Source organism: Lissotriton helveticus, chromosome 7 (genome assembly GCF_964261635.1).
Source record: "Lissotriton helveticus chromosome 7, aLisHel1.1, whole genome shotgun sequence".
Classification (NCBI taxonomy): domain Eukaryota; kingdom Metazoa; phylum Chordata; class Amphibia; order Caudata; family Salamandridae; genus Lissotriton; species Lissotriton helveticus.
Window position 1 is genome coordinate 1,047,322,319 of NC_136068.1, and position 1,153,433 is coordinate 1,048,475,751.

The 1,153,433-nt window shown below is 47.2% G+C and overlaps 3 protein-coding genes and 1 long non-coding RNA gene across 13 annotated transcripts in view; 2 read left to right on the forward strand and 2 right to left on the reverse strand.

Moving 5' to 3' along the window:
• Window positions 1-30,970: 30,970 nt before the first annotated feature.
• Window positions 30,971-35,581, reverse strand: SOCS3 (suppressor of cytokine signaling 3). The gene is made up of 2 exons (XM_078653892.1): window positions 35,234-35,581; window positions 30,971-33,985 (listed from the first exon to the last, which is right to left on the reverse strand). Exon 2 carries the CDS (start codon window positions 33,850-33,852, stop codon window positions 33,241-33,243), a length of 612 nt encoding a protein of 203 aa, XP_078510018.1. The 5' UTR covers window positions 33,853-33,985; window positions 35,234-35,581; the 3' UTR covers window positions 30,971-33,240.
• Window positions 35,582-249,369: 213,788 nt separating this feature from the next.
• Window positions 249,370-898,517, forward strand: PGS1 (phosphatidylglycerophosphate synthase 1). 5 transcript variants are annotated; one of them, XR_013598742.1, is made up of 11 exons: window positions 249,370-249,728; window positions 379,345-379,543; window positions 412,372-412,449; window positions 413,742-413,841; window positions 420,699-420,888; window positions 470,117-470,295; window positions 557,432-557,941; window positions 627,088-627,236; window positions 722,537-722,676; window positions 781,328-781,751; window positions 819,031-819,803. XR_013598742.1 is itself a non-coding variant. In XM_078653897.1 (10 exons), exons 1-9 carry the CDS (start codon window positions 249,616-249,618, stop codon window positions 722,654-722,656), a joined length of 1,638 nt encoding a protein of 545 aa, XP_078510023.1. In that variant the 5' UTR covers window positions 249,370-249,615; the 3' UTR covers window positions 722,657-722,676; window positions 898,198-898,517. The 5 variants fall into 5 exon arrangements, 3 of the variants coding, with proteins under 3 accessions (XP_078510023.1, XP_078510020.1, XP_078510022.1); XR_013598743.1 differs by lacking the exon at window positions 819,031-819,803 and adding an exon at window positions 816,782-818,861; XM_078653897.1 differs by lacking the exons at window positions 781,328-781,751; window positions 819,031-819,803 and adding an exon at window positions 898,198-898,517.
• LOC144769715 (uncharacterized) lies at window positions 699,018-701,119 on the forward strand. The gene is made up of 3 exons (XR_013598744.1): window positions 699,018-699,123; window positions 699,981-700,062; window positions 700,609-701,119. It is a non-coding gene; the product is annotated as an uncharacterized LOC144769715 (long non-coding RNA).
• A 33,149-nt stretch (window positions 898,518-931,666) lies between the features above and the next one.
• DNAH17 (dynein axonemal heavy chain 17) overlaps window positions 931,667-1,153,433 on the reverse strand; it is a 12,633,448-nt gene continuing 12,411,681 nt past the window's right edge. For all 6 annotated transcript variants that reach the window (XM_078653923.1, XM_078653924.1, XM_078653922.1 and 3 more), the window contains 2 exons: window positions 1,099,641-1,099,866; window positions 931,667-932,113 (listed from right to left, as the gene is read on the reverse strand). In XM_078653923.1, coding sequence (XP_078510049.1) covers window positions 931,866-932,113; window positions 1,099,641-1,099,866 — 474 coding nt within the window. In that variant the 3' untranslated portion in view covers window positions 931,667-931,865. The remainder of the gene's footprint in view (window positions 932,114-1,099,640; window positions 1,099,867-1,153,433) is intronic.

Sequence of the window (1,153,433 nt, forward strand, 5' to 3'; positions counted from 1 at the left end):
ATCTATGAAGCACCATGTTACCACAATCTGTGGCAAAAGATTTGCCATACTAAAAGTGCTGAAACGTGTTTTTCCCTGGATTCCGATGGAATGTAGACAGATTTTAGTTCAATCTTTACTGACTAGTAGGTTGGACTATGGCAACTCGCTGTTTGTTGGTATGGCGGATTATTTATTTTCAAAATTACAGCTGGTCCAGAACGCGGCAGCCAAAGCTGTCTGTGATAAGAAAAGGTACGATTCTGCTACAAACTGCCTGAGAGCGTTACATTGGCTGCCTATGAGGCAAAGAGCAGTATTTAAAATGTTGTGCATTGCTCATAAAACTTTGCATAATACTGGCCCTTACATCCTGCGGAACAGAATCAAGCTCTATGCCCCAGTTCGGAATTTACGTTCACAAGCCACAGCTAAAGCAGTCACCACACGAATAAAACTGTCCAGGATGGGCGGGCGTGCCTTTTCGCACCTTGCCGCTAAGTGTTGGAATGACTTGCCTATCGATCTTCGATGTACTGATTGTTACCTCACTTTCAGGAAAAAACTAAAAACTACATTATTCCCTAAATAGAATTTATAGTAGTCCCTGGTAACTTGTTTATGGTTTACTGTTTAATTTTAGCGCCGTGATATCCTTGTTGGATGAGTGTCGCGCTTTAGAAGTACATATAACAATAACAATAACAATAACAACTGGGGTGCTTTTTTAACTTGTCTATAGTTCATTGCGAATCTTACCGTTACTAATTCAAATTGTGTTAGCTTTGGCTTATTTGCAATGCAAACTTTATCTCAATAAGTTTCTGTAACAAGCTGCAAGTATGCTACAGAAGCCCATTCATTTGCTAATTATTTTCCACATAAGGTTGCAAGACCATAAAGTGGAGTTTTCAGAATTTTTAATAGTTTTGTGTTTGAAGATTTTACTCTCTCCTGCGCACCCCACTCCTGTACACAGGTTACGAGTGACCTGGCACCCACCTTTCAGAGGTTCTTGCATCAACCCAAGTCTGTCCTGGCACTAGTGTTTCCCAGCTTGGCACACACCGGGTGATGATCTCCGCACCTCCTTCTAGACCCCAGCTCACTACTGTTTGCAGTCTGTCACTCACCCTTCACCTCCCTGGCACTCACCCTTCACATCTCAACCTGGCAGTCACTCCTCACACCTGGCACTCACCCTTCACCCTCTCTGGCACTCAGCATTGACTTTTTAATAGTGTTTACTGCTGGCCTATGACTCCCGCATATTTTGATTGAACTGCAGTTGCCTGTGCTTCCGGTCGTTCTTCCACGCCTTACCCAAACATTGTGGGTTGTATATCGGGGTGTGGGGGCGTTTTTTGGTAACTCAGGCCCTGCTGAGCTTTATGTATTTTTGTACACACTTTCTATGCCCTCTAGATCAATAACACACTATCCAGTCGATGGGTTTCCTGGGAATTTGAGATAGAGGTCGCCCGACCTGCCCGTGCCAGGGATATCCTTTCGTTCCCTACTTGTAGCTGTGAGGAATGAGCCTTGCCTATTCGTTGGAAAAAGACCCACAGGGATTATATTACTGGTAGGTTTCTTTATCACCATAGTTGGGTATGGGTTGTTCAGCCCCTGTATGTAGGATGTTTCTTGCTTTCAAGGTATTTCTTGGAGACAGTTCCTATATATGCTCTTTTGTATTCTTCTTAGAGCTTTATTGTGAAGCATCATTCGCTGGGGCCTTTATACGCCCCCTGGCTTTAGAAAAACCCACCTCGCCTGGCGCCCTTTCCATTACGGGTATAAATATATATGAAATCCCCTCTTGTTCACATGCGGGATAGGCATGGATGTTTAATTTAATTGTTTGTCATGTGTCTTCCTTTTCATTTGTCTTTTCTGACACTGCCACCCACGGAGCACACTTATCTGTAATGGTTGTTTCTGCCTGAGTGATTAGGTCTTTTTGTAATGTGTTTTTTACATTTTCTATATGAGTTCTGGATAATGGTTATCTTGTGTATTCTGTTGTTTTGTATGTGTTGTCATGAAGCACTCTATTCCAGGTCTTATCTTATATGTGCATATCCGATGTCAATATATGAATTGTTGTTTTCCCGGAGCCTATCAAGAGGCACATTTGATCTGATTTAAGTAAAAACCAGCCTGTTTGTATTAGCTACTATTTTGAAATGTATATTTTCTTTTTTTATGTCTACAGGTGTGGTGTCCCACACCTTATTGTACATCTCCGCCCTGATGAAGGTGTAGCCCCGGCTGGGGCAACACACCGAAACAAGCGTTGGCGTTGTCGGTGTGGGGGCAGCTGGATAGTATCTACCCCTACCCCCCTGATGATTTGTTTCCATTCTGTCATCTAATCATCCTACGGCTGCTATGTACATTTTGGATATCATTTGTGAAGTGAATAGTTTGATTGAGGTGTGAGTTGTTATGATGAAATTTGGAATGTATGATGGTATGATTGTGATGTATGAGTTTGGTGTGTGGAACTTGATTTAGTGATTTATGCTTTTTTTAAACTATGGCGTGGTCTGGTATTTATCATGTTTATTTATGAATTGATGAAGCATTTCTTATAATAAAATTACTATATATTTTGTATTACTTGATGTGATCATTTGTTTAAGTCCTTGGTCTGCTCCGTTGATAGTGGATCAGTAGAAAGATCCTTTCCTAGGGCATTGTTTGAAAGGGCTGGGCAGGTATTCCTCTGTCTTTGGTGTGAGGACAGCCCAGCACCGCCCCAAAACTGGCTCAATATATTAAAATAAAATGCTAATAACATTGTGCTATTATGATTTTATTTCAATTTTTTTTAGCTGCTCATAGAGCAGTGGGGTGATTCTCTTCTGCCGCTACTCATACTTGGATGCATGTTGTGTTTTAGCAAATTATACAGCTAAATATAACAAAACAATATACCCACAGGTAAATATTAGCCGCATACTACAAATGTATGCTGACACATGCTGTTATTTAAGAAAATCCCATCCATTTATTTTAACTCCCCTTGCTGTATATCTGGTCAGTTGTTGGAAGTCACTCAGAAAAAGTCAAATTTTCTGTATCTGTCAGTTTTTTATATAAATGCAGGCAGAAAACATATCGTTTTCTGTTTCTATTTATCTGTAAAACTCACTAAAAATGGTAGACTGGGAACCTTAATTATAATAGTGCTGAAAAATGAATGTTATAAACACTCAATTTCACAGATGAAAACCTTACTGTGTGACAGTGGAAATGAGAAAGAAAGCCCACTTAGTTGAAGGAACATGGGTAGAAGGTATACAGATTACATACACCTGCTCAATTTCTCTTATGAAGGACTCCTTAATTTTCAACCTTGCACCTGTGCACCGCCCAATATGGGGCTGATGGGAATGACAATGGAAGAGAGGGACAGAAAAAAAGATTGAAACAGTAGAGAGTGAAATAAAAAGGGTGATAGGAATAGAAACATATAAAGAAAAAGACAGAGACCCAACATGAGAGAATTAGACCAACCCAATTGTGCTTTAAAGTAAAAGAAAGATAGTATTGCAATTGCCCAGATGGCCTTTGTATGATATTTTGCTTATTGTATATATCTTTGTACCAGCATAAGCTGCCTGGCAACATTGAGGTACGGGATATGAAAAGAGAAACACCGAAGAAGGAAGGAAGGACTGAGGAAATGATGAAGGCGCCTTGTGGATAGAGTGGTACTTCCTCAGGATGTTGGTATCTCAACAGGCTGTGTAACAGTGCTTTTATGTGTAGCCTCCCATTGGCATCTGGGTAATAGGTAGAGAGCAAGGGAAAAATCTGAATGGATGAGAGACAGAGGAATTAGAAAAGAAAAATAGGTGTATTTTCAGAGTGAAGGTTGACAGTGAGAGGAATTGGCATAGCATAAAGTTAGAAATAAAGGTGGTCTCATCATGAGATACTAGAGCAGGCCACGTTTAGCCCCTGGGAAGCAGGAACTTGCCACACGCTTCATAGAGCCTCATGGCAGATCTCCCATGCGACTCCCTGTAATACTCACATTTAGCTAAGAAGAAAGGAGGATTGAAAGTGGGAGGGAGAAATGGGCTTCCTTGAGGACAGAGGCCAACCTGGCTAGAGACATCTTAAGCAGGGGTTTATGGGGAAGAAGGCTGCATTAGCAGGAGATGCAGTGCTTAGAATTGATAATACAATGGGCGTTATAATATGACAGTACTAAGTAAGGAAGCACTTTACAATACAATAGTACTTGCTATTTAGAGTAAGCACTTCCTGCTCAGAAGAGCCAATACTCTACCTATGAAAATTGAATGAAGCTGGGATGGGATTTTCAGGACCGATCTATTCAACCTAATTTCTTGCCTGCCACAACACAGTTAAGACTAGTTTGTCTGACACCCACTCGTTTTCTCACACTATGATTACCTCTGTTTGTCCAAATTCTTTTTAGGTCGAGCCTGGGCCGTGCATGCGCCGCTCTGCGAACCATGCTGCATTAGAGTATGGACTTGAAGACCCGCCCACTCTCCGCCCATCTTTCTCATTGGCTTTTGCCCTTGTCCACTGTAAACTGTGGTTGTTCATTGGTGAAAATGTTTAATAGTACCGCCATGTCACAATTTGTAACATCCCATGGCGACACCCCATGTTATGTGCATTGTTGCTCGGAAAGCTTTAAAACAGCCTCCGAGCACTATATTGTTTAATTGTTTTAACATGCCTGCTGCAGGCAGGTCTTTCCGGCTTTCCTGGCATCAGTAGCAATGACGTTACAAAAGCGCCCCAAAGCTGCACGAAAATGTCCCATTACAAAAGAGCCAAAGCGATAAATTAGCGCAAAGAAGGCTTGTGCATCAAAAACAGCCCGTTGCAGCAGCGCGAGCGTGTGAACGTTCTCTAAGGACACTTATACTTCAATGGCGGCCGCGCACCTTACCTTAAATGAGCTGAGTCTAAGGAACGGAGCGCGGCCGCTATTAAAGTAAAAGCCCTGCATGGGGCGCTTTTAATTAAAAAAAGCATTTGTTTGCAACTTGACAAACAAATGCTTTTTTTGTAAAATTCTCGAAGTTTGGGCATCCAGGGGGAGGTTTATCATTTTTCTCAATGGCAAAATTTCTAACATTGGTGAACTTGATTAAGGTGCTACAAAAGACTCACGAACACAGTAATCTGATAATTTCAGAAGATTTTAACAGTAATCTTACTAACAGCAAACAGTCCAGAAATAAGAGGAAGGATGCCCCAGGAATTAAATCAACAATCCAAGAGCTGGAAGCCTTAGGCTTAATCACCTTGAACGGTAAAGTAACTGGAGACAGACCTGCAGTGGAAAAAGCCAATCAATTATAGACTTCACCATCATCAGTAATAATCTCTTTCCTATGATAAATTCCTTCCAAATCTGCCCACGAACAGAAAGTGATAATTTTCCACAGATTACGAAAATTAACATTACTTTAACCCAGACACAAATATTAAAGTCCCTGGCACAATATCCAGAAAAATATATTCTGAGGAAACTGAAGTGGCGAGGACAAGATAAAAAACATAATAATGGACACAATCCAGGATTATGTGAAGAAAGAAGGAATACATAAAGAAGAAAAAGCACAAACAAATTGGGAACTTTTGGGGCAGTTTCTTACAAAAATTCCCAGCTGTTCTAGGACAACAAAAGAAGATAGAAACCAGGAAGGAGCCATGGTTTAATAACCAATTGCGAGATTTTAAAAGGAGCATTGCCAGAGAGGTGCACCTCCTAGCTACAGCAGCAAGAATGGGAAAAAATCTGTCAATGGTAACCTCAAGGAAATGCGGAGAGAATACAAGAAAAAGTTAATGGAGGCAAAAACAGTGTATAAAGAATCCATCTGGAATAAACTATAATGGGCAAGTAAACTGCCAACAAGCAGGGAATTCTGGGGAATAATCAATAACCTGACTAAGGGTTCAAGATTCCAACAAGACACTTGAATAGGAGAAGACACGTGGATCAAATATATTTAAAATATGTACAATAAATTGGATTACAATAAGCACATTAATACAGCCACAGCCCCGAAAGAATCTGGAGAAGAACATCTTAGTCTCCAGCCTTATGAAGGCATCTCTCAACAAATGCTAGAGATTAGCAGTAACAAGCTAGAAAATCTTACCAATACCAAACAATTGAAAGTAATATTAACAAAACTAAGAACGGAGTGGGCACAGGACCAAACAGGCTTCCCAATGCTCTTTTTAAGAATGCACCTGAGTTTTGGCCAAACTATTTCAGGCTCCTTTTCAACTACATCTATAATCAGAATATCATACCAAATTCCTGGAGAGGGAACATAATCCATCCAATATTTTAAAATGGAATTCATAGCAAGCCAGAAAACTATAGATTGATATCTCTGATTGATGTAGAAGTCAAATTATATGCATCATGTCTACTGATCCACCTTCAAGAATAGATGAATGAGAAGAGCATAATCCCAAAGTTTCAAACAGGTTTTAGGTCAGGAATGGGAACAACTACAAATTTGGCAACTTTGGCTCCTTTAAGCGAAAAACACTAAAGAGGAAGACAAAATGAATTGCATACTTAAAGCTGCGTTTGCTAGAGTGACTGGAACTCGACTTTGGAATAAATTAAAAACCTGGGGCTACTGGCCAAACTATTGGACGCAATGATCACCCTCGACACGGAAACTTGGGCCAGAGTGAAACTAGGTGACGGAAATGGAGTATCCGCAAGAATAAATACTCATCACGGCCTAAAACAAGACTGCGTCCTGGCGCCCACTTTATTCAACTTGTTCTTAGCAGACATAACCGAGCATATGCAATCAGCAATGAGCCATGCGCCAATGCTGGCCAAAGAATCTATACCTTATTAGGTCTCGCTTGAGCCAGCGCATGCGCTGCTCTGGCGAGACATTTAGTAACTGGGTTTTAAAAGTACTACCCAGAGGCTTTTTCCGGCCACCAGCTTGCTGTTACGCGCACATGCGCGCGCGACGTGCACAGCTGCCATCTGGCTTTCTGTAATGGCTCATTAGGCCTTAAAGCGCGCGTGTGAATCCCTAGCCCCCTCCCTTGTCCCACTCCCTCCATGTCAGCTTTATTGCGTTCACTTTCGCGCTCGCGTGAATCCCCTCCCCCCTCCCACTCCCTCCTCATCCGCTTCATTGCTTTCACTTTTCCGCGCGCACTCCCGATGCTGCACAACATTGGCAGAAAGCATTGTCAAAGCAGGTAGGTCAACAAAGTAAGGCTTATTGTATTTTTTAATATCTGTTTTATTTTGTTTCCTTCTGTATCGCTAAGAGTCCATGTGCTCTCCAGCTGCATTGACATACTGTTTACCCACTTTGAGACATGTATGTTAGTGAGATGCTCCAAGACTAGTGAAGCTCACACTGCTGTTGTCTTTAGCTTTGTGTGCAAGTGTTGTGGCTGTGTGTGTATATGTGCATATATAGATGGCGGACGCGCAGGGCACAATAAAACTGCTTTGATTTTGCACCAGCAATTCTGGGTCTACTCTTCGTCATTGTGTTACCTGCTTAAGGGTTTGGTGTTCAGCGGTGACGACTTTGTGCATATATATATATATATATACACACATGCAACAATGTTCCTGCTCACCACTCCACGGTGAGGAAAACCAGGTAAGGACCTCTTACACGTAACTCGTTAGAAGAAGCAAACAAGGAAAGGCAGCAAAACTTTCTCCAATGAAGGCAGGATATTTATTTCACACAAAAGAAAATGAAAGACATGGTGTCGTCCATGACGCGTTTCACTCCTAAAAGGAGCTTGTTCACATAACGCGCTCCGAATTTCAACCACAATTTATAGATCGTGCACAGGTGATTTGATTTGACACATGTCAAGAAATAAAAATAAAGAACAGACTAAAGTGTACGCCATATTGCATGAGTCACAGTAATTCAATGCCTAAACTGATTTTCATTAATGGACTAGACCTTACTTTGTAACGATTTGCTCAATGTCAAAAACGTTGCAACAAAAATGTGTGGATAAATATGTACAATACATATGATAATTCATGTGAACATACATACATGTGGAGAAGCGTGGCTCAATGGTTAGAGCGGCAGACCCTGATGCAGAGGTCTGGACCGGGACCAGGGTTCAATTCCTGCCTTGGCGGCTCTTCGACTCAATTTCCCCGGACCTGATCATTCTCGCCTCGGTGCCTAGTCTAATCATGGGTCCCACTCTGTGACTCTGGGCAATAGCTTGCTTAATCTCCACAACGGCCCCAGCAGCGCTTGGATGCCTGGCTTCACCTTGGGGGTGCCCAGGAGAGGACATTTCACAGGAAAGCCAGGATGGGTTCCACAGCGGTATGAATACAGCGCTACGAGACCTCTGGGTAGAAGTGTGCTATATAATTACAAACACATTTACACACACATACATAAATGCAAACAATGATCGACAAGTGTCTTAGTGAATACATTATGAAAAATGAAGAACAAAAAATGACAAGTGTCCAAATCTTATCCATAATTGGAAATGTCCTTCATTATAAATTTCAAATAGATCCAAATTTGATAAGGTCGAAAAAAATTCCATTCAGAATACATTTTGTTGATTGGCAGAGATGAAACATGATGCGAAAATATGGCCTAAAATTAAAACAGAAAATAATGTGTATAAAAAACATGATTTGACGTGCTAAATCATACAAAAGCGTGTATTAAAAACAATACTAAAACGACAACAGAGACTATCAGTGAAAAACAAAAACAAAAAATGTTCTTCATTTGCAAATTAATAATAAATTTAGTAATGCCCAACACAGTTTGGAGATAAGATAAAATACAGTAAACATCTCAAATTTCAAATAGGGATATATTTAAATCCCAATGAAAGACCACAACAGAAAGTCACAAATATATGGCATAAGTTCTGATTTCATACATAGCGACATATTGCGGCTTTCAAAGTACGACTTTACAAGAACACCATAGGGCTGCTAATAGAACAGACTAAAGTATTGAATGATTTATAAGAAAACATGTAGAACTTCTGTAAGATTTAAACCGTTAGGGGCTCTAGTATCAAGCAATAGAATCAAATGGGATTCTTTTTGTCTTAATAGTCGCTCACGATCACCTCCCCGGCCGGAGACTGGTACCGAGCACAAGACAGTGTATTCCAGATCTTTTAACTGGTTTTTGTGAACAGCTTTAAAATGCCTAGTGACAGGATAGTCGCTGTTGCTGTTCACAATGGCACGTATGTGCTGTAAGATACGTTTATGCACGGGTAGTTTAGTGCTCCCAATATATTCCAAGTTGCAGGTACATTGAAGTTTGTAAACCGCAAATTCTGACCTGCAAGTCAAATGCTCTTTAATTGGAATTTTGGTGTCGCTAAAAGCTGATGTATAATAAGTAGAATTTCGGGCAAAAGTGCAAGCGCCACACGAAGTGCATTTGAAAAAAACAGTTTTATTGAGCCATGATCTTCGGCATTGGTCTGTCCAAAGCATCACGCATGGAGGGTGCTCTTCTAAATGTGATTGATGGCAGACTAGGGAGAATTAGACCTAGAATATTACCTGTAAGGACAATTGGCCATTCAGAACAGATGATACGTCGGATTGTTCTTTCTTGTGAACTAAAGGTTGTGATTAGTCTAACAGAACAATCGGACTGGTGTTCTGAATTTTTGAGTTTGGGTGCTAACAGAATGTTTCTGTCAAGTGATTTAACTTTGACTAGGGCCTGTTCCAAAGTTTTTATGGAATACCCCCTATTAAGAAATCTCTGTACAGAGGAATCTAAACAAATATTAGCAACTGTCTCATCACTGCAGATTCGACAAATTCGTATAAATTCGCCGTAGGGGATGCTGTTAATAGTGTGGGTGGGGTGAGCACTTTGAGCATGTAATATGGAATTACCAGCGGTGGATTTGCGGAAAAGTTTGTTTTTTAAGTTTGCATTATCCACATACAGCTGGACATCCAAAAATGCAGCTATCTCGTTATTGATGGATGCTGTAAATTTTAGGTTTAGTTCATTGGTATTTATTTCATTAACAAATGACATAGCCTCCGCTGCAGTCCCATTCCAAATAATACACACATCATCAATATAACGCCAGTAGTGGGAAATGTGTGGCAACCATCTGGCATGTGTGACTCTGAGAACGCGCTCCTCCCACCAACCAACATGTAAACATGAATAGCTGGGGGAGAAGCACGAACCCATCGCCACACCACGCAGCTGTTGATAAATGTTGCCTAGAAATTTGAAGTAGTTAGAAGTCACACAAATTTGGATCATTTCCAACAACATAGTATTGTGCCCTCGGAACACAATATCACGCTTATTCAAATAGTACTCTGTAGCATGCAACCCACGTGAGTGATTGATAGAGGTGTATAATGACTCAATGTCCATTATCAAGAATAGATCATCAGGATGCCAACACACATTTTTCACCTTATTCAGAAAGTCAGTGGTATCTTTAAGATACGATGGTAAAGTAATCATATGGGGTTGGAGAAAGTAGTCTACATATTTGGAAATCTTTTCATGAATTGACAGCAAAGATCTGTCTTACTGTAGGGCCAGGTTGTGAATCGTCCTCATATGCCAAATCCTAAAGATCTTGTAGTCCACCTGAATCAACCACCCGCATTGATGCTGAACTACCCACATTTACTAGTTCTGTTAGTGGTTTCTTACGTTCAGAGTTCAGTTTGAAATACTTGATCAATTTGATTTTTCTGATAAATTTGAAAACATCAATGCGGATTTGATTATAGGAAAACCTGTTACTAGGACAAAAAGTTCAACCTAGCGACAATAACTGTTCCTCTTCCTTGGTAGGAATAGTATCAGTTAGATTTACCAATGTATTTTCTGTGATGTCTGTTATTTTCTCCAGTTCCTTTTGGTCTTTACTTGCAATGTATTTTTGCTTGTGTTTACTTTTCCTTGCGCGCCGGCGTTTGCTGCTTGAGTTGCCGGCTTGGATGGAGGATTGCGGGAGCGCAGGGAATATCGCCAGTCCTCGTTTACAAAATTCAGTTCATCAATTAGAGAGAAATTAGCCAAACTCGCTAATCCAGGTGGCGCAGTTGTTTGATGTTCTTCAGAGTCATTGGATGTTAGCGAATTGATGGAAGTTATTGAAGTTGTATCAGATTGATCACGCATAGAGGAAACTGCACCTTCGCCTCCTGGTAGACTCAGAGTTTGTTTGTTGGTGCCAATCATTGCCTTACGCTTGTAGTTATCATACTTTTTTGAAAAAGTGAATATTCTACCTGTGGCATAATCATCTCTGTCCCGAGCGAATTTAAATACCTTTCGCTCTATTATGGTTTCCTCCAGTTTTTTGATCCGCACATCTATGTCTAATTTGCTCTTTTGAATTAAATCAGTTTCGCCAGTTGCCTCCAAAAGAGTATTGATTTTTTCAATTTCCACAAGAAGTGCATCTCGGTCAATCTCCGCATATTTAATTAATATGTGAATCATGTTCATTGAGCTTTGCAAATTGTTAACCGCCCATTCCTGCAACATCTGTGGATTAGCATTTTCGTATGTTGGTACTATGAGGACACGTAGACCTCGAGGAACTCTGTTTGCATCGCGATATTTTTCAAGTGACTTTTTCTCCCACCATTTTGAGAGTTCACTGCGCAAAATTTCTCCAAAGTTTTTAAAAGTGATTTGACGTCTTTATTGGTGTCAGTAACCGTATTCACAGGCTGTTCATTAATTACATTTGGTAGATTTTCAAAGCGCGCCTCTGCAGCGCTTTCTCGGTTTCGGAGCGCGTCGCTGGAGATCATTGTGTGTGATTTTATATAATGTTTAACACTTCGTGTAATATCACTTTGTGTGATGTCTTCTGCCAAAAGACGTAGAGATGCTGCCTTAATTACAGTTATAACGAAGATAGTCGCTATCCCGCAACCCGCCTATTCTGACAATAAGAAGTATTGAGCAACCGCCCACAGAAGCGTCTTACCGGAATCGGTGCCGGGCTCCGTGTCAGTCAGCCGACCGACCCGCCACGCAGCTACCACGCCGTTTGACCTCTCTAGGAATGGCGTTGCAACTTGGTGAAATTTGGCAGGGGGCACAGCAGAGCAAGACTAAATCCAGTCTAAATCCAAATGCGAAGAATGCAGTATGCTGCGCCGATGCTGTGCCTCAGAAAGCGGGAGGGTCCAAAAAACGGAAGCAGCTTTTTCCAGTAAACAGATGCAACAATGTTCCTGCTCACCACTCCACGGTGAGGAAAACTAGCTGCGTCCTGGCGCCCAGTTTATTCAACTTGTTCTTAGCAGACATAACCGAGCATATGCAATCAGCAATGAGCCATCCGCCAATGCTGGCCAAAGAGTCTATACCTTATGAGGTCTCGCCTGAGCCAGCGCATGCGCTGCTCTGGCGAGACATTTAGTAACTGGGTTTTAAAAGTGCTACCCAGAGGCTTTTTCCGGCCACCAGCTTGCTGTTACGCGCACATACGCGCGCGACGTGCACAGCTGCCATATGGCTTTCTGTAATGGCTCATTAGGCCTTAAAGCGCGCGTGTGAATCCCTAGCCCCCTCCCTTCTCCCACTCCCTCCATGTCAGCGTCATTGCGTTCACTTTCGCGCTCGCATGAATCCCCTTCCCCCCTCCCACTCCCTCCTCATCAGCTTCATTGCTTTCACTTTCCCGCACGCACTCCCGATGCTGCACAACACTGGCAGAAAGCATTGTCAAAGCAGGTAGGTCAACAAAGTAAGGCTTATTGTATTTTTTAATATCTGTTTAATTTTGTTTCCTTCTGTATCGCTAAGAGTCCATGTGCTCTCCAGCTGCATTGACATAATGTTTACCCACTTTGAGACATGTATGTTAGTGAGATGCTCCAAGACTAGTGAAGCTCACACTGCTGTTGTCTTTAGCTTTGTGTGCGAGTGTTGTGGCTGTGTGTGTATATGTGCATATATAGATGGCGGACGCGCTGGGCACAATAAAACTGCTTTGATTTTGCACCAGCAATTCTGGGTCTACTCTTCGTCATTGTGTTACCTGCTTAAGGGTTTTGTGTTCGGCGGTGACGACTTTGTGCATATATATATATATATATATATATATATATACACACATATATATATTGTCCGTTTTTTCCAAGGCTATTTGATTTTTTAAACATCACGTGTTAGTGGCGGCAGGCTTGCTGCCAATCCAAGACTATGTTGCCCACGTCCTCAGTGCTCAAAATCGCGCTAAGCTTGGGTAATTTTTTTTGTTTATTTTCTGTTTGCCCAGCACCCAGTGGAAATAATGGCGCGTTTACTAGTAGGCTGTACAGCGAGTGAACGTTACCAGGCGCTGACCCCTGTCGGTATGGTAATGGTCCCACAATGGACGTCTAGACCATGCTTTGGCATGAGGGGGCTTGGGAGGGGTTGGATGGTGTCACATTGTCCACGCACTGGTTTTAGGCTTCAGTCCCGTGTTTTCCTCCTTCGCTCTATTACTGGACGTAGGCGCAAGACAACTATTGTGGCAAAGATTGAAGCTGTGAGCGGACATAATGTTCTACGTGCTCCTGTGGACGCATAAACCGCTATCACAGCTCAACAGGGAACCACAGTTTCTTACTGGCTAGGTCATTATCTCTTGCTCAGAAGTTTCTCTCATAGCCCCATCTTTGCTAGGGCGGGTGGCCCCATGGTGTAAGAGCGTATCTAATTTATTTGTTGCCCTCCTCATGCTTATCCTCAGTGGGCTGCTAAATGCAGCATTGTTTGACTTACATCTATTTGATTGAATTATTACGTGTGCTGGTAGCTGTCACTATAAGATCAGTATAAGGGTGGCTGTGTAGTAAGATAAAAAATCTGCGTAACATCGACTGCATGTATTTAGCCCATAGGATTTAGGATTACATTCACAACTTCGGTTATTCCAGTAATTCTTTAGTTAGTAAAGTTTGTGTCTGACTGAGTTTCCTATAGCTTGGGGCGAGACATTTTGGCGTTGCAGTGCGACCTGTAACACCTGTTTAATAAACAGATGCTTGTTTCTTCTGGATGTTTCTTCAAACAAATCATAGTTTGGTTTTTCATCTGCAGTTCTTTCCATTCAAAATATATGTGTTACAAATGACATTCCTGTGTTCACGATGGCCCTGGTGAAGTAACTATGCAGAACTAAATGCTTGTGTTGCAGTGCAGCCTTCGAAGTCTGCAGTGCTAATGAGATGGCAGCCACAAGGAGTTTTTTGGCAGCTACCCTGACTTTGATGCAAGCTACGTTATACTCAATAAGTTACGCTATAAAGCTTCCCTTATTAGCCATGCAGGATACATGCTCAATGTGTGGTAAAGCATTAAAATGGCTGGCATTGATTTACATTTGTTTTTGCTTATGATCGGTTTCAGCTTCGCCCGTCACTTACTCTCTCCATGCCGTTCTTAAATCCTCATTCCACTCCAAACATTATCATTTACAACGCCAATAGGTCTAACTTTCACAAATGCAAGACCGATTGCATTGTAAATGCTTTTTTTTAATAGAGTCATTTAGTTATACATAATATCTTCTGTTTTATATCTACAGTAACAAAAATACTTATAACACTTTTTTATTGCAACTTTATAACATGCTGCACAACAGCCACACTGCTCTACAACAAATCTTAAAAACATTGCCAGAGCCAATAACTCATGCCTAAACACTTATGAGGACATAAACGCAAGACCTATTGGCTATGCCAATGCTTGTTTACAATATGCGATGACATCATAGTGCCAAGTCAAGTCTGATTGGGCTGCAAAGAGCAATAAACAACTTAGTAATTTACCTGGACCAGGAAAATCTAGAATTAAATAAAAACAAAACGAAGGTGGTACGCTTAGTGGACCCCAAGAAAAATACGTTTAAATGGTACGTTAAGGGAGATCAAGTGGAAGATCATGTGGAAGAACAAGCCTCCTATAAATATCTAGGCATAAAACTGGGGTGCAGCTTTTCATTCAAAGACCATAAACAGGACCTAAATGCTAAAGCCCAATCATTAAATTTTGCTTTTTGACTGCTGAACAAAAAGTTGAGCTGTCCGGCTTATACTCACCTCCTAAACGTGATGGCAGCACAAACTTTACCTACTCTGACTTATGGTTTGGAAACATGGTGTGGCAAGGAGGCAGAGATACTGAATGAGCTCCAGACCAAGATATATAAAGCTTTTTTTAATCTTCCCAGGTCTGCTCCTCCAGCACAGGTACGGCTAAAATTTGGCCTTCAAAATCAGAAGTTTCTGAGCATGAATTCCTTCGCGAAGCTCTGCCATAAATTTCGATCCTCAGAGCCCGGTACACTGAACTATCTATGCTGGGATGAGATAAAAGCACAAATGGTGCAAGAAGTACCTATATCTTGGGGCGCCTATTTGAGGAAACCACTGGTGGAACTAGACATCCAAGCAGTATGGGAGTGCATGGCAGAAAAGACAATATTTAATAAAGCCAGTAAACTGTCCACCAAGAAGAAATCGCTCCTGGAAGACAAAAACATCTTGTCCAAACGACGCCATGCATGGACAACAGTAATACATTCCTATACTCATACAAAGGCCCAAGCCTACCTAGCAGCCCATTTTAGCTCAGAGATAAAAACGAGATTTATTTACTATCGGCTGGGAATCCATGACTCGAAGGACCTAATGCCATCATGGAAACGCAATCATCAAGAGGAGAACTGTTGTCTATGTGGTTATTCGGACAAAACATTAACCAGTTTGCTGTGTGTATACCCAGCTGCAATAGGCCTAAGGAAATCCTCTTTAAAATTGATCTTTAACGCACTAAAAACTCGGACATGCAGACAATCTGTGATTGGATGGATGGAGGGCTCATCAATCATTGTCTTGTCGAGGTGTAAAATATTTTGCCCATATCAGGATATTACTCTGACAAGCAGATCAAGCAAGCAAATATGAACACTGGTTGAAAAAACACAATTGTAGGTTTTCCGAACATTACAGGCAACATAGCAGTAAGCACTTTAAAGGCATTTTTAACCGCATGGTTGTTTTTAAACTAGTAGCTTTTCATCCACTAGTGCTAGCTGCGCATCCCCAAATAAGAGACAGTTGCGGTTTCTGATAATGGCTTTTTATTATGTTAGTAGAATACAAAAAGACATTTGACTTTAGGCAAACCATCTTGTATTTAATATTTTAATCTTACCAATGATTCTTTTTCATGTGATACCACGGTTTTTATTGTGAAATTCATTTTATGCAATTTTGTAATGATTTTAAGTAATCACGCAATAAACAATAAACTGAACTGTAAAAGCACTCCATACCATGCTTTCACTTTAATGGCCACCGCGCCCATTTCTTTAGACACAGCAAGTCTAAGGAAAAGGGGTGCAGCCGATATTAAAGCTAAAATAATTACAAAAAGGGGGTGGTGATGGAGAGAGTATCTGAGTTAATCATAACACTTCTACCCAGTCAACAGATCAGGGCTTGATCCATCACCGTTTTTTAGCTCACTGCACCATCCCAGTTCAGAACCTGGCTATATGCAAATTAGTCTGTCCCTGGCCCAGTGCATCATGGGAACAGGGCAGACCAAACTACCAAGCCAATTCCTCACTGGAAAGGAAACAAGCTTCCGGGGACCGGTTTCTGGCATTACAGCCGTCTTCGGCCCGGCTTGCTTGAATCCTGATGGTGCAATGAGCAAGGGACTCATGTCTGAGCATACCCTTCCACACTCATGGTGGCCAAAATAATTACAAAAAGGGGGTGGTGATGGACAGAGTATCTGAGTTAATCAGAACACTTCTACCCAGTCAACAGATCAGGGCTTGATCCATCACCGTTTTTTAGCTCACTGCACCATCCCAGTTCAGAACCTGGCTATATGCAAATTAGTTTGTCCCTGGCCCAGTGCATCATGGGAACAGGGCAGACCAAACTACCAAGCCAATTCTTCACTGGAAAGGAAACAAGCTTCCGGGGACCGGTTTCTGGCATTACAGCCGTCTTCGGCCCGGCTTGCTTGAATCCTGATGGTGCAATGAGCAAGGGACTCATGTCTGAGCATACCCTTCCACACTCATGGTGGCCAAAATAATTACAAAAAGGGGGTGGTGATGGACAGAGTATCTGAGTTAATCAGAACACTTCTACCCAGTCAACAGATCAGGGCTTGATCCATCACCGTTTTTTAGCTCACTGGACCATCCCAGTTCAGAACCTGGCTATATGCAAATTCGTCTGTCCCTGGCCCAGTGCATCATGGGAACAGGGCAGACCAAACTACCAAGCCAATTCTTCACTGGAAAGGAAACAAGCTTCCGGGGACCGGTTTCTGGCATTACAGCCGTCTTCGGCCCGGCTTGCTTGAATCCTGATGGTGCAATGAGCAAGGGACTCATGTCTGAGCATACCCTTCCACACTCATGGTGGCCAAAATAATTTCAAAAAGGGGGTGGTGATGGACAGAGTATCTGAGTTAATCAGAACACCGGGCCGACGACGCCTGAAATGGCAGAAACCGGTCCCCGGAAGCTTGTTTCCTTCCCAGTATAAGAATTGGCTTGGTAGTTTGGTTTGCCCTGTTCCCATCATGCACTGGGACAGGAACAGACTAATTTGCATATAGCCAAGTTCTGAGCTGGGATGGTGCAGTGAGCTAAAAAAACGGTGATGGATCAAGCCCTGATCTTTGGACTGGGTAAGAGTGGTCTGCTTAATTCAGGCACTCTGTTCATCACCACCCCCTTTTCTGAATCATTTTGTCCACCATAAGCGTGGAAGGGTATACTCAGATGTGAGTCTCTTGCTCATTGCACCATCAGGATTCAAGCAAGCCGGGCCGACGACGCCTGAAATGGCAGAAACCGGTCCCCGGAAGCTTGTTTCCTTCCCAGTATAAGAATTGGCTTGGTAGTTTGGTTTGCCCTGTTCCCATCATGCACTGGGACAGGAACAGACTAATTTGCATATAGCCAAGTTCTGAGCTGGGATGGTGCAGTGAGCTAAAAAACGGTGATGGATCAAGCCCTGATCTTTGGACTGGGTAAGAGTGGTCTGCTTAATTCAGGCACTCTGTTCATCACCACCCCCTTTTCTGAATCGATATTAAAGCTAAAGCACTGCATAGGCGTTTTTGCAAAAAAAGCATTTGCAGTACAATAGGTGTCACATTTACGAAACTCATAAATGCGAGATCTATTGCATTGCAAATGCTTGTTTCATTGTTCTAATTTAGCGCCATTACTATTTTTAGAAGACGCTCTCATGCATCTAAAATTCTTTGTGAGATTACTTTGTCTTGAACTTAAACCCCAAGACTTCTTTTTTCATGCACCCTTTGGTTCACACAGAAATATAATTAAAAGGTGCACACATTGTTATCATTAAACACATTATTCAAGCATGTTTGTAAGTTATTTTCATGAATGGTATTACTATTTAATAATCTGCCTTACTTGTGTTCAAGGGTATGTTGCTGACTTGGATGTCAGTTCAGAGCTGCTATGGCATTCATTCCCTAAAATATGCCAGAAATAGTGGAAGTGCCATCACAGTTTGATCCCTGGCCCATGCTTAGCTTACAACAGCTACATATTTTCTGCCCAATGGCTAGGTGGAGGGACCGGATAATAGTCTTAAGAAAATAAAAAGGTCTTTGAGCAGTCTGCTTACTTTCTCGTCCTACCACTGATACAAGGGGTGCAGAGAGCAGAGTAATGGGTACCAAATGGATAACTAGAGCTCCTACAGCTAATATCGCCCAAAGATACATCCATGTGTAATGTGGGCATATCATGAATAATCATACCTAAATGCTGTTTCTATCCTTGCTGCATCCTTGAAGACTGGTCTGGTGGCTGAGTGGGCTAATATATCCACTGTAGGGGCCTGTGCTTGATCTCTTAGTCACAGGTTCAAATCCCGTGGGCCTGCCCGTCTAAGGACAATAAAATGAGTACGATTGAGTTGGGTAACAATAAACATTTGTTATTCAGCGCCAAGATACCCTCTTGCATGAACGTGCTTTACAAATACACGTTATGTTATTTTATCAAATTGTATCAAACATGGGTTGCATTTTAGGCTAAATTACTACCCAAACATTTCAAAATCAAGACTATTTGGTGTGAGTTGTCACAAAGTGACATTAATATAGATTCAATATTCTATGTGCCATAGAGCTTAGACACGAGGGAGCATACCCCGAATAGCAACAGCGTTGTCTACTTTACTAACATCATATTCTGCAAACAACATAAAAGTATTGAGTGCAGGTAAATTACGCGTGACCAGAAAAATCACTTAACAAATGGGTTTGAACTCTCCTCTGTGTTTCCAAGTTTACCAGGCTTCCTTTGGGGGAACCATGCTCAAATATTTTATAAAAGATTTTTTTCAATCTATAAGGTTGGCACTGTTGGCCAGTGAATAATGAGGTATAATTAATGCCAGGTCTACTGACCTAAAGCGTATTAGAACAAACGTGTTTCATTCACTGTGCTAACATTTCTTGAGTGAGATCCCCAAAATCCATTATGTGAAGAACAAGATTACTGACCCAGTCTGCTTTCAAATTCACTATGTGCCACATGTAGTCTTGAAGAATGACTGTGTTTTATACATTGGTCAGAACAGAGAAGGAAGTCTCCCACAAGTAATTTAATTCCTCTCAGGGCCGGCTTTAGGGCAGTGCGACTGGTGCAGAGGCACTGGGCGCTGACCTGTGGAGGGGGCGCCGGCCTCAGGGGAGTGCTGTGTTTAGGAATAACATATGATTGGAGAGATGAGGGGCACTTCTGCCAGGTAGTAGGGAGAGAATCCGAGGATGTGGTCAGGGGGCGTGGGGGCGCCAAAAATTATTGTCGCACTTGGCACTGTCAGCTCTAAAGCCGGCCCTGTGTACTCTGCTCCTACGATGCCTCCGCTGATCTACGTGTTAGCCCCCCACTCCCCCCAAATAAATGTTTGAGTCTAGATGCACCGCTGGTTGGTGGTCTTTTTTTCGTGCATATCTGGACTTCAAGCAATTTGATTCACTTTAAGTAGAGCATGTCCCTGCTGGTGTTTATTGGCGTCTTTCGGCGTTTGTACTTGTATGAATGTTCGTGTCTGTGTGAATAATGTGTGCCTTTATATAGGAGTCTTTCTTTTTGGCAGTGCGTGCTTATAGCTTGTGTCCCATGTGTCAGTTTGTACATGAACACACGTTGCCAGTCTGTACCAGCTCTAGCTTGTGTGTGCATCAATGTGTGTTTGCGTTTGCCTTAGTGCGGGCATGTCAATGTTTCTGTCATTGTGCGTGCGGAATTGTGTTGAGTGTTATTTTTCGATTGCATGTAAATCGGTGTGTCAGCTTGTACGTGTATATGCTTTTTAGTGTGCGTATCTCAATCTGCTCGTCAATGTATGTGTTCGTGAGTCGGTATGTGTTTATACGTTGGTGCATGGGTTTCTGTTACTAAGTATGTGCATGCGTCAGGAAATGTGCCAGTGCGATTGTGTGCATATGTTCATGTGGATGCCTCAGTGTGTCAAAGTGTGCTGGCGTGTGTCAGTATATGCAGTTGTGCCTGTAAGTATTGTATTGTAATTGCATTTATACAGCGCTTACTACCCCTGACGAGGCGTCGAAGCGTGTGCGTCTCGGAGTTAGTCGGAGAGGATACGTGTGTGTTGTGTGGTAGTTTGCATGAACCAGGGCACAAGTCCTAAAAAAAGAAGTGGGGGGACTCTCCAAGGTAGGCGTGGTCACAGGAAGTGACATCACGACAGGAAGTGACATCACGACAGGAAGTGACATCACAACAGGAAGTGGCATCACAGCAGGAAGTGACATCACATGTAAGGCAGATCTATCATTTGCATATAATGCAAGATTTAACAATTGAAGCTGCTTGGTACTTAAGCCTGTGACTTAAGGTCCCTGCATGGAGGAATTAGCAGCCCAAATGTGGATGAAGTTTGGCGAAGGTGACATGAACACATTTTCAAAACGCTACAGGAAAGTTTGACTGCAAGATTTAGTATACATTACAGGTTCCCAGAGAGGCTGCTTCCCACACTCGACAATGACTATTACACACAGTAGGGCTCCATATTCACGTTATTCTATTGATGAGTGTTATATGTTATCTCCCCACCTATTGTAAACTAGCAACTCTGTATTAAATAGTTTTGTCCCAGCTGCCTCTCTCTAGCTGTGGCTAGATTTATTTATTTTATTTATAAAGTTTTATATAGCGCGAACTTGATCCCGAAGGATATCAGAACGCTTTACAATTTGCAGCAAAGGTAACAAATCAGAACATTAGTCTAACATTGGGAATCTTGGCTGAAGACAATGGAGCTGCCGGGGCATTAGCTTGGGTCAATGCCTAAATTTTAGATATATTAACTGGCCATTGTATTTATTTTAGCAGATTTATTTATTTCTATTTATTTTAGGAAATGTATTTAGTTTTGGTATATTTTAGTTTGACTTATTTGCCTTACTTTACTTCAGTGCAACAAAATATAAACATTGCTTTACTTTGTATTAATACTGTTTATTTTTGTGATAGTTCCTAAAAAAAAGGGCCGATTATGACTCATGCATTGTAATGGTTGTTTCCCCCTTTACAGAGACTACTTACTATAAAATCGGGGTGGGCCTAGCTCATGATGTCATTTTGTGGGGACCCCTTGAAGAAAGCGGGCAGAACCTTTGCAAAACTTTGTGCCCCCCTATCCAGTAGTGCAATTATCCAAACACTGACAGGATTGAGCCTAAATTAAAAATATACTGACATACGTAATGCCAAGTCAGACGTCATCATGGAGTCATGTTTAAATGAACAATCCAGCACCATCCTACACCTCCCCATTCCACAAAATTATACAATTCAGACCAACAACACAAACTAGAAGGGGGCGTTGCTGTCATCATTAAACATTCCATGTGGAAACCGCGACACACGGAAGAACACACAAGGGTACACCATCATACTACTTACATTTTGTAGCCTGGTGTCAATTGTTCAATGCAGGGCGTAATTTGTGCCAGTGCTTAGCGCCGGCACTTAATTGGCAGGGCCGGGTCTAGTGGGACTCTGATTCTACACGCACGAGGCGCACAGTGCATGTAAAATGTTTTCATTTAACTTACAGCACACTTGCTAGTACTAATACTTAATTAACTCCTCAAGTCTCGTGCAGCCGCATCGCATTGTGTTTAGTTTTTCACATCTCAGTTTACCCTTAATTGTTCACGATCACTTGAATAATGAAATATTCTGAGTGGGAGAGCTCTTTGGCAGCACTCTGCCAGGTTTCTCTCTCGTCACTCTCATGCTGCTGTGTTAAAGAGCCTTGGTTCTACCGCACAAAGAATTAGGGTGACCAACTGGCATTGGTGCAAATTCAGGACGGTGAGTGTAAAAATTCAGGACAAAGGGTCAAAATTCAGGACACAAATTCAGGACAGGAGGTCAAAATTCAGGACAAAACTTTAGGACAATAGGTACGTTTTACAGACACATCAGAGGTTGTGCAATAGTATATAAGTAAGCCCAGCCATTTCCAAAAGTATTCAACCATTTGCAAACCTATCCATCATGTATCCTTCCATCTATCATTTCACTCATCCATCCCTTCATCCATCCCCTCATCCATCCTTTCACTCATCCTCCATTATCCATCCACCCTTTCACCCTATCCATCTGTACACTTATCCATCCACTCTTCATCCCATCCATCCATTCACTCATCCATTCAGCCATTTACCCTTTCACCAATCCAGCCATCCTTTCACTTACTAATCCTTCCACCCATCCACTCTTTTAGTCATCCATCCATCCTCCCTTTCTCTCTCCATCGACCCTTTCACTTAGCCTTCCTTCCTTCCATCCATCCATCCACCCACCCATCCATCCATCTACTCATCCACTCATGAATCCATCCATTGCCCCTATCACTCATCCATCTATCATTTCACTCCTTCACACATCTATTCATCCTTTTGTCCATCTACTCTCCCTTTCACTCACTCATCCATACTTACACCCACCCTTTCACTCATATGTCCATTCATTCACCCTTGCACTTATCAATCCATCCATCCATCATTTCACACATCCACCTACCCCCCATCATCCACCCACCATCCACACACCCACTCATCCATCCTTTCACCCACCCACCATCCAATCCACTGATCCATCCTTTCACCCATCCACCATCCACCCACCCACTCATCCATCCATCCTTTCACCCACCCACTCATCATCCATCCATCCATCCTTTCACCCACCCACTCATCATCCATCCATCCATCCTTTCACCCACCCACGTATCCATCCATCCATCCCTTCACCCACTCTCCATCCATCCATCCTTTCACCCACCCATCCATCCATCCCTTCACCCACTCTCCATCCATCCATCCTTTCACACACCCATCATCCATCCATCCATCCGTCCTTCCCCTCATCATCCATCCATCCATCCCCTCATCATCCATCCATCCTTCCCCTCATCATCCGTCCATCCTTTTCCCTCATCATCCATCCATCCGTTTCCCTCATCATCCATCCTTCCCCTCATCATCCATCCATCCTTTTCCCTCATCATCTATCCATCCATCCATCTGTCCTTCCCCCTCATCATCCATCCATCCTTCCCCTCATCATCCATCCATCCTTTTCCCTCATCACCCATCCATCCTTTCCCCTCATCATCCATCCATCCATCCTTCCCCTCATCATCCATCCATCCTTCCCCTCATCATCCATCCATCCTTCCCCTCATCATCCATCCATCCTTTCACCCACCCCCTCATCATCCATCCATTCCCTCATCATCAATCCATCCATCCCCTCATCATCCATCCATCCACCCTTCCCCTCATCATCCATCCTTTCACCCACCCCATCATCCATCCATCCATCCTTCCCCTCATCATCCATCCATATATCCATCCTTCCCCTCATCATCCATCCATCCATCCATCCATCCTTCCCCTCATCATCCATCCTTTCCCGTCATCCATCCATCCTTCCCCTCATCCATCCTTCCTTTCATCCATCCTTCCCCTCACCCATCCATCCATCCTTCCCCTCATCATCCATCCTTTCCCGTCATCCATCCATCCATCCCCTCATCCATCCTTCCTGTCATCCATCCATCCTTTCCCCTCACCCATCCTTCCATCCCATCCATTTATCCTGCCCTTCATCCATCCATCCTTCCCCTTACCCATCCATCCATCCCATCCATTTATCCTGCCCCTCATCCATCCATCCTTCCCCTCCATCCATCCATCCATCCATCTCCTCATCCATCATCCTTCCCCTCACCCATCCATCCATCCCATCCATTTATCCTGCCCCTCATCCATCCATCCTTCATCCTTCCCTTCATCCATCCTTCCTTTCATCCATCCTTCCCCTCACCCATCCACCCATCCCATCCATCTATCCTGCCCTTCATCCATCCATCCTTCCCCTCCATCCATCCATCCATCCTTCCCCCTCATCCATTTAGCCTTCCCCTCATCCATTTATCCTTCCTCTCATCCATCCTTCCCCTCCATCCCTCATCCTTCCCCTCATCCATCTTTCCCCTCATCAATCATCCAGCTACCCTTCCACCCATACATCCAGCTATTTACATTTTCTCTCCATCCTTCCCCTCACTCATCAATCCATCTATCCTCTCTCATTATCCATTTATTCAATCTTTCATTCATCCATTCACCCTTTCACTAATTCATCCAGCCATTCACACATCCCTTCACTTACTCACTCGCCCACCTTTCCATATTAATTTTGAGCTGAGCCCTTTTGAGAAGAGGCCCATCAAGAACTTCACCCTCGCTGCAGGGGCCGTTCCAGGACTGGGACAGAAGCCACCCAGGGCGGAGACAGGATCCACCACAGGGGGGGACAAGAGCCATCACAGGCGGGGGTGGACTGGAGCCACAACATGCGGGACAGGAGCCATCACAGGCGGGGGTGGACTGGAGCCACCACATGGGGGACAGGAGCCATCACAGGCGGGGGTGGACTGGAGCCACAACATGGGGGGACAGGAGCAGGAGTCATCACAGGAGAGGGAAGGTGATCCACCAGGGTGGGCATGCAGTATTCTAGTATCATCTTGGGCTTCTCGCTCCCTCCTGCACAAGACAACGAGAAGACAGGCTCTATGTCCAAAATGCCACCCCCCACTGTGATATACAGTACTTACAGAAGATACTCTAAGAGAACTGATTGAACTGATTGTCCTCCATACTTTGTTCATCAGTGTGGGTGCGATTGTGCCATTTCTTTATTGTATTACATTATGCATGTTTGAAGAACCGAGGTTTGCTTACAAATTAGGGACAGTAATTAAGCTCGGTGAAGAGAAGCAGGTGCTGCCTCGGTGTAATCAGGGGTGTAATCTGGCCGAGTCTAGGATGTTTGGGGCCCTGGGTAGAAATGGAATGTGTGAGCCCCCCTCTAAATAGCAGATACAAGACGCATTCAGGGCTGTTTGCATGCGAATGGATGCCCTGCTCCTGAACCTGCAGCACCTCCCTCTGTCACCTTCACGCACCTCTTAACAGCTCATCAAGGGCTGGAGGTGTGAGGGCTGCCATCCCGCTGTGCCTCTACAGTGCTGCTGCTGCTGGGGGTCGGAGCTTTCATACAGCCTCGGAGTCAAGAAGGGAGGTGGGGGCAAGCTGTGCCCGGTTCAAATTACGGAAATGCTTTATTTACTTTGTGCGCGCCGCGCTCCCGTTTTTTTAATGGTGGACGCGGTTTTGATTTAGCAGGGTGGACGGCGTCCACCCTGAAAAACCCTCGGAAATAAGTGGGGGGATGCCGTCCACCCGCGTGGTACCCCGACTCGTGCCCTGGCATGAACGAAGATGTGTCAGTACTATTGTTGAACAGTATATTTATGGCGTGCTGTTTTTATCAACCAGCGTTCTCTTGGCGCTAAAAATAGACTGGAATTGTGACATAATTCACCCGCTAACCTTACGAAACAGGGAAGTGAATAGATGGGTTTTATGGGGACTTTCTGGAAGCATCGTAATCAGTGAGAGCCCTCGGGCTAGCTGGCAAAGCGTTCCAGGCATTCGGGAGTGTGCAGCAACGCTGTGTGACTGTCTGCGTGTGGGTGTGAGTTCATGTGTGTTTGGGGCCCTCTGTGTGTACGACAACGCGTACGTGGTGCCAGTGTTGCTGTCGGCGCCGTCCGAGGCAGGCAGTAGTGTCGCATGTGTGGGTCAGTGCCGGCTTGTGTTGTGTCGTCGGTCGTTGTTTGTCAGCGCGTGCCCGGTCCTGCGCAGCACTCACGCGCACACTTCCAGTAACCGCGCGCCCTCTTCCTGGAAGGAGCCCTGCACAGGTGTTGCCTGATGGGAAGGAGGGCAGTAAACAGACGCTGCTGTGCAGTGACGGTATAGGGATGGGCTTCCAGTCAGTGAGGCCGTGTGGGCCGGCCCCTGACACCCCAGGGCCTCCCCACAGACGCGCGCGCCAGAGGGAGCGGCCTCAGCTGTCAGAGCAGAGGGCAGAGCCTGCCCTGCGCGCCGTGCACCGTCCGCCAGAGAATGTATACAAGGAGAAGCCGATGGCATGAGAGGGGGGAAGAAGGGGAAATGTGCAGGAGAGGCTGCAGAAAGAGACATATACAGTGAAAAACAATATGTAGACGAGACAATGCTAAGAAAGGAAGGAGGAGGGTGGAGTGGGGGCAATATAAAGAAGAGTGGGGTGTGCCGTTGTAGAGGGTGACTAGAAGAGCAAACCATGAGTAGGGGTTGACACTACACACGGGTCCTGTGTAGGGTAGGATGGGGCAAATGCGTCAGTAGGGCGTAGAAAAGTCAAAGAAAGGGTATATGAACTAAGCTGTGCAGAGAGTTGTAGAGGGGTAGAGCCTAAGACGTGGGTTACTGAAGAAGAAATGTGCTGGGGACAGAAGGTGACATGAGATGGAGATGGTGCATAGGCAGACATGTTTAGAGGAGTAGGTGTACAGGAGTACATGTCTAGGGTGTGCTGCGTGGGAAATGTGCAAAGGACAGTGCACGGAATGGTGCATGTGCAATGTCTAGGGGTGTGGTCTAGAGTGAGACATCTATATGCGAATGGCAGGGGCTCTAGAAAGAACAAAATGAAGGGGGAGGGGCTTGTGAAGTTATTGGGGTAACCGGGTAAGGGAATGATAAGGAGGGAGGCTGCAGCGCAGGGAAACGGAGGGCACATGAGTATGAGAGGCTGAGGTGCAGCAGTGGCCGCGCTGTATAAAATGGAAGGTATAGAGGTGATATGGAGGTCGCAGTGTATGGAAAGGTGCGGCACTGGGGCATAGGAAGGATAAGGGAAAATGAGTATAAGTTGTAGGAAGGATAAGGCAAAAGGAGTATAAGTTGTAGGAATGATAAGGGAAAAAGGAGTATAAGTTGTAGGAAGGATAAGGGGAAAAGGAGTATAAGTTGTAGAAAGGATAAGGGAAAATGAGTATAAGTTGTAGGAAGGATAAGGGAAAAGGAGTATAAGTTGTAGGAATGATAAGGGAAAAAGGAGTATAAGTTGTAGGAAGGATAAGGCGGAGAGAGCTACAGTGTTAGGAAGGTACAGCGGTATAGGAAGGATAAGCTGCAGCGGAGGGGTGGACTATATACACTGGAAGGTATAGAGTTACAACAACGGTATGGAGGCTGCAGTGCGTGTAAAGGTAGGGCATAGATATATGGAAGGATAGGGTGCAGCAGAGGGCTGCGCTGTATAAAATGGAAGGTACAGAGGTGATATGAAGGCTGCAGAGTTTGAAAGGTACGGCACGGGGGTATAGAAAGGATAAGGTGGAGAAAGGGAGAGGACAGGTTGTGGGGAAGGATAAGGCGGAGAGGGCTGCTGTGTTAGGAAGGTACAACCAGGGCCGTCTGTAGCGCTGGTGGCGTCCATTGGGATATGTTTTGCCTCCCCACACACCCCATGACCTCCTTCTCCATGGATTCGCCGACTAACCCCCTCCAAGAGTAGGTTGACCAGATCCTTTACCCAAAACCCGGGACATTTCGCAAAAGTAGAGGAAGGACTACAAATTTACAACAATAAAGTGGCAAAGAATGGCATCCCTCATCCCCATAGAAACAGAAGAGACACTAAGATAATAAATAAAATGTCATTTTTAAAAACCGGCATCATACCTGTTAATTTAATTGCTTACTCAGAACAACTGCTTACTAGTCCTGCTTTGGAACACCTAAAAAAGTGCCTCACTGTTTTCATTTTACCCTAAAAAAAAAACGGGACATGAGGCACTTTTACCGAAATCTGCTGGGACAGCTGGTGAAAAACCAGGACCCTGCGGGCAAATCCGGGACGCCTGGTCACCCTATCCAAGAGTGCCCCTTATCTCTCCATAGCCCCTCTCTCACATACACTTTACTTATTTTAAAGAGCTGGTTGGGGTTGACTTTACCAATAATAATGTATTTCTACCCTTAGCTCCTGCCAATCGGGATGATACCCCGAGCACAACACTGTAACTGAGTGGAAATATTCCAGAAATCTGGGCCTGGCCTGTTATGGTGCAAGGAAAATAGAACTCAATTTGGCAAGTGGGCAGTTGTGTGCATTTCCCCAGCGAGTGACCTGTGTTCAGGTAACACATCTTCCCGTAGCTATGTCAAAGAAGTGGGAGCAGTCATGGAACAGGCAGGAACCACAGAAGAGATAGCAGTCATGGCAGGGGTAGGAGTGACAGGAGGAGTAGGAGCGACAGGAGGGGTATGAGTGACAGGAGGGGTAGGAGTGACAGGAGGGGTAGGAGTGACAGGAGGGGTAGGAGTGACAGGAGGGGTAGGAGTGAGGAAGGGGCAGGAGTGACGGAAAAGGTATGCGTAACAGAAGGGTTTGGAGTCAGAGACGAGCTAGGAGTGATGGAAAGAGAATGAAAGGGGTAGAGTCAAAGAGGCTTAGAATTAATGGTTCAGGTCTCTTTGAGCTCACGTGACCGATTTGGAGCTAAAGTGAGCCAGTTCTAGCTCCTCAGGGTGTGATGCCGGTGTGTAGGCACATATGTGCACATGCACACACTCCCAAACATGCTTACACGAAACATGTGCATGTACCTGAGCAATGTATGGATGTAGAGGAGATCAAGTGAACATTCTCAGAAATTATATACCATTCCTCCTGTTCAGTCTTGGGACTCCCTGTGAAATGGTACTCCAGGTGAGGTCATTGAATGAGAACGGCGCTTGTCTCGACTGTTGCATGGTCGTGCGTGTGGACCATGCAAGTGTCCAGCATGTGTTCCTCTCCACGATGTTGCACATTCCAATATTTGTTAGTGACTCTGTGGGTGTATGCAGGGCTTTAAGTGGGCCGGGTTCTGTCTGTGCTCAGCGCCAAAGGCAGGTGCTGAGACGGCTACCTATCGGGTTCTCCATCTCTGAGTGAAAAAAAATCTTAACCCTGCAGCAGTGCCACCCTTCACTGCCTTTGATGCTACTTCGAAGAGGCTGGTTCAGTTGTATGTAGGGCTTTCACAGTCTCATCATCTCAGAACTGAAGCATTTTCAATATTATAAACAACGATGCCATAGTGGTTGCTTATTTATCTTATGCAACTAACAACCATTGACAAAGCCAATAGCCCTGACTTGTTGTTGGTGTAATGTTACTTACTGTATTATATATCTGGATGCAATAACAGAAACAGCAGAATGCAAGTCAGTCGGGACACTATGCTAAACACAGGTTTTTAGCGTAGGTGTTTTAAGCCATGACCTTAACTACATCAGCCACGCCCCTTTGAGAGAGCCCCCCCCCCCATTTTTTCATTATGTGGTTTGTCTGAATATTACTGTATTGTTTAGGTAGATGAGTGTACGTCTCTGGGGGTGTGTTTAGAAAATGTTTGGTGTGACTCAGGTTTGGTTTACTTTGTGCCGGTTTAAAGTTCAGTTTGGGACACCACCCCAGGGCTCACACCAGTAGCTTGGGAGATGACATATGTATGGATTATTTAGATTTCAGTTGGAAGCCGCCATGTTCCCCTTGGTCCGTTCCTGCTCCCCGGCAATTCTCATCTGAAATCCTTACCATATGAAGGGCCGACATGTTATTACTTGGCAACGGTTTCATATCATGCATGGACTTCCGGGTCACTCCTTCACTGCATTGCACTAGGATAACTGGAAGATCTTGCTTCTCTAATTGACAGATGTAGGTCATCACCTACACCAAGGATGATTATACCACCAGAGAAGGTAGTCCTGAGACTAATTAGGGCCGAGGAACCTGAAAAGGGCCCGGGATTTTTTCTTGTATTTGTAGTTTATGAGTGGACCCCGGGGCTTTACCTGGAACGGATGTATTGGGAGCCCTTGTGATTGTTGCTTTACCTGTGTCCCATCATAAACTATTTTAACCTGTTACATTTTCATAAAGAGCTATTTAAAATCGCTTTAAAAAATATAATTTAACATGCTTTATTTTTTTTGCAACTGTATTTGTTGAGCCCAGTTGAGGTCTGAATCAAATAAAATTATTGATTGACCTGTGTCCCATCAGGTGGGCAGGTGGTACCACCTGGTGGAGCAGAACATCAGCACAGAGGTGAATCCACTGCCCCAGCCCCGCCATAGTCTGGTTGCCACACAACTGAGAGGTATTCCCGCCTGAAAACATGGTCCTAACGTGCATGATGTTAAGCTGAACAGGGGCAGTGCTTGCGCCCAGGGCTAAAAAAAGGCTTAGAAGGCACAGAGAACTATGGAGTTTGTCTGAACCTGGGCAGGAGATGGAGCCGAATAAATCGGACCAGGATGTATTTGGTGAATGAATCTTTGTACATACCTGAGATATTGGCAAAAGTCCAAGAGGTGTTTTTAAAATAACACATATATTCACTCAAAAAGCAAATGACAGAAAGTCAAGCATACCACAGATATTAAAAATAGATGTCTTTATTATAAATTAATGAAATGTTCCTTTGAATATAAATATAAATATGTGCAAGTCGTTTTGCAGTTTCTTCTGGTTTGCGCTTCAAGCAGTGCATAGGCAGGACCTGAGATCAAAGGAAAGAAGGGGTCTCCAAAGGAGGGACACACAGTGCATCAGGCGTTTGTAAACAATGTGAAGGCGAAGAGGATGAATTGGGACTGCAGCCTTTTGGACACTCTTAGCTCCCCTGCCACGGACCCAAGCTGTTTTCTTGCCTGGTCTTATACCCCAGCAACCTACAACACCCATTACCCAGCCACCTACCTGCCCTATACAGTAGCCTTATGTCGTGTCAGATAACAGAGCAGCCTTCCCCCATACACGAGACACCCATGTATGTAAGGCCTAACTTTAATACCCTGTCCTATATGTTAGCTATCTGCCATGCCAGAGGCCCCAGTTTCCTTCGTAGTCAGATGCCTGAAACTACCTGTCCTGCCAGGTGCCCCGACTGTGTGCTCTCCCAATTGTGCAGGTGTGGTGCCCAGAAGGCAGCGGGAAGTCATAGGCATAACGTCTAGAGGCTGCCAAACTCAGTTAAACTCATGCAAGGGAATACCTAAACCAAGCAGCAAGATATGCCCATCCCTCTGCGTGCTGTGAGAGTGGTGGGTCACCTCTCACCCAGGGGGATCTCCCTCGAGCAAGGATACACATCTTAAAGCGTTCAGGTAACCTGGCTCCCTAATTGACTGACTGCCCATGGGTACGTATTATTCCTACTGCACTACTCAAGCCATGCCCAGGAGCCTCGCCTCTTGTGAGACTCTGCCCTGCAGTGCTCGGTGTGAGAGCAGGGCTCGGGCCTACAGTGCTCGAGCGTGAGCTGTGACTCCAGCCTGCAGTGCTGGGGGTGAGAGCTGGGACTCTGGCCTACAGAGCAGGGGTGAGAGCCGTGACTCCAGCCTGCAGTGCTGGGGATGAGAGCTGGGGCTCTGGCCTGAAGTGCTAGGGGTGAGAGCTGGGGCTCTGGCCTGAAGTGCTAGGGGTGAGAGCTGGGGCTCTGGCCTGAAGTGCTAGGGGTAAGAGCTGGGGCTCTGGCCTGAAGTGCTAGGGGTAAGAGCTGGGGCTCTGGCCTGAAGTGCTAGGGATGAGAGCGGGATTTCTCCTGAAGTGCTGTAAGTGGGCAGCACTGTAGCCCTCTTTTGTGCAGTGCTAGAATGGAGAAGCAGTGACATTTCTTGTCATTTGGAGAGTTGAGTAATAGGGCACTTCTCAGCAGTAAGAAGTAATAAGGCTGTGCTCAAAAGGTGCGCCCTATGTTCTTCCCTGCTGTATTCGAGGTAGGAGGTAAACTAGAGGTAGAGGTAGTGCTCTTCTATGCCAGACTAGAGGTGAAAGGGAGGGCTTTTCTTTGCAAGGCTTGGGTTAGGGATGGGTGCAGTCCAATCCTGCACCAGACATAGAAGTAAACAGTAGGGCTCTCTCGTTATAAGGCGGAACGACCAGATACACATAAACATAGATTTCTTCGCCTTTTCAGTGCGTGAATTAAACATAAAGTGAAGACTTTGTGTTTCTAGAAACAATCCCTTTTTGGTCATGCCAGCATGGCCACTGAGTGGAAAGTCCAGGAAGTCAGAGTCGAGGCTCCTCTAGTGCAATGGAATAACGCCTCTCGGGGCCCGGGGCCACGAGGGCCGTGGTACAAGTCTATGAGAGCCAAGACTCCTCTAGTGCAATGAAACAAGTCCTCCACAGCCATTGGCTATAAGTCTTTTGAACCTTGACCCCACTATTGCCACAGAACAAATGCTTGAGAGTCAAGGCCCTGCTAGTGCAGCGAAACAAGTCCCTTGGAGCCTATGTAACAATGTGCAGCAATCACCGTTTAGAGCCTCCTCAAACTTTGTATGACACCCCTTGAATTGAGCGCCAATGCCAGGGTGGAGACAGGAAAGACATTTTCATGGTCACAGAGTGCAACTAAGCGGTTCATTGTCCCAGACTCTGTTGACATTGCATTTCAAGGCATCAGCACGTGCACATTAAGGCAGCTTTGCGCCGATGGGTATGTCTGTTTATGTTCCTCTCATGTTGGTCCTCGTCAGCAGGAACCCACTTGGTTGCTCCAGCACAGTGCCGAGCTTCTCAGATATCTCCTCTGCATCTTCCAGGTGCCAGCAGGAGATGTTGTTCACCTGCAGGAAGTCTTGTGTGTGCATGAGTAGCTTCACCATTTTCTTTCAGGCCAACAGATACCCAAGGCAGGCCCTACACTGGGGCATCGTACTCCTGCAAAAAGTCTCTTATAGGCGCTGGGAGCTGCTCCAACTTGTCACAGGTTTCCAGGTGCCCGTTGACAGTTTTCCGGCACAAGTGCTGCAAGGTGGACACGTTGGTAGGCAGAGGTCGTGAGAGGAGCAGAGGTATCTTCTCACCACCTGAGTAGATGAAGTAGGCCCGCTTGGTGTCAGAGCCTGATTGAGTGTCCAGTCCGTTGTTTGGCATATAGTGCTGCACCAACTTGAGGATACAATCAAAACGTGGCACAGCCTGAGTGCTGCGTGGGTCCGTCTGCAGGAAGAAACTGCACTGCTCGCACTGGATCCGCAGGTTTTTAGTGCCGGACTCTGTCTTGACACTGAGTGTGAAGAAGTGGCGGCGGTCAGAGCTGTCGCGGATGAGGAATGTACCAGCGGGATGAGTACTCAGCAGTAAGTTGGCCTGGCCACCAGTAGCTGTGCCCCAGTAGAAGCCACTGTCCTGCAGCTTGCGCACAGCACCAAGCACCAGCTGGTACTCACTCCTTGAGCTGAAGGTCTTCAGACGCAGGCTGCAGTCCACCAGGCGGCTCATCCCCGGGAACTTGCTATGTGTCACCATGGCGCTGGGCGCCAGCTTCTTTGCTAGGGTGGCAATCGGCCGCAGGATGCTGGCAAGGGTCACCCAACAGCCAAGATCAACTCCGCTGCAAAGACCTGTCGGTGGACAATGGTCACTCAGTCACTGCAGGAAACTGCAAGAAAGAGAATAGAGAGTGAGACGTATGCAAATGAGACAATTTTCAAAGCAACCTCAAAATGCAATCGACCTACCCAGTAGTCTAGAAACTCAGTAATGTAGCTCTAGGCTTGAAATCCTAGCACGCGCCTTCAAACATGAAACAACATGCTCCCAGCCATTCCCAGGTACCATGTAATAATTCAATTCCACCAACAAACAGCAACCGTATAACTGGTGTCATAAACAACAAGCCATATGCCCCTCAACCACACAACCCCAACAATTCCACCTTGTGACAAGCAAGCACTGTAAAACAACTGACACTCAACTACACAAGTTCATCCACACATACTTTGTCTTCCACCATTGACAATGCACACCCAACTACACATCTCAAACACCATATTTCAAACCACTCGCCCCAACCAAGCACAACACCTATCACTTACACCCAACAAGCCACCATCAAGTAAAGAAACCATAATATCACAACGTTTTAATCCAATACTTGCACGCCAACCATGCAACATAAAACATGGAATTATTAACGTGCACCTTCAATATCACACCGTAAACTACCCATCTAAAGCAGGAATACCTATTCAAACAACCTTAAAAACACTCCTAAAGCACACGAGCAACTACATACACTCTACAAAACAAGTCGTGAATATACACACACCCACAACTCTGGCGGGCCAGCCACATTTAGTAAACTATACTCAGTTATGACACAGTATTGACACTTAACATCAAGAGGACTGCGCTTTTAATTAACTCGTTGCAAATTACAGCAAGCCTGCTAAACATTTAATAGCCAGTGCATGTCTTTCCCATGGGGATCTGGGCTGCTAATTCAATAATGGAACCGCACCAGCGCTTCCCAGCAAAGCTGCTATAATTTTAGTTTGCCAGTCCCAGCACTGCTGAGAAGGGCTCGTGTTTTTAATGAGGCACTGCCGGCCCCTCAAGTGGACTGCTGCACTTTTAATGGGCTTCAAAATAGGGATGACTTTGGGTCGCTCAATTACAGTGACCAGCTCACAGGGGCCCGAATACAGTAACCTCTTCGGGTGCCCAGTAGGGCCCTGTCAGCGCCCACCCATGCACCCGAGTTACTATTGAGGCGTTCTTCACGTGCACAAATACTCTGTTGCTATCATGCCTGTACGCTGCCCCCCCTTCGACCCAACCAGCCCACACCGAGGCCTGCGCCCGGTGAGACATCGTCCTCTGTGTACGAAGTGTGAGTAAAAGTTACCTGCTGCGCTGCCAGGTGTTGGTGAACAACCTCCGTGCACCGTCCCAGCGGGGCCGCGCCAGTGGCAGGAGTGTCTGTTGTAGAAGGAGCCAGATGCCTGGTTAGCCCCGCCCACCCTCGGGCCAGGTGTGCTCCAGGGGTGCCCGGTACTCTCAGGTGAGGGGGATGATTCCTCTCCGGGGCTGCGCCGCTCTGGCTCCTGTCCTAGGGTCGGCCGGTGGCCCTGCGTTCAGTGCCCAGAGGTCCAGTGTCAGTAGCGCCTAGTGATACCCGAGTGTGGTCCTGTTTGAGCAGCGCTCCCTGGGATGAACAAGTAGTGCGGTTGCTGCTGACTCGCAGCTTAATAGCAGAGCCTGAGAGCGAGCGCGGCCTTTTCAATGGCCCGGCGCCGCCTCCCCCCGCCCCGCCTGTGTTCGCATCAGCTGCCCGCCCCTCTTCCTTCCTGGAACCAGCCTCCTTCTCGTAATTTCAGTCACTTCATCTCTGAAAGGGAAACAGAGAGATCCGGGCATGGGGCGGGGGGGAGGCGCCGCCCATTACTGGCACAGGCCGAGCCGGCTGCTCAGCTGTGCCCTGCGGCTTCCTCATGCCCGACCGGCGGCCTGCGCTCCCTGCCCTCTCGCATATACACTGCACCCGCCTCTCCTGTGCCACATACACCCCCTACGGACCGCTCCTCCGTGGCTACCTTGCGCCTCAGCTCGGTGAAAGCCAGAAAGAAGCCCCATGGCATGTTATGTGTGGGAAACTAACCATTCCTGGCTGGCAGCCAAGAAGGGAATTCGCAGGCAGATTCCCGCTTGTACTTCTAATGGGAAAAGTGAAACGACAAGTCCCAGAATGTAAAAACTGCTGATTAAATGTAAGACTTTTTTGAGGTGGCAAACCTTACATTGGGGTCACTGGGCAGCTATGTCCAATGACCAGGGCCGGTCCTAGGACTTCTGGGGCCCCGGGCGAAAGGGAGGATGTGAGGCCCCTCTAATTTGCATGTAACATCACAAGGATTGACATCACAGAAAGTGACATAGCAGGACTATTGATCTTATTTGGTGTCACTGAAGAGACCTAATGTTGATATCAGTAACATGGACAAAAAGATAAATATATAAATGCAATAAGTCCATATATTTTAAAACAGTATAAAATGGATTACATTTGTCACATTGGGTGGAAAAGCTAGGTGCAGGTCTCAAAATAAACCCACTGTGTCTTGCTTTATTTGGTTATATTTCCCATCTTGAAACTTATTTCTCTCCGTCCTGAGACTGCACTTTGGAATAGAAAAACTTCTAAAAAAGACGAAATTTCCAGCAAAAGTGTTTTTCTTTTTGGATTAATTTCACGGAAGAACAAATAAAGGAAAAGAGATAAGTGGGAGTGATACCCATTTCTTGAAGTTACGGTTTTCAGTAAGTGCGGAGGAGCAAGACAGAAAAAGAGTAAGAGTAAGAAGGGGGGGCAGCTGCCAGCGGCAGAGTGAAGTGGGCACTGTCCCTGTCCTCTCTGGGCAAGATGGAACATGACAGTCTGACCTCCCTGCCCCGAAAACCGACAAGCCTTATCTATAGGCTTTGGCTATTTCTGCCATCCTGGGAGGCGTGTTTAAAATGAAAAAGTATGGGGAAATTAAAGAAGTAGGGGCATGCCCCCAAGGCTCTAGACATGAGACCCAAAGACAGGCAAAATACTTCGAAGTAAATCTATAGGCCATCATGACATGCCTGGGGCTCATCTGCTCTTAGCATCTTAGCAGCACTACAAAATGGATACAAGGCCCAGGGAAGGGGGCCCCCACACCAGGGCCTTGCAGCTTCTCCGGCGATTAGAGGCCCAGGGAAGGGGGCCCCCACACCTGGGCCTTGCAGCTTCTCCAGCGCTTAGAGGCCTAGGTTAGGGCCCCCGCCCCCCACAGCTGGACCTTACAGTGTTCTCCAGTGTTTTGAGACCCAGGGAAGGGGGCCCCTCTCCCCTGAGCCTCGGAGCAGTAACGAGCAGGCACATTTCCATCCAAAACAAATTCGGTATCAGTGATGCGATCTGGCTGCTCCCTCCGCCCCTCACCCACCTCTCCTTATCTAAACAAAGGGGCCTCCTGTCACCTAGAATGGCCGGTACTTAACAGGGGCGCTGCGCCTTCCCCGCACTGTGAATTAACATAATTGCTGGCCCCTTCCCATTATGCTTGTCTCTACCCCCACTGCATCCCCTGGAATGCCACCACTACCTCACCAAAATAATTTCAACAAGCATTTACAATGCAATGGTTTTGCCTTTGTTAAAGTTAGAGCTATTGGCATTGCTCTTGACATTTTTTTTATTTATGTTTTTTTAACATAAATAAATGGCATTGTCATTTACAATGGCAGGGCACGGGGAAGGGGGCGAGGAGAGACAAAGGAGAGCTGCGGGCTCAGGGAAGGGGGGGGCGAGGAGAGACGAAGGAGAGCTGCGGGCTCTTGTTGTAATGTTGCATGGATGACTTGGTGCATGCATGGGTGCATGCATGGATGGGTGTATGGTTGGGTGTATGGATAGATGCATGGATGGGTGGATGGATAGATGCATATATACAGCCAATCCCTCAACAATTTATGCAATCCACCAACCCATCCAACCAACAACCCATCCATGCATCCACCCATACATCCATGCATCATGCATACATCCATCCATCATGCATCCATCCACCCACTGCGTCCCACTCCGACCCCTCTAAATATAACTCATTTTTTCTGTATATAGAGATGACTGTATTCACTAGTATATGCAGTAGACCTTTCTACTCTAACATTCCTATGTGACTCTTGCAGTACATCTATTCATATCCCTTCCATATGTATATAGAAATATAACGAGAATCAACAGTCTCTTCTTTGTGTGACTACATCTAGTACATTTCAATTGTTTTCCTGTTTGTATCTTTTACTTAACGCATGTAAATCAAAGTCCTTAGGTTTGGCAACTGGTTCTTATGTAAAGCGCTGTGACACCTTCGGGTAAAGTTTGCGCTACATAAAATCACATTAAATAAAACTTTACCCCACAAATCGAACCATCCATTTGTGCCTAGGCTTACATTTTACGGCCTCGAAGCACACAGAGAAGGGACAGTTTACTAAGTCGAGGCGTTGTAGGGTGCATGGCAGGGGACAGTTTTAGGCGCCAAGGGAGGGTAGGGAGCAGAGTCAGAGTACTTCACGGAGGTAGGGGGCAGTTTTTTATGGTTCAGGGCAGGGGGCTGCGGTACTTTTTGGAGCATGGCCTTATTTTAAAGGGCTCAGTTCAGGTGGAGGAACGGCACAAAACACCAGGCAGACAGAGGGCAGAAGGACACAAAAACGAGGGGAAACAATTCACAGCATCACTCAGCACCACCACAGCATGACTCAGGGGCACCACAACCTCACTATGCATTACCACAGCATCACTCGGCGCCACCACAGCATCAATCTGTGCAACCATTCAACAACTGGATCAAATATGTTCTCTAAATGTTTCAAGCTTTATTACAAATATCACAAAAATATGTTAATATTTCACTTCTGTTCTTGGATTTTCGTCACAATAAAATACATTGAACATCTTTCTGAAGGCCCTAACGGATTATATTGTGTGTCGGGTTGGCAAGCCCAGCCCTGCGCCGTGTCACCTTTGTCATCATGACCGTGAGACTATGGCAAACAGAAGAGGAGTTCTGTCACCGCATCCGAGAAAAAACAAAGCAAACCTCAACTCCAAAACAAGGTCTCCCTCCCTCCCCCCCTCTGGGGCCCGAAACGCATCTGAACCACTGCATCCCACGGGCGGCGGCCAATCAATGGCAATGTCCACTCTCGAGCGCCATGACCGGGGCTAAAATGCATCGCTGAATGAGCGACCGATTGAGCTATCAAACGGTGTATGTATACACACACAAACACACACTTAAGAGACATAAGTAACGCAATAATACCGCAATACAAGACACCAACAGTGAGTGAACGTTGAGTTTTTTAATGACATTATCAAACAAAGGTCACCATCTGGGCACCACGACCAATCCCTGAACATATGATAATGTAACACTAGCAACAGACAGAGCTGCTGTCGATCTGACGGGCACACATCCCAGATTCAGCGTGCATGAAGCAGTCACAATATTTTTAGTCTAGACGTCTGACACAATTGGCACCCTGAGCAGCATTTCCTTTTGATGCCCTGCCACAATCATTCTTAAATTTGTGCCCCCCTCACTCATCTCCAGCCTGCATAGGCAGACACAATTCTTAACAGGGGTACATGAAGAGAAAACACACAGCTGCTAAAATGAGTGAAAAGAAATCAAATTGTGCAAATCCTCCAGTTGGGCTTCCGACAAGACAGAGGCACTGAATCTTTTTAGCAAGTACATTATCATCTAACCACCCGCCATTAATGCCAGGCCACCATCTCAAGGATTCTCAGCAACCTATGCAGTAGGCCACGCCATTCTGCTAAAGAGGCTTTAGGTCTGGGGAGGGGAGCTACGTATGGCCTATGAGTAGATTCAACACTTCCTCCTCAACTGCAGCCAGAAATCTTGAATTAGATCAACAGAAATATGTTCCCAGAGTTCCACAGGGAGTACAACAGGTGCCTTCCCTCTCACCTCTGCCCTTCAATGGCTACACCCACCCCAGGCTCAAATATCAGAACAACATCAGATGCACTTGCAAATGTCTGATGACACCCAAGCACATCTACTTGAAGAACAGAGAGGCGGGTTCTGCTGAATACCTTGATTACACCCACCACTGGATGAGGGAGAGATTGCTCCGCTTGTAAAAATGTGTAGACTGTAGCACAAGTTCTGGGAATTGGTGTCGCCAAATCATTCCTGTTAGACTTGCTTGCATCCTTGGGGCCTGGGTCCAGCTGACCTACAGGGCAAACTGGCAGTGCAGAAGAACTGGTCCGACAAGTCAGTGTGTGAGCTGGTTGTTTGGCTGTTTGTGGGCCTTTTTTATGGCCTGGCGAGCCTGGCTTTACTGTTAATTTGACAACTTTTTCCACAAACATTGCCCGCAGCGAGTACACATGCATGCAGTCTCCCATCCATTGCAAAACATCCACACAGCTGCCCTTCACAAGTTAAAAACGGCCGCGATCAGCAAATGGGGTGGCGTATTTTCTGCCCCAGTCAGACACAACCATGCACAGGGTAAAAGACACAGGAATCACTTGTGTTCCTATTTTTGACACAGGTGAAGGCTCCTGTGGCAGAGCTCGGAGCAGTGCGCTGCATTCGGCACCAGCCTCATTACAACATGTACACACTCACTCAGTGCGCCTCTTGGGTAGAATGCGGGGAGTGGCACACACACACTGAGTATGTTTGGAATTAATGCATTATTTACATGTAACATGGTTTCTAATATTCATATAGTTATTTACCTCCAAGTCTGGACACTGGTATGAGGGCCCTTTGGAAATGCATGCTTTCGTCTAGAAAACCCAAGATCTGCTGACAAAGACATCTAACTTATAAAAGATCTCAGAGTGCCCTTTTTGGCAAAAACAGGCTAGAGTGAAACCACAATGCCACTCTCCCGAGTGCCAGGATGAATGAAAAGCGAAACTGATGGCAACGCAAAACTAGAACAATGAGCGCAGGACATGGGTGCAGTTTGTTTACCACCCGCTCCATCCTTCACGTCCGTCTCTCTTCCCATACCACATGTGACGTGTTGGAAGGACGCATGCCAGGGAAGCTTTCACAGCTACGGTCTGTGCAGCGTGTGAGTAAAGTATACACTGGTACTGCGAAGGAATCACACGGTGAAAAGTTTGGGGATTTTTGAGTGGAACGGTGCGTGTATGTGTATGCTGTGCTCACCAATGACGCATGTATGGTATGTCAGTAACATGCCGTGAGGGAAGCTTGCTTTGATCCTGTTTAAGCAGAACGGTGTCTATTAGTTACTAAAACTGGAAGGTGGAGCTTTTCATTGCTCAAAAGGGTACATTTTCCGATATATATATCTCTTTCCATGCTAATGGTCGCTCGGTTTTACTCACAGAAAAGTGTCCCGCATTTGGTAGTTGAACGTCACTGAATAAAACTTGGCAGCTTTAGGATGTAAAGTGTTGGGGATTCCAGTGCCGCGCCTGCCTCGGGTGCCCTAAAGCCTAGCTCTGGATTCTGATGCAAGGTCCCGAATGTGGCATCAAGCGGCCACAAACTGCTGTTCTGTGAAGAAGTAAAACACGGAAAGAGGCTGGCTGGACACAATAAGCATTGGCGCCTGGGCAAGGAGGTAATGAAGACTCGCTTTCCCACAGCAAAAACAAGCGCAGGGGGGGGGGGGGCTTCCCTGTCCACGCTGAGAATAAACCACAGGGCAGCGCACTCGGACCCTTTCCCCAGACACAACAACACCGCCGCCCGGCGAGGGCTCCAGGCGCAGAGCGGCATGGGAATGGCAAGTGGACTATACCAATCCTTGTGGGGTGAAGCGGGGGAGCGGGGTTCAATGTACACATGGCCTTTAAAAGCACGAAGGGTTGCCACTGAATCACAAATAAGCATTTTTGTGTTCCAGATTAAATTAGCAGTCCATTCACTTCGTATACAAACGGCGGCCTTCCTCCACCTCCCCTCTCTCTGCCCCTCCTCAGCCCCCTGCCTGCTGCACCCCGTCCCCAACTGAGGCCCCGGCTGGAGGGGCACAAAGGCCGGAACAGGCCGCAGCCGGGGCCTCGAGTAGGCCACTCTGCCGCTTCCCCGCCTCCCTCCCGGGGTGCCGTTCTTACCTGCTGGACGGGGGTGTTGGGCCCCGGGAACCTGCTGGAGCCGTTTCGGTAGGGTGAGGGGGCCAGGAGCCGGAGCCGGAGGCGGGTCCGGGTGGAGTGCGGCCGCCGCGCTGTGTCTGTGTCCGGGCTCCGGGGGCGGGGAAGGAGTGGGGAGGAGCCGTAGGAGGAGTGGAAGGCGGGCACCCCCGACAGAGCCAGCCGCGCCACCCACCAGGGAGTACGTTTTCATACAGGGTGGAAGCAGGGGGCGGGAGGGGGCGGGAAGGGGTAGAATCGGCAGGGGCGGGAGGGGGCGGGAAGGGGTAGAATCGGCAGGGGCGGGAGGGGGCGGGAAGGGGTAGAATCGGCTGCGTGGAGGAGGGGGCGGCAGGGGAATTCGGAGGAGGGGAGTGAGTGGGTGTGAAGAGGAGTGGAGGGGAGGGATAATTATTCCCGTCCGAGCCTGAGGGAAGAAACTGAGAAGGTCAGAAAGGCGGGTGCCGGCTCAATGCCGGACCAGATTCGGGGGCGTTCCCGGCTTTCGGCTGACGTCGCGTGACGTCGGCAAAAGCCAAAGAATCGCGGGAACGCCCCCGAATCTGGTCCGGCATTGACGGACAGGCCCCTCGTCCAATGGCTAGGCTCCATTTATGGAGCCAGCCAATAAATGACGAGGGCCGACCCAAACCCCACTACAGTTCTCATCAGGTTTTCGCCTGCGCGAAAAAGATGCGCAGAGCGCATCTTTTCGCCAGGCAAAACCTAAAAAGGGGGTGGTGATGGACAGAGTATCTGAGTTAATCAGAACACTCCTACCCAGTCAACAGATCAGGGCTTGATCCATCACCGTTTTTTAGCTCACTGCACCATCCCAGTTCAGAACCTGGCTATATGCAAATTAGTCTGTCCCTGGCCCAGTGCATCATGGGAAAAGGGCAGACCAAACTACCAAGCCAATTCTTCACTGGAAAGGAAACAAGCTTCCGGGGACCGGTTTCTGGCATTACAGCCGTCTTCGGCCCGGCTTGCTTGAATCCTGATGGTGCAATGAGCAAGGGACTCATGTCTGAGCATGCCCTTCCACACTCATGGTGGCCAAAATAATTTCAAAAAGGGGGTGGTGATGGACAGAGTATCTGAGTTAATCAGAACACTCCTACCCAGTCAACAGATCAGGGCTTGATCCATCACCGTTTTTTAGCTCACTGCACCATCCCAGTTCAGAACCTGGCTATATGCAAATTAGTCTGTCCCTGGCCCAGTGCATCATGGGAACAGGGCAGACCAAACTACCAAGCCAATTCTTCACTGGAAAGGAAACAAGCTTCCGGGGACCGGTTTCTGGCATTACAGCCGTCTTCGGCCCGGCTTGCTTGAATCCTGATGGTGCAATGAGCAAGGGACTCATGTCTGAGCATGCCCTTCCACACTCATGGTGGCCAAAATAATTTCAAAAAGGGGGTGGTGATGGACAGAGTATCTGAGTTAATCAGAACACTCCTACCCAGTCAACAGATCAGGGCTTGATCCATCACCGTTTTTTAGCTCACTGCACCATCCCAGTTCAGAACCTGGCTATATGCAAATTAGTCTGTCCCTGGCCCAGTGCATCATGGGAACAGGGCAGACCAAACTACCAAGCCAATTCTTCACTGGAAAGGAAACAAGCTTCCGGGGACCGGTTTCTGGCATTACAGCCGTCTTCGGCCCGGCTTGCTTGAATCCTGATGGTGCAATGAGCAAGGGACTCATGTCTGAGCATACCCTTCCACACTCATGGTGGCCAAAATAATTTCAAAAAGGGGGTGGTGATGGACAGAGTATCTAAGTTAATCAGAACACTCCTACCCAGTCAACATATCAGGGCTTGATCCATCACCGTTTTTTAGCTCACTGCACCATCCCAGTTCAGAACCTGGCTATATGCAAATTAGTCTGTCCCTGGCTCAGTGCATCATGGGAACAGGGCAGACCAAACTACCAAGCCAATTCTTCACTGGAGAGGAAACAAGCTTCCGGGGATGGGTTTCTGGCATTACAGCCGTCTTCGGCCCGGCTTGCTTGAATCCTGATGGTGCAATGACCAAGGGACTCATGTCTGAGCATACCCTTCCACACTCATGGTGGCCAAAATAATTTCAAAAAGGGGGTGGTGATGGACAGGGTATCTGAGTTAATCAGAACACTCCTACCCAGTCAACAGATCAGGGCTTGATCCATCACCGTTTTTTAGCTCACTGCACCATCCCAGTTCAGAACCTGGCTATATGCAAATTAGTCTGTCCCTGGCCCAGTGCATCATGGGAACAGGGCAGACCAAACTACCAAGCCAATTCTTCACTGGAAAGGAAACAAGCTTCCGGGGACCGGTTTTTGGCATTACAGCCGTCTTCGGCCCGGCTTGCTTGAATCCTGATGGTGCAATGAGCAAGGGACTCATGTCTGAGCATACCCTTCCACACTCATGGTGGCCAAAATAATTTCAAAAAGGGGGTGGTGATGGACAGAGTATCTGAGTTAATCAGAACACTCCTACCCAGTCAACAGATCAGGGCTTGATCCATCACCGTTTTTTAGCTCATTTCTGAATCATTTTGTCCACCATAAGCGTGGAAGGGTATACTCAGATGTGAGTCCCTTGCTCATTGCACCATCAGGATTCAAGCAAGCCGGGCCGACGACGCCTGAAATGGCAGAAACCGGTCCCCGGAAGCTTGTTTCCTTCCCAGTATAAGAATTGGCTTGGTAGTTTGGTTTGCCCTGTTCCCATCATGCACTGGGACAGGAACAGACTAATTTGCATATAGCCAAGTTCTGAGCTGGGATGGTGCAGTGAGCTAAAAAACGGTGATGGATCAAGCCCTGATCTTTGGACTGGGTAAGAGTGGTCTGCTTAATTCAGGCACTCTGTTCATCACCACCCCCTTTTCTGAATCATTTTGTCCACCATAAGCGTGGAAGGGTATACTCAGATGCGAGTCCCTTGCTCATTGCACCATCAGGATTCAAGCAAGCCGGGCCGACGATGCCTGAAATGGCAGAAACCGGTCCCCGGAAGCTTGTTTCCTTCCCAGTATAAGAATTGGCTTGGTAGTTTGGTTTGCCCTGTTCCCATCATGCACTGGGACAGGAAAAGACTAATTTGCATATAGCCAAGTTCTGAGCTGGGATGGTGCAGTGAGCTAAAAAACGGTGATGGATCAAGCCCTGATCTTTGGACTGGGTAAGAGTGGTCTGCTTAATTCAGGCACTCTGTTCATCACCACCCCCTTTTCTGAATCATTTTGTCCACCATAAGCGTGGAAGGGTATACTCAGATGTGAGTCCCTTGCTCATTGCACCATCAGGATTCAAGCAAGCCGGGCCGACGATGCCTGAAATGGCAGAAACCGGTCCCCGGAAGCTTGTTTCCTTCCCAGTATAAGAATTGGCTTGGTAGTTTGGTTTGCCCTGTTCCCATCATGCACTGGGACAGGAACAGACTAATTTGCATATAGCCAAGTTCTGAGCTGGGATGGTGCAGTGAGCTAAAAAACGGTGATGGATCAAGCCCTGATCTTTGGACTGGGTAAAAGTGGTCTGCTTAATTCAGGCACTCTGTTCATCACCACCCCCTTTTCTGAATCATTTTGTCCACCATAAGCGTGGAAGGGTATACTCAGATGTGAGTCCCTTGCTCATTGCACCATCAGGATTCAAGCAAGCCGGGCCGACGACGCCTGAAATGGCAGAAACCGGTCCCCGGAAGCTTGTTTCCTTCCCAGTATAAGAATTGGCTTGGTAGTTTGGTTTGCCCTGTTCCCATCATGCACTGGGACAGGAACAGACTAATTTGCATATAGCCAAGTTCTGAGCCCTGATCTTTGGACTGGGTAAGAGTGGTCTGCTTAATTCAGGCACTCTGTTCATCACCACCCCCTTTTCTGAATCACCACTACCTCACCAGCAAGATCAAGGCACCTCTTTTTGTAATATGATAGTGTGGGGCAGGGGGCCTCAGAGGAGCAGGGCGGCTAACTGTGGAAGTGTGGCCTTTCACACGGATGCGGTGGCCCCCCTGTGTTTTAGCTTAGCGCGAGGCCCTGGGCAGCTGCCCACACTGCCCATGCCTAGCGCCGGCCCTGCCAATGACCTATACACCATCCGCCCCCCTATACCGTTCCATACCATGCTCCTTCCTCGTCGCCTTCATGCAGCTTCCCTGACCTCTGCACTTGTTTTCCATGGCCCACACCTAAACTACCTCTACCTCCCTGCTCCCCTCCCATTCCCTATCATTTGAACTCTCTCTACCTACAACGCCCTGGTAGGGCTAGTTCTATGGTGGCCAACTTTCCTACATCACTTCGTAGGACAATATACACGTGTATACACTTTTGTGCAAGTAGACACTTTACGTAGGTGGAGGCAATTTGTGTGGACAGAGACATCAGAAGATGTTTTTTGACACGTTGGGGGACTGTTAGACGCAGTACGCATTTTTGAGCTATTGGGATGGGGACTGGAAAAAGGACATGCACTGAGTGCTGTAAAAACACTTTGAGAAGACTTTTAATGTGGTGGGCAATTCATTATGTTGGCTATACCACCACCAGATTAACATCTAATCCTAGCTTTATCACTCAGACCAAGACTTAACATCCAATCCTAGCCTAATTTGCTAGAAGTGGAGAGCACACAATATATTGACATTTCCATTTGTCTTTCCATCATTCCCACCCCACTTGTGGGCTAGTGAGCCAGCTGGAATCTGTGGAATCAGAAGACATCTTTAGTCCAGTCTCCTCATATGACCAAATATGTGTGATCTTGGGCAATCACCTTTTGAAAGTGTTCCTCATCTCTAATTTTTTGTGTATAGGAGTGGAAGTATTTAGCAGTGGCGGCTGGCTTGTACTGAGGGCAGTGCGGTGTGAGGGCACAACAAAAAAAATTCACTTACCTTCGCAGAATGACGTCCTCCTCCCTCAGGTGTCTTCCCGGACGCTCTGATGCAGGAAACTGCACTACCCAATCCTGGCGCTAGGCTCACAACATGAAAGCAGTGCCAGGATTGGATAGAACAGGCTCTCACAGCGCTCCTAAGCACTAGAGGCCTCCGGATTCTCTAACCTAGCTGTTAGGTTAGAGATCTTTAAAATGCGCACATCTTGCTGGCCAGCCCAAGACGGACGACCAAAGACATGCACATTATAAAGCGCACAGCTCCCTGCTGCTGCCACTCGCAGCGTTGGCCCCACCTCGACCTGATACATGGTTCAGGATGGGTTGCTGAAAAATAAAATTACCATTTTATTTTTTAGCTCTGGGGCTTTGGGGTGACACTCCTCTGCTCAAGTGGAGGAGCTGCCACCTTGTATATAGAATCAATCTAAAAGCTGTTAGTATGTTTATGGTTAAAACATACCTAGTAATTATCTTGTGGAACGGTGTGTAGACAGCAGGGCTGGACTGGGAAACCGAAACCGACTCTGGCAAAGAGCTCGGCCGGCCCTGGATGGACAGTGGGGTTGCTAGCGGAAGGAATTGTGCCTCGCTTTTGTTGCTGGAGGCCAATATTGCAGCTATGCAGCAAAACCTGCTTCCGGTAACAAAATTGGCCCCCGAGGGGTCTAAAACCTGGCGGACCACGGGGAAATGCCCGGTGTCCGCTACAGGCAGTCCGGCCCTGGTAGATAGCGTGCACAATCTTTTTGTATTTACTAAAATGTAATATGTACAATATATGAAACAAAAAGTAATGCTTTACAATCATGGATTTCAAACTTTACCAAACTGTTTGATCTTGGGAAAATCATACTCTCACTGTGCCTCCGTTCCCCTAGCAGTATGTGAGCCTTTGAAAAAGTCTTAATAGAACAAATAAACAACAAGGACAACTTCCATGAACGAGCCGCCAACATAGTTTGCACACTCATTAACGTTTGCGTATCAGGAGCTGTCCACATGCCCTATTGGCACCTCTTAAACTAAATTTATTCCTGAGCTGCGTTGTGCAGACTGTTCTTGTAGAAACCTGCTGGAACTTCCACGCCGGGATGTGCATATGAACGTCGGAAAGCCTTATTTATAGTTGGGCACTTGCAGGACAGCAATCAAAAAGTGAAAGCTTTCCCTTCCAACATTATTAAAGGGCATTGAGGTCAGCGGGACTCTATTTACGGTGGACAGAACAATCCCCACTTTTGGACAGATGTTCCTCTGTGCCAAACTCTGAATCAGGCTCTCAGGCTATGAAAGAGCAGCAATGTATCTTGAAAGTAACTAAAGCCTGCGTGTTGCCTTGGAAGAGTTTCACAATAGTCGCTCTGCGAGGAAACAATGACACGTTCTCTGGGTTCCTGCTAGCCGGGAGAGGCCTTGCACCTTAGGGCTATGGGGCCAGTGATGCCAGGGGGTATTCTCTCGGCCTCCAACTAGGGCCCCGATCTTCTGCTCGTGTCCCTTTATTGTTCGCAGTTTCTGCACTGTCACGTCAGTCAGGGTTTAAACATACAGGAACTGATGGTAAGCCAACTAACCAGACAAAATATTTCTCTAGAATTACAGAACCAACAGGAAGATCTTGCTCCACGTGGCTGAAGGCCCCGGCCGAGATGCGTCAAGAAGCGCGTGTCTGTGTGGCAACCTTCTGGGAAGTCATCTATAGTGGTGCAACATGAAAGACAAATCTCACCCCGAGACAAGGAGACTCTAACACCCCGACAGCCCTCTGCAGATTACTAGCAACTGAGTGAATGCCTGTTTAAAGTTGCAGATGATTCTGCCCAGCTTTGGTCAACTTCCTGTGCTCCGGCTACTGAGCCCACTAAGGTTATTCCATGTCTGCAGCATAGTACAGGCTGACCGGCCTCCTGGACATCTCACCCACACGGTTTCACTCCATAGGGTGAGGGCGCCTGGAAGATGATTGTAAGAGCGCGGGTGGCTTCCAGGACAGGAGGCTGCTGTGGACCAGCGCCTTGTTTGCTGAGTTAGAGTGCGGCATTCTTCTGAAGGAGATCACCCAGACCCTGGCTTCCCTAGATCTACAAGCAGTATTTTATAAGGTAAACAGCCAGAGAGCATGGCATGCGCTTCACAGGATAGGTCAGACGCAGGGCTAACATATCTAGCTAGGCTACCTAACTTCATAGCATGCACCCCAAATATCAACACCACAATATCAATGGAACACAATCTTCAGAACAAATGATTGAAAATAAAATATCGAAGTAAACATAGATTTTCTATATCTAATTGCACATATATGTTATGTTATGTTATGTTATATGGGTATTTATTACGCGCACAACTACTCATGAGTATCCTGGCGCGGAGTGATGCCAGGGGGTATTCTCTCACGGGGAAAACAGCCTTTTTTAGTAAGCTTGATTGAAAAGGTGAGTTTTAAGGAGCTTTTTAAAGCAACTAAGGTCTCTGGTATCCCAGAGATTGAATGGAAGGGAATTCCAGAGGGTAGCCGCTTTGACCGAGAATGATTGACCGCCCAATCTGGTTCTCCTAAAGCGGGGAATAACCAGCCGGCGTTGGAAAGCCGACCTGAGATGTCGACTGGGGACGTGGAAAGTCACTCTTTTCCTGAGATAAGCTGGGCCAATATCATGCAGGGCTCGATGAGTGAGAACCAGAGTCTTAAATTGAACTCTTTGGGCCACCGGCAGCCAGTGGAGTGTGGCCATTTGCGATCTTATGCTGATGCGTCTGGGAATGCCCAGCAGAAGTCTCGCGGCCGCATTTTGGATGAGCTGCAACTTGTTTAACAAAAAGGAGGGGGAGCCCAAATAGAGAGCGTTATCATAATCCAGGCGGGACAGTATGAGGGCTCTAGCGACCGTTTCTTTGGCTGGCTGAGGTAATAGGGGGAAGAATCTGCCCAGGGATTTAAGGGTCCCAAAGCAGGCACCCGTCAGTCTTTTAATCTGCTCGGAGAACCTCAGATCTTCATTAAACCAGATGCCAAGATTCTTGGCAGGGCCACCTTCAGAGAGGGGGCGGGGGAAATCAGGAGGCCAAATAAGTTCAGTGAATTGGTTTGGAAATTGGCCATATAATATGATCTCCGATTTTCCCTAGTTGCTTTTAAGCTTGGCACGGGCCAACCAAGTAAATACGGCCGCCAGGCACTTTTGTGCTGCAGCCGTTTCTAATTTCGAGTTGCCCCAGGTGAACAGGAGTTGGGTGTCATCGGCATAGGCCATCATTTTTGCACCCAGCTCCTCGGCCAGGTATATCAGCGGGGTCATATAAATGTTGGAAAGAAGTGGGCTCAATGTTGAGCCCTGTGGGACCCCAGTCTGAACTAACCTGGCCGAGGAGGAGTGCGGGGGCATCCAGACTTGCTGGTAACGGGAGTCCAAGAAAGACTCCAGCCATGACCACACAGCCCCAGAGAGGCCAATATCAGTGAGGCGAGCCAGGAGGAGTTGATGAGGGACCGTATCAAAGGCGGCAGAGAGGTCCAATAAAATTAGCGCCGCTCTGCCACCCTTGTCCGTACATTCCCTGATGGCTTCCACCACCTCCACCAAGGCTGTCTCCGTGCTGAAGGAGGCGCTGAAGCCCGACTGGGCTGGGTGAAGTGCCCCAGACTCCTCCACAAAGGCGTTCAACTGCCGAAAGACAACCTTTTCGCAGACTTTAGCCAGTGCCGGAAGCAAGGAGATGGGGCGGTAATTTGCTGCGACAAGGGGGTCTGCTGATGGCTTCTTTAGGAGAGGCAGAAGTTTGGCTTGCTTCCACTGCCTAGGTACCTCAGCAGATTGCAGTGACCAGTTTACCATAGCTGTGACTTCTGGCCCTACACAATCTGCTACTCCTGCCAAAACTCTTGCCGGGCAAGGGTCCGCCGGGGAGCCCGATTTAGGAGATTTCAGCAGAGCAAGAATGTCCGCTTGATCAACCATAGCAAATTTGGCAAGGCAGTTACTAGAAGGAGTGCCAGACATCTCCGCCAGAGGGAGTGAGGTAGCATTACTCAAGGCTAATCCCTCTTCAATAAGCTTGATTTTATTAATAAAAAAGGAGGAGAGCTCCTCACACCAGTCAGCAGAAACCGGGATCTTTTATAGGTATCTTTGTGAGATATATACATATATATATATATATATATATATATATTACCTACTGGCGGTCGCCAGTAGGTAGTTATAGTTAGGATTGTTTTCCATTGGGAAATCGCAACATTCTATTGGGAATAACTTTGGCGCCGGTTGAGGAATCTGCCTGAATTTTTCCTCAACTTTGCCTCGCGGCTCTCCGCTCCTTCCCTGAAAGTTTGGGGGGGATTCGTCAATCGGGGGCCGAGATAAAAGGGGGGTCCCAAAACGTGTTTTCCCCATGTTAATTTCCATAGGGCGGTCAAACTCACTTTTAGCTTGAACGGCTGAATGGATTTCCACCAAACTTGGCAAAATTGTAGGGACTGGTAGCCCGATGTGCCTTTGCTATGTCTCAAGATATGTGCTCCAGTGTATTTTGAGTAATTTAGGTTCAAAAAAATATCTATATCTATAGGCGCGCCCCGGTACGCATACCGGGCGCGTACCAGCGCGCCACGCGAGTTCGCGAGCGGAAAGCTGATTGGCTCTCGGGTGTCTGTAAATATTCCAAACAGTCCGGAGCAGCCGCCATCTTGTGTCTCGGTAGGATCGAGACACAAGAGGTGGCAAAAAACAAAGGGGCACATGACCAAAAGGGGGCAGGGTAGACCCCCCCTGACCCCCTAGGTTTGATGTGGGGGCCATAAAAGGCTTCGCGGGGCAAAAAAAATAAAAAATAAAAATTTCGATTTTCGCGGGGGGAGCGCCTTGTACGCGCACCGGGGAGCGTACCGGGGAGCGTAGCATGGGGAAAACCCATTTCATTCACTGCGTCACCTCTACGACCCTTTCTTGCGTCACTACACTCCTTTTGCATACGTTACACCTGACGTATGTATAATGTGGCGCAGGGGTTTACAAAGTGACGCATCTACCTAGATGCGTCACTTTGTAAATATGACTCAGTAAGGTGCATTTTTAACAGCACTGGTGCGTCACAAAAAGTGACGCACCGGTGGCGTAAAAGTGACGCATGGCCTCATAAATGAGGCCTTCAGTCTTCTACTCATGCGTCATATTAAATATATGACGTATTATGTCGCAAGTACTTTTAGATACGTCAGTATTTCAGACGTATCTGTAAGCGCAAAAGTGATGCATTGCTGGAGAGTGTCACAAAAATGATGCAACTCCAGCAATGCATCCTTTCACATGGGGCCAGGCCCCATGTGAAAGGGCCTGCATCAGTCTTACGCCTGCTGTGAAACAGGCGCAAGATTTGGACGCAACAGCGTCATAAAAGTGACGTAGTGATATCTCATAGATTTTACTGCGTCACCTGTACGACCCTTTCTTGCGTCAATATGTCCCTTTTGCATACATTACACCTGACGTAGGTATAATGTGGCGCAGGGGTTTACAAAGTGATGCATCTACCTAGATGCGTCACTTTGTAAATATGACTGAATAAGGTGCATTTTTAACAGCACTGGTGCGTCACAAAAAGTGACGCACCGGTGGCGTAAAAGTGAGGCATGGCCTCATAAATGAGGCCTTCAGTCTTCTACTCATGCGTCATATTAAATATATGACGTATTATGTCGCAAGTACTTTTAGATACGTCAGTATTTCAGACGTATCTGTAAGCGCAAAAGTGATGCATTGCTGGAGAGTGTCACAAAAATGATGCAACTCCAGCAATGCATCTTTTCTTACCCTTCCACACCCCCGTTCCTTTTCTACATTTTGTTTGAATAACCACATTCCCCATGTTCACTCTCCTTCTCCTTACTTTTGTTCCCAACACTCACCTTCTTTCAGTCCCCCTACTTCACTTCCTTTCTCCTCTCATACTTTTTTGTTCTTTCTTACTCATTTTCCTTTCATTTATCAATGCACTCCACTTCACTTACTCTTTTTCATTTTTTTAAGAATATAGCTCTTTGATGAGAATTGGAGGTAGTTCTGAAAAGAACTTTTTTTTTTCTTCTTTTTTCTTTTTTTAGAACTACAACAAAAACAGGGAATGGAAACTGCTCAACAGGAGCAAAAAAAAAATTAGGGCTGGTAACGGCAGTGATGGTTCTCCAATGCTCGAACCATGAGCAGAACACTTTGCTCCCCACAGGAAAGTAGCTGATCACAGTATCTGCATTTAAGGGCGCCTTTGTTAAATGCAGGCTGAATGTTCGGAACCTGCTCTTGTGATCTCCCCCTCACCGATGGTGTTCGTCCTCCGGTTGATGTAGAGGCCCCATCACTGGGAACCTTTTGTGCCAGAGCCCTGACACTTTCCCGGGCAAAATTCTGGGGGTGCCTTCTCTCCACATGGCGAATCATTGTGGAGTTCCCAAAAGAATATTTTTTATTGGGGTTACCCCGTGACAGGACTGTGTGACAGATCCTGCACTCCACTTTTGGAGCATTTACCTTCTTCTGGTGATCAGGTATGGAAAATTTTTTCCAGATGAAATGTTCTTTGTATTTTGGCTGAGGAGGCTCTTCATCGATTAATTCATTGGAGTCATCTTCACTGCTGGATGGTCTGGCAGCCATGATAATCCAAGATATCCAACAAAGAACCGACAGCAAAACAGGCAGGTCTTTCAGTCACAAAAGTGAAAGAAGAAGTGAAGGAAATGGGTGGGGATTTCATTCTTTATAAAAAAAAATGTTATCAACCAATGAAAAGTGTTATTTTCAGGTCACATGACCCGACGCGCTTACGCTGCGCGCCCCGGGGCGTGCCCCGGGGCTCTTACGTAGCGCGTTCGTATGCGCGTGGGTGCTTCCGGGTGCGCTTACGCCGTGCGTATCACGCAGACGCGGCTACGCGATACGTTACGATGTTGTTTTCGTTCGCGGCAATAGCGCTAACGGGACGCTCACCGGTACGCGCCCGGGAGCGCTCCGGACAAAAATAAAAAAAAAAAAAAATTATTACATAATTATACAATATAAAATTCAATTCAATATCACATTTCATACCTATAGAGATTTGCTATAAAAAAAACTATGAAATTCACTGAAAAAACCATAGGTTTCACACCAGTTATAGTTAGGAATTAGCATTTAAAAAACCTATTAAATTCACTGAAAAAACCATAGGTTTCACACCAGTTATAGTTAGCTGGAAGTTTTACACGCATAAAACCATTGAAATTCCCACGTTATAGTTAGTTGGACTCATTACAACTTGCGCGTGCAATGCACTGCTGATGACGTCACATATTACATCACTCATGACATGGTCAGTGACATCACTCATGACATCACTGATGACACCATCCAGTGAATGTGTGTCTTTCTGAAAAATAAATATTAGTGAGTAATGTTTAAATATATGTATTAGTGTTTCACTTTGTGTATAAGTGGCTGCATGGGTTGGTGAGTAGCTACATGTGTATGTATATGGGTTATTAGATGTTTTTCTTAGTATCAGTATGAGTGTTTCTATGGTTTGGTGCGGGTATTACTTAGCACATAGATGCATGAATGACTGACTCTCTCTTTGTATGTGTTTTGAAGACAGCATATGTGCAGGACTGTATGGGTGGATGAGTGTGTATATGTGTGTGTTAGTGAGTGAATGACTGTCTCACTAGTGTTTTTATCAGTAACTACATATGTTTTAATCTAGTATATGTGAATATTGATGTATATAAGTGAGTATATGTGAGAGTGAGGGATGGTAAGAGTTCTTGTTTAAATTAGTATGTGTTTCTTTAAGTGACTGTTTAAAAGAGTAAGTATGTGTAAGTTTCCTTAGAAGTAAAGTGGTAGTGTGTGTATAGCTGTATATGCAAATAAATGGATGTTCAATAGTTTATTTGCATGTGTGAGTATGTGTGTGAGTAACTTATGGATAACTGTCGGTGTGTAACAGGATGTATAGGTGTATCACTACATATGATGAGTGAGTATATGTATGAGTGACTATATAGAACTGTTTGTCAATGAGTGGATGTGTATATAGATTGGTGAATTACTGAATTGGTTGTTGTAACTGATATGGGTATCTCCATATTTTCTGGAAAATTGTAGTTTCTATTTTTGAATATGTGTTTCAAGGGTTACATTATAGTGAAAGGAGGTCTGTCACTCTGTCACAAGGATGGTGTCATCAGTGATGTCATGAGTGATGTCACTGACCATGTCATGAGTGATGTAATATGTGACGTCATCAGCAGTGCATTGCACGCGCAAGTTATAGTGAGTCCAACTAACTATAACGTGGGAATTTCAATGGTTTTATGCGAGTAAAACTTCCAGCTAACTATAACTGGTGTGAAACCTATGGTTTTTTCAGTGAATATATATATATATATATATATATATATATATATATATATATATATATATATATATTACATTAAACGCAGTTCGCCGATCTCTTGGCCACTTGAGTGACGGCGGGCTCGGATGGGAAGACGATCCTCTTAATTTTCCACCAAAGCCTTTTCTTCAAAAAAAGCCATCTCGAGCCCAGTTCCGTAAAGCGTGAAATTTATTTATTTAAGACAAAATGACAAAAAAAACGCCCGACTCGTTTCGGTGCAGCCGCACCTTGGTCACGGGTAATTTGCAGTTTGTACACTGGGAAACTTATAGTGCTCAACAAACTGCATAACAGTAGAAGTAGGACTACCTGTCCCAACACAAAATAAAGCCGGGCGTTTGTTTGTCGTTCTGTCTTAAATAAATAAATTTCACGCTTTACGGAACTGGGCTCCAGATGGCTTTTTTTGAAGAAAAGCCTTTGGTGGAAAAAAAAAATAATAATATATATATATATATACACACTCCACACCTCCTCCGAGGCTGCCGGGACTCCATGACAGCGGTGCACCTCAGGGTCGGAGGTCGCCCTGTCGTCAAATCAAAGTTCCCAAAGCACAAAAACAGTTTATGCCGATGCACTCCACTCCAATGAAAAGTTTGCCACTTCAAATTCGTAGTTGCAGAAAAGAGAGTTTATTTAACAAAGTTTAAGCATGTTTTATCGAGTGATGGAAAAAAACACCCAACGCATTTTGACGATGAACTCGTCTTGCTCACGGGTAAACTCAATGCAAAATTCGCTGTGTTAAATAAAGTTCATTCAAAGTTTCGTCACACACCCACAGTGTCAACATAGACAAAGGACTTAACGTTCAACATATTTGCAAACAGCAACCATATATGAAAGGTGCTCTATTTTGTCTGACACAGTCAAAGGAACACAGTTTCCATTATCAGAGACTGGTTATTCTTGAGTTTGGTGAAAAGTTGAAAATATAAATTCATTAAGTCAATTAATATATAGTCAGGCGCGACTGAAATCATATTTCAACAATCTTATCGCTGATTTGGCATATGCAAATAATTAAGTACAGCATAGCATCGTACATTATATTGCCATCTAAGGCTACAGTGGTGCATCGTGACATTATTTTCTTATTTTTCTAAAGTAAAATCGACCTTAAGTTTTTACTGGAGATTCATCAATTTACAATCTGGATGCCGAACTACATGTACATCTGTAGACAATATTGAGAACAGTGTAAATATGAGACTGAGACCCATCCACAGCAGATAAATGTAATAATTGTACAGCACAAAATTGTGGAATTATGTAAAAAGTTGGGGAGATTACTGGATACGACATACAAACCAGAACTTAAACCACACCACCATCTTATTAGAGTCCGGTACAAGATAACATAAGGGTAGCGAAATTGAGATAAACATAGAAGTCAAGGAATTGTTGGGACGGGTAAAAAGTTTTGTGGATATAAGTACTTTACAGACATCATAAAGAACTAACCCGTGAACCCCGACATATAATTACCATAGAATTCAGAACCAACAAGATATGTACATATATGTAAATATATGATTTATTGAAATGAGTTATGATTTGGAATACTGTACATATGTCAAGGGGGCTATAATATGGTTATGAATATATGACATTATGTTTAGTAATATGTGTACCCTAAAAATGTGAATAATATCGCACAGGAGGAGGCAAAATGAAGAAGGAATAATGAACATATAATTAATTAATTGTTTGACCTCCTGAAAAGTGATAGAGGTACTATGACGTAACACATCAAGGATTGTAAATATTGTGGGTGGTTTTTTGCGTACTTTACGGCAATTTGGAACTGCAAGATGGCTATAATTATATACCTGCCAAAAAAACACTGTGTAGGGTTGTTGGTCTAGATGACCATGGAAAGGGAAGAGGGTACTTACACAAAACACTATTTAAAAAGAGGTCTAGACTCTAGGACTCTATGGTCCAGTTGAAGGCAAGGAGCCGAAACGCGTAGACCGTCCATTTTGATGCACTTTATCTTGTACATGGTGTAAATAAATTCGTGAAAACCAACCTGTTGCTGTGCCGTGTCTCCATCTACAGGATCGTAGGAAGGAGAAACAGAAGTAATATATATATATATATATATATATATATATATATATATATATATCACAGCTACAAACAATCCACGAATCCTTAATTCGTAAAGAAAGCAGCACACACAGGGGGTGGTTCCACGTAGATTTAATGGGGGAACCTACAGCATACGACGCGTTTCGCCAGAGGGCTTCGTCAAGATAGGCATATCTTGACGAAGCCCTCTGGCGAAACGCGTCGTATGCTGTAGGTTCCCCCATTAAATCTACGTGGAACCACCCCCTGTGTGTGCTGCTTTCTTTACGAATTAAGGATTCGTGGATTGTTTGTAGCTGTGATAAATACAACGGGTACACCCCCGTTCGAGCGTGCACCCGCTCACGAGTGCAACCGGCTGGTGTTTGGAGCATGTGATATATATATATATATATATATATATATATATATATATATATATATATATATATATATATATATATATATATCTTCAAGGTATGTAGATGGGTAGTTAGGAGTAGTAAATCTATACTTCCTTATATGCAATTACCGTTTGATATATTTTTTTTAAAACAGATTTTATTTGTCAAGTATCACATATGAGGCAGAGCTCTGTACCCCAGAAACGTCTGCAAAATAAGTTTACATCATCATGGGTTTGACACATACAAAAAACATAATCAAGGCGTAACGAAAACCAATACATATATAGAGTCTAGAAGAATGAGAAAAGAGAACAAAACATAACAACCTCCTCCGTACGCACTAATGTCGTCTTTGAAACAACACACCATGAGAAAGAGCCCACACCAATATATAGAGCACGTTATAACACCTAGATCTGTACAACACTTCTGTATAGGAACTTAAACTGAGTTAGGTATATCCGCCATTGAGACGGGGACCAGCTGTATACCTTGATAGTCCGCCCATCACTTCCAAATTTTAAAATGTTTTTGTAGACACCCCCTTGCTGTGAAGATTGGAATCTCCAAACCCATACCGTTTTATATTTTGACCCCTGATATTCTTTCTTCGATGATCATGACACATGGTATTCTGGGGGTCATTATTTATGGTACAACTGTTATTATTATTATAAGGTCTTATAGAGAGCGTAGCTACCCAACAGAGGTTTCGCAGCGCTTAGACAAAGGTAGGAACTAGCCAGAAATAGAAACCAGGTTTTAAGATCTTTATGGAAAATTGTCAGCGTTTGGCAGCTTCTCGGTGAGTTGGGCAATGTTTTCCAAAGCTTGGGGTCCAAGTATGAGAAGGAACAACCACCCACACAGGCCTTTTAGACCCCGGGAACCTTACAAAGGTAGCAGTTAAGCGACCGAAAGGATTGATTTAGGTGGGATGGTTTCACTAGCTGTTGCAAGTAGAGTGGATCAGTATCAGACCTAGCTTTATACATGTAGCATAGGGCTTTAAACTGTATGCGCTTGCCCACCGCAAGCCAATGGAGATCACGGAGAAGACTGGACACTGAGGAGCGCTTGGGAAGATGAAATAGAAGCCTGGCAGCTTGTAGGCGTTTGATGATAGCCTTGCCAGCCCTCTAAACTCATAGCAGCAGTTATCAAGTACAACAAGGGTCAAGCAAGGATGTGCATTGACCCCCAATTCTTCAATATATGCATGTGCGATGTGCGTGTCCATTCAGCTCTCAAGGCTTTGCACAAACACGGTTAGCAGGAGGGAAAGAAGTCTGAAAGGTGAAGCACTTTAAATCCACAGAGGTAACATTCTCCTCAAACTCTACATGGCAGAACCATATTAGTGCCCTTAATGGAAAGATGCTAGAGTAAGACTCCTTCTATATGGTGCCCACCACTGCAACTTTCTGAAAATACCATTTTCAGGAAATAGCTTACCATTTCACAGGGCATGCCCACTGCTTAGTTTCTACTTTGTGTCAGACAACTCCTCTAAAGTACTTTTAGAACATATGCGTGCAGCAGAGGATGTACTCCCATAGCAGATACTTATCGAATTTACAATGAGGGGAATGTACTCAGATTGAAGTGGCTGTGCTGCATTAAAATGGCGTTCCAAGAGTTGTGTCTTTATTGAGAGCGGTGTAACCCGAGGGATAGCTTTGCTGCCTAGGGCCTTGCTATGAGTTGTGCCAGCCAAGTAACAACCCCAGATCTTTCTTTCCTCTTGCATGGTACAGTCATACTAGCGTCAATGCAAAAAGGACAAAGGTGACAGAGTCAGTATTCAAACATTCCAAAGATGATGAAATAACTTTGCCAGGACTTGTTTGATGATATTGGCTTTGCCAATGCAACACAATCATTAGCAAAGCCAATAGCATTGGGTGGTCATATTGAATTAAAATTGAGTATACCACAAAAATGGGTATCATGTTGCATGTAGCTGCAACGTGGTGGCCATCTTGGAAGCTAAGAAAATAACATTCTAACATAGCCGAACACTGTTTTCTGTACCTCCAAGGTGGGCATTTAGTGTCATCTGTACACAACTTAACATCCATCTTGCAAATATACACAATAGCATTGTAAGGTGGCTGGCCGCTGATAGTGGCTTTGCTAGTACTTGCTCAAATTTACAAGCATTGGCAATGGTAATAGCAATGGGCAGAAAGAAGCAGGTGAAGATTGGATAGAGAGATGTGGAGAGGAGGGAGTGAGAGAGTCACTGACCCTCAGTAGTGCTTGGTATCAGAGGTGGATAACATGGTTGAGAGGATTACCCCTCCATTGGTGGTGGGGAAGCAGAGAACAACTGGGGGAGCAGATAGACGTGGAAGAAAGAGGAAAGAAAAACTCAAGCATGTGCAAAACAGTAAGGGAGAAGGAGATAGACAGGACATTGACCCCTATTCAGTACAAAATAACAAATAACATAAAAAAGCAGAAAGAAAAGTAGTTCCCTGAAGACAGTAGTGGAAGGATAAACTCAACCAGTCGAAATTTACAGAGAAAAGCAAATGCATGGATAACACAGGTATAAGGACAAAAGACGTTACATTAGGAGTAAGGAACTGAAATTGACAAGAAAGCCATCTAATTATGAGCAAGGGGTAGACCGAAAACCTACTCTATGTATATGCTGAGATATTGAGGTTCCGTGATTTTCGACTTCGCTTCGTAGTCAGCCGCCATTTTGTGACAGTCGCCATTTTGTGTTGTCCTCACTCAGGCGACACGGCGAATATAGTGTATTTGCCTTTTCAACTGCTCGCCTCTCCTGTTAATGAATAACCCTTTTGTCCTTGTCTAAGAAACTGATGTCAGGAACTGGCCGAGTTAGTTAATCCGTGTCTAGACTGATTGATCCTTGTCTTAGTTGGCTGTGCGGGTCTCACCATTCTTCCTTTATCTTATCCTATTTATCTGGCCTTCACTATTCTTTCTGTGTATTCTCTTGTTACACAACTGTCCTTTGAGGCTCGAAAATACGTCCTGCCACCTGCAAATTGAATTACATGCAATAGCATTGATTAACTCGAGGGGAGGGGAGAACACGGGGTCTGAAAGAAGGGCGTATACAAGATACTCGATAGCTTGTTTTCAAACTTTTCTCATTTGTCAGTTTTGTATGTTTTGGGAGTGGGTATTGTAAATATGTATGGTATAAAAGTCTGTGCGCCACAGAGTAAAGTGGCAGTCTCCTGAGAACTTACCATTGGTGTACTTCTAGGACCACTGTGCTTAGCTGCAGCTAATAAATCTGATTTTCTACGCCTAACAGAGTGTCTCGTGTCTCTGTCTGATAAGGCAGGTGAACCCGGAGATATCAGGCGTGCCCTGCGCCGCTAGGCCTATAAGGCCCGGTTCTCCAATATTGGCTACAATGCTGTCTACTACTGATAAGTAGCAAGACCATAAAAATGAGGACCATTCATCAGGGGAATGAGAAGACATTTTTAAGTTGCTACAATCAAGCTACAGTTCAGTTTAAGATGTGGACAATATTAATGGTACACATCACTGTTATTTGTGTTTTTTGAAATTCCAGGGTCTAATGACATTGTATAGGGCCAAAAACACTTTTTCACAAATGCTACATTATTCAGGCGTAACTACATTTTGATGACTTCCATTTGCATCTGAGTTGCTACATATGAATAGAAATCCTCACCTTGAGCATTCTAATGCCTTCCAGTCTCAAACCTGGATAGGCCCTTTCTGTTTGGGACATTGGCTGGGTGGGTTGAGCAAGTTGAGCATCCCTGAGTCGGGACATCTAGTGCCTTGTTCTGTCAGCTGACACTTCCAGAAATATCCCTGCTCCCAGGAAACTCTCAAATGTTTGTTTGGGAAATGATGAGACACTGCTAGCAAGTGTCGCGCCCTCCCTCCTTACTTCCTTATAGGCCAGTCGCGACAGGGAATTAATACATTACTTACTGCCAATTCTTCATTATCCAGAGCCATGGTCCTCCCCGTCCCTTACTCTATAAGGAAGAATGCCTCCTTGACACCTTATGTAGCAAATATTTCTACTGTGTTTATTGTAGAACACATGACGTTCCACTCATAACGCCCCTCCTGCCTTTCTGATACTGCTTCGAACCAAGTCGCATTGAGGAATAAGGAGTCAGGGTAGGCTGGGGCGATCTGGACTGGGACAGGGAGGACTATGGCTCCAGATATTGAACATTACAGAGAAGTAATGTATCTCATTATCCCAGAGCATGTCCTTCCTGTCCGAGTTCTTACCCTGCGAGGAACTACGCAAGCAAAAACCCTGTTCTTCAGTGATGGAGACAACACACACACCATTACAATTGTAACTTGCTTTAATACGTCATTGAATTATACAGAAGCTTGCTATTCCTTCATAGCAGATTTCAACACTCCCAAACCAAATTCATGGATTCATCCATTCCCAACTTGTAATGTTTAACAAAAGGGACCTCTGACCACCATGTCGCTGTCCTACACATTTCCATTATGGGAATACCATACATCTCTGCCCCAGAGGCTGCAATCCCCCTAGTAGATCTTCTCCTAATTGGACCAGGAAGCAGTAGATGCATGATATCATAACCCTTAACAATCTCTTGTCTCACCCACCTGCTGACAGTAGAAGTAGATGGTGTTGTCCCTCTGTCAGTCCTGCGAAAGGCCACCAAAAGAAGGCTGGACTTCCTCGTGTCCTTTGTATTATCTGGATACACCAATACCGCCATCATTCAGGCCCAGTGGAATCCTATCTTCAGGAGAAACACACAGTATGGATCATATCCTGCGGTCTGTGGAATTGTGACTGCATCTTGGGAGACAGTTTTGGATCGAGCAAAAAAATGACCCTATCTGCAAAACACTTGACATAGGGATAAAAAGAGTGTGAAGTGCCCCCATTTACCCTAGTTGTCTTGTAGACATGATTAAAGAAAAACCAAAGGTGGTGATGGACGGAGCGTTGACAATACAAACACTCACCCCCAGTCAACTGATCTGGGTTTAATCCATCACCGTTCTTTAGCTCACTCCGCCACCCCAGTTCAGACATGGCCATATGCAAATCAGTCTGACCCTGTGCCTCATGGGAACAGTCCAGCCCGAACTGCCGAGCCATGTCTTCCCTGGACAGGCTTTTATTGGAACTGTAATATCCTAACAGGAGCAATAGAGGATATATATATATATATATATATATATATATATATATATATATATATATATATATATATATATATATATATATATGCTTTCACACTTTCGTCGGTTCAAACGAAACAGACAGCACTCCAAGGTCGTATTTGTGAAGAAGGTTTATTGGCAGACCCCCTGCCCCCTCCGACAGACGTGTTTCGCTTTTCGCTTCGTCAGTGTCAACAAGTGGGTAGAAAGGAAACCATTATAACATCCACATTCCTCATAGAGAGTGAGAGTGGACTGACCCTCACTATGTTTTTCGGTGGCCATCTTGTAGTGGACCAATAGATACAAGTTTGCAAGTAACATTTTCATTAAAAACAATGGTTTCAAAAGTGCAAGTGCATGATTAAAAAAATTCAAATATGTCAAAAAAACACATTTCATATAGATATTCTTGTGTATACCATATGTGATTCTTAAAGCATTGTCGTTACGCTTTTAACTTTAGAAAATATCTACAATTCGTATTTATCACTATAATGCAGGCTAAAGGCCATAGATTTTAGAAAGCAGTGTCAGACATATCATTATCCTATTATGTACCATGTTTTTATGGTACACTATTCCTGCTAGTGCAAATCATAAGTTGCACTTTTTCATCGACCTGTAACTTTTTACATTAATAGCTTTGTAATGGTATACTTCAAGTTGTTGAGCCCTGAATGGGCAATTTCGACTCATTTACTGGCTGTTTTGCTTATATCTATGTTGTTCATGATGTCCTATATGGGCCTATGTCATATGTTCTGTTTCAGCTTTGGAGTTATGGAAGATGGGAACTGGTTTACTTCGTAATATTAGGTTCTGTCTCCCTATGTCATTCTAAGTGAACCCACAGTTCCTCGTCATTATTCAACCCTATAGGATGTTTGCTTTGTAGATCAATGATGTATTTTGATTCCAGTATTCTCAGTGCCTTGATCCGGTCTCCACCCCTCTCCCTTTTATCCACCTGATCTAGGCAGAAGAAGGTGAGTATATCACGCTTACTATTATGGTGGGTTTCGAAGTGGCGCGCCACTGGGTAATTCTTATCGTGGTTTGTTATCGCCCGCATATGTTCCAATATGAGTTTCTTCGCCGGGTTGATGGTGCTGCCAATATATCGTTTATGGCAAGGGCACTCTAAACAATATATAGCGAAATCAGAGTTGCAATTCAGAAATTTCAAAATTTCTCTAGACGGGCGGGGCTCATTTGGTCTTCCTTCATATTTTGTTCTTTTCCTGCTATACTTGCAAGCTTTGCAATGTATGCAGGGAAGAAACCTTTGATGGGACTGGTTCTAAACTGTTTGGGCTGGTCCTTGAAATTACTCTGTAATAAGTGGTCATTTAATGATTGACAGCGTCTGTATGTTATGGACGGACGTGGTGGTATGATATTTAGAATATCCTCTTGCTTGGAATCTTGTTACGGCGGCATCCCTTGCTTGTGCGGAAAAAAATTATATATATATATGCTCGAAGGTGTCCACCTTTTTGAGTAGCACGCGAACAGCAGCTTGGTTTATGTATAGGTGAGGACGGGGATCCACTCGTAGACGCCGCTCCGTACGGGATCTGCCCGACGCGTTTTGAAGCTCCATATGCTTCTCTTCAGGGGCTTTAACGGAAGCGGTGTGCGCAACCGCTGACCCACTTCCCCATTTTATATATAACACACCCACCAATGGGAGGCTCAAATGAGACTGTGCATTCTGGGAAGTGTGGTCCGGGAAGCACACAATCAAGTCCTGTATGGACTCCACAAGTGGGCCCGTCCTCGATTCCAAGTACGACTGCTGCTTCACTTTAGTGACCCCCAGGGTCGGGCAGATCCCGTACGGAGCGGCGTCTACGAGTGGATCCCCGTCCTCACCTATACATAAACAAAGCTGCTGTTCGCGTGCTACTCAAAGGTGGACACCTTCGAGCTTTGATTTATACGCGGCCGTCCAGCCGCGGAGTATGCACCACCCCGGTACCCTGGGGGTCACGAAAGTGAAGCAGCAGTCATACTTGGAATAGAGGACGGGCCCACTTGTGGAGTCCATACAGGACTTGATTGTGTGCTTCCTGGACCACACTTCCCAGAATGCACAGTCTCATTTGAGCCTCCCATCGGTGGGTGTGTTGCATATAAAATATAAAATGGAGAAGTGGGTCGGTGGTTGCGCACACCGCTTCCGTTAAAGCCCCTGAAGAGAAGCATATGGAGCTTCGAAACGCGTCGGGCAGATCCCGTACGGAGCGGCGTCTACGAGTGGATCCCCGTCCTCACCTATACATAAACCAAGCTGCTGTTCGCGTGCTACTCAAAGGTGGACACCTTCGAGCTTTGATTTATACGCGGCCGTCCAGCCGCGGAGTATGCACCACCCCGGTACCCTGGGGGTCACGAAAGTGAAGCAGCAGTCGTACTTGGAATAGAGGACGGGCCCACTTGTGGAGTCCATACAGGACTTGATTGTGTGCTTCCTGGACCACACTTCCCAGAATGCACAGTCTCATTTGAGCCTCCCATCGGTGGGTGTGTTGCATATAAAATGGAGAAGTGGGTCTGTGGTTTCGCACACCGCTTCCGTTAAAGCCCCTGAAGAGAAGCATATGGAGCTTCGAAACGCGTCGGGCAGATCCCGTACGGAGCGGCGTCTACGAGTGGATCCCCGTCCTCACCTATACATAAACCAAGCTGCTGTTCGCGTGCTACTCAAAGGTGGACACCTTCGAGCTTTGATTTATACGCGGCCGTCCAGCCGCGGAGTATGCACCACCCCGGTACCCTGGGGGTCACGAAAGTGAAGCAGCAGTCGTACTTGGAATAGAGGACGGGCCCACTTGTGGAGTCCATACAGGACTTGATTGTGTGCTTCCTGGACCACACTTCCCAGAATGCACAGTCTCATTTGAGCCTCCCATCGGTGGGTGTGTTGCATATAAAATGGAGAAGTGGGTCGGTGGTTGCGCACACCGCTTCCGTTAAAGCCCCTGAAGAGAAGCATATGGAGCTTCGAAACGCGTCGGGCAGATCCCGTACGGAGCGGCGTCTATGAGTGGATCCCCGTCCTCACCTATACATAAACCAAGCTGCTGTTCGCGTGCTACTCAAAGGTGGACACCTTCGAGCTTTGATATATATATATATATATATATAAACTAATATACTACAGTAATCCTTTCCACTTACCCAACACGTGTCCGAGAGACGAAGAAAAATGCAGTCCGGAAGGCAAGAGGTTGGTATGGGTGGGCGGGCGTGTGATCTACAATAAACATTGTAGAAACACTTGCTGCCTAATGTTTCGAGTATACACGCCTCCTCACAGGGTGAGGACGGGACAGGAGGGCGGCCTGTGTGGGATAAAGGTATGTCACGGAAGAGCCTCCAACAGGTTGGGTAAAGGGGCCGATAGTTCCGGCCTGACAGTTCACACACCTTCCACCGCCCTCAGTACACGTCTGTGTGGTTTAGACAGGGCAGTCATTCTGCAAGGAACTTCTCTATCTTTTCAAGGTGTGCTAGTTTTGTCTACGAATGCATTCATTCTCATGGAGCAGTAAAGGCTGGAATAGTGAAGCATCTTTGTAAAGTGTTCATGAGATATATTGTAATGACCTAACTCAGTGGTTTTCCTTTTATCGATCCCTGAAGAATGAAAGGCTGAGCCACCACTGCCAGGAATTACATGTCAGCCCCGTAGGGTACACGCGTGCTGTGAGGCAGGGGCCAGTATGTATTAGGTAGTTTCCCACCTGCATCAAAGCTCCCAGGGTTGGTTCGCTGCTGACTTAGAGCTAGCTAATTGCAGGTGATCGGTATCCCATTGTTCTCCCCCACTAGGCCACGGGGATCTCTCTGGAGATACACTGCACTATTAGCACGACTAAAGGCAAAGATATTGCTAAACAGGGGTTATTTGTGCCCATTACTGTGTATCAGCGCTTCAATCATTCATGGGAATTATAGGACTGGAAGACAGGCTTATTTTTCTGTGCTCAGTGCTATGCATACAGCAGTATGTGGAGTGGAACATGCAATGAGTTTAGAAACTGAGATACTTTCTCTTGCTGCAGACAGGGATGTTCGTGCATAGGAGCGCCCCCCCCCCATCCCATGACAGCAGCAGTTCAGGCAGTGTTAACTGAACTGCACATGTCGGATTGGCTGGTGTTTTCACAGGGGCCTGTTTGACATGCGCAGTTCAGACTTCTGATTCAACAGCTGAAAGACAGCTAAGAAGCAGAAGCACAGCCCCGTAGGTCGTCGATGGAGCTCTGTGGTTATATATTTTTGTGTAATTGTTTTTTGTTGTGTAAGAATATTGAGATGGGTGTGAATGTTTTGCTTTTGAGAGTGTGGTATGAGAGGTGAGGGTGTTTGATGTGAGGACATTTGAGGGGGGTCTCTGTCTTTTGTTGTCTGAATGACCAGGATTAAACTCATGTATCCATTCATGTATTTTACCTGTAAACAATAATATTTGTATATGCCACTTTTGCATTTGGCAATTAATGAATTCCTAATTATGCTTGTGTTCATACTTTTACCAAAAGATATGTTATAATGATTAAAAAGAAAAAGATGAATAAAATGTCATATATTTTTGTACATTTTAGTATTGTTAGACTGATTTCTGGGGAACTGCCCGATTTGAGCCTTGTGTTGGCCACTAGATACATTGATATAGGTCTGACAGGAGCATCTGTACATGTTATTTTTCTTGGTTCCTCCCCCTGGCTCCTGGACCTAAAAAGTATGTTGAGGGGGCACCTTTCTTTGAGAATTCAATATTAGGTGGGGCACCAGGCCCAACAATCTCCCCTAACAATGCCACTGCATTACAAATTGCAGGTTCTAAATTCCCTGGCACAGCAGCCATGTGATATTCTGCTCCTCATCTTTTAACGTGGCTGACGTTTTATATTTTTCTTTGTAGACTTGTTGTACAAGTCTCCTAATTAGTGCTCTTCATGTCTTTGCCTTCTGCTCGTGAAATGAGTGATAGATGATAGGCTGCTCCCTTAGGGGTACTTTCTTCATTAGTGGTAACAGCAGTCCCTGTGAGCAGTCATGACACATCTAATGGTTGGTGGCAGCTGATTAATGATCGTGGGCACAACCTGCACCCTTGTGACTCTAATATCTTCACACTATAATGTGGTAATCTGTGCAGTGTGTCATTTCTGCACACTCTGATCACATGTGGTGTTTGTGTAAGTAGTGCTTAGGTGCATGACAGATGAGGATACCCCATTTACCGCCCCCTTTGTATTGATCTAACCCTTAAGGTTGTAGGGTGCTTCTTGGTGTGTAGTGGCCAACAGAGCTTCTAGCTTCCCTTATTTCTGCCATTCCCATACATTGCTCTTTCCTTTAATCTTCCCGCCAGACACCATTGTAAAACCAGGTGCACGTGTCAAGGCCGAAAGCACATAAAAAAAGAGCAGGGTTATTTTGTGTCCACCTTTCCTAGACCAAGATTGTGCCAGCAGGCCAGCCTATTGCCTAAGAGAAGCAATGCCTAATTGCCAAGGGCATATCCTTAGTTAATCACATAAACAAAGAGATGGGCTGCCTGCCAGTTCTCCACATCAGGGGGCTTGAGCGCTGGAGAAGCAATTGCCCAAAACCTCAGCGTGACAGTTCACCTTGGTAGTTGGCTCTCGTGGAGCAATCGTGTACATGAAGGAAATTTACTTTCAAGTGAGTATCTCCCTCTGAAGGTTTGTGGCCACCTTTGCATTTGAGGAGCCAGTTGGGTGAAGCTCAACTCCCCCTGTTTCTGGAAAAAAGCTGAATCTCTTGCTGATTCAGTGGTTCTCGCTTTTGCCTTGGAAGAGCTCTGTCCACACCTGTGAAGCAAAAGGCTGATTCCAGAGGCAGGAAACTTTGAATGTTTTCCCAGGGCTACAGATCACTTCACAGACTTTGCTAGAGCTACAGCGGTAAGATCAGGAGACAGCCGGCAGGGTGTCCTGAAAATGTGCCTTTTATCAGCCCGAGTCTGAGTCCAGCTGCCATCCACTGCTCTGCCAGAAGGAGCATTGCAAGACAGACTGAATGCCTGCCACCGTTGCCCAGTCGGCCCCAGATCACACGAACAATGTCGAGGGTGAGCAGTGGAAAGATGAGAAGATCCCTGGAATTCCACACACTGAGTCAGGCCTGTCCGATTTCTCTCTCCCTCGTCTGCACTGGCCATAGTGCCAATATCGGCCCAGCCCAGACCTTTCATCATACAACACACCACTCCACCAATAACCGACACAACACAAGTTTGATGGAGAAAGTTGTTGCAGTTTTATTCGCATATACATTATGCTCATGTATGTTGGGTTATCTTACGGGTCGATCCAGAGCAGGCCGCCCCTTGCGACCCGCCCACCTGATGAGCCATAACCCCCCGGGGTGATAACCGCGGGGGCGTTTGTCAGTTTCGGAGGAAGGTCTAACCCCTCCCCTCGGCGGACCTCTATTCCGCCCCTTGCTCACGCCCCCCCCCCTCGGGGGGCGGAGCGTAGTGGCAACCCCCGGTTGCTCAGGTCTACAACCGCCCGAAGGACTAACGGGGCGCCGTCGGTCTTCCAGGATCCATCACAGCGTGGATCTCCCTGGGGGATAATTCTGCTCTCGCACCCACCGGTGCTCCTGTAGAGGGTACCCCTCTGTACCTTTCTGCATTGGATCGCCCTGTAACTCTGCCTGCAACACAAAGATAGTAATATTAATAGCAAACCCCCCCCCACTTACTGCCCGAAAGCAGGGTAAGCGGATGGGAGGGAAAAGGCAACGGGCAGTCACCCGCTCTGTGTCCAGCCGGGGAGGGCGAGGGTCAGCGCGAGGCAGTGACCAGCGAACAAATAGGGCGCTTGACCCTCGCCCCCAGGGCTAAATAGTCACCCCTCACCCCAAGACACAGGAAATGACATCACGGGGGGGATCAATGATCCCTCCAACCACTAGACCGCTCCGGGCTGTGCCATCCTATGGCACTAAGGGTGGCCGCCCTCGTAGGTGGCCACCCTTGGTGTCCCGGGGCAGCCAATCATAGTGCCAATATCGGCCCAGCCCAGACCTTTCATCATAAAACACACCACTCCACCAATAACCAACACAACTCAAGTTTGATGGAGAAAGTTGTTGCAGTTTTATTCGCATATACATTATGCTTATGTATGTTGGGTTATCTTACGGGTCGATCCAGAGCAGGCCGCCCCTCGCGACCCGCCCACCTGATGAGCCATAACCCCCCGGGGTGTTAACCGCGGGGGCGTTTGTCAGTTTCGGAGGAAGGTCTAACCCCTCCCCTCGGCGGACCTCTATTCCGCCCCTTGCTCACGCCCCCCCCCTCGGGGGGCAGAGCGTAGTGGCAACCCCCGGTTGCTCAGGTCTACAGCCGCCCGAAGGACTAACGGGGCGCCGTCGGTCCTCCAGGATCCATCACAGCGTGGATCTCCCTGGGGGATAATTCTGCTCTCGCACCCACCGGTGCTCCTGTAGAGGGTACCCCTCTGTACCTTTCTGCATTGGATCGCCCTGTAACCCCGCCATGGCTCTGGGTGTGGCCGCCGCCGCCCCAGAGTCCCCCCACCTACTAGCTTCCTATTAGTACAACCTGCTGCTCCTAGTGCTTTCCGCTATATCAACCCAAGATCGTCATATCATCTGGGGGAAATGAACCCCGTCTACATCAAAGCAAACAGTGCATTTGGCAAGTAGCAGCCGAGCCTGATGAAACAAGTTCTCCTATGTTTCAGGCTACTCCCAAGTTATCGGGCAACACTATCCAACTCTCATTGGCGCCAAGGACCTATTGCACAACAATTGCAATCACCGGCCTCTTTCAGTTCATGCAAGGACAAGTCTGCTCTCTTCCTCAGCACCACCAAGCTGGCATGCAACCAAACTTCCTTCTCCCATCTGCCGCCCTCCGGACAGGGAACTGAGCCAGTGATGCCCATGAACTTCACAATAACTGCCAGCTGTGCCTTGCAGGTGTCCATCAAGTGTGCCACCCCCCAGACTGTTCCTATTCTATACCGCTGGCTGACCAGCAACCAACACGCCCCTAACAGGTAACAACGCCACTGACACTGGTATGGTGTCCCTTGTCTAGCATGTGGCCTTACACCCTTACTTAGACCTACTGGGGACATATTCACCAACAAGGTCACGCCAGGCGGTTCATTCCCTTGCCGCCGACCCTACTGTAGGCTAACCAACTCCTCGCATGTTTAGCCTCGCTGGAAAGACATGTAACTTCCAACCCATGGGAACCTAATTGTAAGACCATCACCTCTCAACTAAGTCTGCCAACTGCGTTCTGTTGTCGGCTTAAAAGACTGTGTAGAGGATCTCCTCATGTTTGACACTTGTACAAGACGTCCCCCTGTGCCTGGCCTTCAATGGACCCTAAGAAGCTTGTAACAAGCCGCCTATATCACTGTATCTAAGTTGGCAAATAAGAGAAGTAATCCTTCCTCGCATTTACTTCCGGGGATGTGCACACTGCCAGAGGAATCCTTACTATAGTACCTGGAAACAACTAAGCTGATACTATCTAGGTGAAAGCTACGCGAACACCTAGCCACTGGCCCTCCACTGCGTGACAACCCCTGTTTGTTGATTTTAGCTGTTAGAATTGCCTGGTCCCTAACGAACCCTTCACGTAAAACTAGCCAAACCAAACGCTAACTTGGCCAACTAAGAGCCAACATGTGTCCCAAGGATGTCACAGCGTAGGGCAGGATGCCGCAGTTAATGTGATGCTTATGCCGGCCCCCTAATCTGCAGGGCTATCCAGCTTGATCAGGTGAAGTGCTGAATATTGCCTGGTATATAGCCGCTATGCCAATTGCCTCCCTGTACTTTACAAAAGGAGCACTTCACTTCAGTCGATGTTGCTTCGTTGTGATTCAGTTGCATCCAAGTAAGAAGCTACCATATCGCTTTCTTGCGTAGCCCAACTCGAGCTAGCCGCCCCAACATGGCTGCCCCACTTCTCCCTGCCCTGTGAGACCATATCCTATCGGTGCACTATGAATGGCATGCAAAGACTATGACAAACACTTTCGTGTTAGAAGGGAACCATGGAGAGGAGGGAAACCTGCTATCTCTGACAATACCCATATGACCATCAAGGAACTCTAAGCATAACCTGGTTAAGGCTGCTTTAATGGGATATCCCCATCTTGAAGAGTACATGCGTGAGACCGACATATAACAAAATTGGGAGTCAGGTGCCCGATATGGAAATGGACTGACGTAGCAGTTGCTGTACAAAGAACACATTCCATTATTGCACATGTGATGTATGATATGCCCAGACACTCTCGTTGATTAAAAAGACCCGCATATCAACTGTGTCACAGGGGATGTAAGAAAGGCCATACTGTTTCACTGCTTTCCAAGAGAACACCCCGTTAATGCCTAGTGAATAGCGAATTGCCAAGGCTCAACAGTTGTTCTAAATGCGAAAACATCCCAATAATGTACAGGAGCTACCTGCCCTGCTCACGTACCAGCTGACTACCACTGTACTGTTACTATGGGGCGTAGCCTGCGCGCCCCAATCCCAGGGACAGGAGTGATGCCTGGGGCGAAAATAGGTGTCCCAGACCCTGGCTCACTGCCCCCTTAGTGTGCTATGACCCTTATACCTGTAGATGGGTCAAGAGACACCCCCATGTGGGCCGAGCTGTTCTCCAGCACAATTCGTACCTAACACATCCATTAGAAGCCCTGCCCCCTCCCCATCAATAACCTCACATTACCCTGTAATGAGGCCGGGGCCAACAATGTTCCCCACGCTACCAAGGCTGACCCTTGTTGTCAGTTCGAGAACTAGATTGACCAATTACAATCTCGTAAGGAGTTGGGTGGGCAATCACTTGCATACCTCCAGGATAGAGGCAGAAGTGAAGTGTTGTGTCTTGACACTAAGTCATATGGCCAAATGCTGAGTCGAAGTGACCGGAGCACTTGTTTGAGTGGAATATCACAACAACCACGTTCCCTAACCACACTATTCAGTAACACTTCCCAGTGCCCTTTCTAAATTGTGAAAGGGGGACCCAAAATTAAGCAAGGTCGATACCCCTTGACTAAGGCAAATCTTCCCATTCCTATTCGTCCTGCAGCCATATACCTCTACTAATCATGTACGCTATTTAACTTGCACCCTTGCCACCTATTCCTCCTGGAATGCACCGTTACATAACTCATGCTAAAATGAAAGGGTGCACAAGTTGCTCCTGTGTAACACTTCTGTCCTTAATGTGAAGCGGCTGAAAGCCTACGAGTAGAGTACGCGCTAAATAAAGGCAAAATTAAAAGGGAATATGAGATAGAGAACTGCGGCGGGCTGCGAAGCGTGATGAAGCCTCGAACCCAGTTCCCCCGCATAACTTGTTAATCGTGCACAACTATGGAACTATCAGCGACTAACAGGTAGATGCAGGCCCAGGGGAAATACGTGGGCCCGTGACATTACACTATACTAAGAAATTGACCCCTTGTAAAATATTACCACCCGGTCCCTTAATTAACTGTGGCACCAATGGAGCGGCCCCCTGTACCAGCACAAGGCCGTCCGCCACGAGGGTGGCTAGAAGGTGTCATACACGAGGTCATGGCAATCCTGAAAAGATGCGGTGAACAACGACCGCGGAGGCCCGCAACCGCTAACCTGGGAAACTAGCGATGCTGCACATGGCATCGAGCTCGCTACGGGCAATGCCATCGGCGTCGGAGAAAATAAAACGTCCCCAAAAACGCTACTTCCGTCCAGGGCTACTATACTCCCTATGCGCCGCAGGGCGGGTGCCTAATAACTATGAGAGGACGTTACGTTGCGACCCAAAAACCACCCAAGGAAGGACGCAACTGCTTGTACATAGCCTCCCCACTTGGGAATGCGGTAACTACCATGCCTGAGCAGCCAACCCTGGTCCGAGTGATAATCACAGTCCAGGGCGAGACCAGTTGCATTGAAATGTTGTTACTATTGCCGCTGGCATTTCTTGGTGTGGCAGCTTCCTGCACTCGCCCCTGCTATTCCTTAATATATGTACATAACGAAGTCACACTCAAAGGATACAGCCGCGGCTGATGCTCAAACCCTGTTCTCCTGCTTCAGAGTCAACAGCATTATATGTAGAGCCGCCTCCACGCACCGGGTAGAAGTCACTTCCAGCCCGACGAAGAGGAGTCTGTATCAATGTTCTAACTATATTGCGAGAGAACACGGCGTGCACACCACTACGCCAGAAATAATGCCAAAATGCGCATACAGGGACCGGGGAATCTACTAGAAAAGCATCGCGCTTCTCCCTGGTGACGACCGGCAACTCGGCCCGCAGGCCGAGCGGTACATCACAAGGAGATGGTAAATAATTCCATAGGGTGTAGAAAGGAACACAAGTCCCTAAGACCCAAATCGTAGCCGACCTAAATATGAGCCCGTGTGAGTCAGCAGCCTACCTACGCGCAGTAATAGCGTGTCCTGCCAGGATCGAACAATAACGTTGAGAGACAACGAGACGGCGGAAAACACGGTCACCGTACCCCTTTCACTCCCTACGTACTGAATGGGCTGCATCGCCTGAAATCGCCCCGGACCATCTCCACGCACGTGCCTATCATAACAAATAGCGCTTAAAATTGGCTCTTCCACAACCGCAAACTCCGAGGGTCGGACCATGATGTCACGCTGCCCCTCAAAATGGCCACACCTGGACGCCATTAACCTCTATGCATCGGACTCCTAATGCTCCTCAAAATGGCCGCACCTGGACGCCATTACCACACGGGGCAAAAGAGAAACAATCATCCCAAAACAGGACCAACTCTGTACTCTGTCCCTGCGTCAACCCCCTATTGGGAACTTGCCTCAAGCTGCCTGTTGATTTCCAAATCTTGCACCCCGTTGTTATGCCAGGACAAGCTCGCCCCCGTATGCTCGGACACACACGACACATAGAAGGAAAGCTAGCCCCGAAACGTACTAGCTAAGACAATCCACGATGTGTCCCGTAACCCTGCTTAGCCAGCCATAGGTGCTCAGACGCCCGGCATTCCCCAATGCCTGGACGCCATACCGAAATTGCATGAAACTAACACAACCTTAACATGATTCCCCAGATGGTATCCAAAACTGCTGTAATGTCTTGATACCTTTCACACTAGAAAATGGACTGTAGCCTCCAACCTTACTCGGAACCAGCTTCCAGGGACCACGGGCATACAGGGAAGATTGAGCAGATAGAGCACTTCCAGCAACCTAAATTGGTGCAGGCCCCAACCCGGGCTCTTTATTTACTTGCTCGGACCGGGGTAAGAAATATGCACGAGCGCCGCAAGCTGCATGCAAAGACAAGGAAGGGGTGCCGGAGACGCCCCCCCTCCGACATACTGAAAGGCCAGTCCCGCACAGATACCCGCCCTGTCCCGATGCAAACCGTGCCCACTCCGAAGCCAAGACAGTAAGGCCCCTACAAGCTTCCAAATGCAATCACCCCCCACATGTCTAAGGCAGCGCCATCGTCAGCAAAAGAACCCGGGGGAAGGGCTCTTCACGCTGTGTACATCAGCCACCCGCCCCAGAGTCGAAGCAACACGGCTGAAGGCACACTATCTCAAGCACAGCAAGTACATATCGCACAAGCCAAAGTAAGAGCAAATATGACATAATTACAATGAAAAGAACTTCCTGGCGAGCAATTTTGCAGCACTGTATCCATTAAAGCCGGCCCACTGCCACAGCGAGATAAACCAACGTAACCTTGCGTTTTCCGTCATGATGTGCAATCCTACCGACTCATCTTGATGAAGTCCTGCAGTGATAGAAATTGAAAATAATCAATACTTCATACCCACCCCACCACCCCACACTGCCCCATCACTCCATGTCTGTCGACCTTCCCTTTGCTGTTCTCGTGCTGAAAAACAAAACAACACATAAAATTCCCCAAGCCCCCCCCGCCCCCCTTGCCAAGAACAAGGTCGCATGAGGAGTAGGAAGGGGTAGGAGAGCGCGCTTGTCACACGCATGCGCGCTATCCGACCAGCGGCCATGCGCGACCCCAGAAGGCCAACGGGTGATGATCGCGCTACCTGGCGTGTGCCGACCTTCTCTCCCATCTGTCCTGCAGTAGACACAAATAAAAACGTCAAAAGCCCCCCCCCCGCATCCCCATTGCCCGGGTGAAATAAAGTTCAACATTTACGATTGTCATATTGCTTCATTTAATGTAACGTTCGCCTTTGCAATTTGTTCACTTGTAATGTACTCATGTGTCAGTTGAGTTCCCATTAAGAAGCGCTCTGACACCTTCGGGCAAAGTCCGCGCTATGTAGCAACGCACCGACTGCTGCGTGTAAGACCGCGCCAGGATCGCCCAGGGCAGATAATAAGCAACGCTAAGACACCATCGAGTAACGTCCGCGCTATGTAACAACGCGCAAATAATTAAATAAAAGCAGTCGCCGATCCGATAATAATACACATGACACATAACGCATGCATCCAGGACAGTAACGTGACAAGATGTCCTAAAGTGACCAATAATGTCCATAACATCGCACCGAATCCTGTGTGTGAACATCGCGACAGGGCAAGCTATCCCAACCCTCAGCGCTGCTGACGAGGTGCTGCGAGGGGGAGGGGGGGGAGTGCGCGCGAGACTAGCATGCATGCGCGAAGGCGAGACTACCCTCCGTCCATTATAACCCCCCAGAAAGTCCAGCGTGGGCCCCAACCACGAGAACAAAGGGCCCGCGAGGCCACAGGTGCCGGAGCAAGATAAGGCATGACTGAGAAACCTCCCGGGGCACCGCCCGCAGATGCCGCTCCCTCCCGCCCTCCGGCCGGGGTCCAAGGGAGGGAACAGGGGCCCGATGCCCAGTCAGTCCTGGGGCTTAGTATACCAATACGCCCTCGGCATCAATGTAATTATCTGCCCATACGCCACATGCGAAACAAAACTACAAGACCCAGAAAGCACAGCGTTTCTGGCGAAAACCAGGAAAGGCTGCGAGAGCGTGTCACATGGCGCGAGGATACCTGGCAGCCGTGAGGGAGGACCAGAGGTAAACATGAAATAAACCCTGGGTTAGTATGTTATCAGGGCGTAGTCCGTAACAGATAGATACAAGTAGATAACGTTATGGGAAAATCTGGGTGTGGAAGACGGGGGGAGTACTCGCCCGCCCGCTCGCCTGACGCTCAAGGTACCCCGGAGACCCCGGCCCCTTCTCCCCACACAAGCAACAACAGAGCAACTGACCCGGCCGTCTCCCTCGACACTGTCGTCCTCCACCCCGCAACAGGGGAAGCAACGCGGCCCCGCAGACCGGACCCTCTCCCCCGCACTCCCCTATGAAAAACAACAACCCTTAACCCTGCACCAAACCCACAACGTCCCTCCTCACCTTAAAAGGCAACGGGCAGTCACCCACTCTGTGTCCAGCCGGTGAGGGCGAGGGTCAGCGCGAGGCAGTGACCAGCGAACAAAGAGGGCGCTTGACCCTCGCCCCCAGGGCTAAATAGTCACCCCTCCCCTAAGACACAGGAAATGACATCACAGGGGGATCAATGATCCCCCCAACCACTAGACCGCTCCGGGCTGTGCCATCCTATGGCACTAAGGGTGGCCGCCCTCGTAGGTGGCCACCCTTGGTGTCCCGGGGCAGCCAATCAAAGTATGTGATATGTCACTAATTCAGTCTGAGACAGTCTGATTCTTCCAGGAAGCCGTGTGTGCTTCCTGGGGTGTAAGTGGTACAAAAGGGGGTGGTGATGGATGGAGCATCTGAACCAATCAAACACTCACACCCAGTCAACATGTCTGAACCGGGGTGGCAGAGTGGGCTAAAGAACGGTGATGGATTAAACCCAGATCTGTTGACTGGGTGTGAGTATTTGATTGGTTCAGATTCTCCGTCAATCACCACCTCCTTCTATACCTCCTGGGTGTAAGGGCACCAACTTTCGGAGAGGGTGAGCATCGTAAGTACCAGGATAACTAGTAGGCCATGTGCTTCTCGTTTGCCTGCTTATGACTCTGAGACAGACACAGCTGTAAGACATTGTGGGGCAGATTTACATGCCCTCTGCGCTGCCAGTATGTCACTTTTTGTGACACAGTGGCAGTGCAATACACTGCCCCATAGTTACAAGGACAGGAAAAGCCACCTTGCGTGGCTTTTCCTGTCCTTGTAAATATGAACCCTTTAAACACAGCACTTTGCATGAAAGGGGCATTCCATGGGTGTTGCTGTGGGTGTTCCCACGCAACACCCACGAAACGAGACACATTTCCAGATTTACGAGGAATCATCAATCTGGAAATGCGTGTGAATGCTATGCCTACCAGGGGAGACGTAGGGAGGCGCAACGAGGAGGAATGTATTAATTTCTCCTAGTTTTTGTTTCCTGTTTCTATGCGTGCTGCATTCTGCAGCACACATTGATAGATGAAATCCCCTCTAATGATTGTTTTTGTTCAGGAAGGGTTCCCTTCCTACCCATAAACAATCATTGAAAGAATGCTGTTTTTCAACTTCTATGTGTACTAATGCAGCATAGCAAGGCAGGGGTCGGCATCGGACACGCCGCATCTATGGCGGTAGTGTCGGAACCCTGACGACGCCACAGGGAGGCGGACCCATTGCGCACAACAGTGATGCGATGGGTGCGCCTCACTCTAGATTGGTCCACCGGCTTGTGACCCGGAAGTGATAGTGATCACTTCCGGAGAGTGCGTTGGCCAAACGCTGGGGGCCGGTTAGAACCGGCTCCTGGCTGAGTTAATGCCAATAATAGGCTGGGGAGCGGTGAAAACAGCCTCTTTGTTTGCCGCCCCCACAGCCTGCACAACGAGATCTTAAGCAGCCTCGCTAGGAGGCGGCACTTAATTTCTCTCTCTTTCTTTATTTCAGGTGGCTGTGTCGGGAGTTGCGGTCGTCTGGACTTACCCGGCTGGAGCGGAGTTTGCGGTTACCCAGCGGAAGCATTTGAGCATCAAGGGACATTGCCATTGGTTGGGAGTGTTTGCACAGGAACACAGGACAATGCAGGAGTGGTCTAGACCTGGGAGAGGCTAATTCACCCTGTGGAGGTACAGTTTAGGTGGCTGTGTCGGGAGGTTGTGGTCGTCCCGAGTTACCCGGTGGGGCAGAGTTTGCAGTTACCTGGTGGAAGCATTGGGCATTGCTATCGGTTGGGAGCCTCGGCGGGAACAATGGGCATACCCGGCAGGAGCGCTACCTCGTTGGGTAGCTGTGTCGGGATTTGCTATTACCCAGGAGTATAGAAGCCAACTCAGCCTCGCTAGGAGGCTTCTCCAGATTTTCTTCTTTTGTCTTTCAGGTTGGAGCCTCGGCGGGAACAAGGGACATTGCGATTAAGTCGGCGGGAACAGCGGGAGCTGCAGTGCCGATAGGGGGCATTAGCACCAGCATTGGGCGGCCAGGTGCAGCGTGGGCAGCTGCCTCTTTCTGTGCAGGCATAGAAGGCTCCTCAGCCACACTTTGAGGCTTCACTTGATCTCTTTTGTGTTTTTTAGGGCAGAAGTCAGCAGGTGAGGCGGCACTGAACAGGAGCATCTTTCCCTTGGATTCTCGTTGACAGGAGCAGCTGGTGTACTGGGACTAGTTATCAATCAACAGCAATCAGAAGTGTTGGTGCTCTTCTTTTGGATGGCTTCTTCTGCGGTCACCAGCACTTGGGCAGACTTTGAAGGGGACATGGACAGGCCTGCATTCCAGCGCTTCCGGGAGCCACGCTGGTTTGAGAATCTTACCTGACCCACTGGATTAGCTGGTGGGCATGGCTCTGGTTGTGTGGGTGCTCAAGGTCGGTTGTGTACCCCCTACGATTTGGAAGGTAAGGGTCGGGTCAGTGTCCCAGGCCTCGGTGTGCTGTGGGGTGTGTTGGTGTAGTCTGCTCCAAAGGTGCCTTAAGCTTGTGGCGGGCTCTATTAAGTTGGGGTAGTTGGTGACACATCCCTATCAATCAATCAATCAATCAATCAGGCATTTGTAAAGCGCGCTACATACCCGTGAGGGTCTCAAGGCGCTGGGGGGGGGAGGAGACTGTCTCTGATCGAAGAGCCAGGTCTTGAGAAGTCTTCTGAAGGCCAGCAGGTCCTGGGTCCGTCGTAGGCTGGTGGGGAGATCATTCCAGGTCTTGGCAGTGAGGTAGGAGAAGGATCTGCCGCCGGTGGTGGATTTCCGGTTACGAGGAACTGTGGCGAGGGCGAGGGCGAGGGTGGCAGAGCGGAGGTTGTGGGTCGGGGTGTGGAAGCTGAGTCGGTTGTTGAGGTATGTAGGTCCGGTGTTGTGTAGCGCTTTGGGTGCATGGATGAGGAGTTTGAAGGTGATCCTCTTGTTGACTGGGAGCCAGTGCAGTCCTCTTAGGTGGGGTGTGATGTGGCTGCGTCGGGGGATGTCGAGGATTAGTCGTGCCGAGGCGTTCTGGATTCGTTGTAGTCGTCTCAGGAGCTTGGTTGTTGTTCCTGAGTAGTGGGCGTTTCCGTAATCGAATCTGTTGGTGATGAGGGCTTGGGTGACGGTTTTCCTCGTGACGAGAGAGATCCATTTGAAGATCCTGCGGAGCATTTGGAGGGTTTTGAAGCAGGACATGGAGACGGCGTTGACTTGCTTGGTCATGAAGAGAGTGGAGTCAAGGATGAACCCTAGGTTGCGTGCGTGGTCGGTGGGTTCGGGGCTGTGCCTAGCGATGTGGGCCACCAGCAGTCGTCCCAGGCTGATGGGGTGTGTCCGAGGATGAGGTCCTTCATTTTGTCTGAATTCAGCTTCAGTCTGCTGTCCTTCATCCAGTCGGCGACGGCCTTCATTCCCCTGTGGAGGTTGGCTTTGGCGGTGTGGGGGTCTTTGGTGAGGGATATGATCAGCTGGGTGTCGTCGGGGTAGGAGATGATGTTGAGGTTGTGCTGTTGCGCGACGCGGGCGAGAGGAGCCATGTAGATGTTGTGTCAGACGAAGTCTTCCTCGGGATCTGATGTGATGATATAAGGGTACACCTCTCGATACCTCCAATTCTGATTGTAATAAATACACAGAATATTGAAGTGATCAAGCGGGGGGGGGAAAGGGAATTAGGAAGGGAACAGCTGGGAAGGAGATCTGAAAAGGAAAAGTTATTGATGCTCAAAATACTTTTGATTCTTATTAATTCAAAGAAATAAAAATTGTTTCTAATGCTTGACCAATTCTATGAAGAAAGCTTCTTGATTCTTATAAAATTCTGAATAAGATTGTTTACCTATTAATGTTTGCAAATTATTATTCTCTTTCTTACTATTTTGCAACTCAAAAGAAAGACATTTCCTGAATATGACGCCCTAAGAAATAACACATAGAAAGTAGTGACCCAAAATCTGTAAATATCTTCTTTAAATAATCACAATCATAAGCAACTTGCGTCTTTAATACTATCTTTTACTTTCAGCATTCAAAATAAACTTCTTTGCAAGAATGTCTGTTTAAATCAAAACGTGTCACAAAATATTCTGAGAATTTTGAAGGTTAAATGCACCTCAAACAGTTAAAATAATTGAATTTCAGCGCAAAAACACTCAAGACTTGACATTAGATTCTGTCTGAAACTTTGCTTTAAATGACAGTTTTTGCAATTAGTGAATTTTGTATTCTAATTCTTCTTTAACTGAAGTTTTCTCCTACCTGTGGAGTACGACCTACTCTACGAATGTGAAAGGCTTACTGCAAATCTGGACCCAAGAAGATGTTTCTCCTTACTGCACTTCTGAACCCATGAAGAAAATTCTCCACGACGAAATTCGACCAGAAACAGCCTCCTCGCCCTCAAACACGAAGAACTATCTTCAGGACACACCCAATGGAAGTATCGCTGATCACCGAACCTTTGCTCTGGAGAAATAATCAAAAATACCCCAAACAAGATTGGAGCAAGCTGGAAGGCCTGCTTCCTCTCTGAATCATCCAGAATAGTGAGCAAAGGAGATAGGGTGTGGTCACGTACATCGACGTGCCTACGCCCTTGTATTCTCCACGCTCGCGATCACAATAGAAAACCCTACGCATCTCGCGGATGCGACAGCATGCCGAATCTCACGCATCTCGCGGACGCGTTTAGCATGCCGAACCTCACGCATCTCGCGGACGCGGCAGACTGCTAAATCTCACGCATCTGGCGGACAGTACTTAGACAAAAGGAGGTTTAACACAATATTAATACACAAACCTTGAACAGTTCTGCCACCAACGTCCCCTTGAAGTAGACCAGTGCACTTTACCACATAAACGCTTCGGACATGGCGGATGACTGTAACTGCTGCTGAGTGGGGCGGGCCCTAGACCGCAAGCCACCCTAGTCCTGACAGTATTCCCCCCTCCCTGGAGCGGTCTAGGGCCCGGCTTCGAAGGATGAAGGAGGTGGAAACGTCGCAACAAGCGAGAGGCGTGAATGTTTTCTGCTGGCTCCCATGAGTCATTCTTGGATCCATATCCTTTCCACGAAACAAGATACCACAACTTAGTGCCCCTCAGTTTGGAATGTAATATGTCTTGCACCTTGTATTCCCAATTACCCTGAACTAAGACTGGAGCTGGTCTGGATGTCACATTCTGCTTAGCCGGTTTCAACAGAGAAGTATGGAATACTGGATGGATCCGCAAGGTTTTGGAAAGCAACAATTTGTACGTCACTGGATTGACTTGACGAAGTATCGGATATGGTCCGATAAATTTGGGATGAAACATGTTTTTGTGTTTGAAAGCCAAATTCTTGGTAGACAACCACACTTTATCTCCAGTAACATACGTTGGTCCTGACTGGTGATGCTTATCATATTGCTTTTTGTACTTTTCTTTGCTTTGCAGTAAACGTTTATGAATTTGTCGATGAACAGTTTGCATGAGCTGTACTGTATCTTGCACAGCAGGTGCATCACTCACATCTTTGGGTAAGATTAAAGGAATAGTATTTGGTACATAACCGTATAGAGCTTCGAAAGGAGAGGATCCTGTAGATGAATGTGGTGAAGTATTATAAGCTATTTCAGCTATCCAAAGCAAATCTAACCAGGATCTTTTGGAATCTGTAACATAGCATCTCAAATACTGTTTCAATGTCTGGTTTAATCATTCGGTTTGACCATCTGTTTGTGGATGATAACTAGTAGACATGTTGGAAGTAATTTGCAGACACTGACACCATTGTTGCCAGAATTTAGATGAAAACTGAGAACCACGATCCGATAGTAACACTGAAGGCAAACCATGTAGTCGTACAACATTTGTTAGAAATATTTGTGCTAATTGTCCTGCTGTTGGCAATTGTTTACAAGCAATAAAATGAGCATACTCTGTTAGGCTATCCACAACTACTAAAATGACTGAATGAAGATTTATCTGTGGTAAATTTGTAATGAAATCCAAAGAAACATGTTCCCAAGGTCTAACTGGTGTTGGTAAGACTTGCAACAAACCTTTTGGTTTACTATGATCAGTCTTAAATCTAGCAAATATTTCACAATTTTTAGCCATCAAAGAAACATATTTTTGTAGAGTTGGCCACCAGAATAAGTTTTGTACTTTTTCTACTGTCTTTCTTGGACCTGGATGTCCTGCCATAGGATGGGAGTGTAGCCAACCAAACACAGTTTCTTGTAGTTTTTTGGTAGGCAGGTAAACTTGCTTTCCATGGAATGGTATTCCTTCTTTGATTGTTTGATTTTCTTTTTTGTTCTCCCAGTTTTTCCATTGAGATGGAAGAAAATTTTCATGAATGTTGTCTAGAAATTGATCTGCAGTCAGCAAACAGATTACTTTGTCAGGTTCTATTATTGCTTGTGGAGCTCCTTCGAATCTATGCAATGTAGAGTCTTTTCTAGAAAGAGCATCAGCTTTTTTGTTATATTGCCCAGGACGATAGGTTACTATGAAATCATATTCCGCAAAGAACATCATCCATCTTAACTGTCGTGGAGTTAACATCCTGGCTGAACTCATAAACTGTAAATTTCTATAATCTGTATATACAGTCACCGTGAATTTTGCTCCCATAATATAATGTCTCCATTCCTTGAAAGCTTCAAGTATAGCAAGCAATTCTTTTTCTGCAATGATATAATTTTGTTCTGCTGCATTCAATTTTCGAGACATATATGCAACTGGATGCATTTGACCTGTTTTGTGATGTCTTTGGGATAGAATGGCTGCAATTGCTACATCTGAAGCGTCTGCCTCAATTATGAAAGGTTCATTTACGTCAGGATGCATAAGAATCGGAGCCGCTGTAAATGCCTTTTTCAAACTCTGGAATGCATCATTGGCTTCTGTAGACCATTCAAATTTCACCTTTTTTCTTAATAAGCGAGTTATGGGAGCTACCACTGCTGAGAAATGATCTATAAAACTACGATAGAAATTTGCAAAGCCCAAAAAACATTGCACATCTCGAACTGACTTTGGAATGGGCCATTCTGCTACTGCCAGGATTTTTCTATCAGTCATTTTCATGCCAGTTGGTGTGAGCAATACTCCCAAGAATTCAACTTCAAAAACATGGAAGTCACATTTAGATAATTTGCAATACAGATTATGTGATTGTAAGGTTCTTAGCACTTGTTTGACATTTCCCTCATGTTTTTTCACAGAATCTGAATAAATTAAGATATGTTATGTTATGTTATGTTATGTTATGTTATGTTATGTTATGTTTAGGGCTCTTCTATAGCGCACGGCTACCCGAAAGGGCGTCCCGGCGCTTTGGCAAAGAGAACCACGGCGAAGAACACAACACAGCTGCTCGCAAAGGTCGGGGGAGAAATCATACTGAAAAGAGCCAGGTTTTCAGCTCCCTTCTAAAAGAAAGAAGACTGGTAGACTTTCTCATTCCAGCAACGCGGGACCAAGTAACGGAAGGAACGCCCTCCGATCCGGGCAAGTTTAATAGGGGGAACCTCGGCTTTAGCCAACAAGGCGGACCGCAAAGTCCTCCTCGGAACATAAAAAGCCAATCGCTTCCCCAGATACTTAGGGCCGATCATATGGAGGGTCTTGAAAGCCAGAGTCAAAACCTTGAAGGTGATTCTCTGAGCAATGGGCAACCAGTGCAGTCTCTTTAGAAGTTCCGAGGCTCTTGCCCTGCGTGGAAGACCAAAAATGGCTCTTGCAGCCGAGTTCTGTACAATCTGCAAGCGGGCCAGCAGATATTTAGGCAGCCCGAGATACAGGGCATTCGTGTAGTCGAGTCCCGAGCCAATTAGAGACTGCACAATGATTTTTTTGTGCTGCAAGGACAGCAAAGGGAGAAACTTCCGAAGCATTTTTAAAATGCCGAAGCATTTCCCCGTCAGACCAACAATTTGCGGTCCGAAAGAAAGGCCGTCATCACACTGCACACCAAGGTTTTTAGCTTTCACCGAGGGCACATCAGGAGGAGACATGTCCTGCGGCCACCAGGTCTTCCAGCTAGGATCCGGCGGACACCCGAAGAAGAGCAGCTCCGACTTGTCGGAATTGCACTTCAGACTGTTCCGCCGAAACCAGTCAAAGACCGCACCCAGACATTCCCCGATCAGACCACCATCAAAAGCCTCTCCCTTCTTACAAGTAAAAAGGAGCTGGGTGTCATCAGCATAGGATATGATCCGGGCACCAAAAGATTCCGCAACCGCCGCCAGAGGGGCCACGTAGATATTGAAGAGGGTGGGACTCAGGATAGATCACTGAGGAACCCCCACCTCCAGCGGCGGCATTTCTGCGGAAAAAGGTGGTGCCCACACCACTTGTCGACGGCCGGTCAGAAAGGATTGAAACCAGTTCCACACCGTCCCACGGAACCCAATCTCCCAGAGTCTAGAAAGGAGACCGATATGGGGAACGGTGTCAAACGCCGCCGACAAGTCCAGCATAACCAGGATCGCCTTCCCTCCCCGATCTAAAGTCTCCCTGATGGCGTCGGTGATCTCGAGCAAAGCTGTCTCCGTGCTGTAATTCGCACGGAAGCCCGACTGGGAATCATGTAAGATGTTATTGCTCTCTATAAAGCTGGAGATTGTGAGCTGTACATGTTTCTCGATAACCTTAGCCAGAGCAGGGAGGAGGGAGATCGGCCTATAGTTAGCATGGACAAGAGGATCCAACGTAGGCTTTTTGAGTAGCGGCAGGATCAGGGCGTGCTTCCAGGCCGATGGAACTTCGCCCAATGTCAAGGAAAGATTAAGCAGCGGGTTAAGCAAGCTGTTAATTGCTGGCGCTATATTTCCTAGGCATTTTGCTGGGCACGGGTCCATCGGTGAACCTGACTGGAAACGGGAGAGGAGATCAAGAGAGGAGGTGGCGGATAACGGAGGAAAGTCCGAGAGAACTGGATTCTTCTCAACCGATGGCAAAGGGAGAGTCACCAGCAAACCTGTGGGTGATCCAGCATCTATACCAGGGAAAGTGTCCTGAATGGACTTGATTTTGTTTATAAAAAAGTCCACAAGCTGGTTAATCCAAGCTGCGGAGTGCGAGTGGACGGGCGCGCTCGAGGAGGGGGAAACAAACTCCTTTACAATCCGAAAGAGTTCTTTACTCCTACTTTCCGCCTCATCGATTCTGCGCTCCAAATACACTTTTTTTCCCTCAGATATATGCTTGTGGTAGCTCCTAATCGCATCCCGATATTTAATTTTATCATCCAGATCATACTTACGTCGCCACAGTCTCTCGGCTCTCTTGCAATCTTGGTGCATTAGCCCAAGCGCCGGGGTAAACCAGGGGGCCGAAACATGTCTGGCCACAGATTTGACTGGTTTCCCCGGAGCGAGCTCCTCAAATCTAGCTGCCAACCACTTCTGGACAGAGTCTAGATTTTCCTCCAAGTTGCCAGCGAGCGGACATGGATGAAGCTGAAGAGCGTCAGACAGTATCTCCGCCGTGACCCTGTAAAACGGAGGAAAGGATGCAGAAGTCAATTAAAAAGTGGTCAGTCCATAGCACAGGACGTGGGAGGGATACTTCAATCGACCTGGTCGAAAAAACCTGATCAATTGTATGACCTTTGAAGTGGGTGGGGCTGGTGATATAAGAGATCATCCCTAAGGGGCCGACCGTCTCCTGAAATTTATTAGTATCAGGGTTCACTACATCGTCCATATGGACATTCAGATCCCCCAGCAGGAAACAGTGCTCCGATCTGAGGCAAGGCACCGAAAGTGCCGCCTGCAGATCCTCAAAAAAAGAGCCAAAAGGCCCTGGAGCTCTGTAGATAAGGATCCCGGTGCACGTATAACAGGAAGAAAGCCCAAGGGTAAAACCTAAGGCTTCACAGCCGGTGATGTTCTCAACGGCAAAGATTGAACAAGGGACACTCTTATTCACAATCAGGGCTACGCCCCCGCCTCTCCCTCCCACTCTATCCCTCCTAAAAATATTGTAGTTGGAGGGAATAGCCGTCGCCAGATCAGGACCCGAGGACTCTCCGAGCCATGTCTCCGTAAGAAAGAGGCAAGTTGTTTTAGTGCCAGATAGCAGACTCCAGATATCATTGGCATGTCTGCTAAGAGATCTGGTATTAAGCAGCGAGCAATAATGGCGCATAGGAGAGGGTTCCTTGATGGCCTCCCTCGGAGCTGAGACACGCCAGCCACATGCCACGCAGCCCCTCTTAAGGGAGCGGCCGCAAGGCAAAACATGGTGGCAGGCAGGAGACTGACTGCGTAGAGCCAATAGCTCCAACGAAGAATAGGTAAGCATCTGAGCGGAACATACACCCAAAGCCATAAGTACACAGCGCCACTATAATAATCCCGGTCCTACCTCGTCCACCTCCGAGACGCTGACGAGCGCAGACGGGCAGGACTCTGGCACGACTCAGGCGCAGGGATATCATCTATGTAGACGATAACAAATAGATCCAGAAATTCTCTTAAAACGTCATTTAGAAAAAACTGAGAGGCCGCTGGTGCGTTACAAAGGCCAAAGGGCATTACCAAATATTCAAATAATCCATATCGAGTTTTGAATGCAGTTTTCCACTCATCTCCTTGTCTAATACGCACCAAATGGTAAGCCCCCCTAAGATCAAGTTTTGTATAAATTACTGCTGTTTTAACTTGATCCAAAAGGACTGGGATGAGTGGCAATGGATATTTGTTCTTGATTGTGATTTTGTTCAATGCCCTATAATCTATGCATGTTCTTAATTCCCCATTCGCTTTTGGTATGAAAAATAAAGGGGAGGCAGCTGGTGACTTAGAAGGGCGGATAAAACCATTCTCCAAATACTGATCCAGATACTGTCTCAGATGTTGATTTTCTTTTCCGGACAGAGCATAAATTCTGCAATTTGGTACACAAGAACCTGGTATGAGATCGATTTGACAATCATAACTGCGATGAGGAGGGAGAACTGCTGCCTTTTCTTCACTGAATACCTCTTGAAACATTTTGTAACATGTGGGTAGAACTGTTTCCTTTTCCTCAGCAGTAGCTATTTGACTCACTGTTGACGTGAAAGACTTTAAACTGGATGAATGGCAAAATCAGAGAGAAATACAAGTTCTCTTTTTTGCCAATCAATAAAAGGATTATGCAGACAAAGCCATGGCATTCCAAGAATAAATCCATACTGGGGTGCTTGAATCACGTCAAAGTGAACCTCCTCCTTATGATGTTGTTTTTTGGAATCCTCACAAAGCATGGTTACTTTTGTAGTTTGCATTGTTACTGGGCCTCCAGACAAGATTTTTCCGTCTACTGCTTGAACTATTTCTGGAGTTTCTTTCTTTTCACAGATTATACTAAGTCGTTGTGCTGTTTCCAGGTCTACAAAATTTCCCGTGGCCCCTGAATCAATTAAAACTTCCATTTGCCAGATTTTATGAGTTAACTGTACTTGCACTGCTAATCGAAAATGAGCTTTATAATTAGTTACACAAGAGTTTATTGAAGGGTAGGCAATGGTTCCCAAGAGATCCCCCTCTAAACATCTTGGGCATATTAGTTTTCCGACTTTTGCTCTATTGTTTCAATAACTGCCGCCTTGCTGACATTTGAAGACTTGCCCTTTGGTTTCATCCTACAGTCTTTCACGAAATGTCCTTTACGACCACAATGAAGGCATTGTCCATTTTTTCGTCTATTTTCTTTTTCTTCTTTTGACAATGGCTGTCTAAGAGTTCCAATTTCCATTGGCTCAGGGCTTGATTCAGAGTGTGAGAATTGAGTTCGAGATCTATTTTCATGTTTCCAAATAGGTTTGTCACCTCTTTTCTTGTCTGTTCTTCGTTCAGAAAGTCTGTGATCTAAACGTAAGGTTAGATTTATCAAATCCGAACAAGCTGTTGGTTGTGGGTCTATTTGGGCTAAAACATCCTTTAAGTCGTCTTTTAATCCCTGATAAAAAAGAGCTGCTCTCTTTTCTTCCGGCCAAGAGGTTTCTGCAACAAGTCTATTAAAATGTGATAGGTATGTAATAAGGTCTCTACTTCCTTGTCTTAACTGTAACAATTCACGATCTGCAGATAAAGTCACAATACGTCTATCAAATACTTTCTCGAATTCTTCAACAAAGCGCCGCCAGTTATATAATAGCGCGCTGTCTTGCCTTACAAATGGGACTGCCCAATTCGCAGCATCTCCAGACAGATAAGAGATAAGAAAAGCAATTCTGGACTGGGGGGTAGGGAATGCTGCTGGTCTACAGGAAAAATGCAACTCAATTTGTGTTAAAAAAAATCTGTACCTTAGAAGGGTCCCCAGAAAAACGCTCTGGAGCAGCCAAAGGAATTTGTGGTGGAACAGTAACTGATATATTTGTTCTTGCGCTAGTGTCTTGAACATCCTCTGGAAGGGGAGTATTCATAAGTTGTATATTATCTACCTTGTCAGACAATAACGCAGTAGCATTCATAGTTTCATTTAAATCAGCTTGCATTTTAACAATGACAGCCATTAAGTCATCCATGGTGGCCATTATGGCAGCACAATCAGATCAGGAGGAAAATTATTCGTGGGCTCACTATTCTGTCAGACGAAGTCTTCCTCGGGATCTGATGTGATGATATAAGGGCCCACCTCTCGATACCTCCAATTCTGATTGTAATAAATACACAGAATATTGAAGTGATCAAGCGGGGGGGAAAGGGAATTAGGAAGGGAACAGCTGGGAAGGAGATCTGAAAAGGAAAAGTTATTGATGCTCAAAATACTTTTGATTCTTATTAATTCAAAGAAATAAAAATTGTTTCTAATGCTTAACCAATTCTATGAAGAAAGCTTCTTGATTCTTATAAAATTCTGAATAAGATTGTTTACCTATTAATGTTTGCAAATTATTATTCTCTTTCTTACTATTTTGCAATTCAACTCAAAAGAAAGACATTTCCTGAATATGACGCCCTAAGAAATCACACATAGAAAGTAGTGACCTAAAATCTGTAAATATCTTCTTTAAATAATCACAATCATAAGCAACTTGCGTCTTTAATACTATCTTTTACTTTCAGCATTCAAAATAAACTTCTTTGCAAGAATGTCTGGTTAAATCAAAACGTGTCACAAAATATTCTGAGAATTTTGAAGGTTAAATGCACCTCAAACAGTTAAAATAATTGAATTTCAGCGCAAAAACACTCAAGACTTGACATTAGATTCTGTCAGAAACTTTGCTTTAAATGACAGTTTTTGCAATTAGTGAATTTTGTATTCTAATTCTTCTTTAACTGAAGTTTTCTCCTACCTGTGGAGTACGACCTACTCTACGAATCTGAAAGGCTTACTGCAAATCTGGACCCAAGAAGATGTTTCTCCTTACTGCACTTCTGAACCCATGAAAAAATTCTCCACGACGAAATTCGACCAGAAACAGCCTCCTCGCCCTCAAACACGAGGAACTATCTTCAGGAGACACCCAATGGAAGTATCGCTGATCGCCGAACCTTTGCTCTGGAGAAATAATCAAAAATACCCCAAACAAGATTGGAGCAAGCTGGAAGGCCTGCTTCCTCTCTGAATCATCCAGAATAGTGAGCAAAGGAGATAGGGTGTGGTCACGTACATCGACGTGCCTACGCCCTTGTATTCTCCACGCTCGCGATCACAATAGAAAACCCTACGCATCTCGCGGATGCGACAGCATGCCGAATCTCACGCATCTCGCGGACGCGTTTAGCATGCCGAACCTCACGCATCTCGCGGACGCGGCAGACTGCTAAATCTCACGCATCTGGCGGACAGTACTTAGACAAAAGGAGGTTTAACACAATATTAATACACAAACCTTGAACAGTTCGGCCACCAACGTCCCCTTGAAGTAAACCAGTGCACTTTACCACATAAACGCTTCGGACATGGCGGATGACTGTAACTGCTGCTGAGTGGGGCGGGCCCTAGACCGCAAGCCACCCTAGTCCTGACAGTATTCCCCCCTCCCTGGAGCGGTCTAGGGCCCGGCTTCGAAAGATGAAGGAGGTGGAAACGTCGCAACAAGCGAGAGGCGTGAATGTTTTCTGCTGGCTCCCATGAGTCATTCTTGGATCCATATCCTTTCCACGAAACAAGATACCACAACTTAGTGCCGCTCAGTTTGGAATCTAATATGTCTTGCACCTCGTATTCCCAATTACCCTGAACTAAGACTGGAGCTGGTCTGGATGTCACATTCTGCTTAGCCGGTTTCAACAGAGAAGTATGGAATACTGGATGGATCCGCAAGGTTTTGGGAAGAAACAATTTGTACGTTACTGGATTGACTTGACGAAGTATCGGATATGGTCCGATAAATTTGGGATGAAACATGTTTTTGTGTTTGAAAGCCAAATTCTTGGTAGACAACCACACTTTATCTCCAGCAACATACGTTGGTCCTGACTGGTGATGCTTATCATATTGCTTTTTGTACTTTTCTTTGCTTTGCAGTAAACGTTTATGAATTTGTCGATGAACAGTTTGCATGAGCTGTACTGTATCTTGCACAGCAGGTGCATCACTCACATCTTTGGGTAAGATTAAAGGAATAGTATTTGGTACATAACCGTATAGAGCTTCGAAAGGAGAGGATCCTGTAGATGAATGTGGTGAAGTATTATAAGCTATTTCAGCTATCCAAAGCAAATCTAACCAGGATCTTTTGGAATCTGTAACATAGCATCTCAAATACTGTTTCAATGTCTGGTTTAATCATTCGGTTTGACCATCTGTTTGTGGATGATAACTAGTAGACATGTTGGAAGTAATTTGCAGACACTGACACCATTGTTGCCAGAATTTAGATGAAAACTGAGAACCACGATCCGATAGTAACACTGAAGGCAAATCATGTAGTCGTACAACATTTGTTAGAAATATTTGTGCTAATTGTCCTGCTGTTGGCAATTGTTTACGAGCAATAAAATGAGCATACTTCGTTAGGCTATCCACAACTACTAAAATGACTGAATGAAGATTTATCTGTGGTAAATTTGTAATGAAATCCAAATAAACATGTTCCCAAGGTCTAACTGGTGTTGGTAAGACTTGCAACAAACCTTTTGGTTTACTATGATCAGTCTTAAATCTAGCAAATATTTCACAATTTTTAGCCAACAAAGAAACATCTTTTTGTAGAGTTGGCCACCAGAATAAGTTTTGTACTTTTTCTACTGTCTTTCTTGGACCTGGATGTCCTGCCATAGGATGGGAGTGTAGCCAACCAAACACAGTTTCTTGTAGTTTTTTGGTAGGCAGGTAAACTTGCTTTCCATGGAATGGTATTCCTTCTTTGAATGTTTGATTTTCTTTTTTGTTCTCCCAGTTTTTCCATTGAGATGGAAGAAAATTTTCATGAATGTTGTCTAGAAATTGATCTGCATTCAGCAAACAGATTACTTTGTCAGGTTCTATTATTGCTTGTGGAGCTCCTTCGAATCTATGCAATGTAGAGTCTTTTCTAGAAAGAGCATCAGCTTTTTTGTTATCTTGCCCAGAACGATAGGTTACTATGAAATCATATTCCGCAAAGAACATCATCCATCTTAACTGTCGTGGAGTTAACATCCTGGCTGAACTCATAAACTGTAAATTTCTATAATCTGTGTATACAGTCACCGTGAATTTTGCTCCCATAATATAATGTCTCCATTCCTTGAAAGCTTCAAGTATAGCAAGCAATTCTTTTTCTGCAATGATATAATTTTGTTCTGCTGCATTAAATTTTCGAGACATATATGCAACTGGATGCATTTGACCTGTTTTGTGATGTCTTTGGGATAGAATGGCTGCAATTGCTACATCTGAAGCGTCTGCCTCAATTATGAAAGGTTCATTTACGTCAGGATGCATAAGAATTGGAGCCGCTGTAAATGCCTTTTTCAAACTCTGGAATGCATCATTGGCTTCTGTAGACCATTCAAATTTCACCTTTTTTCTTAATAAGCGAGTTATGGGAGCTACCACTGCTGAGAAATAATCTATAAAACGACGATAGAAATTTGCAAAGCCCAAAAAACATTGCACATCTCGAACTGACTTTGGAATGGGCCATTCTGCTACTGCCAGGATTTTTCTATCAGTCATTTTCATGCCAGTTGGTGTGAGCAATACTCCCAAGAATTCAACTTCAAAAACATGGAAGTCACATTTAGATAATTTGCAATACAGATTATGTGATTGTAAGGTTCTTAGCACTTGTTTGACATGTCCCTCATGTTTTTCCACAGAATCTGAATAAATTAAGATATGTTATGTTATGTTATGTTATGTTTAAGGCTCTTCTATAGCGCACGGCTACCCGAAAGGGCGTCCCGGCGCTTTGGCAAAGAGAACCACGGCGAAGAACACAACACAGCTGCTCGCAAAGGTCGGGGGAGAAATCATACTGAAAAGAGCCAGGTTTTCATCTCCCTTCTAAAAGAAAGGAGACTGGTAGACTTTCTCATTCCAGCAACGCGGGACCAAGTAACGGAAGGAACGCCCTCCGATCCGGGCAAGTTTAATAGGGGGAACCTCGGCTTTAGCCAACAAGGCGGACCGCAAAGTCCTCCTCGGAACATAAAAAGCCAATCGCTTCCCCAGATACTTAGGGCCGATCATATGGAGGGCCTTGAAAGCCAGAGTCAAAACCTTGAAGGTGATTCTCTGAGCAATGGGCAACCAGTGCAGTCTCTTTAGAAGTTCCGAGGCTCTTGCCCTGCGTGGAAGACCAAAAATGGCTCTTGCAGCCGAGTTCTGTACAATCTGCAAGCGGGCCAGCAGATATTTAGGCAGCCCGAGATACAGGGCATTCGTGTAGGCGAGTCCCGAGCCAATTAGAGACTGCACAATGATTTTTTTTGTGCTGCAAGGACAGCAAAGGGAGAAACTTCCGAAGCATTTTTAAAATGCCGAAGCATTTCCCCGTCAGACCAACAATTTGCAGTCCGAAAGAAAGGCCGTCATCACACTGCACACCAAGGTTTTTAGCTTTCACCGAGGGCACATCAGGTGGAGACATGTCCTGCGGCCACCAGGTCTTCCAGCTAGGATCCGGCGGACACCCGAAGAAGAGCAGCTCCGACTTGTCGGAATTGCACTTCAGACTGTTCCGCCGAAACCAGTCAAAGACCGCACCCAGACATTCCCCGATCAGACCACCATCAAAAGCCTCTCCCTTCTTACAAGTAAAAAGGAGCTGGGTGTCATCAGCATAGGATATGATCCGGGCACCAAAAGATTCCGCAACCGCCGCCAGAGGGGCCACGTAGATATTGAAGAGGGTGGGACTCAGGATAGATCCCTGAGGAACCCCCACCTCCAGCGGCGGCATTTCTGCGGAAAAAGGTGGTGCCCACACCACTTGTCGACGGCCGGTCAGAAAGGATTGAAACCAGTTCCACACCGTCCCACGGAACCCGATCTCCCAGAGTCTAGAAAGGAGACCGATATGGGGAACGGTGTCAAACGCCGCCGACAAGTCCAGCATAACCAGGATCGCCTTCCCTCCCCGATCTAAAGTCTCCCTGATGGCGTCGGTGATCTCGAGCAAAGCTGTCTCCGTGCTGTAATTCGCACGGAAGCCCGACTGGGAATCATGTAAGATGTTATTGCTCTCTATAAAGCTGGAGATTGTGAGCTGTACATGTTTCTCGATAACCTTAGCCAGAGCAGGGAGGAGGGAGATCGGCCTATAGTTAGCATGGACAAGAGGATCCAACGTAGGCTTTTTGAGTAGCGGCAGGATCAGGGCGTGCTGCCAGGCCGATGGAACTTCGCCCAATGTCAAGGAAAGATTAAGCAGCGGGTTAAGCAAGCTGTTAATTGCTGGCGCTATATTTCCTAGGCATTTTGCTGGGCATGGGTCCATCGGTGAACCTGACTGGAGCCGGGAGAGGAGATCAAGAGAGGAGGTGGCGGATAACGGAGGAAAGTCCGAGAGAACTGGATTCTTCTCAACCGATGGCAAAGGGAGAGTCACCAGCAAACCTGTGGGTGATCCAGCATCTATACCAGGGAAAGTGTCCTGAATGGACTTGATTTTGTTTATAAAAAAGTCCACAAGCTGGTTAATCCAAGCTGCGGAGTGCGAGTGGACGGGCGCGCTCGAGGAGGGGGAAACAAACTCCTTTACAATCCGAAAGAGTTCTTTACTCCTATTTTCCGCCTCATCGATTCTGCGCTCCAAATACACTTTTTTCCCTCAGATATATGCTTGTGGTAGCTCCTAATCGCATCCCGATATTTAATTTTATCATCCAGATCATACTTACGTCGCCACAGTCTCTCGGCTCTCTTGCAATCTTGGCGCATTAGCCCAAGCGCCGGGGTAAACCAGGGGGCCGAAACATGTCTGGCCACAGATTTGACTGGTTTCCCCGGAGCGAGCTCCTCAAATCTAGCTGCCAACCACTTCTGGACAGAGTCTAGATTTTCCTCCAAGTTGCCAGCGAGCGGACATGGATGAAGCTGAAGAGCGTCAGACAGTATCTCTGCCGTGACCCTGTAAAACGGAGGAAAGGATGCAGAAGTCAATTAAAAAAGTCGCCAGATCAGGACCCGAGGACTCTCCAAGCCATGTCTCCGTAAGAAAGAGGCAAGTTGTTTTAGTGCCAGATAGCAGACTCCAGATATCATTGGCATGTCTGCTAAGAGATCTGGTATTAAGCAGGGAGCAATAATGGCGCATAGGAGAGGGTTCCTTGATGGCCTCCCTCGGAGCTGAGACACGCCAGCCACATGCCACACAGCCCCTCTTAAGGGAGCGGCCGCAAGGCAAAACATGGTGGCAGGCAGGAGACTGACTGCGTAGAGCCAATAGCTCCAACGAAGAATAGGTAAGCATCTGAGCGGAACATACACCCAAAGCCATAAGTACACAGCGCCACTATAATAATCCCGGTCCTACCTCGTCCGCCTCCGAGACGCTGACGAGCGCAGACGGGCAGGACTCTGGCACGACTCAGGCGCAGGGATATTATCTATGTAGACGATAACAAATAGATCCAGAAATTCTCTTAAAACGTCATTTAGAAAAAACTGAAAGGCCGCTGGTGCGTTACAAAGGCCAAAGGGCATTAACAAATATTCAAATAATCCATATCGAGTTTTGAATGCAGTTTTCCACTCATCTCCTTGTCTAATACGCACCAAATGGTAAGCCCCCCTAAGATCAAGTTTTGTATAAATTACTGCTGTTTTAACTTGATCCAAAAGGACTGGGATGAGTGGCAATGGATATTTGTTCTTGATTGTGATTTTGTTCAATGCCCTATAATCTATGCATGTTCTTAATTCCCCATTCGCTTTTGGTATGAAAAATAAAGGGGAGGCAGCTGGTGATTTAGAAGGGCGGATAAAACCATTCTCCAAATACTGATCCAGATACTGTCTCAGATGTTGATTTTCTTTTCCGGACAGAGCATAAATTCTGCAATTTGGTACACAAGAACCTGGTATGAGATCGATTTGACAATCATAACTGCGATGAGGAGGGAGAACTGCTGCCTTTTCTTCACTGAATACCTCTTGAAACATTTTGTAACATGTGGGTAGAACTGTTTCCTTTTCCTCAGCAGTAGCTATTTGACTCACTGTTGACGTGAAAGACTTTAAACAGGATGAATGGCAAAATCAGAGAGAAATACAAGTTCTCTTTTTTGCCAATCAATAAAAGGATTATGCAGACAAAGCCATGGCATTCCAAGAATAAATCCATACTGGGGTGCTTGAATCACGTCAAATTGAACCTCCTCCTTATGATGTTGTTTTTTGGAATCCTCACAAAGCATGGTTACTTTTGTAGTTTGCATTGTTACTGGGCCTCCAGACAAGATTTTTCCGTCTACTGCTTGAACTATTTCTGGAGTTTCTTTCTTTTCACAGATTATACTAAGTCGTTGTGCTGTTTCCAGGTCTACAAAATTTCCCGTGGCCCCTGAATCAATTAAAACTTCCATTTGCCAGATTTTATGAGTTAACTGTACTTGCACTGCTAATCGAAAATGAGCTTTATAATTAGTTACACAAGAGTTTATTGAAGGGTAGGCAATGGTTCCCAAGAGATCCCCCTCTAAACATCTTGGGCATATTAGTTTTCCGACTTTTGCTCTATTGTTTCAATAACTGCCGCCTTGCTGACATTTGAAGACTTGCCCTTTGGTTTCATCATACAGTCTTTCACGAAATGTCCTTTACGACCACAATGAAGGCATTGTCCATTTTTTCGTCTATTGTCTTTTTCTTCTTTTGACAATGGCTGTCTAAGAGTTCCAATTTCCATTGGCTCAGGGCTTGATTCAGAGTGTGAGAATTGAGTTCGAGATCTATTTTCATGTTTCCAAATAGGTTTGTCACCTCTTTTCTTGTCTGTTCTTCGTTCAGAAAGTCTGCGATCTAAACGTAAGGTTAGATTTATCAAATCCGAACAAGCTGTTGGTTGTGGGTCTATTTGGGCTAAAACATCCTTTAAGTCGTCTTTTAATCCCTGATAAAAAAGAGCTGCTCTCTTTTCTTCCGGCCAAGAGGTTTCTGCAACAAGTCTATTAAAATGTGATAGGTATGTAATAAGGTCTCTACTTCCTTGTCTTAACTGTAACAATTCACGATCTGCAGATAAAGTCACAATACGTCTATCAAATACTTTCTCGAATTCTTCAACAAAGCGCCGCCAGTTATATAATAGCGCGCTGTCTTGCCTTACAAATGGGACTGCCCAATTCGCAGCATCTCCAGACAGATAAGAGATAAGAAAAGCAATTCTGGACTGGGGGGTAGGGAATGCTGCTGGTCTACAGGAAAAATGCAACTCAATTTGTGTTAAAAAAAATCTGTACCTTAGAAGGGTCCCCAGAAAAACGCTCTGGAGCAGCCAAAGGAATTTGTGGTGGAACAGTAACTGATATATTTGTTCTTGCGCTAGTGTCTTGAACATCCTCTGGAAGGGGAGTATTCATAAGTTGTATATTATCTACCTTGTCAGACAATAACGCAGTAGCATTCATAGTTTCATTTAAATCAGCTTGCATTTTAACAATGACAGCCATTAAGTCATCCATGGTGGCCATTATGGCAGCACAATCAGATCGGGAGGAAAATTATTTGTGGGCTCACTATTCTGTCAGACAAAGTCTTCCTCGGGATCTGATGTGATGATATAAGGGCCCACCTCTCGATACCTCCAATTCTGATTGTAATAAATACACAGAATATTGAAGTGATCAAGCGGGGGGGAAAGGGAATTAGGAAGGGAACAGCTGGGAAGGAGATCTGAAAAGGAAAGGTTATTGATGCTCAAAATACTTTTGATTCTTATTAATTTAAAGAAATAAAAATTGTTTCTAATGCTTGACCAATTCTATGAAGAAAGCTTCTTGATTCTTATAAAATTCTGAATAAGATTGTTTACCTATTAATGTTTGCAAATTATTATTCTCTTTCTTACTATTTTGCAATTCAACTCAAAAGAAAGACATTTCCTGAATATGACGCCCTAAGAAATCACACATAGAAAGTAGTGACCCAAAATCTGTAAATATCTTCTTTACATAATCACAATCATAAGCAACTTGCGTCTTTAATACTATCTTTTACTTTCAGCATTCAAAATAAACTTCTTTGCAAGAATGTCTGGTTAAATCAAAACGTGTCACAAAATATTCTGAGAATTTTGATGGTTAAATGCACCTCAAACAGTTAAAATAATTGAATTTCAGCACAAAAACACTCAAGACTTGACATTAGATTCTGTCAGAAACTTTGCTTTAAATGACAGTTTTTGCAATTAGTGAATTTTGTATTCTAATTCTTCTTTAACTGAAGTTTTCTACTACCTGTAGAGTACGACCTACTCTACGAATCTGAAAGGCTTACTGCAAATCTGGACCCAAGAAGATGTTTCTCCTTACTGCACTTCTGAACCCATGAAGAAAATTCTCCACGACGAAATTCGACCAGAAACAGCCTCCTCGCCTTCAAACACGAAGAACTATCTTCAGGACACACCCAATGGAAGTATCGCTGATCGCAGAACCTTTGCTCTGGAGAAATAATCAAAAATACCCCAAACAAGATTGGAGCAAGCTGGAAGGCCTGCTTCCTCTCTGAATCATCCAGAATAGTGAGCAAAGGAGATAGGGTGTGGTCACGTACATCGACGTGCCTACGCCCTTGTATTCTCCACGCTCGCGATCACAATAGAAAACCCTACGCATCTCGCGGATGCGACAGCATGCCGAATCTCACGCATCTCGCGGATGCGTTTAGCATGCCGAACCTCACACATCTCGCGGACGCGGCAGACTGCTAAATCTCACGCATCTGGCGGACAGTACTTAGACAAAAGGAGGTTTAACACAATATTAATACACAAAACTTGAACAGTTCTGCCACCAACGTCCCCTTGAAGTAAACCAGTGCACTTTACCACATAAACGCTTCGGACATGGTGGATGACTGTAACTGCTGCTGAGTGGGGCGTGCCCTAGACCGCAAGCCACCCTAGTCCTGACATGTTGAACAGCTTCGGGCTGAAGGAGGATCCCTGTGGGACGTCGCAGATGATCTCGGTGGTTTTTGAGTGGAAGGGTGGGAGGCGGATGCTCTGGGTTCTGCCGGAGAGGAAGGATGTGGTCTAGGCCAGGGCCTTCTCTTGAATTCCGGCATCATGGAGGCACGCTGATAGGGTACGGTGGCAAATCGTGTCGAAGGCAGCTGACAGGTCTAGTAGGATGAGGGCGGCAGTTTCTCCTTTGTACATCAGGATCCTGATGTCGTCGGTGGCGGCGATGAGGGCGGTCTCGGTGCTGTGGTTTCTGCGGAAGCCGGATTGGGAAGGGTCCAGGATGTTGTTGTCTTTGAAGTAACGGGATAGCTGTTTGCTGACAATCTTCTCTGTCACTTTTGCCGGGAATGGGAGCAAGGAGATGGGCTGGAAGTTCTTGAGGTCCTTGAGATCCGCCTTGGGTTTTTACAGAAGGGCGTTGATCTTGGCGTGCTTCTAGCTTTCCGGGAAGGATGCTGTCTTGAAGGAGATGCTGATTGTTTTCCAGAGGTGGGGTGTGATGGTTGTGCTGGCTAGGTTGAAAACGTGGTGAGGGCACGGGTCGGAAGGGGATCCGGAGTGGATGGAGTTCATGGTTTTGATGGTGTCTTCGTCGCTGACATTGGACCAGGTGGTCAGGCGGCTGGTGTGGGTGGAGGTCGCGGGGGTGGTGGTCTTGGTGGTGGGTGCGGTGGTGTCTCAGTCGAAGCTGTCGTGGATGTCGGTGATCTTGCGGTGAAAATAGGTGGCCAGGGAGTCGCACAGGTCTTGTGATGGTGGAATGTCGTTGGTGTTGGAGCTGGGGTTGGAGAGTTCTTTCACGATGCTGAAGAGCTCTTTGGTGTTGTGTTCGTTGTTGTCTAGGCGGTCCTTGAGGGCGGTCCTTTTGGCGGTCCTGATGAGTTGGTGGTGTCTGCGGGTGGTGTTTTTGTGGGCTGCGAGGCTGTCTGGTGATCGGTCGTGGAGCCATTTCTTCTCCTGCTTCCGACAGGTGTGCTTGGAGGTCCGGAGGTCTTCGGTGAACCAGGCGGCTTTCTTGTTGGTGTGGTTGGTTGTGGAGAGGGGCGAAGGTGTTGGCGCAGTCGTTGATCCACTGTTTGAGGTTGGTAGCGGCGGTGTCAGGGTCGATGGGGTCGGTGGGTGGTCTCAGGGCGAGGGTGGTGGTCAGTTGGTCCTTGGTGACCTTGCCCCAGTTGCGGCGTGGCAGCTGTTAGGTGCGGTGGTGTGTGGCGGGTTTCCTGAAGGTGAAGTGGACGCATCAGTGGTCGGTCCAGTGGGGTACGGTGGTGTGGTTGAAGGAGATGTGAGGGCTTGCGGAGAAGATGGGGTCCAGCGTGTGTCCAGCGGCGTGGGTGGGTGTTGTCACAAGCTGTTTGAGTCCGAGGTTGGCGATCAGGGCGGTGGAGTTGGCGTCATTGTTGTTCTCGAGGTGGAAGTTCAGGTCCCCGAGGAGGATGTAGTCCGTGGAGGCGATGGCGTGGGTGCTGATGAGGTCGGCGAAGGTGTCGCTGAACTGTGGTTGGGGTCCGGGTGGTCTGTAGACGAGTGTTCCTCTGAGGGTCGTATTAGGGTCGGTGTGGGTCTGGAAGTGTATGTGCTCGGCAGTGGTGAGGGTTTTGTCGGTGTTGGTCGAGACTCTGAGGGTGTCTTTGTGGATGATGGCGATTCCCCCTCCCACTCCGTTGGCGCGGTCTCTGCGGGAGATCATGTAGCCCTGCGGGATGGCTATGGCGATGTCAGGTGCCAAGGTGGCGTTCAGCCAGGTCTCCGTCAGGAAGGCAACGTCGGGGGCGGTAGAGTCGAGGAGGTTCCAGAGTTCGATGGCGTGTTTGCGAGTCGAGCGGGTGTTGAGGAGGATGCATCTGAGGTGGTTGGGTCCGCTGGCTGGTGGTTTGGCGGGCTGGATGCTGGTGTATCTGCAGTCCCGGCAGGTGAAAGGCCCTTGGGTGTGCTTCGGTATGGCCTGGCAACAGGGGTTGTGTCGTCCGGGGTTGAGTGCGTGGAGGGTGCTGGAGTTGTAGTGCAGTCTGATGTAGCGGGGGGCGCGGGGTCCTGTGGTTCTGGCTCTGGGCGCCGACAAGGCGCGGACCGGCGCAGGCGGGCTTGAATTTGGCGCGTCCGCTGCGCTTCCACGCGGCGACCTCCATAAGAGGCGAAGTGGGAGGGAGGAGCAGCTGGGAGGCGGGAGCGTGGCGGCCAATGGGCGAGGGGAATGGACACAGCAGGCAAAAGGGGGCGGGCCGCAGGGGAGCAGCGGCGGGAAACGTGGAGGGGGGCACAGAGGGCAAGGGGCGCAGTGAGCACCGAACAGAATGAAACAGATTATAAATGCAGAAAACAAGTACAGATTAGCAAATCCAGGCAGAAAAAACAACTTAGCAGGAGAGTGCATAGACAGTCACCAGGGGCACACCAGCGGCGAACTCCCGGCAGTGGCAGCCGAGGGGAGAGTCACGGGCGCACAGGAGGAGCCGTGCGGCGTGGGGAGCGACCAGAGGTCAGGTCACAACCACTGCCGCGTGGCGACCTCCATAAGAGGCCAAGTGGGAGAGAGAAGCAGCTGGGAGGCGGGAGCGGGGCGGCCAATGGGTGAGGGGAATGGACACAGCAGGCAAAAGGAGGCGGGGCCGCAGGGGAGCAGCGGTGGGAAACGTGGAGGGGGGGCACAGAGGGCAAGGGGCGCAGGGAGCACCGAACAGAATGAAGCAGATTATAAATGCAGAAAACAAGTACAGAATAGCAAATCCAGGCGGAAAAAACAACTTAGCAGGAGAGCGCAGAGACAGTCACCAGGGGCACACCAGCGGCGAACTCCCGGCAGTGGCAGCCGAGGGGAGAGTCACAGGCGCACAGGAGGAGCCGTACGGCATGGGGAGTGACCACGCCGCACGGGTGTTTTTGCAGCATTTTGTCTGTTTTTAGGTGCAATGGCCCATAAGGCAAAGCGGGGCGAGCAGCGCTCTCGCATGGAGAATTTGATGGAAACAATGATGCGTAAAATGGTGGATATGGATGATAGATTGAAGAAAGTTGATGAAATGGGGCAGGCCATTGCAGATCTTAGAGATAAAGTGGACGGGTAGGAGGAGGTTCCAGGCAGACCCAGACGGACCAATGTGGCTCCCAAGTCAGCATTCCCTCCCCTTCCCAAGAAGAGTAGATCTAAGAAAGGGGAGCACCGGGGGTGAGGGAGCGAATGGACCCATTGAGCCAGCGGCCCCTGTGCAAGTCCGTGGGCAATCGGGGGGAAGCCAGAGCCTTCGGGTGGAAGTGATCCACCAGGCAGTGGTGGGGTGATACTCCATCAGGTTCAAGAGGCCAACCAGGAACTGCAGGTAGTAGCCCACAGTCCCCAGTTGCCCCCATGGGTGGGGCCCCCTTAGGGGGGGTCCCCCAGTTCCTCAGGATTTGATATCCAGTTTGGCAGCTGTCCTCCCTTGGTTAGGAAAGGTTGGGAACTGGTTCCCGGCAGCTGGGATGTTTGGCAGCGTGGAGGACTTGCTTGATAAGTCCAGGCAGCTAGTGGCTCAGTTGGACGGGGCATCGGGGGAATAAGCCAGGGGAAGGGCAGGGTCCCCCAACCCATGTCACTCCAGTGGGTGGGGCAAACCCCTACTGGGGCCAGCAAAGAATTGCCGGCAGGCAGCACAGGTGTGGACCCAGCAAAGGAGAAGCCAGCAGAACCAGTGGGGGCAGCCGCGTCAGGTAAGCGGCAGACGTTGCCTGTGTTAGGGGTGGGGGAAGTGCGCACCCGCAGGGAAAAGCTGGCAAGACATGTCACGCAAGAAGTGAAAAAAAAAATTTGGAAGGGGGAGTTATATACATATGTTCTCTTTGCTGCTTGATGAAAATGAAAGGGAGGAGGCCAAGAAAGAATTGGATGCTCCCGAGGGAGTGGGCAAGTGAATTTCAGAAGTATAGCATTGAGGAATTGGGTGAGGGGCGTCTCAGTTTACATGGCAGTTATGGCAGAATGATTCCCATGTTTGGCGGCAGAAATGGCATGATACCAGAGCAGGATCACTGGGGCACATGACAATTATGGTGGGGTAGGCTGGAAGGAATATGAACAACATTTCAGAAGAGCTAAGGCTTCTGTTTCACATGGGATCAAGTTGATATGATTTCATGGCTAGACCAATTTGGTTGTGTCGCACAAGACAGTGCCAAGAGCCAGTCCTTTCAGTCTTTTTGGTCATTTCCCCCCACTATTTCCAGCAGTGGGGGAGGTAAAAAACAGGCGTGTTGGGATTCCAACAGGCATACATGCACTAGGGCTTCAGGCACATGTAAGTTCAAGCATTCATGCTCTTTCTGTGGCAATAAATCACACCCCGAATCCAAGTGTTTTAAGAAATCAAAGGATAAAGGAAGAAAGAAGCAGGACTGATGGTATTTCTCTGACTAAAGCACGTTCTCCCATAATAACAGATGCATTGATCCCTTGGTTAAATAAGTATAATTGTCCTTCATCTGCCAGGTTGTTACTAGAAGGTTTCAGATATGGTTTTAGGATTCCTGCTCCAGATTATGTAGGGTTACCCGAGTGCAAGAACCAGCTCTCATTGAGGGCCAACCCAGGGGTGGCTGCGGCGAAAATAGAGAAGGAGCTGTGCCTGGGCAGAGTTTCAGGCCCGTTCACCTGCGTCCCAGTAAATAATGTTGTCTCTTCTCCTCTGGGGGTGGTCCCTAAAAAAGAATCTGGGGAGTATAGGTTGATTCAGAACCTGTGTGCACCTAGGGGGCAGTCCTTGAATGATTGTTGTTATTGTTATTGTTATTGTTATTTTAATTTTATACCGCGCCTAATCACCTGCAGGTCTCTAAGCGCCAGGAAAAGATGGTACAGGACAACAACATAACAAAGTCAGAGCAAAGAGCAGCATTTAGGTTATGCTATGCTCAGGCTTCTCCTAAACAATAGCGTTTTTAAGCTCTTTCGATATCTTAGGAGGTTTCCTTCCTAGCGCAGCCCTCCAGGCAAACTGTTCCAAAACTGGGGAACCAGTACTGAGAAGGCTCTCCCTCCCTTCGTCGCTAGCCTGTAGCGAGAGCAGGTCAACAGCTGCGAGTCCGAGGACCGAAGTGATCTCACCGGACAGTACAGTTGTAGGCGCTCCTTGATATAGGCCGGAGCCTTACCGTAAATTGCCTTATGAGCTGTACACAAACTCTTAAATTCCACTCTCTCTTTAATTGGAAGCCAATGTAGGCTTTGTAATAGGGGAGTGGCTTTAGACCTCCTGGGGAGTCTAAAGATCAATCGGGCAGCATCGTTCATCAAAACCTGGAGCCTGTTGGTAAGGGTTTTCGGTAGGCCAAGATAGAGAGCATTTCCATAATCGATTCTGGAAATGATAGTGGCAGCCACTATTGATCGCATCATGGGCTCTGAGAGGATAGGGGATAGCTTCCGCAGTTGCCGAATGATATTAATACAGCTGCCTACCACCGATGCGATCTGAGGAGCCATCGACAGGTCGGTGTCCAGTTTAATCCCTAAGCTTTTCACAGCCAGGCTTGGTTTTGGGGCAGGGCCCAACTCCATGGGCCAGTAGAGGTCACTCCAAGGTGAAGAAATGGATGGGATAACCAAGATCTCAGTTTCGTCAGGATTGACTTTTAAAAGGTTATCCGTCATCCATTGCACCGTGAACCTCAAGATGTTCTGGGATTGGAGTTGCGCATCCGTGGTGTCATTTATACTTAGCAGCAGCTGCGTATCATCAGCGTAGTTAAAGACTTTACAGTCCATCGCAGCTAGCGAAGCAATCAGTGGTTGCAGGTATAGGTTAAATAGAAGCGGGGACAGGGCAGACCCCTGCGGTACCCCACACTCCAAGATCCCCACCTCAGATGTTTCATCCCCCAGTTGTATCTTTTGGGTCCTTCCTATAAGGAAGGATTCCAACCACTGAAAAGCCAAGCCCTTAATCCCAAAGTTCTTCAGTCTATCCAAGAGCAAGGCATGGCTGACAGTGTCGAACGCCGCTGATAGATCTAATAATATCAGGGCGCTCGCTTTCTTACAGTCAGCTCTACCTCTTAGATCGTCCAGCACCGAGAGCATCACCAACTCGGTGCTGTGGTGGGCTCGAAACCCTGCCTGTCTATCATGGAGTAGATGGTGAGATTCCAGATAGCCGGACAGGGACTGAAGAACATGCTGCTCAAGGATTTTTGAGAGAAAGGGGAGCTGGGAAATGGGTCTGTAGTTCTTTAACACAGCAGGATCCGACCCCAATTTTTTCAATAAGGGTCTTACCCGCGCCTCCTTAAGTTCACTCGGCAGATATCCCATGTCTAGCGATCTGTTGAGGAAAGAGATGATATACTCCTCTAATAAGGGACGCGCGATGCGAAAGATCTCAGGTGGACACGGATCAGCTGGGGAGCCAGATTTGATTTTGCCCATCAGCTGTTCCAAAATTAATGCATCCATCTCTGGGAACACATCAAGAGAGCAGTCACTCGCATTTTTAGATGTTAGGCTAATCGCAGTCCCTGTTGCCGCCACACTCTCTATCTCTTGGACAATGAGCTTCACCTTCTCCAGGAAGTAGGTCTGGAAGGTGTTGCAGTCAAAAGGGGCCTTAGCATTGTCCGGCTTTTTACTCAGCTCGGCCAATACTTTAAAGGTTTCTTTCTGGATGTTAGTGGCCTTGCTTAGGCGCGACTCAAGGTAGTCCGCTTTAGCTTGGATCATAAGTTTTTTATATTGGTGGAGGGAGGCCTTATAGATATTCCTATCTACGTCCTGCTTAGATTTCCTCCACAACCTTTCTAGTCTCCTTAGCTTTGTTTTGGTTTCCCTTAAGAGTGGTGTAAACCAGGGAGCTTTCCCTGATCCCTTTACTTGCTGTGTTCTCACTGGCGCTATCTGATCGATCGCCCGAGTCATACATCTCGTTAAATCGGAGTATTCTCGGTCCAGGTTACAGTCCGACTCAGAGGCCTGGGGAGGTGCCAGATGAGCCTTAGTCAAAGACAACAGGTTGACTTCAGCCCATTTCCGCGATTTTCTAGACCCATGTGGGCTGCAAACAACCCCACTGTTAAGGGGGACCTCACATGAGACCAAATAGTGATCCGACCAAACACAGGGCGCTGCCTCCCTGAATATTAGGGCAGCATCTGTAGTCCACATGAGGTCGAGAGTGTGGCCTTTCACATGTGTTGGAACATCCACCATCTGTTTAAAACCCAATGCAGACATTAAAGTGTCTAACTGACGCGTGGGTGAGTCCCAGTTGGGCTTGTCCCAGTGTAAATTAAAATCCCCTGTTACCAGGATTTTTGTATATCTTGACCTAAAGTCAGATATAATAGGACAAAATAGGTCAAAGAAGGTTGGGGTTGCCTTGGGCGGGCGATAGACAGACAAAATCACCCAACACACATTGTGTACAGTGACCTTTACCCCGATCAAATCGGCTAGGTCAATCGTCTCTGTTACTAGCTTTTCCACTGTCATGGTCTTCCTGTAGAGGATAGCTACCCCGCCCCCCCGTGAGCCCCCTGGGCGGTTGTGCCACATTACATCATATCCGCTTGGAACAGCGGCAATGATGTCCGGCAGCGAGTTCTCATCCGTCCAGGTCTCCGAGAGAGTCAGGACATCGATCTCACTGTCCTGAAGCATGTTATATACCTCCAGATGGTGGCAATGAAGCGAGCGGGTATTAAGACTAGCTATTTTTAAGGTGGGATATTTACCCACGGCAGGTGTAAACCTACCGTACCGGGATATACCATGGTTTTTAAGCAGCATTAACACCGCCTGGTCCACCATGGACTCACCTCTATTCAAGGATTTAAGCTCCTCGGGGGGGTACGTACGACGTTGCCCAGCCGTCCCAGCCCCTGCGCCCGTTCGTGCGCGGACGGGCGAAGACGGGCTGGACTCTGGCGTGACTCCGGCGGTGCTCCGGCGAGCCCGCAGCGCGTGCCCGCTGCGCGTCAACATGGCCCGTTTTAAATACCGGTCTAGCGTCCTTGCGACGACTAGACCGTGTGCAGCTTCTCTGAGCAGCCCCCCCCAACCCAAGATGGCCGCCGCAGTGCTGCTTCGGGGAGAAAGATCCGCTCCAAACGCGGTGAATAACGATTATAGTGCAGGTGAGTGGGTAGTAGTTAAAAGCCAGCAAAACGGCAGCTATTCGCAATTAAACAAACATAAAATTCCACAATTTTTAAAATTTCGTTTTCCGAGCTCCTGTGAGCGTGCTGCGCTCTGTAGTGCTTCTGCACTGTGTCCAAAAGTTTCCAATGATGCTATTAGTGATGAGCTGTGCACCGTCAAGTACTCATCCTTTGATCAGGCTGTTGAAATGCTCAGGGGTTTGGGCCCTGGCGCTTTGCTGGCAAAGTCAGACATTGAGTCAGAGTTCCGTTTGTTGCCAGTCCATCTTTTAGATTTTCATCTTCTGGGTTTCCAATTCCAGGGGAATTTCTACATAGATAAGGGCATGCCTATGGGTTGCTTGGTCTCCTGTGCGTACTTTGAAAAATTCAGTTCATTTTTGGAATGGGTTTTTAGACAGGTGATGGGGCAACAGCATGTCTTGCACTACCTTGATGACTTACTTTTTCTCGGGGCACCAAGCTCCCAGGAGTGTGGGGGGGCACTGTGGGAATTTTGCACGCTCATGCAGAGTTTTGGGGTCCCATTGGCACAAGGGAAGACGGTCGGGCCATCCACAATTAATGAGTTCTTGAGCATAGAGTTGGATTCAGCTCAGGGTTGCTCTCGGCTACCCAAGGAGAAGATCGCTAAGTTCAGGTCAGCAGTGCAGCAGTGCTAGGCAATAGAAAATGTTACGCTGCATCAGCTGCAGCAGACAGTGGGTCAGTTGAACTTTGCATTGCGGGTCATCCATATGGCACGGCCATTCTCTGGAACAATCTCGCAAGCCATGTCAGGTCTCAAAGAGAAACACCATCACACCAGGCTGCCTGGCGAGGTTAAGCAGGATATGTGGATTTGGATGGCATTCCAACGTGACTTCAACGGCACGGTAATATGGCCTGGTCCGCTCACATCTTCCGCAGAGTTAGGTTTAATGACTGACTCTGCAGATAGTGAAGGATTTGGAGCTATACTGGGTACTGAGTGGGTGACACAGCGGTGGCCAGCATGGTGTGTGCAAAACGGTTTGACAGGCAACATTGGGTTTTTAGAGCTGTTCCCCATCTTTGTGGCATTGATGGTGTGGCCTGAGCAATTAAGGAATCAATCAGTGGTTTTCTGGTCAGACAACATGACAGTAGTTGAATGCATCAATCAGCAAGCGGCAAGGTGTAAAATGATCCTTCGTCTGTTGAAAGAAATAATTTTGTTATGCATGAAACTAAATATGCAATTTAGAGCTTAGCATGTCCCAGGGGTGTTGAATCATGCTGCTGATGCACTCTCTCGCTTCAAGATGTAGGTATTCAGGCCACATCTCCCAGCAGCTGCAGAGAACCCGACACCCTTCCCAGAACGGCTTTGGCAGATTGTTACCGGACCTCATGGCAGCTAGCCTAGCACCCAGGACCAGGAGGGCATACGAAGGGGCATTTTGGGCGTAGTGTAATTTTTTGGGGGAGAGGTGGCTTGACAAGGGGCTGTTCTCTCTTACCTGGGGGCATTGAAAGAGGAGGGGCGCTCAATGGCAGCAGCAAGACGGCATGTAGCAGCGATCTCTTTCTTCACGCAAACAAGGGGCAGAGGGAACTCCACTAATATTTTCACAGTCAGGAAAGCTCTGAAGGGGTGGCAGCGCCTGCAAGGATCGCAAACGGACCCAAGGCGGCCTATAGGGGTTAATATCCTGGCATTAATACTTGGGGCTCTTAACCAGGTTTGCAACACCGAGGCAGAAGTTTTCTTGTTCAGTGCTGCTTTTTTACTGGCATTCTACAGCGCCTTTAGGATTGGGGAATTGGTGTAAAAAAAAAACAAGATAAGCAGGGTGGATTGCAGTTTAGCCATGTCAGGATCCAAGGCTACTCCTTGTGTACATCAATCAAGAGATCTAAGACCGATCAGGAGGCCCGCGGGGAAGGGGTGGTGCTGCGCCAGGCACAGAGGAACCTTTGCTGCTCTATCACCAACCTAGAGGCTTTTCTGAAGCACAGGCCAGGGGGACAGGGGGGGGGCATTGTTAATCCATGCAGATGGTACCCCACTCATGAGGTTTCAATTTAAAAGGGTCATGGATATGGCAGTGCAGAAGGATGGTCTGGATCCCAGCAGTTTTGGAACACATTTATTCAGGATCGGGGCTGCCACTGAAGCAGCAGCAAGAGGCTTCAACAAGAACGAAGTGCAGAGGATTGGCAGATGTGCAGCTGCATATGCTATAAGAATTGCACAGACGGTTTTTCTGATGCTAGGTTCCTTTTTTCTGTTCATTTTACAGTTTCTCAAATTCTAAATATGTTGCATCGCTGTGCATTCAAAACTAAAGCAGCACGGCACAGCAAAATGACTTGCTGCGTCAGTTTATTGTAAATCTATCCCTGTGTTTCTCAACCTGCACCTGAGTCCTGAACTTGAAACCTCCAAGTACTAGTATCACCCTGAAGTCTGTAAGCCTCCCAGTGGCACCCGCAGCATCACTGCGCCGCAATAAGGAAAACATCTGGTCTTCTCCTTACACCTTGTAGCTGGACCACGAGTGTGTGAAACATCCACAGAACCAAGTATCTGTGCTAAAACTTAGTCCCACCTGAGTTACCGATTGGTGACTGAGCAGTGCACAGAGCTGTGTCGAAGCACTACTTTCAATGGGCAATAAAGATCCCTTTGCTCACTGTGAACCAGCAAAAACCGAAAAACACACTCTTGTCCCGGGTAGATTAGTATTTACTTTAAATGAAGGAACTGCCCTTTCGCTTCTTTTTAGCATATACCCGGTTTGGGGCAGATACATTGGGCGTAGCTTAGCAACCCAATACATAATACAAAGTTATGGGTGACCTTACACAGAAACTATTAGATAGGGATTATAAACCTATTTTTTTAAGCGAAGTGTATTTCGTAGAAAAGCAGTCTTACCCATGCTTTAAAAAAGGTTATACTGCTTGGACATTTATCTGGTCCAGTGATGCATGTGCTGCTTGAGTTTAAGACTCCATCCAGAACAGAAGCTTGATAGGTAAGACTCGACTGTCCAGCTACAGTACACCCTGAAAGACAAAGGCCTAAATAAGAAATAAACGAAAATTAAGTGAGTTTGCAGTGGTGTCTAGAAACTGCGGTTCCAGAGACAGTAGCATTACTTGTAATACAGATTGCACGTTTGCCCAGAGTTCTACAGGCTCAGACACCGGTCTTATGACAGGGTCATAGCCGGCAGGATGGCCCAGTGAGTAACAAGCTCGCTGCTGAAAGATGAGGTGATATGTGGGTCGCAGTCTGAATCCCGCAAACCCCAATCGTCCTTCCATCCTTCCGAGGTTGGTAAGTTGAGTATAAGAAGTAGAGCAAAATCGAACTACTGTTGCTTCTACGTGCTATATAATAAGTTATTATCATTAATGCTTTGAACTCCTTCAGACAGGCAGTCAGATCAGATTTTTGTAACTTCATCCTGCTTTACCCCTGGTGTTAGTTTCAGGCAGTAGATCTACAAACACCCATTCGACTGGATAAAGCGAAGAAGGAGGATGAGATGTAGTGAGAGTTGATGGTGGATCCGAGAGGAAATTTAAGAGTGGCGAGAGGGGCAGAACTGATTTTGGCTTGCTCCAAGAGGAACGAGTAGATTCAGTCCAAGGCCCTGCCTTGTACACCAATGTGAGATAGCCAGAGAAAAGAAGGTGGTATGATGTATTGCGTCGAACATCTGCATCAGTTTTAAGGTTGTCCCTGGTGGTGATAAGGGATGATATTATCTGATGGCACATGATAAATTAAAATTAGGAGTTTGTCAGAAGGTTATCGATGGCCATATTTTTCTTTCACAAACTATGAGTCAGTCATCTCTGGCCTCCCATATGCCTGCCTGGCCTCTCCGGTGATGATCTGCAGTGGAGAATGCACAGCATTCAACAGCATCACCAAACTGGAAATCAGGAAACAAAGGAAGTAGAAGATGACACCAGAAATTCTCCTGCTATGCGCCTAGGATCCGCTCGCTATGCCACTCACGATCTGATAGGTTCTGTTCCATCTGGACATACATGAGAAGACCCCCCCCCCCCCTTTTGTTAAAGCAATGCATCATCACAGACTACCGAGGTGGATTATAGCCTAACCGACCTCTGAAGAGTTCCCACTTCTAGTCCTTCCCATGCCACTCCCACTCCCAACTCCCCTCACTTCCTGACATGCCCTGCCAGCCTCACCTAGCACTGCCTCTCTCCACTGTAAGCCCCTTTCCTTAATGCTTACCCTCATTTGCTCCTTCCTCCACCCCCGCGCCTGCATTACCACCAAAAAGCCCTCATTCTATACAGTGTATAGGTGCTTTAGAGCTAGGTTTATTCTATATATGTTACATGCACGCATACAACTCTGTGAGCTGTAGGAATGCTGCTATTTCAAATACGTTAGCCATGCAGCATTTCTTGCTCACGAGTCTACAGTTGCCTGGAAGGTGAAGATAAATCCCCGGTACCTTAACTACAAATCTGACTAAAGAGACTTTGAGGTCATTTGGAAATATTCCTGATACACATGATAGGTTAATAACAGCAGTTGCTGCAGGGTCGTGCCCAGGATTTTTGTTAAGAGAGGGATGAACAGGGTCCAGCAGAAATCCAGTCGTTCAGAGCTGGATAAGTTAACAAGGTTTTGTAATTCAGGCAGTGCTTTAAATGGGCCGGTACTCACAGGTACTGAGTACCGGCACTTCTTGTTTATATCAAGCTGAGTACTAGCACTTTTCCAGGGCCAAGGAGAGTACTAGTACTAGGTTGATCAGATGGGCACTGGGCTGATGCCTGAGGGCCAGCTGTGCCAGGTTTTTTTGGTAGCATGTTTGCCATTTTCTCACCTGCTGGAGGTCTGCCGCAGGGGTAAGGGGCTCCCGAAGCTCTCATTGTCCTCAGCCGCCCCCTGCCGAGCCTCCATGCTGGGTCGTCTTGATAGTGTATTGGACATCGGCTAAAGGGGCACAGTGATGTGTGCAGCCTGAATGGGTGGGAGGGAAGAGAGTCTGCATAAGTGACTGTGCCATTAAACGCTTGGTCTCCCACTGAGGCCTTACTCACTTGCTTCTGCAATTCCACCCTCAACCCTGTCCACCTGCTGGGACATAGACAGGGATGAGGTGGTGGAGATGGCCTACACGGCCTGCCTGGAGTACAGGTGAGGTGGGAGGAGGTGTAGTGACCTGCCCATCAGAAGCCAGTATTGTTCTTCCCCTGACCTCTACCCTACTGGACTCTACACATGCTCACAACCCTGCAGTGCTCACTGCCTGACACTGCAAGCTCTCCAGTCCTGTGGCCTTCTGCCGAGGGAAGAGGAAGGAGAATGGAGTGAAGGAAGGTAAAGAGTGAGGGGGCAGAGATAGAAGGAGGAGAGGAGAGTTTAAAGGTGGAAAAAATAGAGACAGAAGGGGTAAGTGCAGACAGAGATGGGAAAGAAATCGACACGGCTATGGAAAGATTAAGAGTAAGAGAAAGAGTAAGAGAGGCATGGAGATGGCAGATTAGAATTAGAAATAGAAAGAGTGATAGTAGAGGATTTATAGGATACCTTAGGGGTAAAGAGAGTGGGGCAGCAAGAGAAATAGATACAAATGGGAGAGAAGTCAGTGGGAGAGGGATCGAGAGATTAGAGATGTGAAGATTGACAGAGTATTTGTCTGCTTCTTTGTGTGCGTTTGCCTGGTTATGTGTATGTTTGTGTGTGAGAGAGAAACTAAATCAGAGAGGAAGAAAATCAGGACAGAAAAGAAATGCGTCTAATACTTGTTATTTATGATGCAATGCCAGTCTCTGTCGTCCTGGTACACATTGATTCTTAGCCTGGAAGGGCTAATAGTACAGTTGATGGCTTGGCTGCATTCAGGGGTTAGAAGCTCCGTGCATTGCATTGCTCCCAGAAGTACTTCACACCACCCTTTATTCGCCTATGTACCTGTTAATCTGTACATATGGAAAGTTTGAGACAACTGTCAATGGCAAAATGAATACTCAATAGAAGTGTTTCTATCATCTTGTCTCACTAGCCTTTAACCCACTAGCAACACCCCCAACTCAATTTAATGAGTACCTGCACTTATTTTTTTCCATTTAAAGCACTGCAGGGAGGACAGGTCTTCTGTGTGATCACATATGAGAAGGGTGGAATTGAAGCTGGGAGAGGAGCACCACTGGCCGATGAACATATATGCAGGGAGCCAGTAGGCCTTGGACTGTTGCTGGTGAGCACCGCAGTCCGATGAACATCTACGCAGGGAGCCAGTAGGCCTTGGACTGTTGCTGGTGAGCACCGCAGTCCGATGAACATCTACGCAGGGAGCCAGTAGGCCTTGGACTGTTGCTGGTGAGCACCGCAGTCCGATGAACATCTACGCAGGGAGCCAGTAGGCCTTGGACTGTTGCTGGTGAGCACCACAGGCCGATGAACATCTCAGCAGGGAGCCAGTAGGCTTTGGACTGTTGCTGGTGAGCACCGCAGTCCGATGAACATCTACGCAGGGAGCCAGTAGGCATTGGACTGTTGCTGGTGAGCACCGCAGTCCGATGAACATCTACGCAGGGAGCCAGTAGGCATTGGACTGTTGCTGGTGAGCACCGCAGTCCGATGAACATCTACGCAGGGAGCCAGTAGGCCTTGGACTGTTGCTGGTGAGCACCACAGGCCGATGAACATCTCAGCAGGGAGCCAGTAGGCTTTGGACTGTTGCTGGTGAGCACCGCAGTCCGATGAACATCTACGCAGGGAGCCAGTAGGCATTGGACTGTTGCTGGTGAGCACCGCAGTCCGATGAACATCTACGCAGGGAGCCAGTAGGCCTTGGACTGTTGCTGGTGAGCACCGCAGTCCGATGAACATCTACGCAGGGAGCCAGTAGGCCTTGGACTGTTGCTGGTGAGCACCGCAGTCCGATGAACATCTACGCAGGGAGCCAGTAGGCCTTGGACTGTTGCTGGTGAGCACCGCAGTCCGATGAACATCTACGCAGGGAGCCAGTAGGCCTTGGACTGTTGCTGGTGAGCACCACAGGCCGATGAACATCTCAGCAGGGAGCCAGTAGGCTTTGCACTGTTGCTGGTGAGCACCACAGGCCGATGAACATCTACGCAGGGAGCCAGTAGGCCTTGGACTGTTGCTGGTGAGCACCGCAGTCCGATGAACATCTACGCAGGGAGCCAGTAGGCATTGGACTATTGCTGGTGAGCACCACAGGCCGATGAACATCTCAGCAGGGAGCCAGTAGGCTTTGCACTGTTGCTGGTTAGGGAGTCATAGAGCTGGAGATGTGGGACATTGTTTCTGAGAAAGCTGCTGAATTCTAAGATGATCCTGAAGAGATCCACGAAGAGAAATGGGCTTAGCTGCGGTGAGTAGAGTAGTACCTATATTTGGCTGTTTGTATTGTTGTTCTGTAGACTCTTAAGTGGCATTGTAGTACTGGCTAAGAGTGAGGGTCTATCCCGTTCCTCCATTGATGTTTGAGGGTTCAGTGTGTGTCTTTGAATCTGGCAAACACTTTGATTAACTATTTAGCAGATCTTGATTTCTTGTAAAAAATGGCCTTTGTATGGGACTGAGGGCATCAGAGATCCGTTAGTAAAACAATTGAGAGGGTGGTTATCAGGCAGTTGAACTTGTCCAGTGTCAGAGCGGTTGGTCGCAGGCTAGGAAGGAATGTATAATACTGTGGTGGTCACCATGGAAGTGGGTAAGGCTCTAAGAAATGTAATGTCCCAGGTCAGCAAACATTACATTGAGAGTGCCCCCCCCCCCAAGTGGTGGACAAGTGACGAGTTGCTGTAGCTTCATTTCTTCCAGATTCGTGTCTAAAGTTATAGTTGAGGTGAGGTAAAGCTGTTGAAGTAGGTTTTCGAATGTCCATGGCTGGTTGGCTCACATTGGTTAAAAACCTATGAGTATGAGGTAATAGGGTGGCAGAAGGCTTCGAGGAAGAATGCGTGATGTTGGCTGCATCTGTACAGTACACAATGGGCTGCGAGGCGCTGGGCATCAAATTGCACTGACAAAAGTGACACCCACGAGCAGCAGCAGAGAAAACGCTATGAGGTGATCTGGGGCAGTGTGTCTGGAAACCCTGTCTATACCTTCCGATCTTTGTTAGGATGGTCTAGTTACTACCTCTATGGGGTTTCTTTCAGGCGTGGAAAGGCATTATCTGTCAGCGAGGCCTCCATGATGAAGGGTCTGCGGGTCTCGTCAGCAATCAGGTTAAGGTTGTAATACTGGTTCTTAGCTAATGATTTGGATTTGAAGAGGGCACTCTTGCCAGATTGTGGGCAAGGACGAGCGAGCATCGAGTGGAGGGTGGAGACGAGGGAAGTCAAGTTCTGATGAGATTGGTAGGTGGAGGGAGAAGAGGTGGGAGCAGGTGCAGAACATATTGAAGATTTCGATTGGGGTGTAGGCAATAGGGTGGAAACGAGAGAGAGAGCGAGAGGAATGGATGTTTGAAGGGAGGATGGGGCAGGCGGGGAAGTGTGAGGTGTGCGAGAGGGGAGGGGGAATGAATGAGGTGGAGAGGAGCAGCATGTTCATCTGCTAAGAGGATATGGAAAGGAGTGTGGATGGGTGTAGGAAAAAGGATGGCTGGTAAAGAAGAGAAGTGTGAGGTGAGTTAATTGATCTAGGGACAAGAAGAGAATGGAGGCTGACGGTGCATGACAGATCTGTGGGGGATCCTGCAGGGGCGCTTGGGAGAGGTGTGGAAAAGGTAGAGGTAGCAAGAAGGCAGTTGTTGGAAAAGATAAAGAAGCAGAGGTGTTAGCTAGGAGAGTACCGTAGATGAGAACACAATAGAGATTTAAACACGAGGGAAGCAGGAGGGAAGGGGAACTAGTGGTCGGGGGTAGATGAAAATGTGTGCTGGGTGTCGCTGAAAGAGAAGAGTAGGGAATGAGGGAAGGGGCTGTGGGAACAGGCAGGAAGGGGAGAGCATAGGAGTAGTGAAGAAGTATCCAGGTGTATGCATAGAGAGCCGTCGAATGGCATTAACACGAGCACATGCCTGGAATTCCGTCCGAGGCACACTGACTATCTCTGTTCCACCCATCCCTGTGGTGACAAGGTGGCTGAGAATTACTCAGGCCTCACATACATCGTTCAGGTCCCTGCAGAAGTGAGACTGCCGAGATTCACTCAAGCCTCAGACGCCACTTTCGGTCAACTAGAAGCAAGATGGCGAGGTGGTGGAGAGCCCAAGATCCCTTCATCAGGTCCAGCCAATAGTGATGCGTTGACAGCCAGCTGGAGATGGATTATATGCTGGTCGCTCCCTGGCCTGTGCTCACCCCAACTGTGGAGTACTGACACAATAGTAGCATAAATGATAAAGAATCAGATTTACACAGCAGATGTATTTAGCACCTACATGTGCCGCTATTTTAAATGCACTTTGCACAACTAGGGTACAAGTTGTCAAGAGCCCAGAACATAAAATGCAGGGTCCAACAGGCCATAGGTGATTCACGTGCTATGAATAACAGATCTAGACATTGATTGTGAGCAGTGGTTCGAAAATTATAAGGGTGGTTGTGAGAAAGTGGCTCTATATATACTGGGTCAAAGTCAGGTACAGTGTGTATAGAGATCACAAACCCCAGAGGTATAACAGAGGTTAAAGTCAGGGCTGACCTTACTCTCAAAAGTGGTAGCTTGGTCGAGCAGTAAGGCATTACCAGAGGACAGTGTAAAGCATTTGTTGTACACACTCAGTCAGCAAAAGGTTTCACACACTGAAGGACTGAACTCCAAGCCAATTGTTTTTATATCAAAAGATATAGTAGTTTTATTTTTAGAACCAACAGGTATCAAACTATACTTTTCTCAATTATGAGTGATCTCAGGAAAGTACTTTGCAGAATGGTAATAACTTTGTAAACACAATAGGTACAGGGGTTGCAGTAGGCAACAGAATTCTAGACACAATTTAACATTGAGCTCAATGGATTTTTCTACAAAAATGTAGTTAACTACTTTGTAGATTACTTTTGTAATTCCAGGACTGGATTCTAGATTCAGTCCGGGGGTATACGCTGAAAACAGTTTAGTAAAAACGTTTTGGTTATTGCAATGCTTTTTAAGGAATATAAAGGCATTTTAAAAGTTCACACTTGGAAACTTTTCAGTGAAAATCTAGCAATGTTATCCAATGGGAGAAAATTCAGGTTACAGGTAAAGTACATTCTCATTACTTTTGTAATCCAGCTCCTATGTCCAGCACTGGGGTCTCTACGTAACACAGGTAAGTAATTACATTTCAGTAGTTGCTATGATTTTTAAGGAATATTTCAAATTTTCAAAAGTAGACACTTAGAAGAAATTTCACAGAAAAGCAGACAATGGATTCCTATGGAGAAAATTCAGGTTACTAGCCAACCCGGCAAGAATTACTTTTGCGATTTAATACTGGGCCAAAAGGTACAGTACTGGTCTCTCTTCTTATCACAGGTGAGTACCTCGGAATTCAGTATTCAGCTGATTTTATAGAAATATTTTAGAGTTTCAAAACTTCACACAGAAGATTTTTCGAGTCAAACCCGTCAATGTTATCCTATGGCAGGAAAGTGAGTTATCGGTTTCCAGGTGAGTACTTGACCAGTGAAGTTAAGGTTCTGGGCATAGACTCATGGGTCCCCCAGGGTCAGGTAGGTACAGTTGGTACACCCTCAGGGACACAGGGGCAGCCGGGTGCAGAGGTAGTTAAGCCCAATGTTATCCAATGAGGGGCAGCGGGCCTGGACTTCGGGTCCCAGTCGCCGGGGGGGACGTCCTCGTGGTCTTCGATCACTCGGGCACGGGCCAGGCTCGGTTGGTGCAGAGTGGGTTGGTCTGGTGAGCCCTGGCTGGCACCAGGGTTATGCTTGTTGAAGCAGAGACTCTGCTTATGGGAGTCTCAGTCTTCAAGAGGGTCAAGGCAGGCAGGTCATCCGGGGGTCCCAAGGTTGATGTCCGCAGGAGTCGCCGAGATTAAGCAAGAGCAGGTTCCAGGATCGACAGGCCAGTAGGGCTGGGGCCAAGCCAGTGGGTGTCGTCCTGTTGTTAGCAGCTGCACGGTGGGTCTTCTTCTTCTTGATCTTCTTTCTTCTTTTCTTATCGGGATCTCTGGAAGGAAGGTTCAGGGAGCCCCTAAACACTGAAGTTAGGGGCGTTACAGGTAGGGCAAGGGCAGGGACCAATAGGTCCCTGCCGTGGAGTGGGTACACCCCCTAGTCTGCTCCTCTCCGGTGGGAGGGGGCAGTAGCCTAGCTGTGATTTGGCAGGGCTCCCCATCCTCACGATGGCCGGAGCCCAGGGTTGTGCTTCACCTCGCCTCTTCCACCTGAGGAGTGGGGTTGGCACAGGCTGGCACACCCCCCTTCCTGATGTAGGCTTTCCTGCCAGTCTTCCCGCCAGAGTGGGGGTCAGAACTGGTGGGGGCCAGTTGCTGGGTACCGCAAATGGTCTAGAGAAGCTCACAGAGGCGGCAGGCCTTTGAAGCGTCCCCCTGCCCATCCAGGGGGAGGAAACCTAGCACCTCTCCCAGGATGTGCATTGTTGCAGGCCCAGGAGAGCGGGGGCTCTCCACCCAGGGGTCCAGCAATATGTCTACTGCATGGCAGCCTAGGCAGCCTCTCAGTCCAGACGTGGATTGTAGGTTAGGTTTCAGGGGGCATCTCTAAGATGTCCGCTGGTGCATTTTACATTAAATCTCACACTGGCATCAGTGCGGGTTTAATGTGCTGAGAAGTTTGATACCAAACTTCTCAGTCTTCAGTGAGGCCATCATGGTGCTGTGGAGTTTGTAATGTCGACCTCCCAGCACCATATACTCTTAATGGCAGCACTGCACTTACAATGCCCAGGAATGGCCCTGGGTACTGTAGGGGCACAGGGCTCATGCAACTGTGCCCTCACCACTGGCATAGGGCACCCAGCTAGAGGGGTGACTGAGGTATGCCAGGGCAGTGGGTCTTGTGGGCATGGCACACAGATGTGTGCCATGTCGACTCTTTGTTTAGTTCTGTACTTAGACACTCAGCCTGCAAAGGCAGTGTGTGGTGTCAGGGTACAGGGCCCCTAAGGGTGGCTCAATAAGTGCTGCAGCCCTTAGGGGTCTTCTCTGGTCACCATGCCCTGGGTACCTCTAGTACTATTTACTTTGGCCTGACAGGTGGCCAGAGATGCCCATTGGGTTTTAGTTTCAACACAGTTTTAGGGAAGGAACACAGGCCCTGGGTACCTGCTTGGCAGGAACCCAGGGCACACTCAGTCAAAGCACATCAGCAGTTCAGCAAAACGTGGGGGCATACCAAGGCAAGAAAGATGGAACTTTCTCACACACACCCCCCTCCACGAAAGGTGATGAGACTAACCTTGCCCTAGAGAGTCTTCATTGTTAAAGTGGAAGAGCCTGGAAAGTCCATCTGCATTGGCATGGGCAGTCCCTGGTCGGTGTTCCACTTCAAAGTCCATTCCCTGTAGGGAGATGAACCATCTCAGTAGTTTTGGATTTTCCCCTTTCATCTGCATTAGCCATCTGAGAGGTCTGTGGTCAGTTTGAACCAGGAAGTGAGTTTCAAACAAGTAGGGCCTCAACTTCTTCAGGGACCAAACCACAGCAAAGGCCTCCCTCTCAATGGCACTCCAAAGCTGCTCTCTGGGGAGTAGCTTCCTGCTTATAAAAGCAACAGGTTGGTCTTGGCCTTCCTCAATGATCTGGGATAGGACCGCTACTATCCCCAGTTCTGAGGCATCAGTCTGCACTATCAACTGCTTGGAGTAGTCTGGTGCTGAGCACATTGCTTCTTTCAGGGTGTCAAAAGCCATTTGGCAGCTAACAGTCCAGTTTACTTTTTTCTTTTTTTTTAAGGGTTTTTATTGAAGAAGACAAGAGAATTTACATAAATCGGGTGTCATACACAGAATACAATATAACGACAGGTGAGCGAGTATACCAATGCCTAGAAATCAATTCACAGAAGTATGCAACTGTAGCAACGATATGTACATTAGAGAGGAGAAACGATCAGCAATCTAACAAGACAACAGCCTGCAAGGTTCGCCCACCCATGATTCAGGATAGTGAAGACCAAATTAGACACCCGACTAAGTAAGAAAATCGATACAGGATAAGCGACCCATCTCTTGTGAAAGAAGAAGGAAAGAGAATAAAAGGGCCATAGAACTAAACAAGGTAAAATAACAAACCCCTCCCCATTCCCCCTCCCTGCACCCCTGCAATGGCTACGGCCCATCCCCACTGGCAGTGTGCCTGTCGCCCCGGAACTAGACCTAAAGGAAGGAAAAAAGAAAACAGTGGAGGAGGAAATATCAAACAGGCCCCCGGTCTCCCTTACCCCCCGCCAGCAGCAACCCACCCCACACATCTCCAGAATAATAGAATGCAACGAGTAAAATCCAACGGGGGGAAGCTTGTAAGAACCACCCCACTCCCGCGCCATTATGAGATACAATCCCGTGTCAAAGGAAGTCATTTTTCAAACCCATCCAATAAAAATAAAAGTCAACCCTGGCCGCTACGATTCTTCAAGGGAGCCCTGTCCGCTCGAACCGCCATCTCAATAGGAGAATCAAAATATAGAAAAAGTTCAAAGTCAATACGGAAGGATTGAGACCAGGATAGCGGTACACGAAGTCCAAAAGTCAAACGGATTTCCCTGCCCACCAGAAATAGGTCGCCAGAGCGTGTTTGAACCATCTGGGAGAAAAAGGGCGACGTATCAATCCGACAGTCACCGGAGAACTCACTCCGAAATATAAGATTGTCCATATCCATCTTGGGCGGTATCGGCGTAGGGCAGGATGCACTTTTGATAGTCCCGGGCTCGCATGCTGCAGTTCGGGAGTCGAAGAAGAATACAAAGTCTGACTTCAGCGCGGGGCCCTCTGTAACAGTTGGAGCTTGCTCCGTGGGTAAAGCAGCTTGGTCCGGAGCCAGCAAAGGGTCGGAGTCCGGTCTCCGGCAGACGATATCAACCGTTACGACCATCCTCTGGACGATGGCGGTGACTCGTGAATGGAGCTCCCCAATTGCGGCCATTACAGTATGCAGCGACGGTACACATTCCACCCGCTCCATCGCCCCTCACGAAGCGACCGAGCAGGTCCCCGAACCCCGGAGGTCGACTACTCCGGGGCACCAGGCACAGGCAAGGCCGATGACAACTGTGGGCACTCTCAAAAGCTCGGTCTCAACACCATCGCCGCGAGCGAGGAACCAAGCCCATCGACCCCGGGAGCTCAACGGGGCCTCCGGGCAGCGGATCCCCGACCACAGCAAACGATGCGTCACGCCGCCACAGCTGCGAGATAAAACTGCCACCGAACCACCATCTAAAACGGACAGGAAACACTCAACTTCGGGAGACCGGACACCACCCACGTCCCGCGGCCGATGTTATTCAACTCCAACTCGGCTGGGTTAGAAATCGAGTCCCCGGCTTCAACTCTGGGTTAGGCCGAGAATGGAACACGGCGTATCTTTGTTATTCAAGCAGCTAGAATTTCTGGGATTGCACCTTCAGAGTCAGGAACACTTCAGCTGCACAGGAGTCTGGTGAGAAATCAGGATAATCATCAGGATTTGTGAGCAACTGGCGGAGGTCGGCGAGGCCGGGAGCTTATGCGGCCATCTTGGTTGCTAGCGTAGCTCCTCCCCCCCAGTTTCCTTTCTTGGGCATTTTTTTTTAGGTGAGTTCTGTGAGGGGGGTCACAATGGACCCATATCTCTTCACAAACCTCCTGTAGTACCCAGTCAAGCCAAGGAATGCCCTGACTTGGGTCTGGGTTGTTGGAGCTGCCCAGTCCATGATACTCTGGATCTTGGGCTGTAAGGGTTGGACCTGGCCTCCACCAACAAGTGCCCTGCCCTATCTGGCATTTGGATGCCTTGATAGTCAGTCCTGCAGATTGCAGGGCTTGTAGAACCTTCCCAAGGGGGATCAGGTGATCCTGCCAGGTGGAGCTAAAGACAGCAATATCATCAGGATAAGCTGCACTAAAGGACTCCAACCCAGTCAGGACTTGGTTCACCAACCTCTGGAAGGTGGCAGGGGCATTCTTTAACCCAAAGGCATTACAGTAAACTGGTAGTGCCCTTCAGGGGTGGAGAATGCTGTTTTCTCCTTAGCTCCTGGGGCCATGCCAATCTGCCAGTACCCTGCAGTCAAGTCAAAGGTACTGAGAAATTTGGCTGCCCCAACTTATCTATCAACTTATCTGCTCTTGGAATGGGGTGAGTATCTGTCTTGGTGACAGAGTTGAGCCCTCTATAGTCCACACATAACCTCATCTCTCTCTTTCCACCCTGGGGATGAGGTATGGGGACCAGAACCACTGGGCTAGCCCAGGGGCTCTCAGAGGGTTCAATTACCCCTAACTCCAGCATCTTGCTGACTTTCGCTCTGATGCTTTCCTTGACTTGGTTTGATTGTAAATAGATTTTGTTTTTGACAGGGTTACTGTCACCAGTGTCCACATCATAGGTACACCAGTTGATCATACCAGGGGTCAGGGAAAAGAGACTAGCATACTGTTGCAAAACTTGTTTGCAGTCAGACTGCTGCTGGGCAGATAGGGTGTCTGAAAAGACTACCCCATATACTGACCCATCTTTTGGGCTGCAAGAGAGGGGGTCAGGGAGAGGTTCACTCTCTGCTTCCTGTTCCTCATCAGATACCATCAGCATGGTGATGTCAGCCCTGTCATGATATAGCTTAAGGCGGTTCACATGGATAGCCCTTTTGGGTGTCCTGCTTGTGCCCAGGTCCACTAGGTAAGTGACTCACTCTTTTTCTCCAGGATAGGGTAAGGGCCACTCCATTTGACCTGGAGAGCGCTTAGTGCCACTGACTCCAAAACCCACACCTGTTGCTCAGGTTGAAATTCAACCAGTGCAGCTTTTTGGTCATACCAGTGCTTCTGAAGCTCCTGGCTGGCCTCAAGATTCTTGGATGCCTTTTCCATATACTCAGCCATTCTGGACCTTAGGCCAAGCACATAGCCCATAATGTCTTGTTTGGGTTCTTGGAGAGGCCTCTCCTAAACCCTCTTTCACAAGACAAAGTGGTCCCCTTAGAGGATGGCCAAACAGAAGCTCAAAGGGGGAAAACCCTACTCCCTTCTGTGGCACTTCCCTATAAGCGAAAAGCAGGCACGGCAACAGGACATCCCATCTCCTTTTGAGTTTTGCAGGGAGTCCCATGATCATACCTTTCAATGTCTTGTTGAATCTCTCAACAAGGCCATTGGTTTGTGGCTGGTATGGGGTAGTAAACCTGTACTGCACACCACACTCCTTCCACATGTGCTTCAGGTAAGCAGACATAAAGTTGAAACCCCTGTCTGAAACCACCTCCTTAGGAAACCCTACCCTGGTGAAGACACATAGGAGGGCCTTGGCTACTGCAGGAGCTGTAGTAACCCTAAGGGGAATTGCTGCAGGGTACCTAGTAGCATGATCCACTACTACTAGAATGAATTTGTTCCCTGAGGCTGTGGGAGGTTCCAGTGAACCCACAATGTCCACCCCTACCCTTTCAAAGGGGACCCCCACCACTGGCAGTGGTATCAGGGGGAACTATGGGTGGCCACCTGTCTTGCCACTGGCCTGACAGGTAACACAGGAGCTCACAAACTCCTTCACCTTTTGGTGCACCTGGGGCCAGTAGAAGAGACTAACTAGCCATTCCCAAGTTTTGGTTTGCCCCAGATGCCCAGCTAGGGGGATGTCATGAGCCAAAGTTAAGAGGAACTCCCTGTACTTCTGTGGCACTACCACTCTCCTGGTGGCTCCAGGAGTGGGGTTTCTTGCCTCAGCATACAGTAATCCCTCTTCCCAATAAGCGCTGCGGGTATCACTGACATCTCCCTGTGCTTTTGAAACAGCTTGCTGCCTCAGGCTTTCAAGAGTGGGACAGTTTCGCTGACCCTGGCACAGCTCTTCCCTAGTGGGTCCCCCTGGGCCCAGGAGTCCAGCCTGGTAAGGCTCAAGCTGCATGGGCTCAGTTCCCTCTAGGGTTTCCAAGTCCTCTCCCTGAGGAGAGGGGTCCTGAGAGGCTTGCTGTGTAGAAGCTGGTCCCCCAGTCTTTTTGCTTTTTCTCTTGGTTGGTTGGGCCATACTTTCAGGCTGCAACGCTACTTGTTCACCCTTCTTTGTGCTCTGGTTTGCACACACAACAGTCTAGGAATACCCAGCATGGCAGCATGGGATAATTGCTCAACTTCAGCCCAGGCTGAAGTTTCCAGGTCATTTCCATGCAGACAGTCAGCTGGTAACTGTGGGGAGACCACCACTAGTTTCAGGCCAGTAACCTCCCCCAACCTAGTGTCACCATGGCCATAGGTCAATAAGTGGTAACACTGTCAGCATTGGTGACTGGGTAAGTTTTCCCAATCAAGTATTGCTCTGGGGAAACCAGTATATCCTTCACCATAGTGACACTGGCACCTGTATCCCTCAGGGCTTCTATTCTAGTTCCATTAATAGAGGGGTATTGCAAATACTTCTTCAAGTTGGGTGGTAGCCCAGCTACATTGGCAAACTCCATTTCCCCCAAGGAGACTAGACTAGCTTGAGTGTACTCCGAGATTTGCTCTGGACACTCCTCTGATCCCATCTGTAGACTTGCTGTCCCTGGAGTAACTGTACTGGGTGCCTTAGGGGCTTTGTTGTAGGGGTAGTTTTTGTCTACAGTTAGATGTCCCAACTTCTTACAGTTCTTACAATAGGCCTTGTTAGGATCAAAGTTCTTTCCCCTATAGGGCTGAGGCACATAGGGAGTAGTTTGGGACCCACCCCCTGTCCAGGTTTATGGGGCCCTTTGGAAGACTCAGACTTTTCATCTTGGGGGTTCTCACCACCTTTCCCCTGGGGAGGGTGTGTAACCACCTTCTTTTGGTCACCCCCAGTGGCTGTACTTGTCACCCTAGTCTTGACCTAATGGTCTGCCTTCTTTCCCAATTCTTGGGGAGAAATTAGACCTAGGTCTACCAAATGCTGATGCAACTTTCATGTGTGCAATTACTCAAAATGTGTTCCTTCACAAACAAATTGTAAAGTCCAGAAAAATCATGCACATTATGTCCAGTTAACCAACCATCCAGTGTCTTTACTGAGTAGTCTAAAAGAATCTATCCAGGATTGGGTCTGGGTTTTGTGAGCCCCCTGAACCTGATTCTCTACTCCTCAGTAGTGAGCCCAAATCCCTTAATCAGAGTTTTCTTCATGAGGTCATAGGACCCTGCATCTGGCCCAGAGAGGGTCAAAAGCCTGTCTCTGCATTTACCAGAGAATGGTTCCCACAGGAGTGCCCCCCAGAGAGGTTTCTTTAATCTTCTGACATCACAAGCCCTCTCAAAGGCTGTGAGCCACTTGGTGATATCATCACCTTCCTCAAATTTAGGGAAAATCCATTTGGGGTTTTTAGGATCATAAGATTGCTATCTATCCTTATAATTGGTATTGCTGCCACCAGAGATGGGGTCTAACCCCATCTCTTTTCTTTCTTTTTCCAGAGCCAGGAGTCTGGACTCTAGATCTAATCTCTTGGTCAACTTGGCTAAGAAGTTGTCCTCTTCATTGGGGCTCTCCCCAATGTGTTCTCTGGGGCCCAGCCCACCTGTGTGGTTCCCAGGCTCCCAGAAGCTGATTCTTGGAGTTAACGGTGTAGGGACCCTTACTTCCCTAGAGATGGGGGGGGGATTATTATTATCCTCCTCCTCCTCTTCTTCCTCTGACTAGGTGTCACCCTGTTCAGATGGGTGGCCTTTTGCATACTCAGCCAGGAGCTCCTGGAGCCCTTGTTTGGTTGGATGCAGGCCCATGACTATGTTTTTAATTTTGCATAAGGACCTCAATTCCTTGAAATTCAAGTGTAAGTAGGGTATGAGGTCGGGCTCCTCAACCACCAGGTCCATGGTGTCATCTTCACTAATAGCAGGGTTCTTTTGAGACATTCTAACCTGACAGTTCTAGCCCTCTACTATAGCTGTAGTGACTTTTATTTTTCTAAAATTCTAATGGGACTTAAGCAAGGCCCTACCAGACTTTTAGTATTTTTGGAAAAAACTATTTCAGAATTCTATAGGCAATTTATGAGTTCTGTTGTGTGATCAGATGGTAACCAAGTAGTCCAACAAATGCAAGTTTGTATCCCACCGCTGATCCACCAATGTGAGAAAGTGGCTCTATATATACTGGACCAAAGTAAGGTATAGTGTGTATAGACACCACAAACCCAAGAGGTATACCAGAGGTTAAAGTCAGGGCTGACCTTACTCTCAAAAGTGGTAGCTTGGTCGAGCAGTAAGGCAGTAACAGAGGACAGTGTAAAGCATTTGTAGTACACACTCAGTCAGCAAAAGGTTTCACATACTCAAGGACTTAACTCCAGGCCAATTGTTTCTATATCAAAAGATATCGTTTTTTTCATTTTTAGAACCAACAGGTATCAAACTACTTTTCTCAATTATGAGTGATCTCAGGAAAGTACTTTGCAGAATGGTAATAACTTTGTAAACACAATAGGTACAGGGGTTGCAGTAGGCAACACAATTCTAGACACAATTTAATATTGAGCTCAATGGATTTTTCTACAAAAATGCAGTTAACTACTTTGTAGATTACTTTTGTAATTCCAGGACTGGATCCTAGATTCAGTCCTGGGGTGTAAGCTGAAAACAGTTTAGTAAAAACTTCTGGTCATTGCAATGCTTTTTAAGGAATATGAAGGCATTTTAAAAGTTCACACTTAGAAACTTTTCAGTGAAAATCTAGCCATGTTATCCAATGGGAGAAAATTCAGGTTACAGGTAAAGTACATTCTCATTACTTTTGTAATCCAGGTCCTATGTCCAGCACTGGGATCTCTACGTAACACAGGTAAAGTAATTACATTTCAGTAGTTGCTATGATTTTTAAGGAATATTTCAAGTTTTCAAAAGTAGACACTTTGAAGAAATTTCACAGAAAAGCAGACAATGGATTCCTATGGAGAAAATTCAGGTTACTAGCCAACCCGGTTAGGATTACTTTTGCGATTCAATACTGGGCTACAAGGTACAGTACTGGTTTCTCTCCTGATCACGGGTGAGTACCTCGGAATTCGATATTCGGTTGATTTTATAGGAATATTTTAGAGTTTCAAAACGTCACACTTAGATTTTTCGAGACAAACCAGTCAATGTTATCCCATGGCAGGAAAGTGAGTTATCAGTTTCCAGATGAGTACTCAACCAGTGAAGTTAAGGTTCCGGGCATAGACTCAGGGGTCCCCCAGGGTCAGGTAGGTAAAGTTGGTACACCCTCAGCGGCACAGGGGCAGCCGGGTGCAGAGGTAGTTAGGCCCAATGTTATCCAATGAGGGCCAGGGGGCCTGCGGTTGGTGGCTGCTGGCTAGCAGGCCACGCAGCTGTGGCAGCTGGGCTCCTGGTGACTTCCTCAGGGCAAATGGGGAAGTAGGATAGGACACAGGGAGCACGGCCAGAGGCACTCGGGCGGCTGGGTGCAGGGTGCTTTTGAGCCGTCGGGCGCTCAATGTTATTCAATGGGAAAGGTAAAAAGGGAACAAAGGCTGCAGACTCGGGGAGGGTGATTCTTCAGGTGCGACCACCATTTCGAGAGGTAAGTTGGAGAAGAGGTAGGTACCCAAAAGGAAGGCATAGGGGGCCGCAGGGTGCCGGGTGCAGGGGTGTTTTTGGGCGTCAGGAAATCTTACCCTCAGCTGGTCGCAGTTGGGGGGGTCCCTGGTTCTGAGGCTGCAGGCGTAGTCTGGTCCGTCAAGGAGGGTCTTTGAGCACTGGACTTTAGGTCCCAGTCACCAGGGGGACGTCCTCGTGGATCTCTCGGGCACGGGCCGGGCTCGGCGGGTGCAGAGTGGGTTGGTCTGGTGCTCCTTGGCTGGCACCAGGGGTATGGTTGAACAGAGCCTCTGCTTATGGGACTCCCAGTCTTCAAGAGGGTCAAGGCATGCAGGTCCTCCGGGGGTCCCAAGGTTGCTGTCCGCAGGAGTCGCCGTGATTAAGCAGGAGCAGGTTCCAGGATCGACAGGCCGGTAGGGCTGGGGCCAAATCAGTGGGTGTCGTCCTGTTGTTAGCAGCTGCACGGCGGGTCTTCTTCTTGATCATCTTTCTTCTTTTCTTATTGGGATCTCTGGAAGGAAGGTTCAGGGAGCCCCTAAATACTGAATGTAGGGGCGTTACATGTAGGGTATTGGTCCCTGCCCTGGGGTGGGTACACCCCCTAGTCTGCTCCTCTCCGGTGGGAGGGGGGCAGGAGCCTAGCTGTGATTGGGCAGGGCTCCCGATCCTCAAGGTGGCTGGAGCTCGGGGTCGTGCTTCACCTCGCCTCTCCCACCTGAGGGGTGGAGTTGGCACAGGCTGGCACACCCCCCTTCCTGATGTAGGGTGGGGACCAGTTGCTGGGTACAGCAAATGGTCTGGAGAAGCTCACAGAGGCGGCAGGCCTTTGAAGCTTCCCCCTGCCCATCCTGGGGGAGGAGACCTAGCACCTCGCCCAGGATGAGCATTGTTGCAGGCCCAGGAGAATGGGGGTCTCTCCACTTAGGGGTCCAGCAACATGTTTGTGTGGCAGCCTAGACAGCCTCTCAGTCCAGATGTGAATTGTAGGTTAGGTTTCAGGGGGCATCTCTTAAATGCTCTCTGGTGCATTTTACATTAAATCTCACACTGGCATCAATGCGGGTTTAATGTGCTGAGAAGTTTGATACCAAACTTCTCAGTCTTCAGTGAGGCCATCATGGTGCTGTGGAGTTTGTAATGTCGACCTCCCAGGACCATATACTCTTAATGGCAGCACTGCACTTACAGTGCCCCGGAATGGCCCTAGGTACTGTAGGGGCACAGGGCTCATGCACCTGTGCCCTCACCACTGGCATAGGGCACCCAGCTAGAGGGGTGACTGAGGTATGCCAGGGCAGTGGATCTTGTGGGCATGGCACACAGAGATGTGTGCCATGTCGACTCTTTGTTTAGTTCTGTACTTAGACACTCAGCCTGCAAAGGCAGTGTGTGGGTGTCAGGGTACAGGGCCCCTAAGGGTGGCACAATAAGTGCTGCAGCCCTTAGGGGTCTTCTCTGGTCACCATGCCCTGGGTACCTAAGGTACCATTTACTTTGGCCTGACAGGTGGCCAGAGATGCCCATTGGGTTTTAGTTTCAACACAGTTTTAGGGAAGGAACACAGGCCCTGGGTACCTGGTTGGCAGGAACCCAGGGCACACTCAGTCAAAGTACATCAGCAGTTCAGCAAAAAGTGGGGGCATACCAAGGCAAGAAAAATTGCACTTTCTCACAGTGGTGTGGTGGTTTTACTAGGTGGTAAATCAAGGCAGCTGGAGAGTGGCTGGTGGAGCAGCGAGGCTGGTCTTATACCCTTATCAAAACAAAACAGAGGAGTCGCCATAACATGTCACCCTTTACCTCGCCCGCACTTAATGAACGCTGAATGTGGGAGGATTTGCGAAGGGGTGAATATTCTCTCAGCACATAATCGGATGGACAGTTCAGCCAATCTGTATTTGCCATGAAGGTTCTGCTGTATTGAGGCCATACCACAAACTCTGTTGCCATGGTGATAAAGTGAATTCAGCAAGCAAACAGATTAATAAGATACATTCTAGGGGATAACCGAAGCGCCACAAGTAGCCTCTGACAGATTGTGTTGCTTTTGTCAGTAATCACATGTTGCCAGCTCAATCAATTGTTAGCAGGGCATTCATACTTGGTGACCTTGAATGAGGCCACAAAATGAAAGCGTGTAATGATGAGGGGATTTGAGCAAGCCCACTGATGGGAAGTCTCTAAGGATGTAAAGAAGACTGCCTCACTTTCCATAGTGGATAATGGCGCAAGTCATTCATTGAGCCAAATCGGAAATGGACTTCTTTTGCAATGAATTGCATTTGATGACTCTATCACACTGTAAATCTTTCACAGTTATGTGTGCTACCAGTCTCTATGACACAATACCTTCTATTGAGTTTTAGTCCTCCCATGTCCACCAACCACTGTCCCCAAGCTGTAGATATCCTTTCTGGTCACATAGTGTACATCCTAATCCATCATTCAGTTTATTGTTTGTAGGTCATGTTAACACTTGGGGGGGGATTGTATCCAGAAATCTGAATAGAATAAGCTACTCTCCTCAATGGAGTGCTATAATATATATATGCAGTATGCGCCTTTTATTATCCAAAATATCTCATTGTTTTTAAATGCTTGAATTTTACTTCTGTGTAACTTAAAATAATTTGGCCATGTTGAATTGTACCTGCTGTTTTAGATTGAGAAGGTTAATAACCATAAACAATAAAGTATTATATATCGGATGGAAATATTGTTATAAAACCCTCCAACAGAGGAGGAAACATCGTAGTCATGGATATCCAAAAATATCACATGGAATTAAAACGGCAATTGAATGATCCAGCAAACTATGAAAGACTAAAAGAAGCTCCCACACCAATAATTAAAAACAAATTCCATAAGATGCTGCAAAACATCAAGTTGGCTTATTGGACGAGAATGAGATGGACTACCTCATGACAGAACATCCGGTCATACCAACTATATATGTACTACCGAAAGTTCATTAAAGTATGGACAATCCTGCAGGGCGTCCAATTTTCAGTTCATGTGGCTCCCTTTTACAAAATACTTCAAGATTTCTGGACATTTTCTTATTGCCTTATGTACAAAACTTACCATCGTACATTCGAGACTCCATGGATTTCCTGAACAGAATTGCCATCATCCCTTGGAAGGATGATTATACAGTGATAACCATAGATGTGGTATCATTGTACACTTCGATCAGGCATGAAGATTCAATCGAAGCCTGTGAATCCTTCCTTCGGTCAAGATCTTTAAATGTTTTACAACAAACAAACATGTTACTGGAAATGTTACACTTTTGCCTCACAAATAATACTTTTATTTTTGACAAAAAATTCTACAGACAAAGTAGGGGTACAATGATGGGGACTTAATTCGCTCCTACATATGCAAATTTCACCATGGGCGTGTGGGAGGCAGAACAGATCTGGTCTGACGAAAATAAACAAGTGGTGGAGAACATTGTACTTTGGGTACGTTATATAGATGACCTGTTTTTAATCTGGGAGGGAAATACAGAGAAATTGAATTCCTTCCTTAAAAATCTTAATAAAAACAGGTTCCAGCTGCAGTTCACTTACAACTTTAACAAAACAGAGATCGACTACTTAGACCTACATAGCTACATAAAAGGTCAAAAGTTATGCACCACTCTGTTTCGTAAAGCCACAGCATGCAACAGCATTTTGTCAGCAAATAGCACTCATCCCAGATGCCTAAAATGGAGTGTTCCATATGGTGACTTTTTAAGAGTGAGTAGGACCGGTTCAGAAGAAACAGAATTCCTTACATAGTTGGACTGATATATACCAGATTCATGCAGAGAGGATATCCCATCGCAGTACTAGACAATGCGAAATCAAGGACATTGAAAAGGAAAAGAGAGACCTTATTACACCCCAAAGAAACAACCACAATATCAGATAATGATCCTGAAACCAACAAAGTGAGATATATCACACAATATAATTCTGTCAGTAAGACTGTTAGAAATGCTCTCCAGAACCATTGGAAAATTCTGAGAAAAGATGAGGATCTGAAAGAAATGTAAAAAGTGATTCCAGAAGGACACTGGGACCATCCCCTAGGGAACACCTTAATTTCCTCTTATGGACAGAGGATTCCACAACGTTAAATGCGTCAAGTTATTCTTTTTATTGATCAAAAGTTCGTTAAATGTTGATTCAAAACATATTGGTTTAGTTCATATTTTCACTCATTGGAAAGCATGAGTGACACCTTAATTCCTGAGACATCATTATAGTTCAAAATATCCAATGCATTTCGGGCTGTACTATACGCCCTTCATCAGGAAATAATGCTGTAACAAAAGAAATATTCAAAGTCACCACCTTCCATATAACATTATACAGTTCATTCAATTAAGCCTCTTATGATTTCAAAACGTGCATCTGTCCGGTTATACAAAACGAAACATTGTTTGAACCATAAATAAAAAAAGCCAATCAACTATAGATGAGTAACTCACATGTCTGTTGAGTGATTTGGTAACTGCTCAACCGGTGTATTAGCGCTGTTACAAAGAAAAGAGAAACGCGGGTTGTAATGAGTTGTGTAAACGCGAAATGTAAAATGTGGCGTATCTACTGCGTTTTGGTAGATGCACTAACCTGATGTTCGGTAAGACCGGTGTGTTCAAACGTGAGTTGGCCCGCTAGTCAGAGGGTCCGTGCTCACGGCAATTTTAGATTTCTCAATGCAACATTGTTGCTGTTCGGTTAATTATTTAAAACGCGATGCCGATCACGTGGGTAATGAGGTTAGAAAAAAGACTATCGAGCTGGAGTAACTAGAAATAATTACACGTATCGTGGTTTGTACGTGCCAGAGATAAGTGCCACACATAAGTGTCAGCTTTATCTGAACTTTAAATGATGAGTAAATGGAACGCTGTAAATTAAGTGTATGAAACGACTGAAAAAATGGTAATAAAAAGGAAATTAGGACAAAAAGTAGATGACGTGGTATCGAACCGGTAAGCATGAGGAGCGGTCTCCAGAAACATGCTCCAGTGAGTGGTGCTATTGACGACTTGGATTGAAATGACCGTTAATATGGGTGTGGTAAATGCTAAACAGGAGAACCAAACTTACAAGACACATGGGCAAATTTACAGTATAATTCACAGGTAACATGAGAATTCATTTCTATCATTCAAACCAAATGGCTTCTGCGTGCACAATTTGAAAATCCAATAATTCTCTCTTTGGAGAATATATTTTGTATTGTCTCTTCCTTCTATTTTGTTAATAGTCTCTAGGATCATGAATTTGAGCTGGGCAATGCTGTGTTTGGCTTCCATGAAATGCATTGCAACGGTTGATTTTACGTTCTTTAAACGTACATTAGATTTGTGCTCTGTGAGTCTAGTTTTCATCTTACGTTCAGTCTTCCCGATGTATAACTTGCCACACGGGCATTTAAGGGCATATATGATGTTCGACGAATCACAAGTAGCATTAACTCTCAATTTAATTTCTTGGCCTTTCATTGGATGGTTAATTTTGTTTCCTTTTATCACATTATTGCAGTGTCCGCAATTATAACATGGTCTAGTTCCGTGGTAGATTTCAGAGATGGAGGTTCTTGGTTGAATCATTTCTCCTAGGTTTCTTGATCTTGTAAATGCGAATAGAGGAGGTTCTTTAAAACTCTGGTTGAAATCGGGTTCTAACATGAGCATTTGCCAATGTTTAAGGATGGTCTTTTTGTATTTGTAGCTTGTAGTTGAAAATTTAGAAATGGCAACTATTCTTGTTTGCTCATTCTTTTGGCTGGGTTGTAGAAGTGTTTTTCTATCTTTCTGGTCAATTTTACATTTTGATTGATCCAAAATGTGTTGTGGATATCCTCTTTGTTTGAACTTGTCTTCCATCTCTTTTAATCTTTTTTGTGATGTGCTGGGTTCTGATGTTATCCTTTTAACTCTAGCCATCTGAGAGAAAGGTAAGAATTTCTTTAAATTATGCTCGTGAAAACTACTGTAGTGAAGCATGTTATTACGATCTGTGCTCTTGATGTGTAGATCAGTTGCAAGGCCCTTGTCTGTACGAATAATTTTCACGTCTAGGAATGCAATGGTGGTATCTGACATTTCCCAGGTCAATTGTATTCTCTCATCAACTTGATTAAATTGTATAAGAGCCTCCTGTAGTTCATCTTTCGTGCTAGACCATAGAATAAAGATGTCATCTATGTACCGGATGAAAGTTTTTAGGTTTTTGACCCATCGTTCGTTGCATAATATGTGCTTTTCTTCATAAAACTTCATGAAAAGGTTAGCATAGACCGGCGCGGCCGAATTGCCCATTGCTGTCCCAACCAGTTGCAGGTACCATTGGTCATTGTGTTTGAAGTAACTTTGGTAAAGAGAGAAAAGCATCAGTTCCATCAAAAATGTTTGAAAATTCACGTCAAGATCTGTGTTCATGAGTGCGTTCTCTATGGCTTCTATGCCCATTGAGTGTGGTATGCTGGTGTATAATGATTTTACATCCGCTGTGCATAAGATTATGTTGTCGCCAGGATCCAACCTGATAGTCTCCAGTTTTGTTAAGAACTCTGTAGTATCCTTTACATATGTTGCCATGGTTTTTACTACAGGCTGTAGATATTTGTCCAGTAGTTGACCCACTGGTTCATGTATGCTGTTGCGAGTGGACACTATTGGTCTCAATGGAGGGTCTAGTAGGTTTTTGTGAATTTTTGGGACCATGTTTAGAGAAGGACTTTTAGGGTTTTCTTTCAGCAAGAATTTTTTTGTTCTGTCATTAATTGTTCCCATTTCGTATGCTCTTTCCACGATTTCTTTGAGATTTTGTGAAAATTCAGTGGTTGGATTCTGTTCAAGTCTCATGTAGATGTTTGTGTCTCTTACATGTTCCATAACTTTTAGTTCATATTGTGCTCGGTCCATTATCACGATTGCACCACCTTTGTCTGCTTTGGTACAGATTATTTTCTCATTGTGTGATAATTTTCTGAGGGTATCAAGATCCTTCTGAGTTATATTCTTGTTTGTATGTCGTTGATATTTTAATTTGCTGAGATCCTGTTTCACCATTTTCTCAAAAATGGCACTTATCTCTGGCACGTACAAACCACGATACGTGTAATTATTTCTAGTTACTCCAGCTCGATAGTCTTTTTTCTAACCTCATTACCCACGTGATCGGCATCGCGTTTTAAATAATTAACCGAACAGCAACAATGTTGCATTGAGAAATCTAAAATTGCCGTGAGCACGGACCCTCTGACTAGCGGGCCAACTCACGTTTGAACACACCGGTCTTACCGAACATCAGGTTAGTGCATCTACCAAAACGCAGTAGATACGCCACATTTTACATTTCGCGTTTACACAACTCATTACAACCCGCGTTTCTCTTTTCTTTGTAACAGCGCTAATACACCGGTTGAGCAGTTACCAAATCACTCAACAGACATGTGAGTTACTCATCTATAGTTGATTGGCTTTTTTTATTTATGGTTCAAACAATGTTTCGTTTTGTATAACCGGACAGATGCACGTTTTGAAATCATAAGAGGCTTAATTGAATGAACTGTATAATGTTATATGGAAGGTGGTGACTTTGAATATTTCTTTTGTTACAGCATTATTCCCTGATGAAGGGCGTATAGTACAGCCCGAAATGCATTGGATATTTTGAACTATAATGATGTCTCAGGAATTAAGGTGTCACTCATGCTTTCCAATGAGTGAAAATATGAACTAAACCAATATGTTTTGAATCAACATTTAACGAACTTTTGATCAATAAAAAGAATAACTTGACGCATTTAACGTTGTGGAATCCTCTGTCCATAAGAGGAAATTAAGGTGTTCCCTAGGGGATGGTCCCAGTGTCCTTCTGGAATCACTTTTTACGTTCTTACTACTGGCGTTTTTAGGGGTATCTACGCTACCCTAGGTGAACCCAATTGTACGAATTCACACTCACGAGCTGTGCATCCTATCCTAATACGAAGATCTGAAAGAAATAACATTGGTTCATCCCAACATAACATATAAAAAGGCACCATCTCTTGGAGATATTCTAAAACACAGCCACTACCAAAACACAGATCAAGGTGGTAGTAAAATGCAATGGCTGAAAGCTAAAGGATTCTTCAAGTGTCCAAAATGCAAAGCCTGCAAATATGGTTAAATCAACACAAAATTGACATTCAACTGGAAGAACATAAAAATATCAAGGAGAGGATAACATGTGAAACCACCCATGTTGTATATGCTCTTAAATGCGAGTGTGGAAAAGAATATATAGGAAGCACAGCAAACTAATTGAAGCTTCGCATTCTTCAACATTTAAGGGCAATCAAAAATAAAGACTTTGCATATGCCATCGCTAAACACATTTGGAACACACATGAAGGTGTCTATGACAATCTTAAATTCTATGGAATAGAACACATTCCCTTTAACATTGGAGGAGGTGATCGGAATCGCCTGTTGAGACAGGCAGAATCGAAATGGATCATTCTGAAGGGAACTGAGACGCCGTGTGGACTCAATGCAGATGCTGAACTGCATAACTTTCTTTAATTGGGAACAACTGAATCACAAGAGTACTTGATTTGTAATAATTTTTTGTTATACTCCTTAATGTTGTGTTTCACAGCATTAATGGTAACTTTTGTAGAACAAGTCTTATTCATCACGGATGTTACTCTGATTATCTCTGCATTTGATATATCATTCAAACAAATGATTGCATTTAATGACAAAACTCAATCTAACCTAGAAGCTCGAAATGAAACTCCAACTAGAACAATTTGATAAGATATGTAATAGGGAGAATATTTCACTGTTTCAGGTACTTCACCGTGATTTGAAAAAGCTGATCACTCTCAAACGTTTATATACATATCCTTTAAAAAAATACTGTTTGGAGTTATGATATCCATAGTGTGGGACATGGTGGGACATGAATGATTTGACAGGATGTAAAAACACAATTTTGAATTACAACACTGCTTGGTTGATTAACTCTTCTTGATACTTTATCGCAGAAATGGTAAAAGAAACATCTTTGTTTAATGTATTATATAATTGTGTGGGTACTTTACCACCATTTTGACTACATCCACCTCTAGTATGTTATAAGATCATTGACCAGATTGTACACTATGGACTTCTGAGCACAGTGAAACATCTGTCAGCATATTCAATCTGTAATGTGCCTTATATTACTGTTCCTTTAAAAAGCTGAAAAGAAAATGGGATATTATTGCAAGGGAGGGCAGGTTTACCAACCTCTTTTTAAACACCCTGCACCTTTGATCACATGACCCAGACGAAGGCCTCTAGATGAAATACTTAGGTCGTTTTGTTTGTTTCCTGATGCACTGGATGTCTTGCATGTTGCACTTTTCTGAAACTAAATGAAGAAACATCTGAAAAAGTAAAAATGGTACATGCCACAGCAACTTAAACGTGCCTGAAACTCTTTGCTGAGGAAGAGTGCTGCCTTGCCTATGATCCTCTGGGACTGTATGATGGTATGGACTGAGGAGTAAAACACAGAAAATCCTTTATATATATATATGTTGGGTACTTCGGAGCCGGAATATTTACGCGGCGACCCTTGCCGCGGAAGGAGCACCACCCTGAAAGAACCGGGGGCCATGCGGTCTTGACTACGGGCCGAGAACATGGGACAGCAGCGTATGGATTTTGCACGAATTCCACACTGCGAGGCTCCATCTGTGGGCTTGAAAAGTTTCCAACTGAACATTAGCGCGACGTGAGGCACTACGTCCCATAAGTCCCATCCACGGCGTGTATCTAAGCAAGAAGGGGTGTGGTGCCTCAAGTGCTCCTTCATAACTGCCAAAGCCTCTGAAGAGAAGTGGGGACACTTCGAAACGCGTCAGGCATCCAGGGGGCCCCCAAAGTGAAGACCGCATGCCTTTCCATGGCGAAAGGCATCTAAACAAGCCCATGCTAATATGGCTGGCGGTGTCTATTAGACACCGCCACCATATTAGACCTTTTCCGCCCGGTCGCAAAAGCAGAGAGGAAAAGCGGCGGACGGTATTTCCGTCCGCCGCGGTTCCCCCCCGCCATACTAATATGGCGGGGCGTCATTTAGGTGAGGATGGCAGGCGGAATGCCCCGCCAGGCTGGCGGGGGCAACCTAATGGGCCCCATAGTTTAAATACACAGAGCTGACTTAAAATTTTTCAAAAAGTAGGAAACGCAAAGAAAAGAGGATTGGCAGTGCTTTTGTCCATCAGTCCTATTACGAATGACATGCACGTTTTTGTAAGTGGCTTTGCCCGTGATCTGGCAAAATACAGAATCAGGCTGACCCATTGCCCCTTGCCCCTTGCTGTATTCTGTGTTGGGCGAAAGCAAAATATGACTGACAACTGAAGACGCCAATGGATAAAGAGGGTGGATCCAAGGACCCTCTTGGTATTTACATTCGTATGTAATTTTCATTAAGGATTTTTTAAATTACAGAGGCTGGCAAAACAGCTAAATCTGTATCTAAGAAGGACCTAAAAACGGTACATTGTAATCCTGTATCTTTTATCTTCTGTCTCGGTTGGAAGAAGTGTTTATGAGGAAATTATAAAAATTACCAGGTCATTGAACCAAATGAGGTTAGTGGTCTTCAACCTGCAGATCCTAGGGATACCAATTAGCAAGGGCAGCTGAAAAAAATAAAATAAATGCTGCCTTCAAGACACATACACCAATCACAGCTCGTGCCTTAGCGATCATCATGAGAAGTCCTGCCTGGCTGCTCCGTCATTTGGTTGTTGGTTCCTGGTTAGTAAGTTAAACCAGGAAGATTGAAAGGCAGTGTGATTGGAATAAAGGGATCTTTTCCAAAAGGCATTTGGTTTAATCTACTGAGTTTATAGCAGTACTTGACCCAGCCGAAGCGCACATTAAAGGTCTATGGGCCTAGTAACAAAAGTTACCATGTCCATCAGCATTTTGAGTAATGATATCTCCAGTGGCCGGAATGACCAGAGGCACTAACAGGCATCTAATAATGAGGGCCTTAGTAGCTGTGCCATAATCTAATAACTGCATGGGATGGCCTATGGGTTATTTAAATTATGTGTTAATAAAACTGCAGACTTTTGAGTTCCAAAATGTTTTTTATGGTTAAAGGTAGGAGCTAATGACACAAGTGCAGAGGTTATTAATCACTGTTGATTTCGGTGTTGGTAGTCAAGGGCTGGGTCCATGTTCTGGTGCCATTGGACATATCACAGCAAGCGGCAGTCACTAAGTCCAGACAAGATTACATCAATGGCGCGTTTTAAGGGTATCCTCCTTTCCCGATGGAATAACCTGCATGGCATGCAAAATGAGCCCGCAAGACTGCTAACTCTCACACCCAAGGGAGAACACATTACCCCCTATGCTCGCGAATCAACTTGGTCTCCACAGGAAATCACATCTATTTCAGGTGCTTTTCATGTGCATCGAGCAAACAATAGCAAGCTACTCATTTCTTTAATTAAAATTTTGATTTCTATGCGACTGTGCACACCCTAAATGTTATTTTTCAGCTGCACACTTAGGGGGTCATTATGATGGCGTGCGGATCGCCACTGCCCGACCGGCTTTGGCGATCCGCACTCCATAACTCCCCGCCCGACCGCTAATTACCCCAGCCATATTACCATGGCGGGGGGTGCCGCGGCGGACGGACAGACCGTCTGCCGCATTTCTGCCAGCAGGCAATCGTCACAATTGCCTGCCGGGAGGAAAAGGCCCACAATATGGTGGCGGTGCCTTGCAGGCACCGCCATCCATATTATGACGTGTGCGGTGGGCATGCCTTTCCATGGCGGAGTTCTGCTATGGAAAGGCATGAGGAGATTGACTTTGGGGGCCCGTTGGGGGCCTCTGGACGGGTGGGGGTTCGTTGCCATACACAAGGTGGCAGGCACCGCGCAGTGCCTGTCACATTGTGCATTGCAATGCACAACATGCACCTTTAACAATGCGGCGGGTGCAATTTACAGCACCGCCCGCCGCAATGGTAAAGGCAAGAATGCGCCCGCCAGTGTGGCGGGTGAATCCTAATTTGCCTTGTGGGACCGCCGCACCTCTAGCAGTCGGTCCCATTTTCCGTTACGGTGGTGGGTGGACAAAGTCCACCCGCCATGGTAATGGTGCACTAACTTGGTAAACAAAGGAATGGTCCACCATTACGCATAGGTTTTCCAGATCTAAAGCACTGAGCTGGGGAAATCTAGTCACGTGACTTGAAATTCAGAATAAATGTAAAGATGCAATATTTCTGCTGCTAAAGCTTTCCTTTCACTCACTCTTATTTCCTTGCCAGTGCCGTTTCCACAGTGATTGTGAGCATCATAAAAAAGCATAAAGCATAGTAAGCAGATATATATAAGCAAAAAAAATACTGTTAACCAGGAAGGAAATGGTTTAAATTATTAATTTGTTTTACTTCTAGTTCAAAGGCAACTCCTCTGCTATGGCGAAGGAGCATCGCCCCAACCCTGGACAGCACACTCAAAAACTTGAAAAATAAAACGATAATAAAATGGGTTTAAAACCTGTTTTATTTTTCGTCTAAGGGACTGTGTTCCGAGTCTTGGGTGCAGGGCCAGGGGGTGACAGTACTGCAGGCGGAGTGGTGGGCACAGTTATCAGTGCGCATGATGGTTTGGGCGCCCTCCTCAGGACGGCCAAACTGTAACAGGACGGACAATCTGCCCATGTGCGTTGAACCTCTCTCCAACCCGTGCTGCGTTGCCGTGTTGGAGAGAGCAAGCACAGCCTCCCAGTCTGGCTGGGAGCGCATATTCACGGCGCTCATGCCAATCCTGAAGCTGCTCTCATGAATGAGAGCAGCTTCAGGATTGGCCGCAGGGCAGTCTGGGAGCGCGTGCTTGCAGTGGGGACGAGCAGAAGAGTGCAATGCTGGGTAAGTTATTTTTTATTATTTAATTTTTCTCCATTGTTCCGATCCAACCCCCTCTCGTCCCCCCTTTTTCCACTGACACAAGCCACTCCTGTTTAAGTTTTACTTCTAGTCTCCTCTCAGCTGGACATGGCAGGCTAAAGCAGTGGTATAATGAAACTTGAGAGGGCCCCCCTGCAAAGTACCTGGCGGGCCCCCGGCCACGGTTTACTGATAGAATATCAATGTTAAAAATATTGATTTTCAAAATATCAACAAAAAAAATATAGACTACAAAAATATCGACTCACGTACCTACACACGTAAGTACAAAAATATTGAATCAAAAATATTGATGTAAAAAAAATAGATGTAAAAATATGGATTTAAATATATATAAAATACAATAATATATATTAAATATATTAAATATGAATGTTAACAAAATAATTTACATTTAATATAACTTTTTACCAAATATTGCAAATAAACTTAATTAACTTAATTAAAAAAACACAAACATAATATTTTACACATATATATATTTACTTTAAAATAATTAATAAACTACTATCTTTAATTAATTTTAAAACTTTAACATTATATAAAAATAAAATATATATATAAAATAATTTAAAATATAAACAAATTCTAGAATAAATTAAAACATTAACCTATGAAAAAACATTTAAACTTACATTTCCCAATAAAATCAGTGCACTGACTGACTGCTAGTGTGTGTGTTATGGTAAACTGAGTGCTTGTAATTTGTTTTAAAAAACTGCTATTTGCACAAACTGTTTTGCACTTGAGAAAATCGTTTTTTAATAATTATACAGAGTCCTGAGGCGGAATGCCGGGACCTGTATTTAAACATTGATTGCTATTTTAAAACTGAATACTAGGTTTTAAAGGAACATGCACTCTGTTTTACCTGATTACAGCCGAGTAGAGGCTGATCAGGGCTACCATTTTGGGTGAGGAAAGGGAGGAAGAGCTAGCATACTAGCGCTTAGCCCCTCCTGCCCTCCCGCCCTTTTGTAGATAAAAACCTCAGAAATAACCATTCCCCCACTGACTGCTAGTGTGTGTGTTATGGTAAACTGAGCGCTTGTAATTTGTTTTAAAAAACTGCTATTTGCACAAACTGTTTTGCACTTGAGAAAATCGTTTTTTTATAATTATACAGTGTCCTGAGGCGGAATGCCGGGACCTGTATTTAAACATTGATTGCTATTTTAAAACTGAATACTAGGTTTTAAAGGAACTTGCACTCTGTTTTACCTGATTACAGCCGAGTAGAGGCTGATCGGGGCCACCATTTTGGGTGAGGAAAGGGAGGAAGAGCTAGCATACTAGTGCTTAGCCCCTCCCGCCCTTTTGTAGATAAAATGGCACCCTCATATAGGAGGCGCAGCGGATGGGCGCAGCGGGGGCGCCGGCGGGGCACCGAAGGTGCGCCAAAGGCAAGCCCGTCTGCGCCCGTCCGCGACATGCCGGGACCAGGGGCCACACTCCATGCCCAATTACTCACAAAAGATACTAACCACACTATCTCATACTCCAGCGCGGAACTTAGGAGTCTGAACAACGTAGGACTAAGAAATACCACACATTGTGCTCGTCTGGGACCATATGATACCATGGGCCCTTTCTGTTGCCGGCACTGTCAATGGGGAAGTGATACAGGGACAGAAGTCTGTATAAAAAATACCCCAACTCTGGCCGTTAAATGCATCTATCTCAATGCCAGATCCCTACCCAAGCATGCGATAGAGTTGTGGGACCTATTGACAGAAACCAAACCAGACTTGGTTTTTATAACTGAGACCTGGCTCGATACCCATAGCACCCCAGACATCACGACAGCCCTTCCAGCGGATTATAAAATACTCAATCTGAATAGAGTGAAGAAAAGAGGCGGAGGGGTAGCCCTGCTATTTAGGGTATCCCACACAGTCCAACAGCCATGAAGCAATGGCATTCTCAGTATCTGTAAACACCAATATTATATTTGGGGGAGTGATAGTTTATAACCCCCCTGCAAGCACTTTAGACTTTAGTGCCCAACTTTTTACCCAAATACTACCGATCTGTCTCAAAAACAAGAATATTCTTGTGATAGGAGATTTTAACGTACACTTTGATAGCAGCAGCAACCCATTAACCAAACAGTTAGTGGAGGACATGGATATCCTACAGCTGACACAAATAATTAATCAGCCAACACATAGGGCTGGACATATTTTAGATCTCATCTTCTCCAATATAGGAGCCATTGACATCAATGCAATTAAACCATTGATTTGGACTGACCACTCCATGATTGTGTTCACTATTAAAATACCTACCAAACACTCTAAATCCATGCCCCCAGCAACAGCATGAGCTAGGAGCTGGAAAAAAAATTCTGTGGAAAAATTCCAGAATCATTTTACACATGTATTCATAGGAAACACCAATATTAATAATGAAATAGAAGAGCTCCAGAATAATATCAAGGGTGCGCTGGAACACTGTTCAGCTCCACTCTCTAAACATAAAAGGAGAGGCTCAGTCTCAGAGAAGTGGTATGGACCTGAATTAAAATCTTTAAAAAGGAAATGTACATCTTGCGAACACAATTGGAGGCTCAATAAAACCCTAGAAACAAGAGCCATATACAAAAAGGAACTTGTGCTCTACAACAAAGCTATTAGGAAAGCAAAGAAAGACTATTTCTCACGGAGGATAACAGAAAGCAAAAATTCTTCAAAAGAACTATTCAAAATAGTCAAAGAGCTAAGCAGCCTGGCTAATCTATCAGTGGATCTTACCCCCTCGCAAGAAGGCTGCAATAAAATTAATGAATATTTCTGTGAAAAAATCGATACGATCTATGCCTCTTTTTCCAACATTGAATCAAAGCAACCACAACCTCGTGTAACATCCCCAGTTCTGGCTAGCTGTCCTAGATTCGGCCCTTTTACAGAGGAGGAAGTGGGTAAAGCTATGCTGGAAGTAAAATCAGGCTCCCCACTGGACCCATGCCCGCATCATATTTTCTCTCAACTAACACCAATAATCTGCCCAGCTGTAACCAAAGTCTTTAATCAATCATTGAATTCTGATGAATTCCCGAAGTATTAGAAAAATGCCATAGTCACTCCCTTACTAAAAAAAGCAGGATCTGATATTCACAACCCGGCAAACTATCGGCCTATTTCCCAACTTCCTTATTTGTCTAAGGTGATGGAGCAATTGGTCAACAGGCAGCTTTCCAAATTCCTAGAGACCAATGATCTATTGGACAGCTCCCAAACAGGGTTCCGGACCAACAATTGCACCCAGACAACACTCCTGGCAGTGTCAGACAATATCAGAACCAAGGTAGATCAGGGAAAGACAGTCGCCTTGATTTTACTAGACCTCTCTGTGGCATTTGATACCGTCCCACACCACCGACTCCTGGAAATCCTAGCAGCCAAGGGTATCGCGGAAAAAGGCATTAGGGTGGCTGCAGTCTTTCATGCAAGACAGAACACAGTCAGTACGGATGGGTGATTTTGTCTCCCCTCCCCGGAACATCAAGTATGGGGTCCCACAAGGGGCCTCATTGAGCCCAACCCTATTTAACGTGTTTGTCTCATCACTAGCCGATATAGGGAGAAAGTGGGGTGTTGGGATCTGCTCTTACGCAGACGACACCCAACTAATGATTTCATTAGATGAAGAAGACGACCCTAAGGATAGGCTATTGAACTGCCTGACCGAATTAGCCAATTGGATGCACAACCATTGTCTCAAATTAAACGCAGACAAGTCTGAGATTCTGCTGTTTGGTAGACATACACACCTATGGGACAACAGCTGGTGGCCCACCACTCTGGGCACCGCTCCTATACCAGCATCAACGGCCAAAAATGTAGGTGTGATTCTAGATAATACCCTGAGCATGAAAACCCACGTATCTACAATCTGTGTCAAAGGCTTTGTACTACTCAAGATGCTCCGGCGAGTTTTTCCATGGATCCCCACTGAGTGCAGGAAGATACTGGTCCAGTCTTTATTAATGAGCAGGCTGGATTACAGAAATTCCCTGTTTGTGGGAATGGCGGACTATCTGTTCGCGAAACTACAAGCCGTACAGAATGCTGCAGCAAAGGCAATTTGCAATAAAAGAAAGTACGACCCAGCCAAAAGCTGCCTGCGTGAGCTTCACTGGCTACCAATGAGACAGAAAGCTATCTTCAAGCTAATGTGCAAACGCATAAAGCACTGCACAACATGGGCCCTCGCATCCTAAAAAATAAAATCAGATTCTATGCTCCCACAAGGAACCTGCGTTCCTGTACGGCTGCTAGAGCAAGCAACACTCGTGTGAAAACAGCCAGGATGGGTGGACGGGCGTTCTCCCACCTGGCGCCAAACAACTGGAACAAGCTGCCGCAAGAACTCAGACTAACAGACTGCTACTTGTCCTTCAGGAAGCAATTAAAACATTTCTTTTCCCAAAATCGGAATAAACATAATCCTCACTCTGTTATCTGTTAACTACTCACTATTGTCAGGACAGCGCCGTGATATCCCATTGGGGATGATTGTTTGCGCTCTACAAATACCATTGACATTGCAACAGTAGGAAAAGTGTTGGATAGCAAAATAATTACATTTACTATTCCAACTTCAGTGAGTGCAACAGTAGTGAAAATGTTGGATGGCGGAGGGGTAAAAATTACTATTTCCACTCCAAACTGTACAACAGTAGGGAAAGTGTTGGATAGCGGAGGGTAAAAATTACTATTCCCACTCCAGTGAGAGCAACAGTGGGAAAAGTGTTGGATGGCGGATGGGTAAAATGTGATATTCCCACTCCAGTGAGAGCAACAGTCGGGAAAGAGTTGGATAGCAGTGAGGTAAAAATTACTATTCCCACTCCACTGAGTGCAACAGTAGGATAAGTGTTGGATAGCGGAGAGGTAAAAATCACTGTTCCCACTCCAGTGAGTGTAACAGTAGGGAAAGTATTAGATAGTGGAGGGGTAAAAATGACTATTGCCACTCCAAAGAGTGCAACAGTAGGTAAAATGTTGGATAGGGGAGGGGTAAAAATTAGTTTTTCCACTCCACTGAATTCAACAGTAGGATAAGTGTTGGATAGCGGAGGGGTAAAAAAATGTAATCCCACTCCAATGAGTGCAACAGTAGGGAAAGTGTTGGATAGCGAAAGGGTAATAATTACTATTCCCACTCCAGAGATTGCAACAGTAGGGAAAGTGATGGATAGCGGTGAGGTAAAATTTACTATTCCAACTCCAGTGAGTGAGACAGTAGGGAAAGTGCAGGATAGAGGAGAGGTCAAAATTACTATTCCCACTCCGGCGAGTGCAACAGTAGGGAAAGTGCTGGATAGCGGAGGGGTAAAAATTATTCCAACTCCAGTGAATTCAAGTATGGAAAGTGTTGGATACAGGAGGAAAAAAAATACTATTCACCCTCAAACTTATAAAAATGTATATAATTCAAAAAATAATAATAAACATTAATAAACAATATTTAAAACATAAAAATAAAAATATAAAAAGAGCACATATTATAATATTAATAACATATAACAAAAACCTACAAATACCATATATAATAAAATAATAAATACATTTCCCAAAAAATAATTATTTTAAAATAAAATATTTACAAACAAAAAAATTGATTAAAACAAATGTATTTCTTTTATTTCCTACCCTATAACACCACAACCATAACAAAACACTTCACCATTATTAATTTAATTAAATTTAATAATTAACATAATTAATAATCAATAAAAAATATTATTCATAAAATAATCTAAATAAAATTAATTGACTACACACACTTTAACACTATAATTTCCACAACACACACCTAAATAAAAATATAAAGTAATAAAACACAATTAAAACTTTTTTATATTAAAGACTATTACTACTAACAACTAGTAATTATATATTTAAAATCTATTGAATACCCACCCTTTACCCCTTTAAAAGTAAAAACAGCACACAAAAAAATAAACAATTACTCAAAATAAATATCAAATAATTAACATTAACAAAGATATATGAATTAATTCAATACAAATGACTTCCCACCCTTTTACTCCTATAAACACCATAACAAACACCTAAAGTTAATTACACAATTACCATAATTAATTCCAAATTCATAAATTAAAATGAATTAATAACCAATTATTAATTAATCAAATACAAATTAATTACTTCCCACCCTTTACTCCAATAAAACCCACTACACACACCTAAAATTAATTACACAATTGCCAAATTTTTTTATTTTTTTTGGGGATTATAAACTTTTATTAACATTCAATCAGTCATACACAGCAGTGCGCCTACAACCATACAAGGCCGGCAGCGATACACCTGTATTAGTGCAATCAAAGGCATTGAACTCCCATACCCTGGGAGCGGAGTGAGAGTTAATCAACCGCAAGAGCACAAGAGATGTAGGACATGTATCTCAGAACATTGCCTTAGGGGGCCAATTGAGGAAGATATACAGTCAGGAAAGCGTGATATGACATAACAGAATCGGGAGAGCACAGCCGCAGTCTGGAATATAGGGGGATAGAGGTATTACACATCAGCTAAACAACAATGCAGTTCCATCAGGGGCTTTGACTCAGGTAGGTAGCATGATAGAATAGCCAGGGAGGTAAAGTCAATGCAGTGGTGGTAGACAGTGCCTGTGAAAGAAAAAACATCAATGCAAAGCATGCAGCCAAAATTTCAAAGGTAGGTCAGCAGTCAAGTAATACACAGCTTCTGGAGGGGCGGCTCCATGCCGGATACATCTCTAATACTGCAACAATCCTCCAATAAACCCTTTCCAGCACAGGTCAGAAAGTGTGAAATGAGAACAAGCCATTCAAATAATCTGTGTGTATGTCGTGTCAGTATTTTCAGCACCCTCCTCCCCCTGTGATGTGTTAGCGAGAAGGTAGGCCTGCAGGGGACCCCAGATGTCCACTGGTCTCGAGCGTAAAGGTACCAGTTCTGAAAACACACTGTACTGCTCCTGACAGTATAGCATATCGTGCAACCAGACCTTAAACTTAGGAGCGCGGCCTCGGCCCCATCTACATGCTAAGTGTCTCCGTGCCAACAGTAGTGCTACATTAGTGAACTTTCTAACTGTCCGTGCTATCTGCGCAGTATGGCCTAGAAGGAATAACATCGGGTCTGGGGTCAGTGCAGCACCTATCATGTGGGACAGGCCCTCACAGACCCGCGCCCAGTATTCCTGTATTTGCGGGCAGGTCCATGATAAATGGAAGAAGTCCGCTCCCTCCCGACCACATCGCTCACACCTGTCCGAGTCGGCGAGCCCAAACCGGAATTTCCGCGCTGGCGTGTAGTACATCCTATGGAGAAATTTATAATGTATGATTTTAAAGCGACAGCTAGACATCACCTCCCCATACAAATCGCAGCAGTACTTCCATTGTGCATCTGTGATATCCCTTCCGAAGTCACTCGCCCAGTGCACTCTAGCCGCACTAGGTACTACAGGTAGTTCCTCTCGAATGCACTTGTACAGTTTAGAAACCAGGTGTGTGCCATCAGAGCTGCTCAGCACTACGGTGAGCGGGGCTAAGCTGGGGGGTTCATGAGGATAATCAGGTAGTAAGGCCCTCAGGCCTTCCCTGAGTCGTAGGTAGTAGAAGAGCTCCAGAGGGGTATGTCCGCCACCTCCAAAAAAGTCATCTCGAGATCGGAACTTGCCATCCCGGAATAGATCCCCCCACACCCCCACCCCCAACCTCCTGCACATTCGTCGGAATCCTACCTCTCGCAAGAGTGTCACCTGTGGATGGTAGGCTAGTGGCATACGAGTCGTATATAGTAACGGGGTTTGCAATCGTGTCCCTATCTTGTGCCACGCTTCTATCGTGCAGGATACAGTGTTCGAATGCATCTCCAGCGCGGCTACGGGGGCGTGCACCACTCCCTCCAACGGCAGCGGGTGCGCTATCCAGTCCTCCGCTGCCACTTGTGGCATGAAAGCAGTTGGGCGTAGCCAATGATATAGGTAGTGCGCCTGAGCACTTAAGTAGTATATTTCGAAGTCCGGGACATCAAAGCCCCCCGCTCCATAGGGTTGTGTCAATATTGCCCAGCGGAGCCTAGCCTGCCTTCCCCCCCACACCAGTCGGATAAGTTCCGAGCGTAAGGTTTTAAAAAAATATGCGCCAGGCGGATAGGGAATATTGAGGAACATATACAAGAAACGCGGTAGTACCACCATCTTGACAAGGGAGATTCTCGCCGCCATAGACAAGGGCAGTTTAATCCACCGCGTCACCGAATCAGTCAATTTGGTGATGGCCACTCCGTAATTCATCCGCAATGTCTCCCCTTTGTCTCTTGAGATCTGTATCCCTAGGTAGCGTAGTTCCGAAGTGCACCATTCAAGCGGGTAATCGAGCGGGAATTCGGCAACTGCTGGTGTCAGCGGGAAGATCTGGGACTTGCTCCAGTTGATAGAGACACCTGAAAGGCATCCGAAAGCAACGAACTCCCGCAACAGCGAGTTAAGATTAGCCTGGGGGTCCTTAACGTAAAGTGTGACATCATCGGCATACAACGAAATTGATAGTTGGCGCTGAAAACAATTGAAGGCGCTGGGCTTGTGTAACTGTCGGATGCGACAGGCCAGTGGTTCAATTGCCACCGCGAAAAGTAATGGGGAAAGGGGGCACCCCTGTCGGGTCCCCCTCGTTATCGCGAAAGCGGTAGTAAGTTGACCATTCGCAAATACTCACGCCATTGGAGATGTGTAGAGTAACCGTACCCAGGCCACAAAGACAGGAGGGAATCCCATCTTTTGCAGGACTGCGAATAGGAATCCCCATTCCACAGAATCGAATGCCTTTGAGGCATCCAAAAAAACCCCGGCAAGGGGAATCTCCGGGTGAACAGTTTGAATGAGGGAAAATACAGTGCGAAGGTTATGTGATGTGGATCTCGTGGGGACAAAGCCGGACTGGTCAGGCAATATGATCGTGGTCATAAGTAAGGAAAGCCTGGTTGCAAGTACCTTCGCCAGAATTTTGGCGTCGCAGTTCAATAACGACAGAGGGCGATATGAATCACATTGTGTGGGAAGTTTCCCAGGCTTAAGTAAAGATGTTATAATGACTTCTCGCATAGATCTCGGGAGTACCCCTATTTCCATTGCATCATTGAATACCTCACGTAGCACCGGAGCCATAATCTCCACGTAGCATTTATAAAACTCCGCGGGGAGACCATCATGACCCGGCGCTTTCCCATTGCTCAGGGACATTATGGCATCTCGCACCTCCTCCAACTCGAGCGGTGCCCCCAGAAACTGTCTGTGGACGTCACTGATCCAGCAAAGTGCTATATCCCCCAGATAGCCGTCCAGGTCAAACTCCCCAGCGGCTCGTGAGGTGTACAACTGTTCGTAGTGTGTCTGGAGTGTGTGGAGTATGCCAGCATTGTCTTTGTGGACCGTCCCATCTGCTGCAGTTAACTCTAAGATAGTGTTCGAACCTCGCGCCAATGTCACTGCCATGGCCAACGCTTTACCTGGTCTCCCTCCCTCATTATAAGCACGGGCTCGCCAGTGTTTCCCCTTGAAGTGTACCTCTCTCTGCGCTTCCGCTTCGTACTCTGACAGTTTCGTTCTGAACGCACTGTGTGCCTCCCCATCTAACCCCCGCACCATACGAGTCTCTAAAGTCCGAAGCTCCTCTTCCAATCTGCGCAGTGTTCGTTGTATATCTTTGAGCACCCCTGAGCCTTTGGCTATACACCACCCCCGCACCGTGACTTTAAACGCCTCCCACACCGTTTCCACACTATCCACCGTGTCTTTGTTCCGGGGGAAGAAATCTGCTATGTCACTTCTAAGTTCTTCGCAGAAGACAGTGTCAATTAGGATGTTGGGATGTAGTCGCCAGGGTGGACGGGGTTTGTGAAAGCCAGGCATATCCAAGGACAGGAAAACAGGGCAATGATCGGAATGTGTTCTGGGTAAATGTCGAGAAGTGAGAATGTTCGGGGCTAAACCCTGGGACACGAAGATGTAATCTAGCCTTGCCCATGTGCCCGTGTAGGACGTAAAGTGCGTGCCCTCCAGCAAATCAGGGTGTAAGTGTCTCCAACTATCAATCAACCCCCCCTCATCAACTATCCCATCAAGGGACTCCCTCGCTTTAGCATGGTATGTGGAGCATCCATCTGCTCTGTCCACTCTCGGGTGTAAAGCTACGTTGAAGTCTCCGCCCCATACCAGGTATCTGGAGCCTATATCCATTATACCCCCCCAGAGTCGGTGGAAGAAATGAGGGTCGTCAACATTGGGAGCATAGCAGTTGGCAATAGTAACCGTCTCCCCTCCCAGCCTCCCCCAGATAATGACATATCTACCTTCTTTATCAATTAGCTGCCCCTGCAGCGTGAATGGGAGATGTCGGTGAATAAGAATGGCAGTACCTCTGGCATACGAGGAGAAGTTTGAGAAAGCTCTCACCCCCGCCCATCTCGCACCAAATGTAGAAGCCGTAGATGGGGGAATATGAGTCTCTTGTAACATAATCACCTGCACATCATGTCTATCCCAATAGGCCAACAATTGTCTACATTTACGTGCATCCTTCAGCCCCCGCACATTCCAGGATAGCAAATTACATCGAGCATCTGGTCCCGCACCCATACTGGTGTAGTTGGCTGTGCTGCAATAATGTGCAATGCATACTCCCCAATCGCAAAGCGGAAATAGGAATCATCCAAGTCGCTTCCCTCAAACAGTGGACTGTGGCATTTTGCTTGTGTATCAGAACTTCATACAAGTCACATAGCAACCAAACATTCCCCCAAGCCCCCCCTCCCTCCTCCCACAGAGGCAACCCCAACTCGCCAGTGCTAGCTCCCTCCCCTTCCCTCCCCACTCCCCTCAACAACCAGGGATAAGAACAATCCCTGCTACAACAACAGTAACAGCATGGGTAATACCCGCTAGGGTCCATTCTAGGTGGCAACACAACAACCCCTTCTCTCCAGCAGCCGCCCACGGCAGACCAACCTCAGCCGCCGGGAGAGAGGGGGGTACCTGACGACACAATACAGTTCCAGCATGTCCCAGGCCTCAGCCCTCGCCCAAGTCGTCATGAAAGGGGGAGACAGATAGGCCGTAACCACAGACCCCCTCCCCCTGCGTATTCCATGTCAGTACTCACAAACAGGGTCCCTTGCAACATCCAATAGTGCAGAGGCAGCGGGGTCAGTGTTCATCATCTTCAATCTGGTCGTCTTCGCGAGCAGGGTCTTCCGCCTCCTCCCTACGCTGGCGCGCCGAACGCTTTACTTGTTTAATGAAGTCCTCAACCTGCTGCGGATTCGTGAAGAACTTTTGGCGCGCCTGATAAGTGACTCGCAGCCTAGCCGGGTAGAGTAACGCGTAGTCAATTTGTAGGGCCCGAAGTTTCGTTTTAACGTCCAGAAATTTGCGTCGCTCCTCCTGGACCACGGGTGTGAAGTCAGGATAAATCGTAAATTCGTTACCATCACACACTAACTTTTTGGAAGAGCGAGCCGCTCGCAAAGCCGCATCTCTGTCCCTGTAGTTCAATAGCCGAGCTATGATAGGTCTTGGTTTCATGCCCGGCTTGGGCACCGGCCCCAGGGATCTGTGTGCCCTCTCCACTATGAACTGGGGGGAGAACGCCTCCGACCCCACTGCAGTCCTCAACAGGTGCTCCACATATTCCTCCATTCTACCCACATTGGTGGATTCCGGAATTCCAACTACGCGTATATTATTACGCCGGCTTCTCGCTTCTAAGTCCTCGTTCTTAGCCGCTATGGTGCGCAATAAGTTGTCCATCCGAGCTAGACGTGCCGTATGTTGCCCGGAGGTGTCCTCGACGTCCGACACTCGTTGTTCCACTTCCGTCAGTCTCCCCTCGTGGACCTCCAATTTGTGGACTACCGCATCCATACGAGATGACATCCTATCCACCTTGTCCGCGATGGTCGCGAAGCCCTGGCGCATTTCACGAAGAAGTTCCTGGGTATCCGTGGAGGTGGTCGCCCGGTTGTCAGAGGGATTGTTGGCCTCCATCTGTTTCTGAGAGTCCGGGCTGGTGCGATTTGGTTTTTTGGCTGCATCAAACGTAAGCTTCGGTTGCCGCGTGTCAGGCCGTCCCATCCTAGCAGCGCAGCAAGGGCAGGGAACTTCGTGAGTCGGAGGACAGCAAAAGTCGTATCGTCCAGACAGTCCCGCTGGTCAGCAGGTCAGGTCACGGAGCTCCCACTCGCCACCCACACTCCAATATGCTGCAACACCTGCGTACGTGGTAAGGAGGAGGGGGCCACAGGCAGCAGATATATGTAGGCGATAGTTGTTGTTCTAGGACATAACCCGCTCCCCAGGCGCAATACTCAGCAGTCTTCTGGGAGCACAACGGTGCAGCCGTCCCTCTGCACGACACTCAGGAGCTGGACGCAGCGGTGAGATAAGTCAGCTGCCGCAGGACAGGTGGAAGCCTTGCAGGAGTACGTGCCAGGCAGGAGTAATAAGCAGTTGTTTGGAGGTGCGGGTCCAGAGCGTCAAGGAGTATGAGAGTAGCACCACCCCTATGTGCTGCGAGTAATCATGCCCCAAGCACACACGTTGTAGAGGATGAGAGTCAGCACTTTCAGGGCCATCCGTGAGGTGCGCGTAAGTTCTTGACAATGCCAGGGCGGGGGAGGGTTATGGCGCAGCAGGATGTTTCAGCCCCGGTCCCCAGCCAGCAGTCCTCGCACCCCAATATTCACTCGCAGGACCAGGATGTGGCACAGTGGCCGGAGCGGTGGTTTATGTCCGCCGGCGGTGTTGGTGCTGGGAGAGGCCAGGTACTTGCGGTGCAGTCGCCCAGCGGGGATGGCCCCGCAGCAAGGGTCGAGAAAGTCGGGGCTCCAGAGGGCCCGAACGCAGCAGGATATCCACGGCAGCCCTGAGGGGGAGATGGCAGGGGCGAGAGTCGCGCTCTACAGAGACGCGCCGCGCCGGGGCCCGCAGAGACAGGCAGAGAGTCTGTAGCCGCCTCCCGGGAGCAAGAGGGACAGGACGTTACCTGCTCTGCCGGCAGCGTGCCTCCGCGAAGGGAAAATCGGGTCCGCCGCCCTCCTCCGCCGAGTCTCCGCGGTCCTCCGGCGTTTTCGCGCCTCTCAGGGCCCAGTTGGCGCCCACAGAGCCCCGACCTCGCGTCACAGGGCAAGCCGTCCGGGTGCGCTGGTGTCTCCGGCGGTAATCTCCGCCGCACGTCAGGACGGCTCCACCGGCGGCATGCAGTGGCCAATCCGCTCCAAACTTACACCGGAGCCTCCGCTGATGTCGCTGAACAGGCGAGGGCAGTTTCAGCCTGATTGAACACCGATAAAAGGATAAATTAACGGATATCGGTCGTCAGGATGTGGGAGCCTTACAAGGAGGCTTCCATTCACCAGTGCGCCACCTAGCGCTCTCACACAATTGCCAAAATTAATTACAAATTAATTAATTAAAATGAATTAGCAACCAACTATAAATTCATAAATAAAAAATAAATTACTTCCCACCCTTTACATCTATAAACACCACAACATACACCTAAAGACCTAAAATTAATTACACAATTACCATAATGAATTACCAATTAATTAAATAAAATTAATTAACAATCAATTATTAATTAATTCATAATACATTACTTTACACATTTAACACTATAACATCTCAATTAAACAAATATTAATAAATAAAAATTCATCAATACATTTTATATAATTAAATTACTTCCCACCAGGGCTGGACTGCTACCGGGCAGTTTGGAATGCTGCTGAGCTGAGGGCTGATTTCGTTCATGGAGACCTGCGTGTGATAAACGAAATTCGTTTTGCTTTAATTATTTCGAAGCACACGCAGGTCTCCATGAAAAAAATCAGCCCCCACCACAGTGAAATCAGCCCCTAGCTTGGCAGCATTCCAAACTGCCCGGTAGTCAGTCCGGCCCTGCTTCCCACCCTATTCCCCTATAAACCCACAACCCGGTATGGAAGATAAAACGCAAAATTCAAATGAAAAATATTAATTAATTTAATATAATTAAATTACTTCCGACTCTATTTCCCTATAAACCCACAACCCGCTACGTAACTAAAAGCGCAAAATTCAAATAAAAAAAAATTCATAACTACTACAAATCGAACACATATATTAAAAATACAAACAATTCTTATAGAAAAAAAATACATCACATACCAATAAAATATATACTAAAATACATAAACATAAAAACAATAATTTTTAACAACATAGGGGGTCATTAGGGTGGCGGGCGGACTTTGCACGCCCGCCATCCTCACGGGGATTGGGACCGCCCGCCATAAGGGCGGGGGTCCCGTGGTGGGGATTAGGATGCGCCCGCCACAATGGCGGGCGCATCCCTCATTTTTAACATTGTGGCGGGCGGTGCACTCAGCACCGCCCGCCACAATGCTAAAAATGCATGTACGAAGTGGCAGGCACCGCGAGGTGTATGCAAATGCTGGGGGGTACCACAGGTACCCCCCGTGTGCACCCCCACCTCTCCTTCACTCTGGGGGCCCACAGGGGGCTCCCAGATTTAAGACCGCATGCCTTTCCGTGGCGGCATCGCCACCACGGAAAGGCATCTAACTGAGCCCATTGTAATATGGCTGGCGGTGTCTAATAGACACCGCCACCATATTAAACCTTTTCCGCCCCGGCCGCAAGGCGACTGGGGCGGAAAAGCGGCGGACGGTGTTTCCGTCCGCCGCAGTCCCCCCCGCCATAGTAATATGGCGGGGGGAAATGGGTGGCGGGCGGGCATAAATGTTGGGCGGATCACCACCGCCACCATGGCGGTGGCGATCCGCCCGACAGCGTAATGGGCCCCTATATTTTTGTAAACAATATTAAACACTTTGATATTTTTTAAATTGATAATACTTACCTTAAATCAATATTCTTGACCATGATATTCTTGCTGTCAATATTTCTGACCCACGATATTAATGACTCGATATTTGTGCAACTCGATATTTTGTACTCGATATGATGTCTCTGCACCCCTGGCTACAGTCAGGAGCTCTCAGGCGAGGGTCCCGCCCCCGTGCACGAGTATACCAAACTAACTGGTCACAGACCCAGTCAGTCAGGCCCCAAGGATAATGCGGTTTGGATTAGAACTTTTTGTGGCACCAAAATGGAAGTTTTGCGGCACACTTTCATGTTTTTTGTGGCTGCTGTGCCCTTGAACAATTGTGCTCTTTATGTTAGAGAACTTTCATTGAAATCAAGTGAACCATAAATATTTTATGTAGTACTGGAAGGAGTAGGGTGAATGCAGGAGGAAATGAAAGGTGTGCTCTAATGAATGCTGGTGTGACTGTTATGGAAGAAAAGGAGTGGATTTAATTGGTCCCTTCACTGGGGTATTGTGCTCTGGGTACTGATTTTGGGCTGAGGGGTAAAGGTGGGCGAGCCACAGAAAAGCTTGAGCCAGGCTTGAGCCTGAAGCTCAGCGCGAAGACCTGTTGGGACCTCAATCCCATAGCGAGCTGAGCCATCATGTGTCTTCTGCCTGGCACCATCCCTTTACCCAGGATGTGGCATTACTGCCAAAGCTGCTGACTTTTAATTTGGGGAACTAGGTTTGAGTCTTGGGGTTGGCACAACATCCTGTGATTCTGGGCAAATCTCTTAATATTCCGAAGACCTATAAAAAAATAAACGTGCCCCTGCGTAATATAACTGGTTCCCAAGTAAAGAGCTCCAGCTCAGTCAGGCTGAGTTGGTGAAATATAAAAACTGCACAAAAATTCATAAAGAGCTAAAAACAAAGCCTTAATGTAACTAAAGACAAATTGGTACCATTTAGTGGCTGTTTTTTACAAAGTGAAACCAGAAGACCTGGATTAATTGTGTCTTCCTTTCTTAAATTGTGATTTTAGGCATATATCTAATTTCACCAAAACTCCTTTTTCTTCACTGCGCGTATGAAAGTGCTTTCAAATATATGAGTTCAGAATACCAATTGTACAAAAACCCATTGTGTTTGAATTAATAGTCTATTGTTGATTAATAATAATTTGTGCCACGTGCAGGGTTTCAATGAAAACTGTTTTGCCTCTTAGTTCACAAATGATTCACGTCTAGCCCCTTCGCAACGGGGGTAATTCATGACGAGCTCAGCTCGTCATGAGCACTTAAGGTGTTAAAAACTATAACTTTTAACAAGTACCTCTCAGTGCAGTGCTTTAACCCTTCGATGCTCATGACGGAACGGTTCCGTAATGAGCATCAGTCACGCTGTGCTCATGACGGAACCGTTCCGTCATGACCACACCCGCGAATGGAATGTTCAGCACCGGGGGAGAATCGGCACCGCAGGCAAGGTGTTAATGTGAAGTATTAATGTCAAAGCTTCCGCATGTTAAAGAAATACACTTTTTGAATTTGCATGATACTTTATAATATTTTAAGCAATGTTTGTTGTATAATTTACATAGCAAACATTTTCAGGGCTGGTTCCTGCATTAGCTCTATGTTCCAAGCCAGGTCCTTAATGTGTTGGCTCGCCCACCGCCACAGAGGGGTAAGCACTGCATCAGTTGTAGTGGTTGGTGCATCAGATAATGGGGATGCAACACTTTTTGTTGCTGACAAAAGATTAAGGCTAATAAGTGTTTGACAGTCAGAAAGAAACAACACTGAATCCTGCTTTGCCAGAGCCTGCAGACCTCTCCACGCCAAGAGGGACAGAAATCCTCCTCGACTTGCATGAGAGAGTGAGAGCGTCTGAGGCACACCTGCTGCAGTCAGACCCAGAGGCTCAGGCCTTGACTTCGTGGGCCCTGCTGTCGTATCCCAAGAACCTGGCTTCACACAAGACACTGCCCAGAGGAGCTAAAGCCTTGGCTAGCACTTTGACCATTAAGGGGGTAATTAGCTTGGCGGGCGGACATACCCTCTGGAAATGGGACCACCCGCAATGCATGCGGCGGTCCTGCACATCCCATTAGGATGCACCCGTCACACTGGAGGGCGCAACCCGCATTTCTGACATTGTGGCGGGCGGTGCTTAAAGCACCGACCGCCACAATACCAGAAATGCAAGTTGTACATTTGACAGTACAACGTGGCAGGCACCGTGTGGTGCCTGCCACGTTGTACTGTCAAATGCAGGGGGGTACCTTAGGTACCCCCCATGTGCACTCCCCACAAACCAGAATCCCTGGGGGCCCGCTACGGGCCCCCAATGGTGAGAACCGCCTGCCTTTCCGTGGCAGCAATGGACAAAACCCCGCATGCATCGTAATATGGATGGTGGTGTCTACCAAACACCGCCACCACATTAACATCTTTTCCGCCCGGTAGGCAATCGGGTGGATTGCCTACAGGCGGAAAACCGGCAGACGGTTTTTCCGTCCGCCGGGGTCCCCCCGCCATAGTAAAATGGCGGGGGGAATTGGCATGGGGCAGGCGAAAATGTCGGGCGGATCGCCACCGCCATGCGGGCGGTGGCAATCCGCCTGACATACTAATGGGCCCTTAAGTGAGAAGTCTCACTGAGGGGATGGGCCAGGGCCAGTACACAGACAGATTTCTCCAGGAGCAACCTCTGCGATTGAAGTGATGTTACCTTAAATTCACAGGCACACTTCTTGGACTAACAACCATTTGCAATGCAATAGGTTTCGCTTTTACGATAGTTTGAGCTATTGGCATTGTAAATTACAATAGCTTAAACTCTCTCAAATGCGAGACCTATTGCATTGCAAATACTTTTTTGGTAAAAGCACCATTGCCGCGGTTTCACTTTAATAGCTGCTGCAGACCTTTCTTTAGATCCGGCCTGTCTGAAGAAAGGGGCGTGGCCTCTATTAACATAAAAGCGCGCATGGGGCGCTTCTAAACAAAACAAAAGGGAAAAAATATGCGGCTGTGTTCGGCGCCGCACATAATATAAAGGTGCACTACCAGTATTAGGGGCTGCACAAGCAGGCCCTTCTGACTACCATAGTGCCCCGGAGGCACACAAAGCAGGTGCCCATGGCCATTGCGCCCTAAGGATAGTATGTGTAATACGGACCTTGGGGAGCAAAAGACCTGCATTTTTATATATAGGGCACACTGTCCTTGTTTATGCCATGGTGCACCTTTCAGCAGGCGTGCCAGACGTAAATAGGGACAGTGTGCCCTATTACAATGAATGCACTGTCCCCATGGCAGCCTTGAACCCTGGCTGCCCTGGGGCAGCGCATTCAGTGAAATACAGAGTGGCAGCTTCAAAGCCGCTCCCTGTGTCTCTTTGAAGGGAGCTACCTGCCTGGACTTTAAAGAGGGGTTAGAGATCCCCAGCAGGCAGGTGCAGTGAGTGACTGCACCCCGCTGCAACAGGATGTCTGGGGGGGGGGGGGCATGGTACCCCCTCCCTCCTCTAGGGGGCGCATTGACATTGCACCACCTTTTTGTGGTGCACTTTCAGTGCATCTTCAGTGGGTATGTTTGCCTCTGGTCCCATGTCTGTAGAGGCAAAGTGATTCTCTGATTTACATAGAGCCACACCTCCATGCACATTAGAGAACACTCTCTGAAGATTGCACTGGTGCCCCTGTAGTGCCATCACTATCAGTTTTACAGAAGGGGTTGCACAGGCATTGCGGCCCCTTCTGTAACACCATAGTGCCCAGGGGGCACAAAACGTGAGCGCTGTGCCTGGTGGGTCCCCAGGGCACTATGTGTAATACTGGCCTAGGTATGTCATTAGAGGTAGGGCAAGCAAATACCATGTGCGCTGAGAGGGAAATGATGAGCTATGGACCTTGATGCAGAGTAAGTACTCGGTGCGCTAAGGACTATGTTTGCTGAGAAAGGTCTCTTCATTATGAGGCAAACAAGAATGGACCTAGAAGTAGCTCTGATTCAGGTCTATGTGTATCTGCCTGGTCCTAACTTTCGAAACGGAGAAACCTTTGGAAGAGTAACTATGGGTCTGATTGACAGTTTGGCGGACAATGAACTCTGTCACAGATGTGACAAAATACCCTGTTGGCCAAAGCCTTGGTCCGCCCGCTCAATTTTGAGTCATGCAGATCTTCAATTGTTCCCACAGTGGTGCCCCTGCTTCCTTTAGGAAAACCTACTGCAATGGCCTGACGGAGTAGGGGCATCAGACCACCAACCCTATGTGGAATGGGCGGCCTAACGTCCTTTCATTTTTCAGCCTGCCTCTGCTAGGTAATGAATAGCAACAAATAATATTGGCCCCCACACCGTGGGAGAATATTTTATGTCTTCAGAGGAGCTTCCGCCATGGCACAGAGATCCCGCTAGTCTGGGGGTGAACTCTTGATTTGGCATGTGTCACTCCGGCCAGGGTATCGGAGGAGATGATCTCAGCCACCCTAATGGCCGGTGGTTCTCTCACCAGGGTCTAAATAGGTCTCTGTGTTGAAGATACCTTTGTTTCCATGCGTATGCCATTATGTGCATGTGCACCGACACAATTCCTGGTTGTTTGAAACATGTAATGGGAAAGTACTCCCAAATACTCGAAGACTGGCTATAATTAGTAGAGTCAATTATCGTGTCCTCTGATATTGAGTTGTATTTCAAGGCCTCTTCAGGGAACGCAAAGGAATAGGACTGCTACTGGGATGATGGGCATCCCCCACTTTAGCTGCTTAAGCAGGGGCTGGTGCCACTGGGAAGTGTGTGTAGCACAAAACCTTTAAACTGTTAATTATGGGTCTTTTGAATTTGATCAGTGATTCTGGTCCCCAAATAGAAGCTCACAGAAACCTCTACAAGAGGATAGCCTAATAGAGCTTTGGAGTAGAGCAAGGCATGCAACAAGAGCCAACGAGGGAATGCCAGAAGGGAAGGAGGGAGTGATGGATGAATGGATGGATGGAGAGAACAGTGAATGCATCGAGAGCAGGACTGAGAGAAGGATAAATTGAAGAGAAGGATCTATCAATCAAGAAGAAGAATGTATTTGCCAAGTGCACATTACCCCAAGGGTATCTTGGTGCTGAATAGCAGATGTTTGTTGTTAGCCAATTCAAGAGTACTCATTTGATCGACCTCAGAAGATGAAAGGCTGAGTGGAGCTGCCAGGATTTGAACCTGTGACCATGCGGTTAAACACAGGCCCCTGCCGTGGATACATTGGTCCACCAAGCCACAAGACCTGGATAACAAGGTGGAATAACAGATGAAGAGAAGAAATTCATTAAGAAGGAAGGTGTAGAAGATACCATTTGGAACACTCTTTTCAGAATTCCCCTGGGGCAGTCAGCAAAAGAGTGCCGGGCTTGCTTGCACTACTTTCTCAGTGCCACTAAGGCATGGCCGCTGGAATTATGAGATTTTGCAGCCACCGCATTTTTCTCATAATTATTGCTTTGCCATATAGTCCATCATCTGAAGCCTAATCTACAGATATTAACAAAACCTATTTTGTTTCTAGCTCTAAAAGATCAAAAGTAAAAAAAAAACTTAACTTAGTGTGGAGTGCAGTTGAAGACCCTTTGTAAAGTATGACCAGTCAATATTCTGTTGCTTATTGCTGTACTTGGAGGGTTCACTGGTACTAATGAAGTGAAACCTTTGCCCAGAAAGCATTAGCATGTGTAAAAATGTAATACTTTCACAAAATTGGCCTCATTATGCCGTATAATTTGCATTTTCTGGTTGCATAATTTAGTCAACCCTTTCATATTATTTGGTCCTTCCCTGCCACATAATTGCTGTGGCCCTGCTCTAGGCATATAGTTCAAAGTGTGTATGTGGGGGGGGGCTTATTTTTCTGGGTACTCCTTTGTCTAAGATGCAAGGGCATTCACAGGAGCTTGAAGAATAGTTAGAACACCAGCAATATCAAGGTGCCTGAGAATATGTTAGTGGTTGCAAAGAATGACACATACCCTCATGCAGACACCCAGGAGGTTAAAGACTTACAGCAGCAAAAGGCTGACATGTCTGGTGACACACAAACGCTTGTGGTCTTACAGAGACACTCAGCGGTGGCTCCTCCGCTAAGGCAGAGGACCGTCGCAAAAGAAAAAATAAAATGATAATTACACAATGTTAATAATGTTACGTTCTTATCATTTTATTTTTAGTACGAGCCAGGTTAGGGCGAGGCTGGGCAATGTGACGAGCAGGGGGAGGAGCGCTGGGGCATTTAAGTGCGCATGATGGTTTGGTCTGCCTTCTTGGGCCAGCCAAACAGACATGCGCACTTAGAATTTCTCCACCCAGGTGTATTGCACAACCAGGTGGAGAACATGCACAGGCTCCCACTCTCTGTCTGAGCACCGAACCAGGAAGCTCAGACTAATCACACTACCGCTGTCAAGCTGGTGACACAAGCGTCGTGATTGGCTTAGGGGAGTCTGGGAGCCAGTGTGCTTTCGGGAGCCAGAAACAGAGGGAGGGCTGAGGAGAGGGATTGGCCGTACTCGGGTATGCAAGTTTATTTTTTTTGTAACCTCTCGCCCCACCACTACTTGCCCCTATCCGCCATCACTGGAGACACTAATCCTCATTGCTCCTGGATCTGCTCCTGCCGGGGTAACCAAACTTCTCAGCAACCACAAGAGCTTTTTCTTAAGACTCTGTTGTCTGTATAAGATCCGTATCATTTCCGTCTCTGTGGCACACATATCACGCATACACCCTGAAAATGCTATTAATGCACAAGACATCACTGAGCACACATAGAGCACATATTAAATAATCAATACCCTCTACGATCTTTGTTGATCTCTGCTGCCAACCTCCCATGACAAGAACCTGTGGTTCTAAACTCCTCAAACTCCTGTCATCAAAATCAATTTTCGGCTTTCATTCATCACTTTTAATGTGGGGTAACCATGAGGGAGCCGAGTTCGTTTTTCACTTTCACTGATTAAGCCTTGTCCATGTTGCTATGAAAGTCTATTCCCGGAAGTGAAGTGCTAGTTGAAGGCTTGACGACCACAACCGGCTTTGTGGGAACTGTGAACTCACCCCACGCCTGCCCAGGGTTTTTTAGTTTCTGTGTAAACATTTCATCACTTCTCTTTTTGACTGAGTTTCTCAAATTGTTTCCGTCTGTCGCTACGTCATACGATGCTGGAGAGAAACTGGCTAGGTTCCTAAAAGGAACTCCTTGCAAATGCCAGCTTCCTCTATATGTACCAAGGAAAAGAAAGGCTGGAAGGTACCATTGCGTTGGGCAGCTGGGAATCCCCCTTCGCCTGTAGTATTGATCTGCATGTGTCCAGATATATCTCTGCATATACTGGGTTATTGTTCAGCCAGGGGACTTCTGGGGATGAAAGTCCCTGTATTGGCGGCCCTCAAAAAAATTGCCCAGGGGCAGCACTGAGCCTGGGATTGTCCAGTGCCTGGTACGCATACATTCAACCCTGTTAGAAGAGGTTGCCACTTGTTTGCCAGAGTAGATCATAGTTAGTTACTCTGTAGTGAGGTTGTTCCAAACAACAATAACCTGTCAGGTGATGCCTGCTTCTCAATACATGAAACATAGAAGAGTCGACAAAAATAGCAGCAGAACTTTCAGGATGCTGACCTTGAATATCACCTAACCGAGAATGTTGTCAAGACACTCACTCATCCACCTATACATGCATCTCAGCGATTTAAGTACCCATCTCAGAAATCTGTCTATAGCCTATATGTCACTCATGCCTTAACCATTCATGCTAAGTAAGCAAGGAAAGCTTGTGCAGCTCTATTTTGCTGGATCTGTCCTGAGGATTGCACTTCCTCGTTTTAGGCACAGTTTCATTGCTTGGCCAATCTGTGTGCCTCGGGGCAATTACTTTCTTCCCCCTGCCTCCTTTTCTGTGATCATCACATTTGAAAGCACCTTGAAATTATTCACTTCAAGATGTGCACTGTACATAAGTTTCTCTCTTGTATGGTTTACTGGGTCATAATGTTGATCCGGACCATCTATAAAAATAGAGCTTGTATGGTGGAAACAAGACAACTGGGGTCACTAATGAAATTGCCGAAAGGACAGAAGGGGAAAAGAATGTGATACATATGCAAGATCGGAATTGCACATTATCCAACCAGGAAACATGGTTTCGATCCTGTCTTCTAAACTTGACCAATCAGTGTGACCCTAGGCGATTACGTTACTTCCTTGTGCCTCCTTTTGCAGGATCATCACACCAGAGAGCACCTTCAAATAATAAAATTCAGGATGCACACTGTACAACAATCTTTCTTGTGTATGACCTAATAGGCCATAATGTTGTTCCATCTATTGAACTAGAGCTTATAAAGAGGAAAAAAGACAACTGACTTGTCTCTTGAGTCTAACAAAATTGTCACGGTAAAAACGGTGTAGTTCACAAATTGTATTAAAGGCTACTCAGTGCTAGTGATATTATTAAAGGTGGTAAGGTGAAACTATGCAAGCAAAAAAATACACTTTTTAATGCAAACGTTTGAATTTCAGCTATAAATAAATATAAATAAAATGGCAGTCAGTGACACTTTGAGCAGTGCTTAAGGTTCAGGATGAGCTAAGAGCTGTTCTCTTCAGCCTCCATTGGGATGCTTTTCTAGAAAGGATGCAACACAGGCGAGGCTGCGGAGAATGCGTCCATAACTGTCTTACTTCCGTTTCCTCATTTTTTTTCAGTTTTATATAGCGCAAATTCGACCAGAAGGTATTGGAGCACTTCACATGAGCACCAGTTACGTTACACAAGGATACATTCAGTTTTTGGCAGCACAAAGAGATTAAGCAATTTGCCCAGGATGTTGAGACAACGCTGAGACCAGTGGCGGCTCGCTGAGCTAACGCTGTGAGGCAGTAAGACAGGGTGGGGGAGGGGCTGGGTGGGGGGTAGTGGAGTCCGACATACAACGGCAAAGGTGAACGTAAATAAATAAAGAAATATCTGCCGTCATATGTCATACTCCACTACACCCCCCACCCAGCCCCTGCCCCGCCTCACTGCCCCACAGTGTTGCTGAGACTCGAACCTGGTTCAGTCAGCAGCTTTGACCATTACGCCATATCCTGTCATTGGCACTGGCAGTGAAGCAGATGATTTGATGTTTGGTGTGTGGTTCGCAGCCTCAAGGCAGATGCACTCCTGTCTCCCACACCCAGTCAGCTGCTAGTTTGCATGACAGTGTGGGCATTACCTGTATCATAGCATATGCTATGATTACAGTGACTAGCCCTGTGAAACACGCTGCAGGTGGGGAAATCCTCAGCAATGGCAGGTCTTCTCAAGCAGGCTGAGGAAATGTCCGCCATTGCCCTCCTCCTACCACCACCATGGTGACGCTGCTGAATATACACTAGGAAGAAGGGACAGTTTCACAATATTTGATGTGAGATACGTGTATTCCATGGAAAGGCGCTTGACCCAAGGACAATATTTGAGTGCCTAAACATGCTTTTCCCAGCCCTCCAGTTTTATAATTTTGTGGTAGTACTCACCAATAAACCCAATTTTTATCTCACCCACATACAATTTTATTATAGGTCTGTTATTTTTCCTAGGAAAAAAATAAACGTTGACATAAGTGACATACCAGCACCCAAACTAGGGAAACGTACTAGGAGACTGTACAACCAGTAACCAGTACTACTCTGGAATGCTTCCCAAAGTAAGATATGGAACCCACTGAAGAAGCATACAACACTAGGTAGGTGAGCGTTCATAGTCCTACATAAATATATGAATATATGTTGATTCCATAAGATTTTTGGCTGTTTCTTCAAGGAGTTTTGTACTTCTTGTATGTTTAGCAGTGCTTAATTTGAGCCGGTGCTCAGCACCGGCACTTAATTGGTTTCTGGTGGCACTTAATTGTCAGCACCATACTAAGAACAGCGTACCACATGGTGGTGCTGCTCATCTAATTTAGAGATGAGCAGAACAACGGTTGTTTAGGAATACAATATACATTAAAATTGCTAATACCTGCATCCCCAGCCAGTCCTTTAGCTTTGAGGACCTGGAATAATCGGAACTGTTGCATTTACATGTGAGAGAGATGGTTAGTAGTTGTTTTGGCAGCGATGACAAGGGCGATGGGTGGTGCAAGCTGCAATGGCTTCCAGGTCAGAGCCCTTACACTTAACATTTTACAAATTAAGCACCAATGTTTAGGGACATCACACTATAGTTTTTTAAAACCTCTCACTTTTTAGTGTGTTACCTGTATGTGTGAAAGGACCATGCTTTGTTCCTTCTACTACTGTCACCTATCCTGTTAACCATGGTGTACCTTTATTGTGTTATAAAGCTCGTTATACACATAAAAAGAAATGATTCACATTGCCAATGCTTGTTTTAATGAAAGATGTGAGTGAAAAAGTGAATGCTCACAAAATATATGAGCAGAGTTTACTTTCGGATTTACGTGTTGAATAAGTATTTTTTTTTAAATGGAGTAGTTGACTTTTCAAAAATGTTAAATGGCTGACAAGATGACTTTGTTAATGTTTTTAACATAGTTGAAAAGTGGCCTATTCTGACACTTTAGCCAACAGCAACTTTGTATGGTGATGTTTTGAGCCCTTGGAGAAACAGTTAAAAAATTCTACAAGCTACAAAATGCAACATGCCATTGGTTGAAAAAAAATAGATGATGGTATCTTATGTCATAATGCCAAAGCTCAGTTTTGTGAAATGTGAACTAAAATTCAGTTCCAGGCTTTCTCCTTTTTTCTTTGAGACAGTCACATATTAAACAGCCCAGTGGGTGAGAGGGCTGAGGTAGTCTTAAAGATACAATTGCGAGCATCTCAGTGCTAATGGGCTAACTTTAACACTTCTTTGAAAACCAACAAAAGTCTTCCTTTACCAAACAGTGGGAGCAGCAACAGTTTAAAGTGTCAAGAAGACACTCAGAAAAGAAAAATAATGTCCAGTCGACACTACTCACAAACACATCCTTAGCCAGAAAAGCGAAGCGCCCAGCAGGCCCGGCTCTAAGGCGGCGCGAGCTGTGCCACCGCACCGGGTGCTGACTCTTCCAGGGGGCGCCCTGTTTGGAAGTATTTTATGGTTTTAAAAGCACCTGCTGCTACAATTTTTATAAAGCAATAAAAATGTCAAGATTACTCTAGTGATTAATGTTATTACTGGAGAGAGAAGCAGTTTTGTCTAGTGGAAGTTTTAACTCATTTTATGGTAGCACAGAGGGTTAATATGCCTCCTGCAAAGAATGTGTACCATGCACATTGCAAAGTGCATATAGTTTAAATAGGTATGTGCTTTTGTCAGAGAGATCCTTTTGTTACTAGGAGTGTAGATGTTAAAGTCCTAACATGGAACAGTGAACTAATAACTGTCAAAAGAGCAGCATGCAAACTGCAAGGTATAGATTAAAACATTATATTTTTTTGCTCTGTCTTTCATTACTCTAATGTTTAAAAAAGCTTTAATTTCGGTAAAAAAAATCCTTATTATTAAATGTAACCCCAAATCATGAGGTTATGTTTTAAATTCTGTGCCTGTGCTTCTCCAGACCAAGCACTCTTAAATACTGTCTCCCGGTATGGGTGACATGCGACTCACCTTGTACTCTTCTGGCTTATGTAACATTTCCGCTACAGTGATTTACACACCTATGATTGATTGTCTCTGTGTAATGTGTGTGTGAAATGTAAAGTGCTCTGGCACCCTACGCTGGTAGAGGAGGTGCTATATAACTAATTAAAGAGAGCGTGGTTATGAAGACTTGAGGGGGCACTCTTAAAGGGTGGTAGGGAGGGAATATGTGGGGGCACCAACAAACATTGTAGCACAGGGCGCCACCAGCGCTAAAGCTGTCCCTGGTGCCCAGCTGTAGAAGTGCAAAAAGAACAATTGATAGACAAAATGCAGAACAATGTCATACATTCACCCCAGTACAGAGATCTGGACCTGAATCCATCGTTTGTTTGCTCACCAAGCCATTCCAGGTTGGACACAGCCATATGCAAATCAGTCTTGACCCTGCGCCCAATGGGAACTGTACAGCCCAAACTGTCAGGCCTGGTCCTCCCTGGACTGGAAACAAGCATCCTAGGAACGGTTTCGTGCTTTCAGTCCTCATCAGCCAGGATAGCTTGACTCCAGTTGCATGGAGAGCACGGGACCCACGTCTGGGCATACCCGGGGTGACAAATGTAAAAAGAACAACTGATGGACAGAATGCAGAACAATCTCATACATTCACCCCAGTACAGAGATCTGAGATGAAATCCATCGTTCTTTTTTGCTAACCATGCCATTCCAGTTTGGACCCAGCCATATGAAAATCAGTCTTGACCCTGCGCCAATGGGGAACAGTCCTGTCCTAACTGCCAGGCCAGGTCCTCCCTGGACTGGAAACAAGCATCCGAGGACCAGTTTCGGGCTTTCAGCCCTCATCAGCCAGGATAGCTTGACTCCAGTGGCATGGAGGGCATGGGACCCACGCCTGGGCATACCCGTCCCACTCGGGGTGACAAATGCAAAAAGAACAATTGATGGACAGAATGCAGAACAATGTCATACATTCACCCCAGAACAGAGATCTGGGCCTAAATCCATCGTTTTTTTGCTCACCATGCCATTCCAGTTTGGACCGAGCTATAGGCAAATCAATCTTGATCCTGATTTATTCAGCATTCCGTCCATCATTTGTTTGAGTAGCACTTTTCACCCTAAGTGGGATGGGTATGCCCAGGCGTGGGTCCCTTGCTCACTGTGCCACAGGATTAAAGTTAGCCTGGCTGATGGAGGGTAGTACCCAGAAACTGGTCCCAGGATGCTTGTTTCCGGTTCAGGGAAGACCTGGATTGGCAGTTCGGTCTTGACTGTTCCGGTGAGGCACAGGGTCAAGACTGATTTGCATATGTCTGGGTCTCAACTGGGGTGGCACGGTGAGCAAAATAACAATGGATTTAACCCAGATCTCTTAACTGGGTGTGAGTGTATGATTTATTCAGCATTCCGTCCATCATTTGTTTGCGTAGCACTTTTCACCCTAAGTGTGATGGGTATGCCCAGACGTAGGACCTTTGCTCACTGTGCCACTGGATTCAAGCTAGCCTGGCTGATGAAGGGTAATACCCAGAAACCGGTCCCAGAATGCTTTTTTCCGGCCCAGGAAGGACTTGGCTTGGCAGTTCGGTATGGACTGTTCCCATGAGGCACAGGGTCAAGACTGGTTTGCATATGGCTGGGCCTAAACTGGGGTGGCACGGTGAGCAAAAGAACAATGGATTTAACACAGATCTCTTGACTGGGGGTGAATGTATGATTTATTCAGAATTCCGTCGTTCATTTAGTTGAGTAGCACTTTTCACACTAAGTGGGATGGGTATGCCCAGACACGGGTCGGTCCCTTGCTCACTGTGCCACTGGACTCAAGCGAGTCTGGCTGAGGAAGGGTAATATCCAGAAACCAGTCCCAGGATGCTTGTTTCCGGTCCAGGGAGGATCTGGCTTGGCAGTTTGGTCTGGACTGTTCTCACGAGGAACAGGGTCAAGACTGATTTGCATATGGCTGGTTCTAAACTGGGGTGGCATGGTGAGCAAAAGAGCGGTTGATTTAACCCAGATCTCTTGACTGGGGTGAATGTATGCATTCCTTCCATCATTTGTTTGCATAGCACTTTTCACCCTACGTGGGATGGGCATGCCCAGGCATGGGTCCCTTGCTCACTGTGCCACTGGATTCCAGCTGTCTGGCTGAGGAAGTGTAATACCCAGAAACTGGTCCCAGGATGCTTGTTTACGGTCCAGGTAGGACCTGGCTTGGCAGTTCGGTCTGAGCTGTTCCCATGAGACACAGGGTTAAGACTGATTTGCATATGGCTGGGTCTAAACTGGGATGGCATGGTGAGCAAAAGAATGATGGATTTAACCCAGATCTCTGGACCGGTGGTGAATGTATGACTTATTCAGTATTCCATCCATCATTTGCATGTGTAGCACTTTTCACCCTAAGTGGGATGGGTATGCCCATATGTGGGTCCCTTGCTCACTGTGCCCCTGGATTCCAACTGTCTGGCTGAGGAAGGGTAATACCCAGAAACCGGTCCCAGGATGCTTGTTTCGGTCCAGGGAGGACCTGGCTTGGCAGTTCGGCCTGGACTGTTCCCATGAGGCACAGGGATAAGACTGATTTGCAAATGCCTGGGTCTCAACTGGGATGGCATGGTGAGCAAAATAATGATGGATTTAACCCAGATCTCTGGACTGGGGGTGAATGTATGATTTATTCAGCATTATGTCCATCATTTGTTTGCATAGCACTTTTCACCCTAAGTGGGATGGGTATGCCAGACGTGAGTACCTTGCTCATTGCGCCACTGGATTCAAGCTAGCCTGTCTAATGAAGGGTAATACCCAGAAACCGGTCCCAGGATGCTTGTTTCCAGTCCAGGGAGGACCTGGCTTGGCAATTCAGTCTGACTGATCCCATGAGGCACAAGGTCATGACTGATTTGCATATGGCTGGGTCTAAACTGGGGTGGCATGGTGAGAAAAAGAACAATGGATTTAACCCAGATCTCTTGACTGGGGGTGAATGTATGATTTATTCAGCATTCCGTCCATCGTTTGTTTGCGTAGCAGCTTGACAAGTGCAGCACAGGCTGCAGGTGCTGCCCCGGGAGCGCCGCCAGTGAGTCCCTGCCTCCACCCTGTGCTGCCGTAGTTGACCTGCAGACAAGTGGACACGGTCTTTTCAGGAGAGGAAGGCTGATGGGAAGCTTCCAAGGATGCTCTGAAGCTGCCTCACGCTCGAAAGGGGAGAATGATGCAATGTATGTTTCTTGAGCCAAACGTTAAACTAACTTAATATGGAAATTAGCCCATTTGAGGGCTGTGCCGCACTGTTATCTCATCTTAATCAATGTGTGCTTTTGAGTTTTTATAGCACAACCACGGAAGTAACGCACGCCGCTGGAGCCCAGCGATGCAGGGCGTCCTCCAACCATTCAGGGGCCCATCACCCTAGAGGAGGGCCACATTCCTCCCATGGCCAATGAATTCCTACGAGATATGTTAGACTCCGGGGCCCTTCTTCACAATCTGCTGGGAGGCCCCAACATTTTATGTTATACCACACAGCACAATACTTTTTCTTGATGCATAGGAATCTCCCCACCACACAATTTGTGGAAGTCCTTTTAGATGGTATAGCAGAAAACAAAATACAACATTCAGTTAATTGGTAATAGGCAACTGACCTCACAAGTCTGAAGAGCATGAAATTCTCCCCTCAATTGCACGCTGTAATCTGAAACAGCTATTGCCAAGCCCTACTAATACCATAGGGCGTACACTAAATGTAATTTGTGCCCACAACAGCTGCATAGACTTTTATCCATCTTATCATCTGTCATGGGCTGACTATACAGCCATCTTCAGGCCTCAGACTCCAAAACTGTGTTTTACACTTCACATTATGGGTCTTCCTGCTCATACGTCTGAACCCATAAACATCCAGGGGTGGCTCCTCCGCAATGGCGGAGGAGCATTTACCCACTGGCAGAGCCAGCAGCTAAAAAATAAAATTATATTTGATTATTGTTTTATTTTTAAGCAGCTGCCTCAACCAGCGTGTGCAGGGGGGGGGGGGCGGGCCGGGGCATGGGAGGGGGAAGGAGGAGTGCTATGTGCACTCTCTAAATGCACATATGTGTTTGGCCACCCATCTCAGGCCTACCAAAACACACATGCTCCCTTAGGTTTCTCCAGATGGCTGCATTGAGCAGCCGGGCTGGAGAAACCCCACAGACTCCCTGACCTGAGAGGAGCATCTTTTCAGCCCACTCAGGCCAATCGGGTTTGGACAGGGAGTGTGATGCAGGCCCAGTGCCTGCTGGGACACGGAAGAGAAAACACCTGATGCGACACAGGACGCAGCCGGCAACTTAAGGTAAGTTTTTTCTTCTTTCTTATACTCCCCCTGCGCTCCCCCTCCCACACGCCCTCTCCCCACCCCACTACCTTTTGTATGTGGCGGCCGCCACTGTACACATCTTGCAACATCAAAGGATACTGTCTTGTACACGTTCTCTGTTACAGTGGGGCTCCAAAGTATGTGGTGCACTGTACATGTTACTGATGAGATTACAAGCAGCTCAAAGGTGGACCATCAGCCTGAGGGCATTAGACCCTCACAAACCTTGGGGACCATTGCGCACAGCCCCACACTGACATCTGCGAAAAGCAAGCATTGACTAAACCAACAGGTTTGGGTTTACTGTGCTAATGCATGCAACATTTTCCATATAACAGCAAGACATACTGGAGAGAGACAGCTGGAGTGGACAGAGAGAGTTATAGTTGTAAAACAGTCCCTCATGCAGTTCAATGCAAGCACTCAAGTGATCTGGAAGGATACACTCGATCCACCAAAAGCATTAGGTAAGAGATCAATGCTCCGCTGGGCTGAGGAAAGAGATGGTTGACAAAGTCTGAAGCCAATGGATTAAAGAGGCAGGCCAAAGAAAGCCAATGGTTGCAAATGGCTGTAAAATCACTTTCTGCTTCAGCTGCGACTGCAGCTATGCCTCATCCCTTGGCCCTGTCTAACCTCCTTTTCTGGCAAGGGTAAGCATACTATTCTTCCTCTTGCCAGAATACTTCTTCCCCCTTCCCTCCTGTGCTCTTTCCACGCCCCTTTCTGCATTTTCACATCGCACAAAAGCCTCTGTTTCAATTTTCTACCTGTTGAGAGCCGGTGGTAAATGGAAGCATTGAACCCAACAGAATTGGGAATTACATGCTGTTTTATGCGTGGTTAAATCAGGTCCTCATTGTTATTGGATTTTACCTTTTGATTGCATGGTACTGGTGGGGTGTTACTATCTAGTACTGCGCCCCACAGGCTGAGCTTCAATATTATTTTCTTGGTCTTTACCCTAGCCACAAGTCTACTGTAGAATAACTTAATCCATCTTCATAAAGTTTGTTTGGAAGCCAATCTCTTTCATGACATATAGTCCCACCAGGGTGAATCAAAGGCCTTTTGTCAGTGGAATCAATGACAGGTTTGTTTCGGCAGCTGAATGACCACATCGGAATCAAGGTGGAACATGTGACCCACATTATTTCTCTTTATGCAGACAATGTCTTGCTCTCTTTGCGAGACGTTCCCCAATTGGTTCGACAAGTTATGGATGCATTAAAGATGTTAGAGACGTATCAGGTTTATATGTCAATGGAGCTAAGTCTTACCTAGATCCTCTGTAGTCCCCTGCTCTAGAACACAGAGATTGCTTCCCGGTCTGCCTCTATGATGGGAATTTGTGACTGTGAGTAAAATTCTAGGTCCTACCCTAGGCAGATTGTGCAAAGAATATCTATACAGGGTCTGACTGTGATCTTGGTGGTCTGCTTCTGGTGAAAATTTAGAATACGTTATCTAAGATGATACTAAAGGTATTAAGTGGTGGAAGATAGCTTTTGCCCCTCTTTATCATAGTTGAGATATGTGTTGAGTGAGTGTTAACTATGCTCACCTTAAGGTAGTTTTCTATCTTTAACTTTTGAGATCAGTTCCAAGGAGGTTTGCGCACAGAAGGCTTTCAAAAATGATGTTTCTGCATTTTGCCATTCTGGAGTGCAGCATTCTGCTAGAAACTTGTGGAGTTCCTTAGAAGGGCAGTCGGTTTCAGTTATGCACGTTGAATAGTGTTGACCTGCATCCTAAGGTCGTTGATGCTAACTTGGCAGCAAGACAACCCTTTACTAAATCAGTATATGCCAGCCATTGGAACAAATTAGTGGACTGGTGCTGCACCCGACAAATTGACAACTTACAGGCAAAGCTGTCTGAAGCTTTGTTCTTTGTTCTCCCTATCCCAGCAAGGACTTGCCTCGGGCACTGTTAATGGCTACTTATCACCTCTTTTGGCCTTCTTGCGGTTGCCAGTTCAGCCTTTGATACTTAAAACACCAGTTGTGACCTGGTTTTTGAAAGGTTTTCGAAATGTGTTTCTACTGATACCCTTCATGATGCCCCAGTGGGACTTGAACTTAGTCCTCACATTCTTTAGGTGCACCCTGTTTGAGCCATTGCACAGATATCCCTTGAGACTTCTGACCTTAAAGACAGTCTTTCACATCTCCATAAGATTGGCTAGATGTGTGAGTGAACTTCAAGCTCTCTGTGGAAATCAACCTTACAGCACCATTTTCCTGGCTTAGTTGGTTTTGAGGACCCAAGCTTCCTTTCCTTCCTTTTTGGTTACTCCTTTTTAATTTTGGCCAATTCATCATTCTTTGCTACAAGTCATCCCTCTAAGGGGCTCCATCATTCGGATCCTAAAAGAGCCTTGAGTTTCTATATATTGATCATACCAAGAAACGTCTAGGGGACAAGCAGCACTTTGTAGGGTTTTCCAGAGCAAAGAATGGTAAAACAATACACAGATGGACCATCTCCCATCAGACTATTCTCTACATTAAGATTTTCTGTGTACTGGCAAAAAAGCAGCCCCGGAATGCTTGCCTGCTCATTCTACCAGGACCAAAGCTGCTACTACTGCATTAGCACATGGAGCGCCTGTCATGGACATCTGCCAGGCAGCCATGTGGGCTTTGGTACATACATTCATGAAGCACTAATGCCTTGACAGTTAGGTCTGTTGAGGGAGGCATTTTTCCTGCTTTGTACTGCAGGACAATTTTGGTCTGAGCCAGTTCACAGACTTACCACCTTGGGAGTAAATATCCATCAGAAGAACAGGTTACTTGCCTTCGACAACAATCTGTCTGGTGGAGAGTCTGTACAACCGTAGATTCTCAATCTAGAGATCTGCACAGTAGTCATGTTAATTTGCTGATGGTCTCTGCACCCGAGTGTGAGGACACTCTTGAAGGTGTTGCAGCAGAAGCATTTATCGTTATCAAGCACTGGGTCCATACAATATATTTCAGACTTAGTCACTTCACTCAGATTCTATAATTCACCCTCAGTGGAATTGGTACTCAGATGGACTTTTCTTCGTTGTAGTGAGGGGTAAGGAATCAGGATGTCCCACTGTTTGCCACACTGTGATGATCAATATTTGGTAGCCAACTCACAAATTGGACATCAGGTTCAAATACACTACTCTCAGAACCATGCCATAGAAATAGAGTATTGCAATTGGAAGACCAAACCTCCTAAAGAAATTCAGTCTGACAAGAACTAGGCAAACCAGGAACTCCGCTGTGGCTACACAGAACAAGAACAAAAGAACACGATATTCTGAAAATAATCCATGACTCTCTCTATCATGCATTTAGAAATCAGATAGTATAAGCACAGTTGCTGTAGAAAAAACATTATACACAATAAAAACCCAAACAAATTTAGATAATTTGGCTATAGTATTAAAGATCCAAATTCAATGCATATACGTAACATTTTAAGAATATCTATTGTGAGCTTGTTGTATAAAATCACACATTTAGTCAAAGTAAGTCTATTTCTAAATAAAAGAATCTATAATAGGATGCTTTAGAGTTATACATTCCTACCACCAACAAAGGCAGGAGGATGGGTCACAAGATCTTCTATCATGGGCCAAGGGATCAAGTTAGAGTCCACTAAGGAAGAGGTCCGTGGGCATGGGCAAGGGGAGTGGAGTATTAATCAGGAAAGTTCAGGTCTGGTCTTTCAACAGACAGCTCCAAATTGTCCAGCAGGCAAGTTCATCATCAAGGGAAAAGGCAAATGGCATGTAAAAATAGCCTGACAGCCAGGCTGAAGGCAAGGAAGAGAAGGGGGGCTACCTCCTCTGAGGAAAGTCTCTTTTTATACTCCAAGTTGTCCATTTGTGACATCTATTGTCACCATACGATGGTCTGACCGTCATGTGACCATTCTTCCATTCACCAGGTATAAAATTGATACTCCAACATATTTTCCCATGTTGCTCATGAGAAACAACTGGCCAATCTGTTCTTACCGGTTGGTTGACAAAGAGCCTATTTACTTACTTTCTTGTTGCAAATTTAATCAAAAGGTTGAGTTCCCACCAATTCATATACAAAGAAGCACTGAAAAGTGTCTTGTTGATTAAAGAATGTCATACAAACAGAACAGATAAAGGAACATTTGAGGAAACATATCAAAAGTCCTTTACACCAGGCTATGAAATAATGCAGCCTAAGGAAAATGGCAACTCAATGCATTGTAAAGTTAGCTTTTCTTGTTTCGTAAAATAAACTCCTAATTAAGTTCAAGCATAATTAAATAAATCAAATATATCATATATGAGGATACTTGTAACGTTGACAGTGATTATTACACAAAATGTTCAACTTTAACTATGACCTACAGCCAAAATTTCAAAAAGTACCTAAGTGCAAACTAGTCCTAAAAATCATTAAAATAAATTGTTTCTAGAAATATAAAACCCTAATAATGTTTAGCACTTATACTGAAAGATTCAGTCATATAACAAATGGCATGATTTTTTTGCACCACTTTTCATTCTGTTATGGTGCATTACAATGAAAGAAATGAAAATGCTGTTGCATCATTAATTTTTCATAATGACTTTGTTAAAGTATAAGGTGACCTGTTAATAAACATGTTAAATTCATTATTGTATTAATCATGCTATTTCTACATATTCAAGTACACTCTTACGGTGCTGGTACTTTAACTTTTCTCAGTTTCCAGTGTTGTTTTTCTAAACGTATGCAAAGTGCACATTGGAGTTCTCATTGTCACAATCGGTTTGTGTGTCGTATAAAGAATGATCAGCTTCTATGCTATAACAAAAGCCATGGACATCAGCGCGTATGGAAGGTGCTTATATGCACCTCCCATCATCACTTCTGGAATGGAGTGATGTCAGCACAGAGCTGCACATTACCACCTAGAAGTGCACAGAATAGCTCAGAAAATGTCTGGATCCAGTCTGAGACCTGGGGATTATTTACAAGGTGAGGAATTTGCGTTTAGATAGAGTATCCACCAGAAAGATAGTTAACAAAGGTTAATAACTTGTTCTACTATACTACTCATACCATCACATATATATGTATGATGGTATGAGCAGTATAGTAGAACAAGTTACCTTCTGTAAAAATGTTTCTATTTTATTGTGAGACACTATCCAGATTCCAGTCAGGCCTCAAAAGCTGTTCCTGCCCCCCCTTGTAATGACAAGATTCATTGAAAGCCTTATTCAAAATTATTGTACTCCCATGCATAATATATACAACCCAATACCTCTCCCTATGGATCCATCAACACTGGTTCCAAACACTATTCACTAAAATTAGATTGTTTTTATGGGCCACCACCTGTCTCGAGTAGCTTATGGTAAATGCACCCAGTCGACTTTTGATGGAGGACTTGGAATGGCAAATATTCCATTTTATTATTGGGCATCTCACCCAATAGTAATAAATGATTGGCTGAGTGGGGTTTGGAATGACCCAGCATACCACCCTGAACTTAAAAGAATGGGGTTGGGGGCCCTAATGGGTTACCTATATAGAGACCAGATTCCACTGGGTTTGCTGGAGATTACTCCGATTTTTTTGCAGTCACGGCAAACTGGCTAGCAGTGGATAGGCTGGGACTGCAGGACGACCCTTGAGACCCCCTTGTAGAAGGGCAGATGATTGCACCATATGGTGGAGCTTGGGGGATTTGGTGGGTGAGACCTAATAGGTATTTCCGTACAGGGTGACATATGGCGAGGTTCCTATAGTAAATCTTTTCAGGAGCCTCAAGCGGAATTCTCTCTGCACAACTCCCAATTCTACTGATAACTACAGAGTTGGTTAATGCTTTCTGCTCACCATGCAGATGAGGTTTTTATAGCAAATATTTAGTATATTGGTTTTCAATAGAACAAGCGAATGGATGGTACATGAAAAATAATCAAGTAGACAATATAAAATGGATCTATAGCACATGTTTTGCCTTAAATAAGACTTCCTCAGGGCAAACAAACACATAGGATGATACTCTCAGGACAAAACATACAATTGTCCAGTAAAACGACGCGGTTGGTTTGACTTACTGGATGGAGACAGGTATGTCTCTAAAATTACAGAGTCAAAAAATATGGAATTGATCAATTTCTTGCGGCCATTAATATGTGCGATTAAACCTGTAAGCACTCGATTTTTCACAAGACCCCCTTCATAAGGAGTGATGTCCCCGAAGAAAGGATTCATGTCTGGGCTGAGCAGTAACTTCAGCAATGCCGAAAAATGTGCTTGTCCTAAACCTCATCTGCTATGTTTTATAATCATGATAATGTTGTTAATAAATCAGTCTTTTTGACATCAAATTAGACTTTGCTTGGATTTACTGAAATTTGGTTTGCGCTCCAGACACCTATTGAACATAGGAAGGGACACCATCTTGCACAAAAACAATCCTCAGAGGCATTTTCCTCTATAGAAAATAACAAGAAGTAAAGATATTTCTGCTTGTTACGAGTCTGTTGGGAAAACGTAGCATTTTCACACAATCCCAATTTTACCAACCTTAGTAAATCTGGAAATGTGCCAAAATCCATTGGTGAATGCATTGGAACACCCATACTCCACCCATGAAACACTTTCCAAAGACACAGTAACGCAAGGCAGAGATTTGCGCTACTTTGCATTACTCTGGATTTACCAAGCCTTGCAGAGCAATGCAAGATGACTTTGCGACAGTGACGGCAAGCTTGGCTCGTCGGTGGCGAGGCAGGAGGGTTGCGTGGGGGAGGGTGGGTCGAGCATACTGAAACATAAAAATAAAAAAAAATGACACTTGTGCCGGGTCCTGTCTCTCCCCTCCTGCTCTCCCCCATCTCGGACAGAAGCACACCCAGGCTCCCCTGACCAATCACAAAGTTGTAATGCAGCATTGTGATTGGTTTTGAACATCTTGGTTCGATGCTCAGCAAGGGAATGGGGGCCTGGATGTGTTGTCCGCACAGGCTGTATTGCAGCCTGCATGGAGAACGGGGAAAGTGCGCATGACTGTTTTGGGTGGCCCGAGAGGCACACTTAGGAGTGGGCAAACAACTCCTCCCTTGCCCTGCTCCGAGAGTAAAGTAGCTCCGCTCATCCGTCCGCCTGCAAAGCAGCACGAAGCATAATATGATAATAACTCAAAGTTATTATCATTTTATGCTTGTTCTTCGAACTGCTTAAAAACAGTGGGGCAACAATCCTCCGCCATAGCAGAGGAGCTGACACTGCTTGGCGACAATTACTAAATCTAACTTATGCCCTTGCGGTGCCCTGCGCCGGCTTGTGTGACGTAAGTTCAACGGAAGGGCTTGGTAAATTGAAAGTTGCATAGTGAGCTGAGGCCCACGCGTGTGGATAAAGGCCTATCCATTATGAATCGACTAACAAAGGGTCAATCAGAAGCAGTCTTTCATGTCCTAGTATCTTTGCTTGACTGAAACATCCTGAAGAAGCAACATTGGAAGAGAAGATGGCAAAGACACAGCTAGCCAGGAAATGCTGATTACGGCACAGAGCCTTCACGTCGAAGGTGATTAGGGGGGTTCAGGGGAGATTGAAGATTTACAGCAGCAAATGCGTGAAAGTGTCACCAAACCTACTCGTGTGACTGAGACACTATCCCTTTATGTACCTCGGACAAGGTTACTATCTCCATGAGCCTAGAGGTCAGACACTAACAAGACCTACGTTGTGAGAATCGGAACCCCCCTCCCCCTACCCAATTTCTATCTGGCTCATGCGCCACACAGACGTTATTAATACACTGAACGTCTCTGAGCATTCATTCATGTACGGCGCTTCTTCAACGCCGCCCGCATCCCGTAACAAGACCCTGTGGGAGGGAGAAATCCCGTTCCATCGCTTCCTTCTTTATCCAGAGCCTGGAAAGCACGAGGGCGCGGATCACGGTGCGACTGACTTACGTTCCAGGAAGTGCTGGCTGCAGACCTCGAGCCCACAATGGACTTCGCGGGAACTGCCCAAGGCTTTTTTTTGTTTCTGGGTAAGCCCTTAATTACTTCTCTTTTTTCGCTGACTTGCTCCGGTTGTTTCCATTCCTCGGTACGTCATACAAAACAACCGGGTAAATCTTGCAAAGAAGCAACCATTCCCAGCCCTCACCAAAAACCCAGCTTCCTCTGTTAGTAGAAGCAGCTTGGAGTCGGCAAGATGACGCCATCGCCTCGGGCTTCCCACACTGCCCTGGAGGTTTGACTAGGATATATGTCAGTGTATGTTGGGCTCTTGTTCATTCAGAGGGGCTTTCTGATGATATCAGGCCCCGCCGCCCCCTTAATAGACCCAGCAGCATTGTACACGCCACAGGCCGGACCTGTGGAGACACTGACTAAAATTCTCATCTGGCCCAAAGCCTACATTTTGCTGTCACCTGTGGTTCATCTATTTCTGCTCTCTGCTTCCTAAGCCTTGAGCGTGGCTTGAGGGCATGTGGCTAATGGAAATCTGAAAGCTTTAACTATGTTTAGGAAAAATTGTATATGACAATATCATGCCACCAATGTAGAGGCATTTTAGGGAGCGTGTAACCCATGAAGGAGTGCCGCAAGTGAATCACTGGCCCAGATTGTTTTCCTTTTGATAGCTTACTCCGCTGCACCTTCACTCCTCAATCCTTCAGTTCTAACCCGGCTATTCCTAGTTTTTCTTCCAAAATGCTCCAAGACCCAACAGCATTGTAAACCAAAAACACTGTGCCTCAACTCCACCACCCAACCAATACTCGAAGTTGGTGGGATCTGATGGGCACGTTGTGCCCATACGTTTTTAATTTAGAAAAACAGTTCCCCAACTTTTCGTGAAAACACAACTGTCCTGGTACGGTTAATTCAGAGAGTTGAAATGCAAGGCAAGGAGTCCCCCATTGCTGTGACACCAAGGATGCGGCAGACAGCTAAATAAGCATTCTCTCTAGGGTGGCTGCTTGCCTGAAATACATGTAAATGTGCGCAACTTGTTAATCTGCAATGATAAAGGGTGCCTGGTAGCCAATATTGGCTTTCATTGATGGAATCACTTGAGGCCTCCAGATGACATACATTTATTGTTTCTGAGAGACATTGTAAAGGAGCAACTAGTTAATCTGTGGAGTGTGTGCTTTTAGGTTTAAATTTTTTATTAATTTAACAGCCAGTATGACAGTAGGCATTACAAAGAGTGACCAATCAGGGGCTGCGCAGAGCCCAGGCAGCAGACATACCGTAGTACCAAAAATACAAAAAAATAAAACGCTGGGACCAAACCCACTCCCCCCTCCCCATCCTGTCCACTGCTAAGTAAAACCTCGATCGGGGTAGGAGTGTCTCCCTAGTACTGGATGGCCGGTCGGCTGGTGGTGTGGTCAGGTGTGGTCAGCTGTAGAAGGTGGAGGTATCTGGGGCATGTGAGTTCCCAAAACTCTTCGGCTAGTATATTCAGAAATGGTTGCCACAGTTCTCCAAAGGTTTTTCCCCGCTAGTGTAAGGGAGATCTTCTCCATCCCTAAGGTATGCCATAAGCGTTGGAGCCAGCCAGCGTGTGTAGGGATGCGAGGTGTTTTCCAATGGACCAGAATGTTTTGAATGGCCGTCCCCAAGGCTATCGCTATTTGTCGTCCACTTCGGGATTTGAGGGGGTATGTTAGTGAGTTTGGTACCCCAGAAGGATGTATACAGGGAATCTTGGCAGTTCGGTATTGTGAGAAGTTGGCCTGATATATTATGTTTCCAATTCTGGAACCACCTTGTGTCAGTCCAAGCTTTCCCTTATGGTGTCTGGTTGTAAGTAAACCTTGTAGACAAGCTATCTTAATGGTAGCATAGACTAAGCAGCCTTAAAGGCTTAACTCAAGAGGTCGTGTTAAGCAAGCTGTTTTACCAATCACAGTCCTGTAATATCAAATGAAAGGGCACCACACAAGTATATATTATAAAAATATATGTATTTATTACTTAAAATAATCCCCAGTATTCTTTATGAACAAAGGGGCACACGCGTTAAATCAAAAGCACAGTGTAACATACAAAGTTGCACAATTATGGATGAGGGCGAGGGGCCACTCAGACCATATACTAAGAAAGTGGTATAAGAGATACCAATCGAACAGTGGTTAGGCCTAGGGCCTAGGGAATCGCTGGGAGCAGTCGGGACAAGCAATGCTGTAGTCGGGAAAAGCCCGCGGAATTCGGGTGCAGTGCTGAAAGCACACGCATACACCAATGCAAGTCAATGGTGCGTAAAAGTTACACAAATAGAGTTTTAGGACACTTCCGCTGAACCTAGAAAAACAAAACTTAAGACACAGACCCTAGAGGTGTGTACCAGTGTGGGAACACCAGCGTTGCAATGTTATCTCACCCACAGGAAGCGGGTGCACAGGGTCGAAGTAGTGTCGGGTTTCGTCACGCTGGTTCTTGGTGCTTGAAGCTGAAGAGGCTGCAGGCGCTGTGAAGGAGAAGTGTCCGGTGGGATCCAAGGGTGGATCAAAGTCGAAAAGTACCTGAAAGCAGAGGGAACAGAGTCTGGGTCACTCAGCAGTGACCAGGGTGGAACCAGGATGGAACCAGGCAATGTCGGGCGCAATCAGGTGGTTGTCGAGGAGCTTCTCTCCGCTGTCACGTGGGCTCTGGGGCATCCACGACGTCCAGGAGCGGGTCACGATCTGTCCCACGAAGGCTCTCGCCGTCGGCGCTGTCGGCTTCAAGATTGGAGCAAACAACACTTGGCAAAAGCAATCCACGCGGAACTGGAAGATTGCTTCTCACTCGGACCAGGAGGGTCAGAGTGGGGGCTCCTTTTCAGGGGAGCTGGTGTAAATCTGGAGCAACCAGAATCACAAGTCGTATTTCGGTTTTCGTCGGCACAGGGGCCACAAGCCAGCTGGCAAGTGACCGGCCAACGCGTTGAGCCAAAAGAAGCAGAAGGGCCCCACGCAGCACTCGTCGAGTGTGGAGGACTGAACTTCGGTGCAAGAGTGGCTCAGGGTTGGGGCTTCTCAAACCCCGGTGTACAGCTTCGAGGGTCACTCGTGGGCTGCACGGTCAGCGTCTCGTGGTATTTTCAAGATGGCGTGCCCCACGCTTCCGGTCGCCTCCACGGGTCTCAGCTCTGCAGGGACTGTGGATCGGGCTGTTAGAAGGCAGGCAAGCTTGATCTCGTCGATCTCTGTCGCTCGAGTTCCGGCGGGAACTGCAACAAAGCAGACGTCGAGGTGCTGGATGGTGCCTGTTTGCACAGGGTGGTCACTCCTTGACCACAAGGGAGATTCTTCAGTCTTCTACGTTGAGTAGGATGTCGAAGGGTCCAGAGTTTCGTTTCTTATGTTTCATCAGGATAATCTGAAGTGCATTGGCACTGCTCCCATTCTTATACCAATCTAGGGGGCTGGATTTCCTGCTAGGTCCCCTCCTATGGGTTGGACCCAGGAAGGGGGTGGGTACACCCCTTTCCTTTGATCCAGGCCGTGCTGGGACAGGGTCTGGTGTGCCCCAGAACCGGTTTTGCCGGATTATGCAAGGGGCAGCCTTGTGCTCCCCATGCAGTGTCTGGTTTCTTTCAAACCTCCCTGCTACAATCCACTATCTCCTGTCTGGGGTGGTGTGACACCTCCCTGCGACAGGAAACCCTTTGTCCAGGCCCCCTTGGCTGAGTTTCGGTCAGCTGCAGGGGGTCAGACTTGTGTCTGTGGCAGAAGCATCCATTTTGTGGATCTGAGGCTCTTTTAAAAATCAACCGCATTTTAGTAAAGTAACATGTCTTACCCCTCTAGAGGGGTGGAATGCTATCCCCGTCGCCAGAACTGACGAGGGGATAGTATTCCAAATCGTATGACACCTTACACGACATGTTTTGATAAAGCCAAACCAAAGTTGCTATATAACCGCGAGGATTATAATGCACTTAATAGTATATGGTATGGCATTATCCTGAAACAGCTTAGGGATTTGTTCCCGACAGCTGCAGACAGGCTCAGCTCATGCTAGAGCTCCATCTCACATTAAACCACGCACTCTGCCTCCAGAATTGATAAGGCCTTCCATAGGAGTGGCTCACAGGTTTATATGTGTCCAGATATAGGTTTAGATATAGGTATACTATATCTAAGCAAGAGGTGATTACACCACCTTGCCCCAGCTGAGTGATCAGCCAGTTGTGTCAATTTAAGAACCAGCCAGGAGTGGCAAAAGATATGCTGCGACCCCTGGTAGGCCTTGGTGGCACCTATGCCCTGAGCACCTATAGTGCATGGTACAGGGGCTGACAAGGAGTCCATTTCCAATTGTGGTATGTACCTAGGGTACATGGAATCCATTTTACAGAGAGAGCAGATAGCCTGGGGCCCTGATTAGCAGGGAACCAGGCCAACTAAGTCACAAACCAGCTAAACACAAGGCAAAAAATCTGGGGTAACCATAGTCAGGTAGCCACCTTCCTACATAACCCCCCCCCCCCAAACGAAAGGAGATAAGGCTATCCTTGGCCAGGTAAGCCTATATTGCCTGAGTGGCCATATAAGGAAGTACCTGCACTAGCATGGGTACCCCCTGTCTCATGGTCCACTAAGCAGTCCCTCACCCTTGGGGTATTAGAGGGTCTCCACCATAGGGAATCACTACCTTGGGTGTGTTTAAGCAAAGTTAAAGGCTGGTTTGGATATGGAGTATTGAAGTGAGGCTCCACTAATTTAGGGCTCAGCTTCCTCCAATTATCTTCCACCATGGGTGCCTTTCTTTCTTCAACTGAGTTGCACTGTGCTCTCAGGGTCAACCTCTGGCTACCTAAAGCTGGAGGCTGGGTCCCTCTGTTTGGCTTGCTGGAGGGACAGTTCAGGTTTGGGCCCTTTGGTTCCCAGGGTTGGCAGTGCCCAACAGAATCCATCTGTGGGAGGTCCCTAACTATTTTTAAGGGGGCTCCCTCAGGAGTTTTTAAAGTTTTCACCTTACTAGGCCTACTAGTTCTGGTGCCCCTAATCTGTTGTTGGGGGTGCTTTATTTGACAGGGGCCCTCTGGGTCTCACTGTCCTTCTTGTCCTCTGCAGCCCTGGGCTGGCTAAGGCAAGGTAGAGAGGGGCAGGTTACCTGCTCCAGACTGGGTCCCACCTGAGAAGGGTCCACTGACATCAGAGGCTCTGTCAGGCTAGGCCCAACCACCTCTGGTGCAGTTCCTTCATCAGGAGTAAGATCAGTTCCCTGAGGAGGCTGATCCATTCCTAAAGTCTGGTGAGGGGGAGATTTCTCGTCCTCCTCTGTGCTCTCAGTTTGTGTGGAGTTATCCATCATTTCAGGCTTCACAACACACATATCAGTTTGAGTTTGGGCTGTGGCCATCACAGCCCCACCAACCTTTTCAGGAGGGGACTCAGATTGGGTTTCTGCTGTTATCATTACAGCTTTGCTATTCTGTTCAGGAAGAGCTTCTGTTAAAGATGGGGCAGAGAGTTGCTCAGCCCTACCAACCTTTTCAGGAAGGACATCTTGAATCGGGGCTGTAGCCATTACAGCCCCACTAACCTTTCCATTGGAATTTACCATTCTAGAATGGGTTTCCTGTTCAACCTCAGCCCAGGCTGAGATTTCTAAATCATTACCAAGTAGGCAGTCTACAGGCACGTTTGATGACACTGCCACTCTCTTTGGGCCAGTGACACCTCCCCAGCTGAGACTTACTACTGCCATGGGATGATTTGTTTGGATTCCATCAATGTGTGTTACCTGGTATGTGGCACCTGGTAAAAGTTGCTTAGAGGGGACTATACAGTCAGCCACCATGGTGATGCTAGCCCCTGTGTCTCTAAAAGCTTCAACTTTCAAACCATTGATGATGGGTTCTTGTCTATATTTGCTCAAGGTATTTGGGCAATCAGAGAAGTTGGCAAACCCCATGCCAGTCTCATAAACAAGATTATTGGGTGATGGGGACCTGGATAGGCCAGGGTCCACCTGTGCTCCAAAAGTAAACCCACCCAGATTCCTGGGTGTGCTCCCACTTCCTGGGGGATTACTGCTGACAGTAACAGGAGGTGTTGGAACTGGCTTTGGAGGTACATTCTCTTTATTGCCATTCTTGGGACAACAGTTGTCTGTTTTGTAATGCCCAATCTGTTTACAGACATGACAATAAGGCTTTTTCTGAGTTGAAGAAGTGTCTTGGGACCCACCCCCATCCTTGGAGTTTTGGGGCCCTGTGGAAGTCTTTTCCTTACTTTTATCCCCACCCTTTTCTTGAGGCTTGGTAGACTCCTTCTTCTGGTTACTGTCCTGATTCTTAGGCCTAATCCTGGTTCTGACCCATTTATCTGCCCTCTTTCCCAATTCTTGGGGAGAGGTCAAATCTGAGTCCACCAGGTGCTGGTGTAAGAGCTGGTTCTGACAATTACTTAGGATCTGCTCCCTCATAATCAAATTATACAATCCTGTGAAGTCATGCACTTTGCTGCCATGTAGCCAACCCTCCGGAGCCTTAGTAGCACAATCTACAAAATCAGTCCAGTCCTGAGTCTGTGTCTTCTGGGTGTCTCTGAACCTTAACCTGTACTGTTCAGTGGTTAGGCCAAACCCATCTATTAGAGAACTCTTCAGGACTTTGTAGTTTTGAGCATCCTCATGTCTGACAGTGAGGAGCTTATCTCTCCCTTTCTCTGAAAAGGAGTACCATAAGATTGCTGCCCACTGTTCCTCAGGAACCTGCTGTACCATGCAGGCTCTCTCCAGAGCAGTCATCCATTTGTGGATGTCATCCCCTTCCTTGAAGGGGGCACAATCTTTGTCAGGTTTCTACTATCATAGGACCTGGGTTTCTCTCTAGGAATATTGCTGCCACCAGTGGCATCTTAGCCACACATTTTCTGTTCTCTTGCTAAAGCAAGTCTAGCTTGAGCCAAGGCTACCTCCTCCCTCTCTATCTGGAGTTTGACAGCCCTCATTCTGGCCCTATGCTCTATCTTCTGAGAGGAAGTCATTCCTCTCTGAGATTCTCTTGAGGCACTAGAAATATGAGAGTCCCCTGATGGAGATCTCACTCTTCTGTTGCCTGGGAGAATGATATTTTGGGATCTGGGGAGGTGCTGGCCCTCTCCATTCCCAAGTAGGTTTAAGTTGGCCTGGTTAAGCCTGGCAACTATAACCTGGCTACCCCTCTGATCCTGATCTTCAAGATCCTCTACATCTGAGTCATCCTCCTCCTCCTCTTCCTCCTCTTCTTCTTCCTCCTCTGGAGTGGTATCAGTTACAGGGGGGTTCACTCCATCTCCTGAATCTAGGGGAGCTGCACTCGCCTTAGCTAAGTCATCCTGTTCTAGAATGGCTATCAGGGTAGGAATGGTGGGACCTCTGCCCCTTTTTAGCCCTCTTGATATGCACAAGGCACACAAGTCTTTGTGGCTAAGTTTGTCATAGCTGGAAGTTGCCTTTGTAAGGTCAACTGTCACAGGCAGAGAGCTTGGAGTCTCACCTGTGCCAGACATGACTGCTAGTGAGGTGTAAGTGGTGCACTTACCTACACTAAGTGTTTTCCTACTGTACCTTGCTAGTGAGTTGTAGTCAGGGTGTGCTAATCCCTTTAATCTACAACTACTAAGTTCAGTAGAACTTAATATGCTAAGCTTTTGATTTATATGTACCTAAGGTACTTGATGTGATCTTTCAATTTGATACAAAGATTGCAATGGTAAAACAACAGCAAGCTCAAATCCGCACCGCTGCGCACCAATGTGAGAAGTTGGCCTGATATATGATGTTTCCAATTCTGGAACCACCTTGTATCAGTCCAAGCCTTCCCTTATGGTGTCTGGTTGTAAGTCAACCTTGTAGACAAGCTATCTTAATGGTAGCATAGACTAAGCAGCCTTAAAGGCTTAACTTAAGAGGTCGTGTTAAGCGAGCTGTTTTACCAATCACAGTCCTGTAATATCAAATGAAAGGGCACCACACAAGTATATATTATAAAAATATATGTATTTATTACTTAAAATAATCCCCAGTATTCTTTATGAACAAAGGGGCACAAGCGTTAAATCAAAAGCACAGTGTAACATACAAAGTTGCACAATTATGGATGAGGGCGAGGGGCCACTCAGACCATATACTAAGAAAGTGGTATAAGAGATACCAATCGAACAGTGGTTAGGCCTAGGGCCTAGGGAATCGCTGGGAGCAGTCGGGACAAGCAATGCTGAAGTCGGGAAAAGCCCGCGGGATTCGGGTGCAGTGCTGAAAGGGGAACATCACTTACAACGAATTTTTTACAACGCACTACCATTACATCGCAACCATTACAACGCAAACCATTACAACGCAATGCGCTGGGGGGCGCTCTAGGATAGGGAATGTATTTAATATACTATCCAACACCTTCCCTGCTATCCACGGGGACTGGAGTTGGAATAGTAAATTAAATAATTCACTATCCAGCGCCTAAAAGCATTATGCGTTGTAATGGTATGCGATGTAAAAACCGCGTTGTAAAGGCATGCGATGTAAAAGCATGCGTTGTAGTGACACCAATCCGTGCTGAAAGCACACGCATACACCAATGCAAGTCAATGGTGCGTAAAAGTTACACAAATAGAGTTTTAGGACACTTCCGCTGAACCTAGAAAGACAAAACTTAAGACACAGACCCTAGAGGTGTGTACCAGTGTGGGAACACCGGCGTTGCAATGTTACCTCATCCACAGGAAGCGGGTGCACAGGGTCGAAGTAGTGTCGGGTTTCGTCACGCTGGTTCTTGGTGCTTGAAGCTGAAGAGGCTGCAGGCGCTGTGAAGGAGAAGTGTCCGGTGGGATCCAAAGGTGGATCGAAGTCGAAAAGTACCTGAAAGCAGAGGGGACAGAGTCTGGGTCACTCAGCAGTGACCAGAGTGGAACCAGGATGGAACCAGGCAATGTCGGGCGCAATCAGGTGGTTGTCGAGGAGCTTCTCTCCGCTGTCACGTGGGCTCTGGGGCATCTACGACGTCCAGGAGCGGGTCACGATCTGTCCCACGAAGGCTCTCGCCGTCGGCGCTGTCGGCTTCAAGATTAGAGCAAACAACACTTGGCAAAAGCAATCCACGCGGAACTGGAAGATTGCTTCTCACTCGGACCAGGAGGGTCAGAGTGGGGGCTCCTTTTCAGGGGAGCTGGTGTAAATCTGGAGCAACCAGAATCACAAGTCGTATTTCGGTTTTCGTCGGCACAGGGGCCACAAGCCAGCTGGCAAGTGACCGGCCAACGCGTTGAGCCAAAAGAAGCAGAAGGGCCCCACGCAGCACTCGTCGAGTGTGGAGGACTGAACTTCGGTGCAAGAGTGGCTCAGGGTTGGGGCTTCTCAAACCCCGGTGTACAGCTTCGAGGGTCACTCGTGGGCTGCACGGTCAGCGTCTCGTGGTCTTTTCAAGATGACGTGCCCCACGCTTCCGGTCGCCTCCACGGGTCTCAGCTCTGCAGGGACTGTGGATCGGGCTGTTAGAAGGCAGGCAAGCTTGATCTCGTCGATCTCTGTCGCTCGAGTTCCGGCGGGAACTGCAACAAAGCAGACGTCGAGGTGCTGGATGGTGCCTGTTTGCACAGGGTGGTCACTCCTTGACCACAAGGGAGATTCTTCAGTCTTCCACGTTGAGTAGGATGTCGAAGGGTCCAGAGTTTTGTTTCTTATGTTTCATCAGGATAATCTGAAGTGCATTGGAACTGCTCCCATTCTTATACCAATCTAGGGGGCTGGATTTCCTGCTAGGTCCCCTCCTATGGGTGGGACCCAGGAAGGGGGTGGGTACACCCCTTTCCTTTGATCCAGGCCGCGCTGGGACAGGGGCTGGTGTGCCCCAGAACCGGTTTGGCTGGATTATGCAAGGGGCAGCCTTGTGCTCCCCATGCAGTGTCTGGTTTCTTTCAAACCTCCCTGCTACAATCCACTATCTCCTGTCTGGGGTGGTGTGACACCTCCCTGCGACAGGAAACCCTTTGTCCAGGCCCCCTTGGTTGAGTTTCGGTCAGCTGCAGGGGGTCAGACTTGTGTCTGTGGCAGAAGCATCCATTTTGTGGATCTGAGGCTCTTTTAAAAATCAACCGCATTTTAGTAAAGTAACATGTCTTACCCCTCTAGAGGGGTGGAATGCTATCCCCGTCGCCAGAACTGGCGAGGGGATAGTATTCCAAATCGTATGACACCTTACACGACATGTTTTGATAAAGCCAAACCAAAGTTGCTATATAACCGCGAGGATTATAATGCACTTAATAGTATATGGTATGGCATTATCCTGAAACAGCTTAGGGATTTGTTCCCGACAGCTGCAGACAGGCTCAGCTCATGCTAGAGCTCCATCTCACATTAAACCACGCACTCTGCCTCCAGAATTGATAAGGCCTTCCATAGGAGTGGCTCACAGGTTTATATGTGTCCAGATATAGGTTTAGATATAGGTATACTATATCTAAGCAAGAGGTGATTACACCACCTTGCCCCAGCTGAGTGATCAGCCAGTTGTGTCAATTTAAGAACCAGCCAGGGGTGGCAAAAGATATGCTGCAGCCCCTGGTAGGCCTTGGTGGCACCTATGCCCTGAGCACCTATAGTGCATGGTACAGGGGCTGACAAGGAGTCCATTTCCAATTGTGGTATGTACCTAGGGTACATGGAATCCATTTTACAGAGAGAGCAGATAGCCTGGGGCCCTGATTAGCAGGGAACCAGGCCAACTAAGTCAAAAACCAGCTAAACACAAGGAAATAAATCTGGGGTAACCATAGTCAGGTAGCCACCTTCCTACAGGTATCAAGGTGTTCGTCCACTTCTGCTAGGATTTGAGACCAGTATGGTTGTAAATGCTCACAGTCCCATAGCAGTTGAACTAGCGTGCCAGGTTTCCCACAGCCCCTTCAACAGTCCTGACTTTGTGTGGGATCTACCTTGTGAATACGCTCAGGGGTGTAGTACCAGTAGGTGACTATTTTAGTTAATGTTTCGGTGAGGCCAATGTACCAACAAAAAAACCAAAAAAACGCTGGGACTAAACCCCCCTCCCCACCCCAGTTTCTTGCAAAGTAAAATCTCGATCGGGAAGTGGAAAGGCTCTCATGAGGACAAAATCGCCTCATACGCAGATAATGTCCTAGTCTACTTCGCAGAGCCAGCCCAATCCGGCCCCAGATGCCTGCAGATAGTCCATATCTTCGAACGAGTCTCTGGTTTATGCTTGAACTCAACAAAATCAACCCTGTTACCCCTGCATCTATCTAGGGAATGCTTTGAATGGCAGTCTACCACCCCCATCAGACGGCAATCATTTAAATACTGGGTTGCTCTACTCCCTGAGCTGGCCTGGGCACTTAATATCACCCCACTAGTCACAAAAGCCAACAAGCATTTGCAATGCAATAGGTCTTGCATTAGGAAAGTTTGAGCTATTGGTATTGTAAATGACATTTTTTTTTTATTAATGTGTTGGTTTTGAAAATAGCGAAATTAATAGCTTTGTCATTGACAATGCCAATAGTTTTAACTTTCGGAAATGTGACACCTATAGCATTTGTACTGCAATATGTGTTGTATTTACATGACGTAGATGTATTGATATTACAAATAACAATGGCTTTTAATTTTTTTAAATAATTAATACTTAAATGAAAGTTATTGTAATTTATAATGGCAATAGCTTAAACTTTTGTAAATGACTTTTGTAAAGATTATGTTCAGTGTATTTTATTGTGACGAAAATCCAAGAACAGAAGTGAAATATTATTATCTTTTCGTGACATTTGTAATAAAGCTTGAAACATTGAGAGAACATATTTGAACCAGTTGTTGTTGAATGGTTGCACAGATTGATGCAGTGGTATTGCTGAGTGATGTTGTGCTGGCGACGAGTTATGCTGTGGCGTTCAGCGATGCTGTGGTAGCGCATAGTGATGTTGTGGTGGTGCTGAGTGATGCTGTGGTGATGCGATAGATAGCGTGAGGGCGATCGATAAATAGAGGGAGGGCGATAGATAGAGGGAGGGCGATAGATAGAGGTAGGGCGATAGAGTGAGGGAGGGCGATAGATAGATAGAGGGAGGCGATAGATAGAGGAAGGGCTAAAGATAAAGTGAGGGAGGGCGATAGATAGAATGAGGGAGGGCGATAGATAGAATGAGGGAGGGCGATAGATAGGGTGAGGGAGGGCGATAGATAGATAGATAGATAGATAGATAGATAGATAGATAGATAGATAGATAGAGTGAGGGCGATAGATAGATAGATAGATAGACAGATAGAGTGAGTGCGATAGATAGACAGAGTGAGGGCGATAGATAGATGGACAGATAGATAGAGTGAGGGCGATAGATAGATAGATAGATAGATAGATAGATAGATAGATAGATAGATAGATAGATAGATAGATAGATAGATAGATAGACGGATGGACGGATGGATGGATGGATAGACGGACGGATAGATAGTGTGAGGGCGATAGATAGTGTGAGGGCGATAGAGTGAGGGTGATAGTTAGAGTGAGGGTGATATATAGATAGAGTGAGGGCGATAGAGTGAGGGCGATAGAGTGAGGGCAATAGATAGATAGATAGAGTGAGGGCAATAGATAGATAGAGTGAGGGCGATAGATAGATAGAGTGAGGGCAATAGATAGATAGATAGAGGGAGGGCGATAGATAGAGCGAGGGCTATAGATAGACAGAGAGATAGAGTGAGGGCGATAGACAGATAGAGTGAGGGAGATAGATAGATAGAGTGAGGGTGATAGATTGATTGATAGATAGATAGATAGATGACGATTAGATAGATAGATAGATAGATAGATAGATAGATAGATAGATAGATAGATAGATAGATAGATAGATAGAAAGATAGATAGATAGAGTGAGGGCGATAGATAGATAGAGTGCAATAGATAGATCGATCGATAGAGTGTGGGCGATAGATAGATAGATAGGTAGATAGATAGAGTGATGGTGATAGATAGAGTGAGTGCGATAGCTAGACAGATAGAGTGAGGGCGATAGATAGAGTGAGTGAGATAGATAGATAGATAGATAGATAGATGGTTGTGTGTGTTGTGTGTGGTTGTGGTTGTGTGTGCTTGTGTGTGTGGTTGTGTGTGTTGTGTGTGTGGTTGTGTGTGTGGTTGTCTGTGTGGTTATGTGTGTGGTTGTGGTTGTGTGTGGTTGTGTGTGTGGTTGTGTGTGTGGGGCTGTGGGTGTGGGGTTGTGTGTGTTGTGTTTGGGGTTGGGTGTGTGGTTGTGTTGTGTTTGGGGCTGTGTGTTGTGGTTGTGGGGTTGTGTGTGTGGTTGAGTGTGGTTGAGTGTGGTTGTGTGTGTGTGTGGTTGTCTGGGGTTGAGTGTGGTTGTGTGTGTGCTTGTGGTTGTGTGTGTGTGGTTGTGTGTGTGTGGTTGTGTGTGTGTGTGTGGCTGTGTGTGTGTAGTTGTGTGTGCGTGGGGGTTGTGTGTGTGGGGGGTTGTGTGTGTGGGGGGTTGTGTGTGTGGGGTTGTATGTGGGGTTGTGTGTGTGGGGGGTGTGGGTGTTGTGTGTGTGGGTGTGTGTGGGGGGTTGTGTGTGAGGTTGTGTGTGTGGGGTTTTGTGGGTGTGTGTGTGTGTGGAGTTGTGTGTGTGTTGTGTGTGGGGTGTGTGTGGGGGTGTGGGGTGTGTGTGGGGGGTTGTGTGTGTGGGGTTGTGTGTGTGTGGAGTTGCGTGTGTGTGGGGTTATGGGCAGGGTTGTGTGTGTGTGGTGTTGTGTGTGTGGGGGGGGGTGTGGGGGTGGGGTGTGTGTGTGTGGGGTTTGAGGTTCTTTAATTTTGACTCCATCTTACATTTGTCATCAATTTGCGTTGCCTTTACACAGGCTGCTTTATTCATGAAGTGTTTCTGCCCTTTGGACTGCAACGTGTTGAAAACCCCCCTCTGTCCTTGCTTTGAAATCAATCTCAGACACCAGCTGGCCTAACTGCATACAGACATGTTCTGCCGTTACTGATTGACCTATAAGTGCTGCAATTGATTGACTTATGGGTTGGGCAGACATACGATGTAAGGGGGACATTCTGGTTACATGATGTTTTTCTATTGGCTAATATTTTGCAGATCTTGTATGTCCATATTAGGTATTTTGCATGCTTGCAGAAGCTAGGACTGCCCCTTTTGTTTGTAATCCTAAACATATACAAGCATTGGAAATGCAATAGGTCTCGCATTAGAAAAGTTGGAGTTATTGGTCTTGTAAATGACATATTTTATTTATTTGTTGGTTTTTAAAATTGCTAAATTGATGGCTTTGTCATTTACAATGCCAATAGTTATAACTTTCGCGAATGTGACACCTATAGCATTTGGAATGCAACATGTTTTGTATTTACGTCACTTAGATGGCAGCTCTGGTCGTTAGGCCACATCTCTAGAGAGCAGGAGAGTGCAGCAGGGGAGAGAAGCACAGCAATGCAATAGGTCTCGCATTAGGAAAGTTTGAGCTATTGGTATTGTAAAGGACACATTTTTTATGTATGTGCTTGTTTTGAAAATAGCGAAATTAATAGCTTTGTTATTTACAATGCCAATAGTTTTATCTTTCGCAAATGTGACACCTATTGTAACACAATATGTGTTGTGAGGGTGAGTGAGGGTGAGGGTGAGGGGTTGAGGGTGAGTGAGGGTGAGGGGTTGAGGGTGAGTGAGGGTGAGTGAGGGTGAGGGGTTGAGGGTGAGGGGTTGAGGGTGAGTGAGGGTGAGGGTGAGTGAGGGTGAGGGGTTGAGGGTGAGTGAGGGTGACGGGTTGAGGGTGAGTGAGGGTGAGGGTGAGTGAGGGTGAGGGGTTGAGGGTGAGTGAGGGTGAGGGTGAGTGAGGGTGAGGGTGAGGGGTTGAGGGTGAGTGAGGGTGAGGGTGAGTGAGGGTGAGGGGTTGAGGGTGAGTGAGGGTGAGGGTGAGTGAGGGTGAGGGGTTGAGGGTGAGGGGTTGAGGGTGAGGGGTTGAGGGCGAGGGGTTGAGGGTGAGTGAGGGTGAGTGAGGGTGTGGGTGAGTGAGGGTGAGGGGTTGAGGGTGAGGGGTTGAGGGTGAGTGAGGGTGAGTGAGAGTGAGGGTGAGTGAGGGGTTGAGGGTGAGGGGTTGAGGGTGAGTGAAGGTGAGGGTGAGGGGTTGAGGGTGAGTGAGGGTAAGGGGTTGAGGGTGAGTGAGGGTGAGGGGTTGAGGGTGAGTGAGGGTGAGGGTGAGTGAGGGTGAGGGTGAGGGTGAGTGAGGGTGAGTGAGGGTGAGGGTGAGTGAGGGTGAGGGTGGGTGAGGGTGAGGGTGAGTGAGGGTGAGTGAGGGGTTGAGGGTGAGTGAGGGTGAGTGAGGGTGACGGTGAGGGTGAGTGAGGGTGAGGGGTTGAGGGTGAGGGGTTGAGGGTGAGGGGTTGAGGGTGAGTGAGGGTAAGGGTGAGTGAGGGTGAGGGTGAGGGGTTGAGGGTGAGGGGTTGAGGGTGAGTGAGGGTGAGGGTGAGTGAGGGTGACGGTAAGGGTGGGTGAGGGTGAGTGAGGGTGAGGGGTTGAGGGTGAGGGGTTGAGGGTGAGTGAGGGTGAGGGTGAGTGAGGGTGAGGGTGATGGGTTGAGGGTGAGGGGTTGAGGGTGAGTGAGGGTGAGGGTGAGTGAGGGTGAGGGGTTGAGGGTGAGTGAGGGTGAGGGTGAGTGAGGGTGAGGATGAGTGAGGGTGAGGGTGAGTGAGGGTGAGGGGTTGAGGGTGAGGGTGAGTGAGGGTGAGGGGTTGAGGGTGAGGGTGAGTGAGGGTGAGGGGTTGAGGGTGAGTGAGGGTGAGGGTGAGTGAGGGTGAGGGGCTGAGGGTGAGTGAGGGTGAGGGTGAGTGAGGGTGAGGGGTTGAGGGTGAGTGAGGGTGAGGGTGAGTGAGGGTGAGGTTGAGGGGTTGAGGGTGAGTGAGGGTGAGGGTGAGTGAGGGTGAGGGGTTGAGGGTGAGTGAGGGTGAGGGTGAGTGAGGGTGAGGGTGAGGGTGAGTGAGGGTGAGGGGTTGAGGGTGAGTGAGGGTGAGTGAGAGTGAGGGTGAGTGAGGGGTTGAGGGTGAGGGGTTGGGGGTGAGTGAGGGTGAGGGTGAGGGGTTGAGGGTGAGTGAGGGTGAGGGGTTGAGGGTGAGTGAGGGTGAGTGAGGGTGAGGGGTTGAGGGTGAGTGAGGGTGAGGGTGAGTGAGGGTGAGGGTGAGTGAGGGTGAGGGTGAGTGAGGGTGAGGGTGAGTGAGGGTGAGGGTGAGGGTGGGTGAGGGTGAGGGTGAGTGAGGGTGAGTGAGGGGTTGAGGGTGAGTGAGGGTGAGGGTGAGTGAGGGTGAGGGTGAGGGTGAGTGAGGGTGTGGGGTTGAGGGTGAGTGAGGGTGAGTGAGGGTGAGGGTGAGTGAGGGTGAGGGTGAGGGTGAGTGAGGGTGAGGGGTTGAGGGTGAGGGGTTGAGGGTGAGTGAGGGTGAGGGTGAGTGAGGGGTTGAGGGTGAGGGGTTGAGGGTGAGTGAGGGTGAGTGAGGGTGAGGGGTTGAGGGTGAGTGAGGGTGAGGGTGAGTGAGGGTGAGGGTGAGGGGTTGAGGGTGAGTGAGGGTGAGGGTGAGTGAGGGTGAGGGGTTGAGGGTGAGTGAGGGTGAGTGAGGGTGAGGGTGAGGGTGAGTGAGGGTGAGGGGTTGAGGGTGAGTGAGGGTGAGTCAGAGTGAGGGTGAGTGAGGGGTTGAGGGTGAGGGGTTGAGGGTGAGTGAGGGTGAGGGGTTGAGGGTGAGTGAGGGTGAGGGGTTGAGGGCGAGTGAGGGTGAGGGTGGGTGAGGGTGAGTGAGGGTGAGGGGTTGAGGGTGAGTGAGGGTGAGTGAGGGTGAGTGAGGGTGAGGGAGGGTGAGGGAGGGTGAGGGTGAGGGTAAGGGAGGGTGAGTGAGGGTGAGGGGTTGAGGGTGAGTGAGGGTGAGGGTGAGTGAGGGTGAGGGGTTGAGGGTGAGTGAGGGTGAGGGGTTGAGGGTGAGTGAGTGTGAGTGAGAGTGAGGGTGAGTGAGGGGTTGAGGGTGAGCGGTTGAGGGTGAGTGAGGGTGAGGGGTTGAGGGTGAGTGAGGGTGAGGGGTTGAGGGCGAGTGAGGGTGAGGGTGGGTGAGGGTGAGTGAGGGTGAGGGGTTGAGGGTGAGTGAGGGTGAGGGTGAGTGAGGGTGAGGGAGGGTGAGGGAGGGTGAGGGTAAGGGAGGGTGAGGGGTTGAGGGTGAGTGAGGGTGAGGGGTTGAGGGTGAGTGAGGGTGAGGGTGAGTGAGGGTGAGGGGGTGAGGGTGAGTGAGGGTGAGTGAGGGTGAGGGGTTGAGGGTGAGTGAGGGTGAGGGTGAGTGAGGGTGAGGGTGAGTGAGGGAGGGTGAGGGTGAGTGAGGGTGAGGGTGAGTGAGGGTGAGGGTGAGTGAGGGTGAGTGAGGGTGAGGGTGAGTGAGGGTGAGTGAGGGTGAGCGTGAGTGAGGGTGAGGGGTTGAGGGTGAGTGAGGGTGAGGGTGAGTGAGGGTGAGTGAGGGTGAGGGAGGGTGAGGGAGGGTGAGGGTAAGGGAGGGTGAGGGGTTGAGGGTGAGTGAGGGTGAGGGGTTGAGGGTGAGTGAGGGTGAGGGTGAGTGAGGGTGAGGGGTTGAGGGTGAGGGTGAGTGAGGGTGAGTGAGGGTGAGTGAGGGTGAGGGGTTGAGGGTGAGTGAGGGTGAGGGTGAGTGAGGGTGAGGGTGAGTGAGGGAGGGTGAGGGTGAGTGAGGGTGAGGGTGAGTGAGGGTGAGGGTGAGTGAGGGTGAGGGTGAGTGAGGGTGAGTGAGGGTGAGGGTGAGTGAGGGTGAGGGGTTGAGGGTGAGTGAGGGTGAGGGGTTGAGGGAGGGTGAGGGTGAGGGGTTGAGGGTGAGTGAGGGTGAGGGTGAGTGAGGGTGAGGGTGAAGGGTTGAGGGTGAGTGAGGGTGAAGGTGAGTGAGGGTGAGTGAGGGTGAGGGTGAGTGAGGGAGGGTGAGGGTGAGTGAGGGTGAGGGTGAGTGAGGGTGCGTGAGGGTGAGGGTGAGTGAGGGTGAGTGAGGGTGAGGGGTTGAGGGTGAGTGAGGGTGAGGGTGATGGGTTGAGGGTGAGTGAGGGTGAGGGTGAGGGTGAGGGAGGGTGAGGGGTTGAGGGTGAGTGAGGGTGAGGGTGAGTGAGGGTGAGTGAGGGTGAGGGGTTGAGGGTGAGTGAGGGTGAGTGAGAGTGAGGGTGAGTGAGGGGTTGAGGGTGAGGGGTTGAGGGTGAGTGACGGTGAGGGGTTGAGGGTGAGTGAGGGTGAGGGGTTGAGGGTGAGGGGTTGAGGGTGAGTGAGGGTGAGGGGTTGAGGGTGAGTGAGGGTGAGGGGTTGAGGGTGAGTGAGGGTGAGGGGGTGAGGGGTTGAGGGTGAGTGAGGGTGAGGGTGAGTGAGGGTGAGGGTGAGTGAGGGTGAGTGAGGGTGAGTGAGGGTGAGGGTGAGTGAGGGTGAGTGAGGGTGAGGGTGAGTGAGGGTGAGTGAGGGTGAGTGAGGGTGAGTGAGGGTGAGGGTGAGGGTGAGTGAGGGTGAGGGGTTGAGGGTGAGTGAGGGTGAGTGAGGGTGAGTGAGGGTGAGGGGTTGAGGGTGAGTGAGGGTGAGGGGTTGAGGGTGAGTGAGGGTGAGGGTGAGGGGTTGAGGGTGAGGGGTTGAGGGTGAGTGAGGGTGAGTGAGGGTGAGGGTGAGGGGTTGAGGGTGAGTGAGGGTGAGGGGTTGAGGGTGAGTGAGGTAACCTGGCATGGTAACCTGAAAAAAATGTGGGTGTGAGCCATGTGAAGGGGTCTGCGGTGAGTGTGAGACCCGAAAAGGCAGAAGTCGGGAAGGAGAGGCTGCGGGTAAGGGTGTGCACGAAAGTGAATGTGCACAAATGGGGCCATGCGGTGGGCGACCAAAGCAGAAGCGGCTGGCAGAATAAGCGGGCCAAGGCCGAGAGTCCACTGGGTGCACGCGTCCTACCCGGAAATGACTGGGGGATAGGTGGGGAATGGCATGGTAACCTGAAAAAAAGGTGGGTGTGAGCCATGTGAAGGGGTCTGCGGTGAGCGCGAGACCCGAAAAGGCAGAAGTCGGGAAGGAGAGGCTGCGGGTAAGGGTATGCACGAAAGTAAAATGTGCACAAATAGGGCCATGCGGTGGGCGAACAAAGCAGAAGCGTCTGGCAGGATGGTGGTGCCGAATAAGCTGTGCACATGTCAGGCCATGCTTCGAGTAACTTATAGAGATGCGGCTGACAGGATAGTAGGGTTGAGAGCAAAAGCGCCGAAGGGGCGCCTGTGTATATGCTGCTAATAATTAAAAAATGCATATGAGAACTGTATTATCGCAAATGATGGAAAAGATATCTCACCTGAAAGAAAAACAAGAAAGGAAACAAGACGGAGGGCATTGCTGTGGGGAGGGGGGGGGGGGGAGGAGAAATGCACACGGCGGGCAGGGGAGGGGGCGGAGCGGGGAGAGCGGCATGAGGGTGTGAAGCAGCCGGGGCCTTTGAAGTGAAGCTAAGCTTCACTTCAAAGGTGTGGGAGGAGTGCGGCTGAGGGAACAGACGGCGATTTGGTGATGTGCACGCGCATTTTAGGTCAATGCGCTTGCGCATTGACCTAAAAGCCACGGGCACAGCACCAAATCGCCACAGTTAGGTAAACTTTGTTTAAAGCCCTATAGTCTCGCTTCTCTCAATGCGCATGCGCATTGATAGGTCACGAGACCTAAAAAGACCTCTGTGTTCTGTATTCTTTAGACTGCCTCATTCAGGTGCTAAAGGCTCCTGTGTGACGTAGTCTCACTTAATTAAGTTTAATAAAGATGTCTTTTAATATTTCAGCTTCTGTGCCAAGTTCTTTTGTATTAGTGAGACCCCTGAGAATGAAGATTACAGTTCTTCAGATTGCGCGGCCAACGCGGGCTTCATCAGAGAAGTGACTTTCTGTGGGAGTGATCTTGTCAGAAGACTGAAATCTACTGAGAAGGACAGAACAGGATTCTACTAAGGAGGTACTCTGTGCACAGGGATTCTGGAGATTCTTTGTTTCTGCAGCCCAGTATATTTCTGATCTTCCCAATTTTGATCCTCCACATGATGTCACTCCTGACTGAGAACCTTTTTGGCGTGAGTATTAAAAAAAAACCAAAGAGACCGTTAGGTCATGTAGAACTTGACAGTTAGAATTTGGATAACCTTTTGATTAGTAAAAATAAGAAGTACAAGTGGGTCGCTCCCACGACTTTGTTTTGTTTCTTGGTTTTGATTTGGTTATTGCAATTACCAAAGCCGAGGGGTTGGTTTCTTGGTTTTGATTTGGTTATTGCAATTACCAAAGCCGAAGGGCTCGTATATTTGCGAGTATATCGTTTTTGATAACCCCTTGAAGTTTGAAGCTAGATTAGTGAGCTATAAGATGCCTGGTCTTAGCAAATTTAGGACTGTAACTTTGGAACTTTGGAATTTGTGTTGGCCAACTTTAGATTTGTATAGGTTTGTATATGCGAATTGCAATTTGTGTAGAACAGGTAATGAGGAGAATTTTCTCTATTTGGTTTAGTTGAACGGTGCACGTACGAAAAGTATATTAAGCACTACATTGATTATAATATTGTATATTTTGCAATATTTTTGGCATGCCTGTTTAAAAGCTCACATAAGAAGAATGTGTTGCTTTATTTGAAAGGTACCATGTTGTGATGTGAAATTAATTAGCCGGCTCTCCTAGAAGGAATACCTAAATAGGTAGGTATACAAACATATTTCTTCCTTGGTGATTCTGTTTCCCCAGGGAATTAAAATATGACAAAATACAAACACGTATCCTTTGTTCTGTGCAATTTTATGAATGAAGATATGCAGAGCGTTTTTTGGTGTTATGCTAGTCAAAGCTAGTGAATTGAGTGTATTTTCGCTTCTTGGACATACATCAGTCTGTTGTGCTGTTTTTGCAGTCTTTTGGAACACAATTGAGAAGTGTTTCTTGTAAATATGACTTACAACTAGTATTTACAAATGGTTTGGTTTAAGTACAGTCTGTGGGCTGTCCTTTGATTCCGTTCTGAGTATTGGTTTGTGGGTTAAATGTGTGTTTAAATGTTTATGTGGTTTTCCCGTTAGTGCAATTTCTGTAAGTGAATAGCGTTGGCGCTATTTATGAAATGCATGGCTAAAGCGTGCCGTATTGTGTGTCCTGAGTGTTTGACCCCTTTCTGTTTATGTCTGAAATGAGCTCAAATGTGTGTTTGTGTTTCTTTTTGATGCTTTCAGTCTATTAAGCAAAAATGTCTAAATGCTTAAAAACTAAAATATAAATTCACATTCACTAGGAATAAAAAAGGCCCCAAAAACGAAATTGGGTGTTTTGCAAAAAATAAATAAACTTACAGTATTTTCCTTAGATATATTGTATTAGATATTAACAGGCAAACAGATCAGCTGAAGTAAATTCCTGCTGAACTGAAAATATTATAGAACACGTATTGATATGTTTTAGTTTGAAAAAGACTGCCAGCTGCTCATGTTATAAACCTTGAGAGACAAGCTAAATAAACAGGAATATTTATTCAACCAGGACTTTGCCCTCAGTTGCACGGGTGAAACTTTGCATTTCAGGATGTTGTTTTAAAAAGGTTTCAAAACTAAGGTTCATTATTTTGTATTATAGGAAGACATTTCAATTAAGGGTTTTCCTCTCTTTAAGCATTTCTGTAAGTATATTCTTGGCTCAGATGCTAAATAATAATTAACCCATGTAATGAAGAAACATTTAACAAGAAAGAAAGAGTAACAGATGCTGAAACAAGATAAGGCAAGTCCAAGGAAACTAAAAAGTTAACGATGTCTTGAACATTGATTGGCAATCTCAGATAAAGATCAATCAGGGAAATTGGTTTTGCGAGGTCAGTTTCGGGTGAAGAAGTTAGTTTCTTACAGTTTAAAACTGGTTAATGTGTACATGACCTGGGGAGGCCAGGCCACCTTGTTCGAGGAATTACAGAGCCTTAATATGTGGAATTATCAAATATGATAAGTGCTACAAAATTCGTTTTTTACTATTCATGAAGCTTAATACTTATACTGTGACCTCCTAGCATTATAATTTAATTTAAGTTATAGTATACTGCATAATGAGGACATTAGCATATAGAATTTCACTTGACGCAGGCGTGAAAAAGTAATTTTTCTCAGGATTTGCATGAGATATGTCTAATGTCCAATCTCTGCAATTTGTAAAGAACATTCTGAGGATGATTAATAAGTAATGCAATTGTAGGATCTTTATTTTTAGGTGTCCCAAATATCAAAGTCGAATTTGGGTAAAAGTTGGGCTTTTTTGCCATTTACAATCGCTTTAAAGTGCTTTGGGCTTCAGTAAATGCATACATTTAGGTATAATACAAATTTGCAGGCTGTTCCCATTTGGGTTTGCTTCTAATTGGCTCAGTGAGCAAATGTGCCTGGTGCAGAGGTTTGAGTTTAATATCAGGGTGGAAGGTTTTAACTTTTGCTGGACCTAACTCAGACCTTCATCCATTTAAGGTTGATGAAATGAGTACCATTGCAAACAAGCATTTGTTCTAAAAACTGGTATGTGTGTTATTATGTTTTGCGAATTAGTCACAGTAACTGTTTTAATAATCTAAGTATAGAAATAAATTGTAGCCCTTAACAGGAGTAATATCTATATCATGTGTTTTTAAATAGGGTTGGTTATTGCAGGTTAGAAAGAGTTGGGAAGGTTTTTTTTGTCTTTTATTCAGCCTTAAGAGTGAGGAAGAGATAGAGGGCTGAGGAGCCCGCAAGGCAGATTTTGACCTTAAGGTCAGTGAGGTAGGATAGGAGTAAGTGTAAACAGATGGAGAAATGATTGCTTGGAAAAGCAGGGCCTCAAAGGGTGTTGGCGCACGGGACACGCAGAGTGTCTGTGAAAGAGTTTTTGGGACGTCGAAATTGGGGTGGTTTAGCATGTTTTCAAAAGATGGTTGGTAACAGTTGATATTTTGTGTATGTGCAGTGTTTTACATATTTTTGCATTTTATCCTTTTATGAATTGTTGCTGCTGGTCCTGTGTGTCAGCAGCGACACAGTTAGTTGTATTTGACAGCTAAATCTCCGCTAACTGGTGATCTGCTGTCAAAAGGAGGGTGAGGATTTTAAGCCTGACAAATTAAGCAGGCCTGAATATTCTGTTTTGGGTTGTGGCTCTTGCTAAAGGTGACCTAAACTTTTCATTTTTTTTTCCCTGAAAAAGGAATTGGAACATTAGCTGAGATTACCGTATATGGTGTAGCGGCCAGCGGTAGAGTTTAAATTTGTGTACTATTTTGACTTTTTGTGTATCACCTATACTCTTGGTATTGTGTCACAAACTTGACTATCACCTGAGTAATTTCTTGTTCTTCCTATAGATTTTTCTTTTGCCATTTCTCCCCTGATTGATGTCACATTGTGCCTAGTTATTGGGGATTTTAGCTGTGTCCTAGTTCCATTTCCCTTTTCCATATTCCTTTCACCAGTTAGCCCATTTTTTATTGTTGGTGTATTATTCAGGTTTACACTTCCAGATTGCAGTAATGTACCATGGACCCCCATATTATGTATAATTCCCTTTTGTATAACCAGATTTTTTTTAAAGAATTTTCCTTAGGCCTACTTTGATGTTTTCCAGTCTGACTGTCAGGGTAGTGATGGACTGGTTAACTGACTTGATACTATAGTAAGACAAGTTTTCCACCTCAATAGGAGACACCTTACGTTTTTTTGAATATGACAAATTAAATGCCTATTCTAATTTGGTTTTTAGTTCCTTTTTTCTGCTGCTTTAATTTTTGATGGACCAGATGTGTTTTAATAATGGAAATACCAGGACTCTCTAGTTCTTGTCTTTTGTTTCCACATTTGATCATTAGCCTTTGTATTGTATAGTGCACCTGATGCACAGTTATTAAAAGGGAGGTATCTACATGTCCTTGATAATATGTATTATGCGATTTCTCTTTTGAGGTGTTGTAGATAAGGAATTAGGGAACACCTATATGTAATCATTGAGAGAAAAAAAATGTGTTTGCCCCATTAGACAATGCCACCATGTGTGAGGACATCCATTCAGATAGAATTCCCATGTTGCTATCTACCCTTAGATGGTAGAGGATATGCTCTCACACGGAAACCCAATTGAAGAGGCTAGAGACACTGTTTTTCCTACTGCCTTTGTCTTTGTATTGCCTTTGAGAATGACAGTGTGTTCTAGACCAGAATTGTCCCATGGCGTATGGCCACTCCTTTGAAGATTGCAGGCCACCTGCTTGCAATCCCCTTGTTAAAACACTGAACTGTTTTTGTACTTAATTGAAGGAAACTGTGTCACATTTCCTACGTCACTAGGTTCTGCGGGATTAAGTCATAATAACCTGCGGAACTCACCCACAATCCCATCAGTGACAGCTAACAGATGAAAAGTCCCAGCACCCAGACAGCGATCGCCAGCGTGTCATCAGTTGTATCTCCAACGTATTGTACTTGCTTCATCAGAAGGCGTTGAACATCAGAAAAGAAGGAGGAGCTGGTTTTGCCACAGAACCACAGTTTCAGTGCAAAAGAGCGACCTGTCATGTGCTGGCAACCTCTGACAGTGTGCAGTCCCTTGAGCCCCTTGGCCTGAGTTTTGGCCACACACCCCCTTTTCTTTGCTCCAACGAAGTGCAATGCACCGGAGGATCCAAGATTGGAAAAAGGCACTACATTGTGGTACCTATGATTAAATGGAAGAGCAGCCCGAGCATCCTCTGACACTGAATAGAGAGTGTTGGAGCCTGAAAGTGTTGCTGAGAGTGACAGTCTGTTGCTCTTTCCCGATTAATAGTACTTGGGTCTGCATGAGATGATCTGTGCCTATGATCAATGAAGAGCACACTATCTGTAGTGCCTGCAGCACAGGAAATATTGGTGCACTGCATTGAGACATCGAGACTTTCAAGTGAGCTGTGAGTGTTTACCAGGAAGGCACTCCAACGGATACTGAGAAACATCTCTTTCATGAAAGGACTGAATGAAGAGGCCCATGCGGAAGAAAACAACAGAAACGGATTTTGATGGACAATAGAAGTCTGCCAGAGAGGCTTCGACGGACTCCGGGTATTTCCCATGCGATTGCATAGAATGGGTGTTTGGAGACTTATTCTTATTGTTTTATTGGCATTGTCAATAGTTACTGAAATACATAATGTTTGCAAAATAATTTTAGGATTTGCCTGTGTAATGGCAAAAGGAGGGTCTGAGGTTCTTTAATTTTGACTCCATCTTACATTTGTCATCAATTTGCGTTGCCTTTACACAGGCTGCTTTATTCATGAAGTGTTTCTGCCCTTTGGACTGCAATGTGTTGAAAAACCCCCTCTGTCCTTGCTTTGAAATCAATCTCAGACACCAGCTGGCCTAACTGCATACAGGCATGTTCTGCCATTACTGATTGACCTATAAGTGCTGCAATTGATTGACTTATGGGTTGGGCAGAAATACGATGTAAGGGGGACATTCTGGTTACATGATGTTTTTCTATTGGCTAATATTTTGCAGATCTTGTATGTGCATATTAGGTATTTTGCATGCTTGCAGAAGCTAGGACTGCCCCTTTCTTTTATGCTGAGTTTGTAATCCTAAGCATATAAAAGACCTCTGTGTTCTGTATTCTTTAGACTGCCTCATTCAGGAGCTAAAGGCTCCTGTGTGACGTTGTCTCACTTAATTAAGTTTAATAAAGATGTCTTTTAATATTTCAGCTTCTGTGCCAAGTTCTTTTGTATTAGTGAGACCCCTGAGAATGAAGATTACAGTTCTTCAGGTTGTGTGTGGGGTTGTGTGTGGGGTTGTGTGTGTGGGGGGTTGTGTGTGTGTGGGGTTGTGTGTGTGGGGGTGTGTGTGGGGTGTGTGTGTGTGAGCTGGTGTGTGTGGGGTTGTGTGTGTGGGGTTGTGTGTGTGTGGGGTTGTGTGGGGGGTTGCGTGTGTGGGGTTGTGTGTGTGTGGTGTTGTGTGTGTGGGGGGATGTGTGTGGGGGGTTGTGTGTGTGGAGTTGTGTTTGTGGGGTTGTGAGTGTGTGGGGTTGTGTGTGTGGGGTTGTGTGTGTGAGGTGTGTGAGGTGTGTGTGTGGGGGGTGTGAGGGTGGGGTGTGTCTGTGTGGGGATTGGGTGTGTTTGGGGTTGTGTGTGTGTGGGGTTGTGTGTGGAGTTGTGTGAGTGGGGTTGTGTGTGTGGGGTTGTGTGTGTTTGTGGGCGGTGTGTGTGGGTTTGTGTGTGTGGGGGGTTGAATTATCATTTAACTTGCAACCGAGCAGCTTCTGTTCACAAGCTTGAAAGCAGCAGTTACAAAAATCGAAAGCTGCTGCATGCCCATGGCTCGCCAGTGCATGTTGCAAATGAAACGAAGCACAATGTGTTTGGATCGCATTACAAAGAAAGGCAATAACAAGGGCGGGTGGGAGGGGGACGAAATGGAGAGAGCTCAGACACCGAGAGCCAGAAGATGATTAATTTGAAATAAGGCTTTGATTAGAGAACGGGCGCGGAGTCAGGTGGAGCGGACGTGGGTGGGGACACAGAAGGAAACTACTAGAATTTGCGAGAACGAGATGAAAAGTGAATGGCAGAGCAGGAAGGTGCGACTCGGGGGGCGGGATGGGGCACAGCAGTAGCTCAACTGGGGGAAGCATTTATTAAAAATAAAACAAATAAAAAAGGAATGAAAACGGTGGTTGGGCGTGGAAGACAAGAACTGCAACAGTCGGAGATTTGTTTTTATCTACTGTTGATATGGAGTGTTGTTATCTGTCTCGCTCTCGCTCCTCCTGTCTGTTTGTCTACCTCTTTCTGTCTGTCTGCCTGCCCGCCTCTCACTGCGCATCGGAGTGCCTGCCACCCAGGGCCACGCACACCTCTCTTTTTGGCAAATAACGCTTGTGCGCCGGGGTTAAACTTGGCAAACTCTAATTACTATACATTATGTTAAAAACCCTCCCATGCCACGCAAGAGAGTGAATTATTCAATGGGCTTCTATTTAATTGCGAGGGAGAATTGTTGTAGTCCAATCAACCAACAAGTTATAAGAGAGCAGAAGGGAAAGGAGGGCGCTGTACATATAACGTTGACAGGAAGAGGGAAGACAAATAGAATAAAGTGGGTGTGAGAGACAGGGAGTACAAGAAAGAGAGAAACAGGAAGGGAAGAATGGAGACATTGAAAGGAGTGGTCAAGAGAAGAGAAAGAAAAACTGGAGGTTAGAGAGTGGGACAGCGCAAGGATGCAAAAACGGATGAGAAGAAAACGAGAGACGAGCCACTGGTAAGGGAAGAGAGCGAGGGCGCGTGTGTGAGAGTATGAGAGAGAAGTGCTTAAACAGTGACCAGGAAGGAGAGACCCTGGGGGGTGAGTGCGATAAATTAATTTGAAGAAAAATAAACGCGAGTTGTGCGACGAAGAGGAGGGAGGGAGGGGGCGGGGCGGGTTGTTGCAAACCTAAAAGGATGTTCTGGCATTGCGCTGAGGGGGGCGGGGAGCGGCTTCTGGAGCGCCAGGCTTTGAAGTCTGATGCCGAGGCACAGACACATGGTGGTGTGTGATGTGTAATGTGGCTGGCGATGATGTGCACGCGCCTGGCTCACATGAACTGTACGCGATCCGCAACTAGGTAGATGTTTCGGACCTCTTACTATAATCTCGCCTATCATCTCTTCGGGATGTAATAGGCGAGTCCTGAAAAGGACCTCCAGAACTGGCAAGCGCTACCACTCAACCCACTAGGCAGGGTGGCACTTTTTTAAATGATGATTCTTCCCTGATTCCTCTACATCATTCAAAACATCCCATTCCATATTCCCTGGGCCTGGTTCAGGGTGTAGGACAGCTTGATTGCGAAGTTCCTCTGGAATGGGTAGTGATCGAGCATGGCCCTCTCTCGCTGCCAAATTCCACCCTTCGACAGAGGCATGGGTATGACAACCTTGTACCTATATTACATAGCAACCCTCCTCCTAATACTGCACAATTGGTTCAATGGGGGCTGGTCCGACCCTGCCTATAGGACAGAGTTGAAAGACCTGGGACTTTCTCAAATCCAGACTATGATGTACGGGGGACCCATTCCCAGCACCTTACCTACAGTAACCCGCGGAGTTCTGCTGGCCTGGCGTGCCGCCAATGGAGGAATAGGCTGACCCAGAAAACACCCCTCTGGCAAGGCACATGGCTACGAGAAGTGGGGAACCTAGAGGGTTTCCGGGGCAAGGATCTAATTGGTATCTCGCAACTCGGCGACATTTGGGGCGATAACCATGTACGTTCCTTCTCGGACCTTCAAACCAGACACTCACTCCACCCGTCATAGTTTTATAAGTATTTATAACTCCGCCATGCCCTCAGCGTACATATAGTAACAGGCACGTCAAGAAGCTTAAATCACAATGGGGGACATAGAGAGGGGGTATCACACATTTATCTTTACTTAACTAACAATAGCCCCACCTCCCTTGACCCGCTGAGGACTAGATGGGCGGCCTGGCTAGGTGCTTTAGAAGACGACGACTGGAGAGACCCTTTGATGGCTCACAAGACTAGCACTGTCTCAGCCAGACTCTGTTTAGTCCAACTATACTACCTACATACCTTCTATCTTACCCCTGACCGCCTACATAGGGCAGGCCTAATGCCACACCCATTCTGTACTCACTGTGGGTCTGAACCCGCTGATTTTTTCCATATGGTATGGTCTTGCCCCCTCATAGCTTCCTATTGGGAGGGATGTACGTCAGTACAACGCGATCTTTTAGATCACTGTACTTTATAACGCTGCCATTACAACGCAAGTCGTTACAACGACTTGCGTTGGTGTGCGCGGATTGAGGATTATTATAATTTTATATTCCAACACCAGCCCACGTAACAGTAGGAAAGGTGTTGGAATATAAAATTACAATATTCCTTATCCAACAGCGCCATCCAGCGCAAGTCGTAGTAACGACTTGCATTGTAATGGCATCGTTGTAAAGGTAGTGCGGTGTAAACACCGCGTTGTAAATGATGTTTCCGAATTGGGAGGCACTGGAAGCAGAGCTTATGGAGATGCTGGGATGGGAGGTCCCTCACAACCCCTTGAACATACTACAGGGAGTCACAGATGGGCTTGACGGATCTAGAGCAGACAAATTCTTCTTAGGCACCGCCCTTGTGGTGGCCAAGCGAGACATTGCAATGGCATGGAAGAATCCCGTCCTGCTAAACGTAGCCAAATGGCGCAAAGGAGTAGACTGGTGCGCCACACAAGAACAGCCACTATACGAGGCCAGGGGATGCCCGGCCAAACATCGCAAAATTTGGGGAAAATTGTTGGGAATGGTTGAATAATCAGACTCCCCGTATTTTCTGGGTCCAAACTTATGTATCATTCGGAGGGGGGAGATACAGCAATGTATACCACCATAATAGTGTTTTACTGTCGCCTGTTATTATGCTGCTAAAGGTGCTGTGCTGTTTATGTTCATGTTCTTCTATTGTCTTTTCGCAAAATCAATAACATTTATTATCCAAAAATATATATATATTTATAATCAGACAAATCAACCACTTTTTGTGGTTTAAAAAGTGCAATCCATTATTTGATTTCATCATTTTTTAAACAGTTCTTGATAGTAAAATAATTGTTGCGCTTAATACATCTGTGTATACATCTATATGACAACTAAATTGTTATCAACCTAGGTAGCCATTAACCATTAAAACAACACATTATATCATCCACAGAAGATATATGTATATCTACAGGGACAGCAGTTATTGTGAAGTACATGGATAAATCACCTTAATTTCTGAACAGAACAATTACTTCTCTAATAGATTGTGGTATGCATCCACCAGTTAACAGTAGGATTTAATCCACATCGTAGATCTCATGTTTTTATAAAGCAACTGTGTTCTTACAAATAATGGGGCACACTGGAATATGTGGTAGGCAAGTACCATCGAGAACCTGCCACCTTCACAGGAGGAAAAAGCAAAAGGAGGAAAAAACCTTCTTGCTGTTGAAGTCTTTACAGTGTTCCAAAAAAATAGGATGCCGAAATCCAGGTGAAGAAAACCCAAGAATGAACAGTAAATAGTTAGGATCAGCACTAGCTGATCCTGATTGTTCACTGTTCACTCTTGTGTAAGGACACATGCAAATGAGTATAAATTTGTTGCAATGCACCGCCAACAAATCTGAGACCTTTGATTGGTATAAGAACAGAAAAAGGAAATTACAACAAAAACAACATGACAAGACACTTAATGGATTGGGAAAGTCAGGAAGAACCCAATGGAGGAAAAACCATGATGGAAAGGAAAAAGAAAAGCTGCCAAGTCTCCTTAAAAGGCAAGTGCAAACCTTGAGGCAGGTGAATTCCATTTTGTATTCGAAGAGAGAAGGATCACCAACCAGGAGACCAGGCGCATGAGAAGCAAACAGGCTCAGGGGAAAGACTCTCCCAGCTGCAGTTGCAAGCATCATACAGTGTCTTCTGAGTCATGGGACCCCACAAACTACCACAAGTCTCAGGTGCACAGGCAGCGAGAATCCACGGACACAACAATCTGAAGTTGAGTTCACATCCAGAAAACTCCTCCAGCTCAATCCAGAATTTCCTAACAAGATGGGCAGTGCTATAAAAATCACTCACTCTTAAGGTCTCTGTGAAGCTCTTGCAGACCACATTATCACAAAAATCCTGAAGCACTATCTCACAGACAAGTCTCCCAGTAGCCTCTCTTCCAGGACAACCAAGCTCAAGATGACATTCTATGGGCAGACAACGGTTACCTCTGGCTCAGTTCAGTGAACTCCCTGTAATCTGCATGCTAGTTGGTTCCTTAGTGGGCCCATGTCCACCTCAAGTTCATCCTACTGTCAACTACAGCAACCATTCCAGCCTGAACTATCATCAACAATTCTCTAATATCAGTCATCCTGTGCAACAACTTTAAGACATTCCACATTCTGACATATCATGTAGAAATCAACCTTAATCAGCAAAACGGGCAAGCTATTTATCCGTCTCCAAAGAGCCATTCCTAGATGAGTTGATGCAAGAGCAACTTTCACTTAGATGTCCACCTTCATGAGAGATAACCTACTATAATATCACTAAACTGTGTTCCGCCCTAGCAGAGGAACCAAATGCGCTCTGATTGCTCCATGGGATGACCTCAAGACCACAGATGATAGAATTTGAATTGCTTGCCAGATATCAAATAACTGATAGATTGTAATTATGAGGAGGGCGATTGAAGGATTTTAATAGTTTTTAACGTATTTACTTTTGATGTTATAAAATACTTTTATTATATTTATTCGGAATTAGTTTTAATTATATATTAAGAATGGATCTTGAAATTGTGCTTTCTAATACCTAAATCCGTGTGTTAAAATCAACCGTTGATCAGGTGTATGATGGGAACGTTTTTTTTATGTGCTTTTATGGTCTAAAAGACCGAAATAAAGTTTACATTGAATTGAATTGAATTGCTTACCTGTTACGCTTTGGACGGTCTGCTATCTTTGATACAGTTGACCACTCCACCCTATCACTAAGGCTAGAAGATCTATGGATTTAAGAAACTGTACAAGGATGTATATCCTCCTATCTCTCTGATTGAACAAGCATCATCCCACTACCACTTAACTTGTCAACTCCATTCAGAACTGACTATGGGTGCCACAAGATTTTATCTTGTTTCCACTCATCTTCAATACATACCTCTGCCTATTATTGAAACTCAGGTCCTTCAACCTATCCTCCTACAACTACACAGGCAACATCAATATTATTCTGGACCTGAAAATCTCACTGATCTCGAATACCACATCAAATCTGTGGACAAATGGATGCTATTCAATCAACTATATCTCATCTCAACCAAAATATAGCTCCCAAACTGCTGGTAATGTGAGAACCACCAACTGATTCTCGGAATCTCTCTCTACGACATCCACTATGAGTAAGAAACTAAAGAGTGATCATTGAGTCTGACCTCTCACTCACTGTCTGCTTCTGAGAGACAACACTGATACTCCCAATCCACTTATCCGTTGTGCCTGCCTTCCATTAATACTACAGGTTCGAGGCCTAACACGCTTTAGCAAAAGGTGCCCCAGATGAATAAAAAAGAAGCGAAACACAGCTTTGTTACAAGCAACACCAGACTTGTATCCTAAAGAGAAACCTAACAGTTTATCACTTTTACAGCATGATCCCGCAATGCCTTTCGCGTGCTCCCCGGCCCAAACTTTCCCAACCTTGATTGTATTTCGCTCCAAACCAGTGTATAGGAATATCTGCATAACCAATGGACACATTCAATATTACAAAAAGGATGTATGCTGAAAATGAACATCAAAGTCCTTTGTCTCAGAAAAAACCCACTCTACTCGACTGAGCCATAGTCCAAAGAACTATACACAAATAATGAGTGCTAACATTAAATGTTCTAAATAACTAAACTACACTTTGGATGGCTTAACCATGAATTCCACAAATATGCAAAAATACTGCAACGCTGGTATACATATCAACGCTGGTCATAAGAAATAACAGCAACACCTCCTCCACTTAGATTCAAAGTATCAGTTCCTTGGTGCAGTGGCTGTTCATCTCTGTTGATATTAGTGAGGTTTCAGAAGGAGCAAAAAAAAGTGTGCAATAAAGTAGCCTGCTGATCCTTGAATAGCAGTGTCCTTGGAAGGCGATGCTGCCAGAAATAAAAAAGTTTATAACAAACATGAACAAGCATTTTCAGTTCTATTACAGACACAGATGTGAGGATTATTAATTCTCTATTTGGCTTTTATTCATTAGCAACCATGTTACAGTAAATACATACATTAACGCTCTGTGTAGATCCACAGGCTACAACGCACATAAAACACATTAGAAAAACTATGAAAAGGTGTCAAGTGTATTGTTCCCAAAAATTACTTTTTTGATCAATAATGAAAATACAATTTTTTGTTTTAATTCAATTATATAGTGTGATGGTTTGTCAAATATTATACCAATTAGATTTTCTTCTTAATTTATTTTATGTTTCTTATATTATTCAATTCTCTTAACATCTTACATAACCTTAAAGTCTTGATATAAATATCCCATATGTCTCTGGTGTGTTTATTTTCCAAGGTTATTGTGATCAGAGTCTTTCCAACAATATCCAGTATATTTAATTCCCACTGTCTTCTGGTAATTACTTGATCAGTCTCATAGTTTTACTACCACATTGTATTCAGTTATTCCCTTAATGGTAGTCAGCCATGTCTCATCCCATCTTGATATTTTTGCTGCTAAGTTATTCCCTGTCCTTCTTTGGATTCAGAGTTTGTCAAGTAATAACGTTTTGAACATAATATTGTTTCCACTTTTTGTGTGAGTCAGCCAGCATGTATTTCACCCCCTAAATGGCCGACAAGCCGAGGGCTTTTTCAAGGCTATTATATCATTGAAGAAAAGAAGTGTCAAACAGTCCCTTTCAATGGGCACACCTAGTTGTGAGGATCATTAGAATCAAGTGATAATATACACCATGTGTCCCCCCCCTTTAGTCAACCCATCTAATATAAAAACTGTGACAAAAATAAGTAGTTCCCTTTCAAAAGTACTTATGTGTTCAAAGGTTTTTCGTGCTATTATTTATCATGCTCTTATTTTTTATTATTAAGATCGTATTTGGTGCGCTGGCATACTAGAGTCTATATTTTATTATCATTATTGTCACCACTCTATTTTTAAAAATCTATTGATGGTAGAATTTTTTGGGAAATATAGCTTCTACTGTTGCGCAGTTCATTTTAACATCACACTTCTGGTCCCTTTTATTTTTTAAATACTGATCTCCTGACGTAAGGCACAACCTACAGTTAAAGTATATAATATTATTTAGGTGTACTGCAGCAGGGTCATAACAAATTGTTGATTTTTTTGAAATAATTTTAAGTTGGGCCAATAAGCCTCTAAGTGAGTTTACGCGCGATACAAAAATAGGTATTTTCATCAATTCTATTAACAGATAATACTCCAGGTGTTGTGGGAGAGTCTTTGTTACCTTCTTTTCTTGGGCTAAACCCCTTGTTCTTCTCTGTCACTGTGGTTGCTATCTCACAGTCGCTACGGTTCCTGTCTCCATTGAGCTCTATAGCATCTTGAGCTAGCACCATTTTGAATCATAGCGAGGTGAGGAGTCCATCTTTCATGTTGTTACATACATATTACAGTAGCTGCCATGTTGAAACTGTCAAAATGTTGTATCACTGAGTTGATATTTTTAAGAATAATGGCCATAATTTGTGTCATTTAATTCCAGTTGAGATTTTCTACTTAAATTCTAGAGTTATTAATTGGTCTAAGGTTAAATATCTTCCCATGCTCCTAAGTCAGGACATCATTTTGGAAAAGAGCTGGGGAAGGAGTATTTTTTAAATGTTTATGACTATGATTTTAACTGGTACACATAGATTGGTAGGCTTATCAAAATAAAAAATTAGATTTGTACCTTATAGTAAGATTTTAGTTGTGATTTTGTTACAAATATTAATGGAGAAATTAATACTTTTTAGAGTTTTGTGTTTAAATATTACCTGGTGAGATTTGCAATGCCTAAACTGGCAAAGTTTTGATTCCGAGTCACCAGCAGAGTTTCTGAGCCGTACGCCTTTACTGTTCTATAAGAGAGTCCATTGGCTGCTAAGGCTGCCAAGAAATTTATCACAAAGGTTACATCTGCTGCCATAGGATCCAAGTCAAGTACCACACACCAGTGTGTACATCTGCTCCAAGCTGATTTATATCTCTGGTCGGTTTATCCAGACCATGCCTTGTTGATGAGGTTGGGATCCTGTTCCAAAAGTCCTAGAGCATACCAGTGCCTCTTGAAAGCCCCCAGGCCATCAGTCTCTGTTGATGTTGTATGATCAATCGTTGTTATTGACCGACTGGGTCCAATTTTAGAGTCAGAAAAGTTGGAAGAATGAAAGACTGTCTGCAGAATAATTCCAGGTAGAGTAGGAATGAACTCTGAGTTCTCCATAAAGGCGAAATTAGAATCCATTCTGCTCTTTGTTTCATGACTTGGATGGCTACTCTCAAGATCCTGGAAAAAGGGGGAAAGGCATAATTCAAACACTTTCAATGCTGTAAGAATGTACCTTACAACAAGGGGAGGTGATGGACAGAGTCTCTGAATTAAGCAGAGTACTCTCACCCAGTCAAGAGATCAGGGCTAGATCCAACACCGTTTTTTAGCTCATTGCACCATCCCAGTTTCAGAACCTGGCTGTATGCAAATTAGTCTGTCCCTGGCCCAGTGCATCATGGGAACAGGGCAGACCAGACTACAAAAGCCAATTCTTACACTGGGAAGGAAACAAGCTTCCGGGGACCGGCTTCTGCCATTTCAGGCGTCTTCGGCCCGGCTTGCTTGAATCCTGATGGTGCAATGAGCAAGGGACTCACATCTGAGTATACCCTTCCACGCTTAGGGTGGACAAAATAATTTACAACAAGGGGTGGTGATGGACAGAGTCTCCGAATTAAGCAGAGTACTCTCACCCAGTCAAGAGATCAGGGCTAGATCCAACACCGTTTTTTAGCTCATTGCACCATCCCAGTTTCAGAACTTGGCTGTATGCAAATTAGTCTGTCCCTGGCCCAGTGCATCATGGGAACAGGGCAGACCAGACTACAAAAGCCAATTCTTACACTGGGAAGGAAACAAGTTTCCGGGGACCGGTTTCTGCCATTTCAGGCGTCTTCGGCCCGGCTTGCTTGAATCCTGATGGTGCAATGAGCAAGGGACTCACATCTGAGTATACCCTTCCACGCTTAGGGTGGACAAAATAATTTACAACAAGGGGTGGTGATGGACAGAGTCTCTGAATTAAGCAGAGTACTCTCACCCAGTCAAGAGATCAGGGCTAGATCCAACACCGTTTTTTAGCTCATTGCACCATCCCAGTTTCAGAACCTGGCTGTATGCAAATTAGTCTGTCCCTGGCCCAGTGCATCATGGGAACAGGGCAGACCAGACTACAAAAGCCAATTCTTACACTGGGAAGGAAACAAGCTTCCGGGGACCGGTTTCTGCCATTTCAGGCGTCTTCGGCCCGGCTTGCTTGAATCCTGATGGTGCAATGAGCAAGGGACTCACATCTGAGTATACCCTTCCACGCTTAGGGTGGACAAAATAATTTACAACAAGGGGTGGTGATGGACAGAGTCTCCGAATTAAGCAGAGTACTCTCACCCAGTCAAGAGATCAGGGCTAGATCCAACACCGTTTTTTAGCTCATTGCACCATCCCAGTTTCAGAACCTGGCTGTATGCAAATTAGTCTGTCCCTGGCCCAGTGCATCATGGGAACAGGGCAGACCAGACTACAAAAGCCAATTCTTACACTGGGAAGGAAACAAGTTTCCGGGGACCGGTTTCTGCCATTTCAGGCGTCTTCGGCCCGGCTTGCTTGAATCCTGATGGTGCAATGAGCAAGGGACTCACATCTGAGTATACCCTTCCACGCTTAGGATGGACAAAATAATTTACAACAAGGGGTGGTGATGGACAGAGTCTCTGAATTAAGCAGAGTACTCTCACCCAGTCAAGAGATCAGGGCTAGATCCAACACCGTTTTTTAGCTCATTGCACCATCCCAGTTTCAGAACCTGGCTGTATGCAAATTAGTCTGTCCCTGGCCCAGTGCATCATGGGAACAGGGCAGACCAGACTACAAAAGCCAATTCTTACACTGGGAAGGAAACAAGCTTCCGGGGACCGGTTTCTGCCATTTCAGGCGTCTTCGGCCCGGCTTGCTTGAATCCTGATGGTGCAATGAGCAAGGGACTCACATCGGAGTATACCCTTCCACGCTTAGGGTGGACAAAATAATTTACAACAAGGGGTGGTGATGGACAGAGTCTCTGAATTAAGCAGAGTACTCTCACCCAGTCAAGAGATCAGGGCTAGATCCAACACCGTTTTTTAGCTCATTGCACCATCCCAGTTTCAGAACCTGGCTCTATGCAAATTAGTCTGTCCCTGGCCCAGTGCATCATGGGAACAGGGCAGACAAGACTACAAAAGCCAATTCTTACACTGGGAAGGAAACAAGCTTCCGGGGACCGGTTTCTGCCATTTCAGGCGTCTTCGGCCCGGCTTGCTTGAATCCTGATGGTGCAATGAGCAAGGGACTCACATCTGAGTATACCCTTCCACGCTTAGGGTGGACAAAATAATTTACAACAAGGGGTGGTGATGGACAGAGTCTCTGAATTAAGCAGAGTACTCTCACCCAGTCAAGAGATCAGGGCTAGATCCAACACCGTTTTTTAGCTCATTGCACCATCCCAGTTTCAGAACCTGGCTGTATGCAAATTAGTCTGTCCCTGGCCCAGTGCATCATGGGAACAGGGCAGACCAGACTACAAAAGCCAATTCTTACACTGGGAAGGAAACAAGTTTCCGGGGACCGGTTTCTGCCATTTCAAGCGTCTTCGGCCCGGCTTGCTTGAATCCTGATGGTGCAATGAGCAAGGGACTCACATCTGAGTATACCCTTCCACGCTTAGGGTGGACAAAATAATTTACAACAAGGGGTGGTGATGGACAGAGTCTCTGAATTAAGCAGAGTACTCTCACCCAGTCAAGAGATCAGGGCTAGATCCAACACCGTTTTTTAGCTCATTGCACCATCCCAGTTTCAGAACCTGGCTGTATGCAAATTAGTCTGTCCCTGGCCAGAAATGCCAGAAACCGGTCCCCGGTAGCTTGTCTCCTTTCTGGTGAAGAATTGGCTTGGTAGTTTGGTCTGCCCTGTTCCCATGATGCACTGGGCCAGGGACAGACTAATTTGCATATAGCCAGGTTCTGAGCTGGGATGGGGCAGTGAGATAAATAACGGCGATGGATCAAGCCCTGATCTTTGGACTGGGTAAGAGTGGTCTGCTTAATTCAGACACTCTGTTCATCACCACCCCCTTTTCTGAATCGTTTTTGGCCACTATAGGTGTGGCAGGGTATACTCAGACATGAGTCCCTTTCTCACTGCTCCATCAGGATTCAAGCAAGCCGGGCCGAAGAGGCTGAAATGCCAGAAACTGGTCCCCGGTAGCTTGTCTCCTTTCTGGTGAAGAATTGGCTTGGTAGTTTGGTCTGCCCTGTTCCCATGATGCACTGGGCCAGGGACAGACTAATTTGCATATAGCCAGGTTCTGAGCTGGGATGGGGCAGTGAGATAAATAACGGTGATGGATCAAGCCCTGATCTTTGGACTGGGTAAGAGTGGTCTGCTTAATTCAGACACTCTGTTCATCACCACCCCCTTTTCTGAATCGTTTTTGGCCACTATAGGTGTGGCAGGGTATACTCAGACATGAGTCCCTTTCTCACTGCTCCATCAGGATTCAAGCAAGCCGGGCCGAAGAGGCTGAAATGCCAGAAACCGGTCCCCGGTAGCTTGTCTCCTTTCTGGTGAAGAATTGGCTTGGTAGTTTGGTCTGCCCTGTTCCCATGATGCACTGGGCCAGGGACAGACTAATTTGCATATAGCCAGGTTCTGAGCTGGGATGGGGCAGTGAGATAAATAACGGTGATGGATCAAGCCCTGATCTTTGGACTGGGTAAGAGTGGTCTGCTTATTTCAGACACTCTGTTCATCACCACCCCCTTTTCTGAATCGTTTTTGGCCACTATAGGTGTGGCAGGGTATACTCAGACATGAGTCCCTTTCTCACTGCTCCATCAGGATTCAAGCAAGCCGGGCCGAAGAGGCTGAAATGCCAGAAACCGGTCCCCGGTAGCTTGTCTCCTTTCTGGTGAAGAATTGGCTTGGTAGTTTGGTCTGCCCTGTTCCCATGATGCACTGGGCCAGGGACAGACTAATTTGCATATAGCCAGGTTCTGAGCTGGGATGGGGCAGTGAGATAAATAACGGTGATGGATCAAGCCCTGATCTTTGGACTGGGTAAGAGTGGTCTGCTTAATTCAGACACTCTGTTCATCACCACCCCCTTTTCTGAATCGTTTTTGGCCACTATAGGTGTGGCAGGGTATACTCAGACATGAGTCCCTTTCTCACTGCTCCATCAGGATTCAAGCAAGCCGGGCCGAAGAGGCTGAAATGCCAGAAACCGGTCCCCGGTAGCTTGTCTCCTTTCTGGTGAAGAATTGGCTTGGTAGTTTGGTCTGCCCTGTTCCCATGATGCACTGGGCCAGGGACAGACTAATTTGCATATAGCCAGGTTCTGAGCTGGGATGGGGCAGTGAGATAAATAACGGTGATGGATCAAGCCCTGATCTTTGGACTGGGTAAGAGTGGTCTGCTTAATTCAGACACTCTGTTCATCACCACCCCCTTTTCTGAATCGTTTTTGGCCACTATAGGTGTGGCAGGGTATACTCAGACATGAGTCCCTTTCTCACTGCTCCATCAGGATTCAAGCAAGCCGGGCCGAAGAGGCTGAAATGCCAGAAACCGGTCCCCGGTAGCTTGTCTCCTTTCTGGTGAAGAATTGGCTTGGTAGTTTGGTCTGCCCTGTTCCCATGATGCACTGGGCCAGGGACAGACTAATTTGCATATAGCCAGGTTCTGAGCTGGGATGGGGCAGTGAGATAAATAACGGTGATGGATCAAGCCCTGATCTTTGGACTGGGTAAGAGTGGTCTGCTTAATTCAGACACTCTGTTCATCACCACCCCCTTTTCTGAATCGTTTTTGGCCACTATAGGTGTGGCAGGGTATACTCAGACATGAGTCCCTTTCTCACTGCTCCATCAGGATTCAAGCAAGCCGGGCCGAAGAGGCTGAAATGCCAGAAACCGGTCCCCGGTAGCTTGTCTCCTTTCTGGTGAAGAATTGGCTTGGTAGTTTGGTCTGCCCTGTTCCCATGATGCACTGGGCCAGGGACAGACTAATTTGCATATAGCCAGGTTCTGACCTGGGATGGGGCAGTGAGATAAATAACGGTGATGGATCAAGCCCTGATCTTTGGACTGGGTAAGAGTGGTCTGCTTAATTCAGACACTCTGTTCATCACCACCCCCTTTTCTGAATCGTTTTTGGCCACTATAGGTGTGGCAGGGTATACTCAGACATGAGTCCCTTTCTCACTGCTCCATCAGGATTCAAGCAAGCCGGGCCGAAGAGGCTGAAATGCCAGAAACCGGTCCCCGGTAGCTTGTCTCCTTTCTGGTGAAGAATTGGCTTGGTAGTTTGGTCTGCCCTGTTCCCATGATGCACTGGGCCAGGGACAGACTAATTTGCATATAGCCAGGTTCTGAGCTGGGATGGGGCAGTGAGATAAATAACGGTGATGGATCAAGCCCTGATCTTTGGACTGGGTAAGAGTGGTCTGCTTAATTCAGACACTCTGTTCATCACCACCCCCTTTTCTGAATCGTTTTTGGCCACTATAGGTGTGGCAGGGTATACTCAGACATGAGTCCCTTTCTCACTGCTCCATCAGGATTCAAGCAAGCCGGGCCGAAGAGGCTGAAATGCCAGAAACCGGTCCCCGGTAGCTTGTCTCCTTTCTGGTGAAGAATTGGCTTGGTAGTTTGGTCTGCCCTGTTCCCATGATGCACTGGGCCAGGGACAGACTAATTTGCATATAGCCAGGTTCTGAGCTGGGATGGGGCAGTGAGATAAATAACGGTGATGGATCAAGCCCTGATCTTTGGACTGGGTAAGAGTGGTCTGCTTAATTCAGACACTCTGTTCATCACCACCCCCTTTTCTGAATCGTTTTTGGCCACTATAGGTGTGGCAGGGTATACTCAGACATGAGTCCCTTTCTCACTGCTCCATCAGGATTCAAGCAAGCCGGGCCGAAGAGGCTGAAATGCCAGAAACCGGTCCCCGGTAGCTTGTCTCCTTTCTGGTGAAGAATTGGCTTGGTAGTTTGGTCTGCCCTGTTCCCATGATGCACTGGGCCAGGGACAGACTAATTTGCATATAGCCAGGTTCTGATCTGGGATGGGGCAGTGAGATAAATAACGGTGATGGATCAAGCCCTGATCTTTGGACTGGGTAAGAGTGGTCTGCTTAATTCAGACACTCTGTTCATCACCACCCCCTTTTCTGAATCGTTTTTGGCCACTATAGGTGTGGCAGGGTATACTCAGACATGAGTCCCTTTCTCACTGCTCCATCAGGATTCAAGCAAGCCGGGCCGAAGAGGCTGAAATGCCAGAAACCGGTCCCCGGTAGCTTGTCTCCTTTCTGGTGAAGAATTGGCTTGGTAGTTTGGTCTGCCCTGTTCCCATGATGCACTGGGCCAGGGACAGACTAGTTTGCATATAGCCAGGTTCTGAGCTGGGATGGGGCAGTGAGATAAATAACGGTGATGGATCAAGCCCTGATCTTTGGACTGGGTAAGAGTGGTCTGCTTAATTCAGACACTCTGTTCATCACCACCCCCTTTTCTGAATCGTTTTTGGCCACTATAGGTGTGGCAGGGTATAATCAGACATGAGTCCCTTTCTCACTGCTCCATCAGGATTCAAGCAAGCCGGGCCGAAGAGGCTGAAATGCCAGAAACCGGTCCCCGGTAGCTTGTCTCCTTTCTGGTGAAGAATTGGCTTGGTAGTTTGGTCTGCCCTGTTCCCATGATGCACTGGGCCAGGGACAGACTAATTTGCATATAGCCAGGTTCTGAGCTGGGATGGGGCAGTGAGATAAATAACGTTGATGGATCAAGCCCTGATCTTTGGACTGGGTAAGAGTGGTCTGCTTAATTCAGACACTCTGTTCATCACCACCCCCTTTTCTGAATCGTTTTTGGCCACTATAGGTGTGGCAGGGTATACTCAGACATGAGTCCCTTTCTCACTGCTCCATCAGGATTCAAGCAAGCCGGGCCGAAGAGGCTGAAATGCCAGAAACCGGTCCCCGGTAGCTTGTCTCCTTTCTGGTGAAGAATTGGCTTGGTAGTTTGGTCTGCCCTGTTCCCATGATGCACTGGGCCAGGGACAGACTAATTTGCATATAGCCAGGTTCTGAGCTGGGATGGGGCAGTGAGATAAATAACGGTGATGGATCAAGCCCTGATCTTTGTACTGGGTAAGAGTGGTCTGCTTAATTCAGACACTCTGTTCATCACCACCCCCTTTTCTGAATCGTTTTTGGCCACTATAGGTGTGGCAGGGTATACTCAGACATGAGTCCCTTTCTCACTGCTCCATCAGGATTCAAGCAAGCCGGGCCGAAGAGGCTGAAATGCCAGAAACCGGTCCCCGGTAGCTTGTCTCCTTTCTGGTGAAGAATTGGCTTGGTAGTTTGGTCTGCCCTGTTCCCATGATGCACTGGGCCAGGGACAGACTAATTTGCATATAGCCAGGTTCTGAGCTGGGATGGGGCAGTGAGATAAATAACGGTGATGGATCAAGCCCTGATCTTTGGACTGGGTAAGAGTGGTCTGCTTAATTCAGACACTCTGTTCATCACCACCCCCTTTTCTGAATCGTTTTTGGCCACTATAGGTGTGGCAGGGTATACTCAGACATGAGTCCCTTTCTCACTGCTCCATCAGGATTCAAGCAAGCCGGGCCGAAGAGGCTGAAATGCCAGAAACCGGTCCCCGGTAGCTTGTCTCCTTTCTGGTGAAGAATTGGCTTGGTAGTTTGGTCTGCCCTGTTCCCATGATGCACTGGGCCAGGGACAGACTAATTTGCATATAGCCAGGTTCTGAGCTGGGATGGGGCAGTGAGATAAATAACGGTGATGGATCAAGCCCTGATCCTTGGACTGGGTAAGAGTGGTCTGCTTAATTCAGACACTCTGTTCATCACCACCCCCTTTTCTGAATCGTAAGAATGTACCTGTCGCCACTGCTGAGGAATTTGGTCTCCAGCTGTAAGTTAATGGTAATTGGAAGGTCAGACGAGATCCAAAAAGGTCCATAAGACATGGGCCCCATTTCTACATTATCCTGGGAAACACCTATGAATTCTGTTTCCATCTGTTGGAATCCCAGTGGAGATGAGAATTCCAGTCTGCCACACTGGTCTTCATGCCTGGGAGATGTATCACTAGGACTGAAATGTGAGTCAGGCAGTCCTGTCACAAACTGTTGTTAATATCCGCTGGTAGTCGAGATCTCTTTCCTCGGGTCAGTTAACGCACTACACTGCTGAGACATTGTCCATCTTTAAAAGATTACAACAGTGAACCGACTGAAAGAAAAAACAAAGGATTTTGAAAGATCCTATCAGCAGTTCAAGGCAATTGATAAGGAGGTATAGTTCGTCTTTGAACCACTTGTCCACTATTGTCATTCCTCCTCATGTCACAACCCAGCCGAATCACTGACATCTGATTTTATCACCATGTCTGGAGTGAGACCAAAAATAACTCTCCCATTCCATGTGTCCAAGTAATTGAGGCACCATTGGAGTTCCTGCTGCACTTCAGTTGACAACTGATCTGGTCCTGAGCATGAGAGGCCTTTCGGAAAGTGAAGGATTTTAAGCCTGTGAACAGCACAATAGTGTAGTGGTCCTTGAACAATTGCCTGAATGGAAGAGGCTAGAAGACCCACCAGACTAGCAATCCATCGAGTGCTACTTTTTCTTTTGTCAAGACCTTGTGGATCTCTCTCTTTATAGTGCAAATCTTGTGAACTGGAAGGGGTGGGGCAGTCTAGATGGAGACTACGGCAAACCACAGGAGAGTCATCTGGTTCAATGAATTTAGCTCTGACTTATCTTGATTGAACACATATTATAAGACGTGCAGTCAGCATGCACAACAAGCTGGTCAAATCCAGCCCTGAACTTCTCAGGGCTAATGAGTGGTTTGGAGGCAAAGGCTTCCATAAATGTTTCTCCTGTCGAGCTTGTAAATATGGCCAAAACATCACCCATTACAGTACTCCATTCTCCAATACGGAAATACCCATCCATGGCAATTACAATTGCCGCACGGATTTTGCTGTCTATGTCCTGACATGCACCTGCGGTCTGCGCTATGTGGGCAGTACCGGCGCCCAGGTGCATGTCAGGATATTGCAGCACCTACGCGCCATTGTCAATCACGATGGGGCGGATCCAGTGGCACCTCATTTTAACATCAGACATAACAGGGATCTGTCTTGTTTTACATATTATGTAATTGACGCTGTTGCCCCTCTTAGACGCGGTGGCGACCGCGACAAATTACTACGCAGATTGGAGACGCGGTACATAATCAAGCTTGACAGCAAACAACCCAACGGGTTGAATGCGACGGAGGATTTGCACAATTTTTTGTAGAATGTATGTTCAATCGCATCCACATTACAATTAGGCCATCACACCCCCATGATGGAGGTTTCAGCAATTCTTTACTGTGCACTTTATAATGGAGTACATATGAGTAATCTACAAGATATACATCAAGATAGTACAAAAATTGTACTCTAGTATGGTGACTTGCAGTCTTACTACCGTTTTTAGATTGGTTGTTTATGTTTTCAAACAATGCGGTCTTTTAAACAGTATTTGGTTATTTTTGGGGGGTTATTTTACACTGTGAATATATAGGAGCACTTGTTTATTATTGTAGATAAATTTTAGTAAATAGGTCTTAATATTTATGAAGAATGAAATTTATAAATGTATAAATTTTAATAAATATATAGGACTGTAGCTTATAGTCACGGTTGTACACCAAGGTGCATTTAGGGGTAATTCATTTTTTGTACATAATCCAGCTAAGCTCTGCTTTAAGTTTCAACAATACTGCGTCAGGCCTAGCATTTAAATTTGCTCACAATGTCATTTTATGTGTATATACTTTGATTGGTCCACTGACATATTTAGCTCATTGAGTTATGAATTATGCATGCAGGCATATCATTTTAAATCAATCAGTGGATCATTTATCTGCATTCAGGCAGTAAAGATACAACAAGAAGTCATTAATGTATTTATACAGTAATATATATGTTTGCAACTACCAAACAGTGTTTACTGTGGTGGAATTGACACTAGCAGCATCATGTTTATCGCTATTTATTTTAAATGTATTATTGTGACATTGTCCAATATCTCTGATATTCAGTATATTTATAGTGGCGCATTGTTGCTTTAAATTTCTCAATCCGGGCTACTAGTTGGATCATGTGATGCACGTGTGGGAGGTGTGGCCCATAGGTGGGGTCAGAACCAACAACATAAAAGAAAAACAAAAATACAAATGTGGTGTGTGAACAAGAGTACGCCAGTACTCGAAACGTTGCATTTTGAAGGCTTGTGAATAAATAACCTGCCTGGATATCGTGGGGTCTGTCTCTTCTTTCGCCGCGCAAAGTGGAGGTCTGAAGATTTCTTGACATATTATAAGATATCTAACAGGTAGATTGGCAAATGTAGCTGTTGTTTGAAGAGCTGGGATCTGGCACCATGAGCAGAATATTGTCTAAAAAAATGATTGGACAAATGGCACAAACTTTCAAAAATTCTGTAACTCTTTTAAGCAAATTAGGAAAGCAGCAAGGAGTTTAAGAGAGTTTGAATGGCAGATCCAAAAACGTGTATGTTGTCTGTCTCCATTGAAATAGCATGAAATGTAAACATGGTGGAAACATTTGAGCTGTTAAATAAGTATATTTTAGGTCCACCCGGACCATCAAGTCACCTTTTCATAAAAGGTCTCTCAAAAAACATATCCCCTCTTTTTTTAAATGTCTAAATCATCGACGTATTACATAACTTGAGATTGATTACTAGGGAAAGATCTCAGCCTTTCTTGCCACAAGGAAAATGTTGCTGAGGAAACCATTGCCATGGGTAAGACATTATCTGATGGCTTGTGTCCGAAATCAACAAAGTGATTTCTTGATCTATGAAATATTGTTTCTTCATTGAAAAGGGACTCTGTTTGGGGTATTTGTCAAGATGGGAAGGGTCACATAAAATTTTAGATGGTAACCCAACACACTTTGGAGAATCTACGCATCTTTGCGTGATCTATTCAAATGTATTAATATAATGACAGATTCCCCTACTATGTCTATAGAGGAAGAAGGTTGATAACTTACTTTGAAAAGAAGAATTGGATAATTGACCACAGAAGCCTTGTCATGGAAAGCAGCATCTATACCCTCTGCCTCTTTAAGGGAAGAAGGGGGTTACCCTTTGATCATCAACCTATGCTACTCAAAATTGTGGGTTTCCTCTGAAAGAAGGAGCCTGTTAGGATAAGTGGCTGATGGAGCGGCCCCTGCCTCTTCCAATACTGATGAAAAGATGAGGTTTTAAAACCTTTTTAGAGCAACTTGGGCATAATTAAGAGTTGTGCAGGTGTTCACAAATTATTCTACCTCTTTTCCAAAAGGTCCCCAAGCAAAAGGCTTCTCGCTAAGGGGCATGTCTCATTTGTTGCTCACTTGCATACGTTAGGGTATATATCAACTGGATAGAACAGCGGTATTTGCAGACAATGCATAGTTGGCAATACCTAGGAAGCAATTGTCTCTCTGGCCCAACCTTCCCAGATCAATCAGAATACCTTGATTCTTGGTCGGAAAGGCCAAATCTAAGATATTGGAAAGTGGACCAAACATGTCCAGGGTGTTGTCTTGGCACACCTTCTAAGATCTATCAATAAATACCTTGTTTAGGATCTTTGTACATTTATCCAAGAAGGTGGTCAGCTTGGTGTTAATGTCTGAAGTCATAGCCACTTTTCCCTGTAGTGAAGGACTAGGGCATTCAGTGATGAGCCTACTGCGGACCTCTATGCGGAAAGACTTCTGCACTCATATTATCTTCATCTGAGGCGTCAGAATTGACTGTTGCATTATTTATTTACTTAGTTATTTTTTTGTGTCTTCATTTGCCATTACTCACTTCCAACTGGCCTCTGAGCTATCCTCCTGCCATAGTGTTCTGCCCTCACGGAGATACCTTTGGCCTTAATAAGAAAAGAGCCCCACTACCATGTCATGTCATCAAACAGCTGTAATTATTGGACCAAATCGAAGGACTAGCCAAATTCATTGACTTCTTGTTTGTGTCTGGAATTACATTTTGTTGCCCCTTCTCAGCCAGACAGTCACTGGGCTCATAACTTAGCAACTTCTTTGGATAAGGGTCTGCTTACATCTATCCTGAATACAAATAACACTAAATCCAACCATTGACTTTAGAGGAGGGCACTGGTTGTATCCACTGCTTGCAGATCTGTCTTCTCCCCAAAAATATCAAATAAAACAACAATTTGCTACCATGACCTAGCAGGTCTCCAACCTCCAGCGATGTCCCAAAAAATACTAGTTCTGGGCTTACATGAATTTGGACGTTAAGAAGATCCTTCAGAAACTTACAAGCGTCTTTCCAGAAGTTCTGCATACTTGGGCAAAGTACGAACATTTGGATATCATCAGCATTTCGCAGACCGCACTTATCGACTGATCCCTTCGATTTTGATAGCCTTTTGGGTGACCAAAAACTCTGTGACGAGAAAACAGATGGCTCCATTAAGATATGCCGGTTTACCCACTCTATATAAAAGGGGAAGGATCCTTGCCACAGGTGGTTGATCCTTGTATTCAGTACTATCTCACCCCACAGGAAAGTGGGCATACACTAATTCCTGTCAGAGGGATTCAAAATTAAGCCTTACCAGGCTGCCACCTCCTTCTTTAGGTGTGGTCTGTTGATTAAGAGCTCCTCCAATTCGTTTGTACCCGTCTTCTCTCCACCCATAGTTCGGGACCAACTTTTTAACTGATAAAATTCAAATCTGGACACCATCTTTTTAGTTATGCACTGAAACTGATGCCACAAGCAAAGTTCCCCATCTTGAAAGATCTGGCCCCATTCATTAATGCTAGCTTCTCTCAGATTTAGAGCCAGCCTATCTTTCAAACATTCCGGGATGCCCGTGCTATCCCATATTGGAGCATACCTGCTATAGTATGATAGATTAGTTATTCGCCTGATCTGAGTCCACAGTTGAGCAGCCGCCTGCAGAAATTTTAGTCCCAAATCTGTACCTCAATTGTTTGTAACTCTTTTTATTAAACATATACCTAGCATCTGAAAGGTGAACATTCCTTAGCATTGAAAAACACAAAATACAGGAGATCCCACCTCAACAGTAGTGCCAAGAACACAAGTATGGATATACCATCACAGTATTATTGACCCGGCGAGGGCCTGATGGCCCATACTGGGCATCAGGAGTTTCCCCGGTTGGCTGGAGGCCAGGGGCTGATTTTCTTAAGGGGGGCGATTCACTTTTCGGGGCTGCTCTCACTGTAGGCCAACAGTGCAGTGCAATGAAAATACAAGCCTCAGTGCACCCGAACGGAGCTGCCTGAGGCGGACTATGCAGAGAGGGGGCAGGCCTGACAACATTTGCCAGTGCTTCTTTGGGCTCTCAGTCCAGCCCTATCCCCGGCCCATTCACATTCTTCCCAACATCTAAGCCCTTAATATCCCCTGCACATCACCAACTGGCCCGTATCTTATCCAAGTTCCGTTGGCAACCCCAACTCTGGAATACCACTTTTTCCGCCGCACAACACAAGGCCAGATCTGTTTTCCAATCTATCACCCATAGGGGTTGTTCCACCCCTCCTCCCCCAAGCCCTTGCTATATACCTTTTTGCTACTGTGGCAAGGACCATCAGACACACATCAAGATGTTTCTGTCGGACTGTCTCCCCCGTCACACAGAGTATGTGCCATTGAGCCTCCAGGAGACTGTTCTGGCCCACTACTTCCAACATTATTCATGTTATCTTACCCAAGTATTTCTGAATCTTTGGGTAGGACCATAGAATGTGGACGAATGACCCCTTCTCTTGACACCCCCTGGCACACAGATACGAGTCGGAAGGACCCAATCGATGCATTAGTGTTGTAGAACAATAAGATCTATGTAGGACCAGAGTTGAATAAGTCGGATAAGTGCCCTTATGGCGACCTCCCGAGGGTTTTGTATTGCCTCCAACCAATCATCATCCTCTAACAGTCCAACATCAGTCTCCCACGCTTCTCGGAGGGCGGTCAGTGGGTCAGACTCATTATTCATAATCTTTCGATAGATCAGAGAGGTAGCCTTCTCCGGCATTGGGTCCAACAATAGTCTATCCTCCAGAGGTGCACAGCCTGGTAACTGCTCACCCTCCAGTATGTGGGCCCGCAGTGCGTTTCCCAACTGTAGATTGCAGAAACTTTCGGCTGGGAACATCTAGTATTCTGCTTGTAAAGCATCTAAGGAGATAATGGCCTGACCTCTCCAAACGTCCCTGAGATGGTCCATTCCCTACTGATCCCATTTTTTAAATCCCTTTATGTTCCCTACCTTCTTCAAGAGATCGCTATCCCACAATGGAGTTCTTCAAGTCACCCTATTCCCCCATCCGAGGAATTTTGTGGCTTTTCTCCAGATACACACCACCATTAATGTATGTGGCGTCAGTTGCCTTTCTAACTGTTTGAGATATAACACTGCAGGATACCCCCTCTGGCCTATTGATTGTCGGTCTACCCAGGAGGCTGGTTCCCCCATCCAGTAAATACCCAGTCATTAACTGTGACCAGATGGGCAGCACAGTAGTATTTTTTTATGTCCGGGATTGCCAGACCCCTGTCAAATACCCCCCTCTGAAGCTTATGTAGAGCAGTCCTGGAGCTGCCTCCATTCCATAACAGTTTTTGGATTTCACCATCTATCTAACAAAATAAATCGGCCAGTTTTCTATAAGGGGTATTTTGTAAGACCAATAATAGCCAAGGTAGTGCCATCATTTAAACAGGGCGGTCCTACCCACAGGGATAATGGCAGATGTTGCTAATGTGTTACATCTTTCTGCAGTCTATCTAGCTGCGGTAGTAATTTGTCAGCTAGGAACTAATTTTCATTCCTCGATATTTGTATACCAAGGTATTTAAATTAGTTTTTTACTAGGAGGGATTTTCCACTTGGCGGGAGGGATGGGACTGCCCCGGACAATGAAAACAGGAGGGACTTGTCCCACTTGATTTGGTATCAGGAGTAGCTACCGAAAAGTTGAAAAATGTGGATCAATCGTCCTATGGTGAAATGGGGGCACATGGCGTATAGTATAATGTCATCTGCACATACAGAGATTTTTTTCCTCCCAGCCACCCTCTCCCATTATGCCCGCTACTATTGGGTCCTGTGGGACCCATGCAGCCAATACTCCAGCGGTATGGCAAAGAGCATGGGGACAGCAGGTATACCTGTCTCGTGCACTTGTGGAGGGCATTGGGACGGGATTCTGTCCCGTTTACCCACGCCATAGGATCTGTGTAAAACAGCCTGTACCAGGCCCGGAACCTTGGACCTCTCCCAAACCTCTCCCATACAGAAAACAGATAGTGCCATTCAATACTATTGAACGCCATCCGTGCGTCCAGCGATAGCAGCGACATCCTCCCACTTCATGTTTGTGGTTATATGCAGGACTTCGTACCAGCGCCTCAGGTTAAGTCTGGTACTTCTGTGAGGCATGAATCCTGACTGATCAGGGTGTATTATGGAGGTTATCACTCCATGAAGCGAAGGTCCAATGGCCCTCGCCAGTACCTTAACTTCCGCATTGAGGAGTGAAATCAGTCGGTACGAGTGACAATCTTCGGGGCACTTACCTATCTTAGGTATAATCACTATCGTGGCACTTCATTGATACTCTGGTAGCCTGCCCAATTTCGCTGCCTTCTGGAACATATTAAGCATATGTTTTGCCACCGTTGTGGCATCCCCCTTGTACATTTCGTCCGGTATGCCGTTTGGCCCGGCGTCTTTGCCAGCTTGTAGTTCGCGGATAGCCTGTGTTATTTCCTCAGCTGTTAAGTATTTCTCCGATTCTCTACACATATCAACTGGTAGTGTGGGAATATGAATATCTTTAAGGAGTTCTGCGCAAACGCTTCCGGTTCTGGCTGGTGCAGAGGTGTATAGAGCTTCATAGTAATGTGTGAATGCGGGGGCTATCTCCCGCCCCGTTTTGTGAACCGCCCCTGTGGCATACGGATTTCCAGGATCAGCTCTTTTCCCTGTCTCTTTTTTCCAGCCAGACCATCTTCTTATTGGCTTTATCGCCCACATTATAGAGTAATTTTTGCGTAGCTTCTGCCTGCGCTTGTACCCTGTCTTCCGCTATGTCTCTGATTTTCAGCAGTTTCAATCGGAGTTGTTAGCTAATGTTGGACCCGGCCTCGTGGCGTGGTCCTACCCCTCCCGCATGGCGGGCCCGGGACGACATCGGCCTCCGTCGACCCACCGTCGACCCCCCTTAACACGAACCATCGACGAGAGCAGCCCCCCTGGCAACCCCCGGCTCTCCCCCCTGGGACCCCGGCGGACCCGGCTCGCCAACTCTGCCGGTCTGGCGACCTTGCCAGGCCACCATTTCCGGCCCGACTCCATCTTGGGCCCATCACGTCCCGAGCACGTGGCCGCAGCCATCCCTGGCCCCGGCCCCAGCGAAGCCCCGACATCGAGGCACCAAGATCCTCCCAGGTGGTAGAGTGGCCACTTGGCGGATCCCGGAGGAGGGGAGTTTCGATGGGCCTCCAGCCATCCCCGGACGCCTGGTATCGATCGCCCTCCAGCCTCCCTGGGCCCTGGCTCCACCCCCCTGCTGGGTGTCTGGACACCTTCATACCGGCCCCTCTGACCCCCAGGCGCGAGGGTCCGGACATCAAAGGACTCCAGTCCTATATCTGGGTCAGCCCTGGATTAGGACTCCTGTTGTATCTTGGAGTCGAAGCCCTGCTGACCCTGTCGCGGCTGATCCTGATCCGAACACATGCACCTGGAACCATCTTCGAGGCCCTGCTGACGCTGTCGCGGCCTGACCAAGCTGAACCACCTTCGAGGACCTGCTGACGCTGTCGCGGCCTGACCGAGCTGAACCATCTTCGAGGCCCTGCTGACGCTGTCGCGGCCTGACCAAGCTGAACCACCTTCGAGGCCCTGCTGACGCTGTCGCGGCCTGACCGAGCTGAACCATCTTCGAGGCCCTGCTGACGCTGTCGCATCCTGACCAAGCTGAACCACCTTCGAGGCCCTGCTGACACTGTCGCGGCCTGATCAAGCTGAACCACCTTCGAGGCCCTGCTGACGCTGTCGCGGCCTGACCCCTTGAACTATCCTCGCACTAGTTGGTGCCAAGACTGTCCCGCTACCCCCTTATTCCCGAAACCACGACTTTATGGATCCCGCGATCCCTGCCTGCTAACCTGCTAAGAACGTGCCTTCATTTCTTATATAAAGATACTTGTGAATATTCCGTCGTGTGGTGTCCGTCTGTAGTAGTGTGATTGCTCAGCTGGTACGATTGTAGGGGAGGAGCCTCGCCAAGGAGGCCTCCCTACGGCGCTCGGCCTATTCCATAGAGAGAGGTGAGTCTCGGGGTGGGCAGTCAGACATCTTCTGTCTCCCCTGGGGTCGCCTTTCCAACATTGGTGGCAAGCGACGGGATCCGAGCCCGCGCAAATCGTACAGCGAGTAATTCGCCACTACTAACAGAGACCCACAACCACGATGACTACTAAGGGAACCGGAACGACCACATAATTCCAGAAGGAACGATTAGAGGAGTACACCCATAAAGAACTCAAACAATTCTGCAAAGCCCTGGGTATCGCTACCACCGGACTAAGCACAAAAGACGATTTCAAAGATGCGCTGCAAACGTGGGTGGAGACCGGAGCGACCCCACCCCAGGCTAACGATGACATTATCCTAGAAGTACCCCTGAGTACGGTCATAGCCCCAGTGGAAGAAAGAACCGCCAACAGAGAACCGGGCCTCTCCCACGAAGATGCCCGGGAGCGAGAGAGGAGTCGGCTCCATGAACTAGAGCTTGACTGACTCCGGCTGGATGGAGAACTTCAATTAGCAGAAAAGAAAATGGCCATTGAGCAACTACGATTAGAAGGAGATCTGGAAGAGAGGCGGAGGCAAAGGGAATTGGAAGAAAAAAAGCTCACGTACGAACACGAGCGTGGCCTCAAAGAACTAGAGATCAAGGCCAAGAACAAAGAGGCTGGCGCCGCGATAACCCGGGACCCTCCACCTCCTGCCGACCCGAAGGTCCACATTCCCAAAGATCTCGTCAAGGAATACTACAAGAATGACGATATCCAGCAATGGATCAAGGCGTATGAAGTTGCCATGACCGCGCACCGCATCCCGCGAAAAGATTGGGGTGCCGGCCTATGGGGGAGATTTGTCAGCGAAGGGAGAGACACCCTGCTCGAGCTGGCCGAAGAAGTGATGTCCTCCTATGACCACATGAAGGACGCCCTGCTCACCCGGTATGGCCTCACCCCCGAGATGTACCGACAGAGGTTCAGAGACTGCAAAAAGATCCCCGGTACCACGTGGGTGGAATACGTAAACTTTTATAGCCGGGCCCTGGAAGGATGGATAAAGGGCAGCAAAGTGTCCACCTACGAGCAGCTGTTCGACCTCATCGTTTGGGAGCACCTCTCCAACAACTGCTTTGTCGAGCTCAGACAGCATCTCCTCGACAGCAAGCTGACCGAGCCCCGAAAACTCGCCGTCGAGGCTGATCGATGGGTGAGCACCCGGGTCCCCCGGACCCCGATAGGAGAAAAGGGACGGAACGGCCAGGGGCCCCCCCGCCAGCGTGGCGGCGGAGGAGGCCAGAACAGGAGCCGAGACTTCCCATCGGCCTCGGGCCGGAGCCCGCCTCGGGGGTCCCCCCAGAATAAACCTTCGCCAACCCTGACCAGAAGAGGACCCCCTCCAGCACGGCCGGGGCCCCGCCCGAACATTACTTGCCACAGATGCCAGCGGCCCGGTCACTATGCCAGTGACCCCCTCTGCCCCATGAACCAGCGCCCCGGCACCACCGGGCCTCCGACCCGCCAGTTCGCTGCTGCAGCCCTGGGGGAAGGGGGAGAAGAAGGCGAAGAGGTTAGTAGTCATCGTGGTTGTGGGTCTCTGTTAGTAGTGGCGAATTACTCGCTGTACGATTTGCGCGGGCTCGGATCCCGTCGCTTGCCACCAATGTTGGAAAGGCGACCCCAGGGGAGACAGAAGATGTCTGACTGCCCACCCCGAGACTCACCTCTCTCTATGGAATAGGCCGAGCGCCGTAGGGAGGCCTCCTTGGCGAGGCTCCTCTCCTACAATCGTACCAGCTGAGCAATCACACTACTACAGACGGACACCACATGACGGAATATTCACAAGTATCTTTATATAAGAAATGAAGGCACATTCTTAGCAGGTTAGCAGGCAGGGATCGCGGGATCCATAAAGTCGTGGTTTCGGGAATAAGGGGGTAGCGGGACAGTCTTGGCACCAACTAGTGCGTGGATAGTTCAAGGGGTCAGGCCGCGACAGCGTCAGCAGGGCCTCGAAGGTGGTTCAGCTTGGTCAGGCCGCGACAGTGTCAGCAGGGCCTCGAAGGTGGTTCAGCTTGGTCAGGCCGCGACAGCATCAGCAGGGCCTCGAAGATGGTTCAGCTCGGTCAGGCCGCGACAGCGTCAGCAGGGCCTCGAAGGTGGTTCAGCTTGGTCAGGCCGCGACAGCGTCAGCAGGGCCTCGAAGATGGTTCAGCTCGGTCAGGCCGCGACAGCGTCAGCAGGGCCTTGAAGGTGGTTCAGCTTGGTCAGGCCGCGACAGCGTCAGCAGGGCCTCGAAGATGGTTCAGCTCGGTCAGGCCGCGACAGCGTCAGCAGGGCCTCGAAGGTGGTTCAGCTTGGTCAGGCCGCGACAGCGTCAGCAGGGCCTCGAAGGTGGTTCAGCTTGGTCAGGCCGCGACAGCGTCAGCAGGGCCTCGAAGGTGATTCAGCTTAGTTAGGCCGCGACAGCGTCAGCAGGGCCTCGAAGGTTCCAGGTGCATGAGTTCGGATCAGGATCAGCCGCGACAGGGTCAGCAGGGCTTCGACCCCAAGATACAACTGGAGTCCTAATCCAGGGCTGGCCCAGATATAGGACTGGAGTCCTTTGATGTCCGGACCCTCGCGCCTGGGGGTCAGAGGGGCCGGGATGAAGGTGTCCAGACACCCAGCAGGGGGGTGGAGCCAGGGCCCAGGGAGGCTGGAGGGCGATCGATACCAGGCGTCCGGGGATGGCTGGAGGCCCATCGAAACTCCCCTCCTCCGGGATCCGCCAAGTGGCCACTCTACCACCTGGGAGGATCTTGGTGCCTCGATGTCGGGGCTTCGCTGGGGCCGGGGCCAGGGATGGCTGCGGCCACGTGCTCGGGACGTGATGGGCCCAAGATGGAGTCGGGCCGGAAATGGTGGCCTGGCAAGGTCGCCAGACCAGCAGAGTTGGCGAGCCGGGTCCGCCGGGGTCCCAGGGGGGAGAGCCGGGGGTTGCCAGGGGGCTGCTCTCGTCGATGGTTCGTGTTCAGGGGGGGTCGACGGCGGGTCGACGGAGGCCGATGTCGTCCCGGGCCCGCCATGCGGGAGTGGTAGGACCACGCCACGAGGCCGGGTCCAACACACGTCCCCTCCAGCTGAAGGCGGGGAGAGTCACCCATCTTCCTGGGTATTCTCCTCGTCGAGGCGGAAGAAGCGGGACAGGCCGTCAGCGTTGGCGTGGTCGTTGCCAGGGCGATACTCCACAGTGAAGTCCATCCCTTGGAGGGAGATGGACCATCGCAGCAGCTTTGGGTTTTCGCCACGCATCTGCATCAGCCATAGCAGGGGCCGGTGGTCAGTCTGGACCCGGAAGTGGGTGCCGAAGAGGTAGGGCCTGAGTTTCTTGAGGGCCCACACGACGGCGAAGGCCTCTCTCTCAATGGTGCTCCATCGCTGCTCTCTGGCCAGCAGCCACTGGCTGATGAAGGCCACAGGATGGTCAATCCCCTCGGGGTCAATCTGAGATAGGACCGCCCCAATGCCGTGCTCCGAGGCGTCGGTCTGGACTACGAACTCCCGGCTGTAGTCAGGGGCTTGGAGCACAGGGGCGGTGCACATGGCTGTTTTCAAAGTCTCGAAGGCCACCTGACACGCGGGTGTCCATGGTACTTTCGGTGGCCGGTTCTTCGAGGTCAGTTCAGTGAGGGGACCCACAATGCTCCCATAGTTCTTTATGAAGCGCCGATAATATCCAGTGAGCCCCAGGAAGGCTCGGACGGCTGTCTGGATGACCGGGGGCTCCCAGGCCACGATGGCGTCAATCTTGGGTTGGAGGGGAGCCACGTGGCCGCTCCCTACTTGGTGTCCCAGGTAGGTCACGGACCCTTGACCTATTTGGCACTTGATACCATCACAGTATTATTGACCCGGCGAGGGCCTGAGGGCCCATACTGGGCATCAGGAGTTTCCCCGGTTGGCTGGAGGCCAGGGGCTGATTTTCTTAAGGGGGGCAATTCACTTTTCGGGGCTGCTCTCACTGTAGGCCAACAGTGCAGTGCAATGAAAATACAAGCCTCAGTGCACCCGAACGGAGCTGCCTGAGGCGGACTATGCAGAGAGGGGGCAGGCCTGACAACATTTGCCAGGGCTTCTTTGGGCTCTCAGTCCAGCCCTATCCCCGGCCCATTCACATTCTTCCCAACATCTAAGCCCTTAATATCCCCTGCACGTCACCAACTGGCCCGTATCTTATCCAAGTTCCGTTGGCAACCCCAACTCTGGAATACCACTTTTTCTGCCGCACAACACAGGGCCAGATCTGTTTTCCAATCTATCACCCATAGGGGTTGTTCCACCCCTCCTCCCCCCAAGCCCTTGCTATATACCTTTTTGCTACTGTGGCAAGGACCATCAGACACACATCAAGATGTTTCTGTCGGACTGTCTCCCCCGTCACACAGAGTATGTGCCATTGAGCCTCCAGGAGACTGTTCTGGCCCACTACTTCCAATATTATTCATGTTATCTTACCCAAGTATTTCTGAATCTTTGGGTAGGACCATAGAATGTGGACGAATGACCCCTTCTCTTGACACCCCCTGGCACACAGATACGAGTCGGAAGGACCCAATCGATGCATTAGTGTTGTAGAACAATAAGATCTATGTAGGACCAGAGTTGAATAAGTCGGATAAGTGCCCTTATGGCGACCTCCTGAGGGTTTTGTATTGCCTCCAACCAATCATCATCCTCTAACAGTCCAACATCAGTCTCCCACGCTTCTCGGAGGGCGGTCAGTGGGTCAGACGCATTATTCATAATCTTTCGATAGATCAGAGAGGTAGCCTTCTCCGGCATTGGGTCCAACAATAGTCTATCCTCCAGAGGTGCACAGCCTGGTAACTGCTCACCCTCAAGTATGTGGGCCCGCAGTGCGTTTCCCAACTGTAGATTGCAGTAACTTTCGGCTGGGAACATCTAGTATTCTGCTTGTAAAGCATCTAAGGAGATAATGGCCTGACCTCTCCAAACGTCCCTGAGATGGTCCATTCCCTACTGATCCCATTTTTTAAATCCCTTTAGGTTCCCTACCTCCTTCAAGAGATCGCTATCCCACAATGGAGTTCTTCAAGTCACCCTATTCCCCCATCCGAGGAATTTTGTGGCTTTTCTCAAGATACACACCACCATTAATGTATGTGGCGTCAGTTGCCTTTCTAACTGTTTGAGATATAACACTGCAGGATACCCCCTCTGGCCTATTGATTGTCGGTCTACCCAGGAGGCTGGTTCCCCCATCCAGTAAATACCCAGTCATTAACTGTGACCAGATGGGCAGCACAGTAGTATTTTTTTATGTCCGAGATTGCCAGACCCCTGTGAAATACCCCCCTCTAAGCTTATGTAGAGCAGTCCTGGAGCTGCCTCCATTCCATAACAGTTTTTGGATTTCACCATCTATCTAACAAAATAAATCGGCCAGTTTTCTATAAGGGGTATTTTGTAAGACCAATAGTAGCCAAGGTAGTGCCATCATTTAAACAGGGCGGTCCTACCCACAGGGATACTGGCAGATGTTGCTAATGTGTTACATCTTTCTGCAGTCTATCTAGCTGCGGTAGTAATTTGTCAGCTAGGAACTCATTTTCATTCCTCGATATTTGTATACCAAGGTATTTAAATTTGTTTTTTACTAAGAGGGATTTTCCACTTGGCGGGAGGGATGGGACTGCCCCGGACAATGAAAACAGGAGGGACTTGTCCCACTTGATTTGGTATCAGGAGTAGCTACCGAAAAGTTGAAAAACGTGGATCAATCGTCCTATGGTGAAATGGGGGCACATGGCGTATAGTATAATGTCATCTGCACATAAAGAGATTTTTTTCCTCCCAGCCACCCTCTCCCATTATGCCCGCTACTATTGGGTCCTGTGGGACCCATGCAGCCAATACTCCAGCGGTATGGCAAAGAGCATGGGGACAGCAGGTATACCTGTCTCGTGCACTTGTGGAGGGCATTGGGACGGGATTCTGTCCCGTTTACCCACGCCATAGGATCTGTGTAAAACAGCCTGTACCAGGCCCGGAACCTTGGACCTCTCCCAAACCTCTCCCATACAGAAAACAGATAGTGCCATTCAATACTATTGAACGCCATCCGTGCGTCCAGCGATAGCAGCGACATCCTCCCACTTCATGTTTGTGGTTATATGCAGGACTTCGTACCAGCGCCTCAGGTTAAGTCTGGTACTTCTGTGAGGCATGAATCCTGACTGATCAGGGTGTATTATGGAGGTTATCACTCCCTGAAGCGAAGGCCCAATGGCCCTCGCCAGTACCTTAACTTCCGCATTGAGGAGTGAAATCAGTCGGTACGAGTGACAATCTTCGGGGCACTTACCTATCTTAGGTATAATCACTATCGTGGCACTTCATTGATACTCTGGTAGCCTGCCCAATTTCGCTGCCTTCTGGGACATATTAAGCATATGTTTTGCCACCGCTGTGGCATCCCCCTTGTACATTTCGTCCGGTATGCCGTTTGGCCCGGCGTCTTTGCCAGCTTGTAGTTCGCGGATAGCCTGTGTTATTTCCTCAACTGTTAAGTATTTCTCCGATTCTCTACACACATCAACTGGTAGTGTGGGAATATGAATATCTTTAAGGAGTTCTGCGCAAACGCTTCCGGTTCTGGCTGGTGCAGAGGTGTATAGAGCTTCATAGTAATGTGTGAATGCGGGGGCTATCTCCCGCCCCGTTTTGTGAACCGCCCCTGTGGCATACGGATTTCCAGGATCAGCTCTTTTCCCTGTCTCTTTTTTCCAGCCAGACCATCTTCTTATTGGCTTTATCGCCCATATTATAGAGTAATTTTTGCGTAGCTTCTGCCTGCGCTTGTACCCTGTCTTCCGCTATGTCTCTGATTTTCAGCAGTTTCAATCGGAGTTGTTAGCTAATAGTTGGATCAGGGATGTTATTATTCAATACCTTTGTTTCAAGTTCTATGATCTCTTTCACTAGGGTCTTATACTGTAGTGTTTGTTCCTTCCACCTCCCTCCCACCAATGCCTTGACATATCCTCTTATCACTGTTTTGTAGGCCTCACATAGGGTGCAGGTCAAGTCGACCATTCTATGTTGTCTTGGTAATAGTGTTCCGTCCATCCTCATATCTTGTCTCTAACTTGTTTATCCCGCAAAAGCCAGGGGTCTAAGCTGGGAGGTAGTGTGTTGTCTCTGCTGGGCCCCTGGAGCAGCGCTTCAACAGGCAAGTGATCCAAGATCCCTCTTGCCCTATGAGTCACGTCTTGGAATAGGCTGGCACTTGTGGTGCGTGTCAGGAGATGATGTAAACTGGAGAATCCTCTGTGTGCAACCGAGTAGACGGTGAATTGTCTTATCCCTGAGTTATGTTCACGCCTTATATCTACCAGTCCCATTGTGTCCACAAAGGCAAGTAAAGGCTCTGCACCTGGTCCTCTGTCTGACCTCAATGCTCTGTCCCATCTCTGGTCAAGGGTAGCATTCATGTCCCTGCCCATTAGGAGAACGCCTGTTGGTAATAAGAACAGTAGTGCGCTCAACGCAGGCAAGGTGTCGGTGTGAAGCTTCAGTGGTATATACACCGAACAGATGTTAATGACCATGCCCTCCGATGTTCCTGTCATTGCGACAAACCTGCCTAATTGATCTTGCTAAAGTCTACTTGGAACAAATGGAAGGGAGGACCTGATCAGTATCCCCCCCTTTGAGTCAGACATGTACCTGGCATGTGCACGTAGAGAGTAACCATATGTGTCTAGTGCTTTATAATGATGACATTTTAGATGTGTCCCCTGCATGCCTCCATAAATATTGTAGTACTACGGTGCATTTTATCCTATTTCTGAGCCCATTGATGTTCCATGTCATGAGTCTTAGAGAACTGCTGTCATTGGGTCTGTCATAATGTGTTCCACCTGAGTTTTGCCCATGAAATGAACCGGTCGTTTTGCCAATCTCGGTGGTATCTCGATCTGTGTCGTTTAGCACAATGTAGGGTGAGTCGTTCCCTTACCTCCCTATCTTGTGTCTGTTTCTGTGAGGTTAATAGGGCTGGGTCAAGTAAGAACATGTTAGAAAAATTTAACAAGAACCCCTGTTGTAGAACTCCCCCCTCCCTGCTACACTGCTCTGTGGGTTCAAAACTCCCACCTCCCCAACTTGCAGAGTGCCTTTCACCCCAAAAACAATCCTTCCAAAGGGTGGGCCAATGCCTTTGAGTAGGGCCGCAATCCTAATCCGTTTCAGATCCTCTATTTTAAATAGGACTATTGCTTTGTCCCGTTAATTATATATTCAATGCATCCATTAGTCCCCCGCACCCCCCACAAGCGCAAAGTAATTTGTAAAATATATATTTGGATTATTCTTTCATCATTGACATGTGTGCAGCAGTTCAAGTTTAATTCACTTTGGTGTAGAGTGCAGAATATAAATACACCAGTTTACTCTCCTACCCCAGCCCCATCTTCAACCTGCCTAGTTGTCTCCTCTGTCGCGTCTCCCCATTGCCAATCTCTTGCCCGTCCCTGTTGCAGGGCCGGTGGAGCTGTTTAACCGTTTGTATGCCATTCTTACAGCCACTCCCAGGCTTCATCTGGGGTGTTAAAATTCCACGATTTCCCTTCGGATATCGCTTGGAGCCTCGTTGGATACGACATCATATATGTGACATTTTTGTTTCGCAGTTCTAGTTTTACCTCTTTCAAGTTCCGACGTTGGCGCTGGACCTTCAGCATGAAGTGTGGGAAAAACGACCTCACACCGTTTGCATATTGGAGGTCGCCATGTGAGCGGGCTGGCTGTAGAATGACATCCATGTCCCGATAGTTTAGGATCCTGGCAGTTATTGTATGCGGCGGCGCGCCTGGTGTTGGTTTTGGGACAGTCGTCCTATGTGGACACTTAGGGTGCAATTGGTGGAGTAGTAGGGTGCAATTGGTTGAGTATAAGATCCTCGAGAAACAGATCAAATCTCGGTCCCTCCGCCACTTCAGGGACTCCCACCACTCTAATGTTATTTCTTTGGGCGCGCCCTTCCAGATCCACCAATCTGGCCTCCATATACGTTTGTTGTTTCGTGAGCTTCTGTACTTGCTCCTCTAGTCTCTTTGATTTAGATTGTAGCTGATTAATATTCAATTAAGCTGTGGGGACCTTGTTTGATATTTTACGTATATCTGATCTCAGTCGGTTCATGTCTATTGTAACTGCATCAAGCTTTGGCTCGATAGTCCCTTTCAAGTCCATTATGGCTGCCATGATGGCGCTAAGTGACGGCTCTGTCGATTCTACTGTTTCATTCTGCTGGTTCTGCACCTCTAGTCCCACTCTAGACACAGCATATTTATCCATTTTGCTGGTCTAGGTGGGGTCCATACCTTTTGGCTTCATCATACACACTTGAAGGTCGGCGACAGTTAGTGAAGCCGCACTTGTGCAGTATAATTGTGTAGAAGTCCCCTATACTATGTCTCTCCAGGACCCACCTACTAGCTTTCAATGATAGAGGGTGAACACTAGGCACCTGTAGTCACCCGTTGTCGTGGCGTATGTGTTCCTTGCCTCACACAGCCCTGAAGACTATTAGGCAGTCACCACTTCAGGGTCCCAGTGGTCCAAACCCAGCTGAGTAAGTCAATTATATTTGAAAGGAGGGCGGTTGCCAGTCCAGCAGAGCCCCGTACTACCACCCCATCTCTCGCAGTTGCTCCACTCTATATGCTTATGTCGAGCACTTCCCTCAGCTCCAAATTAATTCCCCCAGCCGGTTTTCAGCAGGCTGTGTGCTCCGTCCCACTCCCGAGCCTCTTTATAAATTCAGGGCTCCTACCTCGCAGCTTACCGGGCCTTCTTTTTCGTCGCATGAATCTCCTGGAGGTGCCTCTGGGGTTTCAGGGGCGGGGAGTGTGGCCCCAGGTCCGTTCAGCCACCCCGTGCATCTGTCGTTCGTCAGCCCGTCTGCTGCGCTGTCCCACTCCGGCACCCCGCAGCTCCGGATTTGCCTCAGATACCATTACTGCATCAGTATCCGTTCTGTCAGCGGTCAGCCCAGCCCTTTATCCTGTTCCAATTGTTATTTGTGCCACTGATGTCTACACTTCCTCTGTGGTCTCAGCTAGCTCCAGTGCAGAATCAACGCGGACCGATCTGCTCTATCTTTCAACTGGGCCTGATGCCAGGCCCTACTTCGTAGCGTTAACAAGCGGGTCTCTCAGGGGCAGGGAGTTTGCCGAAATTTTGGTAGCATATGCCTTTGCCACTCCGCAGCGTCCTGCACCGAATGTATTTTGCAGGATCTGATATATAACGGATATTAGGGGGTTATTGTCTCCGAGTTGCTCCCAGAGCTCTTGCGTAGTGGACCGTCCTAGTCTGTGCCAAGCCACGCCACCCCTTGTACATAAATATTGATTTTCCTCCTTCCACTTCATTTAGTAAAACATCCCATAACTGGTCACCTTCAAACCCACACCTCTCTGTCAGCAGAGACTTAAAATGTTTTAGCTGAAAAGCCCTTGCATACAGTTTGAAATCCGGCAGCGCAATTCCCGCTTTATCATATTTCAAACGCAATTTTCTTCTTGTGGTTCTTGCCCCCTTGGAAGCCCATATGAAGGAATGTATTCTCTTTGAAGCTTTTTCAGCCATGCATTCTCAAAATGAAGGGGTATCATATTGAGAGGAAATTAAATTTTGGAAGGATCAACATTTTTATCAGATTTGTTCTCCCAAATAATGTTAAGGGAAGATGAGATCAGCTAAGTAATAGTCTGCTCGTTTCTGCCAATGTCTTATTAAAATGAAGCTCTGCAAGTTTTTCTAGAGAACTACTAATCTGTATTATCAGATGTTTCAATTCCTTCTTTATCAGTTCATGACTATCCTCTATATTCCACACCATGGCCTCGGTCTTTAGCGAATTAGCCTCATATCCTGACACTTTATCAAGCCACACCCCCCTTGTACATACATTTTGACTCTCCTCCTTCCAGTCCATTTAGTAAAACACCCCATAACTGGTCACCTTCTAACCCACACCTCTCTGTCAGCAGAGACTTAAAATGTTTTAGCTGAAAAGCCCACGCATACAGTTCGAAATCCGGCAGCACAATACCCGCTTTATTATATTTCAAACGCAATTTTTTCTTGCGGTTCTTGCCCCCTTGGAAGCCCATATGAAGGAATTTACTCTCCCATGAAGCTTTTTCAGCCATGTGTTCTCAAAATGAAGGGGTATCACATTGAGTTCAAATTTAATTTTGGAAGGATCAACATTTTTATCAGATTTGTTCTCCCAAATATTGTTAGGGTAAGATGAGACCAGCTAAGTAATAGTCTGTTTGTTTCTGCCAATGTCTTATAAAATGTAGCTCTGCAAGTTTTTCTAGAGAACTACTAATCTTTCTTATCAGATATTTCAATTCCTTCTTTATCAGTTCATGACTATCCTCTATATTCTACACCATGGCCTCTGTCTTTAGTGGATTAGCCTCCTATCCTGACACTTTACCAAACTTTGATTTTATCAAGTAATCCAAGTTTTTGAATGTGGGGAGTAGTTCCTCCGTATAAACCATTACGTCATCTGCATATAAGGATATTTTCTTCTTCCATGCCCAATATATAACAGGCTTAATCCCCTGCTCTATCCTAATCTTTTCAGCAAAGGGTTCAACATATAAATTAAAAAGTAGGGGGGAAGTGGGCAGCCCTGTCTTATTTCTCTTGTTATCTTAAAGCTTGAGGTTAGGTCACCATTCAGCAGAATTGTAGCCTTGGGATCTTTATAAATACCCCGTATAACTCTACAGAACTTGTCACTCAGATTGTAATGGGCCAGGAGAGTATTCAAATACTGCCAGTTCACTCTATCAAACGCCTTAGTAACGTTGAGCGTTATAAATGCAAGGGGAACCTTATTTGTTACTGCCAAGTCTATAAACCTATTAACTTGTGACTTAGATCATGCATAAGCCTTCCTTTCACAAATCCCTTTTGGTCTTCTGCTATTAGTCCTCAGACTCCTTTCCCCTGCCTCTCAGTAGTAAATTTATGAAGAGCTTATATTTGCAGTTTAAGAGGCGGATCAGCCTATAAGACTCACACATCAGCGGGTCCTTCTCTGGTTTTAAGATTAATATGATAACTGCCTCCTCCCAAGATTTTAGGAGTGGGGTTCCATCATCCAAAATGTCTGCAAAGAGCTGGTCATATCAGGACCTACGTTTGTCTCTTAGGCTGAGATAAAATGTATTTAGAAGACCATCAGGTCTGGCTATTATCCCTCTCTCGCTTTTATTAATAGTCAGCATAACCTCACTAGGTGTTAGCTCCTCATAAGGAGTTTACTTCTCATATGCTGAGAATTTCCTAACTGACTGACCTTCCAACCATTCATTGACCTGAATCTATGCCAGATTCAAATCCTCTGTACATAATAACTTGAAAAACTCTACTAAAGTATGCTCCCCTCCTTAGATTCTACTAGTCTGTTCCCTGCTGTCTACATTTTATTTCTCTGATCTAATTTCTCATTAATTCAGCCTTAGTTTTCCATGCCAGGAGCTTCCCCGTATTCTCACTATATTTGAAATGTGCTAATTTACTTGTCTCCCAACGAGCTCTAATCCTTTCTTCCAAGATGGCATTCTAATATGTCCTCTTGGAACGTTAATGGGCTTTCAGTTTGGAGCAAAAGAGCTAAGATTTTCCAATGTTTGAGGGATGCCTAATTGTTTTACAAGTAACGCACCTGACTGGAGTTCAAATACACTATGCTTTTCTTAAATTCCCCAAAACATCAAGGGGCATATTTACAAGGGCCTTATCTCAGCTTTTTTGGTTTTAAAAGCCAAAAAAGCGGAGATAATATTAGCTCCCTATCTACAAGGGGATGCTAACATGCAGTAGCGCATGTTAGCACCCTTTTTCCCAATGCCTCGCTTTGCATCTCTAATGAGATGCAAAGTGGGCGTCACTGGGCAGTACAATCTGTAAAATATCGCTGATGTGCACATCGCGATATTTACAAGGCATCCCACGCATTTTAGCAGACATCAGTTTTGGCTAAAATCCTGACTCATGTATGTTTAACATGGGGGTGGATTCTTGTGTTACGACCACAAGGTCGTATCATCAAGCATATCGCCGTTTTGGAGGGAACATCGCTGGAAAACCAGCGATGTTCCCTGCAAAACGGCGATTTCCCCGCTAACGCTGGAATTTACATCGCCCTGGAGAAATGCGTTGTTAATAACGAGCTAACAGGGTGATAAATTCCAGCGATAGACTGCGATAAATACAAAAGCGTTAGGCGCGCTTTGCATTATTTATCGCCGTCCGTTGCTGATATGCCCCCAAGTTGTTTTTAGGTCTCGTCCTTTACCATTCCGAAGGAATGGGAAATGGCGAGAATTCAAGTGCTCGAACTGATTGTCAAACCACCGTTTTCTTCGAGTGCACGTACAGGCACGCGCTTTTGGCCCATACACTTTCATGGCCATCTGTTCCTCAATGTCCCTCCCACCCTTCGTTTGATCTTGCCGCGAGTTCAGGCTAATGGCCCTCCCCCAGCACAGAGCGCGCATCGCGGCCGCACAGCACATCAAAGGGCTTCTCCCAGCGTGTGCTGTGCGGCTTCTCCTCCCCTAATTATGTGGCCGGCCGTACTTGTGTTTCCCGGCCGCTTCCCGGCCACTCTTGTATTTAATTAGCAGCAGCAGCATTTCTCCTGCGCCAGGCCACATCAAAGGCTCTGTGCCACTTTCACCCACACAGCAACACTTACAGACACGCAACGCCACTCACACCCACGCAAGCCCACTATCATCCACGCAACACCACACTCACCCACGCAACGCCACTCACCCAAGCAACACCACTCACACACGCAACGCAACTCATCCACGCAACCCCACTCATCCACGCAACCCCACTCATCCACGCAACGCCACTCATCCACGCAACGCCACTCACCCAAGCAACACCACTCACACACGCAACACAACTCACCCACGCAACGCCACTCACACACGCAACGCCACTCACACACGCAACGCCACTCAGCCACGCAACGCCACTCAGCCACGCAACGCCACTCACACACGCAACGCCACTCACACACGCAACGCCACTCACACACGCAACGCCACTCACACACGCAACGCCACTCACACACGCAACGCCACTCAGCCACGCAGCGCCACTCACACACGCAACGCCACTCACACACGCAACGCCACTCACACATGCAACGCCACTCACACACGCAACGCCACTCACACACGCAACGCCACTCACACACGCAACACCACTCACACACGCAACGCCACTCACACACGCAAAGCCACTCAGCCACGCAACACCACTCAGCCACGCAACGCCACTCACACACGCAACGCCACTCACACATGCAACGCCACTCACACACACAACGCCACTCACACACGCAACACCACTCACACACGCAACGCCACTCACACGCAACGCCACTCACACAACGCCACTCACACACGCAACGCCACTCACACATTGTGGGTGCAGATTGTAGGTGCAGATTGTGGGTGCAGATTCAGAGTGCAGATTCAGAGTGCAGATTGTGGGTGCAGATTGTGGGTGCAGATTGTGGGTGCAGATTGTGAGTACAGATTCAGAGTAGAGATTCAGAGTGCAGATTGTGGGTGCAGATTGTGGGTGCAGATTGTGGGTGCAGATTGTGGGTGCAGATTCAGAGTGCAGATTGTGGGTGCAGATTGTGGGTGCAGATTGTGGGTGCAGATTGTGGGTGCAGATTCAGAGTGCAGATTCAGGGTGCAGATTGTGGGTGCAGATTGTGGGTGCAGATTGTGGGTGCAGATTCAGAGTGCAGATTCAGAGTGCAGATTCAGAGTGCAGATTCAGGGTGCAGATTCAGGGTGCAGATTGTGGGTGCAGATTGTGGGTGAAGATTGTGGGTGCAGATTGTGGGTACAGATTGTGGGTACAGATTGTGGGTGCAGATTGTGGGTGCAGATTGTGGGTGCAGATTCAGAGTGCAGATTGTGGGTGCAGATTCAGAGTGCAGATTGTGGGTGCAGATTCAGAGTGCAGATTCAGGGTGCAGATTCAGGGTGCAGATTCAGGGTGCAGATTCAGGGTGCAGATTGTGGGTGCAGATTGTGGGTGCAGATTGTGGGTGCAGATTGTGGGTGCAGATTCAGAGTGCAGATTCAGAGTGCAGATTGTGGGTGCAGATTGTGGGTGCAGATTGTGGGTGCAGATTGTGGGTGCAGATTCAGAGTGCAGATTGTGGGTGCAGATTCAGAGTGCAGATTCAGAGTGCAGATTCAGAGAAAACTCAGCAGCACCACCACCATTGCAATGCAATAGGTCTCGTTTTAACGCAAATTTAAGCTATAGGCCTTGTAAATGACAAAGCCTTTTATTTATGTTCCAAAAACCAGAACGCAAAAATAAAGGGCATTATCATTTACAATGCTAATAGTTCAGACTCGCGTTATTGCGAGACGTATTGCATTTCCAATGCTTGTTTCAGTAAAGGGCTGGAATTTTTTTTTTCAAATATATACACGGACCTAAACCTAGAAGAGTGTAGTGTTAAAAACAAGAGTGTCTTTTTGGCCTTTGTAAATCTGCGCACAAAACCATCATGGGTAGATAGACAGACTTTGTAAGTACTCCTCAATTTCCACCTATCTAACTTTGTATAGCAGCAAACATGATGCTGCAGTCCCCCCTACATTTCTACCCAGACATAAAGTTCAGTATAAAAGTTTTCAGATTGCTGACCTATGTACTACTTTCATCGGGTCTGTATTTTAAATCCCCCAAAAATACTTAAAATCGAAACTTCAAATCCCCGCCTGAATCGGGTCTATTGATATGTATGAAACAAAGGTAAATACTTGTTTTAGGTGTCACTCATTCCGTTCTGAAATGTATAATACTGCGTGGGCATAACGGCTTTACTTATGGTAAAGTATCACTCAAAGTGTAATTCATAAGGTATTTGACTGTCAAATATAAACACATGAAAACAATGGAAATGCCACACATTAAGCAGTCTATAAACTTGGTAGGTATATATGCCGACAACATATTGTCAACCAAGGCTATGCAAAGATAATACACCAATTTCGTTTGTTTTCAACGTTTTGGGCAATTTCTATGTAGTACCTTATCAGCTGCGCAAGGGTTAAGTATTCGTCCGTCTGCTGTATGTATAGCTTCTCCGACGTTTCACGCAGCGGCCATCTTAGAGGGGGCACTCTTCGCGAGTCTTTCACTGCCGTGGGTGTGTAGCTTCTGTCTTCAAAATTGGGAGTCATCTGAGTTTTGCTCCCTCTCAAACAAGGCTTTATATTAAGGGTGACTTCTTAAGCCTGACCCCACTCAGACTGCAAAATCTGGATTCGGTTAAGACTATTCCAACAGGGCAGCGAATGGCTCTGCGAACCGCTGACCTTGTGACGCTCACGTGGTTCCTGTACTATCATGGCGGCCCCCGGCCTCCTTAGACGGCGGCGTTGGCTACCTGGGCTCGGGCTTCCTGCTTTGCTTGGACGTCTAGCAGAACGTTTTAGCCGGAGCAGAGAGAGGGGTCGAAGGTGAGCGTGCGTGTAGGATGAGAGGACCAGCGGTGGAGAGAAACTAATAAGATCGTAGGGTCCTAGTCAGAGGCTGCTAGGCATTCCACCAATGTCGAGATGCCAGATAATTCACAGAGCTGTCAAGTAAATAGGCATTTGCATTCCCAATTTCATAATAGTTGGAGAGACTACTATACCTGTAAACTTTTTAAGACAACAATAGGCGTGATAGTTGCGCTCTCCGTTGTTAAGCACTAGTTGTTACCATGGTGAACTTTTTCGATCGTTGGTTCTTTTTCTTTAGTTGGAATATTAAGGCTTAAATAACTGTACATTAGTGGGTTGATGGTTTATCAAAATGCGTTCTTAGAAATGTTGAAGGAAAAGGAGGTGTGTAACATAAGGCTTGAGTCACCATAGTGGCGTAGTTTAAGCGGAGGGGTGGTATCATGTTTCTGAAGCGTGGACGAACCACCAAGAAGGAGGTTGATTGCACAGGCAGTTCTAGACGTAACTTGAAAATGAAACGCCAGTGTCTGGGGATACACTTGGACGGAGTTTCAGTGGAAAAAGCAACTGATGGGAATGGGCTGGACGCTAGAATGGCCTGACACTCACCCCAGGTCCTTCTGCTACAAAGTTACCATATTGTCAGCAGACAATTCGTGGATACTGTCGGTTGCTGTCTCACAGAGTGAGCGATTCCTGTATGCACACTTGGCAACTCCCTTAGTGAATATTAGCGTTTTAATTCGATACTTGTAGAGTGCGACTATCACTCCGTGAGGAGTATCCTGGCGCTATCTTGGAGGGAAGTGCGAGTGAGCCATAAAGATACTAGGGGCCATATGTATCTAGGCCAAATGGGTTCGCAAACGTTTGCGAACCCATTATCTCAAAATGGTATGTATCAAATAATTTGGGTGCAAAATAAGGAATCGCGAAATTTGCCATTCCTTATTTTGCGATTGCATTTAAGGAATTGCAAATTTTGCGATTCCTTAAATGAAATGTATCCAGGAAAAAAGAAATTCCAAACTGCCCTTAAGGAATCGCAAATTACCACCAACTTCTAGTTGGTGGTAAGTTGCAAATTCTTTTAAAAAAGCATTTTTTTGAAAATCCAATGGTGCCATGTGACGCTATGTGCGCCATATGCGCACACATGTCATTTTCAGGGGTACAGCAGGGTATTCTTGAGACACCCCTGCACCCTTGAAATTATTCTCAATTTGCGATTAGCAAATTGCGAATCGCAAATTGAGAATAATTTCCCATTCATTCCTATGGGCCTCCTGGCCCATAGAAATTAATGGGAAATTATTCCTTAATTGCGATTAGCAATTTGCTAATCGCAATTAAGGAATTTTAAGGAATCGCTAAATAATAGCGAATTTCTTCATACATACCATTTTGCGATTTCTAAATAGCGATTCCTTAAAAATCGCTATTTAGGAATCGCAAAAGGGTATGTTGATACATATGGCCCTATATGAGGGAGAGACATAGTTCGTCTCGGGCAGTGAAAACCCAGGTCTTCAGGACCTTCCTAAATTGAATTTCTGAGTTAAATAGCCTTAAATATGGTGGAAGTAAATTCCAGGCTTTAGTCCCAAGGAATGCCCTGTTTTTCCCCCTTTCAGTTTGTATCTAAAAGTGGGGGGTTTAATCAGATTCGCTGATGATGACCTGAGAGATCTGGTTGTGATACAAGGCGCAAATCGTGCTGCAAGATACTTGGGTCCTAGATTAAGCCTGGCTCTATAGGTGATCAGGAGAATCTTGAAAAGGACTCTCTTGTCTTGTGCACCAAAAGCCAGTGAAGGCTTTTTAATGCTTCAGATGCTGAAGATCTTTGTGGGAGTTTGAGCGACAATAGTGCCGCCTCATGTTGTACCACCTGTAGTTTCTTAAAAATAGTTTTGTTAGCTCCCGCGAGCAGGCTATTACAATAGTCTAAACGTGAGAGAATCGGGCCACTGCCACTGATTTCCTTGCTACTAGTGAGAGAAATTAAAAAAAAAACGCCTGCAATTTAATGATGCTGAAACATGGCCCTGCTACAGCTGTGGCATGAGGGAGAAAGGAGAGTGTTGCATCAAATTGTACTCCCAAATTCTTTACCACCTTGACCAAATCTGGCTGGGGTTGGACCCCACAGGCCACCACTTACCAGGCTGAAACAGAACATCCTTCCCTACCGGGAGGATTTCTGTTTTGTCTGTGTTACATTTAAGGTGGTTGTTCCTCATCCACTGGAGAACCGCTGCTAGGCAACTTTTAAAATTAGATTCAGCATCTGAGGTGGTGTTGTCTACTGAAAGGATCATTTGGGTGTCGTCTGCATATGATGCAACTTCTATCCCAAATGATCCAATCGGGGAGATAAGCGGGGTCATATAAATATTAAACAACAATGGGCTAAATGAAGAGCCCTGAGGGATACCTATTATGTTACTCTCTGCTGAAAGGAACGTCCCCAACGTAACCGCTTGTCTGCGGTTAGTAAGGAAAGATTTGATCCATTCCAGCACCATGCCTGAAATGCAGCTGCGTTCGAGACCCTTCAACAAGATGTTATGTGAAATTGTATCAAACGCAGCTGACCAGTCTAGAAGGATCAAAACCGCTTTCCTACCTTTGTCGGCAATCATTTTAGGGTGTCCATTATCTCTAAGAGAGCTTATTCTGTAGAGTGCTTTGGGCGAAATCCCGACTGTTGCGGGTGAAGGATGTTATAACCTTCAATGAATTTAGTTAAAACCTTCTGGACAAACCTCTCTGTTATTTTACCTAAAAAGGGGAGCAGAGAAATAGGCCGGAGGTTTGACAACACCGAATGGTCAATACTTTGTTTCTTTTTTAACGGTTTGACTAAAGAAAGCTTCTGGAACAACACCTGTATTTAAGGAATAGTTAACTATGAGAGTTACAATGGGATTGACTGTATCTATAAATTTCTGAAGAATCATCGGGGGCAAGCATCCAGCGGTGACCCAGTTTTGCATCGTTCTATGGCCTCCCGAGTCTGCTCTAGCGAAATAGGTTCAAAAATTCAAATAGAGCTGGCCGTGTCCCCTAGAACTCGGTCTGGGATAGAATCTTGATCCGTGACCGGAGTGACTAGGAATTCTCTTTTAATTTTTTGAATTTTTTCCTCGAAAAATGCTGAGATGTCATCACACAATTTTTGCGAGACAGGAAGCTCTCTCAGTTGCCCTTTAGGGTTAGTGAGAGACTTCACTACTGAAAAGATAGCTTTTTGATCCTGATTAACTTCCTGTATTTTATTAGTAAAATATTTTTTTTCGCCAATTTGATCTGCTGATGATAGAGCTTTCTACTACTTTTTGAACACTATTTTTTGTTCGTTCTTATACATTTTTCTCCATTGCCTCTCATGTTATTTACATAGCAAATGTGCTTGTGCCAACATAGGCATGTACCAGGGAGCCTTCTGAGTTTTTGGTTTTCTTTACTTGCTTGGTTTCTCAGGAGGAGAAAGTGCGTTACATATCTTGGTTATCCAAGAGTGAAACAGGTGAGAATCAGATTCTGTATTCCCCGTCAGTTCAGGGGTATTAGCCTGGGCACACATTACTAGTTTGGGATTGCCAGCTAATTGTGCCCAATAATGCCCTCCTTGGGGTTCGGGGGCTGACTTATGAGGCTGGATCTTCTGAGGGATTCTAAGTGTGAGGGGAACAAAAAGTGGTCAGACCATAACTGTGAAGACTGGGTATCAACAGATAGCCAGGCCAATTTAGAGCAAACCCCATCCAGAGAAGGTACAACTGATTAGTAGAGTAATGTACACGCCCAAGTCAGGGATATGACTTTGACAAGAACTGATATGGTGTATTTTTGTTAAACGAAAAAAAACACTGTCGAAGGAAAGGCAATGGATCTCGGAATAATTCCACACGGCTCAACTAGCCATCTCCCATTTACCGTACACACTAGATAAATACTTTATAATTCGATTTTATCTTGCAATGCATGGAAGAAGAATGAGAAGCAGTGATGGAGTTCATTGGCTTTGCTGCACAGCTCAACACCAGGAGCATTGGTTTGAATCCTGGCAGAGCCATTTTACCGAAAGGTGTGATTCTAGAGAAATCATTCAGTCTTACTGGTATCGGATGGGCTAATTCATTTAACATGCCTATTGGTGGTTTATTTAGTTTAGTGTTGCTTCGAAAATATTAGATGAACAATATGTTAGCTAGCAATAAGACAAATCAGCATGGGATAATGTCAAAAGGCCTGGCTTTAAAATAATGTTGTAATGTGATGGATTACAAGTAGATAGCATGGGAATGGATAGGTATTTGTGTGGAAGCAAAGAACTGTAGAATAATAATATAGGCTTAGGTTAAAAGGTCAGTTGTCAGACCAAAAAACCCATGTCGGTTAATGACTGATCCTTTTTGCCATCTTTGCTCGTGCTGGAGAAAAACACCATAAGTTATTGCATTACACTCTTGTTTGTGCCCCTGAAAGTGGAACTTCAGGCAGGGGATAAATGAACAAAATGATCTCAGCTATGTGGAGAGCAAGCGCTTTATTGTGGAAGCACTCAACTTTTGCCCAATCAAAACATGTACTCCTGAAGCGCAAAGTGACCGGAGCCAAAGCCCTCTCCTGGTGATTCTTTCTTGCATAATTGTCTGGCAACAACTGCGCGGTCAAGCCAGACCATAAAAAGAGCACATGAAAGAAGGAACGTATTATGTTCATTCTATCCAAATATCACCTGTGTAACAAGGAGACTGTAAAACTGATGGAGTTTGACAGTTAACCTACTTGGATCTGTATACAGTTTGCATGTATGGCATACCCCATACTAGTACTAGTTTGTAATTGGTTTATAGTTTGGGAAGGATTTTATTTGTGTATAGTTTCATCTCTCAATGATGTAAAATTAAGTTGGCAGACACATTTAGTTATGGCTCTTCTTTGAGAGAATATTGCAGATTTATTTGCTCAAGGGCAATGTTTATAGTATGTCAAAGCATTCTTTAGAACCTGATGGGTACTGCCACAATCGTTTGCTATGAAGGATAACGAATGATAAACCGTGAGCTTTAGCATCCTGCTGCTAACTTCAAACTGCAGAAGGGGTCTCCCTGGCTGTCTGTGGGCAGTCATATGTTTCTCTTTCATTTCCGGATTCCCAAACTTACTTTCAGGCCTACACCATTTGAATTGTCATGTCCAGTGGACTGGATGATGTTTTTTCTGCCTCATTCCTAGTATCCCTGGCTTGTTGAAGGAGGCTGCGTACATAGCTTCCTTCAGAGGTCTCGTCCTAAACCTGCCTGCAAACCATGTAAAAAAAGCTCATACCAATACACACATCGATCACATGCCGAGAGAGACTACTGAAACTATATTGTAATTGAATTTATATAGCGCTTACTGCCCCTGACGAGGTGTCAGAGCGCTTTTCAGCGAGTAGCACGCTGGTCCGGTACCCAAAAAGGATTAGTGGGTGGATTGGTATAGGGAAATATGTGTTAATTTGAGGTTTGGACATGCAAGTCTGTTAGTTGGATTGAATAGGATAATGGAGGGAAGAGTCTAGAAAGTGTTATTTGGGAGATCACAGGAGTAAGTTGAAGCTTGGAATGAGTAAAACGAGAGATGGAGGAGGGAAGAGTCTCTAGAAAGAGATTAGGGAAATCATAGTAGCAAAACAAAGTTTGTAATGAGGCAAAGAAGGGATACATGAGGGAAGAGTTTGGTTGGAAAAGGTTGCTTGGGAGATAACGTGAGGTTTCGGGTGAGCCAAGGAGGGATGATGGGGGGGGGGGGGGGGGGGGGAGAAAGAGTCTCAAAGTTTATTTTGTAATCATAGTACTAGAATGAAGTTTGGGATGAGTCAGAGAGTGGAGGCAGAGGATTTATTGAGAGAGGTTTAGGACAAGACAGAGTAGTGCATTGGCGAGAGTCATGTATTTTTTTCTTCTACAGTAGAAGTAAAGTAATATATAGTCACATAACTAAATAGAAAGTGTACACATGTATAAGGAAGATAGTATATGTGCCAAGACGGTTCTAAATGCCATCAGTTCCAAATTAAGGGAACCATCAGAACTCTTAAGACTGTATTATGTACTAAGACCCACACAAAAATTGAGACTTTCATAATGGGGATTACCGTTTATATCCAAGCCTTGAAAATCTCCAGGCCTGAGCGCCAAGTATTGAATGAAAAACATATTGGCTGAAAAATGAAAGGACTGTAAGTTTCCGGAAGTCAAATAGTCTACTGTACCGTGAATAAATTAATAATAGTTTATTCATGGAGCATTTGTTAATGGAAGTTTTGAATTCTCAGTTCTATTTGTGATTGTTACAGCTATTGTCTTTTTTGGTGGTTGCATGTTAATCAACAATTCAGAACCTACTGGGAACGAGATTCCTACCCAAAACAGATGCAAACGCACGCCGTACAAAAACTCAGTTTTCTAATTAGATTGCGACTTTAAAGCGGGTGAGTAGGGATTGGGAGCCCTCTATATATTTAATCTCTAATTTGAGTTGCATCAAAGTGTCTGTGTGAATTCAGAGTGTCGATTGGTGTTTATAACAGTGCATGATTGAGAGCCCTTGAGTTGAGGCTGAAGCCAGTGTGAGCTTCGCACAGTGCCCGTCACTGAATCATGACTGTTTTCAGAGACCAGGCTCGTGCATAGCTGCCAAGGTTTCAGATTGCTGTGTGTGACGTTTTCATAATTTCAGTGTAATTATGAGTGACATTTAAACAATTATGAGTGACACTTTCTCGCAAGCAAAATCAAGCAATGAATACGAAGGAAACATACAATTATCAGAAATGACACCCATTTGAGCAACTAGAAACTCCTAAAACAATCTTAAAACATATCTGCAAAGCACCAGAAAATGAAGGGCACAACCTAGTGCCCTTGTATCCTGATCGGTCGGGGAAGCCTCAGGACAGTGAGACTGAGGCACACATAAGGTACAGTCAGCCAGGCTCATCTCAGGCCTGTTAATACTGGACGAATGCTCAATCAACAGTGGAGTCACCTAGTTGTATGACTTTGGCCATTGCAGAAGAGCACTTGCCTTGTTGTCAGCTGTACGTATATTATTATATCCAGGGCCGGCTTGTTTGTTTGCTGGACCCCCAATGACCACCTTCGCTGCAAATTCCCTCACTACCACCCCTTTCACAGTCTCCTCCATTCTCTATAACCACTCTCGCTCAGATGCATTTAACTAGGTTTATAGCGCCACTCATACGGGTGTAGGGTGTCAGAGCACTTTACATCACACACACATTACACACATACACTCATTCAAAATGTGTAAATCAGTGTAAAGGAATGTTACTTAAGACAGAGAACTACAAAGTGTAGGAGTGACAGGTCATCCATACTGAGAGACAGTATAATTTATGAGTACTTGGTCTGGAGAAGCAACAAACTCAGAATTCAAAGCGTTACACCGTGGTTGGGGGTTCTCTTTAATAATAACTTCGTTTTGTATTGAAATGACCCCTTTTTGCAACATAATAATGAAAGACTGGGGGGGGGGTGTGTTCATAGGGACCTGATCTCTACCTTCCAGTTTGCCTCCAGCTCTTTTATGTCAGTTATTAGCTCCATGTTCTAAACTGGGATTTTAACTTATACACTCCGAGTAAAAAAATGACCTCTCTAACTAAAGCACTGACCTATTTTCATTATATGCACTCCCTGATCTGCATGGATCGCGTATTTTGCAGCAGGTATATTAACATGCTGTGCTACTTTATAATCAGTGAAAACTTTCACTAGAAAAAATGATCGCGCTCCAGGAAGAACATTAATCAGTTTTTGTGATATATTTACTGTTGTATGAACATTTCAGGAGGAAAGGAAGGCGACAGCAGGTGCTTGTTAAACTTAAATACTTACAAACATGGTGCACACTACTTGTAGACATCATTAAAATATTTGCTCCGAATGGATTGTATTCATGTTCCATTAACAAAGAGCTGCCATCCACAGTTACCGTCTAGAATTCGAGCCGTGTAAACACTCGGGAGTAAAAGTCGCATGCATAAATGGAAATTTAGATATGGCTCTAAAGGCTAGCCGAGGGAATATTCCAGAGGCCAACCAACGGGAAAAGAGGTACAGAGTGTCCTGAGGTCAGGAGAAAGCCGAGACTAGGAAATTCAAAGTTGTATCGGAAGCAGGAGCTGAAAGGTTGAAGCCAGTACTGTCAGAATATGTGCTTTTTTACATAGAAAGTGTTCGCTTCAACGGTACCAGGCATGTTTAGAGTAGCAAAGATTACCCCGCCACTATCCAGGACATTTAGTAAATATTATTTCTTATCACTAAATAGACAGGCAGGCAGAGTCTCTAAATTACGGGAACCGCAACATCTGGAACTTTAAATTAACGTTACTTCACTGAATTAAGTTATGGGTCCAGGACTTGCCTTCCACCCACACTTACTTTATGCAGTGATTGCAGAGAGAGCAGCTGCATTCCAAGTCGGTCGCCCGGGCCTCCGCTTGATCATGCCTGACAGCCCGAACTCGGTTGGGCCTGCTCAGTGTCAGCTGAGAGCTCAGCAGTCATGGGTCACCGTCCTGGGCCGGTTTGCTTGGGCGCCGTCAAGACCACAGTGGCCTCCGCCATGTCCTCGGGGGTCGGACTGCTTAATTCCAAAACCACAGAAGTCCTTATTTTACAGCGAGCAGGCTCAGTTAGTGCAGAATCAACTCCCGCCCGGTATCACTACCCATGATTGGCTGCAGCAGCTGTGACCTCAAGAAAGTGCGAATGCGCAGTGATTATTTCAACAATCCAGCCTCTTAAGTGTGTCGAGCTGCGCGAGCTTCACCGGCTGCTATTAGTAATTAAACAGGCCAAGGCTCGACTGCAGCGCTTACAGCTGGGAACTACAAGCCCTAAAATGCGTGACTTCTCATTTCAGTGCGGTGATGCGGACCACCACACTGAAATGCGTTAGAATCACGCCTGAAGCGTGATACTTGGCAGGGCTGCTCGTGCACACCTGCCAGAAAAAAAAAATAGGCCTACGGATAAATGCAGTACTTTCTTGGAGATAAGTGATGTGTAGAACAGAATTGGACTAGTTCACACACTCTGGGGCACTTCCCCTTCTACAGAGTTGTGTGTGTCCGTATCACTTCACGCCACCAGCATCCAAAGACGAGAAGGGAGATCCAGGTATGGTGCAGAAAACGGGTTTATTCAGAAAATGCCAGCACCATTGCCATTACGCGTTTCAGCCTCCTCCGAGGTCTTGATCACATGACACGTTTCGGAAGCATTTTTTCATTTTTAAAGTGACAGTGCAGTAATCACACGTGGAAAGTGCATCATAGACATAGAAGTTACACTGCATGTTAGGGTAGTGAACCTGATCCTATAGAGCCTGTACATAATTGATCCCCTCCTGTGGGAGTCCAATACACATGTGCAAAAGACGCAATAAATATTCATGCAATCATAAACATTTAACCATCATGGCAACTTAAATAAATGATTAAATAAGTCGAAATATTATTACAATGTCAGTATTCTAAAAGCATCAGTATAAAATTGTCAGAAAATGAGCCCTACAACAATAAATGATATCATGGTAATTAGTGGGCAGTTAAGACCCTTCAAAAAAAAATCTGTCATAAAACCATATATATAATAGTGTGTGTGTGTGTGTGTGTGTGTGTGTGTGTGTATATATATATATATATATATATATATATATATATATATATATATATATATATATTGTGTATGTTAAACTCTTTAGCATTTTCAAATACAGTCAATGCCACATTTCATGTCATGATATGCTACTGATTACTACATCATAAATAATGCATAGTAATATTCTGCCGTAGGACTCTGAAAACGAAAAATGACACCTGGACTTGTGCATGGAGATGAGGAACAATAACCATTGATCTGCCCAAAGAGATGTTACTATGTAGGGAAAAAGTGTGTGGAGTTGTACCAGAGAGGCCAGAAAAACAGTAATGATGTACAACAATCTGGGAGGGTGGGGGGGGGGGAGATAGAGTGGGCGGGGGCACATCTTTTTTTGGATCGAGGGTGGAGGCGCACCTAGGTGGGTCAGGTATGTGCGAAGAGGCTGCCATATACTCTTTGGGCGGAACATGGGGGTTGCATCAGCGCACACTGATCGCTTGTCGTGTCACAGAACATGAAGCTCTTAAGCCAGTGCGCCCCCATGGGGCAGCAGGCACTTCCTCAGTTAAGCACAAGCTCACATTTTGCAAGCAGCAATGCCAGTGTGGAAAAACGCCAGGATGTTGCGCACATATCCCAGCAGCGCAAGATCCAGCACCATCTCCAGCATCCGGGAGAGCTGGACAAAACTTTGCTGCCAGTAGGCGTGAACGTGTGGGCACGGCCACACTAAATGGAAAAAATCTGCCTCAGCAACACTGTACTTGGAGCATGCGGAGGAGCGGGTTCGGTCCACCCTGGCCATAAGCTTGGGAGTCCTCTAGGCCTGCCTGAGTAACTTAAAATGTAGCAATTTGTGTTTCGGTTTAAGAGAGACCAGTTTAGTTTGGAGGCAGCAATAGTACCAAATGTCGCCCGGTAGTGGGTGCTGCAGGTCTGTAGACCCGGCTCCCTGCAGCCCAGTGTCTGGCACAGGCCCCAGGTCCAGGCATATTTGGGAGAACCTCGAGGTCAAATGCACACCGCTATCTTCGCTGATGAGAAAAGAAAGATGGGGAAAGTCTTCCAGAGCTAGAGGATAGGAAGGTATTTGGACATGGAGGGTATTCTGGATGCGATGTAGGATAAACCGGTTGAGGGGCGTAGCCATAGCAAATCGAGTGTCCTCGCCAAGGTGATAACCTGTTTGTCTGGAAAGAGGTCCCCTACAGTGGAGGGTGCGTAGCAGGCAAGGGTGAGGAGAGGCAGTGGTTATTTGTGAGGGGTATAGCGGAGGAGTATTGTGTTGCATCCTGTATTATGTGCTTTCTCCTTTAATGGCATGAGACCTATGTTCTCATTATTCTAGTTCTGTGTTCTCCACAGAACTTTCCTGATGATGCATTCTGTATCTTTGAGTCAGTTACATCTGGACTTTGAAGCTCTAGGTTATGATGCTGTGCTCCTGAATAAAGCTTCTCAATTTAAACCTGTTTCCTGCATTCCTACAAAATTTGGCGACGAGGATAGATCAGTTTACAGGGTCTTGTTGCTACTCAATATCAGGATATAACTGAACAATTTTGGATCAAGTGTCAAAATGAGGATAAGTTAACTACTTTAAGGAAATACCTTTTAGAAGGTTGGCCCAGCAAAGCCAATGTCAGAGAGGATATGGTGCCGTTTTTTAATGTTGCTGACGAATTATTCTGTGAAGGGTTTTTAATCTTTAAAGGTGATAAGTGTGTTCCACCAGTTGGAGTTCAGGATTTAATACTCAAGTTAGCGCATAAAACCCACCCTGGCATTTTTGCCATGAAACGCCTTATTAGGTTGAACTTTTGGTGGCCAGGTTTGGACAGGTTTGTAGATCGTGTAGTTAGAGAGTGCAGTGAGTGTTGTGATAAGGACAAGATGATGAAGGTTTTTGTCCCACCCCTTAAACCAGTGGTGTGGCCTGAATATCCATGGAATAAAATTGCCTTTGATATCTCTGGTCCGTTTCATATTTTGCCTGAATCTTCTCGTTTTGCTCTTGTGATCATTGATTACCATTCAAAATGGCCAGAAGTAAAATTTGTTTCCAAAGTCACTTCTGAGGTCATTATTTTGTTCTTTAAGGAAGTGTTCTCTAGAGAAGGTTGCCCTTCTGTTTTGGTGTCAGACAATGGAGTGCAATTGGTCTCGTCACAAATGCAATAATTTTTACGATCTTGTAATATCAGACATGTTAGAACTTCTCTCTATGAACCACATGAAAATGGACAGGTTGAGCGATTCAACCGAGTGTTAAAAAACTTTGTTACTGATGCTATCAAGGAAAAGGGAAATTGGTTGAATGTGCTCAGAGAGAAACTTTGGAATTACCGTATAACTCCTCACACTACTACAGAAGTTAGTCCTTTCAAACTTCTTAAAGAGAGGGATCCGGCCTCTGTTATTTGTCCTTGGTGGTTCAAAGAGAAGTGTGGGAGTTTTGGTAAAGATGTCGTGGATGTCAAGGTTATTGCGGACAGGGTTGCTTGTAAACAGAATAAGTCTGCTGTGTGGTATAACAAGAAGTGGAAGGCAAGAGAGCATAGTTTGGCTGTAGGAGATTGGGTTAAAATTCTTAAACCTGCTTTTATTAGCAAGGGCATGAGCAAGTATGGTAGGCCCATTCAAGTTAAGAATGTTTTTATTACTCAGTTATCACACAAGATGGAAAAGTCTGGAATGTAAGCAAGGTTGCGAAGTGTCCCATCCAGCATGGAGCCAATGCTTATTCTCATTCTCAAAATGCTTATTCTCATTCTCAAAATTGTCCTGGTTCTGCACTTGATCAGTTTACAGGGCCTTCTTCTGATTCTATCGCTTCTAGAATCAAGGAGGATGTTCGGATTCAAAGCAGACCCATGTCTTTACGAGACTATGTATAATATGTTGCTAGACTCATGTTGTTACGAGACTATGTACAATATGTTGCCTTTTGATGTTTTCTTTATTTTATGAGGGAGATGTGTTGCACCCTGTATTATGTGCTTTCTCCTTTAATGGCATGAGACCTATGTTCTCATTATTCTAGTTCTGTGTTCTCCACAGAACTTTCCTGATGATGCATTCTGTATCTTTGAGTCAGTTACATCTGGACTTTGAAGCTCTATGTTATGATGCTGTGCTGCTGAATAAAGCTTCTCAATTTAAACCTGTTTCCTGCATTCCTACATATAGACACTCCCAGCAAGCACATCAGGCAGCGCCACGCCCAGCACGTTGTGGCCAGTGGCTGTTTATCCTTCGGGTCCAGTGGGACACCCACTGAGAGAACAACATTTAAAGAGGCACCTCCCGTCAAGTCTTGGGCGATTCGGGTATAAGGTAGATGGGCGTCAGTGTTATACCAGTGGTACGAGTACTGGTACTGGGCCACCAGGTAGATTAGCTGTAAATGTGGCATGTCAAAGCTGTCCATGTCATATTGGAGCGTCAGCGCCCTCCCCTCTATCCGTGGCCTACGACCCACCCAGATCAGACAGAGCAGCAAACCCCTGAGCGTAACAAAAAAGGCATTGGCAAGTGGGATGGGGATGTAAAGAAATAAATAGAGAAAGCGGGGTAGCACAACCATTTTAATAATAGCCATGTGCCCAGCCAGGGACAATGGCAATTTGATCCAGGTCTCTATTAATGTGGCTAGCCTACTGATTGCCGGGTCATATTTCAGACGGACAGCCTGCTCGCATTCTCGGTGTATGTGGATGCCAATATATTTAACCGTATCGGTGCACCACTGCAGCGGGAGGTCAGACGGAAACTGGTGCGTGGCATCCATGAGGGGAAAAAGCTCCAAATTGCTCCAATGATTAAGAGGCCTGAGAACTGGATTTCGTGTACTTCGGGACAAAGATTCTCCAACAGCTGCCTAAGAAAGAGCAATATATCGTCCGCATAAACGGAAAGCAGCAACGGACTTGTGGTGAACTGCAGCCTCCTCCAAAGGTGTCTTTCCTGCAAATGCCGCACCAGGGGGTCCATGGCAATGATAGAGGGGTGTGGAAATGGGACACCCCTGTCTGGTGCCACCGCCAAGCATAAACGGGGGACAAAGAGTCGTTGGCACAGATACGGGCCACAGTTTGAACATATAGGAGTTTGATCCGAGAGGTGAACCCCAGTGGGAGCCCAAGCTCATGCAGCGTGTGAATAGAAAGGGCCACTTGAGTGAGTCAAAAGCCTTTTTGGCGTCGAGTGGAGTCTCTGCCGAAGGCACTTCCCGGGATATCCTGTGTAGGATTGAAAACAGCATGTGCATGTTTATGGGTGTAGAACGGTGGGGGACAAACTCAGATTGAAGAGGGAAGATAATGGTCTCCATTAGGAGGGCCAGTTGAGTTCAATGATTTTGGCTAGGATCTTATAAAAATTTAACAGGGATAATGGCCTATAGGGCTTGCAGCATAGGGGTTCCTTCCCGGGTTTCGTAAGTAAGACAATGATTGCCCCCTAGAAGGGGGGTAGGGCTCCAGCCTCCAGGGATTCGGCATAGAGGTCTAGAATATGGGGGCAAGCAGTTGCTTGTATGGCTCATAAAACTGCCCAGTGAAACAATTGGAACAGGTGGCTTTGGACCTGTCCATGGCATCTATCGCAGCTACGATTTCGTTCACTGTAATGGGCTCGCTCAAAAACTGCTGCTGGAGGGGTAGACAGCCAGACCACGGTCACCTCAGCAACATAACCAGCCAGGCCTCACCGTCTCTCGAACCTCTGGAAGAGGCGAGTAGAGCCCGGTGTAAAAGCGGTGCAATTCCTCCAGTATCAGACCATTATGGTATGTCCTGGTGCCATCCTCCAGGAGGAGCTCCGGAATATAATAAGACCCTGCTGTGGGTGAAACAGTCTCACCAGTGTGCGGCCGGGGCGCTTGCCTTGTCGGATCGGTGGACCATGATGTGCTCTTCGCGGTCTTTAATTTCACAGACCTCGTCCAGGACGAGAGCGCAGCGACGGTGTAGATGCTCCTTTGGGACCGTCGCCTCGGAGGCATCTATGCACCGCAGGGTTGCCTCTACACGGGCGAGCAAGCAGCAGATATCACGCTAGATTCCACTGTGTTTTGCCACAACCTCCCCTCGAATATAGGCCTTGAAGGCTTCCCACAGAGTCGCCTGTGTGGCGACGGAGCCCGTGTTTAGTTCGAAATATTCAGTGAAGGCTGCACAGAGTTGTTCACTGAAAACTGGGTCAAGCAATGCAAAACAGTGGAACTGACATGTTCAGGCTCCACCACCTGGGAGGGCAACGTTCAGGCTCATGCATACCAGAGAATGGTCCGATGTGTGCAGGGATTGCATTCAACTGCTCCAAGCCAGGGAAGTAGGGAGGCAGACCGAAACCAATAGTCCAATCCAGACCACGTACAGTGGGGTGCAGAGTAGAAGGTGTGACCTGGGCGTGTTGGAGATGCCACGCGTCCTTGAAACAAAAGAAAACTCAGATGTTTTGCAGTACCTTCGATGCCAGAGGTTGTGCCACATGCGCCCGACTGTGGAGTCCAGTCCCGGGTGGAGACACAGGTTCAGGTCTCAACTGATGGTCCATGATCTGTGTCCGTCCTGCCGAACAGCTGGGACAGGGAGTTGGTAAAACTTGTGAGTCGGTAATAGGGGCATACACATTCAATAGCAGAACAGAGTGGCCTGCCAAGCGACCAATCGCCGCCATGTATCAACCCTCTGCATCAAGTTTATAGGATAAACATGAAAAGGGGAGTGAACAATGAATCAAAATGCCCACCCACCAGAGAGTAAGAACTATAATTGGAAAATATCTATGTGGACCACAGGACGAGGCATAGGATAAGGTAGTGCTGGGAGGCAGGTGAGTCTCCTGCAAAAATGCTATTTTCATCCCATGCCACACTAGGTACTGCAGCACTAGCTTGCCCTTTAGAGGGTTATTGATGCTGCTGATATTCCAAGACATAAAGGGGATCCCCAGGCCTCTGGTATTTGGGCTATGATTTGGGGGCATCGTATGATATTAGTTTGTCATTGGCGGAGTGCATCGGTGTAGTCAGTTATGCAGTGTGGTGTAAACATGAATAAAACCATTTCCAACCCCGTCCCCCAACCCAGGCTGGGTATTCCCAAAGGCAACCCAGTAATATAATCGATACAAACAAGTAAATATGGTAATACACACAATGGGCGGAGTGGCAACGGTTCACCAGCAACTTCCGTGAGCATATCTTTACAGTCTCTGGGAGTAGGGATTCAACGTAATACACAGAGATTGGTAAGGGACTCCGAAAGGTGGACACCCCCACCTGGACAACTGCACCACCACAGTGGGGGGCCACAACTGCACACCCACCCATGGGTAGGACCATCCCGGGGAGAGCAGAGAACCACTGATAGTAAGGTAGACCCCAAACACCACCAGCGCACTGGAGAGAGGAGTACATTGTCCCAGTACAGCACAGCTGCCACTCAGGTGTCGCATCAATCCGCTGGGAACAGTTCCGAGCTGTTCATGGCATGTATGTCCGGTGGGGAAGGCGCAGGTAGAGATCCTCTGGAGGAGCAGTGCTCCTTAGCAAATGATTTGCAAAACGCCTGGTCCTTTTTGGGAATGCCGGGCATGTGCGCGTAGCCCTGGACATCTACGCTGAGGCGGGCGGGGTACAACATACCATAACGAAGGCAAAGAGGCTCTCAGTCCTGCAACCTTAGGCGTGCCTCTTAAACCAGCAGGGTGAAATCGAGATTAAGGGAATTGGAACCCTTCCCCGGCCCCCCCCCCGGTATTGCATTGCGCGCCGTTCACGCGCCAAGCGCAGTGCTGTCTCTGTCCCGCTTGTTCAGCATGCGGACTAAACTGGGCCTCTGGGGTGGGGGGTGAGGGAGGGAGGCATAAGGGAGCCTAGGCCATAAGGACCATTGCGCGTGCTCCACCAGGAACGCTGATGAAAAGGCGTCAAGGACAAACAGTTCCGCTAGCAGGTGTCCGATGAACTGGTCCATCCTTCCCGTGGCTGTAGGTTCCGCAATGCCAATCATATAAATGTTACTGGCCTACAAGTCCTCGTTCTTTGACCCTACAGTCCTGACCTGTTGCTCCAACTTTTCTAGGCGGTTCATCATGGCAGGGTAGATACCCGCTTCACCACACCCTCCATCCTGGTTTGGTGGCAGTCTAGGCACTCGTTTACTTAGTCCATCCTGCCCGCCAGTGCGTCAATCGAGCGTTCTTGGCCCTGAAGCCCACACATCTCTGGCATGAGGGCCTCCATGGTGATGGGCTGAGTATGTTCAGGCTCAGCGCCAGCCGTTCCTGTCGACCCGGCAAGTGTGAATGATTCATCGCGCTACTCTGAGTTAAAATGGCAGCTTCCGTTGTTTGGGGTCGATGCTGCCCATTCTGAGGTCATGCGGCGATATCGGCAAGGATAGACGTCTATGGCCCCCAAGGGCCCGGGCTTGTCCCGCGTTGGCAGTAAGTTACAGAGGGGTTAACACACACTGCCCTGCCCGTAGCCCCCCCAATACAAGGGACGCCAACAGTCCGTACCAGTCCAGAATCCTCCCCGCCACCCAACCCCACAGAGGGGCACCAGGTTGGGAGAGGCCGAAATTAATCAATCAGTCCGGGTTGAGAAAGCGCAACTACTCGCCTGTGAGGGTCTCAAGGTGCTGGGGGGGAGAAAGGGTGTGACCTAGTAGTGTGCTGGGGTCACTCGAAGAGCCAGGTCTTGCGGTCCTTCCTGAACTGGGGCAATGTGGGAGACGGGTGGATTGGGAGGGTGTTCTAGGTTTTGGCTGCGAGGTAGGCAAAGGACTTCCCTCCCGTTCTAGTCTTGTAGATACGAGGGACGGTGGCCAGAGAGAGCTGGGCTGATCGCAGGTGTCTTTTGGATGCGTGGAAGGAGAGGTGACCGTTCAGGTATGCGGGTTTGGTGTTGCCAGGGGGGATCTCACAGGTATTGGGTAATGTGACTGCGATGGGAGATGTCGAGGATCAGTCTGGCTGCGGCGTTCTGGACAATCTGGAGTTTGCAAAGGAGTTTCTTGTTGAATCAGTGTAGAGAATGTTGCCGTAGTCCAGTCTACTGCTGATGAGTGTGTGTGTGTGTGACGTTTTTTCTGGATTCGGTTGGGATCCATCTGAAAGTCTTTTTCGGAGCATGCAAAGGGTGTTGAAGCAGGTCAAGGACACAGCGTTCATCTGGTGGTTCATTGTGAGTAATGAGCCTAATATGATGCTGTGGTTTCTAGCGTGGTCCATCGGGATGGGGGGATTTCCGAGAGTGAAGTTGTTCCATGCGGAGGGGATTGGAATCCAAGAATGAGGACGTCTGTCTTTTCTGAATTGAGTTTCAGGCAGTTCTTCATCCAGGTGGTGAAGACTTTCATCCCTTCTTAGAAGTTGTGCTGATTGGTGAGTGAGAGGATCAGCTGTGGGTAATAAGCATAAGAGACAATGTTGAGCTTGTGGTTCCTGACGATGGTTGCGCGGGGGCCACATAGACGTTGAAGAGGGTGAAGCTGAGGGAGGAACCCTGGGACACTCCGCAGTTGGTCTCTGTTGGTTCTGAGAGGTAGGTACAGAGTCTAACTCTCTGAGTTCTGCCAGTGAGGAAGGAGCATATCCAGTCAAGGGCCTTGCAGCGGAGGCCAGCATCATGGAGTCTGGTGGTTAAGGTGCTGCGGGAGACGGTGTTGAATGCCGCAGAGAGGTCCAGGATGATGAGGGCTGCTGTTTCAACCTGGTCAAGGAGGAAGCGGATGTTGTCGTTGGCGGCGGCGAGTAGGGCGGTCTCGTGCTGTGATTGCTTTGGAATTCGGATTGGGAGATGTCCAGGATTTTGTTGGCTCCGATGAAGTTTGCTAGCTGGGTGTTGATGGCCTTTTCGATGACCTTGGCTGTGAAGGGAAGCAGGAAGATGGGCCTGAAGTTCTTGAGATCTGTTGGGTCCGCAGAGGGTTTTGACTACGGTGTGCTTCCAGTCGTCGGACAAGGTGGCGGTCTTGAAGGAGCAGTTCATTGTCTGAGGTAGTTTGGGTGCGATGGCAGAGGCGGCTCTGTGCAAGATGTGGTGTGGACAGGGGTCTGATGGTGCTGCGGAGTGGATGCTATTCATGGTCTGTCGTGAGCAGGATCCATTTGAGCAGGGTCAGTTGGGTGATGTCGTATGAGGGGGATTTGGAGCAGTGAGGTGGTCTGTCGGGGTGATGGTGAGAGGATGAAGGGGGAGCCGGGATCTTGTTGGGCCAGCCGGTTCGGCCCCCCCAGCGCAGGCCACAACCAGACCACAGCAGAGGAATAGGAGGACTCTGCCCCCGGTCGCGTTCCCATCAAGTCTCTGACCTGCCGCCTACACCACGCGGCGGTCTGCTCCGTGGCCAGACCTAGCTACCAATCAGGCAACACGGCCCGCTCACCTCCAGCTGCCACGCAGCACCGTCCTATCTCAGGCAGTCACCCGGTGCAGCAGGACCCAGGATCCGATCACTGCCCAGATAGAGCCTCGCTGTTGGGGGAGTGTCCAGGCCTCAGACTCACCCACTGCACCTGTTGCTCAGAGGCATGCTGGGCTCCACTTGTTGCCTTCACTGATGCGCTGTTCCCTTTGCTCCAAACCTGCCTTCTAGTCCCCAGGATGGGACTTGGGCTGATGGTCGGTCCCTGGTTTAGCGTTAACCCGGCATGGATGGGAGAAATGCTGGTGGAGCCTCAACGCCGTGCAGCCATCTTGGTTGCCGGCTTGGACATGTCCCCAGAGTTTGTAATATTTAATTCACAATCTTATATTTTCGGAATCTCAATTTTCCAGAATTTAAACTATTTCAGTTCTTGGTCACAATAATATCATTGTTGATTCTCTTCGATAGTGAAATAGGATTCAGCAATTCTGTAATTGGAAAAGGTTTACTCCGAGAACCCATAAGTTGGGGGTCGAGTGTGGCAGCAGGAAGGGAGTGAAGTCACGAGTAGCAGTCATGAAAAGCCGAGCCTGATAGTCAACAAAGAATTTGCAACAAGGACAAACATGACAGTAAGTCTGTTCTAGCTTACTTAATTGGTCACAAACCGGTTGCAATTTAAAATATTTTATGGGGCTTAGGCCCCTGCTGCAGATATCTTTGTGCCCACCGATTTCCAGGGACTAATAATGGTAAGAAAACTCTGGTGGATAATGCACTTTCCGATGAGATCTGTGTTTTGTTTAGTCATGTTGACTCAAATTAGCTTAATAGTAACATGTGCCTGCTAAAATGCACATCGTGTAGCATTGTCACAGGAATGAAATTCGAGTTTTGCTTTTGACTTTTCCGAGGTCATGCTAATTTACAACTGGGATCTGACTCACCTATTCAAGCTTATTCTCACTTTTGTCTCAATGGAAGCTGTTCACATAAGTTGCTATCAACGTAATGGGATAACAATAGGAGGTCGAACAATCAAGTTACTCATGTTTAATATAGCATAATGACAATTCTGCAGTGGAAAAAGTAACCATTTGAGCTATCTTCTTGGCTGTCTGTGCTGGCTAAATGTACACACTGGCAAACTTGCTCAGTTGCATAAGGCAGTTGATGTATGTGATCTGAGAGTCCCAGGCTTGCTTTATTATAAAGTAGAGTTTGTATGCTTGGTGCAGAGCTCTTGTACTTTCTGCAGTTACACTTTCGACTTGTGGTAAGAGAGCATTGTGGCTTGCGCACCTGCCGCTAAAATAGTTACATACAGATCAAACTCAAGCTTTACTTTTTCTGAGGTTGATTCAAAAGAGAATCAATGAGTTCATGAGTAACACCCATATTTTAAGTGCCACAAAACAATTCCGTCTGTATTATGTGCTTTACACATGGTACTAATTCTTATAATCTTACATCAACATGCACACGGACATCTGTGTATGTTTCATTCTCATTATGCTCTCTGGTTAGTTCCAGTCTGTAATCCCACTATTACGTTTTAGAAAGGAATTTTCCCTAAGTACCTACATGGTTCTTTCTGCCCCTCTCATTTTTACTGTTTAAATCACCCTAAGTTCCATGGGTATCCTTAGATGAGTTTTCTCGTTGTCAAAAAGTGCTTGAGTTGCACTATTATTTTTCCTATATTGGGTGTAAAGGGCATCACAATCTGTCCATGTAAGCCAAACAATACCTGAAAATAGTCAGTACATGTCTTGTGCAAATGAGTCAAGGCAAAGAAGAAGAAGCCTTTCACCATGGGTTTGGATAGACTGTCAGGGCATGGTGCTATATCGAAGAGATGCCAGAAGATACTAGACTCCAACAATCTTTTTTCTAGATTATAAGCCACTTTAAAGGGATATTCTATTGTTGTGCCCTGGGCTGTTAAGTAAATGCCTAAAGATATGCTTGGTTGTAGTGTACCCTATGTATCCTCAATTCAACACAGATGATTTGGTGTACTTTCTTCTCTATCCACTGGTAAAGTTGTCTACGTGGGCACATTGACTATAAAAGCCTGGCAACTGATGAAAGAGTGATTTAATTCCTCCTGACTGGTGTTGTACAAGCATCCATAGTAAAATATTCTTCTAAGAGTTCCTCCATGGGAAGACTGACTGGCAAAATCCACCCCTCCGTGCCAATATACACCATTGATTTTTGTTCTTTGTGCTGGATGTATAGTATTCTTCACATCTTAATCCAAGAGGAGATGGGAGAAGCAGTGCATTGTATCAGTTAACCCTTCTTTAAATGTGCTGATATTGTAATGCATACCTGTTTTTCCACAGATGTGACCTAATGCTTTCTCAGCCAAACGTCGCATAAGAATGTGGACATCTGATTCACTGCAGCCATCCACTATCCTGGAATTTGTCTGTTGGTTATCTCTGAGGAAAAGACGTTGACATGTGCCTAGAAGTTTTTCATTTGACAAGAAGTGCAGACTGTAGTGGTGGCTGTGTCAGAAGTGTGACAGATTTTAGTTTGACAAATTAGCCCTTCATCGTCCTGCAAGACACTCCACATTCCAGTCCCCGAATATTGGCATATGAGCTGTAATGATAATATTTAAGGGAGCATAATCCGTTAGCGCTCAATTTGCACATAATAAACGAAGGTGCTATGACTTCTCATCTATTAATGCTAAATAACCAACAAAAAACTGGTTTTTCAATCTATGTAGAAAAACAATAGCAATAATCTTTTACCCAAGAGAGAGAGAGATTTGTAATTTGCAAATAAAACAAAGAATTACAAAAGTTTAAGCTTAACTCTCAAAGTCCGCCAATACTAAGAAATCAAACTAAATTTACTGAAAGGGTTATTGCAGAAGATGAAACATCCAGCAGTTTAATGAGAGGGGATCCCTGGTAATTCAAACACAGCATGCATCTTATTTAACGAAACACACATAAACCCCCCAAAAGAGATATTATAGACCAATGTACAGCTGACCCCTCAGTAAGGAATTATACCATGCAAATTAAGAGTTCCAGGTCACTAAACCAGCCTTGCAATACCAATCAAAACTCCCCAAAGTATAAATTCGTCCTACCAACGCAGCAATATAGATATTTCCTCTATTTGAAGTAGAGGAAATAGGAAATGGTATAGATATTTCCTTTATTTGAAATAGAAGAAACTTCTTGAAATTGTTAACCCTCCCACAGCTTAATTCAATTACAAATTCCTCTATTATCAGTGTAGCATCAAACCTCTTTTGCCTGGAGAAACACGAGAATATACTAAATTAACACTTGCCACTTAATAAGAGGTGAATTATTGGTGCAAAAGCATTTCTTTGCTGAATGGTGGATAAGTCTCCAACTCCCAACCGGTACGTTATTTAGCTTTCTTCATACCTCAAGACACTCTCTATATTAAACCAACAGAAAAACTTGCACAAGAACTAAGAAAGATTGTTGGGCATCAACGAGTTTCTACTGTGAAGAAAGAAGAATCACAGAAATCCGATCCGAGAGGAATCTTTGGGCTAAATTTATAGAACGGTCTGCAAATGATCAATAAATTAACACAATATGTCCGTTGATTATACCCAAAGATGCTGTCTTCCATGGTGGTTACCCAACTGTGAAAAGCTCTCAGCTAATATAAACATCAGATGAATAAGAACAGTCTTGTTTCAATCTTTCATAAATCTGACGGGTACATGAGAGCAAAAAGATTGTGGTTAGCAGGAGCGTTGTATAAAAGTGATTCCACCAGAACAGACAGTCTAACTTCAACTTGTCTATACAACATCAAATGAACTCTATACATTATATAAAAAACATGATGCTATATAAAGCTATGGTTGTGGAATACTGCTGAATGGAAATCTCTCCAGAGGCCAAGAAATGCAAAATGACATGTCTGTCTTTGTTTGATTATCTATTCCTCCAGGAAACCGGGAGTCAAACAGTCATCTCTCTACCAGCATACGAAATATTTGAGACTCCAGCCACCTTTTATTAAAGGGTAGACCTGCTAGTAGATTACCAAAGTTTGTCTAGACTAAATTGGAAATATGTCAGAGGCCACTAACATTCCATGGATACTAGGGATGGTATTAAAAGTAAAGATAAAACTGTTACTTTTCTCGCAGATAATAATTTTGAATGTCTAGTTGCATCTAGACACATGCATTCAACAGTTGATGAGATCATTCATTTCTAACATCCTTGCAAATTGAAGCACACAACTGCGCAATTACAGTCACAGCTGAGTTTAGTTTGAACTTGATGTGTACCAATATTGTGAATTCATGTTTTTTGAAGGATGAAAACCTCTGGAATATAATGGAAAATCCGATCTGTGAACAATGTAGAACTCATCTAGGCAGATGTCTGTTCAGTTTACTTCATAGTATATAAGATTGAGCCCTAAATGGACAGGTTTTGACTGTCAACCCTTTCATTTACAGCCGTTTAGCAATAGCCAGGAGGGCTGTACCGGGCTATCCTTTTGCATCAATTGAAGTGGTGAATAAATTTGAAGAATTACAATTATTAAAGAGATTCCCTCATGACCTATTTTATTCACACACGTGTGTGAATAAAATGAAATAAGCAAACTATGTTGATAATTTAAAGCATATAGGTCATGAGGGAAGCTCTTTAATAATTGTTATTCTTCCTCCCCTCTCTTCCCTGACCTCAAAGTAACGTTAAAGGGGTCCCCTCCTTTATGTGGTTAAATTTGAAGAATTGAAATAGATTGCTGTTTAGAAAGCGATTGTTTCTCACAAACCTCATGTTTTTCTTTAAGTATATAATACCCGGCACAGCGTCCCCAAGGTAATTGAGCAGTGCCCAAACATTAAGACAGATAAAATTGAATCTTCCTCAATTTGCCAAATTTTCAAACTGGCTAGAGCTAACAGCACCACGTTACATCAAGGAAACTTACTGGTGCTGGCCAGGCTCCTGCAAGCATCCAAGGCAAAGGACTTCTCACGTATTCTCGCGCTAACACACTACATGTTCCAGCCCCATATCTTAGTGAAGCCCAAGAAAGTAGGAACATCTCACAAATACAAAAAACACCCTCAAACCGGAAAACAACTTGAATGTGAATAACCTAAAGAACTGTGAGTAACCTGGGGGCCTGCTTCTGTGTGCAGAACTTAGGCTAGACAGAGTCAGAATTCAAGATGGAGTTAGAGAAAGTTAAAGCTATTAATTAAAACTTAATTTCTCGATGTACAACATAATGCACATTTGCGCCTCACTGCCTACAGCACTACACTCCGAGGCACAGAAGTACGTTCCACACATTTCTCTCTCACGGTTTCAAACGCATATCCCACACGTTCTGTTCCAAGCAAGGCTGTTTTGCTTTGTGCTGAGGAAATAGCGAATAGTCCTACTTTCAAGCTATTAGGCGCCACAACATGAAATCACAAGTCAAAATGCAAGTGCACAGGAATGATTTTGTACATTCAAGATAGAGATAATTAAAACATAGTCAATTACAATACTGGTAGTCCAAGGTAATCGGATGATTCCAATACATATGAGTGCATTTAGCAATACACCACCCAGCTGGTTAATGCTCCTTCTATAGAGGTCTATGTGTAATATATGCATCTATCTCCCTGACACATTGTGTCCTGCACTTAAATGCTTTTAAAGTGCAATTTGTCAAGTATTTTAGATAACACTGGAAATGGATTGCAGAAGGTTGAGCATTACACTGCAGGGTCTTTGGAAACACTCCTTTTTTACCTTTCTAAAACAGTTAAACTTTCTGAAGTGTTGAATTCCTTTGTCTTTAACTAGTATTTTCTCTTGAAAGTATACCTCCTACCCTCATCACACTCAGAAAAAAAGCGCACACGCTATTGAGAGAGCAGCAGGCAGGGGGAATGGGGGGGGGGGGGTAAAGAAATAGCACCTCAATCAAGTCCGGAGCAGCGGACAGGCAATGATTAACTAGAATCAACCAGTGCTTGGTCCCTGCTGCAGTGAAATAACCAGTGCTTGGTCCCTGCTGCTGTGAAATGACTGGGAATTACATTTGGCCAATTAAGGAGGCTGCAAAGAGGAGGGACTCTAAAATGAACAAATATTAAGCAATGGAAGGGTTCCAAACCCTTTTTGTGTACAATGTCTTGCAAGCAAAACGCTTGTGCTTGCGCATGAACTCACAGGCTCGACCCTAAAAAACGCCACCCAGGACCATCAAACAGAAGATAAAAATGATATGGCCCCACACTATGCACATGCCAGGACTTTCAGTATATTAAAGACAGATTGTCTTTGTAGATTAAATGGATTCCTGTGTGCTAGGTCCATGTTTGTTTTAAGAATTGAAAGAATCCAATTATGCAAAGTTATACATGTATTTCCTACATGCTACTGTGCTGCAAAGCTACGCTTGTTCACATCTTACATGGGCAGTTTGAGGAGGCAATTTTCTTTCAATTAGTCTGCACTCTGCAGCACCTGATACGCAGCACATAGTATCCTTTTTAGGTCTCGCGCCTAGCGATACACTGCGCAGCATGAGTTCTTTTGTCTGGGTTTTGAAAATGGACCTGGGAAATGCACACGCTCGTGTGTGAGATTTTACCTTTGCGGCCTGCTATTGGCCTTTCCCTGCGTGTTGTTTTGTAAAATAGCACACAATAGTCCAGAGGCGGGCGCATAGCTCTGCCCCTGGCCTGTTGTTGCCTATTACGCACATTTCCTGCCATATGGTTTCAATTGCCCAGACACAGGCGTGATAATTGAAAGCATATCGGCGCGCGCGCACCACTCGCGGCTTTGTTTTTTTCAAAAGAGATCGCTTTCGGTTTCGTGATGGCTGTACAGGCTCATTGTATACCACACGCATGCACATGCCACAGCCTTTGTCGACAGCGGTGCTCTCCAAAATGCAGCCCGTACACCTTCCTCCTACCGCCGCTCGTCCTACACCAGACACTGCACCAGGCGACTAAAGGTGCGTTTTCGGCAGCGCAGCTTGAAAGCAGGCCGGCCCCCACCTCTAAGCCACACTCCCTGCCTTTTAAATAAGTCAGAGCAGAGCATGAAATTGAGGTGAAGGCATTCCCGGGTGTGTTTCTTTCTCCCCAGCTTTTTTTGTTCCTTCTCAGCCCGTTCCCTTTGTAGTCGGGACTTCCCCTCCCTTCCGTCAGCCTCCCCGGCACTTTCAACTGCTCCTTTGGCCCCGCACCCACACTTACCATCTGCGAGTAGTGCGCCAGCTCAGTGGTGTACGGGAGGAAGGCGCTGTAGTTGGGGGCAGCCCGGTAGGGCCCATGAGCGGCGTACATGCCCAGCACCGAGGCGGTGAGGGCGGCAGGGCTGCTGGCTCCCAGCTCGCTGCTTCCACCTGCCCGGGCTCCCGAGGCCGCCGCAGCGGCGGCTGCAGCCAGGAGTCTCTGGCGCTCCCCTGTCGCGTAGACTGCTTCTGGGCCGGCGCTCGGGTACTGCGGGTAACCCAGCTGCGGGAAGGACATGCTGCCCTCAGTCCCCGGCTCGGCAGCAGGCAGGCTGCACCCCTCTCCTCCGAAGTCCTCTAGTACGAGAGCGTGATCTGTGGGAGGGGTGCGCAGAGCACAAGGTGCACCGAAATAGGATACTGTGCGCTCCGACTGCAGACTCCGCTGAGTTCCTAAATCCCTCAGATGTGATCTGATCAACTATTGAGCTCTAACTGATGTGCTGCCCCCAGGTCCCGGGCTGATCTTTCAGTTACAATTTGAAGTTGATGCTTTGATTGGCACCCACCCCTGGGCTCGCATGCTCCACACCTTCAGCAGACGGCGGCCCAGTGTATTGGCTGCCGTGGCCTCTGTAAAGCGCGCCTGTGCCCGTGCGTTTGTGTGTGAAACTGACACTGACACTGCCGGAGCGTGTGTCTGAAGGAACAGTGGCTGGCTGTGTGCGTGAGAGATAGATTGTGAGAGAGACAGAAAAAGAGACCGCAAGAATGTGAGAGTAACCGGCAGTCTTTTTCTTGATAGAGGGAGTGGAAGAAGCGATGTGTCTGTCTGTGTGACAGAAAAACAAAGTTATAACTGCGTGTATAAGGGAGGGACTTACTGTGTGGAATAGTTTGTAAAGTGTGTGTGAAACCGATAGTTTCTTTGAGAGAGAAATGGTGGCTTGGGAGAGCATGTGTGTGTTAAACAGAGAGGGTGTCAGCTTGTGATAGTGTATATGTCAGAATGGAAGTGTGTGGTGAAGAGGTAATGAATGGGTGAGAGATAGCTGTGGATTGTCTGTGGAAAAGAGATGGAGAGTGAGTTGCCCAGTAAGAGCTCATTCTACACATGAATAATCTACCTAACACTACCATGTTCTGTGTAGGCGTCCAAATCTTCTCTACGTTCTGTCTGTTTGCCTCACCCCCAACCCTATGTGAGTGTCGCCCTGTCCCCCTCAAAGCACCACTCCCGCCGCCTTCGCTGCCCTGTGTATTTAATACGGACACCTCAACCCCTCCCCCACCTCTCCCAGAAGTTCTATGACAACTTGTCTACGTGATTTTACAGCTTTCCAACATGGAGGTTTTGCTGTTCTGCAAGCCTTCCAGTGTCCTTTTTAATGGGGACTAAAATCTGCTTCCCTCCTTCGCCCCTTTCGTCCAGCAGTGGCAGGGACTCAATCCTGGCCAAGAAGAGGCCCCATCGCCTCGCCGCCTACACGGGCCCCTCAAGGAGCTAAATGCACAAGTGAAGGAAGGGCACGCTTCTCTGTTGGGTTCGGATGGAGATCCGAGGAGCTGCCGGTTCCTCAGCCTGTAATTAGCGATCATCTCTTCATTAACGCCGCCATCAGTAGCACTATCGCATGTGTCAAGGAACACGGCGACCCCCGCCTGAGAGCGTGTTTGAATGGCCGCATTTGCATATGAGCGTGTTAACATATGTCTCCAACCGCACAAACCACACGAGTGGGGGGTGCATTATTTTTTAAATACAATTGTGTATTTTCTTTTTTTCTGCATTTCATTTCGGTATTAATGCAGATGCGATGCTTAGGAAAAAATCAAGCCAGATTGATAGGTGGATGAGTGGGTGCATATAAAAAAACATATAGCGACACAGACAGCTAAGAAAAATAAAGATAGCTGGCGGTCCGGGTGGGACATGCAATACTTTCTCTCCTAAATATGAGAAGGCCTGGAGTGATGGGGTGGGGGCGGCACTCCTGCGTGGTTGCCTCTGCTGCACTCTCTGTCCCCTCCACCATCGGCCCAACCCCTCTTGTAGTAGCTGCTTCTCACTTCCCACAGACCAAGTGTGTAGAATGGGCGGGAGGAATAGGCAGGAGACGCGTTCGAGTAACTGAAGGTTTTATTGCAGCATAAAGGAAATCAGTACATGTTTTTCGTAAGTGCACCGGCCGACGCGGTGATCGACTGCGACTGGTCCGGTGGGTCTTGGTCTTTAAAGTTTCTTTCCTCCTGAATCCCTCCGGGCTCCTCCTGGGCAGGTGTCCGTCAGATTCCGTGGTGCCTTCTGGGATGGCCTCGGGCAGTAAAGAAAACAAAAAGGGAAGTGTCAGGGCGAATCCGGACCACAACACAATAACAGGGAAAAGGAGTGAGGAACAATCCTTGTGGAGTACTGGGGGCGACCATTCAGTGAAGGGTGTCAGTGCTCGGGGAAAAGGGTACACCGGGACGGGGGAAACCAAATCACTTGGCGGAACCTCCTTTTCTCCCCACCCAACTAGCAATCTTTCCCCGTACCTGGGCAAGCCACACACCTCCCCCGGGTGTGTGGCTGGGCGGCTGGAGATGACGGTGGCCTCCTGGCGTCCTCTCCTTCGATGGCTCCACTCCACTTCTCCTCGACTCCTCTCCTCAGCTCCTGCTCCTTTCCGCTGTATACTCCTCTTCCGACTCGTCTTCTCTCTCTATCGCCTCAGGTGAACATGCACACCAAACCAGTCCCCACTTCCGTATTTGACGTCTGTCCGTCCTGGTTAAGCCCTGCCCTCACCTCCTGGGCTTCCCAGTTAAAGGGACCGGGGAACTTTTCGTATCCAAACTCAAGTTCTGCGGAGGGTCGGTCACCCTGTAGAGAGGAGAAGAGAGGGAGGGTGTTGGATAAGTTCCCCTGTGGGGGCTGGATACGCGGGTTCCACTGGGACGGCCACACCTCCCCGTTAGAAGGTGCTAAAGTCCTGAGTTCAGTTAGCCCTAGAGCGCGCACCAGCAGCTAATCCCAAAGAAACAAACTCTGCCGGGGGTGGGTGGGAGTCACGAGGTATGAGCGACTAAACTGATATGGACTGGGAGGCTGGTGTGAGCTTTAGCCGCAGCTGTCTCTGCCCATTTCTCTTCTGATCCAGTCCAGGGATGGAGTTCTCGTTCAATCCATCAAAAACTGCTTGTTTTTACTTGATCTGCACATTGCCCATTACTCTGTTATTACTGCCTGATGGAGTTAGGAGATTGCAGTGGACGCAGATAAAAATGTCATCTGGATATTTGCATTTCCCGACCCCTAATGGGGAGTGAGATATGGGTCCCTGAAGGGACGACATTGGTGAGTGATGCAAAGACTGAGCCCTAAAACCCAGCTGGCACGTGTCCGCGCAGTTTTTCTGAAGCCTTTGTATTTTGCCACTCACTCAACCACAACCACACACACACACACAACAAACCACACACACACACACACAACTGCACACATACAACCACACCATCAGTGCACACTTTCACCGGGCACAAACACCACCAGCCATCAGTGCACGCTACCACCTGGCACACACACACCACCAGCCATCAGTCCACACTTTCACCAGGCGCACACACACACACACACACACACCACCAGCCGTCAGTGCACGCTTTGACCAGGCACACACACAGACCACCAGCCGTCAGTGCACGCTTTCACCAGGCACACACACACACCACCAGACGTCAGTACATGCTTTCACCAGGCACACACACCACCAGCCGTCCGTGCACGATTCCACAAGGCACACACACCACCAGCCGTCAGTGCACGCTTCCACCAGGCGCACCCACCACCAGCTGGAAGTGTACACTTCCACCAGGCACACACACCACCACCAGGCGCACACACCACCAGCCATCAGTGCACAGTTTCTACAGGCACACACACCACCAGCAATCAGTGCACACATCAATTGTTAACGCATTTGCAATTAACTATTGTAGCAATCGCAGTATGGCGCACTTTACTTTTAAACATATTCATCTAAAGCACAGCATGCCACGTTGCTACAAAAATAAATACACATTTTTTGGCCTACAATTTATAGACTTTTGTTGCAATTGGTGTTGCAATATTTAGCAGTGCCAATAGCTCAAACTTAATTAATGCGAGACCTATTGCATTGCAAATGCTTGTTTCAGATATGCTAAGCCCCCACTGCCTATAATTCTGTATTAATTAAAGCCATAGTAGCTGTAGTCTCTTGCACGTATGTGTAGCACGATCCTTCTGGTTCCTGATGGACTTAGTAGAAATGATGTAATTATTTGGGTGTGGTTAATAAAATTGAGGACACAATGCATACTGTTAGCTAACTGTTGCACTCTGAGGAATAAAGATATGCAATACTGAGCTCTGGTGTGGTGTGGTCATTTGCATGCTACCAGACTGGGGAGGACGCTACAACTGGTGATGAGTTGGCATCGGCGGCTAGCATGGCTTGCTGATGGTTGCGGGGGTCACGATTGCCAAGTGCAGAAAGTGTGCCAACAGCAGGATCATCCAGCCGTCATGAAACTCAAAAAGGCAGTGAAAACTAGGTACGTTGCAGAAGAGTTTGAACAGAAGAGAACCTATGCAAGATACAAAGCTGTAACTTACCGACAAAGATGAAAAAGAGACCCTATGACATCATGGCGGTTGCGACAGCGCTAATGCAAGCCAGTGGCTGGAGTTTAGGGATGGTATGAAAGGATCAGATCCAAGTGGGCAGCCCCAGTCGCCAGAGCAAACACCGCTCTCGACAGCAGGTCATTATGATGCTGCCATGTTTTTGAAACCGCTGCTTCCATTCAGTACAGCTAAAAAGCAGAAAATTGGCACCAGATGGACTACCTGAATTAGGAAATGTAACTATTTCATCGATGTGCTAGAAGAAACAAATGACATGACGATTATTAAATACCAAAAGAACTTTGCAGGTGACTGTGTGAAAGAGACGTTAAAGAAAATACCAGAAGCTGATGCAATCTTACCGTCTGATCAAAGCTGCTTTGGGAATCCATTTCAATCTGATGTCAAGCATCGATTTAGGAAAGGTACATCTTCAACCAAGCTAGACAGCAAGCTGGAGAAACAATGGATGAGTTTGCTGAAAGACTGGAGGCCCCCACCAAACGTTCATTCAGTGAGGTAGAAACCATTTGCCTCAGTCATCAATGGTTGTCTTTCCAACTTTCTCAGATGAGTATGCTGCGTGAGACAGTCAGTCTGGATAGAGTGCTCATGGCCGCAGGAGCAGAAGAACGTGCAGATCGACAAGCTACTGATATGAAATCTGGAGTAGCTCTGAGTGAATCAGCGTTGAACATGAAAAGTAAGCAGAGACACAAAGTTAAAGGCCATAAAATGATGTCTCAGAGGAAAAAGAAATTGTATTTCTGAGGCGAATGTTACCTTTCTGCACAAAGGTAAACATCCCGCCATAGGGCAAACATTCAGTGGTTGCGAGAATGAAAATAATTTTGTAACGGTTTGCAAAGAGAAAGCAACTGTGTCTCATTGAGAAGAGAAAATGGATGCCAGAAAGTTCCAGAAATAATTGATCCTCCAAAGGTTCCTCAACATCACTGTTGAGCGACGTTGAGGAAGATAGCTGCACAATGAAGTCGATTTGTGAACTTTTGAGCATGTGGGTTTGGCTTCATGCAGAGAAGAGTCCAAGTCCAAGCGAAATCACCACTTACAACATACATGCACATGCAAACATTGTAAGTCAGTTCCCATCATTGTTTCATGGACTAGGAAAGCCTAAGACCATTAAAGTGCAATTTCACATCAATGAAGACCTTTGCCCTGTTACTAAACGGCATTGTCAAATTGCCTTTCACTTGCAAGAAGCTGTTGAGAAAGAACTGAAAACGTTGTTGAAGCATGATGACATTAACTCTCTACTGGTCCAATAACATGGGTTTTACCCATAGTGGTAGTGTCTAAAAAAAGAAGAGTGGAGGTGCAGTGTGCACCTGCATTGACATGCGCCAAGCTAACAAGGCAGTTGAGAGAACGACATCCAAGTCTGCACATTGCAGATGTGATTACCCAGCTGAATGGCGCTGAAGTCTTTTCTTGTCTCAATCTGAATAAGAGATACCATCAACTCGAATAGGATGAAAATTGCAGGTACATTAACCTCCTTTTCGACCAATATTTATTTAAGATACAAAAGATTACATTTTGGGGTGTCTTCAGCTTCAGAACTCTTTCAAGATGTAAATAGCTGCATATTGCAGCTTGTCACACATACTTTTAATTAGTGATGATATTCTGGTGTTTGGGGTCAATCGTAAGGAACATGACACAGCCCTTACCGGAGTATGCCGCTTGCTGACTGATGCAGGTCTTACTTTGACTGCAGAAAAGTGTGAGTTTCACCAAACAAAACCTCAAGTTCCTTTGGCTTATTTTCTCAGAAACAGGAATGACACCAGATCCAGCTAAAGTGCAAGCCTTGTTGTCTACTACCCCACCGCAAGATGCAACAGTGCTGTGATCTTTCCTTGGCATGGCCAGTTACTGTTCTAAGGTAGATCTGTGACGTTGCCACAGTCAGTGCCACGTTGAGAAACCTGGCAAAAAAGAATGCTGTGTTCAAGTGGTCTCTTGAATGGGACCGAAGCTTTCAGAAAATCAAACATGTAATTGAGAATGTTACTGAAATTGCTTATTTTGATCCAAAACTTCGTACTGAGATTGTATTAAATGCCAGTCCAGTGGGGTTGGTGCGATCCTTGCCCAGAACACTGGACACAATCATGCTCAAAGGCACATTGTGGATATTGCGAGCCAGAGTCTGTCGCATACCAAAAACGCTTGCTTACAACCTGAGAGAGAGTCTGGCTGTGGTGTAGGCTTGAGAACACTTCCATGTGTTCCTCCGAGGGAAAACATTTCACCCATGTCAATGACCACCAACCTCTACTCACCATTTTTGGGAACTAGAAAGTCAAAATGCCCGCTCACATCAAGAGGTGAGAATTGCGATTCCAAAAGTATGATTACACTATTGTGCACAGACCAGGGAAAGCTAAAAATCCTGCAGACTATTGTTTACGGAAGCCAGTACAATGTGTTACAGTACAGCATCTAAGGTGGGCGAGGGCTAAGTTAACTTCATAGTCAAGTCAAGCATACCTGCAGTTCTTTCAAAGAAGCAAATTCTTGCTGCTACAAATACAGATCAAGATCTATGTGTTCTAAAAAGACATTACTCAGCAGTCGTAGGAGAAACACTTTAGACCTCTTGCGGATGACTTTATATACCAACGGTTTAAAAATGTGAGCAGTGAACGCTGTCACACAAGAAGGCATTATATTACAAGGTTCTAAAATTGTACTTCCAGCAAGCAAGTGTGGGAGAGGATTGCAGAAGATTTCTTTGGACCCCTAAGCAATGGACATCATCTAATGGTAGTTGTTGAGGAGTACTCCCGATTTCCACTGGTGGAAGAGCTATCGTCAACCACACGTGACAAAGTAATTGGAACCCTGAATTACATTTTTGCAATGTGCCTTCCATTCTTAAGTCCGACAACGGCTCACCATTCAGCAGCTGAGATTTTAAGAGTTTCTTACTAACATGAATGTCAAACATCAGAAAAGCACTTCCCTCAGGCCACAGGCCAACAGCGTTGAACACTTTATGGGAACTCTAAAGAGAGTAGACCAGCTCTCTATGCTAGAAGGAAGTGATCTCAAATCTGGAATATGTTAAGCCCTGTGTGCCTACAGATAAACTTCCCATTCCACTACAGGTGAAAGCCTTGCCACCTTCATGTTTGGGAGAGCCATGGGAACCTAATTGCGGCAGTGGACCACTCCTAAGCCAACCATTGCAGATAAGGTCCATATGACAGATTCCATACCCAAGTTCAGGATGAAGATCTATGCTGATGAACGCCAAAGCACTCATGACCCTGTTTTCAAGGAAGGAGATAGAGTCCTGGTCAAGCAGATATGGAAGCGTAAATCTGATGCTCCGTTTGCTGTTGAACTCCTGAGGGTTGTGACGATCAAAGGACATATGGTGACCATTTCAACATCCTGGCAAGTCCATAACCAGAGATTAGTCCCAATTCAGGCACTTACCTCAATGTTTGTTGGCTACAGATATCAGAAATGAGACCTGCCCACCTGAGTCCAGAGAGCACAGCTCCAACGCCTACCACTGTGACCCTGGTGCTTAATGCAGGCTTTGCTCCTCTGCTTCGTCAAGCTCACATGACTAGGTCAGGAAGACTGGTTGAAGCGCTTCGACTTATTGACGAACTATGATGTATGTCTAATATTTGTATTATTCATTTAACAGAGAAATGTAGTGTTTTGCACATATGTACAGCGGGACACTTCTGGTCCCTGATGGACTCCATAGAAATGACATTGTTTGGACATGTCTGGGTGTGGTTAAAAAAAGTTGATGACGCAATGCGTACAGTTAGTTAACGGTTGCATTCTGATTAAAGACATGCACTACAGAGCTCTATGTTTAGCGAGATTATTTATTTATTTATTTATTTATTTTATTTGCGTGTTTGTACCGCGCTAGGATCACTTCCCGAAGGAGTATCTCCGCGCCTTTGGCAGCCAAAAAGCAACTAGCGGACCCTAACCATAAACATAAGTCAATTTTGGAAAAGGAATGTCTTTAATTTAATTGCTTCCTAAAAGGAAGGTGATCCTTGCACTGTCTCAAATACAGTGGGAGGCTGTTCCACAAAGTTGGACCAGCAACCGTAAGAGATCTTCCCCCTTGTCTCACTTTGCTAAATTTTGGAATCTGTAACAATGCCTGCTCACTGGATCTCAAAGAGCGTGTCGGTGTATACCAGGAGAATTTATTAATCAGATATGCTGGACCATTTCCCTGTAGACACTTATGCATTGTACAGCAGATCTTAAACTTCACCCTCTGTTACATGCTACCAGGCTGTGGAAAATGCAACAGCTGCTTCTATGAGGAGCCCACCTGGTTAAAAAGCAGCAGCATTTTTGTTTGCATTCCTACAGATGAACAGTCGCTACTTAAGAAGAAACCATACAGTTTTTAGGTCTCGTCCTTTACCATTCCGAAGGAATGGGAAATGGCGAGAATTCAAGTGCTCGAACTGATTGTCAAACCACCGCTTTTTTCCGTGGCGTTTTCTTCGAGTGCACGTACAGGCACGCGCTTTTGGCCCATACACTTTCATGGCCATCTGTTCCTCAATGTCCCTCCCACCCTTCGTTTGATCTTGCCGCGAGTTCAGGCTAATGGCCCTCCCCCAGCACAGAGCGCGCATCGCGGCCGCACAGCACATCAAAGGGCTTCTCCCAGCGTGTGCTGTGCGGCTTCTCCTCCCCTAATTATGTGGCCGGCCGTACTTGTGTTTCCCGGCCGCTTCCCGGCCACTCTTGTATTTAATTAGCAGCAGCAGCATTTCTCCTGCGCCAGGCCACATCAAAGTCTCTGTGCCACTTTCACCCATACAGCAACACTTACAGACACGCAACGCCACTCACACCCACGCAAGCCCACTATCATCCACGCAACACCACACTCACCCACGCAACGCCACTCACCCAAGCAACACCACTCACACACGCAACGCAACTCATCCACGCAACGCCACTCATCCACGCAACGCCACTCATCCACGCAACGCCACTCATCCACGCAACGCCACTCATCCACGCAACGCCACTCATCCACGCAACGCCACTCATCCACGCAACGCCACTCAGCCACGCAACGCCACTCAGCCACGCAACGCCACTCAGCCACGCAACGCCACTCAGCCACGCAACGCCACTCAGCCACGCAACGCCACTCAGCCACGCAACGCCACTCAGCCACGCAACGCCACTCAGCCACGCAACGCCACTCAGACATTGTGGGTGCAGATTCAGGGTGCAGATTGTGGGTGCAGATTGTGGGTGCAGATTCAGAGAAAACTCAGCAGCACCACCACCATTGCAATGCAATAGGTCTCGTTTTAACGCAAATTTAAGCTATAGGCCTTGTAAATGACAAAGCCTTTTATTTATGTTCCAAAAACCAGAACGCAAAAATAAAGGGCATTATCATTTACAATGCTAATAGTTCAGACTCGCGTTATTGCGAGACCTATTGCATTTCCAATGCTTGTTACCTTGGATGTGCATATTGGTGACAGAAATTAGCAGTTTCCACAACTTTGAACAAAATGACTTTGCAAATTTTAGCAGACAAGACAAAACATGCTCTTTCAATGAAGATGACCTTCCATTGCTCTCCTGGTGCCATTTTCAGTAGTCAGGGCTGAAGGTGACGATGAGAGCATGCTCTTTTAATGAAGATGATATGCCAAAGCTCTTCTGTTGTTGCCCATTTTCAGGAGCCAAGGCTGATGGTGACTAAGCGAGCAGGACTTGGACAAAGAAAGGACTGTAATTGTAAGTCTATCGCAGTGGCTGACCACATCAGCATAGCACCCGACTGTCTGTTTACCGTCTGCTACGGAGGTCATCGAAACTTAATTTTCATAATTTTTATTGAAAGCTGTAATTAATTGACATAATTGGATGTTTTCTTTTAACTCTGCTCATGAGCCGTCTCGTTATGATGTCTGTAACTTGTGAGTCGCCGTGCATTTTCGACGACCCTTTATGCAGGACAGAGCATGTGAACCTGTTGCAGTCCCCGATCTTAGTTTTTTTTTTATTTTTTATTTTTAGTTTTTAAAGTAGACATCCATTAAACCTAAAGTTTGAGTTAAAAAAAAATAACACATTTATCTCACCAGTCACTGATAGTGTAAGGGGCTATTTTCTGTGTAGATAACGACATTGTGCTTGAGTAAAATGCCGTCACTCATACAGAAGTGAGGCTTAAAATCGTCTGACCCTTTGCTTCTTGCTGTGTGCTTTGGTGGATGGGAAACAATGTGAATGGCGCTACAAGATAACAATAGCTGAAGAAGATTGATCTAGTATGTATGGATTTTTTGGTATTGTCAAAAAAGAAAAAGGCTTGCCTAAGGCAGAGCTAATAATATCCTTTATGACCCCACGGAACATCTGGTTTACAGACATATGTCCCGGTCATGAGATTGCAATATCTCCGCTTCTGCGTTGTGCTATGTGACCTAGTTGAAAGCGTAAAAATATAAACAGCAAGCTCACAGCTGTCAGTTCTGCACCTACAGGTGCGAAAGCTTAGCCCATGTTACTTGCTGCTGCCTGACTTGCTCCAGTGAGCCCAAAAGATGTTTGGTAGCGTCTTTACATCATCATGGCCTTTGGTCGTGCAAAGACACCATTCTTTTATGTTTTAACGACCCTGTTCATCGTTTATTCAGAGTATTTGTGAAATTGAAGAAGATAATTATAATTAAAAACCTGGACCTTTCCTAGGGTAGAACTAAAAGTTATTGAAGGACGTTTACTGAGTGGGTTTGTGCAACGCACAAGGATCTCTCGTAGAGTGGTTTTGCTGCAGGAATGCTTGCTCTCCAGACGCAGCCTTTGCGTAAAGTGATGTTTAGAGCTGGCGGCAAGCAAGGAATCCTCAACACATGGGCACAATGAAGTGCAAGTTCTCTGCACCTGGCTGTCACCAAACTCTCTAAAACAGCAATTGGACGCACAGAAAAAGGCATGTGTGGCCTAGAAATATTCATCTTTATAATGGTAGTAGTGGATATGATTAACCACACATCATCAGCATGTGTAGCTGTATGAAAAAAAAAAAAAAAATCTCTTTTTGTTTGTAAAACATTGGGTACTTAAAGAAGTTATTGATTTGCATTCGTTTTTATATGGTTTTGATTAACTTTAAAAGATTATCATACTTTGACAGATCCTTGGAAATTGAGAATATAGATTTAGACTACAGGGATTGAAAAATGACCGTAACCGCTCCAGTGTCTCTTGAAACTGGACCTGAAGCTCTGCAAGTGCTCGTTGCATATCATCATCTGGTGGCAAAGGCTTAGTTAAAGCAACGTAACACTGCTGGGAGAAATGTCAAAATCTTTGTTGTGAAAGGTGCAACTCACAGGGCCTTTGTTAGTGGATGCAGGGCACCTCCTTTTCTATGGTGTTCTGCCACCCGATTTGATAATTGCACATACCTGCTATTGGAATGCAGTCTCCCTTCATCAGTGGTGCCTTGATGTTGAGATCTCTTTAGACCTGAGGAATCCTTTTAATGCAGAGTGCATCAGCATTTCTCTTTGGCCCACTTTTTCCCTAGAAAAATAATAAAACCTGTGGAAGTGAGCTAAAGAGTAAGAGTAGGATTAATGTTCGGTATGCAGCACATATCTCGGGGAGACTCCTGCAGGTGGACCATCTGAATTGCGAAACCTCCCTGTGAAGAAAGTTGAGTGCATTGCTTTCCTCATCCCTGGGAGCCTTGGGAGTCGAAGCTGTTAACTGTCTACACTGATTTATAACACAATCCGATTGCCTGGAGTGTTGCAACCAGCAAGTGACTATCAGCAGCTCCAACTGCACACCAGAAGATTGTCCATGTAGACTTAAGAGCCGTCAGATGTTAAATTTACATCACAAACTTGATGATTTAGGAGAATTTTTAAGATGTAACTGCACAAATGTGTGACAAAAACAGCTCCTGTGGAGCATAGCATTATGAGAGTCCTCCATATCATTACAGCTCAGGACTCGCTGGGACATGAGTTGTATGGGAGCAGACAGCCATTCTGATTTTTAAGTTTAATCTGCTGATGGTTCATGCACTATTGCTGTGAGGGGTATTGTTTAGTGTAAGTGTCTTGGAGTCTGCCCTTTGTTTACCATTCACTGGTCTCATTGTCGTTCTTCTTTGCTGCCTCCTTATTGGCCAGCGCATGCTGCACGTCACTTTTCCTTTTTGTGGAGCATGGACCAAGTACAGATTGATTAATCGTGAATGGTGCAGTCTGTTGCTCACGCTGTGATTATGGTACTATTTCGATTCCCCTATACCCTACCCACCCGTTCCGTGTTGCTTCTTCCCCCTTCCATCACCACATTCCAATTGTTGCTTCTTCCATATCCCACCTAAGATTCTCAGAGAGTCCTCGTATAGCTCCCTGATTTTGAACTCTGGAATATCTTTGGTTCAAACCTCCAAAAGCCTGTTGTGTTTGCCTCCTCTCACTACAAGGTGATTGTTACTCTGTCATGGTTGAGTGCTAAGCACGTCTCCGACTCCTGTTTGGAAAAGGTTTTTTTTAGGTCGAGCCTAGTGCAGTGCATGCGCTGCTTGCTCGACTTTTAGTAAGGGGCTTTTTAAAGTGCTACTAGAGTAATTTTCTGGCCTCGCGTGCATGCACATTACTTTCGATCACCTCACGCGTGTTTTGGTTTAGCTCGCGCTCGCAACTCGCTTCCTCATTACTTTCGCTGACGCGGCTGCGTCAGTTTCAGAGCCGTGCAGCCAATGCTTGTTGTTTCGTACATTTGCGAACGCCTTAGTTTCCTAAGTTTTTCCATCTAGACCTCCTCCAATTTGCACTCTCCCGCGACGACGCTGACTGCATTTAAGGACTGAAGATTGTTTGACAGGAAGACCATAATGTATGTACAGGACTGTGTATGTATCTCTTGCTCTTTAATCCTTTTTCATCCCCAGCCTCATTTGGGTTATGAAGTTCACACGTAATGTGTATATTTTGATTCATGATGATCCTGGTTCGTTCAACGTTTTTTCAAAAGAATTTCACCATAGTTTAACTTTGAAAAATAACCTTTGTGATTCTGATATATTATTGTAAGTGCAGTTCTTTCCAAAGCTCTGAAAGGCATTTAAACGTCCAGCAGACACCCAAATAAGTTGTTTGTTATTGTATTTTTACATTCTGAATCCGACATTGACTTTATTTTTTTTGTACTTTCTGAAAAAGTTTTTTCTTTTTTTGCAAGAACCTGGTAGCTCCTCACACTCAGCCCTTCACTTCAGCCTGCAGTACATAAAATCCTGCACAGGCTCTCTGGGGAGTCACTGCAGTAGACTTGCGTTTTATGTCACTATTAAATTATGACTGTAGTTTTATTCTAACATCCACAAAACGCCCATACAAAATGATTTTCTTTTGCATTATTTTGAGACAAGGAGTTAAGTTTGTTGTTTAGTAGAGGGGCAAATACAGGCCCGTTTCAGTCCTCATGATGATCGTGGTTCGGTTCCGCATTGAGCTTTGTTTTTTAAATCAAATTATTTTATTCAAAATAATTTCTCTGTGGCTCACCTCAAACTGGAGCAACCATTAGTTTAACACATTCATGTTCATGTTGTAACAGCTTTCAAAAGCAAAAAAAAACAAGTAAATGCCGCCAGACAGCTCAAACAAATTCACACTCTTTCGCTGTATTTTTACTTTGTGAACTATACACATGGCGACTGGAATTATGCGGCAGAGGAGCACCAAATTATGCGGCAGGGTTGAGTAAATTAGGGAGAAAGAAAAGGCAAAATATGCGCCATTTTGTGGCACATTTTGAGATAGTAGTTCATTATTTTGACATTTGTAAACTTGATAAGACTGTCTGGGCATTAGTTGCAGCTCATTAGTGCCAGTTTAAGCCCAAACACATCAGCAACAAGCACTGGCATAGCCAATAGATCTCGCCTTTGGGAACTTATAAGTATTTAGTTATCCAGCACAATATCCTTGGTGCAACAATATCAAGTGTTGCATGACTAAACACTTATAAGGTCCCAAAGGCGAGACCTATTGGCTATGCCAATGCTTGTTAATATTTGTAGCTCCACAACACTGCAGCCACCTAGCTCCATTGTCTTTATCCCCAACTGGTACAATATGTATTGCTCCTTCGCCCACTAGTCCCCCACTCCCGGTCTAAAGCACATTCCTTTATAAACAAACCAGTTCTTGAATAAGCATTTAAATACTAACCAGTTCCTGCATTGGATCAAAAGCATCAGATATGTATTTTCATTTCATTTCAAAATAGCTTTATTCGATTTTGCAAAGAAAATCATAAAAGCACAGAATTACATTCCAATTATAACATTTTTTAAAAACCAATAAATAAAACCTTTAAAAGACAAGAGAAAAATTTCATTATTACAGTAGTTAAAATGGAGAATGTCTCGTATCTCGATTTCATTTAAAGAAATAAAAACATGAGTACAAAGATTCGTTTAAAGATTACATGGTCTTTCTGAGAGCTATGATAGTCTTCAAATAGGATGCCACTGCCTTTATCTCAAACACAGTCTCTAGTAACTTCAATTTGCAGTACGCATCACAACTTCCTCTAATACCCCATTTAATAAATATAGGTTTTAGAAATTGTTTCCTAGGGGCCAAATAAAAATGACAAAAGAGAATAGAATGAATATTTGATTGATTCGAAGACCCATCACAGGGGCACTTTTCCAAATGTGTGGCCCAGTCGTTGCAGTTAGGAAATGTTATTAGACGGAAAAAAGTGTCAGCCCGAAACCTGGTCAGTAACATTCTGGAAAAAGGACTATTCTCGATAGTTAAGTAAAGTTTCATTCCTTCCTGTTGAGTGAGAACGCCATTTAGTTTGTTGGTGTGTTTTCCTTTCTCGCTCAACCACCTTTTATTGGCCAGATGTTCCATTATGGACTTTTTGAGGATGCGCTGAGAGATGGTTTCCAGGCACAATGGGTCTTTAAAATATTCTTCGTGGCCAATGTCTATAGCCATGTTTCTCACGTGGTGCAACCATTTTGATATTTCGCACCTCCTCTAGCTTTAGGCAGTCCAAAACAATTTCCCTATTCAATAATGTTTCCGGGGTAGTGCAAATGTTATGCCACAAGAGAAGGGAACTGGCTTTAATCGTGTCCTCAATGTAGGAAAACCCCAGTTCTCTATGGCTCTTTTGGCGTGGCGAGCAGATACCATATGAAATTGTTTTCAGTCAGTTGTATCTGCTTGGTATTTGTAAAACCCCAGATTCCGGCGCCATATGTACCAGTGGAGACACACCTAGCCTTGTAGATTTGTGTACGTTCTTTGACTGGACGACCACCAAGTTTGCTTGCGAAGTTTTTTAACGCACCGGTGGCTCTACTGAATGCCAGGTTTCTAGCATGGACCGCCTTAGCCCAATTTCCCTTGTTATCAAAATTTACTCCCAGGTAGCAGAAAGTAGCGGTGTTTTGTATCTTTTTCTGATTTAAAAAGATTGATTTGGGGGATTTTCTAGAGGGGCCACATCTCATAGAGTAAGTCTTCGTTACGTTAATTGTTAACCCACGAGTATTCATGTAATTGGAAAATTCCACCACCGCCCTCTGCATGCCGATGGATGTCCGCGATATTATGGCGGCGTCATCCGCATATAAGAGGATTGGTATGGTAGTCCCCCCCCCCACTAGTGGGTAATCAAACAAACTTCCTCAAGTGCTCCGCCACTGTGTTTATATATAATATAAAAAGGAAGGGTGCAAGAATGCACCCTTGCCTCGCACCTCTGTTAATGTGAAACCTTCCTGAGTATTGGCCGTCTCTGCCATACCTGACTCTAGCCCCAGCGTTTCTATACAGCTCCTTAATGAATGCTATGATCTTATTATCTATGCCTAAGCTCTTCAACGTGTCCCAAAGCTTTATGTGGTCTACACAATCGAAGGCAGAGGTCAAGTCTACAAATGTTATGTGTAGACTTTCATGCTTTGCCTCTGTGTATTTTGCAACCAGCAGAGCCAGATTTAAACTCTGCTCTATTGTGCCTTTCCCTTGGCGAAAGCCATACTGGAGAGGGGTTTTGATGTTGTTTCTTCGGACCAATCTTGGAGCCTGTTTAGAATGATCTATTGCCCTTTTTAGGTTTCGCCTAAGTGAAAGCCTGCGCACTGCGCAGGCTTTTCACGCAGGTGAAATCTAATGTTAGAAACAGTGTGGCTTGGAATCCGCCCCTCTGTTCCATTGGCTAGCTCCATAAATGGAGGCTAGCCATTGGAACAGAGATCTGTCCGTCATGGCCGGACCAGATTCGTGGGCGTTCCCGCGATTTTTTTCCCTCTCCACCCCTTTCCGATCGTCATCGCGGCAGTGGGCGGGGTTTATTTTTTGTTGTTGTCCAGGTTTGTTTTGGCCATTCCGCGGCCGACCGTCAACGGAGGAAGCCTTCCCGACCCCCCCTCCCGCTGTCCGTTCCCGCCCCCCCCTCCGTGTGCTTCATGTTTTTCCTGCGGCCTTCCCGCCCCCTCCCGCTGTCCGTTCCCGCCCCCCCTCCCGCTATCCGTGAGCCCGTTCCTGCCCTTTTTAAAATTAAAAGAAAGGGGGGTAGAGCCTCGAGCTCAAAAACTGTAACCCGCCATACAATGCCACCCTTTTGAGGCGGTGCCAAATGATTCCTCAGCCACGAGAGGAGAAGACAATTCCCGCGGCTTGCAGTAAAAGCAGTCCAAAAAGATTATACAAGTTTTCGCAGATAAACATCTTAAAAACACTCACATCACCAAGCTCCATCAATAGGCCGGCTGCATAATCAAACCTCTCTTGCCTCAAGAACAAATCGGCCTTACCAGTCGTGTGTTTTCCTCCATCAGTGAAGCTCGGCATCGGAATTACATTTCGATCTCAGGTAAACTATGAACAGTTCCAGGGCCCCCGATCAACTCCTCCCTCAAAAACCGATTGGAGGAGCCGACCTTTGACCCACTCCGTATGTACCTTTTATCATGCTGAATGCGCCCAGGGGCCCTGCACACCACGGACAAAGGAAGGGGCACAGTGGGTGGGCCACAGCCAGACCCCGCTGGGCTACTGACTGAATCAGTAGCGCTCTGGTCAAGTGGAGCCTGAAGCCTTCACTGCGCGGAAAAAAGGGACAAAAAAACACTAACTTCTAATCACTTAAGATTTTAAACCTCACGTGCTCGAGCTCTTCGGCCATACCCCAGTTATTCTTGTATAGCACCCAGACGCTAATTAAACAATCCATGGTGCAGCGGAGACCTGAGCAGTCAGTAATTTGGCATTACCCCCTAAACTGCTCCCGATACACCCGACACGAACCGTCTCCCAGCAGTCGGTCATGAACCACTAAAAAGCAGGAGGTGTCCGACGTCATGGCCTGTGTATAGAGCATTTGTTTATCGTCTTCTAGTGCCGACAAGGTGTCAAAGCGCTTGCAGACAGTAACAAGCTGGTGTGGCGCTGTGGTTAGTGAGGTACCCGACTAGCATCAGCGCTGCACTCACCTGAATTTGACGAGGAAAGAAGGGCTGGATAGCTTATAGATAAAGACGGGGTCATAGCCAGGGCTTTAAGTGGGCCGGGTCTCAAGGGGTCTGAGCACCGGCAGTTTTTTTAAGGGGGCCTCGAAACGGGTCTCTATCGGGCTCTGTTTTGAGCCCTGGCACAGGCATCCTTTTTTTCTGGACTGCACACTGCAGTCCGGAAAAAAGTGCCAGGGTGCAAGACAGCCTGATAGAGACCCGTTTCGAGACAGCAGGCACATCGATGTGAGATACCCACACTGCTCACTTCTCACTAGTGGAGAAGTTACGGCATGACATCATGCCAGGTGAGCTTTGTGGGGGAAGGGAAATCCTTTAAAGAGAGTAATTTTCTCTCTGGATTTCTCTTCTCTTTCTGAAACGCAAGAGCAGCAATATTGTGGTAGGGTCACCAGGGCTTTAATTGGAAGCATTTTCAATATTATATGTAACAAGCCATGGTTGCAGCTTATTTATCTTATGCAACAAATAACCATTGACAAGGCCAATAGTCCTGACTTGTTGTAGGTATGATGTTACTTGTTGTATCACATATCTGGATGCTATGACAGAAACAGCAAAATATAAGTGGGGCGGCACACTATGCTAAACACGGATTTTTAGCCGAAGTGTTTTAAAGCCACGCCCCTAATTACACTGGCCACGCCCATTTGAGAGACCCCCCCAGTTGTTTCATTCCACTTAAAGCCCTGGTCATAGCAGTAAAAGGCCCGTTTGATTTGACAACCTGGCAGTACTGGTCCACCCCCAGCAGGGCAGAGCAGAGCGGCTATGCTAGTGCAGCTCTCGAAGCCGCCCCTGGGATGACTCCTAAGGCCGCCAGGATCTTCCATGCGAGGCCGCGGCGGGGCAGGGTGATCCTGGCGCGTTAGTCATCGCCGGGGCAGGGCACTAACAAGGGAAGGTGTGGAGGCTGGAACGAGTAACATGAAGGGACAAAAGCGGTCGAGCAAAGCGCTGATCTTCTCCCTCACCGGCGCTATGGGAGGGCGTAGTATTGTGGGTTCGTTTACTTTATGTTCTTCACATATTGTATACATCATTATTGGAATGATGGGTATTCTTCCACTTCTGGGTCTGCTTGGTTCTCGCTGTGGGGTTGTCAAAGACGATTGCTTCTCCTATAATTGTTTACGGTGTGCCATTACTTCATAGGGGCAGAGGTCTCTTCGCAGTACCGCCCTCCCCTGCAGACCACGGACACAGACATCGGGGCACAAGACATGACCGTAGAATGTACGAGTCGCGGAGGCTGCGAACTGCAATGAAGAGGTCACATCTTTTGCGCCCACGTCCACACTCCGTGGCCTCTTTAGAGGGGGCTGCTGGGGCCCTGCGCCCTGTCACCATTCGTCCAGCCGTGCCATTCCACTAGTTGCTGGGTGTATAGGAGACGGCAAATTATTAACCCTGCAACTGCCGCACACCGACCTCTGCAAAGTAACGTTCGCTTAAAAGGTTTACACTCGACTTGGTAGATATGTGCATGTATTTATATATATATATATGGTTTAGAGAATTATGCACAGACATTATCCCGAGGTGCTGAGCGCTATACGAGCGCACTGGCACAGCCCGCACAGTCCAATAAGGAGTATAGAAAGAGCACAGGTGCAAGGCTGGGAGGGGCCAAACAATACTCGGGTTCGTATCACGATAGACTTCACTCTCAGGTCATTGTAAAACGTCATCAGAGGCACAAAAAAATGTTCTAAAAACTTAACAGCTTATTACATGGTGAGTAAAATTAAAACTCGTGATACACTTGTTTAGTTAGCGTACAGTGCATTCCTCGGCGAATTCCATGCATTGCGTTTCTGCTGGCTGTGCTGGTAAACTCTGCAAAGATTGGCCTGCTGTACACGGTTTGTGAAAACTCGAATGTTTCTTCTAGGAGACCGGATGTTTGCTTTGGCTGGAAGGAGCCTGTTTGTTTTAATATGTTGTACTTTTTTCTTTCTTTTATAAAACTATTTTTTCAAGAAAACCGATCATGGCAACATCGCACATATTGCGTTTTAATGCCTTACATCAGCATTCCGTTGGCATATTACTTCCTTTACTGTTCAGTGTCCAGCATGCACTGTGCTGGCTACAGTTGCAGTGCATGTGAGCGGGTGCGCGTGCAACACTCTCGTGCTTCCCCCCCGTGATCACTTTCCCTTCTGGCATTCCCCCCTCCCTTTTCGCCCAGTCCTTCTTGTCACCTCGGCATGCACTCACCCCTTCTTTCTCCCCTTTCGGCACTTTGATGTCCTTTATAAGCACACGCATACTCACACATGCAGGCTCTCTGCTCTCTTTCTCTCTCCCCCTTCCACACACATGCACCCACACATGCACGCTCTCTCTCTCTCACACACACAGAGACACACATGCACATTCTCTCACACACACACACAAACACATTCACTCTCTCTCTGTCTCTCACACACACCCACGCACACACATGCGCGCTCTTGCTCCCACACACATGCACGCACACATCCACGCTCTCTCTTCCTCTCTCACACATACACACGCCCACTCTCTTTCTCTCTCTCTCTCCCCCCCTCTCTCTCGCGCGCACACACACAGGCACTCATGCATTCTCTCTCTCTCTTTCTTTGGTGTGTAGTGCCAAAGCACCATTGATTCCTGCTATGCACGGTAAGTCCTTCATTTGTGCTTTTATTATGATACAAGGACCCCTTGCTCCCTGACAGGCCTCCAGCACTGGTGGCGTGGCGGGGGTAGTGCGTGGTGTGCAGTGCAGAAGCACCCTTGACTCCTGCTGTTTACAGTAAGACCGTCACTAGTGCTTTTAGCTTGACTGTGGTATGATACAAGGACCCCTTTGCTCCCCTTCAGGCCTCCAGCACTGGTAGCGTGGTGTTGGCAGTGTGCAGTGCCGAAGCACTTTTGACTTCTGTTATGCACGGTAAGGCATTTATTGGTGCTCACTGCTTTCAATAGGGCCATGGCTTGACAGCAGGCAGGCCTTTGCTCCCGGTCAAGTCTCCAGCAGTGGTGGTGCATCATCCATTCCAGCTGCTCAGGGCTCGTGCCTGTTAATGATTCTCCTGCAGCTGCGGAGTCAGCAGTGGTTGTGAAAGGCTAGGGTGGTGTGTGTGTTCCCTCACACCTTTTTCTGCTCTACTCCATGCTCCACGCTTGTACCTCGATGTGTAGATTACAGCGGTACGAAAAACACAGCATTTGAAATACCTAAAACACAAAAAGATTGCATGAGAACTGGTGCCGCGGAGCGCCTTCCCTCTCATTGACTGGATATACCCGCTCTCACTACAACTCTCTCTCTCTTTCACGCACACAAGCTCTCTCTCTCTCTCTCTCTCTCTCTCTCTCTCTCACACACGCATGCACGCACACATGCATGTGTGTGTGTGTGTGGCTCTGGGTGTGTGTGTGGCTCTGGGTGTGTGTGTGTGTGTGTGTGTGTGTGTGTGGCTCTGGGTGTGTGTGTGTGGTAGTAATTGCTGTCTGCTGAGCTCGTCCGTAGCGTACAATAGGTCTCACATTTGCGAGCGAATGGCAATGTAAATGACAATGCCATTTATTTACCTGTTTTCAAACCAACACATAAATACAAAATTTGTCATTTACAATGCCAATAGCTCTAACTTTTCCAAAGGCGAAACCATTGCATTGTAAATGCTTGTTAAATTGGAACCACAATTGCCTCTGGCCATGTAGAAATAAAACCTACGGTGTTAATGCTGTTCAAAACGTTAGTTAGGAGGGGAGCCCAAAGTTTTAACTCACTTTTATATATATCGATGGGAACCCAATCGGGTCCAGGTGCCTTGCCCGATGCACTATCACTAATGGCCTTGAGAACTTTCTTATGGTCAAAAGTGATTCCCAGGGAAAACTGAGCGAGGGGCTCTTCAGTTGATGTTAAACTTGAGGTTCCGCTATGATTAGGGTTGTTATACAAAGATGAAAAATGTTCAACCCACACCTCCTCTGGCATTACGAGATCTATTGCGTCATTGTCTCTGTTTTGGTAAAAAGGTGCGTTAACTGCCTTCCAAAAGGCGATGTTGTTTTTCTGACAAGCTAGATGTAAATTTTCCCATAGATCCCGCTTTAGTTCCTTCCTCCTTATGTCTAGGGCAGTTCTATAAAGCTTACGTGCCTCTCTGACATGTACCACAGATCTTGGTGCTTCGTGCAAAGCTGCTTTTAGGTGTGTGTGTGCGCTGTAGAACATTCCTTATTGAACCAACCCTTTTTTTTACTGGGATGTTTTTTAAGTGGTTTCAGTAAAAGATTTTTTATCTCCTTAGTAATTTCAACGAAGGAGTCTAAAGTTACTTGTGGTCGTTCAAAGTCCCTCAGGCAGATTGACACATGATCCGAAGCTCTGGACAGTAGGTTTATTAGGAATTTTTCGGGATCCACCTTGTCCCACTTAAGAGAGTACCCATTTATTTTCCCCAGAGTTATGTGTATCGGGTACTCTATTATGTTACTTGTGGCCGCTCCCTTTACTTTCAGGTCCATAGAAATCGGATAATGATCCCCAAAGGCAAGTTTTAATGTATCCCAAGATAAGGCTAAGCCTCGATATCGATGTGACAAAAGTGAGAAGTCAATTACCGAATTTACACCTCTTCCTATAAAAGTTGGCTTGAAGGCTTGCCTTTTTACACAGATTTCATTCATAAAGCCCAGGTCTAGCTCATAAATCACTTCGTTGAGTTTATTCCCAATACCGCAGTGAATAAAATGGCTCGAGTCACCAATGTCATTTCCCTTCAAGGGGCAGATGCCCATATCATTATTAGTGCAGATAGTGCAATTAAAATCCCCTATCCAAAGGAGTGCCATGTCTCCAGACCCTACCTTATCTAGTACCCCTATACACTTCCTTAACCTGGAGAAAATGTTATCTCATAAACTGCAGTGGGCATTATTGTAGAAGTTGATTATAGCAAGTTTGTTCACTCCTGGCCAACTAACCAATAACACTTGAAAGAAATCATCTGGGATATTTCTAATAACTTTGATACCAGCGGTATTCGAAATATAAGTACATAATCCACCTTTGTTTCTACCTTGGGTGCTTGGCTTCCCAGGGATGTTAAACGTTTGATATCCTAATAGATGAATTTCATTAGTCAGTCAAGTTTCCTGTAATACACACAATGCTATATTTCTGAATGACTTTTAGCCAATCAGGGTTATTCACTTTGGATTTCAATCCTGCCGGGTTCCATGATAATACAAATTGACTAACTTGAGTGTTCATATCACTGTTGGGATTGACCTCGCCTGTTAACTCGTCTCTTATTAACTGTATTTCTTGGGCCTGGCTGGTACCTTTTACTGGTGTGTCCGTTGATATGACCTCTGCAACTTTCAAAACATCATCTTTAACCTGTGCCATCCCTACGTCACCTTCTTTGTTAGTTTCTCCGCCCTCCCCGTATGTTTGTGCCTGATGTTCCTCGTTATTCCTTCTGCTATCTTCTAATGGTGGCAAGGGGGTATTGTCCGCCCCTGTAGAGTCGGCCTCTTTAGTATGTATGAGTCAGTCGACCCCCTCCAGACCCATGAGTGGGGCAAATTGGTTTATAATCGGTATGTTAAAGAGTGAAGACATCCCCAGTCTATTGTCTCGGTTTGGGATTCCGGGCGGTTCCCCCACCAAGGCTTTCGGATAGAAATAGTTAAATTCTCTGACCCTTATACTACCTTCAACCCCACCCGGGTACCAATCTTTGATGAAGGTGACTGCCCTATAGTCTCTAAAGTTTATAATGACTATGTCACCAGGGATTGTCTTTGGTCTCTTTCCCAGCCATCCCGCTCGTCGGACATGTAAAATTTCTCCATTTAGATTAGCAGGTAGAGGCCTGTGTGTTCCCATCCAATGCATAGTCTTGTTTTTTAGAATTTGATGGCTTTCGAACCTACCATCGGATATTTCGGGGACCCCTGTTAACACTATGACGTAAGGCTCAGCCTCATGGGGAAGAATAATTTGCCTACGTCTATCTGAGGTATGTTTTGTCACCGAGGGAGGGGGTATAGAGCTGTTGGCAGATGATTGAGTATCAGCTACAACCATTCTATCTTTTGCACTCCCAGAGGATTTTGGTTTTCCCCCGCCTGGACCACTTTAGCTATACATTTTACTTGTTCCCCTACAGAATTGGAAAATAGTGGGTGTCGGGGGTTGGGGGTATGCTGGGTGATTTTTTTACTGCTTTTTGGGCGGTGGTAGTCTGAGAGAGAACGGAAATTGGGGGCAGTGCGGTTGGCTTAAGTGGGTCTTTAGTTACAAGTTTGTTCTTCACTATTGCCTTTTCTATAGTCACCAAATGCTTCTCTATTCTATTAAGCCTCTCTACTACCGGAAATATTAATGATTTAATTAACTGCTCCAAGCTACCCATTATATCCGCACTAACTAGATCTTTTGTTGGAAATGTAGGTGGTATAACTATTTCAGGGGTTGTGGTTACATTAGACACAGAGCTTTTTTTCTTCCCAAAATTTAGATGTGTATTCTTGTTTTTATTAATCTGTATACCACTCCTCATTTTCCTCCGTTTTTTCGGTGGCTGGCCTTGATTTGGAATTTGGTTTGATGGTGCCTTTGTTTTTTGAGCAGTCTCAGCTTGTAGTAATGGTATATGAAGGAGTGCATCTAATAATGAGTTTTGGACAGACTCGGCTGGCTGAGGTGAGGTGTCCAGGGGTATCATTGAATCAGGATTAGGATTACCAGAGCAAACTGAGACATTAATGATTGAGTCATTGATTTCAGCCAATGGGGAAGATCGATCTTGAAAAAGTAGTGGAATGCTATCATTAAGGGGCGCATCATATCCCTCATTCTCGTGAATCGAAACAGGTGGAGGTGAAACGGCATGCTGTTTACAACCCAAGGAAGACCGCTTATTTTTGATTAACTCAACAGAGCGGCGTCTCTCCGCTCGCCGCTCTGCAAGAGCAATTTCCCTATCAATTACAGGTGTGGCCCGGATGACGTAGTTATCAAGCGTACCTCTCTTGTCTCCTCCTACCAATAGAGGTCTGTCCTTAGGGAGAGGCATATCTATGTCAATATAAATATAAATGTCCCTGACCACTGTAGGGGCACAATCTAGCTGACACTGGAGGGAATAATGTCAGGACCAATCAATCAATCAACATAAAAGTTTGGGTCCACTACTAAATATACTTGGCAATCCTGCTTACTGAAATATCGGGGAAATCCTCAGGATAGGTGCGTCCGTGGAAGGGGGGAGTCCCCAGATATGTATATAAATGGCATTCGAGATAATTGGTAAGCTATTGTATTATAATTGCATTTATATAGCACAAGACTTTGAAGCAACTCGGTGGCAACTGAGCCAACTTTCCATACATACCACGCAGTGCTGCTCCACAGCACGCCGCGCAGTGCTGCTCCACAGCACGCCGCGCAGTGCTGCTCCACAGCACGCCGCGCAGTGCTGCTCCACAGCACGCCGCGCAGTGCTGCTCCACAGCACGCAGTGCTACTCGTCAACACGCCGAGCAGTGCTGCTCCACAGCACGCCGTGCAGTGCTGCTCCACAACACTCCACACAGTGCCTCTCCAATTTGCACAGCGCCACTCCACAACATCCACTAAATTCCCCTCCACACAATGCCATTCCAGTCCACTTCACACAATGCAACTACACTCTACAAAATAAACGACACTCCATTCAACACAATGCTACTTCAGTACAGACAGTGGCACTCCCTGCCACACAGTGTCCCTTCCCACCACACTGTGCCACTCCAGGCAATTCCACTTCATTCTGCACAATGCTACTCAACACAGTGCCACTCCAGTCCACTTCACACAATACAACTGCACTCTACAAAATAAACTACACTCCATGCAACACAATGCTACTTCAGTACATACAGTGCAACTTCCCGCCACACAGTGCCCCTTCCCACCACACTGCGCCACTCCACTCATTGCCACTTCATTCTGCACAATGCCGCTCAACGTTGGACATTGCCTCTCCACCCACACTAAAAAAATGAAGAGACCAAAGGGAAGGTGCACTCAAATGAAGTCAGTAGAGAAAAGTATTTAGTAAATGTCGTCTTCTTTATTCAGAATATTTTTCTGTTAGCACAGGCACAGCCATCGCGTTTCGTTCCCTTTTGTGCCGTGGGAACTTCGTCAGGGCTGTACAAATTATAACATATATATACATAAATATACGGAGGTGAAACAAATGAAAAAATCAAATACATGAAAATAAGTGCTCTCATTACATACAAACTCAAAAGGGTGACGTACTGAAAAATCACTAACCCAAAGAAAACAACATATTTAAACGTTACATAGAGTAGACACCCCATAAAGGGGGAAAAGAACATTACATCTAATTTTCTTTATACATTTCACTAATAAGCAACTCCAAACCACACAAGGTAAAAAGTTATAATAGCTACAATAAAATCATGTTGGATTTCTCTAAGATAGAAACCTAGAATACTTCAAATGAAATGAAACATTACACGCTACACAATGTCCCGCCGCGCCACACAGTGCTACTATTTTGCACTGCCATCATTCTTGCCACACAATGCCACTCCACTTCATACCACTCCACAGCACACACCACTGCTCCACTAGATGCCATGCTGTTCCACTCCATGCCACACTGTCCCACTCCATGGTGCCACCCCACAGTGCCAATGCCTCTCAGCGTCACACATTGTCACTTCATCCACACTATGCCACTTTACTCCACACAATACCATTTTACTCAATGCCACTCCAAGCCGCACAGTGCCACTCCAAGCCACACAGTCCACTCCAAACCACAGTGCCACTCCAAGCCACACAGTGCCACTCCAAGCTGCACTGTGCTATTCAATACACGCCACACAATGACACTCCACACAATGACACTCCAATCCACTCAACTCCATTATTGCCAATCGACGTCACAGTGCCACTCCAATCAACTCATTTAATGCCACTCCACGTCAGTGCCAATCCACTCAACTTCATCTAATGCCACTCCACACACACTATGCCACTCCACTCCACACACACTATGCCACTCCACTCCACTGTCACAATACCACTACACTCAAACAATGCCTCTCCATGCCACCCAATGCCTCTCCACTCAGTGCCACTTCACACCATGCAGTGTCACTCCACTCGGTATGACACCACACAGTGCGCACCATTTAATGCCACTCCTCTCCACACAATGCCGCTCCCCGCAACTCGGTGTCACTTCCCTCCACAACAATGCCACTCGCACAGTCTCTCCTCGGTAATCTACTCTATGCCACACAATGCCATTTCTTACACAACAAGATCTCTACTATCTACAAAGTCTTTGAACCCCAACCCACCACCTCCAACACCCTCCGCCAAATCGCTCCATGAACCCCGACCACATGCTCACCACTGACCACACCACAGTCCTCATGAACTCCACTCATGAGCACCTTCAGATCTCTGTCCCCACCACATCTTCATCCTTGTATGCAAGATGATCAGCAACGCACTCACCACCATCTTCAAAAGCATCCATCACCACTTCTACCTTCCCCGAGGAATGGAAACATGCAAAGTCAAACCCCTTCTCAAGAATCCTTTTGCCAACCCCAGGGAACACCAGAACTATCTTCGTATCTCCTTGCTCCCTTTTCCCACCAAAGTCCTCAAACAAGCATTTGCAATGCAATAGGTCTCGCATTAATTAAGTGAGAGCTATTGGCATTGCTAAATATTGCAACACCAATTGCAACAAAAGCCTATAAATTGTAGGCCAAAAAATTTGTGTTTATTTTTGTAGCAATGGTGGCATTTTGCGCTTTAGATGAATATGTTTAAAAGTAAAGTGTGCCATACTGCAATTGCTACAATAGTTAATTGTGGATGCGTTAACAATTGATGTGTGCACTGATGGTGTGTGTGCCTGTAGAAATTGTGCACTGATGGCTGGGGGTGTGTGTGCCTGGTGGAAGTGTGCACTGCCGGCTGGGGGTGTGTGTGCCTGGTGGAAGCGTGCACTGACGACTGGTGGTGTGTGTGCCTGGTGAAAGCGTGCACTGACGGCTGGTGATGTGTGTGTGCCTGGTGAAAGCATGCACTGACGGCTGGTGATGTGTGTGTGCCTGGTGAAACCGTGCACTGACGTCTGGTGGTTTGTGCCTGGTGGAAGCGTGCACTGACGTCTGGTGGTGTGTGCCTGGTGGAAGCGTGCACTGACGGTTGGTGGTGTTTGTGCCCAGTGAAAGCTTGCAGTGACGGCTGGTGGTGTTTGTGCCCAGGGAAAGCGTGCACTGAGGACTGATGGTGTCTGTTGATAGTGTGCACTGACAGTGTGGTTGTGTGTGTGTGATTGTGTGTGTGGTTGTGTGTGGTTGTGTGTGTGTGTGGTTGTGTGTGTGGGTGGTTGTGTGTGGGTGGGTGGTTGTGTGTGGGTGGGTGGTTGTGTGTGGGTGGGTGGTTGTGTGGGTGGTTATGTGGGTGGTTATGTGTGTGTGTTGTTGTGTGTTGTTGTGTGTGGTTGTGTGTGGTGTGTGGTTGTGTGTGTGTGTGGTTGTGTGTGTTTGTGGGTGTGGGTGTGGGTGTGTGGTTGGGTGTGTGTGGGTGTGGTTGGGTGTGTGTGTGTGTGGATGGGTGTGTGTGGTTGGGTGTGTGTGTGTGGTTGGGTGTGTGTGTGTGGTTGGGTGTGTGTGTGGTTGGGGGTGTGTGTGTGTGGTTGGGGGTGTGTGTGTGTGGTTGGGGGTGTGTGTGTGTGGTTGGGGGTGTGTGTGTGTGATTGGGTGTGTGTGTGGTTGTGGTTGGGTGTGTGTGTGGGTGTGTGTGTGTGGTTGGGTGTGGTTGTGGTTGTGTGTGTGTGTGGTGTGTTTCTGGTTGTGTGTGGATGTGGTTGTGTGTGGCACTGAGTGGTATTTTGGGTGTATGTTACATTAAGTGCAGTGTAATCATGTGGTGTGTGATTATGTGGTACTGAGTGGTATTTGGAGTGTATTTTGCAATCGAGCGCAGTGTAATTATGTAGCATAAAATTATGTGGCACTGTGGTATTGTGTGGAGTGTGTGGCATTCAGTAGGGTGTAATTATGAGGCACTGAGTGATATTAGGAGTGTGTGTAAGTTGCATTGAGTGTTGTGTAATTATGTGGCATGTAATTATGTGGCACTGATTGAGATTTGGAGTGTATGTTGCATTGAGTGCAGTGCAATTATGTAGCACTGAGTGGTATTTGGGGTGTATGTTGCATTGAGTGCAGTGTAAATATGTGGTGTGTGATTATATGGCACTGAGTGTTGCATTTAGTGCAGTGTAATTATGTGGTGTGTAATTATGTGGCACTGAGTGAGATTTAGAGTGTATGTTGCGTTGAGCGCTGTGTAATTATGTGGCACTTAGTGGTATTTGGAGTGTATGTTGCGTTGAGCGCTGTGTAATTATGTAGCATAACATTATGTGGCACTGAGTGGTATTGTGTGGAGTGTGTTGCATTCAGTATGGTGTAATTATGTTGTGTGTAATTATGTGGCACTGAGTGAGTTTTGGAGTGTATGTTGCATTGAGTGCAGTGTAATTATGTGGCATTGAGTGGTATTTGGAGTGTATGGTGCATTGAGTGCAGTGTAATTATGTGGCGTGTAATTATGTGGCACCGAGTGGTATTTGGAGTGTATGTTGCATTGAGTTTAGTGTAATTATGTAGCATATAATTATGTGGCACTGAGTGGTATTGTATGGAATGTGTGTTGCATTCAGTAGAGTGTAATTATGTGGTGTGTAATCTGGCACTGAGTGGTATTTGGAGTGTATGTTGCATTGAGTGCAGTGTAATTATGTAGCATATAATTATGTGGCACTGTCGTATTATGTGGAGTTTATTTATGTTGCATTGAGTAGAGTGTAAATATGTTGCGTGTATTTGTGGCACTGAGTGGTATTCTGAGGAGTGTATGTTGTATTCAGCAGTGTAATTATGTGGCACTGAGTGGTATTGTGTGGAGTGTGTGTTGCATTCAGTAGAGTGTAATTATGTGGTGTGTAATTATGTGGCACTGAGTGGTATTGTGTGGAGTGTGTGTTGCATTGAGTGCAGTGTAATTATATGGTGTGTAATTATGTGGCACTGAGTGATATTTGGAGTGTATGTTGCATTGAGTGCAGTGTAATTATGTGGCACTGTGTGGTATTTGGAGTGTATGTTGCATTGAGTGCAGTGTAATTATGTGGCACTGTGTGGTATTTGGGGTATATGTTGCATTGAGTGCAGTATAATTATGTGGCGTGTATTTATGTGGCACTGAGTGGTATTTGGAGTGTATGTTGCATTGAGTGCAGTGTAATTATGTGGCACTGTGTGGTATTTTGAGTGTATGTTGCATTGAGTGCAGTGTAATTATGTGGCACTGTGTGGTATTTGGAGTGTATGTTAGATTGAGTGCAGTGTAATTATGTGGCACTGAGTGGTACTCGAAGTGTGTTGCGTTGAGCGCAGTGTAATTATGTTGCATATAACTATGTAATTATGTGGCGTGTAATTATGTGGCACTGAGTGGTATTTGGAGTGTATGTTGCAATGAGCGCAGTGTAAATATGTAGCATATAATTATGTGGCACTGAGTGGTATTTGGAGTCTATGTTGCGCTGAGCGCAGTGTAATTATGTGGCGTGTAATTATGTGGCACTGAGTGGTATTTGGAGTGTATGTTGCATTGAATGGTGTCATGTGGTACTGAGTGGTATTTGGAGTGAATGTTGCATTGCTGGCGTAGTGTAATTATGTAGCATATAATTATGTGGCACTGAGTGCTATGAGGAGTGTATGTTTTCAGTAGAGTGTAATTGTGTCGTGTAATTATGTGGCACTGAGTGGTATTGTTTGGAGTGTATGTTGCATTGTTATTATGTAGCATATAATTATGTGGCACTGAGTGGTATTGTGTGGAGTGTGTGTTGCATTTAGTAGAGTGTAATTATGTGGTGTGTAATTATGTGGCACTGAGGTGTATTGTTTGTAGTGTATGTTGCATTGAGTGCAGTGTAATTATATAGCATATAATTATGTGGCACTGAGTGTGTGAGGGTGCAGTGTGTGTGAGGGTGCAGTGTGTGTGAGGGTGCAGCGTGTGTGAGGGTGCAGCGTGTGTGAGGGTGCAGCGTGTGTGAGGGTGCAGCGTGTGTGAGGGTGCAGCGGGTGTGAGGGTGCAGCGTGTGTGAGGGTGCAGCGTGTGTGAGGGTGCAGCGTGTGTGAGGGTGCAGCGTGTGTGAGGGTGCAGAGTGTGTGAGGGTGCAGAGTGTGTGAGGGTGCAGAGTGTGTGAGGGTGCAGAGTGTGTGAGGGTGCAGAGTGTGTGAGGGTGCAGAGTGTGTGAGGGTGCAGAGTGTGTGGTCTAAAGTAGTGTGAGGGCTCAGTGTGTGTGGCCTAAAGCAGTGTGAGGGCTCAGTGTGTGTGGCCTAAAGCAGTGTGAGGGCTCAGTGTGTGTGGCCTAAAGCAGTGTGAGGGCTCAGTGTGTGTGGCCTAAAGCAGTGTGAGGGCTCAGTGTGTGTGGGCTCAGTGTGTCTGGCCTAAAGTAGTGTGTGGGCTCAGTGTGTGTGGGCTCAGTGTGTGTGGGCTCAGTGTGTGTGGGCTCAGTGTGTGTGGGCTCAGTGTGTGTGGGCTCAGTGTGTGTGGGCTCAGTGTGTGTGGGCTCAGTGTGTGTGGGCTCAGTGTGTGTGGGCTCAGTGTGTGTGGGCTCAGTGTGTCTGGCCTAAAAGTAGTGTGTGGGCTCAGTGTGTCTGGCCTAAAAGTAGTGTGTGGGCTCAGTGTGTGTGGGCTCAGTGTGTGTGGGCTCAGTGTGTGTGGGCTCAGTGTGTGTGGGCTCAGTGTGTGTGGGCTCAGTGTGTGTGGGCTCAGTGTGTGTGGGCTCAGTGTGTGTGGGCTCAGTGTGTGTGGGCTCAGTGTGTGTGGGCTCAGTGTGTGTGGGCTCAGTGTGTGTGGGCTCAGTGTGTGTGGGCTCAGTGTGTGAGGGCGCAGTGTGTGGTGGCCGAAAGTAGTGTGAGTGCGCAATGTGTGAGTGCGCAGTGTGTTTAGGCAAATTAGACTCTTGTGACACAGGTGATTCCTTTGGCAACATGGATAAAATATGACGTCGGGAGAAGGGCGTCAACTTCAGCAACAAATTAGCTCCATGTACTGTGGTATAAGCATGTAACAAGGCGTGTAACAATTAAGTGGATATGCTAGTAACATTAAAAGTGAAACCCAAACTACCATGAACGTATGGGGCAATTCTCTAAAATACTAAATTCCCAGTAAAACAAGCAAACCAAGAAACAGTGGAAATAGGGGCAGTTTCTCTAGTCTAGAAAGACATGTGGACATCCTGGGATATTTATATTTTGCAGCGTAACCGTCAACCGCGGACAGTACATCGTAGCAAATGAAGGGCAACATATCAAGAATACAACTGAGGAGGGAGCACTGGGTATTGAGAGGTGGAGGGCTACTTAGTGTAGAGTAGAAATGGTGTGAGTAATGTAGCCTCCGAGCAGAAAAACAACTCCGGTGGAACACAATACCAACAAATAAAGCAGTAAAGGGCTTCGGATGGCAAATGGTGATTGATCACTTTCGCGGCCGCTTTGATGTTCTCAGTGGCTGTGAGGCTCACTGAGAACATCAAAGCGGCCGCAAAAGTGATTAGCAGGCGAACAAATGGTGCGTGCTCCCGGCACACATGCACTGTGCCCGATCCGCACTTTGGGAGCATTTTTTAAGCCCCACTAAATATCTCGCCAAAGCAATGGCTTTGGCGAGACCTAAAAAGGCCATCAGCCACCAACTCACGGAACACCTGGAGAGAAACAATCTTCCGGACCCCTCCCTATCTGGTTCTGCACCACCCACAGCACCAAAATTACCCTAATCGCTGCCACTGATGACATCAGAACCCTTCTTGACTGGTGAGATAAACGACACTGATCCTCCTTGATCTCTCCGCAGCATTCAAACCATATCCCACCACACACTTATCAAGAGGCTTCACCACATTGAAATCAAAGGAGATGCCCTCAAATGGATCACCTCCTTCCTCACTGGATGAATCCAGAGAATCCCCCCTACTTCCTTTCACCTCAGAATCTAAGAATATCATCTTTGGCGACCCTCAAGGCTCGTTTCAACCCCTACATGAGCCCTTTGGCCAGCGTCAACCGATCCCATGGACTAAACTTCAAATCCTATAGCAACGACACCCAGCTCATCCTCTTGCTATCAGAAGACCCCATCGCCACCATGAACAACTTCCACTGGTGCATGGCAAGCGTCGTAGACTGGATGAAAGACAACTGCCTAAAACTCAACATGGACAAGAATGAAGTGTCGATCTTCAAGAACACCACCTCACCCGAGGAGCGACTCCTGGTGGCCTTCCGAACTAGGACCCTCACCCACAGACCACACCTGCATCCTTGGCATCGTCCTTAACTGCAAACTCGCCATGATAAGCCAGATCAACACAGTATCCTTTGCATGCTCTGCAAGATCTTCAAATGGCTACCCGTCCACACCAGATGGACCATCACTCAAGCCCTTGTCATCAGTCGGCTGGGCTACAACAACATGCTCTACGTAGGAATCTCCTCTCACCTCCTGAAGAGACTGAAGACCATACAGAATGCAGCGGCCATTCTCGTCCTTGACCTCCCCAAGTGGACGCATGTCACCCCCACCTCATGAAGCTTCACTGCCTCCCCATCCAGAAGAGATGCCATTTCAAGATGCTGATCCACAACTACAAGGCTCTACACAACCAGGGACCAATCTACATCAACTACACCCTGAACTTCCACCAACCCTCGGGACACCTGCACACTGCCTCCCTGCCCCTTACTCATAACCCTTGCATCCGCCGAACCAAAAGTGGGGAGTAAAATCCTGGCACAACCTCCCCCCCCCCCCCCCCCCCCCGGACATCATCCTCAGCTTGAATTCAAGAAAGGAATTAAGGCCTGACTAGTCCTTCCTCGCAACAGGGCTATCGGTGCCTGGATACCCGCACGGGTGGTAAGTTGCGCTATATAAATAGGTTTGATCGACTCCATGCCGCACAAAAGCCAACTGAGCAAGACCTATTAGTTTTCCCAGTTCTTGTTGATTATAGTGTTCCTGGATTCTTCGCAGGGAATTGTCTTAGCCTCATGAGCCTAGGTAGTATCCTACTGAAAGAACCGTCTCTCTCGTGGTTGCTCTCTTATTTGCACACCATATTCACCCCGAAGCAAAAGGTGGTGGTGACTTGGTTCGGCCAGGAGTTGCACGTCCGCACTGATTGCAGTCCCCTTAAGCTGTTGAAAGACTTATTATTGGAATACTTAGAACACGTAATCATTACCCCACCCCTCCCTTTCCTTCCCACTGATACTTGCGGTGTGCTGCTGTTTATTGGAGTGGACGAGCTGACTTATGAATCGATAAGGCCCCCAGGCAGGAGGATGCGCCCGCACTCCTTTCCGAGCTACAAGTCTAGTCATTGAGCGCCCTTTGACGTTCTCTAAAATGAGGCGGGCTGCTTGGCCATGATCCATTCCTACGCATCACCGCAGTGTTAAGGGGATTGTGAGGCAAGGATACAAATGATGTCAGGCTTCTCTCAGTTTACAACAACCCTTAACCCCAAACACCGCCTTCACGTTCACTAAACTGCCCTCCCACCTACCCACAGAGCGTGCGATTCTTAATCATTGCTGGGCAGCGTTTTCCCAGAATGCTGAAGGAAGTACGCAGAGGCAAACAGCTGTTTGTGAATCAGATAATATGTGAGTCCAGGAAAGGGTTACACCACCGGAGCCACAGAAATGTTCTTTTGTCATGGTTGGTAGGCAACTGGCCGTTCTCCATGAAATACAAGATCAGGCTGTTACCAGGCTTGAGGCCAAACCAGTGCAGGATAATTGCAGAAACTCTGAGGAAGCATCTAAAAGGAGTTTGGGAACAGGACAGCAGAGCACGGTCTGTGCAAACCAAAATCCTTTTCTTGATTACACGTGCCACTCGTCGATTTCTTAAAAGTACAGCAGGAACAAAGCAACCTCGCCACTTTTTTACCTTTTCAGTGAAAAGACATGCAATACCCATACAAGCACCGGCGCTGCAGGATTTTCAGTGGAAATAGTTAGCCCTACCCAAAATATACATACCTAGCACAGACCGCTAGGACGTCATCCTTTTATAGATTGACTAGTTTCTTGGCTCTAGTTGTTGTCGATCATAAAAAAACATGTTCAACAGGTAACTAGAAGTTGTTCTGGAGTCTATCCAGAGATTAAGGGCCATGACATGCTATGTAAGGTGTGGTGGACTCTTAGCACTCTATTCCTCACTAATTTGATTTGAGATTTATAAAGCGCAACAATCACCCTCAGGCAATAAGGCGGTTTTTATTGGCTTAACACTAGCTTTTTTAATCCATTTCCTTAGGTGTTTGAAAAATGAGGAATGGCCATGTCCTCGGGTATGTGTTAACCTTTTTGGGACCAAAAATTACTCTACAGCCGCACTTTTTATTTTCTGGAGCCAAGAAATGTGATTATGTGGGAGATTTCAGTTTATTGTTTAGATAACTTAATTAAAAGCACAAGTCTAACGCTGTTTCCTCACCAGCCCACAAAAAGAGAACTCTTGTCCCTCAAACATTTTTGTTGTTGTTGCAGTTTTCTATAGTAGGAATGCTGCCCTAGGTCATTGGAACGCTTTAAATCAATACAAGCTACATTACAATGGTTCAGATTCATTTGTTAGTCACAAGGAGTTTAAGTGATTTGGCCAAAATCACCGTTTGTTGAGCAGACGCCGGAACTCAAACCTGCTCCCATTTTCAAAGTCGGTAGCTCTGGCATTAAGGCCACATCCTCATCTATGGATTTGTAACCATAGCTCAAAAAATACTTTGGCTTTGGCCACTATAGAATCACTTTTTGCCCTGCACAGTTCCACTCTTCAGACTGCCACACCCCCTAGCTAGCTTCCCAGTCTAACCAAAAACTTAAGCCTCCCAACTAAAGTTCTCCAATATCTCCTTGGGCAATTCCCCGTCAGCCAAGTTGTTACAACTTCCCTTTTTCCATCGCTCTTAAATGCAGTGCATGATGTCCCTTTGTACCAGACCAAGAAAATACCATTTTCTTTTTACCTGTCGCAAATGAGTGTAAAAGTCTGGTTGGAGAGAAACCTTGTGAGGACTACTTGTTCTGCAGCTCAGAAACATTAATTTGCTTGTCGCTCACTCACTAACAGGCTATCTGAATCTAACATCCTCTGCTGCCGTACATTCCTTTTTAATCTCGACCATGTATTTAAAATGACCGCTACCACATCCTGTTTATTGCTTTATGTGGTCCGCAGCCAAATACTTTTATGACATTCTGACCTTCTACTTGACAATGAGCTGCCTGCCCTTTGTGACTTATAAACTTGTCGCACAAATTGCTTGTAGGTTAATAATAAGTCAGATGCCGATTCCAAACTACACTATACTACACAAAACAGCATACTAGCTTGTGGCCTTCGTTTACAGGTTCCCTTATCTTTTCCACTATTCATTTTTAGGTTTCTCCTGCACAGCGCTTGCGCTATGCTTGTGAAATCTATTGTATTTAATATAAATCTTATATCCCGCCTCCTTCCTTTCCTGGCTTGTCTTTGGTTCCTGTGCTTGTCAATTAGGTTTCCTCCAATTCTATTGGCTGTAACATACTTTTAACTGCATTTAGCAATGCTTGTGCCTCTGTGCTTCTCTTATCAGTTTCCCGTCCTGAAGTACTGTTTCCATCCTTTCTGGGGCACTTTTTTTTTGTGTTGCCTGCACAGATATGTTTGCCTGCTTGTTTACCTAATCCCCTGCACAGCGCATTTATATAATTATTCTCACCCTGGCTGCACGCATGTTAAGCATGCATGCCAGCTCTGTTTTCCTCCCCTTTAATAATAAAACAAACGTGGCTTGGAACACATTGTGCTTCAAGCCTCGCATTCAGCACTGAGTCCCGCCCACTGCAAAGTCTCGACATTTTTTGCTCTCCTGCTGGCTTCCCTTCCTGTTTCTTTGCTGTGCGTTACTTATATACTTATAAATCATTGAATTCCTGTTCATTGTACGTTAAGGAAGGCTCTGGTCCCAATATTATGATATGTATATTTATTTATTGCAGTTCATAGTTGTACTAGCTTCCCAACAGTCGCTTCGGAGCACTTAACTTTAGTTTCAACAAAGGGCTCTATCACCTGAATGTGAAGAATTATGGAAGACAGTTATTTTAGCACAAACCCTCTTTTCACGGATAATTGAGTTAGAACTGTACTATTTTAGAGTTGAAGGTTTGTTAAAAAGCAATTCCGTTTGAGTTTGAAGACCGAATTGACTCCTCACTTCTAAATCTCCTATCGGTCATTAGTTTTAACTTCTCACGAAAATCTCACCCGGCTCAAGGGCTGCGGCTTAATTAGCTCCATTTTGTGATCCGTGTTTGGCGACAGACATCATGCTTAATGAAAGAAGCGGGGTAGAGGCAGGTGAAGGGGGATGCTTGCGTTTTTTTCTTACGTCACTGCAAATGGGAAGCAGTGCAGAAATTGCTGGCACACCCAACGCAGGAAATCTAAACGCACAACAACGGGAAGCAGCGTGCACATGGTCAGCGACTGGCTGCCGCCCCCCCCCCCCCCATCCGACCACACCAACCCACAGAAACATGAACATGAGGCCTGGTTATCTTTGGAAGGCGGGGGCTAGTCCCCCGGCCGTATTTATTAAGATATGAAATTAAAAAAGGTTTTAATTGCATGGTCAACAATTTATACAAAAATCAGCAGGACATTAGATACAATATCGTCAACAAGTTTGAGAGGCTAACCTTAACAAAAACTCTAATACATGTTGTTTCCTAACCAAATCTAACATCCTCATCTTGATTTTTGTATCCTACATTTCTGGCCATATGGCAGGGTCGCTAACCGGTGTCAGGTCCTACTAGCTGCGCCTCACCTAGAGATGTGCGCATGCGCAGCCGGGCCCGTTAATTACTCCGGTCTACGCCTTGAACTCCATTTACCCACTAAAGGAGGGCCCTTACTCTGCGCCATCCGGTGACGTCATGAGTATGCGCGCGCGGGGTGGCTACCAGCCTAAGGAAAGCGTGACTACTCCAACCCGCGCCCCTTTGAAGCATCAGTTACCTTGCCCCTGGAGTTCTAGGAGTGGCCAGTGGCCTCCTCCCCCTGGGCGGGAACCTCCATTGGATGATGCCCGCCCCCCTCAGACCTTAAAATAGCTGCTCACCGGTCATGACCTTACCGCCACAGGCCAGCATTGTTAACCGACGATCTGGCCTCCCCCTACCTAGACCTAAACCAGGAGCATACTTACAAAGAAGCCCCGAGCGCGGGGCACAACACGCTGTGGGGGAGCGTCCAGGGACAAGAGGGTCTCCCGGGCACTCCCCACCTCTTTATTCTCAAGGGGCCGGGTGGGGGTGGTGACGCCCCCGCCCAGCCTCTCCCGCAGCACGCCCCCCCTGACCCGGACATCCTACCCTGGTATCCGGGTCAGGGAGGCCGCCGGCCAATCGGTGGCGGGTCGTGCCCATGAGGGCCCGCCCCACCATCGAGAGGCGCTAAAGGGGGAGGCGGTCGCCGCGCCGCCATACGGGCGGGGGGGCCAAGGGCCCCCCCTTTTCATGTGTCCTGGCGGGCTGAACGCTGTAAGTACTCGCCATCCTTTTGGTTATGCATGGCATTCCAAGTAATTTTGAGCTATGTTTACGTGTAAGGATTAGGTTAATTGCGTAGTTCTCCCAAGGTTCCTCCACGGGTTTCTCTGCATACTGGGCTTTATATTGTACTGTTGGTCTGAAGGTATTTCACATTTTCTGCTTGGCTATCTACAATAGTTTATTTATTTATTTCCAAACATGTTTTTAGGTCTCGCCTATGCAGCACGCATGCGCTGCATAGGAAAGAGACCTAAAGCCGTCGATTCCCTTTTTGAGGCAAACTCGTGCACTCGTTCCATTGCCTTCAATGGCAACGCGTGCACGTGGGCCGATTGCTTCGCTGGAGCGAGCGGCGATAATTAATACCATTATGAGCTGCGAGCGGCAGCGCCATTTAGTATTAATTATCGCCGCTGCCTCCCGCGAGGCAATCGGCAGGCCCCCCTTCCCCTGCTGCCCGCGAGGCGCACGCTTGTTTCTTCTTGGATTTGCGACATGGGCCTTGCGGATACTTTGAGTTCTGCCGCTGTAGCCATCCAGTTAATCTCCACAGCAAAGATAGCTTATTCGATTAAGTGTGTTCCCACCGGACCGTCCCCGCAGCTCCCTGAAAACATCAAGAGCGCCTCTCACCAGCTGCACAAGCTGCTACAAGGATTCAATAAAGTAAACGCGCCCCCTCCACTTCTTCCTTTTATATGATTGGAAAATAAATGACTAATGAATTTCGGCTATTGCTTGTGTTTTAAATAAGAGATAAAGGTTGGCTGCCTCCAGGTATCTCGATGGCGAAAGTTTAACAAGAGCATATTTTGCATTTTTAAAATCGTATTGTTGGTTTGCGGATGTGTCAAAGCGTCCACGTGTGCATAATTAGGCTGTTTGATATTTAAATCGATAAACGCTGGTTTGCGTCTTGTAGTGCTGTCTAGCGCCCGAGTAGTTTTGAGAGTTTTATGTAATAAGGAAGCTAATTTGTGCATATTTGTCTTCCTGTAACCAAAGTCCGGTGCAGAGTGTGACATCATCGTGATGTCAGCACTGACGCGCTCGTCTAAAAGTGCAGCTGAATTATGAGCTAAGGCTCTGAGGCAGCCATAACTTTACTGTGCTAATGACTAACACATTTACGATAGTAAGGCTTCCGTACTTTATTCCGTTCGTATGTTCATAATAACCCTTATGTCAACCCACATCTAGTTACGGAGTGGTTGAAAACTAACTTTATTCCACTAAGCACTAGACACATACATTTACTAGTATTTGTGCGAAGCGTGTCTGATACAACTCCAATATGTTCATTTGCACACCATTGGTATTATCATGTGGCAAACGTGTCTGGTGTAAATTTCGTAACGCGGGGGTTCACGGTGAGTTTTTACTGCCAAAAGTCCACTTTACACACACAATTATTTCTTTTCACATATTATCCACTCGCTATTGTCAGCAATGAAAATGAATGTCAGTAGTGTAAATTAGTCATTTTACGGCCAACATCAAGGTGATGCGGGCCCTTTTTGAACGGCAGCACTTGGACACAATTAATCAAAAGCACATGCTGGGGGTGGAGGGGGAGAGGGGAGGAGGAAGGCCAGATGAACGGGAGAAGCGAGCCCCTGAGCCCATACTTTTTTTTCTTTAACATTGGTCAACGTTCTGTCACCAGAGTGAAAGCAAATACTATTTTATGTATGCTACACAAAAAACCTTCCAAACCTGCCGACTCCTCTTAATTTACAGGGAGTGAATATTTTGCAATAGATCCGGTGCAGAGCTCGCACATCCACGGATTCTATCACCACGAAGATTCTAGAAAATAAAACTTGTATTCGTTTGGCAACCATGTTTTCAAAACTTTCCACTGTCCCATTGTTTTTAATCCCCCTAACCTCACATCGTTGCTTTGAATTCCACTGTTGCTTTCAGTTCTCTCCCAGCCTCCTGTCATTGCTTTCAATTCACCCCCACCCTCCCATCGTTGCTTTTAATTTCCAAATGCCAACCAGGAAGAAGAAGCATGCAGCAGAGACAAACATGTATTCTTGAACCACACTACATGGCCCAGTATGTAGTAATTGTATTCAATCCATAGCAGCACATGGACCAGGATAGTGTGCTGCATGGCTAAACCGTTATAAAGTCCCAAAGGCGAGACCTATTGGCTATGCCAATGCTTGTTTAAAAAATGTTTTAGCGAGCATCACATTGTCTCTTCACCTCATCATCTCTTGTATAAATGTTCATTCTGTGAGAAAGCTAGTTTCTAAAATCCATTCTGTTGCATATTGGGCTCTGTAGTATACCACAGAGTACATGCCGGCACTGATGCCGACATGCCGGTCACCCATGCACTATAATCGTACACTTAGTCTGATGGGACTGCGATAGAGTGAACACTGGGTACTCGGTCTAAATTTCCCACACTGTTACTCTGTTTTTTTAGTTCTTCTCACATTGTTTTCAAGGTTTATGTTACACACTGTAGATATATGGCATGCATTCATGCATGCGCTTTTTAAATTCTGCACACATTAGCGGTATGACTATGGTGGTTTTCACATTTTCTGATTTACACTTCTCGGATGATTTTATCTGACCCTGGTATCAACATGATCTGTTTGCTAACTTTTAAATCTTATTATGGGTTCCATTGTTCATTCTTACAAACACACTGGTGTCAACTTGATGTGTTTGCTGATTTCTCAAATCTAGTTATTGGTTCTAACATCATTCCTACCAATACTAATATATATCCGGTTGCCACAGTCTTTGCTTCCACCCCTGCAGAGCCCTGGGTAGGGCTGATAGCTTAAGTTCAAAGCCTCTCAGCCAGCAACGGCTCCACCCTTGCACCTGACACCCTGGATACTGCCCTCGACCCCTTCCTGCTCCTGCCTACCCCACCTGTACTACATGCTGCGTCGGTACCTGCCTAGCCTGCCACCGAGACACTGACTCCTGCCTGCCCACTCCTGCGCTCTCCTCCCCTGTGGAGGATTCACCTTCCACTCCTGCTGTCTCCTGCACTCTTCTCACAGTGTAGTATTCCCGTCCAACCCCGGGGTGTCCATCTTCTGCACCTTCCTCCCCTATGGCGATCTCTCCTTCCACTCCAGCTGTCTCCTGCATCCTTTTCACTCCCACGCCAGGTCTCTCCTCCACCTTCCCCACTGCATCCACTCCTGTGGGGGTTTAATCTCCCGATCCTGCTGTCTCATCCACCTTTCTCACTGTGGAACATTCCTCCCACTGTCCCGCACCATCCTCGCTCCCTGGCGCCTTCTTCATTGCGCGACCCCACTCCCCAATAGGGCTCCTTTCTTAGACCACCTGGCGCTATTCTGTGTAAACACCCCATCTACTGTAGCCACATCCATAGCCACCTCACACTAGTGATTGCACTTTCACACTTAGGGCTTTTTATGCTCTCACTAAATGTTTTTATTTCGTACCTCCTCCCCCTCGCTGCCACACTTGTCTGCTCCTACTCCGTTCTCGTTTATGCATTCCACTGCCACACAGGAAATCACCCCTCACATTGTACCCTTTCTCATTGCAATACATCAGCGCCTAGACAATGTGACATACATTACTATACCTCCACTTCCTGCACACTTCTACACGTCTGTACTTGTTATTTTTCTTTTTTTTGTCTCTTTCCCGCACTGCACTGTTCAGATGCCAAGTGTGGTAGAACAGACAAGACGTGCTTTGCCAGGACCTGGGTGAGGTGAGCAGTGCCCAGGCAGCTGTCGCTGTCATATTAGGACACAGCACAGCTTTGCCTCATTTTGTAACTTTGGACAACACTTGCATACCTTTCACCTACTCTCAGACACCGCTCACCGTGCACACTCACCCACTGTTTACTCTGCACAGTCACCCTGACATTGCCCTTGCAGTCAGATACTGCTCATCCACCACTCACAGAGTGCTGGCTCTGCACTCACACACCATTGACATACCTCTCACCCAGCACTTAAATTCCTCACACCCTCCACTCACACCTCTCACCCTGAACTTAAACCGCTCATTCTGCACTTGCAATATTGGGATACCGCTCACCCTGTACTAGCACACCTTGTCCCTTGTAGAGGGTAATTAATATCTCTCACCGTGCGTACTCACACAATTCCCATTCTTCATTGAAAGCACATGAATCACCATGCATTGAGGCACTTTCAACCTGCATTCAGATACTTATCGACCTTCATTCATGCACCAATCACCCTGCACAGACAGCATTCACATCACTCTCCCTACACTAATACACTGCTCCCCCACCTCTTAATTTATTATTAATCCCCTAGGCAAAACCTAAAGCATTTACCAATGCTTGTTCCTTTTCCACCCTCAGAGGCTCTTTGTGAGTAGCTATCCGCTCTTCCTATTAACTAAAGTTCAACAGTCAGAAGATGGCACCAATTTCAGCTCCTCCACATCACTTCCCTTGCCATGACACCCTTGCCTTTGTTCTCTCCACTCAAGATACTGGTTGGTTTCAAACCCATACCTAACCTCCTAATTATTTTTCACACAGTTCTCCTCTCTAGATCTTCAGTGGACCCCTGTCCATCTCTTGTCTCCATTAGCCTTTTAACACTTCCTCAAACTCCTTGAGTATTCTCACGTCTTCCGTACATCAGGAGCTCTCCCTGAACAAGTGCAATCCACTTTTTGTTCTGCTAAGTTTTTTGTATATTCTAAATTCACATGTCCTAAATCTATAAAACTGTTATTTTCATTATAACTACAAATGATCATGCGGGTATCACCACACATTTATTCTAAAGAAGTGCTAACAACAGGCTGTTATCTTTGGCAGACTGGAATGGCTGGTGGATGCTGACGATTTACCAAAATGCAGCACTGCACCTCAAACATGGCAGGAAAAGGTTGTACTGCTCGACTTTTAGTAATGATAGTGTAGTTTAGTTTCTAATCTTACGACTAATAACAATTTAATCATTTATTGCCACCATTAATTGTGGTATTTGCCTTTGCATTACTCTGTGTTAGCCAGGTGCACTCATATGGAACACACTACCTTTAGGAATCTAGAATGTATAGTGTGCTGGCTCTGGTTGCCAAGTACTGAGAGTCAGTTGCTTCTGGCTGCCCTGTGACTAGGTCTTTGCTGTACCTTGTACTTAAAAAAATAAAGATCTGTTTAGCTGTCATCCTGCCTCTTGAACTTCTTCACACTGGCGACGCTTCTTGAACTTCTTCCCATTAATCATGCAACTTTCATTCCATTCTCCGATTGATTATACAACGGAAGTGCCAACAATACCTTTTCTTCAGTAAACTGAAATGGCTGGTAACTTCTGATTCTTGACTAAAGTTCAAGATAGACCAAAAATCATCCTGCTTTGCCCTTTGTGGACAAAGTACAGTGCAGTTTCTAATCATACTACAACACAGCCTGGACATTTACTTACTATTGCTAATAGTTAAAGCAACAAGAAAAAAGAGAAAGAGACACTGAAGGATACACTCATATAAACCAAAATATGAACAGATTTTTGTTTGACACTGACAGCAATAAATCATAATTCGTAGTTGTAGGAAGGTAGGAGCCTCCTACATGGTTACCCCCACTTTTCTGCCTGGTGCTATGCTGTTTCTGACTGGTCTGGCTGGGATCCTGCTAATCGGGACCCCAGTTCTGTGCTTTATCCCCTAAATTGGTATTATAAGTGCTTGGGTACATCCCAGATTGGACACTGGTGTGCCCTTATCAGTCCCTAGTATATGGTACTGAGTTACACAGAGCATATGTACACCAGGGGTACTCCATGGTCTGAAGCATGAATTATGCCACCCATGAGAGACCACTCAAACTGTAGCTACAGGCCTGCCATTGCAGCCTGTGTAATCTGGTGCTAGCACCACTTACAAAATATATAGGATTCCCTATATGTAAGGTCACGGCACTTAAAACCTATGAGTCACCCCTAAAGCAGGCCTTTCAATTCTGAAGGCAGGGTGCTCGGTTCGAAGTGTTAGGGTGCCCCTGCATGAGCAGGACACACCTACAACGTTCAGAGTCCATTCTCCGGGGTTGTAAGTGCATCAGCCATTATGATACATAGTGGCCATGCGTTATTACGCAATGACCACCTCTAAACTGGCTGTAAGAAATCCTGTCATGTTTGCTAACAAACATGTTGGAATTATACCCTCACTGTAAACTATGTGGGAGGTATGATTCCATGTACAGTAAAGCTCCTCCGGGAGACCCTCTGTGCTCCCGGTACCAGTCTTCTACACCTGGACACACAACATGGCTGCTGCTGACCAGAGAGACGATTCTGCCCTCCTGCTGCTGAGCCAAGCTCGAGCAGGGAAAGGCAGACAATAGGTATCCTGTCACAGGGAGGTGTAACCACCTCCCAGACACAGTTTAGTGAATTGGGGACAGGTGGAAGTGCCTGCCAGCGCCACTCAGTCTAATTGAAGGGCATATTTGATGACCTCCTGGCATAGTCCAGTTCAAACTAGCTCTGGGAGCCGTTGGCTCCCGCTCTGGCGGAAAACTGGACAAAGGACATGGGAGTATCCTCTCCACTGTCCGACTCCTCCCCTGGGAGGGAACCCTGAATCTTCCTTAGGGTACTTAAGGGCTTACCTGAGGGTGGGTACCTAGATTCATCATGGGACAAGATTCATTTCAAGACACCACTTCTTCGACCGTCTGGGCACTCTGAACTTCTCTCTGGGCATCAAGGCTGCACTGGGAAGACTCCTGCTGCTCCTGATCTCATCGCCCTGCTCGTCTGCTGCAATGTCCGTGCATGTGCTCCATACAGGAACCTTCCAAGGCCTGTGGGCATCCAAGTCACCTGAAGGAATCTCCCTTGAAGTGAAGGAGTCACTTCCCTGTATCTGTAGGCACCGCAACTGCGCCTCAAACATGGCAGGAAAAGGTTGTACTGCTCGACTTTTAGTAATGATAGTGTAGTTTAGTTTCTATTCTTACGACTAATAACAATTTAATCATTTATTGCCACCATTAATTGTGGTATTTGCCTTTGCATTACTCTGTGTTAGCCGGTATGCTGATTCTGGGCTCCCATGGACTCCGGAAGGCTCATTAACACAGGTGGTGGTTCTTCACATCCCTTGAGGCCTGCACTGTCCTCTCACAAAGTTTGATGCCAGTATCCCTCATCGGAGCTGCAGGAACCGAACCCCTGTGTGTAGTTGCAAAGGCTTGTTGGCTTCCTTTCACCAAGTTCTTTGGGCTCCAAGTAGCCCCTACCTCAAGCATCTCCTGTGACCAAGATCTTTGTCCTCACCACATCACTTGCATCGTGGGCCTGCATCTTTGGTGAGCTGCTCGAGGTCCTTTTGCGACTCCAGTGCATGTGGCCTTTGGGTCCTCCTGAGGGTCTCCTTTGATTCCTGTGAGCTTCCCTCATTGCTCGGGGCCTACCCAGATTCTCCTGCTTGTGGTGAGTCACCTGGACCTTGCTGGTTCTGGCACTATACCTTCTTCCCTTTCCATGTTGTTTGCAGTCGCAAAAACTTGGTGATTCCGATGGACACCGAACCCTCCACTCTCGACATTTGACATGGGACAGCCGTGCACGTCTCCTGGTCTTCCACTGCATCGCCTGGTCTGCACAGCTGCAGTTTCAAAGTCACTGTCAGCTCTCCTGCAACACTCTACTTCGGAGGGCATTCGTCTTCTGGGCCTCCCAGTCACTTCCAAGTGGCATAGTCTCTCTCCCCTCTGCTTGCACGTACTTCTCATCCTGAATCCACTTTTAGGTTCCTCCGCACACTTTCACCTTCTCCAGCAGCGCCATCTTCCTGAAGTCCGCCACTGAGTTCGACTGCGTTTCCGACTCCACTTCTCATCAATGCACACGGCTTCCCTGGTGTAGGTATCCTGGTTCCTATGGTATTCACAGGTGGGGTGGTTCTCCAACCTACTTTCTTCCACGGTGTTTCTTCAGGGTCCACTGGGAAGGGTCCTCCTTTAAAATTGCAACCGCAACTTATCCAATTACTTGTATTGACTATGTGGTCGTATTCCCACTCTGCACACTGCCTCCGTGGGCTTCCTGGTTACTTACTTTGTGTGGTTCCTTGTGACCCTGGCACTTATACGTCTTCTGGGTATAGTCTTGATTTGAGTCGTGGTTCGCATACTGCTATTTCAGTATATGGTTTGGTCCCCCCTGGAGACCACTGTGTATTCGTGCTACTTACATGTTTCCATTGTAAAGTATTGTGTGCATTATGTATATCTCCGGCTAGGAGATAGCTGTATGTGTTAGTTAGTGTCTTATACTAAATATATATTTTAGTTTTAGTTTCAAAAGTGTTTTTATTGAAATTCTTAACAGGCATATAGTAAGACATCTCTGTGAGAAAAGTAAACTCAGAGCGTACAGTGCGGGCGGGACAGACAAGCATGTCTTCCCTTGTGCAGCAGGTGAAGCAAGGAAGGTATGCCCAATTAGCGATGCAATGTCATGCTTGGAAGAGCAAAAGATTGACATAAGGAAAACAAAACGAACCAAAAACCCCCACCCCTCCCCCACAAAATCCCCCCTCCCTCCACCCCGACCAGTGTGCCCATGAAGGTCAGTGACACCTGCATTGAGTCGCGGGAGCATGACGAGGCCATGAGTAGTAGAGTCACCGGGAGTCATCGGTGGTGCTAGTGAGACGCAAAACCCTAAGATACTTGGGGCAGGTGATTTCATTGAACTCCTTGGATAAGAGGGTCAGCAAGGGGAGCCATGTCTTGCGAAAGGCGTCTGTGGAGCTGGTGAGAGTGGCATGGATACGCTCCATCCCAAGGGTGAACCACAGTTTGTGGAGCCATCCCGTGTGCGTAGGTTTAGTCGTAGTGCCCCATAGTGACAAGATGTGTTGTGTGGCTGCCTGCATAGCGATGCCCATCTGTCGGCCGCGTAGTGATTTGAGGGGAAACATTAAAGCATTGGGCAGGCCCAACACGGTGTACGCTGGGAATCTCGGGACTTCAGTTTCGAAAGTGGAGTCTGTCATCCAGGACCTGTTTCCAAAAGTCTCCCAGCTCGGGGCACCCCCAGAGGATGTGAGTCAAGGTACCACGTTCCCCGCACCCTCTCCAGCAAAGGTCGCTGCGCTTCGGGTTTCCCTGGTGTAATCGGACTGGAGTAAGGTGCCAATATATGTCGAGTTTAACTGCAGTTTCTCTCGCTTTGGTGTTTCGTGTAGTGTGTGAGGCTCTATGTTAGATGTATCCCCATTCTTTGGATGACAAGGTCCTCCCAAGTTCAGCCTCCCAGCGCCGTTGACCAGGTGATTTAGCCTGGGAGGGTGAAGGGGCAAGCATTTTATAGAGTTCGGAGACGAGGCGCTTATCTGTGGTCTTAGTAAGCAGCCACTTCTCGAAGTCCGTCATGGGGCGGCCCACTAGGGTAATGACGTTCGGGTCTGTGAGCCAGTGTCGGAGCTGGAGGTATTGGAAAAGTGGGGGTGTTCTATCCCGTATCCTTGTTTAATGTCGTCGAAGGAAAGGAATCCGTTCAGGTCAAAAAGATGTCCCGCAGCTCGGCACGCCGAGCCCCGCCATTGAGAAAATGCACCTGGGCCCTCACCTGGGGGGAAGTCAGGGTTGTCCAGAAGGGGAGTGAGAGGGGAAGGGAAAGTGGTCAGTCCGCGTTTGAGCGCTACCCGATTCCACACCTGTAGGGTCGTGCGAGTGATTGGGGACCGTGACATATATTTGGGCCTGTGGTGTTTGGCCAGGAATGGAACCCGCCACAGCGGCGTCTGAGCCATAGCTCTATCTTGGAAGAGCCATCTCTTCTCCGATTCGGGTCTGTACCACTCCACCAGGTACCGGAGTTGGGATGCCTGGAAGTACCGCGCCAAGTCCGGGATTCCGAGACCGCCCTCATCCATGCTCCTGTATGCAAGCAGTTTGTGAAGTCGGGCTCTCTTCCCCTCCCAAATAAAGCCAGACAGTAAGTCTTGTAAGTTTTTCAACGTGCCCGCAGGGGGCACAATGGGAATTGTTTGAAACAAATATAAAATCCGCGGCAGGACTGACATTTTTATAGCCGCCACCCTCCCCAGCAGAGAAAGAGGTTGTTTGGACCATCTCGCCAGGTCTGAGCGGATCCGGGTGACGAGAGTTGCGTAATTAGTGGAGACCGTGAGGTTGGTTGAGGGAGTCAGGGTGATTCCTAGGTATGGTACCCGGTCGACCACCTGTAGGCCGCTGTGGTGACCCAATGTCGGGGCCTGCGGGCGCGCATTTTTGCCTAGAGGTAAGATGAGGGATTTTGCGATATTAATGCGGAAGCCTGAAACAGCCCCAAACGAGTCAAGTTCCTCCATGAAGGCAGGCACAGAAGTAGCAGGGCTGTGTAGAGTGGCTATGACATCGTCCGCGTATAAACTGATAGGATGGGGTTCGCGCCCGAAGTCGATGCCCTCTATCCTCGGGTTGTCGCGGACTCTCTGCGCTAGAGGCTCGATATACATCACGAATAGGAGGGGGGAGAGGGGGCACCCCTGCCTGGTACCTCGTTGGATCTCAAACGGGGGCGAGCGCAGGCTCCCCAGGCGAACCGTGGCCTGTGGATGATGATAGCAGCCCGCTATGCGCGAGCAAAAACGGTCACTGAGACCGAACCGGCGGAGTACGAGTTGTAAATAATCCCAGTTCACGCGATCGAACGCTTTCTCCGCGTCGATGGCAAGAAGCGCAGAGTCCGAAGCTCGAGAATGCGTCTTGTCAATAAGGTGGAGCACCCGTTTAGTATTGTCTGCACACTGGCGGCCTGGAACAAAGCCAGATTGGTCTGGTTCCAAAAGACCAGGAAGGCACGGGCCAAGGCGGGCGGCAAGGATGCCTGAAAAAAGCTTCAGGTCTAGGTTCAGTAACGAGATTGGGCGGAACGCAGAGCAGTGCGTGGGTTTCTTCCCGGGTTTAGGAAGCACTACCACTTCAGCGGCTAGCATGTCCGGAGGTATGGCAGCCGCCCCTTCGAAAGAGTTGAAGAGGCGAGCAAGCACCGGGGCCAAACGCCGATTGAAGAGCTTATAGAAGCCCGCTGAGAAGCCATCCGGTCCTGGGGATTTAAGGGGGCGCAGACGAGAGATGGCAGCTAAGACTTCTTCCTGGCTTATGGGGGCATCGAGAGCTTCCGCGGTAGATTCAGGGATCGCTGTGATAGCCACAGTATTTAGGTACGCTTCAATATCCCCGGACGGGACTTCCTCCCCCCCGTACAGGGAAGCGTAGTATGAACGAAACGCCTCGGCCACTTGGGCATCGTCTGTGAGCACTTCACCATTGGCGCCAACCAAAGAGGTGAGTTTGGCCCGTTGGGTCTTGGCCCTTAGAGCACTGGCCAGTAGACGCCCCGTTTTGTTCCCTCCGACATAATAAGTATGCCGTAGGCGGAGAGCCGCAAACTCCGCCCTGTCTGTATCCAGACTGGCGAGTTGGGCCCGAGCAGCTTTTAGCTGTTTCCACACTCGAGGGGCACACGTGCGACTATGTGCCCGTTCCAGCTCCGCCACCCGCGCCGTAAGTTCCTCTCTCTTGCTTTTGCGGTCTTTAGCTTCCGCAGCCGAAATAGCTATGAGCTCGCCCCGCACGACCGCTTTCAGAGCCCCCCAAAGAGCCGTCGCTGAGATGCCCGGTGTATCGTTGGTAGATAGGTAAGTGTCTATGCATTCCCCAATACGTTTAGTGACATCAGGGCGCTGTAGCAAGGGTTCGCGGAGGCGCCATGGGCCTCGAGGGCGACGGGGTGCGCGGAGAGCGAGGGAGAGTTCCACCGCGTCATGGTCAGTGAGGGCTGCGGGTGTGATGGTAATGTCCTCAAGGGTTGTAAGGAGGTCTGAAGAACCCAGGAAGTGATCAAGCCTGGCGTAGGTGTGGTGCACATGCGAGTAGAACGTGAATTGCGAGGCAGTCGGATGACGTGCCCTCCAGAGGTCTACCAAGCCCCTTTCGGATAGCCAATCATGCCCGGCAGTTGACAAGGCCCCAAAGTCCCCGTAGCGGTGGCCAGACCGATCGGCATGTGTATCCATAACAATGTTAAAGTCCCCGCCCAGGAGTAGGGGTGTGTGTGGTGTCTGGAGGGCTTCGGAAATGGCGTCTTTTAAGAAGGCCTCTTGACCTGTGTTTGGAGCGTACAGGGTGCCGATCGTGAGCGTTGTGTCACCCACGGTGAGAGTGTATGCCAGGAGGCGGCCTTTGATTTCCCCCACCTTGTTACCCACCCTCCCCCTAAATGAGCTAGAGATTAGGATCGCAACCCCGGCATTCTTTGTTGGAAGGGAGGAAAAGAATTGTTGCGGGAAGGCTCGCGAGCGCATTCTGTGCCAGTCCTTCTGGAGGAGACGCGTCTCTTGTAGCAGGCAAATAGCGGCTTCAGAGTTTTCCAAGTAAGAGAGAACAGCTCTCCTCTTGATCGGGTTGTTGAGCCCCTTCACATTAAGTGTTATAATCTTAAGGGTGTTGTCTGTCATCGCGCAGGGGGTGTGTGATGCAGCGCTGGTTGGGCCATAGGCACGTCAAAGGAGCACGTGGCGGTTCTCGGTGAATAGTGTATGGTATGGTCCCTGTTTGTGTCTAGGTATGAGCCATTTGTGTGGGTGAATACTCCAAGTCGGCACATGCATCTTGGTGAGGGGTCTCTTCGCGCGAAAGCTGAAGTAGCGTGGCACACTGGTCCCCACCCTGGATCCCTCCCTAACCCAACATCCCTCCCAGAAACAGCCCGCAGCCACCAAAGTATGCAACGTAGCACATGCAAATAAGGACAGTAGTAGGCCGCGGCGTAATAACAAAACCCCAAACCCAGTTCCCCCCCACCCAAACCCAACAAAATGGAAACCTGTAGTCCCAATCCCGTCAAGGCACACAGGATTGTGGTTAAGAACAATGAAGGGGTCATTTCCGATGGCAGCTTCACCGGGCCCCCCGCCCGAACCGCCAGCCGTCAGGGCTGAGCGGGTGCGATACACAATCTCCAAAGCAAGAGTCAGTATCACTCTGGGGAAGAGGTCTCTCTGATCACCTCTGCCACCGCAGTCTCACGCTCCCGGGAAATGACAGAGGCATCGGGCCTGAAGCGCTGAGGAGGGGATCGTCTGCGGCTTACAGTCTGCCAACCCCCTCTGGAGGAGCCCTGCGAGCTCTTGAAAACCGGTTCAGCATCTACTTGGTCAAGACCCAGGAGATCACAAGTGTCTTTAAGAGATCGTAGCTGTTGTAGCCGTCCGTTCCATTTGAATATGATTCGAAAGGGATGCCCCCAAGAATATGAGATTTCTTTTCCCCGCAGGAAGTCCGTGACTGGCTTGAAGTCCTTCCTTTTCTGGAGAGTCGTGGCGGAAAGATCTTGGTATAGGGCAATGGGATGGCCTCGAAACTGGATGGGCTGAGCTCTCCGGGCTTCCCGGAGGATCCGTTCTTTAAGCGGGAAGTCCGGAAGGAAGGCCAAGATGTCCGGCGGTGGGGCTGGGGCTCTGCGAGGCAGTCCTACGCGATGTGCCCTGTCAATGCGGATGTGGAAATCTTCTGCCTCTCCCAGAATGCTCCTGAAGAGGGCCTGCAGGTATGCGGTGACATCAGCCCCCTCGCCTTTCTGAGGGACCCCCCGGACCCGTATGTTGTTCCGTCTGGAACGGTTTTCCAGGTCCTCCGTATGGGCCTGGAGGTCAAGGTGCTGGTCCGTGAGTCGCAGGACTTCTTGCTGGAGCAGTTCGATCTCGGAGCTCCTGGCTTGATCAGCCTCCTCGACTGCGACCACCCGTTTGCCGAGGTCCTCCACATCCCGCCGGAGTTCCTTCACTTCCCCCGCCACCTCCTGTTGCAGGGATTTGAAATCGTCCCGTAGCGAGTTGAAGAGCGTCTCCAGAAAGGCTTTGGTGATGGGCATTTGGTCATCCGTGGTCGCCGATGATGCCTTCCCGGTCCCAGGGGACGGCGGGTCTTTGCCAGGCTTGGGCTGCGATTTAGCCAACAGTTCAGGGAGAGTTTGCGATCCCTTTTTGCCTCTTTGTCCTGCCATGGCGCGTGAGGGAATACGGCCCCGACAGGCAGTTGGATAGTGGAGCGCGTGTACTAAGAGGGACCAGTGAGGAGGCAGACGGGGAGTGGGGGGTATGGCAGTGTCCAGGCGGCTGTAGACGTCTGCGCACGGGCAGGGACCGATGTCTTCAGATGACCGCAAGCCCAGGGGGGGGGGGAGAGGCAAGGTGGTAGCCTCCGCCCGACCGGCGAGAGACCGCAATGAGTGGAGGGCGGCTCACCCCCCCAGAGAGGCGCTCCAAAGGTATCAGTTAGGATTCTGCAGTGGGGGCCCACAGGGATGTCCGTACGCCGGGGACTCGGTTGTGCCCCCCGAGCTCTTCCACTCCCTTCCCCACTCTCCTCACCTGTGGTGGGTCGGCGTGCTCAGGGACTCCGGTCGCCCGGCCAGGTCAGCTGTGTCGCCACGGGTTGCCGGAAAACCAGGGGGGCAGTGTCCAGGGCCCCTTCAGTTGCGGGGCCTGCCGGGGCTCAGGTCGGCTCTCGGCGAGAATTCCAGGCAGGTGGGGGAGTGAGCTAGGCCCGAAGCCGAGGCCTCGATTTGCACAGCCGCCGGGCCGCTCGCTGGGTTGCTTGGGCGGCAGCCTCCGCCTCAGGCGACGTGCGTGGCAGCCTGGAATGCAGTCGAGGAGGTCCGCTGCAGAAGGGGCGGGCCGGCGTCCTGCCGGAACTGCTGCCGGCTCGATGCACAGGCCCTCTCGCGGTACGCGAGTAGGCCAGAAGCCGGGGTCTTGCGTAGTCCGCCGCCGGATCAGGGCGGCCCGGGCAGAAGTGCTGGTGCAGCGGCAAGCCCCCAGGGCCCGAGCGGGCGGCAGCGGGGCTCAGCGAAGCCTCGCCGGATGTCCAGGAGTGTCCCCACCACACAGGGGGGCAGCGAGCCGCTGGTGGCCGCCAAAGGGACCCCCTCCGGTCCAGCGGCGCAGCCACTGCACAATGGCGCCAAATCCGGGTTCCGGCGGCTCTCTCGCAGCAGGCGCAATGGGCGTCCGTCTCTCGGTTGGCCGAGCACCGGCGGTTGATTCTTCCGACCTCCGGGTGCCAATGAACGGAGAATTGCGGCTATGTTAGGCGATATGGCGGGATCGGGCAGGGAGCTCCGGAGACCTGCGTCCGATCACGCCGCCATCTTAGACACGCCCCTAAATATATATTTTTATAAATACACTCTGTGGTCCTTTTTCACTTAACCTGTACCAATAAGATTATGTTCTGGTAAAACAGGCTGCTTTACACTCCTTCTGGACTAAGCCTGAAGGCTGCTTTCCACAGGTACCACTTGGAGAGCTTTCTAAGGTTGTCTAAGACCACTAAAATCATCATACGGGTCATCTGGATTGGTCCAGGGTTCCCACTTACATAAATGTGCACCATATACCAAGCCAGCTTCTCACACTAGTTTAAAGAGTTAATAACATAAATTGCTCCTTTTTTCCAAGAATCTGTTGAATGTGGATTTTTGTTTCCAGATTTATGTATTGCATTTTAAAAGAACAAACATACGGTGTCAAAACTACAGTGCAAGACAACAAGAGCTGGTTGGTACAGTCTTCTATGTATATGATTACAACCGTGTCAAAGATAAGCAGCATTGCAATCTATACACCCACGGTGAAATAGGGAGGAGGAGGAGGAGGGGGGGGAACAGGAGGGGAGGTGGTAAAAGGAATAAAAGAATTGGGGACAGAGAAGGAAGGGGCAGGGTAAAGGAAGGGACAGGTGAGCGCTCGCTTCATATACCACAATATTAAATGAACGAAATGGCAAAGGTCGAGTGCTTCCCCAAAGAGCATAAAAACACCACACACCCAATGCAAAAAGCACAGTATTACTCAAGCATTCTGGAGGGCATAGGGGACTACCGATTGATCGGCAACAGACCGTCAAATAGGACGTCAGCTGGGTTCAGATATCCTGGGAGCTGGAGACCATCAGCATTAGTTCCCAGTAGGCCTGTAGTTCTTGGCAGTAAGCTGCACCTCGCAACCAATCAGTCTTGAGCAGCAGTCAGCGTTTTCCCCCCACAGCCACACTGTTTTGCCAAGAGGAGCTGTACAGTATATATTTAAAAAAAGTAAGAGAGTAACCCTTCAAGAACAAAGGGAGCTGGGTTGAGACCAATAATAATAATAGATTGTTCCCATTGATATTTATAAGACAACCCTATATCTGCTCATTCATACAATCATATATGCCCCAATGTGTAGCCCGCTAAAGTAAAAAGAATAACCAAATAAATGAATTGCCTTGCCAGTAATATAAAAATATCTCTTCCTTTATTGAGTTATTTCTTACAAATGTATTGTTCGGTTCACTAACAGTGGTAAAATCACAATACAATTTCATTGAAAAACATACCTATTTCATGAAAAGAAAGACGATCTGATTTCATATTGTTGTGTGTATATAATCTTAAATCACCAATTGGCATATCACATTTCTTTAAATACCTATTCGGTTAGATTTGTGACATAGTGAATCATACACATGAATAAAGACATGTATTTATACACATCCAGAATAAGGACCAAAAATATTTTATAATAAACAATGCTCAAAGTAAAATAGTGTTGACGCAGTGTTTCGGTGGGGAATGCTAGTTTACATCACCTTCTTCAGGACATATTAAAAACCGTATTGTGGAATTTAAAATAAAGGTTCATGTGAAGTCAAATTAAATTTTCATCTTGATGCGATGAAAAGCTATTTTTAAGTGCTTTGATCACAATGATCTTTCAAATACAGAATATATATTCACTTGGAGGTTTATTAATTCCTCTCACGTTGATTTCAAGGTCAATTGTTTACTTATAGCTTCCCTGACCACCTCACGAACAAGCTCCAGGAGAACCAAGGTGTGGTCTGAAAGTGTACCCGGCAGATGGTCCACTGTATGTCTCCATGACTCGACATCCCATGGTGCAAGCCAGAAATCTATTCGAGACTGTGTTGTGTGTAGTAGTGATGCAAGTGCCCTCTCTCTGAGCTGTGTCCAGCCCTCCAAAGGTCAATTAAGCAATTACTGGTCTTGAGTGAGCACAGCAAAGATGCAGCTCCCGCATGCAGCGCTTTAGTATTGCTGTGGCTGTCTGCAGACTGATCTAGCGCCTCGTTGAAGTCGCCACCGCGGAGGAGCGTGCCAGTGTCCAGTGTGCCCTTTAATCACCAGACCTGTGCTAAGAGGCAAATTGACAAAAGGGGGGGAGCGGGTGATCACATAGCATGCCAGCTAGAACTACATACTGACCCTGGGAGTTGCTCAGCACTTCCAGGTGTGTAGGGAAGTGACACTTTTTGCCCTATTACTGATGCACTTTGAATGAATGTGCACTGGGTCCCTGCTGATCAGGTTCCCAGTTCCTGTGTTCTTTTCCAAAACTGTACCTTTGTTTCCACAACTGGCACACCTCTGGCACATACATAAGTTCCTTGTAAAAGGTACCACTGTAACCAAGGACATTGTGACCAGAGAGGGTCTCTAGGGCTGCAGCTTGTTTGTGCTACCCTTAGAGACCCCTCTCCAAACACATGCTCACTGCCATCATACTGTGTGTTTAACAGCAGCTAAAACTGAAGAGTTGACATGACACACATCCCTATGTGCCATGCCTACTAACCACTGCCTGTGGCATAGGTACGTCACCTCTCTGGCAGGCACTATACCACAGGTGAGGGCATAGCTGCATGAGCAATATGCCCCTACAGTGTCTAAGTTCATTCTTAGACATTGTAAATGCTGTAAAGCCATATTGAGTACATGGGCTGGGAGTTTGTCATTGCGAACTCCACAGCTCCATTATGGCTTTACTGAATGCTAGGAAGTTTGAAATCAAACTTCTCAGCATAGTAAACCCACACTGATGACCATGTTGGATTTATTGTAAAATGCACTCAGAGGGCATGTTATATGTTATGTTATAATGAATTTCTTGAGCGCACTGTCACCATGAGTTTCCTGGCGCTAGTCGGATTTGAAGGGTGATAGAGGGATAATTAATGAGGATGAGGGAAGAGTAGTGTTTTTAGAGATTTCCTAAAGGAAAGGAGGGAACAGGAAGACTTAAGTGGAAGGGAGTTCCACAGCTTGGGGGCCAGACAAGAAAAGCTGCGGCCGCCCGATCTGGTGAGTTTAAAACGAGGGACGGCTAGGAGCTGGAGGTGGGTAGACCTCAAAGTGCGAGAGGGACAATAGGGGGTGATTAAGGACTTGAGAAAAGCAGGGGAGGGACCAGTGAGGGCTTTGAAGACCAGGCAATGGACCTTAAAAGTGATTCTTTCACTGACTGGTAGCCAGTGGAGGTGGCGTAATAGGGGTTGAGCCGACTGCCATCTAGGGATTTTGAAAACAAGCCGAGCAGCCTGGTTTTGGACGATCTGTAACCTGGACAGCTGAGATTTAGGGAGGCCGTGATAGATTGAATTGGAGAAATCCAGCCGGGACATCACCAGGGCTATTAAGACTTGCAGCAAGGCTTCAGGCGACAGGAGGTGGGCGACTTTCCGTATCCTGTATAGCTGGAACATACAGGAAGATGTTACTGCGCTCACTTGGGCCTTGAGAGTGAGGCCGGAGTCGATCAGGACCCCGAGACTCTTTACACAGCCAGCAGGAGAAGGAGATGTTCCGAGCTCAATAGGCCAGTACTGAGGGCCCCAGTAAGGGGCACTTCTCCCAGGAAGAAGGAGCTCGGTTTTGCCCGGATTGAGCTTGAGTTGGTTTTGATTCATCCAGTGCTGGATGTGTGTCAAGGCCGTCTGAAAGTTAGTGACAGCATCAGGGGAGGTTAGGGGAAAAATAATTTGTAAATCATCCGCGTAGTTAAACACGGTGATATCCCACTTACCTAAAGAGTGAAGGAGGGGTTCAAGGTACAAATTTAAAAGGAGGGGAGACAGGGAAGATCCTTGAGGGACCCCACAGGATGACGGTACGCTGGTGGCGCAGAAAGGGCCCAGGCTGACTGCCTGAGACCTCTCCTCTAGGAAGGATTTAATCCAGGACAAAGCAGCCCCACAGACTCCGGCGGACTCGACACGGTGGATTAAGATGTTATGGTCAACCGTGTCGAATGCCGCCGATAGATCGAGTAGGACTAATGCCTGGGGTTGTCCTCTGTCATCGTTGCGTCTGAGGTTGTCCAACACAGCGAGGATCACGGCCTCGGTGGGGTGGGCTGGTCTAAACCCGGCCTGGTTGGGCGCCAGGAAGTTGGACTCCTCGATAAAGTGCGAGAGGCAAGTCGTGACATGAGCCTCCAAGATTTTGGATAGGAAGGGCAAGAGGGAGATGGGGCGGTAGTTGGCAAGGACCGCTGGATCGGCGCCTGGCTTCTTTAAGAGGGGCACCAGTATGGCCTCTTTGAATGAGCTGGGGACTATGCCAGAATTAAGGGAAGAATTAAGTAAGGGGAGGATGCAATGTGGGAGGGTGTGACAGATGTCGCGAAGCACAGAGGGGGGGGCAACAGTCCTTGGGGGATCCAGATTTCACGCGGATGGACAGTTTAGCAAGGGATTCCGGATCGAGCGTGGGGAACCGAGAGAGAGTGGAGGTGTTGGCAGGAGATGGTACTGCTGTGATTGGGGGGAAAGAGTGGGGAATGGAGTTTTTGATGGTGGTGATCTTGTCGATGAAGAAAGAGTTTAAAGCATTGCATGATTCTGAGGAAGGAGGCGGGTTCGGGAGTGTCCTGGCGTCCGATGTTAATTCGCCAAGGACTTTGAAGATCTCCTTAGATCTGTTGGGGGCTGTTAAAATTCTGTTGGAAATGAAGGCAGTCTTGGTTGAAATGATTGCAGTTTTATAAGCTTTACGCGCGAGCACGTATGCTTCCCTGTCGGAGCTAAGATAATTGCGCCGCCATCTACGCTCCAGTCGGCGCAGCTCCAGATGTTGTTGTTTTAAAGCGAGGTTATACCATTTGTGAGACTTATTGGAGTGTGTGCGAGAGAAGGAAGACAAAGGTGCACATAAGTCGCTGGCCGTCGTAAGCCAATGTGAGATGTTGGCATCCATGATGTTGACATCTAAGGTGTCGGGAGTTAGGGGCTGAGTCTTGGCAAGTGAGGAGAAGAAGGCAGATGAATCGAGGGTCTTCCAGTTCCGAACGGACCCACCGTGCCGGAGGGGGGGCCTGACCAGGCCCTTTACAAGAATAGATGACTCGATCAGTGAGTGGTCTGACCAGACGCAAGGGGAAATAGTCGGGCCAGAGAGCGACACCCCCTGTGTCCAGATGTGGTCTAAGATGTTACCCCCAGTGTGAGTGGGAGAGGGGACATGCTGCGTCAGGTTGAGGCTGGAGAGTGCCTCAAACAATTCGGTAGCGTGGGGACCAGCATCGACGTGGTTGAACCAGTAATTAAAATCGCCATACATGGCAACGCGGGCTGAGGAAGTCATTAGGGCAGAGAGCTGCTCACATAGAGCAGCAGGGAACAGAGGCATGGGAGTGGGGGGGCGGTATAGGACGAGGAGGGTCAGGGCACCAGCTTCGGTTGGCAGGCTTATTACAAGATTCTCGACGTCAGGGAGGCATAGTGACGAAGACGTGATGAGAGGTAAGTCTTTGCGGATGATTGCTGCGACCCCACCGCCACGACGGCCGCGAGGCCGATTAGCATTCAACAGGTAGTAAACTTAGAGCTGCCCCTGAAAACGACCAACTCTCTGGTATGTAGCTGACTGGTCTGCACCAGCCTACCACTTCGACATGTTTCTGACCTTCTTGAGGTGGGAGCCTTGGGCTATTGTGGGATAGAAATAAAGCCTGCTCTGGGTGGAGATGCTTCTCACCTTCCCCCAAGCAGGAAAAGCTTTCAGGGCGTTCTGTCCTTTGTTACGCTAGCCAGGACCTCTCTAGCTAGTGGAAATGCCTGCCCCCCCCTGACCATGCCCCACTTTTGGCGCAAGGTCGGCGGGAAAATTAGTAAGCAGAAGGGGTGTGTCCCCTCTCAGCCAGGACCACCTCTAAGTTGTCCCGAGCTGAAGTAATCCTCTCTTTAGAAAATCCTCCATGTGGGATTTATTTTAGCCAATAAGATTAGAGGAGGCCCTCTCCCCAAAGGGAGAGGACAGACCAAGGGTGTATTCACTCTAAAGGTAAGTAGCCCATTGGCTACTACCTGCCAGTACCTGTTATGCCCCTAAATTGAATATTTAGGGGCATCGCTAAGCCTTGATCCTCCGATTCCTGGTAACCTAAAGGACTGAAGAGCCATGCAGCAGTGAACCCTCCTGACGACAATTGACTTGGCCCCAGCCTTACTGGCCTGTCTGCGGACCTTGAAGAAACCTGCTCGAAGAAGCAACTCGTTCTGCAGGCTGAGTGACCTCCACAACCCAAGGAGGACTGCCTGCCTTCCCTAAAGACAAATAACTCCTGAGGGCAGTGGGCCTATCGACAAAGAAACCCACACCTAGGACTCTCTCGCCTTTTGGATTCGCAAGTCCTGCCAACTCTGCGCGCATGGCTAGAGTCTGAGTGGCCCGCCATTCCAGTGAAGTCTCTCCAGCGATCCTGACCTCGAAACCGTTGGTGGCTGACCTTTTATGTACCTCATGAAACTCAACACGAAGGGTCCCCCTAACCGCGACTGGCTACGGTGAAGATTTTCCAACACCTAAAGGTACCCCTGCATCCTCAGTCCCCTACCTTGGGGAGCCCAGATAATGGCACCCAGGCATCCATCGACATGCCAGCTTATCTGCCCAGTTGTTGGACACCTTAGTCCAGCCTACGGTTCCGAGCCTGCCGCCTCTTGTTCAGAGCCTGCAGCATCTTTGTGAAACAGAGTTCCTCCACCAGCTTCTTTGCACCCTGCACCTAGGCACCCCTGTGCTGCTGGTGGTGTATAATTGGTGCTGCCTTGTGCCCCCCTGTGCTTGCTTAAACCCCCGGGGCGTCAATCAATAAGGGGGTTTAATCAAGTGTGCATCTCACCAGTGAGGGCCTCAAGGCGCTGGGTGTGGGGGGGACGCCTGGTGCCATGAAATCGCGGGTACCTGCCTGCAACCAGCACTTCTTTTCGTGCCTTAGTCTCTATTTACTAGCATTGGGCTCAGTGACTGAATTTGACATCTGCATCTGGCCACTGCATTGCCACTGGTGGTGCACTCTCTACTTTTGTCTGACCCTTCCCCAGTGTTGGTCCAAAAACCTTTAGGCTGTATTCATAAGTCATGTATTTACCTGTGAAATTGTGTGATTGTTTTCCACCCATAGGTTAACATTAAACTGTTCGAAAAATGCACTGCCCACTTTTTAAACTTATTTTACTGCAACAAAGTAACTTTGCTTCTAATTAATAAGCATACAAAAAATATTTTTACACACAATTTGTCTTGGATTTAGTCATTGAGTGTGTGTAAGAATTTCTTGCCTGAGTGTGTACAACAAATCCCTAACCCAGCCCTCTGATAAGCCTATCTGGTTGCCTACACTACCAAAAAAGAGAGCATTAGTATTATATACGTAAGCTTCTGTAAAGCCTCTGGGGATCCACTGGACTCTGTGCACGCCATACCGTACTTTGGCATGGTATATACAGAGCCAGCTACTTACAGGGTGCACCAGGGCAACCACTTACATATAAGTATGACTAATCCACGAGCATAATTGGAGTAAAGCACTGCATGGCACTAGCCAATCGGACTGGCACTCTGGCATGTCTTAGTAGCATCAGTATGGTGCAATTCTTGGAGAATGCATAGGTCTATGTTGTGATGCTGTAGATATTCAGAAACATGACTTGCTTTCCGCGCATTATTCAACCTTTTAAGGTTAAGCATTTAATTGTACGGATCTAGGAGTGTAGCGTTGCAGCAGCTGCATCAGACATGTTGCAGGATCTGGGGCACAGTGACCTTAAAGTAGTGTTGAGTGCAAAGGGGGAGGGGAAAAATAATCAACAACAATGCAAATGTACCCTGCCACCCACGTCAGCCCCTCAAACGAGGCATACTGCACAAACACACCCCAGAACAGTGTAGCACTGGACTTATCATGAGAATCATCCCTTGGGGGTGTACTAGAGTCCCTACAGTGCCTGACCCAAGGCGGGAAGTCAAGTGGCTGAAGAGGACCGACTGAGAGGTCTGGTACCTCTCAGGCAGCCAGCCAGTATGGGAGCAGACTCGGTAGAAGGGAGCCAAAACTCAAAAGCACTGCAAACAAGCAGATGTTGCTATTCATTATCACTCAGTTGGCCTTGCACCGCAAACAGATTTTCAGAGACTCCTCCTTCTGAAGAAAGTGGTTTGGTCTTCACAAATTTAGCGGCCTGCTTGGGGTCAGTAAAAAAGTGTGTCTTACCCCGGTGATGGATCCTGAACTTAGTGGGGTAGATCAATGAATAAGAGATGTCAGTATTTTTTTTTAAAAGAGCGCTTGATGAGGGCAAAATCACACGTGGCCAACTGAACGTCAAGTGTGTAGTCGGGTAAAATGGTTATTTCATTACCTTGTTATTGAGTGAGTTTTCTTGTCTCAAGCCAATCTTACGACGGTAACTTGATCTCCCTAATTTAGTAATCTTGCTATGTTAGGTTGGGCAGGACCGTCCGGCTGGGGGCCGTAGACTAAGAGATCTATACGCCCTTTCAACCACCAGGAGGGCAGACATGGCTTCTCCAAAACGGGAGTGGAGCGGAGACTCAACATAGCCTTCCATTCAGCCCATAGCAATAGAATCTGGGATTTCAATAATACGCAAGTTGTTTCATCTGGATGTTGCCTCCAAATCTTCATTTTTACTACGGATAAGCTCTAATACCCTCTCCATCTGCAGCAACTTCTCTCCCACAGTGTTGTGTCCATCAAGCTCTGACGTACGCTGTGCCAAATGATCAAGATGCCCTTCATGCCCATCAGCCATTTCTTTGAGAAGGTCTAGCCTGTCGGCCAAAAAATCAATTTTGAGCCTATGGTGATAAGGCTCTGCTTGAGGTTTAAGAATTTGGAATGGATGGTTTGTATTTAAGTAAGTGGACAGATCCCCATCAGATGGGCTCGGGTGGGAAGCCTTTGGAGCAGATTCTGCTCCCTTGGTAGGTCTACGCTGCTCAAATGAAAGCTTAGACTGCCTGGTGTCCGTTTTGCCCATCCTGTCTCTTTCAGGAATCGGCAGTAGTCAAACGGGAACGGTCGGCCCAATGAAGAGGAGTGGAAGAAATGAAAAAAATGAAAAGCAGCGTTTAGTCCTGACCCCCCCCCCCCTGTAGTGGCTCCAGCGGTGGGTAGACATGAGCATACCAGCCACCAATAAGCCAGAAAGCTCCTTGTGCGCAGGGAGCAGTAGTCCACCGTGTGAAGCCCAGGACAAGTCCACCAAAAAAAGTTGTGTGGCCTTCAGTTCATGAGTTTCAGACAGTCATGGGCCCCGCCTCACCCCGTATCTCCACACCCGAGAAGCATAAGCAGGCCCATGCAGCACTTGATCAGCTGAACAATTGCAGAGCCAAGCCGGTACCCTCAGTGGGCTCCAATATGCCAGGTCATCTCAAAGCCTCTGTATCCTCACCCTGAAAGTGACCGTGCATCTCAATGCGCCATAAGTGACAGAGTTGTCAAACTGAGGCAGTCATGCTAAAGTGGCCCCCTCCCCACGGGCCGACCCCAGAGGCAACGTGGTGGTGTATTCGGGAACCCAAGCCACTCAACCATGCACCAGAACCAGGCCCACCACGAAAGTCAAGGCAGAAGTCCAATGGATGCCCAATAATAGTCGAGAGGGTGAATTCGCAGCCAGAGATTTAGCTCTGCCTTCCCTATGCAAGGCACACCACGTGCGGCATTGTAATCGCCTCACTTTTTCACTGACATTATCCAAACCAAGGCTTTAGAGGGAGCCCCAAGTTGCTCCTTATGTAGCATTCATAAAGAACAAACATGGCATGGAGCCATATTCGGCCAAACCACTAACCTGTTTTCCAGGGCTTTAAGTGCGGGGGGCTGTGGGGGGTTCATCCCCCTCAGTTTTTTGGAGGTGGCCTCGAAAGGGGGCTCCAGGGGGCTCTATTTTTGGGCCTCAAAGGTAGGGTGAGCAGATGTCCCGGTTTTTGTTTGGTGTTACTAGTGTGGGTAACATGTATTGAAAGTGAAATACTGCCAATTTTGTTTTTCACTATTGAAAGGCTATCTTGCCCATAGGATAACATGGGGAATGCTGTGTGACATGTCTACCTGCATATCTTCCCATAACGGCAAGATCGACATATGGAATCTGGTACCCCTGAACTAAGAATTTAATAACGCATCCTTTAGTGAAGATGGTTTTTAAATTCTAAGTTTGAAAATAGCACTTTTAGAAAGTGGCTATTTTCCTGTTCAACCTTTCTGTGTGCCTCTGCCTGGTTGTGTATCGACTGTCTGGTTTGTGAGTGATAGGGGCTGGGGCGGCTCCAGGAGGCTGGCTGAGTCCGCACAAGGCTGAATAGACCCATTTGCATGTAGAGTGGTGGGAGGAGTAGCACCTAGGGCTGTGCCTGCCTGCCGCAATGCTGGCTCCACCTCCTGAGGTGCGTTTGATGGCCCTGGCCCACAATCACAAAGGAAGAAGAGGTGCACCCAGAACTGGTTTAGATTGGGTCCAGGACCCCTCACACAAGAAGAACAAAGACTTTGGGGGTATAAAAGTAGGGCTGGAGCCCCAGTAAAAATAGATTAGGAAACTTTGTGATCAAGAAGGAATCCGTGCTGAGTGCCTGGGAGCTGACCTACAGTTGCTGTGATTGCTGAGGAAGGGATTGTCTGCTATGTGCTGTGTCCTCCTTACTTGACTAGGAGCTGTGCTGTGTGCTTTGCCCCTCTGAAGCTTGCCTGTCTCCAAGGGCCTAAGAAGAGCTGGGAATTCAGGGATACTAACCTTCTCCAGCACCCACACTTTCAGCTGATGTGTAGGTCTCTGCGCTGTGCCTTCGTGAAGCTGCCCCCCTGTGATCTCTGTCTCGGTGTGCTCATCGGCACAGAGCTGGGGCGTAAGGTCGTGATGCCTGCTCTGCCTCAAACGTGATCTGCCCCAGGATCGAGTCCCTTGCGCTCTGTGTGTGCAGATTAACGCACCGCTGAGGAACTTTGGAGCGCCTGCTTTGCCCCCGAGCGCTGTGTGTGCATTGACTCCACTGCCGCCCCTCGAGCTGTGTTGTATGCCCGAGGCCGGGTTCGCCGCTCTGAGAAGGAGCCTTGAAAACATCCTGCCAGTATTCACCGGCTCGGGATCGTCATTTCTGAGCCGCGCTCGGATTGGTCACAGCAATGAGGATTTTTCCCAGCAAAGCAGAGGTTCATCAGGCAGAGCTATGTTGCGTCTGGAGAGGCACAAGGCGTCCCCTAGCAACCGGGGTTCCCTGCCGCTCGTCATCGAGGAAAGGAGCTGCCTGAACCTGAGGCCGAGGCGCGTCCCACTGGCAAAAGCAGCTTCACAGGAGATCAGCGTGGACTGCAGAGCCCCCTTCACATCCTAAGGTAACCGGAGTTTGCACGGGGGGGAGATTATGATCACACGTGTTAACGGCGGGCCTGCCTTCTCTTTACAGGTCGCCCTGTAGCTACTTTCGTGTCAGTGGCGTAACGAAACTTGAGGGGGCCCCCCTGCAAAGTTCCTGGAGGGGGCTCCCTCTGACCACACTCAAGAGCTTGGGGAGCCCCGCATCGTGAGGGCTGCGGGGGGCCTTTGTTACACCACTGGGGGAGATCCATATTCAAGACTTCTTCTGGACTTTAACCCAATAGCTGCCATCGCTTTCCAGTTTATAATTCAGTTCACATCTGGTTATCAGCCCTCGCAGTTGCTCATTGTTGCCCTCGCTATATCTTGGGTCACCGTTAGCACCTCTCCTGCCATGCCCCTTTGTAGTGCTGCTTCTTGCCTACTTTGTTTGGTGGGTCTTACAGGTGTGTTTGCAGCCGTGCGCCGGGTCCTTCAGTCCGATTCCTGGCACGCCCCCGGGTCACTGTTGTACCACTCACTGCTGAAACCAGTACGGCTTGTTTCATAAGGAATCTATTCCTTGTTTTATGCCCAGTATTATCTGTACAGCACATGCCCTCAGTCCTACAGCCAGGCAGCTTTCCTCCCCTTGTAACACCAAGACAGGGGATGCTGACTCTTGAGCAAAGGAGGTGGGCTCCAGTTCGCCATTGCTCTTCTGCTCCCATTCCCTGGTTCTCTAAAGACAGGGGGATTCTCTTTCTCACCTGATTTCTGGGCCTGTTGGCACTTTCCATCCTGTGCACCTGTTGGAACTTTCCATCCTGTGCATTAGTACAAAGATTGAGGGATGGCACGGGCTTTTAGTGGATTCATGAGTCCAAAACTTGACAGCAATTCATGTTAGAATTATTCCCACACCTTGTTGGATGTTGCGGCTGACTCCCTAAATGCAGCGGATACGCCTAGTTGTCATAGGAACCAAGCTATACCTCTCTGATGAGACCTAAGTACGTTTTGCTGACCCTATCTCTAGTTACACATTAGTTGTCCCAACTAATCCATTATAGTGTAATAAGAAGGTGTTTTACTGTTGTGATATATTGGAAAACGCTACTTTGGGTGATTCTGTGACTCCACGAGTGCAGCTGGGGCATTTTTGAAAAACATCTGTCACTTTAGTTTTGAAGTAACGTTCCGCATGGTAGGAGCAGAAGGGCTCAGTCAATTTCATGCTTCTGTGTAAAACTCAATGGTCCTCCATTTGAAACATTTGACGCAAAGCTGCATGTAAAGAGTTGGCTGGCAAAAGGTAGAAGGTCTGCTGAAGAAAATTGTTGTGAGAAACCCCAGCTAAATAGACACAGTGAATATCTTCAAGGGTTTTGGGAAATCCTGCAATAGATTTCTAAGTAATGTAAATAATTTTTACATGTTTTTATAAAGTGTTTGGTATTTTATGGCTTATACTTAATAAATATACTTTTTTGCCTTTTTTATTATCCTTTGCTGGATGCGACTTAATGATTTTCTTACGCACACAATGCTAGTTATCTTGATTTAGACTACGTCCCTACTCGGCTAGGCCACACCTTTTAAAGAAATTTGCCACGCCCCTTTTAGGGCACCCCCAGTTTTTTTTTCCCACTTAAAGCCCTGCTGTTTTCTATCGGGCCGCCGCACTGTCCACGGGCGTGTGCGCGGATGACCCATAGTGCCACATAAACGGGGGAGTGGGGAGCCAGGTTCACCAGCCCGCTGGACACCCTACCCCCCAGGACACCCCTCCGCCCCCGGATACCCCTGTCACCCAATCAGGCAGTCTCCGAGACCCGGTGCCCAGCCAGGTACAGCAGCAGTCTTGTGCCTGGGCCCACGCAGTAGCCTCAGCCGGAGCGCAAGTTCACCCGCCTGCAGGAGTACTCCCCTCTCATGGGAACCGCAGTGTAGAGCAGTCCGACAAGTCCAAGGTGGGGGATCCGCATCCAAGCCCCAGAAGCGAGCTGCGGTCCCGGGTGCAGTGCTCACCTGCGGTAGGCCACGTCTACTCGGCCCGCTTCACCTCGTCACCAGCACCTCACGATCAGCCTTAATTGTATAAATACAGAGGTGCGGGTAGGACGGCGCCTTTCAGAACTGACCAATGCCGAAGCCGACTGGCCCAGTTTCCTCTCAGGTTACGGATAAATGCAGGATATAGCTCCTCGGCCGGAGAACCTCAAGATGAGGCGTCCATCTTCCCGGTGGGCTCTCGAGGGCCCCTCCCCGTGCAATCCACTTTTGATGATAATCATCTCTTTGATGATGGCAAGACAGGTTTCTGTACTTTAAGACCTGAACATCCTAGGCCATTGCTTTCCAAACATTTTAGACCCAAGGCCCACTTTTTAGAACAACATACTTTCTCTACCCACCTTGCTTTAATGGACATGAGGCAGACAATTTCTTTTCAATGTAACTAAATCCTCGTTCACAGCACATTATTTGCAGACATTTTCAATGGTCAGTAAATTTGCACAGACATACAGTTTATAGATACAACTATATTGCACATAAATGATGTGTGGAAATAGTTTCAGTGAATACTCACCATTTGTGCGTCACCAAGTAAAGTGTCTTGATTTGTTTTGAGCCTATTAAAATCTTTGCTTCCATCAAACTTCAGAATTAAAAAACAATTGCTTCAGTTTTGCTTTCTTAACTGCTTTCTTAACTGCTTAATTTGTAAAATTAATTTACAGTATTTACATGTTGTGTGCCACAAACAAATGGCATACAACTTCCTTTCACTCACTTTACCTCAGCAAGATTGTCACCTAATTCACTTTTCCTTTTCTAACTGCAAATTGAGAGGAATTTGTAAACACCAATACCAATGTTAAAAAAAAGCAGTAATTTGTCAGAAGTTCTAGCCTGACATTTGACCTTTGTCTTTGAAGCGCAGCAAATGTGAAAGGTAAATCTAGAGTTTAGAGGCATCTTCATGTATTGCTTTGGCGACCCACGAAAAATCTGCTTGTTACCCACCAGTGGATCGTGAACCACAGTTTGGGAAACACTGTGCTTGCTGATGGTGGCGGGAGAAGGTACACTCATTGTCCTAGACTTGTTAGCAACATTTGATACAACAGATTACAACCTCCTCACTAGCTTCAAGGAAGTTTGAGTACAAGTAATAGCCCTGGGTCTCTTCCTTTCTAGTAGACGGATACCAAAGTGTTGCTTCTCCAGTGCAATGTAGCTCTGTCGATTCACAAACACACTTGTGTTCTGTGAAGAGCTAAGGCCAAACCTCAGCTCCAGGTACTGATGCAACAACTGGGACACCACAGAAAATGACTTCCCAATGCCCCTTTATTCAGACACAATCAATCAAGGGGTTTGTAAAGCGCACTACTCACCTGTGTGGGTCTCAAGGTGTTAGGTGGTGGGGGGGGTGCGGCTCCGGATCAGTCGAAGAGCCAAGTCTTGAGGCTCTTCCTGAAGGTGTGCAGTGTGGGGGAGCATCTGATGTTGACAGGGAGCTCGTTCCAGGTCTTTGCTGCAACTTAGGAGAAAGCTCTTCCGCCTGCTCTGAGGATGCGTGCGGTCTCTGCCAGGAAGAGATCGGCAGAGCGGAGGTTCATTTTGGGTACGTGGAAGGAGACTCTTTCGTTGAGGTATTTGGGTCCGATGTTGTGGAGGGGTTTGTAGGCGTGGGTGAGTAGCTTGAAGGTTACTCTCTTCTCGATTGGGAGCCAGCGGAGGTCTCATAGGTGTTGGGTCATGTGGTTGTGTCAAGGTGTTCAGAAGACTAGTCTGGGAGAGGTGTTTTAGATAGTTTGGCGCTTGCATAGCAGGGTTTTGTTGATTCCGGTGTAGAGGGCGTTGCCGTAGTCTAGTCTGCTGGTTATGAGTGCGGGGGTGACGGTCTTTCTGCATTCAGGGGGATCCATTTGAAGGTCTTGTGGAGGATTCGGTGGGAGTTGTTACAGGTGGAGGCGATGGTGCTGATTTAGCGGGTCAGGGTGAGGGAGGAGTCTATTCAAGGTTCCACCCTTTAGACTAGCAGGAGATGAAGTATTGAGTAAAATAGCAGTATACAGGATAGCCGAGATCTCACCACATTGTAATGTTACAGCATAGATCCACAATCCATTTGCCAAGGCCAGGGTCCTGTACAGGTTTGCCTTGGAAGCTCAGTCTGTGCCATGTTTTGGAAAGAAACGAGATGGCGATCCTTTAGCTTTGGGGCAGCAATCTTCTCTGTAATATCCTCAGCTGGACCATTACTGCTTTGTTTTTCAGATGACTTGCAGTTGGTCTGAACGTGGTCATTATGGCTCAGAACATGGTGGTTTCTTTTGACAAAATTTGCTGAAGAGATTGTATGAAGCTATTTTCTGATTTTAATCTTGTTTGCCTGAAACGAAAATGCTGTGATATGCTGAACTATGTTTTTTTGACCGGTCTCAAACAAGACTTCAACTCCATCGTAAATTTGTTTGGATTCATTGTATGTTTATTTCTCATTGACACTGCACGCAGCAAAATATTAACTGTTTGTTTTGTGTTGACGTGCTACTCTTGGTGAACTCCGGAGGAGGCCTTTAGATGCTTTTCAAGGGTCTTCCTGCTTGCTTACTGTAGGCTATTCATCTGTTAATCTTTTCACTGTTACTGTAACCAGATTTGCACCTCCGATGACTTTAGGTCAGAAGGAGAAAATTAATATTCATTAATGGGATAGTGCTAGGATGGTGGTATTGTATAATGTTTTATAGTGCTGTATTTTGATTTGTTGTTATATTATGTTTACTCGCCCCATGCTGACTGCGATTTTCATTGATTTATATGGTGGACATTATTATAAAAGGCCCTCCATTTGAGGGTGAGAAGCTTCTTTGGCACTGTACTAGAGGTGCAGTCAGATTATTTTTTTGGGCCACCCTCCCCCAACGTCCTTGGTTTGCTCTACATTTAGGACTTCAAAGCTGCAATGAGCAAACTCGAAAAAATAGACTATTTTGAAGACTCTTGGCACTTCATGGCAGTTGATTTCAGAGCCTTATGATTGATTTATTGAACCTAACAATATTTTGCCTTCTGATTTGCACTTAAATATCCTAATAAGCATTCATGGTTTTCCTAATTTACTGATCTCAAACTCCCTTTTTGAGCCCGAAGTTGGCTGTGAAAAGAAAGATTTCGATTGAAAATGAAATAAGAATGGTCACAAGTGAGTCGAAAAATTTCCTGTGAGAGAAATACCTGGAGAAACAAAAGTGCATATGCCTTTGACCCAGTCTGCTTTGAATGAATTTATGATGAATTCTCCAAAAGTAAGAGAGGGACCGTATAAGCACTACACGGAGGTTCAGACTAGTGACTATTTTGAATGTGCTTTGGGTGCATTTGAATTCGTTGTTTGAATTTATTGTTCCCAAAGGCTTGTGGGATTAATGCATAGCAGCTGCTACTTGGCCAATAGTGAGAGTACCTTCTAATAATTGTCCAGCTCCTCTTCTGATGGAGAAATACAGGGCAGTAATGGAGCATTTGAAGCAAAAGATAATGGAGAAAGAAGTGAATTGGACAAAACTTGAAGGCTACACATGAGCCAAGATCAGTGTGTACATACTATGAGAGGCTTATGCAGAGCTATAGAAAGTACAGTGGAGATGAAGATCCTGCAAAAAAAGACATGTGGAATTGTATTGATTTTCATTTTGGTTTTGCATCCGGAACTTAGCTGTCCTATTAATCAGAGTGTGATGTGTTGGCAGACCAAAAGTATTGATGAGATATTCAAATATGCAAGGTATTGCAGCGACTGCTTTGATAAGCAGTGAAAAATTAAAGAAAAGCTGAAGGTTGCACAAACAAAACCGCTTCAGAAAGGTGGAAACCCAGGATGGTGAGCCAGGATCGGAATATTGGTTTTAATGATGGTGCAAATTCGCATTTTGGACACACAATGCAAGGAGTAGATGTGTAAGGCTATAACTGGTTGTCTGTACAGGTTGGGAATTCAGTTCTGTAGGGCAGATGTAGAGTGTTTATGAATAATTCTGGAATGAATGCGAACATCATGATGCTTAAAAAGACCACTGCTCATCACGTCAGTAGGTAAATTGGTCACTGGAGCAGACATAATCCAGGTTGATGTCCAAATGATTTTGTTCCCCAGATGCAAGAGAATGCAAATCAGATGGCACTAAATTTTGCCCCTTCCGTACAGACTCCAATTCAAGGGCAATTCCATATGAATATACTTGTTCCAGCAAAACCTGGGAAAAAATACTGCATTATCAGAGTTCAGGATTTCAGCAAAATACTTTGATAATAAATAGTAACTTTCCCCAATCTGCACCATCTGCGACTAGTTTGCAATGATATGTGTTGGGGAAATAAGGTTGCATGCTTCCAGCCCTAGAGGTAGACCACAGTGGCCCCTATGTAGACTGTGAGGTGAAAGGCCACCCGTATCGTTTGATACTGGTGCTACCTGTTCCACAGTTTGTTCCACTGACGTCCCAAACATACCCCTCTAGGAAAAAGAAGTCCAAATTGTAGGAATCCGGTTTCTGTCAATGTCCCTATAAAAATTGCTTCTATAGATAATGATCACCAGTTTATATTGTATAATTAGAGTACTGTTAACTTACTAGGAAGGGATTTGCTCTGCTAGATGAATTACATGATTTACTGTACTCTGGATGGTGTTGCAAATCTTACTCAATATGAGGATTAAGAGTTTAAAATACAATCACAAGAATAAAAAGTTGTTGTTCCCATTCCTTACAAAAGATTACCTTCCTCTTCATTTAAATGGCTCCATAAATGAAGACGTATGGGATTTTACAGCTAAAAATATTTGATTAATTAAAAGTGCATAGCCAGTGAAGATTACTGCAAAACAAGATGCAGTTTACCCTTTAACTCGTTAATATAAACATTCACAAGAAGCAGAAGTGTGAATGAAGCCGGCCATTTAGGAGATAATGGAACCAGGAATTCTAAGAGAAGTGCTTGGTAGTCATTGCAGCGTTCCTATAACGAGCATTAAACTTGAGTGTCATATGGAGGATGGACCAAGCGTGTAGAAAATTAAAGTTGTAGTTCCATGCTGTCCGGTGGTTCCAAATCCTGATTTTGTTTCCAATTCACACTTGATAACAGTAAGTTTATTAGTGCTTATATAACAAATGTGACAATATTTCTTGTATGGCAAAAGATCTTGAGGAGTCCGGTTTGGGGCAATCAGTTGGTTCCTGGTTTAGGGAGACTGGGAAAGGATTTGGGAAGGTTGGTGAGCCGGTTTGCTAGCATTGAAGGAAGTGTGTGGTGTTCTATTCTAATCCCTTTAATTATAAAGTTAGTTTGTGTAGTTGGTTTCATTCTTTTGCTTAAAATGTTTGAAGTTACTTTTTAAAAAAATGGGACTACATTGTGGCAATAAAAAATAAAGGTCTCAGCAATGCCTACTAATAAGAGTAAGTGGGATCTTTACGAGATGGAAGACATCAAGGCACGAGCCTATGATGAAAAGATGCTGCAAAAATTGAGACTTAAAAACTGAGTGAAGCAGACTATTATGAATGTAATAGTGGGGTTTTGATGATGATTGTAATCCTCAATAGGGGGATCGATGTAGCCATTTTTTGATTGAAACCACCTTTGCTTATTGACATGAATCGTTTACAATTAAAACAAATGCTGTGATACACAGAACTGTTTTTCTGGTCTGGAATTTGTATGGCTGCTTCATAATATTCATTGTATGTTTATATTTCTCATTGACACTGCAAGTAACAAAATGTACATTATTTGTTTTGTAATTGGATGTTGTCCTTGATTTCTGGAGGAAGCCTTTAGATGCTTTTCAAGGCTTTACTGCTCACTCACTGTAGACCATTCATGCCAACACTTCTGCTCTTCGACTGTATTTCTTCACATGCAGACCTCCTATTTCACCCAACCTATCACTCCTCAAATTCCTTTAATTTCTACTTTTAACACTTAGATACATATCGCATATCTAATCTGCCTTCTCATCCTTCAAATAGACTTTACCCCTAACCTCTCATATTGCATATACATATTTTCCCCAGTAGCTAAAAGTATTGGTGTTTTTGCTTTATAAGAAAGCTGTATGTAGTGAGCGTGATTCCAGTAATTCGAGCCAGGTCCAGATTTCTCATATGCAGGGACTCTTGCACCCACTGGTATGATTGTAATGGTGAATAGAGAACAAGTCTTAAGTAGTGCACATATGCGAGTGTACTTTCGGTATTGTAGGCCTATTGAGCTGGGAATATTATGTGTGGGTTTAACGAGGTGCTCATCAGACCTGGTTAAGTTCCTGAGTAAATGAAAAGCATGCACATGTGGCATAAACTGTAAATTTAATAGCAAGTTCCGTCAATTAGGACTGGTTTGTGTGAGTGCAACCACTCACCTTTGTGCCACAAGGATTATTGAACTTTCAGCCTAGTAGTTAAGTTTGGAAAGTACTTCTTTGCAACAATTCAGTGGTACTTGCTTTTAAATTCGTTATGCTTACAAACTAGCAGCACTTGCTATTTGGAATGACTGTTTATGCTCATAAGTTGAGTTCTTGTGGTGATATTTGATAAAAAGTGAAACATGTTAGGAATTTGAATTGAAAATTAATGCTATGGCACCCAAGAACAGCGGCTCAATATGGCCGCACTTTAGTGAGGCTCTCCTGGCCATCTACAGCATCCTGTAACTTTTTCCTTCTAAAAATGCTCATCACTACTCTGCCAAGCTAAGCATTTGTGTAGGAGTCCTGCAGCAGTCTGTTACAGAGATCACCTTGAGAAACGAACCAAGGAATATAGCGGGTCATTACCCTGTCCTGCCACCCTTGTGAGGGCACTGACACAAGTGGAGAAACGGATCTTGCAGCGTCAGTGAGGTGGAACCTGCCTTCCATCTGAGTCCTGGCTGGAGGAGTGGCGAATAGTCAAGGTTTGATGTAGGGCGCTGGCTAGCTTTTGTGCTAGTAGCTGCAGGGCTGGTGAGAGGTGACCCAAATCCAATCTGCTCATTCCATGGCCCTGTGGTGTCTGTGTCCCGAAAGCAGAGTTGTGCACTGCAGATTGTGCCTCCCTGACCGGGTGAAGCGATACAGCGCCTGGGCTCAGCTACTATCTAAAGGAATGGGCTACAACAGGGGCATGGCATGGTCTATTATCTCCTGCCGACATCCCCTATATGATCTAACTGAAAATGGAAAACTGGGTGTGTAAACGCAGTTCGGCTACTTGCACGCTACTTCAAGGGATTCTCTATCATAGACATGTGCTGTGAATACGTACAGGATGTGCACCGATCTAGCCCAATAAATAACCATGCAGAGATACTGACATCTGCGAAATCGCAACTATAGTTTCAACTCTCTCGCCCCTTGGCCACCTACCATGGAAAAATGAAAAAATAAATAGAAATTGAAATTCACACCTCTTCAGCCTAAAGACCAAAATGCATACACTGTGACTTAATACCAGTAAACTCTGAAGATGACAATGCTACTGGACAAAAACACATGCTGCATGAAATGCATCAAAGCCTTGCCAAATTTGTCAAGGAGATAGATACATTATCAATACGCATGAATCAAATGTCACAACCGCTAGACAAACGGAAAGAGCACATAGATACTGCAGTGACCCGCATATTCAATATTGAAGGGATCGGGGCAATGATAAACTACAACTTCCAGAAAAAGCCTGGAGAGTATTTAGGGCAAAAATGAAGATAAACATGCAAGATCACGATTTTCCCCATCCTTGGCATAGCTCAGTCCAATGGCAGGCAGAAGGGAGGCATAGGGCAAAGAAGTAATGTATCACCGCTTTTGATAGATCTAAGGTATCTTCAATGTCCCAAGTTGAAGGTTCACACTGATCCTTGGCCCCTAGAATATCGCTGGTACCACCAACTAGACCAATAATAGTGAGAATATTTAACTGCTGAGTTAGGGACTCAGTGTTATGGATGCGGTGCAAGAAGTCCGGAAACATTTTAAACCAAAAGATTAAAGAAACTCCATGAAGCACGTGTGGTGTGCCATTTTATTTCATGGCTGAAACTAATGTAAGAAGAGAGAGCCCAGATATTTTCAGACCTCAAAATATAGCATGGTTTCATGGAGGAATACAATTAACCCGCAAAGATCTACGGACAAGAACAGAGAAGAAATAGGCGAATCTGACTAAAAAGCATGACCTCTCTGAATCAGTAGACTGAGCTTTAGGAATGCAGGGCCTTGACAAATTATTCCAGGTCAACAGCCAAACCATATCAATACTACACTAGACTGGTTTGCTGGACATGCTGTCAGCATCACTAAACTTAAAGAGCTTTGTTGCGTAACTTATCCCTCCACTGTAAATGTGGCATTTACACTGTCATGCCATAGCAAACTGGAAGACATCACTCTTGCCACAGCAGGATGGACGCACTAACAAATATAATTATAAACTGTAAGTGATGCACAACTAGTGCTCCAATGCAGTCTGCCCCCCCTTTCTTCCAGATCAGGACACTGTGACGGGATTTATGGTGGCTTGTTCAGACGCCCCAAGCTTGAAGCAATGCAGATAATCCATGAAGCAGGCCTGAAACGTGGCCCAGAAAAGGTTACAAACATTTTAGTTAACTTTTTGATGTTTTCTAGATGTTATTTGAATATGTGCTTGAGATTTGCTGAAAGTTAGCGATGTTCAGTGTGGGAGGGATAGGAGAACCAACTTTTCCAATGCAGGAATCCATTCAATAACTACAACACCAAGACCCTTAAAATTACAAAGTAGTCAACAGGGCACTAATATGCTTGTGACACACCTAGCATAAAGTCTCCGACACTGGCAAAAGCTTGTATGGTAAACCTATTCCTCTCCTGGATTGTCAGGATACTCCACGAAGCACACCAAGTACCATTCTGTCGGTGTAGAACTAATGTAAGAAATCTACCTGATCAGTGCAAGTAATGAAGCTCAGTTCAATGCGTATCTACTTATTCCAATTACATTACTGGGGTCGATTTGGAAGCCTTTAAGATTGTGATTTGGCAAGACAGCATTGCAAAATGCCATGGTATACTCAGTGTAATACATAACTGCCTAACTGGCCTAGGGACAAAACGTAAAACAACCAACCAACTGCAACTTTAGACCTATTATCCTTAGTAACATAAACACAACACTACTAGAGTTCCGACCGACAGAGGTGAAATGCTTGCGAGAATATGCCTTGGTAGGAGCATATGGCGAAGGCGAAAACCGAGTAAAACGCTGGCATTACAGGTTATTGGAGAGGAGCAAATTTGAAGCGATAATCCATAAAAATTTCAAATTGAAATTATGGTGGTGTTTATTGCATTGTGTGAATGCCCCTACCACTCCTAACCAGCTGGCCACATTAAAACTGTTCTACAATACTATGATCCTGTAGCACGTATTGTATTGTAATTATATAGCACTTGCTACCCCTGATGAGATGTTGAAGCGATTTTTAGGTAAGTAGCATGCTACTCTGAAACCCATAAAGGATTAGTGGTGAATTAGTATAGTAAAATATGAAAGTATTTTGAGCGGTGGACATGTTAGTCTGTTATTTGGATTGAGAAGAATAGTGGAGGGATAGAGGATAAAGGTTTGCATGTGTTTTCAGAAAATACATAGATACCGATCATGGTAGAAGAGATCAGGTCAGAAGTTAAAAAAAAATTACATCTGGAACACCAGGTAGTGACAGAATTCCAGTGGAACTCTATAAGGAATACCTAGACATTCTTGCACCACATTTACTACTGATGTTTGTGGAAACAAAGCAAATGGGTACTCTCGACCCACCCCCACCCCCAACCCCATGTGGCATAGGAGGACCCTTTAATCACATTACTCAAACCTGAAGAGTCCCCCACAGAACAGGACACTTGCAGACCCATGTTCTTAATAAATACAGATCAAAAGCTCCTGGCCATAAGACTCGCAGCTAGAATCCTACACTTGATGCTAAGTCCTGTGGGATCAAGCGGGATTCATACTACAGAGATATATTTCATTCAATCTTCGTACTCTTTTCCAGTAATACACAAATCAACCCAGACGTAGAAGCATGAGTAGTATTCTGAGATGCCACTCGGGCATTTGTTTCTATTGAATTGCTGATTCTTTTTAAGACAGTAGAACTGTTCGGGGTGGGCGAAGAATTTCTGCTGGGAGTTAAACTACTGTATACTCGCCCCTCCACGAGATACAGAATTTATGGTCAAATGTGGTGCAGCATAAAGGCGATGAAGGGAACAAAAGAGGATGTGCCCTTGGTCTCCCTTGTTTGCCCTCACAGAGCAACCAGGAGCAACACGTTTGGAACGAAAGCGCACTCCGCACCAGATGCATGTGTTTCAGGGGTAGAAAAATTCTTGCATCGGTATATGCAGACAATATACTGCTATCATCAAAAATCCTGAACTAAAGCAATCACCTATCATTAGATATTTCATACTATTTAGAAAATTATCAGGATTTCAGGGTAACTGGAGAAAACATGAAATGTTCCTCCTTACCCCAGTTACAAAAAGAATTGAACCAGATTTCCGATCACTATGGAAAGAAGACCTGAGTAACAATCAGGAACAAGCATTTACAATGCAACGGTTTCGCCTTTGGAAAAGTTAGAGCTATTGGCATTGTAAATGACAAAATTTGTATTTATGTGTTGGTTTTGAAAACAGATAAATAAATGGATTGTCATTTACATTGCCAATAGCTTAATCTCTCGCAAAAGTGAGACCTATTGTACCCTACGGACGAGCTCAGCAGACAGCAATTACTACCACACACACACACCCAGAGCCACACACACACACCCAGAGCCACACACACACCCCCAGAGCCAGCAACACACACCCAGAGCCACACACACACACCCAGAGCCACACACCCAGAGCCACACACACACACACACCCAGAGCCACACACACACACACACACCCAGAGCCACACACACACACCCAGAGCCACACACACACACACCCAGAGCCACACACACACACACACACCCAGAGCCACACACACACACCCAGAGCCACACACACCCACTCAGGAGAGCAAGCACAGCGAGGGTGCAGGGAAGCAAGCACAGCGAAAGGGCAGGGAAGCAAGCACAGCGAGGGGGCAGGGAAGCAAGCACAGCGAGGGGGCAGGGAAGCAAGCACAGCGAGGGGGCAGGGAAGCAAGCACAGCGAGGGGGCAGGGAAGCAAGCACAGCGAGGGGGCAGGGAAGCAAGCACAGCGAGGGGGCAGGGAAGCAAGCACAGCGAGGGGGCAGGGAAGCAAGCACAGCCAGGGGGCAGCGAAGCAAGCACAGCCAGGGGGCAGGGAAGCAAGCACAGCCAGGGGGCAGGGAAGCAAGCACAGCCATGTTTCCAGTGCTTGGCTATTCTGAACAATTGGTATCCGGCCTGCCACTCAAACGAAAACAACTCCCAGAGTACCTTAAATAGCTAAATGAAACCACAGAAGTAGAAGCATTATGTCCTGACTACACGAGAGAGGCTGCAATTGTAACTGCGAGGGACAAATACCACTGAACTGGGAAGAAGACGGCGTACAACTATAGTGGAGGAATAACAACCTCGTACACTACTGCATACCACTGTGCTTTGGATGTCCCATGCCTGCCATCCATGTTGCTTCATCCCACCTCCTTTCCTTCGGTCACTCGTTGCTTCTCCTCCTCATACCCAGACTGTGCTCCTTCCTTCCCCCAGCTGCACCTTCCTACTGTCACCAACGGCTTCTCCTCAATACCCCTTGTACTGCTCCCCCCCACCCAATTAGTGCCATCAGTGTTACTCCCCTAGAACAGAATGGCTAAAAAGCAGTAGTAAAGCCACTATGTCTCAAGAGTGAAATATATTGGCTTTGCTAATGCTCGTGTTTGAGGTCTTGCCTGACAGCATAGCTGTCCCCAAGACCTACTGTTACCAATAACTTATTTATAAGCAGAATGGGCTTTACATCCACCCGAAAGTACACTGAATCATCACACATGAAATTCTCTATCCCACACATGCACTATTTACAGAAAGCAATCTTTTCTGGTATCAATTGACAACGCATCTGTCAGCAAGATGTACTGTTACAAATTCTTTAAAGTGGGATTTGGCGTCATCCAGTGGAGTAATACTCTCTGACCTCAAGCTAGTGCCTATTTGCGTTCTACCTTCCAGGAAATGCATGAGGGACAAGGGCATTTGAATTGTACACTCAATCATCGCGCTGCTTGTCACATTCAATTATTTATTTCCTATATGTATTCCATACAGAGAACAATCCTTTTTCCCAGCACTGGCAAGGCCAACACGACAGGATTTAATGTAATAAACAGCATTTGTGCATGCAGCACATGGAAATACATTTGTGAATGTGTGTGTTTACATAGATTGGCAAATTAAGTTGAGACTTACTGGTGTTGTCAATGCCTGTTTCGATCTGAGATTCCACAATTTCCCACAAACTGGGAACATGACACAGGTGAGGACATTTAACCTCGTCTCCAACACACCCTCGTATTGAAAGCTATGAACATTGGAACATGCAGCTCGTACTGCAAACCATCTTTTTTTTACATTTTCAGCTCATTCTAAATATGAGATTAACATTTCAGTATTTTGATAAAGAATCAATTTGCTCCAAATTTAACATGTATACCTTGTGTCTGCATTAGAGCTCGTTCCAACATCCGCCAAAACTTACATCAACAATCATATACAGATACGGTTCCTAAAATAAGATAAATATTAATTACAGCGTACATGTCAGCAGAATGGGGACTTTATGGTCTACTCTAGATGCTGGGCATTCAAGGTATATAAATGCAGAGTTTTCGATGTACCTGTAAAAAGCAATGCACACCTAATTCTGCCAAATCTACATAGTTTAAAAGATCTCTATGTATTAAGAGGATCTGCGAGGTCAGTGTAAACTGAGGGATAGATCTGATCTCTTAAGGTAGGAGCTAGTGAGATCTGTCACCTGATACATGGCTATGCTGCTCAAGATCTGTAAGTGGAAGTCACTTCAAGAAATAAACAAGTGTCCCGTGTGCAGTTTGCTGCTCGCTTCTCATGTGTCACCCTCAGGCAGTACGAGACGACAGGAGGTCACCCTCAGGCAGTACGAGACGACAGGAGGAAAGCCGTACCAGGAAGAGAGCTCGTAAGGGGCTAGGTGGGAACCAGAAAAGGACGTTTGTTCGAAGGGCCTGGACTGCAACATACTAACAGCAGCAGAATACAACCCCCTCCGACAGGAGAATGAAGCAACAGGGCCAGTCGACACACAGAAACTGCAAAACAGAACCCAAGTGACACAACAGGACCAGCACTGTGCCATAGCAAAATGTGCTGTGCCAGAAAATCATAAGAGTGTCAGGCCAAAACCACCCCAGTACCTGAAAAGGACCAAAAGTACCCAAAGAATAATTCAGATTTCTCAGAAATTCAATACGACAGTGCCTATAATAACTTGTACCATAACAGTGTCTGACGGAACCCTGCCGTGTCTGAGTATATATGTAATAGTGCCAGAAACAACTACACCACCAAAACAAAACCAGAGACAATGCATAAGCAACTACGATCTCATCAGTGGCAAAAGAGAACCGCCAACGGACCAGAACCGTTTGCAAGCAAAAAGATTGGCTTTCTGGATAAGAAAGTAAAGTAAGCAATAGGCAAAGAGAAGGGACTGCTAGCTGCACATATAAAAAGCAAGCTGCTGCTGTGTATAGAACCACCGGTGGCTGGGGAGCCCAGCCTGCTTTCAGCAAGTAAACACTCCGTTCAGCGTCGTCAGTGTGACAAAGTTCCCAGAGAAAATAACAACAATGCTGCGTGCTTAGTTTCACAAGCACTGAGTGCTGGGGCAGACTGACCTGGTGGTGACAATTACGGCTGGCATGGCTGCAGAAATCCTTCGGGGCGCCCCGTGCCCTCTGCAGCTCGCCTCCTGCTCTGTCTCTCCCGGGCAAGGCTCGGACTCCTCACCGTGCTGGGTGCAGTGCCGACGCCGTCACGAGCTCTGCAGAGGGGGAGGCTCCGGCTGTGAATCAGAGGAGCAGCCGTCACTCCCCTCCATCAACCCTGCTCTGTCCTCTCACAACATGGCGGGCACTGATTTCACCGTGCACAAGACGCAACAAGTGTCTCTGGGCTATCAACCACCTGCAACTGAAAAGGACTAGATGTTGATCAGCCATTTACTTGCCTGATCAACAGAGTTTAAATCCGGCGCCAGGTGCCTTGGTCAAAACTCTTGTGCGTCAAATTCAATCAACACCTTGTTTCTTAATATTATAATGGCCCGGACGGCGGGAGGGGGCGGGAGAGGACACGGACGGCGGGAGGGGGCGGGAGAAGACACGGACGGCGGGAGGGGGCGGGAGAAGACACGGACGGCGGGAGGGGGCGGGAGAAGACACGGACGGCGGGAGGGGGCGGGAGAAGACACGGACGGCGGGAGGGGGCGGGAGAGGACACGGACGGCGGGAAACGTGCACAGGACAGCGAGGGGGGCGGAAAGGCACACGGAGGGGGCGGGAATGGACAGCGCATCTGAATTCACTTTCAGTGAAAGGGGAGGGAACGGGAAAAAACGTAACTCCGCCCTGGGAAAAAATCTCGGGAACGCCCCCGAATCTGGTCCGGCCTTGACGGACAGATCCGGCACTCAATGGCTAGCCTCCATTTATGGAGCTAGCCAATGAGAGCCGGGGGACGTTCCCGAAGTGCTTATTGTCGACATAGGATTTCACCTGCGCTGAAAGGCTGCGCAGAGCGCAGCCTTCGGCAGGCGAAACCCAAAAACGATGGTAATACTATATACATGAACTATTCTAGTAAAGTACTGGATCAAAAAAACATTATCTGCAGCTGGGAGAAATGCACTCATGACAATGGTGATATTATTCTCCTTATCCTAACTCTGGCAGTCCACTAATGCAATTGTTCTTTCAAAAATTAAGACTGCTGTTGGTGCGCTTGATGTAAGTGGTAAGATAATTACGCAATAAATGGGAAATACTCATACAGCCATATAGGAGACATGGCTGTTTCTGTCATCAAATTATATAACTGTTGTTCACAGGCACAGCATGTGCACTATTGATGTCACCCACCACCCCAAAGCTTCACCAACTCAATTAAAAACCATACTGTGTGTGGATAAAAATGAACCCCCTCCACAGACCGCCTAGTGCAATAAAAAGCTCCAAATGTACCTTGAAAAGATTATATGAACGTGTTGGTAATTCAATAATATATGCACCTGCCTCTCCGATTCTAGAAAACCCTCTCTTCCCGTTGACATTAGAGACTAAGGACAAAGCATAACTTCATTAATCGGACATACATACACTCTAAGATCTATATAAAGAAGGCACGTTTATCACATTGTAGGATGTCAAGGTCACAACAGTTACAAACTCTCAAGATGTGTTTCTGTACTTCTGTGGATCCCGACATAATCGGTCGGGATCCACAGAAGTGGGATGAGCACTGGTGGCCCCCTCCATTAGGCCTGTCCCCGACCCCGAAACAGGAAGTAAAAAATCTAGGGGTCCTGTTGAACAATGCTCTAGCTCTGGACTCCCATGCAAAAAGAGTGGCAGGTACCTGCTATGGGCGTTTACGCTCCCTTAAGCCTTTCCTGGGATTCTTTGAGCCTTCCACCCGGCAGATAATAGTACAATCCATGGTCCTTTCACATCTAGACTATTGCAACGTTCTCCTGGTAGGCTCCAATCTGACGGTCATTAAAAGACTGCAGAGGGCTCAGAATGCTGCAGCTCGCACTTTGCTTGCCCTGCCGAAATACTGCTGTCTCACAGGCTCTAGCCCGGTTGCATTGGTTGTCTGTGAAAGAGAGAATCCAATTTAAAACCCTCTGCCTTGCTCATAAAATTCTCTACAGACATGGCCCCCAAATACTGCAGGGACTCTGCACTTTCTACACCCCTATGCGTGCTCTCCGGTCTGCAGATCTTTATCTTGCCTGCACCACTAGGGTTCGCAGGAGCAGAGCGGGAGGACGCTCATTCAAGCACAAGGCTCCTTTACTCTGGAATTCTATACCATTACAGGCACGGTCTACTACGAATCATCAGCTTTTCCGCAAATTAATCAAAACCTGGCTATTTTCTTCGATCTAATCAGCCTAGCATCGGTTACCCTCCATCTCTCTACTCTCTCTATACGCGTTATATCACATATGTCCGCGAGCACTGGGACGCCCCGTTGCTGGGGTAGCCATGCGCTATACAAAATCACTTAACATAACATAACATAACAGACTGAGAGTACCTGCCTAAACAATATTTCTGACTTACCCCGAAGAGCTGCAACCAGTGTCTCCAGCCTTGTATGCTCTCTCTACCACTAATAGAAGTAAACGTGTCACTCTTTTATCTAGTCTTACACAAATACCTAATAGGCTTGTTGAAACACACGTAAGACAAGCTTGGAAGAAAGACTCGAGTAGACTGTCACAGGCGAAGATGGACATACCATGCTCACAAACTAAGGAAAACGCCTGATTCACCTTAAGTTTCTTCTTACTGCACAACATTTACTAAGGATGGGCCCAAGAGACAATTCTAGATGTAACTATTGTATGACAGAGAAACAAAAGACTTTATATACTAGCTATGGGTCGGTCAACTGACACACACATACTGGCAGGGAATATTCCAGGGAGCTAATCAAAATAACAAAAATCCCAACTTAGACATCCATCCATTCAGACACCTCTTCTAAGCTATATTTAAATGTGTACCCTCGAGCTGTACGTAAATTCACTGCATTAGCACTCCTAGCAAAGAGACAAGAAATGATGAGATGGAGGAAAGGTCTTCCTCCCACTGTTAACACATGGTCCAAAGACCTTATGTATTGCAATGAAAATTCTGAATTATACTACTCATGAAAGCCACCTATCTCCAGATCAAAGCAAATATTGAGGCCACTACAACTGCATTTACTAGAGCAACATACAGCACCTTCAGAATATCGCCCTTGAAACAGCAACCATAGTGAAGATAATACCAGAGTTACATGGCCCATCATCAATCCAACTAACACCGTGACCAACTATATTGCAATGAGATAGATGCACAAAAAAGGATATAGCTTCTAAATAACTTGCATGAAGGCACTGAAACTCCTCATGAGATAAAGGTGGGGAACCTTAGATGGAACACATGTCGAAATAAGTGGGTGATTTCTGGTATAAAATAATACTGAGTATGAGGCGATATGACGTTTAGCACAATGGGAGACTGTATTAAAATGCGCATTTTTGTTGTGTTCTGTATCTTGCATTGAAAATGATATAAGAAATAAAAAAGTCTGGACTTAAGTTTTAACCAGATGCAGTAGAAGTGTCCTCCTGCTGTAGTATGTCCTTGTTTATTTAGTTTTTGGCTTGTATTTGACTTTTTGATAAGAAAAGGGTAAACCTGAACTTCTGTAGCTATTTGCCTAATGCTGCTTTTAGGTAAAAGAATACTCTCCCTCATGTGAACAAAAGAAAATTAACGGTCCCAGAATGATAACCATGACATAATTTAATCAAAAGGACACACCTGATTCAACTCAGGGTCCGTACTACTAAAATGAGAGATGTGTATTTTAAGTGGGGTCATCGAACTTTCCGCTCCTTGCTTTTTGTGCTCGAGTACTGGCTCATGACAGTTGTGCCCGCCTCTCCTCTCACAAACTCTCACTCAGAGATGTGAGACGTGGCATTGCGGTGATACCCAGGGCTGGAGAGGAAGCTGGCTGGTGGTGTAGGTATTCTCACCCACAGTGACTCAGGACAGCTGCCGTCACAGACTTCAATGTTGTCTTTTTTGGAGAAGTGCAGCTGGGAAGTGTCTGGTTTTGTTGTAACTGCCTCGAAGATTCATTGTGTTTTTCAGAAAAGCCTGATGAGGTCATCTTCCTGGAATGTGCAACTTTGTGTCCGTCCAGTAAAACGATGAAACACAGGAGCAGCTTCCTCATGAAATGTTCTTTATTTTTCTGTATTTCCTACGCCAACTACCAGGCTGAAATTATTGAAGCTCTTTGGGGTGGGGATGAACAGCAGCACTGGCTAATTGGATCCATTTCCTCATACAGACAGACAGACACACACACACACACTTCTATGTCCTGTATCATTTTTCAAAGGGACACTTTAAAAACCTATGATTCGGAGGGAGATTCTAAAAGATGCTTTAGCACATGTTAGGGGGGGCGTTCAGTAATGTTGGGTATGTTTATCACCCTCTTAGGTGTTTGGTTGTTTGACATTGTGCTTGACCTTTTTTCTGTTCTTTCCCTGCCCTTTTATTGAACTCTCTTTGCCCTTGTGTGTTTTCACTGAGGTTCTTGCGCTAAGATTCTTGCCCCATTACTTCCCAATGTTACGCTTTTGGCCTTCTAATTCTCGTCTTTCTGCAATTCCACTGTATTTGACCTCCTGCCCTCATATCCTAGCCCTGTAGGCCCAGCTGTGTTGGTGGCACCTAACTTCCTCCTGTTGGTGCTTGCCCTCTTTCACACACTCACCCCACAATCCACCCTAGTCCTGTGTTTCAGCGCAATAATTCTACTGTTGCCCAACCCCTGTAATGTACTCTGCTCCTCTGGTTCTTGACCCCATCCCACTTGTCCAATGCCTTGACCATTTGATCCACTGGTGCTCCTGGCTGTAGTAGAACCCATCTGTCTGTGCCGTCTTGGCTCTTTTTGTTTCTTCTCGTATTGGATTAATTCCCCACCCAGATCATTACCCTGTTTCCTTTCTAATATCTCGTAAGGGCTAGGTGTGTTGGCAGCCCCACTTCTCACGGTTTGTTTATGTTTAAGGATTTCTAGAGCGCATGGCTGCCTGTGAGCGTCCCAGCGCTGATGATAACAGGCGTGGACAAATGAGGAGAATTAAGGGAACAGCCAAGTCTTTAGGAGTTTACGGAAGGAGGCTAGATTGGGTTGAGCACGTATGTCCAGAGGGAGTGAATTCCACAATTTGGAAGCATTATATGAAAAAAGGCGGCCTCTGGCTCGAGCTCTCTTAATCCTAGGTGTCAAGGCCAGGTGGAGGTTCATAGACCGAAGGGTTCTGTTGGTTGTATAGGGAGCAATGAGATCTTTGAGAATGTGTGGGGCCTTACCATGCAAAATTTTGTGAGTTATACAAAGGGCCTTGAAGTGTACTCTCTCTAGTATTGGCAACCAGTGAAGTGCTCTAAGGGCCGGTTTGGCCGAACGATGATTGTTGGTGCCTATGAGGGCATTCCCATATTCCAATCTGGACAATATCAATCCCTGAACCAGGAGTTTCCTGGACTGAAAGGGGAGCAGGGGTAGGATTTTGCGGACAGTACGGAGGAGACCATAACAAGCTCCGATCGTTTTCCATGCTTGAGTACTAAGTGTAAGATCTTGGTCCAGCCAGATCTCAAGGCTTTTGATGTCAGACTTTGGGATGGGAGGTGTACCCATACAAGGGGGCCACAGAGTCTCTGGACAATAATGGGACTGATTGCCCATGACCAGGATCTCTGTTTTGTCGCTATTCAATTTTAGCTGGGACCTGGCCATCCAGCTAGTTATATCCCCAAGGCAGGAATACAAATTGGTGGCAGTGTTATTCTTTTGGTTTAGGGATACGACGAGCTGAGTGTCGTCGGCATAGGTCAACAGTTTAATTCCATAGGGAGCGACAATTTTCTCAAGGGGAAACATATACACGTTGAAGAGCGTAGGGCTCAAAGAAGAGCCCTGCGGGACTCCGCAGTGTATTGGGGTCACTTTGGAGATGTAATTGCCCTCCGCCACCTGGAAGGAGCGGTTGTGTAAAAATGATCTCATTCAGGACAGTGCAAGTCCGGAGATGCCCAGTTCCCTGAGCCGTTGGACCAGCGTATGGTGGTTGACGGTATCGAAGGCCGCACTCAGATCAAGGAGGATCACTGCCACTGATCCTCCTGCGTCAATGATCTTCCTGGCCTCCTCGACTACCGCAACCATCGCCGTCTCCGTGCCCTGACCCGGGCGAAAACCCGTCTGTGAGGGCTTGAGTAATCTGCTTGATTCCAGATAGTTCGACGGTCCGTGCTCCTCCCCATCCTTAAACTGTTTGGCCTTCACCACCACAGGCGTGCCCCCTTTAATCCTTCTCTATTCACACACTGTCTCAGCCTTCACTCCATTAGATACCGCACCACTGTAGAGTCCTTGTTGCTTGCCCTGCTGATTGTCTTTACCTCCAGTTAATTAGTCACTACTTCCACGCCCCTTCTTGGCCCGTGATCGGGCAGCTCTCACCTAGACTTTGTCCTTTGTTAATATATCCCTCTATAATGGATTTGACTTTTAGCCCCTACCCTTAATTACCTGTCCTCCTTTTATTGGTATTTCTCTCCCGGTCCTTGTCCTTTTTCGCATGTATTGTTCTTGCTCCTTTGAGCTTATGCCCACACCATACCTTGTCATCTTTTACAAAGCCTATATGTTCTCCTTTATAGTGACCAGTCACCTCCTCCCAATTGCTACATGTTGCTGTGTAACGCCGTGCTTGTGCCTGTCTGCTGGAGCCAACCGCATCTCTCACTGCCCATCAACCATTTTGCAAGCCAGATTTTTGGAACTTTGGCTACATCTGAAGCATGGTTTTAGATGCCCACCCTTTCTGATGCTTTCTCAGCCTGTGGGCTGGAACTGCTAAGCTGGCTTGTATCCAGGCCAGCCTTTGGCATGTGCGAGCTGGGCCCACTCCCAGGGCGCAGACCTGGATGCCACTGATTTGAGACCACAGCAGGCAGCATTGTTGGAATTCCCAGAGCCTCTGTGTCTTTTTCTTGGCAACCAGAGGGCAGCTGTAATAAACCAGTGGGAAGACTGTGTTCTACAGCTGGACACCCCCACTTGCTGCCTAACTTCACCTTGTTTTTGCGGGTTCCAGCTGCTAACTCTTCCTCAGTAAGTCTGCCCCCTCCTCCCAAGGATCCAGGTCGGGCGGTTGCATGGCAAGGCGTTTGAGCTTTTAAGCCACAGCCAAAGCAATTAGTGATTTGAGTCTGTGAAGGTGTCGAGAGAGAACCCTTAATTGGCGAGTGTTTAGAGACCTTCCTAAAAGATAAACGCCTCTCTTAAAAGACAGCAAAAGTAATTATATGTGGTATACAGAACTAGAGAAGAGGCACACAGAGTCTCCAAAAATCCATTAAAAGATTCCAGGGTGGAGGCAGCGTCAGAGGTGAAACACAAATGGGGGAAGATGAGTGATATTTTGCTTTCGGGCTTCTTTCAGTTAATCTGGATACTCGGGTGTATTTTAAGACTGAGGTCTGTATAAAATCATGTGAGCACAAGGTTTCTAGTATAACTTTAAATTCGCGGCCCTTGATTTAAGATGGAAGTGTGTAGGGGCCTTGTTAAAGTCCAATTGAGACAACCACCTCCATCAAAGGCATATAAAAATACTGTTGCTTAAGTGCCTTTTTGGTAAAACCTCAGTACATTTAAGGTGCAAGGGATGCCGCCTCCTCCGAAGAGACCAACGAGGGGCCAGGGAGTGCTTAGAAAAGGAAAAACAGAGGGCAGGAAAAACATTTTCCGTTGGTCAAAATAAAACTGATATACTTATGCAAGCCTTTACAGCCTCAATGAATTCCCCTTCAAGTGGAGGCGCCTCTCCACAAGACAGTATCCTTGATAATTTAGCTTCCATAGTAAAGGGATTTGTAGGGAAGCACTTCAGACAAAAGAATGGGTGTACACCCCCAAGGACTCTTCCACTGCAAGACCAGGATTTTTCTATGAATCAAGTTAACGCTATATTTGACGGAGAGAATATATTTATCAACTAATTTTGTGCTGGATCACCCAGAACCACATTTATTGTCCTCCCTCCTGCATGTCAAAAACCTTGGGGTAAAGCTTGAATTTCCTAGATGATGATGGCTAATGACACAAGAGATAAGGGGTTCTATATTGGCAAACTTTCAGCAGAAGAAAACTGGGCTACAAAATGTAGATATATTACCATTAATGAGAGGCTTAAAATCATTTGAACAAGGAAGTCCACAAATTCCACATAACCTAGAGACATCTGCTGAATCCTTCTTCGAAAGGTTAAATGTGTTTTATTGTTGTAAAAACCCAACATGGTATCCTTTAAACTATAATATTAAATAACAATAGTATAAAAAATCTGACTGACCTGTTAATTTGCATATCTCAAGAACTAACACAAATTAATTCTTGTATGCCCTCGTTGGTAAAACAGGAAGTGAACTCCGAATTGGGGGAGAAAGTAATTTGGAGGGAAATGAAGAGGGTGGAAAATAGATATGAGCCCATCGGTCTATAATTGAAGACTACAGATGTTGATAAAAAGAAAAAATGATTGCTTTCAGAATGGGAGACAAGTGTGTCCTCGTTGATGTCAGAGACACTTTGTAGGAGAAAATGCATATATTTAATATGTTCCAAGGTGCAGAGGAAAGTACGAAGAAAGGGGATTAATAAGATTAAGGAAGGACACACGAAGATCAAATTAGTGCCTGCTAGACAAGTATTGAATGGAAACTTAGTGCCACTAAATAAAGGAAGCCCCAAGGCTAAATCAGATACGAAATCTTGAGAGATCATGACAAATGCTCAAACAGCACCGCCCCAAACCAAGAATAGTGGGAAGCCTAAAAGAGTATAGAGAATCAGTAGTATAAGCCATGCCAGAGAACCTCTCCGATATTAAACAGAGTGGGGCGCTCTGTTCAAAGCACTCGTCACTTTCGCCGTGGGGGCAACGGCTTTGCTTAATCCTGTCCATCTGCTCATTTGCACAGCGCCGTGAGGGCAACGGCCGGATCGCCATTGCAGCCCTCCCCACACAGACAAGGACCACAGTTCCCAGGTGCCCCAGGTACTGGCGGTGCACCCGGGACGTCACTGGCTGCGCCCGGAGGCGCTATTTAACACCGGAACGCCTCTCGTCCCGCGGGATGCGCGCGGCGGGACCGTCTGTGGCCGTCCGAGGACGGAGGGCGACGGGCCGGGCCAACCCTCTTGGTCTCCGGGACCCGGACACTTCTGGTCCATTGATTGGAGTACTATAAATTGGTGAGGAGAAGGAGCAGAAGGCTTACCGACTCGAACATTGGACCAATAAAAACAGTAAGCCATAAAAAGAAACGTTCAAGGGGGGCTTACTAGTTTGAGCATAGATACCGCCATCCGGGACTTGGTGCAGCTGTCATACTGGACGTTTTAGCGGGTTTAGCATGGCTCACAAAGTTAATACCCGTGCCACGAAAGTGAAATCAAATATACCTTTGACCCCCAAGATAATTGTACAAGACTCTAATATATTGCCCCCTTTTAACATGCAGCCCACTGCGATAGATTTAATGCTGCGGAAAGATAATAATGAAATAGAGCGTACAGAGAGAAGACTGTCAATAACCCCATTAACTGACCGCACCATTCCACCACAGGTTATAATTGATGAGTCTATTATCTCCCCACATATTGGTGCAGAGTCCCTTACCCAGGACATTCCTTGCGCACAGCCAGCCACTAGTACAGTTTAGGGGATAGTCATGTTAGACGAGAAAGCATCTACCAGTAAGAAGAGCAGACCGTGTCAGAAGACCCTAGGCCCTAAGAAATCTAAATCCCGGTCACTAATCCTACAAAAGAGACTCACTGAGTAAGAGGATACTGAGGTTTTAGCGATCCATCAGATAGGTCCCCCATCCTGGAAGGCTGAGGTGGTCACAAACCTACAAAACTCCCTAGAACTATTCATAGTGAGCCAGATTAAACCCATAGTTAGTAGACTGGATACAATTATAAATGAGTTAAATAAGAGAAGAAGGACACAGGTTAAACCCGTGAATGCTAGTGTCAACGGTAGCATTTCCACAACAGTTACTAGCCCAGTTATTCAGCCTGCCACATTAATCGACCGCACTGCCAGTAATCAACATACTGTAGTGCATGATATAACACCTATTGATTCCTCCATACCCACGAATGTTGTATCATGCCAGGGCAGAGGGCCCAGTGTAACTGAAGGGGGGCCTAGCACGTTAATAGCACAAGTGCAAAAGGGAAAACTGGTACAACACATAAGTCGTGAAATCAATTCAAGAGTAGTAAAGCCCCTACCTAGCATAGATCTACCACCTGAGGCGTGTCCTTATGTAGTGGTACTCTGGGGGGGGTCCCAGAACTACAACCTGAGTGGAGAAGTGTGGCTCACTGGTTAGAGGAGGCAGACCTGGAAGCAGAGGTCAGCCTGGGACCAGGGTTCAATTCCCGGCTCCGCGGGGTCTTGAGTCCTAAAATGTCCATGGACTCGACAATTCTCGCTCCGGTGCCTACTCGATTCACGGGTTCACACTCTGCGACTCTGGGCAATAGCTTGCTTAATCTCCACAACGGCCCCTCGTGGCGGATGCCTGGCTTTCACCTTGCGGATACCCTGCTGGGGTTATCTCACAGGGGAATACCAGGACGGGTTCCCTAAGCAAGCGCTTAGAAACTGCTTGGTGATTTGCGCTATATAAATTCCTGTACATTTACATTTAAAGAGTCCTACCCAGAGCTTAAAAATAAGACAATTGCGTGGCTGAATAAAAACAGACCGTTGGGAGGGAATGAAAGTGGAGAAATAATGAACGTTAGAAGGGTGAACTGGATTGTCAGGAAAAATAAAGACCTGGCAGGTAACTGTATAATTGTGAATTTCCGGGACATGAGACTGGTGGAACACATACTGTCTAGTGGCTCCCCTCAATCATCAAGTAAAATCAAAATGCTGCCACTGGGATACTTTTACCCCATACAACACGCCCCCTATGATTTTAGACATCATCTGGAGAGAGCAGGCACCTTGTTAATGGGATGGGCAGGTTTGCCACAAACGCTGTGACGGCGCAAGAACAAGATGCTGCAATCTGGGAGAATAGATTTAGCCCCTTATTCAGTCTAGAAGACAATGATTGACCACGAATAAATCAGGATCAAGTCGTGGAGTCTATTAACATGGAGGGTGACGCAATAAGTTCATTGAATGGGGAAGGTGGAAGCACGAGGCTGATGAATAACCATGCACTATCACCAAAATTACCAGCTAGTCAAATATATTTCCCAACGGCAAGCACCGATAGGGAGATCACTCAGGAGACTGATAAGTGTCATAGCCCCCAAACACATTGCACACAGGAGGCAAACGGGAGGGTGGCACCAGCTCAGCCCCCAATACAGAATCTTGGGACCTATACTACATCCCCAAGGTCTGTGGAAGGGCCGATAAAGCACTCTGAGGGGGAGTTGAAGATTTTATCTTGGAACATTGCGGGCCTGGATGGAAAATTCCACAATAAAGAATGGAGAGAGTACATTGGGGGGTTTCAGATAATTAGTTTACAAGAAACCTGGGCACTTGATAATAACCCCTTCCATATGGCTGGATACAAATGTTTTTTTGTGCCAGCGCAAAAAGCTAGCTCAGGAAGAGCAATTGGAGGCCTAGTGGTATATGTAGACCTGAACATGAAAGGAGTATGGACGAGCCCACCGTGGTCAGCACATAATATTCAGGTGCTACGTTTCGTAAGACCGGGACTTAGATTAACATTGTTTAATCTATATAATGCAGGGACCGTTAAGGGAAAAAAAGCCACATTACAGGAACTAGACCACAGACTCCAACAGGAGCTAGACTATAGAAAAGGGGCTACGGAAAAATCCTTGGTAGTCTTGGGTGATTTTAATTGTCACTTGTGTCCAACTTTGTTCCCCCTGAATGTAGATTGGTCCCGATATTCTATGGAGAAGGGCCCACATTTTGAACACTCCACAGAAGGTTTAGTTCTTAGTAATCTATTAAAGACTTATGATCTGGAACATACAATAGATTTGGTCAGCCTAGTAGAGGATGGGTCCCTCATTCCAACTTTTAACGGTAGAGGATGTTCCTCCCATATAGACTATATCTTGGTGTCTAGGCATGTAAAAACATCAATTAGTATGGTGGGGATTGAGTGGAGCGCATTTAGTGATCACAACCCCCTAATTTTAACATTTAAACAGTGGGGCCGCACCAAGTTTAGCCCACTGACGGATAGCGTGCTGAAGGTAATTGATCAGGGAATGCGGCTTAGATGGGCAAAAATCGACGGGAAGCATTTTATAAAAAGTTACTGTCGCAAGGGAAGGCTCAGATTGAGGAATGTTTAGACCCTATGATAGAGGGGAGTAATCTGCTTGGGGCATTTAGTTCAGTGACCATGTTGGTAGACGGTCTATTAAAGACAAAAGTCCCCAAGAGGAATAATCTGCAGCTGAGGTGGTTTGATTGCAAGTGTTCACGAGCCCTGAGAGACTTAAAACTTAGTTTAAAATCTAAGCCCAGGGACTCCTATAGAATAGCTCAGTGCAGACGTATGTACAAAAATGCACTGAAACAAAGAAAGACCACCCTACAAACGGAAGCCTGGGCAGATCTGAGAGAGGCGGGAGAAAGAAGGGACATGTCCCAATTCTGGAGAATTGTGAATAACCCCTGCTTCCAGGATAGTAAAACCCCTGAGATCGGGTCGAGCATTCTACCAGAACAATGGGTTTCACACTTTGAGGGATTGTATAACCACAATCGGGATATAGAAATGGATTAGGGGGGGGAACGCTCAACAGGGTCCAGGTATTGAGTTCACCCTTGCAGAAATAACAGCAGGGATCCAAGGCCTTACACGTAATAAGGGGCCGGGCCCTGATGGCTCTCCACCTGACTTCTACTTGAGTAAAGTAGATCTTTGGGCCCCCATCCTCACCAGAGTGTTAAACACGGCCGTTCAGCTTGGTTTGCCCCTCTCTTGGTCTAAATCGGTCATTGTCCCCATATTCAAGAAGGGCAACAGGGACAACCCGCAATGTTATAGACCAATCTCTCTGATTGACGTCTCAGCTAAAATTTTGAGCCGGGTAATTTTGCAAAGGCTTGTGGGCTGGACTGAAGAACACCATCTAATTACGGACATTCAGTATGGTTTCAGAACAGGAAGGTCCACAAGCGATCAATGCCTTAATTTGTATTTGCTGGTCACTAAATATACTAAAGCCAGCAATGAGGCTATGTATTTGGGCTTCACGGATTTAGCTGCAGCCTTCGATCATGTAAATAGGAACAAGTTATGGTGCCTGATGAGGGACATGGGAATTGACCCAGGTCTGATTAACATCTTGAGTGAGCTGCACCAGGACACAACAGCTAGGGTACGTTACAACATGGAGGGTGGGAACACGGATTCATTTCCCTGCACAAGTGGAGTACGACAGGGTTGCATTTTAGCACCCTTTCTGTTTTCGCTCTACATCAACAACCTAGAGCAGGCGTTGCTGGATCTAAACTTGGACTGCCCAAGAGTAGGATCGCGCCATATTCCGGTGCTTTTGTACGCGGATGACGCGGTCCTGCTCGCACGCACTCCGAGGGGCCTGCAATGTTTAATCGATGGTTTTGTAAAGTTTATGGGGACCTTGGACCTGTCGGTAAATTTGAGCAAGTCCTTTGTGATGCTAGCTGGTATTAAACCGTGTAAAAGGTTCTCATATTGGATAGGGAACCACACATTAGAAAAGGTGAAGTCTTTTTCCTATTTTGGGTTATTGTTCGACGGGGCACTCCAATTTAGATCCTTAGTGGAGGACCGATGCTCAAAACTAATCTCCACAAATGGTATGGACGTAGTTTGGGTCGTTGGTCCCCTGAATAGGTTTTAAACCTTTATAGAGCGATAGGTTGTGCAAGAGTAACGTATGGGTCAGAAGTGTGGGGCTATGTGAATGTGGAGCAACTGCAAGTTGAGGAAAATAAATATATGCAAAGGATTTTAAAAGTCCCTCAGTGTACCTCACCTGCAATTGTACATAGTGAACTAGGGAGTCCATTTATCGAGGACCAGATCAAGTTAAGACCCATAATGGCATGGCTGAAAACCTGGTCAAATCCTGAGGCAGTCTTAGGTAGACAAATCTTGGAAGACTGCTTGCACAGGGATAAAGGGTTACATATACCCTGGTTAAATTATGTTAAGATCACCCTGGAGAGTATCGACCGGAAGGATTTGTTTATCAACCCTAACCTCATTTTACCCTCGGATAAACTAAAAAATTTAAATTTGTTATCCGATTATTTTGTGAAACGCAGATCAGCGGGGGAAACAACCAAACAATCTGTAGCTGCCCTTAGTCTTATAAAAAATTAGTGCATGGAGCCATACTTGTACCTGGTATACAACACACAGGATAGATTTCTAATGACCCGCCTTAGGTTTAACCTACTACCACACTTGTTGGCGGACCCTGCAGGTTTTACACCAACAATTGCGCAGAAGGGTGCTTGCGGCTGCGACAATAGGTCTCCGCAGGACACCCTTCACTTTGTACTTCTGTGCCCCTTTTTTAAGTATCCCCGGTGTAAATGTCTGGTAAAAATTTAAAAAAAAGAAAAATTCAGGCACGCCAAAATGGCTTTACTCAATCTGCAAAGAGCTAATGACCCATGGACACTCTATTGTATTATGAATTTTTTTAGGCTTGCTGTGAGGTTAAGAAATACAAGAGGAGTCAGTTAATCACGTGGTTTTTAAGTATTTATTTCTTTTATTCTTTTATCGGTTTGTATTGGTAATTCGAGATGACTTCCAGATGTAATTTAATTAATTCTATTTTAACCTTGTAAATATATCTGTACTTTTATGATGTTTTTTGAATCAGCGTATAAAGAATTACTCAACTGAACTGAAGCAAATTAGAGGAGGGAGGGGTCGAAATTAAATCACAAAGTAATGGAAACAATCTTGGGTGTGTATTTAGATATTTTAAGAAAAGAGAAGAATACCAAACAAAAGAAACCTATTAGACACCCCTATTGCGAGCATTTCAAAATTGTCCCGCCTTACAAACGATTTCTTTAAAGATAATAAACAGGTAGCCTTTCTGCACAATAAGGAGGTAAGAGAGGTGACCAGGAGCTTGTTCCATTTGCAGTTGGTAAAAATATAATATAGTATTCAGGAAAAGAATTAAACCTCCAGGGCCTAAGGACTGCACAAGAGCAAATTAAGACTAGCATAGTAAAAGCATTCTTAAAAAATCATGCGAGGTTGAGTAGAAATCATATATCCTTGACGGAAAGGCCATGGGACATGCAAAATAGAACAGTGGGTTTTAGCCATGGGAGCTTACAAACCACTTCTCCCCTATGTAATACTGATTGGCGAAATAAAGATCTGCTAGTGAACAGCCGTTTCCCCTGCCTAGGTCATAAGCAGGAAGTAGATCCCTCAAGTATAAGTGATAAAGATTAGGAAATGTGCTCACAAGGTAACCACATGACGTTCTCTTGGAGTGTTCATGAACTAAGAAAGCTATTAACCTCTGAAGGTTTAAACAAAGTTATAGATGAAAATGTTATTTGTCTTCAGGAGACGTGGGTATATAGGGAAAAACCTATCCTTGAAGTATTTGTTCAAATTGTTATGGAAGCATGAAAACTGCAAACAAAGACCCTCTGCTGATTTATTAATCCTAATCGCAACCAAGATTGCAAAAGAAGTAAGGCAATTACAGACCAACTGTTAATGGATACAGGCATGTGTTATAAATCTGTACTCCAATTTCATTCTACAGGAAGAAATTATAATGGTGACTGTTTAAGTTGCACTAGGTGGTATGTCATTCTATATGAAATAGGTACACTTGTTTACTACAGTTATGCAATGTGTGTCCAATGTATAAAAATACCTCTGTCCTAATGATGGGAGATTTTCAGCTACACCTAAACCCCTTTAAAGATTTTAGAGGACAGGCCCCTGGTTTAGACGCTCTTTGCTTCTCCTTCATTGTCTTAAACTTGTGTTTATTGAGGGTGACTACCAGACAGTTAGCTACTCACTTTATCATCAGTGAATCTAGTGTATTATATTTTCTCGGTCTACATCTTTGGCTGCCAATGTTTCCGGGTTTGCATCTCTGCAAGTAATGCTAACTGCTTATCATCTACGCATTCTAGCTGCAATGGGTAATACATTTGGAAGACCACACTTAAAGCCCAGTGATCACCCCCTCTTTCCTTTAACTCATGGAAGTTTCTACACAACTCAAAATATTATAATTGTAAGTATATATATTTAGCCAATGGGACATTTCTGGTTCCCTTGTGGAAATATTTGTGCAGTTAGCATATCTAAACCATATTGTCCATAAAGGCAAATAAAACCAAAGTTGGATATGCATTTTTTTCATCTCGCATGCGATTTTCATATTCACACATTTGGGAAGATTGTATGACGTTACAACGAATTCCGTTGCAACGCATGCCTTTACCACGCATGCGTTACAACGGAATTCGTTTTCCACGCATAACATTTACCTCGAATATTCCTTTACCACGCATACATTTACAACGTTTTTCGTTGTAAATTTATGCATGGTGAGGGCATACTCTCGATAAAGGTTATAACTCTCCCCTTACATGCCCCTAGCCTCCACTCCTTATATTTACCCCTGCCCTTAACCCTTAATATATATATATATATATATATATATATTTTTTTTTTACTAAAATGCCCCTTACCTTTTAACTCGCCTTCTCTCCATCTTCTTTGGTTACGTCGGTCGTACGTCGTTAAGAGGAAGCGGAAGTTACTTTCCGTTTCCTCTCTAACGACGTTGATTGCATCAGCTTCGGCTCTTCAGGTTAGTTTTGTTTTTGGGGGGGAGACCCCCCAGCCCCCCTTTTTATTCCTACGCTTTATTTTATTTTTTTATGGGGGAGACCCCCAAACCCCCCCCTTTTTTTTCTTTTCATTTACCACACATGCCTTTACTACGTATTTCGTAGTAAAGGTATGCGTGGTAAAGCCTCTCGTTGTAACCACGCATGCGTTGTAATGCATGCGTGGTAAAGAATTTCGTGGAAACGGCCGCTTTGTAGTGGCCGTTTCCCATTTGGGAAACATATCTAAGGGGATAATATATGTGGTTAGTATATGATGCTTGCTTGTTATATTGTGCGCACACTCAGGAGTGAAGTACCTTGCACTAATCCAGGCAACTCTTATGGAGATAATGGTTTTTGATAACCTTAAAAGCTCCCAATGGGTAGCTGTGGAGAGCAGCCTTCAGGCTTATCTTGAAGGACTGTAAAGCAGCTTGTTTTGCCATATTTAATGAAGAGTGTAGATTAGATGACATAGCACCAGACCGTGTTCATGAAAAGTAAGTCTGTTTATTAACACAACACAACCACTATCACTTGGTATACCTCCTAGCTAGAGATATCAATAATACCCATAAGAATACTTCAAAGAAATCCTATAAGTAACACAAGTATACACTGGTCTCCAGGGGGAGACCAAACCATATACTCAATAAGTAGAATGCGAACTTCAATGGAGAACGGGGCTAGGACCAAAGGACTTAAAAGAGCTTGGGGAATCGGGAACCACCCAAGTTAAGTACCCAGGAATCCCAAGGAGGCTGTGTGCTAAGAGAAACAAAGCAGTATGTCCAATAGAAGTCAATGGAGAAGTTGCGGTTGCAGTTTTAAAGAAAGACCCTTCCCAGAGGACCCCGAAGAAACCCTTTGGAGGACAGAAGCTTAGAGAGCCACCCCACCCATAGATACCCCAGAAACCAGGTTACCTGCACCCGGGAAGCCAGTTGCATAGGGATGAAGTGACATCGGACCCTCTCGTAGATGACAATGCGCAATTCTGGAAGATAGGCCACTGGAGGAGTCTGTGAAGAATTCCCGTGGAATCCAAGGGTGGAGTTTTGAAGAGGAGCACCTGCAAGCAGATGGGCTAGAGTCTGTGCCACTCCGAGGTACCCAGGAGGCACGGAAGGACAATGCCCACTCTTGGCAGGAAGCTCAGAAGAGTTGACGAGGACTTTGTTGCTGTAGCTGTGGGGACCCGGCGATGCTTGGAGGACCAGGAGCTGTACAAGAGCTGTCTCACATCGTATGTCGGTGTCCCAGCGGCTCCGACTGATACTGTCCACCAAATTTCAGGGAAGCAAGGCCCGGCCTATGGGGAGCCAGTAATGCACCACCTCTTTTCTGAGCCTCGGGAAGTCCGTAGGACGACAGGAGAAGCAGACAGACCAGTCATCTTCGATGCAGTACCTGTAGATGCAGAGAAGTGACTCCTTCACTCCAAGGGAGATTACTTTGGATGTCCTTGATGCCCACATGTCCCTAGAGATACTGAGAGAAGGACAGACACAGAGGAGGCAGATTAGAATACTTGCAGAATAGCGAGACTAGGAGCAGCAGGAGTCTTCCTTGATGCAGTCTTGGTCAGCGAATTCAAAGTGTCCAGATGGTCGAAGAGTGTCTTGGTTTTAGAGGTGAGTCTGGTTTCATGGTGAATCTGAGTACCCCCCCACGGGGGAACCCTTAAATACCCAGAGGAGGGGTTGAACAGATGAAAGGATACTCCCATGTCCTTTGTCCAGTTTTGCCCCAGAGTGGTAACTAAGGGTTCCTGAACTGGCTCAAGCTGGTGTATGCTAGGAGTGCACCAAATGTGCCCTTTAATGCAGTCTGGTGTTGCTGGAAAGTGTCCCCACCCCAGCCCAATACAATAATTCCTGTCTGGGAGGTGGTCACACCACCCTGTGAAAGGGAAGTTATTGTTCTACCTTCCCTTGCTCAAGCTTAGCTCAGCAGCAGGGAGGCCTAACAGTGTCTGTGGTTGGCGGCAGCACTAGCTTGCTGGCAGACCTAAAAGGCTGTAAAGGGAGTACAGGATGCTCCTTCAAGGAGCCCACCCGGTACATGGTTTCATAGCTCTAACACTGGAATCGGTGTTGGAGTATGATTCCAAGGAGTTTTAAACCAAACATGACAAGGCTCGGAGCTGCCATTATATAGTTAGATATCCTGTAATGACTGATGTCCACTATATGTCTTAAAATTGCTGACCGCACTTAAAAAGCCTGAAGAATTGATTCCGAGGCTTGTAGGGGTGTCCTGCTCATGCTGGGGCACCATCCCACTTATAACTAAGCACCCTGCCCTCAGGACTGCAGGGTCTACCCTACCTTAGGGGTGACTCGTAGGTTTTAAGTACAGATAAGGAAACTTATATCTGTTGTGAGGGGTGCAAGCACCATCTTACACAGGCTGCAATGGTAGAGTTTAAATGGACTCCCATGGGTGGCACAATACATGCTGCAGCCCATGGGAGACCCCTGGTGTACTTATGCCCTGGGTACCTTAGTACCATATACTAGGCACTTATAAGGGTACACCAGTAGCCATTTGTGGAGGTACCAATGTACCTACCAAAGCCATTTTGGGGGAGAGAGCGCACTGATGCTGGTCCTGGTTAGCAAGATCCCAGCAAACTACAGCACAATCATACTGCCTCCAGGCAAGAGGTGGAGGTAACCATAAAAGAAAAATCCTACTTTTCTACAGAAAGCCTATCAGTGCCCAGTGTATTGATATGAAAAACTACCGAGGAAGCTTAGGCAAAAAAGAGATATATAAGAAATAAATGGTATAAGAACATAAGTTAAATAAGAGCAGAACATTTCACATTAATTAAGGGAAACGAGATTTATAATGAAGCAAACTAGGATGAAATGCTAAGTGTGCTTACTTTAGTTCAAAATGATTATTGAATCTTGTTCCGAAAGGGACACACAGACACCAGGGCTCCAGGGTGTATAGTTGCAGATTAAGGGATGGGTCTGTTACGTGAGCAAGGTCTAGGCAAATAAAAACCAGCTGGGTATACCCTTCAATAAGAATTTGAACTGGAAAATGCATTTTGGCACCTCGAGTACTTAAGTGTAGGAGGGCTCGATAAATTCTTGAGTTTTTTTGGCAGTTCAAGTGACCTTGTACTTGTTGCATAAAAGTAATCGTCCTTCCTCAACTGTTCTATGGGGCCGAGATCTTAGGCTTTGTGTCAAAGCATGACAAGGCTGAGTTAGAAGGTAAATGCTTAAACAAATGTAATAGGTCTTCCCTTATGTCGTATGCTGCAAGCTCTAAGAATAGAAACCAATTTGTATTTCTGGAGCAGCATAGTGACAAACCTTACTGTACGCTTCTTGCACAAACAGGAGATGGCTCCTAAGTTTAAAATGTTGATGTGTTGAACTAAGGAAGTATGTCCGAGTGAATTATGATGGGTGAGATGTTTGAGCTAACAATTACACCGAATGGCCAATAATCTTAATTTACATTATTTTAAAATTGAAGCCCCATACCTCTCTCTACGAAGGAGTTAAAGTAAGAGAGCGCCTTAGAATCTAGGCGCAGATACTTAGCTACGTTGCCACTAAGAGCTCTACCCTCTCTTTACGAGAATGTTGGCAATCCTTAACTCGCTCAGTTACCAAGTCCTAGATTACGAATGAGGATATTGAAATTCCATAAAGGGTTAAACCCAGTTTTTGTGCACCAAGATGGAGTGTGAGCTCTCCTAGATGAGGATGGGAACTGTGATGCAGATTGAATGGCCCATTGTGCAGATGTATATGTATTTAAGACCTGCTTATATTTTATAATATTTTATATACTTAAGGTGGCTATTTTTAAACCCCGATCTTATTAAATATGGAATCCAGTCCAGAACGGATACTATAAGCTTTTTCTATCACATGCACTTTTTAGTTGTAATCTTTGCGGTGGGTAGGGTTTTTTTTTGGCCGTTTCAGTTTAGGATGTTTTTGTAACCTGACTTTGATCCGTATTGTAAATGTAATTATAACGAATCTGTCTAATAGACTATTGATCTAAATACATTTATTTTACTAGTACTCCTCCCCTACTTGCCCCAGTTCTTGCTCGAGCACTCCCTTTTCTTCTCCCATTGGCCCCTCTACTACACTCTTCTTTGCCCTTGTGGCACCATCCTATCTGTCGGTGCCCTCAGGGCACAGCCTCTCCTCTGTCCTTGCTCAGTTGCACACACAAACCTGCACGCTTCAGGTCTTTGCCATTTGTTGGCACTTTCATCTTCAGTCATTTTCCTCTTCGATGCACCTTGCTCAGCCATACCTATTGGTTTCTCCTTTAATTATTTTGTGTTGCTGCCTCCACTTCCTAGGCCTTGTTATTTTCCCTGCCCTTGCTATGTTGGCTTCCAGATCTGGTTGCCATTTCCTAGTTCTTATGAGAACACTCTTTCCATGCATGGCCCTTGGACTGTTCAGACACCCCACCATTCCGTATCACTTCCCTGGCCTCCACTAAACCCGAAACCTGTTGCATGTGCCATTTGCCTTCCTGAAAGCCCCTTTCCCCCTGTGTCCCCCCCACCCCCCCTTGCTGTACCATGCTCGGTATACCACGCAGTCCCTGCATCTACTGTAAGCACACACACACCCGTCCTTGGGCGAGTAGGTTGCATATGTTTTCTTTAGGTTTCCCCATGATAGCCTCGCAGATGAATTCTTCAGTGGTTTCTGTGTGTCAAGCACTTGGTAGTTGTCAGGCACAAAATGACCGGAATGGAGTTGTGGTTATCAGGTCCAAGGGTATGTATAACAGGCATAAGTGGTGCCAGGCAAAAGAATGTGTGTGCGCATCGTTTTTATATAAGGTCTGAAGTGTAGCTTTCTAGTTGCACCCTCCTGCATTCGATCGTTCTGTGTATTGCACACGTGTGTATATATATATGCATCTCTTACTCATGGTACATTTTTTCTTCTTTGCTTCCTTCTAGATCCTCATGGCTGCTCTTAGCACCTCTCTTGTCCCCGGCCATGCCAAGAGCCACAGCCCAGAAACCTCCACCCTGCTTTCTCTACCCCGATGGAGCCCACCGTTTCCAGTGGATTGGAAATTTGGTGCCAGAGTTTGGTATCTCCAGTTCGCATGTGGAGGTGCTTTCTTCCCCCGCCGAGTTCTACGAGCTGCTAAAAGTGAGTGTAGTGTCTCTGATGTACACTGAAGTCCTGACCCACTGAGGGTGAAACTGTGAGAAGTGGCTCATAGAGTGTGGCGTGTTAGCATACATTCAAATTTATGAAGTGGCGGAGGACTTGTCCGCAAATGCAAATGCACATGAAAATGACCACTCGTGAGCGACGACTGAAGCGTTTGTAGAAGGAGGAACTGCTTGTATGGACAAAGAACTATGTAGGGAATGCTTTGTTGATCAATATGGAGCAAGTGATTGGGAGCAAAAAGCCACTGAACATGGGGTGCTGGGCCAGTGACAGACATGTTGGTCTAGTGGGACTGCAGCTGAGTGAAAGCTGGATCACATGGGAATGGGAACCTGTGCATGAACTGGGTGCAGGCGAAGAGAGGCAGACCTCTTAGTGCTGCAGTATGTGGCAAGGACTGGTGAAGGAGGGATGGTGCATATAATGAGGAGGTCGCCCCAATGAAGTCTAAGCATGCATAGAGGATAGTTTGATTGTGGACCCAGACGTGGCAAATGTTTGAAAGCACAGTTTCGATATTGCTAACAATTCATTGTCTCCAAACTTAAGTTGGAACCCTGCTAATCACATAAACTTCGTGCCCTAGTTCTCTCTCTGCAGCAACAGGGCACCCATTTTCTAGGCATCCATACCCAGATTAAAATTGACCTCAAGGTGGCAATGAAAAGGAAGGTTCCAGTCCCCGTTCGGGGATGGGGAGTTTTTAGGTTGACATAAGACAGATAGGGCTACTGAGCCCCAACCATGTTCATTGAGGTAGTTTGCCAATTTTGTCCTTACTTCCATCCTACTGTGGGTCTGCAAAACTGGGCCAGGTACATTATTTCCATATTTGTGCCTCAGGGTAGCGAGGGCGAGCATTTTGGCTTCTTAGGAAAGTCGTGTGAGGTGACAGGATCTCGGGGCCTGATTACGACTTTGGCGGGGCTGATCCGGATTGTGCTGGCATAGCCCTGCCAAAGTAGCGCAAATCCCGCCAGCCTGGTTACGAGTTGAACTCTGCAGGCCTTTTGCCGTTCCCATGGCGGTACTCTGAAAAATGGCACCGCATTGAAGACGGCAAAATAGTTCCAGCATGGCCTAGACTGTTAAGTCCATGCCCTGCTGGAACTGGCAGTGCAAGCAGATGGGGGGCACATGTTCCCCCCCTGAATGTATCCCTATGGCAGGGGAGGCATGGGGGCCGTGTAGGGCCCCCTTTGTTTCCCCACTGCCAGCTATTTTGTGCTGGGCTCACTGCCATTAAAAGACTGGCGGTGGAGGAACTCGAAATATGCTGGGCTGGACTGCGCCAATCCCGCTCAGCATAAAGTATTGCCCCTCTGCCACGCCACCGCCAGGGAACCCCAGTTCCCTGGCACAGCTGATGGTCCACCGCTGTAATGACGCAGAAAGTCCTAATCCGATGGTCCTAAAGCCGCCACCGCATGTCTGGCGGTCCATGTACGGCAAGCCTCGTAATCAGCATCTCAGAAATGGGCAGTCAGCCAACAGACACAATACGCAATGTCCAATCCAGTGCTTATTTTTAGTTAAATAAAGTACTTTATTCTCGCAGCAAAACCAAATACTGCATAACGCCGTTAGGGTTCTCATTTACTTGGTTGTAATCTTATTAGCGGTCTTCAATGAGATGCCTCATCCCTTCAATACCCTCTCCCCACTATCCGAGCTTTCTAATATCTGCAGCCCAGTGCTTAATTTGAGCCAGTGGTTTCCGGTGCTCGGCACCAGCACTTTGTCAACACCAGCTCTTATAACAGCCTGCCGCATGGTGGTGCTGTTTTCCTAATTTTGTGAGGAGCACAACAGTTGTTTAGTAACTAAATATACACAACAATTACTAATAGCTGCCATCCGAAGCTATAAGAATAGTATGTTCTACGTTGTTTAATCTGTACGTAAGGCCGCTAGCTGAGGTTGTCCGGCAATGGGGTATGACGATGGTGTCATACGCCGATGACACCCAGCTAGCGGTTACGATCAGCGGGGACGCCGAAGTCGATGCTCCCAGGTTTCAACAAGGACTGCGGGCGGTCGCCAGCTGGATGACGTCCAACTGTCTCCAGCTGAATGCTAGCAAGACCGAGGTCATGGTCTTTGGCAGACAGCCGGATCTATGGGGAGAGAGATGGTGGCCTGGGGATCTGGGTCCTGTTCCCATCCCAGTCGCCGAGCTTAAGAACCTCGGGGTCTGGCTGGACCCTTCCTTTACGTTTGTGTGCCATACCAAACGCACGGCAGCATGCTGCTTTGGCATCCTGCGCGGGCTCCGTCCAGTGCTTAAGTTCTTCGATGCCTCTACCAGGCAACTCATGATCCAAGCCACTGTCACCTCCAGGCTGGATTATGCGAGTTCCTTACTGGTTGGTCTGAATCAGGCGGAGATCGGGCGCTTACAAAGGATACAGAACGCCGCAGCTAGAGCGGTGGTAGGCCTTCCCAGATTCTGTCCCACCTCTGGTACCCTGCGGTCACTGCATTGGCTCCCGGTGGCTCAGCGGATCCAGTTTAAGGTCCTCTGTGTCGCCTATAAAATTTTGAAGGGGTCCCCAGCAACGATTCTCATGGCCCTCCTCGCCCACTATACCCCAGCTCGACCCTTAAGATCTGCGGACCTAGAATTGGCTGTGGTGCCGCGTTTCAAGCGGAGTAGAGCTGGAGGACGCTCCTTTCGAGTGCGAGCGGCGGTCTTGTGGAACTCCCTGCCCCCGGCGATTCGTGCTATGAGGGATCTGATTTCCTTTCGCCGTGCGGTGAAAACCTTTTTATTCCCTTAGCTGTTTACACTGTCTGTTTTTTGTTTTGTTGTGTTGTGCAGCTGCCTTGTCGGGCGCCAGGACGCTCCTTAGCTGGAGCATCTGTGCGCCAAATAAAAAACGCATAACATAACATAACATAACGTATGTCACTTCTAATGTATATTTAAAATCTGAATTGTCTCACTTTTATCGGTGTGATGGTTAGTTGTGACAGTACTGTCATTGGCAGCATTACAAATTAAGTACTGCTGCAGCCCCCGGTGTCTAACATGGGTATGGACTTGAATTAGGCACAGGCTCAGTTCACTCAAAATATCCCAGTGTCTAGATGTGCTAATCTGTTCAAGTAGCATTTGCCAATTTGAACTATGTTCATTCTTATTTTATTTATTTACATTGGTTTTCTGTAGCATCAGTTCAACAGTTGGTATTAGATAGCTTTACATTTAACATTCACTGCTTACAGCACTGCTTACAAAAGGTACATTTGTAAATCTACGAAGTAGTTTGGAAGATAAGAAGGGGAAGGCTGGATTGGTCGAGTTTAGAGGTCTTTCGGATAATCCTGAATATAACATCTGCTAGTGTGACATACCAGACCTTCGAAGACTGCCAGTTTCTGGAGTTGTAATGTTCACTACAGCATGCCTGTTGCTGCCATAAGGCATTGAAGCTCTTTGGGATGTGGACAGATAGTAACTAAAGTACTCTGGCTCCCACAGGAGCCGTTAACATAAAGTCCCCACCCCTCCCGCGTAAGTCCAACTGCAACAACAACGTTCTCCAGAGAAGTAGATTCTTCTTGCTGTCTTTGAAGTTTCCTTTATTCAGTTCTTTAGTTTTCAGATTCATCTTCAGATCTAATTTCCAAACTTGACATTAAAACTTCGATTGCAATGTATTATTATATTAAAAAGCCTTTAAAGTATTCTTTATTCAGATAGTCAAATGAGTAAAATTTATGAAAGCAAATGAAAATAAATTTTAATTTAATTGGACGGGTGTCTTTAAGCGGGAGTTGATGACCAAGTCTATAACATTCTAGCGATATGGTAGTGGTGAACAAGTTAAAAGGATCACTGGCCTTAATCGATTGCACAGAGCACTAGGAATATATCCCCCATAAATGTTTAATAATAAAGCGTGATACTCCTTTCCCAGAGCCTGCAAAAGCAGGCCGAGTGGAGAAGAACCAAGAAGCATTGCATGGCAACATTTGCATATGCCATGGTTGAGCATTTGTAAGAGAAAACGATGATCTGCGAGAGTAAATCCTTAGGTGCGTATAATTCCATACACCAGCTCTCTCATCGGCTGTTCTCTATAGCTAGGCGTAAAGTGGGAGAGGGAATGGTGCTATGCTGATGGTGTTACACAGTAGAACAGAGGCGGCCTTCAGAACGGGACCCCGCATGGGAGATTTGGCCTCTCAAAGCAGTACCAGTACTCAAGTTGAGTCTTGAGCACAGGACTCGAGGTGAGGCTTTAAGAACTTAACACAATATTCCAAAAAGGTCTTTCTGAATTTACATAGAGGGCCAGTTGGATTCTCCAGACCTTGACTCAGCACTGCAGATGAGGCATTCTATGGTCTACAAAAGCTACAAGTGAGGCACTCAGAACTGTGTACAATGCTCCGTGTTTCCTCAAGATATCCATACAACATCCCTGATGCCACCTCCTGAACTCGCCACAGTACCTCAAATCTGAATTTAAGAACTGCGTACTGTTCTATAGAGGAGGCTTCCAGAATATGAGAGAAAGTACTCCAGGTAAGAAACCCAGAACTCGACACTTTTAACTGCATGTGGCTTCTAATAGTAGTGGCCATAGGATCATGGCCATGTGACCCGTGAATTGGAAGGAGGTGTGCTTTGTTCCTATCCCTCGCGGTTGAACTCTGTGCCATGCAAGCAAATCGTTGTTCTAATCTAAAACAGATTATCTTGAATAAGGAAACTTTTAGTGCCCTTGAGGGGAATCAATGTTAAAAGTGATTCGCAGGTGAAAAGTTGAGTCGACAGACATGTAGCCACGGGCTCTGCGCAGCGCGTGCCCTTGTGCTTCCTTCGGTCTTCTGAAAGGCTGCGGAATCTTCGTCTTTCAAGAGAGTGCTGCTAGCCCCGCCACACCAGCAGTGCAACAGAAGGAAATCACCTTTTTCTAAGTCGCGAGCCCGCGACCTCTATCCAGACTGAAGTTTCCGAGTAGCATTGTTACCTGTAGTAATGGTGCTAAAGGTAGCGAGTGGGCGGAACAGGTCGGGAAACCTTCTTCTTAAAAAAAAAAAAAAAAAAAAAAAATATATATATATATATATATATATATATATATATATTGTAATTTTATTGGTTAGAGGAACAGCGCAGCAAGGGAGGGAAAGGTTTCACAATACAGAGGACATGAATTCTATGGCGCCACAGCTAATTACGTAGCAAAGTGCTGAGCACAGCTGGTAGCTTGAGATACATGAATGTACATTGAAACCAGCCGATGGGATAATTGATGTATAGCAGAAGACATCAATACTCGTATGTGAGCAGGAAGCTCCCGGTGCATGGACCATGAAACACATGCATGGGCTTCACTGGAGGCAATCCAATAGTCTCCTATCGTGGCGATGGGGTTAAATACGCCAGACCAGTATTGGGCTGCTGTGGGGCAGTCCCATGCATGGGGTAAGATGGTGGCTGCGTGCCATCATCAACACCGTGCGCCCGCCCATATAACTGAACAGGTGTACGATGTGTTCTATATATGAATGTAATATGCAGTTCAGCGAAAGAGCACTGGTTTGGGAACAGCAGTAGCTGTTCTGGAATTTGAGGGGGTCTAAGCGAGGTGCGCCTACGGGTTGCATTTAGGAGATTCCTCCTGCATTGTGGCATGTAAGCCAGCTATTCGTTTATCTGCAGACGGACTAGATACCCTCTAGTGCAGGGAGCATCAGTCTCTGGATGGTGTCCTGGAGGACAGCGTGGAATGTGAAAACATTCAGCAGGGTTTGGTGTAGGGTGACCAACTGGCATGGTTGTAAATTCAGGACGGTGAGTGTAAAAATTCAGGACGGAAGGTCAAAATTCAGGACAGAAATTCGGGACAAAGGTACGTTCTACAGACACTACGAAGGAGGTCGCGCAATGGTATATTACAGGCAAGGCACCAAAAGGGCATGAATCCAGACCATAGCCCTGAAGTGTCTAGTTTGTGCAAGCTCAAAAGACTCTTCATTCTTAAGAATTGTTGTCTGTCTCTACTGTACTCTGTTCTCCACATCACTGCACTTGAGATAAGATAGTAGAGAATGGAGAATAAGTATTCATCAGAAGGTCTGTGGGACTGTCATTTTTAGGTCTCCTGGCGTTTAACAGCGCGTCAGCGCTGTGTCCGCCAAGAGATCTATTGTCGCTGACTCTGCTTCCCAGGAGACAGCACCTGGCCGCGTGCATTTCGCAAAAGGCGATCGGCGCAGGCCACGCGCGCGCGAACGCGCTCGCCGTGGCTGTCTCCTGGGAAGCGCAAACATACACAGGCACACCTCCCCCTGCACGCATGCGCACACACATACACAAGCATACATACACGCACGGAGAGACATCCCCCCCACCCCTCCGCCGTCGCACACACAGACACACACACCCACACATACAGGCATCCCCCCCTTCCCCGCTCACCGGCACTCCGGACTTGTGCAGCCTCCGACCGCGGGGCTCTCCCTCGGGCATGGGAGCCCGCGCGTCACCACTGCTCCTCCAGGCACTCCGTGGGCGCGGGCTTCACAAAACGGAAGTCCCGCCCCCACCATAGGTTTCGTTTTTAGGAGTGCGCGCGCAGTAGCGTCCTCCTCCGTGTCAGCAGCAGACCTCATTTCAGCACTCCAGCCCACAGCAACAGGAAACCACGGACCTACTGCCCCTTCGGAAATACAAATATACTGAAAACTCAAACGTTATGACTGATTCTGATCTCCAGTCAACAGAATCGAACCGCTAGCACGCCCAGAAGGAATGCCCGGCCTAAAGATGCTCTCCGCTCTCTTTTGTAACACTTAGAAAACGATTTCTTATTATTTACGAAGGACCAGCAATGTTGATCAGAGCTACACTCATTCTATAATGGAGGTCATTCACGTTTTCATTGACCAATGCCCAGTTCGTCCAATTCTACCCCAATGAAATCTGCCACCCCAGTATGTTCAGCGATATCCTGCAGATAAAAGCGGCATAGTCTGGCAGGTGAATGCTGTGCTAAGCTGCAGCCTGTAAAATTGTCGCTTTATGTGCGCTGCAGACAGCATCATTACTTGGGAGAGTGCAGCTTTTACAAACCATGCATCCAACCTGCATTGTGGGAGCTAGCTCTGCTGCAGACTTTACAGCACCTTCCACTATCAGGTAGTAAGTGCAACAACAGGTCCAAACTTTCAAGGTATTGCATCCGGGGTGCACAATGGGGACAGGGAACTTTGGGACACTACCCCGGAACTGCACTTTTCACTGGGCTCTAGTTTACTGATGAACAAGAATGTATACAATTACTAGATGCACATCTTATGTACTGATTAGTGTGTAAAGATTACTTAGTAAATATCTAATTTATTTTTCCTCGTAGGTGTTGTACTAAATTATCGTTATTTTCCCACTGCAGGAAGCAGTATTAAATGCAGTTCATAGGGGTTTCTATCATTTCATGATTTACTTGTGTTATTTGTCGTGCGAGAACCAGGTGAGAGACATTGTTTCAGCAGTCCCTGGGCTGCTGAACAGGTGCCCTATCCTCGCATTTTCAGGTTGTGTGTCTTTCCTCGGGTGGGAATATTTAGTAAACCTATTTCATCTAGGGATACTTTGTGACACAGCTCAAACAACCAAACTGGGGGAGCAAAGCCCTCACTAGAGGACCCGCCCCAGGGAGGAATAGTCATTGGGGTGTTCTTTTAACTGACAGGTCATTTACTGCTTGGATATTGCACCAATCCCTGGCTGCGCTTCGCAGAACAAATAACTGCGGTACTGTCAAGAAATATAAGGCGCCTGGCTGTCTTAGAGTCCAATTATTTTACTCCAAGACAGAAAGCTATCTGCTTTCATTCCTTGTTTAGGTCTGGTGCGAGCATTGGAAAATAAGACACCATTGTACACTGGAACAAGAGACGGTGACCGCTAGGACAGGAGTCGCATGCAGTACACTGGGACATTGGAAACGGACAGAATGGAGATGAGACACTGACATGTTCAATTAGGGAGACACTTATGTGCATTAGGATGGCAAGGCATTGACTCAAGTGGCCGACATTCACTTACGCACGGAAGACTGACTACACTCTAGGAGAGGAGACAGCACACTACAGAGAGACAGCACACTACAGAGAGACAGCACACTACAGAGAGACAGCACACTACAGAGAGACAGCACACTACAGAGAGACAGCACACTACAGAGAGACAGCACACTACAGAGAGACAGCACACTACAGGGAGACAGCACACTACAGGGAGACAGCACACTACAGGGAGACAGCACACTACAGGGAGACAGCACACTACAGGGAGACAGCACACTACAGGGAGACAGCACACTACAGGGAGACAGCACACTACAGGGAGACAGCACACTACAGGGAGACAGCACACTACAGGGAGACAGCACACTACAGGGAGACAGCACACTACAGGGAGACAGCACACTACAGGGAGACAGCACACTACAGGGAGACAGCACACTAGAGACAGCACACTAGAGAGCACACTAGAGACAGCACACTACAGGGAGACAGCACACTACAGGGAGACAGCACACTACAGGGAGACAGCACACTACAGGGAGACAGCACACTACAGGGAGACAGCACACTACAGGGAGACAGCACACTACAGGGAGACAGCACACTACAGGGAGACAGCACACTACAGGGAGACAGCACACTACAGGGAGACAGCACACTACAGGGAGACAGCACACTACAGGGAGACAGCACACTACAGGGAGACAGCACACTACAGGGAGACAGCACACTACAGGGAGACAGCACACTAGAGACAGCACACTAGAGACAGCACACTAGAGACAGCACACTAGAGACAGCACACTAGAGAGAGACAGCACACTAGAGAGAGACAGCACACTAGAGAGAGACAGCACACTACAGGGAGACAGCACACTACAGGGAGACAGCACACTACAGGGAGACAGCACACTACAGGGAGACAGCACACTAGAGAGAGACAGCACACTAGAGAGAGACAGCACACTAGAGAGAGACAGCACACTGCAGGGAGACAGCACACTGCAGGGAGACAGCACACTACAGGGAGACAGCACACTACAGGGAGACAGCACACTAGAGAGAGACAGCACACTAGAGAGAGACAGCACACTACAGGGAGACAGCACACTAGAGACAGCACACTACAGGGAGACAGCACACTACAGGGAGACAGCACACTACAGGGAGACAGCACACTACAGGGAGACAGCACACTACAGGGAGACAGCACACTACAGGGAGACAGCACACTACAGGGAGACAGCACACTACAGGGAGACAGCACACTACAGGGAGACAGCACACCAGCACACTGCAGGGAGACAGCACACTACAGAGAGACAGCACACTACAGAGAGACAGCACACTACAGGGAGACAGCACACTACAGGGAGACAGCACACTACAGGGAGACAGCACACTACAGGGAGACAGCACACTACAGGGAGACAGCACACTACAGGGAGACAGCACACTACAGGGAGACAGCACACTACAGGGAGACAGCACACTACAGGGAGACAGCACACTACAGGGAGACAGCACACTACAGGGAGACAGCACACTACAGGGAGACAGCACACTACAGGGAGACAGCACACTACAGGGAGACAGCACACTACAGGGAGACAGCACACTACAGGGAGACAGCACACTACAGGGAGACAGCACACTACAGGGAGACAGCACACTACAGGGAGACAGCACACTACAGGGAGACAGCACACTACAGGGAGACAGCACACCAGCACACTGCAGGGAGACAGCACACTGCAGGGAGACAGCACACTACAGGGAGACAGCACACTACAGGGAGACAGCACACTACAGGGAGACAGCACACTACAGGGAGACAGCACACTACAGGGAGACAGCACACTACAGGGAGACAGCACACTACAGGGAGACAGCACACTACAGGGAGACAGCACACTACAGGGAGACAGCACACCAGCACACTACAGGGAGACAGCACACTACAGGGAGACAGCACACTACAGGGAGACAGCACACTACAGGGAGACAGCACACTACAGGGAGACAGCACACTACAGGGAGACAGCACACTACAGGGAGACAGCACACCAGCACACTGCAGGGAGACAGCACACTACAGGGAGACAGCACACTACAGGGGGACAGCACACTACAGGGAGACAGCACACTACAGGGAGACAGCACACTACAGGGAGACAGCACACTACAGGGAGACAGCACACTACAGGGAGACAGCACACTACAGGGAGACAGCACACCAGCACACTGCAGGGAGACAGCACACTACAGGGAGACAGCACACTACAGGGGGACAGCACACTACAGGGGGACAGCACACTAGAGAGAGACAGCACACTAGAGAGAGACAGCACACTAGAGAGAGACAGCACACTACAGGGAGACAGCACACTACAGGGAGACAGCACACTACAGGGAGACAGCACACTACAGGGAGACAGCACACTACAGGGAGACAGCACACTACAGGGAGACAGCACACTACAGGGAGACAGCACACTACAGGGAGACAGCACACTACAGGGAGACAGCACACTACAGGGAGACAGCACACTACAGGGAGACAGCACACTACAGGGAGACAGCACACTACAGGGAGACAGCACACTACAGGGAGACAGCACACTACAGGGAGACAGCACACTACAGGGAGACAGCACACTACAGGGAGACAGCACACTACAGGGAGACAGCACACTAGAGAGAGACAGCACACTAGAGAGAGACAGCACACTACAGGGAGACAGCACACCAGCACACTGCAGGGAGACAGCACACTACAGGGAGACAGCACACTACAGGGAGACAGCACACTACAGGGAGACAGCACACTACAGGGAGACAGCACACTACAGGGAGACAGCACACTACAGGGAGACAGCACACTAGAGACAGCACACTAGAGACAGCACACTAGAGACAGCACACTAGAGACAGCACACTAGAGACAGCACACTAGAGACAGCACACTAGAGACAGCACACTACAGGGAGACAGCACACTACAGGGAGACAGCACACTACAGGGAGACAGCACACTACAGGGAGACAGCACACTACAGGGAGACAGCACACTACAGGGAGACAGCACACTACAGGGAGACAGCACACTACAGGGAGACAGCACACTACAGGGAGACAGCACACTAGAGAGAGACAGCACACTACAGGGAGACATCACACTACAGGGAGACATCACACTACAGGGAGACATCACACTACAGGGAGACAGCACACTACAGGGAGACAGCACACTACAGGGAGACAGCACACTACAGGGAGTGCAGAGTAGTGAGTAGTGAGTGCAGAGTAGTGAGTAGTGAGTGCAGAGTAGTGAGTAGTGAGTGCAGAGTAGTGAGTAGTGAGTGCAGAGTAGTGAGTAGTGAGTGCAGAGTAGTGAGTGCAGAGTAGTGAGTGCAGAGTAGTGAGTGCAGAGTAGTGAGTGCAGAGTAGTGAGTGCAGAGTAGTGAGTGCAGAGTAGTGAGTGCAGAGTAGTGAGTGCAGAGTAGTGAGTGCAGAGTAGTGAGTGCAGAGTAGTGAGTAGTGAGTGCAAAGTAGTGAGTAGTGAGTGCAAAGTAGTGAGTAGTGAGTAGTGAGTGCAAAGTAGTGAGTAGTGAGTAGTGAGTGCAAAGTAGTGAGTAGTGAGTAGTGAGTGCAAAGTAGTGAGTAGTGAGTAGTGAGTGCAGAGTAGTGAGTAGTGAGTAGTGAGTGCAGAGTAGCGAGTGCAGAGTAGTGAGTGCAAAGTAGTGAGTGCAAAGTAGTGAGTGCAAAGTAGTGAGTAGTGAGTGCAAAGTAGTGAGTGCAAAGTAGTGAGTAGTGAGTGCAAAGTAGTGAGTAGTGAGTAGTGAGTGCAAAGTAGTGAGTAGTGAGTGCAAAGTAGTGAGTAGCGAGTGCAAAGTAGTGAGTAGCGAGTGCAGAGTAGCGAGTGCAGAGTAGCGAGTGCAGAGTAGCGAGTGCAAAGTAGTGAGTAGTGAGTGCAAAGTAGTGAGTAGTGAGTGCAAAGTAGTGAGTAGTGAGTGCAAAGTAGTGAGTAGTGAGTAGTGAGTGCAAAGTAGTGAGTAGTGAGTGCAAAGTAGTGAGTAGTGAGTGCAGAGTAGTGAGTAGTGAGTAGTGAGTGCAGAGTAGTGAGTGCAGAGTAGTGAGTAGTGAGTGCAGAGTAGTGAGTAGTGAGTGCAGAGTAGTGAGTAGTGAGTGCAGAGTAGCGAGTGCAGAGTAGCGAGTGCAGAGTAGTGAGTAGTGAGTAGTGAGTGCAGAGTAGCGAGTGCAGAGTAGCGAGTGCAGAGTAGCGAGTGCAGAGTAGCGAGTGCAGAGTAGCGAGTGCAGAGTAGCGAGTGCAGAGTAGCGAGTGCAGAGTAGCGAGTAGTGAGTAGCGAGTAGCGAGTAGTGAGTAGCGAGTAGTGAGTAGCGAGTAGTGAGTAGCGAGTAGTGAGTAGCGAGTAGTGAGTAGCGAGTAGTGAGTAGCGAGTAGTGAGTGCAGAGTAGTGAGTGCAGAGTAGTGAGTAGTGAGTGCAAAGTAGTGAGTAGTGAGTGCAAAGTAGTGAGTAGTGAGTGCAAAGTAGTGAGTGCAAAGTAGTGAGTGCAAAGTAGTGAGTGCAGAGTAGCGAGTGCAGAGTAGCGAGTGCAGAGTAGCGAGTGCAGAGTAGCGAGTGCAGAGTAGCGAGTGCAGAGTAGCGAGTGCAGAGTAGCGAGTGCAGAGTAGCGAGTGCAGAGTAGCGAGTGCAGAGTAGCGAGTGCAGAGTAGCGAGTGCAGAGTAGCGAGTAGCGAGTAGCGAGTAGCGAGTAGCGAGTAGCGAGTAGCGAGTAGCGAGTAGTGAGTAGTGAGTGCAGAGTAGCGAGTGCAGAGTAGCGAGTGCAGAGTAGCGAGTGCAGAGTAGCGAGTGCAGAGTAGCGAGTGCAGAGTAGCGAGTAGTGAGTAGCGAGTAGCGAGTAGCGAGTAGCGAGTAGCGAGTAGCGAGTGCAGAGTAGTGAGTGCAGAGTAGTGAGTGCAGAGTAGTGAGTGCAGAGTAGTGAGTGCAGAGTAGTGAGTGCAGAGTAGTGAGTGCAGAGTAGTGAGTGCAGAGTAGTGAGTGCAGAGTAGTGAGTGCAGAGTAGTGAGTGCAGAGTAGTGAGTGCAGAGTAGTGAGTGCAGAGTAGTGAGTGCAGAGTAGTGAGTGCAGAGTAGTGAGTGCAGAGTAGTGAGTGCAGAGTAGTGAGTGCAGAGTAGTGAGTGCAGAGTAGTGAGTGCAGAGTAGTGAGTGCAGAGTAGTGAGTGCAGAGTAGTGAGTGCAGAGTAGTGAGTGCAGAGTAGTGAGTGCAGAGTAGTGAGTGCAGAGTAGTGAGTGCAGAGTAGTGAGTGCAGAGTAGTGAGTGCAGAGTAGTGAGTGCAGAGTAGTGAGTGCAGAGTAGTGAGTGCAGAGTAGTGAGTAGTGAGTGCAGAGTAGTGAGTAGTGAGTGCAGAGTAGTGAGTAGTGAGTGCAGAGTAGTGAGTAGTGAGTGCAGAGTAGTGAGTAGTGAGTGCAGAGTAGTGAGTAGTGAGTGCAGAGTAGTGAGTAGTGAGTGCAGAGTAGTGAGTAGTGAGTGCAGAGTAGTGAGTGCAGAGTAGTGAGTGCAGAGTAGTGAGCTGCCTCAAGTGAAGTACTCTGGTATCCAAGGATGACTAGCAAACAATATTATTCACAACGTTGCTTACTATTCAGCAACATTTGACAGTTTGCAAATCATCTTTATACAACAATTCAGAGTTTGATAACAAATTAATGTAACACATTGTAATATACAATGCCAATAGCTCAAACTTTAATGCTGGGAGACCTATTGCATTGTAAATGCTTGTTCTGTGGGTTGCCACCCCCCAGAGAGTTCTGACTGTCTTTGCCCACAGTTCTCAACCAGAAACGCAACCTTATATGACTTGCATCCGACCTAAATGATAAGACTGTGATGTTGTTGAAAGAAATAGCCACGAGAGCAGCACTCCCACCCACAGTACTTGGAACATTGGAGCGCCCGTCCCTTGACAGAATTTCCCGCATAAGTGTTCTTGAACTCCCTTGACATAGAATTTCCCGCTGAAGTGTTCTTGAACTTTCAAGATTTTGCCATGGGCATCATTTATGGGTGCAACGGTGACCCCCTGGTCTCAGCGGAGTAAGGGTGGTGTCAGAAACAGGAGTGATACAAAGCTCCAATGAGCCTTGTTTACTTTCTGTACCTCTCACCTACATCATTTGAAAGTAAAGTCATGAAAGTTCTAACCAGCAGCAGGGTGTAAGCTAAGCTACACACTTGCAAAACAATTATTTATTTCTGAAAGTGGAACCAACCCTAGTAAAAGATAGTCTCTGTCATTCCTTCACCCCCAGAGCGCGTGAAGGGAGCAAGAAATAAGAAGTACAGCAGAGGGGGAGAAATGGGTAAAAGAGAAAAAACTATGAGGGGAAAATAAGGAAGGAAGAGCATGAAGAGTACACTAAAGAGAGACAGGTGAGAGACAGAAAGATAGGGGTTTGATAGAGAGAGGGATTAAATACATAAGAGAATTGCGACAGATGTTAGTGAAATATAGACGTGAAAAAGAATGAGGCAGGTGACGGCGGTAGGTGATGTGCACGAAGAAAGGTGACAAAGAGACAGCTACGAATCAGAGACAGACGGAAAAGTGGCGATATGGGATGATAGTATGAAAGTTGTGATCTACATAGAGGCAGATGCCGAAGAGAGATAGGAAGAGAGGAGAGACAGATGTGAGAGAGGTGTGATAAAGAGAGGTTATAAAGACCGCTGAAAGGGTGGGGTAGTAGACAGGTGAGAAAGTACAAATGACAGAAGGGAGACAATTGAGAGTGGTTGGAAAAAACATCTGGGGAGAGGAAGGAGGAAAGGTGAGAGGTATGAACCTGATGTAAAACTGCTGCGAAAGAGACAGACAAGGTGTTATAAGAGGGGTGAAAGACAGGTGAAATAGGTGAAAAAGTGATAGAACAGGTAAGAAAGTCAGTTGAGACTCCTTCAGTTACAGATCTGCAAAACGGCATCAAATATTTTCGCCCAACCACATCCAAGTGGCAGGGAATTCTACTAGAGCTGAGTGGTGCCCACCGAAACAGTTTTTTTCATATATTGTTTTTCAATCCAGACAAACTATCATCCGCTCAATAGCTGATAAAGGACAAACCAAGGCCGGATGAGCAAGCATCATTTATTCACTGCTAGGCTCAACATCTTCACCTTTAGAGACGAAAAAACCATTGATGAGGTTTCTTGAATCATAAACACCATGTACGGAATAACACGCTGTGATCTCGATATGATATTTTGCTCCTGCTCTCAGGAAGACTAAGGGGCCCATTTCATGTTAGATGGGATATTGTTCTCCAGATTTTAGCTTTATTGGGTGCAGAAATGCAGACAGTAAAAAAATGTGTTTCTGCATAGCTGCCAAGGTTTCTGATTGCTTATGTGTGACATTTTCATAATCTCAGTGAAATTATGAGTGACATTCAACAACTATGAGAGACACATTCTCGCGAGTAAAATCAAGCAATGAAGACAAGGTAAACCTATAAATATCAGAAATTACACCCACTTGAACAACAAGAAACCCACAGCTGCCAAGCTTTCAGGTTGTGACATTTTGAGTGACACTGTATAAAGAGCTGAAAATAGCAGTTACATCCCTGCAATGAGATGTTTCTGAAATTATCCCTTTTGTGCTATCTAATGGTCTCAAAACGATTTCAAATATGAACTCATGGAAATTCTTTCACCTACTTCCGATGTCTTTTTCTCGCTCATAGTATGATGATAGAGTGTATATACATGGCTAGGCACAGGACATAAAAGTCAGAATTGCATATTGCAATAGACATAACAGAGAGCAGATGGTTCCTAATGGGGCCACCTTACATGGGTTGAACATAACGTAAACACAAGTCACCAAATTGACAGTTAAGATCTCAATCATACAAAATGATCCCCCAGTTAGGAGAGATGTCCTAGTGGTTATCCATGCATTAAAAAAGGAAACCAGTGTGATAGGTTTAGCCAAAACTGACTTTTTTTGCCAGCAGTGTGAAAATGTATTCTGGGACTTGCAGTTTCACTTTTCATATGGGCTGTTATCTAAAAACTGCAACTCACTGCATTTGCATCACTTGATTCATTCTGAGTAAAACATGTTCCAAGCTAAAAAGGGGTGCTGGGTGCATGCAGCATCCGTAGTCCCATCTTGGACCTCTAGCAGTGGCCTTAAGCAGTACATGCATCAGTGGTAAATCAAAATGCATGCACCAGTGGCCTCCTTATATTACATGCATCCATAGTCTCTTGCCTTGCATGTATCTGTGACTCTTCGAGGTACATACATTCGTGGTCGAGCAGTCCTGAGGATTACTAATACTCCTACAAAATCAAATCAAAGGGATAAGTGGAAAAAAGCTGAACATCTTAATAAATCACCTAAAAATCAGCTGGGCTCTCTATTATCAGTGATTAAATGACGAGTAAATACTCCTTAGAATTATCATTTTGAGCAACTGCTCTATCTGACATGAAGCACTCTTACTACAACACAGTGTATTATAGGCTATTGCCTTTGTAAGCTTTGGCATAACACCAACTTGCGTAAATTGGCTAATAAATTAATTTGGCACTAAAAATGTGGCAAATACAAACCCGTCTTCAGATAATACGTTTTAAGCCTGGTACAAAACTTCTGCTGAATCTATCCACTCTTAACTTTGAAATATTAGTAAGCATTTTACCTTTAATGGTCCAAAAACTGCACCATGTCCTAGAGCTCTTATTGCACTGGGAGCGAAGGGTCTTTCTATATGCACTGTAGCATCTAAATACCCAGGGATGGCTTTTGGGCGTTTTCTAAATGGAGTTGTAACTGCCTCTCCTGCTCACAGAGAGGGGCGAGTCTAGTCCTTCCCCCCTTCCTCTGAAGAAAGATTCCCGCTGCATGTTTAACTTGAAGTTACGTCTATCGGCGAAGGCGAGTTATTATACAAAAACCCATCACTTGGCCGATGGTGCTAGAAGAGCCTTTATTGGTGTACTTCTGCATAATTGCAGCTCCTAACCGAAACGAGTTGCGGAAAAAACTTACTAAACATGGAACTTGCTCTGCTTTCCGATTTCCGTCCTTAAATAAATAGTTACAACGCTCAAAAAAAGTGATATTGCTTTGTTGCTGGCGGTGGGAACTAATCCCTATCAACGTCCAAAGAATCATTCTCTACACTCTGCCTGGAGCGCCGGCCGACTTCTGTTGAATGTGCAGGCACATGGCCTCGAATCGGGACACGCATGTAAAATTGAACTTGGTAATTCAATAGCAAACATGATTTACCTGATTTGGAGTCAGACCCAATAACTCGTGACTCCTTTTAATTGGGGAAGACAGTGACTGAAGTCATCAACTTCGGCCCAGTAGCCCCTCACCTCGTTAACAAGCGTTCCTCTTATCTAAAGAATGAGGCGTAGTTCGAATGGTTAAAGGGCGAGAGATAGCTAGAGAGAGCCTAGGAAAGAGCACACTAGGGGAAATTGTGAAAACAGCAGACAAACTTAAATGAACTGGAAATAAATGCACACACACACGTAAATGAATGGTAAAAAGCACATTTATTAAATTTACCGACCACTTGAGAAGTTCTTAGCAAAGGGCAACGATTAAGACCATGGCTGTTAATATGTTCCAAAAACTGGGGCTGAGAGAGTCTGCAGGCAAACGAGGTCACTCTTCCAAACATGCAGGAGTCGGACCCTACAAACAAAACCGAAAGTGTGCTTCTGCACTACTAAAGTAATATAAGGGTGGTGCCCTAAAGCTGTTCTCATTGGCCCTGAAGCATCGGTGCCAATGAAAACAGTCCTGAGTGGCGCCTGGTGCACTAGGATTGGCTGAAGGCTTTCAAGACAATCCTAGGTTCTACACACAACCTCTTGGGCAATAATTCACGAGTGAAAGCCACAAAATGATTGGCTGTCATACAAAATCAGCAAAATTACGGACAAATGGCGTCCGTTAAAGATGTTGTCACGGACAACGGACAGAGGGACACACCCTCAATTTAAAAACATTAATGCACTTTGTTTTTAAACTGTATAGTCCTAATGTCATGTTATGAAGGTTTTACGTTTAACTGACTGGAGGAACAAGTTGAGGGAATATAACTTGCGCTTACTTTTTAGATAATTATTTTTATACAGTTAGCATATTGTAATGATTTTAAATAATTGAACAATAAACGCTTTTTCACTTTCAGAGGGTGAAAATTACGGACTGTCCGTGAAATTTACGGACGGTCGGTCACCCTAGTTTGGTGTGGGTCTGTGAGTATATGTTGTACTGTGAGGAATTGCGTCTGTGAGTAGACGGCTGGATTGCCAGAAACCGGTCCTCGGAAGCTTGTTTCCGGTCCAGGGAAGACATGGCTTGGCAATTCGGGCTGGACTGTTCCCATGAGGCACAGGGTCAGACTGATTTGCATATAGCCATGTCTGAACTGGGGTGGCAGAGTGGGCTAAAGAACGGTGATGGATTAAACCCAGATCTTTTGACTGGGTGTGAGTGTTTGATTGATTCAGATGCTCCGTCCATCACCACCCCCTTTTGTACTGTGAGTAGAAGTTGCCAAATGTGTGGAGTTGCAGTCATTTTAACTGATGGCTGATCCCCATCAGTCGCAGCGGGAAGCACAGGGTGACCAGCTAGTGGTATGCTCGCAGAGTACGTAAAGTTAATGTGAGCGCGTAGGTGCAGCCTATCCCAGGCCCTCACTGTGCAGGCCACAGTATCTATTGCTGCAGGACGGTTCTGGCTAGGTAGCTACAGAGTGGTTCTCAGGTGTCTAAGCTATCTGATTCAACAGCTCAGTATGGCTGGGAGTGTACAGCCACAAATGGGCGAACTGCACCTGGGCTCAATGGTAATACAGGCCCATGTCAGGGGTGCAGAGTTCGGTCTGCTCTAAGGGTAATGTCTGCGTTTCTAATGTAACTCTAGGCTGTTTGCTAGAGGCCATGAGGCACAGGGTCAGACTGATTTGCATATGGCCATTTCTGAACTGGGGTGGCAGAGTGGGCTAAAGAACAGTGATGGTTTAAACCCAGATCTGTTGACTGGGTGTGAGTGTTTGATTGGTTCAGATGCTCCGTCCATCACCACCCCCTTTTGTACCACTCTAAGGGACCCAGCACCAAACATATACAGACTGTCACTACAGGCTGTATGACAAGGTGTTCTAAAAAGTGAAAACGCAACATGTCAAACACTTCTGTTCCCAGGTTCTGTAACGCTGCATGAATATTTGTAAGTCACCCCTCCAGCAGGCCTTACAGCATTGAGGCAGGGTGCATTATATTACGCGTGGACATATCTGCATGAGCAGATATGCTCCTGTGCTGGTCAGTTCAATTACTGCCGGTTCAATTTACCAGGGAAGCCATTTTTAAGTACTTTTGCCGAACACTGGTCAAAAACGAGTCGCCTCCCCCAGCTACATGATGGCTTCACTGACACTAGAGATGTTTGGTATCAAACATCTCCTATTAATGAGCCCACACTGATTCCAGTGATGGATTTTTTAATACCTGCACCCAGAGGGCACCTTACAGGTACCCCCTTAAACCCTATCAACTGCTGGTGTGCTGACTGACTGGTCCTGCCACCACAGATGCGTTTCTGACCACTAATGGTGAGTGAATGTGCTCTCATGAAGGTCTGGAACAAAGCCTGCTTGGGTTGAGTGTTTACACCCCCTTACTCAGGACGACCTGCAAATTAGCATTCCATGGCAGGTAGCTTCAAAGAGCCTGCCGTCTTTGGTATGCAAATCTGGCTTCTCTCTCCGGAAAGGATGCCGACCACCCCTGTCCAGGGTCCATTTGGCACCTAGACAGGAGGGAAAATTAGTAGTCGAGAGGCGTGTTAACCTTCAGGCTTCTTCCACCTCTAAGGTGGGCTACCTGAAGTAAAGATGAAAATGAGAAGTCTGCCATCTTCGTGATGGCAAACTTAGGAACTCTGGGACATGGTTATGCCTACTTCCCACAGGAAGTGATAATATAGGGGGCATATTGACCATTGGCTACTAACCTACACTCCTCTAACACACCTAAATGTAGTATTAAGGGCAGCCGCTGGCTGGCACCAGGAAATCAGATCCTGCTGACCTAGAAGGAGGACTGAAAAGCAGCGAAAAGCAAGAACTATGGAAGAAGCAACTGATTTGGCATCAACCCTGCTCGCTGTTCCGGACGATTGCTTCAAAGTCAACTCATCCTGTAAGCTGCTGTTCCTCCAACAGGCTGGGAGGACACCCAGCACTAATGCCAAGACTTGGGAACTCCCATGGAGCAGCAGAGCTGCTTCCAAGAACCCTGCAGGTACCAAAGAGAAAACTCTGAGGACTCCGGGCCAAATAAACCAGGCCCCGGTCAGCACCACTGCATTCGTCGCTCCAAGCCAGAGTTGAAGTGGGCCTACAGTGCCAGTGTGGTCCACCAGCCCTCCAGTGAAGAAGCCCACCTTGGGTTTGCCAGGAGGGAGACTCCTTGACACGGCCTCTTGTGCAGACCCCTGACTGCAGGTGACTCGGCTTTGTATGACAGAGGCATGTGGGGCTGAACCACACATGTCTCTACAGTGCTGTCCCAACCACTAATGCGTTTTAACCACGCAATTTTGTTGTAAAGGCATGATTACTAAGGGGACATGCGTGGTAAAGGTCACCACTCCCCACCACGTCCTAATCCCTAAAATCCTATACCCCCTACCTTGCCCCCGCCTTGAGGCCTAAAACCTGCCCTGCCCTTAAAACGACCACCCCATCTCCCGCCGTGAGGCCTAAAACCCTGCCCCCTACCAAAACCTACCCCAGCTCCCCCACACTGAGCCCTAAAACGTACCCAGCGCTGCCCATAACACTACCCCTACCCCACCCTAAGGCCTAAAACCCTGCCCCCTTTGACTAATATTGGGCACCCAATGCCGTAACACCTCTGCACCCAGACACCTCAGCAGTGACCTGGTGGGGTAGCCTTGGGCCTTGCCCCCTACTCACCTTAAGTACAGGAGATTGGTCCTGTAAGTCACTGTGAATTGCCAGAATGTAGTACATTTTATTCCCCCTTAACATAACATTGGACACCCAATGCTGAAAAGCACCTCTGCACCCGGCCGCCCAGTGCCGCTTGAGGTGACCTGTTGGTGCTGCATGGAACCTTGCTTCATACTTGCCCTGAAGTACAGGATATTGGTCCAATAGCTGCTTTGAAGTACCAGTATGAGTGTATGGTTTTTCCCCATGGGATAACATTGTCACCTTTCAAAATTGCACTGCTTCGAATTTTCAAACTTTAAAGTATTTCTGTCCTGAAACACACTTAGCTGATTTTGATTATCTTGGTGCATAAACTTATATAAGATAAGAGTTATTTTTATAAATTTGTGTGGATCTCCTAATTGAGTTGTGTTCATTGTTTGTTGACTGTGTGTGTGTGTGTGTATTGTAGATGTTTAGCCCTCCACTCTGATAAGCCTAAGGCTGCTCGACCACACTACCCTTTTGAAGAGCACCTTGGGATTGCTAGAGCAAGGCCTGTCCACTTATGAGGGAATACCGAGACTCTTTGCACAGTATACCGCTTTTTGGTGTGCTATATAAAGTGCCTGCTTCCTACAAGCAAGAAGATCACATATTTAGACCAGTTTAAATGAATACTCGCATGACCCCTTAATCCTATGATCTCGTGGCTCATGAGCAAGATGTTAGTCAGAGTGTCATGTACATAGTGTGGCCGCTATCTTCTACTCTCTGATAGTTGTGCCTGGTCTTAAGATGGTGGACTACGACTGCCTTTATCATAGCTTGTCCAGCTAGTCAAGATAACTTAGGTGGGCGCCTGCTATGGAATTGGAGGTCTAATAGAAGCGACTGAGGAGACAGGGGGCTGACTCCTTCATCTGCTTGTTTGGAGTAATCCAAACTATTTGTGCCTTATGAAGAGGCTAGTGTGATGCAGTTCGGCTTGTGTGGGACGGTTGATCCATTGATAGAGGGAATTGCATCAGGCATCCTGGTGTTTAAAAACACAGCGTCCAAAGGAAAGTTCACCATTTAAATATGGCTTGCGTTTTGCTTTTAGTGCCGTTTTTAATGTATTTTTCATTTTCACATTTCAGCACATGGTGTGTGTGTGTTTACAGTGGCACTGTATGCACAGAGTTCTACTGAGGCAAAAGCTGAATGACTTAAACATTAACCCCCAGTTACAGATTTGGGTTTAATCCATCGTTTTTTGCTCATCGTGCCACCCAAGCCATATGCAAATCAGGCTTGACCCTAATCCCAGTGGGAACAGTCCAGCCCGAACTGCCAGGCCAGGTCCTCCCTGGACCACAAACGAGCATCCTGGGACCGGTTTTGGGGTATCACCCCTTATCAGTGGCATGGTGAGCATGGGACCCACATGTGGGCATATCCTTCCCACTTAGGGCAACAAAAGCGAAAATAACAAATTCTGTCCATCAATTGTTCTTTTAGCACTTTTCACCCCTAGTGGGACGGGTATGCCCAGATGTGGGTCCGTGCTTACCATGTCACTGGAGTCAAGGTAGCCTAACTGATGAGGGGTGATACCCTAGTACCGGTCCCAAGATGCTTGTTTCCGGTCCGGGGAGTGCCTGTCCCGACAGTTTGGGCTAGACTGTTCTCTTGGGGAGCAAGGTCAAGACTGAGGCTGGGTCCAAACTGGAATAGCATGGTGAGCAAAAAAACATGATGGATTAAAGCCCAGATTTCTCTATTGGAGATGAATGTTTGACATAGACCAACATTCCATACATCAATTTGAGTTCTACTGAGGCATCAATTGCAAGAGCAATACAGTTCACTGAAGCTTTATGCTTTATCGCCTAATCTCCAGGCATCGCATTGAATGAAATTCAGCACTTGGTGTCTCCTTACCTCAAAGAATGTGAACTGCGCCTTCTTCCACGTCGTGAATTGGGGAACTTTTGACATCCACGGGCAAGTTTCATGGGTTATAGAGTGTCTTTATGTCTTTGGTTAAGGCAACAGCGCCATCTACTGGTCTATTTCGGGCCTTGCTTCTTTTCAAGATTAAACGAAATTTCAACAGTAATTGGCACGCTTGCAAATATCGTGGTTGTAGCAGTTTTAACAGCAATTTGATTTCAGTGATTTGCATTTTTTAAAGTTATGGTGCAGATCTTTATTTTGGCGATGTACTACATTTTCACTGACCCGCACACTTAAAAAAACGTTGATGCAACCTACTGGTGCAGTTTTACATTCTTGTGACATTCTCAGTGATTTGCACACTTAATGATTACCCAGATCCTCCTTACTTCCCCCCTGAGGCTGCTGTTCTCGTTATTGCATCAGGGGATTTAAAGAAATGCCAACAGCGAATCGCAGTTGTGGCAGTTTAAACAGCGACTTGCACGCTAAAGTAGGCAAGCAAAGCAATGTTATTTTGATTTCTGTAGGGCTTCCCCGGGCCCACAGCAGGGCCCTCCTAAGAGGGTGGCCCCCTTAGTGCCACACAATAGCACACGAGTCAGCGGCCCAGTGTTTTGGGACCCTCAAGGGTCCACATGCCCGCGTCACTTCTGGGCAGGATGGGGGCGGGGGGTGAGGTACTTATACCTCTCCTGCCCACTGGTCGCCCTCTTTGTTCTGCGGCCCTGACTCCGTTTCCCTCCCCACCACTTACCTGGCGTACAAGCAGGGGTTGGGGGTGTGTTTATCTAACTTATTATGTTGTGTTGCAGGCGGAGTTACAGGGCGATCCAGAGGCTGTAAGGTACAGAGGAGTACCCTCTGCACGAGCATCACAAGAGTGCAAAGGCCAAATATCCCCAGGGAGGTCCTCGCGTGGGACCCTGGAGGAGCGACGGTGCCCCATTAGTCCTACTGGCAGTTGTGGACCTGAGCAACCGGGGGTTGCCTGCAACGGTCCGCCCCCTTTCTGGGGGTGTGAGTAAAGGGGTGGACTGGCGATCCACCGGGCGGAGGGGCTATCCCCTCCCCCAAATCTGGCAAACACCGGTTGGCTAGAGCCACAGTGTAATTCGGCTCATCAGGTGGGCAGGCGGCGAGGGGCTGCCTGCCCTGGGATCGCCCGAAAGATAACCAACCATGTTGGCATATTTGTTATGTAAATAAACCTGCAGCAATTTTCTCCACAAAGAAGGTGATTTGTCTGTTTTTCTCCTGGATATTGCTGTGGGAGGGATGGGGAGTGTTGCCGATATTGGCATTAAGTGATTTGCACACTTTAAAACTGGGGCGCAGATCGTTATTTTGTTAATGTTAATGTTAAGATATTTTTATATAGCGCACGGCTACTCCAGGGAGTGTCCCGGCGCTTTAATAAAAACAGGAGGCAGAAATCTGGGGAAAGAGGGGACCGAGCAATGAACCTACTGGACGAAGAGCCAGGCCTTTAGCTCCCTCCTAAAACCCAATAGGCTCGCATTGAGTCTAATGGACACTGGCAGGGCGTTCCAAAGCTTGGGAGCCAGGTAGCGGAAAGAGCGTCCACCGATCCTGGCCCGTCTGATGGAGGGGACTTGGGCCAGAGCCAAGGAAGCTGACCTTAGCGTCCTCGTAGGCAAATAGAATGCCAAACGCTTTCTTATATATTTAACTCCAGTGCCGTGAAGCGCTTTGAAGGTCAGTGAGAGAGCCTTAAAAGTCACGCGTTTTTTAATAGGGAGCCAGTGAAGACTTTTCAATAAAAAAGTGGCACTAGTTCTGCGATGGAGCCCGTAAATGGCTCGAGCAGCAGCGTTCTGCACGACCTGCAGGCGGGAAAAAAGAAGCTCCGGCAGGCCCAAGTAAAGAACATTGGAATAATCCAACCGTGACCCAATGAGTGCCTGGACCGTTACCTTCCGATGACCAAAAGCCAACAGAGGCAGAAATTTTCGCAGCATCTTAATAATGCCAAAGCATTTGCCAACAAGACCTGAGGCTTCAAGGTAAGACCATCGTCTATCTGAACCCCCAAATTCTTGGCTCTGGAAGACACAGCTACGGGGGGAAACATAGCCAGCGGCCACCAGGCCTGCCATCTTGGGTCTGCGGGACAGCCAAAAAACAGCAGCTCCGACTTGTCGGAGTTGCATTTCAGGTTGTGCCATTCGAACCAATCAAAGACTGCTCCCAGACAGCCTCTGATCTGCCCCCCATCAAAGTCTGACCCCTTCTGGCTGGTAAAAAGCAGCTGGGTGTCATCAGCATAGGACACGATCTGGGCACCGAAGGACTCCGCTAGAGGTGCCAGGGGTGCCATGTAGATGTTAAATAATGTAGGGTTCAAAACAGAGCCCTGCGGCACCCCTTCCTCGAGAGGTGGCATCTCAGCGGAGAACGGAGGGGCCCAGACCGTTTGCTGGCGGCCGGCAAGAAAGTACTTAAACCAGTTAAACACCGCTCCCCGTAGCCCAATCTCCCCGAGTCTCAAAAGGAGACTGCCGTGGGGAACGGTGTCAAAAGCCGCCGACAAGTCCAACATAATCAGCATGGCCTTCCCTCCTGCGTCCAACACCTCTCTGATGGCATCCGTCACCTCCAGCAGAGCCGTCTCCGTACTCATGTTGGCCCGAAAGCCCGACTGAGTATCATGGAGGATGTTAATGCTCTCAAGGACGTTTGCAAGAGAGGTGTGAACGTGCTTCTCCACGACATTCGCCAAAGCCGGGAGGAGGGAGATAGGTCTGTAGTTGGCGTGCAACAGAGGGTCAAGATTTGGCTTCTTCAGAAGCGGCAGTATCAAGGCATGTTTCCAAGCATGAGGAACCACTCCCAAAGCCAGCGAGCAGTTGAGCACAGGATTTATAAGCTCATTGATGGCAGAAGCCATTTTTGCCAGAACCTTCGCTGGGCAAGGATCAAGTGGAGAGCCCGATTTTAAGTTTAGAGATCAGATCCAAAGAGGAGGCAAGGGAGAGAGAAGGAAAAGTAGCCAGAACCGGACCTTCGACCGGAAGAGATAAAGAGAAAGGGGCATATATATCAGAGGGGATCACCAGAGTGGAAGGAGAAAATGAGTCTTGGATAGTCTTTATTTTGGACGTGAAGAAAGTGGCCATAAGAGACACCCAGGATTCGGAATGATGGTGTGTGGGCAAAGCCGAGCTAGGAGAGATGAATTCCTTGACAATAAGGAACATTTCCTTACTGGCCATACCAGCAGCCTCTATTCTACGAGCCAAATAAGCTTTCTTCTCCACCAAAATGCTACCGTGATATCCCTTGATGGCCTCCCTATAAGTGATCTTATCCAAGGGGTCATATTGACGGCACCAAGCTCTTTCTGCTTTTTTGCAGCTACGGCGCAGAGCAGCCAGGGAAGCTGAAAACCAAGGAGCGGATGCCCGAGTACAGCTTTTGCGGACAGTTGAAACAGGGGCTAGTTCAGCAAAACGCTCAGTTAGCCAGCACTGCAGGCGGTCAATATCGACCTCCATGCTGCTAGACAGCTGGCAGGGATGTAAAGTGAGGGCGTGAACTAGCATGTCCGGTGATACTCGGCTGAAAGCTCTTGACGTTTGACGGCAACACTCTGAGGGTCGAGTAATGACCTTGTTAGTCCAGGGGAGCAGAAATTCAATGAGGTAATGATCAGACCATAAAACCGGTTCAGGGGGCAATACAACAATGGGGGTTGTAGAAAAAACCTGGTCCAGGGTGTGCCCTTTATTGTGTGTGGATGTAGTAACAAAAGGAATAAGATCTAAGGGGGCAGTTACATCCATTAGCTTGATGGTATCAGCATCAGAACTCATGTCCATGTGAATGTTAAAATCCCCCAACAGAAGGCACTGATCTGTTTTTAAACATATAGCCGAAGCGGCGGTATGAAGGTCTTCATAAAATGAGCCCAGAGGTCCTGGGGGTCGATAGACCAAAAGCCCTGCACAGGTCTGATGGGGAGACCAAGATAGAGAAAGTCCCAAAGATTCACATCCCGAGTTATCATCGGTAGGGATTTGAACACAGGGAAAACCTTTGTCGACTATCAGGGCTATCCCACCTCCTCTGCCCTGAGACCTGGCAATTTTGGCAATTTACTATATTTTCAGTGACCTGCACACTTCTAAAACGTTGGTGCAAACTACTCGTGCAGTTTTACATACTTGCGAATTTCGCTCACTTAAAGATTTCCAGCTCCTCTCTACTGTCCCCCTGAGGCTGCTGCTCTCATTGTCAGAGGTAGATTGGTGAGAGGGGGAGACGGCGTCTTCGTCTGGAGCAATTCTCCGAGCCAGTTCTCCAGAATGATTACCAGGGAATGGGGTACTTATGAATTCTGCCATTAAAAGCTGCAGCAGAATATCAAAGTAATCCAACAGCTCCTTATCACCTTCCCCGAGACCCTGCCTTATGAGCAGCTGGAAACTATATTAAGTGAAACTAAGTAATCCCTGAGGGCTTGTGAGCATTTTCCTTTTGCTAATTGATACCAGACATTCAAGAATGCGACCCAAGCTACTGCATTTTGTCCTGGCAGCTCCCACGTCCTTTCTGCTTGAGTGCCAGACAACACTGCCCTCTACACATTATCCAGATTCTAGATCCTCTGACAAGACTGGTACAGAATAATACCGGCCCCGACAGCATTGCGCATTCTGCTTGGGTAACTACTCCTTCTGACCTGTCAAGACCTTCATGGCATTCGGATCCCTAACTGGATTCTTCATTTAGTCTGAGTAATTAACACCATGTGTAATGTCAACAAGAAATGGGAGGCTTTGGAGTCTGGTTCCAACCAGGTGTTGGGCTCTCAAGAGCTAGCCAACATATCCCCAGACGAGGAGTGGAGAGCACTCAGGCCCTACTATGGACACAGTCCTTCGGGCTATTGCTGCCTCTAGAGAAGTGCTTGAACTAAAAATTGACTTCATTGTGGCAGGCTTGGGTCTATTGCAATATGATCCCAGGCGACTAGCTGAGCGAGTCACCTCCACTGAATGTGCTATAAAGTACCTAGCACCCAAAATTACTACAGTGCAAAACAGGCAATCTCCCATGGAAAGGAAGTTTAAAACTTTAGAAACCAGAGCTGAAGATGCAAAAAATAGAACGTGTCTGAATAATATAAGTATCATCGGACTTCAGGATTGTATTGAGGACACTGCTACCAACATGATTGATTTTCTTGAGAAATGGATTAAAGAAAAGTTGGCTCCGGAAAGCCTTTCTCCTTACTACACCTTAGAATGAGCCCATCGCATCCCCTCAAGCCCCCAATGCCTGGTGCGTCTCCCCCGACCAATAGTGGTGAAACGTTTGCACTATAGGGATTGAGATCATATCCTCACTCTGGTCATACTCCGTGAAGACATGTTGCTTGAGAATCATAGAATAATATTCTTTCCCAACTTCATACGTGAATTATAGAAACTAACTTTTACTAATTACAAAAAGCACCTCTGCCTACTAGGCATCACATATCCTAGTTGTACCCTGCCAGACTGAGGGTGACCTTAGGCAAGGAGGCGCAATTTTTGATGTCATCATAGGTCCTATCGAAACGTATAGACCGCCTTGTTCCTCGAAAAGAAAACCTTGCTCTGAAAAATATACAGCATAGCTGGTGAGCACTTCAGAAAGAAGCTAAAAGTGCCTAGGGGGCCCCTTCAGCTCAGTAGCAAGCCCATTATGAATGCCGGTGGATTGTGGAGGCAGTTGCTGCCTTTTGGAGAACGGACTTCGCTCCGCCATCTGCCAATGGAGAAAGTGAACCACGTGACTTGGATTCTAATCAAATATCTGTCTCATCTCTGTGATCTGCTGAATCCTTGCCAAAGATGACCCCAGGCACATCAGATGAGATAATATAAAAGAATTACTTTAGTTTGGTTATGCATGAGAGCTAGTGGAATGTTAACAAGAATACTGTAATGACCGACATCTGTTTATATTCTGCAGATGGTTTGGTTATTCATGGGAGCTGGTAGAATGTTAACGTGAATACTGCAGAGCTGAACTAATTGCCATGCTGGGCTCAATCTTGTGGTGATTATCCTGTATGCATGGTCCAATCTTAAGGTGATTATTCTGTTTTGTATCTTATTGATTGTGTTCTATGGGGCGTCTCGGTAGCCTCCTGTGTTTTCGTTTTGTAATACATGATTGCCAGTTGGATGATTTCCAACTGGTTTGGATGGCGAGTCGTTTGCTATTGGTCCTGGGGATGGGGAGTTGGTTTGATTGTATTTGTTTGTGGGATTTTTAAAGAGTTTACTCTGCCTGCTGCTACTGGATATTATTGACAGAAAGTAGAGCATCTGTCATGTGGGCAGGAATGGTCCCCATTCTAGATGTCCTCCACATGACATGGAGACTCCATGAGGTACAATTGTATCTCCTGGAACGCCCGGGGTCTTAATAGTATGTACAAAAAATACAAGGTGTATTCCTACCTTAAGAGGCGGGGAACTCGCAAAGCCCTGCTGCAGGAAGCCCATCTTACTAGGTCTGAAGGACTGGCTCTCTGCAAGAGGTGGCGGGCCAGGTGTATACCACAACTTATTCAGCTTTTGCCAGAGTTGTTTAGCTTTGGGTAAGTCTGACAACAACTGAACTTGTAGATCTGGAGGGTAGATACTTGGTCATCTCTGGGAGGTTGGCAGGATGTGACCTTGCTATTGTTGGAATCTATGCTCCCAATGCAGGCCAGGGGACGGTGGTGGGGGAGTTCTTGCTGATCTGTCTAGGATCCTGGCACCTTACCTGACTCCGACTATATTATTGGGTGAGGATTTTAACTGTTGCAGATTCCTTCACATCTGTCCCTGGGAGATTCCCTGATGACCCGGACAGTAGGTAGACTATTGGAGATGACTTTACCCTGTAATGCGAGACTACTCATTTTATTCAGGCTTGCATGAACTTTTGTTCGGCTTGACACCTTTTTATGCACCGACTGTCCGTGGTGTAGCTTGTGGAATAGAATATTTGTGCCGAACTGTTTCAGATCATAACCAGTGTTATTCTCTCTAAATTGGGAGCGCGAGTGACCTTGCTTTCTGGTTAGGAGATTGCGGGTGGAGGTACTGGATGACCTGGTCTTTAAAAAATAATATTGGAGACGCAGTAAGTGCTTACTTTACTGACAATGCAGGCACGCTACATCACCTTTGACTGAGTGGGATGCTTTTAAGACCGTGATCAGGGGTCTTTGTATAGCAGTAGCGGTTGGGGTGTGTCGAACACTGGTAGGTGAGGTAGAGGCTCATGACAAGGTGCTTCAGAATCGTGTACAAGGAAAACCATGTATCCCTGCTCTTAAGTATCTATTGCTTGAGGCAAAGGAATTGCTGGCAGCTCGAAGTGAGAGACTTCGCTGCTTTGATTACAGGGAATATCTGATTTGTGCTCATACTAAGCATGATAAAACATGTTACCTTTATGGGTGACTTGGTAACATACCCATAAGAGGTTCTTTGACCTTAGAGTTACACTGTGACCCAGGTGAACCTTTATATTTTCAAGCTGCCATCAACGCTAGATTTCAAGAGTTTTATACATCCCTCTACGCCCCAGCACCCAGGCCACAACTTCAGGATATTGAGGGTTTTCTGTACCTGCGTTCTCTGCGGGTACGCTCGCGGGAAGATGCAGATGATTTTGGGGGGTTGGGGGAGGAGGGGGAGGGGGGTGTATTACAATCAAAGCAGTTGGAGCTGCCATTAAAAAAAATGGCACGCGGTAAAGTTCCTGGACATCCTACCTGTGGAGTTCTTTGCTGCAAATTGGACACCACAACTATTAGAACTTTACTCTGCAGCTCTAAAGTCCGGCCATCTACTGGTGTCTACATGTGAAGTTCTAGACATCCATTTCCTGAAACCTTGTCTCCTTTCCACAGATGTCAGTGCCTACCATCTTTTGACCATGCTCAATATGGACTATAAAATTCTTAGTCTAATTCTTGTGACCCGACTACTGCCCCATATGCCACTTTGATTCGTATAGCTCAAGCTAATTTTATTCCTGGGCATAGTACGGCACTTACTATCCAGAGGCTAATCTCACTTCTGAAGGATGACATTTCTGGATAAGCGGTTAGCTGCTGTCTAGGCAATTGACATTAAGAAGGCCTTTGATAGTCTTGGGAATTCTTGTATCAAGTTATGGCTCTAATGAGGCTGGGTTCTGCGTTCATTCGCTGAATCAGTCTTCTCTATACGGGTCCCAAGGCGGGGGTTCGCAGTGGCAGAACTGTATTTGAACCTTGCGATGTGGGATGCAGAACTAGGCAAGGGTGTCCAATCTCCCCTTAATATTCTTCATCACAGTGGAGCCCCTGGCCAGCTGTGCTCTCACAGGGGATTAATTGTGTAGAGTATTTGTACTGGGGTTAAATATTGCTCATGTTTGAAGACTTAAAGAAGAATTCAGTATATTAGCCTGTAGCACCCCAAGTGTGTCAGTTGCTCTGTATAATATCGTGCACGGGTTCCTAATTCCCTCACAGTCACTGACCTGAAAGAGAAATAGGAGATGGACCTAGAGCTTCAGATTACTGATATGGCGAGGGGGAGGATCTTAGCACATATACCTTCTGTCTCTCGCAATGCCAGGTTCAAATTAATTAATCTTTATATTCTGCACAGAGCTTACCTTAGTCCTGGCAAGATCAATAGGCTTTATGAGACTGATGCTGCGAGATTTCCAAAATGTGTGGAGTTAGGAGCAGAAATGTTCCATATGGTATGGAAGTGGTAATGATGACACAGATGCGTCAAATAGCCCCATGATTTATCATGAGGATCTGGAGGGTGGTAATAAATAAACATGCATGAATCGTCTTGGGCGGGATTTGGAACTACTGAGGTGAACTTTGAAGATGTTGGCTACTGTAGTGCACCACATAAGACCGCTTGGTGTAGGTGTGCAACTTAATTGTGGTTTGCTAGTTAGAAGCTGTTTTTGTCTAATGATATGCTTGAATATATTTTGCACTCAGACTATACTTGCTTGCTTGTCATTTTTAACCTGTTTATTATTTGTACTTGCCTGCCATTTTTAACCTATTTAAAAAATGTAGGTGCTTGCTGGTCATTTTCATCCTATTTATTATATGTATTTGCTTGCTTGTCGATTTTTAATCTATTAACTATGTACTGTTGTGGTGCATTATACATTATTTGTAACGTGTCCTGGCAAATATTGCTTTTTGTTTTTAATTGAAAAACAATAACATTTATAAATAATATAACAAGTGGGGGTGCGCAGCTCACAAAGTCCAACACGCCAAAAGTTTTTAGAAAATTCACTTCTATATTTCAAATTCTTCTTCTTAAAAAGCATTCAATTCAAATCGGCCAACGTGTTTCACTCCCACATAGGGAGCTTCCTCAGGGCAAAGATACTATCAAAAGGCACTGTAGCAGTCACAGTTTATGTATATCCAAAGTGGAGGAGTTCGTAATCCAACAGAGCACCAGTCGTCATACTCAAGTCCCAAGTAGTCTTCACCTATTCTCCTGTATCGGGATATCCAATCCAATCCGCCACCATGCACAAGAGATGTCCAATAACATTCGATGTGAAAAATCTGAAAAAACTAAAAGTTATCACATCAAAACTAGCAAAGCTAAACGTTTTAATCCAGATGTGAACGGGGTGTGTTCCAGATTGCAGACTGTTATATGGTTGTCCTAAGTGTATCTTTAATAATTTAAAAGAATGATTAGATCAAACACTCTGTGCTTTACCATCTCTACAGGCCCAAATCAAGGCAGCTAAGAAGCGAGTGGTGATGGCCTCCCTGTACCTAGGCACAGGCCCTATGGAGCAGGAATTGGTAGGTAATGTGGAATGTATCTTTGGCTGTAAGGGTTGGCAGCCATAAGGGGGGGAATGAAAAACTCATGATTGAGAAATAAGAGTACAGACAAATTGATACCTTGGGTTGGGTTGAGGGAGGTAAGTTTGGGCTGATGAGATGGGCAGGGTTTGATGCAATGTGAAACCCTGGGTGAGAGACAGTTGAGGAGATGTGGTATGAGGCTCATAGGTCATGAGTGAATGGCATCTCAGCTGCTCTTTTTTTCAGCACCATGTTGTTGTCTTGCTCCCGCATATCACTTAGATCCCTTGCACCCAGCTCCTTGTGTATGGAATGTCCTCTCGTCCTTTAAGTTTTTCCTTCTGAACTCCCACCCTTTGTTTTGCCAGACAATCGTGGAACTGTTCTTTGGTCACCAAACAAGACCTCGATCTGCACCAACCTATTTCCCCAGCTGTACCCCATCTTGTGCTGTGAGCCCTCCAGCAGTACCCAAACTGACTTTTTTGCAGAACTCTCGTCTAACCTGTGGTCTTCCAGTGGTCCTGAGATATAGATTCTGATCTTTTGTAATCTCATGACCAACTCTGACCTCAAAACATTTCCCTACCTTCTGATGTCTTGCACTCTCACTGTCATAGCCTGGCATTCACATAGCCTGTGCTCAGATCACCCTGTGGCAGCCAGTTTTCCGATCTTCCTTGTTCTGGTTTTTTTTAACATCCAAGTAGCACCTAGCACCTTAATCTGCACTTTGAGCTCCCAGCTGCATTTCCAGCAGTAGCCTGATGTGGCCCTCACACTATATTGCTTGCTTGGATGCCTTAGGAACACCCAACATTAACACTCCTGCAGTGCCATGCCATTGACTTTGAGTTCCCCTAAGCATTACACTGCTCTACCATGGTTGTAACTTGATTATGCTTTTTTGCAAGGTACCTTCACCTGTCTTTTTCCAAACCTTATTAAGACTTTTTATTTAGCATACTAGTGACTGTCCATGAACATTTTAGTTAGGTATTCCACCAATACAATCATCTACAGACCCACAATTATTTTGATAATTGCCTCAGTATGTCTACTGTGTCTCTGAAACTCTCAGGTGTCCGCTGGTTCTAACCCGAACAATCCCATTCTGCTTCGATGTCACCTTAGGGTGTAACATTTCTGCCTTGCCCAATCAACCCATGAATGCCCATGCTGCCTTCTGTCCCTTAGTTTCCCCTTTTGCCTTCTTAAAGTGCCCCAGTGATTTGTTCCACCTTTTCCCTTGCCTGCACTAATCACCCTTTGCCCTTCTGCATTAGGTGGATTCGCTTCATGAAGCACTTGTGAACTCTCTGCATGAGGGTGTGTCCTCTGACCTTCAGATCTCTATACTTTTGGACTTCACACGAGGATCTAGAGGTGGGTACTCATACCAATTTTTAAATTTGCTTGAAAGGTTTTCTGTCACATCTGATATGGGAGAGATACCCAAACCACTTGTCCTCAACACTATAATCATGGCTTTTTTCAACTGACAGTTAATTTCACCCTTGTCCCCTCAGTGTGGTCTTTTCCCATAAGATTCTTGCTACTGGACTTCAGCTGAGGCTAAGCTGTCAAGTTAAAGATTCCAACCTGCATCATTGTAGCTTGTGTACTCCTCGCTTTAACTCTTATTCTCAAGGTGGAGCCCCCAAGTCCTAGAGAAATAAGACATTTGAGGCAGTTTATTTTAGATTGATGGTTCTTCTATTAGTGTCCTGCTTGGAGAAGTTGAGTTCATAATTAAAGCCTTATGAATGTTCAACATATATAAGAAGGAAAACATCAGAAAACCTACATATAGGATGCAAGGATTATTTGAGCCTTACCTTATTACAGACTGACACTCAACTGTCCCCTTTAGATATAAGGGGGTGAGGCCACCAAGGCATAAATGTCTGCCACAGGAACTGTGGCTTGGACAGACAAAACCAAGAGTGTCTTTCAAAGCACTGATAGTAGAATATCAACTTTTTTGCATTTGCTCTGTAACCCTCTGCGTCCGAGGTGGTGTCCTTATCAGGAGTAATTCCTCCTCTGGCAGCAGATATATGTGGCGAGTATCAACAAAAGTAACTTTTGAGATTTTCAATTTTATAGCTTTCAGTTTAGCACTCAGGAAAGGTGCCCACAACCATTCGGGAGGATAGTGTTGACAAGAGCACATTCTCCTCAATAAAGACCCACCTGACCCAGGCCTACTGTATGGTTTGGGGATTGTCTATGTGGTTGACTGTTCCTCACAGGGTAGTCCTCAAGAGTGACTAGTAATAATCAAACAGACAAATATATGAAAGTGAAGTCTTCATTCCAGCAGAGCCATGTGAGGTCTCCTGGAAGCCAGCTAGATCCCAATTCACTCTTATAGAACTAAAGAAAATAACATTCTGAACATTTTTCCACATGTATGGTTCTATCAGAACTTAAAGCTACAACAAATCTCCTTTCTTTACAAACACAATGAGAAAACAAAAGGAAAATAAAAAGTGAAAACATAAGGAAAGTACAGAAACAGACACATGGAAAGAAAGGAATTAAAGATCGGTCCCACCTCAGATGTAACGAGAATAACATTTTGTAACCCACTTTGGGTGGTGTGATCAGTCTAGAGAACATCATCTCCCTACCAAACGAGTGGTTTTCTTAACCTATTATGGCCACTACTTATGTGTGCTCCTCCATGGAGAACAAGGACTATCCCCATGTGGCTCACAACCTGAACTAGGACCCTTTGACTCCTTCCCAGATCCACGTTCCTGAAATGTAGAAGCGCTCCCACCAGCACCCATCAAATCTGCATCCGACATAAACATCAGAGCCTACAACCCTCATCCACATCTAGCTGTTTACTACACTTGCCTCCTTTTTGATATAGTGACATGCATCTAAAGTTCCACCTTTTGCCATTCTCCAACTCCACCCATCAACCAAATGCAGCTTTAACTTTGTAAGGACCCCTAGATTTGGAATACTAGCTTGATGCTCTGCCTGGCTTCATCTCCACCCAGTCAACTTTCCCAATCCTTACACACAACTCATTCCATTATTTGTCACTCTCAGATTTCACACTCACAAACTGCCTCGACCTTGATCATGCAGGAACAATATTTTGGAATTATGAGTGGACATGGTAAAACGAAGGAAGGGATTCAGTTGGTTGAACCATACTCCAAAGGCTTCTGTGCTCTCCCAATCAGCATGCCATATAATCAAGATGTTGTCGATGTACCTCAGCCAACTACAGATATGATTGGAATGTGAGTTATTAGTCCATATATGCTCTTCTTCCAGATGGCTCATATACAGGCATGCAATGCAGGGGGCAAAAGTTCTGCCCATAGAAGTCCTGTGCTTCTGCAAGTAGAGCTGCTCTTCAAACCTTACGTTCTCAGTCAGTCATATGCTTGAGTGTCATAAGCCTGCTGGGGCCACTCGTGTGTGCGTAGTATGTTCTCAAAGACCCGTAAGCTCTCCTCCTGCAGGATGCTGGTATATAATGCCTCCACATCCAAAAACATCATCATTTCTTGTGTAGGGTCATATTCCAAATCAGATAGGCGGTTAAGGAGATGTTTAGTGTCCTTAACATGTGACCTGATCTGTGGAACAAGTGGTCGTAGAAACCAGTCCATGTACTGGGACAGGGGTTCTAGGACTGAACCTATCCCGGAGACAATCAGTCTTCCAAGTGGAGGGGGCCTAACCTTGTGGATCTTCAGGATAGTGTAGAACAGCGAAGTCCTCGGGTCCGTAGTATTCAAGAAGTCCATCTCATTCTTGGATATCCACTCCCTCTTCTGCGTTCTACTAATGATCTCGGATACCATTTCTGTAGATGTGTGGTGGGGTCCTTTTGAAGTTTTTTATAATGTCTTTCATCGGAAAGTAGGATAATGCATATGATTCTCTGTAACTGTCCAGATCTTGAATAACAGTTGTTCCGCCTTCATCTGCTGGTTTTATCACAATGTTGGGCTTGTTGCTCAATGATCTTAAAGCTTATCGTTCTTTTCTGCTGAGATTATTGAAAGCATCCCTCCTAGGTTGTAGCTGTTCAACCTCATTAATAACTGCTTCCTCTAATGCAAATATCTCTGGGTGCATTGTAGAACAAGAGGGATTGAAGGAGGATCTCCTTTGTAAGTTTGTGTGTTCATGGTCAGCTTCCGATTGGAGCTTCCCCTTAAAAAATGTTTTTATTCGGATTTTCCTTAAGAACTCACTTAGTTCACATCGTGTTTTGAATTTGTCAATTTGGTCGGTGGGGACAAAACCAAGGCCCTTATTGAGGACTGATATTTGATGGTACCCAAACCTCAGATCACTTTTGTACTGAAGAGTGGGCCGAAGGAGGACTACCATGCTGTTCCCTGGACTCTGCAAAGAGGTTGCACCAAGACTGGACTGCACCTATTGCGACTGAGACTAGCAAAGAGAGGACTGTGCATGTAGTGCCTTGCTTGAGGAAAAGCAAGACAATTACATAATATAATAAACTGCTTTCCCCGAGCACCAGACACTAGTGACTCCAAGAGTCAGCTGGATGACTTCCTATTACAGCTACAGGGCCACAAAGGCTGAAGTAGCCTGCCTTGGTGAGTGATAGCTGTGAGCACCTAACCACCGCTCACTGCCAAAGTGCAGCCTGAGAGACTGAGTACCATCTCTCAAAAGTTGCGCAAGAGTTGGCTGCACCCAGGGGAGTCATCTGAGAGCAGTTTGGTTGCCTAACACAAAAACTATCACCAATTAAAGGGATACGCTGGTTTGGCTGTAGCTAGAAACCAGTCGACTAGTGGCAACTGGTCTTTGGCCGAACTTTGAGGGACATTGACCCATGTGGCCAAAGTTGCCTCCCAGTGACTGTGGACCGAGGAGTAGCCCAAGAATAACCTTGTACCTCCCTCACCCATCACCAACGCTGCATCCTCCGTATCCTTTTCCATCTTAAGTATCCTGTATCCCTTGCATCAGGACCACTCCATTTTAGTCTATGGTGGTTCCCCCATAGAGCCTGGAAATGGACTGAAGACTGCTTTGACTGCAAAGTAGTCTAACTCAGCCTCTTTGGCCCCTGTGACTCACTCCCTGCCAGAGTTGGTCGCCGAAAGTGAGCTGGAGAAGTAGTTTGAAACTTTATAAAAGTTTTTCAAAGTCTGACCGCAAGCGTGGTCCATTAGTGAGTTATCCTGTTGAAGGAAAAAGCAGTGATTTATTGTTCCTTTAAAAATTCATATCTATGGACCTTCTACTGGATGTTGGTCGTGAGGTGTCTGTTTGAAGATAAAAATGCAACCTAACTTTATAAATTGATGTTGTTGTTTTTTATTTTTGGTTTCTTTCTTATGTGACTGTTTTGGTACTTCTCATTGCTTTACACTTGTTCCTTTAATGAATCCTGACTACTCAGAGACATAGCTACCCAGGGTTGAGCTAACCAATCTGGCTGGACCTAGTACAGGTGGTGAGTTTATTACAGGGTGAGGTCTCACAACTACATCATATAATAAACTGCTTTCCTCAAACAATGTGGTAGACGTTGAGTGTGTGTAACTTGCTCTTGGATTGTCAAGTTTCCTGCATCTCTCATAAGGGGGCGCACAAAACTTAAAAGGGCGTCAAATATAGTTGAGCAGCTAACAACTTTTGGCCCTCTTGTTGAACCTGATTGGAACTTGATATACCGTTTCCTCATAAAAACCTGTGCTGGCAATTCAGATTTCATACAGACACATCACAAAGGGAAGATTTACATGAAGCAGTCAAAAAGGCTTGATTAAATAACATTGGGGCATTTGAAAGTTTTGCATGTAACTTAACGTTTTAGAACTGGGATTTATACAGTGTGTGCCAGATATTTTAAGGTTAGTGAAACTGTGCCACAGTGAATACATAATTGAAATACTTGCATTTCAAGAGATGCGTAAGAACTCGTATGACCAAAGAAAAGTTGTTAAAAATGCACAAAAGTTCCCCTAAAGAAACTTCATTTTAGGGTGTTTTGTGGTTACTATTTTCAGTCTAAAACCACAGAAATGTAGCAGTCATGCTTGCAAGTGCAACAGTACCTTATCTCCAGGGCACTGTCCATGACTATGAACATGTGTCAAATGATATTATAAATTACAGCATTGAAAAGATCACTGCTGACATCACATATAACCACTTGTACGCGTGAAAACTGGTTTTCAAGGTCAGCACAAGAAATAAACTAAACAATCTCAGAAGCATCTCCTAGAAACATGTTCGATCTAATCCCGTGTCCTAATTGCACCCAAACAATCCGCTGCCCGAGGCCTCAATCTTCAGGGCATTTCTTCGGAGTTTAACCATTTCTTCCTAAGGTAGAGATTGCGCAAAAAGGACAGTGCTCTGAGGGCCGCAGGCAAGTGCATGTTATTTTAGAAGCCAGTCAGTTAAAGTTAAGCCCAATAACTACCTTGAGCATTGAGCTGCCATTCCAATTATATTAGTGTATTAGTGTGTAAGTGAACACACTTTGGAGCTGGAGTTGAGTTTTGCTGATGGTGTGGCATCAGCCTTAGTTTTTCTAGACGTCCCTGGACTGATCTATGCATGTGTAAGGCAGATATTGTTAGCTAAAGCTTAGTCTGCGTGTGCCTACCCGTAACATGCTTACTCACTCACCAGCTTCCTGCAAAAGCTTAGTCTGCGTGTGCCTATCCGTAACATGTTTACTCCATCACCATCGTCCTGCAAAAGCTTAGTCTGAGTGTGCCTACCTGTAACATGCTTACTCCATCACCATCGTCCTGCAAAAGCTTAGTCTGAGTGTGCCTACCTGTAACATGCTTACTCCATCACCATCGTCCTGCAAAAGCTTAGTCTGAGTGTGCCTACCTGTAACATGCTTACTCCATCACCATCGTCCTGCAAAAGCTTAGTCTGAGTGTGCCTAACTGTAACATGCTTACTCCATCACCATCGTCCTGCAAAAGCTTAGTCTGAGTGTGCCTACCTGTAACATGCTTACTCACTCACCATCTTCCTGTTAAAGCTTAGTCTGCGTGTGCCTATCCGTAACATGTTTACTCCATCACCATCGTCCTGCAAAAGCTTAGTCTGAGTGTGCCTACCTGTAACATGCTTACTCCATCACCATCGTCCTGCAAAAGCTTAGTCTGAGTGTGCCTACCTGTAACATGCTTACTCCATCACCATCGTCCTGCAAAAGCTTAGTCTGAGTGTGCCTACCTGTAACATGCTTACTCACTCACCATCTTCCTGTTAAAGCTTAGTCTGCGTGTGCCTATCCGTAACATGCTTACTCATTCACCATCTTCCTGCAAAAGCTTAGTCTGCGTGTGCCTATCCGTAACATGCTTCCTGCAAAAGCTTAGTCTGCGTGTGCCTATCCGTAACATGCTTACTCACTCACCAGCTTCCTGCAAAAGCTTAGTCTGCGTGTGCCTATCCGTAACATGCTTACTCACTCACCAGCTTCCTGCAAAAGCTTAGTCTGCGTGTGCCTATCCGTAACATGCTTACTCACTCACCAGCTTCCTGCCTGATCTTCATTTCTGACTCACAATGAAAACCACATGGTTGTCTGGGAAAGGAAGGAGAAAGACCTTATGGAAGACAGACCTCATAAGGTGAAGAGTAGGTTTTGACAGAGTTCTGGCATGAATGAGATGCACAAGTTCAGTCTTATCTATCAGTCTTATGCAGGCATTAGACCGGAACCTCGATGTTGCCTTCATCCGAGAGAGAGATGTTGTTGAACTCTGGTGTACTTCGTCCCTCCATAGTGGTTGTTGCATGTGCCTCACATAGGCACCCCACACTTTTAGAAAGCATAGCAGGCATTGCCTTAGAAGCTCACTTAAAATGGAAATCTCATTGCCTCCTCTTTATAAGAAGACTGTGACCCGCTTCGCCCCATCAGCGGCCGGAAGATTCCTTCAAGGCACATTTATCTGATCCTGATTCCTCACACATTAACACGAACCCTGCACAGCCGGTTGTCTTACATGCATTTCTCACATATTCCGCTGATACGAAAGGGCCTTTGCCTCATTTCCCAAAAATTTTTTTACTCGATCTCAAATTTTCTTTGCATACAAAACATGCCTAGACCAAGGTCATCCTCATTTACTGGAGTCTGTGATTGGGTGCCATCACACTTAAGTAGACCAATGAATGAGCGAGTGGTAGGAACTGCTGTGAAGTCGTTGCTTTGTCACCACTCTTTTCCCTCACTTGTCTTCTAGGACGACAGAACTCCCGCACCATGCTGCTTCCTCTCCTGCAGAGGTTCCCCGAACGTGTCCAAGTATCTCTCTTCCACACTCCAAGCCTTCGGGGACTGCTGCGGCTCCTGACTCCAGAGCGCTTCAACGAGACCATCGGCCTCCAGCATATCAAAGTTTACCTCTTCGATGACAACGTTATCCTAAGCGGGTGAGTGAGAGAGCGGGAATACATACATTAACGTGGACTTCAAATGCCAAAGAGCAAGGGATGCACACAGTCTTTCACTATACCCACAGCTGCAGAGTGTCTGCTGTTACAATGCGTGCTTGTTTTTGTTGTGCACACACTGTTTGACATGCTAGCTCTAGACCGACATAGGTGGCGGTGGCTGGCACCAAAGTGGCATAAAAAGGGAGGTTGTTTGTCAAGATAGGTTTCTGATGATCTTGTGTAAAATGGATCGTACCTCGGTTTGAATGATCCAAGTAATGCTTTCGATAGCTTAAAAGTTTCGATAGCTTAACAAGTCACCTTCATGTTGTGTTCCCCAAAAATATCTTTCCAAAGTAATAACTCATTAGAGCAGAAGTTCATCCAACTGATAACTCACAAGACCCACTTCTTGGGCCGGATCAAAGCCACAATCTGCACCTCTTTGCCTTTGGGGAGGCCTTACTGACGACCTGCAGTAGTAGACGGATTAATTTTTGTTACGGTTTTTAAAATACTTTGTTTTGATTGATTTTGCACATATTAGCATTGCAGTTACTATGTCAATCAAAATGACATTACGGCTTACATTGATATTTTTGCTGTGTATGTTTAACGGTTTATTCTTTTCCCCTGTACACATTGCCTAGAACCATCAGGTCAGCAAGGAGGCAATGCCTGAGAAAGCAGTAGATATACAAACCATGATTACATATTCTTCCCACCCATTCCACCCTCCGTCCTCCACACCCCCACCTTAGGGGACCAAGTCCCTTTCATGAGGCTGTGTGTGTGCTCCCGATATTTTAGGGTTCTTGCTGCAGAGAAGACACACCAGTTAACTGGTGGTGGGAGGGATTCCAGGATTAAGTGTAGCACCTTGCTGGAGTGAGGTCAGGTTAGTTTCCTGAAGACTTTTGATAAGATATTCAGGAATGGCGCAAGTCTTCCTTGAATGATAAAGGTAACTCTCTCCATGGCTAGTGTGCCCTATAGCCACGCCATCTAGTTCCTGAAGGTCGGCACCTCCTGTTTACCCCCTGTGGCACGGATAGCTAGCGGCATCACTACTCAAGCTACAGTGTGTTGTTTCCCTTTCTGCAAACTATACTTCTGCATGCATTCTGCACCATGATCTCCTCCCCAGGAACGCAAGTACCGGTGTAACCAGACCCACCGCTTCTGACGTTTGCATTGCGAAAGCCTCTTCTCTTTCCCTGAAGGCTCCTCTCAGTATCAGCCATGTCCAGCAGTGCTTTAGCAAGTTTGTCCGTTTTTCCTTGTAACCCCTCCACCAACGCCCCCTGTTGCTTTTGACATTTCCACTACAGATATAAGGGCTTGACCTGTTTCCAGCAAGCTATATTCTTCTTTAATGACTTAAAGTGCTTTTGTGAACATGGAGACTTTCATTACTTATCTGTCCTTTCTCCCTTGGCGAAACTCATTCAACACATTGTCACAGGGTTTCTGTTCTCACACAGAACTGTGCACAGAGGAGTGGAACCTCGGCGAATTAGGGTGTCCCAAAACTCACCTTAGCAACCACCTCACCCCTTACCGAGCTAGCTACAGTGTCTCATAGGACGTCTCAAACTCCCAATGTTTAGACAAACCAGAACATGAACTTATAGTACCTCAGGGTACGTGGAACTCATGAACACTCTTTCGTTATATTATCATTACAAACCAGAACATGGAGTAAAGAAGACACATGTGCATTTGAAATGTTTATTTACTAATGCCGTCTTCTCAGGCGCAGTATCTTAGATAATACAAGTATACTTATTATCAGTAGCAAAATTATCAGCATAGTTACTAAGACATAAAAAGCGAATGGTGACAGCATGTTAACATGCTGTAATGAATAAGAGTTAACAACACTTATATCTCACCCTCCCTAACACATATATTACATTATTAGCTAAGAAGGTCTCTTTGGGTTGTTTTAGGGCGGGCCCATACCTTAGTGTCCTAGCATGAAGGAATCACATCAGCATACAACAGCTCTCTCTGCATGTGCACCGCATCAAGTGTGTTCTATGTGCCTCGTGCAAAGCAATATCAATCCCGCCTGAAGCCAGAGTTGGCAAAGGCTGCACTTGTGTTATGACTATGAAGGCGTGGAGATCAGACCTCATAACAATTCCATATCGTGTTGTTCCTGAAACTTCAGCACTCTTCGTGCAGACATAGTTTATTAAGCAAAGCTGATATCAGAGCAATAACATATTATTCTCACATAAACCACGGCAAACTACTAGGTTGAAAGCTAAGTCAACAATTAAGTGTCGTGTGCAGAAGTTGCAAGAAAGAAAAATGGCGTTTAAACCTCAAATGTACCTATGCTAACTTAACACGATATAAGGATATACAGGAGCTATATGACACCCCCCCATGATCCGAGAACGGACTAAATATGATAACAGAAGTGCCATCACATGAGAGCAGAACTCAACAGTAAACGAGCATGAGTCGAAACCAAACTTTAAAAAGTAATGCTAAAAAATAGCCCAAAAATATAACGTGGCTCAAGCCAATAGGCAAATGAAAACAAAAAGTTATTGACAAATAAGTCAATAAAATCAATGAAATGCTATTAATCAGCACGTCAATCCGAAGCAGTGTCTATGACAAAACTGTATATGAAAAGTAAGTAGCAACAGCCTCCAAAAGGAAGTCACTGTCCTCATCCGAAAACAGTTCAGCCATCCAATTTAAAAGACGAAAGGAACATACGTGTTCTTCCAGCACCGGATCCTCTATAACCATCAGAGGACAGCTCGGTGGGTTTTCAAGAAAACTCAGTTCCAAGAAATTCTGTGCTGCCGACAACACATCCCAGGGACCAATTAGTCCATGCGCCACTGCTAAGGCCATAATCCTCTCGTCAGAACAAACCAACGCGTGAGCAATGATAGGACTCATCAGTGAAGTGGTGTGGCTCACTGGTTAGAGGCGGCAGACCCGAGAGCAGAGGACGGCCCGGGACCAGGGTTCGATTCCCGACGCGGCAGGTTTCTGGACCAGGGTCAGCGGACTCGATAATTCTCTCGCCTCGGTGTCCACTCTGATCAGCGATCACACTCGGCAACTCTGGGCATTAGCTTGCCTCATCTTCACTAACGGCCCCACCAGACCGCCGGGGATGCCTGGTCTCACCCTGGAGGTACCCATTAAGGGACCATCTCTCAGGGAAGCCAGGAAGGGTTTCGCAGCGGTCGAAGCGCGGAGATACTCCTCCGGGAGTCGATCCTAGCGCTATATAAACTTGCAATTAATTAATTAATTAATCAGTTGATTAAAATCGACGTCAGGAGAAACCGGTCCGCAGAGACACAAATCAATGGCCCACTGGAAATCACAGGTCAGGCAGTGAAAAACAGGTTGGACACAGGTGAAATAGGAGAATCGAAAAGATAATCCAAATGCCGTGCTCAAAGTCGCCAACGGCAGTGTGCCATAATATTCAAGCATGCGATTGCGGAACCGCGTCAGCAGCAGTTGCGCGTGGTCTTGCACAGGATGGGCATCCATATTTAAAAAGACAGAAAACCACCAGAGCGCCAGCCGCTAGTGCAAGTAAAAACGGGAACCCTCCAAACAAGGATGAAAAGATTGAATGGAAGAAAGCAGGGATGACTCCAAAAATTTTCTCAAAGGAAGTCACGAGACCACTGCTAACAACTTTAAAAAAATGTGATAGGCCCTTTGTGGAGGATGCGTTAAAGATAGTACGAACCATTGCTCCGAAATGCAAAGGCAAATCAGTATTTAATAGAGCCTGAACTTCTGTACGTGTGTTAGCAATGTGAAGCACGAAAGTTTCACGGGCCGAGCTCAAGGCCACCTCTTTCTGGGACAAAAGAGCTCTTATTCTTGCCATGCCGCTGAATTCTGCTCCCAAGGTTGGTATTCTTGGCCAGATGGAAGAATCTCTATGTTCATGTGTGGGAGGGTAAAGCACATTTCTACAGCAAATAACCCGCTCACTTACTGTAACTATGAAAGGGATACCTTTAATTAACCCACAACAGTCTTCATTATTGAGCATTAAATAACTTCCATTCCCTAATAATTTAAACGTGGGGATGATAGCAGGAACAGGCGTGCCCTGTAAAACGCAAGCCATATTCGGCCTGTCCTTGTTGCATGAACCGTGTAACTGTATGTGTCGACACATTAAAGAATGATCTGGCGTCTCAGTACACTCCTCCCCATTCAGATAAACCTCCTGTTCATCCTTAAAACATCTGTACGTGTATGGGAGTGACCAGACTTCATGAAGGAAACCGCTACCCAAAGGTTCATAACGACCTATTGGCACATATTTCATACAATTTGAAAATTTATATAAAGCAAAAGGCAGTGTTATTAAACCGTGGATAAGCCACGTTGCAGCAGAGGCTTCTGCCACGGAAAAAGGCAAAGATTCCAACCTCTCAATATGTAACATAGAAAAGGAAGCATCACGCATTGAAAGCAAGCGTTGTTTCTCAGTCAAATTAAAAGGGGCAAATAAAGAAGAAACGTTCATGTAACCCCAGGGTACTTTACCCATTTTCAGAGTTTGAAGGGTCCACGCAAACTGCATGATTGATCGTAATTGATTCTGACCATGGTATAACACAGATATTTCATCATGCACAATATCGACAACTGACGACACAATATTATCCAATGTGTAAATTCTAGAGGAAAGCACATTAATGCTATTGTCAACAACTGCAAGCACTTTCTCAAGATTAGCCTGATCAATAGCCCTAAGGCGTGTAGCAGCCTCAATCTGTGATAGCTTCCAAATTTCATTGTAAACCCCATATAACCACCTTTTCGACCTGCCACTAGCCGGGCCTTTAATGAAATCATTCAAATCCACTTCTGCATTCAATTTGGAAAGGTGATTCTTTACCGCAGGTAAAGTTGAATGCTTCAGCCAATTGTGACACAACTTGCCTACGGAATACGAGGTGACAGTATGACCCAAGTCAAATCGGGGATCAGATCTAACAGTCTTAAAACCTTCAGTTAAATTTAAAAATCTACTTTGACAAGAATCTGCACTACGGTGCCAAAGCAGCCAACCCTTAGGATTCATATTGGAAATGTTAAAGGAGGAATTGAGAAGCAGAGTCTGTAATTCTCTAATTGACAATTGAGTAAAATTACTCCAACCATCATATTCCTCCAACTCCGGGAAAGACGGAGTGTTTAACCTTTTAGCTGTAGCCAATCCAAAGCATGTGGTCTGGGAAATTGTTTCATTTAAAAACAACATATGATTCGGGATGAGACATGCACGGTGCAAAGCCTCAGTGCCTTGTACCTGCCAGGCCCTTGAACCCCAAACCGATTTAAGGTCTATTGTTTCCTTCCATAGGTCATAGCCTCCAGTAACTAATTGATCTAGGAAGGCCTTCGAATACAACAATTTTGTATCGGTAAGTCTAACCTTGGACAGTGGTTGTTTGTGAAATTTAAAATAAAAGGACTCGGGATTGGACTGGTTAAAGTCAGTGAAATAAGTATACTTTTTGAGAAACGTTTCTGAACTCCCTTGTGTAGGTGCTGGGCAATGTTCCCACTGAGTAAAATTAACAGCATCCCTTCGGGATGATGTTTTGTGTAAAAAGTGATTGCCATAATGTTGGTAACAGAACAATTCACCATAATTCGCAGATTCTAAATATAAATCCTCAGCATCAAAGGCAGCATAGTATTTTAAATCAGAAAACAAACTTTCCACAGCATTAACATCCCAGTCATCAGAACGAATGTTTTGTTTCACCACATCCCCCATATTCACTCTAAGTACATTAGGAACATTAACGACTTCCGTGGGGCCATGAATCTGAAACCGAACTGCATCCCACACGATTCCATCAAGGACAGGCCATGCTGTGATGTTAACCAAAGTCAAGTCTCTTTTTAATCTGTGTGTAGAATGTGAAGAGGAAAGTGGGGCCAAAGTTCCATTTAAATGAGTAATGCATGTTCTCTCCTCGACATAATGTCCATTGATGATTCGAAAAAAATAAAACACAAAACCTATTGACATAAAAAGGTAAATCGAAACAAGGACTAGCCAAATGTAAGTCCAAGGCGGTATCAAAAAATGTTTTTTAAACAGGCTTGCATAAACTGCAACACGAGAGGGTTCCTTTGAGGCAAGAGAAACAGAGTCAAAAGAAAATCTGGAGTCTGTGGCTAAACGTGCTTGCAGGTCAGGTATGGACAAATCAGGGGGATAGGCATAGTCTGTCTCATCAATGTTAGTTCCAGGTAAGTTAGTTCCAGGTAAATTATTTAATAAAGGACTGGAAAGAGCAGGTAATCCGCCTCGATCGATGGGAACGGCCGCACCCCCCTGGGGACCACCAGGCAGGTGGCGACCGATGTATTGCACTAATGCACGAATCACGGAAATGGAAACAACATGCAGCCTACGAATTTCCTGCAGGGTACAAGCGCCGTGATTCGGGTGCGGGGTAAAGCCACCCAACGCAGGCCAATTTGTACCTGGAATTGAGAGTGGACCTAACCTCGCTGCGGAGAAAGAGTGGGGGAGGGCGCCATCAAACCAAACTCGATGCTGCCAATGATCAATAGGTATTTCCAATGCCCTGTACGGTGTATACTCAGCCGGGACATCCGAGGCGGTGTAGGAGTGGAACAAACCAGAATTAGCGTCCACAGCCGGAAACGTAACCCAAGAGTAAAACAACTCGTAAGGAAACGCCGGATCTGCACATACCACGAAAATCACAGCCATCCCATCTACTGGGACCTGGTACGTCTGAAGATGGTTGCGTACCGCTACGCGACTATGCTGCGCAATAGCCACCGCCGCCATGACAACACTGGAAACAAGAAAACACAAAGAATACTTTGTAGCACAACTGGGTAGTAATTCAAAGAAACCGTTTAAGAAAATATCAAGCTTGAATAAAACCTATTCCAAAAAATAGGTAGGTTTCACCGACACCCCGCTTTCCGGAAACGGAGGTGAAGGGGTTAAGGTATGAACGATATACTACTCGAGTGTCATGATATAAGACCACCGAAACCGTTGGGCGCCATGTCACAGGGTTTCTGTTCTCACACAGAACTGTGCACAGAGGAGTGGAACCTCGGCGAATTAGGGTGTCCCAAAACTCACCTTAGCAACCACCTCACCCCTTACCGAGCTAGCTACAGTGTCTCATAGGACGTCTCAAACTCCCAATGTTTAGACAAACCAGAACATGAACTTATAGTACCTCAGGGTACGTGGAACTCATGAACACTCTTTCGTTATATTATCATTACAAACCAGAACATGGAGTAAAGAAGACACATGTGCATTTGAAATGTTTATTTACTAATGCCGTCTTCTCAGGCGCAGTATCTCAGATAATACAAGTATACTTATTATCAGTAGCAAAATTATCAGCATAGTTACTAAGACATAAAAAGCGAATGGTGACAGCATGTTAACATGCTGTAATGAATAAGAGTTAACAACACTTATATCTCACCCTCCCTAACACATATATTACATTATTAGCTAAGAAGGTCTCTTTGGGTTGTTTTAGGGCGGGCCCATACCTTAGTGTCCTAGCATGAAGGAATCACATCAGCATACAACAGCTCTCTCTGCATGTGCACCGCATCAAGTGTGTTCTATGTGCCTTGTGCAAAGCAATATCAATCCCGCCTGAAGCCAGAGTTGGCAAAGGCTGCACTTGTGTTATGACTATGAAGGCGTGGAGATCAGACCTCATAACAATTCCATATCGTGTTGTTCCTGAAACTTCAGCACTCTTCGTGCAGACATAGTTTATTAAGCAAAGCTGATATCAGAGCAATAACATATTATTCTCACATAAACCACGGCAAACTACTAGGTTGAAAGCTAAGTCAACAATTAAGTGTCGTGTGCAGAAGTTGCAAGAAAGAAAAATGGCGTTTAAACCTCAAATGTACCTATGCTAACTTAACACGATATAAGGATATACAGGAGCTATATGACAACATATGCTGGGGTAAAATCTGAACTGTAGCTAATGGATAAAAATAGAGTGGGGCAGGTACTGAGTTTGTAGCATTTGCTCTGTTTTCCTAGCTCGCCAGGGTTCTTTTAGTGTTGGGCGAGTACTAAATACCCCAACTTTTTTTGGTTCTCTGAAGCCATAGAACCAACTAGTGAGGGATACCTAATGTTAATTAGCCCACGATGCACCACTGTTTGGTCGTTTCAAATTTCGCCCTCTTTACTAGGAATAAAATCTGTGTGCATAGGTGTAGAAGTAGGTTTGAAAGTGCCAGTTCCTCATAGGAGGTTGGTCTGTAGAGAAATCTGCTAGTGACTCTAAGCTGTTTCCCTGCCAGATAAAGCCGATTAGTGGTTGGAATGGTTTAACAGATCCAGGCACTACGGAGAAGCGTATCACCTGGAAGGCATTCTTGGCAGGACCTTCATCTTGATTATAGCCCCTCTTCCCATCCATGAGGATAGTATTTGTAATATTTCTGGAGGTCCATAGCAACACAAAAAGACGATGGGCTGAATATTGAACATTGTCAAATATTCACCCCCTAGTCACTGAATTATGTGCTTGTAGCTCTGAAGGAAAGAGGATTGAGACTGTAAGAATATAAGTGCAGATTTGCAGTGCATGGAGTGTAATATCTGTCGTGATATCAGGCAAGGGCATTAATCATCATCCAGGTTTGTCAAAGCAAGTGAAGAGGTGTCTACTCCAGGAGGCCGAGAGCAACTTCAAGCGTTTCTTGGAATGAGTGACTTTTATGCTAAATTTATTCAGAACTTTGCCACCAAAGCAGAGCCTCTCCATGCTTCATTAAAGAAAAACACTACATTTGAATGGGGTTAGATACAAAATTTAGATTTTTGAGAAATTTAGAGGGCTTTCCAGTGCCCCACTAATCAGTACGTATCAACCTGGGAAACCTTTATCTATTACTGTTGATTCAAGTGGTGTTGCCCTTGAGGCAGTGTTATCCGAGGTATTGCCCCTCCCAGCTGTCCAGCCCTCTCTTTTCCCAACACTACTTAATGGCGGCCACTGCGCGATCAAGGTGCGATCTCACTGACCTTGTCAGTGCCTTGCTCCTCCCACTGCACAGCTCTGCGTGGGTGCTGTTGCCCCTTATGCTTCCAGGTCTTGTGTGTTCATGACCCTTCTCCACCTGCCGGCACTTGCTAGAGTCTCATCCTCTGGTGGTCCAGTTGTGAGTCTCTAAGCTTTCTAATTTCCTGTTTCTGCTGATGGCTTTATTCAGAGCCTCCAGGATTTCGCGATTTCGCGGTTTGCCGTGAAATCGGCACTTTTGTAAAAATGCAGCGATTTTTACAAAAGTGCCCACGAAATCGGCACTTTTGTAGAAATCGCGGCATTTTTACAAAAGCTAATGCATGCCGCTATATCCTGGGGGGTCTGTTTATTGCTCTTTTTCTTTTTTCTTTTTTTCTATTTCTCCTCTCAATCTGTGCCTTTCTGTGCTTTCCGCCCTTGCCGCTGCTCATCCCCTCCAGGACCCGCACTCCTCCAGCGCTGCTTCCTGCCTCTCAGCTGTCCAGCCCTCCCCATCCCAACTCTACTTAATGGCAGCAACAGTGTGCCAAAGGCAAGCCCGTCTGCGCATGGACCGCCTCAATGCCACGGGCCATGGTTCCTGGACCTGCCACCCATACGATGCCGTTGTAGACAAAGGGGTCCCAGACTTGAGGAAAGCAATTAATATAAAGTATACAAATATTTAGAAGAATGGATAGAAACAACAAATCAAGAAGTATAGTGTTTTTATTCACAACGCACCTGTATTACCTTTTTATGGTTAGACGATATGTATCAAAGAGAACATTGGTATTCTTTCATTAATTAATGTGCCCACATAGGAAAGAGGGGAAGGAGTGCAAGGTAGTATTAGAAATAGTTGTGACTCACTTTTCATAAATTTGTGACATAAACAGCATACATTTAAATTCATGTATATGTTCTATTGGATGATCCCCATCAATCGGGGCCGCAACGGGATATGCAAAAATCAAAACATTGTATGTTGCAATCAAGCTCCGTTAAAAACTAAAAACACTGAGGACTATAAAAGTGAAAAGAGCCACATACTGTGCTCTCAACATTAAATTGAATCATGATTACCTGCCGCAGTTGCGGGTCGGGAGGTATCGGATGCGGCAAAGTGCACTCCGTGGATAATCTGAGGGAGCGAGAGCCTCCCATAAGCCGAAGAAACTCGATTGAACGGGTAAGCTCTACATGCGACCTCCATGTCGTATATGAAAGACTTCCGAACCCTTTTTTCCCCAAGTATTTACTGACCCTCCCACTTCACCCTTTTTCTAGATACGGGCAGCTGAATGAATAATTCCAGCCGTTTACCTGAACAACAAGGTAACATCATTGCCACACTAACATGTTATGCATCTTCCATAACGTATTGTAACGATCATCCATAACGTATTGAACCGATCCTTACTTAGTCCTCTCGCTCCCTCAGATTATCCACGGAGTGCACTTTGCCGCATCCGATACCTCCCGACCCGCAACTGCGGCAGGTAATCATGATTCAATTTAATGTTGAGAGCACAGTATGTGGCTCTTTTCACTTGTATAGTCCTCAGTATTTTTAGTTTTTAACGTAACTACCGAGCGGTCCATCCGCTACGGCTGATAGGGACTCTGTAGAAACCGCCATGACTAATTAGTTTCCAACTTTCCTTTTCAACCCTAGGAGGTTTGCACCCCCCCTTCCCCCGCCCGTCCTGATGAAGACCCGCGCTGTAAGGATCAATTACCCTACAAACCCTTGGGTCGAAACGTAGACTGCTATCTACCCTATCAACTCCTACCATCAGCATGATATATACAGCCGCTTAGGAGCTTGATTGTAACATACAATGTTTTGATTTTTGCATATCCCGTTGCGGCCCCGATTGATGGGGACCATCCAATAGAACATATACATGAATTTAAATGTATGCTGTTTATGTCACAAATTAATGAAAAGTGAGTCACAACTATTTCTAATTCTACCTTGCCCTCCTTCCCCTCTTTCCTATGTGGGCACATTAATTAATGAAAGAATACCAATGTTCTCTTTGATACATATCGTCTAACCATAAAAAGGTAATACAGGTGCGTTGTGAATAAAAACACTGTACTTCTTGATTTGTTGTTTCTATCCATTCTTCTAAATATTTGTATACTTTATATTAATTGCTTTCCTCAAGTCTAGGACCCCATTGTCCACAACGATTACTCACCCAGGTTCCTTTGACTTTATGGGTACAACCCTGTTGTGTGTAACTCCCATACGATGCCAGCACCCTCCGCACCTGACATTCCACCCCCTGCCACCTCGAGTTGCCGAATGACACCCAGGGCTCATTCACTTGCCGCAAACACACCTTCGCCTGCCTCTGCACACCAGACCCACCAACTGCACGACCTACAAGAGCTGGTCCCGACCGCCTCAGCTGCATCCTACTCAAAACCCACTCCTTCAAGACAAACCATGAAGATCATGGAACTGCTCGACTCCATCTCGTCCCCCACCCCGCCCACGTCGCTTTCTTCACGATGAACCCCACCCCACCTGCAGGACCCCCGCCCCCTATCCCTCAGCAAAGCCATAGCATACCATGCTCTTGCTTCAACTGACCACATCTTCCTCTGGGACCTCAATTTCCACCTGGACAACCGCGAATACAACAACACTGCATCCCTACTGGAGATCCTTGCCACCATTGGACTCAAACAACTGGTCACCTCTCCCACCCACTCAGCAGAACACACGCACAACCCCATCTTCTCCCTAAGCAACATCTGTCCATCACACCTCCGAGGCACATTGGACCGACCACCACTGCGCCCAATTCTCCTTCACCAATCCCACCGCACACCACCACGCCCACCACTATCCTCACAGATGCTGGAACAAGGTCACTGAAGTCCATCTTCCCATCTCCCTCAGCAAAACCCCCCACCGACCTCCACGGATGCCAACGCCACAGCACGCAACCTCCACCTTTGGATTTCCAACTGCGCTTACACACTGGCTCCCCTCAGGAAACCCTCAGGCAAGCAACCCACCAAGAAAGCCAGCTGGTTCTCTCCCGCCCTCTAAGAGCCCAGGCGCACCTGCAGATGGCTCGAGAAAAGATGGAGGAGCAGCAAGATCTTGGCAAACCACACAGCCTTCAGAACCGCTGCCAGCGCACTCCACCACCTCATCAGAACACTAAAGAAAACAGCCAAACCGAAATGCATCAGCGCAAACACACACAACAGCAAAGAACTCTTTACCGTGGTCAAAGAATTCACCAAACACAGCACAGAGGCAGCAATGATCCCCCCCACCCCCTTCAAGGCCTCTGCAACAACCTCGCCACCTTCTTCCACCGCAAGATCAAGGAGATCTAGACTGCTTTGCAACCCAAGACTCACCCACCACACCCGCAACCACTGGCTCTAGACTTCAGCAGAGCCTGTCCAACTTGACCACCCTACCCTCTGAGGACACCCTTGGGGTCAGGAATAACATCCATGCCTGAGCCCCCTCGGATCTCTGCCCTCACCACCTCTTCAACAGAGCCGGAACCTCCATCGCCCCAAACTCTGCCGCTCCATCAACTGCTTTATCGAGTCAGTCACCTTCCCTGGAGACTGAACACACGCAGAGTTCAGTACCCTGCTGAAGAAACCCTCTGCTGACCAGACAGACCTCAAGAACTACAGACCCATCTCTCTGTTCACCTTCAAGGTCAATGTCATTGAGAAGGCCATCAACGCCCAATTCTCAAAGTTCTTCAAAACAAACCACATCCTGGACCTATCCCAATACTGCTTCAAAACAAATCACAGCACTGATACCGCTACAGACTACATCAGCCCACTTCTCGACCGAGGCAAAACTGCAGCCCTCATCCTCCTGGACCTCTCAGCCGCCTTCGACAGTCTTCCACCACACCCTCTGTGCAAGACTCTATTACTCCAGCATCCACGACCAAGCCCTAGAATGGATCTACTACTTAAACACAGGGTCAGACTTCCACAGTTCTACTCCGAACCCATAGAGATCTTCCCTGAGCCCACCATCTTTAACATCTACATGGCGCAGTTTGCAGCCATAGTCAGAAGCCACGCACTAAACATAGTTTCATACGCCAATGACACCCAGCTGATTCTCTCCCTCACAGATGAACCCACAGCCACCAAGAGCAACTTTCACAACTGGATGAATTAAGTTGCCACCTAGATCGGCAGCTGCTTCAAGCTCAACTCAGACACGACCGATGTTCACATCCTAGGCTCCACCTCCTTTACCTGGGACAACTCTTGGTGGCCAACAGTGCTCGGAACACCCTCCTACACCCATGGACCACACACACAACCTTAGCATCATCCTGGACTCCTCTCTCTCAGTGACCCGCCAAATCAATGCCGTCTCGTCCTGCTGTTTCCATACACTCTGCCTGCTTCAGGTGATTTTCAAGTGGATCGCTACCGAGTCCAAGAAAACGGTCACCCATACGCTAGTCCGTAGCAGACTCGACTACAGTAGCCACTCTGCCAGCACCACCCAAAAACTCCTTAAGAAGCTGTTGAACATCCAGATCACCTATGGAATTCATTACTATTACTGTTCCTGTGGGTTCCTCTTCTGTATTTCATCTTGGCACCAAGCTGCCTTTTTTTCTTTCGGTTTTGTTTTCCAAACAGTGGACCTTCTCCCCTTGTAATGTTCAATGTTGCATTCTACCTGTTTATATAATTGCTGTCACGGTACATAGTACATTTAAAGTATGCTAGTATTGCACTTGTCAGAAGCTGACCTTCAACAGTTTTTTGTGGTGTATTAACTAGATCAGAACATCCCATTAATATGTGCACCTGGTTGCATATTTGTTTGCCATATAAATGTGCCCAAAACCCCTAGAACAAATTCACAGATATCTTTAGCATCCATTCTCTGAGGAAATTTTCATCAAGCCGAAGCAGAAACTAGACCTTCATTCAAGCATATCCCTGTGATCTCCTTTCCTGTCTGAACACGCCTTGCTATAGAGGAAATGTTTTCTCTGTTAAGTTCTCTTTTCTTTAAACGTGTAACATCAAGTACTGCAGGGTACTAGGACTAAAGTATATTTTCTCCTATTAGGGGCAGCTTGGCTGTGCCCTTACAAGCATGCCAGATTCCATCCCTCAGTTCGCTCTTGAACGAGATAAGATATGTTCAATCCTGGTTATTATTTTTCTTTTATTTCATTTCTCACGCTTTTGTATTTTTGGTTTTACTCATGCAGTTATCTTGCAAGTTCAATTAAAGCTGGAATGAGTCTTGAGCAACATCCAGTTGTCCTGCTCAGCTGACCCCCTTAGGTTTTACTCGAGTTTATTCTGTACCACGTCACTTCAGATTCTTTGTAGGTATGTTTTAAGGGCCTAGGCAAATAAAATTAAATGGTGGGCAGATGAAGGCATTGAGAATTTTTTTTAAATGGTGGGTAGATAATTGTGGCTTCGAGGACCCAGGCCTTTGTTGCTGTACATTAGTTCACACGTGGAACATTGTTCTTTCAGGAGAGGCCTCGCAGAATACTCTGCTCCTTTAAAAGTGGAACTCCTACTTAAAAGTTAAAACACAGTATATATGTATAGAAGGATGAGGGCGGCAACGCAACAAAGCTGCAAGAGAAAAAACAAGCATTTGCAATGCAATAGGTCTCTCATTTACGCTAGTAATAGCTATTGGCATTGTAAATGCCAATGTCTTTTATTTGTTTTAAAAACAGAAACAAGTCATTGTTATTTATAAACCAATAGCTCAAACTCTCGTAAATTCGAGACCTATTTAATTGCAAATGCTTGTTAGATTAGTGAGTAGAAAAGGTCCCTTTCCGCAAGCGCGGCAAATTAATTAAATAAATAAACACGGCCGCTAAAGTGTAAGCGGGCCACGCTGCAAATAAAAATAAAAAAAAAAGTGCTTACAGACTTCAGTCAGAATAACTTTATTCGGCTTACTCAAAAGCCATACAAAGTAAAAAAAAAAAGATACAATACATTTCATATAAGACTATCCTAGTTACATAAAAGAAAAAACATTACATGGATAACAATTAAATCTGCAATAAAAACATGTCGTTTGTACATAAGAATAAAAGAGATAAAACACACTTTTCTATAAAACTAATCATGACAGGCGACTTTCGCCCTTGAGGCAGCTACCAGAAAACTGGCAATGCAAAAAGTAACATACGGGTTGGGTAATAGTTGTAAATAAAGCATGGCTGGTCTCACTTGAGTAAAGCCGGCCTTTTTAAGTATAGGCAACAAATATTTTTTTCGTGGTTCTGAAAACAACCCGCAAAACATAACAAAATGTATCGTGTCCTGCACTGAGAACTGATCACAGCTACAGGGGGGAGCCGATTCTGGTTTCTGCCAATTTTTAAAAGAACCCAGGTAAAAGTGTACCAAATTAAATCTAAATTTAATTAAAAGAAACCTGTGAAAGGGAATTGTAACAAAGCCAAGGTATGGAGCAAATGATAGTGAGTTGACCAATAAACAGTGGGCCCTCACTGCCGGTTTTACCAGTTCACATTCTTCACGACATGCCTCCTTCCTCTCGAGAAATGACTTTTTAACAAAATCAATATCTTGAAACCTAATATTCTCGGGGGAGGAAAAAAGATCTGGCCACCCAATATCCGAAAAAGCCTTACTCAAATAAGCCATCCAAGGAATCTTCTTAGATCTATCCAAGGACAGCACGTCAGACATGATCTTATGATTCAGTGGGAGATCTTCATTCATCCACATTTTCAACCAGAGAATCAGGGGAGCCATACTCAGCTTATCGGAAAGAAATTGTAGGCCCACTTCTTTATGAATTGAATACGTCGGGGTCGACTGGGGAACAGAGAGTAGGGATCTAATAAATCTATTTTCCGCTTTTTGGATTGGTTCCACATTTACATAGCCCCACAATGCGGAACCATATAAGGCAATGGCTACGGGTTTACTGTTATAAATTTTCAATATAGCTTCCATGGGCCTAGCCCCCAGCCTACCAGCAAAGCCCAGGAGCGCAGAAGATGACCTGATAACAGCCAACCTCTTAGCTCTTACCTGCGGCCCCCAGGACCCTTTCTGGTCAAACAGAACGCCTAAGTAGGGAAATGTAGATACCCTAGAGACTGTGTCCCCCCTGCATGTAAATGTTTTACTTCTCTTCTTGCGACACTCTAGGCCCACCACCATTGTGTGTGACTTGGTTACGTTTATTTTAAGATCCAGTTTCTCCACAAACGAACCAAATGCATTCAAAAGGCACTGGAGGCCAACACCTGTGCGGGCAATCAGCACGGCGTCATCCGCGTATAGGAGCGCCGGGATCTTAATTGCTCCCACACGCGGGACGTCGGCTTCCTGGCCACACAGGTGTGCACCCAGGCCATTAATATAGATGGTGAAGAGTAAAGGGGCTAAGATACAGCCCTGCCGCACCCCCCTTAGTGACCTAAATGAAGTGGTACACCTACCCTCATTTGTCATGCGTACGTTAGAAGAGAGTTCTTGATGCAGGGTAGCTATGAAAGAGACCAAGGCCTCATCAATACCCATCTCCAGCAAAATGGCCCACAGCTTCGACCTGTTGACTAGGTCAAAAGCCGAGGAGAGGTCCATAAATGCAAGATATACGGACCCCTCCTTGGCTACAGTATATTTGGAAATGAGCATATGTAAGTTGACGCACTGTTCAATAGTGCCCTTTCTTTCCCTAAAACCATATTGGATTTCAGCCAACCCACCACAGTGCTCTACATTTTCCTTCAACCTTGTTAAAAGAACTCTACCTAAAATTTTCACTGAAGAATCAAGGAGGGATATGGGTCTATAGCAGGCTGGGTCATCCCGCAAGCCTTTTTTAAAAATTGGAACAATAGTAGAATTATCCCAGGAGGCAGGTGCCAGTCCACCATTAACGGCATTGAACACGTTTACCAAAACTTCAGCCCAGAGTTTTGGTGAATACTGAAAAAAATCAGCAGGCACGCCATCAGGGCCCGGTGCCTTATGCTTTTTAGTGGCCAAAATAGCTTTTTCCACCTCATTTCGATTAAAAAAGATGGGGCAGGTGGCTGAAATTTTCAGCGGGACATCATACATCGCGTCAACAGTGTCCCCATAGACGTTTTTAAAGTGTGACAGCCATTTATCCTCGGAGACAACACAATCCATAGAATCATTGCTGTCATCCGAAAAAAAGGGCTGCTTGACGATCTCCCAAAATGTTTTGCTGTCTTTCAGAACTGCTACCGAAATGAGATTGTCCCAGGCCTCTTGCTTAATAGTGTCTTTCCGTTTTTTGACAGCTAACTTATAGATCTTCCTAAGTCTGCTAATCTCGCTTTTTACCCTTGGAGTGTTTTTAAGGGCTGCCAGCAGTGATCTATGTGCATTAGAGCAAGCTGGATCAAACCAGCGCTTAGTCCCTGGAGTTCCTTTTTTTGTCTTAGCTATGAGGTCCTGTGAAACCTGCCCACATATCCCCTCAAATGCATCGACAATTTCTTTGCCCTGGGCACATGGATTTTTACAAATCTCCACGTTATCCCTAATTTTAACATAATTTTCAGCATAAAATTCCTCCGGTACCACCTTAGCCCATTTCAGGCGTCTACCTTGATCTGCAGTCTTCAAGTGGAGGCCAGAGCTAAATGCCAACGGGGATAAACCCATATGACCTCCCCACGCTACTTCCAGTTCAACTGGGTTATGGTCACTAAAGTGTGATTGAACTGTGCGATAAGAAATTACCCGGTTTAAGATTATTTATTTATTTTTTGAAGGTTTTATATAGCGCGAACCAGACTCTTGCGAGTATCAGAGCGCTTTACATGACAAGTAGAAAATATATACAGAATATATTACGATATAGTGAGTCACGCAATAAGTAAGTACTAGATACATCTAGAACAAGACAAGGCAGTGCGATGCTAGTGCAAAATGGCAAAGATAAACCGAAGGACGAATATAAGTGAGGAAAAGCAAGTAATAAAGTACAGCGAGTAGAAGAAATAGTTCACGTGGATTGAGCCATGAGGATAGCTTTCACTTCTCTTTTGAAGGAAGCCGGGGAAGGGTTCATTCTAGTTTCACTGGGCAGAGCGTTCCATATCCTTGGAGCCATACCGGAGAAGGACCAGTTATATGTTTTGTTTCTTGGCAAATCGTTGAGGTTGTAGGAGAAGAGTCTTGGCACTCCTGGAAGCTCTGCTGCCCGCTGAGAGCACCAGTTTCTGAGCTAGGTATTGTGGGGTGTTGTGGTAGAGAGCCTTGTGTGTCATACAAGCGATTTTTAAATGAATTCTGGCTTCAAACGGTAGCCAGTTGAGGGCTCTCCGGTCTGGGGAAATGTGGGCGTTTCTCTTAGAGCCTGTAAGGAGTCTCGCAGCTGAGTTGATCGTGGCTCTTAGCGGGGCAGTCGAAGACCTCGGGAGTCCGCATAAGGTTCCTACTCCATATTCCAAGCGAGAGATAAGGCTTGAACAGCTTGTTTGAAATCGAAGGCTGGCAGATAAGGTTTCGGTTTTCGTAGGGTCTTTAGGTGGAAGTTGTCTCCCTTTGTTGAGGCATTGATGTGTTTCAGCATTTTGAGGTTATTGTCCAGCGTTACCCCAAGAGATTTTGCTGAGTCGACTATGATCGGTTGTCCATTGAGAGCTGTTAGATGCTTCATCCAGTCTGTGATAGTTCGAGTTTTGTTAGGGGGGCGATTACAAGGAATTCCGTTTTGAGGGAGTTAAGTTTCAAGTGGTTTTCGACCAGCCACATTTGGGTTTTTTGTAGAGTGGAGTTGAGTGATTTGATGTTGTCCAGTGAGTGAATTTTGATGTAGATTTGGGTATCGTCAGCATACATGTGGAATTGTATCTTGGAGAGGCTGAGAAGATAAGTGAGGGGTTCCATGAAAAGGTTGAAAAGGGTGGGAGAGAGGGAGGAGCCTTGAGGAACTCCCAGCGTGACAGACGAGGGGAAGGACAGGGATTGGTTGACCTTGAATCTTTGGGATCTGTTTTGGAGGAAAGAGGTGAACCAGTTAAAAACACTTCCAGATAAACCCATTCTGTGTTTCAAGAGATTCAGCAGGTTGTCGTGTTTGACTGTGTCAAATGCTGATGACAGGTCGAGTAGGATTAACAGACAAGCTTCATTTTGGTCGAGGATTTTTAGAGCGTCATCTAATACATGTGTCATGGCTGACTCTGTGCTGTGACCTGCCCTGAAACCAGATTGAAATTGGTTCAGCAGGTTGAAACGATCAATGTGACACTTCAGTTGTATGTTAACATATTTTTCCAGGAGTTTAGCTAACATAGAGATGTTGGAGATCAGGCGATAGTTATTAGGGTCCGTGGGGTCCGCTGTGGGTTTCTTAAGGATAGACGAGACCTGCCCCGTTTTCAGCGTGTCTGGAATGGATCCTTGCAGAAGGGAAGTATTAATGATCTTGGTCCAGAGGGGTAGTAGGAGAGGAGTGAAGTCTTTTATGTAGTTTGCCGGGAGCGGGTCAGAGAAGTGATTGGATGGCTTCAACGCGTTTAGCGTTTTTAATATGTTATCTTCACTGTAAATGTTGAAGTGGGACCATGATGCATTGTTTTTTAGTTTGAATAGTGGGAGATCATTAGCTGGGGCAGCAGCAAGGGACAGTGATGGGCTCTCTTTCAGGCCCGAGATGGATATAAGGTCCTAAGATATGAATTGTAACTACAGCAAAGATAAACAGAATGGTAGCTGCAATGATTTCCAAAAGCAGAAACAACATAAGTACTCCAACATATTTCCCACAGATATGAATATGTAATCTATGGTTGTGCCTTGGGCAATACCAGTAAAGGTTGGCAGTCTAGTGCCCCCATCTGGTTCGTGAAGATCGAAATTAGCAAGAAAATCTTCCAATTCCTCACCCTCTATAGTATGTTCAAAATGGGGTCCCTCTATTCCATTATCCCTTTCCATACTGTTTTTCATACAAAACAGGTTACAAGGGTGTATATTAAAATCACCTAATACAATGTATTCGGTATCAAACTTAGTATTCTGACTGGCCAGATTTAAAATATTATCTAATCCAGTGATGTTTTGACCTCTGTGGTCGCAATTCGCTGAATTATAGAAATTTACAAAAATAGTTCTGCTAATATTGTTAGTAGTCACTCTTTCGACCATCAAAATGTTTGGAGAATTGGTACTAATCTCCCTGAAGGTACCCTTTAAATCTAATGAGAACAAGATCAACAGGCCTCCCTTAGCCCTCCCCATGCAACTGGGGACAGCAGGTTTGGTAAAGCTTATGAACCCATCCCACCAAAGGTTCACAGAGGTATCCCAGGTTTCCTGGCGCGCAATAATATGGTGACCTAAAACAAAATTTGACCACAACTTATCCTGTCGCTTACCAGATAACCCTGCTATATTCCAACTTATTAGTTTGCACGGGGCTCTAGCTGACATAGGCTCCGAATACCTTGCCAAAATCCCTGCATTATTGAACATTGGTTGAGTTAAATCATCTGAACCAGCTTCCGGTGGTCTCTGCAGCTTAACTTCTGCGATGTGCTGAATCACACAATGCTCAGACAAATATGACATAGGAGGGTGATCATGTCTAGGTATAATTTGTTCTCCCCGCCCTATCAGGGGGATGAACTCGTCGGAATCTGAACTATTAATGAGTAAGTTATTCCGTTCTTGTTGCTGGTTAAAATCATTATTTCCCGGGATCATACCCTCTATCTGTCAGTCACAATCATTTAAATTGGACAAAACACCGTACCTGTTCCCTGTACCAAACCCCCAATCAAACGGGGTGGCTGTCTGGCCCCAGCCATTCACTACTGTATTCCACACAGGCTGTGGGGTATTGGGGCGCATCAAGAGCTGTTCGTTACCCGGCCTGGCCATATAGCCATGTCCATATCCTCCATTATCAAATCCTGGGGTACTTACTCCCCACCTATTTATGTTGTGCCAATTTGGACCCGGGGTTCTAGCCCTTTGCCCAGTCGGGAAATTATATTGCCCTGTCCCCAAGTTAGTCATTAAATGTGGGCGATCATTGTTAAATCTAAGTCTATTTCCCCCCCCCCCCAATGGGTGACTCTTGACTGTCTTCTCGGCCTGGGCAAATTAAGGGAAGTCACATTGTGATTTTTATGATAAAAAAATTTCAGAGTAAGCGGGATTATAGAACCGCTTCTACGCTGAGGTGGGAAAATATTATTAAGGATATTAGGAAGTGTCTCTGCGCTAACAAAATTTAAGACTACACAGTCCCCTTTAAATTTCTTTTGATTATTCCCAATCCAAGGTACCCTCCTTACAGACTTATGAAGGTGACCGTGTTACGCCACAAGTAAAAGATCCAGTTCTCATTGGAGGTAACAAATGGCGACAGGGTGGTAACAAGGAGGGACTAACAAGCCTCATTATCAATCGGAAGCCAGCATTTACCAAGGACAATGACACCAGCCAATCAAAATATTAGCGGAGAGAAGGCAAGGCTTCCACAGCAGACTCTACTACTGCATGCCTTGTAGAGCAAGCAGTGCATGCGCGCTGCCGCTAGGCTCGATCTAACAAGTAAGAGATAGTACCAACAAACCGGCCATACTGTTTTTCCATACAATTTATGGCCAAACTATGGCTTCGATCTCATGAAAAAGAAAAAATAATAGTGCACCGTGACTCCTAAAGAACCATTCCTAATCCCCAACGTTTTGAGAATTGGAAGGAACCAGTCTGGCTCAGGGCTGTATAAATAGCTAGGAGACTGGGTATTGTGAATCCTGCACATAGGGAAATGAGTTTTGTGACGATTGTTCCTAGTGTTTCTGATTTTTGCACATTCTCAGGAAAGGCTTCTCTCTGTCAGAGCTTGATCCCAGGAGAAAGGAGCCTGGTGCCATTAGTGACACTGCTCAACTATTCTGCATGGTAGAGGCTGCTCCAAGAGGGAAAGAGCTAGGAGCCAGAGTCTGATATGCATGTTGCCTGTTGTGACAAGCTAGGAGCGATGAGTTAGGTCCTTGATGTCGTTTTGAGATGCATTTGGTTAAGAACTTTTCGAGTCTCCCGGATTCCAGCCTTGCTCTGCTTACATTGTCATCAACTGGATATACAGTGTAACAAGTGAGAGGCCTGCAGGTGATGCGTGTGGGTTTACCACAAGGGCTGTACGGCTACATGAATGGGAAGCCAACTCTGCCTGCCCCTCACACTGTGTGCCTAACCCTGTGTCCAGGAAATCCACCTCTGCTGCTGAAACGATCAAACATTGTGATACCCCCTCAAGAGGGCATGCTGCATAACCGTGGCTGTCCTCCAGGGATATCCTCTCCAGATGCATAGGGTTTAGATTCCTTTCCCAACGATCAGGAGAATCCCAGATAAGTTTTTCAACCCTTATTATTACGTTTTAGAGCGCCCAAATGCCAACCGGGCAAAATCGATCAGCAGGTATGCACTGCATTGTTACTAGGAAATTATAACAGTGTAAACAAAGCCACATTGCCCAGTAGCCTTTCCAATAACAGCATTAAGTGTATTTTCTGGTCATTAAGGAGGGTCCACCTCCATTATATTTTGTGCATTTGCAGTACATATAAAGTCCTTCCTCAACGAGATGCCCTTTAATGTTATTTGAACTATATTACGTTTTTTGGCATAAGCTTGACTTTGCAAGTTTATTTTAGAAAAATCACGCAGTCAACACTCATGCCTAGGGAAGCATCCTACATGATCCAGTTGTGTGGGCACTAATGAGCCTGCATTTCATGTTGTCAAAACTTGGTAAAAACACGACATATTGATCTCGGAGCAAAACAATCAGCTTGAACTAATATCCATTTCTCAAATCAAAACAAAAGTATCTTTTTACCACTGGCATTGGGAGTGTTGTGGTCGGGATTGTGACCTAGTCCAATTTTCTGCTGCAGTTAAAATTGTTCCAGGAACTAAATTCAGATTTTCTGTTTTGTTCATAAATCTGTTGAGAGCTCTCAGATTTATTATGGAACTCAACCGGCTTTGTTTGGTGCTTAGAAATATCTCAAGTAAAAACGGTATGCCATTGTGCCTCAGTTGTGTTGTCTCTATCACACCATTTTCAACATTTAATGTGCCTCATATAAAGGTTTCCTTTCTGATATTACTGCTTATGACCGAGGCGAGTTTTATTGAAAAACGTGGAAAGTAAAGTTGTATTTTATGTGCACAATTTGAAGAAATCATTAATGTGGGCACAGGGGACTCTATACTTTTTTGTCACAAAATTTACCTCAGCAGAACATCCACAGTTTTCATAAATCTGAGACCGTGTTAAACCCTAATTTCAGGAGGTAATGTATCCCCAAGTCAAGATGCTTCCCAGCGCATCAAAAATCAGAAATATGATCAATTAACTAAATGGGCCCACTCAGTAACTGAGTTCTAGATCAGTGGAATAGTTTAAATGATTAATTCCAAAAAATCATAAGAAATACAGTACAGAGTCAGTGCCATGACTTCTCTCAGCAAAAAGGGCATTAGGGAGCAATTCAAAATCAAAAATATTTTAAGTTACAATGGACAGCAAAATCAAGAGAGAAACAGACCCCTTAGTAGAACAGAAAGTCTCCCACTCACCCTCTACCCAAAATCGAGGGCTTTTATGCATTATTTTCACACACAAATTAACAAAATTGCAGAATCGTCGTGGTATGTTTGAAAATGTTACATTCACAGCAAATCAGAGCACAGTCATGCAGCCTTAACACCTGAGCAGTATCCCACAATGTGAATAATTATGCCCACTGTACGCTGTCGTCATCCAGAGATGGTGGAATAAGCTAGATACATGAACTACAAGAAGTTATTTTGAATTAATAGAGTACAGTGATGTAGCAGAAATACCTTTAAATAATAGTTGCAGTTTGGTAACTGAGTTTTGTTAATCAGCATGAACAATGACAATGGAAATATACAAATATTATTCTGCTTGACTGTACTGAAAAAAATAACAGCGAGATGCGCAGTGGGATTACAAGGGAGACATTCATTTTGGAAAAGATGGATGCTAGGCCCAAATTGAGGTCTCGTTAATAACGGTCAGAAACATGCATTTCTACACATCATAGGAAACCTTTTTCAATCACACCAGTACACTATCTGTACATATGTATAATCATGTGTATAACTACACTCTGCATATTGTTATTAATGCCCAAAAATTAAATGCAGAAAAGTCCTCCACATCGGTCAGCGCTAAATAGGACTTTTTCCAGCTTTTCTCTGACATAAATGACTCCCCACAACGATCTGGAAATAAGGTGGGCTCTCTTCATTAGGTATATGGACACTTCCCCTAGTAGTCTTGCTGGTAGAGTTGTGCAGGCCAGCCATGAGGGTTACTCTTCCCACCTTCCGTGAATGTTATGCTTTAGATGTCAAGTCTATAACTGACTTTCCCTGGAGTATCTTTTCTTAGCTGTTCAGACCACGTCATCCTTGCTCTGACTCTTCTGTACTGTCTACCCATGCACCAACACAAGGCATTCAAGGCATTATGTATAGTTCATAAGCACTTAATGAAATAGGTTGCCTTTCTTCTCTACACAAGTTCCATCTGTACTGTGGTCTTTCTATTAGGCTCTTAGAGTCCCCAGATTTTGCAGATTGGCTACAGACTTAACTTTCACTATCTGAATAAACCCCAAAACCTTTGAGCAAACCCTAACTCTGCTTTCTCAGAAATTAACCATGTTTTTAGATATGTCTTGAAGCCAGAACATTTAACTCATCTGAGAGGAGTGTTACATTTTACTGCTGTCAGCACCTACAAATTTAAAGAGATGCCAGATTACGATTTTCACAGGAGTAGATTATTGTTCAGTCCACACCGCCATGCATGTGACCTAAGGTTGCCAATCGGTCACACACTTTAGCAGAGGGAAGGGGAAGTGGATAAAAGAGAGTCTGCCTCATACGTCTGGTGGATCTTCTCTACAGGTTATCACCTCCATATAGGTTGATTCTTGAAAGGTACCTATAATACATTACAACGCAATTACTAGGGACACAATTAGATAACACTGACAGTTTTCTACAAGGTAATTTTTACATTAATAATCCTGTCTAGATTTAGTCACAATAACCTGTAAATGTCTGAGACGTAGCCTCTCCATTGTTTTTTATTTATTTGTTTTAATATATGTGTGTAAATGTGTCTATATATATATATATATATATATATATATATATATATATATATATATATATATCTGTGTGTCTGTGTATATATATATGTGTGTATATATGTATGTGTGTATGTGTGTATATATATATATATATATATATGTATATATAATATATACACAATGTATATATATGTGAGTATATATATATATATATGTGAGTGTATATGTGTGTGTGTGTGTGTATATATATATGTGTAATATATAATATATATATATGTGTGTATATATATATATATATATATATATATATATATATATATATATATATATATATATATATATACATATATATATATTATATGATAAATGCTTAGTTATGTTGAAGGTTTAATTGTTTCTTTTAAAAATAAGTTCTTAGGAGTCCCAAGTGATATTATTAAATACTTTCCGTTGCTGGCTCATCAAAGATGCAAGAGCCTAAATTTGAAAAGTTCTCTCATAAAAAAAGTCTCCTTCTAAATTGAATGAAATCCCTGACTAGTCACTTACTTTAGTATCAGGTAGTCAAGCACACAAAAATGGATACTGGAGAGTTCAGATGAAAGCACTGAGAGCCATTAATCTCCTTAACCAGAATCTCTTCATCACACTGATAGGAGTAATTCTAAAACACTACTCACAAGCTTCTCAACAGACCAGAAAGAAGGCTATTCATGCACTAATGAAAGACCGTTCTTTTCACTAGCCACTAATCTCCTATAAATAAATCTCTTCCGCGTTTCAGCAAGAATTCCTCTAAGGCACTACTGACTCTTCTGTCAAGTAGGAATGAAGACTGCTAATGTGCTGAAAAAGGACTATTATCTTGGTCTGTGAATATTTCCCCCAATAGATAATTTTAGTGTGCATAGGAAAAACACTACCTCTCATGCAGGAATTTAGGTTGAAGTGTGCAGCACATAGTGCATGCGTGTGTGATGACGAAATGCAAATTCAGTAATTAGACCACTCAGTGCAATTTCTCTGAATTGCGACTGCCATGTTAGAATATTTATGATGGGAGAAGCAGGTCCTCATGGGGAGACACAATGATGTTTTTTCCAAACATATTGTACAATGGATGCGTTACATTGATGAAGTTTTTTTAATATGGAGGGGTGATGAAAAAAGTGTGATTGAATTTATCAACCAGATCAACATCAATCAGGAAAACCTTAGGTTTACGCACAACATTAGTAAACATAACGTTGATTTTTTAGACGTTAAGGTTTTTATTACAGATGGTCAAATCGCAACTACCCTCCATAGAAAAGGCACGGCAGGAAACTCAATACTCCACGCCAGTAGCGTACATCCCCAACACATCATTAACAACATCCCATATGGCGAGCTCCTCCGGTTAAAACTGATCTGCAGCACTGAACAGGACTTGGCAATCTGTACCACTGAGGCCCTTAACAGGTTCCAACAAAGAGGCTACAGTGATAAGGTGCTTAAACAAGCAGTATCTAAAATGAATACTAGATCTAGGGAATCACTTTTAAATACAGAAAAGGTCCGTAGCTCAGACACCGCAAGCACCAATAATGATCCCATTCCCAGGTTCATTACTAAGTTCAATTGCCAAGAGAGAAAGATCAGAGCCATTCTAACTAAAAGTTGGCCCCTTTTTCTTACTGATGGGGTTCTGGCACCACAACTTCCGAGCAGTCCTACCATTACCTATCGATGCGAACCCATATAACTAATACATTTCCGGATTTAAGGAAAGGACATATGTGGTTATAACCCCGGCCGGGGTTTGTAAAGTATGCCAGCTGCAGGGCCTGCAGATTTGGAATTAACACCGCGAATTATGTTACTCCGTTTAGTCCCGATATGGTCCCTATTAAAGGAAACTTTAACTGTAGGATGGAATATGCTGTCTACGTTCTGACATGTACCTGCTGCTTGCGATATGTTGGTAGTACCAAGCTGCAGATGCATGTCAGAATTCTCCAGCATCTACGTGCAATTGTTAACAATGACAGTACTTATCCTGTCGCGAGACATTTCAAACTAGTGCATGATAACTTGCAATGTCTCAATTACTATGTACTAACTGCAGTCCCCAAACCCCGTAGAGGGGGAGATGGGGACAAGATGCTGAGACAATTAGAATCCAGGACTATCCTGGAATTAGACAGCAAAGTGCCTAATGGGTTAAACACAACGGAGAACTTATATCACTTTCTATAGATACATTCCGGTAGCGTGCATGTTTCCTATACAGCATTAAGCCAAAAATTGATTAATTGATATAGCTGTTCAGTAGTCGCCTCCCTAGCGATACATTCTAACTTTTCCTTGCTATTTTTAATGCTTTTTTAGGTTTTTCATATTTTAATAATATGAATCCTTATAAACAACCATGAACAAGATTGGATTTCAAATTATTTCACGCAATGGTGGTTTTTATCATTAGTTTTTGTCACATTTTAATATTCGTGCAGCACTAAGGAATACATATCACATTCAGAGGTACTGTCATTTAGCTTCATGTTTCATGATCCTATTTATGGTAACAGGCATGACCATTCACAGTCCAACAGCATTGTATATAATTTGTAGTAAAATGAATAATATTTTATTACAATATGGCTTTATTTGATCTTAAAGTTGTCTCTTTGTTAGAGATTATAGATAATTTAAATTAGATAAACAGCTGTATTTGTAATTTGTACCGTTTTATGGATATTTATTTTTATTGGAAAAGTATTAATTTTAACCAGTATTTGCGGAATTTGCACATATTACATGTTTACATTGAGTTGCGGGAATTTGCACATTGCATTTTGTACATATCATATGTTTACATTTATTAGCACTTTTTTGCACAAGTACTTGTTTGGTAATTAACTTCTTACCAAAGAGGTTCCTCAAATGCGGTACACAACATCGAGTCCATTAGAGAAATAACTACATGAAGCCACATTGTTTTTTAGGACTGTTAGCACAACATATATACATTGCTGGTTTTAATATGTATGCATTTAGAACTGTGAAGACATACTGTATTTACACCCAGCAATTGTTGTGCGCATTTATGCCTGCATATAGTTTCCTAATATGAATTTACTCATAGTACATGATTTATTGCCCATTAATGACACAAAGATTGCATTCCCTCTGTTTCATGTATCAAATTGCCGATATGCACGAAGTATTTCTTTCTTGTTTATTATCACAGGGTGTTCACCTTAGCATATATAAAAAACGGCATAAGAGAGCAAGACTATCTGTGAGCAAGGGCAACTGCCCGAAACACGTCAGACCGTGAGCTCTGTCAAGTCTGTTGCAATAAACATCCTTGCCTGAAACTTGGGATTTGTGTGGTCTCTGTTCGCCAAGCCGGCTGCTGGAGGTGCAGGGATCATTGAACTTGGAATATATATATATATATATATATATATATATATATATATATATATATATATATATAATCTCAAAACAAAACCCTTTCAGGCATAGAGTGACGCATAAATTATGCAAAAAAGGAGAGAACTCTGGGTAGGTCTCAGTTTAGGTGGAAAGCAGCTCCTGTTAGAGCCATTTAAACAGCAAAGTCTTTAAGCATAGGACTAGTATAGTGCAGTCCTTGCCGAGCTGTAAAATAACAAAAGCTATTTATCACTCCAGGCACAATATTACAGCTTTGAATTGGTAATATACCAACTCAAGCCAACCTGAAATGAGTAAAAGCAACCCCTGACGCAGTGTTTCGCTCTAATTAGAGCTCTTCAGAGAGGTATAGCTTTGTCCAGACACAAGGGAGCACCCAGTATTAAGTCAAAACAAAACCCTTTCAGGCATAGAGTGATGCATAAATTATGCAAAAAAGAAGGAGAGAACTCTGGGTAGTTATTTTACAGCTCGGCAAGGACTGCACTATACTAGTCCTATGCTTAAAGACTTTTCTGTTTAAATGGCAAAAGACTTTGTCATTTTCTATCTCGGCGTGGATAGCACTGTGCTAATCCTATGCGTTCGAGGCATGTGGGCTGCTAAATTCATATCTATTGCATAGATCGCCGCCTAGTGTTGGGTCCGGATGATTGCACATTGTTGTCCTGGAAGATGCTTCGAAGTATCACGAGATAGGTGGCTCCTCCCCTGGACTACAGTGCGCATGGGCATCGACTCCATCCCCAGATTGTTTTTTTCCGCCATTGGGTTCGGATGTGGTTTCGACGTCTCCGTGTCGGAACCGAAAAACTTTGTTCTTAAGGCCAAAAGGCCTTCGTTACCTGCGTCGGTATTGTTTGCGTACGGTCTCGAGCATCCTCTGACTCTCTGAGCCGGACTTCTGCGGAGTAGAGTAATTCTTCAGACATCGAGGCCTTCTCGTCGCAGCAAGACCCCGACGAAATTAACATGGAGCGGAGCCCGTTCAAGTTCTGCCCCGTCTGTGGATCCAAATATCCACATATCGACGTGCATCCGGTCTGTAATAAATGCCTCTCGCCGGACCACAACGAGGAAAACTGCATGGCCTGTTCAAAATTCAGGTCAAAGAAGACGCTCAAGCATCGGCGCGCGGCGCGCCTCGGGGCCCAGCGAGCGGCCCCGGCACCCGACGACATATTCGACGACCCCGCAGAAGAAGGCGGTAGCCATCATCTTCAGATTTCTCCACCGTCGACGGAGGTCGAGGCAGAGCCCGAAGAACAAGTCGAAGGACAGGCCCTGGACCTTGAATACGTCGAGGAGGTAGGGGACGACGAAGAAGTTTATGGGGCCGCGGAAGATAGCTCAGAGGAAGAGCTATGCCCCGAAAGCTACATGACTCAGGCTCAGGTCACGGGATCGCCACTCGGCCTTACCCACGACCCGGCACCGCTATCCCCGGCCCCGCCTTCTGGCCCGGCCACGGACACTCAAGCGGAGCCGCCATTACACGTATCGAAACCGAAACCTTCGGATTCGACGGCACCAAAGATGGCCGACGTCCCATCAAAAACTAAACCGAAACCATCGGATTCGTCAAAACCTAAAATGGCCGACGTCCAACAAAAAATAGCGAAGCCTGCTCCTTCATCGACTCAGTCGCCCTCCGGCCCACAGAAATCGAAGAAGGCTGTCGAGTCGACAGCGCCGCAAAAGGTGCCCAAGGAACCATCCTCTAAGAAGGCCGTCCATCAAGTGTCAAGCACAGTTGCTCTGGCGCGGATCTCGAAGACTGTTGACACGCCTTCGGCCGCCACTGCGGCGCCTACCAGTAAGCGCACAGTCGAGTCAAAGTCAACTAAAAGCCATGACCCGAAGACAGGAGGCACTACGCGTCGGCACAAAGATGCCGGATCTGCAGCAACGGCGTCGGCGCCAAAGGCTACAACTGAGCCGTGACCCGTTAGAAATGAAGATTCGTCGACGGACAACTCGTCGACACCGAGGGACTCCGACGCAACCGAACATCGGCCGTCGGTTACTAACCCCTCTGCTTCCTTCACTAAGCAGGTCACCGACTCCCTCAAACGTATTCGGGAGAAGACTTTGTCGTCAACGGCTCCCACGCCGTCGGCTCCGAAATCGGTGGACACACCTCCGAAGACCTCGACCAAGCTTCTCTACTCTCTGCCACCTAAGGTGGCACCGAAGGCATTTGCACCCAGATCGGTGCCGAAAATCGCTGACACGTCGGAAACTTCGACGCACAAAAGCTTGGATCGACATCAAGCCTCTGAAGACCAATCAGAGCATTACATCGATGCCCAAACAGGGAAATTGACCCTCTACAAAAGGAAAATCACTTCCCAACCACTGGAATCCTATGTCATTCCACTGAAAAAGAAAAGGCCGGCACAGGACATTCCTGCCCTTGTTGAACCTGTTCTGCCACCACCAAGGAGTCCATCACCTTCCCCCAACCAATCGGGTGGAGAGGATGATGACCAAGATGACCAGTACAATTTCCCAGTTGACAATGACCCTGATGTTCAACTGGACTCATATGGCGATACTGGGGACCAAGGTGGACATCAGGTGGTACAAGATCCACAGGGGTTTGGGGCACGTACATCACCAACAGAGGATTCAGCAGCATTTAATGCTTTGATAGAGCGGGCGGCGGCAAATCATGATGTGGACATGCATGCTGACCCGGTAGAGGAAGATTTTTTGTTTGACACTTTCTCTGTCTCAGACAGAACAGTTAAAATACTTCCTATGCTCAAAGGTGTCCTTAAACATGCACCAGAAATCTTTAAGGAACCTACCAGGGCGAGAGTGGTAAACCCACGTATCGAGAGGAAATACAGGCCAGCACCTGGAGACCCTGCATATATTCGGGGACAGTTGCCTCTGGATTCGTTGGTGGTCGCCAATGCCCGCAAGAGGGCGAACTCCCAAACAACGGGTGAAGCTCCTCCCCCAGACAAGGAGTCGAAAGTGCTTGAGGCATCCGGCAAAAGGGTGGCTGCGCAGGCTGCCAATATCTGGCGTATAGCAAACACACAGGCACTATTGGCACGATACGATAGGGCGCATTACGACACCCTAGAACAGCTCCTTCAACACATACCTGATGAGTTTAAGGAAGGGGCCGAAATGCTCATACAAGAGGGAAAGCTCATCTCAAACGCAGCAATAAAGTGTGCACTTGATGTGGCTGATACAGCGGCTAGGGGAATTAACACTAGCGTCATGTTAAGGCGACAAGCTTGGCTTCGCATATCTGGATTTAAACCCGATATTCAAACTACAATACTCAACCAGCCCGTCAATCCAGACAGACTGTTTGGTCCAGATGTTGACACCACCCTGGAAAAGATTAAAAAGGACAATGAGACTGCTAAGTCCATGGGGGCGCTTCAGTCTCAACAATTCAGGGGAAGCACTTTTCGTCGCTCAGGAGCACGTGGTGTTACCAGAGGACAATTGGGTCAACAAACACAATTCGCAAAAAGTGGTGCACAATCCTCGTACCCCAAGCAGGGTAGAGAGGGTTACAGAGGTAACAGTGCCAAAGGCAGGGGCAGAGGGAACAACAACTCCCGTTCCTCTGCCGCCAACAAACAGTGACTTTCTGTCACTGCCCCCCGACCATCCAACACCTGTCGGGGGGAGACTCCAGCAGTTCCTGCCAGTCTGGACGTCCATCACCACGGACAGGTGGGTGAGAAAACGTATCCAGTACGGTTATTGTTTGGAGTTAACATCCACTCCTCCCAACATTCCCCCAAGACACCGTCCTATGTCGGCAGAGCACTTGCACTTATTGCAGCAGGAAGTTGTGGTGATGCTGCAAAAAGGCTCAATCGAGCTCGTACCAGTGGAGGAGGAAGGAACAGGAGTCTATTCCCTGTACTTCCTCATCCCAAAAAAGGACGGATCCCTCAGACCCATTCTGGATCTACGCCCTCTCAACATGTATATACTGTCAGAACACTTTCACATGCTGACACTGCAACAAATTCTTCCCCTGCTAAACCAAGGGGACTTCCTAGCAACCTTGGACCTCAAGGATGCTTATTTCCACATCCCACTCCACCCATCCCACAGAAAATACCTCGGGTTCACCATTCAAAACAGGCACTATCAGTTCAAAGTCCTACCCTTCGGGGTGACTACTGCCCCCAGAGTGTTTACAAAGTGTCTGGCGACAGTGGCGGCGCACCTCAGAAGGCAGAACATACATGTCTACCCGTACCTAGACGACTGGCTTGTTCAAGCAAAGTCGGAACAACAGTGCGCCGCGGACATGTCCCACACTATTCACCTCCTTCACAGTCTGGGGTTCTCCCTAAACTACCCAAAGTCGCACCTTCAACCAGCCCATGTGCGGCAGAATCTGGGCGCGACAATAAACACCCTGACTGCTATGGCTCAGCCAAACCCAGTCAGGATCGACAACATTCAATCGCTGATCCAGAGGTTCAGACCGCAACACTCCCTACCAGCGAGAGTGTTCATGCAGTTGATAGGCATGATGGCCTCCTGCATCTTCATAGTCCCACACGCGAGGTTGCACATGCGTCCGCTCCAAGAATGCTTGGCAAATCAGTGGACACAGGCTCAGGGACAACTAACGGACCTAGTGTTGGTCGGGCATACAACTCTCTGCATTGGTGGAATCCACACAACCTTTGCAAGGGACGACCGTTCCAAGAGCCAGTGCCACAGATTATCCTAACGACGGACGCATCTCTCCAAGGGTGGGGAGCCCATGTGCTCCACTACACTGTGCAGGGACTGTGGTCCACCCAGCAACAGAAGTTGCACATCAACTACCTAGAATTGATGGCAATCTTCATGGCGCTAAAGTCCTTCAAAGTACATCTGTGCAACAAAGTCGTGTTGATCCGGACGGACAACATGACAGCCATGTACTACATCCAAAAACAGGGAGGCACTCACTCGCCACAGCTGCCTCATCTGGCTCAGAGCATGTGGAAGTGGGCCATTCAGAGGAACATTTTCCTCATGGCAGAACACCTCCCGGGCAAGGACAATCAGATGGCGGATCTGCTCAGCAGATACAGCCATCAAATGCACGAGTGGGAGATGCATCCATCAGTACTCCACCCGTACTTCCAGCAGTGGGGTCATCCAGAGATAGACCTGTTTGCCACAAGGGAAAACGCAAAATGCCAAAGCTTTGCCGCCAGGTTCCCTCACCCGGAGTCGCACGGGAATGCGATATGGATGAACTGGTCAGGCAAATTTGCGTACGCTTTTCCCCCAGCGCCTCTCATTCCGCTGGTGGCAAGAAAGCTAAAGCAACACTCGATGAATCTCATCCTGGTTGCTCCAACATGGGCACGCCAACCATGGTACACCACGTTTCTAGAACTTTCCGTGGTACCGCATCACAGGCTGCATCTCACATCCAGGCTCTTGACGCAGAACCATGGAGACATTCAGCATCCAGATCCGCAACAGCTCAATCTGGCGATCTGGCTCCTGAGGTCTTAGAATTTGGCTACCTCAACCTGCCTCCAGAATGTATGGACATCATCCGGGAGGCAAGAAAGCCCACTACCAGAGCTTGCTATGCAACAAAATGGAAGCGGTTTGTCATTTACTGTACAGACCACAATATCAACCCGCTAGATGCATCCATTCCTAACATCATCTGCTATTTGTTACATCTTTACAAATGCAATCTAGCGTACGCTTCCATTCGGATACACTTATCCGCCATAGCGGCTTATCTCCAGAATAGGTAGCATCTCTCTGTTTTCAGGGTGCCTGCCATTAAAGCCTTCCTGGAGGGACTGAAGCGAGTCATTCCTCCAAGAACACCACCAGCTCCAGTGTGGAACCTCAATGTGGTCCTCACTAGGCTGATGGGTCCACCTTTCGAGCCACTGCACTCCTGCGAAATTCAATTTCTAACATGGAAAGTGGCTTTTCTCATTGCTATTACATCGCTCAGACGTGTTAGTGAGCTGCAAACGCTCACAATCCAAGAGCCATTCATCCAAATACATTCAAACAGGGTAGTGCTCCGCACTAACCCCAAATTCCTTCCTAAGGTAGTGTCACAGTTTCATATCAACCAAACTATTAACCTACCCGCATTCTTCCAAAACCCACAGACAGTAGCGGAAAGAATGCTTCATACATTGGACGTTAGGAGGGCGTTAATGTACTACATTGACAGAACGCAACACTTTAGGAAAACACAACAACTTTTTGTTGCCTTCTCAACGCAGCACAAAGGCAACCCCATTTCCAAAGCCGGAATAGCCAGATGGATTGTTAAGTGCATTCAAATCTGTTATCAAAAGGCTAAGCGTACTTTAACAATACCCCCAAGGGCGCACTCCACACGCAAGTTGGGGGCCTCCATGGCTTTCCTGGGGAACATTCCTTTGGAAGACATTTGTAGAGCAGCCACATGGGCTACACCACACACATTTACCAAACATTACTGTGTTGATGTGCATTCCAAACAGCAAGCAGCTGTAGGACAGGCTGTTCTCAAGACACTTTTTCAAGCTTCTGCAGCTGGCACGGGCAACCGCCCTTAATGGAGGGACTGCTATGTATTCTATGCAATAGATATGAATTTAGCAGCCCACATGCCTCGAACTGAATATGCTACTTACCAGTATGCATCTGTCATTGGCATGTAGGGCTGCTAACATTCATATCGCCCGCCCTCCTCCCCGGTGCCCGTAGCGGCTGCAGATACTCTCTTGCATTCATCATTGGCATGGACATCCTATTACACTATTTCACTCCATCTCTGCCACAATGGTTCAAAACAATCTGGGGATGGAGTCGATGCCCATGCGTACTGTAGTCCAGGGGAGGAGCCACCTATCTCGTGATACTTCGAAGACTATTCCAGGACAACAATGTGCAATCATCCGGACCCAACACTAGGCGGCGATCTATGCAATAGATATGAATGTTAGCAGCCCTACATGCCAAGAACGGATGCATACTGGTAAGTAGCATATTCATTACAAACTTTGATAGAAAAACAGATATTTGAGGAGAGTAGATCTAGAGTGTCGCTGGTGTTGAGAGTGCTCTAACAGGAGCTGCTTTCCACCTAAACTGAGACCTACCCAGAGTTCTCTCCTTCTTTTTTGCATATATATATATCTATCTATATATAGATATATATAGATATATATAGATAGATATATATAGATATATATAGATATATATAGATATATATAGATATATATAGATATATATAGATATATATAGATATATATAGATATATATAGATAGATATATATAGATATATAGATGCTTAGTTTTGTTGAAGGTTTAATTATTTCTTTTAAAAATAAGTTCTTAGGAGTCCAAGTGATATTATTAAATACTTTCCATTGCTGGCTCATCAAAGATGTAAGAGCCTATATTTGAAAAGTTCTCTCATAAAAATAGTCTCCTTCTAAATTGAATGAAATCCCTGACTAGTCACTTACTCTAGTATCAGGTAGTCAAGCACACAAAAATGGATACTGGAGAGTTCAGATGAAAGCACTGAGAGCCATTAATTTCCTTAACCAGAATCTCTTCATCACACTGATTGGAGTAATTCTAAAACACTACTCACAAGCTTCTCAACAGACCAGAACGAAGGCTATTCATGCACTAATGAAAGACAGTTCTTTTCACTAGCCACTAATCTCCTATAAATAAATCTCTTCCGCGTTTCAGCAAGAATTCCTCAAAGGCACTACTGACTCTTCTGACAAGTAGGAATGAAGACTGCTAATGTGCTGAAAAGGGACTATTATCTTCGCCTGTGAATATTTCCCCCAATAGGCCTATATTTTAGTGTGCATAGGAAAAACACTACCTCTCGTGCAGGAATTTAGGTTGAAGTGTGCAGCACTTAGTGCATGCGTGTGTGATGACGAAATGCGAATTCAGTAATTAGACCACTCAGTGCAATTTCTCTGAATTGCGACTGCCATGTTAGAATATTTATGATTACCTTCTTGCAGTCTTCGCAGCACAATGGAGGTTTAAAAAGGGACATAGTTTTCTCCATTACGGATACGTGTTACTGTTTTTTGACGACCTTTTAGACATTAGATACTACAGATCTGGGCATTCCTGGCACACGTTAAATAAGTTTATACCATCAAACAAGTGGGTTTATAACTGTGGAGACTTGCGGTATTTGAGGAAACATTAAATGACTTGCATGTATTTACTCCATATGACAAATAGAATATACAAGCACTACCAATAGCTTTAGATAAAAGGCAGCTGATCTCCATTATTATGAGTGTTTTTAGTTTATTATTATTTAAAGAACACAGTCTTGCTGGAATGAAAATAAGTAAATGGGTGTTAGGGCACATATTGTTAGTTGTTAAACCCGAAAGGTTAAACGACTAAATCTTATATAAGCTAAGCGCAGCGTGAGAAGGGGCACAGACGAGACAGGCCAGGCAGAATCACATCATCTATTTTTGCTGATGGCTAACTGTGGAGATATTCAGACTTCACTTGCTGATCTTAAAAAGCCCAACTGCTAGCCGTCACGAGACTAGCAGACGTTTCTATTCAATTTAAAGTCTTATTGTCCAAACTGGTATGCAGGTGTGAACCATCTCTGAAACTCATATTAGGCTTTTTCTTTCAAGTGCTAAGATTAACTTAGTAAATAGAAAAATGAGGGTTTACTATAAGGTTATACTGCGAATATGTTGGAGTACTTATGTTGTTTCTGCTTTTGGAAATCATTGCAGCTACCATTCTGTTTATCTTTGCTGTAGTTACAATTCATATCTTAGGACCTTATATCCATCTCGGGCCTGAAAGAGAGCCCATCACTGTCCCTTGCTGCTGCCCCAGCTAATGATCTCCCACTATTCAAACTAAAAAACAATGCATCATGGTCCCACTTCAACATTTACAGTGAAGATAACATATTAAAAACGCTAAACGCGTTGAAGCCATCCAATCACTTCTCTGACCCGCTCCCGGCAAACTACATAAAAGACTTCACTCCTCTCCTACTACCCCTCTGGACCAAGATCATTAATACTTCCCTTCTGCAAGGATCCATTCCAGACACGCTGAAAACGGGGCAGGTCTCGTCTATCCTTAAGAAACCCACAGCGGACCCCACGGACCCTAATAACTATCGCCTGATCTCCAACATCTCTATGTTAGCTAAACTCCTGGAAAAATGTTAACATACAACTGAAGTGTCACATTGATCGTTTCAACCTGCTGAACCAATTTCAATCTGGTTTCAGGGCAGGTCACAGCACAGAGTCAGCCATGACACATGTATTAGATGACGCTCTAAAAATCCTCGACCAAAATGAAGCTTGTCTGTTAATCCTACTCGACCTGTCATCAGCATTTGACACAGTCAAACACGACAACCTGCTGAATCTCTTGAAACACAGAATGGGTTTATCTGGAAGTGTTTTTAACTGGTTCACCTCTTTCCTCCAAAACAGATCCCAAAGATTCAAGGTCAACCAATCCCTGTCCTTCCCCTCGTCTGTCACGCTGGGAGTTCCTCAAGGCTCCTCCCTCTCTCCCACCCTTTTCAACCTTTTCATGGAACCCCTCACTTATCTTCTCAGCCTCTCCAAGATACAATTCCACATGTATGCTGACGATACCCAAATCTACATCAAAATTCACTCACTGGACGACATCAAATCACTCAACTCCACTCTACAAAAAACCCAAATGTGGCTGGTCGAAAACCACTTGAAACTTAACTCCCTCAAAACGGAATTCCTTGTAATCGCCCCCCTAACAAAACTCGAACTATCACAGACTGGATGAAGCATCTAACAGCTCTCAATGGACAACCGATCATAGTCGACTCAGCAAAATCTCTTGGGGTAACGCTGGACAATAACCTCAAAATGCTGAAACACATCAATGCCTCAACAAAGGGAGACAACTTCCACCTAAAGACCCTACGAAAACCGAAACCTTATCTGCCAGCCTTCGATTTCAAACAAGCTGTTCAAGCCTTATCTCTCGCTTGGAATATGGAGTAGGAACCTTATGCGGACTCCCGAGGTCTTCGACTGCCCCGCTAAGAGCCATGATCAACTCAGCTGCGAGACTCCTTACAGGCTCTAAGAGAAACGCCCACATTTCCCCAGACCGGAGAGCCCTCAACTGGCTACCGTTTGAAGCCAGAATTCATTTAAAAATCGCTTGTATGACACACAAGGCTCTCTACCACAACACCCCACAATACCTAGCTCAGAAACTGGTGCTCTCAGCGGGCAGCAGAGCTTCCAGGAGTGCCAAGACTCTTCTCCTACAACCTCAACGATTTGCCAAGAAACAAAACATATAACTGGTCCTTCTCCGGTATGGCTCCAAGGATATGGAACGCTCTGCCCAGTGAAACTAGAATGAACCCTTCCCCGGCTTCCTTCAAAAGAGAAGTGAAAGCTATCCTCATGGCTCAATCCACGTGAACTATTTCTTCTACTCGCTGTACTTTATTACTTGCTTTTCCTCACTTATATTCGTCCTTCGGTTTATCTTTGCCATTTTGCACTAGCATCGCACTGCCTTGTCTTGTTCTAGATGTATCTAGTACTTACTTATTGCGTGACTCACTATATCGTAATATATATTTTCTACTTGTCATGTAAAGCGCTCTGATACTCGCAAGAGTCTGGTTCGCGCTATATAAAACCTTCAAAATAAATAAATAAAATACCCCAGGATCAGATTTTAATTTTAAAATCTTTAAAATATGCACATTTTTCCCAGTGTTCTTGGGTGTAGCTTTCAGATTTGGCTTCCACAAACTACTGTCTCTGAAGTGTCTCCTAGGATACATTGTTTCCTGAAAGACATCTCACTTAAATATTGCTCATTTGGTTGTGTGGTGGTTGCAGTCCTGCTGGCCTTGTCTTGCGTTGGTACATTGACAAAGTCCTTGGTGCCTGAGGATCTAGCATTCTGACTTCTGGGCCTTGTTCTAGAAAATGTATCACTATTTAATGGCGTTCTTTCCGGATATAGCAATGGCTCAAACATGGACCGAGGACTACAAACTATCATAGCTTCAGCTCAAGCAATCCTTATTCCAGACACAGTTTTGTAGCAATTGTGGTTGAGGCCAGAGGGCTGTTTGTTGAAGTAAATGGCTGAACAGGACATTATTAACGCAATGTATCCGAAGGCTTCACAAGGCTGCTCTACAGTACCAAAGTGCATATGACATCCATAGAGTGGCACAATGCTCTGTTTGTTCACCCACACCATTTATGAAGTAATCTTTTTATTATGCTATATGGCAAGTGATAGTAACAGAATGTAAGAAGGAAAGTCAAGTGTAAAGGTGATCTATATATTTCAATTCACTTAAAGATTTTAACACAATCTTAGAAGCAAGGTAAGATAAAACAATATTTTTTTTATTTTTTATTCTAGCATGCAATAAGCTGAGTTCCAGTTGTATTATTTCTCTTTGACAGAGTATTAGCCCAGACTAAAGGACTTATTTAGCATGTGATGGATGCGGACATCTGCCAAACAACTGAAGATTTTCTTTCTGCTATATTTAAACTACATATGGCCTGTAGATGCCCTAAATAGAGCAGGCAGGACTTCTACCAAACTCTAGTTAAGGCTCTTAGTCTGGACTAACAAACGTGCAGCAAGAAAGAACACCAGAAAAAACTGGAACTTTTGTTCATTGTATGGTAGACTTTTAGAACAAAAGTGTTATGTTGTCTGAATTACAGTTTGTCTATACTTGGGAATATAAATATCTAGGTTTCTGTACTTCATTTCCTGTTAAATGTCTGCATCCATATGGTATTTCTTTTGCGGGAACCTAGCAAAAAGGCAGGAGAGCGCTGCACATGGTCAAAGATGAGCATAACGTCTGCAAGCATTAGGAGAGGTAGCTGGGTTGGAGATAATTGATGCATTGTGATATAGTGCTCTTTAAAGAGATGAATGGTCAGCTGTTTGGTGTCCTGGCTGCAGGTGTGCTGAGAACCACTACAAATGGTGAGCTTGTCTGCAGGATATGCTGAGGTGTTGGTCATGATTGCTTTGTAAATGATGCCGCTGGTTTTAAATATGGTGCAGGTAGGCAAAGGTTGTTAATGAAAATCTGTCAGGATGGGTGCGATGTGAAGCAGGAGCCGGTATCAGGCCATTTTTGTTTTTTTGCCAACATGTTCCTTGGTTGGCGTCCAAGATGGTATCCAAGTTACTTGTAGTGCAGTGGGGTTTGAAGGTGTCATGTCATTTAGCCAGGTTTGTAATATTATTTGGTGTTTCTGGCAGATAACAGAAATTCTGTCTTGGGTGGGTTTAGCTTCAGGGATGCAGTTGATATTCGGGTCTGGATGATGATTAGGCAGTGTCTGAGGTGGTCAAAGTCAAAAAGTTTATTTGTATTGGTACTCGTCAGAGGACCACAAAAAAGTTATTTACATTTTACATGTATAAAAATGCAATTGTATTAATACAAAGATAAAAATGGTTTTAAAAATTTGTACAGATTGTAGCAAACAAATTCATTCAAAGGTTGACTACACAAAACTAAGAGATCTCTCCCCTTTGTAATTCTACAGGAGCGAAATATAGGATCAAGGTATCTTGTACGAGCTAAGATTACTTTATGATTAGGACACACAAGTAGTAAATGCTCTATAGTCTGGTCACCCCCTGCACACAATGAGCATGATGGAGATCCACCTGGAAGCCATCTTGAGGTATATGCCAATACTGGTAGAATGCCCAATCGGAACATACTAATCGCTCTCCTTACGCCGTGTGTCAAGGTGAACCCAATATAAGGCAGACTTTGCTTGTATTCAAGTGCATCCACAAACGGCTTGTAGGTGGCTAATTTGTTGCAGTGTAGGCAGTCCAATTCATAGCTCAGTTTAGGGGTAAAATATTTTAAGAACAATTTTAGTTGTGTCGGCGACCAAGTAAGCAGCATTTCTGTGTTAATTTGTGCCAATTGAAATGCTACAGACAAGTTTTCCAAAAAGATTTGTTTTTTAGACTCTACCCCAAAAGACTCTTTTTGCAACACTGACCTTAGAGTGTTCTCCTTCGCATGTAACAGGTTGTAGGCCCACCTGATTACATTGGCGATAGCTATGGCATAAGAGCTTGTGATTGATAGTTCTAATCTCAGTGCCTGAACAGGTACAGCATCAGAAACTTTCATGATCCTTCTTAGAACTTTCCCTTCTTTTCGATCCATGAAAACCCATTGCTTTATGGGGATATACTCCGTCGCATAAGATAGTACAGGTGGTATTTTTACTCTGTATGTGCTTAACAGTGCAGAGAAATGTCTATTCCCTGTTGCACTGTAAAGTCTCAAGAGAGCCGAGACGTGTATATCAGCTTTCCTTTGTAAGTTTGATACCTGTATTGAATTTGTCAAGTTTTTGGAGAGGATCCTTCCGAGATAGGGATAATTATCTACCTCTTCTATTTTATCTCCACCAATCTTCCAGATATGCTTGGCACTTTGTTTTCTTCCCGAAAAGGCTATCACTTTAGTTTTCTGTATATTCGGTACTAGATAATTTTCCTTCGAGTATTTGTACAGAATGTCCAATGATGCTTGCAGTCCAAAAGGGGTAAGATCTAGTAGTACTATGTCGTCAGCATAGAGTAGTGAGATTATACTTTGCTGGGCTATCTTCGGAGGTAAACTAGAGCCAAATTGCAGTTGATGAGGCAGGTCACTTAAGTAGAGGGAGAATAGGAGCGGGGCTAAAAGGCACCCTTGTTTTAATCCGTTCTCTGTTTTGATTCTTTTTGTAAGTCCTTTTTCGCCCCCCATCTGGACTTGACACCAGGTATTGGTATGTAGGCTTATTATTACTTGTAGCAGTTGTTCTTGGATTCCAAGCCTCCTTAATTTTTCCCATAAAGTTGGTCGATCTACCCGATCGAATGCCGTTGAATAGTCGATGAATGCAGCATAGACCACCTGGGCTTTTCGAGTAATGTATTTGTCAAGGATCACCTGGATAACTGCGATATTATCTGTTACCGAATGCTTAGGCCTAAAGCCTGCTTGACACATGGGTATCAGACCCAACGAAAAGGCCCATTCTTTCAGGCGGTCTAGTACCTCTGCTGCAAACACTTTTCCAACAGCATCCATGAGTGCGATTTGTCGGTAGTTTCCGGCTTGGATTCTGCTTCCCTTCTTATGGATTGGGATAATAATGCTCCCCTGCCAAGATTTTGGTACATGGCCGCTCTCGAAGATGTAGTTAAAAAGAGGGCATAACAACTTGCTCCATTCCTTCGGTGCGACTTGTAACGCCTTAATTGGAATCTGATCCGGACCAGAGGCTCCTGTAGTTCTCGCTTTGCGTATATTAAATTCAACCGAGATAGCTGTAGTTTGTAATAAAAAACTCTCATCTTTTTCTTCATTCATGACCTTGCTACTTACATTTAGTTTTATTAAATTTGCTTTGTAGAGATCTGAGAGATATAGTTCCCAGTCGTTCGGAGGGACCGGGATGGATTGTAATTTCTTCTTTGTTCCAGTTATTTTTGCGATTAAGGACCAATATTTACGTTGATTGTATTTATTTGCAGCAATCTGAATATCGACCCAATTTCGATCTTCTAAAGCTCTTTTTTCCTTTTGATTCTCGCGCCTCAGTTGGTTTTTCAATCTGTTTATTTCCTTCTTTATAGTAGGCGAAAAATTCATATATTGGGCGCGTATAAGTTTATTTAATTTTTTCTTTACTTCAGAATTCTTAGAGGTACATACATTTTTTCCTCCCTTCTTTTTATCATTACCTTTTGCACCCAATGATACCATACTTAGTATGAGGTTTTTAAAATCCTTAATTATAGATTCAAAGTTTTCTATTGGATTTTTAGAGAATCTTTTCGCTAGAAGCTTGGAATGATCGATCTTTGTCATGATTTTATCCAGGGTCGAGGAATTCCAGAAGATGCATCTCTGTTCGCTTTTTATCATGACAGTACTTTCATGATATATAATGTGGCTGGGTTGGGAAGATTTTGGTATCCAATCTGTTGTTAGTTGCATAAGTGCATGATCACTCTCTTGGCAGAAGTGGTTAGACAGATACGAAGCAGTATCCAGCAGATCCATGCTGCTTATGATGTAATCTATGATGGATAGAGTCCCGTGACCTCGTCTAGTGTACTTTGCTGGGATATCCCCCTCAACAGTGCCATTCAGTATTAGTCCATTTAGATTAGTTATTGCCTCTTTTGTCGGTTAGTATACCCTCAGGGAATTGAGGGGTTATAGTTTCCTGACCTTCTTCTATAAATAGTTTTGCCCACCTGTTGATTTCGGAGTTGGAAATTTTACTATTAAAATCGCCTGCAATTATAAAAGATGAATAGAAATAATTTTCCATTATATGCATAATTTTTTCCATTATATCTAGGAATATAGTATCATATTTTTTCCCAGGGGGAGCATAGACATTAAAAAGTAGAATTGCCTGTGTTGAAGCAGTGCTATGTTTTTTTACGAAGATTTGAATGCACTGCAAATTTTCAGATTTCGTATCTATTATTTCCTGTGCCCACAGATAATCCTCCCTCAACAAAATGGCCAGGCCACCTTTGGCATGTCCTCGTTTGGTGGATATTGCTAGATTTTCATATACATAATACCCTTTAGACGTGAAAGATACAGTTTCCCATGTTTCTTGTAGAAGCAGTATATCTGGCGGATTTCTCATGACCATGGACAATTTGTTTTTAGTTCTGCCTGCGATGTTCCAAGATATAATTCTTAGTCCCGTGCTAAACAGAATGTTGTTTGATGTTAAGGTTTTTGTTGCTATTCAGAGTCTCAGAGACCCAAGCCCAAGACTCAATAGTAGTGTTCTCTTCAGATTCCTTGACAGGTTTGTACCAAACTGCCCTATGGCCTTTATTCACCAGAATTTTTAGATTATCATTACCATGCCCTGTAGAGTGGGTTCCTGGATTTATGGTGTCACGATCTTCAGTCATGCCATTATTTCGCTGGTATTTATTGACTTGTGAGTTGGAGATAGCCCGTAATTGGGCTTTATACCCATTGGAGGTATTATAAGCCTTTGATTCTGCAATTTCCATTACATCATATCCATGTTTGTGGAGTATCTCTTTCTCATTGAGTATTATGCCTGGAAGAACTGTTGACCAAAAAGTTACAGTTGACAGTTTATTATTCTCTTTTTTGGGGAAGGTCACAAGATCAATTTCATTACTAGCCATTGTATGTAAAGATCTTATGTGACGTAATAAATTTATAATCCTTCCTCTATTGAGTGGAGCCGAATCAGTAGGAAAGAGTTCCTCAATCTGAAGAGTTTTAGAGGGAGGCCCTTCCCCCTTTTTATAGTAACTATTATTTTCTTCTAAGAGATTGTTATTGCTTTGATCTGATTGCATAAAATGTCTGGTAGGAACATACTCTTTTACTGTCGGATCCAAGTAAGACACCATATTTTCAGGATTTTTACTGGTTGCACTTTTTTCTACATTTTGGGACTCTGTTGTGGCGTCACGTTGTACTTCTTCAGAATTACGTAAAATAACAGATTTTTGAAATTTTAATTTACGTTTTTTCCGTTTTTGGATCCTTCTTTCCGGTTTTCTCCTCCTTCTTTTCCCAACTACTATGTTATTTTCCTGCTTCTTAGTGGTTAGCGTTTCTCCATTTCCTTCACTCAATATGTTACTGGTATTTATTCTTGTTTCCTGAGTTTCAGATGAGTTTGTATTAGTAAGCTTGTTCGTTCCATTGGTTTTTGTGAATATTGAGAAATGTTTTATTTTTTGTTCATGTTTTTCTTTAAATAATTTTTTCAAAGAATATATCACTGAATCATTAGGATTATCGATTTTATGGTTTTCTTGTGTTTGGATATCTACAGTTTGAGTACCAAAGTCACGCATTCTTTTCTCTTGAGTTTTTTTATGGACTTTTAATATGTCATGTTGCTCAGGATTGGTTTTAAGTAACATATTGATTTTGTCTGCTTCGTAAGAATCTTTTTTCTTTTTTTCTTCTACCAAATGCTTTAAGATGCCTATTTGGACGTCCAAAGTTTGGTCGGAGTTTTCAAGAATGTTTCCGAGAAATGAGAGAACTGATTCCAATATCTCTTGTAGAGAAAATAGAGCTTTAGACACTGGAGGAGCCATATCAGCAGTATTATTGTTATTTTTGAGATTGAAGGGGTCCATGGAAAGTTCAAGCAAAGCGATAGGTGAGGAGGTATTTAACTGAATACTGTTATTTGTTCCTGGATCTGTTTTCTCTATCGCTATATTTTGTTTGCTGATATTTGTATCGTCGAGTAACGTTACACTCCCTCTGCTTTTTATAGGTGTTACGATTTCCAGTTTGGTCGTTTCATGATCTGAGAAAAGAAGATCTTTCGGGGTACTTGATAATTTGTTGCTTAGGTCTAATTCCAGACATTCCTCTTTGAGTTGTAGACTAGGTTTCGTTGGAGTAGTTTCAATGTCCCCAACGGAATCTGTTACACTAAGTTTTATTTCTTTACTTAGCGATTGTAGATCTGGATTCTCTTTGGGCAAGAGTGCAGAGAAATAAGCACTAATTGCTGGTGTATGGGTTAAACGACCTTGTTTTATAGCTTTATCAGTGGAATTTCGTACTGCATTTTCAGTACCCATTCTTTTCATGTATACTGTCCGGGATCTCAATTTCCTAAAACCCATTTATTTACAGATCGTCGTTAAGATTTGTAAATCTCTTGTAGCGTCGCAGATATCGTTGAGGATATTACTGTTGTAGATGGATCCCCAGTAAACTCATGGGAGATGAATGAGAACACATGCAACTACAAATATTTCGCTAAATAAAGGCTAAGTGGAAACCAGGATCCGAGAAAAAGGAAACCAAAGAGGGGGGGGCCCGTCCCGTCCTCGGTCGTCCACGGACGGCCACAGACGGCCCGCCCTTTGCCCGGGCTTAGCCCGGCGTCCCGCTAAGCGTCCCGCTAAGCGTCAGCTGATTGTATTTATAAGAGGAGCTAGGGGCGGGAAGAGACTCCAGGTGCGCTCTGTTGGTCCTGCACTGCAGCCTGGGTCTCGCAGTCCCTGCCCCTGTTGTAGAACAGCCTCACAGGCGCTTCAAATTCCTTCTTGGTCCCTTGGGTCAGCAAACAAGCAGGGAAACAATCGATGCTCAAATCACACGGAGGCAAAGTACAGCTACGAGCGGCTCCCGCGAAGCGGGGGCCGCGAGCTGTTAGAGAAGTGGGCAGCCAATCACAGGCCGCTCTGACACAAACAGCCAATCAGTGAGGAGCAGGGGCGGGAAGAGACTCCAGGTGCGCTCTGTTGGTCCTGCGCTGCAGCCTGGGTCTCGCAGTCCCTGCCCCTGTTGTAGAACAGCCTCACAGGCGCTTCCAATTCCTTCTTGGTCCCTTGGGTCAGCAAACAAGCAGGGAAACAATCGATGCTCAAATCACACGGAGGCAAAGTACAGCTACGAGCGGCTCCCGCGAAGCGGGGGCCGCGAGCTGTTAGAGAAGTGGGCAGCCAATCACAGGCCGCTCTGACACAAACAGCCAATCAGTGAGGAGCAGGGGCGGGAAGAGACTCCAGGTGCGCTCTGTTGGTCCTGCGCTGCAGCCTGGGTCTCGCAGTCCCTGCCCCTGTTGTAGAACAGCCTCACAGGCGCTTCCAATTCCTTCTTGGTCCCTTGGGTCAGCAAACAAGCAGGGAAACAATCGATGCTCAAATCACACGGAGGCAAAGTACAGCTACGAGTGTCTGAGGTGGTGAATGTCTGAATCAGAAAAAACTTTTCTGTAGAGTTTTTTTATCAGCAGCATATTGGGGAATCTTCATGCTGTTATCTGTGAGTAATCACCAAGAGGCTCCATATGAAGGTTGAAGATAACATGAGTCCGTATGAAACCTTAGGGGTCTCCATACATGATGGGGATCTTTTGTGACCTGTAGGTGCCCATGTGAATGAACTGATATCTATTGGAAAGGTAGGCGAACCAGTGAATGACATAGACAGTGGATGCCATTCTAGAGTCTAGGGTATATTTGAGGGCTTGCTGATTAACTGTTTAAAAGCCAGCTGAGAGATCTCGCAGTATCGGAAGGCAGGGGTTCACCTACATCTTTGCTCGAGAGAGCATTGTCCATGGTTTGTAAGGTAGCAGTCTCTGTGGTGTAGTGTCAGCTGAAGCTAGAGTGGTAGTTCTGCATGATATGGTGAGCATTGTTGTGCTCTTAGAGTCAAACATAGCTTGTTTTTTCAATGATGGGCCAGTAGGTGATGAGGTCATCAGGGTATAGTGAATAAAAAAAAAAATCTTAAGGAGTGAGAAAATCTGGCCTGCCTTAAGAGCTTCTGGGAAGATACCTTGAGTGAGGGAGGCATTGAAAATCGTTATTAGGGGTTAAGTAGCGTCCCCATAAATCACTTTGCTAAAGGACAAGGGTAAGACATCATCCCTATAAAAAATGGTTTGAAGGGAGTTGAGTATTGGCGAGATCGATGTTAGGGCTTTGAGGACGGACCATTGCAGGAGTCTGCATAAAGGGGTGGGTGTATATAATGAAGGCTTGGTGTTGCTAATGTGTTGTCAGATTTTCTTTGTTTTTTTCACTGAAGAAGAGGTTGAATCCATTATACTTTTCTGTGGAGTGAGGAATAGGTGGATCTGGCAGAGGGTTATGGTTTGATTGTCTTGAAAACTATGTCCCTGCTGTGTGTGGCTTCATTGATGGTAATGGTAAAGTACATTGCTTTGGCTAATGTGATAAGCTGTCTGCCTGTTGCATGGAGCTACTTCAGTATTATGAGGTTATTGGGAGTTCTGTTTTTCTTCCATTTTCTTTTCTGTCTGCAGATGGATCGTTTATTGTCACTAAAAATCTTAGAGTACCAGTCTTCGAAGGATCTGAAGGTTTGGTCTTCTCCTCTGTGTTGACTTTGGTTTGTTGTTAGGATTCTGAACAAGGAGTCAGATGACAAAGTGACCAATCCAGGTCAGGGATATGGGTGGGTTGCATTGGATTATTGGTAATGTTGGGAAGACAAGGTCAAGAATGTAGCTTTTTAGGGTGTGTAGCATTTTATGATGCCGCTTGTGTATTCTCATCGCCTTGTGAAATTGGTCTTGTTAATTTGCTGCAATAGGAATGAAACTTTAATTTTGACCATATGTTGATTCAATTTATAACCCTGTTTTAAGATGAAATTATACCTAGAGCCCTGGGAGGGGAGGTGAAACAGAAACCTTATTTTGGCTCCACTTAATACTTAACAAGTAAATTATAATGTGCTTCTTCCCTGTGTGCGCCGAGGGATTGTATGGACAGGCTCCAAATGTGCAACATTGTCACAGATGCTGAAATTCATAACTGCAAAGTGGTGTATGCATATTTCCACAACATTTAAACTATATGTGTGTCTCACTACAAGTTTGTTTACTTTAAATACTGTTTTTCTTTATTTAGAGCAAATCTCAGTGACTCGTACTTCACAAGTCGTCAGGATCGATATATGTTCTTACGGGACTGCCGTGATGTTGCCAATTTTTTCACGGAGCTAGTGGCCACTGTTGGAGATTTGTCATTGCAGCTGCAGCCAGATGATACAGTGCGTGTGAAAGATGGAATGTTGCACCCATACCAAGGTGAGGTTGGGGGTACAATGTCACTTTATGCCTATGGACACCATAAAAAGAAGACACAATGAGTTTGTAGCTATAAGGCTTTACAGCACCTAATGGTTCTTTGCTTGAGTTTAGAGCATTTAACCCCTTGCATGCTGATGATGGCCCCCAGCCGTCATGCACTACAGTGCTCGTGTGCTGATGACGGCTGGGGACCGTCATGACCTCACCCGCGTTGAAATCTTCAGCACAGGAGCAGAATCGCGGCAGCATGGAAGGGGTTAAGCAACTTTTAATTGTTCATACTTCAAGCATGGGCAAACACCATGATCTGTCCCAAACTTAGCATTAACAAGGGATTGCCATCATATTTTAGCTCTTGAACATTTACAAGGTTGTGGTACTAATTTCCTGCTGCTGGTTACTAAAGCATCTAAGCGGTCCTGATGAGTTTATGACTAGGGACACACCTAACATCCATACAATAGAGTAGTTGTGCAGTAACTGATGAACAAAAATAATACCCTTTTCTTTCCAGTATTTGTAGTAAAATGATTTACCTTTATATTTAAGAAATTTATTATACCATACAGTGGAGGACAAAAAACATTGAAGTGGAGTAAAATCCTTAGAAAAAGTGTTATATAATAAAGTTCGGGAGTATTTAAAACCGGACTAGTGGACAAAAAGGTGCAGTTTGACATAAAGATTACATGTTGAAAAGAGAAATCTTTAAATAAGGAGCGTTCAAAAAGGACCCAACTGGGAACAGGAATGTCCACAAAATCATAAGCTAATGCAAAAGATTGTTTAATCAAAAAAGCTGAATGAAAAGCTTTAAAATTTGGGAAACGCACACCACCTTCATCCTTAGGACGTTTGAGTTTGTTTAGAGCAATTCCTGGGTGATTATTGTTCCACAAAAAATTTGTACATGTAGAGTTAATTCTAGAAACATATGCATTGGGAATTCTGATAGGAAGCATAGACAATGTATATAAAACATGAGGTACAATCATCATTTTAATGGTATCTAACCTGCCCCACCAGGAAAGATACAGGGGTGACCAAGTAAGGAGGAGCGATTGGATTTTATTTATTAATGCAGTAAACGTGAATTTAATTGTATCATTTAGGGAAGACGAAAACCAAATGCCAAGGTATTTAATTTTAGAAGGACACCAGGCGAAATTAGTGTCACTAAACATAAACTGATAGCATGTAGAGTTTAAGGGCAAGACTTCTGTCTTTGAGAGGTTGAATTTGTAACCAGAAATACTAGAGTATAATCTAACTTCATTCAAAAAATGGGGGAGAGATTCAACAGGAGTAGACATATAAATCAGTATATCGTCTGCATATGCAGATATTTTATTTTCTACAGAGTTATGTTTGAAGCCAGCAATCTGAGAATTAATACGAATGCGCTCCAGGAATGGTTCAAGGCATAGGATAAATAATAAAGGGGAAAGGGGGCATCCCTGTCTTGTGCCTCTGGACAAAGAAAAAGATTTGGAGAAGTGATTATTAAAAAAAATACTGGCTCGAGGACAAGAATACAAAAGTTTGATATAAATGTAAATGTACAGGAATTTATATAGCGCAAATCACCGAGCGGTTTCTAAGCGCTTGCTTAGGGAACCTGTCCTGGTATTCCCCTGTGAGATAACCCCAGCAGGGTATCCGCAAGGTGAAAGCCAGGCATCCCGCCGCGAGGGGCCGTTGTGGAGATTAAGCAAGCTATTGCCCAGAGTCGCAGAGTGTGAACCCGTGAATCAAGTAGGCACCGGAGCGAGAATTGTCGAGTCCATGGACATTTTAGGACTCAAGACCCCGCCGAGCCGGGAATTGAACCCTGGTCCCAGGCTGACCTCTGCTTCCAGGTCTGCCTCTCCTAACCAGTGAGTCACACTTCGCCACATAAAAAAAGAAATAAAAGAGGGCCCAAAACCAAACCATTGGAGAGTTTGAAACATGAATTGCCAATTAATACGATCAAATGCCTTTTCAGCATCTAATGACAGGGCTGCAAGGGGAGATTTACATTTTTTGCCATAAGAAATGATATTAGCAAACATCCGAGCATTATCAGATGCCAATCTGCCCTTCACGAAACCAACTTGATCAGTTTTAATCAAAAGAGGAATGATAGTTTCAAGTCGGGATGCGAGAATTTTGGCAAAAATTTTACAATCATAATTAATTAACGATATAGGGCGATAATTTTTACAATAAGAGTGATCTTTATCAGGTTTAGGAATTATAACAATTAAGGCATCCATAAAAGAACCAGATGCTTTTGCGTCAGCAATAAAGGAGTTAAAAAGTTGGAGGTGCTTGGGGACAAAGATTGAAATAAAGGTGTTGTAAAACACTACAGACAAGCCATCGGGTCCTGGGGCTTTTGACTTTTTTAGTGATTTGATAGTATTAGTTACCTCTTGAAGAGTGATGTCTTTCTCCAATGCGTTAAATTCATCAGGTAAAGATGGAGGGGACGGGAGACCTGAGAAGAAGGTGTTTAAATTTTGATTAGTGGGAAATGTATCGTCAGAATAAAGAGATTTATAATAGTCATGAAAGACCTCAGCAATGTCTTCGTCTGACGATACTAGTTTTGTAGTGGATTCATTAAAAACAGGGCCAATAGTCTTACGTTCAGATTTAATTTTTAAATAATTAGCTAACATTTTACCTGCTTTATTTTGTCCTCCATGGTATTTAGATTTAATTTTAAGCAAAATATTAAATGCTTCAATCGTTGCTAATTTGTTAAGTTCCGTTTTTGCTTTAAGCAAATCATGAAGGGCATCAGATGATCGAGAAGTAAAATACGTATGTTCTAAGCTTTTTGTGTTTTTGTAGCTGATCTTCATATTTCTTCTGTGTGGATTTCTTCGTTTTCGATACATAAGAAATGGTGAAGGCACGAGCGCAGCCTTAAAAGTATCCCAGTTATTTGGTACAGATGTATCCAATGGGTCATTGATACTAAAAAATTCATTGATAAAAGTGGTAGCTTCTTTGATAAAAACCATGTCTGATAATAAGAAAGTATTAAGTTTCCATCGGCTACATTGAGAGGAGGTAAGTGATAGGTCCAAAACAGCGTGAACAGGGGCATGATCCGAAATAAAAATGGATCCAATTTCAGATTTTTGGATAAAAGGGGGCTAGGATTTACTGGTCAAAATATAATCAATCCTAGAACGGGTGTGATGTACATTGGAGAAAAAAGTAAATTCAAGTAAATCAGGATTACAAGTCTTCCAAACATCATACAATGAACGAGAGGCAATGGCCGATTGAAAAGCTTTATGAGATTTATCAGGTTGAAATTTACAATTGGATAATCAATCGGAGAAAGGATCTAACCATTGGTTGAAACCACCAGCAACAATAATAAAGTAGAATGTTAATATCGTTCCAAAACTTAGGATCCGGCTTAACAGGTCCATAAATATTTAACAAAACTAACGTTTTATTTTGTACCACAATCTTTGCCATTACCCATCGTCCATCAGCATCATTCTGTGTGGATAAAATTTGTACTGCCAAAGCTTTATGAAACAATATAGCAACACCCCCTTTTTGTTGGAAGCAGGAGAAAAAATAACTTGGCCCACCCATTGCCTTTTCAACTTGAGACTCCACATCATTACAATGAGTTTCCTGAAGAAAAGAAATATGAGAATTAAGTTTCGATAAATGAGATAGTACCTTTTGCCTTTTGACTGGACTCCCAAGACCACGGACGTTCCACGTGACAAAGTTACACATAATAGAGGGAAGGGAGGGTATAACATAGCTGGAGCTGATACACTTCAATGATATAACTACAAGAGAAAACACACCACAAGAAAAAATTATGTATGGAGAATACTACAGAAAGACCCACATTACCAGGATACATTAACAATAAAGAAATAATAAAGGACAATATTGAACAAATAGGGATGATTAGAAGAGAGAAGTATATAGAAAAGGATAGAGCAGAAGAGGACAAAAGAGAAAGAAAGAGAGGAGGAAAAAAAGAGAAAAGAAACAGAAGAAAGAAGCAAATGAACAGATCAAGGCATAGCAGCAAGAACTGTAAAAAAGAGAGGAGACAAAAACAGAGGAGCATGGTGACGCCAGTGGGCACGGACCTCAGCAATAAGTATACAGGAGAAGAAAGAAAAATAGAGCTTCAAGAAGAGAAGTAAAAACATATAAAGTGATAACATTAAGTGAAGATATATTCTGGAGATAAATCAGTATGCCAAAAAAATTGAGAAATCAAGTAGTGGTATCCATTCCATTAGATGAAAAATTCTGAAGATACATTTTAAGTTTTTCCAGGTCATCAAAGGAGTGTGACCGACCACCCTGTGTAATCTTGCAGAGACCAGGATGAAGGATTCCATATTGGATGTTGAGGTGACTCATTTGAGGATGCAAAGCAAGAAATTCTTTGCGCCGAGCATTTGTTGCATTAGAGATATCCTGGGATATGAAAAGATTATTGCCAGACCAAATGAGACGACGTTTAAGTCTTACAGCCTTCAGCACATGCATCAACTCAGTAAATTCGAGAAAAAGCATGATGATTCCACGTGGTTTGGTAGCGTTAGGAGATAGATGGCCCAGTCGATGAGCTCTTTGTATATTGAGGGGACTTGCTGACGGTTGAAGGTCAAGAAGTTCTGGAAGGAATTTTTAAAGAAACGATACCATGTCTGCACCTTCAATGTTTTCCTGAAGTCCATAAAGACGTAGATTATTGCTGCGATTTCGGTTTTCAAGGTCCTCAGCATGGAGTTTTAGATTGACAATTTCTTGTTCCAGTAGAGGTATCTTAGAAGAGACATCCTGCAGATCGCTAACACGTTGTTCCAGTTCCAGAACTTTACCTTCCATAACCATCGATCTCTCCTCAATCTGTTTTAACTTTTTTTTTGTCGTGGACATAAATGGTTGAAGACCACGGACCTCATCCAATATTGAATCTAGTATGGGATTCTGAGAAGAATGAATGGGAGAAGGTGGGTCATTTTTATGTCTTTTCGGTTTTGTCCCAGATATAGAAGATCTAGCGGTGTGAGGGTCATTAGCCATTGTAGTGTGTACAGGGAATAACCAGCAGGAGTAAAAGTAGGGAAGGAGCAACTAATGCTGTAGAGCACCTCAACACTAGTGTAGATATAATGACCGTTATATGTAATGTAAAGTAGACTAATATTGAAAAATTCCTCCAAAGAGCAAAAGTACCAGATGAACCACAAGTAATTTTCCTCAGAAAATAAATAGCAGCACCATTAGACCATAGGACTGCACAATTTCCTCAGAATGCTGGACATTGCAAGAGAAAAAGATATATAATGAGGGAGAGGAAAAAATGCATTGTGTCAAAAACAGTCTACATCCGCTAGGAAATGCCAGGAGAAGGTGAATACAATCATTGCAGCAATAAAAGGCATTACTGAAGCAGAGAAACGTAGGCAGCATGTATGTCAACTTGTTTTCCCATGAAAAACGGCAGAAAACAGTAGCGCTTGTGTAAGGAGGCAGCACGCATTTAGGCTTGATAAGAATTTCTCCAAAAATCAACAAGTATCAGATGAAACACAAGTAATTTCCCTCAGAAAGTGAATGGCAGTATTATTAGATAGAGGGACTGCTCAATTGCCTCAGAATGCTGGCAGGAGAGAAAGTTATGGAATGAGGCAAAGGAGAAAATGTAAAAAGCATTCCAAATCCTCCAAGAAAAGCAAGGAAAAGATTAATGCAGTCATGGCATCAAAGAAAGGGCATCATTATGGCTGAAAAACATTATTTCCCAGTAAAAAACAGCAGAAAATGGCAGCGTGTGAAGGGAAAATGAGACTCGAGTGCAGCGACCTAAAATGGCGGCCGCTCGCGTCTCACAGGAGAAAAAGTTGAGAAGTGAAAGCTGCTCAGCAAATGTATCCCGTTGCCCGAGAAGCGGTCTACCAACTCACTGCATCCTCGGGAAAACAAAGCCGACGCTCAGCACTCTTGGCAGCCGGATAAGAAGCTTTATAAATGAGGCAGAGTTCCGCGATGCGACGGAGCTCAAGCTGGGTCCGCCATTACGCTGACGCATGAGTTTCTAACTCATGTAGTCTGAGGATGGAATATCATATTTCTCAGCGCTGAGAACTGCTAGAAATGTAAACCAACCTCAAATGAGTTTATAGCTACAGGCAACTGCTTCCATGAGGAAGGAATAACATTGGTTTAACACCAAAGACAACAACAGTATGTAAGAAGGCATAAAACAATTTTGTAGCTGATTCCCTGGGGATTGGATTCAAGCAAAGTCTATATAAAAAGTTCAAACCAACTCCAACAGTGCAGAAAGCACTACCTGTAGCTTGGTGTTGGATTGGCCCTCCCTGCAGGGTCACCACCAAACCTAGGAGTCTTTGCACTTTATCATTGCTAACCGGTGTTAAAGTGCTTGTGCTGACTCCATCTCATGGCAAAATTGGCTTACATCTGATTGGCATATTTAATTTACATATACCCTAGTAGAGTGGAATACCATATACCCAGAGCTGTAAATTAAATTCTACTAGTGGGTCTGCAGCACTTATTGTGCCACCCACTTAAGTAACCCCATAAGACATGTCTCCGGTCTGCAATTGCAGCCTGTAATTGCCAATTTGACTTGGCAACATAATCCTTTCACCAAGAATCACATTTCCTTATTAATTAATCAATCAATCATTTGTAAAGCGCACTACATACCCGCAAGGGTCTCAAGGCGCTCGGAGGGGGGGCCGCCACTGATCGAACAGCCAGGTCTTGAGTATCCTCCTGAAGGTCAGCAGGTCTTGGTTCTGTCGTAGGCTCAGTGGGAGGGTGTTCCATGTCTTGGCAGTGAGGTGGGAGAAGGATCTCCCGCCGGTGGTGGTTTTTTGGATGCGCGGGACAGTGGCGAGTGAGAGGTCGGCAGAGCGTAGCTGATGGTTGGGGATGTAGAAGGGGAGCCGTCTGTTGAGGTAGGCTGGGCCGGTCTTGTGGAGTGCTTTGTGTGCGTGGATGAGGAGCTTGAAGGGTATCTTTTTGATGGGGAGCCAGTGCAGGTTTCTCAAGTGGGGGGTGATGTGGCCGTGTCGTGGCACGTCGAGGATCAGTCGTGCCGAGGCGTTTTGGATGCGTTGTAGTCATTTGATGAGCTTGGTCGGGGCTCCCTTCGTAGAGGGCGTTTCCGTAGTCGAGTCTGCTGCTGACGAGGGCCTGGGTGACTGTCTTTCTTGTATCTGTCTGGATCCATCTGTAGATCTTGCGGAGCATGCGGAGGGTGTTGAAGCAGGAGGAGGAGACGCCATTGACTTGCTTGGTCATTTAGAGCGTTGAGTCTAGGATGATTCCCAGGTTGCGTGCGTGGTTGGTGGGTGTCGGGGCTGCCCCCAGTGCCGTCGGCCACCAGGAGTCGTCCCTGGCTGAAGGATTGGAGCCGAGGATGAGAACCTCCGTCTTGTCCGAGTTCAGCTTCAGACGGATGATCTTCATCCAGTCGGTGACGGCCTTCATTCCTCCGTAGAAGTTGGCTTTGGCGGCGATGGGGTCCTTGGTGAGGGAGAGGATCAGTTGAGTGTCGTCGGCGTAGGAGATTATGTTGAGGTCGTGCTGTCGGGTGACGTGTGCGAGCGGGGCCATGTAAATGTTTAACAGTGTCGGGCTGAGGGAGGATTCCGGAGGTAAGCCGCAGATGATCTCGGAGGGTTTGGAATGGAATGGGGGAGGCGGACGCTCTGGGTTCTTCCGGATAGGAAGGAGGTGGTCCATTCAGGAGCCTTGTCTCGGATCCCTGCGGCGTGCGTGTAGAGTGTGGTGGCAAAAGGTGTTGAAGGTGGCGGAGAGGTCTAGGGGGATGAGTGCAGCGGTTTCACCGCTGTCTTGCAGGGTCCTGATGTTGTTGGTGGCGGCGATGAGGCTGTCTCTGTGCTGTGCTTGCTGCGGAACCCTGACTGGGAAGGGTCCAGGATTCTGTTTTCTTCGAGGTATCAGGTTAGCTGTCTTGACGATTTTCTCGATGACCTTGGCCGGGAAGGGGAGCAGAAGGATGGGCCAGAACTTCTTGAGGTCTCTTGGGTCTGCCTTAGGTTTTTTGAGTAGGGCGTTGATCTCTGGGTGTTTCCAGCTCTCTGGGAAGGTTGCGGTCTTGAGGGAAAGATTGATGACATTGTGCAGGTGGGGTGCCATGGAGCTGCTTGCTTTGTTGAAGACGTTGTGCGGGAACGGGTCTGACGGAGAGCCGGAGTGGATTGTGCTCATGGTCTTGATGGTGTCATAGACGCTCACGCTGACACCAGGCTAGCAGGGGGTCGTGGTCAATGGTGTACGGATGGTCTGTTGTGGCTGTCTGGGTGTTGAAGCTGTCGTGGATGTCCGCTATGTTGCGGTGGAAGAAGGTGGCGAGGGAGTCTCACAGGGCTTGTGACGGTGGGATGTCGCTGGTGTTGGAGCTGGGGTTGGAGAGTTCCTTCGCGATGTTGAAGAGCTCCTTGCTATTGTGTGCATTGTTGTCGAGGCGGTCTTTGAAGGAGGTCCTCTTGGCCGCCCTGATGAGGTGGTTGTGGTTGCGGATGGCGTCCTTGTGTGCTGCGTGGCTGTCCGTAGTTTGTTCATTGTGCCATTCCTTCTCTAGTTTCTGGCAGGCTTGCTTGGAGGCAAGGAGTTCTGGGGTGAACCAGCTGGCCCTCTTGCTGGTGTCTCTGTGGGGGGGTTTCTTCGGCGGGGCGAGGGTGTTGGCGCAGTCCTCGATCCAGCATCTGAGGCCGTGGGCAGAGTCGTCGGTGTTGGAGGGTTCGGTGGGTGGGCTGAGAGTGAGGTCTTCTGTGATTTTGCTCCAGCAGCGGTGGGGGATCTGTTGGGTGCGGTGGTGTGTGGTGGATTTCTGCAGGCGAAGTGGATGCAGCGGTGGTCGGTCCAGAGGAATTTGGTGGTGTGGCTGACGGAGACGTGCGGGCTTGAGGAGAAGACTGAATCGAGCGTGTGGCCGGCACAGTGGGTGTGCGTTGTTATGAGTTGCTTCAGTCCGAGGTTGGCAAGGTTATCGATCAGGGTTGTGGAGTTGTTGTCGTTGTTCTCAAGGTGAAAGTTCAGGTCTCCGAGGAGGATGTAGTCAGTGGAGGTCAGGGTGTGCGTGCTGATGAAGTCGGCGATGGAGTCGCTGAACTGGGGACGGGGTCCGGGCACCCATAGGGTAGGCCCTAAATAGCCTACTAGGCAAGGTGCATTGTATTTAAAAAGTTGGACATGTACTTTTAAGTTTTACATGTCCAGTTAGTGAAAAAAAAAATTGTTTTCCCCTCTCATAGGCCACCATTGGGTTACCCTACTACATTTAATAAATAGTTACCTTTGTTTGGGAGAAGGTAGAAATGTCATGTTTGGGATCTATGGAATTGGAATTTTGCTAAAGTCTGATTTTAAATCTAATTTCTGAACATTCCACTTTTAGAAAGTTGACATTTTCTTGTATTAACCATTTGGTGCCTGCAGCCTTTTTCATGGGCCACATGACTAGTTGTAATTGGTTGTTTCTTATTCCTCCCAGACAGACACATAATAGAGAGTCTGGGTTTGGCAGGATGGCCCATCCAAGTCACGATGGGGGCGCAAAGCTGTAAACAGCCCTACTTACATTTCAAAAACGCTGCCTCAGCTCACACCCAAAGAACTTCACACTAGCCTATTGTGCATGCAGAAAAACTGGGACAAGGGCAGGGAGGCAGGAAATTTCAAATACTTCTGTGGGTGGTAAACTCCAGAACTTTCTTCCACTTCAAAATGGGCACCAGGTATAAAATTAGCGTTGTCAGACCCACAGTTGTTAACTTCCTCAACCTGTGGAAGGACACTCAGAGGACTACCCTGCTGCTTGTGGCCTGCTGTGTATGTCAGAGGATTGCCCTGCTACACCAAGACGACTGCCCTGCTAACTGTAGCCTCTCCTGTGCCCTCAGAGAACTGCCCTGCTGCCTGAGAACTGTGTTCCTGCTTGAGCTCAAGACTTCCAGAATGACTCCAAGGGCTAGTTAGCTGGCCTCCTGATCAAAGCCTCCAGTACCAAACTGGCTCTAACCATCTTTAACCCAAACATGGACCCAGTCTGAGTGAGTCCTGACTCTCCAAGTCGTGCCTCACTAGTCCTGGACCCTTGGAACTGGTGATAAAGGTCCCTAGATAGTCCAAATAAAAAACTAGGGACTTCAAACATTTCCTGCCAAAACGTGCTCTGAGAACCGAGAGGAGACCCTAAACTACTTGCCAGAAGTATCTGGCCTCGTGGAGCCCTCATCTGCTACAGCCTGCAGCTTCGTCCCACTGGAGATTTTCGATTTCCATAAAAGAGACTAAGGCGGCACATAGAAATATGTCTTACCCCGCTGAACTTAAGTCCAAAGGTCAGTGGAGATCAGGCCCAATTCACTTTGTGTACCGACCTGTGCTCCGTCGCTGTTGGCCATAACCTTTGTCTTTTTCCCAGTCTTACATGATTAGATGTCCTTGATGGCGCATTGATCCTTTAGGCAGTGTTTTACTCTTTAAACTTTAAAAGTTCCTACTTCGGTTCTACTGATTGGATTTGTATCATTTGGGTGTCAAATAATTTATTGAAATATTTTTCTAAATTGGTGTGGGATTTTCCTTGTGTTTGGTTTTCACTTTATTGCTATTTAAGTGCTGCATAAATACTTCACACATTGCCTCCAAGTTAAGCCTGACTGCGTTTGTGCCAAGCTAGCAGATGGTTAAGCACAGGAAAATTTAGTGACTTTTTGGTGTTCACCCTGACAAGGATGGTGGCTTTTGCTCGAGTAGGACTCCACCCCCCTTAAGCATGAAACCAGTTTCTCACACTTGGCATTAATGCAACACATTGTTCATAGGGGTAATTGACTTCTCTCTAATGACACAATAGTACTCATTTCCTGCAGTAACTGAGGATTGCCATTTCTATCTGTGTTCAGGTCTGATGCAGAGAGCAGATTGAGTTCTATTAGCTATGTGAATGTACTCTTCGACCGCAGAAGAGGGTAATATGTGTTTTCTTGCATAAGAAACTCAGTAGAACTAACAGTCCCGAGATGGTCTGTCGTAACTGCAGTGTTTCTTATTCAACTTTAGGCCTACATTTCTTTACTGTTACTCCTCATGTATATTATATTTTCTTTCTTTATTTTTCGTTGTCAGCGTATCTCTCATTTCTGCATCGTAGGATCCTTACTAATGGACTTGAACGTGGAATATTCCCGCCAAAGCGCATGTAACCTAGAACACTTTTTTCCTCATAGCATAATAGAAAAATCTTCATTTGGGGGTCCACGTTTCAAAGTAAGTCATTTAGATGTTTTCTCCATAGAGTCCAGCAGGCAGGATTTTACTGAGTTTTTCTCACTGGAATAGCCAGTTTAGGGAACAATAAAACTTTTTGCATTGCAGCACCTAGCGGACCAAAAGTCAGCTTTCCAGGTTAGAAAAATGAGCAACTCTTTATTACAGTAGAGAAAAAGGAAGAAGAATGCCTGCTAAGTTGAAGTGCCTTGGGACAACAAGAGGACACTGCTCTTTTAAGGGCTAAGCAGTTTCCCTCACCCAGCATGCACTGTACTCTCATTCAGTTCTCCTTTTCCAGCTCGTACTGACTGGATCCTAGAACACGTTAGAAAGATTTTCTCCCAATTCATTGAGACTTTCTTCTTTGTAAGTACTTATTTCTGGCCTTCTCATGATGTCTTTTAAGTCCCTCAAGCTAAACCAACAAGTTTTCCCACATTTCTAATCTGATTTTTGCAAACAATGCCTTCACATTTTTTTGAGGTGCCCTTCCTGAGGGAGAAAGAAAGCTGCCCAGGTCCTCACTCTGACTGTGTAGTATGTCTCTCACCTACGCTTTTGAGTGAAATTTAGTGTGTTCCGTCACAAAATGTCGAAAAGAACCTTTAAAGACTGGTAAGGAATACGCCTCAAAAGACAGTTGGAGCATCTCAAAGCAGAGCAAGAGAGGAGATTCTCACTGGAGGCAGATGAGAGGGTAAGTCCTCTACTGAACTTCCGCAGTCTCCAAATGGGGACTCCCAGGAGGGGAAAACAAAAGAAAGGAGGCAACATAAACCTCACCTCCATCACTTGATGCTCCTGTGTGACCTTCAGAAGTGCATGATTTGTGGCCGGCTTCATGCACCATGTTGACTGTCGAAGGGCAGTTCAGGTTCGTCGGTGAAGCAGTTCTGGCCATTGCCGGCACTATCGACTGTGAAGACATCACCGGTGTTAATACCATCGGTTTTGGACAGATCGCCATTGAGTCATTTGATATTGCGACTTCCCCTTTTGCAGTCGAAACATACTGCATCGTAGCCGAAGTTTATACCATAAGACGGATTGGTGTATTTTCCCCGTACTAATCTTTCTGGCTGTCCAGCACATATGCCTTTCTCTATACTGTGAGAAGTTGGCCTGGTATATGATGATCACTATTCTAGTGAGCACCTTGCACCAGTCGAAACAACCCTTATGGTGATGGGTGTAAAGTCAACCTTATAGACCAGCTATCCTAGGGGTAGCATGGACAAAAGCAGTCTTAGGCTAAACTCAAGAGGGCATGTGAAGCCAGCTGTTTAACCATATGCAATCCTTTTAATACCAAATAAAAGGACACCACACAGGTTATATATTCAAAATATATATGTATTTATTTCTAAAACAACCCTCTGAACTCTTTATGAGAACAGGAGCACAAGCGCATAACAAGTAACTTAATATAACATACAAAAGTTGCACAAATATGGATAGGCCCTGGCCTCCGGCGGGAGCAACGACAAAGCAAACCGTTGAGCGCTTGATGGTGCCTGCTTGCACAGGGTGGTCACTCCATGACCTCAAAGGAGATTCTTCAGTCTTCTACGTCGAGTAGGATGTCGAAGGTCCAGAGTTTCGTATCAGAGTTTCAGTCAGGATATATCTAAAGTCTTGGCACTCAGCTCCTACCTATATACCAAATCTAGGGGCTGGATTACCTGCTAGGTCCCTCCTTTGGGTGGGACCCAGGAAGGGGGTGGTTACACCCCTTTCCCTTTGTCCAGTTTTGCGCCAGAGCTGGGGCTGGAGTGCCCCAGCACCGGTTTGAACCGGACTATGCATGGGACACCTTGTGTGCCCCAGGCAGTGTCTCATTTCATTCAGCCCTCCCTGCCCCAATACACTATAGCCTGTCTGGGGTGGTGCTAGCACCTCACTGTGACAGGAAACCTATTGTCCAAACCTCCCTCGCTTGAAGGACTCCCAGCAGCAGGAGGTCAGACTTGTGTCTGTGGCAGCAGCATCCATTTTGTGATGCTGAGGCTCTGGTTAATTTTGTTTTTATTTTCAAATTTTTTTTGAGTGATTTAAGTGTTTACACCGCTATTCAGCCAACAACCCGGAGGCAGGCAGCATTAGAATCATCAATTGGACCCAGTCTTGCGGTCCTGTTTATACACACTTGTACAATCCGTTCAGCATAATATTCCGTAAAGGCAACACAACCAAACTAACAGCGCTATGTGCATTGGTGTGAACAAATAGTCAATTCAAATGCGATATGTCAACACCACCAGAGTAACATTTAGTGTCGTACAAGAGGAGGTGGGGGGCGGGGGGGGGTAGGGGGACCAGTCATTCCGGAAACCCCATGTCATGCATCTTCCCCTACCGTCGTTACATAGTCCCACGGTGCTTGCTCATTCATCCTCATCCGCCACAACACCCATACGTCTCCTCACTGCCTCCGCACATACAGCACTCGGTCCGCCATGCAATCTATCTATCTCCTATTTCCTGCTGCGCACCCGCCTCACCAGTCGCATCACTCGTCCATCTCTTCCCCAGCCAGCCAGGTCGTCAGGGGTTGCCAAATATCCGCAGGTCTGGATCTCAGAGGAAGGAGTTCCCAATATGTGGTCAGTTGATCTCGACAGTACATCGCCGAGTTTATCCATCCCACAGTTGTCGGAGGTGTCCCCCGCTTCCAATGTAGGGCAATCTGCCTTTTCGCCAGTAAGAGCAACAATGCGGCTAGTTTCCTTGAGGCACTTGGTATGTTTGCCACAAAACCCAGGAGGGCCATGAGTGGATCTGGATCTAGCCGTTCCCCCTATTATGCGTCCCAGTTTCGAAAACACTACTACCCAATACTGCTGTATTGGTGTGCATTGCCATGTTAGGTGAAAGAAGGTTGCGCCCTCCTCTCCACATCTCCAGCAGCTAGCCTCAGATAGCAGCCCCATTTTTAAGAGTTGCGCCGGTGTACGATACGTTCTGTGGAGGAAGTTGAAATGAATTAATCTCAGCCTGTAATTCGGCGACAGGTTTTCGAGTTGGATGCAGCAGAACTTCCACTGTTTGTCCGATATGCTTATTCCCGCCTCTGCCTCCCATTGCGATTTTGAATTCGGACGTATCCACGGCGCCGTGTCTTGCGTAATTCTGTATATCCGGGTAATCAGCTTGCTCGAGGAGCTGTTACTTAATATGTCCTCCAGCGCTGAAAGCGATGGGGGTGCCGCCGGAAACATTGGGTATCTGGCCTTACATGCCGCACGCAGTTGGTAGTAGAGGAGCAATTCAGAAGCCGTAGGTACTTCCGATGCACACATATCGTCAAGCGTCAGAAACGTGTCGTCCGGGTAAAGGTCACTGGCGAGCGATAGCCCACATCTACGCGCTCTCTCCGTTATTGCCGCATCCTGCAATGGCCCCAGCAGCGGATTACCACCCAGCGGCATGGATGGGGCGTATAATTCAGTAATTTCCGCCCGCTTCGCAATATTTTGCCAGGCCCATCTCACTGTCTCCACCGTGTCCACGTCCTCCGGGGAACGTTTGTATTTACGATAGAGCGTCGCGGTCAAGGGGGTGGGCGCCGATATGTCCTTCTCGATCGCCACATGCGGCTGATACGGGATCGGGTGATGCCAGTAGTACAGGTACTGGGCGCAGTAGGCGTACAATTCAAAGTCCGGGCCGCAAGGCCTCCCTGACAGAAGGGCAGCGTCAGAACTTTCCACTGAACTCTAGGCTGTTTGCCCGCCCACACCAATTCCAAAAGTGCGGTTCGTATGCGTTTAAAGAAGGAGAGTGTAAGCGGCAAGGGTATGTTCGAAAATAATTATAGGAATTTTGGTAATACAACCATTTTTGTTATGGCTATACGCCCTGTAAGGGAAAGCGGCAGGGCCACCCATTTCTTTACCTTGGTCTCGAGCCAGTCCACCGCAGTGCTGTAGTTCAAAAGCCACAAGTCTTGTATCGAGCGGCTAATGTGGATTCCCAGGTATTTCACCTCATCCTCTACCCAAGCGATGGGGAATTCCGTTTGACACTTGGCAGTGTCGTCGGTCAGTGGTAGCATCGCGGATTTAGACCAGTTAATATTTATGCCAGTCAAACCACTATAGCGCACCAGTTCCTTCATTAGTGGGTCGAAATTTTACGCCGGGTTCTGCATAAAAATAGTTATGTCGTCCGCGTATAGAGACACCAAGAGCCCTCTAGACGTGAAGCCAACACTGCGTTGGGTGTGGTGTTGTCTCAGTCTTGCCGCTAGTGGTTCAGTGGCGATTGCAAATAACAACGGTGATAAAGGACAGCCTTGCCTGGTCCCTCTCGTGATCTGTATAGGCCTCGATACCTGCCCATTTACCTTCACCCTAGCCGTAGGGCGATCATAGAGGATGCACATTTTCTGACTAAATAGTCTGCTGAACCCCATCCTGGTAAACAGCGCCTGTAGAAACTTCCCCTCCAGAGAGTCGAAGGCCTTAGTGGCATCCAACAAGGCCGCTGCAGCCTGAACTTTGGGGTCCAGGTAATGAAGTAACCCAAACAGGGTGCGCAGGTTATGCGAGGTGGATCTACCCGTCACGAATCCCGACTGGTCCGACAGTGCTATCTGGGGTAGCATCGGCTTCAGTCGTTCCGCTAGAAGCTTAGCATAAATCTTGGCGTCTAGATTTATCAGGGAAAGTGGCCTGTATGAGTCCGGATTTGTGGGGTCTTTATTGGGCTTTAGGAGTGTAATAATCATGGCTTCACGAAGCGATGGTGGAAGGCTCCCGGCCTCAATCGCTTCCATGTACACTTTATGTAATCTGGGCACAATAATATCAGCGTACTCTTTGTAAAACGACGCAGTGAGACCATCAGGCCCGGGCGCTTTACCAGAAGGCATGCCAGCTATGGTCTGACGTATGTCCTCCTGCGTGATTGGCAGATCCATGTACTCGCGTGCTCCGTTGTTGAACCACGCCAACGCTATCGTATCCAGGTAGTCCGAGACCACCTGGTCATCCGGCCGCACCTTGGAGGTGTATAGCGTTTCATAGTACAATTCCATAGTTTGCAAAATATCCCGCGGCACCCGGACAGGCTCACCAGACTCAGCTGTGAGTTGCAGAATATATTCCGAGCCTCTAGGTTTCCTAAGCATAGCAGCTAGTGTTCTTCCAGCGCAATCTCCCTCCCCATATCGCCTAGCCTGTGCATATTTATGCAGGAATTTCACTTCTCTTTCAGCTTCCTCTTGATACTGGGTGAGTTTCGCCCTAAAGTCGGCACGGGTCGCAGCAGTGGGTGATCTGGTTATAGTGGCTTCCAGAGCCGCCAATTCCTTTTCGAGCCCGTCTATCGTGTTCCTAATGGATCTCAGTACTCCCGTTTTGAGCGCCATGCAGTGCCCCCTTGTTACTACCTTACAGGCTTCCCAAATCGTCCCAGGTGAATCTACCGTCCCCTCGTTGAGAGTAAAGTATTCCTCTAGTTTGTCTCTCAGCTCTTCCCTGAAGACCTGGTCCAGTAGGACCTGCGATGGGAATCGCCAGCTGAATGGTTGTATATATTGCGTGGCGGTGGCAATCGTCAGCGTGGTCTGATAGCGATCTCGGAAAATGTACAGCCTCTAGTACCGAGGTATGAAGGTCTCTGGAAAAGAGCCAGTAGTCCAGTCTCAACCATGCGGCCCTGTGCGCCGTAATGCAAGTTCCCGCCCGCGCATTTGGGTGGAACAGCCTCCAGGAGTCCACCAGGGAAGCCTCCTCGATAATGCCTCCCAGTGCCTCAGCCGCTTTCGGGTGGTGTTCCCGGGCAGCGCCCTGTCTATCAGCCGCATCGGACAGCACTACATTGAAGTCTCCCGCCCACAATATGGCCACATTGCCAAAGGTACGCATTTTATCCCACAGTCTCTCATAGAACTCAGGAGTGTCACTATTCGGGCCATACACATTCACCAGTAACATCTGGACACCACACAAGACTCCCAGCAGCAGTATATATCTACCTTCCTCTTCCCGCAGTACCCGTTGTGTCACCCAGTTCAGGCCTCTGCGGATCAAGATCGCCACCCCTCTGGCATAATTCGAGTATGGGGCATGTATTGTCTCACCCCATCTAGTGTGTTTCAGCTGTGAAGCATCAGTAGTGCGTAAGTGTGTTTCCTGCAGCATACAAATCTCGAAGTGTTTCCGCGATAAATACGCATGGACAAGTCTCACTTTCCTCCTATCATTCATTCCTCTCACATTCCATGATAAACAGTTTATCGATGAATTCGCAGCATTCGCACCAGTGTTCGCTGTCTCACCAGTTCCTAATCTATCTCTTGATTCCATCACGGTACCAAGACAATGTAAGTGAATAACAATCGGATCATCAGAGTGCACAATGTAATCTGTTGGCGGGATATAGGTTCCAACTCCTCAGTCAGCAGTAAGGGTGGCAACGACCACCCCCTCCTCAGGCATTCAGCATTGGCGTCAGCTAACACAACACGAACAAAGTTCGGTGCCATTCGCACCATAGCGCTTACAGAAGTTAACAGAGTGAACAAAACAGAGCAAAACCCCCCTCCACCCCCTCCACCCGCTCCACCCGCTCCAACCCCCCAATCAGGTCGTGCATTTACCCCCCCACTGCCCGCCCCATCAAAACCATAGAACAGCCATAATAGATGGGCGAACCATACTTCGGGAGTCATCCCTCGGGGTACGCAGGTATGGGCCTACTAACCCTGTACTCATGACAGGGTGATCGAGCGCGGATCTGATCCCTAGTGCTTTAGGACCCCCTAAACCCCAGAACAAACGAAGCAGTAACCACCCATGGATGCGGATCCCAGGCATTAAACTGTAAGTGAATATTTTCCATCACAAATATACAGCGTGTCTCTGACTGTTGCAATCATTAACACAGTACAATATTCCACGTCACTTAGCTGCTCAGTAGCACCCCGCTCCTCCGCCGCCACTTGTCCCTTCTGGTCCATAGCAAGTTGTTTGGCAAATTTCAGGGCCGCTTTTGCGTCTGTGAAGAAAGTGGGTTTTCCCGGCCCCTGCACCCTTAGTTTAGCCGGGTAAATCAATGAGTATTTCGTGCCGGTCTGTTGAAACACCTTTTTTGCAGGCATAAATTCCCGCCTGGCCGCCTGTACCTGGAGAGTGAAGTCAGGGTACAATGCTATCCGGTTGCCTTTGTACTGCAGATCCACCATGTTCCGCGCCAGCCTCAGTATAGAATCTCTATCCCTATAATTCAGAATGCGAGCCAGAATGGGCCGCGGTAGGGCTCCTGGTTTGGGACACTGGCCCCAACGTGCGATGCGCTCTTTCCACCAAGAACATTGCCAAAAGTCCATCTCCAAATAAATCTTTCATCATCTGTTCTACATACCGTTCCATATTCGCAATGTCTGACGATTCTCCCACGCCCGTGATGCGGACGTTGTTCCATCTGGACCTGGCTTCCAAATCCTCGTTTTTCATCTGTATCAGGGATAGCACCTTGTCCATGCCTCGCAGCTTCTTGTCTAGGTCTGTTTGGCATTCTTCTGTCTGTCAGTCGAGTTTCCAATACTCCGACCACCACTTCTTGCTTATCCATTCTTCTAGTCATGCAGTCATCCTGGCTGCCAATGCGTCCATTTTGCCATCTATGCCTTGCAGACTTGTTTTCAGATCCTGAAACATGGCCTTTATGTCATCTGCCGGCAGCACATTGCGGGCCTCTCCCGATGTCTCCTGGTCCAGTGCGTCCGGGTTCGGAGTCTTTTTAGTCGTTTTGTCGTACGTGATCTTGGGTTGTCTGGTGTCAGGCTTTCCCATGGCGACGTGTGGTTCCCCCGCACTAGCCTTTAGCCGCCCTGAACCACTCTAATTCCTTCTGCCCCGGGCTATCAGGTTGTGCTGCCAGGCAGCGGCCGTGGCCGTCTATCCTAGAGTGGCACCACACTGCCGTGTCTGCAGCAACAATACTGGTCACCACAGCAGGCCTTTGCCAACAGCAATCACGCCTCACGGTGTATAGCGTCTCCGCCTCTGACAGCACTCCGGCAGGGTCCGACGCGTCCTGGCAGGTCTCTCAGCACCGCGACACAGTACTGACCTCCAGGCCCCTCCAGTTCGCCCCCGTGATTATTCGGGCCTGTGTGTCGCGCTGCCACTAGAGCCGTCACCAGCTTCAGCCTCAGTTCCTGTCACCCGGTCAAAATGGCGGGTCGCGCCTTTTCTTTTTATCCCCTGGTCCGCTGCTAGCGCCGTCGGACGTTTCACGTTAGTCTGAGGACTCACCAGTTAGGAAAGTCAGCAGGCGGTCGGGCAGCAATTTGCAAAGGGCACTCACTGTATAAAAGGCGGGCATCGGGGCACACTCCGCAGCGTCCGCTATGTTGTGGTTTCTATCTCTCCCTCCGGGCGCTCGCTGCACATTCCGCTCCCGGTATTAAGGTGTCTGTTTTCTTGAACGCCAGGGCTCGTAGTCGGGCACACTCCAGCCCAGGTTTGCAGCGAACGCCACTCTGTGATTGTCCGGCCGGTGCAGTCTGCGCACACGCTGCCGATCTCACCCCCACTTCCGGCCGGCCAGTAGCAGCGCGAGCTCCCTGCGTGCAGCTTCCCCGCAGGCCTCACAGCGGTCGCAGAGCAGGGCGCCCAGCACTCGCAGGACGTGAGCACACCGCGGTCAATTCGCCACAGGGTTGGGCGAATGTACCCCGCAGGTCGGGGGGTGTGCGGGGTCCGAGCACCAGTTCAGGATAAGCGGATCAATTGCGGATTAATTCACTCGATCGGCGGAGCTGCGATTTCAGGCAGCCATTCCGCTCGGCAGCCAAGCCACGCCCCAGGCTCTGGTTAACTTTAACCCGGATTAATGGAAGTAACATGTCTTCTCCCTCTAGAAGGGAGGAATGCTACCCCCGTCGCCAGGACTGGCGAGGGGGTAGTATTCCAAAGCGTATGACACCTTACACAACATGTTTTGATTAAGCCAAACCAAAGTTGGCATTTAACCGCGAGGTTCATAATGCACTTAAAGTATATGGAATGGCAATATCCTAGACCAGCTATAAGGACATGGTTCCGAAAGCTGCAGACAGGCTCAGCTCATGCTAGAGCACCATCTCACATAAAACCAAGCACTCTGCCTTCAGGATTGTTAAGGCCTGCCATAGGAGTGACTTATAGGTGCATATGTGTCCAGATATAAGGTTAGACATAGGAATAAGCAAGGGGCAGCAAGACAACATGACTGCCATCAAGCACGCCACCCGCAAACACCACCAGCTGATCCGCACCACCAAGAAGACAGCATTCACAGAACGACTGGACAACAACGCCCACAACAGCAAGGAACTCTTCAGCATCGTCAAAGAGTTCTCTAACCCCAGCGCCGGAAACAACATCACCCCCCTCGCAAGACCTCTGCGACTCACTCGCCTCGTCCTTCCACCGCAAGATCGCCGATAGAAACAACAGCTTCGGCGCACCTACCACGCACCCAACCACCGAACCAACGCCCTCCACCCTCTGCGCATGGACCCCGGTCAGCACCGAAGACACCACCCGCACGATGAACACCATCCACTCCGGATCACCAACCGACCCCTGTCTTCAACAAGGTCGACTCCATCATCGCACCCCAACTCCGGGACGTCATCAACACCTCCTTCAACACCGCCACCTTCCCGGAGACCTGGAAGCACGCCGAGCTCAGCGCCCTCCTGAAGAAACCAACTGCAGACCCCACCGACCTAAAGAACTACCGCCCCATCTCTCTCCTCCCTTTTCCTGCCAAAGTCATCGAGAAGACCGTCAACAGACAGCTTGCCGCCTTCCTTGAGATGAACGGATCCCTCGACCCCTCGCAGTCCGGTTTCCGAGCCAACCACAGCACCGAGACTGCCCTTATCGCAGCCACTGACGACATCAGATCCCTGCTTGACAACGGGGAAACAGCGGCCCTCATCCTCCTGGACCTCTCTGCAGCGTTCGACACTGTCTGCCACCGCACCCTAGTGCAGCGCCTCAGCAACATCGGAATCCAAGAGAAGGCACTGGAGTGGATCATCTCGTTCCTCGCCGGAAGAACCCAGAGAGTCCGCCTCCTCCATTCAGATCCGAGGCCACCGAAGTCATCTGCGGCGTACCACAAGGATCATCACTCAGCCCAACCCTCTTCAACGTCTACATGAGCCCTCTTGCAGCCATTGCACGCAAATACAACCTCAACATCATCTCCTACGCCGACGACACCCAGCTGATCCTCTCCCTCACCAACGACCCCGCCACCGCCAGAACCAGCCTGCACGAAGGGATGAAAGACGTCGCCGAGTGGATGAACAGCTGCCTGAAACTGAACTCAGACAAGACGGAAGTCCTCATCCTAGGATCATCGCCCTCCGCATGGGATGACTCCTGGTGGCCCCTGCCCTGGGCACCACTCCCAAGCCAACGGACCATGCACGCAACCTGGGCTTCATCCTGGACTCCTCCCTCTCGATGACCAGACAAGTCAACGCGGTCTCATCATCATGCTTCAACACCCTGTGCATGCTCCGTAAGATCTTCCGATGGATCCCCACCGAAACCAGGAAGACGGTCACCCAAGCACTCTTCACCAGCCGACTGGACTACGGAAACACCCTCTACGCCGGAACCACAGCCAAACTTCAGAAAAGACTCCGGCGCATCCAGAACGCCTCCGCACGTCTCGTCCTGGACGTCCCCCGACACAGCCACATCTCCGGCCACCTGAGAGACCTGCACTGGCTCCCCGTCAGCAAGAGGATCACGTTCAGGCTCCTCACCCACGCACACAAGGCCCTCCACGACCTGGGCCCCAAGTACCTCAACAACCGCCTGACCTTCTACGCGCCCACCCGCCAGCTACGATCGACCAGCCTCGCCGCCGTACCACGCATCCGCAAAGCCACCGCCGGGGGAAGATCCTTCTCCTACCTGGCAGCCAAGACATGGAACTCCCTTCCCATCCACCTTCGACTGACCCAGGATCACCTTTCCTTCAGGAAGCTCCTCAAGACCTTGCTCTTCGAGCAGTAGCAGACCCCTCCCCCCCCAGCGCCTTGAGACCATACCGGGTGAGTAGCGCGCTATACAAATGTCCATGATTGATTGATTGATGGGGTGATTACACTACCTTGCCCCCGCTGAGTGATCAGCCAGTTGTGTCAGTTTGGATGGCCAGCCAGGGGTGGCAAAAGATATGCTGCAGCCCCATGCAATTGCGATCACCATATTTCTTGTGAGATTCTTGTTTAACATGTACTCTGACTTCATCAACTATGTCTCCTTTACACACATCACCAGTGTAAGACACCAGTGGCTTCCAGAGGAACTTTGCTGCTGGTTCCAGGATTTGCAGATCTGGCAGAAAATACTTTTCTCTCCCCTGAAACCATAAATATGGCTTTTTCTAGCCTGCAAAAGAAATATAAGGTATAGAAGCAAGATTTGCCCTACTTTTGCCAAGAACCAAAACCCGTCTCTGCGCATGTCGGTGGTACAAAAAACAATAGCCCATCTGCTACACAAACATCAGTGCCTCCAGATAGTTGGAGCAAGAAAATCGCTTACTGCAGGATAGAAAGTATGTGTTACAGTAGCAATGGCACTTAACACTACCGGCAGCACAGCTTATTGGGCAGTTATGATCGATCTGTATGGGAGTCACTGCCCTCTTTTGTGGAATATATACTTGGGTAGGTAGACCCGATTTCCTGGAATAACTGCAAGAAGGACAACTAGTTAACAATCAAGCGAACAGTACGGCAGTGGCTCAACAAACGTTCATGATTGCTCCTTTCTTATCTATATAATACCAAAACACCAAAAGTTCTAATATTCACTGTGGGAAAAGTCCATTATCAATTCAAAGTACTCCACATCTTGCTGATATCTGCACCACTGACATTTTCCAAATGCATGGCAGTTGAGGCATTTCATTTAAAGTAGCAAACTATTTTAATATATCCATATATGAGGGTGTGGCATTTCATTTAAAGTAGCAAACTATTTTCATATATCCATATATGAGGGGGCTGGTTAATAAAAGCGCAATCACCAGAAAAGTCTTGACCGAACTTCAGCTCCACTATAAGCCTTTTTTATGATCTAGGTCTTCAAGTTGACTATGGAAAATAGACAACTCCTCCTATTTAAGTCCTACACTGTTTAGGTACTCAATTGAATACAGAAATTGGAGAAGCATCTCTTTTGGGGATACCATTTTGAAGAAAGAACAACACCTGCTGCAAATCTCCTTTCCTACAACACTCCAAATATCCTTGCTGGGAACAGTCACCTTTGTTAATTTATCTGGTACTCAATGCACGCCTCTTTATGAGATACCTCCAACGATGCATGGAAGACCAATCGATTCAAGACCAGGAGAATTGGGAAGACAAACTGAAGCTGACACCACATGTGTGAAAATCAATCAGATGATAGTGACAAAAACAGGGAACCTTCTGAAAGGAACTAAAATTCACCAGATCCTACCTTCTCAGACCATTGTTATGGATGCATCCCTGATAAGCTTGACATCCTACTTCCAGAATCTAACCATAGAAAGGGTTTGTGGTTGAGGAAACAATAACTATACCCTATAAATGTGCAGAGATAGGATTGTGGAGAGGGGCGGGAGGGTGGTGTGTGTTGGTCAAACACATGTGTGTGCACTTTTCCTCTAATTCCATTAGGGTTGATGGTGTGCCATGCAAAAATGACAAGACAACAGGCTTCTCTTCCATGGGAACTTAACTTTATGCTATCTAAATTAAAAGTTCCACCTTTTGAGCCTGTCCATAAGGCAGATTTCGACACCTTTTCCGGTTGCCATCACTTCTAGCACAAAGGTTAGTGAGTTATGTGCTATTGAGCAATATTTAATTTTTCCATCACTATAGGTCTGTATCTGACAGAGATTTCTAGCCACAGATTCCTTACCTTAGAATATTCACCGGTGGATTCAGAACTTTTTTTGAGCAGTCCTCTTGCGTGCCAGTAGGTAGCGTCGTTTAGCTCCATGTGGCATCCGCAGTGCCTATATAAGTGCCACCCCAGGGTGCTGATCTTAGTTCCTTCGTTTCCAGATCGAGCTCCCATAGTCATTTTTTTAATGGATTTTGTGACTTTGTCAACATTTTCACACTAGTGTCTTTTTTATCCTTTCATCCTTTTGGACTATGTCACCTAAAACAACAACCGCATGTAAGCCTTGTGGTGCCTCTCCCAGTCAAATGTCTGACAGACCGCCCATTGGTGTGTCTTGGGTGCCTGGAGCCAGACCACGACTCCAGGGTCTGCTCGTAGTGCAAGACTATGTTAATGAAGGCCATTCGCAGACGAGCCATGAAGCTCCTGGCCCTCGACTCAGTAGCTCTCCAGATCCCAGTTGCGAGGGAAGTCCTAAGGCTGCTCTGAGTCACTCATGCTGGTCGTAGTCGTGATCCAGGACTTCTTCAGGTAAGTCAGACATGCCCCTCAATCCTTTTGTGGCAGTGTCTCCCACAAACCTTGTGGGAACTAACGCCAAAGGTCTACCCAATCCACTCCCCCAGTAGCTGCAGCTTCAACCCCCCTTTAATATGCCCTCACAATATCAAGGACAACCAGTTTGCTGCAGAATACAGCACCCCTGCCACAATGGCATACGATAACATTGACAAAATGCATGCTTCAGATTATCCAGTGGGGCTATGCCCTTCCTTTCCCATGACCCCACCACCTTTGCCACCGACGACCACCTATCGCTTGTGCGACATGAAGTTATGGCTCTTCTGGTTAAAGGAGCATCCAAAGGGTGCCTCCTTTAGAAGTAGGCCATGGTTGCTCTTCCTGCTACTTTCTGGTGCCGAAAAAGATGAGGGCCTCCGTCCTATTCTAGACCTGCACCCTTGCAACCACTTCCTAGAAAAGGAGTAGTTCAAAATGTTCACTCTGGTTCCACTTCTATCTGTCCTGGATCCAAGAGACTGGATGGTAGCTCTGGAGTTGCTGGACTCATACTTCCATATTCCCTTCCTACCATACCCACAGATGTTAGATGTTACCTGTGGTTCATGGTAGGACAGAAACATTTCCAATTCACTATGCTCCCCTTCAGCTTTACCAGCATGCTATGGGTTTTCAATAATATGATGCCAGTGGATGCACCCCATTGGCAAAGGCTGGGGATTCCATTCTTCCCCTACCTCGATGATTGGCTGTTTAAGGTGGGCTTGCCCCAGGCTGTCGTCTCTCCCATCCATCCATCCATCCATCACCGTCAGATTGATTTAGGTGTAAATGGATAAGACTGCCGCCATGTGGTACTGCAACAAACAGGGAGGAGTGGGCTCCTGGACCCTGTGTCAAGAGGCTCTGTGCCTCTGAACTTAACTGGAACATCAGGACATCTTCCTGGTTGTGCAGCACTTGGTGGGCTCCATAAATGACAAAGCGGACAAACTCAGGTGGTGATGCCTTGTTGATCACAAAACACACAAGATGATGGAATGTTGCACAATGGCAAAACTCTCACCCCCAGTCACAGATCTGGGTTTAATCCATCGTTATTTTGCTCACCAAGCCACCCCAGTTCAGACATGGCCATATGCAAATCAGTCTTGACCCTGTGCCTCATTGGAACAGTCCAGCCCGAACTGCCAAGCCATTTATTTATTTTTTTATTTTAGGAAATTTGTTAAGCGCACAAATACCCGAGGGTGTCTCGGCGCTGAGTGTCCTCTATGCTTGTCCATGAAATAATTACTGTTTGAAAAGCCAAGTCTTTATCTGTTTGCGGAAAGAGAGAAGGGATGTACAGGCTTTGATTTGGCTTGGGAGACTATTCCAGAGTTTGGTAGTGGTCACTATACAGGATCTGTCGCCCCAAGAAACCTTCTTAGTCCTTGGGACCTGTACGAGACCGGCAGTAGAAGAGCGGAGGGATCTAATAGGATTGTAAGGGCAGAATGCATCTTTTAAGAAAGCAGGTCCTAGAGAGTGGATTGCCTTATACACAATGCAGAGTGCTTTAAATTTGGTTCTTTTCTTTACTGGCAGCCAATGAAGCTGTTCAATGGTGCCGGAAATGGGGGTGTACTTGGGGGTCGCCGTGATCAGTCTGGCCGCAGAATTCTGCACCAGCTGTAGTTTTTTTTATGACTCCTTCCTGAGCATTTACTAAGAGCGCGTTACAATAATCGATACGAGATATCACTAATGCACTGACCAGAGTTCTGGCCATGCTCATGGGAAGATAGGGGAGGAGTTTTTTGATCATTCTCATGGTGTAAAATGAGGATGATACCACCGCATTAACATGGTGCATAAGAGTAAGTTTGGTGTCCAGTATGACTCCCAGATTTCTTGCCTTGGCCACTGGGGAAGGAGGTGGTCGAAGGGTAGCCGGCGACCAGGTGGGTGACCAGACTGGGGAGAACTTACCAAACACCATCACCTCCGTTTTATCGGAGTTAAGCTTCAAGCAATTTGTGGACATCCAGTCACTTATTGCTAGCATTCCCAGATTAAAATTAGAAGCCACTTCATCTCCGTTTTTGTTAATAGCCAGGACAATCTGGGTGTCATCAGCGTAGGATGTTACCGCCAGGTGATGGGATTTAATGACCCTCGCCAAGTCCGACACATAGATGTTAAATAGTGTCGGACTTAGCCAAGATCCCTGGGGGACACCACAAGGGAGAGTAAAAGGTGGTGAGGTGAAGTTACCAAAGGCGACCGATTGTACTCGGTCAGTAAGAAAAGAGGAAATAAGATCCTTAGCACTATTTGTGACCCCTACCGCTGAGACACGGTCCATCAAGATGGAGTGATCGACCGTGTCAAACGCGGCAGACAGGTCCATGTCTTCCCTGGACCGGAATAAAGCATCCTTGGACCTGTTTCTGGCTATCAGCTGTCTTCAGCCAGGATAGCTTCACTCTAGTGGCTTAGTGAGAACGGGACCCACGTGCTCTGTCCATCTTCTTGTGTGTTTTGCTGTTCACCCTATGTGGGAAGGGTATGCCCAGACTTGGGACCCGTGCTCACTAAGCCACTGGAGTCAAGCTATCCTGGCTGAAGACAGCTGATAGCCAGAAACCGGTCCTGGGTTGCTTGATTCCGGTCCAGGGAAGACATGGCTTGGCAGTTCGGGCTGGACTGTTCCCATGAGGCACAGGGTCAAGACTGATTTGCATATGGCCATGTTTGAACTGGGGTGGCTTGGTGAGCAAAATAATGATGGATTAAACCCAGATCTGTGACTGGGGGTGAATGTTTTGCTATTGTGCAACATTCCGTCCATCATCTTGTGTGTTTTGTTGTTGATCACAATTGGCATCTCCTGTGATGTATTCCTATAGGTTCTGAATCGATCCCCCTATTCCTGACCCTATTCTGGTTAAACAAACCAACAAGTTAACTAGCAGTCAGCCCATGAGGCAGAAAACCCCCATGATGCAGATACCGTTATCTGACGCAGTCACACTACGGCACAGGAACGTGTTATCTGATTAGGTCATAACGCTTGCGATCTAATTAGACAAGCGATATTCCTCCAGCCCCTGATAAGGCATACGGAGTTCTCATAACAAATCAAACCTATGACAACCTGGGCAAAACCCTGCGGCCATTGTTTTGATTTCACCGAGAACTTCAGTAAAAGAATGTGCTAACGAGCAAGTCGTATGACATCCTTATTGACGTATCTATGTCCATCCTTACGTCAATCTCGGCACCTTAAAGGTATAAATATTACCGATATTGCCCTATGCAAACACACGCGTGGTGACGAGACGGAGCAGCCATACTTGCCGAAGCGAAGAGCAGAGCAGACCCCGCTGGCGCAGCCCCGCCTTCCTGACGCGCTGAGAGAAGCTGCTTTCTCCTGCCGAGAAATCCAGCACCGGCGTTTCTGGGTAGCCCTCGCAGGCAGCCTGGAATATCGAGACCAGAGACGAGAGATACCATCCCTCATTCAACCTAGATTCCAGGTACAGAACTGAATAACCCCTCACAGAGAATTCTTTAGTTATTCACTTGGCAAAAACAAACTTAACTTAAACTGTAACTTTCTATTCCCGCCCACGTATTAGGCTTAGGTCAGGTACACGGGGTAGGCGTATTTAGAAACACCAGTTGAGTACGTTTAGTCAAATGTATATGTGTATATAATATATTTTATTCATTTTAAAACATCTTCTGGCTTAGAAACCATATCAATGTTTTTACAGTATTATTTTATACTATTGCTTTTAATGTATGCACTTTACTTAACTATAAGTATTGCAATAATATCGATCCATTTCTCTTGTATGAGAAAAGAGACTGATCAATAAATAACACCTTTTTATTGAACACGCCCGTCTCTTCCTTTTCTCTACAATCTGATGAGACTAAGAATGCACGTACTGACTGAGTAAAATAAATTGCCTTTTGTTCACACGACTCTCGAGATTTACTCTTGATTAGGGGAGAGCAAAGTTGTCATGTTCTATGGTTGTCAGAAACTAAATCCCTTCTTGTCTAATCAGGGAAGTTAAGTCCTCCTTGAACATTCGAGAAAGTTTCTAGTGAACTCTGAGCTAAGCTGGCAAACCCAAAACTTTAAGTCTAGTATCGACAGTAGTAGACCTAGTTAACGTCTGGTCTAGGCCTTTACTGCTGTAGGTATTATTCCAATGCGCAGAGCCTATTGGGATGATAGGAACTACACTACATGGCGCCCAACGCGTTTGGAAAGGGCGATAAAACTAACGTAAGACATTTAGAGTAACTCAGTCGTGCTTTCTCACTCAGACCCCTTTTCCCAAAGACGTCTGGAGTGGGTGAAAGGTAATATCCGCCAAACCTCGCAGGAAGAAACTCCTATGTATGGTACTTGGTTTAGTCAACGTTGAAGGATAAAAACAGTTCCAAAATATTGTGCATCTAATCTTTGTTTCCATAAGAAACCTGATCTGCAAACAAACAAAATAACCATCCTGTCGGTAAAATGGGAGACAGTGATGAAGAAAGAGAGGCAGTTAGATTAGCAACTGAACTCGCAGCAGCTGATGCTACCATGCAAGACGCAGACCCGGATATAATACTCATCCCGGTCATCAAAAGGAAATCTATAACCATAAAACTTATAGAAAATGGACTGACACCTAGAGGTGGCACAGTCATATTCGTAATTGAGGCACACGAATATCGGCAGACAGAGGTATACTATTCATGGATAAATTTTCCAGCAGCAAATCCTGTAACAAAGTACTTCCACTATTACAAAATAGAGGAACCTCCTGAAACGTACACTCCTTTCGAGGAGGTGGAAGTACCACTCAAATTTCAAGAGCATTTGCTCTTATTTGATGGCGCCCTAAAACACAATAATCACATCACCAGGCTCGGTCCTTTAGGTAGACCAGGAGCAACGTGGCCGGTCCTAGCCGGATACACACCACATCCAGACATCAATGGGATGTCTGCAGCAGAGCTGTTAACACAGCTAAAACAACTAATAAAAATACACAGACAATTAGTCCAATATGTGATGCGGACTTCAACAATTCAGCCAGCGATTAAACTCCCACAGCTGACCCCTCACCAGGGGAACACAAATAAAATTACACCACAGAACATCCAGTCCTGCCTAGGTAAAGTACCGGCTAAACGGGAACAAATACCATTCTGGCTAGCGCAGAAAATCACCCAAATAGAGGCGGTGTTTCCAGACACCACCCCGCTAGAAAAGCACAGGATTCTGACTATCTGTCTTCCAATGGGAATCGCACCACACATTGAGGACTGTGACACTTGGGGTACAGTCTTTGCTTCCATCTACACAAAAACGCACGGTGTTCCATCCATTTCGGTAATACCAGATGTGCTAAAACAAATTCAAGATGAATATGGTCCTGAACCCGCTTTAACTCTTGGTATGAAATTACTAAAAGACTTCAAGCAGGTCTCGGCTATACTATTAGCCAACATAAAAGGAGAAGCAGCAAACGTGGCGATCCGCCAGAGGTTAAAAGAGACAGATATAGCAGACCAACCAGCTGAAATTGCCAGAATCATAGAAAAATCCTATGAGGAACTAGGTAGAGATAGTTTAGGTGGAATACCAGTAAAACCGCAACTAATTGAAAGTCCTGAAAAAATATTTTTTAATAATAATTCTACATCACCAAAAAAGAACTGGGATGGAAACAAACAATCCAATCCTAAAGAAAAGAAATTCCAGTCCCGAGGAAGGTCTCCTAGGCGAAGAGAAAAATCTCCGAACCAAAGACACAGGTCACCTCAGAGTGACCCCTCTGGGAAAAGATATAACCTTAGAAATAGGGATAATATTAAAAAGCCTGATAGATATCAAGACATTGATACACGTCCCTCTCAATCTTTTCAGACTTCCTCGCAGAAATCGGAAAGAAGAGGACGATCAGAACAAAGAGAAGAGCACGCCAAGTCCAAAGACAAGGAACCTGCTCAGCTAAAAAAGAAATTACAATTTCCAAAGAAGAAGGTAGCCAGCATTAAAATAGTTAACAATGCCGAGAATTCTGAGGACACAACTGAAAAACGGGGAATGGGCTCAGACAATGCTAGACAGCGCAGCAGAAGTGAGCATAGCTCGCAAAGTCCTTATGAATCATCTGGAGACAGTGGACACGAATGAATATCTTCAAGTGGAAACTGCGGACACCAGAGTTAGCAAACCTCACAAAATATACGAAATAACATTACGTATAGAGGGAGATAAGACTAGAAAAATAAGGGGACTATTTTGGGATAATCTCTCCAAGGGCTATGATATCCTTCTAGCTGAAAAAGACTGGCCACCAGAGTTTGTCAGGGATTGCCCTCATGGCGAAGAAGTAATTATGCCTGCCTTCTCAAATCATATCCCAATTCATAAAAAATACACACTTGCCAGAAAGTGGGCAGTAGCTCTTGCTCCTGCTTTATATAAAAATCACGTGGGATGGGATGAGGACTCTCCTCCTCACAAAATCCAGTTAAAATCACAACCTACTGCACAAAGGCAGTACCCAATTAAGCAAGAAGCTAAAAAACAGGTAAATGAAATACTAGATCAGCTAGAATACCAGGGGGTGATTGAAACTTGCACCTCACAAATGAACAACCCTTTGTTTCCGGTCTCCAAACCAGACAATTCATATCGTCTAGTTTTGGATTACCGACACCTTAACACATGTTGCAAAACTTTTGCAGTACAAAACTCACATAGTGCTGCACTAATGAATAACATAGTGCGCAAAAAATACAAAACAACATTAGACATCTCTAATGGATTCTTTTGTCAAAACATAGCACCAGAGAGCAGATATTTAACTGCATTCTCAATAAATGGCACTCAAAAACAATTCTGTCGGTTAGCCCAGGGGTACAAGAACAGCCCGGGAGTATTCTCAGCGAGAGTAACAGAATTACTACAAATATATGATGATGAAGCATTATCTTATGTCGATGACATTTACTTAACAGATGATGACTTGGAGACTCACTTGAAAAGAGTGAACACCATAATACTTGGGTTCGCTGCAGAGGGTTACAAATTCAACTTTAAAAAATCCAGAATTGCCCATCTGACAGTCCTGTTTTTAGGATATGAATTATCAAGTGAAGGCAAAAGCCTGGCTGACAATTTCCTAGAGAAATGTGCCGTAATCCAAGCACCTAGAACACTAAAAAACCTACAGTCGATTCTAGGCTTCCTAAATTTCGGAAGAACATACATTGCAAATTACGCAGAAAGGGTCAAACCCCTATATGATCTGATAAAACCAGATTTTAAAAGATCCAATTGGACTCAAATACACACAGAAATTTTGAGATCCCTACAAACAGACATGCTAATTAAAACAACATTAGAAACACGTGATAACACACGCAATCTTGTGATTCGAGTCATCCCAGGGAGATGCGGATTCACATACCTAACCTCTAATGAGGGAGAAAAGGTACCAATTGCATTCAAATCACACTTGTACACTAAGGCTGAAATGAAATTCAGCCCAACGGAAAAAATTCTTACCGCAACACAGACAGCTATAGCAAAAGAACGAGCCCTGGCACAAGGTAAACGAATAATAATCGTGACACCAATACCAGCCCTAGAGGCGGTAACAAAGGCAAGCATTCCAAATGCTAAAGCACTCCATACGAGATGGATACAATGGGCTAATTCTCTTGCTGCAACAGACGTGGCGTACAAATTTGATCCTTACTTAAAAACACAAGAATTTCTCCAATATGAATTTGAATGTCCTCCGCCGACCGAAATTCTGCCTCTAGACCACTACGGCTGTATAATATATACAGACGGATCAGCACAACCCGCAGTGGGGGGTAAGCAAGCTTACAGTGCTGCGTGCGCGATCGTTAAAGGTCGCTGGCACGAAGGAAAATTTAAACCAGTAATCACTAAAACACAATCTTTAGGAGATTGTACAGCTCAGCGAGCTGAACTACTGGCGTTCAAGATGGCGCTTGAAAATACCGATCGAGAATTCCCCACACTCATAGTGTGCGATTCGTATTATTGCGTTCAGTCTTACAATGAATACTTGCAGATCTGGCTTCAGAATGGTTTCAAGGATGCGAAAGGTGGCACAATCAAGCATAAAATGCTCTGGGAACAAGTAGTTCTTTTACAAAAAGAACTACCAAAGACTCACGTGATACATACGCTGAGTCATCAACGTGATGGTGTTCACGTTGCAGGGAATTCATTGGCTGATGAGGCCGCGAAGGCAGCTGTGCAAACGGCTTCCGTAGCTGCCATCACCCGGTCAAAAACAAAAATAGACAGCGAAATATTACAAGCTGTCAGCGCTTCAGAAAAGGATCCGATAGAAACACTCCCGAAAGGCTTTCCAGTAAAATACTCATACATAACTGATGCAAACAATGTTCCTTTTGCTCGAATCCCTGGAGTGGGGGATAGGGCAATTCCAAACATGGAACATAGGTTAGGACTAATAATAGCGGCACACAAAGGGCTTGCTTCTATCCATGCTGGCGTCTCAGCCACAGTATCATTATTAAAACAGAGATACTGGTGGCCACAAATGAGAAGACAAACAAGGAACTATGTTCTAGAATGTGAAATATGTCAAAAAATGAAAGTATCAACGGTGAGACGTCCAGCGCAGACGCCCCTTCTAATCTCGGATAAACCATTAGCCTGTGTTTATCTAGATCACTGCGGTCCCTTACAAAGGGACGGTAACTATAAATATATCTTGGTCGCAGTGGATTCATGCACGAGATTCATATGGATGTGGCCCCAGCGAACGGCTGACGCCAGAACTGTTATAAAAGATTTGCGAGTCTTTATCGGCACATACGCAATTGGCATGCTGCATTCAGACCACGGTCCTGCTTTTAGCTCTAGAGCTTATAAGGAGGCCATGGTCAGCATGGGCGTGGCATTGCGGTACTCTTGTCCATTTCACCCTGAGGGGAACAGAATTGTTGAAAGAAAAAACCGTGACATAAAGCAATCTATAACGGCAAAGGTATTAGGTTCGGGAGCTGGGTGGGTCAAACATCTAATAAGTGTCCAACGTAGTCTAAATAACTTGCCAAGAAATTCTCTGAAGGGATTCAGTGCGTACGAATTATTATTTGGAACTAGGATGTTGATCTCTGACATTGATAGTCAGACTTCAGTGGTAGAAGAAAAAAGCTTTGATATCAAAGACCGTTTGGCTATTTTGCAGGACTTAAACAAAACAAGAAAAGACCTGAGCAACATAAAGTTGAAACAACAGCCAACAACCACTGAAGAACCACCACCTGTCCCAGCAAGACCTGTCTGGATTCCAAAAGTCGGGGATCTAGTCAGGGAAAAGATCGCGGTAAAGAAGGAATTTGGGCCTTCTTACAGAAAAGCAGTTCCTGTCTTGTCTGTCAACGGGACAAGATCAGTTGTGCTACCGCCACTTGCTGGAAAAAAGGAGAACCGAGTTGTATCCATCGACCTGGTAAAACCACAACATGTGGCCGATAACAAACAGTAGGCCAAGTGGACTCCCAATAAGTAGCAGAACACCAAGGTTTGCTACCAGTACAGAGGTCCTAACGAAGAGGCTCATCACATTCGAAACGCCTACAGAAGAACAACAAGGACTATGCAACAATGCAATAGAACTCAGACCTCTGAAAACCCAAATAAAAACATTTAGCAGAGACACACCAATCTATAATGAAGTACCAAGTGAAAATGCAAGAAACAGTAATCCTGAAGCAATTGGAACAATTGACAGAACAGCATCCGGCTACTTCATAAACTTCGATGATTCCTCTGAAGGCTTCAGTGAATCAAAGACACAGCCATCATCAAAAACCTTTAAAGATAAAGCTAAAGAACTTTTGAAACAACTGAAAGAAACATATCTGATTTCCCCATGGATTGAATTTTGGGTGGGTTTTGGTGCATTTATCCTCATACTTTGGCTCATCATGATACTAACTTTGGGACGCTTCATTGAGGGAAAATATGCAAAAATGGACACAGCAAGTCAGAAAATCAACTTGATCCTCAAACCACACACATCTTCACACATCGAGAAAAGAGAACTTTCTTCAGTCAACTTCACAGCCAATCCGATACCGGGTGGGGTAGCCTGGGACAACACTGACTATGAAATTTATGGTCCGGTCGAAATCCTGAAATATCCACACCAAATTAAGATCTCCTTGAGTGACTTTGTAAAACCAAGCACATTTGCTGATGATTGGGACTTCCAAAGCATTAATAATATGATGTCTGACTTAGTAATGTCTGCTAAATTTACCAAACATGATTATTTGCAGGGTTCTACAAATTATGATAGTATGTACTGTTATAACCACTATGGTAACCATTTTTTACATAGATCTGCACAACCTAGAAATGTTTTAAATTATAATCAATGGGAACATTGTGCAACCCCTCCAAAAGGAAGCTCAAGGACCTTCTATGACAAATATTCATACTTTTCAGGTTTTAACACAAGTAATGCTGAAGCATTCTATTTTAAATTGTCAAACAAGACAGGGACAAAGACCATGATAACCAACACAAAATTGATATATTCAGACTCATTCTTTGAACAAATGAATACTTTTGGTTTTGATTATTGGGACAAAAATGTTGATTTGAAAAGTGTTTGGGGTACAAAAGAATGGCAAGTGCAGGGTATAGAATCTTTGTTTAGAGCCTGCATGATCCCAGAACAAATGATATTTTTAAATGACACTGTTCAACAAACCACCTGTCTTGGCTTAGCCAAAATCAAAGATTTAAATAAACCGTCTATTCCAAAGCCAACAATGTACAGCAATAGCTCTATAGATGAAGAGATAGACGTAAATTATGTATTAAACCAAAACAGAACACATCCTGATTGGAAACAATGGTTGATCTGGCCCACAGATACTAATAACTGTCAAGACAGATTCCTGAATAAAACACAGGGGTTCAAAATGACCAGGCCAGACCCTAGATATCCCCAAAGACATCACCCAGGGATAATAACCACCTACAGTGTGGGCAAATTATGCCTTCAATGGCTACAAACTTCCACACTGGCAGAAATTAAACAACACCTAACTTTACTTACTGATGGTGCTGACTTGCGTGATTTCATAATGGGACCACGCAAACAGCGTCAAAAACGTTTCATAGCAGCCTCTGTATATGCAGCATACAATGAGGCCTGGAAGGTTACTCAAATTGTAACGGCAGAGAGAATACGGGAAATTGACCGTATTAATTTGGAAAAATCACTTTCTGTAGTGGACAATGGGTTAATGACTCTGTCCTCCAGAATTTTTTCTTTGGACAGCATTGTGTCTTCAGCAATCGACATATTGTCGCAAGACTTACTGTTATTACAACACGGTCAGTCACAATTGCGCTCTATTGTACAGCTTGGCTGGACGTTACAAAATCTGCGTTCAGGCTATGTGCCTTGGCGTTTAATCAACACAACGTCACTATTCCAAATCTTTAACCTTACTGATAGACAAATCAGTATGGCACAAAAGGGTGCTGATTATACAATCTTGAGCATTGAAAAACTCGAAAGATTACCAGTGACAATGTCAGAACGACCTGTCAGTGAATGGATAATACATGGGATAATAAATATTCCAATCTCAACCTTCAGGTTTCAATACTGCCAAAAATATATACAGGCTGGCATGTACGAGAAATTGGGAAATGGGTACCTTAAAACAACATGGAACCTGCCCTATTCACATGCATGTGTCAGTAATAAAGGACAGAAAGTGTTTCTTAGTGGCAACAATTGTGCGATGTCACTAAGTGGCACACTTCTGTGTAACGGAATTAGTTTGCATGGAGCCTGTGAAGGGAATTCATACAACCTTTCATGTCACCAGCAAGGCACACCTGCAACAGAAATAGAACCATTCTTTCAAAGACTCTATAATGGGAGTTACATTCTAATTATAGACCGCAGATGTTGTAGTCTTATGCCCGGGACTCCTTATCTAGTAACTACGACTGCGAAGGTCAAGTGCTGTGGACGCCCGTTGTTCCCCAGCTCCTTTCCAGACAGGGAGGCAAGGGCATGGCCCAATTTGAAAATTACTTCTATTCGAATAGATACTTTAAGCAGAATGAAAACAGTGCTTCTTCAGACGCCTACAAGGCTCACGTCATCAAAAGAAACGTATGATCTACAAGTCGCAAGGACGACTGCAGAGATACATTCATTGTTATCAACTAATTCCCCCATACATTTCGCAGAAATCCTGAATGAAATCTTAAATATTTCTGATACCAATGGGGTCTCAAAGGTATTTAAGACAGTATTTTCGATGGCATTAACACCATTCAAAGCCATACTGGGTATTTTTCCAGATTTCGTCCATTCGATTTTTGGCGGACTTCCCCTGATCTTGGGACTAATTGCAGGAATCCTATTCTTAGTCCTTATTTTTCGTTATGGCAACCCATGTCACAGAAAAAACTCTTGCGACAAGGGAAGAAACAATCCTAGCCATTGGATACCGGGACCGGATATCAAAAATCCTGGGACTCTCCCGGCTTAGAGACCTGAACATGACTTGGTTTCTATCATTTCGACCAATGTGGCAAAGATGTGCTTTACCTGTATTAAGGTGTCTGCTATGCGGAGAAGAATGCGTGTTAGACACCTGTCTGACGCTACAATCGGATGCGCCAATGGATGCAGAAACATTGTTGAGCCCGATCAAGGTTCATGCTTTGTGCTGCCCTCAAAGGCTACCAATCCTGATGACGGCATTCGTGGAAGCTTCACCACTACGATTGATGGGTAGTGAAGTTCAAGATGAAAGCAGCATCGATCAGGTACGACCTTCTGTCAGCAATGCAAATCAGAATGTCAATGGAGAAAATCATGCGCACGAATGCATGATTACACCTATTTCCGAGTTAGTGGAACTTTCCCAGGAAGCTGTTGACAGCTTTTTCGAAAGCCTAAATGATATGATGTTCTCACCAGAGCAGAAATAGAGACTTTTGAGCAAGCTCGCACACGGCGTTCCCTGAATTCGGCCTTCAACTTTAAAAATAAAGTCACATGAACAATTTTCCCTCCAGTTCACGGACAGCAAGTTTTTCAGCAGCCCCAAAATATTTTTGCATATTTTCCGGGACACTCTTCTGCTTAAAGTAAGAACTATTCTTAGAGAACTAAGGTTTCTAAATTTTAGATAGCTTATAGACATTAGCTGCCCGCTGGTATGTTCACATATATATTTTATTCTGTGATGGAATGGTCTCGAACTTTTTTTCTGTATTAAGAGCCATTTCATGTGTAAATTCTCATATACCGAATAGCAATAATGTATACAAATGCGTGATTACTTTGGCATTATTCTACAGCTTGAGTGCATACAATACATATGACTGCAATTTTTCCGTATATTTGAAAATTTCAAAATGCATTTATGTATTTTGGGGTGGTAAGGTATACACTATACTCTATAGTATGTTGTACTATGTTATACTATGCATAGATTAGTAAATATGACCATAGTTAGCGTGGAGTGGGTGTGATGTATTCCTATAGGTTCTGAATCGATCCCCCTATTCCTGACCCTATTCTGGTTAAACAAACCAACAAGTTAACTAGCAGTCAGCCCATGAGGCAGAAAACCCCCATGATGCAGATACCGTTATCTGACGCAGTCACACTACGGCACAGGAACGTGTTATCTGATTAGGTCATAACGCTTGCGATCTAATTAGACAAGCGATATTCCTCCAGCCCCTGATAAGGCATACGGAGTTCTCATAACAAATCAAACCTATGACAACCTGGGCAAAACCCTGCGGCCATTGTTTTGATTTCACCGAGAACTTCAGTAAAAGAACGTGCTAACGAGCAAGTCGTATGACATCCTTATTGACGTATCTATGTCCATCCTTACGTCAATCTCGGCACCTTAAAGGTATAAATATTACCGATATTGCCCTATGCAAACACACGCGTGGTGACGAGACGGAGCAGCCATACTTGCCGAAGCGAAGAGCAGAGCAGACCCCGCTGGCGCAGCCCCGCCTTCCTGACGCGCTGAGAGAAGCTGCTTTCTCCTGCCGAGAAATCCAGCACCGGCGTTTCTGGGTAGCCCTCGCAGGCAGCCTGGAATATCGAGACCAGAGACGAGAGATACCATCCCTCATTCAACCTAGATTCCAGGTACAGAACTGAATAACCCCTCACAGAGAATTCTTTAGTTATTCACTTGGCAAAAACAAACTTAACTTAAACTGTAACTTTCTATTCCCGCCCACGTATTAGGCTTAGGTCAGGTACACGGGGTAGGCGTATTTAGAAACACCAGTTGAGTACGTTTAGTCAAATGTATATGTGTATATAATATATTTTATTCATTTTAAAACATCTTCTGGCTTAGAAACCATATCAATGTTTTTACAGTATTATTTTATACTATTGCTTTTAATGTATGCACTTTACTTAACTATAAGTATTGCAATAATATCGATCCATTTCTCTTGTATGAGAAAAGAGACTGATCAATAAATAACACCTTTTTATTGAACACGCCCGTCTCTTCCTTTTCTCTACAATCTGATGAGACTAAGAATGCACGTACTGACTGAGTAAAATAAATTGCCTTTTTGTTCACACGACTCTCGAGATTTACTCTTGATTAGGGGAGAGCAAAGTTGTCATGTTCTATGGTTGTCAGAAACTAAATCCCTTCTTGTCTAATCAGGGAAGTTAAGTCCTCCTTGAACATTCGAGAACGTTTCTAGTGAACTCTGAGCTAAGCTGGCAAACCCAAAACTTTAAGTCTAGTATCGACAGTAGTAGACCTAGTTAACGTCTGGTCTAGGCCTTTACTGCTGTAGGTATTATTCCAATGCGCAGAGCCTATTGGGATGATAGGAACTACACTACACTCCATCTGGAGGTGGTGCAAGATCTCTCCCGTGACTTGGGAGAACCCTGGTCAGATGTATTCACCACCACCAAGAACGTGCAATGTTCGCACTTTTGCACGCTGGAGTTTCCATGGTGACTCTTGCTCAGAGATGCTTTTTGTCTCCAGTGGAACTCGGGCTTTCTTTCTGCCGATACCAATCCTGCCCTGAGTTCTCAAGAAGTTCAGGATAGACCGGGTTCAAGTCACCCTTGTGTCTCCAGATTGGGTTCGGAGAGTCTAGTATCCTAAACTCCTGCGCATGAGCATTGGCCCTCCTTTCAGGCTGTCCCTACGGAAGGACATCCTGCTGCAACAGGGCATGGTTTTCCACCAACTTGCACACACACCAGCTACCTGCATGGAGATTGAGCAGAGACAGTTGAGTGTTTGACCTCCCTCTCAGTGTGTGATGTACTCTTGACCCTCAATGAAACCCATTTACTCCAGTATTGGAACTTTCATAGATTCCCATAGCTTTTATCATTCCCCGTCGTCGGAATGGGAGTCTCTGTAAATAACATAGCAGTAGGTACAAAAGAGAAAGAAATAGCCTAGGCCTCATCTAATTTTTTAGCATATCCACCTCTTTTTGTAAAAGAGACCAAACTAATGCAACAACCAATCAGATTAGCCTCACAACCTTCCTGAGAAAGCCTCAGATGTTCTACCTCACATTGTGCTAGGGAGTCTCCACTGATCTCTGCTCAGATTTCTCTTCAACGTCTGTGTTTGATCTGTTTCCTACAGTTTTCTCTTCAGGATGTCAGACAAGGAGAAGAAGGCTTTATTTAAAGCTTGTGCCACCTGTTCAAAGAAGAGGCTTTATGTGGAGGACAAGCATAAAGATTGTATTTATTGCTTGTACCCTGACCACAAGGCCATAGACTGCAAGATCTGTCGGACCTTCTCTTCGTTTATTTACCTGGCTACAAAAGGTAAAGTGACGAAAGGAACCAATATCCAGTGACCGTGATGATGCCTCCTCTTCGACATCTTCGAGGCGATCTCAAAAAAGGGGTAGGTCTTCTCCTTCTACTTCGGATGATCCCCCTGCCAAGGCCTTGCAAAAGACCTCTGATAGGTCTGACAGGCGCAGTCCCATCAAATCTACTCTCTGAGGTGTAAAGGAGAGGAAAGGACTGGTTTCTGAGGTACTTTCTATTCAGAATGCGAGCCATGGGCCTTCTTGATCACCTATACCCTCTGAGAAGCTAAAGCTGTTAAAAAAACAGCTTCAGTACCTCCTGAGGGAAAATCTGACAAGAAGATCTGTCCATCGACGACGACGACATCAGGTACGTCGACGATGGCGTCAAAGATTCAATTGACATTTATTTCAGCTCCGTCGACGAGCTTCGTTGTCTTCAGTGCCGTCGTCGACGCTACAATCTGAGGTTCCAGTTACAATGTCGACTAGGATGACATCGATGATAGTGTCGACGACGATGATATTGACGCCAACAGCTACAGTGGTACTGACGACGAGCTAGTCGACTGTTCCGTCGACGATCATTCCATTGTCGTCGACTGTTCAATCTTAGTCGACGATTACGCCTCAGACAACCTCGTCGGCGATACAAAAAGTGCAAATTTCAATAAAAACGCGCCAGATTACCCCGGAGATGACATCTCCTCGGAGAGTGACACCACTACCTCCGACACTACTTTTGGATGAGGAATTTTCAGACGAGGAAGAAGGTCCTTATGGGGATGCATACAGCCCATCCCAATTGCATGTAAAATACCAGGACTGAGACTCAGAGGACTATTATATGGACCAGCAGCAATACCTGCCACAAACTGGATCTCAAGAACAGTTGCAGCAGGGCATGATAGCCATGCTGTCGTCACTTATTAATGATCTACAATTCATGTTGTTGGATTACAGGAGAAGATTTCCATCACAATCCTCCGACCAACAGACCGTGCAGGTACCTCCACCTCTACCTCAACAAAAGGAGGTGGATACAAACTATTCTTCTGACACAGTAGTTCCACAACTTCCACAAGCTCTGGACCCGGAACCAACAGATCGTCACCAGAATGTTGTCACAGTGCATGATGACTCATCAGATGATGACCGCTGCATAGAAAAAATTCCAGATAGGGAATGTTATGACTGTGTTATTCCGGATCCCACTTCACCATCACCGGATCCGGTGGATTCTCCTCCAACAGACATTGGAGGCTTCCACAACTTAATGGAAAGGGCTTCCAAATGGTTTGATCTTCCCATACAGTCTGAATACTTTCTTTATGATTTCAAAGAGCCTTACAGAAAGCTTGTCCGTTCCATTCCTATTGTAGAACATGTATGGAGTGAGGGGATAAAGGTGATGCAGTCTCCAGCTACTGTCATCCCTGTTCTTCCTTGGCTGTAGAAAAAATACAAGGCTCCAGAGGATAGTCCTGCTTGCCTGGTTGGCCAACCGAAGCCAGACTCTGTGATCTCTCAAGCGTCCCAGAGGAAGTCAAAGAATCCGTCGGCCCCCCATACCACACCACCGGATAAGGAGTGTAGGAGATTAGATAATGTGGGAAAGAGGTTTTCCTCTATGTCCAGCCTCCTGGTCAGGGCTGCTAACGCCTTAGCAATTTTGGAACGATATGATCACCAAATGTGGTGCTACTTATCTCCATTTTTGGACCAGCTGCCAGAGAGGTCAAAGGCGGACGCAAGGAAGATCCTGGAGAAAGGGGAGCGTTCCTCTTCAGAAATTATAGATTGCGCAATGGACATTGCTACCACTGCTTTCCGCTCTTTGGCGGGGGCTGCTGTCCTTAGGCGACAAGGTTTGTTTTGGGCCACCTGGTTTTGCCCGGAAGTTCAAAATAAGATCCTGGATCTGACATTTGATGGAGAAATGCTTTTTGGAAAGCATGTGGACGACTCGCTACAGGATATAAAGAAGGACACGGAAACTGTGAAGTCCCTTGGGACTTTGCAATACTGCTAAGTATCTTTCCGTGGAGCAAGAGGGAGAGGTATTTCTTCGTACAGGGGTGGAAACCAGCAGCAGCGCTATTCCTCCTATTCACAGCAATCGCAGTCTTACAGACCCCAGTGCTCTCAGTGACAAGTCCAATCGTCGTCTTTCTCTCGCCAGTCTTCAAGAGGACGACAAGGGCGTCAGGGGAAAGATTCCTCGAAGCACCAATAGGGTCTTCCCGGCTTTGTCTACTGTTCCTTCACCCCCTGTAACAACAGTGGGGGGCAAGATATCACCACACCTCCACAGCTGGATGATCATAACATCAGATCGGTGGGTCCTCAATATCATCCGGTTTGGCCAAAAACTAGAGTTTCAACAGCTTCCACCCACCAGGACCCCTCGCGCCACCGAATCCAAACATCTACACCTTCTACGTCTAGAAGCTCACCAACTGCTTCTCAAAGGAGCGATAGAACCGGTTCTTCTGTCCCAACGAGGCAAAGGATTCTATTCCCGGTTCGCAAGACTGTAGAAAAATGGCGCCCAATCTTATACCTGAGGGAGCTCAACCCCTATCTCATAAAGCTCTTGTTTCGGATGGTATCCCTTAAGGACATTTTGCGACTTCTCAATCCAGGCGATTACATGGCCACTCTGGATCTTGAGGATGCATATTTACATGTTCCTATCCACCTGGCCGACAGGAGGTTTCTACGCTTTACAGTAGCCAAGAGCCACTTTCAATTCAAGGTCCTGCCTTTCGGCTTCAGATCCTCGCCGCAGATTTTCACGAAGGTATTGGCCCCAGTTGCAGAGTTTCTCAGAAAACAATTGCTAGAAGTTTTCCCTTACCTAGACGATTGGTTGATAAAAGCACCGTCTTATCAGGCAACTACAAGAGCAGTCGAAAGTTGCATTAAACTTTTCAATCATCTGGGACTTCAACTCAACAAGGACAAGTCAGTCCTCTGTCCTTCCAGGTCGGCCATGTTTCTGGGGGCCATTCGGGATACAACTTGTTGCCAGGCTTCTCCATCAGAAGAAAGACAGAAAAGACTGATTTCCTCCTCCTGTCGATTACAAACAAGACGGTCTGTCTGTTTGCCTATACAAATCTCTTCTAGGATCAATCTCATCTTGCATTCCCTTAATTCCGCATTGCAGGCTTCGTATGCACCTGCTTCAGGAGCAACTGGACATGCAGTGGCGCCAAGCGGAAGGCTCGTTCGACGACAAGATAATCATCACTCCTCTTATGAAAGAGGCGGCCAGCTGGTGGATGATCAAGGACAATATCTCAAAGGATCTCACTTTCACAGTTACTCCAGCTCCTTTGATACTTACCACGGACGTCTCTCTAGAAGGCTGGGGGGCGGTCTTGCAAGACCTTCAAGTGAGCGGTCACTGGAGGCGGAAACAATGCATTCTCCACATCAACCTTCTGGAACTCAAGGCGATTCGTCTGACGTTACAGGCTTTCCTTCCAAGACTACGGAATTTCACTGTTCTGGTCCGCACTGACAACACGACGGCCATGCACTATGTGAACAAACAGGGTGGAACAAAGTCTCAGCTACTTTCCAGAGAGGCCCAAAAGATTTGGGAGTGGATGATTCGTCACCAAATCACCCTTTCGGCGGAACATCTTCCGGGTACCCTCAACACGACAGCAGATACATTGAGTTGTCTGAAGTCGGTCTGTCACAAATGGGAATTGGACCAGGGCACTCTCTAGAACGTTTTCAATCGTTTGGGTACTCTGTACATAAACCTGTTCGCCACCCCAGAGAACAGGAAATGCCACTTTTTCGCAAGCAGGGAACACCATCAAGGGTCATTGGGGAATGCGCTTTCGCATTTGTTTACGCCTTTGCTTCAATTCCACTAATTCCAAGACTGCTCAAGAAGCTCAAAGCAGAACCCTGCACAATGATTCAAGTAGCACTGGCGTGGCCACGCAGGTTTGGTTCATAGAGCTTCTCCCGCTCTCCCAAGATCATCCAATTCATCTGCGGCCAATACCCTCTCTATTGACGATGTCCCAGGGACAAGTGGTACATCCGGATTCAAGCTCACTTCCCTTGACAACGTGGCTTCTGAGCACTTAGAGTTTCAAAACTTAGATATCCCTCAAGAATGTAATGAGGTGCTAGCTCAGGCCCGTGCACCAAGTACGAACAAGACCGTTTGTTCGAAATGGAAATGTTTCTGCTTGTGGTGCCGCCGAGAGGGCATTCATCCTTTCTCATCTGCTCCTCATCAGATCTTACCTTACATCTTGTCTCTGGCCAAGTCAGGTCTCGCCCATTCTTCTATCAAAGTGCACGTGGCTGCTATCTCTAGATTCAGACGGACTGCTTCTGGTCCTTCGCTCTGGTCAGCAAGAATTGTCAAACAATTTTGAAAAGGACTCTTTAGGGTTTTCCCTTCGATTAGACCTCCCCCTCCCATGTGGCAACTAAATTTGGTTCTCGCTCAGCTCATGAGGCCTCCTTTTGAGCCTATTCATAGAGCGGATCTTAAATTCCTTTCATGGAAAGTGGCCCTCCTTCTCGCTTTAATATCAGCCAGGAGGGTTGGGGAACTTCAAGCTCTCACTATTAAAGATCCATTCTTACAGTTTAAGAGGGACACTCTTATTCTGAGGACAAATCCGAAATTCATTCAATAGCTCCCTACGGATTTTCATTTGAATGAGCCGGTCATTCTAAAATCTTTTTTCCCTCGACCTACAACTCCAGCAGAGAGGTCTCTTCATTCCTTGGATGTCCAAAGATGTTTAAAATTCTATCTCCAGCGCACCAAGGACTTCAGGAAATCTACTCAACTCTTTGTCGCTTTTAGTGCACCTCGCAAATGTTTTCCTCTTTCAAAGCAAGGAGTTGCACGTTGGATTGCCAGTGTGATCCACTACTGCCATCAAGTGGCTGGTAAGCCCCTAAAAAAGCGAGTCAGTGCGCATTCCACAAGATCAGTTTCATCGTCTGCTGCTCTTTTTGCTGGAGTACCGATCAAGGACATTTGCAGGGCGGCTACATGGAGCAGCGCCCATAACTTCACGAAGCATTACTGCTTGTACTCTTCCTCACAGAGTGAGGCAGCAGTGGGACAAGCAGTCCTGAGGAACCTCTTGCAATGAGCTTTCCCTTCTAACCCTCCTTCCTGTTATTGCTATTGCATATTTTGTATCTAATCTTTTTTTCTGACTAATGTTTGAATATCTGCTTATTACTTATGAGAATATAGATACAAAGTTATTCCAGTATTTATTTCACAAAATGTGCATTGTTGCTAACTGCCAACTACTCTGATACAAGCAATGGGAATCTATGAAAGTTCCAATACTGGAGTAAGAAAACAAGTTACTTACCTGTAACTTTGGTTCTCCAGTATTGGTAACTTTCATAGATTCCCATGCGCCCACCCTTCTCCCCTGGGAAAGCTCAGCCTTCAACATATTTGGTTACATGGTTACACAACTGCTATGAAAATCTGAGACTCTGAGGCTTTCTCAGGAAGGTTCTAAGGGATGAGGCTAATCTGATTGGTTGTTGCATTCGTTTGGTCTCTTTTACAAGAAGAGGTGGATAGGCTACAAAATGAGATGAGGCCTAGGCCTTTTCTTTCTCTTTTGTACCTACTGCTATGTTATTTTTTATTTACCGAGACTCCCATTCCGACGACGGGGAATGATGCAAGCTATGGGAATCTATGAAAGTTACCAATACTGGAGAACCAAAGTTACAGGTAAGTAACTTGTTTTCTTATGCCTTCTGATGGGATGAGTTTGTGGTTTGGTGTGCTGCAAAACAAGTTGACCTGCTGTCTACACCCACTCACAAAATATTTTGAAGCAAACTACCTAAAGGTGAATATATCTAAGACTAAGGTAGTTCCATTTGGGGTTAGGAAACACCATACCCAATATAAATGGAAATAGGGTGGCACAACAATCGATGTTCCAAAAGCCTATACCTATCTTGGGCGAGTCTTTTCATAAACCCTAGAAGTCTATTCCCACTTACATCAGATGAACCAAAAAGCAGTAGCACATATAAACTCCCAAAGAAAATGTTACTCCTACTGGGGCAAGAGGCACTTTCAAGCTCTTTTAGAAATATATGGGGCAAAAACTTCACTAACCATAACTTACGCTACTGAGTATATTACCATAGCTAGATGGAACATACTGAATATCAGCGAAGGCAAACTATTATGTAAAATATCCTTATTGAGTCAGGCTGTTTCAGTACACATCCTTCGATTAGAACTCCCGAAAGTAAGTACATTCTCAATAGCTTTAGCCAACATAATCAGATGAGCTTTTACACTATTACACACTGAAGAAAGCTCTTTAAGGGCCTTATTGAAACACAAAACTTCCAAGTCAGGGAAAAAATATGATACTTTCCAAACCAAACTTAAGACCGCTTTAGAATATTTACAATGCAATGAAACCATTCTCCAATCCTGGTGCCAGCACACTTTGAAACACTTTTTGAAAAATATCACTCCCCTGATAAGGCATACTGCCTTCAGCTATCTCATTACAAATCTTTCACCTCTACAATTGAGTTTAAGATCCCTCAACAATATGTAAGATTTACATCATGCTGCAACTCAGTTTACTTCCTTTAAAGGCTTATACAAGAAGTTGGTGTAACCTAGATGAAGACAGTGGGGTATGTGACAAATGAAATCAAGGAACCCAGGATTTAACACATATTTTCTGTTTATGTTCCAATAAGGGGGTAGTAGAGGCTAGAAATATTTTTCTAAAACTCATTGTTTTTAGATACAACCTCTCCTCCACCACTGACCGGGTCGCTTTTTTAAATGCACACCAAATTAATTTTTGTTATAAATTGTACACATTTATGAAATCTGTTTTATTCATGTTTTAAATGAGATTAACATGTTCGTAGAAGAATTTTATACAAAGAGATGGAATCATATATTTAGTATACTTGTTGATCTCGTAAGAGATCTAAATCAATAAAAAATTTACAATCATGTCTGAAGTTTTGTTATGTGCGCTTTCGGTAGCCCCGCAAGGCTTTGCTTTTGGCACAGTTAAAGGGTACCTTTCAGCCATCTCTGCTTTGTTGTAGTTACTGGATCAGCTCTCGTTGTTCAAGTCACCCATTGTGACATGCTTCTGAAAGGTTTACAACACGTTTCCACCTACATCTTTCATTATGTCCCACTGGGACCTTATTTGAGTTCTTTAGTTTTTGACCACATTCTGCGCCCATGCAGAGCTGCCTTATTTGACTGCTCACCTTCAAAACAGTCTTTCTCGTAGCTATTACATCTGCCAGGAGGGTTAGTGAGTTGGAGGGGCTCTCAGCCAGCCTTCCGAATAGTACCTTCTTTTCAGACAAACTGGTCGTTGGAACCCATGTCTCCTTTCTATCCAAGGTTATAACACATTTTTATGTTGGTCAGGACATCATGCTGCTGTCTTTCTTTACTCCACTTCACCCTTCCAAAGAAGAGGGGGAGACTCCACCGCCTGGATCCAAAAAGAGTGTCATCATTCTACATTGATCATACTTAAGACTTTCGTGTAGACCAGTGGTTCCCAAACTTTTTCCATCTGCGGCTCCCTTGACCTATTGGCCGTTGACCGCGGCTCCCCTGACCTATTGGCCGTTGACCGCGGCTCCCCATTATGTTACTTTTTTTGGTGGATGGGGGAATGTAAGCCCGGCCTCTGGAGTACTTCCATTTTATAACAAATAAAAAGTGTAACAGTTGTTTAAAAAAAAAACAACTTGATTTGGTTAAGTCAGAAAGAATACTCTCCAGCACTGTGGTTTGCATGTAGAATATATATATTTTTTTATTTTTATTTTTTTATTTGGCAATAGCATTGGGTGCTCTCCTACAAATCATTTTAGTTGTCAAGGAGCCACTTTTGATATGTATGAATGCTGCTCCTCTGATCCTATTAAGCGATACAAAACGAGATGATGGACGGAGCGTTTGAGCACATCAAACACTCACCCCCAGTCAACTGATCTGGGTTTAATCCATCACCATTCTTTAGCCCACTCAGCCACCCCATTTCAGACATGGCCATATGCAAATCAGTCTGACCCTGTGCCTCATGGGAACAGTCCAGCCCGAACTGCCAAGCCATGTCTTCCATGGACCGGAAACAAGCATCCTGGGACCGGTTTCGGATTCATAATCCTCATCAGCCAGGCTATCTTGAATCCAGTGGCCAAGTTAAGTTAGAATTTGTATAGCGCACTACTCACCCAGAGGGTCTCAAGGCGCTTGAGGGAGGGGGGGGAAGCGTTATCGAATATCCAAGTTTTGAGTTGTTTTCTGAAGGAGAGGTGGTTCTGTGTAAGGCGGAGGTGGGTGGGGAGAGAGAGTTCCAGGTCTTGGCTGCTAAGTAGGAGAAGGATCTTCCTCCCATGGTGGATCTTTGGATGCGTGGAATCGCGGCGAGGGCTTGATTGGACGATCGTAGTTGGCGGGTGGGGGTGTAGAAGGTCAGGCGCGTGTTGAGGTATTTGGGTCCTAGGTCGTAGAGGGCTTTTGTGTGCGTGGGTGAGTAGACGGAACGCTATTCTCTTGTTGACGGGGAGCCAGTGGAGGTCTCTCAGGTGACCGGATATGTGAGCTTGGCGGGGGATGTCTAGGATAAGTCTGGCTGAGGCGTTCTGAATACATTGGAGTTTTTTCTGTAATTTGGCTGTTGTTCCGGCGTAAAGGGTGTTTCCGTAGTCCAGTCGGCTTGTGGCAAGTGCTTGGGTGACCGTCTTTCTTGTTTCGGTGGGGATCCAGTGGAAGATTTTTTTGAGCATACGTAGGATGTTAAAGCATGATGATGAGATGACGTTGACTTGTCTGGTCATCGAGAGGGAGGAGTCCAGGATGAAGCCCAGGTTACGTGCGTGGTCCGTTGGTTTGGGTGCGATGCCCAGGGCCGGTGGCCACCATGAGTCGTCCCAAGCGGAGGGGGATGATCCTAAGATGAGGACTTCCGTTTTGTCTGAATTCAGTTTTAAACGGCTGTTCTTCATCCACTCGGCTACTTCTTGCATCCCTTCGTGTAGGTTGGTTTTGGCCGTGTTTGAGTCTTTGGTGAGGAAGAGGATCAGCTGGGTGTCGTCTGCGTAGGAGATGATGTTGAGGTTGTGTTGGCGCGCGATGGATGCGAGGGGACTCATGTATACGTTGAAGAGGGTGGGACTGAGTGAAGATCCTTGTGGTACGCCGCAGATGACTTCAGTGGCCTCTGATCTGAAAGGGGGAGGCGGACTTTCTGGGTTCTTCCGGCGAGGAATGAGATGATCCAGTCCAGTGCTTTTCCTTGTATCCCGACGTTGCTGAGGCGTTGTATCAGGGTGCTATGGCAGACTGTGTCGAAGGCTGTGGAGAGGTCCAGTATGATGAGGGCAGCTGTTTCTCCGTTGTCAAGTAGTGTTCGAACGTCGTCTGTGGCTGCGATGAGGGCGGTCTCGGTGCTGTTTGGCTCGGAAGCCGGACTGTGATGGGTCGAGGGAGCCATTAGATTCGAGGAAGGCGGCGAGCTGATTGTTGACGTTTTTTTCAATGACTTTAGCAGGGAATGGGAGGAGCGAAATGGGGCGGTAGTTAAGTTCGGTGGGGTCTGCTGTGGGTTTCTTCAGGAGAGCGCTGAGTTCGGCATGTTTCCAGCTTTCCGGGAAGGTAGCAGTGTTGAGGGAGCAGTTGATGACGTCTCGGAGATGGGGTGCGATGATGGAGTCTGCTTTGTTGAAGATGTGGTGGGGACATGGGTCGGTTGGCGAGCCAGAGTGGATGGTGTTCATCAAGCGGATGGTGTGTTCAGTGCTGATTGGGTTCCAGGCGCAAAGGATGTCGGAGGGGGGCTTTGGTTTGGAGGTGAGGGGGGTGGACTGGTCGCCAAAGCTGGAAATGTTAGAAGGGGCGATCTCCGAGGGCCAGGTTGTGCTCACCCGGGCACCCCAAGATCCACCTCTCCCACCGAACTTGCCGAGTCTTGATTGGGACGTCCTCCCCGGGGAGGACTTCGGGTCTAGGATCGTACACACTGAGCTCACACCACACTACGAACAGACACCACACCGTTGGATTCTAGTAACAAGTTCTTTATATAAGCAGATAACGAAGGAAGCACTCTTATATACACAGTGGTCAAGGGACCATACAGTCTCGGAGGATTCGGGAAGGGGGAAGCGGGACAGTCTTTTAGTCTCTGGGTCAGTACGAGGTGTACCCTACGCAGAGCTCTCAATCCTCAAGCCGGGGGGTACGGGATGACGGTCGTACTGGCTGCCTCACCTTCGTCGAGTCGGCTCGGTTGTGATGGTGATCTCGATGGTCCAGCCGGACCAGAGTACTCCTCGAGCCGCGACGAGGTCAGCAGGGCTCGATCTGGAGAGGTTCGTGAGAGCCGCGACAGCGTCAGCAGGGCTCAGGTGGTCTTAGAGAGGTCGAGCCGCGACAGCGTCAGCAGGGCTCCGATGGTTACAAGTTCAGCTTGAGCCGCGACAGCAGGGCTCCGATGGTTGCACGTTCAGCTTGAGCCGCGACAGCGTCAGCAGGGCTCCGATGGTCTTAGAGGGCGAGCCGCGACAGTGTCAGCAGGGCTCCGATGGTTGCAAGTTCAGCTTGAGCCGCGACAGCGTCAGCAGGGCTCCGATGGTTACAAGTTCAGCTTGAGCCGCGACAGCGTCAGCAGGGCTCAGAGGTTCAAGATGAGTTCTTCTTAGGGTCAGCCGCGATCAGATCAGCAGGGCTTCAGGTCCAAGATACAACTGCCCGCTAGTTGTCGGGCGGGCCCAGTTATAGTCCTTCTCCTCTTTGATCTCCGGACCCTCGCAGGCTGAGGTCTCATGCCCTGGGGGCTGGTCGTTGGCGAGGTCCGGCGGTTGGCTCTTTGATCCCTTTGAAAGATGGGTCCGGGAAGTCCCAGACGCCCAGCGGGTCTGGAGCCAGCCCTCGGGGAGGCCAGAGGGGGATCGAAACTGGCCCACAGGGGAGGGCCAAAGGTGTGACAGAAACCAGCCCCTCAGGGGAGGCTGGAGGTGCCATCGAAACTCCCTGGCTTATCTCACTCCGGAGCCCTTTACCCCCCCAGCCGGGACTGGCGCGCCTTTGGAGACTGGGTTTTGCTGGGGGCGGGGTCACGCTAGGCCCAGGGAGGCAGGGATGTCGGGAAGGGAAGATGGCGTCCGGGCCTTGTGGGGCATGCAAGGTTAGGCGCTCGGAGCCGGGAGTGGAGCGGGGAAGGCAGGCCTGGTCGAGGTTCTAGGGGGATCTAGGCTTAACTGGGGTAGGACGACCAGGTTCGGGTTGCAGGCTGCACTAACGGGGGGCTGCGCAGGGGACTCTCGGGGTGCAGGCCTACGCTCACAGGGTGTGGAGGGACATAAGCGGACCACGCCACGAGGCCGGGTCCAACACGCGGATCTAGGCTTAACTGGGGTAGGACGTGCAGGTTCGGGTTGCAGGCTGCACTAACGGGGGGCTGCGCAGGGGACTCGGGGTGCAGGCCTACGCTCACAGGGTGTGGAGGGACAGAGGCGGACCACGCCACGAGGCCGGGTCCAACAGTATGTCAGCGATTTTGTTGTGGAAGAACGAGGCTAGAGAGTCGCAGAGGTCTTGAGAAGGAGTGATGTCGTTGGTGTCGGCGGTGGGGTTGGTAAATTCTTTGACGATGTTGAATAGTTCCTTGCTGTTGTAGGCGTTGTTGTCGAGTCGATCCTTAAATGCTGATTTCTTGGTGGATCGGATCAGCTGGTGGTGTTTGCGGGTGGCGTTCTTGAAGGTGGTCATGTTGTCAGTGATTGGGTTTTTTCGCCAGGCTTTCTCGAGGGTGCGGCAGATCTTTTTGGATTTCTTAAGGTCGTCATTGAACCAGGGGGCTTTTTTGCTACCTTGCTTGGTTAGATGGTTTTTCAAGGGTGCTAATTCGTCTGCGCAGTGAGTGATCCATTGTGTGAGGTTGATAGCTGCTTGATTTGGGTCCAATGATTTGGCGGGAGGGTTTTGGTAAAGCGATGTGAAGAGCTGGTCGGTGGTAATTTTGTTCCAGTTTCTGCGGGGGATTGGTTGTGGGTGGTGGTGGGTCGTGTTTTTTTTGTAGTTGAAGTGAACGCAGCTGTGGTCCGTCCAATGGAGTTGTGTGGCGTGATTGAAGGAGATGTACTTGCTGGAGGAGAAGATTGGGTCGAGCGTGTGTCCGGCGTAGTGGGTGGGGGTGTTTACTAGTTGTTTGAGTCCGAGATTGGCGAGGTTGTCTAGAAGGGTGGTGGTGTTGCTGTCATTGTTCTTTTCTAGGTGGAAGTCGATGTCTCCTAGTAGAATGTAGTCTTTGGAGGGGAGGGCGTGTGGGCTGATGAAGTCTGCGATGTCTTCGCTGAATTGTGTGCGGGGTCCTGGGGGTCTGTAGATGAGGGTGCCTCTGAGTGTGGTCTTAGGGTCGGTGTGAATCTGGAAGTGAAGGTGTTCGGCCGTTGCGAGGTTGTCGTCGGAACTGGTCGTGATGCGTATGGTGTTTTTATGGACGATGGCGATGCCTCCTCCTGTTTGGTTGGTGCGGTTCTTTCGGATGATCTTGTAGCCGTCCGGGATGGCTATGGCGATGTCGGGCGCTGATGAGGCGTTCATCCAGGTTTCTGTGAGAAAGGCGACGTCCGGCGATGCGGTGTCTAGTAAGTTCCATAGTTCAGTGGCGTGTTTGTGGACCGAGCGGGTGTTGAGCAGGATGCACTTCAGGTGGTTAGTGTCGGAGTTCTGTTTGGCGTTTGTGGATTTGGTGTGGGTCCTGATGCAGTCTAGCTTGCAGGAGTGGCAGGTGAAGGGTCCATGGGTGTGTCCTGGGACGGCTTGGTAGCAGTCTGGGAGACGTCCTGTGTTGAGTGCAGAGGGTTGCGGCGTCGTACGTTATGCGGGTGGAGTGGATTGTGCGGGGACCAGGGGGTCTGGCGCTGGGTGCGGTCCGGTTCGGACGGGCGTAGACGGGCTTACCTTTGGCGCGCCCTCGGCGCGCATAGGGCGCATCCGCTGCGCGTGGACGCTGCGCGCAAATGCATCTGTCATAAGTGGAGGACGGAGGGGGGGCGGAGCGAGGGAGGAGCAGCTGGGAGGCGGGAGCGGGGTGGAGAGACGGGCTAGGAGGCACAACAACAAGATGGCAGCAAAAACAAAAGTGAAACAGGACGAGATTCGGGCACAGTCTGGGATGTCGCTAAGATATGGGCAGAGGCACCGGCACAATCAGGCACAAATGATTACAAAAGCAGTGCGAGCAATGCAATATAGCGCTACGATATCAGTCAGCCACAAACAATAATACAAGCAATGAGGGCAATGCAATATAGCGCTACGATACCAGTCAGCTACAAATGATAATACAGGCAATGGGGGCAATGCGCAAATTGGTTAATGGCAGCAATGAGCACAATAGCGCTACGATACCAAGTGACCAGGGAGCATGTGGGGAGCGACCGCTTCCGAACGAGTCAGGACGGTCACAAGTGAGCAAGGGACTCACGTCTGAGCATACCCTGCCACACTTAGGGCGAACAAAGCGATACAAAAGGGGATGATGGACGGAGCGTTTGAGCAAATCAAACACTCACCCCCAGTCAACTGATCTGGGTTTAATCCATCACCATTCTTTAGCCCACTCAGCCACCCCATTTCAGACATGGCCATATGCAAATCAGTCTGACCCTGTGCCTCATGGGAACAGTCCAGCCCGAACTGCCAAGCCATTTCTTCCATGGACCGGAAACAAGCATCCTGGGACCGGTTTCGGATTCATAATCCTCATCAGCCAGGCTATCTTGAAACCAGTGGCCAAGTGAGCAAGGGACTCGCGTCTGAGCATACCCTGCCACACTTAGGGCGAACAAAGCGATACAAAAGGGGATGATGGACGGAGCGTTTGAGCAAATCAAACACTCACCCCCAGTCAACTGATCTGGTTTGAATTTATCACCATTCTTTAGCCCACTCAGCCACCCCATTTCAGACATGGCCATATGCAAATCAGTCTGACCCTGTGCCTCATAGGAACAGTCCAGCCCGAACTGCCAAGCCATGTCTTCCATGGACCGGAAACAAGCATCCTGGGACCGGTTTCGGATTCATAATCCTCATCAGCCAGGCTATCTTGAATCCAGTGGCCAAGTGAGCAAGGGACTCACGTCTGAACATACCCTGCCACACTTAGGGCGAACAAAGCGATACAAAAGGGGATGATAGACGGAGCGTTTGAGCAAATCAAACACTCACGCCCTCTGATCCTATTAGCCATTCGTCCACACTAGTAAAGTTTTGGTGTTCTACATATATTTATCATTTCTCTCATATCACTTGTGTTGATATCAAGTATGTTAATTAGTTCTCACTTTTATTGTGTCTTAGGGTTAAACTAGAAAGAGTGACAAGGAGTGGTGGGTTTAGTGAAAGAACGAAGGCTACAGTTATGCAGTTTACGACATAAGCAGCAGCTCTTGAGATTGCGAATATACACAGGAAATGCACAAGACTGCTGTTAAAGTAAAACCTAAACTACAGACTTTAGAGGTTGGGGAGAAATATTATTGATTATTTATTTATTTTTTTATCTGTTTTATTGAAACATTTGACATACAGTTACATTTCTTGTGTGTGCAGTTCAAAGGGGAAACAACAATTTGAGTAGCTCGTACAATATCTGAGCGAATGTTGACGACAGTTGGAAACCCAACAAATACACTCAATAGCAAATAGCACCATCAGCTGTCCTGGGGACAGTCACTGCATTCACCATATTGGACACTCCATCATTGTATTACAGCTTATTACGCAGTGTCGATCCTACCAGTATATCCGGGCCTACCCTCAAGGCAGACAGTCTGCTGGCTAGCTGTACCCCTGCTGTCTACAACCCTCCGGCCAGTGATGTAGCGTGTTGTTCCTCAACTACGTACGTAACCAACCAGGCCCGGTTCCGGGCGACGTATATAAGTGTCGTGGGCGGCCAGTATGTTCAGAGTGTAGTCGCAGTGTGGTAGAGGATTGCGGCAGGGGCTGCCATGTGTGTTACAATCTCGTGTTTGGTCGTTGTGTGTAAAAAGTAAAAAGTTTGCATGAGAAAGGCAGATCCAGCGCGGTCAACTGGGGGGCGACTGTTGCTGCAATTGCCTCTGACCCAACCGGGGGAAATTGGAAAGAAATTGGGGGTGTAATCAACCTTAACTCGGGGAGGGGGGAGGGGGTGCTGCAGTATGAGTCCTGACGTGCTAGGTCCGGGTGGAGTGGCCTCGCAGGGTGCTGGCATCTAGTGCTCGTGGGGTGGCGGTTCGGGCGGTGTGTGGTAGCTCCAAGGCTCTGGGTGGGGCTGCACTGTTGGAGTCGGCTGTGTGTGTGGTCCCTTCCAGCTAGTATGGGGGGGAGGAGGCCGGGGGGGGGGGGGGGTCGGGGGGCGAGAGAGGGGTTGCAGGGTTGGTAGCACATGGCCGGACGTGTGCGGCTCTCGTTTCTCCCCATTGCCACGCATCTTCCTACCCAAACGTGTCCCTTCACTCCATTGGGGGGGGAGGGGGGGGCGAGTTGGCTATCATGCTATCTTCTCACATCACCCCTTTATCGTGGCAGGCCCTAATGAATGCTTGTAGGAAGCCCTCCCAGGTCTGGGCTATCGGTATGGCCCTCCGCCCTGCTGTTTCTTCCCTGCGTAATACTGTGCCCTCTGCGGTTGCCCAGTAAATGAGGGAGGCACTCCAGTGTTTCGTCAGTGGTGGGTCCGCGGCTTTCCAGTGACGTGTTATGAGCCTTTTGGCGGTTATCAGTCCCAGATCCCAGAACCTCGTGTGGGCTTTGTTGTGTTTCGTTCTGGTAAGGAGGCCCAGCACACAAGTGTCCCAGTCGTGACGAAGTTCCATTGCCGTCCCTTTCGTCAACAGTGTGGTGACATCGTGCCAGTACGTCCGTACTTTGGGACAGGACCATAGCATATGTAGGAGATCCGCGTTTAACAGCGCGCATCGTGGGCAGCTGGAGGTATCCAGGCCGAAATAGCGGTTGATCTTGTCCGGGGACAGGTATGCCCTATGTGTGATGTAGAACTGTATTATTCTGAACCTCGAGTTGCGGGGAATGTGTTGTGGTCCTTCCAGGATCCTTTCCCACTCCTTGTCTGACCAGTCCCTCCCCCTGTCAGTTGTCCACCTGTCCCTAAGTGACTGTAGTGAGCTTGTAGTGTGGGATCTCAACGCTTGTGTTAGCCAGTGTATGACGTGCGACCCTGCCCCCATAACGTGTAAGTATTGTATCAAGAGGTGTGTTTTGGGTTCCTCAGACATGTCACCCCAGTGTTTCGTTAGGACCCGGATCAGTGATGCATGGAACAGGAACTGTCCCGCTGGCAGTCCGGGATTCTCTACTAGCCCCTCGAACCGGACCAGGGTCCCATCGTCATATAGGTCCGCCATTGTCTCAAGTCCCACCTGCACCCAGTCGTGCAGAGGCGCTGCAGTTACCACACCCCCAGGCCTGGGCATTCCCTCCGGTGGAAGGGCTGGGGCGTAGGGCGTAGTTTCCTTGGTTAATTTTAGTGCACGCTTGTAGCATCGTAGTGCTACCGCGAGGTGCAGTTGCGTCTCGCGAGTTGCGCCGCTAAGGGGGTGGAACTTTGCGAGAGCCTCCGCTTGAGTCAGGGCCGGGGTCGCCGAGGCCGTGTCGTGCAGGTTTCTACCCGCGAGCCAGGCCACCACCCATTGGAGCTGCGCGGCGAGGTAGTAATGTTCCTGGTTCGGGACCGCAAGTCCCCCCGAAGACGTCGGGGCATACAATTTCTTCAGGGCCACCCTTGGTCTCCCTGCATTCCATATGAGTGCTCGCACAAGGGTCTCCAGGTCTTTGAAGACCCGAGCAGGGACATACACCGGTATGTTCGAGTAATAGTAGAGGAGTCTAGGTAAAACTATCATTTTCGACAGGGTGATTCTGGCCGGGACATTAAGCGGGAGCGTGCTCCAGAAACGAATCTGGGCCCGTAGCGAGTTAATGGCCCGAATCAGGTTTCCATCCAAAATATCCGTCGCATTTCTGTAAATGTGAATGCCCAGGTACTTGAAGGTGCCGGCATACCATGCCAGCATCGTGTCTCCTAACTGCACTGCGCACTCCTGCATATCTGGGTGAAAGGGGTAAACCCCAGATTTCCCCCAGTTGACCCTCAGTCCCGAGTGGGTTGTGAATTCGCGGAGGGCACCGGTGAGCCCCGGGGGTATCCGCGTGAGGTCCCTGACGTAGAGGAGCAGGTCGTCGGCATACAGTGAGACCGCGTGTACGCCATCTGTCAATGGGATGCCCCACTCGGCACCCTGCATCCTCAGCAACTCCGCCAGCGGCTCCATGGCCAACGAGAAGAGCAGAGGCGATAACGGGCAGCCCTGCCGCGTGCCCCGCCTTACCTGTATGGCGTCCGATAGGAGGCTCCCTATCCGGACCCGAACGGTGGGTGTTTGGTATAGTAGTCCCACCATGTCCAAATATGCATCGCCCAGACCAAACTTCTGCAGAACCGCTCCGAGATACGGCCACTCTACCGAGTCAAATGCTTTTTCCAGATCTAAGACTATGCAACCCGATTGTGGCCAAGGTACCCTCGCGTATTCCTGCACCCTGAACAACCGGCGGATATTGAGTGATGTGCTGCGTGTAGGTACGAACCCGTTCTGGTCAGGGTGGACCAGGGTAGGCGTATATTGGGCCAGTCTCCTCGCTAGCGTGGAGGCTAATATTTTATAGTCAGTGTTTAAGAGGGCGAGTGGTCTATACGAGCCCACTAGCGACCCCTCCTTTCCCGGTTTTAAGAGGGAGACCAAAGTGGCTTCACTCAGAGAAGGAGGCAGGGAGGAGTCTTCCAATGCCGTCTCATACAGTTTAATGAGTTCAGGGATCAGGAGGTCCTTGTATGCTTTATAGAACTCCGCTGGGAGTCCGTCGGGGCTGGGGTACTTTCCGTTGGAGAGCGCCGCTATGACCTCCCGGAGTTCCTCTGCGGCAATGGGTGCCGCTAGGTCAGCGCGTTGGGCATCGTTGAGTGACGGTAGCGTAACCCGGCTGAGATATTCCTCCGCGTCCGGGGCGGGGGCAGGCAGACAAGAGCGATACAGTGTTTTATAATGTGCGGTAAACGCTCCATGGATCTCCGATTGTGTGTGTAAGGGCGTCCCATCTGCACCCAGCACTCTCGTGACTGGTTTCGTCCGGTCCTCTCTGGCGATGAGCCATGATAACAACTTACCGGGTTTGTCCCCCCTATCGTGTGTGCGCGTCGCATGTGCCGCATAGTTCAGACATCTGAGCCTCTCTAGTAATCCTTCGCGACTCGCCTGCGCAGTTTGGAGCCCAGTGATGTTCCCTCTAACCGAGTCCCGTTCATGTCGGCTCAGTTCCTCCTCTACCTTCTGTAGGTCCCTCTCCACCTGTCGTTTGAGATTCCCCTGCGTGCCCAGGCATTGTCCCCTTATGACCACCTTGAACGCCTCCCATTCCATTTGTGGAGAGGTGGCAGAGCCTGCATTTTCCTCGAAGTAATGCACTATATGAGTAAACAGTGAATCCCGGAAGGGTGCGTCCAGCAGGAGGTCTGGCTGCAGTCTCCAGGTGGGGACATGGGGGCGAGCGCTTGTCTGTGAGATAGTCAGCACGTGTGGATTGTGGTCGGAGTGTGTCCTACCCATGTAGTGTGCTTCTGTTACTAACGGGAGTAGGTCATCAGTGATCATGAATCTGTCTAATCGGGTGTGCAGGGTATGGGCTCCTGAGTAGTACGAATATATCTTGGCTGTTGGATTCCGGTGGCGCCACGCATCATGCAGGTTCCAGTGTGAGGCCCAGGCTACAAGAGCTTTCATGGCACCCACTACCGGTGCATTGGGTAGCGGTGGGAATGAGCGGTCCAGTGTGGTGTCCAATACGCAATTGTAATCCCCCCCCCCAATATCCAGGGGATCCCATGCCAATGTGCCAGGGTCGTGGACACTGTTTCGAGGAAACCCTGCTGGTCTGTGTTGGGGACGTAGAGCGACGCTAGTACCAGCGGTCGCCCATCTAGGCGTCCCTTCACTGCCACCAATCTCCCCTCCTTGTCTATGTGCGAATCTACAACTTCAAACGGGATCCCCGGTCTCACCCATATCAGTACCCCCCTGGCGTAAGAGGAGAACCCCGTCGCGTAAATCTGGCCCCGCCATCGCCTGCGTAGGGTGTCATGTATTCCTATAGGTTCTGAATCGATCCCCCTATTCCTGACCCTATTCTGGTTAAACTAACTATCAAGTTAACTAACAGTCAGCCCATGAGGCAAGAACAGCCCCCATGATGCAGATACCGTTATCTGACGCAGTCACACTACGGCACAGGAACGTGTTATCTGATTAGGTCATAACGCTTGAGATCTAATTAGACAAGCGACATTCCTCCAGCCCCTGATAAGGCATACGACGTTCTCATAACAAATCAAACCTATGACAACCTGGAAAATACCGTGCGGCCATTGTTTTGATTTCACAGAGAACTTTAGTAAAGAATGTGCTAACGAGCAAGTCGTATGACATCTTTATTGACGTATCTATGTCCATCCTTACGTCAATCTCGGCACCTTTAAGGTATAAATATTGCCGATCTTGCCCTATGCAAACACACGCGTGGTGACGAGACGGAGCAGCCATCCTTGCCGAAGCCGAGAGCAGAAGCAGACCCCGCGGGCGCAGCCCCGCCTTCCTGACGCGCTGAGAGACGCGCTGCTATCTCAAGCCGAGAGACCCAGCACCGGCGCTTCTGGGCAGCCCTCGCGGGCAGCCTGGAATATCGAGAGCAGAGAAAGAGATACCATTCCTCATTCATCCTAAATTCCAGGTACAGAACTGAATAACCCCTCACAGAGAATTCTTTAGTTATTCACTTGGCAAAAACAAACTTAACTTAAACTGTAACTTTCTATTCCCGCCCACGCATTAGACTTAGGTCAGGTACACGGGGTAGGCGTATTTAGAAACACCAGTTGAGTACGTTTAGTCAAATGTATATGTGTATGTAAATATATTTTAATCATTTTAAACATCATATGGCTCAGAAACCATATCAATGTTTTTACAGTATTATTTTATACTATTGCTTTTAATGTATGCACTTTACTTAACTATAAGTATTGCAATAATATCGATCCATTTCTCATGTATGAGAAAAGAGACTGATCAATAAATAACACCTTTTATTGAATACGCCCGTCTCTTCCTTTTCTCTACATTCTGATGAGACTAAGAATGCACGTACTGACTGAGTAAAATAATTGCCTTGTGCTCACACGACTCTTGAGATTGACTCTTGATTAGGGGAGAGCAAAGTTGTCATGTTCTATGGTTGTCAGAAACTAAATCCCTTCTTGTCTAATCAGTGAAGTTAATTCCTCCTTGAACATTCGAGAAAGTTTCTAGCGAACTCTGAGCTACGCTGGCAAACCCAAAAATTAAGTCTAGTATCGACAGTAGTAGACCTAGTTAACGTCTGGCCTAGGCCTTTACTGCTGTAGGTATTATTCCAATGCGCAGAGCCTATTGGGAAAATAGGAACTACACTACATGGCGCCCAACGCGTTTGGAAAGGGCGATAAAACTAACGTAAGACATTTAGAGTAACTCAGTCGTGCTTTCTCACTCAGACCCCTTTTCCCAAATACTCCAAAGACGTCTGGAGTGGGTGAAAGGTTATATCCTCCAAAACCTCGCAGGAGGGAACTCCTATGTATGGTTCTTGGTATAGTCAACGTTGAAGGATACACTGTTCCAAAATATTGTGCATCTAATCTCTGTTTCCATAAAGAAACCTGATCTGCAAACAGCTATAATACCATCCGGTCAGTAAAATGACTGAAAGTGATGATGAAAGAGAGGCAGTTGGATTAGCAACTGAACTCGCAGATGCTGATGCTACCATGCAAGCAGCAGACCCGAATATAACACTCATTCCGGTCATTAAAAGGAGATCTATAACCTTAAAACTTATAGAAAATGGACTGACACCTAGAGGTGGCACAGTCATATTCGTAATTGAGGCACACGAATATCGGCAGACAGAGGTATACTATTCATGGATACATTTTCCAGCAGCTAATGCTGTAACAAAGTACTTCCACTATTACAAAATAGAGGAACCTCCTGAAATGTACACTCCTTTCGAGGAGGTGGAAGTACCACTCAAATTCCAAGAGCATTTGCTCTTATTTGATGGCGCCCTAAAACATAACAATCACATTACAAGGCTCGGTCCTTTAGGAAGACCAGGAGCAACGTGGCCTGTCTTAGCCGGATACACACCACATCCAGACATCGATAGGATGCCTGCAGCTGAGCTGTTAATACAGCTAAAACAATTACTAAAAATTCACAGACAATTAGTTCAGTATGTAATGCGGACTTCAACAATTCAGCCAGCGATTAAACTTCCACAGCTGACCCCTCACCAGGGAAACACAAATAAAATTACACCACAGAACATCCAATCCTGCCTAGGTAAAGTTCCGGCAAAACGGGAACAGATACCATTCTGGTTGGCACAGAAAATTACCCAAATAGAGGCGGTGTTTCCTGACACCACCCCATTAGAAAAACACAGGATTCTGACTATATGTCTCCCAATGGGAATCGCACCACACATAGAGGACTGCGACACTTGGGGTACAGTCTTTGCTTCCATCTACACAAAAACGCACGGTGTTCCATCCATATCGGTGATACCAGATGTGCTAAAACAAATTCAAGATGAATACGGTCCAGAACCTGCTTTAACTCTTGGTATGAAATTACTAAAAGACTTCAAGCAGGTCTCGGCTATATTATTAGCCAAAATAAAAGGTGAAGCAGCACACGTGGCGATCCGCCAAAGGTTAAAAGAGACAGATATAGCAGACCAACCAGCTGAAATTGCCAGAATCATAGAAAAATCTTATGAGGAACTAGGTAGAGATAGTTTAGGTGGAATACCAGTAAAACCGCAACTGACTGAAAGTCCAGAAAAAATATTTTTTAATAATAATTCACCAAAAAAGAACTGGGATGGAAACAAACAATCCAATCCTAAAGAAAAGAAATTCCAGTCCCGAGGGAGGTCTCCTAGGCGAAGAGAAAAATCTCCAAACAGAAGACAAAGGTCACCGCAGAGTGACCCCTCTGGGAATAGATATAACCTTAGAAATAGGGATAATATTAAAAAACCTGATAGATATCAAGACATTGATACACGTCCCTCTCAATCTTTTCAGAATTCCTCGCAGAAATCGGAAAGAAGAGGACGATCAGAACAAAGAGACGAGCACGCCAAGTCCAAAGACAAGGAACCTGCTCAGCTAAAAAAGAAATTACAATTTCCAAAAAAGAAGGTAGCCAGTATCAAGGTAGTTAACAATGCCGAGAATACTGAGGACACAACTGAAAAACGGAGAGTGGGCTCAGACAATGCTAGACAGCGCAGCAGAGGTGAGCATAGCTCGCAAAGTCCTTATGAATCATCTGGAGACAGTGGACACGAATGAATATCTTCAAGTGGAAACTGCAGACACCAGAGTTAGCAAGCCCCACAAGATATACGAGATAACATTACGTATAGAGGGAGATAAGACTAGGAAAATAAGGGGACTATTTTGGGATAATCTCTCCAAGGGCTATGATATCCTTCTAGCTGAAAAAGACTGGCCACCAAAGTTTGTCAGAGAGTGCCCTCATGGCGAAAAAGTAATTATGCCTGCCTTCTCGAATCAAATCCCGATTCATAAAAAATACACACTTGCTAGAAAGAGGGCAGTGGCCTTAGCACCTGCTTTATATAAAAATCATGTAGGATGGGATGAGGAATCTCCTCCTCACAAAATCCAGTTAAAATCACAACCTACTGCACAAAGGCAGTACCCAATTAAGCAAGAAGCTAAAAAACAGGTAAATTAAATACTAGATCAGCTAGAATACCAGGGGGTGATTGAAACTTGCACCTCACAAATGAACAACCCTTTGTTTCCGGTCTCCAAACCAGACAATTCATATCGTCTAGTTTTGGATTACCGACACCTTAACACATGTTGCAAAACCTTTGCAGTGCAAAACTCACACAGTGCTGCACTAATGAATAACATAGTGCGCAAAAAATACAAAACAACCTTGGACATCTCCAATGGATTCTTTTGTCAAAACATAGCACCAGAGAGCAGATATTTAACTGCATTCTCAGTAAATGGCACTCAAAAACAATTCTGTCGGTTAGCCCAGGGGTACAAGAACAGCCCGGGGGTATTCTCAGCGAGAGTAACAGAATTACTACAACTATATGATGATGAAGCATTATCTTATGTCGATGACATTTACTTAACAGATGATGACTTGGAGACTCACTTGAAAAGGGTGAACACCATAATACTTGGGTTCGCTGCAGAGGGGTACAAATTCAACTTCAAAAAATCCAGAATTGCCCATCTGACGGTCCTATTCTTAGGATATGAGTTATCAAGTGAAGGCAAAAGCCTGGCAGACAATTTCCTAGAGAAATGTGCCGTAATCCAAGCTCCTAAAACACTAAAAAACCTACAATCAATTCTAGGCTTCCTAAATTTCGGAAGAACATACATTGCAAATTACGCAGAAAGGGTCAAACCCCTTTATGATCTAATCAAACCAGACTTTAAAAGATCCAGTTGGACTCAAACACACACAGAAATTTTGAGATCCTTACAAACAGACATGCTAATTAAAACAAAATTAGAAACACGTGATAACACACGCAATCTTGTGATTCGAGTCATCCCAGGGAGATGCGGATTCACATACCTGACCTCTAATGAGGGAGAAAAGGTACCAATTGCATTCAAATCACACTTATACACAGAAGCTGAACAGAAATTCAGTAATACAGAAAAAATCATTCGTGCAGTTCAAACCGCAATAGCTAGAGAAAAAGACATAGCTGACGATAGACATATCACAGTCAGAACAGCAGAATCAGCCTTTGAGGCACTAACAACACCGTGTAATTTACCAACAATAACATTGAATCCGGAATGGATACAATGGGTGAATTCAATCACAACGGACAAAGTATACTACTACTTTGATCCAGAACTAGAAGAATTAAAAAATCTAAAATATGAAAAGACGTATCCTCTGCCAATCGACATTCTGCCTCTACGACATTACGCCTGTGTAATCTATACAGACGGACATGCTCAACCCTCCGTTTGGGGAGAACAAGCATACAACCCCACATGTGAGATTACAAAAGAAGTGTGGCGCGGAGGTATACTAAAACCTCTATTAACAAAATCACACTCAGTAGAAACTAATTCAGAACAACAAACTGAAATAATAGCTTTGAAAATGGCGCTAGATAATGCGGATCGAGAATTCCCGACACTTATAGTGTCAGATTCATATTACTGCGTCAAATCATACAACAAGGATTTGCAGATATGGATTCAAAACGGTTACAAAGATAACACAGATGCACCAATAAAGCAGAAACTGCTCTGGGAACAAATAGCTCTTTTACAAAAAGAACTACCAAAGACTCACGTGACTCACTCACTGAGTCATCAACGTGATGGCGTTCACGTTGTAGGGAATTCATTGGCTGAAACAGCCGCAGCGGCAGCCACTAAATCGGCTCCCGTAGTTCGAAAAAAGCGTACATTAAAATACATTGACGGTGAAACATTGCTGGCGGTGAAAACGTCATCAAAAGGCGACTGCTCAGCGTTACCGATCAACTATCCACTCAATTATACATACATAATCGATGCAAACTCCGTCCCTTTTGCTCGAATCCCTGGAGTGGGGGATAGAGTGATTCCAAACATGGACAGGAGAAACTTGTTAATCGCAGACGCACACATGGGCGAGGGTCTCAGACACCTTAAATTAAAAGATTCTCTGGAAGAATTACAATCACGGTACTGGTGGCCAGGCATGAGCCTGCACTACACCATGTTTGTAAAAAACTGCCCAAACTGCAACAGAGATCGCAGTGGGGAGAGAAGCAGTTTAATACCTCGTCGTATCAAGGCAGATAATATTACCAGCAAAAAGAATGGCTTGCGATTAACATATACAGGCTAGTTTCCACTTATAATGTAGATCACCAGCACTCGGCTGACGTCCGGACTATTATACAAGATTTGCGAGTCTAAATGGCATATACGCTAAGAGCATGTTACGTTTGACCATTGTTTTCACTCAGGCACACCAGCCTGGGGGGAAACATGGCCAAATGAGCACAGCCCAGCGGGAATCTTCTCACTTCCTTCCTGAGGGTACGGGATGGTGTAAAGAAAAAACCAAGGCAGAAAGCAATCTACAATAGAAAGGATATTAGGTTCGGGAGCTGGGTGGGTCAAACATCTAATAAGTGTCCAACGTAGTCTAAATAACTTGCCAAGAGATTCTCTGAAGGGATTCAGTCCGTACGAATTATTATTTGGAACTAGAATGATTATCTCTGACCTTGATAGTCAGACTTCAGTGGTGAAAGAAAAAACCTTTGATGTCAAAGACCGTTTGGCTATTTTGCAGGACTTAAACAAAACAAGAAAAGACCTGAGCAACATACAGTTGAAACAACAGCCAACAACCACTGAAGAATCACCACCTGTCCCGGCAAGACCTGTCTGGATTCCAAAAGTCGGGGATCTAGTCAGGGAGAAGATCGCGGTAAAGAAAGAATTTGGGCCTTCTTACAGAAAAGCAGTTCCTGTCTTGTCTGTCAACGGGACAAGATCAGTTGTACTACCGCCACTTGCTGGAAAAAAGGAGAACCGAGTTGTATCCATCGACCTGGTAAAACCACAACATGTGGCCGATAACAAACGGTAGGCCAAGTGGACTCCCAATAAGTAGCAGAACACCAAGGTTTGCTACCAGTACAGAGGTCCTAACAAAGAGGCTCATCACATTCGAAACGCCTACAGAAGAACAACAAGGACTATGCAACAATGCAATAGAACTAAGACCTCTGAAAACCCAAATAAAAACATTTAGCAGAGACACACCAATCTACAATGAAGTACCAAGTGAAAATGCAAGAAACAAAAATCCTGAAGCAATTGGAACAATTGACAGAACTGCATCCGGGTACTTCATCAACTTCGATGATTCCTCTGAAGGCTTCAGTGAATCAAAGACACAGCCATCATCAAAATCCTTTAAAGACAAAGCGAAGGAACTTTTGAAACAACTGAAAGAAACATATCTGATTTCTCCATGGATTGAATTTTGGGTGGGTTTTGGTGCATTTATCCTCATACTTTGGCTCATCATGGTATTTACTTTGGGACGCTTCATTGAGGGAAAATATGCTAAAATGGACACAGCAAGTCAGAACATCAACTTGATCCTCAAACCACACACATCTTCACACGTCGAGAAAAGAGAACTTTCTTCAGCCAACTTCACAGCCTATCCGATACCTGGTGGGGTAGCCTGGGACAACACTGACTATGAAATTTATGGTCCGGTCGAGATCCTGAAATATCCACACCAAATCAAGATCTCCTTGAGTGATTTTGCAAAACCAAACTCATTTGCTGATGATTGGGACTTCGAAAGCATTAACAACATGATGTCTGACTTAGTAATGTCTGCTAAATTTACAAAACATGATTATTTGCAAGGTTCTACAAATTATGATAGTATGTATTGCTATAACCATTATGGTAACCATTTTTTACATAAATCTGCACAACCTAGAAATGTTTTAAATTATAATCAATGGGAACATTGTGCTACACCTCCAAAAGGGAGCTCTAGAACCGTGTATGACAAATATTCATATTTTTCAGGTTTTAACACAAGTAATGCTGAAACATTTTATTTTAAATTGTCAAACAAGACAGGGATGAAAACCATGATAACCAACACAAAATTGATTTATTCAGACTCATTCTTCGAACAAATGAATACTTTTGGATTTGATTATTGGGACAAAAATGTTGATTTGAAAAGTGTTTGGGGTGCAAAAGAATGGCAAGTACAGGGTTTAGAAGCTTTGTTTAGAGCCTGCATGATCCCAGAACAAATGATATTTTTAAATGACACTGTTCAACAAACCACCTGTCTTGGCTTAGCCAAAATCAAAGATTTAAATAAACCGTCTATTCCAAAGCCAACAATGTTTAGCAATAGCTCTGATACAGATGAAGAGATAGACGTACACCATATATTAAACCAAAACAGAACACATCCTGATTGGAAACAATGGTTGATCTGGCCCACAGATACAAATAACTGTCAAGACAGATTCCTGAATAAAACACAGGGTTTGAAAATGACCAGGCCAGACCCTAGATATCCCCAAAGACATCACCCAGGGATAATAACAACCTACAGTGTGGGCAAATTATGCCTTCAATGGCTACAAACTTCCACACTGCCTGAAATTAAGCAACACCTAACTTTACTTACTGATGGTGCTGACTTGCGTGATTTCATAATGGGACCACGCAAACAGCGTCAAAAGCGTTTCATAGCAGCCTCTGTATATGCAGCATACAATGAGGCCTGGAAGGTTACTCAAATTGAAACAGCAGAAAGAATACGGGAAATTGATCGTATTAATTTGGAAAAATCACTTTCTGTAGTGGACAATGGGTTAATGACTCTGTCCTCCAGAATTTTTTCATTGGACAGCATTGTGTCTTCAGCAATCGATATATTATCGCAAGACTTACTGTTATTACAACATGGACAGTCACAATTGCGTTCTATTGTACAGCTTGGCTGGACGTTACAAAATCTGCGTTCAGGCTATGTGCCTTGGCGTTTAATCAACACAACGTCACTATTCCAAATCTTTAACCTTACTGATAGACAAATCGGTATGGCACAAAAGGGTGCTGATTATACAATCTTGAGCATTGAAAAACTAGAAAGATTACCAATGACAATGTCAGAACGACCTGTCAGTGAATGAATAATCCACGGAATCATAAATATTCCAATCTCAACCTTCAGGTTTCAATACTGCCAAAAATATATACAGGCTGGCATGTACGAGAAATTGGGAAAGGGGTACCTTAAAACAACTTGGAACCTGCCCTATTCACATGCATGTGTCAGTAATAAAGGACAGAAAGTGTTTCTTAGTGGCAACAATTGTGCTATGTCACTAAGCGGCACGCTTCTGTGTAACGGTATTAGTTTGCACGGAGCCTGTGAAGGGAATTCATACAACCTTTCATGTCACCAGCAAGGCGCACCTGCAACTGAAATAGAACCATTCTTTCAAAGACTCTATAATGGGAGTTACATTCTTATTGTAGACCGCAGATGTTGTAGTCTTATGCCCGGGACTCCTTATCTCGTCACTACGACTGCGAAGGTCAAGTGCTGTGGATGTTCTTTGTTCCCCAGCTCCTTCCCAGACAGGGAGGCAAGGGCATGGCCCAATTTGAAAATTACTTCTATTCGAATAGATACTTTAAGCAGAATGAAAACAGTGCTTCTTCAGATGCCTACAAGGCTCACGTCATCAAAAGAAACGTATGATCTACAAGTCGCAAGGACGACTGCAGAGATACATACATTATTATCAACTAATTCCCCCGTACATTTCGCGGAAATCCTGAGCGAAATCTTAAATATTTCTGATACCAATGGGATCTCAGGGGTATTTAAGACAGTATTTTCGATGGCATTAACACCATTCAAAGCCATACTGGGTATTTTTCCAGATTTCGTCCATTCGATTTTTGGCGGACTTCCCCTGATCCTGGGACTAATGGCAGGGATCCTATTCTTAGTCCTTATTTTTCGTTATGGCAACCCATGTCACAGATCAAACTCTCGCGACAATGGAAGATACGATCCTAGCCATTGGATACCGGGACCGGATATCAAAAATCCTGGGACTCTCCCGGCTTAGAGACCTGAACATGACTTGGTTTCTATCATTTCGACCAATGTGGCAAAGGTGTGTTTTACCTGTACTAAGGTGTCTGCTATGCGGAGAAGAATGCGTGTTAGACACCTGTCTGACGCTACAATCGGATGCGCCAGTGGATGCAGATACACTGTTGGTTCCTACCAAGGTTCACGCTTTGTGCTGCCCTCAAAGGCTGCCAATCCTGATGACGGCATTCCTGGAATCTTCACCACTACGATTGAAGAGTAGTGAAGGTCAAGATGAAAGCAGCATCGAACAGGTACGACCTTCTGTCAGTGATGCAAATCAGAATGTCAATGGAGACAATCATGCGCATGAATGCATGGTTACACCTATTTCCGACTTAGTGGAACTTTCCCATGAAGCTGTTGACAGTTTTTTCGAAAGCCTGAATGATATGATGTTCTCTCCAGAACAGAAATAGGGACTTTTGAGTAAACTCGCACACGGCGTTCCCTGAATTCGGCCTTCAACTTTAAAAATAAAGTCACATGAACAATTTTTCCCACCAGTTCACGGACAGCAATTTTTTAGCAGCCCCAAATTTTACAACATTTTCGGGACACTTATCTTCTGCTTAAAGTAAGAAACTATTCCTAGAGAACTAAGATTTCTATTTTTAGATACTTTATAAACTTTAGTTGCCCGCTGGGATGTTCATAAATATTTTATTATGTGATGAAATGGTCTCGAAACTTCCTTTCTGTATAGCCATATTAAGAGCCATTTCATGTGTATTTCTCATATACCTATAAGCAATAATGCATACAAATGCGTGTTTACTTTTGCATTTCATTCATAGCTTAAGTGCATACAATAGATATGACTGCAATTTTTCAGTATATTTGAAAATTTCAAAATGCATTTATGTATTTTGGGGTGGTAAGGTATACACTATACTCTATAGTATGTTGTACTATGTTATACTATGCATAGATTAGTAGATATGACCATAGTTAGCGTGGAGTGGGTGTCATGTATTCCTATAGGTTCTGAATCGATCCCCCTATTCCTGACCCTATTCTGGTTAAACTAACTATCAAGTTAACTAACCGTCAGCCCATGAGGCAAGAACAGCCCCCATGATGCAGATACCGTTATCTGACGCAGTCACACTACGGCACAGGAACGTGTTATCTGATTAGGTCATAACGCTTGAGATCTAATTAGACAAGCGACATTCCTCCAGCCCCTGATAAGGCATACGACGTTCTCATAACAAATCAAACCTATGACAACCTGGAAAATACCGTGCGGCCATTGTTTTGATTTCACAGAGAACTTTAGTAAAGAATGTGCTAACGAGCAAGTCGTATGACATCTTTATTGACGTATCTATGTCCATCCTTACGTCGATCTCGGCACCTTTAAGGTATAAATATTGCCGATCTTGCCCTATGCAAACACACGCGTGGTGACGAGACGGAGCAGCCATCCTTGCCGAAGCCGAGAGCAGAAGCAGACCCCGCTGGCGCAGCCCCGCCTTCCTGACGCGCTGAGAGACGCGCTGCTATCTCAAGCCGAGAGACCCAGCACCGGCGCTTCTGGGCAGCCCTCGCAGGCAGCCTGGAATATCGAGAGCAGAGAAAGAGATACCATTCCTCATTCATCCTAAATTCCAGGTACAGAACTGAATAACCCCTCACAGAGAATTCTTTAGTTATTCACTTGGCAAAAACAAACTTAACTTAAACTGTAACTTTCTATTCCCGCCCACGCATTAGACTTAGGTCAGGTACACGGGGTAGGCGTATTTAGAAACACCAGTTGAGTACGTTTAGTCAAATGTATATGTGTATGTAAATATATTTTAATCATTTTAAACATCATATGGCTCAGAAACCATATCAATGTTTTTACAGTATTATTTTATACTATTGCTTTTAATGTATGCACTTTACTTAACTATAAGTATTGCAATAATATCGATCCATTTCTCATGTATGAGAAAAGAGACTGATCAATAAATAACACCTTTTATTGAATAAGCCCGTCTCTTCCTTTTCTCTACATTCTGATGAGACTAAGAATGCACGTACTGACTGAGTAAAATAATTGCCTTGTGCTCACACGACTCTTGAGATTGACTCTTGATTAGGGGAGAGCAAAGTTGTCATGTTCTATGGTTGTCAGAAACTAAATCCCTTCTTGTCTAATCAGGGAAGTTAATTCCTCCTTGAACATTCGAGAAAGTTTCTAGCGAACTCTGAGCTACGCTGGCAAACCCAAAAATTAAGTCTAGTATCGACAGTAGTAGACCTAGTTAACGTCTGGCCTAGGCCTTTACTGCTGTAGGTATTATTCCAATGCGCAGAGCCTATTGGGAAAATAGGAACTACACTACAAGGGTATGTACCTCAGGGGCCGTTAGGTGTGTCTCCTGAAGAAGTGCTATCTGCACTTTGTGCCTCTTCAAGTATGAATATATCATGTACCTACGTGAGGGCGTATGTATTCCGCGTACATTCCAAGTGCACATTACGACCTCAGCCATCAGTATTCAACAAAGCAATTACACCCGTTCTCCCCCCCGTTCCGCACACCCACTCAAGGAGCTCTCCACCGTCCAATCCCAGAACATCCCCACATTTGTCCGTATAACACCGGAAAAAGTCTGGCGAGCACCTCTTCAGGCCATGTATGCAGCATATCACAATAGGGGGAAGGAAGGTTAACATTAACTGGGGAAAATACCATAGGGTCGGTTGCCAAACGTGCAGCCGTCCAAACATTCTACAAAAAGTACTAACAATCCATTCTGGGGGGTTGCTGCCCATCACGCAGACTAGGAGGCTAACGAGTTTCAGCCGAACGTGAAAGCGTGAGTGCCCTTCCAGGGGGGGGAGAAATATAGGTCCAAGCGGCCATCGGACGGGCCCACAGCCTGTTAAGTAGTGTGTCCCCAAAGTCACGAGGTCACTACTCTATCCATGTTTGGAGCCAGTGACCATCGCCCACCCAGAGGGACTCCTGCAATGTTGTGCCCCATGAGGTGTGAATGCCACAGGGCGTCTGTTCCGCTATAGGCTACTGCAAGTGTGGCATAGTCTCAACTTACTGCGTGGTCAGCGTCCGCCTTCACCTGTAGGAGCTGGGTCAATGCTCCCGCCTCACTCGACTGTTCGACATCACCCGGTCATCTCCCTCCAGTGCTTCAGGACTGTTGATTTGCAGGCGTCGGGGCAGTGGGTGGGAGAGTGGGGCAGGGCACTGTGAGTGCCGGGGTGTGGCTCTCCATCAGCCATACAGGTCCGACGTTTGTGGGGTGATATCCGGCAGTCCTTTTGAGAGTTGTGAGTCCGGAAGACCATAGACCTCCTCGTCGTCGCTCGGTGACATCCTAGGGCTGGTGGCAGGCGGGGAGCGCTGGGGCGAGGAGCCGCTGAGCTGCGAGACCATCCGCAGGGCCTCCTGTTGTTCCCGTCGTATCTCCTCCTCCGGCGGACTCGCGCTGTGTTGGGTGCCACCGGCCGTAGGGGAGGGTGACCTGGCGCCACGTCTCCTTTTGGATCTCCTGCGTCTCCTTGTCCTGTTCGGGTTTCCCGATCTCTCCGTGTTCTTGTCTGTCCCATTGTCCAGCCAGGCTTCCACATCTTCCGAGGAGTCAAAGAAGTGCGTTTTTTCATTTGCTATCACTCTGAGCTTCGCAGGGAAGAGGAGGGAGTACGTAAGCCCTAGTTGGCGTAGCCTCCGTTTCACCATCAGGAAGGAATGTCTCTGGCGCTGCACCTGAATCGTGTAGTCCGGAAAAAACATTATATTTGCATTTTCCACTTGTATGGTGCCGAGTTTACGGGTTTCTCTCAGGATAGCATCCCGGTCCCTGTAGTTCAGGATGCGGATGAGAAAAGGGCGCGGGTTAGAGCCGGTTTGGAGTGGCCTGGTCGGGACTCTGTGCGCTCGCTCCACCACGAAGTGTGGCGAGAGGGTGCCTTCTGGCAACAGGGTGCGCAGCCATTCCTCCACATGTTTGGTCGGATCTCTGCCTTCCCATTTTTCGGGCAAACCCACTATGCGGACGTTGTTGCGTCTCGCCCGTCCTTCTGCATCCTCCGCCCTGTCTTCCAGGAATTCCACCCTGTTAAGGAGATCTTTTATCTGTTTGTCTGACTGGGCAACCCGAGGCTCCAGGCCAGTCACCGAGGTTTCCAGGGTTTTGGTGCGCTCAGCTAGCTTCTTGTGGTCCTCCTTCAGGTGCGTGAGGTCTATGGCGACTCCGTCTATTTTCGCCTCCAAGGACGTCCGAGTGGACTGGATGGAGTTCTCCAGGCGTTCCATGGCTGCCAGCACCGAGTCCAGTCTGGCCGTTACCGGGTCTGCGTCCGTCTGCTTCTGCGTCTTGTCCATTTTGCCCTTCTGGGACGTGCTCCCCACTCCTGTACGTTTCCCCGCACCTCCAGACATGGGCGGGATCCGGCTCGTGGAAGAGTGGTTGGAGTGGTGGTCAGTGTTGGCGCTGATTGCCAGGGCCACTGGCAGGGATGTCGTCAGTGTTCCCTGAGTGAGAGGTGTTGGACGTATCCTCTGTGGAGCCTCACGTGGGGTCTGGCTGCGCACGTCGCTGTGTGGTCCAGTGGTGGCTGCGATTCCGCCCGGTCCAGTTTCCGGTCAAGGTAATGTGCTATGTTGCTCTGCCCCCGCGGGTGTATATAGCTCGGGATTCGTGTCTTCCCCTTGTCGTGCCGGGCACCCAGTGATGCCGTGACCTCAAGGGCTCCGGAGTCTACAAGTGTCCAGTTGTGTGTGTCGGTGGCGCACGCGGTATTCAGAAGGCAATGTCCCCCTTCGGCACTCGCCTCATCAGGTAGTCTGTATGGCTCCGTGGACGTAGTCAGCAGTGGGACCCCCTAGCAAGTCTCATCAGTGGTGGTCGCCTCGGGTAGTCAATTCCCCGGCCTACAAGCTGGTCGATGGCGTCCCCAGGCGCCTCCCCGCCGCTGGCTTATTGTGTGGGTTATGGGCGCAGCCTCCAGGGCGCCCTGTCAGTGGCGGTTCGGCTGCCCAGCGGTTGGATCGGGCTGGCGGTGCGTTGAGAGCCGGAGCCCGCCGGCTCCGCTGTGCCAGGAGGGGGGAATCCACGCCCGGTGCCAACCGGGCTCAGGGTCCTCTGGACAGGCCTCGCGCCGCGTCACTCACCGCACGGGGCTGCTGCAGGCGGTGTTGGGTGCCCGAATCCTCCGGGTGCAGCTCTGTGGGATCCGGGTGGGCGGTCAGCGCATCAGGCGTCCAGACATCCCCCGGGTCCGCTCTCCTCACTGTCGATCCGCTCCGCAAGTGCAGGCCGGGGGGGGGGAGGGGCTCCTCCTCGTGTCCGATCCGAACATGGCAGCCCGGATGCCGACCTCAATCCTCTGCTGTTTCGCCACTCTACCGTCGTCTGGGAGCAGCCAGTCAGGCCGTCGCCACCTCTCCGTGGCCGCCGAGGACCGGTCACTGGTTGTGTGTCCCAGCGCCGCCACCTCCGTCCAGACCTCCGGGATGCCTCGTCCGCGCGGCCCTCACTTCCGGTTCCGACCCCGGATTTGCCTGGCTGGTCTTGCCGTGTCTGTGACTCCCTCCTCGGCTACGGCGGATGCACAGGTGCCGGTGCGGTTCCGGGGCTAGTCGGACCTCAGGACTCGGTCCGATGCTGGATCATCGCCCCATGGCCACTCGCTACAGGTTTGGGCCGGCCAGGCGGTGATTTTATCGGATAAATTAACCCCAGTGTGTGGGACCACGCCGGAGCTTTGCTAGAGTGCAGCCAGTCTCGCTGCGCACCTGGGGAGAAATATTATTGATTTTAAAGTTTTTGTTAGATCAAAAAGCATACACTTTTACCAACTTCCAGGTTTCAAAAATGGAGGTGTCGATTGCTGGAGCACGACAAGTGGAAGTACAGAGGCATCTGTATAATGCTTAAGTCCCACTCTTTGTACGAGTTGGTGATGGTTTAACAATTCATACAAGCAACATTTAAAAATATAATGTAGCAAGACAGCTATCCCAAAACGGCGCTACCAGCTACTGATAGCTTTAGTAGTTTTAAACTCACCTATGAGCCTGTGGTGACTGCAAGCTTGAAGACAGTCTTTTCGACCAGGTAAGCAGCAGGTGGACTGAGGCTGATAAGGAATTACATCAGAACCCAAGCAAGGCAGCTAACAAGCTAAAACTAGAGACTTAACAGGATCTGCACCCTGTTTAGCTTCACCTGAAGTACAGCTTGAGCGGCAGGTACCACTTCAACACCCTCCTTGAATCTCCACTGGAGTGCCTTTTACTATGTCTACTTTATTCTATGTACTAGCCAGGTAGTTGGGAATTGTTACTGAGCGATCTTCATACAGAAGAAAAAGTGTGACTAGTAAGAAGTCCCACCATATATGACCTGGGCTGCTCGTTGCAGGTCACTCTTTCTTTTTAAAAAAGTGTGGGTTACTTTATGAAGGAACTAGCTTACCCGTCGTGCGTTGCTGCGATCTCAGAAGAAAGAGAAGAAAGAAAATTCAAGGAAACTTGTTATGATAACATTCAATTTACATTGTCATTTTTATTGAAGCTTATTCATTTTAATATGGAAAACATTTCAAAGTGTTTTAATTCTATTTATTTATTCGAGTGCTTGTGGATACACGATATTTTTTGTTTTTCCGTCTGGTGCGTACACGAATAAATTAGAAGGTTTTCCGACGTTGCGAGCTGGCCACATACAGTTGTCCATGTAAGAAGCACGGATTCTCCAAATCTAGTCCTCACACTTGCAGCTATTTTCCTTGTGCTTTGTTGATGGTCAATGCAAAAGCGAGTCGCACCGGAAACTGTAAACGTTTATCAGTATTCGAAAGATTATGAGGGCCCTGGGGGGCCGATATTTAAAAGAAATTATGCCAGAAACCTTCGCTGGAGTGTACTCAACTTCCCAAAGTTTCATGGCGATTGGATGAATGGTGTAGTAATGCATAAGGACAAACAGACAGACAGACATACATTTGTTTTTATATATATATATAAATAATAAGAAATGTGCGTGTCCTTAAAGTGCAGAAATGTCAGGAACTCTGACAAAGCAAAGGGCAAATATTTCTAGTTGCTGCAATTTTTGAAGGTTTACAGGAAGCACTTGAAGGCCAAGTTTCAAGTGAACTCCTGCTGACGATATTGTCATGCTTGAATCACTTTTAACCACAGACCAGGATGCAATCCAGTCTTGTAAATTAATTCTCAAAGAAACAGAGTTCCCAAATGCACATGTAGCTTTCTTTTAGCTAATGATCTCATGAGTCATTCATGAAGAGGAGACGATTAAGAATAAGATATTTCCTCATCAATTTCATACATTGGTAACTTCAATAAACTCACTTAATGGCTCAGTTACTTGTTATATGAATTAAACAGCCTTCCCTTTGTGCAAGTGTTTATATTTCCTTATTGCTCATAGTTTGTGTGAATTGGGTCAATATCTGACAAACAGGAGCAGGTAATGTTCTATTTTACATGTCGCACTGCCATCTAGTGGTACAAGAGGGAGTTTCATCTACCTTGAACAAAATATTTTAGATAGCGAGCTTCCAAAATGCAAGTAATTGCACAAGCCGGGATATTGAAGTATTGTGTCTCGGCGCCCCTGGCTATTTTTGGGGCCGCACCATGGCGCCGCGGCGCACAGATTGGGAACCAGTGGTGTACACCATCAACTCTTTGTGGGTTTTGTTGGGGCAAAGAAAGGCAAAGCAGTGCACAAGAAAATCACCTCCAGATGGCTTGTACTCTGCATAAAAATCTGCTACACACTGGCCAAAAAGCAACTGCCTGAAGGTTTCTGGGCTCATTCCACGATAACCAAGGCTGCAACCACTTTGTTAGCTCCAGCAGCCCCAACCCTGTACATATGTCAGGCAGCTATGTGGGCATTGCTGCACATGTTTGCCAAACACTGCTGCCTAGACAGTCCAGTCCGGCGTGATGGGCATTTGGTCTGTTAAGTCCTCCAGGATGTTTTAGTGTGAAGCAGTCCACCGAACCCTCTCCAGGGAGAGATTGCTTTGGTATCCGTTCTAAGGTAAGGATTCTGTAGTTAGAAGTCTCTAACAGGTGAACAAATTATTTACCTTTGGTAACACCTTATCTGGTAGAGACGGTCTAGCCACAGTCTCCTTACTAAATTTCCCATCTCCCCTGTTCTGAGAAATGTGACTTGTTCAAGAGGACCTTGACCTTGAGGACCTCATTCTGGCACACTGGTTGTTTACCTCCGTATGGATCCATGCTTCTGATGTGCAAAAAACAGTTGTGAACTGAGGTCTGTGCATGGGATAGTGCAGGGCCGGTCCTAGGATTTGCGTGGCCCTGGGCTAAAAGGCAACGTGCGAGGCCCCCTCTAATTTAGATAAGTGGCCCCCTGCAAGGAGAACATTCAGAGACACTGTGGGGGGCCTATTGTCCAGCATTTTTGCGCCCCCACAGTTTTAACTTTTACTCCACAAGCATTTCTCACACCTTCAGCCCGATAGGTGTGAGAATTGATTGTGGTCTAAAAGTTAAAACTGTCGGGGCGCCAAAATGCTGGACAATGGGCCCCCCGCAGGGTCTGTGAATGGCCTCCTTGCAATTGAGGGAGCGTCTCCCTCCCCAATGCCTCCAGACAGACACCATCCCTAGGGGCCCAGGGAGGGGGCCCCCTCCAATGGACCTTAATTGCAAGGTGACAGATCTCCAGGGAAACAGGACACATCAGTAGTGCGTGGCCCCATGCTGGTGGGCTGAGCGCGAGGCCCTGTGCAGCCGCCCACGCTGCCCATGCCTAGCGCCGGCCCTGGGATAGTGCCTATAAAGGCATGACCCATGTCATTCCGGCAATAATGACGCCACTTACTGGCGCGAAGGTGACTGCTCAGAAACATTTTCAGATGCATTCTGACACCTGGTGAGTACTCTAAGGTAATGAATCTGGGGTTAGATGGGGTAGATGTGTTAGATAAGGTGTTACTGAAGTTAAGTAACTTGCTTGTTAAGAATGCACCACATTTTTTACCCAAGAATGCCTCTAGCTTCCATATCAATCACTCTATCTCTCTTCCAGTGTTTATTCAGCAATCCTTCTGCTCGAGCAGAAAAACACTACACTCACTAGATGTTTGTGTTTAAGTTTTATTTAGATTACCCATTTGTCAATTTTGTACCCCCCTGTACCAGACGTCGTCCAGCAAACAGACCATTGCTGGGGGCGTGGCTAGCGGCCGATGCGAATGGTGGTGTCTTAGTGAGGCTCTTCAGCCCTCGCCGCAAAATCGGACATATATCCTGATAGACCAGAATGCTTAGCCCGGAATTTAAGGTGGGAAGGTGCCTGCATCCCGAGGCTTCATTGGCAGTTTGGCGGTGACCGGAGCCCTGCCACGTTTACAAACCCGGACGTGCAGTGGACGGTGATCGCATAATGGTGGCAGCACGACGTTCGGCTGTGTGACCGCGGAGCCTCGGCGCAGACTGCGGTGTCAGTGGAACCCTGGACGTTGCAGCAGTGAGACTGCCTAAACGCAATTTCAAGGAGTGGACGGCAGTGTCTGACCCATCGGAGCCTGCATCGGCTACTAAAGAGGCGGTGAGTGCGGGGCGGGAGTGCGGCGAGAGGAGACCTGGCCGGATGGATTGAAATTGAGGCCCCGGCTGGAGACTAGAGTGAGGCTTCGCCGGGCGATTGTCGCCCCTCCCCCCTCTTAGCGCCCATAACGGTACAGCGAGGCACAATCGGAGCACTTGACTGCAGTGGAAATAGTGGTGGCATCGGCAGGGAGGGCCGGTTCATGTGAAGCAGCCCTACCCCCACAGAAATGCTCCCATCAAAGCGGCAGCTCATCAGGGACGGCCTTTGGGACACTGCGGTGCCCGGGGAGGTGGAGATGAGGGAGCCACACAGATGTCCAGCTGCAGTGAAAGGGAGACCAGGGGAAGTTAAGGCCTGAACCAGCGCCCAGAGGGGACACTGAACCACAGATCCTAGTGGGCACCAACAGACGCTGCTCACAGTCCAGTGCCAGAAGCGAGTTAGTGGCCGGCCCTTGGGAAACCTGACAGGCCGCCGAGGGAACAGCTTCCACTGGGCAGGCGGCGGTGACTACCAGGGTAGGCCACAGGCGGGGAACCAGATCTATTGCTGTAATAGCGAGTAGGAAAGGACCCAAAGCCTCGACCAAACCAGACTAGCCAAGTATGCTCGGAACAAGGCGGGAGGGGAAAGGGACACGGCACAAACAGAATCATTAGATGTACAATGTAGCCCCTCCCCACAGGCGGACCCCGCACTCCACGACATCATGGAGGTCATCTAGGGAATACGCACATCCATGGACTCTGTGACCGTGGAGGTGTCCTTGCTCCGCGCGGATTTTCACAAAATGGACGACCAAGTAAAAAATGTGGGAGGCGTGACTGCTGCGTTGCAGGTGGACACATCTCAGCGCCAACAGCAGGTCAGTGCACTGCAAATGCAACAGGCCTTGGTGGCTAAACAGCTGGATGACTATGAAGGGAGGGCACGGAGAAATAACATTCAAATTTCGGGGGTTCTGGAACGGGCCATAGGGCCCGCAGCAGATCTATACGTGGAGGAGTTGATCACCAAACATCTTCAACCCAAGAGACTGTCTGATTACTTCTCCATTGAAAGAGCACATAGGGTGCCGGGAGGTCGTCCTAAGCCGGGGGCTCCTCCGCGCATAATCATTGCGTGGGTCTTCAATTTCAGAGACAGGGACACACTCCTGCAAACGGCTAGGGCAAATCCCCCACTGAAGATAGATAACAGCGTGGTCACCTTTTTCCCAGATTGTACCGCAAAGGGCCAGGCACGACGACTGAGTTTTCTGGAGGTCGTGAGGTGAAATGTGCGATGTTATTTCCTGCGAAACTGCGGGTGGAATCGGAGGGTAAGACGTGGTTCTTCTCCACACCAGAGGAAGCCTGGGACTGGATGGAAGGGTGGAGAAGAGTCGAGGGCCCGCGAAGAGGTTGCAATGGAGGAACCCGGACACCCAGCGGTTCACACCGGCAAGTCAGGGAAGACGACAAACCTTCGGCCGAGAACGGGAGGAGGACACGCAGTGGCACAGACTGAACCTGGAAGCGGGAAATACTGGTATTGATTGTTGACTACTGATGGACAAAGACAGTGACACTGAGCGGCACATGGGTGGTTATAATGCAGGGGTGAAAACCGGCACAGTGCATCACATAGTACAGCACGATCACTATGGCAAGGTGAGGGGGATAAGGCGGCCAGCCAACACCCAAGATCACAATGGGGAGGTTACGAGGCACTAGTTTGAGGGTGGGTAGTTTGAAATCCACGGGGCAGGGGGGCAGGGAGGGGGGAGGAAGGGCAGTTCAGGGGAGGGGGCTGGGAAGTTTGCGTTGCTTGAGTTCACGTGCCAAAGGTAAATTGGGAGCATATTTCAAGATTGACCGAGCCGGTCGTATTACAGTGCAGAAGGATGTCATTGAAATGGTGCATCGTGTGTGCATCAGGGTAGACACAGGTGGACGTTGGGGGGGGTTTTCCTCCGATCGATTGCAGTTCTCTGTATGGGGACGATTATGTAGGTTTGCACCCAGAGAAGACAGATGGCGGGGGCTAAGAGGGACATATCACTATTAGTGATGACGTGAAATGTACATGGCAAGGGGGACAAAATTAATAGGGGAATAGTGCAGAAATACCTTAAAAGGCAAGCCCCTGACCTGGTTCTCCTCGAGGAGACGCATATGGTGGGCAATAAATGCAAGGCCCTTACAAGATGGGGATACAAACTGTTGGTCCATGCGGAATTCACCTCAGGCTCCAGGGGAACAGGTATCTTGGTCAAAAAGAATGTGGCACTCAGTGCGGCGGACATGGGCGGACCAGAGGGGCAGGTTTTCAGTAGCCGAGGTGCAGTGGGAGGGCAGGTCTTTAAATGTGGTCTCAGTGTACCTCCCTCCGGCAATGGGCAGGGAAGCGCTGGCGGATCTGGGGAAGGTAGTATTAGATATTCCTTTGGGTACACTAATACTGGGAGGGGACTTCAATATGACGATGGATGACAGCAGGGACAAACCTCCACCCAGACTATTGTTACGACCGCACACACATATGGAAGGGTTCGCTGGGGCCTTAGGCCTAATTGACATTTGGCGTACACTTCAGCCCGATGAGGTTCAATTTACATACTATTCCAACGCCCACAGAAGCTCCTCACGAATTGACTCTTTCCTTACGCAGTCAGGCTCTCTTGGCCAGTTTCGGAACCCCAGGGCTCTCTCACGGGGCATTTCAGACCACTCTCCAGTGACTAGAGTTTACAGTTTTTGAGCGACAACCGCGCACCACCCTGACCATTAGCCCCTGGTTGCTGAAGATCCCAGACATTAAGGAAGATCTAATTGAATGCACTCAGAACTACTTTAAAGAAAATGTAGACTCAGCGGACTCAGCGCAAACGGTGTGGGAGGCATTCAAGGCAGTGATCAAAGGCCCTGGCTCTCAAGGTGGGTTACACTACACAGCGGCAACACCATATAGTCCAGGTAGAAAGCGACCTCAAGAGACTGGAAGACGAACACAATATGCCCCCCTCCGACGACACTAGACACCGACTGCAGCTCAAACAGGAGGAATATATGTTCCTGACCAGAGAAAAGATACAGGCCTCCTTCATACCGCACACACACTATACCAACTAGGGGACAGAGCTGGGAAATTACTGGTGTGGCTGGAGAGTAAGGAGCAGGGGGAGCGATGGGTGCCCCAGCTGACTCTCTGGGATGGGTTGCACGCCACACACCCACTAGATATAGCCAATGCCTTCGCCACTCAATTAGCACATCCCTGAGGACTCCTGCCAACTCCTTGCAGACAGTGACAATGGGAGACTTAGAGAGCGTATTCTATGGCCAGAGGGGAGATATTCAGATACCTACAGGTCAGACATGCCCTCACGACAGCTATCCTTGACATGGCGGATATCCCCGACACGTCCCCTTTGGAGCACATGTTACTTCACGGTCTTCTGCCTACAAAGGCCATATCATTCACATGTAAAAAACGATGTAATAATCTACTGGACACTTTTCAGAAACTTCGAGAGAGGTGGCAGGTGAACTTGGGAACAATGGATGACTATGACTGGCAGGCGGCAGTGATTTCACCTCGGTAGGCAGCCATAGCACAGCGGCATAGACTTATCCAACTAAAACTTTTACATAGATCCTACCTCACGGGAACAACCCTAGCAAAGATAGGCTCCAGACCTGATGCATTATGCCTTAGAGGATGTCCGCAAAATGCATCCTTTTTCCACATGATATGGGAATACCCGGGGTGAGAACCCTATGGGAGGGGGCCACGGAAAGTATCCTAGAAGCCGTGGGAAAAGAGCATACCCATACACCTAGACTGGGTCTACTAATATATGGGAGCCGACTGACCTTACGCACGCTGAACAACAATTCATGACATTGGGTTACACATTGGTAAAGAGGGAGATAGCGAGGAAATGGAGGTTGGCAGACAAACCCTCGCTCCGGATGTGGTCCAGGGTATATGACAAATGTGTGTTTGCGGAGAGGGAGGTGTTCACGGTCAGAGGGTGCCCCAAAAAATGGGATGGAAAGTGGGGCAAATGGAATTCATATCAAGGTGAAGAATTGTGGGGCAGGCGCTGATATTGTCGTAATTCCAAAAAAGGGCAAACCACTCTTGGAGCCAGGGTCATACAGACCTGTCACTTTAATGGACGCAGACGCTAAGATCTACTCGAAGCCGCTGGCTCTTAGGTTGTGTAACAGAATTGAGCAGTTAGTTAGCTCTACGCAACATGGTTTTATCCCAGGGAGGGGAACAGCTCAGCATGTCCGCACGGTTATTACTTTGTTTGATGCCACGGAAGTCTCAGGAGACCCTATGGCGGTTGTGTTTTTGGATGCAGAGAAAGCATTTGATCGGGTCTCCTTGGACTTCCTGTGGTCAGCTTTAGCATGGTATGGCATTGGTGAAGGATTCATTAAGGCGATCCAGGCACTCTTATCAATCCCCTACAGCTCGACTTAGAATAAATGGAGGGTACACCTCGGCAGTAGTGATCAAACAGGGTACCCTTCAAGGGTGTCCATGTTCGCCTTTATTTTTTGCAGTATATATGGACCCCTTAATTCGCAAATTAGAAATAAATGAGAAGATTCTTCCGATTAGGATTCAGGGCCAAGTTTTTAAAACTCTGGCCAATGCGGATGACGTGGCAATAGTGACTCCATCCCCGACTATCGCCATTCAGTAAGTAGAAAGAGAAGCTACTATTTTTTTTCGGATTTCGGTCTATGCGTTAAATGGCTCCAAGACACAGATAGTTCAGAATAGACAGGTGATTTGTGAGGATGATCGAGTAGTTAGCTCGGTGGTGTATCTGGGGATTAACATCTTAGCAGACCTTGAAAGAATACAACCTACACCTGTCTTTGGTGGGGCGCACTAACGTGGTGAAAATTATTATTTTGCCTAAGTTTTTATATTTATTTAGGACAATTCCATTGATTTTTGAAGCTAAATGGTTTGTTGCAATCGAACACCTTATCGATTTATTTGGGCCCAAGGGAAGACCAGAAGGGCTGTTCGTTTTTTGACTCTCTCTAGAGCTAGGGGAGGATGGGCAGGGTCCGACTTTAAGTTATATTATTGGGCTGCAGCTATACTGTATATGTGTGGGCTGATGGAGGGAGACACTTCAGATCCGCAGATTAAGGCAGGATCAACAGATATATATGCAATTCTTATCGGGGAGAACGCGGAAAACTGCTTTTTGAAATACACAGCTATTTTAAAAGAACCAGGTTTAAGACACTTATGGCAGCTTATAAAATCTGGGCATCACTCTTTAAAAAACTGGGAATGGGTAGGTTTAACGCCTATACCCCGATGGAAAGGAATTTATCTCTTCCAGAAGAAATATTCGCAGATTCAGTTATGGTTGACTGGGGGCAGCGAGGGATTAAGAAGTTGGGGGATTTGATGGGGGTTAATGGTGTTTTGCAGTTCACTGATCTCCAGGGGGAAGTATGGTATTCCTAGCAATAATTTTTTTAGGTTTTTCCAACTTCGGAGTTATTTAACAAACAAGCAGGGGGGCTCTGCAGGGTTCAGTAAAAATAGGATTTTGGATGCAATTGAGGGTGGGGCAGAATGCTCTATTTGGTGGTTTTACTCAGAGCTAGATGCACCTAAAAGTGACGATCTGGAAAAATATGGAATGAAATGGGCAGATAAACTCCAGATGGACCAGGATAGTTTTCAGGTTTCTCTCAAGATGGGGCGTACATTACTCTGCTCAGCAGTGCTGCAAGCCCAGCATTATAAAACAAATTACTCCTTATACCACACACCTGCTAGGATTGCTCAATGGGGTGGGATTTTGCTGCCCTCGGTGTGATAGTGCAGAGGCGGATATCGTTCATGTTTTTGCATTATGTCTCCAACTTTACTCATTGCATAGGGCAATTGGATCCTTCCTGGATCAAACTCTAGGAATTAAAATATCCCTTACGCCAGAATGGATTATCCTGGGGGTAGGCGGGGCCGACGAGCAGTGTGGCTCGCAATACTTTTTATTCATGGCTATGTCAGTCTTAAGGCTGTGTGTGGCAAGTGCATGGTTGGATAAGGCAGCCCCAACTTTTCATCAATGGCAGGCTAGGTTACTGTCAGTGTATAATTTAGAGAAAGGGATATATGACAGGAAGGGGAAAAAGGTGAAATCCTTGGGAAACGCTTATGTGAACCTGTTATGAGGTGGAAAGAGAATGCTTAAAATCAAAATTGAGTTAGCTTTTTTTGTCTGTTTTTGTTTCCTCTTTGGAATTTATGTTTATGGTTTCATGGCGATTAAGGATTATCCTTATTTTTTTCTTTTGGCTCTTTTTTATGTTTTGCATCTCAGACAAAATGACTGTGCTGTATGTATAAATATTGTGATTGTTTATTGACTGGAAATGGAAAAACTTTAATAAACCTATTTAAAAAAAAAAAGGTGAAGAATTGTGTGTCCCCAGCAGTGGAACTAGAATGTTATCATTCAAAACGAAGATCACGAGATGTCCCTTGACCACTCTTCAGGTGTTACATGGTGAACTGTTCTGTATGATGAAATATGCCAACTGTCTCTTGATTGCATATGTCATTTGTTTTTGTTTAACCTTAATAAAAATATTTTTTTAAAACCAAAAAACATTTCTAGTTGGATAGTACCTTGCATAGTATGTTGTTGTTAAGAGGCTTACAAGCCTTGGCCTGTTAGTCCAAAAGCACATTCTGTAAGCGGGAAAGCATCTACAGCTCATTGGCTAGGGAACGTTTTCTGAAATCTGTAAGGCTGCTCCATGAAGAGCAATACACAAAGCAAACGACGTTCTTGTTTGGATGAGAATTTGAAGCCGAATCAATAGTTAGGCAGTTTTTTTTTGTTTTGGTAAAGTCTTGGCAGTATGTACTATATATTTCCTCAATCAGCTCCATGCCCACCTAGGAGATGAGTCTGCAGCCCTGGCCTGTCCTACTGATGTACGTACACATGTTGTCCCAATCCAACTGAGGATACTTAATAAAAGGTGGAGGCTTAATCTTAAAAGCACATCAAGGCAAAAAGATCTTCTGTCCTCCTTTAGTCTGACCCTAGTTAATCATGTACCCGCCATTTGTAATGATTGGCGAAGTTTCTACATTGTGTAATTAGAATGCAACTTGATGTAACCCTGTGATCTATATGATCACCATTGTAATGATGGGCGATCTGTGCGCAATGTACTGTGCTCTGATGCCTTGCGGTCATGTATGCTCTTAATAAAAATTAAATAAAAATCTTTCTGAAAAATACTGGCATTTGCTATGAGGGCGAGGCTTGCTACATTCTTGTACATTTATGACTACCAGTGAGGACCCTACAGAAGGAAATGTAACTTATTTTCCACTAGTAAGTTTGAGATTATACTTTGACATGTGAAAAGAACTGAGGCTGTAACAAACTGCCAGTGCTGATCAGCCCCTAAAGGATTGGTGTGCTCTTTTTGACCTAATGCACTTTAACTGAGCAGGTATTCTCTTTTTTCCATTTTTCTCTACTGAAATAGATGGTTGTTCATGGTTCTAACCTGGTAAGCTATATTTTTTCAGCTATGTGCAGCAATATATGTTTTGTTGTTTCGTAAACTGTCTATTCATGTCTAAAAGCAGGACTCTATGGAGGTGACATATGAATGACTCGCTTTGAAATGTGTGGCTTTAATGCAGATTTTTTGTACAATAATGTGGGAAACAAGTGTTCTGGGGTCACTGCATATTGCCAGGAATACTCTACGGTTGAGTTCCGTCAAGATCCCATCTCTAGGATGCAGAACTAGAATGACAAGTTAGGTTACCTTCACTGTTCTTTTTGAACTGCTGATCACTGCCTAATAAAGTTATTTGGTCTATCTTTCCAGGGGACAAAGAGGAATACTGTAAGGCTGCAAACCATAGACTAATGGAGGTGGTGAATTCTGCAAGAATGAAGCAGCGTCTCCAACAGCACAGTAGAAGCCACGATACAGAGAGCACCGCCCGGCTCGATGGCAGGCAGGCATCGGTGCCAGACACCTGGATCTACCCGCTCATACAGATGAAGCCTTTTGGGATTGAAATAGACGAACTTGTCACAGAGACGCTCCTGACCGAAGCAGAAAGGGGCACAAAAGTCAGCCTAACCACTGGGTACTTTAACCTCACCCAGGCCTACATGGACCTTGTCCTCGGGACTCGAGCCCACTACCAGATCCTCCTGGCATCCCCAGAAGTCAATGGATTCTTTGGTGCGAAGGGCGTGGCTGGAGCCATCCCTGCGGCTTACACACACATAGAGCAGCAGTTCTACCAAGAGGTCTGTCGGCGTCGGCAGCAGCACCGGGTGCAGCTGCAGGAGTACAGCCGAGAGGGCTGGACCTTCCACGCCAAAGGTGAGGCCTGGGATCATACAAATCACACAGCAACGATTTCATGGGGATGAGCTAATGTGCTTGCAGGGATTGTGTGTATGCGTTTCCTTGTGGTTATGAAACTATTTTTAATAATGAAAGCTCCGTGGAGCTCCTTTATACTTGTCTTTTCTCCATCTCATAGTGCAGAGGTGTGCCACATTGTGAGGGCATTGTGCAGACATTGCCTGTCACGACTAGAGGTGATGGCACTACTGTTCCCACATCCTGAGTTCCTCTGATACTTCCTTCCATAAAGGAGCCAGAAAGTTTGAAAGCAAACAGGTGGTGTGGAAGGGCGGGTAATCAAAATTCTGCAAAAGGAAAGACCGACAGGACTGTCATTTGGAAGGGAAGTTATTCTTATGCTGAATATTATCAACTCCTAAATCTATTCTCTACTGAAAGATTGCCCCAGCCCTGACGAAACCGTTTTGTATTTTCAGTGTTTTGACTAAAGTATTTCTGCCTTAGTAAGGGCTGAACCACTGATCAGGTAAACAATGCAGTAATCTGAGTAGAAGCAGTAGAAGTTTGAGGAAATGTGCTCCAAGATGCGCCGAAGGCGCGCCAAAGGTAAGCCTGTCTGCGCCCATCCGCGTCCGGACCCCGGCCAGCTCCAGCCATGCTACCTGTTTTTCTACCTCAACCAATATTGCTTGGTCCAGAGATCAACTTGTAAATATGCACAAATCGGTCTGCATGATGGACCTGGGGACTGACTGCCATGAGTCATGTCTCTTTATGCTGATGGTCAACGACTATAGGGCGAATGATCATTTGACCTCACCAAAGACCCCTACGGAACAGCCCATGGCAACTAGCACTAACATTCAGAGAGCATCTGGCTCGCTCTGGAGTCAAACTCCTGGGATCTCATGTTTCTAACAGAAATCTGGCAGAAGGAAGGCTCCAACCCCGACCTGATGCTGGCGGTTCCTGTAGGTTTTCTGATGACTTGAGCCAACCTGGGTGGCAACAAGAAAGGAGGGGTGTGGCTGTTATGAGGGACTGCTTGGAGATCTGCTCTAGAAAAATTGAGCACATTGGCATCATTGAGGCTCTGTCCTTTTGCGTCAGAATCTTGCCCACCTTGTTCAGTGGCCGTGACCCTGGTATATAGACCCCCGGACACCTCCTCTTGCAACCTGTTGGAGGTATGCGACATTGTCGCTGATCCCTTGGAAAGTACGCCAACTTCATTGTCCTTGGTGACTTCAACGTCCATATAGATAATGGAAACTGCTCTAAGGTCTCTCAGCTGGCAGAAACCCTTGAGGGTTTAAATCTGACACAAAGGGTGACCGCCCATACTCCTAAGGCTGGCCATATTCTGGACCTTGTTTCTCTAATGATCCTAACCTTAAAGTAGAGGCCCCGCTACCCCTAACCTGGTCAGACCTTTTATTAGTTTCATTCAGCCTCAGACTCAAAGCCATACGGTATAGCTCGAGGTCAATCTCCAACAAGAGAAGAAACTGGAGGAAGGTCACCCTAGAAACGTTGGGCCCTATACTCCAAAATGCCCCACCCCCATCCAGTTGACGCGTGACCCAAGTAGTGATGTATCCAGCTTCAATTGGTGGCTCACCTCTGCCTTAGACAGCGTGGCCCCACTCAGGGCAGTGACATCTTCCAGAAAAAAAACCCTCAGCCCCCTGGTTCTCTACGAAATTACGAGTGGATAACAGTTAATGTAAGAAGCTTGAACATTCGTGGAGAAAATACTATGATCCCGTGGCTAAATGCTCCTACAGAAAAGCTCTGAAAAACGTCCATAGGCATAAGCGCAGCACCATGAGGGACTACTTCTCTAACGAAATCAAATTATCGGACAACTCAGTTAAAGAATTATTTAAAATTATCCAAAGTTTCACTAATCCTACTGCTCTAGACAGCACAGTTATGCCTCTCCTACCCTCTGTGCTGACCTATTGGACTTTTTTCAGGAAAAAATCCAAATGATCTACTGCTCCTTATCACCCTCAACGTCCTCCCTTATGCAAAAACCAACCTCTCATCTTCAGGGCACATGGTCTGAATTCAGCCCACTGCCACCTGATGAGTCTTTAAGGGAGCTGTGCACTTGTAAGTCGGTATCTCTGGCAGACCCCTGCCCAGCTCGGATTTTTGAACTGCTTGCCCCCTGTCTCAATTTGCCCCTGAATCAGATCTGGAACTCCTCCCTTACAACTGGTATCTACCCAGATGCCTCGAAACGGGCCTACCTACTGCCTGTACTTAAGAAACCTGATGCTGATCCAGCAGAAGAAAATAATTTTAGGCCCATTTCCCTACTGCCTGCTCCGAGGAAAATTCTGTAAAAGGAAGTTCAGAAACAACTCTCTGAATTCCTTGAATCCAAAAATCGTTTCCATGAATTACAATCTGGGTTTAGAATGGGATATAGCATAGAGACAGCACTTCTAGAAGTTGCCAAAACTGTGTGTGAATCTGTGGACCCAGGGCAGCTCTGCAATGTTGGTGGTGCTTGACCTGTCTGCAGCATTCGATACTGTGGCCCACCCGATTCTCTTAAAGAGACTAAGACACCTGGGAGTGAGGAGAACTACTTTGGCTTGGCTCCAGTCGTTCTTAGAGAATTGCTCACAACAAGTATTCCTACGCCCGTACATCTCCTTCCAGAAACCCCTTCTTTGCGGGATGCCGCAGGGTTCAGCATTGAGCCCTTTACTGTTTAATGTATACCTAATTCCTCTTGTGACACTAATTGAGACATGGGGAGTGAGAGTGTTCTCTTACGCTGATGACACTCAACTGGTGTTCTCTTTCAAAGAACACTCGGAGGCTGCCTTTGTCAACTTCAGGCAATGCCTGATTAACTTCTCGGCCTGGATGACTGAGAACTGCTTAAAGCTTAACACCGAGAAAACAGAGGTCCTATTCTTCAACCAGCTGGCTCCTCCACCTGCTAAGCTCTGGTGGCCTGCAGAGCTTAACCACACACCAATTCTGGTGGATTCAGCCAGAAATCTGGGGTTCAAATTTGATAATGACCTCTCATGTAAGACCCAGTTTCGCCAGGTCTCCTCCTCATGCTTCTGGAAGTTGAGAGCCTTGAGAAAATGTCTTCACTTTTTTCCAATGGATTGCAGGAAGACAGTAGTCCATGCCTTGATCATGTCCCGGCTAGACTTTTCCAATAGTCTATATCTAGGACTACCCGCCTATGTGGTCTGCAGGCTGCAAATAATACAAAAAACTGCAGCCATATTATTTGGGAACGTGCCGCTCCACCATCGCATTTCCCTGCGCTTGCGCATCCTCCTTTGGCTACCCGTCAATAGGAGGATCGAGTTCAAGGCTCTCACTCTGGCCTACTCACTGCACATTCCCCTTCCCCTTCCCAGGGCAGGTAATCAATAAGTTTTTATCTTTGTAATTTCAATTGTTACCCTATTTTTTGGCTTAGCTTCATTGTAATTAAAACAATGTCAGCAGATTGACTCTTTTGTTTATATATTTGAATTACCAGTTGTGGTTTACAAATAATTTTGTGTGTGTTTACTGGGACCCCTTTCTCTCAGTGCCTTACCTACCCAGGTCCCAATGACGCTATTGGGTGAACCCCCCTCTTGCAACCTACTCTGTGCAGGCGCTGGCCTGCGAGGTTCTTTTTCTTTGTCTTTTTTGCAATTCATTTTTATTTAGTACAGTTTAGCACATCATGGTGGAGAGTGAGCTTCTCTCCTACTCTGAGGAATATATCAACCAATTACTGGACAATCCTAGTAACAACTTTCTTTCATCTGATGTCCCTTCCATCGACTTCACTTTGAAAGATAAAATCTCTCGCTTAGAACGTCTTGAAAAGAAATTGATTAGAACCCGGTGGCACGGCCACCTACTAACCAAATATCTTAAGGATAACATCATTCCTATCGGTCTACAGATTAAGATCGAACCCGCAATTTTCATCGAAGTCCCTAAATTCAGGGAAGGCTTCAGCCACATCTCTAATAACTGTTCACGCCATTGGATGGTGTTGGGTGTTGAGACGGCGGCGGAGCAGGTGAAAATAATTGCTTCTGAAATTGCACAACTTAAGGCCGAGATTTCTGCCCATGCCAGTTTTGCTTCTGCTAAAGAAACCCTTATCAATTTAGATACTTCTCTTAAGGACTTTGAATTAGTCACTCAGAATAAGAAACTCGAAAAATTGGCACGTGATTTGAGGCTGTACGATAAGAAAAAGACTTATCCGTATCTGCAGGACGATTATTATCGTCGGGATAATCAAGGCAGATTTACGAATAGAGGCCGTAGTTCCTTCCGCGGACGGCGGAATTATTCAACCTTTTCCGATTCGTCTTACAGTTCGGAGGGTGAGCAGGACCAAGCAGGTCCGAGCCATACGTACCCCGGTCCTAACAATACTTATCCATTCCAGGACTTTGGATATTATCCACATCAATTCAATCCTTTTTTAGTCCCAGGCCCTGGAGCTTGGAGACCACCTCGGGGCAGAGGCAACAACTGGCCCAGAGGCCAAACACGTGGTCAATCACAGAACGTACCAACATGGGATGTGGGCCGAGGCCAACCTACCAAGCAGGTACAATTCCAACCCGAGCAGCACGGGGAACGGACGACACGTCGCAAGACCTACCGGTGGTGAGGGCAACTCCCTCATCCACTCCTGTGGTCAACATATCTTCCTATGTCCTGACTGATGATGAGCAGAAAGTGCTTAATAAAGGGCTGTCGTATGTTCCGACTTACATACCTGACAACTTCTATGTCAAGACTGAATTGTGTAAATTTTTTCGGAAGATCCGACTAAAATATTTTTTTAGGAATGCACCCCCAATCCAAAAACAGTCTCATACTGGGCTAAAGTTATCATCCTCCTTTGTTCCACCGGCACATGCTATGTCTCATAAAATTTTGGCATACGAGGCAGTAGTATGGAGAGATGTTTGCCAAACACTTGACAAAAGAACTTATGTGAAATTTAACATCAGCAGGTCAGAGAAAATGGCTTTACAATCACTTGCGTCCAACAATAAAGTGGTCATCAAGCCCACCGACAAAGGCGGGGCTATTGTGGTTCAAGATGTGGTGAAGTATGAGAAGGAGATTCTTCGTCAGCTGGATGACTGAGTCAGTTACCACCGACTTAGGTCTGATCCATCTGCATCTCTGGCTCTCGAAATATTGGAGATAACTAAGGAAGGTTTAGAACTTGGTTTCCTTTCTGAACATGAATTTAATTATCTCAATCAACGTAACCCGAGACTTCCCACCATATATACGCCACCCAAAATTCACAAGAGCAATTCCGACCCCCCTGGTAGACCTATCGTCTCGGGTTGTAGTTCCATGCTGGAACCATTGGGTAGGTACGTCGATCATTTTCTTAAACCTATCGCTGAAAGCATGAGTACTTATCTCAGGGATACAATGCACACCATCGGCATTGTAGAAGATCTTCCCTTTGATATAAACAATCAAATATTGGTTACGTGTGATGTAGTCTCACTTTATACATGCATCCCGCAGGATGAAGCACTAGCCGTGATGACTAGATCTTTGAACCAGCGCCCTGCCCCCATGGCAGTGCCTACTGAATTTATTATAGCCTTACTCAGACTTGCAATGACAAAAAAAAATTTTGTCTTTAAAAACCAATTTTTTCTCCAGACAAAGGGGGTCGCTATGGGGGCTCCCTTTGCACCGGATGTGGCCATTATTTATATGGCAACCTTTGAGGAGAATGTTGTCCTGAATCATCTTAATCCATTCAGAGACCATCTCTGTCTCTGGATGCGATATATCGACGACATTCTCTTCGTTTGGAATGGTACTTCTAGCCTACTAACATCTTTTCACAATTGGCTAAATGACCAGTCTCCTCATCTTCAATTCACTACACATTCAGATACCAAAAAAATAGATTTTTTGGATATTACCATCTTTAAAGATTCGGGTTTTCTAAAAACTACCCTGTACCGTAAACCGGACGAACGAAATTCACTGTTACAGTACAACAGTCATCACCCCCGGGCACTCCGTGATAATTTACCCTTTGGGCAATTTCTTCGAACTCGAAGGAATTGCTCCTTCAAGGAACATTATATGGACCAATCTGAGGATTTATCTAATCGTCTCCTTAAACGGGGCTATCCCAAGAGACTGGAAACGCGCTTGGTTTAACCCTAGGGAAGATTTGCTCATCCCTAAGACCAAGAGCGACAGCCAGAATGACCGCATTGTCTGTGTTACTACTTTTTCTACAAAGAGCAATGTTATCAAGCGCACAATCAACCAACATTGGGCACTTGTTGCAGATGATATAGATCACAAGGAACTTTCCCTTCATGCATTTAGAAAGGCCAAAAGTGTGCGTGATTCTGTTGTTCGATCCTTCTTACGGAGTCCAGAAGACCCTTCACTTTTGACTATGTGGAATTTGCCACCCATTGTAGGCCATTATCGTTGCGGGACATGTAAGGCCTGTGATAGCACCATACAGACCAAAGAATTTGAGTATCTCAATATCAAAACACCTATGAGATCTCATACCAATTGCAATTCAACTAACATCATTTATGCCATTGTGTGTCCGTGTGGCTTGATATACATCGGCCAGACCCAACAAAAAGCCAAGGTCCGAATTCTACAGCATATGAGTAAGATCCGCTGTGAAGTTCAGGGTGCACCTTTGGTGCAACATTTTAAGGCTGTCCTACACCCTCCAGAAAGTCTCAAGTGGGTTATTTTAGAACAGGTGTCATTGGGCCCTAGGGGCGGTAACATTGCAGACATCCTCAATGTAAGGGAGCTTAAATGGATGTTTCGCTTTAATTCCATCAACAATGGCCTCAATGAATATGACAGTTCGTTCTCCCAGCTGGCTCTGCTCCATTAGAGTGTTCTTGTTCATTAATAGTCTGTATTATACAATGTATCATCTCGCAATCGTTCCCATTGATGGTGTGATCTTTGTATATCGAGTGACTGATATGTGTTCCCTTTATTTATATGCATAAATTTAACGTGGTTGATACCATCTGGGAACAGTAAGTGTGTTGGTCTTTACCGTCTTGTGACAGGTACGCCAATTTATAACATCAACACATGAGGGTGGTGGTCATAATGTATGAATTCTGTATCTTAACGTTAAGATTTGGTTACTATGTGTGAGTTGGCCTATACCGCCTTGAGACAGGTACGCCATGCATTGTTTTCAAATTGCACATTATTTTCATTGGTTATCTATGATCTGATTCTGCAAAGTTTTGGCTTTGAACCAGCCCCATTGATCTACCATGCCTTTAACAATAACTCGGCATTTTCTGTATTCACTCCAATATTCCATGTCTCTCAATGCAGGCTCTCTTCCTTTTTAAAAAGTATACCAATGCATACCTGTCTCCTCAGTTTCGATCTGGCAGTCACTCTGTGACGATTGATGATCGAGCGCTGATAGTAAATGTGTAATTTTTTATTTTTATTTCAATCACGGTTGACATGTCCCTCTAATGACGTCTGTATGATGCCACCTGGTCACTCATTAATTATGACTTGACATGTACCACCGTCGGATACATGGGGAGATTCCTTGATCAATTAACCACTCCATGATGGCCGCCATATACACCGTAATTGGGATACACTTCCGCCTTCCTCCATTTCTATGCCGATCCACACCACGTGATCGCATTCAAAGGAAGGAGGTTCCGGCGGATTTTGTTACGCTGTTTCTGCTTGAATCTCCGAGATGAAACTATGCATCAGGTATTTTCTTTACCTTATGGTCCTTTATCACGACACTGGCAATACTTTTGTTCTGAAGAGACCCTCAGGAAACTTTGTTTTCCGTGTATTCCATGCAGATGCTGGATCGAGTAACAAGACTTGACAGTGTATTTAACGAATACCTCGGCTCCTGACTTCTCCGGCTACCGGTAGGCGCCCCCTCCCCTTTTCTCTGTGTTGGACTGTTTGACAAGCTATGGGTCCCCGACGCTTGTCCTAATGGTGACGTTCTGATTGTTCACTTACAGAGACCCACTGTCACCTGATCCATCCACACATTGATGTGCGGTGACTTCTCCTTGGAAGTACAATTAGGCGGTGTTAGAAACGGGACCTCTGGCTGGCCAAGGCTTGCGCCAAGGTCAGTCAGGGATCACCATTTCCAAGGTCAGGGCAAGGGAGTCACACACCAAGATAACCCCCGCTCACCCTCTAGGTAACGTGGCGCGAGCAGCAAGGCTAATCTCGGAGGCGATGTGTAAAGCGTTTGCGCGCGCACCCCAGCGACAACAACCAAAGGCCCACCACAAAGGAAACTCCACACAAGGTTATATCAAAAATAGCCTTTGTATTATAATAATAAAAACACATTAGATAACACACACACTTTACAATGTGCCAACAGGCACGGGCAAGATTTACAAGGGATTATGTACAAGACAGGGCCACCTGGACCACTGTCAGGGGAATGCACTTTTAGAAATAGCACTTGTAGGTATAACACTTTAGCACATAAACATATAATGAATGTAACACAGAAATCGTAAATGTAGCACACAACCAGTCACTACTGGTAAAGGGTAAATACCTCCTACGCCACCCTAAACACTGTAGGGAAATCACGCAGGGAACTAGGACCTTATCATCAGGACCTATGGAAGGAAAACCTATCACCTAAGCAAGTCACATTTAGCAAAGGGAAGGAAACCTAAAATAATCACCTAGGCAAGTCACATTTAGCAAAGGCAATAAAACATCAACATTCCTCTAAGCAGGTCACTTTTAGCAAAGGGGAATAAAAGAACAAAGAATTACCTAAGCAGGTCACTTTTAGCAAAGGTAATAACAAACAAGGGCACATGAAACATTGAAACACATTCAAAGGTGCAGGTAGAACATTTGCGCAGGAATCAATATTCACAAGTAAATCACAATGCGCAGGGTGCACGTAGCACCACACTAGAATGGTCCCTCAGGCCAACTGGCCTCGAAAGGGGCTGAATGCCCTGAGTCTCAGTGTCAGGGGGTCTGCGCAGGCAGCACAGAACACAAACCTAAACGTAGCAGTTGCCCACAAAGTGCTGGGCAACTGATGCAGGAAAAGTTAGGGCAACGTTGGAGCCAGGTGGGCTCAAGAACAAAGTGGGCAAGGAGCCTCTCAGGGGCTCCCAAAGCAAATAGGCAAATAGAGCTTCAGCGCTCTCAAAATAATGAAAATGCCCCCAGAGCCTCTCTCAGGGCTCAATGATCAATATGCTGGCACTCGAGCCTCGCAGGCTCGTAAAACCATGTGGGCTGGGGCGGGGGCCTTCTCGCGGCTCAATAATAAGATATGCCCCCTCGAGCCTCGGGGCTCGTAACTATACTCAGGGCGGTCGTTGGAGTCCCTCACGGGGGACTCGGGAATTAACAATGCCCTAAGAGCCTCTCGGGCTCGAAGAAATGCCTCCCAGGAGCCTCGGGGCTCCACACAACAAGAATGCGGGCGTCGTGGGAGCGGCCCTCTGCCAACTGGGGCCGCTCGGGACACAAAGGTAACGCCCCCGCACTCACCGGGTCTCCTGGGCCGGATGCGTCTCCCCTTCTGGTCGGCGCGGGGCTCCCTTTCACTCTGGGAGCCTCGAGGACAGAGCCGGCTGCTTCCTTCCTCGCTGCTCGGCTCCGGGGGCGGGACTTCCGGATCGCCTCTCCCGGGCCGCGCAGCGATTGGCTGACGGTTCCAGCACTTCCGGGTCGTCGCGGGCAGCGCGGCGGCCCGTTTTAGGCAGGCAGGCGGGCTCCCTCGTGAAAAATAAAGTATCCAAGGATGGGGCAATGCCGGGTGGGCTCCGGCTTCGAAATTAAATATGAAGCGAGGTAGGCACTCGCGATGCGCCGCAAATCGGCAATCCTAGCGGGCAAACGCCGGATGGGCACCGGCTGGGTGGCAAAAGCGCTTCCTAGCGCAATAAGTAAAATAAAGCGCTCTCTAGCGCTAGGGGCAATCCACAGCGCTCCCAAGCGCTTCAGGGCAGGGAAAAGCGCCCACCGCGCTAAAGGCAAGAGAGCAGCGCTCTCAGACAACAGCAAAGCTCCAGCAAGGTCTGGATGCAGGCAGGGGGGCAAGGCAGGGCCAGAGCCAGCTCACTGGGTCTCCAGGCAGGGAGACAAGCAGAGTGGCGGTCCTCCTGGCCCCAGCAGCAGCAACAGCCCCCTCTGGCAAGGATCCAAAAGCAGAACAGAGCCAAATTGTATGGGGACACAGCCCCTTCTTATACTGTAAATCCCTTTGTCTGTAGGTGCAGGGTGGGGGAGAAACCAGTTGCAGCTGGCTTGGGAGTACCCTTGATGGCCCAACCACCCCTTTCATTCACTGGGGAGGCTAGGGTCATTAGACAAACCACAGGGGGGCGGAGCCAGCATTGTGTGGGGAAAACCCCAGCCCATCCAGGACCCAGGTGCACTCCTCCCACACATTACTCATGCTGATCTCACACTCACCACCGGGCAGACCCATCCAGACTTCCTGGAGCCTGGCATGCCAGCCAGCTCCAGCCAATCACCCTCCAGCACCCTCACTGCACACATACATCAATGTCCAGAAGTAGCACTTCCCTTCTAGACACATACATGCCGCAGACACCATCTTGCAGCATTCGCTCTCACGAGTACATACATACTAAACTCGAGCCTGCACTCCCCACACATCAGGAACTATCAGGGACACACACAATCCCCATGCATTCCTATGGGAGGGCAGGCCAGCCATACTACACGCACGCACTTTCACTCTGGGACACAGGGAAAAAGTGCGCCAAGACCCAAAAATCACTACACAGGGTCACCAATAAAGGCAAAAAGATTAGGGGTGAACCTGCCCTAAGGCCCAAGTCTAACAGGCGGCTGTCCCTATACCGTCTGTGATCTTACCTGGAATTGCACCATGACGCAGATTGTAAGTTCACTGACTCTAATTCAGACCTGCCTTTCGCCATATTATCTGTTAGGCATTGGCTTATTCTATTTTTTCTTTCCTTCACTATCCAGAATGACGCTCTTCCTCAATGCTATTGACCTATCCATGTACTGCAATCATTCTGAGACCAGAGATTGGTCCAGCTGTCCAGACCCTACGCCCTGTAAGAGGGGTAGTTCTTTCTCCGCCTTTTGAAAATGAGCATCCCTGGTATGTCTTGTTTTCTTTTATCCAGATGTGCTTAGTTGTTTTATCTAACTACTCAATTGGGAGTCGACCCTAATCTGTCAATTCATGTACCAAATAGGTCTGTGTCCCTGTCTTCTGTCCTGATGAAGACCCCACTGCAAGGGATCAATTCAAGCCTGCTTTCATAAAGGGGTCGAAACGTCGACCATTTTCTTGTGTTTCCAGCTTCATTCCAATATTTGTGTTATTCAGTACACCCATGAAGCCTGTTATTTTCTAGGTTATAATTGAACCCATGGTCATTTATATCGAAGTTGGAGTATTTGTTTATCTACTATTGTGTGGCCTTCTGGCCCTTTTGTCTGTCACTTACCCCTCCCTATACTCACTGCACATTCCCCTTCCCCTTCCCAAGGCACGGTAATCAATAAGTTTTTATCTTTGTAATATCAATTGTTACCCACTTTTTTGGCTTAGCTTCATTGTAATTAAAACAATGTCAGCAGATTGACTCTTTTGTTTATATATTTGAATTACCAGTTGTGGTTTACAAATAATTTTGTGTGTGTTTACTGGGACCCCTTTCTCTCAGTGCCTTACCTACCCAGGTCCCAGTGACGCTATTGGGTGAACCCCCCTCTTGCAACCTATAGAGTTCGGGGCCTGGGATATCTGAGGCATAGATTGCAAAGTTACCATCAAGACCAGTTCCTGAGGACAATCCATCTGAAACTCATCAGGCTACTTCGTTTCCTCAAGGCTAGGATAGGCGGCCGAGCATTCTTGGTGAGAGCTGCGAAACTCTGGAATGCTATGCCCCCTACACCTGCGCATGACTGGGCCAGAGCCAGCCTTCAGGAGAGCACCGAAAACGTGGCTTTTCAACCTTCCGTAGTTTCCTTTCTCTTGTTGTTTCCTCACTGTGAATCCACAACCCAGTGCCGGGACACCTCTGTTGGAGCTAGTCGTGCACTTAATAAACCTCATTTATTATTATTTATTATTATTATTATTATTATTATTATAGTAGCACCTTTAACTGCTCATCCTAAGATGAACCTGCCAGTACTGCTATCTGGGAGCATTGTTTTTTTTTTTATATATAACAATCAGCTAAAAGCCAAGTCATAGGTTATGTGCATACAATCATTGTCTGTCTGTGTTGATCTATTATGAGCTGCAAGCAGCTGTTTATGCATACAACAGTTGTCTGTTCTTGATATACAAGGGTACAATGTTCTTTTAAGACTTTATACACTTTAAACAAGCATTTGCAATGCAATAGGTCTCGCATTAGGAAAGCTTGAGCTATTGGCATTGTAAATGACACATTTTTTATTCATGTTTTGGTTTTGAAAATAGATACATTCATAGAATTGTCATTTACAATGCCAATAGCTTAAACTTTCGCAAATGTGACACCTATTGCCTTTGTAATGCAATATGTGTTGAGAGTGAGTGAGTGAGTGAGTGAGAATGAGTGAGAGAGTCAGTCAGTGAATGGGAGAGTCAGTTAGTGAGTGAGAGAGAGTGGGAGAGTCAGTGAGTGAGAGAGTGTGGGAGAGTCGGTCAGTGAGAGTCTTAGTGACAGTGAGTGAGTGAGTGGGAGAGTCAGTTAGTGAGAGAGTTATGCTATGCTATGTTTTATAGTATTTTGTTGTGCTATGCTATGTTTTGTTGTGTTTTGCTATGTTTTGTTATGCTATGTTTTATTGTGTTTTGTTATGCTATGTTTTGTTATGTTATGCTATGTTTTGTTATGCTATGTTTGGTTGTGTTTTGTTATGCTATGCTATGTTTTGTTATGCTATGTTTTGTTATTCTTTGCTAAGCTTTGTTGTGTTTTGTTATGCTATGTTTTGTTATGCTGTGCTATGCTTTGTTATGCTGTTCTGTTTTGTTGTGTTTTGTTATGCTATGCTTTGTTCTGTTTTGTTATGCTATGCTATGTTTTGTTATGCTATGTTTTGTTGTGTTTTGCTATGCTATGTTTTGTTGTGCTATGCTGTTTTGTTGTGTTTTGTCATGCTATGCTATGTTTTGTTATGATATGCTATGATTTGTTATGATATGCTATGATTTGTTATGTTATGCTATGCTTTGCTTTATTTTGTTATGCTATGCTATGTTTTGTTATGCTATGCTATGTTTTGTTGTGTTTTGTTATGATATGCCATGCTATGCTTTGTTTTGTTATGCTAGGTTTTGTTTTGTTATGCTATGTTTTGCTGTGTTTTGTTATGCTATGCTTTGTTTTGCTATGCTATGTTTTGTTGTGCTATGTTTTGTTGTGCTATGCTACGCTCTGTTTTGTTGCGATATGCTATGCGTTGTTATGTAATTGTACAGTGCGTACCATGGTCATCCTTTTAGACAGAGTCGTATGTAATGCATAAACAGTTCATAAAAAAAAGATGGCCTTAGCGTGACTCACCAAATATGCTTTTGGTGGTAAACACAAATTGCACTGCATAACAGGAAATATCCAGGGAACTTTAAAATATGCTGTCCCCTATGGGATGCAGAAAAGAGGAGGACAATAGTTGGAATTACTTAAAATGCCACTCCTTTGGGTGAAAGTAGAACAGAGGTCAGTGAGGCTTACTGTTTACATGATCTGAGGCGCTCCAGTGATTATGATCTCCGGTGTCGCTGTTAAAACTGTGATGGCATGGAGCCTAATGGGATCTTGGACTCACCCACTGACACTCTGTACTGTGGAGTGCAGTTGGACGTGCTTTCTTGAAACTAATAATAAACAATGGGCTCACCTATATCAGGAAGGAAAGTGTTTTTGTCCATTTGTATGCTTGTGCGTTATAGAACAACGATGTGGCAGACCCCTTTCCGTCTATTTCAAGACTCGACATCAGATTTAGCTATTTGCTTATATTGTTATAAAAGTGTATCATAAATTAAGACAATATGTACATTTGCAGTTTGTCACAATGTGCATGTATCACATATGACTTAGAGTATACAGCTATTGTTTTAAGGATGGTTGTCATGCGGTGCTCTTAAGCAACATGAGATGCGCCATTTTGAAATGGAAGGGGTCTGTATGGCCCGTGAATACAGCAGTGAGTTCATAATTAAGCAACTGAAAATACATTATTACAATACTGCATAATATATTAAAAGACCTGCCTGTACATTTATATTAAGCCATTGCCATAAACATAAACATCCATTACATTGTCCGACGTGCTCATTGGCTGTGGATTCCGCACGTGCCTGTAGTAAATATTGTTCCAACGGTACTGTGGCTGGTGGCTGATGGCAGGGGACTTCGTTCTTTGGACTCGTAGCGGGCCGGATTTTATATGACCAGTCCCTTGAAGTGAGATAGCCACTAGCCAGGCATTAGACCTCCCGGTAGTAGGTGCCGGGCCACCTATATTCAGAATGGGTGGCGCGGCGGTAGAAGGGGCTGGCGATGCGGTAGCACCGTAGAAGAGTGTTAAGAGATCTCATTTTCAAAAAGTAACGAGCATGCGCATCCTGAAAACGGAAGTTCGGGAGCGTCACGCCTGTCTTGGGGCGGGACTTCCGTTTTCCTCAAAGCCCGCGCCCACGGAGTTGATGCCCCGCAGTGGCTGCAGAAGTCAGGACGGAGTGGCGGCGATGCGGTGAGTAAGCTCTAGTTGTAAGGGGGGTGGCGTGTGTATGCGTGCGTGTCTGTGTGTGTGCAGGGGGTTGGGAGGCGGCAGCGTCTGTGTGTGCGTGCGTGCAGAGGGGTGGGGGCTGGCTGTGTCTGTGTCTGTGTGTGTGCAGGGGCTGGGAGTTCGTCTGCGCAAGCGCGGCTCAGACGCGCGCTCCCGCGGTCAAAACTGAGACTGCAAAAGCGCGCGTCTGAGTCGTGTCCACTCTCCTGAATACGGGCCACATTAGGTCTGTAGCAGACTCTCAATGCTCACGCATTGAGAGTAGTCTGCTCGACCTAAAAAGTGAGATTGCATGCAATAAAGAGTATTCGATTTGGACAGATTGGGGAAAATAACTTTATTCTTCAAGTACTTAAGTAAATGACTATAACTTGACAAATCCCTCTAAAAATGATGTTCTTAGGCTCAGCTCCAAGCCTGGACTGAAGTTCCCAAACAGTGGTGGCTGGTGACATTTCAAAGTGGTGAGACATAAAACTTCAGGATTATTTTTAAGTAGTGAGCAAGTCCAGACAACATGAGGGGGTTCAACCGATGCATCATTCACTGAATCATCCTTCCAGTAATTCATCCGTTTCCATCATCCACTGCATACATCTGTTCATGCATACAACCGTCCATACATACAACCGTCCATACATACAACCGTCCATACATCCTTCCTTCTAGAGACTCGCCCATTCACTCATCCACCCATTTATCTATTTTCTAGAAAATCATTGGTTCATTTGTCCATCATATGGAACATTCATCTATTCATGAATACATCCACTCATCCTTGCGGACATTCTCTCCTGTAACTTTTCCACCCACCCATCCATCTATTTCACCACTGGTGAACAAACCAGAGCATCCACTATCGATCTTGATGAAAGTACATTTGCTAGCCTGTAGTTGAACCACATTCTCAATTGCTCTATTCGCCAGACAAGCGAAACACAATATTGCTTTGTAACCTTTGATGCCTGTGAATTTCCGTTGTAATCTCTATTAATTTTTTAATTAGTTTGCTGGTGTTCAAGTGCTTTCATCTAATTAGAAGAAGGGATGTTTTGGAGGTGTGAATAATTAACAGTAATTGTCTCCATCTACATCAAAGCTGGATGGACATGCCTTCCTTAAGATAAAGTAATTCAGGTTAACGAGGGGCATATCAAGTTATTTACTCTTCTTATACCCAGAATAGGTTAAACTTGGTCTGCAAGAGAAAGATCAACCGTGATTGAATGCATGCTGCAAATACTGAAACTAACGCAGCACTGTGATTAATTCTGATTTGCAATTATCCTACAGCTTACTTTGATGAAACGTGTTTCCTAATCTGCTCAAAAAGAGGTTTGGCCATCTATTAGCCCAGAAGCAAGCGAACTCGCGCATGTTTGATATTTAATATTTGTATATACGCCCAAGTTGTTTTTTAGCACCTGAGGAGAGATTAGGTGAATTTTCAGACTGTGGCTTGGACTGTGGCCTCCGTATCACATCTGCACCGCTGCTCTACACACACTGAACGCTGCAGCGCCATTTACCATTTAATAACCGCATGTATGCACGCATGAATGCCACGCACTGCACCTCATAGAAAGAGGATGTTTTTCAATATACGTAGGGCATTTTCCTCCGTACGCAGCTTTGCTTTCATTTCTACAAAGGAAGATTTTATGTGACAAATGTACATTTTGTGTGACAAATGTACATTCCATACTAGTCTGTAGTAATGGGATAGCTGTCATTTTCTGCTTGCTACTTGAGTCTTGGTACATGCTTAGCAGTGGTCGAAGTGGGGAAAAAAAAGTAGGGGAACTGTGGGTGGAGAATCAGGGGGCGGGAATAACTGAAGATTGAATCAGTGGGCGGAGTCAGGGGCGTGACTAGTAATAGCAAAACATACCAATTTTTAGTACGTTTAGCATTTCACTGACCAGTTACAGCTTATAACGTTATTTAATTAAAACAATGGATAAACATGTTTGAGGTTTAATTCAGGAAAAAGCAAACACTCATAGGGAATACAGGTTTATGTAAATCGTGTGAAATATAACCAGGAACAACATGTTACCTTAATGCTTTTACTCAATGTTCAGAAATCCATGATTATTTTTTGTCTCAAACATTGAGGTCATGAATACAGGGCTCCTCCTGTACACATGTGTTAAGCAGGGCTCAGAAGAGAAAGGAACTCTTCAGGAGAATCTAGACTCACAGAAACCCACAAAAGCTCTGTCATATTCATGTCGCCAGCCAGGTGCTCAATCATAATATAGCAAAAAGAACAACTGAATGCAGAACAATATCATACATTCACCTCAGTACAGAGATCTGGGCCTAAATCCATTGTTTCTTTGCTCACTATGCCATTCCAGTTTGGACCCAGCCATATGCAAATCAGTCTAATGGGAACAGTCCTGCCCCCTCCCTTCTCCTGCCCCCGTCACCGCTCCTGCCCCCGTCACCTCTCCTCCCCCGTCACCTCTCCTCCCCCCGTCACTTCTCCTCCCCCCGTCACTTCTCCTGTCCCCGTCACTTCTCCTGTCCCCGTCACTTCTCCTGTCCCCGTCACTTCTCCTGTCCCCGTCACTTCTCCTGTCCCCGTCACTTCTCCTATCCCCGTCACTTCTCCTATCCCCGTCACTTCACTTCTCCTGTCCCCGTCACTTCTCCTGCCCCCGTCACTTTTCCTGTCCCGTCACTTCTCCTGTCCCGTCACTTCTCCCGTCACTTCTCCTGTCCCGTCACTTCTCCGTCTCCTGTCCCGTCACTTCTCCTTCTCCTGTCCCTTCACTTCTCCTGCCCCCGTCACTTCTCCTGCCCCCGTCACTTCTCCTGTCCCCGTCACTTCTTCGAGTGGAGGATGGGCACATTTACTTATTTTGCTTGGTGTGCATCAGAGGTTTACTGCAAAATGGGTGGCATTCTAATTTTCTGACTACTCCCTTGGTTGGATGGAGCAGTGAAGGCCGCTCTTTTAGGGAGTGCAAAGCACACTCTCATCACGTGCTGCTTGCCATTATAAGTGTAGTTCAAAGTTCGGGGCATTTTGATTTTCTTGCTTCTCCCCTGAGCAGTGCCTCACACCTTAAAGGCCACAGGATCGCAGAGGAGGGCTTAAGATCACGTTCTCCTCCAGTTAAAGGGGTCTGGCAGTTTAAAGGAAAACCCCGTTCTCTTTATCACACCTCATGCAGATCTCACTGGCATATGCTAAAGGCAGGCAGCGGGCAGGCGCATTGTCATTCCAAAGGGGATGATCAGCCTCAATCGGAATGACAATGGGCCCGCCCTCGGTCTGTGCGAGCTCAGGGAGGGGCTGCTGCAGCCTCTGGAGTTGAACAGAGAAGTGCGAGCAGCCCCTGGAAGCTGAAAAAAAAGTTCTCGTTTTTAGTAGGACTATTATCTCCGTCCCGGGATGCTTTTTTTTTCAAAGAAAGAAGTAGGGGAACGGGCTGAAATTATTTTTAGAAGTAGGGGCACGCCGTGCCCTTCCGTCCCCGCCCACTTCTACCGCTGATGCTTAGGGTGACCAGAATTTTAAACCCAAAAACCGGGACATTTCACAAAAATAGAAGGACTACAATTTTACTTCAAGCGATGAGAGCGTTCCTCAGCAGAGAATTGCAGAACAGGCAGTAAGAACATACATAAAATGCGTTTTTTAAGCCCAGAATCTTACCTGTTAATAAAAAAGCTTTCTTGAAACAACTGCTAACTATACCTGCTTCGTAAAACATAAAAAACACCTCCCACCGTTTTCAGTCGACCCTCTCTAAAAACGGGGACGTGAGCTAAATGTATTGAAATTGTCTGGGACAGCTGGATAAAAACAGGGACCGTCCTTGCAAAACTGGGACGCCTGGTCACCCTATACATGCTCAACACGTATGAGGTGAAGAGAAGTAGACCGGATCTATTTCTTCTCTGCGGGTACCCTGTCGGACCTTTACAGCAGCCTGCTTGCTTTTATCATGAGGATCACGTCATGGACAGCCAGCCTCGTGTGCACCGCAAACCTTTCTCAGCTCCTCCCAGAGTGGGGTCGGCCTTTCTCAGCTCCTCCCAGAGTGGGGTGGGGCCGTGGAGGCTTGTTTCCACCCTACCCTAGGTGGGATGCAGTGGTAAACAGCCTCGCTGATTGACAAATAGTCTTGGAAACCCAAGGCTTATGCTTAAAGCATTCACAAAAATGGAGCTACAGAGGGATATAGCGCAGGTCGCCCTCCACTCACAATATATAATCACAAAGACCTGCTCTAAAACGGGACATCCATTGTGAGCATACCCCAAGCCATCTCTTGGCTCTAATGGTTAAATACCAGCTATCAAATGCTGTACACTCTAGGTGCTTCTCTCCCTAGTTAAAAAAAAATATTTTAAAACATGTCTAACCCAGTGGCGGCTGGTGACATTTGAAAGTGGTGGCGCGTAAAAGTTGGAGATGAGTATCCTGTGACGAGTGAGCATAACGAGCGAGCCCTACTGGCATAAGGAGGGGCACTTTCAAGCAAATTTGAGAAAGCAAGAAGGTTAATAATGCACCTCTGAGCTTCCACTCTCCCTCAACCTTTCTCTCATCCTACTCAAAGCCTCAGCTTCCCCTCAGCCTCTCTCTCTCCTCCACTTCCAAGCCTCTGCACTCTCTCCTCTGCTACCAAGTTTCAGCTGTCCCATGGCCTCTGCCAGTCTCTCCCTCCAACTCCAAGGCTCCTCTCTCTCTGTCTCTCCCTTCTCCACCTTCAAGTTTCTTCTCAGCCTCTGTCTCCGCCACCTCCAAGCTCCCGCTCTCCCTCGGTCTCTCTTTCCCTAGGCCCTGCTGTCCTACATTCCGGTCAAGAGAATGCATACTGTAGTGCACACATGTCCTTTACACATTCAAACAAATCTCCTTCTTTCACTTTAGGGCTGCTTGCTCTCCTCTTTGCAGGTCGAAAATACATCCCCAAGCCACCTGTACTGCCTGGTGACTTCTTTGCTCTTAGCCCTTCATAAGAAACAACCAGAAAGGAACTTGAGGGCTCTGAGACCCTACACATGGCAGAAACTATATAACTGTTTTACATTGGCCCTGGGTTTGAGCTGTTATTTGTGCAATTTGTTTATTTTGTGTATAAAGCGGAAGCTGAGTCAAAATGTAAAATGAACAGCTTTTAGTCACTTGTGCGTTTTTCAGGTAAAATGAGTCCGTGGAAGGGGGGCTCTGTTTTCTTCTCTTCTTTCCTAAACTCACACAGGATTCTGATTTCAAACAGACACATTATTTTGTCTGTAATGGCATTCATCTTCCTGCATGCCCCATCTTCATGCACATGTAATAAATGTAGAAATTCCCTCACATCCTGCAGTGCAGGGGTGCTGTGGCACGGGTTCATATCCATATATTATTTATTTGTGTGCACAAGACTTGAAGATATATATGTCCCGTGCATATTTTGTAAAAAACAAGTGCCAGAGCCCTCGTCAATAGGCCCCTGCTAGCACCTCCAATGAGAGTACAAAAGTAAAATATCTGCGTGCTGAGTACGCATGGACACAATGCAATGCTCCACATATTCTGCAATTTAGAGAGAAAATGTTGCATTTATACACTTTAAAAAAACAACCAAACAAGCATTTTAAGTAAAAGGATCACTTAAAACTTGCCTTAAAGTTCGACACAGAGTCTGCCCAGAGACTAACCCTTTCTAGCACAAGCTGTGGATGCAGGCAGCTATTACAAGGCTGCAGCCAGCGTCTGATTGGTAACGCGGGCATTCAGGCAATGCCCGAGGAGCCGGTGTCCGAGTTCCTGCCGTGGGCTGCTTTTTTGAGCAGTCTGGGGGCTGATTAGGGCACTGTCTCTATTGTTCGAACAGCCAGCGGCCCAGTGGGTGTCTGAGTGGCCTTTCTATAGGCAGATGGGCGCTCGTTACCTCCTGTTTAGCAACGAGCAGAGGTATCACTCCCTTTGTCTCGCTGGCCGGCCCATTAACGTGTGCACATACTGAGTGGGGGCAGGGGGCCTGAGTAGAAGTGGCCTCACTTCTTTCCAGGTGTGTTTCAGCAGTGTAAACTAACGTGTACATTTTTTTTACCCCCGCTTTTTTTTTTTTATAAGATTACGCCGTAGCAGTCATTTGAGGAAAGGCATTATGCAAATTTGGCCCGATTTTCAACCCCAATCCAACCCTGGCTGCAGCTGTTGCCTTTCTTTTTGCTGCTGCAGGAGCCAGCCATGTGTTTGAAGAAACACGGAGCTTGACATTGCAACGCTGTTGGGTGGGGTTAGTGAACCTAGGGCGTAAAAGTGCCTGGTCTTGAATGAGACTGCGTAGCTCAAATGGAACAGAGTATCACAAAATTACACTGTCAGTCAGAACTGCCTGGCCCCGTGAGACCGGAGATTCTAAGATAAGTCCTCCATGTACCCACAATGCGGACCCGCCCGGTCGTCTACCATTCTACCCATGAGGTTACTTGTCCATTCACCTAGGAGCTGTAGCCCGACAGGAAAATAAGACTTTGTTGCTGTTTGGTCATTGCCTAATGTTGTTAAACAATAACTGTGGGTATCGGGGAAGAAAACAAAATTCCACCATCCTGAACTGATCAGCCTGTGCCAAGGGAGTAGTCCCAACAAGGGTTTATCGATGTGCTACAGGTATCCGAGCCCCCTCCCGTCCCTCAGTGGATGGGGCCTCAGATGTTAAAACTACTAATAAATTATTAGAGAACAAACGGCACAACAATCCATTAATGCACATGAGATGCATAATATGCCCAAATCAACCTGTTGTTGAGCTGAAAACACATTTCCCATTTGCTTTCGCATTAAATGCATGCAAACACCCCCATTATTGTACCGTAAAACACATTGCGCAGACTCAAGTAAGAGAGAACATCCAATTCTGCACAGGGCTGCCTAACAAGTCCCTGCTCCCAGTTACTATCCATGTATTGCTTCCATGAGTGAAACCAGCACGCGACCCACACCCCGTATAGCAATGACAACTGGGGAGAGCATGGGAATCCCAGACCCTAACACACTGTCCCCAGTGTGCTATGACCCTTATACCTGTTGATAATTCAGGTGGCCCCCATGTGGGTGGGGCGGCTCTCGTGCGCGGTTCCTGCATTAGAGACAGAAAACATTGATTAAAATGTCCCCCCCGATCCACGCTTTGCATTCTCTGCAATGAGACATGGCCCTCAATGCCCCACACGCCACCCAGGCCAGTTGGGGTTACGAGCACTAATTAGTCAGCATTACCTGCACCCTTCCACAATAAAGTTGTCCTCTCTTAATAATTGGAGAAAGTCCATTCATAAACGAAACACTCCTCTCCTTGGCTCTGCAGGTGTCTGCCCAAGTGTTCTGATGCCAAGAGAGGCTGCCCATGCGTGCAGTATTATCCCTCTAACTGAGTAGATCCTCTGTTGTCGCATGCGCCCGTCACCAACTTCTGGTAACACACAGCTTGCTACCTCTAATGAGGTACTGGGTTTTTCAGAACCGGTAATGAACCGGTAACCCAGCGGTGCCAGGGACAACACCCAAAGACCTCGAGTACTTTCCTGATTCAGACACAGAAACTCAGAGTCTTCTAGGTGAAGTCAAAGATCGAATTTATTGGCTGCAACCAAGTAACAGGCGTCCTAGAAGTACAACACGTGTATATTCTCAGGAGACTGCTCAATCTTACAAAGCCAGTCTTCTCTTTTTATACAAAATATTATGCTTCAGGCAAACATTCTTAGATTTACAGTAGACCATTCACATATTTTCACTACAAAGAAAAAGCAGAGTCATGATGACAAGCCCACATTTCAATTTGTTCAGCCCACAATAAATTACCCGGCAAGGCCCAACATTTTCATCCGATATCGGTGTACCCCCAATAAAACTGGCACCTCCTCCTCGTAAAGTAAGTTGTAGAGAAAGAAACAGGGACAGGTGTGAGCAAGATTAGGCAGGGTGTGTGTGCGATGAAAAGGTTTATGGCATGTTGTGCCTTGATGCTATCTCGCTCGGCCACTGGGAAAGGAACTGGCCGGGCAGGTTCGGCCTGGGTCAATGGTTTCAGCTTGCCCAGGTCAGAGAGAAGTCAGTTAAGGTGTACGTGTCCTTTGGAATCGAATTTAGCTGTATTATAAGCCTATGTGAGGGCAACTCACAAAATGGCTGCCGTACACAAAATGGAAGCCAAGGGTTCAGGACGAAAATGACGATTTCGAGGTGAAATCGTTACTGGAATATGACGAAAATGCTTGTACATAGTGTACTAGCCATTCTCGGTCTTTTGATACCAAAATCGTCATACTACGACAAAGTTTATTACACGAGTCCAGAATTTTCAGAACCACAAACCCTCCTTTTGCCCTTACATAGGCAATTTAACCTATCCTCATGCTAATCTGAGTCCAGGTCTATATTCCTAAAGTCATTGAGATGTTGCTGTAACATCATCCTAGTACTTAGCTCGTCCCTTGATACAGGTTTCCTTACACATGATGTAGCACAGAGGCCACATATTGCAGGAGCACACTGCACGCACAGACAGAACAGGAAAAGAATGGCTAAGACCATCCCAATGACCATCAGAATTTTCCATCCCCAGGCCGATATCAGTTCCCAGAACCATCCCATTAACGACCAATCTCCTTTATCCACATGAATAGATTTGGAAATCGTATGCAGTTTGGAGATGGCCTGGTACACTGTTGGAGCGTTATCTGGAATGAAAACACGGCAACTCGATTGGATCAATTTACATACCCCACCTCGGTCTGCAAGTATGACATCCAATGCGACCCTGTTCTGAAGGGTCATAAGACGGTCCGACTGGAGCTCAGCAGTCAAGTTACTAAGGGCACCGGCAGTTTCAACTACTGTGGACTCAACCACCCTTGTCAATTGCCTTATGTTCCTGCTATTAACCATTGGTCCCCAGAACGGCAGAAAACCCTTTACGAAGTCTCCAGATTCTTGTCCTGCAGTGTCTTCTTTACTCAAGACACCTCTAACTATCCTTGTCTTGTGGTAGTCTACCGCTGCTGTGTAGGTGGGAGGCAACACGAACGAAACAAAACATGTCCCCAAAAAGTCAGGGGGCAACCATGTATAGGCTCTATCATGGCAGATGAAATAGGTACCCTTAGCTGCTAAAAACGAAGGGGAAGTCTGAGATGCAAAAACATACGTTTCAGTGCAGATACTCTTCCCTAACTGAGCTCTGGGATTCTTGCCAGTACCTTGCAGACACAGGTGACCCTGATGGGGTACAATCCAAATCGGGGAAGATCTCTTAGCTTGCTGTTTCTCACTCAGAGTAGCTCCATATCCGGTCACGTTCCATCCTATGTATACTAGTGTCTCATCTCTCGGGATAGTCTCATAGGAAATATCTTCCTTAATCATATCTACTATACCCTTAACTAGAGCACTATTCTTAGGATTGTCTGTTACAGAACGTAGGGGGTAGACTTCATGTGCATAGATGAACATTGTTCTGTATGCCCACACAGAACCATTGTCGCTGAATGGCAGGACCAGATAGGGAATACCTTTATCTGTTGTGTGAGGCATAAGACCACACACCCAACAGTTAGTCGTGTTCATTACTAGTTGGTGTTGGTGCAAAAGCTGAACAAAGGAGTTATTAATAAACTCTAATCTCCTAGCGGATTCGTGTTCAGGAAGGGGTTGTAAAGAATGTGAGGAAATAGTAGAAGGAGGAGGTATAGGCGATGTAGTGGGTGCAAATGTAAATAAATGTAAATGTCATGGTACTTATAGAGCGCACTGTCACCAGACGGTCACCTTGCGGTGTCGCCTATGCGGCTTCCTGGCGCTGATACTCATACCGCTGTGGAACCCCTCCTGGCTTTCCCTGTGAAGTGTCCACTCCTGGGCACCCCCAGGGTGAAGCCAGGCATCCTTAGCGCTGTTGGGGCCGGTGTGGAGGCTAAGCAAGCTATTGCCCAGAGTTGCAGCGTGGGGCCCGTGATTAGAATAGGCACCGAGGCGAGAATTAACAGGTCCGAGGAAATTGAGCCCGAGACCCTGCCGAGGCGGGAATCGAACCCTGGTCCCTAGCCAGAACTCTGCATCAGGGTCTGCCGCTCTAACCATTGAGCCACACTCCTCCACCAGTGCAAATGTCACTTGAAAAGAGAATAAAACATATCCTATTAAAAATATCATTACACTAAATAACATGAAAATGCATATTATCAAAAAGCTTTTCTTGGTCATCATTTTACACATTCTGCTTTTAAAGTTCATTTCTTTGGCAGGTCTCTCCATCTCGAAAAACTCCATCCTCTCTAATATGCTGCTCACGATGGTTGGGTGTTCTATGCTAAGGAATGCTTCTGTCAGTCCAGGGCAACACCCTTAGACCAACCAGAACTGTCGACCTAACGTCTTCAGCTGCACCCCAAAGACTTTGGGCAACCGCGACCCTACAGCGGAACCCGGATGGTGGTTCGAAAAACAAAAATAAAAAAAGTTTCTCAGATGGGAGAGCTGCGCTTTCAAAAATAGCAAAGGAAAGGAATATCTTTTTATTAGTTCATAGTTCTCGGCCTCAGATTGTATCTTTGTTTTCCCGGTATTGTCTGGTCTTGGAACAAGAGTTCAGGTTCTGTAGTGTCCAATCGAACTGACGGTGATACAGCTGGTTGCAAAATATTGTCACTCTCTTTTTCAGTAAGTGTTCCTTTTATACGTGCATCACTGAAAGGCAGAAAACGAGGCACAGTTTCAGTCTCTGAGTCGGCGACACCCTCCTGGACCCACCGGTCGTACGGCAGAGGCAAAGGCACCCTCTTGCAATGTACACCGTGGATCCAGTGCTTCTTTCCTTCCACTCGAACAGCTGATCTCGTTGAAAGAAGGACGAGGTGTGGGCCGGTCCACCTGGGCTGGTCGTTCTTTGTTCGCTGAAAGTTTTTCACTAGAACCCAGGATCCAGGATCGATCTGATGTCCTGGGGCATCCTGTCAGAAGGAAGAAATGTACCATAGCACCTTTGCTGCTAAGCGAGAATCCAGGTATTCAAAATAAGGCAGTGAAAAGTTAAAAAAAAAAAAAAGGCTCATAGTTCTTTCACAGTCTCATCATTTTAGAACTGATGCATTTTCAATATTATGTTCAAGGAAGCCATGGTTTCTGCTTTTTTACTTTATGCAACTAACAACCATTGGCAAGGCCTATAGTTCTGGCTTGTTGTAGGTGTACACAATTAATCAACAAGGAGGGATGAGGATTTTGTGTGTCCGTTTCTTTCCCCAAAGTAATGTATTTTTTAATCAACAAAATTGGACACTTGTAACACTGCTCAACCTTTGGTTCAGTGTAAATAAGGAAACCCTCAGAGAAGTCAATGTATAGATGGAATTGCGGTATATTTGTTTCATCCGCCCCACATTGACATTCACGCAGTTATCATAGGGTTATTCCTATTTGTGTGTACTGCTTGCCTCAACCAGAGGCACCTCCAGTCTCGAGTGCAGTGTCCAGAGACAAAAAGGATTTTCCCACAAAAAATTATTAAAAATGGAGAAATATGCCCAAAAAAGTTTATTACAAGGCAAATTTCCATTAGTTAAAAAAGGGTTTATATACTAAGTATTGGCCGAGTTACTGGGCCATGCAGTATTGTAAAGAGAAAGTTGTCGACATGTTTCAGCTCTTTGGGCCAGGGGGTCTGTAGAGCTTTCGTCAGGACTTACAAAAACAAAATAAACACAAATTTACACATATAATACTACTCACACAACTTGTGCGGTAATCCCTTTCTCATAGTAATTATATGAGAAGTGTGTTCTTCACGATCTATGGAAGAATGTAAATTGAAACGTTTTAGCTGGTAACATTGGCTTTTGAAATTTTATGTGGGTTTGTGCAGAATCACAGGTAATAATTTTATTAACGCTGGGATTACTCATGAAGGAAGGAAAATAGGGAAGCGATCAATACACCTTATTGAATCTGAGTGGGCGCTCGGTAATCACATTGACTTGTATTCAGAGTGATAAGTAATTACAATGTCGTAGGTGCAGACTCGGAGATCTCAACTCACATTCTGTCGGCACCGTTTGATGTGCGTTATGTATTGTGAAACATGTGGGGCGAGGAGATATGTTTGTTGTTTTTTCGGTAGTGAGACACACATTTTTTACAACTATGACCGCTAACTTTTTTTACTCAAAAGTGTTGTTAAGATCTGCCCAACCTGGCTGTGTTAAAGTTAATGGAGCTGGGAACGGTCAGTTTTACTTCCAAAACATTCTCATGCTACTGGGTGACTCTAGTAGTGCTGTGGTTAGAATACGTGCCCTATCGTTTTTCTCAAGACAAACAGTATTAGCAGTTTAGAACACATAGTTAGGTCTTACCTGCCGTGTAAGAATACTCTGCTTCCAGCGGGGGACCACTTCTTGTAAATGCAGAGCTGAAGTAGAGCAGAACAATCTTTAAGTATGGGGAAAGAGGGAATCATACGTCTTACCCGTGATAGAAGTCGGGGATATCGTGCCGCCATTACCCGCGTGGAGGCTATGCTCTAGCCTTGTGCTGACTCTGCCCCCGGAGTGCGGAAGTCGCGTTGTAGTTTCATTTTTAAAGGGGATAGGTCGTTCAGATTTAAAGGCACATTGACAAGTCGTATTGCCTATGGACACGATTGTAGTTAAGAAATTGAGATTCGCCGTAATGGGTCACAGGTTAAGTTGCAATATGTTATCCCAAGAGGATGCTGATTCAAAGATTGTTAGTTGTTTATATGCAATATGATATAAAATAGGACCGGTTACATCTTTTAAGTCGAACCTCTTTTCAAAAGGCAAATGCAACGGGCAGATTTTCACATCTTTTCAGTTTTAATTCTATTCCTGCTTACTTTGCAAAGTGGTGCCAAGCAATATTGTCATTCAAACCAAGTTCAAATGTGCGTAAGCGGTCCACCCATCTTTGCTCCTTTTCATATAGTACTTTTTCCACATTGCCAGATTTGTTGGTCAGCATCTCGATGACTGTCCACTGCATTTCTTCAGGGGTGTGGTTCATTTCCAAATAATGAGAGCACAATTTGGTAGTGTTCTTTTTTAACCTGATGTTACTCTTGTGCTCTCCTATCCTGAGTTTAATTTTACGACAAGTCATCCCAATATATTGCTTCTGACATGGGCACTGGATCATGTAAATAACATGAGATGAGTTACAATTTGTGAACTGCTTTTGTGTCCAGACAAAGTTATTCTTTAGTTGTAAGGTTTTTGTGGCTGTTGCTGTTTTGCAAGCAACACAGGTTCCGCAGGGAAAATGTCCTGTCAGGGGGGCCATATTAACACTGTTAGTTACTGGCAATCGGGTATTGGGCCTGGGGCGAGTGTGCACAAAAGTGTCCTTTAAGTTTTTTGTCCTTCTATTAGCGAACCTTGGTCTTGGCCAATCGAACTGTCCAGTGTTCACTATATGCCAGTTATTTTTAATCAACTTCTGAATGGCATAGGTAGCTGGATTAAAGGTAGTCACACACGTAGTTAAATCTTTTACTGGTTCTTTGTGATATGTTTGGAGGAGACATTCACGTGGTTGGTTGTCAGCTCTTTTTTTACACTTCTTGATGACTCTTTCGGTGTAATCCCTCTTTCTTAATTTTTCACATAGGCCCATTGCTTGTTCTTGATAATCACTATTCTTGCTACAATTTCTTTTGAGGCGCAAGAATTGACTAAAGGGCAAATTGTCTCTAAGAGGCTTGGGATGATGGCTTTTGTGTGACAGCAAGCTGTTTTTAGCTGTAGGTTTTGTATATGTTTTCGTCTGCAAGATTCTCATATCATTGAAAATTGTCAGGTCCAGGAAGTCAAGATGGTTATTACTGGAGGTGTGTGTGAATTTTAGCCAGGGGTCCAGGGTATTGAGCCATGACAAACTCTGTCAGGTCTTGTTCAGTGTTCCAAATAAGAAGAATGTCCTCAATGTATCTCTTCCAGTATATAATACTGGAAGAGAACATGTTGGTTTCGTTGAGGACAAATTGTGTTTCAAATTGGCTCACGTAGAGTCCTGCCACCGAAGACGCGAAGGCGCTGCCCATGGAGGTGCCGTGGGTTTGGAGGTACATCTTGTCGTCATATTTGAAGAAATTTTCTTTGAGTGCCAGCTTACAGCATTCCAGAACAAAGTGCCTCGGTGTGTTATACTGCCAGTCCTCTGAGTAGAGGACATCCTCTAACATCTGTAGTGTTGCATCTTGGGGGAGGCTTGTGAATAGGGATTCCACATCCAAGCCTACTAGAAGCATTGTTTCAGGATCAAAGGGCATGTCTGAAATCTGTGTTAGGAGATCTCTTGTATCTTTTAGATACGTTTGGGTTTTTTGAACCAAAGGTTTCAAAAATTCGTCTGCAAATTTCGAAAGGGGCTCAAGCACTGATCCAATTCCGGACACTATCGGGCGTCCTGGCGGAGGTGTCCTATTTTTGTGGGTTTTGGGGAGAGAGTAGAAATATGGAGTGACTGGCTCCCTTATCATTAAGAAATCTGCTTCTTTTTTTGGATATCCACCTTTTAGTTTCAGCCTCATATACCATGATGGATATGGTATTCTGGAGTCTCTCAGTGGGATCCACTATGATTCTCTGGTAAAATCTGGTGTCCGAGAGGAGAGCCAGACATTGTTGGTTATAGCCCGCCTTGTTTAGGATTACTGTGCCTCCCCCCTTATCCGCAGGTTTTATCACCAGATCTTCGTTTTTACTCAGATCTTCCATTGCCAAACGTTCCTTCTTTGTCAGATTTTGAAAGACTTTGGTCTTGTTTGTGTCCATATTATCTATTCCTTTTAGGAGAGCTTTGAATCAGCATCCTCTTGGGATAACATATTGCAACTTAACCTGTGACCCATTACGGCGAATCTCAATTTCTTAACTACAATCGTGTCCATAGGCAATACGACTTGTCAATGTGCCTTTAAATCTGAACGACCTATCCCCTTTAAAAATGAAACTACAACGCGACTTCCGCACTCCGGGGGCAGAGTCAGCACAAGGCTAGAGCATAGCCTCCACGCGGGTAATGGCGGCACGATATCCCCGACTTCTATCACGGGTAAGACGTATGATTCCCTCTTTCCCCATACTTAAAGATTGTTCTGCTCTACTTCAGCTCTGCATTTACAAGAAGTGGTCCCCCGCTGGAAGCAGAGTATTCTTACACGGCAGGTAAGACCTAACTACGTGTTCTAAACTGCTAATACTGTTTGTCTTGAGAAAAACGATAGGGCACGTATTCTAACCACAGCACGACTAGAGTCACCCAGTAGCATGAGAATGTTTTGGAAGTAAAACTGACCGTTCCCAGATCCATTAACTTTAACACAGCCAGGTTGGGCAGATCTTAACAACACTTTTGAGTAAAAAAAGTTAGCGGTCATAGTTGTAAAAAATGTGTGTCTCACTACCGAAAAAACAACAAACATATCTCCTCGCCCCACATGTTTCACAATACATAACGCACATCAAACGGTGCCGACAGAATGTGAGTTGAGATCTCTGAGTCTGCACCTACAACATTGTAATTACTTATCACTCTGAATACAAGTCAATGTGATTACCGAGTGCCCACTCAGATTCAATAAGGTGTATTGATAGCTTCCCTATTTTCCTTCCTTCATGAGTAATCCCAACGTTAATAAAATTATTACCTGTGATTCTGCACAAACCCACATAAAATTTCAAAAGCCAATGTTACCAGCTAAAACGTTTCAATTTACATTCTTCCATGGATCGTGAAGAACACACTTCTCATATAATTACTATGAGAAAGGGATTACCGCACAAGTTGTGTGAGTAGTATTATATGTGTACATTTGTGTTTATTTTGTTTTTGTAAGTCCTGACGAAAGCTCTACAGACCCCCTGGCCCAAAGAGCTGAAACATGTCGACAACTTTCTCTTTACAATACTGCATGGCCCAGTAACTCGGCCAATACTTAGTATATAAACCCTTTTTTAACTAATGGAAATTTGCCTTGTAATAAACTTTTTTTGGCATATTTCTCCATTTTTAATAATTTTTTGTGGGAAAATCCTTTTTGTCTCTGGACACTGCACTCGAGACTGGAGGTGCCTCTGGTTGAGGCAAGCAGTACACACAAATAGGAATAACCCTATGATAACTGCGTGAATGTCAATGTGGGGCGGATGAAACAAATATACCGCAATTCCATCTATACATTGACTTCTCTGAGGGTTTCCTTATTTACACTGAACCAAAGGTTGAGCAGTGTTACAAGTGTCCAATTTTGTTGATTAAAAAATTGTTGTAGGTGTAACCTTACTTGCTGTATTATATATCTGAACGCAATGACAGAAGCAGCAAAATACCAGTCGGACGGAACACTATGCTAAGCACAGGTTTTTAATAATAATAATAAAAAAACATTTATAGAGCGCAATGGTTACGCCATCTCGGCGTGTCCCCGCGCTGAGTGAGAAGGAAGCAGCAAAAGACTCCTCAGTAAATCCACTACTCGCTGCCAGCTAATAAAGTTTTTCAGCGATTTCCTAAACGTGCTCTGAGCTTTCCAGCCTAAGGTATTGTGGGAGCTTGTTCCAATCCTGAGCGCCCCTCACCCTAAAGGAGCGGCCACCCATCCTGGCTCTCTTGAAGTTGGGGATCACCACTAGCCCAGTTCCTTTGGACCTCCACGATCTCCACATATTCGGTAATCCGGTCACTCAAATAGGAGGGACCAGCATTATTGAGGATGCGATGACACATGCATAAGGACTTGAATACCACTCTTTGTTTAACTGGAAGCCAGTGCAATGCGCTGAGAGCCTTCTTAGAGGCTGCCCTCCTGGGCAGGTTCAAAATCAGCCGTGCTGCGGCATTCTGCAAAACCTGCAGACGACACAGACTCTTTACGGTAGCCCCTAGATAGAGAAAATTAGCATAGTCGAGGCGTGAGGTAATGAGTGCATGTACCATGGTCTTTCTTGCCCCAGTCGGTAGAAGATCCAGTGTTTTACGTAACGATTTCAAAACAGCAAAACACTTGCTAACTACCCTCCTTATGTGTCCTTCATAAGAAAGAGCCGGGTCAACCCAGACCCCCAGATTTTTAGCCTCATTACAAGGTTTAGGGGTGGGACCCAGGCTCGAGGGCCTCCACTCAGTCGACCACCTTGAGGAGTTGCCTCCCACCACCATCACCTCCGTTTTGCTGCCATTTAATTTCAAGCAGTTCTTATCCATCCAGGAGGCACGCTCCTGCATGCACGTCCTAAAATTAGAGGCAGCCAAATCCGGAGACTGTGATAGGGAGATCAGCAACTGGGTGTCGTCTGCATAAGAGACAACCCCCACGCCGAAATCCTGCAGTAATTCTGCAAGCGGGGCCATATACAAATTAAATAGCGTGGGGCTCAGATCCGAGCCCTGAGGCACCCCTTGCTGTAGCTCAAAGTCTCTGGAGTGGTGAGCACCCAACCTAACCTGGAAACTGCGTCCAGTCAAAAAGGACTTAAGCCATTTTAGAGCAGATCCTGAGACACTGCAGCAAGGTGTAATGCGCTACAGTGTCGAAGGCTGCGCTCAGATCTAGCATTATCAGAGCCATAGTATGCCATGCGTCTGCCCCCTGCCTGATGGTTTCAGTGGCCCTTAACAGGGCGGTTTCTGTGGAATATCCTGCCCGGAAACCGGATTGAGATGGATGAAGGAGACCCGAATTTTCCACATGTGCCACCAATTGGCGGTTGACAATCTTCTCTGCTACCTTTGCAAGCAGAGGAAGGAGCGAGATAGGCCTCAAGTTGTCCAGTTTGTCTAGACCCACGTTCAGCTTTTTCCTGACAGGAAGAACAATAGCATGCTTCCAGCTTTCCGGTAGCGTGTGTGTGATAAACGATACATCTAGCACATGTATGATGAAAGGTTTTTAGCTTCGGTGTTTTAAGCTACGCCCTTAATTACATCGAACACCCCCTTTGGAGAGACCACTCCGTTTTGTCATCCCACTTAAAGCACTGGAAACAACACCATGCCACAGTCACCTCACATCCTGGCACTGTGCATCATCCATGACTCATGACATCCAAGGTTTCAGATTGACTATGTGCAGGGGCATCTTGAACCCCTCCCTTTGCTTTAGGAACTACAGCGAGGGGTGAGTTCCTGATGAGTCTCTTCTGTCGACAACTCTGTAGACAAAGGCTCAGCTCACAATTAATGTGAAAAGGGGGTGAGAGATTAAGTAAAGGGATGGGTGGGTGACTGGATGGATTAGTGACAGGGTGGATGAATGAATGGTGAGAGAGAATGGGTGGATGGATGAGTGAAATGATGGATGGATGGATTGATGAATTGATAAGTGAAAGGGTGAATGGACAGATGACTCCTTGTTTCGAATCTCAAATACTAGGAAAACTCCTCATGCCATCAAATTGACGGTTATAGCCTCAGACGTCTGCAAGGCGAATGCTACCATATCCATTTATAATAATGGCATCATCCTCATACAAGCCTCCGATAGTAACCTAGCTCTCTTAGACAAGATCTTTCCTATTCTTAAAAGAGCAGCTAACAGCAAGAGAAATTCCCTACATGACTCAGCTCTTCCCATTTTCTCAGAAGACATACAATCTTTACGACCTAATCCACTAACTATTCCACGGAACCCTACCCATCGCCTTACCCTCCTCAACGATTCCCACACGCCCCCTCAAACTGACCCTATCACACCAGGGACCACAGGTATAGCTCGGACAGCCATAAGCATAGATATTGAGCACCACACACCCTCTGATACTTACACGTCCCCCACTATTGTCTCAACCAAACCAGGGCCCCCGGACACAGTTAGGACAGTCTCAGGAATTGACAAGATGCACCACACCCCCAATGCTCCCCACACGTCCCCCTCAGCCTACTCTACCTCTCCAGGGCCCTCAGACTCAATTCGGACAGTCATAAGCGATGATAACGACCTCCATATTGAGTTCCCTGACACTCCTACTACCCAACTAGCAGATAAGCCATCTGCTTCACCCCCCCCTGACCCGACACTTGCTTTGATCCACGGCCAACTCCTAACACCCCCGATGCCCTACCCACTCACCCAAACTCTACATACAGTGCCTATACCCCCTCCACGTGCAGCACCCCCTCTCATGGCAGCCCCTCTTAAGATCAACCCCCACTCCGACCCACCTTCTACCCTCCCTGCTCATCCAACCCCATCAAAAACTAACAAAGATATCCCCACCCAATCCGATACTCCGCTCTCCACGCTATCAGACTACAATGGAGGAACTACCAATACAGGGGAGCACTCGCCCACACAGCTAATTGGGTGCCCTAACCATGACTGGACCGCTCGATTCAACGAGCTAACCCTTGGTCTATCCCAGCTCAAGGATGAGATGAAAAATCTATCTTCAATCACTAATGAACTCCTAAACTTTAATAAAGCCACTAGCGCCACAGCGAACCAAACTAGGCAGCACACCAGCAGATACCTATCCACGACTCCACATCCAGTCATTATAACACAGAGTAAAGTACCTTCCCATTATGACCCGGATGGTCCAATGAGATCTATGGATGATCTATCTGACAATGACTTACACGACCTTCTCGCCTCATACACAAGTCATACTGGCAATAGCAAGTCCCTAGACTGCACCATCCAAGCCATCCGACCCAACCCACATAGAGAACCCACTCACAACCACAGATCCATAATTAGGGAAAACCTCACAAAGGTCAATTTAACTCAATCAACCGTCACTCACCCGATTAGCAAATTAAAGTGTGCTCTAATCAACTGCAGATCGGCTAACAAACATGCTACGGTCATTTATGACCTAATTCTTGCGAATGACCTGGACATCATCATCCTCACAGACATGGCTAAAGAGTTCCTCTGCTCCCATATTTGACCTACTGGTCCCCCCTAGTCATGATATATTTCGCAGGGATAGAACAGAGAAACCCGGAGGGGGGATTGCCTGCATTCATCGAAACACCATCACAGTTAAACAAGCAGACTCCATCTCCTTATCCTCTTGTGAATATCTTTGCACCAACATCTCGGACGACAAGGGCATCATCTGCCAACTTCACATAATATACCACCCCCCAGGTGACAATCCGAAGATCATCGATGAGCTAATGGAAGTCATGACAGTCAATTCCAACTCACAAGTGCCGCAGATCTTTCTGGGAGATTTCAATCTCCATTGGAGCAATACCGGCGATCACGATGTAAGCGGCCTCAAATCCTTTCTGGCAGACCAGGAATTGTCGCAATTCTGTGACAGCCCAACCCATAACAAGGGGGAGACTTTAGACCTCATCATAGCAAAAAGAAACATCATATCGCTAAAATCTATCTCCCCATGTGACTGGACTGATCATTACAGTATACTCTTCTCCATCAACAGTGAGGTAACTCCAAAACGAAACCAACCTACAAAAACTAAACAATGGAAAAGGAATATTAGGAATATCGATACTGCTGCCCTGATGTCCCAATGCAATCCGCCCTGACACCATCAGCAGATATGGCCTACGTCCAAGATCTCACGGATTTCTACAACGCCACTATGCTTGAAATCCTGGATACCACAGCGGCCCTTCAAGAAAAACATTTCTCCACCAAAATCTCCAAACCATGGTTCAATGAGAATCTTAACTCGGACCGACGCAAATTAAGACTAGCTGAGCAAGCATGGAAAGCAACACCTTTCGCTGATCATCTACACTACGGGTACTCATAGTACGGCCCGCGGGCCAACAGCGGCCCGGCAAGCCTTCCCTGGCGGCCCGCGGACCGTGCAGACATGGTACCCGTGTTTAATTAATTTTATTATTTTAAAGAGCGTCAACAATCACCCCTGCGGCAGCGTGAGTCTGGCGATTCCCAGCATAGTCAGATTGGGGCTGCAGGGGCCTAAGAGGTGAACAAAGCCTCATTAACATGCGAATGGTCTTTTAAAGACCTGTTAAGTGCTCGGGTGCGGCTGTGTGTGTGTGTGTGCCCGGAATCTCTCAGCCCGGGCACACACAGGCAGGGTACACACATGGGGCCTTTCGTATTTCTACGTCATTAAAAAAATCCTTCAGTCAGTCCCTCTGCGGGTGCTGTCCTTGTCACACATTCTGGAACCCCCCCAATGAGATGCTGCCGATTACAGACAAGAGCTGTAGATATAAGAGATCCCAAACTGCAACATACCATTTTTTATTGTAAAAAAAACACACACACTTGATAGGGGAGAGGATGTGGCCTAACAGCCAGAGCTGTTGACTTTGGAGCTGGGGAATCAGGCTTGAGTCTCGGCTTAACATCCTGTGATTCAGGGCAAATCATTTAATCTCCACGTGCCAACCAAAAATGAGTGTGCACTTGTGTAAGGTAGCTGTTGCTCGTGTAAAGCGCTCCAATTAGGGTCGAGTTTGCGCTATATAAAAAGCTAAAAAATGGCTTGGAAAATGTGGTAGAACAAGCAGTGCTGTGGCTGCAACGGCGGGTACATTCCACGGTGTCCGCGAAACAATGGGCACCGGCTGCTCCCAGATCTGTTGACATTGACTTGGCAGCAGGGCAGGGATCTTTCCGCATAGATTGCAATAGACACACTGGTCATCCCACACAACTTACTTTTGTTCCCTTGTGCTGTTTATGGTAGATATGCTCAGCTCATAAGGGACGCCTCTCTCCGGTTTTTGATTGGACCATTAATCACAGTCATGGTTGTCATGCCAAGAAAAAGGAGACATTTATGATACTTGAAAGCCCGGCATCCTGGCGACTTCCGCTTTAACTTAGTCCTCAATTCAAACATAAACGTGAAGTAAATCTAATCTGTAGCACTGACCCAAACTGGTCTATTTCTTCAAATGTTGCCAAAAATGTGAGAAACTCAAAATCCATGAAAATGTATAGCTGTCACTTTCAGAGGCTCACCCACTTCAACTCCGTGAATGATGGCATATTTTTTTACTTTAAAAGTTCATTTAAATGGGAAGATCATGAACTGCAGGATAATAAGTAAACCCATATATTAGTAATAGAATGGTAAGATTATAAATTATAGGATAATGAATAAACAAATATATTAATAGTATTTAGTAAAATTAGTATGTATAATGCAGTTAATAATATATGTAATCTGTTAATGAATATCAGATATGCACATTCAAAATGACATCCTAAAACATAACTACTTTACTTGAGAGTGAAAATTCGAAACGATATCTTGTTAACTAAAGAAATATATAAGCAAAAATTGTCAGTAATAAAATTAGGTCCATATTATTTATCAACTAATAAATGAATGCTTTACATCTGAGAATATTCTTTTTGCAGTTTCAGGTTCTCATCGTTCCTGCAGTGCAATAAAACCAGTAAATATTTGAAGTGACCCATTATAAATGCGGCACACACTGTTTCGACATTGGACTATGCATGGCCATCAGAAAATCAAGAGTTCAACAGGTAGAATGGAACTGATAAAAATCATTTAACACCAATAGCTAAACAGAGATGTAGGTTTTTGGTTTGGACACCCTCAACATGTAAGGTTTATTGCCAGGGCAGGCGGGCTTCCAGTAAAGTGTCCTATCAGGGTTGTCACAATCCTTTCAGAGGGCAACGAGGCAAGCAGGGGTTACTGGGCCAAATGTTATGTTATGTTATACTTGGTTTTGTATAGCGCACGGCTACTCAGAGTGTCCCGGCGCTTTGGTTTGCACACCTATCTCATAACATAACACCTAAAAACAAAGAAAAAAACCAGACAGAGGGGAAAAGAAACCCGAAGAGGCAGCTAAGAAGTGAAAAGCCAAGTTTTGAGCCCCTTCCTGAAGGCCAGTAGGTTTGAAATACTACGCAGGGTCACTGGCAGCGCATTCCAGAGCTGGGGAGCCAGCAATCTAAAAGAGCGGCCTCCAATACGCGCCCTTTTGACCCGAGGGACCCGGCGAGGAACAAGGATCCTGACCTCAGGGGCCTGGCTGGATGGTAAAAGGCCAACATTTTTTGGAGGCATGCAGAGCTTTATGTGCCAGAGTCAGGGTCTTAAAGATAATCCGCTTCCGAACGGGAAGCCAGTGCAGTGCCTGCAGGAGGCCCGAGGCTCTGGCACGTCGAGGTAGTCCAAAGATTGCCCGTGCTGCCGAGTTCTGGACCACCTGCAGCCGTTGAAGCAGATATTCTGGCAGGCCGAGATAAAGAATGTTCGAATAGTCAATTCTCGAGCCAATTATCGCCTGCACTGTGATCTTCCTATGCTCCTCCGATAGTAAAGGAAGAAACTTACGCAGCATCCGGAGCAAACCAAAACAAGTGCCAGTGAGACCGATTATCTGAGAACGTAATGTTAGGCCGTTGTCAATTTTAATCCCTAGGTTTTTAGCCACCTGGGACGAGCTTGCTGGTGGAAACATATTCTCTGGCCACCACACCTTCCAGTCCGGATCTGAGCTGTACCCGAAGAAGAGGACCTCAGATTTATCCGAGTTGCACTTGAGGCCGTGATGTTGGAACCACTGAAAGACAGCCTCAAGGCAACCCCGGATCTTCCCTCCATCAAAGTCCGCACCACTCTCACAGGTGAAGAGGAGCTGGGTGTCATCAGCGTAGGAAACGATCTGAGCCCCGAAAGACTCCGCCAGAGCCGCCAGAGGGGTCATAAAGATGTTGAATAGAGTCGGGCTCAAACCTGAGCCCTGGGGGACTCCGACACCCAATGGCGGCATCTCGGCGGAGCAGGCAGAGGCCCAGACCGTTTGTCGACGGTCTGCCAAAAACGAACGAAACCAATTGAGCACCGTCCCCCTCAGACCGATCTCAAAAAGTCTTACGAGGAGACCCTCGTGGGGGACGGTGTCAAAGGCCGCCGACAGATCTAACATCACCAGCATCGCCCTACCACCTGGATCCAGCACCTCCTTAATAGCCTCCGAAACTTCCAGGAGTGCTGTTTCGGTGCTGAGATTAGAGCGGAATCCAGACTGAGTGGGGTGCAGTAGATCATGGGACTCCAGATAATCGGAAAGCACCCTATGCACATGTTTTTCAAGAATCTTAGCGAAAGCAGGCAAAAGCGAGATAGGCCTGTAATTCGCCAGCACCTCCGCGTCCAATCCGGGCTTTTTAAGCAGGGGGATAATCATCGCCTGCTTCCATGACTGAGGAACCACGCCCTGAGCAAGAGAGCAGTTCAGCATGGGGTTCACATATGGATTGATGACTACTGCCATTTTCGCCACAAACTTGGCGGGACGGGCATCCCGCGGGGAGCCAGATTTTAGACAGGACATCAAATCCAGCGATGAGGCCATAGAAAGAGGGGGAAAAACTGCCAGAACCGAGCCTGCACTAGACGGGATAGCCAAGACATTCTCCGCCAGGCCGGGCTCCCCGGACTCCTGCACAGGGAGAGAATCCTGTATCAGTCGGATCTTAGAGGTGAAAAAATCAGCAATTGCGCTGACCCAAGATTCAGGGGGGGGGTCTGAGTCGATGCAGCGCGCGACATCATAAACTCCCGCACAATGGCAAAAAGCTCCTTACAGGAGTTAGAGGCAGCTTCAATTTTTCTCACAAAATATCCCTTCTTCTCGGAGAGGATATTTCGATGATAAGTTTTCACCAAAGACCTGTAGGCACATTTAGCCGCCGGGTCATATTTCGCGCGCCATACTCTCTCCGCTACCTTGCATTGTCGGCGTGACACCGCCAGCGCTTCGGTAAACCATGGGGCAGAGGCACGTTTATCTAACTTGCAAGGGGGCCTCACAGGGGCAAGATCATCAAGCCTCTCCAGGAGCCATGCCTGCAACCGCTCTGCATCCCGGTCTAGATCCCCTGTCAGAATACAGGGATGGGCCGCACATGCCTGTGCCAGTGATTCCGGGGTGACCCGATGCAATGCCCTAAATCCCTGGGAGACCAGCCGAGGGGCACAGGGAGCTTTCCTGACCTCCGGAATGTTAAATTTGATCAGCCTATGATCCGACCATAGCACCTGAATAGGTGCATAAATCTCTATGGGGATGGTAGAGAAAGTCAGATCCAGGGTATGTCCCTTCTCATGGGTCGGTCCATCATGATAGGGCACCAGGCCAAGAGGGGCTGTAACATCCAACATTTTTATAGAGTCGGCATCCGATTCATCGTCCATGTGGACATTAAAATCACCAGCAACTATACAATGCTCCGCCGTAAGAAGCAGAGACGAGATTACCGACTGGAACTCGTCAAAAAAAGTGCCAGTGGGCCCCGGGGGGCGATACACGAGAAGACCTTTCATAGATTGGTGCGATGATAAAACGATAGAAAAGGCGAGGGATTCGCAACCCTCAATCGCGTCCGAGGGAATGATGGTACATGTGGCGATTTTATTTACTAACAATGCCACCCCGCCTCCGCGACCCTTCAGTCGATCCTGCCTGAAGATATTATAATTCGGAGGGATAGCTGCGGCAATGTCAGGGTTTGAGGACTCGCCGAGCCAAGTCTCGGTGAGCATCAACAACAACGGTTTCTCTGAATCCAGCAGATCATAAATATCCTGTGCATGGCGACCGAGAGATCTAGTATTAAGCAGCAAGCACAGATGTTTGACACTGACTGCCTCCTTCCGCGGCACACAGGCCAGGTGTTTCTGCGGGCGCCAACCGCACTCAGGGCAGCGACTCTTACCCTTGTGACGCGCAGGGAATACCGTGCGGCAGGAGCCACTGGTCTGTTGCCACAGGCGAAGCTCCTGACCCGAATAGTGCAGCATAGTAATCCACTCAATCGGTGGAGCGTGCTGCCAGATCCCAGTCCGGCCCGCCGCCCCCAACGCCTCCGGGACGCTGACGGGCGCAGACGGGCAGGACTCTGGCACGACTCAGGCACAGGGAAAGGCACGACCGCTGCGCGAAACCGCTGCGCTCCCCAGGGAGCTTTAAGTAGGTGTCCCTCTGGCTGTACAGAGCGCTAGAGCGCTCGCAGCTGTCGTCCCCTACGCCTCAGCACCAGTCCAATATGGCGCCCAAAGTTCCCCACAGCCACCCGTGAGCCAAATCCGCCAAACCAGCGGTGCGGGAGACCAATTAATGTGCAGGTGAGGGGCAGAAGTCTGTCCGTTAAAAACAAGGACTAAGAAAATAAAAACTAAAGAAAATACAAAACAGGTACAATTAAAAATGCAGCAGCGCGATGGTCAAGCGCCCAGCGCGATATGGTGTGCAGATAGTAATCACCGACTCACCGGATTGGTCGCCTTAAGTAGGCGTCCCTCTGGCTGTACAGAGCGCTAGAGCGCTCGCAGCTGTCGTCCCCTACGCCTCAGCACCAGTCCAATATGGCGCCCAAAGTTCCCCACAGCCACCCGTGAGCCAAATCCGCCAAACCAGCGGTGCGGGAGACCAATTAATGTGCAGGTGAGGGGCAGAAGTCTGTCCGTTAAAAACAAGGACTAAGAAAATAAAAACGAAAGAAAATACAAAACAGGTACAATTAAAAATGCAGCAGCGCGATGGTCAAGCGCCCAGCGCGATATGGTGTGCAGATAGTAATCATAGTGTTTGAGGCGTTTTGCTCCTGATGTCCCAGGGCCCATCCTAAAATGGATTCTGAGCAACTGGGCCAAAAATCCCTTCAGCACTTGGCTCTCAGCAATAGCGTGGTCCGAGCAACTCGAGGGTCCTCCGGAGGGGCATGTGAATACGGGGAGTGAACACAGACTCACAACTCAAAATATGTGCAGCAGCAACAATATATTATTTTCTAGCCAATTTAAAGGCTATTCCGAATTAAGCTCACATGGGCTCAAATATGTAAAATCATGCACATCTGTAGCCAATATCAAACTGCCAACATTAAAGTTTGATTAAAACTTTGCTTTACAAATTACCTATTTGTTTTTAGAATTGCCAAAACTAGATCTTCAAGTGAAAAAGAGGATCGTTTGAACACTTAACACCAGCTATTTCTATACTGGAACTACACTGTCTAGGGCTCTTAAGTGATTAAAAACAAACAATAAAATGCAGAGGGTGGCAGAGGGTGACAGAGGGAGAGGGAGGGAGATAGAGGGAGAGCGAGGAAGGGAGACAGAGGGAGAGCAAGGGAGAGCGAGGGAGGGAGACAGAGGCAGGCAGAGGGAGAGCGAGGAAGGGAGACAGAGGGAGAGCAAGGGAGAGCGAGGGAGAGCGAGGGAGAGCAAGGGAGAGCAAGGGAGACCGAGGGAGACCGAGGGAGACCGAGGGAGACCGAGGGAGACAGAGGGAGACAGAGGGAGACAGGGAGACAGAGGGAGAGTGAGGGAGAGTGAGGGAGACAGAGGCAGAGCGAGGGAGACAGCACGAGGGAGGGAGACAGCACGAGGGAGGGAGACAGAGAGAGAGGGAGACACGGAGAGAGAGGGAGACGGAGGGAAGGAGGGAGAGGGAAGGAGAGAGACAGAGGGAAGGTGGGAGGGAGGGAGAGGGAAACAGGGAGAGGGAAACAGAGAGAGGGAGAGGGAAACTGAGAGAGGGAGAGGGAAACTGAGAGGGAGAGGGAAACTGAGAGAGGGAGAGGGAAACTGGGAGGGGAGAGGGAGAGGGAAACCGAGAGTGAGACAGTCAGAGTGAGTGAGACAGAGGGAGAGAGGGAGTGAGACAGTCGGAGTGAGTGAGACAGAGGGAGAGAGAGAGAGACAGAGGTAGAGAGAGAGAGCGAGAGAGAGACAGAGAAAGAACGAGAGAGATGTGTGTATGCCAGGTCTGGTGGCTCAGTGGACGAAGGCGCCTGCTGCAGGGGCCTGTGTTCAACCTCATAGTCAGTTTTTTTGTTGCTCTAGCCCTGCCCCCTCCCCCACTGACCCTGCCCCCACCGGTGCGGCCCTCGGACACAAACCACACTGTAAATTTGGCCCCCGAGAGAAAGTTTGTAAGTACCCATGATCTACACCAACATAAGGCACTGAGAAACATGTACAACAGAAAAATCACAAAAGCTAAAGCAGACTTCTTCAAAACACAGCCGAACCAAGCCATAAACCGTCCTAAAAAGCTATTTGAAATCGTAAAACAACAATCGTACAACTCTGCAAATGTAGTGGAGCTCAGCAACCCGGCTACCCCCAACTGCGACGAGCTGGCCAAATTCTTCCTAGAAAAGACTAGAACCATTGAAAATGACATTCAATCCAAGAAAGAACCACAAGTATCTACTGACCAAGAAAAAATTCTCTACTCACAGATCAAGGACCTTTTCTGCCTGCCGACCGGAGTACCAAAGAACAATGCCAACTGGCACTCATTCTCGCCCATCACTGAACAAGAAATCTATAGCACCCTGCTAGCAATCAACCCTGCCAATCATTTCTCCGATCCCCTACCCCCATCTGTATTAAAAATGATAAAGTCCTCCATTCTACCTCTATGGGCAAAAATTGTCAACACCTCTCTTAGGCAAGGTTCCATACCGGACTGTCTGAAAATAGGGCAGGTCACACCTATACTAAAGAAAGCCAACTCCCTCCCCACAGACCTCAACAACTATCGACCTATATCCAGAATCCCCACACTGGCAAAGTTAATGGAAAAATGTGTACAAATTCAACTCTGCCACCACATCGAGAACTTCAACCTCCTAGATAATCACCAATCCAGTTTCCGTCAAGGTCACAGTACTGAATCAGCCCTCACCCACATAATGGATGACATCTTAAAAATGCTGGATCACAATGAATCGTGCCTATTGATACTTCTTGACCTTCGACACGGTTAAACACGACAATCTACTGTCTTTACTGGAACGAAGGATGGGCCTAACCGGTCCAGTGTTACATTGGTTTACCTCCTTCCTAAGCAACAGAACCCAAAGAATAAAGTTGAAGAAATCATTCTCTCAACCTTCCTTGGTCACACTCGGAGTCCCACAGGGATCAGCTTTATCACCTATCCTCTTTAATCTTCTCATGGAACCCCTTGCTAATGCACTTAGCTCTGCAAACATTTTATATCATCTACACGTGGACGACACTCAATTTGAAAATCTCTACACCAGATGACTTCATCTCCCTCAACGCCATTCTACATAATACCCAAAGTTGGCTCAATGGCAACCACCTCATGCTTAACACCAAACAACTGAGTTCCTCCTCATCTCCTTTCCCAATCATGCACCCAAGATAGACTCATGGGTGAAGCATCTTACTTCCTTTGATTGCGCCCCTCACATCATTGACTCCGCAAAATCCCTGGGAGTCACCATCGACAAACATTTAAATATTCAGGAACAAATCTACAACACTACCAAAGGAGCCAACTTTCAGCTGAGTATCATAAGGAAACTTAAACCCTTCCTCCCACAGTCTGATCTAAAAATGGCAGTCCAAGCCCTAATACTACCAAGACTGGACTACGGAAGCACCACTCTTTGCGGTCTTCCTAAATACAAACTAGCACCGCTCAGGGCATCACTTAATGCGGCTGCCAGGCTGGTCTCCGGAATAAAAAGAAATAACCACATCACCCCGGCCCTTAAGGCTTTGAACTGGCTACCATACGAGTCAAGGATACAACTAAAGATCGCCTGCATGACACATAAAGCCTTACACAGCAACACTCCCTGCTATTTAGCACAAAAGCTAGAACGGACGGGACGTGGCAGACAATTGCGAAGCGCAAGCGCACTACAACTAAAACCTCAATCCTTCCACAAAAAGTGAACTGGATGCAGAGCTTTCTCAGGTATCGCACCGAAGATCTGGAACAACCTTCCCCCAGACTTACGCAGAATCCCTTCCTTTACCACCTTCAAAAAGGAAGCGAAAATCTTTCTCATGAACAAATTGTCATCTTAAACCTTTAAATCCTAGAAGCCAACTTGCCTTTGCTTGTAATCAAACAGCAATGTCTACCTCACCTATATTGTATTGTATGCGATTCCCGATTGTATGTACAACTTGCGATAATTACGTCCTGTAAAGCGCCCTGACAACCCCATGGGCTTTGTCTGCGCTTTGCCTCTGCGTTTAATCAAACAGCAATGTCTACCTCATCTGTATTGTAATGTATGCGATTCCCGATTGTACGTATAACTTGTGATAATCAGGTACTGTAAAGCGCTCTGATACCCCCGTGGGTCATGTACGCGCTATATAAAACTTTATAAATAAATAAATGTGTGAAAGGGTGGACGGAAGGATGGATGAGTGTGTAAGATGGAGGGTACATGGGCAAAAGATTAGATGAGTGAAGGAGTGAAAGGGTGGATAGATGAGAGAAAGGATGGATGAGTGATAGGGTTAATGGGTGGATTCATGAGTGAATGAGTAGATGGATGGTTCGGTGGATGGAAGGAAGGATTGATGGCTAAGTGAAAAGGTAGATGGAGAGAGAAAGGGAGGATGGATGTGTGGATGACTGAAAGGGTGAATGTGTGGAAGGATGAGTGACTGGGTGGATGGGTGAGTAGTGAAAGGGTGGCTGGATGGGTGAAAGGGTAAATGGCTGGATGGATGAGTGATTGGATGGGTGGAAGAGTGGATGGATGAGTGTGTGAATAGATAGGGTGAAAGGGAGGATGGATGAGTAAAAGGGTGGCTGGAAGGATGGATGAGTGAAATGATGGATACATTTGCAAATGGTTGAATATGTTTGGATCTGGATTAGCTGCATCTTAAGCGTGCCACTTTACATCTCACGATGTCTATCCGAGCAGATCTTCCCGACCATTTCTCTCACCGAACATGCCTGCTCAGGACCATGAATTGTAAACAAAATATCAGACTGGACAATCCAGTGCTGTAACCATGTATATATAGATTATCATATGAAACACCACAAAAAGCCCTGCAAAGTTCATCAAAGCTGCGTGCATACTGAAAAACTGTGACGTATGCGATCGTTTCAACCTAATATAAACTTATTTTGACTAGTGCTTAAAAGGTTGTCTATTTACTTACTTGCATACTATTGCGCAACCTCCTCTGATGGGTCTGTAAAACTTAGCTTTTGTCCAAAAGTTTTGTCCTGAATTTTGACCTCCTGTCCTGAATTTGTGTCCTGAATTTTAACCCTTTGTCCTGAATTTTTACACTCACCGTCCTGAATTTGCACGCATGCCAGTTGGTGACCCTAACCTGGATACCCAAAAACAGAAGTTCAGACGTCGTATGAGGATGGGCGTTCGCCAGTCCACAAAAACTCATGACTGGGCCAATGGCACCAGCACTCTTTTAGCAGGGTAGACCTGCAGCCCGACGCATCTGCAAAAAGATTCAGAATCCAGAGGAATCACGGGGCACTGGTGACGGGGTCTACCAGTTAAAATAGGAAGGACGTTGTCTGCATAAAACGCTATGCGTTCGCATGACCCAGCGTCCATTCCCACCCCTGCACTTTTGCCTCCCGAAGTATGAACCTTGCAAGGGGCTCATTGGCCAATGCAAAAAGGAGTGGGGACAGTCCTGGCGGGTGCCACGGTGTATAGGGAACTTGGCTGGTACCGCTCCTTTGACCTGGACTCTGTCTGTCGGATTAGAGTAAAGAACTTGCATAAGGCCGTGGAATCGGGGTTGGATCCTGCCTTTTCCAAAACTGTTGCCAGATAGCCCCAGTCCATGATATCAAATGCTTTTTTCAAAGTAGATTAATAGTAGCTCCAAAGGAGGGGACAGGAGGTGGCTATTTGCAAGGCCAAAATATATTTTGAAGACCTGGCTTGGCAGTTTGGGCTGGACTGTACCCATGAGGCACAGGGTCAAGACTGATTTGCAGAAGACCTGGCTTGGCAGTTTGGGCTGGACTGTTCCCACGAGGCACACAGTCAAGACTGATTTGCAAATAACTGAGTATGAACTTGGGTGGCGAAGGGAGCTAAAGAACGATCATGGATTCAATCCAGATCTCAGACTGGGGGGGTGAGTGTCTGAAAAGTTTCAGCGCTCTAACAATCATCTCCTTGTGTTTGCTTTGTTCGCCGAAAATATATTAGTCCACATCCCTCTGATTAATCCCAGAAGAGGGAGGTGCTAGGAAATTGAGAAAGGACAGAGGGGGAGGGTACAGTGGTTTGGATAGGTTAGGGACTTTAGTCATTCTCTGCAGACCCAAGACCAGTGATGCATCCAAGACATAGACTTGTTTTGAAATATCATTACCTGCAGCTGTCATAAGCTTTTGAACAACCTGAAGTAAAGTTCAAGGTTTGGCGTAGGTTTCCAGAGTGCCATGGATGTTTCCTTGGCATCAGATAAAGGGGAAACGATGGGGAGCTAGGCTAGACTGTATTTATGATTACCTCATATTTGTCCACATTAGTCTGTTCTGCCTCCGGACTTAGGTTTTATTTTTTTTTATTATTTTTGTTTTTATTGGACAAGAGCGTTTACATCCTATTGAGCCATTTGATACAGGGAATCCAAAAATGCTTCCTTCTATTCCATACTGCCTTATCTAAGTTACGTGTATACTTAATTGCCTTCATCCAATCTAGGTATGAGGGTGCAGTATCTTTAACCCAGAGTTTGCATATTTCTCTGCGTGCCAAAATAATTAGATATAAAGACAATTTGTTTATGTCTTGAGAAAGTTCCTCATAATTCCAAAAAATTGCAAAAAAAAACGAGATATACTAACCTGTATATCAAAATTAAACAGATTTTTCATACCTTCTTCTACCGTAGCCCAAAAATTGCTTAGAACAGGACAAGTTAAAAACATATGAAGGTTGTCAGCTTTTTCCTGCTTACACTTTGGGCAACAAGGAGTCGGACCTTTAGAAAATTTTGCCAGCCTAGCAGGAGACCAATATACTCTGTGAAGAGAGAAAAGATGGTTGCGTTTTAAATTGGCGGGAGAGACTGTGTATAGTAGGTCAAAGGATACTTGCCATATTTCTTGCATCTCGACATCCGGAACTTGGTCTCCCCATAGTTGAGCAGGCAAAGAGAAGTCTCCGTCTTCCGCTTCCAGCATAGACCAATACAGAATTGATGTTTTTATCTGCCTGGTCTTCCTCAGCAGAAGATCCTCCAAAGCTGACTTGGCGCCAATTTCGAGTGTATTGGCCTGACTCCAGCTCTTGATTTGTAGATATTTGAACTTGGTTAAGTTATTGTTCGTCAGATTATAGATCTCATCCCATCTTAACAACACACCTTCTGGCATCAGCTGACCCCAAGAATTTACATTAGCCTCCAGGAGAGGGGTAATCAAGGAATCTTTAGTCCACTCCGGAGAGCCAGGTGATTCCCAAATTGGAGCCATAGCAGAGTAATATGGGATGCTCAGCGATCTCCTTACCCTAGCCCAGACGTAAGCCATACCTCTCAGCATCTTTAAACAAACCTTCTTAAAAAAAAACGCGGATCCCCGAACTTCAGCAGGAAACCCTGAGTCCCTCCTTTTATTCCTGATATCATTGTCTGAAACATAATACCTGTTTCTGTCCTATCTGGAGTATCAAATAGCATTATCCCCGCCTTCATTAGCAAAGTCCAGGCATACAATCTCAGATCTGGAGCACACAGCCCTCCTTTGCTTTTCTTTCTTCGCAACTTCTTCCTTGCGATCCTTATGCCCTTTGAGGCCCATACAAAGGTGTTCCATTTGGCTTGAATCTTCCTTAGCTTGGCTTCTTTAAAAGCTATCGGAATATTAGTTTGGGGAGCAGCATCATCTTGATAATATTGACTCTCCCAACAGACAGGGGAAGAGGTGACCAGCTTCTCTAAGATTCAGCGGACTCTCTCTCAATTTTCGCCAAATTTCTGTCAGGCAGTTGTTCTAAGTCCATCGTGATTTGTACCCCCAGGTATCTTATCTCATGTTTTAAAATTGGAATTGGAATTGACGTAGTTATATTCCAGGTCATACATTCAGACTTAGATTGATTAATCTGGTACCCGGATATTTGCCGAAACTGAACAGCAGCACTACAAATAAGGGGAATCGCTTTAATTGGATCTGAAGTATATAGCATCATGCCTTCAGCATAGAGAGACACTTTCTTCTCCCAGTTCTTATATTTGAATGATGGAATATGCTGATCTTGTCTAATTTTTTCGGCCAATGATTCTATATATAAATCAAAAAGCAAGGGTGAAAGAGGACACCCTTGTCTTGTACCTCTATTGATTTTTATGGGTGCTGAAAGACTACCATTTATCAAAAGTCTTGCTATTGGGGCATGGTAAAATGTAGATATGGATCTACAGAAATTCCTACCCAAATTGCATCTTTCCAGAACTTTAGCCAAATATATCCAATTTACACGATCAAATGCCTTAGTGGCATCTAATGTTATAATCGCCATTGGAAGTTTATGTAGGGAAGCAAGATCGATTACCCCCACTAATGCTTGCGTCAGATCTTGTATGGTCCGCCCCCTGACAAAACCCTTTTGATCCTTTGCACCACCTAGCAGCTGCAAAACTGATTTAGGGGGTTTTCAGCACACAGGCACCCTGTCTCGAAGGGTGGCAGGCCATTAATGCAGGTAAATGTTTCCTCGAAATTGTTAGTTGGGCCGAGGCCGCCTCATTCTTTTCTACCCTGTCACATATCTCACTACCTTTAGGGTGGGCGGCCGACAGAGGCCCACCTCTCCATCTTGCAACAGGAAGTGCAGTCCTTTTTGTTCAAAAGAGCCCTAGAGAAGGTTCCGGCCATGGAGATTGGAACTGGGTGTTAGACCCGCTACTTCCTTGTGCTGAAGAAGGATGGAGGCATTCTCTCCTATTTTAGAACTTCCCCATATGAACACCTTCCTATGGAAGGACAAAATTAAGATGCTTATGCTAGCCCAGGTTCTGTCTATCCTAGACCCTGAAGACAGTATGGAGGCTTTGAACCTGCAGGACACCTATCTTCACATGACGTGTGTGTATATATATATATATATATATATACACACGTCATGTGAAGATAGGTGTGGCAGGACTACGATTACCAGCATGCCAAAGACGTGCAACTGGTAACCACGCCCCACTAAAGGCAGGTCCAATAAAAGAAGCCAAGATAATACAGGTGTCTTTTTCTGTTCCTTCGTGCACAAGCTCATGAAGAAGAGGCGTATTGCCTCGAAACGCGTCAGCTGCATGTATTGAAAAATTTGGGCGCAAGGCTGGCAGGCTGCAAGAGGCTAACACTGATGGGACGATGTCGAGTGCCACACTTGAGCGCAAGGGCGTTTGGAGGACAACATATATATATATATATATATATATATATATATATATATATATAGTCTTATATATGTTTGGGGAGCAGCATCATCTTGATAATATTGACTCTCCCAACAACAGACAGGGGAAGAGGTGACCAGCTTCTCTAAGATTCAGCGGACTCTCTCTCAATTTTAATTTATATATATATATATATATATATATATATATATATATATATATATATATATATAAAAAAAATCAATCAAACTCAATAAAATGTTACCGTTTAAAATCATTGCATCCAGATGGACTGAACATTACTGACAATACCTCCTGATTACTGCATATCTCAAGAACTCTCAGGACTGCATTGATTCCACATTCCAAATGGAATCTTCACTCATGATGCTTTTTGAAAATTCAGCTGTGTCATCTGTGCAGCCACTGAGCTTAACATCTTGAAACTACCTGAGGAAGGCGGAAGCTGAAACGTTGTAGTGGAAATATATTTTTGTTCTTTGGTGAATATATCTGTTTGAGTCACTTCTTTCTTGGATATTTTATTTCTTTGTGACTCATTGTATCCTTTGGGATCCAGAATTTTGCCCTGGCTGGCTGTTGTTTTCTTGTGATCCTTCATCTTCAAGTATATATATATATATATATATATATATATTTGTTGTGGAATATATATGATTGTTCATGCGTATGTATATTAATTCATGATGTAACCTACATTTACAGATATCTTCAAACACACATTAAGTTGCATATTCTGGTTTTTCTTGTAGCTGACTTGGATTGCCTTACAGCCAATTGATGGGATTAAAGTTCTTCCACTATAACCCATTGCTAGACTATGGGCAGTCCTGATGAAGGTTGGGTGTTTAAAGGATTGTTCCACCAAAACCTATGTCAGCAGTTTTAATTTCTTCACTGCTGTACGCCGTCCAAGGAGGATGTGAAAATAGAACTAATACCTCTGACAAATTTGAGGTGGTTTCGAGACAACAGGGATCATGTTTATAACTCTTCATTGGACTCTGAATTATCACTTTGGTGGGTGTAGGTCTTTATCAATACTTCCTGGTAAATTGTTCTTGGTGTTTTGTTTACATTTAATATATTTTAGTTATGATGAAATTAACATAATCCGTATAGTAAAAAAAAGTTTTGTTATAATATTTGGGTGTGTGGTAAATACATTAGCCGAAATGTTGGAAGTTACGATATCTGTCCTTGAATCTTCATTGTAGCAGAAAAAAGTATTTTATATTAAGTAACGGAAGCAGCCCTCTCCTTCCTCCTCCCTGACCTGGTGATGGCCAGGGATGCATTACTACTTGTTCGTGAAGGACACCTGGGGAAGGTGGAGATCAGAGGCAACTGGTCTCTGGTAGAGACTCCACTCCACATCAGCTTGTTGGAGTTGAGGGTGATTTGTTTAGCATTGAAGGCCTTCCTGCCCACCATCAGAGGAATGCTGGCACAGGTGTTCACAGACAACACCAACGTGTGTTGGTACTGCAACATGCAGGGCAGAATCTTGGGCCCTGTTTCGGGTGGCTATACGCTACTGGAAGTGTCTGGACCACCTTGGCATTTCTTTGGTGTTAAACCACCCGGCAGGATCTTTAAATTCTAGGGTAGACGAACTTAGCCACCAGCACTTAGCTCATCTCAAGTGGCTGGGGCACCTCGAGGTGGCAGAGGGTGTCCCCCAATAGTGGGGGGAACCCTGATTCGGTCTTTTTGCTGCAGCTGAGAAGACGCAACTTCAGCACTTTTGAGTTTCCAAAGCAGCCCTGTCTGAGAGACACCTTCTGTCTAGATTGCAGCTCAGGACATTTGTATGCCTTCCTCCCACTGCCTCTCCTGACCCACGTGTTGAAGAAGTGGTGACCGGGCCCAAGTCCCCTAGTGGCACATTTTGAAGAAGTGGTGACCGGGCCCAAGTCCCCTAGTGGCACAAGATTGGGCCAGGAGAGTGTGGTATCTGGAAGTCCCGGGCATGAGCATCTGACCTTCGATAAAGCAGCTGCTTAAGGTAGATCTTCTGTCACAGAAAGGAGCAAGATACTGTACCCAGGCATGCACAATTTACACCTCCATTCTTGGCGATTAAGGGGTGGCAGTTGACCTCTTTTGACCTTTCTTTTGAGATCGTTGATGTCATCTTAGCAGCAAGGCATTTCTCCACAAAACTCATATATGCCTGTTGGTGGCATAACTTTGTGGTTTGGTGCTTCATCTCACAAATTACCCAGTACAATCAAGTTGTCTGAAGTTTTGTTGTTTATTTTGTCCCTAGCCCAACAAGGGCTTGCCTTGTGGGAATGCCGAAGACTATTTATGGACTCTTTCTGCCTGTTTGTTGCGGTTGTCTGATTAGCCTTCTTTAATTCACCTGTTGGGATGATATATTTTTTTAAAGTTTGCATCATTTGTCCTACCAAAAAATGTGATGCCACAGTTGGACTTGAACTTGGTTCTCACTTTTTTGCTGTCAGCCCTTTTGACCTGATGCATAGTTGTCCCTTGACACCTATGACAGTGAAAATGGTCTTTCTCAGTCATACAATTGACTAGGCGTGCGTTCGAGCTACAGGCTTTTTCTGTGAACCTACCTTATACAACATTCTTTCTGGATCAATTTGTGTTGAGGACCGAAGCTTCCTTTCTACCAAGAGTGGTCACCTGTGAGAAAGTGCCATCTTTCTTGCATTGGTATGCCCCCACTTTTTGCTGAACTGCTGATGTGCTTTGACTGAGTGTGCCCTGGGCTCCTGCCAACCAGGTACCGAGGGCCTGTGTTCCTTCCCTAAAGCTATAGTGAAACAAAACCCAATTGGCATCTCTGGCCACCTATTAGCTCCTAGTAAATGGTACCCTATGTGCTATGGGGCTGGTGACCAGAGAAGACCCCTAAGGGCTGCAGCACTTATTGTGTCACCCTTAGGGGCCCTGTACCCGGATACCCACACACTGCCTTTGCAGGCTGAGTGTCTAGGTACAGAACTAAACAGAGAGTCGACATGGTACACATCCCTGTGTGCCATGCCCACAGAACCCACTACCCTGGCATACTTCAGTCACCCCTCTAGCTGGGTGCCCTATGCCAGTGGTGTGGGCACAGGTGCACGAGCCCTGTGCCCCTACAGTACCCAGAGCCATTCCTGGGCACTGTAGGTGCAGTGATGCCATTAAGAGTATATGGTGCTGGGAGGTTGTTATTACGAACTCCACAGCACCATAATGGCTACCCTGAAGACTGACAAGTTTGGTACCAAACTTCTCAGCACATTAAACCCACACTGATGCCAGTGTGGGGTTTAATGTAAAATGCACCAGAGGGCATCTTAGAGATACCCCCTGAAAACCTAACCTACAATCCACATCTGGTCTGAGTGGCTGCAGAGGCTGCCACGCAGCAGACATGGTGCTGGACCCCCAGGTGGAGAGCCCCCCGCTCTCCCAAGCCTGGTCTCCTCCCACAGGATGGGCAGGAGGAAGCTTCAAAGGCATGCTGCCTCTGTGAGCTTCTCCAGACCATTTGCTGTACTCTGCAACTGGCCCCCACCAGTTCCAAACCCCACTCTGGCGGGAAGACTGGCGGAAAACCCCACGTCCGGAAGAGGGGTATGCAGCCTGTGCAAACCCCACCCTCTCAGGTGGAAGAGGCGAGTTGAAGCACTACCCCGGGCTCCGGCCATCTTGATGATGGGGAGCCCTGCCCAATCACAGCTAGGCTCCTGCCCCCCTCCCACAGGAGAGGAGCAGGCTAGGGGGTGTACCCACCCCAGGACAGGGACCTATTGGTCCCTGCCCTTGCCCTACCTGTAACGTCCCTAAATTTAGTATTAAGGGGCACCCTGAACCTTCTTTCCTCAGATCCCGATAAGAAAAGAAGAAAGAAGATCAAGAAGAAGACCAGCCGTGCAGCTGCTAACAACAGTACGACACCCACTGACTTGACCCCAGCCCTACCGGCCTGTCAATCCTGGAACCTGCTTAATCCCGGCGACTCCTGCGGACAGCAACCTTGGGACACCCGGAATACCTGCCTGCCTTGACCCTCTTAAAGACGGGACTCCCATAAGCAGAGGCTCTGCTTCAACAGACAACCCCTGGTGCCAGCCAGGAAGCTCAAGACCTGCCCACATTGCACCCACCGAGCCTGGCCCATGCCCGAGTGATCCAAGACCACGAGGACGTCCCCCAGCGACTGGGACCCGAAGTACTGTGCCCAAAGACCCTCCTCGACGAACCAGACGACGCCTGCAGCCTCAGAACCAGGGACTCCTCCAACCGCGACCAGCCAAGGGTAAGATTTCCCGACACCCAAAGACACCCCTGCACCCTGCGACCCCCTGTGCCTCCCTTTGGGGTACCTACCCCTTCTCCAGGATCCCAACTTACCTCTTGAAGTGGTGGTCGCACCTGAAGAATCACCGTCCTCGATTCTGCAGTCTTTGTTCCCTTTTTACCTTTCCCATTGAATAACATTGAGCGCCCGACGGCTCAAAGGCACCCTGCACCGAGCGCCCGAGTGCCCCTGCAGCGCATCCTGTGCCCTATCCTACCATTTGCCCTGAGCAAGTGACCAGGAGCCCAGTTCCCACAGCCCCGTGGCCTGCTAGCCAGCAGCCACCAACCGGAGGCCCCCTGCCCCTCATTGGATAACATTGGGCCTCACTACCTCTGCATCCGGCCGCCCCTGTGCCTACCTGACCCTGGGGGACCCCTGAGTCTATGCCCAGAACCCTAACTTCCCCAGCCGAGTACTCACCTGGAAACCAGTAATTCACTTACCTGCCATTGGATAACATTGACTGGTTTGACTCGAAAAATCTTCTACGTGTGAAGTTTTGAAAACTTAAAATATTCCCATAAAATCAACCTAATTCTAAGTACTCACTGTGATCAGGAGAGAAGCCAGTACTGCATCTTGTAGACCAGTACTGAACTGCAAAAGTAATCCTAGTCAGGGGTTACTAGTAACTTGAATTTTCTCCATACGAATCCATTGTGTGCTTTTCTGTAAAATTTCTTCTGTCTACTTTTGAAAACTTGAAATATTCTTTAAAAACCATACCAAATTCTGAAACGTAATTACTAACAGGTTTTAAGTTGAGACCCCAGTGTTGGACCTAGGAGCCCAGTACTGGATTACAAAAGTAACGAGATCATACTTTAACTGCAACCTGAATTTTCTCCCATTGGATAACATTGCCAGTTTTTCATTGAAAAGTTTCTAAGTGTGAACTTTTAAAATAGCTTTATATTTCTTAAAAATCACTGCAATAACAAAAACGTTTTTACTAAACTGTTTTCAGCTCAGATCCCAGGACTGAATCTAGGGTCCAGTCCTGGAACTAGATTCAGTCCTGGAACTACCAGAGTAATCTATTAAGTAATCAGCTGTATTTATATAGAGAAACCCATTGAGCTCAATGCTAAATTGTGTTTAGAATTGTGTTGCCTACTGCAACCCCTGTACCTATTGTGTTTACAAAATGTCTTGCCTTTTTGCAAAGTACTCATCTGAGACCTCTCATATTAAGAACAGTATATTTTTGATACCTGTTGGTTCTAAAAATAAAACTATATCTTTGATATAAAAACAATTGGCCTGGAGTTCAGTCTTTGCGTGTGTGAAACCTTTTGCTGACTGAGTGTGTACAACAAATGATTTACACTGTCCTCTCATACTGCCTTACTGCTCGACCAAGCTACCACTTTAGAGAGTAAGGTCACACTTTAACCTCTGTTATACCTCTGGGGTTTGGGGACTCTATACACCCTGTACCATATCTTGGTCCAGGATATATAGAGCCACTTTCTCACATCACCCCATTTCATTTGTCTGGTTGTCCGCCTTCCTGAATTCCTTGCCCCACACCATCCATCTAAGGAAGGAAAGAAACTTCATTGTTTGGACTTTAAGAGGACACTAAGCTTATATACTGATCACACCAAAGAACATTAGGTGGACCATTAAATCTTTCAAAAGCATTGAAAAGTGAATCCTCTCCAGATGGATTGTTCTCTGCATATAGATCTGCTACTCCCTGGTGAAGATGCAGCCTCCAGAAGGTATGCAGGCTCATTGCACCAGAGCAAAGGCTGCTACCGCTGTATTGGCACGCAGACTACCTGTTTGTACATTTGTCAGACAGCTACGTGGGCATCGGTACATATGTTCAGAAAGCTTTACTGCCTCATCTGTCAAGTCCATATAGAGGGGCAGTTTGCTTTGTCGACCCTGCAGTACTCCTTGGTTTGAGTCCCGAATGACCCTAAAGAACCTGGCAAAGCAATGTTCAACCTAATTGGGTTCTCTAAAGGGATCGGTTAACCCAAAAAATACGTAGTCTGCAATAATAGTATTACTTTTTAGTGAGCAACCAAATTCATTTAGCAATTATTACTGGATAAAGTTATTTAAAAGTGCACAATCCAATGAAAAAAAATAGATGCATGAGCAATTTATGAGATTATAAGTGCACCTTGTAAAGCACAAATGTATTTATATTCTTTTTAGAAACCTCATAAAAAACATGAGACTCACACTGGCCTAGTCATTGTGATATTCTGTCAAAAAGGTTCTTAGTTCATGGGACGTCCATAGGTAGTTTGAGAATAGGCCGTGAGGATAAGATGACACAATGAATCACACTTAATTTGCTTAACAACCACTTCTGGGTATGCCCTTTTTAGGTTTTGCCTGAACAGCGCTTGGGCTGTGCTTGTGAAATCTCCTGTTTTTAATATAAACCTAAAAGGGACTTAAATCCCCCCTCCTCTCTATCCTGGCTTCTCATTTGTTCCTGTGCCTGCCACTTACCTTACCTCCATTTCTATTGGCTGTAGCATATTTTCGCGCATTTACTAATGCTTGTTCATAGTCTGCGTCTCTTATCAGTTTCCCGCTGCCAAAATACTGTTAACATCTGCTTTGGTGGAACTATATTTTCATAAAGTTTTGCCTTTTACTATTGCAGCATATTTATATTACAATTTATCTCCCGGAGAGATTAAATGATTTGCATAAAATCAAAGGATGTTGTGCAGCGCTGCCGAGACTCGAACCAGGATCCCCAGCACTCGAGCCAGCAGCTCTGGCAATTGCGCCACATCCTCTCCACTTCCTTATTACCTGTCGGGCAGCTCTTACTTTTTCCTGGACGATAAATTATGAAAACAGCTCGCTATTTGTTACATAGGATGAAACCAATGCATTACCAATGCTTGTTTATTTAGTGGCAAACTACTCAATAGACATGGTCGACGTGTTTCAGCCTTTTCATTTATGGCCTCCTCGGAACTCAACACGGTAGTATATTTAAATTTTACGCATAGTGTTGTTACCTGCAAGGTCTGGCACATGCAAACATTACAAGGCTTCTGAAGTCCAGTGTACCATGGGAAGAAAAACAGCTGCTGAGCAGCTCAGTTCCTTATGAAAACCGTCATGTCTGGAGGGAAATGCCAAGTCTAAGGCTGGGTAAGTGCATGTGCTGGGATAGAATCTATTCTGCCTTGAAAGGGGAAGCATTTACTGGCGTTTTGCTTTGAGCCAAGTAACACACACACACCACCAGGGGAGGTACCAGCATGGCATCTATTCGTATGGTGAGGAATTTGAGGTTAGAAGTATCCACCAGAAGAAGTTACTTATCTTGGGTAATGATCTTTCTGGTAGATAGTCTATCAAACCGCATGTTTTTCTAACCTCCCCGTTCTGTGAACTGTGCACTTTCTTCATCTAAATATGTCCTAATCTAAAGAGCTGCACACTGGTCATGCCAACCTGATGATCGACTTTGGGTCTGAGGGCACAGACAGCCTATGAAACCAAATGACTGGGCACATGAGGGGCTCTTATAGGCGACTCCTCCCATCACTTCCGGAGCAGAATGATGTCAGCGTGGACCCACACAATGCGACGTACTGACACGCAGGAGTGCTGCATTAAACATTTGTGCTTTGTTTCACACCTGGGGAATATTTACTAGGTGAATCTGAGATTAAATAGAGTAGCCACCAGAAAGACTGTTACTGAAGTTAAGTAAGTTGTTTTTCAAATCATGTCTTAACATGCACTCTTGCAAGAAATCGAGTGTATTAACTTTGTATGCTTACCCAAAATCTTCTTAATAGATGTTTGTGTTTCAAGCTATCCTACTGATGTGGAGCTCTTTTAGCATCCCATTTCTGATAGAGACTTCTAGTTACAGATTCCTCTCCTTTTGATATTCCCCATTTGTCAGAATAGATCTGGAAACTTTTTCAGCATTACATCTACATGCTAGTATGTGGAGCTATGCGGCTCCGCACTGAAGCCGTTCCGTAAATGAGGTGTGGACCCTGTATAGGTCCTACCCCTGGCATCAGTTTGTTTATTTCCGCGCCAACAGATGCAAATCCCGAGCTCTCTTTTCTGTCAGAGAAACTTAACTCAATATTTTTCCAAATTCTCTGTATGAAAGGGATGTCAACCCCTAAACAGGTTTTAGGCCCTGCAGGGACTGCCCCAGCCCAATTTCTGTGACGGATCCCCATCATGGTGTTGGAGGTCGAGTCACGGCTCCAAGCTCTTCAGGGAATGCACGTCAATGAACTCGCTAGCCATCCGGGACCGCAATGCAAAATTCTACATCACCAAGCATAGGAAAACTCTTCAAGACCAATCTAAGCCACTGTCCAAGTCCAAGGTTGGGTCCCATTCCCGCTTCAGGAGTTGCTAAAGCCACTCCAGAGACCACAATTTTCTGTGATCAAATTATCCTTTAAGCTCCAAAAAATACACTAGAAATCGTAGCAACTTTCATTCATCTGTACAAGCGTGGAGGCGGGGCCATGGCTCTTGATCTCGCTACTGGAGTTGTCTAACTCCGAGTCAATCCCACAACTGGTTCTAGCACAACCAGAGTTTCAAGAGCAGACTTCAACTCCACAACAAATCAAAGAGTTATGTGCAGTAATGCTGCAGCTATTCATATCCATGCCGACTCCCTCTGTGTTGCCTTTGGGCCCCAAGAAGTTGAGAGCCCTCCATCTGGTGGGTTCACCCATGGCGCCAGTTGGACCCTCCAAACCGGTCATGACGCCTCTGGCTCCAGTCTGGACCCAGCCTCTGGCGCCACGTTCCACACCAGTCCCAGGGACTTTGACACCGGGACCGAATCTATTGACGCCAGATGAGGCAATGCCCAAAGTACTGCTTTTGTCAGAGTCGGCACCAGTCTGACTTCGACCCAAGCCGCACCCAACGACAGTTGAGGCACTACTCCCTCCACTTGGTCAGCCACCTCCGCAAGGAAAACAACAGATTCTACCCTCACTTTTCATGACCGACTCGGACAATGATGGTCACTGGTGATGAGTTCACTCAACCCCATCATGATGACTTGCAGGAGGCCATTGGACTTGATACCTCCTTGGAAACTGGCCTTCTCTCACCTCCTTGCCCGGTCAAAGAGGAATAAGCTTCCTATGCCATGGTGATGCTTAGGGCGGCTGAATTCCATGGTCATTAGCTCCCCATCTTAGAGGTCAAAACTAACATATTGACTGAAGTTCTACAGATGGGGCAGACTTCTTCTGAGCCCTTTTTACAATTTCATGAAGCTCTAACAGATTACCTCCTTGGGGGCTTGGGCAAACCTTACTTGGGCCTTCAAGTCAACACACATTTTCGAGACAGCATCCCCCTGCTCCAGGCAACCTGCCTTCCTGTCTGAGCACCCTTCCACAAGCAGGTGTCATCCCAACACTTTTCCTACCACTCCCTCTGATACAGAGTCTAAATGGGTGGAGACATTTGGGAAGCACGTTTGTTCTTCCACCAGCCTGGCTCGCCGATCGGAAATAGCAGCTGCCTCCTGGGACGCTATTCCAACAAACCTTCTGACTCAGTGGCTCAAGTCCTCTCTGGTGTTCTTGAAAATATCCAACCTGGCCTTGCTCAGTCTATCAGAGGCCGTTGTGAAGCAGCCAAGTTCACGATTTGTTGTGGCTTGGACAACCAGCCATTGGCCAGCGTGACTGTGATCCTTCGGGTTCTCAGGCGGTCTCGTTTTCCCTTATGGACATGCCCTTCAATGGGACTTTCCTGTTTGGGGACAAGATTGATATCACTTTGGAGCAATTTAAGTAGAGCACAGCTAATACCTGCCCCTCCTCTCCAACCATACCACCCTTACTGCTCCTTTTGCAGATTTGCTAGAGCTTCCTCATACTTCAGCATGTCCAGTTTCTGCAAAGAACCCAGCAGTTTTGCAATAGAGGCCATTGTACCCATTGCCCCTCTCCCCCAACCATGGTCTACAGGCCCAGTCCACTGGCCACCTGTGGCCCAATCTACCAAATTTCTTCAGCATGCCCACAAGGGAACACAGTCACCTGGTGGGAGGCAGGATCCAGCAACTCTTTCTCGGTTGGCAAGCTATAACGTCAGATAGGCGGGGTCCTGCAGATCGTTCGCAGGGGATATTACTTACCCTTCCTCACTTCTCCTCTGCACCTTCCACCCACCTCCCAGCGACGGATGGAGAACTACTCCTCCATTTTACCGAAGGAAGTGAAAGGCCTTTTTGGCCAAAGGGGCTGTTGAGAGTGCAAGTGCCAGAAGTAGGACTTTGTTGTTATTCCTGCTACTTCTGGTGGCCAAGAATGGGATACATTGTCCTAATGTAGACCTGAACCCTCTGAACGTCTTCCTCTGAAAGGGGAAATTCAAGATGCTCTCCCTGGCCCAGGTCTGGTCTGCCCTCGACCCTGAATGGCGTTAGACCTGCTGGACAGCTATTTCCATATACCCCTCCTGCTGGGCCATCAGCACTACCTGCACTTTGTGTTGGGTCAGGAACATTTTCTGTTACCTGTGCTCCCCTTTGGTCTCACCAACACCCATCTGGATTTCACAAAGTGATGGCTGTGGTGGCAGCATACCTTCGGAAGTCAGAGGTGCCAGTCTGCCCATATCTGGACAACTGGCTGTTGAATACGGGCTCGTCCCAGGCAGTCTTCAACCAGCTTCAGACTACTGTGAACCTTCTGTAGTCTTTGCGGTACACTATCAATATTCCAAAGTTACACCTGACTCCTCCTTAGGGCACTGTTCAGTTTCCCCCTAGGTAAAAGAGTCCAGTACATTCAGGCTACAATACTGGTCTTTCAGCCTCTGTCCTGAATTTCAGGGAGGTCAACTTTGGGACTGCTGGGACTGATGGCCTCCTGCATCCTGCTGGTCGAGTGCACTGGGTTGAATATGCTGGCTCTGCAGTAGGATCTGAATTCTCTTAGTGGGCCCAACATCAATGGAACCTCTCCCACTACATTCAGATTTCGGAGGAGACTCAAATACATCTGTTGTGTGGTTACTTGACTGTGATTGGTTCTTTTACAGACCCGTCTCCCTACCCTTCCCAGATCAGACAGTGATGACCTATGCATCACTTTTGGTTTGGGGCAGCCATCTAGGAGAGGTGGTGATCAGAGGTCTCTGGTTTTCAGCAGAGTCCCAGCAACTTATCAACCTTCTGGAGAAGAAAGCCACCCAATTGGTGTGGAAACCCTGCCTTACATCTCTCAAAGGGAGGCGCTCACGGACACCACTGCCATTTGGAATTGCGACAAATCGGGCTGGTGGGGGTCACGTACCCTGTGGCCGAAGACTCTGCTCCTCTGGACATGGCTGGACCACCACACGATCTTCCAGGTGGTGAACCACCTGACCGCCTCTTTGAATGAGAGGGTAGACAAACTTAGCGGTCCACGGCTAGTGTATCATGAGTGGCAATTGCACCAGGAGGTGGCACAAGATTGCTTCTGCAAATGAGGAGTGTCTTGGCTCAATCCCTTTTCCCAAGCCGAGAACGGCCAATGTCAGCGCTTCTTCCCTTTGGAGTTTCTAGGCATCTCTCTCTTGGAGACGTGTTTTGCCTCAAGTGCAGCTTAGGGCTCTTTTCTGCTGATTACCACTCCTGCCCCAAGTTCTCAAGGAGATCAGGACCCCAATTTTGATATGTTGGGTCGGGGGAATATTTATTATTTTATACTTGGTGCTTACCACTCACTATTGCAGGTGGTTTTGTACTGCATCACACTTGACTTGAAAGGGGTGATTGCGTTATCGTTTTTTCTAAGTTCTTGTGAAAGTAGTAAAGTATGAATTATATCTAAAAAATAAAGAAAGAAATGATATAACAGAAAGATCCGGACCAATAGGCCCAAAGCATATAATGGCTCCCGATTGAGCACAGAGAGTATGGTATCCAGAACTCTTCGGCTTGAGCATCTATCCTCCAATGTGGACACCCTCTTGGAGGATATGCTGTCCAGCAGTATGGCCGAGCTCTGCAACGAGGCCTTCACAGACTACACCATCATGCTTTGAGATTAAGTGGCAACAGCTGATCCCCTTCGGCCTTCCTCCGGAGGTGGTTGATGTTATCGTGGTAGCCAGGCACTGAGCGACCAAAACATATGCCTGTCATTGGAACAGATTTGTGGTTTGTTGCGGCACTCACCAGATAGCCCCCTCCAGGCAAGGATAGTTTGTTTTGTTGTTTGTTCTGTCCCTTGCCCGAGTAGGCTTAGCTCTGGGCACAGTTAAGGGACACTTTTTGGACTTTTGTGATTGCCTGATCTCACATCATTGTTTAAATATCCAGCTGTAATGCATTTTTAAAAGGGTTGCAACATCTGTTTCCTTCCTCTCTTGTTATTCCACTATGGGACCTTAACATAGTCCTCATGTTCCTGCTTCGCACTCCCTTCCAGTTGCTTTGCGGCTGCTCATTGCGGCTTCTCACCCCCAAGACAGTGTTCCTCATCGCCATTAAATTGGCACAGCAGGTGAGTGCGCTTTAAGCTCTGTGTTAACCCACCTTATACCACCTTTTCCCTGAGAAACTGATTCTGCGAATGTGAGCATCCTTATTACCAAAAGTTGTGACACCGTTTCACATCGGTGTGCGGAATTGACCTCTTTTTGCATGGTCATCCACACTTTTTGGCAAACCGTTTATGTACTTTGACTGAGTGTGCCCAGGGTTCCTGCCAACCAGTTACCCAGGGCCTATGTTCTTTCCCTAAACTGCATTAACAATAAAACCCAATTGGCACTCTATGGCCACATGTCAGTCCCTTGTATATGGTACCATAGGTACTAAGGGCACTGTCCCCAGGAAAGGCCTCTAAGGGCCGCAGCACTTATTATGAGACCCTTAGAGACCCTGTACCTTTATATATATATATATGTATTGTCTTCTTTTTGCCAAGCGAAGAGGAATTGGAGCGTATATATATATATATATATATATATACACACTGCAGCCTGCGTGTTGTTGGTGCAGAACAAAGTGAAGAGTCAACATGGCACAGATCCCTGTGTGCCATGCCTACAACCCACTGCCCTGGCATAGGTGAGCCACCCCTCTATCTGGGTGCACTATACCAGCGGTGAGGGTACAGGTGCATGAGCCCTGTACCCCTACCATGTCTAAGCCAATTCTTAGATATTGTAAGTGCAGTAATGCCATTAAGAGTACATGGTACTGGGAGTTTGTCATTATGAACTCCCCAGCACCATAATGGCTTTACTGAAAACTGAGAAGTTTGGTATCAAACTTCTCAGCACATTAAACCCACACTGATGCCAGTGTGGGATTTAATGAAAAAGTACCCAGAGCATTCCGACCTTTACTTACCTGTAACACCCCTAAATCTAGTATTTAGGGGCAACCCTGAACCTTGCCTCCTCAGACAAGAACCGACCATAAGAAGGACCGAAAAAGCCGTGCTGAACAAGGAAGAGGAGGACGCCCACTGACTTGGCACCAGCCCTACCGGCCTGTCTACACCTCAAACCTGCTCCAGCAAAATCCTGGTGTTCTGCAGCTAGCAGCCCTCAAGAACCTGAAGGACCTGCCTTCCAAACCCAAGACTTTGTCTGCCGTGAGCACCAGATTTGCTCACCAACAGACTATGGCTCCGGCCAAATCCACAAGTCTGCACCACTCTGCACCCAATGGCCACGGGCCGAGTTCGAGAGGCCCAACACCACGCGGCGGTCTCCCCGGCAATCATGACCTGGTGAAATCTGACCTGCGTCGCATGTCCAATCAACGCCTGCACTCTTTCTGGAGGATCACCACGACCGGAGCTGGTAAGAAAACCTAACGCCTAAAGGTACCCCTGCACCTGACATCCCACGGCCTTGGGTGGCCCAACCAACAGTGTCCCAGCATCCCAAATTACCTCTTCAACCAGTGGTCACCTGCAGAAGATCTTCCTCCCCGAGCCTGCAGTCCTTGTTGCAACCAGAGAATCCCCATTGAAAACAGGGCACCCAACGCCAAAACAGCACCCTGCACCCAGCTGCCCCTGCGCTGCTGCGGGTGTACTTTGGGTGCTAACTCGGATCCCCCTTTGCCCTGAGCCTAACACCAGGAGCTTTGCTCCCACAACCTTGTGGCCCGCTCGTGAGCAGCCACCAACTGGAGCCCCCCCATCTCCATTGGATAACATTGGGCCTCTGCACTCTGCTCCCGGCCGCCCTAGTGCCGCTGAGGGTGCTTTAAGAGTGCCTCCTTGACCCTGGGGGAAACCTGGTTCGAACCCCAGAAAACCAACTCCCAACCTTACGTTCTTACCTTGAAGCTGATAACCTCATTCCCTCCCATAGGACTGCATTGACTGCTTTCTTGTGAAAATTGCTGTGTGTGGAGTTGGTTTTGTATAAGAACTTGAAAAACTGCAAATATCTAAAAACTGCTTTACTTACATTTTTTCTAGGAAATGTCCCAGTGTGATATCTAGGCTTATTACATGGAGTAGAAAAAGTAAACCATAAAGTAATCTAAAAGGCAATCAAAAGTAATCTAACAGTAATTTCCACTGTATTGGAGGTATTTACAAACCTGTGACAAAGTCCTTTTCAGTCAGCTTGTTTGTATTACTCAACCTGTCTTGAAAAGTACCATTTACACTTACCTGTACGAGGCTTGCTTGGTTCTAGAAAATAAATATAATTAAATTATATTTCTATACAAACAAATTTGTCTGAGTTTAGTCTTTGAGTGTCTTTGATGCCTGAGTGTGGAGAGCAAATGCTGTGATAAAGCCTTACTGCTCGCCCACACTAGCACAAATAGAGAGTAAGGTGCTATCTACTTTTCCCTCTGCCTACCTTTAGGGTTCCACTGGACTCTGTGCACACTATACCTCATTTTGGTATAGTATATACAGAGCCAGCTTCCTGTAGTCGGTCAAACTAATATCCTGCAAACGGTCTATGTGCTGTCTCACCCCTCTAATAAGAGGGAGAGACCCTATAACTTGGACCCTTAGAGAGGGCGGAGCTGTTACATAGATTGTACCAGAGAACACTGAGTTAGCTTTTTGTGGGGTTCTCTGGCGTGTTAAAAGTCAAGGCAGTGCTGTAGAAAACCATCTCCTTTTGGAACCTGCACTGCAATGAGAACCGCTACGCACTGGCTAAAAGGCAACTTTCGAAAGAACTGCATTCTCATTCTATCTGGGCTAAAGCTGCCACCCCTGCGTTAGCATGCGGATGCCCTGTCCTAGATGTTTGCCAGGCCGCTACATGGGCATCCCTCCATACAGTCACAAAGCACTATTGTTTGGTCTTTGGACAGTCAGATCCACCGTGATGGGCATTTTGCCCCCTCGATTCTGCAGGATTTTCTGGTTTGAGTCTATTCGCAGGCCCACCTTCAAGTATGTAATGCTTAGGTATCTATTTAAAAAGTGAAGAATCTATGGCTAGAACTCTCTATCAGAAGAACATTTTACCTTCGGTAATGCTCTTCCTGGTAGAGGATCTCTTTAGCAGCAGATTCCTCACTGACCCACTCATCCTCTCCATTCTGTGATTGCACTCTAACAATTAATAAGATACTAAGTCTAGAACCTGCACACTGATCGTGCCAATTTGCTTTTGTGGCTCTGCGTCTGGGTGCGCAGACATTCTCAAAAGCAACTGGCGTCTGCATGCTGGTGTGGCACCTCTGTGGGCTTTGCATGTTATTTCCAGATCTGAACATTGTCAATGTGGAGCTACACCTTGGCACCTACCAGTGCACAGATGTACTGCTGAAAAATGTTGTCGGACGCCTGGGAAATAATAAATAGATAAGGATTATGCGGCCAGAAAGAGCATTACTGATGTTAAGTTACTTGTTCCACTGATAATGCATTTGCTCAGGAGAAGCTGTAAACTAAATCCCCTTCAACAATTTACAAATTAAGGGATGCTTTCTTTACACCAGAAAATAACAATCAGAAATGGTTGACTTGAAGGAATTCACAATCCGGTAGGCCAACATCCCCACTATACCCATATACCACCTCTTCCCAGCCAACTCTGCCTAGAAATTCATTACTGGTGTAACGTGTCCCAATGCAATGCAAAACTCTCGCCAAGCACCAAAGAAGTACTTGTTACCAAGCTAACCTAAAGTTCACGTTTCTTCCCTCTTCCCAGGCTCATTGAATGAACTCTGAAACCTGTCTCAAAATCTCTGAGACTTGGCATCAACACAAGACCTCTTCCACATCATCAGTAGCATGGATCCTCCTGCCAGAATCCATTGATGCTGTTGAAGGACAGGAAAAGAAAGTTAGTTACATTGCAAACTGTACTTGTGACCTCCAACTTGGTGTTACCAACACCAACTACACATTCTTTCCCCTCACCTGTAAGGCCTAACTCTGTATTGTGACAAAAGGCAGAAATGTGTAGTGTGTATTGGCCGCAATCCTGCATAAATGCTTCTAATGCCATCGTGTCCAGGTCTGCCCTCAGTTGAAGAAAACCAAACTGAAAGCTAAACATTTGGCCTGGAAGAAAAGAGATCCAAGTGGTCCCCATGTAATGGATGATACCAGTCCATCAGCGTCTAGTAAACCTCAGGTGCTAGCTTCAATCGCTGAGAACTTGTAGATGATGAGAGTACAATCTGCCTTTGACTTTTCTGGCAAATATTCTGCTATGATAAAGCAATAGTACCAGAAATCTTTGGTCAACAGTGCCAAGAGATGGGACCTGGTATCTCAGAGATTTTTGTACCACATAGCTGACACATTGTCTGTCTTCAGAAGGATCGAGTAGCTCTTTCTGTTCCTTGTCAATCACTCTGTCATTAAAGAACCTGGAGGAGCTGCAAGCAAGGGGTGTGCGGTCCAGCTTTTTCCCAAATCTTCCCACACCTTACTCCTCAGTCAGTCCTGCTTTTGTTTGACTTTGGCACGCACCCAGACTTGTCCAAAATATTGCTCTCCTGTTCTATGCCATGTGTTGAAGTCATCATTCTCTCTCTTGAAAGAGAGATGGGATCCCGTAACATAAAACTTTCATCAGAATCTTAATCTTTAACCTCTGAAGAGCCCTGTGTTGCTGCATCCCCAGAAAGAGTCTGATCAAAGACACTTACATCTAATCCATCCTCACGAGCTGGTGGTGGTAGATACGATCCACTGGCAGAACTCACGGCATTTCCCTCTTTATGTTGGCAATTTTGCTCTAGAGCAATTAGAAAGTCGCGCAAACATTTCACACCATAACCCAGGGACCCATTCGTCTCTTCAAAGTCTGCTCTGACTTGCTGCCTTTTATCAAAATCCCCAAATACTGGATCAGATAGATGGCCAGCTTTCTAAACCCCTGCTGAGCGTCCAGACCCGGAACTGTCAGTCAAATCTTTGGGGTACATGATCTGCCTCACTCCTGTGATTCATAGAAACTCTGCAATTGGCCCTGTCAGCTTTGTAAAACACCAAGGAGTACAAGACCTACAAAAAGAGAGTGCAAAGAACGTTCCTTTTCCGCCATTTGTACTACATGAACCTTCTGTGAAAGCTGAACATGAAAACAATGAGATGGGTGTAATTTTAAAACCAGCCTGACCATCCAATCATTTTACCTCAAAGGATGGGTACCATCCATCTTGAAGTGTCTGGCAATCAGTCAGGCATTCAGAACTATCAAATGTATCATGGGCCTCAACTGTTTGCCCTTTATTTTTTACCAGAAGGATGTTGCTGAGAAAACAAGCTGGATGTTGAACATCGCAGGAGATCATGACCATCCTTGCGCGTTTAGATCAAATGGTGTTTTAGCATCCCACTTCGAAAGTGGTGGTGGGGTGAGTCTTATAAAGGTCAGTTCTGATGCAAATGTTAAGTGAGGTTTGAGTTTAGTATTGGCTGCGCAATTCAAGTACAAAAAATAAAGCCTAATTCTAGCCTTGGGTCCTGGCGTACAGTAGTCATTCCTTGCAGCATGATTTGCATTTTATTGCATAATTTAGTGAAACCTACCACATCATTTTGTTATTTGTTAATGCATAATTGTGTTGGCTCCGAGTGTTCGTGTTTCTATTTAACTTATTTAGTTTGGTGTGTTTAGTTGTGGAAGTTGGTATGTGATTCTTAGACATTGCTTCATGGTTTGTCGGTATGTAGATCCGTATGTGTGGAATATTTGCTTGTATATCTTATACACTGTTTTGTTTTCATCTTATCCGATGGGGACTTCGATTGTTCTTCGATTGTACATTCCATTAAATAGGTTGGCAAGATTTATAGGGCATCAGAGATTGCAATGAAAGATTTTTGTTTGAATTGCCCTACTTGTTTCCTGCTGAAATTCCCCTGTTAATTTACTGTTGAGAAGGTTCGAATAGTTTGCTGTTGGAGTTACTCTGCTGGTTTTCTCTTGAGGTCTCTCTGCTGGTTGTCTCCTGAGGTACCGTACCGACCTGCCGTTGAGACTACTCCAGTAGTTTGCTGCTCTGATTTTCCTTACAGTTTGCTTGCGAGACCACCTTGCCTTTTGGCTGTTTACATTGTGGTACCATGTTTGCAGTTGAAGCTATCATGCCTGCTTTGGTACTTGCCGTCCTGTGTCTGCTGTTAAAATTGCACTGTCAAGTCCCTTGTTGAAATTGCCTTGTCAAATTTGCTGTTGAGTACCCTGCCAATTTGCTGCTGAGATTGCCTGGGAAGGTTGCCACGTAGATTCCTTTGGTTATGTGCTCAGGTGACCTTTCTGTTTGTAGAACCTTGTTGTGTGCCGTCTGCCATCATTGTCCTAATGATTTGTGCTCAGACTACCATTCTTTTATCCTCTGCAGGCTTGTGGCTATACATGCCAGGAAGCAGCCTTCCCTGTCTCACCCTCATTGGCTCACCAAACTTTGGCTACAGATCCATTCATCGGGACTTAGAAGCTCAGATTGCTATTGTAACAGAAAACCAGCATCTGCAACAGCAGCTTCATGAGGTAGGTTTTACAACTGACCATTTTATAAGTAGCTTTTGAGTAGTGTTGTGTGTTGGAGGGTGGGTAGGTATTAATGGCTAAAGGTTAATTGGGGCTTTAGAGAGGTGGGGTGGGTTGAAAAACACGGAGCTGAAATACATAAACTTAATTTTACTCACCAGAAAATCCATTAATTTAGGATTATATTTAGCACCACATGTTGCTCACTAACTTCCAAGCACCCTACTGGAAATCGGGAATGTCTCTCCACATCGCCATCCTCCTACTATCGTTTCCCCATTCCATATCGCCATCCTCCTACTATCGTTTCATCATTCCATATCGCCATCCTCCTACTATCGTTTCCCCATTCCATACTAGCCAAGGCGGAGGCCCCTCCTCCCCAGTCTGACACCTCCTGTAGAGGTTTTGAGCCTAAAAATGTATTACTAATCGTTCACCCTTACCAGCCTATAGCAGGAACAGTAAAGGTGTTTGCATCTAGTGGACTACCTGTTTTTTTGTTACTTTCTCTTGATGGAGTATCCTGGACTCCATTGGATTCTGAGCAACTCGTATCAGTGGTGGTTGGAGACAGGATGAATGGGTAATGCTTTCCGCATGGGTGTAGAAAAATACTAACTGGGGGGCACTACCAACCAGAATATAAGATCCTTAATTATTGCCCGGCGATGTCGCCTCTCGAACCCACCAAGAAGTTAAACCATTGAAGAGGCAGGCGCTGGAGACTGGAAGGCAGGAAACAAGGTTTTTATTCTCTCCGGAGGAGAACACAACGAAACGGACAGAAGGTATCGTTCAGAGGTGCTCTAACTGCATCTCGGAGGCCTGGCCTCTTATACATGAGTTTATCTCTTTATTACATGTAACACATTCTCGTCGATACTTTGATGTACGAAAAGACATCCTCAGAATCCCCCCTTCCCAGCCCGTTCCCATGCAAGGCTACAGTGGAAGTCCCCGCCCCGTTCACAACAGGTGATGATCATTGCGCAGCTGGGTATTCCGCCGATTCACGGAGTGTGCGGGTTTCGATCGGATCTCGTGGGATGGGGGGGGCTTTGATCATCTCGGGGGTCCTTTGAGGAGGGAAGCTTCTTATTGTATGGGGAGGGGCAAGAGTATGGTATCGGCAGAGCTAGGTGTCGGCCTGGGAACGGGAAGACAGACGGGCACACGGGAAAAGGGGTTTGCATCAAAAGGGCCGGAGGTCATGACGGGGAAGCAGGGAGATGTCGCGCTGGGCACAGGATGAGCGCCTGGGGCAGAGCAGTGCCGAGGAGGGGTTTATGACTCAAGGCAGGTGCAAGCAAAAAGGGGGGGGGGGTTGCCAGCGAAGTTAGGAGAGAGAGAGAGAGAGAGACGCGCTAGCTCTCAGCGAGAGCGGGGGAGCCATGGTGTCCAAAATGGCGGCTGTTTTACGCGCACAAAAGGTTTAAGGAGAGCAAGAGGGCGCCGATAATGTTGACGGTTTTCAGCCTAACTTTTAACAGTCCTCCCTTTTCAACATATCTAGCCAACTTGCTTATTCAATGTCAATTTTCATCAAATCCCTAACTTCGGTATCGTATAATGCCCTCATATGTTCGCTTCCAATGTCCACAGTTTTGGGAAAAATACAACTCGCACATAAAGAACACATAGGTGGCAAACATTGAATTCCTAAGCATAGGCCACATATTACAACTACGGGAATCAGGATAATGGTGAGCAGTCTCCAGCCCCAACTTTTGATGGTGTCCCAGAACCAACCACCAAGCGACCATTCTTCTTGCTCTTGGTGAACTTCCGAGGAGAGTCTGTGAAGATGTTCGATGGCTTTGTACACTGAGGGTGAGTTGTCCGGTATGTATGTACAACAGCTGGCCCCAACAATGCGGCATGCTCCTCCACGGTCCGCCAGAACTACATCTAGAACGAGGCGGTTCTGAAGGGCCACCAAACGGACCGCTTGGAGCTCGGCAGTGTTGTTGGCAAAGATGCCCGCTGTGATGTTCATGGTTGTCTCGACTGCCTGAGTCAAATGTCGGATGGCACGGCTGTTTGCCATCGGGCCCCAGAGGGGGACGAGTCCTTTCATAGCATCGAGGAACTGTGCTCCTGTTGAGTCGGCTTGCTCAACGTCTTTTGCTCGTTTTTGCCTGTGGTGATTCGCTGGGGCCACATAAGTTGGAGGAAGAACGAAGGAGATGTAGCAGGTGCCCCCCCAGCCTTTGGGGAGCCAGGTGTAGGCCTTTGTGCCACAGATGAAATACATGTTTGGGGAGGACACAAAGGAAGGTGGATCCGTGGAGTCCAAAGTTCTGGTAAAGCGGCAAGCGCTGTGACCCACCAGCTGTGTCCCAAGTCCTTCTACACACATGTGGCCTGTGACGTTGATGACCGTCAGAGCTACAGTCAGAGTGGCAGCCGTTCGTTTCCGCAGATAGGAGAAGGTGGGTCTGGTTGGATTGTTGAATACCTGCATTTCAATTCGTTCTTTGGCCGGAATGTCCAATTGGATTGAGTCGCTGGGGTTCAGCGGGCAGAAGTGTGTCTTTGTCTTGTTTCGCCCGGCCCCATGAGAAGAATGTGCTGCAGCTCTGCTGGAGGTGGCATTTTCCGTATAGCTCTCTTGCAGGAGGATCAGCCAGGCAAGGCAGGAGCCGTGGACGGAGAAGGGTGAAGGGATGAATGGTATTGAATGTCCAGTGGCATGGGGTAGCAACCCACAGATCCAGCAGTTGGTGGCGTTGGTGGCAAGATTGTGCTGGTGAAGTAGCTGCACGAAAGAGTTGTTCCAAAACTCCTTTCGCCTCTCTCTTAGTTGAGGAGAGAGTGAAATTAGATAATGTTCCTTCGTGGTGGTAGGCTGAGTAGTGGTTAGGAATGTTTCGTGAGCAGGTGCGTGTTCTTCCATAATCCAGAGCGTAGTCATGAGGAGGAAACAGAGGAGGATTACGATGAAGAGTGCAATTGTCTTTGAGCTATGGAGCCTGTCTGTTCTCGGATTTCTGTAGTGGGTATTTCCTGTTGTCTCAGTCGGCTTCTTGTTTGGCGCTTCCATCATCTTCTTATCTGGCGCTTCCATCATCTTCGTCTTCAAGGTGCTCGGTAGTGGGCAGGACCACAGACTCAGTCTTAGCTTCTCTCCAGGCAACCCTTGGTAGTTTGGGTCACCGTTCTGAGATTCTTAAGCTTAGTCCGTGGCCTACTTAGCCGAAGCTCCCTCCTTTCGACGCAGGAAATACCCTTCTCGAGATGGCACAGTGGGGTCAGGATGTTTTGAAAGTTCAAGTGTCTCTGTATCAGGGTAGCAGCTCAACGATGGTCGGTCCCGGTTCAGGAGCTCTTCTTGGGTGTTGACGGTGTCTGTCGTGGCCAGGGCTGGAGAGATCTTTTTGCAGTGGTGAGCGTGCAGCCAGTGTTTCTTCCCCTCCACTCGAAGTGCGGTCCGAGTGGTGATCAGCACTTGCCAGGGGCCCGTCCACCGGGGTTCCAAACTCTTTGATCGCTGAAAGTTTCGGATCAGCACGAAGTCCCCCGGCTGGATGGCGTGACCCGGACCCCTGGAAGCATCGGGGATGGCCTGCCGCACCTGCTGATGAAGGACAGACAAAGTTTCAGTCAATTTGTACAGATAATCAGACATTAGGACATCCGGAACGTCATGAATGGACGTTGGTTTCGGGGCAGACCAGACGCTCATGGGTCGGCCGAAGACAACTTCATAAGGGGTTAAGTGATGTCGGGTGGGGGTAGAGCGCATCGATAGCAATGCCAATGGGAGGGCGTCTGGCCATTTCAGGCCCGTCGTAGCCACTATTTTGGCCAGTTTAAGCTTTAGCGTGGCATTGTGTCGTTCGACCAGCCCAGCAGATTGAGGGTGGAAGACTGCGTGGAATTTCTGTTTGATACCCAGCCCATTTAGGATGAGCTGGATAACGTTGGCTACAAAGTGGGGGCCATTATCACTCCATAAAACACGACAGAGGCCATAACGGGGGAAAAACTCTTTTAACAGGACCTTTGCAGTGGCCATAGCGGTGTTGTCACGGGTCGGATATGCTTCCACCCATTTGCTAAATGCGCACACCACGACAAGTACATATTTCAGGCCTTGGCATCTGTCTAGCTGGATGTAGTCCATCTGCAGGACTTCAAATGGGTGGTTTGGGACCCCAAATCCCCCCCGGGGTACTACAGTTCCCTTCCCGGGGTTGTGTTGCAGGCATATTAAGCATTGTTGGACCAGGCGTTTTGCGGAATCTGGGATCTTGTCATTGTGCCAAACCCTGGAGACAAGTTCGATCATGGGGGCTGATCCTATGTGGGCTGGGGAGTGTGCCATGGATAATATGGGAATCAGGTATGAATCAGGTAGCAACCATCTGTTCGTGTCTTTTGTCCGCCAGCAGCCTTCATCGTCTTTCAATCCCACCCGTGCCCATTCAGTCAATTCATGTTGTGTGCTAGCCATTTGTATGTCTCTAATTGTGTCCTTGGTGTCAGTCCAGTTTTCTGCTTGTGACCTGGTCACGTACATACGTGTTGTCGTTCTATTTTCTGCTGTCGTTCGGGCGGTGATGTCGGCTAGTGCGTTTCCCTGTCCAATAATGTCTGTCACCTTCTTGTGTGCCTGGCATTTGATCACGGCAAGCTTGTTGGGGAGGAGGACAGCTTCGATTAAGGCGGAGACTAAATCCCCGTGCAGGATGGGTGTGCCGTGTGAGGTCAAGTATCCTCTCTCCCTCCAGAGGAGCCCAAAATGGTGAACCACCCCGAAGGCGTACTGGCTGTCGGTGTAAATGTTCGCCGTGGTTCCTGTTGCCAGGATGCAGGCTCTCGTCAAAGCAATCAGTTCCGCTGCCTGAGCAGATCGCTGGGTGATGCGGGCTGTTTCTACTACAGTTCGAGCTGTGGTGACTGCATAGGCAGCGGAAGTGGTACCATCGGAGAGTTTGATGCAAGAACCGTCCACCCACAACTCCCCGTCGGGGTCAGGGAAAGCTGTGTCTCTGAGGTCGACCCTACTCCTGGTCTGTTCGTCCGTAAGAGTCACGCAGTCATGTACGGGGTGCACATTGGGGTCGTTCTCTGGCAGGGGTAACAGAGTTGCTGGGTTCAGTGTGGTGCATCTTTTCAGGGTGATATGGGGGGCAAGCAAGGTTAGTTCGTATCCAGTCAGTCGTGCACTCGTCAGATGTTGCGTCTTGGTTTGGTTCAGGAGGGTGTCGACTGCATGGGGTACCAGTACCGTGAGGGAATTCGAGAGTACAATCCCCTCACTCTGTCGGATAGAGACTGCAGCAGCAGCTACAGCTCGAAGGCAGGCAGGCAAGGCTCTGGCGACAGGGTCAAGAGTGGCAGAGAAGTAAGCGCACGGTCGTTGCTTAGGACCGATGGCCTGGGTCAGGACAGATAAAGCGCACCCCTCCCTTTGGTGAGTGTAAAGGGAGAAGGGCTTTCTGTAATCAGGGGTACCCAGGACAGGGGCTGAGCAAAGGGCATCTCGTAGTTCTGTGAAGGAGGTTTGACACTCAGGAGTCCAAGGGAGTGGGAAAGGGACGTCTTTGTTTAAGAGAGAGAGCAGTGGTTTTACAACGAGGCTGAAGTTTGGCAACCATTGTCGGCAGAAGGAGGTGAGGCCTAATAGGGAGCGAACCTGCTTCTGGGTTTTAGGGACAGGGGTGTCTAGAATGGTCTGGATTCGATCAGGGGTGAGTTTCCTTCCATCTTTGGACAGAAGGTGGCCTAGGTAAGTGACCTGGGGTAGGCAGAATTGCAACTTCTTCTTGGAGACCTTGTGGCCATTTTCCGCAAGGAAGTGCAAGAGTTGAATGGTGGCGGTAACCGCTAGAGGGGTGGTGTCGGCTGCCAAGAGGATGTCATCGACATATTGTACCAACACCACCCCGTCGGGTAACCGGACTTGGTCTAGTTGCCTTTTGAGGGCCTGGCTGTAGATGCTAGGGCTCTCCGTGTAGCCTTGAGGGGCTCGGCAAAACCTATATGAGCGGGATTTTAGAGTAAAGCCGAAGAGATATCGGCTGTCTGGGTGGATGGGGATGGAGAAGAATGCGTTCTTGAGGTCGATGACGGAAAAGGTGGTTGCAGTGGATGGAATCAAGGTCAGGATGGTGGTGATGTCTGAGACCACAGGGTACTGGGGTACTACCACTTTGTTGATCTCTCGGAGGTCGATGATGAAACGGTATGCTTTCTCATCTCCCTCTCCCTGCTTCTTGATAATGGGCAAGATAGGGCTGTTGCAAACGTTGCTAACCACTTCCTCTACCACTCCTGCGTCTATCAATGACTGGATAATCATTACCAATGCCTTCTCGCCCTCTGGCGATATCCGATATTGTGGGAGTTTTGGGAGTGTTGCGTCTGGTCGGACAGTAATGTGCACTGGGTCAATTAACATACGCCCTACGTCCGAATCCGCTTTGGCCCACAGATACGGAGGCAGGGTGTCAAGCAGGGACGCGTCGACGTCGGTGATGGAAAACATGTGTCGGGGGGAACAATGTTTAAGCAGAACGGGGTTGTCGTAAAGAAACACTCGAACTCCATCTTGAGAACACCTAATCGTCGCTCGGAAGTGTTTCAGTAAGTCAAGTCCCATAATGGCGTCAGGGCTATTGGAGGAGAGCAAGAACGTGGTGTCGGTGGTGTTGTTTTCTATGTCAAAGAGAATCGGGGCAGACAAAGGGTTGGTGGAGGGCGTTCCATCGAAACCTGTCGATGTTATGAGTGAGCCAGACAAGGGTGCCCTTGGAATCAGTCGTTTAGATAACGCACTACGTGTTGCGCCAGTGTCTACCAGAAATGGAGACTTGGTACCCAGGACCTTAGCAGTGACATAAGGGCCCTGCTGGTCAACATAGAGCTCGACTGGATCCCTCCCTCGCCCTTGGCTGTCCTATGCAAAGGTGTGAGTGTCGTCATAGTCAGATTGTTGATATTGGTTCTGTCTGGGTCGATCGAACGTATTCTGTCTGCTTGATCTGACATTAGTCGCGTCATTTGGGGGCCCTCGTTGTGTTCCCCTAGGTCTCGGTCCGTTTGCTACCTCCCTGGGGTCTCTGTTCCGGATCATTTCCAGGAGAACTGGGCACTGGGATTTCCAATGGCCAGTCTCTTTGCAGAAAGCGCACTGGTCATCTCTAAGGTCTGTGCGTCCACTGTAGGGAGTCAGAGTGCGGTCCTGGGGAAATGCAGTCTTAGGGGCGTTTGTCTGGTAGTTTCCCCGGTATTGGTCTTGTCCTATAGTCACCCCTTGCAGTTTGGCAATCATCACCCTCTCCTTTAAGTCTTTCTTCTTTTTCTCTGTCGCCCTATCGTTCTCATTTTTCTGATGTTCATAATATTGGGCCATTTGAAGAATCGCCGTAGGTTTGGAGGCTGCCCAACTACTCTCGCTGGCCTGTAGTTTCTGAGAGATGTCCAATGATAGGCCCTTAACATAATTCTGGACAAACAGATGGTGTCCGGTTGCAGTGGTCATGTCCTGGCCGCTGTAATCGGAGAACACCGTTTCAAACCGGGAGAAGTATTCCGATACATCCTCCTGGGGTTTTTGGCGACAGGCTGTTACTATCGACCAGTCCACTTTCTTTTCTGGGATTAGGGTTTTTAATTTCTCTACAATTTTATCTGGGAGGTCTAGAATGGATTTCAACGGCTTTTGTCCTGGTCCCCGTTGTTTGTCCAAGTCATCGAGTTGTGGCCAGGTATGTCCGAACAGCTCAAGGTGGTCGACTTTCCGGATTTGCTTCCACACATCAGCTGGTAGACATAACCCGAAGAACAAGTCGATGTCAGCCAGGGTCATGATAGTCGAACCCAGGGCTGTACCTAATTCAGTATAGAAGGCAGTGGGGTTTTTACGTAGGTCGGGTAGAGACTTCCGGAATGTCAGTATCTCTTGCCGGTCCCATGGCTGGTAGACCCAGTTGTATACTACCCTTCCCTTCGCATCTTGGTTGTTTGCATCATCGTGAGTCCCCGTCCCCCGAGGAGGAACCCAGTAAGGGGCAGCCTCACGTATCGGCATCATGGTGTTAGATTGCTCGGTTGGCGGTTCGGTCACTACGGGGGCCGCGGATTTAGCTCCCGGCTTTCGTTCAGTGAGGTGGCGGAAAACCTCAAGCGTACGCGTAAGGAGGTCCGACACATCACACTCGCCCTCATCCCCGATATCGACCTTCCGGTACAGAGTCCTTAGGCTCTCGGGACCTTTGTCTCGATATCGGTCCTCGTATGCATTCAAGACATGATAACACAGTCGTACGGTAAAATGTCGTCTGTGACTCCCTGTATACGAGCTGAACATATCTGTGATGTACTCTTCATCATCCTTCCTTTCTACCAGTGTCCTTGCTATTTTGTCGATCCCCGCTCGCTCATCTTTGTCTAGCCTGTTTATTCTTGCAAGGCCAGCCCCTCGAGTCTCATGCTCGTATAACGTTGTCGTTGATGTGGGTTTTAATACAAGGGGTTCGGCTGGCACAGAGGCCATTGGGGCCGACGCTGCGGCGGTACCCTCGATTGTACCTGGGGGTGGCGCGTGCTGCGCCAGGGGCCGAGAAGGGGCGTATGGAGGGGGCATGTAGATGATAGGAGGACCTAACAGCAGGTCCTCATTGGCTTGTCGTTTCGAGGGCAAGTCAGGGTAGAGCATGGAGGGGGTTCTAACCGGACACTGGCTTGGCGTTTCCCTTTCTAGTTTCTGTTTAGCTTTCTCTCTTTCCTCTATCTCCTTTTTTAGCTTCTGAGCAGCTAGGTGGGCTGCTTTTTGCAGCTCTTTTTCCAACCTACTCTCAGTTTTCTTTTTACGCTGTTCAGTTTCTTTTCGCCACATGCCGAAGCTATCAAGCATAGTGGGTGTTGTCTTGTTTTTACCCACGGCAGTTTCTAGCATTTTTATTTTATCATCATCGAAGGATCCTGTCAGGGGCCATTGACTTTCCTGACCCTGTTTTGTATATTTATGCCATAGTTTACTATAGGCAATAGCGGTCAATCCATGCTTCATGAACATGTCCTTATTAGGGGTGCCTTCCAGTGGGGCTGGATGGTCCATCTCTAATAAGCGGTCCGGGCTAAACAGGCTACCAATCAGTGGGGAGAAGACAGACATGACGGCTCGTAACGAGGGACTAAAAAGTCAGCACTGCCTATCTTATCACTAGGTGCAAAGACTGGACAGAATATTTCTATTCTACGTTGTTTGCAGGCAGTGAATACCTCATGGATCACAATAACCAAAGACCAACAAATAACAATGGGGAGAATGAGTAGGTCCGCAAAGATCTGCGTTACCTACCTTTTTCGCTATCTGCAAAAAGGGTGGTCTCTTCCCTGTTTGCAGACAGGGAATCTCCAGGAAACAATAATTTTGCGAACAACAGTTCAGTTTCAAGCAATTATAGGGTGAGGGAGAAAAAATAAGCACGGCTGCTACCCTACCTATCCTCCACTGCTTGCAAAGAGAGAGACCTTTGTTTCTCCGTTTGCAGACAGTGAATCCCTCGTGGATCAAGATAACAAAAGACCGACAAATAACAATGGGGAGAGTGAGTAGGTCCGCAAAGATTTGCGTTACCTACCTTTTTCACTATCTACAAAAAGGGTGGTCTCTTCCCTGTTTGCAGACAGGGAATCTCCAGGAAACAATAGTTTGTGAACAACAGCTCAGTTTCAGGTGACTATTGAGTGGGGGAGAAAAATAAGCACGGTTGTCTGCCCTACCTATCCTCCACTGCTTGCAAAGGGAGAGCCTGTTGTTTCTCCGTTTGCAGACAGTGAATCTCTAATTAAACAAAAAGGAGCAATACTAGTATTTAACAATCAAGCAAATTTTCGCAATTTGTCGTGGTAACACGACCTTACCCGGACCGCATGGACAGTTTCCTGACTTCCGAATCCAGCGCCCGATCGTCCTCTCTTCTTCGTTATCCTCGCGGCACTCCTGATGGTTCCCAGTCAGGACCGTAGATCACTCGAGAGAGGTCTGTTCGGAACCAGTGAAGTTCGGATGATCGGCTGTCAGACGAGGGTCTATCGGACAGACGCGTTCCCGATCGTTGCAGTCGTTCACTTTGTCGTCAGGACCTCTCCCACTGGATCCATGGGTCGCTGATGGGCCCCACGCTTGGGACGCCAATTGTAGAAAAATACTAACTGGGGGGCACTACCAACCAGAATATAAGATCCTTAATTATTGCCCGGCGATGTCGCCTCTCGAACCCACCAAGAAGTTAAACCATTGAAGAGGCAGGCGCTGGAGACTGGAAGGCAGGAAACAAGGTTTTTATTCTCTCCGGAGGAGAACACAACGAAACGGACAGAAGGTATCGTTCAGAGGTGCTCTAACTGCATCTCGGAGGCCTGGCCTCTTATACATGAGTTTATCTCTTTATTACATGTAACACATTCTCGTCGATACTTTGATGTACGAAAAGACATCCTCAGAATCCCCCCTTCCCAGCCCGTTCCCATGCAAGGCTACAGTGGAAGTCCCCGCCCCGTTCACAACAGGTGATGATCATTGCGCAGCTGGGTATTCCGCCGATTCACGGAGTGTGCGGGTTTCGATCGGATCTCGTGGGATGGGGGGGGCTTTGATCATCTCGGGGGTCCTTTGAGGAGGGAAGCTTCTTATTGTATGGGGAGGGGCAAGAGTATGGTATCGGCAGAGCTAGGTGTCGGCCTGGGAACGGGAAGACAGACGGGCACACGGGAAAAGGGGTTTGCATCAAAAGGGCCGGAGGTCATGACGGGGAAGCAGGGAGATGTCGCGCTGGGCACAGGATGAGCGCCTGGGGCAGAGCAGTGCCGAGGAGGGGTTTATGACTCAAGGCAGGTGCAAGCAAAAAGGGGGGGGGGGGTTGCCAGCGAAGTTAGGAGAGAGAGAGAGAGAGAGACGCGCTAGCTCTCAGCGAGAGCGGGGGAGCCATGGTGTCCAAAATGGCGGCTGTTTTACGCGCACAAAAGGTTTAAGGAGAGCAAGAGGGCGCCGATAATGTTGACGGTTTTCAGCCTAACTTTTAACATGGGTTCACAGTTCCTCCTCCCTACTTACGTTCAGAGATCTTTCTTGTTGATTACTGTTTGGTGCTGATGTGATTAGTGATGGTGCCAAAGGTGATCTTTAGATACTAGCAGCAGAAGTTGACTGGTGATCTGTGGTCCCTCCCCATGTGTTTGTTTCCCCATCAGTTGTTCCAGTATCTGAGAGCGTGGTGCAGATGTCCTATTTGCCAAGGGGTGCAGCTTCTTTTATGTAAGATGAGTCTTCTCTGCTTGTGCACCGTTGTGAAAGAATATATAGAACACTATTTTCAGGACGTTACCAGGTACCTCTCATCTAATCTATAGTTAGCTGTAGATGAGCAGCTTCCTGGGCCATGTGTGAATTGCGTCTGGCAGTTCTGCACACTTTTGGTACTAACGGGGGGACAGATCACGCTGCTTGTCATCTGTGGGGGGAGCACTGACCTTGGGCAGGGAAGCCCCGCTGCTGCCGCATCGAACCCTCGCCGCCACCGCACTTAGGACCTGTGTGAGAGGGGGCTGGAACTACATATCCCAGCATTCCCGGCCAGAGGAGTGCAGCGGACCACGCCCACAAACCGCGCCTGGACGCGCTAAAAGCGCGAGACTCTTCCGGTGGAGGGGGGGACAGATCACGCTGCTAGTCATCTGTGGGGGGAGCACTGACCTTGGGCAGGGAAGCCCCGCTGCTGCCGCATCGAACCCTCGCCGCCACCGCACTTAGGACCTGTGCGAGAGGGGGCTGGAACTACATATCCCAGCATTCCCGGCCAGAGGAGTGCAGCGGACCACGCCCACAAACCGCGCCTGGACGCGCTAAAAGCGCGAGACTCTTCCGGTGGAGCGGGGGACAGATCACGCTGCTTGTCATCTGTGGGGGGAGCACTGACCTTGGGCAGGGAAGCCCCGCTGCTGCCGCATCGAACCCTCGCCGCCACCGCACTTAGGACCTGTGCGAGAGGGGGCTGGAACTACATATCCCAGCATTCCCGGCCAGAGGAGTGCAGCGGACCACGCCCACAAACCGCGCCTGGACGCGCTAAAAGCGCGAGACTCTTCCGGTGGAGCGGGGGACAGATCACGCTGCTTGTCATCTGTGGGGGGAGCACTGACCTTGGGCAGGGAAGCCCCGCTGCTGCCGCATCGAACCCTCGCCGCCACCGCACTTAGGACCTGTGCGAGAGGGGGCTGGAACTACATATCCCAGCATTCCCGGCCAGAGGAGTGCAGCGGACCACGCCCACAAACCGCGCCGGGAAGCGATAAAAGCGCGAGACTCTTCCCGCGTCGCAGGAGCGCCGGGCGAAGCCCGGGCAAAGGGCGGGCCCTCTTTGGCCCTCAGTGGCCGGAAGAGGACGGGACGGGCCATGGACTTTGGCTCTATGATCATAGAGCCTTTCAGCCTTCAGGTAAGACTGTGAACAGTGCACTTTTACTTCCTCTTAGTACTGTAAAGTAATTATTGATTGAGGTTGTGTTAATAAAACTTTTCTGCCTCTTGTCAATATGCCCGCTTCAACCGTGGCCCCCGCGGCATCGGGCCTGCGCACCATAGACAACTTCATGGTAAAAAAAGTAACGCAAATCAACAAAGAACGCAGGGTTTCATTGGGTAGTAAAATTCCTCCACCTGTTTTGGACTCTGTATCTAATGAAACGACAGAAGTCTCAGATGGCACTTTAGAAAATGCCGCACATAGTACAGAGGGCCATATCACAGTAGCACAGGTACAGGTGCACCCCGAGAAGTGCTTGGTCATGCATGTTACATCGGAGGAGGACTCCTCAGCAGAAGAGTCAAGGGAGGTCCACTCCACACAAAGACCCGTGAGGAAGTGTCGAAAGACTCAGGGGAGCCAAGGGGGAAAGTCTGTAAAAACTAAAATTCACACTAAACAACCCAATAACTCTAAAGCCATCATTATTAATAGTCCAAGCAAACAGGTTGTGGACGAACCTAACAATGTGGGTAGTAATAATGAGGGTAGTGTGAATTTGCCCGACACTAACTTAGAAGCACTAATAAATATATTAGTGTGTAAACTGGAGGCCAAAATTGTAGATTTAATTACTCCAATAATGTCCAAATTGGACAAAGTAGCGTCCGAAGTAGAAAGATTAGGCAGTTTAGTGACGGGACATATGACCCCTGTCCCAGGCGTAACAATCACTAAAACTACCGCTGTTGGGAGCGGGAAGGAGATTGACGCCAGGAGACAGAATGTGCAACAGAATCGGCAGTTAAACCCTGAAAATATGGTAGCCGCTCTGGCGGTGGTTCCCACAGCCCCAATAAATCAGCCGATTCAGCAGGCACCGGCCTCTTTAGGCAACTGTGTGCCGGTCCCACAGAGGGCCAGACTGAGGAATGTGAATCTCCCCCCTGAGTGTGTCCCATACGTGGTGGTACTAACTATCGTTCCGCGCCATGAGGAAGTATCAGCCCAACCTCATGGAGAACCCCAAGACTCCCTAAAAAACAAAACGGTGGGATGGCTAAATAAAAACTGTGGCTACCCATCTCATTTCTACGACCAAATTATATCGACTGAAAGAGTAAATTGGGTTGGTCCTTCAAGGAAATCAACCACGGGGGACTGCGTGATAGTCAACTTTCAGCACCCCCAACATGTCGCCACAGTCTTGCTACGTGCATCTTCACTTGTCTATAATGCAAATAGTGTCTGTGTGCGTCCTTTGGGATACTTTTACGCGCCCGACCAGAACTTACCTAAAAAAAACCCTAATAATCCCCGTGGGTACAGACCTTTATCACAAGCTCAGACTCCAAGTCCGGTAACACCATATATGTATAATAACAACACTAGTGGGCAAAATGGGTGGCAAACATCAGCATTAAATGTTGACAGCTGGCGGACACCAGCAGTAAACTTTAATGCCGACAAGCAGAACAATAGAGGATACAATGTTCCCCTACATAACCGTTTTGATATGCTCTCAGGGCTGGATGCCTGCGACTGACTGAGGGTCTCGGAGGGTCAGAGTACCGTTCAGACGCCTGCAGCTCAACAGATAGAGCTGATTTCATCAACTACACCAAAAAATAATGTTATATGCTGGAATGTGGCGGGCTTAGAAAACAAAATGCAGGATGAAAGCTGGTTAGCTTACATTAGGGGTTTCCAAATTATTTGCTTACAAGAAACTTGGTCTGTAAAATGTGATATGTATATTGAAGGTTATAAGGCATATTTTGTACCTGCTGTACCTGTAACTCGGGGGAGATCAAAGGGGGGTATGGTAATGTTTATATCGGTAGCATTGAGATGTACAATTGTTAGCAGGCCTTCTAGCAACCTTGACATTCAAGGTCTAGTTTTATCTGCGGGCAACTGCAAGGTTGGTCTGATCAATTTTTATAACTCTATTAATAATGTTACAAGTTTTGGCAATTTAGAAACCTTAAGTGAGTACATTGATACTTCAATGAGGGACTGTTCTCACAATTTGCTGATTATGGGTGATTTTAACATTCACCCCTGTGGTGACCTTCCAGGGAAAAATCTTACGGAACTGTATTGCCCCAGAATAAACGGATTACACCTGGAACACACCGTTGAGGGGGGTATTTTTAATAATTTACTTAATGAACATGGTCTTACCATTGCAATGTCATTATGTGATCCCTTAAAGCGCTTTCTCACCCCAACTTTTAAAGGGCATGGGAAGGGAACATTCATTGACTACATGTTGTTAACTGTCCCCATGCAGGAGTTCGTGCGTTCATTCTCCATAGACAGTAATCCTCTCAGTGACCATAACCCTTTGACCATGCATTTAAGGGGGCCCTGGGTGGCTCCAGAAAGACGAAACCTAAGTAAGGGTAGGGTCACAGTAACTGATGGTAGACGCCGCCTAAAATGGTCTATGTGCACTCCGGCCCTTATATATCAGAACATCCAAACTAACTGTAGTGACATTATCACTAGATGCACTCCGGCTGACCCTGACCCAACCCAGGTTCTATCTGATTTTAAGAGTCTAACTGATAAAATAGCTATATCAATGACAGAACCTTTAACGTGTAAAGGGAGGGTTGGCCCGAAGTGGTTTAGCAAGGAATGCTCTAAAGCGGCTCGTGATCTCAGAACAGCCTTGATGTTAAAACCCCGAAACAAGGAACTAGTTCAGAGATCACGTAAAGAGTATAAATCAGTTATTGCAACAAGAAAGGAGGTACTGAAGAATGAGGCCTGGGCAGAGATTCTGGAACCAGAAACATTAAAAAATAGTGCTAGATTTTGGGCGGTGCTTAAGAAACCCTTCCTGGTGAAAGATTCAGGGGAAGGGCTAGAATGTGTCATTACTAAAGAGGAATGGGTAGCACATTTTGAACAACTGTATGGGGGAAGTGAAACTAATGTGGTACCCTATGGGCGTACTTGGGGGGGATACTTGTTTGGATGTTAGTATAGGAGAGGTCGTGGTGGGAATAGAGGGGCTCACAGCGGGCAAATCACCAGGCCCGGATGGGATACCCCCGGATCTTTTTAAATCCGATCCCAACTTTTGGGCACCGATTATTGCAGCGGTTATCAACGCAGCTGCAAAGGTGGGTTGCCCACCTTCATGGGGGCTCTCAACCATTGTGCCCATATTTAAAAAGGGGTATAGGGATAGTCCCCTCTGTTACAGGCCTATCTCCCTGATTAATTCCATGGCAAAACTTGTGGGGAGAATAGTACTGCGGCGACTTACTGATTGGACACGGGACAATGATATTCTGTCCACTGCCCAATATGGTTTTTGTAATGGCCGCTCGACCACAACTCAGTGTTTGAACCTCTTTTTAATACTAAGTAAATATACTAAAGTCCAAAAGGGTACAGTCCACTTGGCCTTCATGGACCTATCCTCAGCTTTCGATTGTGTCAACAGGGGGAAGCTGTGGGGGTCCATGAGGGACAAAGGAGTGGACAATGACATCATAAACTTTTTGGCTGACCTCCATAATAATACCAGCACAAATATAAGGTATTCCCAAGAATTATCTGTAACCGATGATTTTAGAACTGGGAAGGGGGTACGGCAAGGCTGTATACTAGCCCCTTTCCTTTTTAATTTTTATATAAATGAGCTGGATGGCGTTTTAAGGGAGGTGAAATCTGATAGTCCAAGAGTGGGGAATAGAAGCATCCCTGTTCTGCTATACGCAGATGATGCTGTGCTGTTAGCAAGAACGGAAAAAGGCCTTCAACTGCTTCTTAACGCTTTTAAAAAGTTTATGGAAGACAGAGATTTGTTAGTGAACAACTCCAAATCTTTCATCATGCAGGTGGGGAAACAGCCAAGGAGACAATACACCTTTAAACTAGATAAGGCAGTTATACCCTTTTCTAGTACATTCTCCTATTTAGGAGTACTCTTTGACTCTAAACTATCTTGGGCCCCGCAAATTGCTAAAAAAAAATGTGATGTGTCCAAGGTCAATGCCTCCATTTTTTATTTCGCGTCAAAGCTTGGTAAAAAACCAACGGCTGCTATGATTAAATTATATGATGCAAAATCTGTAGCAACCGCTGCATATGGGAGTGAGCTCTGGGGCTATATGGTTGGGGAACAACTTCAAACCACAGAAAATTTGTTTTACAAACGACTTTTGTGTGTTTTGGCCTGCACTTCTAACTTTATGGTACATGAGGAATTAGGAGTGGGGTATTTGAGCGATATCCTCTCCCTACGACCTCTGTTAAGTTGGCTGAAAATGTGGTCATGTGAGGAAATCCCCCTTACACACTTGATTGTTAACGATTTTCTGGCTCTTGAGAATGCGTTACGCTCTCCCTGGCTAAAGTATTTAAAAACATGTTTTACTGAGTTGGGACGCCCTGAGTTGTTTGAACATCCATCAGGAATTGGGAAGGCAGACATTGATCTAGTCAAGCAGTTGTTCTATCAGCGCAAGAAGGCAGAGAGGGAGGGTGCTGAGCTAAAAAAAGTAAGTGTGAGGAAATGTATTATGGTTAAGACATGTTTGACAGCAGAGCCTTATTTACTCTGTACTTTCAGCACTCACGATAAGTTCTTGCTTACAAGATTTAGATTCAACCAGTTTCAACATCTGCTTATCAGACCTAAAAAGGAGAGCTTCTGTAAAATTCCCTCGTCCTGTGGCTGCGACGGAAAGTCTCCACAGGACATGATGCACTTTATGTTTCTATGTAAATACTATGAATTCCCCCGTAAACGCTTCTTAATTTCTCTTTTAAAAAAAATGAATTTTAACCAGATACGACCAGCCTTTCTATATTTACAATTGCTACACAGTAATGGTGTCCTTCAAGTTCTTGAATTTTTAAAATTGGCTTTTAAATTGCGATTATGTTTGGACCAATGAAAGAACTATTGTATGTAATGTACATAGCCCTTTTACTTTCTGGATTTATAGTGTAATTTGATGTATGTACTGTATGTATTTTATTGTACTTTTATGGTTGAAATACACCGAATAAAGTCTATTTTGAATTTGGTACTAACGTTTCTGTTGCAAGATTACCTAATGCGACAATGAGAGGATATGGAACAGCCTGCAATGCATGCTTGTAGATCATCTACTTTCTTAGCCAAGGATAGCAGTGTTCTTTTCTAGTCTGGAATCTGTAATCCCATTATAGCTAACCTGACGGGTCTGATAGCAGGGTGATAAGAAGATATGGTTTTGACAGATTCTGTGGACACAAAAGCAGTCTTATGTATGCTTGAGTTGAACTCTGTGCCCTGAGATTTATTCCAGACTAGTTTAAGCCTTGCAGGTTTTGGTCAAGAGTTTCTAGTCATCTGCTGTCCTCAAAGAGGGGGCACTTGCTATCAGCTGCTGGCACATTTTAAGTACAGAAACTGTATTCCTGTTAGTTGGCTCCATTAACAGTCTGAGGCAGTCTGCCATGGCATCTTTATATGCATCTGAGTGACTGGATACTGGATGGTGCTTAGAAGTCATGTTTGCTTAAGATGCCCTTTCCACGTTAGAACCAAAAAAATTCTCAAGTCTTGAGGTCTGATTCATTTAACTCCTGGAAGTGCAAGAAGCCATGTGTTTTTACCAGCCAAAGACATATCAGTTGGCTTCCAATCTTTCTTGCTTTCTATCATTTGTGAGTCCCACCAAGATGCCAATCTGATGCCCAAGGAAAGCATCAGCAGTGTTCCCGACTATGGACCCATTTCCTAATGGCAAGTGGGCCATTTGACACTTTGCTGAAATGCTGCCAGTCTGAGATAATTGGGTTCTGGTAGAGCATGCATTAGAATATTTCATTACATTTTCGTCCCTCCTCTTGGTCCATGCATTCTGCCAACTCCTTGGCACCTGGAACTAAGGAAGAGGCTGATACCAGAGGACAGCATCAGGTACCTGGCCCAAAATGAGACAGTTGATTCACTTCCAGCCTTGAAAAAGGGATAGGTTAATTACTCCGTTGTGTATCTGGAGATGAGGGGCATGGGAATGTATCGGCTGGTTTTGAACTGAAGATCTACTTCTGTGTGCAAGCTCTCACATAAAGAACACTACCCAGCAAAGAGAGGAGAGTTTTCATCTTCGACCTCTTGCAGGATGTTCCATCTCCGTAGGCTGCCAAGCTGCAGTTGTACCTGGCTCTCTTGTTGCAGACAAGAACGCACTTGGACAACCCAATACCAGGTGATATATATCTGCAAAATAAACCAAGGTTCTTTCCGGTTGATTTTTAGAGGCTATCGTCGCTGTTTCAAGTATCACCAAAGTGTGCCTGATATGACTGAAGAGGTCCAGAGTTGCACATATTTATCAGCATTCATAAGTTGTCAATGAAGACATGCCCATATTTATAGGGGCCTTCACAGTTGTTGACTTTTATTAAATAGCACATAGGGAGGGTGCTTCATTAACAAAAGTTGAAGTGTATCAAACATCCAATAGTGGTGCCAAAATTTAAAGCAGGAAATTAAACTGAATGGCTGTCAGTAATGATATAAAATTAGACCAGTGAAAATTGTAGGACTGTCTCATAAGGAGGTCCATATAAAACTGGGAATGCTCGAGGTTTCTACTCCAAGAGTTATTTGAGAAGTCCCATTCTCAGGAAGGAGTTAGACATTTACAGGAAGCAAGCCTTGGTCATAAAATGTAAAGAAGTGTAAATAAATATGGTCCAATAATGGTAATATCTCCTCTAGTCGGACAACCAAATTAAACAATTGTAAAATCTTCAGTAGGGCTCACAAAGTGAAAAATGCCAAACTGCATTGTATCATCACTGTCAGATGGAGCAGTTCTACTCTTTGGCACCGAACGCCTATGTGTGGCAAGGGATAGGGTGTTCTGTGATGTTCCAAACCTCAATCCTAGGTGACTCATTTGTCCTCTTTTCTTCGGTGACCTGTTTTTTATGCCTTGAATGCCTATTTTGCCTCCTGATCCAGTACATTCAACATCATTGTATACTGGTGTTGGAAGGCCTCAAACCTCTTCTGTCATTGACGGGGAAATTTGCAGTCTAATTTGGGAGTCATTGCTTCCTTCTGGTCTGTCAACTAATATCTCCCTCTGTCTTCCCACCCCTGTCATATTGACAGATGCATGCAACTTGGGATGAGAGGGTGAGCTGAGGACAGTGTGGTCGCATTGGTGTTGAGATGCTCAGGAACTGAAACATTGGGCCAAGGAGTTGAAGGCAATACAGAGGTTTTTCAAGTTTATGCCCAGGCGATTAGTGATCAATGTAGTGTTCGGCACAGTCAACTATGTGACCAAAGCATACTCAGTCAATTAGCAGTGGGTCCCCTTTGGTGTCTTCCAGATTTTGTTTTGGATTAAACAGCTTGTGATGGCCCTGAAGGCAGTCCAAATAGGGAGGCTTGACCGCTCCAGGGAACATCTACAGGGCCCAGCGTTGTGCTCCTCGCATGTTTCGCACTGACCCTTCCTATATTTTCTTGGTTCGGCTCTTCTGTTGTTGATCTGTTTGCCCATTAGAGCATTGACTTTTCACTTGGGGTTATTGTCTCGCTACATGAGCAGGTGGTCATGGGAATGGGTGTGCCGCAGAGTCCTTGGCTGCCAGGGCTATTTATCACCTTCCTCTGGTTCCAACATTCCCTGCCCCTTAGTGAAAGTGCAGAGGGAGAGGGCCCTTATATTAGTGGTGCCTTCCTTTTTGACCAAGAAGACAGGACTTCTCCTTTCTATGCATTCAGTGGCCCTGGAATAGATCCTACCACTGGAGCCTTTTCACACTGTGCATCCTCCTCTGGCTTCTGCACACACCTGAAGCTTTCGGCTTGTAGGGTGAGTGAACAAGGGTTCAACACCTAATCCTTTGTCTAGATGTCTTTGATTTGGAATTGCCTATGCTAATTCTGTGGTTGCAGAGGGCAGTTATCTGAATTCTTCAAGACCACAGACCGTTTTACCTCCATTGATGTTTTGGCTTTTGCATGGTTTAGTCTTATTTGTGTTTTGCTCCCACCAGGGGGTTGACTGCTGGTCCTCTGTTCTGAACTGTCCCTACCTTTGAGCCTTTGGAGTAGATCACGGTTAAGTTCTTGCCCCTTCTGCTGTTCTTGTAGTACAACACTAAGACAGCTTCCTGAGTTGGGTCTCCTACAATGTAGTCTTCCGTAGTTGAGGCTGTTTGAGAATTATATGAAGTTGCGCCCTTAGTATCTTTCTTCCGGTCAACAAATCCTTCCACTAGCACCAAGAGGTGATTCTCCCGTATTTTTTCTTGAACTGCTCCTCAGATGATGAAACACAGTTACATTTCCCGAATGAGGTGAGGACTGTACAAATTGACCTCGGCACAAATGCGGACTTTTGATATTGTTACAGGCTTTTCATTTCCAATTCTAATACGAAGGTGCACCATATGATAATTCTATAATTTCCTTGAAAATAACCATACAGTCCAACTTAATTTTCCCAAAAATGCGGGTAAATCTTCTTTTATTCTATTGGTATTCGTAAATAACAGTTATCTACAGCATATAACAGCCAACGTGTTTCGTCCAGAATACTGGACTTCTTCGGGGCTGTAAAAATAACACATATTAACAGACATAAATATTTATGAATAGGAGTCAAACAGATACACACACAACATAGAAACATGACAGTGTATACGCATATACATTGCAATTACTCCATTATAATCCAAGACATGACAAAACCATAACATCAAGACGCATTTGATGTAAATTTAGTACCGTTAATCAGACAAAAAGAAACATATTCAGGCCTTGTGCAGCAAACCATAAGATTATATATTTTAAATACATAGAACATTAAAAACCATCAATCAATTTATTAACTCCACCAGAGACATCCTAACGTACCTCTTATAATGACGCCTTTCTTTAATAAGTACATTTAGGAATACTCAAAAGAAGGAAGTCGAGAAAGAAGAGAAAAAGTAGAGAAAATCAAGAGAGAATTCTGGCTTTACATGTGCAAAGGATGTAATAACGCTAAGTGACTGAACAGTCCAACATTCAACAAACTATAAGCGTAATCACTTTTAGTAAATAATTTTTATTTTGGACCACCAATAAAGATCAGGGCGACATGAGATGAACAGATATTATAGCTGTGAGAAGTTGGCCTGGCATATGATGTCCACTATTCTAGTGGGTACCTTGCACCAGTCCACACAACCCTTATTTGACAGTAGGTTTAAGACAACCTTTATAGAAAGCTATCCTAGTGGTAGCTGTGGAGAGCAGCCTTCAGGCTAAGTCTTGAAGGAATGTAAAGCAGCTTGTTTTACCAGTCTATAATCTCTTGAATGATCAAATGAAAGTACACCACGCATGGTATATATATAAAATATATGTATTTATTCTAAACACAACCCCTCTAGTCTCTTTATGAGGCTAGCGGCAAAAGTATAATACTAGAACGTGACTAGCACACAGTAAACTAGCACAGTATTACGTTTTGCCCTAGGGGTCTCACAAACCATATACTAAAAAAATTGTATAAGAACCATGTGAGAGTTAGAAGTGAGGCCTACGGCCTGTAGAACGGCTGGGGCAACCAGGAACCACCCAAGGTAGGGACGCAGGAGATCCACGGGGGACGCGTGCAGTGTCTAAACACAGCCTCGAATCACCATTGACTTCCATGGAGAAAGTTTAAGTTAGAGTTTTAAAGTTTAAGGACACTTAGGAGTGGACTGCGGTGAAACCCCTTTAGAACTACACTCTTCGAGAGTCAAGACCCATGGGAACACCGAAGTACTCATGTTACCTCACCCAGGATAGCCGGGTGTATAGGTGCCTTTTCGTGTCATGTTTTGTCGTCGATTTATTTATTTATTTATTTGTGGTTTTATATAGCGCTAGAATCACTCCACCAGGCGTATCTCTGCGCTTTTGACCGGTAACTCCGCGAACATATTAATATAGTGAGGTGTTTAGATTAGATTTTTGAATAGAATGGTTTTTAGTTGCTTACGGAACGTTAAATGTTCATTACATTGTCGTAAGGTCAGAGGCAATTTGTTCCACATCTTTGGGCCTAAAGTGGATAGAGCTTTACCTCCATGCCTGGCCTTTTTGACATGGGGGACCACAAGTAAAAGGTTGGTGCTTGATCTGAGGGACCGCGCTGGGACATAAGAAACAAATCTCCGTTCGAGATAAGTAGGTCCCTGTCCGTTCAGACACTTGTGGATTAAGCAACAAATTTTAAATTTGGCCCTTTGTCTGACTGGGAGCCAGTGCAGTTGCTCAAGAAGAGGTTTGGAGGGAGTTCTCGGAGGGGCATTCAGAACAAGGCGAGCTGCCGTGTTCTGAATGACCTGCAGTTTGTCTAGCACTCCCTCATTGGCTGAAATTAACAGACCATTGCAATAGTCTATCCGACTCAGTATAAGTGCTTGCACCAAGGTTTTCCTCACTGAGTTAGGTAGAAGAGGGAAGACTTTGCGAAGCAGGCCAATAGTGTGGAAGCATATCCCTGATATATAACTGGTATGCTGTTTGAGAGACAGATCATGGTCCAGTCGAATACCCAAGTTCTTCACAATCTTCTTGGGTTCAGGGACAGCCCCCAGCTCAGCAGGCCACCAATCCGGAGTCCAGAGTATCTTAGCTTCTCCAAACAGCATGATCTCCGTCTTGCTGACATTACATTGGAGATAGTTGGAGGACATCCAATGTGCCACTGCTTTCATGCCAGCTGAGAAAGAGTTCTTAACTTCGGCGGAAAGAGATTTGAAGGGGAACAGGAGTTGAGTGTCATCTGCGTAAGATACGGGGACAAATCCGTATCTTCGCAACACTCCTGCCAGGGGGGCCACGTAGATATTAAAGAGCGTGGGGCTCAAGCATGAGCCCTGTGGCACCCCCTTAGAAATCTCAATTTCCGCCGAGCGATATGTGCCCATGGTGACTCTCTGGGTACGATCAGCTAGGAAACTCTTTAGCCATTCCAGGGCTTTGTTCTTAAGGCCAGCGCTCGACAACCGTTGAATTAAGATGGAATGAGATACGGTGTCGAACGCTGCCGATAGGTCTAATAGAACCAAGATGACTGATAGGCCCTTGTCCTGGTAGGCATGGAGATCATCAGTAACAGACAGCAAAGTGGATTCAGTACTGTATTTGGGGCGGAATCCAGATTGGGACTCATCCAAGGCATGTACTTGTTCAATATGTCTAGATAGATGTTGATTGACATATTTTTCTGTAACTTTCCCCAAGAAGGGAAGCAGAGAGATAGGTCTTAAATTTGTCAGGTCAGACCATGGTAGGGCGGTGTTCTTCCTCAAAGGTCTGACAAGAGCTCGTTTCCATTCTTTGGGGACAGTGCCTGAGATGAGTGAGAGGTTCACTAGTTCTATGATCAATGGACTAAGGTGTTCATCCAAAGTGGGTATTAGTCTAGCTGGTATAGCATCCTCTGGGCTACCACTTTTAATCTGTTAATCTGATAGCTGCGAAGAAGTGCTGCAGCCGACCAGAGGAAAAGTGTCCGGATGGATCCAAGGGTAGATCGGAGATCTGAAGAACCTGAAAGCAGAGGGGACAGAGTCTGGGTCACTAGCCAGTGACCAGGATGGCGACAGAAAGATGCCAGCCAATGTCGGGTGCTTTAAGGTGAAGTAGGTGAAGCTTGACTCTTCCGCCACGAGGGCCAGGAGGCGTCAACGACAACCAGGAGCTGGATTCGAGCTGTCCCATGTCGGATGTCGAGTGCTGCAGCATCGGTATCCGGATTGGACTAAACAAGCCTTGGCAACAGCAACCCACACAAGATGACAAGGTTGACTTTGGTGCAGACCAGCAAGGTCTGAGGGACTCACCCTTTGGAGGGGAGTCAGAGCACGTCTGGAGCAATCAGGAAAGCCCTTGAAACAAAGGATTGTCCTTTGTGGGGACCCACTAGCCAACGGACTCGAGTTTTGATGAAGCCAAACCAAAGTTAGCATTAACCGCAAGAATAATAATGCACTTAAGAGTATATGGTATGGCTATATAATAGAACAGCTATAAGGAAGGGATTCCGAAAGCTGCAGAGGGGCTCAGCTCATGCTAGGGCTCCCTCTCACACAAAACCAAGAACTCTACCTTCAGGATTGTCAAGGCCTGCCATAGGAGTGACTTGTAGGTTAATATGTGTGTGTGTATATATATATATATATATATATATATATATATATATATATATATATATATATATATATATATATGTATGTATGTATATATATATATATATGTATATGTATATATATGTATATGTATATGTATGTATATATATATGTATATATATGTATATATATGTATATGTATGTATATGTATGTATATGTATATATATATATGTATATATGTATATATATGTATATGTATATATATGTATATGTGTATATGTATGTATGTGTATATGTGTATATGTATGTATATGTGTATATGTATGTATATGTGTATATGTATGTATATATATATATATATATATATATATATATTCTATATCTAAGTAAGGGGTGCTTACACCACTTTACCCAGGCTGCAAGTGCAGACCTGTGGTGGCATTTTGGAAGACTTCCCAGGGGTGGCATAATACATGCTTCAGCCCCTGGTAGGCCTCTGGGTTACCTATGCCCTTGGTACCTAAGGTACCATATACTAGGGACTCATAAGGGGACCCAGTAACCAATCTGGTATGTACCTAAAGTACATGCAATCAATTTAGAGCGAGAACAGCTAGGCTGTGGTCCTGATTAGGAGGGCCACAGCCAGACTAAAGTCGAAAAACCAGTGAAACACAGCAAAAAGGTCGGACCATCACGCCATCCTAAGTAGACTAGCTGTTACGGAGAGCATAATTCAAAGGGCCACTATTACTAAACCTGCATCATTTAAGGTCTGGAAAGATTTAAATAAAGCAGACCTAAAAGAGCTACTGGACAGTACCCGCCCTACTTTATCCACAGATCCTAATACTGCCACTCTTCAATACCATGAATGGTTAGGGCATGCCACCCATTCACTAGTACCCACAAACACCTTGTCCAGAAATAGAGCCACCCCCTCAGCACCGTGGTTTACTGATGATTTAAGGAAACAAAAACAACTCTGTAGGAATAGGGAAAGGCTTTGGAGAAAATCCTATTCCCTAGAGAGCAAAATCAGTTATAAGGAAATGCTCTCTCTATAAATCTATGATTATCGAGGCAAAGAAGAAGTTCTTCACTGAACAAATAGATAAGGCAAAAAATTCTAGCAGGCAACTTTATGAGATTACAAAACAGCTTGCGGGAAGCAGTCCCGATCTAGCTCCAATGCCCTCGCAATCACTTTGTGATGCGCTTGCACATTTCTTTTTCATGAAAGTAAATGACATATATTTGGCTTTCCGCTCTAAACTAGATATCCCCCTGAACACCATTTGCAACACTGTTCCTCACTCTCCGCTACTGAAATTCACTGATCTGACGGATGATCAGACAAAGGACATCATCTCATCCATTAATACGGGTTCAGCGCTTGACCCGTGCCCCTTCAAAGTCCTGCCTCCAGTAATGGATTCGCTCGTTACGGTGGTTACACAAGTATGTAATTCCATGTTTAGATCAGGAATCTACCCTGAAATACTGAAAAAGACCCTCTTAAAACCATTGTTAAAAAAAATCAAATTTGGATAGGGACGAACTAAAAAACTACCGACCCATAGCCAGCCTCCCTTTTTTTAGCAAAGGTAGCTGAAAAAGCCATGAACCAACAGCTTTCACACTTTATTGAGTAACATCATCCGCTGGATAGTACCCAATTTGGCTTCCGTAAATATCACGGGACGGAAACTGCACTTATCAAAGCAGCTGATGACATTAGAGTCATCCGAGACCAGGGAGGTACAGCTGTCCTGGTGCTGCTCGATCTATCTGCAGCCTTCGACACGGTCGATCACAAGATCTTGATCGACCGTGTCGGAAAAATGGGCATCTAACTGATGGCTAAAGATTTGTTGGCCTCATTTCTGGCCGGGAGGGCCCAGATGGTTACTCTGGGATCTTTTCAATCAGCTCAATTGTCTCTGCCGTGTGGGGTTCCTCAAGGCTCATCCCTAAGTCCGACACTGTTTAACATCTATGTGTCGGACCTGGCTAAACTCATTAAAGCCCATGGGATGAGCCTAACCACATACGCAGATGACACGCAGCTGGTTCTGGCTATAAATAGTGATGGAGACAAGGTGGCAAAACGTTTTCAAGGAGGTATGCTAGCAATTGGAGAGTGGATGGCCTCTAATTGTCTAAAGTTAAACTCCGAGAAAACGGAGGTGGTCATCTTTGGACCTCTCTCGCCAGGATGGTCCCCGGCCTGGTGGCCTGCATCTTTCGGAGTTCCGCCTAAGCCAGTTTCCAAGGTGAGGAATTTGGGAGTGACATTTGATGATGGCCTTAATTTTATGGCCCACGCCAAGAAAACAGCAGCTACAGCCTGTCATAAACTAAAACTGATAAGGAAAATTATTCCTTTTTTACCTGACACAGCGGGCAAAACTTTGGTTGTTGCCTTAGTCCTATCTTCCCTGGATTACTGTAACGGCCTATTTGCAAATGTACAGATTCGGGTGATTAATAAAATGCAGACCATTCAGAACGCGGCGGCCAGACTTCTCTCTGGAACACCCAGATTTAAATCAGTCTCAGATACGATAATGAACTACCACTGGCTGCCGATTCGTAACCGAATCAAGTTCAAGACTTTATGTTTAGTTTATAAAGCACTACATAATCAAGGCCCGCAATTTCTCAGGGATCAGCTAATTCCTTACACTCCCTCTAGACAACTTCGTTCCACCACCCTGAACCAACTAGTGGTGCCACGGACAAAAACTGTTACTCGGGGTGATCGTCGATTTGTGGTTTCGGCCCCCAAGTTGTGGAAAACTCTGCCACAACCTATCAGGACCAGCCCTTCACTCCTGCTTTTCCGGAAGCGGTTAAAGACTTTGCTTTTTAGCCAATAAATTTACATTGATATTCTTTGAAGATGGCAGTTAGTCTAGCGCCGAGACGCCTACGGGTATTTGTTCGCGCTTAATAAATAGCAAAAATAAATAAATAAATAAAAGTGGGGGTAACCATAGGAAGCAGATCCTACTCTCCTATAATAGCCATTCTAATAAGTATATGAATATGGTACCCACCAAAAACTCGCAATGATATAAATTCTGAGGTCCTGTTGGTTCACTTGTCCAAGAGACAAATCAATATATTGTCCTGACACAACGTGTGGGTTGCATCCTAAAAAACGAAAAACCACGAAAAGTATACGGTTATCCTAAAAATAGTCTGCTCAAAAATCAAAAGACCGAAGTAGTAACAAAAGACTCTAAATACTTACTAAACAAAAACAAACCAATTGGGTTAATGAAGCTGTGTACACAGACAAGAGATGAAGCGGAAGTAATATGTGTCCACTCCAAATAATTCCAAATTATGGAGGCGAGGGGTCCACCAACCCCAATGTAGGCACCTATCAAATAGGAGAGAGAAAATGTGTGCTTGAACAGAGATATAGATTTAAGTACCTTGCCCTGTACCGATTTCTAATAATGCATTGGGGAAAATTATCAACCCTGAAGTTCGGGGTCTTATCCATATGATGCCCCTCAAAAGGGGTGTCCAACTAGGCTGTGTAGTGGGGGTGGCCTCCTGGAGGTACAAAAAATCACTGCCTCCTAAGTGGTTAGCCTAGACATATAGGAGTGGCCTTAATCTTCCAAAAAATAACATGAATTGATTGGCGAGCAATCTCCCATCCTTCAAAAGGTGAAAAAGTCTTCAAAACACCATGGAACTCTGGTCATGTATACATCGTACTCACCAGAATCCGTGCCGAAGGACACTGAGCCCCGTCGTGCAGCCACACATTGGGTAGTTAACCCATCTAAACCGAACTTCCCAATCTGGGTTCAATTTAAAGCTCCTGCGCAGAGATGTGAATGTAACAAAACTGATGCATGCTCCAAAATCGAGATGAAGAAAAACCAAAGGAAATGATGGACGGAGCGTTGACAATACAAGCACTCACCCCCAGTCAACTGATCTGGGTTTAATTCATCACCGTTCTTTAGCCCACTCTGCCACCCCGGTTCAGACATGGCCATATGCAAATCAGTCTGACCCTGTGCCTCATGGGAACAGTCCAGCCCGAACTGCCAAGCCATGCCTTCCCAGGACCGGAAACAAGCTACCGAGGACCGGTTTCTAGCATTTCAGCCTTCTTCAGCCCAGCTTGCTTGAATCCAGTGGCAAAGTGAGCAAGGGACTCACGTCTAAGCATACCCTGCCAACTTATGGCGAACAAAGAAAAACCAAAGGAAATGATGGACGGAGCATTGACAATACAAGCACTCACCCCCAGTCAACTGATCTGGGTTTAATCCATCACCGTTCTTTAGCCCACTCTGCCACCCCAGTTCAGACATGGCCATATGCAAATCAGTCTGACCCTGTGCCTCATGGGAACAGTCCAGCCCGAACTGCCAAGCCTTGGCAAATTGAGCCACCATATTGAAAGTATCCGTGTCTGTATATTTTGGAAAATAAATTGAAAGTCTACATGGTAGGCATGCTTATGAGAGAAAAAATGGCATGTGAGGTCACCATGAAAAGTATCTACTAAAATCATGAAAGCCCAACCAATGGCCATACTTAAAAGGAATGACTATGTGGATACATGTATAAGCGACACGCACCCTATTGAGGAAGCGTCGTCCAATACGGCCTCCATATTGGGTGTACTGAAAGTCTCGTTAGACCATAATAACGATTAGTGATAATACAAAGGTGCACCCCACTCACAACTTAAAATAAATTGACCACCAAAACAAGGCATGAATAACAAAACATACAGCGATATGCATCTAACGATATGTCCATAACAGTGTATTCCGGTGGGCACTGAACTAACCCATCATATATAGATATATGCAATGAGTAACACTTAGATCCAGACTTAAAATGGAGGATGACTAATCCTGGACAGGGAGCAAGGTAAGTTAGTGAACCCAAGTAGGCAAACAAACTGGGACTTTAGACAATTTTCAGATATTACAGAAAAGCTGGAAAGGGGTGACCACTCAGTAATTGTTATAAATGTCGCCAACACAAAGTCAAAAGGAGAAAACATAATCCATTTCATTTTACCTAATCGTAATTGGCACATGGATAGTCAATCGTGATGATCCAACCTGAGGGTAAGGCGGCAGGTGCATCATTAAGGTAAAATATGTTGTAATCCACCACAAAGCGTATATAGAATAAAAAAATGTGCCCCAGCCAATGGATTAAGAGATCAAAGAGAAAAAGAAAGCAAACATCCATACCCTATAAGTCTACTGTGGGCAAGCGATCTCTGGAAATATGTCATAGAAGCATATACATATGAGTTGACAGTTGTTTAACATGTAATAACACAATAGTCGTCAAACATACGTGATTGGCTACAAGTAATAGTGAAATTTCTCATCAGAGTTGTGACCCAATTCCACGGCCTGTAACCTGTAGCAACCCGCTTAATTCTGTCTCAGTGCAAGTTCTCTATCCCCGTCCAAGATTTGGCAGTTTGTGGTCTATGCTTATGAACCAGAGATTTATCCCATCGGCATACTGCTCCCGCCTATCATAAGTCAAAGGATACTTCATATCACCATTCTTTGTAGCCCAGGCATGTTCCTGAAAATTTAGTTTTAGTGGTCAAATGGTGCTGCCCACATATATCTTATTACACAGGCAGCCCAAAATATATGTAACAAATCTGGTCTTACAGTTTGTGATGTCTGATGTCATATATTCTAGCCGTGTTCTAACGAAAGGACTATTTCTTGTCTCTGCTAGTAGTTAATACATTGCAATCTCTTCATTTGTAAAAATCTTTCATTGAGCCAGAAAGCCAGGTGGTGCGTTTTTGTGTCAAAACGTAACTGGGACGGTAAACACACATTACAACGCATTTTTTACAACGCACTACCATTACAACGGAACTTTTACAACGCAAATACCATTACAACGCATTTATTTACAACGCATGTTTTTACAACGCAGGTACTTTTACAACGCATACCATTACAACGTAAGTATTGGTAAGTATATAATTATATTTAAAATGTTATATGTTAGGTTTTTTTTAAAGGGGTATTTTTAGGGTTTAGGGTCAGTTTTCAGTTTTTGGGTAAAGGGATATTTTTAGGGTTCAGGGTCAGTTTTGGGTTTTTGGGTAATGGGGTATTTTTAGGGTTCAGGGTCAGTTTTGGGTTTTTGGGTAAAGGGGTATTTTTAGGGTTCAGGGTCAGTTTTGGGTTTTTGGGTAAAGGGGTATTTTTAGGGTTCAGGGTCAGTTTTCAGTTTTTGGGTAAAGGGGTATTTTTAGGGTTCAGGGTCAGTTTTCAGTTTTTGGGTAAAGGGGTATTTTTAGGGTTCAGGGTCAGTTTTGGGTTTTTGGGTAAAGGGGTATTTTTAGGGTTCAGGGTCAGTTTTGGGTTTTTGGGTAAAGGGGTATTTTTAGGGTTCAGGGTCAGTTTTCAGTTTTTGGGTAAAGGGGTATTTTTAGGGTTCAGGGTCAGTTTTGGGTTTTTGGGTAAAGGGGTATTTTTAGGGTTCAGGGTCAGTTTTCAGTTTTTGGGTAAAGGGGTATTTTTAGGGTTCAGGGTCAGTTTTCAGTTTTTGGGTAAAGGGGTATTTTTAGGGTTCAGGGTCAGTTTTCAGTTTTTGGGTAAAGGGGTATTTTTAGGGTTTAGGGTCAGTTTTCAGTTTTTGGGTAAAGGGGTATTTTTAGGGTTTAGGGTCAGTTTTCAGTTTTTGGGTAAAGGGGTATTTTTAGGGTTCAGGGTCAGTTTTGGGTTTTTGGGTAAAGGGGTATTTTTAGGGTTCAGGGTCAGTTTTGGGTTTTTGGGTAAAGGGGTACAGGGTAAAAATAAAAAATAAATTTTTTTTAATTAAATTAATTAAATGAAATTAAATTAAATTAAATACAATTACATTACATTATATTAATTTTAAATAATATACAATTAAAAAAAATATATATACTTACCAATACTTACGTTGTAATGGTATGCGTTGTAAAGGTACCTGCGTTGTAAAAAAATGCGTTGTAAATACATGCGTGGTAATAGTATTGGCGTTGTAAAAGTCCCGTTGTAACGGTATGCGTTGTAAAAACATGCGTTTTAACGTCATATATCCGTGTCAGGCAATTTCTATGCGTCATGACCCTTCAGTATTTGACTTCCGGTTTTTCGAGATGGCATCCTTGAGCCCAGCCCAGGTATATAATTTAAAAGATTTGACTGTTTTCTCAAGATGCCATAGATGTCACCACTGCGTTGATTATCCAGAGTGCTAAATGTTAGTGGGTTAGGTCTTGTCTGTTTGGATCTATTTTCTTTTAGAGTGTCACTCCTGGTGACTTTTTACAATTCGTATCTCAACTTTTAGCAATATTTTTGCTTCATACCCACGATTTAAAAAACGGTGCTTTGTATTCTCGATGTTAGTAACAAATGTGTCTTCAGAGCTGCAATTTAGTCTAATGCGTATGTTTATGTTTGGGCGATTTGTATAGCGCGCAAATACCCTAGGGTGTCTCGGCGCTTGTGGACTTAGAATCCAGACAGGAAAACGCTGCAGAGGGCGGTTATTGGTTGAAAAACCAGGTTTTTAATTGATTCCTGAAGGTGATGAGTGTGGGACTGGTTTCGATGAGGAGAGGGAGGGAGTTCCAGAGTCTGGCCGTGGAGACTAGGAAGCACCGGTCTCCCCAGGAGGCTTTCTTGGTGCATTGGACAGGTGTACCTTTTCATTATAAGGGATGTTGTTGACAACATGCTTTGGGTGTGCGTTTGAAGCATGAAGGGTACTATTACAGCCTGTCGCCTTACGAAACATTGTGCTCTGTATGCTATTTTTATCAACATAAAAGAGAATATCCAAAAACTCTATACAATCCTTGCTGTGATTGATTGTAAGCCGTATATTAAACGGATTGTCATTAAGGAACTCGTGATAGGCCATGAGTTGATCAATAAACAACATGCTCGGTCCAGGGAGAAGTGAATCGTCCCCAGGCATGGTCCTTCTCATACCAGCCCATACAGAGTGGGAGCAAACAATTTGGTTAATTTCAAGGAAATTATAGAATTATCATATGGTGCACCTTTGTATTAGAATTGAATTTGCATAGTCCTGTAGTGGGACTGCACTTTGGCAGCAGGTGCTCAATTGAGTGCACAAGTTAGGAATGCAAGGTTATGGTAATTCATTGTCGACAATGGATCGGGTGCGGTTTCCGTTAGAGGTTCCGCTGTCATGCTTTCGCTTAACAGGCTTTTAATTTGTTTTACTGTTGCTGAGGAGTTCAGGACCTCCAGCCAAGATGATATTATACAACTTAGCCTCAGCGCAGACATCCAGCCTCCTGATCAGTTAATGGCTTGACTGCTTGGGACCTTATCGCTGCTTATGGTCATATAGTTGACAGAAGAGCAGCTACTCTGAATAGTCCTAGGAGTAAGAGGAGTAGTTAACAGGATTGGCAGCAGGAGCTAGTGATTGCCAGCCCCGAAAGGGGGCCCAACTATGTATTGTTTGAGCAGTGATTTTTGCTGCCCTCCTCCATGTGCAGTTTTCCCTGACTCAAAATGATTGTGTTGCACTGACTCTGTAAAGAATCGGAGTGGCGAGGAGAGCAGCTCTCCAGCAAGTCACGGATATGTTGGCTCTCTTGTGTTTTTCGTGTGACGACACGTTTTTGTTTATGTAAAAATGTGGTGTGCAGGTCATATTGTTTTTTTACTGCATGGGTGCAGTGTGTCATAGGCATTTGGAGATGAGCCTCATGTGACTAAACCGTGATGTAATAAACATTGCGTCTGTATGTTTGAAAACTGATACCAGCCTATGTAGAGTAGCACGAATGGTGAGCAAAATGGACCAGAGTGGCTTCAGTGCATAGGGGCTGACTGGCTTAGACTGCAGAAAGGATGGTGCCCCCTTACACTTGTGTCCCCTGATGGGACTCGCTATTGACCCTAGAATACAACAAATCCAAACAGGATCTGCTCATCCAGTTTGTATGCAAAAGAAAAGCTGAACTACTGCGCTGTTTACTCTGTCTCTGATCAGTTGATGGCCTCTAAAGCTATGATCCACTCACAAAGGATGAGCTTAAAGTGTGCCTTGCTGAATTGATATCTTACTTTCATAAGTCGCTGTTGCATGGTCTCGCTCAAATGGAATCTGACTAGGGCAAGGATATTACTGACTTACAACTGAATATACAATCTATTAATTTAATGCTTGACTCTCCCAACTGCAATGTGCTGCTGATATAGACCAAGAGGTCGCTTCCTCCACAGCAATATAGGAGGCTCCAACAAAGTAACTCTTTCCGAACCGCTCTAAGCTGGATAATGTCCGGGAGCACAACCTGAAAAAAGGTACAGAGGAAGAATAGATTGTAATATGTCTCCTGCAGTTATTTTGTGCTATTATGAAAAGAAAAACTGGGAATAGAAAATGGCACTATAGACTATGACCCAATCAGGCAGGCCAAGCGGTGTGGTGCCACAAATCTCCTCTTTCCACCTACTGGAGCGTATCATGTTCATACCTGGAAAAGGGAGGGGCAGCGCACTATCATGCATCCAGATTGAGTTTTCCCCTAGATTGATCTTTTTTCAAGATCTTGAAACAGTACCTCTCTAAATTTAAACAGCACCTGCCAGTATTGAATGAGCTTCATACTTGTTGGATACGGTCTGCAGTGCAAGTTCCAGGACAAGCAATCAGCACTCTAGAAGAAGAATTCCTCTCAAGTCTCCAGGAAGAGGAAAACCGCAGCAAATTAAAATCACTGAGAGGGACAGAGACCATGGCGAAGGATGACTGATGTCTCACACTAATATATCCATATATAACTGATAATGTGTGGAGGGACCTAGGGAGGCCCATAAGTTGGGTTTAATAGATGCACCGGATGGAGTGTGCAGGACAGTTTATAAGGATTAGATGAAATGTAGGTGTTTTGACATAAAGCCACAGTGTTAAAGTGGACATAACCCTGTAGGGCTAACGGAAAAAGAGGCGAGGGCATATGTAGGCCTAAACTTTCTTGATCGCTATTACTATTAGAGTATCTTTTGTTTATTCTTTTACTCACCAAGTTCACAGCAGGGTTGGAAACCCTGTCTTTGGGAATTCTATGGTGCTCCAACTAACCCATTTTTGTTGGGCATGTTTACCTTTAGCGTTTGGTTTGAGGGTGGGGGTGCAGGGTAGTTCTGCTCTGTTATGCTGACAGTGTTTCCATCAGCTTGTGGGACAAGTTCACATAGAAGGAAACCAGAGTCACATATGTGGTTAAAGTGATATACTTTGAATGTGAGCGCTCCTGCCAAACTACCCAAAAGAAAAAGTTACTCGCTTTCGGTCAGATAGAGTATTCTCGAGAGAGTGTGTTATCAAAGGTAAGTAACTTGTTCTTTTGAAGGATGCTTCTAACAGCAGATTCCTCACCCTAGAATAGATACTAAAGCAATACTGCCCTAAAGTGGAGGCCTGTGGAGGAGCCTTAGGTCAAACAGTTGTGTAGAATTGAGCATTTGAATTGTCCCTTCAAACGCACCTGGTTTTCAAGTCAGTAGTGTATCATGAACGTATGCTCCATGCCCATATCGCAACCTGGCAGATATGAAGGACAAGCACCCCCTGTGCCAATGCACTTGTAGTGGCCTTGGTCTTCATACAGTGGGCTTTCAGACCTGCTTTGTATTCCGTGCACAGCAGATCTAAATGCAGAGGATTATTCACTTCAGCAAGGTTCTCTTCTGCTCAGCCTTCTATTTATTTGCTCCAGAAAACCCTGCAAATTGCTGATTGTTCCCTCAATGGTGCTTGGTAGATCAATGTAAACATTCAAAATCCTTTTAGGGACCTACCAATGAAGCCTCTTCTCTGTCGAGGGATGAGGAAGAATGTTAGAGCAATTCCTTGCCCAACCTAGGAGTCACAACTTTCAGTTAAAATGTTGTCTAAGTCCTCCGCAAGTTATTTTTTTTCTCTCAAATATGCATACAAACATAGGCAATACATCGATATACTGGCAGCGATTGTGAGGTATACTTGTACAGCAGTAATATCCATTTTAAGAAATGGAGAGACAAAACTACACCCTTCACCCAACCCCCACCCCACGCCCCCATCACAACAACCCTGTAGCCTAACAAGACTGTGGGAAGCATTACTTCTGTATACAGAACAATGTGCAATACATAACTAAAACAGATCATGAAGTTGGTGCAGAATTGACACCACCAACAGGCAAGCATTTACAAGTTACACCAGATCAGGGTGCTCAAGTAGATACACATTAAGTGGTCCCCAGAAGTCTTTAGGTCTGGAGGCAATTCTTCAGCATTGACATTTAATTGCTCCCTGCAGAACACAAGTTGATGAATCCATTTAACTATTGAGGGCACTGCCTTAAAGTTCCAATGCCTTGCAACAGCCCGTTTAGCAAACAGGGTGGCAACTGCCACTAAATGTCCACTACAGGTTTAATTTGCTTTAGCAATCGCAGCAGGCAAACCTACGGTGTGTAGCTAATCACTTTCTTCGTCCTGTCTGTAAGGACTTCCGTCACCCTCCATCAGAACTTTAGAACACCAGGACAACCCCACGTCTGGTATAAAAAGTTAGCTCCAGCTTGGCGGCACCTAGGGCATCGATCATCAACCCCCAGCCCAAACTTTAACAATTTCACAGGAGTATAGTAGATTTGGTGCAAGTATTTAAAATGGATAATTCGAAGGTTGCATGTCGCTATTAAACGCCCCGTTAGTTTGCAACATTCAACCCAGTTTTCTCTGGACATGGAGGCCTCGAGTATAGCATTCCATTTTTACCACGCGGGTGAGTGGACAAACAAATTTTTTCGCTGAAAAGCGTCATACGATTTAGAAATTAATCCACGGCTCCCCCCCCCCATTTTTAATACAACTGGTAGTGCTTTTGACCCTCTTGGCTCCTGTGGGAAATCTGGGTATAAAAGGCGCACTGCAGCCCGCAATCTAGCCATGCATGGCCTTATATGTTTGCCCACCCTGAAACTCACTCAAGGAGAGTAAGGCACCACTAGGATACATGTCCCCTAATTTCGTGACGCCGGCACTTCATAGGATATTCCACACCCCACGCTCACATGCCACAGAAATATCAGGATGAGCGGAGTTGGACAGGCCCCACGAAGGGCTCGCTCCCTCCCCGCTTGACAGGGCCCAGACACCGGCTCTCGGGGGGCTACCCGCAGAAGCAACCCGCAACCCGTCCCCTCCGGGACGCCTGCTCCCGGATATCTCTGTGTCACGGGCCCGGGCCCCCGGCAGCCCCATTGCCCGGCCCAGCCGCCATCTTGGACACTGCACCACGCGGCCGCGTGGCCTCAGCTCGACCCCAACCCTGGGCCCGGCCAGGCCCCGCCATCCCGGCACCACCATCCATCCAGGAGGTGAACGGACCACTTGGCAGGCTAATGGGAGAAAGAAGTGTCGATGGCTCTCCCCCGCCAGGTGCCGATCGCCCCCAGCCTCCCCGGGTGCTGGCTCCACCCCCCTGCTGGGTGTCTGGACTCCCTCATCCCGGACCTCCCGACCTCCCAGTGTGAGGGTCCGGACATCAAAGGGCGCCAGACCTATAACCGAGGAGCCCCAGAGCAGGAAGGCAGTTGTATCCTGGAGTCGAGAGACACCGAGAAGAACTCATCCTTGACGGACTGCTGGCGCTGCCGCAGCCCTGCCTTGTGAACTATCGTCCTGCCTGCTGGCGCTGCCGCGGCCTTCTGCAACCTTCATCCTTGTGGGACCTGCTGGCGCTGCCGCGGCCCGTTGTAACTTCCATCTTCGTTGGGACCTGCTGGCGCTGCCGCGGCCCGTTGCCACCTACGATCCCTTCGGGACCTGCTGGCGCTGCCGCGGTCTGACCCGTCCGACCGCCGAGCTCGAGGATTGTGAGCTACCGCCGTTTCACCTCAGTACCCGTAGGTACCAAGACTGTCCCGCTACCCCCTTTCCCTACTAGAGACTAGAATTGAGAGGATCATCATGTCCTGATCTCCTTGTATCCTACTACCTTACTTCAAGAACTGCCTATAAAAGGTGTTACTCTGATCTTCGTGTGGTGTCCATCTGTGTGGGGGGGGAAGTTACTTGTCTGTACGATCGCTGGAGACGGCCCTCACCGGAGGCCTCTCCCCTTGTGCTCGGCCGACCCTCCAGGTCCCCGTCTAACATTGGTGGCCAGCGGCGGGATCCGAACCAACGCATAACCGTACAGAGAGTAACTCACCCTACGACTAATCCACAATGACGACCAGAGAGAGCGGATCTGCAGAGAAATTCCAGATGGAAAAACTGGAAGAGTACAACCACCGAGAGCTAAAACAATTTTGCATAGAACTAGGCATTGCCACCACCGGTCTGAGCACGAAAGAGGACTTCAAACACGCCCTAGAATCCTGGGCAGAGACAAATATCGCCGGACCCCGGGACCCCGAAGCCCCGGAGACAAACACCACTCTGACGGAAGAAAGGAGAACGGATCTCTCCCGGGAAGAGATCCGAGAACGAGAGAAAAATAGACTACACGAGTTAGAGTTGGCACGGCTCAAATTAGACGGAGAATTGAAACTGGCAGAACAAAAGATGAACTTAGAACACTTACGGCTCCAAGAAGAGAGAGAGGAAAAGCAGAGACAGAGAGAACTCGAAGAAAAAAGACTGGCATACGAACACGAGTGCAAGCTAGCGGAGATAGAAATGCGCAAACAGAACAAAGACCTAGGGGTGCCCGAGCAACCGCGCCCCCCCAGGTACTACCGAACAGAAGGTCCACATCCCCAAGGATGTGGTCCGTGAATACTATCGGAACGACGACATACAGCAGTGGTTCAAGGCCTACGAGATCGCCATGACTGCCCACCGGATCGCTCGAAGTGACTGGGGAGCCGGTCTATGGGGGAGATTCGTCAATGAAGGCCGGGATGCCCTGCTGCAGCTTCCGGACCATCAAATGACGTCCTATGACCACATGAAGGCCGCCCTCCTCAGTCGATATGGGCTGACGCCCGAGATGTACCGCCAGAGGTTCCGCAACTGCACCCGGATCCCGGGTACAACCTGGATAGAATATGTGAACTATTTCAGCCGAGCCTTCGAGGGATGGATCAAGGGTAGCAACGTAACAACCTACGAACAGCTCTTCAACCTCATTGTGTGGGAGCACCTCTCCAACAACTGCTTCGTCGAGCTCAGGCAGCACCTCCTCGACAGTAAATTGACTGACCCACGGCAGCTCGCCGCCGAGGCTGACCGATGGGAGAGCACCCGAGTGACCCGGAGTGGGCCAAACGAGCAGAACAGAACCAACCAAGGTCATCATCGTCCCCGAGGAGGAGGAGGACAGGGCCGGGGCAGAGACGCCGTCCCGGCCGCTCCCGCCAACAACACCCCGCCCCCGGCCGGCCGGGGCAACCCCCCGATGCGCCCGGGGTTCCGAGCCAACGTTACGTGTCATCGATGCCAGCGAGTCGGCCACTATGCCAGTGACCCGACCTGCCCAAAGAACCAGACCTCCGGACCCCGCCAGGTGGCTGCCGCCGCCCTAGGAGAAGAGCAAGTCTCCGAAGAGCCTGAAGAGTATGAGCAGGAGCAGCCCGAGTGGGAACCTGCCGCCATGACCCTGGCCTGCCTAGGGGGAAGAGACCTGAACCCGCGGGCTCCCCTACCAGCCAACACCAGGAAATACAGCCAGTGGGTGAACATAAATGGGCGTGACACAGGGGCCAGTGTGACGGCCGTCCGTTGTCACCTGGTGACCCCAGAACAAATTCTGCCAAACGTTCTTTGCCCCGTCCGATCGGCCGACAATTCGGAGAGCCTGTGTCGGATGGCCTGCGTCCCCTTCGAATGGGGAGGAGTCTCCGGTATGTTAAAAGTGACTGTCCGCGACGATGCCCCCGTGGACTGCCTCCTGGGGAACGATCTCGAGAGTTCCCCGTGGGCAGCCGTTGAAAGAAGAGAGCACCTGGGGATGTTAGGCCTCCCGGGCTGGGCGTGCGTAACAACCCGGTCCATGGCCGCCGACACCATCCCTAGATCTGAAGAACCCGAATGGCCAGCACCTCCTCCCCCGATCGCTCCAGAGGGAGACTCCATCCCTACCGACACCCCGGAACAAACCCACGAAGAGCCCGCTCAGCCCCAAGACCTTCTGGACCTGGCTCAGTGGCGTCAGGAAGGGGGGCCCACCCAAGAACAATTCCGGCAAGAGCAAAAGACATGTCCCTCCCTCGAGGGACTGCGACAGCAAGCGCTCGCCCAGGGCGCAGGAGACACCGCAGGGGCCCACTGGATCTATTGGGACAATGACCTACTGTACAGCGAACAAAGAATAGCGGAGCTGGGGGCCAGTCGAGTGCTGGTGGTGCCCCTCCGTTTCAGAGACTTCCTTCTGAACTTGGCCCATGATGTCCCCCTGGCTGGACACTTGGGGCAAGACAAAACATACAACCGCCTGGTGACTCACTTTTACTGGCCGAAAATGAGAAATGACGTCTCCACCCACTGCCGGTCCTGCCCGACCTGCCAGGCCAGCGGGAAGAGCGGCCGCAAACTCAGGGCACCTCTGCAACCATTCCCCGTTGTGACCACCCCGTTCGAAAGGGTGGGAATAGACATTGTGGGGCCCCTGGACCCCCGAACAGCACAAGGGCATCGATTCATCCTGGTCCTGGTGGACCACGCCACCCGCTATCCTGAGGCGGTTCCCCTTCGAACTGTAACAGCACAAGTGGTAGGTCGAGCCTTAATGGGGGTCTTCTCTCGAGTGGGCTTCCCCAGGGAAGTCGTCAGCGACAGGGGCACGAACTTTATTTCAAAATATATGAAATCCCTATGGCAACAGTGCGGAGTCACCTACCAATTCACAACCCCCTATCACCCGCAAGGAAACGGACTGGTCGAGCGATTCAACCGCACTCTCAAGGGGATGATCATGGGGCTGGAAGAACCCCTACGCCGCCAGTGGGACGTGCTACTACCGTGCCTCCTCTTCGCCTACCGAGAAGTCCCCCAGAAGTCCCTCGGCTTCAGCCCTTTCGAACTCCTGTACGGACACCCTGTTCGCGGGCCTCTCAGCCTAGTTAAAGAAGAGTGGGAAATGGCCCCCCTGAAGACCCCTCCAGACGTCTACAAGTACCTCCTGACCCTCCGTAATCAGACCCGGCGATTCAGAGAGCTCGCCAAAGCCAATCTTGAAGCCAGTCAGGAGGACATGAAGAAGTGGTACGATCAACATGCCTCCTCCATCGAATTCGAGCCTGGCCAGCAGGTATGGGTGATGTCCCCCATCGAACCTTGTGCCTTACAGGACAAATAGACGGGGCCCTTCAAGGTGATCGAGCGTAAGAGCCCCGTCACCTACCTCATCGACATGGAATCCCCCCGGAACCCCCTCTGGGTCCTCCACGCCAACAGACTCAAACCCCACTTCGTGCGCTCGGAGCTCAGCCTGCTGATGGCTACAGACAGTGGGGCGGAAGAGGACTCCGAGCCCCTCCCTGACCTACTGGGGGCCGGGGAAAAAGATGGTTCAGTGGACGGGGTCCAACTCTCCGAGGCTCTGACCCCGGAGCAGCGCCAAGACTGTCGGGCCCTCCTGCTGCAATTTGCAAACCTATTCTCCCTCACACCCGGGGTCACCCCCTGGTGTCTGCACGACGTGGACACTGGCGACAGTCCTCCTATCCGACACCGGCCGTACCGAGTACCAGATCGGGTACGCACCTGCATCCAAGAAGAAGTCTCCAAGATGCTCGCACTCTGAGTCATCGAACCCTCGGACAGCCCCTGGGCCAGCCCGGTTGTACTGGTCCCCAAAGCTGCGGCCCCGGGCACCACACCCGAGCTCCGGTTCTGCGTCGACTATCGGGGTCTGAACGCTGTCACCCGAACCGACGCTCACCCCATCCCCCGAGCCGACGAACTAGTTGACCGCATGGGGGCGGCCCGCTACCTAAGCATCTTCGACCTGACGGCAGGCTACTGGCAGATCGGCCTCACCCCCAGGGCACAAGAACGATCCGCTTTCTCCACCCCGGATGGACACTACCATTTCAGAGTGATGCCATTCGGCATGAAAAACGCTCCAGCCACGTTTCAACGACTTGTGAACCAGGTATTGGCGGGCCTCGAAGAGTTCAGCGCCGCATACCTGGACGACATCGCGGTGTATAGCCGCCACTGGTCAGACCACCTCCGCCACCTCCGAGGGGTCCTGCAGGCCCTCCAACGGGCCGGCCTCACAATCAAGGCCAGCAAGTGCCAAATCGGCCAGGGGTCCGCGACCTACCTCGGACACCAAGTGGGGAGCGGTCTGGTGGCCCCCCTCCAGCTCAAGATCGCTGCCATCCAGTCCTGGCGCCCCCCCGTAACCCAAACCGAGGTCCGAGCCTTCTTGGGGCTCACCGGATACTATCGGCGGTTCGTAAAGGACTATGGCAGCATTGTGGGGCCCCTCACGGAACTCACATCCAAGACCAACCCAAAAACAGTCAACTGGACTCCCGACTGTCAAGCGGCCTTCGAGAGGCTGAAGGCCGCCATGTGCACCGCTCTTGTGCTCCAGGCCCCCGACTACAGCCGTGAGTTCATCGTCCAGACTGATGCCTCAGACCATGGCATCGGGGCCTTCCTCTCCCAACTGTACCCCGAGGGAGTCGACCAACCAGTGGCCTTCATCAGCAGACGCCTCCTGCCCCGAGAACAGCGCTGGAGCACCATTGAGCGAGAGGCCTTCGCAGTAGTATGGGCCCTCAAGAAGCTCCGGCCTTACCTCTTCGGAACCCACTTCCGGGTACAAACAGATCATCGGCCCCTGCAATGGCTAATGCAAATGCGGGGGGAGAACCCCAAACTATTGCGATGGTCCATCTCCCTGCAGGGGATGGACTTCACTGTGGAGCATCGCCCTGGCCAAGACCACGCCAACGCGGATGGCCTGTCCCGCTTTTTCCGCCTCGACGAGGAGAGTCCCCAAGAGGATGGGTGACTCTCCCCGCCTTCAGCTGGGGGGGACGCATATTGGACAGGCCCCACGAAGGGCTCGCTCCCTCCCCGCATGACATGGCCCAGACACCGGCTCTCCGGGGGCTACCCGCAGAAGCAACCCGCAACCCGTCCCCTCCGGGACGCCTGCTCCCGGATATCTGTGTCACGGGCCCGGGCCCCCGGCAGCCCCATTGCCCGGCCCAGCCGCCATCTTGGACACTGCACCACGCGGCCGCGTGGCCTCAGCTCGACCCCAACCCTGGGCCCGGCCAGGCCCCGCCATCCTGGCACCACCATCCATCCAGGAGGTGAACGGACCACTTGGCAGGCTAATGGGAGAAAGAAGTGTCGATGGCTCTCCCCCGCCAGGTGCCGATCGCCCCCAGCCTCCCCGGGTGCTGGCTCCACCCCCCTGCTGGGTGTCTGGACTCCCTCATCCCGGACCTCCCGACCTCCCAGTGCGAGGGTCCGGACATCAAAGGGCGCCAGACCTATAACCGAGGAGCCCCAGAGCAGGAAGGCAGTTGTATCCTGGAGTCGAGAGACACCGAGAAGAACTCATCCTTGACGGACTGCTGGCGCTGCCGCAGCCCTGCCTTGTGAACTATCGTCCTGCCTGCTGGCGCTGCCGCGGCCTTCTGCAACCTTCATCCTCGTGGGACCTGCTGGCGCTGCCGCGGCCCGTTGTAACTTCCATCTTCGTTGGGACCTGCTGGCGCTGCCGCGGCCCGTTGCCACCTACGATCTCTTCGGGACCTGCTGGTGCTGCCGCGGTCCGACCCGTCCGACCGCCGAGCTCGAGGATTGTGAGCTACCGCCGTTTCACCTCAGTACCTGTAGGTACCAAGACTGTCCCGCTACCCCCTTTCCCTACTAGAGACTAGAATTGAGAGGATCATCGTGTCCTGATCTCCTTGTATCGTACTACCTTACTTCAAGAACTGCCTATAAAAGGTGTTACTCTGATCTTCGTGTGGTGTCCATCTGTGGGGGGGGGGAAGTTACTTGTCTGTACGATCGCTGGAGACGGCCCTCACCGGAGGCCTCTCCCCTTGTGCTCGGCCGACCCTCCAGGTCCCCGTCTAACAAGCGGCAATTGGCATATCTGGGGAATAGATCTGTTCTAATCCCGCCCTCTTCGCAAGCACGTGCAATGCCCAGATAGTGCACCCAACTGGGTTAATTTCTCTCCTATGCCTTGACTCACCCTTGCAGAAGACCATAGCAGTCAGTGGTGTCAGGTGTGCCATGTCCTCCTCAATCGCGGCATATATATCTGTGGGAAGTACCAACAATGAGCAAACTGCGCATGCGCACATAAGTATTGGAGCCTCAAGTCAGGGGCTTCAAACCCCCCCATACTCAAACGGCAAAGCCAATTTAGCCCAACTACACCTAGGTTGCTTGCCAGCCCAGACCAATGACAACAGACAGGTCTGCAGTTTTAAAAAAAACTGTACATACAATTTCAAAGGGACATTAACAAATAAATAAAGCAACTAGGGTAGTATTGACCTCTTTACAACCGCAATTCTAGCCGCACCTTACAAGCCACCGGCTTCAGCGCTAAAGAGAAAAGCATAGGGGACAGAGGGCAGCCCTGCCCTGTGCCTCCTTATATTGGGAATATATATGGCACCCAGCCATTTACCCGCACCCTGGCGACTGGTTGTGTATAAAATAAACAAATCCACATGAGGAAAAACTGCGGCATCCACATTCTCTGTAAAACCACAAACATATGCCTCCATTTCAGTGAGTCGAAGGCTTTAGCCACATCAAGTAACACAGCCACAACAGGTGTATCGGGGTCTAACTGGTTTATTACCGCACATATTGTACGCATGTTATGCACCGTGGAGCGTTTGGGAACAAAGCCCCCACTGGTCAGGAAGCACCAAATTAAGAATCAGCGGCTGGAGTCTGTATGCGATCATTTTCGCCAATATCTTAGTATCAGTATTTATAAGAGCCTGTAAGATTCACATTTATTTACAGGTTTATCCGGTTTCAGCAAAGTGACCAGTAAGGCTTCCCTAAGAGATGGTGGCAAGGAACCTTTCTCATAGACCTCCGCATACACCTTTAACAGCTGTGGGGCTAGTACATCCGAATATCCTTTATAGAATTCACTAATCAACCCAGCCCGCTGCTTTACTAGTAGGCAGAGATGCTATAGCCAGTTTGACATCTTCCACGTCGAAGGGTTGTATCAAGTATTCACGTTTACCATCGGAGAGCCACCTCAGCGCGATATCTTCCAAATACTCATTAATTACCTCACATAGGATTGAATTTTCCATCCCCATGTAGCTGGGAATAAAAAATCCATGAAAGCTCGACTGATCTCGGGGGTAGAATATTGAGCAGCTAAATTCAAGTCAAGCAGCTCAGTGATATTTTCTTGCCCCCTTGGGAGTGACAACCTATGCGCCAATGAGTGGCTGGGTCTGCCACCTTCACCATAATACCTTGCCCTATATTTGCGGGATCTATGCAACATCTCTTGATCTTCCATCTCATTATGGTCGGTGACCAACTCAAGTATACGCACTAAAATATCAGGTGTAGGGCTCACTTCATACTCCCGCTCCAGCTTACTGATCTTGCTTGGAAAGTATTCCATACGATTCCTGAGATCCTTTAGTACCCCAGCCTGCGCTCCCATGCATTCCCCTCTAATACTAACCTTAAATGCTACCCATACCTGCACTGTCCACAGAACTGACATTTTCTGACAAATAATTACTAATCGGAGCACCAATCTGTGTGCGAAATAAGGGGTAGAGCAGTGAGGCGATTGCAGCAGTCACTGAAATGGAGGCCTAAGTACGGCCGGGACCTTCAATTCCATTAGGACACAGGAGTGATCAGAGAGCGTTCTAGCGAGATGTTTAGTAGATATAGCCCAAGGGGCAGCCTGCTTGAAGACTAGCCAGTAATCCAATCTAGACCACAAGTCGTGCACTGTTGACACGAATGTCCCTTCACGACCCATACGAGTAAGATTCCACCACAAATCTACGAGACCTTCAGCCTCAATCAGCTCATTCAATACCGTCACCTCTTGCTTACTGCGCCCTTCCACATCAGAGGAACAATCTAGTCTCGAGGACAAACACACATTTAGGCCACCCCCCATAGTACCAGAGCCTGTGGCTAGGAAGAGATGTGCCTCCAAAAGTCTTTGAAAAAAGCAGGGTCATCTACATTGAGACCATAAGTGTTCACAAACGGCACCAGCGTACCACCCAGCTTACCCAATGCGAGCACCAATCTCCCCTGGGCGTCCACTTCAGATTTAATATGAGTGTAGGGAGTGCCTCTCCTTTCTAGAAGTAGCACCCCTCTAAAGTACAAATAGAATGAAGATGCAACCTATATCGTGGCCCAGCGATCTCCTACCTTTAGGTCTCTTTGCTTAGTGAGATGTGTTTCATGGATAAAAGCAACCTGAACAGTCTGTCTATCAAGGTAGGCCAAGATGTTACCATTTTTTTGCGGGGTTATTAAGCCCACGCACATTCCATGTTACTAACTTAATGCTATCGCCCGGACCTGCGACCAAGCATAATGATAGAGCAATCACTTATACACCATTATATGTTCTGAGCATTGCAGAAATTTTGACTTCCCACACATGCAATCCAACCATTATCCAACCTTCCTACCCCACCCACTTTAGCACCCCCAATTTGCTAAAGACAACCCAAACAGCAAGATTAAAACCTCCCAACCAAAAACTACACCAAGTGAAAAAGTGGGGCACCCCCATTACGGGCCGGAAAAGAGCAGCAACCCCCCGATTTAAGTGGGGGGTGGCCGTGCCACCAAATATCGTCATCATCATAAGTATAATCATTGAATAGCATAGCACACCATGAAGAGCAAATTACCAATTTGTACAACAGGGCACCGGTGCCTGAGCCCACCAGCAATTAACTTGCACAGCAATAGTATTTAGGTCCAGTAACAAACCTGTGAAGGGAAAATATTACAAATCTTGCAATCACATGTGGACCACTAATGCCCCAAAATACACATTTCCAGTGCTACCACCACCATTAGGGGGACCAGTTATACATCATTGTTCCTCCTCGCCCAAATCTGCTGAGGCCTCTCGATGACGCTCTTCTAGTACTTTAGCATGCTCCAAAGTGGCTTTTGGGTTCGTGAAGATCTTGGATGTACCCTCAGATCCGATTCTCAAGCGAGCCGGGTATAACATGGCATAGGGGATGTCCTCCGCTTGCAGCAGCATTTTTGTAGGAATAAACTCTCTTCGGGCAACCTGAACTGCAGTGGTAAATTCTGGAAAAAACTCCAACATGTTTCCGTGGTAAGTGATTTGGCTCTTCTCCCGGGCAAGGCGCAGAATAGTGTCTCTGTCCCAGTAAATGAACAACCTAGCAATGATAGGTTTTTGGAGGGGTGCCGGGAACCGGGCACGCCGCCAAGGAGCGGTGAGCTCGTTCAACAACAAACATATTGGAGGACACTTCTGCTTTAAAAATATCCTTCAGCATACCCTCCACGAACAGATCAATTTTGCCAACATTGGTCAATTCTGGCAGACCCGTTATCCAGATATTGTTCCTTCGTGACCTCACTTCCAAATCTTCATTTTTGTCTTGAATTACTGCAAGAACTTTTTTAAGGTTTTATCTGAGACTGCGGTTACATTGTCCTCCGCAGTTGACACACGCTGCTCAACTTCAGCCAGCATCATACCTTGTTTGTCCAGCTTCGCTGCCATATGAAACATGCGCAAATTGAGGGCATCGATTTTGCCATCAATGGACTGCAAGCTTTATTACATCGCAAGCAGCATGGTCTCTAAAGAGGGGGCAGCGTCCGATGGAGCCTCCGCCTCCGAATCAGACAGTGTCTTCTGCTGAGATCTTGCCGTTTATCGCATCTCAATCTTGAATTGTTGTTGAGTTTTATCAGGCTTACCCATAGTGAGTAGACACCAAGAAGGACTCCACAGGAGACCACGCCTAGCCTGCGCAAGTTCCCTTGACCGCGATCAGAGCTCCCACGCAGACGCTGCAGGCTGTTATTTCGAGGAGTAAGTGCATTGAAAATTAAACCTCAAGTAAGGTATGTACAACTACCTCTGGCCGTGAAGCAATTGGAGAGGTTTCAATGCACACTTCAACCAGTCAAAAACCATAGAGCAGAGAGTGAAATACTCCCACGTGCACTGCTGGTGCCACTGAACCTACCACCTTTGCAGACGGTATGTCACTGGGTACCTACACGTCAGAGTCTGAGGGACAAATTAACTCTCTATCACTGTAAGGTAGTAGTATCTTCACTTTAGACCAAGCAATGCCAATTGGTACTCTGTGTCATGCCTGGGGTGAGACTGGGACTCCTTCTCACTGTATACGTTAGAGTAGCCACACCAGTAATTCCCAGCTACTGGTGCACGTCAGCCAAAGTGTGGGCCCTCTACCATCCGGAAAGAATGCTGATCCACAGTCTCCTCAGTACACCAGACTGTTGAGCATGGAGCGATAAAAGGCAGCACACCTCTCCTCAAATGAGCCAGCAGCCAGTCCATTCAGACTGCAGCCGCTGCAGTGTTCTACAGAGCGCATGAGCGGGGTGTTGGAGAGATCAATTGCCCGCTCCGCTCCACATGCAGCAGAGGCACCCTCACTTCACCACCGGCCCAGTCCCCAAGGCAACGGCAGCACACAATTCAGGCCGTGGAACGCTGCAGTTTAAATGTTGAGTGGCCGCCGCTCTACAACGAGTGCCCCATCTCCAAGGGAAGCCCCAACGCCTTGCCCCCGAGGCGCGGCGAGATCTCCACCAATGCGAGAGCTTCCGGACCGATGGCACAGATCCTGCTCTAGTTAGCGATGCCACTCACTGTGCCACTATACTTTCCCCACCTGAGCGGATTAACCTTTCACCGTCCATAACGTCAGCCAGTCGGGCATGCGTAGCAATCGCTATCTCCTTCCGACGCTACTCACTTGCCTGGAGCAGTAGCCATCTTACGCTCTTCCCCTCGCAATCCTTAATGCAGCGATCCTCGACTTCCAGTACCTCAGCAGGGCGACCAAGCCCCCCAGTCTAGCCCTCGAGACTGCCCGGACACCTTGCCACCATCAGTGTGTCTGGCTTCCCTAAATATCGTCAGGATTATGAACGGATTGTAAACGTGGCCGAGGAGCTGCACTAACACGCAGCCATCTTGCTGTGCGTCCTTTAGCGCCCCTCGTCCTCAGCACAAGTTAGTACAAAAAAAGGTGGTATAGAGCGATTACATTCAAAGTACCTGTAGTTCACACAAGCGATAAACTGACATAATCGCAGTCAGGGACACATTTCCACTGTGGCATCACAAACAGTTTGGTAGGGAACACATGTCAAACCTGTAATAAAGAGCATCACAACATTTGACTGGAAACTAGATGGTTGGTCTGGTACAACTAGCAAAGCCAAAAGGGCTTATCTATTACCTATTAGTTTCCACTGCAGAGCTTCCTGAGCTAACGACAAATCAAACAAAAGGACTTCCAATTGCTATGTCTCTACAGGGACAGTGTCCCACACACCGCACCAGGTTATAAATATTTACCAAATCTCGCATAAATGGATTTTGTGAAAGGTGTTTGGCAGTAGGCAGGACATCTAGTACTTCAGGCAGCAGATGCTCATGCTCTGAAGTTTCAGCCACTGTGCTCTCCTCCCCAATCCAGAGCCACTAGGAAGTCTTGGGCCCGGTCATTATTCATTTTCTTCTGAACTCTAAGCAGGAGAGATAGTGATGGGAAGGCGTCCAGGAGCCCCTTTTTGTTTTTTAAACAGATTTTATGGTGCTATTGCATCATATCATTACATTTCAGCTGTTCAAGTCACATCGCCTGATATGAACCATCTCCTAGCTTCTATTGTTTATTACATTTCAGGTCCATCTGAGAAGTCAAATAAGATTAAAAACTGTAACAGTAACTATCATCCCCCTCCCATGAGAGTCACGGGGAGAGTGGATCATATGTGGGATACTGAACCAGCTCTTTCAATGATCAATCAGAATGCGTTTCTAGGGCATTACGATGCAAGCTCGATGAGTTAGTCTTCAGTGTCTTGTTTACATAGGAACTATTTGGACAGGCCTGTTATTGTTTGCATGTTTGCGTCGGGGGCCCTTCTTACAAATTTTCTCTCTCTCCAGCTGGAGTCTCTCGTTTCGGGTGCACAAGATCATGCATAAGGATCTCCCAGGCTCTGGCTAGCTCTATTTTTCGCACTCCCTCCTTAACTTCCTGCATCAGGATTCGCCCCTCACAACCCACCCACTTCAGGAGTTATTTCTTCCAGGTGGATAGTCTGGGGCCTCCCCTTGCTTTCCAGTTTCTGGTTATTTGGCGCTTCTCTAGTACGAACTCCAAGTCTTTGAATTTACTAGTAATTTTGTTTTTTTCTGTGTGAGGGAGCCGCCCCAGCAAACAGTGGGCTGGAGAGGAGAGCTTCCTATCAATGACTTCGCTTATAGTCTGTAATACTCCTTCCCAAAACTCGCGCTGGTCGGGGCAGTCCCAGAAAATGTGCAGGATGTGTGCCCATGTTTTACCGGAGTGTGGGCAAGCTGCCTCTTCTATCTGGAAATATCTACTTATGCGTTCGGGGGTCAGGTATGCTCAATGAAGGACATAGTCATTTATCAATTTGAAGCATGCATTTCTGGATGCTTTTGGTATTTCACCAAATATATTGTCCCAGTCCTTGGCAGTGATTGGTTTGCACAAGTTCCCTTCCTATTGGAGTCGCATCATCTCCAGTGGGTGCAGTCTGTCTTCGTGTAGCGCTCTGTACAAGCAGGTCACTGCTTTAATGGTGCCCGCCGATAGGGCCGTATAATAACAGCTCTGTTGTGGTGGGGGTTCTGTGGTTCCTGTTCGCCAATGCGTGCAGGTTGCTGCCGTGAGTCCTCTGTGCAATAAAAAAATTTCCCTGGGGTAGCCCGAACTCTGCCCGGAACGCATTGAACGGTAATAGCTCAATATCCCTGTAGAGGTCCCCCATTATTGTCGCCCCGGCTTCTATCCAAGCCTTGCAGTTACTCCCATGTGGGAGTGCCCTTAGCATATCTAGGTGGATGTCTGGTGAGTATAGAACCTGCAATCCCATTCTCTGCAGCCCCCAGTGCCAGCATTTGGTCTGTACTCGGAGTTCTTGGGGTTCCTTCCCTATTGGCCTGCCCACCCTGAGAAACACTTGAAGCAGGTCATGTTGCAGTGATTTGGCCGGTCTTAGTGCCTCTGCCTGTTGTCGCTTTAGAGCTATGTTTCATTCTAGCCACTGCAGCTAAGCTGCTATGTAGTAAGACTCAAAGTCCAGGGCCACCAACCCACCCGCAGCTGTAGGTCATTGCATTGTAAGGGCAACCCTGCGTCACCCTGAGCCCCAGATAAAGGTCCGAATTAGGGTGCCCAGATCCCTGAAAAAGACCTCCAGGATCCATAGTGGGAGTGTATTAAAATAGTACAACAGGCGGGGGAGCTCCACCGTTTTAGGGAGCGCAATCCTGCCAGCTACCGAAAGCGGAATAGTCTGCCAAAAGTCCATAGCCATTCCCTGTCATCTCAAGGTCCTCCCTATGTTGCCCTCATAGAGCATAGAGATATTGCCAGGTATGGTAAATGTTTACTCCCAGATATGGTAGACAATTAGGCTGCCATTGCAGTTGTGCCAGGTCTCTGCCCCCCACCCCAGAAAAAGCAGCAGATCATCATCATAGAGCGCTATATGATGGTCGACCTGTCCAACTCTGTCCTTCATATGCAATTGCAAGAGGCCCCGTAGCAGGGGCAAACAATAGTGGGTGAAAGAGTGAGCGTCCCTGCCTGGTGCCGTGTTCTACTTGCCAGCTCTGCGATTTAGTTCTTCCTGTGCACACTCTGACCATCGGTCTGGTATATAAGAACCTGGTCCAGTTAATAAACCCATGTCCTAATCTCCTATTCATCATTACTTCGTACAAGTAGGGCTATTCCAGGCTGTCGAAAAGCCTTCTCTAAATCTACTGCAAAAATTGCGGCTTTCTCTCGGTCCCTCTTGTTCGCCTCTAGTATTGTTAGTAATCGTCTGATACTCCCTGCTGTACTGCGTGATGGGATGAACCCTGCTTGGTCCTTGTGCATTAGTGTAGTCATGAGGGGTAGAAGACGGGTAGCGAGGATCCAGCTTGGGATTTTATAATCAATGTTGAGCATTGATAGCGGGCGAAAAGCTGACTTGTCATGGGGGGCTTTGTTTGGTTTTAGTATGGGGACTATAGTAGCCTCCCTCGTTGTGTCTGGAACGCCGCATGTCTCATTAGCCGTCTCGTAGAGCGTCAGGAAATTAGGGATTAGTTCAGCCAAGTATGTGGAGTAAAATTCCACTGGAAACCCGTCTGTACCCGGGATTTTATTGCATGCCATGTGTTTGATAGTGGCAGCTATTTCCTTGGTAGTTATGTTCCCGCCTAGGGCATCTGCGTCTTCCTCCGTAATCTCTGGGAACTGGAGTTTGGTCAGATAAGTCTGTGTTTGTTGTGGGTCGCATGTAGATGAGCTAGTGTATAAGGCAGAGTAGTGACCTACAAATGCGTCATTAATCTCTTCTGGCGTATACACCCTGTCTCCCTCCCAGATCTCTTAATTCTAGGAAGGGTGAACCTCGTTTACTTGGGTTGGCCAACTCGATTTGTCCCTCGGCATGTCTTGTCCGCATAGTTCCTATAGGCGAAACATAGTAGTTGCTCTACCTGCGTCGCTACCTCCTCTTTAGCTGCCAGTAGTTCGGGTTGTAGCTCCGAATTTCCTGGCCATCTAGTTTCAATGTCCCATAAGCGGTCTTCTGCCTTTTCGACATCTGTCATTAGAGTCTGCCTGATCCCCTTTGATTCGGCAATGCAGTATCCTCGCACCACAGCTTTAAAGACATCCCATTGTATTTGCGGGGTGGACACTGTTCCAGTATTTTCAGCAAAATACTGGATGGTTTTGGTCCTGATCATTTTGCGGAAGACCTGGTCCTCCAACAATTCAGGTTTAAGCCTCCAAGTAGGTATGGAGGATCTGGGATGCACCCACCACAGGTGTAATAACACTGGGTTGTGGTCCAATATAGTCCGGGCAGATATTTGATCACTCCGATCAGGCTGTGTACATCTGGAGTGTTAAGAAATCGATCTAGGCGGACATGAACCTCATGAAGCCCTGCGAAAAAGGAAAAGTGTCGGCCTTGTGGGTTCAGGCATCTCCAGGCATCTATCAGGCCTCATTGTTGCTGCCAGTCCGAGATCATTTTGGCTGTGCGGGTCGTTTGAGAGTCTCGCAGGGGAGGGTGCGAGTGATCCAACAGGGAATTGGATATACAATTAAAGTCCCCTCCTATTAGTGTCGTTAGCCATGGGGCTAGGCATTATGACCAGATCGCCAAAAAGTACTCTACTCAGTGTTGGGAGCATAATGCCTTCCCCGCTTAGCGACCCTTTATTGCTACATATCTACCCCCGGTATCAATTATGGTCTCTGTAAGTTGGAATGGGAGCCCTGCTCATATCCATACGAGTACCCATCTGGCATATGCCGGGTATGTGGTGAAATACTCCTGACCCCGCCATCTCCTTCTTAGTGCTTGGCCTTCTTTGTCAGTGAGGTGCGTTTCTTGTAAGAGCGCAATATATGCTCCTCTTCTATGTAGGTAAGTAAAAACGTTATATCTTTTCGCCAGGGTATGCATGCCCCTGACATTCCTTGTCAGGCCCTTATAAACTGGGTTGCTAGTCATGTGTATTTTCGGTGTGAAGGGCAAGTTCCTTAATTTCACATCGCACAAGTTACTACTTGTGTAATGATATATCTGTAAGAGACATTAGTTAGTGATAGATTCCTTACCTTAGATATCCCCAGGCGTCAGACTGGATCCGGAAATGTTTTGCGTAGCAGTACCCTTGCGCGTTGGTAGGCGTCGTCTGCTGCTCCGCGTCCGGCGTCGAGGGCGCCGTGATGACGTCGTCAGAGTACTTAGACGCCGCCTCCGCGTGCTGATGTCAGTTCTTAGACACATCTTTTCCGCACCAGAAGCGCTGAGCCATGTTAAAAACCAACACTGGTGCCATTGAAACTAGGGCCCTGATAGGGGATAACCCTAACCCTAGATATCGGTTCGCAGAACGGGGAGGATGGGTGGGTCGGTAAGGAATCTATCACTAACTAATGTCTCTTACAGATATATCGTTAGACAAGTAGTAACTTGTGCATCTGAAAGAGACACGCTAGTGATAGATTCCTTACCTTAAAATTGATACCCTAGCAATACCAACCCCGGTGGTGGGTCTGCGAACCAATAATCACACCAGAAAGTCCTGGAGGACAGAACGGCCAAAGAAGCCATCCCTCCGGACTTGGCTGTCTAGGCAGTAGTGTCTTGCAAACGTGTGCAGTGATGCCCACGTAGCTGCCTGACAGATGTCTTGTAAGGGCACTCCCCGGCCCAGGGCAGTTGTAGTCGCCGTGCCTCGGGTGGAATGAGCCCGCAATCCAACAGGGGGCTCCTTTTTAGCCAAGGACTAACATGCCTGGATACACAAGATGATCCACCGGGAGATGGTCCTTTTGTGCACCGCTTTACCCTTCTGAGCGCCCACGTAACCAACAAAGAGTTGGTCATCCACCCGGAACTGGCGTGTGCGATCCATATAGAATGAAAGCGCACGTTTTGGGTCCACAGACGGTGGAGCCGCTCTTCCTCTTTAGAGAGGTGCGGTGGCGGAAAGAAGGTTGGCAAGGTGATGGACTGCCCGATGTGGAAGGCTGTGACAACCTTGGGCAGGAACGATGGCTTAGTACGCAACACAACCATGTCCGGATGGACAGAGAGGAAAGGAGGAGTACAAGAAAGAGCCTGGAGCTCACTCACTCTCCTGGCAGAGGTGATGGCAACCATGAAGGTAGTCTTCAGAGTAAGAAGGCGGAGAGGACAGTTGTGAAGTGGCTCAAAGGGAGCGCACATCAGGAACGTAAGAACAAGGTTCAAGTCCCACTGAGGCATCACAAACGGAACAGGAGGGAACGTGTGTGTGATGCCCTTAAGAAATCTATTTACAATGGGGGACTTGAATAAAGAAGGTTGATCAGGCAGCCTCAGAAAGGCTGAAAGGGCAGAAAGGTAGCCCTTCATAGTGCCCAGAGCAGAGCCCTGCTGGGCAAGAGAAAGAAGGAAGAGAAGAACCTCAGAGAGAGGGGCAGCAAGAGGATCCACAGCCTTTGCTGTGCACCATGCCACAAATCTGTTCCACCTGCAGGCGTATACCGACTTTGTGGAGGGACGCCTGGCTGCCAGAATGACGTTACAGACTTCAGGAGGCAAGTCAAATGGCCGCAACTGTCGCCGCTCAATCTCCAAGCATGGAGGTGGAGACTGGACAGGTTCGGGTGGAGGACCGTCCCCTGTTGCTGCGACAGAAGGTCCTCCTGAAGAGGCAGACGAACCGGGGGATCGACTCACATACTGAGTAGCTCTGGATACCAGTACCTTCGTGCCCAGTCCGGAGCCACAAGGATGACTTGGGCCCGGTCGCGCTTGATCTTCTTCAGCACTCTGGGCAGAAGTGGTATAGGCGGAAAGACGTACAATAGACCGCAACTCCACTCGCGACGAAAAGCGTCTCCGAGCGAGTGCCGCCTTGGAAATTCCAACGCGCATAACTGATGACATTGCGCGTTCTCTTCGGTGGCGAATAGATCTAACCAAGGCTCTCCCCATAGCTGAAAGAGGCCTTGCGCCACGTCCGAGTTCAGACGCCATTCGTGATCCATCATGCACCGACGGCTGAGCTCGTCCGCCCTGGCGTTCAGAGAATCTGCCAGGTGTTGAGCCACCAGGGTCACGCCCTGGCGTTCCAGCCATTGCCAGAGGTGCAGAGCCTCCTGGCAAAGGGTCCAAGACCCCACCCCGCCCTGTTTGTTGCAGGACCACATGGCGCTGGTGTTGTCCGTGAACACCTGCACTACACTCCCCCGGACAGAGGGGAGGAATGCCTTCAGTGCTAGACGAATCGCCCGTAACTCCAACAGGTTGATGTGGAGCCGGGCCTCCGCCGGAGACCAGAGGCCTCTGATCTCCGCCTCTCCCGTGGAGCCTCTCCAGCCCTGGAGGGACGCGTCCGTCACAACTACGTGCTCCGGTTGGGGAAGGTAGAGTGATCTGCCGCTGACCCAATCGCGGTCCGTGAGCCACCACTGCAGCTGTCTCGCAGTGCCCTCCGAGATCAGGACGTGGTCGGACAGGTTGCCCTGATGCTGGGCCCACTGAAACTTCAGGTCCCACTGCAGAGCCCGCATCCGCCACCTGGCGAGATGCACCAGTAGGATGCAGGAGGCCATCAGCCCCAGAAGCCGCAGCGTCAACCTGACGAGACCCGTGATAACGGCTGAAAGATGGGAATCAGAGCCTGAATATCCCGGACCCGCTGCTCGGGTGGATGAACCCGAAACCGCGCCGAGTCGAGAACCGCTCCGATGAAAAGGAGCTTCTGAGAGGGGCACAGGTGTGACTTTGGCACATTGATGGAGAACCCCAGCTGGTGCAGGAGATCTGCCGTAGTCTGGAGGTGGCTGACGACTGTCTGGGGCGAGCCCGCCTTCAACAACCAGTCGTCGAGGTAGGGGAAGACTGAAACCCCTAACCTGCGCAGATGAGCTGCGACCACCGCCATCACCTTCGTGAACACCCGAGGGGCGCTGGTAAGGCCGAAGGGGAGCACGGTATACTGAAAGTGCTCATGGCCAACCGTGAACCACAGGTAGCGCCGGTGGGCCGGCAGGACGGGGATGTGGAAATAAGCGTCCTGCAAGTCCAACGCTACCATCCAGTCTCCTGGGTCCAGGGCAGCTAAGACTTGAGCCAGTGTCAGCATTTTGAACTTCTCCTTCCGGAGGAAGCCGTTGACATTCCTTAGGTCCAAGATAGGCCATAGGCCCCCTTTGCCCTTCTTGGGTACCAGAAAGTAGTGGGAGTAGCAACCACACTCTACTTCTGGCCCAGGAACGCACTCGATGGCCCCCTTGGCCAAGAGGGCCATAACTTCCTCCTGCAGAAGTCGCAAATGATCCCCCGATACACGGTGGTTCTGCGGTGGCATGGCTGGAGGAGTCGCCTCGAAGGGGAAGGAGTAGCCCCTTCGGACGATCTGCAGCACCCACCTGTCCGACGTGACAGTGCGCCAGTGGAGGAGGTGATGGCGAACCCTGCCCGCCACTGGCGTCACATGGGCCTGAAAGCATGGACTAGGAGGGTTTTGAGGCGGATGCTGCGGGGGAAGGTGTGGGCTGACCTCGACGTTGTCCCCGACCGCCGGGACAGCGGTTTCCACGGCCGCCACCGTGTTGGGGATTACCCTGCGGAGCGTGGCTGGCAGCACGTGTGGGTACACCCCTTCCGTGGCCACGAAAGGAGTGAAAGGCAGCCGATTGCTGGCACGGGGCTGAGAGGCCCAAGGACTTTGCCGTAGCCCTGGAGTCCTTAAAGCACTCAAGCGCATGGTCTGCCTTGTTGCCAAAAAGGCGACGGCCATCAAACGGCATGTCCATCAGTGTGTTCTGTACATTGGCCGAAAAGTTGGCGGACCTCAACCAGGCGTGGTGTCTGACCGCCACCGCCACCGTCGTTGCCATCGCTCTACCTAGTAAGTCTGTGGTATCCAGCCCACACCGGATAGAATCTTTGGCTGCATCCCGGCCCTCCACAAGGGCTTGGCCGAGTTTGGCTCGTACCTCCAACGGACACTCTGGCAACACTTCCGCCACCGTATCCCACAGAGAGTGGGTGTAGCGGCCCAAGAGGCATGCGGTGTTGGAAGACAGCAGTCCCAGACTAAGGGACGAGAAGATCTTTTTACCGTACTGCTCGTACCTCTTGGATTCCCGGTCCGGCGGAGCCGACGGGAATGCGGTCTGGGAATTAGAGGCCTGGATGACCAGGCTCTCGGGGGTGGGGTGGGTGGACAGGGAACATGGGTCGCCCGGGGCCGGGCGGTGGCGTCTGGCCACGTTCCTATCTACGGGCAAACCCGTAGCGGGCTTGGACCAAGTGCCCAAAAGAACGTCGGTTAAGGCCTCGTTAAACGGCAGCAGAGGCTCGGCTGAGCATGACTGCGGCTTAAGGACCTCGGTGAGGAGGTTGGTCCTCACGGCTGCAACTGGGAGCTCAAGGCCCAAGGCCTTGGCTGCCCTCATCAACACCACACTATAGGTTGCCCCCTCCTCCATAGCCACGGTAGGAGGCGAGACAAAGCCAGTGTCAGGCGAAGTGTCAATACCACTGGCCTCCCTAAGTTCACCTGCCCAGTCCTCTTGAGACTGGCATTCACGTACCAGAGGGTCCTCAGACCCCTCCCAATCCTCCTCATCACCCATCTCCTGGTACTCAGGGTTAGCAAAGGATGGGGCCGGTTCATGGAAAGTAAACTCTCCGAACGGCGTCTAAAGCGGCGCCGGAACCGGGATGAGGGAGGTGTCGGGGACGGCGCCGCCCGAGGACGGCGCCTGAGGGGTCGCGCCAGGGAGGTCGTTAAATCCACCGGCGACGACCCGGATCCGGAACTGGATCCAGCGGGGCCCTGCGGCGCCCGGCCCGAAGGCGCCAGCGGCGTCGGAGCCGAAGCACCCGACGGCCTCGGGGTCGAAGCCCCCGACCCGCTAGGACCCCCAGACGGGACCGCTGGGCCCGAAGGATCCGCGGAACCAGTCGGAGGAGAGAGCGACCTCATGGCCATGAGGAACCGCTCGATCTCCTCCGGCGCCGCGTTAGGCCCAGGGACCGGAGGGTATGAAGCCGGACGCGGCGCCTGCGACGGAGCCGCGTGGGCGGTGCCACCTGAACCCCCGGCCGCGTCGCGCGAGCGTCGGGGGGAGTCGGAAGAGCGATGACGTCTCTTCGACTTCTTGTGCTTACCTGACGACTTCGACCCTGAGGAGTGATGTCGACTCCCGGAGCTATGATGGCTCCTCTCCCGCGACCGCTCCCTCGACCTCCGTCCGGACTGGAACCTCTCTTGGCGCGGGGCCGACTGCCGGAGTTCGAGCCGCTTACGGGACCGCTCCCGTCTAGCCTTCGAAGTTACGGCCCGGCAGTCGGAACAGGCCTTGTCGTCGTGGTCTACGCCGAGACAGTGGAGACACCGACGGTGAGGGTCCGTGACCGACATCAGCCGGTCACAATCCTCACAGGGCTTAAAACCAGGCATCCCTACCGGCACCGTTTCGGAGTCAAAGACTCGAGAAAGGAGATCAAAAAGATTTAGTCAAAAAGTGACTAAGGTACCACTTTTTCCGGATCTGCGCTGCTGGCGCGGAAAAAAGAAGAATTGACGTCAGCACGCGGAGGCGGCGTCTAAGTACTCCGACGACGTCATCACGGCGCCCACGATGCCGACGACAGACGCGGAGCCGCAGACGACGCCTACCGACGCGCAAGGGTACTGCTACGCAAAAAAATTCCGGATCCAGTCTGACGCCTGGGGATATTCTAAGGTAAGGAATCTATCACTAAAGTGTCTCTTTCAGATGTGTTCTAGCTCACCCTGTTCAGTGTGACCCTGATTAGAGTGTGTAAATTGTTTACATGACTCGCTAATTCCCAACTTCAAAAGCAACATCAAACAACCCCAACTCCCCCTCCCCAGGACTAGCAGCAATGTGCTACTTGCCCAAATCATGTTAGTGTTCATTAACGTTCGTGTAAGAACTTCCACAGTGCTCTGAATCGTGGAGGGGTGCCTCGTGCAATCCTCAGGCGGCCAGGTCCTCATTCGGCATGTTTATTCATTAGTATAATACACTCTTACGTTCTGTGGGTTAGCGGGGCACCGGCATGGAAAGTTCCAGTTCATCTATGTTCCTTCAGGGTTATCAAGTGTCTTATATGATTTTGTTGTCCGTGCCTGGTGTGACTGTGGGCATCTCTAGGCTTGTACTCTTGGACGCATTAGACTGCGGGTCTGACTCGGAGTCCGGGGGAGGTACTCCTGTTCTGTTGTTTCCTGGTCTGTCTGACCTGCACTCAGTTGGGCTACAACTTCCATAGTTCTTCAGCGTCCCAATCTAGCCTCAGCTTGGGAAGGCGAGGCAACTCTCTGCTACAAACGCGTGCTTCTGGGGTCTTGCACGGTCGTTTCCACTTCCCGTCCAACGGCATCAGACTTCGGTCCATAGTGAGTTTCTAGCCAGTCCCATGCTGCTTGTGGAGACTGGAAAAACTTGCTTCATCCGGGGTTACCACCCTCAATTTTCCAGAGAAAAGCATGGAGTATTGGAGTTCCATCTGTCTGAGTTTCTTTTTGCCTTCCTGGTAGGACACTCTTTGTCGCTGGACCTCTCTTGAGAAGTCCGGGACGATACGCACAGTTGCATTGTTGATTTTCAGCCCTCCTTTCTTAGGTGCTTGGGCTAATATGGCGTCTCAGTCTTTATAGTGCAGAAGGCATGCTAATATTGGTTGTGGGAGAGCTCCCGGCAGGGTAGGTCTGGTCGGGACTCGGTGTGCAGTTAGGCCCTCAGGGGCTACGCTGGTTCGCAGCCAGTGTTCCATATATTGTGCTCCGGCATACCTATAAGGTTGATATTATTGCAGTGTGAGCGGTTTTCTGCATGGTCTGCTCTATTCTCCAGCATCCACACTTTGGATTCCATGGTTTGAAGTAGTTTTTGCATCACCGTCATAGCTGGAGAGAGATCAGCTAGTATGCGAACATTGAGGTTTACCTTTGAGCAGGTTAAGGTCCAACCCACTGGTGCCAATATTGAGTTCTAAGGCCTCTCTGATGTCAGTGATAGCTTGCAATATGTCCTGATGGGTAGGATAACTGCTTGGTCTTGCTTTTGGCGGCGCAGCCATTTTCACAGTTTCATGCGCACTCATCTTGATCTGTGTCCTTCCTATTTGGAGGATTTGCCCATTGGTTTTGAGGTCTGGTTCTGGATGAGTGTGGGCTCTTATACAGCGCTGAGCTCTATGTATGTGGTGCTGGGAGTTCTCCTGTCAGCAATTCAGGGGTCTCAGGGGCTCCAGAATCGGGCCCCCCTGCTCTGTTCATGTCAGCCTCTCTGCCTCCCCATTATGCTAGGCCAACAAGTTCCTCAGCATGCTCACCTCGATGGTCCCAGCCATTCACCCAGCCTGGGGCGGAAGCAGTGGCCTCCCCGCAGTCCAGGCTGCGTGCCGCAGCCAAGCGGCGGAAGCGATCGGGTCTCCTGTTCGGCCGCCGCCCTGTCTCAAGCCCGCGGCTTCCAGGGGGACAGGTATGCATGACCTCTGTTCCGTGCTGTGGTGAGGTGCAATGCGGGAAAGGCAGGTGAGGCCCACAGGTCCCCCCCCCCTTAGGTTGGGGGTCTCTATCTACTGCTTGTCAGCAGGCAGGGGACAAGGTCTCGTACCAGGTGGGCCCCGGTCCTCATTCCTTCCCTCCGTGGGGTATTGGGTAAGCAGGGAGTCACTAGGGCAGTATGGGGCGGGTCCAGTAAGGCTTGCCATGGGGGTCTCGGCCCCGCAGGTCCTCCCGCAGAATTGTGGGCCCTCGCACTCAACCCCGCCCAGCTCGGGCCATACTCTCCTCGGTCTCAACATCGGGCCCCCCGCTCCTTCTACCTTAGTGGAAGTCTAGTCCGACTCAGGACTCAGTGCCAGCATGCCCATCGTCCCCATCGGGGCCCGCTGCATACCCTTGCTCTGTTAGGCTGACCCGTGTTTTCATTTTGAATACTATGCGTGTGACGTTCAGTCAGTGTTATTGATTGCAGTGTATAACTTGGAGTGTTGTTAATAAACATGGTTTTTAAGCATCTGCATCTTTTATTTGGTAGGTAAATCTGTTTGGGTGGCAGGAAATGCGAGAATCCTAAATGTAGCCCGGTGGGCTGAGAGCGGAAAATGGAAGCATGGTTTCTCAACTACAAAGATCAGGTGGATAGTGTCGGCCGACCTACACTGGAGTAGCGTGAGGCGTGTATTTCAGCAGTTATTGGACAGGGGTGATTCTCCACCAGACTTGTTAATTTTACATCTGGGGGCGAGGAGTTGGTCCACTTGGAGCGCAGGGTCTTGCTACAGACAATGAGGGGCACGCTGTGCGATTTGAGCAATCTCTTGAGGCCTTGTGAATTATGGTGGTCTGAAATCACTCCCAGACTGCATTGGAAAAACGCTAGATCAGGGGTGGCGGTAGAGACTTCCCGCAGACGAGTAAACAGTGCCATGCGCAAATTCACTGAACAAAGGGGATTCGGCTTCATAAGGCACAGTTTGTTACATACCAAATGTACGGGCTGCTTCGATGAGGACGGCGTTCATCTATCAGAAGTGGGGATGGCCATTTTCCTGCTTGACCTATCAGAAGCTATGGGAGCAGCGGGTTGTAACTAAAGGAGAGATAAGGTGTGGGGGGACTCTGGGACGGCGGCTACCGCACCCAGAGCCTTGGCGGAGTTACAGGGCGATCCAATTCAGGAAGGTACAGAAGGGTACCCTCTACATGAGCACCGGAAGGGTGCGTGAGCGAATTATCCCCCAGGGAGATCCACGATGGATCCTGGAGGACCGACCGCGCCCCGTTAGTCCTTCGGGCGGTTGTGTACCTGAGCAACCGGGGGTTGCCAACGCTCCGCCCCCCCGAGGGGGGAGGGGCGTGAGTAATGGGCGGACGAGGGGTTCGCCGGGGGAGGGGTTAGACCTTCCCCCCAAAACTGACAACGCCCCGACGGTTAACACCGCTGGAAGTTGTGGCTCATCAGGTGGGCGGGTCGCGAGAGGCGGCTTGCTCTGGATCTCCCGTAAGATAACCCAACATGTTGGCATAATGTTTATGCTAATAAAACTGCAACAACTTTCTCCATCAAATTGTGTGGTGTCGGTTATTGGTGGAAGGGTGTGTTGTATGAAGAAAGGTCTGGGTTTGGACCGATATTGGCACTATGCTCATCGCCAGCAGCATGGGCTGCCTTTCAGCACGTTTTCTGGCTCTGGGGGCTTTCCCACGCAGGGAGGTCGGTGCTCGATCCTCAGGGGCACAGCCCAGCCCAGTCTGGTCCACAGTCCTTATTAGTGCTTGGGACTTGCACATCCCAACTGCAGCAACCCTCGCCGTCCGTGGGGTCTGGACAGGTCAGCGCAGGCCTAGGGCTCTGTCTCACTTCGGGCCTCCGCTCTGAGTTGCGATCTCCGGTGGGCATCAGCCTCCCGACCATCATCGCCATCTTGATTCTAGGGGCTGCTGTCCGAGTCCGATCTCTGCAGTAATTCAGGGCCGTACAGCTATGGAAGCTCCGTGTGATAGAGTATTCCCCTCTTAGCAGTATTCAGCTAAAAATGAGGGCCCTCGCAGGTATGTAAGTGGCAGGATGGTACCAGTACGGGCCTGGCCACGAGGAGCTTCGAATTAAGCTGCTCGTTCCTTCGACGTCAGAACACGCCCCACGCCCAGGAGCCCCTTGTCCTATTCCGTCTCCCAATGAGTTTAGTGTGGAAACTACAACATGCAGCTATGTTGACACAGCACGTTCTCAAAAGTAACGCACATTTCTAACTAGGGCTGTCCCCACTGGTTAAGATACCATAAGCCACTTCAGGATGTAAGCACCACTCTTGATCTCATGTTGACATTATACAGACTAGAGGCCAGAATAAATAATTTTCCTACTAGACAGGATTTTTAACATCATCTTTCCACTCCTATTTTTTCATCATATTTTTATAACATACATCTATCTATAAGTGCTCCAACAGAATTCATAGGTTGCAGCGCTCCCCGTTCCGCAGCGGAACGGGATGGACCCGACGATTAAGCATGCCACCAAGGGGCAACCCTGGTGGGCGAGGGTTATATAGGAAAACTATATGCGTGCGCATGCTACAAGGAACAACGGTGCTGACCTTGGATTCCAGCTCCATTATTGAGATTTGTTTGAAGTTCTTTCCCAGTGCATGAGCTTATTGGCTGACGTTGGGTGGGAACTGGGGTTAGCCTTGAGGTAGAACAATATTAGGTGATGGTGTGACTAGTCGATGGGTATGATCGATCGAAGGGAGACAAGCTAATTTACTGTAATTATTGTAACTAGAGTGGAGCCTTTATTGGTGGTCTGTTTATTGCAGAGTCATTTAAAGTTGTTTATTCCGAAAAGATTTAAAAGATTACTGACTGTGGAGTTTTCTGTGGTGTTCCAGTGCAGGTTGAAGTAGCCTAGAAGCACATATTTGGTCAGTAAGGGAGAACTTTGTTATTAGGTCGGTTAGTACATCAGTGAAGAGTAAGCAATCACCAGGCGGGTGGGAGATAGTGTAGAGTATGATGGGGTGGTGCCTTTTTGTTTTGAGTTCAACTCTGAGATATTAGACTGCAAATGAGTGAAACTTGTTGACATTTTGCTGCGAGTAACAGCAAGTAATCAAGTGCATTGAAAGAGCTAAAGTACAAAATAACGTCAAACTTTTGAGCAAGAAGGTCTATAATGACGTGAAACGAATGCAAAACTCCTGAAGTCACTAACCTAAAACCGCTTTCTAAGATGATCATTCTATAAAACAATTGAGGCACCATCGTTCATCTCAATTAAGACACGGCTCAGTTGAGAAAGTTTACAGGGGGCCAATCACCAGCAGGCGTTGAGAAACGCTGCTGCATCAGCCTCTGTAGACTTGCTAGGAGACCCGAACCACAGCCCTGAAAAAGGGCAGCATAGGGGCAGAGCATGTCATACGTATCTTTCAGGGGTCTGATTTGCTGTCAAATGTACCCTTGAAGATGGGGTGCGGGGGACTGTCCTGGCAGGGCAAGGAAAAGGAAAACTGCCACCAATGTCCTCATATGCTATATACGTGTTGTGCACATGTCAGACTCCATCCATTTAAGCTTACTGCAGGAACTTTGTTAGTTTTTTTTTAATCCGAAAAACCAGCAGTTCAACTCAGCCCACCCACCTAGCCTGACAGGCCCACAAACTAACAAAATAAATCATCCAACACATTGACTTAACCTGCCATCTCAAGACCGCACAGCACTGGCGACAGAACCGCAACGAAACCGATTGCTGCAACCTCAGCATCTGAGTGCAAACCGCCATGGTGTCAGCAGTAGTGAAAGTGAGTAGGAGTGCACTGCTTCCATGTAACAGCGCCATTGCCCCATAGCGTCTTGGTAGTTGTAGTTCAGTTTTTCACACGAAGCTCACATTATTTTTCAGCTAATGCTGTCTTTCGAAATCGTATCTCTAGACACCAGTGTTTCGGGATTCCGTAAATATTCTATACTGATGAGGGAGGAATCTTGAAACACAGGTGTCTACAGATACAATTTCGAAAGACGGCATAAGCTGAAAAATAATATGAACTTTGTGTGAAAAACTGAACTACAACTACCAAGAGGCTTACGGGGTAATGGCGCCGTTACATGCAAGCAGCGCGCTCCTACCCACTTTCACTCAATGGTGTCAGCTGTAGCCTGTACGCGCTGACTAAAATCACAAGACCAGTTTAAGTTTCATTGAAGCTCTGTGCCGGCCCGCCTTTCCAGTGCCAAATTTTCTATTGATTCACACACTGTGGTGGACAAAACCCCTGCTCCCCTCCTGGGCAGATGCTTGTCTACTGTGCAGTTCCTGGGTCTGGAGGGGCAAGCTGCTGCTCTCAGTGCATGAATATAGCATAGTTATTTACTGCAATTGGGTAGTGCACATGCACTTTGCATCTGCATGCTCTCTTCCTGCACTGGAACAACGTAACTGCATGCACTCCCACTGAATTGCCGCCCTCTGCATACAAAGCTGTTTCTAGGGCTCTTCTTGGTGCAATGTACTGATCCTGTAGCACTGTAGGAGGCCAGGCCACTCAATGTCAGTAGTCTAGGGGAGAGTCAGCGGTGCCGGGCTGGCAGGAAGTTAAAATTAAAAACATCGTACCACAGCCTGAACCCACTGGTCCCTCCCTGAAATCATGATTGTGAAAGTTAGTCTTAGTGTTGCTTAATCAATGTGTCAGTATGAATGAATTACCAATCAACCAGTACAAGTCTTGCACAACCGTCTGCACAGAGCACTCGCTGCGCCGCTGCTATTATGGTCACTGTCACTCCCAGCTTCTCCCTCACATCGCACAGGTGTTGTCAACGCGCTACAAATGCGTGATTAATGCATTTTTGTGCGGTGATGCTGACCACCACACTAATATGCCCTAATCGAACGCCTGATGCGTGGTACTTTGTAGGACTGCTTCTGTTAACTGCTAAACGCATGGATCATAGGACCTTTGTGAAGGTAATGTCGGAAGTTAGCCATTTACATATAGTTGGACGGGTTATTGTATTCGATCAGTTCCAAGCAAGGGCTAGTCCCTCACCGCCTGCCATAGTCATATATACTAGATCGCGGCACACTGTGAAGGACAAGATATGAGGGTTTTCAGAGGAGTCAATAGACTTTACATCACTGAGCCGACTGATTAATTTGCCTGATTCAACAAGGTGGATATCCAGACTATACACGCACACATCACACTATAGAACTAGACGTACTAACCGGTCCCGGAAGGCCTGGGAAAACAACTAATCAATCAAGCATTTGTAGAGTGCACTACTCACCCGCGAGGGTCTCGAGGCGCTAAGGGGGGGGGGGGGGGGGTGGGGGGGCTGCTACTGCTCAAACAGCCAGGTCTTGAGAAGTCTCCTGAAGGTCAGCAGGTCCTGGGTCTGTCGCAGGTGGATGGGGAGGGTGTTCCATGTCTTGGCGGCGAGGTGGGAGAAAGATCTGCCGCCTATGGTAGTTCATTGGATGCATGGGATGGTGGCGAGGGAGAGGTCAGCGGAGCAGAGCTGGCAGTTAGGAGTGTCGAAAGTGAGTCGTTTGTTGAGGTATGTTGGTCCGGTGTTGTGGAGTGCTTTGTGAGTGTGGGTGAGGAGTTTGAAGGTGATCCTCTTGTTGATGGGGAGCCAGTACAGGTCTCTCAGGTGGGCAGTGATGTGGCTGTGGCGGGGGATGTCAAGGACGAGGCATGGGGAGGCGTTCTGTATGCGTTGAAAGTCTTTTCTGGAGTTTGGCCGTGATTCCAGCGTAAAGGGAGTTGATGTAGTCTAGCCTGCTGGTGACAAGGGTCTAGGTGACTGTCTTTCTGGTTTCGGTGGGGATCCATCTGTAGATCTTGCGAAGTATGCAGAGGGTGTTGAAGCAGGAGATGTAGATGGCGTTGACTTGCTGGGTCATTGACAGTGATGAGTCCAGGATGAACCCCAGGTTGCGTGCATGGTCGGTGGGTGTCGGTGCAGCTCCTAGCTAGGCCGGCCACCAGGAGTCGTCCCAGGCAGAGGGGGTGGAGCCAAGGATGAGGACCTCCGTCTTGTCCGAGTTCAGCTTCTAAGGGGTTTCCTTGACCGACACACAATAGTCATGCTGCTGCACACAGACAAGATTTATATCAATGAACTACCAACAGAAACTTCACACTTTAAAATGTTTACACTAGGTGTATATAATCTCTCGTAGGCAGCATAGAATAGAGCAAGTCTAGCCACATTAATGTTTGCGCTGTGGCGAGTAATTTGCTGGTTTTCGCCACTTAGCCTGGTCTTGCCCATCTATGTTCGATACTGACAGGCTGTCATGAATGTGACAGCAGATATGACAGGCCAACAGCAGGAGATCTTGCCACTGACTGCAATTTGGGGAATTTGTAGGATTTTGGGGTTCGATGACTGACAGCACAAGCACTATTGATGGTCAAAAGCATAGTGGCTATGACAGAAAGTACCCACGATGGAATATATTATACTGCAACCAGAGAACTCAAGGCAGAAAGCTATATGGGACACTTTTATGGAATATCTGAATCGAAGAGCTACGAATACACAGCAGGAAAGATTGCAGAGGAAAGATAGGAGTTTGCTGCGGGTTGAAGGGGGAAGCACTAATGCTTTGTAATGTACTGAGATACAGTGTCACTATTGATGCAGATCCTGGGCTGAGAAAATATGATGATGATGGACGTACTCCAAGAAAAGAACTGTTTCTTGTGTTCCACGTTTACAGATCACTATGGTCCTGGAGGACCTACCACTTGTCGAAAAAGACAAGTAGAAAGAAGTGTAATGAGAATTAGTCACATATAGTAAGATATAGAGGCTGCTATGGTAATTACATAGATATGCGTATGTATGTACGCTCTGTGACCAAAATAAAAATTTAAACAAATAAAAAGCTTTTACGTAGATTGTTACAAGAACCTTAGGGTAGACAATCAACTTTGTGGGGGGGTTGGTTATCCAGAGCAAAGAAATGGAAAAATGTGAAGATGAGAGCCTTGTTGAGTTGAATACTGCTCTGTATTAAAATCTGGTACACAATGGCGTAGAATCGGCACCCGAAAAGTCTGAGGGCCCATTCCACCATGACCAAGGCTGCTACTACTGCGAAGGTGAGCTGGCCTTGATATCTCCCAGGCTACCATGTGAACGTCCGTGCATATGTTCATGAAGCACTACTGCCTTGACAGTTCAGTCTCCTCTCAGTTCTGCAAAATGTTTTGTTCAGAGCCCATTTCACAGATCCCTTACTTTAGGGGCAGGCACTGCTTTGGCATCTATTTTAAATTGAGACATCTGCAGTTAGAGGTATCATAGGGTAAATGCACTTTATGGTGTATACTTTATCTAACCGTAGATTCCTCAGGGTCTTCCCACCTCCCTGTTCTGTGGACTGGTCTCTTTGTAACATCAAAAACAATCCCAATTTATCAACACACTGCTACCAACAATTGTTCATGCTCTGCATCTGAAGGCATGGAAAGCGAAAGACAAGAAACTGACCTCTGCTCGTGGGGTGGACCGGATATGCAGCTCTCCTCCATAACTTCTAGGTTGGTATGGAACCAGCATAGAACCACACAATGCCACCTTCTGGTGGTATGTAACAACAATTGGTTCTGTCGCGAAGTGCTATATTTCTATATAGAGAACCTTATTTATCTCCTGATCGCCTAGGAATTGCCAATTGCATGGTACAACCAATAAGTAGAAAATCAATATATTGTGGAGCAACACAGATAATGACTTCTCAAGAAGGCACACAGGACTGTCGTACCATATACAATAACAAAAATTCAATATTGGACAAAGTGTATCAAACATGAAAAACATTAAATACGCAGAACATTTAACTATGGAACATAAAATGCACAAATGACTCAGTTGGGTGTCCATTAGAAACACGTATGTATGTTCAGGCATATATCCTCATTTCTTGGATGTCAACTATGCAAGGCACTGATACATAACACCTATTGGTATTGTCGATGTTGTGACCCATTTAAGTTGTGTTCATACCAAACATCACCATGAGTTATCATCAGGACTACGAAAAAACAGATTGGTCTAAGTGTGTGGCAGCCTAATGCTAGGTGCTATGTTCCAACCGTGAATGTTGATCAGACGGATGTATGACGTTACAACGCATACAATTACAACGCATGGCTTTACAACGCATTTTTTAGAACGCAAATACTTTTACAACGCATGTTTTTACAACGAATACTGTTACAACGCGATATAGTATTATTAATAGTAAAGTGCTATTACAACGAAATCATTTACAACGCATACCTTTACAACGCGAAAATATCTTTTTTTTTTTTTTTTAGTAAAATAAAACCTGGCACGGGATGCAGGGAAATTAGGGGTTTTTGGGTGGGGAAGTGTCTTAAAATGTAGAGAAAAACTGAATGTAAATTTAAAGAAATGCAATGATTTTATTAAAATGAATACTAGAGTATTAAAATTAATACCCAAGTATTAAAATTAATTTCTTGTGTATTGGTAACTATTGAAATTTTTTACACAGGCAACGAATTTAGATATATAATTAATTTACAATATATTACTATGAAAGAAAATAATTATTCGTAAATATAAACATTATACATACACATAGTCGCCATTTTAAAATGTGTAGTTCCTAAATATGTTCAACAACTCTTTCCATGAAAATAATACCACAATACTATTTTCAAAATGGATGCCAAAACGGAACAAAAAAGTGAAAACATCACATCTTAACATGAAGTTTTAAATTATAACTTTCCACAGAAATGATTCGTATTAAAAAAAATAATACCAACGCTGTGTTTCTTAAAAATAACAATGACACTGACTAAAACTTATAAATACGAGCCAGCCACCATTTTAAAATCAGTTGATCTCAACTCCCAGAGTGACCAGACGCCAAAACCTGACCCTCTGACCTCTTCATAAAGATAAGACCGGAAAACGATTTAAGGAGCATTTTTTTTCGTAATACAAGTGAGTTACTAAAACTAATGATAAAAATGTTTTCTAGAATCATTTAAAACGTTGTCCCTAATAAGTTTGGTTTTCCAATTTAAAGGAAATAATATATCACCAAAATATTACTTGAAATATGGATACATATATCAATAAATATAAAGCCCTACATATTTAAAGCAGAATGAAATGTAACTAAAATTATTTATTAATTAAAATTATTTTTAATGCAATAAACATATATAATTTTACAAACATCACCAAATGTTACATTTTTTTCTAGAGTCAAACTACTATAAAGTGTGACGAAAAAGCCAAGTTAAAGTAAATTTGATTTTGCTACAGAATCCACACTCCTCTTCAAGAATAATTTAAAGGTATTTTTCTAAATTTTAGAAATCACAATTCTCAATTAATAAAACGTAAAAACATTTGCTAATCCACATATTTTTAATCTGATTTTCACAGAGACATTCAAAAACAAAAGAAAAAAATATTTCTTTAAAATTGAAACGTCGAATTTTAAAGAAGGTAAATATATTATAATTAACAAAACTGCATTTTTAAACTGGATTCATTAAGAAAGAAAAGATTGTAAAAGAATAAGAAAGTGTATAGATAAAAATAATTTAGAGAACGCCATGAAGTTGCAGCAGTAGGAAAAATGTGTGGAACTGTGGAGGTATCAATTACTATTCAAACTCCAGAAAGTGATAGCAGCAGGGAAAGTGTAGAAAGGTTTAAAGATATCAATTACTATTCTAACTTCAAAAATTTGCAGCACTATGAAAAGTGTGGGATAGTATAGGAGTAAAAATTAGTATTCAAACTTCTGAAAGATGCAACAGTAGGTAAATTGTCGGATAGTGTAGGGGTAAAAATTACTATTCTAACTCCTGAAAGGTGCAGCAGAAGGGAAAGTGTGGGATAGAGTAGGGGTAATAATTATTATTCTCACTCCAGGAAGATGCAGCAGTAGGTAAAGTATGGGATACATTAGGAGTAATAATTACTATTCTCACTCCAGGAAGGTGCAGCAGTAGGGAAAGTGTGGGATAGCATAGGTGGTAAGATTTACTATTCTAACTCCAGAATGGTGCAGCAGGAGGGAAAGTGTGAAATAGCATAGGGGTAAGAATTACTATCCTAAATCCAGGAAGGTGCAGCAGGAGGGAAAGTGTGGGATAGCATAGGGGTAAGATTTATTAATCTAACTCCGGGAAGGTGCAGCAGTAAGGAAAGTGTAGTAAAGTTACATGGTAATGTGAATGTAATATAACATATGCAGAAAAGTATTAACATATTTGACTGTATCACAAACATAAAAATAAAATATTACATTTCATTTTTTTTCTCAATTTCTTCAGATACTCAAAACAATCTTCTTACAGCAACATCTAAAAACCAATCCCAAAAGACCAGACAACCAAAAGGACCAGAAAAGAACGAGAAACCTGAACAAAAACTAGACCAAGAAGAAAACATCTACATCAAAAGGCATTTAAAAAGCACATTACAAAGCACATTACTATTCAAACTCCAGGAAGGTGCAGCAGTAGGGAAAGTATGGGATAGAGTAGGGGTAAGAATTACTATTCTAACTCCAGGAAGGTGCAGCAGGAGGGAAAGTGGGGGATAGCATAGGGGTAAGAATAACTAATCTTACTCCAGGAAGGTGCTGCAGTAGGGAAAGTGTGGGATAGTGTAGGGGCAGGATTTTAGAAACATTAAGCTTTTGAACAGAAATGTAGACATTTTCCATTTTTCATCAAACATTAAAACAAAAAAATACATATTCATATTTTTTTCTGTTTGCAGATTATCAAACAACTCTTCAAAGACCAAAAGAAAATCAAATTCAAGGGAATCTGAGAACCAAACAAGGAAAACACACCAGACTCTGAAGGTAAATCAAATAAAAAGTACAAGCAAATAGACTAAAAAAATGACAAAACTTCATTATTATTATTACTCTAATAAGATACTTTTTAGGGATAGTGTGGGATAGTGTAGGGGCAGGATTTACTATTCTAACTCCTGGAAGGTGCTACAGTGGATAAAGTGTGGAATAATGTAAAGTCAAGATTTACTATTCTAACTCCAGGACAGTGCTGCAGTAGGGAAAGTGTGGGATAGTATAGGGGCAGGATTTACTAATCTAACTCCAGGAAGGTGCTGCAGTTGGGAAAGTGTGGGATAGTGTAAGGGCAGGATTTACAAATCTAACTCCAGGAAGGTGCTGCAGTAGGGAGAGTGTGGGATAGTATAGGGGCAGGATTTACTAATCTAACTCCAGGAAGGTGCTGCAGTTGGGAAAGTGTGGGGTAGTGTAAGGGCAGGATTTACAAATCTAACTCCAGGAAGGTGCTGCAGTAGGGAGAGTGTGGGATAGTATAGGGGCAGAATTTACTAATCTAACTCCAGGAAGGTGCTGCATTTGGGAAAGTGTGGGATAGTGTAAGGGCAGGATTTACAAAACTAACTCCATGAAGGTGATGCAGTAAGTAAAGTGTTGGATAGTGTAAGGGCAGGATTGACTATTCAAACTCCTTGAAGGTGCTGCAGTAAGGAAAGTGTGGGATAGTAAAGGGTCAAGATTCACTATTCTAACTCCAAGAAGATGCTGCAGTAGGGAAAATGTAGGATAGTGTAGGGGCAAGATTTTAGAAAAATTAAACGTTTGAACAGAAATGTAAACATTTTCAATTTTTCACCAAAAATTGAAACAAAAAAATACACACTCATATTTTTTTCTGTTTGCAGAATACCCAAAAACTATTTAAAGACCAAAAGAAATTCAAGTGAATCTCAGAACAAAACAAGGAAAACACACCAGACTCTGAAGGTAATTCAAATAAAAATTACAAGCATATAGAATAGAAAATGGACAGAACTTTATTATTATTACTCTAAAAAGATGCTGCTGTAGAGAAAATGTGGGATAGTGTAAGGGCAAGTTTTACTATTCTAACTCCAGGAAGGTGCTGCAGTAAGGAAAGTGTGGGATAGTGTAGGGGCAGGATTTACTACTCTAACTCCAGGAAGGTGCTGTAGTAGGGAAAGTGTGGGATAGTGTAGGGGCAGGATTTACTATTCTAACTCCAGAAAGGCGCTGCAGTAGGGAAAGTGTGGGATAGTGTAGGGGCAGGATTTACTAATCTAACTCCAGGAAAGTGCTGCAGTAGGGAAAGTGTGGGAAATTGTAGAGGCAGGATTTACTAATCTAACTCCAGGAAGGTGCTGCAATAGGGAAAGTGTGGGATAGTGTAGGGGCAGGATTTACTACTGTATCTCCAGGAAGATGCTGCAGTAGGGAAAATGAGACATAGTGTAGATTTTTAATTATTATGTGAAAAAAATATATTAAAATGTATCTATTTTTCACCTACAGAAAATGTCAACTCGGGCAACAGCATCATCTATGAAATCTAGGAAAGGAAACCGTCTATTAACACATGCTAGATATATATATTGTAAAGAAAGGATAAGTTTTCCACGGAATCATTGGAGGTGTGTGCAATACTATTCATCCCGTTGCAGCGGCAGAGCGGTTACCCTTGATAATATCATAATAAAAACAACTGATCATAACCACTCTGCCTCTGCAATGGAGATTGAAGTAAGGGAAACCTTAAACGAAATGAAAAATTGCATCCACCTCGAATGATTCTACAGGAACAATTTTAAGAGAGGTTGCACAGCATGTTCCCAGTCATGTTGCTAGTAATATGCCTATTATTCCTAATTTGAGAAGAATTATACAAAGACAAAGGCAGGCAAGTAACATAAATACTACAACTCTTCAAACCTTTTCTGATATTATAATTCCTGAGGAGCTGACTATTTCTTTTGCTAATGAACCATTCCTATTGCATGATAACAAAAACCCTCAAAAACGTATTATTATTTTTAGTACACCCCGTAACCTTGTCAAGTTAGAAAATTGTGAAATTTGGATGATGGATGGGACGTTTAAAAGTACACCCCATCCATTCACCCAAATGTATACAATTCATAGAAAAATTAACAATAATATGATCCCCTTAGTATATAGTTTGCTACCAGATAAGCAATCTGCAACCTATACTGAATTATTATCATTTATTAAAAACATTACCAAAAAAAGTCCTAGGAAAATTATTGTTGATTATGAATTGACTATGATCAATGTGATCACTAAAACGTACACGGATACCCAAATTCAGGGATGCTTTTTCCATTTTTCCCAGGCATTTTGGCGTAAACTACAAAAAACATCCCTGGCTACCGATTACTCATCTGATAGCAAACTACACTTTGAATTAAAAAAATTAGCTGCTATTTGTTTTGTTCCTCCCGAAAGTGTAGACGAGTACTACACTGCTATTACTGAATCAGAATATTTTAATCAAAATGAAGACAAATTGGCACCCATTCTAAATTATTTTGAAGACACATGGATTGGACACCTAAGCAGATCAGGTCGCAGGAGGAAGCCACGTTACCATGTGGAGTGGTGGAACTGTTACACGAGCTGTTTAGAGGGAGAAGCAAAAACAAATAATGCCATAGAGGGATGGCATAACTCCTTCAACCATACAATTGGCAAACCACACCCTAACTTCTACTCATTTCTTGAAACTTTGAAGAAGGAGCAAAGTTTTCAAGAATTGAGAATTTCTCAAACATTAACTGGTACCATAAACCCACGAATTTCTACCAAATCAAGGGAAATGTCTGAGAGACTATTGGGTGTACTACAACAGTTTTCGTTGTGTGGCTCTAGACTACCTAGAAAATGTTGCTAACATTCTCCATTTCTAAAATATAACTTACTTTCCTGCTTTAACCTAAATTTATCCTAATACAAAATTTAATTGCCATTTTTATTTTTTTAAACATTTTTTCAAATTTTACGTCGGGTCACCCCACCTCTAATTACCTTGTTTTTTTATCTTTTCATCTTTTTTTGCCCATATTAAAACCATTTAATCCAGTGTTAATAAACACAAAAATCCCCAAATTTACTCCTGTTCATAAATCAAACCATTCAAATTAATGACTTCTATTTTAAAATGCATTTATTAATATAAAATGGAATATTTTTTTTTCTTTCAAAATACATTATCTTTTTGAAAAAGCTTCTTTACAAGTCAATTTTTTTATAATTTTCATTAGAAAAACATATTCAGAAAAAATAATTTTTTGTTTGTTTTAAAAACAAAAAATTAATAAAATAACATTTGGAACTTTTTTGAAAGTAGAAATGTGGGAATAGAAATTTTTGACAAACACCATTTGCAATAAACTGTAAAGTTCAAAAACTTAGATGAACCAAAAAATCCATTTTCCACTTTGTCAAAATATCTTGCATTTTGTTGTACAGGAATGTGCATAGCCAAATACCTATAAATGCTTCCTAAAATAACTCCTATCCAATCATTTTCTCACTATGTCTCCCTGTCTATTTTTTCAATAAATCTCTAAGAACATACTTTAGTATTTACCTAACACCATTTATTCAAATTATATACTATTACAGAAATAATTGTACAATTTCTACCTCCTAGTAAAACATATTCTCACTATATGTCCCTTGCTAGTTTGTAACACGTTTAAAATTATGCATAATACAAAACTTCTACCTCCTACCGAACAATTTTCTCACTATTTCACCTTTATTATATTCAAAAAGTTCCAAAACGATAAAAATCAATATTTAATTAAATAAAACTCAACCAAAATCAACTTGTAAATCAAAGAAGCTTTTTTACTAACTCATTGTATTCTATTTCTACCTTTCCATGCTATTAAAAGTCAAAAATATATTTCTAAACAATGCATTTTCAAATATACTGTTGCGTTTCAAAAACATTAGTCATATAACATATTTATTTCATCATTATCTATATTTAACATTAAATACAACAAATAACATTTCCCTATTATTTTTAACGACCCAACATAGTCATATTCTACTAACATTATCGGCGACATGCTGTTTTCACATAAATAACATTCTTTTTATAAACCGCAACCTCTCCTTATCCTTTCTTTACAATATATATGTACTTATTTTCGTTCTAATATGTTTAAATAAAGTAAAAAAGTGTTTCCTACCTGAGCGCAGATCAGCTTCCTGCTGCTTCCCCCATCGATGCTCTTCAAATGGCCGCTTACGTGAACGTGAACACGTCGACATCTGAGCCTGCAAACATCGAAAAAAGACTATTTAATATCATATTTTAATAAACCTTATTTTTTTTAAATGACATATATAATTTATTAAAATTTGCCAAAATATGTATACATTTTCTTGTTATTTTTACTTCTTATAAATATTTTTGTAATAAAAATCCAAAAAGTACAAACATGTTGTATCTTTTTTTTACAAATCTTTAAATTTAAACACAATCTAAAAAATTAATGTTTCAACATGTAAAATGTATTCTTCTTACCTCTATACTTATTCCATTTCTTTTCTTAACTTCTCAATTCATCCTTTTTCTTTACTTCAAAAGTCGTTCCGCGGGACCCATTGCTTCAATTCTAAAAATAAAAGGACAAATGTTCCCATTACTTTCAATGGTAAAGCGTGGGAAAATCTTTATAGTAATATAAAAGTACATACATTTTCAACATATTTAATTATGTAAAAATTTAATTTTATACAAATTATATAAAAATTGTATTAAATTAAACAATAATATTAGAATAATATAAATAACATTCCTTGTAATTAAACATTTTAACTAATTCCAAATTTATATTTTACCTCAAATAAAATAATTTTTAATAAGAATAGTTTATGTACCCTGTTTAATTTTTTTAATTACATTTATTTATTAATTATATTTAAATACGTTAAATATTTAATTAATAAATATTTCATAATTTAATAAATTATACATTAATACCTGAGTTTTGTTTTATAATATAATCCCTAAATGTATAACTTTTTCATAAATACCTGAGTATTAATTTAATTACAATATATTCCCAATTAATATATACATTAATACCCGAGTATTATTTTTTGATATAATCCCTAAATGTAAATATTTTTATTAACACCTGAGTATTAATTTTAAAAAAAACATACTCCATTTACATTCATAATAATGTAATAATTCTTTTTTAATTTTTTTATAATTAACTTCAAAATCAATCTATTTATTTTACTAATAACAAAAAAAAAAAATCACTTAATACTTACTTTCTAAAGGCATTTGCGTTGTAAAGGCATTTGCGTTGTAAAGGCACTTGCGTTGTAAAGGCATTTGCGTTGTAAATGCATGCGTTGTAAAAACATGCGTTGTAAAAGTACTTGCGTTATAAAAGTTGCGTTGTAAAGGTAGTGCGTTGTAAAAACATGCGTTGTAAAGGATGTTTCCCTGATCAGACGAATCATAGGTAAAATGGTCCCTTAGTATTGGGGAAATGGGACCTCATATAATTGGTAAGTCCACCTCTGTAAATAAGGTATGGTGTTGCATCCAATATAGGGACCGAGCCAATGATCAACCCCAAAGAAGGTTCAGCTAAATGGCCAATACCACTGAGATCCATAGCATATTCTCGTAGTTTCCAGAGAAAGAGTGAATTGTACCTCACCAGAGGGAAACCAAATTTCATTTCTGACAACTTTTGAGCCCAGTGCCACTGCACCTACAGCACCATTCAAATCATGACTCTGTTGTCTGAAGGGTAACTGCACTTGTGACTGCCTGTTTAGTAGTAAAATATAGCAATTTTAGGTGTTTAGTGGGGTGCCTGGAGCTTTTGGTCCTGGTGTTACTGCACCTGCTTCACCATTCAAATCATGACCGTATTGCCTGCTAGATAAATACTTTTGTGACTGTCTTGTTTAGTAGTAAAAATTAGCAATAATCTGGGTTTACCGGGCTCCCTAGAGTTTTTGGCCCCAGTGCTGCTGTACCATTCAAATCAAGTTCTTTTAAACTGCAAGGTTACTGCAATTGTGACTGCCTGTTTAGTAGTCAATATAGCGATATTATGTGTTCAGAGGAATCTCACAACTTTTATGCCTGGTGCTACTGCACCTGCTGCGCCATTGAAATCATGCCCTAGTGCCTGGAAGCTAACTGCACTTGTGACTACCTGTTTTGTTGTAAAAAGAACATAATATCAAAATGGTATCCTACTTGGACGATACCAGCTGGTATTCACCTTCTCCAACAACCCTGCTCAGGACCAACTTAAATTCCGTGCTGATGTGCTGGTCATCCGCGACTGGATGGCAAATAATTACTTGCAGCTTAATTCAGCCAAGACAAAGGTGCTCTTGGTTGGCTGTGACATCCACAAGTGGGCCGACCAATGGTGGCCTGCAATCATGAGCACCCCTCCCCCTCCGAAAAATGCAGTCAAAAAGTTAGGGGACTTGATCGACACCACCCTCTCATTCAAGCCCTATGCTAAAAAAGTGTTCGATACCTGTTTCGGCTTTCTGCGCGGCCTAAAACCCATTTTGGGAATATTTGTAATGCCACCTGCCAACTGAATGTCCAAGCAGTTCGATTGCGCCTTGAATACTGCAATGGTCTTCTGCTCGGCGTACACAAAACTGTCACTGCAAGACTCCAACGGGTACAGAATGCTGCAGCACATACTCTGTTTGCCCTGCCTAGGAACTGCCACATCTCCAATCTCCTTTGCCGCCTCCACTGGCTGCCAATCAAACAGCGAGCCCAGTTTAAAACCCTCTTCACTACACATAAGATCGTACATGGCCAGGGCCCCCAAATCCTGCCGGGACTATGTACACCTTATGTTCCATTGCGAGCACGGTGCTCGGCTGAGCACCATTTGCTGTGTGTCCGCAGATGCAATGCTGGGGTTCGCTCCTTCAAAGCCCAGGCCCCTGCACTATGGAACTCTATCCCACTTGGTGCCCGCAGCAAGAGCTGGTATGCCCTGTTGCTGGGGCTGCCATGCGTTCTATAAAAACCCCTAACATTAACATTAACTGCACCAGCTTGACCCTTCAAACAATGACCCTGTTTTCTGCAAGGTAACTAATTGTAGTTGCCTGTTTAGGAATTAAATATAGTAATATTAGGTGTTTAGTGGGGTGCCTGGAGCTTTTGGTCCCGGTGCCACTGCACCTGCTGCATTTTTTAAATCATGACCCTAGCGCTTGCTGGATAAGTACACGTGTGACTGTCAGTTTAGTTGTTAAAATATAGCAATATTTAATGTTTAGTGGAGTTTACAACTTTTGCCCAGGTGCTACTGCTACTGCACCTGCTGCACCATTCAAATCACGATCATGTTGTCTGCAAGATAACTGCACTTGTGACTGCCTGTTCAGTAGTAAAATATAGCAATTTTAGGTGTTTAACTGGGAGTTCTAGAGCTTTTGGTCCCGGTCTCACTGCACTTGCTGCCCCATTGAAATCATGACCCTCTTCTCTGCAAAGTAACTGCAGTTGTGACTGCCTGTTTAGATTTAAATTGTAGCAATAATCTGGGTTTAGTGGCGTCCTGAGAGCTTTTGGTCCGGGTGCCACTGCACCTGCTGCACCATTCCAGTCAAGTCCCTTTTAATTGCAAGATCACTGCAATTGTGACTGCTTGTTTAGTAGTCAAATATAGCAATGTTATGTGTTTAGAGGCATTCCAGCATCTTTTTTGGCCCGGTGTAAGTGCACCTGCTGCACCATTCAAATCATGATCCTGTTGTCTGCAAAGTAACTGCACTTGTGGCTGCCTGTGTAGTAGTGAAATATTGCATAGATCGTTTATATTCTCTTTATTTTTATAGTGCAATGTTTATTACAACATTTATTTTATCATAATGACCAAATAGATAAAGTTGAAAAAATCAATCCCATAATGCCTACAAAGTTCAAAGAAAGGGACTGAGGCATGAATAGGAAATGCCACAAACATTCTAAGGCTAAAGCACCTGCTTTACACAACTAAGTTATAAAAAAACAAAAGCATTCTGCATACTGTTGGTTGCCTGCCTTTTCCGTGGGAAGAGATCTTATCTTGACTGTGAATGGGGCTTAAACAGTGTGAACAGCTTTAGTCGAAGTATCGTAAATGCGTGCAGCCAGGGTGAGTTTACAAAAAAAAAAGTTACACACAAAGGCAAATGAACACAAGAATTTGGCAATGGGAACTGATAAGAAGCCCCCTTTTAAGATCTATTAAATACAAGAGATTTCACAAGCACAGAGCAAGCGCTGTGCAGGCGAAACCTAAAAAGCCTGGCCGTTCGGGCTGGACTGTTCTCATGAGGACCAGGGTCAAGTCTGATTTGCATATGGCAGGGTCAAAACTGGGGTGGCGTAGTGCGCAGAAGAACAATGATGGATTAAATCCAGATCTGTGACTGAGAGTGAGTGTCTGAAAGGTGTCAGCACTCCGTCCATCATCTTATTGTGTTTGCTTTAAAACCTTAAAAAGCCCCTCACATTATCAGCTTCCACCAAGCACATCAGCATCAAGGTTCTAGCCTCCCAAAATAACCCTTAGAAGACCACAAAACATTACAGTGATGAGCCAAAAATAAGGTGTCACGTTGAGGGTTTAGGGAAGACACAACATCATATTCATAAATGTCTCACAATCAATGAACATGAACCAAGATCGGATCGAAGTCTGTGCCTGGTTCGTGCGAACACTTCCTCAGGAATGTTTTGATGATGCAGTTGTCCAAAGCTAAAAAGAGTCTGCAAAGCAGAGTGCAGTTGGAAAAGGAACCTAGCGCAGAAGTATGAACTATGAATTTTCAAGAATTTGCTCAAATATTCCAATCATTTTCAGTAATGGTCTTCCAACACTTTTGCAAAAGAAATCTCTGCTCGCCTTTGCCCCATCTACAACTGTCTGTACACAGGCTGCTCGTGTGAAGCCGTCCAAATTGTCTGCAGTCAAAGAGCCCTTGGAATTGGAGAATGAGAGAATAACAGTAGCAGTGTCCCAATATCTACAGGAAATCAACAATAGATACCCCTTAAATGATTTATCTGTGTCCTAGGATAGAGTATCACAACAAAATTCTCTAGCATTAATAGTCAGGCAATGCAACTAGCACTGGAAATATTTCTTAATTTGCAAGGAGTGTATGCCTGGATAAGGACACTTATCCACAAACCACCTCACAGACACTGTGGGATATATGTACCCATCATCAGTGCCTATGTGACGAATATGGGGTACGCGTAAGAGTATTTTAATCACCCTCTTTCCTTAATTCAGGCCCATATGATACCTGTAGGTCGTTGGCGTAGTATGTGGTGCACACTCAAAGGAGTGATACAAACAAAGGGGATTGATTCTGTTAAGGAATGGGTTGGAATCAAAAATCATGAATACAATGAACAAATTACCTCTGACACCATAGATACAAAAAGCAATTATTTTCCCAAACGATTTTTTAATTAACGTTCGGTTGTATGTATCACATTTTTACTTCTTTATACTTTTTTAGCAGTTGCAAAACAACACGGCCCATCAACAGGACCCCGAAAAGTGATCAAGAACAGTCAAACTGTTTTTTCAGACAAAATGCAGTGTGCTCGTGAATTATATACAGTGCAGTATTCAATACTCGAGTATTATGTACATTACAACAGTGAAACAATTATATACATTAAATCAAAGGTACATAAACACCGAAAACTTCATGTTCGGAAGGGGGAGAAGTCCTATTGATTTTTACATATATCAAGGCAGTGTTTTTTAGGTTTCGGCTACTGTCCCACTGCGTGAGCAGTGGGTGGGCGGAGCCGAAATCTTATGTCTCTACATATGGTACTTTGGTCCCGCCTTGTCTTCCATTGGCTAGCTCCATAAATGGAGGCTAGCCATTGGAAGAGATTGGCTGCCAATCACGCTTTCCCCTGAAAACGCGATTCGGGGGCGTTTCTGTGTCTTTTTTTAAGTCCCGCCCTCTCCTCTTCCCATTGGCTGGAATTTTACCTTCCAGCCAATGGGAAGGGGAGAGCGCGAAAAACACGCCCCCGAATCTGCCGGCCGGGACACCCCCATGACGTCATTCCCCGGGCCGCGCTATGATTGGCTGCTGGCCCGGGACTGACTTGTCTTTTTATTAATCTAATTGTAGCTTCCTGATAGAAAAGTGCTTGCCACTGATAACTACGGGCACCACCCTCCTCCTTATGCCTTTTTCTATTGTCCTGGAAAGCAACCAGCGATATTTCAAAATGGATAATGTCTGGGAACTGGCGTTTCTTTTTCTGCCCTGCAATACTGTGCTTTTACTTTGTGCGGTTTTCAGATGTATACATGCATACATATTTTTGCTTGCATCTGCAGATTTGGCTACTCCCAGCTCTTGCCAGTGAGCTGCCTTTCAGCTTATTTATAGTGACTACTCCGAGAACACCTATAATTTCCCAACGAGCAGCTGTGTTCGGTGCCCTGAAAAGCTTTTCAACAGGCAATTAAAGCATCACGGTTTTTCTGTAGCTGCTGCATTTGCTACAAAGTGACTCAGCGGGAACGAGTCTGCTGCTCGCATCTTTGTATCTGCGGCCCACACTCTTTCTGCGGAAAAATACACGTTTTAATCAATTGTTCTCTAAGAGGGAGCAGAACCCGGTGCTGTGCGGAGAGAGCGCGTGATGTGGAGAAACCTAGAGAATGAGAAGGGCGGACGGGAAGTGAGGAAAAGATGATATGTCCCTTTATCGACATGTGCATTATTGTAGGGGCAGTGACTACAAGCATGCGCATTAACATACCGCATAAGCTTAAGTAATTACCTGATTCATCTAAGCATTATATGGACATGTATCAGGAACACCTGCCATTTGGATTCAGATTGATGAGAGATCAAACGCATTTGCAGCAAGAATGTTAACCCGCTGAGCTGTCATATCCATTTAAGCGATCTGACGACACCAGTGGTAGACTGAATCTACGATGACGTTTCACAGATGTGCATTGTTTACATGATGGCCTACTTCATCATGATTGAACGACTGCAAATGAACTCTTGCTCTTTTGTGATGATACTTGCTTGACTTGTTTGCAAAATACAGAACGTCATTTACTAATTCGATCAGCAGAACCCCTTAGTTCCCATCTCCAGTAAGCTGATAGGTAACGTAATCATGTCAGGGTAACTATTAACTTTTTAAGTCTGGGCTTTGACACAGCTTTAGTTGCCTTGTCAGATTACCATTTAAAACAAAAACCCAAAACAGACATACTATACATGTAAAGGGGGACATTAGGTGATCAGGCTTCATCCATTCTTTTGTTATTGTGCCATTCACGTTTTGCTTCCTCCCATGACATCATGCAGATCGGGGCAGAGGGTCAGCCTTCTTTACCAATTGGCTCCCTTCCCCCTGAGTAACTGCACAATGCCTGTGTACAGTGTGCACATCCTCCTATAAATAGTTCCTTTCTCTTGAGTGACAACGATGGCTCAAAGTATGCTTACTTGATTTGTTTAATGTTAATTTTAAATATTATCCGTTCATTGTGCCTGCATTTCCATCTCCTTTTAAATATTAGTGTTATATAATGTTTAAGTGACATACCACTGTAGCTGCCTGCAATAAGTCACATTGAAACAGTGTTGTTGCTTGAGACTTGAGCACTTGGTTAGGTGACGATTTATAATTGTTTCCCTCACAAATAATAATACAACATAGCATAACTGAAAGGCTTGTTAATGAACAAATCAACCCCAATAAAACAGACAGATCAATCAATGTTTTTAAATGCAACATGTTTATTGTAAGTGAAAAAGTGTTGACTATAGGTTGCACGTTTTCTTTTTTTAACTTTTATTTTTGAGGCATTTGCTTCCAATAAAGCATGACTATTGTACCAGCTTGCCAAGGCCAAACCGATTGGCTTTGCTGATTCTTGGTTACCTTGGTGTCACCACTCTTGCTGGCGTTGGAGAGGGGGTGACTTACTGCAGAGATCCAATCTCAAACAAAATAGGGAAGACGACCTTCAGTCACATAGTTCAATATGTGATTTCTCTGAGGTGACTTAAGTCTCAGGTGGGCTTAGGAGAGTGAGTGGGCGAATTCTCAAACCCAATGATGTATCATGAACCATGTCTCACTAAATTCATAAACAGTGCAGAGACACCACCTTCATTAAAGGGATTATTATGTGTATATATGTAAATCCAAAGGAGGCCAAACAGAATGTCAGGAAAACATTTTGAAAGGACTTCTTTTAGATGTATTGTATGTATAAAAACCTTAAGATTGAATATCCAGAACATCTGTGATAGATCTGCCCTCCTCACAGGCCACTCCTGTCGTCCATACAATATGTTATGCTTACTCGCTTCATCCATGCTTCATGCTTCTGCATGCTTAATCCAGAGATTTCATACAAATAAAAGCTGAACTTTCGAAGCCATTATGACTTTGAATTTGTTCGGTCGAGCCCATGAACTTAGGATCATTAGGAACGTGGACACTGGACGTGACCTCCTGTCCCAAAGGATTAATAGAAGGTAGACTAAGGAAAGACAGAGTAAGTATTGTGCATGAATCAAGGAGGGAAGATTCACCTAAAACTGAGGGACACCTTTGCAAACCTTGGTATAGTAAAGCAGTTACTTACAAACTATTCAGTCTCTGTTCAGTCTCTGTTTCTTATCACTGGGGACAAAGATCAATGATGGACCACACTGTTGACTGCATGAACTACCATAGCCCCCACTCCATAATTCTCTCTCTCAAAGGATGGACCCACTTGACACTATGTCTGAAATGCTAATTTCGTAGTGGTTGAGGAACTATAGGGTTTTCATTAGGAATGGCCTGGAATAATGCATGTTATTTCCCTCTTGTTCCTGCGGCCCAGGAAGGAAAATAACAGGGAGTACAAGTTTTGGTGAATAACATGCATGTATTAGATTTACTGTGCTGATTTGCATATGCTTTTCCCTGAAACTGGTACAGGGGCTGGGTATACATTTATTGGCATTCCCTTTTCTATGAATAGCTCTAACTTCTCCAAAGGCGAAACCGTTGCATTGTAAATGCTTGTTGTATCTATGGTGTCAGAGGTAATTTGTTCATTGCACTCAAAGGAGTGATGCACCTTGCAATAATCCAGGCAAACCCTATGGTGATTTTAGTAGTTTTTGATAAGCATACAAAGCTCTCAAAGTAGTAGTTGTGGAGAGCAGCATACAGGCTTATCCTGAAGGAGTGTTAAGCAGCTTATTTTACCACATTAAATCAATAGTGTAAATGAGATGAAATTTAACCACACAGTGTATGTAAGAAAATGATTCTATTTATTACACAATACAATCACTAACACACTGGTATATCTCCTACCCGGAGATATCAATAGCACACACAAGAATACTTCAAAACAATCAGGTAAGTAGCACAAAAATACATTGGTCTCCAGGGGGAGACCAAACCATATACTGGTGGTACAAAAGCCTTCATGTGTTCCGTTACTCACACGGAGGCTATCACGGGCGCTGAATCCCTCGCTTTCTCCATATCCCTGTCACCTCAACAATCCTTTAAAGAACTTGTAGTCTATAGGCCCCCTGGCCCGGCAGGGTCCTTTTTTGAGGAGCTTCAGTCGATTATTTCGACGTTGACTTTAAGATCGGAGCACTGTGTACTGGCCGGGGATTTTACCTTCCATATGGAAGATAGCTCTGACCCGGATACGTCTAAAATGATTGACATCACGGCATCTTTAGGCCTGTTCCCCTATCTCTCTGGACCAACTCATGATAAAGGCCACACTCTGGACCAGGTTTTTTCGACATCCCCGGTGGAGGTGACAGCTGTGCTGCCGGTACTATGGTCCGATCATCGGCTAGCCTACTTTTATATACTAGGCACTAAGAAACCTGTAACTACTACTACGAGACATCAGGGAATAACTTCAAGGGCGTATCATCGGGTCACCCCGGAGATGCTGGCCCAGTCCCTACAGGACCATCCTATATCCTTTTCCGGGGAACTGGATAAAGATCTTGAAACCCTGCAGATATGGTTCATAGACAGGTTGAACGACTTAGCCCCTTTGACTCCCTCCCGCACCACTTTGAAACGGGTCTCGGCCCCCTGGTTCACTGAAGTGCTGGCGCATTCCCGTAGGCAATGTAAAGTTGCCGAAAGGGCGTGGCGGTCTCAGTACGACACGGAGGCAAGGCTTACCTATAAACTGATGGTCAAAGCTTACCATCGGGAAATTCTCCAGGAAAAAAAATGTTATTTTGCCAGGAGAATTGAGGATGCAGCTAATTCCTGCAAGGAGATTTTTTCGATTGTGAGAATTCACGACCCCCCGCTCCAACTCAGCGCAGGTTGCCCCCTCTGAGACATGGGCTGCCACCCTTGCCAACTTTTTCACCACGAAAATCAGGCTGATACAGGACTCCTTTCCAACTAGGCCGATCGATGTTGATCCATGCTTGTTGAATGGGTCAGTCCACCCTATTACATCAGGTCCAGTCCTGGCAGTTTTCCCGTCACTCTCGACACCTTCATCGTTGACACTGATGATGAATCTCAAATCTGGCTCTCCCCTCGACCCGTGCCCTGCCAAATTCCTAGCTAAAGTGGCAGCTATAATCAATCCTCTGGCCAACCCACTTCTGAACCTTTCTTTGAGTCAGGGCGTAATTCCTCAGTTATGGAAGCAGGCCATGGTTATCCCCCTTCTTAAGAAACCGAGTCTTGCCCCGGAAGTCCCCGCCAACTATAGGCCTATTTCGCTTCTTCCTGCTTTGGCTAAGATCCTGGAGAAGCATGCACATGGTGTGCTCTCTAATTTCTTGGAGTCTCATGAGCTACTACATGCCTCTCAATCTGGCTTCCGTCCTAATCTAAGTACAGAGACAGCGCTGTTGGAGATATCGGAGGCCATCAAAGAGTCGCTGGATTCTGGAGGCAAAGCCATGCATGTCATGCTTGATTTGTCGGCGGCTTTCTACACCGTCCCCCATGAGGGTCTCCTCGCAAGACTTCATGAGATCGGTCTGAGGGGGACGGTGCTCAGTTGGTTTCGTTCATTTCTAGCCAACCGTCGACAAACGGTCTGGGCCTCCCCTGGCTCCGCCGTGATGTCGCCTCTGGGAGTCTGAGTCCCCCAGGGCTCCGTGCTGAGCCCGACACTATTTAACATCTTCATGACCCCATTGGCGACACTGGTGGAGTCTTTCGGGGCCCAGATCGTATCCTATGCCGACGATACCCAGCTTCTCTTTACCTGCCGGAAGGGAGAAGATTTCAATGGAGAGAGTATCCGGGAGTGCCTTGGGGCTGTTTTTAAATGGTTCCTGCTAAACAGCCTCAAGTGCAACTCAGATAAATCTGAGATACTCTTCTTCGGTTGTCCATCTGATCCTGACTGGCATGGTTGGTGGTCTGCTGATATGTTTCCTCCTGCGCTTTCTTCCCAGGTAGCCAAGAACTTGGGAGTTAAAATAGATAAAGGACTGTCGTTTAAATCCCAGGTTCTGAACCTCACAGGAACCTGCTTTGGCATCCTTAGGATGCTTCGGAAGTTTTTCCCTCTGCTCTCTGAGGAGCATAGGAGGACGACTGTCAGGCCTTAATTGGCTCAAGACTAGATTACTCTAACATTTTATATCTTGGCTTACCAGAGTATCTCTTGCAACGTCTACAGGTGGCCCAGAATACGGCCGCACGAGCCATCTTTGGCCTCCATAGGCGGGCCAGCGCTTCCAGCTTATTACAATCGCGCCACTGGCTACCCATCCGGAAGCGGATAATATTCAAGGCCATGACATTGGCTCACAAGGCTTTACATGCCTCAGGAGCTCAATATCTGCAAAGGAGGCTCGCCTTTTATCATCCAGCACGATCCTTGAGATCGGAGTCCCTCTTTCTGGCTGTGGTGCCCCGTGTGAAAAAAGCCCGCATTGGTGGGCGTTCGTTCAGGCTGCTAGCTCCGCAGTTGTGGAACTCACTTCCTCTGACCTTGCGTTCTGTATCTAATTTGTTGGCGTTCAGGAAGGGTCTAAAAATATGGCTTTTTGCCCACCAGGGCTCTTCTGTGCCAGTTCCTGGATTCAGTGATCATCCCTCTTCCTGTGAATCTGTACTGTTATGTTTTGTTTGGTTTTCCTGCTCTGGTCATGAAATATAAAGCGCCGGGACACTCCGTTGGAGTAGCCGTGCGCTATAAAAGACCCTTATAACATAACATAACATACTAAGATAGTGGAATGTGAACTGCAAAGGAGAACAGGACTTGGACCATAAGACTCAGAGGAGCTGGGAGAGCCAGGACCCACCAATGATAAGTACCCAGGAACCCCACAGAGGCTGTGTGCAGAGTTGAAAGAGTCACATGCCCAATAAACCCTTTGCTGCAGGGGTAATTCCCCCGCTGTGCTGGGGGGGGGCGCGCAAAGCGCCCGCATGCTCATGACGAGCTCAGCTTGTCATGATGCACGGCGCTCCTGTGCTCGTGACGAGCTGAGCTCGTCACAGGTGCACCGGCTCCCGTGGAATGCTCAGCACAGCAGGGGAATTCTCCCCGCACCTGAGCGTTCCACGGATCATGACGACCTGAGCTCATCATGAGCACCGGAGCACCGTGCCTCATAACGAGCTCAGCTCGTCATGAGCACGGAAAAGGTTAAAAGTCAATGGAGAACTCATGGTTGCAGTTTTAGAGACCGAGGACCTTTCCCAGTGCAACCTGTGTTGCTGAGCCTCTAGAAGTCCCTAGTAGCAGCAGACTGGTCAGCTTTGTTGCTGTGCCTACAGGTGCAGGGGAGTGATTCCTGAACTCCAAGGGAGATTTCTTCAGATATCCTTGATGCCCCCAGGTCTTCTGAAGAACCTGGGTGAAGCACAGACACAGAGGAGAGAGGAGGCAGAAGACTTGAAGACCAGCGAGACTAGTAACAACAGGAGTCTTCCTTGATGCAGTGTCGGGTCCAGTTGAAATCCAACGAAGTACAATTGTCCAGACTTTCAAAGAGTATCTTGGTTTCAGAGGCAAGCCTTTTTCCATGACAAATCTGAGGACCCGCCATCAGGGTAGCCTGTAAATACCCATTGAAAGGGTTGGAACGACTCTGGGGTCCCTCCAGAGGATCGGCTGGACAGAGGGGAGAATACTTCCCTGTCCTTTGTCCAGTTTTGCGCCAGAGTTGGAACCAAAGGATCCTGAACTGGCTTAAACTGCAGTATGCAAGGAGGTATCTACTTGTGCCGTTCAATGCAGTCTGGTGCCGCTGGAAAGCGCCCCACCCTAGACCATACACTAAGTCCTATCATGGAAGTGGTTACCCCTCCCTGTGACAGGAAACCTAGTGTTCTACTTTCCCCTGCTCGAGCTGAGCTCAGCAGCAGGAGCAGCCGCACTAGCTTGCTGGCAGACCCTAAAAGGCGGTTATCGGGAGTACAGGGGGGGTACCCTAAAGAGCCCCCAGTACATGGGATCATACTTCCAACACAGGAATCGGTATTGGGGTATGATCACAATATGTTTGATATCAAACGTGACCAGGTTCGGTGTAGCCATTATCTAGTTAGACATTTCGTAATGACTGATGTCCACTGTATACCTTAAAATGGCTGACCACACTTGCAAAGCCTGGAGAATCAACTCCGGGGTTTGTAGGGGTGTCCTTCTCATGCAGGTGCTCCGTCACACTTGTACCGAAGCCTACCATAGGGATGACTTATAGGTTTTAAGTAGAATGACCTCAGATATAAGGAAACGTATATCTGTTGTGAGGGGTGCAAGCACCATCTCACACAGGCTGCAATGGTAGGCCTGTAGTCAGAGTTTAAGTGGATTCCCATGGGTGACACAACACATGCTGCAGCCCATGGGAGACCCCTGGTGTACCTATGCCCTGGGTACCTCAGTACCATATACTAGGGACTTATAAGCGTACACCAGTAGCCAATTGTGGAGGTACCAGAGCCAATTTAGGGGAGAGAGCACAGTTGCTGAGGTCCTGATTAGCAGGATCCCAGCAGACTACAGTCAAAACACACGGACACCAGGCAGAAAGTGGGGGTAACCATAAAAGCAGATCCTACTTTCCTACAATAACCACAGCATTCTTGGAGGAGAGTGACTAACGTAAAGACAATTCAGATCAGTACCTCCATACAATTCTAGCATGTCCTCTAACTCCAGGAGCCGGATTTTAGCACCTGACCGCTTTAAAATGAGTTCTGCTTGAAATGTACATTTAAAAGTACTACTAAACCAATTTCATTTCTGGTGTGTTGAACCAGGTTTTTTGTTGTAGAAGGATGTAATCCTATTTGCAGAGCTATCTGTAGAGAACTTGCTTCTTTCTTTGGCACGAAAATTGAGCCGAAACAAGGTGGTAAAAATATAAATAAGGCATGGCATCTTTCGACAATGTTTAGACATGGTTACCGGACATACGTAAGCCAGTGGTTTCCTACTAGGCGAAGAAGATGTCGATGTTTGTGGAGATGATGATGGTATCCGTTTAGATGGGTCTGGTGGCAGAGAGGAGGAAGGTTCGGCCGTCAACAGCAGGTTAGTCTGATATGACGAGCAAAGGCAGGCCATCCTTCATGGTGTGTGGTATTGGAGCAGAAACGTGTTACATTTCCTACTTCCCTGAATATTTTCTGTAACCCTCCCCTCTATTAGCACTTTGCTGTCCTTACACTACTTTCTACTCTCCTGCTCCTCACCTATGATCTGTCCCTCGTCCTCTCCCCACGTTCCTCCCTCTTGCCACTGCATTCACTGCCCCTCTACTTGTTTCTATTTCTGCCACTCTCCTCGCAGCACCTCTGCTACTCTCTCCACTAGTGTCCCATCACTCTCCTCCAGGTGGCCCAGTCCTGGCACATGTGCATCTATGCCCTTTACTGCACTGCTGTACTAGTCCTTAGTGATGTCTCTGTACCTCTTCTCACAGCCGCCCATCCAACTGTCCACTCCTCCGTCCCACTTTCCTCTGTCTATGAATATTTCACTTCTGCTTCACTCCCCACTGCGGTCTTCCTTCCAGCGACTGACCTTCCCTACATCCCCTTGCCTCCAGTTTCCACGATGTAGAGCTAGCCAGAGGCATCAATGCCCCTTCCACAAGAGTTTTGTGCTTGTCAGCCCTGTTCCCAGAAGGCCTTTGGAAATCAGGGACCACTAGGTAATCATTGTAATAATTACTACTAGCTGTCTCTGGGTCTCTCGGAAACACGCACTAGTGCCACATCACTGAAGTGGCAAGAACCTTCCCTTTAGGCTGAGACTCCTGGTACGTCCAACACTTACTCTGGGGGAAGGATATGACCTTCATGCACTTTCAATATGCCAATGAAACTTATTGGGTATCGAAGCAAGTGGATACTTTAGTGAAAGGAGACAACAAGGTGCTCCTACTGTCTGCTGTGGAGCCTGAGCGTGTTATCTGGGTTGTGCAAGCATGCCCAGAGGGCATTAATCTGGTCAGCCTTGCTGTATATGGTTTGTGCATCAGCACATTTGGATGTCTTTGCCATTGGATGGAATTTTTCAGATGCTCTTTTTATGTCTCCAAACTCAGGGGAAACATTTAGCTTTTGTCTCCTTACACTGGGGAACTTAACTGTTGAGGGGTTGAACGGAGGGTCAAACACTCGCCATTGCAGCCATTCAAAGGGGAGCCTGTCACAGGAGTAGTTACATCAGAAGGGTAGCGGCAGTGCAAAGCAATTCACCCACTCGGCATTGTGGTCTCTCATCTGTTCCTGGTAGCTTCAGTTCAACCATTATCCCTTCTCTCCGTGGGAAGTGGGAAGTGGGCCTTTGGATGAGTTGGGCTGCAATGTTAACACCACAGTTATGTTATGTTGATAGGGTACTTTTATAGCGCACAGCTACTCCGATGAGTGTCCCGGCGCTGAAGATCATCACGGACCCATAGTGGAAAGTGGAAAAGGGAGAGCGAGCTGAGAACAGAATGGAATCAATTATTGCGTGAACAACAGGGTCTTCAAATCCTTCCTGAATGCCAGCAGATTGGTGTTGGATCTGAGTGACAGAGGAAGAGCGTTCCATAGCCGGGGGGCGAGATGTTTAAAGGAACGCCCCCCGCAGCGCGCCCGTCGGATCACCGGGGTGACCGCCCTGGCCTGGGTGGAGGATCGCAAAGATCTAGAAGGCAAATAGAAGCTGATTCGTTTCCGAAGATAACAGGCACCCGAACCATGAAGGGCTTTGAAGGCAATGGTAAGGGCCTTAAAAGTGATCCGCTTCTTAATGGGCAGCCAGTGAAGAGTTCTGAGAAGGTCACTGGCCCTGGCTCTCCTAGTGAGGCCAAAGATGGCCCGGGCCGCCGAGGTTTGCACAACCTGGAGACGCGCAAGGAGAAAGTCAGGAAGGCCTAGATAATGTACGTTGGAGTAGTCCAGGCGAGAGCCTATCAGGGCCTGTACCGTAATCTTTCTATGCTCTAAGGATAAGAGCGGCAGAAACTTCCTTAGCATCTTAAGGATTGCAAAACATTTGCCGGCCAGACCAGCAACCGCGTACGACATGATCTGGGCCCCAAAATCCTCCGCCAGTGCCGCCAGTGCCGCCAGAGGGGTCATATAGATGTTAAAGAGTGAAGGGCTCAGAATTGAGCCCTGCGGAACTCCGACCTCCAAAGGCGGCATTGCGGCAGAGAAAGGGGGGTCCCAGACCGTTTGCTGACGATTGCCCATCAAGGCAGAATTCCTCATGACAATATTCACCAATGTGGTCCTCCGAGTTGTTGGGCTTGTTGAGGTACGCATAAACAAAAAGATTCTATCAATGTGTAGTGATTTAATTTTTATTTTTTCTATTTTAGTGGGTGGTGAAAATCTAATAAATAAACTCTCTCTTTGGGTGATAAAGATGAGAGCACAATGTGCTTTTTAAAATACCCCTCACACACTAAAAAAATCCAATAGTGTCATGCTTCATCATTGGGGTCTTCCCGTCCCTCTACGGGGCGGGGCGTGCTACGACCTGACCGACTACGCGGGAGCACTAGAATGGTGACAAAGGCTATGTGACAGTGCAAAGTGGGTGATGTCAGTGAAGTGTAGGGACCTAATAATGTGTGGGAATCTAAAAAGGTTAAAAATCCTCTGGCTAGTGGAAAAAAACAATTTATTCACTTCCCTAGCTGGGGACGTTAAGAAGGGGGTTTTGAGGTAGAGCAATTCGCTACAACCTGGTCAAGTTGACCAGGTTGTAGCGAATTGCTCTACCTCAAAACCCCCTTCTTAACGTCCCCAGCTAGGGAAGTGAATACATTGTTTTTTTCCACTAGCCAGAGGATTTTTAACCTTTTTAGATTCCCACACATTATTAGGTCCCTACACTTCACTGACATCACCCACTTTGCACTGTCACATAGCCTTTGTCACCATTCTAGTGCTCCCGCGTAGTCGGTCAGGTCGTAGCACGCCCCGCCCCGTAGAGGGACGGGAAGACCCCAATGATGAAGCATGACACTATTGGATTTTTTTAGTGTGTGAGGGGTATTTTAAAAAGCACATTGTGCTCTCATCTTTATCACCCAAAGAGAGAGTTTATTTATTAGATTTTCACCACCCACTAAAATAGAAAAAATAAAAATTAAATCACTACACATTGATAGAATCTTTTTGTTTATGCATATCAGATTGGAGGGTGATTCTGTCAATACCTCTTCACTTCCTCTATTGTTTTGGACTTGTTGAGGTACGTTCTCACCATGAGGGGTAGTCTGTCGCCTTCTCCTGTCACAGAACAGCAGGCCATTGTCCGCAGTCCTCCAGTCTGATCCTTACTTGTTCTGCCCATATTCCGATCCTCAGTCATAAATAGTTTGTTTGAAATCAAAGGTGAACTACAATGTCTGGCTTAGAAAGCCCATTTATATTCGCAGATATTAGCTGTTGGAGCAAGTACAATCAGCCAATCATAATTGACGGAGCACACAAAATGTTTGAGACAACCAATCAAGTTCAAATGATCTTTCTCCAGTACTGTTCAGTCCAACATTCTATAATGTTCCTATTGATTATGGCTTCATGGTAATAATAGACATACCATATCATGTACTGAAGCAGAGTCCACCTGGCCAGATTGCCCTTAGACTGTTCAGTAACTCTTGGTGTGGCTGGGCATACACCTCTTCTTGATCACATCATAAAGTTGGGAGGTGGATTACACTGGCCTGGCCTTGATTTAATTTCCTGTATATGATTGTACCTTCAACATTTGGGATGGGTCTTCACATTACCCTTTAGTGACCTAGATTTTGGCACACTTTGGTGTTTTCCATTGTCCCTGTGTTTTAAAGTTTGCCAAAACTAACACGTCACAACTTCCCATTTGAATTGTTTGCAGGTGACACTCAGCTATTTTGGGATAGGAGAGGATTCTTTGACAATATGATAAATCTAGTATGATATTTGGGTGGTATTTAAAATTTGATGCAGCTGAGCTGGCTTCGCTGCGTTTCTTCTAAAACAAATAATAGTTAGCATCAGTTCCTTGGTTATAAAACAACACAAATCCATCATCTCACCCTCCTTCAACCAAAAAGTTACATTGACCCGTTACAATCTGGGGGTAAAAAGATCGAAAAAAGATCTGTGCAAGTAGCCAAGACAAAATATATATTTTTAAGTCCTAATTAAATGCCCATCGTTTTATGATTGGCCATATGGTCAGCTCAAAATTCATTTTATGGTAACACCCTATATGGGCATCTCTGAAAGACCTGTATTTAAGGTTCACTGATTTGTTCATCATTGTATCGTAGAGGAACAAATAAATGTCTACTCTTCGGGCTTAGTTTTTACATGTATTCAAAATCTATACCTGTAAGAGAAAATCGCAAGCTATGCTCCATCCAAAACCATCAGTCTATCTGCTACTTCCGTCTCTCAGCCAGTTTGCAAGCAATGAAGGCAAAAGGAGTTGAACACTGTCATCCTAAATGCACCTCAAATTGACACATTACGTTTATTTCCATGGGGAACACCTATGACTTTGCTTGACTGTACCTACTTAGTTTTAGCAGCATATTATCTAGAGATTGGCTTTGCTTGTATATAACACTGTAAAAGTGTACTAACTCAGTTGTCGTTGTTGCCCCTCGCACACACATGGCTCTTCCCTCAACTTCCCACCATTCACACCACTTCTTGCTTGACAGCTGATGACAGACTTAGTTTACATTTGTACCAGACTGTACTTTAGGACTTGCTACAGCTCTTCCTCATGAGTACCTTGTGATTGGACCTGTCTGCATTCCTCTATTGAGCTGCTGACTGTAGGACCAAGCATCTAAAGACCCCATTGCATGACTTCTGTTAACTAAGCTGTATTTTGTTTTATACCTGTAGGAGCAGAACCGGCTCTACACCTGCTCAAATACAGTCTCCTCAGCAACCTTTAAACAGTCTCATCGGTATGTGAAATTGTGGGTGAAGCTGGTAACCCCTCTGATAAAGAACTTCTTCTGAGACTGGACGCAGAACAGCAGGTGACTTCACTTTTGATTTTCTTCCATGGATGTGGTATCTGTATACAGTTTGCAGTAATTCTTCTTGCTTCACGTAGCAGCTTTGGACAGTGCTATTTAGTTTAGTTGACTGTTTTCATGGGGATGGCGCTTTGCCACATTCATAAGGTACTCACCAGTTGCTTACCTGAGTCAGTCATACATTCACACTTTTGGAACATTCATCATCATTTGGCTGGTAGTGATCGGAGTTTTACTATTGTTATATCTCACTTAAAAGTCTAGTGCATGGTACTTTTTCGTTTTTCTAGCATTTACTGAACTGGAGCCTAAGCCCACTCCAAGTGCCCATTTTACATTCACGTGAGCACTGCTGGGAGGATCGTAGGTCAATTTGTGAAATATAGTAACATTGGAAGAGAAAATGAGCACCATGGTCATCGATGGAAAGGATAAATAAATACAGAGCTCATTTTGTGGATTTTTTGATCTTTGAAATACCCCTGTCATAGGTTGGGACTGCAGTGGGACCAGCTCTCCCCCTAGGGTGTTCGGGTTCAGCCCAGCCTATTTGTTCTGATCACTCTGAGGTTCCACAGATGTCCAGCACTGGCTCTCCTGCCAGCTTTAGCCCTTGGGAGTGACGAGATAAAATATACAAACTGCGCATGCCTGAATGATGATGGTCCACACCAGCAGTGTTTAGGGTAATGCTGATGCAACGCATCCTGTTAGAAATTTTGGAGCCTAAATCCATGGCCAGCAGCTCTCCAGCAGAATTCAGTACACAGGGTCGCCAGATTCTGAAGCGATCGCTGCACCTCACTAATGCTGTGATTGACAGCGCAAGACCTGTAGAGAGCCAATCACCATGTGACTTAAGTGCTTGGTGATTGACTGGATTGGTGCCCTATGCTTTCAGTCACCATGTTAGTTCAGGGGCAGAGGTGCTGTGGCGGTATCCCGAATTGGGTGCTTAGGACCATGAGGATGAAGCAAGGCAGACTGAGCAGGTGTATCGAAGTCTGCCAATGCAAGCTGTGTATGAACAGAGGCTTGAATCCTGCAGGTGTGTGTGTTGTGAATTTGTTGTGCCTGCTCCAGGCATAACATTATTGTTGTTACAATCCTCGACTGTGAGGCGAAGCTTCATGACTCCGAACATGAGAAAAACTTGTGGCCCTCGCATAATTCCTGCTTCAAGTTGCAGGAGCATTCTTGATCCTGCTCCTCAGATCATTCCAGCGAGAGGTCAAATATGTGATCAAAAATCAAAGTACAAAGGCAATCTCAAAAAAGCAAAGTGAGACTTAATCCCTTCCCACCACTCTGTATCTAAAAAGATATGAGCCAGTTACAGACCAATTTCCCAATTGATACCGGTGTGCTTTGAATTCCCCAGGCAGCCTCTATTTTGTCCAATCTGCTATTTCCGTATATTCCTCTTTGGCCATTTCGCTCTGTTGATCTAAGCTTGGTCTCGGTTCCTTGTGTTATGAGAGTAAAAGCATGAGGTAGCTCCTTTAGCACTAAAGCTTCTGATTTTTGGAACGCACTCCCTTTATCAGTTGGGAGCATTCCGAATCATTGGTCCTTTAGTAAAATTTTGAGGACCTGAATGTTTTCCTCTGAAATGCTCCTTGCAGCACTTTTTTGTCATGTCGTTTTATACAGCTTATTCTTTCTGAGACTAGTGCTGGGGCAGCAATGCGCTCTACAACTTTTATAGCATAATATTTCCCAGGTAATTGGTGAATCTGCAGCAAATAGAAACCTTCGAGTATGCCATGTTGCAGATTTCTGTCACATTTCCTGCTCCCTCTGCTGCGCCTTTGGACCCCAGGGAACCATCAGAGGCCTCTAGTCACGTTCCGCTGACGGATCCATCCTCTGCACCTTCAGAACCCTAGTGTTGCTCTGATATGAATTTACCTTACATAAATGAAAAGGCAAGAGGCGTTTGGCAAAACAGGAACAAGTTAGTTTAATTGAACACTGTGGCTGGGAGGCCCTGGACAGAATGCGTCTGCCCAAATCTCTCGATGTACTAAGTTTTGGCCATCTATTCATACAGTTCACGAGGTACAATAAAACACTTTTCTACATTCCAAAAAAGCATCTCTGTTGTAAATCAAAAACATGGGCATCTGATAAGGACACAGATGGCTCTCTTGGGGAGAGCCTTTGTGGACCAGTGTGTATGTGTCCAGAAGTCCGGCATGTGGAGCGCGTGATCACTATGTATGGTGTGCCTGTCGTGTCCTGAGTTTTTGAGTGTGCCTTGTCTATCTAGATGTGGTATCAAGTTTTGTAATATTTCTGGGGAATGCAAGCCTTTGGCCAAATGAGTTTTATTGGGGCCAAATTTCTGACTTGTTTGTGGTGCAGATATCTATCTCTGGAATCGACCTGGGTTTTCCCTAGGGTGCATGTTTGTCTCTGGTTTATGGGGGACCCAACCTTTGACCTGTTACTCGATAGGCATGGGTTGCAGGGCTTGCCTGACCACGTATCTCTGATTTGGCATTGGCGAGGGCACCTTGGGTGAATCTTATAGCAATAATGCTTGTTCAGTAGAACTCCTAAAAGTAATGTATCAGCTACTGGTATCATGTTTATTGACATTATCCTTATTTACACAGTTAATAAACAAAATGAGTTAATAAACAAAATCGGACAAAACTTTCAAAAATCCAACTAGGGAGCCCAGAGGGATGACTTGTTAAGGTTTTAAGTAGGAATAGGTCCAATAAGCACAAAGTGCCAAGGATAATCAGTGGTCGTGGTAGAACACAGACCGTGCACAATTTGATCCTGACTTTGTTGGTTGCACTAAACCGATTCATCCTGGTCAAAGATTTTACCTTCTGATGATTTTAGTCTTTTAAGTCCCTAAATCTCCCAAGGACCTTAGGGGAGACATTTAGAGACTCCCTGGGTGATGAGCAGAGGCCAACAGGAGAGTCCAGCCTAGGTCCAAATGCCACTGACCAGCTGGGCAGTCGCAGGAAAAGTCCTCTTGTAGCTTGTAATGTCCTTGTGGCTTTAACAGGTCAACCTTATGAGTCGTGAAGTCTACTTCTTTGTCCTAGGTACCAGGGAGCGAGCAAGTCCAGTCCTCCAGGGCTCTAATCAAGTTGCAGACAGCTGGTCCTGTCCTCTTCTGATCTTCCTCATGTCCAGGAGTGTTCTGAAGTGGGTGTCTGGAGTTGCCACATTTATGCCTGACACAACTAGTGGGTACGAATGACCCCAGGAGATACCTTAACCTATGGGGTAAAGGTTCTTGGGTTTACCCTATCCAATTCGGGCATTTTCAAGATTGCCGAAGCCTTCAATCACACTAAACTTAGTCTCTGAGAACAAGGGTGTGCGCCCAGAGAGTTGACTGTTATAATAAGTGTCCTCTAATATCTGCCACCAAAATCCAGTTAGATGCAGTCTTTGTATCCACAACAACCTCCTAGGCAGTCTCTTATAACAAAGCTTAGAATTCTGCGACCAGACAATGAACACTCACTCAAATTGTTTTGGTAACCTGTTTCCATCCTTTGTGCCCCAAATGTTATACGTAAACCTAGCAGACTTGTCAAACAAGCTGTTTACACTGTAATGTCAAAAAGTATCGTTCTAGCCCACTTGCATATTCTGTCAGGAGCAGAAGGCTCAACTGTGCCCATTTGGAACCCTAGTGTTGCTCTGATATGAATTTACCTTACATAAATGAAAAGGCAAGAGGCGTTTGGCAAAACAGGAACAAGTTAGTTTAATTGAACACTGTGGCTGGGAGGCCCTGGACAGAATGCGTCTGCCCAAATCTCTCGATGTACTAAGTTTTGGCTATCTATTCATACAGTTCACGAGGTACAATAAAACACTTTTCTACATTCCAAAAAAGCATCTCTGTTGTAAATCAAAAACATGGGCATCTGATAAGGACACAGATGGCTCTCTTGGGGAGAGCCTTTGTGGACCAGTGTGTATGTGTCCAGAAGTCCGGCATGTGGAGCGCGTGATCACTATGTATGGTGTGCCTGTCGTGTCCTGAGTTTTTTAGTGTGCCGTGTCTATCTAGATGTGGTATCAAGTTTTGTAATATTTCTGGGGAATGCAAGCCTTTGGCCAAATGAGTTTTATTGGGGCCAAATTTCTGACTTGTTTGTGGTGCAGATATCTATCTCTGGAATCGACCTGGGTTTTCCCTAGGGTGCATATTTGTCTCTGGTTTATGGGGGACCCAACCTTTGACCTGTTACTCTAATATCTGCCACCAAAATCCAGTTAGATGCAGTCCTTGTATCCACAACAACCTCCTAGCAGTCTCTTATAACAAAGCTTAGAATTCTGCGACCAGACAATGAACACTCACTCAAATTGTTTTGGTAACCTGTTTCCATCCTTTGTGCCCCAAATGTTATACGTAAACCTAGCAGACTTGTCAAACAAGCGGTTTACACTGTAATGTCAAAAAGTATCGTTCTAGCCCACTTGCATATTCTGTCAGGAGCAGAAGGCTCAACTGTGCCCATTTGGGTTAGCTGTTTGTTTTGCTCCTCGGAGCAAGTTCACCCTCATTCACATATATTTATTCTGTAACAATTAGAGCAAATCCAACGTAACTATTGAATTAGAACTTTAAAAGCTATCAAAATAATTGTTTAATTATTCTGCTGGCTAGTCCTATTAATAAAATACATAATTAGTATTTAATATTGCATCCTAGTCTTTTCCTATGGAACAACCAAATCTGCCACAGTGAAAATAGTTTTTTTTCTTCAAATTCTGTTTATTGATCATTTTTGTGGATACATCTAGTGCACATTTTTATACCTGGGTTCCAGGGAGTGAGATCAGGATTTTGTCTATGAAGCAGTGTGTCGTACAGACAATGTCTATCCATTCCCAGAGCATGCGGCCTTCATTATGCTAGCAGATAGTGGTGTGGAAGATTGCCTGGTGCTCCACAGAAACATAATACATATTGAACAAGAAGAGGAAAGGAAGGTGTAAAGGAACACAGGGGGGGGGTAGAGGGTGAAGGGGTGGCCGGCCTCCGTATATTTTGCCAGATGGGCGAGTACGACTGTTTAGAGTGTTGTCTGAGCTGTAAGTTCTGTACTATTCCACTTCACCAGGGGTATGGTGATATGAGTGCCCTGCCTCCTCTGCGCATGACCACAGGTAGGTTTACAGCAGTTCCCATATGTCTCTAGGCTGGGCCTGGGTGAGTATAAGGTCCCAGTAGGTTATAGCTACCCCTGGCGTCTACCCCAGTACATTGCTATGCATCTTTTTGCACGCAGCCAGAGCATGGCCTCCAGTTTTCGGTCGCCTGTCAGCAGGTACTTCACCTACCCAAGTAGCACGGTCAAGGCGGGGATCGTTCTATTGGCAGGTCAAGCATCTTGTCGATTGCCTCAAAAATGGTCTCCCAGTATTGTTGGTTGCTGGGACATTCCCAGGCAAGGGAAGAGGAAGGTCGCAATGGGGGATCTGCATCGCCGGCAGTGCGCCTCATACATCGAGCCATTCAGGGGATCTGTACAGCCTATGTAGAAATTTAAAATGGATAAGGCAGAGCTGGTAATTTGGGGATAGCGCTCATGCCTCCATGCAGCTGAAGGTCCACTGCTCCAGCATGATTGACATGCCAAGCGAGGTCTCCCATTCCTGCTGAGCTCTCGGGCTACAAATGGGGGCTGCACGCTGCATGTCTGAGGTTAATCGCGTGATCAACCTGCGAGGGCAGCTTTTTTTTTTTTTAAATGCTCGAGAGTGTGGAACGTGGGTGGCGCAGCTGGGAAGGAGGCAAGGTAATCGTGCAATGACACTCGCAGCTGATAATAGGTCATTTGTTCCAGTGTAGTCCGGTCTACTCTCTCCTCTTTGAGAGCATGTTTACTGCAAGGACATGTTTAACATTAAACTTTTACATGTTCTACTTTTAAATACCGTGGACCCTGCTTTGAGCGTTAAGGCCTACTTAGGGTTACTTATACGTATTGCAAAGAGAGATGTAGGCCTATATAAAGGAGGTTATTTTGACTGCTCAACTTTGCAGTTACAACCTGCACAGCCAGGCTACAGGTAGCAGTGCAGTCAGTTATATTAACATTGTTGATGGCACAATGGGTTCTACAGCCCACTTGTGAAATTTAACTTGCAGGCACTGGTTACACCTTGATCTCGTATGCTAGGGACTTATACGTAAGTTCAATATGCCAATCACATGTATTCCAATGTTTCCATGTTGAAAGGAGGAGCACAATCATTTTACTGCTTGTTGGCAGGAGTTAAGTGCGCAGAGTTCTATAGCCAGCAAAAATAGGGTTTAGTAAAAAGGCAAATAATTTGGGGTGACTCTGCAAAAAGAAACAGATTTCCAACAGGATGGGTACTTCTGACCACAGATTCCTCATCATTAGAAAAGATGCCAAAGTAGTACCTCCCAAAGGTGGAGGGTCTGAGGAGTGGACTCAAACCAAAAAGGACCGAATGAGTGAAAAAGTTATTCGTTTCAGACCTGGATGTTAAGGCAGTAGTGCTTTGAGTACATGTTCACTGACGTCCACATCGCGTATTAGGAGATGGCAAGATCAGGCATTCAGCGAGCCAATGCAGTGGTAGCAGTTTTGGCCCTGGTAGAATAGGCCCTTAGTCTTCTGGAGGCTGCTTCATGGCCAATGCGTAGAAGATCCTACTGCTGATAATGTCCACCTTGACACAGTACATTTCTGTACCACCTTACCTCTCTTTGCCCCAAGAACCTCAGAAAAAGCTGATTGTCCACCTGATGGTCTTTGGTACCATCTATTTAAAAACATACAGCTTTTTCCTGTCTAGTTGATGGAGTCTCTCACTCTTTTATAGCATGAGGGGGAGCCAAGAATGTTGGGAAGGTGATGGATAGTCCAACTTGTAATAGATCATAACTTTTAGAAAAGAGGCCACTCAGGTCCTCAACACTAGTGTTTTTTGGGGAAAAGTGGTGTAAAGCAGCTGCACCGAGAGCCTGGTGCTCACTCACACAATGAGCTGAAGTGATTCCAGCAAGAAGACAGTTTTGAAATTCAGAAGACACAACAAGCAGCTGTGTACTGGCTTGAAGTGTGTGTCCACGAGGAATGTCTGGGCCAAATAAATATCCCACTATTACAGATAGTTTGGGATGGAATATGTCAAACCTTTAATAAACCACAACACAGCAGGTGACTTAAACAAGGATGGTTGGTCCAGCAAACAAACAAAAGGCCAACAGAGCAGACAACCTGCTATAATGCCCACTTGTACACTGCTCACCCCAAGCAATCTATTGTGTCAGACCAGCATGATTCACATATATCTCTGCATCCTGACTATCTTGAATGGTCAACCACATAGGCTCTAAACTCTTCCAGGACCACTGGCAAGATCTTGCTGGCCTTGTCTCATGGGAAGTGTGTATAATGGCCTAGTAGGCAACAGGCATTGACCTAAAGGCTAGGCTGGTTGACTTGGACAAACATTTAATTTCCCAAATTGTGGTATCCTTTTCGACTCCCTGTCAGATTGCGGGAAAACAATTAGGATTCACCTTGCTGATGGAAGTTTGGACACTAACACTCTTGTGAGTAGGATGCCAAGTAAAAAATCAGGGTCATGAGATGCTTGTCTGTGGACACTTGTCTGCTCAATGGTGGGCAAGAGCAAGATTTACTCCAAGTTCGTATAAGGGTGTTGGTTAGGGCTTCCTTGAACAGTACGTAGTGGGCTGACCAGGCTGAAGAATTTAAGCAAGCACATTTGTTTTAACCTCAGCAGTGGGGAGTTGTTGATCCAGGACCTCAGCAGCAAGCCTGATGACTGCCACAAAGAAATCAGTCTGTTCCTTTGGTGGCCCAAGTTGAGAAATAAGCCCGTATTGGGAGAATTACCAAGTCTGCTGGTGTCTTATTAATCCATATAGACTATTGTTAGAAATTGTGTTGGTGGTTGACTGGGTTATGAGCCCTGGCCAAGTAGCAACCAAAATCCTAGTCGGGGCAAGAAGAGGGCATATCCTAAATTAACCTGTTCCCACTCTCTGGTAGCTTGGCACAGAATAATCCGGTTTAGAGGCAGTGTGTAAAGTATTTGTGCAACACTTCAAACAGTGAAAACACCACACACAAAGTGCACTTTACTATGGATTTATAAGTAAATGAAATATGCGAATTGGTTATGAGCCAATGTTATTGTTTTTTAGGGGGCGAGCATGTGCACTTAAGCACTGGTTAGCAGTGGTAAAGTGCTGAGTCCTAAGACTAGCTAAAACTAATTCAGCAAAAAGTAGGAGGAGGAAGGCAAAATGTGTTTGGATGACCCTGCCCAAAGGGCCATTACCAACAGTCATAATATGGCAATAAATCATCTCCATTATTTTCAAATTACAGCAAACTCTGGTCAGAGTCTGAACTGAAAAGCGGGTGAAGAAACTGAGGGAGGCTCTGGGGTAGAGGAAGGGTTTTGTCTGAATCTGATTGTATGGAAACCAGCTTCACTGGAGTGCAGTCAGGGTGCAACATCATGTGGAGCTGATGTGGATTCAGCTCTAGGTCAGACACAAGTCTAAGCAGAGATCCACTTCTGGTGCCTGCAATGTCTCGACTGGTGTTGACAGGGCAGGGACCAGCGCAGGTCTTGGATCCAGAATGGAAGCTTGCACCAGAGTCCGTGCGAAACCTAAGGTGGGTTCAGAAATCCCCAATGACATATGTGCCAGTGGTAAGCCACTGGATGAACCTACGGACCCTTATGGCCGGAAGGAGCGCCAGAGGGAGATGGAAGAGTGCCAAAAATATACAGCATTGCCTTCCTTAAGGCCTTGTCCTGCTGTGGTGTTGCCAATGTCCCAGTAATCTCAAGCATATCAGGATAAACTGTGGGATTACCTTCTTAGTGGGAAATGAAGGACAATTTTGAGAGACCTTGAGAGTGGAAGAATGGGGTTAAGTGATGCTTTCTCTTCCTATGTTTCCACTTTGATTTTGACTTACCAGATGACTGTGACCACAAAGAGGACCTATGGCGGGAGCTGCCTTAAGATCAGGAATCTGTCCATACCCAGGAATGGGACTGGCAAGGCTTCTTTTGATGTTCAACAATGTACAGCTTCACTTCACATCTGTGTCACTTTTGGGTGCATGAGGACACGTTCTTCACTTGACTTGGAGTCGTGTTCTAAGCCTAAATAGTATAGGCACATATGTGTGGATCAGTCACCAACATTTCTTTGAGTTAGCCATCGTATAGCTTGGTTTGAACCCTACAGTCTTACATGGGGACATTGTTCCTTCACACACTGTAATTGAGTTTGAAAACATTTCATTAACTGACTATGAAAGGGAGCAAAGCTCTGGATCCAGGTTTAAAGGCACAGAAAGAAAGGAACTGACATTGGTTCACAGTGGTGGTGCCTATATCGTTCTTCACTACTGCGGTGGATTGAAGTCAGTTTGAAGCTCCAAAGTGCCACCTGGTGCATGAGGAATATTTTAAAGGTGAAGGGTCTGAAGTTAGAAGAATCCATCTAAAACCAATATAACACCAAAATAAAAAGAAATAGCGTGAAACAGGTGAGCACCTCGCACATGGAAACTGAAATCTTTTTTTAATGTAAAATATTTTAATAACATAAACAACAAAGACCTGGCAGGACATCAATTAACAGATATATACCATAGCGTTTTTGACGGGTATCCAACTTCTCATCAATGGTTTTGTTATGGTCCATTATAAGGTTTAAGCAGTAAACGATTATTGGGTACAGTTCGATGTGTTACAGCATATATTGTACCCTCCTCAACTCCCCCTTGCCCTACTCCTATTTACTATCTCATTCTTCTATATTGTGTGCATTTGCCCCAGATTTTGTCCAACTTCTTTGGGCCTCCTATGGCCTGGAAGACCACTTTTTCGGCGGCGCAGCACCAATCTAAGTCTTCCTCCCACTTTGCTACGCTCTAGGTTTGATTCGCCCCCACTCCCTTGCTATATTTCGCTTGGCTACTATGCCTGCAGTCGTGAGCCAAATCTTTGAATATTTCGGCAATTTGTCTTCTCCAGATACACATAAGATATGCCATTTAGGTCCCTTTGTGATATCTTGGTCTGTCACTTCCGACATAACCTCTATTATTTCATTCCAGTATTGTTGGATTTGTGAACATGACCACAGTGTATGGTAAAAGGTGCCTACTTCCCCTCATCTCCTTACACACTAATCTGTGTTGCTTCATCCTATCTGCTGTAGCAACGCCCTTGAAGTGTATAATCTGTGTAGTATGCGCAGTTGAATGAGGCAAAATCTTGCTCTAATTGCTACCTCCCTTGGACTCTATTGCTTCTATCCATTCATCATTGTCAAGTGTCCAGGCCTCACGAAGAGCCCACAGGGGGTCTGGGGAGCTATTCACTATCTTTTTGTATTCTAGGGAAGTGGCTTTCTCTAGCAGGGGGTCAATGAGTATTCTGTCTTCGAGTGGGGTGTATTCTGCTACTTGTTCTCCGTCTGGAATGTCTCCTCCGGGCATATTTTAGTTGTAGGTACCGCAGGAATTCTGAGTCCTTCATCTGATACTACTCTTTTAAGTTTGTGAAGTCTATTATAAGCTTGCCCCTCCATATATCTCCTAGGTGCTCAATTCCTATAATCTGACATTTACGAAATCCCTCTAGCTGGCCCACCACTCGCAGTAGGTCACTATCCCACAGTGGAGGCCATCCCATCAATTTATCTTTCCAGCCTAGAAATGTTGTCGCTTCCCTCCATACACTTACTGTAGTTTGTGTGTGTGTGGGTAGTGTGGTTTCTGTCCACCGGCCATGTAGCGCGGCTACGTAGCCTCAATGCCCCATGCAATGATGGTCAACTCTATATGCTGGTTCCTCCCGTCCCGTGAACACCCACCAAGTGATAGCTACTAATTGCGCTGCTCAATAGTATTTTTTAGTGTCAGGAATTGCTAGCCCGCCCTCGAACACATTCCGCTGCAACTTATGTAGGGCTGCTCTAGACTGCTCTCCATCCCATAGGAGTTGCCTGAGTTCCATATCAATTTTCTTTAAAAATATAATAGAATATATAGAAATCTTGGCCGTGCCATCATTTTGAATAACACAGCCTACCCCATTAAGGACAGTGGGAGTTTCCTCCAATGTATGTCCACAGCCTGTCTTGTTGAGGAATTAGGTTGTCTTCTAAGAATGCACTACCTGCCTTTGAAATTATTATGCCATGGTATAGAAACTGAAATCTTGAGTGCTCTGCTTTTACAACTGCAAGTTCCTGCCTGGGATTGACAAACCATAGAAGGTGCAGCATTGAGAAGGTGACTGAAAATTGAATATATTTGCTTTCTTATATTCTGGCAATTTATGCAGTGCTCACCACAAACCATAATAAAGGGTACATGTGCACAGGTGGGGAACTTTCTTCATTAGGAGCTTTTGAGTTTTATAATTCATTTAAGATATGGAAACCTATGACTACAAGTAGTGAGAGTTTACAGACATGGCGAAAAAACACCGCTGTAGCCATCTAATACCAGGTCCAGCACACCAAAATGTGTTTAAATTTATTTTAAAAAAGTCTATTAGTTTCAGGACAAATATACATCAATATTTTGTCTTCTTTATCCCCCTTCTAATTTGTTTTCTTATGAGGAATTCTTCTGGCCGCAGGTTCCTGACCTTGTGATTATCCCAAAGCACCAGACTTGATCCAGAGATTTTTCTCAGCAATTTCCTCTTCCGCTGTTAAGTGGTGTCATACGGTTCTTCATCTGGTCTGTCCTGCCTCAAAAGTGAAGCCGGGCCACAAAGTAACCGCCAGTTCTGTCCATTGACATCAGTTCCATTCTTACAACACCTTCTAATGCGGATCAGAAGCTCGCTCTCTCGATTTCTATTGATTAGCAGAAACCACTGTCCTCACATTTTCTCCAGTGTACAAAGGACGTGTCTCCCACCTAAAACAGGGCTCAAACCCTGTAAAGATTACCAGAAACAGTGATGGAATCGTCCAAGAATCTGGATTGACATGTGTGTGTAGAGGTGGTCTACAAGGCCTGTGGATGCCCATGGAAGCACGCCAAGGTTTCGGATCCATGGAAAGAGGCCCGGAACACTACACAGGGCTGAGACACTACAATACCTGCTGCAATCCTCGGGAATGCCGGTTTGTAGGAGGTTGCACCCCTTGCTGCTGACCATGAAAATAAAGTCTTTGTTAATATGTACTGTATTGTGGTTTTGCTGAGCTGCCATCGAGAGTTCTCTTGTTATGGAAAACTTAATGAAAAGAGATTTTAAAAACCTGATGTCATTGACAGTCCTGCACAGGGACTGGCTCTGATGTCTTAGCTCCTCACATGGCTCGAAGTTGTGTGACAAATGTGCATGAATGAACCTAAATGCCATCCAGGACCGCAATGTCAAACTCTATATTGCCAAGCACTGCAGGAAAGGTTAGAAACCCTAATCCCTGTTGAAGTTGCAGACACGTTCTCTATCCAAAGACCGCACACCAGAGAGTGATCCTCATTTCACTCCAAATCTCCAGATAAGTCAAAATAGAAAAAAAAAGAAATCAAAACTACTCCCTCTCTTCCTACCACTCTGGTTATGAGAAGTCATTGGGAGTGGCCCAGAGGCTTCTTATTTTCCTTGCCCCTTTCTATCGGATCATGCCAGGTGGCCCAAGCGCGCTATTCAGTTGGATTTGAAGACTAAGTGGGCTCAGCACCAAGACAACCCCTCAGTTTCCATCCAGGTGTCAGAAGATACTGCGAAAGATCTGCAGTGGGGGTTGCTGGACCTCAATTAAACCGGCAGCAGATGCCTATACTTACCCCACCCAGAACTAACAGCTGGATGGGGAGGCAGAGATCAGAGGGCTCTGGTCTCCAGCAGAAACACACCTCCACATCTATCTGTTGGAGTTGCAGGCAATTTGCTTGGCAAGGGTCGGGTGACTCCCACCATCAAGAGGGAACTGGTGCAGTTTCTTATGGACAACACTTCCCCCATGTGGTACTGCAAAAAGTAGGGTGGGGTGGGGGGTCATGGGTCGTTTGCCAATAGGCTTTACCCCTCTGGAACTGGCAGAGTTGTCAAGGCTTCTCCCTGGTTGTACTACACTTAGCAGTATCTTTAAATGCTAGGATGGACAAACACAACCGGCATTGTGTAGCGGATCACAAATGGTGGCTACAATCCATGGTGTTACAAGGCTTTTTCCACCAATGGGGAGAAACCGGTCTAGATTTTTTCACCACTGCTGAGAACGCCCCATGTCCAAACACTTGTGCGTTGGAATTATCAAGCCTCTCCCTCAGTGATGCCTTTCAGTTGGACTCTAGCTCAAGACTCCTTTATGCCTTTCTGCCTCTACATCCACTGTCCAAAGTTCTGAAGATCAGGAATGACTGAGCCCAAGTCATCCTGGCGGGCTTTAGATTGGGACAGGAGTGTGTGCTACCCGAAACCTCTGGAGTCCTGCATCGGAATCTACACAATATTAAACTTCTTGTATGGAGATTGAGCAGCAGCATTTAATGTGTTTTATCTGTCACCTGAACTGGTGTGTGTCATCCTAGTCACCAGACTTCCTTCTCTGAGGTCAACTTATGCCAGCCACTGGAACTGGTTTGTGGTGATACATTTCTTACAGCTTTATCGAGGAAAAGTATTGAATCTTCTGACCTTCTTGAATCAAGGATGTAGTCAGTGTGCCAACCAGAGCCAGAAGATCACTTGGACTACAGATAAAACACAATCTGCTGAGAAATGTTTGCAGAAGATGTGCTTCTGGTAACAGAGTTCCATGTCACAAGATTGTGATAATCCGTGGAAATACCAGTCCTCCTTCATAAATGATTCACACACTCAAGGAGCACTTGAAAACAGATTATGTGTTTCAAAAATGTTTATTTTAAAAGCCCAATCTAGTGCATATGATCTAAATTGTAAATACACAGAATATAAATGAATACATATTATGAACAGCAAGAAACACTCAAACATTGTTATTATAGCTCCCTGCAGTTGTTTGCTACTTTTTTTTTTTTTAATGCAGGAACACAAAAATTTTTGTAGCATTCAATCAGTAGTCCAGCTAGTCATCATTACGGTATACAGTAAAAGCAATAAGGTCATACACTGCCGTTTAGCCCACATCCGGAAGGTCGGGCGGCGAATAACACCGTTGTGCTGGAAGTACATAACTCAAAAGGTGGTCATAAGCCACTAAGGACCATGTAAGGTATCTACACGTACGTTTTCACCCTTCCCATCCCCCCAACATTACATTGCAGCAAGAACTAAACAAAGCAGTCGAATCTACAGCATAAACACTCCCACGTCCCACCCTATCCATTACGTAGCCAAAAGGAAAACAGTCTTTCACATTATCACATATTGCCGAAGGAGCCTCTTCTGACACATAATCGAATACATTTTACACTACCCACTTGACGCTCCTCCATCACCATTTCAGCAGTGTAATTGCCAGGTCCCAGAGGTCCGGGCCTTCACAACCCCCCGTCCAACCCATGGTATTGCCTCCATTTGGTCCATACCTTTCTACATTTTTTCGGGCACCGCCTTGCTTTATACGTCACTCTCTCGGCCGCCATGTACAGGTCCAACCCTCTTCTCCATTCCTCCAATCCCGGCGGTTCCGGGGACCCCCAGTATTTTGCAATATCCCTTTTAGCCACCACCAGTGCCAACACTAGGAAAATAAGGAGTGGGCGCGGCAGATCTACCTCGTTGGTCATTCCCAGCAGTGCTAGCTTGGGTTCACACTGGAGAGGGATCTCCAGAATCTCTCCTAGTTCTGAAAAGATGTGTGTCCAGTACGTCTGGATCTTGTCACATGTCCATATGGTGTGAAAAAAATCCCCATCACGTTGGCAACCCCTGAGGCAGTGTGTCTTCCACCTTCCCCATTCTATGAAGTTTCACCCTGTCATAGTAGGTTCTATGCAGCACGTTAAATTGAATGAGGCGTAGTCTAGATTTAATTGCTACTTCCCGGGGATGCATTAGCACCATCTCCCAGTCTAGGTCCTCCATGTCTCCTAGCCCCCCTTCCCAAGTGCGTCTAAGCTTCACTAAGTCACCCAGCATATGGTTCGTTAGGGTCTTGTAGGTGAGGGAAACCGCCTTCCCCGGGATCTGCTCCTGAAGGAGCCTTCCCTCCAAAGGCGCATATTCAGGGATGTCAGTGAGTGGGACTTTTTGTGCATGCCAAGCATGTCGTAACTGAGTGTATTTCAAGAGTTGGGAATGGTGAAGCCCAAATTCGGCCCTGAGGGCTTGAAAAGATTTCAGCTCCCCTTAGGCAATCACATCTCCTATCGTGGAAATGCCGATGTCGTCCCATCCCCGGAAGCCACGTAGTTTGTGGAGTTCTGTCAGCCACTGGCAATGCCACAGCGGTGTCTGCCGAGTAGGCCTCTTTTCCCAGCCCATGCGCCTCACGGCCCTAGACCACGCATTAAGCCTGAGGGTAGTGGCTTGCAGTAGCGGTGCCCGTCTAGAGCCTCCATATATGTAGTACAATAAGTTTCTGGGCGACATCTTCAGCCTTTCCAGGGCTTAAGTCGGGTGATCCGCCGGGGCATGTAGCCAGTCATTGATCGGTGTCATGTGTTCCGCCCAATAGTATGCCTCCAGGTTAGGAAGTGAAATCCCACCGCTATAGTGATGCCTTTGGAGTGTTGTCAGCGCCACCCTAGGTTGCTTTCCCAGCCACAAGAAGGTTCTTAGATCAGAGTGGATTTTGGTAAGCACCGAGGCCGGAAGTGGGTAATATTCATTTTGTAGTGCATAGAGAAATTTTGGGAGGACGATCATCTTATACATCGCTGCCCTTCCTAGGAGTGTGAGTGGGAGCTGCCTCCAGCGGTCCATGTCTGCTACCGAGCTCAGTATAATCCGGTCCAGATTCTTTCGGAACGATAAAGTTTTATCTAAAGTGATGTATATCCCGAGGTACTGAAAGCCCTCAGTGGTCGTCAGTAATTGGTCAGGCAGCCCGACCCACCTGCCCCCTCCACCCGGGTCATAGATTATCGATTTGTGCCAATTAATGGTGTGTCCCGCCCATCTACCATATTGCCCCAGCTCACGGAATAGTTCCGGTAGCGTAGTCTCAGGTTTCGTAATATACAGAAGGACATCGTCTGCATACAGTGAGATCTTCTCTTGTACGAGATCCATGTCGGTTCTTTTAAAACCTAAGATGTCCTCATTTTGACGTATCCTGGCTGCCAGGACCTCGATGGTAAGTGTGAAGAGGAGGGGCGACAGGGGGCATCCCTGACTGCTCCCCCGCTGAATCAGAAATTCACGGGATAACCTCCCATTAACCCGTACCCTAGCCCTCGGAGCAGTGTAAAGGAGCTGGACCCACTTTTGGAAGTTAGGACCGAATCCAAATTTATGGAGCACAGCATTAAGAAATGGCCAATGCACCGCATCAAAGGCCTTTTCGGCATCAAGGGAGAGGAACCAGTGTGGCTCACCCCGTCCCTTCACCTCCTGGAGCCAAGTGTGGGTACGTCGAAGATTGTTTGGTGGCCCTGTCCGGTAAGAAACCAGATTGGTCAAGGTGTACAAGGTTCGAGATAACTGACCTCAGGCGTCTCGCGAGGATGGTCGCCAAAAGTTTAACCTCCGTATTGAGGAGGGAGATGAGACGATAGGATGCACAGTCGTCTTTCGGTTTACCATCTTTGTATATCAGGACAATCGTGGCCACAGAGAGATCTGGGGGGAGCCTTCCTGCCTGGCAAGCCCCGGTGAAAAGCCCCTTAAGATGCCGACCTAAAAGGTCCGCCGTACGTTTAAAAAACTCGGCTGGAAAACCATTCGGCCCCGGAGTTTTCCCCGGTCTAAGTTTGGCCATAGCTTCTGATATATCGTCAGCTGTGATGTCGGCCTCTAAAATCCGGAGGTCCTCGGGAGATAATGTGGGCAGGTCCGTCTGTGCCATGTAATTGCCAGCCTCCTCGCATGTTCCTAAGTCTCTAGCTGCGTAGAAAAGTTCGTAGTGCGAGGCGAATGCGTCAGCAATCGCCAAATCAGAGGTAACGAGCACCCCATCCGTGTTCCTAATGGCCTCGACCCATCTAGCCGCTTGCTCCTTACGACTGAGCCACGCTAGGAGTTTGCCCGACTTGTCCCCCACGTCATATAGACGATGGAGGGTGGCTAGGGACTGGGTCCTCGCTTCATCAGTGACCAGCTCTCTATACTGTCTTTGGGCATCTAGTAAGCGCCGAAGAATCTCAGTATCCTTCCGGCACTGGTAGTCTTTTTCTAGTGCTAGGATATTCTGTTCCATGGCCGTGACCTCGGCTTGGAGTTTACGACGTTCGTCTCCCCTTCTGCTCTGCAGTCTGTCCCGCAGGACCGGCTTCATGGCCTCCCAAAAGGTGACCGCCGAGTCCACTGTCCCTTCGTTTCCTGTCACGTAGATCTTGATGTCCGCCCTCAAACCGTGCAGAATCGCTGCGTTTTGAAGATCCCAGGCCGCAAGGCGCCAGGCGGTTCCCGAAGAGCCCCGGACCTGACCGGTCTGTACCCATAATGGCGAATGGTCCGATATCCCTCTGGCCTTATATTCCGCCGTGTCATCCACCTTCAAATACTGTCTGGACATGAACACATAGTCTAGCCTCGAAAACACCCTGTTGGCCCCTGAGTAGTAGGAGTAAGCATACTGGGTAGGATGCAGCCACCTCCAAATGTCTGTGAGACCCAAAGTGGCGATCTGATGGGCCAGAATGGTTCGCAACCCACCTCTACCTCCCTCCCCTGAACGATCCATTTCTACATCCATCACATCATTAAAATCACCTCCCATGATTTGGATAGTGTCGGCCGTGTCTAGGAGGATGCTCGCCAGAGCCTTGAGTGTACGTGCCTGCAGCTTAGGCGGCGCATAAACCGACAGTATTGTAAATGTACGTCTATTCCATGTCCCTCTAACTCCAACGTACGTCCCCAATGGGTCTATCCAGGTGCGTGAGATGGAAAATGGGGAAGACTTTTTGATAATGACCGCCACCGGCCTGGAATCGGACGTATAGCGCGCATGCGCCAGTACCCTGAAACGACCCCTGGCTATAGAGGCGCAGTGTGTGCCCTTAAGATGTGTTTCCTGGAGTAAGGCAATATCTGGATCCAATCTTTTAAGGTATGAGTTCACTAGCCCTCTCTTGACCTTGGAGCCCAGTCCGTTCACATTCCACGTCAGGATACTAACTCCCCTGCTGCCCATTGGCGGTGTTAGTGCACTAGCCATTCGTGAATGTGATATGTCAATGAAGCTACCTGCCGTTGTAGAAATGTGGTATGGAACATCAAAGCATACAACTGCTTCTTCCCGACTGCTGCCCCCGCCTCCCCATCCCCCACCTGAAGGAACGTGAGACCCCCCTTACCCCCCCACCCCACCTCCCTCCCCACCTCCCTCCCCATCCAGTCCCGTCCCATCACGAGGCAGAGCTGTCCGAGGCCTGTCGCCCTCCCACACATCCCTCCCTTTAAGCACTCCTAGCACCCCCCTCCACTACCAGGTAAGGAGTGTGTTCCACAACAGAACTTATACAAACAATGAACGTAAGTAACAAAAGGGCGTGTCAACTTGCGTGCCTCCCATCACTGAGCTGCATACTCAATGGCCCGTTCCACCATTGTTCATGATCTGGAATCCTGAGTCTCTGATTCAGGCGCTGTGCTGTCCAGACATGTCCTGCTCCAACACGTGGATCGCATCAACCAGGGGGTGGACCGATTGGGCCACCCTCCTCCCTTTCTTCCCCTCCAGAGGTGCGGCTCTCAAGTTCATCCTCGTCCTCCTCCTCCGAGCGGGCGGTGGTTCGTAGACAGGTAAATCTCGAGCCCGCCTCTGCCATTCCGCTCAGGGAGGCTGATCGTCCGTTCCGTGCGGTTCCTGAACCGCGTCCCCCATAAGGCGTCGCCGGGGTCTGCCTCCTTGATCTCCTGGACTTCATTCTCTGTGCCTTCGGCAGTTCCCACTGAGGTCCATTCCGCAAAGACCTGTCCACCAGGTCCCATCCGACTGTCTCTCTGCCGTTGAGAATTGGTCGTTCCTCCAACCATTGCCATGCGTCCTCCGGATGGGCGAAGAAGAGTGACTGTTCCTTATAGAGCACCATGAGTTTCGCCGGGAAGAGTAGCATGTAGGAGATCTTCAAGTCTCTAAGTTTCGCCTTTACGGCGTCAAAGGAGTGGCGTAGCTTTTGCACCTCCTGACTATAGTCCGGAAAGATCATGATGTGCGCATTTTCTAGACGGATCTCACCCAGTTTCCACACCTCTCGCAGGATCAAGTCTCTGTCCGCGAAGTTAAGAAGCGCGCAATGACCGGTCTCGCTCCCTCCGGCGGCTTTGCCAAGAGGGCCCTGTGTGCTCTCTCAATAATGAAGCAGGGAGAGAACTGCACCGCCGGGAAGGTTTCTAGCAGCCAGGAGTGGAGGAAGGAGACCATATCCGCCTTCTCTATCCCTTCCCTAAATCCAACAAAGCACAGGTTGTTGCGTCTCGCTCTGTTTTCGGCGGCGTCAACCCTCCACAGCAGGTGGCGATGGGATGCCTTGAGCTCCGCCATGTCCTTTCTCAGGGTAGTGATCGAGTCCTCCGCCTCGCCCATCCGCGTCTCAGCAGAAGTCACTCCGTCAGATAAATTCCGGAAGTCTTGCCTCAGCAGCGTCACTTCGGAGCCCACTTCGCCTATCTTGACCTCCAGGGCCGCACGGGACTCCTGGATATCACCCCGAGAAGCCTGGATGGCCCCCATCAGCAGTTCAGTATCAGAGCGCACACTAGATGCTTGACCTTTCTGCAGCCTTTGACACTGTCAATCACAACACCCTCCTCAATATCCTTCAACAGAGAATGGGCATGGAGGGCACCTTCCTCTCTGACAGATCTCAAATGATCAAAATAGCGAACAATCTTTCTTCTCCTGTGGCGGTGGGTCAAGGTGTTCCCCAAGGCTCTATACTTGCACCCACATTATTCAATCTCTACTTAGAACCACTGGGAAACCTCCTAAGCAAATCCGGGATTCACTATCATCTCTATGCAGACGACACTCAACTCTACCTCAAGGTTGCCTCCACTCATGATCTCTCCATCCTAAGCTCTACTCTTGACTCCATCCAAAACTGGATGGCAACTCATCAATTGATTCTGAATCCCTCCAAAACTGAATTCCTCCTCTTCTCCTCCTCGCTCTCTCCTCCCCCGGTTCAATCATGGATGGATCAGATTAATCTACTAAACAATAAACCCATCATTGTCGACAGCGCAAAATCCCTTGGTGTCATTCTAGACAAAAAACTCAATCTAACTCCCCACATTAATTCTATTGCAAAATCTGCTCGTTACCAACTGCGCCTTCTTTGGGGAATCCGACGCTTCTTCCCGGAGCAGGACCTTATAACCCTGGTGCAATCGCTGGTCCTCTACAGACTATACTACTGCAATTCTCTTCTTACTGGCCTCCCCAAATCTCACCTCGCCCCACTTAAGTCTGTTTTCCATTCAGCAGCTCGCTTCATTTTTGGGGCCAAAAGAAGCGATCACATCACACCAATGTTATCCTCCCTCCGCTGGCTTCCGTTCGAGGCTAGAGCTATCTACAAGACCGCTTGTATCACTCACAAAGCCTTGCACTCCTCCTCTCCTCGCTACCTGGCGAATAAACTGAAACTCTCTGGAGGCTCTAGACCTTCACGCAATGCGGAGAAGCTACTGCTTGAACCTCCCACTTTCAAGAAGGAGAGAACAATGGCCCAATCCTTTTCAGGCAACGCGGTGAGAATATGGAACTCACTTCCGCCTCAGCTCCGGACCACCACCTCCTCCCAGGCCTTCAAAAGGGACCTCAAAGTTCTCCTCCTCCAGAGACACCTCCAAAAGTAATTCACGTCCTCATGTTATTGGAGGAAGACTTCCCTCTACTGAAAATTTCTACTTTCCATGACCATGGAAGTGCCTTCCCAGTGTGTTCTTGTGGTTGGAGTGTCTGCCTTTTTGCAGTATTTTCCATGTACTTGTGTTTGGTGCCCTTTTGTAACATGCACACACCACTTTGCCCTTGTATCACACGGTTTGCTACCTCTCACATGTTTTTACCTTTGATACTTGCACAAGTGCCACCTTTGCCTACGTAACGCTTGTTTTTGTGCCTGAGTGTCTAGCACCTATTGCAGTATTATACCTCAAATTATACTTTGTTTTCTCTTGTAACTGCACACTTGTCACTTTTTCCTCTTGTGCACTTTTTACTACCTCATGTATTTTTGGTTGCTCACAATTTTTGCTACCTCATGTATTTTGTTTTCTCACAATTGTCACTATTACCTTATGTAACGTAACGTATGCTTTTGTAATCTGTTCTTGTGTAATGTTTCTCATGATGTTTCATTTCTGTTCCTATTGTGAAGCGCTCTGACGCCTTCGGGTAAAGTCCGCGCTATATAAAAATGCATAAATAAATAAATAGATGCGGTCGTGAGAGTCTCTGCCATCTGCCTCGGCGCGGCAAAATTGTCCATGGGCCCTTGTTTGGACGCTTTGGGTAGTGGGTCCCTCTTCCCCATGTTGTGCATGGGGACTGTGTCAAACACGCAGGGCAAGCAAAGATGTACCCTACCTCCCGGGCACTAGTCGTAGCCTAATGGACAGGTAGATGCATCCGCACCCCACCTGGTGCGCTGGGGGTCCAAGAGCCCCACTCCGGAGTTCGCGTGGGTCACTGCCTGCTCCGCCTCGCACTCCGCTGTATCCGGATCGCTAGTAGGTGGCGCCAGGTAGGTCCTTCAGTCCCCCTATCTCCGCCGAGCGCCTCCCAGGTTTCGCTCGCCAAGCCCCGAGCCTCTGTCACCGCCCGTGGGGGGGGGGGGGGGGGGGGGGGGGGGGGGCACTGCACTGAAGTGCCTTTGATGTCCGGGGTACAGGCAGTGACCGGGGTCTCTCACAGATGGGCCGGGGCCGAGCAGCCGGTGACCGGTGTGCACCGCAAGCCCCCAGTCGACCCCTGTTGTTTCTGTGGTCTTATGGAGGCAGGCCGTCTGAGTATCTCAATGGTGTCTGTTTATGCTCACTTTTCCGGCCATAGGGCGGAGGGGGCACCACGGGGCCCGAGGCCCGGACCGGGGTCTTTAGATCTTCAGTTCGCGGCTCCGGCCGCCATCTTGGTGTAACCCGCGGCCGGCTCACGATGGATCCCTCGGGGCTACCTCTCAGGCTCCCCTCCCGGCAAGGCCGTCGCCTCTCGCCCGCCCACCTTATGGGCCCCCCAGGATGATGCCTCGACGTTCTCTAGGGACCTCTCAGTGCCCCACGGGCGCTCCCGCCGCCATCTTGGGTAGGGGGCTGATCAGTACCGGAGCCTCCGACTCCGTGGGTCGGGGATGCCCGACAAGTCACCACCCCGAAGGCCTCGTCCACCGACCCACTGCAGGAGCTCGCCGCCGGACCTGGAAGCCGGGTTTCAGCTCTATTGGCGTTGGCCGGGCGCCGCGGCCGCCATCTTGTCTCCGGCCGGGCATGCAAAGAGGGAACAAAAGTCAGTAAATCGGACGTTTCACAGCGGCGCACCGCTCGTCGCTCGCCTCCGCTTGGTCTCGCCGTGTCCCCGGTTCGACCCTGTTACTTTGGTGGGTTTTTTTGGTTGCAAAGTGACTGATTATGAAGCAGCTCGCCGGGAGCTCCGGAGCCACACGTCGTAGCTCGCCATGGTGGTGGCCACGCCCTCTCAGTTGTTTGCTACTTTTAGGCAGTATGCTAGCTCTAGCAGATTAGTAATAACAAGCCTAGTTTGAGTTTCATAGGTGGTGTGCACTCATCTACCAGATTCATAGAGTTTATGGTAATCGGTTAAAAATGATAATTAACTATAAAACCACACTGATGCCAACATTTCCTATTTTACTTGAAACTGAAAAACACAGCATTTCCCCACACTTGACTGCTTTTGCGCCATTTAGTGTCACTACAGTATAAGTGCAGCTCGAAGTAACTGAGAGAATGGAAAACAGTTTCCCAAATGTATTAACGGGCCATTATTCTGGAGGTGGCCAGACACTGGCTCTGGCATGGGCCCATGCGCTTTGGCATCCCCGGGGGAGGGAGTATCCTTTGCAGGCGAACTCTAGTGTCACTAATGAACACATTTCTTACCTTCTGTAATGCATTATCTGGTAGAGACTCTATCTAGCTACAGATTCCTTACCTTTGAAGTTCTCAGGCACCAGGCTGGACCCTGAAACTTTTGCTGAGCAATACCCCTTGTGTGTGACTTTGGGTGCCTCCATTCAGCTCCACGTGACGTCGGCATCTGTAGCATGTTATGCCGTTGCGGTGCCTACATAGGCACCACCCAAGTGCGTGCACGACATTACTTTATGTATTTTCCATGCCAGAAGTGCAGAGCCATGAAGTAGCTGACGTAATCGTGTGCAAAACGAGGGCCCTGAAAAGGGTAACAACCCTAGCCCTACAGTATCAGTCCACAAAGCGATACAAAGCTGGGAGGCATGGGTGGTTGGGTGGGGCTATAAAGAATCTTCAGCTAGATAGACTCTACCAGATAATGCGTTGCTGGATGTAAGTAACTGCGGCATGACAAGGGGCGTGGGTGAAACAAGCGAGCCAGCCCTTTTAGAAATCTATTTACAATAGACTTGAAGGGAGAGTGTTGGTCTGGCTCCCGCAAAAAAGCAGACAGACTGGAAAGGTAACCCTAGAGAGTTCCCAAGGCATAGCCCTGCTAGGCAAGGGTTATAATGAATAAAAGGACAGTAGAAAGAGAAGCAGAAACAGGATCAATAGACCTTTCGGTACAGTATAATACTAATTTCTGCCAATGGCAGGCGTATACTGTCTTAGTGAAGGGCAGACTGGCTGCCAGAATAACGTTACAGACTTCAGGAGGAAGGTCAAAGGCTATCAACTGTTGCCGCTCAATCACCACGCATGGAGGCGAAGAGTTGACTGGTTCGGATGGAGAACCCTCCCCTGCTGCTGCGACAGAAGACCCTCCCGAAGGGGCAGGCTGATCGGAGGATCGACAGTTATTCTCAGAAGCTCTGGATACAAGACTCTCCTTGCCCAGTCCGGAGCGACAAGAATGACTTGAACCCGGTTACTTCTGATCTTCTTCAGAACCCTGGGTAGGAGTGGCATAGGCGGAAAGGATTGCAATAGGCCTGAAATCTACCGGCGACGAAAAAAGTCGCCGAGCGATAGCGGCCTTGGAAACTCCAGAGCGCCGTACTGCTGACATTGCATGTTCTCTTTGGAGGCAAACAAATCTAACCAAGGTTCTCCCCACTGCTGAAAGAGACCTTGCGCCACCTCCGACTGGAGACGCCACTCGTGATTCGCTAGGCATCGACAGCAGTTTGGGCCATTCTGTTGTTCAGAGAACCTGCCAGGTGTTGAACCACCAGGGTTAAGCCCTATTGTTCCAGCCTTGTCCGGAGATGCAGGGCCTCTCGACAAAGGGTCCACGACCCCACACGCCCTGCTTGTTGCAGTACCACATAGCGCTGCTGTTGTCCGTGAATACCTGCACTAGCTTCCCGTTGACAGAGGGAAGAAATACTTTCAATGCCAACCGAATCGCTCGGAGCTCCAACATATTTATCTGAAACTGCGACTCTGCAGGAGACCTGTGTCCCCTGAGCTCCACCTCTCCTAGATCCCCATCCCAGAAGTGATGCATCTGTCAACGACTGAGATCTGGCTGCGGAAGAGGGGTCTGCCGTTGACCCAGTCGCAGTTCGTCAACTACCACTGCAGATCTTTCGCAGTTCCTTCCAAGATGTGAACCATGTCGGTGAGATTTGCCCGATGCTGTGCCCATTTGAACTTCAAATCTCACTGCAGAGCCGGCATATGCCATCTGGTATGTCTTACCAACAGGAGGCCATGAGGCCCAACAACCTCAGTCAGTCTCACCGAAATCCAGGATAGAGGCTGAAATAATGGAATCATAGACTTAATATCCTGGAATCACTGCTAGGAAGGATAAGCCTGAAACTGAACTGTGTCCAAAACAGCTCTGATGAAAGGGAGCGTCTGAGAAGGAGTCAGGTGTGACTTCGTCATGTTTATAGAGAACCCCAGCCTGTGGCCTGGCCAGATGGGAATGGGAAAATGCGCATCCTTCAGGTCAAACACTACCATCCAGTCTTCCTGGTCTAGGGCAGACCAGACCTGAGCCAGAGTGAGCATTTTGAATTTCTCCTTTTTGAGGAAGAGATTGACGGTCCGAAGATCTAAATTGGGCTGTAGTCCCTTGTTCTTATTTGGAATCGAAAAGTAGGTGGAATAACAGCCACTGCCTACTTCTGAAACTGGGACCCTTTCTATAGCTCCCTTGGCCAAAAAAGCCGTAACCTCTTGGAGCAACTTTTAATGATCCTCCATCAGTCGTTCCTGACTTGGCAGAATTGTAGGAGGAAAAGAAAGGAAAGGTAGAGAATAGCCCTCCCATTTGTCTGATGTTCTGGATCTCCTGTGGGGAAGATGATGATGAAAATGCACCTCCTACTTGGTCTTTAGGAAACTCCTAAAACCCTTTTTGTTTTAACCTCTCTGCATTACCTGCTTCCACTTCCCTAACTCTCTTTTTGCTAAGTAAGCGCCGAGATGCCCACGGGTGAGTCGTGCGCTGTAGAAGAGCCCCTAACATAACATGAATTCTCCCACCAACTGGAGTAGTGTGGTCTTGTAGAATCAGCCTAGGAGTGCTTGGAGGCTGCGGCTGCTGGGGGCAGTGTGATAAACGAATTCTGGCATCCATTCCGGGATCGGAATGCAGTGCGTGCACGCAAGGCTTGTAGTCTGTGCGTAATGTTGACTCGGGTAGGGCTGACGTGGATGGAAATCCCTTCTGAAACCAGGAAAAGGGCGAAAGGATAGCCTGGCCAGGAGGAGTGGAGGAGAGGCCCAAGGAACTGACTGTAGCACGAAAATCCTTGAACCTTACCAGGGCCGAGCCTGGCTTTTCCCCAGAAAAATGAGTTTCATCGAAGGGCATGCCTATAAAATTAGCTGGACATCGCCCGAGAAGCTAGTGGTACGAAGCCAGGCGTGGCGTCTCATGACCACCATCATTGAAATCGATCTGCCCATTGAACCGGTCGTATCTAACCCAGACTGTATGGCGAATTTTGCTGCATCTCTCCCATCCTTGACAACTTGGGGGAGCGCAGTCCGGACCTCCTCCGGGACTTGTGGCAGCACTTGCGCTACCGTCTCCTACAGGGAATGGGAAAAACGGCCTAATAAGCATGCAGTATTCACCGACCGCAATGCAAGGCTGGAGGAAGAAAACATCTTCCCAAATAAATCCAGCCTCTTGGATACCCATCGGGAGGGGAGGAAGGGAATGCGCCTTGGGATGTAGAGGCCTGCGCCACCAAACACTCTGGGGTGGGGTGTAGGCTGAGGAACTTTGGGTCGCCTGTTCACAGGAGACCCTGTGGTAGATTTGGACCAAGGTCCTAGAAGGAAGTCCGTAAGTGCCTCATTAAAGGGCAACAGGGGTTCGTAAGTGGAAGCCCCAGATTGAAGCACCTCGGTCAGGAGTTTAGTCCTGACTTGCACGAAGGGCAGTTACAGTCCGAGGACCTCAGTTGCCCTTTTTACCACGCAGTGGGCAAAAGAGCGATGGATTTAACCCAGATCTGACTGGGGGAGAATGTTTGCATTGTCAGCATTCCATCCATCATTTGTTTGCTGTAACACTTTTTGGCCTAAGTGGGATGGGTATGCCCAGACGTGGGTCCCTTGCTCACTGTGCTACTGGATTCAAGCTAGCCTGGCTGAAGACGGGTGACATACCCTGAAACCGGTCCCAGAATGCTTGTTTTCAGTCCAGGGAGGACCTGGAATGGCAGTTCGGTCTGGACTGTTACCCAGGGTCAAGGCTGATTTGCGTATGGCTGGGTCCAAACTGGGGTGGTGCAGTGGGCAATAGAACAATGGATTTAACCCAGATCTTTTGACTGGGGTAGAATGTTTGCACCGTCAGCATTCTGTCCATCATTTGATTGCTATAGCACTCCATACCACCATCGCATAGGACTCATCCTCCTCCGTAGCCACCGTAGGAGGTGAGAGCATGCTTGTATCTGGGGAAGTATCTAGACCATTGGCCACCCAAGTTCTCCATACCAGTCCAAATTCTCCTCAGAGACATTCTGGTTCTCAAGAAGGTCCCCAGAACCCTCCCATTCATCTCTTGAGCCTAGCACGCCTTCAAAGGGCTCAGGCAGCAACATAGAACTTCTGGGTTCTGTCAATGTCGGAATCAGCATCGATAGACACCGTTCTGGCTCTGTGTCATTGGGAATGAGAATGGGGCTTGCTCCACCGATGGGCGTCGGTGACATCGCAGGCACTGACTTCGGGTTGACAATGGAGAAGGTCGCATTGGCATTACCGGTGTCAAACTGGATCCGGGTTCGGGTCCCTGAGGCCCCAACGGCGTTGTGGCTGGAGCTGACGGCGTTTAACCCAATAGGGCCCCTTCCGAACTTGCGGGGCCCGAAGGCTCTCCAGCGGGGTCATTCAGCTCAAATACACGGCACCTGGCCTCATAACATTCTTTTATTTGAGCGGGCCAGTTGGGGTGAAGGCAAAGTCTACTTGGACTTCTTCTACTTCTGCCTCTACCCTGAGTGTCCCAAGTACCTCGAATGGGAGGAAGAGAAATTAGGGCTCCAGGAGCGGTCCCGTGATGACCTCTTCTTCGAACGCACCTTGACCTCCTCGGAGTCTCGCTTGATGGTGTCGACTGCAGGGCCACGAGTAACTTCATTGCTCGGTCCCTCAAGGTCTTCGGAGCCATTGTCCGACAGTCCGAACACAACTTCGTATTGTGGTCGCGCTTGGGACACCAAAGACATACACAGTGGGGATCAGTAAGTGGCATCATGCGGGAACAAATCCCGCATGTTTTGAAAACGGTCTTCCTCAAAGACATCCCTCGCACACGAAGGTGATTCCAAAAATGTTGACAAAAGTCGAGTAAAAGCCTGCAAAAAAGCAGCAGAGGGGTAGCGGATCACGGATCGACGCTTAACTGGCGCGGAAAGACAAGAACGGACGTCAGTGCGCCTGGGTATGTAGGCCCCGCTACATCGTAGTCGACACTGCCGACGACCTCACGCGGAGCCACCCAACGACCCAAGGGTATTGCTCAGCAATAGTTTCCAGGTCCTACCTGACGCCTGGGAAATTAAAAGGTAAGGAATCTACAGCTAGAAGTCTCTTTCAGATGAAGCTATGAATTTCCTTTTCTGGGCAGTGAAGTGTGAGAAGCAGACCGCAGAAAAGTAAAAATAGGTGTTAGAAGCAGACTAAATACAATCACAGTCTATTCATCATACAGAACTGCAGCACAGCAGATCTGCTGCTGCCAGCATGCTAAGAGAGGCTGGATGGATGGACTGGTGAGCCTCACAGCCAGGGGCGGTTTCTTGATTAGGGCGGCAGTGCTCCGCCCATCTTCAATTTCTGCATCAAGTTTTGTCACGTTACAAATGTTTAATTCATTATAACTTGAAAGAGTGAGATCCTTGCACTGCGCAAGGGTCAGGCAAAAGCAGGTACTTTCTATATGCACATACAGCGCATGTGCTGGCCATCGCAGGATTTATAGGGTTTACCTGATCCCAGCCCTGGCCTCCGGCAGGTTACAACACTGTAAGGCACTGCCATCTCACTACAGCCTCGCTGATTGAAAATAGCCTGGGCGCTTTAAGCATAAGCCTTGGGTGTCCGAGTCTGTTTATCAATCAGCAAGGCTGCAGGCCGACCGACACGTCCCCGCAGGGGACAGAAGTAAGAGGGCGGCCCCCCATAGTGCCACAAGATGGCACACGGGGCAACCCAGCGCTACGAGATCCCGGAGGGTCCCGCGCGTCACTTCCGGCCTGGTGTGGGGCGGGGGAGAGTATATATTCCTCCCCCGCCCACCTAGCGGCCTCTTTGTCTGCCGTCCCCTCACCTTGACGCCGTTTGGTGGGCCTCTGTTCTCTCCGTACAGAGGCCTGGTCTGGCGTCGGTGGTTTGTTGTTTCTCCGATCGCCGGGTGGCGTCTCTGGTGGTGAGTCTTTCCCTCTCGGGGTGGGGGTTTTTATTTTCTCTGCTTTCCCGACATAGATAGAATTTTGGACGTTTTTGCGCCTTGATGCCCGCTCCCCCCCCCCCCAAGATTTTCACTGTGGGGTGCAGCGGGTTCAGGCGGCCTGTACATGAGCGCGGAGGTGAGGATGTCAAGGGGCTAATTTTCGAGCGCTCCGGTTTGGGATAGCACTCCACCCCTCTTGCCCCCCCCCCTGCGGGGGTGCGGGACACCGTCTACAATTGCGTTGGACATGCCTCTAGTAAGGCCGAGGGGAAAGCCTTTTGCAGCGGAGAGCCGTGTTCATTTAATGGGGCGCGTGTTTTCAGTCGCGCTGGCCTGCCGGGGGTTTGTGGGGCTGTGCAGAGTGGCGCAGGGTACGCCTAAAATCCCCAGGATTCACCTGCCTTGTCAAATACAGAGACACGGACTCTTCGTCTGGCGTAGAAGATGGTATTTATTAGCTGCAGCTAGTACAGTGGTCTTAGAAGTCGTCAGTACAACGAGGTTCAAAAGAGACTGCCACTTAACTCCGTGGCGCACAGGTTTATATACGGTACAATACAATGCAAAATACGATCACACAAGAGCAGGAGACATAAACAAATGTTATACACAATGCTTTAAGCCCAAAGTAACTCAAGTTTCCCGGTTGTGTTTGTTACTCGACCCCTTGTGTAAATTATCGAGTGAATCCACACAATTCAATTTACAAGCAGAGAAAACACAGCTGTATGTGTTGGGAGAACAGTCGTGAAACAGGAGAATACATTAGACATGTAGCGAAGGACAGCAGATAAGATAACCTGAAGGAAGGAATGGTGTGAGCCAACAGATAGTCCGGACGGGGATTTAATCAGCTCAGACAGGAATTAGTGTACTCGGCCAGACCCTGACACTCGTTAGCAAACATAAGCAAAGAAGCCACCTGACACGTGAAATGCAGGAAACGACAACAAACATCGCGTTCGCCGCGCTGCCTGAGTGAGGGCAACACAAAATGGCGGCGATTCACAAAATGGAGGCTGAGCACGAACGAATTTGTAATTTACAGAACCTCAGGAGCCAGCAAGCAGAGATGCCTGGAGCTGACCAGGTGTTACTACGATTCTGCCGTGCGGTTTCTTCACTCTGCGACACCGGGCCTGGTTTTCTCCACCCAGTGCCAGCTTGGGGGCTCAGCGTACGTTGTGTAGGGTTTTCCTTTTACTTTCTTCGCTCTCCCCAGCAGCTCCACGGCCTGTGTAGCCACCGCTGGCTTTCTGGACCTCCGGGAAGAGGTGTTCGAGGCTGCCCCCGTCCCGGTATTGTGCCCGTTCTCCTGCTCGGTTTCTGTCTTGTTCAAATAACAAGAATATGTCAATGAGGGCAATTTTCAGTAGTTTTAAGTAGGACCGTTTCGGGAAGTATCCACCTCTACCCACCAACTTATGGAGATTGCCTAAGTCCTTGTAAGACTCGCAGTTTGTGAGGTTCAGGCGCCTTCGCTCCCCAGCTAACCTCTGTGCGGCATCTGTGCACGTGCGGGAGGCGATCAGGGCGTTAGGCGGGGTGGACAAGGTGGTATTGTTTAGGCGCCCCCGCTCAGTGGCCATTTTCTTACTAGTCATTGGGGGTGGGGAAACTGGCGCGCTTTCTCATCGGCCATGTCCGGTCTCCTCCACCCCCTTCCCCCTCGGGTGGCCATTTCTTTGAAGGGTCAGCGTTTCATCCAGTTTTCCTTACGGGGTTCCACGTTGCCTGGTCTTTTGGCGCGAGCGATAGGTATTTATTTGGCTTACGTCTATTTTGGGCTACACAGCGCAAACTTACCAGCAGGAGTGGGAGCGCTTCTCTATAGGACCAGAACTTTCTAGTGTTCAAGGGTCATAAGCTGAGGATAGTTTAATAAGGTAAAGTGACACCTGTGAGATGTACAATCCACTGACCTCGATCTATCATCAGGTTCAGTGTGGCGGTCTTTTGGGCCTTTTCTTGGGTGCGCGACTCGGCAGCCCGGCTATCTTTCGGTCGGGCACGCGAGATAAGTGTAGGTGTGCATCGAGCCTTCGACGGCTCAGTTGGTTGAGCGAATGACTGTAGTGGAATGCGGTTTTCATTTGGCTTCTGTTTCCTACGGCTTGTTGGACTTTGGACTGGGCCACCTCGTGTCCGCCGGGGGTGCGGGTGCCAAGGCCTGTTTCGGTCCGCTTGATGCTGGCAGGACCACCCCGGCCTGTAGGTGTGTTTACCGGCGACCAAGTATGCACTCCCATAACTTTTGGTCGAGGGCGCTCTAAAGTTATTTCTTTTGTCTGATCAATAGTGGGTGGGGGTTCCTTCGGTTGTGCTTGGACTTGCATGGTACCCAATGTATCGCATGGATAGTCGCCCTGGTTCTGGAAGGGGTAGCAGCAGTGGTTGTTCGTTTCGCGGCTTGGTTCCAGTTCAGGGGGCCACGAGCAAAGTTGAACATGGAGCACAGGACTTGGCCCCCCCGCTCTGCCTAGGGCGCCAACTGATGATTTTATAAATTGGCGCCCACTTGGATGAGGCCCCTGTCTCCTCTTCTGAGCTTATTTCAATTTTAAGAATTGTGGCGCCCTTATTTTAGAATGCCCGGCCTAGTACCCGGGCGTGTGCTAGACACCGTCTTTGTTTTGCATCTTGTTCTGTGCAACCTGCTTGCATTGCTGGCCTTGGGTCCTGAGGAGCGCGTTGGCCTTTTTTACTCTCTTCTTGCAACCTTTCAGCATCTCCTGCTGTTGGCACTGCCAGAGGCGCGCTCCACAAGGGGCTCAGTAGTTACTAGGTCCCACGTTCGCGGCTGCGGGCGCCGTGGTCGTTTTTCCTCTGATGTCCCCTTTTTTCTATAGGATGCCCCCCTTGCGGCACTGGCGCCTCCTAGAGACTCTCTAGGCTGGGAAGTGCCGGGACTATAGGCCGATCTGTCACTCCGGCACCAGTTAGCAGGGTGGAGGACACGCGCGCGCCCCCGTTTGTCCAGCGGGGACTAGGCCTCTGTCCACTGTCGGGAGGATGGGATGCATTGGGGAGCAGCAATTCCTCGGGATTGCTATTTCGTGCTGGGGCAGTCTTATCCATTTGTTATGTTTGGTACTCATGTAGCGCGACTACGGCCCAGCAGTTTAGTACAAGTAGAGGTGACGGACTACATTTCAGGGCAGTCATATCACTAGGACATTCGTTACGCAGGCGTGGCTGGCACCTGTTCATACAGCGATTACTAACTCGAGGTATTAGGTGGCATTCAGTATGTCCCAAGTAGTGTGTGGAGTGTGGGGGTTGAATCAGAGTGTTTGCTAGCTTGGGTTCACTCTGTATTTTGCCTTGGGTAGCGTGGACTTTACAAGATGGTGTCGTAGCGCCTCTCAACTCGACCTAAGGAGTTTCTTGTTGGCTCTAGAAGGGAACGGTTGCAAGCAAACGCTGGTTGGTTGTAGCAAAGTGACGGACTTGTACTCTCTATAAGAAGTAGCATCCGGGGCATTACAGGAAGTAAAGTGTCAGGTGGGCTAGTTCTTCTAGCATGTAAGTACAAGTAAAGGTGATATACTGCAGTCTGGGGCCAGTCAGCAGAAGGACTTACGCTACGTAGGATATGGCGACGCTTATGCAAGCACCGGAAGGCAACGATTTGTAAGAGGGAGCAATCAGTGTGTTTCAAGATACAAGTCTTCGGTCTGTTGCCTTGGTGCATCACTCTTTCTCCCGGGGCGAGTTGTAGTAACACCATGCGTTGGAAGGTTTAGTGGCCTGTCCTCAGGAGTTTGATTATGCCTTTATTTAGCACGTACGTTATATGAAGGTGTCAGGCACTCCACATTAAGGACAGAACTGGTACATGGGAGCACCTTTAGTTAGCACCTCGACATATTCTTAACTAGATACAGGGAGTTAAGTGACGCGCGCGGGCAAGGAATAATAGAAGTAGCTTTCGGTGCGTTGCAGGAGGATAAAGTGACATGAGTGCGGGTTCTTAAGCGTACTTTGTGCAGGCAGTTGTTTTGGCTGCACCACATGGCAGAAGTCTAACACATGAACAAATGCTACGTAAGCAACGGTGGCTCTTTTGCAAATACAGGAAGCAAGCACGATGTAGGCGTTAGCAAACAGTGTGACACAAGTCAAAGTGAAGTGTGCATGTGCAAAGAGTGCCAAATATAGGTAGGAGGATATTACTGCAGTCTTTGGCAAACTCTCAACCCGCCAGCACTGGGTAGATACTCCCATAGTCAAGGTGTTTTTTCTCTCCTACTCTGGGGTCTCCCTTCTCATTGGAGAAGGCACAGATTGATTTTGGAAGTGTCTTCAAGGGAGGAGAATTTTTTAGATCGGCATGTAGACCCGGGACGAGGAGGTGTGCCTGGTAGAATAGTAAGGGGACGTGTGTCTGTGATTCTTCATCACACATATAGGCTATCGGTCATCTCCTGACTTAGCACACGACCATCTGACTTACTTTCTAGACACGATTTACACTTCTGCCTCTGTCGCCACGCAAGGGTTGGTCCCTCCGTACTCCTTTCCAGTATTAATGGGGACTACTAGTTTTCGTAACAGATAAACAGGCATGACCTTGGTAGCGTGGGGGGCATTGTTGGCCCCTGCCTGATTGCAGAGAACATATTGGTATGTGAGGGGGGGCAGGGCTGCTAATCGATGTTTATTGTCTCACATGCAGGAACCGCGCTGTGGAACCGCACAAACCACTTGGGGGGCTACCTGAAATTTCTACAGGTACAAGGTTACCCAGGTTCTCACCAGGAGTCATTACGGCCCGATATGTATATTGCCCGCTTTGATACAGTCCAGCTCTTTCATGCCCTATTTGGGAAGAGTTACTGACAGTGCCCGGGCATACTCTTTCTATTTCAGAATGGGTTTCCATACAGTATTCGGGGATGGTTACGTGTTTGCAATACGTTTACGCAGCAGCTCACTAATAGTATTGGGTGACTCTCCCAACTTGCATTTGGAGGTTCAGTTTTGATCTAAAAGAAACCTTTTAGTGATGTTATAAGAGTAGAACACTTTGCCCTGGAGGCGCAGCGGGCAGCTTTGCAGGGAGGCAAACTAGGCTTGGTTATCTAGACGCTGCGGGGCGGTAGCGCGCCCATTGGTGTTGGTTCCGCTTTCACAGGTTGAGAAGAATATGAAGAGACTTGGACGGCGTCATTATGATTAGAGACTGGGCTGGCGTGCTCAGGATGAGGCGAAACCGGCGCACGCCATTTCCCCCCTTCAGCGCAAGGTGTGTCTTCACGCGAGGCATAGTTTACATTTGCTCTTCTCCTGTATTACGGTGCCAGGCAGTTCAGTCTGACTGTGTAAGTTTGCGTTACCCTGCTCCTTCTGAGCTACGTAGTCTCATACCACACATGGCACTTTGACTTCCATAGTAGCGTATATATGTTATTGTTTCACACAGGCACACTTCTAGCTCTGGATTTTCTGACAAAAGCAGCCTTATTCCTTGGCCTTCAAGTGTCACTTGTTGGTCAATTGGGTGTCTTTACTGATCTGGGTCTCACTCAGTTTCTTTGTTCGATTGCTGGCCCGAAAGTGTTATTCAGGTCTTTCATGTCACTCTTAGTGCACTGAAATGATGGACATGTCACACTTAGCAGTTGACACCTTGGTAGCTATGGTTGGGGGCGGCTATTTCTTGGTTGGCCATGCACGAAAGCTATAATTGTGGCTTAGTTACCTTATGCACTAAGAAGCATTGATTAAACCAACAGTTGGGCTTGGTGCATGGGAGCGCTCCTTTGGTAAGTAAAGATAGGTAGGCATTGGCATAGCGGCAAATTACCAAGCATTTCTCAGCACTTTTGCATGAGCGAGCTGTGTAGCCCTGCAGATTAGTTGTACCTGCATTGCCACACATATTACTATACTTTCTGGCCCACGCCGAGACACTCGCATAGTTGTCCCAGCTTCGCCAGTTTTCTATACCCTGGCATATTGGCACTATGGTAATGCTTTGTCAATTTGCACAGTATTTTGGGCCTGCTTTAGCACACATTCCCCCTCCTGTCTGATCCCACCGAGACCTCGCAGCTCTGGCACCAATGTGGTTCAGGCTGATACTTTATAGCCTCCACTTGTTTTATATCATGGGTCACATGTTGGCACTTATGCGGCCATGTAGACGATTGCATTAGCTGTTTTTACGTGAAGGGACGCTGGGAGGGCCCGTGGCAATGTCCACGGGTAGGCGGTTACCTGACAGTATTTCATTTAGTGGTTTTTTCAGGTACCGAAGTAGGGTGTCTTTTTGCAGTTTCGCAGGCCAGGAAGTAATAGTGAGTAGGTAGTAGTTCCCCTAGCTGCACTACATGTATACACCGTTGGATAGGCTGCTTGTTTTAAGCTTCATAGGGTCCAACGTAGGACAGGCAAAGGGGGACGTTTTGTACTATCGACAAACATGAGGAGATACCTTACACATTGTTAAAGGGATGTTGCCTATGCAAAACTCAATACTTCCATTTTTTCACTCAGTTCGTCTTCACTAGTATGAACATGATGTCGATGAGCTTACTGTGCACTTTCTGTTTTTCTGTGTTGGCAATTGGCCCGATATGCACACTTCGCAGGAGGTCCCTTTGTCTTTGGCAATTGACCTTATTTACGACGACAACTACATTTTCCAGTATTTGAGTCGGAGGAAATGGGTGTAACTAGTCTCCAGCATCCCAGAGGATAGACCGCCCAGATGTTTATAGTTTATCGCTTTTGAGACACTATTTAAAAAGAAAAATAGGAACACCTCATAGGCAGGCAGCGGTCCAGCGGAGATGGGTTCCTTAGTAACAGTGGTGTAGCAAGACAGAATGAGCCACAGGAGGCATTCGTCAGTGTGAGCTCATGGAACAGTGGCTGAGTATGTGCCCACATTGCGTCACAAGCTCATCCTCCGGCCTAGCTGTCCTTCCCGGCCTCCGGTGTAGTCCTCTCTCGGTCCTTGTTCACTCTCCTGCACCTGTACCCCTAGGGCTTGTTCTTGCACCCCCAGGATGAACAAATAAACCGGTCTCAACAATTAGTTTACACAAAGTTTGATGCTTTTTAGGCACCTTCCAAATGCAGTGCAACTCCCAGTAAAGATCTCTCCATTTAATCTGGACAACGTAGTATTTCAACGATCTTTATTACCTTTGAGTAATGTGTACAAATTTGGTTTAGCTATAATTTGTTGAATTCAACATGCAAAGGCCGTTTTAACCCACAAACTGTCAGTTTACAAAAAAAAATGTGTTTTCATTGAAGCCAAATGCAGGGGCGGCCGTCACGCCTCGCAGGTGGAAGGGTGGGCACGGGAAGGGAACAATGGACAGGGCTCACGTGGGCGGCTTTAAAAATAAATAAAATGTGCAGCGTTGTGATTGGTCTGAGCTCCGTGACGCAGCGCTCAGCCAGGGGCGGTAGGGGTGGGCATGTTACCCTTTCAGGCTATAATGCAGCCTGCATGGAGAACAGGGGAGTGTGCGTGACTGCTTTGAGCGGCCCGAGAGGGCTGACCAAACAGCCACTGCGCACAGGAGTGTCTACCATTCCTCCCCTGCAGCTCTGCCCTGCCCCCTCACGCACTGCTGCAGCAGGATGAAAATATAAAATAACATTCCGTTATTTTATTTTTTCCTTTCATTGCTGCTCCTGGCAGTGGAGCGACGCTCCTCTGTCTTAGCGGAGGAGCTGCCAGTGGCCAAATGGCCACCAAGCTTGAAGAGTTTCTCTCCACCAAGGCTGTCTTTGGAACAGTTTGTGAGTCGGATCGCTCCTATATGGGTAGATTTCAACACTTTAAGGCATGTTTGTGTGATCCTGTGTCTGCAGGGGCGGCCTTAGGCATGTGAAAGCTGTGCACCAGCACAGGGCAGCCAAACCCCAGGTGCCGCCACGCCAATATATATCCTTAATATAATAATCCTCTGAGGATGGATACATATTTGCGTGGCGTCCCCTGACAGGGATTTGGCGGCCTCCGGCTCTGTTCCACTTCCAAACACCCTGACCCCCCCCTCTTCACTGGCCTGTGTTCCTCCGGGGCCCCCTACCTATGCTCCCTGCCCTGGGCCGCCATGAGCCTAGAGCCGCCCCTGGTGTCCGGCTTGTGTACCCCAGATTTTGACCTTTAATTCCAGTGTCGGATTTATGTTCACTGACACTTGATTGACTGTCACAATGCTGCCAGTGTGACTCTGGGCTCCTTGGTTGGGTCCTCGGTCTCCCAGAAAAAGCTGCAAGAGAGGTAGGCGCATATAAAGAAAAAACAGCTGTGCACGTGTTTTTACTGCTTTAAACGTATCTGAGGAAGAGGGGGTTCCAAGCTGGGAAGTTTGTTGGGGGTTATGTCTGCCGGTAGCTTTTGTTCTTGTTGCGCTACACGTTCATTAGGAAAGGTCTCCCTATCTACTCTCCAGTGAAAGTCACACAAGCAAAATGTGTGCCAGGCGTCGTTTAAAAATGAATTTTTTAAATAGAATTTAGAAACACTACTGTGTCCTCACCCTAACAACAATGCAATTAGTAAGTTGTTGTACATTAGATATGTGACCTTATAGTCTATGAAATCAAACATAAGATATCTTTGTACAGAGCATAACCTGAACTTGCGCATTTTAAGGTGCACTCATATGTGAAAATGAAGAAGAGAGGCTTGGTAAAATAAATTGTTTGTCTATGATCACAGTTTGGTCAAATGGAAAAGCCGTTCGGATTTTACATTCTGCAGTTCGGACCTTCTGACCGTGTTGCTGCTTTGCTCGTGCAGTTAAAGTTAGATAAAACTTTAATGCCCTCGCCACTTTTAAATGTCACCAGCCGCCACTGCTCACAGCAGTAGAGGACAGGTGTGGAGTTAGGACGGAGGATAATGTAGGCTTTGTAAGTAAAATGTCAGACGCAGACTGATTCTCATAAATATCACAAGGAGAGATGAGGAAAGTAGTAGCAGGAGTCCAGAGGGTCAGAGAGCTAAACATGCATTCACGAGGACAAGGCACAGTCAGATGGGCAGACTAACAGGCTTTAGTCAGCCGGCTATACAGCACTTGGACCGAGCATGACTACAACTTGGCTTACATCTCCAAAAGGCTTTTTCATCTGTGGTGATTGCAATGTGTGCAGTTTAGGACTTAACAAACCTACACATTTTAAATACAACACTGGCTATACCCATGAGGTCCGACATTATATGAACTGCCAGACGACATTCACAATCTGTTATCATCTGCAATTGCCACAAAATATATGTATGCAGTACAGTAAGACAACTTCGTGTACGCATACAGGAACACAGACGTGCGTGCATAAAGCATGATGTGAATAATGCCTTGGGGGCACACATCTGTGATTCCCTAATTACTAAGTGTAATTTCAAATTTCACGCTATTGATCATGTCCCACGTGGTAAAAGAGGTGGCAATAGGGAATTGCGCCTCAGGCAACGTGAGGCTTTCTGGATTTGCAAATTGAGAGCAGTAATGTACGGTTTGAATTCTGACAGCGAAATGCACTATTTACTATGATACATCACTCCTCCAAGAATTTCTAAATTATATATGTTTTTAGAAAACAAAACCTGTCTGCATTTTACGTTTGAAATCGATCAGTACATAGGTTTCCCGTTTTCAAGATGACAATCAATGGGATGATGGTTCTTTGTCCATGTTCCTTATCCCCCTTTTTTTTGTCCTCCAACTTCCTTCCCCGTTTTCTTTGTGTATATGTCTGTACATCCCCCATCTTATTTCAATTTTCCAGAGTCACAGTATGGTTGTGGGACTATAGATCTACACAACTTTTAAAATTGTATAAACTGAAGATAACAGTCTAAAAGAATAATAATAAGTTCCAAATGGCGGGGTTTTTGTTGAAAACAATATAAACTAAGGACAAGAGAAGTTTGTTTGAAAAACATCATGTTAATAAGAATTAATATTATCTATCTGCTTATCTCTTCATGTATTTGAATGTTACCTGATTGACCCTTATCGTGAATATAATGAGATTTACATGTGTTATGACCAGTGAGGTCTGGTAATTTATGGGGCACGAAGGTGTGAGAAGTTGGCCTGGTATACGATGTTCACTATTCTAGTGAACACCTTGCACCAGTCCAAACAACCATTATGGTGATGGTTGTAAGTCAACCTTATAGACCAGCTATCCTAGTGGTAGCGTGGACAGAACAGTCTTAGGCTAAAGACTCTTGAGGGCGTGTAAAGCCAGCTGTTTTACCATATGTAACTCCTTAAATATCAAATGAAAGGACACCACACAGGATATGTATAAAATATATATGTATTTATTTACTAACACACTCCTCTGAACTCTTTGAGATCAGAGGCAAAAGCACTTAAATTATACTCAGAAATACTTTAAATAGCACAATTTACAGTTGGGCCCTAGGGGCGCGTAAAACCATATACTAAGTAAGTGGTATAAGAACTACGACTTTGGAAAGGGAAAGGCCTAGGGCCTAGAGGATCGCTGGGGCTACACTATCTGACCCTTAGGTTAGGAGTAGGAGGCCCACAGGCAGCGCTTGCAGAGTCAGTACACTCACGCGAGAGTCAATAGAAAGTCAATAGGAACGTCAAAAGGTAAGTAATGAAGTTTTAGGACACTTCCGGTCTAACTAGGATTACACAACTAGCAAAACTGGACACTAGGATAGTCAATGCCTACAGGAGCACCGAAGTACTCGCATTACCTCACCCACGGGCTGCGGGTGCATAGGTGTCAAAGTGTGTCTGGTTTCCTCGCCGTTTCCTATGGAGCCTTGGAAGAAGATGCTACAGGCGACCAGGAGGAAGATGTCCGGGTGGATCCAAGGGTGGATCTAGAATGAAGAAGACCTGAAAGCAGAGGGGACAGAGTCTAGGTCACTAGCTAGTGACCGGGTGGAACCAGGAAGGAACCAGATGTCGTCGAGGAGCAATCAGGTGCAGATGTGAAGCTTGTCGTTGCAGCCACGCGGACCAGGAGGCGTCAAGGACGACCGGACGACCAGGTGCTGGAGAGTAGCTGTCCCACGAAGGTTCTTGCAGATGGAGGGATCGACTTCAAGATTGGAGCCAACAAGCCTAAGCAAAGGCAACCCACGCAGGATACACAAAAAGGCTTCTGGTGCAGACCAGAAGGGTCTGAGGTACTTCACCTTTTCAGGGAAGCGAGGGCCAGTCTGCAGCAACCAGACCGTCGTCGGAGGGCTACTAGCCAACGGGCCGGCAACCGGACAACGCGTCGAGCAGAACACAAGCAGAAGGGCCCCACGCAGATCTCGTGGAGTGTGGAGGGCTGGTCTTCGGTGCAGGTGGAGCTCGTGTCGGGGTGTCTCAGTCCCCAGTGCACAGCTTCGAGGATGCCTCAGGAGCTGCGCTGTTAGCAAGTTGAAGACTTTCCAAGTTGCCTGCTTCCACAAATTCCGACGCCTTCCACGGAGCTCAGCTGTGCTGGAGTCGTGCAGTGGGGTCAGAGGAGTCCGGGAGTAGAGGTCTTGTCAGGCTCTGTGCTCGGGCTCCGGCGGGAACGGGGTCAAAGCATGCAGTCGAGTTGCTGGATGGTGCCTGGTTGCCCAGGGTGGTCACTCCTTGGCCACAAGGGAGATTCTTCAGTCTTCAGCTTCAGTTGAATGTCGAAGGGTCCAGAGTTCCGTCTTCAATTCGATTCCAGGATTAATCTAAAGTCTCCTGGGTCAGCTCCTACCTTTATACAACTAAAGGGGGCTGGTTTACTCACTAGGTCCTATGGTTGGGACCAGGAAGGGGGGTAGTTACACCCCCTTTCCTTTGTCCAGTTTCGCGCCAGAGCTGGGGCTGGAGTGCCCCAGCACCGGTTTGAACTGGACTATGCATGGAGCACCTAGTGTGCCCCAGGGAGTGTGTTTCTTTTCAGCCCTCTCTGTCCCAATACACAAAATCCTGTCTGGGGTGGTGCTCGCACCTCTCCAGGCAGGAAACCTATTGTCCAGGCCTCCCTCGCTGGAAGGACTCCCAGCAGCAGGAGGTCAGACTTGTGTCTGTGACAGCAGCATCCATTTTGTGACGCTGGGGCTCTGGTTAACTTTAACCGGGATAGTCAGCAACAACATGTCTTCTCCCTCTAGAAGGGTGGAAAGCTACCCCCGTCGCCAGAATTGGCGAGGGGGTAGTATTCCAAAGCGTATGACACCTTGCACGACATGTTTAGATAAAGCCAAACCAAAGTTGGCATTCAACCGCGAGGATTATAATGCACTTAAGAGTATATGGTATGGCAATATCATAGAACAGCTATAAGGACATGGTTCTGAAAGCTGCAGACAGGCTCAGCTCATGCTAGAGCACCATCTCACACATAACCAAGCACTCTGCCTCCAGGATTGTTAAGGCCTGCCATAGGAGTGACTTATAGGTTACTGTGTGTCTATATTTAAGGGTAGATATAGGAATACTATACCTAAGCAAGGGGTGATTACACGACCTTGCCCCAGCTGAGTGATCAGCCAGTTGTGTCAGTTTGAGTGGCCAGCCAGGGGTGGCATAATACATGCTGCAGCCCCTGGTAGGCCTTGGTTACACCTATGCCCTGAGTACCTAGGGTACACATCTACAGGGGCTGATAAGGTGAGCCAAATCCCAAGCGTGGATGTACCTAGAGTACATGGTGTGAATTTAGAGAGAGTGCATCTGGGCTGTGGGTCTGATTAGCAGGCCCACAGCCACATCTACGTTGAAAACCAGTAAAGCAAAAGCAAAAAGTGGGGGTGACCATAGGAAGCAGACCCTACTCTCCTACACAACCCCCCCCCCCCAAACTTAGGGACATTAAACTAACCTTGACCAGTTGAGTCTTCATGTTCTAGGTGGAAATATCTGGAGAGTCCATCTGCATTGGCATGGTCAGTCCCAGGTCTATGTTCCACTGTAAAGTCCATCCCCTGTAGGGAAATGGACCACCTACGAAGTTTGGGATTTTCACCCTTCATCTGATTTAACCATAGGAGGGGCTTGTGGTCTGTCTGAATCTTGAAGTGAGTGCCAAACAAGTATGGCCTCAGCTTCTTCAGGGCTCAAACCACAGCAAATGCCTCCCTCTCTATAGCTGACCAAAGTTTCTCTCTAGGGGTCAGCCTTCTGCTTATGAAAGCAATGGGCTGGTCTTGACCATCTATATTCAGTTGTGAAAGTACAGCTCCCACACCCAACTCAGAAGTATCTGTTTAACTATGAACTCTTTGGAGTTATCTGGACTTTTCAGAATAGGTGCAGTACACATGGCCTGCTTCAGGTCATCAAATGCCTTTTGACAGCTAACTGTCCACTGAACTTTCTTTGGCATCTTTTTGGAAGTGAGGTCATTCAGTGGAGTCACAATGGACCCATAGTTTTTCACAAACTTCCTGTAGTACCCAGGCAGGCCCAAGAAAGCTCTGACCTGTGTTTGGGTGATTGGAGGAGTCCAGTCTCTGATGGTCTGGATCTTGCTCTCCAGTGGTTGAACCTGACCCCCACCTACCAGGTGGCCCAGGTACACAACCTTGCTCTGCCCTATATGGCACTTTGTAGCCTTGATAGTGAGGCCTGCCTTTTGCAGAGCCTCTAAAACATTCCTCAGGTGGACCAGGTGATCCTCCCAGGTGGAGCTAAAGACAGCAATATCATCAAGATAAGGTGCTCAATAGTCATCCAGTCCTGTGAGAACTTGATTCACCAACCTTTGGAAAGTGGCAGGTGCATTCTTCAAACCAAAGGGCATTACCACAAATTGATAATGTCCTCCTGGGGTCGAAAATGCTGTCTTGGCTTTTGCATCCTCAGCTAACCTGATTTGCCAGTAGCCTGCTGTCAGGTCAAATGTGCTCAAGAACTTGGCAGAAGCCAGTCTTTCTATGAGCTCATCTGCCCCGGGGATGGGGTGGGCATCTGTCCTAGTGACAGCATTGAGACCTCTGTAGTACACACAAAACCTCATCTCTCTCTTACCATCTTGGGTGTGAGGTTTTGGCACCAGGACTACTGGATTGGCCCAAGGGCTCTCTGAGGGCTCAATAACTCCCAGCTCCAACATCTTTTGGACCTCTGTCCTAATGCAGTCCCTGACATGGTCAGGTTGCCTGTAGATTTTACTCTTGACAGGCAGACTGTCACCAGTGTCCACCTCATGGGTGCACCAGCTTGTCTGACTTGGGGTCAGGGAAAACAGATGTCTGAAGGACTGAAGAACTTGTCTGCAGTCCTGTTGCTGATGTTCAGAGAGGCTGTCAGCAAAGACAACACCATCTATTGACCCATCATCAGGGTTCTGAGTAAGCAGGTCTGGGAGAGGGTCACTCTCTTCCTCCTGCCCCTCATCTGTAGCCATGGGCAAGCCCATGTCTGCCCTGTCGACAAATGCTTTTAGTCTGTTGACATGAAGCACCCTGTGGGGGCTTTTGGGAGTCCCAAGGTCCACCAAGTAGGTGACATCTCCCTTCTGTTCAACTATTGTATGGGGTCCAGACCATTTGTCCTGGAGTGCTGCTGGGGCCACTGGCTCCAGCACCCATACTTACTGTCCTGGCTGGTACACAGTCAGCACAGCCATTTGGTCATGCCAAGCTTTCTGAAGTTCTTGCCTGGCCTCAAGGTTTTTGGAAGCCTTCTCCATATACTCAGCCATCCTGGAGCGGAGACCAAGTACATAGTCCATTATGTCAAGTTTAGGCTTTTTGAGAGGTAACTCCCATACTTCCTTCACAAGACATAGGGGTCCTCTTACAGGATGCCCAAACAAAACCTCAAAAGGGCTTTAGCCAACCCTCCTTTTGTGGGACCTCTCTGTAAGCAAACAGAAGGCAGGGTAAAAGGATGTCCCATCTTTGCCTCAGCTTTTCAGGTAACCCTTTTATCATCCCTTTGAGGGTCTTGTTGAATCTCTCCACAAGCCCATTGCACTGTGGGTGATAGGGGTTGGTGAACTTATAGTTGACGGTTTATAAAAAAAATGGAGGTACCCTACTAATGACAATAGGGACTGGGTAAGTTCAAAAGTAGTATCAAAACTGTCCCAAAGACATATACACCAATTATGTAAACACAGTTTACCAAACAGATTGTTACCAAACAGATTGTTACCAAACAGATTGTTACCAAACAGATTGTTACCAAACAGATTGTTACCAAACAGATTTTTACCAAACAGATTGTTACCAAACAGATTGTTACTCAACACAAGAGAAATCACCTATAACATAATTGTGTCAGCCAACACTTAAATAATACACATAAACCCAACAATTGATATATCAAAATACATTTGTTATTTATTGTACATACAGTTAAAAACAGGTTACGCTTTTAAATCGTTAAAAAATCACAATCAATTATTACATATTATTACAGAAAACAAAAAGTCGACGCGGCGTTTCGGTGATATTCGATTGATGTTTTCACCTTCTTCAGGACAGTTTTCTCACTTTTTCCGTGGGGTTCTACAGTATTTATGGAGCAGTCGTATTCAGTAGTAAAATCACTCCAGAAGTATATCAAATTAAACAGCTTTCAATGTCTAGGGACCTTGGTTAGAGCCACCGTTTCTTTTATTATTATAAAGTGCACTTGGCATGGGCTCAAAAAATAACTTTACAAGGAGCCTGATGGGGTCTGCTTGTCAGTCGCAACTGGATATCATGAAACATTCAAGGTGCCTTCATTAATTGTAGTACCCGAGTTTGATAACTGGTCCTGTGATATGAAAGACCACGCTGAGCAGGTACTGAAATGTGTATATTTATTTCATGAACCTTCAATAGAAATTACGGCCGCCCTGTATTCGTCCAAAGTCCCATTTATGTGTATTATTTAAGTGTTGGCTGACACAATTATGTTATAGGTGATTTCTCTTGTGTTGAGTAACAATCTGTTTGGTAACAATCTGTTTGGTAAACTGTGTTTACATAATTGGTGTATATGTCTTTGGAACTTATAGTTGACACCACACTCCTTTCACATTGCAGTTAGATATCCTGACATGAAGTTTGTACCTCTGTCAGAGACAACCTCCTTTGGAAAGCCCACTCTGGAGAAAACTCTAAGTAGGGCTCTTGCCACAACAGGAGCTGTTGTGGTCCTCAAGGGAATAGCTTCTGGATACCTGGTGGCATGATCCACTACCACCAGTATACATCTGTGCCCAGATGCTGTTTGGGGGTCCATTGGTCCTACAATGTCTATCCCTACTCTTTCAAAGGGTACCCCCACCACAGGAAGTGGTATGAGGGGGGCCTTTGGTGTGCCACCTGATTTACCACTGGCTTAGCAGGTAACACAGGAGCGACAAAACTCCTTGGTATCTTCTGACATATGGGGCCAGTGAAAGTTAAGGACAAGTCTGTCCCAAGTCTTGTTCTGGCCCAGGTGACCTGCTAAGGGAATATCATGGGCCAAGGTAAGAAGGAAGCCCCTACATTGCAGAGGAATAACCAACCTCCTGGAAGCACCAGGCTTGGGGTCTCTAGCCTCTGAATAAAGGAGCCCATCATCCCAATACACTTTATGGGTACCTTGAGCATTCCCAGCAGCCTCAGCAGCAGCCTGCTGTCTGAGGGGTTCAAGAGAGGACCAATCTAATTGAGCCTGCCTCAGATCTGCCATTGAGGGTCCCCCTGTCCCAAGAAACTCAATCTGATCAGGTTCAAGTTCTTCCAGGACAGTTCCCTCTTGGATCTCAGAATCATCCTCCTGGGAGGGCTGATCCTCAACCTGAGGCAGGGGGGAAGGCACTGCCTTAACCCTCTTGCTCTTTCTCTTGGGTAGTGTCTGGTCTATTGTATCAAGATCCAGCACTTGTTCAGGGAAGCACTTATTGGCCTGTAACCTGGTCACAGCAAGGACATGTGCTGATATTCCCAGCATTTCTGCATGGGTCGTATACTCCACCTCAGACCAAACTGAGGTTTCAAGATCATTACCTAACAGACACTCTACTGGAAGGTCTGAACTCACAACAACTCTTTTGAGGCCAGTTACCCCTCCCCAGGAGAAGTTAACAACTGCCATACTATGGGAGGTAGTGGCATTGCTTGCGTTGGTCACTAGGTAGGTTTCACCTAGTATGATCTGATCAGGTTTCACAAAGTTAGGTGTCACCATGTGTCCCTGTAGGCCTGAGCCATCTTGTCATTAATAAAAGGTGTCTGCCTGTATTTGCTCAGATTACTGGGACTTACAGTAGAGGACATTGCTATGTCCCCATCACAGACAAGAACAGCCTGAGTTGGTACTCTGACTAGGCCAAAGTCCACCTCAGTTCACAGGGTTAACCCTACTACATCCTTTTGCTGGGAACCACCACTTACAGCTGGACTCGGGGGAACAGTTGCCTTAGGGGCATTGGTGGTTGGTGCTGTGCCCTTCTTGGTGCACTCACTAAACCAGTGAGAGACTGATTTACAGTATCCACACCAGGGCTTTTTTGTACCTTCTTGTTTCTGTTTGTTCTTTCTGGAGCCACCCTCCCCCTGTGCCTTTTGGAGGCCTGGTGAAGACTTCTGGTCTTTTTGTTTCTGGTCATTACCCTTCTGGTCTGCCTTTTTCTGATCACCCCTTTGGTTCTGGTTTTTCTGCTTGATCCTGGTTCTGACCCATTTGTCTGCCTTCTTTCCCAATTCTTGGGGAGAGGTCAGATCAGAGTCAATCAGGTACTGATGCAATAGCTGTTTTTGACAGTTGCTAAGGATTTGCTCTCTCATGATCAAATTATACAATCCTGTATAGTCCCTAACTTGACTTCCCAATAACCAGCCTTCCAGAGCCTTAGTGGCACAATCAACAAAATCAGTCCAGTCCTGAGTCTGTGTCTTCTGGGTGTGTCTGAACATCAACCTATACTGTTCAGTGGTTAGGCCAAACCCATCAATCAGAGCACTCTTCAGGACAGAGTAGTTGTTAGCATCCCCATCACTAACTGTGAGGAGCTTATCTCTACCTTTTTCAGAAAAGGCGAGACATAAGATTGCTGCCCACTGACTTTGGGGTACCTGCTGCACTTTGCAGGCCCTCTCCAAAGCAGTAATGCATTTGTGGATGTCATCCCCTTCTTTATAGGGGGGCACAATCTTGCTTAGGTGTCTATTTTCATAAGACCTATCTTTATCCTTAGGGATATTGCTGCCACCAGTGGGTTGTAACCCACTCTCTCTATGCTCTCTAGCACGAGCAAGCTTCTCTTTGGCCAGGGCAACTTCAAGTTCCTGTCTTTCAATCCTAAGAGCAGCTTTTCTCCTCTTTGCCTCATGTTCCCTTCTCTGAGGGGAAGTCATCCCTCTCTGAGGAAGGCCATGAGAGCTATTTGAAGCATGAGATCTGATAGAGTCCCTGGAGTGGGATCTCCCTCTTCTCTGCCTCTGGTTAAGCCCACTTGGGGGTCTGTATGAGGGCTGCCCATACTGACTCCCATGTATGCTTGTTAGCCTGACTAAGTCTTCTGACTATGGTCTGACTGTTTGTCTCAGGATCAGAATCATCTTCATCTACCTCATCTGGTACTGGAGTATCAGTGGTATCCTCTGTGGAGGGCAGGACTTCATCTGAGCTACCTGAAGCACCTGGGTCAGGTGTCTTTTGAGCATCATACTCTTCTAAGAGCTCAACTAAGAACTTTAGGGTAGGGTTTGAACCCTGTTTTAGCCTTCTAGAAGTACACAATTGTCTCAATTCTTGGAAGGCTAAGGCTTCAAATCTTGAAGCAGTCCCCAAGGGATCTACTTCTGCAGGCAGAGAACCACTGGGGTTCACTGTCTGAGACATGGTTTCTAGTGAGGTGGGAGTGTTGCACCTACCTACACTGTGTGTTTTCCTACGGAACCTGTCTAGGAGATGTAGTCAGGGTGTGCTAGGCCCAGGCTCTACAACAGCTAAGTTCAGTAGAACTTAAGTATACTAAGACTTGTTTTTATATGTACCTACAGGTACCTATGTGATCTTTCAAATGATATCTAAAGATTACAAGTGGTAAAACAACAGCAAGCTCTAATCCCAACCGCTGCACACCAATGTGAGAAGTTGGCCTGGTATATGATGTTCACTATTCTAGTGAACACCTTGCACCAGTCCAAACAACCCATATGGTGATGGTTGTAAGTCAACCTTATAGACCAGCTGTCCTAGTGGTAGCGTGGACAGAACAGTCTTAGGCTAAAAGACTCTTGAGGGCATGTAAAGCCAGCTGTTTTACCATATAACCCCTTGAATATCAAATGAAAGGACACTACACAGGATAAATATAAAATATATATGTATTTATTTACTAACACACTCCCCTGAACTCTTTATGAGATCAGAGGCAAAAGCACATAAGTTATTCTCAGAAATACTTTAAATAGCAGAATTTACAGTTAGGCCCTAGGGGCGCGTAAAACCATATACTAAGTAAGTGGTACAAGAACCACGACTTTGGAAAGAGAAAGGCCTAGGGCCTAGAGGATCGCTGGGGCTACACTATATGACCCTTAGGTTAGGAGTAGGAGGCCCACAGGCGGCGCGTGCAGAGTCAGTACTCTCACTCGAGAGTCAATAGAAAGTCAATAGGAACGTAAAAAGGTAAGTAATTAATTTTTAGGACACTTCCAGTCTAACTAGGATTACACAACTAGCAAAACTGGACACTAGGATAGTCAATCCCTACAGGAGCACCGAAGTACTCGCGTTACCTCACCCACGCGCTGCGGGTCCATAGGTGTCAAAGTGTGTCGGGTTTTCTTGTCGTTTCCTATGGAGCCTTGAAAGAAGATGCTGCAGGCGACCAGGAGGAAGATGTCCGGGGGGATCCAAGGGTGGATCTAGGATGAAGAAGACCTGAAAGCAGAGGGGACAGAGTCTAGGTCACTAGCCAGTGACCGGGTGGAACCAGGAAGGAACCAGATGTCGTCGAGGAGCAATCAGGTGCAGATGTGAAGCTTGTCGTTGCAGCCACGTGGACCAGGAGGCGTCTAGGACCACCAGGTGCTGGAGAGGAGCTGTCCCACGAAGGTTCTCGCAGATGGAGTGGTCGACTTCAAGATTGGAGCCAACAAGCCTAAGCAAAGGCAACCCACGCAGGATACACAAAAAGGCTTCTGGTGCAGACCAGGAGGGTCTGAGGTACTTCACCTTTTCAGGGAAGCGAGGGCCAGTCTGGAGCAATCAGACCAGCGATGGATTTTCAAAGGAGGAGTCGTCAGAGGGCGACTAGCCAACGGGCCAGCAACCGGACAACGCGTCGAGCAGAACACAAGCAGAAGGGCCCCACGCAGATCTCGTGGAGTGTGGAGGGCTGGTCTTCGGTGCAGGTGGAGCTCGGTGTCGCGGTGTCTCAGTCCCCAGTGCACAGCTTCGAGGATGCCTCAGGAGCTGCGCTGTTAGCAAGTTGAAAACTTTCCAAGTTGCCTGCTTCCACGAATTCCGACGCCTTCCACGGAGCTCAGCTGTGCTGGAGTCGTGCAGTGGGGTCAGAGGAGTCCGGGAGTCGAGGTCTTGTCAGGTTCTGTGCTCGGGTTCCGGCGGGAACGGGGACAAAGCAAGCCGTCGAGTTGCTGGATGGTGCCTGGTTGCCCAGGGTGGTCACTCCTTGGCCACAAGGGAGGTTCTTCAGTCTTCAGCTTCAGTTGAATGTCGAAGGGTCTAGAGTTTCGTCTTCAATTCGATTCCACGATTAATCTAAAGTCTCCTGGGTCTGCTCCTACCTTTATACAACTAAAGGGGGCTGGTTTACTCACTAGGTCCCTCCTATGGATGGGACCAGGAAGGGGGGTGGTTACACCCCCTTTCCTTTGTCCAGTTTCGCGCCAGAGCTGGGGCTGGAGTGTCCCATCACCGGTTTGAACTGGACTATGCATGGAGCACCTAGTGTGCCCCAGGCAGTGTCTGTTTCTTTTCAGCCCTCCCTGTCCCAATACACAAAATCCTGTCTGGGGTGGTGCTCGCACCTCTCCAGGCAGGAAACCTATTGTCCAGGCCTCCCTCGCTGAAAGGACTCCCAGCAGCAGGAGGTCAGACTTGTGTCTGTGGCAGCAGCATCCATTTTGTGATGCTGGGGCTCTGGTTAACTTTAACCGGGATAGTCAGCAACAACATGTCTTCTCCCTCAAGAAGGGTGGAATGCTACCCCCGTCGCCAGAATTGGCGAGGGGGTAGTATTCCAAAGCGTATGACACCTTACACAACCTGTTTAGATAAAGCCAAACCAAAGTTAGCATTCAACCGCGTGGATTATAATGCACTTAAGAGTATATGGTATGGCAATATCATAGAACAGCTATAAGGACATGGTTCCGAAAGCTGCAGACAGGCTCAGCTCATGCTAGAGCACCATCTCACACATAACCAAGCACTCTGCCTCCAGGATTGGTAAGGCCTGCCATAGGAGTGACTTATAGGTTACTGTGTGTCTATATTTAAGGGTAGATATAGGAATATTATACCTAAGCAAGGGGTGATTACACAACCTTGCCCCTGCTGAGTGATCAGCCAGTTGTGTCAGTTTGAGTGGCCAACCAGGGGTGGCATAATACATGCTGCAGCCCCTGGTAGGCCTTGGTTACACCTATGCCCTGAGTACCTAGGGTACACTTCTACAGGGGCTGATAAGATGAGCCAAGTCCCAATTGTGGATGTACCTAGAGAACATGGTGTGAATTTAGAGAGAGTGCATCTGGGCTGTGGGTCTGATTAGCAGGCCCACAGCCACATCTTAGTTGAAAAACAGTAAAGCAAAAGCAAAAAGGGGGGGTGACCATAGGAAGCAGACCGTACTCTCCTACAGAAGGTTTGAGAAAAATTGTTGAAGATATAATTATGGGTACTGAGCATTTCAATTATGGACTGCTAATATATTGTTAACTGCATAATTTGTCACCTTATGTATGTGCACCCTTGGGCACGGGATATACTGTTTCATCATTTATCTATCCATCTACTATTTTTAACAAAGTATTTCTATACTCACATCTTCCTTTTGAAGCACACACATTCACGAAGATGGTTGTTTTATGTCTGTCATATACGGCAATAATGTGGCGTGTACCGCAATTTGTAGCGCCACCTATATGGGCCTTTCCTTATACTTGAAAGACTCTGTCTGTTTTAGAAACATAGGATTACCTGTCACCATCGGTTATGAGAAGAAAGTGTTTCTATATGATCCGGTTCTGATAATATGGACTGGGCTAGAAACATTGTAAATATGTTTTCAAAGTGCTGATACATTACATTGTATATGCACACATACTTCACACTATTCCATCCTTATGATGTATTTACTGCTTATTGTTTGGCTGGTAGATGGAATCATTATGACTAAAAAATACGTGCATTGTCAATAAAGCTTTTTGCTTTATTTACTTTTGCAAATATAAAATAAACCTTACAGCTGATTTGAAAACTAAGGACCAATCGTGCTGTTTTTTAGAAGATGCGTTGCAGGGCGACGAAGTATGTATATGGTACTGCCCCTGGAGTTTAAGTGTTGGCGCCTGCTATTGGCCGATTGGTGCCCACGTGACCAATGGCGGGGGCTGTGAGGGATGTTCACGCCCCTCTTTTTGGGTTTGTAAACGCGCGAATTTTGAATTCGGCGTCTTTGCAAACTGACTAGCGAGGGAGTACGTTTACTCGGCGAAGACCGCAACACTCGGATGTGAGTATACACGTTATGCATGCTATAGTGCGCGAATATGGGCAACTTTGGAGAATTGACAAAATGTTTAATGAGGAGTTTTTAAAAATATAAGCTAAAAATAGCTCGGTAACATGGGGACTGTTGGACTTGGCCCTTTGCCCGGAACTTTTTTGCTTTTTGCTTCCCCTAATTCAGGATGTCCCCCCATTGTAACAAAGTTGTATAGGCCCTGTGAGGTTGAAATGTCCTGTGTATTATTAAAGTCAATGCTAGGTGCAGGTGCTCTCTACCCCCAACATGGCAACCACTGAACCCTGTTACTGCAGCTTGGTCTTGTTAAGGCGCATTCTAGTTGCCAGGAGCTGGCAGGGACCCCAAACATTGTTGCCATTCCAGCCTGCCTTGCCTGCCCACAGTTAGAGTAGGGAAGCTCCTGGCACCTTCTAGAATAGGGGCGGAGCCTATTTTTGCCGCCTTAGAGGGTGGTCACGTGACCTGGGCCTATAAAAGGAAAGGGAGGGAAACTTTCCAGTCAGTTGGGGCATCACTGGCCTGGGGGACCCACGCAGGAGATTTAGGCGGGAGGGCCTAGTCAGGAGCTTATGCCACTGGGAGTGACAGGATTTAGGTGCTGCTTCTTAAGCTGAGTGAGGTATCCTAGACTAGCCCCCTGATCTGGCCCAGCGGTAGGGGACCCCAGGGTCCATCTTCAGTGACCTGTGGAAACTCATCCAGCCTCCAACTCAGACCCCCCACCCCCCCCTCTTCAAGAAATCACCTCATGAGGGCGCAGAGCCATCCAAGCGCCGAGAAGACTACTTGCCCTACAACCAGAGACTGCTGGGGGATCAACCAGGTACTGGTGCTGACTCCCCTCCGTGCCCCCAGTGCGGTCCTGACTGAACTGCTTGTATTCCTGACTGAAATGCCATAGAAGCGCTGTAACCTGACCCCCCCCCCCATGTCAAGCGCTGAGTCAAAGACTGCCGGAATTCGTAAGCGCTCCTACCCTGGCCCTTGCTGAGCTGCTGGGAGTGCCCCGCTCTGTGAGTGGCGTTTGCCTCGGCTGACCGAGCTGACGCACGAAAGACTGCCTCGAGCACCCCCCTGCTGTGCCCCGTCAGGAGTGCTAAAAGCCCCTCAGGCGCGATCTTCATCAAGCGCTGTGAGCCCTTCCAGCGCCTACCTGCCGCGCCTCGTGAAGCGCCAAGATTGCCCTTCGGCGGCCCCCGTGTGCCAGGGGAGGGCCGCCAGAATTCTCCTCAGGCCTCGTCAGGCCTCAAGTGTCCCGCCTTCCGGCCCCGGCGCTCTGGTAGGGCCCGCGCCAGCCTTGTGCCCCCTCGGCGGCCGCCGGATACCAGGAGAGGGCCGCCGCTCACTGCGCACTAGGCCTGAAGCCGGGCTCTCCCACATCGCGGGAGCGCCGCCGCGTCATCGGCCGCGCCCCCGCCCAAGCTGCGCAGCCATTGGCTGCCACCGTCGAGCCCTTCTGACAAGGCCCGGTGCCCAGGGAATGCGTGACTCGTCGCGGAGGGGGAGCCCTGCAGCAGAAGAGCCCCCTCCGACTTGCCCCCGCCGTGTACTGCCTCGCCCCCGGCGCTGGTGCTCCGTGTCAGCTCCCTGTACCGCGCCGGGCCGAGTGAGGCCCCCGGTCGGGCGGAAGCCCCGCCCGCCTCCCTAGAGCCTTCGCAAGGGCCCCGAAGGGCCGAAGACACCAGGTAACTCCCAGGGGAGGAGGGCGGAAGGCCGGAGAAGGCCCCGAGTTCGCCCCTCCCCCGGGAAGAAGTGAGACTGGGCCCTGTTGGCCCCCAATGTGCCTCTAGTGACTGCGAGGCCCCGAATTAACTGCTTTTGCCTAGAGTTAGGCTTGCCCTGGATTAACTTTTTAGGCCCTGTTGGTCCAGTAGGTGGAACCGGGCCTGGTTACTGGTTATGCCTGAAAACCCTTTACATGATCCTGTAGTGGCTTAGCCCTGCCCGAGGGAGTTATCTGCCTCAATGAGAAGAATCGCTTTGATGTAAAGAAGTGCCTGAATGAACTGTTTCTTCTTGTAAAATGCAATGGATTAAGGGATGTTATGCTCATTCTTACTTCCTGTAATGTTAATTCATGATTACGCAAACACTCCACTTCAGGTGATGAGAAGGTTATTGCAACAGGCTATGGTATTTTCTGAATGGTTACCTTTACTACTATAATGAAATGCTTTAATGAAATGTTTTAATTACATGCTTTTGCATTGACTGCCTTGATCCTTATTCAATATAAAAGCTATTGATTTTAATCAAAAGTACTGGTGTGGTCCCCATTATTGCGCCCACTTAATGCCTCAGTGGATGAGTGTGTTGAGTGTTGAGTAGCTACTTTACACGTGAGCCCCTGGCTGCCTTCCTGCTCGAGCCAAGCTACCCCCCGGAGAACTGGTGGTCCCAGTTCTTACAGGGTCTCATAGTTTCGCTCGGCGTCAGTATTACGGTAGAATTACCAAATATTTGTGAATAAAAGACACAGCTGCTTTAAGGCGATTTTTAAATATTTAGTAGAATATAGTGAAGGTCGGGTGTACGTAATACATTTATTTTGGTCATGATATCTCAGGACCTGCAGCCATGGGTCTGCACTACTCGAATGTGTGTAGCCGCTTTTATAATTCCCATTTATATACCATGACTTATGAATTTTTTCGTGCCCCTTATATTGTTAATATAACTGACAGATGTTGTCTGTCACTTGGATTATTTATAATATTTTTTGTGTATGGATAATGTGTTAATGATCAACAGAGCGAATGGGTTTTTTATACACGATTTTGTGTAATCTTTTATAGGGAGTCAACCATGGTATTGACACTTTTCCTTACAATGGATGCGGGAAATACCTACACTCAGTCTGAATCAGTCAGTCAAACAAGCTTTATTCGACGATTGTCATAAAAGCAATACATTTTAAAACGATTCATGTGATAAAAAATAGAGATAAAATTTACACAGAAATACTACAAAAGCTAAAATTCATCAGGATAGGAAAATTTCATCAAAGCTAAGTACATCAAAAGTCATAAAATTGATCATAGAATTACTTATCCCTTTAGACATTTACTTCTAATGACCCATGCCCATCCCAAAAATTTGGCAACTGCTATATATATATTAAGGGGCTGGGGTTTGTGCAAATGATTCTAAGGGCCAGTAGTCCACTCCGAGTGCCCAACAATTTAGCCATTGGGCGCAACCATGCTCTACGCGGGGAAGAGTATGCTTGACATTCGAAGAGCAGGTGGCTAATTGTTTCCTTGGAATTCGGGCAGAATGGACATGAGGCATTTCCACCACTAGACCACCTGGATGTGAATGCTCTGACAGGAATACTGCTAAGTCTCAATTGAAAGTAAAGCTTTCTGACCAGTGGTTTGGTTATGTCGTCCCAGAATGGCTCGAATAACGTCTCATCCTCGAACTCCATAAAAACCCCAGTTAGTGAAAGTGCGGGAGTGGTCCTAAACAATTTGGAGAATATCATTCCCCAATACATGGCCCTTTATGGCTTTTTTTGACGGAAAAGTGGCGTTCATCGGGTCCTCCCATGTCTCCATCAGACTCAGCTCTCTGAGAATCGCTCCAATTCTAGAGAGCCATTTTATCTGGTGGAAGACATCACTTTTGATGATATCAAGGAGGGCCCTAGCGAATATTTCCAGTTCCGGCGTGACCCATATTCGCCTCCAGTATAGTACTGGGCGAAGTGTTGCGATAATCTTGATTGGTTTCATGCCTAGGTCCTGAAAGACTGGCCCCATGGGGGTACTCTGTGGTAGCATAGTAAGCTTACGCAGAAAACTATTTTCGGAACCTGTTAACTTAATTAGGTTCCCGTGCCCCCAGATTTCTATACCATAGAGGGCTGCACTTATAGCCTTCGCTTTATAGACCATAATTGCAGGGGCCACTGGTTTAGTCAAGGACTTGGCATGTTAACTGTTCAATACCCCTGCGAGTTGCCTATGTTTTAGGGCTGCAAGGTCTATCTGTTCGTTCCATCGCAGGACGTGCTGAATGGTTACACCCAGATATAAGAATGATTTTACTTGTTCCAGGGGTAGTTTATTCATTAGTATTTTCCCTCTAAATGACTTATGCTGATTAAAAGACATGAATTTTGATTTTAAAACATTAATTTCAAGCCCATGATTAATACAAAAGGCTTCAAAGATCCCAAGCGCTTTTTGCAAGCCACTCGGGGTCTTGGAAATAATAAGGCAATCGTCGGCGAACATTAAAATAGGTACTTTGGCGCCTGCTAAGATTGGAGCATCAACATTTGCCTCAATCAAGACCTTTGCCACATTGTTGATATAGAGAGAGAAGAGCGTTGGGGCTAACACACAGCCTTGGCGCGCTCCTCTCTCTACTGGGAACTGGTTGGTGACACTTCCAGGAGGACCCCATCTTATTTGGGCATAATTATGCTCATGTAGTTTCACAATCAGGGAAAGAAGGGTGGGAGGCATGCCCATATCATTCAATACGAGCCAGAGGTTTGTGCGCGGAACGAGATCAAAGGCGGCCCTCAAATCAATGAAGGCAGCATATAAACTACCCCCCCAATTGGACAACCTTCCAATAGAGCATGGCAAAGTGTAGGACTTGGTCTACTGTACTTATGCAGGCCCTGAACCCTGCTTGAAGGTGAGACAAGATCCGCTCCCACTCAAGAACTTTGTTTAGTACCAATCTGCCATAGATCTTTTGGATGGTGTTGATTAAGCTGATAGGGCAATAATTGCCTGGGAGGGACTTATCGCCTTTTTTCAAAACAGGGATTATTTCTGCCCCTTTCCACGATCCAGGTATTGGTGAACCTTTGGCTATCGAATTTGCCAATAGTAAAATGTACTTTCCCCATAGTTCTCTGTCGTGCAGGAAGATTTCAGCTGGGACACCGTCTATTCCTGGCGTTCTACCAGGTGTGATGGAGTCTAGCGCGCATTCAATGTCCCTGATGGTGAACGCGTCTTCCACCCAGGGGATATATTCCATTCTCTCTCTTTGCTCTGCTGGCAAATCCTGCCCTTTAGCATATTGGGGCATGAAATGGATGTAGTAAGTTGGTCCAGGCAAGTGAAGGTGTTTTAAGTGATATTTATTAAGATGGTAAGTAAGTCCAGATTAAATACAAGTTTGATTCATATCTAGCCCCACCAGGAGCAGCCAGCAGGTAGCTCAGCCCCATCTAAACTGTCATTAGTCTCCCAGCAGCACTGAACATTCTATATTACATCACAGCACTGAAGCATTCTAATGGACATCACCCAGATGGCAGGAACATACATAAGGAGACATTACTCATAGATTACAACATATCTCCTTTTCTCTGAAAGTGAACAGAAAATTTTAAAACATAAGTCTGTAAGAGAAAAGTATACATACCCATCGATACCTGCTGACACAACTACTGGCCAGGCAAATGTGTCAGAAAGCACAATAAAGCATGTGGAGTTGAAATAGACATTCTCATACATTTCCTTACATTTCCTTGAATTAATATACTATATTCTCTCCTCCTCTTCCTCATAAAAGAGTAAAAAGGAAAGAACAGCTCAACAACCACTCCTCACATAACTAACTTAAAGAAGAGCATGTAAGGAGAAAGACATCAAGAAGAAGCATAGAAAAACTGAATGAAAGCATAAGAAAGAACAGATAGTAACTTCCCATACTATTCAATAAACAGTATCAACATAAGAATAATATAAACATTGAGCAAATAGAAGTTGAAACTCATATATATAACTTGGAGAAATAAAGGTAGAAAAAGGGATAGAGAACTCAAATCGCTAATAAAACTTTGAAATGTTGACAGGAATATATCTATATCAACAACAAAATAGAATATTGAAAGTAGTAGAGTTATTGATAAGAAGAAATTATTTTCACAACCTAAAAGCTGAAAATTGAAAACCAGTGAGTAAATAACAAGAAAATGACCTCACCAAAATCACAATCGAATATACATTGAGAATGGAGATACTCTGTGCGTCAAGTTACACGTATGCATGTAACTTGACAATTGAGAAAATAGATATACAGCATACATGTATATATTTCGAAAATTTAAAAATCTAGAACACATGCATATAACTTGAAATTCAAATTGAAATGTACATTCCTAAATAGGAAACATTGTACATATGCACATGCATAGATAATTAAAAAATTGAAAACCTGCATGTAAGTTGAATAATAAATTGAAAACATTTCAAATGAATGTATATATTTCGAAAAGTTGAAAATTTAGAACACATGCACATAACTTGAAAATCGAATTGAAATGTATATTCCTAGTTAAGAAACATTATACATATGCACATGCATAAATAATTGAAAAATTAGAACACCTGCAGGTAAGTTGAATAATAAATTGAAACCATTTTTAGAACACATGCACATAACTTGAAAATTGAATTGAAAGTATTTCAAACAAATGCATGTACTGAGTGCTAAGAAACAGTACTAAAGTGCAGTATTAATATATATTTTCATAAATAAAATACTACTCTCTATTTCGATATAAAAAGTGGGTAGACTCGAAATTACTTGAACAAGATCGAATATTGTCTTCCTCAAGGAGAAGCTGGTGTAAAATACCCACTAGATGGCAGCATTAGTCTTGTTTGAATATGTGCATCACGGTGTTTACAGTACCTTGCCTCGATGAAATTAGAAGAAAACATCTTGAAGACTTGTGGAATGCAGGGTTTCGAAGAACAGATAACTTGCCAGTCGCTGTAACAATTTTGAAGAAATGAAGTAGGCAAATATGCTAAAGTGTGCCTATCGTTGTAGGATGATGAGAGATGCGATGGCAGATCTGATTGAGACCTCCGTAAAATAAAGCAGGAAAACCATTTGACTCTCAATTTTTCTTCATACTCGGTATGAAACGCCGTTGGCAAGGAAATAAAAACACACAATGAAAACAAACAGGATGTTAAGTGTAAATCAGTGACGACAGCATGCAGCAAGCATCACGCTGTTACGTCTTCACCAGATGGTTCACGGCGAAGGTGTGCTGACATTTAAAAAGAACTCCGATTGGACAAAGGTAGTGACTCAAAGTCTGACATCACAGCAGCAGAACGTGAGAAGAGCTTCACTTCGCTAACTCCTCGAAGGCCTCTGAAGACGTCATCAATCAAACTGAGGCAGGGAAAGGTCAGAGATCGCTGCAAATCAACTGACAATTCAACTGTCATCCGCTAACCGGACGGTGAGTGTTAGAGTATGAAATAACTCCCGATGCTTGTAACTTGACATAAAACGCCGGTAATTTACTTTTAAGCTTAATGTGAAACAGAGTGAATACATTGGTCATCAGTTGAGTTTTTTTTTTTGTTTGACAAAAATTCCAGACGAACACATTATCCATACTATTCATTTTGACTCCACTCATAATGCCCCGGCTTTTGAAATAAACAGATGTCAATATGAGGACCTATGTTTGAGAATTAAGAGGGCTTACTGAGTGTGACGGCTCCTTTTCCGTGTGGAAGGACGCTTGTATAAGGTTGAATAGATAGTTTCTTATATGTCTTTAGAAATAGAGGAGGATGTTTGCAGGGAGAAGTTGTGTGATTTACACAATAGAGTTCAAGATGATGTTCGAAGTGTAGACAGGTTACTTGTAATTTGAAAAACACCTCTGAACAATAGCTTGATAGAAACATTGAAGGTGGTTAACTGTATATCATTGTTATTTGGAGAAGTCTGGCATAGAGACGTAGGGGGCGGCCGGTGAAATGGTCACTGGTGGGGCTAGGTGCCAGAGCCTTCTTTGAATAAGGTAGAAAATTTAATTAAACCACTTGCCTTTTAGTCGCTTGAATCTTGTTTGAAGTATTGAGTTAAAATCCCAGCGAGGTAGTTGTGACGCTGAAAATCCAGTTGAGCACGTAGAGGGTAAGTTCAAATCGTCGCCATCAAAATGTGTTAAGTTGGTCCAGGCAAGTGAAGGTGTTTTAAGTGATATTTATTAAGATGGTAAGTAAGTCCAGATTAAATACAAGTTTGATTCATATCTAGCCCCACCAGGAGCAGCCAGCAGGTAGCTCAGCCCCATCTAAACTGTCATTAGTCTCCCAGCAGCACTGAACATTCTATATTACATCACAGCACTGAAGCATTCTAATGGACATCACCCAGATGGCAGGAACATACATAAGGAGACATTACTCATAGATTACAACAATGGGGCCTGTCCTAGGTCTAGCTGGGCCTTCCTACAATCGTTGTTATACCACCTAGGGGAATGGTTGGTTGGGGTTTTATTTGGGTTGTATGTTTTGAAAAATAAGCACTTTATTTGAGAAAACAGAGTTTCGTGCACCTTAATGACACTATCTCTCCCTAGAGTTGAGGCATCATGGTCAGCACAGGGGCTCAGTTCCTTGGTAGCTCGTTCTAGATTTTTTAAAATAAAATCAAGGTTTGACTGGCTTTGGGCTACTTTGGCCCACTTCAAGTGGCGCGTGTCATTTGTGAGAACAGCTTGAGGAATTACATTGCTCAGTTCCTCTGCTACGACTGGTACTTTCCAATATGAGAAAGTCATACATAGAGGGTTGTGATCGCTCTCAAGGCGGTCAACAACCAACATGTCGTCTAAGTACTTCCACAGCTCAAGATGGACTAAAATGTAGTCGATTCTACTTTCTCTATTGCCGCTCTTGAATGTGACAGTACCCAACTTGTCTTTAGGGGTTCTGCCATTAGCCGCCCTTAACCCTTTATTTAGGCAGATGGAGTTAATCTGAATAACCAGATCAGTCCACCTCTTAACTGGGTTCAACTCGAGCTTAGGAACCCCCCACTGGCTGTCCTGTTCCTCTAAGAGGTACTTGATAAGGGTTCAAAATTTACATTAAAATCTCCTGCAACAATAAACCGTGAGTGGGCGGAGTATTTATCGATAAGATCATCGAGAGCAACAAGAGTACCAGACTTCTACCCCCCTGCACTCCTTGCATAGACATTATAAATGTCTAGCGATTCTGACTGGTTATATGTAAGGGAAACAATCTGGATATCCTTGTGACTCTTCTGGAACTCCTTTACAATGATTCCGGAGTCCTGCTTGACCCACATTGTGAGGCCACCCGAAGGTCTTCCACGATCACTCCTTTCAGCAGGAACGCTAAAATTTAAAAAACCCTGGAAATGTTGGGGTGCAAGGAGCCAAGTTTCTTGAAATATACAAATAGTAAACTGGCTAACAAACAGGGCCCACTCTGGACTTTGCATCTTAGCCCCGCAACATTCCAAGACATTATAGAGCCAAAAACATCAAAACCCGCTAAGATACCTACTTCGTAGCTTTGACCTAAGGACCTATTATCCCCTATATCCACCCCAAAATCTGATATTGCAAAGGGTGTTCCCAACAAGGGGCCCTGGGGCATGGTTAAGGTGTCTGGTGCTATGTCGCTACGAGGGTTAGGTTTAGACACGTCTGGTATTAGTCAATCATTATAGTCCAGACTAGACCCAACCGCACTTGTCCTTGGTATTTGGATTCCCCTAGGGTATGATCACTGTTGCGGTAATGAAGATCTCATTTGGATAAGAGAATGATCGGGGGAACAAGATATAAACTCTAATAATGTAAGATTGTGAGCCGGGTCTTCATGTTTAAGTGTGAGTGCAACGCAGTCAGTTTCACATCCTGGATGCGAGAGCCTAATAGCCCTAACGATGTCTTCCCTTATCACGGATCGGCATCCTCTAGTATGCCTGATCCAGTGAATAGCTTTGTTTATCAGGGAATCTTTGGTTTCTGTGTCCTTCCCTAAACTCAATTTTGGGACATTTACCATGTATACTTTAGAGGGATCAGGAGGGATGGGGTGAGATAAAGCGGGGCCACTACCTGTCATTTTGTTAGGGGGGGGGGGCTTATAGGTGTTGGGGTTGTTGGTTGGTCTAGCGTCAAGTTTTGTTTTCCCAATATTGTTTACTCGTTCGGGTGATTTATGTTTAAGGGTTTTCATAGGCAGAGGTTTCACTGGCGCCTCCCTGCCTCTAACAGCTGCACTATACAGCGCATCCGCCTTTCCCCTCATACCACCCCTAGGTTGCTGCAACACTGGTTGCTTAGTTGGTAATCTTTGCTTCTCGAGAGGTACTATGCTCTGCTGCTCTTTGTCTGACCTACATCTAGAGCATGTGTTTGGGTTGGAGATTACATTAAGTACCTGAGTTGTTAAATTATCAACCTTGTCTTGCATGCAATGAATGAAATTACATAGACAGTTCACAAGACTACATAAGTTAGTGATATCGTCCCTTGTGCCAGAAATAGGTGTAATCGAGTTTAATTCCAATACCCATGCCCCCTCCCTAGGCCCATGAAAAACAGATGAGTCTAACTGATTCAGGGAATCCGCTTTATCCCTAGTTGGACAGTCAATATGAGCAAGGGTAGATAACCTGTTTGAGCAAAGCACAATCGGATCAAGTGGGGTTGGGATAACTGTGTCTGCCCCCACTTATACACCCGTTAAGGTCATGCTTTCAACCACCCCATGAATTTCATCTGAACTACGTCTGTTTTTTCTATGTAAGAACATCCCAGGAACAACAAATGGACCCCGATTGTCGCATTTCTGCGTAGAGTCAGTGACATTCTCCCCCTCAATTTCAATCAAACTATGTTCTGCCGGGGGTTTAGATGTAAGTATATTATTACAATCTTCAATCCATTTGTCGATATGTGACATTACACAGTTCTCTCCTGCATGCTTGACTGCTTTACTAGCCTTCTTTGACTTTCTCCTTTTCACACGTGTGGTAGGGCCCTCTGCAAGTCCCTCCATGTTTTTCCTCTTCCCCATGTTGTTAGACTCTTAAGCACAGTACCTGAATATGAGGTGGGTAAAAGCAGGTGTTGGTGGTGGGGCCCAGCCCAACCACGTTCAGCCACGGACTGTCACAGACTGTCCGCCCTTTGTCGGGGCTTCGTCCCGCGCGCGTCCCGCGCTGCGGAAACTGGATGTTGATGTATATACTAGTGTGCAGGGAGGCGGGACTCCTCACAGGTGAAGACACGCACGGGCTCCTGGTCTCTGAAGTCCTGTGCGGCGTGTGGATTTCCTTGCTTAGGCCCCCTCAGCAGCTGTTAGGTGGAATGCCCACAATAAGAAGCCTCTCCGGCCGCAACAAACAGCTCCGGTGACAGGGAGCTCACCGGACGAAGCGGTCTGAATCATTTTTGTCATAATTAAGGGTAACAATGGTGTTATCCTATTACTGTGGACATGTGTTGTGTAATGGAATATTGGGAAGGATGGAGATAATTGAAAGTTCTCTTATGTTGCAAAACACAACAGATTAGAATTGCCATTCTATAAATTTTATTCGGATACCAGTGTATGACGGTCACCTTTCCAGCCCTGTGGGCTAAGTCAAAAATTATTGAGGTATCTATGGCTATATGACAGCCCTTGCTACAATTAACACATTAAGGTAGAAGCGTTTTGGTACCATTTCAGCTTCTGAAACCGTTTTCTGCTGTTTCCCGCTCCCTTTCTCCTTTTAATTTTTCTAGCACGGATTTAAATACTAATTGGAAGCAGACGTGATTAATTTTAAAACGTGAACTTTGTGAAGCTCTGTAAGAATCTTTATAACCATCTTGACTTGCAGATGGTTTCACGTGTGGGGTCTTTGCATGTTTTATGTATTGGTGTTTATTCAAATGGAGATTTGAGATAGTGGTGCTGAGTGGTCATCAGCAGTACTGTCAGTTGGTCTATACCTCTGTTTTGTTTGTTTCTGATTTATGTTTTAGTTAAGGATATGATATGTTTTACGATCTTGGATTGCTCTTTAGACACTTGGTGTTCTCAATTATACACCGCTCGGTGTTTTTTTCTTCTTCCTCTCTTTCACTTTTGGGCTTAATTGGTGCTTCTTTTTGGTGCGTTTCTTTCTTCCTTTTGACACTGGCCAAACAATAGAGGCTTGCGAACTTGAAAAGGAGTGTTGTATAAAGTAACATTGGAAGGTTCACTTTAGTGTTAATAAATGTCATTATGTTGTATATGTTTTTAGATGTATCAATATTTGTATTGGTCACAAACATGACACATTGATATTGTATTTACAGCCCTGAGGAAGCCCCGTGTGGGGCGAAACGCGTTGGCTGTTCTGGCTTTGCTGCTGGTTTTGAAATAACTTTTGGCATTCTATGTGACGAGAAGACAAGATTAAAAGATTCCGTATTAAAAACGAAGAAAGAATTTGGATTTGATTACCACATTGTGCATTTATGCCTTTTATAACTGTTATGTTGCCTCTCTGTAACTAAGATATTGGGTGGGGCAACCATAGCTGCTTGAAACCCTGAAGACTCACTGTGAGCATTACCGGTGCAGAGGTGTTTTGTGAGGGCAGCATTTCTTTTCAAGGCACATGGAAAGTAGGTGATGTAGCATGAATAGGATGTGCTAGTACGCACTTCTGCAGAAGCCTCTATTAACATTTACAGGTGCAAATGTGTGGTAACCACTAGAGTGAAATGGCCCAAGACCAGCAGGAGATGGTTTTTCTACCATACTACTGTTGTAGTTCAGCTGTAAAGCAAGTTATCTGTCAAGTCCATACCTCTAAAATCATGGTATAACTGAGACAGTCAGTTACATTTCACTTTGGTGCCTCTAAAAGTCTGGTAGGGTAGGTTTAAAGTCAGGTTGTTTGGTCGATGTCTCTTAAAGGCTGATGGAGCTTTGACAGACTGAGTCACATGTCTGGAAAGAGCCTCCTATAGGCCATTAGGGCTGGACCAAAGTCATATTTAACACACACACCTTTGAAATGGTACTGAGGCTTGGGTACTCTTTTAATTGCTAAGCTGATGCCTACCTGTGAAAGGAACAGTAAGGCTAAACAAAAGTCAGTCACAAAACAGCACTGGCTTGGGAACGGAGATCATATACAGGGCCACAGGTTTTAATTGGAGAAATGTCAACACTGGATGGAAATTGCAGAATAGAAATAGTGTTCAATATATGTGATCGAAAAACACCAATACTCATTAAAAAGGAAAATATATTTATTTGAAGACGTTATTGCTTTGCATGCTAGAATTGTCAATCTCATTCTTTAATTCTATAACTAAACGCTTATGCATAGGACATGAGCTGTCACTGTAAAAATCAATCCGGTTCCATGGCCATGTTGAGGTCTGTATAAAAAGAACTCATAGCTGTGAGACCAGGATTCCAACACGCATTGGTGTGAATCGCATTTATGACCTAATGAGAGATATGAGTGGAATAATTGGTCAGGAAAGATTTCAAATTTTTATTATGCATAATTTTACAGAATAACAAGCATGTGTAGAGTAGAATGTGTAATCGTGTGCATGCTACTGCCATTACCTCATGCTATAATTGAAAAATGACCAAAAACCGTAGATGTAGGGAAGGTTTTTTGATTGGGTGGTTCTCTCGAAAACCGAGCAAGGCCCACATACGGTGGCCTACATATTGGCGAACTGTGCAGCTTCGACGTTCGTCTTTAGGGCAATGGCGCCTTTTTTCGCCCCAACATCGTTACACAGGCGCACCAAACAGGTGTTCCCCCTGTCACTGCACTCACCATGGAGCCCCTTATACATCGTCTAGAATCCAACCCTGAGATTGGAAGGCTGGAATTAGATAGCAAACAGTACACATTAGCGCTCTTCGCCGATTATTTCCTGTTTTCTCTCACATTCCCTACCACATCCTTCCCATTCCTATTGGGTGTGTTGCAGTTTGTAGCTGCTTCTGGCTTTGGCATCAATTATGCCAAGTTCATAGGTGTAGGAGTGGCAGACCGTACCAGAATGTCGTAACGTTTGCTTGCCGCCCATGACTTACCATTGGATGCCGCTTCCTTTTGCTTCCTAGGAAACATCCTCGCAAAGTCAGTCTGCACACTATATGCCAGCAATATTTCTCCAGCATTCAAAGCAATCCTCAAAGCCCTGCACCATTGGTGTAGGCTGAAAATGTCATGGCTCGGCTGCATCAAATGTATAACCCCTTCGACGCTCATGACGAGCTGGGCTCGTCATGAGGTAGCCTCCTCGCACGCTCATGACGAGCCCAGCTCGTCATGAAACATGGGAATGAGTAAATCCCAGCGTACGGGCGGAATTCCGCCCGCACGCATGCGGTTAATAAGCATTTGCAATGCAATAGGTCTCACATTTGTGAGAGTTGGAGCTATTGGCGTTGTAAATGACGATGTCTCTTGTTGTGGTGTTTTGGTTTGGAGTGGAGTGAAAGTATGTGGTGTGGAGTTCAATTGTGTGGGTTGGATTGGAATTTTTAGTAGTGGACTTGTGTGGTGTGAAGAGCATTTATGTAGTGGAATTATGTGCCATGGTGTGCAGTGGAATTATGTGGACTGGGAATGTTTGTCATGAAGTGTAATTATGTGGAATGGTATTTTGAGTTGTAGGGCAGTATGTACTGGAGTTTGTGGTGTGCTGTTGAATTCTGTGGCATGGATTTGATGTATGTAGCGTGTTGTGTAAGTGTGTTGAGTTGAATTATGTGGTTTGTTGAATTATGTGGTGTTAAATACAAATATGTAGATTTGAATTGTGTGGCGTTGAAGTGTGTGGTGTTGAGCGAAATTATGTGGATTGGAATTATGTGGCATGGTGTGGAGTGTATTTGTGTGGGTTGTGTTGCCAAGTTTAAAAATGATGAAACATAATTATACAAAGAAAGGTGACCTTTCAATGCGTGTTAATTTACAAAATTAAACCTGTTGCTTCACCATAATATGTCAAAAACGTTTACATGTTTTGTCTGACTGTTATCACACCAACCCATGCACACATAATGCTGTGTCGAAGTGTGAAAGGCTCTTGTCAGTCTCCTGTTCTCTGAACGTTTTGCAATTTCCTTGAAAGGCTTAGGAAATGTACCAGTTGTGAGTCCAGTGATTTGGGGTCAACAAGACATTGCCATGTTAGTGAAGAAGACATGAAGGGAGTAGTGACCAGAGGAAAAACAGTATACCAATGCACTGCGGTAGTTGTAATGTACAGGAAGGGGGAGGGCAGCATATAGAGTAGATGCAGGGTGGTGAGTAACAACTGTGGATAGGGAGGGGTACACAGGCACAGAAACACAAACCTACAACCACTGTCACAAAGGTATAGTACTGAAGGGCCGGGAAAGCTTTGGCACTGGATGTAACTTTGTTGGATGGTGCAGAACATATTAGGAGTGGCAGAGGGGACAGAGGCAGACGTAAATGCACAACCCACTCCTGTCAACACAGGGAAGGACAGTCTATTCAGAAATTGGTGGGAAGCGGTGGAGGGGCGAGAAGAGGTAACAAGCATTTGCAATGCAATACGACTCGCATTAATTAAGTTTGAGCTATTGGCATTGCTAAATATTGCAACACCAATTGCAACAAAAGTCTATAAATTGTGTGTGTGGTTGTGTGTGTGGCTGTGTGTGTTGTTGGGTGTGTGTGGTTGTGTGTGTGTTGTGTGTGTGGTTGTGCGTGTGTTTTTGTGTGTGGCTTTGTATATGTGTGGCTGTGGGTGTGGGTGTGGTTGTGGGTGTGGTTGTGGTTGTGTGTGTGTGTGTGTGTGTGTGTGTGTGTGTGTGTGTGTGTGTGTTTGTGCGTGTGTGTTGTGTGTGTGGTCGGGTGTGGTTGTGTATGTGGTTGTGTGTGGTTGTTGGTTGTGTGTGGTTTTATCACAGCATAACCATTAAACCTGGACGTTTTAACTCATAAAAAGTTGATACAAAGTGATGAAATGGCCTTTTACTGGCTTCACAAACACTGCCTCCTGCACGTGTCACAGAGCTGCCTTGGTGCGGTATCCTCAGTGCAAAACCTATTAGCATTTTGCAGGACATCCTGATTTTATTCCTTATATAATGCCTAGAATCTTTTAGAAATCCAAACTTCGGTTCACTAGCTCAGGGAAGGATAATAAAACATGCATTTACATTGCGACCTGCCTGCGTGTAATCCTCGGCTGCTCTCTAGGTAAACAAACCCCACGCTCGCACTATAGACACCAGGTTGCGCTCACTGAAAGAACAATCACTGGCAAAATCAGCAAGTTAAGTGGGCACTTGCTAAAATATGGCACCGGTGTTAATAATGCTGAAAGTTTGGCGCTGCGCCCGGGGTAGGACAGCAATGAGAAAGCTGCTTGGATGCGTAGCCAAACAAACTAGTAAAACATAAATCCTTAAAGCCAGACTGGAATTAAACTAACCTACACACTAATCTCTAGCCGGGGAGATGGGAATAAGAAAACTGGTAAAGCGCTTGGTTAGTGCATTTTACCTCTTTCGTAGCCATTTGTAATCCCGCTGCATACATGCTCATTATCAGTGCCTAGAAGTGAGCAAAGAGGCATAGTCTGCTTTGTTAATATACAGATGAATTACAGTACTCCATATCTAACTCCTACTGTTTCTACATTCTATAATTAGCAGCTGTTGTGTTATCTTGAACTTAAATGATGAAACGAAGTAACATTATTGCAAGCTGCAAATGTATTAATCTGGGTTCCTTCAAACCATATAGCTGACGCCGCGGGTTAAAAAGAGAGAAGAAAGCTGAACAGGGAGGGTTTAGGAAAACAGAGTGGAGGAGTGGGGAGAAAAGTATGAGAAGCTGCGGGGTCGGCAGAAGGAGAGGGGGAGAGTGAACAAAACAAGCGCGACCACGACCCCCTGGACAATATCTAGTAAATCATATATCCTTAAAGCTCAACTGGAATTAAACTACCCTACACACTAATCTCTAGCCGGGGAGATGGGAATTGGAAAACTGATAAAGCGTTTGAACTCCTGTACTGGGCTGATATGTTAAACATGCCCAGCGAGGCAGAGGACACCACAGGGCAAATTGATAAGAGAATTCTTGCCAAGCTCTGAAAAAAATAGGCCTTTGTTGTGCCTGGCTGACTAGGAAGCAGTTGGTATGGAGTAAAAAAACAACCTCTGCTCATTGAGTTCTGCAGCTTTCTCGACTGCAGTGTGTAGGAGCGCAAGTCTTTCTAACTATCCGTGCAAGAAAACGTACTGTATGTTTTCAGGGTCTGCGCCTGTCTGAGTTACAAATCGTGTCATGGGCATGACTCAGCCAAGAGCAGTCTGGCATGGAAATGGTGCTAAGACGTGTTTTTGCAGCCAGGATCCTTTTAAATTGTCTGCTGGAAATCTCCCGGCCCTTCCCTAAAGAATGCCGTTCCACGAGGTACGCGTCTGCTGCGTAGCGAAGAGACCGGGTTGCTCGGGTTAGAAGTGATGTGCCTGCTGCGCGCCCTCGAGCGTAGAGTTTCAAATGACGAGGAAAAGTAAGCCACGCAATAAAAATGGCTCACGCTGTTAATTCTTGCCTAATTTGTGCACGCGCTGTTAATTCTTGCCTAATTTATGTACCGTACAAAGCGCACTGAAGTCGCCTCAAAGAACAATACAGAGGCTATAGAAAACAAGCGTCGCGCTTCAAGAGCCTGGTGGGGGGGGGGGGCTGGGGAGCCAGCAAGTGGGAAGGAGCATATGGGGATGGGGTGTGAATGAGGGGGAGCAGAAGCCTTTGATGTGGTGATGTTGTGTGACAGGCCAAGCGCGTGCTGGAGAAGCGTCACGGTTGAATGGGGATGGGGTGTGAGTGAGGGGGAGCAGAAGCCTTTGATGTGGTGATGTTGTGTGAGAAGCCAAGCGCTCGCTGGAGAAGCGTCACGGATGAACAATTAACATGCATTGTAGGAAATCCGCCTGGTTCAAGAGACTTTGGTTCAGTAGTAATAGGTTCGAGTTATAAATAACTTGACCTAAAAAGTCAGAGTGGGCTTGTTTTAGCTGAAAGTGTTTTGTTCTAATGGCTATATGGTATGTGCTCTATTTGGATGCACCAATATAAAACCTTTCAGCATACAGACAGCACCTAGAACATGTGCGTAAGCACACACAGTCAAAGAGTAGCAGTAAGGAAGATTAAGTAGAAGTAAGAATAGAAATGCATACACAGAAGATTAGGCATAAGAAGGAGTACACAGAAGTAAGTAGGTATAGGAGAAGGAGTTGGTAGGAGTAAGCAGGAATAGGAGGATTAAGGTAGAAGGAAGTATGTGGGAGTATTTTAAAGAATGGGAGAATTAATAGGCATAAGTAGGAGTAAGAGTAGTAGTAAGGAGCAGTAAAAGCAGGTGTAAACAGTAGTAAATGTAGCACTAACAGAAGGAAAAAGAGTGGGAGGAAACTGGAATAAGAGTAAAGTAGGATTGAGGATGAAATTAGTAGCTGTAGGAGTATGCAGGAGTACCTGGGAGTATATAGGCAAAAGAGTAGACGTTTGCAGAGATAAGAGTAGGCACAGTAGGATAAATACTAGGAGCACATAGAAGTAAGTAGGAGTTGAAGTAGTCTTGACAGCACTTCTACACAGAGGAAGTAGATTATTTCCTAACATTTTGGCACGCACTTGTGTGACACAAAGCATTGTGTGATGTACATAACATTCAATAGGCCCACAGCTGCAGTGCAAGACTGCACAATGCCACGCAATTGCATGCACAAACCATAGTAAATCTAGGCTAAAATTCTGTATGGCTACTCTTTCTAGACAGTACCGATTACATTTCAAATGGGAGTGTAGCTGAATGTTGTAAATGCGCTGGAGCAGTTTTGGAGTTGGTGGGATCGCTTACCGTGACTCTGCATCACTGAGCTCGCCTTTCAGTAAACTTCTCGCTTCGTGGCAAGGACAGGGCGCCACTTGTAAACTAACTCATCAGGGTGTAGTGGGGCCAAGCAGGGCTGCGAGCAGGAGCAAGGACTCGATGTTCCAGGAGTCCTTGCTGGCCGATTGAAGACACCTGGCCGCTCTCCCTGCTAGCCCCGCCCCCTGTCACCGGACCACGATAAAGGCACACCCCTGCTAGTGTGCGGTGGAACCCTTTGTGTTTGGAGCAGTTTTGGAGTTGGTGGGATCGCTTACCGTGGCTCTGCATCACTGAGCTCGCCTTTCAGTAAACTTCTCGCTTCGTGGCAAGGACAGGGCGCCACTTGTAAACTAACTCATCAGGGTGTAGTGGGGCCAAGCAGGGCTGCGAGCAGGAGCAAGGACTCGATGTTCCAGGAGTCCTTGCTGGCCGATTGAAGACACCTGGCCGCTCTCCCTGCTATCCCCGCCCCCCGTCACCGGACCACGGTAAAGGCACACCCCTGCTAGTGGGCGGTGGAACCCTTTGTGTTTGGAGCAGTTTTGGAGTTGGTGGGATCGCTTACCGTGACTCTGCATCACTGAGCTCGCCTTTCAGTAAACTTCTCGCTTCGTGGCAAGGACAGGGCGCCACTTGTAAACTAACTCATCAGGGTGTAGTGGGGCCAAGCAGGGCTGCGAGCAGGAACAAGGACTCGATGTTCCAGGAGTCCTTGCTGACCGATTGAAGACACCTGGCCGCTCTCCCTGCTAGCCCCGCCCCCTGTCACCGGACCACGGTAAAGGCACACCCCTGCTAGTGTGCGGTGGAACCCTTTGTGTTTGGAGCAGTTTTGGAGTTGGTGGGATCGCTTACCGTGACTCTGCATCACTGAGCTCGCCTTTCAGTAAACTTCTCGCTTCGTGGCAAGGACAGGGCGCCACTTGTAAACTAACTCATCAGGGTGTAGTGGGGCCAAGCAGGGCTGCGAGCAGGAGCAAGGACTCGATGTTCCAGGAGTCCTTGCTGGCCGATTGAAGACACCTGGCCGCTCTCCCTGCTAGCCCCGCCCCCTGTCACCGGACCACGGTAAAGGCACACCCCTAAATATCCTATCTACTATTAAACTATCCCAGCGACCCGCTGCGCGGGAGTGCGCCCGGGAGAAGCCCGGGACAAGGGTGGGACCGTCCGTGGCCGTCAGGGGCCGGAGGAGGCCGGGCTGGGCCACCTTATTGCCACTCTGGGCTAAGTAACTGTCCTTGTTAGCTTGTGGGATTGTACCGACTCTTTCTCAATTTGTGTAATATTGAGTTATTTTGACAAAAGTATTAATAGTCTCGCTGTGGGGGGTTGTTAATAATGTCCTTATCACAAAACAGCACAAGTTTGGTCCCCACCCAGGCTGAGGGTGGACTAACCATCCTTGGCCCATTAGATACATTTTTTAATCGTGTTACTCAGGATATTGATAAGGAAATTACTTTAGCAGAGAAACGCGCCGAGCGTAGGCTGTCTATTGAGATTCTTAAAAATTCTGCGGATAAACGTTTACCGCAAGCCTTCCCGGCATTGGTTACCCCCTTGTCGTCCATAACCCTGCCTGTTGTGTCTGAAGCACTTCATGTACCTCCTTTAATCTCAGAAATCGAGGGTGGTTCTAATTTAGGATCGGAGATCCCCACTCCGTCTACGACTCCTCCTGTAAATTTTATTGACTCCCCGAACTGTATAGTTGAATCTAGAGTGTCCAATAGTGCGCTTATTTTAAAATCATGCGCGAAAAGAAAGAGGAATACCGCTCCGAGGAAATGGTATTCCTCTAAACCTCCAACTAAAGTCAGGAAAGTCGCGACAAAATCTCTGCCCATACGAAAGGAGCATAGTATGGTCAGTGAAAGTGGTGACCCATTAAAAGAGGGGGGAAACGTTGTTGTAGCGAGTCCAAGCCCTATCACTAATGACCCCCAGGGGAATGGGTTGGTTGTGAACGCTCCTTCAATACATCCACTAATACCTGAGCTGGAAAAGCTATTAAAGTCCCTTTTGGCACCCATAGAGGACCAAGTTAACAAGATAATCAGTCGCTTGGATCATTTGGAGCAGGCCACCCTTGATAATTTTTTCTCCACAAAGTCTCTAATCAAATCCCAATCTAGGTTAAATGAGAGTAGCAAGTGTCAGGAAACGATTGGAAAGGAAAAAGACTTGTCTATTATCGAGATAAAGTCTCCGACAGTAAGAATCACAAATGGATCCCTGAAAAAGGGACCAAGCCAATTGACTAAACCTGCAGTGCCAGCCTGCCCGGCTACTAATTTAGGGAAAAAAACAACCAAGGTCCCAGATCTGGTGCCCATGGGCAAAAATAAAGATTGTCTGCAGGGCAGCACTTCTGTTCTTAATAATCTCCAGCCCACATCAAGCATTCCTAAAACCCACCATAATGTTGGAACAGTGGCGAACAACGATTCCAGGTCAAGTAATGTTCCACGCACTAATCCCCAGCCAACATCAAATATCCCTATATCTCGTCCAGTTGTCCCAGCTACTATACAACCTCTATCTCATCCAATGAAGCCTGCCCAAAAGATACCCCCTATGAATCTTACCCCGGATTCTTATCCCTAGGTTGCGGTCCTCACAAATGTACCATCTCTTCTAGTTGGACAAAGGAAAACCTTCCAGATGCTCAAAAACAAGGTAATGCACTGGTTAAGGGTGAACAGACCATTACCAGGGGAAGTGGATGGGTTGATAATAGGGGTAAGAAGGACTGACTGGATTGGTTATACTCCCAAAAACTCGGGGGGGGGATTGTATTGTTATTAACTTTCAAGACCCCAGGGTGGCAGGTTGGATAACAAGGCAGGGCTGGGGAACAAGTAGTGGTGGAATTGTCATCGTGGACCTTACATTTTTTTTATCCAAGGCAAATCTGTGCCCAAGTAGGTGCGCCTAGGAATTCAAGATGCTCCAATAATTTTTCGTTGGTGGGGGTTGCTCCATCTATTACTCCATTGCAATGGCAAACCCATAGCAATGGTCCAAATTATAATTCTTTGGAAGGTATGCAATGTTTGGGATGGGGTTGTTGACCAAAGTCTGACTATTGGAATAGTTGGGGAGGAACATTTTGTTGGAATTCATGCTGGAACCCGGATGTCCCTGAATTGAATGTTAATGTTGTGCTAAATGAAGCGATTATTGGTGATAAGATTGTATTCGATGTGGCACCTATTGGGGACCTAGGGCCAAAACTGGGGAGTGGGGAACTACCTGCAGTAAGTATTACTGACTCTCAAGGTGTGGAGCAAAACATTATGGACAATGACCAAAATTGGGGAGAGCGTGATGCTGACTCTGTGAACCCCCCTATACCCAGCTCTATACGAACAGTATGCAGGGATGGACCTGTTGTAGGGAGTTTTATATCTTGGAACATTGCAGGCTTGGGGAGCAAGTTGACATTACAACCTTGGATTGATTTTATCAATGGGTATGAACTGTGTTTTTTTCAGGAGACATGGGCTTGTGACCCTATTTACCTTCCAGGTTATTTAAACTTCTCAATTCCTGCAAGTAGAGGTCCCAGGGGTAGACCCATGGGAGGCCTCACAGTTTGGATTAGACAGAGCTTGGATATTACGATGAAAATGTGGGATTTGGGTTGCAGAGACATTTTATTGTTGCGAATCTCCTCTGAAAAGTGGGGGGCGATAGATTTGTATGATGTCTACGCTAGAGGCTCCAATATTGGGAGTTCTGCCACCTTAGAGGCCCTATCAACCTTTTTGCAAACGAAGTCCCTTGGAAACCGAGTAATAATAGCTGGGGATTTAAATAGGACTTTTGAACCCCTGGATAGTACTGAAGACCCTTTGGGGCAGGAGGAAGACAATCTCTGGGGAGTCCCTTCTTTGAACTTAGCCCCTGTCAAACGCTGGACGAAGGATATACTTCTCCTAAATGCTATGTGTTTGGAACATGGGATGAGGGCCCTCAATGGGAGAACAAAAGGAGATAAGGAGGGAGTGTGCACATTCGATAACGGTCACAACAGAAGTAGGATAGATTATGTTATATGTAGTCTTAACCTCTGGCAGGGGGTTTGTGATGTGGAAATTAAGGGTAGGATAGAAAGTGATCACAACCCCCTCTGTGTGTCTCACACATGGTGGAAGTCTGCCCATTTCCACTTTAAGGCAAGTGATGGTTTGCCCCCGGACATGTCAAATGACATGCGCAGAGTGAAATGGCCATCTGTCCTGGTGAATGTAGCGTCTATGGACTATATTGGTTCTGAGGTGGATAATGCTCTCGCCGCCATGGAATTAGCAAGTTCTATAGTCCCAGGATCCAGGGCAATTACTGATATACATAACAACCTTTTCGCTCTTTTAAGACCGCATTTTATGAGAGCATGTAAGGGAAATCGTATAGCACCCCTAAACCAGCTAGGTGGTTCGTTCAACAGTGTAGGGTAGCTAGATTAACCCTGGGTAATGCTATTAGAAATAGGGACAGGGCTGCAATCAGGGCAGCAAGGAAGCAATATAACTTAAGTATCTCCTTGGCAAAAAAAACCTGGGACGAGAAGTACTGGGAAGATCTAAAGGAGGCCTCTGGAGCCAAGGATTCAAGACATTTTTGGAAGCTAGTGAAGTGGGGCAGAGGTGGCATCCCAACCAAACCTGATAATAATGTTCCAGAGTCTGCCTGGGTGAACTACTTTAGGCCCCAATATGCAGAGACAAAGGAGAAGGTGGCGGGGGAAGTAATTCCAGCTGTATTTTCCAGAGTCAATTTGTTTTCTGCAAAAGAAGTAGAACTGGCAATATGTTCTGCACAAGGGGGTAGGGCCCCGGGTATAGATGGGATACCCTCGGATGTTTTTAAATATGATAAAAATAGATGGGTCAGGTATGTGTTCCTCTTGGGGAATGCCATTGCAAAAGGTGCGCTAGTCCCAGACCAATGGAAGGGAGCCATTATCATACCGATACATAAAAAGGGAGATCGATCCCTTCCGGCCAATTATAGGCCAATAAGTTTGATTGCCACTATCCAAAAAGTGATTGGGAAGATGGTGGTAAACAAACTTATGGAATGGGTGGATGAGACTAATTCTCTTTCCCCTTTTCAGGCGGGCTTCCGGAGGGCCACCAGCACTGTTGACCAGGTGTTCCGATTAACAATGTTGCGGTGGGGTACGGTACTCCTTGGTAGGGGCAGCCTGTATGTCGCCTTTGTCGACTTGCGGGCTGCATTCGACTTGGTTCCAAGAAGCAAGCTCTGGTCATTTTTAAACAAGATAGGTATTCCAGCAGAATTGCTCACCCTAATTATGAGGTTACACAAGAGCAATTTTGCTAAAGTCCAATGGGGGGTGAACGGCCAATCCTACATCGACTTTCCGGTGGAACGAGGGGTTCGTCAAGGTTGTGCAATGGCACCCTTGCTTTTTACATTATATATCAACGGGATAGTGGGCAGGATGCTGAATGCCAGCGTGGACGCTCCTTCGTTAGCGGGCCTCAGGGTCCCGATCCTGATGTTCGCTGACGATACGTTAATAATGTCTAAGACTCCCGCTGGGCTACAGCGTGCATTAAATATCTTCGATGAGTTTTGCCTGGAGTATGGTCTTGAGGTTAATGTAGGCAAGACCAAGTTAATGGCTTTCTCTCGAGGATGTAAACCTTGCCCTAGGATATATATGAATAATATTGAGCTTGAGATAGTCAGGGAGTTCACCTATTTAGGAGTACAAACAGCAACCAACCAGGGCTGGTCCCGCCATATAGAAAAAGCGGTCCTAAAACATGTGCAGATTTCGGGGTCTCTACGGGTGGAGCATAAAAGATCAAAAACGAAGCCCATAAAACCTGTCCTTGCTGTATATGATGCTAAGGCAATAGGGTCGGCCCTATACGGGGCAGAACTGTGGGGCTTTGAAAAGCTCACCTAACTACAGATAGTAGAGAACAGGTTTCTTAGGGGAATTACGGGACTTCCCCAGAGCACCCCATTAATCCCACTGAGTCTTGATCTCGGGAGAAGAACTTTTAGCGATCGAGCACGACTTTGTCCAATTTTATATTGGAGACAACTCTGGTCTACACCCGAGATTAGGCACTATGCAGATGGGTTCCTAGCAATAATTAAATTTGACACCTTCCATAAAATACCTTGGTTGAAAAACTTAAGGGTCATGCTAGGCGAACTGGGTCTTTCCAATCTATGGGGGAAGTTTTCCCAAGCAAAAATACCCTTAAAACTATGTATTGGCAGTGGATAGATGGTAGGCTTTGGAGGGGGGCTAAATCTGATTCAATGGGTGGCCGCTTTCTGGAAATCAAAATGTGTCCTGTGTTAGAACAGTATTGGGACAGTATTACTGTCCCCATGGACAGGAAGTTGTTTTTCCAGCTAAGATCTGGCTCCCTCCCCTTAAGATATTTAACAGGCAGGTGGAAGAGTTTGAATACCCTGTGCTGCCCAGCTTGTGGCACAGCCAATGAAAGTGTGGGTCACTTCCTATTTGCTTGTAATGCCTACGCCACCCCAAGAAGAGTTTGGTTAGCTCCAGTTTGCAAGAAACTCTGGATAAATAGTGCAGTTGAGGCACAGAGAATGATCTGCACCACCACTGAGGAGCCTATTGTTATGGGTACAGCTAAATATCTGGGGTGGGCCTGGTCCATCAGGCAAAGAGCCCTTTCTATTAATCTGATTTGATAATTGTTTTATTATGTGTCATTTTTAGATTTCTCAAAGCTTGCACAACTGTTTTATAAAATGTATTTGATTGAATTATTAATTATGTTGTTTTAAAATGTATGTTGTGCTTTTATGAGTATGCAACTCGAATAAAGCTTTATGACTGACTGTAAATGCGCTCAAAAGAACAGCAGGCTGTGTTCACTACTTGGCACAAAGAGAATCATTCAGGGTACTCAACAGCAGGTGTGCATCTCTTATACTAGCTCCGCATGCGCAGGCATGACAAACGATCTCCTTAATCACCAATAATTTAACATAATTTACTATTTTATTTAGAAGATAAAACACTCTATTCTACCACTACATTTCCAGAAAAAGACAGTGCAGTGGAAAAATAAACCTGCAGTTACCTTTACTGTATTTGGTCCTCCCCCAAAGCCAATGTTGTTTCATGATACTTATAATAGAAAAGGAAAAAAAAAATTCTTGAAAAGAGCATCTCTGCAACTTGGTCACGCTATTTGCCAATCAAAAACATTCACACTAGCTGCAGTTGAACTAAAAATTGAATCAATATTGTACAGTGTTCTCCAGCAACGGATTATCAATTGGTCCCGTGGTTGTGCTAATGAAATCCAGCGGGAACCGCAGATCGCTTCTATACTTTTTTACCCGTTAATTCAATCTTCCATTTACAGGTTCACAACCGCCCTGACCTCCGACTGAATGGTTCTTTTTTTGGTTCAAGCGATATTGAAAAGCTGTTGCATTCAGATAAATACATGTTAAACGATCATGAAACAGACAGTCACATTATTGAATAGCAGCAAATATCACTTGTTGTAAATCTATCACTCTCAACGGACATGACTTGTTTCAAGCTGCCTATTCCTCCCGGAGTTCCAGGAGCTATAAGAGTTAAACAGATCTTCTGCTTGTCACGTTATTGATACATATTCCCATAACAGTTAGCAATTCATCGTTTAATTTAATCATTACCCGCTAAATGTATATCAAGTTGAAAATTCACTAGCAGGGTTCACTTTCTGATGGATACATTTGCATGTGGATTCCTCACCTTTTGAATATTCTCTGCACCAGCGTTCCGCGGAAACTTTTTTCCTAGCTCTCCTTGCCGATGAGGTCGTCACAATGCCACAGCTCCGCTCACGACTCCTCATGACGTCACCGGAGCCATAAGAGAGCCTCGTCGGCGTAATAACATCAGTTCCCTTTTTTCCGCGACGTCGACACGTAGCGGTTTTCTGGGACTCTCCATACTGTTTTCGAGTTACTTTGTAATTTCACCAGGTTTAACTGTAGCTGCACGATGGCGACATTGAGAAAGTCGGGATTCAAGCCCTGTAGAGAGTGCGGGGGTCATATGTTCATCACTGACCCCTATGAGGACTGTTTGTGGTGTTTGCCATCCGACCATGACGTGGAGAGTTGACGTTCATGCTGTCGCAAGATGAACCTGAAGGCCTTGAAAGAGCGTGAGGCCAAGCTCTTCATTGCAAAAGTAAGGAAGGAGAAGAGGGGTTGGAAAAGGTCCAAATCGAAGTGGAAGTCTTCACCCTTGCATGCTTCGAAGTCGAGGAAGCATAAAAAGAAGAGGAGGCATGGCTCTTGGCGTCGTTCGTAGGAGGGAAAGGCTTTGAGGTCACCTTCTCCTGCACCTCGATGTTGTGAAAAGGACTTTGTGTCGCCTTCACCATCTCCTCAGGCGACTCCAGTTCATTCTCCTTTCATCTAAAGGTACCCCTGCGCGGTCGCCGATGCCGAGGACCTCTCCGGCTTCGGAAGGCTTACCGGCTCACCGGCTCAGGATGAACCTTCTCCTGTGCATGAGACTGTGCCTGTGGCTCTGGCTGTCCCGGGGCCGGCTGTACCTCGTGTGGATCCTGACGCAGTTCTATATCCTCCATTTCCTGGACCTGGGTCAGATCCCTTTCATTTCTTAAATGCTACGTATGGCGTGTTTTTCAAGGTGGCCTTCCCCTCCAGAGCACCTTCGGGTCCCATGGGTCCACTAGACTTCAATTTGGCCATGCCTCAACAATAGTCTCAGGCACCCTTTGTGCCTTTTATGCCGACGCCGCCGTCTTGGCAGTTTCCGGCACCGAGGTTTTCAACGCCATATACTCAGTCCCCGGTGCCACCTGTTGGCCCTTCCTCTCGACTTCGTACGGCGCCGTTTCCTGCATTGGACCCTTCATCGACGCCAGCTCTTGAGCTATCGGCGCCGTGTGTGGCGCCTCCGAGGCAGCAACCTGAGTTGCGTTTAAGAAGAGAGGCACAGAGGCTGTTGGAGGAAGAACAGCTTTGAAGAGAGTAGGTTGAAGTAGGTGAAATCGAGAAGTCTGTTGACGAATTCGATGGTCTTCAAGAGGCTAGTGGCCTGGACACCTCCCCGGAGTGTGAGCTTTCGACCTCAAGAGCCTCACCATCTCAAGAGGTGGCTCCCTATACTACAATCATTAGAAAGGCGGCGGAGCTTTTGAACTTGCAGTTGCCTACAGCGTAATACAAACCAAATTTCCTCACAGAGGTTATACATTCCCCATCTTCTATAATTGAACCGCTGTTGCCGTTTAAGGAGGCTTTAACTGAGCCTATCCTTGAAGTGTGGCGTAAACCTCTATCTGCTCCTGCCGTTTCAAGGTCGGTGGCAAGGAGATACAGATCTGCTCGCGGAGACCCTGCCTTCCTTTCTGCTCATCCGTCCCCTGAAAGCTTAGTGGTGCAGGTGTCCTGTTCTAAACAGTCTACAGGCGCATCTCCTCAGGCTCCTGCCGACAGGGACTCTAAACAATTGGAGCAATCGGCTACGAAAGTCTTTTTTTCCTCTAGCATGGCGTTAAAGTTGCCAATGCTACCTGTTTGCAGGGGGAGATATATACACACCCTGATAGATTCTGCTAAACAGTTACCACCTAAACTTCCTGAGGAGTAACGTGGTAAATTTATGGAGGTTCTGACGGACACACAGGCTACAGCTCGTCAAGTTATTCAGACTGGCCTGGACATAGCTGATTTGGTGGCCAAGGTAATGAGCTCCTCCATCGTTACCAGGAGACAGGCTTGGCTCAGATCATCTGGGTTTTCTCCTGATGTGCAGGCTACCCTCCTCGATCTTTCATTTGATGCATCAAAGCTGTTCGTTGAGAAGGCTGATTCTGGGCTTCGGCGATTCAAGGACAGCAAGGCCATGGCAAAGTCCTTAGGGTTGCAAAAATCAGTCAAGGGGGTTTGGATATAGAAGGTATCCAGAATTTGGAAGGTCTTCCTTTCGTAGCCTGCGACAGCCTCAGCAACAACAGAAAAAAAAAACTTCTACAGAGGGAAAAACAAGGGTCGCCTGCAAGGTTCAACCCGTCAATTCTCCTCCTCCACCTCCCCCTCCCCCTCCTCCCCCTGGTAACACAAGAAAGTAGCCCTAGATCCCCCATCCTAGAGCATGCAGGTCTTGCGGGGGGGTCGGCTGTCCCATTTTCTACAGGATTAGAAATCGGTCACTATGGACCTTTGGGTTTTAAATCTTGTAGAGAATGGGTACGTCCTTCCCTTCCGGGAATTCCCTCCTCCTTACCCTCCTTGCCAAGGATTCTGTTTGGAAGATCATTTACTCCTTCTCCAGTAGGAGGTCTTTGCCTTATTGCAAAAAGGTGCGATAGAGGTAGTCCCGGAGCAGGAAAGGGGTCAGAAATGCTACTCCCGGTATTTCCTGATTCCCAAAAAGGATGGCAGGTTACGACCGATCCGGGACTTCAGGGTCTTGAGTTTTTACCTCAAACAGGAGAAATTCAAGCTGCTTCAGGCGCTGCAGCAAGAGGACTGGATGGTGTCGATCGATTTGCAGAATGCGTATTTTCACATCCCCACCCTGGAGCTAGACTCCTGACGTCGGTCAGAGATCAGCTCTTCCCCTGCAGCTCTGATTGACTGTGCACTGCTTCAGTCCCACACAGGCAGGGTTTGAGACCCCTACCCGCTGGGTCCCGTGCTATTATTTCTTTCATTGGATTATTTTATTCTTGGCTTCTTTATCTTGGGTTGCTTACTTTGTTATTAGTGGCTTGCTTCCCCCATAGCCCATAACGCTGCCACTGTGTTAGTCTTTCCCGCCACAACCCGCCCGCCTCTTAGCCGCTCGCCCCTCTCCTACTTAAATGGCGACTGCTGTACGGTCACGCTGAAGGCGTGCCTAAGGCAAGCCCGTCTGCGCCCGTCCGCACCTGGACCATGCCCAGCGTCAGACCCCCTGGCCCCCTCAAGAGCTACGACACCCGGCGACGCTACAACGCCAGCTTCCTCCACGGACTCAACACCGGCCGACCATCAAACTGCTATCAGGCCAGCCCGAAACTCACCCACGGACCCTTCACCTGCCGTAGCTGCAGCTTCACCAGCCGCCGAACACCCGCACACCCTCCCCCACCCATCAGAGCAGAACGCAACCACCTCAAATGCAGATTACTCAACACCCGCTCCGTCCACAAGCACGCCTTCGAACTCTGGGACCTACTCAACTCAGCCTCCACGGACGTTGCCTTCCTAACAGAGTCCTGGATGAACCCCTCCACAGCACTATACATTGCCATAGCCAACCCAGCTGGATACAAGATCACCAGAAGGGACCGCACCAACAGACAAGGTGGAGGAATCGCCATCGTCTACAGGAGTACCCTCAGTCTCTACCTGCACGACGGACACCTCCAGCACTGCCGAACACCTGTACTTCCAGATCCACAGCGACCCCAACACCACCCTCAGAGGAATACTCGTTTACAGACCCCCCCAGACCCCGGCCACAGTTCATAGACGCCATCTCCGACATCGTCCGCACGCACGCTCTTGCGTCCTTAGACTACATCCTCTTCGGAGACCTGAATTTCCACCTCGAGAATGCAGACGACAGCAACTCCGTCACCCTACTTGATAACCTTGCCTACCTCGGACTCAAACAGCTAGTCACGACCCCCACCCACAACGCTGGACACACGCTCTACCCCATCCTCTCAGCCAGCAACTACGTCACCTTCAGACACCCCTCAACTACACTGGACCGACCACCGCTGCGTCCACTTCACCTTCAAGAAACACACCACGTACCACTACCCGCAAAGGATCGCCAACAGCAGCTGGAGCAAGGTCACGGAAGAACAGCTAATCACCGCCCTCGCCTGAGACCCACCGACAGACACCACCAACACCAACACGGACCAACTTCGGGGAGAGGGGTTGGCCTAACGGCTAAGGCGCTCGACCTCGGACCTGGGGATCTGGGTTCGAGTCTCGGTAACGACGCCAAAAACCCCCTGTGATTCTGGGCAAATCACTTAATCTCCCCGTGCCTAAAAAAAAAAAAAAAAATGAGTGTGTCCTCGTGTAACGTAACTGGTGCTATGTAAAGCGCTCTGATAACTCATTCGGTTCGGTTCTAGTTCGTGCTATATAAAACTCCGAAAAAAAAAAAAAACACAGCTGCCAGGAATCTCAGGCAATGGATCGACGACTGCGCCAACACTCTCGCCCGATCAAAAAACCCTCAAATAGACGCACTGACAGAAAGGCCAGCTGGTTCACCGCCGACCTCCAGTAATCAAATCAGACTTGCCGAAGATTCGAGAAAAAGTGGCGCCACAAAAAGACACCGGACAACCACGCAGCCCTAAAGAGCGCCAGCCGCAAGCACCGCCAACTCATCCGAACCACCAAAAGAGCCTCCTTCAAGGAACGCATCGACAACAATGCACATAACAGCTCAACATCGTGAAGGAGCTCTCCAACCCCAGCTCCCGCTCCATCCCGCCGTTGCACGACCTATGCGACTCCCAAGCCACCTTCTTACTCCGCAAGATCGCAGACATCCACGACCGCTTCAACACCCAGACCCTTCCTACAGCCACCGACGCTGCGGACTCACCGTCTCCCAGCCTCACCAACCTCCTGCTCTCCTGAATCCACGTCAACAACGACAACACCATCAAGACCATGAACACCATCCACTCCGGCTCACCATCCGACCCCTGCCCTCACCACATCTTCAACAAAGCAAACCGCATCACCGCCCCCAACTCCGGAAGATCAACAGCTCCTTCGAGACCACCACCTTCCCAGAAAGCTGGAAGCACGCAGAGATCAACGCCCTGCTCAAGAAACCCACAGTGGACCCCAAAGACCGCAAGAACTTCCGGCCCATCTCCCTTCTTCCGTTCCAGGCGAAAGTCATCAAAAAGATTGTCAACAGGCAGCTTGCCCATTTCCTCGAGGAAAACAACATCCTGGACCCGTCCCAATCCGGATTCCGCAGCAATCACAGCACTGAAACCGCCCTCATCACTGCCACAGACGACATCAAGACCCTACTGGACAACGGCGAAACCGCGGCCCTCATCCTCCTGGACCTCTCACATGCCTTCAACACCGTCTGCAACCACATCCTACGCAGATGCCTACACGACGCAGTAATACGCGATATGGCTCTGGACTGGACCACTTCCTTCCTCACCGACATAACCCAGAGGGTCTGCCTCCCCTTTCCGCTCCGAAGCCACCAAGATCATCTGCGGCGTACCCCAGGGATCCTCCCTCAGCCCTACCCTTTTCAACGTCTACATGGCACGGCTCTCCAACATCGTCCGCTCGCACAACCTCAACATAGTCGCCTACGCCGACAACACTCAACTGATCCTCTCACTCACCAAAAACCCAGCCACCGCCAAAACCAACCTCTGCAAAGGAATGAAGGCCATCGGTAGCTGAATGCAGACCAGCCGCCTAAAACTTAACTCCCACAAGACAGAGGTCCTAATCCTTGGATCCACTCCCTCAGCCTGGGACGACTCTTGGTGGCCAGCTGCCCTGGGAGCCTCACTCCCACCTACCGACCAAGCACACAACCTGGGGTTCATCCTGGACTCATTGCTCTTATGACCCAGCAATTCAACGCCGTCTTCTCCAGCTTCAACACCCTTTGCATGCTCCACAAGATCTACAGATAGATACCCACTGGAACCGGAAGGACGGTCACACAGCGCTTCGAGACCTCTCGGTATTAAGCGCTCAACAAATCCAAATTAACATAACATAACACAGGCCCTTGTCTGCAGCAGAATGGACTACGGCAACGCCCTATATGCAGGGACCACAGTCAAACTCCAGAAGAGACTCCAACGCATACAGAACGCCTCCACACGCCTCATCCTTGACATACCCCGCCACACCCACATCACGGCCCACCTGAAAGAACTGCACTGGCTGCCAGTCAACAAGAGTGTCACCTTCAAGCTCCTCACCCACGCCCACAAAGCACGACACAACGCCGGACCAGCATACCTCAACAAGCGTCTCACCTTCTACACCCAGAACCACCAGCTTCGCTCTGCCGACCTCGCCCTCACCACCGTCCCACGCATCTGCAGGACCTCCACCGGAGGCAGATCCTTCTCCTACCTCACCGGCAAGACATGGAACACCCTCCCCACACAGCTGCAACAGGCCCAGGACCTGCTGACCTTCGGGAGACTTCTCAAGACCTGGCTGTTCGAGCAGTAGCTGCACCCCTACCCCCTCTCAGCACCTTTAGACCCTCACGGGTGATTAATGCACTCTACAAATTACTGACTGATTGATTGATTGAAGTCGCACAGGAAGTATCTCCGTTTCACGGTAGGGTTGCAGCACTACCAGTTTCCGGTCCTCCCGTTTGATCTTACTACTGCACTTCGAGTCTTCACAAAGGTGATGGCAGTGGTGGCAGCTCATCTCAGGAGGTCGGGGATTCCAGTTTTTCCCTATCTGGACGACTGGCTGCTCAAAGCGGAGTCGCCGGAGCTGGTGCTTCATCATCTGCGAGTAACAGCTCAGTTGTTGTTCAACTTGGGTTTTTCAATAAATGTGCCCAAATCTCACCTGGGGCCCTCTCAGCGCAACCTGTTCATAGGGGCGGTACTGGATACTAGTGTGTGTCAAGCTTTTCCATCTCCACAAAGAATTCTCGACATTCAGTAATTGATCCCTTTGTTTCACAATGGAGCGGTTGTTCCACTCTGGAAGGTCCACTCTGGAAGGTCCTTCGCCTGCTCGGTCTGTTCGCTTCCTGCATTCTGTTGGTCAACCAAGCACGCTAGCACATGAGGGCACTCCAGTGGTGCCTCCGCAGGCAGTGGTTTCAACACAACGGGGATCTCAGGGAGACGGTCAGGATCACCAGAGACATTGCAGCGGACATGACTTGGTGGAGCATGGAAGGCAACCTGTCACAAGGAAAGCCACTTCATCTTCCTCCATTGGTGACCACAGTGATAACGGATGCCTCCACCCTAGGGTGGGGTGCTCATCTGGGGGACCTGGAGATCAAGGGTCTTTGGTCTCCAGGGGAAACATTGCTTCAGATCAATCTTTTAGAATTATGGGCGGTACGTTTGGCACTCGAGGCCTTTCTTCCCTCCCTTCGCGGTCAGTCGGTCCAGGTCCAGATGGACAACACTACCGCGATGTGGTACATCAACAAGCAGGGAGGAGTAGGGTCGTATTGTCTCTGCAGAGAGACTCTACAACTCTGGTCCTGGGCCCAGGACCACCAGATTTGTGTGATAGCTAATCATCTGGCAGGGGTGCTGAACATGCACGCGGATTCTCTCAGTCAGTGGTTTTCGGCCGATCACGAGTGGAGGCTTCATCCGAAGGTTGTTCATCACATCTTCCAGATGTGGGGAACTCCTCGGGTGGACCTGTTTGCCACTCTCGAGAACGCGCACTGCCTGTCATTCTGCAGTCTCCAGTTTCCTATGCAGTGAGTGCAGGGGGACACTTTTCAGTTAGTTTGGGACTCAGAGATTCTGTACGCGTTCCCCTCACCCCCCTACCCTTGATTCCTCGAGTTCTGAGTAAGATTCGTCAAGACCGGGCCCAAGTTCTATTGATCGCCCCGGATTGGCCAAGAAGGGTGTGGTACACAGATCTACTTCACCTCTCATCGCACCCTCCGCTCTGTCTCTCTCTGGGGGTAGACCTCCTCTTGCAGTCGCAGGGGCAAGTTTTACACCCCCACCTCCAGAGCCTGCACCTTCATGCCTGGAGATTGAACGGGGCAACCTGAGTTCCTTCTCTCTCCCGCCGGATGTGGTGGGTGTTATTTAATCATCCCGGGCGACACAAGTCTATTTACTTCTCCGGGTGGTCTAGATTCGTCAAATGGTGTGGAGAGAAATCCATTGATCCATTAAAGGCCCATTTGGGAGATATTCTTCAGTTTTCGCTGTGCTTGGCCCAGCAGGGTTGTGCTATGGCCACTGTAAAGTGCTATTTGTCGGCTCTATCAGCGTTTCTTTGTTTGCCGGATCAGCAGTCTTTGTTTAAATCTCCCATTGTTTTAAGATTTATTAAGGGCCTTACCAATAGGTTTCCGCCTTCTCCCTTTATTATGCCTCAATGGGATTTAAATCTTGTTCTGACTTTCTTGATTGATGCTCCATTTGAACTTTTACATAGTTGTCCTATGAGACTCCTGTCTTTCAAAACAGTCTTTCTTGTGGCTATTACCTCAGCCAGGAGGGTAAGTGAGCTTCAGGCTCTTAAGTTTACAACCCCCGTTTTTGACCATTCATGCTGAAACGATGGTCCTCAGGACCTGGGCTGCTTTTCTACCTAAGGTGGTTACTCCCTTCCATCTAGGGCAGTTCATTACCCTTCCTGCATTTTATCCTCCCCCTCCCCCTCCCCCTTCCAAGGAGGAGGAGAGACTTCACTGCCTGGATCCTAAAAGATCGGTCAGCTTTTATTTGGATAGGACTAAAGGCTTGCGATTGGTCGTTCAGCTCTTTGTGGGCTACATTGGACGCATGAAGGGCAAGGCTGTGCACAAGCGCACTCTATCCAGATGGATCATCTTGTGCATCAAGATCTGCTATGCCCCGGCTGGTAAGGAGCCTCCTGAAGGTATTAGAGCTCATTCCACCAGAGCTAAGTCATCCATTTCTGCTTTGGCCAGAGGTGTTCCTGTAGTGGACGTTTGTAAGGCTGCAACTTGGACCTCCCTCCACACTTTTGCAGCATTATTGCTTGGATTCCGAAGTGAGGAGGGACAGCCACTTTACGTGCTCTGTCCTGCAGGATTTTTTGGTAGAGAAGGGTGGGCACTCTCCTCCGAGAGTGAGACTGCTGTGGGATTCTATTCAAAAGGTGAGGAATCCACAGGCAGATGTATCCATCAGAAGAACAAGTTACTTACCTTCTGTAATGCTTTTTCTGGTGGATACAGTATCTGCCTGTGGATTCCTCACTGACCCACCCTCCTACCCGATGTCCACCCTTGTATACCTTAAAAGTGGCATTGTTTAACATGTTTGTTTTGCATTCTCTTCTATCTGCCTTTGTGTGGGTTTATAGGAAATGCTTTTATTCTTTGGCTTTCCTTCTTAATTTTACACTGTGTGTACTTGTATGAATATTGTGTACTGTGTATACTTTGAATCGGTCCACCCGTTCACGTCGGAGGCACGGAAAAAATGGGTGGAACTGACGTCATCACGCCGACTAGCCTCTTATACCTCCGGTGACGTCATGCGGAGGCATGGCATTGTGGCGTCGAAAGCTAAGAAAAAAGTTTCTGCGCAATGCTGCCGTAGGGGGTATTCAAAAGGTGAGGAATCCACAGGCAGATACTGTATCCAGCAAAAAAGCGTTACCGGAGGTAAGTAACTTGTTCTTCAGTTACCAAGAGGAGATCTGATCACAGGTGACGAGCTGAAGCTTGATATTTCCCCCCTGTGTTGCAATTCACAATGCTGCGTTTGTGCCCGGAGGGTGGGGGAAGGAATGGGGTGATAATGGGACAGTGGAAAGCAATCAATGAATATAGGAAACTAAAAGAGGGACGGGCTTGGCAAACACAGAGTGAAACCTGGAGCCCAGTGACTGACTGGAAGGGAGGGGGAAATGAGAGCTGAGAGACTGGGTGAAGAAGCAGGGAAAGAGAGACAACAATGAAAGTATAACCAGTGCAGCGCTCGTGAAAGGGTGCCGCGCTGATAGAGCTCATACCTCCAGTTGTCCTCGGAGACGAGAACCAGCACACGGCTGGGGCAGCTGCGAGGAGCAGGGCAGGCACAGACACCAGTGCCCCCTGCTCTGAGGCAAGCTGCACATCCCTCCCTCTAGCCCACCTGCTGACTCTGCTGCCCTGCTAAGAGACAGATCAGGCTGGAGCCTGCTGACTAGATTGGGAGGAGCCGGAAAAAGACACAACAGTAAAAGTGAAACCAGTGCGGTGCTCGAGAAACGGGTGCCTCGCTGATAAGTATGTGATTCCACAATTGTTAAAAATACATAAACAATCAAATACGGCCAGGAACTAAAAGCAGGCGGCAGCTGTACTAAAGTGAAAGGGTGTCGTGCCACACACTTGTATGAAATTAAATAAACAAGTAGTCACCAACAAACACTTAACATTTAGGAGTGTAAGGAAACTGTTTTTGGCCAGTGCACCTCAAATAAAACCAGAAATTATGTATCGGAGCGTTAACCAATAAGAAGCCAACAAATTAAAGGGACGCAGGAGTGAATCAAATTGCAAGCAGCAGGCTGGAATGCACTTGGTAGAGTGATTACAGGAGGTTTTGCAGACGGGCCTTGCGTGCTGATGCTCTTTCTAAAAATGTACTACCTCCCTCAGCTATTGTACATAACTCACAAACTGCCTCTGTGGATAATCATAGAGACCATTCTCCACACTCAAACAGCTGCTCCAGTTTGTATACCACAATTCTACACTGCTGGTACCCAGATTGATCCTGTACGGCAGATTGGGGGGCTCTAGGGTTTTCAATATTCAACAGTAGTCCACGCCTCCCCAACTCCATTCCTCCTTGGACTGGCACTATCGTCCTTACACTAAATCTTGGGTGCTTCCCAAATAGGGTTGTTTCACCACTCCCTTAAATCGTATGATGTGGCTGAGACCGCAGCAACCGCTTCCCTACCGCACATATGCCCCCATATGTCACAGCCATCCTCATGAAACACAGACGCAATTAACCATCACCTGACAGCCACCACATTTCCCTCTCTGCTTTCCCCTATTACGCAGAATCCGGAATTCCCACCTGGCATGATGGATATGCATTTCAAAGATTGGAGAGGGGATGCACCCCCATTACTGGGTGATTTATTTATATCAAAATGGGAGCTCGCTAGATAGGCACACATGCAGAAACTGTTCCAGCTGTCAGTGGGGAGATGAATTCTGCCATAACCAACTCCTTCAGTGGGCAAACACACACACAGTTGGGGAAAAGGGTATCAGGGTTAAGAACCCTTTTGAACAATTGTTCTTAAAGGGGTGCCCAAAGATGGGTATCCCTTGCCTATACACTGCCCTCTGTGGCCTCTCGCAGCCACGCAGACCTACATATCAATCACGTTGTGAGCAGGACCTCATAACACCAATAACAGAATGAGGTCTTGCAGCTGCTGTGGACTCGGGCGGCTGGGACTTTCATCAGTCTACAAAACAAGCTAACCCCTATAAAATACTCACCAGATGATACTTCACCCCATCATGAATACTTGCCATGACGGGGGCCTCTGACCTTTGCCGGTAGGGTTGTGAAATCTGGGCACATATTTCCACATATGGGGGCAGTGCCCTCTGGTGAAGCAGTTCTGGAGCGAGGTGCATTAACAGATGTGCCTGATTTGTTTAGTGACTCTGCCTATGAGCTCATTCGTTCTCCTACTGGGTTGGGCTGGGGAGAACTTGGTCTATCTTTACATGACTCCCATGGAAAGGTTACTTACTGTCTTCCTTTTAGCAGCATGACTCACGATTTCCCACACCTAGAAGAAGCCACTCCCTGCGAGCCTCATGTTGGAACAATTGACTGCATTAAATAACAATAGAATCTACATGTTTAAAAGGATTTAGCTACCCTTTAAAACCTATATTAAAAGTGCCCGTACCCGACTGGCCCCGGTCACCATCATGCCGGATGTCTTACAATACGCTTGACTGGGAGGACTCTACTTAGGTTAACTTGTCCAATAAAGGGGCCGACGAACTCTGATGATTTGTCTTTGATAACATGCCTATGCAACCTGTGAACTAGTTTGTCTGTGATTATAGTACTTATGTTTGGAGATTATATATTGGGTGTATGTTGATGGTGCACCCATCCTGTCACTGCTGGAAACTGAAATCAGCCTTGACCCCCTCACCCCCCTCCCCACCACAAAACCCCAAAAAATAAAGTTAAAAAAAACAAAAAGGCAAAATTGCCATATGCAGTCTGCTCTATAAAGTATGTGGATAGGTTTTCTGTTATGTGCGCATACAGATTAAGAAAATATATCATGGTTGTATGCCATTTGTGTGCATTGATTTGCCGGAGTCCAGATGGTTGCATGAATGCTGACCGCTGTGGACCACTTGTAGGATCTCTATCTGGATCTGTTACTTAAGAAATTGTTTGTGTCAATGCACTATAAATAACTTGTTTTACTACAGACCAGATTACAGGTGCCTATTTTATGAAATTAGGAATGATGAAAGGCTGAGTTAACATTGCTATCGTTTGATTTCATGACCAGAAAATCACACCAGACAGCAAGCAACTTCACTGTTGATGTTTTGTCAGGATATCGGAATGCAATCTCGGGCCACGCTTACTAGTTTAACACAAGTCAGTATACATTGAACGGAAACCCAGTCTAACCCCGTTAGCTTCAATTTTACTGGCCCCTTTTATGTACCTTCAACTCCAGAGTTACATACATTGAAAAGACGATGGCTTACTTCCAAATCATTCTCTTCCCATGAGGCCCATTCTAGACTCTGGGGCTGCTTCCCATTCACGTTCCTCATCTCCTTGAGCTGTCAGGGGAATATTGAGAATACACGTCTGTTTGGTGATTGCCCTAGTAACCTACTCTAAATCATGACACTATCTATTTCAGCATCATTTTCAGTGCTTTTGGAGATCCTAGCAGAAATTGGTGACCATACTGGAATGCTTGTCAATCTCTCAATATCCAAGCTATTTCCCTTTGGGACAGTGGTGGGATGGTCTGAGGTAGCCCTGCCGCCTCTGGCTCTACCATGGAAGACGAAGAGGGTCGGGTATTTGGGTATCCATGTTACACACATGGAGCACAAGATTTTGAGGAGGCAAATATGGGCAGGATAGTGGATGGCTTAAAACGCAATGTTAAATTCTGGAACACCCTTAGATTGTCCTTGATCGGTAAAATCACCCTAGTCAAAATGGTGATCCTCCCCAGGTGTTTGTACCTCTTTCAGGGCACCCTGTACAATATACATTAGCAGGGTTTCACAGGATTGGAGAAACTGATTGTGGAATTACTCTGGGACACTGGGAGGAAATGAGTGAGCTTGCCATTGTTAAAACGCGAGTGGCGCATGGGTTGACTGGAGGTACCATGCTTAGAGTACTACTACCTAGTGGCGCAGCTCCAGCATTCTGTTCACTCTCTGGATGATAATAATTGGGAACGTAGATTGTTGAGGGGCACGTGCGGAGGGTACTCCCTACCAGAGGTCCTGATGATGATGTCGGGGGCACCTAACTGCTTGCCACACTTAGTTCGAATGATATGTGGAGCATGGGAACGTACAGTTTGGGCGATATTGAGGAGGGCACTGATTGCGCCGGATATGCATATGTAGGCACTGCGCCCATTCAAAAATATTGAACGATCCATGACCCTTTGTAAATGGCGTGTGGGCTGCTGCAAGACTTTTGGGGTCCTATACCCCAACAACAGAGTTATAATGCTTATGGATACCTTAGAAACGTTCCAACTTGGAATAGAGTAATTTTTACAATTCGCCATTATAGCAGCCACGACACAGGAGGTCTGACCGCCGTTCCCTGAGGCGCCACCTGTTTTCCGGACGCTGGAAGTTATGCTAGCGATGGCCAGAGCGGGAGACTGATTTCTCACATCTACAGGGCCCTAAGGGAGGATGCCCCCAAAAACACGTCAGTACAGGGTAAATAGGAGGCACAGCTTGAGACGCCTGTTACTGAGAGAGATTGGGAAAAGATTCACAAGGGATTCAAGACCACTTCCACCAACGCGCGATTCACGCTTCTTCAATATATTGTGTCCATCAGGTGTACCTGGCTCCCAGTAGGCTGAAAAGTATGAACCCGGAGCGTTCGGGAGAGTGCCCTAGATGCAGAGGACAGTCCGCGAACTTCCTACATATGTTATGGTATTGCCCCGGCATAGACTGGCTCTGACAGTCCTTCCTAATGAGGCTCAACTCGGCCACAGGGTGGGAGATCCCTAGGGGAATGTCACAATGCTTGCTGGGACTCTTTCTGTTCCACAAGGAAAAACAAGCTAAGCAGGAAGTTCCTTGTCCTGGTGTTGTTCCTGGCTAAACACAGGATTGTGATTGGGTGGTTGGCTCCAAAACACCTGAAGGTTGAAGATTGGTTGAGAGATTTGGCTTAATGGATAAAAGCTGAGGGTTGGCACATGATAAAGACCCGCAGGGGTGAAAAATTAGACGATAACAGGAGGGCCTGGGCGGCAATGCTCGCAGAATTGACGCCGCCGGATGAGCTACCACCGTAGATTAAGGGGGCGTCCGGTATATAACTCAGATGCTTCGAAAATTAATTAGTCATCGGAGGCTGACCATGATGATCTCATTACAATCCTATGTGTTGATGTTTAATTTGGTCCTCTGTATGTTCCCTTAATGCAATGCTTTGCTGAACTACTTTCCCTTTGTATATGCTGAACTGAGCTTGGAGGGAGACTAGAGGGGGAGTTAGTTAATGGTAGAAGTGAATGATCACTAATTTGTGAGCCACACACTGGCTCCGCAAAGTTAACGTATGTATCATTATCCCTGAATTGCTAATAAACAATATACAACAAAAAAAATCCTTTTCAGTGCTTGCTAGCGGGTCCCGTACAGTCCAGGACTCATCCTTTCTTTTACTCTATCTAAAGTCCTTCAAATGACCCACTAGTTACATCCGTATCAGACCGGAAACAAGCAAGCTATGACTCAGTAAAAATGCATTACAGCATCATATACACATGCAGTGCAAACTGTAAAGACACAGAGACTTATGTTATCTCAGAGATTGTCCAGAAAGCTAAGAATAAAACTGCAAAAATCTGCATTAGAACTGACAAAATGCTGTTCCCTCAATTTGTCAAGGACCACAAATTTGCAATCACTAATAACCATTGGTTTTTTTCAAGTTTTGAAAATGCTTTAAAACACTGATAAAACCCCACCAGAATTCCCAACAAATAGAAACTTAAAAGAGGAATCACTGCTTATTCAGAACTTGCCTATTGTTCCATCTGAATAGCAATCCAGCTATTTCTATCACAGCAGTTGTAAGTATCGAAAAAAACACCACTGGCTTTGAAACTCCAGACCTAGAACTGCACTGCCTAGGTTCTCAAGCACCTTTCTCAATACATTGGTAACAACCAGCATCCTATTTGCTGCATGTGGTGGTGGAGCAGGATAACGCACCTCCCATCCATCTGACGTCACTCCTAGCACTCTGAAATCCAGACACATGCAAGATGTGTCTACAGGTGAGTGCACTATAAGGGCCTTGGTGAAAAAGGTTTCTGTGTATGTACTTAATTCATCTTGGAATACCACCCGCAACTGGCAGTGACAGTGATACGTGGGCGGATCGATATCTCATCTAGTGGTGCAGGGTTAACAGTGGGGGGGGGGGGGTCTATACTGAAGCAACACCTTTATCACACACTGAATTTAAAGGAGATAAATTGTACACCCAGCTGTATATCTTCTTGTTTTATAGTCTATGGGACACATGTGGAAAGATTACGCCAAATATTCCGGCGGCACCTGCTACATTCAAAATGCTTGATGGTCTCCTGACCACCACCAAAACAAAATCTATATACTTCAGTGCAGGAGGAGTTGCTGCTGGGTCATCAAAGGGCCAGACAGGCGTGGGATGAGGAGCTGGACTTGGAGATCACAGACAACATCTGTCTATAGAATCCACGTAAAGCCGAGTGGTTTCCATAAATACGCCAATCTTGGACATTGGAAGGCTCATACCCATGATAATAAGGCTATTAGATCTGATTATCTGGGACTAACATTTGTTGTTCCACTGAAAATAAGGGGTTTCTTGTCTATTTTTTAATCAAGTTATATGTATTTATTTTGTGATATCTGCTCTTCATGCATACTGTAATAGCTTTTCTGTATTGATGCATGTTTTATAAAAAAAAATGTATTGTATTAAGGAAGGTGTATATTAACTGTTTTTCAGAAAAAATTGGTTTCTCTGAAATTTTAATTTGTTTTTGGGTTCCTTATGTTAAAGATAATACCCTGTCAAGTGAGGAAAAAGATTTTTTTAATAAAGAAAACGTATAAACGTTACATTTTAGTTGGTGGAAAAATAATTCTTTTTGAATAATGTGTTTGTGTCACAGTTAAATGTTAGTTAGGATACAAAATTATTCTCCATAAAGTTAGTCCAGGGAAATTCCCTTTGACTTTAACATCTGGAAGTTCTGCAGTATCCAAACTGGAATGCTCACATTTAGTAGTAGGCTGCACATGATTCTTTATAAGTTTTTGCAGCAAGTCTACTATACGCTGGTAGCTCTGTTGAGATTTGGCCTCCAGGATTGCGCACTAGGGTAAATACAGTGTGGCAGGGTGGGATTCTTGCACCTTGCATGGGGCTTCTGCAAAGAGACGCATAGCCTGCTGCTGGGAGAGGCCGTAAGCCTCACAATTTGAATAGTGGATTGACACTATGATTGACACTATGATATATTAAAATGAGCAATCGGAACTTTATAATGAACTGCTGCCAGTGGCCTTCAGATCATGGGACCCCCTTAGGATCTACTTTCTTTCCTGGAACCCTGAAGAGAGCAATGGGGGCAATGTTGATAGCGCTAAACCAACCTGAGATACTTCCTGTGCACCACTTTTTTCGGCAGAGCTGGTATGTTATTGTGCGGTATAATAGGTCACATTGCAAGACCATTGTGTTTTTGCTGACTGTACCACCCTCACCTCACAGGAGTCCTTTACAAGGAGAAACTAATTGAGTTATGTTGCATCAGAACCTCTTCAATCCGAAACCCAGTGAGAAGGGTGTGCAGTAGCCTGTTTAACAGACCCAGATCCGCAATGAATGATTTTGTGGTCACTGCATCATTGTCCCTTTTGATTGTTGTTTTTTCTTTTCTTCATATACAATTATTGTAATATTGTTTACAATAAAAGACCAATTTCAAAATATAGATAATAAAATCAACCACCACCACACAGGCAGCCAGTAAAGTCCACTCTTCTCACAGCAGCCTTCGGTTAAAGTGGGTGCCAAAGTCGTCCCCGTCCTGTCTTGATAGCGCTGGCTCGAAGATCTCTTCTTTACCTTTAGCTCTTTACATTCACTTTTATGACGTTTGAGCGGGGTTTTAACAACTATAAGCATACACATTTAATGCAGAGTAGCAAAATGCCCTTTCAGCTATTTCATATTAAACAATGATCTTAGAGAAAAACAAAACGTTACACGCAGTCACTGACCTTCTAGAACCTTAATTTATAACTGATGATAATCGCACACATCAGCAGAAATGATGAAATCACATGAATATATTTGCATGAGCTTGATTATCATATTTACATGAAACCACTGACGAACTAAACATGTTAAAAATGTGCATTTTATTAAATCATAGTTGTGTATTTCTCGATTACTTGACTAATGCACATTTCGTAACAAAATGAAATTCTTTGAAGGGAAAAAACTGAATATTTACAACATCTTGAGAATGATAAAGGTGGATGTATTAAATACATTCAATTGCAGGATTATTTGATCAATGATAAATGAAAGAAAACTAGATTAAAAAAATTATTGTGGCTTGGTGCAAAAAGGACAAAATGTGGAGGAATACAGAAAGGTACAAACTGTCCCAGAAAACGACTTTTCTTTCAGATGAACTCAGAAAAACCACGAACAGTTACTTGAACACTGTGATGCAATCCGTCACCTTTCCTTTCTTTCAGCTCGTGGTGTTGACATGAACAATCCATAAAATCCAGAGGTTGAAGGTGCAGGAAACAAAGGAATACTTGGAGTATGAAAGGAGAATTAAATGGCTTATGAAACAGAAACAACTGAATTAGGCAACATCGACCCCGATGTTGATGTAGCTGATGATGTTGATGGAGCACATATGGATTGAAGAACATCACCAACATCTATAGAATCCAGCAGGAAGAAATGCCTTGTGGCCTGACTCTGGCAAGAGTAGGTGTTGGTGCTGAGGACGAATCAGGAATTGGGGGTATTGATGGCCCATCATATTCTGCATGCTTAGGAAAGGTAACTGCAATGCAGTGCTGTAGGTTTGATACAGTCTGATTGGTTGAAGTATCTCCTTTGTCGTGTTGATATACGCAATGGGTGGCATTTCCAAAGGAATCTCCAAGCAGGTCATTGTAAACCAGCGGACACACCAGAAAACTTGTCACTTTTGTGGGAGCCTCTAATTTGCGCAATGACATAGTCCAAAGCTCAGTTATTGCTGCCAACCATTCTGTTTTAAAATAGAATGCCTTGCTTTCATGGCACTGCTTCTCGGTCGCATAGCCATATTCCATGTTGCTGTTTCGGACTGGCTTTATTTATTTACTAGAAGAAACTTGAGAATGACTCAGTCCACTATCAGAGATGTTGTTGAAAGACCACCAAACATTCTTGAAAATATTGAACTGAAAAGTAAAGGAATAAATCTAAATAGTCTTAAAGCAAGTAAATAAACCAAATGTAAAACATGTGTTATGTCTGTTGTATTTCAAGAAAGGAAGATGGTGTGCAAGATGGCGACAAAATGAGTTGTAAACTGAGTCTGCAAGAATCTTTTAATTCTTAGATAAATACGTTGTTTGTAAAGCAAAAGTTTCTGCCGCTGAGGTTAGACACCTCTTTTTGCCATAATTTTGTAACAAGCTTACTTAAAGTATCAAGCCACATATTTATCAAGTCTTTTGTAGGCCTTGGAACACTTTTAAACCGTTTTCATGGGGAGAGGTGCAAAGTGATACTGCAAAATGTTACTGTGTTTTTTGTCTACAGGAAGTTATCTCCAGCTGACATCCCACAGCATGTTTTATTTTTCTTAAAAGATAGGAATTGTGTAGTAATCACACTTAAATTGTTGATTGTAGAGCTTGTTTATTCTGATCTACAAGATACAGCTTATCAGCAACCTTCAGCTTACAACTGCTTTCTTTTAGAACCACACGTGATGTCGCCATTTACATCATCAAATTCTATCTTAAAGAATTGCTTCCTAGAAGTGTGTGATAAGTGGCAATGAGTATAGCAGGTGTAACCCGTAACCTACAGTTTAATCATCGCATGAAGGGTTACAAGCACCATGCGGAGTGATGAAATAGCAAAGGACTAAGTCACCTAGTGGATTAGTACATCCATCTGTACTTATAAATCCTGGATTGTCTTTATTGTAACAATTGAATATGAATAGGAACTCCCATGCATGATATAAAAATGCAGTATGTATTTTTTTCATACCAGCCCAGAGACCTTTTTTCTTAACAGTCGTGGATATAAAAACGCCTTACTGGGTAGTGAGAGTACTACATGTTGGAACCGCCTGAAATATAGATTTCTACCAAAAAAAAACAGGGTACTTTCTACTTCCTCAGTACTTAGGAGTATATGTTGCTTCTTTTTTGGTCATCGTTTTTTGTTTGGCTTATAGGAGGCAAATACTGCTCTCTCTCTTTCTGCATAACTCATTGCCAGATTTCAGGGTTTGAAATGACCAATTGAATTGTGTGAAAGATTGCATCTGAGCCGCCCTGCGTACAAAAGGCTTCAAACGTCTTTCAAAAGATGAAGGGCGGATGCCATTATGGGGTTTGATTGTGTACACTTATTTTGAGTGTCTGGAAACCATTTTCAATTACTTTAAATGTGATTTCTATAATTTCTGTATCTGCCGGTCTAGTTCTTTCTCCAGCTTCTCTTTCTGAGTATGCCTGCTCTTCTTTAATATTGGCATATATTATTGTGGATAAAAAAGCGTTTTGTTTTCAATGGATGTGGACCCAAAACAAATGTAATTCATGTCATCAAAAATTGTGGACTGGTGCTCCTTCACAGCAGTTAAGCTGGAATGTGCTAGCCATCGCTGTCCACGTTTGCCCATACTATGTGGTTACTATTAAGGAAGTGTATACATCATACCTAGGGTCTAGTAAATTTGATAATGGTCAAGCAGCATTGAAAATAAATGTGTTCATTCATATTGGCATATATAGGCCATATGGCTACTTCTTTAGAATGAAATGGCATCACATTATACATACCATTCTGAATCATTTAATTCATTATCAGTATGGTTTTCTTCCAATGCCAGTCTGAAAACTGTGTTGAATTAACTTTTGGAATAGGTGGTGCTTTTAAATCCATAGTGAAAGCAAATTCAAGGCAGGTGGTCTGCTGAATTTGTTTGTTTTAAAATATGTTTTTGGGGGTATCATGCATGCTCTAAGTAAAGCCACTTTAACTTTAATTTGTAATAAATGTGGTACCCCAAGGGCTTTTTTCATTTATAATTTCCTTTCAACATTGACAACGTTTGGATGGCAGGTAATACACTGAATTGTGCAGAATATATGAGCTTATATTTTGTAATTAGGTTTTACTGCGTTTCTGAATTTTCTGAGAATAAAGAAAAGCAGAGCTGTCTAACATGTCATCAGGATAGTAATATGGTAATTTTTATTGGAAAATTCTCAAACTGGGTGAAATTATATATTTTTATGGACTACTAGTTCTAAGTATGCAATGATGACCACAATAATGGAAACCAAACATTCTTGATGATGTTCATCATTCAGATATGGATTTTCGCTATCCAATGTATTATATAGAGACAAATTGGTAGTCAGCTGGTTAACATTCTGTGTTCCATGATTCAGAAGAAGGACCATGAATTAGAACATCGTCTAAATGTACTTTTAAAACAGAAGTCCGCTGAGTTAGTTCTGTCAACCCCATAACCTGATAGGGGACTTTTTCCCACACTACATCATCCAGCACAGGATGGACAGTGATGTTCACAGCATGATCATCTAGATCTACTCTGTGAGAAGAGGAATACAGATCCAACTCCTGGACTACCCACATGAAATGGCACATTTTATCAGGACTAGTATTCTCATTCATTAGTCGGAAGATTGTAATCAGCTTAGTAATCTACATCCGAAGGAACACTATTCCAATAGCAATCCACAAACAATATCATGGTAGTAAAGGGTATCTGTCTCAAAAGCAGCTGCAAATAAAGAGCCATCTGTAACACTGTGCAACTGTAGAATGGGTTGAGTTGTTAAGTCTCTTGTTTGAAAATCTGCATGACAGTCATTCTCATATAGTTCAGTTACTTGTGGTGGCTCCATCTCCATAGATGTTGGGTTGGTTGGTGGTTCATAGTAAACTACAACAGTAGTTTCAACTGTTGGGAATGTTGCATCTGCAGCATTAGGTTTGTCCAAGGAAGCTGGCACTTTGTGTAAAGCTGTAGCCTTAGCAGGATCCTTTTTCCTGGAGTAGGGGATCAGGATTTCAGCATGACAGTACTCTTTTTGGGGCATTTCTTGAACAGAAGGGAGATGGTGTATGGATCTACTCCGAATGAACCTTGGTGTCAATTCGGGTCTGCTGAATAGGTTTGGGTACATAATGCGTTTTAATATTATTGATTGACACCTTTCTGTTTTCCTTTGAACCCGACAGAGGTAATACGATTGCAATTCTTCAAGGTCAAGAACTAGAATGGGTCAAGAGCTGGAAGACGGCCCAAAAACTTGCTTATTAGAAATCTTTTCTTGGACTAGTTTTCCCACTTTGGAGATGCACCTGTCAGCAACTTTAAGAAACTTATCTTCGTCAGTGGCAGAGTCACTGAGGTTTTCATTAGATAGCTTAGTGTTGACTTCTTGAAGGCTCTGCAATATTGCAGCTAATCTCAGGGTCTGTAAATTTTCACTCTGCAAACTTTTGAGAGACATCAATATCCGGCATGTACACGGATGCTCCAAAAAGCATTTCCTATGGAGTGCAGCAGATTCCTTACTGGTCTCTATGCTCCATACATATCATGTAGCCAACTCAGTCCTGTACACAACACTCTAATAGTCAAAGCTTGTTTACCCGCACCATTGGCATGCTCTACTTACTCATTACGTTCCAGATCGAATAGCAGTCGTAATCCCAGAGCAAATATAGCATCCCTGAATGCCTTGGCAACAAATGCAGGACCATTGCCTCATGGAAAGGTATGAACTGCTCCGATAGCTACTAGGCACTGCAAGTCTCATATGACCACTTGAGCATTGGCATGTTTTTGTAGCCAAACTCAAACAAGCCTCGCACATGATTCGACAGCAACCAATATATATATATCGGTTTATACTTTTGATCAGCCAGACATGATCAAGAAAGTCAGCCCAAAAAGGCAATCAGAGATATTAAGGGTTGTCTGCGTTGGTCTTACAATAGTAGAATTTGTATCCGTTGACAATTATTGCATTGCTGCACATATTCTTCAGTTTGTTTTGCTAAGTATGGCCACCAAAATCATTGCTGTAGCACTGATACAGTTGTGCCCATGCCAACATATACAGAAGCTATCCATGCATAAGCTGCCTTAATTCTAATCTAGGTCATGCATTAGGACTGTTTCTCTCCTACTTCAGGTATGAAAACCATTGGAGCATTATGTGCACTAATGGTGTTAGAATATTAAGACAGAAAGCCATCAGGAGGTTTCTCTCCTTTTATTGTTTATTGAATTACCGCCCTAATATCTGTGTAGGAAAGTGCCCCTTTTTGCATGGTTAACACCCAGACCCCCTTTTTTTTTGCCTGACACTTTGTACCCACAATTGGCACATCTCTGGCCACAGGTAAGCTCCTTGCAAAAGGTACCAAGGGAACTGTGACCAGGGAAGGCCTCTAAGGGCTGCAGCACCTATTTTCATTGTGCCACCCTTAAAGGTCCTGTACCTTAACACGCACACACTGCCATTGCAGTCTGCGTTTTTTGGTGCTGGGATAAGTGGAGAGTCCATATGGCACACATCCCTGTGTGCCATGCCTACAACCCACTGCCTGAGGCCTAAGTAATTCACCCCTCTAGCAGGGTGTATTAGCCTCAGGTGAGGGTACAGTGGCATGAGCCCTGTACCCCTACAGGGTCTAAGTCCATTCACAGACATTGTAAGTCTAGTAAAGCCTTAAAGAGTATATGGTCTGGGAGTTGGTCATTATGAACTCCACAGTTCCATAATGGCTTTCCTGAAATCTGGGAAGTTTGATAGCAAACTTCTCTGCACATTAAACCCACACTGATGACAGTGTGGGATTTAATGTAAAAGGCACTCAGAGGGCAGTTTAGAGATGCTCCTTTAAAAACGACAAGCCCTGGTGTGGTTCCTGAATGGCTGCCCGCTATTTGCCACCACCAGACAGGGTTCTGGACCCCTATGTAGAAAGCCTCCGCTCTCTGGGTACAGAAACAAATCCCATCCTGGGTAGAGGTGTCATGTCTCCTCCCCCAGGATGGGCTAGATCCACGAATGGGAACCTTGAAAGGACTACTTCCTTTGTGAGCTGTCCCTGCCTTTTGCTGCACCTAGCAACTGGCTCCCACCGGTTCTGCCCCCCCGCTTTGGGTGGGAAAATCGGCGAGAAAACCAAGCTAGGAGGGGAGGCGTGCCAATCTTTGCCAAACCCACCCCTCGGGTGAGGGAGGGAGGTACACATCTCAGTTCCCTCCATCTTGAAGATGGGTGGACCCAACCAATCAGGAAGAGGATCATGCCCCCCTCCCACTGTAGGGTGGCATAATAGGGGGGTGTACACACCCCAGAGAAGGTACCCATTGGCCCCAACCAGCACACCTCTTTTAAGGTCCCTAAACCTAGTATTGAGCTGCCACCCTGAACCTTGCCTCAGATTTGAGGACGACTGAAGAACTGGGCTGATCCAGGAAGAAGAGGGCAACTACTGCTTAGGCCCCAGCTCCACCAGCCTGTCCCTTCTCCAACCTGCCTCCATCGAAGAACCCGGCGTATCCAGCAGCCCCTCAGAGCCCGGAGGACCTGCCCACGTTACTGACTGTTTCCCGTGAGCACTGGATTTACTCAACAAAGACTCCAAGACCAGAATCCGGATTCCACTGACTCCACGATTCTGCACCACTCTGCACCCAATGCCCACAGTCCGAGTGGCCCAACACCACGAGGAGATCTCCCCCTCGATCCTGAGCTGGTGATCCCCCGACGTGCCTCAAGTAGACACCTGCAGCCTCAACCTGAAGGGTCACACCGACCGTGACAAGAGCAGGTAAGAAAACCCTATTCCTTAAGATACCCCTGCACCCGACTCCACACTGACTTTGGTGGCCCAACCGATGGTGTCCATGTATCCCCTAAGAGTCCAACTTAAATCCCCAACCGGTGGTCGCCTTCAGGAAGCCTCTCTGCCCGAGCATGCAGCAACTTTGCCGAACCGAATGTCTCCATTGCCCTAACCCTCAAAACTCCCACTTGTAAGACGTTTACTTACCTGTGAAACCGATAACCATTTTTCTCCCATAGGAACCTATGTTATGAGATTTTGGGCGTAAAATGTTCAAAGTGTTGAACTGTTGTTTTGTAGGGGGAAAACAGTAACTATAACACCAGCTAGGAAGTCTTACTTACCATGTATTGTGAGATCCTTGTGCGTGTTATCCAGGCATACACCCGCAATACTCAAAGTAATCTAAAAATAACTGAAAAGTATTCTGAAAGTAATTATTGGGTAATGTAAACTGCTTTTTGAAAGCAAAAATAAACCTGTAACTATTTCAAATTCTACCACAACTGCATTTCCTTGTTAAGTCTTGCATTTGAGTATATTTTACTTACCTGGTCCATGTCCTGCTTGGTTCTAAAAATAAAACATAAGTATACATTTTTTTTATACTGGCCTGAATTCAGTATCTGAGTGTGTGCTGTCAGTCTTGATTGAGTCAATACAATAAATGCTTAACTCTCCTTCTGGATAAGCCTAACTGCTCGCCTACACTACCACATGGAGAGCTGTTAGTGATTAGCTAATTTAGCCTGTGCTATACCTCTGAGGACTCCCTGGAGTCTGTGCACACTATAACTTACTTTGGTATAGTATATACAGAGCATCTTCCTACAATCTGTGTTTAACTTAGTTTGAGATCAAGTTACAGCAACCACTTTTGATTTTTTTTTTGCTGCCAAATCTGCTGCACAATTTCCTTTAGCTTGAATCCCTCCACTTTTATGGGCCATGGTGTGTTTTATATAGACGAAAGTTCGCTTACCCTGGAGGATGGCCACCTTTCCTCAATGTGCGTGTTTTTAATTGACTTCCCTTTTGAATCTCTGACTCCATCTAAATTCCAGTGTAGTAAATCTACACTGTGTCTGTGGCCTTAAATGAAATATGCTGAAACACAGTGTTAGTGTGGGAACTAATTGGTCAGCCTTTTGTGATGCAAGTAACTACTCAAACATTTCTACTAGCAGTGCAGTGGAGTCACCTAAAAAGGTGTGTGTGCATAGTTCTTTGAATTTCACATCTTCACAAACTCCCTGCATTGCAGCACAATCCATGGCATATGTCTGTTTAGTTTCAACCGTAGGCTGTGCAGAGCCTTCTGTGTAGAACACACTCTTATATACTTGAGTGGGTAAGACATTAGAAGTTTGCTATACATTCTGAGTATACTGAAAAAAATCCTGTAAGCAGAGAGTAGGGTCATATTCAAATGTTACATCAGCTGAAGGTAAAAAAGAGGCCCACTGTACCCTGAGCAGGTGTAGAGCGTGAGCATTAGGTTTACTTGCCTTTGTTACTGCCTATAATGTAGGTATAGGAGAAGCTATATTGATTTGTTTTCCGTATGCCATAGGCTGCTCTCTCAATATGGTTGTCTGCACCGCATTAAGAAATTATTCTGTAGAACTGAAAGATGCTTCAATTGTATAGCACAAATGTGATATTTACGCTATTGTCTGTACTTCGTTGCAAACTACGGATGTGTAGCCTGAGGTTATGGGAGTAATTCTCATTACTATGTTTGTTTTGTTATCCCTGGTCTGTGAATATTTAGGAACCTAACATGTCTGCTTGTACTTGTAAGATAGCTGTGTGCTTTTCTGTTCAGTGTTTTTTTAAAAACTTGGGAAAAATCAAATCATACCAGTGCTGTATCAGCATTATGCGGCAATTAAGCCTTCCTGAAGTTAAGAAATCCCATCAAGACTTGTCATTTTCTTAACCTGTTTGGAGGTTGTAACTTAGCGCACATCTGCAGGAAGTTAGATGCAAATCCTATACCCTCACTAGGTAATTCTTATCGGAGAAAATTCACATTAAAAACATAATGTTAGGCCTTTTGAAATTGTATCTCAGCCCCTAATAGGCTAACAATGTCACGATCCTTTCCGCCCTAGTAAGGTTTTTAGGCATTTAGTGGTCTGTGATGTATATGTTATCAATGTAGGCTAGCATCTCAGGATCTTTTCTTAAGCTCTCCATGACGCTATGGCTGTTCTATCCCTTAAACAATCTCATATTGGGGTACTGAAGCAAACTGAATTCGAAAGCAGTTAGATACTGGCTTTGAGCCTCTATGTTTTGGCTACAAAAAAGCTCAATGAAGATGTCCAGGATTTGTTTGGATCTTTTATGCAGAAAGTTGATCATTAGCCAGTCACCTGCTAAGAGCAATTTGTGCAGCATATGTGCATGTACACATGTTTATAATCTAAAACTTTGCCATATGAGCCATCAGGGTTTAAAACTCTACTGATGAGGGAAGATATCCCGAAACCCGGGCCATGTCCCGGGTCTAGAGATCGGGGGAATAACAAGTATCTACTTGCACCTACATAGGTGAACCACTTACGAACTTTCAGTAATTCTTCGAACTTCGGGCACTGCACATACCAGAGTGCTTAGGGGCGACAAGGAGGAGGGGCTAGCGGTGTGCGGTCCATTGCTGTTTTTTCACTATTCTACCTTGATATTGTAGCTGATCTGAAATAACTTTTAAGTCGTGTTTTGCTTCTGACTTCAGATATTGAGCCTGGAAGCTCACTCATTAAAGGAATATGTTGAACTGCCCCCCAGCAACTCATGCATATTTTTCACTGAGATTTTCGGGCACTAGGGAGGAAAAGGCTTGCTTTATTCCCTCCTCACATCGAGGGGCATCCCGTATGAAATTCAGAGTCCAGTCATCTGCAAGAATATCATACGCATCCTATAAATGAGCCTATATTATTTCTTCTATGGTACGTGTAAAATCCATCTCAATCTTTATTTTAATATTGTGAAATCCATCAGGAGGTGGTACACGTACATCTAGAGTTTCAACTTGTATATGTTCTTTAGTTGGAGTAACTACTTTGAGAGTATGGCGAATTATCGCCTCTTCTGCTGTGCTGTCCGGAAGCGATATCGCTCTTGTCCCATTCCGCAGAAGTATCTGTAGTTTGCAGGCCATATTTATTTGCTAGTACAACAATTTTCATCTTTTTAAAGTGAGTCTTGGCATCCAAACCTTTATTTTAATCTCGGCCTCTCGTGCTGATTCCCTTTACTGCTTGACATACTCCTCTTTCCTTTGGTATTCAGTCCATCTACTTCTTTCTGCCCTTTTGTTGTCCCCGGAGTCCTGAAAAGAATGACTCTCTGTATACTAATACCAATCTGTTTATTTAATCACAGTGCCTCAGATTGTATCCACCGTGTCTGGACTCCTGTTTTAAAGGAGTTCAAGTACTTGTTTTCTGTTTTGTCTTGTGCTCCCTTTTTAGTCTCTGGTGCTGCTTTCTCCTTGCTGAAACCCTCAATCTCACCTTTTGCTTCGAGATGCGGCTTAAGGGCTTATAAACTTAAGGTATAAGACCCTCCCAACGGAGTTAAAAAGAGAACTTTTTGATAATTTTTGCTCACCCGTCTGAACTAGGATTGTTGCTAGTTGGCAGCTTCGCCTCTGATGTTGCTCAGAATAATTGAGGAAACTGTTTCAAGATTGGCCCACCAATTTCATTCTTAAATCTGCAGCTGGCACTGCTCCATGCTCATTTTGTACTTGTTTTAGCACATCTGGTAGCACCACTAAGGAGGGTGTGCCATGCGTAGTAGTATAAATACTAACGAATACGCTTCCACAGGTGTTGCATTCATCTACTATCCTTGGTTAAATTGTCTGAGGTTTGTAAAAAGGTTTGACACGTGATTCCGCCCAAAATGTTGGTGATGCCACAAGTGATCCGAATTTAGTCTTAACATTTCTCATGTGCATGCCCTTAGAGCCGATGCATATCTACTCACTGTGTCTCTTGACTCTGAAGACTGCTTTCCTCATTGCTAGTACTTCAGATCATCACTTGAGTGAGCTTCATGCACTGTCTGTGTAACTGCCTTAAATCAGCATTTTACCAGGCAAACTGGTGTTGAGAGCGTGGGTGGTCTTGTTTTCTAAAGTTGTATCTCCTTTCCACCTTTGACAATCTATCACCCTGCCTGATTTCTCTGCCTCTTCTCACCCTTCAGAAGAGTAGGAGAGGCTTCATCAGCTGGACCCCTTTAAGCTTTTATATTGATTGTAACTAGAAACACCACGTGGATGATAGGCTTTTTTGTGGGGTTCTGTGGACAAAGAAAGGTAACACGGTGCAGAAGAGGACCCTGTCAATATGGATATTCCTCTGCATTAAGATCTGATGTGGACTGGCCAAAACGTAGTTGTGGTAAGGTCTGACAGCCAAGTTCACCATGGATAAGCTACCTCTGCTTAGGCATGTTGAGTGCCTGTCTCTGTCATTAGCCAGGCTGTGACGGTGTCTGTACATATGTTCACAAAGTATGGTAACTAGGTCCGGCGGGAAGGACTTTTCATCTACTTGGTCCCACAAGACTTTTTGATCTGAGTCCAGTCCACAGACTCTCAACCTGTGGAGGTACTGCTTTGGTATCTAGTCTAATGTGGCAAATCTGCAGTTACATCATAAGAACAAGTTACTTACCTTTGGTAACGTTATTTCTGGTGGATACCCTATCTAATCACAGATTGCTCACCTCCCCACCCTCTCTTGCACCTCCCTGTTCTGTGGAGTGGCCTGTTTTAATATCCAAAAAGGTCCAAAGTAGGAATATGCACACTGGTACTGACAATTGTTTACACTCCGTGCCTTTATACGTGGGTAGAGACAATCAAGAAACTGGTGTAAACAGGCATTGCAGGTGCGTATATGCATGTCCACTCCCTCACTTCATGGTGGCAAGGAATTTTCCCTGAGTTGCACTGCCCTTTCTAGTGGAGCGCAGAAACCTGGCTGGGAGAAGTTCCCAGATCCAATCTAGTGCTTGGGGTGATATTCAAAGGTGAGGAATATTCAGTTAGAGTATATAATGGAAAAAGCATTTCCTAAGGTAATTAGCGTGTTCATTACAATGCTCAGAAACCGCCAAAACTGAGATATCAAGGTTTTATATCCTGAGAAACACAAAGGATGTGCACTGCTTTGCGGTATGCTTTGCTCTTGCCATGGATTATCTGATCACCTGGAGTGTAACTAGCGTGCTTTGGGCCCTAATGCAAGCATGAAAATAATGGGCCCCTCACATTCCGGGTTGGTCCTAAAAGACATTAATAGTTGGAGTTTGTTGGGCTGCTCAAACCGTTGAGCACTAGTTACATTTTATCCACTACGCTAGTGATACCTACACCGCTACCTAAATGTCTTATTCTACCTGTCTTTCGTCTCTTTGCTCCTCCCTATCTCTATTCCTCTCACCTTTCATCTCTTTGCCTTTAACTCTTTTTTCCCTATCCTCTTCTACTTTTTCTTTATAACTTGTCCTCCGCTCATCCTTATCTCCTTACTTCAGTTCTCACCTTTTCTTCTCTTGAGTCCATCTGTTCTCATTTTCCCTTTCCTTTTTCCTCACTTTTCCCTCACCATTTTCTCTACGCGATTTTCATCTTATCCTTCTCCTCCAACTTCCATTTAATATCTTCTCTGTATCCCCGAACTCCCTTTGTCTTTCAGGTGCTTACCTTGTCTCCGGATTGTCTCTAATACTCTTTTACTCAACTCTTTACTCTTCTCTGTAACACCCTTCTTTCAGTCCCCCTCATTTCTCCGTCCAAGACCCTTCTGCTTGATCTGATATCATTGCTCTCCCTCTCTGGTCTTCACCATCTTCCCTTTTCTCTCACGTTTTACTTCCCTCACTACCTTTCCACCCTCTCCTTTTTTCTTCTTTTTCCTCTTTCCTAGGTATCTCCATTATATTCTCCCTTCCTCCTTCTTCCCTTTCCTGTCATCCTCCTCTTTTCTACTTCTTTCTCTGCCCTTGTTTTCCATCCATTTTTGTAGATGCATTCTCCTCTGTTTCTTTGTCCTTCATATCTACTCCCTCTTTCTACCCCTTCTTTCATTTTGTTCCTAATGTTTCTCGTATATAGTCCCCTCACTTCCTTTACTTTATTAAACCTTCTCATCAACTTTCCAATTTTCTCTCTTGCAATGTATCTTTGTTCAGCTACACTTCCTACCCGGTAGAGCCACGCTTGTCCCCGTTACTCCCGGGGCCAGTGTACACACAGAACAAAACCAGAGGCAGACATTTGTAATAAAAAGTAGAGCGCAATAAATTGCAAAGGATGCTAGACACATTTGGGCCCATAACACCCCTGGATGGTGGTGTTGCTGCAATACCGATAGTTATGCCCCTGCTGTTAATTCTGGAAGAAAAGCTTTTCTTGCAATCTTATGTCTCCCATATTACTGTCTGGGCTGTATGTGTTTTATGTAACGTGGCGATTTTCTCATGTATCTTAAACAAATACCATTTGCAAATCTAGCTAACTTCCTGCCTTTTGTCAGTTCAACACACACATTCAACATTCTCCTGAGGTGGGATGGGAATGTCTCCTGGATAGTTTGCACTTGTGTTTCCCTGCACTGAGTGCCCCGCTGTGAGTATCTGGTATTCTCGTGTTTAGGTCTCGCCTAAGCAGCATGTATGCGTTGCATAGGAGACCTTTGGCCGTCGTGCAGCACTTTTTTAAAGCACATTCTCGTGCTTGTGGCGGCATACGCCTTGCGGGAGTGCACAGCGGTGCGTCACAAGCACGAGTATGTGCTTCTAAAAAGTGCAGGCTGCGTGCGCGCACGCGCCCCACTCTCTTGAATTTGTGCCGTTACTTACTTAAACTGTTTCTGTTCTCTATTTAGATCCGCTATCTACCCGATGTAACATAGATGCCTGTGGACGTGAGTCTCACTGTGCCTCATTCATTATATGTGACGCTTTGAGATGCCATCATTTTTTACACTTTCAAGCGTCATAACATGTTTTGCTTTCTACAACCATGTCTTCCCTCTTCCCATCTTATTTGGTCACCCCCTTTCTTCACACAATCGCCCTTTATAATCCCCTGCCCCTCCCCTACTCTTCCACTTTCCTCATCTTTCTCGCCTGAACTCCTTTGCTCCCCTCATGCTTTCCTTCCCTCGCGCATTTCCTCCTCTTCACCCGTCCTTTCCATTTCCCCACTCCCCAGTCTCCATCACTCCTTGTCCTCGATTCTCCACCCGCTCTCTTATTTTGTCCATTGTCAACTAGTCTTCTCTCACTCCACGATCTCGCCTTCTACATTTTCCTCCTCTTCTCCAGCCATTCCCCACTTCTTGCTTTATCTCTGCACCCTTTCTTCCTTCCATTTCCCCTTCCTCCCTTCCTGACTCTACCCACCCCTTCTTACCGTCTCCATGACCTCTTTTATTTTATTCTTATTCCCTCGTCTCACTTTCTTCCTTCCTCTGTCTCCTCTTTCGCTTCTTCATCCCTCCTGTCAGTCGGGTTGTCCATCCAGATCCTGTTGTTCTAGGGAGGGCATTGCAATACCAAAGGCTGCTGTCATGTTCTCTCTACGCCCTCCGGGTTCTCGATATTGTACTCATGATTTCCTTAGCTCTCATTTGGCACTGGTGACCGAGCAGTCCAGGTTTACTCAAGGGGTGGTGTGAAGACTGGTTTCAGATGGAATATCACTAGCAAGTTTACACAGCTAATGAAGTTCAATGTTCAAAGCAGGGTATTATAGAAAATCGCAGTCAGAAACGATAGCAAAACCTCGAAGTCCCTAACCCTGGCTATCTAAAAATATGAAGGTCGGTTTTTAATGCAATATCACCCTATACAGTGGCCTAAGTCATGTGGCACTGCAAAAAACGCAAAATAAATAAACATAAAAATACAATCTTCAGCTTACTCTTTGCCAGGCCTATTCTAATCTATGAAAACGTCTCTACCGCTCTCTCTCTACCTCTACCTCTACCTCTCTCTCTCTACCTCTACCTTTCTCGCTACCTCTTTCTCTACCTCTCTCTCTCTACCTCTCTCTCTCTCTACCTCTCTCTCTCTCTACCTCTCTCTCTACCTCTCTCTCTACCTCTCTCTCTACCTCTCTCTCTACCTCTCTCTACCTCTCTCTCTCTACCTCTCTCTACCTCTCTACCTCTCTCTCTACCTTTACCGCTACCGCTCTACCTCTTTTTCGCTCTACCTATCTCTACCTCTACCTTTATACCTCTCTACCTTTCTCTACCTCTCTATAACCCTCTCTATATCTCTCTACCTCTATATCTCTCTACCTCTATATCTCTCTACCTCTATATCTCTCTACCTCTCTACCTCTCCACCTCTCTACCTCTCTACCTCTCCACCTCTCCACCTATACCTCTTTACCGCTCCACCTCTCCACCTCCACCTCTCCACCTCTACCTCTCCACCTCTACCTCTCCACCTCTACCTCTCCACCTCTACCTCTCCACCTCTACCTCTCCCTCTCTACCTCTCCCTCTCTACCTCTCCCTCCCTACCTCTCTCCCTCTCTCTCTCCCTCTCTCTCTCCCTCTCTCTCTCTCCCTCTCTCTCTCCCTTTCTCTCTCTCTCCCTCTCTCTCTCCCTCTCTGCACCTCTCTGCACCTCTCAACCATTTGCATTTGAATTCCAGGAAACCCAACCCATCAGTATTTCAAATCTGCATGTGAAACGTGGGTAGGATGAGCCATGTAGCTCAGAAAGGGATGTTCTATTTACATAATTTGTATTTAATAGAATTGGGAAGCAGGAAAACAGTCTCACAGTTGAGGTAGGGATTCACATACACTGGCGACCGCTTTTGAATTGGCTGTAAAACCATTCAAAGATGGCCGCAGCGTCTACGTGGAATGCAGTGGTTTAAGTGGCAGCCGGAGCCTGATAGCACTGCTTGTCCTTAAACAAAAAAAAAAAAAGCATTGGCATAGCCAATAGGTCTCCCTTTTGGGACCTTATACGTGTTTAGTTATCCAGTACAATATCCTTGGTGCAACATCAAGTGTTGCATGGCTAAACACTTATAAGGTCCCGAAGGCGAGACCTATTTGCTATGCCAATGCTTGTTGATTTTGGCCTCACACTAATCTAGCTTGTGCACGAAAGTCTAGCCTGTCCCTTGACATGAGCGAGGTCCTGTACCTAGAGTTTAACACAGTCTCCCCTGATCCCATCCCCCTTACTCTCCGCTCCGCAAGGTCAGCTAGGTACCTGCTCACAGTTTGTCACCCAGTAGTGTGAGGGTGTGTCTGATCATCCACCTCTAGGGCACTCGTGGTGAGCACACCCTTTTGCAGAGGGAGCGCAGCCTTGCAGCCATCTTGTAGCTTCATTTTATAGTTAGCTAGGCCTCAGGACAAAACGAGGCAACACAAAGAAAACATGAAGATACCAGAACTCACTAGCTGCTATTGACAAAAACCTTGTATAGCACAAGGCCATGAGGAGCACTAACTTAACCTCTCACTGAGTGCAGAGGTTCAGTTAGTATCGTCAGGCCACTGTGCTCACCACTGAAGCAAAATAATGTTCTTCGGTACGAGGCTTAAGGAAATTTTGATCTAAACCGGGTCCAAACAGGACAGGAAAACACTAAAAGTTATTTAGAAAAGCTCCTTTGTGATTAGGAAGCCCCAATGTATCTAAGAATACATAAGTTAGGAACCAGAGCCAAAGAAGCCCAGCAAGTGGCCAATTCTGGGTAGTCCAGGAAAAAGAATAGATTTGACCAGTCCTGCACTGAAATACCAATGAACTTTAACATAACTGGACACCTACCTTGTGAAAGTCAGGCAAGAAGGAGGCTTACAACCAAGACTGGCAAGGTATAGATCATGGTGAAGTCAGAAAAACGTGTGGACTCAAAGGCAAATATCGTTAAAAACAAGTTTAATAAACAGAAGGAATAGTGTGGTCCCTATTTGATGGGCGGACGTACTTTTTAGATGATTGCGATACTTGCTGAGCCGCAGAATGATTCATTGAGATGTACTGAGAACGACTAAGCCTGTTTCTGGCCCAGATGTATGAGAAGGCAAAGTATGTATCTATTGGGTATTTCTATAGCTCGAACCTAGCCAGAAAGTAGCGGAGCGATGTACTGGGTCAAAGACAAACATAAAGTCAACAAGTGAGAGGAGAGGTAGATGGTGTGTAGACGTTTAATTCATTGTGGTGTAAGGCTCTTAAGAGGTGCATCTTCAACTCTTTCCTAATGGATGTACTTTTCAATTAGCTTAATTTCAATGATGATGTCTCTATCCAGATGATTCAGTCACTGAAGGCATACCCTGTAAAGGACTGGGTGGTATTGTGTCATGCTGACACTTCGAGACTGCAGGCAGCCTGTAAGAATTCCGATTGCTGATCCTGCCTTTGTGGGAAAGAGTGAACAACCCCCCTTGTTTACTTTATAGGGTGTCAACATGTACTCTCTATTAGCAAATAAAAGAAAAAGGGGGAGTAGCCTTAGGCAAACAGTAAACTCGGGATGCGAGCAAGGACCGCATTTCACTGAATGATTATAAGACCCTGAACAACTGATTGTTTCGAACATCACCTTCGGAGAATTTGTAGTCTGCATGAAATTACTGCTGTTTTTACAGCACACATCATCAGCCAACTACCTCCCGTCAAAAATGAATTTGTACTGCTCTGCACTACAGCATACTACACTGAGTGTTAACCCCAAGTCATAAACAAGTGACATCCTGTGGTAGCAAGATCCACTTCACCAGACATCTCCTTGCTGTGTGTAGCCTTTCACTAATGTGGTTTATGAGACAGCATTTCTCGTAGGCTTGTTGTTTTCCCTCCACAGTGTTTTTGTTTATTCTTTAGTAAACACGCCTTCTAGAATTACTGTCCTCGTGCCGCCATGTCTTGCTAAATCCAGTACTTTTACATTTCTTAATACAGCTTATTGCTGTATCCAAGCATGTGCTACTGCATACTTCGGACAACTATCTTTTGTTATTTCTTACTATTAAATACCCTCGCCCGATGACCTCGAAGCTTGCCTCGTACAGACTCTCCGGATGGGGTGGCAGATCCACCAGCGATGAATACTCTAGTCTTACCCACATAGTTAGGACGCCAGTCCCCCTGGAAACTTAGTAGGTAACATGCAGCCATTACAACCTCTACCAGCTCTGTGGAAGTTAGGCGATTACCAGAGAAGTTAATTCTATAACAGCAAATGTCTTCCACAGAAAGATGTTAACCACTGAAAGGGAGGCTTGATGCGATCAAAGATTTGTCACACCACATCCTAGATCGGGGTCAAGAGATGTGAAACCTTCACAAGAGGAATGTTGAGTTGGCAAGCTGTGACCAAATTGACACTGTGCGCTTCTTTATTATCCTAGAGAAAAACGAAGGGAGTGACAATTATTTTTCTCTTCGACTCAATACCCAAGTTAAGGCCACCCAGCCTATGTACTCTAAAAGGTACCCTAGAGGGCCACTCATTGTCTGCTTGGTACTTCACCAACTGGAGTGTCCAGTCCTCACCGCTACCAGGAAACAATGCCCAACTGATTACAAAGAACATAAAGTCTAGGACTCTACAGGGTCTCTGCGGAAAAAAAAAAAAAAAGAAGTAGGCTCCTTTGATCACGATCGGCCGTATGCCACTGGGATCTAATCCCTTGATGCAAATGTGTGATTCAAAATAATTGTGAGATCCGCACCAAAACGACTCTGATTACCTGAGCTGATCCCTAGACAATCAGAACGTCAGCAATTGACGGGTGACTTGGCCCACCTGGCAACATCTTTGGTGCATGGATACAGTATGTAAGTAAAATTATTTATTCGGTTTAAATAGTTATAACCATTAAAAATGCATAAAATCAAAAAAAACAATCAATACTTTACATCTGTATTAAAATGTTGAGCGAAAAAAAGGGTAATGTGCCTGTTCATGGTGAAATAAACATTGACAAACTGCCATTCTGCCAAGGGGACAAATAGTCCCCAGCTGCTCCGCACCCTGACCAGGTGCCGCGAGCGTGAGGGGTAGGTGTCCCGCCGTACCAGCGCTTCATTGAAGGTGCATCTTACCTAAGAGCGCTGGCCTCACGGGAGTATGCTGCGAGGCCTTATTTCATTCCCTTCAGGGTCGCCTAAATAGAGCAGGACCCCGTGGCCCTCTTGTCCTCCGACCCAGAGAGGTTGTATTTGCCTTCATCATAGTGCATGAGCATTGAGTCCATATTTGTTTTTTATTTATTTTTTGTGTAGTACTTTATTGAGGTCCTGACGAATCGCCGGTTGGCGAGAAACATGTTGACCACACTAGGGGGTTGAGTTAGTGTTCTGTATACCCATACGGCCTCTAGCTCCCCTCTCACCCCTTTTAACTAAGGAACCAGCCACGTTAATAAAATTGAGGGTGGACTGTTTACCTTTTTTAACCTTCACTCACATTTGCACTGACTACACTTTTCTTCATCCTCACTCACACCCACCATCGGCAAGGAACTAAAAGAACCCCGTCAAAAGAGTACCTTTTGGTTACTCCGTCAGATATTGCAGCGCCGGTCTGACGAGGGGCAGTGAGTCGATGATGACACTGGACACCCTCCAGTAAGGGTGTGTTCCACACCTAATACTCTGGGTGTGTGAGGCTCTCTAAGTTCCGACTAGGGAACCCTTCCAGTCACGGTACTGACTATACCACCTCCGCGCTCCACGTTGTCACACTCTTCCTGGGGAACTGTGTATTCTGCTGCCAAGGGGACAAATAGATCTTTCCAATAGGAACTACAAACAGTTTTCAGCAGCAGAAAAAAAGATCTAGGCAGAAAGAGAAACCACCATTTACATTGCAATCGGTCATGCCTTTGGGACATTATAAGAATTTATCCATGCAGCCATAGACTGAATACAGCATTTCTCGCAGGAAGCGTCTACAAAAATGCACCAATAAAAAGGAAGCATTTAAGACAGGCATAGAAAAGAATGAATGGCACTAGATGGGTGTAGGAAAGTGGGATCTGCTTTTATGGTTACCCCCACTTTTTAGGTCTCGCGTGGCATACTGCGCACATGCGCAGTCGAGCTCGCGAGATTTTATGTCTGAGTGAGTTTCAATAGCGAGGGTTAAGCCCCACCCCTCTTCTCCGTTGGCTGGCCTCCTAAACGGTGGCCAGCCATTGGAGAAGAGGTCGCCATGACGTATTTTTTTCCCTTTAAGCCCCGTCCTTTTCAGATTGGGTTCCTTGACTTACTGTTGAACTAAAAGGTTTCTTATCTTCTTTATGGGTCCAGATGGCCCGATATAGAAGATAAGGAACCTTTTTCCCCAGCAGGAAGTCGGGCGCCCTCTCTGAAAAGGACGTTGCTTAGAGACAAAAGGCTGTGTAGGCTTATGTAATTTACTTCGTTCTACTGTAACGCGCTCTGACCCCTCGGGTAAAGTGTGCGCTATATAAACATGCATGCATAAAATCGCTTTCCACAACCTAGTTGCTTTTTACCATGACATTTCCTGTTTCCCATTTAAATCTCTTGAAGACCAATGATCGGGTGGTATGCAGACAAAGACGTCTACAAGTCATTCTCCCATCAGCCTTTTTGCCCACGACCCTCACACTACTTAAGCCCAGGAGTTCTTACAATGGACTCAGACGGTCCAACCCAACAGTAAAGCCACGGTGCACAGGAGAAAATTGTAGGCGGAGGGGCACGGGGGACGCGCGCATGACGCAAGGTACAGACAGGGTGGCTCTCATCAGCGGAATTGTACTCAGTTAGACCGGTCCCGTTCACAATAGAGGGGTTTGCAGCTGCCTCAGGCCCGGACGCCCACTAGGGACAGGCAGGGCCATTCAGTGAGGAAGCAAGGAGCCCGTCAACGGGTGGAAGGCGGGACGTACAGCAGGTAAATACCGTGCGCACAGGCAGTCGGGGAGGAATGAGGTGCGGTCGGCTGTGCTCTGCGAGGCAGTGTGTTCGGCTGCTCTCTGCTCCACCAGGCTGGCAGCGCCGCGGGCGGGGCACTCCACGGGTGAGCTGATCAACAATATCCGTTTAAAACTGTAAGGTCACCGCTTTAAGCCCGTCTGCCTTTAATTACAGAAAGCCACGGGCGTAGATTTCGCTCAAGTCCATATGAGCAATCTGGCGGGTGTCGGTGTGTCCGTGGATAGGAGCCAGTGGTCTGCACCGCGGCTGGTCTCACGCACACCTCGCTGCAGCGGGAAGTTGTGACCTCCCATTCGCTCTCCCTCAGTGGCACACCCGCTCTGTCAGAGTCTGAAGTGATGTGCTGGAGTTCTCCTTCACTACAACATGATATGCTTACTCTGGGGCCAGGCTACTCGGGGTAGAGAGGGCAGCTGACTTCCTGTAGCCAGTCACATCAGATTTCAGAATTGAGCTTTTCTTTTATAAATCATTATTTTAAAATTGTGTTCCTCCACTTCGATTGAATGAACCAAGACTTCAACTCCCAGATTGCACTTTTCTTAAAGCCCCGGTACTGGGAAATGTTGTCCATGTTGAATTGGAGTCAATTGGCTACCTTCAATTGAGATGAGTAATTATATCAAGTGTCCAGTCAGGCATTCACAGTATGATACTGGAGCCCGCTCTAGAGTTTTTTTTGGTGCCCTACTCTTAAATACCCTACTATGCCTTTCACGTTGCGGAGTCACGTGCATACAAGCAAATCAACAAGTTAACTATTTTACATTTACATTGTACCATTAACAGTAATACATTTTGCAAAGGCACATACATAGTACTTTGCAGTTAAGTATATCTCAGCAGACTGGTCCACAGTCACCCCATGACCGTGGGCATACTTGTCATGCAATGATGAAAATCAAATAAGGAAGGAAAGAGATTGCGTTAAGAAGCCATGCATCTAAGTTATGTTTAAAAAGTTGATCTCAGTGGTACGTTAAAGTCAAGTCATGCTGCATGAGATGGTGGGAGATTTGTGTGATGAGGTTATGTTGTTATTAGCACTCTTCTTAGCCTTCAAATTGCTTGAACGCTTTCTAAAAGCCACAAATATAATTAGCATTTCACGCAAAATGTGGATGGACATTTCAGTCTTATATTCACTTATTAGAAACACATTTCTTTAAGCGATACTTATATTTAGTAAAGTGAAAAACATTTTAAAACTGTAGCTGCAGACGTTCATTCTTCACGATAATCATAATTTAATGGCATCTTAAGTTTGTGAGGTGCGGTGTAAAAAACAGAAGAGTATTGTAGCTGGAGATGTGACCCTTTATAAGGTTTGCGCACTGAATGCAGGGGTGCTGACCTTGAGGAAAAAAGCAAGATGGCCGCCGACGGACCGTAGGAGGCAGCAGCTCCTGTCCACTCTCCCGAGTGAATGTTGAAAACTCGGAGAATGGAGTGAATTTGGGAAATAAACTGCAACACCCAGCATCTGCGGAGAATAGAGGAAAGAAGGGAGTGAACAGCAGTGCAAAGAAAAGAAAGAAAACAGAGATTCGACGTATGATATTGCGGGATGTAACAGCATGATTAAGTCCCTAACGAGCTGGGCTAATTTTGCAAAGTGGTCCGCACTACAAGTACTCGCCAACTTGGAGAAAGAACCTCGGATTTTGTGGCAGTTATTAGGAGCATCGATAGAAGAAGCATTACAACGAGTCCAGGGTACGTGGCAAGTAAGAAGGCAGTATATGGCCACAAAAACAGCGAGAGCAGCTAAGGATATGGACAGGTCAGAGGAAGAGGATCCACTGACTAGTGAGACTGAGAATCCATCGGTGAAGCTGAGAGCGAAGACAAGACATAGAGCCCAGCTAAGAAGGGAGGCTGCTAAAGTACGCGAGGAACTGAGAATATCAGTTGCAGAGAGGTGAAAACAGGATAAAGACATAGAGAAAAAGAAAAAGAAAGAAACAATAAAAAAAGGCTCTACCAGGAATATAGATGCAGGCTCCGAAACATCAAAGGAAGCCTCCCTCCGACAGCAGACATTGTTTCAGTCCTTTCCGGGGCTGAGAACCGAGGGCGTCCCTGACATACCTGATGTTAGCGGTTTGAGTGGCTGTGACGGACTGGACGGGATTACAGAGCAGCTCCCTGGTGCGAGGCTTATAGAAGAGGCTGACCATTCAGAGGCCGGAATGAAGTCGGCGGAAGATGGTATTGAAGGGAAGAGCACGGAGCTCTCTGAAGGAGCAGCCGCCCGGAGTCAGGCGGAAGAACGGGACGATGCACCGGGGAGTATTCGCAGTGTACAGCGAGGGACAAATGAAAACAGTGTAAAGGAAAATGCCGAGGAGAATGAGTTAGCAACAATGCTCAAGGAAGGGCATATGGGAAGAAACTGCTCAGGTTTGGAAAATGAGACTGTACAGCCGAGCGTAATTATAGAGCACCAGACTTGTGTCAGCGGGGGAGCGGGTGAAATAGACGCATGTGGTAAAATAGGTACCGGAGAGGCAGCAGAGCCCGTATTTCTCCCGGCAGCTGAATTGGGTAAGGAGCAAGAGGGGGGATCCTATCTAACTAAGAACGCTTCTGAACTTCTTGAAATCTCTGTACAGCTTGATAGTAATAAGGGAGCTGCATCCATGATTGGCTCAGCTTCACCAAAAGAAAACCCCCTCAGTCACTCTTGCGCACAAAAAAGATGAAGTTAATAATGTCACTAGCAATATTTCAGAGGACATACTAGATGGCTCCCAAAGAAATAACGGGGGGGGTAGATAAACAACAAGTTGACAGAAATGTTGATTCCCTCCCAGCAGCCACTGGTTCACCCAGTGATGACTGTTTCTTCACTGGTAATGATGATGATAAGGAAGAAATTGACTCTGAAGAGCCGGAAGAGACGGCTTCCAATCGTAATTTATCCACCGATATGGAAGATACACCAATAACTACGGAAAGTGACTCAGAGACCTCGCAGACAGATATCTCAGAATTAGAGACTGAGTCAAACCCAGAACATAATACTATACTAAAACGAAATTTGGTGTCTAAGCTAAGCAGAAAAAAGGGAGCTAAGGGAAGGACTTGTAGAAGAACAAAGAAAAGAGGGAGTGTAATTCAATCTGGGGTGGCGAAAAAACTGGATTGGGACTACGCAGCCACTTCACAGATGTATCAAGAGGGCGCAGCCGGAGGCTCTGAGCAACCAAATAAATCACAAAATCAGCCACGGGTATGCTCACAGACACAGGAAAATAGCAATGCAGCAAATTTTGAACTCTTGTTCTCAACTTTAAAACAGATTCAGGGAGAGGCCCGTCAGGAGAGTCAAAGAGCTAAGCAGGCGAACAAAAAAATACAAGGTTCTCTCCGCAAGGTTGACAAAATGTATACAGAAATGGCTGATCGATTGGCGGAAGTTGAGGAGAGGACAGGCAAAGTTGAGGACGAAATGGTAAAGTTGCAGGAGTACAGGGAAGAGCAAGAAAAATCTGACGTCTTGTGGAAACTTGAGGACTTTGAAAACAGACAGAGACGCAATAATATAAGAATACTGGGCGTTGATGAAGACAAGGAAGGGTCGGACACACGTGCTTTTGTTGTAGAATTGTTGAAGGGCGCTTTCCCAGAGCTTGATAAATGGGATTGGGACAAAGAGGTGCAGCGCGCACATAGGTTTCCCTTAACACAAAAGAAAACCACAAATCCGAAAGCAAGGGCTATTCTAGTATACATTGGGAATTTCTTGTTGAGAGAGGAAATAATTAAAAAGGCAAAACCTATGACTAAGCGTTCATATAAGGATATAACATTTTTTACCCGCCCAGATTTTTGCCACACTACTGTGGAGAGAAGGTGGCGTATGAGGCAACTAATAACGCCCTTTCAGAATCTGGGATGTGAAGTATATTTAATGTTTCCCTGCCGACTCAAAGTTGGCCACAATGGCCAATTTAGGGTTTTCTTCTCAGAAGTAGTAGCGCAGGAGTATCTGAATTACTTAAAAGAAGTGAAAGCACAAAGAGAGGGGAAGACACAAAATGAGAGAGCGTTAGCCATAAGACAAATGTATGTGACACAAAAAAAGAAAAAATGAAATGAAATAAAAAGAGAATAAAGTATCAAGGGTGGGGCAGTACGGGTAAATTGCACTAGTGATACAGATTGTACTAAATGATACTAACACTTCGGGAGGGTGGGAACGGAGAGGCCCTCTGGGGGAGGATCGGCTGTCAGACAGAGGTCAATATTGACCTCTTTGCCAGTAGGAAGGGGGGGTGGGAGGGATGGGGCCTAGGGGAGGGGGAGGGGGGCAGGGACAGGGCACGACAAGGCAGAAAAAGGCAGAATTGTTGATGGAAGCAAGGACAGGAGTGGGAGGAAAAGGAGATAAAATAAGATACAAGATAAGAGATATGAGGTTGAAAAGAAGAAGGAGAAATATAATCGATAAGATGAGGGGAAAAAAAGGTATAGAGCGGTAAAGTATGAGTATGAGTACAAGTATAGCTGGGTACACAATAGATATATAAAGAAACACTTATGGGAACGAAGTATGTGACGTGGAATGTTTGTGGGCTAAATGAGGCTCAAAAAAGACTTAAGGTATCACTGTTATTAAGGCAAATGAATGTAGATTTTATTTTTATTCAGGAAACGCATGTCATGAGCTCACAAGATTTCTTTTTGAAACAATTGGGTTTTCAAGTATTGGTAGCTTCACAGCAAAATGTTAAAAAAAGAGGAGTTGCTATATTATCTAGAGATAAAAACATATGCTTGAGAAAAAAGGCACACGATCAATGGGGAAGATGGGCAATGGTTGAATGCATGATTGATGGGGAGTGGACAACGCTGATAAGTGTATATGGGTCAACCGAGGATGACCCGGAGATTTTTCAATTTCTATATGTGGAATTAGCCACTTGGGCTCCGAGAATTATAATGGCAGGAGACTTGAATATTAATGGTGCTGATGGATTAGGCTTAGGCTCATTTGGTAAATATTGTGGCAGAAAAAAACGATTGTGTCGTGCTTTACAAGAATTAGCGACTAATAATGTTTTATCTGATGTCTGGGGGAAAAGAATGCCAGGGAATAAGGGCTATACATACTATTCTGCCCCACACAAAATATGTGTGAGATTGGATTATTTCTTTGTTTCAAATGAAATATTAATAGAATCTAGGATAGATAGACTCCCGCGAATCCTAAGCGATCACAATCCCCTAATCCTCACATTGAGAAAATCAATAAATACTAAACAGCAAAGGCAATGGACTTTTGAAAGGGCACTATTATTGGAAGAAAAATACGTGGAGCACATGAAGTTATGGATTAAAGAATTCTTTGAGAACAATAGAGATAGCACTTCTGTGGGGGTGGTTTGGGATGCATTCAAGTCGGGGGTACGGGGAGAGACTCTCAGTTTTAGTTCGTATAAGAGAAAACAGGAACAAAGGAAAAATGTGGAAATAGCCGAGGCAGTACTTAAAGCTGAGGAGGAATTAGAGGAATGCATTTTGAGTGGAACCCCGGTAGAAAATGTGTACTTGAAACTATTAAAGGTGAAGGGTGAAGCTGAGGGAGATATTGCTAGAAGGGCTGCAAAACTTTATACTAGTAAAAGAGAAAAATGTCACGAGTTTAGTGAAGCAGTGGGAAGAACTTTAGCAGTTCGAACAAGACAACAAGAAGCACTAGGTACTGTAAGGGAGATTAAGGATTCTTCTGGTAGGATACATACAGAGACTGAGAAAATAAGGGACGTTTTTAGATCTTTTTATGAAGAGCTATACGAGGAACCGATAAGGAGTGATCCCGGGAAAATTAGAGACTATTTACAGGATATTCCGGTGGCTAGATTCACGGGAGAAGAGGCAGATAGTTAGAGGAGATTTTCTTGGAGGAAGAAATAAAAAATGCTATATTAAATCTCCCATCTGGAAAAGCAGCAGGTCCGGACACGATCCCAATAGAGTTTTATAAAATATTCTGGGATGTTCTAAAAATAGATATGCTTAGGACAATGCAGAAGGCACAAGATGGTAATTCAATACCTAAGACATGGGGAGGTGCCGAAATAGTTATAATATTAAAAAAAGGGAAACCAGCAGAAGAACCTGGATCATATAGGCCTATCACGCTGATGAATACGGATACTAAAAACATTTCTAAGGCATTGGCGACAAGATACGCTAAGATAATAGACAGAGTGGTGAGCAAAAATCAGCATGGCTTCATACCTGGGAGGGGCACCACCCACCATACGCGTAAAGTGATTACACTGTTTGACGCCGCAGCAGTCTCAGAGGATCAGATGGCAATTATGTTATTAGATGCAGAAAAGGCATTTGATCGGGTCTCCTGGGACTATCTGTGGTATACATTGGAAAGAGCAGGAGTCAAAAAGGGGTTCATTAAAGCAGTCCAGGCGCTATATGTAAACCCCGTGGCCTCGGTGAGGGTGAATGCGGGGGTCACTACCCACTTTGGGATAAGGAGAGGTACAAGACAGGGTTGCCCCTGTTCCCCATTGTTATTTGCAATGTACATGGACCCACTAATCCGGAGAATAGAAATGAGTGTTTTAATAAAACCATTACCTACACGGATTGGGTATTGTAAAATATTGGCATATGCCGATGATGTTGCAGTAATTACACCAGATCCAACGGAGGCTATTCCTCAAGTAGAAGCGGAAGCCCTGAAGTTTGGAATAATCTCGGGCTATAAACTTAACACTGCTAAGACCCAGATTATTAAAAATTGGCACACCCCCTGTACAGATAGTCGAGTAATTAAATCTGGAATATATTTGGGGGTGAGTATATCGGCTGAGTTAGATAAATTAGTGGAAACAAACATAACCCCTTTAATAAACAAAGTACGGAAGGATTTAGATAGAATAGATAACTTGCATCTATCAATTCTGGGGCGGACCAATGTGGTAAAAATGCTGGTGTTACCGAAGTTTCTTTATTTTTTTAGAGCAATCCCTTTATTATTTGAGAACAACTTATTTAGGAAGATAGAATACATGATTAATAGGTTTATATGGGCAAAGGGAAAAACTAGGAGAGCACTCAGGTTCATGACGTTGCCAAGGGAGAGGGGAGGGTGGGCACTACCAGATTTAAGGTTTTATTATTGGGCAGCAGCTTTACAAAATATGGTGGGTTTGGTGGGCGGGGGAGAAGACGAAGGAGGGAATGAGTTAGGCTCATTGGCAATATATGGCTTGCTACTAGGGCCAGAAGCAGAAAATTTTCTTTTGAAGTATACTGAACCCAGCTATTACAAAAGGACACGGTTTAAGACACTCATCGCTGCATATACTGTATGGAAAGCTTTCACAAAAAAATTTGGGTTGGGGCGGTATAATGCATATACGAGATTGAAAGGAAATCCGAATCTATCCGAGGAAATTACATCAGGGACTATATTGGCAGAATGGGAAAGAAAGGGGCTTAGAAAGGTGGGAGACATCTTGGGGCAGCAGGGAGTCTACCAGTTTTCTGAGTTACAAATTAAGTTTGCATTAGATAGAAGACAATTTTTTAAGTATTTACAAATTAGGAGTTTTCTATATAATAAGAAAGGTGGTCCATCAGGGTTTAATAAAAATGCAATTATGGAAGTGATACAAGCAGGGGAGGATTGCACCATTAAGAGATTTTATGCAGAATTGCTGACCTCAAAAGAGGATGATATAGAGAAATGGGCAACTAAGTGGAAACATAGTCTGGAAATTAGTGAGGAAAGTTTCGATATATCCTTAGAAATGGGATATACATTGTTATGCTCAGCACCTCTAGAGGCACAACATTACAAAACATTATATCACCTATATCATACGCCTGCTAAAATAGCTCAGTGGGGTGGTACAACTGGAATTAATTGCTTTAGATGTGGGGATTCAGAAGCAGACTTAATACATATATTTGCAACATGCCCTCACCTACAGTTGTTGATAAAAGACATTGAGGGTTTTATAAATCAAGGATTAGCAATAGATGCGATTCTTACTCCTTCAATTATTCTTTTGGGGGTAAAAGAAGAGGGGGATGGACAGCAGCAGAGCAACATCAGGGCAGATGAGAGATGGGAATATTTCTTATTTTTGGCTATGGCAGTATTAAGACTCTGTATTGCATCGTCATGGTTAGATCCTAAAACCCCGACATACCACCAATGGCTGGCTAAATTACTCTCAATATATAACTTGGAGATAGAGATCTATGCAAGAAAGGGAAAAAAGGGTAGGAAAATTGGTAGACAGATCTGGGGCCCTATTACTCGTTGGAAGGAAGAGAGAGTGGAATGAAAGGTTTGATTTAAATAATTGATGGTTCGGATTGATTCGGATAGAACGTAGTAACATTGTCTGATTTATATGGAAATTAAAAAACATTGTATTTCATTTTTCTTCTGTTAACTTGCCTAGTTATCTGTAATGCAAAATCTATTGTCGTGTCCTGTATGTATGTAAAATTTGGGAAAAATGTGGCAATAAAAAGATGTAAAAAAAAAATGCAGGGGTGCTGTGCATTATACATGAAGGTGACTGATGGGAGCTGCTCTGGGCCTTCACGGAATCGCCGTCCATGCTGCCCTCTGCAAGAGCGGTGCCACCACAGTCGCAAGCTCTGTGTGCCCCGGATGCGGGCCAGTGCCGGAGCCTGCTGTCTCGTGAAGGTGAGTTCAAGTTGCATTGTGTGTGGCTCTGTGTGTGTGGCTCTGTGTGTGTGTGTGTGTCTGTGTGTGTGTGTGTGTGTGTGTGTGTGGCTGTGTGTGTGTGTGGCTCTGCGTGTGTGGCTCTGTGTGGCTCTGTGTGTGTGTGGCTCTTTGTGTGTGTGTGTGTGCAAATGCAATAGGTCTCGCATTTGCAAAAGATTAAGCTATTGGCATTGTAAATGACAATGCCATTTATTTATCTGTTTTCAAAAGCAACACATAAATAAAATATTTGTCATTTACAATGCCAATAGCTCTAACTTTTGCAAAGGCGAGATCGTTGCATTGTAAATGCTTGTTGCTTGATGTAATCCTGCTTCTGACTAGCCTGACTGCAATCCTGCTAATCAGGGCCCCAGTCTCTGTGCCTTCTCCCCTAAATTGGTATGGTAAGTACTTGGGTACATCCCAGATTAGACACTGGAGTACACTTATCGGTCCCTAATATATGGTACTAAGGTACCCAGGGCATAGGTACACCAGGGGTTCCCCCACGGGCTGAGGCATGCATTATGCCACCCATGGGAGACACTCAGTTTGTAACTACAGGCCTGCCATTGCAGGCTGTGTAAGCTGCGAAAGATATAGGTTTCCCGATATCTAAGGTCACTGCACTTAAAACCTATAAGTCACCCCTACTGTGGACCTTTCAATCCTGAAGGCAGGGTGCTCGGTTCGGAGTGTGAGGGTGCACCTGCAGGAGCACGACACCCCAACAGCCTACGGAGTCCATTCTCCCGGGTTGTGAGACAACCATACAACTTATAGAGGGGCACTGCATCATTACGCGATGACCATCTCGAAACTGGCTGTAACGTACCTTAGCATGTTTGGTATCAAACATTTTGGAATCATATCCCAACGCTGTAAGATTCCATGCACTGTAAAACTCCTCCGGGAGGCCCTCAGTGCTCCCGGTACCAGTCTTCTAGACTCGGACAGCCGACCAGAGACACGATTCTGCCTCCTGCTGCTGAGCCAAGCTCTAGCAGGGGAAGGCAGAACAATAGGTATCCTGTCACAGGGAGGTGTGAACACCTCCCAGACAGGGTTTAGTGTATTTGGGCCGGGTGGGAGCTCTTGCTAGTGCCACTGAGTCTGCTTGAAGGGCACACCTGGTGCCCTCCTTGCATAGTCCAGTTCAACTCAGCTCAGGGAGCCATTGGCTTCTCTTCTGGTGTGAAACTGGACAAAGGATATGGGAGTATCCTCGCCACTGTCCGACCCCTCCCCTGGGAGGGACGCCTGAATCATTCCAACCCTTTCCTTAGGGTATTTAAGGGCTTACCTGAGAGTGGGTCCCTAGATTCGTCATGGGACAAGATTAATTTCAGACACCACTTCTTCTTCAACGTCTGGGCACTCTGGACTTCGCACCGGGCATCAAGGCTGCAACTGGGAAGACTCCTGCTGTTCCCGATCTTGTTGCCCTGCTAGTCTGCTGCAACGTCTGTGCCTGTGCACCATACAGGACCCTTCCAAGGCCTGTAGGCATCCAAGACACCTGAAGGAATCTCCCTTGAAGTGAAGAAGTCACTTCCCTGCATCTGCAGGCACTGCAACTAAGCTGACCGGTCTGCTGATCCTGGGCTCCCACTGACTCCGAAGGGCTCAGCAATCCAGGTGGTGGTTCTTCACATCCCTTGAGGCCTGCCCTGTCCTCTCACCAAGTTTGAGGTCAATATCCTTCATCCACATCGACTTGCAGTTTCAAAGGCTCGGTGGCTTCCTTTCCACCAAGATCTTCGGGCTCCAAGCAGCCCCAACCTTCAGCATCTCCAGTGACCAAGATCTTCGTCCTCACTGCATCACTTGCACTGTGGGCCTGCATCTTTGGTGAGCTGCTTGAGGTCCTCTTGCGACTCCAGTGCCTCCGGCCTGTGGGTCCTCTTGAGCGTCATCTTTGCATTCTTTGGGCTCCCCTGATTGCTTGGGGCTTGACTCCCTGCTGGTGGTGAGCACCTTCTTTGCTTTTCATGTTTGCAGTTGCCAAGGCTTGTTGATGCTCCTGACGGACACCAACCCCTCAAATCTTGACATCCGAAGTGGGACAGCTCGTGAATGACACCTGCTCTTCCACAGCATTGCCTGGTCCTAGCAGCTGCAGCTCCAAGGTCATCCTCCTCTCTCCTGCACCACTCCATCGGTGGGCATTTGTCTACCATGCCTCATGGTCACTCCTGGCATACACTCTGTCCCCTCTACCTGCAGGTACTTCTCAACTTGAATCCATCTTTGGGTTCCACCGGATACTTTCACCTTCCCCAGCAGTGGCATCTTCCTGAAGTCCTCCATTGGGTTCAACTGCGGTTTCCGACATCACTTTACATCTTTGCACCTGGGTATCCATGGGTGGGGTGGCTCGCCAACCTTATGTCTTCCATGGGATTTCTTCAGGGTCCACTGGGTAGGTTCCTTCTTTAAAATTGCAACTGCAACTTACCCATTGACTTGCATTGATCCTGCGGTCGTGTTCCCACTATGCACACAGCCCCCGTGGGGCTCCTGGTTACTTACCATGGGTGGTTCCTTGGGTCCCCGGCACTTCTACGTCTTCTGGGTATAGTCTTGACTCGAGTCGTGTTCGCATACCACTATTTTAGTATATGGTTTGGTCTCCCCCTGGTGACCACTGTGTATTACAATCTACTTGCCTGTTTCTATTGAAAAGTATTGCGTGTATTGTGTATATTTCCGGCTAGGAGATAACTTTGTCAGTGAGTGTCTTATAATAAATACATGTTTATAAATACACTGTGTGGTTCTTTTTCACTTAATCTATGCCTATAAGATTATGTTCTTTTAAAACAAGCTGCTTTACACTCCTTCTGGACTAAGCCTAAAGGCTGCTCTCCACAGCTACCACTTAGAGAGCTTTCTAAGGATGTCTAAGCCCACTAAAATCACAGCAAGGGTTGTCTGGATTGGTGCAGGGTGCCCAATTACATAAGTGTACACCATATACTAAGCCAGCTTCTCACAATGGGCGATAGGTTTAGAATAAAAAATAGTTCAAAACCATGAACAGGAGAACAAAAATCAAATGATTGCAATGCACGGAACTTTGTAAACATAATTAAAATATAAATTTGTATGTAAATGGATATCTGAGTGAGCAGCACAGGGAACACAGCAAGATCATTTCAAGTGACCTGAAAGACACATGACTACCTATGCCTGGACGGGCCGAAAACGCAAACCAGAATCTTTAAGAGTGAGACACCCTTCTGATCATAGCAAATCCTCTCAAATGGCTAGATTAATTGAAAGTAGACTCTTCTAGGAGCCTTTCCAAGTCGTCCAAGGTATTGGAACTACCCTCCTCCCCCTCAAAGAAAGGACAGGGGTCCTTTGCATACAATTTTATCGCAGCTGTAGTAGATCTGATTGGTCAGACATTGGGGCACACAGCTAATAACCTTTGTGGATTTGACAACTAAGGAAAATAATTATTCACATAAAGAGGGTACATATTTATCAACACACAGAAGGATTGTTAGTGAAACAAAACCCAGTGATTTAATCTTTGAGGACCAAAATCTGCTTTTAAATCACAAAAAGCATTTGAGACTTTAGTGGCACTCCTCAGTCCATTAAATTTGATAAATATCTAGAGGCCAAGCAATAAGCGAGTGCCGACCTATATAGATAATCAGTAACATAACACATGACTTAACTTTAAATAGAACTGAAGTGACACGCTAGAGATGTATTGACTCTGTACTGTTGATACCTGTACTGCTCGCATTCCCATTGTTATCAAAAAATCCTTAATCAAACAGTTGACAAGAAACATTTCACACTACTTCAGGAACAAAATATGGTAATGTGACATCTGGGTAACCCATCAAAATATCTGCTGTGAGTACAGAAGAGTGCAGAACAGTCGAGTCAATGACTATTGTTCTGTCAATTTCAATTTCAATTTCAAAAATCTTTATTCGGTTATTCATGCAAACAACCATAAAAGCACAATTCAATAAAAACACAGTTAAAAATTAGATCAAACTAAAAACCACATCCAGAATTATCAGTCACAATTGATCATGTACAGTGCAATATTAAAAACAGCAATTCTAGACAATTAACCCTCCATGCTATTTCTGAATCTTAAGGCTAGTTTTAAAAAGCCAGTTACAAATAAAGTGCAATCGTGAGTTAGCAGCTGTAAATAACAAAGTGGAGGTCTAACCTGGGTAAAGTTAAATTTTTTGAGAAGAGGCTTTAGATAAAACCTCCGAGGTATATCCTAAAAAGGACAAACAAATACAAAAGTGCACCAAGTCCTGCGGAGACACATTGTCACAGCCGCAGGACGGTAGCACTTGACCTCGGTGGTTACCCTTTGGAACAGCAAGCAATAGGTGGAAGAGGTCCAGGCGGAACCTGGTTAACAGGAAACTATCAAAGCCAGACATCGGCCAGGACAAATAAGGTTCCATATTTGGTGTAGATTTCAAAACAACATATTTCCGGACACTACTTTTATTCAGTTCCACCTCCTCACGATGCAGATACCGTGAGAGAGAAAAGGTTTTCCTCACATACTCAACATCAGCTCTGCTGATAGAGTCTGGGCTTTCAAAAAGCTCCGGGCGCCCCAGTTCTGCGAAGCAATCTTTCAGATATTTTACCCATGGGATTTTAAGCATATTATCCTAGGATAGTGCTTCTCTCAGAAGCTGATTAAGTGGCAGATCTTTATTTAGCCAGCATTTTAACCAGCAAGTTAATGGCCGTAGTGCTATGGTCTCAATTAAAAAGGGAATGCCTAGTTCTTCATGCACTATAAAGCTGGCCATTCCCCTTGGGACCCCCAGCAGCTGTTTCAGAAAATTATTTTCTGCCACCACAAGATCGTTGACTGCCGTATGCCCCCATAATTCGCTTCCATAGCAACCTATCGCAACACTCTTAGCCTGATAAATTTTTAACAATGGAGCAATTGGGCGTTCGCCAATTTTCCTAGCAAAGTTAAAAATGGCCGCATTTGCCCGGGTTATATCCCCCCTTTTCCTCTGGACTGCAGGGCCCCATTTCAACTGGTTATCAAACAGAACACCCAGGTATGAAAAAGTTTTTGTGGTAGGTATCTTCTCCCCATTAACATGAAATAAGAACGTCTTCTTATAACCTTTCCCTACGTTCATTACAAAAGATTTTGTGTTGTTAATGGCGAGATCTCGGGATTTCATAAAACTATAAAAGGTGTCAAGGAACGATTGAAGCCCTTTTGAGGTCCTTGCCAACAAAACGGCGTCATCCGCATAAAGTAAGATCGGTAACCCTTTACGCCCAACATAGGGGTAATCTGCACCAGTGTTTAAAAGGTTCTCCTCCAGGTTATTGATATATAAATTAAAAGGAAACGGGGCCAGAATACAGCCCTGTCTGACTCCCGGATACACTCCGAAATCCCTTGTTACCTTTAACTCCTGGGAGTAGCGTACATTGGCCCTTGTGTCCTGGTCCGCCAGCAAGTTAACAAGATTTTGTTCCACACCCATGTTGCCCATGGCCTCCCAAAGCTTAGCCCGATTGACACAATCAAAGGCCGATGAGAGGTCCATAAAGGCCATGTGAATTGTACCCTGACGTGCTAAAGTGTATTTTCCCAGGACCATATACAAGTTGAGACACTGTGAGATGGTGGAGTGACCTGGCCTGAAGCCATATTGAATCGGGGAGATTGTTATGCTCTTTCGCCCAGGCTGTTAATCTATTCAGGATTACTCCCCCTGCTACTTTAACCACAGAGTCAATTAAAGATATTGGTCTATAACAGGAGGTAATGTTACGGTCCCCTTTCTTAAACACCTGGACTATCGTGGAGACCCCCCATGACCTAGGGCATCCATGTACAACGGCTGCGTTAAGCACAGCGGTAAGAACAGGCGCCAACAAAAATACACGTGATTTAAAAAGGTCCGGGGGCAGACCATCAGGCCCTGGAGCTTTATTACTTGATAAGCCCTTAATTCCCCTTTCAACCTCACAAATGGAAAAGCACAGAGGGTTATCTTCTAAAACACCTTTTTTGGATTCTGGTTGTGGCAACTTGTGATAACTGCGACCCTGTTCTTCAAGAGCCAAGTGCCGCTCTTCAAAGAATGAGGCAGCGCAGAAGAGGCAATTAGCCTCTTTGTTCCTCTCACTTCCAGATCAAGTAAAAAGGCTTTCCTCCCGTCCCCAGTGGGCGCACCTGCACCCTAATCAGAAGAGAAGCATTCAGCCTTTCATCCTCCATGGCTCCAGCGAGGGTAAGATGCTCACGATGCTGCATGTATGATGTTGCAATGATATAAATTAGGTTTCATGTGGGGTATTGTGGGCATTATTTTAAGCAATATCAGACTGGGAGCTGAGCTCGGCAGCATCTAAAGATCTTATTGTGTCGTCCTTCTGCTTGTCTGAACAATCGTGCAATACAGTCTACAAAGAGCTGCCACTTGGCATCACTGCCAAGGAGGCAGGTGTATCTCTAGTATTCTTATCAACAGAAACGTTATTTAACAAGCATTGGCATAGCCAATAGGTCTCGCCTTTGGGACCTTATAAGTGTTTAGCCTTGCAACAGTTGACGTTGTTGAGCCAAGGATATTGTGCTGCATAACTGAATACTTATAAGATCTATTGGCTATGCCAGTGCTAGTTTATTGAACACCGGTGGCAGATTCACCACGAGGGCCAAGGCTCATGTGTAAGTGGACCTGGCCCACCCAGCCCACCCTCTACAACCGGGCCTGTACCTCTGTTGTTATTCATTCATTCAATCAATTATGGGAGACCTTTGCTTTCACCTTCACAGCAGAAACCAGCTGCTTGTAAGAACAAGAAAAACAGGAGTGCCAGCCGGACACGGAGGCACAACAGTCCCACCTGCTAGTGCCTGCGCGTCACCGGCCCCACCGTGTGGGGCGGTTGCCACCGAGCCTGGTGTCCCAGCTGCCCACAGTTCCAAACCTACGTCACTGCACGCACCAACACCTCACTGACGCGTTGTAATGCTGATGGAACACGCACAGAAACGTGATGTATCCCTGTTTACAACGCCAGCTTCATTTGCATACCTGCGGCCAACATGGAAGCAAGCTAAGACTGCAACTCCCAGGAGGCCTGTAATGGAACCTCAGAGCTGGCAGAATGGCATGCCCCACCCCCTTATAATATAAACCTGGTGCTGCCAGTGTAAATGCACACCTCCAGTACTGTGACCCGGCAGAATTAGTAAATCGGTCCTGGCCTCACCACGCTGGATTAGTTGATCATTACACAAGAGTGAAAGTGCAGCAATGCTGCAGCTCACCTGGGATTAGGACTGAGTTCTCAGGGGCAGGAGTCCAGGCAGAATATTAAACTCTGGGCTCGCTGCTCTCAGCCCCCTTATCTCCCTTCCTGTGGAGGGATTAAAGTCTAAGCCAGCCCTGCCGGGTGTACCACAGGCAAACAGGACAACAGCAGAGATATCCCTCTGGTTACAGACATTGTCAGATAACATCTGCAGCCCGGCCACATTTCCCATGTTCATGTGTGATGTGCTGATTCAGGCCAGGTTTTACTTTGAATTCTGGTACTTGTAGTCTTGTTTAATCCAATATAAAACAGGACTTCAAGTCTCAGAGTGCAAATGAAATAAGTCCGGGATGGAGCAGCAGTTCGTGCATGGACCTGGGGCACCTGGCAGCTGCGCATCTCTAGAGGGCGGCGCCGGCCAGAGTAACAGCGTCTTGGCGCTGTGTGTTGTTTTTGAAGATCAATGTGTTGCCCGTAGCCCTGTATAGGAGTGCATTGATGCAGCTCTGGTGAACTCACTCCTGAGACAGCAGAGCTATCGCTCGCGGTACACAGATCCGATTAACGGACACCTGATCCGGCAGAGCCCTCCGTTTACACCCACATTAGGGTGAACTCTCATATCAGCAGACCTGCCCAACAGTGTGTCAACACTGGGGTCAAGGGTCAAGCTTCCAGGTACAACATTCAAAGGCTCATAACCTTAACAACGAACCGGTGTGGAAAATTAGTGCGTTTTGGTGAACATTATCTGCGCCATCTTGCCTCTTCCCTGATGCCACACTTTTGTCGTGCGCGCCCGCCATTTTAAGATGCCCCGATCAGAACAAACCCTTTTGCATGCCGCTGGCCCCTGACATAGCCCTTTGCCTTCACTAAGCCTGCACGCTGACCACCCCCTGCTTGCACCTGCCTTGAGTCATAAACCCCTCTTCGGCGCTGCTCTGCCCCCGGCCCTCATCCTGTTCCCAGCGCGACACCTCCCTGCTTTCCTTTCATGATCTCCGGCCCTTAGATGCAAACCCCCTTTTTTCCCCGTGTGCCCGTTTTGTCCTCCCCGTTCCCAAGCCGACACCCAGCTCTGCCGATACCATCCTTGCCCCTCCCCGTACAATAGAAAGCTTCCCCCATCAAAGAATCCCCGGGCTGATCAAAGCCCCCCACCCCATGAGATCCGATCAAACCCCCCACATTCCGTGAATCGGCGGATTATCCAGCTGCGCGATGCTCATCACCTGTTGTGACTAGGGTGGGGACTTCAACTGTAAATGTGTGTGGGAACGGGCCCCAAAGGGGGATTCCGGGTATGTCTTTCCGTATATCAAAGCTTTGTCACATGTATGTAAACTGTAATAAAAAACCATAAACACTGTATATAAGGGGCCAGGCCTCAAACGTAAGTTAGAGCACCTCAGAACGATACCTTCTGTCCGTTTCGTTGTGTTCTCCTCCGGAGAGAATAAAAAACCTTGTTTCCTGCTTTCCAGTCTCCAGCGCCTGCCTCTTCATTGATTTAAATAACTAGAGGGTCACAGAGGCAATACCGCCGGGCAAATATCGATTGTCCCCGACCCGATTGAACTTTTTTTACAATTGGCGTCCCAAGCGTGGGGCCCATCAGCGACTCGTGGATCCAGTGGGAGAGGTCCCGACGACAGAGTGAACGACTGCAACGATCGGGAGAGCTCTTGCCCAATAGACCCTCGTCTGGCAGCCGATCATCCGAACTTCACTAGTTCCGAACAGACCTCTCTCGAGTGATCTACGGTCCTGACTGGGAACCATCAGGAGTGCCGTGAGAAATACGAGAAAAAGAGGACGATCGGGCGCTGGATTCGGAAGACAAGAAACTGTCCACATGGTCCGGGTAAGGTCGTGTTGCCACGACAAGTTGCGAAAGAATTTGTTTTGATTGCTTGATTGTTCAAAAATACTAGTATTGCCTTGTTTATTTTTATTTAGAGATTCACTGTCTGCAAACGGAGAAGCAACAGGCTCTCTCTCCCTTTGCAAGCAGTGGAGGATAAGTAGGGTAGCAGCCGTGCTTGTTCTTTTTCTCCCCCACTCAATAATTGCTTGAAACTGAACTGTTGTTCACAAACTATTGTTTCCTGGAGATTCCCTGTCTGCAAGCAGGGAAGAGACCACCCTTTTTGCAGATAGTGAAAAGGGTAGGTAACGCAGATCTTTGCGGTCCTACTCATTCTCCCCATTGTTATTTTGTTGGTCTTTTGGTTTTTTGATCCATGAGGTATTCACTACCTGCAAACAACGTAGAATAGAAATATTCTGTCTAGTCTTTGCACCTAGTGATAAGATAGGCAGTGCTGACTTTTTAGTCCCTCGTTACGAGCCGTCATGTCTGTCTTCTCCCCATTGATAAATAGCCTGTTTAGCCCGGACCGGGTGTTAGAGGTGGACCATATGGCTCCACTAGAAGGCACCCCTAATAAGGACATGTTTATAAACTATGGGTTAGTCACCATAGCTTATAATAAATTATGGCACAGGTATACCGAAGATAGCCAAGACAAACAGTGGCCACTGGCAGGATCCTTTGACCTTGATAAAATAGAAACGTTAGAAATAGCCCTTCGAAATAATAAGACGACGCCAATCATGCTCGACAGTCTCGGTATGTGGCGCAGAGAGGCTACGAAACGACAGAGAAAAGACGAGGATAAACCAAGTAGGGAAATATACCGACAGGACAACCCCAGGACACCGCTACCCACAACTTATCCCCCGACACTATACAAAGGACGACCAGACTTAGGGTCAGACCAATGCGCTTTTTGTAGGTATGTCGGACACTGGAAAGCCCAATGCCCGACTCTACTGAGCGTGAGTAAAGGCAAAGGGCCGACAAGAACGACAGACCGACAGTACGAGAAAAGGCGCGAGACAGAGAAGAACCCGACTTACATAGACAGACCAGACAGAACCACCACGTTTGATTATGCCCGATGGCACAGATTTCGCCAGGAAAATCTCAGCGGCATGATCAAGTTCTCCTAGGTCGGGCAATGTCAAGACGGGAACCCAGCCTCGTTTAAAATTCACAGACGGAAAGAGATAATTACGACCAATAACTGTTTTTATATTTGTCTTGGGTCTTTGTATGTCGTACTTGTACTGTCCCCCGTCTGAGTTTGTGTGTATGTAATGTACAAATCTGCGTCATCCCTCTACACGTGTTTCCGTGTTACTCGACCCCTGTTAGCAGAAACTTAGCATAAAAGCAACCTGGAAAGAAAGAAATGATAAAACAAAATCCGTAGACCATTAATAAACTTGAACTTTTAATTTAACACAACAAACAAGGAATAATAACGATAAACTGTAGAAAATGAAAGTCAAACAGAACATTCGCCCCCCCCCCATTCTGGAACCTTCCAAAGTAGGGCAGGGTTACGGCTACGTCCAACCAACGGCAACCCATATAAGGCGAGCCCCGCCGCCAACTCTTGGTCAGGAAATCTTAACGTATGGGGGAGCCGGAGGAGAGGCAGGAGCCCGCAGCCTGGGCATTTGCAGGTAGTCCCGCCACATGTCTCCTTGGCCGGCCGCAACGGGCCTGGAAAGACTAAGGTAGTCCCGCCACATGTCAAGAGGAGAGCGAGGCACCTCTTCCTTTTCTCTTCCGTCACAGCCGCAGCAGTCCTGGACGGCGGGATGTCCTGCACGTACCTCCACAACAATTTGTCCAAGTTGGGCTGGGAGGGAGAGGCGACGCGGACGAGCCTCTCCCACCTCCACCGGTAGGAGGTTTCCCAGCCCCCAGCCCGACGCCGAACACCCCCAGTCAGGCGATGGTGCCCATACTTCCACAGCACCGGACACACCATGGTGGCACCCCAGTACTTGCGCAGCACCGAACACACCATGGTGGCACCCCAGTACTTGCGCAGCACCGAACGTACAATGGTGGCACCCCAGTATTTGCGCAGCACCGAACGTACAATGGTGGCACTTGGGGAACACCGGATGTGGAGAGGCCTTCATGCGGGGCGATGAAAAGGAGCGGCATGGAGTGCACCGGGAGAAGGAGACGATGTGAACGAGTCTCCCTCGCCCCCCCAGGTGGGGGCATCACAGCTGCACCCCAGCTGGACGTCCCGCTCTCACAAAACAGGGACCTCTTCCTTTCACTCCGAAGGGTCTCTTCCATTCTTGCAAACTCGACGAGAGTGGCCCCTGTAGGGCCTCAAAATGGCGTCTGGATCCGCTGGAAGGCGGGCCCCGGCCACTAGAGTAACTTTGGCCAGCCGTATAACTCGAACATTTGTCCCATGGAGCACGAGCCCCCATCTCCGACAGCATCTCCGCAGCCTTGAAGATCATACAAAGGTCCCCGGCGGAGCCTTCGGCCTTTGCAGGTTTCCGGTAAGGGACGGCTGCCTCGATCGCCAACGAAACAAACATGACATTGCCACACCTTCTGTTAGCGTGAATTCTAGAACTGCCGAAAAGGACTCTGGTCCAAACTGCCAGTAATGGAAACATTTCCCCCTGATGCTGCTTCCGGACTGTGCCGGCCCCGCCCAAAATGGCGCTGGTATCAATCGGAACTTACGAACACCTCGTGGTGTTCCTTCGCACTAATATAAACTTGATGTTCTGAGATTTTTGTGATCCTTTGTACACTTGGCTAGAAAAGACAAGGAGAGCTCACTCGACGAACAGTATGAAAGAATCCCCATTACAAATGTTGATTACAAATGTACAATGTATTATATTTTTATAACTGATGTAAACCTCATTTACGATGCACACGTACGGTATGCATATAGGAAATCTGATTACAACTGTTATGATTATGTTTCTAAATTATGAAAATATATGCCCCCGAACCCCCAGCCAATTAATAGACGTTTTTAGTCTCTTACAAATGAATGAGTAAAACTTTCCGATGTTTTTATTGTTGCAAACAACACCCCCCCCACTGTACGCACTTTAGCCATTGCCACGACCGACCAAATACGACCACACCCTCCTAATCCATATGCTGAAATGAATTTGCAAAATAAAGTCTTTGAAACTATGGACGGGTATTGCATGCTTTATTTTAAAACAATATGGGATGGGTAGGAAAGTTCTTTTTCTGTGCACCCTACTCTGCTCTCTCTTTAAGGTTAAAGGAAGATGGTTGCCCAGCCCTGGAGGACGGATCGGATCGACAACACGACACTCCGTCTTAAAAGTACGCGACTGACTCATGAACTCTCGCGTAGAGGAAGACCGTGACTTCCAAGGATGGGTAAAACGAACGGTGTAAATGAGGGAATGTAAAAGGAGGGTGAAATGAAATAATGTAAATATTGTAAAGTACAACGTTCCAAAGTAGCAGGGACCCAAGAACCGAAGAACTTTAGAACGCCACGGCGTTGAAAGAGGTTTAAGGATCCCGATAGTGAGATATATCCTTTGACTAGATACCTCGCACTAGGCACCTCTGGTTTCCTTTTTATGTTTCCCCGCACACGCCCTACATGAACACACTACCCCCCCCTCGACTCCGAAAACCATATCCCCGGGGACCCTGCCCCAAGGAGGAAAGACGAGTAAGAGGTAAGTAAAGGACTTATGAATCCATGTATTTGAATGCGCGCGAATGCTGTCTCCCCCACCCCCCCCTTTTTTCCTTCCTCTGCAGGTTACATCAGAGATTACAGCCAAGGTGTGGCGAAGATCTGAGACCTTGCCATGTCTAAATACACGAAACGGACTAGCGCCGCAGGGTGGTGTCTAAGCACGCCTGCAAACTACTCACGTATCGAACAAACCCGAAAAATTAGCACAACCTGATAAAAAGTGATCACCCTTAAACCAGACCGGACGAATGAATCCATGTCACGTATGATGCGAAACTGTGAGGGAATGTGTGTGTGTGACTGAGGCGTTGACCCAACTGGTCAAAGGACCGAGAATGCGATTAAGTGCGACAAAATGGTACCTCCTTTTTTCTTTCCTTTTCTCAAAGCACGTCCCCTCTACCCTGTCTAATGCTCAAACTGCATGATTACAAGATTCTAACGCGGACTCGTGAATACCCTTTACTGTGTAATGCACTAAATAGCCTTTCTTGAATGCACTGCCGCCCTCTCTGTTGCACGTGTACTATTTAGCCTGCCGTTGCACTCTCTCTCTCTCTCTCTCTCTCTCTCTCTCTCTCTCTCTCTCTCTCACTCTCTCTCTCTCTCTCTCACTCTCTCTCTCACTCTCTCTCTCACTCTCTCTCTCTCTCTCTCTCTCTCTCTCTCTCTCTATTTTTGCACTACCACTCTTCCGAGTGGTTAGCCCCGAAATTGGCAGATTGCCACCCCTAGCACACCACCTAATTGGCTTCAAATACCGTCAGTATTTGCACAAACGCTTGTCTTTAATACAATCATCCTGAGGCCGCGTCATTACCTCTCCTTTTCCGCTAGAAGTCAATGAACCCAGGTTGGGCCGTAAGGGAAAGGACAGGTAAGACGACAGAGGTTCCCTAATCTGGCCCGAAATAAGGGAACTACATGTCAACGGCTCCTATAGTATAAAACAAGGACCTCAGAATACGCGACCCTCCCCTCCCCGAATCGTCGCAATACCCAAACCAGAAAAACGATCACCCCCGTTACCTCCCCTGTCTATGTCCCTGGTTGTTTCCCATAAAACCCCTGTCCTTCCTAGTTAAGTAACCGGGCTGTAAAAGGTTACGTAGGACCCAGAATGATGTTTTACAAGGTTAACAGACTAGACCAAGGTAAAGAAATCATCAAAATGAACCCCGCAGTAGTTGAAAAACAGGATGCACCGATAGAAAGGAAATGTTTAGCCATGTTCGTCTCTCAGCAAAATACCTGTGTAGTACCATGTTGACGACTCACTGTACCCTTTTGTAAATGTGAAACTCTAGAGAACGGCATATCTTTGCCAGATTTGTCTCCCGAAGGTGGGTTACCATCAGATGAACTGTCATGCCTGTAATAAATGATTATGAAGGAAAGTCATAGTAAATCCAACAGGTCCGCCACCGGTCATTCATATGCCAGTTGTGAACGTTAAATATAACGGACATTTTCATTCTTTGCCTGGAGCTGGGAGAGAAATAGACTTTTTGATTATCTTCATCTGCAAATTTTCTAAAGACTGTCTTTTCAAACTTGTTTAAGGGTACTGCTGTTGGAGGAGAGAAGGACCGGATGTGGGAGCACGAGGCCCGACTGCAGACTAAGGGACACCTGCGACATTAGCCAAGGCGAGACCACGACTGAAAGGAGCTGCAGGACGAGGCACTGTTTTCGACAGCATGAAAAGAAAGGGTCGACCTGATGCCCCTGCTCGACGTCCAGTGCCTTTCGACAAGTCCCCGCTCTCTGAATTCCGTCGCACGCCCGCCCATTTGAAGTCTCTCGTTCCCCTAGTTTGTTCCCAATTTGGCCTTGCTCCATCCCCCTTTTTCCTCTGACCTACCCTATGGACTGTTTTGAACGCCCTTCTTCCATCGGAACTTTCTGACAATCACCTCAAAGGACACAGGGCGAAAAGGACCTTTCCGACCAGAAACGCGAGGAAAGGGTCGTGCCCTGCAACGCAGAACTTAGAACAGAGCTGGACTCGTAGCTCCACCGCCGGTGCTCAACAGCGCCAACGAAAGACCACAAAGAACAATGAGAACTCGTAAACTTCGAACATTTGACATCCTCAATCACCGTTTTTTGCCTCATTTCTCTCCCAGCCGCCATTGTATTGATCCTGCTCCAAACCGAATCTGAAATATGTATTAACCTGCCAGTTCACGTTATGATATGTACTTGCTGCTCGCCGTTTTTTGTATTTCATTCCTATGACTTTCCTGCTGAACAAATTTATCAAAGTTTATCAAATAGGTGCACCTCCTAAAAACCAGAAACCTCAAAATGTATTGTTTACAACTCTTTTTCTAGGGTTCCTACCGTTTTCTTTCTCATGCCCACCACAATAGACCCGAGTAGAAAATGAACCAGCAAGATGTCTTGAATATGTTAAAGGGAGGACTGTGGAAAATTAGTGCGTTTTGGTGAACATTATCTGCGCCATCTTGCCTCTTCCCTGATGCCACACTTTTGTCGTGCGCGCCCGCCATTTTAAGATGCCCCGATCAGAACAAACCCTTTTGCATGCCGCTGGCCCCTGACATAGCCCTTTGCCTTCACTAAGCCTGCACGCTGACCACCCCCTGCTTGCACCTGCCTTGAGTCATAAACCCCTCTTCGGCGCTGCTCTGCCCCCGGCCCTCATCCTGTTCCCAGCGCGACACCTCCCTGCTTTCCTTTCATGATCTCCGGCCCTTAGATGCAAACCCCCTTTTTTCCCCGTGTGCCCGTTTTGTCCTCCCCGTTCCCAAGCCGACACCCAGCTCTGCCGATACCATCCTTGCCCCTCCCCGTACAATAGAAAGCTTCCCCCATCAAAGAATCCCCGGGCTGATCAAAGCCCCCCACCCCATGAGATCCGATCAAACCCCCCACATTCCGTGAATCGGCGGATTATCCAGCTGCGCGATGCTCATCACCTGTTGTGACTAGGGTGGGGACTTCAACTGTAAATGTGTGTGGGAACGGGCCCCAAAGGGGGATTCCGGGTATGTCTTTCCGTATATCAAAGCTTTGTCACATGTATGTAAACTGTAATAAAAAACCATAAACACTGTATATAAGGGGCCAGGCCTCAAACGTAAGTTAGAGCACCTCAGAACGATACCTTCTGTCCGTTTCGTTGTGTTCTCCTCCGGAGAGAATAAAAAACCTTGTTTCCTGCTTTCCAGTCTCCAGCGCCTGCCTCTTCATTGATTTAAATAACTAGAGGGTCACAGAGGCAATACCGCCGGGCAAATATCGATTGTCCCCGACCCGATTGAACTTTTTTTACACGGTGCCCCAGGTTTCACTATTCCTTTTAACTCACACCCAACAGGCTCGAAGATGATGGCGCAGGGAAGGAGCAGCGGAAGGATCCACTTGCAGCGCGGGTAGGCGATGCCGCACTTGAACATGGCAAGGCCGGGCACACAGACAGGCTACGGGCTGGGATGCAATGGGAGCGGGAAGGCGGCTCGACTTCCCGTTCCTAAGCAACTTTGTTGACTTGGAAAAACTGGAAATCTCTACCCTAAATGTGGACCAAGTAACAGGGGTGCCGCTGTTGGCAAAAGCTCCTAGAATGAGACTGGATGCCTGCGTGTCCCAGGCACAAACCTTACCTCCTCCCGCCAGATCAGTTTGATTGTCTTTGCTTCGATTTCAACTCGAACTGGCGTCAAATGGGGGGAGGGGGAGGGGGGAGGGTATTCGCCAGTTTAACTTTTTTATTGAGTTATGGGCTATGGGGTAGCTTCAGTTTTTGCAAAGGAATGTTCATGGCACTTCCTCCCTAATAAAGTCTCTCGATTTACCAGAAAAATAGACCGTCCGAAAAGAAGGTCCAGCCTCCCAGGTCCTTGCCCTGTCACTCCGGAAGAGAAAGTGGGGCCGCTCAGTTGGGCCAATGCTTCTTTATGTAAAAAAATCTTTATTAGAGTTTCATTGCAGCATAATAAAGAATACATAACAGAACACATACATCAAGACATCCATCATTGCGCCTTATAGGCCCCAATCCGAACGAAGACCCCGACATCAAATTAACATAAGGTACAAACTATGTTGTACATAATAGAATTACTTACCCCGCCATATAATCCCTCACCGCCCCCCAAACCAATAACCCTAATTTACTTTTTCTGTATCCTTTGACGGCATATAAACTGTATTCCATGTTGTACACATTCAAAAACTTGGCCCGCCACATCTCAAAAGGTGGGGCCTCTTGCTGTAACCACAGTGAGGCAATTGTCAGCCGAGCAACCGCCGTGGCCATAAAAATTATATAACGGTGTTTATATAGTAACTGTCCTCCCCGATACCAAGCAACATCATAGATTGAGAAATCTTAACACAATCCCCGGTTATTTCTGACAAATACCTCTCTATGGATTCTATCAGAGGATCCAAAACAGCACATGCAAAGAACACATGCACAATGTCTGCACTATCCTTCCCACAGCGGAAACACTTCCCATCATGTTGGCCCCCACTTCATCATTTTAACAGGTGTATGATACAAATTAAATAGCATTTTATAATATTGACTTTTAAGATTAGCTGCGCGAAAGATCCTCCATGCCAAATCAATAGATTTTTCCAATGACATTTTGGGATTCCCCAACCAAGTTCTCCATCTCGTATTGTATTTTTCTAGATCATCCGTTCTCCCCTCTAGCAGTGTTTTGTAGATTACACCGATGTCTCCATGACGTCTAATTCTGTCTACAATTTTAAAATTCATAATGCAGATAGGGTGTTTTTCCAGGAAGTCCCTAACTTGTAAATATTAAAAAAATTGAGTTGTGGGTAGATGGGATTTATCTGCCAACTCTGCAAATAAATTTAAGAGCCCATCATCATGATACAAGTCACCAAGTCGGGTAATCCCATTCCTTCTCCAGCGTAAGGCCACCTGGTCTTCGAAAATCGGGTGCAGCAGTCCCATGGCATTAATGAGAGTATACATGGTGAGTACTGGAATCTTGAAACTTTTCCATACAGTCTTCCAGACTTTAAACACCGCATTTAATACCTTAAATCGCGTTCTTTTAAAATAACTGCCGTCCACTCTTTTGAATATAAATTGCTGAACCTCCGACCCTAAAATCATCTGATAAATTGAGGGAGCCTCGGCCGGTTTACTAATCTCTTCTCCGGTAAGTAAAATACGTGCATTAACCAAAATACAGGAGTAATAATACAAAGAAAATCAAATATAGACCATCCTCCTCTTGCTCGAGGAAGAGTCCTATATCGAGCAGCCCTGCGAGGTTTCCCCAGTACCCACATAAACCTAGTACAAAGAGACTGTAGATATTGAATTTGTTTAGAGGCTACCTCCAGGGGCACTGCCCTAAAAAAATACATAACTCTCGGTAAGACATTCCTTTCAGAACATTAGCTCTGCCCACTAATGTGAGATGGAGATTCCCCCACCTTTCAAGTGAGCGTTTTACTCCCCAAATAATGTCGCCCCAATTAACCTCAACGGTCTCTTTAACAGAGGTATGGATCTTGATACCCAGATAGGTAGCTTCCTTAACACACCTGGCATCCCCATCCATTGCTTGACTTGTACATAAAACTTGGCTTTTAGCAGTATTAAGCTTATACCCAGACGCTGCCCCAAAAGTTTGCGCCAGGGTTTCTATTTCAGGTATAGCGAGACAAGGATTAGAAGTAGCGATCGCAACATCATACGCCATTACCGAATACCGTTCTTGTTGTACTATAAAAGGCAAGATCTTTCTACTTTGTTCTAACATAAGAATAAACGTGTTAATATACAAAGTAAATAAAAGTGGTGAACAAGGTGCCCTGAAAACCTTGTATTATACCAAACTCAAGCACTATCACAGGGCAATCTGCAGAACAAGGGCCGCATTCTATGCTCAGGAATTTCAATCTAGTAGTAATCCCTCTAAACTAATATTCAAGGTCTTGAAAGACCTTATGAATAAAAGAGCTACCTCGGCAGAGATCTGCACTGACTCCCACTGCGAGAATTTGGCAACTTTCTTCTTGGAGAAAGTGCAGAAAATATATCGAGGATTTGATCCGTGCCGACCAGAGCCAGTTGACCCTAATTATTTGGGGTACGAGATGTTGACTTTTTTACCTGATCTGTCTGCTGAGGCTTTTGACAAACTTAGCCTTAGCGTTAAATCAGGCTCTCCCCTGGATCCGCTAAAGCCAGCTCTTATTAGTACGCTTTCCCCGCTGTGTCGAGCACCGATTCTTACTTTAATTAACATGTCGCTGTCCACTGGAACGGTCCCTTCTGCGTGGAAGCTGGCGGTAGTTACCCCTATCTTGAAAAAGGCAAATTCTGATCCCCTATTGCCTGAGAACTACCGCCCCATATCTCTTCTGCCATGGACTGCCAAAGTCACCGAAGCCCATGTTAATTCAATCTTATCTGCTCACCTGGCCCGTAACCAGATATTGGACTCCAGCCAAAACGGCTTCCGGCCAGGACACAGTACCGAGACCGCCTTGCTCTATATTATCGAGCATCTACGCCTGGTACTTGACTCCGGGCGTACGGCAGCGCTCCTGCTATTATATCTGAGCGCTGCTTTCGATACTGTGTCCCACTATACACTGATTCAACGCCTAGAGGGAGCTGGAGTAGCAGGCACCGCTCTTCAGTGGTTTCGATCTTTCCTTTCAGATCGAACCTTTAAAGTGGCAATACCACCCTGCCAATCTACCATCCATCCCCTGGGCCTGGGGGTCCCACAGGGCTCCTCGTTGCCCTACCTTGTTCAACCTATATGTGAAACCGCTAGCTGCAGTCGTCAAACAGTGGGGTTTGACGATGACCTCATACGCTGACGATACGCAGCTGGCAGTGACACTAAGTGGAGACCCTGAAGTGGAGGCCCCCAGATTCCGAGCCGGACTTGTGGCAGTAGCGAGTTGGCTTCGTACCAACTGCTTACAGTTGAATGCCACCAAAACTGAAGTGCTGGTCTTGGGGAAACATGCTGAGTTATGGGGAGACCAGTGGTGGCCTCCAGAGCTGGGCATCACTCCTATCCCAGCCTTAGAAGTGAAAAATCTAGGAATTTGGCTGGACCCCGCGCTCACCTTCATAGGCCACACGAAGAAGGTTGCAGCCACCTGTTATGGTATCTTGCGTGGCATAAGGCCAGTCCTGAAATACTTCGATCCTCCCACTCGGCAGCTCGTGGTCCAAGCTTCAGTTTTATCCCGGCTGGACTACGGAAGTGCGCTGATGCTAAGGGTGAATCAAGCTGAGGCATCCAGACTTCAAAGGGTACAAAATGCCGCGGCGCGGGCCATTGTTGGTCTTCCCAGACACTGTTCCGCCTCGGGCACCATCTCGGCCCTACATTGGCTACCGGTCAGGCAGAGGATCAAGTTTAAAGCGCTCTGTCTGGCCTTTAAAATCATGAAACTTTCGTCGCCGCCGGCTCTGACTAACTTGCTTATTCCCTACATCCCTTTGAGATCCTTAAGATCAGAGGCTCTTCATCTGGCAGTTTGCCCTCGCTTTAAACTTTGCCGAATGGGTGGCCGCTCTTACCGGGTGCTTGCTGCGGGGCTGTGGAATTCGCTCCCGGTGCACATCCGAGCTTTGAATGATCTGCTCACCTTCAGGCGTGCCATCAAAACTTTCTTGTTTCCTGCTTCTGAGTAGTTGTCCCTTTTTTTTTTTTTCTTTCCTATTCCTTTTCTGTGTTATGTTATAGTACCTGTCTAAAGCGCCAGGACGCCCCTTTGCTGGGGCAGCTGCGCGCTATAAAAATAATATTAACATAACATAACATAACATAAGGACAACCTTGCCTTGTGCCTCTAGAGATTGCGATGGTCTCTGAATAATATCCCATTGAGCAAATTTTCACAGAGGGGAGATAATAAAGGGCCTTTAAAGCACGTACATAGCCCTGCCCGAAACCCATTTGTTGCAGTCCCCTCCAAAGGTAATTCCACGAGACCCAGTCGAACGCCTTCTCGGCATCAAGAAAAATCAGGCCTATGTTTCTACAGCGAATTGCTTCTGCCTCTCAAGCATGTGTGTTAGTCCATGCGCATGCGCCTAACGTAAGAAGCGTAGATCTGCTCTCCAAACGAAAAACCCACTTGGAAAACCCGGTCTGGACTCCGCAGAGATTGTAAAGTGGCTGACAGGAGCAGTAGGTATTCAGTGGTTTTCACTTGCATTGGGTTTTGTGAAGCATACTCTCTGCTCTGGCTGACGGATAATTGGGGACTTTTATGTCTGCTACCTTTCAACGCTTTTTGTATGTCAGAGATCAGAGGTGGTGGGAGTATGATGCATCCTAACGGCATCCGGTTGTAATTGCACCATATGCTCCTTATTTTCGCACTTGCGAACATGCTGCATGGGTCTGATATTGCGACATGGCAAAGCTGGACAAGCTCCCGCGTCTCGCGCTAAAAGGAGGCAGCAGGGGGAGAGGAGAGTGCCTGTGCCGGTTTCCCTTGTGGGAGCGAGTTTTGAAACCACATGTTAATGGTTTCAAAGCTCGCTCCCGCAAGTGAATCGCCAAACTTGCACGCGTTGCCATTGAAAGCAATGCAAGGCGTGCACGTTTTTGGGGCCAAAAGCGGATCGATTACATGAGGTCCCCTCCTGGCGAGACCTAAAAAGGACTGTCCCGGCAGTCTGCTAAATAGCGGAACCCATCTGCTGCTTCTGTGCGCTGAACAGACCCCCTTAATGATATTTATATGAAAGGCAAACACCCTTCACGGTTGTCTCTTGGTTACTGTTCCACTGCAGCCGTCATTTTCATTGTTTTTATCTGGACTCGAGTGTGAGCCATAACTTAAGATGGTAAGACACCATCTTTTTTATCGCCAACTTATTTTTTTTGCTGTGTGGTAGTTTTAGTTTGAAACTCAACACAGCCACGATGAAAATAAAAAGTCCACTGCCACAGAGGCTGTGGCCTGGACAGAGAGTAATTTGATAATGTACAGAGCTTCCTCCCCTTCAAAATGCTGAGCAGAAGCAGGAAGACTTCAGGACACAAGTTGTGGTTGGCAAACAGGTGATGCAGAACATAGAACTGGATCTTTTCCTAAGGAAGATTGTTTGATTGACATTCAGTGCCCGATCGACAGAACGTGTTTCTGTAATGAAGCCGTGATTTTCACGCAGAAATAGAAAACTTCATGTAGTCCCTTTGGCGGATAGTTCAGGTTATAGCATCAAGTTAAATCGTTTGCAGGTGGTCCAAAATACGGCGGCCAGATTAATTCTAAATGCTCCCGCAAGGACCCCGTCCAAACCTCTGTTAAGTCACCTTCATTGGTTGCCCATACGACAACGTGTCACATTTAAAATCTGCTGCCTAGTGCACAAATGTCTCTATGGGCAAGGCCCCAGATATCTGGCACAAAAATTTCAGATATACAAACCTGAACGTTTATTACGTTCCAGCAACCAATGTCTACTGGAAATCCCCACTGTAAAAAAAGTCAGACAAGGTGGACGTGCCCTATCATTTATAGGCCCAACCATGTGGAATAAACTTCCATCTGACCTAAGACACAACGACAACCATCTATGTTTTAGGAAGGCCTTAAAAACTCTTCTGTTTCAGATAGCATAACCCTCCCTGTGGTATTCCGCAGAGACAATATACTTTAGAACTTTTGCGAGCAAAGCGCGGAGATACCTCATGGGTCGATTCTAGCGCGATATAAGCAATTAAATAAATAAATAAATAAAGTATTTAGGTTCCAAGTAAGATATGAGTAAAAGTAGAATGTCACACACCTTGCTAAGATCTGATCGCCTAACTTCTCCAAATGTTTTTCAATGTAACAGAAAACTCCTTCTGTAAGCATTCAGAAATAGAGCCTAGATGCACGGTGCTCACACAGCATATACTCAAACATAAATAACAGCATAAAAACACAGGCCAGAACCTTTGGAACAAGGAGCCAGTGAAAGTCACTACAAAATGAAGTAGCATGAGCTCTCTTGGTCTCTCCAGTGACTGCTCCGGCACATCACAAAGCTGACATTTTTTTCGCAACGTGATATGGGGCTTCCAGTGACAGACAGTATGAGAGAAGCTGTATGCCCCTTTCCTTTCAGAAATATATTCTCATGCTGCATGGAATACCTCTTGTGAGCTGGGGCCGGTGGGGGCTGAGGTGAAGGGGGAGGCGGCAGTTATGTCTGTGTGGGTCTGCAGCAGTACAAGCTGAGCCTCGGAGGGCGTGCAGCAGGGACAGACTGAAGGAGAGGGAGAGCCATAAACAGCTCTGGCTGCGATGTCTGGACAGGGGTGGGGGCTGAGGTGAAGGGGAAGGCGGCAGTCATGTCGGTGTAGGTCTGCAGCAGCACAAGCAGAGCCTCGGGAGGGGTGCTGTGGGGACAGACTGGAAGAGAGAGCCACAAACAGCAGTGGCTGCCATTCCCGGACGGGAGGAGAGGCCATCACATTGGAACAGGAACAAGCGTGAAAACAGTGATGGCCAACAAAAATCTGTTCATAGAGTGAAATCGCCTGGGTGTCAACTAAACACCAAAAGGAGGGACTTTGAAAAGCAACCTGTGGTGTCGGGGACCCTAGGCCCACATGCCAGGTAAATGACCACACAGACACCATGGTATGTGTAGGAGAGTAGGGTCTGCTTCCCATGGTCACCCCCACTTTTTGCTTTTGCTTTACTGGTTTTCGACTTAGATGTGGCTGTGGGCCTGCTAATCAGACCCACAGCCCAGATGCACTCTCTCTAAATTCACACCATGTACTCTAGGTACATCCACAATTGGGAATTGGCTCACCTTATCAGCCCCTGTAGATGTGTACCCTAGGTACTCAGGGCATAGGTGTAACCAAGGCCACCAGGGGCTCGACACCGAGCTCCACCTGCACCGAAGCCCAGCCCTCCACACTCCACAAGATCTGTGTGGGGCCCTTCTGCTTGTGTTCTGCTCGACGCGTTGTCCGGTTGCTGGCCCCTTGCTAGTAGCCCTCTGACAACGATCCTTGTGAAACTCCATCGCTGGTCTGGTTGCTCCAGACTGGCCCTCGCTTCCCTGAAAAGGTGAAGTACCTCAGACCCTCCTGGTCTGCACCAGAAGCCTTTTGTGTATCCTGCGTGGGTTGCCTTTGCTTAGGCTTGTTGGCTCCAATCTTGAAGTCGACCCCTCCAACTGCGAGAACCTTCGTGGGACAGCTCCTCTCCAGCACCTGGTCGTCCTCGACACCTCCTGGTCCGCGTGGCTGCAACGACAAGCTTCACAACAGCACCTGATTGCTCCTCGACGACATCTGGTTCCTTCCTGGTTCCACCCGGTCACTGGCTAGTGACCTAGACTCTGTCCCCTCTGCTTTCAGGTCTTCCTTATCCTAGAACCACCCTTGGATCCACCCGGACATCTTCCTCCTGGTCGCCTGCAGCATCTTCTTCCAAGGCTCCATAGGAAACAACGAGAAAACCGGACACACTTTGACACCTATGCACCCGCAGCCCGTGGGTGAGGTAACGCGAGTACTTCGGTGCTCCCTTAGGGATTGACTATCCTAGTGTCCAGTTTTGTTAGTTGAGTAATCCTAGTTAGACCGGAAGTGTCCTAAAACTTCATTACTTACCATGTTACGTTCCTATTGACTTTCTATTGACTCTCGCGTGAGAGTACTGACCCTGCACGTGCCGCCTGTGGGCCTCCCACTTCTAACCTAAGGGTCAGATAGTGTAGCCCCAGCGATCCTCTAGGCCCTAGGCCTCTCCCTTTCACAAGTCGTGGTCCTTATACCACTTACTTAGTATATGGTTTTACGCGCCCCTAGGGCCTAACTGTAAATTGTGCTATTTAAAGTATTTCTGAGTATAACTTATGTGCTTTTGCCTCTGACCTCATAAAGAGTTCAGAGGAGTGTGTTAGTAAATAAAAACATATATATTTTATATATATCCTGTGTGGTGTCCTTTCATTTGATATTCAAGGGGTTACATATGGTAAAACAGCTGGCTTTGCACGCCCTCAAGAGTCTTTTAGCCTAAGACAACCATCACCATAAGTGTTGTTTGGACTGGTGCAAGGTGCTCACTAGAATAGTGAACATCATATACCAGGCCAACTTCTCACGGTATGTAGTACTGGAACAGGCCCAGGGCACGTGCGCCTGGCCCCTTTTATTAGCAGGGTCACCTGACTGGTGACACTTGTGATGGGAGGGTGTTGGTGTGAGTGTAACGCAGAACAAAACACTAGAACGTGTCCAGCAGGACACTACATCCCTCCCAAACTTTAATGAAAAGAAACAAACTAATGTCCAACCTATAAGGAAAACAAAGAAACAATCCACAGCACCAAGTAAGTTACTTCAGGCCATCTGACAGGCAGCACTGGAGCTTTGGACCGCATGGTCAGGATGCTTTGGTCCACCCTTGGCGATGCAGTTCAGACCGGCCTGGTCTGCCGGTGTGGAAGTCTATTTACATAGTTCTAATAGCAGTGTGTCTCGAGCGGTGATGGAGTCCACTTTGGAGATCTTGCAGGCGCTCAGGTTCCGGTGGACGACAAACCTACAGCTATAGAGGATGACCTTGATGGGTGAGGCCCTTTCTTGGAGATGATGTACTTGATGATCTTTTCAGTTCCTGATAGCCGAGCAGCTTCAGACTTGCCTCTCATGCCTGAACTCCCCTCGCACAGGAGTTTCTTGGAGGGCCTTCCTGCTGGGCTGCCATGGGACCGCAAAGGCATCACTGAGGAACTGCCAACAGGACCACAGCCAAGTCGTTCATGTAGCCGCAAAGGGTGTTGTCTTAGTCGGTGTGTTCTCGCCATCAGGGCTCAGGTTCTATGCCTCCCTCAGATGGTCTTTGGGTGACCAGTTTTCATCTGTGACTTTCATGCTTCCCGGTGCCTGTCGTGAAGCTGCTGCCGACCCATGTCTCCGATCCGGATTCCCCTCTCACAGGAATTCCGTTGAGGCCCTTGCCCCTGGATTGCCACATGACGGCATGGGCTATGCGGGCATTACGTAGGCCGCGCTGAGGGGTCGCTGCAGAACTCCCAACAGGGCCACGGCCAAGCCTCATGTAACCCCAAGAGTGAATGGCCAATGGTCAGGAACACTCTTCTTTGGCAGGCATCTGGTGTACGGGGACACACAGAAGGTTCCTGGGTGGCAAGCGTCTCACAGCGCCAGGTATGCCTTGTTGAACTCCGGCAGCCTCAAGTGGTTGGATCCACTCTGGTGGTGCGATGCTCCTTTAATGTTCTTGGTGATGATGCACTTTGGATGATGAACATGGTAACTTTCCTTCAGTTGGACAAACCGGCGGCAATCTCTCTGTTTCAATGACCTCATGGATTGAGAGGGACTGGAGGGACAATGTGGCCACTTGCAGTTGTCTTCCTATGGGTGCACTTGCTAGGCGTGGTGCCGTCCATGTCAAGCATCCAGTGAGATGACGGTCGAACTGTGACGCGTGGGGGCTGGATGCAGATTGCGCTTGCTAGCTGCTTATGGTTTGTCCTCCTGCAAAGCTATCTCCAGTGACGTCTCTGCACCCCAGTGGCGGGCTTGCGCTGATGAACCCCTTCTCCAGTGCTGGCACGAGTCCTCTGTCCTGTCGCTCTTTTCCTTTCCTACGTTCGCACCTGTGGTGGTTGTTTGCCCTGTGGCGTCATGCCACTCTCCTTCCTTTCTTCGTGGAGTTGCGTCATGCCACGCTGTTGGAAAGTGGGTTATTGGTAGGGGCAAAAGTAGGTCTGACACTGACAATAAGTCCACTAACACATGGTAGGACTCAGCATAGGTCTTAGAAAATTATTCCAACGCTCATTCCTTGGTAGCATGGCTGCGAGCAGGCATGCTAAACTTCAAAGACAGGTATGTAAAGCATTTAAAAACACCAATTCAGTAAATAATTAAGACACAACACATAATAAAAATCCAATACCAATTTATAATAATAGGAAATATTTGTATCTTTAAAATTATACTAAAACGACAAATATCCAATGTAGGGAACCAGAGATGTGAATTTTTAAAGATTTAGCAAAATATAGCCCTTAGAAGAATAAAGCACTATATTATATCTGCTTCAATCAATCAATCAATCAAGGCATTTATAGAGCGCACTACTCACCCAGAGGGTCTCAAGGCGCTTGGGGGGGGGTGGGGGGGGTGCCGCTACTGCTCGAACAGCCAGGTCTTGAGCTTCTTCCTGAAGGAGAGGTGGTCTTGGGTCAGGCGAAGGTCGGTAGGGAGGGTGTTCCAGGTCTTGGCGGCCAGGTAGGAGAAGGACCTACCTCCTGTTGTCGCTCTTCGGATGCGGGGGACGGCGGCGAGGGCGTGATTGGTCGATCGGAGGTGGCGTTTGGGAGCGTAGAAGTTGAGGCGGTTGTTGAGGTAGCCCGGGCCTTGGTCGTGTAGGACTTTGTGTGCGTGGGTGAGGAGACGGAAGGTGATTCTCTTGTTGACGGGGAGCCAGTGCAGGTCTCTCAGATGTCCGGAGATGTGGCTGCGTTTGGGGACGTCGAGGATGAGTCTGGCTGAGGCGTTCTGGATCCGCTGGAGTCTCTTCTGGAGCTTGGCGGTGGTTCCGGCGTAGAGGGCGTTGCCGTAGTCCAGTCGGCTGGTGACGAGGGCCTGGGTGACCGTCTTCCTGGTCTCGTGGGGATCCACCGGAAGATCTTCCGTAGCATGCGCAGGATGTTGAAACAGGACGAGGAGACGGCGTTGACTTGTCTGGTCATGGAGAGGGAGGAGTCCAGGTTGCGTGCGTGGTCTGTCGGTTTGGGTGCGGCGCCCAGGGCAGGGGGCCACCAGGAGTCGTCCCAGGCGGAGGGCGAGGAGCCCAGGATGAGGACTTGCGATAGACTGGGCCAAAGTCAAAGTTTCAGGCCAGGTGCGATGGAGCCCTGAGCGGCTACAGCTCGCAGCATCTCCCGGTCTCAGTTTCTACCTTCACAGCTTTTCTTCCGAGGGCCCTCAAAGCTCCCAGCCAGTCCGGATTCAGTGAGGGTTCGTCGGCTTGCCTTTCGAAGAGCTCTCGGTTAGCTTTCCTGGAGCGGACTCAAGGCAACCCAGGAATCCAGGCCGGCACGCGTTGGAAGGCAGGCAGCTTGGCTCTCGTGGTTGCTCCCGGTCACCTTTTCTACGAGCGCACTTAGAGACTTTTCTTGAGCTTTTTCTGTCGGAGTCTCTCGATGCTCCTCATGTTGCCGAATCCAGTGAGGGTTCGCCGGCTTCAGTTTTCTTCTAGTCCCGGTCAATCTCTGGAAGTTGGAGCGATGGAGCTTTTAGCGGGATGAACCTGGTTGGCTTGGCCGGCTCGCAGTTGAAGGCAGTCGGCCTGGCTGGCCTGTTTGAGTCTGTCCCTCTAGTGAGCTTTTTTTTTAAGTTGCTTCAAAGTTCTCCAAACTTCTTGAACTTCTTCCTGAAGTTCCTCAAGGGATCCCAAAGTGTCTCAAAATCACTTCAAGGGTCTGGAAGCTCCAAGATGGTCCTTGAAAGTTGAGGACTTCAGTTCCAATAATCCGCTGGTACAAAACCCTTACAAAGCCACTGGTAGTTCTCCAAGGTGTAGATTTAGTTGGTGATTTCCAGATGAGCTCTTTTAACCTGTAGCTTTCAGGGAGACCACTCTTTAGTTCTTTTTGAGCAAGATAATCCACAGGGCTGTAGTTTCAGATCGTGCAGTCTTGAGAGGTCAGGCCTTAGAAATCTTTGCATAGTAAAACTTCTCAACAGGGCACTTCTTGCTTCAGTAAGTTTCAAGCAGCAGATCTGGATGGTTCTGCCCCTCTCGGATACTTATTCCAAGTTCTCTGTGTCAAGCAGTAGGTTACTTCTGACCAATGGGAGCAGGGTAACTCCTCCAATATATGACCACATCCTGTAGAGTGTGGCATCATTTTGTCCCAGAGTGCATCAAATCTTCCAAATCCATAATGGCTGATTTTCCAGCAAGGAGGTAAGAGCTGGCTAAACATACCGCTAGGATGGATAATTTACTTAGACTCTCCCCTCTGCATCTGCTCATACCTTCCTTAATCCTACCATCTCCCTAAGGTGGGAAGTTCAGAGGTGTAAATGACACTGTTCTCTGCTATCCTCTTTGAAGAACATAGTTTACAACCCCCCCCCCCTGGCCTGGCATTCCTATGGAACAGCCCACTGCACTGCCAGCAGAGCTGGTTAACCCCAGGGGCTCTTTATCACCTCTTCAAGGGAGCCTGGCTAATCCTAATCCACTTAACTCTGACCAATCAGGGCAGACCACTGGAAGGCTGAATTAGGATTTACAAATAAGAAAGTCATATAACTTCTTGTATGTGCACTTTAGGTGAAATTCAACAATATGATATTGCGGGATTTATTAATACCATCCTGGGAAGTCTTTGAATGGCATTTCTATCCCTCTCCTATCAAAAAATATTAATCAATAACTTCCTACCATGTTAACCTATGTAACAGGGGATTTGCAATGGGAAACATGACTTGCGCCATTTTTCCAGCATTAGGACTTACAAAAACATATTGTATAAGTATTTGTCTTATATCTACAGGAACCCCACCCCATGTGCAACTAGGGGAGCCTTTAGGGGTTCTCAATCTGTAGAATTATTGCAGATTCTCCCTCCACAGAGCTCCTAGCATCAAAGTCAAATTTGAGCAGCACTTTACCACAATGTGGGGAGGGAAATTTCACTTAACCCAGGGCATATATTTCTCATTTTATAAGGGTGTACCTTATACATATCTGCCCCACACCCCTGGGACACCTAGGGGAGACCCTGGAGGTTCATAATATGCCAAAACATTGTAGGGTATCCATTTGTAAGTGCTCCAAACCCCAAAGTCGACTTTGGGCACAATGTACTTTTTATAAGCAGTCCTGGCACCCAGGACTGCTTTTAAACAGACCTCAGGCTTCAGCAGTGCACACATGCAAGTGTAAAAGAGCTGCTGGCCTCTAAACTGCCATGCCCAGGATACTAGGGACTTCAAGGTAGTTTCAACCCCCTGCCCTATTATATACTATGGGCCTATTGGGTGGTCTTGCCATTCACAGGGGTACCCCACCATAGCATTGTGTACCCTAGTTTATTTAGGTGTTTTAACTGTATTCTAATGTGTCTTTCAGCATAGCTTTGGCCCTGGGTCTGGTCAGGTAGAGCCCAGGGTCAGTCAGAGTCAGTTACCACCAGTATCTGTCAGCAAAAAGTTGGGGGGTGGCTAGGGCACAGGATGACTTTGCAACACAGCACCCTCCCCAAACGAAAGGTGGTGGGTTACTAACCCACACCCTGGTAGTCCTCATCAGCTAAGTGGAAAAACCTGGAAAGTCCATCTGCATTTGCATGGGCAATCCCAGGTCTGTTTTCCACTATAAAGTCCATTGCGTGTAGGGAAATAGACCACCTTAACAACTTGGGATTCTCCCATCTCATCTGCATGAGCCACCTGAGAGGTCTGTGGTCAGTTTGAACACGAAAGTGAGTCCCAAACAAATATGGTCTCAATTTTTTCATTGACCACACCACATTAAAAGCCTCTCTCTCAATGGCACATACCTCTGCTCTCTGGGAAGAAGCCTCCTACTAATAAAGGCATCTGGCTGATCAAGGCCCTCTTCATTTAGCTGTGACAATACTGCCCCAATACCTTGCTCTGAAGCATCTGTCTGAACCACACATTCTTTTGTGTAGTCAGGGGCCAGCAGTACTGATGCTGAACACATAGCAGCTTTCAGAGTGTCAAAAGCTTTCTGACACTCTGGGGTCCAATACACCTTTTTGGGCCTCTTCTTAGAAGTCAGATCTGTTAGGGGACCCACAATGGTCCCATAATTTTGAACAAACCTTCTATATATCCTATCAGTCCAAGAAATGCCCTGACTTGAGACTGGGTAACAGGAGCTGGCCAATCCAGAACAGTTTGGATTTTCACTTGGAGAGGCTGTACATGGCCCTCACCTACCAGGTGGCCCAGGTACGCCACAGAACTCTGCCCTATTTGGCACTTGCTTGCCTTAATTGTTAGGCCTGCCTGCTGCATGAGCAGTGGTACAACTTGAATCTTGAAGAATGAATGTGTTATTGCACAAAGAATGGAAAAGAAACCCATCAGCCCACCTATTGGCGGAAAATCATCATCTGGGACTTTGTAGAGAAACTGGTATCTGTTTTGGGTATCTCACTTGTTGTTACAGTGAGATATCCTAATGTAGATCCGCCAGTGATGTGAAAAGCCAAAAACAGGAGTGCGGTGGTGCTGAAAAATAGTTTGCAGTGTTTAAATGTGAGAACAAATCGTAAATGTGGAATTTAAAATGAACTATTATGATGCCAAAGAGCAACTTTATTATGGGGGCATCATAATGTCAAGATTAAAATAGTGTATAGATAGTATGAAAAAATGGTAACTATCTTCTGGTGGTTACGGGGGTCGACATGTTTCAGCCATCCACGGTCGGTAGGTAGACCAGTGGCTTTCTTCAGGACCAAGTTTAGAACACTACTGCAAAGTAAGGTGAGCGAAATATAACAATGTAACAAAAGGTACGTCCTACCATGTGTCGGTTCCCAGAGTATAGGAGTGATATCTCTATAGTTGGAATCTTTTCCCAAAATAGTCTTGGGATCAGACCTCACCTCTCCTGGAACTCGCTCAGGCAATGAGGCCCCGCTCTGTCCGTCGGTACCCCGAGCTTCGTCCTAAGCTAAGGGGGCCTCATTGCCTGAGCGCGTGCCAGGAGAGGTGAGGTCTGACTCTTTTGGGAAAAGATTCCAATTATAGAGATATCACTCCTATACTCTGGGAACCGACACATGGTAGGACGTATCTTTTGTTACATTGTTATATTTCTCTCACCTTACTTTGCAGTAGTGTTCTAAACGTGGTCCTGAAGAAAGCCACTGGTCTACCTACCGGCCGTGGATGGCTGAAACTTGTCGACCTCCGTAACCACCAGAAGATAGTTACCATTTTTTCATACTATCTAGACACTATTTTAATCTTGACATTATGATGTCCCCATAATAAAGTTGCTCTTTGGCATCATAGTAGTTCATTTTAAATAACACATTTATGATTTGTTCTCACATTTAAACACTGCAAACTATTTTTCAGCACCACCGCACTCCTGTTTTTGGCTTTTCACATCACTGGCGGATCTACATTAGGATATCTCACTGTAACAACAAGTGAGATACCTAAAACAGATACCAGTTTCTCTACAAAATCCCAGATGATGATGTTCCGCCAATAGGTGGGCTGATGGGTTTCTTTTTCCATTCTTTGTGCAATAACACATTCATTCTTCAAGATTCAGGTTGTGTCACTGCGGATCCCTCTTTTTAGCCACTTTTCACCTGACCAGTAGTATCCATTCATGTTATTAGTATAGTTAGATTGGGGGATAGGATACTAGTTGGTCGTTAATCTTAGTTTCCCCTTGGACCCTCTGTTAAAGTTGAGTATTACCTGCCTGCTGCATGGCCTGACAGACTTCCCTTAGGTGGCTTAAGTGATCCACCCAAGGTAGAACTATATTCAGCTATATCATCCAGGTAAGCTGCACTGAACTGTCCCAACCCAGACAAGACCCGGTTCACCAACCTTTGGAAGGTGGTGGGCGCATTCTTTAAGCCAAAGGGCAGTACCTTGAACTGATAATGTCCCTCTGGGGTGGGCAATGCTGACCTCTCCTTTGCTCCATCAGTCAGGGCAATCTGTCAGTAACCTGAAGCCAAATCAAAAGTACTCCGGTACTTAACAGCCCCTAACCTATCAATGAGCTCATCAGCTCTAGGTATAGGGTGAGCGTCCGTCTTTGTGACTGCATTCAATCCTCTGTAGTCCCCAACATTTACGACACTGCTTTGTTGAAACAAGGATAGTACAAACTGTAGCACATTAGGCAGGGATGCTTTGAAAGGATCAACAACTAATTTTGCGCACCTGGAAGCAAACCTCTTCCATCTTCCTGAATAAACTAATTTGGTAGAGGGGCAATGTGCAGAAAGAATCATGTCTACCAGGGGGCGTAGCTTGCCTGACGTAAAGATGACCGCTCCTTAATCGAGCTCTGCCAGCCACCGGCAATCTGACAAATATTTGCTGCTTCTATCCTTTCGTTTTTTTAGCAGAGACACTGGGCGGACGGAGCCCTTCATGTGCTGAGTTCATCGTGGTGTCCACACGCCGCTTTGCCCTAACACGGCCGGAGATCTGGCCGACTGATTCTGCACCGGTGCGAGGCCTGCCTACGTGGCCGATGCACGAGGCGTCACCCTCTGCACTAATGCATCGCGGCTGGTGAGTGAGGCCTTGGATTATGACGCCCTCCTTCGGCGAAAATCCTGGCGGGGGCCCGGCGGCACTGAGACCTACCAAGAGCGGTGCTCCGGAGATCCGCTTGAGACAGTTGAGCCCCGCAGCCCGGCTGACACAACGGAGCCTGGTCGGCGGGCAGTGCGTGGACGGCCGAATTGCGTTCTCTGCTTGGGCCTCTGGCACCTGATGACTCCTGCCTCTCCTGTTGTCCTGCAATCCCCGTTACTAGTATCCTCCACCTGGGAGTGTGGCCCTGGTCTCCGCCTGCGTTGGGCGGCCTGGTCACATTGATGACTATCTGTGCCTCGGTGGCTACGACAATCCCACAGAGGAGCCGCGGACAGCTTCGTACCCACTCTCTGCTCGGCAGATTCCTCTTGCCCATGTGCGCTGCTGACCCAGCTTGGTTCTGCTGGTAGACGCTGATCACTGACCCTAGGCCTGAAACTTTCCATTGGCAGGGGCTGGCACATGCACGCCTTATAGGCCTGTGTGCTAGAGGTGCTTCGATGGGTAAACCGGATAAGACCCAGACGAAAATAAATTGAACAACAGATATCTAGACGCTGTGAGGACATTGTGGACTCTGCGATGTCTGAGCCTGACAGCATACCTGAGGACCCGGTGGGTGATATCAAACAAATCATAGCGACCATGCAGCAGGGCCTGTCGGCCATTGACACTAAAATTGATACTTTGGTCTACAGAATGGACAGAATGTCGGAGTGGGTCGACAAGCATTCAGAACGTTTAGACATGGCGGAACGTCGCATCACGAAATCGGATGAGGCCTAGTCTGACTTCGACGCTGCTCAGAAGCGCATTGAGAAGGCCTTGACTGTGTTGCACGACAGAGCTGAGGACTGGGAAGGCAGATTGCAACATAGTAATCTACGAATCATAGGACTGGCTGAAACCACTGAGACGGGCAATATGGAGACCTTTGTGGAAAAATGACCCACGATTTTGCTGGGCGCTGATACTTTCTCTCTTATGTTTGTCGTGGAGAGAGCGCACCGATCGCTGGCCCTAGGCCCCAGCCCGGTGCCCCTTCCAGCCCATCATCACCAACTTTTGAATTATTGCGACAGGGACGCCGCGCTGAGGAAGGCGAGAGAACTGGGCAGTTTGCAGTACGAGGGGTCATCTCTTTCCTTATTCTTGGACTTCACTCTTCAGGTACAGGAATCCAGGAGACCATTCACTCCCCTGAAACGGAAGCCTAGGGACCAGAAAATAGAGTATGCAATGCTGTACCCTGCACGGCTCAATGTGATGTTTGATGGGAAAGCTTAAATATTTTCGGACCCGCAGTCCCTGCAGAAAGCTCTTAAAGACCGGGATAAAGCTGATAGACATGGGCCGGGAAGGAAAGGCGGTCCCAGTGCTGATGCTGCAATTGGGGGCCTTGATGAAATGACAGTTGGTGTTGAATCCGGGCAAGTTCAACTATGTTTTTTGGCTCTCACTTCTGGAGGTCGTTGTATGGGGTTCCACCAATTCATTGTGTTTCCTGAGATTATTGGGGGCTGCATGCAAAGTGCCTTCTGACTCACAACTCTTTTATTGGGGTGAGATTGAGTCTGCGCTGTATGGTTGTGCTCTGCGGAGCCTCCCTGTTTGGCACTCAGATGCTGATGGGCTGCCCTAGAGCTTTACAAAGTTGCTTTCCCTTGCTGTAGACCTTTTTGGGGCCTGGATTGGGTTTGATGTGCATGGATTGGGTTAGGCTGATGTCTCCTCGAACTATTGTCAGGTATGGTTGCCTGGTGACAAGGCCTGGACAGCTCATGGTGAGGCAGACTGTGGCCGGATCCCTCCTGGGTCTCTATTCTAACAGACATTGCAGTCGAATGGGCCCTTTACTAGTTTACCATGAGGACTGCTGTCATACTGCGCTGTTAATTATTGATTTTTTCACTCTCCTGGTCACTTGGGTAGATTTCCATATCGCTGTTGCTGGGGTGACTGATTGCAGACCGCTCTGATGGGGGATCTCGCTCTGGTGGGTTGTGCGATTTAGACTGTATGGGTGTCCCCTACTTATTGCTTTTAGCTATTAATGAAGCATAATGATTGATGTTTGGTGGTGGGTGCACTAGAGTGGCAATGCTGGGTAACATCCTTCCCCATTGCGTTACACTCTGTTTTCTTCTGTACTTTTGGGGGTTCATTGTTTTGTAGCCTGGTAGCTTTACTGAGCTGGTCGTTGAGGAGGGCTCTCTCCTGACAGAACAAGCGGATGTTAACAACCAGTTTCACCAATATAACCACGAGCTCTACAGCTCTAAGGTTGCCCCTATCGAGGCCCACATATTACAGTATCTTGAATATATTGAGCTCCCCTGGCTGCAAAATTGGCACTGCAAATTCTTATTGCGTCCTATTGAGGTTGCGGAGATACAACTTGCCTTGAGCTCTATGCGGGAAGGTAGTGCCCCGGGGCAGGATGGGCTTATGGTATCTTTCTACAAGGGCTTTGGCAATCTTTTACTCCTCATCTGCCCAACCTGTTTCAAGAGATTGGAGGGGCTGAGATAATGCCTCCTTCTATGCGCGGAGGCTTGATTATAACTTTGCTGAAACCTGGTAAGGACCCTTGAAAGTGCTCCTCTTATCGTCCACTTCCCCTCCTTAACGTGGACACCAAAATATTTGCCCAAATACTTGCTAACCACCTGTCTCCCTTATTGACTCAACTAATTGGCCCGGAGCAGGCTGGATTTATCCCAGGCCGCACTCTATCGTACAACCTTTGCACCATGTTCGGTGCCCTTCAATATGTTCGACAAGAGGTTAAGGCAGCAGCGGTCTTCCTGGACGCTGAGAAGGCCTTCGATTCTATCGAATGGTCGTTTTTGCTGGCTGTACTGCGTCGCATGGGAGTTGGCGAGGTTTTTCTACAATACGATCTCGGTACTTTATAACTCATCTGTGGCCTGGGTGCGTACTGGGGACATGGTCCCCGCCCCAATTTTAATAACATGGGACACTCGTCATGGGTGTCCCCTCTATTATATGCGGTGGCTGCTGAACCTCTGCTACGGGCACTTCAGGAGGATCATGGACACAGAGGTCTACGCTTCCCGCAAATACAATTTAATTGTTTCAGCATACGCTGATGAGATGCTACTGTATATTTGTGACCCTGATGCACATCTTGATCCTGTGGTTCCTGAAGTGTTGCGCTTTTGGGGTATTTCGGGTTTAAAGATATCCTGGGACAAGTCAATAATCTTTCTGTTAACTCCTGCCACGGTGCCGACACCTCTTGACTTCCCGCTCTAATGGACCTCTGACCCAGGTCGCTACCTTGGCATCCAAGTTCACTCCTATGCTGACCAGGTGCTTCAGGCGAACTACGGCAGGGCTATTGTCAAACTTGGTGAGAATATAGACTGATGGATCCGGCTCTCGCACTCACTTGCGGGAAGAGTTTCCTTAATGAAAATGGTGGTGCTTCCGCGCTTTCTTTTTTTCTTCATCAATATTCCCATAGTGGCGCCCCAACACGTTTAGGGAGTTGCGTGCTCTGATGAATAAGCTGGTATGGGCGGGCAAGACTCTGTGTGTGGCACTAGACACTCTTAAGTTGCCATATTTGGCGGGAGGTCTTGGAGCGCCGCATTTGGAGCTTTATTACAGGATAGCGTAGGCCTTGCATGCCCATAGTTCGGTTCATGGCCCACCGGAATGGCCTTACCTCCAGGATGAAAACGTTGCTGCTGCCCCGAACCCTCTACCTCGCTTTCTGACTAAGGTGCCTAATAGGCATTGTGGGGTTTTAGACTCAGTGAATATCATGATCCATGCCTGGAATGTACTCCTACATACTTTTTCTGGTGCGCAACTGTACTCACCTCGGTTGCGTATTGACTGGTGTCAATGGTTTCCTCTCAGCTCTGAGCGCGTAACGTTTCGCCCCTTACACAACCTACATATACATGAGATGGGTTGTTTGTTTAAAAATGGGCGGCTGGTATCATGGGAGGAGGTGGTTGCTGGCATGGCGGAGCCCTCAGCATTGACGCGCTTCCATTTATTTTGTACTCGCCATGCAATGCGTGATGTATTGGAAGATGATCTTCAGGAGCCAATGGAGATTCCACCTCTGTCCATAGTATTGTACTCACAGTCACCTGTTAAGTTAGTTTCACATTTGTATGCTTCGACATTACTCCCTTCACGAAAGCACAACTGTCCTGGCAGACTGACATAGGGATTCCAATTACGGATGACATTTGGGTATACTGCTGCAAAGTTACACGCAAGGTCTCCCTCAACGGGCGCCACAGGTTAGCCCATTTGAAATGTTTAAATAGGGTACATTACACTTCACAGCGTCTGCATAGATATGGGCTGCGGGACACAGATAAATGTGAAAGATGTGTCATGCCAGGTGCTGTTTTTTTCACACAGCCCTCAGTAGAGAATTTCTGGAGAAACTTTTTTAGTGTATTAAATGAGATTGTTGATCTTTCTCTTACCCCGGATCCCCTGTTGGCGCTGCTGGTTTATAAGAAACCCTTCCGAAAGAATGTTTGTAAGCTGGTTGCTAATGGTCTTCTCCTGGCTAAGCGTAGACTGGCAGTGTGATGGATGAGGGGCCCTGATTCCATAGTGGCAGAATGGGAAGATGTGTTGTATTGTAACACCCAATCGGATGTCTAGAACGAGCTGCTTCCCACCTGCAATCGGCCGAAGGGCTTATGGCTTTTCACACAATATCAGATGTTACGTCATCACAACGATGAAGAGCAGGATTGATGTTATTTATGTAATGACCACTGTCCACTGAATATGCCCTTCTGTAGATTTGAAGATATGCTAACTGTGCTTCTTGTCTGTAAAGGTCTGCCACTCTATGTATATATCAGCCAATGCTTAAATATTGTAGTATTGCTTTACACTAGGCCGACTTACTGTGTTGTACGCCGATGTGCCTCTTATCATTTATGTGCACTTTATTAACGGTTCTGCTGAAACTGATCTGTTTTATTTTGTCTTTAATGTGTTTGCTTATGTTTTAAATTCAATAAAAACATTACAAAAAAAATAAAAAAATAAGTATCATGTCTACCACCTCCATTGGAAGATGAAATGTGTTAAGATTGCTCTGCTCAATCTCCATGCATGAAGTTAAGGGTCTGAAGATAGAGGTACAGGCTCTGCCCTCCCAATTGGGATAACAGAACCACTAAGAGTGGAAGACAAAGATGGTCTGCTACAGTGAGGTGCAATAGGTCTGTGTACCACACTCTTCATGGATAATCCAGGGCGTGGAGAATTACTTGGGCCCAGTAATGGCGAATGTTCCTCAGAACTATGAGAAGAAATGCATAGTGAAGTAAAAACAATTCCACGTTAAACTGAAATGTGTCCGCCAAGGCTCTCTGCAAATGATTCTGGAGGGCACAAAAGTCCAAGCAATGAGTGTTGTTCTGAGTGGTGAATAGATCCCCCTGAGGTATGCCCAAAGGCCAAAGAGATCTTGGACTATGTGTGGATGAAGGTGCCCCTCATGGTCGGCAGGATGGCGTTGACTTGGGCTGTCAGCTCTAGTGTTCAAGGATCCTCTGAGTGATTGGCCACCAGCCATAGACAGTGTTGAGTCATCCAAGTCCAGAGTCTCAAGGCTTCTTGAAAGACTACCCCAGAATCCACTCCCCGCTGTTTGTTTAGGTACTACCTCACAGTTGTGTTGTCCATCAAGATCTTAACCAACTGACCTTGAAGGGAAGGAAGTAAATCCTTGAACGCCAACCCCTCAATTCCAACAGACTGACGTGCAATCTCTGCTCATCCAGCGACCAAAGCCCTGAGACCTCCAAGCCCTCCAAATGTGAATCTTTCCTGAAAGTGGAAACTTCCATCACTACTATGCTCATTGCTGAAGAGCGGACAGCAGAGTCTCCCTCGAATAAGGTTGTCTTCTTTTCTCCACCAGCTCAATTCCACTGCAGCATCCATGGCGACCACAATGGATTCTGTCAAGTCTCCCTGATGCTGGAACAATTGGCCACGGAGGTACCACTGATGTGTCCGCATATGTGTGTGACCAGGAGGATTAAAAAAGCCAACAGACTGAGCAATGTTAGACTCCTCAGGACCGGTACTTGCGATCCCACTTGAAACAGTGGAACCATGTCTTGAATGTCCTGGATACTCCATGGAGGAGGGAAGGCTCAAAGCCTGATAGTATGCAATTCTGCCCCAATGAACATGAGGTGGGAAGGCCTGTAGAGGAGACTCAGACTACTAATAGCAAAGCCCAAGTCGTACAGCAGTGATGCTGCTGAGGGGAAATGATGGGACACCAACTCAGGTGAACTGGCAATTTCGACAGCCTGGAGGGATTGCTCTCCCTGGGTGGCTGAGCTTTGTGCTTACCTTGTTTCCTCATTCCTGCTGATTTCTTTGTATGTGCACTTGCGTAGGCAGGTGCATGGCTCTCATTCCTCGGTGGCGGCCAGCAAAGGTCGGTCCACTGGAGTTTCCTTTTCATTCTCTTGTATGTGCATTAAGCATAGGGAGGTGCATGGCTCCCACTCTCTGTGGCGGTCATTTTCGGTCGCTCCACCGACATGCCTATAGTGCTGCAGATCGCCTTAGGTCTTATCTGGTTGGCACTAGATGTTTTTTAAATTTGTTTAACTTTGTTTTCTGCACTGATACTGTGTTTTTATTCCACTTGTACTTTTAATCATTAATAGCCCTCTTGGAGGCGGGCTATATATTCATGTCAACTACGTGGATGCACCGCTGGCGCGCCAAAGGCAAACCTGTCTGTACCTGGACGGCACCAGGACCCCTACCTTTCACACTCCTCAGTCCAACGTCATGAAGCCTCCTGCTGCTAAAAAGCTGACATACTTGTGTAAGGACCTTATGGAGCTAAACCGCCACATGAAAGAAGTCTGTTACCACTCTATTAATGTCTCACTAAGTCAGAAAGGCTGTAGCAGTTGCAAACTCCAGCTAGGCGAACAGAAACCAGCACACTACACTGGTAAGTCAACCCAAATACACCCCGCCAGTAAGCAATGCCTCCTACTTAACTGTCGGTCCTCACCTAAACATAAAAATGAAATAGCGGGTTTAATCTTGGAACCCCAAAGCTGCATTCTACCTCACTGAAACGTGGCTCGCAGTAACGTCAGCCCCCGATGTACTTGACGTAGTCCCCACTAAATACGGCATTCTTAGACTTGACCGCCCCCTGCACAGTGGAGGAGGTCTGGCGATAATTTTCAAGCGCTACCTATAATGCAAGCTGCAACCGATAATTATTGCTAACTCTGAAGCAGCCTTCTTTAGTCTTGCCCTAAATCATAAGCTCACACTAGTAGGCTTTTAAATGTACCGCCCGCCAGGCCCAGCTGCCACGTTTGTAAAACATCTAATGGATGTCATCCCGGACTATGCAGTCCAATAGGTTCACTTTTTAGTACTGGGAGATCTTAACATCCATATAGACAATGAGTCCTGTCCCATTACTAAAGACTTGGTGTAAGACCTTGACCTCCTCCAACTCACCCAAATGGTTGTAGCACTGACTCATGCTTTAGGCCGTATACTGGACCCAATTTTTATAAATTCCCACTCCTTAATGGTGGCCGCACCCACACTGGTAGCTTGGTCAGACCACCACCTGATCCTGGTTGGGATCTCGGAGGCCCCCCAACCAGTGATTCCACCTCAAAAATGCTGCTTGCATAAATGGGCCTTGATTACCCCCACGCTATTTCCAGCAGTCTTACACCAAATTATAGCCTCACTTGTAGCCTGTCCATCCTGTGCCAATACCCAACTAAAGGGGTGGATCAACCAAGCCTTAGATACCCTAGCCCCCTGGAAGTCCGCTACCAGCAGGCTGGCCAACCCCTTCGCACCATGGTTTTCTGAGACTCTCAAGGAAATGAAAAAAATCTTGTAAAAGGCTAGAACGCACATGGGGCAAAGATTACAATGCGCACCACAAAACTGTCTACCTTGCGCCCTCAAAAGAGTATCAAAAGGAGCTTAGGCGTTCTCGGGCAAACTTCTGTGCTCAAATAATCACACAATTCAAAAAATCGTCCAAGGAGCTCTTCCAGATTATCAAATCTATAACCTTAGAGCGCACAGAGGCGTCTATTCCATCATCAATTAATCTCTGTAATCAGATTGCACAAGCCTTTCTTTTTTTTAGAAATATTTTTATTTGTATTTTATAGGTACACAACAACACAATCATGTAATCAAGGAGGCACACACCCATAACCCCCCTCCACCCGCCACTGATTCGCATATTTCTGACAAAATTAACTCCAATCCGACCCGACATCAATTGCAGCATTGTATTGTGATCTAAGAACATCCTAGTCAAACTTGTCCCATTTGTGCACTTGTGAGACTGCCGGCCAGCACTGAAGTCTCCACCCTCACAGCCCCCCATCCAAACCATGATAAGAGCGCCACCTGGACCAGACCCTCCGGAACTTCTTCGGGCACCCCCTAGCCTTATAAGTCACTCTCTCAGCGGCCATATACATGTCTAGTCCTCTCCTCCATTCCACTAGTTCTGGGGCAGTCGGGGCCCCCCAGTGTTTTACTATGTCCCTCTTCGCCACAACTAGGGCCAACACCAGGAAGATCAGTAGGGGTCTAGACAGGTCCACGTCATTCGTCATCCCCAGTAGGGCCAGCCTGGGCTCCGGGTGCAGCAATGTCCCCATAACCTCACTCAATTCCCTAAAGATGGCGGTCCAGTAGCGTTGTATCACATTGCATGTCCACACAAGATGGTAAAAGTCTCCGTCCTCTCGGTGGCACCTGAGGCAGCTCTTGTCTGTCCCCCTCCCCATTTTATGGAGCCGCACTCTATCGTAGTATGTTCTGTGGAGCATATTAAATTGGATGAGGCGCAGCCTGGATTTAATTGCGACATCCCTTGGGTGCATTAACACTATGTCCCAGTCAAGGTCGTCCATTGCTCCCACCTCCGATTCCCACGTCTGTCTAAGGTTCGCTAGGTCGCCCAGCATGTTAATGGTTAGGGTTTTATATGTGAGTGAGACTGTCTTCCCTTGAACTTGTTCTTGCAATAATCGTCCCTCCAGTGGCGCATATTCTGGGAGCTCGGTTATTTGGATATTTTGGGCCCACCAGGCGTGCCGTAGCTGTGCATATTTGAAGAATTGTGAGTGGTGCAAGCCAAATTCAGTTTTCAATGCCACAAAGGATTTTAGGGCCCCTTTGGAGATCACATCACCTATAGTGGAGATGCCTATGTCGTCCCATCTTTGAAAGCCTTTCAGTTTGCTCAGTTCCGTTAACCACTTGCAGTGCCATAGCGGCGTCTGCCGTGTGGGAGTCTTCTCCCACCCAGTGCGCTTTGTAGCCTTATACCACGAGTGTAGGGTAGTGACCGTTGCCGGAAGAAGCGGCTCCCGCCGGTTGCCCCCATAGAGGTAATACAGTAAGTTTCGGGTGGACCTTTTGTACCTTTCAAGGACATAAGTAGGGTGATCTGCCGGGGCGTGCAACCAGTCATTGATCGGGGCAAGATGCTCTGCCCAATAATAGGCATCCAAGTTCGGAAGCGAGATCCTCCCGCTGTATTGGTGTCTCTGGAGGGTGGATAGTGCTACTCTAGGTTGTTTATCCAACCAAAGGAAGGCCCTCAGATCCGCGTGTATTCTGGAGAGTACATTGGCTGGGAGCGGGTAGTATTCGTTCTGTAGGGCATAGAGGTACTTGGGTAGGATAATCATCTTATACAGGGCCGCTCGCCTAAAAGCGTGAGGGGGAGTTGTCTCCATCGGTCCATATCCGCAATGGAATTCAAGATAATTTGCTCCAGGTTTCGTTGGAACGACAGGGACCTGTCCAGAGTTACATAAACTCCAAGATACTGGAAGCCCTCAGTCGTAGTCAACAATTGTTCTGGAAGTGCCACCCAGTCTCCCCGTCCCCCGGGGGCATAGAGGAGCGAGATATCATCCACATACAGGGAAATTTCCTCCTGTGCGGAGTCCGTCCCATTCCTCCTAAAGCCTCTAATGCCTGTGTCAGCTGGTGCTAGCACCCCTCACAACAGATATGTTTGTTTATATCTGAGGAGAGAAGAGACAAACTGTATAGTGGCGGCTGAGTGGGAGATGGGTATAGTAAAAAGTACTCACGGTTGTCATTGGGTGCACTATCCTCCGACACCTACCCCTTACACGCGAGCCTGCATATTGAATAGCATGTGTTATTTGGGACTGGTTCTAGCCAAGCGCGAAATTACTAGCCATTGGAAAGCGGTCACAGGCCCCAATGCGGAGCGCTGGCTCAGAGAATTTCTCAAGTGGGCAGACTGTGAGGGGACCCTCCGGCTCCAACTAGCATGAAGAACTGACAATGACAAAGTATGGGAAACAGCAAGAGCCTGGTAAGCGCTGACAGATCTGCTTAAGGACCCGACTGACGAAGAGGACTGATCCTTCTGGCCTTACACACCCATTTGGCTATGTGGGACCTTCGCTGCAGATAGTGGGATGACCAAGTAGGTGGGTGGAGGGATCACTTGAATGGGCGCATTCTCCCAGGTGGGATGTTGGCCACTGACACAGGATTTACTTGGAGTGTGCGGAATACATTATGAGCGGCACGCATGTTGTTAGGGAAGCGGCATGTCTGAGGGGAGGGGGGAGGATGGGGAAGGGGGGATATGGGAGGGAGGGCCCGAGTTGGGGGGGGGGGGGTTGATTTTTCGGTTGCCTGATCTGTTGAGTGGAAGACGATTATGCCTTGTATGAGTGAGTAGTAATCGGATTGAGCCCCGCGGGGGCATGCCTCTAGTCAACTAAGTTATGATACTTGACTCAGGAAAGACTGTGCACTGCACGCTGAAAGTGCAAAAGGGGTAACTGAACCGCTGCGAGGTGAAGCAATGTTCTACTGTGTCCACAATCGTTGTTTGGACTTTATAAGCTTGCCATACATTATATGACCACATGTATGAAGTGTATGTTCTCAGAATGTCAAATTCAATAAAATCCGTTTTAAAAAAAAATTGAATAGCATGTGTTGCAGTCTCCCTTATATCGCGGGGCTCCTACTCTCCGTTTGCCTGGCTTCAGGTGGGTGTGTCGCTTCATTGAGATGCGCATGTGCGGGCGCCATCTTTGAATGGTGAAATTGTACTTCTTGTGAATTGATGTTAAAAAGGGGTATTGCCTCACAAAAACTGGATATGTGAATGGCGCAGCAGTGCCATAAAGTCAAGGTGATGTGTGGTCACAATATTCATGGGGTCACATTGTTTCTGTGTATAGATACAAATAATGTCAGGACGAAAGGCTGAGTGCCACAATTACCAGATGGTCAAAGTAGAGGGCAAAGATCGCCTAATAGCTTTAGATATCTAAACACCTGTGGGGGCTCTGGCTAGTGTGTGACTGATCCTAAGGGTGTTACAGTGAGCCAGGACATTCGCTGACAGTTATTATTTATGGACAGATGTCGCAGGGCACATAAACCATGATATTCATAATTCTATCTATGGAATATCATCATTGAGTCCTCTAATGTGTGTATAGAGGTGGTGTACCCACCGTTGTTCACATCTCAGTAGAGCAATGTTGCTCCAAGTTGAGTTGGATTCTAAGACAGTCCTCTTGATGTCGTTGACAGAGTGCTTCTCTTTGATAAAGTGGTTATGCATTATGGTGGAAGTGAGTCCACATCGTATGGTGCTCTTATGTTCGCTAATCCTGACTTTGACAGGCCTCGTAGTCATACCAATCTAGATAAGTTCACATGGGCATGAGATGAGATATACACAATTGTTCGTATTGCAGTTCATGTATTGTCGTTGTTCCTATGTGAACATACCCAATTGTAGTGTCTTTGTGTGTTTGGTAGAGGCACATGCACTGCAAGTTCTGCACGGGTAGTGCCCTGCTACTGGTGGTAAGTTGCAAAGGGTCTTTTCACCTGTTTTTTTGTGAGGACAGGGTTGTGTATGTACCAGCTGATCCCTTAAGTTTGTTGTTCTCTTGAAGGCAAATCTGGGTTTTGCAATGTTCAGAGACTCTATATTGAGGATCTTCCAATTCCGTAGAATGATGTTTATCTGATTAGAGAGGGGAGTGAAGGTGGTGACACAAGTCATCATGTCCTCTTCTTGACGTTCTCTGTTCTCTAGCAAGCCATAGCGATTGTTATTGCGTGCTCTCTTTCTAGCTTGTTTTAGGACACTCATGTGGTAGTTCTTGTCTCTGGTGTGTGGTGAGTGCTGCTGCTTGTGAGTCAAAGTCAGTGATTTAGCTGCAATTGCTCCGGATCCTCAAATTGGCCATATTGGAGGTTCTCTCATAGGGTCTTGGGGCGATGACTGTCAAATGGGAGAAGACTGTGTCAGTCGGTTTCCGTTTTGTATGTCCTGGTATGCAGGTGTCCTTGTTCCAAGGAGATCATCAGGTCTAGGAAGGGAAGTTCCGTCTTGTACTGTGATTTTGTAAAGTGTACGTAGGGATTCAAGTTCCTGGGTACTTACCTAGGTCCCCAGCTCTTTTAAGTCTTCTGGGTCAAGTCTCGACTTAAGTCTCAGTTCGCATTAGTATTCCACTTTTTTAGCATATAGTTTGGTCTCCCTTTAGAGACCACTGTCTATTTGTGCTACTTACCTGCTCTCCTTTTGAAATATTGTGTTTATATCTCCGGGTAGGAGATATACCAATGTGTTAATGAGTGTGTGTGTAATAATTGTAACTATTATAACTACGCTGTGTGGTTCTTTTTCACTTAACCTACACTGTATGATTAGTTCTCGGAAAACAAGCTGCTTAACACTCCTTCTGGACTAAGCCTGAAGCTTGCTCCCACAGCTTCCACTTAGAGAGCTTTCTATGGTTTTCTAAGACCTTTAAAATCAACATAAAGGTTGTCTGGATTAGTGCAAGGTGCTTCACATAAATAAGTGTGCACCATATACTAAGCCAGCCTCCTACCGAGGCCCACGATGCAAGGACTGCAGGTAGGTCGCTGATCTTCAGGAAGTGAGGTGCTGGAGGCTGGAACTTCTTGTAGCCCAAAGCTCTTTGGAGTGCAGAGCTAACAAACCTTGGTAACATGTGGTGCACATGGGTTTGGTCCAAGTGGTTCCGATGTCGGATTCTGGTCTCAATGTTGCAGAGGGGACAGGTCCGGCCTTGAGGGTGTTGCAGAGCCACGACCTGTGTTGCTGGGCCTCAGGGAGTCCGTAGGACGATAGGAGCAGCAGGCCGGTCAGCTTTGTTGCAGTGCTTGTAGAGGAGTGACTCCTTCACTACAAGGAAGATTTCTTCGGGTGTCCTTGATGCCAACAGGTCTGTTGAAGAACATAGTTGAAGTACAGACACATATGACGAAGAACACTTGAAGAACAGCGAGACCAGGAGCAGCAGGAGTATTCCTTTGTGCAGTCTCGGTTTCAGTCGAAATCCAATGAAGTCCAAGTGCCCAGACGATTGAAGAGCAACGTAGTTTCAGGGTTGAGTCTTGTCTAATGACGAATCTGCAGGAGAGCCCTTAAGTACCCTAAGGAAAGTGTTGGAATGACTCAGGGGTCCCTCACAGAGAAAGGCCTCGACAGAGGGGAGGATACTCCCATGTCCTTTGTCCAATTTTTTTTCCAGTGCGGGAAAAAAGGGTTCCTGAACTGGTTCAAACTGCAGTGTGCAAGGAGGGCACCGTATGTGCCCTTCAGAGCAGTCTGGTGGCGCTGGCAAGCACCCCCACCCTAGCCCAAAACACCATGTCCTTTCTGGGAGGGGGTCACACCTCCCTGTGACAGGAAACCTTTGTTCTAGCTTCCCTTGCTCAAGCTTGGCTCAGTAGCAGCAGGAGGTCAGAAATGTGTCAGTGGTTGGCAGCATCCCAGCTTACTTGCAGACCCTGAAAGGCTGTTACCGGGCGTATAGGGAGGTAGGCCCCCCCCCGTACAGGGGATCATACTTCCAACACTGAAATCGGTGTTGGGGTATGATTTCAACATGTTTCATACCAATCATGACTGGGTTCGGTGCAGCCACTATGCAGTTGGACATCTTGTAATGACTTATGTCCACTGTATGTCTAAAAATTACTGAACTTGCAAAGCCTGGAGAATCATCTCTGGAGTTTGTGGCGGTGTCGTGCTCATGCAGGGGCACCACCATTCCTATAACCAAGCTCTCTGCCCTCAGAACTGAAGAGCTTGCCATAGGGGTGACTTGTATGTTTTAAGTGAGATGAGCTCAGATATAAGGAAACTTAAATCTGTTGTGAGAGCTGCAGCCCATGGGGAGACCCCTGGTGTACCTATGCCCTGGGTACCTTAGTGCCATATACTATGGACTTACAAGGGCACACCAGTAGCAAATTGTAGAAGTACCAAAGTATTTACCATGTCAATTTAGAGGGGAAGGCACAGTTGCTGGGGTCCTGACACCAGGCAAAAAGTGGGGGTAACCTTGCTAGAAGGATCCTAGCTTCCTACAGTGGCCCAATAAGCACACAGTGTTCACTGACCACAATGCAAGGCTGGCAGAACAAAACTTTTCTTTCCCAAGCTGGCCAGCCTCTATGATTGCCTGTCCGGGGGAGCGGCGGGGAGGTAAAGTTTTAGACCACTAAGATCTCCAGAGTGGGGTAGGAAATGTATATCCCCCGGAGTAGGGTGGTAGTGGCGGGCAATCGTCCTATTTACAGGAGTCCCTTTGCTCGGTTTGGACCAGGTCCCCAAAAGGACACTGATGAAGGGCTTAGTTAAATGAGAGTAGGGGTTCAGAGAAGGATATTCCTTGTTGTAGCTCCTCTGTCAAGATGTTGGTCTTGACTGCAACTGAAGGTCAAGGACCTCAGATGCCCCCTGCACCAACATTGCATATGGAGCTCCCTCCTCCATAGCAACGGTAGGGGGAAACAGCAAGCTGGTGTCTGGAGACGTGTCCAGTCGTTGGCATCACTCAGTTCCTCACTGCAGCCCATATTCTGTTCATACTGATATTCTAAAGGGTCCAGTGACCCATCCTATTCCTCCATACTGCCTAGCCCTTCAGAATAGGGCTCAGGCTTCGACCTAGGATGTGGGGTCCTGTTGGCGTGGGCTTCGGCTTCAAGAATTGTGGCTCTGTGTCGGCAGGTATCAGAATGGGACTAGTGCCTGGAGCATCCGTGTCAGGGCTGTTGCCGGGGCAGGTGGCAGTGGCATGACCAGCACTGGTCTGGATCCATGACTGAATCCAAGGGGACCCATCGGAGCTGGAGCTACAGGAGCGGAACCAGATGGGGCTCCCTCCTGCCCCGAAGAGGCCAAAGGCGCGCCGGATGGAAATGTGCAGAAGTCAGGCCCCTGCTCAAGAAGCACTCCGTGGAACCGATGGACCTCAAGAACGACCGGCCCACCTCACTCCTCCCTTTCGCAGCGAAAGTCGCAGAGAGGACCATCAACGCAGCACTGACGAGGTTCATTGAAGACAACGCCTTCCTCGACCCTTCCCAATCTAGATTCCGAATTAACCACAGCACCGAGACTGCTCTACTCGCCCCCACCGACGACATATGCATCCTCCTCGACCAAGGCCACTCCACAGCCCTGATTCTACTTAACCTGTCGCCAGCTTTCAACACCGTCTGCCACCGCACACTAGCAGCAAGACTACACGACGCCGGCATACAAGGCACCGTCCTCGACTGGATCAGATCGTTCCTCACAGGCAGGAGCCAAAGGATCAGAATGCCTCCCTTCCCCTCCAAACCCACAGAAATCAACTGCGGAGTCCCACAAGGATCATCACTCAACCCAACCCTCTTCAACATCTACATGGCTCCCCTCGCCGCCATCCTCCGACATCACTGCCTCCGCCTAATCTCCTATGCTGATGACACCCAAGTGGGCGATCCCTATATTTAGACCGTACTGTCGAGCTTTATCCTGTAACTTCCTCAATGCTTACGGCTAGTCCTATATTACGATTATCCTGAGGACTAATATATCTTTCCTATGTATTAGCGGTTGTTGCTTTCTCTTTATACATGGAGGAATGTTTATTAATTCTTGTTTATTGTTTGTTCACTCTATTTTTTAAGGACGTCTTTCTACATACTGCCCATTTCGTTACTGGTATCTGGATCGTTGTGATTCTTCCATTCCTCTGAACCGCCGCTCCTCCATACATATAGGTGAGCTTATGCGGTCGGTTAGAGATATTTGCCTTTAACATTATTTGGAAGTAAATGTCCGCCTGTGGTAAAATATTCTCGGCTGAGACATTTCCTTTTGGACGTTCTACCTGCACCATATTCGTCTGTATTTTGAGTGTATCGTAGGATAGGGTTGTATATGTCTTTTTTATTTTTAGTATATATGTTCTATTTGCCTTTTGCATTTATATTTCCTATAGGGATTTACTGTTATATGCCTGCAACCACCGCCATCTTCATCGCCTGCGAGGCCTGTCTTTACCTTGATGGGTTTGACGCTCTATGAGTTTCTCCATTCCGGTATGTCTACATCCAGAATCCCTTTTTGTTCCCCTTATTAGTCGACCATCTTCCTTGTGTAGGCTTGGACTGCAATATCTGTTGTCATAACAGTTTAGAGAGTATCTTCTGGTTATTTCCTTTGCTCACTTGTTGTTTACATTGAGAAAGCAATTCGTTCTATAATCCTTTGCTGCTTTTGTATGCAAGTTGATTGGATGTGGTAAAATTTTTGTTTTGTTTTACTCCATGTATTGACCGAAAAATCCCCCCCTTTTGTTCCACTCTCCCTCCCCTCTTGACATTAGATTATATATATTGTTGATTTATTCTGCCTTTTGCCCACAGATACGCTGAGATATGCTGTTGTTTGCCCAGAAACTCTGAAATTGAGATAATTCCTCCACTTTCGAATTTTGAAGGACCTTGATGGCCGTAAAAAATTGAATGACTGGCGCCCTGATGAAGGAATTCCCCACTGTGGCATTTTTCCGAAACGCGCGTCGGCCCTTCTTTCTGTCTGGATGTTGAGATTGTGTGTTTTTTTTGCTGTGTGTATCTAGATGGATGTTTTGCTTTTTTAGTATAACTGTGACTGTCTGCTTGAGTGAATTGTCTTATGAGAAATGTTTTTATTGTTCCTTGCTGTTCTGGGCTTACGCTATATGAATTACGTATGTTGTTATATCTGCTGTAGTAATGAATTTTTTATAAATATAAATGACAATAAAATGATTTAAATATAATCAGCTGCTCTGTGGGCAATTGTTAATATTGGAACCTGTTGGTCCATTCGATTATTGGGAACCTCCCTTTCATGTTGTTATATATTTTTGACTTCCCTGGTGGGTTGTTCCTCCTCCCGTATCCTTTTTCTAGGTTCAGGGTCCCTCTCCTGTTTTTTGTAAAGACACCCAACTCATCCTTTCCCTCACCAAGGACCCCACCACCACCAGATTCAACTTCCAGGAAGGAATGCAGGACGTCGTTGCCTGGATGAGCAACAACTGCCTAATACTCAACTCAGTGAAGACAGAAGTCTTCGTCCTCTGAACCACCCCTTCGGCATAGAACAACACCTGGTGGCCCACCGACCTCAGCAGCCCCCTGACCCCCACGGACCTTGCAAAGAACCTCGGCATCATACTTGACCTCTCCCTCTCCATGAATCGACAGGTCACGCTGTCACCTCCAGCTGTTTTAACACCCTCCATATCCTCCGTAGGACCTTCAAATGGATCCCCCCGAGGCAAGGAAGACATTCACCCACTCACTCATCACCAGCAGGCTGGACTACGGAAATGCCCTCTACGCCAGCATCAACAGGTCTCTACTACGCAGGGTGGGGGGCGGAGCTTGCTTGAGCCAAAGATGGCACCTAAACTGTGAGCTCCGTCGGGCCATCAATTAATTTGTTCAGGGATCCTGCATTAGGACACCTACAGTCGCGGAATCTACACTGCCCGTGTATCGGAAGGTTTGCTCCACACATAAGTGGCGTCTACAACTCCAGACGTGGCTGGGGACGGACGTTGAGCGGCCCGTGCTCCTGTGACGGGAGCTGCGTCATAGGGCCTACAGAGACGTTGGGAGAGGGGCTCCGCCCGGAGGCGCTGACTCAGGGCTGCTGGGACGCAGATTGTCGGCAGACCACGGCCGGGAGCACTGCTGGTCCCTGCGGCAGTGAAAATCGTGAAGCCAGAAGGCGCACGAGTAGTGCTTGCACCTGGCGCCTTGTCTTGGGCTGAGCTGGCCGCGGGTGTTCCCCGCCGTGTTTTGGACACACTAGCCTGGCTACATGGGGATAATCGGCAGATTGAGAGGCGGCGTAGCCCGGCTACAGTGACATTTGAAGACAGCTCGGATTGGAGCCCCGGCGACGCAGCGGGTGCCACGTTACCCCCCTCCCCCCCCCCCCCTTGGCCCAAGGTGCACCCGGGGGCACGCCGGCTCCCAATACTGGCGACTGGGAGACGAAACGAGGAGCTGGAATGGCAAGACCTTGGCTCATACTGAAGCGGTACCCTTCACGAGCGCTTTGTGGAGAACCACTGGCCACTACACAACGTACAACTTGATAGGGGGTCCCTAGAGAGCCCAGTGCTTCACAGGAACCTGCATGACCCTGGAGTCGAATTGGGGAGGATAATCACCAGGTGTATTTCCCCTACACTTGGTAAGAGTTCCCCAGTGAGCAGGGGGATGCCTGGAGATCAGAGGCGGACTCTGCAAACACCTAGCCTAAGAGCACACAGGAGTGAGGCAGCCTAGTGCCAGAAGGATGCCTGCTGCGGAGCGACCCCACCAGCCTGATGATCGGCAGTGTATAGCAGGGTTGAGTCAATATTTGCAGACACACAGTGTGTAATACCCAATTAGGAGCTGATTTGGTTGGGTAGCAAGTCACCCTGCTTTTGGTGGAGCTGAGCTGCAAGGACTGCTGCTTCTTTGTGACAGTAACTTATTGGGAAGAACAGTCTCTCGGTGGCCGGTGGAGGGAGCCTTACCTGCCAACATTTCTGCAGCGGCGGGGTGCGTTGCAGTAGCGGACCGCACTCACTCATAATGGGTAAAATCAATAAAACACGCCAAAGCTCACCTTTGAACAGCTGAAGTCTAGGACCAGAGAGAATCACCCAGAGTGGGGCCACCACGCGCAAAGAAGAGATTCCGGAGCAGGTGGAGGGAGATATCCGTGTCATGCTTGCAGCCATGCAAAAAAACCTACAGGGCAGTCTGTCTGCTATTGTCTCTAACTTGGACTCTCTGTTGTACAGGATGGATAGAATGACAGACGTATGGACAAGCAAGTACACAGGATAGATATGGCGGAGCGCAGGGTAACTGAAGTATAGGAAGCACAGACAGAACTGGACACTGTGTAAAAACAGATGAGTGTTGCAAACCCTACAGGATAAGGCGGAAGATGAAGCCCGTTCCCGAAGATGTAACATACAAATTACGGGCTTACCGGAATCCACGCAGGTAGGGAATATGGAACTGTTAGTGGAGAAACTGCTGCACACCTTTCTGGGCTCTGACAAGTTCTCTTTAATGTTTGTGGTGGAGAGAGCACATCGCTCGCTGGGCCCGAGACCTGATCCGGGGGCTCCGCCACGACCCATCATTGCTAAGCTCCTAAACTACAGGGACCGAGACACAGCCCTGAGATTAGCATGGGAGAAGCAGTCATTGCAGTTTGAGGGGTCCACTATCTCGCTCTACCCGGACTTTACGATTTGTGTGCAGGAGGCCCGCAAGCAATTTGTGCCACTCAAACGGCAGCTGCAGGATCAAAATATTGACTATGCTATGGTATACCCGGCGAGGTTGTGGGTGAACAGGCAGGGAGAATCCAGGATCTTTACAGACCCCAGAGTGCTGCAGAAGGCCCTGAAAGAGTGGTCAAAAGAGCGGTGGAGAAGCCCGGAGCAGACCAGTTTAGAGGGCACAGTTGGAGGCGGTCTAGATGACCAGGACTAGCATGCGACCCACCTTACCTGCCAGATAAGATAGGGTCATCTGAAGGGAGGCTTGATAATGATTGTGATATGGCATAGACTGCTGTGGGACTAACTGCTTACAAGGGGGCTTTATGTATTATTAGCACTGCCAGGTTGTATAATCTGTACTGGGGCGGGTGGAGCACCTTACAGGGAGTCATGAGGAACGATTGAGATAGTCTAATTGATTCCTTATGCAACAGTTAGATCTGATGGCAGATGGTAAAGGGCAGTTAGCCTATCAAAGTTCAGTTACAGCAGGGGCAGGCAACATCCGCCCATGTGTGTGCACCACAACTTGGGTGCAGCCTCAATTATTGTGGCTACAACGCTGTTGATGTGTTGGGGATTTGTGGGGGGATTTCGCCAATGCACAGTTGGCGGAACCTTGGCGTGGGTGGGGGGAGGAGGGGAAACGGGACTGCCATATTGCAGAGCTTTTAGTGCTGTAAGGTTCGGACGTGCAGGAGAAGCTTTGATTTCATCCACACCTTACAGTCTAGTCTACGTATTAATGCAGTTTTGAGAATGTTGGACGATAGTGCGTGTGAGTCGGACGTACATAGCGAGCTGAGGGTCTTGACTTGGAATGTCTGAGGCCTCAATGATTATAGGAAATTAAGGAAGGTCATGGCATACTTGCAGAGACATAAGATAGACATTGCACTATTACAGGAGTCACACCTGTCTTTGAGTATAGCATGTTCCGCAGCAGAAGTCTACTGGGGTCCACACATGGGGCGGGCTTTACTACACATGCAAGAGGGATGATCACCTGGGTGAATCCTAAAGCTCATCTTAAACTTGAACCACTCGACTCTGATCAGGTGGGTAGATGTGTTACATCACGATGTATAGGGAAGGGACTAGACCTGATCCTGGTTAATGTTTATGGCCCTAATTATGATAAATCGAGATTCTATGGCTCTCTTACTGAAAAGATGTGAGTCTATACCGAGGGACCTCAACTTTTGGGGGTGATTTTAACTGTGTCCTGAACCCACTTCTAGATAGATCGGCTGGACCGGAACGACGTATATTTGCGGTAGCCCGAACTATTGCCGATGCGATGTCGTAATTAGAGCTAACTGATGCTTGAAGACAGCAGAACCCGAATCGAGGTGGGTATACACACTACTCTGTGTTTTACGACTTGCATACTCGGATAGATAACCGGCTAGCTTCTCAGAATATATACGCATGCGTACGTGACTGTAGAGTACTCCTTCGTACATACTCGGACCACTCCCCTATACTTTTGATCGTAGACATTCCAAAGAAACTAATTCCTCCTTTCACCTGGCGCTTCCCCCTATATTCACTGTTGGACGCGCCTTTAAGTCTGAGATCGCCGAGGCTATAGATACCTTCTTTACTTGCAATATTGGCTCGGTGGATACTTTTGCGAAGCTTTTAAAGTTTATATTCGTGGGATAGCCATGTCAAAGCACTCCGGGGTACTTCCAGCACTCCAGAAAAAGCTATCCGATTTGGGGAGCTCTCTTAAAACACTAGAACGCCAATAGTTAGACGGCGCAAATGAAATGGACACAACAGCGTTCAAAACACTATTAGAAAATATCATGAAACAGTGGACACTGAGCTTAAGCACCTAGGTAAATATGCGTCACCATGCATGTACATGCATGTTCGGTGAAGGAGAGCGCCCGGGTGCGGTCCTGGTCTTCCTCCTGAAGAAATGCAGAGAAGCTACAGTGGTGTCGGAGATTAGGGACATGCAGGGGGAAAACCATAACAGAAGAGACTGAGATAGTTGTGCGGTTTCGACAATATTATTCAACATTATATTGCTCCCCAAATGAGTGCATGGAGTCTGAAATGTTAGATTACTTGACACACATAAAGTTGCCTTGGCTAACCAATGAACACTGTGAGTTCTTAAGGCGTCCACCGGAGATGGAGGAAATAGTCTCTGCGATAATTTAAAGACCTGTTGGTCCCACACTTAGCTACGCTGTTTGAGGAGATGGTTGTAGACGACAGTATGCCACCATTGATGAGAGAGGCGGTTATTGTAGCGATGCTGAAGACTGACAAATCTCCATCTGACTGTTCTTCGTATCGACCCCTGTCGCTACTAAATGTGGACACTAAGCTTTATGCCAAAATCTTGGCAGCTCCACTGACACTGCTGGTCCCGTTCCTAGTTGCCCTAGAGCAAGTGTGATTTGTTCCTGGTATTTGGGGCGATGCACAAGTTACTACTTGTGTAACGATATATCTGTAAGAGACATTAGTTAGTATTAGATTCCTTACCTTAGAATATCCCCAGGCGTCAGACTGGATCAGGAATTTTTTTGGGTAGCAATACCCTTGCGCGTCGGTAGGCGTCGTCTGCAGCTCTGCGTCTGTTGTCGGCGTCGTGGGCGCCGTGATGATGTCGTCGGAGTACTTAGACGCCGCCTCCACGTGCTGACGTCAGTTCTTAGACACAGCTTTTCCGCGCCAGAAGCGCTGAGCCATGTTAAAAACCAAACACTGGTGCCATTAAAACTAGGGCCCTGACGGGGATAACCCTAACCCTAGATATCGGTTCGCAGAACGGGGAGGATGGGTGGGTCGGTAAGGAATCTAATACTAACTAATTTCTCTTACAGATATATCGTTACACTAGTAGTAACTTGTGCATCTGAAAGAGACACGTTAGTATTAGATTCCTTACCTTAGAATAGATACCCCAGCAATACCAACCCTGGTGGTGGGTCTGCGAACCAATAATCACACCAGAAAGTCCTGGAGGACAGAACGGCCAAAGAAGCCATCCCTCCGGACTTGGCTGTCCAGGCAGTAGTGTCTTGCAAACGTGTGCAGCGATGCCCACGTAGCTGCCTGACAGATGTCTTGTAAGGGCACTCCCCTGCCCAGGGCAGTTGTAGTCGCCGTGGCTCGGGTGGAATGAGCCTGCAATCCAACAGGGGGCTCCTTTCTAGCCAAGGAGTAACATGCCTGGATACACAAGATGATCCACCGGGAGATGGTCCTCTTGTGCACCGCTTTCCCCTTCTTAGCGCCCACGTAACCAACAAAGAGTTGGTCATCCACCCGGAACTGGCGTCTGCGATCCAAATAGAATGAGAGCGCACGTTTTGGGTCCAGACGGTGGAGCCGCTCTTCCTCTTTAGAGGGATGCGGTGGCGGAAAGAAGGTTGGCAAGGTGATAGACTGCCCGATGTGGAATGCCGTGACAACCTTGGGCAAGAAAGATGGCTTAGTACGCAACACCACTTTGTCCGGATGGACAGAAAGGAAAGGTGGAGTACAAGAAAGAGCCTGGAGCTCACTCACCCTCCTGGCAGAGGTGATGGCAACCAAGAAAGCAGTCTTCAGAGTAAGAAGATGGAGAGGACAGTTGTGAAGTGGCTCAAAGGGAGCGCACATCAGAAAAGTAAGAACAAGGTTCAAGTCCCACTGATGCATCACAAACGGAACAGGAGGGAACGTGTGTGTGATGCCCTTAAGAAATCTATTTACAATGGGGGACTTGAACAAAGAAGGTTGATCAGAAAGGCTGAAAGGGCAGAAAGGTAGCCTTGATAGTGCCCAGAGCAGAGCCCTGCTGGGCAAGAGAAAGAAGGAAGAGGAAAACCTCAGAAATAGGGGCAGAGAGGGGATCCACAGCCTTTGCTGTGCACAATGCCACAAATCTGTTCCACCTGCAGGCGTATACTGTTTTTGTGGAGGGACGCCTGGCTGCCAGAATGACATTACAGACTTCAGGAGGCAAGTCAAATGGCCTCAACTGTCGCCGCCCAATCTCCAAGCATGGAGGTGGAGACTGGACAGGTTCGGGTGGAGGACCGTCCCCTGCTGCTGCGACAGAAGGCCCTCCCGAAGAGGCAGACGAACCGGGGGATCGACTGACATACTGAGTAGCTCTGGATACCAGTACCTTCGTGCCCAGTCCGGAGCCACAAGGATGACTTGGGCCCGGTCGCGCTTGATCTTCTTCAGCACTCTGGGCAGAAGTGGTATAGGCGGAAAGGCGTACAATAGACCGCATCTCCACTCGCGACGAAAAGCGTCGCCGAGCGAGTGCCGCCTTGGAAATTCCAACGTGCAGAACAGATGACATTTCGCGTTCTCTACCGTGGCGAATAGATCTAACCAAGGCTCTCCCCATTGCCGAAAGAGGCCTTGCGCCACGTCCGAGTTCAGACGCCATTCGTGATCCATCATGCACCGACGGCTGAGCTCATCCGCCCTGGCGTTCAGAGAACCTGCCAGGTGTTGAGCCATTGCCAGAGGCGCAGAGCCTCCTGGCAAAGGGTCCACGACCCCACCCCGCCCTGTTTGTTGCAGTACCACATGGCGGTGGTGTTGTCCGTGAACACCTGCACTACACTCCCCCGGACAGAGGGGAGGAATGCCTTCAGTGCTAGACGAATCGCCCGTAACTCCAACAGGTTGATGTGGAGCCGGGCCTCCGCCGGAGACCAGAGGCCTCTGATCTCCGCCTCTCCCATGTGGCCTCCACAGCCCTGGAGGGACGCGTCCGTCACAACTACGTGCTCCGGTTGGGGAAGGGAGAGGGATCTGCCGCTGACCCAATCGCGGTCCGTGAGCCACCACTGCAGCTGTCTCGCAGTGCCCTCCGAGATCAGGACGTGGTCGGACAGGTTGTCTTGATGCTGGGCCCACTGAAACTTCAGGTCCCACTGCAGAGCCAGCATCCGCCACCTGGTGTGATGCACCAGTAGGATGCAGGAGGCCATCAGCCCCAGAAGCCGCAACGTCAACCTGACTGAGACCCGGGATAATGGCTGAAAGATGGGAATCAGAGCCTGAATATCCCGGACCCGCTGTTTGGGTGGATAAACCCGAAACCGCGCCGAGTCTAGAACCGCTCCGATGAAGAGGAGCTTCTGAGAGGGGCACAGGTGTGACTTTGGCACATTGATGGAGAACCCCAGCTGGTGCAGGAGATCTGCCGTAGTCTGGAGGTGGCTGACGACTGTCTGGGACGAGCCCGCCTTCAACAACCAGTCGTCGAGGTAGGGGAAGACTGAAACCCCTAACCTGCGCAGATGAGCTGCGACCACCGCCATCACCTTTGTGAACACCTGTGGGGCGCCGGTAAGGCCGAAGGGGAGCACGGTATACTGAAAGTGCTCGTGGCCAACCGTGAACCGCAGGTAGCGCCGGTGGGCCGGCAGGACGGGGATGTGGAAATAAGCGTCCTGCAAGTCCAACGCTACCATCCAGTCTCCTGGGTCCAGGGCAGCTAGAACCTGAGCCAGTGTCAGCATTTTGAACTTCTCCTTCCGTCAGGAAGCCGTTGACATTCCTGAGGTCCAAGATAGGGCGTAGGCCCCCTTTGCCTTTCTTGGGTACCAGAAAGTAGTGGGAGTAGCAACCACACCCTACTTCTGGCCCAGGAACGCGCTCGATGGCCCCCTTGGCCAAGAGGGCCGTAACTTCCTCCTGCAGAAGTCGCAAATGATCCCCCGATACACGGTGGTTTTGCGGTGGCATGGCTGGAGGGGTCGCCTCGAAGGGGAGGGAGTAGCCCCTTCGGACGATCTGCAGCACCCACCTGTCCGACGTGACAGTGCGCCAGTGGAGGAGGTGATGGCGAACCCTGCCCCCCACTGGCGTCACATGGGACTGAAAACATGGACTAGGAGGATTTTGAGGTGGATGTTGCGGGGAAGGTGCGGACTGACCTCGCCGTTGTCCCCGACCGCCGGGACGGCGGTTCCCAAGGCCGCCACCGCGTTGGGAATTACCTTGCGGAGCGTGGCTGGCAGCACGTGTGGGAGCACCCCTTCCGTGGCCACGAAAGGAGTGAAAGGCAGCCGATTGGCACGGGGCTGAGAGGCCCAAGGACTTGGCCGTAGCCCTGGAGTCCTTAAAGCGCTCAAGCGCATGGTCTCCCTTGTCGCCAAAGAGGCGACGGCCATCAAACGGCATGTCCATCAGAGTGTTTTGGACATCGGCCGAAAAGTTGGCGGACCTCAACCAGGCGTGGCGTCTGACCGCCACCGTCGTTGCCATCGCTCTACCTAGTGAGTCGGTGGTATCCAGCCCACACCGAATAGAATATTTGGCTGCATCCCGGCCTTCCACAAGGGCTTGGCCGAGTTTGGCCCGTACCTCCAACGGACACTCTGGCAGCACTTCCGCAACCGTATCCCACAGAGAGTGGGTGTAGCGGTCCAAGAGGCATGCGGTGTTGGAAGACCGCAGTCCTAGACTAAGGGACGAGAAGATCTTTTTGCCGTACTGCTCGTACCTCTTGGATTCCCTGTCCGGCGGGGCTGACGGGAATGCGGTCTGGGAATTGGAGGCCTGGATGACCAGGCTCTCGGGGGTGGGGTGGGTGGACAGGAAACATGGGTCGCCCAGGGCCGGGCGGTGGCGTCTGGCCACGTTCCTATTTACGGGGGAACCCGTAGCGGGCTTGGACCAAGTGCCCAAAAGAACGTCGGTTAAGGCCTCGTTAAACGGCAGCAGAGGCTCGGCTGAGCATGACTGAGACTTAAGGACCTCGGTGAGGAGGTTAGTCCTCACGGCCGCGACGGGGAGCTCAAGGCCCAAAGCCTTGGCTGCCCTCATCAACACAACACTATAGGTTGGCCCCTCCTCCGTAGCCACGGTAGGAGGCGAGACAAAGCCAGTGTCAGGCGCAGTGTCTATACCACTGGACTCCCCAAGTTCACCTGCCCAGTCCTCATGAGACTGGCATTCACGTGCCAGAGGGTCCTCAGACCCCTCCCAAGCCTCCTCATCACCCATCTCCTGGTACTCAGGGTCAGCAAAGGATGGGTCAGGTTCATGGAAAGTAAACTCTCCAAACGGCATCATAATTGGCGCCAGGCGGCGCCGCTCCAGCGCCGGAACCGGGTCGAGGAAGGCGTCGGGACGGCGCCGCCCCAGGACGGCGCCGGTGGTGACACCTGAGGGCTTGGCGCCGGGGAGGTCGTTAAATCCACCGGCGGCGACCCGGATCCGGAACCGGATCCAGCGGAGCCCTGGGGCGCCGGGCCAAAAGGCGCCGGCTGCGTCGGAGCCGAAGCACCCGACGGTGTCATTATATAGGACTTACATCTAGGAAGGCCAAAGTGCGGATACAGGAACACCATAGCACTCTAAAAGCTAAAAAACTGACAACAAGATTGGTTCAGCATTTCACTGAGAAACATCATGATCCCAGAGACCTCCGGTGGACCGTGCTCGAGAGGGTCCTTGGGGACACACACAACATTGAACAGATTCTGGCAAAAAAAAGAGGCTAGATGGATTTTTTCTGAAAAAAGTGACAAAGTAGGACTCAACGACTTTATAGAGTGGAACAAGGTCAGTAGCCGTTAATGTGCCATCTAGCGTGCCCTGATCCTTTGGGATTTATTTCTCCACAGTGTTATTTATTTTTCCACAGTGAGAGATATATATACTGGTCCTCTATAGGTTCTGTGAAAAAATGGCTTTCGAGAAAATGTGCGTTCTAGCCTTTTTTGAAGCCCCTTGTAAATTATTTTTAAACATCATCACGCTGGTATTCGTCTACCTGGTACTGGTGTTGAGCACTTGCCACTGCCACTGTTCATTGAGCACCTATGTCTCAAACACTGTGATTGCAAGTTTGTGGTAGTACCATTAAAACTGATTATGTGAATGCTATCGAAAAGTGAATGAAAGATCACAACATGTCTATTAAAGAGATAGGGTTTTCCTTCCTTCTTGACATATTGGTTTGTGAAACATACTTGGTACTGGAGGATAAATATAGAACTCACCCTCCTTTTCCCACTCTAAGATGGCGCGCATTTGGAACGAGCTAGATCGCGGTCACGTGTCTGCCGCGCTCGCGTAATGGGGCGTGAGACGTCGGACGCTGTTTATCATGGAGGTGAGCACAGGGACCGCGGCCGGATGATTGAATGCACATCGAGCCCGAGGTCGCGGTAAGAGGTTGAGTGTTTTGTTTGAAAGTAAGTGCGAAGCCGCTTGAGTGCGGAGGGCTTCAAATGTGTTCACTTTCAAAGGAATGACAACAGGGTTTCAAACTCGTATGCATTACATATAGCGAGTTGATGAGCTTTCCTTATAGTAATAGTGGTGTGCGAGACCTTACGAATGAGTAGTGGGGCACTCAACAACATTGAACATGTTTGGTGATGGAGTTGCTCTGCCTTTTGTTCTGACCACAGGTGATACAGATCCGCGGTCGATCAGCAAGTGGACGCGATCGTACGACGCGTTTGTCTCTGTGAGGTTGCCGGTATGCAGCAGTAACGCAACCAAAAGGTATAATGGTCGTATTACCTTGAAACACTGATGTGTAGTACCATAGTATTTTTGGAAGAACCTTGAAAGAGATTGCAGTTATAAACCAGTTTTTAATCCCTTCTGTTTTGTTTAACCACCACCACAGGTTCTGGTATTAATCCCACTTGAAAACAATGATCTGGATCCCTAGCCCTGACGAAGTTGCTTCAAATTGATTACAGCAACGAAACATGTTGGCTAGTTATTATTAATTGGTGACTTGATATGAGTCAATTTTAATGTGGAAAGGCTTACAGCAAGGAATAAAGAATATGGGTGGCAAGTAAGCTTTACCAATTTTTGCTGGTGAGAATTACGTCTTTTATTCTCACGGGATCCTTGAACACACGCACGATTTTCACACACATAGGAAGTGCATTCACATTTAGGTTGTTACTTCCTATTTTCGTCTCTGTTTTTGTTTTCACTGGGTTGTGGATCTGTTGCACTATATATGCACATTTTTCCACTGGAAAGAAGGTAACCGATGATGAGAAGCGGGCCACTGGCGAGTACCAGTCAGTGTGTCCCCCTTGGTGTTGCTACCGTGAGGTGCCTTCTTTCCTTTTCACACATTTTCTTTGTGACAACAGGTTTGTGGATGGTCGCTTATCATTTCTTTTTAGAAATAGGATACACTGCGGCCTAATGACCAACTGATTTCATTGGTTCATACAAAATGATGTCCTAAATTAATTTGACACTTTTTGGACTGCTAACTACAATCTTCACTGCTGGTCTGGTTGCTCCAGACTGGCCCTTGCTCCCTTCCATAAGAGGAGCTCCCTGGACCCTCCTGGTCCACTCCAGATGCCGTTTCCACTCACCGCGTGGGTTGCCTTTGCCAAGGCCTGTTGACGCTGATTCCGGATCCAACAACGCCGACAGCGAGAGCCTGCGTGGGACAGCTCGTGCCTCCATCCTGGTCGTCGAAGACACCGCCTGGTCCACGTGGCTGCAGAGACAAGCGTCCATTCTTCACCTGATAGAGACGACGACATCTGGTTCCTTCCTGGTTCAACTCCAGTCACTGGCTAGTGACTTTGAACATTGTCCCCTCTGCTTTCAGGTCCTCTTCTTCACCGATCCACCCTTGGATCGCACCGACATCTTCCTTCTGGTCACCTGCAGCATCTTTTCTTCCAGGCTCCATAGACTTCAACGCGAGAACCCAACACACTTTGACACCTATGCACCCGCAGCCCGTGGGTGAGGTAACGAGAGCATTTCGGTGCTTAAGGGTAGTTTAACTGTCCTAGTGTCCAGTTCCACAGTCGTTTTAGTCCTACCTAGTCAGGATTGTCCGTACTCACCTTTAACTTGAACTGTGCTGTCCATAGACGTTGTTACGCATCTCACGTGTGAGTTCACACTCTGCACACGCGTCCCGTGGGCCTCCTATTACTTACCTAGAGTTAGTGTAGCGTGGTCCCAACAATCCTACAGCCTCTGGACAGCTCCATTCCTTCTATCGACTTTCACATTCCACTTACTTAGTATATGGTTTGTCGTGCCCCTAGGGCACCATTGTAATTTGTGCAACTTAAACGTATTTTTCCTAAGAGATTGTCATGTGCTTAGCCCTCTGACCTCATAAAGAGTTCAGAGGTGCTTGTTATTAATAAATATATTGTTTATTTTCATAACAACCTGTGTGGTGTCCTTTCATCTGGTATTCAAGGGGTTATATTGTGGTAAAACAGCTGGCTTCACATGCCAAAAGAGTTTAGCCTAAGACTGCTTTGTCCATGCTACCATTAGGATAGCTGGTCTATAAGGTTGACTTACAACCAATCACCATAAGCTTTGTTTGGACTGATACAAGGTGATCACTAGAACTAGTGAGCATCATATATCAGGCCAACTTCTCACATACACCACTTACGTAATAAAGGCAGACTCCCCAGCCAAAATTGTGTAAAAAATTTATAAATTAACACTGGGGTACCAGGAAGGCGAGACTTGCTTGGCAAACTGATTTAGATAGAGAATTAGATTATTCAACTTTGAGGTATTGCTGCGAAAGCTTGAAGCTGAACTCCCTGAATGGGAGGCATAGGCTTATTCATTTTAAATTCTTAAATAGGGTTTACTACACGCCAGAGAGGCTATGTAGATATGGATTGCGCAACACGGCTAAGTGTGATGAAAGCCGAGCGGATTTTTTACACTTAGCTTGGATGTGTCCGGAGATAACTAACTTTTGGGCCTTGGTGTTCAAAGAACTAAGTGACATCATAGACACGCAACTTACACCTGATCCCATGCTTGCTTTGTTGGGGTACTTTAATAACTCCCAAAAGCAGTTTGTAGGTTGGTTGATATGGTTTTGTTAATTACTAGGTGCAGAGTGGCGAGATGCTGGTCAAAAGGCCCGATTCCTACTATTGCGGATCGGAGCAGAGACGTGATGTATTGCAGCACGTAAACTGAGAACTATAGTGAGCTTCTCCCACCACGTAGTCGCCCTAAAGAGTTTTGGGCATTTTATAAGACATATCTGCTGACTAAGAGTGGGGCGGCTGATGGGGATGATGTAACTACGTGCGAAGAAGAAGAGGTTGCACTGCAAAAACTTTGAGATGTCACTGACCAAAAGATGTGGGCCGAGATGATAGATCAAAAGTACTTGCCGGGATAGTGGGCATAGGAGGTACCTTGGGGCACTGAGTCGAGATGAGAGTAGACTGTAGTATGAATCATTGTTAGACCTGGCATCATTGGCATGAGTCTCTCCTCCGTTTTTTCTGTTTGCCTCCTCTGTTTACGATGTTTTTGCTGGTATATGCTTTGGGCACTGTGCCACTGCTGATCAGTGCCACAGTGCAAGTGCTCCCTATGTGAAATTGCTGTATTGATTGACTTCCATGTTTGGCTTATTTGGTTTACTATCAGTCCCTAGTAGAGTGCACCAGGAGTGCCAGGGCTTGTAAATACAAATGCTGCTAGTGGGCTTGCAGCACATGTTGTGCCACCCACAAGAGCGGCCTAGTAAAAGTATGTCTGAAGGTCTGCCATTGCCAGACCACGTGCAGTCTGACTGTCACGAGGACTGCGCAAGTACACCTACTTGCCAGTCCCTAAACCTTCCCTTAACTTCATGTTAGTCACCCCTATGGTAGGCCCACGGGCAGGGTGCATTGTAAGCATAAGGTAGGACAAGCCTGACAAGGTTGGCATGTCCTAATAGTGAATTACAGCCATAGTCGTTTTTCACTATTGTAAGGTAACCTGCTCTCCATCAGTTAGAATGGGCTGCCAGGATTATTAATGCTATAATCCTAGCGGGCTCGGGGAGCATGGTGCAATGTCGAGTTTGGTATCCCTGAACTCAGGGTTTAATAACGCATCCGTTTGTGTGGATGGTTTTTGGACTCTGTGTTTGAAAATAGCACTTTTAGAAAGTAGCTATTTTCTTGTCTAACTGTCTACCGGTCTCTGCTGGTTCTGGTGTGCGTGTGACAGGAGCTGGGTGGCTCCAGAGAGTCTGAATGAGTCAGTGTGGGATGAGTGGGGCATTTGCATTGAGAATAGGGGAGAGTAGCTCTTGATAGCCTGCCCTGCCTGATACAATGTTGGCTCCGCCCCCCTGCCAGGCGACTGATGACTCTGTGCTTGCCTGGGACTTTCCTGGCCCGCCTCCTGCCGGGCAGCTGATGGCCCTGCCCCTGCCAGTGACAATGCTGGCTCCGCTCCTGCTGAGCGGCTGAGGACTCTGCCCTGCCCAGTGAATAGGCCAGGTGCTCTGGCCTGGCAACACCCACAACAAACCCAGGATGGGGGGAAATTCCCCAGCATGGACAAAGGGATCAAAGCCAAAAAGGGGTATAAGAGAAGGACCCCTGAACCAAGAATTCAGATCACTTCTGACAAGGAAACCTGAACCAAGGACAAGAAGCCTGCTGATCTAAGGACTGCCTACCCCTTCTGCCAGAGTGCTGTTTGTTGGGGGAATCCTGCATTGCTTCTTTATTTTGCCAAGGAACCAGGAGAGAGGAACTGTGTGTGTACTCTCACTCTTTGCTGAGAAAATCTCCAAGGGCTGGAAGAGTGCCAGTCTCCTGTTGAAGTCACAGGGCTAAAGGACTTCATCTGCTTAAAGTGCTATTTGCTGGAGTTTGTGAATCCAGCACCTCTGAAAGAATCCAGCAACCTCGACGCCGACGGACGCCGCCGAATCCAGCTCGACATCGTGAGTAACGGCTCCAGTGTCCCGCTTCCTCGACGCCGGCCGCCGGGCCCGATCGACGCCAGCAGCAACGCCAGTGAGTAGTGAGTTCGGCTCCAGCTCCAAGTGACCCCGTGTCTGCACCGCCGCTGATCGCATCGACTTCGAGCCCCCTCGACGCCGTGAGCGCTGCTCACTCTTGCAACATCGACATCGACGACGCCGTATCCTGCTTCATCCCGTGAGCGCTGCTCCCGCCTGACTTCGGTCGACGCCGCTGCAGATCGCCCCGACTCCGAGGCCCGATCGACGCCGAAGACGCGACGCCGGACATCTCGACGCCGCTGATCGAGTGCTTCACTTTTCCAAGGTACTGTGTTGTCGGGGTCTGTGCGACTCCGGGCTCGACGTAGCGCTCCTCGCGGTCGACGCCGAACCTTTGGATTAACTTTGCCTCGACGTCGTGTGACTCCCGTGTGGGTTACATTGTTGCCAAGAACTGTGTTTTAGAGAAGAAGAGTTGCTTTTGATACTAAAGACTTTTGTGCTAAGAAGAAACCGTGCTTGAACTATTATTTTTCCTTCCAAGAGTATTTATTAAGATTGTGGTATATTTTTGTCGTTATTTGGTCTTGTGCTAAGCCTTATATAAAAATACTTATTTTTATAATACTACTGTGTCGTGTCCATTTGTAGTGTATTCACTTTATTACTGTATGTGGTCATAAATGCTTAACGCACTGCCTCTGAGATAAGCCTGTCTGCTTTGCCAAGCTACCAAGGGGGTGAGCAGGGGTTATCTAAGTGTGTGATCTCCTTGCCCTGACTGGAAAAGGTGTGTCCCTATTTGTCAGAAGTGTATACCTCTGCCAACTAGAGACAGCCGCTTCTAACATTGGTGGGTCAGCGGTGGGATTTTGAACTTTGCATTTATGACCCATATGCAGTGATTAGTGTGCGCTACATAGTGAAAGCAGACCATAGCGCAGCCACAATCTGTTTTGGTTGGATATTCTATTCTTGTTCTCCGCTTTTCCTGAAGCTTGATTTTTTGAACACTGCCAGTTTTAACCATGAGTGATACCGGAGTCACTCCCCTTGTTGTTGTTGAGGAGGAATTTGATAGGAGTAAGATAAATGATTATTCCTTAAGGGAGCTGAAATCCTTTTGCAAGCAATTTAAAGTTCCTACCACAGGCTGCAAAAACAAACCAGAATTTCGCAAAGCATTGGAGGCCTGGTTAGAGGCCAGAAATCCCTCTGCCCCGGTGGTGGTACCGACAGAGGAAGGGGAGGAGGAAGTGCCCGTGACTGGGCCTGTATCCCCTCCTGGCAGCAGTGTTTCCTCCAAAGGTCTTTCCCCTGAAGAAAGAGAAGAAAGGGCGAAGGAGCGAGCCTACAACATGGAAATGGCAAAACTTAAGATAAATGGGCAGTTGGAGATAGAGAATGCAAGAGGCAGGAGAGAAGCTGATTTGGAGATCAAAAGATTAGAGTTTGAAAGAGAGAAGTTAGCTTTTGAGCGTGATACCAAGTTGAGGGAGTTGGAGCTCCAAGCTAAAAAGTTAGAATTGAATCCCTCTGGTGGCAGCATCCCATCTGTGCCTGCAGAAAGTAGGTTTTATTTTCCCAAAGATGTGATCAAAGATTTTCAGAAGAATGAGGATATTGGTCAATGGTTTAAAGCATATGAGTTAGCATTGTTGGCCCACCGGGTCCCTGAGAAGGATTGGGGAGCGGGGTTGTGGGGTCGCTTTGTGAATGAGGGAAGAGATACCCTGTTAGACATGCCTGTTGAGAATAGGACGTCTTATGCTCATATGAAAGATGCTTTAATGTTAAGGTATGGCCTCACCCCAGAAAAGTACAGACAGGCCTTTAGAGAATGTAAGAAGTTGCCTGGTACCACGTGGGTGGAGTATGTGTCATATTTTTGCAGAGCCATGGATGGTTGGGTAAAGGGCAGCAAAGTGGAAAGTTATGATGCTCTTTATGATTTATTTGCTTGGGAGCACTTGTCTAATAACTGTTTTCCAGAGCTGCGCCAGCACCTTATTGATAGCAAGATATCTAACCCTAGAAAACTTGCTGAAGAGGCGGACCGCTGGGTCAGTACCAGGGTCCACAAGGGTCCAGTGGGAGACTCAGCCAAAGGTGGGCAGGGTCCCCAGCAGAAGAGTGGGGGGGACAAGGGTAAACAGAAGGAGTTCCAGAAAGGGCCCCAAAGTAATCCCCAAGGGAACCAAGGGAAGGGTTCCCAGCCTCCCCCAGATAAGAAATCAGAGGCCCCGACAGGTAAACCTGGTCGTAGGGGCCCCATGGCTTGCTTCGCTTGTAAGCAGGTGGGACACCGTTTTTATGATCCTCAGTGTCCCTTGAAGAACTCTAGTGCACCACCCGGTGCACCACCACGTGCCGCCCCCCGTCAGTTAGCTAGTGTAGCTCTGGGAGGGGAGGAGATGGTTGCCCATGGTGGGGAGGGTCCCGCAGAGATGTCCCTGGTCTCTCTAGGAGACATGGAATTGGTCCCGCCACCCCCTCTGCCTAGTAACACTAAAAAATATAGGCAGTGGGTGACCATTAATGGCCATAGAGTGGAAGCTCTCAGAGACACCGGAGCGAGTGTGACAGCTGTCAAGTGTCACTTGGTGTCCAGAGAGCAGGTTGTTCCCCACGCATTCTACCCTGTGATAGCTGCTGACAACTCCCAGAGAGAGTGTGAGGTAGCTCAAGTTTCCTTTGAATGGGGGGGAGTTTCAGGTACTCTTCAGGTTGCTGTGAGGCCCGCCATGCCTGTTGATTGTCTCCTGGGCAACGATTTAGAAGACTCCCCTTGGGCTAAGGTGGAGAGGGAGACACATTTGAAAATGTTGGGTGTGCCAGAGTGGGTGTGTGCAACCACTCGATCCATGACAGCAAGTAAGGGTGTTGATGGGGTTCTGGAGCCTGAAAGGATGGCCCAGGACCCAGCTGTGAAGAGAAGAGGCAGGGGGCGCGGGAAACCGTCCCCCGTAGTTCCCGTGGTCCAGGAGGAGGCAGACCTTGAGGGGTATGCCCTGGAACCCACAGGGGAACAAGTTGCTGAACTGGGAGACCTGCCCGAGCTGACCCATTGGCAGCAGGATGGTGGTCCCTCCAGGGAGGAATTCTGTGCAGAACAGAAAGTGTGCCCTTCTCTTGTGGGTATGAGGCAGCAGGCCTCAGCCCAAACCTCAGGTGATCAGCCAGGGTCACATTTTGTTTACTGGGAGAACGACCTCCTGTATAGCGAGCCTAAGGCTGCTGAGCCTGGGTCAGCCCGTGTGCTGGTGGTACCCCAGCGCTTCAGAGCCTTCCTACTGGGTTTGGCTCACGACGTTCCTTTAGCTGGACATCTGGGGCAGGACAAGACCTATGACAGGCTTGTCACCCATTTCTATTGGCCTCAGATGCGAAGGGACACAGATGTCCATTGCAAGACCTGTCAGACTTGCCAGGCAAGTGGGAAAAGCGGGCGGAAGCAGAAGGCTCCCCTCCAACCTTTTCCCGTGGTCAGTACCCCCTTTGACCGGGTGGGGATTGACATTGTTGGGCCCCTGGACCCCAAGACAGCCCTGGGCAACAGGTTCATCCTGGTCTTGGTGGACCATGCCACACGGTACCCGGAAGCCATCCCTCTCAGAACAGTGACTGCCCCCGTGGTGGGACGGGCACTGATGGGTGTTTTCTCCCGAATGGGGTTCCCCAGAGAGGTGGTGTCAGACCGGGGCACCAACTTCATTTCCAACTATATGAAGTCTCTGTGGAAGGAGTGTGGGGTAACTTATAAGTTCACCACTCCTTACCACCCTCAAGGTAATGGGTTGGTTGAAAGATTCAACCGTACCCTTAAAGGCATGATCATGGGTCTTGAAGAACCAATGAGGCGTAAATGGGACGTCCTCTTGCCATGCCTGTTGTTTGCTTACCGTGAGGTGCCACAGAAGTCTCTAGGGTTCAGCCCCTTTGAGCTTTTGTATGGTCACCCGGTAAGAGGACCTTTAAGTCTGGTCAAAGAAGGCTGGGAGCAATCTCCCAGGAAACCTCCCCAGGATGTATACAGTTACATGCTGGCCTTTAGGAACCAGACTAGGCGCTTCAGAGATCTTGCTCAGGCAAATCTGGAGGCCAGCCAGGAGGAGATGAAGCGGTGGTACGACCAGAAGGCCACTCTGGTAGAGCTTCAGCCTGGACAGAAAGTTTGGGTCATGTCCCCTGTGGAACCTTGTGCGCTCAAGGACAGGTGGACTGGACCATTTGAGGTTGTGGAGAAGAAGAGCGATGTCACCTACCTGGTGGATTTAAAGTCTCCCAGGAACCCCTTGCGGGTCCTGCATGTCAACCGTTTGAAGCCCCACTTAGAAAGGTCCGAAGTGGGCATGCTCCTAGCTACAGATGCTGGAATGGAGGAGGAGAGTGAGCCTCTTCCTGACCTCCTGTATGCAAAAGAGCAAGATGGGTCAGTGGATGGTGTTGTCCTCTCTGACACACTGACCCCTGAACAGCAGCAGGATTGTCGCCATTTGTTGGGGCAATTCCCTGATCTGTTTTCCTTGATTCCTGGTGTTACTCAGTGGTGTGTCCATGATGTAGACACCGGGGACAGCACTCCTGTCAAGCACAAGGCTTACAGAGTGACTGACAAGGTCAGAGCATACATCAAGGAGGAGGTCTCCAAGATGTTTGCCCTAGGGGTGGTTGAGTCCTCTAGCAGTCCTTGGGCCAGCCCCGTGGTCTTGGTTCCAAAGGCTGCAGCGCCTGGTGCTTCACCGGAACTTCGGTTCTGTGTGGATTACCGAGGACTCAATTCAGTCACCAAGACTGACGCGCACCCCATCCCCAGAGCTGATGAGCTCATCGATCGGTTAGGGGCTGCCCGGTACCTTAGTACGTTTGATCTAACGTCTGGGTACTGGCAGATCGCCTTGACCGATGGGGCAAAAGAGAGGTCAGCATTCTCCACACCAGATGGGCACTACCAGTTCCGGGTTATGCCCTTTGGGATGAAGAATGCCCCTGCCACCTTCCAGAGGTTGGTCAACCAGGTCTTGGCGGGACTGGAGGATTTCAGTGCCGCCTACCTGGACGACATCGCAGTGTTCAGCGCCAGCTGGGAGGAACACTTGTGCCACCTCCAGGAAGTGTTGTTGGCCCTGCGCAGAGCAGGCCTCACAATCAAAGCCAGTAAGTGCCAGATTGGGCAGGGTTCAGTGGTGTACTTGGGGCACCAAGTAGGGAGCGGCAAGGTGGCCCCCCTGCAACCCAAGATTGATACCATCCTGGCATGGGCACCGCCCAAAACCCAGACTCAGGTGAGAGCCTTCCTGGGTCTCACGGGTTACTACAGGAGGTTTGTCAAGGATTATGGTAACATTGTGCACCCCTTGACTTCGCTAACTTCCAGGAAGCAGCCACGACTTGTGAACTGGACTGACGCCTGTCAGACAGCCTTTGACACCCTGAAAACTGCAATGTGCACAGCACCCATACTCCAGGCACCCGACTTTTCTAAAGAATTTGTTGTCCAGACGGACGCTTCAGAGCATGGCGTGGGGGCTGTTCTAGCTCAGGTGAATGAGGAGGGCCGAGACTTACCTGTAGCCTTCATCAGCCGGAGGTTACTTCCCAGGGAACAGAGGTGGAGTGCGATAGAAAGAGAAGCATTTGCTGTGGTCTGGGCACTGAAAAAACTGAGACCCTACCTGTTTGGGACTCACTTCCGGGTGCAGACAGACCACAGGCCCCTCAGATGGCTGATGCAGATGAGGGGTGAGAATCCAAAGCTGTTGAGGTGGTCCATTTCCCTACAGGGGATGGACTTCACGGTGGAACACCGCCCTGGCACAGATCACGCCAATGCTGATGGTCTGTCCAGATTTTTCCGCCTTAGTGATGAGGACTCCCTAGGGTAAGGGTAGTTCTCCCCACATTTCAGCTGGAGGGGACACGTGTTAGACCTGGCATCATTGGCATGAGTCTCTCCTCCGTTTTTTCTGTTTGCCTCCTCTGTTTACGATGTTTTTGCTGGTATATGCTTTGGGCACTGTGCCACTGCTGATCAGTGCCACAGTGCAAGTGCTCCCTATGTGAAATTGCTGTATTGATTGACTTCCATGTTTGGCTTATTTGGTTTACTATCAGTCCCTAGTAGAGTGCACCAGGAGTGCCAGGGCTTGTAAATACAAATGCTGCTAGTGGGCTTGCAGCACATGTTGTGCCACCCACAAGAGCGGCCTAGTAAAAGTATGTCTGAAGGTCTGCCATTGCCAGACCACGTGCAGTCTGACTGTCACGAGGACTGCGCAAGTACACCTACTTGCCAGTCCCTAAACCTTCCCTTAACTTCATGTTAGTCACCCCTATGGTAGGCCCACGGGCAGGGTGCATTGTAAGCATAAGGTAGGACAAGCCTGACAAGGTTGGCATGTCCTAATAGTGAATTACAGCCATAGTCGTTTTTCACTATTGTAAGGTAACCTGCTCTCCATCAGTTAGAATGGGCTGCCAGGATTATTAATGCTATAATCCTAGCGGGCTCGGGGAGCATGGTGCAATGTCGAGTTTGGTATCCCTGAACTCAGGGTTTAATAACGCATCCGTTTGTGTGGATGGTTTTTGGACTCTGTGTTTGAAAATAGCACTTTTAGAAAGTAGCTATTTTCTTGTCTAACTGTCTACCGGTCTCTGCTGGTTCTGGTGTGCGTGTGACAGGAGCTGGGTGGCTCCAGAGAGTCTGAATGAGTCAGTGTGGGATGAGTGGGGCATTTGCATTGAGAATAGGGGAGAGTAGCTCTTGATAGCCTGCCCTGCCTGATACAATGTTGGCTCCGCCCCCCTGCCAGGCGACTGATGACTCTGTGCTTGCCTGGGACTTTCCTGGCCCGCCTCCTGCCGGGCAGCTGATGGCCCTGCCCCTGCCAGTGACAATGCTGGCTCCGCTCCTGCTGAGCGGCTGAGGACTCTGCCCTGCCCAGTGAATAGGCCAGGTGCTCTGGCCTGGCAACACCGACAACAAACCCAGGATGGGGGGAAATTCCCCAGCATGGACAAAGGGATCAAAGCCAAAAAGGGGTATAAGAGAAGGACCCCTGAACCAAGAATTCAGATCACTTCTGACAAGGAAACCTGAACCAAGGACAAGAAGCCTGCTGATCTAAGGACTGCCTACCCCTTCTGCCAGAGTGCTGTTTGTTGGGGGAATCCTGCATTGCTTCTTTATTTTGCCAAGGAACCAGGAGAGAGGAACTGTGTGTGTACTCTCACTCTTTGCTGAGAAAATCTCCAAGGGCTGGAAGAGTGCCAGTCTCCTGTTGAAGTCACAGGGCTAAAGGACTTCATCTGCTTAAAGTGCTATTTGCTGGAGTTTGTGAATCCAGCACCTCTGAAAGAATCCAGCAACCTCGACGCCGACGGACGCCGCCGAATCCAGCTCGACATCGTGAGTAACGGCTCCAGTGTCCCGCTTCCTCGACGCCGGCCGCCGGGCCCGATCGACGCCAGCAGCAACGCCAGTGAGTAGTGAGTTCGGCTCCAGCTCCAAGTGACCCCGTGTCTGCACCGCCGCTGATCGCATCGACTTCGAGCCCCCTCGACGCCGTGAGCGCTGCTCACTCTTGCAACATCGACATCGACGACGCCGTATCCTGCTTCATCCCGTGAGCGCTGCTCCCGCCTGACTTCGGTCGACGCCGCTGCAGATCGCCCCGACTCCGAGGCCCGATCGACGCCGAAGACGCGACGCCGGACATCTCGACGCCGCTGATCATCGAGTGCTTCACTTTTCCAAGGTACTGTGTTGTCGGGGTCTGTGCGACTCCGGGCTCGACGTAGCGCTCCTCGCGGTCGACGCCGAACCTTTGGATTAACTTTGCCTCGACGTCGTGTGACTCCCGTGTGGGTTACATTGTTGCCAAGAACTGTGTTTTAGAGAAGAAGAGTTGCTTTTGATACTAAAGACTTTTGTGCTAAGAAGAAACCGTGCTTGAACTATTATTTTTCCTTCCAAGAGTATTTATTAAGATTGTGGTATATTTTTGTCGTTATTTGGTCTTGTGCTAAGCCTTATATAAAAATACTTATTTTTATAATACTACTGTGTCGTGTCCATTTGTAGTGTATTCACTTTATTACTGTATGTGGTCATAAATGCTTAACGCACTGCCTCTGAGATAAGCCTGTCTGCTTTGCCAAGCTACCAAGGGGGTGAGCAGGGGTTATCTAAGTGTGTGATCTCCTTGCCCTGACTGGAAAAGGTGTGTCCCTATTTGTCAGAAGTGTATACCTCTGCCAACTAGAGACAGCCGCTTCTAACAATCATGTTATAAAAATGTTGCTGAATCTGAATGTCCTTGCTGATGACGTGCAGCGTAAGATACTTGTCGATAAGACTGACTGTGAGCTGATATGTGTTCTTTTTTTTTCTTTTGTACAAACCTGACATTATGTTGTACGGTGTCATGACTCTTTGTTATGCAGATAAAGTCTTTTTTAAAGTAGTCTCTTCTACGCAGGCTCCAGACAATTCAGAACACCACCGCCAGACTCGTCCTTGGGGTCCTGCGACATGAACACATCAGCCAACACCTACGCAAGTTTCACTAGCTCCCCGTTGAGAAAAGAGTCACCTTCAAGATACTCCCCCATGCCTACACATGCTTACACAACACCGGACCCCAATACTGCAACAACAGAATCACCCTCCACGTACCCAAACGAAACCTCCACTCTGCCAACCTCCTCCTTGCAGAAACCCTGCATATCCGCAGAGCCAGAGCAGGGGGTAGATCCTTCTCCTACATCGCGGCCAAAACCTGGAACAAACTCCCCACTGACATCAGACGTGCCCCCTCCCTGAACACTTTCAGGAAGGCTCTGAAGACCTGGCTCTTCTGCTAATCCCCCACGCATTGAGACCCTCACGTGTGAATAGTGCGCATATAATCCCACTGATTGAATGATTGATTGATTGATTGATTGAATGAGGGGCATGGCCTCATAGAACTCTTTGATTTGCACTGGGGTAGCTCCAATTGCCAGAAAATTTGGGAAGCGCAGTGTCAGCACAGGTTCCGAGGAACCAGGTCTCGAACGATGAGTGTCTAAACGGTTTGGAGCGGATGAAGACAACTTTGGACTCCTGAGACCTTCCTCTCGAGCGGGACAATGACTTCCATGGAGTTGCATGCCGGGCCGCGCATAGCTTCAGGCACCGCTTCTTCAAAGCCTTCGGCGCCATCGCCCAGCAGTTGGAACACAACTTGGAGTCGCGGTCATGCCCCAAGCACCAGAAACACATGAAGAGTGGGTCCGTCATCGACATGGTGTGCTGACAGGCACCACAGGGTTTAAAACCGGTCTTCCTGAATGACATCCTTGACACGCCAGGAGGAAACCTAAAAAAACAAACAACAAAGCATAGCAAAAATTCTGTCAAAAACTGACAGAGGGGTAGCTCTTCTCTCGGATCAGTGCTGGCTCAGAAAGAAAAGAGCTGATGTCAGCACATCAAGGTAATGCTTATATATGTGACGCAGCATCACTTCTGCCACGAACGACACCACGTGGAGCCGACCAATGCCACCTACTGGCACGCAGGAGTGGTGCTCACAAAAAATCTTCCTGATCCAATCTGACGCCAGGGGAATTCAAAGGTAAGGGATCTCTCTACCAGATGTCTTTTTTCTAAAAACCAATTCAGGAACCTGAGATTAAAGTTTAAATGAAGACTAGCGTCCTTCCAAGGAGGTTCAAGAGTAGCACCCCAGCTCAGTTTCTTTCTCTGGCACTAACTGGACTGTTCTGAAGTCAGACTGCTACCTCATGCTTCAGATTCCACTGATGTTCCTCACGATAGGGGGGGGCGGGGCGTCTGGGTGGATGCCTTTGGAAAGGTAGGTAATACCCCTTTTCCAGCATAGAAAGGATCTAATGGTCTGGACTAATTGCCTTCCAGGCCTGTAGGAAATGGGGACACCCTTCCTCCCACTGACATGATGTGCTACTTCACAGGTGAGCTAATGGTGTGTCCCTGGTGGTTCGGGGAAAAAGGAATAGATTGATGGGATGTGCTTGGTATGTCCTTTCCCTCATCCTCTGTGTGATGGACTAAAGGGGTCTGCTGCTCGCCAGGAACTTGGCATTTCTCTTTCTCTGAAAGTATCTGCAAAGGGGTGTCGTTTCCCAAAGACACGCAAAGAACCAGGCTAAGTTGGACGACCTAGTGACCTGGCTGCTCCGCTGCCGTGTTTAAATTGTTCCAGGGCAGCATCTACTTTTTTGGCCAATGCTACATTCTCTGTCGGAAGACAACGCATCAGTGTATTTTGTACGTCTGTGGAAAACCAAGTAGCTCGAAGTCAGGCATGCCTTCTTAGGGGAATATGCCTCTTTACACCGTGAGCAAATACCACCCGGTAGGTTACAACGCAGATGTTACATCATCCGCGTTGTTACCACGCATGGCTTTACATCGCAAGTCGTTTCTACGGCTTGCACTAGATGGTGCGCTGGACTGAGAATTAGTATAAATTACTATTCCTACTCCAGTTAGCGCAACAGCAGGGAATGTGTTGGATTTAAAATCCAACTCATTCCCTGCTGTTGTGCGCCATCTAGGGCAAGTCGTTGAAACAACTTAAGATGTAATGCCATGCGTGGTAACGAAGACGATGTAACGTCTGCGTTGTAACCTATCTGTGTGGTATTACCTATGTGGAAACCGCTGTTTCCCTTCTTAGGGTGATGGACAATCTTATGGCCCTTGCTGCACAGTCAGCAGTGTCAGGGCAGGCTTTTATAATATGCCTTGATACATCCTGCCTATCCTTCACCCTCTCCATGTAGTGGCCCTTTCATTAGCCTGGGAGGTTGGGTGCAACTAAAGCTGCCATATCACACAGGGCCTGCTTGTAGCAACTAAGCAGCTAAGCTACCTATAGGGATCTGAAGATAGGAATTCCTGCAGAGGACTTCTTTTCCAAAGTTTCCAGTTTTTTGGACTCACTATCTGGTGGATGTGTAGGAAAAGCTCCCAGGTTGACTCTGGAGGTGGAAGAGCTTTTACCCACTGAATATTCCATGGATATATGTTTAGTGGAAGTCTGGCTCTCCAGGGTCTGATCTCTATCAGCAAGAAATGGTTCTCTGGACTGCCAAAGAAGATAATAGCTTTGACAAAGACTCTAGAGATGTTTGGATGATAATTCACAGTAGATAATGGCAGCTCAAGAAGCTCTTGTGATGAAAAGAAGCAATCTCAGTAGGAGCAGGACATGGTGAGTGATCCATATCAATGTCTGGTGAGATATTCAGACCACTTGCCTCCTGAAGTGCCAGGGTATCGAATGATGGGTCGTTGTCATCATCGTCGTCGTCTCTTTGGTGAAATTGATCATCTGAGTCCATTGCTGTTCCTCAGAAGGTCTTCCCTCTTCTAGAAAATGAAAATCTTTTCTCCCGGACTGGTCTCTTAAATCCCAGTAGTGTCTGCTGCACATTTTTTTGAAAGAGTTGTTGAGAATGCAGAGATTTTCTATCCTGGTGCTAACTCCTCAAAATAAAGATGACAATTGTTTTTCGCTGAAGTGGAAATAAACATAGCTCACAAGCAATTTAAATGAATAAGAATTGTGATTTATTGATGAGGGCAGCTTCTTTGGTTTGATCCTGACAGTTTGATATTCGATTACAAACTGAAAAAAACGTACCCTGATTATTGTGATGAGACATTTTTCGTGAAGTCTGGGACCGGTTGGCCATTAGAGACTGGGAGGAATACACCCCATTTGATGTCCACATGTAGATATTACGATTTTACAGTCCCGGGATATGTTTTAATTGAAAGCCTGAAGAAGGTGGTTTGGACCTGTTATTGCCACCGAACGTGTCGCTTCTTGGTCTTCGTTTATTTTAGATGTGTACATTTATTTATGTTTTTGTATATTTTTTGTCAACTATAGTTTTTCATTGTGAATGAATTATTGATGCTGATTTTATAAAATTGCTGTGTATTCTGTCCAAAAATTGTTTTGATGTATATTGTATAAAACTTCTAATCATGACATCATTTATAACAAATTAAGTTTATTAACTCCTTTTTGCTTACTAAATATATTTTTAATATATCTTTTTTTTAACGTTTTGCATTCACCTGGTGAATAAAGCATTCATATATTTGATTCTTTGGCTACTGTTACAGTTTTAATGTGAATAGGGTTGAGTGAGAAGTGACTGATCAAGTATGCTATTGTGGTTTCCTAAAGGGAGCTTTTCTTTGACATAGTGTCAGTTTGATGTCCTGTCCCTTTGGTGAGTAGGACCACTCTCTATCTTTTGGAGTTCCGACACTGATGACAGCATCATACTCGGTGCTAGGATCAAATGCACTTGAGGTGGAGAGTCTATTGCTGTGTTGAAGTCAATGCTGGGCAGGCTCTCAGCACAAGCCTGAGTGGGATCGGTACTGATACTGGTAGTGACGTCAGGTGAGTTAGGGCCTTGCATTAAGATGGCGCTGGGAAGAACCCATAAGGCACTAAATACAGTTGTGGAACAAGACCAAAAGTCCCACTGACCTATCCCAGAGGCAATCTGGTGCACCAGAAAGAATGGCCACTGTCCTAAAAAACAATCCATCATGGTGTTGCATGAACCCAGACTGAGTGCCCTCATTAGCCGTCCTATGAGAATCATCGCTATTGTGGGCCGCTGCAGCTGAAGAGCTGTGCCGCTGAGTGCCCGCACTAGTCACCACTTCAAGGATCTTGTTACCACCTGCATGTGCCGCTGGGTGCCCGCCTTTAAGCTTCGTCTCAGGTTTATTGTGAGTGCACGCCGTGGACCGCTACAGCCGGGAGCTGTGGCCGCTGCAAGTATGCCGGTCATCATTGAGGCTTCCTTGTGAGGCTGTGTGCCATGCCCATTTATATCTCAGGTACATTGTGCATCACCGGGTCGCGTGGACCCCGGCCTCGAACTAAGTTTGTTCCACACACTTTTTGAGTGCCTTTATTGCTTTTGAAGTGAATCTGTAATTATGTGCATTGTGGCTCCTTGAGGGCTTTTTAGCCTTGTGTTCAGTCTATATACAGATAAGGCGTTTGAGCCCCTGTGAGAAGGCCAGTTGGCCAGGGGGACTGTTCGGTTTATAGGGCGCCAGGCCCTACGGTGATTTACGTGGTGCTAGGAAATGTGATGCATGTATTATGATTTACGCACCCTAATTTATGCCTCTAATATGGTTTTATGGTTATGAGGTTGTGCATACTGTGTTTATGTTTAAGTTATTTCATACTGTGAATTATACCCTAATGCGAATTATGCTGGTGAGGTTGGCACAGAATGTATTTCACGCCTAAATGTGTTGCCTTCAAACTGAAAGCAAAAAGATTCCTCATGATTAAGAGGAGCGACTATCAGCTCTAATCGCATCGGACATTTTACAGTATTGGTTGTCAATCTTGTATTTTACAATTGTGTTTGCTCCCCTTTTGTCATTTTGTTTCATTGACTAGCCCTTTCTTCGCTTACCCCAGGGTCATATATGGTCCTTTATGTGTGCACTATTTGATTTAATGCCTATGTATATTCCCTATTTGACTCGTACTGATCTGTTAACTTCATTTCCCACAAACTGTAAAGTGCTCTGATATCCTTCGGGATCAAGTTCGCGCTATATAAAACTTTATAAATAAAATAAATAAATCTGCTTGCAGTGCTGGATACTCCGGGTAAATCTATACCAGTGCCAGCTGTGGCGGAGGAAGACATGTAATTGGTAGTGAAGAAGACTATTCTGGAGCCGGAATCATCGTAAACAGTGCCGGAGATATCTCTTCCAACTCCGGTTCTATGGTAGATGAAGACAGAAGTGTCTTACCTGCACTCTTGGAAGGGGAAGTAAAACTCTTCCTCTTCTTGTGGTGTTTCTTCTTTCTTGATGACTTGGTTGAGGGCGATAACCTTGAACTGGACATGAACCTTGAACTGGACATGGACCTTGCCTGAGACTTCGAGCATGACCTGGTTTGTCAATGAATCCTATGACTTTCTTCAAAGTGAGTCATCAAAGCTTGATCCAATACGATGTGTCATGCCTTGAGCTGAAGCACCATAGACAATCATAGTGGTCCATGATGGAAATGTGCCTATCACATTGTCGACAAGGCTTAAATCCAGAGTGCTTTGGTAGTGCAATGTCCCTACTATACTGAAAAATAAGTTTTCTCTGTGAGACACTCTCTGACAAGGTGAAGAGGGAAGCCCTGGGCTGTGTGGAAAGGGCGCTGGTTCTGCTATTATATCGCTCCATTGACAACATCAAAATTTCATGTCTAACATTGAAACAGAGTCAACCTGAGCTGCCTGTGCCAGAGAGCTGTTACAAAAGATTTCCAGATCCGGTCTTGCACCTGGGTTATTCAAAGGTGAAGGATCTGCAGGTAGAAGTATGTGCCAGAAATAAAAATACAAGCTCTCATTTTATCTGAAGCAGGTGGTCATGGTGCAAAGTTCTCATTGGAGGTCTAACGCATAATGGCAAGGTGGACACCATGGGCCTTATTACAATGTCGGTTGGAGTTGCCTACGACCGACGCCGTCTTGGACTCGGGACCAGCCGACCTGTAGTTGGCGGTTCCGACCACCTGATTACGATGCGATCGAACACTGTTCGGTTGCATACTCGCTTTTCTCTATGGGAGGTTGCGTTATGGCCATAAAACAGGCTCCTATAGAGAAATCGGAGGGGGTGGGGGTGTAAAGCCCTGCAACTCACACAGTGCATGGTTTTACAAGGAGGTACCCTTGTTACCTGCTCGACCACCAACCGTAGGCCGCAGGGTTGAGGGGGTCCCCAAAGTCACTTTCTGAGAGACATTCTGTGTCGGAAAGGCTGGCACCACTGTCTTCCACATTTTCCTTCCACCCACTACAACATACAGCCTGTGGAAGTGGGTCAGTACACTACAACCATTCTCTCTCATGCATTGTGTCTTTTTCATGATCTTGTTCATATCTGTGTTAATATGGAAATCGATGTCATTAATAGAATCGCCTGTTCTGAAGTCCACATCTACCTCGATGCGCAAGTATGTAGTCAGGCAGGCCGTGCAACCTAGGCCTGGAATTACTGATTGCTGGGTCACTGGTGGGAGGATGCATAGCTGGCACCAAACGCTCTGGCAGGAGACTCTTGATCAGTTCTACAGATAGGCACAGCGACATTACAATGGTCAGGGTAGAATGGCCCGAGGAGGAACGCGTGCTCCCAAAAACATCATAAAGCCAGATGCCACAAGTTAGGAACACATAGCCAATCAGGAGCTAGCACATGTAGTGATCACGCGCTCCCCATGCTGGACAAATGGACACGTTCACCACTGGCCACACTGTGTCCATGCGAGGTGGAGACCAACTTGTAGTAACCATTTGCTTTTTAGTTATGATTCCACAGACAGCAACTAACATTCCCCACTATATATGGTACGCCGGAAACTTTTATTACCTGTTGTATTTTATATATAAGAAGGGGTCAAAACAAATGTAAAGTGAGACAGTCCTCAGAACATGTGCCTGTAACTGTTCTCCAGCCCCAACTGTTTAATTAAACAAACGAATCCTGTTTTGCCAAACACTTCCTGGCATCTGTTTTGCCAAACACCTCCTGGCATCTGTTTTTTTTTCTAAGGAATTCTTACCCAGGCAACACCTGCATAAAAAGAATGCCCTTGTGCCATGGCAGGTAGCCCAACAATACCTTACCAGTGTTTTTTTTCTTTCTCAATGCTTTATCTTTTTTCTAATATTTTTTACTCATCCTTGTGTGTTTAAACTAAGGCTACAGCAGTAGTTGAAAGACGATAGTATTTTTTATTTCAGCAGGAAAAATCCTATTTTCCTCAGATGTTTATTGAAACAAAGAACAGATGCCTACTAGGAAGCATCTGTACTGTTCTATTAAATTTTGTTTTGTTGAAAAGCCATCCTGACTAACTTTCCACCTAGAATGGCAGTCACCAAGCTGATGAATCCGACCTGTTGGAAACCCTTTTATGTGAAAAATCATTTTTGTTTACCCCGTCTCTTCTAGTATGTGCCTCCCCTTAAATCCCACTTCCTATTCCTTTTTCTTAACACCTACTTTTCTTTGGAGGCGGCTCTCCCCCTAACCTTCTGTAAGTCCTCACCGGCTATGGGCAGTGTTGCGGTCTCCCCTCATCCTCCCATTTACCTTGATAGCCATCTACTCCTTTTTATTCCTACATAACTTTGCTTCTATTTTTCTCGTGTACACACACACACACACACACACACACACACACACACACAGAGCAGAGATGTGCAGAATGTTTTATACTATTAATTACCATTGTTGGAAGTGAGTCATGATGCCTTATCGCAGTTCAACCAAACGGCAAATGTACTTTTTTTTCTTTCTAGTTTCGCCAGTCTGTTGTTCTTAAATTTGGGGTTTCATAATAATGAGGAAATACCATTGCAAATCTAGTCAGTGGTTGTTATTTTAAATTGCTTTTGGCAATCATATGGGAACCACAGTTAGACAGCATTTTTTCTTCTTTTTCTGGCATATTCTCACAATAAAAACCACAAAGAAAATACACAACAGACTTTCAAGATCAGACCTATTGACTTTGCCAATGCTTGTTTAATATACAATTTCGTTGAAAAGGATGGCACCTACGAGGAATTGCACTCTCAGGTAAAGGCTTATTAACAGGAAATGATGGCATTTTTTTTCACAACCACTCCATGCTTCCAAACTACATTTGTATGAAGTTATATTCATGACGACTCCACACTAAGGCCCATATGGATCATTTTTCCATGCAGAGCAACACAGCAAGTCTCCTTGCTGCACTAAAGGAAAGGGCAGCAATGTGCCGTATTTTACACTATATGGTGCATTCCTGTCCTTTCTTAATGCTGACGTATTTTTGGCTGCCTAGTGCCAACGCAGGCACCCTTGCGTCATGGTGCAAGGGTGCCTGCAGTGCAGGCAGGATTGTTTTTGTGGCATTTTTTTTCCACAACCACTCCATGCTTCCAAACTACATTTGTATGAAGTTATATTCATGACGACTCCACACTAAGGCCCATATGGATCATTTTTCCATGCAGAGCAACACAGCAAGTCTCCTTGCTGCACTAAAGGAAAGGGCAGTAATGTGCAGTATTTTACACATTATGGTGCATTCCTGTCCTTTCCTAATGCTGACGTATTTTTGGCTGCCTAGTGCCAACGCAGGCACCCTTGCGTCATGGTGCAAGGGTGCCTGCAGTGCAGGCAGGATTGTTTTTGTGGAACACCTTCCTGCACAAAAACAATCCTCCAAGGCATTCTCCTCTTTCTGTGTGTGCTGCAGAATGTTTCACACGTAGAAATAGGAAACAAACAGGAAAAATAAAGATATTTCTCCTCGTTATGTCTCACCTGGGAAAGCGTAGCATTTTTGACTGATTCCCAGGTCTACCACTTGGTCCATGAGTGGATGCGGGAAAACACCCAAACGCCACCCATGGAACACCTCCCTTGGGCAGAGTAACGCAAGGCTCCAGATTTATCAAACCATGCAGGGCCACTTTGCGTGGCTTGATAAATTTGACTTAGGTTTTGTGTCGCCCTTGCATAGTGCAAGGGTGACAAAAAACTTTGATAAATCTGGTCCCCAACTTGTATGAAGTTATTTATATTTTAATAGAAAGAACGATTTCCTGGTGGTAAATCATTGTACAAATGTCAGTAGTGTACAAAGTCAGAGGGTGGTCAAAATATCATATGAATCCATGAAAGAGACAATGATCACAAATTAGAACTACAAAATCAGACTATGAAATTGGTTTTATTTAAAAACTTACAAACATTAACCTGACAAAGGAGAAACGTGCATATAAAATGGACGTCACTGTATAACTAACACTTAAACTTTTACTGCCTTTATGTAGATATCTGGTTGGTTTTAAAGTAAACAGATGTACGTTCCCTATTCCGCAGGGCACAGCTGCTGTAGACCTGAAGTACGTTACATCTGCAGGAGTAAAGCCACCCCCGCAAGGATCCATCTTGATGGTTTTTCTTTTGTTTTCAAGTTAAAGGTCCAGACAAACGTTGGGCCGCGTATTCGCGTTTTATAAACTGGGCACTCGTATATGTTCTTGGTCTCTTGCCGATCCACTGGTATGGCTTTGATGAAGAGGACAGGCATCGGCGGCATCAACTCCTTCAGACGGGCTTCAGCAATGCCTGAGCTCTGTATGTCCCAACGAGCACCTGCCATGGAGATAGAGAACAGTATCATAGACCAAGTATTGTAGACCCAGTTGCAAGTCCCAGGCAGAGGTGATGGGGAAAGCAGAGGACGCATGCTCAAATGTTTAGGGATTGGGGACGATAAAGACAATTCTAATTCATGACCTGTAGCATAGTAAAACACTTTACATTTTCCAAATATTTTTTTCTGTTAAACATGAGAAAAGTGAAATGTTGAATATGGCCTGTGTATAAATCTTATGTGCGTAGTGAGGTGCTGCCATGTTTATCCCTTTGTGAAAACAGATTATTAAAGAGGCAAGCACCACAATTTCTAAGTCGCACAAGCTTCTTTAGGCAGGAGAAATAGGTAAAGTTCATGAACATCCTTTATTACACACAAACACACTGATGTTATGCAAGGCATGGGTGGGGCCTGGCATAATAGGTATGCTTCCTAATTTCATGTGCTGTTAAATTCCTTCAAACCCACACAGAAATAAAAGAACACTTTTTAAAGAAACCTTAACTTGAGTGAAGAACATAAAATAGCGTGCCATATTGGCATTTTATGAGAGCAACGTGGTAATCTACTGAAGAGTGAACCAACTACTTCTATTTAGTGTGAATTACGAATCAATATTGTACGGAAATGTCTCTTTTTGTATGGACACCTCCAAACTTAGGATGAGCGTAGATCGCACTAGCTGTTGCTTAGCGATCTGCTGTAATTTTGTTGTGGCGCTCCAACTGCACCCATTGCTTGCTTTTACTTTTCATTTGTCAGTGTTCTTTAAAAATCCTTGCTTGCTAGTAGTCAGTCCTGCCTCTTTGTCCCTCCTTTCCGGTTCCTCTCAGGCAGCAGGGACTAAGTTCTGTCTCTTTACACCATGGTTCTTTATCTGTTCTTCGGGGAACTATTTATTTATTGGTTTCCTGCTCTGTTACTGTTTGCCTGTGGTCATCTTTGGTGTCATAGCTGCTTAGGTTTAACTATAGCATTTCTCCCTCCCACCTTCTCTTAATGCCACAGTTGGGTTAGTGCTGCCTCCCACGCTGTGCCTCCCACTGGTTGCTTATATTTCTTTTAGCCTTTTTGTTGTAATTTTGGAAGTCGACAGTCAGTTGGGCTTCCTTTGGTAGGATTTTAGTTTGGTTTGCGCTTCCTTTAAAGAGTAATTGGACTTTGTTTCTAGCCTCTTTTCATAGTGAGGAAAACAAATTAATTCTGGTATTGATATATCAATTACAGCGCCCTTGCCCCCACTATTTGTATTCCACCCTCAGGGAGACTACAGTGCTGTGCTCGGTTCGCTCTCCGCGCTCCGTTCGCTCTCCGTGCAGCCAGGCCCGCCCTCCAAACCTTCCTAGCCTTGGTTACTTCCTCGTACTGTGCCTGCCCTGCTGAAGGTTCGTTTCCCGACCCCATTCTTTCTGCCAAGGTTTTTTAACTTTCCATGCTTGTTTAATAACGCTGCTGAGCTAGTCATAGCTGCCAAGGTTTCAGATTGCCATGTGTGACATTTTCATAATTTCAGTGTAATTATGAGTGACATTTCAACGACTATGAGTGACACTTTATCACAAGCAAAATCAAGAAATGAAGGTGAGCGAAACATACAAGTTACACACATTTGAGCAACTATAAACCCAACGATTTTAAAACTGCCTCAGAGCAAGCACCGGAAATGAAAGGGCACTGCCTGCACTTGTGTGTCAATTGCCAGAAATGAAACGGCACTACCTGCACTTGTGTGTCGAGGGCAGGAAGTTGAACACGTGCGTCGATCTTTCTGGAATTTAACACAGCCAGCACTGGGCGGCAGCAGCAATCCATTGGGACCCGGTCTGTCGATAAAGGTACCAGAATGTTAAAAGCAACTATTTGTCACATATTAATGGGGAACAGGTACAAGTGCTGGCACTGCACGCTAGTGCTACTGAGGGCCCCTAATACACGGACCTTCTCTGCTTACTTAATTGAGGACAGCTGCCTAAATATCACAAATTAATTCCAGGTTGTTTTTAATACATATTATATCATAAGTGAAAGAGTCAGTAGTCAGATGACTCGCAAGTCGCCGCAGACAGCACGGACATTAGCAAGCCTCAGGAGAGTGAATATGGCGCACTAGTGCAATCAGGACGCTGTAACTTTCTGAATACAGTTGACTTTAGCAATGCACTGCTCAAGCCGAATCATTAGCGAGCCGTGAGTGGTGTCCACCCTGGTCAGAGTGCCGCAACCCGCCCTGCCCAGCCCCAGATTACATCAACAGACTGTCACAGAGCAAATTAATACTTAACTGCGACAGTGGCATTTGTTGGATGGCACCAGTATTGTGATCCTGCGCTAGCGCTATTCAGTGAAAGCACATTTGTAGGTCAAGCAGAGTGAGAGAGAGGTCACACTCCAGGCTGCATTCACTTTGTTTTGATTCGAGCGGCAATTATTTGCACAGGCTGCCTCGTCATGGCCTAAACATTCCGCAATGATTCGGTGGATCAGCAGCTGAGTGAAGAGGCCAGTGTCCTCCTCTGTGCTCAGCAACTTCACAACACGTACGACATTGGCAGCAGCCTGGCCATCTATTACTTACTTCTATCTCTGTGTCACAGTCCCACTGCCTGCGGTGAGCCACACGGGGTCTCCAGACTCTCCCGCAATCATCTGGAGTATCATGATGCCTGAGGCGCGGGCCCATTGCTGAGACTGTAGTGACTGTCACAGTGAGGGTCGCGGCCGCCGGGTGCCGGTAAAAATATTTAAATGTATGCACAGGCTGAGAGGCAACAGACACTCAACTCACTTGTCTGTCTCTCTGGAATCCCGCGCCGCTTCTAACGACCAGGGACCTCACTTCCTGTGCAGGCAGCCGGACGTAATGAGGTCACATCCGATTAATAATCCCCCCCATGGCGCCACAGCAGCCAATAGAAAACACTTCTGAGCTAAGTGAGGGCAGGCCCCCATCCGGGTGTAGTCTTCGACACTGAATGACTCAGTGTGTGTCTTCAGTGATTGACAGCCGCGCCGCGGGCGCGCAGCGGGACTGGGAATTAAAGCCAGGGCAGTCGCAGAATGTAACATTTGTAGCACCTCACGTTCTCTCAAAGCCAGCGAGACAGATTTAACTGTTTAACTATCAGAGCCAGCTCTGATGGCAAGTGAGTATACAGTGCAGCGCCGGGAAGCAGAGCCTGAACACAACTCAGCACGACTTACTGAGTAGCATTAAAAACGTGTGACATTGCATTTCAGTGCGGTGAGGCGGAGCACCGGACTGAAATGCGTGGATGTCACACCTAATGCGTGATACTTGACAGGACTGGCTAGTTGCCTCCTCTCGCCCCCCTACATCATGGCGTCCCAGGAATGGATTAATTTATTTTATAATAAGCAGGCGAACTCGACCCGAAGCTCTTCACATAAGCAGGCTGATTAAATTATTTGCCCAGAATCTCAAGTAGTTGAGCCGAGGCCGAGACTCTAACCTGGCTCCCCAGCTCCAAGGTCGACAGCTCTGGCTGTTGCTACATCCTCTCCCTGTTGCTACACCTCTCCCCATTCCTCTGCAATGACTATACACAATGAGAGGATGTACAAGCACTACGAATAGTTACAAAAATGTTTTGTTAATGCCTTCCTAATTGGTAAATAAAAAATCAGTGCCACCGCATAAAGTGCACTGTCCCATCTCACGCTTTCTGCCGAGGCTTTTTAACTTTCTATGCTTGTTTAAGAACGCTGCTGACATAGATGCCTCCTCCAGCCCCCCGCGTCAGAGCCATGGCGTCCCAGGAATGTGTGTATTTATTTTATATTATGCAGGCGAACTCGACCCAAAGCGCTTTACATGAGCACCAGCACTTACCTTACACAGGTACACACTGTTAGGCTCGGGTAGATTAAGTGATTTGGCCAGGTAGTTTATTTTTTGTATTAATTTATTTTCATTTTTCATCATAATACAAACATACACCAAAGAACAAATACTGATATTTCCTCCACAGACTGCTTCATATGCAAATATTGTACCATTTCGACTCTTCCCTTTCACCCCTCACAACTCAACTTATACATGTATTGGATAGCTCAGGTCCATTATCACTTGACTGTCTAGTAGTGTGAGTGCCTTACATTGTCACTTCACGCCTACCCCCCATTTCCATCATTCAAGTGCAAATAGGCCATCATTAGTCCCCATTTGTCTCTTGACCTTGATGGTAGAGGAAACCAGGGGCATGACAAACACCCTTGCAGCCCCCGCGGTGCGGGGGGTGGGCACACCCTTCAGTAAATGAAGGGGGCCCGGGCCCCCTCAGCCCTTCAGTGAGAGCTGTGAGAGAGGCTTGCGCTGAAGAAAGCCTCTCTCCCTCTAAAGAAGGTGCAGGCTGTCTGCAGCCTGCTCTGAGCCCGTCCCGCTCACTGAAGAGAAACAATGTAACAACTTACATTGTTTCTCCTCAGTCAGAGCGTGCAAAACCCGGAAAGAGGATGGGGTGGGGGCCCAGATACAGCATTCACCGCTGCTCCTCTGAGGCAGCACAGAGCCCGGCCTCCACTCTCTCCTCTCCATAAGCAAAGCCCACCCCACAAGAAAAGAGAAGAGATGGGGACAAGGATGGGGTGGGGGCCCCAGAGAGCAAGAGCAGGAGGCAGCACAGAGCACTGCTCAGGACCCTGACAAGGGTGGGAGTGTGGGCCCCCAGAGAGAGCATTCTCCAGGGCAAAGCTCATATGAGAAGAGATGAGGCAAAATGGTGCCCTCAGATAAGCACTCTTATTAGAATGCACCATGTGGACGTCTGGGGGGGGGGGGGAAGGGGGGCAGAGAAGGGTGCTAGGCAGAGGGGAGAAGGGTGCAAGGTAGAGAGGAGATGGGTGCAAGGCAGAGAGGAGGTGGGTGCAAGGCAAAAGGGAGAAGGGTGCAAGGCAGAGAGGAGAAGGGTGCAAGGTAGAGAGGAGATGGGTGCAAGGCAGAGAGGCGGTGGGTGCAAGGCAGAGGGGAGAAGGGTACAAGGCAGAGGGGAGAAGAGTGCAAGGCAGAGGGGAGAAGGGTGCAAGGCAGAGAGGAGAAGGGTGCAAGGTAGAGAGGAGATGGGTGCTAGGCGGAGGGGAGAAGGGTGCAAGGCAGAGAGGAGAAGGGTGCAAGGTAGAGAGAAGGGTGCAAGGCGGAGGGGAGAAGGGTGCAAGGCGGAGGGGAGAAGGGTGCAAGGCAGAGGGGAGAAGGGTGCAAGGCAGAGGGGAGTATGGTGCAAGGTAGAGAGGAGAAGGGTGCGGGGAGAAGGGTGCAAGGCAGAGGGTAGAAGGGTGCAAGGCGGAGGGGGAGAAGGGTGCAAGGCAGAGGGTAGAAGAGTCCATGCAGAGGGTAGAAGGGTGCAAGGCGGAGGGGGAGAAGGGTCGAAGGCAGAGGATAGAAGGGTGCAAGGCAGAGGGGAGAAGGGTGCAAAGCAGAGAGGAGAAGGGCGCAAGGCAGAGAGGAGAAGGGTACAAGGTAGAGAAGGGTGCAAGGCGGATGGGAGAAGGGTGCAACGGGGAGGGGAGAAGGGTGCAAGGCAGAGGGGAGAAAGGTGCAAGGCGGTGGGGAGAAGGATGCAAGGCGGAGGGGAGAAGGGTGCAAGGCAGAGGGGAGAAGTGTGCAAGGTAGAGAGGAGAAGGGTGCAAGGCAGAGGGGAGAAGATTGCATGGGGGAGTTGAGAAGGGTACAAGGCAGAGAGGAGAAGGGTGCAAGGTAGAGAGGAGAAGGGTGCAAGGCAGAGGGGAGAAGAGTGCAAGTCGGTGGGAAGAAGGGTGCAAGGCAGAGGGGAGAAGGTTGCAAGGCAGAGAGGAGAAGGATGCAAGGCAGAGGGGAGAAGGGTGCAAGGTAGAGAGGAGATGGGTGCAAGGCAGAGAGGAGATGGGTGCAAGGCAGAGAGGAGAAGGGTGCAAGGCGGAGGGAGTGCAAAGTAGAGGAGAAGGGTGCAAGGCAGAGAGGAGAAGGATGCAAGGCGGAGGGGAGAAGGGTGCAAGGTAGAGAAGGGTGCAAGGTGGAGGGGAGAAGGGTGCAAGGCAGAGAGGAGAAGGGTGCAAGGCAGAGAGGAGAAGGGTGCAAGGCAGAGGGGAGAAGGGTGCAAGGTAGAGAGGAGAAGGGTGCAAGGCAGAGAGGAGAAGGGTGCAAGGTAGAGAGGAGAAGGGTGCAAGGCAGAGGGGAGAAGGGTGCAAGGTAGAGAGGAGAAGGGTGCAAGGCAGAGGGGAGAAGAGTGCAAGGGGGAGGGGAGAAGGGCGCAAGGCAGAGGGGAGAAGGGTGCAAGACAGAGTAGAAGGGTGCAAGGCAGAGGGGAGAAGGGTGCAAGGCAGAGGAGAGAAGGGTGCAAGGCAGAGGGGAGAAGGGTGCAAGGTAGAGAGGAGAAGGGTGCAAGGCAGAGGAGAGAATGGTGCAAGGTAGAGAGGAGAAGGGTGCAAGGCAGAGAGGAGAAGGGCGCAAGGCGGAGAGGAGAAGGGTGCAAGGCGGAGGGGAGAAGGGTGCAAGGCAGAGAGGTGAAGGGTGCAAGGCAGCGGGTAGAAGGGTGCAAGGCGGAGGGAGAGAAGGGTGCAAGGCAGAGGGGAGAAGGGTGCAAGGCAGAGGGGGAGAAGGGTGCAAGGCAGAGGGGGAGAATGGTGCAAGGCAGAGGGTAGAAGGGTGCAAGGCAGAGGGTAGAAGGGTGCAAGGCAGAGGGTAGAAGGGTGGAAGGCAGAGGGGAGAAGGGTGCAAGGCAGAGGGGAGAAGGGCGCAAGGCAGAGGGGAGAAGGGCACAAGGCAGAGAGAAGAAGGTTGCAAGGCAGAGAGGAGAAGGGTTCAACGGGGAGGGGAGAAGGATGCAAGGCGGAGGGGAGAAGGGTGCAAGGCAGCGGGTAGAAGGGTGCAAGGCGGAGGGGGAGAAGGGTGCAAGGCAGAGGGGAGAAGGGTGCAAGGCGGAGGGGGAGAAGGGTGCAAGGCGGAGGGGGAGAAGGGTGCAAGGAAGAGGGTAGAAGGGTGCAAGGCAGAGGGTAGAAGGGTGCAAGGCAGAGGGGAGAAGGGCGCAAGGCAGAGGGGAGAAGGGCACAAGGCAGAGAGAAGAAGGTTGCAAGGCAGAGGGGAGAAGGGTGCAACGGGGAGGGGAGAAGGATGCAAGGCGGAGGGGAGAAGGGTGCAAGGTAGAGAGGAGAAGGGTGCAAGGCATAGGGGAGAAGAGTGCAAGGGGGAGTTGAGAAGGGTGCAAGGTAGAGAGGAGAAGGGTGCAAGGTAGAGAGGAGAAGAGTGCAAGGTAGAGAGGAGAAGGATGCAAGGCAAAGGGGAGAAGAGTGCAAGGTGGAGTGGAGAAAAGTGCAAGGTAGAGAGGAGATGGGTGCAAGGCAGAGAGGAGAAGGGTGCAAGGCAGAGGAGAAGGGTGCAAGGCAGAGAGGAGAAGGGTGCAAGGTAGAGAAGGGTGCAACGGGGAGGGAAGAAGGGTGCAAGGCAGAGGGGAGAAGGGTGCAAGGTAGAGAAGGGTGCACGGTGGAGGGGGAGAAGGGTGCCAGGTGGAGGGGGAGAAGGGTGCAAGGTGGAGGGGGAGAAGGGTGCAAGGCAGAGAGGAGAAGGGTGCAAGGCAGAGAGGAGAAGGGCGCAAGGCAGAGAGGAAAGGGTGCAAGGCAGAGGGGAGAAGGGTGCAAGGCAGAGAGGAAAAGGGTGCAAGGCAGAGGGGAGAAGGGTGCAAGGCAGAGAGGAGAAGGGTGCAAGGTGGAGGGGAGAAGGGTGCAAGGCAGAGGGGAGAAGGGTGCAATGTAGAGAAGGGTTCAAGGCGGAGGGGGAGAAGCGTGCAAGGGAGAAGGGTGCAAGGCAGAGGGGAGAAGGGTGCAAGGAAGAGAGGAGAAAGGCGCAAGGCAGAGAGGAGAAGGGTGCAAGGTAGAGAAGAGTCCAACGGGGAGGGGAGAAGGGTGCAAGGCAGAAAGGAGAAGGGTGCAATGGGGAGGGGGAGAAAGGTGCAAGGCAGAGGGGAGAAGGGTGCAAGGCATAGAGAAGAAGGGTGCAAGGCAGAGAGGAGATGGGTGCAAGGTGGAGGGGAGAAGGGTGCAAGGCGGAGGGGAGAAGGGTGCAAGGAAGAGAGGAGAAGGGTGCAAGGCAGAGGGGAGAAAGGTGCAAGGTAGAGAGGAGAAGGATGCAAGGCAAAGGGGAGAAGAGTGCAAGGGGGAGAGGAGAAGGGTGCAAGGCAGAGAGGAGAAGGGTGCAAGGCAGAGAAGAGATGGGTGCAAGGTGGAGGGGAGAAGGGTGCAAGGCGGAGGGGAGAAGGGTGCAAGGAAGAGAGAAGGGTGCAAGGCAGAGAGGAGAAAGGTGCAAGGTAGAGAGGAGAAGGATGCAAGGCAAAGGGGAGAAGAGTGCAAGGGGGAGGGGAGAAGGGTGCAAGGCAGAGGGGAGAGAGGTGCAAGGTAGAGAGGAGAAGGGTGCAAGGAAAAGGGGAGAAGAGTGCACAGGGGAGGGGAGAAGGGTGCAAGGCAGAGGGGAGAAGGGTGCAAGGCAGAGGGGAGAAAGGGGCAAAGCAGAAAAGGGTGCGAGGGGAGAAGGGTACAAGGGGGAGCGGGAGAAGGGTGCAAGGGGGAGGGCGAGAAGGGTGCAAGGCAGATGGGAGAAGGGTGCAAGGGGGATGGTGACGGAGGTTAAAAATATGCCCCCCCCCCGAAACATTTCTGCGGATGCCCATGGCAACACACACTACTTTGTGAGAGAGAGTGGAGAGAGAGAGAGAGTGAGAGAGTAGAGAGAGAGGGTGGAGAGAGAGAGAGTGGAGGGAGACAGTGGAGAGAGAGTGGAGAGAGAGAGAGGAGAGAGAGTGGAGAGAGAGTGGAGAGAGAGTAGAGAGAGACAGTGGGGAGAGAATGGAGAGAGAGTGAGAGAGACTGGAGAGAGAGTGGAGAGACAGTGGAGAGAGTCAGTGGAGAGAGAGAGCGAGTGGAGAGAGAGTAGAGAGAGAGAGTGGAGATAGACAGTGGAGAGAGAGAGAGAGTGGAGAGATCGTGGAGAGACAGTGGAGAGAGTGAGCGAGAGGAACAAGTTACTTACCTTCGGTAACGATATATCTATAAGAAACAGTAGTTAGTATTAGATTCCTTACCTTAGAATATCCCCAGGCGTCAGTCTGGATCCGGAAAATTTTGCATAGCAGTACCCCTGCGCGTCGGCAGGCGTCGTCTGCAGGCGTCCCCTGCGGCTCCGCGTCCGTCGTTGGCGTCGTGCGCCGTGATGACGTCGCTGGAGTATATAGACGCTGCCTCCGCGCGCTGACGTCAGTTCTTTGCACACAGCTTTTCCGCGCCAGAACATGCAGAGCCATGTAAGAACCAACACTGGTGCCATGCGAAACTAGGGCCCTGAAGGGGATGACCTTAACCCTATGTATCAGTTCGCAGAACGGGGAGGATGGGTGGGGCGGTAAGGAATCTAATACTAACTACTGTTTCTTACAGATATATCGTTACCGAAGGTAAGTAACTTGTTCATCTGAAAGAAACAGGTTAGTATTAGATTCCTTACCTTAGAATAGATACCCCAGCAATACCAACCCCGGTGCTGGGTCTGCGAACCAATGCAGCTTACACCAGAAAGTCCTGGAGGACAGAACGGCCAAAGAAGCCATCCCTCCGGACTTGACTGTCCAGGCAGTAGTGCCTTGCAAACGTGTGCAGCGAGGCCCACGTAGCCGCCTGACAAATGTCCTGCAAGGGGACTCCCCGGCCCAGGGCAGTAGTAGCCGCCGTGGCCCGAGTGGAATGGGCCCTCAGCCCAACAGGAGGCTCCTTCCGAGCCAAAGAGTAGCACGCTTTGATGCACAGGACGACCCACCGAGAGATGGTCCGTTTATGCACCGCCCGTCCCTTCTTCGCACCTACGTAGCCAACAAACAGTTGGTCATCCACCCGGAACTGGCGAGTGCGATCCATATAAAATGAAAGCGCACGTTTTGGGTCCAGACGATGGAGCCGCTCTTCATCCTTTGAAGGATGCAGAGGCGGGAAGAAGGAGGGTAAGGTGATGGACTGCCCGATGTGAAAAGCAGAGACTACTTTGGGCAGGAAAGAAGGTCTAGTTCTCAGAACCACCTTGTCTGGATGAATGGACAGGAAAGGAGGTTTGACAGAAAGAGCCTGGAGCTCACTCACTCTCCTGGCAGAGGTGATGGCAACCAGGAAGGCCTTCTTTAAAGTCAGGAGACGGAGAGGACAGGAATGAAGTGGCTCAAAGGGAGCACACATCAAGAAGGTCAGAACCAGGTTCAAGTCCCACTGAGGCATCACAAACAGAACAGGTGGATACATGTGCGTGATGCCTTTCAAGAATCTCGTTACAATAGGGGACTTGAACAAAGAAGGTTGATCAGGCAGCCTTAGAAAGGCCGAAAGGGCAGAAAGGTAGCCCTTGATAGTGCCCAGAGCAGAGCCCTGCTGGGCAAGAGAGAGAAGAAAAAGGAGAACCTCGGAGAGAGGGGCAGAAAGAGGGTCCACAGCCTTTGCTGTGCACCATGCCACAAATCTGTTCCACCGGCAGGCGTATACCGACTTTGTGGAGGGACGCCTGGCTGCCAGAATCACATCACAAACTTCAGGAGGCAAGTCAAATGGCCTCAACTGTCGCCGCTCAATCTCCACGCATGGAGGTGGAGACTGGACAGGTTCGGGTGGAGGACCGTCCCCTGCTGCTGCGACAGAAGGTCCTCCCGAAGGGGCAGGCGGATCGAGGGACCGACTGACATGCTGAGTAGCTCGGGATACCAGTACCTTCGAGCCCAGTCCGGAGCCACAAGGATAACTTGGGCCCGGTCGTGCCTGATCTTCTTCAGCACTCTGGGCAGAAGTGGTATAGGCGGAAAGGCGTACAATAGACCGCAACTCCACGCGCGCCGCAAGGCGTCGCCGTGCGAGTGCCGTCTTGGAAACTCCAACGCGCAGAACTGATGACATTGCGCGTTCTCTTCTGTGGCGAATAGATCTAACCAAGGCTCTCCCCATTGCAGAAAGAGGCCTTTCGCCACGTCCGAGTTCAGACGCCATTCGTGATCCACCGAGCACCGACAGCTGAGTTCGTCCGCCCTGGCGTTCAGAGAACCTGTCAGGTGTTGAACCGTCAGAGTCACGCTCTGACGTTCCAGCCATTGCCAGAGACGCAGAGCCTCCTGGCAAAGGGTCCACGACCCCACTCCGCCCTGCTTGTTGCAGTACCACATGGCGGTGGTGTTGTCCGTGAACACCTGCACTACACTCCCGTTGACAAAGGGGAGGAATGCCTTCAGTGCTAGACGGATCGCCCGCAGCTCCAACAGGTTTATATGGAGCCGGGACTCCGCCGGAGACCAGATGCCTCTGATCTCCGCCTCTCCCAAGTGGCCTCCCCAGCCCTGGAGGGACGCGTCCGTCACAACCACGTGCTCCGGTTGGGGTAGAGAGAGAAGAGAGAGAGAGAGAGTGGAGAGAGAGAGAGAGAGAGAGAGAGAGAGAGGGGAGAGTGAAGTGTGGAGAGTGAAGTGTGGAGAGTGAAGAGTGGAGAGTAGAAAGTGGAGAGAGAGAGAGTGGAGAGAGAGAGAGTGGAGAGAGAGAGAGTGGAGGTAGAGAGAGTGGAGGGAGAGAGTGGAGAGAGAGTGGAGAGAGAGAAGGGAGAGACAGTGGAGGGAGACAGTGAAGAGAGAAGGTGAGTGAGAGTGGGGAGAAAGTGGAGAGGGAGACAGTGGAGAGAGAGTGTAGAGAGAGACAGTGGGGATAGAGTCGACAGAGTTGAGAGAAAGAATGGAGAGAGAGAGAGAGAGAGAGAGAGAGAGAGAGTGGTGAGAGAGTTGAGACTGACTGACTCAGAGACTGAATACTGACTGACCGAGAGATTGACTGGCTGAGAAACTGACTGAGAGAGAGAGAGAGACTGACTGACAGAGAGAGAGAGAGACTGACTGACTGACAGAAAGAGAGAGATAGAGAGAGAGAGAGACTGACTGACAGAGAGAGAGAGAGACTAACTGAGAACAACTGAATGACAGAGAGAGAGAGACTGACTGACAGAGAGAGAGACTGACTCAGAGAGAGAGAGCGAGAGAGAGAGAGAGACTGTGATGGAATTGGGGTCACAGTGTGTATGAAGCTATGCAATGCCTCTTAAGATTGCTATTGTCTACGCACTTAGTGGGGAACTCATGTAGAGCAATGCACAGAATGGGATACCGATTGGTGGCACACGCGGGTTTCACTTCGGGGTCTAGGGGATTGGGGGTTCTGCTTAGGAAGAAGCTCCCGATGGTGATTGATTATATTATTGAAGATGATAGGGGCAGATATGTGGGGGTGTCTGGCCGTTGGGAGGGGCACACCCTCTCTGTGTTGTCTGTTTACGTTCCCCCAGGTATGCAAGCAGCCACGTTTGTAGATTTAGGGAAAATCCTTTTGGACCTCCCGAGGGGTCTTTTAATTTTGGGAGGCGACTTTAATGCGGTGGTCTCTGGCACTATAGATAGACATCCTCCGAGGGATACGGGGCGGGCGCAGAAGTGGCTTCCTGAGTTCATGGATACATTGGGGTTGATTGACGGTTGGCGATTGCTTCACCCGGACTTGCGACAGTTTACCTTCCACTCTGGCGCACATGGCAGTCTCTCACAAATTGATCACTGTTTAGTGCCAGCGGCCCAAGCATATTGCATCACAGAGGCTACACACCTAGCTAGAGGCATATCGGATCATTCGCCACTTTGGGTTAGATTCGATATAGCATTGGTATCGGGCGATAGGATAGCCCCCATTAACCTATGGTATATGCGCAATCCTAAAGTCCGTAGGGACCTGCTGAAGACATTGGACTGTTATTTTCAAGAGAATGAGGGATCGGTGTCGTCTCCGCTTTCGCTGTGGGAGGCCTTTAAGACAGTCATAAGGGGCCAGGCTTTATCACTGATTTGCGGAACAAAGAAATTGTAAAAATAGAATCTGAGATTACTTGCATTGATGCGGAATTGGAACAGGAGGTGACCCGTGCTAAATTACATGTCTTGCATCTCAAGCAGCTTGAATATAGAGCGTTAGTCACGGACAATGCCAAGGCCCTTAGTAGAGAGCAGCAGGGACGTCTGTATGATGTCGGAGATAAGGCCGGGAAGCTTATCGCCTGGTTAGATGAGAAAGAAAGGGCTGATCGGGTTGTTCCGGAACTTGAAACGTCTGAGAGTGCACGATTACAGACCCCCAGAGCATATTAGATAGTTTTGCTGAACATTTTCGTACAGTGTACACCGCGGTCTCGGAGCGACCTGAGGAGGACTCTCACTTGTTATTGCGAGATATCCAACTCCCAGGCCTGACTAAGGAGGACCGCGATTTTATGGACAGTGCCCTTACGGCGGATAAAGTGGCCCTGGCAGTGCGATCTTTGAACTCTGGTAGGGCACTGGGCCCTAACGGACTCCCGATTGAGTTGTATAAACTGAGGCCCGATAGGATTGCACCTTATCTTAGACATATGTTTGTGGCTGCACGGGAGCTGGGATCTTTACCGTACGACCAGAGAGTTGCGTCTATTGTGGTTAGTCACAAGGAAGGGAAAGCAAGGAACAAATGTGCCTCTTATAGGCCTATCTCTTTATTGAATGCAGAACCTAAGATTCTTGCTAAACTATTATCTAACAGGCTCATTAAGGTTATTAGCGGTCTAATACATGCTGACCAATTTGGTTTTATTCCTCATAGAAATACGGCCTTAAATCTTCGGTTAGACGGGGGTTGGCCAGGGTTTACACCCTGAGGGAACAGGCCATAATAGCATCATTGGACGCAACGATGGCCTTTGATACGGTGGAGTGGCCATATCTATGGGCAGTTTTGGCTAAATTTAGTTTTTGACCGGAGATTATTGGCTGGGTGCGTCTGTTGTACACTGAACCTCTTGCGCAGGTGGTTGTGAATAACCGAGTCTCTGCAACATTTTGTCTGGGGCGAGGCACCCGACAGGGATGCCCGCTCTCTCCCCTTTTATTTTCACTGGCACTGGAACCTCTGGCGGCCTGGATCCGCTGGGAGCCTTCAATTCGGGGTATTCGATGGTCCCCTCAGGTAGAGGACCGGATCTCTTTATATGTGGATGACATTCTGCTTTACTTGACCTCACCCAGGAAGTCCTTAATTGTCCTATGTGATGTTTTGGCCTCCTACGGTAAAAATTCGGGGCTCACTATAAATTGGGGTAAATCCTATTTATATGTTTTGAGTGGCGACGCCCCCATTCTCCCACGAAATTGTCCGATTCAAATTGTCACTGAAGGGTTTCGTTATTTAGGGATCTTTATTTCCATGGATCCCATAGTTCGATACGAGAGAAACCTCCTTCCCCCTTTAGTTAGATTGAAAAGCGACGCAATCAGTTGGAAGAAGTTGCCTATCTCCCTGTTGGGAAGGGCTGCTCTCTTTAAGATGATGTCCCTGCCCCGATTGCTGTACGCCCTCCAGAACACATTGGATATAGTTCCGGCCAGTTACTTTCGAGATTTGGAGGGGGTGCAGCGATCTTTATTATGGGAGGGTAGACCTCGTATTGCTTTGGCTAAATTGACGTTACCGTGGTATGATGGTGGTATCGCCCTCCCCGACATCAGAAGATATTACTGGGCTTCTCAATTAGCAGCCATAAACCGCGGTACCTATGTGATTGGTTCGGACCCTGGATACGCAATGGATAGATGGTTACTTCCGGGTGGAAATTACAATAGAGCTTTATATGCCAAGTCGGCAGGAAAAGGCTTAACGGGGCCAACAAAGGTAGCAGTTCGGATATGGCATGACGCCACTAGCTCTTTGGGGTGGAAGGGCCGTCTTACGTTGGCCACTCCACTATTTGACTCGGACAGATTGAGAAAGCTTTGGAACACGAAGGGCTTTGATAAGTGGGATTTGATAGGGATAGCTACGGTTGGCGATATTTGTGTTGAGGGCAAAATTAAGACCTTTGCTGAATTACAAACCGAATTTGAGTTGAATGGAGCGGAATACTTCCGCTATGCGCAGGTTCGGCATGCGCTACAATCGGCGATATCGCCGGAGGAAGAGATACCCAAGGCCTCGCCATTGGAGGATAGGGTATTGGACGGACATCTACCGGACAGAACTATTTCCCTCATTTATAAAAAGTTAATCAACCACAGAGCAGACCTCCTTATAGAGTTGAGGGATAAATGGATGAAATACGGTATTGAACTGGATGAGGAAGACTGGCAATCGGCCGTATCTTCCCCGAAGGAGGTTGCGATTCCAGCGCGATTGAGATTAGTCCAGCTGAAAATATTACACAGGGTATATGTCACAGGTCCACGCTTGGTCCAGATGGGGCTATCTGACGAAGGTTTGTGCAGGCGAGGATGTGGGCAGGTGAGCACGTTCCTCCATATCCTTTGGGAGTGTCGCTATATGGTGGATTATTGGAGTTTAATACATGAGGTTATACGAGAGGTCTTGGGGGTGACACTGTTGCCAGAGGCACGGAGATGTCTCCTTAATATTTGGGAACCTACAGATCTCAACGTAGCACAGACCAGGTGGGCTACTTTAGGTGCGATGATAGCGAAACATAGCACAGCTGTGGGGATCCGAGAGACCGCCCACACTCGAGGAATGGAAAGAGAGTATGGACTGGTGTATGTTTCGAGAGAAGACCGTCTATCTAGCTAGAGGCCGGCCCCGTAAATGGATGACTATTTGGGGGTTGGGGAATCGATACAGGGAGGAGATTTTTGTACCACCGGCTGACCCGATTGCGGATATATTTGCATCCCCGTAACCTTTATATTTAGAAGTATTTCTTTCCCATCTCCCCCATAGTGTTAATGATGGGTGTTAATGATGTGTGGGAATGTGTATACCTCTGTTCTATGCACGTATTTAAATGCCTTGTGTTAATAAAAAGAAATTAAAAAATTAAAAAAAATTAAAAATTAAAAAAAGATTGCTATTGTCTACTAATAAAAATGTATTATCAAAATTTGCTCTTTGTACTTACATCTGCTTTTGAAATACTGCATTGTCGCATTGTCTAATGTTTTAAAGCGGAAACGAGAAGGAGCAGTGGATGCACTTTTGTCAAAACTGAATGATGAGTGTGCCCGATGTTGTATATCATGACAGGAGCATTTCCATCGATCCTTTTTTGCTGTCCTGTTCCTCTGTCTATGGTCGTGTGTTGTATGGTCGCCAGAGGTCAGCAGTGAGCAGCCGAGCAGTCGTCAGTTGTCGTGACGACCTACGAGGGAACCTCCTGTGGCCCGCTGGTCCGCCGGAGCCGTTTTTCGAGCCGGGAGCAAGAGGGGGCAAGAGGGGGGGACTTATGAACTCCCCCGCTTAAGTGCTCGCCACTCCGAGCCGCTCCCGAGTCTCAGCGCGGTCTCTCTCTCGCGGCCGCGGTAAACACGGGAACGACCCGGTGGAGGCGGGGCCCGCAGAGAGGCTCTCGGCAGAGCAGAGCAGGGGAGCCACGGGAGAATTTAGCAGCGGGCGCACTTGGACGCACTTGGTCAGCGTGCATCCCGGCAGCATCCAGGTAAAAGCGGGAATAGCACTGAACTGCACTGAGGAGCATTGAGAAGCCTGCAGACTTGAAACTTTGAGTTCACTTTGTACTTTGAGATTCCTAATTCCTGATTCCTTACCACGTTTTGCGGTCAGCCGAATGTTGTGCCGAACGTTGTGCGAGGAGCAGAGGGGGCTGCGGGCTGTGAGCTGCATGCGGTCAGGTGTGAGTGCTGAGGTGAGCGCTGTGGGAACAACGCCACCGTCAGGGAGACCGCAGGGGAAACTACCACCGCCGGAGGAGCCGGAGAGCAGGAGAGGCGAGGAGCTGTAAGCCGGGACCGGGACTGGGACGTGTTGGCTTGGACTCCCTCCTGTACCCCTCTCTGCCACTTGCCTCCCTCTGTCAAGCACTGGACTTCTCCGCACAGCCCTTCACTGTCAGTCGCGCAGGTGGCGCAGCTGAGCAAGAGAGCCAGAGAGTTAGAGAAACGGAGGGAACGAGTCGGCGTTCAGCGTTCGGAGGAGCTTTTCCTTCTCATCCGCCCGCAGAAGAGCGGCAGAAGAGCGGTTTGACTGCAGTCTGACTGCGGGGGGGGGGCACAGAGTCAGGAGACGGAGACGGAGATCCGCAGGGAGGAGCGAACAAGGGTCTGGCACGAGGCACAGTAACTGACTGGCAAACTCTGGAGTAAGGAGTAAGGAGCTGCCACGCTGTATCCCGACGTGCTGCTGCATCCATCTCGGACTGCTCCGCAAGGCAAGGCAGCGGCGTGGGGGGGCTTGGGCAGACTCTGGAGCCAGGAGCTAAGAACTGCCGCACTGTGCAGCGTTGTGTCCCGCCGTACTGCCGCACCCACTTCGGATTGCTTCGCAAGGTAAGGAGAGGCGAGGGGGGGGCCCGCACATCGACATTGCCCCACTACCGCCTCACATTGCATTACATCGAATCGGTCTGGTCTGAACCACACGAGAGTATCTCCCAGCATAAATGCCGCTTTGGCTGATTTTCCATTGTGGGTGGCCTCCCTATAGCAACGGAAAACCTCGGAGCATCTGCCTACTAGGGGGAAGCCAAAATTCCAGCAGGACTCCCGGTATATGGGGGTCAAAAGGAAGGGCCGACAGCCCACGTCCCCGGAAAAAAGCCCTACGACCCAATCTCCAACCAACAAGACAACAACTTAGGATGATGAGGAGCAAATCACTAACTGACAGCTCAAATGAAAAGTCGCAAGCGACCGACCAAAGAGGCTCGATTAGAAAATTTCTTAAGAAAAGCGACCCTCTTACTAGCAACCAGGGCTCCTCTCAGACCGCCATCCCAGGCATTTCAAGCCCAGTCCAAGACAGCAGTATCAACGATCATAGTAGACGGCCGTCCAACTCCATCTGCTCTTCTAAGGATGTGACACCCCCCTGCGAGGAACCCACTACTAACCAGGAAAAGGCCAGAGTAGCCCACGAGCAATCACATTCTAAGCTATCAGCAGGACAATGCAGGGGTGGTTCCCCCGGCCGGTCCTCAGACAAGATGCAGGACAAGATGCAGGACAACATAACCAGCAATATCAGGACCACAGCCATAGCTCCCCCTAAAAGCGATCCCACAGCAATAACAACAACAGCGCAAATCCAACAGACTAAAGCTCTTGGCCCATCCCTTCAGACCCTGGACACAAGCAACCCCCAACAGGAACCCAAGAATCCTAAACCAATGGTTTCTCAACCAGATTCCCCTGCACCTGTGCTGTCAGTCGCGGGGGAGCTCTCGGGCTCTTTCCTATATAATCTTGAACAAAAGATCGAAAGAACCCTTGATCTAACTCCAATCTCGTCGTGGCCTCTAGAGTCTCCATGGGCCCACCAAACAAAGGTTGACTTACCTCACCTGCAATATCAGTACAGACACGACCACAGAGAATCCATCTCAGCTGGAGACAAATAGTGCTACCAACAAAGCTCTCCTGTGGCAATCTACTAGAGAATTTTTCTGGTGACTTGGTAACACCTATTCATTTTGTAATGGAACTGGCAAGAATTGCCATGACTGAAAACTTTTTTGCTTTTGAAGAATCCCTGTATCTACAGATATCGGGGACATCGATGGGCAGTAAATTTGCGCCCAGTCTGGCAAATTTGTACGTCCACCATTTTGAAACTCACCATGTACTGAATAACAACAATCCACATCATCAGCAATTGATGATGTGGAAGCGGTACATTGACGACATCCTTGTTGTCTGGCGCGGTGATGTGCAATCCCTTTTGCTCTATCAGGAGTGGCTAAACGGTCAGAATCCCTATTTAAGGTTCACCCTAGAGTACAGCAGAACTGAACTTCCTTTTCTGGACCTTGTAATCTTTCCACAAGAAGGGCATCTGGCCAGTTCCCTATATCGCAAACCAATGGCCCGCAATTCACTGCTGAGATTTGACAGCCATCATCCCCGTTCCCTCCGAGAGAACCTCCCGTTCGGGCAGTTCCTGAGGGTTCGGAGGAATTGTTATAACACAACAGATTTCCATTCAAAAGCTAAAGATCTCTCCACGAAGTTGAGAATGCGTCGTTATCCTAATACTCTAGTTCGCACTTCCTTAAAACGTGCTGCGAACAATCATCGCGAGGCCCTGTTGGAACCTCCAGTCAAGAAACCACCTATGGACAGGTTGGTATGTGTGACCACGTACAACACCTCATCTTCTAAGATCCAGAAGATAATCAGACAGAAATGGCGGATCTTGAACAGCTCTGGTGAGAATATTCCTCTCCCACTGTTCTCATTCAAAAGAGGTACTAACTTGAAAGACGCCCTGGTCCACACGAGACCTCGACAAGAAGTCGAAGAAGCCACGTCTACCTTGTGGAACCTTCCGCCAGTGCAAGGACATCATCCTTGCGGGAATTGCTCAGTGTGTCCACAAACAACGAAGACTCTAGCAGTCGACATCGGCACCACTCGACCATGGCTACTTAAACGCCATACAAACTGTAACAGTGAGAAAGTCATCTACCAGATTACCTGCCCCTGTGGTTTGAGGTACATAGGAATGACTACAAGAAAGATCAAATTGCGCATACAAGAACACAAGAGCACAATTAGGCGCAATAAGCAGGCGACCCGGCTCACCTCGCACTTTCTTGAGAAAAAACACAATCCTGATGATTTGAAGTGGCTAATCTTAGAACAACCATATATACCTGGTCATGTTACAGATGTCTCACTTTTTCTATTGAGGAAAGAACAAAGATGGGTCTTCAAATTACGCAGTGACACGGAGGGATTGAACGACGACATCCCGTGGATGCAGTTATGAGTCTATCTTGGTGCATACATCTGTACACCCACTAATGCAACCTCTAGAGTTGACTTCATCTAATAATGTTATAGTGTGACCCAGAAAGAGGCCCTCTAGGAGCTCCTCTAACATCGTTCAGTCCTCTCTATATCATCAACTGAGTAGCCCCTAAGTGTTTCGCTAGACTTTTCACTAGGGTCTCTTAATATTAGGTGGCACATATGTTAATATCTCCAGAGTCACTTAATTAATATTACAGACTACATTTCACATTTGATTGACTAGTCGTTTTTCAACTGGTGCCCCAACCAATGCACTGTGCGTTTGTTCACTTCTTCGATTACAGATCACCGGGCATAGTGCCCTCCAAGTTTTTTGCCGGATTCCTAATTAAGGTCCCACAATATCAATTAGCAAAATCGTCTAAGTCTCTGCATTTACTAGAATACCATCTGACCACACATTACATCTGTGTGATCTGCTGTGTTTTATCTGGTGCCACACCAATGCCTTTGTGTTATTTATTTTCAGCACAACACTGACCTGGCGACCCACACTTTGAGGACGGGCGCGGGTTTCTCTATTATCGCAGCTTTACACCTGACCTTTTGCTCTCACTGCGCGAGGCCTCTACAGTCTATATGTGCCGTTTAACACTTAAACATGTGCGCAGTAATATATATAGATATAAGCTTCCAGAAACTGCATGAGCATGTGTCATTGCTTTCACTAGTACTAGTTTACATCGGGGACAGTCTGCCTCCGTTTTTCGCAAACAGATAACGAATCAAACGAGGTGGCACACTTCCGGCGGACTGAGGAACAGTTGTTATTGGCTCAGTCTACTAATGCGGGGTGAACCAATCACAGCGTCTTTTTTGATAGTTTCCACCAAGGTCCGCTACTCACGGACTCTTAAGTCCGCTACGCGCTGATAACAACAGCGGCCCTGTAGTTAGCGGTTCCTATTGGCCCTCACTGAACCAATTACAAAAACCCCCGTGGACAGCCCTTCCCCGAGTCGTCGGACTGAGGGAAGGCTGCCATTGGTTCAGACCTTTGACACTCAGTGAGCCAATTAGAGCTTTCTTTTCGATAGTTCTCTCTAAGGTCCGCTATTCACGGATAAAATCCCATGTACAACTCTGCGTCACCACCTCCCCCTCGGCTCAGTTTCTAACCCGAGGCAACGACGGAGAGGTGAGTGATCGCGGCTTGATACCATACTTTGAGGTGGCTTCGTTCAGACAGAGGGTTCAGAGATCTCATACTGGGAACTAATTACTTTATAGCTGAGGAGATGGCGCCATTGGTTCCTGACATCTGTTTACTCTGCTACCTTAGTCACTATGCAAGGCAGCTCAGTTAAGCCAAATCGTGGCTTCTAGTTAGATGCTTTTGCATCCTCATACATTCATAATCTAGGCCTGCCATATTGCCTTTATTGTATCACTAATGAAATGCTTTTAATTTTAATTTTTGTGACTGATTCTGGAGTTAACTTCAGATCTATGCGCTTATTTCTAGTGCGTGGCCTCCTTCTATCCTGAGCAGTTGCCAGGTGAGGTGAGGTTTTTTCTCCCTTCAACCAGGGTGAGTGATAATTATTTAAGCAAGTATGTAACTTTCACAGAGACAGGAGATACATGCGACAGATGTGTATACTTTTAATCCTGTCTTGTTTTTGTTTCCCACATTGTATATACAGGAGAAGATACACCAATTTTCTTTTTCAGAAATTGGAGAGTGGGTGTAGATCACTTATCACATCACATTAAGTAAGTGTTGCAGTAGCACATCATAGGTCCTGAAGAAAGCCGTTTAAGGCTGAAACATGTTGACCAATTAACACACATGGTGGATAGCAATTCCTTGCATGCTATCATTATACTGTTTTTAATGATACCACATTGATGGTCAGACCTAATAAAGTTTCTTATGACATCAAAGTAGGTATTTTTAAATCACATGGAGCATTTTCCTTCCTTTTTCTTCTTTTGAGCACTGCAACTTTTGCCCCTTCCGCTCACACACTGTCATCTGTTGGTTGTATGCTTGATCATTGGGTCCGAAATTAGGCAGCCTCAGATTCTCTCTGAGGAGGAGCCTACAGGATACCATTCTCTAATACAAACAAACCCAGATGACGAGATTCCACTTTTGAGTGGGCTGATGGGTACTTTTTCCAGTTTTTCAGACTCTGTATCTTCTCTTTCTCACTATTCCTGGTATAACAATGTTACATTTCTGGATCAACTTTGTGGTCTCAGTATGAATGTGGGACACTATTAGGTTCCAGTAGATTCTTTGAATTCAGACTGAGCCTAGATAAGACACAAACAGGGGACATAGAATGGGTGAAATTCCTGTGTCTGAAAGGGGACACACACGGTGACTCCACCGTGATGGGACTAAAGAACAAAGAAACACAACAAGCCATCGATAAAAACTCAATCCTTCTCGCGTAGTGGGGTATTGAAGTTCAGATATTGTCGCCCCCCAAAATATCCCGTTGTCCTGGCCCCAGACAGCGGGAGAAAGGCCACTCGATCAGTCCTACAAGGGACAATCAGCTTGGGAGCCCCAAATAGAAGCCAGATGGGCCAAAACGTCCCAATGGGAATTAGAATCCTTTGCCAAAACAATCAACGGGTTATACGCACCATCTCCCCCACCCCTGAGCAAAAGGGACTCGTAAGCAGGATGACACAGAATTCCTAACCATCACAAAAGCCAGCATGTCAGAGGAGGCGCCAGGCCCGGAACTACAGCAAAGTTACAATTAACTGTAATCTCCTGGAACATAGCAGGGATTACCAAAATCTGTAAAAATGAAAACTCGAGGCAGTTCCTGGAAAGTGGAGACATAATCTGCCTCCAAGAAACTTGGGCCTTGACCTCCACTCCTCTGGCCGGGTACTACGAACTTCAAGTACCAGCAACAAAAAGGAATATCTTTGGTCGTCCAGCAGGCGGCCTATCAGTTTTTATCAAACACGAGTGCGCCGTCGCTGCTACCATCATTAACGTGAACTCCCTTGGTCTACAAGCCCTACAGATAAGAGGTTTGAGACTCAACAAACATCCAATTCACCTGCTGGTATCAAACTGTTACATCAACCCCACACAGACCCTAATGAAGGACCAGCTGGAGGCTCTGGCACAAAATCTCGAGGACCTGGTAAATAAATACAAAACACACCAGGTCATTCTAGTTGGAGACTTCAATCTAAAAGACCTCGACAAATCGGAATCACTCCACCAGGGTTCAGGAAGGGCGACCCCTTTGCATGATCTTTTCTGTAGTTATAAATTGACATCAACTCACGCCCTGAAAAGAGCTCGCTCGACTGCCTGGCAGCCTCAGCCCACTTTCCGGAATGTGTCCAGAATAGATTATATTATGATAAGCCGAGAGCTGGCTGACAGAATGACTGACTTTGAAGTCGAAAACCGTCAGGAAAGCGATCACAGGCCACTAAGAGAATCATTTCAGCTGGACATCCCGCCTGCTACTTTTTACCAACCCATCGGGGAGACAAGCGGGGAAGAGAAACACAGCGTCCTGCGCAGGATCAAGTGGACAGATAAGCTCGATGGGAAACTTCAATCATGGCTGGGTCAGGCACAGGAAGGGAGTCAGCTTACAGAGGATCCACCCATAAAAGGATGGGAGAAAATTATTGAGGATCTACAATGCAAGTTCGGGAACCCCAAATCACAACATACAATAACAAAAGTGCAATCTAGTATAGGAAATACCTGCCCTCAGGACATACGAGAACATAAAAGACCTTTACGTAAGGCTCTCGTAGCAATGAAAAGAGGGAGCAGTCAAATAGAGGGGGAATCGATAGCTTCACTGAGGGTTTCTTTGAGGAAGAAGCTATGGGAACTCAAAAAAGCCAACATGGAAAGCAATTGGCTTAAAGTTTTCTACCTCCTCAAACACAAGAACCCAGCACGACTCTGGAGATATATTAACCAGCTGAGCAACCGAGGACCTACGAGAGAAAATGGGGTAGCTGAAAAAGAATGGGTGCAATATGTGAAACAGCTTTATGTAACAGACTCCACTAAGGAAGTCCTAACTAGAGATAAGGCGGAGTTAGCTGAGGAAGCCCAACAGATTAGTACAAACCCTGAAGTCATAACTTTGAGCCCAAGCAAGGACTCGAGGGACAACAACCCAGCCAACGCTGATGATACCATACCAACCTGGACAAACATCCAACAGGTCATTAAAACCATCAGGCGCATGAGGAACGACGGGGGCCCGGGGTCCAACGGGATCCCAGCGCCGGTCTTCAAACAGGCACCAGAGTTCTGGCCAACACTCTTAACCCCGCTTTTCAATTACACCTATCTGACCGCTACCACCCCTGACTCCTGGAGGGGTTCCATACTGGTTCCAATCTTCAAAAAGGGAGATCGCCTCGAGCCATCGAACTACAGGCTCATTGCCCTGCTCGACGTGGAGGCAAAGGCATATGCACGCCTATTACTGAATGATTTAGAAAAATGGGCCGAAGCGGGAAACATAATACCCGTGTATCAGATCGGATTTAGGTCCCAGGCATCTACGATGGATAATGTCCTGGCGCTAGCACATCTTTCAGCCCAGGCAATCTTGAAGAACCATTTTGCTGCTTTGTGGACATTTGTACAGCCTTCGATAAAGTGAACAGAAAACGCTTATGGTTGAAATTAGAAAAGTGGGGCATACCATCGAAACTTCTGAAGGCAATAAGGTCATTATATGAGGCCACTTGGAAAAACAAGCGCTCGAACAGTCTCCCCCAAAATAACCACAGTAAATGGGCTGAAGCAAGGGTGTGTGCTGGCCCCCATTCTTTTCAATTTATACACGGCGGACCTGAGGGAGGCCCTAAAAGGAGCCAGCCTAGTAGCCCCCAGATTAGGAAGTGTGAGGCTACCAGTTTTACAGTACGCTGACGATACGGCTATAATGGATCATACGAAGATAGGCTTACAAAGAGCACTAACTGCATTAAACAGCTTCAACATCGCCAATAGCCTAACAGTCAATCAAGGGAAAACCAAGGTTATTATCTTTGGGTCCTACTATCGGAAAAGGCATGCACAGTGGCAATTGGGAAATGCCCGAATAAACTCGGTGGCCTCATACAACTATCTCGGGGTCTGGTTTACGGAACAGGCTAATGCAAATGTACACTTAAAACAGCAGGCCTCCAAAGCCAACAAGGTAATACATTTGTTAAGACAACTAAGTCAGAACTTGATCAGCCTATCAGCTAGCCCAATTCTGATAGCCCTAAGAGCAAAGCTTCTCCCCGCAATTTGCTACGGTCATCCCGCCTTCCCCGGGAAGCTGGACGCTCTTCTCAATTCAAGTCTGTGCTTCACATACCAAGGACAGCAAGAAGAACCAGGCTGAGATTGGAGCTTGGTCTAGCGAGGCCAGACTTGATCTGCCAGGGGGAGCTTATAAAGATGTATCTAAGGATATTAAGGGCCCGGGCAAGCTCCCTAAAATTCCACTTGAGATCCATCTTCGAAGGGCCAGCCTCGATATGGCATATCAGGCTGGGAAATGCAATCAAAGCCTTGAAGATTGACTAAGGAAATTTCCCGCTAAATGAAATTCCACTGAACGCTTTGAAGAGAGCAGTTACTAAACAAGTGTATGAAATTTCTTTTGACCTTGACTATAAAACCCTTCGTCGAAGCTCCCACTTGGATCCATTGAATAATTCATACACGGTAGGAAAAGCTCAACAATATCTAAGCGAGGCCCTTACAACACAGGCCCGAAGTAAAATTCTTTACATGAGACTGACCATGCTTGGGATAGCAGACTTCAACCCCGCCTGGGCTCAAAGAGTGGAATCCATAACTTGCGGGCTATGCACCTACAAGAGGGAATCTTGGCTGCACCTTCTCTGCTGCTGTCCTCATCTCAACAATGAACGTCGGCGATTACTGCGTCCGATCTGCCGCAATCGGAGTATAAAATCATGCTCTGAAGTATCAGCTTTGTGCTGGTCAACCACCGACACAATGACCCTAGCGAGATTGGCGAAATTCGTTCACCAAATTAGGTCAGCTTTAAAGGTCAATAACGAAAGTATTCCAACACATGGGAAGCCCACGGTCAAAGCAGCGGACTAAAGCTGATATGATCTCGCTATGTAGGATCATTGACATTGCCCCTCCTGCAAGCCTCTTAAATAAAGAAACGTCCCCTGCACAGACAAATTCCAAGGCATATAAGGTTGGAAAAAAAAAGCCAATCATATGGGACTCAGTCAGGGGTGCCGTATCCTTTTAATACATTCTGCTTTTTTAAAAATTGTTTTTTAGCCTTTTTTTTTTCCTTAATCCTTCTCCTAGTATAGTAACACACACCTTATCAAGCAAAGAAGCTTACACCCATTGGACTCTGTATTTTTTTTTCCTTTTACTGTAAAGATTTTAATTAATTGTACAGTTAATAATAAACTTGTAAACTTATGACAGGAGTCTGCATCAGGAAACCCACCTAAAATTGGGCAAACTCCCCCAGCGTACTGATGGCAGACACCCTGTAATGAATGGACCACTACCTATCATAGCCTGCTGGCAGACTAAGCCCAAGCTTTGACTCCTCCATCCAGTGTTACTTATAATGGCTCGATTAGTTACAGTGGTGTAACAATAGCCCCGCATCCCCTGCAGTATGGCGGGTAACTGTCCTGAGAGCTCTAGACTGGCACGGAGGATGGGAGGGGGGCCCCCTCCATCTAGTTTGCAGGGGGGCCCCCTCAAGTTTCATTACGCCACTGGAGGAAGCTCCTCAGCATACAGTTCGAGTTGAGACTTACAGTGTGCAATATTCACCAACCATGCCTTTTTGGTGGGGCTGGTTTTGCTCCCTCAAAGAAGTGCAACTCTTCGTTTTGCCAGCAGTAGGCTCACTAATAGTAGTCTCTTAGTTGCCGATTTAAACGCACTCAATAGGCCCAGCAGACAAATCAACGGCGTGCACATAACCCTCACCACCACCACCTCAGTTAAAACACCAGTAACCTGTACCCAAAAGGGTAGCACTCTTGGACAGTTCCATACCAAATGCATTAAGTCAGCCTCATCAATCCCACAGCGTATACATTCGGAATCATTTCACAGGCCATATCTGCATGACTGCACAAAAAGTATAATACAACTGATGAATGTATTTAAACTGAATTATCCTTAAATTGCAATTGGACGTCAGCATACTTAATTGTACACAACAAGATTCCCAATCTTCCTCCCCTTCAGGCTGTTCCAGCACAGCATTCCACTTCTAATCGATTTCCCAACGCCCCGATTGTCGTCTTTTTGTGCGGCTGTGTATAACTTTGTGACAAGATGTTACTTGGAGGCACTAGTTAACAGACACTGCATTGCCCTCAGAGTGGGTGATTCAATGGGAAATAACTCATGGGCTCGAACTGCCGCTCTGAGTCGGTAATAAAGAAATGTGAGTAGGGGGCTGTGCTCCCTCTGTCACCAAATCAGCCAAGTTTTAAAACGTTCCATTGATATATAGATCTCCCATATTATTCAGGTCCGCCCCCGCAGTATCTGAAGTGACTTGTCTTCCTGTGTAACTGTTATGTTAGGATGGTGTAGCTAAGGCATCTCAGGAGCATATAGCACTGGTTTGCTCGCCCGCCGGACTAGCGCCCGCCAAGCCATCAAAGTAGGGCACAATGGGTTCATTTCATATCTAGGTGTTGAGGTGAGGTCATGTGGCATGATTGCTCTGAGCAGTATCGGGGACACATCCTCATGCTCGATGGATATATGTGGGACAAAATCATAAGATGTATACCAGAAGTGTGCAAAATGGGCCTGTGCACAAAGGTAATATAACTTAAAGTCTGGGGTACAATACCTTTCCTCTGAGATTGGTCGAGTTAACACTTCCCAGCCAATCCTCTGTTTTTTTACCAGCCCATGTTAGTGTAGTAAATAGGGAGTTCAGTTGTTTAAAAAAAGGACTTGGTTTGTACAATAGGAATGCTAAGGAACAAATGCAGTTATTGCAGAAGTAGTACCATTTTAATGATTGCCAGCCTGTCAGCTAGAGAGAATGGAAGCTTAATCCAGTGTGCAACTCGGTCTTCAAGCTTGGGCATCACTCTCCTGTAATTTTCCTGCAGAACTACACTGGGGTCTCTGTGCACCCAGGCTCCTAGATACTTAACAGGTCCTGATGCCCATTCCAGCGGAAATTCAGAGTCATGCGGTTGCGTTCCTGATGTGAACGGAAGGATTATTGATTTTGCCCAATTTATACACAGACCAGAGTAGTGCTCAAATTTGATATATTCCCGGAGTACCGGACTTAGATTCATGACCTGGTCCCTAACAAAGTTTCATACTGTCAGGATATAATGAGATGTGGCCGCAAGTGAGCGCCTCAGCTGCATGTTTTTGCCTAATCATGCAGGCTAATGGCTCCATAAGGAGTGCGAATATAAGAGGCGACAGAGAACAGACCTGTTTTGTCCCCGTATACACCCTAAAGGCATCTGATGTATTATTAATGATGCGCACTCGCCCGGTTGGAGAATCCTACAATCTAATCCATTTTAAGAACGCCTCTGGCATCCCCATGCAAGCCAGTACAGTGAACATATATGTCCTGCAATGGAATCAAAAGCTTTGGCTGCGTCTAGCAGGACCGCAGCTGCTGGTAGGCTAGGCTGTATTTGGTGCAGCAATACAAATATGGTACGAACATTTTGCGTAGTGGACCATGCAGGAAACCCGATTGATCAGGTAATGCTAGCTTGGACATCGGCGGCTGTAGCCGTATAGCAAGTATCTTAGCCAGGATCTTTGAATCTATATTTATAAGAGAGAGAGGTCTATAGGATTCACACCTCTCTAGTGCCTTGTATGGTTTCAGCAATGTTATTATGAGTGCCTTTTTCAACGAGGGTGGCAGCGCGCCGCCGTCATATGCCTCCTCATAAACTGCTTGCAGGTGTGGGACTAAAAGGTCAGAAAATTCTTTGTAGAATTATCCAGTGAGGCCGTCCAATCCCAGGGCCTTACCATTTGGAAATGCATTGATCGCCTCCCTCACTTCAATCAATTGTCACCGGCTGTGACAGGTATTCTCTATGTCCAGGTGACAGCCATGCCACGTCCTCCAGATATTGGTTCAGTTCAATCGGAGATGCTGCGCTTTTAAATCCATACACGTTTGCATAGAATGTTTTAAATGCTTGAAGTATCGTTTTGGTTGAATAGCACCCTGCACCTCCCTCGTCCACTATATGGATTATGGCTTCTGGAACTTTTTGCGACCTAACTTTTGTGCAAGGCTACGCACAGGTCTCCCACCCTCCCCGTATAGACAGGCCACATGCTGTTTTGACATAAAACGCGCTTCTTGATCTGCCAGGGATTCATAGTCCGACAACTGTTCTCTAATGGACTCTAGGATAGCCTCCTTTGGGTGGCGTTCATATTCTCTTTCTAAAGTGTTTAGCTTATCTTCCGCCTTATTTAGTTGTGTTCTGATACTTCTCAGTACCCCTGTTTGTGTGCTTATACATTTCCCTCTGAGTGTAACATTAAAAGCTTCCCACTGTGAGCTCTGACTAGTCACTGATCCTACGTTTAATGCAAAATACTCTTTTATCGCCTTGCACGCTTCTTCCTTAAGAGCTGCATCCAGGAACGCTGCCGGGCGGAAATGCTAGACAAACGGCACAGGAGCTACACTTGGTACGTTCAGTCACAAGAGGACCGGTGCAATGTCAGACAGTGACTTAGGGAGGTTCCTCACTTCATCCAGCCATTAGCACACCTCAGTAGAGAGAAATCAATAGTCTAGTCTTGATGAGGTTCCATAGACTGTGCAAACATATGTACCTTCCCTCCGTGTCGGGTGCCTTAAACGGCAGTCATATTCCAGGCCGTATTCATCCTTCCCGTCCTGTAATATCTTGGCTGCCTGTTGGCCCTGCCACTCCGTGTCCACTGAGCGATCCATTACAGGATTTAAATACGTGTTCAGGTCTCCCCCCAATGTTGTGTGTAGGTGAAATAGCATGTAGTTGTCGCCAGACATCTGAAAAGACCTCCAGATCATTTATATTTGGAGCAAAGGTATTAACTATTGTAATATTGGTACCTGCTAACTGTCCCCGTGCAATTACAAGCCTACCTTGATGATCTACTTGGTGGGATGTGAGTGCAAAGGGAATCCCACGCTTGATCAGCAGCAGGGCCCCTATGAATATGTGGAGTACGAGGAGGCAAAGCGACATGTCGCCAACCTGGTGCCTATAGTGTTGTCTGAACGCCCACCAAGGTTCGTCTCCAGCGAGAGCCACATGAATATTATGTCTGTCCAGTTATTGCAGCCCTAACTTAACTTGGTGTGGGTTATTAAGGCCTCTCACATTCTGTGTAATAAAGTTTACAGTGCCATCAACCAGTGTCCTAGGGTCTCTTCATAGTGTACTACCAGTATACTCGGTATGTATCAATCATAGCATTTATAAAGCGCACTACGTACCTGTGAGTGTCTCAAGGCGCTAGAGGGGGGAACGCTGCTACTGTTCGAAGAGCCAGGTCTTGAGGAGTCTCCTGAAGGTTAGGAGGTCTTCGGTCTGCCATAGGAGGGTGTTCCACGTCTTGGCGGCAAGGTGGGAGAATGATCTGCCGCCGTCGGTCACTCTTCGGATGCGAGGGACAGTGGCGAGGGCGCGGTCTGCAGAGCGGAGCTGGTGGGACAAGGTGTAGAGGCTGAGTCGACTGTTGAGGTACGCTGGTCCAGTGTCGTGGAGTGCCTTGTGTGCGTGGGTGAGGCGCTTGAAGGTTATCCTCTTGTTGATGGGGAGCCAGTGCAGGTCTCTCAGATGGGGTGTGATGTGGCTGCGGCGCGGGATGTCGAGGATCAGGCGTGCAGAGGCGTTTTGGATGCGTTGGAGCAGTTTCAGGAGTTTGGCCGGGGCTCCTGCGTAGAGTGTGTTGCCATAGTCCAGTGTACTGCTGACGAGGGCCTGGGTGACCATTCTTCTAGTTGTGGTGGGGATCCACTAGAAGATCCTGCAGGAGGTGGAGATGGCGTTGACCTGCTTCGTCATGGAGAGTGTGGAGTCGAGGATGACCCCCAGGTTCCGTGCATGGTCGGTGGGTGTAGGGGTGCTTCTAGTGCTGTCAGCCACCAGGAGTCGTCCCAGGCTGAGGGGGTGGAACAGAGGATGTGGACCTCCGTCCTGTCCGAGTTCAGCTTCAAACGGCTGTTCCTCATCCAGTCGGCAACGGCCTTCATTCCTTTGAGATGATGTTTAGGTCGTGCCGTCGGGCGACGTGGGCGAGCAGTGCCATGTACACGTTGAACAACGTTGGGCTGAGGGATGATCCTTGGGGTACGCCGCAGATGATCTCGGTGGCTCTGGAGCAGAAGGGGGGAGGCGGACGCTCTGGGTTCTCCCGGAGAGGAAGGAGGTGGTCCATTCCAGGGCCTTCTCTTGGATTCGGGCATCGTGGAGGCGTGCTTTTAGTGTGCAGTGGCAGACTGTGTCGAAAGCGGCTGACAGGTCCAGGAGGATGAGGGCCGCGGTTTCTCCGTTGTCGAGCAGGATCCTGATGTCATTGGTGGCGGCGATGAGGGCAGTTTCAGTGCTGTGGTTGCTACGGAACCCGGACTGGAAAGGGTCCAGGATGTTGTTCTCTTCGAGGAAGCTGGTCAGTTGTTTATTGGTGGCCTTTTCGATGATCTTTGCCAGGAATGGGAGTAGGGAGATGGGTCGGAAGTTCTTTAGGTCCTTGGGCTCTGCCTTGGGTTTCTTGAGTAAGGCGTTGATCTCTGCGTGCTTCCAGCTCTCCGGGAAGGTCGCTGTCTCAAAGGAGATGTTGATGGTTATCCGGAGGTGGGGTGCGATGGTGCTGCTGGCTTTGTTGAAGGTGTGGGCAGGGGTCTTTCGGGGATCCGGAGTGGACGTTGTTCATGATCTTGATGGAGTCGTCGTTGTTGATGTTGGTCCAGGCGAGCAGGCGGTTGGTGCGGGTGGTGGTCGCGGGAGCGGGAGTGCCGGCGGTTGCCAGGGTGATGACGGCATCGAATCTGTCATGGATGTCTGCGTTCTTGCGATAGAAGAACGTGGCCAGTGAGTCGCACAGGTCTTGTGACGGTGGGATGTCGTTGGTGTTTGAACTGGGCTCTTTGCTGTTGTGTGCGTTGTTGCCTATGCGGTCTCTGATGGTGGTCCTTTTGGCGGATCTGATGAGTTGGTGGTGTCGGCGGGTGGCGTTCCTGTGGGCTGGGCAGCTTTCCCGTGTTCTTTCGCGGGTCCAGTTTTTTTCCAGTTTTCCAGGCTTGGAGGCCTGGAGGTCTTCGGTGAACCAACCAGCTCTCTTGCAGGTCTTGGTGTTGGGGGGTTTATTGAGCGGGACGAGGGTGTTGGCGCAGTCGTCGATCCATTGTCTGAGGTTGCGGGCTGCGCCGTAGGGGTCAGTCAGGTCTGCGGGTGGGCTCTGGGCGAGGGCTGTGGTTAGCTGGTCCTCGGTGATCTTGCCCCAGCTGCGGCGAGGCATCAGCTGGGTGCGGTGGTGGGTTTACGGAAGGTGAAGTGGATGCAGAGTTCGGTGGTGCGGTTGAAGGAGACGTTGGTGCTTGCTGAGAAGATGGGGTCAAGCATGTGGCCGGCGGAGTGAGTGGGTGTTGTAACGAGTTGTCTGAGTCCGAGGTTGTCGATCAGGGTGGAGGTGTTGGAGTCGATATGGAAGTTCAGGTCCCCGAGGAGGATGTAGTCCATGGAGGCGAGTGCGTGTGTGCTGATGAAGTCGGCAATGGAGTCGCTGAACTGCAGTCGGGGTACGGGGGGTCTGTACATGAGGGTGCCTCTGAGGGTGGTGTTGGGGTTGGTGTGGATCTGGAAGTGCAGGTGTTCGGCCGTGCTGAGGGTGTCATCGGCGTCTGTCGAGATTTTGAGGGTGTTTCTGTGAATGATGGCAATTCCTCCACCTACTCCGTTGGTGTGGTCCTTGCGGGTGATCTTGTAGCCCTCTGGGATGGCTATGGCGATGTCGGGTACCGAGGAGTGGGTCAGCCAGGTCTCCGTCAGGAAGGCGACGTCTGGGGCGTTGGTGTTGAGTAGGTCCCAGAGTTCGACGGCGTGTTTGAGGGCGGAGCGGGTGTTGAGCAGGATGCATCTGAGGAAGTTGAGTTCTTCGGTGGGTGGGTTGGCGGGCCAGATGCTGGTGAAGCTGAAGCTCCGGCAGGAGAAGGGTCCTTGGGTGTGCTTCGGGGTGGCCAGGCAGCAGGTGCATGACTGTCCGGTGTTGAGTGCGTGGAGGGTCCTGGAGTCGTAGCAGTGGCGGGCGTCGTGGTGAGTGCAGGGGCCAGGGGTCCTGGCGCAGACGGGCTTGCCTTAGGCATGCCTTTGGCGCGCCAGCGGCTTGCTCGCTGCGCGGCCTTCATTTGAGGGAGAGTGGGAGGGAGGAGCAGCTGGGAGATGGGAGCAGGGCGGCGAATGGGAGCTCAGGGGGGCAGCGCCACAGGGGACGCAGCAGCGGGAAAAGAGCGTGGATGGGGTGAGCGGGGGATACAGAAGGCAAATTGGGGCATAGAGGGGCACAAAAAGTACAAAAAAACAACAATGCTAATTACGCAGGTTGGGGCGACCGGGGGATACAGAAGGCAAAGTGGGGCACAGAGGGGCACAAAGTACAAAAAAACAACAATGCTAATCACGCAGGCACAAACCAGTTCGAGCGGAGGCAGCGGCTCAGGGCACACAGGAGGGCTGTGTGGTAGTGAGGGGAGCGACCTGCCTGGTGACGGGGTCAAAGGTCGCTCTCTTCACCACCGCACGGCCTCCATATGCGGGGGAGTGGGAGGGAGGAGCAGCTGGGAGGCGGGAGAGGGTGGCGGGGATGCAGGGGAGACAGCGGCAGGAAAAGAGCATGGAAGGGGGCGAACGGCGGATGCAGAAGGCAAAGTGGGGTACAAAAAACAACAATGCTAATCACGCAGGTTGGGGGCGAGCGGGGGATACAGAAAACAAAGTGGGGCACAGAGGGCACAAAGTACAAAAAAACAACAATGCTTATCACGCAGGCACAAACCAGTTTGAGCGGCAGCAGCGGCTCAGGGGACACATGAGGGCTGTGTGGTGGCGCGGTGAGTGACCTGCCTGGTGACAGGGTCAAAGGTCGCTCTCTTCACCACCGCGCGGCCTCCATATGAGGGGGAGTGGAAGGGAGGAGCAGCTGGGAGGCGGGAGCGGGGCGGCAAATATGAGCTCAGGTGGGCGGGGGCCGCAGGGGACGCAGCGGCGGGAAAAGAGCGTAGATGGGGCGAGCGGGGAATACAGAAGGCAAAGTGGGGCACAAAAAGTAAAAGAACAACAATGCTAATCACGCAGGTTGGGGGCGAGCGGGGGATACAGGAGGCAAAGTGGGGCACAGAGGGGCACAAAGTACAAAAAAACAACAATGCTAATCACGCAGGCACAAACCAGTTCGAGCGGCAGCAGCGGCTCAGGGCACACAGGAGGGCTGTGTGGTGGTGCAGGGAGCGACCTGCCTGGTGACAGGGTCAAAGGTCGCTGGGGTGCGTAGGTCAAACCATTGTGCATGCCTGTGTAGGTATTCCTCAACTAAAAAAGTACATTTCCCCCCTCCTTCCCACTTCAGCAGCCCCAACTAGCCAAAGATATCCCCAACAATTAAAGAACATACACCAATATGTCATTGACATGTCCAGAAATAAATTAAATAAAGACGAAAAGAGTACAGCACACTATGCCAAACTATTCTGGGGTGCTCCCTTGCGGATTGGTCACCAGCAGCTCGAACTCCCTCCAGGTGGGCGGAGGTGTCTGGGTTCACAGGCATAATAACAACCCTTCCCCACCCGCTGCATCGTAGAATGGACTATGAAGTTATATAGCATTTCCCACTACCATGGAGAGTGGTCCCATATTTGTATTAGTAGTGACTCAGCGCACCTGTAGCTACCATTTCGCCCATTGTTCAAATCCTATATTTAGGCTTTTTGATCTTCAACATGCGAATTGCTTCGAGCTTGTACGGTACACTGTACCTTTTTCAGTCTTTAGCCACCTTGGGTGTTGCAAAAATGTGCTGCTTGCCGTGGTGTTCCACCTGGAGACGTGCCAGATATACCATGGCATATGAATATTTGCCTTTAGTAGCTGTTGTTTGACGGGCAGAAACTCCCTTCGCGCAGCCTGTACTGTGGCCGTAAAGTCTGGATAGAAAGAAACCTGATTTCCTTGATATTGTTCTGCTTCTTTTTCTCTGGCAAGCCTGAGGACTGTATCTCTGTCCCGATAATTCAAGAGCTTTGCTATAATAGGGCGATGCTACCTCTCCACTACCAATAGCACAGACAAGTTTTCAGCACCAAACACCGCCTACAGCATCTCTTCAATGTAGATCTCCATTCTACCAGTGTTGGTGGACTCAGGCACACCAGTAATGCTTAGATTATTACGGCAGGAGCGTGCTTCGAGGTCTTCATTCTTAGCTTGTATGATTGCCAGGACGTGCTCCATATTCAAACTCTTTGAGCTCACTGTCTGCAGTTCGTCCTCTGCTTTGGAAATGTTCTGTTTGGTCTCCGCAATAAGCACCGACTGTCAGGAAATGAATTACGAAAAGACCCTTACCGTACACTTGCACAGGAACAGAAGATGCTTGTTCCCAACTCCCTCTCCAGGATTCTCCAGAGACCGATTAAAATCTAATCTCCAAACAACCCCAGCGGGGGAAGGCGGAGTGAACAAAATATTTAACAAAGAAGAGACTGGCTCGAGACCTCTGGATTTCCTTCTTGGCACCCCTTTCTTGCTGTCTTGTCTATTTGCAGACTGCCTCTCGAAAATGGTACCTGAGGAACTAATAGAGTACAATATTTCAATAAATTGCCCTACTCTACTTTTAGTCCCTAATCTATTATTATTTAGTCTGTACGCTTGTATGTTCTACCTACCCCTTAGTCCTACGAACTAGCCTCTCTTCATGTGGTTAGTGTCTGCAGCCTTGGAACTTTTCTGTTCTTCTATTCTTTCTTGCTGACTAACCTATAAACACATAACACTCAGTGAACTCTTATTTTTAGCCCCTTTTCTCGTGATAATATTCTTATTTTCTTTTATTTCACCTACCAGCCTTTTTAATGTAGTTTTAGCTTATCTTGGTTTATCTGTAATCCTTGGGTGTCTTGCATGTGATTCTGTTCTTTTCTCTGCTAAGAATGGACTCACTAATATTTGGCTTTCTCTAAAGCTCTTCTCTCTAAGCCCCTTTTGTTGGAAATCTGTTTTATTTTCAAAAACAAGGAAGGAGCAAAGGGTCATATATACACAGCGTTAAGCCTACAACCCATTCAGGGCCGGGCGCGTTATTTGCAATCATCGCTCAGAAAAGAAACAAAAAGACTATGAAAAGCTAATTTAGACACAGCATGTCGCCTGCAACCCTTGCCGGGCCGGTCTTGTGGTCAAGGAAGTGTGATGATAACCACTAATTGCGGAGGTCTCTGAGGCCTGTCTACTAACAATACACAGCGATAAGCCTATAACCCACTTAGGGCCGGCCGCATCACTTGCAAATAATCCTCAAGATAGGCTCAGGCCACAGAGAGTCTATGACGAAAGGGATATTGCCAACCAGTCGTGGTAGGCCACCTGCTCGTACCGATAGCTGTGTCCATAATGGCAGGTTGCGGTACATTTCAGGACCCATTAATAGAAGAATAATAACATTTTAAACATGGGCAATAAGCCCCTACAAAGTGGATAGTAAGAGACAGACAGGAGCCAAGCAAGAACAGATGGGGGAGAGAAGGGTGGGAGACAGAAGCAGCTACCGGGATAGACGAATGAACCGGCCACAGATAACATTCCGCAATGGCCAACCGGGGACCCTGTGGAGGCCACAGCGTGCGCGCTGTGGAAGGGAGTTATAATCAATCTGTGCATGGCAGAAGTCTGTTCGGGTTTGGCGGGAGCAGGGCATCCTCAAAGAGGCGCAGTGCTCTAAGCTTGACAGGCAGATATCGTGCATGTTCTATTTTACAGAGGTATTGGACCAAGGGGCGCCACACTGCATTACAGCGAGTTTCTCGCAGTTGCAGTCGAGCAGTGAAAAGCTCCATAGTTAGAACGTGCCACAGTCGCACAAACCAAGCAGCGATCGGAGGTGCCTCTGGCCTTTTCCAATAGAGTGCAATGAGTTGCTTGGCAGCTCCGAGCATATGTAGAGCTATGGTCCAATCGCTGTTCGTGAGCGCTTTCAAAGTGACAGGTTTGATGCCCAAGAGGATCGTGGCTGTGGAGTCAGGTAGAGGGAACCCCAACACCCCCTTGATGTGACTGAGGACCTCCTTCCAGAGCAGGGTCAGGTGCGGGCAGGCCCACCAGATGTGAATGAAGTCGCCAGATGCATTTGAACATCTCAAACACAAGGGGGACGCTGCAGGGAACATACGGTGTAACCGGATCGGCGTGTAATACCATAGCGTCATAATTTTATACGCATTTTCTCTCTGCGGGATGCTGCGATAGACCCTAGGAATATCGCGCCAAAGACGGTTCCACTGCCCAGGTGCAATTTCCGTTCCCGACGCCCGGTGCCATTGCCGTTGGTACGGGTGTAGCGTCTGCGTAGGCGGATGCTGAAGGATCTGGTATGCCCGTGATATGAGTTCCTTCGAGTCATCAAATGAGCGGACCAGCCGCTCAAATGGGGTGTAGGGCCGGGTAGCTGCTTGCCACATAGTCGGCGACGATACCCAATGCCGCAACTGCGCATATTGCAGATTCGCTTCTGGCGGAGACGAAATTCATCTCTGCACTGGGCGAAGGTCTTCAGGCATCCCCCCTCAAATATGTCCCCAATGACTCTGCACCCTCCCCGTAACCATTTGGCAAATGTTTGTGTGTGGTAGGCCGGAGGGAAGAGTGGGTTGTCTGCAATAGGGGTATGAGGCGAGGGGATTGTCGTCAGCCCCTTACGTACCGCTAGTTTGTCCCATATATCCAGGACCGTTTTTGTGGGTACCACTATGTAGGCACTGAGGGAGCGTGCTGTCGTATGGAGCCATGTAAGGTCCCAGATAGTGCGTCCCGTTACCATCCGGTCCATGTGGAACCACACCTTTTCGCTTTCGGCGGTTGTCCATTCTGAGACCATGCGAAGGTGTGAAGTCCAGTAATAGTCTAGGAGGTTAGGGCATGCTAGACCCCCTCTATCCTGGGGTATCATGAGGATCTTGTGAGAGAACCATGGTCGACGGCCACCCCAGATGAACTTGGTGATCTCCTTCTGAAGGGCCAGTATCTGTTGTTGTGGAATAGGGGTGGGTAGGCATTGGAACAAGTACAGAATTTTTGGGAGGATAGACATTTTGACAGCGTTAAGCCTGCCAAGCCAGGAGATAGTCAGCGGCTTCTACTTCCTCATGTCTTCCTGAACAGCTGACTTGCATTCCCGCCAATTCACCTGAGACCACGTGTCCAGGGAGGGGGTCAGCTTCTGGCCCAAATAGCGAATATGATCCGCGGTCCACCGATATGGAGCCGACGCTTCTAAGGCTGGAAGTTCCTCCTGCGGGATTGTGAGGTTTAGAGCCCAAGACTAGGCATGGTTGATTTTTAGGCCGGATGCCCTTTCAAAAGTCTGCAGAAGAGCATGGAGCGCCGGGAGGGAGGTGTGTGGGCGCGTCAAAGTGAGGAGAAGATCATCCGCAAACAGCGCCACTTTGTTCTGGCGCCCTCGTAAGTTTAGACCGTGGATGTCCTCACTTTGCCTAATCATCTCTGCCAGGGGCTCCACTGCCAGAGCAAATAGCAGAGGCGATAGGGGACAGCCCTGCCGAGTGCCTCTATGTATGTAGAAGGGGTCTGAGAGCCGCCCGTTAACACGAACCCGCGCTTGAGGGGAGAGATAAGGCGCCATAATCCTCGCAATCATGTTGCACCCCAGACCAACCCTGTGTAGGACCGAGCAAAGAAAGCCCCACTCCACCTGGTCAAAGGCCTTCTCCGCGTCGAGCGAGAGAAGACAGGCCGGTATGTTCCAATGATGGGCTTTCCCCACCAAATGAGCAATTCTTCGCACGTTATCCGCCCCCTGCCTGTTGCGGATGAAGCCAACTTGATCTGGCTCTACCAGTCCCGGCATATGGGGTTCCAGGCGTTTGGCTAATATTTTTGTAAATAGTTTGAGGTCCGTGTTCAATAACGCTATAGGACGATAAGAGGCGCAGAGGGTAGGATCCTTTCCCGTCTTCGGGATAAGAGCTATTTCCGCCAAGCCCAAGGAAGGCGACGGCCCTTCCGTATCCGAAAAATAATTATAGAGACGCAACAGGTAGGGCTGGAGCTGTGAGACGAACATGCGGTAAAATGCTACTGGCAGGCCATCCGGGCCTGGCGTCTTACCGAGGGGTAGGTCTTTCAGTGCTGTAGTCAGTTCCTCCGGCAGGAGAGGGTCCTCCAGCTGTGCAGCGTAATGTGGGTGAATTGGGGTCCAAGGGCAGTGGTCGAGTACCTCGTGGATATGGGCTTGAGAGGGTGCGTCCGCCGTGTAGAGGGCAGCGTAATAGGCCTTAAAGGCATCGCACTTTGCCCGTTCCGCAGTGACCCGCCCTCCGTCGGGTACCTGGATGTTTGCAATGTGGGCCTTTGCCGCTCGGGCCCGCAAGCGCCGAGCTAGCAACCGTCACACCTTGTCTCCCCCCCTCAAAGTACCGCTGTTTCAAGGCCAGCAAGGAATGTTCGGCTTTGTTGGTCCGCAGACAGCGGAGCTGGCCCCTAAGGTTCGCAAGTTTCCGCCGGTTTGCGAGGGAGGAGTGTTCCCGATCTTGCGCCTCTAACTTCTTTAGATCCGCGGAGAGGCTATCTTCTAGTTTGCGGGCTTCCCGAGAGCGAGCAATCGCCAGAGACGTGATGTGGCCCCGGATCGTCGCCTTGAAGGCGTCCCACACCACAGGAAATGGGGTCTCGGGGAGGTCGTTGCTCGCAAAATAAGAGTCTATGGCGATCCCTATTGACTCCACGGCCTCCGGATCCCGCAAAATATACGGCGGTAGTCGCCACTGCTCCTGACGTGCAGGGCCAGCGGTCGGGTCCTGTAGGAGAAGCTCGACGTGCGCGTGGTCGGAGATCGAAATGTCCGACATAGCCGCTGTGAGCAGCTCTCCTATGAGAGCATGCGAGATGAATAAATGGTCGATGCGCGAGTATGAGCGGTGCACATGCGAATAGTACGAATAATCGCACACCTCGGGGGAATGATACCGCCATGCATCCATAAGGCCGAGTTCCAGTATCTGGGACTGAAGCGCGGATGACATGACCCCTGATCCAATTCGAAGTGGCGTCACTACGGTCCAACGCAGGGTCCCACACCAAGTTAAAATCCCCTCCTACAATCAAGGAGGCGTCGCCCTGTGTCACCTGTTCCCTGAACAGCGCCTGAAGATAGGAGTCCTGCATCTGGTTTGGTGTATAAAACATTACACAGTGTGAGCGAGCGTCTGCCAACCACCACCCCCACCCTGATGAAACGCCCATCCACACCATTGAAGGCCCTTAGGGTCCCCTGCCTGATGCCCCTCCTGCAGAGAATAGCCACTCCCGCTGTTTTGGTGTCCGCAGCTGCCCAGAATTGAAGGGGGTATTTGGGATGTGCCATGCGCCGAGTATCACTTTTAAGCAAATGAGTTTCCTGAAGGAAAATGATGTCCGGGTCGTGCTGTAGAATGTAGAGCCACACTTGCCGCCGTTTATTGGGGGAGCTAAGGCCCTTAACATTGAGGGAAAGGATCTTTAGAGGGTCAGGAAGAGCCATTACCACTGTAGATCACCAGTTAGCGCGCGGAACCTCCCACAGAACCATGCCCAAACCCGGAGAAAGGATAGGAAGGGGGGACCTCCCCTATGTGCCAATGCCCCCTGCAGCCTCCCAAACATCCACCCACCGCACCCCGGAAGCAGAGAGAAGGTAGGGTAAGAGAGCAGAGAAAACAATAGGAAAGAAGAGAAAAAGAAAGAGCCTAGCGACATAGGCCAACCGGGCCACTGCGTACTGTTCCTGAACAACCAACATTGGCCAACCGGGCCACAGTGTCCTGTTCCTGTCATGGGCTAGCCTACACCCTCGGGTTTGGGAAGCCCAGAGACGTCACTCTCTCAGGAACGGATGAGGGGGGGGGTTTCGCTGCGCTCAAGGTCAACCAGGTGGGAGGCTCCGGCCTCTGCCACATTGCAGCGCAGGAGCTGGGGTGGCGCCCATCGCACGTCGATGAGCAATGAGCCATATCTCCCAAAGTCGACTGTAGGTTTCGATACAGGATCGCAGCTTCCTATCAATGAGTGGGGGTGTCTGAGCGCCCTTCGGTTTGGTCCCCTTCCAAGGATTTTATGTGATCAATAATGTCTTGCTTAGCCTGTGAAGCTGTATGGGCATCCAGGGGCGGGGAGCGTCTGCGCCTATGTACGGTGGACCAGGAAGGCTTGGCCGGCACTCTTGCGGGAGGTGGAGGATGGGAGGGGCTGGCGTGACGATGGAAGTTGGAGTATCTGTGCCGCTTCGCCGTAGGATTCTTACCACTCTTCGTTTTGACTCCCAGGCGAAGATAAGGGCAAACGGGTGACCCCACTGATAGGAAATGTCCAGGCTCTGTAGCTTATCTGTCACAGGCTTGAAAGCATGACGGCGCTGCAGGGTGTTAGGCGCAAGGTCCTGGAAGATTTCTATCTTATGCCCGTCGTATGTGATATCCTGTTTGGCCCTCGCCGCCCGGAGAATAGCTTCTTTTTCTGCAAAGAAGTGGACTCTGGTTAAAATGTCTGGGAGGAGGCCTGGCCGACCCGCGGGCCCGGAGACACGGTGAGCTAGGTCCAAAGCCTGCGGGGAGGCGTCATCCTCCCCCCAGACCGTGTGGGGCAACTGTGCCACATACATCATGATGTCGCTCCCTTCGGCCCCAAGAGGGACCCCCCGGATGCGAAGGTTGTTCCGGCGGCTGCGGTTTTCCAAGTCTTCTTGCTTCACTTGCAACTCAATGTGTTGCTCTTCAAGGGTGGCCAGACGCTGCCACAGTTGCTCTTGATCTTCCATGAGGGCGTCCACCGTCTTTTCCAGGCTATCCACTCTCTCGCCCAGGTCCGTGACCTCTTTCCGGAGTTCTCTAACGCAGGGGTGTACTTCAGTACGCAAAGAGCCAATTTCGGTTTTCAATTCGGACATGAAGGATGCCATGAAGGCCTGCGTCACCGGGGGTGAGTCTCCCCCAGCCTGCAGGGTCGCCCCCGAGGGGGCAGAGGACCCCGTTATGCCCCACAGATCCATCACCGTGGTATCCTTGGAAGCCGGTGCCGGGGCTTCCTTGCCTCTGTTAGTGCGCGTCATTGTTACGATGCAGGTAGCCTGCAGAATGCCACCGTCGACTGGCAGTGAAGATCTGTGCGGTCAGTCCAGTCTCCCAGCAGCCTCCCCTCGTCTCCTCCGTACTCCTCCCTGGGAGAGAAAGCAGCCCCCGGAGCGTGGCCTCAGTGTGAGTGTCACCAGCCTCCCAAAGCGTTGTGGTCCGCACTGGCCAAGGGAGCCTCAGGAGGTCACCCGACAAGGATCTATGGAAGCTGTTTCTTGAAGGCGACCAGGCAGCAGGGCTAAGTCTGCAGTTGAAGATCAACTTCCCAGAGTGGCACCCCAGGCTCGCTACACCGCTCCGTATGGCATTCAGTGTGCCGTGGTGGATTCCCCACCCTGATTCCAATGGGGTCTATGGTCGGCGCGTGTAGCGCAGTGTAAATGCCCCCCCCCCCGCAGATCACCAACAGATAATGATACCAAAGCCCCAGGGCCACTCACCGGGAGCAATCTCCACAGGGCCCCCAGGAAGATTACCAGCTGCAAATCCGTCCGACGTCAGGGGCCCCTCGATGTCCCAGCACCTGCCTCACTAGTGCATTAGCCTCGGGCCGCAGCACGGCCCACAAAGCCCAAAGCGTGGCAAGGATCAGCATTTAAAGGTGGGGGCGCAGATGGGCCAAGCAGCAAGTAGAGGATTTCCCGACTCTATAACACCCGGGCCCACCACTGCAGTCTAGGGGGACGAGTTCCTTCACACAGTCGCTTCACCGCAGGCAGTTTCACAAGTCCCAGCAGGTCCCAAAACTATGGCGTCAAACTCGCGGGGTGCAGCACTATTCAGGGCAGGGAGGCCGTCCGCTCTCCAGGGACCCCACCAGGCCCCTGGCGTCCACTGGGTGCCACCCGCCTCGCCCCACAGCAAAGCTCATAATGTCCCTCCAAGGCAGCGCGGTGCCCCCGCGTTGTTTACTCACGCTGCTGCTCCTCGGAAGATGGCGGCCACCTCTGTGTCGGGCTCCCGATGCCCTGCAAGCTCCAATGGGGCCCTCTCCGTCGTCAGCCACCTCCGCACCAGATGTGAGCAGGGTAGATGGGCACCCCGCCGGGCCGCTGGGAGCAGGCCGCGTCACCCCACATCGCGGCTGCCTCCGGCACGCTGAACAGGAGGTGGCGCCGCGAATACAGTGCCCTGGCCAGACCCCTGCACTGCATCAGTCGGAGACGATGCCCCCCCTGCTCCGCCGTCTGCACCAATATTACGGGGGGCAGGGCAACAGTGCGACAGCCGGTCGGGGGCCCCGGGGTGCTCAAGCGCTGTCTCTGTCGCTCCCCTGAGGGTCTCCCATCCAGGCACTAGAAATGGCGGCCCCTGCGTGATGATTGTGCCCCACTCTGCGCTGCCCACCAGCAAGTCCCGGCTCTGCAAGGGTGGCACTCACCAGTCACCTCCCCTCCGCCGGCGTCCACCGATTCTGGGGGGCCTCCACCCAAGCAAAAGGGTCAGCCCGAGAGGCCTTGGGTCCGTAGTCACCGTCCACAAAATGGCACCCGAGACTCCTTGTAGGGGGCCGCCCGCCACTGAGCCACTCCAGCAGCCAGTCACGGGCTCCCTCCTCCGGGGCAGATGCCGCCGCCAAGCTGCTGTCCACTCGGGGACAAAGCACGCCCTGAGGACACCGGCGGGAGCCGGCAGCGCTCCTACTCCTCACCTGAAAGCCCCCGCTCCGGGTGCCATGTAATGGCGGGCGCCCCTGGCTGCAGGCCGCTGAGGTGGGCCGCTCTCTCCGCCACGTTCACCACTGCAGGAGGGCTCCCCGGCACCGCAAATTGAGCCTCTCGGCAGCCGGTCACCGGACACCACCAGGGACAGCGTCAGCAGGTCCCCCAGCTCCGCTAAAATAGCTTTAGTTTGCAGCGGCTGGCCGGAGCTCCTCTAGCGTGCGTCCTACTGCATTGCCAGTTAGACCACGCCCCCTCCTAAGCCCCTTTTAAATGTTATCTCTAACTTCTCTTTCTTTTATTTGAAGCTTAAGAAAACATCGACTGAGCTCTTATTATTATTTCAGCATTTACAAGTAAGTGTTCTCATTCAGTAATAGTCTTTAGATGTGAACTTTCGCAATACTATTATATCACTTAGCTTGATTATTCTCGTTATTCTCTTCCAGTGTTCTTCAAGGGTTAATCTGACTGGAAACTCCGACACTGGAGATGACGCAACGAGAAGGCAGCCGTTGGGTGGAGTTTTCTCTGGATTCCGACTCGAAGGAGGAATTCCGAATTCTGGCGCGAAGGAACAAAACATTGCTTACCTAAATTCTAGCTTCCTATTTTTCTTTTAGTTTTAAACAGGACTGGATAATTCTGAGGAAAAAAACTACGGAACACTCGAACACTAAACCGAACTCTGGAACATCTTCAGTGAAGTGCGCCCTCGTTAGGCAGCGCGCGCTTCACCAAGAACTCCTCGCAGGTGTGGGAAAAAATGACTAGATCGCTACCTCGTCTTTCCCTGCGGCAGCCATCTTTGAATTCCTCTTTTGTACTAAAACACTCCAAGTGTTCTTTCCTGTGAATCTTCCTTCATTCTGGTGCCAGCTGAGGCTCGGATGGGTCATTATTATGTTTGCTGCACACATAGGTTGGCTAGGGATTCTGACACAGACTGCTGATCCATTTTCGGCGCCATGTTGTCTATCCGTAGATTCAAGGAGTCCATTTTCCTGTCAATGGATTGCAAACTATTTTGCATAGCTAGCAGTGTTGTTTCGAGAGTGCTACTCTCCGGGGTTTCCATGTGCTGCCCCTCTGACGTGCCTGCTCCAGCCAACTGTTTTGTGGAACCTCGTACTTCAAACGTGAGCCTGGCTTGCCCTTTGTCTGCTTTACCCATAATGGAAATCGCCCAGTGCACCACCGCTGTACACAATGCTACGTAACATTTTAGCTGCTATTGCTCTCCTTCTCTCAGGTGCTGGGCTGTTGGTATGCAATTTCTGCAGACCCTCCCCATTAATGTTTAGGAATGCAGTTCCGGTATCTCACAGCCCACCGCCGTGACAGCGCGCAGCCTGGATGTCGCTGGTATATTCTAATATTTGTATGCCCCACAGCTGTGACAATCAGCAGCTCCTTGAAGTGTCCCCCTTTGCTGGAGGGCAGCTTCTTGCCCTACATACACCATGTAGCGTTACACAGTCCAGGACCCAGGTCTTCAGCTTCGCTCACGGTGTCGAGGCTCTGTCAGCACTTACACTGTCCTTCAATATAATCCAAAAAGCTGTATGCCTCTATCGTACCTCTGCTGCTGGCTCCTCTGTGTAACTGCAGGTCACGTGTCTTGGTAGGCCGCAGCTCTCTGCCAGAGCCGATCCGCCAGTCAAGGGCCTAGTGCTCAGACCAACGCTGTGGTCTCAATTTTAGCTGTTCCGGCCTCCCTAATCGTCAGGCCGCCATCACGCGTCAGCGGATGGGGGCACACTCGACCACAAGCATGCTCCCCCACCGTGAAGAGCCGCAGCATCTCCACTCACGAGTAATAGGCCGCAGTCCGTTCCATCAGCACGCTGGTAGGTACGAGCCACGCCACCATCAGAGAAAAAGGGACCTGCCTGTTAATTTCAGTCAAAGCCTCAGAATGAGGTCAAAATAATCCATGGAACAGAGAAAAGCGGATTTACAAAATTATAAAAAGTTTTATTTTATTACATGATGCACAAGTTACTTACCTTCGGTAACGATATATCTGTAAGAAACAGAAGTTAGTATTAGATTCCTTACCTTAGAATACCCCCAGGTGTCGGACTGGATCCGGAAACTTTTGCGTAGCAGTACCCTTGCGTGTCGGTAGGCGTCATCTGCGGCTCCGCGTCCGTCGTCGTTGGCGCTGGGATGACGTCGCCAGAGTACTTAGACGCCTCCCTCACGCGCTGACGTCAGTTCTTAAACACAGCTTTTCCCCGCCAGAAAACGCAGAGCCATGATAAAAACCAACACTGGTGCCATAAAAACTAGGGCCCTGAAAGGGGATGACCTTAACCCTAGATATCGGTTCGCAGAACGGGGAGGATGGGTGGGGTGGTAAGGAATCTAAAACTAACTACTGTTTCTTACAGATATATCGTTACCAAAGGTAAGTAACTCGTGCATCTGAAAGAAACAGGTTAGTATTAGATTCCTTACCTTAGAATAGATACCCCAGCAATACCAACCCCGGTGGTGGGTCTGCGAACCAATGATCACACCAGAAAGTCCTGGAGAACGGAACGGCCGAAAAAGCCATCTCTCTGGACTTGGCTGTCCAGGCAGAAATGTCTTGCGAACGTGTGCAGCGAGGCCCATGTAGCTGCCTGACAGATGTCCTGCAAGGAGACTCCCCGGCCCAGGGCAGTAGTAGCCGCCGTGGCCCGAGTGGAATAGGCACAAAGCCCCATAGGCTCCTTCCGAGCCAAAGAGTAACAAGCCTTGATGCACAAGACGACCCACCGAGAGATGGTTCGTTTGTGCACCGCCCGTCCCTTCTGAGCGCCCACGTAACCAACAAAAAGTTGAACATCCACCCGGAACTGGCGTGTGCGATCCAAGTAGAAAGAGAGCGCACCTTTTGGGTCCAGACGGTGGAGCCTCTCTTCCTCTTTCGAGGGATGCGGAGGCGGAAAGAAGGTGGGCAAGGTGATGGACTGCCCGATGTGGAAGGCTGTGACTACCTTGGGCAGGAAAGAGGGTTGCGTCCCCAACACAACTTTGTCCGGATGGACTGAAAGGAAAGGAGGCTTAGAGGAAAGGGCTTGGAGCTCACTCACTCTCCTGGCAGAGGTGATGGCAACCAGGAAAGCGGTCTTCAGAGTAAGGAGGCGAAGAGTACAGTTATGAAGTGGCTCAAAGGGAGCGCACATCAGAAAAGTAAGAACATGGTTCAAGTCCCACTGAGGCATCACAAAAGGGACCGAAGGAAACATATGGGTGATGCCCTTTAAGAACCTATTTACAATGGGGGACTTGAACAAAGAGGGCTGATCAGGTAGCCTTAAGAAGGCGGAAATGGCCGAGAGGTAGCCCTTCAGAGTGCCCAGAGCAGAGTCCTGCTGGGCAAGAGAAAGAAGAAAGAGGAGAACCTCTGACAGAGGGGCATAAATGTGATCCACAGCCTTTGCTGTGCATCATGCCACAAACTTGTTCCACCTGCAGGCGTATACCGATTTTGTGGAGGGACGCCTGGCTGCCAGAATGACATTACAGACTTCAGGAGACAAGTCAAATGGCCTCAACTGCCCCCGCTCAATCTCCACGCATGTAAGTGGAGACTGGACAGGTTCGGGTGGAGGACCGTCCCCTGCTGCTGCGGCAGAAGGTCCTCCTGAAGAGGCAGACAAATCGGGGGATCGACAGACAGGCTGAGTAGCTCGGGATACCAGAACCTCCATGCCCAGTCTGGAGCCACAGGGATGACTTGGGCCCGGTCGCACCTGATCTTCTTCAGCACTCTGTGCAGAAGTGGTATAGGCGGAAAGGCGTTCAATAGACCGCAACTCCACTCGCGACGAAAAGCGTCTCCGAGCGAGTGCCGCCTTGGAAATTCCAACGCGCAGAACTGATGACATTGCGCGTTCTCTTCTGTGGCGACTAGATCTAACTAAGGCTCTCCCCACTGCTGAAAGAGGCCTTGCGCCACGTCCGAGTTCAGACGCCATTCGTGATCCATCATGCACCGACGGCTGAGTTCGTCCGCCCTGGCATTCAGGGAACCTGCCAGGTGTTGAACCACCAGGGTCACACCCTGATGTTCCAGCCACTGCCAGAGGCACAGAGCCTCCTGGAATAGGGTCCATGACCCCACCCCGCCCTTTTTGTTGCAGTACCACATGGCGGTGTTGTCTGGGAACACCTGCACTACACTGCCCCGGACAGAGGGGAGGAATGCCTTCAGTGCAAGTCGGATCGCCCGCAGCTCCAAAAGGTTGATATGGAGCTGGAACTCCGCCGGAGACCAGAGGCCTCTGATCTCCGCCTCTCCCATGTGGCCTCCCCAGCTCTGGAGGGATGCGTCCGTCACAACTACATGCTCCGGCTGGGGCAGGAAGAGGGATCTGCCGCTGACCCAATCGCGGTCCGTGAGCCACCACTGCAACTGTCTTGCAGTGTCCTCCGAGATCAAGACATGGTCCGACAAGTTGCCCTGATGCTGGACCCACTGAAACTTCAGGTCCCACTACAGAGCCCGCATCCGCCACCTGGCGTGATGCACCAGAAGCATGCAGGAGGCCATCATCCCCAGAAGCCGCAGCGTCAACCTGACCGAAACTCGGGATAAAGGCTGAAAGATCGGAATCAGAGCCTGAATATCCCGAACCCGCTGTTCGTGAGGATAAACCCGAAACTGCACCGAGTCTAGAACCGCTCCGATGAAGAGGAGCTTCTGAGAGGGGCACAGGTGTGACTTCGGCACATTGATGGAGAACCCCAGCAGGTGCTTGGCAATTCTGCGGGGCAATTCTGCACTGTTCGTGGATTCGTCTCTCTTTATCCGTGAGACGAATCCACGAACAGTGCAGAATTGCCCCGCAATTCTATCTGTGAGGACCATGCCAGTGAATATTGCTTACGATATTTGTAACCTCTATTCTGGATATAATCGAAGGTTGGTTCGTTCTACACCTCCTCCAGTGTTATATTACCTTATGGTATCCGGCTCCCTAATAGGACGCTAAATGAATTCCACATAGGACTTTCCACTTTTAATATTCCTGACATTCCCTGTCAAGGGACCTGTGGCGTGGCCTTGTTACTATTTGTTCCTCTGAGGACACTTTTATCTCTTTGGAATTCTGAGGGGCTCTTCCCCCTGGATCACTGTGTCCCACTTTGATTTGTACATCATAGCCCTGACGAAGGTGTAGCCCCGGCTGGGGCCACACACCGAAACACGCGTTGGCGTTTTTCACGCGGGAATAATTTGACTGATCTCTCTTCCATCTCCCTGAGAATTTGTTTTCACTCTGTAATATGTAGATCAGCCAGTCGCTGTCTTTTACTTTGATATGCTGTGTGTATGTGGTATGGAATGTATGTCATTATTGAATGTATGTTGATATGGAAGGTTTGTTTGAGAATGATATGTGGGACCATTATGACAAATTATATTTTGAAACCTAAGAAAAGCCCTTATCTTGTTTGATGTGTATTTATTGAAGAATTATATCATGTAATAAAATAAAACTTTTTGTAATTCTGTAAATCTGCTTTTCTCTGTTCCATGGAGCACTTCTTGGGATTATTTTGACCTCATTCTGAGGCTTTGACTGAAATTAACAGGCAGGTCAATTTTTCTCTGATTGTGTTCCTTGTATTCTCCCCGCGTACCTGCCTAGCGCTTGCGGGGGATACAATAAGGTAATATAACACTGGAGGAGATGTAGCACGAACCAACCTTCGATTATATCCAAGAATAGAGGTTTCAAATATCGTAAGCAATATTCACTGGCGTGGTCCTCACAGATAGGATTGCGGGGCAATTCTGCACTGTTCGTGGATTCGTCTCACGGATAAAGAGAGACGAATCCACGAACAGTGCCGAATTGCCCCGCGATCCTATCTGTGAGGACCACGCCAGTGAATATTGCTTACGATATTTAAAACCTCTATTCTTGAATATAATCGAAGGTTGGTTCGTGCTACACCGCCTCCAGTGTTATATTACCTTATGGTATCTGGCTCCCTAATAGGACGCTAAATGAACTCCACATAGGACTTTCCACTTTTAATATTCCTGACATTCCCTGTGAAATGAAATGAAAAGAAGATTTATTAAGTGCTACAGCTGCCCTGAGGCGTCCAGGCGCTAAGACTAAAAGAGTGCTTTTACAAGAGTACAGGGAGATTCTGCTTACTGAAACAAAAAAGTTTTTAGCTGCTTACGAAAGCTAAGCAGATTGGGGTTCGTTCTCAGATGCAGGGGGAGAGTGTTCCACAGCTTTGAAACATTATAAGAGAAGGAACGGCCTCCTTCTCTAGCTCTCTGGATTCTAGGAATCTTGGCCAAAAATGCAGATGATGACTGGAGCATTTTATTGGGTATATAAAGGGAGATCAGAGAGTGATTAATTTCTGGACTCAGTTTCCAAAAAGCTTGGTGAGCAACACATAAAGACTTGAATTTCACCCTTTCCCTGATGGGAAGCCAATGCAGAGCTTTTAACCCTGGCTTTATAGATGTTCTTCGTGGGATATCAAGTAGAGCTCGAGCTGCACAGTTTTGGATTTGTTGCAGTTTTTGCAGGCTGTACTCTGGCGCCCCGAGATACAGGGCATTATTGAAATCCAGGCGGGATTGAACAAGGCCCTGTATAACTATTTGCTTGGCCTCAAATGGAAGGAGGGGAAGGATCTTCTTTATCACCCTAAGGAGGCCAAAGCAGGTGGCCGCCACCTTGGTAGCCTGTGTATTGAAGGTCAATGACTTATCTAACCATACCCCCAGACTTTTGATGTTATCTCTGGGAGCAGGAACTGCACCCATGCTCAAAGGCCACAGCTGCTCCAGAGTGGAAGGGGCTGCCGAGCCCAAGAGCATGAGCTCAGTCTTATCGTCATTGAGCTTCAGACAGGACTTCATCATCCAGCTCTTAACCTCTTCCAAACACACTGCTAGATTGGGCAGTGGTTGGAGACCACTCTTCTGCACAAGGGAGACCACTAGCTGGGTGTCATCCGCATAGGAAATTATGTCAATACCATGCGGACGGACAATCCCAGCCAGCGGTCTCATGTATGCATTGAAGAGGGTAGGGCTCAATGAAGAGCCCTGAGGTACTCCACACCCCAGAGGCCTGCTTGACGAGACAGAAGTGCCATCAAAGACCTGTCAAGGGACCTGTGGCGTGGCCTTGTTACTATTTGTTCCTCCGAGGATCCTTTTATCTCTTTGGAATTCTGAGGGGCTCTTCCCCCTGGATCACTGTGTCCCACTTTGATTTGTACATCCCAGCCCTGGCGAAGGTGTAGCCCCGGCTGGGGCCACACACGAAACACGCGTTGGCGTTTTTCACGCGGGGATAATTTGACTGATCTCTCTTCCATCTCCCCGAGAATTTTTTTCACTCTGTAATATGTAGATCAGCCAGTCGCTGTCTTTACTTTGATATGTTGTGTGTATGTGGTATGGAATGTATGTCATTATTGAATGTATGTTGATATGGAAGGTTTGTTTGAGAATGATATGTGGGACCATTATGACAAATTATATTTTGAAACCTAAGAAAAGCCCTTATCTTGTTTGATGTGTATTTATTGAAGAATTATATCATGTAATAAAATAAAACTTTTTATAATTTTGTAAATCTGCTTTTCTCTGTTCCATGGAGCACTTCTTGGGATTATTTTGACCTCATTCTGAGGCTTTGACGGAAATTAACAGGCAGGTCCATTTTTCTCTGATTGTTTTCCTTGTATTTTCCGCGCGTACCTACCTAGCACTTGCGGGGGTCCCCCTTCTATTTAGTACGAGCCACGCCACCACCCACCACCGCACCCGAGGCCTTTGCAGCGTCACCCAACGGCAGACGCGGTGAGTGGAGGGGGCTTTTTTACAGATCGCCACGGTCGCCAGCAGTTATCCCTCAATCAGACGGATGTGTGATTACAGCCAGGGAGGCTTGGGTGGATTTTCATACGGATTTTGGAACCCAGCCAGAAGAGTTGCACTAGTGTGCGGCCATCTTGCTGTGGGCTCTCTAGCACCCCCCAGAATCACAGGTAGTTGAGCTGACGCAGAGACTCGAACCTGGCTCCCCCGCTCTAAGGTCAGCAGCTCTGGTTGTTGCGCTACATCCTCACCCGATGACGGTCATAGCCATACACAATGAGGAGATGAGTGGGCACTACTAACAGTTATAAAAATGTTTCGTTAATGCCTCCTTAAATGGTAATAATCAGTGCCACAGCATATAGTGCAAAAGATAGGAAAAAAGTCGAACTTTTTATTCAGATTGCGCTATTTAATAGAACATCAGACTGAAAGCAAGCATACTCATCAGGGGCAAGAAAATGTTGACAAATATTTACTGCTGACACAACTAATAAAGCAGACGTTCCACGACCCAACTTTAATTGATTAGAATCTTTTACAGGTGCAATAATCTTCGTGTAACTGAAGAAGTCTGCACTGAGAAAAAGAGGAATGCAAAACATTCCCAAGTGCATCGACTAACTTCAGAGCAGCATTCCTCCTCCCCAGCAGTCAAAAGAGCCTGCAAACTGCAGGCTCCAGCAGAGTTAATTGAAGGTGATAACATCTGCGGGCTGCGCTTAATTACACACAAGCGCCCTTCTTCATGTGAGATTTTTAGGTCTCGCCTAGGCAGCGAGCATACACTGCTCTAGGAGGGCCTTTAGCCATCGGTCTTCCCTTTTCAAGCTTTGCACTCGTGCTTGTGGTGGCATCCACCTTGCGGGAGCAAGCAGCGGTGCGCCACAAATGCGAGTGCAGTGCTTTAAAAGTGAAGCCTGCGTGCGCACTTGTTTTCTGTAGGCAGCGTGGCAGGTTGCTCCTCATTGGTTGAAGAACGTTGCTATAGTGCCAGTAGCGGTGGTTCTCACTCCCCTCTGCTCCCGTCTGGCAGGCACAGACAGTAATGATGCAGCAGGACAACCCTGTAAGTGAGGGTTAATGATTTTGCTGTAATTCGCTTTTGTTATGTCTGCGGACGGCCGCTCCGATTCAGGCTACTCCAGGCCGATACCGCCCTGCTGATGGCCTCAATGTTGCATACTATTCGTTGCGGTGCTCGCAGCAGTAGTCCGCTCGCTCCTCTGCCCCATAAGGACCCACATTACTATCACTGAAGCAGCCGGTCGGTTCAGTGAAGTGTAGCGCTCTGCGCTACACCACCCGTATGCTTAGGCTGCGGGCGGCCGCGTATCACATATCTCCCCCCGCTGACAGGCCGGGTTGCTTGCGTGCGAGCAGCGGCAACACCTTCCCGGGTCTTTTCAGGCGGAGGGGATATTCAGGTCCTTCACTTCTTTCCACTATCAGAGCATCGGACAGAGGCCCTGCCAAGCCCTCAGCAGTGCCTACAGCTCCATGATATCGTCCGCGCAAGAGTGACTCGCGGGAACCGCCATGTTGCGCATTTCTCACTTCTACCGAAAACTATTCACAGAGCTCTGGGATGGTGATGTATCACCCAGAAAGTTGTTCCTCTCTTGTAGAGAAGTCCATATATGATCTTTATACCGCTGGATGGTGGTGGGTATGCAGGATATTTGACGTATTGACGGGGCAATCAATTTGTGCATTTATATTCCAATGTGCACTGCTTACTAAAGGAAGCATATTTGATATATGTTCTGGGCAGGGAGACACGTTTGATGTACCTCTGTGATCCAGTTACATTGTTTCTCCTGATGCCAAAGAAAGCTTGGAATTCAATGACAGCTTATTAACCATTTTAATACTTAACTTCGCTATAACATTGCTTACACACATTGGCAAAGCCAATAGATCTACCTAAACACATAAGGTCCCAGATGCGAGACCTATTGGCTATGCCAATGTTTGTTATATAGGGAGATAATCTCTCTTTAAACAGGTAAGAGGGGAATGAGGCAGACCCTTGGCAACTGCGCTTTTAACCAGTGTTTACAGTAACTTCTTGGAGCTGTAAAGAAGGTGAGGATTTGATCTAGCGCGCCTGGTCTGAAGCATGCTCTCTACTGCCCTATGTTTCCTCACTTGCAGTCCCCGTGATGCTTATGTCTGTTTTAACCTTACAGCTGTCCTGCTCTTTACCACACTGTCTCTCTATTAATGATCGGCAGTACCACAGACTAGTAGTTTAGCCTCGTGCCTGTCTCTGTTGTGGGGTAGTACTACACAAGTGACATCTTTTGGGTGAGAACGCCTAGTGTGCTAGAGCCATGCAGTATCTTTAAATGCGCACTTCCTGATGCACAAGTTACTTACCTTCGGTAATGATATATCTGTAAGAAACAGTAGTTAGTATTAGATTCGTTACCTTAGAATATCCCCAGGCGTCAGACTGGATCCGGAAACTTTGGCGTAGCAGTACCCTTGCGCGTCGGTAGGCGTCGTCTGCGGCTCCGCGTCCGTCATCGGCGCCGGGATGACGTCGCCAGAGTACTTAGACGCCGCCCTCGCGCGCTGACATCAGTTCTTATACACAGCTTTTCCGCACCAGACAACGCAGAGCCATGATAAAAACCAACACTGGTGCCATGAAACTAGGGCCCTGAAAGAGGATGACCTTAACCCTAGATATCGGTTCGCAGAACGGGGAGGATGGGTGGGGTGGTAAGGAATCTAATACTAACTACTGTTTCTTACAGATATATCGTTACCGAAGGTAAGTAACTTGTGCATCTGAAAGAAACAGGTTAGCATTAGATTCCTTACCTCAGAATAGATACCCCAGCAATACCAACCCTGGTGGTGGGCTGCGAACCAATGATCACACCAGAAAGTCCTGGAGGACAGAACGGCCGAAAAAGCCATCTATCCGGACTTGGCTGTCCAGGCAGTAGTGTCTTGCGAACGTGTGCAGCGAGGCCCACGTAGCTGCCTGACAGATATCCTGCAAGGGGACTCCCCGGCCCAGGGCAGTAGTAGCCGCCGTGGCCCAAGTGGAATGGGCACGAAGCCCCACAGGAGGCTCCTTCCGAGCCAAAGAGTAACAAGCCTTGATGCACAAGACGACCCACCGAGAGATGGTTCGTTTGTGCACCGCCCGTCTCTTCTGAGTGCCCACGTAACCAACAAAGAGTTGAATATCCACCCGGAACTGGCGTGTGCGATCCAAGTAGAAAGAGAGCGCACGTTTTGGGTCCAGATGGTGGCGCCTCTCTTCCTCTTTCGAGCGATGCGGAGGCGGAAAGAAGGTGGGCAAGGTGATGGACTGCCCAATGTGGAAGGCTGTGACTACCTTGGGCAGGAAAGAGGGTTGTGTCCGCAACACAACTTTGTCCGGATGGACTGAAAGGAAAGGAGGCTTAGAAGAAAGGGCCTGGAGCTCACTCACTCTCCTGGCAGAGGTGATGGCAACCAGGAAAGCGGTCTTCAGAGTAAGGAGACGAAGAGGACAGTTATGAAGTGCTCAAAGGGAGCGCACATCAGAATGGTTAGAACAAGGTTCAAGTCCCATTGAGGCATCACGAAAGGAACTGGTGGAAACATATGAGTGATGCCCTTCAAAAACCTATTTACAACCGGGGACTTGAACAAAGAGGGCTGATCAGGTAGCCTTAAGAAGGCGGGAATGGCCGAGAGGTAGCCCTTCAGAGTGCCCAGAGGAGAGCCCTGCTGGGCAAGAGAAAGAAGAAAGAGGAGAACCTCTGAAAGAGGGGCAGGAAGGGGATCCACCGCCTTTGCTGTGCACCATGTCACAAATTTGTTCCACCTGCAGGCGTATACCGATTTTTTGGAAGGATGCCTGGCTGCCAGAATGACATTACAGACTTCAGGAGGCAAGTCAAATGGCCTCAACTGTCGCCGCTCAATCTCCACGCATGTAAGTGGAGACTGGACCGGTTCATGTGGAGGACCATTGTGAGAAGTTGGCCTGATATATGATGCTCACTAGTTCTAGTGATCACCTTGTATCAGTCCAAACAACCCTTATGGTGATTGGTTGTAAGTCAACCTTATAGACCAGCTATCCTAATGGTAGCATGGACAAAGCAGTCTTAGGCTAAACTCTTTTGGCATGTGAAGCCAGCTGTTTTACCACAATATAACCCCTTGAATACCAGATGAAAGGACACCACACAGGTTGTTATGAAAATAAACAATATATTTATTAATAACAAACATCTCTGAACTCTTTATGAGGTCAGAGGGCTAAGCACATGACAATCTCTTAGGAAAAATACGTTTAAATTGCACAAATTACAATGGTGCCCTAGGGGCACGACAAACCATATACTAAGTAAGTGGAATATAAAAGTCGATAGAAGGAATGGAGCTGTCCAGAGGCTGGAGGTTCGCTAGGACTATGCTATCTTCACCTTAGGTAAGTAATAGGAGGCCCACGGGACGCGTGTGCAGAGTGTGAACTCACACGCGAGATGCGTAACAACGTCTATGGACAGTACAGTTCAAGTAAAAGGTGAGTACGGACAATTCTGACTAGGTAGGACTAAAACGACTGTGGAACTGGACACTAGGACAGTTAAACTACCCTTGAGCACCGAAATGCTCTCATTACCTCACCCACGGGCTGCGGGTGCATAGGTGTCAAAGTGTAGACTAGAAAAAATGGTTAGGGGTTCTGCCCACCTCACCCTCCCGTACCTGAGCAGGAGACATCCAAGGATGAAAAAGTAGAAACGAATGGTACTGAAGGGATCAATCCACTTTTAATTTTCGAACAAGAAACAATTAATTATCTTGTGATTAACGAGTTATACACAGGATGAGTATATATTAATTCATATACACATATATGGGCAGACAGCCAGAGAAGCACAACAAATAACAGTCTATATACAACATATCACATGTACATTATATACAAATATACAAAACATTTACAATATCAAAACACACTTCTTTGTACCCTCAAGACAAAAAACGTATAAAAATATATATACACACTAATTTACATATGTATCTCCTCTTAAATTAGAGTGGAGTATACAACAAAATGGTAGTCCCAAAAGAACAGCACCAGGGGGTTAACACATCAACCCGGCCTACATTTGTGTTGGTGCACCTATGAAAAAATCAAATCTTTCTTGAATTTTAACAGGGGACTCCGTTCGAAGCAAAAGGTGTCGACGCTGTCGCGGTCGCGTTTCAGCCAGATGATATAGGCTTCATCAGGACATGGGTACTCTAGTCTTCACGGCCCAGGCACAACCTAGGGCAAGTAACGTCGGCCAACCCACACACCCACTCAAGAGGGCGGGGTAGGTGCCACCGTCTCTGCTTAAATCTCGAGAACTCTTATATCTTCACTGTGTCCGCCCAGATAGATATAAATGTATATCAGAAGTGGCTCAAGTCTCACGATCTTCCTTAGATATCCTACAGGATCGGCGACACGTTATAACGGTGTTCCCTGCAGCGTCTCTCCAGTCAATTCATCAGAGTGTGAACTCACACGCGAGATGCGTAACAACGTCTATGGACAGTACAGTTCAAGTAAAAGGTGAGTACGGACAATCCTGACTAGGTAGGACTAAAACGACTGTAGAACTGGACACTAGGACAGTTAAACTACCCTTGAGCACCGAAATGCTCTCGTTACCTCACCCACGGGCTGCGGGTGCATAGGTGTCAAAGTGTGTTGGGTTCTCGCGTTGAAGTCTATGGAGCCTGGAGGAAAAGATGCTGCAGGCGACCAGTAGGAAGATGTCCGGTGCGATCCAAGGGTGGATCGGTGAAGAAGAGGACCTGAAAGCAGAGGGGACAATGTTCAAAGTCACTAGTCAGTGACTGGAGTGGAACCCGGAAGGAACCAGATGTCGTCGTCGGGATCAGGTGAAGAGGGCACGCTTATCTCTGCAGCCACGTGGACCAGGAGGTGTCTTCGACGACCAGGATGGAGGCACGAGCTGTCCCACGCAGGCTCTCTCTGTCGGCGGTGTTGGATCCGGAATCGGCGTCAACAGGCCCTGGCAAAGGCAACCCACGCGGTGAGTGGAAACGGCGTCTGGAGTGGACCAGGAGGGTCCGGTGTGCTCCTCTTTTGGAAGGGAGCAAGGGCCAGTCTGGAGCAACCAGACCAGCAGTGAAGGTTTCAAAGTTCGTCGTCTAGGAGGCCACTAGCCAGCCGGCAAGTGACCAGACAACACGTCAAGCAGCAAACAAGCAGAAGGGCCCCACGCAGATCTCGTGGATGCTGGAGGGCTGGTCTTCGGTGCAGGAGCTGCTCGGGGCTGGGGCTTCTCAGTCCCCAAAGCACTTGGTCGAGTTTACCTCGGGAGTCGTGCTGAAAGCGAAGTGCAGGTTCTTTCAAAATGGCCGGTCCCACGTGTCTCGTCGCACCCACGGATCTCAGCTGTGCTGCAGATGTAGGTAGAGGTCGGAGAGGTCTGGGAATCCGGGTCTCGTCGGACTCTGAAGTCTGGATCCTCGAGGGAAGACGACAAAGGGAAGCCACTGGACGCTTGATGGTGCCTGCTTGTGCAGGGTGGACACTCCTTGCCCACAAGGGAGATTCTTCAGTCTTCTGTGGAGCAGAACGTCGAAGTCCAGAGTTTCTTCTTGTAAAGTTGTTCAGGATAATCTAATCTGGAATGGGACCAGCTCCTACCTTTATTCTCCTAAAGGGGGCTGCACTACTGACTAGGTCCCTCCCCTGGGTGGGACCAGGAAGGGGGGTGGCTACACCCCCTATCCTTTGTCCGGTTTCGCGCCAGAGCTGGGGCAGGGATGCCCCAGCAACTGGTTTGAACCGGTGTATGCACAGGACACCTGTGTGCCCCAGGCATGTCTCATTCCTTTCAGGCATGTCCTACCCAATACACAAAATCCTGTCTGGGGTGGTGCTAGCACCTCCCAAGGCAGGAAACCCTTTGTCCAAGCCTCCCTTGCTGGAAGGACTCACAGCAGCAGGAGGTCAGACTTGTGTCTGTGGTGGCAGCATCCATTTTGTGATGCCAAGGCTCGAGTTAACTTTAACCGGGGTTCACAGTTACATACATGTCGTGTCCCTCTAGAAGGGTGGAATGCTACCCCCGTCGCCAGAATTGGTGAGGGGGTAGTATTCCAATTCGTATGACACCTTACTCGACATGTTTTGATAATGTTATACCAAAGATAGCATTTAACCGCGAGGATTATAATGCACTTAAGAGTATATGGTATAGCGTTATCATGGAACAGCTATTAGGACTTGGTTCCGCAAGCTGCAGACGGGCTCAGCTCATGCCAGAGCACCATCTCACATAATTCCAAGCACTCTGCCTTCAGGACTGATAAGGCCTGCCATAGGAGTGACTGATAGGAATATATGTGTCCATTTTAGGTTTAGATATAGGTATACTGTATCTACAGCAAAGGGTGATTACACCACCTTGCCCCAGCTGTCTTGCAGCCAGTTGTGTCTATTTTAGATGGCCAGCCAGGGGTGGCATAATACATGCTTCAGCCCCTGGTTGGCCCTGGGTACACCTATGCCATTGGTACCTATAGTACACTGTACAGGGACTGATAAGGTGGCCCAGTACCAATTAGTAAATGCACCTAAGGTACATGGTTGTCAATTTAGAGAGAGAACAGCTAGGCTGTGGGTCTGATTAGCAGGCCCACAGCCAGGGAAAGTCGTAAACCAGTGAAGCAAAAAGCAAAAATCTGGGATGACCATAGGATTTCAGACCCCACTCTCCTACATAACCCCCCCGCCAAACTTAGGGACATTAAACTAACCTTGACCAGGTGAGTCTTCCTGTTCTAAGTGGAAATACCTGAAGAGACCATCTGCATTGCCATGGTCAGTCCCTGGTCTGTGCTCCACTGTAAAGTCCATCCCCTGTAGGGAAATGGACCACCTAAGAAGTTTGGGGTGTTCACCCTTCATCTGATTTAGCCATAAGAGGGGCTTATGGTCGGTCTGAATCTTGAAGTGAGTTCCAAACAAGTAGGGCCTCAACTTCTTCAGGGCCCAAACCACAGCAAAGGCCTCCCTCTCTATAGCTGACCAACGTTTCTCTCTAGGGGTCAGCCTTCTGCTTATAAAAGCAATGGGCTGGTCATGACCATCAATATTCAGTTGAGATAGAACAGCTCCCACACCCAACTCAGATGCATCTGTTTGGACAATGAAGGTTTTGGAGTAGTCAGGACTCTTGAGAATAGGTGCAGTACACATGGCCTGCTTTAGGTCATCAAATGCCTTTTGACAGCTAGCTGTCCACTGAACTTTCTTTGGCATTTTCTTGCTTGTCAGGTCATTAAGAGGGGTCACAATTGACCCATAATTTCTGACAAACTTTCTGTAGTAACCAGACAGGCCCAAGAAAGCTCTGACTTGTGTCTGGGTGGTTGGAGGAGCCCAGTCCTTTATGCCCTGTATCTTGCTCTCCAAAGGTTGAACCTGGCCTCCACCCACAAGGTGGCCCAGGTACACAACCTGACTCTGCCCTATCTGGCACTTAGTAGCCTTGATAGTGAGGCCTGCCTTTTGCAGGGCCTCCAAAACTTTCCTCAGGTGGATCAGGTGATCCTACCAGGTGGAGCTAAAGACAGCAATATCATCTAGATATGCTGCACAAAAGTCATCCAACCCAGTGAGAACTTGGTTCACCAACCTTTGAAAAGTGGCAGGTGCATTTTTCAAACCAAAGGGCATCACCACAAACTAGTAATGACCTCCTGGGTAGAAAATGCTGTTTTGGCCTTGGCATCCTCAGCTAACCTGATTTGCCAATAACCAGCTGTCAGGTCAAATGTACTCAAGAACTTGGCAGAAGCCAATTTGTCTATAAGTTCATCTGCTCTTGGTATTGGATGGGCATCTGTCTTAGTGACAGCATTGAGACCCCTGTAGTCTACACAAAACCTCATCTCTCTCTTACCATCCTGGATGTGAGGTTTTGGTACTAGAACTACAGGACTAGCCCAAGGGCTCTCTGAGGGTTCAATGACTTCCAATTCCAACATCTTTTGTACTTCTTTCTTTATGCAGTCCCTGACGTGGTCAGGTTGCCTGTAGATTTTACTCTTTATAGGCAGACTGTCACCAGTGTCCACCTCATGGGTGCACCAGTCTGTCTGACTGGGGGTCAGAGAAAACATTTGCCTGAAGGATTGGAGAACCTGTCTACAATCCCCTTGCTGATGCTCAGAGAGGCTGTCAGAAAAGACTACACCATCTACTGACCCATCATCAGGGTTCTGAGTGAGCAGGTCTGGGAGAGGGTCACTCTCTTCCTCCTGCCCCTCATCTGTGGCCATGAGCAAGCTCATACAAAAGGGGGTGGTAATGGACGGAGCATCTGAACCAATCAAACACTCACACCCAGTCAAAAGATCTGGGTTTAATCCATCACCGTTCTTTAGCCCACTCTGCCACCCCAGTTCAGACATGGCAATATGCAAATCAGTCTGACCCTGTGCCTCATGGGAACAGTCCAGCCCGAACTGCCAAGCCATGCCTTCCCTGGACCGGAAACAAGCTTCCGAGGACTGGTTTCTGGCATTACAGCCGTCTTCAGCCCGGCTTGCTTGAATCCAGTGGCAAAGTGAGCAAGGGACTCACGTCTGAGCATACCCTGCCACACTTATGGTGGCCAAAAGCGGTACAAAAGGGGGTGGTAATGGACGGAGCATCTGAACCAATCAAACACTCACACCCAGTCAAAAGATCTGGGTTTAATCCATCACCGTTCTTTAGCCCCCTCTGCCACCCCAGTTCAGACATGGCTATATGCAAATCAGTCTGACCCTGTGCCTCATGGGAACAGTCCAGCCCGAACTGCCAAGCCATGCCTTCCCTGGACCGGAAACAAGCTTCCGAGGACCGGTTTCTGGCATTACAGCCGTCTTCAGCCCGGCTTGCTTGAATCCAGTGGCAAAGTGAGCAAGGGACTCACGTCTGAGAATACCCTGCCACACTTATGGTGGCCAAAAGCGGTACAAAAGGGGGTGGTAATGGACGGAGCATCTGAACCAATCAAACACTCACACCCAGTCAAAAGATCTGGGTTTAATCCATCACCGTTCTTTAGCCAACTCTGCCACCCCAGTTCAGACATGGCTATATGCAAATCAGTCTGACCCTGTGCCTCATGGGAACAGTCCAGCCCGAACTGCCAAGCCATGCCTTCCCTGGACCGGAAACAAGCTTCCGAGGACCGGTTTCAGGCATTACAGCCGTCTTCAGCCCGGCTTGCTTGAATCCAGTGGCAAAGTGAGCAAGGGACTCACGTCTGAGCATACCTTGCCACACTTATGGTGGCCAAAAGCGGTACAAAAGGGGGTGGTAATGTATGGAGCATCTGAACCAATCAAACACTCACACCCAGTCAAAAGATCTGGGTTTAATCCATCACCGTTCTTTAGCCCACTCTGCCACCCCAGTTCAGACATGGCTATATGCAAATCAGTCTGACCCTGTGCCTCATGGGAACAGTCCAGCCCGAACTGCCAAGCCATGCCTTCCCTGGACCGGAAAAAAGCTTCCGAGGACCGGTTTCTGGCATTACAGCCGTCTTCAGCCCGGCTTGCTTGAATCCAGTGGCAAAGTGAGCAAGGGACTCACGTCTGAGCATACCCTGCCACACTTATGGTGGCCAAAAGCGGTACAAAAGGGGGTGGTAATGGATGGAGCATCTGAACCAATCAAACACTCACACCCAGTCAAAAGATCTGGGTTTAATCCATCACCGTTCTTTAGCCCACTCTGCCACCCCAGTTCAGACATGGCTATATGCAAATCAGTCTGACCCTGTGCCTCATGGGAACAGTCCAGCCCGAACTGCCAAGCCATGCCTTCCCTGGACCGGAAACAAGCTTCCGAGGACCGGTTTCTGGCATTACAGCCGTCCTTAGCCTGGCTTGCTTGAATCCAGTGGCAAAGTGACCAAGGGACTCACGTCTGAGCATACCCTGCCACACTTATGGTGGCCAAAAGCGGTACAAAAGGGGTGGTAATGGACGGAGCATCTGAACCAATCAAACACTCACACCCAGTCAAAAGATCTGTGTTTAATCCATCACCGTTCTTTAGCCCACTCTGCCACCCCAGTTCAGACATGGCTATATGCATATCAGTCTGACCCTGTGCCTCATGGGAACAGTCCAGCCCCAACTGCCAAGCCATGCCTTCCCTGGACCGGAAACAAGCTTCCGAGGACCGGTTTCTGGCATTACAGCCGTCTTCAGCCCGGCTTGCTTGAATCCAGTGGCAAAGTGAGCAAGCGACTCACGTCTGAGCATACCCTGCCACACTTATGGTGGCCAAAAGCGGTACAAAAGGGGGTGGTAATGGACGGAGCATCTGAACCAATCAAACACTCACACCCAGTCAAAAGATCTGGGTTTAATCCATCACCGTTCTTTAGCCCACTCTGCCACCCCAGTTCAGACATGGCTATATGCAAATCAGTCTGACCCTGTGCCTCATGGGAACAGTCCAGCCCGAACTGCCAAGCCATGCCTTCCCTGGACCGGAAACAAGCTTCCGAGGACCGGTTTCTGGCATTACAGCCGTCTTCAGCCCGGCTTGCTTGAATCCAGTGGCAAAGTGAGCAAGGGACTCACGTCTGAGCATACCCTGCCACACTTATGGTGGCCAAAAGCGGTACAAAAGGGGGTGGTAATGGACGGAGCATCTGAACCAATCAAACACTCACACCCAGTCAAAAGATCTGGGTTTAATCCATCACCGTTCTTTAGCCCACTCTGCCACCCCAGTTTAAACATGGCTATATGCAAATCAGTCTGACCCTGTGCCTCATGGGAACAGTCCAGCCCGAACTGCCAAGCCATGCCTTCCCTGGACCGGAAACAAGCTTCCGAGGACCGGTTTCTGGCATTACAGCCGTCTTCAGCCCGGCTTGCTTGAATCCAGTGGCAAAGTGAGCAAGGGACTCACGTCTGAGCATACCCTGCCACACTTATGGTGGCCAAAAGCGGTACAAAAGGGGGTGGTAATGGACGGAGCATCTGAACCAATCAAACACTCACAACCAGTCAAAAGATCTGGGTTTAATCCATCACCGTTCTTTAGCCCACTCTGCCACCCCAGTTCAGACATGGCTATATGCAAATCAGTCTGACCCTGTGTCTCATGGGAACAGTCCAGCCCGAACTGCCAAGCCATGCCTTCCCTGGACCGGAAACAAGCTTCCGAGGACCGGTTTCTGGCATTACAGCTGTCTTCAGCCCGGCTTGCTTGAATCCAGTGGCAAAGTGAGCAAGGGACTCACGTCTGAGCATACCCTGCCACACTTATGGTGGCCAAAAGAGGTACAAAAGGGGGTGGTAATGGACGGAGCATCTGAACCAATCAAACACTCACACCCAGTCAAAAGATCTGGGTTTAATCCATCACCGTTCTTTAGCCCACTCTGCCACCCCAGTTCAGACATGGCTATATGCAAATCAGTCTGACCCTGTGCCTCATGGGAACAGTCCAGCCCGAACTGCCAAGCCATGCCTTCCCTGGACCGGAAACAAGCTTCCGAGGACCGGTTTCTGGCATTACAGCCGTCTTCAGCCCGGCTTGCTTGAATCCAGTGGCAAAGTGAGCAAGGGACTCACGTCTGAGCATACCCTGCCACACTTATGGTGGCCAAAAGCGGTACAAAAGGGGGTGGTAATGGACGGAGCATCTGAACCAATCAAACACTCACACCCAGTCAAAAGATCTGGGTTTAATCCATCACCGTTCTTTAGCCCACTCTGCCACCCCAGTTCAGACATGGCTATATGAAAATCATTCTGACCCTGTGCCTCATGGGAACAGTCCAGCCCGATCTGCAAAGCCATGTCTTCCCTGGACCGGAAACAAGCTTCCGAGGACCGGTTTCTGGCATTACAGCCGTCTTCAGCCCGGCTTGCTTGAATCCAGTGGCAAAGTGAGCAAGGGACTCACGTCTAAGCATACCCTGCCACACTTATGGTGGCCAAAAGCGGTACAAAAGGGGGTGGTAATGGACGGAGCATCTGAACCAATCAAACACTCACACCCAGTCAAAAGATCTGGGTTTAATCCATCACCGTTCTTTAGCCCACTCTGCCACCCCAGTTTAAACATGGCTATATGCAAATCAGTCTGACCTTGTGCCTCATGGGAACAGTCCAGCCCGAACTGCCAAGCCATGCCTTCCCTGGACCGGAAACAAGCTTCCGAGGACCGGTTTCTGGCATTACAGCCGTCTTCAGCCCGGCTTGCTTGAATCCAGTGGCAAAGTGAGCAAGGGACTCACGTCTGAGCATACCCTGCCACACTTATGGTTGCCAAAAGCGGTACAAAAAGGGGTGGTAATGGACGGAGCATCTGAACCAATCAAACACTCACACCCAGTCAAAAGATCTGGGTTTAATCCATCACCGTTCTTTAGCCCACTCTGCCACCCCAGTTCAGACATGGCTATATGCAAATCAGTCTGACCCTGTGTCTCATGGGAACAGTCCAGCCCGTACTGCCAAGCCATGCCTTCCCTGGACCGGAAACAAGCTTCCGAGGACCGGTTTCTGGCATTACAGCCGTCTTCAGCCCGGCTTGCTTGAATCCAGTGGCAAAGTGAGCAAGGGACTCACGTCTGAGCATACCCTGCCACACTTATGGTGGCCAAAAGCGGTACAAAAGGGGGTGGTAATGGACGGAGCATCTGAACCAATCAACCACTCACACCCAGTCAAAAGATCTGGGTTTAATCCATCACCGTTCTTTAGCCCACTCTGCCACCCCAGTTCAGACATGGCTATATGCAAATCAGTCTGACCCTGTGTCTCATGGGAACAGTCCAGCCCGAACTGCCAAGCCATGCCTTCCCTGGACCGGAAACAAGCTTCCGAGGACCGGTTTCTGGCATTACAGCCGTCTTCAGCCCGGCTTGCTTGAATCCAGTGGCAAAGTGAGCAAGGGACTCACGTCTGAGCATACCCTGCCACACTTATGGTGGCCAAAAGCGGTACAAAAGGGGGTGGTAATGGACGGAGCATCTGAACCAATCAAACACTCACACCCAGTCAAAAGATCTGGGTTTAATCCATCACCGTTCTTTAGCCCACTCTGCCACCCCAGTTCAGACATGGCTATATGAAAATCATTCTGACCCTGTGCCTCATGGGAACAGTCCAGCCCGATCTGCAAAGCCATGTCTTCCCTGGACCGGAAACAAGCTTCCGAGGACCGGTTTCTGGCATTACAGCCGTCTTCAGCCCGGCTTGCTTGAATCCAGTGGCAAAGTGAGCAAGGGACTCACGTCTAAGCATACCCTGCCACACTTATGGTGGCCAAAAGCGGTACAAAAGGGGGTGGTAATGGACGGAGCATCTGAACCAATCAAACACTCACACCCAGTCAAAAGATCTGGGTTTAATCCATCACCGTTCTTTAGCCCACTCTGCCACCCCAGTTTAAACATGGCTATATGCAAATCAGTCTGACCTTGTGCCTCATGGGAACAGTCCAGCCCGAACTGCCAAGCCATGCCTTCCCTGGACCGGAAACAAGCTTCCGAGGACCGGTTTCTGGCATTACAGCCGTCTTCAGCCCGGCTTGCTTGAATCCAGTGGCAAAGTGAGCAAGGGACTCACGTCTGAGCATACCCTGCCACACTTATGGTTGCCAAAAGCGGTACAAAAAGGGGTGGTAATGGACGGAGCATCTGAACCAATCAAACACTCACACCCAGTCAAAAGATCTGGGTTTAATCCATCACCGTTCTTTAGCCCACTCTGCCACCCCAGTTCAGACATGGCTATATGCAAATCAGTCTGACCCTGTGTCTCATGGGAACAGTCCAGCCCGTACTGCCAAGCCATGCCTTCCCTGGACCGGAAACAAGCTTCCGAGGACCGGTTTCTGGCATTACAGCCGTCTTCAGCCCGGCTTGCTTGAATCCAGTGGCAAAGTGAGCAAGGGACTCACGTCTGAGCATACCCTGCCACACTTATGGTGGCCAAAAGCGGTACAAAAGGGGGTGGTAATGGACGGAGCATCTGAACCAATCAACCACTCACACCCAGTCAAAAGATCTGGGTTTAATCCATCACCGTTCTTTAGCCCACTCTGCCACCCCAGTTCAGACATGGCTATATGCAAATCAGTCTGACCCTGTGTCTCATGGGAACAGTCCAGCCCGAACTGCCAAGCCATGCCTTCCCTGGACCGGAAACAAGCTTCCGAGGACCGGTTTCTGGCATTACAGCTGTCTTCAGCCCGGCTTGCTTGAATCCAGTGGCAAAGAGAGCAAGGGACTCACGTCTGAGCATACCCTGCCACACTTATGGTTGCCAAAAGCGGTACAAAAAGGGGTGGTAATGGACGGAGCATCTGAACCAATCAAACACTCACACCCAGTCAAAAGATCTGGGTTTAATCCATCACCGTTCTTTAGCCCACTCTGGCACCCCAGTTCAGACATGGCTATATGCAAATCAGTCTGACCCTGTGCCTCATGGGAACAGTCCAGCCCGAACTGCCAAGCCATGCCTTCCCTGGACCGGAAACAAGCTTCCGAGGACCGGTTTCTGGCATTACAGCCGTCTTCAGCCCGGCTTGCTTGAATCCAGTGGCAAAGTGAGCAAGGGACTCACGTCTGAGCATACCCTGCCACACTTATGGTGGCCAAAAGCGGTACAAAAGGGGGTGGTAATGGACGGAGCATCTGAACCAATCAAACACTCACACCCAGTCAAAAGATCTGGGTTTAATCCATCACCGTTCTTTAGCCCACTCTGCCACCCCAGTTCAGACATGGCTATATGAAAATCATTCTGACCCTGTGCCTCATGGGAACAGTCCAGCCCGATCTGCAAAGCCATGTCTTCCCCTGGACCGGAAACAAGCTTCCGAGGACCGGTTTCTGGCATTACAGCCGTCTTCAGCCCGGCTTGCTTGAATCCAGTGGCAAAGTGAGCAAGGGACTCACGTCTAAGCATACCCTGCCACACTTATGGTGGCCAAAAGCGGTACAAAAGGGGGTGGTAATGGACGGAGCATCTGAACCAATCAAACACTCACACCCAGTCAAAAGATCTGGGTTTAATCCATCACCGTTCTTTAGCCCACTCTGCCACCCCAGTTTAAACATGGCTATATGCAAATCAGTCTGACCTTGTGCCTCATGGGAACAGTCCAGCCCGAACTGCCAAGCCATGCCTTCCCTGGACCGGAAACAAGCTTCCGAGGACCGGTTTCTGGCATTACAGCCGTCTTCAGCCCGGCTTGCTTGAATCCAGTGGCAAAGTGAGCAAGGGACTCACGTCTGAGCATACCCTGCCACACTTATGGTTGCCAAAAGCGGTACAAAAAGGGGTGGTAATGGACGGAGCATCTGAACCAATCAAACACTCACACCCAGTCAAAAGATCTGGGTTTAATCCATCACCGTTCTTTAGCCCACTCTGCCACCCCAGTTCAGACATGGCTATATGCAAATCAGTCTGACCCTGTGTCTCATGGGAACAGTCCAGCCCGAACTGCCAAGCCATGCCTTCCCTGGACCGGAAACAAGCTTCCGAGGACCGGTTTCTGGCATTACAGCCGTCTTCAGCCCGGCTTGCTTGAATCCAGTGGCAAAGTGAGCAAGGGACTCACGTCTGAGCATACCCTGCCACACTTATGGTGGCCAAAAGAGGTACAAAAGGGGGTGGTAATGGACGGAGCATCTGAACCAATCAAACACTCACACCCAGTCAAAAGATCTGGGTTTAATCCATCACCGTTCTTTAGCCCACTCTGCCATCCCAGTTCAGACATGGCTATATGCAAATCAGTCTGACCCTGTGCCTCATGGGAACAGTCCAGCCCGAACTGCCAAGCCATGCCTTCCCTGGTCCGGAAACAAGCTTCCAAGGACCGGTTTCTGGCTTTACAGCCGTCTTCAGCCCGGCTTGCTTGAATCCAGTGGCAAAGTGAGCAAGGGACTCACGTCTGAGCATACCCTACCACACTTATGGTGTCCAAAAGCGGTACAAAAGGGGGTGGTAATGGACAGAGCATCTGAACCAATCAAACACTCACACCCAGTCAAAAGATCTGGGTTTAATCCATCACCGTTCTTTAGCCCACTCTGCCACCCCAGTTCAGACATGGCTATATGAAAATCATTCTGACCCTGTGCCTCATGGGAACAGTCCAGCCCGATCTGCAAAGCCATGTCTTCCCTGGACCGGAAACAAGCTTCCGAGGACCGGTTTCTGGCATTACAGCCGTCTTCAGCCCGGCTTGCTTGAATCCAGTGGCAAAGTGAGCAAGGGACTCACGTCTAAGCATACCCTGCCACACCTATGGTGGCCAAAAGCGGTACAAAAGGGGGTGGTAATGGACGGAGCATCTGAACCAATCAAACACTCACACCCAGTCAAAAGATCTGGGTTTAATCCATCACCGTTCTTTAGCCCACTCTGCCACCCCAGTTTAAACATGGCTATATGCAAATCAGTCTGACCTTGTGCCTCATGGGAACAGTCCAGCCCGAACTGCCAAGCCATGCCTTCCCTGGACCGGAAACAAGCTTCCGAGGACCGGTTTCTGGCATTACAGCCGTCTTCAGCCCGGCTTGCTTGAATCCAGTGGCAAAGTGAGCAAGGGACTCACGTCTGAGCATACCCTGCCACACTTATGGTTGCCAAAAGCGGTACAAAAAGGGGTGGTAATGGACGGAGCATCTGAACCAATCAAACACTCACACCCAGTCAAAAGATCTGGGTTTAATCCATCACCGTTCTTTAGCCCACTCTGCCACCCCAGTTCAGACATGGCTATATGCAAATCAGTCTGACCCTGTGTCTCATGGGAACAGTCCAGCCCGAACTGCCAAGCCATGCCTTCCCTGGACCGGAAACAAGCTTCCGAGGACCGGTTTCTGGCATTACAGCCGTCTTCAGCCCGGCTTGCTTGAATCCAGTGGCAAAGTGAGCAAGGGACTCACGTCTGAGCATACCCTGCCACACTTATGGTGGCCAAAAGAGGTACAAAAGGGGGTGGTAATGGACGGAGCATCTGAACCAATCAAACACTCACACCCAGTCAAAAGATCTGGGTTTAATCCATCACCTTTCTTTAGCCCACTCTGCCATCCCAGTTCAGACATGGCTATATGCAAATCAGTCTGACCCTGTGCCTCATGGGAACAGTCCAGCCCGAACTGCCAAGCCATGCCTTCCCTGGTCCGGAAACAAGCTTCCAAGGACCGGTTTCTGGCTTTACAGCCGTCTTCAGCCCGGCTTGCTTGAATCCAGTGGCAAAGTGAGCAAGGGACTCACGTCTGAGCATACCCTACCACACTTATGGTGGCCAAAAGCGGTACAAAAGGGGGTGGTAATGGACAGAGCATCTGAACCAATCAAACACTCACACCCAGTCAAAAGATCTGGGTTTAATCCATCACCGTTCTTTAGCCCACTCTGCCACCCCAGTTCAGACATGGCTATATGAAAATCATTCTGACCCTGTGCCTCATGGGAACAGTCCAGCCCGATCTGCAAAGCCATGTCTTCCCTGGACCGGAAACAAGCTTCCGAGGACCGGTTTCTGGCATTACAGCCGTCTTCAGCCCGGCTTGCTTGAATCCAGTGGCAAAGTGAGCAAGGGACTCACGTCTAAGCATACCCTGCCACACCTATGGTGGCCAAAAGCGGTACAAAAGGGGGTGGTAATGGACGGAGCATCTGAACCAATCAAACACTCACACCCAGTCAAAAGATCTGGGTTTAATCTATCACCGTTCTTTAGCCCACTCTGCCACCCCAGTTTAAACATGGCTATATGCAAATCAGTCTGACCTTGTGCCTCATGGGAACAGTCCAGCCCGAACTGCCAAGCCATACCTTCCCTGGACCGGAAACAAGCTTCCGAGGACCGGTTTCTGGCATTACAGCCGTCTTCAGCCCGGCTTGCTTGAATCCAGTGGCAAAGTGAGCAAGGGACTCACGTTTGAGCATACCCTGCCACACTTATGGTGGCCAAAAGCGGTACAAAAAGGGGTGGTAATGGACGGAGCATCTGAACCAATCAAACACTCACACCCAGTCAAAAGATCTGGGTTTAATCCATCACCGTTCTTTAGCCCACTCTGCCACCCCAGTTCAGACATGGCTATATGCAAATCAGTCTGACCCTGTGTCTCATGGGAACAGTCCAGCCCGAACTGCCAAGCCATGCCTTCCCTGGACCGGAAACAAGCTTCCGAGGACCGGTTTCTGGCATTACAGCCGTCTTCAGCCCGGCTTGCTTGAATCCAGTGGCAAAGTGAGCAAGGGACTCACGTCTGAGCATACCCTGCCACACTTATGGTGGCCAAAAGCGGTACAAAAGGGGGTGGTAATGGACGGAGCATCTGAACCAATCAAACACTCACACCCAGTCAAAAGATCTGGGTTTAATCCATCAACGTTCTTTAGCCCACTCTGCCACCCCAGTTCAGACATGGCTATATGCAAATCAGTCTGACCCTGTGCCTCATGGGAACAGTCCAGCCCGAACTGCCAAGCCATGCCTTCCCTGGTCCGGAAACAAGCTTCTGAGGACTGGTTTCTGGCATTACAGCCGTCTTCAGCCCGGCTTGCTTGAATCCAGTGGCAAAGTGAGCAAGGGACTCACGTCTGAGCATACCCTACCACACTTATGGTGGCCAAAAGCGGTACAAAAGGGGGTGGTAATGGACGGAGCATCTGAACCAATCAAACACTCACACCCAGTCAAAAGATCTGGGTTTAATCCATCACCGTTCTTTAGCCCACTCTGCCACCCCAGTTCAGACATGGCTATATGCAAATCAGTCTGACCCTGTGCCTCATGGGAACAGTCCAGCCCGATCTTCCAAGCCATGTCTTCCCTGGACCGGAAACAAGCTTCCGAGGACCGGTTTCTGGCATTACAGCCGTCTTCAGCCCGGCTTGCTTGAATCCAGTGGCAAAGTGAGCAAGGGACTCACGTCTGAGCATACCCTGCCACACTTATGGTGGCCAAAAGTGGTACAAAAGGGGGTGGTAATGGACGGAGCATCTGAACCAATCAAACACTCACACTCAGTCAAAAGATCTGGGTTTAATCCATCACCGTTCTTTAGCCCACTCTGACACCCCAGTTCAGACATGGCTATATGCAAATCAGTCTGACCCTGTGCCTCATGGGAACAGTCCAGCCCGAACTGCCAAGCCATGCCTTCCCTGGACCGGAAACAAGCTTCCGAGGACCGGTTTCTGGCATTACAGCCGTCTTCAGCCCGGCTTGCTTGAATCCAGTGGCAAAGTGAGCAAGGGACTCACGTCTGAGCATACCCTGCCACACTTATGGTGGCCAAAAGCGGTACAAAAGGGGGTGGTAATGGACGGAGCATCTGAACCAATCAAACACTCACACCCAGTCAAAAGATCTGGGTTTAATCCATCACCGTTCTTTAGCCCACTCTGCCACCCCAGTTCAGACATGGCTATATGAAAATCATTCTGACCCTGTGCCTCATGGGAACAGTCCAGCCCGATCTGCAAAGCCATGTCTTCCCCTGGACCGGAAACAAGCTTCCGAGGACCGGTTTCTGGCATTACAGCCGTCTTCAGCCCGGCTTGCTTGAATCCAGTGGCAAAGTGAGCAAGGGACTCACGTCTAAGCATACCCTGCCACACTTATGGTGGCCAAAAGCGGTACAAAAGGGGGTGGTAATGGACGGAGCATCTGAACCAATCAAACACTCACACCCAGTCAAAAGATCTGGGTTTAATCCATCACCGTTCTTTAGCCCACTCTGCCACCCCAGTTTAAACATGGCTATATGCAAATCAGTCTGACCTTGTGCCTCATGGGAACAGTCCAGCCCGAACTGCCAAGCCATGCCTTCCCTGGACCGGAAACAAGCTTCCGAGGACCGGTTTCTGGCATTACAGCCGTCTTCAGCCCGGCTTGCTTGAATCCAGTGGCAAAGTGAGCAAGGGACTCACGTCTGAGCATACCCTGCCACACTTATGGTTGCCAAAAGCGGTACAAAAAGGGGTGGTAATGGACGGAGCATCTGAACCAATCAAACACTCACACCCAGTCAAAAGATCTGGGTTTAATCCATCACCGTTCTTTAGCCCACTCTGCCACCCCAGTTCAGACATGGCTATATGCAAATCAGTCTGACCCTGTGTCTCATGGGAACAGTCCAGCCCGAACTGCCAAGCCATGCCTTCCCTGGACCGGAAACAAGCTTCCGAGGACCGGTTTCTGGCATTACAGCCGTCTTCAGCCCGGCTTGCTTGAATCCAGTGGCAAAGTGAGCAAGGGACTCACGTCTGAGCATACCCTGCCACACTTATGGTGGCCAAAAGAGGTACAAAAGGGGGTGGTAATGGACGGAGCATCTGAACCAATCAAACACTCACACCCAGTCAAAAGATCTGGGTTTAATCCATCACCGTTCTTTAGCCCACTCTGCCATCCCAGTTCAGACATGGCTATATGCAAATCAGTCTGACCCTGTGCCTCATGGGAACAGTCCAGCCCGAACTGCCAAGCCATGCCTTCCCTGGTCCGGAAACAAGCTTCCAAGGACCGGTTTCTGGCTTTACAGCCGTCTTCAGCCCGGCTTGCTTGAATCCAGTGGCAAAGTGAGCAAGGGACTCACGTCTGAGCATACCCTACCACACTTATGGTGTCCAAAAGCGGTACAAAAGGGGGTGGTAATGGACAGAGCATCTGAACCAATCAAACACTCACACCCAGTCAAAAGATCTGGGTTTAATCCATCACCGTTCTTTAGCCCACTCTGCCACCCCAGTTCAGACATGGCTATATGAAAATCATTCTGACCCTGTGCCTCATGGGAACAGTCCAGCCCGATCTGCAAAGCCATGTCTTCCCTGGACCGGAAACAAGCTTCCGAGGACCGGTTTCTGGCATTACAGCCGTCTTCAGCCCGGCTTGCTTGAATCCAGTGGCAAAGTGAGCAAGGGACTCACGTCTAAGCATACCCTGCCACACCTATGGTGGCCAAAAGCGGTACAAAAGGGGGTGGTAATGGACGGAGCATCTGAACCAATCAAACACTCACACCCAGTCAAAAGATCTGGGTTTAATCCATCACCGTTCTTTAGCCCACTCTGCCACCCCAGTTTAAACATGGCTATATGCAAATCAGTCTGACCTTGTGCCTCATGGGAACAGTCCAGCCCGAACTGCCAAGCCATGCCTTCCCTGGACCGGAAACAAGCTTCCGAGGACCGGTTTCTGGCATTACAGCCGTCTTCAGCCCGGCTTGCTTGAATCCAGTGGCAAAGTGAGCAAGGGACTCACGTCTGAGCATACCCTGCCACACTTATGGTTGCCAAAAGCGGTACAAAAAGGGGTGGTAATGGACGGAGCATCTGAACCAATCAAACACTCACACCCAGTCAAAAGATCTGGGTTTAATCCATCACCGTTCTTTAGCCCACTCTGCCACCCCAGTTCAGACATGGCTATATGCAAATCAGTCTGACCCTGTGTCTCATGGGAACAGTCCAGCCCGAACTGCCAAGCCATGCCTTCCCTGGACCGGAAACAAGCTTCCGAGGACCGGTTTCTGGCATTACAGCCGTCTTCAGCCCGGCTTGCTTGAATCCAGTGGCAAAGTGAGCAAGGGACTCACGTCTGAGCATACCCTGCCACACTTATGGTGGCCAAAAGAGGTACAAAAGGGGGTGGTAATGGACGGAGCATCTGAACCAATCAAACACTCACACCCAGTCAAAAGATCTGGGTTTAATCCATCACCTTTCTTTAGCCCACTCTGCCATCCCAGTTCAGACATGGCTATATGCAAATCAGTCTGACCCTGTGCCTCATGGGAACAGTCCAGCCCGAACTGCCAAGCCATGCCTTCCCTGGTCCGGAAACAAGCTTCCAAGGACCGGTTTCTGGCTTTACAGCCGTCTTCAGCCCGGCTTGCTTGAATCCAGTGGCAAAGTGAGCAAGGGACTCACGTCTGAGCATACCCTACCACACTTATGGTGGCCAAAAGCGGTACAAAAGGGGGTGGTAATGGACAGAGCATCTGAACCAATCAAACACTCACACCCAGTCAAAAGATCTGGGTTTAATCCATCACCGTTCTTTAGCCCACTCTGCCACCCCAGTTCAGACATGGCTATATGAAAATCATTCTGACCCTGTGCCTCATGGGAACAGTCCAGCCCGATCTGCAAAGCCATGTCTTCCCTGGACCGGAAACAAGCTTCCGAGGACCGGTTTCTGGCATTACAGCCGTCTTCAGCCCGGCTTGCTTGAATCCAGTGGCAAAGTGAGCAAGGGACTCACGTCTAAGCATACCCTGCCACACCTATGGTGGCCAAAAGCGGTACAAAAGGGGGTGGTAATGGACGGAGCATCTGAACCAATCAAACACTCACACCCAGTCAAAAGATCTGGGTTTAATCTATCACCGTTCTTTAGCCCACTCTGCCACCCCAGTTTAAACATGGCTATATGCAAATCAGTCTGACCTTGTGCCTCATGGGAACAGTCCAGCCCGAACTGCCAAGCCATACCTTCCCTGGACCGGAAACAAGCTTCCGAGGACCGGTTTCTGGCATTACAGCCGTCTTCAGCCCGGCTTGCTTGAATCCAGTGGCAAAGTGAGCAAGGGACTCACTTCTGAGCATACCCTGCCACACTTATGGTGGCCAAAAGCGGTACAAAAAGGGGTGGTAATGGACGGAGCATCTGAACCAATCAAACACTCACACCCAGTCAAAAGATCTGGGTTTAATCCATCACCGTTCTTTAGCCCACTCTGCCACCCCAGTTCAGACATGGCTATATGCAAATCAGTCTGACCCTGTGTCTCATGGGAACAGTCCAGCCCGAACTGCCAAGCCATGCCTTCCCTGGACCGGAAACAAGCTTCCGAGGACCGGTTTCTGGCATTACAGCCGTCTTCAGCCCGGCTTGCTTGAATCCAGTGGCAAAGTGAGCAAGGGACTCACGTCTGAGCATACCCTGCCACACTTATGGTGGCCAAAAGCGGTACAAAAGGGGGTGGTAATGGACGGAGCATCTGAACCAATCAAACACTCACACCCAGTCAAAAGATCTGGGTTTAATCCATCAACGTTCTTTAGCCCACTCTGCCACCCCAGTTCAGACATGGCTATATGCAAATCAGTCTGACCCTGTGCCTCATGGGAACAGTCCAGCCCGAACTGCCAAGCCATGCCTTCCCTGGTCCGGAAACAAGCTTCTGAGGACTGGTTTCTGGCATTACAGCCGTCTTCAGCCCGGCTTGCTTGAATCCAGTGGCAAAGTGAGCAAGGGACTCACGTCTGAGCATACCCTACCACACTTATGGTGGCCAAAAGCGGTACAAAAGGGGGTGGTAATGGACGGAGCATCTGAACCAATCAAACACTCACACCCAGTCAAAAGATCTGGGTTTAATCCATCACCGTTCTTTAGCCCACTCTGCCACCCCAGTTCAGACATGGCTATATGCAAATCAGTCTGACCCTGTGCCTCATGGGAACAGTCCAGCCCGATCTTCCAAGCCATGTCTTCCCTGGACCGGAAACAAGCTTCCGAGGACCGGTTTCTGGCATTACAGCCGTCTTCAGCCCGGCTTGCTTGAATCCAGTGGCAAAGTGAGCAAGGGACTCACGTCTGAGCATACCCTGCCACACTTATGGTGGCCAAAAGTGGTACAAAAGGGGGTGGTAATGGACGGAGCATCTGAACCAATCAAACACTCACACTCAGTCAAAAGATCTGGGTTTAATCCATCACCGTTCTTTAGCCCACTCTGCCACCCCAGTTCAGACATGGCTATATGCAAATCAGTCTGACCCTGTGCCTCATGGGAACAGTCCAGCCCGAACTGCCAAGCCATGCCTTCCCTGGACCGGAAACAAGCTTCCGAGGACTGGTTTCTGGCATTACAGCCGTCTTCAGCCCGGCTTGCTTGAATCCAGTGGCTAAGTGAGCAAGGGACTCACGTCTGATCATACCCTGCCACACTTATGGTGGCCAAAACGGCTGGAATGCCAGAAACCGGTCCTCGGAAGCTTGTTTCCGGTCCAGGGAAGACATGGCTTGGAAGTTCGGGCTGGACTGTTCCCATGAGGCACAGGGTCAGACTGATTTGCATATAGCCATGTCTGAACTGGGGTGGCAGAGTGGGCTAAAGAACGGTGATGGATTAAACCCAGATCTTTTGACTGGGTGTGAGTGTTTGATTGATTCAGATGCTCCGTCCATCACCACCCCCTTTTGTACCGCTTTTGGCCGCCATAAGTGTGGCAGGGTATGCTCAGACGTGAGTCCCTTGCTCACTTTGCCACTGGATTCAAGCAAGCCGGGCTGAAAACGGCTGGAATGCCAGAAACCGGTCCTCGGAAGCTTGTTTCCGGTCCAGGGAAGACATGGCTTGGCAGTTCGGGCTGGACTGTTCCCATGAGGCACAGGGTCAGACTGATTTGCATATAGCCATGTCTGAACTGGGGTGGCAGAGTGGGCTAAAGAACGGTGATGGATTAAACCCAGATCTTTTGACTGGGTGTGAGTGTTTGATTGATTCAGATGCTCCGTCCATCACCACCCCCTTTTGTACCGCTTCTGGCCACCATAAGTGTGGCAGGGTATGATCAGACGTGAGTCCCTTGCTCACTTAGCCACTGGATTCAAGCAAGCCGGGCTGAAGACGGCTGTAATGCCAGAAACCAGTCCTCGGAAGCTTGTTTCCGGTCCAGGGAAGGCATGGCTTGGCAGTTCGGGCTGGACTGTTCCCATGAGGCACAGGGTCAGACTGATTTGCATATAGCCATGTCTGAACTGGGGTGGCAGAGTGGGCTAAAGAACGGTGATGGATTAAACCCAGATCTTTTGACTGGGTGTGAGTGTTTGATTGATTCAGAAGCTCCGTCCATCACCACCCCCTTTTGTACCGCTTTTGGCCGCCATAAGTGTGGCAGGGTATGCTCAGACGTGAGTCCCTTGCTCACTTTGCCACTGGATTCAAGCAAGCCAGACTGAAAACGGCTGGAATGCCAGAAACCGGTCCTCGGAAGCTTGTTTCCGGTCCAGGGAAGACATGGCTTGGCAGTTCGGGCTGGACTGTTCCCATGAGGCACAGGGTCAGACTGATTTGCATATAGTCATGTCTGAACTGGGGTGGCAGAGTGGGCTAAAGAACTGTGATGGATTAAACCCAGATCTTTTGACTGGGTGTGAGTGTTTGATTGATTCAGATGCTCCGTCCATCACCACCCCCTTTTGTACCGCATGAGCAAGCTCATGTCCTCCCTGTCAACAAATGCTTTGAGCCTGTTCACATGAAGTACTCTGTGAGGGCTCCTGGGAGTTCCAAGGTCCACCAGGTAGGAGACCTCTCCCTTTTGCTCAATGATGGTATGGGGTCCAGACCATTTGTCTTGGAGAGCTGCTCGGGCCACTGGCTCCAACACCCACACCTTCTGCCCTGGGTGATACACAGTCAGGACAGCCTTTTGGTCATGCCAAGCTTTTTGAAGTTCTTGGCTGGCCTCCAGGTTTTTAGATGCCTTCTCCATGTACTCTGCCATCCTGGAGCGGAGACCAAGTACATAGTCCACTATGTCAAGTTTACGCTTTTTGAGAGGTAACTCCCATCCTTCCTTCACAAGACATAGGGGTCCTCTTACAGGATGCCCAAATAGAAGCTCAAAAGGGCTGTAACCAACCCCCTTCTGTGGGACCTCTCTGTAAGCAAACAGAAGGCAGGATAAAAGGATGTCCCATCTTCGCCTAAGCTTGTCTGAAAACCCTTTTATCATCCCTTTGAGGGTCTTGTTGAATCTCTCCACAAGCCCATTGCACTGTGGGTGATAGGGTGTGGTAAACTTGTAATTTACACCACATTCCTTCCACGTTGCAGTCAAGTATCCTGACATGAAGTTTGTACCTCTGTCAGAGACAACTTCCTTAGGAAACCCCACTCTAGTAAAAACTGCAAGTAGGGCCCTGGCCACAACAGGAGCTGTAGTGGTCCTAAGGGGAATAGCTTCTGGGTACCTGGTGGCATGATCCACTATCACCAGTATAAATATGTGCCCAGATGCTGTTGGGGGGTCCATTGGTCCAACAATGTCAATCCCCACTCTTTCAAAGGGAACGCCACCACAGGTAGTGGTATAAGGGGGGCCTTTGTGGTGCCACCTGATTTGCCACTGGCTTGACAGGTGACACATGAGCGACAAAACTCTTTTGTGTCCTCAGACATATGAGGCCAGTGAAAGTGTGGAACAAGCCTGTCCCAAGTCTTGTTCTGGCCTAAGTGACCTGCAAGGGGAATTTCATGGGCTAAGGTGAGAAGGAAACCTCTAAGAGACAAGGGGATGACCAGCCTCCTGGTAGCACCAGGCTTAGGGTCTCTTGCCTCAGAGTATAGCAGTCCATCATCCCAATATACCTTATGGGCACCAGTAGCATTCCCTGCAGCCTCAGCAGCAGCCTGCTGTCTGAGGGGTTCAAGGGAGGAACAGTCTAACTGTGCCTGCCTCAAGTCTGCCCTGGAAGGTCCCCCTGTCCCAAGAAACTCAACCTGTTCAGGCTCAAGCTTTTCTAGGACAGTTCCTTCTGGGGTCTTGGGGTCAGCCTCCTGAGAGGACTGATCCTCAACCTGAGGCAGGGGGGTAGGCTCAGCCTTACCCCTACTGCTCTTTCTCTTGGGTAGTGTCTGGTCCATTCTTCCAGGATCCAGCACTTGTTCAGCTGGGCATTTCTTGGCCTGTGACCTGGTCACAGCAAGGACATGTGAGGAGAGACCTAGCATTTCTAAATGAGTCCTGTACTCCACATCTGACCACAGTGAGGATTCCAAATCATTGCCCAAAAGACAATATACTGGGAGGTCTGAACTAACTACAACCCTTTTGAGGCCAGTTACCCCTCCCCAGGAGAAATTAACAACTGCCATACTGTGATTGGGAGTGACATTGCTAGCATTGGTCACTAGGTATTCTGAACCTAGCATGATCTGGTCAGGGTCCACAAATGTTGGTGTCACCATAGTGACACTGGCACATGTGTCCCTGTAGGCCTGAGCCATCTTTCCATTTATCAAAGGCGTTTGCCTGTATTTGCCCAGAGTACTAGGACTTACAGTAGGGGTCATATCCATGTCCCCAGTACAAACAAGAACTGCCTGAGTAGGTATTCTAACTAAGTCAGAACCCACCTCAGTTCCCAGGGTTAACCCAACTATAGCCTTGGGAGGTACACTACCACTACTAACTGTACTAGGGGGTGCAGGTGTCTTAGGGACAGTAGTGGTAGAAGTTTGGCCTTTCTTCTTGCACTCACTAAACCAGTGAGTCTTACTTTTACAGTATTGGCACCATGGTTTCTTAGGACCATCATACTTCTTCTTTTGGGAAGTTTGGGACCCACCCTCCAAAGGTTGTTGGGGCCCTGTTGAATACTTCTGGTCATTTTGCTTATTCTCATTATTACCCTTCTGGTCTGCTTTCTTCTGGCCACCACCCTGGTTCTGGTTCTGCTGCTTAACCCTGGTTCTGACCCATCTGTCTGCCTTCTTTCCCAATTCTTGGGGAGAGGTCAGATCTGAGTCAATTAGGTGCTGATGCAACAACTGGTTCTGACAATTATTTAAGATTTGCTCTCTCATAATTAGATCCTGTGTAATCAGTAACTTTACATCCCAGTAACCAGCCTTCCAAAGCCTTAGTGGCACAATCAACAAAGTCAGTCCAATCTTGAGCCTGAGTTTTCTGGGTATCTCTGAACATTAACCTGTACTGTTCAGTTGTTAAGCCAAACCCATCAATCAGTGCATTTTCAGGACTTGGTAATCATTAGCATACTCATCTCTAACAGTGAGGAGCTTGTCTCTTCCTTTACCTTCAAAGGAGAGCCACAATATAGCTGCCCACTGACTCTGGGGTACCTGCTGTACTTTGCAGGCCCTCTCCAGAGCAGTTATCCACTTGTGGATATCATCTCCTGTCTTATAGGAGGGCACTATCTTGCTCAGGTTTCTAGTATCAAAACCCCTTTCTCTATCCCTAGGGATATTGCTGCCACCAGTGGGGACTACCCCACTCAACTGTTGCTCTCTAGCAAAGGCAAGCTTTTCTTTGGCAAGGGCAAGTTCTTCCCTCTGAATCCTCAGATTAGCTTCCCTCATCTTTGCTTCATGCTCTCTCCTCTGAGGGGAAGTCATTCTCCTCTGAGCAGATGCATGAGAGTGCACAGATCTGTTGGAGTCCCTAGAATGAGAGCTATCTCTCCTAACGCCAAAGTTAGGCCTGCTTAGGGTCAGCACTGGGGGTCCCCCAGTTCCTTCCCTATGTAGGTCTAAGTTGGCCCTGGTAAGTCTGCTGACTACTACAGGACCTTTGTCTGCCTCATCCCCAGATGGTTCCTCCTCCTCCTCCTCCTCATCTACATCCTCTGTTTCAGGGAGGTCTGGATCACCACGAGTACCTTCTAAGGCAGGCATGCTCCTATCTGGATCTGTCTGTGTCAGCAGCCCTTCTTGCATCATATGTCTCTAAGAGACCTAACAGAAAAGGAGTGGTAGGGTTAGAACCCTGTTTCAATTTCCTGGAGGTACACAATTGTCTCATCTCCTGGAAACTGAGAGCTGCATATCTGGAAAGGACCTGTGGAGGGTCACTAACCACTAGGGGAGTCTCTGAAGTCTCTCCATGGGTAGACATGCTTTCTAGTGAGGTGTAAGTGATGCACCTACCTACACTATGGGTTTTCCTACTGATCCCTTGCTAAGAGTTGTAGTCAGGGTGTGCTAGGCCCTTTCAACTACAACAGCTGGTTCAGTAGAACTCAGAGTATTTCTAAGCTTGTTATATGTACCTATGGTACCTTATGTGATCTTTCAAATGATATTTCAAGATTATATGTGGTAAAAAACAACAGCAAGCTCAAATCCCAACCGCTGCACCCAATGTGAGAAGTTGGCCTGATATATGATGCTCACTAGTTCTAGTGATCACCTTGTATCAGTCCAAACAACCCTTATGGTGATTGGTTGTAAGTCAACCTTATATACCAGCTATCCTATTGGTAGCATGGACAAATCAGTCTTAGGCTAAACTCTATTGGCATGTGAAGCCAGCTGTTTTACCACAATATAACCCCTTGAATACCAGATGAAAGGACACCACACAGGTTGTTATGAAAATAAACAATGTATTTATTAATAACAAACACCTATGAACTCTTTATGAGGTCAGAGGGCTAAGCACATGACAATCTCTTAGGAAAAATACGTTTAAGTTGCACAAATTACAATGGTGCCCTAGGGGCACGACAAACCATATACTAAGTAAGTGGAATGTGAAAGTCGATAGAAGGAATGGAGCTTTCCAGAGGCTGGAGGTTCGCTAGGACTATGCTATCTTCACCTTAGGTAAGTAATAGGAGGACCACGGGACGCGTGTGCAGAGTGTGAACTCACACGCGAGATGCGTAACAACGTCTATGGACAGCACAGTTCAAGTAAAAGGTGAGTACGGACAATCCTGACTAGGTAGGACTAAAACGACTGTGGAACTGGACACTAGGACAGTTAAACTACCCTTGAGCACCGAAATGCTCTTGTTACCTCACCCACGGGCTGTGGGTGCATAGGTGTCAAAGTGTGTCGGGTTCTCGCGTTGAAGTCTATGGAGCCTGGAGGAAAAGATGCTGCAGGCGACCAGGAGGAAGATGTCCGGTGCGATCCAAGGGTGGATCGGTGAAGAAGAGGACCTGAAAGCAGAGGGGACAATGTTCAAAGTCACTAGCCAGTGACTGGAGTGGAACCAGGAAGGAACCAGATGTCGTCGTCGCGATCAGGTGAAGAGTGGGCGCTTGTCTCTGCAGCCACGTGGACCAGAAGGTGAATTCGACGACCAGGATGGAGGAACGAGCTGTCCCACGCAGGCTCTCGCTGTCGGCGGTGTTGGATCTGGAATCGGCGTCAACAGGCCTTGGCAAAGGCAACCCACGCGGTGAGTGGAAACGGCGTCTGGAGTGGACCAGGAGGGTCCGGGGTGCTCCTCTTTTGGAAGGGAGCAAGGGCCAGTCTGGAGCAACCAGACCAGCAGTGAAGGTTTCAAAGTTCGTCGTCTAGGAGGCCACTAGCCAGCCAGCAAGTAACCAGACAACGCGTCAAGCAGCAAACAAGCAGAAGGGCCCCACGCAGATCTCGTGGATGCTGGAGGGCTGGTCTTCGGTGCAGGAGCTGCTCGGGGCTGGGGCTTCTCAGTCCCCAAAGCACTTTGTCGAGTTTACCTTGGGAGTCGTGCTGAAAGCGAAGTGCAGGTTCTTTCAAGATGGCCGGTCCCACGTGTCTTGTCGCACCCACGGATCTCAGCTGTGCTGCAGATGTAGGTAGAGGTCGGAGAGGTCTGGGAATCCGGGTCTCGTTGGGCTCTGAAGTCTGGATCCTCGCGGGAAGACGACAAAGGGATGCCGCTGGACGCTTGATGGTGCCTGCTTGTGCAGGGTGGACACTCCTTGCCCACAAGGGAGATTCTTCAGTCTTCTGTGGAGCTGAACGTCGAAGTCGAGAGTTTCTTCTTGTAAAGTTGTTCAGGATAATCTAATCTGGAATGGGACCAGCTCCTACCTTTATTCTCCTAAAGGGGGCTGCACTATTGACTAGGTCCCTCCCCTGGGTGGGACCAGGAAGGGGGTGGCTACACCCCCTATCCTTTGTCCGGTTTCACGCCAGAGCTGGGGCAGGGATGCCCCAGCAACTGGTTTGAACCGGTGTATGCACAGGACACCTTGTGTGCCCCGGGCATGTCTCATTCCTTTCAGGCCTGTCCTACCCAATACACAAAATCCTGTCTGGGGTGGTGCTAGCACCTCCCAAGGCAGGAAACCCTTTGTCCAAGCCTCCCTCGCTGGAAGGACTCCCAGCAGCAGGAGGTCAGACTTGTGTCTGTGGTGGCAGCATCCATTTTGTGATGCCAAGGCTCGAGTTAACTTTAACCGGGGTTCACAGTTACGTACATGTCGTGTCCCTCTAGAAGGGTGGAATGCTACCCCCGTCACCAGAATTGGTGAGGGGGTAGTATTCCAATTCGTATGACACCTTACTCGACATGTTTTGATAATGTTATACCAAAGTTAGCATTTAACCGCGAGGATTATAATGCACTTAAGAGTATATGGTATAGCGTTATCATGGAACAGCTATTAGGACTTGGTTCCGCAAGCTGCAGACGGGCTCAGCTCCTGCCAGAGCACCATCTCACATTATTCCAAGCACTCTGCCTTCAGCATTGATAAGGCCTGCCATAGGAGTGACTGATAGGAATATATGTGTCCATTTTAGGTTTAGGTATAGGTATACTATATCTACAGCAAAGGGTGATTACACCACCTTGCCCCAGCTGTCTTGCAGCCAGTTGTGTCTATTTTAGATGGCCAGCCAGGGGTGGCATAATACATGCTTCAGCTCCTGGTAGGCCCTGGGTACACCTATGCCCTGGGTACCTATAGTACACTGTACAGGGACTGATAAGGTGGCCCAGTACCAATTGGTAAATGCACCTAAGGTACATGGTCGTCAATTTAGAGAGAGAACAGCTAGGCTGTGGGTCTGATTAGCAGGCCCACAGCCAGGGAAAGTCGTAAACCAGTGAAGCAAAAAGCAAAAATCTGGGGTGACCATAGGATTGCAGACCCCACTCTCTTACAACCATTCCCTGCCGCTACGACAGAAGGTCCTCCTGAAGGGGCAGACAAATCGGGGGATCAACAGACATGCTGAGGAGCTCGGGATACCAGAACCTCCGTGCCCAGTCCGGAGCCACAAGGATGACTTGGGCCCGGTCGCACCTGATCTTCTTCAGCACTCTGGGCAGAAGTGGTATAGGCGGAAAGGCGTACAACAGACCACAGCTCCACTCGCGATGAAAAGCGTCTCCGAGCAAGTGCCGCCTTGGAAATTCCAACACGCAGAACTGATGACATTGCGGGTTCTCTTCTGTGGCGAATAGATCTAACCAAGGCTCTCCCCACTGCTGACAGAGGCCTTGCGCCACGACCGAGTTCAGACGCCATTCGTGATCCATCATGCACCGACGGCTGAGTTCGTCCGCCCTGGCGTACAGGGAACCTGCCAGGTGTTGAACCACCAGGGTCACGTCCTGATGTTCCAGCCACTGCCAGAGGCGCAGAGCCTCCTGGCATAGGGTCCACGACCCCACCCCGCCCTGTTTTTTGCAGTACCACATGGCGGTGGTGTTGTCCGTGAACACCTGCACTACACTCCCCCAGACAGAGGGGAGGAATGCCTTCAGTGCAAGTCGGATTGCCCGCAGCTCCAGAAGGTCGATGTGGAGCTGGGACTCCGCCGGAGCCAGAGGCCTCTGATCTCTGCCTCTCCAATGTGGCTTCCCCAGCCCTGGAGGGACGCATTCATCACAACTACGTGCTCCGGTTGGGGTAGGGAGAGGGATCTGCCGCTGACCCAATCGCGGTCCGTGAGCCACCACTGCAACTGACTTGCAGTGCCCTCCGAGATCAAGACATGGTCGGACAAGTTGCCCTGATGCTGGGCACACTGAAACTTCAGGTCCCACTGCAGAGCCCGCATCCGCCACCGAGCGTGATGCACCAGAAGGATGCAGGAGGTCATCAGCCCCAGAAGCCGCAGCGTCAACCTGACCGAGACTCGGGATAAAGGCTGAAAGTTCGGAATCAGAGCCTGAATATCCCAAACCTGCTGTTCGGGAGGATAAACCCGAAACTCTGCCGAGTCTAGAACCGCTCCGATGAAGAGGATCTTCTGAGAGGGACACAGGTGCGACTTCGGCACATTGATTGAGAACCCCAGCAGGTGCAGGAGGTCGGCCGTAGTCTGGAGGTGGCTGATGACTGTCTGGGGCGAGCCGCCTTCAACAACCTGTCGTCGAGGTAGGGGAAGACTGAAACCCCTAACCTGCGCAGATGAGCTGCGACCACCGCCATCACTTTCGTGAACACCCCTGGGGCGCTGGTAAGGCCGAAGGGGAGCATGGTAAAATGAAAGTGCTCACGGCCTACCGAGAACAGCAGGTAGCGCCGGTGGGCCGGCAGGACAGGGATGTTGAAATAAGCGTCCTGCAAGTCCAACGCTACCATACAGTCTCCTGGGTCCAGGGCAGCTAAGACCTCAGCCAGTGTCAGCATCTTGAACCTCTCCTTCCGGAGGAAGCCGTTGACGTTCCGCAGGTCCAAGATAGGGCGTAGGCCCCCTTTGCCCTTCTTGGTAACCAGAAAGTAGTGGGAGTAACAACCACACCCTACTTCTGGCCCAGGAACGCGTTCGATGGCCCCCTTGGCCAAGAGGGCCATAACTTCCTCTCGCAGAAGATTCTAGTGATCCCCGACACGCGGTGGTACTGTGGTGGCATGGCTGGATGGGTCGCCTCGAAGGGGAGGGAGTAGCCCCTTCGGACGATTTGCAGCACCCACCTGTCCGATGTGATGTCGCAACAGTGGAGGAGGTGATGGCGAACCCTGCCCCCCACTGGCGTCTAGTGGACCTGAAAGCTCGGACTAGGAAGGCTTTGAGGCAGATGCTGCAGGGGTGGATGTGGACTGGCCCCGCCGTTGTCCCCGGGCACCGCCACGGCGGTTACCACGTCCGCCACTGCGCTGGATGTTAGTCTGCGGCCCGGGGCTGGCAGGACGTGTGGGGGCGCCCCTTCCTTGGCCACAAAAGGGGCGAAAGGCAGCAGATTGCTGGCGCAGGGCCGACAGGCCCAAGGACTTGCCGTAGCCCTGGAGTCCTTAAAGCGCTCAAGCGCACTGTCTGCCTTGTCGCCAAAGAGGCGACGGGCATCAAACGGCATGTCCATAAGGGTGTTTTGGACATCAGCCGAAAAGTTGGCTGACCTCAGCCAAGCGTGGCGATGAATCGCCACCGTCGTTGCCATCGCTTTACCCAGCGAGTCCGTGGTATCCAGTCCACATCTGATGGAGTACTGTGCCGCATCTCGACCCTCCGCAAGGGCTTGGGCGAGTTTAGTCCGGGCCCCCTCCGGACATTGTGGCAGCACGTCCGCGACCATGTCCCACAGAGAGTGGGTATAATGGCCCAAGAGGCATGCGGTGTTAACTGACCGCAACCCCAAACTCAGGGAGGAGAACATCTTTTTGCCATACTGTTCATACCTCTTGGATTCCCGATCAGTGGGAACCGTCGGGAATGCGGTCTAGGAGTTGAAGGCCTGGATGACCAGACTCTCGGGGGTGGGGTGGGGGGACAGGAAGCAAGGGTCGCCCGGCGCCGGGCGGTGGCGTCTGGCCACGTTTCTATCTACAGGGGGACCTGTAGCGGGCCTGGACCAGGTGCCCAGAAGAATGTCAGACAAGGCCTCATTAAACGGCAACAGAGGCTCCGAAGAGCTTGCTTGCGGTTTAAGGACCTCAGTGAGGAGGTTAGTCCTCACGGCCGCGACGGGGAGTTCAAGGGATAAGGCCTTGGCCGCCCGCATCAACACCACACTATAGGCTGCCCCCTCCTCCGAAGCCACGGTAGGAGGGGAGACAAAACCAGTGTCTGGCGAAGTGTCCAGACCATTGGCGTCCCCTAGCTCACCTGCCCAGTCCTGATAAGGATGGCACTCAGACCCCTCCCAATTCGCCTCGCCACCCATCTCCTGGTACTCAGGGGCAAATGATGGGGCCGGATCATAGAAGAAAAAATCTCCCATCGGCGTCGAAAGCGGCGTTGACCGACCCCCCGGCGTCGGAACCAGATTGAGGGGGGCACTGGGGACGGCGGAGCCCTGCGGCGTCGGGACCGAAGTCGCCGATGGGGCCGGGGCCGAAGCACCCGGCCTGCTTGGGCTCCCAGTCGGGGCCGCCGGGTCCGAAGGCGCTGCGGAACCCGACGGAGGAGTGAGCGACCTCATGGCCATGAGGAAGGCGTCAATCTCCTCCGGTGTCACGTTCTGCCCAGGGACCGGTGGGTATGGAGCAGGCCGGACGCCTGCGGCTCCGACGGAGCCGCGTGGGCGGTGTCACCCGCACCCCTGGCTGCGTCGCGCGAGCGTCGGGGGGAGTCGGAAGAGCGATGTCGCCTCTTCGACTTCTTATGCCGCTTACCTGAGGACTTGGAGCTCGAGGAGTGGTGTCGATCCTCTGAGCCGTGATGACTCTGGCCCCGCGACGGTCCCTCGACCTCCTTCCGGACTGGGACCTCGAACAGCGCGGGCCCGACTACCGGAGCTCGAGGCGCTTGCGGGACGGCTCCCGCCTAGCCTTCGACGTCAAGGCCCGGCAGTCGGGGCACGACTTGTCATCGTGGTCGGGCCCCAGGCAATGAAGACAGCGGCGATAGGGGTCGGTAACCGACATCAGTCGGTTGCAGTCGACGCAGGGCTTAAACCTGGGCATCCCTACCGGCACCGTCGGAGTCGTTCGACTTCGAAAAATGATCAAAAAGATCGAAAAGTTTAGTAAAAAAATGACTGAGGGTACCACTGTTCCCGGATCGGCACTTGCTGGCGCGGAAAAAAATAGGAACTGATGTCAGCGCACGAGGGCGGCGTCTAAGTACTCCGGCAACGTCATCCTGGCGCCAACGACGGACGTGGAGCCGCAGACGACGCCTACCGACGCGCAAGGGTACTGCTACGCAAAAGTTTCCAGATCCAGTCTGATGCCTGGGGATATTCTAAGGTAAGGAATCTAATGCTAACCTGTTTCTTTCAGATCTGAGTCTTACTACTTCCTGTTTTCACTTTCCTACTTTTTTGTAGACGGGGCTTCAGCTACGGAAGCTTAACCTTCCAGAGAGGATGTGGCCTTAGAGCCAGAGCTGCCGACCTTGGTGCTGGGGAACAAGGTCCGAGCCTCTGCGTCAGCTCAGCATCCTGTGATTCTGGGTGAATTACTGAATCTCCCTGTGCCCACCAAAAATAAATATGCCCTTTTGTAACGTAACTGATGCGCATGTAAAGCGCTCCCTTACCTTCAGGTCGAGTTCGCGCTATATAAATTTGCAAACCTTTTTTAAAAAAACCTGTCTGTTAATTTCTTAAGTCGTGCCTATTGCCCTTCATTATAAGTCTACCAGTTCTTAAATTGCCTCAGCTCTTAAACATGCAGTGGCTATTTAGCAATGTGGTCATCACTTTCGAACTTTCATAGTATTGCCAGGTTTCCGTTTGTAAGTCTGACAAATTATTTGCTTTTTCCCATCGCCCCCTTAACTTCACTCTCCTCTTCACTGTCCCTGTTTGTTATTTTGTGTAAAAAACATCTTTAGTTGCAGAAATAAAACCCTGCATTAGTGTGGAGTGGCCAATATTTTGTTTTGCAGCGGCTAATACACTTTGGGGCATATTATCAAGGGGGTTTATGTCTGCTTTTTTGGCTTTAAAAGCCAAGAAAGCGGAGATAAAATGATCTCCCTATTACCTAGCTGTCGCTAACACCAGTTAGCGACAGCTAGTAGGAGATTGCGACCATCTTGGGCCCCACTTTGCATGTCAGTGATATTTATCACTAATGACATGCAAAGTGGGCGTGCCAAGATGTTAGCGACTGGAAACTGTCGCTAACATCGCTATCTCCTATTACCAACTTTTGGAGATATTCGCGCTAAGCGCGAATATCTCCAAAAGCTAACACCTGCCCCTGAGCAGTTCTTAGCCATGTTACCCAATGGGAGGTGGATAACATGGCTAAGAGCATTAGCTCGGTAATGCATGAATATCGCTGACTTTTCAGCGATATTCATGCATTGCGGCCGTTTTTTATCGTATTTGCGATAAACCTTGGTAATACCAAGGTTTATCTGCAATAAAAATCGCCGCAGCTCAGCGGTAAAATTTTGTCTCTAACCAAGCAATAGCGATAATTATCGCTATTACTTGGTAATATGCCCCTGAGTTTCCTGTCACATCTTGCCTTGCTTCCCTCTCATCGTCCTCCTTTTTTTCCTTTCCTGCTCTTTCTCCCATTTTCTTTTCGTCCCTTCATAATTCTTCCTGTCTATATGTGTCCACTTTTCAGTGTATTTTAGTCTCTCTCTGGTTTTTCCTCCTCTTTACTTACCTCCTTCCTTTTTCTAATCTTTGCTTCTTTTTGTCTTCTTTCCCATTTTTAAATGCTTTTTTTCTTCTTGGTTTTTTTTACCCTTACTTCTCTTTGCATCCTTTTCTTTCCTGATGCACTCCTTCACCTCTCCCCTTCTCTCATCCCATCCTCCCTCACATTCTCATCCTCTTACATCTTTTCTCATACTTTCATGTCCTACATCCAAATCACATCAAAGAATTCAACAGCAGCCCACATAAAAAAAACTCCACAAATATCATTCTGTATAATTACACTCTATGGCACACACTCCCACTCCCATAATTCCAGTACACTCAATGCCACATAATTACTATCAACATATTTCCACTGCACACCTTGCCACATAATTCCACTACACAAATCCACTCCACACCACACAATTCCACAGCTAACAATTCCAATTCAACCCACATAATTCCACTCCAAACCATATCCATTCACTCTACTCCAAACCAAAACACATACATAAAAGACATTGTCATTTACAATGCCGGTAGCTCCAACTCTCGCAAATGCAAGACCTATTGCATTGCAAATGATTGTTGGACTAATGCTGCTGGTTTTTTAACTATGATAGCGCACTGTGACCTGCTAACCAGGCCTTATTACATGTGCCTTAAACTGTTATGTTTGATTGGCTTATACCCCATTGGCATAGCCTACTTGCTTGTAAGTCCGTAGTATATGGTCATCGGGTACTAAGGGCCAGTAAGTTGGAGAGTCACCCCAGGGACTGCAGCACTCATTATGCCACCCTGGGAGTAAGTAAGAAAATGGCTCCTGGCATGCCACTGCAGACTAGAAGGGCAGTTTTTGAACTGATAACTCTATTTAATTTAAAGTCATAGAAAAGCCACATCCTTCCTTTTAATGCACATAAGTTACAGCTAAGGCCTAGCCAGCCCCAAGGTAGGGTGCTATACATTATTGATGTGTTATACATGTTCAAACAGTAAAAACATGTAATTGTTGTTTTTACTGTGGAAAAGACTAGTAGCTTACTGGTGCGTGCTACTGCAACACTACTAACATCTGACTGGGACAACTAAAGTTGATATTGTAAGGTATCAAACAACTTGTTAAGTTGAGTCCACCTTGATGCCCAAGTCGGAATTAATGTAACTTGTTGAAGTGTGCAACTTTTACAAAGTTGCCACTTTGTTGCCCTAAATCCCCTGTCCCCCTTCCATGGCAACACACTGGGTTTGAGACAGAGTTCTGTGCTCCTGGGGAGACATGCAAACAACTTCCAGCAAAGAAGACAATTGTAGCCTGCATGGGAAAGATGTTTTACTTCTCTCTGGCAGGAAGCCACACATTTGTTGGCCAAAAAGGCAAGCTTCAAAGGTGAAACTGCACTTGAAGTGCAAATGGGGAAGACTTAGGAGAAGGGCTGCCAATTGTTGAGGTAGACAGGCTGGCAAACGAGTTGCCAAACCAGTTTTCCAGGGCTATGCGGCTCCCTTGGTAGCCACATCTTTGGTTGTACTAGGAAGTTTTGGAGGCGGAGAGATGTGTTCTGCCATCTTGGAAGCGGGCAGAATGGTGCATCTTTGGATAATCAGATGTCACACTTCCCAGGAAGTAGTCATCAGGTGGGAGGGAACTTAAAATCCTATTGGCCACCAAGCACATCCTACCCTGAGGGCATTTTTTCTGAGCATAAATAGGGCACCCAGAAATCAGATCACGTTGGACTGGAGAAGAGGACTGAAGAAAGACTGCCCTGCTCCACCAAGGACCCGGCAAAAAGAGGCGGAACCCGCATGGACTGCACCTGGTGGCTAGCAAAGGAGAAGGGACTGTGCCTGCTGTGTCTTGCTCGTGGAGAAGTCTTCTCTGAAACCCAGCTGACACAAAAGACTCCAAAGGCCATTTGGCTGATCTACTGTTAGCAGCACAGGCCCACAACAGCTGTCAAAGTCTGCAGGGGTGAATTGGTAGCCCAAATCTTCAAGCCACTGTTTCTCTTCACCGTGCAGTACCAGAGACCATTGTGAGAAGTTGGCCTGGTATATGATGCTCACTAGTTCTAGTGATCACCTTGTACCATGCCAAGCAACCCTTATGGTGCAGGTTGTAAAGTCAACCTTATAGACAAGCTATCCTAGGGGTAGCATGGACTAAGCAGTCTTAGGCTAAACTCTGTAAAGGCATGTGAAGCAAGCTGTTTTACCATACGCAATCCCTTGAATACCAAATGAAAGGACACCACACAGATATATATTGAAAATATATATAGATTTATTTCTACAAATAACCCTGATACTCTTTATGAGCACAGAAGCAAATGCGTTAAAACAAAACACAGTTTAAATACACAAAAGTTGCACAATTATGGATGAGCCCTAGGGGCCACCTAAACCATATACTAAAATAGTGGTATAAGAACCACTATGGGGAAAGTGAAGAGGCCTAGGGCCTGTGGAATCGCTGGAGCTGTTCGGGACTAGCAGTGAAGAAGTCGGGAAAGGCCCGCGGGACTCGGGTGCAGTGCGGAAAGTGCACGCAATACCAATGCAATGTCAATGGTGCGTAAAAGTTACAAAGTTAGTTAAAAAGGAACCTTCCGAGTGACCTAGAAGGATGAAACTTTAGACACAGACACTAGAGGTGTGTACCAGTGTGGGAACACTGGCGGAGCTGAGTTACCTCACCCACAGGAAGCGGGTGCATAGGGTCGAAGTAGTGTCGGGTTTCGTCACGCAGGTCGATGGTGCTTGGAGCTGAAGATGCTGCAGGCGGCTCGATGTGAAGAGTTCCGGTGGATCCAAGGGTGGATCTGAAGAGGTGAAGACCTGAAAGCAGAGGGGACAATGTTCAAAGTCACTAGCCAGTGACTACCGTGGAACCAGAGTGGAACCAGGCGATGTCGGGTGCAAACAGGCGTCGAGGTGTAGCTTCTCTCTGCAGCCACGTGGACACGAGGGGTCGAGGACGTCCAGGAGTCGGTCACGAGCTGTCCCACGCAGGCTTCTCGCTGTTGGCGGGGTCGGCAACTAGATTGAAGCAAACAGGCCTTGGCTAAAGCAAGCCACGCAGGAATCGAAAAAGGCTTGTTACTCGGACCAGCAAGGTCAGAGCCGGTGCTCCTTTTTACAGGAGCGAGGGCAAGTCTGGAGCAACCAGACCCGCAGTGTAAGTTGAAGGTTTCGTCGCCAAGATGGCCGCTAGCCACGTGGCAAGTGGACGGGATGGCACGTCGAGTGGCACAGTGCAAAAGGGCCCCACGCAGATCGTGGAGATGCTGGGGGGCTTATCTTCGGTGCAAGGGCTGCTCGAGGTTGGGGCTTCTCAAACCCCAAAGCACAGCGTCGAGGGTGCCTCTGATGCTACGCAGTCAGCGTTTTGGGGGTCTTCCAAGAGGTCCGGTCCCACGTCTCTCGGTGCCTCCACAGGTCCCTTCTTTGCAGGGACTGTGGATCGGGCGGTGAGAAGTCTGGGAGTCTGGGTCTTGTCAGGCTCTGGGCTCGGGCTCCGGCGGGAGGCGGCGGCAAAGCAGACGTCGAGTTGCTGCCTGTTTTCACAGGGTGGTCACTCCTTGGCCACAAGGGAGATTCTCTTCCGTCTTCTGTGCAGCAGAATGTCGAAGTCCAGTCTTCTTCTGTATTTCAAGTTGATTCAGGATGATCTGAAGTCTCAGGACACAGCTCCCACTCTTATTCGAATCTGGGGGGCCGGATCACCTACTAGGTCCCTCCTCTGGGTGGAACCAGGAAGGGGGGTGGTTACACCCCCTTTCCTTTGTCCAGTTTCGCGCCAGGACTGGGGCTGGAAAGCCCCAGCACCGGTTTGAACTGGCCTATGCGCAGGGACACCTTGTGTGCCCCAGGCATGTCTGATTCTATTCAGCCCTGTCCTACCCAATACACAAAATCGTGTCTGGGGTGGTGCTAGCACCTCCCAAGGCAGGAAACCCTTTGTCCAAGCTGCCCTCGCTGGAAGGACTCCCAGCAGCAGGAGGTCAGACTTGTGTCTGTGGTGGCAGCATCCATTTTGTGATGCTGAGGCTCTGTTTAACTTTAACCGGGGTCAGGCTAGGTACCTGTCGTGTCCCTCTAGAAGGGTGGAATGCTACCCCCGTCGCCAGAACTGGCGAGGGGGTAGTATTCCAATTCGTATGACACCTTACTCGACATGTTTTGATAAAGCCAAACCCAAGATAGCATTTAACCGCGAGGTTCATAATGCACTTAAGAGTATATGGTATGGCAGTATCATGAAACAGCTAAAGGACATGGTTCCGAAAGCTGCAGACAGGCTCAGCTCATGCCAGAGCACCATCTCACATATTTCCAAGCACTCTGCCTCCAGGATTGATGAGGCCTTCCATAGGAGTGACTGATAGGAACATATGTGTCCATTTTAGGTTAGGTATAGGCATACTACACCTAAGTAAGGGGTGGTTACACCGACTTACCCCAGCTGAGTGATCAGCCAGTTGTGTCAAATATGGAGGCCAGGCCAGGGGTGGCATAATACATGCTGCAGCCCCTGGTAGGCCTTGGAAGCACCTATGCCCTGGGTACCTGGGTACACTGTTACAGGGGCCAATAAGGTGAACCAATTCCAATGTCGTTATGCACCTAAAGTACATGGGTAACAATTTAGAGAGAGAACAGCAGGCTGTGGGTCTGATTAGCAGGCCCACAGCCACATTAAGTCATAAACCAGTGAAGCAAAAAGCAGAAATTTGGGGTGACCATAGGATAGCAGACCCTACTCTCCTACACAACCCCCCCCCCCCCCAAACGCAGGGACATTAGACTAACCTTGACCAGTTGTGTCTTCATGTTCTAAGTGGAAGTACCTGGAGAGACCATCTGCATTACCATGGTCAGTCCCTGGGCGGTGCTCCACTGTAAAGTCCATCCCCTGTAGGGAAATGGACCACCTGAGCAGTTTGGGGTTTTCACCCTTCATCTGATTAAGCCATAAGAGGGGCTTATGGTCGGTCTGAATCTTGAAGTGAGTGCCAAACAAGTATGGTCTCAACTTCTTCAGGGCCCACACCACAGCAAAGGCCTCCCTCTCAATGGCTGACCAACGTTTCTCTCTGGGGGTCAGCCTTCTGCTAATGAAAGCAATGGGCTGGTCTTGACCATCTACATTAAGTTGTGAAAGCACAGCTCCCACTCCCAACTCAGAAGCATCTGTTTGGACAATAAACTCTCTTGAGTAGTCAGGACTCTTCAGGATAGGTGCAGAGCACATGCCCTTCTTCAGGTCATCAAATGCCTTTTGACAGTATTCTGTCCACTGAACCTTTTTGGGCATCTTCTTGGATGTCAGATCATTAAGAGGAGTCACAATGGACCCATAGTTCTTAACAAACTTCCTGTAGTACCCAGTCAGGCCCAAGAAAGCTCTGACCTGAGTCTGGGTAGTTGGAGGAGTCCAGTCCTTTATGGTCTGAATCTTACTCTCCAGTGGTTGAACTTGGCCTCCACCCACAAGGTGGCCCAAGTACACAACCTTACTCTGCCCTATCTGGCACTTGGTTGCCTTGATAGTGAGGCCTGCCTTTTGCAGAGCCTCTAGCACTTCCTTCAGGTGGACCAGGTGATCCTCCCAGGTGGAGCTAAAGACAGCAATATCGTCCAGATGTGCTGCACAAAAGTCATCCAACCCAGTAAGGACTTGATTCACCAACCTTTGGAAGGTGGCAGGTGCATTTTTCAAACGAAAGGGCATCACCACAAACTGGTGATGCCCACTGGGGGTAAAAAATGCGGTCTTGGCCTTAGACTCCTCAGCTAACCTGATTTGCCAGTAGCCAGCTGTCAAGTCAAATGTGCTCAAATACTTGGCAGAAGCCAATTTGTCTATGAGCTCATCTGCCCTTGGAATTGGGTGTGCATCTGTCCTGGTGACAGCATTGAGTCCTCTGTAATCCACACAGAACCTCATCTCTCTCTTCCCATCTTTGGTGTGAGGTTTGGGGACCAGAACCACTGGGCTAGCCCAGGGGCTCTCTGAAAGCTCAATGACACCTAACTCCAGCATCTTTTGCACCTCAGCCTTGATACAGTCTCTGACATGGTCAGGCTGCCTGTAAATTTTGTTCTTTACAGGAAGACTATCACCAGTGTCCACCACATGGGTACACCAGTTAGTCTGACCGGGTGTCAGGGAGAACATATGTCGATATGACTGCAAAACCTGTCTGCAGTCATGTTGCTGATGTTCAGTGAGGCTGCCATCTAAGGCCACACCAGCAACTGAACCATCTTCAGGGTTCTGAGTCAGTAGGTCTGGGAGAGGGTCACTCTCTTCCTCCTGCCCCTCATCTGTAGCCATGAGCAAGCCCATGTCTGCCCTGTCAACATATGCTTTCAGCCTGTTAACATGGAGCACCCTGTGGGGGCTCCTGGGAGTTCCAAGGTCCACCAAGTAGGTAACCTCTCCCTTTTTCTCAAGGATTGTATGGGGTCCAGACCATTTGTCTTGGAGTGCTGCTGGGGCCACTGGCTCCAACACCCATACCTTCTGTCCAGGCTAGTACTCAGTCAGGACAGCCTTTTGGTCATGCCAGGCTTTCTGTAATTCCTGGCTAGCCTCAAGGTTTTTGGATGCCTTCTCCATATACTCAGCCATCCTGGAGCGGAGACCAAGTACATAGTCCACTATGTCTTGCTTGGGCTTTTTGAGAGGTAACTCCCATCCTTCCCTCACCAGACATAGGGGTCCTCTTACAGGGTGCCCAAACAACAATTCAAAGGGGCTGAAGCCAACACCTTTTTGTGGGACCTCTCTGTAAGCAAACAGAAGGCAGGGCAGAAGGATATCCCATCTTCGCCTGAGCTTCTCAGGTAATCCTTTGATCATGCCCTTTAGGGTCTTGTTGAATCTCTCAACAAGCCCATTGCATTGTGGATGATAGGGAGTGGTGAACTTATAGTTGACACCACACTCCTTCCACATAGCTGTCAAGTATCCTGACATGAAGTTTGCACCTCTGTCAGACACTACCTCCTTAGGAAACCCCACTCTGGAGAAAACTCCAAGTAAGGCCCTGGCCACAACAGGAGCTGTTGTGGTCCTAAGTGGAATTGCCTCTGGGTACCTGGTGGCATTGTCCACCACCACCAGTATGAATCTGTGCCCAGATGCTGTAGGGGGATCCATTGGTCCAACAATGTCAATCCCTACCCTTTCAAAGGGCACCCCCACCACAGGTAGTGGTATCAGGGGGGCCTTTGTGGTACCACCTGCTTTGCCACTTGCTTGGCAGGTTACACAGGAGCGACAAAACTCCTTTGTATCTTCTGACATGTGAGGCCAGTGAAAGTGACAGACAAGTCTGTCCCATGTTTTGTTCTGGCCTAGGTGTCCTGCTAAGGGAATATCGTGTGCCAAGGTAAGAAGGAAGCCCCTAAATTGCAGAGGTATGACCAACCTCCTGGTTGTACCAGGCTTGGGGTCTTTACCCTCTGAATAAAGGAGCCCATCATCCCAATAAACCTTATGGGTACCTTGAGCATTCCCAGCAGCCTCAGCAGCAGCCTGCTGTCTGAGGGGTTCAAGAGAAGGACAGGATAACTGAGCCTGCCCCAAGTCTGCCCTAGAAGGTCCCCCTGTCCCCAGAAACTCAACCTGATCAGGTTCAAGCTCTATAGGGACAGTTCCTTCAGGGGTCTCAGAATCATCTTCCTGTGAAGGCTGATCCTCACTTGTAGGCATTTGGGAAGGCACAGCCTTTACCCTCCTGTTCCTTGTCTTGGAAGGTGCTTGGTCCATTGTTCCAGGATCCAAGAGCTGAGGTTCAGAGAGGCACTTTTTGGCCTGTGACCTGGTCACAGCAAGGACATGTGATGATATCCCTAACATCTCTGCATGAGTCCTGTACTCAACTTCTGACCATAGAGAGCTCTCCAGGTCATTGCCCAACAAACATTCTACTGGGAGATCAGCACTAAACACAACTCTTTTTAGGCCAGTTACCCCTCCCCAGGAAAAGTTAACAATTGCCACACTATGTGTAGTAGTGACATTGCTGGCATTGGTCACCAGGTAATTACCACCTGGTATGCACTGTCCAGGGTCCACAAAGCTAGGTGTCACCATGGTGACACTGGCACATGTGTCCCTGTATGCTTGAGCCACTTTTTCATTAATTAAAGGTGTCTGTCTGTACTTGCCCAAATTATTGGGACTGACAGTAGGGGAAAAATCAATCTCCCCATCACAAATCAGAACAGCCTGTGTGGGGACTCTGACTAGGTCAGAATCTCCATCAGTTCCCAAGGTGATACCCACTACCCCCTTAGTCTGTGGACCAACACTGCCAACTGTACTAGTGGGTGCAGGTGCCTTAGGGGCTGCAGTGTTGGGGGCTCCACCCTTTTTACAATCACTTGTCCAGTGAGTGGTGTTTTTGCAAAAGCTACACCAGGGTTTTCTTTGACCTTCTTTCTTCTTCTTCTTGGAAGGTTGGGACCCACCCTCAGTATTAGTTTGGGGCCCTGTTGAAGACTTCTGGTCTTTAGCTTTCTGCTCCCCACCCTTCTGGTCTGTTTTCTTTTGGTCACCACCCTGGTTCTGGTTCTGGTTCTTTTGCTTAACTCTGGTTCTAACCCATTTGTCTGCCCTCTTTCCCAATTCTTGGGGAGAGGTCAGATCTGAGTCAACCAAATGTTGATGCAACTGCTGGTTCTGACAGTTATTTAAAATCTGTTCTCTCATAAGCAAATTGTACAATCCTTCATAGTCTGTAACCTTACTTCCCAGCAACCAGCCCTCCAGAGCCTTAGTGGCACATCCAACAAATTCAGACCAGTCCTGAGTCTGTGTCTTCTGGGTGTCTCTGAACATTAACCTGTACTGTTCAGTGGTTAAGCCTAACCCATCAATCAGAGCACTCTTCAGGACCAGGTAGTTTCTAGACTCCCCATCACTAACTGTGAGGAGTCTGTCTCGGCCTCTACCTTCAAAGGAGAGCCACAAGATTGCTGCCCACTGCTCCTGAGGGACCTGCTGTACTTTGCAAGCTCTCTCAAGTGCAGTCATCCACTTGTGTATATCATCCCCAGCTTTGTAGGGGGGCACAATCTTACTCAGGTTTCTATTGTCATAGGACCTGTCTTTATCCTTAGGGATAGTGCTGCCACCAGTGGGTTCTAACCCACTCTCTCTAGGCTGCCTTGCTCTAGCAAGTTTCTCTTTGGCCAGGGCAACTTCTAATTCTTGTCTCTGGATCCGAAGTTCAGCCTCTCTCATTTTGGCCTCATGTTCCCTTCTCTGAGGGCTAGTCAACTCCCTTCTGGAGTTGCCATGAGAACCTCTAGAAACATGGGAAGTATTGGACTCAGCTGAGTGATTCCTCCTCCTCCTATGCTCCTGGTTAAGTCCATTTGGGGGTCTGAATGGGTTGGACCCACCTTCAGTCCCAAATAAGCTTAGGTTAGCCTGGTTAAGCCTGCTGACTAACACCTGGCTATCTCTATCATTATCAGAATCACTTTCTTCCACCTCCTCCCCTTCTTCTTCCTCAGGCTGAGAATTCCCAGGGGTCTGGTCTTCCTCATCTATCTGGATGGCAGGGGCATCAGGGTTATCATCTTCAGAAGGAGAAACTTCCTCACCAGTCCCTGAGGGGCCTGGCTTGGAGTTCTTTAGAGCTTCAGACTGGTCTAATAGCTCTCTGAGGTGTCCTGCTGTAGGAGTAGGACCTGTTTTGATTCCTCTCATGGAACACAGTTGCCTCAGTTCCTTAAATGGAAAGATAGCAAGTTTGGATGGTGCCCTTGGAGGGTCACTCTCAACAGAGGTGGATCCAGTGGATCCCTCTGCTCCAGACATTGCTCTAGTGTGGTGGATGTGTTGCAATCTACCTACACTTGTGTTTTCCTACAAAACCTATCTAGTAGTTGTAGTCAGGGTGTGCTACTCCCTATCCTCTACAACAACTAAGTTCAGTAGAACTTAAGTATATCTAGTCTTGTTTTAGTGTACCTGTCAGGTACCTGTATGATCTTTCAAATGATATTTTCAAAGATTGTAATGGTAAAACAACAGCAAGCTCAAATCCCAATCCGCTGCTCACCAATGTGAGAAGTTGGCCTGGTATATGATGCTCACTAGTTCTAGTGATCACCTTGTACCATGCCAAGCAACCCTTATGGTGCAGGTTGTAAAGTCCACCTTATAGACAAGCTATCCTAGGGGTAGCATGGACTAAGCAGTCTTAGGCTAAACTCTGTAAAGGCATGTGAAGCAAGCTGTTTTACCATACACAATCTGAAAGGACACCACACAGATATATATTGAAAATATATATAGATTTATTTCTACAAAATAACCCTGATACTCTGTATGAGCACAGAAGCAAATGCGTTAAAACAAAACACAGTTTAAATACACAAAAGTTGCACAATTATGGATGAGCCCTAGGGGCCACCTAAACCATATACTAAAATAGTGGTATAAGAACCACTATGGGGAAAGTGAAGAGGCCTAGGGCCTGGGGAATCGCTGGAGCTTCTCGGGACTAGCAGTGAAGAAGTCGGGAAAGACCCGCGGGACTCGGGTGCAGTGCGGAAAGTGCACGCAATACCAATGCAATGTCAATGGTGCGTAAAAGTTACAAAGTTAGTTAAAAAGGAACCTTCCGAGTGACCTAGAAGGATGAAACTTTAGACACAGACACTAGAGGTGTGTACCAGTGTGGGAACACCGGCGGAGCTGAGTTACCTCACCCACAGGAAGCGGGTGCATAGGGTCGAAGTAGTGTCGGGTTTCGTCACGCAGGTCGATGGTGCTTGCAGCTGAAGATGCTGCAGGTGAAGAGGTGAAGACCTGAAAGCAGAGGGGACAATGTTCAAAGTCACTAGCCAGTGACTACCGTGGAACCAGAGTGGAACCAGGCGATGTCGGGTGCAAACAGGCATCGAGGTGTAGCTTCTCTCTGCAGCCACGTGGACACGAGGGGTCTAGGATGTCCAGGAGTCGGTCACGAGCTGTCCCACGCAGGCTTCTCGCTGTTGGCGGGGTCGGCAACTTGATTGAAGCAAACAGGCCTTGGCTAAAGCAAGCCACGCAGGAATCGAAAAAGGCTTGTTACTCGGACCAGCAAGGTCAGAGCCGGTGCTCCTTTTTACAGGAGCGAGGGCAAGTCTGGAGCAACCAGACCCGCAGTGTAAGTTGAAGGTTTCGTCGCCAAGATGGCCGCTAGCCACGTGGCAAGTGGACGGGATGGCGCGTCGAGTGGCACAGTGCAAAAGGGCCCCACGCAGATCGTGGAGATGCTGGGGGGCTGATCTTCGGTGCAAGGGCTGCTCGAGGTTGGGGCTTCTCAAACCCCAAAGCACAGCGTCGAGGGTGCCTCTGATGCTGCGCAGTCAGCGTTTCGGGGGTCTTCCAAGAGGTCCGGTCCCACGTCTCTCGGTGCCTCCACGGGTTCCTTCTTTGCAGGGACTGTGGATCGGGCGGTGAGAAGTCTGGGAGTCTGGGTCTTGTCAGGCTCTGGGCTCGGGCTCCGGCGGGAGGCGGCGGCAAAGCAGACGTCGAGTTGCTGGTTGGTGCCTGTTTTCACAGGGTGGTCACTCCTTGGCCACAAGGGAGATTCTCTTCCGTCTTCTGTGCAGCAGAATGTCGAAGTCCAGTCTTCTTCTGTATTTCAAGTTGATTCAGGATGAACTGAAGTCTCAGGACACAGCTCCCACTCTTATTCGAATCTGGGGGGCCGGATCACCTACTAGGTCCCTCCTCTGGGTGGAACCAGGAAGGGGGTGGTTACACCCCCTTTCCTTTGTCCAGTTTCGCGCCAGGACTGGGGCTGGAAAGCCCCAGCACCGGTTTGAACTGGCCTATGCGCAGGGACACCTTGTGTGCCCCAGGCATGTCTGATTCTATTCAGCCCTGTCCTACCCAATACACAAAATCCTGTCTGGGGTGGTGCTAGCACCTCCCAAGGCAGGAAACCCTTTGTCCAAGCTGCCCTCGCTGGAAGGACTCCCAGCAGCAGGAGGTCAGACTTGTGTCTGTGGTGGCAGCATCCATTTTGTGATGCTGAGGCTCTGTTTAACTTTAACCGGGGTCAGGCTAGGTACCTGTCGTGTCCCTCTAGAAGGGTGGAATGCTACCCCCGTCGCCAGAACTGGCGAGGGGGTAGTATTCCAATTCGTATGACACCTTACTCGACATGTTTTGATAAAGCCAAACCCAAGATAGCATTTAACCGCGAGGTTCATAATGCACTTAAGAGTATATGGTATGGCAGAATCATGAAACAGCTAAAGGACATGGTTCCGAAAGCTGCAGACAGGCTCAGCTCATGCCAGAGCACCATCTCACATATTTCCAAGCACTCTGCCTCCAGGATTGATGAGGCCTTCCATAGGAGTGACTGATAGGAACATATGAGTCCATTTTAGGTTAGGTATAGGCATACTACACCTAAGTAAGGGGTGGTTACACCGACTTACCCCAGCTGAGTGATCAGCCAGTTGTGTCAAATATGGGGGCCAGGCCAGGGGTGGCATAATACATGCTGCAGCCCCTGGTAGGCCTTAGAAGCACCTATGCCCTGGGTACCTGGGTACACTGTTACAGGGGCCAATAAGGTGAACCAATTCCAATGTCGTTATGCACCTAAAGTACATGGGTAACAATTTAGAGAGAGAACAGCAGGCTGTGGGTCTGATTAGCAGGCCCACAGCCACATTAAGTCATAAACCAGTGAAGCAAAAAGCAAAAATTTGGGGTGACCATAGGATAGCAGACCCTACTCTCCTACAACCATGATTAGCTGCTCAAAGTTGCAAAGTCTGCAGAACCCCGGTTAGTCGCTGGAGTAAAGATTGGCTGCCTAGAGGGCATTATCACCAGGAAAACATTTGGCTTTAACCATGATACTGGGCGACTGGATTTCAGTGGTGACCAGATTCCTGCCAGGGCTGAGAGGACTTCGAGGGACGTCGACCCTTGTGGCCAAGACCACCTCACCGAGTTCGTGGAATGAGGAGTAGACGCAGGAAAATCTTGGCCTACTGTATCGCATAGCATCATACAGCATCCTATATTCCTTGCATCAGGACCACTTCCATAGGAACCTACAGCAAAGGGATGAAAGTGTCTGCAGCTTACTGAAGATTGCTTCTTCCTTTCTGCAGAGTCCTGACTATTCCAAGCAATTTATTGTCCAGATAGATGCCCTTGAAATAGTAATAGGAGCAGCATTGTCTCAACTTAATTAAGAGTGCTAGATTCAACCAGTAACTTTTATTAGCAGATGGTTGACCCCCCCACTCCCTTCCCCTCCCAGAGAGAAACATTGGTCAACTATTGAGAGGGAGGCCTTTGCTGCGGTCTGGCCCTTGAAGAAGCTGAGGCCATACCTGGTTGGCACGCACTTCTCTGTTTAGACAGAACATAAGCCAATCTTATGGCTAAAACAGATGAAGGGTGAAAGCCCCAAACTTTTGAAGTGGTCCATTTCCCTGCAGTGGATGGACTTTTAAGTGGGATATAGACCTGGGAGTGACAATGGCAATGCAGAGGTACTCTCCAGATATTTCCACTTAGAAAATGAGGACTCAACTAGGCAACGTTAGTCTCATCTCCATTCGTTTGGGGGGGGTTGTATAGGAAAGTAGGATCTGCTTTCATGGTTACTCCTACTTTCTGCTGGTGCTAGTATGCGTTTTTTGACTAGTCTGGGTGGGATCCTGCTAATCAGGACCCCAGTGACTGTGCGCTCTCTCATCTAAATTTGCTGGTAAATACTTGTAAACCCCACTATTTGCATGCTGCGGTACCATTGTACGTCCCTAGTATATGAGGTACTAAGGGCATTGGTACACCAGGTGTCTCCCTCCCCCCCATGGGCTGAAGATTGTATTATGCCACCCATGGGAGCCCATGTAAATTGTGTCTCCAGAGCTACCAGTGCACTCTGCGTTACACTTAAAATCTATAGGTCACCCCTCAGGTAGGCCCTTCAGTCAAAGAGTAGGGTGCATGGTTCTAAATGTGTAGGTACCTTGGCACGAGCAAGGGTACTCCTACAACCCCTGGACTCCATTTTCTGGGCCTTGTAAGTGCGGGACAGTCAAAATAAGGTATGTTGTGGACACTCCTAAGTCAAGATGTCACACATAATGGCTGATCCGAACCTGTTCACGTTTGGTATCAAACATGTTGTAATCATACCACTACACTGATTCTGGTGTTAGTGGCATGATACTATCTACTGGGGGCTACTTGGAGGACCCCCCCGTACCTACCTGTACAGTCTTTCAGGGTCTGCCCACCAGCCCATGCTTCTGCCGGCTTCAGACACTTTACTACCCCTTGCTGATGAGCCTATCTCGGGCTGGGGCAGCTGAACAAAGGATTTCCTGCTACGGAGAGGTGTGACCATATCTCCTTTAGAATTAGGTAGAGTGAGGGTGCTTCTGAGCACCACCAAATTGATGTGTAGGGTGCATTAGGAGCCCTCCTTGCATAAAGCTGTTTTATCCAGTCCTTGGCTCCTGCTCTGGTACAAATCTACACAAAGTACAGGGGAGTGTCCACCCCTAGTCCAGCTCCTCCTCAGGGAAGTGCTGCAGAGCTCCTTCAGGTGTTCAATTGATTCTGTTGTGGTGAAACCTGGCCCCTGTGAGTATCTGACTGGCTAGGACATCTGAGTAGCACCCCTGACCCCCTCTGATAGGTGGGTTGCCACAGAAGAGGTTCTTCCCCTTTTTTGGGGTTACTTAAGGGCTTCCCTGAGGGTAGGCCATTAGATTTGTCCTGATAGGAACTTCTGGAACCAACTGCTGACTTCCGAAGCATCTACAAAGACTCTTCTGCTGCTGGACACTGGAACTCTGCTGTTCTTCAAGCCAGGATGTAGGAAGAATCCTACTGCATCTTTGTCCCTGTGCTTTTCTGAAGATCTGTAACTTTGTGCCCATGCATCTTCCAAGTCACAAAGGACTCAGAATGTGTCCCAGCCTGAAGGAATCTCCCTTGATGTGAAAGAGTCACTTCCCTGCATCCTCAGATACCTTGATGTTGACGACCGGTTTGCTGATCTTTTTGTCCCACTGGCATCTTCTGGCTCTGCAACACAGGTGATGGTTTGGCGGTTCCCCAGATGCCTGACCAGTCTTTCCTACAAGTTGGGAGACTGTAATCTCTCTGGAGCCAATGGTGACTGCCTACCATTGCCTGTCGTTGCCAAGGCTTGTTTGCTCTCTTCAAGGAAGATCTAGCTCAAAGCAGCCCCTGCCCCAGCACTCCACAGCTCCAAGTTCGTCATCCTGGCTGCATCTCTTGCATCGTGGGCCTCATCTGCTGCGTGCTGCTGGGGCTTCCTTGCAACCTCCTGGGCCTGCTGCCAGTGGGTCCTCGAGGGGGTTTCATTAATTCCTTCTGGCTCTCCATCGTGCTAAGGACCGGTCCTTACTTACCCTTGCTGGGCAAGTCCCTCAGACCTTTCTGGTCTGTAGCTTTCCATCGTCACCCGTAAACCGTTGTTGCATTTGAAAAAGGCTTGTTGGTAGTCATGCCAGGCACTAAACTTCCTGCACTTGTCGACCGGTGTGGGACAACTCCTGGTCTTCTGCAACTTTCCCTGGCCTCCACAGCTGCTGTTTCCTTCTCACAGCACTTCAGCAAGAACATTAAACCAGGGCTGGTATTGTGGGCTTGTGCCTCCTTGTCACCTCTGGGTAGTTTGGACTCTGTCCTCTCTGCTTTTAGGTTCTTCTCATCTGGATTCTTCATCCTGGTGTCACCGGCCTCGTCCACAAGATGCTGTGGCTGCAGAACTTCCATGACCCTCCATTGATGTCTATGGAAGTTACTGACATCACTTCACCCCTATGCGACGAGGCTCCCTGGTGCAGGTGTCCGTCTATTCTGGGTAAACTTCCTCCAAGTGGTTCCTTCAGAGTCCAGTGGGAAGTCCGAAATCTCTAAAATCCAAACTGCAAAGTACCTGTATTGTTCAATGACTTTTGACCTGGACTACCACACTGAACTTGAGCACGTTGAAGTCCCTAACTACTTACCTTAGGTGGTTTCTTGCTTCTCCTGGGGTCCTCCTCACCTGGGTACTAGTCCCTTTTTGGTAACCAATTTACATACCGCTATTTTAGTAATTGGTTTTGCCTCACGGTGGGGCCCTAGCTGCTCTCCACAGCTACCCCATGAGAGCTTTGGTCTTTTTTGTGACACAACACCGTAGTCCAGGTGGAGTTGAGAGAAGGTAGATATTTTTTTTCCACTTATCACTTTTCAAAACCATTCCACTCTTTTTTTATCATGTTTTATGGCAGGTTGTTAGGAAAAAAGGGGACACATGTTTCACCCTATGTGGCAGATTGAGCTAGGGCTTTCTCAAGGCTAGTTGCGATGTTCAGAAATTATACAGTCCAATAGAAGTATATTACATTCCAGATTTCGTCATAGTGGTATGTAAGATTATTCACAATCAGAAATCAAAGGAAGAAAAATCTCAGGCTGCAAATACATGGATGCTTCACTTGAAAAGATAAATGTTTGGAAGGAAACAAAGATGTTCTTTGTGGATTCTCTCCTGAAACCTTTAGTATGCTACTTAGGGAAATGTCCATATCTCCACGCAAGGAGGTGGTGGCTGGACAGGTTCAGGTGGAGGACCATCGCCTGCTGCTGCAACAGAAGATCCTCCCGAAGAGGCAGTCTGATCAGAGGATCAATGGCCATGCTCAGGAGCTCAGGGTAACAGACTCTTTGTGCTAGTCCGGAGCTACAAGAATGACTTGGGCCCTGGTCTTGCTTGATCTTCCTCAGCACTCTCGGCAAAAGTGGTACAGTTAGAATAGGGTACATGAGGCTGCAATTCCACTCACGACGAAAGGCATCACAGAGTGAGGGCCACCTTGGAAAAGTCAATGTGCAGAACTGCTGACATTGCGCGTTCTCTTCGGTGGCGAATAGATCTAACCAAGGCTCTTCCCACTGCTGAAAGAGACCTTGCACCGCCTCCGAGTGAAGACGCCATTTGTGATCCATCATGCACCGGCAGCTGAGTTCGTCTGCCCTGGCATTCAGGTAACCTGCCAGGTGTTGATCCACCAGGGTTATAACCTGATGTTCCAGCCATGTCCAAAGGCGAAGAGCCTCTTGACATAGGGTCCACAACCCCACCACGCCCTGTACAAAGGTACCCTCCGGTGCCACTATGTTGGTCCGGCGTTGTGTTCAAGTTGTTGGTGGGGCTGGGGTCAATGCAGGTTGGCGACGCAACCGACGTCGGGGGTGTTGTCACTGGATTCGGCGCCGGAGAAGGTACCGTGAGGTCGACTGGCGCTGATCCAGATCGAGGCATGCATCCTTGGGGACCCTGCGGCACCAAGGCTGGAGCTGCTAGCATCGAAAGCCCAGGGCCCCCAGCAGAGTCTGTGGGGCCCGAATGTGCGTCTGTGGAGTCAGGCTGCCCGAAGATGCTGTGCAGCGCTTTGTAAAATGGACCCAGCTGGGCAGGGGATGCTCCGGCTCTGGGAAAAGGAGGGAAGCGTGGAGCTGTCTCAGCAGGTTCCGAGGAAGGAGCCGGAGAACCGACGACGCTTCGGGTCCGGCATGGCATCAGCCGACAGACGGGGAGAGGGCGAAAAACAACAATGCTTCTTCGCCTTCTTCTTGTGCTTCGACTTACCAGATGAGTGCGAACACTTCGAGGACGAATGGTGGGGACTCTGCGACCGGTCCCACGACCTTCCTCTCGACTGGGACCTCGAACTGCGAGGAGCGGACTGCCAGGCCTCTAAAAGGTTTCGGGACTGCTCCAGCAAAGACTTCAGGTTCAGGGCCCGCCAGTCAGAGCATGACTTAGGGTCGTGGTCGCACTCCAGGCACCAAAACACATGAGGTGTGTGAGAAGTTGGCCTGATATGCAGTGCTCACTATTCTAGCGATCACTATGTATCAGTCCAAACAACCCTTATGGATGATTGGTTGTAAGTCAACCTTATAGACCAGCTATCCTAGTAGCATGGATACGAGCAGTCTAAGGCTAAACTCTAGAGGGCGTGTTAAGCCAGCTGTTTTACCATCACATTACCCCTTGAACACCAAGTGAAAGGACACCACACAAGTTGTTATCAAAAATAAAGTGTATTTATTTATAACAAGACTACCCTGGCTCTTTATGAGACAGGGAGCTAAGCACACAACAAAACTCTTAAAGAATTACTGAAAGTCGCACAATTTACACAAATGCCCGAGGGGCACGAAAAACCATATACACAAGAAGTGGAATGCGAATTACTAGCAGGTAAGTAACTATTCTCATAGACTTTAGAATCGCTAGGACTGGACTACTGAACCTTTAGATTGCAAGCAGGAGACCTAGGGACGTCGTGTGCAGAGTGGGAACTCTCACGCGTAAGGCGGGAAAAAGTCTATGGAGGCTAGTAAAGACAAAGTTACTGTTCTTGGGCGAACCCGACTAGGTGGGTCGAAAACGGGAGTGGATCCGAACACTTAGGGTGTTGGACTATGCTGGAGCACCGGAGTACTCAGTTTACCTAGCCCAGGGGCTGCGGCTGCATAGGGTTGAAGTTGCGTCGGAAACCCTCGTTGAAGAACCAGGAGCCTGAAGAAAGAAGTTGCTGGCAGGCGGCCAGTGAAGAAGTTCGTGGAGATCCAAGCCTGGATCAGGGAAGAAGAAACCTGTAAGCAGAGGGGACCAAGTTCTGAATCACTAGCCAGTGATTTGAGTGGGCACCAGGATGGCACCGGACGAAGTCACCTCAGCCAGGTGAGTGGGCGCTGCTGGGCTCTGCAGTCTCTCGTACCAGGAGGCGTTGTCGGCGACCAGGATGGAGGTGCGAGCTGTCCCACGAAGGTACTTGCTGTCGACGTCGCTGGACCCAGGATTGGGCAACAAGTCTTGGCAAATGCAAGGCCCACGTGGTGGACCTAAAATGGCGTCTTGAGTGGACCAGGAGGGTCCAGGGTGCTCCTCTTTTGGAGGGGAGCAAGGGCTAGTCTGGAGCAACCAGACCAGCAGTGTTTGTCGTCGTGGAGCGTCATGAGGGGGCCACTAGCCAACGGGCAAGCGACCTGGACAACGCGGTTAGCAGCAAAGAGCAGAAGGGCCCCACGCAGATCTCGTGGATGCAGGGGGGCTGAACTTCGGTGCTGGAGCTGCTCAGGGTTGGGGCTTCTCTTACCCCAAAGCACTCAGTCGAGGGTCACTCGGTGGTCGTGCTGGACAAGCGTCGTGCAGTTCTGAAGATGGCCGGTCCCTCGAGGTCTCGTCGCACCCACGGATCACAGCTGGGCTGATGATGTAGGTTGAGGTCAGAGGTGCCAGGGAAGCCGGTTCTCGTCGTGCTGGAGCAGTCTTGATCCGGAGGAGAGACTGGCAACAAACCGCGATGCTTGGTTGGTGCCTGCTGCTGCAGGGTGACTACTCCTTAGCCACAAGGGAGAAATCTTGAGAAGAGTCTTGAGGTCTTCGTGTAGAAGGTCGGTTCAGGATTCAAAGATTGATCTAATTTGGAAGGGGGCCAGTTCCTACCTTTATCCTGCAAAAAGGGGCTGGCACGCGACTAAGTACTGCCCTATGGGTGGGACTAGGAGGGGGGTGGTTACACCCCTCTCCTTGGCGGGCTTTTCCCCAGCTCAGGGTCTGGAGTGCCCCTGGAACTGGTTCAAGCCGGCCTATGCATAGTGAGCACCGGGGTGCCACTTGCAGTCACCTTCCTCTAAAGCCCTGCCTACCTAGGATACACAAAATCCTGTCTGGGACGGTGCTGGCACCGCCCCTGACAGGAAACCCTTTGTCCTTGCCTCCTGCTCTGGGAGGACTCCCAGCAGCAGGAGGGCAGACTTGTGTCTCGGTGGCAGCATCCATCTTGTGGAGCTGAGGCTATGTCTGACTTTAACCGGGGTTACAGGTTACATACATGTCGTGTCCCTCTAGAAGGGTAGAATGCTAACCCCGTCGCCAGAATTGGCGAGGGGTTAGTATTCCAATTCGTATGACACTTTACTCGACATGTTTTGATAAAGCGATACCAGAGTCGGCATATAACCGCGAGGATTATAATGCACTTAAGAGTATATGGTATGCGATATCATGGAAACAGCTAAGGGATGGATCCCGAAAGCCGCAGACAGGCTCAGCTCATGCCAGAGCACTATCTCACACGATTCCAAGCACTCTGCCTTCAGGATTGTCAAGGCCTGCCATAGGAGTGACTGATAGGAGATCTGTGTGCCCATTTAGGTTTAGATATAGGAATACTATATCTACAGCAGAGGGTGAGTACACCACTCTGCCCCAGCTGTCAAGCAGCCCGTTGTGTCTGTTTGGTTAGTCAGCCCAGGGGTGGCATAACACATGCTGCAGCCCCTGGGAGACCTCTGGGTGCACCTCAGCCCTGGGTACAGGGACTTGGAGAGGGCCCAGTGCCAATTCAGTACCTGGGTACAATTTGGAGTAGAGAGAACAGCTAGGCTGTGGGTCTAATTAGCAGGCCCACAGCCAGGGAAAGTCGTAAACCAGTGAAGCAAAAAGCAAAAATCTGGGTGATCATAGGATTGCAGACCCTACTCTCCTACAAGTTGCAGGTCGGTGATCGACATCAACTTGTGACAGGAGTCACAGTGCTTGAAACCAGGCCAGCGGCTGGACATCCCTCGTGCACCCAAAGTCACTGACTCAAAAAGATGTTGACAAAAGGATAGTCAAACAGTGACTAAGGGGCACGCTCTCTCTGGATCTGCGCTCCCTGGTGTGGAAAAAGAAAGAACGCAGGGGCGGCGATAAGTAGACACCACAACGTCATCCCGGCGACCACAACGCTGATGGACGCAGAGTCGACCGACGCCACCTACCAACGAGCAGGGGTACTGCTGAGAAAAAATTTCTCCGGATCCAGTCAGATCCCTGGGGGCCTTTCTACGGTAAGGAATCTATAACTAATAGTCTCTTTCAGATAGGTGCTGCAGGGCTTGAAGCTGGAGTTCCGAGATGCCATCCCTGCCAGACCAGGAGAAGATCTCACAAACACTTTGACAAAAAGTCAAAAAAAGTTTTGTTAAAAAAAATAACTAATGGGTAGCTCTTTTTGGATCTGTGCTAACTGGGGCAGAAAGAAAAGAACTAATGTCAGCGTGCTGGGGTGGTGCCCAAAAAGGCCCCCCGCACGTCACTTCTGACTACTAACTGACTACGAGGACACCACGCAGAGATGAACAATGCCACCTACTGGCGCGCAGGGCTATTGCTCGAGAAACATTTCCGGATCCAGTCTGATGCCTGGAGATCATTCAAAAGGTAAGAAATCTGTGTCTAGAAGTCTCTATCAGATTTGTTGAATTTGCCAATTGTTTGTGGTGGAAAAGTGCATATTTACTATACCTTGTAATTTCTATCCTTCTGGAACCCTCTTGTGGTTCTTTGTATTTGTGTTGTCGGATTTCTTGAGTGTCCAGTGCTGTGTAAATGCTTTATACTTGTTTCTTTGTGTAAGGATTCCTGCTAAGAGCCACAGCTACCCTGGGCTAGAGTGTTTTACAAACAAAACCTACTGTTTCTAAAGGGGGTCGGGAGTGTATCACACTGTGAGGTCGCACAACCACACCATGAAATAGACCCCATTTCCTCACACATATCCTTCTAATACCACACACCTCTTGAGACTAATGGCTTTGTATATTTATCTATCCCAAGTAAAAACTCATGCTAGAGAACCAGTGTTACATACTCAGTAACTTCTCCTTTTGCTTCTGGGCCCCAATCTAATTTCACCTGCTATGTTATATTATTATCAAATGTTTTGGCATGAGGCCTGTTTTAGTGGTCTTGATGACGGATTAGTTCCTCCCGTTGTATGTGCAAATATTTAAATGTTACTTGAAGCAGGTGCTATAGGCAGTAAAATCTTCATGGCTTCTGATACTCCTCTTGTGGGACCTGGAGGGGATTTTCACTGAACTCTCATCTTCAGTGAATATGAGGCGGTCTTAGGAGACCTTGCAGTCCGGTTATCTTGTTGCCTAGTAATTTAAAACATTGGAAGCGCTTCTCTGTCAGTAACAAGATGTCAAAATAGAGAGCAGCACTGGCCGATCGAGAAAATGTACTGCCAAGGAGCGTCATACAGAGCATACTCTTTAGAATATTGTGGAGGCTGTTTCCGTATATTCTATACTTCAGAAATTGCAAGAAGTTGAGGCATGGACCACCTGGCTCCCAGGGGTGCGGTCCTTAGTAAAGAAGCTGGATCCCTGGGAGCAGGGCGATGGTGGCCGGTGATGGTCCTATGCACAGGAGCTCCTGTGCAGGGCTTGGTTAAGGCCCCAAGCAAGTCATAAGTAAGGATAGGTTCAGAAAGGGTAACAATCGGTTGAAGCACCTCTGTCAGGACTTTTGTATTGACTGCCCCTGAGGGGACGGAGGGTTTAAGGCCTCAGCCGCCCTCCACACCACCATTGCAAAGGAGGAAACTTCCTTAGTAGCCACCATAGGAGAACAGGCCAGTGTCTGGTTAGGTGTTCAAACCACTGGCATCTGGCAGTTTCTCATACCAGTTGTCCTCTGGTTCCTCAAAGGGGGTGAGGGAAACCATAACCGTCCTCAGATTCCTCTCAATCATCTCCCTCTCCAGGCCTGTCAAAGCAAAAAGGCACTGGCTTCAGTTCAGTGGGCATCAGATTCCTCTCAATCATCTCCCTCTCCAGGCCTGTCAAAGCAAAAAGGCACTGGCTTCAGTTCAGTGGGCATGGTACTGGTTGGACCGGAGTCGGCATTGGACAACACCCATCCGGCTGTGTTTCAGGGTTGGATTTTGATGATGGAGCCTGAGCTGCCACTGGTAGTCGGCGGCACTGGGAAAGACAGTGCTGGAGCAGGCTCCAAGGCAGGTCATAATCTTGCAGGCAGAGCTGCTCCAAATCCAGCACTGGATCCAAGGGCACCAAGTGATGCTGAGGGTGGACCTGCCGGTGGAAATAAAGTAGGGGCCCCTCCCAAACCTATGGAGCCAGGAAGATGCTCTAAAGTGGTTGGGCCACTCAAATATGAGGTGCATGGCCTCATAAAACTCCTTGAGTTGTGTGGAGGTTGCTATAGCTCTGGAAAACGCAGAGTGTAACCAGACACAGGCTCCACGGTTGAATGAGACCTAAAACAACATTGTTCCAGCACCTTGTCCAATGAATTGGACCCGTGCAGAGAAGTGACTTGGACTGGGATGATGAGCATTGAGATCTGCTCCGCAAGTGATACTGGGACCTTCCACGTGACCGGGATCCGAGTGTTGCAGTGTCAGGCAGCAAGGAGCTTCAGGGAACGTTCTTGCAGTGCCTTCAGGTTCATGGATGACAGTCCTCGCAGGTACTTGAAGTAATGAATAGACTAGAAGTTCAGATAAGGAAGTCCTGGAGAACCAAGCAAGTAAAATTGTCATCCTAATTCGCCTCTGAATTCTACAACCAATGCTTAGCGAAAGTGTGTAGAGAAGCCCATGTTGCCACTCTGTGGATATCAGCCACAGGGACTCCATGGGGTAAGGCTGAGGTGGAAGACTTGGCTCTGGTAAAATGGGCCCTTATTCCTTCTGGAGATTCTTTTGGCACCAAAGCATAGCACGTTTTAATAGATAGGATTATCCACCCTGATGAGGTATTCTTCTGGACAGTTTTGCCATTCCTGTTGCCTGCGAACACCACTGTGGTAGTCATCAGTGTGGAACTCTCTGGTGCAGTCGATCTAAAAACTGACCGCTGTCTTTGAGTTCAGCCTGTGTAGCTCCTCCTCCTCCTTGGTGAGATGGGTAGAAAGAAGAGTAACTGATTGATCCAGAAGGCATGTGGTTACAAACTTTGGGAAGAAAGCAGTTCTGGTTCAAACAGACAAATTGTCAGGGAAAAAAAGTGGTTCAAGGAGGACAAGCGCTCTCTGTAGAACAAGTTACTTACATTCAGTAACGCCGTATCTGGCAGAGACTCTAACCGCAGATTCTTTACTTTTTTTTTTTTTGAAATATGTTTTTATTGCGAAAACATAACATGGGCACAGAAGACATAATTATGAAAGCCGTTCACATGGATATAACCGTAGCATTACGTATCAGGGAGCTTACACAGCCAAATACGGCCCACATCCCGGGGGCTGGGCGGCATAGGAGCAGAACATTCAAATCACCTCTGTGCACGAGTGATATAGAGGTATCACTGTATTCGCTAGTTTTATCACGGTGCATTCATTTTTCAAAAAAGAACCAGTTGAACAACAAACAATTACCCCAGAAACGGCATCAGTAGCACAGAACCGAATATAGTAGGACAGTTACGTGAGGAGCAGGGGAGGCACGGGTGGTACAGTACCACATGGGCTCATGGGAGACGTAGTTATGTCTAGACATATACATATCAAGGAATAGCAGAGTGGCTACGTAGGGCCTCTACACCAGCTCCAAGTCTCTCACAGTCACTCCCCCTCAGTACATTCGGACACCGAATCAGTGGGGGAGAATAACTCCGCGCTCGTGGCATCAGAATCATCCTCCTCCAGCCCCTCCATACACAGCACCCTCCAGGCCAGCAAATCCTCCTGCAGCTTTCTATCTCTACGGGTGCGTTGCATGTGGGTCTCTTCCGCCAGGGCCCATTCTCTCGCATCTTGCAGCCATAGGGAAAACTCCGGCGCCCTTTGACCCATCCATGTAATAGCCACACGTCTCCGCGCCAGGACCAGCAGGAGTTGTAAGAATTTATAGGATAACTTTTTCTTTCTGGGCTTCGGCACCAGCGCTAGGAGACAGTAGATGGGCTCTAAAAGAAGTGTAATCCGTGTGGCCCGAGCAACATGAGTCCCCACCTTCCGCCAAAAGTCGTGAACCAGGGGGCAGTCCCATGCTAGGTGGAGGAAGCCTGCCCTCCGCGCCCCACATCTAGGGCAGTTATGTCGTCTGTCCGCCGATATACGATGTAGGGAGACAGGCGTCATATAAGTACGGTGGACAAAATTGAAATGAATAAGTTTAAAACGTGCGTTGCAGGAGACCTCACGGGTCAGGAGCCCGATCCGTCTCCGTTGGTCCGGCTCCAGTTCCACTCCCAGATCCGCCTCCCACGCCGCCCAAGACGGTGCCACCGGCGGGGTCGAGTCCCGACGCATGGCTGAGTAGAGAAGGGAGATCAAGCGCTTGCCTCTCCCACAGGATAAAATGATGTCTAGGGCGTTGGTAGATGGAGGAGCCTCCGGGTACTGGGGCCACGTAGTCCTGGCCACGTCCTGGAGGGCTCCGTAGTGGAGATACTGTCCCTCGTTTAGGTCAAAGGACTCCAAGGCGTGTTCAAAGGACACATAGGAATCGTTCGGGTAGAGGTCCGCAAGAGTCTCGCATCCGCCAGAGCGCCACTCCCTGAAGGACATAGTCTCTTCCAATCGAAGTATTAGGGCCAAGATCCAAAGCGGGAGCTCCCTATGAAACGGCGCCCGCTTCAATACTGTTTCAACGAACCGCTGCCAGATTGCGGCTGTGTGGCGCACCACATATGGTAGGGCGCAATCGGCTCCGCGGCCCTGCATCAGGGCCTCCTGTAGAGTCCTTTCATCAGCCGTACCAGCTAGCAGTGCTATTTCCCAGTTCTCAGCGTCAGCAAACCGCCTAGCTGCCGGGAGAAGCTGAGCTGCGTAGTAGTATAGGTCAAATCTTGGGGCCTCAAGGCCACCCTCTTCCCAACTCCGCGTCACCGTACGCAAAGCCACTCTGCTACGACCACCCGCCCAAAGTAGGGAGGTGAGGAGCGAGTTCAAGGTCCGAAATACTCGGGGCGGCAACGGACAGAGGGTGTTCTGCAAGGTATAGAGGACCCTAGGGAGCATCACCATTTTGGCAATCGCCAATCTCCCCATCAGGGAAAGGGGAAGCGTGTTCCAAAAGGAAACAGATTTGTGGAGGGCTGAGAGTACTCTGTCAATATTATAGGTCAGTAGCGTCTCATCCGACGTAGCTACCTGGATGCCAAGGTACCTGAATGCCACTCGTTCACATCTGAAACCCGAATAGGGTATATCCGCGCCCGAGTCCTGAGCATAGCCCACCAGCGGGAAGACCAGAGATTTGGCGAGATTGACACGCAACCCAGATGCTGCACCAAATCGGTCCAGGAGCCGTAATAGGACAGGGAGAGCCTCAGAGGGGGAGGTCAGATAAAAAAGCGCATCATCTGCGTAAAGGGAGACTATGTTGGTAGTGGCACCCACCACTATCCCTCACTGTCGGAGCTCCATGCGAGCGGCGATGGCTAAGGGCTCAATTGCAAGGGCAAACAGGAGAGGGGACAGGGGGCAACCCTGACGGGTGCCTCTCTCCAATGTCCACTCTGCCGAGCGGGCTAAACCCAATCGCACCCTAGCGCGGGGTGCCCCATAAAGTATCTTGATCCAATTGCAAAATCCAGGTCCAAACCCCATATTTTTTAGCACCTGCATTAAATATCCCCAGTGCACTGAGTCAAAGGCCTTAGTCAAATCGACTGACACCAAGACCTGTGGATCCTCCCTGTCCCGAACCTCATGGAGGACATGATTCAGGCAGCGCAAATTCATCGCCGTATTACGACCCGGGATAAATCCGCACTGGTCGGAGTGGATTAGTCGAGTCATGTACGGGGCAAGGCGAGTGGCCAAGATCTTAGTAAGGATTTTGGCATCCGTATTAATCAGGGTTATAGGGCGGTATGCTGCGGGATCAGTACCGTCACCTCCCGGCTTTAAAATCATGCATACCTCTCCTTGGTTCATAGATGTCGGGAGGGTGCCAGTACGCAGAGCCTCATTATAAACCTGCAATAGAAGCGGAGCCAAAACATGCCCGAAGGAATGATAGAATTCGGCTGGGTAACCGTCTCCACCAGGGGTCTTCGCACGGGGGAGGGTGGCTATTGCTGCATTAATCTCACCTAGTGTGAGTTGTGTATCCAGGTCTTTCACAGCCGCCTCCGAGAGAGTCTGGAGGTCTAGGCCTTCAAGGTACGAGTGACAGGCATCGTCTGTAATGGACTGATCTGCCCTGTATATGGTTTGCAGATGGCACCGGAGGACCTCAAGGAGATCGGGTTCAGAGTGGACCACATTGCCACCCGAGTCGCGTAAGGCAACTATTTTCTCAGGCGCGAATTCACGGCGAAGAATCCAGGCCAACAGGCGGCCGGATTTATCCCCTTCACGGTGGAGGCGTTGTCTATACTGGCCCAACGTAAACTTGTCAAGTCTAGTAAGTATGTCATGGATCGAGGCCAGGGCAGCAGACTCCGTTCGCTGATCCGTTGCGTCAGGGTCAGAGCTAGATTGGGCGCGTTGAAGCGCAGCCTCTTCTCTCTTTAAATCAGACATCAACTGTTTGCGGACCCCATACGTGAGGCCCATACAGACGCCACGCACGACCGCCTTCAAGGCGTCCCATTTAGTAGAGAAGGGCAGATCATCCCCCCCCCCAGTTGAGTTCCACATATTCCGACAGTGACTCCGCCACACGGTCCTTGCCCACCGGGTCCAAAAGGAGGTCAGCGGGCATTCTCCACGTGCGCGGACGTGCCGCTCGATCAGGCCACTGCGCCACGCATGTCACCGGAGCATAGTCCGATAGGTATCGGGCCTGGTGCGTGACCGTCAAGGTCAAGGACGGGGTAAGGTTGGCCGCAAGAACGCGGTCCAATCTGCTGTGGGTACCATGCGTCGGGGTGTAACATGCGTAAATCTTCTGAGCAGGGTGACAGGAACGCCACACGTCTATAGCTCCAAGATTATGCATAACGTCACGCAGACGGACCGTCATACGGGGCTTAGTGCCCAACCGGGTCAGGTGGCGATCCAAGTCAGGGTGCAGTACGCAATTGAAGTCCCCAAACCATAGGAGGGGTGCATCCAATCCCGAAGCCACAAGATCCTGGACCTGCGAAAAGAAGGCCGGGTCATCAGTGTTCGGGGCATAGGTATTAAGGAGCAAGAGCTCCTTGTCATCCAATCTAAGTCGCACCAGCAGGTATCTACCGTCTACATCTGCCTCCACATATTGAACCGCGCAGGGGATCCCTGGGGCCACCCAGATAAGGACTCCTCTAGCATATGTGGAGAAGGAGGAATGAAAAAGCTGGCCTCTCCACTTTCTGGACAGCCGTTGTGCGCCGTCGTCATCTAGATGAGTCTCTTGCAAACAGGCGATCGAGACCCCGTGTCTCTTAAGGAAAGTGAGGACTCTGTGTCTCTTGGTGCAAGTACCCAAGCCACGTACATTCCACGTTAAAAATTTAAAACCCATGTCCCATGATAGCGCTTAATCAAGCTATAGTATAAAGACAACATAACCCGTCGCCCCCCGGTCCCCACCGCAGGAGAATCTGCCGGAGCAGCATTGTCGGTAAACTGTCTACAAATCGGTCTCAACGTGCACTTGATGCTAAAAACACTTTCTCCATAAATTTCAACCCACCCCCCAACAACTCCGAAACCTAGAGCTTTCGTGTAAACCAGGTCCCCCCCCCACCCACGAGCGAAAGGATAGCAACAACAAGAACCGCCACCCCGCCCTTCCCCTGCCAGTGCCAGGACGTACACAGCCACCCCATACACCCCACTCAACCCTCGCTCTCACACAACAAAACAACCCCACCCACCCCACTTCCCAGCTCCCCGAAAAGACCCAGCAATATCAGAACAGTACCTGGGCATGTCTCCACCCCCCCGTTAGCAATAGCGGGAAGAAGTCACATAAGAGGAAAAGGAGCCCCACCCACCTCCCCCACACCCTAAGCCACAAGGGCTCAAGTGGGCAATCATGATCCATTACCCCAGAAAATCCCCACAGTGACAGGAACGAGCCAGGGGAATCCAGCAGTGTGTCAACAGGAGTGCCCCCACAGTAAGATTATCTACATAGACAGGGCCAATCAACACCAGTCAATAGTTCACTCCAACCTTGGCTCAGTGAGGGCCGTCTCCGGGACCACCGGGGCTGTAAAGTCCGCATCCAGAGACGCTTCCAGCAAAGTGTCCGGCACCAGGATGTCACCAGGGCCAGGAGCTGCAGTCGAGCTTGGGTCTGCTCCCGTCGATACCGTTGCCATATGGATAGCTCCATCTGCCCCCACTGTGGGCCGAGGTGCAGGAGATCCCCGAGACCCAGAGCGGCGCCGTCTCCTGTTGCGGTGTTTCTTTCGTGGTCTGGTCCCCCAAGTCTCACGCGGGCCACCGCGCTCCCCTGGGGGGAGGTCGTCCCCTCTGATCCCGAGTCACTCCCACACCTCCGCCGGTGACTCAAAGAAGTGCGCACGGCCCTGGGAGAGTACCTTGAGTTTGGCAGGGTACAGTAGCATATATTGAAGTTGCATCTCGCGGAGTTTTTGTTTGACTCCCACATAAGATTTCCTATGCTCCTGCACTTGTTGGGTATAGTCCGGGTATATTGACACACGGCTATTTTCAATCAGAAGCGGGGACTCCGATTCCCTCGCAGCCTTCAAAATACAGTCACGGTCCTTATAATTCAGGATCTTCGCGATGAGGGCTCTAGGAGCCTCCCCCGGGCATGGAGGGGGCACAAGGGCTCTATGCGCCCGCTCCACAACGAACACATTAGATAATCCTGATGGGCACAAACATGTGCGGATCCAAGTCTCAAGGAATTGTTGAGGGTTCCCAGCCTCCAATCGTTCCGGCACTCCCAGGACTCGAATGTTGCTCCGGCGGGCTCTCCCTTCCGCGTCTTCAGCCCGTCTCTCCAATGCGCGGGTAGTAGACGTAAGTTGCGCAACAGATTTTTGTAGGGAGGCCACCTCACCCTGCAACTGCGTGATATTGCCCTCCGCATTTGAGACTTTATCTGCCACTTTGTGAAGATCAGTTCTGAGGAGATTCACATCAATGGAAACAGTCTCTATCTGTCGTTCCAGAGCAGAGTGGGAGCCCTGAATAGCTTTTAGGAGTTCGGCCCTGGATGGCTCCGTCGGGCTCTCGCTGTCGCCCTCAGGCCCCGTCTGCCGCGTGATTCGCTGCGACGGCAGGCGCGGGGTGGTATACTGTGTAATAGTATTAGGCTGGGAGCCCCTTGAAGAGCGACCGCCTCGAGCCGCCATCTTGTGATGTGGATGACGCACGCAGCTAGCGCCTGCCAAAGGGCCCCGGAGGTCCAACAATCCAAAGGTATAGGGGCCGAGATCAGGAGCAGGCCGTGACCAGCAAGGATAATGGTCAGTTCAGTTTACGGGGAGTAAACCAGTATACCCCACAGCTAGGCTGGTATAATGGCCGCGGATCTCCCCCTTACATATAACGGCGGAAGCCGAAAGTCCGGCACCCGTTAATAAGATAAGGAAATGTCAGCTGATCCCCAGTTCACGCCACTCCAAAGAGGCCCCCACTGTCAGATGACAACAGACTGGTTCCCAGGGCCACAGGGACAAGCACAGGTCGCAGCAGGAATCTCCCCACGTGTGAAGATCAAGAACTCCGCTCTGGAGGTGGCCCCATACGGGTGTGAAAACGGTAGACGGGCGCCGGCCGGAGCTCAAGGACGACGCCACTGGGAAGGCGCCCCGCCTCAATGGCCTCCAGCGGTGGCACCCAGCAGGGGAGCAAGTCATGTCTAGCGTGGGCGTGGGGGGAGCAAGGCCGCAGGACCCACGCAGCACGACCCAGGGAGAAAGGAGGCCGGGCGCCCCAGCAGGGTAAGAGGCGCCGCGGGGCTCCAGGGCCCGAGCACTCACAGCCGGCAACAGGCCTCGGAGGATCCCCAGTGCTCCGGGTCCAGTCCGCCGCTCACAAGGGGTTGTAGGTCGTACCTGGATCCTCGCTGCGTGCCACCCCGATCCCCACGGGCTGACCAGCGGGCACCTCCGGGACCCAGGGAGCGCCGCTCACAAGGGGTTGCAGGTCTGACCCGGATCTTCAATGCGTGCCACCGCGGTCCCCACGGGCTGACTAGCGGGCACCTCCGGGACCCAGGGAGCGTCGATCGCCAGCTGCAAAGACACCACCAACACGCAGCGCAGGGCGCAGGGGTCCCCACAGCAGTCGCCCGGTGCAGGAGCTCTCTCACCTCTTTGTCGGGCGGAACGCCCGCAGTCGGCCTTCCGCCGCAGGCCCAGACCGCGGCCTCGCGTAGTGCAGGGCGGCGCTGCGGACGCCGGCAGTGTTGTCACCTCCGCTCACGGCCGAGCTCCGAGTTTCTACTCGAGCCCAGGGGTCGCGATCAAGTCCGGGGTGGTTCCGACGTGGAATCCACGGGCTAGGACAGCTCAGGCAGGATTATAAGGCAAGATTAGTGGGTCTGTGGGACGGAGCTGGTGGAGCTCACGTCCTGCCGGCCATGTTGCTTGGCCACGCCTCCCGCAGATTCTTTACTTTAGAATTATCTGCAGGCATCCGACTAGATCTGGACATTTTTCCTTAGCAGTTCCTGGCATGCCATTAGGTGGCGTTGTTTGGCTCCTCATGGCGTCATATTATTATTATTATTATGCGTTCTTATATAGCGCTCGATTACCCGTAGGCATCTCGGCGCTTGCCTTGGGAACTCGTCCTGGCTTTTCCCTGTGAGATACCCGTACTGGGCATCCCCAAGGTGAAAGCCAGGCATCCCGCCGCGGGGGGGGGGCAGTAGTGGAGATTAAGCATGCTGATGCCCAGAGCTGCAGAGTGTGAACCCGTGATTCGAGTAGGCACCGAAACGAGAATTATCGTGTCCGTGGATATTTTGGGCTCAAGACCCTGCCGCGTCGGGAATTGAACCGAGGTCCCGGGTCTGACCTCTGCTTCAGGGTCTACCTCCTCTAACCAGTGAGCCACACTTCTCCATATGCACCATATGCACCAGAAGTGATGTGCGCGGTGTCTATAGAGACACCACCACAGCGTGCTGACATAAGTTTCTTTTTGTGACTTTCCTCGCCAGGAGCGCAGAGCCACGAAGACCACTGACCACTGGTGTGGAAAACTAGGGCCCTGAAAGGGGAAAACCTTGCCCCTAGAATTCTGCCCGCAGTGCAGGAAGATGCTGATAGAGTCTCTACCAGATAAGGCATTACTGAAGGTTATGTAACTTTTTCATCTGCTAGATTCCTTACCGTAGAATAGATACCCAATCAATACCTCCCCGATGGTGGGTCTACAAAACCGTTTCAGATTAAATAGTCCTGCAGATCCGAACAAGCGAAGTGCCCATGCGATGGACCTGACTGTCTTGGCAGTAGCGGTTGGGAAATGTGCGCAGAGGAGATCACGTTGCTGTCTGGTAGATTTCCAGGGCTAGAACTCTGCATGCTAATGCAGTGGTTGAAGCCTTAGCTCTGGTGAATGAGCATGCAAGTCCATAGGGGTTTGCTTCTTGGCTAGTGCATAGTAGATTTTAATGAAGAGCATGACCCATAGGGAGATGGTACATTTTTGTGCAGTCTTCCCCTTCTTCGCTCCTGTATACTCCACGAAGAGCTGGTCATCCAATCGGGACTCTTGTGTGCGGTCAAGGTAGATCGACAACACTCTTTTTGGGTCTAGCTGGTGGAGTTACTCCTCTTCCTTAGAAGGAAGTGGTGGAGCATAAAAGGTAGGGTGATGGACAGGCCTACTAAGGAGGGAGTGACAACCTTCGGCAAGAAGGAAGTTCTAGTGCGAAGAACTGGCTTGTCTAGCAGATATTCAGGTATGGAGGCTTAGATGACAAAGCTTGAAGCTCACTGACCATCTGGGCAAATGTTATTGCCACTAGGAAGGCTATCTTGATGGTAAGGAGCCTGAGAGGACAGTAGTGAAGAGGCTCAAAAGGAGTGCACTAAGGCATGATAATGGATGAAGGTGGAAACCTGTTGCAGACCTTTCAAAAACCTATTTATAACAGGGCATTTGAACAGGGATGGCTGATCTGGAAACCGCAGGAAGGCTGAGATGCCAGAAAGATAGTCTTTAAGGTGCCCAAAGCAGAACCCTGCTGAGCAAGAGAAAGAAAAAATAGCAAGAACTGAGAGTGGGGAGCAGAAAGAGGGAAAATCTGTCATACCATTCCGCAAACTTGCCCCAATGGCAGGCATATACAGTCTTGGTAGATGGGCACTTTGCTGCAAAGATAACATTGCAGACTTCGGGCAGAAGGTCAAAAAGCTGTCAACTATCACTGCTCAATCTCCACCCATGATGGCGGAGCGTTGACAGCTTTGGATGGAGACCCTCCCCTGCTGCTATGACAAAAGGTCCTCCCAAAGAGGCAGCCTGAGCGGAGGACCGAAGGTCATGCTCAACAGCTCAGGATACCAACCTCGCAAACCCCAGTCTGGAGCCACAAGTATGACTTGGTCCCAGTTATTCCTAATCTTCCTGAGAACTCTGGGCAGGAGTGTTATAAGGGGGGATAGGCTTATAGGAGGTCTGAGCTCCACTTGAGATGAAAAGCGTCTATGAAGGCGAGAGCCGCTTTGGAAACTCCAGTGCGCTAATCTGCTGATATTGTGCATTGGCTTTGTCAAACAGATCTAACCAAGGCTCTCTCCGCTGTTGAAAGAGATCGTGCACCACCACTGGATGGAGACACTAGGCATTTTTTGCTGAGTCAGTATGCCCTGCTGTGAGAAGTTGGCCTGATGTATGATGTTCACTATTCTAGTGAGCACCTTGTATCAGTCCAAACAACCCTTATGGTGGTGGTTGTAAAGTCAACCTTATAGACAAGCTATCCTAGGGGTAGCATGGACATAAGCAGTCTTAGGCTTAACTCAAGAGGGCATGTGAAGCCATCTGTTTTACCATATGCAATCCTGTAATATCAAAAGAAAGGACATCACACAAGTTATATATTATAAAAAAATATGTATTTATTACTAGAATAATCCTCTGTACTCTTTATGAGTCCAGAGGCACAAGCGTTTAAATAAAAGCACAGTTAAACATACAAAAGTTGCACAATTACGGATAGGGCCGGTGGCCACTTAAACCATATACTAAAATAGTGGTATAAGTACCACGTCTCGAACAATGGTAAGGCCTAGGGCCTTGGGAATCGCTGGGGCTACACTGGTCTAACATTAGTTAGGACGGGGAGGCCCGCGGGATTCGGGTGCAGCGCTTAAAGCACACGCATGCACCAATGCAAAGTCAATGGTGCGTACAAGTTACAAAGTTACTGTTTTAGAAGTCTTCCGACTGAACTAGAACTTCCCCACTTTAAACTAGGACACTAGAGGTGTAAACCACTATGGGAGCACCGAGTACTCTCGGTACCTCACCCACAGGAAACGGGTGCATAGGTGTCAAAGTGTCGGGTTTCGTCGTGGAGTTCTATGGAGCCTGGAGATGAAGATGCTGCAGGCGGCCAGGAGAGAAGAGTACGGTTGGATCCAATGGTGAATCGAAGATGTAGAGTACCTGAAAGCAGAGGGGACAGAGTCTGGGTCACTAGCCAGTGACCAGGTTGGAACCAGGAAGGAACCAGGCGATGTCGGGCGCAATCAGGTGGTTGTCGAGAAGCTTGTCTCCGCTGCCACGTGGACTCGGGGGCATCGTCGATGACCAGGAGTAGATCACGGACTGTCCCACAAAGGCTCTTGCTGTCGGCGGTGTCGGCTTCCGGATCAGAGTCAACAGGCCTTGGCAAATGCAACCCACGCAGGATTTGAAGATCGCTTCTTACTCGGACCAGCAAGATCAGAGAGGCTGCTCCTTTTCAGGGGAGCGAGGGCCAGTGTGGAGCAACCAGACCAGCAGTGTAAATTTAAAGGTTTGTCGTCGTAGTGACCACTAGCCAACGGGCAAGTGACCGGACAGATGCGCCGAGCAGGAAAATGCAAAAGGGCCCCACGCAGCACTCGGTGAGAGTGGAGGGGTGATCTTCGGTGCAAGAGCTGCTCGGGGCTGGGGCTTCTCAGACCCCAATGCACAGCTTCAAGGGTGCCTCGGGGGCTGCACTGTAAGCACTTCGCAGTCTTTTCAAGATGGCCGGTCCCACGTCTCACGTCACCTCCACGGGTCTCAGCTTTGCTGTGGCTGTGGATCAGGCTGTTGGATGTCTGGGAATCCGGTTTTGTCGATCTCTGTCGCTCGAGCTCCGGCGGGAGCTGTAACAAAGCAAACCGTTGGGCGCTGGATGGTGCCTGTTTGCACAGGGTGGTCACTCCTTGACCACAAGGGAAATTCTTCAGTCTTCCACGTCGAGTGGGATGTCGAAGGGTCCAGAGTTTCATTTCAAAGTTTCAGTCAGGATTATCTAAAGTCTATGGGCACAGCTCCTACCTTTATTCCAAATCAAGGGGCTGGATAACCTGCTAGGTCCCTCCTATGGGTGGGACCCAGGAAGGGGGTGGTTACAGCCCTTTCCCTTTGTCCAGTTTGGCGCCAGAGCTGGGGCTGGAGTGCCCAGCACCGGTTTGAACTGGGCTATGCATGGGGAGCCTTGTGCGCCCCAGGCAGTGTCTAGTTTCACTCGCCCTTCCTGCCTCAATCCACTATCCCCTGTCTGGGGTGGTGTAACACCTCCCTGTGACAGGATACCATTTGTCCAGGCCTTCCCTGCTGTAGTTTCGGTCAGCAGCAGGAGGCCAGACTCGTGTCTGTGGCAGCAGCATCCATTTTGTGATGCTGAGGCTCTGGTTAGATTTAACCGCGTTTAAGTAAAGTAACATGTCTTTTCCCTCTAAAGGGTGGAATGCTACCCCCGTCGCCAGAACTGATGAGGGGGTAGTATTCCAAAGTGTATGACACCTTACACAACATGTTTTGGTAAAGCCAAATCAAAGTTAGCAATAACCGCGAGGATTATAACGCACTTAAGAGTATATGGTATGGCAATACCCTGGAACAGCTATAAGGACATTGTTCCGAAAGCTGCAGACAGGCTCAGCTCATGCTAGAGCACCATCTCACATAAAACCAAGCACTCTGCCTCCAGGATTGTTAAGGCCTGCCATAGGAGTGACTTATAGGTGTATATGTGTCCAGATATAGGTTTAGACATGGGTATACTATATCTAAGCAAGGGGTGATTACACAACATTGCCCCAGCTGAGTAACAGCCTTTTGTGTAAGTTTGGATGGCCAGCCGGGGGTGGCAAAAGATATGCTGCAGCCCCTGGTAGGCCTTGGATGCACCTATGCCCTGGGTACCTATAGTACACTGTACAGGGGCTGATAAGGTGACCCAATACCCAATTGGTGATGTACCTAAAGTACATGTATGTGAATTTAGAGAGAGAACAGCAGGCTGTGGGTCTGATTAGCAGGCCCACAGCCACATTAAGTCGAAAACCAGTGAAGCAAAAAGCAAAAATTGGGGTGACCATAGGAAAGCAGACCCTACTCTCCTACACCCCCCCCCCCCAAACGCAGGGACTTAAACTTAACCTTGACCAGATAAGTCTTCATGTTCTAAGTGGAAATACCTGGAGAGACCATCTGCATTGCCATGGTCAGTCCCTGGTCTGTGCTCCACCGTAAAGTCCATCCCCTGCAGGGAAATGGACCACCGGAGCAGTTTGGGATGTTCACCCTTTATCTGATTTAGCCACAAGAGGGGCTTATGGTCGGTCTGAATCTTGAAGTGAGTGCCAAACAAGTATGGTCTCAACTTCTTCAGGGCCCAAACCACAGCAAAGGCCTCCCTCTCAATAGCTGACCAACGTTTCTCTCTAGGGGTCAGCCTTCTGCTAATAAAAGCAATGGGCTGGTCTTGACCATCTACATTAAGTTGTGAAGGCACAGCTCCCACCCCCAACTCAGAAGCATCTGTTTGGACAATAAACTCTTTGGAGTAGTCAGGACTCTTTAGGATAGGTGCAGAGCACATGGCCTTCTTCAGGTCATCAAATGCCTTTTGACAGCTAACTGTCCACTGAACCTTTTTTGGCATCTTCTTGGATGTCAGATCATTTAATGGTGTCACAATGGACCCATAGTTCTTTACAAATTTTATGTAGTACCCAGACAGGCCAAAGAAAGCTCTGACCTGTATCTGGATCTTGCTCTCCAATGGTTGAACCTGACCCCCACCTACAAGGTGACCCAGGTACACAACATTACTCTGCCCTATCTGACACTTTATGGCCTTGATAGTCAGGCCTGCCTTTTGCAGGGCCTCTAAAACCTTCTTCAGGTGGATCAGGTGATCCTCCCAGGTGGAGCTGAAGACAGCAATATCATCTAGATAAGCTGCACAAAAGTCATCCAACCCAGCAAGGACTTGGTTCACCAACCTTTGGAAAGTGGCAGGTGCATTCTTCAAACCAAAGGGCATTGCCACAACCGGATAATGACCTCCAGGGGTCGAGAAAGCTGTTTTGGCCTTGGACTCCTCAGCTAACCTGATTTGCCAATAGCCAGCTGTCAAATCAAATGTGCTCAGAAATTTGGCAGAAGCCAACTTCTCAAAGAGCTCATTTGCTCTTGGGATGGGGTGAGCATCTGTCCTAGTGACAGCATTGAGACCTCTATAGTCCACACAGAACCTCATTTCTCTCTTTCCATCTTGGGTATGAGGTTTTGGCACAAGGACTACTGGGCTGGCCCAGGGGCTCTCTGATGGCTCAATTACTCCAAGTTCAAGCATCTTCTGCACCCCAGTCTTTATACAATCCCTGACATGGTCAGGTTGCCTGTAGATTTTATTCTTCACAGGCAGACTGTCACCAGTGTCCACCTCATGGGTGCACCAGTTAGTTTGACTGGGTGTTAGAGAAAACATATGTCTGTGAGCCTGCAGAACCTGTCTGCATTCCCATTAATGCTGGTCAGAGAGGCTGCCTGACAAGGCTACTCCATCCATTGAACCATCATCAGGGTTTTGGGATAACAAGTCTGGGAGAGGGTCACTCTCTTCCTCCTGTTCCCCATCTGTTGCCATGAGCAAGCCCATGTCTGCCCTGTCCACATATGCCTTCAATCTATTGACATGGAACACCCTGTGGGGGCTCCTAGGGGTGCCAAGGTCCACCAAGTAGGTGACCTCTGCCTTTTTCTCAAGTATGGTGTGGGGTCCAGACCATTTGTCTTGGAGAGCTGCTGGGGCCACTGGCTCCAACACCCACACCTTCTGTCCTGGCTGGTACTCAGTCAGCACAGCCTTTTGGTCATGCCAAGCTTTCTGTAATTCTTGACTGGCCTCAAGGTTTTTGTAGCCTTCTCCATGTATTTAGCCATCCTGGAGCGGAGACCAAGTACATAGTCCACTATGTCAAGTTTAGGCTTTTTGAGAGGTAACTCCCATCCTTCCTTCACAAGACACAGGGGACCCCTTACAGGGTGTCCAAACAAAAGCTCAAAAGGGGTGTAGCCAATCCCCTTTTGTGGGACCTCTCTGTAAGCAAAGAGTAGGTAGGGTAAAAGGATGTCCCATCTTCGGCTAAGCTTTTCAGGTAACCCTTTTATCATCCCTTTTAGGGTCTTGTTGAACCTTTCAACAAGCCCATTGCACTGTGGATGGTAGGGTGTGGTGAACTTATAGTTAACCCCACACTCTTTCCACATTGCTTTCAAATATCCAGACATGAAGTTTGTACCTCTGTCTGAAAGTACCTCCTTTGGAAAGCCCACTCTGGAGAAAACTCCAAGTAGGGCCCTTGCCACAACAGGAGCTGTTGTGGTCCTCAGGGGAATTGCCTCTGGGTACCTGGTGGCATGATCCACTACCACCAGGATAAATCTGTGCCCAGATGCTGTTTGGGGGTCCATTGGTCCAACAATGTCTATCCCAACTCTCTCAAAGGGCACCCCCACCACAGGTAGAGGTATAAGGGGGGCCTTTGTGGTGCCACCTGATTTGCCACTGTCTTGGCAGGGTTCACAGGAGCGATAAAACTCCTTGGTATCTTCTGACATGTAAGGCCAGTGAAAGTGAGGGACAAGCCTGTCCCAAGTTTTGTTCTGGCCTAAGTGTCCTGCTAGGGGAATTTCGTGGGCCAAGGTTAGAAGGAAGCCCCTAAATTGCAGAGGTGTGACCAACCTCCTGGTTGTACCAGGCTTGGGGTCTTTACCCTCTGAATAAAGGAGCCCATCATCCCAATAAACCTTATGGGTACCTTGAACATTCCCAGCAGCCTCAGCAGCAGCCTGCTGTCTGAGGGGTTCAAGAGAAGGACAGGATAACTGAGCCTGCCCCAAGTCTGCCCTAGAAGGCCCCCCTGTCCCCAGAAACTCAACCTGATCAGGTTCAAGCTCTATAGGGACAGTTCCTTCAGGGGTCTCAGAATCATCTTCCTGTGAAGGCTGATCCTCACTTGTAGGCATTTGGAAAGGCACAGCCTTTACCCTCCTGTTCCTTGTCTTGGAAGGTGCTTGGTCCATTGTTCCAGGATCCAAGACCTGAGGTTCAGAGAGGCACTTTTTGGCCTGTGACCTGGTCACAGCAAGGACATGTGATGATATCCCTAACATCTCTGCATGAGTCCTGTACTCAACTTCTGACCATAGAGAGCTCTCCAGGTCATTGCCCAACAAACATTCTACTGGGAGATCAGCACTAACCACAACTCTTTTTAGGCCAGTTACCCCTCCCCAGGAAAAGAAAGTTAACAATTGCCACACTATGTGTAGTAGTGACATTGCTGGCATTGGTCACCAGGTAATTACCACCTGGTATGCACTGTCCAGGGTCCACAAAGCTAGGCGTCACCATGGTGACACTGGCACATGTGTCCCTGTATGCTTGAGCCACTTTTTCATTAATTAAAGGTGTCTGTCTGTACTTGCCCAAATTATTGGGACTGACAGTAGGGGAAAAATCAATCTCCCCATCACAAATCAGAACAGCCTGTGTGGGGACTCTGACCAGGTCAGAATCTCCATCAGTTCCCAAGGTGATACCCACTACCCCCTTAGTCTGTGGACCAATACTGCCAACTGTACTAAATTGCAGAGGTATGACCAACCTCCTGGTAGTACCAGGCTTGGGGTCTCTACCCCCTGAATAAAGGAGCCCATCATCCCAATATACTTTATGGGTACCTTGAGCATTTCCAGCAGCCTCAGCAGCAGCCTGCTGTCTGAGGGGTTCAAGAGAAGGACAAGTTAACTGAGCCTGCCCCAGATCTGCCCTTGAGGGTCCCCCTGTCCCCAGAAACTCAACCTGATCAGGTTCAAGCTCTTCCAGGACAGTCTCCTCTTGGATCACAGAACCATCCTCCTGAGAGGGCTGATCCTCAACCTGGGGCAAGGTGGAAGGCACTGCCTTAACCCTCTTGCTCTTCCTCTTGGGTTGTGTCTGGTCTATAGTTTTAAGATCCAGCACAGGTTCAGGTAGGCACTTCTTGGCCTGGGACCTGGTTACAGCAAGGACATGTGCCGAAATACCTAGCATCTCTGCATGAGTCCTGTACTCCACTTCTGACCATACTGAGTCCTCTAGATCATTGCCCAAAAGACATTCAACTGGGAGGTCTGCACTTACCACAACTCTTTTGAGGCCCCTCCCCAGGAGAAATTAACAACTGCCACCCTCTGAGGGGTGGTTACATTGCTAGCATTGATCACTAGGTAACTATCACCTAGTATAAGTTGTCCAGGGTCCACAAAGTTAGGTGTCCCCATAGTGACACTGGCACATGTGTCCCTGTAGGCCTGAGCCACTTTATCATTTATCAAAGGCGTCTGCCTGTACTTGCCCAAAGTATTGGGACTCACAGTAGTGGACATAGCCATGTCCACATCACAGTTTAGAACAGCCTGAGTAGGAACCCTGACTAGGCCAGACTCCATCTCAGTACCCATGGTTAACCCCACTATAGCCTTGGGTTGTGCACCACCACTGCTAACTGTACTAGGGGGTGCAGGTGCCTTAGGGGCTGCAGTGGTGGGGGCTGTACCTTTCTTAGTGCACTCACTACCCCAGTGAGAAACTGGTTTACAGGTATTGCACCAAGGTTTCTTTGGCCCATCACTCTTCTTCTTTTTCTTTCCAGTTTGGGACCCCCCCTCATTAGAAGTATTTTGGGGGCCTGAAGAAGACTTCTGGTCTTTTTGTTTCTGATCTCCACCCTTCTGGTCTGCCTTTTTCTGATCACCTCCATGGTTCTGGGGTTTCTGCTTAACCCTGGTTCTGACCCATTTGTCTGCCTTCTTTCCCAATTCGTTGGGGAGAGGTCAGATCTGAGTCAATCAGGTGTTGATGCAACACCAGGTTCTGGCAATTATTAAGGATCTATACTCTCTTTATTAGATTGTACAATCCTGTATAGTCTGTGACTTTACTTCCCAGCAACCAACCCTCCAGAGCCTTAGTGGCACAATCAACAAAATCAGTCCAGTCCTGAATCTGAGCTTTTTGGGTATCTCTGAACAACAACCTGTATTGCTCAGTGGTTAGGCCAAACCCATCAATAAGAGCACTCTTCAGGACAGTGTAGGTTTTAGCATCCATAAACCTCTCCCTTTCTCAGAAAAGGAGTACCACAAGATTGCTGCCCACTGATCTTGGGGAACCTGCTGTACCATGCAGGCTCTCTCCAGAGCAGTCATCCATTTGTGGATGTCATCCCCATCTTTGTAGGGGGCACAATCTTACTTAGGTTTCTATTATCATAGGACCTGTCTTTATCTCTAGGGATATTGCTGCCACCAGTGGAATCTAATCCACTCAATTTTTGTTCCATTGCTAAAGCAAGATTAGCTTGGGCAAGGGCTATCTTTTCCCTCTCTATCTGGAGTTGGACAGCCTTCATCCTGGCCTTATGCTCTTTTCTCTGAGGGGAAGTCATTCCCCTTTGAGAAGCCCTTGAGGCATTAGAAAGGTTAGATTCCCTGGAAAGGGATCTCTCTTTTCTATTGCCAAGGAATAGTCTACTATTAGGCTTGGAAAGGTGGATCACCTCTCCATTCCCATGTAAGCTTAAGTTAGCCTGGCTAAGTCTTTTGACCTGGACCTGGCTATCCCCCTGATCATCTGAATCTAGATCCTCCTCCACCTCCTCCTCTTCTACTTCTGAGGTGATGGTCTCATCATCTATGGGGGTTATCCCTTCTCCTGTAGCACCTGAGGGGTCTGTGGAAGCCTTCTCTAGGTCAGCCTTTTCTAGGACATGTATCAGGATTAGAATGGTAGGGCTGTGACCCTTTTTCAGCCCCCTTGAAGTGCACAAGGCACTCAAGTCTCTGGAGCTGAGTTTTTCATATCTGGAAGGTGCCTTGGGCAGGTCACCTGTCACAGGTAGAAAACTGGGCTGTTCACCTGTGCCAGACATGACTAGTGAGGTGTGGGTGTATGCACCTACCTACACTTATGTGTTTTCATACTAGAACCTTGCTAGTGAGTTGTAGTCAGGGTGTGCTAAGCCCTTTGGTCTACAACTACTAAGTTCAGTAGAACTTAAGTATGTAAGCTTTGTTTATATGTACCTATGGTACTTAATGTGATCTTTCAAATGATATCAAGATTACAATTGGTAAAACAACAGCAAGCTCAAATCCCAACCGCTGCACACCAATGTGAGAAGTTGGCCTGATATATGATGTTCACTATTCTAGTGAGCACCTTGTATCAGTCCAAACAACCCCTATGGTGGTGGTTGTAAAGTCAACCTTATAGACAATCTATCCTAGGGGTAGCATGGACATAAGCAGTCTTAGGCTTAACTCAAGAGGGCATGTGAAGCCAGCTGTTTTACCATATGCAATCCTGTAATATCAAATGAAAGGACACGACACAAGTTATATATTATAACAATATATGTATTTATTACTAGAATAATCCTCTGTACTCTTTATGAGTCCAGAGGCACAAGCGTTTAAACAAAAGCACAGTTAAACATACAAAAGTTGCACAATTATGGATAGGGCCGGTGGCCACTTACACCATATACTAAAATAGTGGTATACGTACCACGTCTCGAACAATGGTAAGGCCTAGGGCCTTGGGAATTGCTGGGGCTACACTGGTCTAATAGTAGTTAGGACGGGGGAGGCCCGTGTGAGGTTCCGTGAATCCTGAACCCGTTTCATAAAGGTCATGGTTTCGTTACGAATTTGATATTAGCGAACCGTAACTAGTTAGTGCGGCAAGTATGAGTGTTTTCATCACGTTAGACCGATGGATTCACTACGTATTTAGGGATTTCGTTCTGTACCCTTGGGTTCCATTTTGTGTATGGCAGCCATTTTGTGGTTGCCCTCACATAGGCCGATGACTGTGGCTGAACTATTCTTTTTAAGGACATGTACACCTTAGCTCCAGTTCGTGCTGACTCCTGTTTGACCTGAGTGAACTGACCCTGTTGCCTGAAGCTGACCTTCTTAAACCAGTTCCTGCCCTTTAGCTGAATAAGATTAAGGATCAGAGCACAGGACATCGTAAAGTTTTATTGCACACAAATATGCCTTATCCTACTCTCACCTGTTTCTGCTCCTTTCTTTATGGTCTATTTATGATTGGGTTGTGGCCTTTTTTATTATGGGTTCGTTCGACCTGTCTGAAGAAGAATGTTGGGTTTGACTGATGATTGATCATGGGCTGGGCAACTGAAAAGTGGGTTTTACTGTCATGCGATACCTTTGGTGTGAATACATGTGATTGGACAGTTTGTAAATATTAGGTATTTGTCTGGAATGTGATTTTTGGCACAAAAAGGGACGACTTGCTGTGTAAAATTGAGCAGTCTCCTGAGAACTCATACCGTGATGATTTCTAGGACTTCTGTTACTGGCTGCAGCCAATAAATTTGATCTTTGACGCCACCAAGAAGTTTCCGTGTCTCTGTATTCTAAGACAGGTGGAACCCGAAGACTTTGGGCGTGCCCCTGGCGCCGCTGGGTATTAAATAACCCGGTTCTTCAGTTGGTGCTTCCAACGTGGGGCGACTTCAGCGGTACCGGTCCAAGCCTGAAGATCGTGAGGAGCTTCGTGAGGAAATTCTGGAGGACGGCCACCACTTCATCGACCCCGGCATGTCGAACGTGGACTGAAGGTCTTTGCTGCGAGGCTTCTCGCTTTCCTGACGGCTACAAAGGACTGCTGCCCTGACTGTCGCCCTGTCTTGGACCCATTTGTGATGCTTTGTACGGCGAGACGATAGACGGGTCTTCTGGTGGCGTGACTGATACCTCAGTTAAGTATAAGTGGGTCGCTCCCAGTCCTTAGTTTTTGGTCCTTTGGTTCTTAGTTTGTTTGGTCCTTAGTTTTGATTTGAAAATTGCAATTTCCAAAGCTGAGGGTCTTGTATATTTACGAGTGTATCGGTAGAGATAATCCCTTAAAGTTTGAAGCTCGATTAGTGAGCAAAGATGCCTAATCGTAGCAAATTTGGTACTTGGTTTGGTTGTGGTTGCAACAGGGATTCCCGATTGGAGGATTTGTGTCCGATACCTCCGGTTGGAACTCCGACTTATGAGCTCTATTCTAAACACGGCGTGGGCCCCATTACGTTCAATGAAGTATGGGTCCACTACACTAGAAAAGATGGTGTCTTACAATGGCCCCAACATGGTAGCTTTAATACAGAGATTTTAGACAATTTAGAAACTAAATTATTTAGGAAGAAAGCCCGGCCGGCAATGTTTGACTCCTTTCGCCTTTGGCGTAAAGAAGCCAGACAACGAGAAATTAAACAAGCTAAAAGAGATAAAAGAGAAAAGGATGTATCAATAATGCAAGCTGCTAGGCAGTTTAAAGAAAACGAAGAAGATAAAGCAATTGAGGTGTCAGATAGGCAACGTTGCATGGCCATAGATAAATGTTATCCGGCCTTGCCGTCTTCTCCTCTGAAAGCGATTGAAGATCTTGAGAAAGATCCTTTGATGTCTCATTTATTGAGATTACCACCTCCTTATGTGCAGGGTGCTACTGCGCCTCCATTACCACCGGTTGTTCAACCCTTTGTTGTTCAACCTCCTGCTGTTGCTCAGCCACCTGGTACTCCACAGGTGGTTTTACCTCCTCCTGTGCAACCCGCTCTAGGGTCGCCAGCTTTGCTACCAGCTTTGCCTCAAACTCCTTTGCCTTCCGCTTCTGCATCTGAGACTCCTACTGCTCTTATTCCTTCACCTTCTTTGCCTCAAAACACTTATTCTCCTGTTCTTATGACTGCTTCTTCTCCTTCTGTTCGAAAACGAATGACAGAAACTGTTTCTAGTTTATTGTCTCCATTGTTTGGGTCACTGAATATGACCCCTGTTTTGGAACGTAAACAGAGTCGTAGTCAGCTTCCTGGTTCTGAGGAACGGGCTGTGTTGGATTTGTTGGCCCGTAAATGGATTATAAATGCCTCAAGGTATAGTTTGCCAGCAGTTATGGATGTTTTCTTTCATTGGGAACCGCCCAAGCAAAGTATGTTTTTAATGTGGTGTGTATGTTTCTGCGTCAGGAATGGGAAGATAATGATTTGGGTTTGATCCCGCAGGAACTACTTGATGTTCAGTCGGATTTTGCTAAAGGGCTGATAGTGGAATCTGATATTACAGATGCCGTAGAGACTATACAAGCTTTTAGATCTAGCCTTCCGCCTCAGACATTGTACGAACCTGATTCCTCTGTTACAAGAAAAGCGAGACAGTATCCCATGAGAGAAGTTCCTCCTGTATGGAAGGAAGCAGTTCAGGCTAATGTAAATCAGGGTATTGTTGCCGCACCGGCTCATTTTCAGCGAGTATGGGTACATGTGCCATGGAAGAGAGCAGAGGTCTTGGCTCCTAAGCAGACTTTACCTGATCCCCGTAAGAATCCTGCTGGCTATTACAAAGAATTGTCCCAGACAGTTGACGCATGCATCATGAATTTGGCAGACATAGATATGCTGTTGGGTAATGTAGTACCTCAACCTCTATGGGCAAAGATTCGTCATGAGAATCATGCGGTAGAATTAGGAGATACTTGGGTGAATATTATTGCTGCGGATGGTAGACAACAGGGAGGTGCTAAACCTGAACCTTTGGTTACGGAATTGCCAGGTAGAATTATTAATTTAATGAAGACGATGATGCCAGCGTTACGAGTAAATTGGGACAAGTTAGCAGCATGTAAGCAGAAGAAGGACGAAAGTGTATCTGATTTCTTCACTAGATTTGAAGAAACATTTATAGATCATAGTGGTCAGGATATGAGTACGGAAGGTGGGCAAAGATTGTTCGTAGATAAGTTTGTCTTTAACTTACTTCCTGAACTGTGTAATAAGTTGAGAGATTCTGAGAGTTCTTGGGCTGTTTCCTCGTCGGCCCAGATATTAGCGACTGCACAGTACTACGTGAATAGGGACAAGGACGAGAAAGAAAGAGTAGAGAAAAAGACCAAAGACTTAAAGACAAAGGTTCTTTTGCAGCAGGCGTATCCGCCTCGCTCGAATCAGCAAGAGTCACAGCAACGCCCAAAGTTTCAGCAACCTCCCCCATTTCAGAGACCGCCACAGAACGCTGGGTATTTTCCTCCAAGACCACCCTTGGGTTTAAATCAGTGTGCGTATTGTAGGGAGGAAGGCCATTATAAAAATGAGTGCCCTGTGTTGGGACAGCGCGCGAGTGGTATGACGGCCCCGAGAGGCCGTGGTGGTTTTCAGCAAGTGTCTAGGGGTAGAGGACGTGGTGCGTTTCCTCAGAATGAACGTTCCTTTCCCCCGCAGAATTCTATGAATTGTTTTGATCAACAGAAAATTGCATCTGGTCAGTCGACTCAGTACTATGCTGATGACTATTATGTTGAGAGTGAGAATGCTGATTATAATGACTGCTATGACAGCCATGGACAAAGAGAGGGAGTAGTGTCGGTTCCAGTAGATCAGAGTGGGCCTTATGTTGCAGTAGCCACATCGGGTGTGGTAGAGCCTTTTCTTTTGGATACTGGTGCAGCAAAGAGTTCTATCATGCACTCTAAACTCCCTGGCGCACCTTTGTCTGGCTTAGCTAATGTTTCAGTAGGATTCTCTGGCGCCCCAGTTCGTAACCCAGTTTCTAGTCCCTTGTCTCTTTCTATAGGGCCTTGTGAATTGGAAGCACCTCTCATTTTAACGACAGGTTGTGGTGAGAATTTGTTGGGTTTGGATTTGTTGAAAATTTTGCATGCAACATTATGTTGTTCTCCTGCGGGAGTACAGCTTACATTGGGTAAGAAAGTGATCTCTCCGATGTATTTGTCTAAAGATCGGCTTCCACCGGAATTGCGTTCTCTCCCTGATACTCTTTGGGCTACTGGTCCTAATGATGTGGGTCTTTTGGAGATTCCACCTTACGTTGTAACGCTTAAAGCAAATGTTAAATTGCCACGCATCCCCCAATATAGGATTTCTAGCGATGGTGAAAGAGCGTTTTTAGTGATCATCTATGATTTGATTGAGAAAGATGTGATTGAAGAAACGAGAGGTAATGTGTGTAACAGTTCTGTTTTGCCTGTCCTGAAATGCACTGACTCTTCTAAGCCACCTGTTTAGAGGTTTGTGATCGATCTTTGAGAGGTTAATAAGATTGTTGTGCCACAGTTTCCAGTTGTTCCGGATATTACTGCTTTGTTGACTTTGATTCCTGCTTCAGCTGCTTGGTTTTCAGTCATAGACTTGAAAAATGCTTTCTTCAGTATTCCAATTGCTGAGGAGAGTAGAGATATTTTTGGCCTCTCTTTAAGAGGCCAAAGCTTCCGGTTTAAGAGAGCTCCCCAAGGCTATTGTGAAAGTCCTTCTATCTATAGTCAGGCTTTGAAAACTCAACTTGATACTCTTGTGTTGCCTGCTGGTGCTGCTCTTATCCAGTATGTGGATGATCTGTTAGTGGCCACTGATGATGAGAAAACTTGTAAAGAAGCTACTCTTTCTTTGTTGCGACATCTGTCGGACTTGCATCATAAAGTGTCACCTTCTAAGTAGCAGTATTGTCGCCAAGAAGTGACCTACTTAGGTCATCTCTTGTCAAAGGAGGGAAGAAGGTTGACCCCAGAACGAATTCAAGCGATTGCTCAAATGACTGTGCCTAGTACACAGAGAGAAGTACCTCCTCACATCCCATGGGACTAAGATTCAGCATGGACAATTGGTGAATGAGCTTCTCGAGTCACTTACTTTGCCGAAGCAAGTTGCGATTGTGAAGTGTAGCGCTCATCGGAAGGTTACGGATGATGTTGGCCATGGTAATGCGTTTGCGGATGAAGTTGCGAAAGACACTGCAAGAAATCTGATGAGTCGAATGTATGTGGCAGGCCCTGCAAGATGGATTGGTGATGTTGGAATGTGCGAAGATACGATTGAGAGTGTGAAATCGATACAGGCTGAAGCTACTGAAAGTGAGAAGAATGTTTGGAGAGAAACTACGGGTAGATTGGATTCGACTGGTTGTTGGGTTGAATTGTCAGAACACCAAAGATGGATGTTGCCAGATGCGTACGTGCTTGCAGTGGTTACTATGGCACATGGTTTGTCTCACATCAGTGTGAAAGGGATTTGTAAGTTGTTGGCTCCAGTATGGCAGAATGCTGGAATTCCCAAGTGTGCGGAGAATGTGGTCAAGAATTGCATGGTGTGTTTGATGTATAATCCTGGCAAGGGAACTCCAACTCCAGCTGGTCATTTTGCGCCTCCAACGTATCCGTTCGAGGTTTTGCAATTGGATTTCATCCACATGGAAAGGTGCAATAGTTTAAAGTATGTCCTTGTAGTTGTTTGCGCCTTTTCTAGATGGGTAGAAGCATACCCCCTAAAAGATAATACTGCCTCGTCCACTGCTAAAGTCCTGGTCAAAGAATATTTCCCTAGGTTTGGGTTGCCAAGGATGGTATGGAATGATAACGGAAGTGAATTCGTGGGGAAGGTGATGAAGAGAGTGTGTGAAGGGTTGGGAATTCACCAGAAATTCCACGCTGCGAATCATCCCCAATCAGCTGGTTTAGTTGAGTGCTATAATGGCACGTTAAAGTTAAAGCTGGCTAAGATTCAAGCGAGCACTAATCTTCAATGGCCTGATGCTTTACCGTTGGCACTTTTGTCGACTAGAACTACAGTACATTCCCGGATAGGCCTTAGTCCGTATGAGATTGTCTTTGGCCGTACGGCAAATGTTTGGGGAGTGCCGAGGCTAACGAAGTTTAGTGACATCGATTATCCTATGCTAGTGGACTACTTGTATGACTTAACGACTAAATTATGTGTCTTGCATCAACAGGTTCATGACAAATTGCCGCCAGCTTCTGTGGATCCAGGTCACACCCTTAATCCTGGTGACTGGATTTTGGTGAAGAACTTTCAGCGGACTAAGAATGATCAGCCCCGCTGGAATGGACCGTACCAAGTCCTGCTATCTACGAGGACTTCAGTAAAGGTTTTCGGGAAGAAAAACTGGATTCACGGCGTACATTGTAAGAGGGCGCTGTTGCCTCTGCCGTACGACCAGTGGGTCCGTGAAGGTATTGCAGATTCCGAGACTGAAAGGGTGCCGAAGTTTGCACCGTTTAGCGACGCTGAATTGGTGTGGAGAGGCTCCGAGAAAAGAAAATGACGATGTCCTTCAAGAAGCTGTGCCTGTGTCTCAAAGATTAGACACTACTGAACCTGAACTGTTGCTTCAGCCTCAAACGAGGCCTGGAAAAGAGCGTTATAATCTACGTCCTAGAAACAATGGACTAATAAAATAAATGAATTCCTTTTTTTGATTTTTTGGAACTGAACTCTCTCAGGAATTGAACCCAAAACATTTTTGGTATATTTTTGTGAACCACCATCCGGGTTCAGCTGTAGGGTCACAGTGTAAAGACTAGAGAGTGCAAGCCGAAGACGCAAGGTCGATGGTTCTGGTTGGTCTAAGGGAGTTCCCTGGGCTGACAGAAGCATTCCTTAGCAGAAGAAAACCAACCGCCGTGAACAGCATCGGTTAGAGGATTGAGTTTTTTTAGATTGAGAGAGCCGTTGAGAAAATGAACTTTAAGAAGAAACTGTGTAAAATTATGCATAGCAAATGTTTTCTGATTACATGTCTTTTTTAAAATTTTTAATTTTATTTTATTGAAATATTAACAGTAAAAATAACAAACTACACAAGGCATAAATACGGTAGATACACGGTCATGGGTCCATGCAGTCGGTGCTCCAGCACTACAACATATACAATACATTCGATATCCGTAGTGGGGGGGGGGTAGCGAGGAAACCATCAGCAATACAGTAAAAGTAATACTTGGAATGTCAATTAGGGGGACAGGGTAACATCGGGAAGCAAATCATGTGGGGGGGTGCATATATTTCCACGATATGAGTTCCATTGTGACCAAATTCTACTCCATTTCTTGGGCCTGCCCCGTGACAGATACACAGTTTTCTCCCTAAACATGAACCAGTCCATGTTCTTCTTCCATAATGATACAGTGGGCGACCTATGGGAACCCCAGAGCTGTGCAATATCCCTTTTTGCGATCATATTACCAAGGGTCGCCCAGTTGATCTGCGCCGTATTATAATTATTGGGTTCCCAGACATTCAGGAGACAGCGCCTGGCTTCGGGCAATAGCGCCACACCAGTGACCCTTTCCATTACGACATGCACACAGGACCAAAACTCAACCACCTCCGGGCATTCCCATAGAATGTGGAGGAAGGTGCCAGTCACGCCGCAGCCACGCTTATACAAATCATCCAAAGAGTAACCCATGCGAACCAGACTCGGAACAGTGATATACACACGATGGAGGATCTTAAATTGAACAAATCTAAGGCGAGCGGGTATGGCAACCTCCTTGGGCGAGGACAGGGCAGATTGCCAGTCCTCATCATCCAATTCTAGGCCGTCGGCGGTCCACGAAGCCCTTAGGCGTACAAGCAGATCAGCCCTATTGTTTATCAGCTTCTTGTAAATCAATGAAATTGTGCTATCGGGCACATGTCCATCCAGGATACGATCCTCAAGAGGTGAGGACTCAGGAATATCTGTACCCACAGCAAAAACCGACAATTGGGCATGACGGACCTGGGCGGACCTGAAGAATTCTCTGCCCCCGAGTTCGTATTCCGCCTATAGCACCTCAAAGGTCTTAACGTCGCCTTTAGACCAGAGATCCCCCACCTTGCTAATACCAATCATATCCCATTTATCAAAACCTTTTGTTCGCCACAAATTACCCAAACCTTCAGATTCATACAAAGGGTCGCGCGGGTAAGTCTATCACTCCATCCAAGAGCCGCATTCGCGTCTTGCCAGACACGTACAGCAATTTTAGTGGGTCCGGCCAGTGTTTTACATGGCCTCTTGGAATACAGCGCCCTGTTGAAGGTCCCCCCCGGCAGAAGGTGTTTATCCATTGCAAAGGCCGGGGCAGGACCGGGAGCATATGTTGCGTGATTAACCGCACTTAATTGAGAAGCCCAGTCGTAGCGCCTGATGTCAGGGAGGGCAATGCCTCCGTCATACCACAGAAGCGTGAGTTTCGACAGGGCGATGCGCGCACGTCCATCCCAGACTAGTCGCCTTTGTAGACTCTCCACCTCTCGAAAGTAACCCGAAGGAACGGGGTCAAATGAGTTCTGGAGAGCGTACAAAAATCTAGGCAGCGACATCATTTTAAAAAGAGCCGCACGACCAAGTGGTGACAGTGGCAACCGACGCCAGCGTGTAACATTAAGCTTCAGCCTTTGGAGAGGGGGTAGCAAATTACGCTCATAGCGAACGGTGGAATCCAAGGAGACATAGATCCCCAGGTATTTAAAACCAGTCTCAGTTACTTGAATTGGAAATCTACGAGGCAATGGGGGGAAACCTCCAGCTAAAACGTAGACACAGGATTTAGTCCAATTAATAATGAGACCCGAGTTCTTTCCGAAGGAAGACAGAACATCGAAGAGCACATTAAGGGATTTCTGAGGGGAGGTAAGATATAGGAGGATGTCATCTGCGTATAGCGAGATACGATCCTCGAAATCGGGAGCCCACCGAATGCCCTTTACAGAAGGCTCCCAACGGAGCCATTCAGCCAACGGTTCTAAAGCGAGGGCAAAGAGCAGCGGAGACAGCGGGCAGCCCTGTCGAGTGCCTCGCCCGAGTGTAAAAACACCGGATACCTTCCCGTTAACCACCACCTGAGCCAGGGGCTTCTCATAAAGAAGTTTCACCCAAGCGATGAACACTGGGCCGAATCCCAACTTTGAGAGGGCCGCCCAAAGGTAAGGCCATTCAATGGTGTCGAAAGCCATGGTAGCGTCAAGGGAAGCTAAAATGGCCGACTCAGTGAGAGTCTCAGCCCTCGCGAGAACTCTGTGGAGTCTCCGAAGATTAAGGGCGGTGTTTCGATGTGGGATGAAACCTGACTGATCCGGATGGACCAAGTCCCCGATCACCTTAATCAAGCGATTAGCTAACAATTTAGCTAGAATTTTGGGTTCGGCGTTAAGCAGTGAAATAGGTTTGTACGAGGCACAGCGGTCACGTGGCTTACCCTCCTTAAGAATGACCACGATGGTGGCGAATCGCTGATCAGCGGGAAGGGAACCAGAGTCCAAAGCCTCCAGGAACATCCCCTTTAAGTAGGGCGCCATTTTGTCGGGTCGCAGTTTATACAGTTCAATGGGTAAGCCATTGGGGCCCATTGCTTTGCCAGACCAGAGGGAACGTATAACCACCCCGACTTCGTCCACCGTAAGGGGTGCGTCCATGAGGTCTCTGTCATCGTCGGAAAGGCAGGGTAACGCAATGTCCCGGAGCAACAACCGGGAGTCATCCTCGTCTCTATCACAGACCGAGGCATACACGGTTTTAAAGTGGGCAGCAAAGCACTCAACAATTCCGACTGGGTCAGTAACACACTCACCATCCGGCCTCTCAATCACAGAGACAACACGATTCACTCTTTCTTTCTTATCCAGCCACGCAATCAGTTTACCGGCCTTGTCCCCCACGTCATACAACCTGCCCTGTTGCTCTCTGTTCATCACCTTCGCCGCATCAGTGACGAGGGCTCTGTAATCGGCCTGTTTCAAACTGAGGGAATGCAGTTTTAAATGTGTTACTCCCGAATCAAGATCATTCTCAAGTGCAGTTATGTCGGTTTCAAGGCGCACAAGTTCCTCATTTTTAGCCTTCTTGGCAGCAGCAATCAGTGACAGAAAATGCCCACGAATAACCGTCTTGAAAGCTTCCCACAGTGAAACAGAAGAAGAAACAGACCCCACATTGTCATTGAAGTAATGGTCCATAGCTTTCACAAGTTCAGAACGGGTTTTAGGATTACGGAAATACCAGGGGTTAATGGGAGCCACTCTACCCGCACTGCCTACCCCAACCTCAAACCGTAGCCACAAGGGGGAATGATCAGAAATACCCCTGGGAAAATGACGAACCTCACTGATGGAGGAGGATTGGGCCGATGGCATTAAAAAATAGTCTAGCCTGGAGAGACTACCATGTGCCCCAGAATGGAAGGTGTATTGAAGCTGTGTAGGGTGCATCAACCTCCAGCTATCTATCAGCCCAAAAGTTTCCAGTAAGTCGCTCAGCCACATATGAGATCTAGCCAGATCTCTGGGGGGAAAACAGTTAGCAGTGCCAGAAACAACAGAGTTAAAGTCCCCACCAAGGATAAGGAGACCCTCAGGCAGCCCTAGTATAACCCTACCCAGATCAGCATAGGTGGAGGCCTGTAGGCCCGGTTGGGTTATATATTGTGAGTATGGACAGTGTCTTCCCCTCCCATCAACCCGTGAGCGCAGCATAGCGCCCTCTGTCGTCAAGTATTACCTCATCAATTTCAAAGGGGAGAGAAGACCGGATGAGAATGCCCACCCCCCTGGAACCAGAAGTGAAACCAGAGTGAACGACTAGTCGGTATCCACGCCTGTTCATGGCTTGACATGTGTTACCTATCAAATGCGTCTCCTGCAGAAGAACAATATCGGGGGAATGGCGTCTGAGGAACTGCAACACTACCCCTCGCTTTATCCTGTCTCCCAACCCATTAACATTCCAGGATAGCAGTCTCAACTCACCACCCCCATCCCCGAGAAGGAAGCAGAGCACCCCACACACGAAACCCAGTGACCTGAGCAGTTAGAAAGAACAATACGATGCCTTGTGAAAAGAAACAGTCACACACACACCCCCCTACCATCCCCAACTTAAACCCGTTACAACGCCCCCCACCCTGCACCCCTGCGTACGACTCAAAAGCCACCCCAACTTGCAGTGTGCCTGTCGCCCCGTCATAAAACGACTCTACACAAAGAACCCAGGAGGAGGAAGAGTCCCCATTCACCCCATTCGACGATGTAAAAGTGGATCCCGACGTCCGAATTCGATTTTTCAAAGAATGTTGGGATCAGCCAGAGTTTGTCTTCAAAAGCCCATCTTCAAAATCAGGATGTAGTAAGGATATGTGCGAAGGGCGGCGCGGGTCTCAGGAGCTCTTTGCTCACGCAACCATCTTGGATGCCCGCGAAGCTCCTCCTCCGATTACATGTCTTTTGATGTTTTTTAGCATGACGTTAGCTTTGGTGGCTTGGTTTGTATTTTCTCTTCAACTGATTTCTGTACCCATTTTCCAACCTACGACTTTACCTACTACTGTTTCTTTACATTCTTTTCATATTTTACCTGAACACGAGCAAATTAGAAGGTCGGAATTTGTGAATAATTCCTTTGTGCAACTCCTCCATCAACACCAGTTAGTAGTGAACACCACTAATTGTTGGGTGTGTGGTCTTATACCACATACTATGGATAGAGGTATTCCTTATCTGGTTCTGCCATTCAGTTACAATGGGTCCGTATGGGCATATCAGACGATGTTTATTCATGCCATCGAAGTCTATCCCCTGCGTTCCATGAGAGATAACTCAAGTAATAAAGCCTTGATGAAGGGAATTACAGATATGAGTAGAGATATCGAAACGTATAAGACTATTCCCAAGGATGAGGTACTAGCATATGTTGGTTGGAATGCAAATGGATATAGTATTAGTCTGGGTGAGAAGCAGAGACGGAAAAGGTCACCTCCGATTTGGATTGTACCCCATCGTGGTCATTTTTGTCTGCAAGGGAAAGGCAAGAATCCGAGAGCTCAGTTAGGGAAGAGTGTTTGTACTCAGACGTATGTCTTTGCGTCCCAAACTTCCCCACCGTTTTCAGCAGCTAAGGGCACGTATTTTGTCTGCCATGATAGAGCATATACATGGTTGCCCCCTGATTTTTCGGGAACATGTTATGTTGCATATTTGTTGCCTCCTACGTATACTGCTGCTGTAGATTACCACAGAACGAGAGTTGTTAGGGGTGTCTTCAGTGAGGAAGATACTACGGGACAAGAGTGGAAGACTTTTTCAAGGGTTTCCTACCGTTTTGGGGACCTATGGCAAACAGTAGAAACCTACGGCAATTGACAAGAGTGGTTGAATCCACCATAAATGAAACTGCTGGTGCCCTTAGTAATCTGACCGCTGAGCTTCAAGCGGATCGCCTTATGACATTACAGAATCGAATGGTTTTGGACGTCATACTTGCGGACCGAAGTGGGGTATGTAAAGTGATCCAATCGAGTTGCTGCGTTTTCATACCAGACAATGCTCCTACAGTGTACCAGGCCATTTCTAAGTTACATAAGATCTCTGAGTCTATAAATGTGGATAAAGGAGATTGGTCGTTGATTGGATGGTTTTGGGAACTGTTATCGACCTGGGGATGGAAGATTCTGATGATCATTGGGATGGCTTTAGAGATTCTTTTCCTGTTCTGTCTTTGTGGGCAGTGCGCTCCTGCTATATGTGGCCTCTGTGCTACTACGTGTGCAAGGAGACCTGTCCCAAGAGAGGTACTAAGTAATAGGATTATGCTCCAGCAACATCTTGATGATCTGATGAATATAGACCTGGACTCAGATTGACGTGAGTGTAGGTTATTGCCTATGTAAGGGCAAAAGGAGGGTCTGAGGTTCCGTGAATCCTGAACCTGTTTCATAAAGGTCATGGTTTCGTTACGAATTTGATATTAGCGAACCGTAACTAGTTAGTGCGGCAAGTAGGAGTGTTTTCATCACGTTAGACCGATGGATTCACTACGTATTTAGGGATTTCGTTCTGTACCCTTGGGTTCCATTTTGTGTATGGCAGCCATTTTGTGGTTGCCCTCACATAGGCCGATGACTGTGGATGAACTAGTCTTTTTAAGGACATGTACACCTTAGCTCCAGTTCCTGCTGACTCCTGTTTGACCTGAGTGAACTGACCCTGTTGCCTGAAGCTGACCTTATTAAACCAGTTCCTGCCCTTTAGCTGATCAAGATTAAGGATCAGAGCACAGGACATCGTAAAGTTTTATTGCACACAAATATGCCTTATCCTACTCACACCTGTTTCTGCTCCTTTCTTTATGGTCTATTTATGATTGGGTTGTGGCCTTTTTTATTATGGGTTCGTTCGACCTGTCTAAAGAAGAATGTTGGGTTTGACCGATGATTGATCATGGGCTGGGCAACTGAAAAGTGGGTTTTACTGTCATGCGATACCTTTGGTGTGAATACATGTGATTGGACAGTTTGTAAATATTAGGTATTTGTCTGGAATGTGATTTTTGGCATAAAAAGGGACGACTTGCTGTGTAAAATTGAGCAGTCTCCTGAGAACTCATACCGTGATGATTTCTAGGACTTCTATTACTGGCTGCAGCCAATAAATTTGATCTTTGACGCCACCAAGAAGTTTCCGTGTCTCTGTATTCTAAGACAGGTGGAACCCGAAGACTTTGGGCGTGCCACTGGCGCCGCTGGGAATTAATTAACCCGGTCCTTCACGCGGGATTCGGGTGCAGCGCTTAAAGCACACGCATGCAACAATGCAAAGTCAATGGTGCGTAAAAGTTACAAAGTTACTGTTTTAGAAGTCTTCCGACTGGACTAGAACTTCCCCACTTTAAACTAGGACACTAGAGGTGTAAACCACTATGAGAGCACTGGAGTACTCTCGTTACCTCACCCACAGGAAGCGGGTGCATAGGTGTCAAAGTGTGTCGGGTTTCGTCGTGGAGTTCTATGGAGCCTGGAGATAAAGATGCTGCAGGCGGCCAGGAGAGTAGAGTCCGGTTGGATCCAAGGGTGGATCGAAGATGTAGAGTACCTGAAAGCAGAGGGGACAGAGTCTGGGTCACTAGCCAGTGACCAGGATGGAACCAGGAAGGAACCAGGCGATGTCTGGCGCAATCAGGTGGTTGTCGAGAAGCTTGTCTCCGCTGCCACGTGGACTCGGGGGCATCGACGATGACCAGGAGTGGATCACGGACTGTCCCACGAAGGCTCTCGCTGTCGGCGGTGTCGGCTTCCGGATCGGAGTCAACAGGCCTTGGTAAATGCAACCCACGCAGGATTTGAAGATCGCTTCTTACTCGGACCAGCAAGGTCAGAGAGGCTGCTCCTTTTCAGGGGAGCGAGGGCCAGTCTGTAGCAACCAGACCAGCAGTGTAAATTTAAAGGTTCATCGTCGTAGTGACCGCTAGCCAACGGGCAAGTGACCGGACAGACACGTCGAGCAGGAAAATGCAAAAGGGTTCCACGCATCACTCGGTGAGTGTGGAGGGGTGATCTTAGGTGCAAGAGCTGCTCGGGGCTGGGGCTTCTCAGACCTCAATCCACAGCTTCGAGGGTGCCTCGGGGGCTGCACAGTAAGCACTTCGCAGTCTTTTTAAGATGGGCGGTCCCACGTCGCATCCACGGGTCTCAGCTCTGCTGTGGCTGTGGATCGGGCTTTTGCATGTCTGGGAATCCGGTTCTTGTCGATCTCTGTCGCTCGAGCTCCGGCGGGAGCTGAAACAAAGCAAACCGTTGGGCGCTGAATGGTGCCTGTTTGCACAGGGTGGTCACTCCTTGACCACAAGGGAGATTCTTCAGTTTTCCCCGTTGAGTGGGATGTCGAAGGGTCAAGAGTTTTGTTTCAAAGTTTCAGTCAGGATTATCTAAAGTCTATGGGCACAGCTGCTACCTTTATTCCAAATCAAGGGGCTGGATAACCTGCTAGGTCCCTCCTATGGGTGGGACCCAGGAAGGGGGTGGTTACACCCCTTTCCCTTTGTCCAGTTTCGCACCAGAGCTGGGGCTGTAGTGCCCCAGCACCGATGTGAACTGGGCTATGCATGGGGAGCCTTGTGCGCCCCAGGCAATGTCTAGTTTCACTCGCCCTGCCTGCCTCAATCCACTATCTCCTGTCTGGGGTGGTGTAACACCTCCCTGTGACAGGATACCATTTGTCCAGGCATCCCCTGCCGGAGTTTCAGTCAGCAGCAGGAGGCCAGACTCGTGTCTGTGGCAGCAGCATCCATTTTGTGATGCTGAGGCTCTGGTTAGATTTAACCGCGTTTAAGTAAAGTAACATGTCTTCTCCCTCTAGAAGGGTGGAATGCTACCCCCGTCGCCAGAACTGGTGAGGGGGTAGTATTCCAAAGTGTATGACACCTTACACGACATGGTTTGGTAAAGCTAAACCAAAGTTAGCAATAACCGCGAGGATTATAATGCACTTTAAGAGTATATGGTATGGCAATACCCTGGAACAGCTATGAGGACATTGTTCCGAAAGCTGCAGACAGGCTCAGCTCATGCTAGAGCACCATCTCACATAAAACCAAGCACTCTGCCTCCAGGATTGTTAAGGCCTGCCACAGGCGTGACTTATAGGTATATATGTGTCCAGATATAGGTTTAGACATAGGTATACTATATCTAAGCAAGGGGTGATTACACAACCTCTCCCCAGCTGAGTGATCAGCCAGTTGTGTCAGTTTGGATGGCCAGCCAGGGGTGGCAAAAGATATGCTGCAGCCCCTGGTAGGCCTTGGATGCACCTATGCCCTGGGTACCTATAGTACACTGATAAGGTGACCCAATACCTGATTGGTGATGTACCTAAAGTACATGTATGTGAATTTAGAGAGAGAACAGCAGGCTGTGGGTCTGATTGGCAGGCCCACAGCCACATTAAGTCGAAAACCAGTGAAGCAAAAAGCAAAAATTGGGGTGACCATAGGAAAGCAGACCCTACTCTCCTACACCTGCCGTTCAGAGAACCCACCAGGTGTTGAACCACCAGGGATATGCATTAATGTTCCAGGCATGTCCTGAAGTGCCGGGCCTCTAGACAAAGGGTCCACGACTCCACCCCCGCCCTGTTTGTTACAGTACCACCTGGTAGTGGTGTTGTCTGTGAACACCTGCACTAGCTTTCTCTTGATGGAAGGTAGAAAGTCTTTTAATGCCAGCTGGATCGCTTGGTTCTCCAGTAGGTTGAAGTGTAGTCCGGATTCCACAGGAGACCGGAGGCCTCTGAACTCCACCTCTCCCAGATGGCCGCCCCATCACAGGAGTGAAGCATCTGTTACTACTGTCTGATGTTTGCAGAAGGGAGAGGGGTCTGCCTTTGACCCAACTGCGGTTCGTTAACCACCACTGCAGATCTTTTACAGTGCCCTCCGAGATCTGGACGATGTTGTAGAGATTCTGATGAATTTGTCAGATTTTACATTAAATTGGATATAGAAGAATTGTGAGTGATAAATAATCAATCTATCTGGATAGGTTCAATATACCTATGCAACTGGAAGCATGATGAGAGAACTAGAAGCACAAGTTACTTACCTTCGGTAACGATATATCTGTAAGAAACATTAGTTAGTGTTAGATTCCTTACCTTAGAATATCCCCAGGCGTCAGTCTGTATCCGGAAAGTTTTCGTCAGCCATACCCCTGCGCGTCAGTAGGCGTCGTATGCGGTTCCACGTCCGTTGTCGGCGTCGTGATCGCCGGGATGACATCGTCGGAGTACTTAGACGCCGACCTCGCGCGCAGAAGTCAGTTCTGTACATAGCTTTCCACGCCAGGAACGCAGAGCCATGATAGAAACCGACACTAGTGTCATGAAACTAGGGCCCTGAAAGGAACGTCCTTAACCCTAGATATCGGTTCGCAGAACGGGGAGGATGAGTGGGGCGGTAAGGAATCTAACACTAACTAATGTTTCTTACAGATATATCGTTACCGAAGGTAAGTAACTTGTGCATCTGAAAGAAACACGTTAGTGTTAGATTCCTTACCTTAGAATAGATACCCCAGCAATACCAATCCCGGTGGTGGGTCTGCTAACCAAGATCGCACCAGAAAGTCCTGGAGAACGGAACGGCCAAAAAAGCCATCTCTCTGGACTTGGCTGTCCAGGCAGTAGAGCTTAACAAACGTGTGCAGCGAGGCGCACATAGCTGCCTGACAGATGTCCTGCAAGGGGACTCCCCGACCCAGGGCAGTAGTAGCCGTCGTGGCCCGAGTGGAATGGGCGCGCAGCTCAACAGGAGGTTCATTTTTCGCCAAAGAGTAGCAAACCTTGATACACAAGACGACCCACCGAGAGATGGTCCGCTTGTGCACCGCCCGCCCCTTCTTAGCGCCCACGTAACCAACAAAGAGCTGGTTGTCCACCTGGAACTGGCGTGTGCGATCTAGATAGAAGGAGAGCGCACGTTTTGGGTCCAGACGGTGGAGCCTCTCTTCCTCCTGACTGCCAGAGTCACATCACAGACTTCAGGAGGCAAGTCAAATGGCCTCAACTGCCACCGCTAAATCTCCACGCATGGAGGTGGAAACTGGACAGGTTCGGGTGGAGGACTGCCCCCTGCTGCAGTGACATAAGGTCCTCCTGAAGAGGCAGACGAATCGGGGGATCGACTGACATGCTGAGTAGCTCGGGATACCAGTATCTTCGTGCCCAGTCCGGAGCCACAAGGATAACTTGGGCCTGGTCTCGCCTGATCTTCTTCAGCACTCTGGGCAGAAGTGGTATAGGCGTAAAGGCGTACAACAGAACGCAACTCAACTCGCGACGAAAAGCCTATCCGAGCGAGTGCCGCCTTGGAAATTCCAAAGCGCAGAATTAGGTGTTCTATTCGGTGGCGAATAGATCTAACCAAGGCACTCCCCACTGCTGAAAGAGGCCTTGCACCACGTCCGTGTTCAGACGCCATTCGAGATCTCCGCCTCTCCTATGTGGCCCCCCATCCCAGGAGGGACGCGTCCGTCACTACTAGGTGCTCTGGTTGGGGTAGGGAGAGGGATTTGCCGCTGACCCAATCACGGTTCGTGAGCCACAACTGCAACTGACTCGCAGTGCCCTCCGAGATCAGGACGTGGTCGGACAGTTTGCCCAGATGCTGTGCCCACTGAAACTTCAGGTCCCACTGCAGAGCCCGCATCCGTCACCCGGCGTGATGCATCAGTAGGATGCAGGAGGCATTCAGTCCCAGGAGCAGCAGCGTCAACCTGACAGAGACCCGGGATAAAGGCTGAAGGATCGGAATCAGAGCCTGAATATCCCGAACCCGCTACTCGGGGGTATAAATCGAAAACTGCTCTGAGTCCAGAACCGCTCCGATGAAGAGGAGCTTCTGAGAGGGTGTGACTTTGGCACGTTGATGGATAACCCCAGCAGGTGCAGAAGGTCGCCGTAGTCTGGAGGTGGGAGACGACTGTATGGGTCGAGCCCGCCTTCAACAACCAGTCTGAGATAGGGAAAGACTGGAGCCCCTGATCTGCGCAGATGAACTGCGACGACCGCTATCACTTTTGTGAACACCCGAGGGTCGCTGGTAAGGCCGAAGGGAAGCTTGGTAAACTGAAAGTACTCGTGGCCTACCGTGAACCGCAGGTAGGGCCGGTGGACTGGCAGGACGGGTATGTGGAAATAAGCGTCCTGCAAGTCCAACCCCACCATTCAGTCTCCAGGGTCTAGGGCAGATAAGACCTGAGCCAATGTCAGCATCTTGAACTTCTCCTTCCGGAGGAAGCCGTTGACGTTCCACAGGTCCAAGATGGGGCGTAGGCCTCCTTTGCCCTTCTTGGGAACCAGAAAGTAGTGGGAATAACAAACACACCCTACTTCTGGCCCAGGAACGCGATTGACGGCCCCCTTGGCCAAGAGGGCCGTAAATTCCTCTTGCAGAAGTTGCAAGTGATCCCCCAACATGCGGTGGCTTGGCTGGAGGGATCACTGACATAATATCGACAACAAAAATATAGGCATTTAAAATATCGACTCCAAAATATCGACTATAAAAATATCGAAGTCCTATCTACAAACAGGTAAGTACAAAAATATCGAATCAAAAATATCGTTTAAAAATATGTACTTTGTAAAAATATCGAATTTATTAAAATTAATGTAAACTTAAAAAAATATTAAAAATAAATAACTAAAATATACTTAAAAATACTTAAATAACCTTAAAATTATTAAATAATTAATTTAAGTTATAAAAAAAATACAATGTTATTTGTTAAAACATATATATATATATATATTAACATAATATTATTAAAAAATATACAATATTATTACCGTAGCATAGCAAGAGTGTTAAAATTACTATTCCCACTCCAATGAGTGCAACAGTAGGGAAAGCGTTGGATAGCATAGCGGTAAAAATTACTATTCTGACTCCAAAGCGTTCAACAGTAGGGAAAGCGTTGGAAAGCGTAGAGGTAAAAATTACTATTCCCACTCCAAAGAGTGCAACAGCAGGGAAAGCGTTGGATAGCGTTGGGGTAAAAATTACTATTCCCACTCCAGTGAGTGCAACAGTAGGGAAAGCGTTGGATAGCGTAGGGGTAAAAATTACTATTCCCACTCCAATGAGTGCAACAGTAGGGAAAGCGTTGGATAGCGTAGGGGTAAAAAATCATATTCCCACTCCAAAGAGTGCAACAGTAGGGAAAGTGTTGGATAGCGTAGGGGTAAAAATTACTATTCACACTCCAGTGAGTGCAACAGTAGTGAAAGCGTTGGATAGCGTAGGGGTAAAAATTACTATTACCACTCCAGTGGGTGCAACAGTAGGGAAAGCGTTGGATAGCGTAGGGGTAAAAATTACTATTCCAACTCCAAAGAGTGCAACAGTAGGGAATGCGTTGGATAGCGTAGGGGTTGAACTTACTATTCCCACTCCAAAGAGTGCAACAGTAGGGAAAGCGTTGGATAGTGTAGAGTTAAAAATTACTATTCCCACTCCAGTGGGTGCAACAGTAGGGAAAGCGTTGGATAGCGTAGGGGTAAAAATTACTATTCCCACTCCAGTGAGTGCAACAGTAGGGAAAGCGTTGGATAGCATAGGGATAAAACTTACTATTCACACTCCAAAGAGTGCAACAGTAGGGAAAGCGTTGGATAGCGTAGGGGTTAAAATTACTATTCCCACTCCAAAGAGTGCAACAGTAGGGAAAGCATTGGATAGCGTAGGGGTAAAAATTACTATTCCCACTCCAGAGAGTGCAACAGTAGGGAAAGTAAATACTTCATATAATATTTACAAAAATATAAATTAATATCTATAAAAAATTTATTAAAAGTAATTACCAATTTAATATAATATAATAGTTAATCAATTAAAATTACAAATTAAAATTAATTATTATAATTAGTTACCTATTATTACAAATTAATTACAAATTAACAATTAATTCAAATTAAATACAATTAAATAAATTGAATTATTTAATTAATTATAAATAAATTACTTCCCACCCTATTCCCCTATAAACCCACAACCCGCTACAGAAAATAAACGAGTAAAATTAACATAATTAGCAATAAATCAATTAAATAAAATTAATTGGCAATTAAAATGTAATTAATTACCATAAAAAATTAACAATTAATTCTAAATAAATAGCAATAGATAATTTTACATATTTAATTAATTATAAATAAATTACTTCCCACCCAATTCCCCTATAAACCCACAACCCGCTACAGAAAACAAATTACTCGGGGGTATAAATCGAAAACTGCTCTGAGTCCAGAACCGCTCCGATGAAGAGGAGCTTCTGAGAGGGTGTGACTTTGGCACGTTGATGGATAACCCCAGCAGGTGCAGAAGGTCGCCGTAGTCTGGAGGTGGGAGACGACTGTATGGGTCGAGCCCGCCTTCAACAACCAGTCTGAGATAGGGAAAGACTGGAGCCCCTGATCTGCGCAGATGAACTGCGACGACCGCTATCACTTTTGTGAACACCCGAGGGTCGCTGGTAAGGCCGAAGGGAAGCTTGGTAAACTGAAAGTACTCGTGGCCTACCGTGAACCGCAGGTAGGGCCGGTGGACTGGCAGGACGGGTATGTGGAAATAAGCGTCCTGCAAGTCCAACCCCACCATTCAGTCTCCAGGGTCTAGGGCAGATAAGACCTGAGCCAATGTCAGCATCTTGAACTTCTCCTTCCGGAGGAAGCCGTTGACGTTCCACAGGTCCAAGATGGGGCGTAGGCCTCCTTTGCCCTTCTTGGGAACCAGAAAGTAGTGGGAATAACAAACACACCCTACTTCTGGCCCAGGAACGCGATTGACGGCCCCCTTGGCCAAGAGGGCCGTAACTTCCTCTTGCAGAAGTTGCAAGTGATCCCCCAACATGCGGTGGCTTGGCTGGAGGGATCACTGACATAATATCGACAACAAAAATATAGGCATTTAAAATATCGACTCCAAAATATCGACTATAAAAATATCGAAGTCCTATCTACAAACAGGTAAGTACAAAAATATCGAATCAAAAATATCGTTTAAAAATATGTACTTTGTAAAAATATCGAATTTATTAAAATTAATGTAAACTTAAAAAAATATTAAAAATAAATAACTAAAATATACTTAAAAATACTTAAATAACCTTAAAATTATTAAATAATTAATTTAAGTTATAAAAAAAATACAATGTTATTTGTTAAAACATATATATATATATATATTAACATAATATTATTAAAAAATATACAATATTATTACCGTAGCATAGCAAGAGTGTTAAAATTACTATTCCCACTCCAATGAGTGCAACAGTAGGGAAAGCGTTGGATAGCATAGCGGTAAAAATTACTATTCCGACTCCAAAGCGTTCAACAGTAGGGAAAGCGTTGGAAAGCGTAGAGGTAAAAATTACTATTCCCACTCCAAAGAGTGCAACAGCAGGGAAAGCGTTGGATAGCGTTGGGGTAAAAATTACTATTCCCACTCCAGTGAGTGCAACAGTAGGGAAAGCGTTGGATAGCGTAGGGGTAAAAATTACTATTCCCACTCCAATGAGTGCAACAGTAGGGAAAGCGTTGGATAGCGTAGGGGTAAAAATTACTATTCCCACTCCAAAGAGTGCAACAGTAGGGAAAGTGTTGGATAGCGTAGGGGTAAAAATTACTATTCACACTCCAGTGAGTGCAACAGTAGTGAAAGCGTTGGATAGCGTAGGGGTAAAAATTACTATTACCACTCCAGTGGGTGCAACAGTAGGGAAAGCGTTGGATAGCGTAGGGGTAAAAATTACTATTCCAACTCCAAAGAGTGCAACAGTAGGGAATGCGTTGGATAGCGTAGGGGTTGAACTTACTATTCCCACTCCAAAGAGTGCAACAGTAGGGAAAGCGTTGGATAGTGTAGAGTTAAAAATTACTATTCCCACTCCAGTGGGTGCAACAGTAGGGAAAGCGTTGGATAGCGTAGGGGTAAAAATTACTATTCCCACTCCAGTGAGTGCAACAGTAGGGAAAGCGTTGGATAGCATAGGGATAAAACTTACTATTCACACTCCAAAGAGTGCAACAGTAGGGAAAGCGTTGGATAGCGTAGGGGTTAAAATTACTATTCCCACTCCAAAGAGTGCAACAGTAGGGAAAGCATTGGATAGCGTAGGGGTAAAAATTACTATTCCCACTCCAGAGAGTGCAACAGTAGGGAAAGTAAATACTTCATATAATATTTACAAAAATATAAATTAATATCTATAAAAAATTTATTAAAAGTAATTACCAATTTAATATAATATAATAGTTAATCAATTAAAATTACAAATTAAAATTAATTATTATAATTAGTTACCTATTATTACAAATTAATTACAAATTAACAATTAATTCAAATTAAATACAATTAAATAAATTGAATTATTTAATTAATTATAAATAAATTACTTCCCACCCTATTCCCCTATAAACCCACAACCCGCTACAGAAAATAAACGAGTAAAATTAACATAATTAGCAATAAATCAATTAAATAAAATTAATTGGCAATTAAAATGTAATTAATTACCATAAAAAATTAACAATTAATTCTAAATAAATAGCAATAGATAATTTTACATATTTAATTAATTATAAATAAATTACTTCCCACCCAATTCCCCTATAAACCCACAACCCGCTACAGAAAACAAATTAGTAAAATTAACATAATTAGCAATTAATTAATTAAAATTAATTGCCATATAAAATATAATTAATTACCAAATATAAATTAACAATTAATTAAAAATGAATACCAATAAATACATTTACATATTTAATTAATTATAATTAAATTACTTCCCACCCAATTCCCCTATAAACCCACAACCCGCTACAGAATTAAATTACGCAAAAATAAAAAATAAAAAAAATTAATTAAAATTAATTATAACATAAATACACACTTTTCACACATATAATAACATAAAAACATTCTAAAAATTCGATATTAAAAATTCGATAATTTTAATAACCTATAATATATACTTCGATATCTTAACTTTCTATATTTTTAAGATTCGATAATACATTACTTACCTTAAAAACGATATTTTTGATGTCTATATTCTGTCCATTCGATATTTTGTCCATTCTATATTTTAAACTCGATATTATGTCCATTCGATATTTTTTACTCGATATTTTGACTGTTTACCGGCTGGAGGTGTCGCCTCGAATGGGAGGGAGTAGCCCCTTCGGACGATTTGCAGCACACACCTGTCCGAGGTGATGGCGAAGGCTTAAAGGCAGATGCTTCAGGGGCGGATGTGGACTGACCCTGCCGTTGTCCCCCGGCAACGCCACAGCGGTAACCACGTCTGCGACCACGTTGAGACTGGTTCTGCGGCCTGTGGCTGGCTGGACGTCTGGGGGCGCCCCTTCCTTGGCCACGAAAGGGGCGAAAAGCGGAAGTTTGCTGGTGCTGGCCCAGGCCCAAGCCCAAGGACTTGGCCATAGCCCTGGAGTCCTTAAAACGCTCTAGCACACTATCTGCCTTGTCGCCAAAGAGGCGACGGCCATCGAAGGGCAGGTCCATGAGCGTGGCATGGACATCCCCCGAAAAGTTGGCAGACCGCAGCCAGGCGTGGCGACGAATCGCCACCATCGTGGAAATCGCTCTGCCCAGCGAGTCAGTGGTGTCAAGTCCACATCTAATCGAGTACCGTGCTGCATCCCGCCCCTCCGCCAGGGCTTGGGCGAGCCGTGTCCGGGACTCCTCCAGACACTGTGGCAGCACCTCCGCAACCGTATCCCACAGTGAGTGGGTGTAACGGCCCAAAAGGCAGGCGGTGTTGACAGACCGCAGCCCCAAACTCAGAGAGAACAGTTTCTTCCCAGACTGATCATACCTTTTGGATTCCCGATACGGAGGAGCGGTCGGGAATGCGGTCTGGGACGTAGAGGCCTGAATCACGGGGCTTTCGGGATGGAGTGAACGGACAGAAAGCAGGGGTCGCCCGGAGCTGGGCGGTGGCGTTGGGCCATGTTCTGATCCATAGGGAGGCCTGTAGAGGGCTTGGACCAGGTGCTTATCAGAACGTCGGTGAGGGCTTCGTTAAATGGGAGTAGAGGCTCCGAGGAGCTTGCCTGCGCTTTGATCACCTCGGTGAGGAGGTTAGTCCTCATGGCTGCGACAGGGAGCTCAAGAGCCAAGGCCTTGGCCACCCTGTTCAACACCACGCTATAAATAGCCCCCTCCTCCGAAGTAACGGAGGGAGGACAGATGAATCCAGTGTCAGGCGAAGTGTTCAGACCACTGGCCTCCCCCAGCTCATCTGCCCAGTCCTTACTTAACTGGCACTGCTGTGCCAGAGAGTCCTCAAACCCCTCCCAGTCCTCCTCGTCATCCATGTCCTGGAAACCAGGCAAAAATGATGGAGCCGGGTCGTAGGTGAATTGTTCACCCTCCGGCGTCACATCCGGACCGAGGCTGAAATCGGCGACGGTGTCGTCCGAAGACGGCACCGGGAGCGACACCCTCGGGGTCGGCGCCAGTGGAGGAGTCATGAGGTCGACTGGCGACGACCCGGATCCAGGCCTGGATCCTGCGGGGCCCTGCGGCGTCGGGACCGGTGTTGACGAAGGTGCCGGGGCTGGAGCGCCGGCCCGCTAGGGCTCCCAGTCGGACCCGTAGGCCCAAAGGCGCCTCGGCAGGTTCCTACGGAGGGAAGTGAGTCCTGATGGCCACGAGGAAAGCACTTATCTCCTCCGGCATCGCGCGCAGCCCAGGGATCGGCTGGTATGGAGCTGGACGCGGCGCCTGTGGCAGAGCCGCTTGGGCGGTGTCGTCCGAATCCCCGGCCGCGTCGCACGAGCGTCAGGGGGAGTCGGAAGAGCGATGACGCCTCTTTGACTTCGTTTTCGAATGCCTCGACTTACCGGAGGACTTGGAGCCCGACGAGTGGTGTTGACTCAAAGAGCGGCGATTACTACGGCTCCACGTACGGTCCCTCAACTTCCTCCTTGACCGGGACCTCGAGCGGCGTGGAGCCGACTGCCGGAGCTCGAGCAGCTTACGGGACCGCTCCCGTCTAGCCTTCGAGGTCAAGGCCCAGCAGTCAGGGCACGACTTGTCATAGTGACCGGCCCCAAGGCAGTAAAGGCACCGATGGTGGGGGTCGGTCACCAACATCAAGCGGTGACAGGTGTCGCAAGGTTTAAAACCAGGCATCCCTAACGGCACCGCAAGTCGAAATCGACTCGTTAGGTGATCAAAAGAGATCAAAAAAGTTAGTCAAAAAATGACTAGAGTACTGCTCTTCCCGGATCTGCGCTTGGTGGCGCGGATAAAAGAAGAACTGACGTCAGCGAGCGAGGGCGGCGTCTAAGTACTCCGGCGTCATCCCGGCGATCATGACGCTGCCGACGGATGCGGAGCCGCAGACAACGCCTACCGACGCACAGGGGTACTGCTGATGAAAACTTTCCGGATCCAGCCTGACGCCTGGGGATATTCTAATGTAAGGAATCTAACACTAACGTGTTTCTTTCAGATGACTTTTTCAGTCGAAGAAGTGCAGACTGCTGTCTGTGGCCTGAGGACAGATGGGTACACTAGTGCTTTTTACAATGCGTTATGTCAACATCATAGCTAATCGCTCAGCAATGGTGGTCAAGCCACAACTGATGAGTCACTTTACTCTGACAATTGAAGAAGCTGATATTTCCCTCATTCGCAAGTAGTATAAAACATCTTAATGAATGGCCTTCCTATTGAACAGTTCTGCTTTTTAACATAAACACTAAACTTTACATGAAGATCACAGCCACTATCCTAGTGACATTATGGCACTACAATCCAGGCCATCTAGGTTTCATTGATACAAAACAATAAATTGATAATGTTCAGATACTCACACATCTTTTAGAAGTAATCCAGTGTAATAAGTATCAGATCTTCTTCTGGAACCAGATGTAGAGAAGGCTTCAGATAGCATGGACTGGTACTTTCCGTAGGGGCAATGTTACAATGGAGCAGAGGTACCTGATGCAGAAATTTATTCAGGGTAATTATATGCATCTGAGTGCACAATTTCTGGCTCCTACAGAGAAGCTTGAATTTGTCAATGATTTGGCATGTTGCCCGTCACAGTTGTTTTCTTACTCAATCCCTCTGCCATCAAAATCAATGTCATTACATTTAGTGCTGATCAGCATGAGGTAATTTGTTTTGAAGATTACATCATACTGATGGCATTGTCCTCAGAATCATAGATATAGAAAATGTTGGGAAGCAAATTATTCATTTTTATTGATTTGTAGTGGGCTGCCTGGCCGCATGTTGTCACTTCAAAGCACAGATTATTTCACGGATGGAAGAGTTTCTCAGAAGTGTCAGTATGTAGAGGTTTGTTAAGCTCCACAAGATCTTATTCAGTTTCTGTTGACTTGGGGAAGCTCTTTTAGGGGCCCTGACCTCTAAAGAGAGGTGGTGGTGCCTGGATATCTAGCATTTTGGGTAGGACTCTTTAAAGGGGTTGGTTTTCATTTTTTTGTTTAAGGACTATAGGCTAAACTAGTGTCTGAAATTCAGACTTGGTGAGCACCATATGCAAGATCTGAGAGTTTTGATTGTGCACCCTCATGGAATTTTCTGGAGAAACTGTTTTTGACAATCAGATTTGCTGTACTTGATCTGAGGGGCCGGCTAGGTACGTATGTTGAGTTAAGGTTTTTAAGAAATGTCAGGCCTGTACAACCATGATATTTGAAGACCATACACAGTAGTTTGAATGTGATTCTTTCAGTGCTGGTGTGATGTGGTTGAATTTATTAAGGCTGAGGCAAATTCTGGCTGCTTCATTTTGTATCCTCTGAGGTTCTTTTAAGTCCTTCTTCAGTGCTCCAATGCAGACTGTATTGCAGTAATAGAGTCAGAATAGGATAAGAGCCCTGGTTACCTCAATATGGTGTTTCATTGTAAAAGAGGTGTGATTCTTCTAATCATGATGAGGTAGTGATTGTTGCTTTTGATAATAGTTGTTATTTGATGTTTAAGGAAGAGGTTTCTGCCAAACCAAATCCAAAGGAGTTCACTCCTTGAGATGGCGATGGGATATCACATAGTTTCCTTGGCCATTTAAAATGGAGGCAGTTTATTATGGTCTTGATAGTTACCAGGATTTCAGTTTTAGGGTCCTTCAGGTGGAGGCAAGCTGGTCTTTATCCAGTGATAAGTATGTTTTCTAGCATGTTGTAAAATGTGTTGCTTGGTTTGACAGTTGTCCTAGTTTGGGGTGCTAGAAGAATTTGGCTTAGTCTCTGGTTTTAAAATCAACTAAGGGTAGTCTGAAATGTTATGCCTGAATCTATCCAATGAATCAATAGAACAAATGGGTAAATGCTCATTTTTCAAGTGGGCCATGGGCCTGGTATATACTTAGGTGTGCACCCTAACCCATGGGTACTATCACTCTATTTGGCTAACTGCCCTACTTTTCTTGATGGACTGACATGAGAACTCTTGTGCGGGAAATCTCTTTATATAACCAGGTTGGGTAAAATAGCTGTTACAAAAAAACATTCGATCCATTCACAGCCCCCCTACCTGTTACTGGTGTTGCTGATGAAGATTACATTAGACAAGATGAATAAAAGACTGTCTTTGCTCAAACGTTTTCTGTGGACTGAAGCTGGTGGGAGTTTGCACTCACTTGCTCATGACACAAGCTCTGCTCTATCTCTCAGTGATCAGTTACACATTCATGCATGGTCTCACATGGACCGAAAGGGCATCCGTTGTAGGACATAGACAGACCCAATAATGAGTACTTTAGCAGTGTAAAGATACCTCTGATGGAAGCCTGAGATAGATTGATATCTGAGCTACTGTAGATGTCTTTTGATATACATCACGTCACCTGTCACGTTACATGTATTTTCCCTGTCTCTCCATTTAGTCCTTTTCCTTTAATTCCCTTGTATTCTGGCACCTGCCATGCAGTTGCCAGTGATTCCACTTAGAACTGGAATTCACTCCATTCTGTTCCTGTTTGTACACTGAACAGTACTGTGCATTGTGGATTAAACTTCTTCAAACTCCATCTGGATTTATTGCACCTTTTTATAGGATTTTACACTAGCGACGAAGATGGGATACGAACCCATGCATATCATTATTCACGGAAACAACACTAACAACGCTGTCATATATTCGTCAATACACACTACTGTGTATAACCAACTGCATCTGCATGTCTCACTGTTGTATACAACTTGGAAAGTACTTGAACTATATTGCATATCGCGCTGATGTGCACAGCTAGAAGGTATCTGAACTATTATCGCATATCACGCTGATGTGCGTCGCTGTTAAATTTATTCATTTACTGTCATTACTATAATTAAAACAATTTTTATACCCATTTATTGTCATTGGTAAAAATGTGTACATACTGTTTCCAGGTTACAGTTATCTTGTAAAATGGTGTACAATCTACCATGCAATTCGAACCTCCTGCTAAATTATTGCAAACTAAAGGTGACCCTCATATTCCCTAGTCTAGGTGGAAGGAGGAGTTTTTGACATATATGAAGGCTATTGATGGGGATAGGATGGGGAATTAAAGAAAAAAAAATATTCTACTTCATTGCTTAGGATCTGAAGGGCAGGGTGTGTTCAGGACCCTACCGATTGTCCAAGGCGAATTAAGTATCTTTGATGAGGCACTTATGCGAATGGAGACTAGGCTTAAGCCCACTACCAGTATAGCGCTTAATAGATACACATTTTACACATGCTCACAAAAGGACTCAGAGTCCTTTTTTGATTTTCTAACTGCCCTCCGATCCCTTGTTGTTTTGTGTCATTTTGGAATTATAGCTGACAAGATGATCAGGGACCATATAATTGTTAATGTTAAAAACAAAAAAACAAAAGAACAGTTGTGGGTTTTGGGTAATCCCAATTTGCATGACACCATAGCCACTGCTAAAGCGTTCGAACAGTCTGAAAGATGGATGAAGACAATTGAGAATGTGAACTCTATGCGTGATAAATGTGACAAGAATATGGATGAAGTTTCTGCTGTAAATACCTCTCGAACGTTTCCTCAAGTACGGAAGAATAGTGACAGTAACATTGTGTCCTATAGATGTGGTAGCTTCACTCACGTTGCTTCCTTTAAATTTTATCCTGCCATAGGGAAGGAATGTATTAAATGTGGAAGACTTGGACATTTTGCCAGGGCGTGTAAGGATGACAAGAAGAGAGTGATTAACAAAGGGAGGACACTTCCCGCAAAGAATAGTTGAGTCACTTGTATGAAATGTGCGCAGATTTCTGATGATGATGCCTCTAATGAAAAAGGTATTGTTGTATCTATTATGGATATTTGTGCTCTTGAGGGTGAGGTTTTGAACTCACACAAATGTGTTCGTTTCTCGAATGAAAATTTAGAACTCATGGCAGACTCAGGCTCCCTGTGGTCGATTGTTACTGAAATTCTTTTTAATGAAAAATTTAGTAATGCTGTATCTACCAATGATCTTTGTCCCTCAGATATCATTGCTAAAAGTTTTGATGGCTCGACCATCGACCTGATGGGGAATATTGCCTCTGATGTTATGTTTAAAGAGAGAACTGCTTTTATAAAGTTATATGTAGCCAAAAAGGGAGTAAACGTGTTGGGATGGAGAGACCAATGGAGATTAGGGATTATACTCAATCCTCGCAGTGAGGAACCTGTCATGGTAGTTGAAGACAAAGCCAATGTTAAACTTATTGAGGAGGAATTGCCTGAAGATTTTTCTGGAAGATTAGGAAAGCGCAAGGGTTTCACTCATTTAATTAAACTCAAGCAGGGTGCTTCTCCTGTCAGACAAAAACTTAGAAACGTTCCCATTAATATAAGGAAAGAGTTAGGAGATGCTTTGAAAGAGATGTTGGATGGAGGTGTGATTGAAGAAGTGGAATCGTCAAAATGGATTTCTCCAATTTTCTTGGCACGTAAACGTGATAAATTGTTGGGATTATGTATTGACCCCAGAGCTTTGAATGCTAACATTCTGGTTCACTGCCACCCATAGCCAAACATCAACATGGTTATAAGCTTGCATGGAGGTGCCACGATCTTCTCCACCCTTGAACTTCGATCTGCATATCATCAAATAGAACTAGCCAAGGAGTCACCCCATATGACAGCTTTCATCACACCCCAAGGATTGTTTCAATTCAAACGAATGCCCTTTGGGTAGGTGTCGACAGCCTCTGTATTCTAGAGGTCAATGTGTCATCTGTTCAAGGATTTGCAGTAATTTGTGAAGTGTTTTCAGGCTGACATTCTTATATTTTCGCCGGATAAGAAAACACATACAGATCATCTCAGGAGCGTGTGTGGAGTCCTCAAGGAGTATAGTTTGACTCTCAAGAAGAGCAAGTGCAAATTGTATCAAGATTTAGTTGAATATTTAGGGCACACCTTATCTAAAGAGGGTGTGGTGCCTAAAAAGTCTCTTGTTGATGCCATTTTGAAAGCACCTGCTCCTGACTGTAAAGATAAACTTCTTTCCTTTTCAGGTTTATGTGAATACTATAGCAAATTCATCAAGAATGTTGCCTCTAAAATGGAACCCTTAAGAGAACTTACAAGGAAAAATTTTGAATTTATGTGGGGGGGGAAGCAACAAACAGCTTTCGAGAATATCAAAGCAGAGATGATACCTGCCCCACGTTGAAACCTTATTGCATGAATAAGACGTATAAACTCACGATAGATGCAAGTGTTTATGGCTTGGGATACATTTTGTCTCAACGTGCGGGCAGAGAAGAATAGAACGTAGCATTTGCCTCCCGCACACTCAACTCACGGAGAGGCGTTACGCAGTAATTGAAAGGGAATTACTAGCCTAGGTCTGGTCAGTGGAACATTTCCGCAACTATATTTGTGGTGCACATTTCATCTTGAGAACTGACCACAAGCCTTTAGTGTGTCCATTTTGTCCCTGGGAGGGGGTCTAAATGCTACTGCCCGCATAGCAAGACTAATGTCCTGTTTACAGGAATACAGTTTTGCAGTGGAATAAGTCCCAGGAAAAGTTAATGTTATAGCTGATTGTCTGTCAAGACTCCCCTGTGATGCGAATGAAATGCGTGACGATGATGCGGTTGTTGCTAATATTTGTGAAATAGTGTCCGGGAAATTTAGTTCTTTTTCCGAAGATAGGTGGAAGTGGACCATGTGTGGGGATGATGTGTTATGTAAAGTCATTGATTACACCACAAAAGGTTGGCCCTCCAAAGCTGAAATATCAGCTGAAGTATTTCCTTTTTGGAAAATCTCCTGTGAAATAGTTATCAAAGAAGATCTCATTTACAGGCAACGGAAATGCATTCCATCTTTGTCACTCCGTGATCAAATTTCATCTGTAGCTCACGAAAGTATTTTGGGAATGTCGTCCATGAAGAGATTAGTCAGATCTGTGTTTTGGTGGCCTGGCGTAGACAGATTTGTAGACAGGATTGTGAGGGAATGCCCCGAGTGCGTGAATAGTAAGAAAATGTTGAAATGTGATCCGGTTCCCCTTATTCCTGTTGAATGGCATGAGTTTCCATGGCAAAAGATCGGTTGTGACATTGTCGGTCCTTTCATTTTCTTACCTCAAGACTGAGGAATTGCCTTGGTGATGGTTGATTACCACTCGAAATGGCCTGAGGTCAAACTAGTACAATATACTAATTCTGAGTTTGTCATTGTGTTCTTCAAGGAAGTTTTTGCCCGCGAAGGTTACCCAGAAGTCCTTATCGCCGATAAAGGTGTACAGATGAAGTCTCGTGAGATGGCTTACTTCCTTGCCTTTTTTAATATTCGCCATCTCACCCCAGCCTTGTACGAACCTCAAGGTAATGGCCAAGCAGAGAGATACAATAGAGTTCTTAAACAAGACATTCTGTGGGCACGTAATTTTGGGTCTCATTGGAAAGACACGTTGAGAGACAAGTTATGGCTATACCGTATAACTCCACATTCCACTACTGAAGTCACTCCTTCCCAATTACTTAAAGGGATGGTGCCGGTCTCCAAATTGTGCCCATGGTGGTTTAAAAAAACGGTAAATACCCATACCCATAGTTATATGGTCAACAAAGAGGATGTGGCCCTTAAGGTGAAAGAAAAGCAAGAGAAAAGTAAACATTATTATGGGTCAGGATACGTAAACCAGGCAAAAGATCGGTTGTGACATTGCCGGTCCTTTAATTTTCTTGCCTCAAGACTGCAGAATTGCCTTGGTGATGGTTGATTACCACTCAAAATGGCCTGAGGTCAAACTAGTACAATATACTAATTCTGAGTTTGTCATTGTGTTCTTCAAGGAAGTTTTTGCCCGCGAAGGTTACCCAGAAGTCCTTATCGCCGATAAAGGTGTACAGATGAAGTCTCGTGAGATGGCTTACTTTCTTGCCTTTTTTAATATTCGCCATGTCACCCCAGCCTTGTACGAACCTCAAGGTAATGGCCAAGCAGAGAGATACAATAGAGTTCTTAAACAAGACATTCTGTGGGCACGTAATTTTGGGTCCCATTGGAAAGACACGTTGAGAGACAAGTTATGGCTATACCGTATAACTCCACATTCCACTACTGAAGTCTCTCCTTCCCAATTACTTAAAGGGATGGTGCCGGTCTCCAAATTGTGCCCATGGTGGTTTAAAAAAACGGTAAATACCCATACCCATAGTTATATGGTCAACAAAGAGGATGTGGCCCTTAAGGTGAAAGAAAAGCAAGAGAAAAGTAAACATTATTATGGGTCAGGATACGTAAACCAGGTATTTTACTTAAAGGTGAAATTCAATTTGGTAGACCCATCAAAATTGTCATGATCAATCACAACAGCATTTTCACCCCACATGGCAAGGTTTGCAAAGAGTGACCAAATATGTAAGTGTTCCTTATTGAATTTTCCTAAGGGGGAAAATGTGCTACATTAGATGTATTTTCCCTGTGTCTCCATTTAGTCCTTTCCCTTTAATTCCCTTGTATACTTTTAATTCTGGCTCCTGCCATGCAGTTGACAGTGATTCCACTTAAAACTGGAATTCACTTCATTCCGTTTCTGCTTGTACACTGAACAGTACTGTGTGTGCCTTGTGGATGAAACTTCTTCGAACTCCCTCTGGATTTATTGCATCTTTTATGGGATTTTACATCACCTTAAAACACAGCAGTGATTAAATACTTTTGAAAAGTTAAGATGGGGTTGTTGCATAAAACTATCAAATATGTTTGCTAAAATGAGATTAGGTCCACTGATAGGTGTAGGAAGGATTTCAAACTGTATAAGAGTTAAAGGGTGAGACACCTCCAGATTCAACAACAGGTGATAGCGGCAGATAACAGGGTAGTTGCTGTCAGACAATCATCCCTGTTTGAAAAGCTCTGCAGGACTTACTCTATCCCTAAAAGGGTCATTTCTGATCAACTGCATTAAGCAATTAGTGAAAATGGCACTATGAAATGATATGGGGTTTGAACTTAGTGGTGGACATTATGCCAAAGAATGTGCTGAATGCCTTGAGATGTGTACAACATTATACAATTACAAACAATTTGATATAATAACCCTGGAAGCAGTAAAATGCCATCCTCATGCCATGGAGGGGATATTGCTGAGCAACATAGATGATGATTCTGCCCAAAATGGAAGATTGAAAAATTGGGCAAAACATTGGCTGGCTGATTCCGGAACACCCAGCGCTTATAATTGTTGAGATTAAAAGTTAGAAAATATGACTAGACCCAAACAAAGACTTATATACCCATGGAAGCATAGATGACAAATGCTTTTTATTTGCAGTGGTAAGGAACCCTGGAATAGGGGCTTCGGCTCAGAGAATGTACAGTATACTTCGCATGGGATTGCTTACCTGCTCAGTAAATAATGTCCTTGAAAAATTCAGACAACCGGTTCCCACTCTTGGGGCATGTATTGATGGTCCTCTATTTGAATATAAGGCCTTTTACATTTCTTTAAAAAGAAAAGTTGTAAGTTCTGTTTTTAAATTGTGAAGCACTCTGCTCAAAAAATGTTTCCACAAACTATCAGGGTATTGTTAATACAGATAAATAACAGCTTTATATCGCAACCACAGGAAATAAAACGTTACAGCTCAAAGAACAAATGTTGGCAAATTGACTGAACTTCCCCTGCCACTGGAAACAAAAAACAAGTGATGATTTGGTAGGATATTGCTACAAAAATATTCAAATAAATCGTTACAAAGCAACTCAGACTTTTGGAAATTTCTGTTCCATATCTAGTCCATTACAGCCAAGTATGTAACACCCTTTACCTTCCATAAACAGCCCATGGACGTAGGCTCCTTCTCTGGGAGGGGCAGTCATGTCCTCACGGTTTTTTTTTGTCACTTCCACAGAAAGACACATCTTATCAAGTGGCCATTCATTTTTCCTAGCCATAGACTGCATGATGGCGGTCAAAAACGACTGCGGATTGAAGAATCCAGTTAGCCATACTGCATTGGGCAGAAGAAAATCATTTGTCCAAGCTTCCAGCTCCTGAATATGAGGAATGAAATGAACAAGTCAATCAAATGGAAGTGAGAATGAAAAAAAACCTCATTTTTTTTAGAAGATAAAACCAATTTTTCCCCGGTAATTCCAGGGGCGGTCGGCATGGCTCGCGGGGGTGTCCCGCAGGGGGGGGGGGAGCAGGGTTTCAGAATTTTTTTTTTAAACTTACCTCATGGACAGGTATTGCATCTTCTATGCTCATGCTCTCCTGAGTCCGCTTCCAGGAACAGGAAGCAGGCAGCCAGGCTCCCACCCCTAGGCCAGCCAATCACAATTGCTCCATTGTAGAGTTGTGATTGGTCTGAGTGCCGTAACACGGCGCTCAGCCAGGGGCTGTAGGGGTGGGCATGTTCTCCATGCAGGTTGTAATGCAGCCTGCATGGAGAACAGGGTAGTGCGCATGACTGCTTTGGGCGGCCCAGAGGGCCAACCAAATAGTCATTGCTCACTTGAGTGGGCAAAGCACTCCGCCCCTGCCCTGCTCTGTGAGCAGAGCAGCCCCACCCACCCTCATGCCCGCAAAGGAAACATAATATTATAATAACTTTCAGTTATCATCTTGAAAGCAGTGGGGCGATGCTCCTCCGCCATAGCGGAGGAGCCGCTACTGCATAATTACTATTTCGCCTCGCTAAACAATTGAAAACCAGAATTGATTTTTGTCCCAAAAAATTAAAATACAGAAAAATAAATGAGTACATTTTAATGGAATTTTACAAAACACTGGATTGCCCCACCAGACATCCCAAATGTTTCAAATGTGGTCCAGAGTCACACATACAGTCATACATTTCTGCATGGGGATGTTATGTTATGTGTATTTGTAAATCACACAATGACCTGCAAGAATATCCTGGTGCTTAGCAGGTGTGTGAGTCTAGCCCTGATTAGGGTGGGTTAGTTCTCTTGAAAAGCCAGGTCTTCAGCTTCTCACAGGATGTATTTCATTTGTCCTACACAGGCACTGATAGAGTGTCCTGCAATATGTGTCCCATGTGTACTTTGAAGAGTTAATGGGGGCCACAAGCTGTAAACATGCTTAGCGGAAAGGGCTTCCTCCCAAGAAATGGGAGTCTTTTCCAGCCTTTTCAAAGTCAGGGCCTGAAATGATTGACAGGGATGAGATTTTGTAGGAAGGTAGGATCCTTCTAGCATGGTTACCCCCACGTTTTGCTTGGTGTCAGTGTGTTTTTAACTTAGTCTGACTGGGATCCTGCTAATCAGGACCCTCGTCACTCTGCTTTCTCCGTAAACTGACCCTGGTAAGTACTTTTGTACATCCACAATTGGCTACAGGTTTAGCCTTGCCAGACCCTAGTACAGAGGTCTTCAAACTTTTGGAAGTTGAACCCCCCCAGCTGAATTTTTAGGTCTCGACTATTCTATCCTGCAGGGATAGATAGGCGAGAGTATAGTAGGCACTTCAAAAACTCTATCAAACTTGCGGATCACGCACAGTTCATGTGAGCTATGCGCGTGCACAAACCAGCCCCATCACACGACCATTTGTCTGTGCCTGCATCACACTTCAAAGGCTGCCGCTCCCCCCCCAATCACACTTCAAAGGCTGCCGCTCCCCCGCATCAGACTGCAAAGGAATGCGTTCCCGCTCCGCTCCCCCGCCACAGCAATGTCGAGAGCTTGTTGTTGTTTGTTCACCCCCATTGATCACCATGATTACTTGTGGCATACAAACTTCTCCCATTATAAGCTCTGCATGCAAGTGTTCATGTTTCCTTTCCCTTAATCAGCGCAGCGCCTCTTCACGGCCGCCCGCTTCATCTTTCACACCAGACCACATCCATTTTTTATCGTATTTCCTGATTAGTGCCCACATAGGTACATGCGACAATGCGCTAGTCCTTCCATCTTAAACTTGGTTTTCCTTGCATTACAACCGAAATAAACACAGAGACAACAGAGGAATTTCTATTTGCGAGAGCTGACTCTGCTCTGATGCTCTACGACGTGCTGCCACTCTGCACCACACATTAACTGTGGTCACTGCACAGTGTCGGCAACAAAAGGCAGAACCACTCCTCCTATAAACGTAGCACGTCTGTGATGCTTCTTCAACCATGGCCTGGGCTTTAATAAACTTGCAAGCATTCCCATATTGTATGAAGTCACCTTCATTTACTCTACAGCCCCCTCCCCCTCACCCCCCGCAGTAACAGATTTGCTTTCGGCGTGAGGCGATATTTTGGGTTTTGTTTTAGTCTAGCTTCCCCACATTTGTAAGCCCGCATTATTCTTCACGCCACACACTGCTGCACGCCTCACACTGCTGCACGCCACATACTGCTACACGCCACACACTGCTTCACGCCTCACACTGCTGCACGCCACACACTGCTGCATGCCCCACTGCTGCATGCCTCACACTGCTGCACGCCACACACTGCTGCACGCCACACACTGCTGCACACCACACACTGCTGCACGCCTCACACTGCTGCACGCCTCACACTGCTGCACGCCTTACACTGCTGCACGCCTCACACTGCTGCACGCCTCACTGCTGCACGCCACACACTGCTGCCCGCCTCATACTGCTGCACGCCTCACACTGCTGCATGCCACACACTGCTGCATGCCACACACTGCTGCATGCCTCACACTGCTGCACGCCACACACTGCTGCACGCCTCACACTGCTGCACACCTCACACTGCTGCACGCCTCACACTGCTGCACGCCTCATACTGCTGCACGCCTTACACTGCTGCACGCCTCACACTGCTGCACGCCACACACTGCTGCACCCCTCACACTGCTGCACGCCACACACTGCTGCACACCACACACTGCTGCATGCCACACACTGCTGCATGCCACACACTGCTGCACGACTCACACTGCTGCACGCCTCACACTGCTTCCAGCCTCACACTGCTGCACGCCACACATGCTGCATGCCACACATGCTGCATGCCTCACACTGCTGCACGCCTCACACTGCTGCACGCCTCACTGCTGCACGCCACACACTGCTGCACGCCACACTTCTGCACGCCTCACACTGCTGCATGCCTCACGCCTGCTGCACGCCTCACACTGCTGCACGCCACACACTGCTGCACGCCACACACTGCTGCACGCCACACACTGCTGCACGCCTCACACTGCTGCACACCTCACTGCTGCACACCTCACTGCTGCACGCCACACACTGCTGCACGCCTCACACTGCTGCACGCCTCACACTGCTGCACGCCTCACACTGCTGAACGCCTCACACTGCTGAACGCCACACACTGCTGCACCCCTCACACTGCTGCATGCCACACACTGCTGCACGACTCACACTGCTGCACGCCTCACACATGCTGCACGCCACACACCTCACACTGCTGCATGCTTCACACTGCTGCACGCCTCACACTGCTGCATGCCACACTGCTGCACACTGCACACTGCTGCACGCCACACGCCTCACACTGCTGCACGCCTCACACTGCTGCACGCCTCACACTGCTGCATGCCTCACACTGATGCACGCCTCACACTGATGCACGCCTCACACTGATGCACGCCACATGCTGCTGCACGCTGCACGCCTCACACTGCTGCACGCCACACATTGCTGCACGCCACACACTTCTGCACACCACACACTGCTGCACGCCACACACTGCTGCACGCCTCACACTGCTGCACGCCTCACACTGCTGCACGCCTCACACTGCTGCACGCCTCACACTGCTGCACGCCTCACACTGCTGCACGCCGCACACTGCTGCACGCCGCACGCCTCACACTGCTGCACGCCTCACACTGCTGCATGCCTCACACTGCTGCACGCCTCACACTGATGCACGCCTCACACTGATGCACGCCACACACTGCTGCACGCTGCACGCCTCACACTGCTGCACGACTCACACTGCTGCACGCCTCACACTGCTGCACGCCTCACACATGCTGCACGCCACACACCTCACACTGCTACATGCCTCACACTGCTGCACGCCTCACACTGCTGCATGCCACAATGCTGCACACCGCACACTGCTGCACGCCGCACGCCTCACACTGCTGCACGCCTCACACTGCTGCACGCCTCACACTGATGCATGCCTCACACTGATGCACGCCACACACTGCTGCACGCTGCACGCTTCACACTGCTGCAAGCCACACAATGCTGCACGCCACACACTGCTGCACGCCACACACTGCTGCACGCCACACACTGCTGCACGCCTCACACTGCTGCACGCCACACACTGCTGCACGCCTCACACTGCTGCACGCCTCACACCTCACACTGCTGCACACCTCACACTGCTGCACGCCTCACACTGCTGCACGCCTCACACATGCTGCACGCCACACACCTCACACTGCTGCATGCCTCACACTGCTGCACGCCTCACACTGCTGCATGCCACACTGCTGCACACTGCACACTGCTGCACGCCGCACGCCTCACACTGCTGCACGCCTCACACTGCTGCACGCCTCACACTGCTGCACGACTCACACTGATGCACGCCTCACACTGATGTATGCCACACACTGCTGCACGCTGCATGCCTCACACTGCTGCACGCCACACAATGCTGCACAACACACACTGCTGCACGCCACACACTGCTGCACGCCACACACTGCTGCACGCCTCACACTGCTGCACGCCTCACACCTCACACTGCTGCACGCCTCACACTGCTGCACGCCTCACACTGCTGCACGCCTCACACTGCTGCACGCCGCACACTGCTGCATGCCGCCCGCCTCACACTGCTGCACGCCTCACACTGCTGCACGCCGCCCACCTCACACTGCTGCACGCTTCACACTGCTGCACGCCTCACACTGCTGCACGCCACACACTGCTGCACACCACACACTGCTGCACGCCACACACTGCTGCACACCACACATTGATGCACGCCACACTCTGCTGCACGCCACACACTGCTGCACGCCACACACTGCTGCACGCCTCACACTGCTGCACTACACACGCTGCTGCACGCCACACACTGTTGCATGCCTCATGCTTTTCTCTTCCTCCTGCCTCATTCTCTAACTCCCTGTTCTCTTCTCCTGTGATGATCTTTCTGCTATCTTCCATCCGCCTCCTTCTCTAACTCCCTTTTCTCTTCTCCTGTGCTGATCTGCTGTTCTCTCTCACCCCGCTTCCTTCTCTAACTCCCTGTTCTCTTCTCCTGTGCTAATATGCTGTTCTCTTCCACCCGCTTCCTTCACTCCCTGTTCTCTTCTCCTGTGCTGATCTGCTGCTTTCTTCCACCCCACCTCCTTCTTTAACTCCCTGTTCTCTTCTCTTCTCCTGTGCTGATCTGCTACTCTCTTCCACCCGCCTCCTTCTTCATGCCTCACACTGCTGCACGCCACACACTGCTGCACGCCACACACTGCTGCATGTCACACACTGCTGCACGCCTCACACTGCTGCACGCCTCACACTGCTGCACGCCTCACACTGCTGCACGCCTCACACTGCTGCACGCCACACTGCTGCTCGCCTCACACTGCTGCACGCCTCACACTGCTGCACGCCTCACACTGCTGCACGCCTCACACTGCTGCACGCCTCACACTGCTGCACGCCTCACACTGCTGCACGCCTCACACTGCTGCACGCCATACACTGCTGCACGCCACACACTGCTGCACGCCTCATGCTTTTCTCTTCCTCCTGCCTCATTCTCTAACTCCCTGTTCTCTTCTCCTGTGATGATCTTTCTGCTATCTTCCATCCGCCTCCTTCTCTAACTCCCTTTTCTCTTCTCCTGTGCTGATCTGCTGTTCTCGTTCACCCCGCCTCCTTCTCTAACTCCCTGTTCTCTTCTCCTGTGCTAATATGCTGTTCTCTTCCACCCACTTCCTTCCTTAACTCCCTGTTCTCTTCTCCTGTGCTGATCTGCTGCTCTCTTCCACCCCACCTCCTTCTTTAACTCCCTTTTCGCTTCTCTTCTCCTGTGCAGATCTGCTTCTCTCTTCCACCCGCCTCCTTCTTTATCTCCCTGTTCTGTTCTCCTGTGCTGATCTGCTGCTCTCTTCCACCCGCCCCCTTCTCTAACTCCCTGTTCTCTTCTCCTGTGCTGATCTGCTCTTATCTTCCACCCCGCCTCATTCTCTAACTCCTTGTTGCCTTTTCCTGTGATGATCTTTTTGCTCTCTTCCGTCCACCTCCTTCTTTAACTCCCTTTTTTCTTTTCTCCGGTGCTGATCTGCTGTTCTCTTTCAACCCGCCTCCTTCTCTAACTCCCTGTTCTCTTCTCCTGTACTGATCTGCTGTTCTTTTCCACCGCCTCCTTCTGTAACTCCCAGTTCTCTTCTCCTGTGCCGATCTGCTGTTCTCTTCCACCCGCCTCCTTTAACTTCCTGTTCTCTTCTCATGTGCTGATCTGCTGCTCTCATCCACCCACCTCCTTCTTTAACTACCTGTTCTTTTCTCTCGTGCTGATCTGCTGTTCTCTTCCACCCCACCTCCTTCTCTACCTCCCTGTTCTCTTCTCCCGTGCTGTTCTGCTCTCTTCCACCTCACCTCCTTCTTTAACTCCCTGTTCTCTTCTGCTGTGCTAATTTGCTGCTCTCTTCCACCTCACCTCCTTCTCTAACTATGTTCTCTTCTCTTCTCCTGTGCTGATCTGCTGCTCTCTTCCACCCCACCTCCTTCTTTAACTCCCTGTTCTCTTTTGCTGTGCTGATCTGCTGCTCTCTTTCACCCACCTCCTTCTCTAACTCCGTGTTCTCTTCTCTTCTCTCGTGCTGATCTGCTGCTCTCTTCCACCCTGCCTCCTTCTCTAACTCCCTTTTATCTTCTCTTCTCCTGTGCTGATCTGCTGCTCTCTTCCACCCCACCTCCTTCTTTAACTCCCTGTTCTCTTTTGCTGTGATCTGCTGCTCTCTTCCACCCACCTCCTTCTCTAATTCCCTGTTCTCTTCTCTTCTCCCGTACTGATCTGCTGCTCTCTTCCACCCGCCTCCTTCTTTAACTCCCTGTTCTCTTCTCCTGTGCTAATCTGCTGTTCTCTTCCACCGCCTCTTTCTCTAACTCCCTGTTCTCTTCTCCTGTGCTGATCTGCTGCTCTCTTCCACCCGCCTCCTTCTTTAACTCCCTGTTCTTTTCTCCCGTGCTGATCTGCTGCTCTCTTCCACCCCGCCCCACCCCCTTCCCCAACTCCCTGTTCTCTTCTCCCGTGCTGATATGCTGCTCTCTTCCAGCCGCCTCCTTCTTTAACTCCCTGTTCTCTTCTCCTGTGCTGATCTGCTGCTCTCTTCCAGCCGCCTCCTTCTTTAACTCCCTGTTCTCTTGTGCTGTGCTGATCTGCTGCTCTCTTCCACATACATCCTTCTCTAACCGCACACACACATACATACAACCACGCACACACATATACAACCACACACACGACAACACAAACACACACAACCACACCACACACACAATCGCACACACAACCACACGCACAACCACACACAATCACACCCAACCATACACACAACCACATATACAACCACACACACACATCCACACCCAACCACACACCCAACCACACATACAACCACACGCCCAAAAACACACCCAACCACACACAACCACACCCACACATACAACCACACACACGTATAACCACACACACAACCACACGCACACAACCATGCACACACAACCAACCACACATAACCAACCACACACAACCAACCACACACAACCAACCACGCACACACACAACCACGTACACACACACAACCACGCACACACACACAACCACGCACACACACACAACCACACACACAACCACACCCACACACAACCACACACACACACAACCACACACACAACCAACCACACACACCACCACACACACACACAACCACACACACAACCACACAACCACACACACATCTAACTATCACCCTCTATCTATCTATCTATCTATCTATCTATCTATCTATCTATCTATCTATCTATCTATCTATCTATCTATCTATCTATCTATCTATCTCCCTCACTCTATCTATCGCCCTCACTCTATCTATCGCCCTCACTCTATCTATTGCCCTCACTCTATCTATCGCCCTCACTCTATCGCCCTCACTCTATCGCCCTCACTCTATCTCCTTCACTCTATCGCCCTCACCCTATCTATCTATCGCCCTCACTCTATCTATCTATCGCCCTCACTCTATCTATCGCCCTCACTCTATCTATCTGTCATCCTCACTCTATCTATCGCCCTCACTCTATCTATCTATCGCCCTCACTCTATGTATTGCCCTCACTCTATCTATCTATCTCCCTCACTCTATCTGTCTATCTATCGCCCTCACTCTATCTGTCTATCTATCGCCCTCACTCTATCTATCACCCTCACTCTATCTATCTATCGTCCTCACTCTATCTATCGCCCTCACTCTATCTATCTATTGCCCTCACTCTATCGTCCTCACTCTATCTATCTATCTATATATCGCCCTCTATCTATCTTTCACCCTCTATCTATCTATCGCCCTCTATCTATCTATCGCCCTCTATCTATCAATCTATCGCCCTCTATCTATTAATCGCCCTCACTCTATCTATCGCCCTCTATCTATCACCCTCTATCTATCTATCGCCCTCTATCTATCTATCGCCCTCTATCTAGCTATCGCCCTCACTCTATCTATCTATCTATCTATCTATCGCCCTCACTCTATCTATCGCCTTCACTCTATCTATCTATCGTCCTCTATCTATCTATCTATCTATCTAACTATCTATCTATCTATCGCCCTCTAGCTATCTATCGCCCTCACTCTATCTATCGCCCTCACTCTATCTACCTATCGCCCTCAATCTGTCTACCTCCCTCACTCTATCTATCTATCGCCCTCACTCTATCTGTCTATCTATCGCCCTCTCTCTATCTATCTATCGCCCTCACTCTGTCTATCTATCGCCCTCACTCTATCTGTCGCCATCATTCTATCTATCTATTGCCCTCACTCTGTCTATCCATCTATCACCATCACCCTTTCTATCTATCGCCCTCACTCTATTTATCTATCTATCTAATCCCTCACTCTATCTATCTTTTGCCCTCCCTCTAGCTATCTATCGCCCTCAGTCTGTCTATCTATCGCACCACCACAGCATCACTCATGGGCACCACAACATCACTATGCCCTACTATAGCATCACTGAACGCCACAGCATCACTCGTCGCCACCACAACATCACTCAGCGCCACCACCGCATCCATCTGTGCAACTATTCAACAACAACTGGTTCAAATATGTTCTCTCAATGTTTCAAGCTTTATTACAAATGTCACAAAAAAATGTTAATATTTCACTTCTGTTCTGGGATTTTTGTCACAATAAAATACACTCAACATAATCTTCACAAAAGTTATTTACTAAAGTTTAAGCTATTGCCATTATAAATAACAATAACTTTTATTTAAGTATTAATTATTTTAAAAAATTTAAATCCATTGTTATTTGTAATATCAATACATCTAAGTCACGTAAATACAAAACATGTTGCATTACAAATGCTATAGGTGTCACATTTGCAAAAGTTAAAAGTATTGGCATTGTAAATGACAAAGCTATTCATTTTGCTATTTTCAAAACCAACACATGAATAAAAAATGTGTCATTTACAAGACCAATAGCTCAAACTTTCCTAATGCGAGACCTATTGCATTGCAAATGCTTGTTTCAGATGTTGGGCCCCCCCACCACCTGACAGAAATTTCTGGAATCTGGTACACTACCTAATTGACCGCCACACGCATATCCCGGGCAATATCTGGCAAATAATGTTGAACCTTTTTTACACCTCTGCGCTGTGTGGGTGGCAGAAGGGCCCATGTGAGTGCACGTGAGTCATATGACAGTTTGAGTAGGGTAAGAGGAGTGACTGTAGGGTGCGTGAGGTGACCATATGAATTTGGGTGCAGATGTAAGTGCAGAGTGGGACGAATGGATGAATGGTCAGTGATGGGCTTATTTGAGTGAGACTGCAGATTAAGAAGTGAGGGAGACAGTTGAGTGAAGTGCCACATGAGTGCAGGTTGAGTAGTGTGCTTGTATGACTGCAGGGTGAGGTACAGGGTGAACAGCGCAAGTGCATTGTGAGTGCAGTGATCACTGTGAGTGCAGGGTGAGCGAGTGAATGGTGTGAGTGCATGGGGATCAGTGTGAGTGCAATGTGATCGCTGGGAGTGCAGGATGAGCATGAAAGTGAAGGGCGAGAATGAGGAGCGAGCTGTCTGAATGCAAGGTGCATTCCCAGACACTTGAAGTAACTTAGCATGTTATTGACGGCAGGGTAGGGTTTGAGATATAAGTTAAACTATTGCTATTATGGCATTAACCAGGGATCGAGGGTGGAGGAAATAAATGTGCTGATCTTGCAACAAACTTCCAGTTTCATGATTAGTTTTGCCAGCTCATTATTTTGATGTGCCAGGCCGTACAAATATTAGCAGTCACCTAAAGCTGTATTGTCAGCACTTGTCTGTGCATACTTGAAACAGCAAATATAAATAGAAAACACGTTTATTTGTGTTCTAGGGCAGCTTGAATGATCCATGGCTGATAATAAAAGGGAACACAGACAGAAAAGTCACATTACTAATGAATACATACATTTTTATTTATAACCCTATTTAGTGTCAAGACAAGCAATTTGCAGGCTGTTTAAACACATGGCTGGCATTCTTCTTTTTGGAACTTGAATCCCTTTTAGCCCAGTGGGCATTGCGCGTCTGCTTGTGTAATTTAAAAAGAAAAAAACGTTGTCTCCTTTCTGGGAAGACCTAACCCTCCCAGGATGGGGTTAAATTCGTAAAGCTGAAATGCTTCAGCTGCAGTGGGAGGCAGGACATCTCCTCTGCTAAAACTGAAAACAAGGAACAGACTAATTTCAGCTGCAGTGTAACTTGCAATCATGCCTACAGAGAAGTTAAAGTATGGAAAGGTCAGCATAAACTTTGAAACTCCTGCTTTAAAATGTTGGTCCCCTATCACAGACAGGACTTGAAGCAGCCATTTAGTTTCCTGAAGACGTACAACCCCCAAACCTGCAAGCAACTCATAATTTTACTTTATCTATATAGCTCAAGTTGAGCCCACCCTGAGTATATAAAACCCATAATATTTTTCCAGAACACATCCATACTGGATTTAGCTCCCCATGTGCTCTGTATTGTGCAACTTTAATAACATTCTTAACTCAATGACTCCTTCCTTTTCTACCCTACCCATGCTCGAGTTGATGCCACAGGTGATCCTTCCTTTTTAGCTACACTGACTATAGGCACGTATTAATAGTTCAAAAATCACACTTTTTTAGTCACACTGACAATAAGTACATATTATTGTTTATTATATTTGTTCCAGTGTTTCTTAGTGCATATTTTATTTGTTTCAACGTCTCATTGGTTATACTGAACACCATTCATTAATCAGTGCTTAATTTGTGCCAGTGCTTTCCGGTGCTTAGCACCGGCACTTGTGTATCAGGGCGTCTGCACATCACAAATGGCATTCATGATATAATTACCTCTCTGACTCGGCACAGAGTGTTGTTCTCATCTCTCGAGTCCCGGTGAGTGTTGCAGCTGTGAGAGCGTGAGCCAAGATTCATGCCTGCATAACCGAGTATTTGTAATTCCTAACACCTCTAAGTACGTGACAGCTAAGACACACAACTCTGGATATCTAGTCTAGACCTTTTGTGTTCTATAGTATCAATGTTGCTATGGGCTACTGTATGTTGAGTGATACAACCTAAATTGCCTCTGGGTGGTTAATAACTTTATTATTAAATAACTTCTCTATATAGCTCAGCATACTAACAATGCAAATGTGAATTACTGAATTAGTACCTTCAGGGCATGAAATTAGAGAGTGCATTGTTGTTATTTTGCTTTTACATAGCGGTTGCTACAGCACGTTTTGTCATTTCACGCTGCATAGGAAAACAGCAATCGCTCCCTCTAATTCTCTCCTTCATTTGATCTCTACCACACTCTGCGTCGTATTCCATTCCGCTCTTTTCTGTTCTATCTCACTTAGTTGCTCTTTCCCTTTCTTCCTCATTCTCGCCATCATCAGAGATCCTCACACTTGACACCTGATTTACGCTACTAATTTGTACATGCATAAGCACTGGTGTGGGTTAAAAACAGATGAGGATAGAAACATACACCAGGTGCTTATGTACGGCCCCCCAAAAGTACATGAAAGAAGAGTTGCTGTTCTTCTGGGGAGTGACATACTCTTCGTTGCTTATATTGATGCTGTCAGTGCTGTGCCACTAAAAGTAGTTATGTTTTGGAGTATCTGTTTCCACGTAGAATAATGTACTTCTGCTGAACAGTGCCTGATATATTGAAAATCGGTTCATTAAAAGTATTGCTTGCTTTTGAACAAGGCAGGCACTTCGCACTTGAATATATAAGGTTTTATACCGAATTACCAGTTCTGTCCCATTTAAAGTATTGCAATCTTTATTTCAAGCCAGTGTTTGCCGGTAGAACCCACCAACAATTATTTTAGGTACTAGCACTTATTTCTTCTTAACATTATTTGATCCCAAGTAAGAGAGAAAATACAAAAAGGGAAAAGAAGGAGGAAGAGAAAAACGGAAAAATAGTGACAAAGGGAGAAAAAGGAAGAAAATTAATGTGAAAGTGTGAGGTAAAGGGGCAGGGAGTTCTGGTGGTGAATGCGAGAGGCATGAGGTGAAATCAAGACAACGCAGCCTTAGTATTCACCACCTCGACCTTTGATAGCAATGACCCCGTTCTTCTGAGAAATCTTTAGCACCAGCACTTTTTTTTTTATACAAATTAAGCACTGTCATCAAACTCTGCTGGTACTGAAATGACAGCCTTTGACATTGGAATGTCGAGATATCTCTCAGCCATCTTATTTAACTTTAGCAAGAGTTGGGATCCAATATACTCAGGAGTTACAGTGAAGGTTTCATTGGTGGTTACAGAAAATTCAACAGCTCCATTCTTATGTAAAACCTTGAACGGATACCTGCTACTTTCATGATTCAATTCATCCTGAGTGAATATGAATCGTTTTGCATCAAATACGGTGTTCTGGGGATTAGCATCTGCGAGATCCAAGGCATCATATCCTGCATAGACGTCTCCTCCTGTGAATGACACTATGCTTGGAATACAGTGATGGCCGCTTTCATCGGGTATGACCTTCACTTCACCTGTGCCAGGCTGGAACACCCCAACAGAACAATATGTTGTCCCAAGATCAATTCCAATCACTCTTGGTGTAGGCAGCGGTAAATACTGTTGTGCAAAATATCCGGCTAACAGATGAGCCAAAACTGCAGATCCAAGGATTGTCATTTCCCCTGCCATGGTGACTCGTACTATCTGCCAACAAATGAAAGATGACCATCTGTCCACTAAGTGCACTGATGGTCCGTGAACTCAGCTTGCTCTCTGTCGTTGGTAAATGATGTATTAAAAACATGACGTGTAATGAAAGTGTAGTGTAATTTCTCGCACTGACTAGAAAAAATGGTTAGGGGTTCTGCCCACCTTACCCTCCCGTACCTGAGCAGGAGACATCCAAGGATGAAAAAGTAGAAACAAAAAGGTACTGAAGGGATCAATCTACTTTTAATTATCAAACAAGAAACAATCAATTATCTTGTGATACGCAAATTATACGCAGCATAAGTATATATTAGTTCATATACACATATATGAGCAAACAGCCAGAGAGGCACAGTATCAAAAAATGACACAATCTATATACAACAATTCACATATACAATATATACAGATACACAAAACACTATACAATACCAAAACACACTTCTCTGTACCCTTGAAACAAAAGAATATATACACCAATTTACATATGTACCTCCTCTCAATTTGGGGTGGAGTATAAACAAAACGGTAGTCCCAAAAACAAAAAACACCAGGGGGTTAACTTATCAACCCAGCCAACATTTGTATTGGTGTGCCTTGGAAAAAATCCAATCTTCCTTACATTTTTTACAGGGTACTCCGTTCAAAACATAAGGTGTCTTTCTCGCACTGCCATTAATTCGTAAAGCTGAAATACTTCAGCTGCATGGGAGGCAAGCCCTCTGCTATGAAACAGAATGCAAAGGAACAGGACTGTCTGTTCGTTTGCTTTCGGTTTTAGCAGAGGAGAGAGACTTCCTGCCTCCTACTGCAGCTGAAGCATTTCAGCTATATGAATTAACCCCCTCCTGGGACGGTTAATGTGTATGCTCTTAACATAACAAAAAAGCACAGACACGTAGTGCCTCGTCAGTTTAACCTCCATCCACCCTCCAACCCTCTGTTACCGGAATTCTACATGAAAAAAAAAACCGATTTGAAATGGGGGAAGACTTTCATGGGAAGACAGTGAGAGGGACAAAGGTAAGATTTTAGGGTGGAGTGCATGCCCCCCTGAGATGGTGTTGCTCTAGTATATAGTACTGAGGTACCTAGGCCATTGGCACCAGGGGTCTCCTATGGGCTGCATCATGTATTGTGGCACCCATAGGAGCCCACTATAACTGTGTATTCATGCCTACCCTTGCAGCCTGTGTGAGTTGGTGCTTGCACCTCTCATGGCAGATATACGTTTTTTTATATCTGAGGTCACTGCACTTAAAACCTATAAGTAAACCCTATTGCAGGCTCTTCAGTCCTGAGGGCAGGGTGCTCGGTTATAAGTCTGAGGGTGCCCCTGCATGAGCAGGACATCCCTACAAACCCTGGAGTCCATTCTCCAGGCTTTATAAATGTGGAGTGCATGCCCCCCTGAGATGGTGTTGCTCTAGTATATAGTACTGAGGTACCTAGGCCATTGGCACCAGGGGTCTCCTATGGGCTGCATCATGTATTGTGGCACCCATAGGAGCCCACTATAACTGTGTATTCATGCCTACCCTTGCAGCCTGTGTGAGTTGGTGCTTGCACCTCTCATGGCAGATATACGTTTTTTTATATCTGAGGTCACTGCACTTAAAACCTATAAGTAAACCCTATGGCAGGCTCTTCAGTCCTGAGGGCAGGGTGCTCGGTTATAAGTCTGAAGGTGCCCCTGCATGAGCAGGACATCCCTACAAACCCTGGAGTCCATTCTCCAGGCTTTGTAAGTGTGGTTAGCCAGTTAAATACATATAGTGGACAGCAGTCATTATGAGATGTCTAACTATATAGTGGCTGCACTGAACCCTGTTATGTTTGGTATCAAATATGTTGGAATCCTACCCCAACACTGATTCCAGTGTTGGAAGTATGATCCCATGTACAGGGGGGCTCCCTTGGTAACCCCCTTGTACTTCCAATAACAGCCTTTCAGGGTCGGCCAGTAAGTTAGTACTGCTGCAGAACACAGACTCGATGATACCCTCCTGCTGCTGAGCCAAGCTTGAGCAGGGGTGGGTAGAGCTAAAAGTTGCCTGTCACAGACAGGTGTGACAACCTCCCAGACAAGACTTGGTGTATTGGGCTGGGATAGAGGCGCTTGCCAGCACCACCAGACTGCTTTGAAGGGCACATTTGGTGCCCTCCTTGCATATTCCAGTTTGAGCCAGTTCAGGGAGCCCTTGGCTCCTGCTTAGGCACGGAAATGGACAAAGGACATGGGAGTATCTGCCCCTGTGTCCAGCCCCTCCTCTGGGAGGGACTCCGAAGTTGCTCCAATACTTTCCTTATGGTACTTAATGGCTTACCTGTGGGTGGTTCCTTAGATTAGTCGTAGGACACGACTCAAGCCTGAAACTACGTCGATCTTCGACCGTCTGCACACTTGGACTTTGTTGGACTTCGACTGGAACCAAGACTGCACCAAAGAGTACTCCTGCTGCTCCTGGTCTCGCTGTTCTTCAAGTCTTCTTCATCTTTGTCTGTGCTTCTTCCTGGTACTTCAAAACACCAGTGGCCATCAAGGACACCAGAAGAAATCTACCTTGGAAGGAAGGAATCACTACCCTGCATCTGCAGGCACAGCAATGAAGCTGACTGGTCTTCGGCTCCTATCGTCCTACGAACTTCCTTAGGCTCAGCAACACAGGTGGTGGTTCTGCAACTCCCTCGAGACCTGACATGTCCTCTGCAATTTTGAGGCCAGTATCCCTCGTTGGAACCACTGGGACCGAGCCTCTGTGCACCATGTTGACTTGCCATTGCCAAGGCTTGTTGGGATTGCACTCCAGAGATCTTCGGACTACAAGAAGCTCCTGCCTCCAGAATCTCTTCCCTCTAAGGTCAATGTCCACATCTCATCCTCTGCACCGTGGGCCTTCATGTTTGGTGAGCTGCTCGAGGTCCTCTAACGACTTCTGTGCCTTTTGCTGTTGGATCCTCTTGAGGGTCTTACATTGCTTCAGTGGGCTCTCCTGCTTGCTCGGGCCTACTCTGACTCTCCTGCTGTTTGTGTGTCCCTTGGACCTTGCTGGTCCCAACGGTGCTCCTTTGTTTCCCACGCCAGTAGCGGCTACCAAGGCTTGATTGTGCTCCCGCTGACACCAAACACCTAGTCAACAACACCTGATGTGGGACAGCTCTTACCTGGCTTCTGATCTTCCTCAGCATTGTCTGGTCTTCATAGCTGCAGCAACAAGGTCACTTTTGACTCTTCTGAGCCTCCTGACATTGGTGGATGTTGTCTCTTCATGCCTCCTGGCCACGTCCAAGAGGCATAGACTCTGTCCCCTCTGCTTGCAGGTTCTTCACTTCCAGAACCCACCCTTGGATTGGACTGGACTTCTTCACCATCTTCTCCAGAAGCATTTTCTTCTAAGTGTTCCATTGTCGTCTACTGAGGTTTCCGAAGTCTTGTTACCCTGATGCACCTGGCTTCCCCGACGTAGGTAACCTGGTTCCCGGGGCATCCACGGGTAGGGTGGCTCTATAACCTTTCTTCCTCCAAGCCCATGTTAGATGTCTTCACATCTAACATGGGCTTCAATAGGAATTCGTAGAGCATATTATCAAGCCCATTATCGCCGCTTTATCGGCAGTTTCCTGCCGATAAAAGCGGCGATAATGTATCGCCCGTCCTTGATAATATGCCCCTGAATCCTTATAGATGAGCCAGGACAAATACTGTGTAGTTCACAGAAAATTTAAGTCTTTAGAGGGTCTTGAGTTTTACAGTAAGACCTGACACCACACCCTCGATTGACACTGTCGGAAAGTGTCACATTTTGACATGGCCACCCCCACTTGTTGTTCACTGGTACTCTTGTTGGTTGATAGTGCACTAGGTAGGTCCCTGCTAACCAGGTCCCACTGCCAGTGCTCTTTCCCTAAACACAAGACAAAGGTTCAGTTCTAACCTAATTGACAAACACTTTAGCACCCCTTTAAGTACCTAGTAAATGGCACCCCTGCTACCTAGTGCATGGGTGCTAAAGCGGGTCCCTAAGGGCTGCAACATGTATTATGCCACCCTAATGGACCCACACAAAAACTGAATGCAGACTGCCATTGCAGGATGCATGAAATCGTGCAAACCAATCTGAAAACATGACCTGGCACACTCAATGTGTGCCATGCCCCTGTAGACCCCATGTATTATATGTAAGTCACCCCTACAGCAGGCCTTAGAGCCCTAAGGCAGTGTGCATTATATTTAAGGCTCCCAGTTTTCTGTTTTTACAGATTTTTACAGATGAATACAGACAGAAAACAATATGTTTTCTGTCTGCATTTATTTGGAAAAGTGGATAAATACAGAAAATGTGGCTTCTTTTGAAATAGCTAAATCAGACAGATATCAAAGTATGAGTGTGCGTCAATCAGTTAAATAAATATTGAAATGTACAGTTTTACAACTTCAATTATCGCAAAACACATAAATATGGATAAATACAGACAAAGTGGGCAAATAATAAATATGGATAATGCAGACGGAAAAGTTAAAAAAACTAAATACCATGAAACCGGGAGCCCTAATTATATTATCTGTAAGGGCACATCTTCAGGAGCAGATGTGTCCCTGTAATGCTGAGTCAAATTGCTAAACACTGCAAGTGATACAGAAGCTATCTTAAGGTTTGCACTGGGCACTGGTGATTACGAGTTACCCAGCTACATAATGCCTTCACTGAAAAAACTGATGTTTGGTATCAAACATTTGGTCTTAATAAATCTGTACTGATGCCAGTACCGGATTTATTATGATATGCACCCAGAGGGCATATTAGAGGTACCTCCTGAAACCCTAATAGTCACACAGTGTGCTGGCTGACTGGTATCTTCCTGTCTGCCACCACAGACGAGTGTCTGACCCCCTGCAGGTGAGAGCCTGCACTGAGGCCAGGAACAATGCCTGTCTGGCAGAAGGGGATCACACCTCCTCCAGCAAGATGGATAGCAGATTAGCATTTCAAGGCTAGAGGCTTCAAAGCCCCTACTGCCTTTGAGATGCGACCATGGCTTCCCCCAGACCTGGGGAACGCCACCTCCCCCTGAGGCCCATTAGGCACCACAGCAGACAGGAAATTAGATAGTCAGAAGGCGTGTCACACTTACAGGCTAGCGGTACAAAAGGGGGTGGTGATGGACGGAGCATCTGAATCAATCAAACATTCTCACCCAGACAAAAGATTTGGGTTTAATCCATCACCGTTCTTTAGCCCACTCTGCCACCCCAGTTCAGACATGGCTATATGCAAATCAGACTGACCCTGTGCCTCATGGGAACAGTCCAGCCCGAACTGCCAAGCCATGTCTTCCATGGACCGGAAACAAGCTTCCGAGGACCGGTTTCTGGCATTCCAGCCGTCTTCAGCCCGGCTTGCTTGAATCCAGTGGCAAAGTGAACAAGGGACTCACGTCTGACCATACCCTGCCACACTTATGGCGGCCAAAAGCGGTACAAAAGGGGATGGTGATGGACGGAGCATCTGAATCAATCAAACATTCTCACCCAGACAAAATATTTGGGTTTAATCCATCACCGTTCTTTAGCCCACTCTGCCAACCCAGTTCAGACATGGCCATATGCAAATCAGTCTGACCCTGTGCCTCATGGGAACAGTCCAGGCTAGGCACACTCCAAAGGTGGCCACCTGAAGTGGACAGTTGAAGAGGGGTTTCACCATCGTGGGTTTGGTGAAGCTAGGAACTCTGGGTCAAGATTATGTCCTCTCCTTGCAGGAAGTAGTTATTTAGAGGATGTAGACACCCCATGGGTAGGTAGCCTATTGGCTACAGCACTACACTCCCCTAAACGTCCCTAAATTCAGTATTTATGGGTCCCCCTCATACCAGAGCATCAGATTTGACTACTTGGGAACCGAAGGATGACAAAAAAGAGCTGAAACTTCAAAAACCGGGGACTGCTCCGAAATTGGCACCAAACCTTGCCTGGCTGCTGGAAACTTCAGCACTTTCCGGACCAACTCATCCAGAACTGAACATCTTTCCCAAACCCTTGGAGGTCTGTCCGTCATTTCACCAACCACTGAGCATCTCCCTTGCGGTGGGGGAGCCATCCCTCTTCATCTGGAGGCAACAAACGCATTTGTCCGTACTTTGTTTTGCTGGCCATCACGCCCATGAGGAAGCATCTCGCCAGGAGGAGGTTACCATGTTTCCGTGGGGTCTACCCCATCTCTCCAGTGAGCTTTGAGATGCTATACCCTCCAGGAGCCTTGTGCACCAGTACCCTGGGTACCCGTATATTTGACGCAACCAAGGCTTGTTGAGTGTCCAGTCTGGACATCACCACCACAAAAACCAACCTGCCCACCAAGGGACATCAGGACCAAAGAAGCTCACACCAAGAATGGCCCAGCAGTCTGTTTTCTTCCCCTCTGCATGTCAAGACAGAGGACTGTGAGAGCCTTCAACTCAATTGGCAAGCTGGCCAAACCCCTCTTCACCCGAGCTCCACAGCCTGGGTTCATGAAAAACTATTGTGTCCCCTTGCTCCAGAGACCCTTATGAGCCGAGCCCCCTCTTTTGGTTCAGCTGGACTTCTCCCTAAGCCCCCCCCTTGCAGTCTTTTTGTTTAAAAGTACTAGAAACTAAACAGTGTAGCTCACAAGGCTACCATCTTGACCAGCACCTCTGCACCTGGACACCCCAGGGCAGGCAAACCCAAACTGCTAGTGGTTCTTGTTTGAGTTTCATACCTCTAAAACCGTTATTTGAGCATTTTACGGTTCCTAACTCCAAAAATACTTACTTGATTCTGATGATCTGGGTGTCTAAAATTATATAAAATTCTGTTATTTTCCAAAATTGGTCTCCCCTATGATAAGCCTAAGCAGCTCAACCACACTACCCCATATAGAGCACTTGGGATTATTAAAGTAAGCCCTGTAAACCAATGAGGGTCGGCTGGACATTTTTGAATGGTGTGCCTTAACTGTGGCCCACCCACTACATAAAATGTAAATGTCCAGTATTTGTACAGCGCAAACAATTACCCAAAGGTGTCAAGGCACTGGGGGGCGTCGGGAAGATTAAGCCAGCTATCGACCACATGGTGCTGGGCTGATCTGCCACCGGTGCCGGGGATCGAGCCATGAACCCCCGGGTTCCGGAGTCAGTCACCTTGGCTGCTGTGCCAGCTTCCTACAGACACCACTCGACTGAAACAATTGCCCAGGTACATGTAAATGTGTGTGTAAATGTGTGTATACTTCTAAAGCACACTATCACCTGAAAGGTATCTTGGCGCTGTATACCGCTGTGGAACCCTTCCTGACTTTCCCTGTGAGATGCCCCCTTACTGGGCACCTCCAAGGTGAGGCCAGGCATCCTAGCGCTTTCGGGGCCGTTGTGGAGATTAAGCAAGCTATTGCCCAGAGTTGCAGAGTGGGACCCATGATTAGAGTAGGCACCTAGGCGAAAATTATCGAGTCCGTGGACATTGAGCCCAAGACCCTGCCGCGTCGGGAATTGAACCCTGGTCCCGGACCAGACCTCTGCCTCAGGGTCTGCCGCTCTAATCGGTGAGCCACACTTCTCCACTGTATACTCCACATATAACAGTGTACTTTTTTACTGAAGCAGGAAGGGTGCCACCAGAGCTATGATCTTGATAAAATCCAGAGGGGCAGAATTTAGACAAAATAGCAGGGCCCTGACATGCACTAGTAGTGTTGTATTCCCACCGAGAGAAAGAAGTACTTATCATGTTGCTTCAAGATGGGTACTTGAAAGTAGCCATCCTGTAGGGTCCACTATGCACATCCAGTCATTAATTTGAACTGATGATACATGAAGCAAACTTAGTAATTTCAACTTTTGCTAGAGGAAGAATAGGTTTGAATCATAAATGTCTAAGATGGGGCAGAGCTCCATTTTTTTCGTCTTAAGGAAGTAGTAGAAGAATTATCCCTGCTAGACAGGACTTGATTGCCCTTAAAAGGAGGAGCCTCTCTACTGCATCTCATGCAGAAGTCCTTTGGATGTTGTGGCTAAGGTGAACAAGTTACTGACCTGCAGTATGCTCTTTCTGGTAGAGTTTCTATCTAGCCGCAGATTCCTCATTCTTTCAATATTCCCCAGGCATCAGACTGGATCTGGAAACTTATCCATAGTACCTCTGTGCACCAGAAGGTGACGATGTGTGTCTCTACACTGATACTTTTTCCCCTCCAGAAGTGATGTGGAGCCTATATAGCTGCCACTTCTACATGCCAAAGTCAGTTGCTTTCAAGAGTGTCCTTGCCCCAGATGTGAAGCCTCCCAAAAAAATGGATAGACCAGTATCAGACCTATCATCCTTGGTGTGGTCTTCCCCCAACCTTTTTGACTTCGCCATTCCTGTTTTCTGATATTAGCTTTTGTTCACATTAGGACTCTAATTAGGACTGCACTTTACCGCTGCTAACCAGTGCTAAAGTGTTTGTGCTCTCTCCCTAAAACATGGTCAAATTGGCCTACACCTGATCGGCATAATTAAATAACTTGGAAGTCCCTAGTATATGGTACTACATGTACCCAGGGCCTGCCAATTAAATGCTACTAGTGGGCCTGCAGCACTCATTGTGCCATACACAAGAGTAGCACATTACAGCATGTCGCAGGTCTGCTATTGCAGTCTGTAGTTCAGTGTTAGACCTGGTACCATTGAAGTGAGTCTTCTTCTATTTTTAACTGATTGCCTCCTCTATTTTTGATATGTTTTGCTGGTTTAGATGCTTTGGGCACTGCGCCACTGCTATCCAGTGCCACAGTGCAAGTGCTCCCTATGTTAAATTGATGTATTGATTAGTGACCCCATGATTGGCTTATTTGATTTACTTGTCAGACCCTGGTACAGTGCACCATGGTGCCCAGGGCTTGTAAATCAAATGCTGCAAGTGGGCTTGCATAGGATAAACAGGAGGGAACCCATAAACCAAGTTGGGATGGGTGTAGACTGTAAGTGTAAACAATTCCCAACAGGTATCAATAGGAAGACAGTTCAAAGGATGTATGCAATATGCATTACAATTGAAAAGAAAAGGAGTCACTGTAAACTTGAGGACAAACGGGTATTATTCACCATTTAGAAAGCTAGGCAGGTCTTTTTGCAAAATCATACAGTTAAACAGCACTGTATACAATAAATGGGGTGACAACCCGGTGGCACTTGGTGCAAGTGGTATATACATGAATATGCATTCATTGCCTGAAGCTACACCCTGGAATTACCCACCCGGCATACCTCTGATTGATTCAGACGCTGATTTTCACCGTCTACTCAAGACACCCCTGCTTTCAGCTCCGGACCTTAATTTCCAGCCCCTCCGACTGCACGACTTTTGACAGCAGCGGATTTCACTGTCTTCCCCCGACAACCCCGTCCTGATGATGATCCCGAGTGATGAGGATCGAAACGCCGTCGACAATACAGCCTAATTTTATGGCGCTTTACCTGTTTTGTACTCCTGGAATTGAATCTTGTTTTAAGTGATTATTACTTAAATCCCTGGAGCCATTACTCTGTGTATTTTTCACTGTCACTTTGCGCCGACCACGCTGTTTTCACCCCTGCACTTGCACTACCGTCACTACTCACTGTACATATTCATGTATATACCACTTGCACCAAGTGCCACCGGGTTGTCACCCCATTTATTGTATACAGTGCTGTTTAACTGTATGATTTTGCAAAAAGACCTGCCTAGCTTTCTAAATGGTGAATAATACCCGTTTGTCCTCAAGTTTACAGTGACTCCTTTTCTTTTCAATTGTAATGCATATTGCAAGTGGGCTTGCAGCACTGATTGTGCCATCCACAGAAGCAGCCTGTAAAGTGTGTCTCAGACCTGCCATTGCAGAGCCTGTGTGCAGTCTAGTACTGCCATGTCAATTTGGCAAGTGCATCCACTTGCCAGTCCCTAAACTTTCCCTTTTCTACATATCAGGCACACCTAAGGTAGGCACAAGGGCAGGGTGCATTGTATGTAAGATGTAGGACATGCCCTGATGTGGGTGGCATGTCCTGATAGTGAATTACAACCATTTTCATTTTTCACTATTGCAAGCCTACCTGCTTTCATAGCCCAGAATGGGCAGTTGATTATAACATCTTATAATCCTAACTGACCCAGGTAACACGGTCGAAATTCGAATTCAGTATGCCTGAACTCGGGGTGATAAAATACATCTTTTAGTGAAGTTGGTTTTAAAATTCTGTGTTTGAAAAAAACACTTTTAGAAAGTAGGTATTTTCTTACCAAACCATCCAGCCTGCCTCTGCTAGGTTGTGTATTGTATGTATGGTTTTGTGAGTGACAGTGTCTCGGGTGGCTCCAAGAGACAGGGTGGGTCAGTACAGGGCTGAATAGACCTATCTGCATGTAGAGTGGTGGGAGGAGTACTACCTGAGCCTAAATAGGACTGTGCCTGCCTTCCACAATGCTGGCTCCACCTCCTGTGGTGTGCATGATGACCCTGGCCCACTCTCCCAAAGAAAAGAATGAGTCATGTAAACAAAGTGTTCCACGACTGTACAGAACTGGTTTAGTACAGGACCCTCTGCCTTCAGAGGACAAAGAATTTGCTATTATAAATATTGGGGCCCAGACCCCAGGACTTAAGATCACTTCTGGGAATACAAGACAAACCTTTGCCAAGGAGAAGAACCAAGGAAGCTGCAGGAGTTTGGACTGCCCCTCTGCCAGTGTGCTGTTTGCTGGGTTGGCCTGCAGTGGTTTCTTTATTGCCAAGGAAAGAAGAAGGAACTTTTAAGGAACTTTCAGCATCTTGCAGAATATTTCTCCAAGGGCTTGAATCTGAGCTTGCCTCCTGACCGAAGTCTCAGGGATACCAGACGTCACCCCTTCTGTTTGCCTGCATCTGTTCTAGCTGCTACAGAAGGAATTCTGCAATACCATCGCCGGCAAGCGACACCATCATCTGCATCGAAGCTGTGAGCGCTTCTCTGACTTGCAACGTGGACCCGACGCCGGCCGGCCTGCCACACCGATACCAGCGAACTACATCGTAAGCCTGCCATAGCCGTGAGCGCAGCTTCGACTTGCAACGTAGGCCCGACGCCTGCTGCTGTGCCGCATTGACTCCAAAGCAGACATCATCGCGAAGATCGTCGACGTGGGTGGTCAAGAATCCATCGACATTGTGACATCGCACGGAACTGTGGTTTTGGCACCATCGTGACATCACCTCCTCTCTGGTCAGAAACCGACGCCTCCCCTGCCTGCGCCAGCATCCAGGACACAGACACATCATTTCCTTCGAAGCGAGGAACCAATGCCGTAACGCGTCAATGACCCCACACCTCCCCGACGCTGTGAGCTGTCTTTCTTTTAGCTTTTCCAAGGTACTGTTCTCTTTGGGTCTGTTTAGACTCCGGGTCCGACGCCGCGCACCTCGCGGAAGGCGCCGTACTTTCGGTATTTCTTTGTCCTTGACTTCGTGATAACTCCAGTTGGGGTTATCTGTTGCTAAAGACTGCTAAGTGAATAACTTATTTTTTAACTACTTCTACCATCTTGAAGGATTATTATTTATTACAGTATTGTGGATTTTTGTCCTATTTTTATAAAACCTGTGTGGTGTCCATCTGTAGTGATTTAACTCTATTACTGTATGTGTTCACAAATTCTTAACACACTGCCTCTGAGATAAGCCTGTCTGCTCATGCCAAGTTACCAAGGGGGTAAGCTGGGGTTATCCAGGAGTGTAATTCCCTTTCACTGACTAGAAGCAAGGGTCCCTATTTGGTTCAAGGTACCTAGGTCTGCCAAATAGAGACCCCCAGTTCTAAAATTGGTGGTCAGCGGTGAGGATTCTGGACTTACATTTGTGACTCATATACAGTGATTGGTGTAAACTGCTAGTAAGTGCAGACCAAACGCAACCACATACTTTTGAGTAGAATATTTGTCCTTGGACTTTTTTTTTTTGAGAACTGCCAATTCTCACTACCATGAGCCGACTAGCATCTGTTGCATCTATGGATTTCAATTTTGAGGAAGAGAGGTTGGAGACCTACAATGTAAAACAGCTGAAGTACTTCATCAGAAAATTAAAAGTTGCTACCCAAGGTATTTCAAAGAAGAATGAATACCAAAAGGTGCTGAGGGCCTGGGTAGAAGCGAGAAATACCCCAGACTTAGTGGTGGAGCCAGTCAGGGATGCAGATGGGCAGCTGGAGGTACCATTGGTTCCGGCCAGGGCAGGGATGGTGTCCCCTCCTGAAAGTAGTGTCTCTTCCACAGGCCCGTCCCCAGGAGAGCTTGAAGACAGGGAGAGAAGCAGGATGCACCAGCTGGAGATGGCCAGGCTCAAGTTAGAGGGTCAGAGGGACCTCGAGAATAGTAGGTTGTCCTTGGAGAGAGAGAGAGAATGAGATAGGCACATGAGAGAATGTTGAGGGAGTTAGAGATCAAAGCGAAAGGCTTATAAATCAATCCCTCTGGTGGCAGCACACCATCTGTGCCTTCAGAAGGCAAGGTATATATCCCCAAGGATGTCATACAGGATTTTCATAAGCATGAAGATATTGGGCAGTTGTTTGCAGCCTATGAGATAGCAATGTTGGCCCACTGGGTCCCTAAGAAGGATTCGGGAGCGGGGTTGTGGGGCCGCTTTGTGAGTGAAGGGTGGGATACATCGTTAGACCTACCCAGTGATAATGAATAGGATGTCTTATGCTCACATGCAGGAAGCCCTGATGACAAGGTGTGGTTTGACCCCAGAACTCTATTGACAGAGATTCAGGAATTGGAAGAAGATGGAGGCAACCACTTGGGTATAATATGTATCTTTCTTTTTCAGAGCTATGGATGTTTGGTTGAAGGGTAGCAAAGTAGATACTTTTGAAGCGCTCTATGATTTGTTTGCATGGGAGCACTTGTCTGCTTATTGTTTTCTAGAGGTACACCAGCACCTTATTGATAACAAGTTAACTTACCCTAGGAAGCTTGCTGAGGAGGCGGACCGCTGGGTCAGCACCCGGGTCAACAAGGGTCACGTGGGAGACTTCCCCAAAGGTGGGCAGGGTCCCCAGCAGAAGAGTGGGGGATAAGAGCAAACAGGGAGTTCCAGAAAGGGCCCCAATGTAATTCCTAAGGGAACCAAGGGAAGGGTTCCCAGCCTCCCCCTGAGAAAAAGTCAGAGCCCCAGACAGGTAAACCTCTTCACAGGGGGACCGCTATATGCTTTCAGTGAAAACAAGTGGGACACCGTTGGTATGATCCCCAGTGTCCCCAAAAGGGTCAGTATGTGCCACCCCATCAGATGGCGAGTGTAGCCCTGGCGGGGTGGAGATGGTGCCCAAAGTGGGTGGAGTCCTGCAGAAATGTCCCTTGTCTCTTTAGGAAACTTTAAGGTGGTCCCTAAGACCCAGCTGCCTGATAACACTAAAAAGTACAGGCACAGTGGGTGACCATCAATGGCCAGAGGGTGGAAGCTCTAAGAGACACTGGGGCTAGTGTGAGAGTTCAATATAATAAAAGGGACCCCCTGAGTCTAGATACAGTTCCTAGGACAGGGCAACAACGATATTAATAATACATTTTCCTAGGCAACAGCATACCCGTCTGAAATCAGGTTAAGCATAGAATTGGATGGACAGATGCCTCAATATACTGACAAACAATGAAATTATAGTAAAAATGTATATATTTTTATGATTAATAAATGGTTCATAGAAAAAGAAATTACAATTACATATAAAAAGGTAGTGCAAGAATTACACCTTTAACCAGCCATATTATAATTCTTAAAACATTGTATAAAAACATGTGTATACATAAACAAAATTGTGACGGAAGTTTTCAAGAATTAAGGTAGAAACGGTGACAATCTTTACGCGCGTTTCGGCGTTGAACCGCCTTCTTCAGGAGAGCACCAAAACATTCTGGACAACAATGTATAATATATATAAAAGAACATTCAAAAGAATAATTACAGTACATGAGGCAACAAATGGTGGTGCAATGACATACCTATTTAAATAGCATTGTGATTTCACTATAGAGAGTTTGATAGAGATACCAATACCAATATGCACCCGAGTGGGAAGAAAGACAGTAGGAATTAAGTGTAGGTTCATCCAGATCCATATATTTCAGATAAAGTGATGAAAATACGATAAAAAATAGTGTTAAAGAGCGAAAATGTGCCGCCCAGGGATTAGAAAGGGACTAGTGTGAGAGCTGTCAGTTGTCGGTTGGTGTCCAAAGAGCAGGTTATCCCCATGCATTATTCCCTGTAGTTGCCGCGGGCAACTCAGAGAGCAAATGTGGGGTTCCCTTTGAGTGGGGGGGTCTCAGGTACTCTCCAAGTAGCTGTGAGGCCAGACATGCCTGTTGATTGTCTGTTGGGCAATGATTTAGAGAGCTACCGTTGGGCTATAAGGGATAAAATCGATTTTCCTGTAGTCGTAGTAATCGTTTGTTAGCATGATGTATCTATCTGCATGTTTAATTTAGCAGTACTCGTTATAGTTTATATCTATTAGTTAAGTTGGTAGGGAATTCCTTTTATTCGTTCCCTTTTCGTCGCTTGTAAAATGAACCGAAAACCAGACGCCATTTTTGTTTGCATGCACATTAGACTTGGGCAGCGGTCATGTGCTGTCCTCCAGTAGTCAGTAAGCCCCTGCTAGTTGAGTTATAGAAAGCAGCTGAATGCACACTATTCTTTCTTTTCTTGAGACCCAAGGTCGCATCTGGCTTCAGAGGTGATAAGCGCATTCCTGAAGGCACCGTGCCTGTGCTCCCAGGCACCGAGACGGAAGGGAGTCAGCCCTCTTGACCCTCCCCAATAATAGTTGAAGCACATTTTCAAACTAGTCTTGTGTGCCATATATGGTCTTTCCTTCAAGCTTCAGTGCCAATTAGTATTTTTCCATGTACAGGGATCTCATGTATTATGATAAAGGTATATATGCCATGTGTTAACTGTGAACTGGCAGTCTTCTCTGCGCACCGGCTGGGTGACGACGGGGAGGCTCCTCTATAGAGTATTTTGTGTTAATAAATGATTGACTTTTCTTCACTGCCAATTGACTGATTATTATTAATGAGGATAATTGGGGCTATTGGTAGGTATAGCTCTGTAGAATATTTTTTACGATACATCAGTTGGCGACTCTGGTGGGATTCCACGTTTGGGGTCATCCTCCCGTAAATGGGGCAAGAAGGACAAAGAAAGGGGAGCTCTGGTCGAGGGGTGGACTGATTAATGATTCTGGCTGAACTCCGCTCTCGCGATCAGAGAGCCCCACCTGCTAGTGACCCCTCGCCGGAGTCCTACGGGCGTAGCCCAGGAGCTGACCGTGTTGGTCGTCAGGAGTGGGCAGTGGAGAACATGCAATCGTACCTGTGTGCACCAGGTGAGTGTATGGATTTTGGTGTTTTTGGATTACGCTGTTGAGCGGCGTTTTGGAAACAGTTAACTGTATTGGATTTGGTGGTCGGTGTACCACGGAGAACTTTGGAGGTCTGACGGGGCGGCGTAGTGGCTGCACGGGCAGAAGCTCCGCAGACTTGTTTGGTGAATAATAGAGGTTTCAATCTGACGCGTAGGTGTGGCACGAGTGGTGTGCACCCGGCCGGACTGTTCTCGGAAAGGCCCACGGTTGCACCTGGGTAGCCTTTTGGACACATCTGAAGTGGCGCTAAGGCAGGGGGTTCAGTCAGAATAGTCCTGAAGGTGAACCAGGAAGATCGCGGGATGGTCTGTAGGCCGGTCTGTGGTTAATTCCTGTCTGATGGCCTCTTGGTAGTCTTTGGTTTGCCTGATTTTGGTATCTGTCTGTCTGGTGTTTTTGAATTAACGAGTTCTCCACGAACGGGAGTCGACGGGCTCCGTTCTTTGGTTTAGTTTTGGAAAAGACATGTCATTTTGAATATTGTATGTTTTTGTTCGTCTGTTTCGTGTGTAACTCTTTGAAGAAAGATCGAGAATGTATGAACATGGCCATGTTTGAAAGACTGTTTTCTTGTAAGGGAGTGCATTGCGTGTGAATAAGGATGTCGTGTTTTAGTAAATTGTGTTTTGGGTGTTGTTGTCGCCGTAAAGGCGGACGATTGGATGAAAGCCAGCCTGCCCCGCCAGAGGGTAGTCCGAGTTTTGATATGTATGTTAAACATGGCATTTCGCCTCTTTTGTTTAATATTTTATGGCATAAATATACTAAAGATAACGTGGAATTGCAATGGCCTTTAACGGGGTCATTTGATGAGAAAAAGATACAGTATTTACAGGATCGACTGTTCGCTAAAAGAAGCCGGCAAGCGATGTTCGATTCCTTGAAACTATGGCAGAAAGAAGCAAAACGCAGGCGCATAAGGGAGCAAAAGTTGCTCAAAATAAAAGGAAGTCAGACCATAACACAGGAGGCTATAGCATATGACAAAGAGCAGACTGAGAAAAGTATTAATTGTACGGATAGACATTTCAGGTTGCAGGTAGATAAAAGCTATACAGCCCGAACCGAGCCTGAAGATGAGATAGAGGATTTGTTGAATACGGGTCCACAGCCCCCTTATGCTCATCAGCGGGTATATCCTGCAGTACCTCTCGCTACGGCCTTAGCCCCGACAGCCCCACAAGCCTCGGCATCTGTTGCATCTATGTCCCCTGCTCTTACGGGACCTACTCATGCTCCTACTACTTCAGCACCTGCCACGGCTACTTTATTGACAGGCGTTTCGTCGTCCCCTATTATGTCTCCAGTGGTACTGACTTCTCCGGCCCGGGCTTGGCCATCGTTGACTGCCAGCTCAACCCCTGCTATGACTGATTCAACCCCCTCCCATGTTCCCGGTACACTTAGTGCACGGCGGTTATACACCCGATCCACGGTGGGGTATGAGGAAAAACAGCTGGTATTGAATCAAGCATCTCAATGGGTACGGAATCCCATCTATACACTCATAGATATATGGAGGACCCTCAGGGACTACGAACCAGTTATGCAGCAATATGCTTTAGAAGCCATGGCCAACCGTTTAATCTCCCTATGGGAGCAATGTTTCGCAGATGGGAGAGCCCCTCAGGATTTGTATGACATCGTGGATCGGGCGCATAAGTTTGAGCTAGGATTAGAAGATGTTTACCGAAATGTCGAGACCATAATGAAATACCGAGAACGGTTATACTCGAAATGCCCAAACAGGGACTCTCAGCACCTTATGCGAGAGGTCCATCCTATTTATCTTCCTGAGCTCCCAGAGCTAAGAGATGCCAATGATCAAGTGACTAGACCTCGTGTAGAGGCACGATTTCAAGAGCAATGGATCTATACTCCTTGGAAAAGGAGTGAGATCTTTTCTCTGAAGTCACAACTACCTGCCCCCCGAAAGAATCCCACTGCTTATTACAAAGAACTCACTGAGGCTGCTTCATCGGCCGTAATGACATTAGCTGATATAGAATTGTTTTTCGGTTTACTGGTTCCTGTCGATGTATGGCGACAAGTACATGATCAGAATCATGCCGCTAAATTAGGAGGAACTTGGGGACAATTTAAAGACTGGGTTAGGGATCGTAAACCCGGTGACAAACCAAAACCAGAAATCTGGGCATTACCGGGTTGGATCATCACGTATATGCATTCTTTAATTCCGCCCGAAAGGTAGATTGGGATAAATTAACCGCCTGCAAACAAAAGAAGGATGAGTGTTTCCGATTTCTTTATTCGATTTGAGGGGGTGTTTATTGATTTTAGTGGACAGGATCTGTCAGTATAAGGCGGCATAAGATTGTTTGTTAATCGCTTTGTCACTAATTTGTTGCCCGAAATCTCTGCAACGACTGCAAGCGGCAGAGAGTACTTGGACTACCTTTACTCCTTCTGTTATCCTGAGTATGGCTCAATATTATGAGCATAGAGAAAATAAGAGCAAAGACAAATCTGACAAGAAAACGAAAGACCTCAAGACTCAAGTGCTATTACAGCAGGTAATTAGAGAACGAGGCAGGGATGGAGGAGGAAGAGGGTTTGTCCCGAGGGGGGCGGGAGCAGGATGAGGCGGAGGACCGGCTCACACTTGGGAGTGAACCAATGCGCTTCCTGTAAACAGGAAGCGCATTGGCGAGCTCAGTGTCCTTTGTTATTAGCACAAAACGGAGCAGTAAGAGGGAGAGGAAGGGGTCGAGGTGGAGTGGATCGGAGTGATATGAGAAGAGAGGAGTTGGTGCGAGTTGAGTCAGGAGGGAATTGTTTTGATAGTCTGAGAGGGAGGCAGTACTATAATGAAGATTATGGGACTGATGGAACAGATGGATATAACTATACATAGGACAGCCACGGACAGAGTGGCGGCCAGGTGTCGGTACCCGTTGATCAGCGAGGGCCTTAAGTTCGAGGGCAACTAATTGGGAATGCAGAGAATTTTCTAGTAGATACGGGTGCAATGAATAGTTCGATTGCTCGTTCGCTGGTCCCAGGGGCTGCTCTGTCCGGGCAAAATAATGTCTCAGTTGGATTCTCTGGAATCCCGGTAGTGAGCCCCATTTCTAAACCTCTTCCGCTTACCATAGGTCCAGTTTCGGTGGACTCCCCATTTTTGTTGACGTGACATTGTGGGGAAAATCTATTGGGACTGGACCTGTTGAAGAAATTGCATGCAAAAATGTATTGTTCTCCTGATGGTGTGTACCTAACTATCCGATCGCCTGATAAGCATGCTCGGCAGTGTTTTGTGAAAAATTAGCCCCTCCCTTCCGAGTTTTCTGTTATCCCATCTACATTGTGGGCAACCGGAGATACTGATGTTGGTCTTTTGAAGATTCCACCTGTCTCTATTACCTTGAAACCGAATGTTCGATTACCACGTGTTGGGCCTGGCCCTTTTGGCAGGTTCACCCCGAAACTTTTTGCTTTTTCCTAGCCTGTTTCTGGAACCTGGTGTTGGTGATTTTAGGCCTTGGCGCACTTTTTCACTGTGGTACAGTGTAAAGTGCGTGAGCTCTCTGTGTATGTGTGGTGAGTGACCTGCCCTCCCATAGGAATGAATGGGGAATATGTATGCCCATGGTAGTTCCTGAAGTGTGGGGAGTGCAGGGTCGAGTTTGATATGTGCGAACTCGTGAGATTGAATGCTGCGTAATGGTGTATGCGGCATGATTGTGTCTAGTGTAGAAGTGACCCTTTTAGAAGTTGGCATATATGTGTAGTCTGTGGCTGGCGTGTGATTGGCTGGAGAGCCTGGCCCAGGAGTGCCTGGGCCTGCTTGTGGATTGACTGTCTGGTTTGAGGATGACAGGGGCTGGGGAGCCTCCAGGAGGTTGTCTGAGTCAGCCCGTGGATGAAAGGCTGCATTTGCTGCCAGGGAAGTGGGAGGAGATAGCACCTGGGAGTGAACAGGGCTGTGCCTGCCTGGCCACAATGCTGGCTCCACCTCCCCGCTGGGCGACTGTCACCTCTGTCCCTGATACTGAAAGGACTTCCCTATAACCAGTTCTAGCTGGTTCTCACACTGCCTGCACCCTTTAGACAATGTTCTTGTTTTCTGACTTGAATCCTACCAGGGGCGTGCTGCTGCTTGGGCTCAGGGGAAGGCTTGCCTCCCTGAGCCCTGCCCAGCCCCTGGATACCTGATGGACTTGTCCTGGACCCCTGATGGACTTATCCTGATCCCCTGAAGGACTTTTTGCTGGACTTTGCTGCCCATGACTTTTGGGGACCCCTTTGCCTGGCTCTCCTGCCCCCTTCACTCATGGGGGCTGCTTTATTGCTTATAGCGCTGTATTTTGTCCCATGGAGCTTGGGAGCACTGTACAGTCCTTAAAGAGGTGGAGAAGTGTGGCTCACTGGTTAGAGGTGGTAGACCCTGAAGCAGAGGTCAGACCCGGGACCAGGGTTCAATTCCCGACGCGGCAGGGTCTTGAGCCCAAAATATCCACGGACCCGATAATTCTCGTTTCGGTGCCTACTCGAATCACGGGTTCACACTCTGCAGCTCTGGGCATCAGCCTGCTTAATCTCCACTACGGCCCCTCCACGGCGGGATGCCTGGCTTTCTCCTTGGGCATGCCCAGTATGGGTATCTCACAGGGAAAAGCCAGGATGGGTTCCCAAGACAAGCGCAGAGATGCCTATGGGTAATCGAGCGCTATATAAGAACGCATAATAATTATAATAGTAATAATAATAATAATAATAAAGCGCCAGGGAGCGCTATACTTTCCTTCCAAGCGCCTGAGAGCGCTGCATTTCATTTATAGCGCTGAGTGCGCTTTATTTTTGCCCCCAAGCGCTTAGTAGCGCTTTTATTGTTATTATCGAGGGTGCCCACCCCTCATGTTGTGCCTCGAGTGGAAATCACCACCGCCGGCCCGGAGATCGTGTGAGGGGGTGCTGTGCCCGCCTCCCTGCCCAGGGCCGCGCTGCCAATGGCGGCCCTGCGAGACAGGAAGCCAGGCAGATTCTTTGGTGACGTGGGCGGGGCTTCCGCCCCGCCTGGGGAAGCCTGCTTCTGCTTCGTTGCCGGTCTCCCGTGTGGAGAGGGAGACCGGAAATGCTGGCCGCATGGAGGGAGCCCCGGAGAAGAATAGCTGAGGCGGCGGAAGGCGCAGGCGGGGCTCCGTTGTGGGAAGGAGAGCCCCGCGCTGCCCAGAGGAGCCCCGCACTGTCTGAGGAGGCCCGGTGAGTGGGGCAGAGGAGAAGGGAGGGGCGCCGGGACACATTGTCGGTGTCCGCCCCCCCCCCCCAGTAGCGCGATCTCGCGCTTGTTGTTAGTGTGAAGCCACGAGGGCTTCAGGGGGCATTTCTTTTGGCCAGTATTGTCAGAGGGGGCGTCGGGCACATTGCCCGCCCCCTCCTAACCAGTGCCCCTCCTGCTTTTCGGGCGCATTGTTGTTGCGAAGCCCACGAGGGCTTCAGGGGCATTCCTGGTGATTGGAGCCCTAAGAGGTTCCGGGGGCATTTTCCTTTACTGAGAGCCTGAGAGAGGCTCAGAGGGCACGTTGTATTTTCCTAGAGAGCCTGTGTGGCTCTGACTGGGGCACCCTTTATTTAAAATGCCCATGGCCCCCACAACGCCCCATAGTATTTACGGGGCATTGCTTTTGATCACGAGTCCCCAGAGGGAGGACCCCAACGTTTTGGACATATGTGGTGTCAGAGCCTGTGTGGCTCCAACGTTCTGCGCAGCGTTGCCCAGAGCCTGTGTGGCTCCTACATTTTGGTGCAGTTCTGTTCTAGGGTCAGTGAGGACCCTGTCGCAGTTTGATGATTCTCAGCTGCCCAGCAATTAGTGGGCAGCTGCACCGTTTAGGTCTTGTGTGGTTCCCAGGTGCCCAGCAAGTAGTGGGCACCTGCACCGTTTAGGTTTTGCGCCAGTGGCGCACCCCTGACTGGCGCTGCATGGCAGCGCGCCCTGACATTCTGGACACAGGGCTCTTTAGTCCCTTTATTAGATGGGGGCTGGTATGTGATTTTATTTAGGCGCAATGTAATTATCTATGTGATGGTATTTGCCTAATGTGAGTTTTGCGCAATGTGATGTGCTGCTAGGAAATGTAATGCATTTAATATGATTACGCACCTTGATCGTACACCTCTGAATGTTTTTGGGCATCATGTGTTTTTGCGCTATTGAGTTATGTCTGGCACCTCTGAATGTTTTTATGCATCATGTGTCTTCCTGGATTGTACACCTCTGAATGCGTTGGTTTATGCATCATGTGTTTTTCCTTTTCTGCACCTCTGAATGTGGTTATGATGCATCATGTGCCTTATTATTACACCGCTGAATGTGTTTTTATACATCATGTGTTTACCTTTCTTCCCTACACCTCTGAATGTTTGATGCATCATGTGTAATGTGTTCTTGCTGATACCCCTAAGTGTATTTTATTCTTAGGTGGTTGTTCTTTCCAGTACAGGTGGTCCTAGTGAGGTCCTGGTCCCCTGCCTGACATTCTCCTAAGGTGGTTAGGGTTGCGTAGGTGGTACTTACCTGTTCCCAGTAGTTACTGGATGTGATTTATAACTGTTATTGTGTGCTATTCTTGCTAATTTGTGCTACAGTGATTTTATATCCTTTTATTCTAATTTCTGACAGTATTTTTATTTTCTAAAAGTGTTGATTCTGACAGTGGCCCATGAGGCCCTGTCTTGTACATAATCCCTTGGGAATATTGCCCGTGCCAGTTGGCACAATGTACATGTGTGATTTCTATCTGATGTGTTTTGACAATACAGGAGTTATTTTTATATAACCTTGTGTGGAGTTCCTTTTGTGGTGTGCCTAGTATGTTGTTGCTGTTGGGTGCTAGCGCAAATGCTTTACACATTGCCTCCAAGTTTAGCCTTACTGCTCGTGCCAAGCTACCAAGGGGGTGAGCAGGGGTTATCTTGGCGTGTGACTCCCTTGCCCTGACTAGAATGGTGGTTTCTGCCTGGCTTTGGCGTCAGCCTTAGCCTACCAGAAATAGCCAGTTCTAACACCACGTATCCCACAGTACAAGATCTCACCGGCTGGTGAGAAGGCATTGTTAGCCATTATACAGGACTTGATTGACAAAGGTGTAGTAGAGGAAACAGCTTCTAATATATGCAATAGCCCCATATTACCAGTCTTGAAGAAGCCCCCTACAGAAAGCGGTCCCGATTACGCTGATACTTATAGTTTTGTCATTGATCGCTGAGAAATCAATAAAATAGTAGTACCACAATATCCGGTGGTTTCTGATATTACTACTATTCTCACTATGAGTAGCATTATTACGAGCCTGTGAGTTAAGTAAAGGATTGAAGATAAATATTTACACTGATAGCCAATACGCCTTTGGCGTGGCTCATAGTTTTGGCAAGTTGTGGGCGGAGAGGGGATTCCTCAATTCGCATGGCCAACGAATACAACATGGCCCTCTGATCTTACGGTTACTAACTGCTTTGACCTTACCCGACAAAGTGGCAGTGGTGAAATGTAGTGCACACAAGCCAATAGTGGACACAGTGGGAGAAGGGAATGCTTTTGCTGCTTAGATAGCGAAGGAAACTGCTAGATCTAAAATGTCTCCCAAGTATGTGAGCTCAGCCAGATGGGTCAAGGAGACAGATATGTTTGACAACACTATGGAAAGTGTCCGAGAGATACAGAAAGAAGCTACTTCTGCTGAACTGGCCCATTCTGAAAATGAGGTGGGGAAACTAGACGATAACGGTTGTTGCGTTGATCTGAGTGAGAAACAGAGATGGATGCTTCCTAATGCATTAGTTAACGCTGTAGTGATCATGGCTCATGGAACAGCACACATTGGAGCGAAAGGTATCTGTGCTCTGTTAGATTCAGTTTGGAATAATCCTAATATTTCCAAAACTGCAGCCCACGTAGTCCAGCATTGTATGGTCTGTATACGACACAATCCAGGGGGACGGGAACCTGTCCTCAGTAGAGATTTTGCACCCCCGTCTTTACCATTTGAAGTGCTTCAGATGGACTATATCCAATTAGAACGAGTGAATAATTTGAAATATGTTTTGGTGGTAGTTTGCGCTTTTAGTAAGTGGGTGGAAGCCTACCCAACCAAGGAGAATACTGCTCTAGCAACAGCCTAAGCCCTGATTAAAGAGTTTTTCCCCAGATACGGATTACCTAGGGTGATCTGGACAGATAACAGGGGACACTTTAATGCCGATCTTATCAGACACGTTTGCAATATGTACACATAAAACAAAAATTTCATGCTGCTCGACATCCTCAATCAACAGGGTTGGTGGAAAAATATAATGGAAGCTTGAAGTTGAAATTGGCAAAAATTCAAGAGAGCACTGGGCTAAAATGGCCTGATGCTTTGCCCCTAGCCTTAATGTCTTTACGCATTACTCCACACTCTCGATCAGGACTGTCACCATATGAGGTCATTTTTGGACAACCAGCTAATGTTTGGGGCGTTCCACGACCTAGAAACTTTCGAGAGATTGATTATCCTATGATGACAGACTATTTATATGCTTTAACTAAAGACCTCCGTTCTATTCATCAACAGGTCTCGGCCGTATTGCAGCCCCTGCCGGAGGGTCCTGGACATCGCCTTGAACCTGGTCAATGGGTATTGGTTAGGAATTATCAGAGGAAATCAAGTCTGGAGCCTAGGTGGACCGAGCCTATCCAAATTCTACTGGCTACGCGGACGGCGGTGAAGGTGAAGGGCAGGAAACACTGGATTCACATATCCCATTTGAAGAGGATACCTCTCCCGCTTCCATTTGATCAACCAAATCGGGAAGGAGTTTTAACCCAGGAAAGTGAGCGAGTTCCCCGTGGTGTTCCTTTTTCTGAGGCCCAGGAAATTGAGAAAGGGCAAGAGCAAGGAGCATTGGGCACGGAAGGGGCTTCATCATCTGCACCGGAAATAGCCCCGGAATCTGTTGCCCCCATTGTTGCACAAGGAGTTCATGATAAGTCAAGTGCTACGAATGTATCCTCATCTGTTTTGTTCACCGATCAGGAAGTACCTGGTCATGCCCGATACAACCTACGGCCCAGAAAATGACACGGTACCCCAGATGAAGATGGTAGGAGATATGGAGAGACTTGAGTAATAGGGCTTGCTAGATCATCCTGGGGATCTGAGCGAGACACTGGCCTGAACACGTTGAGAGCCTGGAACATTACATTGCTCTGTTCAGAAAGAAGGACTAAACTACATGCAGAAGAAAGGGCCCAGGTTGAGATTCCCTTTTTGAGTTGTTTGTGGAAAAATCCTGACGCAAGGATCTGTTTTTATCTTTTGATGAACGATAGGAGCCTGCCTGTGAGGCTCTAGACGGACACCGGAAAGAAGCACCCTCTGGCAGGTTGGACTGTGTTCCCTTAGTATAGTTTGGACTTTTAGGCAGGATGTATCCCTTTGGTCGGTTTATTCCTGAAGAGGAACGCCCCCTTGCTCCTCGATATATGCCTACTCATGTACCTATGCTTTCTTTTTGGACTACCCGTGTAAAAGTAGCTTTGTAATTACTATTGCATTTTTCCTGATCATATTAATGAGTGTATTTGTATATTTAGAATTTCATCATCCTATGCACACTGTATTAGGAACTACTACCCCACCACCCGAACATCTCTTTTTCACTTTGGCCCCGAATAAAGAAAGGCACCGTCAGACCTATACTAAGAATGTATTTGTTGAAATGTTGCACCAAACTCACAGTGCTACCAATACGACAAATTGTTGGGTTTGTGGCCTTTTACCGTCAGTAATGCATAGACATGATCTCTTCATTTTGTTGCCTTTATCCTATCTAGGAAGTAGTGAAGCTTGGTTTAAATTGCTGTCCATGATGCATATGAATTACACGGTAGATACATCTCAGTATTCCGAAAAGGACTCCGAGATGATTTTGGCCTATATTGAAGTACATCAGGGTTTCGATCCAGAAGGGAACAATGGGGAAGGGTCATTAGATCCAAATGCTTGAATGATTTTGCATACTGAATATGAAAACTTTACTTGGCTGCAGAACGAGATATTAGACTTTGCAGAATTAAATTTCACTCAGTACTTTCAGCAGTTTCAAGATCGAAATGTTACTGATGACAAAGCCATCCAAGTGCCTATATTGAATAGTACTTCTGCATTTTGTGTACAAAGAGCTGGACATATTTCAGTAGGAGACAGTTGTTGCAACTATACCGATCGGTTGCACACTTTTAGTAGCCCACCTTTGTTGACACCTCCAAATGTTTATTTTGTCTGCGGTGAAAACGCTTACACTTGGCTTCCCCGAGGGTGGGCAGGCCGCTGCTATTTGTCTTTTCTGTATCTACCAGTTTATATAGCTCCCTCCAATTATCATAAGGATCAACGACTAGGTGGGCATGGTTTGTCTGCAGTTGGGAATAAAAGAGAGATTGATACCACTGAAATAGATCAAACTGACACTCCTGAACAGCACTTTATTGACATTGTAAAAGGAGTATTTCCCATCTGGGGCCCTATTATCACTAGTAAGGAAGTAAGGCGTCTGTCTAGGGTAGTTGAAAAAGTAATAAATACCACAGCGAGTATATTAACTAATTTGACCGTAGAGCTTCAGGCCACGAGACTTGTCTCGCTTCAAAATCGGATTGTTTTAGACGTTATCTTGGCAGATCGAGGAGGAGCTTGCCGTGTGATCGGCAGTTCCTGCTGTGTATATATATATCCCTGACTACACCCCATCTGTCCATTTGGCCATCCAAAGGTTACACTGTTTGGCTTCCGAAGTACATGCAGATACAGGAACTTGGTCCCTATCTGGGTGGGTTTGGGGTCTGTTGTCTGCTTGGGGTTGGAAGATTCCGATGATATTAGCTGGCATAGTGGGAGTTATTTTTACCTGCTGTCTCTGTATCCACTGTGGGCCTACCTGTTGCTAGTCTTCCCCTGCTGTAGTAAAGGCCCAAATAGTTCAGCAAGATATACAAGAGATGATGCAAATTGATGAGGGTATTTTTGAGGACTGACCTCTTTCAGTTAGCTACATCATGCTAAAAGGGTGGTTCTGAGGGATAGACTCGATTTTTCTGTAGTCGTAGTAATCTTTTGTTAGCATGATGTATCTATCTGCATGTTTAATTTAGCAGTACTCGTTATAGTTTATATCTATTAGTTAAGTTGGTAGGGAATTACTTTTATTCATTCCCTTTTCGTCTCTTGTAAAATAAACCGAAAACCAGACAGACACCATTTTTGTTTGCATGCACATGAGACTTGGGCAGCGGTCACGTGCTGTCCTCCAGTAGTCAGTAGGCCCCTGCTAGTTGAGTTATAGAAAGCAGCTGAATGAACAAGTTACTTACCTTCGGTAACGATATATCTGTAAAAAACAGTAGTTAGCATTAGATTCCTTACCTTAGAATATCCCCAGGCGTCAGACTGGATCCGGAAATGTTTGCGTAGCAGTACCCTTGCGGAAGGCGTCGTCTGCGGCTCCGCGTCCGTCGTCGGCGTCGAGGGCGCCGTGATGACGTCGTCGGAGTACTTAGACGCCGCCTCCGCGTGCTGACGTCAGTTCTTAGACACAGCTTTTCCGCGGCCAGAAACACAGAGCCATGTTAAAAACCAACACTGGTGCCATTGAAACTAGGGCCCTGAAAGGGGAAGACCTTAACCCTAGATATCAGTTCGCAGAACGGGGAGTATGGGTGGGGCGGTAAGGAATCTAATACTAACTACTGTTTCTTACAGATATATCGTTACCGAAGGTAAGTAACTTGTTTATCTGAAAGAAACAGGTTAGTATTAGATTCCTTACCTTAGAATAGATACCCAGCAATACCAACCCCGGTGGTGGGTCTGCGAACCAATAATCACACCAGAAAGTCCTGGAGGACGGAACAGCCAAAGAAGCCATCCGTTCCGGACTCGGCTGTCCAGGCAGTAGTGTCTTGCAAACATGTGCAGGGATGCCCACGAAGCTGCCTGACAGATGTCCTGCAAGGGGACTCCCCGGCCCAGGGCAGTGCTAGCCGCCGTGGCCCGAGTGGAATGGGCTCTCAGCCCAACAGGAGGCTCCTTCCTCGCCAAGGAGTAACATGCCTTGATACACAAGACGACCCACCGAGAGATGGTCCTCTTGTGCACCGCCCGTTCCTTCTTAACGCCGATGTAACCAACAAAGAGTTGGTCATCCACCCGGAACTGGCGTGTGCAATCTAGATAGAACGAAATCGCACATTTTGGGTCCAGACTGTGGAGCAGCTCTTCCTCTTTAGAGGGATGCGGTGGCGGAAAGAAGGTGGGCAAGGTGATAGACTGCCCGATATGGAAGGCCGTGACAACCTTGGGCAGAAAAGATGGCCTAGACCGCAACACAACCATGTCCGGATGGACAGAAAGGAAAGGGGGTTTGGATGAAAGAGCCTGGAGCTCACTCACTCTCCTGGCAGAGGTGATGGCAACCAGGAAAGCAGTCTTCAGAGTAAGAAGGCGGAGAGGACAGTTGTGAAGTGGCTCAAAGGGAGCGCACATCAGAAAGGTAAGAACAAGGTTCAAGTCCCACTGAGGCATCACAAAAGAAACAGGAGGGAACATGTGTGTGATGCCCTTCAGAAAACGAGTTACAATAGGGGACTTGAACAAAGAAGGTTGATCAGGCAGTCTTAGAAAGGCTGAAAGGGCAGAAAGGTAGCCCTTGATAGTGCCCAGAGCAGAGCCCTGCTGGGCAAGAGAAAGAAGGAAGAGAAGAACCTCAGAAAGAGGGGCAGAAAGTGGACCCACAGCCTTTGCTGTGCACCATGCCACAAATTTATTCCACCTGCAGGCGTATACCGATTTTGTGGAGGGACACCTGGCTGCCAGAATGACATTACAGACTTCAGAAGGCAAGTCAAATGGCCTCAGCTGTCGCTGCTCAATCTCCAAGCATGGAGGTGGAGACTGGACAGGTTCGGGTGGAGGACCGTCCCCTGCTGCTGCGACAGAAGGTCCTCCTGAAGAGGCAGACGAACAGGGGGATCGACTGACATACTGAGTAGCTCGGGATACCAGTATCTTCGTGCCCAGTCCTGAGCCACAAGGATGACTTGGGCCCGGTCGCGTTTGATCTTCTTCAGCACTCTGGGCAGAAGTGGTATAGGCGGAAAGGCGTACAACAGACCGCAACTCCACTCGTGACGAAAAGCGTCTCCGAGCAAGTGCCGCCTTGGAAATTCCAACGCGCAGAACTGATGACATTGCGCGTTCTCTTCGGTGGCTAATAGATCTAACCAAGGCTCTCCCCACTGCTGAAAGAGGCCTTTGCGCCACGTCCGAGTGCAGACGCCATTCTTGATCCATCATGCACCGACGGCTGAGCTCGTCCGCCCTGGCGTTCAGAGAACCTGCCAGGTGTTGAACCACCAGGGTCGCGCCCTGATGTTCCAGCCACTGCCAGAGGCGCAGAGCCTCCTGGCAAAGGGTCCACGACCCCACCCCGCCCTGTTTGTGGCAGTACCACATGGCGGTGGTGTTGTCCGTGAACATCGTGAACACCTGCACTACACTCACCCGGACAGAGGGGAGGAATGCCTTCAGTGCTAGACGAATCGCCCGCAGCTCCAAAAGGTTGATATGGAGCCGGGACTCCGCCGGAGACCAGAGGCCTCTGATCTCCGCCTCTCCCATGTGGCCTCCCCAGCCCTGGAGGGACGCGTCCGTCACAACTACGTGCTCCGGTTGGGGAAGGGAGAGGGATCTGCCGCTGACCCAATCGTGGTCCGTGAGCCACCACTCCAGCTGTCTCGCAGTGCCCTCCGAAATCAGGACATGGTCGGATAGGTTGCCCTGGTGCTGGGCCCACTGAAACTTCAGGTCCCACTGCAGAGCCCGCATCCGCCACCGGGCGTGATGCACCAGAAGGATGCAGGAGGCCATCAGCCCCAGAAGCCGAAGCATCAACCTGACCGAGATTCGGGATAAAGGCTGAAAGTGGAATCAGAGCCTGAATATCCCGAACCCGCTGTTCGGGAGGATAAACCCGAAAGTGCGCCGAGTCGAGAACCGCTCCGATGAATAGGAGCTTCTGAGAGGGGCACAGGTGTGACTTCGGCACATTGATGGAAAACCCCAGCTGGTGCAGGAGGTCTGCCGTCGTCTGGAGGTGGCTGACGACTGTCTGGGGCGAGCCCGCCTTCAACAACCAGTCGTCGAGGTAGGGGAAGACTGAAACCCCTAACCTGCGCAGATGAGCTGCGACCACCGCCATCACCTTTGTGAACACCCGTGGGGCGCTGGTAAGGCCGAAGGGGAGCACGGTAAACTGAAAGTGCTCGTGGCCAACTGTGAACCGCAGGTAGCGTCGGTGGGACGGCAGGACGCGGATGTGGAAATAAGCGTCCTGCAAGTCCAACGCTACCATCCGGTCTCCTGGGTCCAGGGTTGCCAAGACCTGAGCCAGTAAAAGCCGTTGACGTTCCGTAGATCCAAGATGGGGCGTAGGCCCCCTTTGCCCTTCTTGGGTACCAGAAAGTAGTGGGAGTAGCAACCACACCCTACTTCTGGCCCAGGAACGCGCTCGATGGCCCCCTTGGCCAAGAGGGCCGTAACTTCCTCCTGCAGAAGTCGCAAATGATCCCCCGATACGCGGTGGTTTTGCGGTGGCATGGCTGGAGGGGTCGCCTCGAAGGGTAGGGAGTAGCCCCTTCGGATGATTTGCAGCACCCACCTGTCTGATGTGACAGTGCGCCAGTGGAGGAGGTGATGGCGAACCCTGCCCCCCACTGGCGTCACATGGGCCTGAAAGCACGGACTAGGAGGGTTTTGAGGCAGATGCTGCGGGGGAAGGTGTGGACTGTCCTCGCCGTTGTCCCCGACCACCGCCACGGCGGTTTCCACAGTCGCCACCACGTTGGGTATTACTCTGCGGTGCGTGGCTTGCAGCACGTGTGGGGGCGCCCCTTCCTTGGCCACAAAAGGAGCGAAAGGCACCCATTTGTTGGCGCGGGGCCGAGAGGCCCAAGGACCTGGCCGTAGCCCTGGAGTCCTTAAAGCACTCAAGCGCATGGTCTGCCTTGTCATCAAAAAGGCAATGGCCGTCAAACGGCATGTCCATGAGTGTATTCTGGACATCAGCCGAGAAGTTGGCGGACCTCAACCAGGCGTGGCGACGAATCGCCATCGTCGTTGCCATCGCTCTGCCCAGTGAGTCGGTGGTATCCAGCCCACACCGGATAGAATACCGTGCTGCATCTCGGCCTTCCACAAGAGCCTGGCCGAGTTTAGCCCGTACCTCCAACGGGCATTCTGGCAGCACGTCCGCGACCGTATCCCACAGAGAGTGGGTGTAACGGCCCAAGAGGCATGCGGTGTTGGAATACTGCAGTTCCAGACTCAAGGAGGAGAATACCTTTTTGCCGTATTGCTCATACCTCTTGGATTCCCTGTCAGGCGGAGCCGACGGGAATGCGGTCTGGGAATTCGAAGCCTGGGTAACCAGGCTCTCAGGGGTGGGGTGGGTGGACTGGCATCCCCAAGTCCACCTGTCCAGTCCTCCTGGGACTGACACTCCCGTGTCAGATGGTCCTCAGACCCCTCCCAATTCTCCTCATCACCCATCTCCTGATACTCAGGGTTGTCAAATGATGGGGCCGGTTCATTGAAGTAAAACTCTCCAAACAGCGGCGAAAGCGGCGCCCAGCTGCGCCGCTCCGGCGCCGGAACCGGATCGAGGGAGGCATTGGGGACGGCGCCGGAGGTGACACCTGAGGGACCGGCGCCGGTGAGGTCGTCAGGTCAAACGGCGACGACCCGGATCCTGAAGCGGATCCAGCGGGGCCCTGCGGCACCGGCGGCATCGGGGCCGAAGCACCCGACGGCGTCGGGGCCGAAGCCCCCGACCCGCTAGGGCCCCCCAGACGGGTCCGCTGGGCCCGAAGGCACCTCGGAGCCCGCCGGAGGAGTGAGAGACCTCATGGCCATGAGGAAACCCTCGATCTCCTCCGGCGTCGCGTGCTGCACAGGGACCGGTGGGTGTGGGGCCGGATGCGATGCCCGCGACTCCGATGGAGCCACGTGGGCGGTGTCACCCGAACCCCCGGCCGCGTCGCACGAGCGTCGGGGGGAATCAGAAAAGCGATGACGTCTCTTCGACTTCTTGTGCTTACCTGACGACTTCGAACCTGAGGAGTGATGTTGACTCCCGGAGCGGGACCTTTCGCGGTGCGGGGCTGACTGCCGGAGCTCGAGTCGCTTGCGGGACCACTCCCGCCTAGCTTTCGAAGTCAGGGCCCGGCAGTCGGGGCAGGTCTTGTTGTCATGGTCGACACCGAGATAGTGGAGACACCGGCGGTGAGGGTCGTGACATCAGTCAGTCGCAGTCCTCACAAGGCTTAAAACCTGGCATCCCTACCGGCGCCGGAGGTGACACCTGAGGGACCGGCGCCGGTGAGGTCGTCAGGTCAACCGGCGACGACCCGGATCCAGAAGCGGATCCAGCGGGGCCCGAAGGCGCCGGGCCCGAAGGCGCCGGCGGCGTCAGGGCCGAAGCACCCGACGGCGTCGGGGCCAAAGCCCCCGATCCACTAGGGCCCCCCAGTCGGGTCCGCTGGGCCCGAAGGCGCCACGGAACCCGCCGGAGGAATGAGAGACCTCATGGCCATGAGGAAACGCTCGATCTCCTCCGGCGTCGCGTGTGGCACAGGGACCGGAGGGTGTGGGGCCAGATGCGACGCCCGCGACTCCGACGGAGCCACGTGGGCGGTGTCACCCGAACCCCCGGCCGCGCCGCGCGAGCGTCGGGGGGGAGTCGGAAGAGCGATGACGTCTCTTCGACTTCTTGTGCTTACCTGACGACTTCGAACCTGAGGAGTGATGTCGACTCCCGGATCTATGATGGCTCCGATCCCGCGACAGGTCCTTCAACCTCCGTCCGGACCGGGACCTTTCGCGGCGCGGGGCTGACTGCCGGAGCTCGAGTCGCTTGCGGGACCGCTCTCGCCTAGCTTTCGAAGTCAGGGCCCGGCAGTCGGGGCAGGTCTTGTCGTCATGGTCGACGCCGAGACAGTGGAGACACCGGCGGTGAGGGTCGTGACATCAGTCAGTCGGTCGCAGTCCTCACAAAGCTTAAAACCTGGCATCCCTACCGGCACCGTTCGGAGTCGAAGACTCGAAGAATGATCAAAAGGGATCAGAAAAAGTTTAGTCAAAAAATGACTAAGGTACCACTTTTTCCGGATCTGCGCTGCTGGCGCGGAAAAAAGAAGAACTGACGTTAGCACGCGGAGGCGGCGTCTAAGTACTCCGACGACGTCATCACGGCGCCCACGACGGACACGGAGCCGCAGACGACGCCTACCGACGCGCAAGGGTACTGCTACGCAAACATTTCCGGATCCAGTCTGACGCCTGGGGATATTCTAAGGTAAGGAATCTAATACTAACCTGTTTCTTTCAGATACACACTATTCTTTCTTCTCTTGAGACCCAAGCTCGCATCTGGCTTCAGAGGTGATAAGCGCATTCCTGAAGGCGCCGTGCCTGTGCTCCCAGGCACCGAGACGAAAGGGAGTCACCCCTCCTGACCCTCCCCAATAATAGTAGAAGCAGATTTTCAAACTAGCCTTTTGTGCCACATATGGTCTTTCCTTCAAGCTTCAGTGCCAATTAGTATTTTTCCATTTACGGTGATCTCATGTATTATGATAAAGGTATATATGCCATGTGTTAACTGTGAACTGGCAGTCTTCTCTGCGCACCAGTAGGTGACGACGTGGAGGTTCCTCTATAGAGTATTTTGTGTTAATAAACGATTGACTTTTCTTCACTGCCAATTGACTGATTATTATTAACGAGGATAATTGGGGCTATTGGTAGGTATAGCTCCGTAGAATATTTTTTACGATACGTCAGCTAAGGTGGAGAAGACTTATTTGGAGATGTTGGGTCTGCCTGAGTGGGCGTGTGTGACCACTCGGTCTATGGCAGCCGGTAAGGGTGTTCAAGATGTCCTAGAGCCTGAAAGTATGGACCAGGAACCTGCCTTAAGAAGAAGCAATAGGGGGTGTGGGAAACCAGCCCCCATTGTTCCCTCGGTCCAGGAGGAGGCAGACCTTGAGGGGGATGCCCTGGAACCTACACTGGAACAGGTTGCCTAACTGGGGGACCTGCCAGAGCTGACCAATTGGCAGCAAGAAGGGGGACCCTCCAGGGAGGAATTGTGTGCAGAGCAGAAGAAGTGCCCTTCTCTTGTGGGTTTGCGGCGACAGGCCACAAACCAGGCAGCAGGTGATCAATCTGGATCACACTGGATCTATGGGGAGAACGACCTCCTGTATAGCGAGCCTATGGTTGCTGAGCTTGGGTCAGCCCGTGTGCTGGTGGTACTCCAGCGCTTCAGATCCTTCCTACTGGGTTTGTTCATGATGTTACATTAGCTTGACATCTGGGGCAGGACAAGACCTTTGAAAGGCTTGTCACCCACTTTTATTGGCCCCAGATGCGGAACAGTGCGGACACTCATTGTAGGTCTTGTCAAACTTGCCAGGCCAGTGGGAAAAGTGGAAGGAAGCAAAAGGCTCCTCTCCAACCTTTCCTTGTAGTCAGTACCCCTTTTGAATGGGTGGGCATTGACATTGTGGGGCCACTGGACCCCAAGACAGCCATGGTCAACAGGTTTATCCTGGTCTTGGTAGACCATGCTACCCGGAAGCCATCCCTCTTAGGACATTGACGGCCCTCATGGTGGGACGTGCACTGATGGGGATTTTCTCCCGCGTGGGGTTCCCCAGAGAGCTGGTGTCAGACCGTTGTAAGAACAATTTCTAACTATATGAAGTCCCTGTGGTAGAAGTGCAGTGTTACATATAAGTTCACTATTCCTTACCACCCCCAAGGTAATGGGCTGGTTGAAAGATTCAACTGGGCCCTTAAAGGCATGATTATGGGTCTTCAGAAACATATGAGGCATAAGTGGAACGCCCTCTTGCCATGCCTTCTGTTTGCATATTGTGAGGTGCCACAGAAGTCCCTAGGGTTCAGTCCCTTTGAACTGCTGTATGGACACCCGGTAAGAGGACCTTTGAGTCTTGTTAAAGAAGGCTGGGAGCAATCTCCCAGGAAACCTCCCCAGGATGTGGCGATTCAGACAGCTCGCTCAGGTGAATCTGGAAGCCAGCCAGGAAGATATGAAGCGGTGGTATGATCGGAATGCCACTCTGATTGAGCTTCAACTTGGTCAGAAAGTTGGGTCATGGCCCCTGTAGAGCCTTGTGCACTCCAGGAAAGGTGGACCGGACCATCTGAGGTGGTGGAGCGCAAGAGTGATGTCACCTACCTGGTGAACTTAAAGTCTCCTAAGAACCCTTTGCGGGTACTGCATGTTAACCACTTGAAGCCCCACTTAGAAAGGTCCAAAGTGGGCATGCTCCTAGCAACGGATCATTGAATGGAGGAGGAGACCGAGCCTCTTCCTGTCCTCCTGTCTGCAACAGAGCAAGATGGGTCAGTGGATGGTGTCAGCCTCTCTGCCACACTGACCCCTGAACAGCAGCAAGACTGTCGCTAACTGGAAACCAAGAAGATCTCGCGGATATATCAATCCCTGGTCATCCACTGCGCGCCTACACTGGAGAAGCTTCGGGGGTGGAGGTGGGCACGCTTGAGGAGGAGGACTGGAGGGAGGCCTTAGCAGCCCCCCGTGGGCCGGGCATAGCAATGCGGCTTCGCCTTATACAATTTAATTACCTCCATCGGGTTTACTTCACTCTGGTGTGATTGTGGTGGGTGGGTTTGATTACCTCCCCGGAGTGCCTCCGATATGGCGGGGAGGAGGGCACATTCTTGCTCACAGTATGGCAATGTCCATCACTCAATCGATTCTGGAGCTGGGTGTTCTCCTGTTTATCGGAGGTTCTGGGGTGGACGCTTCCACGCATGCCACAGTTCGCCCTACTGCATGTGATGGAAGGGGTTGGGGGCAATGTCTATAAAAGGCATCTCATGCTGCTGGGTCTCACGTTAGCGAAACGTGATATCGCTAGGATGTGGAAGGATGCACGGGCCCCTTCATTTGCCGCCTGGAAGTATGGTCTTGACTTTTCCATAGGGCTGGAACAGCCGATCTTTTTTGCCTGGGGATGCCTGCGTAAGCACTATAAAATATGGAAGCAGCGGGCGGACTATAGGGGTTTGTGGCTGGAGCCTCCAAACGATGTGGACGATCTTCCAGTGGAATGAGGGCTGGAGTGGGTTTGTTGGCTGTGGCACAGGGGGGGGGGAGGAGGGGTAGCCTGGGGTGTGTGTGCACCAAGACTGGGTTTTTCTGTTGCTGTTTTTCCTTTGCTTTTACTGTTCTTCTTAGCCTGATGGTTTACGCATATGGACTGGTCTCAGAGGACTTTGCGCAACTCAGGGCCGGGGGGGTGGGGGGAGGGGGGGGCTGGGGAGGACTGTTGGGGAGGGGGGGTTTAAATCCTACCGGATATTTCAAGTCACGTATTATTGATGCACTATTTGATGTAAACGAAAGTCAGACGCTTTCTTGTATATGTATAATTTGACACTGCAGTGACCTCTGGGGTTCAGAGCCCTGCGATGCTTGTGCAATCTGACAATAAAATATGTTTAAAAAAAAAAAAAGATTGTCGCCAACTGTTGCAACAATTCTCGGATTTGTTCTCCCTGGTGCCTGGTGTCACTGAGTGGTGCGTCCATGATGTGGACACTGGGGACAGTCCTCCTGTTAAGCACAAGGCTTACAGAGTAACTGACAGGTTCAGAGCTTACATCAAGGAGGAGGTCTCCAAGATGTTTGCCCTAGGGGTGATTGAGTCCTCTAACAGCCCTTGGGCCAGCCCAGTGCTCTTGGTCCCAAAGGACTGACGCACACCCCATCCCCCAGAGCTGATGAGCTCATTGATCGGTTGAGGGTTGCAGGGTACCTCAGCATGTTTGATTTGACATTTGGGTACTGGCAGATCACCTTAACTGATGGGGCCAAAGAGAGGTCCGCATTTTCCACACCGGATAGGCACTACCAATTCCGGGTTATGCCCTTAAGGATGAAGAAGGCCCCTGCCACCTTTCAGAGGTTGGTCAACCAGGTGTTGGCTGGACTGGAGGATTTTAGTGCCGCCTACCTGGATGACATCGCATTGTTCAGTGCCAGTTGGAAAGAACATCTGCGCCCCCTTTGGGAAGTGTTGATGGCACTGCGAAAGGCAGGCCTCACCATCAAGGCAAGTAAGTGCCAGGACGGGCAGGGTTCTGCGGTGTACTTGGAGCACGAGGTAGGGAGCGGCCAGGTGGTGCCCCTACAACCCAAGATTGATATCATCCTGGCATGGGAACCCCCCCCAAGACTCAGACACAGGTGAGAGCCTTTTTAGGACTTACATGGTACTACAGAAGGTTTGTCAAGGGGTATGGCAACATTATTGCACTCTTGACTGAGCTGACTTCAAGGCAGCAGCCCAAGAAAGTGAACTGGATTGACACCTGTCTGAAGGCTTTTGACGCCCTGAAGACTGCCATGTACACAGCACCCGTGCTTCTGGCACCCAACTTCTCAAAGGAATTTGTTGTCCAAACAGACACTATAGAGCATGGTGTGGAGGCTGTTCTTTCACAGATTAATGAGGAGGGCCTAGACCAACCTGAGGCCTTCATCAGTAGGAGGTTACTTCCATGGGAACAGAGGTGGAGTGCAATTTAGCATGAGGCATGTGCTGGGCACTGAAGAGGTTGAGACCATACCTGTGTGGGACGCACTTCCGGGATCAGACAGGCCACAGGCACCTCAGATGGTTGATGCAGTAGAGGGGTGAGAATCAAAATTTGTTGAGGGGGTCCACTTCACTACAGAGGGATGGAATTCATGGTGGAACACTGCCCTGGTACAGAATACGCCAATGCTGATGGTCTTTCCAGATTTTTCTGCCTTAGTGAAGAGAACTCCCCACATTTCAACTGGAGGGGACACATGTTAGACCTGGTACCATTGGCGTGAGTCTCCCTTCCATTTTTCCCTGATTGCATCCTCTGTTTTTGATATGTTTTGCTGGTTTGGATGCTTTGGGCACTGTGCCACTGCTATCCAGTGCCACAGTGCAAGTGCTCCCTATGTTAAATTAATGTATTGATTATTGACTCTATGATTGGCTTATTTGATTTACTTGTCAGACCCTAGTAAAGTGCACCATGGTGCCCAGGGCCTGTAAATCAAATGCTGTTAGTGGGCTTGTAGCACGGATTGTGCCTCCCAAGGAAGCAGCTTGTAAAGTGTCTCTCAGACCTGCCATTGCAGAGCCTGTGTGAAGTCTAGTACTGACATGTCGACCTGGCATGTGCACCAACTTGCCAGTCCCTTAACTTTCCCTTTTTTACATATCAGACACCCCTAAGGTAGGCCCAAGGGCAGGGTGCATTATATGTAAGAGGTAGGACATGCCCTGATGTGGGTGGCATATCCGGATAGTAATTTACACCATTTTCGTTTTTCACTATTGCAAGGCTACCTGTCCCCATAGGCCAGAATGAGCAGTTTGAATATAACATCTTATAATCCTAACTGACCCAGGAAACACGGTAGAAATTCGAATTTAGTATGCCTGAACTCAAGATGATAAATACATCTTTTAAAGTTGGTTTTAACATTCTGTGTTTGAATATACCAATTTCAAAATTAGGTATTTTCTTACCTAACTATCCAGCCTGCCTCTGCTAGGTTCTGTATTGTATGTCTGTTTTTGTGAGTGATGGGGGCCGGGTGGCTCCAGGAGACAGGGTGAATCAGCACAGGGCTGAATAGACCTATCTGCATGTAGAGTGGTGGGAGGAGTAGCACATGGACCTGAATAGGACTGTGCCTGCCTTCCACAATGCTGGCTCCACATCCTGTGGTGTGTCTGATGACCCTGGCCCACTATGCCAAGGGGACGCCTTGCTGACCTGTTGGTGCGTGTGGAGAATTTCTGCCCTGACTGCTGCTTTTACAAATAGCACCTCGCGGAACCCGCTTTGAGGGTCCGGCTTCGAGGGGTGTGCTGCCGTGGACCTTTGGACCCCTGAAGTTGTTTGTTTCCCCAGGCGGAGTCTGCAGCAGGTGTGTGTGTGCGTGGGCAGGACTGTGAGCGGCGGGACCGGGACTACCTCTCCCAGGAGTATCCGCCAGCCCTAATTGCAATCATCTGGGCCGCTCTCCCTGCCTGCCCCGCCCCCATCAACGAATTTAAAACCTTCGGCACTTTGAGATACTTTGGGACGCCTTGCTGACCTGTTGGTGCGTGTGGAGAATTTCTGCCCTGACTGCTGCTTTTACAAATAGCAGCTCGCGGGTGTGCTGCCGTGGACCTTTGGACCCCTGAAGTTGTTTGTTTCCCCAGGCGGAGTCTGCAGCGGGTGTGTGTGTGCGTGGGCAGGGCTGCGAGCGGCGAGACCGGGACTACCTCTCCCAGGAGTCCCCGCCAGCCCTAATTGCAATCATCTGGGCCGCTCTCCCTGCCTGCCCCGCCCCCACTAACTAGAGTCCCTATATCATCATCTGTTATCCCCGCTGCGCGGGAGCGTCCCGGGAGAAGCCCGGGACAAGGGCGGGCCCTCTGTGGCCCTCCGTGGACTGTAGAGACTGGACTGGGCCAGGCCCCTTATTGGTAAAATTACTTAAGCCCTATGGATATCAAGTTTATTTCCTTCCCCTGGTTAAGAGCCGTTTAGTCGTTCCATATGCTTCTACTTGGTTAGCTGTTATTCTTTTAATCTCTAGCACTAATTAGTTTTATTGATTATTGATTGTTTTAAGTTGTTGTGCTTCTACTTGTTAGTTGATCTCAGTCCAAGGGAATGTCTGCTCGTGAAACCCGCAGCCAGGCTGCGGCAGGAGCTAAAAGTAAAACCAAAAAACTAACCAATACACTAGATAACTTTACCTCACGTACAAACACCCTAATTGACCAAGGCATTGTCCTGATGGAAAGGAGAGTTTCACAAGATCTTGCTCATGCCAAAAGGTCGTCACTTGGGAGTATAGCTTCCGCTCGTACTCCAAACAAAACCTTGAGCAACTCCGTCCCCCTTCTCACGCAGGCGGATCTTGTGACTACCCCGATTCCCAGCACTACTGGGCCCCTCTGTCCTCTTATAGTTTCATCTCTGGTGCCCCTATCAACCTCCCCAACCCCGATCCCTCCTGTAGCCAATACAATAGTTATATCTGCCACTGTTCATTGCGAGCCCACCCCAAACCAAGGGCCAGTAGTAGGTGCAACCCTCACTCTTGACCAATCACCTCCTCACGTGATTGGTGGAACTACATCTAACCAAGATACGCTGGGTTCTTTAGGAACCGAGGTTTGTGCCAGTGGATCTAACATGGTGGGGAGGGTCTCCCTGGGTCCCTCTGTAGAGAGAGATAGGGCACACTTTCTCCGCACCCCCTACCAATGGGCATCCCGGATGACACAGTTTCAATTGACAGTCTGGCTAATATCCTTGAAAATAGTAGCCAGGATACCTCGCTAGACGACCTGGTAGACCAGAACGCCCCACTTTTAAGTTCACTAACTGTCCTCATTAGGTCTTTACTCGTGCCTCTTGAAACTAAACTCCAAGGCATTGAACAACAGCTCCAGGCCCTCTGCTTGGAACTAAAATCCAAGGGGGAAAATACTGCCACAAGGGCCCCTGAGAAATCATTTGCCCCTACTACATCATTATCTTTAGCCAAGACTC

Excerpts from the sequence above, each read along its gene's own strand:
- PGS1 (XM_078653897.1), top strand. The coding sequence starts at position 249,616 with ATGGCGGCCCCCGGCCTCCTTAGACGGCGGCGTTGGCTACCTGGGCTC. Across the intron at positions 412,450-413,741 it reads GCCCTATGGAGCAGGAATTG|GTGGATTCGCTTCATGAAGC; the intron begins GTAGGTAATGTG and ends CTTCTGCATTAG. Across the intron at positions 470,296-557,431 it reads AATGTTGCACCCATACCAAG|GGGACAAAGAGGAATACTGT; the intron begins GTGAGGTTGGGG and ends CTATCTTTCCAG.
- SOCS3 (XM_078653892.1), bottom strand. The coding sequence starts at position 33,852 with ATGGTGACACATAGCAAGTTCCCGGGGATGAGCCGCCTGGTGGACTGC.